Source organism: Bombus affinis, chromosome 5 (genome assembly GCF_024516045.1).
Source record: "Bombus affinis isolate iyBomAffi1 chromosome 5, iyBomAffi1.2, whole genome shotgun sequence".
NCBI classification, from domain to species: Eukaryota; Metazoa; Arthropoda; class Insecta; order Hymenoptera; family Apidae; genus Bombus; species Bombus affinis.
This window is the reverse complement of record NC_066348.1, coordinates 11,290,132-12,443,564: the sequence shown is the minus strand read 5'-3', so window position 1 is coordinate 12,443,564 and position 1,153,433 is coordinate 11,290,132. Positions and strand designations below refer to the sequence as shown.

Genomic DNA, 1,153,433 nt, shown 5'->3' with positions numbered 1-1,153,433 from the left:
GCGAAACGCAGTTCCGTGGAAAATATAGCGCCGAAATGGGGCCAGCGCGCAAAAAAGGCGGAGAAACGGCGAGGAGAATTCGATTATTCCGAAAGTTTTCCGCTCCTTCGCTGGCAATTGGTTTCGTAAGAAAGCGAGGAAAAGCAGGATGTACGGTGTTGAAACGAGAGAAACAAGGAGTAGCGAGAGTTTAGTCTCTTTGGGCTGGCGAGCGTGGAAAAACTCATATATACCCTGATTTCTGGACTGCCTCCAGTGACTGGCGGATGTTCGCTATAGTTAATGAATCCCCCCAGAGTTTCTCGGAAGATTAACGACGGACGTAACGCCGAGTGGGCGGCAAGGAAAGAAATACAATGAATCTTCTAATGGTATAGAAGACTCGACTAACACTCACCACGCGATTTCTTTCCCAATGAAAGGGAGAATTTATCGCAAATCCTGCTATGCACGAACATTCACCTCGTCTGACCGTGGTCAAGCTTCTAATTCGTAGTTGTCTACACGCTCCGGGACGTTGTAAACGATTGGTTCAAATATTTTGTATTAGTTTGTCCGAAAAGCGTCTTTCTTTCGTAAACATGTTTTTTAAAACAGTGCACCTTCGTGAAAGCAAGTCTGTGAAACGTCGCGATGTTTATCTCGACAGAACAAAATGGATCGTACGTAATTCGACAAAATAATATAAAACAAAAAACGTTGTGCGTCTATTGTTTCCTCATAAAGCGAAAGGAACTTTTCGGACAACCTAATAGTTGAGTTTTGCCTTCTTCTATGCTAACGATAAGTAGAATAACAGCGAATTTAATCGGACAAGCTTCGGTAGTTTGTGACGTGTCAGTGACGTCGTAAAGGAGTAATTAACAGATTCTGGATTCTTACGCATTTTTATATTTTCACGAACGTTACGAACTAGAGAAACGAAACCTAAATAGAAGCGTGTTTCGTCTGTTAAGTATCGTAATTAGTAATCTACTTTGGATAATATATCACCGTACGTTATACGCATTGCGCGTATTTTTGCATCTCCACGTTTTCCATAAATGCATAAAAATTCGCAGTCTAGTAATTACCAGCGAGGAAACTCATTTTCTTTTGAGTTTACAATGGACGATGTATGCTGCATTGTTTTACTTTCCGTCTTGTTGTATCCTTTTCGCGGAAATACATTCAACGAAACGGACATTACGTGGTTCATCGGGTCGAAAAATCCAAATTGAACTATTTTCACAATTTCGAGAACAATCGAAAGAAGACGGAAATGTATCTACAATTTGTTGAAGCGCGAGCAAAAATTTCAAAAACGAAACTCTCTGTTAATAAAGCGACACAAAGAACAACGTTTACAATGAACAACGTGCAAAGCAGTGGATGCAACAAAGGAAGAAAAGGGGAGGGGTGCTGTTCTATTCACTGGGAGAACGTGGTGAGGAGAAATTTAATTCGTACCAGATGTTTTTCCTCATTATTGTTACAATTTACGAAAAGAAATAGTAAAATTTCGATGACAAAACGAATACACGATTTGGGAAAACAGGTACAGAGTTCATTGGGAGAAAAATAAATGGCAATAGATACTTGTATTTTACAACGCAACGTATTAATAAATACGTGCAAACGGATTATTGTTAACGGATTCATTTTCCACTGCAATAATGACGCAGTTCGTTAAGTAAAAATTATCGAAACATATTTAGCGATAGAAAGCATATTCGGTTGACGTAATACGTCAGATTTATTCATTGTACGAACAGTGTATGAAAATAGAGGACAGTTTGACAATACATATTTGGCGATTAAAAGAATCCGTCAGAGAGGGATTTATCACGAAATGCAATACGAAAATTGTTTAAATTATTACTAAATCGTTAATTGACAACGTTCGTGCCATGACGTTGCTGCATTGCGAAAATTTCGACAGCGTGTAATGTGATTATTCGAGTTTTAACGTCGATGGGTTAATATTTTGCACAGAAATGCAGAGAAAAGAATGGAAATTAAAGAGAAAAAGAAGAATTCGTTCAGCATATACGGTTCGTTTTTTGAATCCTCGGAGTGGGCAACCCTTATTAGCAATGAAAACTCCAATGGTTTTTGTTCTTTATTGTGTTCAACTGTATTACTCTTAATTAGAGCAGAAACGTTCGTCTTAATTAACAGTTTGTTGAAAATACGTGTTACGATTCTTTTAGCTGTTACAAGAGAAACTCACGTCCATCTCGCGATCGTAACAATAGTGTTTTATAATTCTAAATAAGAATAATGCTAAAAGAAGTCAAAAATCTGGTAATTCCATTACGAAGCCAACCTTACACTACAGAAAAATATAACCGATCGATACAATCTCGTGAAAACAGTCACGGAAAACCGTGACGTGTAACAACGTTTTCTACTGGTTTATTCGAAAAGTCCGTGGTATTTTTGACAGTTGACGTACTGTGTACTGTGTATTTGACAAGATTGCGAAGCCACCGATAAATGGTAAAAATGCCACTGAAAGCAACGATGCGTATATTATTTGATAAAATGCTAATTCTATCGAAACACGTTATCCTTCGATCCTTTTACAATTCTTTTACCATCATTGCGAACAATCCAATCTGAAAATAAAATCGATAACATAGAAACGAATCTGTCCAAGTAAAGAATTAGTTTTCGAAGTGTATCCAAAAATCCCCGTCGGAGGAAACGGCGTATATCAACGAACTGTGAAGTGAAAACTGGTTCAAACGAGTTTGTTTGGTCTGTTTCTGCGGTTGGTCACCGTTTCCCGCGTCCTGTATAGAAGATATCAATCATATTATTAAACTGTGTAGGAGTTGGCGCCGTTTCTACAACGTACGATTCCTACAGCGACGGAATAACAGATCTCGCGATTGAATTTAATTTCAACGCGAACGACATCTCAGAAATTGTTTTACACGGCCTGCTCATTCATTTCCATTCTATTTCGTTATCGACTGCGATAATTGGGTCACGTTAATTTGGCAAATATGTAATTTCGCGCGATAATTTGGCAAATAGTCTTGCATTATTTTGCGATAATGTAAATATTAATAAGCCCGCAAGATATTTGCGAATTTTAGTCTCTCTTTTTGGTTGCCGGCAACGAGATTACGCCACGGAATCGGAATTTTCGCGCTTGCGTGTCGAGAAATCGTTTAATTAACGGCTCGAGCGGATTAAACTATTATCAAAAAACATTTACGCGGCTCGTAGCGAGGCGGTTAATTGCGTCGATAGTAGCGATTAATTCTGGCATTCGTAAAAGCGGTGGACATCCGCTGCGAGAAGTACACGCGTCGCTCACACGCCCGTAATTATTAAGTTTGTTTCTGTTGTCTGTCGATGAGCCGAAAATACGCCAAAGGCCGTAAAATTTATAGCTTGATTATCGGTCGAAAAATGGGAACAATTTGTGGGCCATTCCGGGCATCGTCTGCGATCCTTCGACCAATAGATATTGAAAGCTTCGTGTATTACTGAAATTATTTACCTTGATGACTGGAATTTGTTGACCAAAGATTGAACGGCTATTTCAAATGAAGATTTATGAAACGCAATTGATCAGGTGGCCAATATTTGTAGCTCTTACGTGCGATTTGTGTTTAACAATGTTTTAACTAACTGAATAATTTTATAGTTTATATACGGGATTTAAATAACATAGGATTATTAGTTGTATAAAATTGTCAATTGTTTGATATACAGAACAATCCATCGATCTTACGTACACGTTGAAAAACTTCTTCAATTTAGTCAAATTATATAAAAGCGGAAGTCGTTACTAAACCAAATACAATGTTTCGATTAATTGAAGAATTTTGTAATTTACATATATAAAATTGAAATAATATATGATTATCTCTTAGATGAAATTGACTATTTATTAATATCAAGAGGCATCCATCGATGTTACGTAACAGAGAACTTTCTCAACTTATCGAAATTCTATAAAGTCGGGAATGCTTGAGTTGTACTACTGACAAGTCAAATACAATACAAGTAACGGGTCTCGATATCTTATTATAAACAGTATAGAGTACACGAGCTTCTGGATATCGATCGTTCTGTGATACTACGCCGCAAAAACAGGATATTAAACCGCAACCTGTGCTTAATACCGAAAGATTAACACGGGACCAAAGGCAAATACGATGTCCATTTGGTCGATGAATCTTGCTACTTGTTAGCTAGTTGCATTGGTAGTGTTTCAACGCTATTCTCGTAAGTTTCCTCGAAATACCCTCGAAAACTGAATATTCAAATTTATGCCATGAATATGCGACTGCCACAGAAAATTCGAATTTGACTAACAACTATCGCGCTTTGTGTTTCGAAATAAAATGTTTTTCTTACGATCGTTAAATTCGACGCTGGAATTAATAAATAAAATTAGATCGGAGGAAAATTAATCTGTATGTATTCTACGTGAAAATTAGGTATTTTCGACGAACCAAAATTGCCTGTTGAAACAGTCTGATATTAATACGCATCGCATCGATAACGTTATGAATTTAAATTATGCCTTTCGTCCGGCTCTTTCGCTCAAGTTTTATCACGCGTAAAGACAAACATTAATTCTCGTAATTGGAATCGTAAATAAATACAAGTTCATCAAGCGCGATAACGCGCGATCGAAACGGAATTAAATGTGGCGTAGAAAACGGAAGGGCGGATAACTTTATAATCTAGAACAATCGTATTCTTTCGCGTTTATACGGAACTTTTAACAACGAAGAACCAAGGATAAGAAACTTGGTTCGAACGCAAACGAGAAGTTAGCAAGTTTGCTTCCCAAGGTATGAATAATTTTCATTCAAGCCTCTACATCGTGGAAATTCAAATTTGGAAGCGTTCCCAGCCCGAAATTTATTTCCTTCTCGTACCGTGCATATCTAAGAAATGGCAATTCTTTGTTTGGAAATATACTATAGATCTACTATATTATACTATTGTACTTATACTTATATTATTATACTATTCAAACTCTTACAGATAGATACTTTTTTACGAATAAATCGCGTGCGTTATAAGAAACATTTTGGAATTTCGTTAACATTGTAATGAGACACGAGCATTGTGATTACATCGATAAGATTTCGAACATATCAGAAAATATATATGAAAGTTATAAAATATTAAACGTAAATATATATTTCGCATTATATTCATAATCCTCGATATTCAATGAATAAAAATTCAAAAATCAATTTTTGGTCATTTATTATACGTTCAAGATGTTCATGCTGTATACTAAGTTGTTTTACTAAGTATAAATAGGCAATAAATACCTTGTAAATTTCTATATCCATTTTCAGATTCGTCTCAAACTTGATCGATATCAATCGTGATAGGCGTGTCTCGTTATAACGCTAATGAAAATTTGTAATTTCGTATGTGACACATGCAACGTGAGCATAAAGATTTTCCACGATAAGCGTTCAGATACTTTCGCCAGTCACCGCTACAAATCGATTTCCTTCAGGTGAAATTATAAAATATTATAGCATCTATCAACATATCATAGGATCTTTTTCAAGAAGCGATCTTTTCGCTTTCTACCCTTTTTATCCGAATTATCCGGAAATTTTTTTCTTATATTCTCTTAAATTATTCGGAATACAGGACGTAGTTTTCACGGTGACGATGTCGTTCTTTAGAGGAAGCTTCCATTTCTAAGTCACTGTCCAACTGGTGCGTTTGGCCGGTTGCTCATAAATTTACCTCCGGAATTCCATTACTCCGAGGTGGAATCGATATTTCACTATTGCGAAGAGAAATCTCGAGTACTCGAAACCACTTCGAGGCCGAAGGATCCGTTTCACGAACGGTTTCGAGTTTATTTGCAGACTCTGATCCTTTTGTAACCTCGAAATCACTGCCAGTTTCAGAAACTTCTATTCGTTACTCAAATTCGTCATTCGGAATGCACGGAACCGATGCTGCAATCTCCTTACACGAATTAACGATGCAAATTTCAAATATGTGAATTAGTTGGTAAACGTTCTCCTAGTTTAAGCTGACTGATGATAAGTGGACTGCAGATTTTTATGCAAATTCGCATTTTCATGAATATAATTAAAAAACCAGAGAGAGAAAATTGATCTCCCTGTTAGATATCACAAAGACTATTATTATATTCGAGATATGTTTTACAGTTTTACAAACTATATGCATTTTGCCCATTTTTGAATTCTCAAATTTCTCATAGGTGCATAAAGGTCGGCAATCTAATGACTGGAGAGAAATAAATAACAGAGCGAATGATCTTAGCGTCGCCTTTAAAGATCATAAAACTTAAAATTAATTACTTTCGTCGTTGCTTTGCATTAGTTAGGATGTGTTCCGACGTTATCAGAATAATATATGGTCTAGTTTTATGGGTACAAAGTAATTTCGCTAGAACAGATAGTCTTAAAAGAAGTTTCCGAGAAAGAAAAGCAATTCGGATACAGGCTCGTACATAAAGAACTTGCTTAAAGTCGTAAAAAAAAATTTACCGCGAGATAATATTGCATTTCCGTCTTAACAAGAGGAAGGAAATTTTTCGCATTTGTCAGCTACGAATTCCAGTATGTCGGATAATTTACCGGAATTTAATTACGATGCGAACATTGATAAGAAACTGATAGCGAAAATTGATATGTCTACCACAGGATAGAGAAAATTTCATTTCGCAGCGTTTATTTTCTTTACGCTCTGGTATCGAAGTTCGTCTTACACGGCGAAGTACCGAAAGGTGCTCGATACTGAAAATTTCTACGAAAAGAAACTTCTCAATTTTCTCGTATTAATTAAGAAACTAGAAAAGTGCTTAAGATTATTAAATGATAGTCCCCGTGGTCGTTCTGTATCGACTCGATATTTTCATTTGTTAATTTAAGAAAGCTATCCAACGCTCTGAACCATAACCACTGGAAACCTTCCCAGAAATTTCTAATTTCCACGTCAGAATGTCACTCGAATATTTTCGATCGTATCGACTGCTTTTTCGATACTTGCAAATGAATAATATATAATAATTATTAAACCTGCAACCATAGTTTGTACGTAGGTTGATAATTCGAAGCATAGGTAGTATACGATATTACCCTCGGTGTATTCGTCGGTTAAGTTGTCATTTGTTGAGTAGAATCCATTCTATTACATCCGACTAAGAGAATTCATATTAAATTGTGTACACACAGACTGCAATCAAAACTATGAGTAATGTTTCCGTTTCCAGAGAACATAGAATATGACGTTGCAGAAGCGTTAGGATAATTGAATGTTCGGATAATGGAACGTTCGGATGGTTGGCTATTCGGATAATAGAGGTTTGCTTCTAACGCGTTTACGTATTCCTTCGTTATCAGCCGACCAAGATTCGCCCGACCTGTTCGGAAACTGTCGCCAGCCTTTGTGATGCTAATTTAACGCTCCAGTCTGCCCTATGCCTCGCGAATCTCTCGTCCCTCCTATGGCAAGAGTTTTCTAAAGGGGATAAAAGACAGCGTATTTTTATTTCTATCACGAGATGTGATAAAAGATCGTCACGATCCAAAGTTCGAGAAACGGGCAATGACGAGGGAACTCCGCCGAAAAGAGGAAAACGAAAGGAACGTTCGGACTTACCGGTCGACAATTTCCTGCAGGATCGCATGAAAAGTTTGCCGAGGAAAATGAAAAAGTGGCTAGCATCGTCCGTCCTCTATTCCGGCAGATTTTACCGCCGCGAATAAATAAATCGTGGCAACGTCGAAACTCGGAAGGCATTTTACAATGTTCGAGCAACCCCGGAAGGGGTTGCCGAAGAAATGCGCGGAATCCCACTTATCCAGTGAAGTACCTGTAAAGTCTCGTTCACTTTCCCAACTATCGCGAGCAGAACACCGTGATAGAATGTTATCCATGCTTTTCGCGATCGTTTCGCCGTGAAACTACGCCCGTTTCGTAAATCGGCTGCGTTACGCTTTCAAATTCCTCTTCTCACCCGCTTCCAAAGCCCGCACGTTATTTTACCTGATAATTCTTTGGTATTCGCTCTCGATTAAGCGTTCGATTTCGCGCGATGAGACTGTCGATCATGTTTTGCGTATACTTGGAATTTTTGTTCTTCTCGTTTCATTGGATTTCGGGTTGAGGACCAAGGACGATGTATACATTTGGTCACAAAAGTTTACGGTTCATGTACGTTCCTTGAATATAAAATACCGTGACAAAAATGTTAGTCCCACGGATTTTCTCCGCGCGTTACGAAATACATATATCGTCAAAAGTTACCGCCTTTACTTAAAAAGAAGAGGGAAAAGAATATAAAATACGTCGACGTGAAATCAAAAAAATAATAAGCTTCGTACTGTATTAATATCCTGCTATGTTCGTAGCGTAGAAAACACTATAGGGTTTTGTAATTTCCGATGCAACGTTATCCCGAGATTCTTAATGAATTAAATGCTTTAACTTGGTTTAATCATCCGTAGAAATACATTAATAACAATGGTATCGATACGTAGGTATAAATAATTTTGTGACAAATCACGTTTTTAGTTCCTTCGGTACGTCGAGTACACAAAATTCGTATGTAGAGTTTCGTGATTGACTGTATAATGGGGAAAATATTTCCACAACGCGCAGATGGAAATTATCGTGACGCGCAATTGGTATTTCGAAGAATCGATGAAATACGACAATTGAGTTATATTGATTGCGACTCAGGGTCATGAATAGCAAGTATACGGCCGAATTGTAATAGAGTGATTCACATAACGTGATTTATGCGCCTAGACGTATGAATATTAATTAGGACGGTGGCCATAACTGCTGAAGTAAATAAACGGTATTCAATCATCGTTTCGCGTCAGGACAGCTTTGCAATCAGCCAGGCTGGCGCATAAAACATTGTCAATTCATAAATTTGAGAAAAAGAAACGTGCATATATATATAATGAAAGCTAAGTAAGTCTAACACGCGACATTCTATTAATAATCACATATTTTTATAAAATTTACTTTATTTATTATAAAATACTTCATTTATTGCAAACTTCCTCTATTATTTATTGTACTATATACGTGTACTTTACTTTGGAATATAATACTGTACAATTGTCTGGTAACGTTACAAAACGCGAATGCGTATGGAATTATGGCTGATGTTTGGACGAGAAATTTATACGTCACGTCACATACAAATAATGTGTAATACACAAGGTGGTTGCTGAAACTCCCGTTTCTACAACCTCGCTCGCGCCTTCCAGGAACCGAGAAACCGTTTGAAAAACGACTGAATCCTGTATTAATAGCAGCTACTTTAAAGTTATACACTGTACGTGCCCGAAACTAACTTGGAAACCAACCAACGGTGGTATACGTGCTGGTGAAACTGTCAATGTCGATGGATTTGTTACAAGGGAATTCGGTTTACGGTCATGAAAGCTTTGTCGAAACTCCATTGAAAGTCAGCTGCTTGATGAACCGCTTTAAATGACTCGTAGCGGAAAGATCGTTCGCAATAAACAAACAGAGTAAAAATCTGTCAAGATAATGAAGCGAAACACGACGTGCGCGCGAATCGAGCGAGACATTTTGTCTGTCAGCAAGTTTGATGAGATAACGTTAATCCCTTTTCGCATTGTCGAGTGTAGAGGTCATTAAATTAAGCCGTGAACGCGATGTTTAAACGGAAGCTCGTTGAAAAGTCATCCTGAAAATATATATTCTACGATTAATCGCCACGATAGCATTTTGAGCCACGCGTTTCAGGTCGATTAATTATTAATCGATAATGCTGATGGTCCGAGTCCCAATGGGCAGGTATTATTTTCAATTGAAATGGAATTTTATTGTCGTAACTAAATCCAGTTGGAACGGTCCAGCAGTTTGGTACAATGCATAGATTAATCAGCGGTAACCGGAAATCTGCGTGTTCGGTGCCAATGTGTCGTTCGATGGAAAAACGCGGCGTCGCGACAACGTCAGACTTTTTTCGTATCAGCATCCCGGAAACCAGCAGCCGGATAGAAACGCACATTCAACTTCCAGCCAAGTTTTTACGTGGTACGCAAGAAAAATCGAATCGAGGTAATAGAAACGCGTACGAAGAAAAATTGACAGTAGTAAAAACACACATAAAAAAAGAAACGAATAGAAAATGAATAACGAAGTTTAAAACGTTGAATGGCACAGTGATCATCGATAACTCACGTTACTGAATCTTTTAGAATGTTTAAGATAAGATCAACTTCATTTACTAGAACATGGTCAACGATGTGAATAACTTATCAAACATTGCCAGAGAAAAAGTGTGCAAATACGATACATAACATCTTGCAAAAGTTAAATGTTACGGTGTAGTATATTTGAATCTGTCGAGGCTCCCAGGAAACAAAATAAGTATACGAAATTCGCATGGTGGTCAACATGATCAATAACGAAATAACGAGGTTTAAATAAAATGAAATGGCCAAGTTTTGGAATTCATTTACGAATAGTTTTTATCATACTGCGAACGATATGGTAGGAAACGATATAGAATATACGCTTTCTACGATATTCGATAGATAATACAATGTTTTGCCGTCAAAAATGTGAATTTGCATAAAAATCCTCGGTCTACTTGTTACATCGTTTTGCACCATTCGATTAAATAGTTTGATAACAAACAATTCACTTTTAACGATATTCCACGGAAGTTGGCAAGATTCCTTTCAAGTGTTCCTTGTCGGTAAAGTAAAATTAGAGTGGGACAGTACGAAGGAAACGAAAGGATAGCAAACAGAAAGGAGAAAAGGGCTTACCAAATAAGCGCGAAGCTGCAAATCAATCGAACGTGTAACGAGTACGACCCAGTTTTGGACGAAGTCTTTGAAGATGGCTTTACGTCCTTTGTATTCCCCAGACGCGGTTATTCTTTTCAGTGTATCATATAGTTCCCCTTTCGTTCGAGCGCCTGGGATACACAAAACAAAAGAGAATTTTTATTGTTAGTTTGGAACCTTTGCTCGATAGTCGCCGGTAATAGCGTGATTGTACTCTTTATTTTTATTTATCAACAAGAATCCTCTTAGAACACAATTCTAGTGACCGAATTTCGCAAATTGATAGAAGTTTACGTAGATCGTATGCGAGCTTTTGGATAATTAGCAGAAACGCAGAATAGCGAGAAATACGCGAAGCAATTATAATAATCGCTGTGTGTCTATTCTTCGATGAGAACGAAACGACGAGAGAAAGAATACCATTCTAGTAAATATATCATACTGATCGATTTTATTCTCAGTTTCAATATTATCGATTGTAGATATTTCAGGACAGGCTAATAAATATTAATGGAAACATTACGTTTTCAGTGGTACGTAGCTTGGTTTCGTCTGTGTTGCGTTCCCGGAACGATTCAACGTTTAATCAAAATTTTAATTTCACGCATAAAACTTGTATTAAATTTACAATGCATGGACATGCATCGTCGCGTCCTATTATCGTGGAATTTTCGAATTTTCCTCGCACCACGGAAAACTGAAACATTTATGTCATTATGAGAATTCCCCCGGGTTCGAAGCGTTTGCCGTATCGTAATATTATCGACGAGTCGCGAAAAATTCTTACCTATCGTAATTAAACGTTCTCGAATTTTAATCAATTATATTCGTTTGTGTACTTCCTGTTACGATCTTCCAAATCCTTTGCGTACGAAATCACGTCCATGTTTCAACGCACAGAATTCATTAATCGCTAACATCCATTTGCATCGAAAAAAAAAAGAAAAAAAATGTAAGGGGACAAATCGTGATTTTTAATCCACGCCCGCCAAAAAAAAAAAAATGCCAAACGATCGGAAGCACCAGAATTATAAATATAGAAAAATCATCGGCATGTCGTAAATCTGATATTTCCCGAACAGGCAACATTTCATTCACACAAATTCGTTAACATCGTCCACAAATTTCAATCGATCATTCCATCTATACAATTGCCGAATAAAAAGTAACGAACGCAAATTGAATTGAAATTCATACGTTTATTGTTATAATTGAAGAGCAAAGGAGAAATAAAGTAAAAACATCTCTGTAAATATTTATAAACGTTATACTATGGATAATATTTCGTCATATCGAAATATCTATCATGCAATATGACAACTGATAGAATACATCGTTCGGGAAAGTTTGGTTGCGGAGGAAAACTTGAAAAATTTGGCTGTTAAAGGGTATAAAAAATATAGGTTATATGTGTAATTTACGTTTCAAGCGCTTTTAACGTTACCTATTATTTAAAGCGCAGTTTTATAATGAATACATCGGACGATAATGAGCGAATTTTTAAACATTCTGTACTTGCAATTTAGAGAACATTATTTACGAATAGAACGGAACAGCTGGATAAGTTATTAAAACTTTCATAGGAAACAGAATTCATTTTCTGCTTCGAAAAATTTTCCAATATTCCTATTTTATTTACCCAAAATACCTGACTAGAAAGAAAGAAGCAGTTATATACCTTAAATATACCTGATATTAATCCTCTCTATATGAATAACAATGTGAAGCTTTCTATTATTATTTTACTTAACTTTAACTTTCCATCGTTTATCCAATTTTATTTAATTCATTTACCAAAGAAAATACTATTTCTATGACTTCATGTACACACAATAGGCGTACATAATTTTTGCAACATTCTATTTCATATCTCTTTTTTACTTCCCCTTTATTAATAAAATTGAAAATGAACTAACTACGTTACATTTTAACAATACGCACGCCAAATAGAGCGAAGCTAACGTTTTTATTATAACGTTTCATGTTCACGGTGGGCATATAGACTTTTGTAGCTAAATGTACTTCTCTCAGGAATATTTACATATTTACATATTTACATATTTACATATTTACATATTTACATATTTTAGTATTTACATATATCATATATAATTATTATTTACATATTTCCTTCGTTCAGCACACATCGATGTCGCTAAATCAATGAAGAAGCACGACGAATATAGCGCGATCGTTCGGTAATTGCTTAAAATGAGCCCTTTTTCCCGAATCACTCGAGCCATTTTCAATTCGACAGTTTGTCGATGAGTCGGTCACGGAGATTTCGATGACCACACGTAGCCATTGGCAGGATTTCGCGAGTGAAAGCGGGTCGCGTCAGGATGACTATAAAACTGAACGAACATCGACGGACGAAAAGTAGGGAAAATTTAAGGAGGACCAGAGCGAAGCTTCTCGGCTCTCGGATCACGTCTCGAATCGCGGTGATCATTTCACGGGGACGTGCTCCCGACTGCCAGAGTTCGTGGCAAAGTCACGAACAATTCCGCACACGAAACGCTGCCGCTAGTCTCTTCGACTTCGGCGCGACATTGCGTTGAACTGGCAACAAGAAGCTTCGAGTATACGCGTTTCTCCGCTTTCAGGGTGCAACTTTTCCACCGCCACTATCGCGTCTATGCCTCGTTCCGATTGTACGAATCATTCCGGCTCGTTTACGTTGAAAAGTTAATTAAATCGACATTGAAGTTGCGATGGCAAAAGGTAGCTAGAACATTTACGAGTGAACCGAGTTCCAAGAAAAACAAACGTCGTAAATGTTCATGTACGATTTAATAATAGATTGAAATGTTATAAAATTTTGGAAAAGAAACGGCGTTAATTAACCGACGTTAATTATATGCAAAACGTGATAATGGGTTTAGGTTATTAGGGGAACGACTGATAGATCTGAATTATGTATTGGTGCTAAATAATGGTTAAGAATAAGCAGAAAATATTTGTAAATGTTATAAGAATATAGCGAATCGTAAGTTTCAGCAAAGAAGCTTTTGACGAATTTAGTAAGAAAGTCGGAAGAGAAATAATTCGAATCTGATCCATGGAGTTATTTATAAAATACGATTAAATGATCAACGAAAACAGTGGAACGTGATAGTAATACAATTGTCAAGAATAGTATAAGTAACAAAGAGGAAAAGTATAAATAAGTAAGTTCTACTATTGTGCGTGGTAACAGTGAAAGAGATTTGCGATATATCGCTCGTAAAGCAAATATCGGAATGCTTCTACTTTAATGCCGTTTCCTTTATACGACATGTATCGTCGAACGTGAACTAGTTGCGTGTATTTGCATACAAAATTTTACAAAGTTAAATATAAAACTGTATTAATATACTTGGAACTAGCTACGACGAACGTTATTTGCTCTACTTTCGAGGAAAGTTTTTGTCGCTGAAACACGCACACAACTTCAACAAAACGAAACGCAGACGATCCAACTAAAAAAGTAAATTTCATCGTTTGATATCGATATGTGTTATACTAAAAGATACTCGAGCATCGCTTTTGAAATTTGAATAAACATCCCGTGTCGAAATTTCATGTCTACCCACTTAAAACGCGTAAATATGTTAATCAATTTTCATTGCGCGATATTAACTGTACTTTATCACGGCAGATATTGCTCGAGTAAGATAAACGAAATTCTACAGGAATGTAATAAATTTCGATAAAGCAAATAACGTAGCTCCGGGCAGTGCGTTGAACAACAACGGTGTATAGGTAGCTGAAAGTTCATTTCCGAGGATGTAGGTAATTGAAATTCCGTTTCCCGTATGGTTCCAATTCGTCGAACAAAATAATTCGACGCGATGGAAATGTGTGTCACGGAAGGTACGCGGGCCGCGATAATTAACGAGAATGGCGAAAGTCCGCGCGAAAGATCGTAATCATAAAACGAGGATTTGCCGGGTGACAAGCGGGACGAAGAGTAGGGGTTAGGGGAAAGGGAGTATAGGGGATGAGGTGAAGGGTTGGGGGCGTCGTGGAGCGGGCAGCCAAGGTAAATTCAGAGAGTCAGCTGTATTCCAGGGCGCGGAGGCTACATCGATAATACGGCGAAACGAAATTGCACGGTGAACGAATTGTCGGCGACAAATTCGGTAGGAGTAATTCAGAAGTGGCCGCCAGCAACCGGGCATCAGACAGGAATTGCGCGAACGCCGTCGTTATCGCGGAAAATTAAATGTCAAATTAATGGAACGATAAATTCGCGTTCCGAATGGACGCGGTAACGGGGCGAAGCCAGCCAATTTACGACGTATGATGTGAAATTTAATTCGACGACATTCGAAGCGCGCGAAAAATACCGTTGATAAGACGAAACGACGCGGACTCGTAGCTGAGTCACCGGCAGATCGACTAGATTGTGAAATTGACTGCGTTTGCTTTACCTGGGACGGGTATCTCTCGTCGCCGAATAACGCCGCGTTCTCGCCGCGATAATTTACTGCCTCTCTACCCAACACGACGTATTTCAGAACGCTTAGAATGTTATTTTCGGAACATCGTCCGCGTCTGCGAAACACACCGCCAGTTCTTTAATCAACGCTACACCGTGCTTCATCAGCACGTGTATTCGACCGTGTCCCTGTCTCGTTCCAAATGTTGTTCCTTGCGTTCGTGCGCAAACGAACGAAGATTATACGCCGCGGGTGTACCACGACTGCGGTCTACCGTTATGAAAAGGGATGAGAAATTAACTGCTGTTCGCTGATCGTGCAAAAATCGTCATTTTCGTAATTTTATTCTAGGCTGACCGTTTTATTCCACCTGAGAATACACCAAGACTGGCCTTTGGCGAGTTGCGACAGGGCCCTTCTATGGTGTCGATGAGTAGCGTCGTATAGCAAAAGAAAGGTACGAATATTCCGAAAGTGTACCAAAATTTTTGGTTTATCGTTGTTTGATAAAAATGTGCTGTGAGAATTGCGGCAAGTAGCGACGATATGAGGTAATGGTAGAGTAATGAACAAGAAGCGATAGGTTTAACCTAACGGTGGTAAGAGAATAAAAAGAAAACGAGGGGCGGAATGGAAAAGAACGGGTACGTACGCGATAAATAAAACGGAAAAAGATGAAAAGTTCAAAGAAGAAAAAGAGACATGTAGAATAGAATGAAATGAAAACAAAAAAGGACGAAGGGGAATAACAGCACCCGGAACAATGAAAGGGAAAATGGGAATGGAGAAGGAGGAAAGGATAATTTAGAGGATGGAGATGTTAAGCGCTTGACATACTGATGTATTACCACGAAATCCTCGGCATTCTCCTCTTCTATGTTCCAAGAATGTTTAATGCAGGTGTGAAACTATATCGTCGATTTTCTTGTTTTATTAAACAGCTACGTGCGAAGCTCGCATAGAAATTATTAACTGGAAATAGTATAAAAATAAAATCACGTTAACGATATAGTTAAATATGCGGTATAGTATCAAGTATAACCGAGTACGATGAAAGGTCCATTATCTTGACAAAATGAATGACAACTCCGTTTGATAAATTAACGATAATACGTCGACTATCGATCATCACGATAAAAGTTTTACACCAAAGGAAACGAGTATTGCGTATCGAGAAGAATTGTTATTCTCGTTTTTATTACGAATCGTTTGAAATGCTAACAGATAATGCAAACGATCGTAAGAACTCTTTAATCGAACGTAGAGAAGACATAGTTCTCAATATTAAGAAAATCCACTATTTCTCTCCGTGATATAAAATCATTTGGTAGAATACAAAATTCCTCTATCGAGCCTAATAAGTTGATAGATTCGACGTCGAGTGTCAACCATCGCTCACAAAATGATTGATTCACAGAAAAGTAACTGTCATCGCTAATGAATGTCAAAGCACGACGACCGACGAACAACCTGGTAGCAATTTTCATCGAAATATCATCTATTAAATTTAGATCACATCTTTTCAATTTTAATTGCAGGTAGTCCGTGCATCTACATGGGTAATAAGCAACGCCATCGATCAGAAAACTTCCCGCGGACACGATGAATGGCTTTAAAGTGGAACTTCCGATTTCCAGCGACCCAGGATGAAATCAATTCTTCAACAAGCGGAGGAAGTTCGTTCCCGATGAAGAGAAGATTGAAATTAGGTGGAGGCGCGCTTGAAATTATTGAAAAATAGGAATGCGAGTAGCCGTAGGGAGTGAAAACGAGGGACAAGAAAGAAATAGAAGGAGAGAAAGAGAGAGGAAGAGAGAATGGAAAGTCGTTTGGAAAATCGAGACCGAAACGAGGCAACTTCTGCCTAGGCTACGACGATTGAGGCGAGTGCAGCCAGTTGAGTGTGGCCATTGTTGTCGAATGTGGGTCAGCCTCGGCGTACTTCCGGTGGAGTCAAGCCGATGTAAAAGGCGGTCGAAGCTGCGCGAAGAAAGAGTAACGGAGTAAAATAGAGGATGCGGAGAAATGGGAAAGAAAGGAACAGGTGGACGTCGATGTCGCAGAGTGAATGGAAGAAGACCGACTTCGGTACGTAACGTTGAATCAACATCGGAACGGTCCAAACTAATTGTTCGTCACCTTTAAGAGGTTGCTGCTATACGACTGACTGCAAGAACACAGTTACAGGAAACGTCTTAACCCTTGTAATTGCGCGACCGCATGTAATTTCAACTGCTATTTGCGAGACCGGTGTTCGTGGCCACATTTTGTCTTCTAGTAAACGAGCTACCATTATAAAGTATGAATCCAATTAAATTAGGGACATTCAACGGAAGGTGTACGAAGACGATTAAATCGTAGATTAATCGAAAAATTTGGTTCTTTGGACATTTATACGGTTTCATGCTTCACGTTTTTCAATTTTTAATCTCTTGATGGGTAGTAACGAGTGTGCCACTGGTTAAATTGCGTATTCAAAGAAAATGAAAATAACAGCAGAAATACATTGGCAAGGTGCTACTGTCGCATTCATTGGCCATTATTGTTCGCTAAGGGGAGCAGCTCTATGCGCCCGTGGGAGAAGTTTACGTCACTAATGCGTAGCAATTGGTAATTTATTGGTGCCCAACGTTTGGGAATACCAAGTTACGACATAGTTAACGACAATTGTTGATAAGCATCGACTCGCAACGGTAAGCTGCGCGCATCTCTAGAGTCGTATTTTACGGATATACGCGGCTCAAATTATTTCCTGCTGTCTGTCTAAGCGTCATCGCCGCCCGAAGCATTTTAGAATACCGTACCGATAGGTATAAAGCGACACAGAGAAAATTAAAAATAAATAAATAAATATCTCACGAATGAAGTACATTGTATCGCTTTTTAAATAACTATAAATCAAATCCATGGCCATAGGAATAAGAAGAATGAAACAGGTTACGTATTATTAATTACAAGCCATAACATATCAGATTAAATAGCAAAATAATAATAGCACTGCATCATTTTCCAAATCTGTATCTCTTTATTGACAACCAGACGAAATTATCATTTTCATAAATCCTTATTTTTATTGCGTTCTAACATCATGGATAAAATAACGTCATTTACCTCTGTTTTACACACCTTGAATCTACATAATCGCGTTATATGTTATTACCAAGCCAATTATTCCTACCTCTGAAAATGGTTTTCACTGGAAAACGAATAAAGCAGAAAGTACAGAGCTTATCGAAGGAGAAGGACGAATATTTCATCACCGTAATTCTATCTAATGTAATTTTCTTAATAACGTTGAAACTTTCCATTTCCAACGCGACGCTCTCTTTTAGAGGTCGTTATGTTGTATACAGTGTATACTCGTTCGTTAATCAATGTACCGAAGCATTAATGGAGAAGTTTATATTCGATAGGAACGGTGTCACTTTGAGAAAGCAAGAATTACGATCTATCGTTAGTAGTTTTAAGTAGGTTAATTTCTAGATGGTTTCATCTCTAGGCAGCCTCACTCTAACTTGCGCCGTGTTACGGGCTGCTTTCATCAAACTTCTTGTCACGAGTTCGTAATCATTTCGCGAATATAATGAAATAAAAACTCGAGATAAAAATTTTGTTTCTCCGATGAGCTTGTTTCTCGACCGGTGTACCGCAGAAAAGGTATAACGTGCTAGGAGAAAAAGTTACGAGCTTCGATATAGCGCGCGTAACTTTTCCTAACTTTAAAGACGATATAAAATTGATAGGATCGATAAACCTTGAAATATCAAGCGCGTAAATATATGAATTTTTAAATAGGGTAGGTAATTCGAGAGAGCGAACATTTTTATAATAATATCGGGGACAATTTTTTTCGCCAACTAGAATTTCGTGAAAATAACGCGGAATGGCGAGCGAGAGGAGATTCAAAAGCGGCAGAAACTGCTAACAATTCGCGAGATAACGCGGAAGCAGTTTTAATTTGGAGTAACAGTTCACGCATTTCATTACATGAAATTAAAGGAGTTCGTTCGTCATGTTAAAAAATTCTTCCGTGCAATGTTTAACAGCCGGCAGCCTCCCTGAAGAACGGAATGCGTACCAGTTCCGGCATGACTCGAAACCACTTTAATGTCCTCGTTAAAGTCCCAGCCAGTTGGAGGCAACCCTTTATGAATTAAAGCCTCGTTACTTCGCGAAATTAAAAGCCGTGGGAACTTACCATTCCGTGAGTCTATTAATACGGATCCTTTTCCAAGCAGACACGTAATCAATTCCCTGAAAAATATGGAGAAAAAAACTGATTAATTAGAGGAAATTAGTAACCATAATTAAGGATTTTACGGTATTAATTTTAATAAAAAGAAGTCTCAATACGTATAGAGATAAATATTTATTTATCCTTCGACCTAATATCTCCAATGACTTGTAACGTCACTACTAGACTTCCAACTTCCAACTATCAAAGTAAACAGGATGTTCACAGGCTTGGAAGGATTATCCAAGTATAGAGAGTCCACTTGGCCAACTAGTTTGCAACATTCGTCTCAAACAAGTACTTATGTAGCTTTACATTATGAACTAGGTACATTTGAAGTTCGTGCAACATAATTCAATAAACGAGTTGACACAACGAGCAACGAAGCATATGTAGATAGAGTGGTTGGCGAAAGTATTCGAACACTCTTAGAAACCTTTCGTTTACTGTACAGGACCTTAAAATTTCATTAGCTTTGTAACGAAATCTTGGAACTTTTCGTATAATGTACATATTCATCAAAAAATTCTCTCCTAACCGTATACTTTCGTGAGAAACTGTTAGGTCGTCCGAGAAGTTTCTTTCGTTTTATAAGGAAATAATGGATGCACAACATTTTTCGTTTTATATTATTTTATCGAATTACGTACGATCCATTTCGTTTTATCAAAATAAAGATCACAACTTTCGACAGATTAGGTTTCATGTTTGTATAAGGATGCGTTGTTTTAAAAGACGTGTCTGTAAAAGAAAAACACTTTTCGGACAACCTAATAGTTAAACCTCTAGTGGAATCCCTGACAATCAAATATCAGGCTTATCATCTGAAATTCAATATTTACCGCTTACTGCTCAGATTTAAAGTGTGATATTTATTGGTACGTTTAAGCTTAGGAATCTGAAATTCAGGGAAACCGGCATTTCACGTGCAACCATGGAAAATGAACGAGAAAGAATGTGGAATTAAGATCGAAGGGGAAAATTTACAAGGGTCGAACGAATCGCGTAGGATTCAAGGTGGGATGATCCGATTACAAGCGGCGAATAGTGGCACGAAATGTGGATTTGCTTCGCGTTTGCATACTTAATGCTTATCGGATACGACTTAATTACATGGAGAGCCATAAAGCTGCGCTGATTCATTGTCACAATCTTCTCGATTTACGTCGCCCTACATAACGGCCCGATGAATTACCGGCCATTTCTGTTGCATGATTCACGCGCCAATGTACTTTGCATTGCAGCAGCGAACATCGCAGAAAGGGCGAAATTCTGCTTGTACCAACGTCTCTGAGTTACTGGATACTTATTACATTTGTAGCTGCACTCGACAGCAAACTTTCCAACGGTTTCTGTCCCGTGGCTCGCTACACAAAGTCCTTATCCTTCGGACAAGATGATTGCCAGATGCCGACTCATTTTTACAGAATATTTTCAGCTAGTTTAAGGACAAGCCATAAATCTTAGGATCTATTTAGCTGTCCAGGGACAAATAGTCTTTGTGTTAACAGTCCCTATACATATCACCCACTATACTGGAAATCTGCTTTTCTCTGGTACGACGCTTCCCGCTGGCAACTTTCTCTCAAGGGTGGTTAGTATCTTTTTCCAAACACCAACTCAAAATTTAGCCAATGAACAGCGACGTCCATTTCCTTCACTTTTCGAACCAACGCTTTCCTCAACGAATCCGATGATTTCGCATCCTTAGACACACCTAATCATAGTTTTCCAAGGCAGCACCATCGTGACGGAAGATCAGTCGTTAGTCACCTGTCCGAAGTGTTCGTCCGTAGTTAGCAGTAATAATCGATCGGAGTTTCTCGACATCTTAGGCAATCATCCAGCTTAAATCGCGCATCGAAACGTATCGCGCCGAGTTCGAACCTGTAACCGCGAACCGATAAGTGTGCTCATAGAATATATGTTAATAAATATTCATCGTTAAATATATTCGAGTGATTCTTCTGGACCTATGACGCCCATCACCTCACACTTAGAGTAGGTATACATGGCTGTTAAAATTGTAAAATCAGACTGATAAATTCTGAAGAAAATAATCTACAAGATCTTAATTTAACTTACAAGTAAACTGAGAATTTGTATGCGTTAATGGCAAGTTGAAAAGTTTCAAAAGTGCAAAAAATGCATATATGTAATATGCAAAGAATATATAAAATAAACAAAGTAGAATAATCGTTATCAAAGAGCATGTAAGAGTATAACAGCAATTATTGCACTTTATCTATCAATGTCGAAATACCGCTTGGCCTAAAATAGAGTTTCATCGAAAACGGCAGGTTAATATTCGTCAACTACGTAGAAAAATACACAGTAGAGCTGAATTATAGTGTACGTCAATTATTGAGAAGCGAGATTGAAATGCTATAAATAAGATGACGGTGCAGGATAGGCAAAGTGTGGTTCGAGGGAAAAAACCAATACACGTTGTGCAGCAAGCTCTGCTGCTGACATGATTGATTGACTGATGCGAGTGTGTATAGGAATATAACGTACACGTATGTGGCGTGTAAGTTTCTCGTTGTAGCATTGCGCAGCTTCTTTCGATAATTCGTCAATTTTAATTAACACGTATCTTATTCAGTATTACTAATAACAAGTCGATAAATTCCTTTTCCACGTGATAGTTTTCAATATCGTCGATTGTAACTTGATCTGATTTGTTGCAACTATATTCAGCGAAACGATAGATTTGTGATTGTAACGCAACAATAAAAATTGTACAACGGTGGCTATTCTGCAAAGCGTTTTACGCAGTGATTTTTTAATAAAAGCATATCAAGTTTGTATTTTTGAAAGAGCAATTAAAAATTTTACGATTATCTGTGGTTTCGTCGTGTATTTCAGTTGGATTTTAAAAATGAATTTCAAATTCAGTACCTTTGTTACATTTTTATGTTACTTCGTACGATAGTGATTACGGAATAAAATATTTACAAAGTATCAAAACAAAAAAAAAAACAAAAAAAAAAGAAAGAGGAAGTAATTTCCAAAAGATACGCGTATAATAAACGCTTAATCGCGGAAACGTGGTAAATACTAAATAGAGTAGAACGAAAGTCTGCATAGATAATGAATTCCATTAGCGATTAAGTGTAATTTCATCTAACGGATACGGATATCAAAATACGAGAGTAGGATATATAATCGCGTAGCAATGGCAGTTGAATTACTATCGTTTCTTCCTAATCACTGACTACATCAACAACTATGTCGTCAATTATCGTAATTATCACTAATAGTTGTTAATTCGATCGTAACACGAGCTCTGTGGTCCACTATATTATTCTGACGAACGGTTCTGCATGGTCAATGATATTAATAGTGATCACGCACGCCGTAATACCGACTATGTAATCAAACATTCTACGTAAAGTACACTTAATAATAATTAGTTGTATCGTATTCACCAAGAAGCTTATCGCGCGTCCAATTATTCCAGTTAGTTGCGTTGTTACAATACTTTAAAACAGTTTTCAATCTTCTTTAATCGACATTTTTTAAATACTTTGTCGAGCGTTTCATTTTACGCGTTTCAACAGAAGATAATGGAAAGACGAAAGGAACGATGGACAGTGCGTTAGAAGGAACGTTATTATTTGAAATAAAGACATTTCTGATAAAAGGAAATACACGTAATCTGTAAAGCGAAGCAACGTACTTCAAGACAGTTGTATGCGTCGGTGGCGACAAATGTGTTAATGGCTAATTCAAACGGGGATATTCGAAAGGCGATAAAATTGAAATCTGTCTACGTGACCCCGTAAGATCGATCCGATTACCTGCAAATACATGGTGCTAAACGATTTGATGCGCTCGTAGGATTAAGGTGCACCACCACGTTCCAACCGTGCGTACAGTACGCACGTCGTAATCGGATTTCAGAAATTATTGCAATGCGTAGTACGTGATCCAAGAATCTCAGGCAGCGTTGAATTTTCGGACAGGAGAACGTAACGAAAGAGAAATACACGCGTGTCTGTTTCGAAATTAAATTCTTCCCTCTTGAATGAAATTGACTGAATTTTATATAAAACGTCGTAAGATATAATAGAATAGTAAAAGATGATTAATAACTAATCATTAAGCAATTAATACCGATAATTTCCTGTTTGTATAATACAACATTTATGAAATATCGCGACCATAAAGGGAGAAGGAATAATTTATTACAGGATAATGCGACATTCACTTCCACTTCCGATTTGGAAACGAAAATATCTCTGTGGCAAACAAAGACTCGAATGGTGGAAATATCACGAGGTTTTCTAGGAGACCGAAGCCAGGAATCCGAGGTCCTGAAATAACACGAACACGATTGCTTTGGACGGTCTTGAAATAACAATCGTAAGGACACACTCGACAAGCCGGGGCTGTCTTAAATCCTAAAGACCTGGAAATATCTGAAAAGCAGCCCGTTGAAAGAGCATAGGGAATGACAATGCGGAGAAATAGTTCAATTTTCTCCAAGAATTCTCGGAAAGTCCAGCAAGTTAGCAAATCTTAAGCGGATCCACGGACTTAAAACAATATCGTATCGAAGAAAGATTTGCATATTTTTGAGAAAAACGAGAGACCGTTTACATTTCTTTTTCCTTTTGCCGTAATTTCACAGATTTCCAAGTTTGAAACCCTCCGGTTCGGATTGGAGCTAACTTCAACCTACACAAAAATACTTTATTCGGTACTCTACGACATACGACACGTACGACGCGTATGAAATAACAAATTTTGAATAAAATAAATAGGAAATGGAAACCGTGAGATGCATTCGATTTATACGAAGTATCGATAGCTGTTCTAATACGTACAGTTGACAGCGTATTTCTCTATTTATTTCTTACGTGAATTCTAGTTACACGAACTGCTTGTCCAAATACAGTTCAGTCTGTTGAGTTACGATAATAATTCCTTGGAAGATATTGAAAACTAATCATACCGCCCCGTCGATAACTTTTCAAAATTACTATAAACGCGTAACGACCATAAAAATAAACGACTAAAGTCTTTCTGTTTACTCATTCTCATTTTACCTTCGCTCGGCTGCTCGAAGCTTCCTTTTGTTTCATGCGCAACTTAATCTAGCGTCGAGTGACGTTTAAAGCACTTAAGAAGGGCAAATTTATCGCGCGCAGTTTTCTCAACAGGACGACCTAGACATAAATTCGAGTTCCCTCCGGCGCAAACTGCGTGGATGAATTACAGGTGAGAAGAGAGAGAGAGAGAGAGAGAGAGGAAGAAAGAGAAAGAGAAGAAAGGACGGTCGATAGAGTCCTTTAGAGGCTCGAGTGGCGGAGACAGCTGCAAGTGGCTTTGATATTCCTGCGCCTCGGTATTTTGTTTTGAAGCGGTCGTTATCAACGGAAGCGTGTTTCGTTTCATCGCTCACTTTAGGCGAAACTGTTTTCGAGGCATTGGTTTTGTTGCGGTGTGACACCAAGCGCGGACACCGGCGGCCATAGTGCTCGTTTTTGTTGCGAACTCACTGACCCAGCATACCAGAGTGTCTAGCAAAAACTGTGTCAACTGTTACCATGCATTTTACCATGTTCTGCCGTACGCGCGCCACTGTTCCAAAGTTTTACGATATCGCGTGTAATCGACCGCGATGTAAGTTGTATTCGCGTTGTTGCGTGATTGCGCGATTCGGCGCTTTCAAGGATTTCGTAACATCGATGTGACCTGCGTGCTATCGATTTTCACCTTTTTCGCTCGAAGCAAAACTCTCGCGGCTCTTCGTTCTCGGTGATATAAACTCAGTATCATAAGAAAATTGTTAAATTTCATCGAGCATCCCTTTTTAAACCACCCTTTTCTAGAGCTTTGCGCGCGTCTAAGAGAACGGTACAGTTTGTTGCACCTACCATTATAGTTGAACTACATACTTGCCATTCAGCGAGACTCGAGTTTCACTGAAAACGCAGCCGACATTCCTCGTGGATTTGTAACAGGACTTTAAAGACAGAATAGTCACACAACGCGGACTGCAGAAAAGTTTAATTTACTTCGCTACGTATACACGCTTTAATCAGTAGAAGTTCAGCTACATCGTTTAAATCCTTGTAATTATTGCGGACTACCGTACTATTCATTTTCTCGTAGAATTGAAAAGGCAGGATAACCGTACGATAGCTGTATAATACTTGAACTATAAAAAGCTGTTTTAATAAGATTCACCGAATGAGAAATCATAAATGCCTCGTTACATTGAAATTTAACTACTTGAAATTTTTCGGCGTTAATGAGGAGGAGGCCGAGGAGGAATCTGGAGCAAAGATCCACCAGCGTGGCTGACGCGATATACATCATAGCATCCGATAAACTTTCACGATGATATCCGACGTTATTATTAGCTTCTTTGGACGTGCATCGCTTTAGACGTTCATCGTGTATTGGCCATATTGGCTTTTCAATTTTACCAAGATAGCGCATTTTCTTTGAGATAAAAGGCTATCTACATAGACTGCGTTAAATTAGATCGACAAACCTTGGATGACGTTTGACGTTACTTCGTTTCACCGATACGCGACCTTAGTCAAAGGCTTTAGAATTTCTACGAGCAGCCACGCTGTACGACTTGCTAAATTTTCAATTGGTTCCTTTATATAATTCATTCCTTGTGTTATTGCCGCGTCTCATTAATTATACCGGCGTTTCGCGAGCCAAGCGAAAATAGTTCAAGGATTCGACGATTAGGTTAAATGTAATGAGTACGTTTTAAGTTCGAATGCATTGAACGAAATTGGTAACGAGCAGGAGGAAGGCGAATTGAATTAAACGCGAATTACGTCCTTTGATATGAAATGTTCAATTCATTAAGAACGTTGAAGGTTGAGAAAATCGAAATCCAAACAGAAGACGATGTACGCGTACTCGGAGTTGCGTTTTCTTTTTCTTTCCTTTCTTTCTTCTTTTTATCAGATATTTCATCTCGAGTGCAACGGTATGTCAGACGGCTACGGCAGAACGCACCGAAAATTATATCACGCAAACACGACCACGATTCAAACGTCAGATTTCTTGTCAGAAAGCGATTTAATTTCCGATATATCCGGGATAATATAAACGACTAATGCGGCGAACGCGATCAATCAGTGTAATAAAAGGATACAAATCAAGCCTGTTATCAGAGAAATACACTCTGTTGGTGTTTATCAAAATTAACCATGATTCACTAGGCAAATCGCTCGCAGAGGCATAAACAAGAGTTTTAGAGTTATTATCTCCTCTGGTAGGTCGTAACTATGAGTTATGAGAGAACGTCGGTATCGGTGTGTACACAGATCGTCGTACAGGAAACACTGTCCAATAGAAGGACCAGAAAACCGCTTCAACGAGCACCAGGAAAATCGAATTACGTCGCGTTTCATCCGATTCGGTTATCACCTACGAATGCAGCTTCTAACTGCATGATCGAACGTGAATAGCACCGTCGAGTAACGCGTGTCTCTTGTCCGTCCTCGTGTGCTTCGCATGCCACATAAACCTCGTGGAAAGAACGATTGATCGGCCAGGAAATGACGAGATGACAAATTTTTACTAGAAGAACTCGAGACTGTTCTCTCTCTCTCCTCGTCTACATTTAGCTTACACAGACTGGTTTCCATATTAGCTATGTTTCTTTTTCTCATTTTCGACTCAACTATAGGTTTTTTACGTTAAACAGTATCTTGGCAGTTTGAACAAAATATAAAAAATAATCCTATTGATTATCGCATGATTCCTCGTTTTAATTTTCACATTTATTAAACATCTTCTTGAAACGTTAAAAATTCTTTCTATCTGCTAGAACCAAAGCAAGATAGAACTATAGAAATTCATAGATCGTAACAGAATTAATAAAATGTTCTCGATAATTTGCGAATCTAGAAGCATTCCGTTGGCCTTGCTCGTCTATTTCTTTATCAACCGAAAACTACGCATATATTTCGTATAAATGATGATGGCGAGTTTACACAGTTGAATGAACAGGGACGTTGAGATGTCAGTACAGGCTTGAACACGGATATTGGACAACCGTATGCGCGGATTGTCCGCAGACATCGTTCGTGGATGTACGAAGCTTAAGAATGTAGTAAAACTTGCCCTGAAAGCCATATTTATCATTGTCAGCGTAACGTGTTACAATTTTAAGGTTCTAGTGAACTTGTTTACCGAATGTATTATAGTTTGTAGACATCGGAGATCTGCATTGCGTTACAGTAGTATATTTAATCAGGTTGAAACTCACAATGAAAAATGTTTGAAAATTCGTGTTACCCATATTAGGAATTCAAGTACATCGGCTGTACGTATTTGACGAATTTGCAAGAATATCGAATAATCTGTCGTCTGTTATCAGATATAGCTAAATCAAACTGCAAAATACGATATAATCGTTGAATATCGTGAACTATTTCTCGATCGGTGTTGGACTCACGGTTGTGTCAACACGATGATTTTATGTGTAAAAAATTGGAGTTTTAGTATGTTTAGTTGCGCCAAGAGATTTTGAGACTGAAGATTCAAGGATATCGATTCCTTTTCGTTGATTATAGCGTTTAAATAAGTTAAATGATTAACTTAGATTATTTGTGCTTTAGAGGACAACCAGTAACCGTTATCGATTATTCGTTCCACCATATTTGTATCATTGCTTCCTGACAATGAAACAATAAACGATCTTCAGCGCGCTCTTTTTCAACGTATCGATACTCGAAGACTAAAAGGAGCTCAGTGCCTTTTATTGCGATGAACGGCAGAGGAGAATTCGAAGCCAAGGGTTCTGACATGAACGGCGATACGTTCATAATGCAGCTACGATACGAAAGAGCGGTATCGATGAAGCTTTCCAACTGTTCCTTTGATATCTTTCTGATCTACGTAACGATGCACACGCACTTTGCCCTATTTACGTAACCCGTTCCATTTCTTTGCCTGGTAACAAACGCGCGGAAGAAATATTTATAAAAGCGCGTCGCGCAATTTCTCTACGTTATTTGCAGTATTAAAACTGAAATTCCTACGCATGAAATATTTCGTACGTTAAAGGGAGCGGTAAAATTCAGAGGTGAAATATTATGCACGAAAATTCTAGAGAATTATTCGACGCAACGCGAATTATCGTCAATATTTATATTAAAAAGAATCATCTCCGCCTGTGATTATTATTATGATCGTTGATTATGCGATAACAATGATTATTATTTTATTCGTATTCAAAGTGCAAAAATATTCAATTATTTCTGGAATAAATTAATACGTAATTTGTTCTTCCAATATAATCATCTGGCGAATAACTTCTTTATTTTTTGTTTAATATGCGCCATAACGGTTTTAATAATTTAATGATACTCTGTTCATACAAACTGTCTGTTTTATCAAATATTTCCTATATTTTCAAATTCTCGTCAGTGCGTGTGTTTTCATTATTTATTGAAATATGGGTTCCCTTCTTATTTTCTCATTTAAATCGAATAATTTCGTCGTATAAAAATGGACAGGCGATGGATACGGTATATTTATTAATTAAGAACATCGTAATGATTCCTCTCGAAAGAACGAATAAACGTTCACTTTAGCTTCTCTCCCATCTCCAGCTGGCTAATAAGCGGCGATAGGAAAACAATGATAAACGACATAGCACGATGCGGACAACGGAACACGAACAACGGAACACGAACAATAAAACGCGGATAGAGAAAATGAGTTTTCGTTCGATTAAATAAAGCGTTCTCCGGTCGGGGAACCGACGGAAAAACATAAATTTCCCGGCAATTTATACAAATTACGGAGAACCATTAACAACATAGAGAACAGCGTTCCGTTCTACCGCGGCGTTTTATAAATCAGCGTATTCCTGAGCTTTCAATCTTGGTTGTATGCACATGCACCATTCTGAGCGGTGCGCATTTCCGCGTTTAATTCACTTTTTGTTTTGCTTTCCCGCCCACGATCCCCAAGTTTCATCGTTCCTGCGAAATTTTAACGCCAACATTTCGTATCCTATTTATAACAGTGATTACAGGAAAAATGCGCATTGCAAAGAATAGTTTGATTTTTATCAGCCGTCGAATGGTGACAGGAAAGCATTCACAGAGCAAGATCGGCGTTGGAACGTGAAATTTGTGCGCTTGGAATGGAGAGACCGTCGCTGGAAACTTGAAATTCCAATCGGAGTAAGCAGTGGCGAATGCAAAAAGCGCAAAAATCTTTGGTATTTTATATAGTGTCGGCTGCGAAAATTCGGCAACAATATTTTAATTCACGGCCCGATCGTCAGTGTGCTCCAAGTCAGCCAATGCTCAACCACGGCAACACAGCGTGTTAGGGTGAAAAAAATGAAGGATGCACTGGTGATACAGCCTGTAGTTTTTCAACGCGCCTTCGTATGACAGCCGACGCGGCAGCGCGTCGGAATTTATGTGCAGAACACGAGTTCGCCTGAATTCATCGCACAGGCAACTTACTCTCGCACGCTGGGTTATGCGGACGCGCGCGCGGACGCACGCACACAAAACAACCACTCAACCGTGTACGTATATAAGCTTGCAGTGACGGCGGGTGTGGGAGTATCGGTTTTGCATTTTTCAAGCCGATAATTTATCAATCTCATCCCCCTCCACGTCGGACCACGTCCCTCGATCTCTCGGCGTCGACGAGAACTGGCGATGGGAGAGAGAAAGAGAGATGAGGGTGGTCGAATTCGACTAGGAACGATCGTTCCTGGCAGGAAAATAATGAGACTCTTTAAAGGCCGGAAGTTTTCATTCGTGGTAGGGTGCGGAAAATCGATTTTCGCACTTTGTCGACCACACTGTCGACCCTCGTGTTAGTTGCAGACGAATTTATTCCCGTGCTAAGGGAGAGCTGAGTGGAAGGCTACAGTGGAATAAATATTGCAAGGATATAGAGGATGGATAATGCGTTTGAGAACGATACGTAGCCCAACTATCACTTCCTTCGTGAACATTTGTTGTAATGAAATTTTTTGTGGTCTGAACGTAACTGGAAACATCAAAGATCGTTAAAAGAAAATTCTATTAAGAATAAATAGTATGTTATCTATGACACGCGGATTGGATAAGGTAAAAGAATAGGAATACGAAGGACTCAAAGTTACTCTTAATTTACTCGCGTTACTAAAATCCACGTTACGTATTAAAATCGTATTGCAAAATTTCATCGCATATATATACATATACATGTATATTTCTTTTTTGTTTCAGTGCACAATTATTACGGTAAATTTAAAAGATTGGGCCACATCTGGTAGGGATTCCATTTTCCGGAATTATTCAGGATGTTACCCAGATTATGTCCGAAAGATTGATAGCGGCGTTGTTATGGTAACGCACCCCATAAGTAAAATTTAAGGAACGCTTCTTCCTGATTCTCTGCATTATATAACGTGCGTGGAAGGATTATTAAAACGATGCGCGCTGTCACATTGATTTACAGTTGCTAATATAGCATTGGCAATAAATTACAACTTAGAACATACATCTTTTACAACAGTTTCGATTATTAGCATACCTCAGCTATATCAAGACTTCATATTTCACATTTATATTACGGCTTTTCTCTCAGTGTTGTTGCCAATAAAGTTCCGTACTCTATCATTTAACGACACGGTCGTTCGATTCGTTTCAATCCTCTCGCAGCCATGTTCCTAGTACGACGCCTGATTTAAAAAACGGAGACCATCTGTTTTCGTTTACAATTGTAAAGAATGTTACGACATTAAACACCCGGGAACGGAGCTTAATCCGCGATTTATTATGCACGGATATGAAAGTAATCAATTTCTCGGCTCGACGAAGAAAAATGACATTGTCCTTGGCGAAAGTCGTCCTTCACCTCGATCAGCTTTTCCCTCGGTGTGTCGTGTAGCGAGGGTGGACGAATCCTATTGACTGGAAATAGGTGAACGGGTACGAAGGATAGGCGAAAACTCGTATCGGTGGAAAAGGCCGTACTCGGTATTTGTCGAGACAGAGTTTTAAAGGAAAAGACCGCCACGATTCGACCGGAGAATCCTTCCAAGGAAGAGACGGCACTCCACACTCGCACACGGTACAGCAATCCGAAATTATTGGTTCATCGTTCAGCGACAGACCCGTTATATTATTCGAAGATGTGGCTGAGCGAGCGTGTCCTGTTCCCGGAATCATTATTTAACTTCAGCTTATTCAGCAGCTAGAAGAACGAAGAGGGTGGAATGTCTGGTCGAGTGGAAAAAAGTTGAAGAGACCGTTTTATTATCGAGGGCGTCATGTTGCAACGAGAAAATCGATGCCTGACATGAAAAGATCGTGTCGTAGCCAGAGAGACGAATTTTTACCGAGTTTAATGAATCGATTAAAGCAGCCTTAGGAAACAAGACCGCGATTCGCGTGTTTTTGACAACGGAAAGATGCTACGATGAAACGTAGCCACGTTCTATACAATTAATATCCGGCTCTCACACGGAATTAAATAATTGTCACGATTTGAAAGAATATAACAACGTGCTAACGAGTAACCGATATCGAGGGAAGAAAAAAAATCTCTTCCGCAGTTGATACAAAAAATTATCCGCGCTTCTGCGTCTCTGTTACACGTCTCGTGAGTTTTGTCGAGAATTCTCAATTGCCTTTGCAAAACTTTCAACATGGTGTGCGAGTTTGTACCGTTTTTCGTAGTTAAGGAGTCATGGACTCCTGTGTTGCTCGGACTTTAAAGTACTAGAGAAGTGTATAGTGCGAGCCGCATACGAAACTCTGGCAGTTTGGCTGCATACCAACCATCTTCGCGTCTCAAAGTATTTTTCCGCACCGCTGGCCCTTACTGACCACTCGGTAAAATGTGATCCAAAGGCATTTCGTTGAAAGGATGCTTTTCCGATCAACTGCTGCATAAACTATTCCAAGAAGCCGATACCTTCGATAAAAGAATATTCGATAAACTTTTATCGACAGGTGTTATACTTGTCCACTTACTGCATAATATTATGGGAATGTCTTTTCAATATCTTTTTCTTTACTTTTCTAAATGACGATAAAACAAATCTTTCGTAAACAGCTTCATTATCGCCAAATATTCTTTTTTTTATTCATCCGCCATGGTTTTATATTTACGCCCCAAAAGTAAGCCGCTGCAAGATTTGGAACAACTATAACGCGATAAAACTGTAACACGTTAGACGTTGGAGGCGCAGAGACGCAAGAAAGGCCGTGAAAAAGTGTGTTAGGATCAAAATTGAAAGTTTCCAGGCGCGTGACTCGAGTATGTATATCGGTCACGAACCTGCGCTGAAATGTATCGCGCGATAAAAAGGTATCATCGAAAAATTCGGTGGATGGTCCTAAAGTATGCAGCAGTCGCTAAACCTGACCAGACACGATAAGATCGCTTATATGGGAATACACCATAATCGTGGAAGAAATTTTATTTTCCCAACTTTCTGCCTCTTACTTTTTCGACCAACTTGTTTCTAGCCTGGCTAATGACGGCCCTTATCTTCATCCTATTTGCACCTTCCATCAAGCCGGTCTTTTATGCGATGCAAATAGCTTTTTTGTTCAGTTAAGACGAAAGACCAAGAGGAAATGGCTCATGGCCTCTTGAAAGGACGTTTGCGCGACTTAGGAGGACAAAAGTGCACTGCGAGATTTAACTCTTTGTCGTGGCCTGATAATAATTGTTTCCTCGTAATTCATGGAACGCATTCAGGAGTGTGTTAAGATGTATCACGGCTCTTCAATGTTTTACGTCAGGGTGTAACGTCGAGATACCAACCGAGAGCAATTTATTGTGCTCACTTTTCCTTCTAATGGAAATTAAGAGGTCGATGTGACACGCTAAGGCGGCTCTGAGACTCGTTTCATGGAACGTGATAGTGACGAATCTAATTTTACTCTGTTATCAAGGGTAATTATAGAAATAGACGAAAAAGTAACAACGATATAGTTGTAATTGTTAGACGAATTTAGTAAAGGGACGTGAAATTTAATTTTTTGTAGATTATCTACATAACAATGGCGAATTTAACTTAACTCGGTAATTGGTAATTATCCTTCTGTCTGCAACTTTGGTTTTACTGACGTTGTACGCATACTAAGGCGTTTAAACCCTTGCGGCTTTTTAGGTTTTTGTGTTTTAAAAAATCTCCAGAAATTCTTGAATTACCTTCCGAGTTTCTAGAATATCATCCAATAGCTTTTATCGCTTTAATTCTTTTAAGCAAAGCAAAATTTCAACAAAAATATGGAAAGAATGAAAAATTGCTTCGGTACGCGGAAATAGGCGAAAAAGTTAGCATTGCTAAAAGAATTTAGTAAAAGGATTAAAGATGCCATTTTATAGGATGTAACGGTGGAAAATCTAACTATATTTTATTTTATAATAGATAATTATAGAAATGAATGAAGAAACAACAATGATATACATAATTGCAATTTCTAGAAGAATTTAATCCTATTATGTTCTCGATACGTTTTCGATCCAATTATATTCTTCGATGCACGTACACTCGATTCTCTTCTACGATTTGTACATGCAGCTATTTGTAGAAAACGTTGCTTTGTTGCAGATTGAAACGAGATAAAATGTTTCCCTAGAACTATGCTTTAATGTGGTTAATTCGGAAAATCGATATCTTTGTTACACGGAAATACCCTGAGGAAATTCAACGTTGGTTAGACAGTCATGATAAATAAAATAATATTTTCAAAATAGCGTGTGACGCGATGCTGGTAAAACATATTGAAAACGACATAATAGTTAGGCAGACAAAAACCAATTTTAATCAGAGAAGCTAAAAATGAAGCTTATAAATCAGGCAGTGTGATTTATGCTGTTTCAAGTTAACGATGAAAACAACCGTAAATACGACGGAAAATATTCGTCCTAACTATAAATGGTAAAACGAATAATTATAAAAACGTAAATAACCCGCGAAGCAACGTTTGAATCGTTTTGAAATTAATTCATTTTCGTACTGTACGAGTGCGATTATTAAATCGACAATTAAATTCCGTAAGAACGGTTTTAGGAAATAAACTAAAAAATGTTCTTTGTATCGCAGCAAAAGGAATATTAACCGTTACAGATTCGCCTGTCTAAATTATTCATGAATTCGTGGGTATTCTAAAAAAAAAAAATTCTTTGCCAAGTTAGGGAAAAGAAACGCCAGAAGAATGGGAAATAAAAATAACAAGGCCCAGAGAGGGAAATGTAGTTGTTCGTCAGGAAGAAAATTGAATTCCCCGTCGAAGCGCAGCACAGAGAAAATTTATAGCGCTGTTCCGCAGAGGACAGCCAGACACCAACGCGCGTCCGTGTTAATCGATCGCCGTGATTGCACAGATGAAAAAAGGGCCGTGCCACGACCATTATTCGGCTTCTCCTCATTGTCGAAACGAGCCGCGTCTAGTTTCCAGCCGGTCGAAAACGTCTCTGTCGCGAAATCGCTGGAGAAAAGCTTTCCCTTGAGCGCGTCTCCTTTCGAACGAATACAGGGGCTGCGTAACGTGCGGTTGAATCACCGGTAATTAGTACCGGTGAATGGGAACTATGAAAACGGAGATAGTGGATTTTCAGTATAATGATAATTAGATCGTTTTGCACGTTTCACGCGGTACACTTGTTCCATTGATCGTAGAAGTTAATTGCTGAACGCTGGGGGGAAAAAATTCGCCTCGAGCGTCATACGGTACGGTTCGAGACTAATAACGCTGCAATTATGGCTTAACGCGATCCTGCGACTCGAAAAAATTGAGCCGCACAACCAGGCCAATGAATCTGTGGAAAAATATTTCGAATTCCGATGGGAGACGATGTACATGATTTTCGTATCATCGTTGGTTACCGTTTCTACGATAAACGATAAGTATAGGAAAGAAACGAAAGAGGAAAGAGCTTTATGATATTTTCCGAACGACGTGACACAATGCGCGTCAATCTTTCACGTTTCCGATGTTTTTCGCAAACGCCAATAGAACGAATGCAACTTTTTGAATGGAACGTCATATATATTTTTCTATGTCGAAAGTGACTGTTCGAGTAGAATTCAACCACTCGTAACACGATGTCTTTCAAAGCAGCGTGAACTTGCAGAGCAAAGAAATTCATAAATAATACGAATATCTGCTGATTTTAATGGATTCCTTGAAGACAGCAATAAAATATAGGCGGAAAATATTATAGTTAAAGCAAGGTTCGGTGTAAAGCTAAAATAATCTTCGAATTGCCAGTTGTCCGAAACTAATGACAACAATTTAATCGGATTCGACGTTGGCGCTACGCTGACAGAAATTAGGGGTGGAATCGGTACAAGGGAAGGTAGCATCTGGGGCTGACGTCTCGTCAATGCAGGCTTGGAATCTGCGGTTCCTCGGTTTCTCCGTTGTACAGGCGAAAGTGAGAAGGAGCCAGATACTAAAGTAAGGGGAGGCGGGTAACGGAACGGAGATCCGTAAATCGGATAGAGGGGCGGGTACATACATGCAAGACAGCATGGCCAGCGATTTCATAGCTTCCCATTTCGGCTGAGGCTGTCGCGTGATTTATATGAGAACGATCTCGCGTCTGGTGGTGCAAGTAATCGCGCGATGATTGCCGTTTGTAATTGATTGCCAATCGCCCCCGTCACTTAATCCCTGCTGCTTTTCAGAAAATTCACACGATTAGATTAAACGGTGAATAATATCAAACGTAACAAAACGAGCTCTTTGATCGGCGAATAATTAGGATGAAATGTTTAAATCTCGCGCGAACGGACGGAAAACAAATGGTGCTACAAACGCGATTAATAACTGAGAAATAATTAAACGTTCTTCAGTTTATACTGGAATAACAGTTTCCTTATACGAGTATAACGATCGAATTAAATTTGCATGTATGATAAATCGATGTTATTAGGAAGCGATCGTAAATAGCTTCAGGTGTTCCTTTTTAACGTCGTAGATACGTATTTCCATAAAACTAAATTTTAAGCATAATGATCTTTTATTTTACGCGGTTTTCAATTAATATCCTCTATATACTTAGCGATAATTCTACGTTCTGAACTGAAATTCGCGAGGACGATTATCGTCCGAAGATTATTCTAGTCAGTTTCATTTGCATGAATAGACAATTTCATCGAGGAAACTCGACACAATAACCATAACAATTGCCTACTAACGCCATAGGATCCCTCTTATTGACACGATTAGCCACAGGACTGTTTCATTAAGCGAGACTAGTTAAAGTCAATCTGCATGCTAGCCGCTGTATTTGTAATGTAGAAATCTTCCGTAATAGAATTTTCCACCGGCTTCGACATCTTGAATTCGTAGATAAACGTTGAACGCGATCGCAGCAACGCGTTATCGCGATACGATGAACGCGATTTACGCTGCTATCGTCGCAAGATGCTGCGGCCTTTTCAGTACAGGGCTATAGATACGGCGAATGAAAAAATATACGAGCAGTTTCGGAATTCCACTGGCGCGGTACTAACTCCGACAATATAAACCGTACCCGACCATCGATCGTTCCACGATCGTTTTGAGAAGGTTCAAATCCAACAGAGATATTCGCGAATGTTAATTATTAATTTTAGTATGGAAAGAAAAGATTTTCATTACTTTTTTTACTACTTCAGTCGTACAGTTCGCTACTGTCCATTACTGGAATATATTTTATGGTCAACTTCTGCAAGGAATTTTCCCCTGGACTTTATCCTTCATCGCTTAACACGTTGACTATCACGGCGGTCGTCGATGACCCTCGTATTGCAAAATGTTTTCGAGCGATTAAAATAAGATAAAATGGACCAAACATTTTCTATAACGCGATTTAGATATCATTGTGAGAAAAGTACACAGTTGCGATATAGGGTGTCTCAGCTGAAAGAGACCGTTTGAACGTCTCTTTGGTTTCCATCGTCATGGAAAATGTCTGTAGCAAGATTTAAAGGATTTCCGGAGAGCAACACCATGGAAGAAAAACTCTTTCTTTTTTTTAGATTTTCGAGATCGTCGTCATTCTTTCCACAGAGAACGTGTATTTTTTTTATTGCATCTCGTAGCAAATTACAGACGAGAAAATAGATTCGAATATGCTTGAATGACGAGCCTCGGATGATTTTGAATACTAAAACGATGATACTGTAGGGCAATGTTTGGATGGTATGTGGACTATGATTTAGGTTATTAAATGTTGGAAATGATGTTCGTTGGTAAAGAGAGTGGAGAACAATGAATTATTGAATGTATTAATTTACGTTTATCAACAGATATAAACAAGGGCCATTCTCTAGCTACCTGATTACATAGCGATCGTTACTGTATCGGTAAACGTTCCGCGATAGATAATTATTCGAAACAAGAGAGATCCGATCTGATTTACATGTATGGCGAGGCAAACCGGCGCATAAAAAAGGCTACATAGCTGTAGAAAGAACGATTTTCCAACTACAAATCGCGTTCATCGTACATGAAAACAATTAAAAAGCTAAAGACAAATCGGTAAGATTAAAAACGAAAAATCATCACTTTGAACGTTTAATAACATGAACCGCGACATCACATACCTACTATCCATACACTGTCTTACAATATCATCGTCCTTTTGGTGTTCATGATCGCCTCAAAGTATTCCAATGTATTTTCTCGTTTGCTGCAAGATGCAATAAAAAGAATACACGTTTCCTATGACAAACATCATATTGAAAGCAAAGAAGACGTTCAGATTGCATTTTGCAGGCAGGACACTCTGTGAAGTAGTTTGCAAAAATTGAATATAGGAGTATAGGAAACGAAATATCGAAATCATAAAAATAATGGTGTAATGGTATCGTCACGATATCATAGTACAATAAAAATGTCTGTTACATGAACCCTATCGTACTTCACGCGATAGTGATTTTGTTGAAATACGTCGGATATCTGGTTTTCTATTATTCACGTTTATCGTTCTCGTAGATAGTGGCAGTATCAAGGAATACGATAAAATTGGAACCGGTTAGCTGGAAAAGGTGAAGCCTGGTTTCCGTAATTCAGGTGCACCAGCGAGAAAAGAGTCGGTAAAATAATGTTAGAAAATAAATTCAAGCTCCGGTTATTGTCCAAAGTGGTAAAAGTATGTGGCACGTGCCACATTCCAGTCGCGACTATCTCTCCAGAAGAGATCTCGGGGCATTATCCCTCTCATAATTTCGCAGGCAGCTTACACCAGCTTAACTCCCCGTCGGTGGGGCGCGTCTACGCGTTTTTCCCTCGACCTCGCGCACCTATTTCCAGTGCTTGCAGCCTGCCCTCTCATAAACTTAACATAAGGGTTAAGTCTTAGCGCAGCCTCCCCTCTATTTAGCCTTTTTATTCCTTTTGTGGCCTGGCTACCTCTTGTCTCGTACGCTGTTCCGCTCACATCAAAGGCTATACTTTCCGCTCGTTACACGAAATTATGCGGCAACTCGCGTGTAATTTCTCTTTCGGCCAACGTTTCGGAAACACGAGCAACATTGTCGAATTCGTTGGCGTTTAACTGTACACTTTCCTATGTATCGATATTTATCGTTTTTTAAATAGAAAGCGTGTTCAAAATCTTCAATTTTTCTTTATTTCGCCCCACTGTTTCTCTTCTTGAAATAATTATTTTTCATCCGGTTCTACGAATGTATAAATTTCCACGATAGAGGTTTCCATTTAAATGGAACAGCGACCGACTGATATCTCTTGGTGTACTTAAAAACGATGTTGTAATTCGACGTTTCACGTACAATTTGTAAAGAAAAATTGCTGGTTTCTATGCGATAATATTTATCGGTTAATATCCGAGATAAAACGAGGCGCGAGCATGTTTAAATGTATATTTTTCATCGGGACGGACTATACTTTTTTATTGTCGCAAAATTTACAAGTTTTATTCTTGTACCTTTGTTTTGATATATTAATGAAAATTTACACTATCGTCGTCTCGATGTACATCGGCGGAACAAAATGGTGTCAGAAAATTATTAAAGCGCAGTCACGACCTCTGGTCGGCGAGAGGAATTATGTGCATTTGATTATCATTAATATCGACTACATCCATAAATTTGTTCTAAACAAGAGGGCAATGGAAGTACTATGGAAAATTGTGTGTCCGTGACAAGCTTCTACACCGGAAGATGACACATTCTAGCCACTCGATAAAATTGCGAGATCCTTGAAACGTAAAAATGTCAGGGAAGGATAACATATCATGTTTTGTGAAAGTTGATGAATGAGTACAGACTGTCTGAAGGATGAAATAAGTGGCCGGGTGTAACGTGTTATTCGTCAAAAGATAAACGACGAAACGGATCTCGATTTTTGACGTGGCGCGAGCTCGGTGAACCGTTCCAACTTTCACAGCGCATAAAATACTTTGTAAAATTGTTTTAACAGAATAGCCTCTTGCGTAAAAGCGATTGGAAAAATAAATCTACGCTAAATTCTACCGAACATAGGTACACGTTCTATTAAAAACTGAACTCTATCGGATTTGAACAAAAATAACGAAGAAACATTTCTAACCGTGTATAAAAACGAGTACATTCGCAAATTCGAAAACGTAGCGAAATATAGTATTTTCCTCGACAACGAGCGTTGTTATTTGCAATTTTTCGAGTATACACCTAGCTGTTTCCTGAAGAGACGGATATACGAGCGGTCCTCGTCCGTTCCCTCCTCGTATTCGCGAACGTGTCGGATAAAATACCATCGCTCCATTTTGTCAGTGGCATTGCAATTTCGCGGAATTCACCTACGGACCTATCATCGTGTCGCATCTTTCCGCGATGGGCGTTGCATCAATCGAATGAATATGCATGTCGTATCGTGACGGATCGAATCGACGTTAATCGAATTCATTTCTACTCGGTACACGATACCAAAGACACGCTAACGATCGTTAACTTAATTCATTTGAAATAATTACACGACACCTGTTGAGAACGACAATTTGTATATATATAGAACCTTCTCGTATCGATTTCAACCTTCGCGATTTGATACGTTTCGAGCATCGAAAACTCGTCATTAATTTTCTACAACGATAATTGTTTGGCGGATAACTATTACGCTGGTTCGCGTCTTTTCTTGTAGTAGCGTCAAATTGCATCGTTTTCAGCGTGTAACTTCATCGCCTTAGAAAGCCCATCACCTTGGATTTCCAGAAACGTAATTGCTCGAAAAGGGATTCAACTTGTCCTTTCATGGAAGGGCGGTCTATCGCGAGGAACAAGCTTGAATGCAACCATGATTTATGACTCTGCGGCTGCTAAGGATATAGCTAGAAATGCAAGAACATCGGCTGCGATAGCGTTTCCGTGATCTATAATAAGCCGCTAAAAACCTGGGATTGCGTGTATAGCGTAATTGCTGAAAGAAACGGATCATTTGTTTCTCTGAAATATAATATCCGTTAGTTGTTGGCGAAAAGTTACTTCGTAAAGCTCGTTGTAAAATTTAGGTCTTGTTAGAACGGCCGGGGAAAAGAGAAGAACGAAATCGCTGGATTTACCTTTAAAACGGAGATCATTCACCGAGAGGAAGTATCGTCGAACGAAGAAAGATCTCTCGATGTTTACTCGTTATGCATGCGTTTATAGCGTTTCTATGATCTACAATGAGCCACTGGAGAACGTGAGTATAATTGCTGAAAGAAACGAGTATTTAATTTCTCTGAAACGTGATATCTGTTAGGTGTTGGATAAATTTAGTTGCTTTATAAAGCTGATTCTAGGATTTAGTCCCTGTTAAAACGGCCGAGGAGAAGAAAAGAACAAAATGACTGGGTTCCTCTTTAAAATGAAAATTATTCACTCAGAGGTATTATCGAATGAGAAAACCTCCCAATGTCTGCTCATTATACAGCTCGTGAAACACATTCTGTACACACGGGCTCGCGTTCCCCGTTCAGTGTAGGTTTCTGCCAGGCGTATTCACGTTCTTCCTTGGCCTCCTCGTTTCTACCTGCCGCCTCGTTATGTATTTTATTCCGCGGTAATAGAGCCCGCAAACGATTTCCTCGGTAAGTGGCAATTTACATAAACGAACACCCGAAACATATTCCTGTCTGCTTCCATACCGTGATTCGTCATCTCCACCGGTACTCGCCGACTTTCCGCTGCCGTAATATCATTACAATACCATTGCCGATGAAATACCAGCGAAATCTTACATGCTACGTAGCTATCTATTTTGTTCGAAATGATCAACCGTTGCCCGTCATCGATATGCTAATTAGAATCTGTTCCATTTTCCTGAACAAGCAAAATCGTTTTTGAACATGGACCAATAAACGTCAGTATAAGTATCATTCGCTGTGGATGAAGTACGAGATACCTTTCTTCACGAAGCATCCACGATATGTCGAATTCGATGGACTTTCCTTACTAATCATCGATTAATAACGTACACGGCCAATTAAATATTCGATTGCTCCAAATTCTCTGAAATTGTGTTCTATAAATGTTTTACATTGGTTGATAATGCATAGAGAGTACGCTCGAACGACGATTAAAACTCGTTTCTCAAGTGATGACTAATTTAACGTTTGCCGACAACGTAAACCAAAGTTGATAAATGACACGAGGCTGAGAAACGCTAACAACGATTACACGTTAATTAACGAAGATATAGAGCGAAACGAACACGATTGTCATCTTGCACGATTATTAGCAATCGATCGAATAGAAAAAACTGCAGAAACGAATTCAATCGAGAGACAATAACGTTCAAGTTTTTAGACAAAATATGACCGAGATCGACAACGATGGAAAACAAAGGCTCGATTTGTCAGTGGCTGTTTGCCGTAGAAACCGTGTTACTCATCCTTTGAATAGAGTTATTTTCCGAGCAGTGAATAAACAGCGATAATGAAGCAATTCTCGTGTTGTTCTGTATGCACCGTGCAGCTTGTTCGCTTGCCTCGTGTGTACACTTAAAACACCTCTAGCAATTTAACTGGTTGTGCAGTCGAAGTGTTGGCGATAGACTGCTACTGATGAAAACGATTTCCGAAATTGCAGGATAATTTATCAAGTAGGGGACCCATTCGTACTTGACAGAAACGAATAGCGCGGGAACAGAAGCTAATAAGCCGCAAACGATTCGTCCGAGAAACGAGCGAGCATTTTCGGCCGACCGAGTCACTGACGGATGCTGCGTATGTGACTTCTGTTCTATCGTTCCGCCTCACGAACGTTCCACGATTATCCTAACGAGCTGTGCTTTATTCCTGAAAACCAATTTAACAAAGAAAATAATATCGATTTACTGATCTCTTTACGGAATTTTCATGAAAACCTTTTATCTCGCGGCTACGACTGTTCTAAAATTGTTCTCTCTTAACTTCAGTGACCTTTCGATGTAGTCTCGACGAGCCATTTGTTTTTTACAACAATTGCTGTAATTATTATCGAGATCGATTCGTCGATCTTTCTATCGCAACACGAACTGATGAAACTTGGAATTTGGAATTAGAATTTAAAACATTGCAATGCCGTAGAATGTTAACGCTAACGATAGTTTCAAAAAATGATGAATTTCAGATCAAAAAATTATCATCGTTATTTGCGATCGCCAAACGGAATTACATTCGAACTTTTGGAATAACACCTGTAGTTATAAATAGACCAGCATGCTCTCTAGAAATCAGTATCAGTATCCTCATCGAGTATTATCAATCAGTATCATTACGAGAGTCTTTATAGCGATCAGCATAGCGAATTATCAGAGCGAGTTCTACGATAGAATCGAGTGAGAGACGGTTGCGATCGACGTACACTATCTCTGTATTTGTATTCAAAATGCTTTTAAAATGCATTGACGCGTCTTCTTAATACACTAACACGTTTAACACCGCCTCAATATCATGAAAAATTGAATTTCGATGCTAATAACTCACGGTTCGTACATTCTAATTTGTATAACCAAGCGATTATATCGTTTCGTTTCATTGGTTGGTCTCGCTCTTCAAAGCTTGCTTTTAATTTCATTTTTAAGTCAAACATTAATCAACCGTTTAACAATGCAAATTGCGAAAAAGCTACTGGTGCGATTAGATAAAATTATTAATGAAAGACATAAACGCGAGTAGCAATGGGTTCGTGTTAAAAACTACTATCTACGTACGCTTAATAACAACTATAGAATTTTATTTTCTTATTTACGCACGTGGTTCTACTACGTGTAATTAATTTGACACGCGATTCTATGAATTCGCATAACTATTGCAACGTTTGTAAATTCAATTTTCCATGTTCGATATTTGCAGCTGTTATTCGATCAACGTTCTTCCACGAATATTTCAAGTGTTTCCACGTGGAAGAATAAAAATTTGATCCTAGAAAAATGTCGTAGTCGCGTTTCTCGTTGCATTGTTCGCTCGCACGAATTCGCCATCATCTCTCGCTGACAACTATGCCTCCTTGCCGGTTTTCACGTTGTAATGTCCACAACTACCTGGCGTTCGACATAATAGACAATTTGGTTGGTAAGTCGAGGCGGAAAATTGTCGATAAAGCCAATAAAAACACCGCGACTCGCGGAGAACGAGGACCATTTTCCAGCGAGTTGCTCTCTTTCTCTCTTCCTCGCTGCATTTGCCTTTCCGCGTTCCTCGTCGAATACAATCAAACATTGCTGCGACCAGACAAAAGCCGACGTTCACGGAGAAGCAAAAACGTGGAACGCTTTGACGGAAAGCAAACGTCTTTTCGTATTCTTAAGACATTTCTCTTGCTATAGTTTTTTCTTCTTCCGTTTCTCCGATCCTCGTGCTTTTTTATTACCATCGGTAATCCGACATTTGATATATCACCTGTTTCCATTCCTGACGGCCAATCGATTTTTGCCGTTCCACTGGTTTAACTTGCTAGTGATACGAAGTATAAAAAGTCAGACCTGACTCGCTAAAATGCATTGACGCCGTAAACTAAATTACATACTTGCGGCTCTTTGATTGTCAATCGTGTTTTTATAGCGCGTTGTTTCAACGTTTCCTCAACATTCTTTAACTTCAGTTCAATTCTGTTTAAGTTTGCACGAGCATCGACGTTGTCGGGTTCAGATAAAAAAGCCGATCAGGCGCGCTCCTCCGAAGCTACAAGCGCTTACCCGTACGAAAACGAAGACACAATGCAACATGATATACAAGACAATACAAAGGGCGTAGGTCATGGTATAAAAAGAGAGAGAAAGAGAGAATTGTAAATATTGTATTAATGTATTAAATGTATTGTAATAATGTATATAATGTAAATATTGTATCCTTAAAATATCATGACGGAATTATTTAGCCCTTCGGTAAATATTTACATTCTTTAGGTCTAGCTAGGAATGTGCGCGAAACATTGAGACAAAGCGCAATTTATTATGATGGAAATGCGAGGAATCACGAATATGTCATTTACTCGTCGTAAACGAATGCTTCAAAATTAAATTACATTCTATCCCGAGAAAGTAACAAGCTTTTTACATAGCAAAATTACGAATATTTCCATCGGTTGTCTGGGACGTAGGTGATGGTAAGGAGTAGTTGACTTTTGTTTATACGACAATGGTTGGGAATTTTAGGTGGCTGGAGAAAGTTGGGTCCTAGATTATTCCACGCTTGAGAGCGAAAATTTGTTGCATGCGACTGCTCGACATTTAGGTATTATAAATTATAAACGCGTCTGCTGGTGGAATGTGCTGACCCTCCAGCCTTTATAACGGTCTTAATAACATAGAAGGAGCAATTTGGTACAAGCGAACGTTTAATTAAAAATTTTTACGTGAAAAATAGATTTAAAGAAGAAGTACAGTAAAACGTCGTTTATCCGAACAGACAGTTTACCTGGACGAGACAGTTCGAGGAACCGAATAGCTCTGATTGTTATCCCTTCCTCTCCGGTTCTTCTTATTAGTTCCAATAAATAATAGTAAATTACAGGTTTCTATGCATTATTTTATTTTTACAAACATAACTAAACGAGTGAAATTTAAATAGAAATTTGTTTCACCTGCCATCAAATATTATAACAAATACTCCATTTTGGATACTTTATATATCTTTATATATTATATGCATTTTTTCATCTTCAGACTCATATCTACGTATTGAGATTTCAGTGGCATGATTTCGATTGTTCCTTCTTTGACAGAGAATTTATATCGAATGAAACTAAACAACCGCATAGAATATACTCGTTAATATAGTGATATATATTCGTTACAAGAATAAGTGTTTGCGCGTATTACGAAATTATTGTCGATTGTAGTTTGAATAATAGAGACTCGGTAATAACCGCTTGTATAATCGATTGTTACTATTATTATTAGTGGGCCGCATGAACGAGATTCTACTGTTTATAACATAGTGGTGTAAGTATAATCAAGTAAGTACGATATACCGATTCGATGGAAGAATATTTTTTAATAAACGAAAAACAAATAAATCTGATGTTCGCCAGGAGAATGAGAATGAGATGGAAGCAGTATCAAATGGAAGGCGATAAATTCATTGGATTGGAATTCCGTTCTCGCGGAAGGTTCGCGTTCTCCGTGCAAGGTTCTCCAGTTGATGCCGCGTAATCTAGAAACTGAAGGAAGATAAGGATCGAATAACCGATAGAAAAAGGAGACGAAAAGGAGGCGCACGGTCGAATGTCTTGAGTCGAGCAGGCCACCGCCCTTTGCGCAAACACGACTGCGCGCTCAGTTAAGAATATTTTATCGAGGAATATTCTCGCGGATTGGGTGACTCCGGGGGTCCCGCAGGAATCCTCCTGACATTGCGGAATTCCTCGAGATCCCGGTGCGCCGTCCGAGCGAGCATTTTTCTTTCCTCTCGTCTGCTGCCTCGCGCGCCTCAGCTGCGATACATCGTCCTCCGTGCCAGCCCGAATAAACGAATAAAAATGCGAGACGTTCCTAAAAGATTGATTTTGCACGTCAGTCAACCGAACGACGCGGTCTACGAATCGTTCTAGACACAAAGGCAGACGAAACACCATAGAAAAATCTCTCGTTGGTCATTCGCGAGCGTACAAACGGTCATTCTATTCGAACGAACAATTGACTTTATAATATTACAGCAAGGGCAACGTTCGAGACGCTGTTATCTTGGTGTCTTTATTATTCGTGAAATTCAGAGAATTCTACAGGCAGACGATTTAAGAGACAATCGTGCGTTTGATATTGTTACAGCTTGCGCAGTTCTCCAGCGAAGATGTGCATGGAACGCAGACCAGATATCGTATAACGTATGGTATAATATTGTCAAGATTTCACGTCTACCTTTTTGGATGTGTTTGCATTTATTTGGCGATGGTATAAAAATATTTTTTTATATTAACGCATAATATGTAGTGGGTCGACTGCGACGAAAACTGCGATGGTTAGCGCTACTACTTGCAAATACTTGAAAACAGTGAATATAAAATTTAAGGCGGCAAAGCATAACTTCAATTTCAAAGAACCTATGTAAGAATGTTTATCGTCGCAATGTGTTTACGTAATATTTTAAGGTAATATTTTCTCTGTCAATTCCCTTTCGCTTTATCATCTTTCACTTCGCCGTACCAGCCATTTTCTTTCGAAAATATTACTTTACATATAGAAAAACTGTAGCTCTGTATTTTTTGAGAGAAACTTCACGGAAATGCGGTAAATTTTTGCACAGAGATAGAAACGTGTATATTTTTAATCTATTTTATTAAGAGAAATCACGTAGACTACCGTGAAAAATGAATTTTCCTTTAATGGAAAGCAAATAGCAATCCAGACAGTCGATCGAGTCCAAAAGAATTGAAAATCATTCCGGTTTGCAGCAGAGGCGAACCGTTCAAAGTGATAAGAAGACAATGAACCAAATTCCCATTTAACTAATGAATGCTGTGTAATTAACGTAGAACAGAGGAATCGTTACTTTCAAGAATCTCGTCTCGTCTTTTCAGAGCAAGAACGATTAATTATACAGCATGATCTATCGAAACTTGTTCTCCAATGGCTTCGTAATTAATCTGTACAATACTCTCGATGTCTAATTCGCTAGCACTTTCCTCGTCAAGTAGACTCATACTTTCTCACACCTTTTTATCGTATTCGTAACCGATCATCGCTTATCGAAAATTCTATATTCTCGTCTAATGGAAAAGTGACGGTGAAATATCGACGAAAGAAACTATCCTACTGATTAAATTTACAGAATTCTGGGTAATCCTGCTCAAATTCTCGCCTCAAGGATAATAGAATAAAACGTTGATTGCAAATCTTTGAATCGTTCAATATTCTTTAAATTATTTAAATCTGCAAAAATCGCTATAAATTATACAGCTTGTTGCAGTTTTTCTGCCAAATGGTACTAGCATATTCTATGAACAAACGCTTCGTTAAAAATTTACGATAAAAATGCGAAATAATAACGAACCGTCGAGTCAGAAGAAAACTTCGGGCACAATGTATATCGATAGATACCCATGGCTTTTATTTATTTCGTGGAAATGTTTGTGTCGCGAAGTATATTAAACTCGTGCCTGTAAATTGTTTCGAATAATTCAGCCGGACGAAATATAGGTCGACCTTATTTTATTTTATTTTATTTGCACGTGTAAAATAGAAACAAAGATGTGCGATGCTATCATGCGTGGCTAGCTACATTTACGAAAGAGAAGATAAATCGGTTAAACCGAAAAGCGTCGAGTATCATTAAAATTTTGAATGCAGACCGAACGAATCGATACTGAGAATTAAATGTTTACTCTTGTTGCTTGTGTGTTTGTTAAAATACGCGAATGAAGCGTGCGAGTGTATCGTTCTTCTGCAAATCATATCAACACGTTCTTAAGCTTGTATTAATAGAATCTTGAACTTTTTTATTCGAACCGTAAGCAAGTAGGAAGTTTGTAAGAGGAAGCTTTATCCGCGCCATGGGAAATGGATCAACTTTTTAATGCAAAACGTCATAACAAGATAGTTAATAAAGTTGTGGTTAAGTTGCTCGTGAAAATGCTGCAAGGGAATTACGCCGTATAACGGGTAGAGGGTGATGGATTTTTTACATTCACACCTTAAAAAAGCGCTGAATAAACGTCGTGCATTGATAAACATGCAAATCACGATAATCAAATGCATAATATAAGTAAAAGTTAACCGCCAAACAGATCTGTGAAAACACTTACAAAAGCGGATTGGCAAACCTTTGATCGCAATTTGTTCGACAGCATGAAACATTCGAAATTCTTTTGAGAACGAGAATCAGACCGAGTCAAACGAGAATCACGACTAGAAGAACTCGTTCGTTAACGGCTAATTATTTTTGTTCGGCCCGTCGGAAAAGTTTTCGAGTTCCTGATGATTTGGCGAAACGGCATCGAATCCTCTTGATATTTAGGTGACATGAGAGATAACAGTTTAAGTAGAACATGATCGATAGTTTTTACGGAAATGGAAAAAATTGCTCGCTCGCTAAATAAATTATTAATTAAAAATTTGATAAATACGTACTACGGATACGTGAAAGTGGAAGGTTATTTTCGACTTATATGTTTACAGAAGAAATCAATGTTTCGTCGTAAACGGGTGGATTTTGGAGAAGTGATATATGCGACCGAGATGGTATTCGATAACGATGGCACGTCGCGTTACGTTAGCTTGAAAATGTTAATCACTTTTATGGAAATACAGTCTAGCCGCAGTGAAATTTATAGTTGGTGCTTGAAAGCTAGAACACGGCGTGATAAATAATCCGAAATTCGCGAATTAATTGGTAGAAAACGTATCAGTTGCCAACAGATATTTTATCGCGGAACGTAGCCGACTAATTGTTCGTTCTTTTCAACGCAGTCATGAATCTCTGTCAGCGTTTTCACGGCATTTCTGCTTTCTGCTGTAGCTCTGTTCGATATCTCATTTACGGAGTGTGTTTCATTTTTCACTATCGAAGAAAATATCACCCGCTTGCTGGCTTGTCTGATTTATGTCGTAAATGTACATATTGGATTAACAAGAACCGTTCGTGCGATATCTTGTAACCGTTTCGTGCATCGAATAACCGTGCGCTCGTGACAGTTATCACTGTCACGTTCGTACAGAGAAAGAGAGAGAGAGAGAAAAAAAAAGAAGAAAGAAAACGCGCGAAAACACGAATCTTCTGAATTACCTTTCATCTGTTAGCGAACAGAACAATTTTGTGCCATGAAAGGATCGTGGCCTTTCATACTTTAACGAGGGGATCCACCTTTATCACGCGTTACAAGGCTATCGTGGCAGAGAGAATATTTCAGCAAAGTAGTTTTAAATTTCTGCTCGAAAGACTCGCATGCAACTCGGTTTCAATTCAGACGTCCCGTATAACATACCTTTATAGAAAAATTTTCCTTCAATTTGCTCTTCCTTATTTATGAAGAACTGCTTATATTCGAATAGTTTGCTTTCTAATAAGAAATTGCCAATTACTTAAAAAAATATTTGATATAATATCTGTAATAAGCCAATTTTTAACTAGCGAGATATTTCATTTTCTTAAGTAAATATAATTATAACGTTACAAGCAGTTTCACGTTGAAACATTTTCCCCCAACTTTCAATGTTAGATGTAATAAACCGAATAGGTAAATAGTTGTATATAATATTAACAATAATAGTAGATTCGAGTATTGACAAAAATCTTTTTTCTCCGGGCTTTAAATACTCGATGAAAAATTAAATAGTCGATGATAAATAATGTAATATCGGAAATATAATATTTTTTTTTTTTTGATGATGGTTTATTTAAATGGATTGTACAGATGTTGATTAAACAGAAGTACTATGGTTGTTTAACGTGTACTAATCACAATCACGTACTATAATCTAGACGACTCAATACTTAGTTTGCAACTCTCATCACAACGGATCCAACGCTCTTTCTCTTACGCGGACCATACTCTCACGACAACGCTAGTGTCACGACCGGCTCAGTTCGAAACCGGACATAAAGATATGGCGGCACTCGGCAACAATATATTTCGGCGAAGCGAAGTGCCTAATGAACCATCAATATCCCTACGGTCCTTCCGCCGTTTGAAAAGAAGGCGTGCTTGGCAACGATCACGGACGCCTAACAAACACGTGGATAGTGAGGATATTGAGGAGTGACAAAGAAAAAAGAAACAGATGCCACCGAGAGTCAAATTGTAAATAAATTCTACCAAATGTCCAAATTGGACAAATTGTGAATAAAAAGAAATAAATAAAAAAAAAAAAAAGAGAAATTGTAAGAGCTTCAGTCTTGAAAAGTCACGCCTAGAGCGCGGAAGTTCTTTTTTTATTTTCCACCTTAAATTTTCCTTTTTTTATTTTTTTGTTATTTTACGTGACACTAGCAACACTATCGACAACGCAACTCGCCCTCTCTGACTTCTCGATTCACGCTCTCTGGCTTCTCCACTGACACTCCCCATAACATCGAGGACCCATCATAAACTTTTAATTTTTTTTTTTTTTTTACTAGTATTTTACAATCAATTTTCGCATTGAGAACTTCGAGTAAGTTTCTCTTGTGTGCGCAGTGACATGGCTAATTATTTATAATACGTTAATAATACTTATTAACTTATTATGGATAAGTATAATTTATAAATAATTATTACAAGTAAGTAAATATTACTTATTAGAAATATCTAGTTGAATCTTGTGCTTAGGTCTAACGGATAATATAAATAAAAATCATAAACTTAAAAATTTTAGTTTATTACCCCTGTAAGTGTTACTGGTTTATGGATGGTACTTGGAACAGTCCTTAGATTATGCGTTCGTACAAATTACGGTGGAGAAGCAGGTATTTACCTAATGGGAAAGCTAGTTTCCCCGATATTTTTTAGGCCTTTTTGTCCACGATACTAGAATAATGCACGCGTATGAAATATTTATCATGTTGCACAACTTTTCCCTGGTTTCTAACTAAATCGTGAAATTATGGTTTTCACTGAAGCGATAATTAAAACTATTTTTACGTAATGTTCGAACGCCTGAGCGAAATTTTATTAACACTGCTATTCGTTTTATTTATTTCATCATACATTCTGCCGGAAGATATTCATAAAATTTTACCGCTTCGTTAATATATATCGTATGCTTTATTCGTGACAAAAAGTTCATCTCAATCGGATGAATAATTTTCAAATAATGTGTTCATAAGAGTAACTTCAGTTCCGCCGGTGTCAAGTTAATTTTAAGTTAATTTAAATTACAAATTCAAATTTACATATTAAAATACGAAACGTGGCAACGTCGATTATTTCGACAATGAAAGAAGGTGTGAAATAGGGGCAGACGAATTAACTCGTATCCAATTATTAAATGGAAGAATTTTTGATGACGACACAATTAAAAATTAACATGCTTGCTTAATTGAATTTTCACGAGGAAAAAAATTACAGCGAGACAAAGATATATCCTGGAAATGTATTTCGAGCAGCAACGATATTATAAAACGAAGTAATTAAAAAGAAGCAACTGTAAAAAGAACAAAGCAACGATATATAAAAAGAATCGAAAGAAAACACGATATCCAAGTCGTCTTTCGATAACAACGTTTCCATTTTCCAAAAAAAAGAAATACTCGCTCGGAGAAAAAGGAGTATTTCGCAATTGCTGATTTATTTGTGCGAAAGGAATCGCTCTCCCAGCGACGGTTCCGAAATTTCAGTAGCGTTCTGCGTGTAAAGCTACGTTCTGGCTGGAGAAGTCAGGCATAGCGATCACTTTCGCGCACGTATCGAACATTCGTCAAAGCGTTCAGCAGTTAAACGTTCGTGCAATACGTTTGGTAAGTTGAACCGGGTTACCTTTAACTTCGTGCACACCTAGCGAGAGCAGCAGCGGCTGTTCAAATGAGAATCGAATAAATCAACGGTTAAAATCTGGTGTTCGCGAAATGGTACGGCTGTGCGACCGATTCACGAACGAACGTAAATTTAGCCCGGGCTGGGGTGGCCCGGGGAAAAAGTGATCAGTGCCGCATAAAGCAGTCAGTGTTTATTTAATGGCAGCGAGTTTCGCGTGGTTTTCTGCCCGCGGCCGAAATGCAGCCAATCGATCTTCCCTTGGATAGATGAGTGAGATCGGAAAGTCGATTTGGTTGGTCGGCTGCTGCTGCCGATGTTTTATTCCTCGCGGCGACGTCGACGCGCCGGAAAAATGTAGAATTATTATGTCCCTCCGACAGAAAAGAAAGAAAGGCCAGGTCAGCTGCCTTTTCAAGACGAGCGCAATGAATCGGTGCGGAGCGAGGCAAAGCGACCTGGCAGACCAAAACCAGAGCTGAGTAGAGCAGAGCACACCGGATCATACCAGAGGAAAATAGAAAAGAGTAGAGCAGAGTAGAGTAGAGTAGAGTAGAGTAGGCTGGACTCTGCGAAAAATGGAGCAACGAAAACAACCGGTTGACAAATGTGATTCGCCGCGGGAAACGACGCACCCGTTTCCGGCAAAATTACGCCACTAACTACAACCCCTTGAGAGGCAGCCGCAGCATCGATCCTTTTTACGGGACGCGCTATGTAATGCATCGACGTACCGCGTCGACCATGTCCGCCAGCTTGACTTATGGAACCTGGTTTATATTTTCGATTTCTGCTTTCGTTCGCGTTACCGTTCACCGCATTTCAACTCTTCCGGAAAACTACCCCACTTCCGACTGACATCGGTATCTCATGTCACGTGGCAATTATTCCTGTTTTTGTCGAGACGTTCGTCTCTCCGTTGCGTTCGTTCTTGGCGAGCGAACCGAATATTCTGCGGAAGACCGATCATGCGCATCTCTTTATCTTTTTCAAATATTTCTGCGATCCGGCTCGGTAGCATTCATCGTTACCCGTATGTTTCCAAATTTTACGACCGAATGAATCGATCAATCGCAGCCGACGAATTTGGAATTGTACAAATGACTTAAATCAAGTAAAAAATTGAAATTCGATCGAACAAAATTTATCCGAGTGGCTTCCATCTCGTTAATTGGAACGAACCTGGAGAACAACAAAAAATGAGTAATGAGGAGAACGAATGATATATAACCAACGACAAAAGATTTATATCTGCGAACGAATTATTAAATGGAGAGTCGACCAAACGGATAGATGAACGATCAATGAGTATACCTCCTCAAGTGTACTTGCACTGATCATTAAAGACACTTTATTTCGTTACATATAGTAGAACGGCGTAAGAAATGCAGTAACTTCGTGGTGCACAATCGAACATAAATCACTAAGAAACATTCTCTGCTAAATCCACTATAAAATCCAGTGGGTATTAACAAATCACGAAAGTACTTCTTCGGTCTTCCCCTTTTTCACTTACCCGGCTTAAGAGAATTTAGAATGTGGTTGGCGTCATTCTGTGTTCGTACCGACCCTTAACTATACATTACTAACCTGCCGCAGTACGGCTTCCTGTAAGAACCTTAGCTGTATATTTCTTTATGGGCTTACCTGAACTTCGATTGCTTTCATCTTTGTGTATCGCTTATGTTCCTTTCAAATTTCAAATATTTCCTTTTATATGTCTTGAATTTGCGAAGTTTGTTTCTATATAAAAACTAACAAAGATTACTAAGGAAATTTTAACGAAACGGAAATAGAAATTTATAAAGAAACCTGATAAAGTTTAAGAAGGTTTTCTAATATTTTTTTTCTAAACCGTTTAGTAAATAGTTGACTGAAAATCGGAGAATCCGTAGAAAAATGTGAAGCATTAAAAGGGCCATTTATAACGTGAAAATGAACGTCACTCTTTAAAAACTTTAAGAGTCTTACAGTCTTCGTTTCTGCCTGTTATCGGAACACATTTTATGATCAACCTGTAAGAAGAATTTTCCCCTTCACCTCGTCCCCCATCGTTTAACAACGTTAACTATCACGGTGGTCATCGATAGTCCACGTTACTACAGTTTTTAGGACGATTAAAATAAATTTCTTGCAGTAACAAATTTTCAACAACGTGAATAACTTGAGTAATATCGACGGAGAAAAAGCACGCAAATAGAATATCTTGCAAAAATGAAATGTTACGGTATAGCGTATTTGAAACTATTGCGGCTGCCAGGGTAAAACGTATAGGAGTAGAACGCGTATTTTTATGCAAATTTGTATTTTTCAGAATATAATTAAAATGGTAGAACCACGGTGGAATACTGGAACGCTGTTGGTGTATCGTTTCGTCTACCAAGTAACATACAATTATATTACTAGATATTTTTACCTAGATATTTTTTATATTATGTGGATTCTGTGCGATTTTGCGCTTTCAAATTTGCTGCAAATTCGTCAAAATTCTCAGTCTGTATATTCGCGTGGCAATCAAAAGAAAAAAGAAAAATGACAAATTGGCAAAGCTAACAGTGGCGGACGAGACGAGGTAACACGGTTAGGTGACCACAACTTGACGAATGTACCGCTTCGAGGAGGATACGCTTCCAGTCGGCAGGATATAAACGCTATCCTAAAGTTAACTCTGTCCTTTGCCTACAATTTCCCGTTTCTTTATCCAGGTTCTTCTAGCTGGTTTCTTGTTCATTCCGCGGCAACGGTGAAGGGAAAATGGAGGAATGTGCCGAAACCTTAACTTCATTACACCAGAGCGCTTTAATTTTAGCGGTCTGCGTGGGAATGAAAGAGAAGGATGCAGGTCGAAGAAGGACGAAATACGAGCGCACAGCGGTAACGAGTGTTGTTGCGTACAAAGTACCTGCTGCCCAGCCAGAATGAGAAAGGAAATTCGAATTAGCAACCAACCATGGCCTGCGCTTTTCACGCTGCAACGCTGGATTTTTGACTACGAAATGCGTGTTCTTAAATAAGCTTACCGCCTGATGAACTAACATCTTGAAATTTTCATAGCCAGCTGCGTATCCGTGCCAGAAATACTAAAATTGTCAATGATTTTTCTTTGAAGGCACGTTGTTCGCTACGCATGAATCACCAGACGTAGTTATAAAATAAAATGTAATAAAATATTAAAGATTGTCACTTCAAGTTTTAAAGGACTGCTAATAAGTAGTAAAAATAATCATATAATCATAATTATAATCATAATAATCATGTAATCTCTCTAATTATATTGCAGGATACGAGCACCGTGATTGGAAAAGGCGTTTTTTTATTATGTTCATTTTTAATGCTTTAAGGATTAAGATAACGATCTCAACGATATTTTCTATTATTGTCGCAGCTACAATAGAAATACGGTCTCATGTTCAACCGTGTATTTATACAACCTGAAAACAGTTAAGGGGGCTATTTATGAAAAAATATTTCCCAATTAAATTACAGATATATTCGAAATTTTTTTAAAAATGTTAACGAAAGTTATTCCTTTCTACAAAAACAAAAAAAAGAAAAAAAATATGTCAACAGCTTCGAAACGATGTTGAAATAAAATATAATACACGAGGCAAAGAATAAAGCAATGACGTCAGAAACCTCTGAAAGAATTACTACAATGGAGAAATCTTTTTTTGCATGTATCAACCATAAAGTTTGATAGTTCGAAGATATTGAAATCCTGCTAAAAGACAGACCTATATAAATATATTTCTGATATGAAATACAGAGGGAAATTTCGTTATCTACCGAGATACCGTGAACCACGGCTAGTCTAGTCTAGTCTTTGTGGATAACAGAAAATTTCCATCTTCGGCTAGCATGTATCCGGTATGCGTAGACCGTATAATAAAACGGCACATAGTGGCATGGTGCATGCCAATGTAGGAGCGCACATTATATACATTTTTACATATGTAACCGTGGCAATGTACACTCAGCCACCAGAGAAATAAAGCTGCGATGCATTATGCAACCGTGTTTCTAATAGATTTCTGCCAAAAAGCGCGCATTTCGTTTCGTATATTCCATTAAGCGATGACGCTTGTTTCGCCGACTGTATATTCCGTGGCAATGAAATTGTTAATTAAAGAGAATGAACAGTGTCGAGTATAAATAAAAAAGATAATTAATTTTATTCGCTTGTCTCGTTACGTTTAGAACGACCCTGCTTCAAAGCGGTCTCCTCCCTTCCTCCTTTCCTTTATTTCTTCCTCTGCATTCCGTGTGCTTCGAAACCAGTATGTACAGACAAATACACACACACAAACGCATCCTAAAGAAATAACTAACGAAAAATATTTTTGCATCCGACCTTTAAAACTATGAAACGCGAACAGTTCTGACACGAAGCGCAAAAAGCAAAAATGCCGGGCTTGCAAGCCGCACACGGCCGTAAATTACATTCTGGAATGTCATTACACGTACGAACACTGCAATGGAAGAACGGCCTTTGAGTATACAACAAAAAGCGTTCGCCGTTAGACACGAGACTGCGTTTACGTGTCGTCGTTATTATGATGTTATTAAAAAACATATAAAAAGAAAGAAAAAAAATAAAAGTGGGGAGCGGAAGGAAGGCAGAAAATAGCGGAGGGTATTACATGTAATGATACACTGGAATCTTTTTTTCTTTTGCAGAAATATCACGTATCAACCGTGGAAAACTAAATGAAACGTAACATGCGGTCGATATTTTTAATTTACCAGTAGCAACAAAGTTCTTAATTAATTGTATTTCATTTGTCGAGATTTTATTCTATATCCGTGTTTCGGCGTTCAATTTCGTTATTTATTTATCTATATTATTTGATTAGTTAATTGTTCGAGTCGGTTATTTTCCAAATCATTCCAAATGGACTGCAAAAAATAAAATGCAACGAAAATCGATATAATTATGTAACATAAGCTTCAATAAAAAATGCTTGGTACAAAAATTGTAAAAATTTCAAAAAGTGGAATCAACCACATTGATTTCTGAACAATTCTTTTCATCTACACGTGCATATTGTAAAACTAATTTGTTGTACGCAGAAAAATCGAACATTTGCACAAATCAGTTTCTATAGAAAAATACTCGGATTTGGAGTGACTGTCGGTTACGTCCCGTAATCCTTTATATAAACCAATTGTCTAATTTAGATAATAACCTTTATTGCAGTCCCATTATAAAACTTGGTCATTTCATTTTGGTGATCCCTAAGACTGTACAAATAGTACACAAGAAAGCGGATTTACCCATGCGCTGATTCACTGCGTTATAAACGATACCTTAACTTGCCAGTGATTCTCTTGGTGTGCACTAAACAGAATATTAGTTTGTATCGTTAATATACGTCATTCTTGAACGTTAAAAGTGTTTATGGTTCAATACTTTCGCTTAATACAAACTACAAACAAAGAACATCGTTTCGAAATACCATTGAACATTGAAAAGATGGAAATAAAAAGTCGATTGCACTTAGTTTTCGTTTACTTAGCTTAGGACGATGGTTCGCTAGACGTAAAATGTTGTTAAAAGTTTGAAATTTTCGAGAAGTTTCGGGAAACGAAAACTATTAACAACGGGTGCGATTAAGTTGTCAATAAAGTTCCGTAGTTTACTGTGCCGCTACGTCTTCGAAGAAAACGTGACTCGGTTTTCTCTATGCAATTTCCTTGCCGCGCAATTTTTACTTCGCGAAGCGCAACGCATATTTTCGCGTTTAATGAATCACGATGAACTTCCTCCCTCGAATCTATGGACCAAGGTCTTGGACGCGAAAATACTCGCCTCACTTTCCACAATTACGTTCCGAATAATTCTCTCGAGAGATGCATCGTAAAATTACAACGTTAATTAAATCCTTAATTAAAAAATAAGTTCCGAGAAGCAGAAAGAGAAAGAGAGAAAGAGAGAGAGAGAGAGAGAGAGAGAGAGAGAGAGAGAGAGAGAGATGAGAAAGGTTTCGTGATTCAAGAAAACGCGCGAGCCAGTGTTTTTGCAATTACATACTTTTATCAGGCAGAAAGTATACTTCCATACATCTTGTTCTCATGTTAATAAGTACAACTTTTCTTGTTATACATATATATAGTAATAAATCTGAACGTCGCGTCCGTTACGTTAACGCAATTGTCAGCTAGAATAAAGGAATTTAGTATGAGAAGTTGAGTTTTGTTGTAGACAATATTGAATTTGCTAAGAAAGGGAATATCTACTTATGTTCACTGAAATTACGTAGTTTCAGTAAATAGAGGGATGAGCTTCTGGATAAGTTTCGAGACAAGATTCCGAAACAACGGAATTCGTTTAAATAAAGATGCGATTGTAGGAAGTCACGGTTATCTGCTTCGTATTTCGTTTAATTCTCTTCTTTCTCGTTTTGCTGAAAGCAAGCAATTTGTTTAACCAAAGAAGGTAAAAAATTAAATAAAAAAGATAATTGAAAATATAATTTGACCGAGTAAATTGGCAATCCTCGAGGTAAACGTTTCAAGATTAAAACTGGGCTTGAATATCTTGGAAAAAGTCTATTAAAGCGTTTTACGCAACTGAATTAGTTTCATGTAAGCATCAAATATTATAATGCGTACATAGTTACGCGCTATAGAAAATATCGTCGTTTTACGAAGAAATAAATGAATTAATACCTGATTCACGTTCGTACCAGGGAAAGTCGTACGATCAACGAGATAAATTATAGAATTACTTGAAATCAGAGCAATAGCTTTTGATCAGACACAATTACGACAATAATGCGATCACTATCCCATTCTATTCCATTGTGAGAGCTCCCTATGAACCATTCGATGCAGTATGCGATCGCTCCTCTGTGTACATAAACAAAAGACGAATTAAAGCTTAATCGCGTTGCTCATATAGCACTAATTAACGCATCGTAAATACACTCACGTCATACATTTTGTATTTTATAATCGGCCCGATTACACTCTCTCGATTAATATCGAAAAATGAAGAAAATCGCCTTTGAACTATGGCACGTAATGAGCGTTCGATTCGATAGCACAGCTCGATTTCGAACAGCCTATGTTTGCATTGTTATCATCGAAACAATGTTAAGAAGCAAATGGATTATTAGATGGCAAAGAGTTTTCGTCCTTCCACGCGTCTAATGCAGTTTTGCATTTAAACGTGGAGCAATTAGCGGCGGACTTTGCATTTAAATGCAGACAGAGGGAACGCGAAAATTCTCTTTTCTATTAAAACAGAATTTGCGAACTTGAGATCTTTTCATTGATGTTTATAACACGTTGCATAATCGCGTGAACATGCTTTATTAAAGCGAAAAATAAATTCTTATGCAACGATATTTAGCCGCGGCTGTACTTTCTGAGCAACTAAATCCACAGACAAACACGCGTTCCTACTTCAGAGATATGGCTTTTATGAAATGCAAGACAACTGTCTTTTGGGCGCAACGCGTTCCCAGCCAGTTAGAATTCCATTACTTAGCGTGAACCATATTGTTGCATCTGTGAGAACTCTGCAACGCTGTTAGAAACTCCACGAACTCTGTTCCAGCATTTATTAATTTGAAACACTGAATTACGTCGTTCAAAGCAACCTCGCGATTAATAGCGACGTCTTTAATGCCGGCAAGCTATTGATTGATTGTTCGCAATCTCCACTTATTCCTAGCATTCCTAGCGTATGCATTTCTTTTCATTTAATTGCGAAATTTACTTCCCATTTGACACGTTGAATGCCGCGTACGCTACACTTCCCCTCTATGCCGCTCTAATCATTCCGCGTAAAACAAAACTTGATCCGGAGATGCTCGAGAATACAATCGGTTGATTCATAATTATCACGTATAAAACGAACAATACGGTTGGCTATTCATGGCCTGCATAGCTCGAATCGAAAATCACGTGAAAATGATTTGCCGTTCAACGTGTTAAGCAATCGTGCGCAATTTTCATTTGATATATTGTTTCTTTATTAGCAATCGGAATATGACGTATTTTACAGACTAAACCGGTGTCTCAAAGAGTTGCTACGTTCGGATCTCGTAACGAGAACCCCAACGACACGCCCCCTCCCCACCCCTCTCAGTCCATCCCCTCCCACCCCCTCCCTAATAGGCTAGCGAACTGTCCTGTTTTTGCGTCCAGGCTTTCAAGGCATAAATTAAAATATCGTACATAAGCACAGCGCAACAGCGGCTTAAATTTAAGGCACAATAATAATCTTAAAAAAAAAAAAAATGTAATGATGCATGGCTACGTCGTACCGTCGCGTATCGGTACTTTTGCCTGTACCACCCTACAATTAGAATTCAGCGTTTATTCTGGAAAAAAAAATCATGTAAAAAAAATATGTAGAAAACCTGGAATTAATAAACAAAGATAAAAAAAAAAACACGTTTTCTTTAACCTCTTCTCAAGACTACTAGCCAATTTCTTCAAAGTTTTCCATCGTATTGATTCGATAGCGAGATCGGTAATGTATTTGTATGATTAACCACTTTTTCTTTATGTTGATACACAAGAATTTTTGACGAATACTGCCGAGAGACGATTGGTAAAACATGACCGTAGATATTTCGGTAAAACTATCGTAGGAGAGAAAATCGAATTAAGAGGCAGAGAAAAGCCGGCACAATAGTCTTCTTGCCGGAACAAAAGCTAGATGAGTCAGAATTACATCGACCGATACGAGCCACGCAATTGCAGTTGCGGAACCACCGGGCGTCCTGGAGTTCACACTAATGCTATTCACTTCGCCCGTCTGATACCCCACAGTCCTCTGCAACTAGCAGTCATAGTGGCGTGTTCGTACCACCATTGGTCATTTTCCGCATGCAATATCCTTTCGAGAGCGAGCACGAAAATTCTCCCAAGTATTTCCTGCTTTTGACATGTACGGATTTTATTCGACAGGGACGCTCCAAGTCTAAATAGAACGTAGAAGTAGCTACGGGTTTAACCAAAATACGGCGCATCTCGTAGCCTCTTCTTCTTTCGTACGTCTCCGGATATCGTTGAATTTATTTTTCTGTTCCCTCGGATAATTTCAATAATATCGCGACTGAATTTTACTTTGTCACTACTTTCGCGTTATTTGCGGATATACATACAGACGAAGAAACAAAAATCATCGAGGCTATTGCAATATCGAACGACATTCGTTAGCTTATGGAAAAATTAAAAGCGTGATAGTCTATCGATTTTCTTATCGCGCGTCATTTTTGCTGTCGAGGGAATAGATATTTTAATTCATTTCGGGAGAAAAAAGAGAAAAATGGAAATCTTACACTTGAGAATAGTCTGTCTCTGAAGAACTGATGAGAAATACCAGCATTATTCTCTCGAAGTGTCGGATGCAAGATATTCCCTCAAGTCCTTTTAACGTGCGAAGAAAAACAGAAACATTTACAGCGATGCTGATCGATTTAGTTTAGTCGCAAACTCAATTTCCGAGTAAAAGGAACACCTGGACGATGAAAGATATTTAGAGTGAAATTATACCAAGAATAAGACACGAAATATTTTTCTTTGCCATATTCGGAGTTTGCTCAGAACTGTTTCATCTTGCAACAAATAAAGAAATTATTTATTTTGATAAGATTTTAATTACAGGATATCAGTAGTGACTTTTCTGTTTCGTATCGCACTGTTACGATATCATACATACATACATATGCATATACATTATACATGCAGTGGCGGATAGAAGAAAGTTCAAAATTGATGCTTATGATTATATTATACATTCGTTTCTCTTTTCATTTACAATTCAATTTTGTAAAATTACAGCGTTTTGGCCCATTTTCATTCTTTAAGCTTTCCTTCGGTCGTTACTGCGCGCTGTACATATCTATAGGTACGATATTTAATTTTACTTCGGCGCTCAAATGTTCTCTACGAGTCTTTGAAATTTTATTGCAACTCGTTCTCTTGTAAAAAAAATTCAGTTGCTACTCTTTGAAATTTGAATGCTGATATCGCCATGTTGAACCGAAAGTGTAACTTCATCCTCTATCCCGTGAAAGTATACGCCTCAACTTTGAATTTCATAATTAGAGGCAGCTTTCCGTTAACACGGTTTAATAAAAGGACAATGTTGTTATAGTACTCGTCTTGAGTTTGTACGATGTAACGTTTTTTTTTTTTTTTTTCAATTAAAACACGCTCTATCTAAATTTATAACGTTCTTTCAACTGATAGGTAAAACAATTTGAAGGGGGACCATTGACTGATTATTTTAGGAATCGTTTAAAATATTTCATTTTTATTTTCATATTTTTACGAATTACTTTACGAACAACTTTGAAATTCCAATATCGATAACTGTTGCGAATTCTCAATTAGGTGTTAAATCAGTCAGGTTATCGATATAACAGTAACGTATGCACCAGGTTTATAACAATTTTGTGAATTCTCTATAAATCGCCTCTCTATAAATTCCATACTGTAGATACCATTACAAATTTATTGATTCGTACACGTTCGATTCTTTCGCTCTTCTTATCAAATCGTATGAAACTTAAAACTCCAACAAAGTCATTGCTGCTTGTTGCTTTTGAAAAAATGCAGCTCCTCAAATTTTATTTCACAAATATGAAACAATTAAATTCTTTGCCTGATATGCACCGCGGACATATAGCAAAGCAATAAATGCATCTAATTTAATTTTATCTTTCCTTTCTTTTTCTTACCTGACGAAATCCTCAGACATCCTGCGCCCCGACCCGGGACGCAGGGTAGCGTCGGACTTACCGCAAAACCCGCTCCCCCTCTCCCCGGGTCACCGTTCAAGGCCATCTAGCTCACCGACTAGGTGCTTAGGATAGGCCAGGCAAAGCAATCCGGATTGTTTCGTTGTATCTACCTTCCACTTAATCCTCAATATTCTTTTTTTTTTATTTAATTTTTTATATTCTCAATTTGTCCAATTTGGACATTTGGAAGAATTTTTTAACCGTTTGATTATCATATGGACAATATTCTAAATTTCTTCCGTATATTTTATCATATGATTCTTTATACGGTGATCAATGATAAGATAAAATACCGTCTTTGCTTGTCCTTTCATTATATGCCGTTTAGCATATGCTGTCGCACCTGACATATCGTTAAAAATATTATGAACTTTATTTTCTTTCTTTTTTTTGACTAATAAAGTGAGATATATTCTAATGGAAAGGACGATAGCAAGTAAGAATATCAATTCTACCAAATGTCCAAATTGAACAAATTGTGAATAAAAAGAAATAAATAAAAAAAAAAAGTTGGAAGGAGCAACGATTCTAAACTTCTCGATTTTTAGAATATTTATAGCAATTGACAGTAAAAGATGCTAAATTTTATTTATGGATTATTATGGGCCTGAGTTGATATGTTTTGATACCTGGATTACAGACGTAACACGTTGCTATTTGTTATTACTGATTTTGTTTGTCAGCTGACCTTGAGGTAGCCTTTTCTTTGCGTTGATTGCATTTATTTATTGCAAAATATTTTATCGAGCGGCCCGTGGTAGGCAGAATAGATTATAAATATTTCTTAGAAAAAAAAAAGAAAGCAAACTATAAATAAATATCGAAGAATATATCGTATGCATGTTTTACGAAAAGTGATAGGTTAGAAAGCGATATGATAACGTTTAAATATAGTTAAATTTATATAGAAATTTGGAAACGATTAATTTGATCGCCAGTGGTAGGTGTAGCCCATTATATTTGGAAAAATGCACAGACCCGTTTGACTAACTCTCCGGCCTTGGATTTCCTTTATTACAATAGCTTTGTGGGATGGAAACCTTTTCTTTCTAATCTTATTATATTCTGTACCCTTCTAATTGTGTACTCTTGTCGAGGTATATTCTGTTGTGTTACTGATGTGTACTCTAGTGCGTACCCAAATTAAGCTGCTGACGTGGTCCCCATTGTAAAGTTTACAACTTGCCAGATAAGAAATTAGAATTTTGCCAAAAGGTATTGTCCGACCGAAATAAAACCTACTATGACTACAAAATTAAATTCACCTCAACGCTACAATTTGCACTGTAATAAACTTTGTATTATTTATTGTCTGTAAAAATATATATATACTTTCATAAATAAATATATCTTAAATAGTCTAGAGCAAGGACAAGTAAGGATGTTTTATTTGTTGTTAAGTTTAGTTTTAGTTTAACAAGCAATACCCAATACAAAAAACTGATTACAATATCTTCGTGTTTTTTCTTTTTCTTTTTTTTATTTAATGCTTTACATTCTCAATTTGTCCAATTTGGACATTAGGTCGAATTTTTTAGCAGTTATATTAACACGTAGGTGGCTACCCCCAGCGGGGTGCCATCCTTGCGTTTGCTAGGTTATATCCTTAGTGAGGTCTGCTGGGTGCTTCCTTTTTAGCCTTCTGTCCATCTTTAAGATGTTGAACGTTACCGCAGCTAGCCTTGATGTCTTTAACTTCAGAATATGTGTTCTTGATTTTTATCACGAAGGTTCTGTTGCTTAAGTAAGATTTTACTAATTAGTGTATTTATTCCGGGAATTGTTTCCTAATTGCTTGTAGTAGGCTTCCGGGGTTTATTTTGTCAAATGCTTTCTCTATGTCCATAAAGAGAGCTGTGCAGTATTGCTTGTTTTCTAATGCTATATTAGCTGTAAATATTTTCGTACGTCTTAATTTAATACACGGCTTCCAATTTCTCTCTTCTCAGGTCAGAAAATGCTGACCTTCGACCCTTGCTTCCCCCACTTCTTTGTTCATTTAGTTTTGACGCCACCCAGGCAGACACTCTTCTCCCTCTTTTTCTCTTCCCCAGCACTCTTACGATTCTTAGTTTATACCTTAAATATATAATAGTTCAAGCGTACACCCCCCTCTTTTTTTGATGCTACATATATATATTTGAATTTCATTAAAATAATAAAAAAATATATAATCGAATTTAATGGAAACGATCGTGAACAACACTAAACTAAATAATTTAATATTCCCTCTACTAGAAAATTAATTACAGTGGTTAAAAAAGTATTTATACATGATAAAACTTTGATTTTGATCTTCGGTAAAATGTACAGATATGTTGAAATATGATTTATTTAAATTTAAATGATTTATTTATTTAAATAGTATAGTATCGGGGAAAATTCCGATGTACTGCAGATGCAAAGCAATGAAAGTGCTGAAAGCGTTGAGGTAACAAGAGTCGTCTTACATGTATAACAAGGCTTAAATGTATAACATATGGGAAGTATTTGTTCAATGCTAACTTTGTTTCATTTGCAAGTGTGCAATTTTCCCCAACTTTTGAGTATAATCAAAATTTCAATTAAGAAGAACGAAAGCAGTCGAATGATCGAAATAATTTCCCTTTATCGTTAATTACTTTTTGCCATTTTTCTGGCAGCCTGATCGACCAAATTTCTGAGAACCGTCGTAACATGATCCATTTCCGAGATCGAAATTATTTCTTTATTAGGTTTTTTTAGAATTATTGCAGGTTCGAATAAGAAGTATGTTTATATGGATAGTGATCATGTTGACTGAAGGATGGATTATCATTCATAGTAGGTCCCGGGACGTAACAACGTAGAACAATTATTTAGCAATGCGAAGAAACAATATGAAATAATTGATAATCGCAAAAAATAAGTGAATCGCGCGAAATCTCATTTGAGTGCCACGGGGGTCATCGGTGGCCTTAGTGACATAAATTCATTAAATGTTATCATTTCTTACATGTTCTGCTACTGACGTACACCACAAAGGATATAATCTAACAAACACGAAGATGGTATCCCGCTGAGGGTAGTCACCCACATGATAATTAAATAGTTAAAAAATTCTACCAAATATCCAAATTGGACAAATTGAGAATGAAAAGAATTAAATAAAAAAAAAAAAGAGAAAAAATTGACGTACACAATATAGCGTAGTATTGAGGAAATCTTTTTTTTTTTATTTAATTCTTTACATTCTCAATTTGTCCAATTTAGACATTTGGAAGAATTTCAGGGAAAATTGCTGAAAAATTCCGATGCACTTCAGGTAAGAAGGGATAAAGACACTGAAAGATGGGAGGTACCAATGGGATCTATATTTATCTTTCTTTCTATAGGGTAAGTAAAGGAGGGGTACCTAGCCTAGTCATACCTAGAGTCAACCAAATTTGTGTGCATGCTGGGGGGAACAGTATATAAGGTAACTCCTTTTACGGTGGCCAAGACAGTCTTCGAAAAAGTCTTGTAAGTCAAGGAGTAGTTGTCGGTGTTCTAGATAATCTTGCAAACAGTATTGAAAGTAGTGTGACGAACAGTATTGTGGAGGAAATATTGTGGACGAAATATTGTGGACGAAATATTGTGGACGAAATATTGTGGACGAAAATTGTGGACAAAGTATTGTGGGCATTGCAGTAACGAGAATTTCTGGCAGTAGCTGCACGAGTACCAGCCACACGAGTACCAGCCGCACGAGTACTAGCTGCACGAGTTATATCGTTGTAAGTAGTAATTTTTAAGTAGTAATTTTTTTACCAAGTTATTCATTGCAAATTGTGAGTTGAGTTGTAGACCATCCAGTTAAGTTGTTTTAGTTATATAACATTCCTGCATTTAATTTACGTTAAATGATCATTGCTTCCCGTTTAAATTATAATAGAAAAAATTATATAAAATTAAAATTAAAATTAAAAATTTTTAAACTTAAAACTCTTAGAGATCACGCACCGAAGAGAGAATATAAGATTTCTGAAGTAGTAAGCTGAGTTTCGTATTATTTCTTATTTACTAACGCTTTAGTAATTAATTTTCCTATTTTACAAACACGGTATACCTATCGTTAAGAGTTCGTTCGCGTGATAGTACCTACATAAAGTTGTTCGAATAAGAAAATACGCAAATTGGAATATAGCGAGTTAAGAATACAGTAGCGCCGACGCAGCGGTCCGAAATTTTCCTCGACGTTATGCCAAATCTCGTAAATTTTGGAAGCTATTAAGTTTATCGGGTCGGATAACGCGCTCGAAAGTTTTATAAATGGCGCACAACCGGTCGACCGACGCCGCCTCCGCGCTCGATGCAATCTACGAAAAATGCTCGTTCCTCATTTTGCTTAATTCTCCGACCGCGTGCCGAACGAAGAAGCAAAAGAAACGCGGACCAACCGGGACGTGCCCGATCGATATATCGTAATAGAAAACGATTCATCCGTTTCATCGGCGTTCTCTATTTCTATCTAGGATCGCTAGCCACTTTACTTAGTCTCCTAAAGCATCGAAATCTTTCCAACAATGAAATCTTTTAAATGGCTGGTCTTTCCTCAACTTCCATGTCCATTCTCTTATTCTCGATAAAATGTCCTCTAATTTCCAATTTTATTTCGCAATTACTGCGAAGTAATTTTATTACGATGCGTTGCCGCTATGTTTGCGTTGCATTTAACCACTTGCTTTCGCAACGAAGTTACAGGTGGCCAGAATGCTACACTGTAACTTGCCACGAAGCGTTACTTAGCACTTAGCCAACCGAACAGGGAGGTAAAGTCCCCTCTGTAAAGTACATCGCTGCGTGATCGAACGGGGGGTGATCTTTCTTTTTGAATTTGCAATGTTTTTTTTTTGTTATTATCAGTTATTGTTTTTCCACCTTTTCTGCTTTTATAAAGTACAGTACATAATAAAATACACCAATTTATTTATACCATATTGTAACGAAATATTAAAATGCATTATGAATTTCTAATTTCACGTTCAAGTCGTGTTAGTTATCTTTATTCGTCTATAATGTTTTGAATTTTTACATACTTTCAATTTTATATTTAAAATGTAATGTATAAATGTATACTTAACTTTTAATATATAACTTAATATATACTTTTAATTTTATGTTTCGTATAAATAATGTGTGAAATCGTTACATAGTCATTACCGCCAAATATAATTGACCAATGAAATAATTTTTAGACTCCTTTTGTTTTTTACGTAGTGAATATTAGTCCTCGATACTTGAAAAAATGCGCAGTGAACAGCGTATTCGGTTGGCTAAGTGTTAAAACGTGAAAAGTGAAAATTCAGTAGAGTCTTCAGATACGAATGTTAATTTTGTTTATTAATAATTTTGTACAGTATGGTATATTTCAAAGCATTCTGGATGTAACGCCACAAGACATTTCTTGCATTCTTTGTGAATTTTTTTTAACCTTTTGCGGGTAGCATATTCCTTGAAAAATACCCTCTTTGCATGGTTGTAAGACTGGTAAATAACTAGTAGTTACTAGCAGACATCTTTCCACGTTTTTGATAATTAGCAATACGTGCACTTTGTAAAATTTCTTCTACTATATTTATAACTCGTCGTTGGCAATTTTGGAACAAAAATATTTGGACGTGCGCGGCAAGTGGTTAACTTTGTATACTGCGAGAATGCGTGTCAGGCAACAAATGATACGCGTGGTAATGGCTTTGTTTGCGAATTCAAATTGCTGTATTTATACTAGTTGGAGAAGCATATTAATAGTTTACCAGTTGAGAGTTAAATGAGCTTTCGCGTATATGGTTAAAACGAGATTGTAATTTGTTCGTAGGCCAAGTTGCTAGACAATATCGATCGATAATACGATCGATCGATAATACGATCGATCGATAAAAAGACGACAATTAGAGATTACGTTTTCCATATAATAATTTATTTTTCCAATTACGCATTTAATACGTTTAAAACAACGTGCACTCTATTGCAGTTTCGTTTCAATACTTTTAATGAGATCTGTGGTATACAAGTTTTCATTATAATAGCAAGCATTCAACTTGCAATATAATTAAACCAACATTTTTTAATGAGTAGGTAAAGGACAATGTTGTAAAAATGTTACCGCGGTTGCAATTCCGAATAATTTTTAGACAGATAAAATTACTATTTTCAAATCTATTATCAGCATTCAACGATTTATTAAAACTTATTGTACTGCGGCTTTTCCGATACAGATACTATATGAAACAATTAATTAAAATACGAAAAAATTCATACGCTTACAGAGTTATTTATACGAACAAAATTCCATCCAATATATTTCAATTATTCAACAATTTTTACAGCTATTGATCCGTGAAAATGGTTACGATAGAACGATACAATTATTAACATCGCAGATTTCTCGTTGTGGTAATGAACGAACAACGCTGTCCTTTAATTTTCTAGTAAATATTTCGATCCATTGTTCATAATTCGTCAGCGTTGCAAACTGCGTTCGTTAAACTAGCCGTAGGAGAGATTAAAATTGGACGAGGTTTCCCAAGTCGTTTCGTTCTTCGCAATTTTGCAGCAGACTTGCTCGTCTTTCTCTGACTTGCCATTGGTGTGATTTTACCGGGAAATAGCACGTTCGATTTCGTGGAATATGCAGAGGGCAACGGTAATTTAGCAAATCTCAAGGCGATACGATTTGCACGGTCTAATTCGTCGCAAGTAGGAAGGAAATAGTGCCCTCGGTACCTTCTTAGTATGCCGTATTTTAAACCTCTCTTCAAGACTGATTTTACCTTTAATTAACCAAACGTAAATCAAGGGTGGGTATGAAATGTCGTTGAACGAGTTAAATGAAAATTTATATCGCAGGAACTCGAACTTTCTCGTTTAACTTGGAAGTATAATATAAAATATTATACGTATGAAACATTACAGGCGATCGTAACTCTTCGTAGTACAATGTTCGGTCAACGAGTATCGTATTATTTAAACAAATCCGATTCAAGCAAAAATAATAAAAAAGAAAACGCGTAATATAACGGTTCGATTCTTTTCGATAGCACGGTTAATACATTACAGCTTTTATATCGGTTAATATAATATATCATGTTTATTATATCTCTGATTACAAACTCACTTGTCGCTTAACCTTTCCATCGTCCACGTTAGAACCATAACTGATATAGCCAATAATTTTACTCGGCGTAGATCCCTTTGTCTCGCGAAGATCTTGGATAGCCGAGACGATCAATGCAACGATCTTCGTCGGCCAGAATTTTCGAATTTTTTTCTTTGGTAACGTTTTCGCAACTCTATTTATCTTTCGTGTCATTTCGATCACCATCGAGCCACAAACGAGCGGCTAGGAAAATGAACGTTAGCGCGTTCCAGGAAGAAGACGTAGACTTAAAATTTTGCAAGATCGTCGCTAGCAATTATCAAGAATCAGCGACAAACGTCACGAAAAATTTAACTATTTACAAATCCCGAAAATATCGTTTGCACGGGCGCTCGTTTGTTTCGATCAGTGAACTGAACTTAACTTTACTCGAACACGCGTGTACATCGATACGAAATAATCCCGAAAGCAGCGTGAAAATATTTGCTGAATCTTGGTCCTGTTTGCAAATTCTAGTTTGCCATGGGATAAAAATTGTCGCCTGGCTTCACACGAGTGAATTGTAATTACGGAAAAGTGCAAATTTACCGTGGTACTTATTGATCCAACTAAACAAGCATATTTCGCTACTAATGAAAGAGACGGTTTTAATCGTAATTATCAGCGACTGACAATGAACGATAATTAGCGACAACAGAAGTTGCGCGTGATTGAGAATGTAGGTGTAGGTGACCAATACGCGGGTACCACGTCCCGCAATTAATCGAAATTCAAAACAGTCTTTTGAACTACCGTATTTGAATTCGCGTCGTTATTTTCCCCCGATCGGCGTCATTTTCACCGCAACGACGACAAGATTGCGCGGCTACAGTTTGTTTGATAAAGAGATCGATCCGAATTCTTCGCGCGCGTTTAATTTTCCATTCGACGCGATTGTTACAACGATATATATATCGACGGTAGGATTGGAGTAGTGGGCGTTTAATGAATCTTCACTGGTATTAGCCATTGTTGTGGTACGATGTAGAGTTTATTGACATAACTATGGATACGATAGATTTGACAATTAACGTCGGCGGTTAGGCAATCGTAACGCTAATGACAGTGGTCTTAGGTTCCATAACGAATCCGCGGTTAACAGGATAGCGAACTTTACTCTTCGTCAACGTCCAAGTTGTACTCAATCTTAGAACGTCGGGTAATCACTACTGTAAAAACGATACTTCGATCGTTGTTGAGTCTTCGTTCGGAGGGTGAAGGAAATCGACGTTGCTGTTAATTTGTCAATCTCCATGGTGGTGGTTAGAGAAGGATGCTAGCCGTCCTTGAGGGAAAGTTGAGGAAAACGTTCATCCCTTGACCGCGGCTGCTACGTTCGACGACTGGTTGTCGCCTCGAGCCCAAGCTCACTCTCATAAATCTCAGACAACTACAATCGGACTGAATGACGACGATTGCTTAATTACGGCTATGGTAGAATCCAAATTACAGTATTAGGGGTTTTCCCCAGGTTGCAACGGGAAGGCTCCGGTGTCTTTCCATCTCCGACATGTATTTTATATATTTTTTTTATTCGTGATGCGTGATCAAGTATCACGTTGCATCGGTAGAACAAGGCGGACGATGCTTTTTCTTTGATGATTTTAACGAATTAAATTAAATCAAAATGCTTCTTCGTAGTATGATTATTATTATGACATTATAGAGTCCGTAGGAAACGTAAAACAAGTAAAATATGTAAAACGCTTGAGAATGTCGAGCGTCAAAAAAAAAAAGAGAAAAAAAATGTTACTACTAAGAAGCAGTTCTCTTTAATTTAATTCTTTCGTTAAAATCATCAACGAAAAAGCATCATCCGCCTTGCTCTATCGATGCAACATGATACTTTATCACGCATCAGGATAAAATAAATAATAAAATACAAAACCGTCGGAAGCCAGCAAAAGTAATGAATCTCTCAAAGAATAATATAAAACTGCTACGAAACTGGAAAGACAATAAATTCGTAATTCACTAAAAAGGTAAATTTGACTTTACAACTTTCTTCAAACGCTATACGCGCGTTGGTGCTTTATCGACGTACGGTATATAGGTACCCCGACCATCCCTGGCTACATAGATCGGCTCTTTTTCCTCGCCTCGATCAAACAACTTTATGGACATATTTCTTTCGGTCAAATTATGTAAAAAAAGGCATCGTCCTGAATAATACATCGGGCCTCGTGGATGCACTCCACATCGGCGATATCAGTTTCAAGAAAGCGTAATCGGCCTTTTACTGTTCCCCGTTGGTTCGATAAGAGGAGCACGCAGTTACGTGCAAATTAGTTTCCGTCAGAGATACGTGGTCTAGCCTTTGGTACGTGAGAACGTCATTACGATGATGGAGTGCTAAGGTGTTATCAAACGCGAGTAAAGAATGGAGCAAGTTTATCCAAGTCTCGCGTGTGTCGTTCTAATTTGTTCGGCTTAAAATTGATACGTAAGACCATGCCGCGTTTCTAAGAAGCCGCATGAAGTCGCTTAGAGGTGCATGGAGATTACTTGGAAATTAATCAACACGCTAGCGCAAAATTGGCTTTGCTTTTGCCTCTACGACGTTCGCAAACAGCATCGACACAGATCTTTATCCTCCAACGAAACTCTCAAACAGAGAAACTCTCGTGTTTTCGTAGTATAATTCTTGTCAATGAGTAATTGAAGAACAGCACGCACAGAATACAACAAAGTATCATAAACACGTATAATTCTCGAACGTGATAGAAAACGGAGAACTGTTGAATTTCAGGATATCGATATTGCAACTATTGCTATAGAATGTAGACAAACACCTGAAAATAATACGAGCCAAAACCCGTAGATATCGGACGATTTTATTCTCGAATAAATTCGTCTATCAGCTATCAACCAATAGAATTTTCGGACCATGAAATAATTCCTTCGAACGATCTATTGTACGCGATCAACGTGAAACCTAGTACGTAACATACGTAGACGATATATAATTTTCTTAAATAGACGTTCAAAGTTATTCCATTAAGTAGGAAATAAATTTCAAGGATTTATAAACCATCTGGTCGAGCAGAAACGCTTTCTATTGTAAAGAAGAAAGAGAACTTTTAAACGTCCGTGGAGAACGGAAACAAATGCCGTGGATATCGAAAAATACTAGCAGGATCGCCAACTTCGGCACCGCTAATTTAGGCTAATCGGGCCAAGCTGGAAGTTGGCTGATTCGCGGTAATCTTATCGGAGTTGGCGAAAAAAATAGAGAGTTTTGAATGGCACGGAGGTCGACGCGAGCGGCTGCATTTAACGTTAATATCGATCGATGGCAACTGTAACCAGCTTTTTGCGCGGTTCTTTTCCTCGGCTGAATCGGGCAACCAGCAGGCGGGCTGCAAATTGATCTGTCGCGGAGAAAAAACGCACGATACGCGAACCAGCGTTATTACGATGATAGAACGTTGGCTTCTTATCGGGTAGACGACGGTGAAAAAAGGAGAGCATGGAATAAGAAAAATAAGAAAAGGAGAAAAGAAAGGGGAACGCAAGTTGGAAATAAGCCCACCACTAACAATCGCCGTGCAACATTACCGCTGATAAGTTCCGGGGCTAATAAACACAGACACTTGTACGCCCCGTTGCGAATTAACACACAACGGTTTAAGCCTGATATCTGAAACGACACGCGACTGGCTTGTAATTTGCATAGAGTGCAGTTAGAAATGCAAACGGTCACGGGAAATCTCAATTTCACGTGGCAGCCGTGTGAGAGTCTGCAACAAGCATAATAGGGAACGAGTTAATAGAGGAAGCGACGCGATTTCTCGATACGTCGTTAATCTAATTTAGTTCAACTATTTAGTGCTAGCTCGCTGAAACGCCATCGGAAATAGCATGTCTATAGAACGATTCTATATCAAATGCGTATTGTTGATTTTAAAGCTCAGAGTTTCATCGAGATATTTTTATATATTCGCGTACGTGCAGACGATAAAAGTTGTGTATTTGCGAAACGACATAAAATTAATTTTCATTTGCAGATATCGACCTGTCAATTAATATCGCCAAGCACATACAGTATCTTTCGCTGCAGTATTTTAGATAATTTCCGGTTAGCTTTTATTTACAATGACTGCACAAACGATCAGCAGATAAAAGTGCGCACAGCATTTTTCGATTTTTGCTCCATTATTTATAACAATTTCTAAATATTTAACAACGAAAATGTACAATTATTCGACAGATGTTAAAGGAATATTTGCGTATTTAGAGAGCGTGGAAAATATTTCATTTAAACGTGGACTGATATATTTCGCATTATCCTACGTTTGATCGCCTTTTTTCTATCGAAAGAACGTCTTTTATCGGAAGAACTTTCGATTCTTTTCCCCTCTGCGCGAAGCCCTTTAAACGCCACGGTTTAATTCCTCGATCCAATCTACATCTGAAAAGAGAAAAGAAAAAGGAACCCCGAGTGTATTATTATAACACGGAATCCTTTTGAAATTAGAGAGCCTTATCATTCCAAAATCCCTTATGAGAGAAATTACATAATCGAGCAAATAGAAGAAAATTCAGATTATAACGCATCGATGTAAATGAAGAAAAGACGTATAAAAGTTGATTTAATTTTTCACGCAAAGGATGATCGTCCTTCGTTTGGCAAAGGCAAACTTTCGATGAAACGTTGACGCGTTAAATAATATAAAGAAAAATTCTGTCACGCTTCGTACATGATACGAGACAAGGTGTATATTTTATAATTTTTCCACTATTTAACAAGCTCTTTTATTCATCATGACGAAGTCTGAAACGACTCGTACAAACCTTCTGGTGAAATTCTTTTTTTAGCTTAGTTAAGTAGATGGGACTGTGAGATGCGGAACAGAGTTAAAAAACGAGAATCGAGAGGCGAGATAAGGCACGTAGCTAGGAAACTTCTGAAAATTTCTTTAAACATTAAATATTACGCGGAATAGGAACAGGAAAACTGCGTGAGATTGCAGCTCGCGGCGCGAGAGCAGCGATAAAGAGTTATTAACATGAAACCAGTAAACGTTGCGATAGCGAACATTACATGCTAGTTTAAAAGCATATTATAATACATGATTGATGAAAGAAAAACACTGTACTTAATTCTAAATCAAATTTCCTTTCAAGAGCAAGTTCGCTTATTTTCCAGTCGGTTTTTCTTGTTATATTATATTAAGGGAATCGTAATGAAACCGATACCTTTGCCTGATATCTTACGTGTAACGAATAATATGCAAAGTATTATTTGATTTGCAAACCATATGTATTTTCATAATTACAGTTGCTATTAATGTTAACGACGGCCGGGTTTTCGTGCTTTTTATAATTACGATTAAAAGCTTTAGAGAAGCATACAATGGAGAAACAAAATTACATGTTTCGAATAACATCAAACCATAACTACTGAATATTCATAAAACAAATATATCGAGTGTTCGTGTAAAATAAAAAAGATAAAAGCTATTTTGAGAACTAACGTTTTCGTTGTACAGTATCGCGTTTTCTGAAGAAAGGACGACAAAATATCTAGGAGAATTTTGTACGGACGTAAACTGAAATACAGCAAAAGTCAAAGCAACGTAAAAACAAAATAAAAAACGATGTAAACGAAGAATTTAACGGCCGTTATAAAGGCACAAACACCACCCCTTAAACCTTCTTAGCAGTTTACGAAGGTAGCAGATATAATCTACCCTCTGTCGTAATTAAGTCGTGAAAACGCAGAACTCTCATTGCGTGCACCCCTTTCCTGACATTTTATCACAGCTCCAAGTACCACATTCTCGCGTTAACATACCTAAAGAGAAAAACAACGAGAGACAGAACCATTGTTACGATGGCGCGAATAAATCATCCTTCTACAATATCACGAATAACATTCGTAAACTTCCTTTTCGACTTCTAAAACGCGACGATCACCCTGTGTAAGCTCTACCATAGTCACGTCGTTAAAAACGCAGACTCCACGTTACGTACAATGTTTCCGAGAAAATTTATTAGAGATCAAAGCGACAAGCGGCTCGCGTCGGTGAACACGAGGCGGTAGCTATCGGTGCGAAAGTGGACTTGTCAGTGCTTTATCGTTTAATATTCTAAGTGGTCGTAGAACGAGGTAGTAGCGTTATTGCCCTCGTTAAATCTAACCGGCCGAGCTAATTATGCAAGCAGCTGAATTATTTCGCGTCCTCCTGGCGCGTATTGCAGAAAGTGCTGACCGCGCGAGAAAATTTTAACTGCATTTTGTTCGCGGCCGAACAATTAACTGTTCGTCGTGCTGTTAATTCCTTTCGCTCCGACCGTTCGCTTTCTACCCGTCTCGCCTCGCGTTTAGGTACGATTCGCCCTAGTCGTTCGATTCTCCAGAACTTTACCAAACTACCTTCCCATGGATAAATTATAATTCTTATTGTCCACGTCTATAACACAGAAACGGTATATCGATTATTTTCAAGATCGCGCGTACAATGAAGCACGCTGCTAAGTTTTACAATCCGAAGCAACGACGAATACGCAATCGAATAACTAATCCGAGTCTGGTCGGCTACCTACTTGATAGTAATTGCAGCGTTATATCTTGTAGAATTAATTACCACGTTAAAAGTAATTATCTCGATATGTGGCCCTTGCACACGAGTAAACCTTACTGTTAACTGCGTTAGCTGTGGTCAAATCATACTATTACCACATCGACGATCGACATTCAGTTTCAATATACAATCGGGGACAGCAATAAATAGACAAGTAGTGGAAGCATCTATGAAACTCGATCGTACTAGTACTAGTGTTATATACGTAAATTTCCTTAGATATATATCCTTATTCTACATACATTATTTGGAAAATAATTGAAATTACATTTATACATATTTTTGCGAACTCCATTAAGTATCATATCTATACTTCCACTATCTGCCTATTGATTTTTGCTCTCGGTAAATGATTGTACAAAATATTCCCAAGAGAATTTAGCTTATAGCATTCCGTACTAGATATTTTGCAATAACTTGAAAATCACAGGAATTAGTGGACAAACGCGTGGTCCCAACGATACCACCGTTCAATCTACTAGTTTGCCGTTATATCGCCCTATTGATAGGCAAACACTAGACGTTTTGCTCGTATCAATGGACGCATACGCAGCGTAGCGAAAATTATTGGCGTATCGAACGCAGCACTATCCGACGGTCTTTTTGTTCTTCTTTGTTCCGCGTTATCTTCGTGGAACTGCAACGCGACTAGGATTTCCAATTCTCGCGTAGATCGGTGCCGTTCAACCTATGACGCTACGATGTAACGCCCGTCAACTTATCATTCCCAGCATCCACGATCTCCACGCTATAAATCAAACCTATGATGCATCGAACTTGAGAAATGGAACTTCTATTTCACTTTGCCCTCCACGATTTGCCGTAGATCGTCGCCAGCCGAGCGTAAGTAGTGGCCCATGGAGGAGGCAGTTCGGATAAAGGAAGATCAATTAATCTCTCGTTTCTAAGACCGACGTGCAGTAACGGCACACAGTAGGAGCATTTGCTCGATCTAGCCAATCGACAGTTTTGTCAAAGCCGTTGCAGGCAAAAGGAAGGTATTAACGCTACAAAATGGGGAAAATAATTTTCCATGTAATCGCGTGTATCGCCCTATAATCGTTATGATTATAAGAAATAGTCATAGGTGGTATTTTTTCACTAAGGACTAGGATATTACTTTATTATCAGAAAGTTTCGCTTTTTGGACCAACCGGACTTGAGAGCGACAGTGATTAGGGGAGAAATATTTGATATAACGTAGCAGAGAACGGGATAATAATATTAACGAAAGATTAGAATTTGTCGAGGATTACGTTTTAAACTGCGAAGAATACTTGGAGCAGACCGAAGGAAATTAAACATAAATTTTTTAATGCATTAAATTTAATAAATTTAAACATTTTATATATAAGTACACTTAATTATATCTAGTTATATGTAGTAACAATTGAACCGTAAGAAACTGATCATATTGATTTGCTGTCCTTATACCATCTAAATTTTATCATAAATAAATCGATAATCACCGACAAAAATAACAGAATTAATTTTCACCAATTAAATCGGGTAACATCCACCCTCATCGTGCGACGTTTAGCCATGGGACGAGGATCTCGAAAGTGTATACGGTTCGATGAATACGGTTTGCATTGACGAACAAACAAAAAAAGAAAAAGCAAAGAAAAAACACACTACAAAAAGAATAAGAGGGGAGAATATGATTCTCGATGATCTCTGTCGTTTGGCAAAGCGGTGTTCGGGAATAGTCCTCCAGGTTTTTGTTAGGGACATAAACGCAAGTCTGCCGGAAATCAGAAACATCGGAGGAGGATCTTCGACCATGTATTCGCATTCAATTACGCTACATCCGTTTCCCCCTGTCGCGTCGCTCGCGCTCGTCTACACGTGCCCAGTGAAAAGCCACTTATAGAGGATACAAACGCCATTGTATACAGCGAGTAAATAAGTTCAAAGAAACGGAAGCTCCTATAGGTCAACATTACAAGCAGCTATTGTGGCGAACGTCGACAAGCCATAAGTACAGCCTTATATCGCGTGATTCAATTATCGCGCACCACCGCCGCAACGTTGAAATCCTTGTGCCTCTGCCGTGCAACCCGCCTCTTCTAGCCGAATAATACATGAATCATCTACGAGAAACGAGAGAACAGAAGCCGGCGCATTACGTGGATTTTAATTAACGGAAAAGGATAATACGCTTCGAGTAATGGCTTATTCAACCCTCGTTGAAGGTAGTAACGTACCGTACTTGCAGTCTCATCCTTAAAGCTTTGTAATAATTCCATGTATATACATATATACATTTAACTACTTTTTAAATAATCGTAACACTATGAAAGCACGATCTCTTGAAAAATTTGTAAACTGGAATTTGCAAGGTAAACAACTCTGAACGATAAAGTTATAGAAAGATCTATCTCGCCGTACATACGCAGGAAGCTTTGCCATTCCAATGCGTATATCGTCTATATTATCATGTTGCCGCGCATCCACGGCGAACCTTTCTATTACAACGCGTATTTCGTCTCGATCTCTAATTGTAAAATGCGAGTTTCCTAACTACGAACAAGGTAACGCTGAAAAATTGCCGCTAGAACCCTTCGTTTATCGTCGCGTACCGGATTACCAACAAGAATGATAAATAAGCAGGGAAGCATCTGGTTACACGTAAATGGTTATACCGTGAAAGTTTTTCGTAACTGGCGCTGGATCTGTTTGAATCGTACGCGATTACTTGCTTCGATGATTCATATTCGCGCACCGGAATAAGCGCGTCTGTCTTGTCCGATGAGTTTCTGTTTAGTTATATACCGCGGATGGATCGCGGTAGATAGAAGCAGTCGGAAGTTTCCAGTGTTCAATATCGGTACGAGTGACATCGCGTTGTCGATCCTGCGTCGATGGCGCACTAAAACGGCACCGTTTCACTCGAGACTGGGATACGCGATATATCTCCAACGTCGCGTCGTACGTCGCGTCGATGTTTAGCGCTATAGACGATCTTTAATAGCAGCATCGTGGCCAGCGTGCTCGCAGGCATCATCCGCTAGCGAATACGTTTGCCAGAGCTCGAAAGTGATCGATTCGGAGAAACAGGAACGAACGAAAACCGGGCAAACTTGCGAATCGAACGCTCAGTCAGTATGCAGAGTGGAACGATGGAAGCGCATCCTGGGAATTACCGGCATTCCGTCGGATCATACTAGGATTGCGCAGTTTCCATGCGAGCTCGTAATCACCGATTGGACTTACTCGAATGCAATTGATCCGCGGCTAATGGTTGCACTCGCGATAATACCATAACAATCGTACATCACCAACGTCTCTGATTCAGCCGTAGATTACGTCGGTTGCATCGCTTGCCATTCAACGATTTCGAAAATTATTCCGCGGCCCCTTTAATGAGAACTTGTTTACGGAAGTGCATAATGCGGCGCATCACCACCGATCGATCTCGGCTGCTGTACACGGGACGATCGATCGGTTATTTGTAATTTTCATACGACGATTGAGGTTGAGGTTTACGGTATCAACGATAAGCCGGCCGAATTAGTTGGTTCGTTACAAGCCGGTTGATCGAACGTCCAACCGATACTACAAGTGGGGGCTCAGCCGGGATTGAAACAAGACAGAGAACGACGCGTTTATAGGAATTATTTGTGCTAGGGTAGAAAAAAATACCACGCGGTACGGTCCGAGGAACTTCGAATGCAGTTTTAACCCAGGACCGCCCTGCGTCCTCTCGATCGCCACCAGATCTCCCGTCTTATATATCGTCGCCTTCCTGCGCCTCTTCTTGAACGCCCTTCGCCGACAAGAGGTCGGATTGATAGCTCGTCTTCGCACTACCTCAGATTCTCTTGCAGCCGCCCCATTCTCGCTTTTGGTTCGCTTCGTAGAACTCGCGACAGAATTTGTTTGTGCAACTCTACAATTCGCGTGATGCTCGGTGCATCCCACAAAAACTTCGTCGCAACCGTCACATCGGACATCGTGCTACTCGATCGAGAAAAATATCGCTACCCTATCGCTAGTCATTGGAAATCACGTCATTGAATTCTAACAGAACCATATTTTTATCGTATTTACCGGCTTGATTATCGTTCTAAGGTACCAAATTAATTTTAATCGCTATGAAATCGGTGCATCGTTGTAAGATCGTCGATCAACCGAGGTAACTGTAATGGCTTCATAAAACGTTAGCGTGGCGATAATTCAAATTCAACCGGAGCACATATTCCGTGGAAGACGCGGCGTGGAGCAAGTTCGATTGGCCATTACCAATTCTGGATGCAGATAAGCCTAACTGCCGTCTAGAACAGCGGTGCATAAGATCTCGACAACTTACGACGCTATCGGGTCTCATGAAGAATTCAGGTCCAGCCGGAGGTTAAGTTCTAGAGGAGGCAAGTTGTGCCACGAAACTAGTTTCTGTCTGTCAGTGTCTTATCTAGGTGGAGAACCCACGGGAAAACGTCGTGGCTCGTTAATACTTTAATTTCGTGCACTCCGGTCCTTTGTGACACAGCCACACCGGCTGACAAACGGAACTCCATCGCGACTCGACTCGACTCGACTCGACTCGACTCGACGCGACGCGACGACGCGCCAACTTTCCGTTCCGCGGAGGAAGCTTAATTGTTTGCTTGCCGAATTGTTGTTAGTTAAAGTGGAAAGTTGCTGATAACTGCGAGAAAGGGAAAACGAACGTGGCGAAGAAGTAGGAAACGCGCGTGCAAGTTGCCGCGATTCGTGGAATAGTATAGGAAGGAAGGCGACAGAGCGAGCGAACGAGCATTAAGCGAATGGATTCTCTCACGGCTCTATAGAATCTGCCAACGGAAGTGCTAGATCATCCAACCTGATCGCCTGAGCCAGGAAAAATGCCGGTGAAATGTTTCGGATGTAAAACTTCTCGGATCGTTTCATCAGGGTTGTAACGGTTAAGCGTTCGGATCAAGTGAGAAAGTTTCTGATTGGACCGGACTGCTTCAGCGTGAATTTCAGTGTCTTTCAACCGGAACGCTGGCAATCCAATCTTACGTAAATTTAAAGCAAACGCGACGGAACGTTCTCTTCGGAGACGTTCACCTTTACCTCGCTGGAATCCGCTAACCTTTTTCCAGTTGTTATTCATCGACGAGAATCTTCGGCAAAGGGAAATCCTCGCGGAGCGACCCTCCCAAGCGTGTTTGTCTATCGAAAGGTAAAAAATGAAGGATATCTCGCGAAAATTCATAGATCGTAAACGAATGACGCGACGCGGTATGGCACGAGAGAAGAATAAACTTTGATTTTGAGAATCGCGTCACTCGTATTCGAACTCGTAAAAATAGCGGCGAAGGGATTGCTTCCATCTCGGTGTAATTTCGCGTTACGCGGGCCCAGTGCCAGACCGAAGGCACAAAATTTTCTACCGGTCGTAAATTTCATGCGACCGCTAATATCGACCCTGACCGAATCTCGATGAACCGCGTCGAGAAACCGTCGAGGTTTCGTTCTTCTTGAAAGCATGCCAGTATAATACGAAGGAACTTAATAGGATCGGATTAGAACATCGCCTGCCTATGTTGTGGTGGTTTAACGACTCCTTCAAAAGATACGTTGCACAGCCAAAACTTGATATTTACTACGATACAAAGGGGTGTTGTTAACACCGTTATTTATACCACTAAAGAGATTTCCTTCTCGCGTACGGTACGTAAATGCGATTGTTAAAAAATATCATGCCGCGACAACAACAGTGGTCTAACAAGTTACTGACGTTGGGAGGGTAGAACGAAAACAGGTAATGAGAACTGAGGGAAAGAGGCTCGTCAAGAAATCCAACGAGGAGTTGTAGAAGAAGAGCACTAACCCAAAATATATCTCCAGAAATGGTTCTCGTGCGTGATATACGTGATAAAAACGTGACTTCTCGTTATTTCTTAAAATAGAATCTAACCTGATATTTTGTATCGTTTCTTCGTTTTCATTATTAATTTTTCCTATTTATTAGGTCATCCCATAAGTTCATGCCGACTTTTCTGTATACATTTCATGTGTCGATTTATAAACATACGGCGATAAGGGACCAATGCACTTGAAAAATGGGAAGAAGTTGTACAACGAGAGGGGGATTACATTTTTTTATGAAACTGAAAGGTATGTAAACAATCTTAACATATATAACCGCTTGAAAAACGGAACGAACTTATGGGATGACCTAACGTTAAACATATCTTATTGATAAAGTTATAGCAAGGAAATAAATCGCAAGCTATTCTACGTACCTTCGCAGTTAAAATTTATCGATCGTGTAACGTATTTGCTCCATTGGACGAAAAATAACGATCCAAAAACGACGTAAAAGTATCGTCGGCACTACTCCACTCAAGTTTTCTCGTCGGTTGGCAATCTCGATGACAAGGGTCACCACGACGAGTCGGTAAATAGCGCGAGGAGAAAACTCCGGTTCGGTAAATCTCTCGTTCATATCTCTAATTCATAATCCGTCTGAAGGATAAGCCAGGATTTGCTCTTCTCGGTGGTTCGCGTTCGCGTTCGAATATAAGCAGGCGGACGGAGGTATCCGATACCCCTCGTCGCCTTCCTCTCACCCATATCTGGCGACGACGCGACGAAACGCGACAGCTGTGACAGTTCGGAGAACAATTTGAACGCACTGGTCGGCGCTAATGCCAGGGCCAGCTACGAATACATTTGCAAGTGTAAGCCGCGACCGAACGAGAAGCCCTGACCAAATACCAGACGAATGGCAGCGTGGCAACGTTCTACTCTCCAGCATCGACTAACTGGAACGACTGCAAGTACCGACTGGAATCTCTCGACGATCGAATCGCGAATATGTACCACCGCGATTCGAATTCCTAGCTGGCAGGTCTGGCTGCCTGTCGATCGGCCCGATTATCCACCGTGGTCCGTTTAGAGGAAATCCGGTCAGTCTGCGGAGATATTGTTGCTTCTGCTCTATCGATCAGTCTGACAATCAGATGATAACTGCGCGTCATGACTGACGGCTTCTGAAACGTTCGGCTGAAAAATCGGTCGATTTTTCGACGTTTCCAACGTTTAGATTCCAACGTTACATGGCGAATCAACTGTATCGTATCGTTGGACGTTGATGTCGGATTTGAATAAAAGCACGGGAAAATGTTAACGTTACGTACGTGCAAATACGCGCTACGCTCCTACGTTCCATATGCATCTCGAAATTGTAATCCCTTTTATTCTCTCAGTTTTAAACAAAGACGCGACTGCGACAATACGTTTACAACAAAGACAAGAAATCTCGTACTCGTACAGTTTATTGCTTCAAATATCTTCTTTCTGTTGATTATTCGACCATGTATTTATTGGTAATGTCAAAATTCTTAGAATTCTGGTTTATTCGATCTCTCTTGCGCCTATAAATTCTCGCAACGATGTGAAATATAGGTATCGTCGAGGTGTTAGGAAATTGATACAACTAAGAAAACAGTTCTCAAGAAAAATTAGTAACAAGTTAGGACCAGATGCGTTAGTACTCTTATCGACGTTAACGTCTCCGTTGAGGTCTTATCTCTGCCTTAACAAGATAAAGAAACTCGAAAGCCTCTAAATCAAACTTCATTCTTCCTTCGTATACCCGTGCCGTTACAACTCATTCGACGACTTCTCGCTATTACCACTCGCGTCTGTTTTCGTACTTCGTACTCCCGCATCTCGCTCTTATCCCACACTTGCTGCCTTGTTTGTTTACCTCGTTCATCCACGATCACGCCTTTACGCTCATACTTTTCAAGTAAAGTCAAATGCCACACAACTTCGTTTAGAACCTAACGTAGCAGCAAAAATAAACGAACCCTATCGATCGGTGCATTCCAGCGCAAACGTATTGCAACGAGCCAAAAAGTGTGTTGCGAGTGAAAATCCGTTTAAAAGAGAAGAAGCGTATGAAATTTATAGACACCTATACGACATCCGCGTATATGTGCGCAACGAATATTAGTTTTGTCCCAAGATCCAACAACAAATGACACGAAAAAATAGTGAAAAAAGTAAGACAGCCCTGGAAACAGATGCAGAGCGGAAGAGGCGATAAGCTTCCAGCCGAGAAGACCTATCTGTCCTCGGAAGCAAAAAGTTCGTTCATTTGTCGTCCGGCGCGCTGTTCCGTGTGTCCGATTCGGGGGGGGGGGGCGAAAGTTTCAAAAACGCTAGCTCGTAACACGTGTCCAGTGACTCCAACTTTTTCCACGCGTGGATGACGAAGATTCTTCCCCGATAGCCACTGATCCAAGAGTTACATTACGTTTCTGCCGCGTGAATCACGTTCTACGAAGGCTAGACAATTTGATCACGAAACCGAGTTATGGCCTGTATGGCCGAGCACCTGAGAAGCTTCGGGAACCGCGAGAAAAGTAAATAGAACGTGTTTACAAAGATCCACCGAAACATGGTCACGTACGTTCGCATATTCTTGACAGCCGCGTGGAGGACACGCCAACTCCCTCGAGTAATCGCACGTCGAGCAACTCGATTCTCTCAGAGTACGATCGATGACGAAATGATAAAATAAGCGGGAATGAATTTTTTCTACGAAACAGAATTACGGGCAACGTTACTCGTATAACATATTCGAAAAAGAGATTCCAGAGACTTTCCTTTCGGAGGAACAGTTATTACTTTCTACTATTCACTATTCATGCTCGCGTGAGGATTAAGTCAAGAATATTAAATCGTCGAGAAATTATTTTTCGAATATATATCGGAGATGGAAAGACACCGGAGCCTTCCCGTTGGAACCTGGGGAAAAACCCCTAATACTGTAATTTGGATTCTACCATAGCCGTAATTAAGCAATCGCCGTCATTCAGTCCGATTGTAATTGTCTGAGATTTATGAGAGTGAGCTTGGGCTCGAGGCGACAACCAGTCGCCGAACGTAGCAGCCGCGGTCAAGGGATGAACGTTTTGTCTAACAAAGTTATGGAGAAATTCTATGGCCCTCCATGAAAAGAAATAGTTGTAGCGGCACTCGACAGTAAACATTCTAACAATTTCTGTCCCGTGGCCCGTCATACGCAGACCCTATTCTTCGGGTAGGTTGATTGCTGGATGTCAAGGCATATTCGCAGTATATGTTCAGCTAGCCTGATGACCCGTTATAAACCTTAAGTTCTAATTAAGTTCTAATTAAAACAGACAAACAGTCTTTTCCGCGAACGACGCTTCCCGCTAGCAACTCAAGGGTGGCTAGCATCCTTCTTTAACCACCACCATGGAGATTGACAAGTTAACAGTAACGTAAATTTCCTTCACCCTCCGAACGAAGACCTTTCTCCACGAGTCTGAAGACCTGGTGCCCTTAGACAGACCCATCATAGTTTTCCTTAACAGCGTCACCGTGACGGAGAGAGAGTCTCTGGTACGATCTCATCAACGATTGAAGTATCGTTTCTACAGTAGTGATTACCCGACGTTCTAAGATTGATTATATCTTAGATGTTGACGAAGAGTAACAGACGAAGAGTAACGAAGGGAAAACATATATATCGTTGTACGCGTATTACATATTACAACCGATATTTGTCAATCGTAAATTGTAACAGCCTAATTTTATTTTTAACCTACGATTATACTATTACGTTGTTTACGGCAACAACCCATTATAATATACCTGTACAGTGTGAACCTCGAATCGTGATTAGTAGAAATTACTTTATTATTAGCAGTCCGATCAAAAATATTTTTGTCAGGTAGAGCATAGTTTCAAGAGATATTTAACTAATTCGAGACTTAGGCGATCGAGCCAGCGCGATTGACATCTTCCACGTTTGAACGATCACTCGAGACTCACCGAGTTGTGCGTAAACATCGGGCAAATTTGATGCTTTACAGATACGAGGCAGCGGTTGAACCCGTTATTCGAAATAAAGTAAAAACGCTATACGCATTATCTGCGAACGCGGAAGGAATACGCGTCCGTTCGAAATCATTACTCACAAATTAATTACTAAAAGCGTTCAATTTTTCTCCGCGATCTGACTAATTATTTTACTTAGAATCCCCTTTAACAGTATGTATCAGTTGCCTGGTCTCACTTTGTATACTATATTTTGATATACCACAAAAAATTTTTGTTTTTATTTACGTTTATTTCAAAAACAAAACATACAAATGAAAATAATGCTAATGTCTGAATATTTTCCTGTTACTATAATATAAATCAAAGAACGTACTTGCACTAGTATCTAAGTGGATCAAACAACGTACGAAAGGTTCATTTAGAGTTCGCAATTTCTAATTGAACGACGCATTTTCAGGAAAAGGAAACGTATATAAAGGACGTTTCCTGCATAGGAAATAGCAACCGCTTTCAAATCGAGCAATTCCTGTATAACCAAAGGAATCACTTCTTCGAGCAACGACCATGAATTCCGATGATGAAATGCAACCGGATTCTACTTCGCCTCAATTTGCCAGTTTCGACATGTCACCTACGACCTCTGGCAGGGTATTTACAAAATTAAGTTAGAAAATTACGAGTTTTCAAAGATAGAAACATATAATTACCAGAGAAATTCTTTTTTTAGGCAAATCCGGGAATGGACATGGACACGGCCGATGAGCAGTTAGCCCGTTTCGTGGACAAAGCCATGGTGCTACACGCATCAGTACCGCAAAAAATGGGCAGTTTCGCAAATTGTACAATACGATTCGATGGAACAAGAAGCGAAGACGAATTGCGGGCATTCATCAACACTGTCAAGCTGTACAAGGATCTCGAGAAAATCAGCGATGAAGTAGCTCTGCAGGAACTACATCTTACACTGTATGGGGAAGCCGCTACATGGTGGCAGGAAGTGAAAGGAGACATTCACGTGTGGTCCGAAGCTTTGAAAATGTTAAAACGAAAATTTATGCCAAAAAAACCGGCGTATGAAATATACGCTGCATTGTTTGCCGTGAAACAAGATAACTATATTCCCACAGAAATATTTATACAGCAAAAACGAGCTCTTCTGGCCGAATTACCACGGCCACATCCCGAAGATGTGCAGATCGACATGATTTATTCATTACTGAAGTCTAGAATTAGGAGGAAAGTACCTAGAGAATCAGTAGTTTCTTTCGATCAATTAATCGGGGCAGCTCAACAAGTCGAGCATTCAAAATATAAAAGACGTATAAAGCGATTTGAGAAATTCCAATTCAAAGCTTTGAGGCCCGTTTCGTCCGCACTACTAAAATGTTCGGACTGCGGAAAATCTACAAAATTCGACGTAAAGGGAAATTGTTGTACATGCGGAAATTGTTGTACATGCTTTTCACAGCGACATAAAACTTCAAGGTGTAGAAAAGAGATCCCAAAAGTTACCCCGCCGCAAAATCTTGACCAGATTCATTTAAGCGGTTTCAACCCTGACAGCAACCCATTTAGTACTTAATTTACTTCGATCAACATAGTTATACAGTTGCCAGCTATCAGTCATCAACCAGTTATCAGTCATCAACCAGTTATCAGTCATCAACCAGTTATCAGTCATCAACCAGTTATCAGTCATCAACCAGTTATCAGTCATCAACCGGCTATCAGTCGTCATCAACCGGCTATCAGTCGTCATCAACCGGCTATCAGTCGTCATCAACCGGCTATCAGTCGTCATCAACCGGCTATCAGTCGTCATCAACCGGCTATCAGTCGTCATCAACCGGCTATCAGTCGTCATCAACCGGCTATCAGTCGTCATCAACCGGCTATCAGTCGTCATCAACCGGCTATCAGTCGTCATCAACCGGCTATCAGTCATCAACCGGCTATCAGTCATCAACCGGCTATCAATCGTCATCAACCGGCTATCAGTCGTCATCAACCGGCTATCAGTCGTCATCAACCGGCGATCAGTCGTCATCAACCGGCGATCAGTCGTCATCAACCGGCGATCAGTCGTCATCAACCGGCGATTAGTCGTCATCAACCGGCGATCAGTCGTCATCAACCGGCGATCAGTCGTCATCAACCGGCGATCAGTCGTCATCAACCGGCGATCAGTCGTCAACCAGCAAAAAATCTCCGTCAGGCCACGCGTGTCATGGCAGTCAACGTGTTAAACATACTCGACGGTTCCGACAACGAATCATCTCGTCATTAAACCTCACCGATTAACTATGGAACGATACTAGTGATACAATATCGTCTTAACGATACCGAAGTCGAAGAACCATGGGAAAAATCGAAAGCGATCCGCAACAAAGGTGGCTGCCTTTGAAAGACAACGGCGCTGTGATCCGGAGAGCAATTAGACGAGGAAAGGAGCAGGACGACGTAACTGCCACTGCGAGCTCTCGGCAAAGACGAGAAAGATGGGTATAAGGACCGAAGGAAATTAAATCTACTCGTTCCAGTACCCCATCTACCCTCATTACTGCGGAAAAGCGTAAAGATCCCGGTGAGACGAGAAGACATTGTTACAAGGAACGAGCAACCAGGAAGTCCATGTTTCCTTTTTGAGAAGTTGCCTTTGGTCTGTACGTGTACCCGTGTCCTGAGTTACACGCAAAGGACACCATCATCGCCTGCGACGTGAATCGTTTCGCCAAGAAGAAAGTTATCCCTTCGCAATTTTATTCCTTCGCGTGCGACGCTTCGTAATTATTAATCGGAAATTGTACCCGATTGTTACCAGCGTGTTCCACTGTTAGCGAATTCAAAAGTTATTAGGAACGTAAGCAATGTTGACAACGAGGATGCTTCTAGCCTCGATGACAGACTTGATCGATCGTCCGGTTTAGTTACTGCGAATGTAAACCGAAATGGACTAGTTCGTATGAACGATCCATTGTATCGATTTGTTTAAATGTATCGACTAATACAATCATACTTTTAGAGTTAACGCATATAATTAATAACGCATATAATTAATAACGCATATAATTAATAACGCATATAATTAATAACGCATATAATTAATAATGCATATAGTTAATAACTCATATAGTTAATAACTCATATAGTTAATATAATTAATCTACTAATTAATTTATTGCGCGATCGAGACATTCACGAGACGAAGCTTGTAAATTTTAGTGCGAAAGTACTTGATCGATGCATACTTTAAAAATAATGTGATTTTCAGTTTTCTTTAGCATTTACTATTAGAGTTTGTAAATAAATTTGTATCATAAATAAATGACTCGTTTAATAGAGGCATAAATAGTACGTAATTTTTTTTAGTATTCCTCGATCCCTTAGCTCATAAGCTACTTCGATCTAAAAAAGAAAAACTATGATCAAGATTATGATATATCGACATAATTCTATTTGGTTTACTCAAAGACATATGGTCCAGATTTATCGGTAAAGCACTCGATGTAGATCTAATATTATAATACAGTCCGAATTGAACTCATAGCTGAAAAATTTGTTACGTTTATGCTTGGTAGACTAATATTACTGTAATACTCAGGGATTGTACTTCCAGAATCAGTGTAATCTGATGCATCCACGAAACAGAGCTATATTTCCTAGTAGATACATATTAAACGTATGTACATCTTTCCCACAAATGTGTAAGCGGATTAAAACAGGAAGAAGTACAGAATGTCAGATAAGACTCAAGCGCATGTGAAAGTCAAAGAGCATAAGATTAATCTTTTGCCGTGTCCGATTCTCGTCAGCTTCTCTGACTTATCTGGTAAAATGTAATCCAGCGTAATCGCGTCAATTGTAATTATTATTTTACACGCGTATGCAAGTACGTCCATATAAATCCCATTCGTTAAAAAAAAAGGCGAACGATACTTTGACGTAGCTTTCGAAATAATTCCAAGTGCATAGTTTACAATTTTATAGAGAGTAGTTCGCGATATAAACGAAGAGATCCTATGACGAATCGAAAGAGAGAGAATAATACTTTTCAGATAAATGACATTGAAATCTGATCGAGTACGCGTAATACTTTTCGTAGCCGCTGTACGTTGTTTACCACTTCGACTTCTCGACTCGAAATAAACCCAAAACACATACCTCAATCAGAAGGAAAAACGGAATTACAAATTAAGCGAGATCATGAACGTTATCAACAACAGGTATCGTCTTGACGATTGGAACACTAATTTAATTTCGGACTCGACGCTACTAGTGTTGAAGGTGGCTTGACAATTCAGAACATCCTAGTGGTGATTAGGTTTATTTGCGGGTGACCGAGAGCTATGTCCGACATCCTGAAAATCAATGGGTTCTACAGTGAGTGCAACATGATCCGGACAAGAGCAAGGTACAGGAGAGAAACGGTTAGATAGGCACAAGATTGGCCTTGCTGAAACAATAGCTTTGCCTTGACGGACGGTTGGTTACTGGAGATAATTATAGATGCCGCAATGATTTGTATTAATGGGCTACGTGTGATACTTAGCATACGAAGCAATTCATCACTCACGATGTAGAATACGTTGCTTCATTATGTACTACGATCTATTAGCTGAACTTAACTTTGTATTAAGAATATTTCCCAACGTCATTGAACAAGATATTTAAAAATTCAATGTTATCGTCGCGAATAAAGCTTATTAAATATTACGCATAACACGATTCAAAGCTTCTTCCTATGAATTCACGAATATTTAAATATATACAGAAGAAGATCCTTTAGCTCGCGACGATGTTTTAAAAATGAAACGAGTCTTTCAATATTCTAATAAATATTCATTGAATTTTGTATTCATGTATACCGAAATAATTGATCTTTTCGCGTAATTTTTCAATTAATTTTTACTTTTCAAGTAAAAATGTATGCTATCGCAAACCACGAAATACTTTAGGAGATTATGAACACGAATTACATACGCGCATGTGTCTCTTAAGTAATAACAGCAACGGAATTCATTGCCAAACATAGCGTTATTATTCCAAAGTACCTACATATAATTGTTGAACGTTAAACTGCAGTCTATGATATTACGAGTAATGTACGATTTACATAGGTTGATGAAAGCATCACGTTACGTTTGCGCGACCACAATCAGTTAAGCCATGATGATAATGACGATAGCGATGGTTACGACAATAAAGTTCAAATTTAGCTGTCGCATAAAGCTATCATAAGCGTGTTGCTGTTTCGAAAGGGATCGGAATGACGATTAAACGAAAACGTCGGCAATTTATCAAAATCATGAGGTCGAGAATCAAAAGAACTTTAAACTCAACGATCAAATCGAGATCAGAATATTTTAAGATCACGTTCTTGCTGCAAACGACAAACGACGAATAAATTCTATCGATCGTCTAATTTGCGTCTGATTTTTGTTTAAGCTAACTGGCGAACGTTCGACAGAATTTCGCTTTATTATGAAATGGAAATTAAAATGACAAATGGTTTTTCTCAGAGAATAACGCGAACAATATTTACACAGTGCGAGCATTACGTGATGCTCAAACTAATGGCGGACACCGCGCTATTTTTATTGTTAAATATAACGGTTATCCAAAGTCACTGCGAATACGGTCAACCTGTGTGTAAACATCGGGCAAATTTGATGCTTTACCGATACGAGGCAGCGGTTGAAATCGTTATTCGAAATAAAATGAAAACGCTATACGCATTATCTGCGAACGCGGAAGGAATATGCGTCCGTTCGAAATCATTACCCACGAATTTATTACTAAACGCGTTCAATTTTTCTCCGCGATCCCACTAATTATTCGACGAAGATGCTTATCAATTACGAGCACGTTTGCGATTTATTCGGTGCTCAGCATCGTCTATCCAAAACACCTACGGATTTTTTAATTATGGAAATAGTCCACAACTATCATAATAACAATAGTTTACAACAACAACAAAACGGAAAGTTTCGTCAGTGTTAGATGATTTCTTTTAAATACATTTCTAACGTTGAATATTAACAAATGTTAAATATAATAAAATAATTTCGTCGTCGCTTTGGAAAAGGAACCTGGTCGATATAGTATATTTGGTATACTGGTATACTAATTTGTATAACATATAGGAATAATTAATATACCCCTACTTTTCAACAAAGATTGGACATGGAAACCTTGGTATATAGCGCTTCTTAGGTTATTCTGAATAACGATCTATCGTAATCGGTTTATCAGAAACGTGAGTGGTTAATACTCCCTGTTAAACCCTTGTATATAGTTATAGTACATTGTAGTTATAATACTTCTTAAATAATAATAATAATCAATTTAAAAATTAATAATAAAATATAATAATAATAAATTTGTTCCACAAAATATCTCGATAATACTTCAAAATGTATAAAACCTGGAGAAAGTACAGCCGGGTAACGTTAGAAGGTAGAAAAGGATTTATCTGTATTATTTGAAAACTATAGGTTGCCATAATTAATACACGACTGTCTATAATTTAGTCCTGGTCTTGAACATCTACAGTTTTGCTGTAACTAATAGAGTAGTATACATATAGCACGTAACTTGAATTAAACTATAGGAAGTTTATTCCTGTTTCCTTATAACAAACATATTTTTATGTATATTTTTCGTATAATTTAACGTAATATGTAAGATATAAGATATTCATCGTGTGATTCATTTTCTCTATAATTGATCGCGGCTGTATTTCTCACAATTAATCGGTCGTCATCCCCATTACTCGGACGAGATCCTCCCAAAGGGCCCTACTGTTCCCTTTGACATATCGTGAAGCTCGACCTATTCCCTCTGCATAGTGTATCCTGACACAAATTCAATTGTTCATGAAAAAATACTAATTATTCGCGAAACAATGGTTTTTATTTCTTCTTTCTTTTAAACGAAGCTTTTACCACCTTATCTGTGAGATTTTTCTGATCATTACAAAATTTATAAAATATTTTTGGCGATATTTTTGTGATATGAAAAATCATTTGTTTTCAACTTTTCTTTTAATATTTAAACAAGGGTTTGTTTCAACTAAAACTTCTTTCTGCATATCTACATAGCGTGATACCGGACACGCGACACAACCGGCTAGGGGGTGACTTCACGCGAGACAATAAATCGGAAATGTACAATAAAATTTGTTCATATGACGTTTCGCTTCCGAGAAAATCGAGTTTGAACATTTAACAAGACTTTATAATTTTACATAGAATCACCCCTTAACAGGTGTATCAGTTGCCTGGTCTCACTTTGTATACTGTATTTTAATATACCACAAAATATTTTTGTTGTTTAATTTATATTTATTTAAAAAAAAACATACAAATGAAAATAATGCCAATGTCTGAATATGTTCCTGTTACTATTGTTAATGTATAAATCAAAGAACGTACTTGCACTTGTATCTATGCGGATCAAACAATCTACGGAAGGTTCAATTAGAGTTCTCACAAATTTTTAATTGACCGACGGAGTTTCAGGAACAAACGTATATGAAGTACGTTTCCTGCGTAAGAAATCGAGAGTACCGTAGCTGCCAGGGAAATATTGACCACTTACAAATCGAACATTTTCTGTATAACGAAGGGAATGAGAAACTTTCTTGAGCAACGGCCATGGATGTCGATAATCAAATACAGGCGGATTTTGATAGGCAGAAGCTATAAGAATGATGCAACGAACATTTGAGCTAAAAAAACCGACGTATGAAATATACGCTGAAGTATTCGCGGTAAAACAAGACGAATACATTCCAATAGATATAGTTATACGACGAAAACAAGCTCTTCTGGTCGAACTACCACGGCCGCATCCCGAGTATGTACAAATAGATATGATTTACTCGTTACTAAAGTCTCAAATTAAGAAGAAAGTTCCTAGAGAATCAGTAGCTTCCTTTGACCAATTAATCCCCGCAGCGCAGCGCGTCGAGCAGTCGAAAAATGATAAACGTGTAAAACGACTTAAAAATAACGATTTTAAAGCTATGAGGCTCCCTGCGAAGTTGAAATAAAAATGTTCCCAATGTAGAACCCGAAAATCTAAAAGAAATGGAGGAACAGAAATTCACGATGTGGATCGCTAAATATGCAATTCGCAGCGACATAAGTGCAGGAAAGATCACGAGCCCGAGACAATAAACCCCGTCCATACTCCGTTATCTGGTTTTCTGACAGGTACGCATTTTGTAAGTAATTTACTTCGATCGACATATAATTCTACAAGTTACGAAGGACTAGTTGTGTAAAATGATAAGTCAGGCAAAATATTATTCTACCTATAATAATAACCTATAATATAAACACCTACATTCTATCTATAATATAAACACATTGATCTTGCTGAATTATATTCATTTCTTTCTTCCTTTCATATCAGATTATAATTACTTTCTAATATTTTCACTTACTCATTTCACACAACTATTCACTTAGGAACGTATTATATCTACATTACGAAGTATTATATTAACATATATTATTTTCTAATTATGTGAATTGTAAAAAAATACATAAAAATAAATAACAGCGCGCGATAACAGATTTTATACTAATATTTAAATAATACAAATAATACGAAAATGTACATATGACTATCTTTCTGATTAATTTTTAATTTCTATAAATAGTACGATGAATACCTTAATACTGGTCATTACACTCCGTTCGGTCAAACGATTTGATCAATGTTTCCAAGTTTTCGAACCTTCAGCAATCTCTAATTAGTGTTGGCAATGTTTATTATATGTATTCACGGATCTCACTCAGCAAGTTTCGTTCCTGGAAAATTTAATTTAACTCTGTAAATGGTTTGATGAACCAGACCTCGCGAAAGTCTATAAACACTTTTAACCAGGAACGAATCGGTGGTCTAAATCTCGTCCGCTTTAAATCGCGACATTTACAAGCAAAGCAGAAATCTGCGCTGACAATATAGCGTTCCGTGAAGTACATATAAGATTTATGTTATCCTTGTAACAGTAGTAGAATCTCTACCCGATGTAATAGTTACAATATCGAAAGATATTTATATTCTCCGTCAAATAAAACGTAACGCCAACAATAAATATTAAACGATCCTACAGAGATACAAACTGTATCGATACGTTCTGTGAAAAGATACATGTCGTTTGTCAAAATATAGCTGAGATAGATAAACTATGTTAACCTTTAATAGAAGAAAGTAAATTTGCATATCGCGAACAATATTAACTCCTATACAAACCTATAAAGATACGTAATTCGCTATTTCATCTGGTTTGAGAAGCAACGACGCCGGCGAAGTAGTACCAAACCAACAAACAGCTCGTCAAACGTCCAAGTAGCCGTGCCAAAGAACGACGTCCGGGGTGGAACCATTCGCTGGTAACGAACGATAAACTTTCCCCGACATAGATAGAAGAGAAAATATTTTCCATTGGTTGGCAAGCCGCCTCGATGGATCCCCGGGGACTCGTTTCGATCCTATGGAGACAGCTGGTGGTCTTGAGGAGCAGGCCAACGCCATACTGCAAACGTCGACCCTCGAGCCACGAAGAATTTTAGTACCGTCTCGCCGTCGAAACCTTTGCCACTTCTTCCATTTCGTGTCTTCCTTATCCGTTCAAGACGGATTTACTGAAATTTTCAAATTTTTTAACGCGCCGATCTAACACAACGTCCAAGCAACGGGATTCATACGCTCGATTGCCGAGGTTGCTTCCCGTTTAGTCCAGCGGAATAGCCTTACCCGTGTCCATTTACCGTGTCCATCTTCGAGCTCGAAGAACGTCTTTCAGGGTAGATAGTCCACCCAATTCTCCGAGATCATCCGGCTCGGCAAGCATCCAAAACGTTGTAGGATTCATTTCCGACTCCGTTTCGCTAATGATACTGCTAAACCAGTTCGTCATATTTTACGACGCAGCTCGTATTATTCAAGTATGTAGCTCCATATAGTAACTCAATGATTCTCGATCCCGCTTGAGAAGCGGCGAACGGCCAAAGTTGGTAAGTTGGTAAGTTGGTAAGTTCTTAGGTTTTTCGATGTTTACGACGTATTTCATTTAATTTACATTTTTTTTCGGTGGAGAATCGGCGAAACTTGACGAAATTAGTGACTTTTATGCGACTTTCTGCATTGTTGTTGACGACATAGACCGTTAATTAAGTCAAAATGAAGATCGTAAGTATCACGTACTCCGGAGGATTTGTATTGGAGTCCATAATTGATGATTGGGTCAGAGCACTTCCACACTTGTTCGCGACCACAGTAATACGCACTCTGACAAACATCGCAGACAGTCGCTGGAATTTATACCATAGCGGCACATCGGCGTAGAAACAGTCGGCGGAAAATTCGAATCTGGGAGAGACCCGTATTATTGTGCCCTTGAATACTAACGATTGTTTCGGTTTACAACGTCTAGAGACAAACGAAATCGGGACAGCTTGTTATTGCCGTTATTTTTAACCTTCAGCCGGAATTACATAAAAACTTTAACTTTTAACTTTTTGTCCTAACGTTCGTCGATATAATACAACTGACTATTACGAATTCACCCTCTCGTTGCATTATTAAATATATCTACACGTTTAAAACACCTCAAATTGGTGACCATGACCTGATCAAAAGCGAAAAGAGGTGAACGTGTTGCGTTAAAATGACGAGTGCCAACAAGGACGTAAGTACGACGGACGCCATGGACAGTGAACGACAAAATCGCGACCAGAGCACGATGCATGTCAGGCTATGCCGATTAGAAGCGCAAATTAACGCGCTGAGCCTCAACAATCGGCGGCGTCCACGACCACGTTCGAGACGCCGCCGTTCACGTTGTCGGAGCAAGTCGAAAACGCCTTCCGCGAGTCGAAACGCACCCTCGCTGCATCCGGCACCAGGCGAGCTGGTCAACTTCGTGATAGACGCGTCCGATTACGTCATAGGAGCGGTTCTGCAGCGGCGTGTGAACAACGCGTGGCAGCCGCTGGGATTCGTTACAAATTCCCTGACCTTCTATATTACAAAATACAGCGCATACAATTGTGAACTACTTGCCGTGGAAGGGAGAAATTACGTGACTTTTATTGACCACAAACCCTTCGCGTACGCGTTTAACCAACATCTCGACAAGTGTTTTCCGCGCCAATTCCGACATGTAGATTATATCGGGCAACTCACAACCGATATCCGATATATGAAAGTTTAAATAACAATGTAACCGATGCTTTACCTCGCATCGGAACGATAGAGAAGTCCATAAACCGCCGAATTCTCGCGGTCACATAAAAAAAAAAAAGATACCGAGTTTCGCGAAATCGTGAATTCTGGCACATGAAAAAAGGTACGTTTGTCCGACCACGACATGAAAATATTTTGCGACGTAACGAGCAAAGTCGTTCGACCGTATGTACGCGACAACCTTTGTAAAAAGAAACAAAACAGAAAATTAGAAAAGAAGACAAAAACGTTATCACTGGTAATGGGCTGATGTAGCGGCACAAAAGCGTAGAAAAAGTCAACCGAAGTTTATATTTATCCTATATTATTGTGCCTTTGTACACTAACGACTGTTTTAGTTTACAATTAGAGGCAAACGAAATCGGGACAATTTGTTATTGCCGTTTCTTGTAATCCTCAGCCGGAATTACATCCGAAGGTTAACTGCTGTTTGTGGTAACGTTCGTCGATACAAATGTATAAACACGCTCTCTAGGATTATTGTTATATTATACGCTATCTTTCTTTCTTTTTATCCGTTATACTATACATTTATAGGATTATACGCTAGCTCTTGTACTTATGCTGATTTTGATACGACTGACTATTACGAATTCATCCGTTCGTTTCTTTGTAAAAACAAACCTACACGTTTAATCCAGCTGATTTCAAAGACATCTGTAGATATTGCTCTTTTCCAATGAAAATAAACGATACATATCAAAAAGCTTTTAATCCATCAATGTTAATGGAAAAGTATCGTCCATCTCGAGGGCAATTTTACGGCGGCGATAAGTCAAAAACGTGGAACGCGTAAGAAAATTTAATTAACACGATACAAGCTATAATTCAGGTATTGTTCGCATCGACAGAGGCCAACGTTTCATTAAATTGTCCAATTAAGTTGGAATGCGTGGAGTCGCGTAAAACAGCCAAGTAAATCGGCGTTCAGCGTTGGCCATACGCAACCAATTCGCTAGCCGACAGTTTGACGCGGTCGTTTCATTCGTAGCCGAAAGTATAATTGCCCGTTCGAGCGAAAGCCTCGTAAAGAGCTCCTACTGCGCGATTCGAAAAATCCAGTGCAGACAGATGCGCGGCTACTGTCATAAATGAAACGGACACGCTGACCGATCGGTGAAACCGGGAATAACCAATCCCTTCCATTACCACTGATCTGTAAATTTGCCAGAATTGTCCAATCCAGTGTTGTTGTTTCAAGGAATTCGAACGTCGCTGTCGTTAACGATATCGATATTTGTTGTATAGCGTGGCTTAACTTTGATAGGATCGCGAATTACAAAGAAACGCGATCGAAATTACGAATACAAGAAAACGCGGCATCTTTGCGGCGAATTTCTGACAGAAGATTTAATTATTCAAACGCGTATTCGTTGATAAATACCAAAAAACGATCTTCTCGTGTTCAAAGGAATTCTTCATCAACACGGCTATGGATTACGAAATTCTTTGAAGCATTCTTAACTCCGTTGAAGTATTAAAAACTTTTTAGTGGAATTGAGTCTTAGTTGGAAGTTGTACCGCTGAAAAACATGAAACGGTTCTTGGCTTCGTTCAAGGATTCGAAATTTTCCACTCGTGCACGAAACGACTTCCGTGCTCGGACGTTCCAAATTTCCAAAAAGCTTCAAGTGCTCTCGGTTACATGGCTGTTCCATTATGTTGCAAACAAAGTATCAAGGATTTCACTATATTAGAACTCACTTTAGCTACATTTTCACCAGACAACCAGCGCTGTTTACCTTTTCCACGTCACACGACTGCTCAGCCAGAGCACGAAAGAGACAATTTGAATTACAAATTCACGTTCGCTGCCAGCACTTTACTATTGTTACATGTTCGCTAAGTGACGTATATCCATAGTAATAACCCCCTAAGTGCGAGAATGCAATTGTAGTTGATGTTACAACGATTAAATGACGTGAATTAAATTCAATCAAATTTTCCTTCCGAGTCACGAAGCAAAGATAATCAAATTTGTCAGATCGCTGATACTTCCTAATTATATTTCTCCGTTTAACACGTTCACTGCGAGTCTTACTTTCCTCTCATACAACGTTGTATGCCAACAAAAAATTGTTACGATATGCTTCTTTATATCGCGAAACTTTACATACGCGCGTAACATGGATTACTATGAAATATTCTTTGATAACTTTGAGATTTTTAGTTCACGTGTCGCATTCGAATCGACAGCCATAACGAATAATCTAAAAGCACGCGCTAAGGTACAAAGCAAAGTAAAAACGAAGAAAATAGATGATAAAAATCGAATCTTTTTACTTCTACGACTCGTAGATGTTTTCTAACATCGAAATCGACTACAAAAAGGTAAACAATACGACTATCTTTTTCATGCGTCAACGCTGAAAAGCATATTGTAAAAACGAAGAAAATAGATGGCAGACACGGACGGTCTTCTCTCTGGCGAGACTTTCAAAAACACTTGGTGAAAGCTAATTCCCTGGGATCGAGGATGCGTTTGTAGCGCGTCCTCTTCAATTTCCAGCATTGGAAGCGAACGCGGAGAAAAGCGATAGAAGAAGAACACTGAACAGCCATCATTGCGCGACCCTCCCTCGTCGTAGACTCCACGATAAACAATAAAGTCGCTCTGCAAGCTGCATACTCGCGCGCAAGCTGCGACACACAGTGGCTTGGTTCACTTGTACACGTACATGTAGCGGGACAAAATTAGAGAGGCAACCGTGAGATAACTGTGCTTGTTTACGAGACCGTAAGAGCTTCGTAGGTAGTTTTAAAAATTGTGCGTATAAAGAGAGCGCACTTTTCGCTTCCTCTCGCGTGTACCGATAAATATGTACTCGTACAAACGAGAATTACGTTTACGCAACTCCCACGGCGGTCTACGTTATAACGCAAGGTTTGTTCTGGGTTCTTAAAATCTGCGTTCTTATATACGGCCTAGATAGATCAGCTGGATGGAAGTTTCATTTGGAACACTCTGATTTACCGCTTACAGAATTTGAATTTATCATTGCAAGTATTTCGAAAAGTGGTGCGAGCAGAAGAAAATGTTTTCGCGGATGTCTAAAGAAGATCGAGTAGGTTATGGTTAGATATACAGTGAGAATCGAAAATGAGTATGCCTTTTACTATTACTGCCTTATACTATTTTACTGTCAATTTATATTTCTACTTTATTTTCATACTTTATAGATTCTCAATAAATTTTCAATTTATCCAACATACGCGTAAGAATTTTTTAATAAAGTCCCTGCCTTCGAAGTGTATACTCATTTTTTACTCTCGCTATACCTACGGTATCTGTTATCATTTGACGCTATAATCGTTAGTATCATTTTCGTGATATTGGTTCTCGATGCTTAGCATCTCGTATTTTATTAGGTTGCCCGAAAAGTATCTTTCTTTCGCGAAATTGTGTTTTACAACAATGCATTTTCGTACAAACGTGAAACCAAGCCTGTGAAATGTCGCGGTATTTATCTCAATATAACAAAATGGACCGTACGTAATTCGATAAAATAATATAAAAGAAAAAACGTTGTGCGTCTGTTATTTCCTCATAAAAGGAAAGAAACTTTTCGGACAACCTGATAGATTCGTTAACATCTGAATAAAGATACTGAACGTTAAGTCAAGTTGCGTGAAACCTAAATACATCGTAAAGCGAATGATACTACAGTAGAAAATGAACGGATAATTGGATAATCGTAATAACGCCAGTTCGTTTAATTCGACGCTGATAATAAAGTGTTTTTCCGGATGTTCTGAATGAAAATTTGATGTCGATTGTTTAATTGTTTCGAACGTGCGATCGAAACGGAAGGATCGGAACGAAAGCACACCACAGGTGCAGAAATTGAAAGTTTAATTAAACCGAATAGATCGGTAACAAACGAAACGAAAAGAAACATTTTGTTTCCCTTCTCGTTTCGAGCTGTAGAATATAAGGTGCGGCGCGGAACGGCACGTCATTTATTTTTGCTCGCTTCCATCATATCTGTCATAAAAATATTTCTGCTGTAACGGATAGAACGTACCAAGAGAAAAACGCGTTCTCGTTCAACAATACCTGATATTTGCTCGACTGTTTCCAGTAAATTAAAACAGGTTGTACAAAGCAATAATACGAACATTATTTTATTGCAATGTGTGTAATTAAACGATATAAATTCCTCTTCATGCGTGTTCTATAATTCTATATTTATATAGCTTTTGAACTCTCTTTGTTCACCCGACTCTTGCCCCGATGCCATAGCGGTACGCAAGTACTGCACGAGCATAAACGTGAAATCAAATTCGTTGCTTGGTGTTTTCATATTTGTTTTTTCTACTCGTTAAACGCATAGAAAGCACGGCCGTTTGAAGTACAAAACTTGTAACTTATAAAACAATTCTCACAAAGAAAAAAAACCTCTGCGGCGTTGTATTGAATCTCCTTTGTTCGACCACTATACACACAAACGGGACATTGTACGAGCGAAACTGCTTTTAAATTTACGATGGCCATCGAACAACTTTCATATTTGTAAAAAAAAAAAAATGATATCAAATCGCGCGGAAAGCTCTATCCATAAGTTACGATCGTATATTCGCTCTGTTCACGAAATCACGCGTATAACAAACTTGATATAATTGCAGGAATATCGGTGAGGAGATAGATATACTAATTAAACGTGAACGACCATCGAGAATACGGCGTCTTGAAACGACAGAACGAAAGAAAGAAGGAGGTTGTTCCTCCGGGAGAAGAAGAAGTTATCGTAATAAAAATGGAGAAAAGGTACAACGAAGTAGCCTCTCTTTATGCAATTTAGCGAGACCATTCGTTCCACTCGATTCAAGTGGAAGTGTAAAGTGCTCGACCGACCGGTACACCGTCCGGTGAATAATAAATTAACGAAAGCCGGGATTATCGACGGTGCTGGATTACATCGAGTCCGCGGGATTATTGAACTTTTATCGGGAAGACACGGATAAAGAGAGGGGAGCGGCAGAGAAAAGAGAAACGAAACGGTCGGCAAGGACTAATCGTAAAACGGGCAAAGAATAGGAAATGGAAGAGACTCCTTTTCGCGAAGGAGTCGCTTGGCAATTCGCCGATCCAATAAACTCAATCAGCTTACTCATCTACCTACGTGTAGCTGCGCGTCTACTAATGATCCTTAAATCCAGTCAATCTCAATCGAGCTTCTCTTGTGTCCTGATTGCAACCTGTACAGGCTCGCCAAAGCGACGACGCGACGTCCCGACTATAATCGAAGTTAGAAATTCCCATTCCTTTCTCCCGCGATTCTTTCCATCGCGATCGGGCACACGTCTTTCAATTTGTGCAGATTCTCTCAACGTTGATTACAAACGAGATATAAGAAAAACGTACGAAGGAAGAAGTAGCGACATACTTGCACAATAATAGCGAGGATCGCTACCTTGTCGCAGGATATTCAATATGAGATTTGAAAGAAGAAAAAATAACTTAGCGGTATGCGACTTTCAAAGCGAATTGTATGACAGCGTACGAGTATAATTTAGCGATTGAATTTCGATGCGATCTGCTCCAGGGTTTGAACAACTATGTCTAAGTGTCTCTAGAGTTTCTGAACCTCCATCCTTTTGCACGAGGGTAGAATGCACCAAATTCCTTGCCAGAGAAGTGGCTGAGCGCTGACAGACGAAGAATTAGTTAACTTCTTAAACATTGGCGACGACCGGGAAAACACTACCCTGAGGATGTTAGCTCGGAGCACAGGTCATCCGAGTTAGAGAAAGCTCGAGGTAATGATGCACCGCTAAGTTCGACATTCCAACGGTTTGCGATACGTCAATTGCAATTGAGGTGCCAGACGAAACTTCGACTATTCCGTTAATTCTACAAATTAACCCTTTGCATTCCCCTTTGCTGTCCCGCCCGAGGGAACATCGTAAATCTAACAAACAACTCGGATATCTTCTCCAAAAGTACACAACGATTATATAATATAATAAATAATAATTTAAAAAATGATATAATAATCACAAATGTAAAATGTACAATAGATCTTTTCGAAGTTATTTCCATATTAAATGGAAGTTTCTTGTTACTTCTAGAATATTTTTAGCCGCGTCCACGTTATTTTGCATCTTGACATTTTGTTATATATTTTATACAGACAAGAGGGAAGAAACAAGTGTAAAAGTTTCATTGAAATTGTTTGAAATTTAGATGACAATTTTGACGGAGAAAAGCGTAAAGCGCACGTTGTTACCTTCCTTTAACGTAAACTTGATCAGGCGAGATTTTCACGATTCTCATGAATCAGACTACAACGTTCTATAAATATAAAATCGCGTCAGACGAATGCAACGGTCCAGTTAATTGGATAAGAGTACTGCTAAGCTTTCGTTTACGATACAACGTGATACGCTTCATGAAAATACGCCAACGTGCAATTGATCCAATGCTCGTCAGATCGCTCGAATAAGCAATTATTCAATCACGCGGGCAGAATGGACGCGATCCACGGCAGACAGAATTAACTGGAAAACGTTAAAGTTAAAGCGCGCGAACGATGAAAATCGATAGGGATCGTTCAATTTCCGGCGGGAAGTCGATTTCACGAAAATCCAGTTTCCCGTCGTTTATCGATAGAAAAATCCTTCGGTTGCTGGACACTCTGAACAACGAAGCAGAAAATGGAAGAAAAACGAGCCCTGAAACGCTAACAAGAAGCGGCAAAGGACCGTGTCAAATTATTCTGGATCAACACCAGCGTAGTTTTTTGTACAGTGAAAATGTCGCGGAGAAATTTTCCCTTCGTTACAACCACGGCCAGCGCCTCTAAAAAATTAACGAGAAATAATTCCACCCGGGAACAACCGTGTTTTTCGTGTACAAAAGTGCTCTAAATAATAGTTTCACCGGGTGATGTCGTGCACAAGCTGGTAAGCTACTTTAATTTTTACGCCATTCAGGCTACTATGCTGTTAATTAAAAGCACGCTCGAAATACAAATTTTGTAATTATATATTTAACAGGTCGTTTCTTTTATCATGAACGTATGCGTAAAGTGAACAAAAAATATCGCTTTATTAGTTCGTTAAATTATCTCCAATTAAATCGACCATTACTGACGTGGATCGTAATAAAATAATATATTTCTCTTACAACGAACGTACAGTAGAACTTCGTTTATCGAAACGAAGTTTTAATTAATACCCGTTTAACCGGACCTTCGCTAGCTGAATTTATTTGTCCGATCGCGAGCTCGTATTATGCGAACGAAAAATAACAAATAATAGAGAAACTTAACGAACTAAAATTATATAAACTGTTTGCCCTTCGGCAAGTTTCAGACAAATCGAGCTTTGAATTTTCTTTGAACGCCATTAACGATTTTCAAAATCATTGGTGATCGTTCAAAGACCTTCAAATACGAAACGAACGGCAAGCGTGAACAATTAAAACCTGTTCCAGCGAGAGCTTAGAAGCTTTCGTCAAGGCAGACCGTCACTGACGGCCACTGATATGAACAATTTATTGTCCGGCTATCAGCGCGTGGTTTGTCACAGACGTACATACACGCGGATACTGTCAGGATAGAGCAACGTATATAAGATGATGGGTTAGGAGCTTAGGTGGGATGACCATGCAGCTCTATAGGTATGCTACGTCACCGTTTGTAATACTGCGTCTAGCAGAACGTTACAAATCCCATAAACGTCACACGAGCTACGACGTAGTCAACGGAGAGGAGACGTTCTAATTTTCGGCAGGAATCGACCGACGCCCACACCGTTGTTTGTGTCGGGACGGTGCTTCGGCCACGGACAATCCGTCCTGGAATTGAATGTGCCTGAATTCGAATTACACGCTGAATCGTCCTGATTAACGTTCCTTAAGCGACGGTTCGCCGTACAAACCCGGTTCAATGACGAACACTAATATCCCGGACGACGATTGTGTTCAACACCCAGGCAGATTCCAATACGACTCGCACTTGGCGATATCCTACGCGGATATACTGCAAACTGTTTGATTCACGCGCGATATGTTTACGCGTTCTCCAGGAATATTGATGCGGTTGTTAGCGTTTCGTACGCGACGACGTTTACGTTTCAGTTGATCTCGAAGCGGATAAATTGAAGACCTTCGCTTCAGTGAATTGCCATGCAGCTCGGTACGATATCGGTTGAAAAATGTCACTTTTAAAAAGTTTGTTCATCACAAATTTAATATCGTTCAAATACTAAAGTTACTGTACTATACGCTACCTATATGGATATTCCTAGTCATATTTATAACCAATCCGAATCTCGATTACTTCAAATATTTTTCACTTGCTATTGCATCGTAATACACTAAAACCTCGACTAAAATCCTCTTATAGTTCCGATTTTGTGTTTGTATTTACCTCAAAAAAAAAAAAAAAAAAAAAAAAAAAAAAAAAAATTAAAAAGAGGAAAAACAAACGGATTACTTCATGTAGCAAAAATTCACTTGAAAAATTTGCTTCGCGTTTGCGCGTACCTATAGCAACGAAAAATTTATCGATCGGACACTATAAGCGTTATTTTGAAATCAAACAAAACAAGAGGGACCAGAAACCAGAAACGAGAAAAATCAATTTGAACGGGATCGTTTTATTCGATGATAGCTTAGAGAAGGAAATGATGGAAAGTGTGAAATTAAAAGACCTGGAGATACGTGATATACCTCTGACCCCCGTCCTTCAGGCTGCTTGAGCAAAAAATTTGCGCAACCGGTTCGCAATTTGTTAAATGCGCGCCTCGCTCGCAGACATTTGCATACAGCGCGACGAAACAATTACTCGAAAACGGATAGTGCGCGGGCTGAAGAGCGAGCGAGCGAGAGAGAGAGAGAGACAGCGAACGAGAGCATCGATGCTGATAGAGCCCCCCACGTGGTCCGGTAGTGCGTCGCATTGCGCGCTCGCGTTCGAGTTCGCGGAACGGGTCAACAGAAAAAGTACGATATCGTTCCATTAGCCAGAAATTGCAACAGAAGCGAGCCATTACTTAAGTGAAAAAGGAAGGAGACACCGAGGTTGGTTGCTTTCCATGGCGCTGCTCGAGAACAATCGCTTGCGACCGAAGGGAGACAGAAAGGGGTTGGCGAAACTTCGGACAGACGACGATTCTTCGACGTAGTCGGTCCTTCCTCCGCCCTGCTTTCCATCATGGTAACGTCATGAAAACAATGAGAGAAACGGGCCACGGTAATCCCGTGGCAAAGCCAACGCGTGGAACCTGGTCTAGGAAGTTACTTTTCAATGAAAATTTATGACCAAGCCGAGTAGAAAGTGAGCAGAGTTTTGAAAACCCGTTCCACTAGCCGACTCCCGATAACCCCTTTCGTTGATTTCACAGAGAACTGAATTGTTACCGAGTGAAATCGCACCACGTAGAGTTATAGTTTCAGCAGAAAGTAAATCGTCTCGTTGCTTTGTTCTTCCGGATGCTATTTTACCAGCTATAGAACGCCTAATCGCTGAATACGTTGGCTCGATAGTTTTAGGAAAAGCTGTGTAATTAACGGACTCGAAGATGTTGAAAAGCGATGAAAGAGATCCTTTGGACGAATCTCTATTTTCGTATTAAATTCTCTGTATTTGGTACGTAGAAGGCGGGAGTGGAAACGCAATGAATTTGACGAACTGATCGAATCAAAATGATCGATCTCTTATAATACGAATATGCATATTTCGAATTCGGCCGGGAAAATCGTTTTGCCCGTGTTTTCAATCGTCGAACGCGTATTTGATCGAGTAACCGATCTCAGAGGAAGAGGTATTCAAAGGACGAAAAAAGAACCGGAGAATAACAAATAGCGTTGACTGAATTGCCGCGAAAGCTTGCTGTTTGACGATTCAGCACGCGGCGAAACATTCACGAAATTGGAAACGACCTCAACGTGAGAAAAATTTATCCTTTTCTGCTCCGTTTCACTTTTCTTCGCCCTCTTCATCTTCCCACTTTGGCCCAATGGCAACTGCCGCGATGTGTACGTATTAACTGAAAATTGAGTCCAAATCGAAATACTTTTTCTTAATTGATGACTATAGATTTGATAAGTTGCTGATCGATCTAAAGCTGTTCATTATATCTTTACACGAATAGTATACGTTCGTTAATTGTATTTTTAACTAGATCGCAGACTTACAAACTCTCCGAATTTTTTACTACTTTACTTCGTGTAATTTCTCGTTGTTCAAAATACAATATATAATCGCGCTTCTATCTCTAATAAAATCCTATAGAAAAAAGGATTTAGAGGTGATAGCCATTACCTTTCTATCGAAGCTATTTTATATTAAACTAGTTGAACTGATATCTTACTAGAAACATAAATTAAATATCTCTGAGCGACTCGTATAAATTATTCTCGTAAAAGCGAGCACCGATCCATTTTACCCTGCTTTCACCCAGCAAATAACTTCTCACAGAATTCAAGATCAAAATTTTGGTCGTTTCTGATCTGCAATGAAATCGAGATCGCAATCAAAGCTTTGACAAATTTAATCAAATTTCACACGCGCAATCGTAGAAAAAGTTAGTTCGACTAGATTTCCTCCGATGTTTTATACGTAGAAAAAATGAATTCTATGCGATTCAAACTAACATTGGTCGTACGAAAACAGAAAATACATTTATACCGTACAGACACACGAAATACCATTACCATGCAGACAGATTTTACAAACGATTTCCTTTTGGGGGCACAGAGTTGTGAATTCCTCACATCCGCGGTAATGATTCGGAATTTGGCTACAGATGTTGCCAACTCAACGTCCGGGGGTTGGCAGCTTATGGCTTCGGCTGCAGGACTGTTCAAGTTCCATGCGTTATATCGGCGAGCAGATGTTATCAACGTCTAGCTAATATTTCTAAATATTCCGTTACCTAGTCTTAGAAACGACAATATATGTAAAATATACAACGTTTGGCATTTAAACGAAATAAAACACGTACGAACGTTCGGGAATTATTATTAAAAGTCTTTGAAAGACATTCCAGTCGAGAAAACGAATTTTAAAACATAATGTAGCCCGACTGAGGAATCGTTTCACGTAAATGGACATAATTTCGCGTTTCACGGTACCGAAAGCTCGCGGGATAGCAGGCTAACACGTAATAGAATCGTGTAGCAGCTAAGGGCGTGCAATTGCCCCGCAATTTCGCGTAGCACGCTCGAAACAGCGTCGACATCTCGGCGAGAAAATTTTCTTGGATGCCTGGCAGTCCGAACAGGGTGGCCAGGCAGTCTGAAGAATGGCCGCGAATGCAACCAAAGTACGTTTTCCTCCGGTTGTTGGATTTGGTCCTCGACGAGATGACATGCGAGCGTGTAAGTGCACGCGGGAACCTCGCCTGCTTCACTTCGCTTCGCCTCTTCACGCCTCTCCCCGTTTCACCTCGCCTCGTCTCGAACGTAGAAAAGCTCGGTGACAGATGCGACACATTTAGCAGCGGGCTGGCTGCCGCGCAACGGCCCGTCTGCCGCTTAATCAATCTAAGGTGTCGGGAGGCATTACAAGCGGTAGCGTGGCGAGCTTTTAGCGAATTCACGAGAACCAGCAGGGTCAGCTCGCGCGTTCACCGATAACCCTCGGTCGTCTGCGCGTCGATATTTTCCAACTTTCGTCGTCTAGCGGCGTGCGCAATGCCCGTATGAAAATTACAAGCGCGCATAAATCGACTTCCCTTAGAAAGGACTAGGCTCGATATGTCCATGAAAGCCGTACGAATGAAGATCGATCATTTCGCACCGTCTATCGTTTCGCGAGTAATTTGCTGATTATTGCGAGAGAGTACGAAGCTCGCTACGTATATGAGAATAAGAAGAGAAGAAAGTAAAGTTGAACGAGTATGAATGATAATTCTGAAATTCGTCGATATTACGGACGAACGCGAAACAGTGGAATTATTGGATTAGACGGATACGTAATAAAATATGCACGCTGTAATTATTCAAAGATCATAACGCAGGGTTAATGCCAGCAATCATCTCTTCGAATATCTCGCTGAAGATAATATTATCAATTTATGATCTTCTAGTAATAACCCTTGAACGATCCTTTATACGAAGGGCCTAGATGCCAAGTGCTATATTCGTTGCTAATTGATTTTGCGGTTGTAAGTGCACCGGGATCCATATGATGTTCATTAACTCTCTCACCTAAATTCATTTCCTCTGTAGCGTATTCGCTCGTGGATTTAAAGCACAACATTTGAAGGCAAGATCGATGATACCCCGCGACTGTGCTTCCAACTCGCTACGCTCCGATATAATTTCAAATTATTCTAGTTTATACGCATTTTAAACAGACAGATATAATCTTACTTTTAGTAGCAGCAACAGCAACAGAATATGCGTATATTCGCGACGGTACCTATTCATCTAAATACGAAGTAGAGGCCGTTCGTTTTGTTGCAATTAAAATAAACGACGCTACATTTTGCGACAGCCAAACGGCGACCTTTTTTTTCCTCCTGTCGACATAACTGTGAAAATTGTGTGGCATATTCTTTGAGATTGAAGTGCAACATTTTTCATATTGTCGAGTTTGAAAATTGTCAGAGATCGTTTGCAATAGTAATCTTGCTGCTCTTTGACGGAGTTAATTAAACCTCTCGGACATGAAACGTCAGATATGTAGTTTTCTGACTCAGAAGCAGAGAGATTAAAATTGTACGATGCACGTCGCGGTTGTTGAATTCGCTGTGTTCTTTATATTCTACATGTTGCACGTGTACATTACCTATTTTTAATAAATTGAGTACGAGGTAACGTTTCATATTTGTTTCTTTTTTTTCAATTATTAAATATTATAATAAATATACACGTATGTTATCCAAAGGCTTGAATTTCTTTTATAAATTCGTGGACATTCCCTGTAGAATGATTCTTCCTTTTCACGATGCTGTTTACATCAAAATGGGCAACAAATGATCTAAGAAGACATTTTTAGGAAATAAAACATGGTGAGAAATTTTTTACATCCGGAGAACTGGCATTCGTCACTGAATTCCAAATAACATTCTTCAAATAGCCATTCCAGTCTCACTTATCTTAATACAGACACTGCTGTTCTCTCCCATTTCACGTCCTTTTTTCATTTCTTTCAACTCCCTACATACGAGGAATTTCCTTGTCCTTTTCTGTTTCATTTCATTATCTTTGGACGTTCTAAATTGCCACCGTACCGAACTTCTAACGTTCCTTTTATTCCTTCATACATTCACACACGTACATTTCTACGTTAAAGCACACCGTAAAATAACGCTTTGACGGAATCGTTATATCAATGGAATAAGAAATATATTCCGAATTACAGCTGGTTTGCAAAAAGAAGTTGCAATTTCGACGTCCCTTTGCTAAATTACAAAAGGAATCGAAATAGTTTATCGAAATTATGTCGATCGCGTTCGAATCGATAGGATACTCCACGAAATGTAGTCGAATGGAAAATGTTAATATAGTAAGAAATATAAAGCAGAGTACCGCTGTATTAAATATTTCGACATTTATTTTCTTTCTTTCCTTTTTCTATTTTATAACTTCTGCATTTCCGTGTTCATGCGAATTTACAAAATATATAATAGTTATTTTCGTGTGAACAGAGGTCCTTGCAAGACACCATGCAACGCGATTAAAATTTAATTAAAATTTTTTCGAATGCTTCTAAAAAGAGAAAAAATGTTATTCATTCTACTTTGGTAAATGATTAAAGAAGTCAATTTATATTTACGTTCGTATTTAATGCATTTTATTCGAACGTGGAAATTAATTCTATTTACATCGATATGTGCGAGATTAAAAAACTTAATAACGAGAAATGTGGGAACGGAACGTAAAAATTTCGATGCTTTCGGTTAGACATTAATGGCAGCTGGGCTTTATTGATCAATGGTGGTGTGTTAAGTTCTAAAAGACATCGACGAGCACATCCATTACAGTTTACTCCGAGTGAATCGAGTACGAACATTAAAGGTGATTGCTTCGAAATCGATCACCTTCCAATTTCACGACCACTCTACTGGCCTCCCGTAAAAATTGGAAATGTTATTCGTTTATTTATCGTATCATTTTCGAATTCGACTTAAAGTATAAATTTCCCATCGATGTAAAAACTATAGAGCGCCGTATATTTTAAACGTTCTGTTTCATTCTCTCGCCGGTAAAACGATAAACCCACGCTCGAAGCGAAACAAGTACATTCTTGTCGCCGTTTTTCGAGCTTCAAGTGAAAACATTTCACGTAGTTAGCGTTCTATGCGGGATTTGGAACTTCGCGAAACTTCGTATTTCACTTTGGTAGGTTCGCACGGCCGTTATGATATATAACGAGACACGCGTTGCAAGTAAGTTGTGTTCTCCATTGCCAGAAAGGTATCGCGTATACGTATAATTGCAGAGAAAGCGAAGCTGCTGGAATTTTCAGAGCGTGGCAGCCACGCGCAACAGAAATAAAACGGATATTTCATTTGTTCCGTGCTTTGCTCGATTCAATTACCACGTTCACTCTGCGAGCCACAACGAGCCAAATATTTTTAATTTACGCACAAACAACGTCAGATTCGCGCAACCTCCGTGTTTTACGTAATCGAAATAAAAATGCGAAAAAAGACACGCGCATACAGCGATAGACGACTTCTAATGTGTTTACCATTTCGTATCGAAATATCAAGATATATCGGTCGAGCATCTTTCCTGGTGGAAAGAAACACGCGATACTTCACGTAAATGTATAGATCTTTGCTCCTTTTTAATTTCGATTCTCTGCACAATGGATGGAGCGGAAGATATCCGTAATGTATGTAATTTACACTGAAACAGTCGGTACTTGGTGAGGAGGGGAAAAAACTAAATGCAACCGGCGGATGAAATAGGCGTTCGTCGTTGAGCCGTGAGCCACTGCAAGGGATTCGTCGATTAAAGAAAACGAGCAATCGAAGGAACCGCGCGCGCAACGGAGAAAAGCTGAAAGAGGAGAGCGGTATGAAGGCAACGAAGGGTACACGGGAAGCTAGCAGAGCGCTCGTTACGTGCATTTTAACGCTATCAGAAATTCCTTGCTCCGCGTGCAACGGTCGCTCCTTTCATCGAGCCAGACACCCGAAGCAATGAATTTACACAGTATTTCGTTCCGAGTTTTAATCTCGTTTCACTCAATTTCGCCTTTACCCGGGCTTCGCTTCTCCTTAAGTCACGGTAATGAGTGAACATGCTTCGAGGAGCAGCCTCTCCGCGGTATGTATTTTACGCCCAACAGAGAAGCTGAGCTCGCCTATCCTAAATTACGCTGTGATGCGCTCCATAAATCAGACGCAGTTATTTACACGGGCCAAACGAAAAACCGCTTTCATATCTCTCGAATTGGAATTCTTTTTCATCCGTTAACTACTACCCTCTTGGAGGAATTGCCCATTTACCTCCGTCTTTTTGTTGCTTAACCGTCCCTATAAAACAGTTGCTATAGCTCGATCTCCTTTTATTTGCGACGTTCGATGACCTGAAATATGTATATGTATGTTTCGTTTATTCATTCCAGGACTGACATAGTTTAGAGGGGACTCGCTCTGTCACGATATTCTTATAAGATATTCGTTCCCGTTGACAATTGCTCGAAAGCTCGAGAAATAATTAATTTAATTGGGAAGACCGGTTAATTACAATTAGCGCGGTATACATGGGCGATAGAAAAAAGTTCGTTTATACTCGATCCGATGCAATCGTTTTAAGCTTTCTCCGGGAAACAACGCCCGTGCTCTTGCTAACTATTTACAGTTCCCCTTGAATGCTACCATCGACCGAAATTCCAGGGAATCTCGTTTCGATTCAAATATCTGCGCGATTCATCGTGAAACAACAGGATATCTTGTTAGGAAACTCGTATATCATCTGCACCGTCAATCAGAAATTCTCTTCCTCGTAATATTTGCTTCATTGTTATACGCCCGGTGCACTATGAATCCTTACCATCTCGGAATATATTAAATAAAACGTGTATTTTTAACGCATAATACGAGTTTCAAACAAAATGTCGAGATTTCCGTACGTAAACAAGAGACTGTGCGTTTCATTGTCAAAAGATTATATCGTGATTAATTACTTTCACGTGTAATTGATTACTATCACCGATCAAACTCAATTCGCGTTCGCATGCTTCAAACATACACACACGGTGAAACTCTATTACCTTGGTATATCACCGCGATGCACTGTTCGTTTCAGACACCGTACAAAAGCGGACGAAAATCCCTTGCAAATTATCCATTGAAAATTCTGTGAATAATACAGTAAAAGACCATCAACGCTGAATTTTCGATTAGCCAGATACTTGAGAAAAATATTCGACTAACGTTACACGTTACGTGAATATTATTGCAAAATAAACTAAGGGTTCGCGGAACGCTGAGAGAAAATAGATAGTGTGCTGAAATGTTAAAAAAAGAAAAATAAATTTAAAAATAAATGCAGAAAAACTCCGCGAAATAATAAGAGATATTTACACGAAAAAAAATCGCATTTATTATCCCTCCAATAACGAAACGTTAATTAAATCGTAGATATTAAGGTATTAAACGAAAGAAATCCGAAATACACATATCGATGAAACGAAGCAACGCGAGGACAGCGAATCCGAAATGCATTAATTATGTGCGGTCTATTTTCCATGTCGAACACGAAGCAACCTCTTCGCGATTGTTCCGATAGCAGCGATAACGTGAAATCCGTGACGAAAGGGCAAATCTGAATTTAAGTTGGACGTCACTGGTGTGGGCTCAAAGTCACGAGGAAAAAGAAGGGAGTCGGGTGGGAGACAATCGGAGGAGTTCGAGTTAGTTGGAAGCCGCGCGGAAATGAATTGAATAATTTGACAGAGCAGAACGAAGGAATGAAGCGAGTAAGCTCGAACGTGTGTTCTCGGAAATGTTTCCGAAAATTCCGAGAATGAGGTATCCCGCTACCGTTTCACTTTATTCCGCGTCTTTTCGTGCGAGCTTTTCCGCCACATTTACGTCACGCGAAGAAGAAACATCGTAGCGGACGACGTCGAAAAATAATTTCCGCTTTGACGTTTGACAGGAATTCCACTTTTTTTCTCTCGTTGTACGTACGACGCGAGGATTTCTCCCCTGTCCCCTCTTTAAAAATTCTTTCGACAATTCTATTTGACGCTGCGCCAGCCTGACATTGCGGTTTCCAGGGAACAACGAACGTCGTTGTAAGATGCACCGTATCCAGCACGAAATCTAGGCGACAACTTATTTCTGATGTGAAAGATATTAAATTGCAAAGGGAGACCAACATCTACGAGTAATATTATTTCTCGTTCCAACCAATTTCCATCGCTGCCTGAATAAATAAACGATCGATTAAATCTCTCGAAAGCAAACTTCGCTCCATCTACGATACTTCGAACGCAGCCCAACGGTCAATCGGAAATTCTATTTCCAGCAGAAATTAACAATTTCCAACAGAGCCGATTCGATCCGGCAATATTTTAATAAATCTGGTGGCTCGTTTATTCATCGACCAGCCGCTTCTTTGCCCTTCTTAAATAAACGATTAATTAATTCCGTATCAGAGCGGTTTCGTCGTTGGTGTTCACGACGGGACGCTTCGGCGCTCGTCGTCGCCTCTTCCATCTCCTATACGCATCTTGAACGGCTGTCAGTTAAACTTTGAACGTATTCGCCCCCGACCAACGCAACGTTGACAAAATCCACGATACAAAATCCTTCGTTCGTTGCAGCGTGTCGCGCCGGGCGTTTCGACAATAGCCTGGAGGCGTCTGAATGTTCCGCGCCACTAACGCTGGCTGAATTATGTATTTCGTTATCCTGGAAACGTCGCGATAACAATTTGTCAGCGTGAGGTCCTGCTCGTCCAGCGTACGTGTACGTGTACCTGTACGCGCGTTGTATCTGTGCACGTTACATACACCGGCGAATAGTTGAGCTTTCGGCTCTTGGTTCGCGCAAAAGTTCCAGCGAACCTCGTAATAGTTTCGTCATTTGTAATTATGCAGTCTTCCGGGACTAATGCGTTGCTCGTATTCATCGGGAGAAACAACGCGATAGGATTGGCGGATGGAAGAACGTGCTTGGACTTAGCGAGTATAGAATATTGGTAACGAGAAAAGTGAGAGAGATTCCAATGAATTGTGCATTAGCTGATTGTTACGTAATTGCGGGTGGATATCGCTTCTTTCTATTATTTTCCACGCTGATGATTACATAGTGAATCGAGTAATAAATTCGCTAGCTTTCTACTAATGTAGAGTTTCGAGAGATGTAAAAATTATTTCAAGAATCTAAAATATATATATATATATGTCGAATTGTCGTTTGGATTTCGAGCACGAGACAATTCTTCGTTAGCATTTGCCATCATGATGTTCAATAAAGGTTGTATTTACATAAAAAAATTATATTTCTTTACAAAGTTTGATAAATAATTAGTTTAACGGTTAACTAAGATAACAAACAATAAGTAACAAATGCTTTTAATAATATTCTTGGGTTCTGTAACGAATCCACGATCAACGGGAAACTTTCTGTACGTTTTAATATATTTTTTTGATAGCACACTGACACGTTCACTCAGGCACAGGGTTTTTCTAAGACTGACTCCAAGACGATGACAGTAAACTCTCCAAGGAGATTGCAAAATAAATGACAGATACAGTTACATATATCAAATACATATCGATCGGGAATATCAACAAATTCCCAAGCGCCGTAACTAGGCAGTTCCACATAAACCAGCATTGCTCCTGATCAAGACTTGATTGTTTATACAGCGTATCCCTTAACACTGGAACCTCCTTTGTAAAACATTTCGTTCATCCCGTGACCGTGGCTACGTTCGGCGACCAGTTATGTCACCCCGAGCCCAAGTATTGAGAAATCTTCCAAAAGAAAGGCTCGATGTCTCTACATCTCCGACATATATATATATATATTGCAACTGTTTATGGAAAATGTATATTTATTTTAGATTTTAAGGTTTTACGATGATTAATGGAACAGGGCAGAGTTTCGTGTCTGTCTCGAAGGACTGTAACGTTCACGAACCGCTGACGCAACTCGGAACATTATCTTCCTAAACACACAGGTGTATATGCATTTACAGTCAGATGGGATAAATCAGGTACTTCTCGACGCATTTTGTACGAAAGCAATAACACGTTCCCTGTGTTCTTGCAAGGAAACGCGAATAAACTTATTAATCGATCTAATGTTTATCGAAATGCGTTTCGTTATGGTTTTGGGACGTATTTGTCTAAAGTGTATAGACACGTTGGAGCGAAATTTGAATATTTTCCTAGCTCTAGTGTTTAATTCTGATTTATTTAGTGTTGTACCAGCCCAAAGAGCTGGTTAGTTTCGTAAGGAACTGTGCGCGTACTTCTGAGGAGTAGGTGACAGTATGTACTCGAGAATAAGGTCAGTTAAGAGCAAACTACGAGAAGGAGCTAGAGAAAATTAACCTGTGTCGTGAGGTTATATTTGCTACGAGGATTAGAAACGATCGACGTAGATTTAACAAAACGAAGAAAAGTCGTCTTCTAGAGAGGTAACGAACGTCCTCGTACAAGCTTCTAAGGTACAAAATGAACGAAGTACAATTTATTGCGACATTCGCCTTCCTCGCTAGATTTAGTTGTCTCTGACTTCCATTTATTTCCACGGTTAAAAAATTTCCCGCTGGAAAGAAATTCTTGCGAGACGAGGAAAGAGAGAGAAGAAACCGTTGGTGAATATCTTTTGAAAGTCTTCGCGAAGGAAAGTATGTATGACGTTATAATAGCTTTGATACGTTATATTGGAATACAAAAATTGTTTTCAAACTATACAGAGTGTCTTTCCATTCCATTCCAAGAATTTTTCGTTCGACCAACGTGAAACGCAATGCCTGATAAATACGGTATACAGAATGGCTGATTAAACGTTGACTTATATCACTGACGCAGCGTTCTACTTACGCGATACGCATCTAATCACACATTGCTAGGCATAGGTGAATAAATGAAATTGATCAGAAATTTTGAAATATAAATCTAGAAATTATTGGAAATTGTTTAATATTTGTTGCATCGGCTAAAGATTAAATATACGTTATTAAAATTTTGCATTAAGTGCATACTGTTCATTATTAAATTCTTGCTTTTCACGGTGAACGATAAAATCTGTTTATAAAGTTGATTATTAATTGCACAGCGAAATGATTAAGAAGTAATCAAGAACCGTGAAAATAAATCGTCGGAAACTAATAAGAAGACGAACAGGAGAAAAACGTGTATTCATCGTAAGACGTTGAAAATTAATTATAAGTGAAGGTTCATTTAATTAAAAAAGTTTCTCGTTAATTGCGGACGACAGATTAATCGATCGGAAGGCAGGCCATAACAGTTATTAGTTAAGTCTAGTACAGGGCTTACGACTTATATAGTAAATTATTACAAATGTTCATGCTTGCCGTTACAAAATCTTTCAGAAGACTGTTTTCTCCAATGGTCTATCCGGTTTTTCAAATCACAAATCTCTCGAATAATGTTTCAATATCTTTTTAGAGGCTAACAACTACTTTGCCGTATATCTATCTCCAACATGTAACTAATTACGTTAATTGCTCATTTGCATTGTGTCGAAAATAAGGGTTTTATTAGCCAGTATAGAAGAAACAGTGGTAAGATATCAACGCGTTTCACGGAAGGAAATTGTTGCAAGTCGCATGCTGATGCGAGTCTAGATATAAAGCGATTAGTAGCACGACAGCGCGAAATAAAGGATTTTAACGACATTCTTTTAGGGTCGGAATCAGATTACCTTTTGCAGCGATCCAATTTCTTGCATGCAAAGCGCCGTTACACGACCGTGCGGTTGATTGCAGCTCTAGGATGTATGTTGAGCACGAACGATTTCGTGCACAGACCTCTTTTTCAATTTACAACGTTATTGTAACTGCATTCTGATTCCTGTCTGTAGTTACGCGCACGATTGCCCGAAATTTATATCGTCGTTCTACGAACTAGAGTCAAAAACAATACAGCGAAGCTATTACAGACAAGGAGAAAAAAGCTCGTTTCATATAAAAGCTCTCAGAATAGTCCGAGAATTTTATTTTCCCTTCCGATATTTCGCATCGCTACCTGCCGGTAGTGCCGTTAAAATCAACAGAATTTATCGCCACACTTGCCAGCCCTTTGAAGCGAGTTTCTCGATCGACAAACCACTCGACGAGCATTATAATATTTGAACGTTGAGCCACAGTTGGTCAGTCGTGCCATTCCCTTTCGATCTGCTACGCCAACAGCGACGTTTCGTTCCTCTTTCTCGGCAAAGAGCAAGCGCAACGAAGCAATCACGGCTAGCGCACAGTCAAAGAACAGCAACGAGCAAAGAAGATAGAGCAAAGAGAGCGGAAGAAGGTTTGCACGCAGAGCGCGCCAGAGAAACGATCGCTCAAAAATTTCCAGCCAAGTCGAATGATAAAACTTCAAACCGGTGCGAATGCAACCGGAATTTCGCGTCATTAGATTCTACGGTAGCTTGAACAACAGATACGAAGCCGCGCAGACTCGACTCTCTTCATTTTCTTTCCCGACACGTAGTTGTACACTCTGGCACAGTCCTCCATGCCGTTTCTTTCTCTCGCTTTTATTTATCCGCGCCTCTGTTGCCAAATCTTTCTATCCTTTTCTTCATCTTCTTATATCCTCGGCTCTTTTACCTTCTCCTCTGGAATCGGTTTACTCTCAGCAACCACCAACCCTGACGATTTTCATCAGCGTTCCATTCAGTTTTAAGATGGAACACGGTACTTTGCGAACTTCCGCGTTTTTCTATTTTCCACCGTTTATTGGTTTCGTTGCTGGAGCCTCTATCAAGCAACTTCCGGTTTACTGCGATTCTCCGTTGAAATCCAATGATTTTTCGCACCACGGAAACGCTTGTCGATATGCAATTGTACTATGGTCGATTGTCGCTCGGGTAATGTCGGTTTTTAACGCGAAAAATGACTCGTACAAACTCAACGTCGACACACCGCGTTGCATTTCTTTATTGTATTTATACGTTATAACGAACAGAAAATGTGAGTGGAATGAAATTCTCCGTAAATAGTGTTTGCGCGATGAAAAGAAACTGGGTATAAAGTGAAACTGTGTGTGTAAAATCATTTGCGAAACTGCATTTAATCCAGCCGTTCTCCTCCAATCTGTATGACCCAAAATTGATGTCGCATCTTAACAAATATAGCTCGAGTATAGACGGTTTTTAAATATTTGATCCCAGCGTCCGATATAATTTCATCGTTTTTCGCGTGCATCATACCTTTTCCGAATAAAAATAACCAAAAGCAAAGATATCTGAGAAAACATAAGCGTGAAAAAATGCAAACGTGGGAAGATATAAACGCGAAGAAGCAACAAGAAGAACAGTGGGGTTAAAATTATTCCGGAGCGTGGGTGTGAGTTTGTTGACCGCGATTTTCGGAACGACGCAGCTCCTGCGTTTTCCCAGATTCAGCAAGCAAGATACAATAAAAATGCGAGTGTTATACGTGTACACGTGCACACCATCGATGAAATTCCAACACACCGTAACGTTTTAGAATTGAGAAAAGATATCTAAGTATAAAACGAAATCGCTTCTCAATATCTTTCACCGTCCGATCACGAACGACGATATTCACTGGTGAATCTTACGCTATGCGTCGGTGTGTCGTCATCACGACGCGTTCTTTCCCCGATTTCTTTCTTTTTTTTTCTCTCTTTCTCCTTATCTGGCAGCGTTCCTTCCACCATTTCATCACCTCTGGCTCTATCGACGCTTCCGACGATCGAGGTAGGTCACGTCTCTATTTTGTATTCCACCAAGCTCGCATCCATTCCCGCGCTAAACAATAGGGTGCAGTCTGCTTCCTTTCTTCGAAGAGTCTGCGCAGGTTGAGCTCGCGAAAACCTGTACGAGTTACAGCGCGGATAGTCGCGCCAGGGAAAAGTTGCGAAATTTCCGTACTTTGCTCTGTCTCCCAGCCAAGCCGTTCATCCCTCTTTGTCTTCGTGTTTTCTCGTTCTCTGGCCACACCGAGCGTTCCTGGCCCCTTCTTTCACACGATACAAGTAAACGAGTGTTTGAAGATAGCGGTGGAACGGGGCGTTCCTTTTATCCAAAGGTTCATCTCGATTTCAAATGCAAATGCGCCTGACGCGAGAAGACCAGGAAGGCGAGATAGAAGGAAGGTGTACGCGGCAACTTGCCGCAGTCTGTTTAGCGAGTTCGCACTCAATCTAAGGCCCGGTCTTTTGTCCTCGCGATTTGCCTCGCTTCGCTTTCTCGTTTTACGCGATTATCTGTCTCGCGTTTCACTCCATCGTTCCACTCGCTTTCCAATTTCTCCGACGTTCCAAGCTTCGCTTCCGATGCATAGAATTTTTATAATTTCGCCGATTGTCGCGTCTCAGCGTGCAAATTTGTTTAACGAATTAATTGTGGGATAATTCCTCAAGTTAAAAAGAAACATACAGTCTTGTCAAAAGAAAAAAAAAAAGAGAAAAAAACCACACACATGCAAAATCAAAGTGGAGGATATATCCAATGACGAGACTCTAGAATATAGAACTAAAATTCGCGAGGAAACGCAGGAAACCGATCGCAAAGCTCGTTAGCGTCTAACTTCGTCGTCTTCAATTTCGCCTCTCCGGGAGCGAACCACAGCGAACGAGGCAATTAAGCCAGTTATCTTAACGGTCGAACCGTCACAAGCAAGAAAGCCGAATCTTCGAATTCGTTAGGGATAAATCATTCCAGGCGTGAGCGCCGCGCGAGATTTTATTGCCATTTTCGGCTGTAACCGAACTATTCCGGCACTACCGTCGCCGCCCAACTTTTAACTGCCTCAGCAAACTTCGATGTTTCCGTGGTAACTCTGTCCTCGTGATAACATTGTGAAATCGTTAGTTGGAAATTCGTAGGTATTAGATTTATTTATTTACTATTTATATAAAGAATACGAAATATGTTCGTTGAAATAGTCTCTGGTTAAAATAGTGTTTGGACGATAAAAGAGAACCGAGTTCAACTGTGTATGAAATTAATTATGAAACTGTATACGTAATTAATTGTAAAACTGTAACTGACCGTCCTGAAGAAGTAAATGAATCGATTGACGGCAATTTTCGGACTGACGCGATTTCTTTTTTGTATTGTTCAGACGGATGTCTGTAATGGATTAGAGACTTTAAAGGCCCCTATAACTCAAGCTACGAAGAACTGTAAAGTAAATGATACGTTCAAAGACTACTATGTAGGGTAAGGGATGACTGGACAGAAAGTCACGCGAGAGGGAATTTCTAAAAATCTGATATAGAGAGAGAAATGTGATCGGTGAAGTGTACGGTCACTGGAAACGTGACAGCGAAATGGAGATGAAGATAGTAGAAGACTGGCACATACTAAGCCTGGAGGGTATTTTCAGATCGTAAGGGACCAGATTAACAGATTTCCAGACTGCCGCTGATTCCTGTATTCTTCCAGATTCATAGGACAGCATGCGGTGCGATAAAAGTACAGCTTCTGCGCTTACTCGTCAAAGGTGTTATCCGTGCGTGAGCATATTAATTATCAATGGAATCTCAACAGCAAATTAGCGCGGAGTTTTCCCACGAGGGAAACATCATTCGGCCTCTGAATTTTGCGAGACGTTTTATCGTGAAACGACGGTGCATCGCGAGGAGGAATAACGTTTTCACAATATCGGCAGTCGGAGAACCAAGTTTGCACAATGAAAGGGGAAAGGGTTTCCGTAAAACGGAAACAACGAAGAAAAAGAATGAAAATCGCAACGCCTGGCGAGAACCTGGCAATTTGCGAGCTCGATACAGCTTTGCCATTTATCGTAGCGATAAAACGTTTTGGTATTTTTATTGGCCACAGACAGTTCCGATGGTGTGCAGACTGAATGGATACCTGTAGTCTTGATTCCTAGAGGATTCTCCTCGATGGAGGTCAACGCGAGCCCCCGCGATTTGCTACAGATCGCTACATAGAGAGGCAAATGTATGGCGTATGTAAATGTTAGCCCGGCTAGGGTAATCGGAAATTTGCTGGCTGTGCTTCGGGGCCACGCCTGTTAAAGGAAGCCGAAATCTACGGCGAACAATCGACGATTGTTTCCTCCGTGCGCAGGATGCTTCATAAATGCATGCCTATATTTCACGAGATGAACGTACGTTAAAATAAGGAAAAAAGAAAAGAAACATCGTACAAACATACGTCCTATCGGCTTCGATTTTCGAGTTAGTTATGAATAATAGAAAAACGTGTTCAATGTGTCTGCCTCGTATTTCAATCCACGTTCCTGTACTTTTTAACACGACGATTGCATACACAGCTGAAGCATGTCACTATGAAACGTTGTATCCAAAAATATCAATCGATAAGAATTAGGTAGAATTCCAGGCAGCCGATATTTTACTCTCAGCAGCTCAACGAGGTCCTCCCGAACTGGGAGGTTTGGAGGGACCGTGGAAGGCTCCCATTATCCTTCTGGATGATGCAGGTGCTTTCCGGTGATGGAGTATTCGGCGAGTACCTACAGAAAATTGGAAGAGAGGTAACAAGCACCTGTCACCACTGCGGAGAGCCCGAGGACACGGCCCAGCACACGCTGAAGTATTGTCCGGTGTGGGAGGCTTCCCGACGTGTCCTGTGACTAACGATTGGCGAGAGTTCGGACCCCTCGTCAGTTGTGGAAAATGCTGAGAGGGCAACAGGAATTCCTCGCAGTCCGCTCCTATTGAAAAGAAGTAATGCTCGCAAGGAAGCGGGCAGAGAGAACTTTTCACCCTTGTAGGATCCCGCGCCGAAGGACGGCCTTGTCGCCCAAGTCCTCCGGCCCAGGAGATAGCGTTGAAAGGGGTGGCCCCTCTCAATGGCCAAACTAAACCTGAGGAATGGCTTCCTCAGAATGGGAGAAGACGCAGGAGTGCTCCGGCAGCAGTTCGAAAAAGGTCCCGGGGCAACCCTGCTAAGCGTCAGGTAGGCCACCGTGGGGTTTTAGTTAGTAAGTCCGGCACTACCCCGCCGCTTGTCAGAAGAGCGGCGAGGTGTCCATGAGGATTTCCCCACATAAAAAAAAAAAGAAAGACATCGTAGCCGAGGGGGCAATTAATTATCTGCAATATATAAAATCGGCTTTACTGCCGTGAAAAGAGTGCGACGAAGCATATCATCATTGGACGTATCGTTTAATCAGCACTGTTATCGATAATTTCAATTAACAATTAGTTTCATTAATTCAGTCTTTTTTTGTGTTACTCCAATTACAGCGAAAAGTGCCGATTTATTTTGCCGATTTATCCATCACATACTTGCCGAATTGTATTTTCTTTATTTTTTATTGTATATAATATTCTATATAATATGTTAAAAATTCCTTGTAGTTATTGGCGGTGGAATGTGGCACAATGGAGGAGCGATTTTTCATGCAAGAATAAATCGAAATACCAACATTGGAATAACATTTTTACAAGCAGACTTCGCTTTTAGAAAGATAAAGTTTGAAAACTGTTAAAGTAGTTTGTTAAATAGTAAAATATTGTAACTGTTAAAAGAGTCGCGCACTTTGTACTTAAAATTAATATGTTAAATTTTGTTTTATCCTGTATCTTGCTTGTTCGGATTTGTAAATTAAGGTTGGATGGAGAATTAGAGCGTTTAATTTTCATGAACACTTATTAGCTCAAAAATATTAGTTGAAAATGCCTTCCGTATTTTTCTTCGCAGAGAGCTTTTTGAAAATGAAATCCTCCGCGTATACCGGATTTTATGTTTTTAATTTTCAAATGTTACAGCGATGTTCTCTTTGAAACTTTCCGGCCATTGTATTATTATCTTTAACGTATGAACCGTATAATTTTTAAATATCGAAATATATCAACCGTAAAAAGTTAAAAGCTGTGCAAAGTACTCGCTTCATCTCGATTAATCTACGAATCCGTAACAGATATCGAACTCGTTGAAAACTTTAAGCCGCCAGTGTATTTCTACCCTGCAAGTTGTAAAGCCTGAGCTAATCTTCTTCGCCGCGAACATTGTTTATCAAATTAATTTTCAACACCTTGTTTCATCGAATGAACGATATAAAATAAACGATTTATCGACCATTTGTTTCATTTTATTCACAGTTCCAGTGTGACTTGCCTTGTACGTATTCGATTATCGTGATATTATAGACGAAATATGTTACATTTGGAAACTTGTTGTCAGACACGCGATAAACTTGAAAACGGACAGATTTGCACACCATTTATATTATACTGTTTTATATTACATATCGTTTATGTCTCTGCGAATTGTCTTGAAAGCTAACCTTGCGGTTATTCTGCATGATTCCTATTCACCAAAATTTGTATCGTTGTGGGCCCGCAACGACGGAGATCCTCTGCCTGCTGGTTTGGAACGGCAAATGTATGCCATATGTAAATGTTATCCGAGGCGTAGGGTAATCTGGAATTTGCTCGTAGTGGTTCAGAGACAAGCGTAGCAAGGTAAGCTCAGGTTTATGCTACGATTGATACTACGCCCTACGTATCCTACTCAAGGTTATACGTCGAAAACTACTCGTCGTGATATATCTAATGGAAAACAGCGGGCTTCGATCGTAAACTCCGAGAATTGAGAAAAACACAAACGATATAATACGTACAAATGATTTATCTGTTCTCGAGTTTATGGCGCGTCTGATGATAAGTTTTCAAATGAGACACATTTCGTGCGCAAGTATCATTAAAATTGACATATGAAGCGACGATGCTTCGGGTTTAAAAACATCTTCCTTCGGGTTAGCCCTGAAAAGTTCAAGTGAATTGTACGCGAAACGTCGGAACAAAGCGCAACGTATTGAATAACGCGATTGAAGCCTGAAAAATCACGAATATGTCGTGATTCGTGTTTAAAATCTAGTGTCCCCCGTAAAATTGAAAATCTAAAATTCGATAAAACCGTCCGTTTCTCAGATTATAACGCGAGAGCCGTTCAAGAGAAGAATTATAACGTTAACGCGATATTTAATTTGCAATTTTCTTCGGTCCAACGAAATTATCGAATTTTGTTCCTCGTTTCTTTAATTCGTAATGCTGCTCGGTTGAACAATTCAAAACAACCACTTATCCGATTACGTTCACGAGCAAAACACAACGTCCTCGTTCCGTCAGGAAGGAACGGTAACTTGGAAGTAATCTAATAATGAAAGACCTGGCTAATTTAGCGGTCGTATTCCTGCTGTTTTCTTTTCAAGACCGAGATGAGGGCAGTGGTCAAAGTACCGACCTGTATGCGGCCAGAAAGGTTAACAATACGTTGCCTCTCCAGCAACGGCACAAAACACAGAGGAATTTCGTACAGCTGGTTGAGGCTGTTCGAGCTGGCTATGTTATTAGCGGCGAGTTGAGAACCACTGAAACGTGGAATCGGAAAAATTGTGTCGAGCGCATTCAGAGAAAACGAGAGAAACAGAGGAAACTCTCATTGTAGAATTTAGCTTGTGACAAAGGAATGCATTGTGTATAACTGCTTGACATCTGACCTTGACTTGCTACTACCGATTGCTTATCGTTATTATCGCATTATCGACGTTAAGATAGATACTTGCTTCGCTTTTTTTTTTTTTTTTTTTTTTTTTTTTTATTGAGTTTTACAACTAAGATTAAGACAGTTATTGTCATAATAATATATATGACTGATTCTGAAAATCCATTTGCTATTTATCGTCGTCTCTCATTTTCATACGAGAATTCCATTTTCAACGCGAAATTAATTCGCTTAACCGAATACATCGTTGAACGGATAGCACATCGGCGATAAGATTAACTCGTTACAAACTATATACCTTTATTTCAACGCAACGACAAGCAGAGAAAGAACTTCTTGATTAAACGAAAACTACGTTCTTTAATTATAACTTTCCATAAAGAGTTCTCATTTCCTTCCCAATTGGAAACTAACATTTTAACGATAAGATTCTTTCAACTGTACCACCTTTTACCTAGCTATTTATCTGAGAACGTAGAACTAAGAAGCTGTTTGCTTAATACTTAAATGCTAATTTCAAATAAGGAAAGATCGCGATGATCCATGATTAAAGCGATAAGTGACAATATAGAAAATTACTCGTAACCTGTCATTGTTCTTCGTTCTCGATCCCCCTCCCCCGAATTCTCGGAATAATATTGCAGCTATGAATTTCTAACTTTATTCGTAGAGTGCGTTCCCACGTAGCTGGAAACCCGAATCGCATACAGCCACAATTTCAATGTGCACCGTTGCAATGCATTCAAAATATAGTTACGCACATGCAGTACCACGCTGCAAAGGATTCGGTGAAATTGCGGTCAGAAAGTAATCAAGTTGCAGGAATTTATAGAACCATGTTAGCATCTGCGTTTTTTAGCAAAAAGTATTCGAAAGAGATACTATATCGAAATTGCCGCTACTAGCGTAACTCAATTGCAAATTCCAGACGCATGTAGTATCATATTTTTGTTTAGAAGATACTACGCTGGACTGCAGCGATGAAGATTCTAATATACTCCGTATATTAAATCAGAGAATTTGAAGAGCGATTCTTGAAGCTGAAATAAGACGAAAATCAAGAATAGAAAGATTGCGTTTTCGGCTTAGTTTTTTAGTTATTGGCAATTAGAAATCGGCCAAAATACTCCTGCACGCGAGCAAACCTCCTTACACGAACGTAAGTAGGTCAGCCTAAGCAGCGGGGTGCGCAGGTATCCTGAAATCGAACGATACACGGACAGCAGCTTAACTCGTACAAGTCGTAGAGAAAAAGATTATGACAATTTGAAGACGTAAGTCATTCTACGCAACGTTTTGTAGAAAAAATTGTAAATTAAACATTATACCTGCGTATCGAAAATGGCCTCATGAAATTTTCGATTAGAGAGGGTTTTCCTCTAATTCTTTGCCTCCATAAATAATTAACAAATAATAGCACATATAAACAATGTTTACACTAATTTCAGACACGCACCGCGATCATTCCGTCCGTGGCTCTCCACAGAATAATCAAATAGGCGTTAAGCATTCTTGAGGTGCTACTAAATGTGATCGAATCTTGTCTTGCACGAATTACACACATTTCCCATGCAAATTACCGATTCACTGCGTGTTACGATATTCGCATACATACACGTAAAACGAAAAATGAAAAAACGTATGCAACTAAGAGGACACGGAACGAAATAGCGCGTCGAGGAATGTTTAATTCTTGAGAAAATCGAATTCTTTTAATTCTGATCAAGTCTCCGACATTGATATAAACGTCAATATCGAATCGCATTACTCATGGCCGATAAGCGTGACACGACAGTATGCACTTGAGTAACAAATTTAAAGCAAATGCCATACGTACGCGTGCAGGATGATGTAGGCATTTGTTACTGCGTCGGTTCACTTAATCCACCCATCAATCAGTGAATTTTATCTTGTATTAATTCTATGATATAATACCTCAATTTTGTACCTTTTTGATATAGTTACTGCAGCCCGTATTTCACTATACATATTCCGCTATAAATCTCTTAATATGCAAATTCCGTAAACTATAAAGTATAATGTTACAAAATATATCATCGAACACGAGACTATTAATATTTCACGAAAGACGATATAATCTCTAGCAATATTTCAAAAAACATGACTAGCAAGAAACGTTAAACCCGCATGTGGCCAAGGATGTGCTACATCCGATATCGTCTTAAAGAACAGAGAGTTCGTGAACAGGACAGGTCTCTGGATAACGATGTTTTAAAGACCAAGATGGAAACGGATGTTCCAACAACGGTACGAGAACTTGCCGTACAAGTTGCAGTAAATCGATCAAATCGTTACCTTGGTGCTACTAAAAAGATAGAAAGTTAAATAAATGAATTTCGTACAAGTTGACCACATACGTTTACAACTATCTAATAATGCGTTCGTCGATGCCATTATGAAAATTCAGCTGAGAAATAATAAATGATATATACATTGAATAGCCGAAACTCTCCTTCTCAAACGATCTCAAACTAACTCAAAATATTTTCCCTATTTTCTCTACTATTTACGTTATTTGTAGCTTATCGAGGTATAATCCAATTAATGATACTATGAAATCTGCTGTCTCTAATTTAAGCCGTCGTGTTCAACGGAACTTGTCAACGATCATCATTAATTCCGTAGTGCAAATGTTGTAAAGACACGCACGCTGCTACACAACCAGGAAGCAACGCGATGTAAATTTCAGGCTTGCGTAGCAATTCAATGTATCGTTAGCTACTTCCTGAATCGTGAAACAACATGGCCGTAAACCACAAGCCTTGAGAGGTAGCCCGTATGACCAACGTAATCTCTAAAATCGATCGTTAAATTAACGCAACGATAGAACGAATATATTATTAACCAGTTAGCTGTTGCGACCTGTTTCAAAAGTGTGTGCCTAAAACGTGTCGCGAAAAGTAAGCAACGACGACGAGTATACTATTCAAACGCCGTCTATCGAAGAGAAACCACGACGAGCCAGAATCATGGGAATGTCAATATTCCAGTATTGTTCACGTAGGCTTAAAATTGCACGCGAAACAATGACAAAGAGCTCAAGTATCGTAGAGACTCGGGAACGTGTTTTACGAATCACAGCTACTACGGTCGTAATCATGCGGTTAATTCACATAGTTGATCATGCAAATAGGATTCTTGCTTGAACCGTAAACAACGTGTTCCGATGCAAGCTATTAGCGGCGAAACTTCGCTTTAAATCTTTCACCGAAAACTTCGGAATAGTTAACTGTTACAACTTTTCCAGCGGTTGCTCGAGAATTTAATAACAACGCGGGTCTACGTATTTCGATCGTCAACTTGAATATTAAAGTTTCTAGATAACTGTGCTATCGATGTTCGCGCGATCACAAACGTAGGATTCTATACGAGGAAAAGCGGTCGATACTTCGAAAATTGTACACGTTCGTCGTCATTGATTCGTACAGTTTGGTAAAATTAATCGGAATTCCAAGTTTCACGAACAAGCACCCCCTTTTTTTTGCGCGTGGAGAAATCCTTATGGACACTCCGCTGCTGCTAATAATCGGCAACAGCAGAGTAGCGTCGGATCACTAACGAGCAACTAGCGAGGTCGTATGTGAGAAAGACGGAAAAATATTTTACTGCAAGTAATTGCGCGATTTAAGGGACGAAGCTTCAAAGAAATACGAGACAGAGGGCAACGAATGTGACACGCGCACAGCGAACAGGGTAACTGCACGCGCGTTTGCATAAAACTTTTTATTTACTTTCTCACGTTTCAGAACGGGTTATAACGTACACTTTCCGCGCCGTGGGGAACACATTTTTGGACGCGCGCGTACACTTGAAGCACTTCCTTGTCGTGTTTCAAAGGATCCACTTCCTCCTATGAAACTTAAAATGCGTTTCTTCTCAAGTATTCAAAAACCCATGCATAAAGGCAGCCTTTAATTGCTCAAGCACGTTTCCACGGTTATTTAAGCTTTAACTTCGAAACAAGATTCCAAGTGTGTACTTATTATAAAATGAAAAAAGAAAGAGAATTGAAAAAGAAAAAAAATGGGAGAGAGAGAGAGAGAGAGAGAACAAAGGAGATTCCATCGTTGCGCGATCGATATGCCTAAGCACTTAACGTAATGGCTAACGATAAAAGATAATACCTCGAGATCGTTCCCTTTGACTCGTGAAAATCGATGGTACGTACGGCCAATCACGGGTAAAAATATATCTTACAAGCAATTAGCTTGGTCCAGCGTGAAAAGCGGCGCAAACAATTACTTTTAACGAATCGTCGGCAATTCTCGGTGGGGGCAATTACTTTTATCCAGCGGGAACAATAGCCGCGTGATCAGCGATCAGCAGCGTTAGGTGCGGGTGATTGGCGCGACAACGCGCACGATATGACGCGGAATCGCGCGCGCCTTGCCAATATAAACCGTTGGTAGGCGTCACGTAGATTCGTGTGCGGTTGCACGTGCATTACGGGGGCTCGTTACCAGCCGGTGTATCTAACCCAGTTGTCAATTCGTATAGCTTGTTTCGCACTCATTCGACGTATTGCGTCGCGGTGAAACGCGGCCAGAATACATATAAAGTTTGGAGACCCCGCGAGCGAGCAACGGCAGCCATTCCAAGTCAAACAGGAGCCCCGGCAGCTTTAATAATATTCCTCGAGGACGAACCGTATCGCTGTGTGACGCGGATAAATAAATAAAAGTTTTCTGGGCGCCCGGGGACTTTGCACGAGAGAGAAAGAGAGAGGGAGAGAGGGAAAAGTAGGCGAAACCAAGCGAAGTCTGCAATTTCGCGAAAATTTCGCGGACGAATCTCGCGAACGTTTAAAGGAGCGCTCGTCGATCGGGCCACTGCTTTCAAACTTTCCGTTTCATCGACATTACGGACGAACGTTAAGGAAAATATTCCCGCTACGGGTGGATTGAATGCGGCCTATTTCAAACGTTTCCGCGCAAAATTCATCGACGAAAACGTCCTATCGCTCGCATCTCTACCACTCCATATAAAATCGTTATCGGTTCCCAACGATTTTTTCCCCTTTCTGTCGTGTTTTATTATCCTCGTCGATCACAGCGAATGGCACTTACACCATCGCGTCTCTATTCTATCGGACTTTATGCCATCGCGATTACGCAATGGGATTTATTACGTGTACGATGTTACGCTCGCATAATCGTCCGAACTAGACTGAAAAGTAGCTTCGAGCCTTTTTGTTCAGTTTAGTTAATTAAATAATCCTATTGACGACTAGTCTAACCTCGAAACGTGTCTAAATTAACACATCTTTGAACTCGAGCACCGTGCAGTAAGTTTACCAGGTTGAGGCCAAGTTGGTAGTCGTCGGACCACAAATTTAGTTAAGTGCTCGAACGACATCTTGCTGCAAAAAGTTCGAAAGTGAGACCAGCTAACGGACTTGATTGTTGAACTTTCTCCAGCGATGCGTCTTATTGTTTTACAACTAAACAGAAACGTTACACGTACCTCGAATGGCAATTACCCTTTGTTCGAGTAGCTGGAATTAAAGACAGAAAGACTCGGCGGTGACACGACGCGAATCGATCGACCGAACCGCATCAGAGCACCATCGTATATGTATGAATAATGTAAATGAAATGACTTGCGTATGAAAAAATGGAATTTAAAGTATCTCGTTTAAAAGAGGATAACGTAGAAATTATAGATACGTCGTATTTGCTAACGACATGGGCAAATAAATGGTGTCAATAACATAGTCCCCAAAGCTAGGTATCTATCGGTCGAACAAAATGTTTGTGAACGTTCGTTAATGGCAATTTACTCCGATAGAAAGAGGAAACACGCGATGGACAGCAAATAATCGCGAACGTTTACGAGCGTTGGAGTAATGCCGATACATTAAAGAAAATGGTCGCTTGCGTTTGTGTGCGTTCAGTAAAGACAAATGACTCTATATTGTCTTCCACATCGACGAATACCTGCAAAGGCTTACGCCCCTGTTTTCCACATATTTCAACGCAAAGTGTTTGCAAACGTTCGCGAGCATATTAATCGATTCCTCGCCCGGACGTACTATAGTCCTATTATTTTGAACACTTAAAATATTAATGTACACGGTAGAATGATTAAAAGCAATTTATTTGCCAGAACTGTGTGCTTGCTTACTCGCTACCACGACAAATTTTACCAGCGACATTCTCGGCGGAACCGCAAGGAAAAACTTGTCCTGGAGAACGTAAAAGCACGCAAGACTACGAAGGTAAGAATCGGATAGACGTTGGACTAGACGTTATACCTGTGAGATATTATTTGACCAGCGTGCAAACAAAGCGCTGGCTTCTCCTTCCAAACGTCAAGGAGCAATTATTTGCGAGAACTTTGGAAAAATTGCGTGTTTGCACTTTTTTAATTAAATTTCCCGTCGGATGGACGGTCCGCGACCGCGTCGCGACCACGCGGTGGACTTGAGAACTTTCAGGAATTTAATTGAAGTCCAGGCATCCTGGCCAACGGGCCGCCCCTTTGCCGACTAGAAAGAGTATTTCCTGGCAAATTTGCGGAAAATTTGCCGCAGCTCAGCCCCCGCTAGAGAACAACCTCTGACCTGGCAATACGTTCGCCCGAAAAGTCTCCAAGTATTCGGCCTGCACGCTGACACACGATCTCAAGCACCGTACGAGCAAAAATATGTAACGCAACCAGCTCCAAACATTTCGACGCGTACTTTGAAAAACCAACGGAACACCAGAGCTTATCGTGAAAACTTGAAATTGTTACGAGACAAAGAAACGATTCGCGACGATCGAACTCGATTCGGGGTGAAGCGCAATATTGCGAAATGACCGATACTTTAGCGATAATTTGCCTCGCCGTTTACGTCATAACCGAATACGATGTCTGTATAAAAAGGGGTTTAAAACGGTAGATGTGCGGGCACAGGGAAAGCTGACCTTAAACCGTGAAAGTGTACGAGATAAACATAATTAAAAATATACTTGACAAAACGAGAAACTGTGTTACGTTTAGGAAAATTTATGCACGCAGGACAATGCTAAACTGTTTCACCTGTTGAACATTAATACGTTACGTGTCTCACTTTTTGCGGTCTCTTATTTCAATGGTAACCGTATCATGTAATTTTACGATACTCCGTTCCTTTGAATTCGTCGATTTAGTTCACATTTCATTAACGAATGGATTTACATTTCATAAAAAAATAATTCTCTCGTAAACTAGGTTCCAGAATATAGAACTTTTATTTGTCATATTTATAGAAGAAATGAATAATCATGGAAACAGAAATACACGACGAGACACGCGATACACAGTTTGAAAAGATCAAAGAAAGCGAACGTCGCTTTTTCCGAGGCACGAAAGGATGAAGAATCATCGGTGCCTAGAGGTTCCTTTGCTGCTGACAAACTAGGGACGAAGCACGTGAGAACGCGAATCGTACATCGTTTGGTCGAGTGCCACTGGTAGGCATCTCCGTGAAAGGAAGCCGAAAACGCGGCAAAGAAAAAGAAAAGGAAACGACGACGCGAAGAAGCAAAACCATGCGCCTCTATAGAACGGCGACGAAAGTCAAGAGGTTAAGCGCCTTACGGGATCCAACGAATACGGGGGGCTTCGTGGGGAAAGTGCTTTTTATGTCGACGTGTCTGGCGTACGAGCCGCGCGAAAATGTGCCATTGATTTTTATCGGTGAAAAATAGGCTTTCGCGATCGGTTATGAAGAGAGAAAAGGAATGTGGTAACAGGTAAGCAGGTGCATGGTGTGGCACAGAAATTGAGGAAACGTCGGCGTGGAAAAGAAAGAAGTTTGCCTTTCTTCCTCTACATCCGCCTCCTCCGCTCCTCTTCCTGTGTCTCGCGTCGAAGCGCCAGTAACATACAGGAAAGCGTACGAACACCGGGCGAATTTTTAGCAGTTTCGATTTCCGATGAAAAATGAATTTTTAATAGGAAACTTCGTTCTTTTCAAGGGAAACATTCCGTGCACCTGCTGCTGCTCTTTCCTCCCGTGTCCACAACTCCAGGTCACTGCGCATTATTCAGAAGTATATTTCGTATGTCCACGGTGTCCGGATCTAACGAAAATCCATTTACGAGCCAGCTAAATGTTTCTATTGGCAACGATGTTGCGGATGAAGTACGCAAATCGACGACGATATCAATTACGAATTTCAATACAAACGATACAGATACGGTATCACTTACGAATCTCTATGTGTACAAGGTACAGCAGCGGTAAGCTATATATAGCGAGATCGTAAATTGAAACATTAAACGATGTTACCGATTGATCTAGTTACACTCAGGGCTGACGCATCCCGTGACTAAAGCTGCCGAACGACTCTTTACCGCCGACTTACGTACGAATTGAAAGACAAAAATACGTAGTTCTCGGTAGATATGAAACGGCTCTGAACGAAACCAAGCTGCGTGTCTTCCTTAAAATATCTCGACTTACGTGTTTCGGTCAATAAACCTGTAAACTTTAATGCCTGGCCGATTTTACGACCTCGTTATATCGCTTTCAACTGCTACACGAAAGAAGGGAATTATAAATATTATAGCAATAGCGCGGACTGTCATTGTCAGACACGTTCTTTTCCAAAAAATCGAAAAGAGTCGACTCGAACACGCGTCTTACGCAGTGAACGTATTAAAAAATTACGAAGCACCATTTATAGTGGTGTACGCGCGATTTAGGCAGCGAATGCGTAAAACACGAGGCGTGCGAGAATATTCGAAGAAACGCGAACCAATTAACAAATCACGCCATCGGTTCGCCGTATTCGAATTTCGTTCGTGTTTTCAACGTGACGCTTTTACTCGAAAAATCTTATTTCGGCTAACGGCGCTCGATTTGAGGGGAAAAACGACCGTGTTTCACTGGCTCGTCGCGCAACTGGCTACATGGCCGTGTGTTGAACGCACGGAGAAGCACGCACGCTATGGTAAAAGTTACATGGCCAAAAAGTTCGATTAAAAAACAGATATACCAGATTGCGGAATCGAATTAACCGGCGTTTCCACGCAACCCGTTTCTCTCCCGTGCATTTTTTCCCATTTGCCGATCTTTGTTTTTTACAGCGGCCTCCGCTCGGCCAACGTTCAATGCGAGAAGCATGCGCGGCACAACGTGATCGGAATGTTCATTGGTAATTCAGAGTGGCCGAGCTATCGAGCCCCGAAGGCGTCGAGCCGGGATGAAGATAGCAGAAGTCGAACGGAAACTCGTCGTAGAGATCGCTTCGAGATCGACTTGGGTGAAACGAAGCAAGGTGAAGAGCATGCCCCAACAAGGAATGGAAAATAAGTGGATCGATCGGACGAAGAAAGCCCAGATCCGTGGATGGATTGCGAGCAAGTATCGAGGATTAGGAAACGACGATTGCTATCGGGAAAGAGACGATGCACGAAGATAAAGAAAATGAACTGAAAATAAGAAACGAGGAGGACGCTACGAGCTATGTTTCCCAGTGAAATAAAGAATAATAATTCGCTAATCAACTGGAAAAAAAAGATTGATCCAACATTTCAAACATCGAAGCTTCGGCTACGAAACGTTACAGAAGCGCGGATACGTTTCTCAGTTTAAACTCTAGATCCGAGGATTTTTACGAGCGGCTCTTCTTGCTTAAAATGCTTGATGCAGAAGCTGTAAAGGTTAACCATAAAAGCTAGGTGTATTATCGTATTTATTGCGTGCTGTGTGTATACCATTTTATAGAAACAGTACACGTATACAAGTTCTTACTCGAAAGAGATGATCTCCCAGCTACTGTTTACAAACGTGTACCGAATTTGATAGACGTCGTTTCGAGCATTCGAATGGCGTAATAATTTTTCAACGACGTTACAGTAAGCGTTGTATTTTTCGAACGAAGTGCGGCAACATCGCTGGTAATCCGCTAATTATGTACGTCGTAAATCGAGTTGGTACGACGGTGATAAAAGGGATGCGAGAAATCGAAGACAGACAAGGAAAAGAAACTAGATCCGACGAACGCGGGAACGCTTTCGCCTGTCAAAACCTGGTCGAGGCTTTGGAACCGAGGACTCGGAACGCTTGGCACTTTATATTAAAATCCTTCCTCCCGTGTCAACCCGATATCCCAGGTCCTCGTATTTCCTCTCCGTTATTCTCCAACGTACCCACCAACATTTACCGCACGGATTCTACCTTTCTATACCTACCTATAGCTGCTATGTATTTGACCGAACAAAAGTGACGTCTAACGCGTACGATCGATCAGATAGACAGCAATGAAGCGATACGCCAATCATTCCGTGATCTTGCGTATTATTTTCCACTAAGATGACCCGCTTTTGTTCCCCTCGTTCGTTTATTTATCTACAATCTTAGAAAGTCTCGCGTTATTCGAATATTTCGCGTTTATATCGCCCTCCTCCATGCTTTCTTTTATTTCCTCAATTAACATTTAATCTTCCATGGATGCACATTTTTTAGAGTTCGATAAGCATCAAAGTTTCGTGGAAAAGAAGTTTTTACCAGATCATTTTGTTTTGTTATTTATTCTACCCTTTAAAAGGGTTTAAATGGATCTTTGATCTCGCACAAATATTGATCGTATTACACGTGTTCGCGTCGACGCGCAATTTCTCATTAAAAGCCTAACGAAGTAATGCCGTTATACGTGCATCGAACATGACAAAGTGTGTCCGCTGATCCTTATTAACGTTTCCTACGCGAAAATAATCTTATGAAATAAACGTGAAAAAAAGGACAAGATTTATCGTGCGAACGTGAAAAGTTCCGGGGGGGGGGGGCATAACGCGATATCAGAAATCGCGAGAGGATCAGAGATCGAAACAGATAAACAATTCGAGACTCGTTGTCAATGAACTTCGCTATATCCGAAAAGCTGAAATCCGAACAGCGGAGCGGTCGGTCGAGATGCTTACCGGCGCTATCCTTCGCAGAATGGAAACGGCAGGGAAATTCAAAAGAGCGTGTTTGTCGTCCACTCGGCGAACCCTCCTGAAAATTGGCCTGCTGTCACTCGAAAATTTCAGTCCTGGTCAGCGTGGGACATTCGCAAAACACTGAGTGAAATTAAATCAAGTCCTATTTGTCGCTGTTTGTTCCGTTAAAAGCCACAAAACGACTATCGCTATATATAGTTTCTACAGCACGAGGACATAAAGTAACAAGTACGTACAGCCCCGTCCATAAATCACAGGACAGTTGGCAACTTTTAATGCAAGTTTTAACAATAGGATAAGTAACAAAAGCTTCGGTCGTAGCGTAAAATAGTTTTCTTGTGATACATATGGTTACTAAGGATCAAGTTGATCTTGTAATTTTAACATCCATTTGCATTTATCCTAAGTGTGGCAAGTGTTCTGTGGTTTGTATTATACATAGAGAGTAGAGTACGTCTAATAATAATATGTCGATAATATTGATCTAATAATCGTACTTTTATGATTCTGTATGAAAACGGAATATCGTAATGTGATTATTGCAGCTGGCACCATATGTGAAATAAAGAAGGAAATGTTTTACTCTTGCGTTTTATCGTTAATCATGCCCAATAGTCAATTATCCTTCTGCGTTAAGTAATTTTACGTAATTTATAGCCTGGTAAAAGTTAAAAATCATAATCATGTTAAATATTTCATTTTAAAAAATTTGCGAGAATCGTCGATGACAGATGTAACTTTGATAACTATAGATATGTGAGCGTGATACAATTGGCATAATTTTATTAAAAATGCCCATATCTTCGACAACGATATTACATCAATAAGGCGGAGCTATCGAATTGGATTATTTTCACCGAGAAAGTGTGACGAGAAGCGCAATGTTCAGAAACTTTGAATGGCCCTTGAAAGCATCTTATGCAGCGAGTATCAGGAAATGGAACGTGAAAATGAATACTGGCTGCGTCTCCATAGTACAACTTCTTTGCCATATCTCATGCGAATGTTTTATCTCGCCAAAGAACTTCTCCGAAACTCAAGTATACGAAAATGAAATACTCCAAACTCTGTAACTCTTTTATTATGCGCAAAAATATATGCGAAAATACGTTGTACCTGTAGTTTATTGCATTTCAAAACGTAGTTGCATACAACTGACAAAGCTGGAACGCCAGTACTCTAAACTATGCGATATATTATACATAATAACCGTGTATTCTTTCGCGTAGGTATAGTACGACGATTAATACGCGAACAAGAATTTTCAACGATCTAAATCTCTATAAAACCCATTTTTTAGCCTGATGAAAATTTCTTTAATTTCCAGCATAAGGGAAATGTAAATAAAACAAGTCTAATTCGGATTGCTCGTAGAGCAATCGTATATCACGCGTATTCAGCTCTGTCTTTAACAATCGCCTAGTCTCCGGAAACAGAAGACTAGCTTGAAGTATATCCGTTGGACATATTCCAGTGCACGGTTGCAGTAGCTTTAGGGTCGAAATACCGCGACGGTTGCATGGTTGGTATTGGTATTACCGATATTAGCATTGCCAGTAACTCTTTCGAAATAGTCTTGGCACGTTCTATACTCCGGCTTCTGTATGCTTCATTTCCTACACCTTGCCCGAATCACGCTTCGAAGTTTCGCATATCTGTGCTTATATTCGCGCCACTTTTAACGTTCCTTATCATCTATCTCGCTTCATAGTTTCTGATTGTATTATTCGTATATTCCCCGGAACGAATTATAATCACGAAGAATTAACCTATAATTGCGTTGTTCGTGTGATTCTTTAAACTCGTAAATTTATCTTATTTATCGCAAAAATTTCATTTATCTAGCTACGTTATATTATTTATCGCTTATTATTTTTATCTATTTACGATAGTTTTATTTATTATACTCGATGAATGTTTATACCTGGAAACGCAGCCGAAAAATAATATTTTGCAGCGTGCGTCTGATAAAAAGTCCGCAATCGTAGGCAGCTTTCTCGACGACCGTATTCGAGTAAAAGCTTAAGCCTTTATAATTATCCGCACTGTGTGTTTACCTATTTCTCTTTTATTCAGTATCTACGCATTTACAGGTGCACTTATGAAATGCAACTAATTAAGATCACATTAACCCGGTTTTAAAGGACTCTTTCCATTAAAGGGGCACTGACAAACCGACGGACTAGCACCAGATAAGTAACGTATTTAATTTTCCCAAAAGTTTCTGAAAAAGGAAAAAGAAACGGAGAAAAATTCGGTTTCGCGACGCTCTACGTAAAATGGATTTTATTTCTCTCCAGGGACATGAATATTTCACACATTCGATCTCAATGAAAATCGTCTTGGAGGCACGTCAAAAATGCAGCTCGCGCCTGGCGCAAATGTATTTGGTCAAAACACGATAAATTTTTCTCTATCCTTTTCCCTCTTTTTTTTCTTCTCTTTTTTGAAAAACCTCGTTTCAACGTTTCAACGAAAAGCATGTCGTGCACCAGAAGGTTTTGCATTTTTATACATTTTACGTCGATCAAGCTGTCTTCTTTTTGAACCCGCTTCACTATGCTATATATCGATTGAAATACGCATAGATATCGTCGAAGCTTGATTTTACGCTTCATGCAGTTCCTGTTACATTAACTTTTAACGTTTTCCCCGTTCGCGTACACAAAAGATACGCAATTAGCAATGAAAATAAAAATCTCTCGTACGAGAGAAGATCGATGCATAAAGAAAAATTCTATTAGTCGTTGTGTTCATATTTCGTATGCTACTGCGTGTGTTTATACCTTGAAAAAGATCATTTTGTTGTCAACAAGATGTAAGAATTCGTCAGTGATATATTTTTCAGTATATGAAAATCAAGAAAATAGTCAATAAATTTCAATTCGTCGTTATTTCGAAATATATGACAATAAATAAAATAACGAACAAGATATCCAGTCGAACTAGTAAATCATGGTAAAACTTGCTAAAAAAGTTTTCCCTCCATATATATATATATATCTTGTTCGTTATTTTGTTTATTGTTATTTATTTAGAAATAACGATGAATTGAAATTTATTCACCATTTTTGTCATTTCTATATACTGAAAAATATATCACTGACGAATTCTTACATCTTGTTGGCAACAAAATCATCTTTTATATTTTACACAAAATGAATGACACTATATATATATATATATAGTGTAGAATTGAACATGACTGTAAGTTCATAGCAATAAATCTTCCTAAAATAATGCGTAGTAAATTTTATTATCTCATTAAAGAAGGTATAAAAGAACCGTAGGAAAATATGTATCAACCAAAGTCCTTTGATGTACAGAGATTGAAGCTGGAATATTCAGTTGAGTAATACGCTGTGAGTTCAAGCAACTTCGGTATAACCAAGAGTCTCTTAATATCATAAAACGGAATATCATAACTTTGTTATATCCCTTCGGTTTTCCAGTTATACTTAATCTTATACTAAAACTGCTTGGTAATTAGAGTGCGAAAAAGAAGATTCAGTATGAAAAAATATTAGAAGCGGTGGCTTTTATACACGTCTCTATCGGTATCAATCTCTATCATATTAAAAACAAGCATATAATCTATAAACTTACAAACTTTGGAGCGACGAGTATTCAATCCGTCGAAATCACCAATGGGTTGAATGGTTCACTAATTCGTAGATGAGTTTCTCCCGTGATAATCTAATTTCTTCAACGAAACACAAACATGTTTCGTTGTAATCCAGTTACCGGTGTACAAATTCATCGAAGGCAGTCGATGTTTCGCAAACTTGTTGTTTACACTTCGTTACACGACATTACACTGATACACCAACTGATTAGCGATGTTTATTTAAATTGTATTGTCCGTGTGTATTACTACAGCCACGCCGTGACGCTTTGTGGAACGTTTACACAAAAACGTGGTCAAGGACGTCACTAATTGAGAATAAATACAACCAATGCGTAAATGCCACTCGAAGCTTAAATTCAGAATACGAACATAATAAATAGAAAGATCGCTGTACGCGTTTCTCGATTTTGTTTCCCAATTACAGCCGATCATGCGCGAAATATGCTCTTATTCGAAAGGATGACAGAATAAATTCATGAAAAAATAAGAAGAATTATTGACGAAAAATGGAAACGAGGTCACTTAACGCGCGAATTTAAATGAATTTTTCTTTTATTCTTCTACGTCCCGGATATAAATGCCGCGACACTGCCCGCGTTTCTACAGGCTCGAGCTCATTTCTTGCGACATTTCAAAGTGTTCTAACGCTTGGAAGCAGACCAGTTACGTGGCTCCATTTTAATCGAGATCCCTGCAGCAGTTAAAGTCGAACGAATCCCGCTGAATATCTACGAAACGGTTTGCTAAATTGCCAATCTTCCTAGTGCAAATCGGAACGAACGCGTATTTAAACGATACCATTCGATACGATGTCAACTCTTTTAATTAATTTTCAAACGCGATATTTTCAGATTTAGAATCAAAGCGCACGGTACAAAGCGCACAAACGATCATTCTTCGATCTAATTACAAATTGTACCGCTCTATTTGACTTTACATGAGACAACGAACGAGATTCGTTGCTGTAATTGAAGGGTGCTTTATAAATTCATGCTAGAGCAGCAATGCTAATTAACTATCTTAATTATAAATTACTGGTCCATTTCGAAGAATCAGATCTCTTAATTTTTGAAATTTGTAAACGTTTCTATCTATCTATTAAGATTTAATCAAGCTAAGCTATCAGCTTTTGTTCGAATAAAATATATTTCTATCGCTAAAAATAAAAATTTCCGATCAATGACTAATGACTTTTCTGTTAATTGAAAATAACGAAATAGCGTGTGAAATCGAAAGCACAGTATTCTGTACCAGGCTTAATAATAAATCGAAATAATAAATTTATCCAATCGCCATGTTTAAATTCGTTTTCCTCCGTGTTTATCATTTTTTATCTCCTCGATTTTCCGACGGTACTTCCTTGTTGCAGTGTTCTATCGATCGCAAAACCCGATCTTTTGTAAATATCAGGAAGATCGGTTTACTCGAAAGCAAGACGGAGCGACGTTTTATGAAATACCTACGTGTTAGAGGTGGTCGGTTTCATTCGCGAAAAAGCAAAAGAACGATGGTCCGCGGAAGTCTAAAACATTTCATCTGTCGTCATGAATATTCATCTGTATTACATTATCATTGTTTATACGGAACACATCGCGAACAAAGAATTTCCTTGCTTGAGAATTTTAATTCCAAAGCATTTGAAATGAAACATTTATAGCCACATCTCGAAACGAGAAGAAACGAACGAAACGCGTAACACAAAACACGACGTATGAAACGAATGAATTTGGCAGGACAATGTTAAATTACTCGAGAAATACATGCAAATAATTATAATACGAGAGAAGTTACGAGAAAGGCTTCAAATGATCTCGCGTTTCAATTTGGTTATTCGGGTTACGTTTGAGTGGATTTTGAGGTTAATTGGAGAACGTGAGATACCGTTCCGCGAAAAAATAATTCAAAATATTAATAATGGAATTGCGATACGCGTACAGAAACTAACGAAGAAAGATTAATTAAAATGAACTTGCATATGCGGCGTTTGAAACACGGTGACTGGCTTTGTACGTCGTGCTATACGCCGAGTTGAACTACTGTGAAACCGCTCGGTCGACTTGTTACACGCAATGGTATTAACTTCAATTGGATTGTTTCCAGATTCAGGATTCTTCTTTTCGAGAACGTACTTGTCGCAAAACACAGAGGGACGCGCATTCAAATCTAACACGAACAATTCATATACATGTAACTTCACACTGAACACGTGATCTTCAAAGTACTCGCGTCGATCGCTCGCAACTAACCTGACCTTTCACAATGCCCGACGGAATCGCGGCATTTCCTGTATTTGAAAAAATCACATTGCGCGAGCACGTCGATATTCTCGTCCTTCGTACGCACTTATCTTACTGTTTCGTATCATCCATTCGATCGATAATACGTCGAAATTCATTCAAAATCACTATATGATATATAACTCAAAGATTCCGATCCTTGCACCTTCTTTATCGAAATTCGCTGCCTAACACTATAACCTCAAACCAGATATCGTTCCGAACACTTTTCACGTTCGAATTGTCCTCTCACCTCTGAACGATGCACTTTTCTTTGACACGATGATAATGGTTCTTACGTCGACGATCAAGAATCGATTTTACGAGTACTATTATTTTCAGAGACGATCGATCGAGCAGGTTAACACGCGACACACGTTAAAACCGAACCGCGAACACACGTATTCACGATAATCATGCGCACCGGGCGCAGAACGACGAATGAACGAAAGCGCCGCAACCGAAACTTCGCGAGCCCCACCGCCCTTTCAGCGCTTGCGAGTTACCCGCGAATCCGGACGATCGCTGCCGGACGTCGCCGAACGTGCACGAAGATCGATGGGCGGATAGACGGGGTTCACGGTGTCGCCACAACATAATTAATCGGTGGAAATATAATTCTCGATCGTGGCTTTACGCCACTACTTCTGTTTTATTAATTGTGCTTGCTGCGGACGTGCTTACAAAAGAATCCCACGATGCGACGTTGATCCCCTGATTACTTTCCTACCATTTCGCAATGGCGTTAATAAAACTTTTTTCTTAAGTCTTTTATACTATGCACTCTTTTCTCTTTTTCAATAACGAGCGGGATACGTCACGTTTGAACATTGTTTTACAGTATCGACAAAAACTGCTTCTACCTTCTACTATCGAAAGAAAGGCAAAATCTTACAATCGACGAATACTTTCACACGGCCTCGGTCGAATGCAATTTGTTGTCAAGTTTATCTACTACTATTACTAAATTAGTAATAAATAAAAATACAAATACCAAATGCAGCTAAACGAATCGTTCCATCTAACTACTTCTATTTCTAAATACTTGAACGTTACTGCAAATATTCCGCGCTCCTTTGCGAATTTTGATCCTATCGTGTAAACTGTGAGAAATTTATTCTACAAAGTCTCAGAAGGTGACAGAAATCCGCGAATCGATAAAACAGAACAATGAGTCCACAGTTTACCTGTCCACTAGAGTCTGTGGGTGTCGAAAGCTCGAATTCTCGACGCAGAGAAGTCCGGTAACCAATTTACGGGCGCGCTAGCCAATGGCTAGCGAACGGTATTTTTCGCTGGGCGAAAAAGAAAAAAAAAAAAGAGGAGGAACTTGAAAGAGACGAAAGGCAGAGGCAAAAAAGGTGGTTTCCTACCTCCGAATCAAGTACCGAATCTGGCCGTGCAGACAAACGATTTCACCGTGCGTAAAATTCATTGTCGCTCGCTGTGCCAATGACCGTCCAGCTTAACCATCATCGATGCCGATGCTGAAGTTCAATGAAACGGCAGCCGTATCTGTCCGAACTTTGTCGTAAATTTTAATCTAATAGTACGCTTGCGCGCGTAAATGAAAGCCGAAACGCTGATGCGATCCCCGCCAGTTGAAAATGTAAAAAGCGAACCTGATAACAGAGGGAATATGGAGGCCAATGCGAATTACTCGTTCTTCTTGCACTTTCAAAGTACTTTTCATAACGAGTATCATTCTATTTTTATCGAAATGGACGGGGGAAGAGTGCTATAGAAGCGCGATACGATGCAAGGTATCCCGAAAACGTATGACGTAAAATATATGAATTTCCGATAATCGAAAATAATTAATACGAAAATCGTAGTAGTGCACTTCAGCGTTGAAACTCGTGAAATACCTGTACGACAAAGTGGCAGAATATTGTGAGAAATGACAATGTTCCTTTAATAGGGAACATTCCAACATATTTGTATGCACTTAATAACGCAACAACGTATGTGTGCAATTAAGTATATACGAAAGTAGATGTTGACATTATAAGAATAGAATAAATTGATCCATATATTAATACGCGTACATATACGTTCGCATGTGTACATGAGTAACAATGTTTCCGCAAACAACGTACAATTATGTATGTTGACGATTTAAATATATATACACTATACGCGAATAATTGATATAACGCGACATACGCTTTGTGTAAATCTTTGAATAATATTATCGTAACGTCACGCAATAGCAATAAATCATAAATAATTTATAGATTATTCACTTTCATTCTTGTATCACCTTTCGTGGCTCAGTTTATTTCAACTAATCTCTTCAACAGATAAAAACGATCGAATGTGCGAGCAAACACGTGCATAGTGACGGAAAGGAGCAAAGATGAAGAAATGGAAGAAAGAGGCAACGTGAAAAACGTGTTGAACTTTGACAGAGGTTTCAATTGGCAGTAGATGTATTCTTCGGCGGTTGGATGATTAAATACTAGCTCACCGTACTGGCTTTGATCCCTCCAATCAACGCACTGTACCACGTTCGTGTAAGGTGCGCGACCTTTGTACACTTCAAAGTCCTTTGCTTGTGGACGGTCATAGAACGGACCGAAACGGACTCCGAATGTTTAATGTCTAGACACCTGTCCATTCGACCCAAACTGCATGGCCATTTTTCTATCTACCACCACGTCGTTGCTTTGAAGTCTGCCATTTATTCGATAACGAGCAACGCGGTTATTTACGATAATCAAACGCACCTTGCGATGGCCGCGGTTTACTCATACAAACCTACGTCATTCGCCCTATTTAGACATCATGTACTACCTCAATATACTCAAAGCTCGAATTCGATGCGATATCTCGATACGACCGAACCGATTCAATATACTCGTCGATAATATAACGTCTGTTTGGAATGAAACCAAGAACTTTTGTGATTTGATGATTCTTCGAGAATTGGACATTTCATCAAAAATATCGTATGCTGTATAATAAACGATATTTTAAAATTATTCGACGAAGTTAAATGAAATTAGCGCGACGATACGTATGTAGGAAATATAAGAAAAGATAATAGTCGATGAAATATATTTTATGCAACTTTATCTTCCCTTCTCCTGACCTGGTGTATCGTGAGGATCAGAAGATCCCTCTGTGCCAGCATCACCTACGGTAAATATTTGACGAGTAACTGTGCTATCATGGCAATACTGGTCCTGATGAGGGCTGCTCAACTCCGCCTTCGATGTTTCATCTTAACGCCGTGGAACGTTGCTGTGTCACTTTGCAAAATCAAAGTTCGTCGAGTATTATTTGCATCGAGAAAAACGATACTCTGGAAGTTTATACGATAATCGAAGGTAATTTAATGTTATACCATAATTTATTTGATACGCTACATGAGTTTATTTTGACGAGTGCAATGGAAGGATTAAAATCATACGAAAGAACCTTCGAACAAATTATTCACGTTAAAAATGATTTGGCTTTAACAAATATCGAAACGATGTTTGCGATTTCATGTATGTTGCGAACACTAACTACATATTGCTAAAACTGACCTAGTTAAAGTTTCATACCGTAATTAAAACGTACAACTAGGTATTGTTATAAAACCAGTATGAAAATATTGTGCATATATCGGGATTCCATATTATTTCCTTCAAGCAGTGTATATTGCATTTAAAGACTGCAGTAGTTAACAGAACAAATAATGACGTAAAATATAGCATACGGGGAAGAATTAATTAAAGTTAATTAAAAGTAACAAATTTTATCACGGTAGCGGAACAAATTTCATTTGCATAAATGCGGTAACATCTTTGCATGCAAGTGTCCACATGCATATAGATCTATAATACATAAATACGTTTGTATCTGACATATGTAAATTTTCTTTCGAAGTAAAGCTGAAACGAGAAGAAAAATGTGGAAAGAAATAACGCAAATTGATCGGCGTACGAAGCTACGTCGTTCGTGTACATAGAGTCAAAAATCGCATACCACAAAACTGGCTTCCGCATATGTGTTTGTACACGTATGTATTGCCTACGCGGTATCTATAAAACATAAGCATTATACTTTCTAATGTATTAAAGGACACCAGACCTTTCCGTAGATCCTTTAACTAAACGCAAATGACGCGGGGCACAGAGCCAAACGATCTACCATAACGATCGTCTCTTCGACATTTCCATCGATTATCTACGAGAAGCTGCTCTGAATTCTGTGCTTCGGAATCATAATGAACTTTCTCCTCGAAACACAAAAAATTAAATTATTTACGCATTCGAATGAGAAACCTTTACATTTGAATCATAATGTATAATCGTAAATGAAAGTTAAAATAAATGTAAAAGTATAAATTTTCAACGATTTTTTTCTTATTTCCTTGATTCTTTGGGTCTTCCTCTCACAACTTTGTTGCAAGCAAATAAGCAAACACGAACATGTACGATATTTAATGTTATGTAACTATAATTGCATAACATGGGTCCGTTAATATCTATGATTGGTTACTTAATTAACGCAATTCAGTGATTACACCGAACGTAAACAGAGGAATCAAAATAGATTGCAGATAAAACCTTAATTAAAGGAACATCTATCTACGACCATTGTAACCACTGAACAATAAGAAAAGCGTATTGTTATTATATATCGTCTGCGTATATATTTGCGCAGCCCTTTTCGAATCAATTATACCGAATTACGATACTGAAATTACGGATAATAATTAGCAACATAGAACGAATTGTTGTCCGATTCGATTGCTTACATTATAGAACAGCCAAATCGATGCTATATATGTTATTATGTGCTACAGGTGTTAGAATTGTTATCTTTAACTCTTCTAATAAAAGAATTTTCTCTGTAAACCTGAGTCGTAAAATAGTCGTTCATAATCTCGAAGATGATATATTAAATGTTGTAAGTAAATTATAAGGAAACGTATATTCTTCATGAATTTACTCTATTTATATGAGTATTATTATATATTATATATATATCAGTATTACGACTCAAAATTAGTAATTCGTTTCCGTGTCGATTATTCCTCTCATTAATTCACATGTTGTCCTCTCTATCGGTGGCAACCGACAGGTATAAGCGATATTCGTGCACGATCATGCGAGCTTTGCGGAGAAACGGACGCAAGGGCTCGGTTTAACTTGCGAATTCGCGGTGAATACCAAAGGATCCGAGATTCGAGGATCAGAGATCGTGCGTGGCAGTAAACTTGTAGAAGCGCAATCCAATAGCAAGGATAATAATTAATTGATATCGCCTCTTGGTCGAATACATGGAAATCTGGCATTGGTAAAATCTCATTACGGTCGTTCGTAGCGTAGACAGAATTACCGCCAACTTCAACGATAAATCAATATCGTTCGAGCTACGTTCAAATGAAAAAGTACGCCTGTCGCAATAATTTACCTGTACAAATAAAATTGTATCGGTAACTAAAAATGTAATTGTAATATACGAACTTGACGCAGATTTATTTGATTAATAATTTTCTATCTGAGATGTTCTATTATTTCAGGCCGATTTTCCGATACATCTTGATAATAAGACATTTTTTATACTCGCAAATCAACTACATCTATTCAGCAATTTTCTAAAATATTCAAACCTATCGTTTCAACGTTTTATTCCACTCGAATCTTTTCTCTCTCGCTCTTCCTGAGATTCCACGTGTCGTATCATCGCCGGTGGAAATGTTTGCCAATTACACGAACGCAAGGTAACAAAGAGAGGACCAATGTATTTAATGGAAAGCGTTCGAAGTACAGAGGAGACGCGCATATTCTAGTAACGAATATACGTGGAGCCTTTGGAAGACAGGATTGTAGCCGGAGAATGGTGAACGATGGCGGTAGTTGGGAGAGGAGGGGGTCGTTAAGAGGCCGCGGTAGCGAACAGGGTTGGACCGGACCGGGTTGCCCGGGGTGGTTCCCCGTGACAGAGAAGCAGACGACTCAGGCAGGGTTCGTGTGGCCCTAGGGGTTAATAGATGGCCGATGTCCCTGCACCGAGGTCAGACACTGTGTCACCTTCCACGTTCGTCATTACAAATGCAGATTGGACCTGCCGCCATTACACCGACGCCTATCTAATCGTCGCCGAGGCCCACCACGAAACTTCTCGTCTGTACGGAAAATTGCCCATTGTCTGACTACTGGTTCCTCTTTCCGTGGCTCTCCCACGTAAACTGTGCGTTACACCGTGCTAGTGCGCTGCGAAGAGAAAGAGAGAGAAAGTCGAAGTTCTGGCGCCTCGTAAATCGCCGATATACCGCGAAACCGTGCAGTGCGAATTCCCGCGAATTCCCTGGAAAACGGACAGAAACGCCGGTCTGAGTTGCACTACGGATATGGACGGTATTGGGCTGTCGTTGCGTGAATCAATAGTCGACCGATAAAGAAAAGCTCGCGCACAGTTCGTTAGTGCGTGCACAGAATCGTGTTAATTCATTTTCAGCCGAACTGAAGCAACAATTTTTACCGTACGTCGGAATTGCCGATATCACTGACGGAATATGAAGAGAGCAGTAGATTTTTATATAACTAAAATATCGTGAATGGATGGACACGTAAAACGTGCAATAACTTCCGAATGAACGTATCGAATTCTATTTAGAAGAGCATAAGCGATGCTGGTCTCTTTGTTAATCCCCTTATTTCTTAACTATTTCTTCGATAAAACCGCTTGCTTACTTACTTAAGACAGTAATGAAATATATAACAATGTTTCGTGTTTAGATCGTATAGCAAAGACTGTGAAAAAAGCCACAATGGATGTATCGCTATTGAACTGACATCAATGCCTAATAGCTACGTGTCATTCAACTGAATTCTTGATGGAGCTAATACTCCATTCAATTAACGATAGCCGCTACAATTGGGAACCTTCGATACTCCCGCATCGAGTTTCCAGGGAGATAATTTGAGGTAAACCAATAGAGCTTTATTAAGTGACAGTTTGATGCATTCACGACTCTCAGTTCCGTACAATTCGATAAACTTGGAAATCCAGTATGTAGTACCTCTTAAAAATGTATTTCCGTATATCGAATCTTCGACTGAACCAAAATATCTTTAATACGATACATCATAACTGATAATTAAAGAAATTTCACGATTTTAAAATGGCGATACAGGTAGATACACATCGTCAGTAGGATGATAAGAATCAACATACAGAGTTATTAATACTACCAGGATATGAATTAATTTACACATACAAAAGCGTGTAATGAATATTTTGTCCGACGCGTGTGACTCTTTTAAATGCAAATCAAACCAGAGTATAAAAGCGAGAAGTATTTAAAAAAAAAAGGATAAAATACAGTTCATTCCAGGTATACATCGAAGTTTCACAAAGTGCGATTATTTCTCGCTTCGATGATACATGTAAATCCCTGGAATCCATCGGAACGCGTGTGACCGTCCTCCCAGCAAATTACATATAATCCCGTATTGCGCGTAGATCTATGCGTACGCGCATACGCCTGCCGCCGACGAAAAAAATTGTGATCGCGTATCGCGTTTTTAGCTGAAGCCATAAGGCAAAAACGTTCCCTTTATCGTTGTGTGTACATTTTCTATGGGAAAACCTGACGCTATACTATCACAAGAATATATACATTTAAACAATACTTATTAACGTAGTAATTTTGTTACGCTATAGAGTTTCTTTGTAAGTTGCTCACCATAATTCGAATATTTGAATTCTCTCGGATTTCACGAAACTGATACGCTCGTTGCCGTTAACCACTAGCTAAATATAAATTTAATCGTAAATTTAAACAAAAGTAAGACAGCGTATTTCAGCACAAATTTTCAGTGAAATTCTCCATGAATAAAGGAGGAAGACATTTTGTAAATGAATGAAACGAGCGTCGTATATTTCTCGTGAAGGTTTCGTCTAGACGAGGTCTGACATTTTCCTTCCCTCGAAGGATATTCGTTGTCACGCAGACAGACATGGTCCTATTCTACTTTCGCAATAGCAAGGATGCTTTGACCCTTTGCGGCGAATGTCACCCTCGTTACTTTTTATTCTGTCGAAGTCCTTTCACAAACTGCCTTTTCAAACGGCGACGTTGCTGCATCCTAACCCGCCAAGCATCGATACTTCGCCATTTCTGTTAATTATAAATTTCCAATGTTATTAGACCAAAATGTTGCAATAGACCAAGTGGACAGAAAACGAATTACTCGACGCGTTGTTAATATACTACGTAAAATTTACCTGATCATAGAATATCATTTACGCGGTGCACTTTCTACGAATCAGTAGTACGAATCAATAATATTCAATCGTGCATTCTTGTAACTTTTAGCTTACGCACTATTTTACATGATTTGATTTTAACTATTCAAATAGGGCGAAAAGAGAATATAAATTAGAATATATTCTTTAAAAAAAGAAATTAATTCGAATCTTTTCTACGTAATATCACAAAAGTCCTTTTGCAATAAACGATAAAGCTGTATAATAATGGCAGTGATATTGCAAAGAATAAAGATGTAGATGTTTGTCTCTCCTAACGACTATTTTTTATTTAAAACGTTAAACGTTTAACGATTAAATTTCTTTTATCGAAGAGCAAACAATTATACTTGTAATTACTTAATAACCATTGTGTGTTTTATGGGAGGCAATTACATAGGATGTTCTTCATAGACAGATGAAGACATTCGACCGTTGAAAAGGAAGCTGAACTCGACGTAGAGAGTAGTTCGAAATCCAGAGTCATAAAAGACACGTGGTCTTGTAAAATTACCAAGACAATGGGAATACGATTCTCCAAGTATTGTCCTCTTGACATTTACGAAGGATAAGGGAGTTAATTAAGCAACTCAAGTGGGCACAAGCTGGACGTAATCATGTGAAAGTACCGGCTCTTCTCGAACACCGTTTTCGTTTTATTTCGTTTTCAGTAATGTCGGAAGAAACTGCGAGGGCATCTCGGTTAAAGGTTTGCTCCAACGAGCCAGTTCAACAGCGATAAGTCCGTTCCTTCGAAATTAGTTCAACCGTAACTAGCCCACGGGATCACGTCGAATTAAGTTGTACTTCACGACCTTTCGCTGATGATTCGAATTAAAACTCCGAAACTTGGACGTAGCGGGATAATCTTAAAACGTTACGATGTATTCGTAACGAACACGGGACAGTTTGCAATTTTGTGTAAAATACGAAACAAGCTGAGATTCGAAATCCAGATGTTGAAATTCTATCAAACAGAGTTACCAACTTGAAGGTGGAACTTTCAAACTGCGACATTTAATTAATAATAATTGGAATAATACGATTGATACGTATTTATCAGTTACGATGAAAGTTTTAATACGACGGAATTTAGATTTATTCGCCGAATATAGGACTTCGAATTGAATAACGATTCATGGAAATTGATGCGCTTGACGAAGAGTTGGAATCTATAGGAAACTGCATATCGTTATCGAAGTTCTGTCTACAACCGGATACAGGGCAAGTAGTTGCACCACCTTCCCTCCCCTTTCAAGGCAAGGTATGTTAACGACGCAGGAACGAAGATTAGGAGCAATTACATTCCCAAAGTGCAGCTTCGGAAACTATTAAACGCTGAAATATTTTCTATTAATTTATTCAACGAGTTAGAAGTAGACGCTTGTGGAAGACGAAACTCTGTTTAACTCGAATATATGAAATTATCTCGTTTGATCGTACGAACGATTATCTTAGTTTTAAATGTTCGTGTAAGAACAGAATCGTTCGACAAACTGAGTAAAATCACGTTTTATTCCTCATTTTCCTCGTATATTTTCAGGGATGGAAAAAATCGTGAAAATTTTCCATATGGTCAGCCATTCTTCATTCAGTAGCGGGGCGAACACGACGTACATCAAGCGTGTGACTAAGGTGACGTTATTAAGGTGCAACGCCATGAAAGAGCTGAAGTACGAGCGCGTGCTACTGGCATTGAAGACCGTTTGCACCCTAAATGCCATTTACATATTCATGCTTATAATCGTCCATTACACGGTGAGCGTGCAAACTTCTTCCCAAAGCTCGACGTGCCACGTGTAAACGTGCTCTCTGTACATCGCAGCCAGGTATCTATTTTCTCATTGCCGTTTTTGTTATGTGTTTATTTACAATGAAAACTGCACGCGAACAACGCTTGTAAATTTACATTAGTCTGGCCAGTTGTTTTAACGAATCCCACGATAACCTTCTTATCAGTGTATACTGGCATATCGAGTCGAGTTGCCTGCAAATGTACTCGGTAATTGCAGAATTGTAAACCTGCGAGATCTGGCAAAAGCAAACGGTAGAAACGTGTTTATAAATTAGTCGGTTCGTTTCTTCGCTGTTTCCAATGAAAAGTTTGACACGAGTTTCGCTAGTAGACTCGAGCAACGTTCGCTATTTAGTACTTACATACTGTTACGGAAGTCGCGTTACAAGTGCTCATCTCGAACGTCTGTTCAGAGCGTCTGGCGTAACACTTCGTTATGAATGCAGCACAGAAGCGAAGTACGTCTTCTGTGAAAACGCAGCCTGAACACACTGAATGCTCGGAATTTTTCTTCCGTCCTTTTTCTTCGCGTCGTGGAATGCGGTATCATTTATTTCACATAGTAATCTTGAAGCAGGTAGGTAACGAAAATTCCTCTCTGTACAATGTCGAGAATACGACCGAGGCAAACACGTTTTGAATTATCTCCGAACGATATTTTTGTTGATACAGTGAAATTACGAAACTGCTGCTATAAAACGGCAACAGTCATTTATAGAAGATGCGGTGAAGGGGCAATAACCGAAAGTTTACGCAATTTGAGAATTATCGACGTTTTAAAATCTGAATCTTCCAGGTCATCGTAGAATCAGGTGATCGTAAAATAAAAGATTGCCGAAGGTGCTTCAATTGGACAGAGCGTGCGATTAGCCAAAGATTCTGTATTAGTCAGATTTTCAAAAAAACTAGACGCTTGTGCGGAATGAGAAATCGTCCTAGAACCAATAAAATCTACAAAATTCTCTTTCATTTTCAAATCGATACAAGCATAAATCCTTTTTATATTAAACCGTGGTTGACCACAAAAAACGGATTTTCCATAACAATTCTAATCGCAACAGATCATGGCTAAATCCTGGCGAACGTTCTGTGTCACAGACAAGATGAAACATCTATGGTCACAAGGTACTCTTGTATATGTATTTAATGGAATATGCATGAGATTATGTACTATGAGCTTCTATACAAGGTCAGAATGTCAGTGTAAACCTCCGTAGTTGACAAACGATGTGGTTTTAACGAGAAATTGAATTTTGCGCAAAAAGAACTGGATCAAATAATCTTACAACACGATAATGCTAGTTTCCATGTTATAACAGCACTCGGTTAACGTTAATAGAGCCACAATGGGAAATCGTATTACAACCGACGTACTTCCCAGACTTGGCCTCTTCAGATTTCCTTTTACGTCGTTCCACGCAGTGCAGTTTTAAAGAAATCTTTGAGAATTCCGACAACTCGTTGATAATTATACGTCAAAACTTTTAATACCCGAATCATTATCCTACGATTCTTGTTGCTCGACGAATATGCAAATATCGTCTCAATTTAAAAGAAAATTATTCGTCAATTTCGTTGTGTATAATTTATCATAATTACGAGGTTCTATAAATTTATGTGAAATTCAGAGCGATAAAAATTACACAAAATAATAAAGACCCGTAACATACAGAAGTATACGAAAGATCCAAAGTAGAGTACATGTTAGAATTTTTAATAAATGAAACGAATCCCCGTGACGTCCATTCGTATTGATAATCACAAAACGACATTATCGGACATTTACGCAGGCGTATTTCTCATTTACCACGAATCTGCATGTGTTTGATAAATAAATTAAAAGTAGCGCGTATTATAAAACGGCTGGACGTTAAATACCGAATAAGAAGAAATAGCCAATGGCGAGAAGAAACAAAAGCTGTGAAAGGCGCATATCGATTCCAGCAAGTTTAACCGGTATTCAGTCCATTTTGCATACATTATCGTATTTGCATAATTTCGCCAGTTTTTTTCATTACACCGAAATACCCCTTTCGTTGGGTAGGGATCGTTCGACCCCCTTTCTTCCTGTACCCCTTACGAACAGCCTAGCCGCTCTTGCGCGCCGCCATAAATGGATTTTTCTATGCAATTTCTATTAGCATAGTTTTTACATAATTGCACGCGGTACTGCTGCCAGGCCGATGTTCACGGCCGGCTATTTTACAGGAGAATAAATTCTGCCACCATGTATACAGGAGGGTTTCGGGCAGGAAAAAAGATGGACAAAGAGAAAGTCAGAGAAAAAAGATGGATCTAGGGAACGAGCCAAAGAAAAGAGACGAAGACGAAGAACAATGGCAACGCGCAACGGAAAAACTGCCGACATGGCGGCCAATGCCAACGTGGATCCTTGCACGTGTATATGAACTTCGCGCCTTTTCAATACCTTTTCAACTATCCGCTCCGTGGTCGGCTGAAGGTGATCGTTTATGAGAAAAGTTGCGTCACAAGTCTGCCGATTATGTCGACAAAACGGATCTTCGCGCTTTGAACCTTTGAAACTTTGAACACCAAGAGTCACGCAAGTGTATTTTTACGAAGGGATTGTCGCAGTTGTGTTCAACTTGTATACGAGTGCCTGAAATTTCGAATAAGCTCGTTTATTTGATTTTTTCTATTTAAATTTTTCTATCTAAATTTTTCTCGATCTGGAACGATAAAATATCGACTACACTGGAAACGTAAAGACAAAGATGACAGCATGACGGAAGTGACACTGTCGATGAAAAGTAAATCAGATGTATCGGATAAGTTTGATTTGTCCGAGGCTTTGTTCCTCGGATTTTTCAAAGCGTTGTTCTCGATTAGATCTTCCAATTAATATATCGATACAATGAAATTATTACGATTCACGACATCTGCAAGTGACAGGCTGCTTTCAAGAAAAATGTTCCTTATTAGAAATATTGAACTTTGTTAACCTCGTTGTTCTTGAATTAAATGATAGGGGGATGCGTGCAAGCATATCGCCCGAGGCCCGGCAAGGATCTACCTTCCTCATCCCGACGCTCTCTAATCTCCTAATCAGCAGTTCCTAACTATGTTTATTAACATCTTTTCTTGACTCAAGATATAATATCGAGTAAACAAACTTTCGCAACATAAACACAGTATGTTGCGATGGGGCGTAAATTAATCGTAACTCACACGAGCTTTTCTACCAAGTATTAAACGTGAGAATTTATCAAGGTAATAAAAACGAATGGTAAACCAACAGAAACGCAGATTAAAGTTTCTTCACGAAGAATCGTTCAAGATGGACACCGAAGTAAGAAGAAATTCAGTTTCTTTCCTCGGAGATCTTAACCTTCCGAACATAAGGGGATTCTTCAAATGATCCATTCAAGTAACGTAAATTAGAAATTTAAAACCGGACTTTGTTTAACTTCTCGAACGGTGTTTCAACAAAGTTGCATTCACGGTGATTTTACCGGACTGGCTTCGCGAGAGTAATGGTAAATTTGCACGATCGAGTAATAAACAGATGAATAAGATAAGGTACGACGAGAGCAACGGAGCCGAGCGTATATTCCTCGCCTTTTTCCTTCGCAAAGTAATGAAGCCGCGTAATCGGAATTCCTTCGCGCCACGATTAAATTGCACAATTTATTGTTTCACGTTAGATATAGCTGATGCACGCATGCATCACGGGCCCTTCATAATACTTAATGTCAGCTAGCTGTTCGCATAGAGTCACTTTACTAGGGGATAAATTTCAGCGCCACGTGCACAGCGAGCTGAAGAACTGGCGAACGTGTGGCAAAACCGGAGAGATGAACCGTAAAGGAGAGGACAGGAACAACGAGTAATGGCAACAACCGTTCAGAAAACAACCAGTCAGGATGAACATTATGGGATGTGTAAAATAGAGAAATATTAGTACGCGGGACACGTGGAGGTGGAAGTTTTATGACGAATAAGAATAACGTAAGCGGGTTCCATCAGCGTAATGAAAAAACTGATATACTAATGGCAGATAGTTTTTTCATAACATATTAAAAATAGGTCACCTTATATTTATGCTCGTGTCGTTATATTACAGTGACTTGAATCATTTAACGGTAGAAACTAGAACCAACGTCCGATTGAACATTGTCTGACCTAATCGTATAGTCTTACTACTGTATGGTCTTACTATTTGAGAACAAGACATATTAATACGTATGTTTGAATTAAAGTTTTTTAAGGTAATAAGCTTGTTCGTCTTTTGAGTAATGCGTACGTTTCGTGTGTAAGTTTATAAAAATTGTTTAAACAATGTAAAAATACGGGTATTTGAATTTTTTGATTTTTTGAAGGATAAATACGCGTATGTATATTTTTTAAGAAGCGAGATAAATGAATAGATTTATAGATAGATTTTATGTAATAGTAATAAAACTTGCCACTCGATGTAATAAAAAGTACAAAAACGAATTTCGGGAAAGTTATGAGATATATGTATAACTACGGTTGTATATTTATTGAAACTCTTTTATTCGAAGACTTACCTTAAATTTACCGCTTCGTACATAAAATGCTTTTTATTCCATGATGTATATTTTCTGTGGTTTCGTCGTTGTTATCCGAAACAAAGCAAGTGCAACTTCGCATGTACCACAGGCATGTTTTTTTCTGACAAGCAGGTTGTAATAGATTACCGACGATAGGAAATTTACTCACCCTGTTGCAACGTTTAATGAAATAACAGTGATATGTTCGCTGTATATTTATTCGATAATGGAAAAATAACACGGCCATGGAGAAACGCGAAGAAAATTTGTGCCGTTACAAGGTTAACGCTAGATTGCACGACACGGACGTGCAAAAAGCCTCGCGATTATTGACTTCTTTTAATGATGCTGCTTAACCTTAAATGGTCTCATTTGGCGCAACCCGTACTGGCACGTCGATTTCATTCGCCTGAATTGATCATAATGAGTAGTTTACTGAGACTAATTATCGAGCTTATCTTGAAAATTTAAAAAGATATCTTCTACGAAGAAGGAGCGAAACTAATTTAAATACAAACTTTCATTGACCTCTGAAGCACATTTTTTTATCGGGGAAATATTCCCCCGAAATGAACCTTCTAATTTCATAAATCTATTTTATTGTTATCTGTAAACTATTCAAGTTGTACATATATTCGATAAATTAATCAATAAATTGAATTGACAATAGAGTTGAAGAAATATTGCAAACCTACATTTATGTAGTACGATACTCGAACCTGTTTTCTACTGATTACAGTGTCCCTAACGAGGAAAAGATTCTTTAATTTTTGAACATGTAGTTTTACTGAAGATCATGATGACGGCTATCGTGATCGGACGGAAGAAAGTCGTAAAGATAGGCGTAAATGGTGAACACGAAGTTTTCACGTGGTCGATAGCTGGCTAGCCTCGTAAAAGCGCAATGGAAGTAGCGAAGAAAGAGCTGTACGGCGAAAAAGCGTGGTTTACGCGACGTTATAAATTTTCTATATTATCGAAATGTTCGGTACTGGAGCCAGAGAAAATTATTAATTTAGCTTGGCGTTACGCTGCTACCGGCAATTTCCATCGAACGGTTTCACCCATACCGCTGTTTCAACGAGCCAATCACCACGGCCCTATTGCTCCCTTTATTTTATTCACCGGAGCTTCCTCCAAGCCGGTACCTTCGCAAATGTGCCGCCATTCGTGTCTCCTTTTATCGGTAATGAGACAGAAACTTCCGCGGATATTTTATCTTCCATCGCTTTCGGGATGCATCCCTTTGCAGACAGTACAAAAAAGGGGGATTTATTACACTCGGCGGATCGATAGGGAAATGTTAACTGTAATTCACTTTGGAAGACTTGGCGCGACGGTATTAAACCAGTGAATCGAATTGAATAAGAAATATTTATGCCCCGGGTGAAAAATTTATTCGAGCTTTCACTTTGCTAGAGAAAATGCCATAGAAATACGCACGATGAGAATTACCACTGGACATTTCCCAAAGAAGAACGTTTCTTGCGAAAATCTATTCTTTTACTCGAACATACCCAACATACTTCTTAAGCTAGTTCACTGTGATTCCTGGCACGTAAGAATTACGTTAATATGAAAATCATGTCAATGTTTCAAGAAAGATCTATTAGAGATACATATACAGAAACCATATATCAATGAGGTTTCGTTAAGTATGACTTGTTTGCACAAAAATACAAGTATTCCTTTCAATTATTATTACTAAAGTAAGGAAATAGAGTGAATAAAACTTAAGCATATAACACTGGTACTATAGTTCGATTAAATTTCATTAATACCTAATTGCAATTGCCTCTCTAGTTATTTTTCTCCTTGACTGAATCTTTTGATACACAAGACGTTTTCAGCGAGTGATATCCCATTTCCTACTATGTTCGGTATTACCAGAATACGCGGTGGCTCGCAACCGGTGTACAATCAAATTTGATTCGCGTGATGTTTCCATATGTACTATGATATGATAGTAAATTAGTCGATAGACGAACTTCACTCACTGTTGCACATATTAGCTGTTCATACGAAACTTTTGGATTGTGTCAGAGACGCGCGAAATGCGATATTAAAGCGCTTGTCTGAGGGGCTGGCTTGATTCTAAGTAAAGAATGCGTTATGTTAATTGGATTTGCCCAAAGAGAGAGAGAGAGAGAGAGAGAGATATTACATTTCTTAAACATCAAAGGCTGAATCTGCACTCGTTAAAGGAATTTTCATAGTATGTTGTATTGTCAGAACAAGTTCCTTAACAATAGACGAACCAACGATTTATAAATTGAATAAACCTGTAGATCTTTATCGACAGTACGTATGCAACTGGTATTCGTGTACGAGAAATATTCATTTATTTATCAAACAATTCTATCGTTCAAGAATTTATTTAGACACACACAATACACGGTAACTCGTCAATACTTTACCGGAGGGAAGCTCTGTCCGTCCAATTTATGATTTCACATAAACTCATAAACTCGTTCTCTCGGAAGTAATAAAACGAAATGGTTCCGTGGCTGTACAGGTTTTTATGGAAAACTCGGGAAATTAACCAGACGTTACATAAATAAGTCCAAAGGAGTAAGTCGCGTCGTTCGTTCTATTTATTAAAAGATAAACATTAGACCGCAAATTTTTATGTAAATTCATATTTTCGTGATCGAAATTATTAAAAAATGTAACGAGTCCTACATTACTTTGAGTATTTTATATACTTCGACGTATCGAATGTGTTATGTAAATCTTGGCGTCTCTAAATTTTCCATAAATTCCTAAAAATCCGCCATCTAATAATTATACATATGAAATCGAAAGAAGAAAGAAAGGCTTATAAAGAAAATAAAACTACGATTCCTAATAAAGAAAACGAAATAACGAATAAATTACACAGCATTTATATCGGCACTTGTGGAAACAATAAGTTCTCTAATTACGGTTAATACAATCCCATTGTAAATTTTAGCAATTGCAAAGCAAATTACCATCGTTCAGAAGGCATTAAATAGCGAGAAAGCTCTCGTGTCATCGAACTACGGAGAATAGAGCGTACCAGGAATCGGTTGGCAAAACTTGATCGAACATGGTGCCAGAGTATCGACACTGTTGATTATACTTCGACAACGAAACAAGCTACGAACGGCAGCATTGTCGAGAGAAAAGGGCTAACGCGATACTATATCTATAGGCGCATAGCTTATTCCCCCGGGAATAGAGAGACAGAGTTCACTGGCATGATAATGGGGATAATAAATGGACTCGAACCGCCCTTTGAAACTCACCCCTGGCCAACGTTCAACCTGTTCGAGGGACACGTATCCGGACAGCGCTACAATTTCCGTAAGCAGCGAACTCCGCTTTTATGAATACCGCTTACCCTCTTACATTTACGACTTAAAGATTTTGCGACAGAACCGTTTACGACATAATGCCTTGGAATCAAGGGCTTCGTATTTTTTGCCCTACAAGATAAATTTATGGGTTCATAGATTTTAGGGTATCCGCGTTGTGCCACGTACTCGCTTACACATCCGTAGTTTCATTTAATACGCGGTTTATACGCGAATTATGGCGAATTAATCACGACGAGATAGTCCACTAGGTTGTTACGTGACGCATTATCGAAGATTTAGTAATCTGTGATACGGTCGTATTTAATCGACGCATTTGACATTTCTAAATATCTTGAACGGTGATTATCATCGACGCTATAAAATACACTGCCGGCCATTACTTTCATTCTTTTACACTTTTTTCTTGCATAAATATTCGAGTATCCAACGTTCCACTTTTATAGAAATTATAAGAATAAAGCAACATAAGATGAAACCTGATGCCTATTCGCAATTGTCTTCTATTAAAGCTAAAATACTGGGAACCGAAATATTTCCTCTATCTAAGCCGTTTACACAGACGGACGATGTAGGAAATTTCTCTAATACAAAGGCGATGAGGTTCACGCAATCTGTCCGGACAACGATTCTAGATTTGGAAAGAAACGCTTCCCAACCGTGTTATTTCGCGTGAGCCCTTACAGTTTGATATCAGCCCCAGAGGTTTCGTGAAAATCTCTCTAAATGGAAATCTCCTGTTACGAGCTTTCCTTCCCTTTCTTGTACATCTTTACCTCGAAATGTTTGTCCTACACTAGACTGATGAACGCTGGCAACGATTTCACTGGCAAGTTCGTCGAAATACAGATTAGAGGTTTAGATAATTCCTCGCGAACTTGCCACGTCGTTCCTTTTAATTCGACGGCTTAATTCAGCTGTGGATGCTGTTTCCTCGCTTTTATTCTCGGTTGTATCAGCGCCGAGGTAAAATCTGCGGACAGTTCGCGCGGACCTTCGTCAAACTTGTAAATAGCGCGACGAAATTCTCGCGATCGTGTGGAAATTTGCTCGTAGAGTTTATTACGACGCCAAAGACTTCTCTAAGTCGCAACTTACGCGGCTAAGCCTCTGTTTCAAGTTTCAAATTGTTATATTTAATTAATTACAAATTTACATCTGTTATTCGTTCGATGTTACATTCGTATCATACTATCTGTAAAATATTCCTTTATGCAAAGCAGAAATTAAAATGACTGAAACAAAGTATTCCGATTATTCTCGCGCAATTAGAACGCTTCGTTCCGAAACTACATTCAGACTTCGTTATTCTCGTAATTCTACACGCTGAATAAGAAATTACTTTGAAACGCATTTACACAAGGAAATTGTGCAGCCTAATTTATAACATGATTAATTTAGCTGATATTGCCCCGGTGCTGTACTTCAAACGGACTGAAAGCGAAAATAAAACGGAAACGATGCGCGTTAACGCATCGTTGGTCGTCGTTTGTAACAATATCGTGATTTTCAACAAACTCCCGCGCTCCGAGTTGCCGTTTTCTACACGGCTAAATAGTCGTTTGCTAACGTTCTGTTTTCTCTTTGAACGTTATTAAATAATAAACCATCGATTATTGTATAATTTGCCTCTCGAACGCGAAGCTGTTTCGCGAGAGTTGCTCGCGAAACGAGATTACGGTATCAGAAATGTAATGTTCGCCAACGTCTCTACGCTCTATGAAGCTTCTCATTCTGAAACAAGGGTACGCAAACAATAGAGCGTTGCAAACTCGACAATGCTGCCTGCATCTTCAGCTGACAAATGCGCATTGAAGGGAACGACTAGTTTTTACGATGGTGATTCTGCACTCCAACCGATGTACAGCACGGCTCATCTCGCTGTGGAAAAGCGGAAGAAGAGGAACGATATCGTGATGCCGTAACGAGCACAGAATGAGAAAGGAATCTATTACGCCTGGCTAGTGTCAGTCGATGCGAAACTCGTCTACGCGTCTATGCGAAACGGCTTCGTCACGCCAACCCGAATATTCTACTTTTTCTATCTCGTCCTAGTCAATTTTATGCAACGATCCAGATTCTTTTAGCCAAACGTTCCACAAACTATGCCGTAAAAATCCGAGTTTCCAATGAATAATGGATCGTCTATTTCGGTGACAAGATTCGACAACGAAATCTTAAAAGAAGACGTATCTCGTTAACGCCCTCTTACTCCAATTTATATACTTTCTCGTTCAGCCATTACACCGTCAAGGAGGCGCACATTCAATTACGATTATCGAGTACGTATTATATATCGGAATTGCGTATAGAAACATCAAAATGGCTGCACCATTATTGGAGGAAGAACAGCTTTCTTGTGATTCATATTTTGTACTTTGAAAGTATATCGAAAGCTGAAATTTATCGAAGACTTGCTACACAATATAGGAGTAATACACTATCGCGAAACAGTGTCCATGAATGGATGTCTATCAATGTTCACTTAAAGCCGCTTTGAAAGGCAGACTTTTCACCCATAGAAGCACCGAAGGCAACGATGTGCATACTTCGTTTATCTCTCAAGCGAAAACATTTTATTCACGGGGCTTTGTACAACGACTAATTGGGCTAACAAGGGGAATACGAGACCTTCGAGTTTCCAAGTCAAATATTCAAGTACAGAGTATTGGGACACCTCCTGATATTTAATACAAACTGGATGCTCTTCGCTGATTTTACTCTCTGATTATTTTATCGCGAATGTGTTATTCCATTTGCATTACATGTATCTTGTGGCGTAAGATACTGATCGAAGTAAAATCTATGCCAGTTTTCCAGTAGGTGTTACGAATAAGCGTATTGCTTATTAAATTCGTTATTGACATCATTGATATTGATCGATCGATTAAACGATATATACATATTTACATTCCATATACTTTTTCCAGCATTTAATTAGAAACCAGCATTTTCTAAGACGCTATAAATCACTCTCGTAAAGAAAGAGACATGTAATTCGCATCTACTCGGCCACACACAGAATAATCACAAACCCAGCGGGTAACAATCACGGATGAGTCTGAGTAACAGGAGGAAAATACGAAGGAAATGGAAAAGGCAGGGAAAAGGAGAACATAATTCAGTTTTACGAGCAACATTGAACCTTCGTCTCCGGGTTATTTATATAAAAGCGGCGTGGAAACTCGCGGCATCGCGTACGAAATCCATCGTCCTATTTATTGTTGTTGCCCTTGTTGTTGCCACGCTCCCGTCGAATTTCTTATTTCCTTATTTCTCTCCCCTCCGCCGCTCTTTTTATTCTCGATACGCCCTCGCCATCGTATCGTTTCGCTAGCCAACCAGCTAGCCACCCCTCGCGTATTCCGCTCCGTCTCCGCTCGAGTAGCGGACACCTTACCAAAGAATTATTTATTGGCCAAGTTTCTCCGTTGGTAACTTATGTTGCCACAATCGAGCTACGTCCGCGAAACGGCCAACCCAGGATATATAAATTCTCGAACGGAGCTCCAAGTCGAATGCCTACAAAACGTGTCGAAATACTCATAATAACAAACGATCACCACAGCCAATGGTACTTTTATTATTTACGGCGTTACAAACTCCTCCATTTCGGTTATATCGTATCCACGGACGGCGACAGAAATAAGTAGATAGATAGTGCAAGTAGCTATCGACAAAGTCTAAACGAACTATAGTATTATACTTTGTGTACAGTGGCGGGAAAAGAAACATTTACGAAATTATACGAGAAGCATAAAAAGACCAGGCAATTTTACAAAATGAATTCGTATTTGATAAGAGCAATGAATAAATATAACGTAGGCTACAAAATAGATGATTGTTACCAATATGATGAAAATATCTTTAGTACAAAAGATAATAAGATTCGTAGCAATATCGATTAACAATTTTCCTTCGTCAATCGTTATATTTCACTTCTATATTTTTCTATAAACAAGCTATATATTTAAAGGAACTTCGGTGATATCTGTATTATCTCCATTACCTGATCATTTAATTTGTCAAGGTTTGATTTATATACATATTTCCTCGGACTAAGCATCTTTAGGAGCATCAAATTACGTACGAAGGGAAATATTTGCCACACGCTCGTAGCAACAGCTTGTTATCCCGTTGCTTAGTCTCGCTCGAATAAGTCGAAGCTATGCTTATTAATTTCTAAGTAGACGTCGAAACACGTATGAATAGCAATGGAGGAATGCCTCTCAATGTTGAACGCATTACGTAGTAATGTCGGCACGAGAACTTACGTATGTATCGCTAATTAGAAATGCAATTTCTGAGTCTCGTTCGACGCAAAAGATGAAATACCTGCGAATCAACTACATCTTTAATTGAAAAATAACCGAGTCTTAAATAACTGAGTCGCAGAAAATGAAAGGCTGAATAAGCGAGATTTAGTTTCGCGGAGATTCAAGAATTCGTTCAATACACGCAAAATATGGAACATTGATAGACCCTTAAGGGTAGTCTCGAACGTCCAAGAATCCTATCGGAAAATCTGAAAAGATTTTAGAAAAGTTCCAAGTAGTTTCAGCGCATCTAAGAGAGTTATGAAACCTGAGAAAATCTTTTAGGTATCTGTAAATACTTCTTTTTCACGAAAAGGAAATAATCAATAGCAAGAATTTCTGCAATCGGTATTTTCTAAAAGCGAACTCATAAAAATTTGCAACGTGTGGTGTCGCAGCAACTTTTCGAACAGTAATGAAGTTTATCGTACGCGTCGTTAAAAATCTAAGTGACCGATTTTCCAAGGTAAACGATGCTTTTTTCGTCGAGCTACAACTAACGAAGCTAAACGGTATGATAGCTCGGATTAATTTGCATGGTAACGAGGCAAAACTATGGGACAAGGCAAGGAATGCCGAACCCTATTGTGAAATTATTAACCTTTCGTGTAAGTTCTTCGTTAATCCCGTCCGGTATTCGAAACTTTCAGTCAAACTACACATCTACGACGATTCGTGCAACCTGTACCGGGAATTTTCGTAATCGACGAAAGTACTTCAACTACCTTTAGTAGCTCCAATCTACCTTTCGTTTCTCTTGACTCGAATGTGGCTCGAACTCGTATACATTTCTAAGAAAGATTTTATAAAAAGAAGCAAACTTTTCCAATTGAATTAAAGGCGATTGCTGCCTTATAAATAAATACTTTTCAGAAGGTTTTACGAAGCATTCGGAAGGTATACAGTAGCACGCGAAAGTATTCGAACAGTTATTACGGAAAATTTGTATAAACACGTTACGCGTGTTGTATGAAACTCTTTGAAAAATTTGTTAACACTGCAATAAGACACGACTATCGTAATTATAACAATAAGATTTGAAACTAATTCGGAAATGTATAGAAAATTAACGAGACGATTTATCGCAAACGTGTACTTAATGAAAAATTAGTATACAACATTAATAAATAATAGTTTGAAACATACGATCAACGTTGAAGATATCCTCGCTAAATATCGTGGCGCATTATATATCGAATAATTAACTGTTTAAATGTTTCGGTCATTTTTGCGAAATGTATGCTTTCAGAAAATTTCTTGAAACTTTTATACACATTGTCAGATTCGTTTCAAATTTTATCAATACAATTACGATATCCGTGTCTCGTCGCAAAGCTAATCAGATTTCCAAATGTTTCGTACGTACAATATATATGTAAAAAGTTTCCAGTGTGTTCGAATGCTCGTAATTTTTTCAAACAACTTAAACTTCTTATTTATCTAATTTTTCACTTTACAGAGACGGCAGTAGATGCCGTCAGAAAACCGTTCTATTATGTTCCATAAGCTGCTCCAATAACGTTGTCGAAAAATAAAAATATATCGGCGATATTTCCTCTAGACTGGACTTTTCCATTATTAGCAAAACTCGTTTGTAGAGCGTAACCGATGAAAGGGCCACACGATCCACGTATTAGGAAATTTCGCGAACAGTGCGGATCGCCGACAATGGTTATTCGAGGCACTGCGGGCCAGGATCAGAACACGATACACGACAATTTCGAGTATAGTCGAAGGCAAGCCACACATTATCTCCGGAAACGAGGTTATGGTCGTTCGGTACGAGAACTCAGATGGAACACTTTGGATTCCAATTGCTTCTGTCTGACGCGTTTATCACCACAGCCCCATCCTCCACGTGTACATACGTATAGAATTTCATTTTAGCCGCTTCACTCTTTCGTATCGCCTGCTTCATGGACTGCCTCTTACCGACGCAAACTTTATTGCTAAAAGTTTTATCGCAGATGAAACTGGGCTCGATCAATTGTCGTTCGAAGAGGGATTTGCGATCGTGGATTTAAAGCGACGCGCGATAAATCTATCGGGGCTCGATTTTCGCCGAAGAAATACTTTTACCGATCGAGTAATCGGCATTGAAATTATTTCAATGAAAATAATTAAATCGATTGATGGCATAGCTGCTGATGATTTTATATGTATTTTATATATTTCATATATTATATATATATTTCTTTTTATGAATTTTTGGAGAGAATATTTTCCCGTTTGCTGTCACAATGGAAACAGAGAAAATATATCAATCTACTTAAATAAGAACCCCTAATGAAATGACAAAATTAATAACTCGTGCTATGCTTTATTTAAAGTTATTAACGTCGTTTAGAATTTATACGATACTCTAGAACTTTAACAAGAAATTGGAGTTTTTGCTTTTATAATACAAGGTATCCTAGTGATACGCAAAGGGTATCGCGTAACAAGTGCATCCCTGAAAAGGGGTGATTCTGGGTGAAAAGAACAAATTGATAACGTTGAATACCATTTTTTTATTCGCACCACCGTTTTTTTGAAAAAAAGTTGACCTGGAAAGATCTTTTTATTTTATTATACGAGCAGATACGTGATATCCTGTAAGCAAAACAACTTTCTCTCGGAGATTTCGTTTCATCAGATGATAAAGTAATGTCACGTTCAATGAGATTTTCAACTTCGTTTCTCATTAATACTAATAACAATTATCGTGATGACATGACTGCAAAGGTGCGACGATTGGAAAGCGAAAATACCTCTTTCTCCAATTTATTATCACGTCATAAAGTATCGTAATATTCCTACAGATTGTGAAGTGGCCATCTTCTAATTTCTAAATTAAAATACGTAGGAACGAAATTTGAAAAAAAAGACGACAGAACACGCGGTATCATTCAAAGGAAATACGAAACGATTGGCATATTGTTGGTACCTTTTGAACGTGCAATATGACAACAGAATAGTCTATTCCGAAACACGAGCGTGAAATTGCAGGCGCGGCATAAAAAAATCAAAATGCAAATACCTCAGCTTTTTAGGCGGCTACGATTTTTCACTCGGAATTTTTTATCGGTTGAAATGAGTTGGAAACCGATTCCGCTGACTGAATCGCTATAACGAACGATCGACAGAAAAGGACAGCGAAGATTCTCTCGTCTTCCGCTGCTGAACAATGGAAAAGAAATATCGGTATCAAATGTTGGCACGACCGTGCAAAAACGTAATCTTGAGCCTATTTTGTTCAAAGTGCATACGAAAAAATTACAAAGCAGAGTTATACTAAGAATAATACTTTAGATCGTATTTTCGTTAATATGTTGCGTTTCATTCCCAGCGTTCCGTTAACGTTCCGGTCTACCTTCTCGAGACAGTTCCGAAAAACATCAAAACAAAACGCAACGTACCAGCAAAAACACGATCGAAGTTGGAAAAATCAGAAATACGCCATCCAACCACCGTGAAAGTTTCAAGTCCAGAATCGAACTAGTTTGATACAAATAAATTATAAAGCGAATATAGAGAGACTCTGAAATTTCATTTCAGTTGCAACAGCTGTATATCTGGAATGGAAAACTCAACGAACTTATGCCAAACTGCGCGGCACACTCTCCTCGGTGCGACATCGCGAGTACTTAAAGGACGAGTGGAGTAAGTGACAATGTTAGCACCGCTGCCTTGCATAAGGACATCATTAGCTAAGTCAATATTTTACTCTTATCGCTATAGAACACAAACACTGCAAACAAGAATAGCTCGTCTGAATCAGAACGAGAATATAATCTCCTAACCTGATAACTAGAAAGTATCGGCATATCGATCCATCGTTTGTAAAACGTCTTTCGTTTCCAACGATCTCTCGAATATTCTGGCAAAGTTTGTCGATTTAACCATCGAACACAGTGTACACACAACTATATCTGATCGTTATACAACTTGCACAACTTTAGTACAGATCACGTCCATTCACGGCTAAACCAAGCTCTTCTTACCTGCGCATCGCCTTAAGTTACAAGCGAATTTTGTCAAGTATCAGCAACGATATAACGAAACGATTAACTCATTGTTTTTGTAGAGTAAAATCGAAAAGCATGGCTGCTGTATCAAGAAACAAAAGTAAAAAGATATCTAACATTTACAAACAGATATTAAGTTGTAACGTGATAATCACTTGCCAACATTTATGCAAATTGATAGTTTCATGAACGCAACCAAAGAAGTGGAACTTAAACAGAAACTCGTTTTAATTCTTAAAAATTATAACAGCTGCTCTGTTTTACATATTTCGTGTATCGTTACGCGTTATTCGCTGGCTACAAAAAGTATTGTCACACCACTATACTTATCATAGCATTTACATACTAACGAATTGGATTCAGTTGTATCAAATTTCGTATCATTTAGTGTAGTATGTCTTATACGAATGCAAACATTTGATACCATGAAAACGAAACGTAGAGCCTCGCGAGAAAGCGTTTCGTTAAAAAATAAGAGTGTTGATACATTTTTGAACCACTATATGCATTCTTCGTATCTTGTTTTTGAATCTCTGAATTTCGCATAAACACGTAAGAAATCACCGAATACGTGCTTAAGTCGCCTTCCAATAATCAGTTACTCGTACTTTCGTAATGTACAAGACTATTAATCGACGAAAGAGCCAATTCACCGCTTGACGTAGAAATACCGACCGGCCGAAAAAAGCTTGATTTTCTCGATTAAAGGAACAATAGAGATAATATCACGGATAGCGTTCCCGCGGGAAAAGAAAACGGGAACGAGAAACGTGAGGGGTTTCTCTTCAGCTTGGGAGTTCTACCGCGGTCTTCTCTGATCGACCGCTTCCGGTTTCCAGATATAATGCAACTCGCGTACTCCCCGGAAAATGAGCGCGGCTGTCTCGTTCTCTGATTGGAAAACTACGAATTGCTTCCTGCCGACGATGGATCTCCGGAACAAAACTAGAACGAGGACAGAACCGTCGCTGTCGGAAGAAATCGAGGGAGCCTCTGTCGAATATAATCGGGCCCGGATGTGTCTTTGATTTACGCTCGATGTTCCTCCGTATTGGAATCACCAACAGCCACGCGATTGAAATCGACCCAAGGAAAAAGGAAAATGGAAACCTTATACGTTCATTTGCCTGTACCCACCAACTTTATTATTATTATTTATTTTATTTAAGGTCGTATCTTCGTGGTTATTAGCAACTGCGATATAAAAAGACAATGAAGTGTAAAATGGAACAAGACAAGTTACAAACATAAGTTATAGCATCTATACGGTACAATTGGAGTACGATACAGTACGACTAACCTGAAGTTAGATTAACGGGATATAGTGTAAGTTAGAACTAAGTCGGTATATTACAATATCATAACTGGTGATACAGATGAATATCTTTGAGAGAATGAAGAAGATGTTCACGTTGATTTTTATGATTTAAACGCGTCTGAATCTCATTTAGAACATCGAATTTAATTCTACATCGGCAAACGCTACTGCAATTAAGAGAATAATCTGCGGACAGAATACAGTTACAGTAATTGCATTTTGGCGGATTTTTAGTTATAAGACGAGTAATCGGCGGAGTAGCGAATATACAATATCGCTCAAAAGTGTCCCGACACTTGCTTATTTTTGGCAAAATACATTTCTAATTTGAAAACTACAGTAAAATAGAATTGCAATGGTTGGGTTTTTCGTGAGCATCATAATTACGTAAAACAACATATTATAACTCGTTTAAATCGATTTTCGAATATATACCATATATATGTGTAGTATCGTGGACAAAAGGCCTAAGATATCGGTCGAACCATAAACAACGTCGTGAGAGCCGAGGCGTCGTCGGGTCCATCAATGTGTCGTCGGTCCTTTCAAGTGAATAGTTTCGTAGTAAAGGCCTACGTGACCCTGGCCACGGGCCTTCGCGGAACACATGCGTGATGGGGATAAGAAAAGACAGGGATGCTAGCCCAGGGGGTATTAGTCAGTTAGAAGTCGTACAGTATTGGTTGAGAAGTCAGAGAGAGTGAGCGCAGAAGCCGGAGAGTGTGAGTGGAAGAGCCAGAGTATGATAATAAGACGTGCGATAATATTGTAATCAGTTCGTTGTTTTCGATATTACTTGTTAAACCAAAAAATCATTACTTGTCCTTACCCTAAAGACCTATTAAGTTACTACATATATGTCCTATTGTTGTATATATTTTACGTTGGATCGTGTCTCTCGAAGTAATAGTTTATAAAAGAAAAATTTGCACATTAACATGGTACAAGGAATTGAGATTATTAAGGCGTCGTTCTAATATGCAAAGTTTAAATCATCAAGAGATCCCAACTAATGAAGGAAGGATTATGGGAGATAGCTTATTCTACATCTCTCGTAAACTTGGTAAGCAAGGTGAAATAGCTTGTCTGCACTTTCTTGGTTAAACTTTCTTCCGATTATTTTCCACTACTCTACAGGATGATATTTACTGCGTTCGTTTAAAAGAAATTTTATCGTAATCATTAACAATACTTAATTGTACAATTATATGTCGATAAATGAAATTAGACTCGCGTTATCTCTGTTTTATTTTAATATTTTATCGAGGCTAAACATTACTTCGAAAACACGTTATTGAGATCTATGTGTGAGTTTACATCACGTTCAACGTTTGATACTTACGTCTTTCGTTAAGAATTATCGCAGCCTAGAGTCTGATTCTACTTGTCAGTATGTTCTGTAACACAAAACACAAGGAGATTAGATAGAAATCGCTACGTAAAGATCATTTTTGATTAGCTCGTGTAATCAAATGGGTTTTCAACTTTGGCGAACTTTCTGAACTGCGCAGTTTTAATCTTCGAAGCTGTTCGAACTTCTTAGAACTTAGAATTTTGGATCGCTTATAACTTTATGAACTTGAAAATTCACCAAACTTGTTTCCAATTTCAGCTAAATTTTTGTACATTTGCGAAATAACGTTGGATAACTCGCGACGGTCCATCAGTTTTGCCAGCATTTATCCACGAAATATGTTTCAATTAATCTGCCAAAGATAAACTACTATGTGATAAACTATCATTGAAAAAGTAGCATTCATTGCGAATAAAATTGTACTATGATGTATCGTCTATATAGCTCAAAAAAATAACACGCCATGTAGCATCAAAGTTTCCTCAGGACGAATATGAATTTACCGTTTGCGCGGCTAAATTCGTAAAAATAGGTAAAATGCAACGAGGTCCGTGCAGATAGGTTGACAAACGTCGAACGTTTGTCGTTTGTTATCGCCGCTACAACGAACGTCAAATTTGACGGACGTAGTTTGTACGACTGCTAGTATGCATTACAATGTTACGCATCGATGGACGCTGCAACGTTCACTATTTCAGCGTTCGGTGACCGCGGTGTAAACAGTTCATCCTCCATTAAACCGGTTCTTTCGCCGTATCGATTAAACAATAAATTATTATTTATGCGTATAACGACATATATTACGTATATAACGATAGCGAGAAAGCATCTGTTAGCAGGAAACATTCCGTTCGGACAAGGCTCTACCGTACATGGAATTCCAAAAGTTAGATGAACCGAGATTCAACAGAAGAAAGTATATCCTCGATTTCTGTCAAACACATCGATCAAACGAGAGTTCCATTAAAACTTCGGCAAACATTTTAGTTGGAGTTTAGCTTGAAACTCGTTATTAGAGTTCGATAATAAACAAGCTGCATAGTATCCTAACTGCAACGTGGTTCGCTCGACAGTCAGATTTTTATGCGGAAACTCCAATCAGCTTAACGTTCGACATCAGCCCTCATAAAGCGTTGCCGTACCCCGGGCGACGGAAGTGTACATTGGAAGCAGCATCCGGTTGTGAGGCAGCATCGAACGGTGGAAGGGCGCAATTAAAGTTAAACTACTATAACGAGACATCGATAGGCCGGGCGCTAGATCCTGGCGCAAGTCTCGAAAACCGATTAGAAAACGAGAAAGAGAAGCGTCGGAGAGAGGGAACACGGAGGGGTGAAAACGACGAGGAAGGGAGATAGCTAGAAACTGGCTCGAGTTCGTAAGTTTTAATTGGCAGAGAGCACCACGACCTCCTACCATTTTACCATCGTGCCCCACCTCTGGCCACAATTTCACCTCAGCCCTTTCTCGTCCGGCACTGCGATAATAATTATAGTTACTCTTTGTTTTATAAATTAACTCTGGCTCCCTGGGCCTGCTACCTTCGCGGATTCTGCGACGAACCGGCGGAGGCGAACTGGAGATACTTCACATTCACTTCAATTAACCGGTAATGGATTAACTGCTTATCTTTCCTTTAGTTTGCTTACCGTGGTTCCTACCTATAAAGTCGCCTTTTAAGCCATTCGAATTCGATCCTTCCCCTTTTATACGTTTTATAACCAGGATTAAAATAATCTCCCCCTTTTCTTCCTCTGCACTACGATTCACAGTGTAGATATTCGCACTGTTAAATGAAAACGATTTCGCCGAAAACCGTAAGACGGACGTTCGGATGTTATCGCTAACGCGGAGGGGGTTTCGGCTGGATTCATTAGCAACAACGGCGAGCAAAAAGTTACAAAAGGAAAAGGAACGATCCGGGGAAACAAGCGGTGGAAAGTTCTCCGATGAAGTTTTTTTAACGGGGCTTTCACACTCGTTAATTACCCCATGAGAAAGAATGGCGCTATCAGAGCGTTAATTTTCCAGTGAATATTGTTTTATTCTTTCGTAACAAAGTATTATTATTGACACTACGAAATGTAATACCGGTTTATTTTTAAATATCTTTTGACAAAATATGCGATAAAATATAAGTAATTTATAATAATTATTTATCAAGTGTCATGTAATTTCGATCGTATATTACGCGTGTATCATGTTACGAAATATTACATAGGGAACTTGATAAGTTGAAATCTAACGCGAAATCTCTATCGTAACACCGCGTGCTTCCATAAATTCCATCTAATACGTTAAAAAGATTCGTCTACTATACTCGTCTTCTCCATTAAATTAATCTTCGTTTTGTTATCCGGCCCTAGCATCACAAGTATCGATACTCGAGTTGATGATACTCGTTAAATGTTTTCCCCGGTTCGTCCATCTTCACCTATCATAAACTTAATGGTACTACCAACCGGAAAAAACAATAAGGAGATCTTACAGTACTCGGGTGTTTGGCATTCGCGAAACGTCGTCGAAACTGTGTCGTTAAATTAATCATAAGCACGTGACGTCATAAATAGGTGGAGCACATTCGGTAAACAGAGAGTGGAAAAGTACTCGGCCGCTTTAGAAACGAATGGATAATGAAGCTGAAACAGATACCGGAACATTATGGAGGGGCAACAAGCTCGTTCGCTGCCGATATTCCAGGAACGTACTCATCGTAAAAAGCAATTGTTTCGACTTTATATCCGTCTGTTCGAGTACACTTACGGTATCGCGACAAGAAACACGCTTACGACTGTTTCCAACGATCGAAAGACAAAGATGTTCTTCGAAAGAACGATAACGTCCAACTTCGGTTTCCACAAATTAAGAATTACAAACGTGACTGATAATAATAGTAAATAGCGAGTATAATTTATCAGGCTCGATCTCTCTTCGACATCGAATAAAGTGTCATACAAAATGATAGAAATTAGAAACTGAGCGGTGTAACGTTGAAATTTATCAACTCTACGAAGTACCAGGTTGAACGATAAATTTATTCGCAGTTTTCTTAAAAGAGCTCGTCTCTTTGCCTTACCTTACTTCTACATATGATCTAACTATCAAGGAGTAGTTTGTTTATTCCACCTCAGCGACTGCACAGCTACCGAGACACGTATACTTATTTTCCAACGAAGTGTTTTTTATCAAGTTCTATATTTCATTTTCACACTAGGGATCAAATTTTTGTAGTCATATGAGTGTACTTTCTAAATGATACGAAATCTATAATGTTGAAGTGGTCACCACTTCTAGGAAAACTCCACATCTGGTCTTTTTAGCTTTCTCGAGCGCTGAAGCCATCGACAGCATATAGACAAAAGAATAGCAGGAAGGCAGACCATAAACAGTAGACAGGCGACGTTGGCTTCGGATTTTTCAATTATAAGGGAACACTGCTAGCGTGCGGATCTGGACCAACTCAAATTGTATTCCTACTTATTATTACACTTCACTATTAAATCAAATATATATTTTGTACCTTACACTTTATCCACGCGTTTTTCTCTCTTTATACACCGAATAACCTCAACATATAATAATACTACAATATATATACTGCGAAATGTTACACTAAATACGATGATCTGTCAATACTTTTGTATCCATCGTTAGAAAATCCAAATACCTGTACTTTTGTATTCGTTAAACAATGTTTATAACATTCTTCGATACGTATACGTTGGCGGCAGGCGAACGAACTTATTACTCGACTCGATATATCCTTAACTTCGCTGTGACACGTTCGTAAAGAAAAATGTAATATTTCGAATACTGTACATGACTAAGGATATTTAATTTCAAGGCAACTGCACGTAGCAAAGGAGCTATCTGAAAGCCAATGTCGTGGAACTAATGTGCGATTCTTTCTCCTATAAAATTCGTTTTCTCTCATCCTCCTTTCCTTATCTACATCCTTTCTTCATATCGGCGCTCTTCGCAACCCATCGATGACCCTTTGCGTTCCTTCTCCTATATCGCCACTTTCTTACCATTCGATAAAGTACTTTGAGGTTCACCTTGGGACTCTTTGACGCGTCCAACTTGCACGACTAACAAAATAGACTCACCTTCCTGCCACTTATTACTCATTTTATCTGGATTCGAAGAATGCTATCTGTATGTTACGAAGCAAATGCTTCAAAGCCTCGGATGATCAAAGTCGAAGGCACACGAAACGAGAAAAGAAGATAAATTTATGCTTACTGTGAAAATCATAGTGAAACATTGCTGCTTCTTTGTCCGGATCTGTAAAGATCTATTTCCTAGCAGAATTTTACGTTAATGATTTATACGCGATACTATGAAAGGATTAATAAGGATTAATAATCGCGAAGGAAGAAACTCGATTGCTACCGAAGAACTTTAACTTGTTGTAACTAAACGCCTTGGCAATGTTCTGACGCGTATTAAGTTGTCGAATTTTTGGCCAAAAGAAAGTAACAGGAGTCTGATTCATTAGAAGTCCGCAGTTGAGACGGCACTACGGCTAAAGAAAAATTATGACTAAGTATTATCTCTCTTATTAATAGTTGAAGCACTCATTATTTAGTAACTGACTGCTGCTACGTCCATTATCGTATTTAAAATTGCATAATAAATTTCAGTAGAAAAGAGAGAGAGAGACAAGGAGAAAGAAAGTGAAAGAGAGAGAGAGAGAGAAGAATCAAAGATAACATCATCTTCGCATAAATTCCCCACTTCTTTTTCGATTCAGCCTGCTCTCCTTCATCTGGAAGCTAGGATAAATCCTTGACCCATAAATAAGTCGACGAAAGCTAGCATTATACAAAGCTAGCATTATACAAAGTTACATATTGTTTCATAAAAGTGGGAAAAAGGTGGAGCCTAAGGGAATGGCAAAGACGATGCTAAGCTTTCCGGTGTCGTGCTGAGACTACGGAGTATCGTCTTTCCAAGACTAACCAACAGTAAACGAGCAATAAAGGCCATTTTACGATAGGCCGGGGAGTAATTTCATCCCAACTTGGGTATTTAATATGAGAATGGTCGAAAAAAACCAGTCGTTGCGAAAACAGAAACGTGCCAAACTGAAACTCTTAGTTGTTCGATGCATGTATCTTTATGACTTGTTCCGAGAAATCTTGAGGCATAACGGTTATCGATGGGAAGCAATTTCTCGTAAAAATGATTTCAGGTGAAACATGGAATAACGTAAAAGCAATAAAAAATATTCCCCAAATGTGCTGGCTGAAACAACGAAAATACCGATGATCGAACCTATGAATAAAACGTTGTTTATGCTACTTTTTCTTTCTACCACTTCGTGAGATGGTTTTTAAGGATGGAAGCGTTTTAAATTTTCGGCTAACACGTCCATGGCGAATAACAGCCAGGAAATTTGAGGAGACGATATGAATCGACATCGAGACATCGAATCGAAACGAACGAATATCTTCGATCTTTTCGAATATAACGAATAGATGAATACAATCGATAAAAACGAATACTATTAAAGAACGCTGCTCGGAGTACTTGTACTTTCCCAGATAATCCATCAAACGAGTAACTAATTTTAAACAAATTCTCAAGGGGCTATCTTCAAAAGTTAAAATCTAAAAATCTTGAAACGTTTAAATTAATGTAAAATCGAAGATCTTACGCGTCCACGAAGATGAGAAGCCTGATCCACTTAAACTAATTGAAGATTATAGCTCACAGTGGAGATTACTATCCTAATGTGTCACCAGCAGAATAACGAACACTGGCGGAACGACAAAGCTACTTACTTAGTTTATTATCTATAACACATCTTGGAGAGGCTCTGTCAGAGAGTGAAAGCTGCTTATCTCACTGTTGTCATCCATCGTGTATTTTCTACAAAATTATTCATAATAAGCGAGATGATACGGGAAACTATCAATTTTTTGCTGCAAGAATGATAACTGATATGCCATCGATGATAACTCGTTACATTTTATGTATTTTAAACGATACGTTTCAAATAAATACCTCGCTTTATTAAAATGTCCGATATTCGACGATAAGTCGAAGCACGATCGAATTTTTGTAAATTTGAAGTATCGTAATTAGTATTATAATAGGAGAAAGAAGAGCAAGACGTGTAACAAATAGCATTTATGATGGAATAGATACAGACCAGTCGAATATTTCGCAGTAATACTCACATTTGATGTCGCACCTAATAAATCTTAATCGGATTTCACTAATGCAGCATTAATCACATCACTGCAATAATAAGATTACCGTATTAATAACGTTACGCGCAAGTATCACCGCATACGATGACATTAACGCTACCACATTAATATCGCCAAAGCGGTAGGAAGTAATTCAAATCGATGCATGTATCTAACTATATCGCAAACTTGGCAATCAAATTGCTGCATCGATGTTTAAATCCATTTTCAAATTACACAGCCTAAGTAAATCGGCAATATCATTGATACGTTTTACGGTTCAACGGCATTTACAGTGGCTCGTGAATGTATCTGAACGCTAATAGGAATCTTTTACGAACGCGTTATACGAAATATTTGAAAATTTCATTGCTGGTATAACGTTGTTACGTGTAATTGTAATAGTGTAACACGTTTATATTGGTCAAATTTGAAGCGAGTCTGAAAGCGTACATAGAAATTGTAAGATATTTATTGCAAGCGAAGATGACGAAGGCATTTGAAGTTATATCGATAACCTACTTTTTAGCATTCATGCGCTTACTATAAACCATACATATTGTGCATGTTACATAAAATTGTTAAATAGATAGTACATTTATATTATACGTGTGAGAGTGAGGGAGCGAACAGCGAGCAGACACATATATGCATCTCCTCCTTGAAGTGTATGTGAGCGTCGCAGGATGTCCAGGTCTCAGTTGAGATAAAAGAGCGATTAGAAGAAAACAAGCAAGAAAGTGTGTTATCGAGTCCTTCAGAGAGTAACCTACATGCAGAGCTAAATTTAGATAATTTGTAAATAAATTTTAACTTTTTGTTCTTTCCAGATCCTCTCTATACTTTAACAAAAACACATTGAAAAATCATTAGTACCATAACGAGGCACAATTGGTATCCATATTGACAACATTTGGTATCCAATCTGAAAATATTTATAGCTGTTGCGAAATATTTATCGCAAGCTTATATTTGATAAAAAAGATTAGTGGACGGTAAGAATTACAAATGTTAAAAGACGATCTCACAAAATATATGAGACTTACTAATATCGTGAACGGTTGCTTGCTTGAGCACTTTTATGATCTCTAGAAAACAAATACTATCTTGTAATTTGTGCATAGATTTTCAAAATTATTTAAAAGTTTACCAACATAATCACGATAATTGAATGCCATTTCACTGCCAATGAAATCTCGAAACGCGTAATATAAAACATACAATAGGTTCATAAAAGGTGTTGACAAATATACGACCACTTTCGTAAGCCAGTGTACATAGAGTCTTTAACTGATTTTGTAACCGCGTTATACAAAGACGCGGCTGTAATTTTCTGATCCTATCGGGGTACTACCGTAATCAGTTTCATTGAGAACGCGTAAGAGATCGCGGTGAATAGCCATCGTCGGTTGTACAAAGCACGAGAACAGTTCCCCTGCGTAATGCGCATCGTGTGTCAGGATCAGCCTGTCCATAACGCGCACAGGATATCCGGCCGTATCAGAGCTGTGTATCTGAATGAAGGATCGACCAGGATCAAGGGGATCGAAATGCCAAATCGGAGCTGCGTTCTCCCTCTGCTTACTGTTAGTATGTACACCCTGTCGTATTCAAGAAACGCTACACCATTTACATTAAATGCACTGACCAGAAGATGTTTTAGAGATGAAATAAATTGTACGGGGAAATTTTCATATTTCATTTCATTATTCAAACTCGTGTACGATATCTTAACGTATCAAACGTACGAAACGTAGATAGATGAAGGGAGAGAGAAAGAGGAAGGGAGAGGATAACAATCTCTCGCCAGCCATTCTGCGTTATCGCATTATCGTTTATTCTGTTTGCCAAATCACGTTCTGTTGATGCGATTTCGCGCAAAGCGAGTATTGTACTTTGCACAAACAATACTGCGTTAGCCCATAAATCAGTGAAGAATCTTATTTTACACCCCAACTGAATCAAACGTCGTAATTTAGCAGGTAAATTCTTGTAAATCGTATGACTTTAAGTATTCCATTAATAAATTAACGAGCATTTCGTTTCGACTTTCGCGCTGCGAGCCAATAATTTACATGGCGATATAACGTCGAAGAAGAAGAAGGAAACAAAGAAAATCATTTTTCCCTACAAAATCGCGTGAATTTCAAATAACGAGCTGCAAAGTAGCCAACTGATCTTTTTTAGTTTCGAAATTGTTGAGTGGTCGTTTGAATAGAACGAAATTGAAGCGCGCAATACGAGACTACGGGAGATTAAGTTCAATTGTATTATCAATTTTTTAATGTTATTTTAATTTAACACAGCGCAATTAATTCCCAATGATTTTGCGCCATGGCACTCGTATCCATTTATGGAAGATTAAATTGGATACGTTGAACAATGCTCCCATAAATGTACAATTTAGTATATAATCAGCGAACAAATTATTATGTCGGTTTATTAGGTAATAATGGATAGATAAATGTACGATCTATCGATTTAACATTGCCTGGGAAAATTTACCGACAAAAACATGTAACATGCCGATGGTAATATACATATTTAAATCGTATAACATCGTTTAATGTAACATCGTTTAATGTATTGGGTTGGCAACTAAGTGATTGCGGATTTTGTCATTAGGTGGTATTGACAAAATCCGCAATCACTTAGTTGCCAACCCAATAACATCTTTATTAGATATATAACGAAGAATTATCAATAGATTAGAATTTTTGTGGAATAATTACTTAAAACGCGTATAGATGTACACAAGTCTTAATTTAATCAAGTAGTATTCAAATTTAATTAAAACCGGTATCAAGAAATAAAACAGACGCATTACCACTTCGTTTGATGGTTTCTCAAATTTAATTTCGACCGCTATTTTATAATTAATATACGTTTCAAGACAAACCTCGCTCTCCAATTATAATTTATAAATTAGAGGAAATTTACTTAGCAAGAAACGTCTCTTGTATGATTTTCGGTGAATACGAGGATGAACGTGATAAAAGAGACAATTGTAATTGGAAAACGCAGCTAACTTTTACTAATTATACCGAACGAAATGTCCTCGTGAAATTTCTAATGATTATAAGATATTAAAAATGTATGTATATAATATTACAGAAAGGTATTTGTATTTTTATGTAAAGTACGAAATGCGAAATAATTCTTTCTTTGTTTTTCGATTTCACAACAAATACATTTAATATTAATTCCTCTGCATAATTACTCAGACGAGACAATCGTGTAATTTCATCTTTTGAATAATCGTTTAATAAATAACAGATGAAAGAATTCAAATTTGTTAAAAGCGTTAACATTAACAAACTAACATTAATTTTTATCTCGCTATACGCTAAATCAAATATAAAAACGTTCTTCTAAATACGAACTTTCGCAACTGAATGCTGATAACGAAAGCAGAATTGCCGGAGTAATTAAAATGGTATTCTGCCTCTAAGGCATGCGGGATGGAAATACGTGATGCAATTAGCGTGACAACCGCTTTTCAACCCTCAGATGCCACGTTAAAAAGGCACTATATTTCTCTTGCGGAATATCCTCGACTACGAGACGTAAAAGGCCCTGTGGTATTTGCAATCACTTTAAATAACAAAAGTCACTGAATTATCATTTCAAGTATCAATTTAATAAATTATCTCGCCTTATCTTGTCGAATTTTTATCGATCGTTTCCTTGTTTCAAGTATAATATAACAAAGTATATAGTTGTTCACGAAAGTATTCCTACACTTACCGGCACCTTTTCTGAACGTATTAATAAACATTTGTTATAACTATACTAAACATAATGTAACGTAAAGTAATTTTTTATTAAATAGAAGTATGCAGTAAATATCTAACACCAAATTCTATATATTTTTTCACAATGGCTTCAAATTTTGTCAACTTAATCGTGACAGTCGCGTCTTATATTATAGCGCCGATGAAATTTCATAATGTTTTCTACAACACGCGCCATGTAAACGCGTAACAGTTTTCTACGGTAGTTGCACGAATACCTTTACGAGCCAGTGTAGATAGAATGTACGAATAAGGTATTTAACGAAATGGCGTTGAATTATTTATCCATCCAAAAGGATTTGAAAAATGTAACGCTATTACGATGGAATGTAGCCTGGCTCGATAGCATTGAGGGAAACGAGCCGATAAGTATCTGAGTTGGCGTCGAATGGTCTAAGGTAGCATCTTCCCGGTCGGTCAGGATAGAGGCGAACAATGAGGCTGGATGTTCACTTATAAGAAGCACGCTTAGATAAATACAAAGCGGAATGGAACTTGCGTCCCGCTATTAATTCCGACGCCCCTAAGATAGACTTGCTCCCTTTCTACCTAGCTTTCGGGCTAGAATAATTGTTAGTAGTAACGATATATCTCTGCTTTAGGTATGTGAGAATAACAGCGTCTACGTGCACCTAGCTAGGGGATGCTTAATTAAACGTTCGTGTTAATTGCTGGGACTTCGCGTCAACCTCTCGACCCGCGCTATTCCAACGGACGCCGTACGAACAACTTCCGCTTTCCATCGGTTGCAAATGGAACGGTAGACATAAAATCATCCTTTGTCCTTCTCACCGATCTCTTCTTATTATGCACTTTCCAAGGTCGTACCAACTTTGACGCTCGAAATTTGCATCGTATAGAAATTAAACGCTGGAGAATTAATATCGAACGAAGCGCCGTTCATTGTACCATAGCGTTGATTGTGCGTGAATCGATCTTCATCGGGAAACGATTATTGGAACATGGTACACCGAACAATGCATTACCTGTAAGATGGACGTTTATTCTGAATATCCCGGCTTGTTATTAATGCGCTGGAACTATTCATGGTTTACATGAAATTTTTCGTTATTAAGAAGAAACGACGGATGGAAAGTTGATTGCTCTGTTGTTCGAAAGAGATAAAAGAAAGAATAGCAAACGAGAGTAAAGGAAACAGCATTGATAGAATATTTTTTAAAATTGATAAAATATCTAAAATTTCCAAGGGAAATGATGGTACCTCGGTTGAATGTTATGCAAAAAAAAAGCCAACGAAGCTTGATAGAAATGTATTACGGATGTGTGTGAAGCAAAATTTCATTCTAACTCATCCTGATACAGTTCGTTGAAAAAAGAACTGGGGAACTTCGATCAATTCATTCTTCGTCGTAAAAACGTTCAAAAAAATGTTCACAGATGATGGACATCGAACGATGATTATCGTAATTTTTCATACAAAGAATGTTTTTCTTCTTCTCTTCTGCCGAAGAAAACGCAAAATTTTCTTTCTTTAAGTAATATATCGCAAAAATTGGAAAAGTTTAATCGAAAAAATATTATGTCCCTCATTAGATATAGTTATTTTTCTGCTAGAAGGACACTGAAGCTTGCAGAAGAGAATATTGGAAAAATGCAGAGAACAAAATTTATCAAAGCGGAGGAAACAGCTCGAATACACCGTCCGAAGTAAATCCATAGGGAAGATACGAAGAACTATGGGTGGGAGTAGTTCGTCCTGGTATATCGAGAAACAGTCAATACAAACATCGGACACGAGTCTGAACTTGTTAGGTTCGAAACACTGGCGAAGAAAACGCTATGTTAAGCACGACGCGAGTCCATAGCTATATCTGTATAGGTATGTCGATATAACAGAGATGCTTCATTAGTATCAAACGTTGAGATAAAGTCGACGTTGCTAAACCACGATGACAGTAAGCCAGAGGAGACTTTTCAACCAACGTAAAACAAGAAAATATTACAGCAACTTATCAACCGAGCAACTTAGCTACGAAACTCTAACAGGGATATAACTGTATAAGGCGTAAGAATGGCGTAGATCCCGCTCCGAATTCAGTGAAATATGTAAGTGTGGAAGAACTTTTGGGCAAACTATGAAAAATTTTTCATCCCATTCCCAACGAGTTGATACTATGAAAGTTCCAGGTACGAATATGGGAGGCCGGTGGGAGTTTTCGAAAGCGTAGGCAAAATGTTAACGTCTTGATGTATGATGGAATGTAACTCTGTTTCTGAAAGAATTATTTAAATTTTCTACGTATACAGACGATCACAAAAGTCTACGTATAATCGAATTTTGCGCATCCGACTTACCAAAGAAACTAAAAATTCACTTGATCGCGAAATTAGATATTAGGTACAACTTAATCTTATCACTTCTTTGTAAGTGTGTGGAAAGTTCAAAGAACATGGTAAAAGCTTTGTTGGTGTATTCTACTGAATTAGACAACGATACGATTCTTTGAGTGCAGCGTTGAGTATTTGATTTAACCTTTCTAGATGACCGTTTCCTCTTAGTATGCTGCTTTCAATAGAAATACGTTAAATGCCTTTTCGATAGCAATAATACCTTGCGGTGTCTTTGAAGTTAAAATTGTTGTTTCAATTGGAAATAATTCGGTGGAGAACTCCCGAACTTCGTGGCTTGTCTTTTCACGTGCTATATAGCCTATACTATATACTATACTGGCTATTGTAAGTTACTGATGTATTGGTGTCGTTCTTGATCAATAGCGAAATGCTTGTTATCGTTAGTTCATGCTCTAGTATATTTATAATCATACTTTTGAAGAAGCAAACTTCTTCGGGTTATATGTTGCGAGCAAAAGCACCTCGCAATCAGTTACGATCTTGAAGGGGATACCTAGCGAGTAAAGACGAAACTTTTTCAAAGCTTTTACAATTGCAAGAACTTTTAACTCGTGTTTCTCAGTGGCGCCCGTTTTGCCCTTGGCAAAATACATAGAACGCATCACGCTCGGTATTCTTTTGTAAGAAGAATGTATTGGTGTTTCTGTACGTAAATAGGATATCAAACAGCTGATCCTTTCTTATATTTTATAGAAAAATAGATTTTGTACGAAAGCTATCTTTTTAACATGCACTGACTCATTGGAAGGTATTGATACACTTATAGCATTTGATTGTTATACTAAATATTTTGAAATTTCACTTGCATCATAATCACACCCAACTATATATTGTATTGGTTTTTAAACGATTCTAAAAAGGTCCATAAAAGTTACAAAATATTTAATGCAAGTATATATTTTGTGAGATCGAAAAGTATGCATTTAAACGAGCAATCATCCACAATATTAACGAGTTTCAGTGTTCAGTCCACCTTTAACATTTATTACACGTTTAACCTGACTATTCATACTGCGTAGGTAATTTCTTTGCTAAACATAAACACGACAATCGCATTTCCTTATAGTGCTCGTGAAATTTCAAAATGTTTTACATACGTAAAAATTTTCTACAGTAAGTATACGACTATCTTCGCGAATCATTGTGTATCACAGATAATGAAATCCCGATTTACCATGATCTCTGTTGAAAGAATGATCGTGTGCGAATTCTAACACGTAACCTGCCGGGTTAACAACACGTTTTACGCGATTATAAATCGTACGTATATCCATGCGAGCTTGTAAATGTACGCAGAAACACGTACAACCCACGACGAAGCCAAAGTCCATGACCAAACATTTCGAGCTTTAGGCAGAACGATAATAAATTAAGCTCAGCCAGAACTAGGAATTGAATCAAACGCGGTAATCTCTAACGCAATTGATTCCGGCATTCAAACACCGCTCGAACACGAGCTCGAAGGCTTCGAACGATTTCGGGGAGTGGTTCACGAGTATAAGAGAGCGAAGAAGTTAGAGATGGAGAAGGAACTTAAAGTATGTATCCATCGTCAATGATGGGTCGATAGCGATAGTAACGATTGTATTAATGGCACGTTTTGTCTTCCTTCGTCGCTCTTCCATTCTCGTTTTAAGTCAACTATCTGGGCACTCGATACTAGTATTAGCATTTTGTGGAAAAACTATGGAAAGTGTTTAAGATGATCTGATAGTTGATCGATAACCTCCATACCGTTCTAATTTGCATTCGTATCCCTCATGATAGATTGTTATGCCAATTTATAAACCCGCAATTAAAGTAGATACCAAATTGTGACAAAAAACAAATCTAGTTTTAATTATGACGGTTTCTTACTGAACGCAAATTTAAAAAAAAAAGGCTTGTTTTAATAATGAATCTCAATTCGTCACGACACGAATGTGATACATTTGTGAAATAAAAAAAAAAAAAGAAACAAGAGGAGCATACAGAACTTGATGAGAGGAATCTTGTTAAAAACAAATTACTCCGTTATTACCCCGAGGATCCTTTCATCGCTGTGAAAACATTTCCAACGCAAATTTTAACTCGATGAAAAATGAAAAGATTCGCGATTTAATTATATGGATAATTATTTCATAGAGTTTGACAAAATTAGAAACGTGTAAATAATAAATAGAGCAAAATTACGTGTATTCGCGAGCGAACAAAAAGTCGCTGGAAAATTGGAAAGCGTTAATTTCAACGAGAACCGACAAAAGTTGAATGCGATCCGTATTTAATTTGGCAATCTACGATCGCTGATTGAGAACCGGCTGAATTTAATATCTTCAACAGCAACTCGTTAAACATAGTCATTCTCTGAGACTTTTCAATGCATGCACACGAGCACAATGCAATGGTTACCAGATATTTGATTAACGATCTCCCTCATTAAACGAGTCGTTACTGTTTATACGTAGAATCTTGTTCATGCTGCCGGATCAGTCGTCCCGTTTAAATATCAGACCAGTATACACCAAATCTGAGAAACGAGCACAATTTGCTAGGATCTGCTAGATTTACTAAGCAATGGCCTGGATAATCTGTCGTGTTTACTGTTGTACCTAGCATCACCCACTGTGTTGCCTCTTTACCAACAGTTTCATTCCTCTTTCACATTATAAGTGATGCACGAAGCCTCGGTTATAATCATGCGCCATTTACATCGTTATTTGCGAGCTTTTGTCTATAATTACGGGAAATACGAGACACTGATAGCGCTCTATTTCCACGAACGTGGATCAAATTATCACGCTGTGACAAAAATTAATAATTGGCAATCGTGATTTTGTTATTTATTCTCCTATAAAATTAACTTACATTTTGCTTTTACTTTTGTACCGAAAGTCAGACCGGTATCCATATCAATCGATCCACGTTTCATATTTTGCTACCATATTTTTACGATCATTAAAGCGAATATAAATATGATGATAAATTGTTCTTCGCCTTAATTGGTAAACTGAAACACGATACTTGTATAAATAAAACAACGCCACGTATATTTATACCGGCGGTAACTTAACAAACGCAACTTTCGCCAAAGCGCGTTCATTGCACATTGCGCATCCATTATTTGCAAGTTAATTCTGTTCGATATAACGCAGTCGAAAATCGAACGAATAGATTATGTAGCTGTTTTCATTAGCTTCGTAGCATTTCACAAAAGAAAATGTTTTTTGCGTCAAAATCTACGATAATATGCGAATGACGGAAAATTTTGTTCCCGCTAATTAGTATCCTTTCCGCCGAGATATCGTATTTCTATAAAAGATAGGCTAACAGTCAATACTCTTCTCCTGTTCTATTCAAAAAGTTTTATTCTTCTCGCGTGACATTAATCATTATATCGTATAAAACAGAGCTGAGAGAGCGAGGGTATAAAATTCGAACGAGGTGATAAATCTCGCGCTCCAAATAAACAGACAACGTTCCTAGAAGTGCAAGAGAACTTGGAAACTGCACGAAGGATTCCTTTAGGAAGCACAACGGTTTAGGAGTTATAAATACATTCGGTTTTAATACCAACAGCGGAGGATTAATTCGTCGCTCTTCGTACCCCTGTTGCCTCCTACCCTTCCTCTAGATACTCTATATTCTACATATATGTTTTGAATTGAAACATGTTCCGAATACGTTGTTGTTTAGGAACCTACTACCTTGCTGCTATTAGTTCGCTGGCTATCGAACATGTGCTTTTTCGATATCACATTTCATCTTTTACGTGTCAACAGTAGAATTGGCATGGCATTGTCCTAACATTAAATAAACATTTTACACGGAGTAAGAACTAATTCTATATTCTATGTATATTCCTACAACGAAAATATCATCTCGATACTGCAACAAATAAATAAAACGTTGAAAAGGAATTAATAAGACCGACGCTAATAGACTGATCAGTAGACTGTGGATTTCTATGCATCTATGAGAAATTTAAACATACAAAAACGTACAGAATGCGTATTATATGATAAACGATATAAAATATCCAGAGTAGTCGTTACAATTTTCATGAATAATTAAAACGAATCTCTACGTAAGTTCTATTTCTTTACTTGTAGCTATGAAAATATCAATTTCCATAAAAATCCGTAGTCTAATTATTAATGTAAATCCACTAACGCGTCGCGATTCGTGATGTCTCCGCGAACAAGAAAAGAATCTCGAGCAGCGAACGTGTAGAAATCTTTATACGCGAACGATGTCAAATGCCGCATTACGACAGACCGATATACATGCATAGAGCTGCCAAGAGAATTTCTCGAGTGCCGGGGTCCTAAGCTCAGCCACGTGTTTTGTTACTTACCGAAGATTACCGGCTTACAAGAAACCCAACGGCGGTGGGAGCAATCTACCACCCTACAACCCTCCGAGCAACCAACCCTCTCCCATGCGCTACGCGCACCCGAATCTCCAGCTCCTCGAGGCCGTTATCACGACCACCTTCCGCCTTCCGCCGCCCAACACCCAACGCTCCACTCGGTGTGCTTGCGAAACAGCAGCCTGCAGAATGCACGGCACCCCCGCGTCGCTGGGTGCCACTGCTGCCAGCACCCAGCGGCTCGGTAGAGAGCGAGAGATAGAATAACGTCCCTAAGTGTACTTACTGCAAAGACCCGAAATTGGGGAACGATGTAAATCACTTACGAGATACACTCGCGCCTCGCCGCCCGAGGAAAAGCAAGGCGCGCCGCCATTTATCGTCGCTACAATAATTCCTGTGGATTCGCGCGCACGAGTTTCCCGTCCTACGGGTGCATTGGAGAGAATATCCACGCCGCGTGCAGGAATTCCATGTCTCTCTCCCTCTCCGTGTTGGCGAAACACAAATATGTTGAAGAAACGCAAATATAACGTCCATCGAAGAAGTTTGCTCGAAGGCCATCGATGGAAACGAGTGGACTCGTGGAAGCTCCGCTATGTGCGAGAGGAACGAACTTGTTTCTTGGGAAAATTGATCGAATTAATTCTCTAGAAAGTATGTATGCTTCTATTTGCACATAGGCGTTAGGATATTCATAGAAAGGGGAAGCTCAAAAATGTTTCGGACTGCGGCTTGGAATTTATGCAAAGATATCCTTAAGACAAACAAAGAACTCATACATTCAACGTCGCAATAAAAATCTCCTGTTTACGTAGGATAATATTAAACTCTAAGCATGTATCACGTTCGTTGCTTGAACAAATCCTAACGCTCGTATTATTCAATTTTCCGTAATCCCAAGTTTTAGCTCGAACGTGCGAGACAATTGCACATCGTACGCGGATCACTTATCCGTGAAAATTGAACTGTCCCTTTTTACAAACAGACGCATGGCCGGCCAACCAGCCGAATATTAAACGAGAATTCCTCTCGATGAACTTTACAATTAATTTACCACCGCATCCTTGCGCATGTTAAGCTTGTTAAAATTTTAATCTCGTTATTCCTTCTGAGCTTAATGAGCGATATTAGCGTTCTCATCCCTGGATTTGTTAATGGAGATACAATAACGCGAAGCCAACTCCTCAACCATAAACATCCGTTGTCGATATTAACAAGGATTTCATTCGTCCTATTGCTCGAATTTCTGTCGAACTAGCGGCGTAACAATTATACAAAATCGGTAGGAGTTTCTTCGAAATCTACAGCTACAGAAGCTACAGAAAGGAAGGTATGCGTTGTTTCTTTCGTTCGAAGTATTTACCATTAAATGCAAGAAGTTGAGCAACGATAAAATTTAATAGCGTATATTTAGGTAGCTCGTTCCGTAAACGTTTTAGAAGTGAATTTTCCCGGCGAGTTATCGCGCAACTAATAAAAATTTTTTGCGTACTGGCAATATCGCGGAGGGTCGAGCGCGTAGAAACCACGACTAAAGATCCATTTACGTTAGTTATAAAATAAACTCGTTGAGCACGTGTCACGTTCTGTCGTCACGTTTTATAGTTCTGAACAGTAATTTCCATGGCGTCGAACGATTTACCGTCGCCATGGGAAAACGTCGTAAAACTCCGAAAGAATACCCTAATGAAATACAACGGAATATTATAAATTTTCCCCCGAACATTCAGGTGCAATGTCGTCGGCTTCTTCGTACTCATTTTTCGTTTTGTCCATCCTTCCTTGTTGCCTTCTCGCACCCTCTTTCTTTCTCCTTTCTTTTTACTTAAGTCGCTTGGACGAAAAGGGCTTAAAATGACACTTGGTGGTTTTATTAGCGTAAGCAGTAGAAACCACGAAGAAATACGTCGCGAAACATTTAAAATTGCAAGAAAAGAAGAATGGCCCTCGCAAAGATCCTCGCGACAAATTATCGCCGGGTTTCTCGCTTCCAGCTACTTCGCGACCAGACGGAGTGGAAAGATGTTTTGTTCTACAGAGAAAACCGAAACTACAGACTCGTCGACTATAATAAAAAGAATTAAGCGAACACGAGAATAATAAAAAAAGGATAACTTATTACGGATATTCGTAAAGAACTGCGACAGAAGTAGGAAAAAGGGCACCATGCACGAGCAAGAAATAACAAAAATACGTATAACGTTGAATTTTCTCTACGTTTCTCTTTTAACTAATCTTTTTCATTTTTATTTGCCAAAAAATAGTATCGCTTATTATCTTCTCACGCTCCATAGATTTGCGACGAAGTGGGAAAGTGTGTTAAGTCAATAACTGGCCGGAATTGATTAAGATGACGGAAATGATTTATCAAATTCAGAGAAATTTATTATCAATCCCAGAAGAGGGAATTAGGTCGTCTAAAATTTCAAGGTAATAAATTATCGTAAAAATTTTTATGTCGTATAAAAAGGGGCATCGGAAATGAAGATTAAAGAGTCGAACGAAAAAAAGATCGTAAAGAGAGGAAAACTGAAATTGAATACCTATATTATCTTCATACCGTGGCTATTATTTCAACTAAAAATGTATGTCCAACTTCCGCGAATTAATACATTTTTGTCGTATCGCGCAACTATAGAAAGTACTTTAATAAGGTAGGAAAAATGCTGGAGAAATTCCGATCGGACAATATCGACCACTGGAACGCGGGGCATTTCATCGAAATTTAAATTATCATCCAAGAGAAACGTCGTTATCGCGAATACAACAGGTAGAAGGCAATTTTGCGTTTCTGATATTTGGGATCGAGTTGGTAATTCGCGGTGGACCTCCGAACTGTGTCCTCTAACTTGTTTAGTAGTCACCTGTACTTACAGCAGGACCCACAGTTCCGTGAATAATTTGGTATGGAATAATAACTCCGGTATAATAGTATCACATGCTGTAACTTAACCGCGACGCAATTCTCCATACCACTATTTGTCTGTTTAGGTTTTATATTTTCACAGCCAATAAAAATATTAATTTCGGTAGTATCTTTTAGAATTAAACAGCCAATTTTTATTGAACACAGTTTACACAAATTTTTGACATATGGTAAATAAGTCGTAGCTTAGTAGGACATTTTTATATGAACGAAATGTGAAAATTGTTCATTTTCTTCTTTGTTTTTACTCACGAATACTTCTCGTGCAAGCAATATTACCTATCCTTTTTGTCCGAGTATCGTGTTTTTAGCTTAAAGAAAATTCTGCGACGTTTATCAAACGAATGTATGGTGTTAAAGGAAACCATAATATATATTCGGGGAAAAAATTAGAAGAATATGTTGATTAATTATTCGAACTCTTTAAAAATATGTTATCTTTCTATTTTTCTTCTTTAAACTTAATTTCAAACCAATTTTTTCTCAAGTGCTATTCAACCTATCTCTCTTGTGTTTTACTTCAAAGCAAAACACGATATAATATCGAAAGTACTCTGAACCAAAAGTTCATTTCTTCAGACGCGGTATATTTCAAGGAGCCGAACAAAAAATAGTACAACATTACAATAACATTAAACGTGTTATATCCCTCAAAGTCCTCATAAGTCTCGCAAAAAACGCTTTTAATGCCAGCGTCAAGCACGTTTTAATGTTCCACAAAGATCAGAGGCTTGCGACGCCAATAACACGGAACTACTTTATAGGTCACCGCTCTTATAACTTTGATGCCGATATAGAACGCACATGACACGTGGTATGACTGGTGGTATTCTGCGTAACTGATTCGATGGTTTCCCAATCATAATTTCGAATAACCAGACTGCGAATTTTTATTTATTCGTAGGAAATTTCAAAGTATAAATTTCGACAGAATGCACATAATATGAAAAAAATGTATAAAATATTCAAATTATAGTGCTTTCTATGATACTTACTCGATTACCTTCTTAATTACATACATCCTCAAAAATATAAATTTGCATAAAAATCCGCAGTCTACTAATTACGTATAAGCTCTAATCAAACACAATATGGTGTTTTGTAAAACCAAAGGAGAAGAAGAAAAAAGGATTCCATTAGCACGGCGGAAGTTTCTTTAATAGGAGCCGAAGCAAAGTATTCATACACGCAGAATCTTCTGTAAAAGTACGAAGCAAGAGGGTGATATCCGAGTTGCCGAGCAATTTCCCCTGAATTTTCCTCCCTTTCCTTTCTATATCGGTTTATTTCCAGCAATTCGAAAGCATCGATGTTTATAATATTAATCTCTGTAATTTTCGTTCGTAAGTAGCGAATAAGAGAGGTAGCTAGTCGTAATGCGTTTAATATTCGAGTAATATAGCGAATATTTCCAGTGCGGTTATAGGTATCCATGCGAATAATTCTGCGACTCGCCATAGAATGAAATTGTATTGTTAAACATGACTTAAATAAAGACGCGTCTTCATAATCACATGTAAATGTAATTGCAATATCATGCGACGCAATCAATAACACGACGTAATAATACGCAAAGCACATTAATACGTAGAAGACAGGCAAATAGCGAAGCAAAATTATCGTACAACGAATTAAAATCAGTTTTAACCATGCATATCTGTACGAGGGAAATGTGTTCACTTGATTACGATCCTCTTTAAACGCAAATGACACTTTTCATCCGCTTCAGAGAGTCGTTTACAGGGAAATGCAGGGTAAAGGGCATTTCGATTAAAGCTTCGGAACCGTTTATAAGCTCCGGGGAGATAAGATCGTTAAAGATGGTTTTAAACAGACGAACGGTGTCGCGGAAGCAAGCAAGAGAAAACTGAATAGAGCCATGGGAAGAATAAAGAGTAGGCCGACGAGAAACGCTTATCGTCGTTTCGACCATACTCGTTTCACTCTGTTCGTGTCGAACGTCTGCTTGCCATTTCGAAATATTTAAATCCGCGAGATATTCGTATTCCCGGTCGGTGTTTCAGCGGCTTTCTTCTCACGAATCTCTGCTGGCTCCTCGGGCCAGGATTAACCAGCGATATTATTCTTCAATTTGGATTAAGCTCCTTCTTTGCGGCAGGACGAATTTCACGGTTCCTGATGGATCAGCCAGGACGAATCGAAGAATGGCGAACCGTGTTAGCCAGATTGATCCTCGCACATTCTCTGCCTGCTTTAAAGAAACTTCCGCCGTCGACAGCGAAATCTTTTTTCAAAAATTTACGAAACATCGATATCGAGTTAGATCACAGCTTGTACGTTATGAGAATCAAACACGTTCTTTGATCAATAAAAAGACGTATTATTCGAATAAAATAGTCCTTCGTATCGCGCTTCGCGAGACCAAACACGAAGTTTGCGTTTCGTTAAATTTAAGCGAAACTACTTACGCAGATAAGGTAGAAATATCCTGCGATCAACAAAAATAACTAAGCAACTTTAACGCTACGCGCGTATGACTAAGAATACACGAATTCCAGATGAACATGGAAAGAGGACGCTTGTATATATATGCAAATCGAAAACTGTACAAGCTAAGTAAGCGCCACCGCTGAATCTCTATTGCATATATTGTGTAACAACCGTTACATTAACACCCTACAAGTAGAGCCCACGGTAATCCAGGCATTAGCGTCATTGATTTACGAGGGAACGATGCCAAAAACTTTTTCGTCCTGTTAACGATCTGTCTAGATCGTGCCAAAATCTAAATTTCAAAAAATTCCAATGAGAATATTCTTCTCGTTGTTCCTTTCACCCTATGGTTCGTATTGCATTTTTCGTAGAATATCCAATTGTTTCATAACAATTATATTCTTATTCTGGAAAGTTCAAAGCTAACAAATAGTCTTATTAATCGACTATAATCATAAGATTTTAATTGTTACGCGATACACGGCGAGTTTGTGTAAAAAGTCGATGTTCCCTTGGTCGTAGTTTATGGTATGTTAACAACTCCAACTTATCGTCGACCGCAACTTTGCAAAACGGTCTGAACGTATAACAAATGCGTATGGAAAACCGCGTCAAAGAGAAATCGTTAAGCGGAGACGTAAAAAGCGATAACCTTTGACGAGAATTGAATTTTCATTTAAAGGAGTTACACCAAACTAGCCTTTGTCGCGCAGATTTTAGCTCTTCGAGTTGTTCGATTGTCGAGTTGTTGCGAAAAGCGGTTTCCCCCATGGTCGTGCGAACGTTCGCGTCTAACCATTAACAATTTCCTCCTGTCTCTTTTTCGTCTAAAACATTGCGACCCGCCACGATTATAAATCACAAAGTTTCGCCAGCTATCGCGAACGTCGAATTCAATTACGCGAAACCTGCGAATATAACACGTTGGACGAGTACGAGAACGTTATCAGTAGAATGTACTGCAGTATACTTTTTATCCTTTCCTATTTTCAATCTTTTAGCGCGTAGGCCGCATAATTGCTCGTTGATCGTGTAAGTAAAAAAGTGAATCTGTGAACGACTGCTATTGATAAAGGATGAATCAACAAGTGTCCAATTTCGCGCAACAACGATGAAATTCTCGTAACATGCGTTACGATGATGTTTAGGGCAATCCGTAAAATCTTGCGCTCCTATTAAGATAAAATAGTCTCTTATTTCTGAGACGACTGAGGAACATCGAAGAACACGCTCAAAACTCGTGTCCGAGAGCTGTGTCTCATCGTCCTGTTTCAATTCGTTCTCTGCAGCGAACGATTTTAACACGTCGACTGCCAGACGAATTTTATATATTTTTACAAGATATTATCTTGTGTGTGTGAACTTCTTTCTAACGATATTATCTAAATCATTCACATTGTTGAAAATGTGTTAGTCCATGAAATTTATCTTATTTCAATCATCCCAAAAATTTGCTAGAATTTTTTTATAAACTTAGTAACGTGAATGTTACGACCGTTCGCGGAGAGACGCGATCGCGAGGAAAACGCGTCAGCGAGAGGCGTAAATTCTTGCTACGATTCAGATAATCGACGCCACGAATCAGTCGTTCCCCTGTTTCGATTAGGATAACAGAAGTAGTTAATTTAGTTATTAAGGGTTAATTTATATTAACCCTTCAATTTCTAACAATATTTAAAATTATAATGAACACGTCACAAATGATTTATCGATGATACAATTAGTTTGTTATTTCAATTCGGCCTGACTTTATGATATTTCTCGACGTATTCGTTACACTAAGCGACCTGGATTTTATTCGTCTGAACTTCTCGATGCACTCCGTTTGAATCCTCAAATGATACTGACTGCCCTTCAATGTTTTCCTTTGTCTTCTCTGGGAGACGATCCCCACCACGCTCGGGGCTCGCAATCGTTCGCACCTATGATCACGTGTGTCACCTTCTTTGTGTAAAATAACGGACCAAAGACGAATCGACGTTTCTAGAACTCGCTGCTTGACGACAGCTATGCGCTTATCGCTACTTTGAGTATATTTCGCCGGTCATGTAAGACGATCTGTCTGCGACAGTGTGGTACCAAGGAAGGCGGTTAAGAACACGGCCTATAGTAAACCTCGGGGCGTAACGGTGAATCATCGATAACGATCGTGGTTGACAACGTGCTAAATGTGGAGAAAGATTTGTTGGAACGATTTTCATTAATCTTAAAATATTCGGGAAAAATTTGATGTTACTAGAAATTTGTGAAAAATTATTCGTTTCGTTTCTGACATTTGTCAAATACACATACACCGATGTTTTACAAGCAGAGAAGAGTTTCAGATTACGCAGCGGGAATGGATAAAACATCAACAAGCATTGAAAGCGCCTGACGCCAAAAATCTTTTCCTTTCTTTCTTGCAACCATAACGAACTCTGCGGTTTTCATTCTAATGGTCTGACTGAATTCTCGTCGTTGTGGCAGAAACGCGCTGAAGACCTTCATTCGGGTTCGATTTAACTTCGCCGCTGGCGGCGTACTGTCGGAAGTTAAATTAGTAATAGAACCGTCCAACAGAGTTGCATCATGTTGTAACGAGAAACATTCATTCTACGGAAGAAAGGGCAGTCGCATAAATATATTATTCTGACAAACATAAATATCATAATTTCATAAAATCCTAATTAACGCGAAAGTCTTCGTCTTCGGTTAAAATGTCTTAATCTTCGTGCCTTAGCGGCTGTTTAAGATGCTTTCTTCTTTTTAAATATTCGAGTTATATCGTATTTAGCTTTCGAAGAAATCAATTAATTCTGCCGGATGGTAAAATTAATATATGATGCGATTATTATTACGATTATAACGTGATGTAATTAAATATGCCATAATATAACTTAAGCACATTTCGTTACGAACAATTAATTTCAACGACACCCTTCTATATCTTCGATAATTTTATTTTGGAACGGTATTAAATTATTTCCGCAATAAGCAGCACTAAAGCGAAAACAAAATTATACAACTGCCCTTGTTTGTAATCCAACGAACTATACTTTTATTTATCAGAAAAATAACAATTAATCTTACATATTAGTGGATAGAAAATGGACAGAATACGTACGGAAGATTAAAAATACTTCTTAAACGTATTACAAAGTTGACAAAATTCTCATACTCCTGAAAACGAAAAACAAAGAAAAAAGGAAGAAATATTAGATCTTCCTTGAAGCATCACAAATAAATTTTCTATTGGATGGCAACATTTCAAACCGCAATGCGGTTTCTTCAACGTGATCGCGTTTATCGCGCTTATCCCTAAAAAGGTTTCACTAATATTAAAATCAGACTGCAATCACGGTGTGACGAACATTAGAAATTTTCAATGAACCGAAAAACCGTGGCTCGACAAGACTATTACAAAATTTCCATTCGACATCAACACTGAAGATTTCCCGGGCCGAGAGAAAAATTCGCTCGTTCCATCTTTGTCTCTGACTCCTTTCTCTCTCCATTTTTTTTTCTTCTCACATGTTCGTACCCGACGAGTCAGCTCATCGACATTATTACACGATGTCACTCGAGGTACGTAGTATCGATTTCGAATCACACTGGCGGACCAATGGAGAAATTTAATTGGGGGCCGCGTAATTCCCAGTTCAATTCGAGCCAGCCTGCAAACGCTCGACGTGCCGGAAAAAATTACCTACCCAGAATGCACTCGCAGAAAGTCGAAGCTATCCACATTGGTTGCGCCGCTAAAATCACTCGGGGGAAAAATTTATCCATTAAACCGATCGCTACCTGCAAAGATCAGTCATTGGTAACGTTACACAACCGATCTCCACTTTTATTTCCAGCGATGACATTTAATCGACTGTCAGAAGATCTACGATTCCGTGTCAAACAATACCATTGAATTCTAAGAAAAAGAAACGAGCCTTTCACAATTGACTCGACCAAGTGCAAAGTTTCTCGAATAACTTCTTTTCGTTAAATTAGTATTTAATTGGACAACAGGCTTTCGTTAAATTATTGCGATATTTCGATGAAATACCAGTCGTTTAGATGTGGTATAAACACCGAAAGATAATTGTAACGTATGTGTAATGGAATCAAATTTAATCATAAATTTGTCTGGGATTATATATATGCTTAATTAATTTGGTGGCTATTTGTTCAGTTTTAGATAAACATATGTGTACGACGACTATACGTGTGCGAGCTGACAGATGGGCGATAATAAAGCACATTGCGTTTATTTATGGAAAACGTAATTATACATAAAACGAGGAAGAGAAAATTCGCGATAACTTATGTATCAGCGTGAGAAGACTTACTTATTTAACAACGTACATGTTTTCGCATCGAGTAAATCGAACGAATTTAAAGCGTAAAATTTATACACTGAGATCATAAAAGATATTTATACATCGTTGTATTTATTATAGAATTTATATAGCAATTAATTGAATTCAAGTAGATTAGATTTCGTGCAATTTAGCAATACTTTCATGTGGCTACAGCAAAATGATATTGCGAAAACGAAATGTAAGACCCTGCTAAGAAAAGACGCTTTATTGGAAAATAAGGGCATGTACAAATACCTTTTATAGTCACTGTACATCCTGTACGCCTATCAGTTCGATTAGATATCTCCAATTTATTTATTTTTATACATCCCTTACATTCCATGAACCTCAACTACAATTCGGTTCGTTCTTTCTTCGCGTAATACCAAAAAAGAAATACTTACAAAGGTAAAATGGGAAACGACTGTGAAAAGGAAAAGAGATAGAAGCAGAAAATGGTGATTCAAGGAGACGGTAGATGTAAGACTGGACAGAGTGCAAAGCACGAGACCATCAAAGGGAATGCTAAGGAAGCTCTTATCCAATTTTTCCAAGGGGAATCTTTTCAAACTATTTAAATCGCACTGTTGGCTGTACCTATTACAAGCCGGCGTAATTCGCCAGAACTATGCAGAAAGTATTCCAGGCGGAAACAGGGAACAAACTATTCTGCGTTATATATATGCAACTTTGAGATTTCTGGCAACCAACGAAAAGCCACAGTAACTCGCCGCACTAGCACCGAATGAATTCAGACGAAATTACTATTGCAGGGATAACAGCTTTATTTAAAACCACATCTTAGCGCTCGATTCTGTCGCGAAAAGATTTCCAATTACAGTAACATTGCTAATTGCGAAATATCAGAGTTGGCAAATTACATATATTAGATTTCTAACATTTCCAAAAATTCCAATTCCCCGTTCAATCCAATTTACGATTTATTTAATTAGCATGACGTTGGATATAATTAATGAAATTATAATTGATGTAATGGTATCATAATTATTTGCTATTATGATCGGCTTCGCGGACTACATGGAAACCTTAACGTTATAATTGCTAGAACATAGCGAAGCAAAGTTACGAGGCGCTCTACCAGTTAGTATCACACATTCCTGTGGATAATTTTAACGTTTCAGAGAATTTGGCTGCGTTTCAGCGACGATTAAAATTATTTCTAAAGATGCACTTAAAGATATAGCGAGAGAATGCTCGTTCTTCCTTCGCTTTAATAAAACTAAGGTATAAACGAGCCATTCATTCCTTTGCCATTTAGCGTTTGTTCGCCGAATCGTTTGCTCGCGTTCATCGTAAAAGATTGAGCTGTATAAATGAGTTTACGAGCAGATTGCTGGATGGTCAAGTACACTACACGAGCACGAGCGAATGTTTTTACTCTCGTTTCATGTTCTTGCTCGTTTGATCTAAACGTGCCTTCGGATAATCACCCTACTAATAGAATACTATCACATAATATCCTGTAAAACGGTCGAATGTAAGACAAATTCTAGCAATAAGAAATATACGATACACTTACTTTCTTTAATTAACAAAATCTTCAAAATCGAAAGATTTTTGCTTAAAAAATATCGATGTGTATTGAATCACAACGTTACGCGTTATTCGTCACAGGTCGTACAGCTGCAGTTTCACGGGATTTCAACACGCAATTTAACAGCATGCCGCAGTCATGTCAATCGTTTTGTTTCTACGCTTAAGATCTTACAGTAAGTCTTGAAACTACGTTGTGTAGTGAATTCGTGAAAGGGAACATATGTGGTTGCCATTTAGGCGAGATTGCTTGCCCCTAGGGTTTAATAACAAGTTCCACTAATAGATTCTCAGCGTTGTACAAAGCGTATATTTGCCACGCTTGTCTTATATCGCTGTCTTAGCAAGCTCGATTAGACAGCAAAATTCGGATATCTATGACCAAATATGAAATGTCACGGTTTATTCCAGTTCCACCGCACTCCTACTCGTTACATTTATTGAAAAATTCTAATAAATACCCCAATACGTGTTTTAGAATACAAAGCACGTATGACGCGAACAAAACAATAGATTTATAATAAAATAATTAGAAAAATAAAAACGACGAAGAGCAGCCAATTTTTATAGAACATTATACTAAACATAGATATTAAAATTTACGAAAAGAGAAGTAGAGCGCATGAAGTAGGAAACTAATTTCACGTACAGATGAAAGTTGTCTGCATCGATAAAATGAAAAATATTTCATTTGCCGACGCTAAAGCTGGATCACCGAGGAGTATACTCGATATACAAATTAAATTTCTTCAATAATTAAATTCTCAGCTTTCCAAAGTTTCCAACCGTAATTCTAGAGCTGGATTGATGAGTTCTAAACGATCCCTGAACGGTTTCCGTAACTTCGAAGCTCTGTGGACCGAAAAACGAAAGCTCCTTGAAGAATCTTCCCACTGAAATGCTTCCAGGTGGCACGTAAAGGAAATTGAACGCATTCCTCAACTGCGTTCCGTGCAAATAACGACTGAAACATGTCTGACAGACATGACTGATCTTACGCTTTTTATATATTATGCACACGTCCGCGTACTACTGGAAACTCTCAAATTCACAAATTCGAACGATGCGTTTAAAACGATTCATAACGAAATATGAAATTCGATACAGTACATAGTATTTATGTGTATAAGTATTATATTATTTATAATATTTATGTATATCGGAAATAAGAAGTAGCTACGCAACAACGTAGCAACAGTAACGCAACTACAAAGTTAAAATAAAGTAAAATATCGGAAGTTGAATAAATCATTCTTTATAGAATTTCATGAAACAATTAAATCCTTTCAACTCTTTCAGCCGAGTCTGCGTTGAAACAAGTAATCGTTCAGTGGTAATTTAGACAATTTAACGTACATAGTAAACCAATTGGAACGAACTTTTCAACAGAAACTGTATGTACTTTTTCGCTAAACTAACTCGTGCAATTTTATTATAAACTTTCAATTTCGGAGGTATACAATTACATTTGGCAGTACTATGTAAATGCATTTTAATCGAAGGTACAGCGAGGAAAAGTTATGATTCAGTTATAAAAATTAACTTGATTTTGTAAATAGGATCGGTTTCATCATTTTCACGTTGTACTGCTATATTCTCATTTCGAAATATTGATATAATACCGGTTATAATTAAACGAATATTTCACACGCTAAAGGATTTTAGAGAATTAATTAAGCAATAATAACACGGAACAAAAATGAGATCATAATTATACGTTATTCGGCTGACTTTACGGTTCCTCTTTAATTAAATAATTGATTGCTTAATCATAGCAGTTATAATATTTCAGTCATAAATAGTCATAACGGAACAACGTGCAGCATATTAGCTTAATTAGCAAGTTATTCGCGTCAACGAATGTTTCTGTGAGTACGCCATAATTACGTATACAAACCTTATCGATATGGATAACCTTAATATACGTTTCCCCTAATTTCTGAATTCTACTTTCAATCAAAATTCTTCGTTCGATGTTCCATAATAACTTCATTCGATATCGAGACGCGATAAAACTTCCTACTCGATGACCACTAAGAAACGGCTATATCGTGGAAATTAGGAAATGGAAGAGATTGGATTTCTCTGGCGATTAATTATCCGAGGATTAAGATTAGGTTTTGAAAAAGCAATTAATTCGAGGAGACGACAGCAATGCCTTATATTTATCATGCGCTAATTTTGACAGATTGTAGGGTTGGCTGGTGGATTGAAACGAAAAGCGTGTTGCGCCGCAGTGGCCTCGTGGTGGGCCCTGCACACGATCAATCGTTGCCGCGAATTATTCAATGTTATCGTTATCATAAATTCGGCGGCAGCCTATTCTCGCGTACTGCGCGCGCCACTCTTGGAATGATCCTGATAAATTATCGAGCGTAGGGTTGCGCGGCTGCAGCGCCGTCGACTGCGCTTAAATTTTCATAGCAGCCACAGTCCCGTGCCCGTAAATCCGATTCTAAAAACGTTTCCTGATTGATCTATCGAACAACTATCGTTTTTCCATCGTCCCAATTCGGTCGGGCAACGTTCGTCAACCTGTTGTGATTTTTGTTATCTTCCGCGTTCCCGAGCACCGCCTCCTCTATCGTGGATAATACGAATACAAACACGATTCCCAACCGACGAAATATTTCACGTTCCGACATTCACCCTTTTTAACACGCATCCGCGAAAAATATTTATTTTGCATCCTTTTCGATGGGCGTCCATCTTTCATTCGTTAAACTTGCTTGTCTAAATGTTTTCTGCCGGGATTTTCTTCCATTGGAACCGACAATCCAACAAATTATCGATGGCACTATTCCAGATTATATTTATCGTTATTGCCGAATGATTAAAGTAATTGGTATTTTGAAAAATTTGATTTTGATGTGGATTATAAAATATTACCAGGCTAAACCTGCCTTTTCCAGCTATAAATTTCTGTGACGTTAACTTCTAAAAAGTATACCCCCTTTTGAAATATAGCCATCATAAGCTGTACATACATCGATATATAATACACATCACGGACATCTTTCTCTGTAACAAGTTGTTGTAAAAACATTTACTAAAATACGTTAACGTCTATATCGAGACTAATCTAATTTGTAATTTTGAAAGATAATCATAAATGTGAAATAATTAATGTACTTGATTATAATATTTCGACCGACAATACTTACACTAAAGCGTAAGGCCAAACGTACTCCACGTATCTACACGTACATATTTATCTGTCCGATTTGAATTTAGAATGACAGAAATGAACGTAAATCTACGCTGATTTGAATAATTTCGATTTCTCGATCGGATGGATATGAATTTACATCGACGCTGGATAGAAACGTGGAAAAGAGGGTGGAAAGCAATAACTTCACAATAATAAGTGGATATCTTTTAGTGTGGTGGTGTTTCGAAGAAAATGAAATATTATTTTTACCAAAACTAATCGTTGAAGAAAGTTAGTAAAATCTCGTAAGATTTAATAGTTATTAATAATAATTGTACCTATCTACGTTAAATTCTAGAGATATGAAAATTAATTCTCATCAAATTTATATAAATATTAATTTTTAAGTAAAAACATTCTTTCGATTTTATTTCATGGACGGTGAATTCTGAGCAGTTTTACAAAATACAATAGTAACACGATATCCCGCATCTCTTTCCGCATGAACACTTGGCAAGAATTCTGCATCAACAATAGGAGGAAAATGTTTCAATATACGATATAATTCAAGTATCCACAACACTTGCATAGCAACGTGAAATACAGATGTCTATTGTTAACGGAACAACTTTGAAAGAACAATCTGGTGTTTGTCATCGAATATATTTCTTATGCTACGGTGCAGAATCTTTACCTTCTCTGTGAACTATGTCTTCAAAAATATCCAATGCACAGAGAAAAATTCACGCTTAAAATTAAATTGACATTATAGTTTTGGAATTTCATAAAAAATTTTGCTCTTAACATTACGCGCAATTAGATCGAAAATAATTGATTAACTTTCGAGAATAAGTAATTGATTGATTTCGTAGAATATTAATACGCAGCTGAGATTTCACCGAAATATTCAACGAATATGAATATATCTATTTGAAATTAAAATAATATCTCAGCGTAGATGTTCTTTCTAAAGAATTTATTCTATCGTCTAGTGGTTGAAAAAAAGGAATCACTGCTCGGATTTACTTCACTTCGAAGGTAAAGAAAGTGAGAAATACCTGTAAAGTTTGATATAGAAATCGCTCGAAATTACTCGGATACAGTGCTGATCAGAGTGAATGACTTATGTCGAATGACTGCGAAGTAAGGAATTTCTGGAAAAGGTTTCCATCATGAACTACACCTCGCGGAGATTGGACTGCATCTTTTACGATAGAGCCGTGAATATCTTAAATTCCGCAGCTCTGCCTTACTACCCGAAGACGTAGTCTAAATTACGCTCTTATGAAGCGAGACAGTTCCAGGCTTTTCGGTGCATGCGAGAATAATCTTTAACATTTCACTTTACTATTCAAAAAATGATAAATAAAAAAGCTATATTTAGTGCAGAGATGTTGCCTTGTTGGATCCGAAGTTCGTTAATATATGTGTAGAGGAAGACAGTACAGGGAACAAAAATTTGACACGGACAAAGGAAAGGCAAACGAGAGAACTTTCCCAATTTAATTATTTCTTTAAAGTGAGGTATTGTTGAAAGTATTGCTCCCCTTGACGTATGCAAAATTTTACTTGTTGAATTATACATGACTGTATTCTTAGCAGTGTTTCCTGAGTTTTCAATTACTGTAGAGGCTGAATGATAAATTGTCTCATTTAATCAACGTTTTCAATATCTTAGGAATTTATTATTGATTTTACATTGAATAGTAGCGATGTTTATAAAGTACATAGTAGAATCGCGCGATTGAACAGTCTCGTTATTAGTAGACGCTCGCGTATTTCATGTATTTCAAATTACTTGAATAAAGATAATTTATTCTACAAAATATATGTATACATAATGTATTTGTAGTGTAAGTTATCCATCGTCCATATTCATCGTGCTTGTCATTTCAGCATCCTGTTGATCAAGCTGTTGATGCCATCCCATTAAGAAAAGATAAATTTTAATTATCGTAAGGCACACCGCTCCAATTAAATTGTCCAATCTTTCAGCCAAACAGTAATGATAGTACCTAAATCTATTGAAGTAGTACTTCAATGTATTTCTCGGCTTCTCTTGTACGTTTTTCTCATCTTCTTGATTAGCTGTTGAATTTTCTACGTCCATAGTCTGCAGGGCTTTGTTTCCTGTTAATGAAACCTGTTGCGGTAAAACTACGGCTCTAGATACTTTGTATAAAGGTCGATAGAACTTACGTCGTTTAACAGTTCTCTCCATATTTATTATTTTTCTATTCTAATGATTTTCTCACGAGATCACAACTGACTGCCTGCAACATGTGTATAAAACTAAGATAAAACCTGAACTGACATACAGACTGACGTACGCTTAATTAAAAATACATCTTGCGAATTCCTTAACTGTTTCGACTTAAAGAAAAGAACGACTCCTGAAAAGGTAATGTCTCTCGTTTCTTTTCATTTTTAAATAACGTAAAGTGGAATAAAGCGCTCGAATATCCTTTTCCTTCTAAATCACTTCAGTGCTCCCTTCTAACTTTCTTCAAAACGGTCAGTTACTTAAAAATTTTAAAGAAGCAAAGCCGAGAAGATAAATATCGAAAGTTTCGTACAAATATGTCTAAATTAAATTTCCAATGTTAAAATGATTAATATAGTCTAATATCATACGTGAGTTTAATCGTATCGAGAAGATGAAACCTCAGGAAGATGGAACTACATAGGTACATACATTGTCTCAGACAGCTTCCTCTCTTGAAAATCCCTTTTGACCTTTGAAAACTGAAAAAATATCACTTAAAACTTAAAAATTCAACGACGATTCGGATGAAATGAAAAATTCATAAAAGAGTTGGTGCACGAACGAAATACGTTCCTGTCGCGTGTGACAATCATAGGTTTCCTTAAATTACAATAGGACGAGAACCGTGTCCCGGAGATTTCGTTGCTGGAAAACGTGTAATCTCGTCACGCGTAAAATGGGAGAGAACAAAACCCGATTACAATTCCACGCGAACGTATTTCAGCGCTCCGAAACGTTTTATCTAGTGACGAAAATGGAGACTGCCAATATTTCGTAAACGAAATTCTATTTTGGTCGGTCGCGCGTTATGCCGAAACACGACCGTAGCGGTAGAAATATTTCCAAAGCGACACAATTAAAATATGCCAGAGAAAAGGATTGCTCGAACGCTAAAAAAAAAAAAGTATAAAGGAAAGAAGAATGAAACGCCATGTATTCCGCTTGCAACGTGCTAAAGCAAAATACGCTTTAGCGATGACCTATAACTGTTCCTATCCATTTGATACAATCTATGTATGTACATGTTAATATACGCTCCTTTTATTCTCCGCACTTTTTCTCTCTAGCGTGTTTACGTGCATTTATTTCGTTTATGGCATCATTTTTCTTTTTTAAGCTTCGTATGACAATACATCGAAGAACAAAAGACAAAACAAGATATGTGTGCTTGGTAAAGTCTCGATCTCATATTAATAGTATATTTCCCAACGAAAATTAAGATCATATAGTATAAATAAAAAAATGATGAAAGATAGACAGGAATAAAAATGTAAAAAGCTCGTGAGATCGATTTTATACCTTGAAGACAGCATAGCTAATCTCTGCACGTTGATACTTCGAATCTCAAACATACTTATCTTTAAGGCTATTCATAAAACTGTATCAGGCTTCGGTGTTTAGCGTTACAGCGAAATACTATTCGCGATGAAGAAGAATTTTGACAAATTATACACTGACTATAGAATTTTATTCTACAACTTTCGTTCCAACTGCTTCGTATAATTTCGTAGAAATAGCCATATCTACAGACAATAATATTGCTTCCAGCGGCTAACTCATATACTACTTTATTGGAAAACAAAGATACATAAACGCGATCGATAAACGAAAAAGAGAAACGCGAAAACTCCATTATTTTCCGAAATGGAGCGAAGGGAAACGGCAGAAATTGAAAAACAGCGATCGAACGACGTATCTATTCGGATGGTTAATAAGGTTGAAATTCTCCGCGTGTTCGTCAGGAAATTAAGGAAACGTATTTTCCTTAATTACACGGTGTCTGGGAAACGATCGATCGAACGCGTTCACGGTTGACAGAGCGTCAGGAAGCGTTTCGAAATGCTCGACAAAACAGCGGCTCCGAATGAAAATCGAGTCTCCGTTCGATTTGACCGTTCTGCTCGGCAGAGCGACATCGAAACACCGAGTGTGAACGAACAAATGATATTTCCGTATTATCGTCGTTATCGAGAAACAATAGGTGTCACGTTCCATGCAGCCAATACCGAAGGTCGGTCGCATGTTTTTCGCGAAATTTCGAGAACGACGTTGAACTCACGTATTTTCTAGCAATTTCACGTTCGATCATTCGATTCCCTGGGATAAAACCGCCAGACCTGCATTCATCACCGCGAATGCTGTTTTTTATAGACGAATGCGCTGCGTCGGCATGAAAAAAAAAGTTGAAGGTTGTTTAATGTCTCTCTCTCTTTCGCTCCTCCACTCTTTTTTTCCTCTTTTTCAGAGGCTGTCTCGATTTAGCTCCCAGGAGGTTAAGCGATACGCCTAGATATACGACGCGTCGATACGAGCAAGTGCATTGAAGTGGAGTTTTTGACGGATTGCCGGCAAAGAATTCGACTATTCCTCCGTTTACGACATTAATTTCAAATAGATATGAATATCGATCTTTCCTCGTTGCTAGACATATTTATTTTCCTTATCGCCTGCCAGAAATAGTGCTGAATTTTACGTTCGAAGAAATACATACGAATCTCGTAAAATTGTCGACGATCTACGTAAATGATAATTAATATCATTGATATGTGTATATAGAAATTATTTGGATGAAAAAGATATAACAATCGGGCTTCATTTTCCAAACGTTCGATTTGTACAGAAATGTAATACTCACGTAACACGATGTCGCAAACCAACAATTGTATCGTATCATTGCACTAGTGATTTCAAATATAGTAATCGCAGAACGATTTTAATCTTAGGCTTCCAGTGGTACAGCGTAAGTCTCTAGTGAAAACCACAAAAGCCCGACGATATTGATTAACGCCGGGAATTCCTTTCACCATCGCCATTACTTTTACTTTAAACGTGACAAAGAGTACCTCGGAAGAAGATAAAAAACGTTTTATCGCGCAAAGCATTCCCTGATAATTTAAATACCTTTAATCCGAGCCACTTCAATCCTTCCGCTCAACAGGCAATTATTCTTTGTATTTCGTTAATTGCGAGAAAAGGAAGAAATTAGAGAGAATTATACATCTGTTTACTCAAACAGAAAATTTCTGTAGCACCTTAGAAACTACCGACGACCGCTTCACCACTAATATCCTATTTCACTTTTGTCGACTATATGTAGTGTACGAATAAAAGTAATTGCTAAAAATTAATTATCAAATACCTGAATAGTTTTCTATCGTCGCAAGTAACTATGACTTAAATATCCAAGTTAACTGTACTGCTTCAAATACCGATTCATAATGTACTGGCGTATGTTCATTTGTCACTTGCAAGCCAAATGATGTCCAATTCGTGGGTCAATGTTAGAAGTAATAAAACCTCGAGTACAATACATTCGATAATATTATCGACTACGCTTATCACACTTAAACAATTTTTACTGGCTATTCAGCAAAGTTTTAGTAGCGCACTATTATTTTTAGAAAATATTGAAACAATGCCTCGTAATATTTAATACATGAGACGAAATAAACGTTAAAATAATCAAACGTAAATTCCACATAGCGAACAATGTGACATTGATACGATAAATAGATTCGAAGTTACGAGGAAGCGAACCAGAAGCAACCAGAGCTTTCATGAAAAATGGTAAAAATTTCGTTGGCCGTGCGTGACCAGAGTCCAATACAGCGGATCGTTTCCTCGAATTTTCTTTCGCCTTTCAACTCCGTCTTTCTGTCTTCCAAATACACGTCGATTTCTATAATCCCATTTCATAGCCTCGCCGCAATATATTACGATTAAAACGATACATTCCGGATTCGATCCCTTATCTCACCTCCCTTATCTCATTCGCGTATTACAATATTGATTCTGTTCGAGCCACGACGAAATGAACCGTGAATAAAATAAATTCGAGATTTGATTTTCCAACCAGTGAATATCGAAGGTGGTACGAAGTAATTTCCAAGCGTATCGCTGATTTCGTTAGCGACGGAATCCTTAGAACTGCAGAGGAAATCTTTCCTGTAGAACAAGAATTCCTTCGGTAACTTTATCCCACTGCGTTCCCTTTCATGAAAAATGGGATGGCAGAACTGCTGCCTGGGTAGGACAGAAAATTAAACTAGGATAATGTGCTGTTGCTCCATTCAAATCCATAAGACCATTCTTTTACCTTTCTCTCTAAAAACGCCATTTTCTCGTTCATTCGATTCGATGTACGACGAATGGTCACGTCGAACTTAAAATCCCTCTAAAGCGCTTGAAAATCAATTCCCGGCTTTATGCATTAAAAATCCAATTTGAACGCGTGCTTCGCATAGTTCTATAAATAATTTACGGAAAGTATCGTACATAACACGTGTCGATGAATTGACGCGTTTTAAAGCGATCGTCATCGCAAAGCTGTTAAAAAGTGATTTATATAACGTTGCTTCATCGAGCAATCTTGTTAGTGGCAGGCAAGTGTGATCGAGTTTGCGCGAAATCTGCAAGTAAATTGAAGAGTTCAATCAGACAGACCAATGAAAACCGATGGGAATGATAACGAGCATTTTTCTCAATTATTATATATACTACGCTGATATATCTATAGCATTTATGGTTAAAACCGAACCGGTCGTTATTGTTTTCCTTTTTAACGATACTTCTATGTTTCGTTGCTACTGAAATATAAATTAATAGGATGGGATAACGCGCAGGCTAGATATATATTAAATTAATAATCAAGCGGAGGATCGATTGATTTCGTTCAAAGTGCAGGACATTGAATCAAAGAACCAATAAGGAAACGTGAACTGCAGATGACATCCATGCTAGTAAGAACAATGAAAATTCTTTATTAAGGAACTTATCGTTTCTTAAATAATATCGGAAGCAATTCACGTTTACGCATCAATTATCGAAATTCTGGGAAATTATAACTTGATCGAGATTCCAGACAAAATTTAATTACGGTAAAAAGTTTCAAAGGCTGACAGACATGTAATTTGTAAGATAATAGAGCGGCCGCCGATAAAAGACGGCTGTGTTCTAATGGAATGAAGTCTCACCCATACCAAGGAAAAGATGCACAGTCTTGTAGAAATTCAGCTGACGTTTCATAATCACATCTTTTTCTAAAAATACTTTCTGTCTGTTGTGATGAACTACATTAATTCTTGGAAATACAACAGAATGTTTAAAGGGACTCGCTATTAAGGACAGCACCAGGTTATGTCTAAATGAATAATTTCCGCGCCCTTTGCGCTGGCAAACAACGAACGAGATTAGCAAGCTAATTAGTCAAATAACGTAGCTCGTCCAAACGCGCGATTAATTCTCGAAACGTTCAACTTGTTAGAAACGATCTGTCAACCACCGTGGATCGATATTCACATTAAAACAAACCGGCGTATATCGAGCCACTCGAAAGTAACATTGTTCTCCTTATTCGATAACTTTGTGCAGTTTCGAAAAAGGACACAACGACCCTTCACGCGTAATTCACAGATCATCTGATTAGTTTCGGTAAAGCATAACGTCAAGTTTAAAAATGTAGTTCCCATCCTTTGTATTTCCATAGCGAAACGAGTGGAAGGCGAAGGAGATTGCGTTAAGGGGATTAAACGTATTCGCGAATAAAAGCGATTCCCGTGCACGCGTTTCAAGGGCACAAAGAAAATTAGAGTGGAATGGAAAGGAAGGAAAAAATAAGAGGAAAGAAGGAAACGACGTCGGTAAAAGGGAGAACCGGCAGGATAAAATCGCTGAAGGTGAGCGAACAGTAAATCTCGCGATACTGCGTCACGACGACGAAACGATTTGCAGTCGGCGCTGCCACTAATTGCATGTCAGCCCCAATGTTTTGCGTTTTATCTGACCGGTACGTCGCTCTTGCTATCTACCATCCGTTAACTGCCGTGTGAAATTCCACGGTGCAGAACCGTGTGTCCCTCGCTGCTCGAAACGCGGATGCTCCATCGAGCCCACCATCAACGATTTCATTCGTTATTGCACGCTGTTTAAAGAACGAGATTTTTACGATCTTTTCGTATGTTCTATATTACGATACTTCGATAGTGTTGCAGTATTAAAGAACGCATCGTTGCGTTCACATTTTCGGGTAACCATAAACGTTTAATAGATCCGTTCTTCGCATCTGTTCTTCCTTTTTTCCATGCTTCCTTGTCTGTTCTTCCTTTTTTCAAACCATCCTCTTTTTTTTACCGGTCGAGAAGGATATTTGTCGAAGCTCGCTCGCCACGTACGCAAGGTTGTGACGTGTTGTAGGCCTGTACAATAAATCGTTCAATTCAGGCTATTGTAGCATGACGTATCATGTGACTCTAGGGCGATTGCCTAGGCAGAACCATCGTTAGTATCGGATATCGATTATGTATGGGGTACCTTTCACGTGAAATTTATCACTCAAAAAGATGAATTTAGCTGTGTTCTCGACTTATGATCGTTTCGAGATAAGCTACGAACAAATTCGATACGCGAGCAAAATGTTACGATCAAAGGTGTATATAACAGCGTAGACAAAGATCGCTGTGATATTAAATCGTTCCATGTAGACTACGAAATATGAGTGTCCAAGGCAGATATCAAGTACGTTACTCTGGCCGTTTTTCGAAGATTCGACGATAAGTCGATCATTGAGTTTTCCATGATAAAACGGTATAACGAGAAAGAATACGACTTATGTAGATCCTTGTTCTTTATGGGCTAACGAAAATAAAATCAATCACGTAGAAAGCCTTAACTTTTGAAATGTAAAACAGAGCCTCGCTGCTAAATTTTGTAGACGCGTTTTTATTTTTTATACAGGAATCCTATCAGCTGAGTCAACACGCCAATCTACCATACGTTCTAGTCATGACCCGGCCTCTTTCGTGGCGCGACTTTCAGACAGTGGTAGGAAATGGAAGGATTAGAAGCCTGCGAAGAACGTGGTGGAGGATTTGGTAGAAAACGCAGAACCCACTTAAGGGCGAAAATTTTCGTTGAAAGTCGGCAAATAAATAATTCTTGAACGAGGCATTTCCGCGGAACGAAGACCCACCTTTCCCTAGTACAAACTCAGTTCGGATTCTCTATCCTCCTTTCTAGTTCAGCCAGATCCAAGAGCGACCTTCCTTTTCTCGTGGGACAGCCACCCTTATCAACCATTGATTTACATCTCGAATTGTTCCTGCGGGAACCCGCCTACCTGTCGCACTCCTTCCGTTCCTGTTTTTCTTTGCCGACATTCGGGCGACTTCGTCATTCGACTTTTCGTTTTATCCTCACTTCTGGCTTCTGCACAATACCCTCACCCGTGACCACTGTGCTCTACTGCTTTCATTCCTCGATATACGATTCACGCTCGCTCCTAAATTATGCGATGATACATGTCGGCTTTCACTTCTAATTTCTATTTTTTATGATAGATCAACTTCCCGTAAACAAGTTTCTTTCGTAGCGGACAAGCTAAGTCGATATTCAGTTCATTTGCTTTTTCTTTTTTATTATTCCAGACTCTGAAAATACCCGGAAAAATTCTGATATTTTTATCGAAGTCTTTATTACGTTGTACGATCAGATTTTAAATCAAACACGTTTTGGAAAGATTCACGAAAGCGAAATTTTATTTGAAGCGTAAACAGATTACCTACGCGTGGTTGTAAGAGATGGACTTGTTAATAGGTATGTTAGGTAGTGAAAAATAGTACTTCACATTTGGAATAATTCCTGCTCTTTTTCGCGCAGTATATACACACAATGTCGTACAACGTATAGAGTCTCAACTTTCTCAATTACCTAACCATTGTTCTTGCAAAAAAGTAAGCATAGTTCGATAATCACGGAGTACTTTCGGGTAAATGCGTCGAAACAATGACGATAGGGAAAGTTATGATCGAATAATCACCTTGAATAATGAGAAAAAATTGAAACCATTAAAAAAGAATACACGAAAACTTACTAGACACTAGATGCTAATGAGAAAAATCGAGCAACGATAAACCAGACTATTTTGCTAATAGATTCTTCAACGAAATGAAAAGATCGCAGCCGATACCACGTTTAATGGAGTAGAAATAACGTTCATAACGAGAACTTTGGAAGATGAATCCTCACACACTTTGGTTTTTACACTGTTCATTCCCAACCCTGTACACTGTACACTGTACATTATCTTTCTTGCGCATTCTCGTTTGCTCGTTAGCACGTACAACCAAAATTACTAAATTCTCTCTCTACCAAAATAATATACAATTAAAACGTAACCAAATTAGCTGAACATATAAACACCGTAGAAATAAAATTACACGAAGAATATAGTTGGAACTATCGATCCAATTTAATGCATAAAGTGAACTAATATTTTATCGAGTTATTTTTCGCAAACATATTATTCATTTGACGAAACTTCTTAAAAGGCTACTCTGGCTTTATTGGCATGTTTCAAGCATTCCTGGCCGATCAAAAGTTATAAGGCTTTCAAAATGCCAGCTAAAGATTCAAGAGTTTTAGAAGTTTCGAAGTTTCCCAGAATTTCAAGAGTTTTTAAGATTCTCGATATTTACAATACTTTCTGTTCACGATCGTTCCGTGAAATTATTTTCCAAATTTAAGATTACGTGCTCGAAGTGCCCGAGATCGTATTGATTTGGAGGTTTTTAAATTGCTCCCTCGTTAAATACTCGATACGATTAAATCGGCACGCGGAGGTTTAAGAAATTATTTAACATTTTCGATAGAAATATCGTAATATCCGTTTTATATATTTTATAAAGAACAATTTAATTAAACTGCCATGTATCGTAATAATGATTAATGCGTTAAAGTGTCTTGGAACTTCTCTTGATTAACAGTTACCGCGGTTTAAACCTCATCGAGTTCATTTGTCATTCAAGCGGTTCAATATGTTAAAGTGTCAGCTTGTCAAACTAACAACGCAACGACTTATCTAATAACATCTGTACTCTATGTAGGCGCAACCATTATACATACGAAGTTTCATTAATCTGTCACATATTCTTTGAACGTTAGATCCAACTAAAACCGCCGGAGGTATACATATACTATAAGACATACATTGCCTGGCTTAAGATCAAAGTTAATTTTCAACTATCCGACACATACATCATATCCGATTTGCGAAAATATGAAAAATAAATCTGTTATATTCTCTACGAAACATTCGAACAGACAAAAACAATAATCATTTAATATCACACCTATCAATCATTTATACATACATCGAATGATAAATTTCCTGTATAACCGCACACATTACGGAGCATCGAATTCATTATACATGGTCCCTTCATGCAGAAGTTAGAAATATTAATTAATAAAATTATTAACAAATTAACTTTATCAATAAAGCAAATTAACCTCTGTACCACTAAATTAATATCTTTCAATAATAAATGTCATATGATTTGTAGCCATTACCGATTATGTATATATTAATATCTGCTATTATACTAATCGAATCATTTGACCCTGTTTGGTTATCATTTTACCTAATCATTAATCTATTTTCTATACAATTCGTAATACGTCGTTCGTTATTCTGTTATGTATTGTTTACTTCTAGGACTCGCAAAGTACGGCAAAATAGTTGCAATTGCTAGCCAAAGAGGCAACAAATAAAGCGATGATTTATCTTATTATTTACGATACTTCGTTATTCTTTCCGCTTACCGCGTTACTTTTGCAGGTAGCCCCGAAATTCGATTTTCTCTTTCCGCCAACATACCCCCTGACACTTTAACTGTTCGTTCTATCTAGTCGGTACTCTATCTCTGTTTTTCCACGATCGCTTCGCGGGTACACGATTAACCCAACAGCATCGAAAGAACGATAGAACAATCAGCAATAAATATAAAAAGAACGATATAACGTGTTTGGCGACAATTCGTTTTCCACTATTTCGCACGACACGATACCACGTTCGTTGTCGTCTAGTAATTTCTGCGGAACGTATACGCAGTATATACAGGATTCTGTGCACCAGAAATCGAAACAGCCGCTACAAATGTTAGTGGCGAAACATTAATGAGAGTCGCATCTAAGCAACTGAAACCTGATACACTGTTCTCATTAGCATTGTACATTGGAATATAGAATATACCAGTCCCAATAGCGGGCACAATTGGAAATTCATCGAATGAAAGTAATAAATGCCAGTATGCGTCTACTTATATAAATGCAGACATCGACAACATGCGTATGTCGATAGAGATCGAACGTGTCGGTTTTACCGAGGATTCATTTTTTGACTGAATATTATACATTGTAAAATTGTTTGTAATAACGCCCGAAATAGAACGTTCATTTAAAAACATGTAAATAGAAACGGAGAGACGAAATACCTGTAACTGAATATTAATATTTTTACGTACTTTCTCGTCGCTGTTGCAAGACAAGGTCATTTTAAATGTAATTAAATACGTGGAAAAAAGTAAACTAAAATTTATTTAATTAACGTAACATTGTCTAGGAAAAGTCACGGAAATATTATATTTGAAATTCCGAATAAAATATGTTTCGAGAGTTAAATTTTAATTCCATATCTATCAGAATTATAGAGTTTTCGCGGTTAAGTGGTATTTGAAAATTGTTCAGCGTAGAAATTGTATTTCATTATGGAACACCTTTGACGATCAAAGGTATTTTGTAACCTTTGATAATAATCCGAAACGTAATATATAAGGAAAAAAAAAAGGATCACGAGAGAAGTGTTAAGGAAAGGCAAGGAAAACTAATTTGCCTTTACTGGAAATGATTGCATCCGTAGCAGTTGAGTACCGGTGTTTGCTCTCAAGAGATTAAGAGTTACCTACACGGATACTCTGTACTCGCGCGTATATTGGTCTGTCTGCGTGTCCCCATCGGGACGCCCGAAAGAAAAGGAAACATCAGACCCACACAAAACAAAAAGGAAGAAGTTTCAGGCAGAATGCACCCGGCACGTGTTACATTACATGCAACCATGCGATTGCTTCTCCATTCTAGTTGAACTCGTACTCGAATCCATGGACAAACATCCTCCGACAATCTTGCTGAACGAAAAGGCGTTTCCATCGGGATCCCTTTTCTTATTTACAGTAAGAGACGATTTCTCTCTGAAGTCTTCTTGCTCCGACATGTTGCTTACCTCGTGTAGGATTTATATTTTACGTTAAGAAAGTTCATGGAACTTAATCCCAATTTAATTAAAGGAAAGTTAATCCTTATAAGTTGTAAGAGATAATCGAGAGAGAATCGAAAATTGAAAATCTGAGTGGAACGGGATGAAACCTTAACTGAAATATTTATCATCTTCGATCCAATCAACTTACATTCGCGAAAGTTTTAGAACTTCATTGAACATGCTCTTCTACAATGATATATCACAGAGTGGTGACTGAAAGAGATTCGATAAAGTAGAGCTACATCGGTTCTTTTGAAAGTTACCTTTTGTTCTCAGATAGGAAACTTTCAACTTACTTATACATACGGATGGTAAACCTTTCGAAGGCTCCAGCACGACAAAATCATAATTTTATTCGCGGTAGACAACGTGTCAAGCGAATGTTCGACAACATTTGACTAAACCCTGGAAAGAAGCAGAAAGCAGGAACAATAAGTTGTTTAATCTTTGTAACATTCGAGTGCGAAGCCGGTAAAAATAAACATAAAATCCAGTATCGTATAGAGAACAAACATCGATCGACAAAATGGCGTCGGCAGGATTAATCTACTATTTTACAATAAAAAGTGTTTTAAAAAGATTGAACGCCAGGAAGGTTATTCTTTAAATTCAAACCATGCCTCACCGAAATATCTCGACTAGATCAACCATCAGAAATCGCGAGTTCTTCTATCGCGAGATTGAAACGGTAACCTAACTCCTCTTCGCCCCCCCTCCCTCAACCGGATGACACACTAAGATGCTCTACCTAGACGTAAGAACGCAAGAGAACCTGATGAACTTCCAGCAGAACTTTCCCTCCTTATAGAATATAGAAGATAATGTGTCCTACCTTGTCTTCATCCTTCGCTATACTGTCGGCTCTCCAAAGATCCTCCTTGGACACTACATTCTGACATGAAATAACGTCCACCACGACACATATGACAACGGAATCACGTAAGTGCGAACATGGAATTCTCTGGAATATCTCACTCACGGGCGACACCTTGTACGACGGAAGTAAATACACTGAGCAATATTACGCGCAACAAGAATTCGTAGACGGGGAAACGACAAGGTTATTCCGTCCGTCCCGTCGCGAAATACATTTCTTATTCGACCGAAACAACACATGATACGAAACGACCTCCACAGTGCGCGATCGCGATACACACACGGAAGAACTTCGCCAGCTCGCGCCATGTCGCTTCATCGATCGTACTATCAATTATCGATATGTATCGTGGGCTCTGTCGAAAGGGAGACCTATGCGTGCGCATTTCAGTGCGCATCTCGACCGCGCAACCGGGCTATCGGCGGTTTTAATTGAATTTCTATGGGCGATCTTGATCATGTTTGCGCCTCGATACTTCTCCTTTTGTGTCGCAATATCACATCTTACATTTAAATGCGTCAAGAGTCTTGAATAAAACAGAATCATCGATAAGGTGTTGGTTACCTCAATCGAATAAATGAAATATCTGAATATAAAAACAAAATTGGTCGTTATTCCTCTCATTATGAGTTCTCTTGATTTCGTTCCTGTTCCAGTTTCTAGGTTCTTCATTCTCCATTTCTTCGTCGCTACGCAGTGGCGAAGTTGGACGGAACTCGTTATCGGATAGAACGGCCGATTACCGCCTCGTCTCGAGTTCGTCCTCGACTTTTAACGCGATTATACGTTGCTGAAACGCTAAATTGCACAGCGCAACGAGAGTTAACGCCTACGAAAACTGCAAATTCGTACAACGTACCTATGAACAGATAAACGAGCTTACGAAAGATAAAAATGTATTAGGTGCATGCTGGATGTCGTTTCCTGAAATAAAATTTTAACCACGCTAATCTTGGATTATAAAAAATGCTAACGAATAAATTCTGTGAACAGTCGCCAAATGATAGCCGTTATTTACAACTGGAATTCTATGTAATTGAATAGAAACTTTGAATAAAAGTCTATACACCATTTTGTTCAAAGTTTAATTAAAGTGTGGATTCTACAATCCTAGTCAATCGCCTTAATACAGATAGATAGCGAGTATTTCGTTAGAGGGCGATGTAACGATGAACACAAGAAGCACGTTAAAAGCTTGAAACTTATGGGGCAACCTAAAAACCATTTTTTTTATAAAATGTACTAAATGTACCTTAAACCTTTATTCGAGGTTTCCATTCAATTGTCTACTCAGAAAAATTGGAAAGGAACGAACTTTCGCAATAATTTAGTAATATCGCGACAACTTCCGCTCGAATAAAAAATTCTGTTAATATCGGAAAACAATCGTTAAACGTTACGCACGACATTTAATCGATAAAATCACTTAACGGAACAAAGATCTGTACCGCTAAAAAATTCTTGTGTGGAAGGTAACAGACGGTACGTGGTGGCATTTGTATCGAAACGTATATTGATGGAAACATGTTACTAGCTGTTCGAAAGCGAAATAGCAAGAGCTCAAGGAATCAATCGTGCCTGAATATTTGAAGCATTCAGAATCTGTAAATAGTCAAAATTGCACTAGCTGTTCAAATAAACTATCTTCTCCAAAACCATTCAAGCAACACCCGATTCCCTAAGCGTCTAACATCGTAAAAATGCGCATACCTTGGATAAATTTACTGCAACGCTGATGCTATAAACTTTGGATTACGCTCGCTTTTCGGGAAAATCTGCTCTTCCGAAAATTCACCGACACGCTCAAACCGAACGTAATAGCTGTGAGTTATGAGACCACTCCGAAGCAGTGGCTTAAAGTTAAAAATAAATTTAACTTCAACTAAAATGAAATTTTTGTCAACTAAAAAGAATAGAAAAGGAGAGAGATGGAGAGAGGATATAACTTGTAAATTATCCACTAACCGCTGGTTATCTTTAAAGATATTGTAGTCTAAAATTCACGGCCAGCCATAAAAATCTGTGCTTGCGGTACCGCGCGATTGTCCAATATTGTTAGTTGAAAATTATATGTAAGTAGTCAAATGCAACAATTACAATATGAACACCTCGGATGTTAACACTATTATAGAACTTTTCTCATCGTCCACCTTCGTGAAATCATTCAAATTGTCCAATCTGCAGAGATTCTATTTTAAATTCTATCCAAATCCTATGCGACAACCCCTTTAAACTTACCTCTACATCGACAGACGGATACAAGTAAAACTAATTGTTTCCGTATTGTCTTGAAATTACGTTCAGGATAATAAACGCTCCCAAATTTTCATCGAGTATCATTCAAGATTCTGGAACGCAGAATAATTTACATCAACCATAGACATTCTACCGGGATAAGAGTATACTACCTACAATATTGCAAACTGGAATGTCTGATGGCGTTGCGTTGTTTCGTAATTCGCGCATAAAAGTAACAGCAGCCGTTACAGTACAAACAACATCGTAGAACATTCTACGGTATATTGTCTTTTGCCTAAGCAGCATAACGCTAAACGCTCGATTATCATAACAATTGTTCCCGTACCGCGATACCGTAATTTATGGAAGCAAAAAGCGAATCACGATTATTAGCAGGCTAAAAGAGCCGCGCGACAATCCGGGGTTGTGCTATTTTAAATGAGCTTGCTCTTGATTTCTCGCATAACCGAGCAGAAAAGAGAGAGAGGAAAAAGGATCGAACTACACTTCGTTTCGCTAAAAATGTAATGAAGCTACTCGGAGGCTACGATAAAAATTTAAATACGAAGAGAAAAGTGTGTAAGAGTGAGCCAGATTAGTGATCACTCTGGCACTTTATCTCGTAAAAGGGGAGAAGGAAAATTGACGAAGGAAAAGAGAAGTTTACGAAGAACCGGAAAGGTTGAACCAATCGCTCACCTGTTCTAGCAATCGCACACCTGTAAACGTAGCCACTACTGCTAAACCAATCGTCTCGTACGAATCGTTGTTTGGCCAGTTTACGAGCCCTTGCACTCCACGGGTATCGATTACCGATCGCCTCGGCTACCGTTTTCTTCTAATTCTAAAAAATGGACCAGAGACTTTCCGCAAGCTCCAGTGAAAGGTCTGAACTCGTGTGAGAGAATCCTTGATACTGAGAAGAGAATCAACTTTTCGAAAGAATACTCCAGAACTTTCTCGCTCGAAATTCTCGAAAGGTAGGTCGATTTGGCTCAGTTACTCCATAATTACCCAATCTGCCGTATTCTTTTACGAACTAGCTAACGATGAACAGAAATTATCGGCTTTTAGAATGTTTGAACATTTCTGTACGCTCTTTTCTGTCTCGTCTTTTCAAAAATTTTTCAATCCATAAAAAGATAATATTTCTCGCCTTTGAATTCGATCGGACAACGATAAAATGGATCATAAAGAGATCTTCAACTTTTATAGCTAAAATGTATCCTATATCTACTAGTACTCGAAACCATATACCGATGATAAAGAACCTTTGAAAACCTCTGGTTGTAAAAATCGACATAGAATAATGTAACTTTTACAACCGTTTTACTTTTAGCTATCTTGGCCGACAGAGCCAGGATTCTGCGTGTCTAGATCCTACCGCAATCTTGAAGTAGTAGGAATAGTAGGAATAAAATCCTTTGGGTGATAGAAAAATATATTACTCGCGAGAGAAGCTATATAAGAATACTGTATAAGAAATACGGAATTTAATACTTTTGTAAAAAGATTAATTTTATATCGCAAGAAAAGCGATGATTATAAAAGCTACTTCTAATCATTTTAATGCTAATTTTCATCGTGCATTAGAATAATTAGAAGATGAAACAAATATTTTATCGAGTAATAACTTCTGTCAAATGATAATTATATTTGAATTATTTGAGAAGTTGTATCGTATATTATTTTGATGTTATTCAGCCAATTCATAGAAGATTGAAAGAAAATCTAAGGAGCACGGTCCTGAACAACGTAATGAAAACCAAAGGAAACCTTTATCCGACCATTTGAACGCCAATTTGCATATTCTATTGACCGTCCCGAGCTTCGCTAGTTCTGTTATTGGTGTAACTTTACCTTTCAAAGTGCTCCTAATATTACACCCCAGCTATTCGACCAACTTCTCCCTAGTCTCTTGAACGTTATACCAATAGATGGTACGAATGTCCCTCTGCGAGTTAACGTATGCTTACATACACACCTTTGAATCTAGTGTTCTTTACAATACTATTCGACCTCGATTATTGGAATACCATTTAACCGAATATTTAATTATTCCAACACTGTTTAATCAACAAACGTTATCGAAACTTTACCAATTAGTTATGCAATTAATTTTAATCGTTGGATTATAGTAACGAAAAATAATCCGTCGGCAATGTTTAAAAAACGATCAAAATGCCCCTGAAATTAGGCAAACTCTCTCTACACGAACGAATATACAGCAGCTCAAGCATTGGGGTACGCAGTGATTCTCAAACAGCTTATTCGTACAAGTCCCAGAGAAAAATGATCATTTAGACTGCACAGTTAATCAAACATTTTTCGTACTATCAAACAATCAAATATTTATAAAAGCACTCGCTTTTCTTCGTTTTTTACCTTGTATTTTGCACTATATTATATTAAAAACGTAAGATATAGCATTAGCATTACAAAAGTATACATCATTATATAGTCAAGAAGCAATTCTACTAAAGAGAAATTGTGTATCCTTGACCGGAAAAAATTTACAAACTGTAACATCGATTACAAGTATTTCGAACGAAGTATTATTAAGTCAGCAGGAATTTTTATAATTATTGGAGAACTGGTAATTTACTTATGGTTTTCCAATGAGTAACTTGATCGCGATTAAATTTTAACCGTTGCAGTGCAGAGAGTTTCTGCTTCCCTTTCTCTGTACATGGCACTTTAAGGTACTGTTACAATCAAGCCAGATTCAGCTGATCCTTGCTGTACGCAAGAAATTTCAGCTTAGATTGAATCGCGTATAAATGAATGCTGTGCAATTACACAAACACAATGTAATCAGCGGACAGTTCGGAAAGTTTAGATTGGTCATAGCTATCTCTCTGCTTATGATTATTACGAGCATCTCTTACTTGATAAGTTAGAGAAATATCAAACTATATCGTCTTGTGATTTTCAACACCTTGTAAGAAACGAATTTGTCAAATTTTAAATCAATATTTGTCAAATGTATGCCTATTTTGATGGAATTTTAGTCTCGTACACCGTATCTTTTATTTATCTTTTACGTTATACGTGATTCATATTCTATCTCAAACATTAAGAGAAAATCAATTACTGAATTGTATATTACAAATAGCTCATTTTTATGCAAATTTATATTTCTATCGACACCGATCAAAAAATTATAACGCAAATAGAAATTTACTTTACTTACTAAAAATTATATGAATTGCTTATAACAAGTACTTTACTTTGAATGCTTTACGTATTTTTGTATATTATATGCATTTTGTCCGCTTTTGCATCTTTAAATTTCACATAAATACATAAAAGTTCACAGCCTAGTTATCATATATGCCTAGTAAAAAGTACATTAACACGAAAGTCGTCCGTCAATGAATTCAAGAACAAAAAGCAATAAAATGTCCAGGAGAAAGTTACCGTCGACACGCTTCGTTGGTTACGAAAGAAAACTCAAAGACACTTCGTACATATTTCAAGAAATAGAATCTGCGCAGGCACGCTCCCTTCTAATATTTTTCATAGGAAATTTTAATAACGACACAGCTTCGCTATTAAGAAACTCGTTATATCGATTCGTTGATACCATAAATGAGTTGGGATAAGCGATAAAAGAAAATACCAAAAAAAAAAAATAAGATGAATAAGATAAAATAGAATTTATTATTTATGAACATTCAAATGTCTAAACACACACATTATTACACACTAAACGAGGATGACGTGATTTAAAGATGATATCGAGATCCCGATGCGGGACATATGAGTTTAGAAAATATTTTATGGTTTCTTGTCATCATCCTTGTACCAATCCTCACTGTAAAATGGTATAATTGTTTAATTAATCTTGCTTTCTGATCGTTCAAATATTTTACTGCTGTATTTACGCATATTTTTTAAAAAATTATTATTATTAAATCATACGTACCAGCCGGGAACATTTTCAGGTGCGTCGCATCTTTGCTGTTCCTCGTTATAAACAGTTCCGTCGCTACAACCTTGTTCACGTGGTGTTACTCCGTTCAGACAGACATAAAACTTCTGACAGTCATCTGGATGAGCAAATTTAGGATGATCGACAACCATTCCTCTAGTATCCACCTGACTTTCTTTCGGACATTCGAAACCGTCTTTCAACTTCTTGTCTACTACTCCACATCCCTGTAGAGATGAAATTTAACATTACATGTAGAATACGTCGTTGCGAAATATATTAATTTTCATTTACTACGTGTACTATCAAGTTGCGATATTCTTAACATCAAGACCAGAAGAAAAAATATATGTTATACATGTAAAATATAGAATAACGTTTACCTCTCGTCCAGCGCTGTCAGGCCATACACACGTGCCGCTATATTCGTCGAAATGCAATCCAGTGGTACAGGTAATTTCGATCGCTTCGCCATCGATGCAATTGTAGAAGATGTTACAAACAGATGGGTCTGGATGAGCAAAGAAACCATTCCTTCGTGGACACTTCTTGGTCGGTTGAGGTGGTTCTGTAAATATAAAAAAAATATAACGAGAATTAAAAGCACTTTCATTACTTGTCGTCATAGTATCCTGTATGTCAAGGACATCAACCGCAAAAGCCAATGACACGCGTAACATGTCGTACTTGGACAGTTCAATTTTATTCCAACGAGTGTGTTTCCAACACTTGATACAAGCATTTATTACAAAAATATGGAAAATAATCAAATTCTCAAGGACTAGATTTTATTTAATATCATTCAACGAATACAATTTATGATGATCTTACGTAGTTCCAGACGATCTCCACAATCAACGTTGAATACGTGATCGCATTTGTTCACTTTACGATTGAGAGGATCGAAAACCAATCCATCTGGACAAACCTTCTCCGTGGCGACGCCATCGATGCATTCGTAGTATTTGTCGCACTGCTTTGAATCCTCATACTGGCCGTCTTTGCTCGGGCAGTTGAATGCACCGTCTATAACAAGTTTCACATAAATGAAAGTTTACTCTCTTTATATATATGTATATATGAGGTAATGAAATTTTCTCCAGTTCTTTTCACGTGTAACGTTTATTTGAGAAACAACCATTTGTTAGTCATTTATGCATATATTCGCAAATTTTCAGCGCCGAGGTTGGAATATTTTTCAGTTTTTCTTGACAGTGGAATTTTTACTACAGTGAAAATAAAGTTTAATCCCACATTATTCGATCGAATAATAATCTAAATGGAATATTTTATCACGCGATACGACTGGGAATTCACGTAGGTGAAAATGTCGATGAAAATCCTCAAGTGAAAATAAAGTTTAGTTTTAGATTATTTTTGTTAGATAATCGATTAATATTCGCGGCTATTAAAAATCACATAGTGGAGCGATAAATCAAAGAATAATCTAAATGGAATATTTTATCAGACGACAGGGCTGGGAATTCACGTAGGTGAAAATGTCGATGGAGTAGCATTCTCGGGGGACTCGTTTTCACTTTGTAAAAATCTGGAATACAAAGAGAGAAAGAAACTGGAACAAATTTCTTAAATTTCTCCACGTTACTTGCGGCATTTACTTTGTAAGATATACCGGAAATCAATGCCACGCTTCAAGAGGCATATAAAGTAGCTTGGCGAGAAGTGCTGTAGCATACGCGAGTTAGTCGAACCAGCCTAACTTCTCTTTCTGTCCCATGAATCTTAAATTCGATCGGCATTATTTTATTTCTTTACGTAATTTATCGGTTTTACATATGTATAGAGACGATAACCACTGCAGATACTTATGCAACTCAGCGAGCAACAGATCTGACATTTACGCTTTAGAAAGTTTAGTTCGACTGTCTTTTACGCGCTCTCCAGGCGAAATGAATACCTTTGGAACGTACTAGAGACACGAATAATTTTTCTCCTCAGGATGGGCGACGAGTTTCAGACGTTTAAATACTTATGAAATTTTACCGGTTTTACGCGACGATTACGATACCGGAAATTCAGTAGTATTTTAGAAGCTGCGGCAAACCGTGCCGAGAAATTAAGAGAAAGTCTGAGATCTGTTTCAGTGAAACCATTCTTTTCCTTCTCGGTAATTAGCATGTACTCTTTTTGCTTCTGGTTGAAAACGTGCAAAGTAAATTCGAGAAATTCCATGTTTGCTTGAACTGCTTTTTGCGATGTTAATTTATAATTTAGAGATATACAATTAAAAAATATTAATTTCTTCCATTGGTATAAATAAACCATATAATGTCGTATTTGGTATAAAAACGACACACTCGAACGAAAGTATTTTTTATTATTACGATTAATAAAGGTACCTACCACTATTATTCAAAATACAGGATCTCAATACTTAATTTAAATATTTGCGTAATTAATCGTCAAATATAATATTCTTTAATATATACTTCAATAGCGAAGACAAAATATTTTCGTATAATTTCATTGTTTTAAGTATGTCCTTTCAAATTTCGCATAGAAAATTATTAAAATACGATACTTACGTGTTACGGCAATCACAGCCAATATCGTTACAAAAGATTCTCTAATCATATTTATCCTTTATTTTTTCGACTTTGATGGAAGCCAATCACGCGATCTAGCAAAGATTATTCCAAACACTGGTCACTAAAGTATGGTAATCTGTATTTTTTGGCCTTCCTTCGAAATGGTGTCTCCGTCGCGAAACACTGCAGCTCTTCGGCAACTCACCACGGTGTATACCCTGTTAGTCCCCACTACGTGCAATACTTCGTCCCCACTTTCGTTTCGTTTTCATAGATGGATAACCGTCTAGAATCAAGATTGATCGGAGGGACCACGCGCTTTTACCCTTCTTTCCCTCTTCCAGATACCGTCACCGCTGTTCATCTTCTTCCTCTCTTCTGTGCCGTACTCTCACTTCGACGTCCTTCGCCAACGTTTGCGGAAAAATTAAAATTACAGCGATCTTTACAAATGATCATCGCGTTCCTGGAATGTTTCGAAATCCATGTAACTATAATGCTATCGGTAGTTTGCTTTTCGTAAACTTTGATTCGCTCTTACTATAGCTGGTTCGAGTAATTTAAAATAAATCTATACATATATGTATTATGTTATAAATTTAGGTGGATGGTAAGCGAACATTGAATCTTGTTAGACAATGTTTGATCTTATTATATCATTCGATTTACGATGTTAATTTCCTCTTCGGGAGATCGGTTACGCTACATCTTTCACTCTCTCCTCTTATGTTTCTTGCCTCTTTCGCACCATTTCTTTCACCGATGTACTACGTGTTTTACCTAATTGATAATTCTGGTCGTCTTCTACGTCTTGTCGATCTTAGTATGTAAATTACCAAAACTAGTTTTGTAAAATATCGTAGTATAAAATAATTGTTGTTTATTAGTGTAATTTGAAAGTAACGATAATCTTATAGGTGGAATAAGGTAGTTTGACATGCTACTAACATTGTTCCAAAGTGTTACATAAAATTTCTTCGAATCAATTATTGCGAAAGCGACACTAAATTTAATTTATCACGAAAGCATCACACGTTGACACACTGATCGATCGAACAGATTTCGGAAACGTTTGCCGTGAAATGCGAAGAACTTTCAGACGATCACTTTCACTGCTCACGGAAATTTACACGCGATTTGAATTCACTAAAGAAAAAGTGACAATACTCACGCCGATAAATACGAATAACTTGAAAGACTAAATTGTTTGTAAAAAGTATCGTAAAATTTCTGATACGTACTCGATAATAAAGAATCTAATAAATGTACTCTGACATAATTATATACGATGATTTTATACAAAATCTCAAACAAAGCACCAGGAACCGTATTTCTATGATGCTATCGAGAAGTTTCAACGAATAGAAATAAAAGTAAAAACTTTCACTCTCGAGTTCGTGTGACAATTTCGTTATATACGTACGAGTATATGTTAACAGTAACAGAATTATGCAATTGTATGTATGGTAATTAGAAAATAATTTCGTTCGCATGTTATAAAAAAGAGAGACGTATTAAAAGTGTTTTATTTTCCATGAAATATTTAATAAGTCAGTGAACATTAAAATCTACAGATGAACTTAATCTTAAATCTACGTCGGTGGTTTGGCGCCTTTTCTCCTGCTATGTCCACCAGAAGGTTTTGGTTTCGGTGGTGGATTTTCCAAAGCGTCCAATTCCTCGTCGGTCAATTGACCTTTGTACCAGTCTTTGCTAAAATTTCGTAGAAACATCTACTTATTATCTTCGTCAGAAAGTAAAACACGAAACGAATACCGAATTTTTGCCAATTATTATTTATCCCCGGCAATAATCCACACTGAACGTGATTTATCTTGCTCGAACTTACCATTCGGGTATCTTCCTCGCCCAATCACATTTTCCAGTGCGTTCGTCGAAAGCTTGACCCAATTTACAACCGCTCCTCCTAGGTATCTCTCCATTCACGCACACGTAAAAATATTGACAATCCTCCGTGTCAGGATATCGAGGGTGCGTAGCGGCAACAGAGTCGTCTACTTTTGGGCATGTGAAATTAAATAATTCCCTGGAACCGCAGCCTTTTTTCTGCGCCTCGTCGGGCCAATTGCAAATACCCGTTTTCTCGGAGAAGACCAGACCCTCTGGACATGTGATCATATTATACTTTCCTTCCACACAGTAGTAGAACGTATTGCATATTCTAGGATCTTCGTGAGCGAAATAGCCGTGCATTCTTGGGCAATGTGGGGAGGGTTGTGGTTTCTCTGTAATTGAATTTATTTACGGTTAGCTGGGAAATAATTTAGAGCACGTTGTAATACAATTCGATACTCACGTAATTTTGGCCTCTTGCTGCAATCGATTCCGAATGGCAGGTCGCATTTTTCGTGTTGAGGGCTAAAGTCGTTGAACACAAGACCATCGGGACATAGTTTCTCGATGACTTTGCCATCCCGGCAGTCGTAATATTTGTCGCATTGTTCCGCATCAGGAAAATAACCGTTAGGTTCGGGACATTGATCCGAAAGTTCTTCTTCGTCCTCCTCGTACTCTTCCTCGTCTGCCGTAGGTTGCTGTTTCTTCTGCAACGCTGGCAAAGCCACTTTCCTACGATTCTGCTCGAGTGCCTCTTGCTTCCTCGTTAAAGCGGTGACAACACCTAAAAAATGTCCGATTGTTACGATATTTACGAATGTTTCTTTCTTAACGCGTTAGCACAATCCTTGGCTGCAATTTATTCAACGTTATTCTTTGATATCTCCTTTCAGGAATTTCCTTACATTTTTTTTTTCATACGTCTTTGCTCTGAAGAAAATGCATATTTGACCTTGGTTTAGAAATAAATTTCATTTCAACTCTTTCTATGCGAAAAGGTGAACCTATACAATGCGGATGCATTCACGTCGGTAGCCAGGAATAACGAATGAATTTGAATAAAAAATACAAAGAGTAGAAAATAAAAACGGTGAATGGCGAGAGAGGGTCGACTGGTCGGAGTGTTTTCAAGGCAAGACGCGACGTCTTGCGTCCCTGAATAAACGCCGGTTTGTACGTAAACGCCGGTCGACCTCGCGAACGGAAGAAAGCGAGAAAGTGGCTGGTCCCCGTGTGTGTCTGCTCGGCCACAACTTAAATGTCGTTTAATCGCTCAGACCTGTTAACTTTCCAACACTCTATATAGGCTTCGATACGTTTTGAAGACGATAATTTTAGCCGTGCGAGCTTAAATTTATCGCGGAACTATAGCAGACCATGTCGAGAAAATGTATCTGCCAATTAATCGCATTGATTGGATCGTATTTATGTAGAGTAGGTAATTCAAAGAGATGTTCAAATAATTTCGCCATGAATTAGTTTACTTTAAAGAGATCAACGATATTAGAGAAGTCACTTTATAGAGAAAAATTGAAAATTCTAGCTGATGGATATTTTTATTACTGAGAGGACAACTCTATTAAATATTGACTAACCACTAATTAAATTTCGATACCACGCGTCACCGTGATTATCAAAGTAATCCAAGTCGGGAATCTAAAAAGAACGAATCTGTTTCTTACTTTCCGTTGCGTCTATTTACATTACAATAATATGAAATCCTTTTTACAAAGTGGTAGAAGTCGAACCTTTGGATCGAGCTGGTTGTTGCGTCGTCAAACACAATTCAATTCATGCGTCAAACGCAACACTTTAAATATCTCGAAACGAAAAATATACGACACAGGCCACTTTCATAATCACCGGCGTACGTGTGACGCACTAGTTGCTTTCCACAGCTCCGGTGTTGCACATATGCGACGCATTCTAAAATCCGCCCGAATTATCTACTTATCATTTTCTATTATTATACGTGCATACGAATATATGTCATATTATGTAACATGTCGAAAATTTGAAACTTGGCCTGTGAACAACGACTTTTTCCTTAAACGACGGTAGCGAAAGGATTAAATAAGATTTTCGTTCGATTTGTTGGTTAAATTGCAAATCAGCACGTGGTCTAGAGAAATGGAACTTTCTATAAGAAGCTGAAGCGAACTGATTTCTCAACAACAAACGATATTGTAAGTTGTTTCATGGATAGATAAGAATCGTGTATCTACATATGTAGGACGTACAAATCAAATTATGAATGAATCAGATCATTCAACCAATATGCATGTAAATTAAGGCTACAATTTCCATATTGCGCGTCTATCTCTATACACGATCAGATGTAAATTATTAGGAATCTCAACAGAATAGAATTGATACTATAGCAAACTTATTCTAGCAACTAGTAGGAGCTATAGTAAGAGCCGAAGCAATAATTAAATCCACGTCGCTACTTTGTAAGAAGTAAAACAATACCTCGGATAAAGGTCACTAGTCAAACTGGCTGTCATTTTAACAATTATTCTCACGGTGTCTTTCTATCTTACAGTGAAATTCCATAAAATTCATGTATTTAGCAAGTTTGAAACAATTTGTCTATAAACTATTGACTACTGCCATCGAATACGAAATATTCACGTAGCTACGTTTGCAAAACTAGAAAGTTTAAACGAGTGAAAACGCAGTTACACACTGAATAAGGATCGAAACGTTGGTTTTATAAAATTACTCACCGAGACAAATTAGGAGACACAACACCTCCGTCTTCATCCTGACGGAGGACGTGAATATTCGAAAAAAATATAGTCTTTTCGTTACGTCAGAATCAAGTCACGGTTCTTCGAACGTGAAGGAATTGATGACTAGAGACTACTGGGTCGCATCGAGAGGGTCCCAGGGCCTTATATGCATCCCCCACTTTTCCATTCACGAGGTTACAACATTCGATGACCGCGTAGAACCAAAGGAGAACCATAGCTCTTCTGCATACTCGCGTCGATCCAACACTCCGTTAAAGCTACATCGAGTTAGCCGTACATTAAACAAGATAATCGATGTTTCAAGCATTTTTAGATATAAAGTGTTTAATATGATTGGAATTTCATCAACACAGAATCAAGAACTTTAATGGTCTTCTGTATCTGGCATATTCTCTTCTATTAATTGCCTTTTTTTATTTCATATCGTTTATGTTTATCATTAAATGCTTCTTTAAAGTGTTCCATCATACGATTAGAATTTATGGTAGATTGAATTATGTTATATCCATTTGCGTAGATTTAATAACAGGTTTCGCGATCCCACCATCCTGCAGGATTTCTTCTGACCCAAAGCTTTCTAAGTTCGTCGTAAACCAGAATAATCACAGCATAGGGTACACCTGGTAGCCACCACTCAAAGATCAATGGGTAAGTTCTGAGGATTTCTTTCATATAAGGGACATAACAAACGACGCAGGCTACCGTTATCTCGAAAACAATCCCAAAATTAAGTACCCAATTGTCCATGCCTTGATGAAAGAGAGAGACACGACGAGTTTTGCAGATCATCACGTCAGCAATTTGAACAATCACTATACTGACAAAGAAAGCGGTATGGCAAGTATATTCGAGTATCTTGCGCTGCTCGTACGTCCATTCTTGACCGTAACAATCTTGCAAGTCGTTTACGACGATACTGTCCCACGACGATCGTAAATCCAGTAATCTATAAGGTAGAAAACCATGTTCCGCCATAACTACGAAATATGTGACGAAACCAGCGCAAGCTTCGATTATGCCGATCTGTCCGTAAGACAGGAAAAGTAACCGATGACTGACGAGATGATCCTTTAGTGGAATTCTGGGTTTCCTACAATTTCGAATTAATTTAATTTATAGCTTGAAAAAAATTATAACTTAAGATTGTTGATATAACAATGATAGAGATTAATTTTTGAAGCAAAACGATCGGTACCTAAGGATAATGTTGGATTCAGATTTCTCGTAAGCCAATGAAACGGCTGGCCACATGTCCGTGCCAAGATCTATGCACAATATACAAATCACGCCTACAGGCAGAGGAATGCCAAGTACAATGAATGCCAAAAAGGGTGTTATCTCTGGAATGTTACTAGCTAGAGTATAAGCGATACTCGATTTCAAGTTGTCGAATACTCTTCGTCCTTCTTCGATCCCGGCAACTATAGAGGCAAAATCGTCGTTTAATAGAATCAAGTCTGCAACTTCTTTACTCACGTCCGACCCTGTCGATGAAACACGCGTTAAAACGTATGTCACTTAAGTAACATCATCGAAGATTAATAAGATCAGATAATTAAATATTCCTGTCTCGTTGATTTCTCTTAGATTTAACCCTGCTATGTTCCCTCGGCTATTTTCGAACCAATTATACATATTTTTCCAAAGTTAACAAATATTTGTATGAGATATGAGAAAAGTCTTATTCTTATCTTTGCTTTCAATTTTATGATAAACATTTAATTGGAACATTACGAATCCGTTTTATAAGAACGGAAATTAGAAATGTAAAAATTCGAGGGCCGTAGCAAGGTTAATAATTATTAAAAACGAAACAGTAAAGTACCAGCAATCCCCATAGCGATGCCAATATCGGCCTTTTTCAATGCCGGTGTGTCATTGACTCCATCACCGGTAACAGCGGTGATCAGATGAAGTCGTTGACAGCTCTCTACGATCTGAAGCTTTTGCACGGGAGATGTTCTAGCGAAAACAATCTCAGGGTATTGTCTTATGATACGGTCGAGTTCTTCCGAGTCTAAGTCTCGCAACTCCACTCCCGTCACCACGATCGAATGTTTCTTTTCATTGTGATCGTTGTGCAAAAAATCATCGGTGATGATGCCGACATACTTAGCGATTGCTCTCGCTGTATCAGGGTGATCGCCAGTTACCATGATCACCTTGATTCCGGCGCAACGACATTTGTACACTGCGTCTGGCACTGCTGGCCTCGGCGGATCCATCATTGATATTAACCCGATCTAATAATAATATAGAATATCGACTTACTCGCATGAATTCGTGTATATTTTATTTTAATAAAGACAAAAGTATAACACAAGAGTTATTTCAATAAATGAATTGCCATATAAAAAAAAGGGAAATAATAACAACGAAGCAATAGCTACAAAGACCTATCGAAGAAACGAATTGTCTTTTTAATGGATATTAATTAAATCTTTAAGAAACTACGTATGCATATTTATGTGCGTGATATAATAAGCTCTTATTTCGTATAAACAGAGGATTACTAGTCTCAAGTTTTGAAGAGGAAAATTTGGAGGATCCTCTCTGAAGACGTAATTCAATGGAAAAGAAGATACAGGCAGATCGAGATCAGCAAAACCAAGTACACGTTCACCATTATTTGCTAGAATATAACAAGATTCCGTATAAGCTTTCTTGATTTCATCATCCAGTTTCCTTGTTTCGTTATCGAACGCTACGGTCGAGCATCGCTCTAGAACTCTTTCTGGTGCACCTTTTAAAAAAACAACGTATTTCTTCCCACACATATAAACGTTGGCTTGAAATTTATCCGTCGAATTAAACGGTATTTCGGACACCTAAATTAACAAAGATAGGTTCGTTACATCGATGGATGATCGAGTCCGTAAACGATCATACTTTGACACCTTTACGCAAGTTCTTCTATATGCTTCTGCACCTCCTTTCACGAGAACTTCCATACATTTTAATAAGGCAGCGTCAGAAGCATCCCCCAAAATTTTCCTTTCTCTCAACGGCGGTGCGAGCATATTTTTAGGTAAAGGCTCCCATTCAGCCCGATTACAAAGACTAGCAACCCTGGCTAAGTTATGAAATCCTGTGTTTTTAATATATTTTCTCCACGTGTCAGAAGCCATTACCTCTTGCAATTCACCGTTGTACCACATGTGTCGGACCTGAACGGTAGATAACGAAGTTAATTTCGTAATCACTAGTTTCACGATATTACAACGTGAGAACGCTGTGAAACTAAAAAAAACTAAAAAAAAAAGAAAAGAAAGAAAGAAAGAAAGCTGGTGCTAATATTTAAATAGGAACAGTATTCTTTTTATAATTTAGTCATTATTTCCTTTCTTTCTACTTTCTTCAAATTATCGTCTATTACATATTATACAGTCCGCCGTAATAAATCATATTCCACAGTTTGTAGAAATAGAGAAATAGAATTCTTAAACGAAGAGAATTCTACGAATGACACAGCACGCTTACGGTCATTTTATTTTGAGTGAGCGTTCCCGTTTTGTCACTGCAAATAACAGCGGTGCATCCTAATGTCTCGATAGCTTCGAGATTCTTCACCAGGCAATTTTTGCTTGCCATTCTGTTCGCTGTTAAAGTGAGGCTAACGGTCATAGTAGCTGCCAATCCCTCCGGCACGTTCGCAACTATTATACCGATTAGAAACGCTATCGAATTGATCCAAGTATAGCCCATTGCTGTGGACAAGGTAAAGAACAGCATTCCGAGGAATATAGCCCAGCACGATATTATTTTCATAAATCGATGAAGTTCGCGTGAAAGGGGCGTGGGTCTTGATGCCAATTTCGAAGTTAGTTTAGCAACTCTACCCATCACGGTATTGTCACCGCGAGCAACCACGACTCCTTTTCCGCTGCCTGTTGTACATTAACGAAGCTTAACTTTACGAAACGATACAGGAAGCCTTGAGAAACCATAGGAAATTCTTGAGAAATTAATACGCGGCAACTCGTTTCGTCATACGTTACCTTCCACTATATCAGTTGAGAAGAAAACCATATTCTTTGCCTCCATCGGATTATTCGTTGGATGAACATTGGCTGTTCTTAAAAGTGGGATAGATTCTCCGGTAATCGAAGCATTGTCGATCTTAAGACCTTAGTGGAACGTATATATTTCTTCAAAATGCTCAGGCAGTTAATGAAACCGACTTGTAATGAATTAAATATCATGAAATAACTGCGAAACGATATATATCGAATTTAATATATTTGAAACTGACGGCGTTACCTTTGAGAATAAACGAAATGATCGGACGAATAAAACAGTACCAACGCTGTGAACAGTGGCTACAAAAAGCATTGGAATACTATTGTACCACAGAGCATTGATACATCAATTAATTAGATCCCAGTATATTAAATTTTATATCATTTAGCAGTACGTTCGTGCGAGTACAATAATTTGATATTGTGAAAATTACATATATAAAACGCGATAAAAAAGAAAAGAAGAAACGTAATTTGTCGAATTTAAATAATCTACTATGTAGACAAATATTTTACGCTTCTTTAAATTGTATTTATAACAAAATCGACAAGATATCTCGAGCGTCGACGAAGAGAAAGGCGAGGACTTTTTTGTTGGGAAATAAGAAAGTTACGGTTGCAACTGCAGCGATACGAATTTACCTTGACATTCCAGGATCCTAATGTCAGCGGGTACTCGGTCACCGGTTTCCAAAAGGACAATGTCCCCGACAACTAATTCGGCTACGGACAATACCTTTTTTTCGCCGTCCCTCAGGACCTTTGTCTTTTGCGGTAACATCTGCTGGAACGACTCTATAATTCGGGAACTCTTCGACTCTTGATAATGGCTGAACATCGCTGTAACTAAGATTAAGCCAACGAGCACGATGCCAAGTCCCAAATGTTCCTTAGAAGCTTCGCCGTAAGTGCCATACTCCAGAAGATAATTGCAAAAACATAATACAGCACCTATCTAAACAATTTATATCTTTCGTTATACGATGTACATAGTGGCTCGCGAAAGTATTTGAACAGAAGCTTCGTACGTAAAATTTGAAAAGGATCTGAAAATGTATTTAAAAGTTACAAGATATTTAGTTACACTTGGGAAAGATCGTCAAAGTAATTGGACAGTCAATTATTCGTTACATTAATAAGCCATAATATGTAGTAGATGTTTTTAAGATTTCTGTTTATGTTACATACAGTAATCTTTCACTAAGTTTATGTTTGCGATAAATGTCTATACCATTACAGTGCTAACGAAATTTCAAAGTGTTTCACATAACGCATATAATATGTATATATGCATATAATGTTCGAATACTTTCGCGAACCACTGTATATCGTACGACATTAAAGATAAAATTCATTCTTATACCCATATCAATAAAGAAAATCCTCCGAAACATAAACGTAAGAATTTTAATAGATTAGAAATCTTTCTTGGAGGCGTCAGTTCATTTGGACCAGTCTTGTCTAAAAGATCGCATGCAACGGTTGTGGATAGGCCATGCGTCGCATTTGTCCCTAGACTTTGCAATAAATCTTCCGTTGCTCGAAGGTGAACGTCTGTTTCGATATCACGACGTAGAGATTCGAGATTGGTAACAGTACGTTGTCGTCTTCGTCTTCCAGTATATGGTAGAATTTTCCATTTACGAAACCAATTCGTTGCAAACATTATTAGATGCAAGAATCAAAAGAAAAATATATTGTTTATAAAAACGTGGAATAACCAAAATATGTACATATTTAATATCAAAATTGTATCGAGATATCGTAACACAGATTTTTTTGCAGTAACGTATGGCGCATCGATTTTACCCTGAATAAATGTTTCGATATTTTCTTGTTCATAAATGATTCGAACAAAATACTATTCTGTTTATGAAAAATTTTAATGAAATTAAAATATGTTTTGAACAAAATGTTTAGAAAGCATTTCATTAAATATAGAAAGCAAAATAGAGAAATAATTAATAATGTATCGTAGAATCATCTATTTACAATTTATGATTTCCATTGTAACATCACAAGTATTTAAATAATTTACTTTCTCCCATTGAAAAAATATTTATCATTCTTAATCGAAATACCGACTGTGTAACGAGTAAATAAGGAAACATGTTCTACGTTACCTACAGAATATGTCAGTGTCGACGAAGAGAAGATGATGGTGGCGCTGACGTACAAAGGCCGAAATTGTACGAATCGGAAAACTCGGAAGACGCCACGCAGAGAAAGCGAGTTTTCGGATCGCCATAATAGCGCCATAGCGGTGTGTATATTATCCCGCTCGTTCGTCCTCCGTGACGGGACGCTTACCGACGCTCGGCGTCGTTTCGTGAGATTTCGATTAATGAGTGACATACTCCAATCGAAATAGGCATTTTTGTCGTAATTGTTCTCACGGTGCGTCACGTTACAATTATACAACATTCGTGAAGAACGGTTATTTGGAACGCGTGTGTGCTTTGTGAGGTGCGTGAACGGACGATAGTCAAACATGGAGAACAGGCCGGCGCCGCTCAGGTCCAGGCGGGTCTGTCGATTTTGTCTAACCGAAACTGAACCACTTTCCTTTATCTATGAAAGAGATCATAGTAAACCATTCCAAGTACCACTCACATTGCAGATCATGTCGTGCGTCGCCATCGAGGTAATTATTTTCTTATAAAACGGCATCGACTACCACTGATTCATTGTCTAACTACCTTTTGTATGATATTCTTGGAGGAGTCATACTTTTAAATATTATTGCTATATAACTTATTCATTTCTTTCTTTGTTATAAGTCTCGTTCTTTGTCCAATTATATTCGTTATTATCGATATCTTACATGGACCAAAATGCCAATAGACAGTGAATGGTATGATTTGGATAATGCAGATATGTTATTTGCCGATTGAGCAAAATGCATTCGATCATTTTTCGTTACAATTCGATCATAATAACTTAATTCACTAATACGATTGATATGTACGATCGATAATAGATCATCGATATTTGAAAATTTTAAGTTTGGTACAATATTTTTTATGTATGTAAATGTAATTTACGAAATAAAATCATATATCATTGATAACTTCCTGTAAATGCTGCGATGGTAAAATGTAAAATACATCGTATTTTCGTTCTGATATTTTGTATTATCGATATTTATGTACACACAGATATATGCAAAGAAATAAACATCATATAAAGTAATTTACTGTATCGTATCATGAAATAATTTTCTCTTGTTATAACAATTTAGGGTAATTAATTTTGGCGGGAAAGTAATTCACTATTTTATATCATTTTAATATTTTATATCGTGTAATTTGTAAAATATATGTAAACTTCAACTATTCTATTGATGATTAACTTATACAACAAATTTGGATAAACTTTCTTATAAGATATTTATGTATAATCTTGTTTTCTGCATCAGATTATATTTTTTCAATCAATTTTTTATCAATATAAAGCAATTTTTTATGTAATACTTATTAACATAATGTGTTTAAGGTGTATGCAGCTGATGGAATGCCACAAATGATATGCGGCATGTGTCGTTGGAATCTGGACAGATCTTATAAATTTAAGCTTCAGTGCAAAAAAGCAGATGAAGCGTTGAGAGCTTATCCATTGTCTGGTGTCTTACCAAGACCATTTCCACCAATTCCAAATGATCCTCCTGATATGAACAATAAACGACCTATGGAGCAAAGATCTCAAAACGAAGGAAATAAAAAGCCTCGAGTTGATAGTTGTGACAGGGAGAGACGAGAAACACGAGAAAGAGATAGAGAAAGGGAAAGGGATAGGGATCGAGAAAGAGAAAGGGAAAGGGAAAAAGAAAGAGAAAGAGATAGGGAACGTGAAAGAGATAGGGACCGTGACAGAGAAAGGGAAAGAGAAAGAGATAGGGAACGTGAAAGGGAGAGGCAAGTGGAAAAACAAAGAGACAAAGAAGAACAACATGATTTTTATGAGGAGGAACAAGATGCTGGCAGTGAAGGAGATCAAGATACAAATAGTACTAAAGAGGAGCGAAAATTAGAGCCAGGCGAGATAAGAGTACATGCATGTGATCAATGTGATCGTACTTTTCCACTACGACAGGCTCTTGCTTTGCACGTTCAACGAGCTCATCGTGATCGTAATTATAAATGTACAGAATGTGATCGTATGTTCTTTTCTAAATATGATCTTGGGAAACATATGACTACGCATTCAGAAGAGAAACCATTCTCTTGCCCGATATGTAACAAACAATTTTCAAGGGCAAATTTGTTACAACGTCATGAAAAAGTTCATAGAGATGAATTGCGTTATGGTTGTCAGCATTGTGATCGTGAATTCTTTACAACCGAAGAATTAGAAAAGCATGAGGATTCCGTACATAAAAAGGAGAAACCTTTCCAATGTAACATTTGCAACAAACGTTTCACGTACAAACAGGGTTTAGAACGTCATGAGGTACTACATAACGAAGATAAGACTTTTGTTTGCGAATATTGTAAGGAAGCGTTCCGTACAAGTACGAAGCTAGCTCGTCATTTAACGACGCATGCTGGACATCGACCATATTTATGTAAACTATGTCCTCGTTCATTCCTTCTATCTCATCATTTAACTAGACATATGCGAACACATTCTGTAGAAAAACGCCATGTTTGCGAAGATTGCGGTAAAGCATTCAAGCGTAAAGAGAGTTTGGAGGTACATCAGTTAACGCACACAAAACGCACAGGTATGGGATTGACATGTGATGTCTGCCAGGAATCATGTAGAAATAGAGCAGATTATGTCACGCATATAAAACAACATATTGAAGCAGGTGAAAAAATGGGACCAGATGGATTACAACCAGACAACAAAACTAAACTTGATTTGGATTCTGATGAAGATGAAGAAGAAGAACAATATTCAGATGGAGATGATGATTACGAGCCACCAGCATATATCGTGAAAAAGCTTCCAAAACCGCTTAAGCCATCAGAAAGTGAGGAGGAACAAGAAAGATCAGAAAAGGAAGAAAATCAAAAAGAACAAGTTGTATATGTAAGACATAAAGATGGAAATATGATTAAAAAGACAATTAAAACTTTGATGCCTATTCAGCGTAGGGAGGTACAGGACAGCAAGATAAAACAAAGTCCAACTATTAATCAATCTCAATCAGCTACAAAACCTCCGCAGTCTAAACAAAATGAAGAACCTTCAAAGTCTTCCCGCGTAGATGAAACGGAAGCACAAGTTCAAAAAATTGTTGCATCTGTGTTTAAGGAGCATAAGATACCTCTGAAACATCAAAATGTTCAAGAACAAAATAAAGAATCATCTACACCTACGAATCAATTAAGACCTCAACAAGGACAAAGTAGTTCACAAAATCAAATTTCTACGAAAGACGAAAAATCTGAAATTCCTGTAGCAGTCAGTAATACACCAAAAGCTGTAAACACTGTTAAAGTAATAAAGAGAATCGTTGTGAGAAAACCTGGTAATACTGAGACTAGTACATCTACAGCAAAAGATGAAGATGCAACAGGTAGCACTTCTCAAACATCTAGTACAGGTCACAAAGTAACGAAAAGAGTAATTGTTCGTAGAATTATTCGTCAGGGAGATACTACCCGGGAAGTAATTATGAATCCTGATGGTACGATAATCGATCCGGCAGAATTAGCAAAGCTACCAACTGGTAACGTTGTAAAGAGAGTTGTCGTAAAGAAGCCACTTGATAAACACCAAAGTTTGGTTCAAGCGGTGTTGCAGTCAACTACGGATATTCGGCAACCAACTACTACAATAAAAAATAACGATACAGTACTAAGCGAATCTCCGAAGTTTGAATTAAAAACATCTCAGTCTATAAATACATCGTCTTCACTAACGAAGACAACTGTATGTCCTACATCGAAACCTGCGTTAACAGTAGGAGATCAAGAAACTAAGGAAAAATTAGAACAGCTGGAAAAGAGAGTCGAACAACAGCGCTTAAAGATTGAAGAATTAGAGGCTCGTAAACAACAAGAGTATGAACCTATTGAAGAAATGTCTCCTGAACGTCACGACGAGTCCGATGATGAACAGCAATTACCGTTAAAAAGAGTGTTTGTAAAGAAAAAGCAAAGTATGTATGATGAAGAACAGGAATATAATGACAATGATGTAGCGATAACTTCCGTAACGACTTCTGTAACAACTTCTGTAACAACTCCAATAACAACAGTAAAAATAGATGATATTCAGCCTGAACCAGAAAAGGAGAAAGAAAAAAGTAATTCTGAGGTACAAGTAGAAAATATATCAAAGGATATTGCGGTAACGCCGAAACTAGCTACTACAACAGTTGTAGCAATACCAACAACGACAACAGCAGTAGCAATACCAGTAATGACAACAGCCATAGCAATACCAACAACTGTTAACACTAGAAGAGAAGGTAAACCATTGATAACGAGTTCTAAAGTCTATGGAAATAAAAAGATTATTGTTATAAAAACAGAAGAAACATCGGAAGTGGAAGAAATGAGTCGGGAATTGTGTAGTATATTAGATTCAGCTGATTCTGTAGTCAAGATGCAAGAAACAGTTTTAAGTAACCTCACTCAAATATCTTCTATTGGAGAATGTTCTCAGAAGAATTATAATGACAAACAAACAGCTGGATCATCTATCTCCGAGGATTATTCAGAGAAAGAAGAGGCTGTTGTTGAAACTACTTCTCAGGATCAAGAAGAAGATATTAAGTTAGAAAATGCTGTTCCCATGGATGTGTCTGATCCCCAAGAATCTGATATTAAAATGGAATCAGTATCTCAAGAACAAGTTATGGAACAACCTGAACAAAATTCAAATTTAACTTTAGACGAACAAGATCTTTCAGAATCAACAGATATCTTTGAACCATCGGATAATGTATTAGAGGTACAAAAGAGTCAATTGGACGATTCTGTAATGGAACTCGAACATGGAAGTCATGCAATCAGTTTAAATGACACCAATGACAGTCAAGATAGTCTCGAAGACAAACTGCAACAAATGGAGGGTTGAATTTTCTATTAGGAAATAACGACGAAACGCGCTTTGATTTAAAATTCATATATCCCTTATTTTTTCAACCGATATCAACATTTTAAATCATAATTTTATACATTCAAAATTCAACCCTTTAATAAATGCGGATAAACATTTTAATCATTAGATTCGTTAGATTTGTTTTTTTTTTCTATATGGCAATAGTAACATTATGTCTACAATTTTGAACGATACCAATAACGTATAAAAATAAGGTAATGCCTAGTAATTATAATTTTCACATAAGAACGTAAATTTAGCTAGTGAAAAAAGTGTACGTTTATTTCTACGTTCTGCACTTGTTATACAAATTTTTTTATCTTCACTAATGTGAAAATATATTATAGAAATATTAAAAAATGAAATGATCGTCGTTGTAAATTTAAGCATTCATTCTAGATATCTGTCTTATAAACTAGTATTTGTGCATGCAAATACTAAACATAAGGCATTTTTGTGTATATATGTCAACAGTAATACTGTATTCGGATTTTTTATTTGTTTCAATTATAGGTAAAATCGTCCCATTTTAATGATATATTACATTTTTTTACCATTGTTATACACTTGATTCCACCTTTGGGAATTTACAAGGTACTTTAAAGGATTAAACTTATTGTAATATTTAATCACATTATGCTAATTTTGTCAAGCTAGAATGGAAAAGGAACATAGATTATTCAATATTCTATAAACATTTCAAACTATGTATCAAATACAAAGTATGCTGTGTAAATGTAAAATTTAAAGTGTTGCTTATTTTTTGGGAATACCTTCATCGCACATATACATAGTACAAACAACACGTGTAATTGTACTTTCATACAAAATATTTACATTTTATTTCATACAATTGGTTATAGCACATACTTAGATATGCATGCATTTCATTATTAATATATCCAAACATGATTAAATATGTGATATATCATTCCAATTATACTTTAATATGCAATCTATAACAAAATTACATGTATCTTATGAGTTTAAAAAATACAATATATATAAAATATAGGAATACGAAGATTGATATTTAATTGATCATTTACCTATAAGGATGTATAAATATTGATTAAATATTGAAAACGCATTGTCACCATAATTTATAAATTAGATATTGCATGTTACATATTCTGATCATCTATTATACATATATAATATTAATTATATAGTTGTAACCTAGAGTATAATATATCAATGTCGATAAATAAAATACTACAAATTAACATAGATTAACTTATATTGGCATTCATCGAATATGATTTTCTATATCAATGATGTATGAAAGGCGTATATAGTTCGTATATAATTTTTGATAATTTATCGACAGTTTATAAGTGTTTTATAAACGATTTCCAATAAATAGGTTGCATCTAACTAGCAGAAGATGTCGACACTATAATATTTCAGTTCGGCAGAATCAATCTTTGGCGTTCAACAACTCCATTCGGTAAAATAAGTGTGATACAAAAGAGCGACTTAACGTTACAGGTAAAGTACATGTATGTATTTAAATACAAGCGAACAAATGCATATTTGTATATTCGATAAACTAAGATCATCACATATATGATTATTAAGATGAATTGCATAAATTGAAAACAAATTGCTCTTTCCATATGATCAGCATTCATGAGTATTATGTTCTCTAACTGTTTAAATATTTTCGGTTGATTACACGTTGATTAAATAACTGTAATAGCATAAAATTCACATATTTCAGCCACTTAAATCATTACATAGATAACGATTCGGCAATTGAGAATGCGATGGTTAGCGATAGTTAGAGCGTCAAGCGGGGTTATCTTTCCTCTTGCTGGTAAGATTCTGTAGCTGTAAAAATAACACTTCGAATATTTCCGGTTTCACAGATTATCATAATTATAACATACGATATAAAAATATGACATTTCCGTCTTCGAATCTTTCTTTATGTCGGCATCATTTTTAAAGTCCACCGTGTCCGCTGTCTATGTACTCGAACTTCTGTGAAGAAAACACGATATCGAAGATTTAAAGAAAGGAAAGACAAACGATTATCCATCATGCTTATCTTCAAGGAACACATAACAGTATCGAACGTAGAAAGATTCTACAACGAAAATCATCATATCGTTCAACCTAAAGGTAAATGCTTTATTTGTAATATTTCCATGAAACGATAACGTTTTGGTCAATTATTTCGGTAGATATCAGCGAAGGATAATTAGAAGGAAAAATCATTTTCGTAATCGATTTAAATGTGTCGAGAATTCCGCTAAATTCTTCGTTTTTACTGTACCTCCTTCTCGTCCGTCGCGGCGACCGTGTACACTCGGTTGGAATTTTTCGACTCTTTCGCAGGACCGATTACGAACGCGTAGATCAATCCAGCTGCCATACCACCAAGGATTGGACCAACCCAATACAGCCAGTGATCCTCATATATATCCATTACAATGGCACTACCGAGTGACCGAGCTGGATTCATACCTGCGCCAGTTCTTGGTATCTGTTAAAGCAATACAGTATAGTCAAAGGCATGTGATAAGTATTACAAGAACTTTGGAATATTCAAATTTAACTATCGCGAATTATGAACAAAAAAAAAAAAAGATTTTAATATATAGTAAGGAAAGAAAATTTCCATTTATTTAATTCTTTGCTAAATTCGCCAAGAAAAATGTAAACGCTTTGATTTATTCTGTCGATTTAATACGATACTCGAATTGCATTATGACAAATAAAGAATGCGTCTGATGAAAGTCGTTGCAAGAAATAATGATAAAAATAAAAATAATAGATTTTTTAGAACCGGAGAAGGCAATAAGCTCATAGTTCGCTAAAAATATATTGCGCAAATATATTTGCAATTCTCTTACTTACATTAACAAATAATATTTACTATATTAATAAAATAATTAGTCAGTATATCGTAAGCTTAGATACGAACAATTATTAAGGTGGTATCTAAAGTAGAAGAATGTATCTTACACCGACGATATGACAAAGAGAAACTGTAAATCCGATTATAAGAGGAGCAATCCCCTTGCTGTCTGGTTTTGCTGCATCGCATGCACCGCATACGACCAGAACCAATGCGAAGGCGAGGAAAAATTCTATACCGAAACCTTGGACAGGAGTAACGCCTGGCGAAAGAGATACTACGCCTAAAACATGTTCCATCCTCTCGGGAGATAACGCTTTTAGTATACCAGATCCTGCTACTGCGCCTATACATTGAAGTATTACGTACAGCAAGCCTCTGATAACTGGCACCTATAAAACAAAGTAAGTGTTTCAGTACATTTTATAACGCATAAATTAATTCATCTTCTAAAAGTTATTAGTTTATCAGTAAAAATAATACATAAATATTTTCTGTATAACACAACGTAGATTGCACTAGGTACGTATTATTATTCTTCGAGATCAAATAATTCCATGTCATCGTCGAATGATCGCTTATACGTCATTATGAATGAATTATCTTACAAGCAATTGTGTGACTAAACCGTATACAACAGAAGCTGAATAAATTATGGATAAATCAATCCGTTAGTAATCGATATCCAAGAAATGATCACGCGTTTCACGGTTTGTATAATAAGCCGCGAAGAATGAATCTAACCGTGTTGAATATTCTATTAATAGTTCTATGGTGATTATGATATGTATCATTTATATTTTGTACGACGTTCAGGATATTTTGTCCACAAAAATATTCCACGTAGGAAGAAAATAGATAAAATATCTTTTGAGTAACCTGTGGCCTAAAATTAGTCGACGACGAAGATTTCAAGATTCTAAGAAACGATCACGACCTTTGATCATTACCTTGCCAATCACCATTAATCCGAACGTGACAGCGGGATTAACATGACCACCAGAAATATGTCCTATTCCTTGAATTGCTGCGGCCACAGTCAAACCAAAAGCCAAGCTTATGGCCACGACGTTCCCCGTGACGACAGATCCACAGCCAAAGAAGTTCAACAGCAGCGTACCAAGAAATTCTGCGATCAGTGCTCGGTAAAGGCCAGCTTTTTTATTAGTCAGCTCGTCTGTTCCTAAAGCCTCCTTTAAATTTGCCATCTGTAAAAAGGTTCGTCCGATTGATTTGGATTTACCAGGCACCTACAGACATTAGAACGTTATGTTCATTTGTTGTGATAACCGAAACGGAACGCTGTATCGGTAACCCAAGTCAGTCACAGAACGTTTCAACCATAAAAAGCAATGTCTAGTTTTTCACATAGTTTTTCATGCCGTCTACGATTCTCATTCGTTCAATCAGCAGACCTTGAGTCACTCTTGGCAAAGGAAAAGATTCCGAAGGGCAACTCGATCCTTTTGCGCAACGTCGTTAAAGAACGGTTAACGGTCCCGTTAACTTGAAAAAAATGTAACGAAGCTGTTTAGAGGTGGGTCAATAACATCTAGAATTTTTCACGTCACAGTTTATAACGAACACATTTTCGTAACATATCGGATGTAAAATTTCGTACCGCGGAAGTAAAATTTCCTGTATAAAAAGCTTGCACAAAGTTAACGTCGAAACCGTATCCAGGAAGTATCCTAAATTTAGAAAAACAATTTTGTTTTAATGTCCTCGTTTCACGGCTATAACTACAAAAGAAACTTGGTAATTTATTTTTATAGTTCGGTTAACTTCTTTTTAAACAAGTTAACAGCTTCGATTCAAGTTCCGCCGTTGATCCTTAAAATCAATAACGAAGATCAAACGTATCGTTAGATATTTCAATCTTCGTCGTTCTCCAGACGACTATTGTGCGTTAACACAATGCGGAATCCATACCGCTTCTTTTGTTTTTATATCTTTTAACGATCTAACACCTGTTCTAACACCTGAACATTTTTTAAGCGAGATCAACTAGAAAGAAATGAGTGTTCTTAGCTGTTCGTTACGGAAGATGGGAAACCCTCCCGCATTGAACGTGTTATCCAGAGATTCCATTCCATTAATTCTCGAACGGATGAGATCATTTCTGATCCATCGTTCATTAACCACTTTGAAAATGAAGCCGGTCGATCGTTCAGCAGTTCCGTCGATTCGCGTCATAGATTTAGATCGAGGCCGCGGGCATGTGCATACATATGCATGTACATACGTTCGGCACGTCGCATGTGTAGTTCGTACCGTTATGAATTACGTTGGAGAAACGAATCGTTAGGTTAACGAGAAACGCATCCAGATTGCATTAGGCTCAGGTGCAGATGAGCGGTTTGCGTCGACGTCACCGCTTCGTTTACGCATTTTTCTTAAAGTTCACAAGAGCGCTTTTTGCGTTAATTCCATTTTCGTATTTGCTCGGTTACAATTTAGTCACGGATGCGGCAACCCGTCATCAAAATTACAAAAGAACAATCAATAAAAATAGTTCATAAAAGAATAGTAAGTAAAAAAATTCTTTAAATATAAAAAAATGCTTTCATCAGTGCCAGACTTTGCAAAAACAAATGAGAAGAGACGAAACAGAGAATGAGACAAATTTTGTAATTCTTTTCGTACGACCGTGAAATCTTTTGACGAATTAAGTGCAAAAATTTATGAAAATTGGATGTAGAGTCCGATCGCTCCGTAAACCACTTGTGTGAATTGAGTTACATAAAACAATGTAGCGCTTCACCACCGAAGGTCAATATTCCGATTCGTAGCCAAGCAGTAGAAGCTTTTGTCTTGATAGACTAAAACTTGCCGCCTAGTCGTCGCTCAAAGTTGCGTTTCGCGCGATTTATTTCGTATAAATCTATAGTGTTCTAAAACGCAGCGGCAAATTGACGCTAACGTAAACCGCTCGTCTGCGCCGGGCCTTACTCATGCAGATCGTCATATCCTCGCGACAAGTATGACAGGCGGTCCCAATCGCTACGAATTAGTTAATCATTCCCGTTAAAACACCGTCCGAGCTAATCGTCACCCACGCCACCGGCGCGTCATTGCGTTTTAAGCCTCGCGTACTTGACGCAAATATCTTAACGCGGATCTAGGTCGGTCATCTTCTACCCTTTCCTAATTTCCGTCCTGCCTTCCACGATGAACGAGTTCGTTACGGCCCATTTTCTAATAAAACTGTCGCTCTAGCCTCTCGTTTCAGCGAATATCCGCGGGTGGATTGCGCGACGAGGGAAGCGAATAAAATTGCAAATAGAATGAAAAGGAACGAGAAGACAATACGAGGAATCGTCAACGAGTTTACGTGCGAGACGAGTGAAAAAACTCGACGTTCGGCCGATTCAATGATGGATTTAATTCGGGTGAGATCATCCATAGGCAAAAGTAAACACCGCGACATGCCATTCTCATCTCGTGCAATTTCCACGCTGCAGCGTGTGTCACGTGCACGATAATCGTTTGCAGCTACGAAAGCTTGTGACTTCTATAACTAGAAAGATAGACCGGGATGCGAGTATAAAGGTAAAGGATCTCTGGAAACTTTTGCTTATAAAAATTACTCGTCGAGTATCGACGTGTATGGAACGTGAAACGTTCACTCACGTTTTATTTATTTGAATAGTACTGTACGTGTCGAACGTTACGGTAAACGGTAGTTTGATCTTCCTTCGTTACACAAACGATAAAGTAAATAAAATGCGAAAAAATGTTAAGCGAAGCTACGTTATTTGCTTTATCTGCGCTCGTAAGTCCGCGGTTTGACTCGCGTATATGGCCACTCCTTTACGCAAAAAGACAAAGGAAATACATCTATCGTTGATACCATAAATAGTTGGCAATGAAACATTTCATTCCGATTATTTTACGTAAAATGATATTTACGGAAACCGTTAATGACACCATCCGTTCGCTGATATTTCGATCTTTGTTTCATTTCATTCTCGTCATCCGTTTCCAACTCCATTCGTTTCGTACATATTTGATCCTCGTAACGAAATTCCAGGCAACGAACTAACTGTTTGTGCAAATAAATTATTGATCGTAAAATTCTTCGACCAGGCATCTGGTACGCGTGTCATTAAAAGTGTCGTTCAAACTCCGTTTACCTTTGTATCGGGGGTGTTCGATCCTTTCTGGTGATGTCACGCCTCGAGATTATTTCTTCCTTGCGCGCAACGCAACTTGATCCAACGATTTGTATTCTACAAATTCGAGGGGTTTCTGGTTTCTACGCGATACCCTCTTCCTTTGTTCAGTAAACAACGACAACCGATTCACGATTTTCCCCTTTAAAGAGAAAATAGCGACAACGATTCTCGCTTCCATATTATACGAAGCCGTCGAAGGTTGTAACAGACGTTGAATAACAATTTTTTATGACCCGTTCGTGTATAATTTTAATTCACTAGGCGCTTTTCTTCATCGGCTTTCAGATTTATAGCCGCTGTATAGTTTCCCCGCGACTGATTCTCGGAATTGACTATTGCAAACAGAATCATTTACCTTAGATTCCAAGTGACCTCATTAAATTACGTGGTATTTTTCTCTGGCTTTTATTACATGGTGCACAACATTGTACGAAGATATCGTTTTGCGTCCTTTCCCGCATATCGTTTAACCGGATCTATAGCGTCACGACGAGGGAAAAGATGAAGCAAGAATTCATCGATTTTCTCGCCCAAGAGTGATAATTACGCTGAACGTATCTGTACATTGAAATTTCCTTTCTTTTTATTTTTCGTTCCTTTTTTTCTTTTTTTTTTTTTTTTTTACTCTTTGATGGGATTCGCGAAAGTAGCGGAAGGCGGTCGATTTCACATAGATCGGTTGTTACGTCTTCAACGATTTATTGTCGTGCACTCCTCAACCGTGATGGTCGTTACCCTTATATGGTTTAGTACAGGTGCGCGATATCTCTCCTTATCTCTATTCATTTCTTTCTCTCTTATCCTGCTTTCTGTAATCGGCAATAAAGAAGACGTTAAAAGTTTCCTTGTTGTTTCACGTTAGCTTAATACGTGTATTTGAAATATAGCGTGTAAGGCGAGCTTTCTTCTTCGACAGTTTGCCATTATTACTATTCCTGGCGGATCTTGTACAGCGTAGACGTAATTGCTCGTCGATAGATCCAGGATTTTGATGTGTTTGTGTAATATGCAAAAACATGTAATGAAAAATATTCAATGTAAAAGAATATATTTGTTACGATATTTAATAGGTGCAATAAATCTTTATGTAAATTACATTTCCCGATACGGTTTGATTGATACAGTTGTATCAATGGAAATAGGAAATTGCAGAAAAGTCTACGATCTATTCGATATAAGTTTCTCTCCTGTGTCACTTTTTGGTGAAAATTAATTTTGAACAGTCGTGAAATACACGTGCACTCGACCACGGATCGATTTGGTGAAATTTGATGAAATGAAATTTCTTTTTATAAAAGCATGCGATCTCCTTTAAAGCCTCCGAGGTGGTAGGGAACGCCACTCCTGCCCCGGCTGACACTACTGATTCTGTTTTACAGACGAGCTAATGGACAGTAATTCTACTGTCACAGCAACGTTGTTATTAAAGCGTTTTTCGTCATTTTTAGAAGACGCACACAATGTAACCGTTGTTGTTTGGTTAACCCATTTATCTCTCAAGAAACTATTTCGAGAACATGTAATATCGATTTTGAAATTCTATTAATTACAAATTTTGCACGAATCATATACGTGCTAATATAAATTCTTTATTTAGAAAATTGAAATTATTTTTGTCTCTAGGCTGAGTACTTTTTGAATAGTTGCCACGAAACGTATACAATACACACGTATACGTAAGATGTGCATAGGCATCCACAATCCGCGGTTTAATCGTAGATATTTCTATTATGTATATATAATTAGCAATTATTAATTAATTAATTATTGATTATTAATTAATTATTAATTAATTAATAATTAATTAATTATTAAGTAATTAGTAATAATTAGTAATTCTCTCGCTCGCGTAATCATATTTGTTATTCATATGCAAGAAGTTGCTTGGCTACATTCGAAATGCAAGGCTATAACGAAATAAAACTCATTGTGTACAATATAATTTCGCAATGAAACAAATATACATAGTTTACTACGGCGAAAAGTAATTTAAATAAATTTTATCTAGAGTCCGGATTTATCAATGTTTATTTGATAAACATAAGAATGGTACTCGCTAATGATAAGTTTCCTTGCGATGCGTACGATGTTGAGTAAAAATAGAAATATCGCTTTAACGTTTATCATTATGATTTATACCATGTACTGTTATTGCACTTCATTAAGACATTCGTTAATCACACTCCATTGTCACAACAATTCTCATATTTTACATCACACTATGTGTAATATAAACTTTCGTTCGCTGTTCCTTCGTTTTAATCGCACTATGCTTCTGGCATCGTTCTGCCTCGTAAAAATTTGCACGACTCAAACAACAAGCTGATTTTTCGTAAACATCGTACTGTTTGTGTAACAAAATTTATATTTACATTTGGTAAACGAAATTTAATCTCGCGTTAATGTAAACGAAAATATCAAATAAATCGATATACAAACGTCAAAGCTGCGAAGTGGCAAAGTCACAAGAAGGATCTCGAATTAATTCGAATAAATTAACTAAAATATCGATCGAAATATAAAGAAAGAAGCTTACCTTGAAGATAGTCCGAGTCGATGCAGAAGCTGGGTAGTCGCTTTAAAAAGTTTTCTGTGATTTTTTCAGCAACGAATCCTGTCACAGGCTTCGCAGTAGTAGCTCTCGGAAAAGCGAATGCTCTGCAAGAGTTACCGAACGACAACTGTCGAGGCTGCCGAGCATAGAAACCAACTGGTCTCACGTAGGTATCTAACTGCGTCTGTTCTGGTACTCTGCTAGATGCTACCAGAGTAGGGATATCACGGTTAAAACGAACGACGATCTCCAGGTAACAGCGTTGTTTTAATTTTGCTGCCGCACGAAACATAACTCGGTGCGAAACAAATGCGTATTGTATCATTCGGTTAGCAAATATTAGAATTTTCTACCCTTCTAGGAATTATATCGATGTCTTTGATTTTGTCTTTTGTGTACGATTAACACGATATGGCAGTTACATTTTTCCTACCTATCAAAATTTCAATATTTCTCCATCCAAACTAGTATTTGTTAAATCCACCTATCGCCTGTTACTGTACTTCATTTCTATTATTATTGTTAGAGAATCGGAAGCAGGATCGTGACTAATTAGTATGGTAGAGAAGAGCAGAATGAAATTAAAAAATTGTTTAATTTAATTTAAACACATGTTGTGGGTATTACGTATTACAAGCATGAAGATGTTACACGCTAAAGGCGCGAAATATGGCGAAAATCGGAAAGACAAGAAATTTATCGAATCGCATGCGGTCCGACAGTAAATGTATTTAGATATTGCTTTATGGCAGAGGTGCGCCTATCTCCAGATGGTTCTACTTTATTTGTAACACGTTATTTGTACCATTGTGTTCTTACTATCACTGATGACGCGATAATTAAACGGAATGAGAGTAAAACCAATGTCCTTCATAGGCTAACGAAGGAAATTGAAAGGAAGTTTTTATAATACACGGAGATACGAAAGAACGAGCAAATAATAATGCTCGTGACACGTATCGGTGTATATCTGTATATCTGTACGCGTAATATATTTCGTTAAAATTATTCGGAAATTATAAAATAATAATCTTACTCGCTATATTTTCCACGCGATCGACGTTTCCCTTTTACTTGGTATCGTATCTGTCGTTGTCGATATTTGCAACAAGCGAATTCGTGTTTTCCAATTAGAAAACGGAAACGTAGTCGACAACGAGATTTCCGCGCAGAACAGCCGATGCAGAACGTTACGAGTTGCGTATTCGCGATTACATTCGAGGAAAAACCTCTAAACTCGACCGCAGATCTATTTCTTTTTCGCGAAATATCATTAGATAAAAAGCAAATCGTTTGAAGAAAGAAGGGAGAACAACAATTTACTATCAACCTTGATGCAAAGAAATACTTAGAAATTACTACATCCGTTGATTAATCTCGCCAAGTGCACAATTAGTATTTTTGATTGACGCAGTGACATTTTATTGAACTCATGACGCAACCTCGATTTCGATTTGATTCTTTGAAACGAAAATAGGTCGATAAATGCATTCAGAAAATTGCAGTATTTCAACTTCTGGTATTTTGACTCTGCCACGATCCGCGAATTTTTATATTTTATACTCGCGCCGATTTTAAGAAATAACAAGCATTTGTAACGTTCGAAGAAGATTCAACTTGAAATTGAAACTGGAAAAATAACGATAAGGACTCTCTCGTCTGTTATCGAAGCACGAGATACTTTCTACCGTTGGGAAAATAAAATTGGGTCGGAAATAACCGAAGAAACGCAGCGGGGTTAAATAATTTTTACTAACAACTTCAGAAACAATAGTAACACGCGTGTGACCACGCACCCCTGAAAGCTTTTACCTGCGATTTGTATGCAACGATCTCTCTCTCTACCGTCGTATTTCGATCGTACGTCAGATTGACAAGTTGCTGGGTTTACCCCCTTATTTGTTCAGCATTCTTTCTTAACGTTCGATCGAACGTTCACAACGATTGGCTACAAATTTAACGGTGCCCGTGCAGGCCATCCGTATCTGTTGCCATACAGACAGTGTCGAGCGTGAATATATTCTTGCATTACGTTCGTCAAAAGCGAAGGAACCGTTAAAGATTGTCAGATCGCGGCTATTGCTGCAAGGAAACGTCATTACATCGTTAGGAATAAATTTCTGTTTACGTAGCATAACCGCTTGAAAAGATTATGCAATTTACGAAAGGTATATGTTCGCGGTTAATTACAATCAGATATAAAAATAATCGTACAGGATGAACCGTTTAGTGTTACAAATTGATCGAATGGCCAATCTGCATTTCTAAACGCAACGTTGCACGCCTCCGCTGATTCTCTACTTGAGAATGATTTAATTCGTCCATATATCAGGTGCCTTAACGAGATTAACTTGCCGCGTTATGTTAATTAATCTTGAGTGGCTTCCTATAAAAAGACCATTATACGTTAATCAAACATCGTATATCGTTTCTTCGTTATGTTTGTTTAATAATAATGTCATAATTAGCTAATCTCTCGCTTGTCATTTGGCTCGCGTCTTATCGTTATTAAACAAATTCATTTCTTCGATACCAGACAAATCGCAGAAGCGATAACCATATATATTTATCGTAACGTCGTTTCGAATCGAACGAAATTAATGACGGCCTTTTCCAATAATAATTTTTCATAGGGCAAATTGTTCATTTGGAAAATCGTACTATAACGTTTCCTCTAGTTCTTTTTTAGATCGGCGGTAAAGTTCAAGGTCCTCCGCATGATGGTGCACACTCAAAACTTGATACGAAGTCGTTCATGGAAGCCTCTGTTACTTTACAGACCTGCTATACGTATATAGGGTGGATCAAAAGGACGGAATATTTTAAAGAGTTAAGTGTATGGTATGAGACTTAAGATTAAATTATTAAAACCTAAATAATAATAATAATATACGCGCCTAATATATACGCTACATACATATATACTAAAATTGTATATGTATACATTTTTATTTAAACTGTTTCTGTACCTTGGATATGTCAGTTTCAGATTCTCAGAATTTCGTGAACCACTAAAAATTACCTCGTTCAAGAGATATTTCGACGGAAAACGTTCTTTTTCTTTGTCCACCCTGTACGTACGCGCGCAATAAGCCTGCGTACGTTCCTGAGAATGTAATAGTACAACAGGATCATCATCATCATCGTCATTATCGTTATTAGTACTCCTTCTACGAGTTCACCACTGTCAACTGGTTCATCGTCTTGTTGTTTTTCCGCAGAACATATATCTGGCTGATAAGAATGTATTTCTTCGCGTACACGCGCTCTGTATGTTATACACACGAACAATCGTTCTCACAACGCGCACATAGGTCGCTACTGGCAATTATCTTCCCCCTTACGAACGCGTCGTTCTTTTTCTCCACAGAAATCTAACTGTTCTTCAATGTCGATGAACCATGTATGGCTTGGAAGAAGATGAACGTTTCAACGACGCGCGTTCCCTGCGCGAATTTCGAGTTTCGGCCACTGGATGCCCTGGAACGTCAAAAGTAATAATCGGTAAGATCGCATCGATTGTCGGAGAAGAGGTGTGCACGAAATTTGTAGCACCGACGCTGTTATGTGTCAGGCATTAAGAAGTCGGAATGTAATGAGAAACAGCCGCCTCGCCTTAAACACACCCTAATCTCCTTTTGGTTCTCAATTTAGAGCATGTATGCGCTTGTTCGAGGAACACCCTCTCTGTCGGCCTTGACAAAGCCCTGTTTCGATGGTACAAGTTCATTAATCTTCGGACAAAGTACCCTTCGTAAAAAGAAACGAAGTCGTAGAAATTGGATCGAGAGGCTCCGCGGACGAGAAGCACATGCCACGATACTATAAATTCATAGAAACGTCGAGCGAACCATTCTCGAACGTTATCGACAGGCTGAGGATTCTTATGCATTTATGAGATATTTAAAAGCGCGAAAATTTTCGGAACGTACGTGATATGCGAAAAAATATAAAAAAATCTGAAACAAAGTTATGCGAGTTAGAGGATGAGACGAATCCTTATACGCGTCCTGTTTCTTTAATTATCTCCGTAAGGACGTCTATTTGCATAAAAATCTTCAGTCCGATCGTTGATTAAGCGATTGCTAATCTTAGAATCCACTTTTGTATCGTTATCAGCCAATTGATAATACAGAGAACCAGTAACCGAAAATGTAGACGTAACACGTGCTGTTCCTCTATCGAGTTCCTCGATCTAATTAAAACAGTGTGTACCAATTGAACGACGCAAATGATTTACTGTTCGGTATAATTGTTCGAAGTAGTTGTCGTTAGATTAATGGTAGCAAGTCATATATCATGTTAGTACATCCGTAGATGTCGATGAAAGTGTATGATATTGCAGAAATAGCGGAACGCAGATATGAAACTTTAATAATTGTACAATTGTTCTGTTTGCGTGCATCAAGTATTACGATAAAGGATTTATGTCTGTAAAATATAAGTATCGTGCAGTGAACGATGATTCTTGTAACTTCTCTCTTTCTCGCTTTAAAGAAATTAAAAAAATTCAATTTTTATTTATCTCCGCGCAAATTGCATTAATACCTATAATTTTATAAAATATAGTTTTATACGATAAACGTACCGCTAAATTTAAAAAATGCCGCATTAAACTGCGATAGAAAACACGAACTGTAGTGTCGGAATCTTATCTTATTTCATTATACGTATACATGTATGGCGCATTCGTCGTACGACATACGCTCGTTATATTGTTCTATGTAAAATCTCTGTTACATTGTACATAGTTTGCCTTTGATGTTAAATAACATTTTCTGTATCACGATAACCGATAACAGACGTGATATTAACGATTGACCGTTGTTACCTTGAAATATCTCGTCTCGTTCAGCAACAAAATAATCGCCAAAGCAAACTTTTACGTAAAAGTGAGTTCTTATCGCGAAACAAATGCTGAAACGATCCCAGTATCGAGCGTAGATCGTCTAACGAGTGCAAGACACTGCAGGTGTGACGTTCCATCGCGCCTCCTTCTCATTGTATCCATCGACTGACCTTACGTATGCTAATTGTCGCGGTTTTATCTGCACGCGAACTCGCTATCGCTGTAATATCAGTTAACGGATCCGATATAGGCCACGGGAAAGGTGCAAGGATTGATTTATGTCGAACGTAAAATACTCTTTCACGGCCGCATTCAAAAAGCTTGGTCTCTATGTCGGCTACGTTCGAATAAATTCTTTTTTACGCGTTTCGCTTAGACGAGATTCCTTTTCGATGCAACGACGATCCACTTGCGAATCGTATCAGCGAGATCTCGGCCAGCCGTTAACCGGTAGACGTGAGACGTTGCAGGCGATGACCGGAAGTCGCGGTCGAAGACCGTCCAAACGACCTTCCAACGATACTCTTATCAACGTCCTTAATATCGTCGAGTCGAAGTTGGAATTAGTTTGCTAGAAGTTTCCATCGTAATAATTACTTGAGAATACACAAGAGACCAGTGCACACTACCATCGACGAGGGTTGGTACAGTGGATACTCGTTAGAAAACCATTTCGTAAAACGAGTAGATAAATTCGCGCGATAACCGACGATCGGTGGCCGAATAATGTTTTATTCCTATCTATCTTCTTTTTTTTTTTACTAGCATTTTATTTTCGCTTGAGTCGCAATAAAATATTATAGTACAGATAGTTCGTATCAAAGGATAACGAACGAACAAGCGATGGATCATAGATCGTTTATGATAAAACGAACCGTGTACTGAAATGCGATTAATAGCGTATGTTCGTCCAATTTCAGAGCTATGCAATTTGCTGAGCTAACGTATTCTCAGTTTAGATTGTACTTATTAAGGTAGCGCTTCTAGTGGCTCGTTAGAAGTTCCAAGAAAGGAAAAAAAAAACACAGACAGCGCGCGGAATAACTCGAGGACTGTGACGGACGTCGGTCTAGTCGAAAGCATCGCATTATCATAGGAGGAAGATTGATCACTGTACACGGTTTGTGTTTTCTGTTCAGTGACCATCTTCGCGTCACGCAATTGCGGCAGGGTTGCTGTCAAGGGCATCGTGTACATGAGATCTTGGCGCTCAGTTGGTCACGCTATATTCACAATTGGCGAACATCTCGTAGTCGGAATCATTGTTGGAACGTCCGACTTCCCCCGCATGTCCATTCACGCGCAGTTTGTCCTCATAGAATTTCGCCGGTTAACCCCGATCCTGTGGCGTAAACTCTGACACGTGGCCGCGGTTTAGGCGAAGTGCGCAGTGGCGAGGTTCATAGTTGGACGAAGAGACACGACCTAGGCGAAGAGAATCGCCTTCCTATAAGTCGACCGAGGGATGCAACGTTCAGTAGGCAATAGACCTTCCTATCTACATCTTTGGCACGAGTTTTTAACTATACAACCGACCGCTAAGCAGTTGGCGCGAAAGCCTGTGAGTGCAATTTACCGTTACCCTTTTAGAAAAGTGTTTGGCTATTAATTTCTATGATTTTGTGCCGTACGATCGTAACGTACATATTTTATTTCGATGGTAAATAGTTCTTTTTTATTTTCACGATTTTTTCAGAAGCGGCTCGGTGATTAAATTTTATTATATATTATTTTCGCGCAGATGCTTATCTTTCCTGCGACTAGAATATAAATTTAAAAAATGAAAATTTAGCTAGTTAGATTAAATCGGTAAGCATGCAACAACGAGAAATGTTAATTTCGTATTACAGAGTTAATTGTCCGAGAAGGGCGTAGAGGAATTTACTCGTCCGGTTTAGTTTCCTTTCGAAAGTGTAACGCGCATAGCATGATAACGATGCATTGATAACGATTGAGTTCAATTTTATCAAACAATATCTCGAGAATATAAAATGGGAGAACACGGTCGCGGTGTATTTATATCGTAGGAAAAGTGCGTATGATATTTGAGAAATTTCTAGTGTGCCTTGAAAAGTTTACAGACCTGATCGCAAAAATTCTTCTCTCATTTCGTACTTCGTATTTCCGTATTTTAAGAATAAACCTGAAATTTAGTGTTTTATCGTCTGTAAACTATAGCTGTGTAATGTATTGAACAGTATTTTCCATTAATACCGAATACCAGAACGAATATATGTTTACGGTAGGGGAAGAAAAGCATTTCGCTTATAATATATTCGTGGTATAAAAAAGGCGTAACGATCGACCACTTTTCGCGACTGACCGTTGGAAATTTTAATAGCTAAAATCGATTTTATTCGTTTTGTTTTTACCTTCGCTGGCACGTATTTTTACAGACGGTTGATTCCTGTGTTTGACAAACATCGTTCCGGTATCGAAAATTACCGCTAACATTTGCGATACGTTGTCAGCTAGGATGCTAATAGATGGAATTTAAACGTCGAATTAGCAATATCACTAATACGATCCGGAAACACGATCGGACAAACACGATCCAACAGTATCACGGAACGTTCCTCACCGAACGAAATTAAAATTTCTGTTAATTGCACGCGTGTTTACTTCGACAACAGTGATGAATGTAAATTGCGTTCGTTCGTTAAATATTTATTTTAGCCGATATATTACTTGTCTTAAACATTTACAGTGACAATGAGAAACTCATGTTACAGGAATAGAGGATGGATCAGAGCATGATCCATCAGTACGTGGTTTTCAAATTAAATTGCCTTTAGAATGATATTTGAATTTAAATTAAAACAGTGATTCAGAGTGATTTTCAGAAAATCAGATTGCAATTAATAATTCAAAGGTGAATAAATTTCAAAATCGAGCAAATAAGTATTCTGTGTTGTTCGCAGTTTTACAAGTCAACTGGTACTATGAATGTCTCTACCGTATTTCCGGAAGGACTTACTGAAACCGAGAGATCGCAACGTCATGCATCAGTGAGCGTAAAGGATGACGAAGACGTTCAAGATAGGTATAATCGTAAGTACCGCCATATTCTAATCTTCTTCTATTGTAACGACACACATGGTAATTTTACATTACGATTTTAGTCATTGCGTTACACTCCCTTCTATACTATCTTACGTCACTTTTAATTCATAATATTGTATCAAGTTATTTCACAATTTGCATACTCCGACACGAGAATTTGGTATAACGTAGATTTACATAGAACATCGTATAATGTGTAACGTAATGGGTAAAGGCTGACTTTATACGCGCAATTAGATCGAAAATGTTAGGGAGACTCGACGAAAACGAAAGGTTTCTTCTGCGAAACATTGACAACGGTATAAATAAATGTCAGTTTCATGTAATATAGATATTTTCCTAACGATAATGTAGACAAAGCTCATAATGAACTTAGCGTTAATGTGCGGAACATTCGCACAATTTTGAGATAGACTTGTCAGTTTCAAGATCAACAGTGGTAGTCTAGAAATCTACTTTGGAAGCATTAACAGTAATAAATTTGTCTCGCACGTGTGAATAAATTGTAAATTATTTCGATCTGTTCGTTGCAATAACCTTTTTACATATTATGTAGGTATAACTCCATATATTAAAACGAAACGTGGCTATTCCCACAAGTATAAGTATTTCCTTATATCTTTCGCTGTAATTAAATAACGTTCTAATTACTAAATTGCGTAATTTCAATAATTATACTAAGTAAACGACCAACTGCTCTACACGATTCTACATGGAAGAACTATTACCTGTAGTGTAGGATGGAATATAGTAGGAAGTAATATAAATTCGGTAGCACCTATTAGCATATTGGTGCGTGACATTTCCACATAACGCAAAGGTGTGGAAATGTACGAAACGAGAGACTTGATACACGATATTGCAAAACCAGTCAATACCGACAAATGTATTTCCGGTGAGAAAAAAAAAAAAAAGAAAAAAGGCACGTGATCGCTATCCATTAATTTGATATGCGATTATTTCATGGTGACGCATCTTGCAAGGAACAACGTTATCTACGTTTACATGGACTCGTATGTCCTTCGAGAGAGATAATTGCGCAATTACCATGAAATTTGTTGACACGTTGTGTCCTGCCGAACTCACACTGTTTTATGCGAGTTATACGGAGGAAACGGGCAGAAAAAATTTTCCACTTCGTTTATTGTGTGTCATGTTGAGCTATACCAAGAAGTAATTAAAACACCACGTACAACTTCCATCGCTCGTAATGGATATCTGTGTCTATTGTATGTTTTTTTTTAAACGCAACCACGTGTTATAGTTCTTGCGCGCATTAAATACCAAATACAGGTATCTGAATTTCTTATACGTTGTTCGAAAGACCGATAGTATATCAAATGTTTGTGTTTCTATAAATTAATTATCGTGCGGTAGAAAATGTTTTGGAAAATTAGTATGAAACATTCAGAGAATGCATAAGAAAGAGTTAAAAGATTTTTCATTTTTAACAATTTAAGGTATTTAAAAATCTCTGAAATAAGAAAATCGTTCTCAATTAGCAATTTATCGACGGAGAAGTCGCGATACATGGATTGCTAATTTTAATTTGACTGAAAGAATTCTCGACAGATCGCGACTCGCTGTTGCCTATATGATACAATGCTAATTCATGCAAATGACGATGGTTACGTGTATCAAAGACTTGTTGAGTAACAATTGTAACTAATTTGCTTAGTATTTACAGAAATTGGACTACCTATAACTGTAAGTTCGATTAACATAATATTATCTTTTAATTGTAAAATGTCGGCCATTAAATTAATGTTCGTTAATTAAAGTTGACCTATTACTCTCTCCGTTAAAATCTATGTATAGACATTTACGATCTTCCATCAATTTACGTATAATGTATTCGAGCGTATAACTTCAATAAAACGTAAATCCATTAATTGGACGTAAATTATAGCGATCGTTAAAAATAAATAAATTACACTCATAAATAGATATTCAGATTCTTCGCATCGTACAACCATCATTCGTTATTACGTATGAATTAGTATGATTTATTTAAATGCTATACGATTTATTTACATTCGCGCGCACCTCTAATTTACGTCGTTCTAATTAATAAACTTCCGAAATTAAAAAATCGTGTTACTGTTACTACAAATCTCGATACCTGCTCCAGTTCACCGAAAGCAACTGACACAAATGCTTCGGCCTGCTAAAGATTTGATGAAAGGAGAAACTTCGATCCCTAAATGGCAAACAGAACATCCTCTGCGATACAAACGGATTGACCAAAATTAAACAGAACATACTCCTTTTGTAGCGCACGACTCAACGCGTCTATTCTCTTTACGCAGTACAAATTCTCTCTCTATCGACTTCCGAAAGATTTTTGAAAAATGTATTGCTTCGTAGAAAACGACAACCTGTATCCATCCATTCGTTACGCGTAGCGAAACAATTTTATTCAACGCTACGCGCTCCATATTCAGCGTCTTGCCGAAGAACATAAATAGAAAAAGATTGATCTTTCTTGATCTATCATACCGTTCATAGAAAGTCAGGTTCTCGATGCCGCGACACGACACGATCTCTCCGATCTTGGTGTAACAGAGATCTGGTACACCGGCGTGATTCAACCATGACGTTTGGAAATTTCCAGATTTCACCTTGACTTTGATTGCACGTCGCACGCGAGTCGGATCGTGCGAATCTTTCGGGTACAACAAGTTACTACGTGTTATGTCTACTAAACAGAGCCGAGTCGCACGAGTTCGGAATTCTACTTACCGAGAAACATGCCGTATTATTCATTCATGGCTAATCGTCAAACTAGAAAATTACGCGCTAAGTGGTTTCTGTCTCGTCGTTCGTACTTATGGTCGAATAATCAGAATTAATCCTTTCGCTGCGGATTAAAACGGACAGCGTGCTGTTGCTAACTATGTTGCAGAACTTGGAAGAAAATGTTGTTTCATGTGAATTATATATTTAATACTAATTTATCTGTCGATCGATGTATGTACTTCTCTTACCGTGGATTACATAATAGGAAATACATAATGAATTCGTGGATCGTCGTAAGATTTATAAATCATAATAGTTTGTAATTTTCGATGTGCTCGTACGACGTACGAGGTCCACGGTGAAAGGCTTAACAACGTTGTGCAAAATAGTTTTACGATGAATTTTATTGGAAGTAATTTCCATGTTCCGTCTCGTCTTGCTGAACCCGAAACGACCTTCTTGGTAAAACACGCGTTACATACGCGTAATATTTTTTCCAACCGCGATGCGAGAATAATAGAATTAATATACCTAACCGACACGCAGCTGAACTTTGACCGACAACAAGGAACGACAATACAACGAAGAGCAAATAGTTACATTTGAAACGATTGCATGTCGCGTTTGTAAATAATTTATAGATATAAGGACAACTTCCATGAATTAACAGACGGTCGATAATTGACGAATGAATTTGTACGGTGAATTAGCGACCAATAAAACTTTGCATCGTAACGCTGTTAGACATACTTGTTTCTCTTTCATTTTAAGAATTTCTAAGATAAACTTTTCAAACACCGCAAAGTTTTTTAGACGACAGAGAACGATCTTAAAATAATAAGAACGTGCAACGCGTTTATAGAACTTACGACGATGAAAATAAGGAAGTCGATGCGCTCGATCTTCTCGCAAAGTGTTTAATTTTTAATGGGTTACTCGATCCCATATATCGCGTTCGAAAAGTAAGTTCTCTTTTCTTTCAAAAAAGCAGTGATGAGACACGAAGTAGGAATTACTTGTAATAGAATTTAGCTTCAAAGTATTCTGTACGGTATTATCGAAGGTTTGAGATATAAATAACAGGTTAATAAGAGAAAACGGTATTATAGTTGGAACTACAATCGATCTGTTTCGATTGAAAAAAAATTCCAATGGTAGCTACACTAGCCTATTACGACAATGAGCTTCTTCTGCGTGCTACCAACTCGGAATGCATGCTAAATGAAAATGGAATCGCATACCGATGCATAGCGAAGACAGGCTGAACAATAATAAAGACTAACAGAGAAATAGATGTGCAATAAGAAGAGAAAAATGTGTTTACTCTTGTATCAAGTTTTCCAAAGGCTTTGAAAACTGCATTTATTAAGCCATAACTTCCTTGTTGTACTCGTGGATCTTCGATCTATTGAAATTCCATTTATTTCGAATAAAATTCATTGAATTTCCTACTGGAATTATTACGAAAAAGAAAAGAAATTGTAGAAAGAGGAATATTTTACCAGGGTACATTTACGGGCTAGTGGATTATTCGTATTACTGAAAAACCGGTTTAACAAAGTAACATGTGTTGTCTTTTTACGCAGAACGTTGCACGTGTCGTCGAATAAATACAATTCAAATATCGTCGATCTAGAATTGGCAAAAAATATAAACACCGAGCAAAAATAAGGCGAAAGAGGTAACGATGCGTGAACCGATGACTGGCTACCATTTGCTTGCCGTTAACAGACCACCGTAATGACCAGTTTTCGCTCTAACTGGATTGATTAACTTCACACATGCTCCGAACCGGCTGTACCGGCAAAATACGTAATTACACGATACGGGTTCACGTCGATGTTTACAGCGTTCGTGGCGTCGCGCTATCCGAGAATACCTGTAATAAAATCATCGCTCTTTCGTCCACGATTTGTCTCTTTCGTTAAACAGAAAAACAAAATTGAGAGCAGTCACGTTGTACTTTTCGACGATGCAACGCTGCCTTCGTGTGCACACGTGCACGAATGTGTTTAAACGTGCAGAGAGCGTTGCGCCTTTTCTCGATAGTAGGGTATTTAAGACACTAATTATCTTAAGATACTACGACGCAGTGGAAATTATCGTTAATTTAAAAATATTACGTTCAAACGATAAGCGGGAAAGGATGTTTAAGGCGTTTGATCAGGACGATAGGTGGTGCATAGAAGCATGTAACATTCATACGAAGAATAAATGCTAAAATATGAGTTGGAAGAAACGATCGAGGATAATTTAAATTATTAAATTTCACATCAATATGAACTGTTCGTATATGTATTCATATATTCGTTTAACTTCCTCAGACTCTCGTTGTTGCGCTATAAGTAACACATTCAACAATGGCACATCAGTTTTCTATTATGTTAACTTTATTTCTATAATTATTAAACTGAATCTCTAAACTAGTCTTATTTGCGCTTATGGAAGGATATATGTAATTACTTGCATTAATACATTACGTTACACATAACGCGTATTTTTATTAATATATTCCTGCTGCTGTTTTAGTATAACACACCGAAATTGCCATACCGTTTCCTAGAAAAGAGAGAAAAATTAAACTGCAAGTCGGATATTCGTTTAATTATTCGATCCTATCTATAATAAATTTTTCGAATGGGACTCTTGAAAGAGACTTCTTGACTTGAGAGCTTCAAACAGTGTCGAACGCCGCGATATTAACGATAACAAAGTCAAGTTAAACGATATGAAGTGCGATAAAGCTTTCGTTTTCGTTCGTTAAAGATAACCCAAAACTGACCCAGTTCGATAGAGATTGATATAATTTAACATTGTGAACACCCGCGTATAATCTAACGTACCAGAGACGATTTAGCTATACGTATCGATCATTGCAAGTGAAAATGCGCATTTCGAAGAAGTACGTCGCATACATCGATCGAACATAGCAAATTCACGACCGTCGCTGATTACTAAGATTGCAGATGTTTGTGCATATAAATATTTAGGCGAATATAATTAAAAAAGTGGAATCTAAATAGAGGATTGTTTCACCTATCAAGTATCACAACGAGTACTATGCTTTGCACATGTTATATTCTTTTGCGTGTTATACGCATTTTATGCATTTTTGCATCTTCAAATTTCCCATAAACGCATAATGATACGTAGTCTGCTGATTATCTCGTCAACGACGACGTCTTCTTAGGAGAGACGCGCGTTCCTGTTTCAACGTCTACCTAGCGAAGATCGAGGGCAGATAATTGCAAATAGTCGGTTTATTATTAAATTATTTCTCTTTCCATTCTTTTATCCATATCCTCGTTACATGTTGAAAGATGCGAAGAAAAGAATTTCTCGGTAAACTGAGTCATCGATGATAAACATTACAGATACAGGAAAGTCATTTATTATGTGATTCGTTATTTATTATACAGGATGTGCCACTTAAGTCAATCCTTGCGAATATCTCGAAAACCACTCCTCATAGGGGAAAATATTTCGAATAAAAGTGAAATTGCTTCGAAGGGGATATAATTTGATAATTAATAATTTTTTTTATACAAGACACACGAAAGTCACGTTATTAAGCAATAGAAGAACTTTATTTCTTATCCAGTAAGGAATACGCAACGATTACGTGAATTTATTAACAATCTCGAAGAGTACAGAATTCAGGAGATACTTAACGATAAATTTGTCGGTGGCTGGACAAATTTCGACCGAAACAAAGTACATTCGGACGTTATTTATACTCATAATGATACATTTCGATTATGTCGCTAAATTTCTCTGACACCTAAATTATAAACGATATTTATCTTCGTTTGCAGCGAAATGAAATATTCGTTTTTCGCTCGGATTATGACATCAGCGTCGCCGTGTTATGCATCCCATTATACAGACCTTTCTATGCACTGACATTCATAATTTCCGCTCGAGAAAATTGCCCCGGGCCAACAGTACGCTCTTTGCAACCTTTTGCGACGTCGGGTATATTTAATTTCAGGTTTCGATTACGTACAACAGTTTAAAGAATATTTTGATGGCGACGTCCCACCACACTGTAGACCGCAACACGTGAATAAGCGTAACGGAGATTTTACGAGCTCGTGCTTTGATTATTTCTGCGGTTTTGCCGTCAATATCGTCACACCACGCCACACATTTTAATGATTTTTACCATCGATAAGATCACGCAATTGCAAAGGATACCCGGGTTATTCGAAATCTGTCCTGGCTTAATTAATATCACGGTTGATACGCGGGTTTCAGTAACGTTAGATATGCTTCAACTTGTTTCTGTCCGTTTTTTAAGTAAAAGAAAATAATGATTTTTTATATTGTTTATTAATATTTAATTTACGACGTAGTTTCTATTATTACAATTGTTTCCGCGGCATTTGTCTCTCGCCGATATCACTAAGATATACAGTACCCTGAATGAACTTTGTCAATAGACATTTTTTCTATATCATTTCTCGGTAAGAATCGATGATAAGTCAGCGCGTTTCGGTGCGCTTTATCTCTATCATGAGGAATAAAGGTTGAAACGAATGAGTTGTAATCAGCATTACAAAAATTGTCCACTTGCTGAATGCGAATGCGCACCAAACGGAACGCGCGAAAAAGAATGTCGCGGTAAACCGAAAGATTGAAATCCGTTTCGAAATACGCTTCTAGAAAATAAATGAATCTCCGCGGCAAGTCATTAGTAAAAAATTCTGACATCGATGGAGGAGCTGATTAAAACTATTATCACGTAACAGGTAAACGTGTTCGTTCAGCTAGTTCATCATGCGGGTTCGTACGTTACGTTAAGGTAATTTTCCTTCTTCCAGCACAATTCTCATACACAGCTTGTGCGCACCGTGAAAATTCGCGTAACACCTTATTTTCCATTCTATTTCCTAGAAACGTAGCGGCTGTTTCCTGCCCAGGAAACCGACTCATCGCTTGTCAATTTCGGCTACAACCGTAACCGAGGTAGCAATTATAGCGCGGATTCTAAATAATCGCTACGTCGCAATTCCTTCCATCAAAACAAATTGTGAATTTACGCAATACAATACGAATGATCGTGTACCAACGAGAAACAGAATCGAGTGGATAGACATCTAAATGCGATGATATTCCACAATGGTAATAGCATCTGTTAAACACCTGTATGTTCTTCTATGTAAATTATGTGGAAATGATTATTGTATATTATTGGTTATACCGTACTGTTGCTGTTATTCTCTTCGCTCGTTTTATTATCCTATGGGGTATTTGATTCAGTGAATATTATATCATTATCTTTTTATTCTATATCAATTTCAATATTCTGATATACTAACGTCGTTACGTTTATGTGAAAATCAGTCTCGTTTTTCATTATACCGCAAATACTCACATACCCGTACCATATATCAGACACAAAGGAAACACGTTCTCTCGTTACCAATAGAGAGTTAAAATATCATTAATATTAAACAATGACCACATTTTAAAGTATAACGTTCGAGTAATCATTCTTGTAAATCCTCCTTTATCGGAGCATTCTCTTAACTAACAAACGTGGAAACTCGTTTAAAAAACAAAAGGAACTTTCTCTATCGGTTCTCAGACCGAACAGCAAGATTTATAATATAAAAATAATCTTCGATCCACAAAAGCAGGAAGTTTCACTGGAAATTAGTGTTTTCACTGAAATAGCGAATCGTTAAACAAAGTTCATTAGCGTTGAAAACTTTTACCATACGTAAATATCAACGTCGGTAAATCTCGCGTACGATCTTAACGTTCGTGAACCAACGTGACGCGAAATCTCTATCTTTTCCTAAATAATTTCCAGCCGCGGATCGTTGAAAAAGGAAAGTTTTCGCGGGAGCACGTGTTTTTGTAGACGGCGTAGAGAAAAGAATGATCACGGTGCACGATATAATTGTGGCAATTTCGTGGCACATTCACTACACGGTGAAATAGGAACCATTCCTTTTCGGTCGGAAATTGACGCGCGAAACAGTTCATAAGCAGAGAAGCAAGAGGATTAGGCTGGTAATAAATCGTGCTTACGAACTTGGCTGTTGTCGTTGCGGCAGGGTTCACTGAAACTATCCCAATTCCTATTGAATGCTCGCGCAACTGAACGTGTTACGTCTTAAACGAAAAAAGAGGGAAAGTCAAAGGATAAAATGACGAAACTACGCGAGTACCAGCGGTACGATCGTCAGGTTGCCTAAAAATATTCCCACCGTTTCTGCGGTGTAATTTGAGAAAATTTCGTCGAAACTTTATGAAGCGACCAGAAACCATTGACTAAACAGAATAACTAAACTATCTCTTACGATTAGACCGTGGTCTTTTATCCACTGATAGGAAATTTAAAATCGCAAAAACGCACATAATACGCAAAAATCTAGAATATATCGAAAGTATACTACTAATCACAATATTCGGCAAATGAAATAAATCTCTGTTTAGATTTCATTTGTTTAAGTGGATTTATCAAAATACGAATTTCCATACTTACGATTGTAACATCGGCAACTTTTTAGTTTCTTTTTAGTATCGTACGTTCATCGACAATCGCCTTGGGCTACAAATCTAGAAAACTTCTAGAAAATATTAAAACAGCAGAACATATTGCTCCGTGGTGTTTGTCCCTTCTCTCGTACAATTATATTCCGGCTCGCGGAAACCAGTAATGCAAATAATAGACAATCTATATGATTTTTTGTTTGCGCGTACACCCCGCCAGCTCTTCAAACTTATAAGTACAGCCCTGAGGCCCTTGTTACTTTCTGGGGCACGGAGTTTGCGAAATACGCCGCGGGTTACGTTTGCACATTGTTCGCTCAAGGGTCGTGAAATTTGACATTTAACTTCCTACGAGAATAGATCCGGTCGGTATCCTTTTGCGAAAGGCTATTTTTGAAATCGTTGTTTCTGGTAAACTCTCGTAGTTGCGTACGAGACAGCGACGATTTGCCACTTTGTTAAGTTATCGACGCTCGTCGCATCGACAAGGACGTCCCCTTAATGGCTATGAACAACGTTCTTCGGCGATTGATAACATCGGATTGGAAACACGTCGTTCGTTTTAACATTTTATGACTCACTGCGTCTTGAATTGATAATGTCGTAGGTGCGGTTTAGGAATGGAAGATGAAAGTAATGCTATAGTGACATTTACCGTAATCGAGAAAAAATCTAATCTCCTATCGTCTCTCGTTAATAACATCTGCATAATACTTGAACGTTTACATTTCCCAGTGTAATTTCATTTCTCGCGCGTTAGTCGCGTTACGTCAACACAATTTCAAAAATGCGTGCAACGGTGTTTCTGAATCACCCTGTAGATGCCACAGATATCGCTCTTTTTCTTGCCCATTCATGTTCGCTTAGCTATAAACGACGCGAGTGAATAGTTACACAGGTGTGCTACCTGCCGATGGTTTGCAGAAACCATTCCTCCGGTACACGGGTCCAATTAAAGGTACTTAATTATCGTCCGAAGAACCTACATATCTTTGCACAGGGCATTTCGATACGTATCCCTGCACACTGTCTGCCAATTTAGAAAATTACATTCATGCGTATCCAATTTCAAATCGATATAATCGTAAAAGCTTATAAGGAATTGTAGCAGAGTTGGGATATTTCACTTTCCTTCGGATTTTCGTTTCGATTACCAGGGACGTTCAAACTTTCGAACATAAGAAACCGATTAGATAACAACGAGTATGATTTGCAAACAAATGTAAGTGTGAAAAGGAATAAATCCAAATTTTTATGTAACAACGGATAAGATCTACAGGGAAGCGAATCGGTGAAAAATTAACGAATGCAAAAAGAAGCGAACATTCGTTGAACCCCGTTCGTAGGACCGAACGATGCAAATGAAGCAGCAGGTGCGCGAAGGATCTATTTGCAGGAGATACCTTGCTACGCAGTGACCCAATTAATAGCACTTAATTACTATCGTGGGACATGTGTAACGGCAGTGCGATGCAGTTTTGCAATCTCCAAGAATTCGACTAGCCTAATTATCTGCCTGTAGAACAACGCCGCTCATAGATAACCACTGATAACTGGAAAATGAATATGCGTGCATATTACTCCGTACGATATTTACATGCCACTGTTGACTCGCGATGTTTGTAATTACCTTGTTGATATCACCTTGTTCTGCATTCGATGATATCACTGAAACAAACACATAAGATGAGGCCTTGTTAGTTACGATTAGCAATAGCACCAAACGTTTGTAAATATCCGAATCTTGTGTGTGTGATCATCTGCTAATTGTTATCGTTATTTTCAACCATTAACATCTGCAACCAGTTAGTAATATTTCAAAGTAAACGTAAAAGATATATGTTTTATGTGACGCGTAGCTATAGCAAAGTCGAACGAAGATCGTTTCGCGCGATTCTCGCGAAACTGCGTGCTACGATCTGCTCGATCACCTTCCTCTAGTTTAAAAACTAAAGCCAACAGGCATTATGTAAGAACACGATCGAATCAGTCGGATGAGAGGCAGAAAAAGTACGATGAAAGGAACGGACGAAGGAATGTCCGACGAACGCAGATTTACAAACGTACAGGGTGTATAACGAAAAATTGGATGCGATATCTGTATCTTGAAATTTATACATTTTATATATATAAAATTGAACGATAAAATTGCAATTTGAAAGGATATCCTGATCGAACGTGGTGTTGCAAATCCTTTGACAATAACGCGCATTCCAATGAATATTTTAATTAAAGCTAAAAGTTTAAAAACAAAGACGAATGTTCGTCGTTGTACGATTATTTATATACGTGCACGTCTGTATAGGTATGATTTATTAATATGAACATATATGACAGGTGAAAAACATATTTTTAAATGAATTCTATACGAGAAAACTTCCATCCTAGTTTATACTTATAGAATTTACATCGCAACGTAACTATAAAATATCTTAAATATTACTGATTTGCAATTCATAACGTAATGTGTTATTCGACATTGATCTTCTGACGGTTTAACATTCACACAGACGAGGTATCTTTTCAGTTGTTCATGACTGTGCGTTTTATGGTGAATTAAAAGAACGTTACCCGAATCAAGCTGCTTTATAATGTCCCAATGGCCAAATAAGCTACAATCGGTATAAGTTTAGAAAGAATTACGGTACATTCGCATGGATACAAAATATGGTAATATAAAATTGCGAGATTAATTCAATTTTACATACAGACGCACATATGAAATCTTGGAATTTTCTTGTTCAAATTATTTGTTTTTCATATAGAATGTTTCGGATCTCATCCAGTAGACTTTAATTTACGCTGGTACAACAGTGCGTCATTGGAATACGTAAAATATACCAGTAGTTAAGTTTATAATTGTGATAAGTTATCTGAGTAACGCAAGCGCGACATTGAAATTCTTTGAAATAAGAAAATGTACATTGCAATACGTCTATAATTACTTTTCCTAAAGTATATTCAAGTATGTCGATACGTTGTACTACTGACAGAAAGTAAATTCAATGTAAATTAAGAATATCAGTTGCAGTGAAAAAAGCCAAAGTATTGAAAACTGAGAACATAATCACGTCCCTACTATGATAATCGTATAATCGTATCATATAACGCACCTATCATGCATAAATACACCACTCTCGTGTATCTAGGTAGCTAATTGCATATCAAATTCTTAAATTCATATCGATAATCCCATTTAACGTTTCTCATCTACTCCGCTACAACGATGATAATTAGACGGCGGATATTTATGCAAATTCGTATTCACACGAATATCATTTAGAAATGCGGAATCAAAACAGATGAACATCTTGTTCGTTAAATATCATAATAAGTATTATATTTTAGATATTTTTGTCGCATATTATTTACATTTCATCGCCTTTATACCTTCGAATTTCATAAAAACCGCTAATGTCTGATAATAATATTCGCCAATTTCCTACTTAATCTAATTCACGAAAATTGCAAGGAATTCGTTATCCAATATAGTATCCCTTTTTTCTGGCTGCAGTTTGGTTTCCCTGGCACAAGCTACCGATATCTACGCCTCCGCGAAATTTAATTGCGCATCGGCCGTTCCCCGCAACGCGATCGCGAGATCGTAGATCCTTCTACGCCGCCTAAGATCCGAGTTACGTTACAAAAGACAACAGCCTCTGCGATGACCAGAAACATAATTACATCCGTGGTAAATGTAGTTACATCGGACCGCTTCGTGGTAATTACATCTTGTCCGTCGAATCCGTGTTGGTTCGGTTGGTTGGCTGGAAAGCTTGGTAGCGTTAAAATCGGCACGATCCGTTAGAGGAGCGCGCGCGTGGGATACATTAACCTGCGACATGTCAAGGATACGAAGTCCGAGACTACGCCTCGCGATTGCAGGTATCCTGGCCCGCAGGACCATACGATGCGAAACAGATACGGATTCCGTTTTGAATGAGTTTTCGAGTGGGGCTACGATGATGAACAGACTGGAGGTGGAGGAGGTGAGAAAGGAGGGATCTGCGTGTCGATTGGGGGGAGGACAGCAGTGGAGAACAGCGATATATGAAGGCGAAACCCGCGCTCCGCAGACTCAATAGCCCAGAGACTCCATGTGGTGTATCGTCGAACATCGCGAACCAGTGCGCCACCACCGTGAAACAGACATTTTTCTCTTTTTTTTTTTTGTTCTCGTCTTTCCTTCCGCTTCGCTTCATTAAGCCACGGAACCCTCGTCTTCGATCGTTCTGCCACGCTTTTTTACCGTGTTCGAGTTTCCCGTTACGCCGGATAAAACACCGCGATAGTCGTGGCCGGCGATCGAGGTGATAAGTTGTTACCATTGTCTTCTTATTTCGAAAGGATCCTTTGTCTTTAGACGAGGGGGAGAGAAAGGTTGGCAGAGGGGGAGAGAGAGGGAAAGATTGTTCCTTGTGACCGGTGATCGGTGATCGATATTCTCGGGAAATGGTAGCTAGCTTCCGATGAGAGAACAATCCGCTGCTGACGTTCGTTTGTTGTGAAGAACGAGAACCGGGGTGGTAGATCGAAGGGAGGACGCTGTTGCTTCTTTGTTCGACCGTCTTGCCTGCGATATCGAGAGGAAAATGGGCAAGGGTTGGAAAGGTATGTCGTTTATTAACATCTTAGAAAAGCGATGGCGAATCGAGTACTAGTCACGCGTCGAAATATTTAAAATTATGGGATACGATAGAATACGATATCGCGAACATGTGTAACGCGCGCGTGTTCGAACAGCTTCAAAATTTACGTAATCTATGTAATATCGACGGGGTATCGATATAGAATTTCGAATCGACAAAACGAAAAGCTAATTTGATGCGCGTCGACAAATTTTGTAGCTTGCTAAAATTGGCACCCGTGCTATCGATCTATCGTCATTGTTTTAAGATATAATCTAATCGCTATGTGAATTACAACGTAACGCGCTCGTGTATATCTCTTTCCATTCGCCATTTGTTTCTAAAGGAATAATAGTAATAGTTAATTGAATAGATTACATGAATCACAGAGTTCTATCGCTCAATCAGAAAGGATTAGATCGCAAAATTTACGCTCCAACTTCATCTATTTCGGTATATGATTCGCGATAAATTTAAATTCTCATTAGTAAGACGAGCAATGTACACGATGATCGTAGAAGAAAATATATTTTCTTACGATCGTCAATGATTCTTTGATAAATGTACGCTTCTGGATAGTGTTCCCAACTATGCCGATAGTTCGCACGCATATGGGCGATATCTCCGTCTGTTGGTTCAATAGTAAATTGATTTGTTTGGTTCGATAATAAATAATAAATTACACGGCAAACACTCGTGTCGTTTCAGGATACGCTGATCGTTACAAAGGAACTTTAATTGGTCCTTATTTTTAGACAATTTTGATATCGTCGATGTGTAAGAAAATTTTCTCGCCACTGCCATTTCTTACTTTTACTGCACGTACTTTCTTTTCGTTATTTTACTGGCGAAAAATATGCATTCGTGTGTTTTTATCTTAATTTACAACGTGATAATGGCAATGTTTATAACGTAAAATGGAACTTCAAAAGCGACAAATATCTTTGCAGTTTTTTAAATGCAAATTGCAGCACGTACAGTTACCTTAGAATATACTTAGATTTCTTTATATGAAATCGCGGTATCATTATGTCATGGCATCCATTATGTCAATTACGTAATGACAATTTAGCGTGTGTTGCGATCGTAATAGCTTTTAGCTCAACATAATATTCGTCCAACGATAATCAGAAAAACAGAATTTCGACAATATCGCCCCACTGAAAATTTTTCGCGCATTCTGTTTACACCTTTCCCTTTGTTTTATAGAACGCAGCGGCTTTGCGCCATCTGTTTCATTGACTTCTGTTGCATAATTACTCTCCCCTCTCCGTGAACAAAAAAAAAAAAAAAAAAAAAAGAAAAGGAAAAAGAAAGAAAGAACAGAAAGGTAACGAAAAGAAAGAAAGGAAAGCAAACAAGTACAAAAACGTCGGCACAATGAATTAAAATTCATACCTGTATTCGAATGATCGATACACCAGCAGACAAGAAGACGGGATTTCTTTTGTTAAAGATAACAATCATCGCAACGTATGCTTAAAAAGACGACACCGACAATAACGAATATTCGCTTGTGTCCGCGCTCATTTGTTCAATACACTACGAGATTTGACGTTTCAATAAAGACGGACAGTGAGAAACGTCTTCCATGTCTTTTCATGCGTTATTTAATTAGCAACAAAATGTTACAACGAGAATGGAAAAATGTTGCTCGACGATGTAATCCGAATGGTCACACGTTATTTTCTTGTTCTTCTTGTTGGTTCTGTCCAGGCATGAAAGATTTCGTCGGCCTCGAAGAGGTGATGAAGTTCGAGTTTCTGTTGAAGCTGTTCGCCGAAACCTTGGGAACGTTTCTTCTGGTGCTGATCGGCTGTGCATCCTGTATCACGTGGACCGCGGACAATCCTCCGACGGTGGTACACATCGCGTTCACCTTTGGTCTGGCTGTCGCCAGCTTAGCTCACGTAAGTCACGTGTTCGATACATAATTATTAATGACTCGACAAACGAAATTAACCGTTACCGCACTGAGAGCCGTGATATAACTTTCGTTTCATGATTTCGCGTTGAATTACACGCACTGGTATAAAAAATATCGAATATTTACGGAAGATCGAAAAGTAAGATTGGCAGAGGAACATTTTCAAGTAACGAAGGACAACAAATAGCCGGAGTAACTTAGTCCATTATGTTAAAACAGAATATTTAACGTTTTCCAACGCTGATAGTCTTGCTAATTATCAAATCGTCGTTGATAAGAAAATTTGCTCGATATGAACACGAGTTCAGCAAGGTAATTTGGCCTCTCAAATGTAGAACAATTCGATAAGATCTATGAACTTTTTCAGTGAAAATGTTTATCTTATGAATAATAGGTAATAATTCGATCTATCTGATAAAATAAGTAATTTTATCAAAGAAATTTAAAACTCTTTCGAAGCTCCCCGCGTCTTACCATGGTTTTAAGACATTTCTCCTTTACTTTGTTCTGTCGTTTACTTGTAAAATGCGAAACAATAAGAACTTTGAAACTTTCGCATAAATTGATTAATACGAAGAAAGATAAATAATGATTTGCCGAAATTTCGGCAGCCCACGCGCTCTCGAGTTTTCCTCGTGGTGAGTATTACTCACGTGATAAATCGTTTGCCACCTCGCATTTATCTGATTTCATTGAATGGACAAAAGTAATCGTGTTCTCCACTCGTCCCATAAGAATCATGTACTTGGAGCACACGATAGTGGGGAAGAGAAAGAAAGGGGGGACTCCATTCACCTTACTAAAACGTCACGCCAGGTGAGGTTTGACGAACGGATCGTTTCCATTGCTCTCACTATCGTTCGTTCATTCGTACGCGATGCCACTTTTTCTTTTTTTTCAGTCGATTAGCAAATTGAGAATTAATTTGTTTGGTCGATAAGTCCGCACGTGGAAATTATTCATCGTTGAAATCGAAAGCGATCAGGCAAGGTTTTAAAGTTTTACGATCGATTTTATATTTCGTTTTCTGTTAAGTCGAACGTACTGTTTTACAAATTATCAAGAATCAGTCGAAGTCTTGAGATTTCACGACCGTACTTATCGTTTGGCTCGAAAACAATTTTATGAGTTTGCCAATCGTTAGAAATTGTTACGGGCGAAAAGAAAAGATCTTTTAAAAGTTGTAATATTATTCCAGATAAAACGGTAGAGATTCTTCGTGAAAGTAAATGATCCCTGAGATCAATTCAATTGAACGCCGAGATCAAAGACCGGCGAAAAATTATATCGCAATATGTAATAAGCTTTCGTTAAAATCTCTTTATCGATTAACCCAGAAAGTAAGATAATATTTGAGGTAAAAGCTAAAATGGCTCAATAATTGGATATGTACAAGTATAATTAAGAGATTCGATCTGAAAAAAGATCGCGTTAAATATTTACTTTCTGTTCGTATTACATACATATTTCTTTTTTCTTCTTTAATAAAACTCGCTTATGAGAAGCCAAATAATAATCACCGCGCGGATTACTTTTTATTAAGAAATTTTAATCATGTATTTTCTCGTAAAAAATAGGTGTTTATGAAGTACATAAATCGTTATTATGCAATATTATCGAATCGCCTTTTATTTTTATTTCCATCTTGTAAATTATATTGCACCATAAATTTTTAGATTTAATCAATTCTTTTTATTTTTATAACACGCATCGCCATCAATCAATGATAACAACTACAATTCTTTTCACAACTTTTTGTAACTTCGTTCCTTGTACGATCTCTTCCCACAAGAATTATTTAAAAAGTTTCGTGTAAAAACGTTGAATGTTCGAAAACCAACGCGTTCAAATCTCTCGTATGTTTGTCCGATTTTCGTCACGAAAGAAAGCTAATAATTTAGTGAGAATGTTTCCTGAAAATTCTCTAGACATCTTTTGACTGGCAATTTATTGTTGATCGACTGGAGAAAGAAATAGGTCAGACGTTGGTTGCAAGTAGCAGACAGCAGAGTAGAGAAGTTGAAGCGTAAAGTACCGAAGCGAACAACCCGGCGAGCAACATTTTATCGTAACATGTGCCATTAAACGAAGTAAATCTTTTTTAAACGTGACTTATTTTCTCTTTCGGAACATTATTTTCCTCTCTGCTCAATGCCAACTTTCGCAACTCGTTTCAATCTCCATACCAGCAAAGACAATTCGACGATAAATTTCACGCATCTCTGACCCGTCCCTCGATATCCGAATATTTCTCATTTTTCAAATTGAATTTTGCAATGAGAATCTCTCGTGCTCAAAAAATCAAACGTTATCGCTAATTTCTGTAATTTAGTTTCCTTCCGAGTGATAATTGTAACGGTAAAAGCTAAGATAAATATGTTACAGAAAGATCGACGATGCAAAACTAGACTATACTCGTCGCAATCTGTTCCGAATTGAAATGAATTCGTTCAATCTGGTAGAGACGACGAGCAAATTTTTCATAAAACATAATGAAAATTCAAAAGTTGTAATACGTGGTACATGCATGGTAGATGAACAGGTTGATTGCCGTGCAAATTTCATATATATATATTTTTTTTTTTTAGGATCCGTGATAGATTGAAATATACCACATCGTAACATTTAATTTTTGCGAAATACGTTCCATTTGCCTACTTTCTTTTGACAATATTATCTAAATCATTCACATTGCTGGAAACTTAGTCCATGAAATTTATTGCCAGTTCATGAAATTTATCTTATCTTAATCATTCTAAAAAATTTGCTGACCTAGATCACCGATGGTCACTGTGGTAGTGAACGTGTTAAAAATATCAATAATACTAAGAAGCATCGACGAGGGATAAACCCAGCGTGTTAGCATAGTCGTCTAACTAGGCGTAGGTAGATCGGAGATGTGGGAAGCAGCTGGGTCCACGAAATCAGCAATTTGTGAATTCGATTCCTTTCTGAAACGTTTAGCAACCAGACTGCCTGTCTCTCTCTCCTTCTCCGGTTCGATCTTCACCGGAAGGCATGAACTACAAACGAACAGGCTCTGCTGCCCGCGAACACGCGCGTCCAACCACACGCGGGTCGAACCTTACTCCACATTCATTAACATTTCAAAAAAAGAAAGAAAGAAAGAAAGAAAAAGATCATTCAAGCAGGGAACGGATCAAGCGAGCATGCGTCTCAATGGCTGACATCGAGTTCTCTGCGAGATCCGTCATTACGAGGATTTAGAATAAAGCTAGTTCGCGTAACCGTGAGTCTATATTACATAATAATCGAGTCTATAATGGTTCGTTCAAAAAGAATGATAAATTTAGATCGATCAAATGTCGTTCGGCGTGTTCCTTTTAAGAATCTATTCAACGAAGGAGCTGTACATCGTCTACTGTACAGTGTCTATTGGACGTATATTTTGTCATTTAAAAATACACTTTCAGTCGTAATTTAGAAATACGATACGCCAAACGTATAATCTCAGACGGATGACTTGTAACAAACTCAAAATTTCATACTGTCTAGAGAAATAGAGACTGCGGATTTTTCTGCAAATTCATATTTATGAGGATGTAATTTAAAAGAGCAAAACCTCGCCAGAGAACTGTTTTACCTATGAAATATTTAAAAACAAGTACTGATACTTTGAATGTCTCGTATATCCTTTCGTATAACGCGCATTCTGTGTAGTTTCGTATTTTCAAATTTCCTACGGATGCATAAAAATTCGCAGTCTAGACACATACGTTTAAAAGCACTTCAAAAGATGTTTTTTCATTTTTTCAAATATTTCTTTCCGACTTGTTTTACTTGGAAACGTAACGCGGTGTAACTCGAGCTAAGCTAGCGAATCACTCGCCGATCGAATTATCAATTCAGTCTCTTCTTCTTTATCTTCTGGCTTTCCTGTGCTACAGTACGGAACGACGATCGGACTAGTGGATACTTTGAAGTATTTTGCGGTTAGACCATCCTTAGTTCAGGTAGTCGGGGTCTGTTATTTACCCGTCTGCGTTTACTCTTGCGACGTTAACGAGTAAATGGAAGCGAACGGGTAAACGGCAAGGTATAAACGACATTAATCGAACACTTTAAGGGTACTTTAATATATACAATCTCGTACATTCGTTTTTGCTTCATTTTTCCATTATGCGAGAGAAAAAGTGATATACACTTCAAATACTCATTTTTATAAATTTATAAACGTAAAGAGTGTGGCAACTTTTTAACGAAGTTAAATTATATTAAATTACAACGTGGAACATTTTATACCTCGCCCAATCAGTTTCCATTCTGCGATCATTTATCACAATTATATTCACGACTTGGCCGCGTATAAATATAATTTATATAAATTTGAAACATTAACACGCATTACCTATGTGTGTCCTTTATTGCCTATTCTCGATGCAATGTACACTCGTATAAATATCTAATGACAAATATAATCCATAAGTCCTATGCATCGACTATCGCTATTGCCAAATAACACGTGATTATGATACGAAAAGAATCTACGATGGCTACAAATTTATATTTGTACTTTTGCACTTATATAATTTTTCATTTATTAATTTTCTATTTGTGTAATTTTTGTAGCCACGCGAAAGTATTATACTAGAAATGGTACGAAATTTCACATACCTGAATCTAATTAATTAATATGTACACGCGCTATAACAAACACAATGGTGTACGAATATTTCTTGTAGCCACTGTATATCGACACGAAGAAATCACTACTTGTTATTAGATTAACAGGCACAAGTACGCGTCCAGTTTCCTTCTAACCAGATGTAAGTTTCTCCAGGTGGTATAAAAATGTCATACAACCGAGCTAACAGTTAGGCGGTACAAAAAGGCAAAAATATTTTTATACGCAGAGTGTGGCGCGTGTGCAACGCCTTTTACGCATACGCGTTACGTATGCACACGCGTGTATTCCGTTTTACACGTGACGTTGGTTGATCTCAGAAAGCCGCCGGCACGTTGGTAGAAGGGTAAATAAGGCCGCTGATTCGCCCAAGGGGATCTAACTCTCTGGATGGTGCAATTCTGCCCTGAAGGCTCCGACAACCTACTCGAGACCGCTGACTCGCCTCGAACCTCCGATCGGACTAATGTGGCTCTTGTTCTGTCTCTTTTAATACTTTATTTTCCGACAGCCTGCACGCTGCAGATACGCCTATTTATAATCCTCTGTGTCGTTCTTCCATGTATTTTACTTTGTCGCGCGTTATCTCGCAAGGAAAGAGCACAGTCGTTGGGTCATCGATTTTGATAACATTTTTCCCGATGAATCATATTTTGCCATTTTCGTCAATATTTATTCTTTGGACACGATAAATTTCTATTAATTCTGAGTTCATGGGACGGATAAACGACATTACCGTGGAAATTATTCCGCCACGTTGTATTCCTATTGTCAAATTCAGGAAAGTCAACGAAAGTTTCACAAACCAGCAGCGAATTATGAATCAGAGAAGATGCAACGAAGATACGTTTTTTTAAAGAAGATATTCTTGGTACGCGATAAAATTAATATTCGATAGGTCGATTCTTTTTAATGATGACCAAGTGTGTCGGATAATGCGATAATATTTTGTTGAAAATAATCGTGTTTTTCGTGTTTCTACGATGTGCATCATCCTGTACATTGTATTTATATAACGTAACGAAATGATAGTAAATTTAAAGAGAAGGAAAAAGATTAACAAAAAGGTGAAGGAAGATATTACAAGATAAAAGAACACGAATATATAAGCACATCCGCGGAAAACAAGTTACAAAAGGAAGAAAATATAAATAAAGAAAAAGAATTTATCGATCGTGAGAGATTTGAATTCGTGATAGAGTAATTCAAGAATCTATCGGTCTACCACATTTTTTGTTATAAAAGGATGTTTATTTACCACATAAATTACAAGATTGTAGCAGTGTTTCGACTACACATTCAGCTGTTCGCATGGTGCTAAAAAAGAAATCCACAAGCACGTAAGCCATTACAGTTCGCTCTACATTGCATCGGTATTACACGAAAGAAAAGTACGCAAATAAACATATCAATATGATGAACTCATGGGTCAGACTTACCACCTTCACTGTCACAGCTATTTTCATTCGTTCGTTATCGTTGTCCGGCGCGTTATACATATTTAGTCGGTACATTCCTTCGGTTTCGTAATTGTTATTTACATAATTTCATTTTCGGTCGGGTGTACTTTTGTGTTCGATCTTCCTCTGCTCGGGCGGTCGTGATATTTCTGTTTGTTTTTGGCTTTCTCCGATTTTTTGCCTGACTTTGGTTTGTCAATTAGTCCTTCGGCTTAGCGAACCGAAAGGAAACGCGATATTTCGACGTTGGCAATTATCACGATTCTCACATTGTAGGACGTGGAATGGGTACAGTGAGTCACGCTGACTGAAAGAGACGAAGCGAGGATTTTCGATACATAGGGCGTAGTGTAGCTATCGTTCTTTTCTTTCTTGCGCATTTACATACGTAAATTTAAATAAATTCCTTTCTTTTCTTTTTACGTGACGCGTTTGACAATAAGAAAGGTCCGAAAAAGAACAAGCGAGAAGGAAGAAAAAAATAAGGTACGAACGTCGAAGGTGTCGGCGATAATTTGAATGCAAATCATACGTTTCCCGCCCTGCATTATGCGCCATTTGTCGCAAACGAACGAGGAGTTGTCAAAGAAGAAGACGTTAACATTGCATAATCACGTTGCGAAGCGTGGAATGAAAAATGTCGAGGATGATTCCACGGGATACGATCTGGACGCAGCTTCGCACATTTGCTTCAAGTTTTACGAGTCGTGCAATTAGTGAGACAACTCGAGGCGTATGGTAAAAATCCGAGACGAAACGGTTGAATTCGATTGGTTCTGCTTGATAATGAATCGTCATTGACGACAAATGTTGAGAAAAACGCTACTTATTAATCTTCCAGCGCGACGATACGCGTGCGAGAAGCGTACCCTGTTATGGACAAAGTAAGCGGCTACTTGTGATTAATGCCTTATGCTGAAATCATTTTCGCGTTTTCTGCATGCGGATCTGCGTGCTTTTACGGAGCCGTTCGCGATTTTAACGCGATCTGCATTTTCTCAAAAATTACGCGACTACCTCCTGTAGAAAATACATTTTCGCTATTTCTCTGAAAGATTTTTTTAATTCGTCGGTCTCGCGAGATCCTGATCAAACTCTACACACTCGTAGTCTAAGCAAAAATATTCGTCGCGTATTTTTTCTTGCCGGCAATGGCTCACGTCTCGAGCGTGAGAACAGCGCCCAAATTTTAGGGTTGAAGACATATGTTTTCAAATATTTCGAGAGACATTAGAGATAGAAGAATTACGCGAACGAAAGAATTTTGCGTTTTTTGAAAAATTGATATTACTGTATAGAAAAACTATAGAAAAATTCGTTTATATAAATAATATATCAAAAACTATAATTTGTTCACCGTTGTTAAAGTGTATTCAAACAGAATGCTGCAGTTTCGTATAAACAAATAGAAGTTCATGAGTTAATTTGGAGTGCCATTTCAGATAGAAAATGCCTAATAAGTCTATGCCCATTCGCAGTCAGACAGCAAGGCAATATTGTACTTTACGTTGAATGTGCACACAGCAGTAAAAAAAAAATGAAATGGCATTATCCGGAGTATAAGAAATGTTTACACACTGTCACGTCAGATGAAACGAAAAGAGACACATAACGCGTAACACCTGCAACAACTAACCCAGGTAACGTCATCACGCGTGCATCAGATAAGCGATATTTCACTTGCGTAATTCGAGGCGTACGCTCCTTAGCGAACAGCAGACCATCATCACGAGCTATCGTTTGTCACGTTTTAGATACCTCGTATATCGTTCACCTACCTGCGCCATACGATGTCCGATGCACGTTGCGAGAACACGTTGATAATCCTTTGATGCCATTTCTTAACGATATCATAGAACTGCCATGCGATGCGACAGACCGCAAATTAATAAGCACGCTTCTGTCCAAGACAGTAGAATTGACTAAGGTTTGAGCAACGCCTCGAGTGAAACATAGAAATTTAACGAACGTTCATGGAGGACTATAATTTTACGTAGGATTCGTTGTGCCTCCTTGAATTTTGCAACTTTGTTGCGTGGGCATTTTGAAAGAAACGCAGCACAATGGTTGAAATTAATTGCTACCAATTTTCAGTTCTTTTCGTTCGCGTAAAAAACAACGCTTCCTTTGCTACGGTATAATTAGCTAACTGTAACAGTTTATGTGACACGTTTATCGTTATGTGTCTGGTAAAGCAAATGTCTTGCAGATGTCCAGATTCGTTAGGTAGAAACTTGCATGGTCTAATTTCTAGATCCGGGCTCGTGAATTTTTCTGACGATTCGATTAAGAATGCAATAAGAAGAAAACATAGAATGCTTCGTACGAGAGGATAATCGTGATACGTACGTGATTCCTTGTTTTATTTGAAATTCGCGATAAAATCGATCCTGTCGTAACAGCTGTACATATATCCTTCGGCAAATATTAGAGTCATCTTGCTGGAGGTCTTTTTGGAGGCCTATGAGAGAGACCGCTCCCTCGTCTCGAGCTGTTGTGCAACGTGATCCAAGAGTGAAAGATCATTGTCCCGCATGATCGTACATAAACCTTGCAGCTCGTGTGCAAGTCGTGCACCCTAATTATGCGGGCAAGACCACCGTCATACTTTGCGAATTTTACGAAGTACGAGTTAGTTTCTCGTGTGAATACCTGCAATCTCTTGCATAATAGTTCAGTAATTAATAACATCGACGGATTCACCAACGACAAATCGACAAGTTATAGATCGTCGTTTTAAAAACAATTCTTGCAATTTTACGATTGTTTCGTCGAACGTGACGATCGGCTGACTCGTAGCTGGCAAAATCTTCGCGTCGTACGTTACTCTGCTTGTAATTTGATTAATAATATCAGTTCAATCGTACGAAATAATTGTTATAATTAACGTTTACTATGACTGAATAACACGGTAATTAATGCGTTATGTGTGATGTGTTCGAAGCTGTATGTACGTTGATCGTATTCAACAAGCTGAACGCGATAAAAGTTGCGCGCTCTGACAAGAAGATCTGACGCAAATAGAACTTCTTACGAATAGCAAAAAAGAGGTACAAGATCAAAGGTTATAGCGTTCGGATTCGAAAGAAATCTGTCGAAACGTGCTTCGTTAATGATCTGATTAATATTCAAGACACGTACAAATTACGTGTTTACGCGTCTGAAACATATGATCGATCGAATACAGCTGGCAGTTACAGTTAAATGCGACACTCGTGACATTACGATGGATTTCTATGTATCGTAATTTATTTAAGAGAACGAGAGCGAAGGCAAATCCGCGAAAGCTCAACCAACGTATCCTCGGGCTGTGGGTCGTAGATCGCCACGTGGGTCACGAATCTCAATGAAGTAGAACATTTTATCTCATCTAAACAGTTGAACGGATTACATATACCGGTTAGAGACAATTTCCTCGTATTTTACTTGACGAATATCTTTCGATTTTCAATCCATCGAGGCACGAGCGAAACAAGAATACCGAATATATACCGAGACAGTTTATCCGAAAAACGAGATTTATTATCAAAGAATAACTTAACAAAGTCGAAGTTTCCTTGTATCTTCGTAACAATCCATCTGCGAACGAGAGAAGCCGGCGCGGTGCGTCAACCTCGGTTTCAGCATCTCACGAGCCTTCGAAGTTCACAATTTTTCGCGTGTGCTCGTTTCTCGAACGTTGTTTCGCCACCGGTAAATCCCATCGTAAGTCTACGATATCTAGACGTTGCGCAGAATTAATAATTCAAGATTAATGCGAGATAAGCGGGTCGCGCGGCCCGTGCACACCAAGGATCAGAAGACGTCGAGAAGATATAAGAAGAGAAAAAAAGGAGGAAAAGAGGACGTACATGTATGAAAAGTTTTATCGAGGCGGGAGCTGCCGAATAAAAGCCGGAGTTCGTTTATTGCTCTTCTTGGAACAACCGAGTGCAGCGTCGGACGAAGGACGCGCCGGTGCTCGATGAAAAGTTGAAGCAACACTTTCCCCTTTGTAGGTTCGCGCGTCTACGAACGTCACTTCGCGTTTGTTGGCGAGCCGTGATGAGCCGCGTATTAATTAAAATCGCACGAGATAGGACTCTTTTCATTCGGCGCAAGGCCTCTGTCCCTCGGGGACGCGAAATTAATTTTTACAAAAGCGTATTGGAACGCGACCTTTTAAAGTGACAAACCCTTCGTTCTCGGTAATTACATAGCGTTCCCGCGAGCTCGACCACTCGCGTTTCGATTAAATGAGAACCACGCGTCGCCTGCGCTCCATCCTGTAATTAATAAAATCAATTAGTCGATATCTCGCCATTTGATCTTTGCTCGAAGCACCGCGCATTCGGACAATTTATGCCGAATGAACAACGTGGCTGCTATCCCCGCGACAGCGTCGATAAAAGGCACAGCGAATAACCGGATCGAAACGAACAAGAAGAAGAAGAAGATGAAGAAGAAGAAAAAGATAAAGAAAAAGAAGAAGAAGAGGAACAAGAGCAAGAAAAGGAGAAGAGCGTAAGGTCGGAGAAGATGAGTTACGTAATCGCAGCAACTCGTCGGCGCATGTGTACCGATCGCCCGGGGCGAACGGAGACCTTGTCGACGTGCATGAGAACTGGGCCGTGCCGCTCCGCGCCGCGCCACTGTCCACCGTCATCCCGATTTTACTGGACTCAAATCGAACCACCCACCCCTTTCTTTAAGAAAGTTTCTATCGTGCCCTGTTTAAATTTCTTTACGCTCTGTACCAACTATCTGTCAATTTTTAAATAACATATTCGCGATTATTCGGGTTTCAATCGTGTCGCTAATGCATTACGTTTTGTTCCTGAGGAAGCGAACTGGCTGTGTTCGCAAAACGTTGGGACGCGAGACAATGCGAGTATTAAACGACACGATTGAAAGCCGAAGAATCACAAATATATCGTGTAATCACGGTGCAAGTGTAAGATATAAAAAGAAACGACCATTTTATGGTTTTACCGTTCTGGTCTACTATCTTTTCTTCGAGTTGCACTCTTTCTGTCGTTTTCTCTTTAATTATGTAAAAAGAACCGAAAAAAAGAGAATTTTATTACCTTTTATTACCTTGTTTCGTAGCACCTTTCGCCTTATAGACTTGTAGATTAGGGATCATTAAAAAAAGCTGAATTTTTATAAACCCCAGCATTCGAGGATATTTGCCAAGTTTATTTTCATGTTCTACCGAAGCACGCGATCAATCTTTGGAGAGGAGGATCGGCCGAGAATCTTTTCCTTCTTTGTAAATTGACTCTCCAACTAGCGTCTTTCATCTGTCTCAGTCTTTCCTCCTGTAACTTATTTTCTGACTACTCGATTTCGTTCGGAATCTCAGCTTCTTCCAACTGGATTCTGTCACGATACCACCGCAAACATTTCCGGCAGGCTGACTGTCGTCGCAGAGTCTACGACGTATTTGCTCTTACTCTCCCGGTTAATCTACGACGCACCATACTTTGATATTTGCTCACGAGAAATAAGGAAGCCATTTATATACAGGAAAATCCTTGCTAATTTGGTTAACACAAATACGCAACGTTCATAGTTTCTCAATAAATATTTTTCTATCGATACCAAAGACGTATCTTATCAATATCGATTATTCTAATTATATTTCTAATTATTATTCGAATTATATCGATTTGCTAATTATATTTGTTGAATTCTTAATATACTTATACATATCGTTGTATCGATAATAAACGAGCTTCATTTCGTCTCATCGGCACGTTTATGAATCAATTTCTCCGACTATTCGCGCCAAAGAGGATTGTATGCTTTACGCTGCAAAAAAGGACGTACAAATCAATCGCATTACGTCAATCTTTCTTAAACTCGTTCGTCATTTATACTACTTACAAAGGAACACGCATACGCGCGCATTTATTGCCTCGAGTTTGCAACGTGAATTAAGGGCGACTGTTGCCATGCAAGATATACAGAGTCACACACGCGGTTTCAAGGGCTCGAAGCGGCACGGTTGCGCCTCGAAAATGGCACGCTTTTTGAAACAGAATTCAGATTTACAATCGTAATTCGCATCACACGATCATTCTTCGAATTTCCGACGATTCCTCGATGACCTCAGCTTCCAAACCAACATTTTGTAAAAGTGGTCATGGATCCGACGATAGCACTTTGATTTCACCGCGAGTATGCATACAGTCAGTCGCGAAAGTCTACATATATCCCCAAAGTATAGAATTATAATAAAAACTTTATTATATAATTGTCTCGATATGCTAAACGTATATTATTCGAATGTAACAGGATTTATTCGGGTCTTTACTAAAAAAAAAAAAAAAAATAATAAAAAAGGATTAAAAAGATATAAAATATAGTGTTACGAAAATAACGTAGACTTAATATTATATCAATATCTTGCAGCCTCCACCTCCCTGCGTAATCATCAATAATGGCTCGGTATCTCCTTGGCATCGATGAAATCAAAGGTTTTGTAATTTCTCATGTAATTTTATCTCAAGACTTTTCTGAGTTAAATGTTTTAATTTTTGTAATTCCTCGCGGAAATACATTAATGCTGATCCCGTTCATATATATAAATATAAATAATTTTTCAGTTTCTTTGGTAAATCGGATACACGAAATTCGATAGGCGTACGTAGACTTTCGTGGCTGACTGTATGTGTCGACTGTATGTACGCCGGTCGGCCATGCTCCAGAAATTGTGAAATTTGAATTAGAATTAAGGAATTTCTTGCGAAGATAAACGCGGTTACTTTGACGGACAGATTTCAGAGCACGGTCGTATTATCTTTTCACGTAACATGTGCACGCGTGTTACCTGTTTCGAGAACTACTCGAGTGAATCATGCAAGTGTACACGGTTGCTTAGAAATCTGATAACAAGCTAGAACACTTTGCCCCTTTGCGAAATATCCCCCTAGACTTTTTGTAAATATTTGCCTAATCTGTTATAGTTCTATAGGAAGTTACCTGAGATTCTAACTCTAAAATATATTATTATGATTTACAATCGCTCGTTCAAACGCATATTCTTTTTGTTGCAGGTATTAGGTCCGATTTCAGGATGTCACGTGAATCCAGCTGTATCGATGGGACTTTTAGTAAGCGGGAATTGCAGCTTTCTAAAGACGATTTGTTACATAGTTTGCCAGTGTTGCGGAGCAATCGCGGGTTCAGGAATTTTAAAGGTAAAATTCACAAAAGTTCATAAAAGAACGACTTTGGATTTTTTATTCAACCGATGACCAATAATTATTACTAATTAGCACTTTTACCGTTGATTGAATTCTCATTACCAGTAATATTATAGCCTACCAAATAATTCCTTGATCTTTATTTTTTAAACCTGTTTTTAAGTTGCACGTGTGTATATCGTAAATGTAGATACAGCCTGAGAACTGTTTTTTTTCATCCTGGATAATTATCCAACAAAGCTTTTTAGTCGCCTGATTTTGATTAAAACGTCGTTTTAATTTAAAGGTCAAGGTTTTATCATTTGTTTGCCGACATTCATTACATCAGAAAATAACGACTCAGAGAAATTACAGGTATGCATTATGCCTGATCCATTCGTGACAGTTAATTCATATAGACATGCATAGTGGTCAATTTCGATGATTAGCCTTTGTTGCTATATATTTCACAATTCATAGATCTGTATCTCACGATTCGCAATACAGTATTCGATTACTTTTCAAAACGTAATACATTAAAATATTAAGTATGAGAAAAGAAACAAATTCATTGACAGATCTTTCAAAATAAATGTACAACAATTTTATCGATATTATACTTTCCCCTGTACTTTTTGCATACTTTTGTTCTTTAAATAATGGCCAACGTTCTTTCTTTAAACTAGAATAAAGCATAATTGTTACGACGTGCTTATATCTGCAATACTGTCGCATTAAATTACATAATGCAATGTGATAGCCATTAAGCCCACAATTACAGTTGCTGGACTATATGTAGTTGTCGAAAACCAGAACCCATTGAAAGAACCGCGGCTATAATTATCCAATAAAAACTGTACAATTGAGGAACGGACATAGTTACCTTTTTCGGCTTTGACATAATGTCCCATGCTAACAGTACTAATTGACGTGGTTGAAACAGCATCGAATCGTTCTTTTAACTGATCGCCGATCGTCATTTTAGTATATCCCATAACGAAACAAAACTCGCGAAAGATCGCGATAAGTCGACAAGCTGTTCGCGAAATATCTGGAATTTCTAAAAGCAAACTTGTAATATCTATATTTATGTAAATTAAATATAATAAATTTATATTCGTATTCGAAGTATATTTATAGAATTATCCAAGACGATTGAAATGGTTCAAATTATTATTGCTGATGATACCTTAAAAATGATCCATAGATTATAGATTATAAATAGATAGGTTTATAGATAAATAGGACCTTCACCTGCAGTAAGTAAAGAGTAAAATAAAGACACAACTTAATTTAATATTTTTTACGTCTAACATTCTTCCATACTGCTCGCATTACTAGTCTAGCGAATATATATGCAATTTCATATTTCTGTGGGGATAATTTAAAAAGTAGAAACCAAGTATGAGTATTTTACTCATAAATGCATCAAAATCAAAATCCACGATCTATAGTCTACGCATTACGCGTCATTAGCCTAGACACTCGTTGCTGTCGCCCACTCTCTTACAACATTTATCCGTATGCCATATACAGTACATATTATGATATATTCGTAGTATTATAGTATACAGTACATGTTGTAATACCTTCAACCATTATTTGCAGCTATTGATCCCTGTTGAAGCGGCAAATAACGGCTTAGGAGCGACAAATTTGGGCTTACTGGTCAACCAAATGCAAGGCATCTTCATGGAAGCGATCGTTACATTCCTGCTACTTCTGGTTATCCATGCAGTAACAGATCCCAAGAGAACCGACACAAAAGGATGGGCGCCTTTGGCGATCGGCTTGACCATCACCGTGGCTCACATGGCTGCTGTACCTGTAACAGGAAGTAGCATGAACCCGGCTAGGTCGTTAGGTCCTGCGATCGTCCTTGGTAAATGGGACGATCTGTGGATCTATTGGGTCGGACCGATCCTCGGAGCCTGTATCGCTGGTGCCTTGTACAAATTGGCGTTCAGACATAAAACGATGGACGATGAAGCCTCTTACGACTTCTAACAACAGAGTCGAACGTAAATATCGCTTACGATGTGGACCTGTTTCCTGTAAACAAAAGGAACAAGTCAAAAATCATGTTGATATCTGCTGAATGTAAATTTACTGCATTTGACGTATTAAAAAAAAAAAAGTTTAAATGGCGCTTTTCGCAAAAAAGAAGGAAAAAAGAAATAGGAGAAGGTATCGTTCGGTTTAATTGATATCCGAAATTGACGATAAGGTATTTTTGCAAAACAAAACACGACTGATCGAATAGTTTAAACTGAGAAAGAAATGGACGTTCTGTTTATAGTCTGAGTAATCTTTTAACAAGTATTTAGTACAATTAGATGTTTAGTAAACTAAATCCTTGCATTGTTTTAGATACTACTTATAATTGACGAGACAGGGTATATTTATACGTTTCAGTTTTTTGCATTTCGATCGTTGGAGGAAGGATCAAGGAACAAGTCAATTAAAATTCAACGAAATTAAACGATGTAAACGCAAATCATTATGCAATACATCTGACCGCGTTTGCCGTTAATTTTTTCTTATGTACTTCGCATGCAATGATCTATGAGAGATATACGAAGGAGAAACTTAAACAACATCTTGTTTAGAGTAGACTTTGTTATTGTTAATAGTATAATTAATGAAGTATATCTGTTTAATATTTATCATATTTTTAATGACGATAAGAGAAAAGAATTAATACGCTCTAAATGTTCTAGGTACATAATCTGTATTTATCCGAATAATTTATGAAATGTATTTAACTTTAATCGATAATTTTAATAGTAACTTATCAAATTTATTATGGATACATATATGTATCATATTATGGACGCTATACAATTTCGTTCGATAGATTTTCATCTTATCACAACAAAGATATCCATGTACATGTCGTATCGATATATTTTCTACCCCATTTAGGTTTTGTACATATTGTACTTGCATTTACTTGTAAGATTTCACATATAAATACATGGTTCATATTGCACACTATGCTTGTATAAAGTATTTATTTAAACAATTCTTTCATCGGCAGCCTGAACAATTTGTATCTAATAAAATTCCAAACATGCTCTATGCAAGTAGTACAACTCTTAATTAATGGCTCCGCTTTAAACACTAATCTCAACAAGTTCATATCAAAGGACTCGGTTTCTAAAACAATTTAATTACACGTTAATTGCACATTCTCCCATCGAGCTTCCTCGTTGTATCGCACACATCTACGACTCGAAGCAGCAGAAATAGCACGTACCGAAATAGACGAACGTGGTTTTTGGATGCCAGTAAGTTGGGTGGTTGGGTGATGCCAGTAAGTCCCAGCATCGTCGACCGGCAACGTGTCATTCGATCGCGAATTACCAACTGAAAAAGCAATCGAGATCATTCACTCGGATCAAACGGACCATCGAACGAAACGAAAGATTTCTTTAAATTTATAATTGGTAATTAGTTCGTCCTCCCAAAAAACGGTACGGTAAACCATGAAAAGAAGTTGCGGCAAGTGTTACAGTGAACGCACATGAATCGAACGCTATCTATATACGTACGTGAAACATATTAAAGTATTTTGTACAACAGAAGGTTAATTGGAAGCGTAGAAAAAAATGTTAGGGGAGGACGATAGTGGAGTCAGTGATTACTTCCGGTCAAATTTCCTGGCGCTCCAAAATGCGGTTACACCGCAGGATATGAAAAAATTCATAGCCCTGAATGAAAATTCGGAAAGGATCCGTTTCCTACTGCGTTATCCAGTGATTTATAATCTGCCTGTGCGAGTTACTGAAGAGGGGGAATTGCTGAAGAACAGCGAGAAAGCTCTGAAACTTAAGGATATCGGTAACAAGTATTTTGGACGTGGTGAATTTATTAAAGCGCTAGGATCTTACTCGAACGCGGTTCTGCTAGCACCTAGGAAAGGTAATTGATGATCGTTGATACTATCGCTGCTATTCATCTGATGCTGTTGAAACGTTAACATTCTACGCGTCGTTTCGGTAAAATTGATCGTTTCACAATCTCTACGTAAGCTACTCTGTCAACGCGCCCAGTTCATCGCACACCGATTTTATAACAATGTTAGAATTATGTCGATGCGTTTTAAATTTAACTTAACTTGATCTTCGCCTCAACTTTGATAATCGCGCGATACCAGGCAGCGAAAGTCTCGAATCTTTGGTATAATCGTAAATTCAATGTGAACTTACTTACTTTGCTTTAAAAACTACGATCGAATCAATTGCGAATTGTTCCTCAGACTTAGGCGTTATATTGGCGAATCGTTCGGCAACGCTTTACCACCTAGAAGAGTACAGTTACGGTCTAACAGACGCGGAAGAAGCTTTACGCGTCGGATATCCACATGAGTTACATTATAAAATTCAAGAAAGACGGGCTAGATGTTTGCTCGGATTAAAAAGACACGACGAGGCTGTGCTAGCATTCAGGAACGCTTTGCAAGCATTAGACACTGCGAAACTATCATTGGACAAGAAACAGAAGCTCGAGGCAGACATTAGACTTATGCTTGCTGTGATAGACAAGGGTAATCGGCTGGCACAGAAGACGTCGAAAATTTCTCAGAAAGAAGAGATTAGGGAGCCTAAAAAGACGACTCTAAAGATCGAGGACTGCAATCCTCTGTATCCTTCCTGCAGCAAAGCGGTTGAAATTAAGGATGAAGGTGGTAACATTGGTAGACACGCCGTTGCTACTAAAGACATCGAACCTGGCGAAACGCTAGTGATAGAAAGGCCACATTGTGCAGTCTTGTTGGCCGAATACAGGTGCGGTTAACTGAATAAAAACCTCGAAAAGAGTCCAAGCACGTTCAGCACGTTTCGAGAAACATTGAAAAAACTAGCACATTTTAAATTTCATAAGTTTCAAATACCTAACGTGCTTCTTGTATTCAACGTTGATTTGCCTTCTGACCATACGTCTGCAAGCTGTGTGTCTTAAAACGGTCGACAGGAATTGTAGAACAATGTTTAACTATTAATTCAACTTTGACCAAAATGTGCCTCAGATCCTTATTCGAGATTTCCATTCACTTGTCAAATGTTCAGAAACAGCGCGGGAAATTATACTTGATTAATATTAACACTCGTATAATTTCATTGCAGACTCACCAATTGTCATCATTGTTTCAAGAAAATATTCGTACCGATACCAACTAGCTGTGACACGTGCAATTTCGTGGCTTACTGTAGTATTCCCTGCAGAAACAAGGATGCCGAGATTCATAAAAACGAATGCACGATACTACCCAGTTTATGGTTCTCGGAAACTTCTGTAAATTGTTTCTTAGCTTTAAAGGCAATCGTTCAGAAACCCTTCGAAGAATTATTGGCGCTCAAAGATAAGCTTAAGGCTACGAAGGGGAGATTCGAGACTTCGACACAGCGACCTCGTCGACACGATGACTTCGAAGCTATCTATGGATTAAGTAATCAATTGATCAATTGTTACAGTCGTACAAAAATGGGAAAAGAACGCCTTTTGATGGAATAAATCTAATATCATGATGTTTTTAGTATACTAAATACGTTTACTAATAGATATTCGTTGAGAAAAATATATGCACAATATCCATTTATGTTTCTCATTGTACAGTAACTCACGAGGATGAAAGAACATCGGAAGATCTTTTCCACAGAACTTATATAGCTATTTGGCTATTGAGACTTTTAAAACGAAGCCCTTACTTTCCCGAATGGGTTAAAACCCCAGATTCAGCGGAAGCGACACCCTCCGATGGTGAATTATACATAGGCAGTTTAATTTTACATAATTTAATGTTAATACAATTTAACGCTCATGAAGTAAGTCGTGTTATTTCTTTTTCCTTTCTTGTTTTTCAATAAAACTAGTATCAAGTATAGAATCGAAAGTTTGATATATTTGTGCGTTGTTTGTACTTATACATTTACATTTCATTCTCAGATATCGGAATTAGCTGTACCAAAGGGTAGCAATATTTTAGCAAAAGCTAAAAGTAAATTTATTGGTGGGGGTGTTTACTCGACAGTTTCACTATTTAATCATTCGTGCAATCCTGGTATCATCAGGTAAATAGAAACCTATGATTATGAATTGTAATATAAATGAAATTCATAATAACAATCGTTCATAACTTAATTACTAGGATAGTAATTATGAAATAGTAAATCGTAAATAATCATCACTGGCTACATAGGTATTTTATCGGTACCACTATGGTTGTACGAGCAATTCGCACTATTCCAGCAGGAGAGGAAATCTCCGAAAACTACGGCCCAATTTTTACAACTACTCCCGAAGCTGAACGGAAACGGAAACTAAGAGTACAATACTGGTTCGATTGCAACTGTGAAGCATGTACAGCACATTGGCCTACTTTGGAAGAAATCGATCCAACGATTCTAAGGTATTCTTTATTTTGATACGATTATTTCAAATCTTGAATCTTTTGTGGCTCGAAATTAAAGGCATGAAATATTTCAATCTTCTTTCAGATTCAAATGCGAGACTGGTAAAGAATGTGGAAACGTTCTACCTATAAAAACAGACACAAACGAGTTCATGATCAGATGTTCCAAATGTGGCAAGAATACTAATATTTTCAAAGGTTTAAAAGCGTTACAAGACACAGATGCCATTTTTAGAACTGCTTCCAGAAATCTCGAGGAAGGGAAGCACCAAGAAGCATTAAAATCTTATTTAGAAATTTTAAAACTTCTAGATGAAACCCTTGCTTTACCCATAAGAGACTATCATCTTTGTCAACAAGGTGTTCGATTATGCATGCTTCCTTTAGGAAACGTTTCTTATATTTAAGAATTCACTGCGTCAATGAAATCAATAATTTAACAAAGATAATGTAACCAAGTATAATAATTTCAATATATATGTGATAATTTCTTTTTTAACTGAATATTTAATGGAATAAGAAATATGAAATATACGACTCCGATGTACTATTACTTTGATACTTTATTACTTTCTATTAATGAACATCAAACTGCTATTTGCAATAGGAAAGCCAAAATAATTATACCATACATTTTTATTTTAGTCTTAAATTCGTAAGAGTACAAAATAATTAATACAACATAAAACGGCCGTTCCTTCTATTTCTTCATGAACTTCTTCACATGAAAAACGTCCCACTGTTATGCTTATCATTATAATTGTCCTTAATTGCAACCGAATTCTTTCTGTCTCACCCGTACACTTTGAAGCAATGAGTACGTTCCGTAAGAGATTTACCGTACTCGATAGCTTACATCACAAATAATTTTGTTGCGTGTAAAATACCTTTGTTACGTAATGTATATGCGTTTGTGAAAATGTGTCGTGCATGTGAAACCGACTACGCACGCCTGGGTACATGTGCCTAATTAAGATTTACGCATAAAGCACGTTTACGTTTTATGCGTGTACAAAGTGTTAACAACTTAAATGTTAAACATTATGTACGTGGATTATTCCATATCACTTATGAATGTCTTTAAATCGTATTATCATTGCTTCGACAGAATATGTACGCGTGGTAACGATTATCTTTTTTATGTACATATAAAATCGGTTTTCTTTATCTTCCATCCGGCACATTTAGTCGATCCGTTCTCTCAAACACTTTTAGCACCTAACTGTAAGTAAATAGAAAAAACATTTAGAAAATATACACTTGATCCTCGATATAAATTCACTACATCGCTTTTTTGCACTGGAAACCGGGAATTTCATTGTAAAGAGAATAGAACAGGCGAATTCTTGCAACACGATTGTTTCAGTATGCTATCGCAGATTAACTCTGAAGACGAAAACTAAAACTTTGTTTAGTTAAGAAGTACTGGGAATGCTATAAATTCATGAGTTTCTTTATCTTTCTTCCACGTTGAACAGTAGAAAAACACATACGATGACAATTTTCTTTATATTGCAAGTGCAAGATTCGATCTCTGCTTCTTTTCTATACATATAGTTTTTCTGGTTTGTTTTTTTAATTTGTGGTAATATTAATACCGTCTGTCACGGGAATCCGAACGAGAACGGCGGTCTCGGCTACGGCTACGGCTCAGTGATCTCCTGCGAGGACTACGGGATCTTGACCTAAAATATTAAAAAAGCATTTTATACCACTTTTATTAAAGTTTGGAAAACAATTTATTAATACACGGCGTTCTATTTTGTCTCAAGTTTTGTGTTATTATCATTAAGATGGTATTAACTTTCTGAGATATATGTCACCTAAGATCGCATCTAAATCACGCTCTATATTCCTCCAAAATATTATAATATAAAATTAAACGTAGTTATATTAAATGATGTATGAGACGAAACAGAACGTCGTGCGTTGAACACATAGGTACGAAAATGATCGCAAGGCAACCGTAATAGAATTAGGACTGGCTAATTCCTATTTGCCTAAGGGGTGATAAAACTAGTTAGACACAATAATTAATACAAAATGACATCTCACCAATAATGAGAAACCAATAAACGAAAGTAGGATTAATTTAGTTAAAATAAATTTTTACAACTGTTACAGATATATATGTAAATATATATCTTGATAAATACATATTATGTAACAGGCGGCAGTTCCCTGGTCCAATGTCTACCAACATATCACTAAAATAATTAAAAAGAAATATTAACCAGTGTCTTCTATTCCGTTTGCTAAAAATCTGTTGAATAAACATAATTAATTAATAGAAACTGTCATTGGACTGCAGAGAACATGACACCATCAATTAGACAAAAAAAAGAAAAAAAAAAGATAAAAAATCTTTGAAAATCGGTGAAATACCAGACAACTGTGAACATGTAGTGGTGGTTGGTGGTGGTGGTACTTGGTTGGGTGGTGGTGGGATGGTGTGTAGGTGGTGATCATTTTGCTTTGCTCAGTCGAAGAGAAGTGGCGGTCGCGTTGTCGGCTAAGTTTAACGTGATGGTTGACGAGTAGTAGTAGTAGCAGTAGTAGTAGTAGTAGTAGTAGAAGTTGGGACGGACGGACGGACTGACGCGCCGAGATTTTGACAGAAGTATTCGTTCATATCGCGTCGGCTGTTCGATGGATTCACGATGCTCCTAGCCGCTAGAGGTTGAGGTAGCCCGAAGAAGTCTTTTTGAAGGGGAACAGACGGACTGACGGACAGCATCGGACTGTCAACTGACGGACGACTTGGCTCCTACCGGTGACTGGTGGTGACTGATGGTGACTGGTTGGGAAGTTAGTGGGCAGGCAGGCTTTTTTTTTGTTCAGTTTTGATTGCTAGACTTTTTTTCACGGTGGCTGTAGTAGTAGTAGTAGCAGTAGTAGTAGTAGTGGCGGGGAGACGAGCAGAGCTAGGAGCTGACGCTGGTAGAATCTGCAAACGTCAGTTTTAGCAATATAACCATCAAAGTTATCATACTCCTGGCCACTATTGGTATACACGACATTTTTCCTTAATCCAAATTCACAAAATTGCACATGTATCACTCGTCAGTGATATTTTCATTACGATTATCCTAGACTGCCCACTCTAATGCGTACAAAAGACTCTACTTGCAACTGATCTGATTAAATTTATATGATGGATGTATCAAATTATCCTTTATATAATTATCGCAACGCATGGTGCAGTATGCTAAGAAACCGTATTTTAAAAAAATAATAAAATTCGACTTTGTACAACTAATACACCAAAAGTAATAAGAATTAAAAACTGCGTCAATGCGTGTACGATAAATAAATGTGATCAAAATACGAAGTGCATGAGATATTTGCACATTAGTGAATTTTAATATCAAAATCTTTTACTATATAACGAACTATTTAATTAAATTGGATGTGTAACTTCTACTTAATTTGGTACCTGAATACATAACAAAATTTTTCAAATAAAATGATCAACTGCGATTGCTTATTACATAATTTCTATGCATTGTTAAAATCATAGTTTCAAATACCAAATAACTTAATTCCAAGCATTTGCAAAATAAAATTTATAAGATACTATAATAAGACCACAATAAGCACTAGAAAAAAATTGTTTTAAACTGGTAAAATTAACACCAGACACCGCTATGATTTACTTTTATCTGCCACCGGTGCTTCTCTTTATGCACCAAACTAGCATCGTAATTGCCAACTAATTCTGAATCTCAAATTTTCGATTATCTTAATTCAATTTTATAAGTTATTTCTTCGTCCTCAGCCTATCTATTCTTTTAGTCCTGTCCTCTCCAACTTATGCCAATCAATTAACAATATTTGACCGCCGATCGTGACAATTGCGCAATTCTCAGTGTTCAATACATTTCGATCAGAATTATTCTATGTTTTATATGATATATTGTGATTCTGCGTGCAAAATTGCGATGATCACAATACAAGCGGTACTTGTAAATACCTACTTGCAATTTGTAGATTGGCTGTTCTTGGTAAGGCCCTGAAAATTTGATAAAATTATGAAACATAAGGGAATTACCTAGAATATCGGCTTATCGGCGATCTGCGTGGGCTTCTTGACCAGGACCTAAAAAAAATTAAGAAAAACTGTTGTATGTTTCAGACTGCTCATATGTTGCCAATCGCCATGTTTCGCTTTGATTTCTTTCTTTTGTCTACTCGCACCTGAAAATTGCGGTTAACAGGGCTAGGAAAATCTTACCTTGGATAACGACCCAGTGATCTCCTTCGAGGACTGCAAGATCTGGACCTATAAGTTTGTCAAAAAGATATATGGTATGTGAATCCTGTTGTTTGCTAAGCATATTCACAAGGAGATTACAATGGGAAAAAATGAGCTATATATGAGATCGCTACCTCTGCCATAACTAAAAATTTACCCTAGCATCTCCCGTTTAGGTTTCCCATGCAATGTATTTGGTTGCTCTTCGGCTAACCTCGTAAATTTTCATATTTTATATAAAAATATTTTATGATACTCAAAGAAACTTTTTCTTCAATTATTATTTCAATGTATCAAATCTTTAATTTGCAATTTGCATAAGAGTACTAGCCAGAAGAGCGATAATATCAAATAAATATAGTATATAATATATTCTATCTGCATTCCTATATAAAATAAAAAAAAAAAAAACAATTTACATCCTTTGTGCATAAATAAATTCACCGAAACCCGTGCATCATTTCTTGACATTCTTATTTGATAACTGCACTGTAATACCTACTTGGTGAGACACTTAGCCATCTGCAGCAGCTCAAATGTTGCTGTAAAACATGGATATTCAATATTTTAAGATTTCTTACCTGGAATATCTTGGACCTGATCTCCTTCCACCTCCACGTCTACTTCTTCCTGAGGACATTTCTACTCTCACTCTGGTCCCACAACAGCGTCTACAAAATAATAAAAAATACAAAACGATTTTTATTATTAAAATTTATAAAACTGTTATTACATATTAATTAATTATATATACATAATATGTATATATATACAATATACAATAATATGTGTATGTGTATATAAATATAATAATTACTACATAACACTTACGTTCCATCTAACCCTCTAACTGCATCTTCTGCATCTCGTGGGTCTTCAAATTCCACAAATGCAAAACCAGGTGGTTTCCTTGCAACCCATACATTTCTAAGTGGGCCATATTTACTGAATGCGCTTTCTATTTCATGTTTACTAGCACTGTTCCCTAAATTACCAACGTAAACCTTACATGAAGGATCCCATTCACGATAACGTGACATTGTGTCTATAAAGAACAAATTTTCTTTTATTAATAACAAAATAAATTTCAAATTATCAACATAAGTTTTGATTAATGAATCAATAGTTTAAGTACGTATGTTTTGAAAATTGAAGTGTTTCATATAAATAGGTAGTATCCTTGATAGACCTATTATCGAATTCAATAGCCTATGGCCTACAGCCTATGAGAATAAATCGACACCCACTGTCAGTTTACCTATACTAAAAAAATATCGACCGGTGACGAAAATAATACTGCTGTATACAGTATTTACAGCTAAAAAGCGGTATCCATTTTGCATGTGCCGGCTTCATAATCAAGTTAATCTTATATAATAACCTCAATAATCTACAATCGAGTCAGTCACAAAACTTAGTCGATTATACTGAAAAGGGAAAGTCGGTATACCGCCATGTTGTGCTCTCAATTTACTGCAGTAACGAGGGCTAATTAATTCGGAATTTATTCAGGAATGTAGATCTTGTATGTTATTTGAAATATTATTGCTATATACAAATATTATTTTGTTTTTGATTTTATTTGCATAAATGTATAAATATTACAAAAGAATTTTAGGATTTGTCGGAACAAAAACTGACGCCATGGAATTTTTGAAGTAATTTCCTTATTTTCGCGTAATATTTTCAAAACGAAGTACAAATAAACAAATGTATATCTATTTTCGATAAAATATTATATTTTACTTACTTAAATGTATACGTTGGTTCGGTGGATTTCGTAGTCTTGTAACACACAACCTTTCGCTCGTACTGTACAAGTAGAAATGCCCACAAAATGGTGGCGTATGTAGCGTTAATCTTCTTCCGTGGCCTCCTTTCTAAGATGGCATTGGTGTATATTGCTTTCTACTTCCTAGTCAAATGAAAGTTTATTTCTACTTTAGTATCACGTATTAATATTTAATGATTATGTTTTTTAAATGTTTACTATCCTGTACTTGAAAAATATTAATTTGTTTGAGTAATATTTAGATTGTTAATACAAATCTAAAATATTTATCCTTATTTTAATTATAGATTACTTGTAAATATTATGCAATAAAATTAATACATTAAACAATAACATACATTTATAATCAAAGAAAGCTTTTAATTATTTATTAAAAAAAATGACAGTGTTATATAATTTTTCATGAAAATCGATAAATACTCTGTATTGATTCACTTCATATAAACAATAGAATATCTATGTACTCATATAATGTGCATGTTCTTCTCATATCATACGTATATATGTTACTCCATAATAATTAAATTTATGGTATAGGTCACACGTAAAATATAAGAATAATAATTTAATTATAGAAAATATAACAATTTTTATTTTTTGTATAGTTGTAATTATAAAAAATTTCCTTATATATACAGTTTTATAGAAAGACTTACACAAATATAATTTGAAATTTAATACTGGTTTATAATTTTTATATTAATGAACAAATCTTTTGTAGTCAATTTTTTCAAGTTGTACCAAGGGTTTCAATTGCTCTGCAAAAATTCTCATATCTTCAGCTATTGCATCTTGGCCACTAGGTGCTAAAACACTCAATTCCACTAGATAACTTTGAGATATTGCTTCCATACTTTCAGGTATTTTTCCTTGTTGTCCCATCTTAAATATTTTGGAGACTGTAACCTTCATTCTACCCTTACGAAACATATAACCACGTGCAATATATTCAAAATCTAGCCTACATCCAAGTTCTGTTAAAAAGTCAACAACAGTACTACTAGTTGCTATATCTAAGCTACTTCTAACGATTGTAGGTCTTGATTTGTCACCCAATTCAGGTTGACCGATATAACGTAATTGCCATGGCATATCTTGATAATCTAATGCTCTTCTTACACGTAAAAGTAATGGTTGTTCAGCTCCTCTAAAATATAAAGCATTAAGTAGTGACGTAGATTCATAAATAAAGTAATATTTGTAAAATTATTTTATATACCTGATGCTAAAACACATTTCATGATCATTAAATGTTTCTGGTCCAGTATCTACATTATCACATAAACCACGTAATCTATGAAGCAATACTTCTACAGCACTGTCTAACACAGATCCTTGCAATAAATATTCTTGATTTGGAATAATATTAGATCTAATTGCAGCTGTTAAATTATCCATTGCTGTACTTATTGGTGCACTCATTTTTAAGGTTAGAAACTTTTCTTGGAAATAAATCTCTCTTCTTTGCAGAATAGAAAAGTGTTTGACAGATGTTCACTTTTATATATTAATGTAAAACTTTAATGCTTATTACTCTTATTAGTAATAATTCTCAATATATAATCTAGAACATATAATGCAATTGCAAATATTATTGCATGTAACAGCTGATCATAAAATATTCAATTCATAAACAGCTAACTTCACATAGAATTATAGAGGTATAGAAATAGGAAAAACAGTTTTATTTTTTAGAAATACATGTATGCTGTTATATGTATGTTAATAATCTGTATTTAACTCATTCATGTCTTCCACTTCTATCATTATTTTACTAATAAAACTCATCGTTTTGAAATATTTGTAATAATCTGAATTTTTCCGTCATTAATTTAATATTACATATATGTGTATATATTTTTGTACACGAATATGTATCAAAAGGCTAAGAACAAGAAATGTAAATTATTCAAATTTTTATTAAGGACAAAATGCGTCCATAATTTATAAACAGGTGTATTGAAGTAAAATTATAAAATACATAAAAATTATTAAATATCATAAAATATAATATGAAATACTGATAACCATAGTGTTTTTACAATTAGAAGAAATTAGGTTACTAATGTATTTAAAAAACTAGTTATACCGTTTTCTTAAAACAAACAATATGTGTACATATTTAAATAGCCGGCTACTACAGTTAGCATGTTACGCAGAAGCACATGCCACGTTTGTTGATGGGTAGATAAAGTTTAGCACGCAAGCGCAAAACGGAATTTACAACATGGCGGAACGTAGGAAAAGCAAGAAGCGCAAGGATGTAAGCATCACATATGGCTACAATTATTACAATATTATTTAACAGTACATATAAATTGTGGTGTTTATTTGGTGACTGAAAGTATAGTATTTCGTTTGATGTTAAATTCATTTTATTTTATCAGTTCAAACCACGTGACAATATGGATAAGTGTTGTAACATAATCCAACGGATGACGTAGCAAACAAATCATTTTCATTCTATTTAAAATTCGTGAATTAACTTTAATTATATGATTCAATTACTCCTTAATAAACTACTTTATTTCGTTCTCCGTGGAAACTTATTATTTACGTTATGGGGTTTCTTTACATAGACGTTCGAAAATCGTTTTAACTGTATTCCGGTATATACGAGTTACCATCTGTACCGTCTAAACTTTGACTGTCCTGTTTTTTTGTACGGCATAAAGAATTACAATTGAATTTAATGTTTTGCACAAAAAAATAAGACATTTTTAATTTATAATAATGAAATCTATATCTAGTTCTATAATTTATATGTATTTAATGGAATATTTACAAAGTATCATGGAAATGTAAAAAATTAAGCTTTAATTTTTTGTAGCAAGAAACATCGAGCGTAGATAATGAAGTTGCCCCTGTAAAACCATCTAAGGAAGAATATGCAGTGGCCAAATGGATCCGTAACAATGTACCATCGAAAAAAACAAAATTTGATAGAAATCACAATGTTGAATATTTTACTGGCACTCGTGCAGTTGATGCTTTATTGGAAAATTCACCATGGAGTAAAACTAAATTTGAGACACGTGAACAGGTTACAGAATTTCTAGATTTGATGTTAAGACATAAATTCTTTCATCGAGCAAAAAAGGTAGTAATCTCTGAAGAAGAACTATATAAAATACGTGGAATAAAGAAAAAGGTAAAAGAAAACAAAAAAGAAAAAAGATCTACTGAAAAAGAAAAGGAAGAGGCTAAAGAAAATAAAGATGCAACAGGTGAAAAAGATAATGAAAATAAAACTGAAGAAAAGAAGAAAAAGCCAAAGGTAAATTTTAGACAAAAGTGATAGTTTATTTATTTAGTGATATACTCAATTTTTTTTATAGACAAGTTATTATTAATTACCCTTTCAGTACTATGAATTCATATATGAGTTTAAGAAATAGAATCAATCTATATATATGAATTTGTGTATATATCTTATTTCAATGTTATTATTTGCTTTATTTTATGTTATTTTATTTCACTGAGTATTTTATAGCATAGTATCAAAATAATTTCAAGTACATTCTTTAAAAGATAAATACTTGATTCAATCAAAATGCTATCAGATTAAATGTTTAATGAACAGTGCATATACATTATCAAGAATCCTAGTGCTGAAAGGAATAAATGTTAAAAGATACAGAAAAGTAATTTAAAAAATTATTAATTAATGTAGGTACGTTTGGAAATGCATATGGAACAATATTTTGTTGACTGCAATGATGCATATGTCTGGATATATGAAACAGTTCCTATATACTACTGGTTCTTTGGAGGCCTTGTAGTTTTAGGTGCAGTTGGTGTTTGTCTCTTCCCATTGTGGCCATTAACAATCCGTCATGGTGTATATTATATAAGTGTTGCAGCTGCTGGATTCCTTGTATTCATTTTGGCATTAGCAATTATTAGATTAATTGTATTTTGCCTTTTATGGGTTCCAACACTTGGCAAATGCCATCTTTGGCTTTTGCCTAATTTAACTGCAGATGTCGGATTCTTTGCTTCATTCTGGCCATTTTATCAAGTATCTATCAGCTTTTAATTTTATATTATCTAACAAATGCAATGAATGCATGTATAAATATATTTTCAGTATGAATATTATGACTCCACATCTGAAAGTGACAAAAAAGTTAGTAAAAAAAAGAAAAAGAAAGAAAAGGACTCTGATACTGAAGAGACACCATCAACACAATTGTAAGTAGAAATTTATTATAATATAAAAATATCAGACATACAAGACTTTTATTATTATGAATACGTTGTACTTATTTTACATTTCCTTTATAGAGAGAAAAAATCTAGTATTAAAGAATTATCTAAAGAACATACTCAAATTGAAGAAATTTTATCTAGCGAAGAAAACAAGTTTCCTCCATCTGAATTAGGAGAAGGAGAAGAGGGTAGTGAAGGTTCCGAAAGTGAAAAGTCTAACACAGGTCGAGATTTTGTGATGATCTAAGATAGGAATTGGCAATAAATAGCTTTTATTTATCTTTAATAATTATCACAATAATCAATAATTGAATCTTGTCAATTTTGACTAAATCGTATACAGGTTCATACATAAGGATTTATGTATAATTATTAATTTTTGAAGATATGTACGATTTATTTTGTAAAAAAAAATCTAATTTTGAATATCATTCAAAGCAAAAATGAAGATACAGTACATATATTAATAGAAATACGGTATACAAATTTAGCAAACTCAATCCATTTATTGCTTATATTAATACGTATCTTTGCATTGCATTTAGAATATTACAGCCAATTGAACAAGGAAATCCCATCTGTATTTTACATAAAGAAAATTTTTGTAAAAATATCGATCTTGAAATTTCAGTTAAATATGTATTTTTATTTTAATTATTATTAATAATCATTTATTGAAGTGTGTAAATTTCACTTACAAGAATTTTTACTAAAACGTACAATTACGTTGATGTGGGTGTCCAAAGCTTTCCTGAATCGATTAGAAATCGTTTTTGATATTTTATATCGCAAAGCAATAATAGTGAATTTTAAATTTCAGTAATACAACTTTCTCAGGTTTCAAAACTGTACAGTGCTTGATAAATAGAATCTCCAAGAACAAGACTATAAATTTATTTCAATCAATTGTTCACTCTGCCAGTGAGTTTGTTTTTGGCAGAGCCACGACCTGATCTTTCACAGATCTCGTACAACAAATTGTAATTTGTATTTTTATGTAAAAATTCCAATGATAATAATTATTACTATTATTACTATAACGATTATTATATTATTATTACAAAATAATCATCTTGATCATTGTAGATGCGCGAATCGTGACTCTAGCTATATTGAAATAAATGGTGAAAAGATCTGAAATTTATATATTGTTATCAAAAAAAAGACATGGAAGGTATATATAAACATGTTACATCTATAACTCATACTTCTTTGGTTTCATGATTATGTCATACATATTCAATATTGCTAGTTATCAACGTTTAGATAATTTGTATTAAGATCCTAATACTCTTATGCTTATATAAGGATTTGTTCTAAGTGCATTGATTTGCACTTAACATAGCAAAACTAAGTTTTGGTCATCTTTTACAGCCAGTTTTATTATTAAAATAAAATATATTTAAGTTACTTTTATATTCTCACATACATATTTTGTGATCACGGATGTGGTCTCACTACTTCTCCTCAACTCAGTAAATTGCAACTTTTGCACTCCATTAATTAAAACTATAAAAATTCGATACTTGCTTTTATAATTTATAAAGACTCGAAATATTTTTCGAAAACATTCGCCAAATTATTTTTTAACAAATTTAAATTAATTTTTACCTATATCTGCATGTATCAATAATTAATATTATGTTCTTTAAATATTATTTAGGAAATTTTCTTTTATTTATCGTTCCACGATTCTGTCCATTTATGAATTAATTACATTAAATCACTAGTAAGTTCGTATAGAATATCGTTGAACGGGCATTAACTTTATAAGAAAGCGTTATATGGATGTATGATTTTATCTGAGATTTCTTCTGTAATGTTTCTGTAATACAGTTAGACATGATAATTTATGAAAGATAAAATCATTTAATCAAAAGAAATCAAAACTAGATACGATGTTTCCAAAGTAATCTAATCGCATTAGGTTATATTCACTGATCTAGTTGTAGAGGAAGCAATTGTTAAAAAACCAAATTGAAAATCAGTGCCTGGCAAAGAAGCTGGATGAACATACCGTTTTCATATTATCATATTAATAAGCATTTAATATCACATTTTTTACTAAGCTCGTAAATTTACCGTTAAAGCTGTTTTAAGCGCCATGTGTGCCTCGCCTTTCCCACGAACGTTATATTAAAAAACCCATGTCGACGGTATTTCAATTGTCGCATACGCTTTTACATATCGTGAATTGCAAACATTTCTAGCATTCAAAATTTTTATGTTTCGGCCTTAGTTGGATCGTGTATGTATTATAGATCCGTTTACCGATCTACTTCATTCAAAGGAATTCAATTAATTCGTGCAAATGAACCGCTTGGTTAAAGACAAACTTTTCGCTTGGAAGGAATACACGAGGCATGCGCATGTGTATTTTTGTGCAGTCAGAGTGGCGGATTCGTAGGCTGGTTGGTCGCGAAGCGAAGGGCCGCGTCACGAAGGCAAAGTTAACGGCCCATAATTCATAGCCGACATATAATAAATATCGTTACTCCATCGTAAGCGCACGTAGACACGCGCATTGCGGTCTTATGTGCACGTACCCTTCGTGTAATATGTATGTAAAGATGTAAATGTTGGCGACTCCATATAGGCTTTCCCTGAGATTACGTGGTGAGCTTTCGTCCTTGGCAGAGGTAATAAAAGTCTCCTTTAACAATGCACTCACGCGCAGAATAAAATAATAGTCGCCCTTTTTAAAAGCCTTTTTACCCTTTTATCGTGTACCGTGAATATACAGGCGTTTTTTGAAATTCAGAGTCAAGAGAAATTCTTTATCGGACCGTAGCTTCTTTAAACGTATTGTTTTTATGCTCGTTAACTCATTTATCTTTGAAACGTTTTTGCTATCTTCCAGTATATGTCATTTGCATTTTATGTAACTGGTTTTGTAATAAATAATTGTGTAATTGTCGTTACTTTTAATAGAATATCTACATTTATTTCGAGTTTTAAAAAGTATTCGCATAATATATTTTTGTATCTTTTTTAGGTTATTTATTTTTCTTTATGAATTCGTTTCTTTCGCCATATTGATTTATTGCTTTAAAATTATGTTTATAAAAATTAATTTATATACAAATTATAAACTTATTTCCGAATCTATTACATTACAGTAAGACTACACCGACTATATATGTAAATGACTAACGGTAGGCAGAAACAAAAAAAATTTATACACTCGCATTTTTATTCTTCCATGCCATTGGGTCATTGAACTTACGAAACAACGTTGTATCCTTGAGTTACAAGTTTATGTTTTTCGTTTTTTTCGACATCGTGTATAGGAGAGAATATGTATAAATAAATGCGTACGTATATACCAACTTTGAGTTTCATTATGAGATTTACAAAATCGTCACTTTAATTGTTAATTAGATTTTCTAATGATAATAACTAAAATAAATATAATTTTTTGTACTTTGCAGATGCGTGTACGTTACGACAATTTCATATATTTCACATTAATTTCAACGATCCTCCGAAGGAATAAGTTCCAAAGATACTGCAAATATGCTTGTAAACTCCACTCGTGTGTATGCGCGTGTGTATCAAAACGAGATAAAAAATATTATACGCGCAGAGGAACCCAAAATAAGGTGAATAAAAAATATCTTGCATGGCCGACCACCGCGGTTTGCGGTTACAGCGTGCAACGAAAAAAGAATTCTTCATTTCGTCTCTTTCTTCTTCCTTTCTTCGTTCGACTTGTTCCTGTCCTCTCGGTTCGCCATCCTTCTCTTCGTTCTTCGTTCGTGAGACTTTCAACGTGTGTAGACAGCCGGATTTATATTCAAATGAATCGCCGTGGAAGGGTCGACTTATCAACGTATCAAACCCGACGAGGCGAAGAATAGACAAGGGGGTGAGTTGCGAAAGAATGTTTGCTTCTTGATCGATCACTGGTATCGCTTCAGGGAATTGTTATTAATTATCCTAAGAACTTGTTCCTTGATAATTAATTCTGGAATACGAAGAACGCCCATTTCGTATTGTAATCGAATCTGTCATTTATCATATTATTATCCAACTAAATATTTATGTATCATCGACGACTGACGTTCAGCGTTGAAAATTAAAACAAATTTTATATTTTATATCGTAATATAAAATGTTTTCAATATTTCAAAAGACCAATGTATATAGTTTCTAACTCTTTGTACTTGTACGAAATATTTTTTAGTATACTCGCGCGATACGTTGTAATTAATAGGCACAGATTTATATACGTAAAAGATAACCGTGAGATAATTACGTAGACAGATAGCCGATAAGGACGACTGCCCTTTCAAAATATTACGCGGCGAATAGTCATCATTTTGTGAACAAGCTCGAAAAGTTTTTCGAGGGCGCAATTATCGGCAGAACGATTTCCTTCGTTCGCGCCGCTACATGACTTTATTTAGCTTTAGTTTGTTGAAACCGGTTGCAAGCGACTTCTCTCTTCTCTTACTGCAATACCGAGAGTTCGGTGCTCCGCATCATTTAGGGTTCCTCGGGTGGAGGAAGGAATTTCGCGTTCACCACGCTCGACAGCTTCTTTCGCATAAAGGTAATCCCTCGTGCAGCAACTTTCGAACGATTTAGTAATACGTACTTTGATTTATCGAGTATTTATGAATTCGTAACACCAATCATTTTTCGTTGGGTTGCGTTTATAAGTTGCACGATTTCGAAAAAAATATTACTAGAAACGAAACGTTATAATTCATATGAATAATTGGGTTGCAACTGCGATATCAATCGGATTAATTAGCGAACAGAATGATCAAATTTACTGTACGATTATAAATACAATTAAATTGCGACGAAGTGATTTATTAAGTTAGTTACGATATAACAGATTACAGACGATAATCGTAACGCAAGAAATTTAGTTGCGATAGTCGATTTATCTTGCGATCGAGGAACTTTTAAAAGCTTCGATCCCTTCGGGGAATGACGTTCAAGTGCAAAGAAATTCGGTCAGGGCCGTCATACGACTCGATCTTCCGCTTTTTGCAGTTAAAGAGTCGCGTCTTAATTATCCTTTTTTCTTATCCGTCGGAGCTTGTAAATTACATTCCATGGTTGGCCGACGTACCAGGAGGAAAGCGGATCACCGTGCTTCGCATTAGATCGAGCGTGGGTAGCTTGCGTCATTAAGCATAGTAACTTACGGTACAAGAATGACTTTGGCTTTGGCGGAGAAAGTGACCGGGTGTGGCCATTGCGAGACATTGTACATCGTACGCATTTGTATACACTAGCCTCGAAGAAAGATTTTCGTTGTTCGTTGTCTTTGACAGCGTCTATTGTTCTATCAATTTTTCCCTTGTCTCAATGGTTAAGACGTTTCTCTTAGTAAAGCTGTTCTTAAACTGCAACCTATAAGGATGTAAATCTCATTTCTAACAGCCGGGTCTGGCAGTACGGCAGTTATTATCGAGAAAGGAATTTAGTTGAAGAAATCGGCGAATTCTTTTTGTTCTAATGAATTCTTACTTAGCGAGAAATTGAACGTAATTCGTGCGGAGATATTATCTATGTTCTATGATTTTTGTACATTATGAAACAGATATAATTTTTTTCATATATGATTATATTTTCAAGGAACATCGTTGCCGATGTACTTTGTATAGCTTAATATGTATAATTTCATCAGAATGGTACAGATTGTATCGTACCTAAGGATATATCGTAAATCCAACATGTCTTCGTCGACTGATGTTTGCTTGGAATAACGAGAAGGACGTAAAGCATGTTCAAACCTCGAATAAACGTAGAAAAACTGGCTTCCAAGTCTTGCCAGGTACGCTGCAAAGCTTTGTGTCAAATTTGGTAAGTTTAATATTTATGTTTCCGGTTGAAGCCGGTTTGTCGGTAGCATTATTGCGGAACATATAAAAAAAGAGCGGGCATATGTATCGAAAATCTTTAACCGTACCAAAAAAAGAATTAATTGAAATTTAAAACAATGTTGAAATCATTAAACTACGATAGATATGTCCTCCACATCTCGCATAAAATTATAGAACAGGGACGAGTACGAGTTATATTCTTTTATTTTTAGTTATAGTTTCCCACGGACTAATGGATGCTTTGGATAAGTGTATCCATAATTGCAGTACTAAAAGTTGACTTCTACTTTTAAACATATAGGCGATGACTTGGATCGCTAAAATAAACTGCATCGAATTAAACGCCATTAAAATGTGGTGTCCGTCGAGTATACGTTAGTAGCGGAAATGATGGAAATTCTAGGCACTGATGCATTCGAATTTCAAGATTTTTATCTGGCGAGCTCTGTGTTTGGAATCATTGTTTTCAGGAAACGTAAGAAACGTAAGACGTGTTCGAACTTACTATCAACCAAGTTGAGCCACCCGAACCAAACGTGCAAACGGTTTGGCCGGTTTTCGAGGTAGAGTTCATCGAACCTTGGTTGCAAGGGATTGATCGTGTATGGCTACTGAAGGTATGTGCACAAACAATCATTGATCTGTGACGCCCGGCCGCCTACATATTACTTACATATTATCTAGTTCGAGCTCAAACAGGACGCGCCGCTTAGATCCAGAAACAAAATCTCTGTTATCACTTTCATCAGCTACGAATAATTTTATAAGCAATTTCTAGGCCAAGGTAAATAATTTTCACTACTAGCGTCGAGTAAGAGTTTTATCCGATCGTATATAATTACTTGCTCTTCTTTTAACGAAGATCTTTCCTTTTAAATTGTCGTTATATATCATTTACCATTTTATTATATACTTATTATATTATATTATATTTATTATATATCAAGATGACTGACTTGAAAATAAAATTACTATAATTCTTTTTACAGCGAATTCCGTAATGAAAAAGAAGACCTTGGATCTGTCCGTGAGAGTATTTGCCATTTTTCGTAGTTTAAGAATGCGCAGAAACTCGTTAAACATTTCTTCGATCTTTCCTCATCCACCGAGCCGCGCACTCGCCTCTTTCCTCTTCTTTGCAACCGAGAAGAACCGTCCCGGGACCATTGTTAAATCTTTTTCGAGGTTATTACACGTACGATATGTAAATGTGTCGCTGGGTCCGGTCCTCGACGTCGGAGGACCAGCTTCTTTCTTTTTCTTTCTTTCATTCCGATCCTTCTCTCTATTTCTCTTTTATTCCACACGGCTTCTTCTCTCATCTTGTCAGGGGCGGATCAGATCGAATCCGTCTCGATAAAATAGACCTGTTCACGATAATAAAGCCAGCCAATTACAATTCATGAGAGGCAAGTCAATTCATTCGTCGAGATGATCTTCCGAATTTCTTATTTCTTACTGCAACTATTCTATATATATGAGATAATGTTACTTTATTAGACTTCTAAATATCGTATACCTATTTATACTGTATTCACTATAATTATACTATATTTCATTAAACGTGTAATTTATATGAAATAACACGCACATCATACGAAATAAAATTTTCTTTGATAAAAATGAATTGTTAAAAAGATTATCGAAGTTTCTATTTTGCACATTTATATATATATATATATATATATATGTATGTATAATTATATCGAATTATAAATTTTTATTCATCAGTCCAACAATTCGATGAACTTATATTTTTTATACCAAAAATAGCACCTACGTAATGAAAATTTATAAAATATCGAAGATGAACAAGTATCCAACTACGATTCTCACCTAAAATGTTTCATCAAGTAATTGTAAGTAAGAAGTATCGCTCGTTCGTAATTCAGTACTCAATTTTGGCGTAATAGCTTGTATTATTTTTAGCAAAATATTGATATTCCATTATTTAAACTATTCGATAGAAAAAGAAAACTCTATTGGAAAGGTTTGCGTGGATCCGCTCCTGCTGTATGCCACTACTACCTCAGCATCGTCATCACCATCTCCCTGGCTCCTCCGTAACGGATAGGCTTCACCTCCAGAACGGAACTCCAGTCTGCTTCCAGTTTCTCCCTCGAGAATGCTTGTTGACTTAGTCGGAGTTCGGCTCCCACAACGCGCGCTTCGTGGCCACTCCACTGACTTGTCCTATCGGAGAACTGGTCCATGCTCTGACAGAAAATATCATTTAGTATCGAAGATCTTGGAACAACTTGCATAGTGTTCGTTGACCTTCGTTGCATCGAATTATTCGATACGAAAAACATTCTCTAAGGATACAAAAAGACTTTCGAATCTACTTCGCAATTGTGTTTTGTTATAATTTTGATAGTGTTTATAATTAAAGTAAAAAAGAAAGAAAACATAACATTATCGTTAGAAGAAGTTGATACGAGGAAGAAATGTGTGGCAAGCAGTATCGTCGAGATATCGAAGACAGACAATGATCGACACTTGAAAGGTTCATTTATTATCATGATTAAATACAAAGTCATAGTTAATATTCGTATAATTCAATGTTAAATCGATTACAGTAATGTGCACCGTGATACCTGTTTTTACAGGTTTTACTCTGGTTTTACTCAGTCTATGCTTCACTCTACTTACCGCTGACCCTGTTCATAATAATTAATGGTGTTAGACTCCGTGAATGCCTGCGGACTGGTCATGCCTGGCTCTCATACAGAATAGGCTGCGGTTTTATTTGCTTCTATTAGCACCGGTTATTTTCAAAATTGTTTGTAAAGAATTTTTCTGCGGTAAACGTTTGCTTTAAAAATAGTTATAGCCTATTGTTATAGTAATTGGGAAAATAATGAATTCTTTCTCCACGTGTATTTAGTTATAGTACAAGTATCAGTTTTTGAATATTGTTATCGCGATTGTTATGTTATACTTGTAGCGAGATGATCGAAGAGCTCGTGGTGGTAAAAGCGAGATAAATTAGAAACATCTCATTTACGTCACAACGTAAATCTTTAATTTATACAACTTCCAAGAAGGAAATGTAAAAATCGTAGGACGAAGTACGACGGAAGAACGAGTATACAACGTACGGTCTATATTTTCTTCGAGAGAAAAGCAATTTTCCATTTGTTGGTTTGATTATTAGCGACGCGCGTTAGTGCGATTTCCAAGCAGTTCCTGATTAAAACCGGTGCTCACTTTTACCCGGGCACTAAATCTAATCAAATGAACCGACAAGGCTTAATTACCGAGGCGAATCGTAATTACAGGTGTGCCATTCTTCGGAGGAAAGGGAGGCGGGCGCATAAGGATGCGCTTACGCAGGAAACGGTGCATGTCCCGGTGACGCTACAGAAACTTGGAGCCATACAGAGCCATACAGAGATAACCACGGAAGTACGGATGACGCGATGAGACTGAGCCCGATTATCTTGTCGTGGGCCACAGCGAGCTGGCTTGGTCCAACCGGAACTACGGCGATACGAGCTCAAGCCTCGAAGGACTACGAGTTGTCGACTGAATTCTTCCTGGTACCTAGCGACGTAGCGATGGACAAGAACGGTCTGGCCAGTGTAGCGAGTGTCATCAGCGTTCCAGCACCGAACAGGACGGTTTCGGTGTTCAAAATGCCTCCTGGAAAGAAGAACCAGGAGATCGAGGTCGATACTCGGCCGTACTCGAGGTCCTTGCTCAGACAACGACCCTGGGCTCTTCCTCTGGCGGCCCTCAGCGCAGCCACGATGCTCCTCATGGCTGGCTTCGAGGTTTTCGTACTGCTCAAGGTCGGTTCGTTTACCTTTACAACCAACCTTTTTCAAACCGATCTCGGTCGATCGCAAATTCAACTGAACATCAGAAAAACGATAGTTGGCTGGTGAAAATAGAGGAATGTACAATTTATTTATCGAAAAACATCGTTTATAAAAATTCCGTTAAATCTATGCACGGTCGATCCTAATTTTTCTCTCGTCCATTGTAGATTACTTGTATATCACGTAATCGCTTTACGCTTCTCAATGGTTTTCATTTAAAAAATCCCCAAAGGTATTTGTAAAGATAATAAATAGAAATCGTGAAGGGTATTATTTTAAAATGCAAGCGTCGTGGTGACATACAATTTATAATTCGACGGTTTCACTACCGGAAATAGAGCGCAAAGACGTTTTGTTTTACAAGCGCTAAAAAAAGCGGGAAGAGCTTGTTACCAATTGAACCGATCGCGTGCGATAGCGTGAAACGTATTTTCGCGGTCGTATAAGCATCTATAATTGAAATTTGAGGAAGCACCGGATTAATAGAGCTTAGAAAGAAACCTTTATCTCTTTTCCTCTCGATAGTACGTGGAAATGTATACAAGAATTTATGGTAATTGTTTTCGTTCATACTTCGACAAGCTCCAATAACCAGCACGCTCGTAATTTCGCCGAGACCTAGGCCTAGTTTGCATGTCGACTGCCTATTTCTCCTAGTCGTGTCGTCTGCTCGTATCGATACACTCCATTGAACAGGAGCCACCAGGAAAGCCTTTGATAGCTTTGATGTCTATACTATCTTTAATAGCGTCATTATGCTGCCAAGGATTTTAACGTTGATCGTCATTCTCTCAAATTTAAATTGCAAGACAGGAGGGGTATTCCCGACCAAATATTTTCAGAACCAATTACTGCTCGTCCTTTCTCTTTTATTTAATATTCTCACAAATGAGAAATTAAATATTAGTGTAAATTAAAGCAACAATTAATTTAATTCATTTTATCAAACATATGCATGTAGTTGCATGCATCGTCAAGGGTTACATGTTTACTTTAACAGATACGTACGGCTGCTTTATTAGTTAGTCTAATTGGTGAAATTAACCCGCGTAATTATAATTTACCTATGTATGATTATATCGCGGCATGTAAAGATTCACTTTGCGAAAAGTCTGACATGCAACAATCCTTATCGTATCTTTCTAGCTTGTCGAACATTAATAGGGCAAACGCAGATAAACAGGGAGATTTTACCTTAGAAACATACATTGAGATACTTTCTGTTTGCCATATCGAGGTTTCCTTCGTTAAGGAAGAAAAATTAGAGCATGCTGATTTTCTCGCGTGAGACGCCGCCGTTTACTGCTTACTTACATTATTCTCCCAGAATTTCTGTCCTACAAAATCGTATATAATGTAAATTATGCTCTTAGAATACGTTTCGTCAATAGCACAAAAATAGTCGGTGTAAATATTATCTTCACCATAAAAATACATACAAACAACGTAACATTTGATGAAATTTTCCAGGCAAGGGTAACCGCGCCAAACAGACGACATTTATTTCTGGGACAAGCTCTACTTTTAGGCCTTTTCCTCCTGGCAGGACTCTCAGCAGCAGCCTCCCTCAGTCAAAACCCTCTGTCCTGCGCTGCATTTAGATTAGTCGGCTTACCTGCTGCTCTTGTATTTGCAGCCTTGCTGGTTAAATGCGTGTTCCTGCTCTCATTAAATAGCGGAGTTTATCTACCAGCACCTTATCAAGTAAGTTTGATAACGTTTCAGAATCCTAATGCATTACATTGCAAAATACATTGCAATGTAAGAACAACGTAAGTTTTCCATTGCGTAGGTAAGATGAATTCAAAATTCATCGATAGGAAAGTAAACTTAACATTTTTTCGACAAAAGACGTCTCCCTCTTTTCGCTTGCTGTTTAATAATTTTCTATTTTACAATTTACTTACGGTTGAGTAATACGTCATTTTTAAAGCGTAGGGAGAAATCTTATTTTTGTAAAATTAGCCAACAGTTCATCGTGCATACTATTAAAAAACGGAGCGTAGAATCTATTATTTCTACTGCGGTTCGTAATTTGTCTAAATTTATACGTCGTTTCCAACGAAAGGTAGACACGTTTTTTTAATTTTGCATAGTGTTACTTTCTATGCCATTCATCCAATGCCTGACCGTAAGGCGATTGAAACACAATCGAAAGTTCTTGTCCTAGCCAGTGTGAATACAGCTTTAGAAAACGGCTCGCAGAAACTCGTGGAACAACTCTCACGAAGGATGCACGGGATTTTTCTTATTTCGCTGTGTCGGAGATCCGGATGTCGATCTCGATCGACTATTTGTACGTGCGGGACGGGATCTGAATGAAAAGTAACGCAGTAGTAACGCCCGCTACTAATAGCAGTAAATGCAGCTGTTGTGGTCGTTAAGCATGCCTGGCCGTTCGTTGAATAATATTAATATCTCCGACATTTTCTGCCTCGCCTAACGGATTCAACGGATTTTCTTCTGTTGCTTTTTATCGATAGGTGTGATTATATGCATCGAAGGAAGCGACGTTAAAAACTAGAAAGCAATTTATAAAATAATCTGTTAGAAAAATCAACCGCGTCTCTTTTCCTCCTATAATAATTCTTCGTTTATAATCGCGATCGTTTAATAGAACCTTGAACATGGCGGGGAACTGCTCGTTCATCAATAAATTATAATGTGACTGACAAGCGTTAAGAATGTTAATTGAGAATACCATCGTAATAATTACAGCGATTCATCGTTAATCGGTCAAAGCCCGATGCCCATTCAATACATTTTTCAAGACTCTATTGAAATACAGCTTATATACATGTGCCACATACGCGAACGTTAATATATGGTGTATGTTCGTCCTCTGTGTTACAGGCACTAGTATTGGGATTCGCCGTGCTCGTGCAGGTAGCTATCATTGGACAATGGTTTTACGGCGAACCACCTACGGTGGTTCAGGTACAAAATACAGGACAAAACTCTCCAATGTCCTGTTGCAAAACTCCTCTTGGACAGATAGTGGCTTCCCTCGGGTAAACTTTTGAAATGTAAACCTCTTCCATCGACAATATTTCACGGTTATAAAAATGACACTTGCTATCAGGCTATGAATTCAAATTACACCGTTGCAATGGAAAGTTGTTAGGAAATATTTCCAGGCTTGTACGATTCTAATCTTCCTATAATACGAAGGAAACTTATCCGGCTCTAACACGCTATCGGTATAAAAACGAAAGAAAGATAATTTTTCCAAATCTACAGAAACGTAAATTCCGAATGAAATTTTGAAGGTGACGCATTGAAGATCGGACGATCGGTTTTCAGATATCCGGGCGCGCTGTTGGTTGCAGTAGCTTGTTTAGCAGTTCGAGCACGCGGCGTTCGAGACAACAACCGGGAAGCAGCATTTATTGGCTTGGCTGTTGGTTTATCGCTTCCGATTTGGATATCGAGTGCGATCGGTTCAGTGGCTGCCTCGACGGAGAGTGACAGAGAAGCCTGGCTAGCTTATGGTTTATTGACTACTTCCCTTCTCGTGTTCCTGACGATGTTCCTGCCGAAGGGTCGGCAGTTAGCTGCCCTCGGTCGAGAAGCTTCCGCAACGGTGATTCGTGATCGAGACGATGCTTTGAGCTCGCTTCCTGGCAGCCGTTACTCGCCTTCCTTCTTCCACTTCAAGCCAGCTGAAGCTTCTTTAAAGAGAAAGATGCATTATCACAGCGGCGGTACGTTCATAGTTGTGTACTCTTTGGCTTGTTACGTGTATGTAATTGAAGACATTTTCACCAATTAAAGCGTTACCGCTAAGCTATTTATTAACGCCTCCTCGGCGTACAGAATCTATTAATAACGTCGTTAATTAAGAAAAACAAAAATCACGAGTATTTAGCCAAAATCCATATCGTAAAGTCTTATTATAGCAAGAAATTTCGTATTACTTCGCCTTTCCTTTTTTTTTTTTTTTGTTTACTTTACGAATGATACTTTCCAAATGTTGAAATTGAGCGTCGTGCTGATTTCACTATGTTTCTTTTATCAAACGAGCAAATTTCACCTGCGTTTTCATGCACGCATCCACCGTTTCTTGTAGCTCGCTTAAACGTCGTTCCGTTTCGATCACTTCGCACAGTATCAGCGTGTTCGTCATGTTTTATCCATTTCAACGGATCGTAAAACTATATACGAAGAAAGAAAATGATTAATTAAAGTTTAATTAATACAGCGAAGCTATTGTACGTGCGTACGTGTTACGACGAGCTATTAAAAAGTAAAATTTAAGAATTAAAATTTTTCTTGCGTGTAAACAGTGTTAAATCTTATACGGTTTACGACAGGAATGTACGTTAAAATTATATCAACTCGAATTTAATGAAAATCAATTAGTACTAATTGTTAGTGTTTTTACCATTGGTATAATGTAATAGTGCATATATTATTGATGCCTTTGATTGCAGATCGCGTGGCATTAGTTTCATCCGCTATACCTGGATGCACTGCCTGCAGGCATGGTGGAAGCCCCATATACTCCGACGGTAAGTCCCACTAGAAATTAGCTAATTGCAAAGTATCAGCATTTATGTTTGTAACAACTTAAGCTATATATCATTTTAGTTGCAGAGCGTTAGTTGTATTAGAAAATACAGCTTAGGAAACACGTAATTAAAGTAATAGTTTGAAAATTTATACAATAAGATATATACATTGTTGGTAATACACAGAATATTCGCGCTATTACTCGCCAATGCTTCTCTTGTGATACATGAAATATATAATTTATTATAGATCTTCAAGGGAAAGAAAATGGGAATTTTGTCGAAATCTAAAAATTTTCCTACCGATAGAACGATTAAAAATTCTTCTGTACAGTGTTTTAGATATCGAAACCTAAAGATCTTTCGATATTATATTATCAATAATTTAATATGCCTAATGTTTAATCGAGCTAACGCTAAGCCAATGGATACATATTTTATTCAAATCGAGCATACCGAGCACAAATTGATAATTTTGCTAGCCGATCGTAATCGAGGAAGAAAAATACCACAGGTATTACAGTAGTCCCGGAAATACCTCGGTTGATTCTCTCGGTAAATTCCCCGTCCAAACTTTTCCTCCGTTACGGCGTCGCCTCTGGCGACCTTCACCTCGAGGAACGAACGAACGAAAGGGAGGAAAAACCTCTTACTGGAAAGGTGGAGAGGGAGAAAGTTTCGAGGCGGAGGTCAAGCGCTTCTCCGAGAATTAATGTGGAAGGGGAAACAAATCCCGTTAGATCAGACGACGCTAGTTAATCGGTGACCTGTTGTTGGTGGTGGCTGATTGAACTTTTTTCGACAAAGGAGAAAACAAATTCTCCACTTTCGTAGGTAACAGCTAGTCAAGATTTTCCTCTAAATATAACATTATCGGAGCATGTATCATCGAACGTACATTGTCATAGATACCGCTCTAAATTACAATTCGGTCTTCGGTATCCAAATTTTGCAAATTAGATCGTCTGGATGAGAAAATTTTCGAATAGAGGAATGCTCGTTTTTTCTTATAGCGATACCTGATACGAAAGATAAAGGGGGTAAATAAGAGTTTTATTTAGAAAACTGATTCCTAACGCTTTGATCCAATTTATCCCATGCGATTGATCCATCAGTAAGGAAACAAAGTTAGCTTTCATATAGATAATTAAATATTGTTTTTACGCAGATAATATAATATGAAGGTAACAATCTATTACCTTAGGATACGAGAAGAGAGAAACAATTCTATAGCCGCGGTTGCCATCGATAAAATATGCTGTACGTGGCTACTTTTTGGAAAAAGAAAATTTAAATTGTCGAATAATATCTCTTTTTAAGAAGGAAATGTTTCAGGTAAATGTGTTAGCTTCGTAATATATCTCTTTATCGTAATATCCATTATTACGAGTAGGGCGTGGATTATACTACATATTGCGAGGCAGAGGTCACTAGCCTGCCAGGCACAAACCATCCGCTCGTTTATGACACCGGTTCTAGTTATCATAATATTCAGCTACATCGTTTTTCAACCTTTCGATTAAGTTTATAAATCAATTGCCGTTGCGTAAAAAGTTTGATCGAGATTTCGCTAGAAGTATTCTTCAGTTTCTTACGAAACAACGATATCTGCTTGTCCTTTTGTATCTCTCTTTTAATTTGAAGGAGCAAGGAAAAGTATTATCCAATAGCTGATCAAAGGAGATAATTAAATTCCTATGTCAAAAGTCTTCTTTAAACGTATAAATCTTATTGCTACGTATTACGGCCACTTTCTAATCTCTTTACTGCCATAATAATAAGTCTTAATATCCACTTATTTGCCTAATAAAAGTTACAAGTATTTGTACTACTTGGGTTTAAAATTTCTAAGAACTTTTTCCACGATTCCAAAAATAGCCATCTTAATAAAAGTTACTGGCCGACTTTTTCTGTTTCCATTGGTCCTTCGTGACAACGCAATTTCAAAAATAATAAAAATTACTCTCCCGTAACAAGAAACTTTCGAATAATCACAAGTTTGTGAGCAACGCGACAGGTGTGACCCACTTCAAAATGCGGTTACGTGTACGAAACAATTGTGTCTCTGTTTAATGGAGATTTTGTGTCAGCATTTAGCACGTAATCTCCTGAAGCCTTCTCCTGTCATAAATATTTGCAGAACCTAAACAAGGTTAAAACCTTGAAGATAAAATAATACGAGTACGAATAAAATATAGAAATGTAACACCAAATATAAATACATTTATCGTGAAAATTACGCTCTACTGCTTAACACGACCGGAAGGATAAGCGAGCACGCGACGTTTTCATTGTGACCGGAAATTAGTAACGTGTTTTGGCAGGACGTAAAAACGGATAACAAATTGCCACCCAGCTATCAAATTTTTCTTAGTCATATTTTAAAAATACGTAAATTCTATTCCTATGAAAAAATAGAATTTGTTGGTAAATCTTAAAATTACTTTGATAATGTAATACAAGCCTTCACTGACTATTTCCACGATTATGAATGATCGTTACACGAATTCATTGAGAAATAAATATATTTTACAGATGTTCATGCACCGATGGAGACGTTCGTCTTACCACCAGGCATGTATTTGAGGCCGGAAGACGCAGGAAATTTGTACACGACTCTATCAGCAAATCCGAACGTATTCTTTCAACGAGCAGCTCATCCCGGGATGATGTATTGATAATTTTCCAGACACACATTCAAATAAATGTCCGATAAAAGGACCGCTTTTCTACATTCTTAGATTAGATAACCACGAGGCGCACTTCGTTTTCTGTTCGCTTGTTTTGTTATTGTAAATAATGAAACGTGTAAGCTTCGTTGGAGATTTTTTAATTAGCTCCTCTCATTGTGCAAGCTACGCACGATTATTTCGATAACAAATCAAAATATAGCAACTGGAGGCGAATTTCGCAAGAAATTATAATAAAGGTACGATCCATTTTTTATATGTCTTCTTTTTTCTTTTCAACTTTATACCTTGATTATCGAGATTTCAGTAATACCCACAAGGAAGATCATGAGAATAACGCATTGATGAAACTGCTGCCCTTTTCTATATTAAAATTCAATCGTACATTGCATTGAAAACAATTCTTTGTTTCTTTCTTATCAATGACTCATTTCCTCGCGATTATCACCCTTGCAGTTTTTTCTTATTGAGACGCAGTTAGTTTTAGGTTATACCGCACAGTGGAACATATCTAAAAGCTTGAAAAATTATTTTAAGAATTCCAGATATATAGTTATGTTTTATAACATAATATTTACATCTTCTACCTAAGTGGTAAAACGAAGAAATTATAAATGTCTAAACATTGAGAACAATATCTAGACGGATATATAGTCATTTTTATAATATTCGCGTATCTTTCAAGAAGGCTGTGGCGTTACTCAAATATACTACACTACTGTTTACACATGGTTATTATTGATTACATATTACGTACTACAGTAGAACTCTATTTATCAGAACTTGTCAAAGAATAGAACTCATAAGTGGAACGTTCATATAATAGTAGTTGACTGGTTTTTATAATTACCTATGATTTTTTTATCCAAATAGTTAGATTCTTGGTGGAAAAAACAAATTTAATCACACATTTGCTCATCGTTTCTCTGCTTGCAGAAATGCATCAGATCTTATTTTGTAAATGAATTTCCGAGACCTGTAATTTCGAAATGCTCGGATTTTTAGCTAGTCAATTCTTTATCTATTTGTATTATTTTATTTATTTATGTTCTTATTAACTACAAAGAAAATTAATGAAGTTCATTTAAAAGCATTGTATATGCGAGTTGTTTCAAAATTTTACTTAATGAAAGAATTCCGATAAGTGGAGTTGTAGTATACTACGTATTTTGCATTTACTACGCGTAATTGCGTTACAATGCACTTTACCACAGTGATGGTGACAGTAAACGACAGGTTGCTTTCTTGACGTCACATGGTTAGTCGTAGTAGAGGGGAGATTGCTTTCTTCACAGCACGCTCGTCCGTGCATCACAGCTGTCAATGGTATGGTTCTTTATAAAATTGTTTTCGTGTATTATAATCGAAAAGTAATGTGACATCTGTGAAATCTCCCTTTAAGTACTCGTTAACAATATTTGAATAAAAATCTAGAACAAAAATATTAATTAACCAACCGTTGACATTTCATATATTACTTTTTAACCTAAAAAGTATGTTGGAAAACAGTGCACAGTCACTGTAATATAACCTGATTCCAGATGCTAACAAAGCTAGAGTAAAATTTTGTATGATTGTTTTACAATATATGTACATCGTATTGTCCTAAAAATGGCTGATACAATAAAATATCTTAGGTGAGTAAAAATTGCATAATATGTATCTTTTTTTTTTGTATATGTTCTTTTTTAATCAATGTTCTTTCCTTCAAGTCTGTATTGGATTGTGACCTTAGCCTCTTACGCTTCAAATTTAAATTATGAATTAAAAACTTAATATCTAGTTAAAAATATGTTTTTGTTTTATATTTTGATCAATATGTTTATCTATGTTCTATAATAGTAAATAATTTTAGTAATGAAAAATTATTTCCTATGTATTTTAGAATTTATTTTGTCACATGGAATGTGGCAACTAAATACCCAGAGGAGGATTTGCATGAACTTCTTGATGTGAATCAAATTAACGAGTCGAAAACGTTACCAGATTTATACATTGTTGGGTATGTTTAGTTTATACAAATTTATTTATGTCATCCATAAAATAATTAAATTCATAAATTACGTTAGATTACAAGAAGTTAAAGCTCAGCCACAAAATATGGTGATGGACATATTCTTCGATGATCCATGGACTAAATCTTTTAGGTATATATATAAATGTGGGAAATATTACAGTAACAAATTTAATTGTATATATAAATTAACAGTTACATTTCTGAAAGCTAATGATCGTTATGTTAAAAATGATATTTAAGAATTTTATTGTATACAATTCTTGCAGAGATATATTAAAGAAATATGATTACGTAAAAATACGTACACAACGTTTACAAGGTCTTGTTTTAAATATCTTTTGCTTAAGAAAACATATTACACATTTAAGATTAATAGAGGCTCAATATACAAGGACAGGATGTGGAGGCATGTGGGTAAGAAAAAATTATAATTATATAAACTCATTCCTTAATTTTTTTTTAGTAAAGAAATACATTATTTAAAGGGAAATAAAGGTGCAGTGAGTATAAGATTAAATATGTATGGAATTAACATGTGTATAGTAAATACACACTTGACACCACATGATCATTTATTAACAGACAGAATTATGGATTATAATACAATACTCACAAGTCATAGCTTTAGTAGTCCAGATACTTCAAAAATATTATTTCATGAGTCAGTAATTTTCTTTAAATTAATTCAATTTAATCCATAAATATAAAATAAATTATCCATATTACTTTTCTGCACAGTTATGTGTTTTGGATTGGTGACTTAAATTTTCGATTACATGGAGAGGATTTAACTGCCACAGAAATAGACATACTAGTTAGGAAAAATGAATTAAAATCCTTATTAACCAGAGATCAATTAAAGATGGTAATGGAGAAGGGTGAAGCTTTTTCTGAATTGAATGAGAATCCTATTACATTTCCTCCTACTTATAAATATGAATTTGCATCTCAAGAATTTGATCTCAAGTAAGATAAGACTATGATACTCGCATTTTCTAATTGTATTTTCTTTTAACTAAGAATTTTCTATTTAGGCGTCGACCATCATGGACTGATAGAATTTTGTACAGAGTAAATGCAGATATTTATGACGATGTTAAATTGAATGCTATTCAGCGTAATTATAAAAGTCATTCCAATTATATACAATCAGACCATAAGCCTGTCACAGGAGAATTTGATATTGTCGTAAGATTTTTTGTACAATATAAAGATCGGTGAAAATAAATAATAAATAGCAGAAAATGTCATTTTATTATAAAATTTTGCATTATGTTTATAGATTAGACCAAATGTAGAGGACCATGGTGTAGAATTCCAACCTGTGTCATCATGGTTTATAGATGAAGAAAATTCAGTATCATATAGATTATTAGGAGACGCGAGACCAGCTAGCGGCGATTGGGTGGGTCTTTTTCACAATGAATTTTCCAGTCTAGACGAATATATCGTTTATGAATATGTAGGTCGAGGTGAGCGAGATACCATTTTATTATATTTCTTTAGATATATTAATTTTCATTTTGCATACATATATCATAGTTATTTCGGTAAATCAATAATAAAGACTTATGGTAGGTAAATCGTCTCCAGTTCCTCTCGAACCTCATTCGATCACCGAGCGAATTTACTTTAGCGATACTGCCCTTCGAGCACCAGGAATGTATCGTTTGGTGTATGTTGCTCAACGAGGGAATCTTGTTGGAATTTTAGGCATTAGTCCACCGTTTCCAGGACATCACAGACCTGCTTGATAAATTGGTTCGTGTAATATAGTCAGAATAGGCAGAGTGATAGTCGCTTAATGTTTAATGAATAAGATGCTGCACCTTATGTGTGTGCTTAGTTAACAAATTTATATACACAAATATTGGATAATTTTATTAAGTGGTTGAGAATTATTTTATTTGACTGTAACTCTTTGGGGTCCAGTATTTTTTTTATTTTCTTGTTAGAATGAATAACTATTTATAAAGACTAAAATACTATTTTGCATATACACTTATGCAACATATATATCATGAAAATGATAAACATATTGAATATTTTTTATGCTTTAAATTAGTACTTTATAGGATAATTCCACCAAATAAGGATGAGCTGTACTTATTTCATGATTGAAGATGAAAATAATTGTAGAGAAACAAAGTTGAATGGTTGAAAGGGTATTATCTTTCTGCAATGTGTTATTTGATTTTATGAGCATTGTAGATGTAATATGCACTTAGAAAACTGAATATTTCATAAGATATCTGATAGTTTACATTATATATAGATTTTATTATAGCGAACATTCAAAGAGCGTGACAAAAGGTTAATATATTTTGCCCATAAATTTTTGACATATAATGTTGCTGCAATTGATAGAAAATTATGTCACAGAGAGCTAATATCATTATACAATATAAATTTTTGTCTACAAAAATTTTATTTTATTTATATTTTAAAGATAATACTAGTTTAGCTTTTGAACTCAATATGAGTTTGAGTAACGAACAAATAATTGTTATACCCACAAGGACCACAAAGAGTTTAGACACATTAGAATTTTCACCTGTACGCATTGTCGTATTTATGAACTTAGACATGTATAAGAGATTTCTGGGAATTCAGGACAAAAAGACAAAATAAAAAGAGATTAATAAGTATTGTATTATTCAGTAAATAATACGTATTTTGTAAATTAGTTCTTTCTAAGCAATTTGAGGATAGATAATTTTATAAAAAAACTATATTTTTATAATGAATTCATAAAAATTAGTCTTTATTTTATGGAATAATGTTTTCGTACATAAATGTCCTATAAAATGTTGATATTTGCTGGATAATACAATAGCGATAAATGAGAATAGATATACATAGGTGGAAAATGATACTCTCAAAACAATACATAATGTAATTTATATAACACTCAATTTTCTGGTTAATGTTGAAAAGTTACTTTCGGTACCTGGTTTTGCTGTTGGGTTATTACCCAAAAGCATTAGTGCTTAATCGTCTTACGCTTCAGAGCATATAGCGAGTGTGTCAGGGTTATTTTTGCACACTTTATATTCGAACAAGCACTTCTAGATAATTACAAATTTTTATTAGTTTAGTAGAAAATCTTTTGGTTCGATTGGCGAAATGTGTGTAATGATGGTTTGGTTGTACAAACCTATATTATTTTATTTTTGTATAGCACGACAGAAACACAAAAACAAAGTAAATAAATGTATAATGTAGTATCGGGAAGGATACAAATAAAAAATATTTTTTACTCATGCCAAGCAGTTTTTGAAATACCATTTATTGTTTTTTGTTGAAACAAACTTATGTATATATTTAAAAATGGATACAATGTTTATTATGAGAATGAATTTAATTTCACATAAATAATTTAAAAGTTTTACAATAAATAATACATTCCACTTCTAATGTTAATACTACAAAATACAAAACGTATAACGTCGTCGCTTGTATTTTTTAATTTATTTGTTACTAGTATAAGTAAATAATTCTTATTAGTTCTAACATATAAAAATTATTATTAACACATACTTTGAAGAATACGGCAATGAATACTAATTGAATTGTTTCAGACATGAATTTATTTTTATTAAAGTAATTTAATTATACCGTATATTCATGAAATTTTATGTAAATAATAAATAGATAAATAATAAATGAAACTTAACGTTGTAGAATGCGCTTGCAAATATTATACATTTAGAAATTATTAGAAATGCTTTTAACGTTAACTATACAATATTCAGAAGAATATATATACGTATGTATATTAGATCTAAGATCATAATATAACCTATTCGGTTATTCTCTGTTGCGTAATCAATGTACAGATATACAGATATCACAATTTGCATATACCATTGTAAAACGAGTTAGAGGCATTTTTACATAATCAAGACAAGTTTCTACGAAGAATGCTATTATTATGCGACTTTACAAGAATCGAGTGATCTATTATTAAATTCGTAAAATTCATTTCACATTTAGAAAATTGAATTTTTTAAGTCTTTTTTTCTTAGAGTACAAAAATATTCACAGGGAACATAAATAATTAAAATGTGACAGGAAATCAGAAATAAATGGAAGAAGGAAAAATGAAATATAAAAAAATGAAATATAAATACATACATGTACATAAACCATAAACCTTTCATTAGTATAGAATTATCCTCGCAATCAACACGTGGTAATCAAACTATTTAAAACAAATCGTATTATACAAGAATCACACTCGATACATAATTGATGATATGCAAAATAAATATTGACCTCATATATCGCGTTGATGAGATGTATATGTATATGTTATATTGATATTACGCGTATAATAAATAATTCGATAAGTCTTACATAAAATAAATTTGTCAGAATTATCAAACTTTTTTTGTTTGATTAATTCGACGCTTTATAAATAATTCATAGAAAAATTGTACGTTTAATCAAGGAACTTTCAAGCATGTTTCGGCAATTGATTTATAGTTATCTCATAATCCACGACGAATTCGAGGAAAGGTCGAAAAGTAAGTTATGTGCACGGAATGATTTTTTATCTAGGCGCTGAATCACCGTTCATTGTTGGAAGCAGATACAGTTCCATGCTTCCAGCTTCCAGTTCTGGTACTTGATTAATACCACGAAGTTGTTGTATTCTGTGCCACACAAAGTCTCTCGGTGGCCTTCGTAGAACAAATAAAGCGAAGATAAGAACACCTTGGAGAGCGTTTACAAGATCGAAGGAGGACCAATCGAATGAATCTCCGTTGACGAACCAAAATATTAGTTCCATCGTCCAATTAAGACCCATCAAAACGAAGATAATCATGCAAACTAATGTGGTTCTCATGAGTCTCCGAAGATACTTTCGATCAAGTCGATCGGATTCCTGATTTCTCGCGAGGCGCCTTAAGTCGAGGTCCCTTTGATATTTAGTTAATTTGACGAAGGTTAGAACGAGAAGAATCACATTCCCAATAAGAAGCAATCCGATTGGTATGTAAAAGTATGGTATTGCTTCATCTTCCGCTGTAAATTCAAAAATAATAATAAGTTTTATCGAATTAATATCGATATGTTTGTTTTAATTTGCAATTTTATTATCTACTTGAAATTAATGATTTTACGGGGTAATGATATAGAAGTGAATCAAGATTGACATGAGTGATACTTCATGGAACCTTTTCTTTCTTGATATTTTTTTAGACAAGAGGTTGACTTCTCCGATCTTATATTTAAAAGAGTATTAACACAGTAAGAGGTTAATCGAAACACATGGATGTTGAATTGGAATTCAAATCAAAATGTTGCAAATTAAAATTGCTGATGATATTATTGTTGTTTCATAAAATTGTCAAGTGGTGTCTTAAACAATGGTCGTCTGTAGACCAATATTTATTATACTAATATTTCTTTCCAGTTGTTATCGTCGTTTTGAATGATTTAAATTGATACGTCTTGTGTTAAATAGGTCACCAATGATTTATGTTTCGTTCCTCGAAAGTATGTGAATAAAAATAACAGTGACAACTAGTCTTTTTTAGAGTGCCAAAATTAAGTGAAAACAGGGACCACGATATTATTAATGTTAAATATATGTGATATGTTTTTGATAGTTAAACTGTTCGCTCGTGTGCGCGGTATGCAGTGAAATTCGAGTCCAACTCCACTTACATTTGAAGGAACAACTTTTCTTGGAGTTTGGTTTTACGTAAGTCGCCGGTATCATCGGACTGAGATCCATAATCATTGACACGAGGATAAGTATCACCGAGGGACCCCAGCACCATAACGAGTACCAAAAGAATAACATTCTGGGTTTCATTCTTCTGTATGTTCCACGATCCACGTAGACACGCACCAATGACCACATTTCTATGCACATCGCATTTAGCCAGAAGAAGCACGCGACGAAGGAGAACTGGATGACGAATGCTGGAAAAGCCAATTGCTTTTTAATTGTTCATTTAAAATCTCAAACCAGCACTGGTTTTTCTTCCAAAAGAATTACATGTTACATCAGATCATTTTATGGTATCCCGTAAATCGCGCTATGTATGGTAACGTACATATAGAGTACAGTAGGACTCGATTTATCTTTAACTTATTAGGAAATGAACAGCTCTGACGATTTAGTAGTTCAAGTGAAAATAATAAGAGATCGTAAAATAATTATAATAAGAGGTAATTAGGTAAACGTATTCGGTCGAAAAAAGTTCGTTAAATCGAATAGTAAAAGTATCGGCACATACGCTTATTTTTCGATGAAATGTTTTTTTATCAGGTATTGCGTTATTTTACATTTTAGATTACATTTAAATGCTGTAATAAATTTTGGAGACATTGCACTTTGATCCAATAAACGGGGTTCTACTGTACTATGTTTGGACAAGAATAACATTGTTTCTAATGTTTTTTATCAGATTGAATATTTCATCTTACCTATACTGGTACAAGCTTGATCCGACAACTCCATAGTCCATAACTGTGTAATTGCTAACATCGTAAAAGCCAACGCTAAGGATCCGCAATAACGGCACAACGCTCTTCCAAAAATATCTCGCAAATTTGGTGTGATGGAATACGCTGCGATGGTAAGAATTAAGAATGGCACCGATATTAAAAGGCCGCAGGCGTAGATTGTAATTCGGGAGTCTGCAGTGATTATTACGCGACCTGAAACAATTTTTTTAGCGTTCGTTATATAAGTTGGTACGTCCAATGACTCTTCTAAAAGTATATTTCTGGCTCTTTTAAGTTATTTTTAATTTTAATTTTATTTATATAATTCTTTTTAATTTATAATTAATTTTAAAAGTATTTCTGCTTACTTTCAGAAAAACATACAAAAGTGTGAAGTCCTAAACCTGGCACGATTTCTGCACAGTAGTTGATTCCAGGTTGCAGCATTTTTGGATCGTGATTGGGCGCGTATATAGAACCGTTCGTTAATAAATAATTGTTATCTCTGTTATCGTCGTTTGGATTTAAAATATACCTAAAAAATATATATATATAATTTGGATAAATATAAAATCATCTCGCTTTCCTTTTAGATATTTTAATACTTTTATTCATATAATTGTACTCTTTTCTTTAATTGAAATTACCTATATATATATATGTACATGTAATTCTTTTTGTATAAATCGTAAATTATCAATCATGTGATGATCATGGTGAGATGATTAACATAATGATGCGCTTTGAATTAAAGAGAGAATGGATGAAAAGGTCACGTTAAATCAGCAGTAGACCTTTCAATGTTTTTTATAACTTGAAGATTCTTTGGAAGCATAAATTCGATTTCAAAGATGACATGTTTTCCTAACGAACTCGAAACTGTGTATAATCTATAAATTGTAGACAACTGCATGATTAGAAGTGTTATGTACAGCCTGTGTAAACGTACTTGAGATAATTTGAAAGTCAGTCCGATCGTTTGCATTCGAATCAAAAATGAAAAGAAGCGACATCTATCCTTGGATACAGAATGTAGAATACAATCTGTGATGCGTAAGAGATAAGATGAAATCGTTTCTTATTGTGTTTCTACGGAGGAAAAGATGTACATATATATGATCTTTTTTATTTTATTTTTCTGTTTCGTTAAATTCTTTTATCAAGGATTGAAATAAACACTTATCTTTCGTTTTTAAAAAAATCCTATTTGAACTTGCGTGTTTCGTTTAAGAAAACATGGAATTTTTATGGGAATAATTGTTATACATAGGAACTTCTTTAAAAAGTGTCCTCATGGAACAGATATTTTAGAGTTTATATAATATATTCATATAATATTTATATAATAAAAGTTCCATGAAAACGAATTATTTTCGAACAGGTATTAAAAGAGCTTTCTTAAGATAAATAAAAGTACCAAAATCTTATTTAACAATATAATATCGTACTTTTGTAGAATGACGTTTTTTATTTTCAAAACCTTTTCTTTCTTTGTTCTCATCGAAACTTACGATGCAAGAACTCCTTCAAAAAATGTTTCACGGTCTATGTTTTAAATAGAACCTATTTAAAAGTTTCATAACTCTTTCGATCTCTGCTTTTTATCAATGTTATATCAAAAGTGTCAATAAAATTAAATCGTTATTCCTACTACTTGGAAACTTAAGTATACTCACTTTTTGTATTTGCAAGGATCTCCGATGATCGCAACGAACGAACTTCGAACTTCACCAGGAACTTCGTAACCAAATGCATTAAAACCATAAAAGATGGGAGAGAAATTTTCAGTCATGGAGGAATCCAAATAACAAACCGAGCCTTGAGTACCGTTTTTTATGAGAACTTCACCCAGTGGACAACATTTTCCAACCACAGATAAGTTTTTGTACTCTTCAGGTATCATCGTCATATTTTCCTGTAATATGAGATCAAAGGATATTCTTATGTATATCTAAAAAATGTACTTATCCGAATGATCAAAAATTTTATCTTATCGAATCAAAAGTCATTATATTTATGTCTCTTACACATTCTTACTGAAACATTAAAATTATATAATTTCGTGTAACAGAGAAGGATGAATTAAAATTAATCAATAACTTTCGTATGATAAAACACTACTAAACTGACGATTGATAATCGAATAAGAACGAAGATCTGTGTAAATTTTAATCGTATTTAATTTGCGTAGGTCTTAAGGAAAACTCATGCGGCAAACTTGCCACTGACAACATATGCTAATTATTGTTCACGAATTTATATTTACGTTCATTCTCTTCAATCATACTGCGACTTTACGATAGGATTACAATTTTACGCTTCCAATATTTCAAAGATAGATGGACATAGATAGGGCGAAAAGTCTAAAAATAACTCAAATGAACACACAGCTATCTATATTTATCGTATACACATCTATTTGCTGTGCTCCACAAAAATGGTTTGGTAATGTATAATTAGACCTACTGAAATTTTATGTTTGTGCGAATTTCGTATAAATACTACGAGCACCGTTCCAATTCCTATCGAGATATTATTGGCCGTTATCGAGCCTATTTAGCATTTATAGAATACAAAAATTCGACTTTTTATAACTTCAAATTCTCTGATATTGAGGTTCGATTAAATTTGATTTGTTTAATCAAATTATTATTACTGTATATATTGATATTTATATTTTTTAAATTATACAATATTTGATTAAACGATTTGTCACTGGATTATCATATTTAAATAACATTTTTATTAATGTGCCTATACGTACCAAGGAAATTGGATATATGATCGGTTTGATCGATTGATGAATCGTTTGGTTGTCCATACTGGCAGTGCAAATCGCCAGTTCGGAAAAAAGAATTTGAAATGAAAAGAAGAACAGCGCTAGAGATTTCTTCAAAGTCGCAGGCATGTTGTTTCTTTGGATTCTGTTTATATGTCCTGCGAAAACTGCCATAAAAACTTTTTATAACGTTCTTTAAATATATTTGCCTGTGATACAGATTTCTTGGCTTCCTGCGTTCTTTTCTTTTTTCTTAATGTCACTTCGTTACAAAAATCTTTCACAAAATGTAATTTTCTGTCAATCCCGTTAATGAAAATGCCTTCGTAAAACAACGGGAACTTCACCAGCCGTAAAGAAATAACAAAATTTGGCCGTTCCACTCATCGATGACATTTTGTCCCCTTCAGATCAAGCTTGGTATATTCCTTCTAACTTGACTACGTCGTTGACTACGATTTACGCTTCTCGCACGAAGAATATTATACCGAACGTTCGGGTGTTTCTAAAACTTTTCCGAACGTGTTTGGTGTTCCATATAATTCATTTGGTCAGTATGCACCTTTCAGGCTGAATTTCGTTCTCAAGGTTTTCCTTGAAATATCCAAACCGGAAGAATGTTCGATGCTTGTTGGTAGAGATTTGACGTAATAAAGATATACCTTCAGACTTCCGCACTCTATCGGTTTACAGCTTCTCCTTCGCTGATTATTTTCTTGCTATCGATTAAAGACTGAGCAATGTGGAAGATAATAGCGCTCGCTTCGTTCGAGTATCAACTTCGATAACAGAATACGTTTTCTAGGTATATGTCTTCTACTATCTCTTCCAACAGTTAATACATCGAAGTTAAATCTTTCTCCGATCGGTACGTTTCGTTAAAAACTATTTGCCTTTTCTACATACGACGTTCCACGGATTTGGTCAACCAAATTCCAGTCTTTCGAACGACACCTAGAACATACAATAGGAATTACTTAATCTTTCGGTATCGCGTAACCGCTATGCGATCTTCAAAATGCATTTATCTTCACGCAATGACTCGATGAAACGATTTTTATTCTCAAGGCAACTTGTGGCTGGATTTTCCGCCGTTCTACGCGACTATTTGCCGAGAATAACTAAGAATACAATCGACTAAACGATTAACCAAATGATAAGAACTCGATGATCGGCGTTAAAGCTCGTAAAAAATGTTAAACATCATCCTAAGAGGATTTAATAAACTTATGGTCATTGACCTATAATTCTCGTTATTTCGACGACAAAAGTAGGTGAAAAAGTGAGCCGGACCTTTACGGCAATGAATCGAATATCGTTTCACGTGTTTTCATTCAAAAAACGTTTGATGTATTCATTGACACGGCAGCTAGAAAACACATTAATTTTAGAAGTCTAATAAGAAACACGAACCGGTATCGATATATCCGACTGGCACATACCTGTTCCTGTACGCTTAAAATTGATCACCGCGAGGAAAAAAATTTATGTAGATGTTATCTTGATATTATATGACTTAAGTCACTATTAAAATTATTATCGTACGTTCAAATAAAAATCATGTCGCAGTTGTCACAGTTGCCTAAGCAAACTTTAAGAATTTATTCGATGGCACAACTTCACAAACCAGAAAATATCACCGGCTCGATCACGAAAATTAACGTTTTCGACCGATTCGTGGCTCGACTATTATAATAATATAATCGTCCTTGTTCAAAGCTGCAGGAAACACTGGATCACGTAACGGAGAATCGAATCCTGTCGAAATTTACGTGGTTACCCATCGATGTCTGGGAGCATACTGGCCGTATTCCTCGAGGCACAAGGCCTTTATTTATCAGTGCACGATTACTCGTACGGTTGCATACATCATCAAAGATTCAATAGGCAGATGTAATTATTGCGTATTCGTTGAACTCTGTTTGATAATTTTATTAGAATAAAGAAATTAGGAAATCTTTGCGGAATATCTTTTCCTTTAATCGTTCGACCATTATTCTTTTTTCATGTGTTTCATCCTTTATGGTCATTTATATTTCATCGTGCAGGGACGTTCATCAAAAGGAGGAAATTTTTATTTTTCGAGAGTATGTAGATGATTTTTATATGTTCTAGTAGAAATAAAATTACTTTGCATTGAAAATGAACTTATATCCGATAGAATATAATTCCGATAGAATAGATAGTGTGTCATCATTTTTGGAACAGATGGTTGTTGATAGAACTCTTCTACTGTACGAGTGAGATAATACAATAGATAAAAAATTATTAAATTACATATTACACTATATGATATATTTTTGGATTAATGTTAATTTGATCTATTTGATATGAATTTTAGTTGATATTTTTATGCACGCCATCGTCATATCATAATATTATCAGCTATTATAATATCTTTTATTATGTTCTTTAATTACGTACAATATAACGTACCGGAAATTCCAGATGATAATCAGGAAAATCGACTGGAATCGATAAGTTGGGACAGTATCTTTATTACGAAGTTAAAAAGTCCATTTTCTAAAACAAACATACTGTCCGAATTTCAAAGAGGAAAGTAAACCCGAGTATAGATACGAATAAAATTTATATAAATATCGCGCTTTCCTCGGATCGTTAGATTCTCGAAAACCTGTACCCATAGTAATAAAATTCTACGATAAAAGTAGATTTATATAACGTAGTAAAATTTGATCTAGTATCTGTCCTCGAGCGGTAATACTCGAGTAAAAATCGGACGATAGATCGAAATGAAAACATCGACGCAACATCGAACATTTTCTTCCTTTGTTCATCGTTGGCCGACATTTCGTAGAAAGTAAGAAAGTATGCTGTCGCGCTTTGTAGACTATCCGCGAAATCCGGCGAATTCGCGATATTCGTCAACCTTCCTGTCTACGTTCATTAAAAATACCGTCGGACGATATCGGAAATGTGACGTAATATCAAGGAAATTTTTCTATTATCGCCGATGAGATGACGTAGGCGTGTGAGTTATAATCGCAAATATAGTAGCTCGTCACGAAGAAACTCCAATTTTGAACTTTGTTACAAATATCATTCTGCGAAATGCAAGTTTTACCAGTGGCTTCTGCGAATTCCTCGTACTTTCGATGAGCCAGTCAACAATGTACGTACTTACGTTATCCTTTCATACACACGATATTTGCAGCTTGCAGAACCGAGGGATGCAGCTCTGCAAATCCGATTGAAATTTGCAGTTTCGCTTAAGCGGCAACGGACCAAAATACATTTGTCTTCCAACGATTTTGAAGATTTCTTTTTATCCATTTTATTGATATCATTCGTAGGGATATTTATTTAAAGTGCAATGTTTTATCTTTATCACGCGGATGAGCTTGTGTCGAAAGGTGATCGATTCTTTTTCCTTATGTATTTCGTGAAAGTTCAACGTCTCATTTATTTTCTTTATATTTTAATCACTTGTAATATTAATTAAAATTTTAATATGGAAATCTTACGTTGGCCAGGTAATACGATCACGGTGTAATTTTCGAAGTTTGCAGTACGGTACAGACATTAATCACCAGCGATATATTTAGAGAGAAACCACGATCGGTTAGAGCTGACTAGAAGTTTAAAAATTCACAAGTTCTTCTTATTGACTTTAATGGAGTTTCTCATTGAACTTTCTATTAGCCAATTGAAATGAATATCAAAGGGACTAGCGTAAAAAAAGTCTTACAAGAAATATTCATGTTATCAAATTCAGTCGCACACATCATATAAATTTACTGCGTAATATAAATTTACTATAATTTATAAATATATGAATAACATTACAATGTATATGTGGTATAAGTATATACTATCTTACAGTAGGCAAAGTATATAAACAAGGGAAAAAATAAAATGATTTTAGACGATAAAAAATTGCACATTTTAACTTTATTTTAAGACGCTGTTAAAGAAAGTACGCGAAGCAAATTTAATTTTACAAATCGAACCTGTCCGTGTAAGTATATACGTAGAAACACGATGAAAATATAATTGAATAAATAAAAAAGAAGGAATGACATATAACGTTAAACACGTATGATCTAAGAACGTGAACATTGAATGATTCTTGACTTTTATAGTTATCGTTCGACCGTCGTAGACGATGAATTGTCGAGCATTGTAATTAAATTCCTAAGTACATGTAACTCGTTGACTTCACGTACATATTTCCCTGAAAATCATTTCTGACGTCAACGCGAGTGTTCAGGAGAAAGTTGAAGATATATCGTTGTAATGTTAAACCGGATTTTACGCGCAGAGTAGTCGCAAAAACGTATAATGTTTTTATAGAATTGTAAATGAGAAAGAAAAAGCATCGACGAAAATCATACTTACGAAATCTGTTGAAAAAAAATATAAGACGGCAACAAAATTGTAAATGAATGATACTTTCGATATAAATACGCGCATCAAAAAATACTTGCAAATCTGAAAGATACTAGTCACGAATTTATCTTTGCCTTTTTATTATCTGTGCGATAATATTGATTCACGGTATAAATAGTGAAAATGTTTTTTATAAAGTTCTGAGAAGTATTGGATATCTATATGTTTGTATGTTTAATCTTGTACAAGATAGAGCGGTTGAAAATCAAATCTCCGCGCGCCTACGTTCCCGCCAATTCCGTAGTGTTTCGATAATCGACTGGTAGTTGTACCGGTGCTTCAGGAGGTTAAACTTCTATGAAGGCAAATGAAATTCAAATTTAGCGATTGACGCAATAAACGTTTGTATCAGTGAGCAGTTTACCAGTTTATGTTGTTAGGATCAATGGGATCAGACGTAAGAATGGAGTGAGTCGGATCAGAAAAAATCCAATGACGTCTTGGAATGTGTAGGCGTGCTGAACCTGGGAGAGGGTTTTACCAGACCACCTGTAGCGATGACGAAGTATTCGTCGAATACAAGATATATGTAAGAACTTTTTATTGTTTTTATATCAATAGTTGTGTATTATAATTAAACTGAGAATTTTTATGCAAATTCATGTTTTTGAAGATATAATTAAAAAAATAGAATCTCTGTAGAAAATTATTTTACCTACCAAGTACATATTATAGAAGATATTACATTTTGGATATTTATATATTTTTTCAATTTACATGCATTCTACGCGGTTTTGCATTTTAGAATTTTCTATAAATAAATAAAAATTCGCAATATAATTATAATACAAATATGATAATTAAGATGATTTGATGATATAATCAGTTGTAAATATTTGTATAACAAATTAAGATTGTTGGATAATAATGACTTGGTTGGTTAAAGAGACAAAATAATTTATTTAAATTTTTCGAAAATTAAAGAAAGTAACATCATGATTATCATATTAACTGTAAAAGATAGATCATAACCTGTGAAAAAGATGTAGGAAAAGGTACACAAATTTTTTTAATAATTTTCAAGGTTATTTTAATGATGTCATTTACACAGTGGGTGGCATTCGTTGTACCAAGACTATTGTTCGTATCAAAAAAATAAATACGTTGTTGACATTCCAAATAATTATTGTTAAAATGTTCCATATATGCTTTGTGCCACAGATACAGAAACAACATTGATAAATTTGACTACGATGTATGTTGGTGTCGCATTATTTCGTATTTGCTTTTCAATAAGTTCATAAATATTTGAATGATATATAAGATAAATATTTTGCGACACTCAAAAACGAATGCTTAACCGCTCCATTATTCCTAGTTGAACGATCGAAAAGAATTATATTTTTAAACTTTGTTCAAAATAGTAATAGTCGATAACGAATCACTATGCTCTCTAGTAAGAAATATCGTAAATCTCGAACTTCATTCAGCCGATAACACAGATTTCTATCTATGAAACTAGCCTTATTGTAGCAAAAGCTACACGAAAGCATTAATTTTAAATCTTTCGTACTTCTTTCTTCATGTTTTGACCAGGTTATGTTATCTATCTTTAAACAAGCGATGCTTGTTACAAAGTATAAAGGAGTTTATATAATTTCAATATTTTGAAACTTTATAATATTTAAAAATTAATTGCGATATTAGTTACTAAAAAGTAAACATGTACATGTAACATTTGTTCATTCATAGAAAAGTTTGATTTATATGTATATAATTATATTTATCGTCAGACTAAGTTGTTTTCTACATTGAAACAAATTAAATCGTTCATGAAATTACGCATCCTAATTTTTTAACAGAATTCCGTTAAACTTTATACATAAAAAAATCAAGGAGAAGATTTAATCATTGTCATCCCAAGTTATTATATTCACTGATCAAAATCTATTTCCTTGACATTTCGTTAAACGAACACTCCCTCGGATTACCTGGCCGGAAGCCATTCATGTGATGCAGTTGTTACCAACAGTGATCATGCTCGAGGATAGACACATTGATTTTTTCTTTTTTCGAACAAAAATACGGTCTGTTCGCGAACGTTTACAAATATTTTCAGACAAACGATCTACCAAAAAAATGATATTCGTTATAAAGTATTTAAATGTCGATGGAGTATTTTAACGTATATAACAGATCTACATAATCTACTGATCAATCGATTTAGCCATCGTCGAGTAGAGAGAGTCGATTAGGAAATCAACCGAAGGCGCGTTTTTCGCGAACCAAAGTTCATCGAGACCGCATTCTTCCGCTTTATCTGCCGATGTACGGAGTTCCTGCTAAGTCGCGGACAAAATTGTCGCGAGTCTCGCGTGCGTTCACGGTCAGTGACGTCTCCCTTCTATGTATGCTCCCTCGTCTCGTCCTGGACGAAGTCCATCACGTGACCTTGCTGGTATACCTCGTGTTTGCCTTCAGTCACGAACGAATACAAGGAAGAGCATCTTTATTCGGTAGTAAAAACAGTGTGTAGTTAACAATATCTTCTATCGTTCTCTGGTTCGACGACTCTAGTACGTCGAACAAGTCGAAATCATTCAATGCCGAAATTGTAAATCGGCGGGTCATCATTCATAGTGATGCAACACTGCCGAGTCAATAGTGCTTTCATTTGAAAGAATTTCTTTTATGATTACGTCCTTAGACACGCAGACCCCTCTTCGTAACATTGTTTGTCGATGGTTCTTCAACACAATGATACCTGGCATTGTGAAATTTGTTGCGTATCCTCTTTCAAATATGGAAGTATAAAATACACGGAATATCGTGAACTAACCTTCCATAAAAAATTCAGGAAAAAATGTTATATCCTAACATTTAGTTCGTTGTTGTAGATAGGAAACGATATAATTACCGCTATCGTAGTCATTGTTATTTTAATTAAACTGTAGAATTTCCTACGAACGTCGTTAAAACCACGACGACATTTGAGATTACATTTTACTCCGACTTAAACATATAATCGATTTTATTTGTTCCTTTCTCATATAATTGACGTTCATCGAATCAGGTTGATATTATCAAAGCGTCCCCAACCGTGTTTTATTCGGAATTGCTGAACCGAACTGCTCTGAAATGAGAAAAATCAACAAAGCAAGCACCTCGCCCGCGATGTTGGATTATTTTCAGTAGAATTGTCAGGAATATCATATAAAATAAAAATCATCGAAAACAATTGGCGGCAGCGGTGCGAAGGGAGCGTATGAAAGGATCGAAGCTTGCGAATGGAAGGGCGGAAGTGCAAACGGGGCTTAATGCAGCATCAGCATCCGACACGGTGTACTGCGCCGCGAATCTGTCTTTATCCCTCCATTGAGTCGCCTCCCTCCTTTTAATAAAAATATTTCTCTCTCTCTGTCCCACCGCTTCTCACTTGGTGCACGGCCCTCTCTCTTCCACTTTGACCTCTCAGGGCCTCTCTATCCCGCGAACGCTTCGGGGATATAGGGTGAGTACGATTTCGGCCCCCTTCGTGGAGCCACTTAACGAGGAGGTGCTCGTTTATCGAAAACTAGTTCCTCGTCGGGGACACGGGTAAATCTCCCGTTCAGAAAATACCAACGCTCTCCTTTTTCGCCTTTTTTTTTCGTTCTCTTTTCTTTCCTTTCCGTGTAACCATGTTGTACACCAAAAATATCCGAATATTGGACAAGCTCGAATCGTGTGAAATTGACAATAAAATACGTATAAATCCGATACATAGAGAATCGGAAAAAGAGTTCGTTCAACGTTCGAATTAGTCACGACCTTGCGCTAATTTGTCACTCGCAATTGGAGATGTTAGGAAAATCGTTGGAACACTTCGTTATCGGATATTGCGGATTTAAAACGACAGAAGAAAGGGTTGTTGATAACGCGCAGCTTAATCGACAGGATTTTTCTCTGTTTTAATGCCGGTAAAATCGTTGATACCATTGTAATCGAAGTTACCTTCGGTACACTCTGTATACCCGTATATACACACAGGTTATCCCATTCTCTTCCTCTGCGTCTGTCCTCGTTCGGCGTACCTTCGGTCTCTTTCCATGGTCGGTGCTCCGGTCGCGAGCTGGCTATCTCGGGGTAAGGGGTAAGAACGTTATAGTGCCGGGCCTATACGTCTTGTCGCCCCGCACTAGATTCATATCAGCACCGCCTCGCGCACTAATTTACTTTCATTACGATATTAGATAATTTACGATATTAGCAAACTAACATTATCAAATGTCGAACTACATGAAATCTAGCTATACGATTTGATTTGTTGCGTTGCGGTAATCTAATAAATTGAAAGGGGGAATACATACAGCAATGGTTGAATATGGATAAGAAAAAAGTTATCGGAAATATACTGTGTTTTTCTATTAAATTACTATGTAAATATTCTGAAATGTTTTTATAGCATAAAATTATAAAGATATACGCCTGTGGCCTTCGATGACTCATACGAATAAACAGATTTAATAATTCCGAACAGTTACAAAGCGTTATGAAATAAATGAGAATTAGCATTTTTAAGTAGTCGATTAATCTGGTATAAAAGTTGTCACATTGCTTTTGGTATAAAAGAACCGAGAAGATCGAATCTCGCGTTGAAAATGTGGAAACACACTTTACTTTATAAATAACTTGCGACGCGTTTATTCACTTACACACTTGCAAAGCATAAAATTAAAATGTCTATTTTGGTGCAGAAATTATTTAAAAAATTTGCATGTTAAATTTAACTCGATCAAATGGTCCCTAATTACTAAAATGATTTAATAGACGAACGATATAGCGCATTAACGATACCAAAGAAAAAAAAACAAATTGGAGGAAACTTATTACTGGCTTACATTATTATAGCACTATTTTTAATTTAATCGTATGACATAAAAACATCTGGACGTATCGTACTGAATTTCGTATTTCTCACCAACGACTTTATCCAAATCTAAAATTTCAATTAGTTTTCGGTGCACCAAAGTAACTGACATAGACAAAAATAGCCAACATTAGAGTTATAAGATCTATCGCATCGTTCAGAAGTAGCCAAACAAATTATTTTCACCGAATCTTCCAACGATCCGTATTTTCAAAGTTCTCCTATAGAAATCACAAGTTTCGACGACTTAAAGCGTAAATCGTAAAAAAGTAGAAATAATTGTTTTTAAGGAAGCAAACGAAAGAGGAGAAACGAAGGAAGTAAGACAAGGGCATCGCGGATAGATCCGGTCCTGGCTCGCGATTCCGTGGAGCGGGGGCGGCGGCGACGAAGTGGAAGGCAACGAGGAGGTACCGACAGTAGCTCCCAGACAGTGACTCCGCGCGTAACGACATGTAACCGGTGGATAAATCTTCTGAGTGTTATGTCATCGATGACAATTGTTCGTCAGCCACGATTTCATCGTCGACGATTCGTGCACGGTCAAGGATAAAGGTGTCGTTGCAGGAATGCGTGCAGGAACCCCGTGAAAAAAGCTGAAAGGAAGAGAACGCGCTTGTTGGAAACGGACCTTGAAGTCGCGAAGTCGGGACAGTGGAAAGGATTAAAGAATTTCGAGGAGAGAGATTTAGGGTGCGACAAGGCCGGCGCAACCACCGTGTAAGCAGCGACAGAGAGAAAGAGAGAGAGAGGGGGAGGGAGGGAGAGAGAGATAGAGAGAATAACGCCGGTGGAAAGAGAGAAGCGAATAGTTGAAGAGAAGCTCGATGGGTCGAACATACTCAGTGCTGCCAGCCGTAAGCTCGACGGAGTCGACGCCGCAAGCTCGATGCAAATCGACGTTGTAGATACCTCGATGAAAATCGACGAGCTCGCTGATCCTCTGCTCTCGCTCGCCCTGCTCTATATCGCGGTTCGATAGCCGAGTGAACGTCGACGACCTCCGGCATCGGTGGATTCGACACCTTCGCGATACCGTCGTGTTTTTATCTTAGATAATAATAATCGGCGGTGTAGCCTTGAATCTTCAGTTCGACGTCCGGTGTGGATCAAAACTGGCGGAAAGTTTCCGTTGTCGCGAAACGTACAACAAAAAGAACGGAGGAGAAGCGAATAAAATTAAGCGGTCAAACACTGGCAACGGAAACGTCGAGGAAGACAAGAGCGTGGCCTATGTGTCCGGTGCATCTTGTTCGCGGAAGTGCTAGGTCAACAATGTCAATGCCCTTAAGATCGATCGTTGCTTGCTTGAAATTGTCTTGTTTGTTGATGGACGGTGAGAAATTGACTTCAGGGTGAGTCGAACCTGATCAGGGTGAATCCGTGCCACCCATGATACCGCTTAATCACTTAGTCGATGGAGCTGCATAGTATAAGGTTATCACAGTGTATGCTTAGCGAGCAATCGGGCGATGTAATCGGGAATAAAAGAACTATCCTTTGCGAGCCGACTGATGTAGAAATATCGATGTACAGTGAATATTTTAAGAGTTACTTTTAGATAGCACGTTCTGGTTGATCGGCGGGCCGAGAAGTTACTTAACGCGATTGGAAGAAGAGGAACGGTTGTCAGAAGAAGTCGTCTCGGTGGACGGGTGGCAGAGTAATAACCGCTCGTTGGATGGAGTGATGAGCGGGGCCCCTGCACGGGGCACAGCGCCCCGTCGACAAAGACGTCATCATCATCATCACCATCACCATCATCAAAAGCATCAGAAGCAGATTCGGCAAGAACGGTCCTCGGATGAACCGGAAGAGAAACGGCCGAAAGTGAATCCGATTTTTCTCTGGGCATCGCAGCGAGAGCAAAGAATCGTCGAGGTAAGATGCGAGGACTACGACAAAAGGAATCGTATCAAATTGACGAAGACGGCGCAAGGATGGCGTTCGATACCGAGAACGGCGTCCAATATGTACTCGACTGCCTTGGGAGTTACCTCCCAGAAAACGAGCAGCGCAAACTCTTCGAATTCGTCCGACACAAACGAAGAAAAAGACATCAACAATCAGACAGGACATACAACGCTCAATCTTCGACATATCTGCGCGAACGAGCTAGCCAACGGGCGAACCAACGGTTTGGTCGGCAAGGACGATGTTGGAAAAAAGAGAAGTTACGATGAGGTTAGTAGAAAGAGCAAACATCGACGTGATTACGGATTTCCTCTGGACGAAATGCGGAATAACGCAAAGATCAAAGAAAATTGGGACGAGGAACGACAAAGAGTACCATGTTCCGACGATGACGACGACGAGGCGGACATAGAAGAGGAGGACGAAGAAGAAGAGGAGGAGGAGGAGGAGGATGACGACGACGAGGAGGAGGAAGAGGAGGAGGAGGAGGAGGATGAAGACGAGGAGCAAGAGGACAACGATGAAGAAGACGCGAACGAAAACGAGATAAAAGAGGGAAATAAGTTCGAGAAAGATGCGTCGAGTTGCAACGGAAGGAACAATCTCGAAAGGCTGCAGAAAGATAAGTTGTTCCAACCGCGAGTAGTACTGGAACAACTACATTTTTCTCAATTGCCTCAAGGCGTTCATCAGAATGTCCTTCAAAGACGGGGAAAAGACGAGAAGGGGCAGGGCGAGGATGATGTTATCGCCGGCGAAGAGAAGCCAGCAGTGGATAATGAAAAAAGAAAACACGTGAACAAGGCAGGCATTCAGGACATATTGAACATGATCGATGTCACGGCCTCGCCGGTTCTAGCTACCGATACGCCTAGTGCTGATTTGCCCGTCGACTCGACGAAAACGTACGAGGTTCTCAACGAGAATCTTCATAATAAACCCAGTGAGAGTAAAATCAAAGACTTTAACGCAGCGGTTCTCACGGAATTATCGGGTAAGGTTAAAGAACAATCGAGGAACGAAGCGATTTCTAGCTATCAACAGCTGGAAGATATCGTTAAAACGAACGACAATCTCGCCGGCGATAAAATACAGATCCACGAAGAGAAGATATTCACCAACTACGAAAACGAAGAAGAGAAGAAGCCCGAAACGAAGAACGATGTCATCATCGTTTCTATAAAGAACAACAGTTCGGACTCGAAATCGTGCAAGATTGCCGAAGCGGACGGTGGCCTTGGAAATAGATCAAAGTATAGAACGAATTCTCATTCTAAATGGCAAAGTATGATGTCTGTCGACGGCGTGCAATTGGAAGCGGAAGACGAGCGACCCGACGAACCCGGTGAACCAGTGAAAATAGATTATAACGATAGCTCGAAGATTTTGAATGCGCTGAGAAATACACCCGGTCTTTCGGTTTCTATTACCAGAACTCACACTCCGGAAATAACGAAAAATATAGCCATGTCGTTGACGAGACCAGCGTCGAAAGCGTCGTCGTCGTCGTCGAGTCGATCGCCCGATTCTCAAGCGGAGTGCGTCGAAAGATTGTTGAAGAACACGGACTCTGCAACGGAAACGCAAGGAACCACGACTTCTCCGAAGAATCTTCCCGGTTTGTCCATTATCATACCCAGTTATCGATATCGAAATTCTCAAATAATCGCGAATCATTCGACTTCTCCGAGTATGAAAGCGCGCGTCGAGTCCCCGGAAAGTACCGTGAATTTCCCCAAGAACGAGGCTTACTCGGGTGAGTCGAAGACGGGCGGATTTCCTCACGAGGAAGACGACAACGAGAGAGACTTGGAGGAGGACGAAGACGATTGCGATTCGCAAGTATTGGAAGATCTTAGACGACAGAAAGCCGCCGACTCGCTAGCTTACGAGTCCGATAGGGATTACTTCCACAGGCAAAACATAGGAAACTCGGAAGATCGGAAGACTCCTCTGGAGAATACAAAAAATCAGACTCATTGGATCAGCTCGAGCAGAAACAGCGAGGCTCAAGCTAAATGCAAGTATCAGGATGTAGAACATTTCGACGAGCAAGTCCTCGAGGAACTTCGGACACGTGGCACCGTTGTCTCACCGCAGCCGAGTGGAATTCCATGTTCCCCGGCTTCCAGGAGACCCTCTTCCGCGTATCTCGAGAGATTGCTACCTAGTCCCCCTTGTTCGGTATCCTGTTCGGAAGACGCGAAGAACGATCTAACTTTGAAAGGTATTTTGTCGTCGCCGAATCAGCTGGAGGTCAGAGATTACGAGAAGCAGAAAGAGATTTCGAATCGCTGCGATCAAATACCCAGCGATCATCTTACTATTCGTGCCGATCCGAAGGACATGGAGAGAAGTAGCGTAAACAGGAAAGGTAACAGAAGCTTTCAGGAACGATTGAACGTTCACACTCAGGAGATGAGGAACTCTGGTAGACCAATGTCCAGCGGTGATATCCATAGTACGTACTTCGTGACGGATCGAGCCACACCCAAGAGACCAATGTCCGCCGAATGGTCGATCGGTAGGCAAAAGAACCAATCGAGTTCCTATCAAAAATCATCTGCAAAGCATCGAATGCATGCCATGGAGGAGGCTTGCGCCACGTCCAGTAGCACCGACAACCTTTTGGATCCTGCTAGTCAGCTTAGAGAATTGATCGAGACGTCCGGACATCTGATACCGGATCCGCTTCTGGTACCGAGAGACTATTTGCCGGGTCTGGCAGCGGCTCCGGCCACTGAAATTCCGAAACTGTTGGCCTCCAGGCCAGAACTAAGACTGCCAGAAGCGTTAACCAGGCCGGATCTTCTTAGGGATCCAGATTTATTGGTGATATCCTTGGCTCATCTTCAGCACGTCCTCGATCACGGCGAGGGTCCGGTCTGCAGGTCACGACAGTCGCATCCAAGAATCAACAACGGCACTAACAGAGGATCCGGTCACGCGAGCAACGGAACGAAAAACGCGTTGCAAACGAGACCCAAGCTCAGCTGCAAACCAATCGGCACGCTAATGCCGGCACCGATCGATCTCTCCAGTGGTCGAAGAACCACCACATACCTCCCGTTGCTCAGGGTACGGAGCGGATTACTTAAACAGGAACCGGAAGTCAGCTCCACGGCCAATTCGCCCGAAGAGTCGCAACTTTGGCATCCTCTGTTCGGCAGGTAATTCTTACTCGTTTAATATTTTATTGTATTCAATATGGAAAATACGAGGAGCATGATTTTAACGCGAATATGAACATTTCTATATTAAAGATTAGCCTTACGTTTAGTTATTCAGGGAATACGAGATATTTGCTCGTTCGAGCAGAAGAATTTGCTCGACGCGCAGTGATATATAATTAGCCACGGCATAGAATAAGAAATAATTCAATCAGGTGACGCAAGTGTCCATTTACATAACTTATGTATATGACATTAAAATAGAATAGATAAGGGACTTAATAAGAACGTGTTTCGTGGCAAGAAATTGAAGCGCATCCTATTATCACGAAGCGTCGTTTATTTTATCCAACTCGAACGGGAAAGAACATTCGTACGTCAGAAGCATTAACTCGTACCCCGGAACAGTGAAACGGCAGCTGTCACTTTTATTTTGCCAAACGCTTTGTCCTAAGGTTCTCTGTGATAGTACGCGTCTTTTGACCAATGACTGCATGAAATGTAACCGCATTGGAACATTTTAATCGTGGCAAACGTACGCTTGTAACAGCCGTACAGATGCGGGTAACCATTTCAGCGAGATAGAATATAGGTACGGTTGTTCATTGTCTTACGTGTTCTCCAATGAATCGCTTTTCAACTAGATCTCTTTTATCCGTCAGGTATTATTTCTTCGATAAAGATAATTATCCATGGTTATATTTTATTTATCTTTTGCACGAGGAGAGGGAAGTATCACATGAAACACGTTGGAATGAAACACCGTCTGGTCTCTATGACGTCGACTGTAATTAATGCGAAAGAGAGGCGGACGAAAGGGTAGAAAAGAAAAAAGAAACATCACGAAAAGCATATAAAATTGAGAATCCACGGATTAACCTCTCACTGCAACTTCAATCTGCATTTAGATGTAGAATCAAACTCGCAGACGCGATGTTGCCAGCGAAAAAAAAGAAATTGGAGCCGCCGTTGTTATCGATGCAAACGTATTGTTCGTTAAAGTGAATTTTTACGATTAAAGTACGAGTTAAAGAACGAATAAAAGAACTTTTTTTTTTTAAACAACAATTTGCCATAGAAATAGATCTTTCTAAAGATCGTCGATTATCGTCGAATATTATTCATGTTCTTTTCAATTCGTGCGTTAAAAGATCGTCATCTAGATTCAAATTTTATTTCGTCGAATATCTCGTCCGGTACGAACCTGTTTAGATATTGTATTTTATACTTCTTTATCCCGTCTTTACCTATATTTACTGACGTAGGTAACAAGGTTCGACCTAATCATTGCAAATTATTAAATTACACCTATTAAATGTACTTAACATGCATACCACGCGACATCGGAATTCACAATTACCCAACCAGTAGCTAGCTTCGAAAGCACTTTCATTAATAATCGATTTATTGAATATCTTGTATTATATAGAAGTTTTAACGCCAACACCGGTCGAGAGAGCGTGTCGTGGTAAATCAATAATTAACCATCAACATCTTGCAATCTCGGTATTATTCAATTAACGGTAGTAGGTTTTAATGAACTTAGAAGAATTCTTTTTTATATTACGTATTACATATCGTAATATGTTATCGCGACTGTCCTATAGCTGGAGAAAATCAATAATCGCATAACTGGTACCGATTAGTTTTTCGTCGTTTGGCGTTGGTAAGTGGACTATATTAATCAACGAAACGGGTCATAAAGGAGCAACTATCGAAGCGTTTAACGTAACAACATCTTGCCCTTGTCACTTTCACTGTTCCATCCTATAGTTCACTCGGGTCGTTTGATGGCTATTGCTCCGAGAACAATTAAATTTCGATCTATGTACTTAATGGTAATCGTGGTTGGACAATTAAATTTCTATACGTATCGATACGTGGAAAGGTGTACGGTGTGCGGCGTACGACGATACTTTATGCATACAGAACGGGAAAGGAGATGGAGTCAGGGTATTTTGCGAGTCCGCGACGGCGGAGGTAACACACTGATACTAAGAACGGATCGGTGATAGTGCGATCATTTGCATTTTAATACCGAGCGAACGATAGCGACTGTATCTTGCAGGCTCCACCTCCGGTCTGTCAGTCCGGTTATAACGAGCCGATCGACGTGCATACATGACCGCCGTTAAATATTTAAACGAGATCGAACGTGGTAAACTTCTGCGCTACCTCCTACGTAGAGAGACGCGAGCATGATCGATGCGCTTCCTCTTGCTACCAATTAACAACATTCGACAAGGTTCCGCGATTTGCTTCCACGCTTCTTGTAAATATCATAAAAATCTCGAGTTTAGATTATATCTTAACGCTGTCTAAGATACGATCATATCTCCCTCTCTCTCTCTCTCTTTCTCTATTTCTCTCTCTAGTAAATTATGCACGAAGGTATAATCTCTACTTCTGTTAAACTTTCTTTACGTTTCGAAATTGAGGCGGATCTGTCTGATGCTCCAATTTTACTTTAGTAATTGAATGAAGTAGATTTGAGAAAGCTTCTGGTTATTTACAAGGGAGTAAAGCAACGGAATATAAAAAGAATACAAAGTAGAGACGCGATAGAAGAATAAAAGTGTAGTGGCAATAATAAATTCTCCGGCGAATATTATACGAATTCGAAGTTGTGTTTGAAATGATTTTCACTAAACAATTCTGTAGATTCCTTATATTTCGATTTGTTACTGCGGAATATTTATATTTGTCGGGAAGAAAGCGTGGACCGCCTTCGAGTCGTGAAATTCTCACTTTCGAAGAGTTAAATCTATTTTATCGCCAGCAATGAAACATTTATAAACTGTAAAATTTCTTTGTAAGTTGCTTTTATCCGATAGTTGTCACATAACTTTTTCATCCTGACAGGAAGAAATAGCAAGAGACTAAAACTAAAACTAGTTTGATACGCGGTAATTTCATTTATTTATGACGCGTAAATAACATTCACGGCTGTATAAAACCGAGAATGGGATTAATGGGGAAAAATATTTGCCGCGTGGAAATCGGCGTCGCGAAAAATAATTTTTTCGTTTTTCTTATTCGATCCACGTTTTCACATGCGTGTGAGAGAATTTGCGCGATTTAGGTTAGAATTCCGGAATAATTGGTGAAGGGGAGTCATTCGATCACTTAGATTAGAACATTCGTTCCATGACGAAGAGTCCGAATTCCTGAACTTTCTAGCATTTAATCTTAGCGAGAATATCGAGACCAATGTGGATCGAACACTCGGCCTGTCATAATTTATTCGTTGTTGAACGTCTGCCATATGAGTTTTCACGGAGGACGATTTCGAATCTTTGCAACAGAATGATCAATGATAGAAGGTTATCGCGAAGAAAACGAACGAAAAAAAAAAAAAAAACGAAATCGTTGGATAGACGCATTGAGAAACGTTTTTCCAGCTGGACAGCGATTTTCTCACGAGGTGGTCGAATTCTGTTGGCCGATCTTGTAACACGTGGCTTCTAATTGGTGATCGAGACTTCTCTAATTAGGACTGTGTGTGCCACGATCGGCAATTGGCACGGCACGAAAGTGGGTCGTGGCTCCGAGTTTTGTCCTACGCTCCTTGTCTACGTTTTGCGACGAAACTGTTGCGCAAGCAGATATTTCAAATTCATAGTCTTCGGTCCTGCCTCGAAGGATTGATAAAGATATCTGTGACGTACCTATTGTGTTTTCCTCGAAGTAAAATAGTATCGGGTTAAACCTTGGAATCTCGAACTATTTCAGTATATTCCTTTCGCTCATAGATCGGTTTCACCGCGATTACTTGAAACTTATGTGTTTCGCTGATCTTACGAAAACGTGTACGTTGGAAAGTATTTATACGATACAGAAATGCGAATTATTAGTAGTCGTTGTGAAAAAAATAATCAACTTTAAACGAGAGATTAATATGGTTTCTTCTTAAATGCGCTTGAGAAATAATAGAACGCTGCGTGTTTGGTTCTTTATGAAAGCAATCGCGTAGCGGCCAGAACGTTAATGAAAGTTTAACGAAAATAATTTTCCAGTTTCCAAGTTCTTACTTTATTTCTATAGAAACGTCGTTATTCGTATAAGTCATTACCTCTCTCGATTCTTCCCATTGTTTCCGTTACTTCCTATTATAACGTACTCATTAAAATTACCTTCATTGTCGGGATAATAATAGGATTCACGGCTGGCAGAAACTTTTACTTGAGATTCAAATACTACGTAAGAAATAAATAACCAAGGATATTAGTGCGAAATAACATCTTTGTATTAGTTACTAATTAATTAATTTAAAACGGCAATCTCGTTTCATGCAAAAAGTCGAACGTAGTTATGGTATTAAAATCGAATAGCTCTCTTCAACGTAATCAGTTTATATCGAAGGGAAATTAACATATACGCATAATATATCAGATATATAATACAAATACTACGCAATTTTAACAAATCGCATGTACATCTTTCTTTAAATCGTTGCAATTCACCATCACATGTATAATTAGTTAATCGATTTAATAACCGTGAAGGTTATAATTATAACCGTAATTATCATCAAACCTGAATGCTGTTGGTGCACAAGGTTGGATAACGTATTAAAAATATAATTTTCAAATACAAAAACGTTATTTAATATTTGTCAGTAACGAATAGATCGTGTTTTGCATATCTTTGCATATTGGCATATACTGTCTATTTTTTTAGTAATGTATAAAAATAAATTTAAATATGTCTCCGTAACATCATACGATGTTACGCTATAAATATCTTTATCTTTTTCTGTGTCGATTCGTAAGCGAAGTTAGGTCTAAAAAAAAAAAAATCGCAACGCAGCTAATTCGAGTGAAAGCACTTGGCTGCTCGACTTTAATTTATACTTCAATTTTTCCATACTTTCATGAACAATTCGAATTTCCCGATGATTCGAACGATCGAACTTAACTCGAACTTTTCGATCCGTCCGTACTTCTCCTATCTATTATCGAACGATACGAACAAGCCGAATTTCTCGATGACTCGAACGATCAAACTTAATTCCACTTATCTTGTTCGAGCCATCGAATCGTCGGAGTACATCTGATTATGAGCTAACGAAACACGGGTTCGCGTGTACGAGACTAAAGAGACGTTAAGCCCGTCGAATCGAATATACGTTTTACAGTTAACGGCGGTTAGATACGGCTCAAAGCAAATGGATATTTTATTGTAACACGCTGGCACGGCGTCACAACGCGGAGGAACAGTTTCGAACGCCCTTTCGCTCCGGCGGAGCACTTGTGTAAATAGCATTAGGATGCTACTCTCCGCGTGCGTTGAGCGGACGGCTTTAATGAGAGGGAGAGGTATTAAAGGAGGGTTCTCATGTGACGACACGAACGTTCATCGATCGTACGAACGGGAATTCGAAAGCCGCGGGCCAACAACGAGGGAGAATGCAGGAAATTAAAATCAAAGCTCGTTTTAACGTTTTGCTGGTGTTTGGCATTCTCCAATGCCTAGACGCCAGGAACGCTTGTTTTTTCGACGACACTGATCGTGGATAGCTCGATTTGCGTTTTACCTCGCCTCGTTCTTGCATCGCTTAAAACGTATTACCGATAAAAACGTCCGTCACTTTTTTTTCCCGGTCGCAATCGAGTGGCAAATTATCAATGTCATCCGATTACATTTTCGCGGCATTTTCTCTATTACGGACGTATTCCTGCCAGATAATTGATCATTTTTCTCTTAATTCCTTTTTTTTTTTTTTTACATTACTCATCTTGTTTATCTCTTTGATTTATCTTCGATATTTGCTCGTCAATTAGTTTTGCTTTCTTTCCGTTTGTAATGAGAAATAACTTTTAATGGAATCGCGTTTATTTCTTCGTATTTTGTTAGGTCGATGAAATTATACAAATCGACGATTAAAAAAAAAGAAAAGAATACAATTAACATCATTCGAGTCTATTAAATAGAATTAAGCATCTCGAATATCGATATTCAGACGATGATTCTTTATTAATCGAAGGAATACGTTAAGCCAAAATTACACGCCCAAAGCACTGACTTGTACTACTTCGTTTCCCAGAAGCTACCTTAATTATACAATTCGCTGCATCTCCTAACGTCGACAGGGTCGTGTTCTTTTTTTTTTCGATTCGACTGACGCAACATTCGAAAATTGTCCAATAAAAAGTCGTATATGGATGTGTCTATCATTGTTGTTGGAGAATCACGAGGCTGGTCACGATTTACGATGCGTCCAGTTGGATCGGTCGATGTTCGCCGGCCCTGAAGGCTTACCTCGCCTACGTCCACGCCCACGTTTCTGCCACGGGGTTCAGGAGGCGGAGGAGAGGGATAAAACGACAAGGATAGTAGGAACTTGTCTCTATCTTTCTCTTCATCTCGATCTCTATATTCGTCTCTTGTTTTTCTCCGTCCTCTGGTTCTCTCCTTCTCCGTTTATCCGTGCCTCTTGAAATTCTTCTTTTTCAACCCTTCGTTTCCCCACCTCTTATTCAATCCCTTTCCACCGAGTTTTTCACTTTTTTTCTTATATTTCTAATTGGTTTCCTTTCCCTCCACCATTTCGTAGCGCGCTTCCTCTTTCTTTTCCTCTCTTTGTCTCCTCCATCTTTTCTCTTTTGGCTGTCCTTCGCCTCCCTCTATATTTACGGTAAAACCACCGACAGTCGCCGCAATTCGTACCATCCTGCTTGCTAATAACGCTCGTAAAATACGGGCTTTATAAACATTCGCGGTAATCCTGATCAGGGCATGTCTTACGTCCGGATTGCAGATTTTTCTGAATTTATTGGAAGTTTGGAAGCGGGAAGTTGCGAGGAACGCGCGTGATCTAGAAAAATATATAAAATACCCAAAGTATAGCGCTTTTTATATTATTAAGTAGGTAAAACAATTTTCTATCGAGCTTCTACTTTTTTTTATTATGTTCTCAAATATATGAATTTTCATAAAAATGCGCTGTCTACTTTATGTCGGTCTTAGAGGTAGAAGGAAACGACTTGTTCGGTGCTCCGTTTCTGCTCGTTCAAATCACCGATGTGAACGCCCCTTTAGAAACGGATCGATGAGTACGAACGACATAGCCGCTTCGGAGGAATCGGTTCGAAAACGTCTCGTGCCTCCTCGATCGATGAAATTCAACGTTCTTTGCTGTCCTTGTAATTGAATTATGTCTCTTCGAAAATTCATGGCTCGAATATATCGGGAACTGAATCAATTAAATATGGATACTTCCCGATTAAAATAATGTATAAGTTTGTCAGATGACCCTGGCATTGTACAAGGTAAAATGCAAATAAATAGTGAAAAAGCGAAAGCAGGACGATAAGTTAAAACGACGAATGTTTCGGATAGAAGAATTTACGTAATATCGAATTTTCACAAACCAGCTTGCAGTCGTTCTTAAATGCTAATTATGAAGTAGTTATTTGAATAGTATGTAAAATAGTTCTTTATCGTTTGAAAACATAGTCTTTCCATTGACTATCTCTGAATATTACATATAGTAAAGTACGATAATCTTGGCAAGGTAAATACATACATCATTCGCATTTCAATTTTAATTACACGTTGGAAAATATATGTTAATATATACCAAGCATATTACATAGTAGCAACCAAGAGTTTGCTACTATTCTACTAAGAGTTTTATATTTGTGAAATAGTCTGCTCGAGTGACTTTATCGGAAAAAGATAACTTGCAAAGCTTTTGCATAATATTCGCATAATAAGTGTAATTCCAAAAATGAGTTCAACTATTTTAAAACAATGAAAAAATTTACAAACACCCGCTTATAATTCGATCGAAATAAAACCTTTACGCTGCTAGAAGCGTTTTTTATTTTTATTTCTTCTATTATTACTTAATTTTATTTAAAAAAATCTCGTATTCTTGGCAATATACTTTTTATAACCGCGTTTCTCATCATTTTTATCTCGGGTCAAGTAAGTCACATTATTTCTCGTAACTCGGCTACTTCTACGAATCGGATTAGGAAAAAATTTCAAGGTGACCGTTGCATGAACGTAAGTAAAACTGGAGTACAGGCGTGAAGCGTTGCACGCAATGCTGGTAGCAATGCTGTCTGGACTACTTGAGCGGGCAGCGTGTACTACTGGGCAAAGCGTACCCTACAAAGAGAAGCGAGATGATACTCGAGTTACGCAAGATACGTGAGATACTTGTCGATACTCGAGATACCTGACTCGAGGACAGCAGAGGGCGGGGACACCTGAAGTTGGTTTAAAAGCATACGAGGATTACAAGAAGACACTCGAATTACAGAAGGTGCGGGCGACTGTGAACGCGAATCTCGGTCAGTGGTCGCAAGAAAGTGCACGATCTAGTTTTAATTACGCCATTGGCATTCAGGACGCTCGAATCTATTTCTGGAACCGCCACTTAGGCCGCTTTAAGAAATTATGAATTTATCCGTCCCGTTCGAGCTTCGATCTTGATTCTTTTACATTATCGTTAAACCGCTGCAACCGTTCGAGTGGTTTTATTATTATCGATGTTCTCAGGAATATACTTGCCGCGAAGAATGAGTAAAGCGGCTCTAGAAAATTCTAACGACTAGTTTATAGCAATTTCCGATATGATTAATTTTTGTTATTTTTTCTGTTCCTTTTTTTTATTTGGAAAAATCTAACTGACATCTTTAACTAATATTTCCTTAAACAATTGTAAATAGCAAATAAGCGACTCAAGATGGGAAAGTTGTAAAGTAACACCACAGCCTGTACACATATGTTACTTTTCGTTTTAAATCATCGTGAAATTATTCGAATTTAATTTTCTACTTTCGATATCCACGAGTTTATCAATTTTTCTTTACGCTACTTCTTAACACGATTGTCTCGAATTAATCCGATCGATTAATCCCTCGAATGGGATTAAATTTCGTGGTATTTGTAGCGACATAGGGCTGAGGAAAAACAGAACACAGTGTAACACGTGGCAGTCGTTTTAGGGCGTAGAGATTTGTACTTTGCTGGGAGCCATGAGACCGCTCTCACGGATCGATGTTCGTATGATATACTAGCTGTATAGACAATGTGTTCCTGCAGTTAGGTGGGTGGATTCTGTTCAGCACGTTCAGTTCATAGACCCTGGTCAATGCTCCAATCCACTTCTCAGGTTTTAAATACCTGTAATATACCGTTCAAGAACACTTATCGATCTAGAAATTACACGCGCGTGCGTGCATTGTTTTATTACAATCCCTTGGCATCGACCTAAGTCATTACTCAAGTAATTTCATATTCTATCGAAACAGCTTCGCGAATGCTCATTACGATTTATTTCTAAAAGTTGTATATCAGTGAAAAATGTTAAACTTGCATGAAATATATCACGTCAAAGACAAAGGTATTAAATTAAATATCGGAATTGTACACTTTGAAAAATGATAAAGCAACTTTATCTCTGGCAGAGTAAAATTTCATATTTCATATTATTTTATATCGGAGATATATACATTCTACGGGATAGGAAACGTATAGTAATCGTAAAGTTTCGCGTTTGAAATGAAATTTGATCGTATCGTTATAAGATACAGAGAAATTTCTCTCGTATTTCCATCCATTCATTTTCACCTCTCTATTCGTCACTTTATATTTTCATGCTGGTAGGAAATTTTCATCTCGCTAATGTTTATTCGGTATTTGCTAAAAGCAAAAATAATATTGAAGCTCAATGACAAAGTGTAAACATTGTACGGAAAAGGGATTGTTACAAATGGAAAACGTTGAAATAGATTTTTAATTTTCGCGATATTACAACGATAGGAGGTACGAGAGAAAATATCTTTAGGTTCATATGGCTTAAAATTGCGAAAGAAATGACGTTTTTAGAGAAATGTAAAGTATTTTCTCAGCCGTAAAAATAATGTTAGAAAGCTAACAAACGAAATGTGTACTCTCAAAAATACAAAGCAGCGTAACAAACGCGATAGAAGTATTCTGGAAGACCTAGTAAATAAGCGTTTAAGATGTTTGTTTAAGAAATATCGCCGTGAATTCATGAATAACACGAATCAAGTTAATTTTGGACCTGTTTCACTTCTGACACATTGGTATGAAGGTCGAGGAACGACCACGTTCGAACAAAGCACGTGTCACTAGTATCGCCACGTGGCTCCCTTTTCACGAATGTTTCCTCCCTTTCGTTCGTGACACGTATAAAACGAAACAACGGATATTCGCTCGGCATTGTCAATTCATTCGTACAAACGTGCGAAAAATTCGTAAATTTATGCGAAGTCACGGCTGCGCGAACCTATTTATTTTCGTACAAGAATATGTTACATAACAACGATCTTAAATTCTGGAAGAATAAATGGCTGTTTGCGCGACACAACTTGAATCGTGCTTTTAGCATTAGGATGTTTTACATTGAGAAAAAATAGGAAAAATACAGAATGATATGGAACTACGTGTTTTAAATGCCAAGTAAGGCAACGAAGGTTAAATTAATAAAAATTAAATCGTATTTCGTTCTTCTTTTTTTTTTTTTTTTTTTTTTTTTTTAATACCTGGATAACCATTTATTTAAACGGGGTCACTGGTATATCGAAACTAAATATTGCGATTTTATGATATGAAATACGAAGTATATACATTTTTATTAATCATGTTAGTTCCATTCTTCAGGCTCTAGATACAAAACTTAATTACTCTGACAGTCTATTGTGTTACATTTTATGAAGCAGAAACGACAGATGCCTTTACACCAATTACGTTAATAGTGTTGCGTTCACGCATCGTGTACTTCGCTTCCATTATAATTTATAAAGAATGGAATTCATTTGATGTTTTATTTGATAAAGCTTTTCGCGCTCGGTATCCCTCTCTTTTGACGAGAAACGAGTCCGTTAGTTACTTGTTATTTTCAGAAAAATTTGTAATTCATTATTTATGACATTGTTCCGTTCTTCTACCGTGTCAAATTTTTCAACAACTTTCTTCATAAATAAGAGATATGTCGATATTTAACGTTTCTACTGTGAAAACATAGAGTTTCTAAAATTGAAAACTCGCCAAATTGGAGAAATCAGCTTTAGTTCCTTGTTTTTTATTCTTTCAATTTATACGGTACATCGCTGTAGTATCATTTTTCCCTCGCCACTGCTATTACGTCGCGCATCAGCTACGTTAACAACCCCATAAAATGTCGATGCATTCGTACAAATATCGATTCGTTACTCGCTAAGCTTGCAAATAATTTTTCAAGCAAACCCTTCGTGCGAATGTTCGGACGAAAACATTTGTAGAATCCATGAAATTCTCTTATCGCGATGATATCTGGACGACAGGAGTACCTAGCGAGAAGGTTCAATGTCCACCAGAGACATATGTGCGTACGAAGGTCAAATGATTTGGAAAATACAAATGCCTGTACTGTGGTGCGGCCACCATCCAACGCCATCAACCCCGAGAGGGTTTTTAGTCTCTCGGTCTCTTTTTCTCTATCAAAATCAGACGTAAAAAGAAGCGTACACGCGTGTATTCCAGGAAGAGGGTCGACGAACGGATGACACGTGCGCAAAGACGTGTCGCGTGAGTTATTCGATTTCGCGTTCGCGGCATATTATGCATTTGCGAGCGTGGCACAGTGAAAACATTTAGTAGCTCGCTTTGTACATACGCACCTCAGCGTCAATGTGCGTCAACTATGTAGATGAGTACACTGCTGGCCATAAGTATTACGACATCTGATGTTATTTCGTAAAAATCGTATGCTCTTGGCTGCTTTTATTTTCTAGTTATTTTATGATGAATCATAATCATTCATTTATATCATTCGCGTCATACGTAGCATATAACATGAAATACTTGACTAAATAACTGAAATAAATAATGTAAGTGTATAACTAACGAATGATTAATGTAATTTAATTAACGTTAAGTACACAACGTAACTTAATAGTAATTACATTACTAAATTTTTTAGTAAATACGATATGTATCTTGCAAAAATTAAATATTACAATTTATACGGTAATATTCCCAAGGGCAAAATATACAAAATTTGTGTGCCTAATTCTGTGAACGCGACAAAGTCAAAGAATTTACTAAAGTTTTTGAATAAATGCAACGAGTAGGTATATTTAATAATGCTTATAGGCTACTATTTAATAATACTTGTGTGCACGTGTATGTACATTCGTAAGGTAAATACATGTAAATGCACGCGTGTGGTTGATCACAGAGCAAAAGTGGCCGGATAACGTCGATAAAATTTAAGTCACGCTTGATCCCATCGCTAGCTGGTTGTACATACTACGTACGCATATACGCGTAACCAGACCGGCTCGTGCATTAAATTTTCTACATGCACACGCAGTTGCGTGCTCGTTTGCACACGCGTACCACTACTTGGTACACATAGGTGCGTGGGTGGTGATATACGTGGAGGCGGGCAGAGGGTGGATTTACCTTGATACGATGTAGAACGCGGTGGAAGGAGAGCGACAGAGGACGAAAGAGACAGCGTGAAAGGGAATAGGTAATGACACGGAGGGATAGAGGAAAAACTAGAGGCAGAGGGTAAATGAAACTAGGAGAACGATAAAGAAGAGGAGATGAAAAAGTGCAAGATGGAAAACAAGGGGGAATGAGAATTGTGATAAAGATAGAGAAAAGGAAAGTAATAAGGGGAGAAAGGGAAAATCTAGAAGCGAAAAAGGGAGAGAGGAGCGATGTTCTGCGCACGTGCGGACCACCGGCACCTCGATCGATCCTCCACGTTTCGAAGAGTCGTTACGACCGGAGTACCGGTACTCTTCGAGCTACTACTAACAGCCGTACGTCTGACGGGCGTAGTAGCGCAGCACTCAAAAATTTTCACCCACGCGAAACTAAGGAAACACTCCTTTTTTACGATGGCACTTTTATTCCTAAGTGTCGCCGGCTATGGATTCACAGTGGTCTGTTCTTTAATTTTCCACCGTTGCCGCCGAGTTTTTCCATATTGCAATTCGCATCAGTCCGTAAAGAAGGTCATCGTTCTCGTTGAAACACAAAACAAGGATCATGTTATTTTTAATTAGCATGTGATAAAATTCTTTTCCCATTTCATGTACATAATTGGCGTTCGCGAATCGATTGCTGCGATCGTTACTGTCGTATTTAATAATTTAAGGGACGAGTATAGCGAATAACGAATAATGCTTCGATCATAAGGCTTGTCATTTGGCATCAGTTAATAATGCTTACCAGTTATTTCCTCATTTTAGCTGTCAGAAAAGTCATAGCTGCCGAGCAAAAGGTATTCGAATTCACAGCGGTCTGCTCTTTAATTTTCCGCCGTGACCACCGCTTCTTTCGACATTGCAATTTATTATTCCGCTTAATACAATCATCGTTCGATTTTCGATTCGATAGCCAACGACTTTGCTATTTTTAGTTAAGGCTTGATAAAACTCTTTCCTTATTTCACATAATTGACGTTCGTAAATCATATGAAAACGTTTTCAAAGCAGATTACGGTTAATGTTATCGCATTTACGAGAAGCGCATTTAATCGAATAACGACGAATGCTTCGATCGTAAAACTCGTCGTTCGATGACAGTTAATAAAGTATACTCGTTATTTTTCCATCTCACCTGACAAAAAAAAAAAAAAAAGGAGATGACCGACGAAAAGAAGAAACCGAAATGATAGACTTAAGTAATACAATTACTTACTTCGAGGTAATTGCGCGAACGTAATGTACTTCGGATACGTTGATAGATCAGAGGAAGATTAATACGAGGTGCTAAATGATGTTATAAGTGCCAAGTAACAGCAGCTTCGACAGCTTAAATATAATTACGTGTATTTTTCATTTAGTCGTGCTCGTTCAGTGATTGAGTTGCTGCGAGCGATCTTGTATTTCGCTTCCTTTATGAATATGCATGAGCTTCGGAAAAGCATGAGCGATGTAAACTGAGCGATTATGCTATAAACGCAGCATAATCTAATTTCTTCCTGTTATTCGCGATTATCACGCATACACGTAACACGTTTCTGTTTAAAATTTGCCATTTCAATCTTATTCAACTTCTCGAACATCTTTCCTTTTTAATTACCTAAATCGCTGAAAAGTATAGATGGAAACGACCTTTTCCAGCTACAGTGCCTTCGATTCGGAACATTCGAAATCACATATTTCTCTAACTTATCTTTTTAATACGATCCATCAAGTTTATAACTAATGATTACAAAATGACGCAAGTTTGAGTTTCTCCATTTATACATATACGTATATCGTATACTAATTAGCCGGTGCCGAACGATGCTTGACCCAAAATGCCCGAAGAGGTATGTACGTCTTCATCGGCATTCTAAGAAATTAACTGCATCTTGAACGTGGCGTATCGAAGTCGAGTAAAAAGTTAAATAGTGGAATAAATCATGCGCTACAGTTGCGGAATTAAATAACACGCGAGGCAAAGAATAAATCATACGAACGAAATACATTTACACAGAGTTGTCGGAACAACTTTTTTATTTCCGCCGTTTCCATGCTCGTTCGAAAAAAAGCAGACACTTCAAAGTCGACCGAATATGAGTATCGACTGATCGTTGATTCATCGAAACCCCAACGAGCCACCAAGAAATCCAGCAGAAATATCGACGAGCACATCTCTATGTTGGCGAATTCTCTTCGAGCGAATCTCTCGACAGGGAGTCTTCGAGATCGAGGACAAAAACGCCCTGAATTCTGACGATCCTTCGATCAAGAATTCATTATACGTACTTTGCAACTGACATACTCGATCGAAACGGAAAAAAGAGTGGGAATACGGGTTGTACTTGCGTTTCGAATCATAGCGTACTCGATTGCATAAATTATTATCGCTGTGCTCGATTTGAAGAAAGGTCGATACGTTCGTTGCGAAGCTTTTTTGCAGCTGTTACGGTTATAATTAGTCGGACAGGCTACCTATCTTGAGACATCATATTACGATATAAAACAGCATGCATCTATGTAATTCACAATAGACACGCTATTGTAATCGCCTATGATCTAACATCAGGCGGTAAAATGATACAGCTTTTCAAATGATTTTATAAACTTATTTCACGAAGTTACAAAGTTTTAGTCCAATGAACTACGGTTCGATAAAGAAGACGGGTAGAGTTTTAGAAGCTGTTTAGAAGCTGTTAACTAATCGCGAAGCAATTACGAGCACACAAGCAAATTCTAGTACACGACGAAGGAAAAACATTTTGATTTATTTAGATATCCGTTCTTAAAATAATGTAACCAGCAAATGCACCGAAAGACCGACGAAGACCGTTCCAAGCGATCGGAAATAATTAGAGCGTGCGGTACTTCTTGAGCATGTGGATATTCTTGTTTTTACGAGTATGATTGAAATAACGAAACCTAGACAGAAATTTGTTTTACCTATCAAACATCGTAACAAATGCGATACTTTGAATATTTCATGTATCTTTGGCTATTATGTGCATCTTAAGAAGTCTCACAAATGCATAAAACTTCTCAGTCTATACCATACTTTGAATATTTCATGTATCTTTGACTATTATGTGCATCTTAAAAAGTCTCACAAATACATGAAACTTCACCAGTCTAAAAATAATACAGTGTTGTTTAAAGAGCGATATAAAAGCAAGTACGAAGCGGAGGAGACAATAAGCTGATAATTCGTTGAAAAGAAAAAAAGACGATAATTCATTTGATCACCGACCGTGCACATATTTCACACGTGTGACACGTAATGGAACTCTGCGTGTTACTCCGTCTTCCATTTGCAGCACATTCGGAACGAGAAATCTAGTTGCTTTATAAACTCGTTACGAGTGGCGAGACAAGCGTGAGCGGCGCGTGGTTAAGCAACATCGAGGGTAATTCGTCGTTATGTTTCCCAAACCGGACGATCTTCGGTCGGTAGGCAGTGCACAAGCTCTTACTTTATGCCGTACCGTTTCTGGCTTTATATGCTTTTTACATGCAATTTGCATGCAACCTGTACTTTAAGTCAATTAGGATGCTTAAGGTAACAGCCCCGATACATAATCGAAAGGTTTCGTGATCCTTGAAACTTTACGGGAATTGTGTACATGAAATATGCCTCGAACGTAAAGAACTTTTCGAACTGTGTTATCTGGTTTTCGATGAGGAAAAACGCCGATATCTCAACGTTCGCCCACCATCAATAATTTAACCGTACTATGTCGTAGTATCGTATATCTATCGCGGCTTAGGTCTAGAGTTAGACGGTCTAAAGCTAATGAGATTTCTGAAACCAAGAATAACGTGACTTAACCTTAAGTCTGTAGTTGCGCGCATCTAAGGAAATTTAATTATCGCGTATAATCTTATTTGGTTTCGACGATAATTCTGATCTAATTAAAACTTTCCGATTGAAACTATAACGAATAATATCCCGTATTTTGCCGAATAAGGGAAGATTCTTTGTGCTACACGTGAAAAGATATTTTTCATTCAGAAGATTCGCTGCCAGAGATGCAAGTTCTTCTCGTTAATTAATACCGATCCATAGGATTCGTATTCGTATTTTCTATAGCGAGTAGAATCCTGTATTTGTCCGTATAAGACAAGGCTTTAACGTTACACGTGAAAGGATACTTTAAAAATGAATATGCTCGTTAATTAGTATCAATCCGTAGGATCCGTAACAGCCGAGTGTTACGAAAAGAACGATTTTAAAACTGAATGATACCTTTATTCGAATATGTAAGAATTACTTAAGGATTCTGGTATATAATTCATGAGTAATCGTTACACATAATTTTGTTTAATTAGTTACTAAATATTATCAGATTATACACACGTTACGTAAAAATATACGTCAAAAATTATTGCGTCATTCGGTGTTGACCTAAAAAATATCTTTAGGTTTAAAGTAGCGTATCGAATATTCGCGTTATCGTTCTTGCCACAAATGAAATAATATTGTGTTTGCGTTATCACAAACATAAAATGGTTTCGGATGCATTTAAACATATTCCTAGATGTTTTACATTACGTGATAGTATGTCGAATCCGCATTGTTCAAATTATCTAAGAAACCTTCGACTCTACCGACGAATTTTATTTTATTTTACAATTTTATTTTACAGTAGCTGTTTCCGTAACGCTATCGAAACTATTTCGATATCTGGAATATCTAAAGTTAATCAACTTACCAGATATTTATATTTATAACGCTATTAATATGTACCGTTCTTAAATCTCTGTTTGTATTAAACAGTAATTAATGCTCGTTAAGAATAATTCATAATATAATGAATATTAATGGACTGTAGAGATTGATTCGTTCACAGGCTAAAACGGTTAACTACACTTTTGGAAATTTCTCAAAATTTAACGTTGAACCACCTGATGCTTATGTTATACAATTTTTGTTAATTTTCTTTTCCTTTTGTCTTATGCGGTTAACCAGTTTTGCGAGCGAACGATTCAATTAATAAATCAGCAACAACGGCGAACGTCATTGCCTCTAATCAGTAGCAAATTAGTATCTCTAATCTAATATGTTGTCACATAAATAAATCGAACCTACGAGAAGTAGATACAGATAGTAGCTACCGTAAATATACTGATACTCTTCAAACTAACACAACTTTCTTAAAATTCTTAAGAAGATAAAAGGATTACTGTACTAGATGACGTGTAAAAAATGTTTCGAAAAAATAGCAATTAGTCAGAATCGTGAAGAAAATGACGAAGGTTACTTTTTATAACTTGTTTTATCTGAGCCTGTAGTGAAAATTTATTCCATTGACATGTTTTGAAGATTTATGCCGGTTATATACATGCTGAAAATTTCGTTGAAATCAGTTTTTTCGCGATTTTCGGCTGAAATTTCAAGATTCTTATATCTTTCGATCTGTATAAAATTTTCAGCATGTACATTCCTCGAATCTTTCAAATGTGTTGTTTAAATGTTCATTACAGGCACGTATATAAAAAGTTGTACTTCTTCCAAAATCTTTTTTACACGTCGTCCAGCAAACTATTTCTACCAACTTCTCAAAAAGAAAGAAAAAGAAAGAAAGAAAGAACTGGTCGTTTGGTTCAATTTGAAAACAATTATTCACCGTACGTTTGATAATCGGTTGTTGCAGCAAATTTCTCTTTAATTATTCGTTGATACGACAAATCTCAGCGCGTTATTCCACGCGAAACTCGAGAAATTGCGACGAAACCTTGTCCTTGTTTCAATTAAAACTCATGTCGAGCATGATCTCATGGGAAAAAAGCGCACGATTCTCGCTCGTTACGTTATTTTCTTCGCTGGACGCGACACCTCCGTCTCGCGATGTGCAAAATACGTAATTCGATTAGCAGGAACGAAATGTTGGACGGGATAACAAAATCAGTGGTTTAGTACCGGGAAAAGGGACGAGCAGGTTTAATTGCTATCCGAATGAATTTCTGTCTCGTTATGTACGATATACGGTGGAAACAAATAAAAGGGCCATGCGAATAAAAAAGAAGAAAGAAGAAAATAGCAGTCGAAACCTTCGAATCGTCGACCGATGTAATTATCGGCTATTGCAGTGCCGGCGGGTTAATTTGCATTTCGATGAAATTACGTCTCGCCGAAATAATCTCGCTTTCGTCGATATTATGGCCCTCGTGAAGCCTGACCGGGTATTATTGTTATAACGCGCGCGTTTCCGACTCATCGTCTCGTGTATCGAATGTTAAATCCAACGACGTGCATTCCGGGACCGTTTCAGTCTTTCATCGTCGTTTTATGACGTTGGTAAACGTAAGTGTAGACACCGGCTTCGTTTTCCTTTTCATTTTAATCGAATTATTCAGGATCGATGGTCTGCCAAAGGATTAATTCGGATGATTATTATTCGTTACTATTCGTAGAACGATGTTATGAGAAAATATGGAGACGCTTTCATAACCAGAGCTATAACATTGAAAATTAAAATCGTGTTTTTCTGAGATGTTAGTACATATATTTGATCAGTGAAACTTCTAACGTCTTAAATGTCACCGTGAAGCGGCAGATATTTATGCAAATGTATTTATTTAAGAGGAGAACAGACAGTCCATTACATATTTGACATATTCTTTACATAGGGCAATTCATTTTTGCATATGTCGCAATTTTTATTTACATATATTACCTATGTATTACAAGATAAGATAATAACGAACGCTTGGAATTATTTAAGTTTTGACTTTTATCTGCACAATTTGAAGTGATAAAAATATGATTTCATTCATATATGTATATGAATTAAGCATGAAAGTATAAGCACGGTTTGCCAGCTGTTTCGTCTCTAGGATATGCGTATTGAAAGTAACCGTATTAGTTGGTAATAAATATCTGAAATGGCCACTAATGCAGTCCGATTCAGATTTGTTGCGATGATGCTCGAAATCGATAACGCATAGTGCTCTGATATAAACTCTTCAAAGGTTACAAAAACGTACTAATACATTCACATCTGCCATCCTTGTTAACCGATGCAAAATAATACGATAAAAAACGTTCGTTCAATGAAATCTGTGCTTGTTATACGTATTGTTATGATACGTGTGTCTTATTTGTATCTATAAATGTGTATTATTGCGAATGACGAACGCGAATTCGAAAAAATTCTCACGTTCGGTTCGAGAAAGTAGGATATCACAACTTTCTCGTAAGATAATTATATCAAGTATGTATATCGTATGGAACGTTGTAAATATACATTTTTAGGAACAATACAAAACCGAAGAATGGGTAATCTGAAATTTTATCGCAACAATTTGTAATTTTATTAGGGCATAAATTCGTATTCGTACTTATTTAATCATCGGCTTGCCTATATAACGTGATATTTCACTTGGCGTGTAGTTCAACATAGTGAAACCGTGCAATCAAAAAAGCATGACCTTTTCTTAATAATACATCATTTTATAACCAACCTCACTCGAGATTACGTAATGTCAAACTTGTACTATACGATATTTCTGGGCGAACGTAAATTTAAGAAAATATAAAATTTTCCACTGTCAATCAGAAATCGCAAATGCGTGTATTGGCATAAACGCAATGACAATAACTCGTAGAAATTACATGTTTAATTTGAAAAATGCATTTAGAATGATGTATTTGCTTTTATAATAATAACCTGTCATTATTGTTTTTATCATAAAGCCGAAGGTTATACGCTTTTTATGACTTCGTAAATTACCCCACAACTAAAGTTCCGTTTGCTATAAAAAATGTGTGTCATTTGAAATTTTAACGCGATGAATATATGCAAAAGTTTCACAGTGCATTACCATATATAAATTTGAGGTCAATGTTTCGAATACTTCTTTTTTATAGTATCAACTTTCGAATGTAAAGAACAATCGTCGTGCTATTTAACGCGCTTAGACATTTTGCAGATTATTTTTTCAAATGTGAGAATACATAAAAGCAGAAGGGCAAAAATGCATAAACTATCGAAAATATAACAGCTCTCGTAATACTTAATAAGTAAAAGCAACTTTCTGGCCTGGATTTCATTTTATAATTACATCGATGAAACTATATGAATTTGCCTAAACGGTCGGACTCTAGCCATCGTTTATAAAGAAGCCTGTTAAATCTCTCTTACGCGTCAAAGAAATCTAAGAGATTTATAAGATAATACGCCGACTTTTTATTGCACAAGAATAGCTGTAGCTATTTTAGCCTATTTTTAGCAACCAGGAAACATTATTTTCTGCCAATAATTTTATTTAAATGTATGGATCGTTATACCCGTCCAAAATCTTTCAAGACATTTTTATTGGTTAAACCTTGAAACCTTCTTCTGTATCGTCGCATTGGATGTGCTCATGCATCGATAATTTTACAAGTTCGTGCTTCGCACGATCCATCGTACGCGGGCTCGAGCAATGGCCGTGATAATAGAAGCTGTTACAGTAGAATTCGTTCAGGGTCGATGAAAAAAAATGTGCTTACACGCTTACAGTCACGCTCCGTTGTATTCGACATTTTCTACACGCGACGTGACTATTTGTTGCGGAGATTCGCCTCGAGACTATACTTTACTAGAATTGTTTCGTCCGAGAGTTCTGTCTGTCACATAATACGTACAAGTTACCGGTGACTGCGTATTACGAAAGAACGTGTTGCACATTTAGAAGCACCAGGCGAATGCTTTGTTACAGCTGGAGAAATTTAATAAGTTGGGAAAAGAAATTTAATAGTAGCTTGATAAAAACGCGTATGAGAAAACGATAAATTATCGGAGATCATCATCGATATAAAAGATATTGCGACTCCGGCAATTGAACCTTCTTCGAAAAGCTATCTTTTCAAAGCGTAGTTGGGAAAAATCGAGGAGAACGATCTTGCACGATCGAGCGTTCTGTGGCTGGATTTTTTTGCAAGTGCATCGATGATAATGCGTTAACAACATTTGTTACTTAGTACCGAACGAGGCTAATACGATGGATGAATTTTTCTGACACGTAACCATATTATTAATCATCGATAACTCAAGCCGGTATCTTTATGGTATTTAGTGCTCCTTTCACTTTACTTCTTCAAACGAAGTATACCTATAGAAGTACAAAGTACATTTACGCACAATCCAAGTTTCTAATTCACGTAAGATTTGATAACACTTTGACGTTCTAGTAGGAACAAATTGCGAAATATCTTTTCCAAAAAAATTCATTGGAATTTGAAATTACTTTTGCAACGTCTGTCAATGTGTTCAATAAATGAATAATTTGCAGCAAAAAGATACGTCATGTAATGACATTTAGACTTAGATCGATGTTAAGCTTCGTCTATCGTATACCGATGTTTCGTTTTTTTAATCAGTTGCATAATGACTAATACATCGAACGTACAACAAGAAGATAATTTTGCATTTGCTTTATTCTATTTCTTTATTTTATTTACGAATCATATTATATTTACGAATAATTACCAATTTACTCTTCATTCGCCGACATAATGTCAATCCTCTATAATACTTAACGAGTTCTATATCCACCGACGATAGTCTTGTATCCTCTACATAATGAATGGAGCGCTCATAATGAATTATGTAAAAGAACCATGTTTTTCATAATTTATCAGAGTATCTTCGTACGTCAAGACCAGTCGGCTAACTTTTTGTCCGTTGCATTTTAATGACTAGATCATATGCGTCAACCGTTCATACAACGACTGCATTTTTATTATTTTTATACGTAGCTACGATGTGACCCATGATATGAAAATATTCTAGAATGATTTTTTAAACGATTTTACGAATTGATCGTCCATGAATTACTGCCGTCGTTCAAACATCGAACGATTTATATTAAAAACTGTTTACAGCCTACCAAGTTACCGTAAGTCGATTATTCTCTGTTCCGCTGAGAAAAAAGTTGTGTCTACTTTTTCATTATCGTCGAAAGACGTATTACACGAGGCAGAAAAGAAATCACGATCATAAAGTAACCGCCTACGACCAGTTTTCGTAACATTACGTAATTAAAACGGTATTTTCGCTCGGACTGGCGCATACATAGCTCATTGCCGGTAAATAGTCGCGAGTCAAATCACGGTCATCAAACGCCCACGTGTGGCGAATACCCATGCAAGAATTCACTCGACATTGTGAAAGTAATCGTACGTCCTGTTTTTGGTTCACAGCCAGAAGAGGCCGCAACAGCAACAACAATACCAGCAGCAACCACAGCATCAGTATCAGCACCAACAGCACAATCATCAGCAACAGAATCAGAATCAACAGCAACGTCAGAGTCAACATCAACACCACAATCACCAGCACCAGCAACAACATCAGCACCAGCACCAACATCAACACCCCTCCTGGCATAGGACTACTTTAGCGTCTTGACCACTGTGACCTTGACCCTGACCGCAAGTCGAATAGTCCTAGTAAAAGAAAAGAGAGGAATCTTCTCGCTAGCGAAGAAGCGCATCCATGAGATTCCTTTAGCGGTTCCCGAAAATCGAGCCAGAGAAGTAGAAGAAGATCCATCAAACCCACACGGAAATACAGGAAGAAGGTTCCACGTGGCCGATCGGCGTTCCTACAGACGTTGAACATCCTCGTCAACCTATTCACCGTGATACTCTTCTTCAAAGACCTTCGCTTTGATCATCATTGCTGCACAGATTTCCCTTGTATCGCGTCAGAGAGCCGCTGCACTCGTCGTGATTTCCTCTCCATAGAGAGCCTTTCTCTATCTCTCCCTCTCTGTCGTGAGTCCGTTTGTAGAGACCTTTTGCGTGTGTGATCGTTTTCGTGGAGTTTCCGATTCTTTCTACCGAAACACCCTCCTTCTTTCATTCGACGATAGAAATGCAATGCTTGTTTCAGATTCACTTCGACCGGTATATCCCTATGGTAGTTGTTAATTGCGTTGGTCGTGTCAAGTCGTGTCGATAGAATTTCGTTTCGTAGAGTATTTTTCCGATCGTAGGCGACGGGAAATATTTTTTTCTACAATCTGCACGCAATAATTAACGATTCTTCTGTTATTTATAGAACGTTCGTTCTTGTTGATATTTGAGAGTACAATTTCGTTGACCGACGCGCGACGGAGGGAGCAACAGCTTCTAAACGCACGAAACGCGATAGAAAACACAAGTTCTCTCGTCAATGATACTTCTTTTAAGTTCATCGTACTTTAGACGGACGAGTACGTAGTAACCAGAGCAACAGTGCAATACGCGAACGCCGTGACGAGACGAAAGTTTTCATATCGTAGATACCTTCAAATTTGTTTCGTTAATTCTTAAGAGAGAAATTTGCCTGTTACAAACTGTCACGCAACTGACATGCGAAAGATTGTTCTTTGCGATTCCCTTTTACGAAAGATGGATAACGCTTTTCGATTTGCAGTACCGGATTGGGCTCGAAGGCTCGATTTCTGTCCTCGTGAAATAGTAAAACGGTTATATGACTCGTTCGTTCCTTTAGAAGAAATAGATCGATCCATTGTAGCGAATAGCAAAAGATATTTAACCGCTAAGCGATAGGATATTAAAATTCTAATAGAAATACGAGCGTGAATATCGGGAACAGAATGTAAATAAAATTCGCGTGTTTATCGTGATGTGTAAGGAATAAGTGCAATGTATCATAAATAAATGTAATTTCGTAGAATTCTGATGGAACTGTACGATACGTATCTGTAGGCAAAGCTGTATAAAGATACGCGTTGTCTTTAAAACACAGTGAGATCGTTGTTTCGTTTCGAATAATTTCACGTTCATTCGCATAACCCCTTTAATCATGCGATTTAAATATTATGGCTACGTTCGAACATTGTTTAATTTAAATTCTCATTTGGCTTATTAATCGCCTAATTAGTCAACGAGTCAGTGACAATGACATTGGTTATCGTTTTAACATTTTAATCGGTTAATGTCTGCGTGAGAAACATCGTTACATAGAAACATCGATACCAACGTAACGATTACGTAATCTACGCGAAAATCGTCTTTCACCCTCTATAATTAATCGGAAATTTACGATCTATAATACGTATGTATATTGGCACAAAAATTATAGCGTCCCATCTTGAACTGAAAATTCGAAATTAATAATAAACAATGAATCAATTATTTGATGGCGGTGCGATGAGAACGACGATGTAACACGATGTCTCGACGAGTAAATAAAATAGGACACTAAATATATAGATACCTATGTATGTACATGTATATAGCTATGTAACTTGAATATCATACGACGTTATAGAGGGTTACTGAACTGTATCTGGTGAATCGTTTCGCCCGAAATTAAGTTCTGCCTTTCGTTTCGCTGTTTTTCACTGATTCGACGGTTGATTTTGATATTGTTAATCGACCATTGTTGTAATTATTTCGTACTATAAATGACTATTTTGTCGTGCAAAGTAGTAGGCGATAATACATAAGATATGCATAAGCGACGAAACGTGCAATAGTTTTTAATTCGATCATTTCGCATGGATCGTCACGGCGATCGTGAACTCTTCTCACGATCCTATCAACGGAGACACTAATACGATACGAACGAACGTTTTCATCCTGTATCTAAGTCGAATTTACATGCAACAAGTAAAACATGTTGATCTTGCCGCTAGCATTTATGCAAATTAATGAGAGGCATTAATATGCCGCATAGATAATCTTGGCTATGCAAACAGGAATATTACGAAAGAATTTGAGTGAAGAATCGATCGAGAAATATTAATTCGTGCAGCATGCATATTTATTTAAAACACGAAGATAACGGATGAAGAAGCGGATCATTTCGAAAGTATCGGTCTTAAAAATCAATAAAGCCAGTGCTTTCGTATCGCTGGCCACGAAGAACTTAATATAGCTACAACTAATTAGGTCAAATCAATTTTTTATAGCCTACATCCGTTAAGGTTTAAATTGTCCCGTGAACTAGTTCGTTGGAATATTCTTGATAACAATTTATTTACGCATAAATTAAATACCGTTAAAGTGGAAGATGAAAAGACGAAGGATAATGAATATCGATCGAGCGAACACAAACACGAGCCATTGTTAGTCATAGAGATCTGTGTGATCGATTAGCGACAGAATATGATTATTCTTTAAGGAACCGATAATTATAATCCTATTTACTATTTCTTGATCTTAACATATATTTTTTAAATCGATAATTGATTAACATTGAAATTTATGGGATTCGAATTGCGAATAAAAACGAGTTGAATTCGACCATGATAGAAGTGAAAAAAAAGAAAAAAGATTATTCATTACCTACGAACATTACAATAAGATACAGTCTTGCATCGTATTAACGAACTAAACGCGGAAACGTATCTTAGCTAATTGTTATTTAATAAATATGTATCCAACGCTTTCCTATTTTTCGCGTTAAAAGTTCCAAGTTAAGGAATTATAGTAAATCTTCTACGAATATCTCGTGTTCCTGCGAGCAAATCATCTTTTCGTACAGATTGCAAGTACCTGTAATTATCGACTACGTTGTTATCTCAAGGTATAATCAGGTATTTTGCTCGAAAGAATTAACCTTCGTACATGTATATGGTTTGTTTGTTTTACTTCTGTGTGTAAACTCGACTCCAACAGACAAGACATTAAGCCGTTTAACACGTTATATACAATCACGACTAGGTATCAAAAAATTATAAGGAAAGGGAAAAAAACGACTAAGTATGCGCGTCTGGAACGACGGAAACAGGTGCTATTCGATAGTTAAAAAGGAAAACGATAACGTATTTCGGTGAACAGAAAGCACGAAAAAAGCGTATATAGGTAGATGATTTAGGTAGAGAAAATATTTTACATAACGTACAGATAGGGCACGCAAATGTACCGTGTAATGAAATATCCGCGATTGAGTGTACCTATGCATGCACGAAAAACGACCCCTTAAATATTTCTCGGTATTTGTCGACGCTTTGCGATCTATAATCCAGTAGAATATACGATATATTTTCTGATTATACCTCGGAGAGTAGCCATAAAATGGTAATAATTTAGCTCGCTGGTAGTCGGATGAAATATTAACTAAGCAAACTTTGGCATAATAGTACCTGCGAATTTGTTACTTTATTTACGATATTTCAGATAAAATGCTAACAGGCCAAATTGTGGCACGTTGAACGACAATTCCGCGCGATATTATAAAGCATAATGCGTACACGACTATAATTCAACAAAATTATCTAATTACTGTATCGAATCAAATTGCTGTCTTATACGTGGAGGACGAATATCAAAATTAGGATTATAATTTGTAATTTAAGCTATCGTAATGTACGGTATAACCAGCGAGTATATATGTATAGTAAAAATCGATTGCCACTACGTCACTTCTACTTTGCCTTGAACCTGACAAGGTATATTCGCTATAATGAAATTATTCAAATCCGTTTAAACAGAAATTATACAACATTCGTGCGTTTAGCTTTCAAGCGTTCTACATTTTTAACGCTGTGTTAATATTTCGTCTGAACTCTGAAGAAATTATTTCCTATCCGTTTCGCGAATAATGATAACGTTAATTAAAAATGAAAAATGAAAAAACAAATCAAACGCGCGAATGATATATCATTGAACCGTTAGAGTCCGCGAGGAGAGTTCGCAAATATCAAAACGGCAAACACCGAGAATGTCGATCATTGTCAAAAAGACTTCGAATAACACTGCTGCGACTGGAATGACAAGAGGAAAACCCGACATTTCCAGGTTTCATAAACGGAATTGTATACTATTAATGAGCGTATCCAAAATAGATGATGCATTCGATGTCCGATTATTACATGTTCCCGATCTGCAGTTAACAGGTTGCCGTACATCATTCTGTTTTGCTAATCTTACTTTCCACGATTTATGGACGAGGAAAATGTGCTATATCGTGCAAAGTCAAACAAGCGTGTTAAATAATTCAATATGTTATATGTATGTTAGATTCTTAACGAGTTTGCAAAGAACATACTCGATAAAATGTGCAATACATAGTTATTTCTTCGCGAAAGCATCGAAACGATTCGATTACCCAATAATGTAACGTATATTTAATGAATATCTTTCAAAAGATTTACGAATACCTTTTTATTTATTGCGTGCAACTTAGTCTCGGCGACTGAAAATTAGTTTAATTTTTAAAGAACGGTTGATCGACTCTATCCGAGTTCAGATAAAATCTAACAGATATTTTATTGTAGGAAGAAAATAAAATGGAAATTAATTTAATTTCTAGTAGAACCTATCGACGTTTGTACTTTTTAGTTGAAAAATATTTTGTTCTTAGCTTTCGTAAAAGTATTTTTTCTAATGGAAATTAGAAACTTTTTAGTTGAAAAATATTTTGTTCTTAGCTTTCGTAAAAGTATTTTTTCTAATGGAAATTAGAAACTCTCGAAAATCGAAAACTTCTTAAACTATACGTGGAAGATCTTTATTCCTTATTATGTAAAGCTATCTTGAATATTTTTATTCAAACTATCATAATTAGAGTGCGGTGATTTATACAAATTCGTATTTTTATGTCTATAATTTCAAAGATCAAATTTGGACAGGGATTTCTTTTATTTACTGAATATCGCAACAAATACAATTTGATTATTTCTTGGTTTTTCGTATTATGTGCATTATGTGCATTTTTGAAACCTCAAAATTGAAAGTTCCGAAAAATATAGAAAAATCCACAGCCTAATTGTAATTAAAAAGCATTTAGATTGAGACTGAAACGAGACTGCTCGACATCGTGTTTACTGCGATCGTGGTTTACAATACTAATTATCATCACTACCCTCACTACCACGTGGCACGTGGAATGTATAGATTTATACTTGTTTGTTTATTTATTGTTAGGTAGCAAACACGATGGTAACCATGAACGTAAGGTTCGTGGTACGGAGAGAAGCCAACTTTTAGATCAACCTTGACTGTTTAGCCTTTAGATTTTATTAGCTTTATAAGAACGACTAAAATATTATTTTGTTGATATATATATTGTACGACATTATTGATTATAAATCATAAATAACCTGTAAATATACAAGACCAATACAATATCTTTTACGTTACTTGAAAATATATCCACATAATCCTTCTACCTATATATATATATATATGATAAAAATATGCATATTTGCTATATTTGTCAATAATATAATATCAAAAAGTAACAATATAATTTGTTACTAAAAATAAAATTTCTTTCATTTGCAACTAGACATTATTATATACATATTTCTAATTAAATTGACCAAGTTGACCAAGTAATAAGTTTTAACATATATTTTTAATGCAAAACGTACCATCTCTTTTTATCTATGAATATCAGAAATGCTCAAATAATAATATCCCTTTTACGCAACTTTTACGCAATATGTAAAATATGTAAAATGATTTTGCGAATTTTAGTCTTAATGTTTTAATAAATGCGTGAATATATTTATGAACCATATTTCGAAGAAACTATTAATATATTGAGATAAGTTAAATAGAGAAAACGATGAAAGGTATTGGCACATACATATCTAGGAAAAGATACATATATGTGGTAAAAGCAGATATTACAAAAATGTTAATAAATACAGTATCGATAGAAACTAGCGATATATTTGATAATGAATATTCATAATCCATTGAAATATGTCTTTGACGTATTTTTATAGTTTCACAATAACGGGGCGAATAAAATAATTTTAACAAACAAGATTAATCATAATTTAGAATACCTTTTCGACTTCGAAATAATATTTCTCTAATGAATAAGTAACTCCTAAAATTAAGGTTCCTAAAGCAAAGTACATACAAGCATTCTATCTTATCAGATTTAAAATTGGCGCCACTATCACATGTGTTATGGAGAGATTGATTATCTAGTCCATTAAATTGTTTTTAGTTTCAATATAGATTAAATGGTAAATTTTCAAAAATACTTCCCGGTATTCGCTATAACACATTTAAAAGTAACGACGATATTTAAATATAAAAGAAAAAAGTGTGAAGCAAAAAAATGCGAATGACAAGAATATACACTATATCGTAGAACGGCCATTTTGTTGGGAACACGCGCGCGCGGCTTGGTCACAAACGAAAAATAGTCCGAGTATAGTGTGCCGCGAGTACGTAGAATTTTTCTGCCGTGTGAATTGTTTGCGGTGTTTTTTGCACGAAAATTGTATCGTTAACTTGAGTCGAGTCCTGTGACAATTTAATATCGTGTTCACGTTCCACGGAAGGCGTCGCTGTCAAAGAAACGTGTAAACGCGTTTGATTGGTCGGAACAAAAAAATCCGCGAAGATGCAGTCGGCACGAAATGCTACATAATACGACGCAAATACACCAGTATGTACGATGGTTGGCTTGAACTATGTCGTTATGTTCTTTCGAACAGAAAATACAATCGTGTATAAGTATTTGAGTCGTGGACGTTCAACACGCGTATAATACTAGGTAAATCAGACTAAGCACGTCGGTTTACTATACGTACGCACAGAAATACATGCATGCACACATAAACGCATACTTCAAAGAGGTAGAGGTCACTAGCCTTACGTACCACGGGGTCGTGTTCTCATTTTACTTCGGTACCGTGAAAACTTCTTTTTAAGTAATATTAGTATATTATCTTCATTGAATTGTTTTCGTGACCGTCAGCCATAATGTAAAAATAAGAGTACCCTTTGAAACAGAGAGAGAAAGACGGAAAAAGGCATACATACAACAGGGTTGACTGACACGTCCCTGTGACTTTATACTCTTTTTAGTGTGCAGTATTTTATGTGCCTTCTCTATTTGCTCTTCCCTATTTTAATACTGATTACATGTATTCGAGATTTCCATTTATCGAGATCGCCATTCTTTCATTCCTGTGCATTTTCGGTTCACTATCCTAATCGTATTGTCAAGGAGGAAATAAGTGAGGTTATGAACGTGTCGCCCAATAATGTTATACCTCGATAGTGTCATTAAGTAACTTTTGAGTCAAACAAATGTCACGATTTATTCTAAAGTGCATTTCATATTGTGAATATCAAGTGGATTCATCAGCATAAAGTGAAAAACATATAACAGAAGGTAATTTATAATATCTGAGATACAACTCTTATAACTTTACGCAAAATGCTAAGTCTTCGTTGGCAAAACAAGATAAAGATGGCATATAAATAAACTACAGTTTTCTTTGTGTAAGCTATGATATTTTGATGTAATCTATAATATTTATGTTCATGAAATTAGCGGAAAATTTCGTTTCTGCAAGTAGAAATGGTGACATAGATATCGAGACATCATTTATGCAGAATAGGATTTGCTTAAACACCAGTGATTAATTACTACAAAGTTCAATGTTACCATAACTCAATATTCAAAACTTTTGCGTCATTGCAAACCACGAGCTAAAACTGGAGATAATTATAGAGTATCGATATTTTAAATACGCTGATATCGTGCAGTTTCTTTACACGTTTATGATACAATGTTTTCAACGATACTATACGTTTCTAACCTCAAATTTTAAAGTAAATTTTCATTCGAGGAATCGCTTTTACCGATCATCGGTCGATAGAAGAGGTTATGACAAAGTTATTCGTAACATATAAAATGTAAATTATTTGTTATTTATTTAATTAAAGTATTTGTTATAATTAATTAATGTATTATATTTTTTACAGAATAAAAATGAAACACACAAATGGATAATATATTACTCGAAAGAAAGACTTCATAATTCAATTTGTCGATATATGCTCGCTCATATGGTAACATGAAAACAGTGAATTTGATATACCTCAAAAATTCATCATTATTTAAATATTTATACATATTCGAATATTTCAAATGAATCTCTAAAAGCAACTAATATAAAAAATGGCGGAGAGCAAAATAGAAGACATGGATTTAATAAAAGTTGTAGATAAGGAGGAAGTATTAAATGATCCTACAACATCGATGAAAAAAGTGGAGGATAATGAAACACAGGAAGTTTCTAATAAAAATGAATCGGAGCTAAATGATTCTTATGAAAACGCCTTAAAAGTAGTTGCTGTCATTGATGTCAAAAAACAAGAATCAAGTTTAGATTCAGAAAACTCTAATAACATTGAAAATACTGTGTCTGAAAATGAAAAACATACAAAAGAAGATGTAACAATGAATGCAAGACTAAAGGAAATGGATAACGAGGAGAACTCTAAACAAATAGAAAATTCGTCTTTAAAAGTTAAAGATAGTAAAAATACTATTTCTGAAGAAGAAGAGACACTAAATGAAATATTAAAAGTAGTACATGAAAATTTAGGTTCGACAGAAGTCCGACAATTTGCTGCGGAACCTAAAAATTTGAAGCAAGAAAATAAAAGTGTTAATGAAGAAACTAAAGAACAGACAGACAGAGAGTCAAAGAAAGAAGATGTAATAGAAACTACGAACGATGATACAGATGTTCTTATAATAAACGAATCTGTATCATCTAGGAGAAATTCTGATACTAAGCAATCCATGGAAATTGAACATATGGAAGTTGGAATCGTAGGTCCTCCAACAACTGTTAGTGAACTTATCAATGAAGAAGAACTCAGAGCAGAATCTGCATTATCGACTGATCAAAAGGTTGAGGTTCATGTAGCAGAATGGGTTCAGAATTCTGCTAAAGCCGAAGAATTAATTGGAGACGAAGAAGAGACTCCTATTAACGATGCTCAACAAGAGAAGAAGAATGTAAAAGAGAAGAGAACAAGAAAGAAGAAAAGTAACGATGTTCTTAATTTACCTAGTAGAAAATCTCAGAGAATTGTTAGCAACATCATCAAAAAAAGTATCAAATGGTGAGTAAAATTATAAGTATTCTATTTTTTATAACATTAATTCATACTTTGAGAAATTATTTAGAATAGGAAATCTTAGATATTAATTCAAAATAAAGATTCTCACTACATTGTTATTACATTTTGCAAAAAAAAGTGATTTATTGTCGTTGACCTATGATAGGGTAAATTTGAATGAGATTGCTCAACAAAAATATTGTATAAAATTATTTAAACATTTCATGATTTTAACAGCTTTACGTGTATAAAATCAATTTTTGAAAGTTCCTGGTTTATTGATTGATACAGAAGAGACGCACAATTTTTTTTCTAATTTATTTTTTTGTAAAATATCAGGATAGTCAAATAACTCAAGTCTTTTCTTATTTAGTTCCGTCTATTTTACCTTTCTTTAAAAGAAGAAGAGATCTATCAAATGAAACGATAACGTCTTCTCTGAACGATCATTATCAGTAGTTAAAGATTGTTGTTTCCCTATTTCGAAACGTACGTTTTCATTACACGAACGTCATTACGGTTCGCGTTATCAAATTCCATCGGATGTCGTCGTCGCTCAATGTCGTCGGATGCTGATCAACGTTCCAATTACAAAATCGTTTGGTTCATGACGTTATTTCGCTGGTCCGCAATGGCACGAAGGAGCGTGCGCGCGCGTATGTATGCACGCGTGTATTTCGAAAGGAACACATCGCAATGAGGAATCGAGACACCGCACGTAGAATCGTCTTTGTAACGAGGTTGCGGTCGTTACCGTGCACGTTCTCTGGCATGGAGAACGGCCGCTCACTCGCCACCGACAAATTCGATCGGCGGAAAGCGCTTCCACAGCGTCGCTCTACTTCCTTTTTTCGCCGTAATCGCCGATGCTGTCCAAGATTGGCGTTATCGGCCGATAAAGTCGGGATAAGAGAAGCATTGACGAGCGCGCAAACGCGCGCTAACGATGTGGAATCGGAGAAGTGGGAAAGAGAAAGAGGAAAAAAACGGGGAAAGAAATATTGACCGTAGAACGATAAGCAACGCGGTAGTGTCGATAACAGGATGACTGTTCTACCGCTTTCTCCTTCTTTTCTCGCTTACCTCCTATGTAGAACAAACAATCTTTCCCCTTTATCTTTTTCTTTTCATTTGGAATTGCTTTATATGCTTAAATGAGTTTTTTAACGCATAACTACGTTGTTTATTCTTTCTTACTCGAAAATATTTACTAATACTTACTAATATTCACTATTTACTAATACGCGGTGCAATCTACGCGTGAGATAATACCGATAGGTCTTCGAATATTTCGTATCGTTGCAACAAGAAACACACGAAAAGAGTGACGATCGAGTTTGGTCGTTAACCCCTTGCGCTCGGAATTGTACTTCCTCGAATTGATTGGTTACTCGGAAATCTCGCGGTGAAGCATGAACCACCTCTTCGTATTTCGCTTATCAACCGGACATTTTTTTTAAATGGCGCATGTAATACTTGGCACATTATATGAAATGACTCAAATTAGCTTTCGAAAAAAGTTTCAAAGTTTCAAATTATCTATGGGACTTTGAAAACTATGTAGAAAGCTAAAGCTTTTATATACGTATTTTCTTAGAGATAGGAGAAACCAACATTCGCTACGTAGAACTATCAGTATAATCGATAAATAAATGTGACTGGAAATTTTTAATCATATCTAACGTATCTAAATATTCGATATCTGGTTTAAAAAACTTTTATATTTATCATACGAGCATACTACCTACATCAGTTTCGTTTTTTCGTTAAGAAATATCAACGAACATGGTAGTGACATGTAACTGCGTCACGAGAAACGTATAATAGTTATATTAACTCTTATCGCAAGGCAAAAGGAAGTTTATACGAGCAATCAGATTTTTAAGAAACATGGAATTTATTAAATTACGCGATCTGTCGTGGATGTATGAGTTAGTTGCGTTACATAAAGATTAAACGAGTCTAATACGAAGGTCATAACACCAGTGATGACAATCTTCTGCGCTACCATTTCTATTTACAACTCTTACGGTAGCGTTATCGATGTTGCTCGGTAAGGGTAGTAGATCAATTTATGATCTCCTCTAGGTATGCATATTAATACTATACGTAGGTAGGGAAAGAAATATAATAATTTTACGTAATAAGGATATAGTAGTGCAAACGTAAAGGAAATACAAAAGAAAATTCTCCATAATATTTTAGTTTCCTTTATCTTACTCTCCTGCAAACAATTGAAAATGAAACGCATATTTACACTATTATCCAATTCCGCTTGAATACTTTGCCGAATGATCGAGTTTCCTTTTGAAGTTTCGTTTTATCCAACGAATAACGCGCTAGTTAACGTAAGCATCGGATGTTTTCATAAAAGGAATGAAATCACAACTTTTCATAATTACCGAAAGAAGTTTGTTTCTAGTTACGACCAGGAACTTTTATAAAAGCTTTTCAAACAGTTGCAAAGCAACTTTCACCTTCGCAAAAGCTTTTATATCCTCTTGGTCGTTGTTCCGATGGCCGTTACGAGGACTTATTCTATACAAGAATAATCCTTGTTGCAAGAACGATATCGACATTGTTTCCTCTAATATATATTTACAGTTTATTACCGCAATAATTTACAAAATACCATTATCTAAAAGAAAGATTTTATTGCGTTCCTACATTTGTTTGCCACGTTATTGAAATATTCCCGTTATGGGCTAAAGACTCCAGCAGGAAAGCTAAACATTAGCCCCAACCTTAGAATCGACTCTAAAGTTCGTTCAAGGACATAAAAACTACCTGAGCTATTCTCCTTCTTTCTCTTTCTATTGCCTTTATACCCATATATCGAAATATCGAAATCGATTCGAATCGTAACTGGTTTACCCTGCGCGTACCAAAGCGTGACCTTGAACGACATATCGTCCCTCAAATACACGATAGACCGTGAATAAAAACGTGACGTGTCTGGCAGCGAATCGCGTTGCATTAATTACATACAGAGACCGTTTGCTTGTCTATCGGTTGGAAAGAACGCGTACCTTGGTGTCTGGTCCCAGGCCAAGGCTGGTCTCACCCCGCAGCCCGGATGGAAGTGGAACGGTCTACGAGCGGGAGGGGCGTTAATCCCTGCGAACGGTACCATAGAAACGGTACCGGTGGGGTCGTTACGTGTGCCTGCCTGCAGACCAGCGGCGTCGAGCCACCACTCCGGGCTACTCTGGTACCAGATAGACGGTGGTGTGCGTGCGAGCGAGAGACCACGATATAATCCAGCCCAAGGCCCCTAAGAAAAGGGGAAGGTCTTCTTTGTCCCTCGATCCCTCGGGCGAAGGACCGCACGGCCAGATGTCGGCTGACAGCGATCCTTGCGACTGCGTCGACATGCACGCACTCGTTCTTTCGCTGTGTCTCGCCTTACTCTGTCTTTCCAATCATCCACTGACGCACTTCCTTATCGATGTGTGCGCGTATGCGTGCGTTCCTCTCTTAACGTAGGCGTATACGCAAGCGTACATACGCCCGCGATCCCGTGCCACCGCACGCTCACGGATATTGCGTATCCTTCGTGGGTATTTTTGGTGACCGTGTGCCGCTACCTCGGCCGTACCAACTTGGAACACGCGGTTTTCTGGAGGCGAGAGCATGCGAACCCTCGCCCTCTTTCAACCACGCTCTTGCGCATTGTTCCTTTATGACGGTGCACCGGAGGGCGGACGTGTCTCGTTAGACTGAAAGGTGAACGTGAATTTTCACGGAGAAAAATGGTTGCTATTTCGAGTACCTCAGGTGGTAGAGAATAGCACTAGGAATTATTTAGGTGATCAAACAACGTTCGTATTCTACCAAATGACCAAATTGGACAAATTGTGAATGAAAAGAAATAAATAAAAAAAAAGAAAAACAACGTTCATCCTTAAAGCAAGGGAATTTCTTTACAAGGATATGATAATTTATTGAAAGTATTTTCGAAGCTTCATAGGCGTTCGATGTTAATGAAACCAGCGTGAAAATGTTTTCTGATCTTCTTTTCTCTTTTCTTTTTTTTTTTTTTTTATTTCATGATAAACAGCTATTAGAAGAGACAATTAAAATTTTAATTAAAATTGCTTCGTAATAATTTAGGATAATAGGATATTCTGTCAGATAAGAAACACGTTTCGTCGTTCTTGCTATTTTCTGATAAACACAGCGGTGGTTCGTGGTCTCAGCTGTTCGAGGTTCTCCGGGCGAGCGTATCAATGCCAGCTTAACAACGGAAAACAATTTACGCTTATCCGTGGTAGAGTCCGTACTTCGCTAGTACCAACGAATTTACTCAGCTATTGAAATCCCTTCTTATAACGGATCCTTCTTGGAATTTCCTAGGTACCGGAATATGACATACGCTGATTTATGGTTGTTGTGCGACCTGAGATATTTTGTACCTGTAACCGTGGAAATGCTTTGTCTTGAAGGGATAAGACTTTCCCCCGTCGTCCTATTAATACAAGAAAATTTTACAACCGAAATATATCCAAGGAACTGACGATATTCTGAATAAGCGGTATTTACAATATGGTTCGCAATTATTTTTACACGTCTAACTCACTAGAAACATTATCAATAAACGGATTTTGACCGATTTATGTGGTAGACTTTGGTGAATTTCGAAATATAATTTTGTGTTGTTATTTCAATCCTATATATCGACGTTAAGTTTGTAATAACGAATATCCTTATTGGTGTACGATTTCTTCTTTCAGTCTCATATTCATTTGTCCTAAAATCTTAAAAATTTTCTTACAAATTGTCTCGCTAGTTTTCTTCAAATATCTTTTTTACCCGCTAACAGAAGAGCAAGAAATAAGTAGATAAAATAAAAATCCTCGGGTCAAAGCAGGATTGACAAAAGCGTGGAACCTTGAACAGTACCAGAGGTTATTTACAATTGAAGTCTACGCAGTTTTGCCATATTTTTGTCGACCTTCGACGTTGAATGCCCACCCTGCTCAAATTTTGACCTAGCCAGGCGTAGAAAGGTCGGAGTCAAGCTGCTTAGACTGCAATTGTGAATAGCTAGAAATCCGGAATTTCTGTCCGTTTCATTGTCTAGGTCTTCGTACCAAAACCACTAACAGGGTTGTTGAAGTTTCTGGTGTGAAAATTTTAGACTGTAGAAAATTTTACGGAGAAAAGTTATTCGGTGGAGACGTTAAAATTTAATTATAGACTTACTATTATTTGTGTTCGAATGATAACAGCGATTTAGGACGAATAATGCGTTTAACGAACGTTCTGTTCTGACCAAGCGGAACCTTGCAATTAGAATTGTTCAATGACACTGGTCTTAGAAAGGAAAATAGGTATTGAATGATAAAGTAAACAGAATTTAGGACAGCTGTCATAAATAAAATGACCGAGTTTTAAGATTAAAGTTAGTTCCAATGAATTGAGATATATCATACCTGTTCTCATTTCCCCAGATCTTAGAAATACGTTGGTCATACAAATGCATTATACAAATTGGTCATTTATACAAATTTATTACTCGAACAAATAGTTTACAATATGTTATTTCTTTTTTCCTTTTTCGTATACTGTCGAAACGTAATTTGGTATCGACGACGTGACGAAAATAGAGAATGGAAACTGGCCATCGATCCAAGATACCGCCGTAGGTATCATCGAATCAGTCGTGATAATCACTCGTAAACCCGAAATAAATCACCGGTGAATTATGGCTGCCGGTTCCCGAAGGAGCATTTGCATTCCAGAAAAATGTCTTAGCTGTTCCAAGGTCGAAGGTTAAGAAGGCTTGATCCAATAAGGCGGAATAAACGCAGGATGAAATAATTATCATAGATTATTCTTTGGAGCGTGTCTCCTCGAATCCTTCGCCTCGGATATCTGACAACAGGTATAAATAAAATATCAGCGATCGTCGTGCCACGTAATCTCGGCTATATCCTCGACGTCGTATGACTGTCTGTCGTCGTCGTACAGTCGAGATAGAAATCGATAACGAAGACAGAAGCGTCATTATCATAAGCACAACAGTCAGCATCGAGAAATGATTCAACAGTGTAGCAAAGAGAAAGAAAGATAGAGGGTTAGAAAGACGGGGAAAGATATAGACTAGAAAAGATAATCTATTGTTAGGTTGACTTCGACCTCAGAGGTTGTTCGTGTGAGGAGAAGGTGACGTTTTCATTGGTCTTTGATCTTTGGTATCCTGGTAACGCAGCAATGACGTCATCCGGTGATCCAAGCCCGGTCGGTTACCATCCGTTACCATCGTGCAATACCACCCTCGGGCGTGCCTTCCAGCCCCAGTGCGTTTCACCACCACGGTCATCCCCCTCCTGGAAATCCCCCTCGCAATTCCGCCCTCCAAACGGGCTCTGACCCCTGTTACGCTATCGCGTTTATAGCAGTAACGAGAGGAAGAAAGAGCAGGTTCCTAACGCGCTACGAGACGCTATATGGATTCCATCCTGCGAACCGATGGATCTTCCTTTCAACCCTTTCGCTTCCAGACTGGAAAAAAAAGACGCGAATTTCTTCACCGAGGGATTTATGGTTTTCTTTACGCGTAGATACATCGCCATCACGATTCGAATAATTGGAAGGATTTCTATATATCTGTTGCTTGCCGTTTTCACCGTTTGGACTTTGACGACGAGGTACTCAGACGAGCGATTTCGATACGACGTTCAAACGATTTTGATTTCCTTCCTGGCTTTATCGACTGCAATTGCTTATTCTTGTTTTCGATATTGCAAATGGCGATCTATTATATTAGGTTGCCCGAAAAGTGTCTTTCTTTTACAGACACGTCTTTTACAACGACGTATCTTTATACAAACATGAAACCTAATCCGTCGAAGGTTGTAATCTTTATTTTGATAGAACAAAATGGATCATTCGATAAAATAATATAAAAGGGAAAATGTTGTGCGTCCATTATTTCCTTATAAAACGAAAGAAACTTTTCGGACGACCTAATATTTCTGTGTCTTTCTCATAGTAGAGTTATTTTGATTTTTTCTTTCTTACGTACATCATTCAAGTCGTCTACCTTCTGCTGCCATGATAATTTAACAGCGGATATCTATCCAATAGATATATCACAAAATATATCTCTTTGGGCGTACAGATTTTTGCGTAGAAAATTTATCGATGTCTATCTGGTATTCGATTAGTAGTATAAAAAGTATGAATCTGATATAAAGGAACGTAAAATACCTTTTAACGTATCGACAAACTAGCGTATAAAACCAGCCAGCAGTTTGGTTCGTATATGGTACAGAATATAGAACTCGAGGATTTTTAGTTAACTGGTTTAATGTGGAAGCAACAGGCACGCTTTTGTGTATTCTCTTTGACGAGTACTCGTCAAACTCGAATATGAAACTAGATTGATCCAGCGGTAGCCCTTTTAAATACACACAAAGATTAAAACGTGTAAGGGTTTCGAAACGCGATACCACAGGTTTTGCCATTTGTACTAGAAGAAAGGAAAGTTGCCTTTCGTTTCGCTGAAATATGTTCAGCACGCGACTTGCTCAAAATATTTCGTGAAACTTAATTATTTAATCATCGAGATTGTTAAGCGGCGATGTAGAGAAAACATCGCGGTCTCGCGAGGTGTATGATAATACGCGATACAACAATTTGGTGCACGGTTCTCCAATTCCGAAAACGATACTCCGGTGCATTGGAAACGTCGGCTTTGTACTTGGTGTAACGGGGACAAAGAAAGGATGAATTAAACATAACTTGGTACAACCGATCGGATGGTCATACTTTATACGTTACTAACCACGCGACCATATGACAATACATCTGCTTGGTTTTTATTTTAGCACAAGGTGTTTTCTTGACTCGAGGCACGGTCGCAAGAGAAGTATCGCGTCAATTTTGAAAAAATTATCGATAAGCGAAATTCTTTTAAACTACACGAGCTTGTCGAGGTCCAGCGTTGCCTTATGCCGACCGAGAGAGTCCGAATGTCCAATTGTGGTAACAGCTGGGGTGATTTAATCGAGGATTATGTTGATTTAACTGATTCAATAAAATCGAAAGGACGGAAAAGAAGATTAACAAGTGTATAGAAGTTATTTAAAGAGAAATTGATGGCTGTTTCTGTTTATCTCGTGATCTTTCAATGCGTTTAACGCATCTTGACGTATTTAATTCTCTAATTTCTTGCCAACTACGGCTGTTAAAGTTCGGAAAATCGCGCAATTAACAAGCTCTAGATGGACGTACGTCGTTCGAATAGTACAAACGATACCCGTTACTTAGTTTCTGAACTGGTAAATTCGGAAGATTTCAACGATCCGTCACGCGGTATCTAAACCAACTTTCTCGCGACGTTATTATCGTGGAAATTTTCCCACCTGCGTTTCTTACTTTGGTCTTACTGTACGAATCGCCTATACGTATCTAGTGTATACGCGATGATCGATCATGTATTGGTCGGATGCTGTCAAGGTGACACAGCGAATAATCGCGCTGTCCACGAAGCCTCGAGCGACCGTCCGGTGATTCGAAAGCATCTCGGTGATGACGGATTTGGGAAGCCACTCGAATTCTCCGGAGACTTGGACAGACAAAGTTGGCAGGTTTTGGCAGGCAAGCAGGCACAGGCAAGCAGCGCAGGCAAAGAGAGGGTGGCTTGGACTTTGGATCGGATGGCGGGTATTGATCCTAGCGAACCTAGCAGCGGGGTGGCCGGGACCCCGCCTCAAGGATGAAGGGTGTCTCCCCTTCTCTCTTTCCCTTTCGCTCGAGCCTCACAGTCACACCGGTGTTAAAGCGAGACGAAGATAGGAAGAACCACGCGAGTGGGATGGTTGCCCCTTAAGAGAGAGGGGTGAACCACCTAGAATGCGTCCGTGTACCAAAGATACCATGCCTTAGGTCGGCGTAATAAGCGGACGAAGTGGTTGGAAAACGAGCCGAGAGGCAACCTGCAGAAACGATGAAAAATCTTGAGAAGCCAGGTGAGCCCACCAAAGCTTGCTTTCCACCGTTTCCGGCTAAATATGTAATATACCACGTTACACCGCGCCACACCACCGCGTGCTTTCTTTTCTCGCTGCTTTCCCTCTGGCTCTTTCTACGCTCGTTGGTGAACCGCCGACGACGCTTCTGCCTCGCCACGCGGTCAACGTAAATTTCACTCTCCCGCCTGGTTTGCTTCGTGCTGCTGAAACCACGCGTACGTAAGGAATGCAAGTTAACGCGTGGCTACCAACCACGTTCGATTTAACTCTGTCACAGAACCAATAAGAATTTTTCTTCATTTGGACGCGCAGCCTTTTATCAACGATAAGCTGGTCACCGTGGATCATATCGTATCAACCGATCATGTCGTGATATTTTTCTATGGTAACGTACAGATATATTTTCTTGCGTGCAAATGCTTTGACCAATGAGTCACTATACCGGTATACCTCCTTGGTTGATTCGTCCGTGTTTGTTTTCCCGATTGCTTGACCGCTGGCAAACAATTTGTTCGTTTGAAAATATGTTGATTACTAATCATTGGAAACAATATTATCACACAGATATAAATAGAGTTTATTTACGTCTTATTAAACATGTACACGTTAAGAATATAGGTTCTCGGTGTACGTGTGTTTCGTATTATTGTGAAAATAGAAGCCTTATATTTACGAATTTTAAAGTAACGTTGTCAAACATAGGATAGAAAGATAGTAGGAAACTGATCGCTGGTACCCATCTCAGCCGCCCTCGGGCAGAAACTTTTCGATCCTCTGCGTACACGGTGAATGCGTCGGAATACGCATGCTCCGGTGTTCGTACTAACAGACTCATGTTCGAAGATGGGTTGGCACCAGTCACATCAAGTTCCGATTACGGTTTCTGGCGACATTGTATACATTCTCACAGTCGTGCAATTATTGCCGCCGTTATGACGGCGACGTCCATGTTCTAGCAATTTCAAGTTAAGTTCGATCAATGGGAATTTTAATAGAAACGTTCACCAAAATTCCTTGACATTTTGTTCTGTCGTTATTTGAAATCGAAATGTTAATCAATACATCGTACGCGACAATTTGCATTAACGTTTTCCAATTAAAAATCAAAAGCTTTGATAGAATTGAGATGTAGGAACTGGTCTCGATAGAAATAAAAAAATTTAGAAGTTTATTAGCAATTCGTTTGCGTATAAATGATTATCCTATCAATGTTTGTTTTAATGGTTTTGTATCGCATAACACGATGATAGAAATGGTTTTGACGCGTAAACGTGCCGATACGAGAACGCAATCGCGGCTAGACAAGCAGAGAACAACGACGAAGGTTACAAAGCGACGACGTTGTACAACGTGGCCTATCGCGGAATACTTCCGTTTCTAGGAGATAACGGTGGGACAGATTAAAAGAAAAGGCGGTTAAAATCGCGTAGCTCGATTGTGGGCAACCCACGGCCACACGGGTCCTCCTTCATCCCACGAAGAGGATTTTTCGACCTGTAGCAGCCAAGTTGCTGTGTAAAACGGCGAAAGGGAGTCGCAGCTGCGCATCCTTCTTGGTCGTTCTCCAGGCGGTCGTGTCTGGTGGCCCCAAGTTGGAGACGCCTCGGCTTATTTCCCTCCTGTGCCAGCTGTGCGGAGCGCCCGCACACAGCCTGCCCTGCTAAGACCATCCACGCAACAAAGATGAACAAGGACGAGGACAGACTTACTGGCTTCTAATATTGGACGAAGAAAGAAAGAACGATCGTTCTAGCCGACCAACGGAGGAAGAAGCGAAAACGTGCTCTAGTAGCCGCGTTGGAGAGTGAGACGAGCGGCTGCGCATCGTCATGGAAAGAAGCGAGACGCGCAACGTTCTCTCTCCCTCCCTCTCTCTCTCTCTCCCTCTTTCCCTCTCTTTCTCTCTCTCTTCCTCTTCACATTGGACCAAGAAAGAAGAGTCTTGGGTCAACAAGGAAGAAAGAGAAAGGTTACCCTCGATCGTTTGATGGTGGGGTCAGGTTGCTACGGAGGTACGGAGGGAAGAGCGAGACCACCGGAAATCGGTCTGTCCTTATTTGAGAGGCCGCGTGAACCACACCGAAGTCTGGGCTTTCGTGCCTGCTTCTCTTTTCGATGGCTTCTCTTTGGCTCCACGCGGTCAAAAGAGTGAACGCACTGGTCACGCATCCAGACAAAAACTCTCCAGAGAACCACGCCATGAAGATGTTTCTGTTAGAACACGGTTCTGGTACCAGGACGTAGTCGGTTTCCGCAGAAGCGTTCCGAGAAAATCGTTGAGCCGCTGCCGAGAAGGAGAAGGAACGATTGGAAACGTGGGGGAGATACCTCGACGCGTTCGTCGCACTGGTTATACGATATCGCATAAGGGGAAAGATCCTCGTCGAGAATCGATGGGAAGCTGTTGCGTTGCAGGAGAACGTTTGTCTTGGAACTAGAGCGTCTACATCGAGCCTCGTCGAAGACCTTCTGTTATTGATGACAATACGGCAGATTATTTTTACTGCGCGCTAAAGATAACAACGAATAACTCTGATTTCTCCATCATCGTCTGGTTCGAGTCGATAAGTTCAAAAATTCCAATTCGTTAATTCCGGGTGAAAGCAAGGGTTTACATGCAGCGAAAAGAAACGTTAACGTGACAGAAAAACCACGCATCGATGCGAACTCGCGATAATGACCATGAAATAGATCTGTACTTGTTCCTCATTCAACGAAGAAAATCTGTTTGACGTGTTCAGAACGAACTACATCTATAGCGATATAAGTGGATGCCATTAATCCCACTAATACACGGAAGAACATACGTTATCTGGTACGCGTCTTGATTATCGAACCAAAATGACCGATGTGGTGAACCTAGTATCGCTGAGATTGTTAATTTGTTTCTCTCGCCCTTGAGAATCCTCCTCAGACCAGTTCCTTATCAGCGATGATATACATATTGAAAATCTAGATTCTACGCGTATGTGCAACCTTGCAAGCTTCTTTCAATCGATCCATTTAGGTTAATCGATCGGTGATTATTAAATAACTTATAAGTAACTGAGACGCGCCTCTTTTTTCCATACAATAAATTTGTTTCGCATTCTTTCGGAATGTCGATTTAGTAGGAGGATTGTTTCGTTATTGTATAAATTATTTGACATCTTAAGTTCTTTTTTTATTAAAACCTAACATCATCTATGATTAAACTTAGCTTCGTTTGAAACCGGATCGGGATAGAGCTTTCTAAAAGTCATAAAAAAACATCCCTTATCATATAAAAATGCCTAAATATCCAGTAGAGCGAAAGCTTCTTTTTATATGTGTATTAATAATTTGCTGAAAAATCAATTTTTTCGATTTTACGCGTCAACGTAGGAACCGAGTCGTTCCATTTTATTCGTGGCTACAGCCACGTTCTAAGTAATATCTAGAAGCGTTGGAAGCATTTAAGGTGTTGCAGGGGCGAGGGATGTCGTGTGCCAACATCCCCGGTGATTCCTCGCTCAATGCCAGATCTCCTCCCCTTTTTGCTTGCTTTTTTCTCGAAGCAAGAGGCTGACCCTCCAGCATCACGATCTTCTTGAACAAATACAGAAATGTCCCAGAATCGTTGCTGCAACGCTTTCCTCCAACTTCGTTCTTCGACCGCGTTTCCTTTTTTGTCATCGGCCGCTCGAACAATTAAAATCGATTCGGATGATTTGATAGAGGACGTCGATCCTGGGTCGGTCGGTTCATGGAATTTTCTTGTATCCACACAATTAACCGGACTTATTGATCGTGCAGTTTCGGTTCGGTTGCGATCGAACGGGGTCAAGTTCTCCTTCCTTTGTGCCACATAAGATGCCATGAGAACCTGATTAGCAGCAATAGGAGAGGAATACTACTGTATTCTCAGATACGCGATAGAATCCCGTCGAAATATCGATACAATGTGCGTAAAATGAAACAATATAGGCAAGGTTCGCCAGCATTGATTAGAACATCAATCTGGAATTAAAAAGTATTCACAATCTGAATATACCGGCTTTGAAATTGCGTGTTAGCGATTCACGATTTTTCGTTGCAAACGAATTACAAATTAATAAAGAAACTTCTGTATTCTTAGTCTCTTTCTATATTTCAAGTTTCGGCTACATCTGGTTATGGGAAATTGAACGCTACGATACACAGCAGAGCTACGAAACTGTGCTTTCCACCTTGTTCGTCAAGGTGTTAAATCTATCGAATTCTTTTCTTTGCAGGAATTTGACCAATTTCTATTCGCTTTGGGCTTAAACTCGCGTCGTTTTTACTTGAACTGATTTTACCTGCTATGGTAAAATTAAAAATAGGTATACAGATGTATGTACTGTATTTTCTCTGCGCTATTTAAAGGCGTAATATATTTAGACGAAATGGTCTTACCAGAGGAATGTTCATTCATCGATAAGAAACTTTCTACGAATGCTATAGTCTCTAGATAGTTGAATCGAATAATTAAAGGCTCAACTTTATCAACCGTTCACGTTTCTGAAAAAGTGTACTATTCGAAGATAAATGAACGTACTCGGAATACGTTCGTACGTGCACTGACGTATTAGAAGAAGCGATTACACATTCGGAGAGTTCGATCGAAGATTCCATCGCGAGTGCTCTTTACCGTAATCGAACTCCTCGCTTCGATTATTTTTAGAAGGCCTCCTGTAGGACTCTGCGTCCCATCCGAGTCCTTTCGTAACGGAATGAAACGAAACGGAATTTTCCATGGTGATCCGAAGCAAGATTCTACAATAGGAAGCGTCCGCTATACGAAAGCGGAGGACATATTTCTTCCTTCCGATGATGACGGAGTTCTTCCGAGACTAAATTCGAGTCGACGAAGCACAAAGGCAAAATCTGATTCTCTTTAACGCTTAACGCGTGTTTGCCCAGTATTGGACAATAGTCGTCGTCGGGTTCAGCATGCTGTCGCAGACAAAGCGAACGCGAACCATTCGTGGAGATGAAGAGAAAAAGAGTACGCGTAACCTAACGCCCCTGTGAGGACCAGGTCGAGGAAGCGCATCGTGGCTGAAGGAGAAGGGTCGCAAAGCGCACGAGAAGGACGGCGAGGAGAGAGAGGAGATCGGTAGCGGTTGGTTATACCGGATAACAGAGACGAGGAGGACCGCGTGGTTCGAGGGGTAGCGAACCCCTGAAGGACCCTAGCCGGTAGCGGTGACCTCCTCCCTCTTTTTCCCTGTCTCCCTGGTCTCTCTTCCTTCCAACCCTGTCCCCCCTCCACGATACTCGTCATCCCTGCCGCGACGGCATCGGAGCACGATCATTGGTTCACCGGTTTCACGCAGACACGAGGAGGCACACGCAGCTGCCACTGGCTGTCTCTTGTTCTACGGCCGGACCCGATCGGCCAGTCTGAAGGAGAAGCAGCGCGCGTTCAGTAGTTAGCAAGGTGCCTGTCAGAAATACTCAGTGCTTCATTACGATCGTGTGTTACGATTAGATCGATAGTTGTATTTATTTTTCAAAGTGTCACTATCCTCGTGGAAGTTAGAACAGTCTGCCGTTAGAACAGTTTCCGTTCTTCCGTTCTTCAGTCAGTTACAGAGGAAGACGCGACGGTAGCAGCAACGATTGCCCCTTGGTGTTCTCTCGTGACTACCACGAGTCGTATATACTGACAAGTTCGGTGATTTTCGTGCTCTCTCGTCGACGATCGTCGTTCAGCCACCGTCATCCGTCGCCATCTTGACGATCCGCCCACCAATCAACGTCACGATCAAACAGCGCTGATCGTCACGAACGGAGAAAGGTACGCGAGGCGACACCTTCCGCCGACAACGCGGACCCGTCTCTCGCACGTGTTGCGGAAAAAGACGTATGCGGTACACACGCGTTTCCCCGATCGTCGTCGTCGTGTTGCTGTTGCTCTTTCTTCAATTTACAACTCCCACCCTCGTGCGGTGGACGGTCGATTTATAGGAGGCGCGCGACCGCGTGTGCGTGTGACGTTTTGAATTCGAGTCGTGAGGAAGTGGAGGCGTCTGCTCGAAGGCCTACGCACACATCGTTTTTTGGTACTCTACCGTTCGTATTCCCTTTCCCCCTCCAGCCTCCTCGTTGTCTACTCTTCTCTTTCGCTCTTTGATCTTCGGTCCCCTTCTACGTCGCTAGCCACAGTTCGCAGGGCGTCGCACGCAGGGCGGCACCGATGCCCTTTCGACCTCCCGCGGTCATCCAGAGTACGCAAGAGTGCTTCCGTCGCGTGACTGTCTCGCTCTTGTTTCTCACGTTCTACGATATCACGTCGGTAGTGATACGTTTACGTTTTAAGATTTTCCGCCTGCCACGATCGTCCTTTAGGAAAGAGACGATTCTTCCTTTATCGGGCCACACACGCGCAGTGTCTTAAAAAAAAAAGGAACATCCAAAGGATCCAACAGAAGACGATCGAACAATTTGAACGTCGAACATTTCCATGTTTGCAGCGTTTGTCAGTGTCGTGTGGATCCATGCACACCCACGTGCGTCTGTTTTGAGTATCGAAGTGTCACCGATTCCTGGCAAAGCAGCTCAGCCGGCAAAACGCATCTAGTCACGCGTTCGTTACCAAAGTAAACGAAGTTCACGCCGTTAACGACGCTTCGTCGATTAACTGTCGGAACAATTTCAAGAATCGTTCACCAGGAAGAAGAGGATTGAATCGCATCTGTTCGCAACGGAAGACTCTGGTTACCGACGCGTACATCGATCGCCAGAAACAAAGGATCGCTGCAAAACGCCCACTTACGCTCTAAAGTGAAAGAATAGTACTTGGTGTTGTTTCGTGAGTTATGAGAGCAACGTTAGTATTCTGGAAATCATGACATTGTGAAGATGGATGTTGGACGACGATAGAATTTCCAACCTTATCATCGAGGATGTCGTAGAGAGGTGTTATCGCGTGTTAATTGAGTGTGCGTGAAACATTGTGTGTGCGTTAACCATTTTATACGAAGGAGACAACGGATTAAGAGGTTACGATGCCGCAGTGCGCCGTGGCTACGTGCCGCAACAGTCATCGTCAAACCCGCGGTCGTTGTATCCGCTACCATCGATTCCCCCAGATACCGGAAGTACGCTCGCGATGGGTGCGCGCGTGCGGTCGCGTGCCCCTCTCGAACGGCGAGATACCGTTCAACATACAAACTGCGCGTATATGCTCCCTCCACTTCACCAATGAGTCCTATGAGAAGGATATGGAGCACCTTGTACTTGGTCTTCCTGCGCGCAGCAGGCTGCGTCGTGGTGCCGTACCGACGATCGGCGTGCCGGTGAGCGTGCAGCCGATCACCAAGATGCTGGTCGAGGACGCGAAGCGCTCCCTCCTCAAGGTCACCCATGCTAAAATGCTAACCGGCCACAAAGTGATCTGCAAGAACGATATGCCTGACAGTAAGCAGCCGCACCATCAGCCGGCCACGGAAAGGCGGCAGCAGCAGCAGCAGCACCACCACCAACACCAACAACGTGCCAAGAGTGGCAATCAAGTGAACCAAGAGCAAAAGATGGCGGGCATCGACGTACTGCTCGCCCTCGGACTCAAACCCGCACCACGGTGAGTCGTTTTCACTCGGTCCCAACGATTACGTTCTCGATAAGGAATTCGAGGACGAATCTAGTACCGGAAGTGATAAGGCATTCTAGTTTCTTATATTGTTTATATATCTTCATGTCTCTTCGATTATTCTTCCTTATTTATATGTAACGAATTGTTATCATTTCGTATCGTCTGTATATTCTTCGTTCCATTGTTGAAATCGTACATAAGATTTCGTGTTACCATGTTTCTGGCTTTTTATTTAACGAAAGCAGAAACGTCGTTGTTTAAATGAAATAGTTAATCAATCGAGGTTAATAAAGATTAGCTTGCTAGCTAAAAGAGGAAACATTGGTGATTACGACGTTTAGTAAGAGCGCGGCAACCAAGAAGACCTTCGGTGCGACCTCTGGTAGGAACGACGGCGCATTGATCCACAATCACGGATCACTCGTAAGTCTCGCTGTTTTCTCTCGGTCTATGAGGGCTACAGAAACTATAGTACATATCACGAAGAAACTCGATGGTTCAGGTTTCCACTTCGAGTTTCTTCTTCGGGTCTTTAATTTCAAGGTCACGCTTCAAGGTCATGCATTCGACTTTTTAACAGGATAGGAACAATCGTATTAAATTCGAAAACGATATTACGTTTCCTTTGACGTTACGATAATTTTTTTCCATGGCAGCACGCGTAGATATAAATTTTATTTCGATTCGCAACGATAAAATTCAAGTTAACGGTGCATGATACGCGCGAAGATAGTTACATAATTTTTTACGTGCACAAAATAGCTATTACATGATTACAGTTAGGAAGGTCTCGTTAATTTTTCTGCGGTAACGTGATTCAGTTGCAAGCCTGTTACTGCTGGAATGAGAATACGAATCATGGAAATTACTCGAGATCGAATTTGTGTCGAAGTAATCCATCTACCAAAAGACAATTGCAAAGCTAAGATCATTACGATATTTTTAATTTCACCAGTTTCATAATCGAACAACGAAGAATTTTTAATCTGTCTAAAATATATAAAACAAACAAGAATCGATGCCGTTAAGAAGAAGCTCGTAATTACGAGTAAGATTCGTTATCTGTTTGTGAGCATGAACGTAAGAGTACATTGTAAGTAATGACGTATACTGAGCTGAGTAGCAAAATATGCGTAGGTAAGCGAGACACGAGCTGGAGAACGCGTCAGAAAACGGATGTTGGACGTCTTTCTACATGGTCTCCACTAGTCCGTGTTGACCAATGAAACTCTACGTCTTTATCTTTTTCCCTGACGCATGTGCAGATAATGCAGATAATTCTTCAACATCTGTCTTCGTTTTAAGCTCTTCTTGAACGTCTTACCCCTTCCAGTTCGATCACATTTTTGCACCTTTGATCCTTTTTACCTCTCTGTTTTCGTTACATTGTATTCGACCGGTTGATAAAAATGCTTTTGTTTTTACAAACAGATAATGCGTATCTGCTTAAATTTCATTTTACGGGCATTCGTTATTTTCTTTTAATATCTTCGTCTTCACCGAGAAGATAAAAATCACACGAAATGCATTTTTTTTTGCTTGGTTTTAACGGATTCTCGTTGCCTCTTTTAAGCAGGTAGATGTAGTAGTTAATCTAAAAGTCGAAGAACGCGCAAGAGCGTTCCGATCTGAAAAACAAGGCAACGATCGGAGTGTTATCGATACTGAGAATCGTTATCGCTTCGGTCGTGATCCAAAATAACGATACGTGGAAATACTTTGTTGGTTTCTCGTAGACTCGTAGAACGTTTTCTACGGCACCTTACCTTCAACCTTGTCGCGTCCAGTGTATATTTATTCGCAAATCTGATATCACCAAGGACATTCATTTTCTCCTCCTTAATGTCAGCTTACTTCTTTCGTTCCAGCACAGTCTAATTAGGTAATTAATTTGCTAATTCCTCTGCAACTTCATAAACAATTATATAAAGCAGATATATCGGTTAAGAATAAATGTTTTACAGAATTCATTAAAATGCTAAAGCAAGAAGCGATTCGTACTGTACGTAACTGTGCGTTGTTTTTTACAAATTCTATCGAGTTTCGATATTGAGCAAGGAATCTGCCATAAAAATTTCATAATTTTATGATTGACATAAACTACGAGTGGCATCGATGCGGGCAGTCGATGTACACACAGGGTGGCGAAAAGTATCGGCGTCGTTCGCAGGACGACCCGCTGAAATTGCACATGTTACACTGTCGAAAATCGGTCGACTGGAAAGAACGAGAAAACGATCGGCGACGACCCAACCATCTTTGGTGCACAAACAGTCGACCAGGGTCGTCTCCGCGACGGCGGTTTGACCTACGAGCGACCTCGGGCCGAGAATCGACCGTCCTCCTTTCGTCATTCCACCTCGTGATATATCGTCGTTTCTCGTAGAACGCCGCGTGATCTTATGTGGAAAAGGCGCAGAACCGGGCAGAGTTTCACGGCTATCTTCGTCGGTTCGTCCACGAATCCTTGAGCGTGCAAGGTTCCCCCGAAGAACCATTTGCATCATGGTCGTCCAATGAAACACGTGACTGGTTTTGGGAATTCCAACGCGGGCGAAACGATTTTTATTACCGTTCATCCTCTTAAATTAAATACCGGGATCGAGTACTGCATTTTGCAATTTCAACCGACCAAAACGCTAATGGTCCGCCGATCGTTATCTCTTCTCGGATATTTTCGAAGACGTGCTCGCCTTATTATCGTTCGAAAGTGGTGACGTTTTAATTTCGTTATTGGATAACGCGCCATGTTTCCCGCACGCTCGCGCCGCGTTTCAATCATTTCTTTCAGCCTCTACAGTGAGGCCATGTTTTTCTCTTGACGATGGAATTTGAGGAATCGATCATTTTTTATTAAATTAACTTAATCTTTACACCTAATAGTGAAATGTCGCAATTTCATACAATGTCGCCGAGTATTTCGAAAACTCGACGATCAACAATCGTAATCTGTCTCTCGTTTTATCGCGCATTGCTAAAATCTACGAAAAACGATCCGAATTTGTTTTTTGCTTTATTTATTGGCGCAAGAACAAGGAAATGCAATGCTAAAAATTCAATGAAATCGTACGCCAGCTATTGGTCGAACGATGACAGAACTTTGGACTAGTCTAGACCTGACTTAATCTAATTCAACCTCTGACCGATGCAGCAACGTTCGAGAAAGGCCTTCGCGGTCAGGGACGGGACGACCGGCTCGTTTCTGGCAAATGCACCTAGCCTTGTCGAACATGTCCTAACATTCGAGCAGTCGTCTCGCTTTCGATACGACCGCCTCATGATAGCTGTTTCGATAAATCGCTCCACTTCTCGACTAGCTCGACATTAAGAATTTTACTTGGAAAACTCGTTCAAAACTATCTACGTATATTTAATCTTTTTCTTAGTTATTTCTATATGCATCGGTTTCTACTTAAAGCAGAACATTCGAAACAATTTCCTGGCATATTCGTCCTATCTATATTTTATCGCTTTCTACTAGTTGTTTGTCCAAAAATAGCGACTCATTAGTCACGAAAAGGAGACGGTAGACCATTGATCGTTTAAGGGCAACGATGATGAGATCCTTATAAAAGAAGGAGAGATTCAAGCTCAGCTTGATTCCGTGAAATATTTCGAGGAACCTGAACGCGTGTGGTTCACCAACGCGCCCGAGAACGTCCTTGGCGCTCAGGGACGCCTCGAGCAGGCGAGAACGCTCCTCCGATCGTCAGCGTTCGCGAATTAGGTCGAGAGGAACGCGAGCGGAGCGGGAGAGCACATTCTCTCGTAACCGTTCGATGTCAATAATAATAATAATAATAATAATAATAATAATAATAGCGCAAGTCTCACTAGCATAGAGGTTTCCTTCTTCTCTTCCTTACTCTTCTGTCATTTCGTAATTAATCGTATCACTCTGAAATTTCCGGAAATTCGACCGATTTTATAACCATATCTCGTAATTTATTGAGATCAGTTACACGTTACCATCACTAGTTACTGGGAAAAACACGTTAGTTATGATCATTGTTTCGCTGCATTTATCGTGAGATTCTCTTACTGATACAATTTATGGTGGATATATTTAGAATGGATTAAAAGTATCTGACTGTGAAATCTGTAATACTACATCTTAAAATATCTGTTTCTGATTAGTGTTTATGTAGCTTAGCAGTTTTGCTATAACGTTTTGTTTAAAATTTGGGATCCTGTGTTTATATATTCTTAAACGTGTTGCAGAGGTGTTTATAGTAAAGAACCTGTTTGAGTTTTACTACTTTCTAATACGTGAATCAAATTCCTAGAAAATTAGAGGAAAAACGAAATAGACTACACGCGAATTGTTTTGCTTTATCGTTCCACCTTGGTTATGGTTTCTTCTAACCGCAAGGCTCTAAAATATACCAAGCGGTGAACGATTTCGCGACAAAGCGAAGGTCAAATTCGTTCTTTTCCTTCTTTATTTTCCTTGCTCCCGTGAAAGTCTTTCCGACGTGTTTCAGAAGGAGAAAAAAAAGGAAGAGTCTCTCCCGTAATCATTTGATGTCAATAATAATAGCAACTTCTACGATGCAGAAGTTTCCTTCGTCGTATTCTTCCCCCACTTGCGCCGCGAAGTCGACCTTTCCGTCGTGTCTTTCCGTAGATCGTGTGTTGCTTACATCGACCTGTGCCAATATTGTTCTAATTTATTTTCCATTTTTAAATGACAATATTTGTTTCTTATGGTCTTTCATCGCTTTAAATTATAAAATTGATTAAATTTCTTCGCGCTTAAAGTTGCTAACTTTCCAATTTTAGACGGTTTATTTTTCCTTGTGTTATATATAACCTCCATTTCCTATGTGCATCACAAAGCCGGACAAACTAGTACTATCGTTATAATTATAATTACTAAGAAACACGACTACGAGTATAATTCATCCGGTAGTTTTTTTAAACCGTTCGCATCTTGCACAGTGTAAAGTCTAAAAATTTGCTCGTATTCGTATCATCGTACGATATAGGTTATTTTATCGTATCACGATGGAATATCAGTGTTTTTCAATTTAACTATTCTTCGACATAGCTTGCACAAAGTGTGCGCGTGAAAAATTTTATTTTGAGGAAAAATATCGCGGTTTTAATCGTACACGCAACGACGATGTTCGAATAGGACTATAACAACCTCGAATAAAACAGAGGAGGTAGTAGAGGGCAGTAGGAGGAGACGGAGGACGAAAGCGCGCGCTCGCTCGCGAAGAAGAAGTAGGACGCCGCTGCAAGGTTCCCTGGCAAGCGTTTAACCTAACCTAACCTAGCCCAATCTAGGCGCGGACGCACACGCGCGCGCTTCTATCTGCTCGCCCACCCCCTCCTGCCCCCTCGTGCCACCGCATTAACCACGGCAACCCCACCTAAGCCGGCCGACCTGCTGCACTCCGCTCTCTCCCTCACGTTATCTCTCTTCCTCTCTCGCTGTGTCTCTACGTTTCTACGATCATCCGTCTTTATCGTTTCGACTTCTGTACACGACGGCATTCGCGTTACTCGCGCGAGTTATAGTCGGTTAGACGTCCTTCGTCTAACCGTAAATGCGCGAAAACAGGCTCCGCGTTCGAACTGCGTGTATACGCTAGCGGTAGCCGGCACGGTCATAGAACTTTCGTCCGTGAAACGTGATAGTGCCTTTGGACAAGTAACTTCGCCTCGGAGAAAGCGATGAAAAGGATTACGAGACTTCAGTCACCGGCTTACCAACCGCGGCAATAACCATACTCAATCTTTGCTCGTTTCGCGACGCGCTTGTTCTGTCGTGTCCGAAGCTTGCCTTTTTTCTTTCTTTTTTTTTTTTTCTTGTTCGCGATAGACGAATGACCTTTCATGATCTTTAACGTTTTACCACCCGTTGTAAAGGAATCATCGGTGTGTGTCGAGAGTGAGTGGCAAGTGGCGAGTGGCGAGTGTTTCGCCACGGTGCAAAGACGCGAAGCGCGGCCGATTGGCTACGATCGGCTCCGATCGACTACGTCCGGCTAGCTCCGGGGTAGAGGGGTCGAAGAAAGAAAGGATTTGCCGAGACCGGCGAACGGCAGCGGTGAAAAGTGCAAGTGGAGTGTGAACGGTGCATACGAAGTGTGTTTATGCCACTTGGTTCCTGTGTCAACGGTTTCTCGTGGCGAGAGCTCTTTTTTTTGCCGGTACGCGCCGCTCCAATTCTCCGGAAACCACCTCTCGATGTTCGAGGGTTACTTCCGAGAAGATGTAACAATCTGCCGCTCAACTTTCCCGATATATACGTCTAACGTGCGTAGGTTAACTATTTGCGTACGGTGTAATTTATGCGTGTATGTTAGCAAACATAAATTCTATGTACCAATTTCGGGTGTTTCGTAAAATTCGAGCAAGTTAACAGTTTGACAGTTAAGTGAGAATCGTAGAGTCTTTGTAATTTCGTGTTTTGTCTCGTGCAAAACAATCTGCGGAACAATAACGACGCTAACTCTATCGATTGTTTTCTTCTTTTTAAGATCTTAATTGTGAAAGTTGCTATCTCGTGACCGATATAGGGACCAGTTATAGCTTGTGTTTCATCTTGATTCGTGACAGTCATTACCATACTGGTTCGAGGAAAATATTAGTCGCATGGAGATATTTAAAGAAAATTTTGATCTTGTTCTTGTGTCATGATTCTGCCCCTGTGAAACGTGGTGAAGTAATATTACATTCTTCTTTTAAATATTTCCTGAAAAATCGTGTGTTTTATCGAACTCGTAGTACAAGCAGTATGCTATTAGTTTCGATAGTGTATTTACTTGAAAAGCGTTTCCTTAACCTCGATACTTTTCGTAAATCCATAGCATCGATAATAACCTCTCCGTGACCTCGATTACGCGATCGATATTAATCCTGTCGTTATTCTCCTTTGAATCTACTGCGTGAAAGAGTTGTACAAGGACGGCGAGTTTGACTTTACAACGTGTACCGCTACTTTATAAGCTCCTCATGATCAACGTTGAAATTAATGCTAATGATTATATTTTTCATGTCTCCTGGGGATACAGTTTTTTCAGTTTTATTCGCTTATTCGTTCATCCAGAAGATTTCAATTACGGCTTGCCGGCCGGTTTCGCTTTCTCCTTCGCTTTCGCTATCGCCACAGCTAAACAGCTCTATGCTCTATTACTGTTTCGTGAAGCCAAGGAAAGCGTGAAAGGTATGACAGCCGAACGAAATACAAATCCTTTAGTTAGTGCAGTGTAACGTGATTTGGTGCCTGTTTCCCTCCTGCGTTATCATTTTCTAACCAAGAAGTATTTAAAACGGTGAATTTAATGTTGGTAATCATGACAATGGAATATTATTGTACTGATACAAAGTAAACAAAACGTCGGGTTTCAATATGGATCATACAGGTACTTGGAGCAGATTTTTTTCAAATATTCTCGTCAAGATATTTCAAGTAGAAAATGAATTAAATATCATTTCACAGTTTCCTCTGTTTACTATCTTTTAGGCTTATGCGGTATTAGTTATGAGTGAGTAGGAATATCCAGATTCTTCCAGTTGTGCCATATAACAATCAACTTAATAGATTTACGTTTGATAGTAGATCGGTAGTATTGTTATTCGTAAACAGCCTTTTTCTGTCTCTTTTAAGTGCATGAACATATTATGAAAGATATGGTATCGTTTTATATGGGTAATTGTTAAAGTGAACGGTATCTGATTATCGGCGAGTGCACAAATGCTGAAAACGAAAGTCAATACGACCAGTAACCACCTGTTACATTCTACCTGGAAAAAAGAATGAACAAGAGAATAATAGTAAAATAAGCATCATGACCTAAATTATATTTTAAAGTTCTTGATACATTGGCCTGCGATTATTTCAACACTTAACTGGCACGTATAATACCTGAGGAATGTATTTGAAAATTATTTCCAGAGTTGAAAACTTTAAAGTTTAACTACTCTGGAAATTTAATAATAATTTAAATTAATTTATATTATATAAACCTGTTTAAATACTCATTTAAAAAAAGAGTCGTTGCAAGAATTTATTCTATTCATCGTGTGTAGAAAACAATAAAAAATTATTCGTCCCTCCTGTAACGAAATTCCAACTAAATTAGCGTGAGGTGAGTTGATTAGACGCATTAGAATTAACGGGTAATCCTTTTATTTCGATCAAAAGCCCCGAAGACTCGAGGAAGACTTCGCTTTTCAGAATTGGTACCGCGAAACCTATATCCGCGTCTATAAAGTGCAGTGAACGCGAGTGGGTGCAACGAACTTCGTTTTCCCCCTCTTTTGTCCTCTCTTTCTACCGTCTTGTCTCCCTCTCTCACGTGCAATCTCCCCCTCTGAACCTCCTCCCCTCTTACGAACGATCACACAAGCACCGCGTCTCTCGTACCAAACCAGACACAGGCGTAGCCTCGAATTTTGGGCGATTCTACAATTATGTATTTCCTCTTCTCTCACAATGTTTACTTTTCATTAATCTAACCTTTTCTAACGTATTATGAACTGATATAAATTCGTCTTTTCACATGTTAGTTGGTACGGTGATCATCGGTGACTCACGGTACTTAATATTTTTAAATAATTAAAATAAGATAAATTTCACGGACTAAGAAATTATCAACGATATAAGTAGTTTAGATAAGACTATCAAGGAAAAGTGCGCAAATAGAAAATATGTTGGAAAAATTACGTATTGCGTTGTGGCATATTTGAATCTATTGCGGTTTCCAAGACAAAATATATAAAATTTGCATGACATTCGACGTATTAACGTAGAATTAATATCCTTAATTGTTTTATCATTTTGACAGCTTTCATTTGATCAAATTATTTTGTCGCCAATACCGATATTGCAAGAAAACGGTATTTTCTGCTTCGTGACCGGGAGGAATAGTTTGCTCGAAGTTTCCTTTGTTTATAACAATGATATTAATAAAATGTAATATTTGATAAGCTGATGGACAAGACAAATATGATAGACGTTTTCTCAAGCATCCGTTAGAACAGGAAACAAGAATAGTTCTGAAAAATATAAACAGTAATTCATTTCATCGAATTTAAATTGATAACTAAGCCTAATTGATAATTGATAACATTTCCATATAAATATTAACAGTGATATTTTGAAAAACTAACATTATGTTAGATAGCAACAATATGTTAATGAGGCTTACCCATTAGTATTTAAGAGGACATAAATATTTTATTGCTCGTGTTTTCCAATCATTAAATTCATAATTTAATACACAATCGTCTACTTTAGGAACGAAGCCTTCCAGGCTTGCGCGAGCTTTTATATTTTTGATACCTGTTTGTTTCGTTTGCTTTGGAGCTACGGTCGTAACCTAAATTTTCAGCGTGTTACTAGCTTCATCAACAATCACAACATATGTTTACAGCTAATAAGATTTTGATATAATATATTCCCGTCGAACCCATATCCGGGATACTAATATATTAAAAATAGTCGTATAAAAACGTAATACTAAAATACTTCGAAGTTCATAGTTCACTACATTCTGTCGCTTATCATCGATAAAGAATATCGTTAATTCTAGATATTGCTATGGTATTTAAAAATCTCCACGAATAGTTACAATAAATAGCAGTGAAAATTACGAAACAGCACGTATATAACTTTCCCAAATAATTATAGTTTATTCAGAGATATACCAAAAAAAAGATTAAACACAAATACATTAAAAATTTGTATAGCTTCTTTTTAACATATCGTATCTCATTCAGAGTTCGAACAAAATGTGAAAAAGGTCTTATCGTCGTGCATGATCTTTCATTTCAATTTCGTGTTAAACTTTTTCTTAAAATATTTAAATCCTTTTTGTTTGCTGGATCTCGAAATATAGATTTCGAAGATCGTAGCAGCTTTGCGTCATTTTCGACCAAATGGATTCTTCTAATCTTAAAAGATATCTTGACCAAAATATGGAGACGAGTGTTATTGGCACGCATGATCCCTTATTACTATTTTATGATAAACAAATGTCCTTATTTCCTCAAATGAGAAGAAAATGAAAATACAAAATTTGAGAGATCGTAGCATGGTTAAAAATACTTTTAACGTTTGAGTGCTTGATACCATGGATCTTTGCAAATGGACTTATCGATTTGTAAATGATAGAGAGTAGATACGTTCCTGTAGAGGAGCGGTCTCTCTTGGAAGCAGGCAGTGGAGCGCATAGGAAGCGCGAAAGCGTTAACCCCACTGTGTGGTCAACCTTCTATTCTAGTGCGCGTGTAAGCGTGCCTCTTGCTGAGGGTAAACGCAGAACGGCCATGCACGCGTTACGAAGACCACCGTGGGTCATCTTCGTCGTGGGAGCAACCCCACTTTCCACTCGTTCATCCGCGTCCGAATATCGATCGAGGGCGCACAGTTACAACAAATACTTCATAGATTTATGTTACAGATTTTCTAAGGACCACTAATTCCCTGCTGGAGAAATTTAATTTTTATTTTCAGTGATTTTAAGAAATAAATCGAATAAATGATACAGGAATGAGAAGTTTCCGTATAGTAATGATAATCTAGTAGGTACTTGTTCGTGATATAGTACCTGGGTTATTTATGTTATGAAAGAAATAATGTTTTAATTAAAGAGCACTAAAGCTTGGTGTTTCGTGTATTTTGTATTACATACATATATATATATATATACACATGTAAAATAGTATTGTATGGTAATATATAATATTGTAACACAATATGTTTGTCTTTGATGTCCGAAGATAAGTTGAAATTTCTATTAACTAGCATACATAACTACGCTTATATAAATTAATGACTATAATTATAATTGTGCGCTAGTTATTCTACAACTAGTGCAACTCGTTGTTAGCGTTTTGTAGAGTTAGAATGAATATTGTGCTGTTTTGCCAAGTGACAAAGTTATCGCGCAGTTTAGCTTTTGAGATTGTATTTAAAACTCTTGTTAAACAAAAATATTACTTCAATATATAATATATTGTTTATCTATCGGATATACCTGGATAAAACTTAAATAAAACCTTGATGTTCTCATAGTACAATGAAGACAGTGTATTTGTTGCACTTACTTAAGAGTCCTTTATGCAACTCGGCTAATTACACCGTTGCTTCGGACGCGTGGCCGATTTGTATGCACGATGCAAGATATCATGAAAATGATAATATAGATGTATACCAGATGTTTTCTATTGGACGTCCTTGGATTCAATGACAATTATTTTCTATGCAAGGTCAAAGTAAACTTTAACCGACTTATCAAGTTTATCAATGTCATTATTACATCACGGATACTTTTAATCTGACTTATCTATTAATCAACAAATAAACGACATCTTAGTACTGTAATCAATTTCAAGTGCCAAAAAAATAATAAGAACTTCATCTTAACTAGTATCTAAATGTCGTTTAGTAAACTATTTATCGTATCAAAGGTGTTACACTGCAAGTCACATTGTCACGGTTATAGCAATCTCTTATACTCTCTTATTAGTTATAATGTTAACAAAAAAAAAAAAAAAAAAAAAAAAAAAGACAAATTGAAGAATCGCATATAAGTAATACATACATAGTTAGACAACAGAGTTTAGCGAGTAGTACAAGGCCAACGACATAAAATATTCGAAGGACGCTGAGGAAATGCTTATTCATGGGAGAAAACATTTATTTACAGCTTGAACAAGATGCACGCAATGGAAGGTGCGGCTGGTAATGGGAAGAAGGTGGATTCTGCTGAGAAGACGAGGGACGACGAATCGTCCAGGTCTTCGCCAAAAGTTCCTCAAAGTCAGCAGAATGGAGCGGCTCTTCCAGAGGAAACTGCTGCCGCTCCAACCACCATCGAATGCCTTCGATCCGCGTCGATAAAAAAAGAGCCTCTCTGTGATTCGGAACCGGAAGTAGCAAGCAAAAGTCTGTCCTCGGCGGAGACGATGCAACAGAAATCCGTAGTTTCCCGTTGCTCGAAATCGGAAACGGAAGGCAGCAGGAAGAGAAAGTCAACAGATGGACAGTTGTCGTCAAATGGGAATTCTACTCCGAAGAAGTTCTGTACTGAACAGAGGGAACAGTATATCTCGTCTCTTGTTGGCTGTGAGAAAGTTACCGCAGAAGAACTTGCTGCGAGGGCTGATCAACTTCGAGCCGAAGTTCAGGTAAATATTGTTTTTCGTTGCTTTCCGTTAGATTTAATATGTTCAAATAATTCCAAAATTATACATTTGAATCGACTGATAGAAGAGAAGAACAAAGATAATTTTCGTTGCTTTCGATTTTATTTAATATACACAAACGATTCCAGAATTACATGTTTATAACTGTTAGAAAAGAACGGAAATAGTTTCACATTTTAGTCGTAAGTTATTAGTTAAAATCGAATTTAATTATATTTAGATCATTGTTGTAGAGGATATTAAGTTGATATTTATCATATATGTACATAGAGAATAGTAAGTACTTTCTAATAGGAGAAACTATATACAGATACCCAACGTATGTCAGACGTTTTACATTTATTAGATTCAAGAGATGTCAGGTGTTATCTAATATTAGCATAACGCGATATCTAAGAGGTATTTTGGGTACTTAATTATTTCCGTTCTTATTCTTTGCAAAATAGGCCCTAGACGAGTTAGCACGTGCCAAAGAAATGGAGTGGAACGAGATTTTGAGCATGAGAAAGTTAAAGGAGGAAGCGTACCTGAGAATTGAGAGAAGAAGACAAGTTATGGGATTTATGGAGGGCAATGGACAATTAGCGGATACATTGCCACCAGCTAGTTTAACGCTGGGTCCTGAATGGGAAAGTAGCGGTAATACTACTCCTGTATCCAAAGAAAAATTGAGTTTCGGTTCTAAGGAAGATCTACCTGAAGAAAGTTCTCAAGATTCGCCAGCTTTCAAAAGAGACAAGAGCTCAAAACAAGCGTCGCAACGCCAATCGACACCACCCAAACAAAGTGGAGAAAACGGCCGGAAACAGGCAGAAGCGCTTAGCCCGGAGAATAGACAAATCGGCGAAGGTCGACAAGGTGCCATCGTCGACGTTAGATCTATCATTGCTGATTACAGACTCAGGCATCCTGAAACGGTACCGCGCAGGTAAGCATAGAATATCAGAATATGCAAATCAGAAAGTATACTACATCAAGTCCTATCAAATCTTTTAACTGATTAATTTCTACTATTTTATATTTAAAAAAAATTTGCGCAAGGATTTAAGTTTCTGGGAATAGAAATTTCTCGTGTTTGTGAGATTTATAAAAATCAAATATCTTGAACTGTTACAGAGGTCGAAGAATGAGAAATTCGGTGAATGTTGGCCTTGGAGCTGGTGGAGCTATGGTCGAAACAGGTCACAACGTTGATTCAAGGCCTTCTAGTACAGACTCTTGTAAAAGCAACTCAAACACAGTTGATCCAAATAGTTCTATGAGCTTTAAGGATGTGCTTGTGCAGTTTGCCAAATTAAGTCAACAACAAGGTATGTAATTCCGTACAAAGCCGCACAAAAAAGGACCTTATTCTAAAGGAAAATTTTGAGGTTCCAAGTTTAGAAATTGATTTAACTCTTTCATAAATGTTAAGTATCTAGCAAATTATTAATTATTTTCATGAAAATTGTTACAGGTGAACCTGTAAAAACTCCTCAAAATTATCCGGATGTGACACTTCACCCCGTCGCTCCATCTCCAGCGCCACAAAATACTCCACCTCAACAGAGCGGTTCATTACTTCATGGAATTCTCACGAAATCACAATCTCCAAGACCTACTACTTTTTCACCTACTTTAGCTAGATTACTCACCGCACCTGAAAGAGAAAGGAATGCACCAACAGCCGCGTCCATGCCACAGCAAAGTGCGGCAACCCAGCACCTTTTGCAGACATATCAAGGCTCTAATCCTGTTTCTATCAGTGACCTCTTATCTTCTTCCAAGGTATTTTTTTTTTTAATATAAATTAAATTTTACTCATATTGCATATACAAATTAGCCTAGTATGTTAACGGTACTAATATCATTTACTTTTATATCTTTAGGCTCGAACTGAAATAACGATAACACCAGTGATCAACACTCCGGTTCAGTCTCATGTGGTAAGTGTATACTATAATATGGGATATATATTTATGCATTTAATATGGAATATATAGATACATTTTAAAAATATTTTTCTTTACAGGACGATGTTGAAGAAGAGTCAGCAGTAATCGAAGATAGAGAGACTCGTATTTCTTCGGGTGGCAGGGATGCTAGAGAGGATAGAGATAGTCCGCCACGATGCCAAGGATGTCATGAACGTGTAGCACAGTTCGTATGTGCTGGCTGCGGTCATCAGTGGTATTGCAGTCGTGAATGCCAAGTAAGATTTAAAGCTTATCTCATATGCAATGTTTAATAAATATTGTGCGTGAAATATAATGATCAAATTATATTACATTGATTATTGATAAAATTAATAATTTCAGGTTGCTGCGTGGGACGAACATTCGGAAGTGTGCTCTGGTTAAGGAACGAGCACATATATTAATCTAAACCTTCCGTTTATTCGTGGTATCAGATTACATACCCTTTTAACTAAGAATGAATCTAGTCAAAACAAGAATAGGCGAGAGCGTAACACGTTTTCAGTACGATAAGAGGAATGGAGAAACAATGAGAAAGCAGTATATATTTTTAAGAACCTTAAAACATGTTTAATCTGTAAAAAATAAGTTTTATTTCTTTAAAGAGAAAAAAGGAATCGCCATGATAACGGCGCTTTTCATGAAAGATGAGTATTTACAAGAGTGAAAGCATGAGACTTTGGGCACTTCGACAAGGAAAAATTAGGAATCAAGTTGAAACGATCGTTGCTTCACTGTAATCACCGCGTTGCTTTTATTCGTTGTCAGTTCCAAACGATCGTGAATCTTCACGGAAACAAATAGAGAGTATTAACCCTGCTAAATTAAGCATTTAACGTGTATCTTTCAAAGGACAAAAACTGTTCGTGGAATTCCTAACGTAATAGGAGTTCATGTTGGGTATAAACATTCGTAACAACTTCGTATATCGGATACTTTTTTTAGACTTTAATCAATGCATGACGTACAATGTACGCTAGTCGAAAATTTTCAACTTTTTCCAAACAAAAAAAAAAAAGAGATGGTACCAGAACTAGCTGGTATGTGTTCTTGTAACGAGAAAGAAAGCACAAAACTGTATCTCGTGATGCTGTACATAATTTTATACGTGTTAGCAGGGTTGTTTAACGTAAAATTTTAAAAGGTTGGTTAACCGTGTGCCATGCGTAAGATTCGTTTCATGGTCAGCTTTATATGTTAAACAAATTTAAGTTGTAGACTATTCGAGTGTTTTTATAATTTCATCATTTTTGCTTCGTTTCTCTATTTTCCTTTCCTTTCTCGTGTCCTTTTTTAACTACGTCCTATTCTTTTACATTAAAATAATATCGCATTTGATGATAAAAATGCTAAATATACACGGACGTTTTAGCTTTCATGTATCTTTCGACGTTCATTTGAGAAACAGCACGTACAATGCGTACTGAATATTATATTTTATATCACGTTTGTTACCAACGTATAAATTTAGATTTAATGAAGTGTTAGTCTTAGTGTAGATTTAAGATACTTCTTTTTCTTTTTGCAACTTGTTCGTTGGTAACATATTTGACATGTCTTGAGTTCATTTCTTTCTCCTTGTTTCTTTTTTTTTTTTAAATCAGCATGTTACCTAAACGACAATTGCCCTAGACATAATCTGTAGTCCAAAGTTCCTACAGGTACACGTAACTTTATATATATTTTTCCCAATTATGAAGCAACCAAAATAAAGTTTTTAATCATATTTTCATGAATTTTTACTATCTCTAAACCAGATGCATGCTGCAAATGTATTAACTTTCCCATTTTTCTTAAATAAAAATAGCAAGGTTGATCTCAATCTTTCTAACATATTTTTAGTTCTTGCAATACTCAGTTTATAAATGTTTTTCATTGTTTTTCTATCTTTATTCTTTAAAGTTTCATAGTGATTACTTTTATTTTTATAAAATATTTTATGTAATTTTAAATAATGGTTGTATAAATATATATAAATTTCATATATTAAATAACATGTATGTAATGCAGATAATAAATTATATAATTAAATGCAATAAAATGTATGAATTATTCATATAAAATATTTATATTTATTTTGGATCACTGTTACCATAATTTACTAAAAAACTATTGGCGGCACTGCTACAGCGTTGTGTAGAAGGAGAGATTTACGCGGCAAACTGTTTCCGTATCATAAGATTTTTTTTATTAATAGAATGACGTTTCCACAAGCTCATCAAGTTGAATTGATAGCACTGGCCGAACTAGCAGGGATTTCAGCAGTTCCAGGAGTTTATCGGTGATAATTTATGAACTATACAAATATAACCTATACGATTGTATGTGAAAGCTTTAGTAAGATATAACTATAGAGATAAGCTTTTATATGCTATAAATGTCAACATTTCATAATAAATGTAATATTTATCTAAACGCAACAAGTGCAAAATTTGTTAATGCCGTAAAAAAATAAACAAATATAAAAAATAAAATCTTATTTTAATTAGCTGATAATAGTCAAAGCTATTGTGATTTCAAGAAATTATTCTTTCAGAATCATATTGGAATTATTGGCTCTTCAAATATCTCCAGAGGATATATACGTCCTTTTAAAGCAAATATGTCCTCGACCAACAGACAACCGAGCTGTTGATAATATTGAAGGGGTACTTGATGTAACTACAAACTAAGACACATAATATAATTTAATACAATTTAATACAACCAATACATATTTTTATATAATCGATTATTACTTATAAAATATGTTACAAATATGTTGCAAATATCTTAATTTTTACATTAATCTAACAACAAATTTTACATTATTTTCATTAAAATCATTCATTCAAAAAAATTTATTAAGATCAAATATTTTCTATATAATCTAAAGTATCTTAAAATACATACAAAGTTATAGAATACAGGGTGTAATTTAATTGTAAACATACTGTAAATATTTAAATTATTTATTAAAATATAGATATTTAATGACTATTTTGTGAATATTACATATGAATGTTAGATATATTTTGAACTTCCTGTCCGAGCTAACTTATCAGCCATTTCATTACCATAAATTCCAACATGACCATTGACATGATTCTGAAACATTAAAGTACCAATATTCATGAGCTATAAAATATAAGATTAAGGCATTAAGTACTAATAAAATAATCATATATTACTTACCCAAACCACGTTTAGAGGTTTTAAAGCTTCTTCCATTTCTATTAGTTCATTCTTATTTATAACAGGTTTGTTATTTGAAGTAACCCATCCCTTTTCTTTCCAGCTAGGCATCCAATACTTTATGCAGTTGATAAGAAATTGGGAATCTGTATTAATCTTCAAATTTTTAATACCTGCCTTTCTTGCTTGTCTAGCAGCTACAGTTACAGCCTTAATTTCTGCATTGTTGTTAGTTGCTCGACCAACAACAGCTTCTGATACATTTCTACAATTAACATTTTTAAACAGGATATTTACATTGAATTGAATATTAAATATAACTGAAAGATATATTGTAACACACAGAGGATGATTGTCGCCAAACCAAACACCTATACCAGCCTTTGCGTTTTCTTTCCCATTTGCACTACATGCACCATCTGTATATACATTGACAAAACCATTGCTATCCACAATAAAATTTTGAGTTAAATCCTAAAAAATTAATAATATAGTGAGATAAATATAAAAATTCATCCATAAAAATTATATGTGAAACTCCATATAAAACATTTTATCTTACATTTACTTTATCTATCCATATATTTTCATGTTTTGTTGAACCTGTCGTTTTTAGCTTTTTTGAACCTGAGTGTTCGGTATGAGAGTCTGTACCTTTGTCATTTTGTATTTGTCGTCTAAAATTATCTTCCAATTAATATATTCATCTATGTACACTAATATCTTAAAATTGTGTTATACCTTTTACCAATTATAGATAATGCATCTTTCATGTCATTTTCTTTATTTGTTTTCTCATATTCTTCAATGAATTTGCGTGCTTCTGTTTCTGTTTTAAATTTTTTAAATACAGGTCCAGAAAAACGAAACACTTGTTTATGACATTCAAACCTTGTTTCATAAGAACAGTGAAATACAATCTTTTTGAAGTAGATTTAAAACAATGTATTAATGCATACTGAATGTAAAAATTTCTTACCAAGTATGATAAATTCCAGGTGTACGACCTTTAGCTACTGCATAATAACTTGTAAAAGCCATATTTCTTAATATAGTCACGAAAGGCTCAAATCTGTTTATCGACATTTAATTGTACAATTAATTTATGATAAACATTGTTCACATATACAAGGGTAAATTATTCCTATAACAATACCATAAAGTATGTATTGTATACCTTACAATCATATAAAGCATATAACATGATTTAATCAAGTACAAAAAATAACTAAAATTTAAAATAGTGCAATCATATAGCACAGGTCTGATGATTCATACATTGCAGGCAAAGAGGATAATGTGCACTGAATGAGTGTTAACTTGAGAAAGCATTTCACGCGAAAAATTTACAGTACATATAGCATCTATCTATTTGTATATAATTATGCATGGCCATATAAACTTTATAAATTTAATTATTAAGTTTTGTTAAATATTATATTATTTTGGCTTCACCTAGAGACCTAGAGATATATTTTTCTCTAGCGAGTGCCCAGACCTGTCTCTTTTTAGTGGATAGATAAAAGACATTATAAGTCAAATTTTGACTTATAATAATATATAATATATAATATATAATTATAATAATATATATAAATATAATAATATATAATTTTGATAAAAACAGAATATGTTAATGTATTCTACATTGCTACCTCTTGCTTATGCTTCTAATAATAATACAAGTCAATTTCATTTCCTTCTCGCTTGTTTACTTGAGATTTTAATAGTATATTCAAAATCTAACATTTAATCTTATTACTATTTATTTTAAATACTATACATTTTTCTGCGAAACAAATAATTCAGACTTATACTTTTTTGCCTTTAGAGTTTATAATGTTATAGCTAGGCTGCGGATGTTTATACATTTATATTAAAATATAGTACCTAGTGGGCAAAATAAATTTTTGTGTAGATTCCATATTTTTTATTTATCTTTGTACAAATGTAAATCTGTGCAAACACAATCACGCCTTATAACATATAAACATCATATAAAATAAACCGAATGGAATAGTCAACAAATCCATATTAATTCCGAAATTATCATACTTATAATTGATAATGATAATTTGGCACTAGTTTAACTACTTATAAATAGATTATATCTTTAACCACTTAAATTTAAATCATTAAAATCACAAACAATAATTTGATACTTCATTTTTGATGTTAATATATAAAGACAATATATATACACATACATATGTGTCAAATAGAAATATTCTTTTCTTTGTCTCAAATTTAAATTATTATTTTATTATATTAACATTTATGTAATTATTACCGTAAGTTTTTGTATTTCTTACTCTTCTACTTTTTTTCCCATTCTCTGGGATTGACTACGTATCAACACAGTTTATATAACCTTTTTCCGTAATTGTAAACGAAGATGAAACTGGATATCGCCAATGAACATGCATGAATGTAGCCAAAAGTACGAATCATGCATTACCGCCTCCAATATCAAAACTATTGAATTATATACACATTTCTTTCTTCGGCAGTTTTGCTGGGAGAAACGTGCGTATACATTAACTAATTACAAGTAGGTATACCCATCGGTAACTAAAAATAGTCGCTTGGCTCTTAGTGGCGATTCGAAAATGAGCTTTCCAATTTCAATAATTTTAAGAAATAAGTTATAGAATATGACAAAAGGGTTGGAGAAAATTGTTAAGTATTGGTAGGTATTAAAAAAAATAAAATAGTATAAGAGGTATTCGGAAAGTTACAAAACTACTAAAAACGACATCATTTTTTGAGAAAATCCACGAGCACAATACTTGTTGGTAAAAATAATAATTTTATATCAGAACATGATAGCACAGAAGGTGTTACAATTTCTCCGATTCTTGAGACTAACATCATATTTCAAAAATTTGTCGAAGTTGAGAATTTCGAGATTTTGACCAAAACTTTGAAACGATTTTACGACTTTACATTATGAGAACATGACAGCATAGGAGATGGTATAATTGAAATGAAAGTATATCAAAAATTAGAATGTAGGAAAATAAGAATTTATGGAATTATAATTTTCGATGAAGAATATCTATATTCTATCAGGAGAATATAATCTTGTAAGAGAAGGCACTATTACGATTATTGTCGGAATTTGACATGATTTCTCGGAATATCCGAATGCTATTTCATGTTCTTTTTTAATACGGTTCTTCTTGCAACGTTTTTAATTATTTTCCGATGTATCATACATATCTGTATGTGTAGTATAAATACTGTATAATCATTTTCAGAAAGATTGTTACTGTTGATTTTTGTTATTTGCTATTCGCGTTGATGGCTGCTTGTGGTATCGCCTGATTATTATTTTTATTCGCAAAGTGGCCTTGCTGCAATTGTTAAAGAAAAAACAACGTACTGTTAATATTTAATTAAACTGTAAGCAATTTTTATATTTTGTTCATCCTTGCCGATCGTTGGTAACCTTTCATTGTGCCGCGCCATCGATACCAATGTGTTTTCCTTCTCGTTTTTCTCACCAATAGCGCTCGAAACGAAATGTGCATGTAATTGGGTCGTTGGCCGCTAGAGACTCTCATTTCTAGCACATATTTTTTGGCTGAATTTTTTAACATTGCTGATCTGTCTGTGAACCACGCTATGGACCCGTATTTTGAAACTGTGAACTATATGTACCTATGTTTACAGTCAATTAAGCCTTTAATATTATTATTATGTTATTGAATATTTTCTTGAACTTTTGTGGAAATATTGAAATGTACAATATTTAATCGATACCATACATACTGAAAGTGACAATCTTTATTGTAAAAAGTGTTTTGGGTTTAACCGGTTGGATAATTTCTGAAAATATTTCGAAATATTCTAACACGAATATATTAATTTATTCAAATACAATATTATCGATTTTTTTGAGGTATTAGTATAGAAATATATTTTTAAAAATTTATGTTGTAATTTCTGAATGTACATCTAGTGTAACAATTTGAATTTTGAAATAAATATCGGCTGTGAAAAAAGAACATAAAATGATCTTTATGTCGTTTGTTTTACAAACAAATAATTATTAATCAAATGTTACGATATAATTAAAAGTTGGTGGGATTAATCAATCGAGCGTAAAGGCGTAAAAGAAAAAGTATAAATGTATTTAGTATATTGAAATAATAATTGTACACGTGCCAAGTTATTTACACATTCTTTGTTGCACATTGTTCTCACATTCTCTCTAAACACAATCTGAGATCACGCTCTTTTCCCTAATTCACTCTCCCCTTCTTGGTTGACATATGGCTTATGTATGATACAAATCTATTATATCATATTGAAAACTTGTTTTTATGCAAAGAGATATTTGAAATAATATAATTCAACATATAAGATAATGTTACAAAATTTTGTATAATTAATCAAGTTATGATTATTTTTAGGCAACTATGAAAAATTGATATAACTGGAAAATATTTCTACACTTACAATTACAACAAAAGATTTTATATATTTTTATAATAATAATTTGCATTGTAATAACATATTTTGTCGCTATAAAGAATTTATATACCCATTACAGTATGGCAAGTACAAAGGTATATTTTCACGGAATGGATCCTTTAATTCTTAATGTGTAAATGTAAATACCTTCTTCACTGATGTTAAATATGTTTCTGTTTATCATTAGAAAAACAGTAGTTGGTTGATGTCGTCATTTGAATGTGAACCTATCAAAAGAACACCAGGGATTAAACGTAACATTTCACAAGTACTAGAAACTAGTGCTTTAGAAGTATCAAGCACTTATGATATAATACCGAAAAAAAAGAATGCTAGTAGCCTATTTGCATTGCTGGAAGCTTGTGACGCAAAAAGTCCTTCTGAATTAGTAGTTAGTAGACAAAAACAGCAAGAGATTTTAAATTGGTTACAATATAAAGTAAGGAAAGGCACACCTGCCATATTAATTTTATCTGGTCCATCTGGTTGTGGGAAAACAACAGCTCTAAGGGTTCTTGCAAAAGAAAATGGTTTCAATATTACAGAATGGATTACTCCTATTGATCAAATTATGGATGAAAATAGTAATTTCTTCCTTTCTCAAACCAATAAATTATTAGTAATATCTAATAAAATGATGAAATAATTCTAAATTTTTATTCAGACAGAATAATGAGACAAGGAGACAGATTTGAAGAATTTTTAATCAGAGCTACCAGATATAGTTCAGTTTTAAGTAATTATTCTAGTCGTTTACTTCTTGTAAAAGATTTTCCAAATGTCTTTTATGAGGAGAAGGAGAGTTTCTTTTCTCTTTTGCAGTAATTAGAATTTTTTCTTTTTTCTTTTGCCATTTTTATTGAAATATAGTTATTATAAACTTTAATTTTTAGAAGGTACTTTGAAATTGGCAAAGAACCTATAGTGTTTGTATGTACAGAGGTAGGAAATTCAAAATTACTTCAAACATTATTTTCTCCTAATATAAGAGAAAAATTTGGCATAGATTTAATTAAGTAAGTTTCTAAATATAATTATGTATTCATAATCTGTTCTTCTATTATATATATATATATATTTGATATAGAACCTTTATATTTTAGTATAAACTCTGTTACACAAACTGCAATGAAAAATGCATTAAAAAGAATAACTAAGATTTTGAATTCAATTGCTGGGCATATGTTACATGTTTCACAAAATAAAGTTGATGAAATATTATCAAATAGCATAGGAGACATTAGAAATGCTTTGTTAAATCTAATTTTCATTTCATTAAAAGGTAAATATGATAAATTATAATAATACGCTTGATTTCTAAATGACATCTTAATATCATTAGTACCAGAAGAACGAGAAAATAAATGTAATATTCGAGAAGAGAATTTAGGGCTTCTTCATGGTGTCGGGCGAGTAATTAATCCAAAAAGTGAGTAAATATTTTGTGTACATTAAGATTTACAGACTTGCTGAATAAATAAATTTACAGGAATTCAAACTGAAAATAACTGGAAATTTGTACATGATCCTGATGAAATAGCAGCTTTCTTCCAGTCACAAGCAACAGTATTTTTGAACTTTCTGCAAGAAAATTATTTGAATACTATGGGAAACATAGAGGAAGTAGATATTTCTACAAATATTTTAAGTATAGCAGATGTTTTAAATTCTGAGTGGCGAGTACGTTTATTATTTATCGTTCAATTAAAAAAATTTTACATTTTGTTTCATACACAATGAAAACATCAGTATTAATATATATATATATATATACATTAGATAAACAAATTTATAATAAGAACTTAATTAAAAAAATTAATATTAAAATTTTCAGGATCCTACCTTAAATAAAGTTACTTTATCTTATTGCGTCCGAGGTTTAATGGTAACGAATCAAAAACCCGTTTCTGGGTGGAATCCTGTAAGAAAGCCACCAAGCGATAAAGTCGATACGTTAGTATAATTAGCATAGAAACAATATTTAATGCACTTGTAATTGTAATATATGTATGTAGCATTATATATGATAAATTATATGTATATAGATGAATACATAAATGTAACATTATCTATGTAGGTACAAATGTCTAGCAGCTGCTGAAATTCGATGGTACGATTCCATAATCAGTTCGAAATCGAAAAGTATATTGGAACAACCCGTTACCAACATCGAGGAGATTATTATTGAATAAAGTTTATGGAAATTAAGGTTGTAATAAAAAAAGATGTGTCGTATATATTTATTTATGCTTTATTTTCTACTAGAATCATGTAAATGTAAAATATAATATCGATAGAAATCGAATGACATAAATTTGCTTGAGATTTCATAGTTCTCGAAATGTTTGTATATATTGTTGAATAATATTATTTCATATTATTATTTATTTTGCTTAACATCGTCTAATATATAACAATCAGTATTTACGCAGAAAAACAAATGTTAGCGGGAATTACACTGATAAATACAATAAAAATACGTTTTGTGTAATTTATACGTCTTAAACGAAATGCTTTATTATAAATGTTCTTTCTACTAAAATTGGCAGTTAGACAACAAAATAATTTAATATAAGATTGTTACTCAGAATTGTTCGTCGTAGCGAGTATTTTATTCAAAAAATAGACCTTACAATCTAACTTTTCTTCATAAATAATTATTCTAAACGATTATACTTAGTTAACACTATATTTGTACATCAATGTAAATTTTGTACGCTCACTAAATATGCTGTAAAGCGATGTTTATCAAATTTCCTTTCGGTTAAAAGTAGTTCATAGAAAAAATGCAACAACAAGCAGTCTTCCGCCTCAAATACCTTGTATTAGCGTTTTGCTCTAAAGTATTTAAATACATAATTTGTATTTTATAGGCAGTCTCATCTTTTTTAATTCTTTACAAAGACCAATGATAATTATACGCAGAAGTATAGGTATTAAAGTTTTTAATATACCAATCGTATCAGAAAATATCTGCAAAATACGCGATGGAATTTTTCCAAAGAGAAAATTGGACATTTTTTATTTAGTTTATTGAAGCAAATAAAGAAAATAACGATAGCCGTTATTAGGATGAGACCAGCATAGGATAATATCTATGTAAGTTGATTTCACGAATGAAACAGTTATTATACGCGAGAATTACGCGTTTGGAAGATTCACTTCTTCTATCGTAGAAATAAGATTATCGAGACCAAATAAAAAGCCTTCTTCGTGGTTGCCTTGTTCCCATGGTTTCCTGTGTGTTACTCTATGTCCATTTGGCAATCCTCGTGTTTTAGCAAAATCGATCAACCAAACGCCAACTTTATCATCGTCGTAGATCATAAAAATACTACTACCAATTATCTGGAAAAGAAATAATGTACGTTGTATTTCTTATTTGTTCTCCTAAAATTCTGTTAAAAAATTTTTTAAAAACGAAAAGAAAGCAGTTCTTTTTTAACTGTTTTGATGTTCCAAGTATTTAATCACGTATGTACAATTGACACATACTTCGTGAGTTTTGAAGTATTCAGACATCTCGATCTTTGAACGAAGATTTTTCAACCGTGCGAGCAGTTTTTCGCGAGTGTTTTCGCTTGTTCCAAGAAATAGATTCATAGTTTCGAGCACTTCCTCGTGTGACTTTACTTTCTTTAGGTCGGTGATCGGCGGACCACCGGGTAATTTCATAGCCTCAATTCTAAATCCGTGACTACAGGTCGAGCTCTGTTGCTCACGGAACTGCATGTACCGCAATTTAGTCACGGCACGTTGCTCGTGTTCTTGCTTGGTCGGAGCATTTGGATCAACGGCGATCATCTTTTGATATAGATCCGGTCTAGCGGTCGTCTTCGACACTTCCGATTCGAGGAACGTTCTCGTGCCCATCTTGATATCCATTACGTGTGGATCGTTGAAACCAAATAGTAAATCCTGTAGCTCTATGAACGTGTCACCTTTGTATTCCACTTCACGATAGTATCTAAAACATGAAAATGAAACGCTTTAAAATTAGACAGATAAAATGTTTTTCGAGGATTATATCATTACATCGTTATATACTATTATAAGTAATTTACATTAAGAGATAACTAATCGGATGAAACTTTATTGGAATTTATAGCCTGTCGAAAACATTGTTCAGCGTTAAAACGTTAAAATTGTTTAATTTCATTACAGCTTATCAATTACATATATCAATCGGTCTAAGCTTCGTTGATAGAAGATTACACGATAATTTACGTACTGTTTGATAACATTCAAGTAGCTTTAATCCCTTTTAATTGTTAGTATATACATTTCTAAAAATAGTTAGAAAACTTTCTTCTTATTTGGAATTCCCTTTCACAAAAACTATATGCTATATTTATCATATATTTGAGACAATGAAACTTCTTACTCAAGTAATGATTAATTTATGTATTTTATTTACCTTGGGATGCAATCCCGTAATTCTTTGTCTTTGCTAAGAGCTTCGTAAACAATTCTCTCTGTATTTTCTGCCCCTCCAGTTTTTCTCTTCCAAACTGTTCCAGGCCCAGCGGGTGCGAAACCATCCGGATGCCCGGATAATTGAAACCAAGATTTTAATCTGTTTTTCAACAGAACGTCACTGGCTGGGGCTGTTAAATCCAAGGCGTTCTACAAGAAAAAAATAAACAGTATAAATTTTCATACGAATATAATTAATAACTTAGATTCCAGATATAATTAGTTCTTAGCAATGATAAAATTTACGATAAAACTATATTCATAATTTGTTTATTCGCAGCTATTTAACAATAGATAATGGATCTTAAACGTATCGCTATGATAATAGTAGTAATGGTAATAACAACAGTCAAATAGTAGTAGTAATAAGGCAATTTTGTAAAATTACGTTGCAACATTTTAGAATTTCTGCAATTTTACGAATATCAATTATATTTCAGTAGATAGGATAATTCATTGTTGCTTGTTGTTATTTATATCATTATCATATGTATTTCGAACGTGCTAATTATTTCTTAGATTAAGACTTTACCAAGGATGAATTTCTGCACGTCGATGTTCCCCGTTACATAGCTTTCGGACATTTCGCTTTCAACAGTATCTCTACAGTGAAATATAATTGAATAAAATAACGTTTAGGATAAATACTAAAAACAAACAATGCCAGATGAAGGAATAACATTTTACTTTCGTATAGTTCGTTTCTTTTATATGAACAATAAATATAAACAAAGGGAAATCATTATATCCGAGAAATAACGTTTAAAATGGAGAGCATTCTATTGTATTATCCCTTCGTTAAATTCTTAATATTTATTAACAACGATGTTATAAATAATTTTGATCGATCGTTGGAAATAACCAAATTTTTCTATATTTTATTCCAGATTCAAATTTATTGAAAATATCGATAGAGATTCGATTTCACTGACTACTCTCAATTGTTAAAGGTTCGATGTTTTTCAGCGTTCATTAGCGAAAAAGTATAAAACGAGAGGATGAATACCAGCGCTAAAAACTTCAACGAAAGATCCTCTTCTGGCATAGTGGCATCGGAAAGGACCAGTGGAAACTGTTCCATTTTTTGTATAGTCGCTGCATCATTAGGCAATTTGGCAAGGGCTCCGGTCGAGCTAGATCCAACACTGTTGGACCGATTCGAGCCCATAGAAGTGCCCCTTCGCCATTGACGGAAGGCGCTGTATGTGCTGCTCGACGAAGCATCCTTCTGCCTTCGATGCTCCTTGTGGTTCGAATTATGATTCAGCCGCGTTTGCTCTTTGCTCGAAGGCTGTAACCAAAAAAGTCTACTAAGAATTTAATCTAGCCGATACGATTCTAGTTGAAATGGTTGCTCGATTATTTCGAAATTAATCTCTTTAATAATTTCCGTATTCATTCAGAGTTCAAAGATATTTTATTTATCTCCCTGAAGTATTATTAAACTTTCACTACCGTATAGACCGTTCGATACGAGAGAATTATTAATTTATACGGATATTATCGCTAGCCGCTAAGACTACGGATTTTTATGGATTTATAGAAAATTTCGAAGCTGCGAAAATGCATAGCACGTAATTTACAAAATATAGCACTTGCTATAATGTTTGGCAATTAAACAAATATTTTCTACCTAGGTTAAAGTGAAAATTCGCATAAATATCTACTATTTATTATACCATGGTTTCACGTTATATACGTATACGTATATCACCTTCGCTTTCATTAAATATAAAACATTTCGTTTGCAAAGCGCAGGTAACTGTTACATCATTTTTTACTGCGCTCAGAAACGAACGAATTTATAAGAAGAAAAACATGATTAAACTGTGTCGTTGTTGTGACTGTAGGAAAAAGATATTCGGCATTTATTTGCAAAATTCAACGGAGGCGAGTAACAGAATATCGAGCCTCGGCAGCATAACGTCAGAATGACAAGATATTCGATTGGATATACCAAAAACCAGCGTACTAAACGTGTGGCCAAAAGTCCAATGGATTTCGAAAATAAATTTACACACCTGCTTTCTATAAGATAAAAATAGTGTGCGATTGTAACGCGACTCGTGCATTTTGTAATCAACCACCGGTTCATATACGAAGAAGGGGAAAAACGAGGAATGCCCATTTCTCGTGATTTTCCAATTTACGATACATTTCCTTCGCGAGAACTGAAGTTGATGAACTATCAAATCGCAATGATTATAACGTTCAAAATATCTCCATCAAATATCATTATTGACTAATAGAAAAAAAAAAAAAAAACAAAAGAACAAGGAACGTCTACTGTAAAATAAATATTATGTTAATCATTCTTTTTTTACGACCTCTAAGTAATGTTGAAATTTCATTTTACGAACGGTATAGTCAAACTCGTAAGAATGTTGTCCCTTTTCTATTCCAGTGGATTAAAATATTAAGATGTGATTTTCTCGATAAAAGCTATTCTATGGCATTGCTCGTTCCTTCCCTTGCTATTCGTATGAGATCGAACGTATCCTTCGTTCGTCAATCGAAAGCTACTGAAGCAAGGAGCAAGGAGAGCGTCCAGCAGGCGCAATGCACATGCCCGCACGTGGTCCAACGCACGCAACAAATCGAAATCCATCGGTAAGCGTCGTTAATCGAGTTTAACGAGTGGCGAGCGTCTCGTGCTAATTGCCGCAACGCCATTCATAAATAATCTAATTAAGACGTGTCACGTGTATTTTTCGCTGCGAGTGTCAAGCGAGTCGCGATTGTAACAATTGAACGGTCGACGCGCGTAATGTTCGGATAATTGCGTGTAAATTGGTAGCCGGAACTAGACATATGTATATACATATGTATATATACGCGTAGAGAGCTGATAGAGTGTAAATGGAATGTAAAATGGAAGGAAACGCGTGGTTACGAGAATAAGTTGTTCGTATCGACAGAGTTTCTGTAGGGGCCTTTAAGTAAGTAATTTGTGATAAATCTGGCATTATCTAACGTCGAACAATTTATCGGGATTCTATATTTTCCTAAGGGTAATATAAATTGATAAGTTTCGTTTTTAGGATAAGAGGGACGAACTTTTGATCTTTGGTTTCGTCACGGAAACTGATACAAAACTGAGCATGTAAATATAATAATGATTAATCAATCGGCAAGAAAAATCGATCAGTAGGGCGTTGATAACGATTTTTCTTTCCTTCGATCAAATGTTTAATGGTTTTACGCATAGATTACGCATAAACGCGTTAAAATATGATATGGACGAAGGTTTTCCTCCTTACAGCTATAGATAGATACCCATAGATCGATTTATAAAGAATATATCCAGTTGTTCTATTTTTAGTTTACCATTCCGATGCATAGTTACGGTATTATCTGTTCGAAATAGTTTTGCCGAATATTTTCAACGTAGAATAAATAACGTGGCTGTTTAAAACAGCTGGTTAATAGCGGGACGAGAAACGTGTTTCGATCGGACAGGTGGTTCGTCGTGGAATTCGATTTCGCGATACGCCATTCATTTTAATTTAGTCGACAAGGTTCGAACGTGAGGACATGGCAAAATTATACCTTGCAATTCCCCAACGTGATTCCATATTACAATGGCGATTGAGATTACTGGCGAATCGAATGATTGATCGACATTGTTTCTGAATTGATCCGAGTTAACGATTGTTTGTTTGAACGACTGTAACGTTCAAACGATAATGTATACATTTAACGTTCTTTGGTCAAGAAATATAAAGTAAGAACTACACGGTGATATCGCTACACGTTTATAAAGTTCTACGACAAATTGTATATTTGCGTACACAGTCAATCGCAGAAATCTACATACATGCTTTAGATAGAAAATATTATAGCAGAAATATTATTAAAGAAATAATATACATTCTTAAGTTAAAATGTAACGCAATTTATTTACTTTCACCTTTATTATGAAAAGAGAAGAAAAATATAAAATACAACGTGATAAAAATCACGTGCACCCGTCCTATCTACAGGAAATCATACAAATGATGAGTTTAATGTAATATTAAACCTTGTAGGTCTTCCTCCTGACATTGAAAAAAGGAAAGGTTTCGTAACTCTTGACGTAACTTTATCTCAAGATGTTTTTCAAATAAATGTCTTAATTCTTTATATTTCTCTTAGAAATTCATTAACGCATTAATGGCAATTGTACTGCCACGTAGGCACAAAGAATTTTATTCCAAAGTATATTTTTATTTCCTCTGGTAAATCACATACACGAAATTCTATAGATAAATTTTTGTAACTCGTTGATATACATATATATATATATATCAGTTAAAAAAGAAAGAAGAAAGGAATTTAACCATTTCATTTGCAACAATTTAATGCATCCGATTGACGTTGGCTCGTCACCGTGATTCGCGTTGCTCGCATTTCAAATGAATATATACGAGGGTCGTTACACTGTGCGTAACCGGCCAGTATATTTGATCGTAGTAAACAACCACGTGGCAATCAAGGAGATTCGAATTGCGCTGGCGCAACAGTTATTGTCACAATGAGAATTACGTCAAATGCTAGTTAGATGACCGACTATAAATAACCATACAAAAGCAGAATATTTCGCGAATAAAGCAGAAAAGTACACCATTCTTTGATACTAGATGTCTGCTTGAACGATCGGTAACGCGCGTGTATAGCGCGATGCGAGGTAAAATGTAACTTACAATTTCGAGTAATTTTATTATTGGCGTTGAAATATAGGTGGACTAGGCGTTTTTAAAATGAAAATTTTATCCACAGCGTAACGTATCTTGTTTCTCGTTGCAAACGTATCGTTGCTTGGGCAGATTTTGTTTGTGTCACGTAATTATACGTTTGAAGAGTCATGAGTCAGTACGACTGATTATGGCAAACACGATGATAGTTTCAGACAATAAAACTGTCGTTATTCGATCCTATTATTGGTGCGGTATTTCGCAATGGTATATTTTCTCGTTCTTGACGCGACGTAGAAAGAAAAATTCACCACAGTTCTTTTATATTTTTACGTATCGCGTCTACGTGGTTTATAAATTAAATTTCTCTGTTCGATCAAAAAGATATAAATACGGTATTACGACGTAACGATAATTTGCAAATTAAATTTTTTTGCTTGATTAGATCCGAATGTCGAATCGAAATAAGTCGGAATAAACGGATTATAAATCACGGTAGAAGGGACACAATTGCTTGGATCGTCCGATCGTGAGTACTCGCAGAGTCGATAGAGGAGTTCAGGATATTTACATTCGATATACGATCATGATCGATCGGATGCCGGTAATCACGGCACGCTTGGAATAAAATATGTAAGGAATGTACGTGTATAACGAGCTGTCTTCGGTGCAAATGTCAACATATAACCAGCAAAACAGCTTTCGAGGAATGGTTTATGAAACGGTAGATTGAAAGCTACGCGTGGACAGCAATGACGTTGGAAACTCGGTTTTACGATCTATTTTTTTTTTCTTCCTTTTTTATCTTCAATCGCATTTGCGATACATTTATGCGTTGTTCGGTATCGATAACGAAATCTATAGTCGAAATTCTAAAACTGATCCGTCAACGTAAGAGGACACAAATCGTATTCAAAATTTTAATGAGCGAATAAACATATGTTAATTCGGCATGATACTTTCAGTGATGAATTTCAATCATCAACTGTTCTATAGAGAATGGAACGGATAATTACTATGGATTTTTGATGTTGTACTATGTGTTTTTAATCGCTGTAGATTTTAAGATAAAAGTTATCTTTCTTACATAAAGTACCGGCGAGTATAATCGATCGATGGCTCTATATCAATATCGGTGATTAAATCGACATGGATCTTTGAGGATTTTGAAACTTTCTTACTACTCGAAAGCATTGGAAATAATTATACGAAGTTATAAGAAACAAGGCTGATGATTTTCATTTTCTTACGACAGAATATATACGGTAGAATATGAAGATCCGATAAAATTGATATCATTTTTTTTTTTTTTTTACTTGAAAACAAAAAGGAAGAGGAGGAGGAGCATATTCTTTTGTTTGACAAACGTGTCGAATAATAAATCACGCACCTACGCCTTAGCCTTCGGCTATATCGTCACAAGAACGAGGAAAAAGAAGCTTGTAACTCGTTTCGTAAGTAGAGTCGTGTTTTACGGAGCATTGACGTCACTGGTGTATTCAGATTGCATTGTTGCAGATAAGTTTCAATCGAGCACCGTTCCAGTTTTAACGTTTAACAACGGGAGCCACCAGATAAGCCAGATTCACTGCATATCCAACCCGATAAGAGAATCCGAGGGGAAAAACAGGATTCATTTGTAATTCACATCTCTAAACATTTTATGTTATATTGGCCTTATATACTGGTTACAGAAAGTATTGGAACATACACTTATCTTTTAATAAATAAAATTTCATTTTCGTAAGAAGAAATTTTTTTGAATCGTATGAAAGTGCTACTAGCTAAACTACTGATACGAAATTTAATATGTTTTGAATCTAATTAATTAGCGTGTAGATGCTATAATAAATACAATAGTGTACCGATGCTTTCTATAGTCACTGCATAGCAACTTGTATTGTCATATCGAAACGCACGGTTATCCTCTTTTTATTATTATTATTTTTTTATTTTTATTTTTACTAATATTATATATTCTGTATTATTATATTATTTCGCAAAACGTCACAAATAACGCGGCAGAATAGTGGAAAAGAAGTGCGCGCGCCAGCGCAAACATCACGATCGCGGAAGCGCGATGTTTTTCTTTAGAAGCTTGCGTCGTCCTCGATAAAACGGATGGCGAAATTTTCATCCGAACCATACAACAGAAAAGCGACAACGACCTCGGCTCAAGTGCGTCAATGCACGAGCAAGACGATTTGATAAAAGTGCAACCGTAGCTTGTCTTCTTTGCGAAAGCGAGGCGAATTGTTGTCTGGAAATAATGGGATAAGATCGAGTACACGCGCCTTATATTATTTGCTGATTTTTATTCTTCGTGACTGAATCGCGAGCGCCGACCTCTTTTTGCGCACGAAATATCGCGCCGCTGATCTTAGTAAATTGCACGTCGTTTATAGAAAAGTTGCTAGGAAACAAGTACAGGAAAGTTCAGGTTTAGATTAAACAAAATTTGGATACTTATCTTTAATTCTATCGTGTTCTTATTCTTATAGTATACTATCTACTGTGACGTAAAATTCTACATTTTTCTACTTTTAATATAATAACGATCCACTGATATCTTTGTTCTTTGAATTATTTTATTTATAAGAAGCGCGAAACACGCAAAAGTTATAAAATTTACGTCGAATGGTAAAACCAAATATTTAAGAATTCTATATATTTTTTAATATCTATTGAAATATGACGTCCGTTTCACGTCCATTTCGCATAGACTAGAAGAGCACAGCAGGGTTGAAAAAAGACCAGAAAGAATAATTTTCAAAAAACTACGGAGTCGAGTTTCCGAATTCCTATTAACCTTTGATCTACGACGAACAATCTGCACAATTTACGTCTTTATAAAGACACTGGAAGAAAACTCGTTTTGCTATTAACAATTTTAATTATTTTGTTTAGGACCGCATAAATTTAACGATTTTAACTTTCAACTTAGACTGCAGAGTTAAGCGATAGTACACGTCGAGTTACAACGTAGGTCCTGGAAGATTCATCGAGTTCAAGTTCGTATATTTAGATATTATATTGCGTCGCCTTCGTATCGATTTTTATGTAAGCGAGAAAGTCATAAAAATCAGCCAGTCGTTGATTATCATCCGTTTGAATGAAATTTGAACATCACCTGTAAGAGATTGGTACAACCCCCATGGAAAATATTCATTACGATCATTTCTTCTTCTTTCTTACGTCATATCCTCCGAATGTTAAAATAAAAAATGTATTAAATCGCTAATGACTATATTGTTTAGGTGCACATAGGTCAACATCGACATACAGGGTATTCGGACTGTTCCCAGCGTTTTTCTTGTAAACGATTAGTATACGGAAAAAATGAAATGGGAAACAGATGAATGGCTCGAACTGAGCTACATGTTCACATGGTACAATTTCGTTCGCAGCAACAAAAATGTATATGCATCTTGCAGTAGCGCTATTTCTTTGAAACGGAAACTTTCCCTGTTCTTTTGCACACATCGAAGCCTCTCGTCGTTCTACGAAAAAGACGTGTTCGATGACTCGTTAGTCTAAAAGATATTGTAACTTTAATTTTGTAAAATTTATCGTAAGGCAAAGAAAACATAAATACGAGAATACTTCGTTACATATATCTTCGTTTTTCATATGATAGATTCCTATGAAATTAGTTAAAATCTCTGTTGAATCAATCAGTTTTCGACCGTGTTACTTTAATACTTGAGTTTTTCGATTGATGAGACGATCCGACGAGTGCAAAAAAGATATTATCGTGAATATGTATTTGTCTAAACTGACCATCTGTTTTTTCCACTTTTTTCTTCATACTTGTCGTTTACCATAAAAACGCTGGCAACTAATAACATAAACACCTTCTATGATAAAGATGGGAAAAGTAAAAAAAAAAAAAGAGTCTACGAGGTAAGGCAAATGCTAAACGATGTTAATACGTTTAGTATCATGGATATTTTTTACCAAAGACAGGAATTGTTGTAAGTCGGTTTGCAGAGTGCTTATTCAGTCTTAACGGTCAATTAGTAAGACGATACGCTTTTTACGTAATCGGACGAATTGAATTTGATCCTACTTAAAATACTATAGAACGTGCAGTTTCGTGCGTTTTATGCATATAGTTACATATGTGTGTACATGTAAAAAATGGATTAACTTTTTTTTAAAGCTAATAAGTTACGAACGTGAGTATATTACACATATATATGTATCTTTATTAAATTTGAATACGCAAAATAAAATTATCATTGAATTATCTATATATTATAATTTGCTGTTAATCGTAAATTTTACTCTTTTTTTTTTTTACTTCCATCTTATTTAATGTCAAACCATAAAATATCAATAACAGACACGATGATCTAAAAAAACATTTTGAAACTTCTCGATTTTATTTTAGTAGGTTGATGTTAATGTGTTGTTTAGGAGTTCAAGATAATCGCATATCACGCTTTTAATAGCCAATTTTTTCTGAGATAACTGTGATGATAAAATATGACGTAAAATTAATAAATCGATGTTGTTATGGTACTGCATTGGTGCTACGTAAATCTTTCATCATAGTTATGCCTAAATTTCTTTTTTATCGGATCTACTAGCTATTACGTGCGTTATAATATGCAAATAAATATGCATTGCACAAATACGAAAGGTTGCTACGGTCCTCGGGAACTTCTCCCTGCGTCAGAAGAAAATAATCTTCTTTTTTCATAGATGACATTGATTAACAGTAATTACAATCAATCGTTATGCAATTTTTTTCAAGCGCATGCAAATTTCCTGCTGTAGTAATAAAATTCTAGAATAGTGTAACTAATTTATACGATACATTCAAATTCCTCCGTGATGTATTAACGTTTTTATTGTATATTGTGCCTTCCGTTCCTCTCTTTCGACAATTTCCATATTTATAACTTTTGTCCTTTTTTATACTGCATAGAAGTCAAAAATTTATTACAATTATATATCACATTTTAACGTTAACAAAATCTTCAAGCAATAGCATATTTCTGCGTATTTCTCTTTTTGTTTAATACTTCTTTAAATACTAGTAACAATTTTCACTGTGAAAGACTATTACCCGGCCGAATTAAGGAAACAAGCAACTATGTCCGTAATGTGTTCTAAGAAGAATAAGAATCTTGAAATTCAGAATAGACGAAGCGGCAAACAAGGCAAGAACAAGATGAAAACGAGGCAGAAACATGATAAAAGAGGTAAAAACGAGGTATAAACGTGATAAACGAAGCGAGGTAGAAACGAGGTCAAAAAATGTCGTAACACGAGTATAAGAAATATAAAGAACAACAAAAAGCCAGTTTCTCAATTAAAATGACGCGGAAATTAAATACTAGATCGACGTCAATGACATGATGCATATGTATATGTATATTACTTGTTGTCGCTTTAAGCAAATGAGGGCTCTAAAATGTCGATCAATGATCCCCTACAAACGTGACCCCACAGGAAAAAAACAATTTATAAATCAAGCCTGACTTTATATGTATTATCATCAATCGAAAGCCATTCGATCATGTGGTTATATTTTTTAACGATAACACCAACACGCTATTTGTTATTAAATAGACATTTTCCAATTCGTCAACTAAATATAGTATCTTGTATTTGCCTATATGTATATTCTATGTTTTATGTATGTAAAGCGAGGAAATTAAATTTTCCTTTATACTTTGAATCTTTAAAATCTGAATATATAAATTTCATATTAATACGATATTAGTACAAAGTTTGGTAATAAATATTATTTGGTAAAACATCTTCTGAGAAAGGAAAAACAGAATAAGAAAGAATGGCGAATGATTTATACGTAATAGATAAGTTTTGAGAGATATTTGTCTCGATTTCTCACGCTCTGCAATTATGATTAGGATTAATATTACTGTATTACATAATCAAATTGTAAAAAGAACAATAATTTATCAATGAAAAGGTACTAATTCGTTGTCTATTTAATTACTTGAGGAATAATTCATCTTCTCGTTTGTTTTATATTGGAAATTATTGTTGAACAGCAGGTAATTTATTTTTATTGAACAATTTTCCTGACAGTCTGCATGTATAAGTGGTTTCATGCTAAAGAATATAAAAGGAAAGCGAAGTATAATTTAATTTACTGGGTAATACTGATTATTATCATTATAGAGAGATTATATGTTTACTCTGATATTATATTCTCCAGTGACGCATTATTACAATAAATGTAGGTATATCGAAATATCAAATAAATTTGACATCTTTGTAGAAACTTACATGCTACGATATCGAATTCCAAGACATATTGACTTTTTCCTCTGAATTGTGTAATCAGTATTAAGATTTAAGTGCTCAAGTACTTTCATTGAACCAAGTTATGGTTACAACGTGCTTGGCATTTTCAGATAAAAGGAATAACACATGCTCTGTACGACGAGAATAAACGATTAATTTAAGAAGCTACATAATCGTAACTCTGGTCAATGCCGATATGAACTGGTAGATAAAAAAGCTGATGTATATATTATATATATATATACAGGTTCGATAAATAAAATCCATGTTAATATACTGTTTCTTAATCATTCTGAAGAACCTTTGCCAACGATATCCGAGATTATTACGATACGATGTATCATTAGAAGCGCGACAATTTCAAAGCAGCACGTTCACAGAGATTTATCCTTTATCAATCGCGTATACAGTTTCGTAATCGATAAACATTCCACCTTAGCACATAAAAATCTCTAAACGCAACATCACTCGAACGCCATCATCCACGGTGTTTATAAACAGTTAAATCTACAAATGGTATAAGGTCGTACTAAAAATACTCTGCAATCTACGTGTCACTATACGTATCTAATTAATGGTTCGATTAACATAAATAGTTTAGCGACAAAGGTCGTGGCGAGAGCTATCGATCCTGTTTACGTGGAACTCCTTTTATCCAATGATTCTTAACTTCTGTATCATCTTTATTATTGTTCCTTTCTCTACCTGAGATCGATATCTATTTTCGGAACCAAATCGAAATAAGAAAAAAATATTTCTCGATGCTTCTTTAACAAGATCATTGATATTTCTACAAGGATACCTTCACCTCATTGCTATTCTTTCTTCCTGCTAGACGAGTGACCCGTGGCCCATATGAAACTAGTTTTTTAATAGTCTGCTGGTGTTCCAGATAGATCATTGGTCTTTAGACTCGACATTTTCGCTTTACATACAACGTAAAAGTCGAATTCTGATATATGTAACGATACTTATGTAATTGATATAGCAGGTTGTTAACGCGTTTATGATATACAAATACACGTGCGATTGCAACCAAACTGATACCATTTGGCGAACGTGTAACATCTTTTTAACAGTGTTAATGATAATCGAGCAATTCACAGGACAAAGTGATTAAATTCCACTTTTGGAAATTTTAGTGCCGAAGTACTTGCTCGTCTTATATAAATTGATCGGTTTCCTCTGCTTTTTGTTTTGCCAAGTCGACCGATTTGGCAACAGTGACTCAATTACGTATTGCATTATAATTTGCTACGTATTTGTTCTCACTGTCGTCGTTGAGAGTATAGGAAGCAAAGAAATGTCCTTAATGAAAGTTGGTAATTTTTAGTCGATCGTAACGTGATTAATTCTGCTATCGTCTGCTTGCACTTCTTCGTTTGACTCTTATTTCTATTTTAGTGGGAAAAAGAATTGCAACGGAGGATCATGTATACCAATAACGGTTCTTCCATATTTTCCTCGCGTTTGGAGATACCTTTCAACATTAGACAAAATACGATTGGATGGATAATAAGCAGAAGAATGCGACAGGAAAAAAAATGATAAAAACTAAACTTGAAATTTGGAAAGCTGAAACTGGTTACACCGTGTATACGTAATTGATCGAATAACATGTAGAAAATTTAAATGAACGTGGTACATATCTCGTGTTCTGTGTGGTTATTAGAATTATTACATTCTCCTTGATTGACGTCGTCTATTACGTAGCAAAAATATGCACCTTGATTTCTTCGTGGTGCGTTCATATCGTATCACGTGAAAGTTATCGATCTATACGAAAAAAAGCAAAACGGAAAAGAAAAAAGAAACAAAAACAAATTAAGAATAGCAGGGGAATAAACAAAATTGAATTGATTCCTCCTAATATTAAATTTTCATTGAATTTTGATAATAAAGACGTGGATAATTTATTCGTAATATAACGATCAATCTCGACAGTTTTCGGTAATCATGTATGTGTTATAATGATAGTTTTCGACCGGTGCTGCGTTACTTTTTTAAGCTATTACGTGTCTTTTTCACTATAATTTTGTTATCGTCAAACGCGTCTCATCGATCAATCGTAATCGATGGAAATGTCGTCGATTAAAGGTAAATTTACAATAATTGCGCTGTATTTGTAAACATCGTGGAAAAAACCAAACTGGCAATGCTTCTACAGTATAAATAGATAGTTAGATAGATAATGGATGGAATATGGAATGGAAATATGGAATGGAAATATGGAATAGAAATATGGAATGGAAATATGGAATGGAAATTTCATTAAAATGAAAGAAGGTTTCAATACACAGAATGAGCGTCGTTTTCGAGTTTTCCTCTGCGATAAGGAATAATTTACTATGTATGATCGAATGGATTTCACGAAGAACAAGAAGCTTTTCTCATCCAATTACAGGACGTAAATAGACCATCCATTTGTTGTTTCGCAGGATAATGTATCTATTTACGAGGAATGATGTTATATATCGAAGCATAAGTAATTGAAAATTATGAATCATTGATATCATGTAAAATGATTGTAAATTTATCGTTAAATATATTTTAGTATCTCTTAAGTTGTCGAGTGCAACTGTACTTTTCATACACGCTGATAAAAACTGAATAAAATTAACGTATCTATACGCGATTATATATGATAATTTTGTTAGTCTGCATACTACAATTACGATATAGTTTCTGCCTTTGTTTTATTACTACTAAATGATTCTGCAGATACGTGAGGATTATGAGGATTGTTCTACTTTCTGTGTGTACCAGGTTATACGACGTGTATCCTTCGCGTTATAGGAATTATCTGATAGCATATTTATGTATACGGGCACAAATACGTTTAATTAACGTGTAACCAGAAAAGCAAGTTTATAATTTTACAAATATTCTAGCATTAGTTAGTTAATTAAATTACATTATGTAGAATAATAATTGGAATTTCTTACGTAGGAGGGTCAATGAATTCTTTGTATAATCGAGCGATACTTCGAAAATTTGGGCAGAAAAAAATTGGTCAAACTACGCCGTCAAATATTTCATGTTCATTTATTATTATTATAGATAAAATATAGTTATAAATAAAATATATTAATACAAGTATTCGTATAATACCGATTATGCAATATCTCTTGTGTTCCTAATGTTTGCTTCGCGTTCAGAAACCTTGATTCCAGTTGTCGTATAAAGCATTTGGAAAGAATCACCTTATCAAATTGTATTTATGCCTCTCATAAGCTTGATATTCAAAGTATTTTATATCCGCGAGTGTGATTGTTCCTTTCGTTGCATTTTTTCTTATTTCATAAGCAACAGTATAGTAGTATATGAGATATAATTATCAGCACGAGGAATTTCATAATTGTAACGGATCACATATTCGTTAACTCATATTTTCTTAGAATTACACCATAAACAAGTATGGATTCTATGAATTTATTATCCTTCCTTATGTCCCAATAATATTAAAACTTATGATTTTGAAGTAATTTCCTGAAAAATTTGTTTTCAATTGTGTCTCTCGCCTAGTACCAACGATATGAATTCTTTCTTCTTGTTCCTTCTTTTTTGACATAGCAACATATTCAATTTAACTTGAAATATTGCTATGAGTCACACACGTACTCCGTATAAATCGTAAGGGCACTGGGAATTTAATGCATACATCGAAGGTTTACGAATATTTTAAAACAACAGATTACTACGAAACGAGCAAGCAACGTTTCATCGAATTACGGTGTTCACACATTCAAAGTACTGATTTATGAGTATTTTTATCGTTTCTTTTTCAATTGCAACCATCAAATAAGTTGCACGTAGTTAATGGTTTAACACGTTCTCTGTTCCAGATATAAAGTAATCCTTGAATTTGTCATCGAGCACCGCCTTGAATTTATTCATCTGCCTTCATCGAAGGTCGACTGTTCAAATTTCGAAAGTCTGCTCGATTTGGTTTCCTTTGAAATCTTTTTGCCAATTCGTCTCGTATCGCGTTAGCCGCTATTAATCGATAAATAGACACGATATAGATGGTAACAAAATTTTGACTTGTGGTTACAACGAACAAAAGTGACGTACTAAAAATACAAGACCGGTTTGCATAGCTTAATTTTACTCTTAGCAGAAGCGTAACTTAGTCGCTCGGATATACGATTGAACAGGTGCACGAGACTGTGTATACGATTGCAAGAGTCATAATTAGAAATTTGTACACATCCGTTATTATTAACAATATATATCACAAAAATTCAAACATTTTCATCTTCGATTCAGAGGCTAATAATAAAACATATTTCATTTTCAATTTCTTAATCTTCAAGTGGGGTCGTTGAATCATAGGTCGGGTCATCAAACCACACGAGTTTGGCTTAGATTCGAATTAATGTACACGATGTTTCGGAATATTTAATCTTAATTTATATTCTACATATCCGGGCATAACTTACTAAATAATCTTATACAATTGTTTTGGAAATAAAGTTAACAGGTCATCGTGAAGTTAATTAAAATATCATATTATGTAGTTAGACTATTTACGCGTTTGGGTCAAAATAAAATAAACGAAATCAGTATTAAAACACTGTCAACTTGAACACACGGTCTTCGTGGTAATTTAATCCAGATAAATACCAGCAACTTAATGATAAAATATATATGAATCATAACACGGTCCAAATTCAGCGTAAAAAAGAGAATGTGTATTTTTATCTGACAAATTGCCGATCATTTCTTTAGGAAATGAAGAAAAAATCCAAGTTTTCTCGTCATCTCTAGCGACTGTTTTATTTCTAATCGAAAGTCAGAATTAATATTAAATGAAACACACCGACGCTGTACGAATAAATACCGTGAAAGGGAATATAACGGCGAATTGGAAAACAGAACAATGTTACCGTTAACGAAGTCACATGTGAATACGGATCAATGTTTTACCAAGAAATATGGCTTCACAATGATTACTTGTTCAAGTCGCATCATATTATGAGTCAATCCCTAGATGTATAGGTATGTAATATCTTGTTTATCCGTGTACAATTAAATTCATGTATTTTACATGAATGATAAAAAAACAAGGAAAACACGCAATCAGATCGCCAATCTCATTTTTACACATCAATTATTCGACCGTGGGTGGTTATGCATTTTTGGTAAATTTAGGATCCAAATATCTGCAGAATGTATATAATATACAGAAGAATAAAACGATATTTCAAGTACAGCGTTTATTATAAAATTTAGTAGGTGAAACAAATTTCTATTTAGATTGGGGTTAGGTTAGTCATAAGACCATAAAATTGCATAAATATTCACGGTCTACCAATTATTTTTCTAATGTTCTAGATGCTTGTAAAAGCACTATCTCACAAAGTGAGCATATTACGAAGTATAATGAAACCCTATAGTTACACTACAGTCTATGCATCGTCGAAGTTTCTCGTACTTCGAATGACTATCGAAGGTATTCGTGGCGTGCTAGCATCGTGGATTGATGAATCGAAGTGAGTTGTATCTTTCGACAGACGTACCTTGTTGAAGTGAGCTTGCAGAAGCCGCTCATATTGGTCAGCAGCACGGAGACAGAGCCTCGTGGTGAATGCTTCCATTCGTGCTGGTAGGGGCGCGTGGCAAACACTGCTTGACATTATTCCTTTCTTCGAGCTGGCACTCCTCCGGAACACGCACGCACAGTGTGTACAAATAAAATCGTCAGTCGCTACGCACGGACGACGGACGCACTTAAATCGCGATGATCATTTAGAAGCAAGCTAACCTCAATCGACGCTCACGAGTGTATCGGTTACTTTAGGCGTGGCTTCCGACACTTATTCCATTCAAATTTTCAATGCGATTTTCGAATTAATTATATAATAATTTTTCACACTTGTACGAATTTATTCTTATTATCTCGTCCTTTTAGTACTCCCGCGAATATTCGTAGATGCCTCTTTCGAGTGTACTTCTTTCACATGATATAAGCAAACCACTTTCACGTGGTACCTTCGAGTAGAAGTTAACTCTGAAAGTATGGATGTCAGTTCTTCACCTTTGACGTTGTCTGCACGTCTTATAAGTTGGAATATCGAAACACCGGATGTTACGATGATACTGCTTCCGATAATTGATTTGCGTTTGCAGAAAGTGAATAATTTCGTTACTTTGAAATGCTATTGAAGAAGCGTGCAAGCAAAACTGTCGATATTGCGCGTGCGCTGTACAGATTAAACTACCCTGCAAAGGAAGTTAAAACGACAATCGTGATTGGTGGAATCGAATTCTTGTCAACGACTTAGTAAACCGTTCTGTTGCTTCCGTATAAATATAAATACGAGAAATAACGTAACAATTCGTTCACTACTTTTCGCTTTCTCAATGCATACTGAGCAGCGGAGAGAGTTACATGTAGTTTTATCGTCTCGACGCTCTCCCCTCCATTTTGTGTCGGCGTCCGATTCTCGCTGGCGCAGATGTCATGTAGGTAAGTATAAACGTAAAGTCAGAACAGTGAATAGGGCCATTATTCGGGTCACAGCCCCTTTTCATAGATTGGATCCATTCCAAAATCGTTATAATATTATATAACACATTTTTTAATCGCAACAATAAATTTATAATAGACAGGTATAGTGTAACACCATTTATTGAATCGAATAGTCGACCGAATTGATTTATATTTGAACGTAAATTTTTATTATATAAATGACAAATAACAGATAATGAAGAAGAGCCGCTCATCAATCAAATATTATACTTTAATTCAGAATTCAAAAGAATAAAACATAAATTTATTGTTGTACACGATACACTGTACGTATATTTTTGAATTAATAAATTAAAAGAACGAATTATTAAAGTTTTAGTATTATTAAAGTAATTATAAGAATTATTAAATTCGTTACTAAAGTAAAATTGGTTTAATGGCGACTGAAAAATGTGGATAAAATTAAATCTTTTTTAGATAACATGGTTAAAGTTTTTACATCGTATAAAAGTTCAATGATGCTACTTACAGTGACAAGGTTGCAAATAAATCGAAAGATAACAACATTGATCATCGCGTTGTAAATAATCGTCTCTTTATCTATGTTAATTTCTTAAGAGTGTTCATTCAATAGAAACTTTAACTAGAAATTTCAATAATTTGCATTACATTAATTTTATCTTTTCGCTACAATTGTTAAATCCCCAATTTCACACAGTACTAGTAAATTTTTTGCAATATTTTCACTAAACTTTTCTTTTTATGTTTCCTAATATTTTTCTAATTTATGCAATTTACCAGCGACGACGCTAATACGATTAAATACAATTAATATAGTTACAAGGAGAAAGAAAGGTAATGCGATTAAACGATGACTATTACTATGTATATTCGTACTATCGTAAAATTAATGATTACCTTCATTGCTTGTAGTGATATGATTAAAAATAACTATCTACAGAAAGTAAGAAATGCGATATTCTACAATGATTCCCACTGAAATTCTTCGGTATCGCATAATATCGTAGCTATGCATTTTTCTTTCGTTCATTCAAGGTCTAGGATTGGCTAGCAGAATTTATGAATCATTCAACGGCGTGTGACGAGTATCTTTCGATGACTTGAATTATCATTATTAAAATCTTAGCAGACCCGTTCCCACTCAAACTTTTTTTTTTTTTAGATTGTCCTTAACGATTTATCAGATTTTGTTAATTTTAAACTACAAGAATCTTTGATATTATCGCAAACCAATTTACCCAGACACAATACCGTCTATTACAACTATCTTCTCGCAATTATCAACTTATCTTTCTTAAATAAATACGCATATTAATTGGTTTAGTTATAGATAAACTATTGATTTTTATGCCTTCATGGTAAATGTAAAGGTGCAAAAAATCCAAGCGCACACATAATATCCAAAAATATACAAAACATTCAGAATTCGTAATATTATTGTGAAATGTTCTCTGTGTGAATGCTATTCGATAAAGTTCGTTGCAAATCGAGCGTTAAGATTACTCGTCGCGGATAAAGCTTTATTCACGTGACATTTTATTTGGTCAAAGTTTTATACGATTCGTAATCTGTTATTTGAGGCGCTTCACAATAACTTAATTTTCCGCCGTTCTCTAAATTTTAAGCGTTACCCGAAGAGTCGATCTGCTGACGTAAAAATCTTATCGAGGTGAAAGTCGATGGCGCCCGACAGGTATTCTGATTCACTGTGAAACTTCGAAAACTAGGAACAACGCACGACGGGTGAAATCACGGCATGTTTTATCGTTAATCGTATAACACATTGACCCATATAATCTTGTCTTTAAGCGATACTAGAAACGTAATTGACCTAGATTACATATTAATGTGCGTGCGACAGAATGCAGCTGTAACTCTAGGTATTCGATATAGTTTCCAAAGGTAACGTTTCAATATTTATTAATACGGAACAAGATATTCCACATTTGTACAGCTGTGCTATTCGCGTTAGTGGTTTGTTGCTGCTTGCAACGTGCCAACCCTATGAACCAAGGTCTGCGTCGATAGGATCTTTTCAAAATTGCGAATACTATAATTAGTAAATTATTCGACGATCGTATCATCTATTTTTATCGTTGCCTTATATTCAAAGACACAAACGATAATTTCTTTGTTATAAAATAACATTTGAACACGATGCCGATAAAGGCCATCTCTGAGCCATTCCACAATCGTGTGAAAATCACGTGAAAGCGGTACAATGTGTTATTCGACGTGTCAATTCAGCGGTTAAAGATAGTTGCAATAACAGTGTGCGATAAAAAAAAAAAAAGAATTTGACGTCACATCCAGTAGATGCGCGTCACTTACGATACCCTCCCAAATTTGAATTGGTTATCGGACTGAAATGATACCGATATGAGAGAAAAAACAAGACTTAGTCGAAAGAAAACGCTTACTCTGAAGCGAATGAAGTCAGTAACACGTAGACTCGTTCACTTGCTTTATAATTTCTATTCCATACATAAATTGCGTTTACCTAATATCCTTAAAAAAAAAAGAGAGAAAAGAACTGACCACTTGACCGAATCACTGTCGTAATTTACTGTACAAGGAAAATTATTCATTTTTTCATGTCGACATAGTAAAACCAACGATTGCGTGACGTTATTAGAAACGAAACGTGGATATAAAATTCCTGGATTTAATATAGATGGAAAATTATTATTTAAAAGTAATAGAAAGAGAGCTGGGAAAGTGTTTCAACTTTGATACATATTGCAATTGTACTATGAATAAAATTAATATTTCAGGATGTATAGACGTACATTTGGCCATTATTACGCATCTGTATTGTTTGCTAATATTTCAATTAATATACAAGTCAGCTCTCGACTAGAAAAAATCGCGTGAGGAAGGTTCTACACGTACAAAAGAACTCGTCAATTGATACTTGCGCGTCGAGCAACTAGGTTGCACAGATGGTTTTTGTTTTTATCTGTTGGCTTTTTCATAGAAACGATGCTTCTCTATCGCTATTACTCATGCGAATGGCACATAAACCGATTTTCTAGAATGTATATTTCAGATTTCAGAGCGTATTTCCGGATGTTGGCATATGACGTGGATATTCCACTTACGAAACTGAATCAAAAGAAATAATCTTTCAAGAATATGCATATACACAGTGGCGGATGAGAAAAGGCTTAAAATCGAGGCACTATGAATTTTAGTAATTTCTGTGCTACAAATTCTGTACCATATCGATAATAGTCGTCTATTCTGTGCCATATATTACGTTTATTCATTAAATATGCTCCATCCAAATATAAATTCATCTTGTAAAATTATAGCGTCTTTTTATACTTCTTATTTTATAAACTTTCTTTTGCCCGTCACTGCATATGAAATTTCACATTTCTCTTCAACTGACGTATATTCTCCGCTCATGAATATTTTTTGAATATATGTTTTGAACAGTTAAATGTATCATCAATTAACATTTTTAATGAGATAGATTAGCATCTCCGAGTTGGTGTGAATTTTATCGATCCAGTTTTATCGATCGATATTTATTTTCTACCGACGTCGAGAGTTTCTACTTGCAACAGGATATCGCAGATGTTTAGAAACAATGGCACGATCGCGATGGTTAAGCAGGAAAAGGACTTTCGCAACGTGCACTGATGAGTAGACACGATGGATGCGATCAGTCACGCCATATTTGTCGCTGCATTGTAGTTCACGTACAATTCGCGGAAAAAGACAATGCCACCCGCGCTCTTCCATCATCTTTTGAGACACTTATTTTACGAATCACGTTAACTTCGTTGAACGCTTGCATTCGATTAATAAGATTATTCATTTACAGTAAGTCATCGTTAGTAGCGTTTCAGTTAAATTGCGCATCGATACTTGCAACGAAATCATGTTCTTTTTGATGTTTAATGTTACATCCACCGCATCCAAATCGTTTTTGTTACATCAACAAATCATTTTGATCATTGCAGATCTTCGATATTGAGTTTCGTTTCAATAAATGGTGAGCATGGTTCTTTACTGGTCGTTGTGAAAACGAATTCTTGAGAGATGTTTTCGACGGTTATCTACACTCTCCACGTGCCTTTTCGTTAATGTCTGCGGTTAATGGAAAATTACCTGTGGATAATCAATAATCGTTTGCGCTTCGATGAGTATTATCGCGTAGGTTGTTCAAACAACGTATGGAGAATGGCTGGGAATCGAAGCATACCATGATGCGCGCATAATCGACTTTGGAATTTTTCATTATTCCGATCTAACAAATCGATCTAGCAAATTCGAATTATTTCATACACCGTTAAACATTTTACGTAATAATGAAAGTACGTTGCACGTTATATAAGATATCATAGGAAAAATTTTATCGAATATTTCCATTTTATTTGGTGCTTTTTACTATCTAGTTTCCATCCGACAAAAGTTTCACTGATAATTTTACTGTCTGTAAATGCTTACGTTTCACGACTCATGGCGACGACCGGGTCATCGGTTTATATTTCCGCTCTAATTCCGTCTGACGTACTTCGATTACAATTGTCAAAGGTAGATACTTACAAATGCTATTAATTTTCAAATATTCGTGGCGTGAGAATGACTCACATTTTGATGTAAAAATCGACGAGACGTTACCTCCGTTTCTCGATGACGCGGTCTCTCCAATCCTCATCTTTAACGAAATGCCTGGCGAATATTTAATCATTCAAGTTCCACAAGTGCTGACGAAAGTTTTTTGAGAATAGTCAAAAGGCGTTCGAATTTCGAATTATAATCTTTAACATTTATCTTAAATTATAATCTTTAACATTTTTTTTCATATTCCAAATTCCAAATCCTTTCTCATCGACAATCGAAGTTTCAATTCTGTTCGTTCACTGTCCTGGTTTTGCGACCAGGTTTTCAGAACAGAGATGGAAAGAAAAAGAAAACAATATCGTACATAAGCACCTCTCTACAGCGACTTAAATTTAAGTTACAAGTGTAAACTTAAAAAAAAAAAAAAAAAAAATGTAATATTGCACGGCTATGTCGCGTATCGATACTTTTGTCTGAACAACCTCACAACCGAATTCATCGTTTATAATGGAAAATACACATATGTAATGCACAAATACTGGTAAAAATAAACACTATAAAAAAAAAAATTCTGTTCGTTCATGTATATACGTATTTGTTCATTTAACTTCACGCGCAATCCTCTTAACATTAGCTCGTCACTCGTGTTTAATTAATAAACATCACACGTTGCATTCTAAAATTCTAAACGATACATAAAATCATTCTTTATGCAACATTGACGTATTAAACAAACATCAAATTTACATCTATTTATTACGTTATATTATGTTATATCTATTCGTAAGCTCGCTGTATTCGCTGCGTCAGATCGAGCTTAAGATGCTTGTTTTAATCTCAATAGTAACTCGACTTTATGATGCATAATATCATTGTAATCTATAATTATACGAATTTTATAACAAACTGAACCGAATAAAAATTACGTAGCGTCGATAGAAGGAATCGCTATCACTATACCATAAATTATCTTTCCTGCCATTCCTTCCTTCTGTTTTATCTGAAAATGTGCGTACTGTTCGCGACAAATGTCGCGTGATACACGATGTATGTATGTTTTTACGATTGAATTTTTCTTAATTCGACGTGTCGTCTATTGCTAATATCGCATGATCGTTTCTGATTGACTCACGTGGAAAGTATCTTTACTATTTTCCAAACAGTTTTTTTCTCTGTTTTCATTAATAGAGATATCAGCGGACCTATTAGGCATCAATGCTGTTATGATTTCTCTAGTACAACTATAGAGAACCTTTTTTTCATAACTTTACAATTTATATTTTATTAGCATTCCAGCATCCGTACTTATAGTGTAATATGTACGTTGTTGAATGTAATGTGCATATATCACGATTAATTACAAACGATTACATAGTACAATAATTTATTTATATTGCTAATCACATATGATCTATCATTCACAGTTAGCAAATAGACGGAGAAGCAAACGATTCAGCGAGTGTGACACGTAGGTAGCGGTTACGTTTGTTTGAATTCCTTTGACAAGTAATTTTTATTCTCCAAACACAGCCGATGAGAACGTGGCTTTGAATGGCTTTCATTACGCGTTTATCAACAAGGTAAGGAATGCAGTATTGAACACACTAAACTGTAATAGGATAGACAACTTAATTATATGCAGGTGCGCCAAGCAAACTACATAGGACAGGTAATAGCGTCAAAAACAAAAAAGTAAAACATATTTCAGCCACGAAATGGAACAATTCTCGTGCTCGGTTAGCGCGAATGGCTTTAAAAAATTATTCGTTTCGTCAATTTCTCGCGCAGTAGTGGATTTAAATGTTACATGGAAATTAAAATATTTAAAAATGTCATACGGCCGGCTAGCAACACGTAAAAAAGAAACAAATTATCCTGTCCGATTAATCTTCCAGTTATCGTATTAATTTTTAATCGTAGTAATTAATTTTTTTCTCCTAATCATTATCATTTTTACTATATCGCAAGTGTTTCGTGATGAATCTTCAATTCCTCCTTCGTTCATGTAAAGTTCATGTATGAAGAGTATGAAAACAAGCATTGCTATCGTATCACGCTATGCTCCTATCTCATCGCGTTACGAAGGCAATTTATCCACTGAATATCTTTTTTTCTTCTGCCATTCGTAAATTAAACTCAATGCCATACATTCATTCATAATAGATATGATCTTTCGTATCGCGGTCCGATTATAGCCTGTCAATCCTGTCGATTATATGGTATTCCTTTTTCTTTCTCTCACCCGGTATTCATTTTTGTATTCTGTATCCTTCGTATTTTATATTTATACAACAACCATGTTAATTACGAAAGCTTCGTGTCAGTTGCGACGTTTCAATCAAACGTTACAACGTCTTTTCGTATGATATTTTCTTCTTACGTTTGCAGTTCACAGCACGAGATATCAACGATATCCTTTGCCACGAGTACAAGATTTTGTAGGAGTATCAGATAGTTCAGTGGTATACGCGTATATTTTCTACCATATATTTTCTATAAATACGTTTTAGTAAATGAGTAATCGAAATAATTCATTTTCGCTTCAATTAAAACGTGGAACGTTCAACGAGTTCCCTTCTATTTCATTTTCCCAAGTTTCCGTGAAACGCGTCAAAAGAAAACTCGTTGACATCGTGCTGGCCTTCAATGAAAGATGCTTTCTTATTCGTGCGTTCTATTAATAACACAAACACGAGAGGAAGAGCTATTTGAAATTCAATTTGATCGATCAATCGAGCTTAATAAGAACAAATCAGACACAGGCAGAGGCGCAACCAGTTTGGCGTGCATTTCACGTGGTACCTCGTACAGGATACAAATACCGTGGATACAGTACCGTGCAAAAGTCTTATAGCAGTCATCTGATCGAATGGAAATTGCTGTTTGAAACGAATAAAACAACGCTTAATCTTAATATCGTCGTTACTTCCTTTCCTCGACAGACTTGTTTAAGAAAATGTCACAACTCCTGCATCAGGACTCTATCTATTGCGACATTGTTGAAAAATGTATGAATTAGGAAATACTATAAACGAGTAGCATTAAGATAACTTCGTTTCTAACAGCAGTATGCGAGAACGTTTCCTAAATGCGTGTTTTGGTTGCCGTTATAAGCGACGTGTATACGTGAAGATTTTTGCACGACTCTGTAAGTTCAATTGCGATCCATTATGTAGAGTCATGTTCGCGTAATTCGCGTACAGATTTCATAGATCGTGGAACCTTGAGATACTTTTAGGCTTATTTAACCCTGTGCGTAGTTCGGTGCTGCGACAAATCTGCTTATCGAGCAATCTCTCGAGTTTATACGCCATACGGTCGTTGCTATGTTTCAGCGAGCTTGCGACTCGATTATTTCGATGGCTCGTTGATCCGTTGGAGTTTTAAAACCGGGCTGGTAAGTTTCGTTGCCACGCGGTACAGAACTCCTTAGGTTTCCTCTTTCGACGTAATATATTTAGATTTAATCGTCTTAGGGGAGACACGGCTTGACGTAACGGAAAATTATTATTCCGTGACAATACAACCGGTACAAATATATAACTTTAAACATCGCAAGACCGACTGTAATTATTTATCGTAGTAAATACGTAGGTATCTTCAATCAGACTGAAATCTTATTGGTACTTGAAATCAGATTGAAGCCTCATTAAAAATGTCGACGCAAGTGTTATTAAACTGTTATCGCCTATTTCTCATTGTTTTTGCTTCTGTTACGATATTATCCGTAACGTTGACCGTAATCGTATTAGAATAAAAACGTAATGTACCAACTGTTTATTGAACTATAACGAATTGGTCTTTTTACCAATGAGAAAGAAATGCCCGATGATGAAGCGTTAAATCGAAGATCGTTTCTCCTTATACTCGTACGAAGCTCGAGTCGACTCGGAGCTCGATTTCGAGCAATGGTTTTCTCGAGGCCAGTACGAAAGAACCGGACTCCGTTCCGCCAGCTGACACGCGCGAGCGTTTTCACGTCAGAACGGGAGAGCACTCATCTCCGCTCGAAACAGAGGAAAGTCCTCGACCGAAGTTATTTGCTTTTTCAGAGCATAGAAGCTGTTTGTTCCGATAATTCACGCTTTCTGAGTTCTTATTGATCAAAATTGTTAACCAAACAGAGGAAAAATACTGTAAATCGTTGGCAGCGTATAGAACGGAAGTCGTTTCGAGCGGATCAACGACACGTTCTCCGGTTTTCTCGTCGTAGGCGTCGATATGACGTAAAATAGAACACGATGATCATGTCGGTGATCCGTGTTGAAGATATTGAGCAACGATTCCGTGACCTTGAATTTCACAAAGGAAGAAGATGGTAGAAATGGAAAGAACGTGATAGATCCCATAAAATCGCTGCAGATACGAATATTCGCGATCTTGTCGCTTGCTGGCAAACGAATTTCGTGCGTCATTGCTGCGCACGTGTGTACACTACCATACGATATATCGTTTCCGCGCGTGGCCGAAATAAGAGGAAAGCAAAAAGAAAAAAAAAAGAAAGGAAAGAAACGCTAGTAAGATCATAGAATAAACAGGATTTTAGCTGTTCGTGTCTACTGTTTCGATCAGTCAACTTTCGTGAAGAATTAAACGTCTTTCGCTTAGTCCTTCTCAATTGATTTCCCTGGCTGCTTGTCTACTTTTTCCAATTAACGTTATCTTGTTTCATCCTGCTCTGTTTCCCTTCAATCTTCCTTGCTTTTTCTAATCTTCCACCTCTCTATTTCTTCTACTTTATCGCAGAACATCTTACTACCCTCTCTTTTCGTTTCATTTATTATTTTTGTTTCGCACGTTCAATTACCATCATGTCCCTCCGCTCCTTTCAATCCCTAACTTTCTAAGTCCTTCTAACAATTTGTATTTCCGCTATTAAGTTTTTCCTTCCTCCTTTTCCTCTTGCTTTTCCCACTTCTAGCGATCCTTTTATTCCTCCCGCCATACTACTAAATTTCTCTATATTCCAACGATCCTCCTATTTTCCGCGTCACCGTCTCCCCGTAATATCCAATCCCGTTTAATCTTCCCTCACAACGAAATCTCCTATTTCCCGGCTTTCAGCGTATACCCGGTTTAAAATCCTCTTTTCTCGCCGTTGCCTGCTAGCCATCGCTTCTATCCAGTTTTAGCGTCCCGTGAGACGCTTTCTTACCTCATCTCTGGCGATCGTGCACGCTGGTCCCACGGGTCTCTTGGTGAGGCCCATGGGGTATGCGGAACAGCGGGGCGCGGAGCGGCAGATACGCGAACGCGGAGGTCACCATTGACGCAAATCCATTTGACGGTCACGTGACCAGCCGTGCTGGAACACAATGCTGAACGCGCACGGACGCCACAGCACCACCTTTCATTAAATCCGTTCCTCCGTGCGTGCAACGAACGCGGAGAGGGCAGCTCCACGTCCTAGAAAGTGGCCAATCCATGCAACCAAATAATGGCCAATTAACGATCTATCGATCGATGATCCGTAGCTCGAATGGCAATCGAAGCTTCGGAGGAACGTCCTATCTTTTTTTTCTATCACCGACCGACCGTTTTATCAATGTGCAGGATACTGGAACTCGTTTGTTCGTCGGACAATCCGCACGATTTTTACTTACGATCTCTTATTTAAACGATAGGAGTTTCATTAATATGAAAGTTAATATGACGCGCGTTTAGCTGACGAACTGGACGTTTAAAAATCTTAAGTAGGGTGAGATAGTAATAAAAGTAATACGAGAGCGTGGAGTGGGAAGTTGTATGGTTCGAAACAAATTGCAGTAATCGGTTACAAGTCTTCGTTGTACCAAGTATCATGTTTCTGAAATATATATTTTTAATAATATTTGTTATGTAATAATATTTATAATTAAAGCTCCGTACGATAAGAACTTATTTTACGATTTTTTGATTTATTTTAAACCGCGGAGTCTTCTCATATCGTCACGCTTCTGCAGTGAATCGCGGTCCATCCTGTACTTGAAGCGTTGTATATCAAAGTCACGACAGTCTGATGTAAACGCGTTGAACGTTTACAATATGATGTAATGTTCTAACGATTTTGCGAGAATCTTAGCTTGTTATTTTGATGCCTTAGACGAGAAGCGTTTTGTATGTAAATAAATATGCTTTTTAAAATGTCTTACGTGGGATTAATTATTTCTTAGAATACTAAAGATATCGGAAATTTGCCTCCGTAAAAATTTGTTCTGGAAAGAGAAAGTCAGTAGCGGAATTGAACCTTTTCGATTATTAACGATTGATTATCCAATCCTCGTCTTACATTTCGAGGTAACATAGTAACATCCGCGAGGAGGTTATATCGATTAGTAAGTTCTTCCGATGAATTTTCGAGATATTTCTTCGAACGGATTAATCAGTCAACTTCTCGATGTAAAATATTAGTTTTCAGATGTTATTCCACGTCGCATTACTCTCTGATATAACAGGTGAGGATCGTTATTCTATGATGCCGTTAAGCTGTTACAACATTCATGAAGCGCTTTTGCAACAGATGTCTTATAAATTCTTTAAATTTATCTCTTTTAAAATACTTCTGCGTTCAACCTAACTTTTTTCAAGCATTGCATAAACGATTTCTTGTATCTTTATTTTTAACGGTCTACATAAGAAAGAACTAAGACATGCGCGTACTATTTTGGAACAGATGTTTCATTAATTGCTTAAGCTTATTTTACTTCAAATATTTTTATCTTTGAAGATAAATTTTTTTTAAGCATTACGTAAGCGATTTCCTGTATTTATATTTCGAACAATCTGCGTGAAACGGAAGTAAGACATTATGTGCATGTAACAGTTCCGCATTGAAATCTAAATCATACAGGAGATGTTTATGAAAAGATCTACATGATTTTTTATTCCTGTTGTCTTATCCTCTCTTTTCTTCTCCTTGCCATGACGCACAAACGTGCAAAAACAATAATTTATGCGTGAGTATTGGATCATTACACCTATCTGTTCGAGATATTACTTAATAATCTAAGTTTCGTAATTGATGGAATATATTTGAGTTAGACATTCTCAATAGGATTCCAGTAAACAATATATATTTATCGTTATAAATCTTTCTTTTTTCGAACAAAATTTCATGTTGTTACTTCGCTTCGGAAATACTGGCGATGATCATCAGTTGATAATTTAAATGTTTACAAATGAAATTCATTTTAACGTAGGCAATTCTCCAGTATTCCGTAAATATTGACAATTTATTTCTTATTTAACTTCTGAATGTCACATTTTATTTAATTAACGCATAATACGAAATGCTATCATCATAGCAATTAAGCCGCATTATCTTCAATCATTGGAAGCGCGCAAATGAAACTCGAGAAATAGATATTGTCGGTAGCATGAAATAACCTGATTTACACAAAGTCATATCAATTAATTTATACACTCGTCCCTCAATGTACGCAGAGCATCTGTTCCATGTAGATTCGTTTTACGCGAATGAAAATCGCGTAAATAAAGTCTGTCCGTACAAAAGGAAAAATATGTACACATATATGATGACTAGCACGACGTAATGTACTTTTATCTTTATCACATGCAGTATTGACGTGTTTCAATATCGCCGAATAAGTTACTCTATACACTTGTTACTTTTAAAATTTCTAGGAAAATGCATTTTCTGGCCGCGTAAATTATGTTATAGTTTACCCCGTAAAAAGAAGACTCACGTAAATTGAGGCACCATTGTAATTTAACATCTATATTGCATACTGCTGTACGCGATCTTAGTAATTGAACTCGTGAACAATATCATTTTTTATTTATTAAATAATTTTTATTATTCAATATGTTACAAAATATCGCATTGTTAGTCATAAAAATACATCGATGAAAATATATCTATAATAGTAATATGTATACAAATTTTATAAATTCATATTACATATATCCTCTAGCTATTTCTATAAAAAATATTACAAATTTTGTTAATAAAATATTATTCACACAATGTAAAGTGATATTTCAATTCCTATGTACAATTACTTGTATTTAATTATTTTCTCTAATCACTAATCTTAATCAGCTTTAGTATCTACTGGACTAAGAATTTTTAATATATATTGTAGCATTTTAAGTAAATCCTCTTCTTCTTTCTTATCATCTACATGTAATAGTGTAATCCTACCTAATGCTTCCTGTATACTCTGTGAAAAGCCAGCACTTCGTACAATTAATTTTCCTTTCTGATTATTGGATATTAGAGACCATAACATAGACCCTGCTATTCTAATTTCGACCAGGGAACCATTTTTAAATATATCATGTAGAACATTAATGAAATCCACTAAAATTTTTGTATTATGTTAAAATCGTTTAAATATGTAACGTGATATGAAAGCATGTGTATCTTAATTTACCTGAACTAAGTAATCGTGGTCGGTTGGTCATGTTAAACGCGAGATTGCGCAATATGGAAATTGCAAGAATTCTATTAGATGATGAAGAGTATTTTGACAATTGTAACAAAACATCCAAGCCGTCGACAGCCTGAAGAAATGATTAGTATACACACATGAAAAAGTATAAAAATATTTTTCAAATATTGAAGAATAAAAAATTAAAAAAATAAGTTAAGAAGTTCATTTTACCTTTGGCACACATAACTGGCCCTCTTCGTAATAAGTAAAGTCAATTAAGAACTCTAAGCAATATAATTCAACAAGTGGCCATGGTTTTGTCCGTTTCGTGGTAATTGGATGTATTTTTGTAAAAAATTGTAGGAGATTACTCTACGAAATTTTTATTAATTTTTATTAATAAATAAACGTTGCTTTGGAGATCCATATCGTCAAAAATATCAAATTACCTTTGAAATTGATACTCTACATTCATGAACATGTATTGCATTTCGCAAAACATGAAATGCAAAGTGTAATTTATGATTATCAAAGAGTTGACCAGCTTTGTCTATTTCTTTGCAAACTAATTGTATAATAACATGTATAAGGGCGAGAGTATTAGGAGTTTTTCTAAGTCCTGTCCCTGGCAAAATAGTCGTTAACGTCAAAGATTGCGCTGCTGAAAAATTAAATTATTAAAGTAGCACAAGATATTTAACAAATAATTTTTACTCGTTTAATATTTAGCATTTAGCAGTAAGTGTATATTTCAATTTTAACGATACCTGTAGTACATTTTGTAGTATAGGTTGCTAGTAATTTCAAAGCGGTGGTTGAAACTGTTTTATTTAATGCAATCCAAGCCCATAGTTTGTGTAATACATCTGCTAGTCCTGCTTTCGTTAGAGCTACTTTAACTTCTGTACTGCCGTACATGAAATTCATTAATAATACTAAAATAGCATTCATGTCGCGTAGTAACGGATGAATCTGTAGAAAAACACGAGGAAAACTTTTTGTTACAATCTCTAAGACCGATGTTGGGAATTCCGTCACGTGTATGAATAATATTTTTTTTTTTTTTTTCGAGATTGAGAAATCTCTCGGTTGATCACTGTAGCAATAATATAAATTAAAAAATACTTTTTTCAAGATCTACTTTATCTAATTACCTTCTTTTCACGGTCAATCTGATTTTTGAAAAGTTCGAAAGGTTGTAAATTTAATCTCACATACGATTCTTTCAATATCATTAAAGTTGTGTCAGGTAAATTTTCTTCCAATGCGACCTGTTTAGCTGCGTTTGATACACATAACAAATTAGTAAGTGCGCTTATGATCAAATCCTTGTCCTCGTTCAATTTCTTATTCTTCTTCGATCGATTGTAATTATGAGCTATAAATAAGTGCAATAAAATATTACAAAGTTCTTTGCTCATAGCAATTTCGTTTCCTTCAACTTCATAATCTGCTGGTTTTTCGGAAATTAAAGGAGGTTCTTTATTTCCATTTGATTTTGTTGAATGCATATTGGTACTTTGTAGAGAAAATGTATTAACATTAGATGCAATTTCTTTTAAATTGTTTTTATTGTCATTTGACAATCGAGTTAAAGGAGTATCCATTATTGATTGTAATGAGATGCTACTTTTTCCTGAAGAATCTTTTTCAATTTCTTGAGAGAGTAGAAACGCGAGACAGCCTATAGCACTGATGCGAAGTTCTGGATTAGAATCCTTCATTGCAACACAGATAGATGAAAGTACAGCTTCTGGCCCACGCAATTCTAGAGCGGTCTGTATTGTTTCAAAATGTTGATTTTCTGTTAATGAAAGTATGGCTATAAAATTGAAAATTTCGGTCCAGAGCTTATTTCGCACAGATATCAATCGCGATGTGTTATTACCTGCGTAAACATTATTTAATTTATATAAAACTTATTGCATACATACACAAATGAATCTGTTCTTTTTTAACTTACAATATAAATCATCATTTAAAAAACAAAATAACATGTAAAGTGAGTCAACTGAAAAGCTAGCTAGAAGGGAATATTCATTACTGTTTGTAATACAGTTTGTTAAAACTGTACAAATGCTGATATACATTTCCAATATGTCACAATAATGTGTTAAATTCCTTTTACTTTCGACATCTTTAGGTATTTCATTGATGCATCTACAAAATTTGAAGTATATATTAGAAAAATCTTAAAATCTTTTCAGACACAAATATACATATATATATATAACTAGTTTAATTACCCAATTAAATATTTGTCAATAGAATGTTCGTAAATTTGATGAACAACTTCTTGTTTACCTATAAGTATTAAATTATTTAGTAGTCTACAAACAGCTGATATCAATGATGGTGTTGCTACCAATTGTAAATAATTGTCCGTCTCTGTAGTTGTTGATTCTTTGACAGAAACTAAAAAATATTAATTAATATTTACAGTCATACAATTTAATTTATAAATTATTTTCAACTGTTTAAACAGTAGTTAAAAAAGTGTTAAAAAAGTACACATACGAGGTTGTAATTCATCGTGGCAATTATACAGATGTGAGATTGCACGTGGTACTAATGATGTACAACCTGACTGCATGCTATGAATAGATGGGACTTTCCCAGTTTCTTGCTCTTGATTATTCATATGATCACAGTCCAAAGAAGTAGACATATAAATATTAGAACATAGTACACTTATTTCATAATAAGTGTTGTTTTGTTCTATATATATTAAAATAGCATTTGCTTTCAAAGAATCCATCTACATAAGTGAGTATAATAGTAAACAAAGAATCATATTTAGAATTTATTTTTACCGTAATAGAAAGATATAATATTTACTTACATATTGAAAAATGATAGAATTGCAATTTTTTATTAAACTGCTAAGTGCACAACATGCTTGTTCCCTAACAATGCATGACTCTTCTCTACTGATAATGCATTGAAGTAATGTCTGACATAATTCGCTTGGTGCCAGTGCTATAGAATTCAATAATTGAGAAGCTGTATGTAAACTACTCATTAGACCTGCTAATAATTGTAAAGCAGAAGCACGAACCAAAGGATCTCGATTTTGCCACAACATAGGTAACCAATTCAACATACGATCTTCTTCATACCAAAATTGTACAAAAATCTAGTAATATTTATATCATATACTGTTAATAGTATCATTATAAATATAAATATTTAATTATGTTAAACTTTTATTTATACTTACATTTTTATTGAAGTTTATTTGCATTTGATATAACAAATGATTGAGACATATAATAGAATTTCTGGTTATAGATAAGCCCATAAAGCTTATTGTTCCAGCTCCATGAAAGGATATAATGAGTTCGATTAATGTATTTCCTAATGATATTAATAAATTTTTGCAATTCGTCCAATGACACTTTCCAATTAAATATGTTAAACATGTTAACAGCCAATCAAGGTATGCTGTAAAGAATTGACTTATTTTAATTTAAATGATAAAAATATAATATCGTGGAAAAAAGAAATTTACCTAAATTATAAAAATGTTGTTGGTCTCCTAAACATAAAGTGGAGACAATTAATTCAATAAAGTGTAGCCAAACATCTTGGTCTTCTAAAGTAGATTTTTCTGATTGTCCTATGGCTGAACATGTGCCAGCTAACTTCAATATAGATTGATGTACGTTTTGATTATCTAATTCCGAGCTTTTTAATAATTCGGTTAGAGATTTAGTTATATTTGTCATTATTTTATTAGTCCACTTATACTTTCCTAATGTAACACAATACAAATATTGTCACTGTGTTTCAAATGATACATAAATTCTATTAATTATTTAAATTTTACCATCTTTTGTAATATTGATATAAAACTGTAGAAAATTTAAAACTTCAACAAATAAATCACAATCCTCTTTACTTGCAGGTTGTGAAAGTAAAAATCGTTCGAACGTTTGTTCCCATGGTAATAGGCTTATATCTTTTATTTCCTCACATTTTTCCATTTTATAAAGTTTTATATGCCTAAAAAAGAAAATTACTAGTGAATTAATAACAATTTTACAAAAAAATCAAATCATAAATGGTTATTATAAAAGTATCGCAAACAGTGATTACATTGTAAGGTAGTCAAGTGCACATGAAACTGAATCATGGGTAGTTGAATTTTGTATATTGTACAGTTGTTGTTGACAGCAATAATGAGGAAAGCTAAAACGTAAGACTAAAAATTCATTTTCTAGAATTTTTAGTTTTTTTGATATATTAGAATCATGAAGATCATTAAAATGTTTCCAAAGTACATTTATACCACCATTCCATTCCCATATCCAATATTGTCTTATAAATGTTAATACCAGTGAGTCATTGCCATGAAGAACTAGAAAATAAGAACTACAGATTAATAATATTGATCTTTAAGATATAAACAATCAATATATTTAAAATGTTTAATTAAGTCTATAATTTACCAGACATATCTGATCGTCTATGTCTACTTATTTTCCAATGCGATTTACAAAGAAATGGTAATTTCATTTTAGATACAATAATATAAGGCAAAGAAATATTTAGTTGATTATAATTTTCTGTATATTTTTCACTCAATCTCATAATGTAATCATTATAAAGTAATAAGCATAATAGTTGTGAACCATCAGTTTTAATACATTCATTATTTGGAAATAGAAAAAGACCTAAAAAATATTTTTTAGTAATATAGCAATAAAGATTATTTTGAATTTTTTATTGCACTTACTTCTGGTTATATTTGACAAGACATTAATACGAATGGACAGATCTTGACGTATAGAACATTCAGAGGATGCTAGTAGTTTTAGTATAGTAATTATAGGAATGACAGAATCTGGATAATTAACATATTCTTTTTCAACCTAAAAAATGATGTCATTCAGGTAGAATGAGAAAGATTATTCAAGGAATTATATAGCATAGATATTATAGAATCTTACTAGAGCACTGTTAAATATGTTCAAGATCAACGATAATCCATTTTCAGTAATAAATAACTTGTGTAAAGAAGAATCTGTAAGCATAACGCTAATTTGTACTAATGCTGATTTACGTATTTTAGGATCGACATTCGGCTCATTTAGCATTTCAAGTACAGATAATAAATTACTCCTCTGTAAAAACATTGACTGTATTATTCCTGTATTGACCATATATAAAATTTACAATGCGTGGAATAATTTTTAAATGTATGAAATGTAATAAAATGTGTAACCTGATAACTGCCTTCAGATCTTTTAAAAACCCTTTGACGATCAAATATACAAAGTGAGCTAAGAGGTAAATCGTGTAGGGATGATAATCGTGGTAATTTTTTAACTGAATCCTTTTCTTTTCCAAGAAGCCAAATCAATCTACAAACGGCTTCGTATCTAATATCCTCATCCGACGAAAATAAGAACCTTAAATTACCTTTCAAAACCTTTTAAATAAACATGTATTTTTTCAAACTATTTTAAGACTTATGAATATAAGAAATGTACTTTTCCAATAATAAATTATGACATATTACCTCGATATATGGCAATTGTATATTAGTAGAAACATCAGGATCAAAGATTTTTGTTACACATTGACCTAAGGTTGAAGAAGGATGAGCATGACATTGTAAAAAAGGTAATACTTGTACTATGGCTTCTAGAGATTTTAACCATCCATTTTCTCCCATCTGTAATCTTCCTTTTAATATGTAAACTAATATCTCTTCGGACATTTCCTTGATCTAACAAAAACATAAATAATTGTTTGCAGATTGCATATCATTTAAGTCAAATTTATTCATAAGATTTCATCTTACCCTTTTGTCATCATGTGTTACACCATAGGATATGATTTCAATTAACACAGATAATTCAAATAAAAATGCCAGATTTTCCCATGATAACTTTTCTTTGTTATATTCTACTCCTAAAATACTTTTAACTAAAGTATGACATTCAAAATATGTGGCATATTGTATATCAGTATCTGCATTTGCTAATAAACTTAATATTAATTTTGTAGCTAATGTTTGGTCTTCATTACTTGGAGAATACCTTAAACATTAAATAAATTATAACGCAATAATTAAGTTGTTTTAACAACGATAAAATTTTCAAATTCATATAATTCACAAAAAGAATATACCTATTCATATTTTGTAAAAATTCGATAGTTTTCTTAATAATACCAAAATTTTTGTGATAAGGTAAACTTAATTTTGAAGCATACAACATTTTTAAAACTTCCGAATGAGATGAATTAGGTGTATTTTTTATTATGCATATAGTTGCTTGTATCGACTTTGTTATCAGTCTTGTTTCGTCGAATGTTTTAATATATATAATTTCATCGCTACCTTGAAATTGCTGTTAAGTGTACAACAATAAATTATTAGACTAATAAGATTTTCTTTAATTAGTTAAAAAAAAGTTAGAAATTACATACACGGCCATATTCTTGTAATATAGAGTGTAGTTTTGGGTATAAAAAATAAATAGCAGCATCCATTATAGCTACACATATTGATGTTTTAAGTGATTTAGGGAAGATAACATCCGCTATTTCTAGAGGAACTATGTGGCTTAAAAGTTTCATTGTAATACTTATAAGGTGCAAATATGTTATTCTAAAATCATCTATTGTGCTATAATTTCCAAAATATTCTATGACGTCTCCTAGCATGCCAAATAATACTTTCATGTCTTCAATTACTTTTAAAGCAATATCATCATTGCAAAGCCAAACATTTGGCATGACGCTTATGATGAGTACTTGTACCAGTTCATATATTACGTCTGTTACATACTTAGTACTTCTTAATATAAGTGTTGAATTAGTAGAAATACTCAATTGAGATATAACATGTTTTAAAGTTTCAATGCAAAAGATTGGTATAAGCATTTGTTGTAATTGTAAAATAGAATCATCAATGTTATCTGATACACTTTGACTTCTTTCGCTTGTTCCCTAAATAATATACAAAACATTAGTAGGTAAATATGTTTATACAGTATTTAAATACTTACAGTAGATTGATATGCTTGATAATTAACTTCTGGAAATCCTCCATCAGGACTATCTCTCGTTTCAGAAGGAGAATAAACATTATTGCTTAATTTTTCTGCCAATAACTGAAAAATATATTCTTTATCAATATATTATGCTATACTCGAGTATTATAATTAAGTATTAAATTTAAACTGTATTTATTTACTTTTTGTTTTTTATTTGCAATACACGGTTCACAGTAATAATAGATTCGTAGTCTTAAAGATCGTGTTAATTTGTGAAGTGTTTTCAATACCATTGGTATTATATTTCTAAAATTGGCATTTGTGTTATTTACACTAGATTCCAAAAGATTATGTAATATCTGAAATTTAATATTGTATTATTAAATACTAATTATTAAATATCAATACAATATCATAACACTTTAATGAAAAGCTTAAATATTCACAAAAACAATTGCTGGTCTTTGAAGAAAAACTTCTGCTGGAAAATCCTGCATCATCACGTTTGTTATAAATTGGCATGTATGTAATATAAGATTTGCATCTAAGCTATTATTTAGGGCTTCTTCAACTGCTGCTAAGACACCTCTATCTGAAGTGACTAAAGGTTGCCATGGCATGATTAACCATTTAATACCACCTTCGGTAGCTTTAGATATCGGGGTTCCATCTCCACATTCTAATGTTAAGTCAAATGGTACTGTACTATAAATTATATGTATTAGACAAAAAATATAAGAAATTTTATATAAAACAAAATAAAAAGATTACACATATATAATTATCATACTGTGAAAAACATATTTAGGGTATTTACCTGTTCAAAGCAGAGGTAGTAGTAAGCCCACTTTGAGATAAATTATGATCTTCTTTTCTATGTATTTTGTTATTTCCATTATATTCATAATCTTTTATACGTGTTCTATGTCTGTCATAATCGATAAATCCTAATGTTGGACAGCTAGCATCCTTAAAAAGAAATTTGAATGACAAATTTGTTTCAATATACTTACAAATACAGTTAAAATTAAAAGTAGATATAAGAACCTTTATACTTTTTGAGTTTGATGATATTGTTTGTAACTTATCTGAACAAAGAACAGCTTCTTCAATTTCATTTAATTTTTCATACCATTCTGAACCTAATTTCCTTCTTAATTCCTGGAGTTCATTTTGAAGTCTTAATTTACCAAATGTATTTAAGTAAATTCTATCATCTGTCTTACAAAATATATAATAATATGCAATTATAAGTTTTTAAATATAATTTTTGTTGTGAGATATTATAATTTCTAAATTATTAGAAGTACAATTATCGCTTGTTAGTATTTGAATCATTGATTAATGAATGAATGAATGAAACTAAATTTTTAAGTACCTTTAATAAACGAAGTAATAAATCTAAAACCTTCTGTATCTCTGAGAAGACTTCAAATGAAAACCAGTTAAATAACTTTGTTATTAATTCTTTTCTTACAGCATCGCAATCGCAACCAAAACCAAGATTGTATTTTGAAATAATATTATCTAGTGCTCTCAATCGAATTTCCTCGATATTATGACCTGGAAAAATTGATAAATTTTATGCCCATCTTTTGCTTTGCTATACCATATAATAAAAAATTGGTAAAGTATTTATATTTACTTAATTTTCTAACGTGTGCCGCTGATATTCCGCTCATGTTTGACATCTGCTTAACACATATTGAACTGTCACGTTTTAGGTTAACTGTTCCAACTATTTTGAATATTTCACCGCCAAATATCATGAGCATTATGGGTAACTATGGCCACATTTTTATGAAAGGTTACATTCTATTTAAATCTATGTATAAATTTATATTTTTTATGTAATATATAAACGCAATAAAAATTATATTTTTATTACGTGTGAAATTGTCGAAATATTCGATTAAAAGCTTTCGTGTTTATCTTGTATTATAGCTTTGAATGTATCAATGGAAATGGGACTTTAGCTCATTTATGATTATATGCCATCTACCGGTGAAAGTATGAAGATAAACTGAAGTGTAACTTAAACGTATGCTCATCTATATACCTTATTATTTAAATTTCCCGCGCACGCGCAAATCAACGAAATATTTGTTCAATCGAATTTGATGCAGTATCAACACGATATAATACGACTTCACCAGGGAAGAAGCAAGCCCACGTTCCATGATTTTCTTAAGGGCGTTTCTATTTAGAATCTTCACTGAGATTTTTTGAGTTTAGCGTCCTGAAAAGGGGCCCCTCCAAACTATATCCTATAAATGATATATATATATACAGTTACTGCAATCACATGTGATATTTTGGCATAAAAGTTTCATGCAAATATAGATGAAAGACAGTAATGTATGTAACAATACATTTATGCGACATAATTTGTGCGTATAGCTTTTTATTAAACTCTAAATATAGGAACATCTTGTTTACCTCGCAGAGCACAGATTTTTCATCTCATGTTGTTAATTTCTTTCTCTGCATCTGTTCACGGTTGCAGCAGCTCGTTCACGGTATTGTCGCCACTGTTGTATCTTTTTACTACAGAATGAATCGTTGATTCATTTCTGTTTAGAGATTTACCGATTTCTTTATTTGTCTTCCTTTATTCAACATGTAACGATACATTCCCTGTCAGGTTCAATCATTTCCTGTTTACTGCCATTCGTGACTTTCAATTATGAACTATGGATACGTAATATATAGATGGCACTAAAGAAAGCAAAATTGAAAGCAATTCATTTTGTTCTTCAGAGGGGAAACTGGCGAAAGAGGTAAAAGAAAGATATCGGATATTTTTGATAGCAATAAAAATAAAATTAACTGGAGGAATTCGGTATTAATAGAAAGTTAATAAAAAGATAGTCCTAATGTCATCGATTCGAAAGTAAACGCAGTTTCTTTATCCCAAACAAGAGTTCTTACTTTGTCATTTTCTTTTAAATACGAAATTACTTAGTAAGAATAATGGAAATTGGTTTGTCTCAAGTCGACGACATCAAGGCAACAACGACGTTTCGAAAGGACCTTTTAATCACCTCACGAAATTTCAAGGATAATAATTCGAAGCACATGCCTTCCACTAATGGGGTCGGTGTGTAGGTATTACAATCGCATTAATCTCACAACACTGATTTAGATAATTATGTACACGTCATTTAACTGCATATAAACGTACAAAAAGGATTAAAACTAACCATCGAATCGTTGGTAATCGTCTCGGGAGCGTCTCACTCTCTCTTTCCGGTCTCGAAACTTCCTTTTCTTCCGTTTCTCTTTACGCTCCTGTTCAATCCGGCGCTCGTACGAGTCGCTCGTTTTAGCGCGAACTTATATAAATTGTTTTCTCGCGTGAAACAAACGCTGTACATTTTTGATAAGAAGTTTATGCAGGTGTCTGATACGGAGAAGACGTTAAAGCAAAATCGTGGATTATCTTCTCCCTACAAACACGTGTACCACGTTCCCAGGTTTTATGCGAAATTAATTTCTACGGTTAAAAATGCATCTAGTTCTTTGGAATTCACGCGACAGATATATATATATATATATATGTAACTTACAACTTACAAAATAAAAATGAACTTTTATTTACTTTTATTCCTTTTCCTTTTACAGAAACGATGCATTCTTTACAAGACTCTGGCAAATAATATACAGAATGTAAGTAAAAGAGAGAGAGAGTGTCACATAATATATATATATATTAGTTTACAATATTTAAATTTTAATCATATATCTTTTATGATACGAGTACTATAAACCTTTCACAAGATCATATTAGCGGCATAAAAGTAAGAAGGAAAAAAAAATGTATTCGTTCGAAATTGTCGATTCGGTTAACGTTGCTTACATCGTTACAATTGATTTTAATAAACAACGACCGATTTCTTTGGTTCTTACGCTGCAATACATACAATAGTTACAAAAATGTACGCATATATTAGTACGGTTAAGAACACCTGTATGTGTGAGATCGATGATCTACCGGGTCGTTCGCTATTTCATAAATCAATAGGACGTTACAAGTTCAAGCGATCGATAAAACGAATAGAAATTTTATTGCTTTCAGAGTTCGTTCCGTTGTTCTAAGTAATAGGTCGGTATATCAGCCGTGCAATAAGCAGAGAAAGGAAAGAAAAAGAGAAAAGAATCGCGCAATCACCAAAATCAATGACACGACAATTTTACGTAATCGAAATCTAACTCGATCTTACGAGCTGTACTACCGTGTTATTATTTGCGGGATACTGACTGTTAATGGTCTATGAAATCGTAAGTAACCACGTTAAATCGCTGTTAAATTAAGAAACTTAAACGAAGAAAGAAAGATGAAATATACGTATATATATCCAGACCGCGAAATATAGTTTATCGGTTTAGAAACATTTCTATCGACGTGTTGATGTTGTTGCGTGGCACGAAAGAAGTTAAACTCCGAAAATTCGATTTTATATAGAGAACTTCTCGATGCCAATAGAAGTGTACGAAACTTAAGAGCGGCTGAACTTATAACAAAGGATACGACGACACGGTAAAGCTCGTAAACGTCGGAACAAGTGATTGATCGAATGGAAACGAGCTGAGGCGTGAGATTGTATTTTTTAGCGCACGTCTGCATCAAATCGTAGCGAATCGATTACATCGTTTCACGATGATGCGCCAGCGAAGTATACACGTGTATCGATGTCTAATTTCTCGTTATTACGATTGCGTATTAAGGTTTTCCTCGAAATTCCTGCGGCGGTACGCGTCGAACGAAACGTGCATCTTCTCTCCACCGCGTCTCCATTGCTCTTGCTCAAAGAAACGCGACCGTGATTCAACTTTGGTCACTTTCTTCTTCTATTTTTTATTTTTTTATTTTTTATTCTTTTGTTGTATAAATTCGATCTTCGTAAAAAAACGACTTTTGGTCTAATTCGTTGATACCGTTTACATGTACATAGTACACATACCTAATCGGCAGGCGCAAGCAGTTTCGTGCACTTGAAAGAGCGTGCAAAGATCGGCGAGCTTTTTACGCTCTCGTTTTCACAGTACGAGAGAAAAGACGTCGAATTATTTCGAACCGCCTGTTCAGCCTATTCGGCCGACCGAGATTCAAAGCTTGCGATACATCCTCTTTGGATCTGGGATTGACGTTTCGACACAAGGCAATCCGCGTTTCGCTCGATTGGTTTCGATTGATGGTAAAGCAAGCGTGATCGACGATAAATTGAACGTATTCCTCGGATAATTGTAATTAATTAACTGTTAGCCAACGAGGTGAAACGCTGGCTGGACAATCGGCAGAGCGAAGCTAATTTCAGTCGATGAAAATGTAAGACGCCTGTCGAATATTTATTCAACTCAATTTCACGCTAAATTTATCCGTTCGTGGAATCGCGTAGGAATTGTTAGAAATTACCAGCGAGCAATAAATCGAACTTGTTGCGTATATCTAAATAAACGTAGCTGATTGGGCTGATTCTGTCGAACGAATAATACGCGTATCATTGAACGTGGATGTGCGATGAATTTCACGGAATCGTAGACTAACGTTTCTGATCAATTTTCTTGTACCTCGCGTGATGAATTTCACTCGTAAGAAAGAAAAATAAAAGACCGTTCGACTGGCAACGAATTTCCTCCATCGAAACCACGGAATTAATCAAAACACAGCGATAAAAGAAGCTCGCGTTTCTGTCTTTCGTCTCAAACAGTTCAAGTAGAACGAGAGACAAGCGTTTCCGAATTGTTTAATGATAAGAATCACACTTTTTGGCAACGTTTACAAGGATTTCAATACCGTGCTCCTATATGTGCGCAAGAAACGATGATCGATACCGAGATAAAGTAACACAGCGTATATTTATCTATCTTATTTCTTTAATTATCTTCTCCTTAAATTATCTTTAATTCATCGCGAAATATCATTAAATCGCGTTTAGTAAATCGGACAATGGAGATGCGGTAGGTGCGCTACGCGTTTCTTCGTTATTTTAAACTATATACGTACTATCAGTCAACGACTAGGTGTTCAGGCTCGTTCTACGCAAGACAACTTATTGCTTTCTGTTGCACGACATCGCTTCTTTTTACGTAACTAATACACACGCCACTTGTAACAAACGCATCGAATAATCACGCGCATTACAATCGAAACGAAGGGATCAAATTTCTTCGAAATGAACGTCCAGTTGTTAGACATCTTCATCGTATTTACTAATACGATCGTTAATACGTTTCGATACGTTGATACGCGTTAAAATTTACCTCCGTAGAATTTCTAAAATTCACGCTTGCAACGCGGTCACTCTGCTCGTAGAAATTATACGAGTTTTCCGCCAACAATGACTTTATTGTTACTATACGTACACAGAAGTTTAATACATCGATGATACATGTACATCGTGGTTCCGACGATGCACACGATCGTGTACCGAATAATGAGACACGTTAATTATTTCGAGCCTGTTTTTATTTCGACGGATCGCACCTCTCCATGGTAACATATTCTCCTTTCGCACGGAACGTGTCCGTCGATTGCGTTAACCAAATATAATAAATCGATCGAGCGAAGCATCGTAATAATATCACATCGATTGATTCGAAAGAATCAAATATACGTTTAACAGCGTCGAAACTTTAACGGAAGATAAAATTTAACGATCGTCGAATCACCGATTTGATCGGAATAAAAATACTACGAACGTAATAGAGCCGACCTTGAGAGCAAATAATTTCAAGGAATAACTGAAAAATGAACACGAGATCGTTTGTCGCGTAATTAACGACCATCCGTCACAGATGCGCTATAATTCGCAATGAAGCGCGCTACACAGGATGAGCGTAGACGATTTGAACAACGACACGGTTCTATCCGAATATTCATAAACGACGGATATCGTGGATGTGAGTCGTGTCATCGTATTAACGTTTCGACTGCTTACGATTTCCAAATTCGATTTCCTCGAACGTTGTTCGGAATTTTGATTCGCTTCGAAGGATCTGGCGTTCCGACAGAAACGCGAACGCGTCCCTCTCGACGTTTTCGTTTGTCGACGCTGCGATCCATGGATAAGGGTTCGATGATCTTCTTAACCCTTCGCGAGCTGGCTAGTTTAAACGATTGAATCGGAAGAACACACTTAAAAACGATCGCTTAAAACTACGTTAGTGAACATCGAAACTTTTTCTACCTTGTTTAAAACGACGACGAAATTACGCGCTCCGGACGACGACTTTTAACGTCTCTAAAGAATGCTTAATTTTTTTGCTCCTTTTCATTTTTCGTATTCTAAAGATCATAAGGTTGACTGTTTCGTATTTTCTTCTTTTTCTCTCTTTTCCGTTTTTTTGTCGTTTTTGAAGCTTTATCCCTCTGTCGGACGCGAAAGCTTGTCTCTTTAGGCGATTAAGAAGGGTTAAGAAGCATCCTTGCAGCGAAAGGGTTACGTAGACAACGACCAGGGTCGACGATCATATATGCAGTTAAACAATCGGGCCCGCGGTTCGTTATCGCGGCCTAATGATTTTCAAGTAACAACACAATAATTAGGGAATTAATAAGACTCCTGGAGGGAGGGCTAGGAGAAGGAGCAACGTTTCAACGAAGCGTTTTGGAAAATTACAGAGTGGAGGAACGAGATTCGACGCCATGGGGAGCATCGAATCTCTTTTTCCTCCTCATTCCTCTTCTCCGTGTTTCTCGCTCCGTTCGTCGTTGTTCCTTTTTCTCCTATCCGCGTTATTAAACATCTATCGAGGTAAGGAGAAACGTGGGTAATCACGACAGAAAACACATACACGGTATACGCTATTATAAAAAATAATAAATATCATTGAAACGTGAATTACACGATCGGAAACGCGACACGTCGGCACCCGAGCGATCTCGAGGTGTCGATGATCGCGTTCCCGGTTTAACAATCTTAGGACATCGACAACGATATAATATTCCTTATGTGTACGCGTGTACGCCTGTATCTTGCGTCAGTATTCGTGTGTATTTGCGCGCGAGCACGCGTCTCCATTTTGCCTCCGGATAATATCGTTTCCTTCGCCGACAGAAATCGATCAGCGTCGGTGGTAAACCTACCACCTTCTTCTCGTCGATTTTCGCAACACGATTTTTCCTGTGCTCGCTGTGTGCGTGTGAGAGTGATGTAAGTATGTGTAGGAATAGATATATTAATACGTAGAGAACTAAGCTATCTATGACATTTTAAAATACTGTCTGGATCTTTGTCGATAGAATATCGTCCTTTTTCTTTCGGTTCAACGTCGCTGTACAGTTGACGACGATCGCGTGGATCACGATCTACGCGTTCACTTTCGTCCGATTTCTCCTATTATTTTGCGATCCATACGATCGCCGATACGATTATCGTCTTAGCAAAACCTTATCACCTATTCACCGATTTGTATGCACGTGTATATATTATATAATATATATATATACATATTATATATATATAATACATATATCTGGTATATACAATATATATATACATATATATCAATTTGTATGTATATTATGTATATAAGATGCGGTAAATGTGTAATAAATTAGTTGTTAATGTTATCGTTTCTCTTTTGTTCTCGTTCTCTTTTGTTACAGCTATACTTACGTCGCGCCTCGTTAAGAACTAATGATATGTATTCGTTTTGAACTATAGCGTTTAGTTTGATACGGCCCTAAGGTAGTCGGTTCGATCGCACGCGATCCACCAGAATTTCGGCAATCGGTTCGATTCATTCGAGATTCGATACCTGAGCTACGTACGGGCAGTCTTGCTTAATGGAATCGTCGATCGCGAAATAGGCCCACTCGAGTTTCACTGAATTTCCTTGTCGCATAGTCCGCGTCTAAATAGATCGAATAAACGTCAAACACAGGGAAAATATATATCGCGCGTGATCCTATGAAAAAGTATTCGTGTTGGGGAAATTTGCAAGCGCTACGTACAATTTCTCGATCGTCTACGACGGAGAATAACGAAGTCGGCTGATCGGGAGAAAATATTTTCTTTAATCTACCGAGCCCTACCAACTTTTCTACTAAAGAAGCGCGTTTTCCGCTTCCTTCAGGGCTAGCCGCTTTGATTACACGCTCTCCTACTGAACAAATCATGAGAGTGGCAAATATTATATCAAGCCTCTTTCTCGGTACCAAGCAACTTCTACTACTATGGTTATTTAACCAGGATCCGCTCTTTTGGCTGAGCTACCAATATCAACAGCGCGCCATGTCTTTAAGCAATCGCCTAGCTGAGCGTCAAGCGCTACTCAAAATTGCGCAACTTCGACGATCAAACGTTAAACGTTGACTTATCGTAACTCGTGCAACGACTGCAAATAATCGCGGTAACGCTTTTATTTGCCGAAGGACGTACTGTAACCGATAGGCGATTTTGCGTTTCGCAATAAATGCAAATCGCACGAGTTCGCTTCGACGTGCATCTAAAAGTCTATTTCGTCTCTGAGAATGGAAACTTTTGAAACGATCGTCCTACGAAGTTTCAGCTTTTTTAATCGTGTCAGCATCGATGGCGAGAGCAGATACTACACTCTGGTTCGTAAGCATTGGGACACCTGTCAGTTTCACGCGAAACATGATAATTATAGCTATTCATTATATATAATTATACTGAAATATCAAGCAAACGATTATGATCGAACAGAATTTTCTATTCGTGCAAGCACGCGATCTAACAGATGTATGTAAAAAGCAAAAATCTATGAACTCTGTCTGAAAGAACTACGCGTTGAAAACAATCGTAATTTAGCAATCGTATTAGCGATTTGACGAATTACCTCAGGCTGTAGATCATTCTGCTTTAACTTTGGGTCAAATAAAGCGATTACCTGATTTGTAGTGTATAAAATCTACTTCTAAAATCTTGTTTGCTTTATATTATACGACTAAACTTATTATCGTTACGTAAGTTATTATTAATTTATAACTCGCGGAAGGTAAATTTCAACTTTAAAAATAGCTCAATCGCGCAAGACACTATCCGCGTAATAATTCCTAAATAATTGTCCAATTTTTTAAACAAATCAAAATCAATAAAAAATCATAGAAAAGCTCGCTTCGAAACGGATTCAAAGATTGGCGAGAATGCGCCTAAGCTTCCACATATCGAAAAGAAGAAGAAAACTTCAAACGAGCTTTGTTTCGTGGTACGCGAAACAAGCGTCGACACGAAAGTCGGCAAGTCGACGGAGAACTAAACAAATAAGCAAATGAATAAAAATAATCGGCACATCGTTTGTAGCCGCGATCGTCCCTGCGGTCTGTCGCGGTGGTGAAATTAATCGAGCCGATAGGAAAGGTCGTGGAAAAACGGAGGGGAAAGTGCGGAAAAGCGAAGCCGAGACTGTCGACTGTCGACGGGGAATTTTATCGAGGTCCGGATTTACTGCACCGCGGGCTGCGTGTACCGAGATGCAAATTTCGCCGGCTTGCCCTTTAGCGTTTTATCGAATCAACCTTCGGCCGATTAGGCGGACAACGATTTTTAACGGGTCATCGCACAATAGCCTTTTGTGTTCTGTCAAAGGCCAGTCTCTCGAGGGCCTAGCGAAAATGCGAGCCGGACAAAAGTGGCATTGCCTCACGGCGCTCTTTTTCTCCGGCTTTTTCGATAAAATGGCCCATTGTTGTGTTTCCATCTTTCTTCCTCCCCGTTCCACTTTCTCTTTATCCCTCTCGCTTTTAACTCGCTCTCCTCGCGACGTCGATGCAATCATTTCCCGCGAGCTTAGCTTCATTTAGCGCATATCCGCTTCAGAAATAAAATTCCACGTTTGGCTTTTCCGCTCTTTACCGTTCTTTCGTTCGTCTCGTGCATTTCTAACGTAATCGTTTATACACTTTTTACATTTGTCGATCGGTTGCCATATATCGTTGATCCAGTCAACGAACCTGCTTATTATGCTCGTAAATCACGCGACACATTGGGGTGGTTCACGTGAAAATATCGGCTTAATACTGCTTCTTATTTCGCGGATTGTCTTCAGTCTACTGGAATAACAAAATATCTTCGTCTAATTCTAATTATCTAACGTGTCCGCTTTCGTGTAACTTGGTTTTTCCACGGTTACACTTTCCCTTTTGATAATTCACTCTTCTAACTTTCCACTCGCTTTCAAGCTATACAACTGTGGTAAAAAGAAAGTTAAGAAATGATACCTTACGTACGAAGATCTATTAACTTTGAACTAGATACTTTTCACCATTGTTACCAACGATTAACTAGTTTGATATGTATAGTATGTTTATTCGTTTCACTCTTGCAAAATAGAATTCCGTTCTCTAAAACTGTAATACGATTATCGATAAAATAAGCTTTCAAATTTGTTTTTCCGCTCGTCACACTATGTACTTTATGATACTTCTCGACTGGATATTTCTTTTATATACACAGACTACTTTTAGCGAATTTGCAAGTCGAAATAAATCGATTAAAGCAGGTTTGATTTGTTGTTTCTATATATCGCATATAAGTTGAACATTTTCGTGGAAAATTCACTTTTGCGTTACTCTCGTCCGATTTTACGAGTAATATTTTTCGTTACTAGTGAAAAATTCACTTTGTATCTGTTTGCCATTTCGCAGAAATTATTCGGAAATTTTCAGCTTTCGCGATACTCTGTTTGCCAGAAGTAAACCCTTAAATAACGGACCGCGATAAAAACGTAATTTGCGATCGCAAATATCTGAATTTATATATTTCGTTTACCGATGTTTCGGTCGAAGCTATAGTACGCATTAGATCACGCAAGAAAATATTTCTAATACGATTTCCCAATGAAAATTCATTAGACAGCGAACGACGTGGGCTAATATTCCGACGTAAAATTCAGTGAAATCGAGTGGCGAAAGAACCGAGAAATTCCGTTTCCCTGCGTTTCGTGTTATTATTTTCCTACGTAAATGAAAAAGGTATCGAGCCTCGAAATTGTGCTTCGATCTTATTCTTCGTTCGGTGTGTAATGTCGTGGATCGACACTGAGAACACCGGACAGGCAATTCTTGATATGTATCGTTTCCAGCGTGGCTTATTGCTTAACGTACCACTAGGATTTAAGATCTAGTTTTCTTAATTCTATTTACACGTTTAACTCGCCCCTTGCGGATCAATATCAAATACTTTACCAGGCGAGTATCGATGGTCCTTAGGATCTTGAAGAAACGAAACGTTGATAAGTGAAAAAACCGCGGATATATTTACGCAAATTCATATTTTCCTGAAGATAATTAAAAAAAAAGGGGGAATTTCGATAGAGAATCGTTTTATCTAGTAAATATTAAAAACGGAGCTTCACTTTGGTTATTTTATCTATCTTCGCAATGTTATGCGAATTCCGCGCATCTCTGCATCCGCAAATCTTCTATAAACGCATAAAACTCCGCGGTCTACCGATAACGATCGATATCCGGAAAAATAATGTCTCGGTTGTTGGAAAATCGGCGATTTCCTTTATGGAAATGTCGCGCAATGTGAACATTTGTCAGTTGCGTTTAATCATAACACGGCGGCGAACACTTCGATTTTGAGAAGAGATCGTCGATAAAATTATCGATGAAAGTCCCGATGAAAGTTCAGAATATTCAACGAAACTCTAAATATTAGGATGGATCGGTGTTCCATTGAAAATCACTCGAATAAATGAAAAAGAACGTGCTCGTGAGAATTTCACAATGCGCATCGAACTTTCGAATTATCGCGATTAAATGGCCACGTTTCGTTTACGATCGTCGAAACCAAACGCGGAAACTTATATATCGCGTTTTCATATCGTTTCGCGGTTTAATTATTTCGCTGGATAACCAGCGCTCGTTACGATAAACGAATGATCTTTCCCATCCTTTTGCCGTTCCTTTTACGGTTCCGTTAAATCGCGATAAACGAGGCTTATTATTGATTCTCTTCGGCCTATTATCTTGGGATTGTCGGTAAATTGTCTGCGATATCCTTTTGCTTCGAACAGACTATTAATAAATAAATCGATTGCTCGGTGGAACTTGATGTTTCATCACGATTTAACGAAAGATTGCCATTGTAATAACGTTTTGTCATTGTGCAAAACAAAGGAAGTTGAAGTGATCTAAAGGCGACGTATAAACGGAAACGTTTTGACTTTTCTTCGAGGAAAGTTGTTTGGCTTGGAAAATTCATAAAGCTGATACCGTAGCCTCGTAGCTTCCTTTCGATCGATTCGCCTTAAAAATGAATAGTCCAGTGTTTGCGCGTTGGTAGCAGTTTACTTGCGTTTTAGTAAAATATTTGATATCTCGTCATTACTCTGTCAACGACACTCGGTCTCGTCACACCGTTTGTAGACAAAACGGAGGAGTTGTGTGTACACGATAAACAAGGTGTATGTACATACGTCATTCATATCTTTTGATCACAGAAACATTATTCGAGAGTCGATTACACCGCTGTCCAGATACACTTCCACGCGAATACGTTTACGTGCTGTTGCTTTAAAAAAAAAAAAAAAGAAAATAATATCCAATCGACTTTTCGTCAAAGTTTTATGTTTTTCCCATTCCTAGTAATTAGATAAATTTGTCGAGCCAATTTTCTCGATGATACTTTTTATTTAGGTAATTCTGCGATTCCGATAGCAAGAAGGAGATTAATTCATTGGCAGAAAAACTTATTCAACTTCCTTGCGATCTATTTAGAGGCGATATAAATTAAACGGAACGATCAACCTGTAACGAATTAAACGTATTCTCTTGCTTCTTCCGTTTTCTGCGTTTTGTTTCTCTTGTCGTTCCGTTTTCTCCGTCTTGCGAAATTTATTACATTTTAAGATGGATCTACTTTTATTTCGAATAATGAACGCATGTCTTTTTACAACCTTCGACATCTCCAGAACCACTCGCGTGCGTCCGACTTTTACCGTTAAAATTCTCATAAAGTTGAACTTACTTCGAAATATCGTCCTACCGTTTCGTCAAATTCTATCGGTATGTCTATCGACATTCAAACAGGTACAAGAAAATGTTCATGCGCGTCGAAGCTTAATTATCAGCGAATTATGAGTAGGAGAGAAATTTTAATATACAATAATAAACAAAGATATTTGGATTTATTCTCATATATGATCCTTTATTAAAATAACGTAAGCAGCAAGTGGACTAAAAAATTGACAGAAGCCGGTGCATGCTATCAAGAATAATAGAGTGTTTTTCAAAGAGCAATATAAAAGTGGTACGAGACGGGAGAGACAATAAGCTCATAATTAGAAAAAAAAAAGAGAGAAAAAATCTCACAGAGATTTATCCTTACAGAGGAATACTCGATTATCCGAAGGCAGTCTTTTTACCTCATTTTTCATTTTATTTCTAGGTAACTGGAAGTAGTCGCGCGAAGATAATTTGCTTCGTAAAGAATAGGTGGACAGCTCGACAACCGCAACCACTAACTATTATGCAACTTCCAATAACGTCCGTTTAAATTCATCACCATATTTCTGGCCGAGGAAAGCTTTCACCCTCTTCCTCTCTCCATCTTCGCGAGAATCTCGCCGGTAGCACCGTCTTTTAAATAAATCAGCAGAGCTTTCGCTGAACACTGACAAAGAGAAGAGAAGAGAAGAGAAGAGAAGAAAAGAGAAGAGAGAAAAGAAGAGAAGAGAAGAGAAGAGAAGAGAAGAGAAGAGAGGAAAATAGAACGACGATGACAAGGACGAAGACGAGGAAGAAGGGAAAGATAGCTGCCGGCTCGAAAGAGCTCCCGAAGCGAAGGTTGGAGACACACTTTCATCGGGTCTCGAAGAACTTCTGGCTGGCGGCATTACCGCGATTCAAGCGCATCGTGCAACTTGATAAAAAGCATCCAGATCCGTCTTGAAACACCTCCCGTTGGAAGCTACCTCGAGGAAGGATTTACGCCTTGATCGAGGGGGATTGATTTAATTCTGTAAGTGCCTCTAACCGCGTTACTGCGAGAAAGAAACCTCTGCTTGAATTTGTAACGAAAGAAGGGACTGTATCCGTCTCTAATTCGCTTGGTAACTACGTCGATGCACGAATACTTTCATAGAAAACGAGAGAGCGGAGAAGTTCTTGTTGACGTAGGATAACCTTGGAAAACGAGTTACCCGAATAAGATTATTACTATCGATAGGACCAACTTCAATATGTACATTCCCGTACATATATGTTTGCTTAAAGAAACATAAGTAAACGCGAAAAATTATTTGAAAAATTATTAAAACCTCTAAGAATAACTATTTCTTTAGGAACGTTAAATTACAAAGGACCTGTACATTTAATATCATAATGGTCGATCAATTCCGAATAATCTTGTCAATTTCACACGACGAAATTAATTCTCTTCTTGTCTATGTATATCTGTCGCGTTTTTTGGTTATCATTTTGATCAATTTTCTTTCCTAAACGATCGTAGGGTTTGCTCGAAGGTTTAAACTGCTGTCTTTTTTTTAATATAATTATTACAGGTCAGTATATAATTTACCGAGGATCAACGTTAGAATACACTTGCGATATAGTTACCTTAGCTCGTCATTCAATCAGAAGAAACGTTCTCTTGGATATATTTTCGGTTAGAAACTTTGCATCTGAAACACGACGTCGCCTTGGCGTTTAATTCGGGAACCTTTGAAGCAAACTTCCGGACTGGAATGACTTGAAGGATTATACGTGTCAAGGAAGAAGGATCGAGAAGCGTTAGAAGAATATTGTCTCGAGATGATCAATGGTATTTGAAGCACAGAGGTTGATGCACGGAAGGATGTTGCAGAAGTTATGCTCGTGCTTTCACCGCTGCTTCCAAGGATGAAAGGATTCTTGGAAGCAGTATGTAACTTCCCAAGGGAACTACTTTCGCACAATCTGCGTTTGATGAAAATTTTGCATGAAAATGGCTCTGGAAAATCGGTATTAGCACAATCGCCAGACGCTATATGCGTATTTTCTCTCGTTAAAATAATAACCGAAATTCTGCGTTTCTAACGTTTCATCTCGCGCTTTGTCCAATCACAAGCCGTGAATAGACGAACCTGCGTTTTTAATACACCGCGTACCGAATCTAAACTCCAGCGCAAACAAAGTCGGACGCACGCACAACGAACATACGTGTGATTGATTGTACGATCGATACTTCGGGAGACGAATCTACGCATTAAAATAAAGAAAACGCACATTTTGATATATAACTATTTGATATATGTAATAATAGATAGAATTTCGATATACCGATTGCCTAAAATTCCAGTCAATTCGTGTCGAGCGGTATTGTTCGTTTATGCTTTAGACAATGTCTAGACACGCTTCTGTACATGTAATCAAGAGACTGCGAATTTTTATGTATCTCTAGGAAATTTAAAAACGCAGAGAATGCACATTCTATAAAATATCCAAAGTACGATACGCTTCCTACGATACTTGTTAGGTAAAACGATTTTCTATTTTTAAATTAATATTTTTAAATTCAATTTTTAAATTATATTCTCAAAGATACGAGTTTTCATAAAAATCCGCAATCTAGTGATCAACGTTAAAGCGCGCAGTAATACGTACGTTGAAACACGCGACATTTTGATCGTTCCCTTTAATCATCCGCAACTCGAAAACGCAAAGTATACAGTTTATAATAGTATAGTTGTATAACGTTATTTTATCTATTTCAACGCGTAGATTCTTGCCGCGAATTATGAACGCGCGTTTACGAATCACCTGCTATTGTATCGTCGTACCATTTTTTCCGCCAAGAGAAAATCAGATAGAGAAAGGAAAATGAATTGGAAGCAACGGCTTGGATACGAGTAGGTCCAATTGCTTTTAATCTGTTGGAAATCCTTTTGGAGAGCCGACGGGATCGTACGGTATGTTTTATGCAAATGTCACGGTCGATACACGTAACCCCGTAAATCCCTTTCTTCGACTCAAGCCTGTTTTCACCGAGCAACGTTGTGCAGCACGTGGCAAACTTAAACCTCGCGGAAACGTTTCTTACGATCGTTTCACGCCAGGGAATTTCCCACCGAGAGACATCGCTCGCATTTATACGGACGATTCTCCACTGTTCTCGTTCGTTCGCTCTCTCTCTCTCTCTCTCTCTCTCTCTCTTCCTCGTTCCTTCTCTTTCTTCGTTTCGAGAGGCAAGCTTCGTTACGCTTCGAAGCGTTTCAACCACGTTGTCGATCGTCGTTGCCGATTAAACGTGCGTGGCGAAAAAAAGAAAAGAAATCTCACGGAAGAAAGCCACTCGCCGATTTGTACGATTAATTTTAAACGATGTTCACGGGCGAAAGGATCGCGTTTCAACGAGAATGCACTAGTTTTATTTCGTTTACTTCACCGGATAAAAAAAGCTCGCGCGCTTCAGCTTATTCTCGTTTACGAATCTCGCCGAATTTTCTGGGTAGTTTTCTCTATCGAATATCGATTTCTCGTCTCGTTGAAATTATTTAAAGACGAGCAGGGCAGTAGTACACGTAGTACTCGAATGAAATATCTTACTCGTCGTAACTCTCCATTCATCCAAGTTAGTAGTTACAGTGACCAGAAAATTTGCCACGCAGTCTTATTATCCGATGAAACGTTATCTTACCAGGTTCTACGCGTGTGATGTGCTTGCATTTAATTAATCGGTATGTACGTAAATTCTATAATTATGCCAATATCCTTTGTAGTCATTGTATGTCGTTGACTCGGGAATAACATATCGCTCGTTCAATACACCATAAAAAATCTGTTTATCTTTACGAATTTTATCTTTATTCGACTTACCATAGCTTCTCACTGAGAGTTTCAACGTTTTGCAAAGCTAATTTGACGCTCTGCCAAGCGTTGCGCCTATTCGCATTTTCTCGCGGAACACACCATTCGCGCGATGTACGATAATATCAATGCATACTCGATATCAGTATGCAACGTAAATTTCACTGCTGATAAAACACCGAGATAAGTTGTTTGAGAAGAGCAAGATTTGCAAAATTTGCCATTGTATTCTGTAAAGTAAAGTTTAGAAAACAAAAGAAAACAAGATCTCTTCGTGTGAGAAGTGTATCTGGAAAAGTACGAAGCACCAGAGTATGAATCGTTGATAAATCATTGGTAACGTGGTTTATCGATCGACGAGTATAACGGTGCGTGACGTTAGAGTAAAGTGGTAAGTATCACGGCTGAATCGCGATCGAGAATCGTTGAACCGTTCATCGAGTTCACCTACACGCGAGTATGATATGTTAATTCCGTTTTAACGACTAACGGGAGCCCACGAGAGAGTAAAAAACGAGACGAGGTTCGCGGACCACCCGGCGACTCTTCACTGCTACTGGATTCCGGTTTCGCTGTTTCGCTCGTTAACGTCTTTGGTTTCGTTCGCTCCGTCTGACTTGATTTGCGGTACGTGCCCCCGAAGTCGAGTCCGCGTCGATTTCCTTCTTACCGGGCCCTTCTTGACCCGCTCTCTTCGATTCGATTCTGCGAGTTTGTCGAGGAAAAGGAACGAATGGATTTGATTATCCCAGCAGTATCGGGCTACCACGTTGTTATCAAAACTTTTCGAAATGCCTTACGAGGTCCCCTTTAAAGCGTTAGCTTCTTCAATCTCGACTTCGATTCGGCCTCGTTCCGAACGACATAGTTTTTCGATCGAGCCACGAGCATATAATCGAACCGGCTAATTATTTCCACGAGAGCTTTCCTTTCCAATTAAAATTTCTCATTTCGCCATTATTTTACTCTCCAGTTAAATGTGTCGTATTTGTAGAGCCATCTCTCCTACAAGAAGATCAACTTCTCCGATGTTAATACGAATTTCGAGATATCAACGAGCGATAGAATTTGAACTCGTAGTGGAAAATACGTTTCCTCGGTCGCTTAGCTTTTATTCGTTTGGAAATGAACTTTAAGTACGTTTGTTCCTCGAACAAAATGTTAATAAAAAACCTACATGCAAGTACCTCGCGCATCGTGTTAATCGTACGTAGATTATTTTATTCAATCGAGTTTGTTGCAGTTTATGTGTCGTTAGTTTTCAAATACGATAATTCGTTGTCGCGAATCGATAATCTTTCTCCTACTTAATTAGAAACAGGCAATCAGCTCGCAACGAACGTTTTCACGGCGCATCGATTAGTATTCGGAGATCTCGTCTTCTCGTCCTATTTTTCCTCCAACAATTGTGTTCCAATTCTTCGTTCGAGCGAGATGTTCGTTAGGACGCTTCGAAATTTTCTTATCCAATTCGCGTAAGTCAACGACCAGATTCGATTAGAATGTAACAAGGATCTTGAAGGCAAAGTGAAACGTGCCGGTCGAAAGTTTCGCGGAAGAAAAGTTTGAACAGCCTTTCCCGTTCACCGATTAGTACCGAAAGAGAATCGATCGAATCGACGAGAATAAGTCGAAGATACCGTGGAACGCGGCGACGACGACGACGACGACGACGTCGTCACGCTGCTTATTAAAAGTTTCAGAGGGACATCTTAGTCTGGAACTGTACTAATGCACATCGATATCCATTTGGTTCGATTGCGCAACACCGATCTCTACGGTGACTCCTGGCAAATGTCAACGTTGTACTCGATTTTAGTTCTTCCATGCCACGGTTAACGAAGATATACAGTCGGTCACAAAAGTCTACGTACACTGCTTACACATCAAATACGTGTTGCAGTAAAAATGTTAGCTTTACGAATTTTCTTGATGCATTAGGATTGCATATTTTTCAAAAAGGGCATGATACATACGCTTTCATTTTTGTTACAAAGTTAAATACACCTGTTATGTTTGTATGAAATCATGAAAATAGTAGGTGTCGTATTGTACGAAATATGTCGTGGTCCTCGAATTTTTATCACTTTGATATCGCTTTCATTTTACGATGTATTAGGTCGTCCCAAAAGTTTCTTTCGTTTTATAAGGAAATAGTAGATGCGCACAATCGTTTGTTTTATATTATTTTATCGATTTACGTCTGATACATTTTATACTATTGAGATAAGAACCGTAACGTTTGAGAGACTAGGTTTCATGTTTGTGTAAAGATGCATTGTTGTGAAAGACACGTTTGGGACAACTTAATAATGAGATTTGTAATATTTGAAAAAAGAAAGTTTATGTATAAAATAAAAACGAGAAATCAGCTGTATCAACAAGAATTTTTTCATATTTTCCTCGAATTAAAATTATTTATCGAGAATAGAAAAATATAATTTCGTTGAAAGAAGTAGTTCCTAGTCTACGTATTAATAACAATTGTATGGATACATAAGCATAAATAATTTTGCAAAATTCGATAGACGCACGTAGACTTTTGTGATTGGCTATGTATTTTTCTCCGAAAGGGACAATTTTGTGATTTTAAAACGCAGCATTATATTCACAGTTCTTCTATTTACCAATTTTGATTATTTAATCTTCTTTGTTAACATCGTGTTTATGAATTTTCATTCCCACGCTCTTCGTAAAATTTTTAACGTGGTGTAACTGGCCCAACGAATCGCATGTACGTATATTTGATAGCGTTTTTAACATCGTTTAGCCCATAAACCGCTTTACTTTCTCAGTTTATGTTCGTTTTAGTGAAGTCAATGAACGTTGAAATTATCGAATTTCAAGCGCCTCTGTAGCAAAAGTAGGAAATGTTAGGAACATTAGGTGGAAATATTAAAAGCTTAAATCCGACTTTGACTTAATCATTTAGAAGAAAACTTCCTGCCCTTTCGACGTGGAAAATTAACTGCGCGTCTAAAGTGACCCACTTGTAAAGGATCTACATAGTATTTTCTTGGATAAACGTTGATGTGAATTCTCATTAAAGCATTTAATGGAGCAAGAAAGTTGTTTCGAAAAACGAAATTCAAACAACGTTTCACGATTAAAACAGCGGTGATTCTGTCACCGTTTTACGTTCGCTTGTCATGAAGCAATTACTACTCGTTTCGTGATTTCTTCGCATTCATTTTCTTCTTATTTCTTCGATCTGTGTCATGGAGCGGCTTTTTAACGAATTTCATGCAGCACTGACATTATCCTCTTTTTTTTTATTTTTTTCTTTTTTTTTTTTTACACAAACGAATAGAAACAATTCCCCAAAAATAATACTATCACTTTGATTACACTTGTCCCGCAGGAATATTATTTTGCCGATAAACAAACATACCGATTCGGTAAAAAGTTTAATAGGCAACAGGGCGTATAATTACAGGCGATTAAATAAATATCTTACGTTCGAATGAAAAATTACCAGCCCGAAAATCGATCCGAATAAGCGATATGGTACATTTAAATGCGTCATTTGCTGATTGGTCGGAAATGTTACCGGAACCGCCGTTTTGTACTAAAATTTATCGATGTCATTAACGAGTTTATAGCGTTCCTTTGACAATTTCACCATCAATTGACCATTAAATTTCCGTAAATCTATATCACGGATATACAACGCAGAAATGACTTCGCAGAAATTTGGTTATCGAGCTCGCTAAAAAATGTTCACAAATGTCAGTCACACAAATCCACCGGTTAACCGCAGGAAACGAAACGAGCTTGTCGGTTTTCCGCTTGTTTGCAGGATAATTTTCTTTGAATCGCTGTCTAGCGAAAACCTGAGCTTACAAAGTCCACGTAAATACGATAAACTAGCGGCAACAAAGATCAATGGTAATAAAGAATGGACGTGGACGAGGCGCAGGGCAAAGCCAACCATAGTACTCTTCTACGTATACAGCGGTGCGTAAAAGAAAGTTTAAGATCGATACATTACGAATCTTAATAATTTTCGTACTGAACAATTTTCCACATGTTACACGTATTTACTGCTCTTATTAAATAAAACGCTATTACAGAAAAAATTATATTGTCCTTTTAACCTTCTTGTTTTATAAACTTTCTTTCGTACAACATTGTAATTTTCGAAATTACGATTTTCCAGAATCGATAAATTCTTTTGGGGGTAAACAAATTTGGGGATGAATGTGAGAAAGTAAATTATCGGTCGCGATTAAAATCTCCTGACATTATTCATTATTAAATTATCGTGCAGCAAACGATCAATTTATGGAACAGATTCTATCCGACATCTTCGTAATAAATATTTGAAGGGAAACTCATCGCGTTTCGAGGAAACAAGCTCCAAGTGCAATATTTAGAGCTTAATATCCGCCACTGAAGGAAGTGCAGCTTCCGCCCGCAGCGATAGTTGACGACGGATGCATTTCGCACCGCGAATGCATCGGAGACCAAACAATCCTCTTCTTCTTCCTGTTTTTTTTTCTCATCCACTCTCATTTAAATCTTCGCAAAGAGCAACAGTGCTTCGAGACTGTGCTCCCGCCACGGATGCTCCAGCGCGTAAAGTGCTGTCCTTGATTCGTCTCAAAAAGGACCTCTCTGCGGTTTAGCGAAAAAATAACCGTCACATCGCCGCGCCTTTTTCCGCTTTCACAAGGCCTCCAGAGAACGAGTGTTCTCCAAACAAAATGACAATTCGACCGACGTAAATTCTCCGGGAGAGAAAAGATTCGCAATAGCACGATAGCAGAGAGAAAGAGAGAGAGAGAGAGAGAGAGAGAGAGAGAGGAACCGATTCCGCCAGTGAATCGCGGAAATTCGCGTTAAAGAAACAACGTTATTGATCGATCTGCATCGCGAACCAAATATTTACGTCACTTGCACGTACAAAACGTCTATCAATTACTATCCTGACCACCTGATCAGCTGTTCTAGCTACAGTATGAAAAGGGCATCGCACGACTTACCGAGTTCACTAAACATACTATACAGAAAGGAAACCTTCGCAGGAAGGTCTAGTCTTCTCGAAGGATATTGAGTTTTACTACCTGCTATAGATAAGTGTTTGTTCCATTGATTACTTTCACCTTTCACATTAGTGGTTGCTAACAATGTTATAACTTTGGAAAGTGCGTGCCATGTCAAACTCGTGAATAAGAAAAAGGGAAAAAGATGAAAAAGAAAAGAAGAAAGAAGATTGCTCGTTTGATCTGATCTATAGATTTCCACGCATTTGTAGGGGATTAGACAGAGCAAAGTTCACGTACAGTATGTACGTGGTACGAAAAAGTATATATGAAATATTCAAAGTACAACGCTTCTCATAATACGTAATAAGTAGAACGATTCCTGCATTTCCAAAGATATGAATTTACATAAAAGCCCGTAGTGATAGTACGTTTAGTGAGATTCGCTGTAGTAAGATTCAGAAATGAATGCTCGTCGAATCGAAGATCGAACGTCTGGATCCTTCGAGAATATTCTAAGAACGCTGGAACCATGTTTGTTCGATTCGCTCAACTGAGCGAATGCTTTCATGGAATATTGTTGCAAATGTTACATTCAGTTTAAAGTTTAAACGAGGAATAAACGTACCGCAAGGACAATTAAGGGACAAATCATGCGAAACTAGTTGCTACCTGGGAAACGTGCCGCGGGGTGGAAATCGAAGCAGGAGTTATGTCTGTTTTAAGCATAGTTCTGACGGGCTTCCGTTGTCGAATGGAAATTCGACGAGTTGCCTGAAGAGAATTTCTAGCTAAGTTAAAGCCGCTATCCGCACCGAAATCAAGACCTACGTGCATACGTAAGCGCGAGCGAGAAAGAAAGAAATGAAAATGATTTTCCATACATCCCTTTTAACACGTGCGCCTCGTAATTTCTTTTATGGGTATATTACGGATCTATTGCACGGATTGCACTGATCGTACGTACTATAGGGCTATGTTGCAAGTAATTATTTACCAATATTACATCCGAGGCGAAACATCGAAATATATCGATAAACAACAGTCTACTGCACAGTTTTGGATTAAAGTCGGCTTATACATATAACAGCGGTTAGAAATTCTGGTAAAATTACTTGAAACACGATTACAAAAGGTCTCTTTTGTTGATGAAATATATACGTTTTCGCGTTCCACGCAAACGTTAGATTAAACATTTTCCCATGCGAATAAACAGATTTTCTACTTCGTAACTTAAAATTAATTAACGTTCCGTTCTAATTAAGTACACGTTGCAGTAACAAGAATATCTCATTTATAATAGAAATTTATGCGGTTAAACTATTAGTACGACCGTCTTGTGTAACTAATATAAATGAAAAAGTTCATAAAACCGTGATATTCAACCGTGTAAATCTTATGATCGCCCGTCACGAGTTTTAAAAACAAATGAATTCATTTATTTGCTACCTTTGCAATTTCTTTCTACTAGTTCTACTACATTCATTTTTCATATTTTTCATTTTTCAGATTTTCACATCTCAAACCAACCTGTTTTGCGAGATTTTTCAAGCAATTAACGTCCATTCGAACCAATTCTGTACATCGTTGTTTATCGTTGTTCGATTCTATCGGATGAAACGATCAAAAATATATCCTCAATTCGTGTATCGTTTCATGGAACATGTTTTAGGTTCCTAGTCGAACCGAGAAAAATTCGTTCGCTGTTTGCAAATAAAGGGTGGATAATATATACGTAACTGACTAATTAGCTCCGCTAATCTGGCACGATTCATCATCTCTTGTTTCGCTTTTGCAATTGTTTTATGAATGCACGGCAAGATAATCATGGGACGTTATACGTTTCAACAGCGAGTAAATATTGTTGAAAAGTTTTATCAAAGTAATTCGAAAATGACGGCGATCTTACGCAAATTACGTCCAGAGCATGCCAAATATTAGTAGAATTCGTGCAATAATTAAATTCGAGCGATACAGGTACGCGAAAGATGCGACAAGATCTGGTCGTGATCGAGCTGTCCGCATATCCGAAAATATCGTGAAAAGATTCGCGAGAGCATAGCCCAAAATTCTGTGATCTGTACGAAACGTCGTTCTGTCAAGTGAATATTCGTTGAGCAACTTCGTGCACTATGTCTTCTATATAATTTCCAAGCAATAAAATAAAGTATCAAGTAATTATGAACGACTTGTGTTGAATAAAGACTGTTGTTATTTATTTTATTTAAAAGTTACTGGCAATCAGAATCAGTCAGTTATACATTGTCCACCTTGTATGAGTCAGCAGATGCATCCTTTATCCTTTAATTTCCTGAGATCGTTTAATTAGTAAGATCGCTGCTTTCAAGCAGTTTACGACTAATTTCGAACAGGAAATGAAAAAAGAAACTCGCGTACGACGACCGGTGTAATTAACGTTTGAGGGAAAGAAATTGGTTTCGCGAAAACGTCACCCGAATCAAAGGAGCCGGCTGTGAAAACAAAATTGCGATTCCCGTTGCACGATTTCGAGTGGCGGGAATGCTAAATTTCTCGAGGAAGTCTCCGCGAGAAGAGCCTTTTCATGACTCTCATATCACATTTCCGTTTAGTTCTTCGTTTTCTCTTTGAGTGTCCTTCCTCTTCCTCTTTCTCATCTTTCTTTCTTCTCTTTTTCTTTTTACGTCGTTGCTATTATTTTTGTTTTTCTTTTAATCCCTTTCGTCATAGTTCCGCGTGTTGCATTTTAAACGTCCACTTGGAGTTCCGCGTGTGCGGGATGTGGATGTTTTTGAAATTGAAATCAGTTGATTCATGACACGTTTCAATTATTCATGTACAAAGTTGGATGCAGCTTCGCGTGTAGTAAATGTAAATTCTGTCACCACGGCGCGTTATACGACGCCTTCTATACATAATACTGTTTTTCATAACTTATTCACGTATTCTGTTTATCGTCCAGGTACACGATGACTCGGGACGAGTTGTTTCGACCACCAGAGGCCGGGTGGTCTTTCTACCCGAAGGAAATTAAAATTGTACAGTGGTTCCTTTTTTTTACAAATTTTGCAAATATTTCAATGCAGCAGAAATCGACTCGCAACGAAATTACTTCCATTGCGTTGCGTGATGCACGGCAAATTGAACAAGAGGGAAACGTAGATGAGAAAAGCCATTTAGGTAAGTGTTCTTCACTTTATTCTGTTTTGAATCGTTGGAAATTGTGTCCGATGTGCTCGTGACCACTGAACTTTCTTTCTTCTTACTGCGTTAACCCTTTGACTGCGAAAAGTGTATACACACTGCAAGCCATATATACTACCACACTTACTTGTTAAGTCTAGCGAATAATTCTAACAAATTTTACTTCATTTACTATTTTACACTAGAAGACTCCATGTAGTACGAACGAAATGACAGATTCATAATAAAATATCTGGGAAAGAGAAGTCAGTGGGAAGCGTACAATTTTTGCCAAGTGTCAGCTGATATCCTAATATTTATGGCCAGCAGTGTATATGTCGAGTAAATTTCGCCAAGAAAGATACATTTACCGTTTTATTCATCGATACACGAGGCAAATGTTTTTTATCGATTTCTATCGTAATAACGATAATAACGAAGTAGGGAAAGAACGGATAAATAAATTGGAAAGATTAATAAGACAGAGGGAAAGGAAAATGAAAATAAATGGGATCTGTTTCGCTCGGTTATCATTTCCAATGACAACGAGCCGTATTATGCCAAGCAATTTGTCTCGCATAACTATTTAACACGTTAGCCACGGAGTGATTTGCGAAGAGCGAGTTGGCCGGCGAACGAGCACTGGAAAATTGCCAAAAACGTGAGAACAGTTATCGCTGACAATGAGAGGCGGGTAGTAAATGTCAACACTTTCGCCAACATAGATAGCATTTAGGCGAAGTTGGATGTTTCAATTTTCTACTTTTCTGGCACACGATCTCTATCAAGTATTTCATTGTTCGTCTCGATTACTCCTCGTCGCTCTCCGTGTTTCCACCTATTGACAGCGAAACTTCTTTCACGTAAATGCTAATCATTCGGCAGCGGATATTTATGTAAATACATATTTTTATAAAGGCAATTCGGTTTCGGTTTCCATTAGTACTTTGGTAATAATTTGGTACGGTTATTATCTGAATTATTATCTCGGTTTTGTACAATTATCAACTGTAGAACTAGCGGATCGATCACAGTGATCGATTAGCCATCTTCCAGAGAAATTTCTGAGGATTCGAACGATACCTTGCAAAATATATCTTTATTTTTCTTCGTGGTTGTAGAGCGTGATACGAATTTTCTAAATTTCCTCCTTTAACGTGGCTTTCTATATTTTTATACTTTCATTGCATCTTCGGTAGTTGTACGTTAAGTACTACGACGAGTATCATCCTGCTTTCAATATTTTATACATTTTCCTACGTTATACATTTTCCACGCTATACGTCAAGTACTTTATGCGATTTTGTAAATATTATCAGAAGATATAAAGAAGAAGACCGCGCGGAATCTAAGAAAGAGGGCAATCTCTTGTTTGTTAAAATATCGGAGTCGCCCGGAAAGTTCGTTCCGATTTACATTTCCATTCGATATATATTTATCGAATTATATAGATGCCATTTTGTTCCACAAGCTTTCTCCATCTTTCGCTTAACATGAATATTCCATCCTTCCACAACCTCTCAGGTTCTTCAGCGGAAAACTTTTCAACATGATCCTTCGTGTCGACCAAATTCCTTAAAAATCGCAACGAACTTTCCGGGCAATGCAAAACAATCGGACGTTATTCGCTAGGAAAAAAACTGCTCGCGTAATTTCAAGTTACGATAAATGGTTCATACGTATCCTCGTAGAATAAGCAACGCGCTATTTGAATAATCTCTTATGCAAGCAAATACAGAGGTAGTGCTGCGTCTGAATATTAATCCGATATCGTTTATCAATGTTGAGTGTTATTGGAATGAAAGCATTGGTTATCCCAATTGCTATTTATTTGGCGAAGCAGGTATCGCCATTGATTGCGTGAAATAGAAAATAATCCATTGTTTCGCGAGCAACCAAGGATTCGCTGTACGGATAGATTGGTTCGCACAACGAATTTAACAGGACGAGGTCTGGAAAAGGTTCGAAAGTCAGGCAAGAGAATAGAGGAAGGAAGCAATTGAAGAATTAGACAATGTCGACGAGGCGTTTCGTAATCAGGCTAATAAGACAAATTCGTTGAATTACACGGTCCATTATTCGATAAACGAAGTTCTCGGTCAGTGGTTACACGTTATCGAGGAACGTCCTCGCGGGACGATTGCTGTCTTATTATTATCTCAGGAGACCAAAGTCATTTCTCGTACACGAACAAACTAGCTATTGCATACTAATAGCCGATTAATGGAAAATCGATCCGGAATTTTATTGTACCCGCAGCGACCCGATTAAATATAGATGCCGACGGTAATGGCCGCGAAAGTTTATTTTCCCGTACGCCCTGATACTCCGGCCTTTTCCTGTACCCTGCACATCGTCACAGTTAGGCGTTTTTTCATCGCTTTCTACGCTGCGTCCACCACTCGTGTTCCTGAATTAAATTAACGCGCCTCCGATCTCTACAGTTCGTTTCAATTCCTCCGTATGGCCATATATATACCGGAAAATTAACAATGTTACTTCATTTTGTAACTTATAAATACACTGCGAATATTTACGCAAATTCGTACGTTCACGAATACGATTAAAGAAACGTGCGAGCGAAACAGAAATTTGCCTCACCCGATAAATATCATCGATATTCTATTTTGGATATTTTATATATTTATGTACAATATACGTGTCGTGCTTGTTTCTTCTGTACTTTCCGAATTCCCTGTAAACGCGCAACAAAAATCCGCGATTTATTCGCAAGTTGTAAATTAATTAACGACACCGCTTATTCTTTATAAATTACGAACCGATAGAAACGAAAGATATTCAACAGAGAAAAGAAATACCATCTATCAGAAAAGAAATACCACTATCGATGGTTAAAGCTATTCACGCATACCGACAGAAATATACGACAAAGCGGCGAATAAAATACACGAAAGACCGTTAATCCGAGTATCGATCGGCAAGTAAATCTATTATCTCATCGCGAGTTAATTTCTCGCGCGAAAAAGTCACACACGTCGAAGGATATTGCTGAATGCGTGCACGTAGCAGCAGCCTTAATCGAGGAACAACTTCTGGATGATCGCGATCTCGACGAAAGACCTAATATATCTTTCGTTGGCGTGTACGTACCTTGAGAAGCCGGGATTTCGTAACACAAATTTGTTGGAAAGTCTTTGCTGGTCGTCGTGGCGCTTTCCCGGAGGCTGTCCTAACCGCCAACTTCCCAATGAAAGCAGATATTCGCGTCGAAGACAGGGAAAAGGCGTTAACTGGCTCCTGACAAGGATCCCGGGTAAAGGGCAGAATCAGGACGTAGTGATCGTGGTCGCGCGGAGAAAACGGGAACGCCGTTGAAACATCGAGCGAAGAAAAGAGGAGAAGAGGATAAAATAAAAAAAAAAGGAGAGAGAGAGAACGCGCGGAGGAAAACGCTGAAAGACGAAAGTGGAACGACCGAGAAATGGGAAGGAAGAAAGGTAAAGGTAAGGGGAACACGCAGAAACGAAAGGGGTAACTAGCATGAGAAAGGGCCAACCGAGATCAAAAGTGGGCTTTTATCGTGGACTAGATTGAAGGAGAAAAGTGGCCGATTGCGCGTTGGATTGAAAGACAAAAAGAAAAGCCGACGAATGAAAGATAAAATAGCCGGCAGAGGAAAGCAGCGGCGACGACGGGGTGAAAGGTGAAAAGGGACGAAAGGGAAATCGAATGCACCCAAAGCGTCAAAGACCAGCGAGTCTACGGGATTCGAACAAACAGACCGGCTGAATGAGAGAATGGCATCGAAGGAAGTAAGAAACGCCAAGAGCAAATTAAGAATACGTTGAGATCGAGGGAAATAATTTCAAGAATTTCGTTCAACGAGAGAGCGACGGATAGAAAGAAAATACAGTGGTTACGAGAAATATCGGTACACACGCGCGTTTCTTCTCCGATAAAGCGTTCTTCTCGTCATTTTCATTTTCATATTATCAAACTGTAATTATACAAGAGTTGTTGAATCTAATTAATTAGCATTTAAATTCTATAATAAGTACAATGGCAAATGCAAATAACTTTTATAGTCATTGCACGTCGTTAAGAGAACCATCGGTTAATTTTGATACGTACACGCGAGAATATGTTGGAAACTTACTTGTTTTCTTTTTTCCCCAAAGTACTTATTTATGTACTTGGTGAAGTATTATTATTTTATGATAATGGAGAAGTTGTAGGCAAAGAATTAACGCATTAGAATATATCGATTGAATATGTGCACGCAAGTCTGTTCGTAAATAACCATAAATTACGTAAGTTTCGTTAAAAAATGGCTAAACGCGTAAGAATTAATCAATATGATAATGTTGGCTAAAACTACGTAGTCACCTGGTTGACGCCGGACAAGGATACAAAGGACTTGATTAATTCATCGACTCGCTGGTTGTTACTAGCGTCTGGTTACGAATCCAGTTAAGGATCCTTTGTCTCGCAGGAGGCTTTACGAGCGCCTCAGACAGCGAGATTAAGTGATAAATTAACATGAACCGCATCAAAAACGTGATCGTCTAGCTTAAGTTCAGCCGTTAGTTTGCATCACAAAGGCATCCGTGTCTTTGAACGTCTGCGAACCGAAGAGGGCTTTACCAATTTCAGCTTTCAATTAACTAAGGAAACATTTTTCCAAATGTTTCCCGACTATTTCCAGCAGATTCTACGAAAAGGAAGTGTAAATTCTTTCTATACCGTTGCCACGTACGAATTCACGTTCATGTGAATTGTTGTAACCAGCAACGAGCACGAGTATTTTATACATAGGATCGAAGCTTTGATCGACTGGGTTCGTACCATCTACCAGTATCTCTCTTTTGGAAGAAGCGGTAGTTGCAAGTAGTTGGAGCTCTCGGTGACAGCTGCAGAGAACGAAATCGCCACTCTCTTCGTTAATTTACAAGTAGAATCGAAGAACAGCAGGCTTGAAACTTTATGGTCACGTCGACGAAAGTTCTCCACTCGTTCGAATCATTCTCCCTCGTTTGTCTTTCGAACTAATTATCACGATTTTAATACGTAATCAAATTACTCTGTGCGACAAAAATAGAAAATTAATTATCGCTTGGCAATAAAGTTACGAAGTAATAAAGAAGATCGTATCCATTACAAAAACGTTTTTCGATAACTAATTAATCCGACGTTCTCGATTAACAGATTGAAAACCTGTGGAATTTTCAATGGGAAGAATCGATTTTCCCAACGAAGACTTTAAGAGACTTTACATATTTATGCGACGAATTTTTTCGTTTTTAGATCGTCGATCTAGCCAGTCGTAAAGTTTCCCAATTTCGTAACGTTTCGATGCTCATAATGGAACAAACGGTTCTAACGATCCTCCACCTTGGGGATCAACCGGTTCTGGCCAGTACAAACTCGAATACTAGGAATTTGATCCGCGTATCGAGAACTTTTGGCTTGGTCACACGCTAGTTTTAAGTCGATTAGTTGGAGGATAGTAGACAATTAAACGTGATTGGACGTGGCGCCTCTCGTACCATTTTCTATAGGACAATGTACGAGCAACGACAGATAAATTCATACGTAGCGATAGTGCTAGCATTTAGTGGAAACATCGTACGCGTTTCAGGTTGATATTTAAAATACGTTCTTTTAGCCTTTTGGTTTAGTAGCTTAAAAAAAAAAAAAAAAAAAAAATGAAAAAATTTAAAAAATTGCGGAAGAATACGAAAGTAAGAGGCTATTGTAATAAAAATGATTTATGACAAGGAATAGCAGAAATTAATTTCCCTAAAGTATCTTCATTTTCTTTCTCGCACAATGAACGATGTATCTAATATTTCTTTCCTTTCTGCGTTTCATCTGATATTTCTTTTCTTTGCGTTAACGAATACCACCAGATCATAAAAGCACCTATTAAATACCGCGATAATTTATCAGAATAATATTCCTTGATATTCCAGCTTCGACTAACTCCGTTTGAAATAAATGATTCACGCTGTTACTCAAATATCTCGTTTGATAAATTGTAGTTATAGTTTGAATATCACGCGCAACGCACAATTTTATCGATCGACTTGCCAAATATTTGCAATTCCAAAACCCACTGTCAATTATAAATCTTAGTACGATACATATTATAACGTGTTAAAATAGTTCGTATTATGCGCGATGATTCAATACTAACTAATAACAATTAAACGATTTGTTACTAATCTACCATTTGATTCAATAGCGATGGAGATTCGTGGCAATATATTTGGAGTTTATGTAAGCGAACGGTAAACGAATAAACAACAAGTGCTCAATGTCTTGTTTAAATATTCGATTGTTCCTTCACTTTCAAAAAACGCTTGGAAGAAAATGCAACGATATTTTATTACGCTTCTATTACGTATTTTATACGCACGATATTTATTACGATATTTTATTACGTATTATTATAATAAAGCAAATCACGTTTGTACATTTTTCGGTGCTTTTTTACTTGTATCTAAGCTACTTGTATTATAAAATCCCTTCAAAGATGAAAATCGAATTTAAAATTGCCTTTGCAGATTGGATTAGATGAAAAAGAAAAAAGAAGGAAAATAGAACGTAGCCAAGACGGTAATCCGAAAAAGGATATTTTCCATTAGATGCAGTCAAAATAGCGAAATCCGAAGCTTCGTCTTACGAAAAGCCAGCTTTTGATCGTTCGGCGAGCTCGACTTGTCGATTCTTCACGGTACGTAACCCAATCACGTTAATACTCGACACCACGGAAAAAGACGAGCGCACAAAATGGAAAGCTCACCGGCAGAATTTCTCGAAAGTTCTTTTAATCTGCGCTCTATGTACCGGCCGTTACATCATCTCCGTTATGTCGTGATTGAACATGACCGGTGTATGTAAAAGAGGGCTGCTTGTTCAGCCCTGCGAGAATCCTGATCGAATGTCGACGTTTGATCTTTAGTTTGACAGACAAGAACCCAGGATGAACGAAGTGCAGCCTGTTCAACGTAATTAGAAGATCTTCTGTTTGAAACGCCACTAAAGGGTCCAGACGTTTGAGAGTAAATCAAATATTAGAAATGGCCGTCACTAACATTCTCCGATTCTTTGTCGAATATTCAGATTGAACCGAGTGGATTAAAATTGAATTATTAATTCTTCGTTACTTCGTTTTAGTCGATAATCGTTTGGTCGTTTAGCAACGTGTGTTTTCTATTTAATCCTAATCGGCGTAAAATTGCAGTAACGAAAATTGAAACACAAGAAGATATCATAATTTGACGAATGAGAATTTCACAAGAGCCAATGAAGAAATACGAATGTACAGGGTGTTTCAATTATACCGCGACAAACGATACCGGTATATTCTATAATTAAAAATAGAAAAACAATGTTATATGTATAACCATAGGCTGGTAAATGCTGTATTATGATTTCCCGTTTCCTTTTGTACGTAAGAACGATGTCAACTTTGTTCATAATTTCTGTATTTTTGTTAGAACTTCGTAACAAAACATTTACGATCCACTGACCGACTGTAAGTAGCACGGCGAAAAATATTTAATGGAAAAGTTACTATGTGCACGCGAATAAATTACTTAGCAACTTTGAACTTTCTTTCTTCCCTGCTACTGTACATAAAACGCAGGTTAAATTTCCTAAACGCGAAACGAAAGTTTGCTAGAACAGCCAGCCAATATCTATCGAGGACGAAATGTGTAGATTACGAAAGAAATATCTCTAAGGAGTTAGCTGCGGAACATAACAACGTTCTACTATCGTGTCCCGAACAAATGCTAAAGATGTAAATTGTCAAGATAGCAACTGGTGTGTCGTGAGCGATCGTAATCGCAATTAATCGACCGTCATTATACGCTGTATTAACCAGCGATAACAGTGAATCTAAGTTGATGGTAGCAGCGGACGGGTTTGTAGAACGTATGCCATCGGCCGCAAGTTATTAGCACTGTCAGACGAAATTACTTTATTTCCGTATTTAAATGAACCTCGCGAACGGCGGTCGCGTGTCAAGCTGAATGTCCGAATGTCCTTTTCGCTTGGCTGACTATGATTCTACCGACTCTACTGAAATCGTATACGTCCTTTTTTTTTTTTTCTTATCACATCAACGCAGTGGAAAATTTATACGTAGCCTCGAACTAGAAACTATCTTCTCGCTCGTAAATCATCGAAATAATAATTTTATCAAATATATCCCGCATTTATCGTTAAATAACCTTTTTATATTTTTATCAAAGCACGCACGCGAGTATCGATACAGTACGTTTTTAAATTTACGAATATATAGATCCTTAGGAATTAAAAAATATTTACGAAATAAGGTCTTTTATTTTTGCCAAAATTGGCGCGTGCATCGTTACAGGCAGCTTCGACGTTTGGATCGTGTCCTTTCTAATTTGCAAATACGTTCTTTCGGGATTATAAATATCCGGCTCGTTCAATTAATTCTGTTCATATAACTAGGAAATTCGGTAGCCCTGCAACTACTTTCCATCCGAGTCCATTTAAACTTTCGCTACGAACGCAGTCGACCAATTTTAACTAATTTTTGTTCGAATACAGCATTCAGGCTTGTCATATCTGGAACGAAAAATTGCGGAATACGTGAGAAAATTTACATGGAATTTCTGGAGGAAAGCGAAAATTTTTCGAGCTGAGTCGAGCAGTCGGTGAAATACATCGATCGGCTAATTTGAGGGTAGCGAGTGAAAGTTTCGGATCACGGCCCGATGGTTACTGGCGGCGTAAAGCGAGGAAATGAATTATGAGAGCAGGAACTGAATATCAACGTAACAGAACGCGTGAATTATTTAACCATCCTATTTACGAAGCTGAGCAGCGCGTTGAATTAAATTTATGCCCTAGTCATATGCAAAAATGATTCGCGAGGAAGATTAATGGAACGACCATGATAATTTAGAGGGTTCTTCGATCGAATCTTAATCCGGCTGTTCTTGCCGACCCTTTTCTGCTCTTTTTATTTCCAAATCGGAATTTACGTGGAAAATGCTTTCTTTCTTCCATGCTGTGTTGAATAAGATTTACATTTTAATAAATGGCACATACAAAAGTATAGTTATATTCGTATAAGAGCTGCCATTTCATTATAAACACTATTTTCTCCGCTACCAAACTGTAAAATACCTTTGGAATAAATTCCCGTTTTGCAAGTATATACGTCCATATAAAGCAATACTACGATGAAGAACGTAGAAGAACGATACCTTTAATATATTCGTTTCACCTTTCCTTTGTTTATAATAATTAGGTAGTTTATAATCGAAAAGCTACGACTCGGATGCTTTAAACCAAATCAAATCTCCTTCATTTCCTTTTTACACCAATCTCCAAAAATCTCACTGTACGTGCAAATATATAAAAAAGGCAGCTTCACATTATTAGCCGACAGTAAGCAAGACACGCGATAAATTCCACTGGAAAATAAACACGAAAGATCACGCTGTATAAAACTTTTTCTCAGAGAACTCGACAGAACCTTTTAAACTACATAGCCAAATCTAACGCGATAATGCCGCGGCCGCCTTTGAACGCGCATCAACGTGAAACACAGCGATGAAAAAGGTTGGACGACGTTTGCGTCGTTGCAAAAGGGACACGGGGTCTTTAGTGCACCGAATTAATTCAGCAGGTTGTACGGTGCTCGTCTACAAAGTAACGTTCGTTTCTTTTTTTCCTCGGGGCCAGCTCGCCTCACGGTTTCTAATGTTTCCGCGGGATGGGTCTCCTTGCGTCGTCGTCGGCCACTTCGCCGCCAGAGATACAATTTATTCGCGCGAGCGACGTCTACAGGAGTTGGCCCTTCCGGTTCGTAACAAGATATAATTCACTTGCGTCGCTAGCTAACTCGACGTAGCACGCGGGTACATCGTGTCAGGGCCAACTTTGTCCTTGCCTGACGGCCGCGACGCATTTTTGCAGCGGACATTTCACGTTTGAAACAAACTGGCTGGAAAGAACTATGACGTTTCTTTTGCCAGGCTACTTTCCTGAAGACTCTCTCGTTTTTATCTCCGATGTATTTGATCTCTGTTTTTGTAGAATGTTTGGCGAATGTTTTCGAGAAAACTCTTGGTCCTCTTGTTTTCTACTTCGCTCGTCTTCTATCTCGTCGCTCGAGATAAGACAAACAACAACGGGGACAGCTATTCGATGCAAAGTTTCCAGTGTTTCGCCTATCTCGGTCGATTATGACAAATCAGATATCGAAATGGTACAAGATTAATTTGCACGATAAGCAGGTGCTTCCTATTATAGAGGGAAGTTGAAAAAGATAGCAACCGTAGTAATCGAATGTTTTACTAATTCAGAGTTGTCGCGAACCCAAGCGCTGCTTTCGAACTTTCCCAAAATTTAATTAAAACTTTGGAATTCTGAAAAATCGTAATAAAACTTACGCGAAAATAAATATTAACAATCTATTATACTTGGAAATTATTTATCGATCGTGTCGGAAAATATATTGCCCGAGTATCAGCGACAAATTTCCAACGATCCATCTTTCTCTTCGTAGAAATCATTCGCAAGAAACATCATCTGATTAAGTTGTAATGCTCACGGCTTCTATAATTACTTGCCTGTGATCGTACCGCGTATATGCAGATACATATACGAGACTTCGTCAAAATTATTGCTTAGGCAAACTCAGTTGATTCTTGCTCAAAGCTGCTTACCGACTGCCTGCGAAGACTAGTTTGCAAAGATCAAGGTTTGTATTTCGCTTTGATTAGTATTGATTAGACGTATCAGTTAAGACGAACTAACGTTTCCTACAAGCTTATGTTTGTGCATATTCGGCGGCGATCTCTTCCCTCGTCTAACGACTATACACGAGAAGAACTAATTAATGTAGGCAAACAACCAGATAATTACGTTCTGAATTTTTCTCAACAAGGAAAATTATCTACGTTATATCGTTTGATTTACATGTATTTCGTATTAAAAGAATTTAAATAAACGTCAAAAAATATTCGCTATCTCATACAATGCGATTCGTTGAACGAATTGTCGACCATTTTACACAGAGTCAATTATGTTTATATTTTCTTGATTCTTTCGGTCTGATGCCTTTTCGAATCATTCAGAGAATGATAAATACTTTTTACATATTAAATTACGTTGCGTTTCGATCATTAATTTTTTTATATCGCTGAAACTATTGAATGTTATTGATCGATACCTCAAGTTTTTAATGATCGTTCGCATGAAAATTATACTGTAGTAAAAAATACGTGTATATATATACATATAATATATATATATTATACCGTAGAAAAATTTGCTTATATCACACTTTGATATGTACGCGTTATGACGAATTTCAAGCTCGCGATATGTTCAATGCTTATACTTGTCAACCTAAGAACCAGTATTTGTCTTAAATTTAATACCAACTTATCGCTAAAATTTATATTCCATCGAATTTTGATTCCAGCTTATATTGCTCGCAGTTGAGCCCTTCCCAAAAGTATGTAACTATTATATATTTAGGAAACAACATTTTTCGAAAAAAGAAAATACCTTTCACGATAAAGCCCGTATAAAGTGTATCAAGTTTTAAATGTCCCGTACAAATAGAACATCGCGGATTAAACGTTCCCCAGATTCCGTACATCTGCGTACGCGATTTGAGCTCTTTCACAGGCCAAAGCGGTTAACTCCATTAACTTTCTCGAACTTTTTAAAGCGCCACAGCACTCGTTCGATCCTTATCTTACATAATTTCACCAACTTTTCCTACTCTCTGCTTCGCGGAGTTAGCCGATTTGGCGGATGAGCGGCTCGTTCATCATCGAAAAAAATCATTCTTTTCGATACACCGTTGGACCCATGGTGAATCTCACGAAGGAAACCTGTGAACGATTTCGTATAGAACGCAGGATTTCCCGTAACGTGAAGCGCGAAATTCAACGGTAGGAGATCGAAGGGGATTGTTTCCTCGACTTATCGCAGTGGCGAAGGAGTTCGACGCGGTTGTCGCTTCGAATCGTAAGACCACGGAACGGATTTCGAGCGGGTTCGTAGCGAATACAGCTCGGGTGGTGCAGAGTTTATCCGACTCCGACATCGAGCACTCTGTGATCGAAATTTAACTTCTGCCCGAACACGGAGAGGTATTTATTGCACGGAATAACAGGGCGCACCGATGCAAGCTGCACTTTTCACGCTAACCTCTGCGGATGCACGACTCACCGCCGTTGTAAAGCGGATTATTTATGGCGCGTCTCTTTGCCTACGCCAGGGAAACGCTTGTTTTGTACCTTTTTGTCCCCTCTTTCTTTCCTCGAAATTAATACGCGCCGGGAATTACGCCGATACTGTCGCACGCTTCTCGATAATCCTATGGAAACCTCGAATAAGGGCTCTCCACAACGTATTTTGGTGGATGTTTATTAACACTGGAATCATACGTGTTATAACAAAATAATAATTACTTCTTCTCCTTTTACGATTACCGAGAACGTATAGATGTTTTTGCGAAAATTAATGCTGGCTTCTATTTAGCGAATACGCAATTATTTAGATGCATTTCATTGAATTAATTTCCTTACAATTTTATACTGATTTACATAGGCAACATTTAGGTACGTATTATGGTTCTATTATAGTTCTGACGTTAACAATGTAGTACAGTTCTACAGTGATCGTTCTAACACACACTGGTATAGCAGATATTTCGACAGAAGGCGATGTAACGTTAAACGCAAGAACCGCGTTAAGCGTTTCAGCTTATGGAACAGCGTAACTTGAAAACCGCTTTTCCTCGAAATATTCCAAATTTAGAGCCTCGTTCGAGATTTCGCAAACTTTGAATCGACTCGATCCTCGATTGAAAACTATCCTGTCGATTTTTAACCAATTTTCCATTGCTTCACGTATCCACTAAACTCGTGTAAAATACGCAATCGTTCTGACTTGTTTTATAAATTTCAAAACGATAAAGCAGCCGATCGTGGATCTTAGGATCGTAGGATTTAGATGACCGATCGTTATCTTTGTTACTTTTGTAATTTCCGAACGAGAAGACTACGCTTTTACAGAGCTCGCCAACGTATTCGTCGCGACCGCCCTGCTTTGGTTTGCGAGTTTCTCGGTAAACGTGAGAAGACTTGTATACTTGTGTAAGTAGATATACAGTAAGTGAGAGCAATTTTTTTCATACAATAGATCAGAGTGCGAATGAATAATCGCACATGCTACGATATTTTTTAACGCCTCCTTACGTAGCAGTAATTTCTTACAATAATTTTGTTAATACAAATTCGATAGCACATTGGACTTTATCTTCCCTCTCCGCCTTCAACAAAGTACCATACAAGTTCGCCAATTTTTCAAAGTCGCTGGAAAATTATGTTCATTTCATCCTGGGAATTTATGTATGTTGCAGTATCGTGGACAAAAGGTCTAAGAGATATCGGCTGAACCATAAACAATGTCGCGAGAAAGCCGAGGTGTCAACAGGCTCAACAATGTGCAGTCGATCCTTCAATCGAATAGTTTCGTGGAACAGGTCTGCATGACCCTGGCCACGAGCTGTTGCGGAACACGTGCGTGGTGCAGCTAAGATAAAAAGACAAAGGGATGCTAAGAGAGAAAGACGAATCAACGATCAGTGTCAGTGGAGAAGCCGGAGAATGTCAGTTGAGAAGTCAGAGAGTGCGAATTGCGTTGTCGAGATAGTGTGGTTCGCGTGAAAGAGAGAGAGAGAGAGTGCGTTGGATCCGTGGTGACGAGAGTTGCGAATTAACTATTTAGTTGTCTATATCATAGTACGTTATTGTGATTAGTTCACGTTAAACAATCATCGTTTCCTGTTTAATCAACATCTGTACGATTCATTCATTGTAAATAAATTGATCGTAGTATAAGATCCTACAATGTATATCACGTTTATGAAATTTATGAAATACTCTCTTACGCCGCAGAATCTGGATCGAAACGTTTCACCATTGACCAACAATATTTATAACGATGTTATCGCGAGTAAATAGCGGTGTTCCGATGCTTTTGCATCAGATTAAACAGTCGTTCCACTGAAAAACAAACAACCGCGATGAAAAATATTCGTTTCACGGTGAGCTTTCTAACTGTATTTGCTCTGTTGCTCTTTTTTTTTGCATAGCTTTCAAAACGATATCGAGAAAGAAACTGTATTGATTTTATTCAAATTGATATTTTTTCATGATTTCGTACGTAATTTGTCATACGATATTTTACTACGTAAAATTGGCAGAACCGGTTAGAATCACGTGAAATACATTGAAAATGAGATTTCATCATTATCATATCGGTATCGATGAATTATTTTATCGAATAACATTTCACTTCGAACGAAACGTGACGAAGTAGGCTATTTCATCTCGACAAGTACGTAAATTTCCAAAGATAGATCATTATTTCGTCGTATCTGTTAATTTGTTTGCCTTAGTTCCGTGCTTTTGCATTTGTTAATGACCGCGTCGAACTTAAAGAATCGTACGATCTCAATTAGTACTTCATCCTGAAACGAGTTCGCAAAATATGACAAATATTGTGATGGGCAGGAAAAATTGATTATTCGGTAGAAAACGATAAGATCCATTATCAGAAACTTCGCTGTTTTCCAATAAATTATGGAATAACAGCGTATTTTTAACGAAACGTTAAACCTTCAGGGAAGAATCTTTGTACGTTTTAAAAAATTGTATATCGAACGCGAGTACGACGAGTAGAATTTTGCAGGAAATTTGAAATTGCATTTTCGATAAAATGTTGCGTCGTGTTGTAAATTAATATTAATTTTTCAAGTGGAAATTTATGTACCCACAGCATATCAGTGTATACGAATGCCAAGTTAACGTGTACCTTTAGGAACTGAAATTGAACTGTATTATTTCACTTATTTTATTTCGCTGGTAGCTTCCACTTTCGACGTTATAGACTTTTTAATAAATGCAACTTTATTTACACGTTTTAATAAACACGATATCCAGCTTCTATTTAACGTGAAACAATTTTAACGAAATGTAATATATTAAAATATCAAATTTGATATACGCCGCGACGACAAAAGAATTCAGGATATGCCATCGATAAGCGACGAACTATCTAACTTTAAATAAATCACTGTCGATAGAAACTATTGCATGGGTAAGATTAATTGGCAAATTGGGTTCTAATTGAGTATAAAATACAGGGGAACCTATTACGTCGACTGTGCGAAATTGAGGAAACAGGAAATAGGGAAACACATACTCGATGGCTGCACAGTATACACAGAAGTCAGACCAATCAATTTGAGAAATAAGAAATGAACAGAAACGATAACAACGAAAAGCGAAAAATTAATATGCCAACTAGCAAACTTCATAGAGGGAAGCATGAAGTTGAGAGTATTATGGAGCTTGGACGAATAGAGAAACCACAGAATAACAGCCAGAACTGGAACGAAATACCAAAGACTGACACAAACATAGAGTATCATTAATAAGGAAACGTAGAAACGCGTTGGCAGGCAAATCTTACTGTTGGAACAACAAAACAAGACGAACTGGAAGATATATAATAATCTGTATAATAAATTAAAATATACGTTTAGTAAGATACAGATAGTAAATTAAAATTTAGGACGAAGGTAGTGGTCCTGTTGCAATACAATACTGGTCCATCATCGCTTGCCTTATCTTCCTCTATATACATTCTAATTAATACTTAATTAGGCTAGTATATAACATGGATGTTATTATACATTTTCCTCGTCGGACAAGCAATGGCAAGTTACACGTAGTGCGTCGCTAGGAAAATCATCGTACGAAAGAATAAGTAGCTTGCTCTGGCAGAAAACAAAGAAGAAATAGGAGAATTTGTATATTACGGCGGCAGACGCATGCAAAAGTCAGTATTTATACATCGACGATTGTTTGGAAAAATATGCTACGAGGGAGAATTACAAAACGTAAGAATTGATCGTGCAAGCGTGACCCGTGAAGCGATCGAGAATAATCAGGATTAATGGCAGCCTCACGCACGCAACTTTTACGACTATTACGAACCATTACGACCGGCGAGAGTATAGGAATAAATTAAGGTAGAGGCTAAATGTATGAAACGCGCGCATGAGTCAAGAAAGATCGTAACAGGCATAAATCACAATACGATAAAGAAGTATACGATACGATAAACCACGTTCGAATTCACCGTCTACGCCGAACTTGCGCACAGACTTTATTTCTTCTCGTTTCTTTCTTTTCTTCTTTTTTTTTTTCTTTACTTCCATTTTTCTCTTCAAGTTGCACCACTTCCGTTTTGTACCTGCCACGGTGTCGCGCGCGTACCTTTATAAGAAATTGCTATCTGAGAGATTCACCAAGAATCCTGTGTTATTTTTGTATCCAAACCAAAGTGTTGTCTAGAATAAAGCTGCGTCTAACAAATACAGTACACCAGCAGGGTAGAGCAGAAACTGAAAAATGCAATAGGAAGGAAGATGCAGTAAGATATACACGAACGTTGCAGTAGGATAGACAGGTCAAGTTATCGCGATACTTACAAGTCCAGGGGAAAGGAGCTAGGTAGCTGGCAGTCTATTGGATCAAGAAGAATATCGAAGGTAAGGACAAGGAATAGTGGGCACGACTAAGATGTGGGAATGCAAGGAATACGGGAGGAATAGGAGTAAAATAATGCAGACTATGTGTGAGAGAAAGAAAGAGCGAAAGAGAGAGTGGAAGAGAAAGAGAGAGTATGATGCATGTATGGAGCTACATAGCGTTTGAGAGGAAAGCTATCGGAAGACCTCAGGGGCTGGGTAAATAAGCTGGGCGCCAGTCTGAAGTTGAAAAAGAAAATCGAAAATTTGCTAAGAGACAGTGTGAGATTAGCAGAAGATATGAAAAGTTCGATGGCGAAATTAGAGGCAGTGGTTAGTACAGAGGCAGAAAAGAAAAGTCTGAATAAAGTTAAGTTTAATTTATATAGATAAGATATATTTAATTTGTACTGGTTGAAATGGTTTTATTTTGTAAGTTAGGAATATTTGTATGTTTCATAGATGTATTCGTCAAAGTGCGACGAGACTGTAGATACAAACACACGTAGTGTATGGACAGTGTACTGAGTAAATAAAAATAAATAAAGAGATAACAAATACGATACGATATTAAATTTAATATATTTAATAGAAAACATTGTATTTTATAAAAAATCGTGGAGGCTCAGGACGAAATATTTTTTTAGACGAATTGTTTGTTAGAAAAAATAAAGCTGTTATCCATAGTACAGAGATATAAACTAGAACGAAATGCGACGAGGAATGCAACGGATCGATTATGATAAAGGCTAGTAAAAAAAAAAAAAAAAAAAAAAAAAAAAAGAGCAATAACAATATCCGATACCACCTTTTTTCGCTTCTTTTCCACCCTGTTCCTTTTATTAAAATTTCAGGTTTAAAGGAGGTCAGAGGGTCAAGAACGGAGAATTTTTCGTCGATTATAGTGATATTTCTGGAGGCTTCAAAGATACTGGTAGAATAAAACCTTGATCAAACACCTAAGCTTTCCGTGACAAGTTTATTCGCGATTGACCGAATTCCTTGACACTTCTCCTGTTCCTGTTCCCGAAGGAAAAGTACGCTTTCCGATATCGAGTGTCACACTTGAAGCGTGCAAAGCATTCGCGATTTCTGATACCCTTGTCTACATAACTATCGTATCGTTCGATCACTATCGTTCTTCGTATCACTCAAAACTGCACTACGGTTACGGTAATTGAAATATCAAAGAATATCCCTGTCATTTACATATGTTACGGAAACGATACGTTGTACGAATATCATCGATATTTTTACGCGGAAACTTGCTTCTTACAATGAAAGAAAAGCCTTATGAAAACAATGATATCTATACGCGAACAGATCAATTTATTTTTTAACAAGCTATCTTTTGAAACGATCCCGTATATTTCTGTTAGAGAAAATTTTTTTACTAGCAGCTTCTTATAACGGGACTTTTACGGCATTCGTTGGAAACGGAGACGAACGGTGGATTTTCCAAGGTTTCTCAGTTAACTTTCCTTGCCCGCTCACTCAATGGAAACGAGTTTTCGTTCCTCCGTGTAATTTCGCGATACCGCGGTGCACCGAGCCGAAAAAGATACGCGATTTAATGAACGACACCGTGAAAAGTGTTTTCGATTTAAATTGCAAATTTCCTGCAAATTTTTCGGCATATAACATACTTTGCAAAGGCAAAAAAAAAAAAAAGAATAAAATTTATTCGAAATACGTTTGTACGATACGTTTCTGATCGAACAAAACGATTACTTCCACTATAAATATTACTGTTTTTTTTTTTTTTAAATAAAACTACATATACACAGGATGTTCCAAAAAGGCTAGTCGTATATAATTACTTTTTGTCAAGGGTTATAAATCTCAAATTTATAAAATTGCACAGCGTTCAGAAAAATCTTGTTCCTCACTGTCGAAAAATCCAATTCGAAGTATAACGGGATCTCTATTTTTGTCGCGAATTCGGTACAAATGGCCAGTGGACGACACAGTACGGAAGAGAACGTATTGAAAGATTTCCGAGCAATTTTCTCCGACTATTATACGCATTCCAAGTTCGTTCATCGAGGCGTCACGGGTCCCCAGGAGCGATCGATGGAATCTTCGCGCCGGGTTCTCTCTTCTTTTTTCTTCAGAAACAAATGGTCAATTTTATCGCGAACTTTTATCTTCACGTGATATATAGGAGCCCCTTCCTATTTCTCTGCTCCCCTTTCTCTTTTTCTCCGCTGTTGATATCCTTGCTTCAATCTGGAACCTCGGATATTGGAATAGGTTTACATAGGGTGTGCGATACAAGCTTTATTACGACGAATACGAACATCAACAGGCTATCTGTAGGATTTCGTTTAGCTTTAGGTCAATTTTAGGTCAACCGTGACACGCACTCCTCAGATTCCTTCAGGATTTTTCTTCCATGACCTCACGTACCAACGATACGACGAGCGAATTCAGATCGATCGTTGGATCGATCGTATTTAGATTTTAAAATAAGGATTCGCGAGAGGTAAACTCCCAGGATGAATTCTCTTTTAATTGTTAAGCCCTGAAAAATTTGTCACAATTACATGGCTTAAGATGAAAAAGTCACTTCTTTTTATATTTTTTGTATATTTTAAACAAAATTTAGGATCGTCCCCTTTAGATCTTTTCATTTTGGTTCAATATTCTACGCATAAGGAAGCGTAAAAAAGATCAGATAAACAAAATGGAGAGATTTTTCGTACCATTGTATAATGAGGGGAATAAAACAGCCAGTCTAAGTGTAAAGCGTATATATCGCGTTATTAAATTCGAGTATCAATATTTGAATCATTGTTCATCGGGTAATATATTTCGGTATCCATAAATCAAGATGATTTAACGTTTACTATTTAATTCAGCGAACGTTACAAATATACTAAAAAGTATCAATATTTGAATCATTGTTTATAGAATAATATCTTTTCGTATCTACAAATCAAAGTGATTTAACGACTATTATTTAATTCGGTGAACGTTAAAAATATAGTAAATTTGTCGTGTCTCCTCGAAAAATACAGGATATGAAAATTTGTCACGCTATTCTTTCTTCAATTAACGATAATTTTTTCCATCTTTTAACTCCACGATTATTTTAATAAATCGCCTAAACATATACCTTATAAAAATTTATATATACGTCTCCTTATCACAATTTTCTGATATGTATCCGTTTCGCGCTTACGTCCTAGTTTTTATACGAATCAAATATATTATACGTGTGCGTGTATTAAAGTAAAGAGTAGGTACTCGAAAAAGTAGAAGCAACGAAAATGTCGATCAATTTACAAATTTGAATTTTCTCTCTGATTTCATATCGAGCTTCGAGCTTTTAGTCAAATTAACTGCCCTTCAACTTATGCAATTAATAAATTGATAAAAAGCGATACGAATGAACGTCGAAGCTTGCTTCGCAAGTTCGCGTCAATTTTGAATCGTTCGAAACTTTATTTCGTCCCAGCTTACGACGACAATGATCAAGAATCGCTGGTATCGAATTAAACGCAATAATATAATAATTCCTCGCAGATAACTTTGATCTACGATTTTAAGAATATTCTATTTACTCTTTCTTATCGAAACTTCTTAAATAACCGGATTAAACATCGCGATCAATATCCAATTCGAACATCGACGATTAGTAATTACCAATTATTTCTTAATTCTAACGATATGTGCAGTTTAACTTTTGTTTATTTCGACGTAATGTATCTTACTACGTTAAATAGTAATAAAAATGATGTGATTGCATCGCGGTACGAATAAAACTCGCCAACATTTCACGGTATAATAGTAACACGTATAAAAAATTACAGCTTTAACCAACTCCTGCTGCTGCTGAAGCCTTTCTGGCTGCCGAAGCAGAACGGCTCGACGCTGCTCGCCAAACGATCCTCCTTTCATCCCCCTAATTCATTCGGCGAGTCGTGCACCACGTGCGGCGAAAGAAAACTACGATATCCTCCGTCGCGATACACGAAACGAACGCGATCGATTAACGGATTAGACGGAGCGACGAAACCCAAGATCACAGAGAGCTCTCTTTCTTCTCTAAAATCCCATTGTTCCTATGCAGACGGGTGGCTCTCCTCCTGTACACAATAAGCTTAACGACTCGATATAACAACTTCCAATGTGGATTATAAAAATATTAAATCTTCTGTAATATCAACTAGTTAACCCTATATGATATGTAAACTCACGGACCAATGTGATCCATGGCGACGGGGCCCGCGAAACGAGTCGCTGAAGCTTCAGGAAGCTTATCCTCCTGAAACCGATCGTTCCATCGGACTCTCGCCTCTATTTTATTTTGGCCGGCGTTACTTCCTGTGAACAGTGTCTGTCCGTCCCGTCCGTCTGTCCGTCTCCGTTGTCTCTAGTTACCTATACACGTAAACACGTACCTACGTACGTATGTGTGTGTGTGTGTGTGTACGCGCGTGCGAGTTCCCTTTTCCTGTACGTGTACGTGTACGATACATATGTGTACGGGTGTATGCAGGTGAATGTACGATGGAACAAGACGTGCGGTCTTGCGCGCAGCCACGCGGAGGAACGGGTAACAGCATCGATGGATCATTCTGCTCTCTTACCGGAGATCGATCGACCCAAATAGACGGGCGCGCCAAGCCGAGCCGAGTCGAGCAGAGCCGCGCCACCAGGTACAATGTGCTCGAATTCGTTCGTTCGCCACCGAGAATCGACGGACAGATATCCAGCCCCTCTGAGTAACGACCCATCCGGAATCTACTCTTCCACGTTTCGGTTGCGATAGGCCGCTCCTCTGGGATACACGTGGCCGTGACTGATATCGAGGATCGCTGCCCGATGTTCCACGCTATTCAACCCCTGATATTTCTGCCGACGATTTGCCCAGCTTTCACACGGTCAGACGTTGCCCGATCGATTTCGCACGCGCTGCCTGGCTAATTTTCTTCGTCCGCCTCGATCATCTCGTTACCCTTTCCACGACGAACGTTTAATCAATTCCACGCCTGCCGATCATCTTCGGCCGTCGAGTTAATCGGATGCCTATCGGATCACGCGTTGTTAAACTGACTTGGCGCGAGTCATTTTTCTACAAACTTCTTTTAAATGTCTCTAACGTTCCATATTTCCAAGTTACACGCTCCTATAACTACGTTTTGTATCTCGTTTATATTTCTTTTATAATAAATTGTTTCGTAATAAATATAATTTGTCGATAGACGCGTTAAGCAAATTCGCACGGTATAGCGCGAAGAGTTCGGGCATTTTATATCACGGAAATAAATATAAAGTTTCAGACTGCGTTGCATGTTCGTTTATCGTTGATGAATTAAATTGTGTGTGCGTTAAGTATCGTTGAACGATCGTAGGTATTTCTCGCTGAACGAATCCTTTTATCTTGTTCGATAGAAATTACGGATATTTCTGTCTTCGGTGAGTGGTGGCTATTGTCGGGAACATACGACGCAGTTCGAATAATTAGCTGATTCCCTGAGATAGACTCGATTTTTTATATCTATTTCGTGATCCGAAAGGTGTTCGTAATTTGCTGGTATTTTCGTATTTTCCTAAACGATATTTCTATTGTATCAACGACGCGTTAACCGCGACACTGTACGAGAATGAAACTTGTTTTACGACGGAGCATCGATCGAGATGCAGAAATCGGTCTCGTCGGCGCTACGAAGCGACAACTCGAAGCAATTAGCACGCAAGGACGAACGGCTGAAACGCGAACACGAGAGGGGCTCAGGATCTCCGATAATAATGAAGAGTCCTGGCCGGAGCATATATCCATTAAATTGCATGCACTCGATTTAATGGCTTGACTCATTGCCACGGGCTCTTCCATGTTCACTCGAGTTCGCGTGCTCGGGCCTCCTCTTCGAAGAGACGGCAACAGAACTGTTGCACTTTTTTCAGAAAACGAATCGCACTCTCTCCTTTCTTCCCTACCAAAGGAACTCGTTTTGTTATATCTCGCGCTGTTAACAAGACGATAATCGAGTATTAAATCATTGACGAACGAGAAACGTGTTTCGTATGTACTTTTTTCTTTTAATAATATTCCGGAGTAATTAGAATTTTTGCATCATCGTCCGTGCGAAATGAAAGATTTCTATCTGGTTTTTCTACGATTACTGATCCTTGGAATTCGAGCACATCGACAGTTCCTAAATCGCTGAATTACATTTAACCATCGACGCGTTACCCGTTTTCGATGTTACGGCTAATCATAAAATATAAAAGGTACTTATCCTGATCAGCCTCGATTCTTCCCGCGACGAGAAGCGCCAGGCGAAACTGCTGCTTCCGAAGAATTTTCAAATATCCAACGAAGTAATATCAGACGACAACGATGCACTTGCAGGTAACTTTGTTGCGTTATTTCTCGAACCAAAGGCGATCCTAATTAGTCTTCAAAAGCTCGAATATTTCCATTAATGAATTCGAATCACGAAGATGCCTTCGTCCTTTGTGGAACGAAATGTTCGCTTGATTCGCCGTTCAATTCCGCGTTGTTGTCTTCTTTCACAGGGTTGGCGTTGCTTAATTTGCCCTCGGTTCCCTGGACGATGTTTCCGCTAATTTCGACCAACTTCCTCGCGTAATCCCCGTGGATCAAGATTTTCGAGGTACTCCGTAGCAATTACAAGATTCCTTTAACCGCGTCAAGCGCAGAAACCTCGCTCGCGTTCGCTTTGTTAAGAAGTTCTCTCGGACCAGCCGAGTTCCCGCGGAACGAACCTATTCTCTGTAGCTGATCCGCTCCTCCGTTCCGCGTCCAGATCTCGTCCATGTCGAGGGATCTTCGTGATTTCCATTCTTAAAATTCGATCGACGAAAACTAGAAGAAAAAAAAAAGAATTGTACCGCGTCAGTACCAGCTGCGCCATACTCCGACGTTTAGAAAAAATAAAGCAGCTTCTTCGCGAACTTTGGACTTCCTCGCGTGGCTACCCGCGTCTATGACACAGCGATCGAACCGCTTCTCTACGACGGCTATTCCTCAGGCCAGCCGAGATCTTCCCCTACGAGCTCGTAGAATCGTTGATTGTGTTCGTTGAAGAACCTCCTTAGCTTGGTGACCACCACGGGACTAACGCGTGGATGTCGTCTGCCTTTGCTCTCCTTCAGACATTTCTCCGACGTCTCATTGCGCAGACAGTAGAAGCCTTTCGTGTGGTTGAAGTAGAAATTGTGCCTGCCGATCCGTGGCTCCAATCCGAGGAAATTCTCGATCCTGCGCAACTGAGGCACCGGGTCCTCGATCAATTGGTCACCGTTCACTATGAGGATCTGCTCCCTGGAGAACACCTCCAGCCACCTATGCATGTACGTGTGGTACAGGGAAATCGCTACTGGCCTGTACGACTCGTTGATGCTGCCGTCCGGTCGTATCACCAATTCCTCGAAGCTACGCGCCGTCTGCTGTTGCTGGATACTTCGTGGTGTTCCATTCGTCAGGGTCGAAGCGGTCGCGGCGTGCGTCCGCAGCTGAGTGTAGTCGGATATCGCTCTGGTCACTGGTTCCCGCACTATCAGCAGCAGTTTCACGCTCGCGTTCATCGCGCGGATTCTTTCAGGTACCTGCGACGAGAAATCGGCGACGTGAGGAATTATCGTTAAGAGCGAGAAAATGAGAAAATCATGCGACAACAATTTCGTTGCGAAATTTTAGAGAAAATTGTCGTACGCGTGTTTCGTGTATTATCGTTTACCTACGTTTAATATATTGAATTCTATAGCAGACGTAGTATCGCAGGTTTTAGAACAGTGATCGTCATCGTAACGATTATGTGTAATTGACTTGATACGTAGCTGTGTATAATAATTTGCATTTGTAGGTCGTATGATACACGAATTTAACACGTGAAAGGGACTGCTTTAAAATTGTCGATTTACGATTATCAAACGTACCGGTCAGAAGCCACATCGATCAGCTTTGTAACTCGAGAAATAAAGAGAAGTTTTTTAAATTTACCTTCGAATTTTTTAGAATCTTCTTGCGGTGAACGAACTTACGAAAGCAAAAATCATTTGTTCCTTTAGAATATTAATCGCGCACTTATTTAACGAAATTGAGAAATTATTAAAATGCGCAGTTGATCAGTATGGCTTTTGAAAGCCATCATCAGATGAAAATCGTTTTTGCGATTCTACAATTTCCACCTCGTTTCCTTGAATTCGTTGAATTGAATTATATATAAAATGCATTTTATCGAAAGGATAATCACGTATGATAATATTACGGTTGATTACGACCAACAACGCATCCACGCATAGTGTCAAGCGTATTTCGTGTAATGATATTCATCGTGATATCCAGAATTTCGTGGCGCCACGCTGTTTACGTTTGGAAGCTATACACGAATGCGAGTTGCATGTTATTTAGCAGTAACGCTAAAAGCAAAAATGTGTTCGTAGACCGTGGCATTAACTGCGATTATATCCAGTGTAACGTTTTTATTAGGCATTTTAGAAAATGGTTGTTCCAACAGAAATTACTTCATAAAAACTGGCTTTAGTTTAATTTTTGAAAATTCGATACGCGTTATCGCACCAGCCAATTGTTCTAATAGAATTCCTTTTACTTTATCCGATATCTCTATCTCGTGTAAAATTTCGAATTATCTGATATCCTAATTACTTCGGAGATATTTATCTTCATTTATTAAAAACATCGTTTCGTACAAAGGAAGATGGAAAAGTTTCAACACGTTTCCTTATTTCTTCTTTTTCTTCGGTAGCAACATCCCGTGCGTTTTGCTTCTCGCTTTGGAACGTTCAATTTGAACGTATAGTTTGCGAAGGGAATATGGTGAACTCTTAAATTACGGTATCAAGCAACAGCACCGTGTAACGTTGGCGAATCGAATCGCGTGGATTTATTTCCTCTTCGAGGTTGTAAGGAACGAGTTAACCTTCACACCATATGATTCTATCGCGAACGTTGCTCGCCAAATTAATTTCGGGTGACTGAATCGGCCGAATGAACCGTGAAGCGACCCAATACGTAACTTTCGATTTACAAACCGATTTACTACCGACTACTCTATTATTGCGTGTCTTTCGAACTGGCGAAAAAGCCATCGTACGACGATTAAACGTTATCATTAGGACGAAACTGTTTACCTATCTTTAAGCTACGACGAATGATTGGTATTCTCGTAAAACAGGCAGCGCGATATTTAAATCGTCCTCTCTTACGCAAAGCAACAAGCGCAGAGATAGCGCCGTGTCCAAATTAACAGCCTTTTGCGGTCGAATGTTGCCACAGTGGCGGCGTTTAAAGTTTCTCTTCAAAGTGGAACGTCGTTGCGACAATTTAAAATTCCTCTTCAAGTTATAAATATTTATTGCTTCTTCCAATTGCTAATCGACCGCAAATAGTTGACGCGAGACGAACCGTACGATTCGGGATCATGCGTCGCACGATCGGACTGCGGATTTATCGGGATGGCAACTAAGTGATTGCGGATTCTGTCATTACCACTTAATAACAAAATCCGCGATCACTTAGTTACCAACCCAATACAATACGAGAAATTCGACAAGTTCCGCAGAAAGCACGTACGAGGCGTACGATACGCAGAAATATACAAAATATTCGGAATATTCATCACGATATTTAGCAGATAAGATAAATTCCTATTTGGGTTCCGCTTCTTTCAGCCACGTACACGAAAAAGCACAAAAATGTATAAAAATTCGCGGTCTTTGGACGAATTCGCACTCACCTCTGGCGTGACGAAATAGCTGGGACTTTTCTCGATGGTGATTTGGCCCCTGAAGGAATAAGGCATCTTGCGTCGATACCACTCGAGGCCTTTGCCGTAATTATCGTCGCGGTCGAAGAAATGTACCTCGCCGGCGGCTTTCTGGATTTGCGGGTGAAGGAAGAGCATCTCGAGGAGCGCCCTGGTGCCGCATTTCCGTACGCCGATGATGATCGCCTGAGGTAGATGACGGCTGGTGCGTGGGAAGTGCACCTTGCTGGAGAAGAGCAAAGGCGGTGTGGCGCGGACTTGGGAGACGAGTTCGACGGTACGACCCTCGACGGCGGAGGCTGCGTGAAGACTGTATACCGCGCTATCGTACAGAATGTGGAAGGTCAGAAAGAGGGAAAGTAGGACAACGGTGAGGAAGGCAGCGGCCATTTTCGGTCTGGATATGCCAACCACCAGGATGCAGTCCGATGTGTCGCCCTCGGCCGGCCTCATGGCAGAGCGGGACATCCACCTGATGACACACGTTATCATCGTTATCGATCGAATCATTGTTGCAGGAAATTATCCAAACGTAGTCTGGGTTCTAAACGTGGGCTGGTCGAACTTTTAAACACGATCGTTTTTACTTTTACTTTGTATATACGATTCGAAACGAATATTAGTTTCCTTAGGTTTATTTCAATTGCACGTAATAAAGCAAACGTCATGTTTTAGATATATTAGGTCGTCCGAAAAGTTTCTTTCGTCTTATAAGGAAATAATGGATGCACAACATTTTCCGTTTTGTATTATTTTATCGAATTACGTATGATCCATTTTGTTCCATCGAAATAAAGATCACAACGTTCGACAAATTAGGTTTCATGTTTGTATAAAAATGCGTCATTGTGAAAGACGTGTCTCTGAAAGAAAGACACTTTTCGGACGACCTAATACAAATATGTACATCGAAGTGTTACATCTTAAAAATCTTCCGCAGGGTTGGCGATAGGTTCCGAAGTAAAAACGCTATTTAAATCACCACTTCTGTCGAGACGTATACAGTGGCTATAAAAGATATTTCTTTCGCACACCATTATGTTTATCGTAATAGTTAAACACCAACTAATTATCACCATGGTAGTCGGTGGTCATCGGTGATAACCAAACTTTTTCAAATGATTAAGATAAGATAAATCCAGATCATGGACCAACAAACTTTCAACGATGCCGATGACTTTATAGAAAAAAGCGTAAAAATGTAACGTAATATTTGGATTAAACGTTACGGTGTAGTATTAGGTCATCCCATAAGTTCGTGCCGACCTTTGTGTATACATTTGATATTTTAAAGAAAACCAAGAGAACTTTTATCAAGACGGTATAATGAAAAATGGGAAGAAGTTGTACAACGGGAGGGGGATTACATTTTTTCATGAAACTGAAAGGTATGTAAACAATCTTAACATATATAACCTCTCGAAAAACGGCACGAACTTATGGGATGACCTAATATATTTCAATCTATTGTTCAGAAGATAAAATATGTCCAATTCGCCTGACTATTATATTATTATGAATATAATTCGCTCTCTAACGATCAACATTTCATACCACGAGAATAAAAAGTACGATACACTTTACTGATGAAAATACGCTTCGTTGGTGGAATAAGGTTACGTGCAAATACTCTTTGTAGCCGTTGTAAAATTTCTTCGTTCGCGCAGAATATTTTTCCACGCAGAATCAACTTTCCTATCTCTTTGCCCCTCCATTCTACCTCATTAGAACGACTACGAGCATTACCGGATTAAAGCATGTCTCTTTCAATTTGGTGGCACGCAACCCGCGTCGTTAAAAACACGCACGCGTAGCTCGTAATTTATTCTTTCCACGCGGCAGGAATTATTAACGCCGGTGTACTTACCGATCATTACGCGCATACTGATAAGCGGTCGTCTCGCACGCGTTGCACTTAATCGCACGACGTCGCGTCGGGATTTCCATCTGCGTTCAAAGTGGAAAACACGGCGCGGGTCTCGCCCTGGCCCGTTCCAGTGTATTTACCAGCGGCAGCGTAATTGAAACACGATAGAATAAGCGCAACCGAGGCGAACGCCAGAGCGTTCCACTGTTCTCGAGTTGCGTAACTTTGAATTCATTACGTTGTCGACCACGGCTGAATAAAGGCCGGTACAACCGTGCGCTCTGTGTGCCCCGAAGTAACCGCTGATGGAGTTGGTATCGGAACGTCGAATTGGCGGGGCACTCGCTTTTTCGCAGCATTTCGGAATCGTAACGCGCTGTATACGGCCAGAGCTACGCGAGGAGATCCAGTGAAATGAAAAACGGGTCGTCGAACGGAGAGCAGACCGGAGACCTTTTACAGACAAAATGAACTATTCGCGTTTACGAACGTTCCGTCGTGGTATCTTTCTTTAGGCGTTTTATTAATTCATCGTACATTGTACGCGTGGTTTTCAGTTAAACCGAAGGTATTTCTTTTCTTAATTTTTCGAGTCTTTCTAATCTCTTGCGAGTTAACATATTTTTATAGCTACCAGGTAGCTGAAGCAACGAAAATCCATCATCAGTTTGAGAACACAAATTTCTAATGTCGCTACCGTGGCCGCACGGCTATAAACGGGATTTTCATAGCAAATCGCGCTCCACGTTTCGTGAACATTCCGGTTCAATTATTCGGGGCAGACCAGAAACTCGCGAAACGTGGAAACAAAGCGCAACGCATTATCGGGAACGCGATCGAAATCCGAAGAGCCACAAATACATACGTGCATTTTTTTTTTTTTGTATTTTCATAAATTTTTATAAAAATTGTCGATTTACTTCGCCGTCGAAATGGCAGAGTGAATTCTAACTTACAGTGCGAACAATTTTAACGGATCTCTTCCTCCTTTTATCCGATTGCTACTACCGTTCGTTCGTCCCAGCATCGCCTCCAGTTCGTGAAACGGGTTCGACAAAAGTCCTGCAGGCTGACGGATGAAGGATAGAAGATAATTAACGTAATGATCTGTTTCACGGCAACAAAGGGCAAGGAGATCTTCCCCTGGCGATCGATGAGGCGATGGAATTAATCGTGGTGCGTTTGCGAATTATATCTGGAACGCGGGCAAGTTTTATCGGTAACTGCTTGAAGCTATAAATCAAGCAGGGAAGCCCGCATGCAGTCTCGCGGAACGAACGGATCCTTCGCGGAAAACAAAGTGTACACCAGATAAGAATAATCTGGTCGGAAACGCTGACATCAGCTGCCGTGATACAAACGCCTGTTAAGTGAGATTAATTAAAATCATCTTCGTATCTAAATTCGCGCACGTATCTTGCGTCACTGTCTTTTTTAAATAGCGCTCAAACTAGCGCGCTGCTTCCGAATGCACGAACGCCGATAAATTTTCAGCCTCTTAACACCGACAGAATTCAAGGTACGGCCGATTTAGGGAACTTTGTAACTTGGAACGAAACTTGAGATAAATTTTAATATTCTATAATTTACATTTCACTTTTAATCTTAAGTTTCGTTCGAAAAAGAAGATCGACATTTTTAAAAAAAAAACGTTAACTTCGAATAACTCGTTGGAAAGAATAAGAGAGGTAACAAAGATAAGACGATGAAACTTTCGAGCAGCTAGAAAGAAACGCGCGTGGACATCTTGACGTGGAAAGCCGAAAGGGAAAAGGCCGGAACCTCATGACACGCTGAACTTTCGTATACGTGATCGTGAAACTTAACGAAACGCATTTACAAGAGAACGTTCCGCTATGTTGGAACTCGGGAAATGTTAGTACCGTTGCTTTCGCTGCAATCGATAAATCAACTCGTACGTTGCTTTTGCCCGAGGCTGCCAAGAACGAGCCACGATACACCAGGTTGGGTCCACCGTATCCGATAAGGATAATCGTGTGAAAAACAATTCGTTCCTTCAGCTTCCTATCGTAACATCGAACGAATCTTTCGACCGTGATACTTCATAATTAAATACGCCACGGATCAAACGTTTCAAGCTATCTGCGGTTCAACGTGTTTCATCTTTCGCGTTTCTTCCTTTGCGAACCGAGCGACGACAAACGAAATGCCCTTAGACGATAAAGTTAACTTTACATCGAAGAAATACGAGCCACATCGGTCTTGGAAAAAGGTAGCAGAATAAACTTCCTCGCGACCAGCACACTCTGTTCTGTAGTACCTTAGCCGAATGAAAGATTAAACAAGCGATGGTGCAATTTCTCTTTTGCTTGTTACACTTTCGTAGTTACCAGTTGCTGAATAGCGCGCTGTCTTTGAAGCGTAGACGAAGAAGCTGCGGTGTTGGAGGCTCGACGACTCTAACCTTACCAAACCACCGCGGATATAACGAAATTTCCGATGTGCTTTTAGCATAGACGCTGCTTCTGTTCTTGCGATAAAAGTATTTTGAAATTTACACGCGCTGGTGGAAAAGAGGAAATTTAAAATTCATACGCTATGAATATTAAGCGAACTAAAAATTAATTAACTAAAAAGCTTTTTGCCGTATTGGCAAAAATCATCTGCACTCTGTTGGTATATATATTATAATTATTCATCGTCCTTATGGAATAAAAATTCAGTTCGTAAAATTCCATACAAATAAAATGTCCTTTCGTATCTCTTATTTTATGAACATTTTCTTTTATCCGTCGTTGTATTTATGGTTCCTCGGCTTCCAATCGTGTTTCTAATATCGCGTTGATGTTCCCTCAGAGATTTCGCGAATATTCCAGTCCGCTTCTTCGCGACAGATTTGAAACTGTCCTGTCAGTCGACGCGATCGAAATTCCAAGAACCACGAACGCGTCGTTCGATCGTGGCGGAAACTAAAAATCTAAATTATTTAGTTACTATAGCAACGTAAGTTCGTTCGGTCACGGCTCGTTCTTTCTACTCTCTAATCATTCTCTTTCAGCTGTTCGATGCTTGTCTCCTCGACGCGAACACGCCGACTCGAATTCGCTAGATCGCTACACCCACGCGAGCCAAATTTAATTACTTTTAGCGAGTAACGATTAAATACGAAAACAAACTAATTACCAACGGCACAACGAGATACAAAAATCAATACCCGCTCCTCCTGTCTCTACGTTATCGTATGGTCGTAAAACGGCAACAGCCATTTCATTTACTCGAGTAAAAGCTAACGATATCACGGCGGACGAAGAGGAAATTAACGCATTCCTAGCGCGTTTTAATGTCAATGGAAGAGGAACGAAGGAGAAGCAAGACGAAGGGAGAAGAATCTGCAACGCAGCTCAAGGGGCACTCAGTTTCTAAATAAAGACGTTTAATGAAGTTTCGGGAGAGGAGGAGACGCCGAGAGGAACGAGCGAACTTTCGATCTCGCGCTACAACTCGAATAAATCGGAATTTAAAGGCGGCGAAACTTTCAGCCGCCGGTCCTTAAGCTTAGAATAACTAACGAACGTTTGAAATCGAATGGCTTTCGGGCGAACGAGAAAAGCGCTCGACTTCTCGACCGTCGTCGTACGTCATCGATTTCCTATGAAACGCGCGAAAACAAGAATCCACTTTTGGGACCGCGGAAGATATGTCCTGCGCCGACATTGCATCTGTTTCTTTGCGATACGTCCTACCCTCCGCCTTTCAACCAGATTCCTTTTCCTCTTTGTCTTCTATTTTATATAGACAGCTTTGTACGCCGCCTCTCTAAGATATCCTAAAATAAGGATTTCCTTTCCAAGCGATCTTTCATTTTTTAAGACGGAACAAAAGTTACATCGCGAGATATCTGTGCTTCCTCGTTCCAACTGAGATAAATCGATGTTACGTTATTTTTATGTACGGATGTCCCTCCTACGACACGGTACTCCTACGATATGCATTCGCTTTAACGAGGCTGGAGAATTGAAATTCATCTACAACTATAGCGTTCAACGAGGAACAAGCGTATCTACAAGATACAAAAGGAAAACCCAAACAAGTGTAACCGACGTGACGCGGATATCGCGATCAATGAGATCTCCTTTGGGAGCGCGCCGCTTTAAATCTAGCAAGAAACGAATGCAAGATACCGGCAGATCTAAAAGAAGCTCTCGGTGGCCAAAAGGATTCAATCGCGGTAATCTCGTTCACCAACGATATACATCTCGGAAACCTTATTTAAACGATAAAGTCAACTATGTTTCAAGGTATCTAATTAGCATAAGTAGTCGTTAATAATCTGACACGTTGATGTCACTCTAAATCAGCGAATCAAAGGAATAGAAAAGATACAAAAGAATTTATGTGTTATGCGTACCGCTATCACGGGAAGACGTTTACGTTTACAGTCAGAATTAGCTTCCTGTGATTCAGTTTGGTTGAATTAAATTAAAATTAAATCGCGAAGAACCCACGACTCTTCGTACGATTCTCAGTGGCTACGACTTCGTTGGTACGGTCGATCAGCGCCTACGAGATCCTACGCGATCGACTTTGTTTAACCCCTTGGCCTACACGCTATCTGCCGATCGCACGAGCCATAGTAAGCAAGAAGTTCGGTCGCGCGTCGTGCCATTTATCTGTTCAGCCGTGTGCCCGAACTGGCGACTTCTTATGACTTCTTATGACATGTATATTTAGAGGCTACAAAAGGAATTGCGAAATAATAAACAACGTTTGAGGACAAATAGTGTTTTTAAGACGTGTTTTAATAATGTTTTTAGACTCGTGGTTTTCGCTTATGACACAAATTCCTTACCACGAGCCAGACTCGTGGGTCCCGTTTATGGCATAAATTCTTTACCACGAGTTTGACTCGTGATTATAGGCCAAGGGGTTAAACGTCTCGAAGAATTGAACGAAGACCAACAGCGTTGGATTTCTGGCCATGAAACTGTCCAGTGTCTCTGCAGACACTTTCTCGCCGTAGCTCGTATCGCTGTCACCGTATACGCTCTAACGCTTTTGATCTTCGCTCAATCCTTTGCGTCTTCCAGTCAGTGAAATCGAATTCGTAAAGTCAGATTTCTGGCCAAGAAACCGTCCCATATTTCTCCAGACTCATTTTCTTCATAGCTCGTATCGTTGTCACTGTATACAGACTCTGAGTTTACAAATTCGATTTCATTGTTGACGCGCTTCAACGAAATTAGCATTTGCTGTAGTGGGTGCGCGCCAACTTTGCAAACGCGACGCTTTACATCACGAGAAATCTAAACTCGCCGATCGTTTCCAAGGGACGGAAGGGACGTTATCGGCCAGTTGGAAGGCAATTGGAGGGAAACAAGCGGCATCGAAAAACCACAGGCCCGTTCTACCCTCTGGTTTCGATCGGTTGATTCTGGGCGACCAAAGTCGTGGGAGCGCGAAAGAGCGAAATGGAGGAACCGAGAGCCGGCAAAGAGACAGAGACAGAGGCAGACGATTTTCGGCGCAACGCCAAATATTTATCTCGCATCGGCGGGACCTCTCTTTGGGAGCACATCGACCGTATTATCGCGACAAATCGCAATTTCGACGGTTAACTTCCACGCGGACGACCGGCAGCAAAACGACGGCCACCACTGACTTTTGCCGCGTTATTACGCGCGTGTTCCGTGTTATCAAATCAACTTGAATTGTAACGCGCGTGAAATTCTCGCTCGTCAGCGACCAGAAATTTCTATATACCAGAGATAAATCATAAAACCATAGAGGAAGCAGTATGGGAGAAAAAATTCGAGTAATCAACGAGTCGAACGTTGTTCGGAATTTTGAGTGGCCGTCTGTTTATGGCACGGACAGGTCCGTTCCCTTCTTTAGGAAATTCCGAATTACATGTCCTCCCTGAGCTGCAAACCTAATGACTCCGAGGTCAGGTAAAAAACCCCGGAAAAGAACCAGCCGGAAGGACACGATGGACAGATGAAATTCAACGGCTGGCAGGGAGAAACAACAACGTAGGAGGACAGTTCATCAACAGACATCGTACCGTGCGGGTGAAATACTTCACTCGCAACAAGGTCTTACCACCGCCGTACGTCACATCACACGTTACGTTCATACAACAGGTTCAACACAGTGCTGGATTACTCTAACGCTCGATATATTAAACCTCCTGCACCTTGAGCGTTAATTCATTCGAGGTACGCGATATCGAGCGATCGGTTTGACCTGACCGGTTGCTCTTCTGTCGATAATTCGCAACAGCAAACTTGTTACGTTTACGCGTTGTAAAGTGTGAATTATTTGCACAGACGAAACGTTACGTGAAATAATTATTTAACACAGTCACCGCCAAGTGCATCTTCGTGGATTCTCCGCTCGCGTCTCTTACATCCGCGTTTCTTCCGTAAGCGTTACAAAATACGAAGCGAAAATAGCAACGCGCGATGAACTACACGACTATGCAAATAATGCTACCAAGATAATGCGAATTTGCAAAGTATCGTACAAGAAAAGTAACCATATTTCGTGCAGGTTGTATTAGTAACCTTCGCTTACCATTTATATTTCTTGTTGTGTTTTAATACGATTCATCAATTGGTAATACGCCCGTGTAATTATTTCCAAATTTTTGTATAAATAAATATTTAACATTGTCAATTATAACATTGTCTGTCGATGTATCTTTGTTATTATTCATAATCGGTACCTACCATTCAGAAATTATTTTTTAACGCTATTATTAAATAATCTTGAGAGTTTGTAAATAATTAGATATTATAGTTAATAGTAACTTTAAAACATTGTTCACGTGATAGTCACCGGTGATCGTCACGGCGATGAATCTGTTAACGAATAATAATTATTTAGCAATTATTTAATTTTCTTCGCTTTTCGCATTACTTTTATTATATTGCGCCCTATAGCGATAACTTTTACGCTACTTTGATATTTTCTGCATCTACTATTTTTTTCATACAACGTGAGCATACCTGTCACTACGATCGACGATCAACCCCTTGAAAGAATCTCGAGGAACTCGTTTGAAAGCCGACTATGCAATTTTTCAGTTAGCCCGTCAATTTTCGTTGTTATTCACGGGAAAATAGCCGCAGTTATGACGAGTATAATTTTAAGACAACGTACCTCGTGCTACAACGTCTCCACCTTTTTAATTACATCCGGCACTGTCGTGACTCCTCGCCATGACCGTTGCCTTCAAATTGAAGACCTTATCTTACGAATTGGACCAATTAGACTCCGCGGAAGGCAACGATCTTCCTGTCACGGATACCGTCGCGGAAGCGTTTCTTACTCGCGCGCAAACTACCAAAACATCTTACGAACTACCTTTCTTACTTTGCAACATTCTCCCGTATACAAAAACGCGGCGTAGTTCTTCTCATAGGATCGATATCTCGTATCGAGGCATCTTTGTCTTTTGTTGCCTTCCGTGTAAAATGTAAAAACAGGCATTGCAACGCACCGTGAAATCGCAATTTGTTAGTACGTTTTAGATCGTGAAGATAACAGACGAAAGTAGCTTCTGTTGTTTTACGTATGCGCATAGTGTTCCAGTTTATGAAAAAGAGAGAGGAAGAAAGATATGTGCAAGTTCGATTGGATAAGAATAAACCGTGTCTCGAAAGTCTCCCAGATTTAAATATAAAATATAATACACGAGCCTTGCACTGCTGTTTCAAATCCTACGTCAAAATTTTCCCATTTGGCTAACTATCGTCTTTTTCCAAACCCCTTCCGTACGATTTTTTTTTTTTTTTTTTAAATAAACCACGTTGAAATTGATATTTTATGTATATTCAGTTAGCCGAATACATATTTAAACTTTATTTTTACGTATACGTTCTAACACGGCAACACGGGGAAAAATTTGTGCATTTTTGATATTGCGCGAAACGTGGAACTAAAATTCAGTGACGGATAATGCGGCAATCGAAGCGCCTAGATTCGTGATGATGCGTGGGTTTATAAAATTTGATTATTCGGAGCAGCCGTGAAATCGATTTAATTTTCGAAACGTTTAATGTTCCAGTTTCGAGCGATTTCGGCAGAGTCGAATTAAAATATCAGAAAACTGTGAATAACACCGTGAGAACTTTAACAAACAGTATTAACAAAGAGGAAATATTCACAGCCGTTCCATTATCGCTGTTTTTATTTATCATCGACGTGTTTTTATTGTTCGTCGAAATCTGATAAACATTCTCCGACAGTTTCATTCAAAACATATTGGAATTACGCGTCGGATAGAACATCTCGACGCAACTTGTTATCTTTCCATCCAATATTCAACTTATTATTTTTTATTACGAGATACTCACAATACATCTATAGGGGACTGGGGAGACCACTCTCGACGAGGCCGTGCCTTGTTGGGCATTTGCGTTCGTTTATTTGTTCACATTCTTGAGGATTCTGCAAAAATACAACACAACGAAAATTACGTATAAATATCTCCATACACGTAGTATCGTGGAAAAGGGCCCGAGAAAAATGTCTAGTTAACCATAAACAATGTCGCGAGAGCCGAGGCGTCGTCCATCAATGTGTCGTCGGTCCTTTCAAGTGAATAGTTTCGTAGAAAAGGCCTACGTGACCCTGGCCACGGGTGTTCGCGGAACACATGCGTGGCGGGGCTAAGAAAAGACAAAGGGATGCTAGCCCAGGGGGTATCAGTTGGGAAATCCTACAGTGTGAGTTGAGAAGTCAGAGAGAGTGAGTGCAGAAGCCGGAGAGTGTGAGTGGAGGAGCCGAAGAGTATGAATCGGGAAGTTGAGAGCCGAGTATGATAATAAGACGTACGACGATATTGTAATCAGTTCGTTGTATCGAATATTACTTGTTAAACCAAAACATCATTACTTGTCCCTTCTTTAAAGACCCATTCAGTTACTACATACATTTGTATGTACAAAAAGTATGTACACATCACTGCGTTTATTATCGCATTTACAACGAGAGTTAGATACACGTACATTTTAAAACGAGGTTAGTACAATATTGACTTACCTATGCTTTTTTTTACTATTTATTCGCATTTCTACATACTTTATATTTTTTTATCAATTTTCAACTTATGCAACAATATATGTCGGGGCTTTCGAATAACTTTTGTACCTTCAAGAAGTGCGTTTATTTTTAACTCTCACTGTATGTACCAGTTAATTAGATGCAATTGTAATAAATTTCGTATTATTAGGTATTTTCGTACGACTGTAAAAATTCCATACTATCGAAATGAAACGTAGGCTGTGATAAAAAAATGTTTCATCGAAAGATGCATTGTAGTCATTGTATATTACTTACGACATATTTACTATCTGCATCGAGTTGATCAACGACGAATCATCGTTACGAGTAACAATATTTAGCTTATTTTATATTTATTTCTTATTTATTTTACATTTAGCGTAGTTATACGAAACTTATTGTACAATAAAACTCCATTTACTAGAAATTTTAGTTAACTGAACTTGTGCTACTTGAATTCGCTTATCTGACTGTGAGCTCTTGTTTTGTGAACGAAAAATATTAGGCAGCGAAGAAAATCGATGAACTTTAATTATACAAATTGCATGTTCAAGAAAATGGAGTTCTACCACACGCACGATTTCCCGTCTCAATTTTTTTTCCTAAACGACTCGAAACGTTGCAAATTCTTTTCGTTTGCTAAGACACTACGATTGGAGTATAAAGAAATAAGAATTCCACTTGCTGGCAACGTGAGAAGAGTAAGATCGGAATATAAAAATTCGAGAATCGTAGCAGAGGTTCGTCGACGCTCTGATAGGAGATTCGCTGTACTTTGATTTCCATCGCGTAAAAGAGTTACCATCGTCGCTGAAATTAATTCGAACGCGAGGTTCCCGAAACCTTTGCGTTCGAACGAGCATCGGTACACTGTAGATACATCAACGAAAATCAAAGGTTCCTCGAGAACGCAATTTCGCGTGGTAACGAAAGAGACGGGGACGAGGATGTGAACAATCAAACGATTTCGAGGACAATTCGGAGCAAATCAGTTGCGTTATTGCGGACGAAAATGAAAATTCACGATGACAGTGGTATAACTTTTCTCATTTTGCCGCGTGACTGTTCGCGAGCTTGGCTTCCTCGAGATACAAGAGCGAGAGTGCGTCGGTTGACACTGTCGCGATACTTGCCATTCCGATGTATTCTTGGCAACATTGAAATTTACGTTTCAAGATTACGCTATCGCGAATTACTTTAACCACGAATCTCCCTCGTAATTCTTTTCTTCTTTTCGTGTCACCGCCAAGCTTTTCTTCAAGTTTTCCTGCTCTAGACGCACCCGCTACACATCCTGAATTCCCGAAGCCAGATACACATGTATATAAGACACAATAGAATCGTCGCGTCGCTTCGAAATACAAATTATGAGAAATTTTCACAGAACAGGCAACTCCAGGCACGAACGTGCATTTCGAGCCGCCCGAAAATATTCCGAACATAGCAGGGCATGCAAATTGCTATCCTCCATCGCTCGAAACAAAGCGAAAGAAAGAAAGAAAAAAAAAAAAAAGAAAATATTCCCGAGAAAAGAAGGCGAATAAAAAGAGAAAAGAGAAAAAAGAGACAGAGCGAGTAATGAAATTTGCTAGTTCGATACGTGCATCTTTACCGACTGAGCGAAAAACGGCACCCATTCTATTCCTCGGAATTCGATGAATCGTTCCGTTGACGCAAGAATGTCCACGTGCATCGCTCGTTCGTTATCTATTCATCGCGGTAATCGTATTGCGTATCGTGAAATTGGAGGGAAAAAATGGAATTGGAGGAAAATCGAAAATTTAGTTTAAAATAGCACGAAGATTTCGAAACAATGGCGAACGAGAGTGAGTGGATTGTATAGGATAGCAATGACAGTGATTTACGTGGCTCCACTTAACCGGAACGTTCTCACGTGCAGCTGTAGAGACCGTCGTGAATCGACGGTAGCGAAGAACATCGCGATTCCAAGTGGAACGACGCGTTGTTGGAATTTTCACGCACAACAGTTTAATGATAACGACTAATCGTCTGTTGCGATAGTATGCGACGTCCTGATCATTTTGAATTTGTTTCTTTTCTTCTTTTTTACCTTTAGTGAAACGTCTCAAAAGATACGCGGTAGAACAATTTTCAATTTCTCCTTTCCTCGTTTCCCTTCGACTTTCCAATGGAAGGAACATCGAAAGTATCACGAGAGAACGACAAGAGATAAGAAATTATCGGTGGAATTTTTTAACTAATGCGGCGCGCGTGCTGGCACGTAGATGTTGGCGAAGATCGGATTAAGCTCGCGTAGAAATTGTTTCTAGCCGATTCATCCATCTTACGAAACCGTTCGCTTCGTCAGCCATTGTGGTTCGTTAAAAAGCATATTCTGGCATCGATTAATCTCGTTGCCATTGCTCGTACCAAGAATAACGGAGACCCGTAACACGCATCTTCTCGGAAGTTCTTCGTCGAGAGAAAATGCTTTCGTAATTATAAGGAGAGACGACAATGCGAGGAAGATGATCCAGTTTAGAATACCTCTGATTAGGAGAATGATGAATGCGTTATCAGTGAAGGTTTGCATAATTGAAGAGCCTCCGCTTTGGCCTTCAGCTCGTTAGCGTTTAACACAACACTTGAAAATGGAAACGTTTTAATTGGAACGCTGGATTACTGCTCGCTTATTACGACCTTATTTATACGCGCGAAATTAATTCTCGAAAACGCGAACGAGTGGCGCGTCGCGGTTTCTTGCATTTATTATATCTACGTTGTTTGTATTTCTTTTTTATACCATCGTTCGAACCATTCTTTTCCGGCTCTTTTTCAATCTTGTTCTTTTTTCTTTTTACTTTTTTTTTTTTTTTTTTTTTTTTAAACATCGCTTTATGCTCGTGCCCGAGCGAATAAAACGCGAGATACCGTGTAATTAGCGATTTAAACATCAGGGAACGATTCCGTATGAAAATATAAATTTGTTCGTTTCGATCGAAAATTTACATTTATGTAAATGTACAGATTGGTTGAAATATTTTTAAAAAGTACGACAGCTTTTACGCGAAACTGCAAAAGTAAAACCACGAAAGTAATTAGAAATTTCTGTATTTTCAATGGAAATCCTTTGCTTTTACATTGACGCGATCGAAAGAAAAAAGAAATTCCTTTCTCCACGACTGCAATATTCGCATGTCTTTTATTTTCTTTGGTAAACACTACGTGTCCGTAGATTTTCCCACGTTCTATCAATGGCTCTTATAATGGAATAAAACCATTTTCGATGGTAAAAGGATCGTAACCATTCTTTTGTCCCGCTGTGTGAGCCACACTCGGTTATTCCATCGTTCCAGAGGAAAAATTATATCTTCGAAAATTCGGACGCGTAACGAGCTCCGGGTAATAGAAAAATTAACTTCCCGGTTGGAAGAAACTCCGGTGAACGTTACGAGTGAAGAGAGTAATTTTGAGAATAACTTTGCAAAATGAGCTTTTGAAAAGTTGTCAAACTACAGCCAGTTCTTTGAGAATCGTATCGGTCCTGTGGAGGATTCGTTTTGGAAATGGCAGATTCGCGAGTGGGAATGGTCAGTCGGAAGGAAAAATTCCAAGCTGAAAGCGGCGTTAAGCGATCGTCGTGTCGGCGCCAGTTTGCAAACAACCACGATGATGATCGATACCTGGTGCGAGTTATGCCTGTCCAACTTTCTTTATCGATGTTCGTATCATGCGAAGGAACGTGCGACGATTCTTTCGAAACTATCCTCCGATTCCCAGCTTCTCGTTGTCTTTTGTTCGATCCAGGTTAACGAAGGTTGACGTCGACGATACGCAAACTCTTGTTCGGGTTTTTCGAATTTCTTCGAGTACGCGTGTCGTATTTCTTTATCGTATTTATGCATACCAAGACTACGAAACGTTTATAGAACGAAAGTCTGCGTAGCAAGCGTCTGGACGATAGAAGAAAAGCTACAGGGGAAGGTCTCTCGTAAATTCAACAAATTATGAAACTTTGAAGATACGTAGACGATATACTTATCTCTCTTCTTTTTTCTTTTCACTGTCCAAACTCGCTGTAAGAGGGTGAAACCTCTCTTTGACCCTTGAAAATACCGGCTATTTCACGATCTTGCGGTGTATTCGCGAAATTATTTATGAAACTGTATTTAACCGATTTGCATCATGGCTCTATAGTTAAGAGGACTGGTCCCTATAACCGCGCGTGGTCGATCGTAGGTGCAGTGACATCCGAATTCTTCATGGAGTTTATAGAAAATTTACCATTCAAAACGATTGGTAGACAATGTTACTTCGCAAACATAACATTTTTTATAACAGAGGAAAAAAGTAAAAATTATTTATTTAAAAAAGAATTATTTAGATTAAAATGGAAATAAAAAAAGCAGTCGTAGCGCGCGTAATAATCCGCGCTTGGATGCAAATGGGTTAAGATCGCGAGATCGATGAATCGGTCGACGTTTCCGCGCTCGACGAGGTTCTCGAAACAGCAATAAACCGTAGCGATTTAGCGAAAGAGGCGCCTCTGTCTTTTACATACGAAAAACACGCTTTCCATTCTCGATCTACCGATCTTTCGCACCACGTTCCAACACGAAACGAGAAAGGAATTTTCTTGGAATTTTTCCTCGTGTAGAATCGTTCCACCCTCTGTCACGAAAGGTCTTCGGAAACGAGAAGAACGCGAGAACAGAATCGATACATCGAACAGAGGAGAGGTTAATGATGCACAGTGGAATGAAAGCAAGGATGTAGGGCGTGGGTGTGCGATCGTTTCGGCGATGTAACACACGACATTCTTCCGCTTGCATAACGTCCACGGTCGTTTCCAGACGGTATTGTAAAGGCCGTACGGTTCCTCGGGCACGATCAGGTCGGTTTTCACCGCCTCCCGCTGCCATCATCCCCGACATGCAACACAGAACACGCAACATTCGCCCTCGTGTTTTTTCCTCCGGGATCAATCGACTTCCGCGGGAAGATGATTACGGGTTTCCTCTTTCTTTCGATCTTCGTGCAATTTACGAGAATTCTTTCAACCCTCCACGATACGCAGTCTCGTGGAATTTAAGCCTCCCATGCCGATCATTTCTGGATCGGACATTTTACAAGTTTTCACGGTTTCGTCCAGCAGAAGGTACACGTTCTTCGATTTTCTCCAACTACTTGGTAATAAATGACATTTTTTCATTTTGTCAAGGTTGTAACGTCTGGCGAAATAAACGCGTAGTACCTTGGAGAAAAGCATATGGTCGAGTAAATGCAGCCTGGTATTAGTTTTTAATCGTTGTAAGTGCTACCTTGAACATAATCCTCTATTGCAGCGGATTATTCTTTCACGGTAAACTCAGCCTTCCATATTTTATTCGCGTATTTGTACTCGCGTTTCTTTTTCCCTCTATGAACGGTGTACGTACAATTTGTAACACGAGTTGCTCCGTTCCATGAAATATTTAATACATATATAATGTAGCTGGAAACATGTCGTTTGTTTTCTAGAAAAACTCGCGGTACGATACTGAAAACGTTACGATACTTAAAGTTCGTAGTTTGCCACGTTGTTTTAAAATATTTATCGCGAAAGAGTGTATATCCTAACAACAACATAATTCTAAGAACTTCTCGTATGATTCAAGTAGGAGTTTTTGAAAAATACGAATACGAGAGAAAAGGATATACACCGGCTAATCTTACGTATTTTACTTATTTTATTTTCCATCAATAACGTGCTGCTTGTTGTCTCCATTCTCGATAACGCTTAACGTTATACTGCTGTATTTTCTCAATAGATTACAATTTTTCCCCTACTTTATCGAACACACGTATTCCGTGTGTACGCAATATTTACACATAACATTACAACTTAACGAATCAATTTATCATAAATAAACGGCAACGAATAACGCAAGTTATTTTATTCCGTTTTATACGTCGAACAATAATACACTTCATTTAGCACCTTCAGTGTACCCTCGTTCGAAACTCACGATCCAACGCAACTATTCATAAAAGCAATTATTTTCTTCGATTCACGAGTGTCTAATCACAAAGGAACAACAGGTAGAGCTTGTGATCAACAAACAATTATTATTATAAATTATATCTAACGACTATTGTTAGTATCGTGGAACGTGAGCGAACGACAGCAGCAAGTGCCTGTCGAAATTCTGCAGAGATGGTAACCTTTTTATTTCATATCGTGTTAACATTTGCAAAAACCAACCTAACCGAAATTGTTCCACTTTTAATAATTTTGAATTCGCTAATTACACTTCGAGTCTCCGATTAAGAGACAATCTGATTAAACAGGTTAAAATTCATGTCCCGTCGGATATTAACATCGGGAGCGGTTCTAATTAATGAAAAATTAGGACGCGAGGAAATTGAAAAGGGAAGTTCTCGGCTCGAAGGAATTGGCCTATCGTGCTGGCTCGAGGGAAAAGCTCTCGAGCTATTCTTATTTCGCTTGATTTAAGAACGTTTCCAGGAACATTATTCAAACCCTAAACTGGAAACGCTATCTAACGATCGCTAATGTATGCGGCTTGTTTCATCGTGCGCGCCGCTTCTCAACGTGTTAAACGCTCGGCCACGGAACGTTACTCGCGCGATGCGCCTCGAGCACGCGAAACTCCACGGCGCAACTTTTTCTTCTTTCGTACGTTCGAATCGTTGTCTAAACTTTCGTCCTTCATCGGCGATCCACCGATCCGCCTTTCGTCGCAGCTTTCCAAAAAATCGAGAAACCCCGTTCGTTTAAATCTCATCAATCGATCGACATTTGCATAGTTCTATCTGAAACTTTTTAAAGAGCGAGTCTATCTTTGCAACTTTCTAGACCCACGCGATTCTTCAGCCAATCTGGATAATTCTATCGAGCGTATAGGAAAGTAACGGCAGTTCCTGCGGGTTGGAAATATTCAACGCAGCAACCGACACGATATCAATTAACCGTAAACGGATAATTACGAACTTCAATCAAGTAATAGCAGATTTTGTAGGTTGAAAATGTTTGGCGAAGCAACTGACAGGATATCGGCTAGCTATAAATAAATAAATCGAAACTTCAATTATAATAAAGGCAGCGCAGGTATTGTATTATTTAATCGAGAAATATCGTTCGTCTAAATTTTATCAACAACGTATATCGATTAATATTTGCATCGTACTAATTGCTAGCAGTTAATAACGTAGTAATTGAAAATAACAAGTCCATTATCAAAGTAGACAGGTTCCATTCGAATGAAATATACGTAATCAGTAGAATATGAATTAATTAAGAAGCAATTGCCGGTGATTGTTAATATCACAAGGGCGTCTCTTACTTCGTCTAGGGAATTTCTATTATTTATTCCAATTTACCAAGTATAACCAACTTAATTTCCATCTAAAGTCTATTAAAATCGTGCACGCTAAATATAATTACCATAAATACATAATGCGGCATATTTGTGGTTTTTCCGGCTTTCGTTGCCGAAACGTTCTATGTCAGTCGTATCAATAATACATCAAGCTCGAAATAGGATTTCTCCATTCCTCGCAATCTCTGATCTCACATTTTCTAAATGAACAAGCATTCCTGTAAAAATGTCGGAATCGTTTCTCGGTAAAAGTACCATCTGTCCGGTAAGTTGTGCCCCGTAGAAACGCACTGAAACGTTCGCGAAACGTGCTGTTAGAAAACCTATCGAAACCCGAAGCGCCACAAAGAAAGCTAAAAATCCGGAATACGCGCCAGCTTGTACAGTACTTTTGAATTTTACTCGAATAGGATGTCGACCAGAGAATTGTAGAGAGAAATATTCCGTAAGCATCGATTACAAGATTAGACCAGCCATCGTAGCAGATCGAAATTGATCTTCTTTCAAAGGTAACGTTCCACTTTAAGGCAGCTAGGTTGTTTCAGAACTAAACCACCAGGAAGTTTCAGAACGACCTAATATTCAAGTTCTTCTTTGGTTACAGAGGAGATTTCGAACGAATGAAACTCGATACCGCAGTTAATGTGTATCGTGTTAAAACGTTTCGCTCCTTTCCTTATTTGGAATGGTGAAAACTGGCGCTGCTCGTTGGAAGAAGCACCGCCACGGCCTTGCGTGAAACCGCACTGGTTCCACAACGAAAGTTACTTTTTAGCGCGCCGTACAAGCGAAAGCAAAAAGAGTTCGGCTCGAAGAGAACGGTTCGATCGTTTTCCAGGGGTTGAATAGCTACTTTAAAGCCGTAATGTTCGATGTGCCCGGAACACGCGAAATTTGTGGAAAGTTTTGCTATCCACGGCCGATCTACGCCGAACCGGATCGATAATTTCGAAGAAACTTCCAGCCACGTTATACATATCTATGGAAACATGGCTATTCAAACTTTTCAAAATATATGGCTGAACCTCATTTTTCTATGTGCGCTTTCCGTCCTCTATCTTGTATGTCATATATATACATAACTAATCTTTTCTTCGATTTTTCGGATATTTTCACGAAAATGGCCGTGAACGATATTTTCTAGATATTCTAATTATCGCCAACCGTATTTTTGCTGGTCGAATTTGCACGGACGAATTTTATATATCTGCCGGAGCCGCGATACATTCAAATATACCACGCCATAATATTATCTTTAACTTTTGTAAAATATCATATTGTATTTGCGCACATTTTTCTAACAAAGTTATTTCAAATATCGACATCGACGAAGTTTTTTCAGTGCAAAGAATTTATCTTCCTTTAATCGTTCTAAAAAATTGAATACAAATGAGAGTCGTCACCGATAACCATCGTGGTAGTCAACGTGTCAAATGTAAACGTAACGCGAATGATTTCAAAAAAGAAAGAAGCAGAACATCAGTTTTATTATCCTTTGCTCGAACAAAATGTCAACCAGAGAATGGTGTATGTCGCTAAATCGTTTACAATTTGCTCACGATTATAAAGCTGGGATCTTGATAGCAGGTTGAAATTTATCTTCTTTTATCGAAGGGTCAACTTATATGTTGGACCAATGGAGAACGGGTATTACCAAGATAAGCAAGCATTTGTCTGGAAAGTAACGTTCCCGCGGATAAATGTTATCGTAACTTGAGAAAACTTCAGGTCTGCGGATAAAATTTTCAATGACCGTCCTTTTATGAAATATCATTTTCCCACTAACGTTGAAAATGAAATAAATTCCTATTTTCTATACGAAATTCCTATAAAAACTATAAGAAATATTAATTCAAAGAATGAAATGTTTTTTAAAAAAAGTAACCTACGTGCCAAGTAGGGAAAATCTTCCAAGATAAGTAACGCTTCTCGCGAAAGATCTATCAAGGATACGATCTTTTATAGTCATGGTAATCAAAGATACAAGGTTGCGAAGTCGCTGCTGTTTCCTCAAGATTATCGAGAACTTTTTACTCGAGACTTTGTTCTATACTTATCGCGAAACCTGTAAAAACAGCAGAACGTACCGAACAATGAAGACAAACGAATTACTATTTGTTGGAATATTCGAGAAAATAGCTCGTAAAATATATAGCTCACCGTATACCTTATTTACTTAAAGTTAGCAGCTCGTAATCGGCCTGTAACAACTCGGCGAAACAATCGTAACGCGAGCAGCAACCTCTTAAAAATAATCTTTCGATCTGTGGAGAAGGAAAAAAGAATTGACGAAAATATGTCACCACGTCGGGAATACGTAGCGAGTTCAGCAGAATAATAGTTGGCGTGTTATCGATTCCGACGACTCAAGATCGAAGGTTATTCTTACGTTTTAAAATTGTTTCTTCGTACCCTTCGAAGTGGCACGCGCCTTCGTTGCTTCAGTGTCGCGATCGAGTATTCTTGACACAATTTTCAGGTCACCGTTGTCATTATCGAGTGCACCCTCGATTCATCGTTCGTTGTGCGAGAACCTAGGTCAAGCGAGGCTATAAAAATGATAACTATGAGACAATACGTTCTCCAAGATGACATTGAACTTCTCGAAATATCTTCCTTTGTCTGCCAGCTATCCGTGAACGTTCTATCTGGAATTCTTTTACGAGCAACACCTGGCTGGAATCGAGTATCGGAGAAATATACAGGGTGCGTATGTTCAACTATACTTGATATATTTTCAAAGTCGATTTTCTCGTAAACTAGGCCTTAAATGAAAAAATTTTATTCTATATTTTGTTCTTATTTTTGTATAAGGATTCGCCTCGTGCTCGTTTGTACATATTATTCGGTCGCACCCTGTATATGAATTTCTGAATAAAACGGATTGGCAGCTGTTGGGTTTCGGTTAAACGCGTACGGCGAAACTCATCGTTAACGTGTGATTTCTATAGGAAAATAATTTGAACAGACGTTTCGTAGTGTCGCGTAAAACGTAGGTCGAGCGAAACGAACATTTCTCAATGGTTTTTATCTCGACATACTCGCGGTTCTTCGGGTTTCAGTAGTAGGTTGCGCATTCTTCCGACGTTTCGTGAACGTTCCAGTTCACTTCTCTTCAGGTGCAACTGTTCTTTTTTTAGGTCTGCCCTGAAACTGTTTCTTTTTTAGGTCTACCCTGCGAAGAAACGAATTGCCGCCGTTCACGAAACGTCGAAACAAAGCGTACCGTACTACTGAAACCTGTTTCACCTGAAACCGTTTCTCCTTTAGGTCTGCCCTGAAAAAGCGTATTGGAATGTTCACGACGTCGGAATAAAGCGCAACGTACTACTGAAAACACGATCGAAAATCCGAGATCCACAAATGTGTACGCTTCTCGGTCATTACGAAAGTTTCAAATCCGACCGAGATCGAAAAAATTTAAATCTAACGACGCTCGCGTATATTTCGATAATATCTTCCGAATTCTATCTTTATAATCTTTTCTGAGAAAAAAAGAGAAAAAAAAAAAAGAAAATTAAGAAAAATAGAAGGTTTAGTTCGAATGCGACGATTTTTCTGCCCGAGGTCACTCTGTGTAACAACGTAAATGCAGAACAGTAAAACGAATCTGATATTGAACGAGACTGGAAAGGTAACGATGAAATAACGTGACGACACAAAATACGATTCTCGCAACACTTTTACAGACTAGCAACGTACGAGTTCTTTTTGCGGTTAATGCGCAAAAGATCGCAGCAATTTCAGAGAAAATACACGGTGCTGTAGACACGCATACTCTGCAGAGCAGAATTTGAATCGCGTAATTTTGCGCCTCCCACCGGTCTCTCTCTTCCTCCGTTTCTCTCAAACCCAGACGTGTTCGCTAACAAACAGAGCTAATTTGCTTCTTCTCGCGCATTTCACCCGCACTAATGAACTCGATATTGCTTTGCACCCACGTTTTTCTAAACACTATTATTCCATTGTTCTATACATTATTGTTTTACACGTTCGTTGCGCATAAACGCGAAATAAGGCAAAACGTTCCATCTGGACATTCTCTATGAAATAAAATGCACGCCATAGAAACGTAAGCAAGGCAAGACAAGGCAAGCAATCAACGGTAAATAATTTCAGAAATTTCAAAACGCAAAGCATTTGGAATACAGACACGCGTTTAGATCAACGGAGCGAGTAATCGGAGTGTTCGTTAAAATCGTACGAATCGTCATACAGTCTGCTATAGAAACAAGTGGATAGACGGTAGAAGTGGGTATCGACGAAACTGAATGAAAACAACGATACTAGTGTTTTATTTATTATACGCCTTTATAGTACGTAAATTATTCAGCGAATAATTAAAACTAAACACGTTCGCGTAAACAAGCCGTATTTAACGAAACTTGCTGCTTGATATTCGTGTCCGCTACGCGTCTACCAATTTTTCTCTACGATTCTGTGTCGCAATTCCTTGTGCAGTAATTTACAACTAAATCGGATAAACGCGCGTTACGCAGAATGGCGCGCCAAGCACTTCCTATGCTCTTTTTATTGTTCGCGACAAGGGTGACTTTAAAGTTTCCGCGAGTTTTCGTTTTGTTCGGAGAAAGACTCAGAACGAAGGTGACACGTGCGAGGAATTTTTCACGCGTCCCGCTTATACCAGATACATTCGCATTGAACGCGTTAAACTTTTCTCATTCCTTCGTAACTCATCGCGAAAACAAACCTGGGTCAAGCACGTTGCCCTAATTTTCCTCCACGACTTCAACGGGCGATCGTTAAAATTTCGTTCGCCGCCTCTCTATGTATCATCGACGCATCGTTTACCTTTCACGGTAATTTCATCGCCGAGCATCCGGCGAATCCTTCGAAAGATAATCGTAGATAGAGTACGGTAGATCTTCGTTTACATCAACGTGGAGGAACGAACGGTTTGTATAACCGTGGAATTTATGTAACAAGTGCCCAGTGTTCCTTCTCGTTACCGATGATCTTTCCTTCAAACACGATCCAACCGAGACGATTCACACACGGTTAAACGAATAAGCGACGTAGTTTGGAAAAACAAGTTGCGCCTGTTAACTTTCCGAAAGTTAGTTACGAGTTAATCGTACATTGGATAAAGGCTGGTTCAGACCGTGTAGTTTAGTCAAGTAGCTGGTAAAGCCGAATTTACGCTGTTCGCTTTGGAGGATGAAACGAGGATGAAGGCAGCGTTATCATCTACGATGAAACTGTGTAAATCCAGCTACTTGACTAAACCAGCCTTAGAGGGCTAAGGTCACCGCCTCGTTGTCTAAACCACGCGCTATACCACCCTAACTCATTTACGTGTATAACTTTGAATTTGCAGGTAATTAGTAATAGAAATAGACTATTAAGAGCGACTATTGCGTGTTAAATGTCAGTTCTCGGCGTTATCCTCGTATCACGCGGAAGTAAGGTTCTACACGTTTACTAATCGTGCGCGTTTCCGCCTGTTCCGTGGCTTCTAACAACGCATTATCCTCGGAACGTGATTACTCGACAATATTTTCTCACTTTCCACCGCTAAGAAGAATTTGAAAGGACTACGTTCTGAGGCGAGAGGTGGTGCCACGTAAGGGCTTTAAAGTCGGTTCTCGAGAACACGGCTAAATCAGGCTTCTAGCACGTATTCGAAAAGCGATAGGAAAAGCACGTCAGGCACGTTTAATTAAACGTGGAGCATGTCGAAGGTGAAAACGCAATGGAAGGTGAACGTAGCTGTGAATAAGAAATTTTTAATAAATTTAATCTCCATCTTTGGAACTCGATATAGATATATTACGAATACAATTATACGATAAAAATTCAACTCGTACATTCGTTATCGGAATAACGACGAACGTATAACGTGTTCATTCGCTTTCGTTATAGACCGACCTTACTTTTTCAGATCAGTTTCAAATTTTACCAATATAGCCACGATAGTAGTCGTGTCTCGTTACAGTACTAATGAGACTTCAAGATGTTTCGTATAGCATGTACGTAAAAAGTTTCTACGAGTGTTGGAATAATTTCGCGAGCCACTGCAGGTAGTACAGAGAGCTGGAAAGATGATTAAGCAAAGGAATGCTTATTTCCAATAGACCCTCTAAGATTATAAAGATAAGCACGCGTATTGGCCAAAAACGTGTGATACACGAATTCATGGTCGAGTGTCACCACGCTCAAAACACGCTCAATTCTCGAGACACGTTAAAATTTGTCGTTTTATCTGATCTAATATCTGTGTTAACCTTTATCCTTATGCAAATTAACGTGGCGATCTCGTTGGGTTGATACGATAGAAAAATTGAAATAATTAAAATGAGAAAAGGAGCGCGTGACGTTGAGCGATAGAGAGCAGTGCTTACCTTGCTCGTGTGCATTTCCTCTAGTCATATTTCCAACTCTTGCACGTTACACGCAACAAAGGGGGATGCATCTCGAACTTAAGTCGAAAAAGTTTGAGATTGGCCGATTCTCCCAAGGACAGACACCTCCTCCGCTAACTCGATCCCCCTACAACCTTTTTCCTCCAACGCTTTTTACGAAGAGGAAGGTTGGAGGGGGGCGAGGTGCGCAGCCACTTTTCTCTCTAGCTGCCATGGCTGGGAGGATCGTCGAGCAACGCAAAGGCCAAGTGTCGCGGCCACGCTCTACCCTTGTGCATCGATTACATCATTCTTCACCTCCGCCCTTCCCGTGCCAACCTTCCTTCATCCATGTGTCCCACGCGAGGTCGAATGCAATCACGACCAAAGCCAGCCGCGGTTCAACAGCGCCAAAAGAATCGACCGGAACGATTCGTTGAATAACGAATGCGTATTTGTCAATTCCGTGAGTCTCGTTTTTGCCACGTTAAGTCAAAGATCGAAGATCGGAGTTTAAACGAAACGCAGAAACTCGTTTTCGATGATTGTTTCTGGACCACAGTGAACCGAACTGTCGTCGTCCTAGAGGCTTCCATTTGTTACGTTACATTTAACAAACTGCAAAATGTAAACGTCCAACAGAAGCTTCGAAGACAGTTGGAGGAAATACCGAGGGCTGGAAGTATAAGATGATCAATGGATGAGATAGGGTCAGGGTTCACGGACGAGGAATAACTTAATAAGCATGGGAGAAGCTTATTATTTATCGAAATAGCAATTTCGTACATCTGCTGTTAACGACTGATCTAGAATATTCAAGGGAAGAGACCATGTAAAACTAAACTATCGAAGTTGTTACACAAGAACGTTAACTAACCGTACAAACTACTCCGCCAGCTCGACGATAATTGGATTAAACGATCTTAATTTATCACGGTCTATTACCGTCTTACCAAAAAGAAATCGGCCATTTACTCTAATAAGCTCCAGTAGCAATCCTAACACTTGGAATATGTACGTACGTACGTAGAATCCTCGGGAGACTGTCGTGTGTCGTGATGGGACATTAGCGAAACAATGCAGTCAGGTATATCGTCGCTATTTGGCAGCGGTGATTCCCCATTCAAACGACAGGATAAAGGTTAAATGGCAGGGGTTTCGACTGCGCGCATTCGTATAGCCGTGTTACGTAACACGTCGGGGAGAAACGGAGGCGCATCGCGTATGTACGGCCAGATCGAACTACGTTGGCTAAAAGATTCAGCCTGCTCGATAGCTTTCATTATTCGGTTCACGTGACGGCATAGAAACGCGAAAAAATAGGTTATGCATACTGACGGGTGAAACGCTGAAAGCGTCTGTGAAAACGCGGACGTCCATCGACGAGTAAGCGCAGGGTTATGGCCCCGTATCGGGCGTTTGTTATTGTTAACGTTGACAGCCTTCGCCAGAACTGATCGCGCCAGCTACCCGCCGTTCCCCACCGATGAAGATTTATTAATCGACCTTGAACGCGCCTGCTAACCGAGCCGAGAATCAGAAAATAGGAGGATACAGGGGAATCGAGAAAAACGCCAGTCAGCGAGGAATATCCGTCGGTGATTTTTCTTCCTCGTTTTTATTCTCCTTTTTTCAGCGATATTTTAAATCGGAAAAATCAGCCTCCTCGAAACGTAATACGCAGATATATCCGTAAAATATAATAACACGTCTAGGAAACTGCACTTGAGAGAAAATTTCTTTCTTTGCTGATCAACTTGACTAGGAGATATTGGCCCGCCGAGGTAAGGAAATTTGTCGTGTTCCTGAAATCTCTTACGAAGAGCCGCGAGGTAAAAGTAAAGCAAGATACATCGTTATATTTGTATCGCGCTCGTCGTATTTCTTTTGCGAAACAAGGGCGACGTTCTAATATCTACGAGATATCGTACGATAGAGAAACAAGGTCTATACGATGTACGTATTTATCGTAGCATCGTGGCTAGTATTCCACGCGTAGGTACGTTTCTAGAACGATATGTTTTTCGAAATATTGGAGGGAAGGACGCGAAGAGCGAGGGAAGATCGATGGTTCGACGTTCACGACGAAAAGATATTTGACGAATCACGACATTTTTCGCCTACAGGTACAAAAATGTTTGACGGGCAGCGAAACATATTTTACGTGCGAGAAGTTCCACCGTGGACAAAAATTTCAGAGCCCAAGAGGTTTGAAACGTAGAATTGCCGGCGAATGTATATCTATACCTGAATCCTCTTCTGAAACTTTCTACGAATTGTAACTATGGAGCAGCATTTCCGGCACACTTTAGCAGAAACTCGACTCTCTGAAGAAACTCGGAAGCTACAGGCAAAATGGAAGAGATTCGAAGAAACTTCCGTCGAATATTGCAAAATAGCGAGCATACTCTTCGGCGATGTCGGTCGATTAATTGCAGGCAAGAGCCGATGTTTAAAATACAGAGACACGCGAATAAGGTTAATGTCCGTACGAAATAACTTTCGTTTCTGCTCAGATCTTTCAGTCTTTTACGTCTCACGCTCGCTTTTGTTTCAACAGAGAGAAAAAAAAGAATCTTCGAGGTTCCCTCATGCTGTAGGAAAATCTTTGGCACAAAGTTGGAACGAGAAGTCATACGTAACAAGAAAAATTCTTTCTCAGTTTCCTCGAATTTGAAAAATTTTCTGACGATGAAAGCATACCATTTGGTCGAAAATGCTCCAAAGAACGCAAGAAGATTACGTATTAACGAGAGATTGCGGATTACCGATAAAAATTAACTACGTCTTTGTATGGTTATTTTAAAAAATAATAACGATCGTGTAAATACGTTTTCCTATGTCTGTAATACTAAAAAGCAGATTTACAAATCTCACAAGATTATTTGTACAGGAGAAATAATTCCTAAAAAGCGAGAATCGTTCGAAATATACATCTTCGTATCTTCAAACAAATCGCATACATAGTCGATGGTAGTCCATTCGGTTTCGACGAAACGCATCGTTTATACGTACTGAACAGCTATAGCTATATGGAGTCGATATCCAAGTCGAATATATAAGCCCACTAAACATAAACGGCGGGCTGGATTTTTCGATAAAAGTATGGATACTGTTCTACATATGGAAATCGAACACAGCTGACACCTTTGTGACGACAAACGGCCGAAAGGAACGAGATAGAGATAATATTCAAGAAGCGACAGGCAGCTGAAACGAGTCTTCAAACGTAAATAAAGACCAATTGTTCGTTCTTTTGCAGCGATTTGTCGCAACTGAAAAAAGAAAAAAGACCGGAGCAAGTAGTAAGGCAACGCTTTAAACGAACCATTTTCATCGAGGTAGTGTAATTTCAATTACAAAGAAAATGGATTAAAAGCTTTAATTACAGAACGATATCTTTTCTTTGATATTACATATTACAATGGTTATTATAAATTGTAAATTATAAATTTGTAAGAATTAAGAAGATCGTTTTGACGGCAAAAACCAAGAGCCAGCATTTCGTATCCACGAAAAGAATGATACTCGAGAGAATTCTAGTTTCATTAATTCACATGTAGGATGTTTGCTTCTCATGCAAATAAGGCACCCAAAGAGAGGTAAGCTGAATGTATTCCGAAAGATCATTATTCAACGGGGTAATGCCTTCAACAAGATGCATTTGATTAATCCGTATACACTATGCTTCGTTCAACCTCAAACCTACCGACATAGTTCTGCAACTCTGTAAGTAAGAATATACTCTATATGCTACATGCGTACAGTGGTTCGATCAGGCGAATCAAAAGTTACCCGATATAGAAATTTCATGAAACTCTGAAACCGAATTACGTCACCTTCACCTCCGTCGATAATTAGCGTCGATTGAAATTTACGCTCGCGGCTATTAACAGAGACAGTTGGAATAATTTGATACGAATAAGCAACTTGTAAAATACAAAAAACGTTTATATAAAAATATGGTACAGGACAAACGTACAATCGTAGAAGCCATACTTTCCTTCTAGCAATCTCGAGAAAGAAAATAACGCACAGCTACAATCTGATCTTTCCAATACGCAGGGAAAGGAATTCTCAAATGGTATAACGGTCGTAGTAATCGTAAAATACGGGGTATTTCGAGATTTGGTCAAAATCCATTTTAAAACACCATGCTCTCGTCTTCCGACCAAGCCGCCCCAGTTACCGCGCCACGCAACCCGCACGTTCTTCTGTAAAAACAATTCCCACCACGTACCTGGCCCTGTAAATATTTTATTCATTCCTGCTATTTGTCTCCGCTCTATCGACGGATATTTGAATCCCAAGTAAGCGGAACACCCGTCCGAAATATTAATCAAACTGCCTGCCTGTATCCTTTCATCCTCTGACATCTGTCTTCCAACGCTTTCGTCGATTCGACAAGGTACGATCAAAGTCTCGTAGCGGAACGATCGTGCAATTTGTACGTCGTATAATCCTCTACTTGGCGATTCTTTAATACGTAATTCCTTCCCTTAGTAGAATATTTTACTGGCCTCTTACATCGAATCAAGATGCAAAACGCGGGCAATTATTCAAAAGTGCAAAGAAACTAAGTTTTACGTTTCTTCGCAGTTACTGCCTCTCACCGTATTTGAGCAGTTTACTGGCTTTATTACGAAAACTCGTTACGTTTAGAGGATTTATCACCACTTTCAGTATGCAATTTGTTTCTTGTAAAATTCCGATAATACAGGACCCGGCCGAATAACGCGTACAAGAGAACATCAGGCGATTCCATATGAGAAGATCGGGAGAAAGTATAGAATAAAATTGCCTCGTACGACGAGTTTGGAAATTTACCAAGTATCGTATATTTAAATACCACTATTTAATCGAAAATAGAAAAGAAAGTATATTCGCGAAGAATCGTTTCGTTTCCGAGAAAATAAATTCGAAAATTTATCACACGCGTGTACCAGAACAATTCCTAACTAAACTAGTATCTCTTCGAAAACGAACCCTCTGACAGAAAGTCTTCGTTTTGCATTTTCGTACTATTTTTTCGTACAACAACCGCCAACCGGCTGCTTACTCGTACTCGGCCAACTTCAAAAGTGTTTAATAAATTTTCAAATTCGACTTACTCGAAAACTAACTGCCTCGTACGAGTAAATCTTATTCTGCGATTTCTTGTTTCCTAACAACGGACTATTCCACGAGCATCCGCTTGTATTTGTACTATCTTTCATTTACATTGTTATATAATACATTATTATATGATAGAAGTTGGATTCTGCGAGACGAAAGAGGGCAGAGATGCGCGCTCGCGCGCGACCACTGCTCAGTGCCTTGCACCCTGGCGTATGACGTGTTCATTAACTGGTTGCGTAGGAGAATCGAGCCGTACACGTGGGAAGGGGTGGTGGATGCAGCGGGGTGAGAATGTCGCGCGAAGAGGGGAGGAAGCGGAACAGGAAGGGCCGAAAGTGGGGTGGAACGTGGAGTAGTAGTAACGATAGTAGCGTATTACGGGGGCGGAAGGGGGTGGCTCGGCCCGGTTGGCGCCAGCGAAGGGGTAGGAAGCGGGTAACCCGGCCGTAGTACCACACATGCGCTCTGCTCGCTTACGGCCACTGAGTCAAGGTCTTCGGGGCTGACAATCGACCTAACCTCGCGCTTTTCTCTCTTCTTAAACCGGCGCAACCATCGACACACGTGAATGTGCGCGTCGCCATCGATAGGAAACGCGGACATGCACGCGCCGATCGACCTAATCGTCCATCGCGAACATCCTCCGTTACTGTCTCGCCAGGTGCTTTGTTTTTACCGTCTTATCGCCTTGGTATTCGGGCGAATGTTAGACAAAGAGATGAGAAAGGGCGAAAAGGGAGAGAGAGAGAGAGGAAAAGCGGAGAGAGATAGTTAGAGAGGGGGAAACAAGGTTCTTGAAGGATTAATAGGTTGGGGGTTGTTTTAAAGCTGATTAGAATTGGGGACTACGGAAGTTGGTTTGTGGGATGTCAATGTTGCGTGGTAAAGCGATAGGCGGTTATACGAGATTAACCCGAGCTTATTGTTGTCTTTGTGGTAAATTAATAGCGAAATTCGGAAGGGAGTGGTCTCCAGTCTCCTCACGTTACATAGCAAACATTCCAATGGCATACGTTGTTTGCATTATGCCGAGAAGAAAGTCGTCGTGTTGATATCGTGTATGTGTATCTGTTCGACACGGAAGTAGTAACAGCGCGTATATGTCAGACGCATTCGGCGCTCGGTCGTTAAATGCTAGATACGAACTACTGTAGGTAGAATTTCGCTCTTTTTACCGCTTGACTAACGCTCCAAAGGTATATTACGCTGTAATCGCTGTACAAATCTTGAAATTTACACAGTCAACGATTAAAAATGGCAATTTGCAAGGAAATTCGAGGCGTCGAAAAGGTAAATCGATAGCGTTACGTGTAAAAGTGGGAGACGAAATTGGAAATAAAGTAGGAAACGAATACATTGAGAAAGCTGGCGTCCCTTATCGATAGGAACTCACCCGATAATCACCTGAGATTCCACTTGCTCGACCTAGTCGATATTCGATTAAGTACTCTAACGGGCACCACTTGCCCGCGGGAATTCCTGTATTGTTCGGTTTCTGTATCCACTAGGAACGGTCTTTCGATTGACCAGCAAACCCTACAGTTCGTATTCACGTTACAGGAATGACTAGCATTCGACTGTTTACGAAGCCAAGTGTTACGTTCTTTCGGTCGAGATAATCGATGACTAGCGGAGTGTGATAGCGAATCATGCATTTTACAGGAAACGAGATATTCTCAAGTCGTTTAACCTTTTAACTGCGCAAAAGATATTTTTTACCAGCTTTTAGTCTCAACTGATTGATTCTTTTGTTCAATCTTTGAAAGAAATACGTTTCAAATTATCCATCGAGTAATAAATATCTTGTATTACTTACATCGTTCGAAAGACAAGTTGCAGGACGTTAACCTCACAAGAAACGAAATTAAATTGCACACGCGTGGTTTCGTCTCGGGATTTTTCAAGGGCCAGAGAGAAACTTTTTCGAGAGAAACTTTTTTAAGAGAAACTGACGGATATCGAAAGCGCGACGAATTGCTCAAAAAAGATATCTATGCACGGGTTTCTCTAGGAATACCGAAGCGACCACCGTTCTTGGGAAAATTGTTATAATTCGGCTCGCTAGTAGTCGATGCGAGCAATTAAAGCGTTTACGAGCTAAATAGTTAAATCGTCCTATGATTTTTCGAAACTAAAAGCACTCGCTACGCCGGACATTAAATACGATCTCTGGATCAAGCGAATCCATCGAATTACTGGCTGGATTACGCGAAGCAAATCCGAATTATTAAACAGAATCGTTAATCAGAGGTTGGTCGGGGAAACGTGATTTTCGTGCGGTTAATGAATATTTAAGTGGAAACGTACGCGGTCGCACCACTGCTTACATCGTCCATTTGCATCTTTACCGCGTTTTAATTACTTTTGCGAAGTCGCCGAAACAAAAAACGAAAGCCATAAAACAGGTGCTTTATGAAGGAAACGAAGAGACAGAAGCGAAGAAGCAGCGAAGAAGAGAGACAGAGAGGCGGGGGGAGAGAATTTCTGACGGGAACAGGTAAATATTCATTGTTGGTAAAGAGAACAAAATCCTGGACATCGTTGAGGTCCATTTCCAGTAAATTCATTGGCTCCGACCAGGCTAGCCTGAAAGACCACATTTATGAATTTATGAATATTGTTAAAGCCCAGTATCCCGCGAAACTGTCCTTTTACGTCGGGTCAGGTCAAGAGTTCACGTGTCCTTCTTCTCTTTATGGCGAACCAGAGCATTGTCGTAATTACGGCGAAATTATACCTACTCGAAAACTTAGCCAAGGTAACACGGTTGACGGTTGCATTCTCGTAAAGCTCTACTTTAAACCAGGAAAGCTAGTCATTTCTATATGTCGCGACGCGACAACCGAGCTATTCAGACGTTTCGCAATATGATTTTTAACGATCTCATTCTGACGAGACGAGAATATCGTCGTGTCGCATCTAATATTTGCGTACGGTAGCACGTTAAGACGTCATCCGCAAGACGGTAGAAATTGTTACTATATACATACTACAATATTTATTGAGTTTCGCTTCGTTTACCATTTCATTTGTTCGATGCGAGGACATTTTCTCACGACAAAATTAAAAATTAAAAATTTATTTATTTTTTTCTTTATATTTTTCTATTTATTTATATTTTTTTAGCACAATGTGGTTTATCGTGGGGAACTAAATAACAAATTGTAGTATGTCTCGTAATCGAGATAAAAGGAACAGCATCGCCGAAAGATAAGAACTATTCTATTTATAGGTTTATCGTATACACGCATGAAAAATAGAACGGTACGAGTGGTATCTGCAAGTGCAGTTTCAGGACACCTACGAGGCAGGCAAGTCTACGAGGAGCTGTATTTGCATGATGGAGATCCGAACACTTTTACTTGCAGATACGTTACACCTCGATACATGCTTCTCGGTATCAAGATTTATGGATAGCAATCCTTAGAAGAGCTTACGTTAGCTGTTTACAACCGTGTTGCCCTCTTTCGTGAACAGACTGGTCAACGACCTCCTCTCTATCGCTATCAAATGAAATACAAGTGGAATAAATCTAACGATTCCGAACCTTCGCTCGAACAAGATATCATATATATATGTCGAGTTTTCATTGGGATTGGAGGCGTGTAACGAATCTTCATTTGGATTAGCCATTGTTGTTATACAATTTAGATGATATTTACTGGTACCGATATAATTATTACAAAATTTGACAAGTAATCGTGGCGATTATATACTCGAGATGCTAATGAAAATGATGTTAGGTTCAATAACGAATCCACGGTCAACGGGATAGCAAATGCGTTTTCTTCCAAAGTCTAAGTCGAACTGAACTTACTTGTCCACGGTACAAATAGGACTCAACTAACTCCCCCAGTCCAAGTGGAACTTATGCACTTATGCACTTATATACTCTTCTCTGTACCTCTCTGTACAACCATATTTTTAAGGAGGACTATACAACTACTCCATACCTCTGTTAGGTGAAAACGTCCGTCCTGTGAACGTAGCTACGTTCAGCCACCAATTGTGTCACTCGAGCCCAAGCTCGCTGTCACAAATCTCGGGCAAACATAATCGGATTAAATCATAAACAACTACTTCTAAGTTTTATTATTTAAGTATAGCTGTAATAAAAAGTCTGGACTAAAGTATTGGGGATCTTCCCAAAAATTCCAAAAGAAATCCCCGACATATATATATATATATTCGAAATTTCGTTCAAAATTTGACGATATCGCGAATTCAAAGGGAATCGAAGAGACACAGAGGCGCGATTAGAATGAAACGCAACGTGCACAACGAGCGAAGTCTCGCGACAGCAATTAAAGATCAAGGATCATCGTAGGAAGTTCCAAGTTGGCTTGTTCAAAGTGGTAAGTCGACTATCGAACGTTACAACTTCGGCAGGTCTGTCATTTCTGGATGGAACCTACGACCGGCGGCCTCTACTTTGCGCGGAGTTTGCCGCTTGCCAAACTTTACGATGCTTTCACGAGTTTATGAATAATATAACAACGAGCACGAGCTACGTACCGGCGCGTAATTACGCCGATATTACGCCGATATTACGCGATAAGCAAACGCGCTTGTAATATTCATTCATTCGCCAAAGGACTACGACGTGCGCATTTAAATCAATAGGGAGACACGTGCTCGCTTCGTGTATAATTTCGAAAATTATTATAGCTCCAGCGTTATTAGATAACGGGAAACCGCGGCGAAATTAACGTTCTGTTATTCGAGCATCGAATTGATTTCGTTCAATTGATATCGTTAAGCATTTACACCGAGTTTAGAATATTCGATTAACGATATTTCCGCCAGCGTGCGCTTCCTTTTTTTTTTTTTTTTTTTTTTTAACAAATACGCTCGATAATGGAAATCGAGAAATTGAAAAAGACACGAATTTGATGGAAAGCGTACGATTCGCTTTCGTCGCTGTACAGAATGTTCGATTTTAATCTATAAGTGCAAATTGCTGACGAGCTCTGTTTGATATATGAGAGAACGTCGATCTAAATATTATAGAGATCAGGATAATAACGATCTTTATTCGTTATACACATTTTTTCATCGTGATTGAAAACAGAAAAATATAGCTACTTAATTAGAACTTAACGTAGTAATGTGATACAACTAAAAGACGACTAAATTGATGGTTCTGGACTCAATTTACAACTTACAACTCACAGCTCGACAACTCGTAAGTAACGATTGACCCACAACTACCCGCAGCATCCTCGCAACTGCAACTAGACTTTCTCGAAACCAACCAATCTCCGTTTAAACATCTTTTTATACAGCAGATAATTTAGAAGTGATACGTATTTATAGATTCAAATTGTACACGCGGTAGAGAGCGCAGGATTTTTCTACAGTACAGAACTCGTTAAAAGGCCTCTTCCAAAAATTACCTTACCCGCATGAGTCCAACGACGATATCCTCGAAAAATCAGGACGATGAACGCGCAAAAAGCAAGGTGGAAAATCGAGTATCGCGAAAATTAGCTCGCAACGGGAATTTGCCAATTTCGCGGCGCGGTACGAGACGACCAGCTCGAAATCAAACGACCGTTGCCGGGTCACGGAGGCTTTGCGCACCGCGAAAGACAAATACCGGTCAAACGAACAGAACGCGATAGCTTCCGTTCAAAAAGCATACGGAGATTGGCGAAATAGGCAGGCGGATGCGAAGCGTTTCCGTCGAGTTTCTAGCGTTGAAACGACGAACGTTGTTCTCCACTATACACGAGCGGTTAACCACGCGTCGAACTTTACAGGGCTTTTACATTTGGCTGAATAATAGAACGAGCAATTTACACCGTGAACGAACACGCGCGCGAAGAGCATCAGCTGCGCCCTAACGCCACTCCGCCGTGCTTTTTCATCGCGTCGCGTCGCCCGCGCGGATGATACGCTGCATTTCCATCTCGCGGAACGTCCCTCCTTTGTATCCTAATTTCATTTCTCCTTTTCTCTTTGTTTCATCGCCATGCGTTTTTTGAGTGGTTGCCAACGTTTTTACGTGCAGCAGAGGGATCGTTATTACGTATTCGTAGCGATTTCAAAGCGGAGAGGAATTTTAAAAGGCGACACTGGATAGCTTAGGTACGCTTTTAGCGATATTCATCTTATCGAACGTCTGGCGTATAAATTCTTCGCTGGATAAAGGAGCATACAATTTGTTCGCTAATGTTCAGCGTGTAAATGTAAGGTGAAAATTTCGCGTTGTTAAATATCGAATAATTGCGAAATATGTGTCGCTGTACGGTTCTCGCGACCTTGCATGTCCACGCGAATATATATAATCGCTATAATTATTACGCCAGGCACGAAGAACATGAAAGAAGTTAACACCAATTAACCAGTTTCTTTATTTATCGGCGTGTGTATCAGTCGCGATGATCTGTGCGCGTTGAGATACTCAGAAAAGTTACAACCACGTCTAAAATCCAAAGTTTCGAATCGCTTAATATATGCAGATAAGGAGTTAGTCGAATGTGTAGCGCTAGCTTGAATTATTACACGTATAAAAACGATATACATTCTAATAACTTTAATTTTGCTAAGAACTCCGGTGTAATAATTTCAAAGGTTATGCTAAACGAGCGAAAGCAAGCGCCCTTGTACAGTAGAATGTTCCAAGAGAGACCCGATATTCCCGTTTTTGTAGTCGTCAAAAAGATGAAATCCTTTTAACGAAGAGCTCGACAAATTATGCGCCGACGCGCCACTTATACAGAATGTAACGAAAGGAGCATTTTCATTTAAATAATGAAACGACTCATTTACAGCGGCTACATCGCCGCAGCCTATCTCAGGAGCCACAACAACACCTCCTCTCACCGTTTTCCATCGTGCCATCTGCCGAATTAGACAAACCCTACGACAGATTTGGCTAAATGTAACTAAGAATTAACGCTTGTTTACAACTTAGCACTAGAACTACTTCACGTTATATTTTATTCCACAATGATGCAATGACTTTGCAACGATAATTACAAGAATAATATGATGAATTTTATTTTCTTTTTTATGTATTCAAACCCCAAATAATTTTGCATCAATGCTACTTATACCGATAGCAGTCAAAGTGACTGGTACTTGTCAAAGTGTAAAAGGATCCTGCAATCTGTTTATCGAACCCCAATTAACAGATTTCCTCGTTTTGTACAACTTGCCACACGTTTTTAAAATTTCTACTGCGTATCATTTAATATGACGATATCGGATATCAGGAAAATTCCGAATCGATCGCTAGATGCTAACACTAGAAATATCACACTAGTCAAAATGACTGGTTCTACAATTTTATAAATGTGTCAACCCTCGTTTAGGGATCATAGTCTCAGATGGATTAATAATACCAAAAATGTACTGCATAACATGGAATTCCTTCTGTAAAACAGTAATAAATCAATAAATATAAAAATATTTTATCATTACGTATTTTTTAAAGACCAGTCATTTTCACTGGTTTTGGCAGAAATAGCTTCGCGTTAACTATCGGTAGTTCTAGTGTTAATATACTCTCCACGTATCTTACGCATATGCAGGGAAAAGATGTTTTACTTTGAAAAGAAGAAAGAAGAAAGAAACTGAAAATTATAAACTATTACGACCACTATTTGCCGTATAACTTTTTCACTAATATCTCCATTATTATAATTTCTCTCTCTGATAACCTTTAGATCCTGCTTTTGGCTGTGCATTTGGCAAATGTCCTAGCTCATTTGACCGAGAAACCGCCGTAAGCCTGAGAGCAATTAACATTAGCCTGGTGCATTAGCCGTGTGTGCGATTGTTTAGTAAACGTTCATTCGGTATTTCTTAAATTAATTAATTAAATCGCTCTCTATTATTTCCAATGACACAGAGGATGGCTTTCGTCGGATACGTTGTTCAATTATCCGTATAGGTACGCTTCGAGTATCATTTTTAATCGATGGAATAAAAGCGATTCTTTCGATGATTTTAACAAAGAATCAAATAAGTCAAAATTGTTTCTTCTTTCTATATATTAAATTGTTGTTCGTGCTCGTAATTCGCGACAGTAAAGTTTGGTCGGTCTAAAGCTTTTCTCTTTAATTCTCATTAATTCGATATTCTATTAGCAAGTAGCTGCCATACGGTGGATATTGGGACGAGGAAATCGTGCATTTCTTCGTAGTACATTCTGCTAGTGGATCTAAGAAAAAAGTATTACATAAACATAAGTCTGGAGACGTTCTATTAACCCTGTGACAGCGAGCTCCGTAACTCGGCCCGTACTAACGTTTTTCACATGTTGCCGACGTCAGTATGAAATACAGACTTATGTAACTATTTTCTTATTCTGTCCTTGTACTCGCATAACAACGTGACGCGATGACATGGATTGTGCATTTCATTAACCGCAGCATGAATTCATACACGGTTCATACGTACATTTTAAACATTTTGAATATTTAGTTTTTTATTTCTCTTTCATCGCGGCGGAAATTCTTCTCCGAAAAATGTTTTATACGCATCATATGGAAATAAAAATTTCTTATGGCAAGTGTTCGAATATTTAGACGAGCGAATGTTTTGTTATAGAAAAGTAAATACAAAAGCGTAAGTTGGTTTTTAATTTTAATCGTTCGGCGATAATTTATTTTCGTACTACTATTCGCATTGCGCGTAATTACACGTAAATATTTTGAAACGTTCCCTTTACGAAAGGGAACTCTTCTCGTTACTTTTAAAAACTTTTATCGTAAAGTTTCATCGTTTTCCGCTTTGCTAACGATAAACCGAATAAATTAAATTTATCGCAAATCGAATCGTGTTCTTCGGAACGGACTAGAAGAGTATCGTGATGCAAAATGGTGTGGATATCCGGATCACACACAAGACATGCGCATACAAACGAGGTCGTTTCTGAGGTTTGCACTTTCTGCTCAACTGTTCAACTAGATCGTTTCTATTCGAGTAAATTACGCGCGTATCTCAGTGTTCCAAGTTAAATTTGCTGTGGCGAGAGAGAAATGTTTCTTTTTTTTTTTCTTATACGTTTGCTTCACCGTCATTTTCCACTATTTGAATATCGTTAGAATATTTCGAATATCAGAGAGACGGAATAAAATTTGACGGTAATTAATCGACGTTCCGTGGATGGATAATAAAATGATTACTATCGCTTCAAAGACATAAAATACTTGAGCGTTTACGGTGAAACTTTTCCGTATAAAATTCTCGAAATTTTGCCCTCTGATTTTCTAGAATTTCAAACGATCCAAAAGAGTTGAAAATTTTGCGATTCGTTGGAGAAGTATTTAGGTTAATGCTCGAACTTTTGCTTAGTCGAAAATTAATTAACCAAAGGTGTATATATATTCTCCTATACGATGTAAAATTGACGAGAAAATGTAAAATAATCGTTTCCCGTCGCGTCGAGAGAAAAGGAATGTCGTCCAGCTACGCCCTTTTAATACAAGTTAACTTATGGCGTCAGGATAATTAAAATTCCGCCTTTAATCGCGCGTAAATATATTCACTTTGCTCGTTGCTTGATGAAACACGATCGCTGTTGCTGGTATAAGTAAATTTGTTATAATCGTAAATCAGTAACGATGCTTAGATATATTTTTCCAGCGATTTTCGCCCAGCTCCTCCACCCAACATCAGGAAATTACGCGTTCGCGACGATCAACGATTGCAGGGCGTACTTTCGATGCTTGATGCACTTCTCTATGAAAATTCGATAAAATCTATGGAGATTAACGTTGGCGATGGTCGACGTTCGTCCGACGAGCGTGTAATCAAAGGGAAATTGTGTTTTCCATTTGTACACAGATACGACGCCGTTTCATGTTTATTTCTATGCCTTTAATCTCTGTCGAATACGGTCGATGTTAAATCAGGACGGTGTATAACGCACAACTGCGTTTCTTTTAAAGGAAAATGAAGGATAAGGCGGAACGATGGGGCGTGTAAACGACGGAAAAGGACCGTGGTCTGCCCTTAGCAAAGGAAACCGCTTTAGCTGCTACTCCGAACCAAATAATCGTTCTACCTCTCAGAAGGATACACCGATAATCTCACGTGGAAGAATTTTACGAAGAGAGTTCCTGTCTCAAGCAGTTTTCCTCTTTTTTTTTACGACTTGTGCTATTTTTTTTTTTTTTACATCTCGAATATAATGTATTTTTCTAAAATTTAAAACAGACGAGCTCTTCCACTTATATATATTCTTACAGATTTTTTATTTTTTTATTTGAATGAATTTTACAATCAATTCTCATTGAGAATTATAAGGTAAGAAATATACTTACAGATGAATTCGATAATTGTATTTTCAATGATAACACGGACAAGAGCGATCGGCAAAAGATCGAATTATTCTCGAATTATTTTGTAGAATTTTTTAACCGGCAGGCTGAGCTTTATAAACAGAAATCCCGCAATCGACTGACGTGGGCACGAAACCGAGGGAAAGATGATTGAATTTATGATAGAATTCGAGAGCAAGAAAGTTTGAACAGACTGGAAGAGAATAATAAAAAAGTCAGAGACTGAATAACATTCTGCGTAGACAATTTCTTCCCCTTTTCTTCTCTTGAGATTTGCCCTTGGCCTCGGCAGCCTCGCTCGTTTTACCAAAAATATACCGTTCTATAATCTCGGAATACACACGCTCCTCGATATTTTCACGCATCTCTTTAGCTTCGTATCGAACGTGTCAAAAGGTACAGCTCCTAAAGCGTACGGTGTCTGACGAAAGTTTTGGAACATTTGCTACTGAAAATATACGCGTTATACGAAACTTTTGGACAGTTCTAATAAGACACGACCTGTCCTGATTATAACAGTAATAACTTGAAACTAATTCGAGAATGTCTATGGAAGTTACAAGACATTTATCGCAAACGTACATTTAAAAAAGCGAACAATTAGCATACAGCATACGTATCATATTTGAATGTACAATTTGAAACTAATTCGAGAATATATATAGGAGTTACAAGACATTTATCGCAAACGTATATTTAAAAAAGCGAACAATTAGCATACAGCATACGTATTATATTTGAATATACGATTAGTACGAAAGCTGGTCTCGTTAAATTCTCTGGCCCATTAACGTAGCGAATGATTGGTTGTTCGAATACTTTGACTTATATAATGTAAGAAGAATAAATATCTTGCGATCTCTATATACATTTTTAGATCCATTTTTAATTTTATCGATATAATCACGACAGTGCTTGTTCACGTTACAATGTCGAATGGATTTCAAAATGTTTCGTGTAATATATTACACGTGTGTAGAAAATTTCCAGGAATATTGGATTATCTTCCTTCATTAGCCACTTTGGTTATCGTTCTATTTGTTTTTGTTTGCGATTATATCGTAAAATTCGTTGGAAATAAAATGCCGTACAAGATGCAATTTTAGAAATTACATTTCGAGACATACAACTACGGCTGTAGGCCAAAATTTACTCGCGTTATTAAATCTTTCGCTTTGAAGCGCGACAAAACGAAGACATTAAACATTCCCTTTCGGACGAAACGCTAAATGTTTAAGCAGTTTGTCGACGTTAGCGAAAAAGCTTTCAGCCCTGTTTTATTGTAAATTCCATAAACGGTTAATTCTCTAAAACTCGAGACCTTCGTTACGCTCGACTTTTTACCTCGACCATACTCATTTTCATACACGAACAAATATAACGGCAGAACTCTATTTGCAAAGCTAATAGACGCACAACTTGTACGATTACTGATCCATTTTAATTCTCCGGCATATCTCCATATAATTGCCAAGTAATTTCGCACGAGTATATAATTCCCTGAGAAACATAAAATTCATAAATACGTTTAATTGCGTTAGCGATATCGTCGAATAGATTAAATTCCGAAAGCGCCCATTAAAATTCTCCTATTATCGCAAATTACACGACGTGCTTTTATTAACTTGAACAGCCTGCGCTAACGTTATTAACGACGAAGCTGCCAGCCTCTTCCCTGAAAAATAGAAACCAATAGCCGCAAAAAAACTAACGGTAACACCACTTCAAAGTACGTAAGTAGCAAACTAAAGCTACTTCGCGATCATTGTAACGATCCCAAACTAGTAGCGAGAAGCTTCGATTCGCCAAACTTCGCTCGCACTGGATGTAACTTACATTTTTTCACGATTCTCGGGAAAACAAATTTTAATCAGAATGGTGTTCATTTTCTACATCGTAGGCGGCACCGGAGTTTTACGATTTTTATTTAAAAATTATTCCACTTATGGATAACGAGGTACGCGAATGCAGTAAATTCGCGATAAGATTAGAACGCTGGGCGTAATCTGCCACAAGGGTGGTGGAATATCGAAATTAACAAGGGACGATCGTCGCATTCGCAAGGAAATTCGTTGGGAAATGGCAACACTAGCTGCCTTTCCGCTCTCCCCTTTCGGTCAACTCTCAAAGGAAAATTGCGTCGCAACGGGATGCAAACACAGTGTATTTCGTTTATTCGCGGAACACGACGTTTCCGGCATCGTCGTGCTACACCCATTTCCGGATTAAACGTAAACGATACCGAGTCACGTTAATGCAATTAACGGACGTATAGCGACGTCCGAGCGAGTTGCTGGCATTTCCACTACCAACATATGCTTTACCTTAATTCGTTATCGTTCGAGACCATTTGCAGCCGCGACAGCATCATTCGAGAGTAGATACGCGCGCTCTCCAGGTTCTAATTTGCATGGCTTTTGAATATCTTGGCTCGACAGCGAAAAAAAGGGTCGATGGACTTGACGTTATTCGCGAGAAAATTAGGACAACCGTTTGGTCGTATCCAGGCAGACGGGTTTTTAGGTATTCGCAGGAAATTAAAAATTGCAAATAAATAAAAATATACAGAAAATGTGGAATGTACAGCATCGGTTATGACATTCGGTAAGTGAAACGAATGCCCAGTCAAGATCCTATTATCGTCGTTGTCCTCGTAAAGATATGAATTTGCATAGAAATCCGCAGTCCGGCGTAAATATCAAACGCAAAGTAAATATCAACATTTTTTTCAGAATATTATTCGAAAGAAGAAGCTTTTTGGAAAATTCGAAAGCGTTTGCGGTGTGCGTAATTTCCTGATGTCTGTGTAAATAAAAATCGACGTGGCCGCCGGTGCACTCAAAAAGCGTCGCAAGAATGCCGAGTACAGAGAGAAATAGACAGAAAAAGAAAGAAGGACGTGTGTCGACTGGCTCGCGCAAAAATTAGTTCGCCTCTCTGAAAATAGGAAGGAAAACGCGCTGCGCGCCGGCGAATTTCCCGCAAAGTAGAAACTCGGCTACACCGTGGTCCGGTAAACATAGAATCGTCTGATGACGATTTCGAATTAACGTCGTGGCATTCTCGCGCGAAATATCTTTGATCTCGACTGAAAGGAGAAGCAGCGAGCGCGATTCTCTGTGCTTTCGAGATCATCCGCCAGACCAACGATGACTTTCAGCCCGTCATTCGACGAAACTCTAGACAACTTGCAAGTTCTTTGAGCTTCTTCGTCCCTTTCTTCGACGTTCCGAATTCTGCTCGAAGAACATCCGAATAACGTCTGAGAAATTCGTGCTTACTTTCCGAAGATTAGAGCTGGCACCGGTGGCTTTCATATTTCCGATCCTTCCGATCTAACGAGATAGAGATATACGCGGTTTGATGAATTTAATTAGTTCTCGATCCTCGAGTGGCTGTGCCAGAACAACTCTGAACGAAATAAGGGAATTAGGGAGCTGCGCGGTATACACCGACGGGGAAATAAAATTTCAAATGAAGTTAAGTTCGTTCGTTAAATTTCTGCCAATTCCACCTTCTATCTTCGTAAATTCGAAGAAACGATCGCATCAAAGATAATGGCGAAAGCTATGTTTTCCATTTCCCACTAATTCCTCTTCGTTAACGATTCCTTTGATCCCATCAAAATGTAGATTTTCTTCGAATCGATAACGAAGTCCGACGTTCAAATCCCCCGCTAACTCGGTCCAAAGTTTCCTTTCCAACGTCGATTATCGAAATTGATAAAAAGAATCGGTCTACGAACGTCTTCGGAAATGTAACAAAAATCAGATGAAATTCATCGTAAGCAACGTTGTCTTTCTTATACAACGATACCACGTTTCGTGATAATTTTATTTTGCTTCGTAACAATTTCTTCTTACCGTGGTACAATTATATCGTCGTATAATTATAACATGTAAATTAATCATAATCAGCAGAGCATTGATCTCGAATAAGCATCACGCTATCCTAATGCCCTTTGTGTCGAACCATTATTAACTTCACTGCGTAATTATACGTTAATTAAATTTTAGAATACGCGTGTGTGATATACGTTGAGTTCTAACAAACTTCGAAAACGCATAAATCGTTCAAACTTTTTTATTTCCTTCTTTTCTTGTTTTTAATAGACTGCGTCAATTTCGTATACGAGGGAACATAAAATTTTTCAAAATTTCGTTACGTGATCGAAATCGGAGATTCCGAAAATTATTTGTAAAGCCTGGAGTGGAATTAACGGAATCGGATATTAAGAGATTTCATCAAAAAGAGAAATAAGAATATAAAAGGTCAAGACGAGAGGAGGAACATCCGCAAAGGAGAAGACGCGGATAATCACCCGATATATCCCGAAGAACATGGCCGTCTATAATAATTAGACTGTCAAGTGCATTCCTTCGATTTAGATAGTCTTTGTTCCACTTATTTCACTCAAGACGATCTATTTTCCATTCGATCGACAATTACGATTCCTTCGACTAACGATGGATACGCGGCTCAACTTTGGATCTTGTTATACTTGTTATTTGTTATTGACATTTCGATAAAAGCATCGGTAAAAACAAAGCTTTTCATCCTGCTCTTCGTTAAATGATAAATGTCGCTCGTTTCTCGAGTACTCGAATAAAACGATCGTCTTTCCGAAGAAATAATTAATTAGTTCAATCTATCGTCAGAATGTCCAATACGATTATTACATCGAAATTTACAAATTTCATTTACCAATAGACTTTATTTAATTACGTAGGATCTGAGGAGTAGCAGAACGAACGTGGAAACAAACTTTAAGAAGAACGAAACGCATCCAAGTGGACTTAGACGTTGTATCTATGGCAACTAAGTGATTGCGGATTTTGTCATTAGATGGTATTGACAAAATCCGCAATCGCTTAGTTGCCAAGCCAATATCTATTTTATTTGCGTCTGACTTATGATCGATCTTCTTTCCTGTCGACCATCTCTTCAAGTAAATCCAGCGTAGGATGAAATTATAATTTTACTAGAATGACGAAGAACGGTACAACGATTTAACAAGTATTAACATTTATAACGACAATAAGTATCAACAGCGACAAGCTCAAAGTTCAGCTAATCGAATCATACTAAACAGATCAAGTGGTTATGATATTACTACAACACGGACAAGGTATATGTACCATCTGAAAGCACGGTCAATTAACCTCTTGTTAGTCAACATGCAGTTTACGTGAGTCAACTTGCATTAATTGTATTCGTGAGTCTAATACGGATATATCTCGATTAACAAGATCAGGTCAGGCAAAATTCGACGATACAAAACGGTTAACAATGTACTTTAACGTGGCTCCTCCACAGACGTGATCAAAATTTCTTGAAAATTAAACGCGAGATTCTTTCTGTTTTTTAAATATAACGAAAATTTAATTAAACGGAAAAATCTGCTGTCCAATTCAGAAAGCTTTATGAATTTCCAGAGTTCCTCTTACGGAGTCATCTACCGTCTATTCCAGGTATAACACGAGTCCGTGTGCCGGTCAACGATAATTACAAGTTTCATTTAGATTGAAAGTAATTAAAAATTCCGTTAGTCTGGACGTCCACGATCGTATGTCACTCGCGTTTCGTTTTTACGATTAGTTGGAAAGGCAAGCATACGATACGTTGATAATTTTCTTTGTTGAGAAGATGAAATATTCAAAATGTTATTTAAGATTCTATGGTTGCTGGTCTAAAATCTTTTCTGGTTGCAACAAAGAAAACAGATACGACTGGTTTTAATGCCACGGGTCACGGTCGTGTATAATTACATACATAAATTCTCATATCAAAGAAAGTTATAACAGCGGCGAAAAAACCGGGCGAACTTTCATCGTTTGAAAATCTACGGCGCGATTAAACGTCGAATTAATTCTAAGAAAGGATCTTCCGTTTCGTCATCGAGGAATTTCCAATGAACGATTCGACGTTGAGCGTTTTCGCGTTCGCTGCTTGGCTAAGCGCGTTCCTCTGTTTCTAAATGGCAGAGACGTTCACCGGTTCATCGTTTCGTTTAAAAGTTTATTCAGCAATTCGGTTATAACAATTGCATCGCGCATTACCAGGATCCAAATTGAATTTGCGCCGAGGCTGCAAGCTGCACAGCCACCGCCGGCATCGGACAATTAAATGGATCGCGAACGAGCTCGAGCTCCAACTTGGCACTCGGACAACGTCGCCGTGTAAAACCGATGCTTTTCGTAACTCCTTTCGCAACGGTCAAGAAGAACGACGTTGAGAAAGAAAAGGAAGGAAAAGGGAGGAGAAGCAACTGGAGCCACGGCGCTGCACGAAGGATAAAATTCCAACGCGGAAACGAGCCGGCAGTCGCATTAAAAATTTCAACAATACTTTCTCTCCACCGACTACCACCGCCACCGGGCAACTTTATAGACGAGTACGATGTTTCTTTTCCAGCTACTGTCTAACTTTCATAAAGTACAGGCTGATCTTAAACTACAAGAGTGGTAAAATTTCAAAAGACGTATTAAGGTATTCCCCGCATAACGCGCCACTCCTTCGCTTTCACACAGCTCGAGAATCGAGAAAATCGCAGTCCCATATTTTGCAGTCGCTGATCTGCCTTTTAGAATTGTCGAATATTCGAATTTTTAATAAACTCTAATTCCTGGAGTATCAACCTCTCTTCGCACTCGAAGGTTTCTTTTGATACAGACAACATATACATCTGGTAAAATGTGGGTGATCTTTTTTGCAAGTGATATACATAAAAATCATACATAAATTAACGGAGCTCGGGAAACGAGGATCACCTAACGTCAATACGCGATACTTCTGCTTAATTATTTATTGTTTTAATAAACGTATTTCTCTTGGTTATGAAAAATATAGTGTGTTTTTGTCAAGTTTTGTTTGACTTTTTTTTTATACTATTTTCTCGTATAACACATGGGATACTTGCGTGTTTAAAGCGAGAGAAAAAGAGATGAAACGAACCTTCTTTAAAAAATCGTAGACACGTTCATACCGAACTGTACTGTAACTGTACTGTAACCCCATAAATCGTTCGATGGGATGAAAAAATCTAAAGTCGAATACACTGGCGTATTTCTACACCAAACACCGTGTTAGAATCGACTTATAAACCTTACCGTGTGCTTACATATTCTTACCTTTATGTACGCATAAAAATACACTGAACTGATATAAAATTTCAACGATACTTTTCTCTTGCTTCTTCATAATGACATTGTATCCTGGTGCTCGGTAATATCGTTTTCCCGTCGGAAACATAACGCGCGATTTTTTTCTCGAGGAAAACGAGCAGCACGTGCCCGTGCATTTTTCCTTACATCCTTAAACGCACCACTATTTTCATGCTAACACAGAAAGCGGATGCTACGTATGACGTATAAAGCGTCTCGTTTGCGAATAAAAAATTTTAACGATCGCTCGCCGTTCGTGCATCGTGAAAACCGTCATTTTTCGCGTTTTACTTCATATCCCGTGACGTTAGTGTCTTTATCTTCCATTTTACTAGAATGTTTCAAACATTTTATCGCGCATTTTCCTACGATGTTCTTGCGTTTGATCAAAAAACCAACAACTACCTGTATATATACATCTTTTAATTAACATTCGAACGAAATAAAATCGAATAACACCAATGCGAAATATAAACTTCCAAAAAGCTCGTCGTTTACTTCCAAATTTTTCCATATATCGACCAGCGAAATTCTCATCGAACGACGCAGCTCCGCGTCTTAACGTCTTGAAGCTCGTGTCCGTGCAAGACCCGGCACTCACCTTTTGTACTAATAAACGCACACAATCACGCTTCCATATTTATGGGACGCTTTCATTCGCTTGACACCCGGCGTTTTGCATCTTATTGCGTCGAAAGACGAGTAAGAGATAGATTTATATATATATAAAAAAAAAAGAAATAGATGTTACTACGCAGTCAAGACACAATTCCACGGAGAAGAATCGTACAATTTTTGGCCAGTTAGGCAGAAGGAAATTGCACGTTGAGAGATCGACGTTGCTAGCTAGGTCAACGTCCTACATCGTATCGTTATAGAGCGTAAATACTCTATAACAGATAGAGACGAGCAAGTTATTTTTTATTCACTATACTATCAGATGTCGGTGAACTAGTTGGAAGCCCGACGGACCAGAAGAGCCCAAGTTTGCCACGAATACGGTCACGGTGTAACCACTGCCCGAGTCACGATCTCGGTGGTACTTCCTTTTTGAACGAACGACACGTCGGAAGCAGGTCAGAATTTTTTACAATCTCACCCTCTTTGGCACGCGCGCGCACCGCCAAGTAATATCGTCTCGCGGTAACATTCGCCGTGCCACGGCAAAAATACACTCAACGGGTAAAAGCAGCGCGCGCGGTCTACGCGAAACCCCGAAGAGATCTTAGCTTCGTTTAACCAGCCGTTCCAATCCGCATAAAGCAAGAACCGTTGGAAAGCGAAGAGAGAAGGACAACGTTGTGTAACAAAGGAAATAGATCGATTCGCGGTTCGTTTTCGCATTTGAGTTTCGCGAATGTGGAACAACTTTAGATGAGAGGAAGCAAGGTTGAAAGTTTCTCTCGACTTTCATCTTTCACTACGCCCGAGAAAGAAACTTAAGAAATTCATGGGAAATAGCATCCGGTTTAAATTAGATTTCCAACATCACGTTTAACAAAACAACGGAACTCCGTTTCAATCGACAATATTAAGCAAATGTTTGCTATTTATAAATGCGCCCCTTTGTCTCGATGAATTATTCAACTGATTAATTAAACGTTAATTATTTAACCGATTATCGGTTCTCCTTTCTGTTTAATTTAGGGTTTACATATCCGTTAGACTTGCAGCCACGGGCGGAAATCGCGTTCTGCATATTCTGTTAATTTTGGCGCGGCTCACTGTTTACAGGCTACGAATTAATAAACCAGAATACCTCCTTTTTCACCGTTGATTTCCATTCTCATTTTTCTTTCGTACGCGCGTATTAATTATACTTCCTAATGATACACCTATACGAAGATACGACCTTCGTTCGCGATTTTCTACTGAAAAATATGAAAATAGACGGCTGCAGGGTCAAACATAACGTTGGAACGTAACGCGATCAACGACCTCGCGGAGCGGCGGAATAGCAAATTTAATTTGGAAGTCCACGTTCAGGTATTCTTTCGTACGACGCAAAACATGATAAATTACCATGATATTCAAACCGGTTCTTTCCAACGAATATTCCAGGTTTCCGCATAGGTGGCCTGTGCAAATGAGCCAGCCGGATGATAACAAGAGCAAACGCACAAAGAAGCGCGCGACAGCGAAGGACGAGCAGGGCCAAACGGAAGAAGTACGAGGAGGCTGTGGAAACGTGGATTCCAAGGTCCCTGGTTCCCGTAGGTTTCACCCTCGGCCCAGTTCCCAGGTATCCGCACAGACATCCGACCGCAAAACCGAAGTTCCGTGGCTTTATGCAAATTCACGCGCAACTTTTAACATTTACACTGGCTGACTTTCTTGTTAGATATTTCGTGTCGGCGGGAAACCGCGACAAGGATGGAAAAGCAGCAAATACTCGTCTCACGTCCTACCAACGGCCTTAGCCGCTCGTTTCGTACGTTCCTCTCAGCCTTGAACGTTTGTTTTCCAAACCGAATTCGGCGCACGTGACGGGTCGACCAAGCGTTACCTATATATTTGCAACAACTGGAGCTTTCTACGAGAAACAATAGGAACTCGCTAAGATCGATAACGATCCTGGCGTCGATTCGATTTCAATGTTCAACCAATTATCGGCTTATCGTCATCCTGGTTTCGTAACGCTTTTATATTGTTACTCTTCGAAAAATTCTTCGCCTGCTATTTCTGACAGTTTGGAATAGCTTTCGTCGCGACGACTATATTTGCAACAATCCAACTGGAGATTCCAACTGGACATTCTTTAGTCATCGTTAGGCGGCGGATTAATTTTTATTAACTTTTGCGTCTATGAGAAACCGAAGAATGGAAAAATGCATAAATTGCGTGAGGCACGAAAATATGTAAAATATCCATACTCGTTATAATATTCGCTAAATGAGAGAGATTCAGGCCTTGGTCCTACCCCTTCTTAAGGGTCCTACTCTTTCGTAAAAATACGAATTTCTATTAACATCGGCAATCTAGTTATCGTGACACGCTTCAAGTATTACCTCGAATCGATATAATAAATAGAGCGTTCTTTTCGTAGATTTTAATACAGTGCTCGACAAATTCAAATGTTCTTTCTTCGTTAGGTATTGAGATTACCTTTTCTTATGCTCGTAATTCGCGATAGCGAGGTTTTAATATTCTGAAACTTCTCTCGTACTTGTTTTCTTCGTTCGTAGGCAAATCGGCGAGTATCAATGACGATTCTTGCCAAGTTAACGACGAATATTCCAACGTGTACTTTTTGTTTGTTTTAAAATTACGAGAAATCTTGGAGGCGTTTCGTTTCGAAACGCCAGAGATATTTAGGGACCAGATACGTGCTTCGTGTGCTTTACGCGTTAAGTATTTCTGAATTCGTAGTTGTTTCTAAACTGGTTGAAACTACGTTATGTTCGATATAGCGTATACGTGAAAACTTCGTTGCACTATGATACATATAGCAATTGGCTACAACGACTTATTATGTAACAATAAGAGTATTCCAACGTATTTTGCTACAGCATGCGACGTACAAAAATGTATTTTCTAATAATAAGCCGAGTTAACGACAAGGAACTTTCAAGTCATTAAGGCAAAGCTATTAAAGTACATGCGCACGTATGAGACTTTAGCAAGATGAGAATAACCTTATTCCTCGGATACAAACTTTCATCTAGCTTACGTAACTTTTAATTTTTAAACATGCTACGATATACTGGATATAAAACGATGCTTCGAGAAACAATTACGATCGCAGAATTATTAACCATTATATCGTGTATAATTAAAAAATGCTCGTACAAACTCTTTCCTAGTCATTTGCGTCATTTACAGTGGTCATAAAATGTAACTTGTACCGTTCTTTTTATTACAGCATTCGCAAATTTCGTATCATTTAATATATTAGTCATAAAAATTTTAGATTTTATGAAACTGAAATGTGGAGCCTGATAAAGAAACGCTTCGTTGAAAGATAAGAGTTTATGCGAATATCTTTCGTAGAAATTATGTAATTGTTACTATATTGTTGTTATTAGTACGTGAATCAATCACGTGTTCCCTATTGTAATATCTACCATACGGGGAGTATACATATTAATCAATAAGTAAATAATTATATGCAAAATCTACACGAAACGACGTTCTTCAATTTTGCAACATGGCTGTTACAACGCACCATCGTCTTAACGTACATTGAAAGGCTTAATAATTTTATAGCTGCTATTTAAACGGAACAGTTAGTTCTTCATGACGCGACTGTAACGAAATGTTAGCTCCGAGTTAAGGATTTATATTTAATAGTATAGTAGATTTACAATAGTATAGTAGACTTATAGCAGTTGAAGTTGATCGAAAGTTAGCGTGTCAGCCGATTATTTGCAACAATATTCGACGTCGAACGCAAGAAAGTTAATTGCAACGGGATGAACGGCAAGCTGGCGCAGAATTTCATTTCATCGTCTGGCAATTGCAAAAAGTACGAGGACTGAAACAGCTTAAAAAGTGAATTAATACCTTAATAATTGTGGGAAGTTTCAACGCGCAAGGATTTCGAACTTAAATTTTCCTGACCACTCCGACGCGCGGTACTTTAATCCAGTTAGGCGCTTGGGAACTTATTTAACCATTTTATAACTTTCCTGTCAATATTATTACGATCGTGACAAAAGAAGATTATTTAACGCGTAACGAGAGCGGTTCGTGCGAGAAGGTTCTTTTCAAGAGAAAAATTGTTGAAAGAAGCAATTACGACGACGATAGAGAGACACGAACAATAATAATTTAGCTGCTAGATTGGCATGCGCGACAATCACGAGTAGCTACGTCACGATGAATATTCTAGTTTCGTTTTCCGCTCGTTTCAACTCGATTCCCAAAATTTCGTTATTCTTATTGCATCAGAAACGTAAGGTGTAGGGCGTCATAGAATTACAAAAAAAATTATTCTGTAGCCAATTCTGCTAAAAAAAAGATCGTAGCTTCAGGGGTTAATAACCGCATTCGCGTTATTCGTTTCAATGTTACATGCCGTTCGCTGCGAGCCAGCTTACGCACGATGGAATTTCAAACGTAACACGGAACGTAACGATATTTCAGCGACGCTGCCGGATTCATTTCTTGAATGAAAATAAAGAACAAAGCCACCGTTTCGCTTTATCATTCAGGTGACGCTGTGCTTCTCTCTTTCACTCATCCTCTCTCACTTATGCCTCTTCCCTTCTTTTTTTCTTTTTTTTTCTCATAGGTTCATCCTTTATTCCAATCACAGGCAGCCGCACACGCGTCCCAGTTCTTTTCTCCGCTATTCAACGTTCCTTCGATTCGGGCGAAATGTTTCAGAAGCAATTTTCCTCTGATGCACGAAATCACGGTTCGTTTGAAGCACCGCGCAACGTGTAATCAAGCATAGCCCGATCGCGCTTAATTAATACTTGTTTCGAATGTTTCCAACCCTACTATGACGTAGCTTCCGGATAAAGGTTGAAATTTTGCCAGGCCCTTCGCCTTACTTTTCCCATTTTTCCAACCGATCTTTACGCTTACTTCGTCCTAGTTCGGAATTTTTCGTTTAACTCAAACGCGCTTAAAACGATCCCTTTGACCGACTTGCGCGGTTGTTCCTCGCATTGGGTTGGCAACTAAGCGATTGCGGATTTCACCATTAGGTGGTATTGACAAAATCCGCAATTACTTAGTTACCAACCTAATAATTAAAGTGCGGATTTTTACGCATTTATGGGAAAGGTACGGAAAAGGTACACAGAATGTACACTATGGAAAATGATGTATGAACTATGCAAATTACGTACTTTCCACGATATTTGATAAATAAAATAAATATCTACCCAGGTTACATTTTTTGATTGTGTTTTATGAAACTATGAATTCGCATAAATAGACTAGGTACCTCGCTTTCGACCTTAAACGTATGCCAGGGAAAAAACCGTTTTATTAATCTTAAACTTTAATTTTCTTCGATATCCCTTTGGTAACAAAGAGGAGTATTGCATCGGACGATATTAGCGTGGAAAAAGTTGAAGGATATACGGAACCCATACATCGTCGTTTATGAATGGCAAATCAGAATTTAATAAAAAATACTGGCGATTGCACACAGCGCAACGATGATTCTACTCTAAAAATCGTGAAATATTTATACAAAAGGATCGAGAACGAAACAAATATTTCTGCATCTCTAACAACTTGTAATTGTTTTAATTTATCGCTCGTTGTATTTGTTACGCTAAAAGATAAATTAATCTATTTTCCCCTGTGTTTCCATGCAGTGAATATATCAAAATCACAGGGGAAAATCGCACGATAAATCACGTTTTACATTTTTCTACAGGCAAGCAATTTTAAAATTTGATAAGCAATCGGCCGATCTTACGATCTTACCGAGATCGTGTTTTTCTTCTATTTGTGTCTTTACAATTCGCGAAAACACGCTTCAGACATCTCGAGCGTGCGGTAATTCTCTAGCGTGCGGGACTAAAATAATTCATCCGCGATCCGCACCTTGCACGTAACTTGCCGCAATTAAAAAGGAAGGTGAGAAAGAAGCGCGGGAAGCTGCAAACGTTCGAAGGATCGCGGTGATACGAAAAAAGCCGTGAGAATGGGAACCGATATCGCTAGGCGAGGCAACGACGAACAGCAAATAACGAACCGCTTCTTGCACACGAGTCAAAGTTGCGGAGAAAAAACGTGTGACAAGAAAAAGATTCGCGAAAGTTGCGGGGAAAAACGCGTGACAAGAAAGAGATTGGTGAAAGTTGCTGGCGTATTTCGGTTGCCCAGAATGGCGAGAAGAAGCGCTCGTAACGTGCATGGGCCGACGCGTGCGAGTAGAAAAATCTGAGAAATAAAGTTCCGAGGGAACGACCAGTTCGCTGGACGTGCAGCTACGCTTTTTGCACGGTACAGCGCACGAGAGGGATGAAACCGAGAAAAACTTGCCTATCCCCGCGAAATAATACCGGCGAGAATATCTCTGTCTGGATGAACGAATTATGCTTAAGCAAAAAAATTCATCGACCCCGTCTTGCCTCGTTTTAACAAGTAGATAGCTGCGTTTCAAAAAGCTGCTGCTTCTTCCCTCTCGGAATATATGGAATATTTTGGTGAAAATTCGGTTCCACCTTTTGATATCCGCTTATTAGATTCTGTGCATCTCTATGAATTTATGGGCGATTTTAAGGCGCAAAAATTCACATCTATCCTAACGTTTAGTAGAGAAAATAAATGGCTGCTTGCGCTCTATCGCTCTATGCGGCTTTATAAATCTGCAATCGTTAAATCTTTATATATCTGCAGTCATTCAGCGAACATTAACGGAGGCGCGATATTTCTGGATTCTAAATCGTAAAAATTACCAAAATTTCTTTATAGGCGGGTCTAAAGACATAGGATTAAAGTACGCAAATAAAAGATAATTCAAACGAAAGAGGCTTCTCCGTTGGCGCCTCTTGAACATTTAAGAAGGAAGAATTGCCCTAAACTAAAGAATCAACAGCTTTGCATCGACGAGTCTCGGTGGAACTTTGATAGAATTTTCATAGAATTTTCATGGAATTTGCAAATTGATTATCACCTGCCATCGTGTCTATCGTTACAAAATCAAACGTCAAAGTGGAGAAAGATAGAGATCGAATGAAACGAGAGTCAGTAGGACGGGAATGGGACGTAAACGACTGTGTAGAAAGTATCGGGAGAAGGAAGCGTAGACGGAGGTCGAGTGATCGGAATAAAAAGATACGATCGTCGAAAAGCATCGATGCATACGAGTGCAGGGTCACGTCGATTGGTTGGCGTACCAGTGGCAAATGTCCTGCGGAATAATGTCGCTGAAGGCGTTCGCTTTATTCTCGATAGATAGTCGGATATGGAATCCGATCGCGATGCAAAAAGCTCAAAGTTCAAACAATGCGACGAATTACAAACGCCGTTGTGTCGAGAAGAAAGATCCAATAAGATCGTCAAACGAACGAATGATTCGAAAAAATATGATACCACTGGGAAAAACAACGCTGTTAGTCGAACGGTAAATACAGCAATCACAGAGAAAAATACACGGTTGATCGATAGAAAAGACGCCCCTTTTTAACGAGACAATGCTGCAAACTCGCGTATCGCTGAAATACCAGCAAAAAGTCTCGAATCGCGGTTGAAATCGCACTCACTCAACGAATACGACATAATTCCGCTATACGAGTACCATTGGACAGAGTTTGTTAACGATAAACGTCGTTTAATCCTCTGTCGTGGCAACACAGAATACTATTTTAGAACTTGCATGCAGTCAATCACGAAAAGTTGACATACGCCTATCGAATTTTGTGTGCCTGACTTACCAAAGAAACTAAAAACACGCTTGGGTGCAGTATTATCTATTTTTACGTATGACTAGGATTAAATATCGATGTATTTCTAAAAGGAATTTAGAACAACATTTAACACAGAGAAATGTCTGGATTCACATCGGAAATTACGACACTTTTCATCTTTTTTAACGTCAAGGAGATGTTACAGTCGAACCTCTATAACTCGAGAACCTTTGTAAGACTACAATTCTGTACATTCCCTTCCGCTCCGCTAGGAGAATCTCCAGAAGTCGAAATAAAACTTACTCCGACTGGAATTATTTGTCACGTGTCCAGAGGCATTATTTTACCTCTGTAACTCGAATTTAGAATAGCCAGACCTCTACGAGACGGACTTTTATCGCCATTGCCTCTGCAACTCGAATCGAAGTTATATCAGCTTTGTCGCAAGATGTGAAAAATCGAACACTCCATATTTTTTCCTTTCTTCCGACTCTTAGAATTGTCCCTGATAACGTAAGACGATACAAGACGTGTATCCACTTTCTTGTCCTTCGACAACGTGCATATTCAAAGCTAATCGTTTCTCATAAAGCGAACGCATAATTGTCGTTATCCCGGGGTCTTTAACTTTCACGTTTATGCTCCTGTGTACGTTATTTACGCACTTATGTACTTGAAACGAGTTCTAAAAGCAACCTGGAAATACTAACAGTTTCTGGAAAGTGAATATAATCGCGCACAAAGTCTCCGTACGTCGAATTTTCGTTCGTTAAACCTCTTTTCCTGGGAAATTTCGATAAGTCGAGAGCTCCGTAACTCGAAGATTTTCGCTTCACCCTCGAGGTTCGACGGTATTTTTATGATTTCACGTAGACATAACAGGCGTATATAATATTTTATATCTTTCTAGTCGTTTCCTCCTAACAAAGGTGAAAGCGAATAAACTGTGCTACGTTTCAACGACATAGCGTCCTAATGTGTCAACGAAATTCGTACAACCAACGTTCTAATTACGACGTTTTATATTTGAAGGCTACGCGTACATCTTTGTGACCGATCTGTGTAACAAGTACGACGTTGCGCAAATCGAATCTGCGATAGAAAGGACGGTACTTCTCGTTCTCTTCTCTCGTCCTCCTCAATTTAGGCAAGTACAACGCGTCACGTATAAAGCTGCAAAAATGTTCCAAGGAGCTAAAAAATACAACGACGACGCGTTAAAAAAAAGAGGAAGAAAGAAGAAACAAGGAACAAACAAGAAATCAAAGACGAACGAAGTTAACTTTTTATTTCCCGACGCTTCCAAACTTTTCCCTCTTTGCTTTGCTTTCACGCGTTGCTTTCGTTGGGAAAGTTCTTTTTTTTTTTTGCTCTTAAAAAATTGAACGTCGCGCCGTGTCATCGTAGAACCGTCGTTTGCCTGTCGTATTTCTCCGCGAATATAATAGAAAGGCGGGCGTCATTAACGCGTTCCCCTTCGTCTTTTGCGTCGTGCAAATGTACAGAGTGGAATATATTCGAGATTTTTCAGGAAACTGCAGAGAGAAAGCTCCGAACCCGAGGTTTGGCGTAAACGGCAACAAATAAAGTTTGACATGGAAAGGACGGGAGTTGAAGTTAAAGTCAGGCAAGCCGCTTACAGCTGAACGGTTTAAAAGACTGCGGCAAAAGGCTCTGCACTTTTATCGTAGGCGAAGGGGCAGATATAGCTGAACGCTTGGTAGGCGTTATAAATCGAGCTTGGGCGTGAAATTACCAGTCCCGTGAATGAGAAACAGTTTTCGCGATCAAGTTGCTGCTAATAGGTCAGACGGAATTTTAATTAAACCGTTGTCGCGTCACGCCGTTCTTACGACGGTGAATATTTTGTACAACCAGTTTACACCGCACTTTTTCTTTCTTTCCGTTCGAACAAACGTCGTTGGAAAAGGAACCGACGGGACGAAACTAAATATTTTAACAGTTTTAAGGCAGCCACGACACGAAAGAAATGCGTAGCGACGCGCCAATCGATCCTCTGTATTGTATTATATCGCCATTTATTTCTACAACTTCTTCCCCTTAAACGCAAACATCAGCTTCCTTTTACCAGAAATACAGAAAACAAGTTGGAAGATTCTTCGAATTGAATTTTTGCGAAGAAAATTTCACGGTAGTTTAATTTGAGAAACGAACGCAACTTGGAACGTTTCGCGCGGGAACGAAACGAAATGCATTTCCTATCGAATGGGTCGGAAATTGTCGACAAATATCTAAAAGATAGCCAAGATGTAAGGCAGAGTCTCGGTGGACACTCCCTCTGTCCATAAAATCGTGTCGTAAAAGTCGATAACGATCGTTCTCAGCGACTTCACTGCAACCTGGCATTGCATGATTATAAAACTCGATAATTACGCTTTGTAATTACTGTTACGATCATTCCGCGAGTTGCTTCGTTTCGATGTCAGTTAATTTTCATTGAACAACGAAGAATCCCGCGGTATATCTGTATACAGAGTGTCCTGTTTTTACGCATGAACGCGTACGGATCGAAAGGGACACGATGCTAGAGAAACGATGGAAAAAGCTAACGAAATAACAAGGATGAAAGTATCGAGGTTGATGAGGACGCGTCATTTAATTTATCCTTCTCTTTACGTTTTTCAATGATGAATGAAAATTCTATTTCGTCAACGACGAACGATACGCTATTCCAGAATACACGTTACAACAGCGACATAGACAATGCAAAGTTTCTACGACAGAGAACGACAAACACGCAACGTGGAACAAACGCGTTATCTTGCCTCATCGAAGCTTTTAATATGCAAACTGTGAACTGTAACATCATACTGCTTGATGCGCATGCATTACCGACTCATTCGCTATTGCTTTCCAATGAATAAATACCAGTTCATCTATCCCCGTTTCTCTGTACGTACATACGAACCGACTACGCAATTCCAACGCGTTCTCCTGTCTATTTTTGAAAGTTTATTATGCAATGTTTGCTTTCGATACGATCCACGGTACGATCTTCGACGAAAATTACGTCAGACGTAACGATTCGCGGATGCGGTTCGCTTTGCAACAACGGGAACGTGTTTTTTCGCAAAACACGCCGCAACTTCATTTGGCGATACTCTGTAATCTGTGAAATTTTTTATAGAAATATTTACTTTACTTTACTGTGAGTCTTTGTTAACTCGAGCCGATTATAAACGTGGACGTTGTAATATATGGACGAGGGAACAGAAGGTTGAAAATGCGGGAATTTTACGTATTAAAATTACACTGAATCGTTGAAATATTCCTACCATCTTTTTCTCGATCGTCAACTTCGAACGATTCCTATCGTTCCAGAATACGAATTTCAAAATTTTCAACGATAAAAATTCCTTCGATGATGAGATAAGTTTGCTTATTTCAAACATACAGGCGCGCACAAAAGAGAGTTCAAAGTTGCCAGCGATTTACTCGTATGTATGCACATATGTATTAGTAACATTTGTACTAGATATTTTTCACCGCGTTGTCGACGGTCTATTCCGGCGTATATAGTATTCGTTGCTTATTCATCGCTCTTGTCAAATACAATCCCGTTTCGTAAATCCACGGTATTTTGCTATTACTATAGTATTGCTATACCACTTGCGTTGAACACTTTGAATGCCACGCCGAAATCACATGTTTCGCTGAGGATGCCACAGTGTTTTGGCACAGTGTACCGTTAGATGCAAGATTTGTTCTCATTTCTTTTTATTCGTGTTCTGATAAAAATGTTTAACTGTTCGGTGGGGCACTTTTTATTTCAACGTATCTTCTATTTATCGGTTATATTCAAAATACCCTAATTGTCAATTTTCATTCAATTTTTACAATTGTAAGAAGTTGAAGCGCTCCGGTCACCAATGACCATCATGGCGTTACGTTTCGTTTCGTTCGCTGCTGCATTTGTATTGACTTGGCAACTAAGTGATTGCGGATTTTGACAATACCACCTAATGACAAAATCCGCAATCACTTAGTTGCCGGCCCAATGCATCGTCGCTAGTAAGAATTTGCAAATGAAGATCGTAACCGAAAATATCGATCTTTCGAATATCGAGGACGTAAAAGAGTTGCGTATTTCCAGGGCTCGCTGTACATGTCGAAGTAAAGTCGAAGACGACGCGACCAATCGGAAATTCGTCATCGTGAAAATGCTAGCCAAGAGCGGATCTTCGAAAATCAATCTTATCTGGTTCTTTCGTTAAACCCGTGCCACTGAGGCTGAGTCGATAGACGACGACTCGTAGGTAGGAAGTTGGGAAAAAACGAAAGCAAGAAGATGTACGACGACGGTCATTATCAGCAGCCGAATCGTTCCAATTCGAGGCTGCTCCTTGCCAACGAATGTTTCGTGGAGAAATTCGGCCTGGCTGACTGTCTAGCTACTCTCGTTTCTCCTGTCTTTCGGGGATTCATCGCGAATCGCAGGAAAGGAAAAAGCGAGAGGGCAAAGAGAGAGTAACTGCGGAGGACAAGAAAGAAAGGGTGTTCTTGAAACCAAGTTAATTCTTCTGCGAAGCGTGATTGGCCTGGATACGAGCCACCATCTAAATGTCACGTTTCTACCGGCTACAATTCCACGACAAGAATTGCCAAACATCGGCCACTGGCCATCGTCGGCAATAATGACCCAATTTCGAATATTTCGATCGTTTACGACGAATAGGCCGAGCGAACCAGCTACACAAACGCGAAAACAATCCACTTTTACGGACCATAATATCTTTAGGATACAAGATTATCCCAAGTTTACGATACGGACAGCGTATCGGCTATTTTCGAGAAGTTGGAATTTTTCCACATTGCACGTTACAAAGTTTACAACTCGGACCACGTCGACAACTTAATTAGTTTTTTGAGCGCTCGACGGGCCCGCTCGATAAATTTCGACACCAGATGAGAACTCAACGATGGAGCACCGGACGATGTCGTTAACGGGACGTTACGCTACGATCAGATACGCACGTGACGCGCCACTTGCGAGATGCTCACGACGTTTCGACAGTCGCACAATTCGACGGATACAGATTCCCACCTGGTAGAAAACATTAAAGAAAACACACCCCTTAGACTGACACCTAGAACGTAAGCACCAGATACTCAGAGAACGAGACGCGCTTCGAAATAAGCATTGAACAAAATCACGATCGTGTTAGAACTCTTTAATCGACCTTGAGCGTTGATATCGTTCAATGTTCGCAAACTCACCGAACAGTTACAAATTGATCATCAACTGAAGGAGAGATCGTGACATAATACGAATGTCTGTAGGATGGGACGGTTAAAGATGCAGAACACGCCGCGATAAACACGGAGCTATTCTACTTTGAGCCTAACTCCTCCATCGATTTGCCTTCGTCGTCGTATCCTTGCATCTAAGTTGGGATCGTCGGAAACCAATCCAACTACTCTCGATGATATATTTATAGTAACCGATTTGCAGTCTACTCGTAGAATACTTTCCACTGTCGGGTGGATCTGTTTTTTTTTTTTTTTTTATCGTTGTATATTAGGTCGCCGGAAAAGTTTCTTTAAATTTTATAAAGAAATAATGGATGCATAACATTTCCTGTTTTATATTATTTTATCGAATTACGTATGATCCATTTCGTTCTATCAAACTAAAGACCACAACGTTCGACAGATTAGGTTTTATGTTTGTATAAAGATGCATTTTGGTGTAAAAGACGTCTGTAAAAGAAAGGCACTTTCCGGACAACCTAATACTTACAGTCGGACTCGATAAGCGCAAACCAATTCAACTAGTCGGCAAAAGTATCGTTTAAACGTAGGTAGGCGGACTACAATTTAAAATTGTACCGTGATCAACGAACATGTGATAAGTAAAACGGTCTGTGAAGTAACAGTTTAATTTCTAATGACAAAGGGAATGTTTAATAGAACCTTTCGTTTCTGGAAATTTCACGATCGCGTTGACATTTTTAAATTGCTTTCGTTATTCCGGAGCACCGAAGGCGTAATGGAGTTGTACCGCTGAAAAGAAAAAGGTGACAAATACGTATTTCAAAAATGATTCAAACTGTAATTATCCACTTCAACTTCTCTGTTTAACGTAGAAAGGGTATTACGAACGTCAAAATAGTATAATTACTCGAGCAACTCGACGATTGAAGTTAAATAATATTTTTACTGAAAGAAGCAAGCGAAACTTTCGAGAGCAGATAAAAAGCACGATATTAATAATAGAAATGTAATACGCGTCGTTATGATGGCGATATGAACCAGGGAGAAACACGAAATTGTATGAGAATTCATTACGTTTAAGTACATACTTTGCCCTTTATTACTTTCACTTCTTCGTGTCGCTGTGTTTTGAAACGTAATCAGCTTACGCCAGTGAAATGTAATTACCATTGCGGTTCAGCGTTGTAATTACAATTTTGATTATAATTTTAACATTTCCATTGAATGTATGTTATTGTGCCTATTTTATTTTCACGTAAACAGTTTTATCGATGTAACCGTTTTTAAGAGTATCCCAATTCCTTCATTTTTCTGCTTTAAGAACGTTAACTGATCATTTTATCCGACCCATCTTGATTTACATAAACAAACTGGTATCACGTCGTATAATAATCTATTTGAGGAAACGTTTTAACAAATAGGGAATTAGATCTGCAAAATTATTAAACTGGAGCGTCCGATATTTTTACATTTGAAAGGAAATTGAAAGAGGATAAAGCGTTCTTAAGGGCACGTTTCTTTTTTTGTCATTTCTGTTCACCGAGCCGCTCATTACTTTGAAAATGATGGAACGATTCTTATAGTTCAAGGATGTAGATCCAATCAAGTAACTTTAATTAATTTAGAAGAAATATTTTTCAAGTTTGGCATTATCCAGATAGCTCGTGACAGTTTTATACCAATCGATCAAGGCCGTCTCTTTAACCTACTAAATTATAGACAAGATCTAAATCGTCGCGATTTCACTTATCTGTTTAAAATATACGCAAATGTTTAACGAATCATTCTCGATACTAATCTGCGATTTATAATCGCTATTAAACGTTTCGTTCCTAATATTGTCTGTCAATATTAAAATACTAAAATTACAATGAAATACATGGAATCAGGGACACTTCGACACTTTACTTTTATTTCTTACATACTCCTGCAGTACATAAATCATTTGATAAAGAATCGAAATTAACATTCACATCTTTGTAACCGAGTCGTATTCAGCGGAATTTCATCGACACGTGTTTCCACTGCCAAACTTTCCACTGTCCAATTATTTTTGTCCTCGATGGTATATGTAATCGATAAAATAATTCTCTGCTAAATGTCCTTCGGACGTTTATCGATCTATAAGGAATACGCACGAGGATACCGTGCGATTTGTCAGTAAAAATATCCAGAAGTTGTTAAACAGGGTGGAAAAGATCACTGAATACCATCGCCAGATTCCAGAACTGATGTAATATTCAGTAGGTTGCGCGTTGAATGTACGATTCCCGTAATTTCTCCCGCGATTTCATACAATTACCGTCCGCAACTGAAGCGTTAGTCCACGAAAGTATCACGAAGAAGATTGCTACGTCACTAGGGGATTTGAATCGATTGTTTCGGCTTAGTACGTACTTCTACTGGACGAGCTCGCTAGAAAACCAACAGTTTCATGGACGTGATTTCCCTCTACCACATAATCTAAGAAAAGAACGGCAACGTCTTTTCTTTTTCTCCGGCTGTAAGGATATTTCTCCATTTTAATATCACAGTGTAAGAAGGGGTACGGACCGCTGGGAAAATAAGTACGTGCTATCGGTACAAATACGAAACCGCCGAACCTTTCCAAGGCAAGTTGCAATTTTTCAAAAGGAGAATTCTTTTTACGAGAAGGAAATATTAAGAAATTACGTCGATTTTTGTCTACCTTTCGTACTATGATGTCGATATTTATCTCCAATATATATACACTCGTTGTATTTACTAAAATTAACGAACCGATCCATCTCTTTAACTCTATACGGATAACTAACCACTAAACTCTCTACAATTTATCACACGAATCAAACAAGGATGTACGAGAACTATGTTCAGAAAGTTTTAGTAGCTTGTTAACCATTCACTTTCACAGGCTACTTATGACTTAATGAACGGTATTTAACTACTGCAACGTGGTATTAGTACAGTAGATATGAGGAGAAGTAAATACGATTTCCTCAACTTCTCACGGGGCAAACTTTAATTACGCTGTTTTATAATTTCGGTCGTTTACGGCTTCAATTGATTTAATAGGAAATTCAATTTTGTTTAATAGAATTGTCTAACGCGGCCGTTCTATTATTCGAACAGCGTGTTTCCTACTAAAATTCTACACACGACACGCAGAGATTGTGGACTTTTATGCAATTTCATATTTTTATGGGCAGAACTAAAAGATGGATCTATATATTCTTGCATCTTTCAATTTATTGCAAATGCAGAAAAATCCGCAATCTATCGATAAATATAGAGCGTTCATTTTTTTCTATTGAACGACACGTATTCAGAATGCTTCGGTGAAATTACAGGGAATGCCAGATAATATTGCGATAAAGCTACCATAATACGATTCAAACTCGATAAAAGTTGTAACGATCAAGTACATTCATCGAACAAAATTATTCTGCAAAACATTTTAAATATGTGTTGATGGGGTTGGTGATTAAGTTCCTACGATCCATCGAACGATTTCCGACGAACTATTAATCGAACTTCGGTTTATACGTTATATCTTTTGTTTTATTTCTTTTTTTTTTTACTTTTAATCGCTCGCCCAGTTCAATTTCTGCCTCGTATTATATTTGTAATCGGTGAAGAAAGAAATTGAACGATCGATAAATAATAAACTCACCCTCTCTCGGTGCACTGAATGCCTGCAGTCCTCGCATTAAGGCCGGCTAGTCAAGGTCCATGCAAGCTGATTTTTATACCCAGAAATCTGTAATCACGCACAGAAACAAACTGATTAGCCTTGCGCCGCAGTGAACTTTTCGTGATGAATATTTCACTTCTTCGTTAACATTCAAGTCACGACAAATGATAGCACTAACTATCCTTTGTCCATAAATTACATTATACAGCGCGCCCTGCGAGAGCTCTATCACCTATACAAATATTTCTTTAATTTCTACCGATATGACAAATATTGGATACATTCATTGCGCATTTATCATGGCTAACGAAGCTATTTGAACTCTTTATGAATGTTTTGAAATTTTATTGGCACTATAGTGACTGTCGGTAAATTATATTGGTAAAATTTTTAACGATTTTGATGTATTTTGTAGAGATCACAAAAATAAAAACAAGCAATCATCCATAATATCGTTGAATGTCGTTATTCAATTGGAGTATCGTTCAATATCTTTAACAGTTATTATATAAAGCAATTATTCATACTATATATTAATTCTTTACTTAAATACAAGTTCGCAATAAATATCTTGTAACTTCTACATATACATATTGTCAGATTGTGGTCAAATTTTGCCATAATAGCAGCCACATAAGTGTTTTATGTAATACACAAGATATACACGTAAAGATTTACTATGGTAGGCGTACAAATACCTTCGTAAATAACTGGATATGCGTCCCGAATTGTTTTGACGATTATTTACCTAAAGATATTCGTATTCGTATTCCTCGATACTATCGTCAAACACGATTATCTCGATACGTAAACCATTGTTTACGAAAATAATGATAGTTGAACGCGTAATAATAACGATGTTATAACAATACAGAAATAACCTTACTCACTTGAAAATTAACGATTCCTGTGAAAAAACAGCTTTGACAAACGTTATGTGACGTTTACAGAAACGTTTATAGAACCAGCCACTTTTCATTGCACGATAATTCAAGACACTGTACGGTTTCTTAAGGAATTCCACCATGTTCCGATGCTCACTGCTATTATTAATATACTGGTAGAAAATGAAGGGAAAACACGATATATTTTGATGATTATTAATGATATTTCGACAGACACAACACTTAGGTTATTCAATGTGAAAACGCGCCACGCGTTGTTATAAGGAAGAATGCAATATTTTACCGCACGAGGCGCTGCGAACCGACGCGCCCATAAAGGGCGCGAAAATCAAAATGTTATCTCCACTACGTGCATTGTTATCTAACGTGGTCCAAATTTGAAACGTTTACTAATAAAGAAAAATGATTAGATGACATATTTGTAGTTTGTTGGAATTAATTTTCAGGTCTACCCTGATAAAGCGAAACGAAACGCCAGAACAAAGCGAAACGTATTGCGTAATAAAAATTCAATTGACTCAAAAATATAATCTCATTCAAAAGTCTCAAGACTCCATTTCTACGCCTTTGTTTGCTAAATCTTCTACTTTTAGTGAAACTTTACCATCTGATGTAAACTGTAAACTTTAAATTGCACGCATGTTTTAAAAATTCGCTAATATATTAGTAGGTTATACTTTCTTCCTCATATAAATATCTTTTCTTGATATTCCTAGTCTGTTTTTATTCGCTATTAAATGTTTTACGATCGCTCGATCGAAGATCCGAACAGCATATCGATACACGCGTGTCGATGGGACCCACAAATAGACCTCCGATGCTATTCTCCCGAAACCAGGCATTCTCAACCAAATTCGCCTCTTTGTATTCAAAAACATAAAATAACTTCAACATTCTTCTTTTTATTACAAATTCTCTTTGTATATTGGTATTCAACATATCACAAAGGTTTGCACTGTGTACCTTTTAGATTTTGAATCAACTTGCATAAAGATGGGACAACATGCTCTGCTCACTGAGCGACAAGACACACAACGACATACATACAACCGACGAGAGTTTATGACGAACGCGTTACAGTGAAAGCGGAAAAGAAACGCGATGAGAAAGAGAGCAACTCTAAAAGAAGAATCGTGCGAGAATTTTCTCCATCTGCATCGGGTATCGTCATAAACGTTCTTAATATTATAACAGAAGAGAAAAGTCCAACGAGAAAAAGTGGTTCTGACGATGTTACGGGAACGTTTAACGTGGAAGAGATTAACCTCGTAAATCTCCGCAAACGGCGTTCCCTTTTATTAAACCGACAGACTTTTCGGCTACATGAATTGTCAAACGAGCGTCTCATTGTATTTGTCTGTGAAACGTGAACTCGTTGGTCCACGAAAATCGACTTGGCTTTTACCGTCGTGTTATTAAATTATATTTTACCGACGAAAATCGTAAAAGTTCTTAGATTGTGAGCTTTCGCTTATAAGTAAAGTATTATTGGATAACGTATTTGTGATTCTTCGGGTTTCAATCGTGTTAACATGTAACCGGAAGAAGAAACATTTTCCTATAAGGAAATGAACAGTTTCATGGTAAAAATATTCACGAAGCGCAACGTACCATTAAAAACACGATCGAGACGTAAAGAATCATAAATATGTCTTTGTAAACTATCCAGCTTGGCTTTATAATGTGTTTTAGGGTACAGCAAGTAATATCATAGTCTAAACAGTATGTACATATGTTTGATGTTACGCGTCGTGTTGCGAAAGTGCATATGTCAAATACCTGATATACACTGTATAATACCCGTATAACTCGACGCCAAGCCATCAGTAATTCGAAATATGCGACTCGGTGGTACACTCGAGGAATGCATACACGGTGGAATCGGTGATTACGCGCGCAGCGAAGCCAAGTACCTCGAGATATCACAAAGTAAGTAGCTCAAAGTACTCAAACTACAAATCCTGCATAGACGAATCCTACATATCCTTCTTAGACGAACTCTATAAAGTTCAAGTAATACGTTCGAAGACTGCGGAACGGGAGTGATTCTTTAAAAAATTGTAACTTAACGGAACACAGAGAGAGATTGAAAAACAGATTAGAAAAAATAAACGAAGATCAAAATATAATACATTACAGCAACATAGTCATAGTTTGACTTATTCGATTGTCCGGTCATCTCGTAATTAATTATAATATTTCGCATGATCGAGCTGCGGTGATTCTAAGGTAGCAAATAGTTCGAACGAAGCGCGCAACAATTTTGAAACCGGTTGATAGCCGAATTTTGTCGCAGATCGATCGAAATTCCAGACGATTAACGAGAGGCCACGTTACGAGTAAATTGAACAATGTCGATGCTATTTATCCGCCATCAGGGATTCCCGGTTTCATTAGGTCTGTATTGGCCCTGGCTAAAGTTATACGTTTAACCGCTCTATCTTTCCTGGCGAACGAATGAAACGACCTTAACGAGAAACTTGGATCACGCCATGTCTCGTTTTCTACTCGCGGCTTTCTATTAATTCCACAGGTTTATCTACTTTCTGTTATCCGATTAATTCGCGAGGCAATTACGTGTTTCTCCCCGCGCTATTTAAAAACCATCGATATATTGGATAAAATCTAATAAACTAAATTAATTGTATATCACGTTTGATACAGAGAATGTTCGTGTAACGATCGCTTACGATTTCTTAGACACTTCCGATATTGTACTAAAACTAACAGGAAAAAATTGTTGTTTAAAATTGTATATTTTATTTTTGTGTACGAAATGGAACGTAAATTTCAAGCGAGTATCAGAGAATCAAAGAATGCGATATACTGTAAATCTGGAACTTCGCCTAAACCTGCGAGAAAGGGACTGTGTAAAAATAAATAAATAAATAAAATACCAAATCGATAACAGAGTTATCTGAGAAAGAAGTAAGATGGAGTAAGAAGAAAAATCTTTCTTTTTTATTAAAATTTTACCCATTAGACCACGTAATATCCGTTTCAAACATGTTTACGGGATATTCGATATTTTCACATCTGAAACAGTGTAAAAAACACTCATTCATCGGTGGAACTATCAAAAACCAAACAATTTTCGATAGGAAGTTTCTCGATAGCCGGTCGATGGTAGTAACGCGTAGAACACTTAAAGGGTTTTAATAAAAATGTAGAATGTTACTGCAGCAACAGCAACAGAATTTTTGTACATTTGACAATATCCTGCTAGCGAGTTATATTTTACTTCTACAATGTCTATGAAAGCGTCATCGAACCGGTAACCTACATCGCGCAATTTACAATTTCAACGCAAATAAACCGTAACCGAAAGCGATTACGTATTCGTATTTTACGTGTTAGTAAAACATCTATGTACTTATACCGCAGCAATCATTAGCAACACGAGAATACGATGCAGATTTTTAATTTCGGACGAGTTCTGGGACACGTAGCTTCGCTATGTGATTATTTAAAATTGCACGCTTCAGAAAAAGCACGAGGCTAACACGGATCATGCTTTATGAAAAATACGCATGTAATGCTACATTTTATGCGAGCTATATTTTACAAGATTTTCAGCTGTTATTCAGCAACGGCTATGGCGGTACATCGTGCAGTAAGCTAATCCGTAAAATACGTTGCTCGTTACTTCGTAATGCATAAATTACAATTTCCACAGAAGCATTGATTACTGTTATTATCCAAAGTTTCAGATTGTATAATTTAAGTTGTAACTCAATTAGTAGACATGATTTTAATATCGTTCGACTTCAAAATGAGATAACAGCTAATCGTGTTAAATATCGAAGTACGATTATATTAGGTTGTTGCATAATAAACGTCGATTTTCGACGAGACCTTGCTTCCAGCTAATTTCCCCGCAGAATAGAAAGCGATGTTTGCAACGATCTCCGAAACTGTAGAAAGCTCGGAGCCTTTTTTCGAAAGCAAAGTATCGTACGTCGCGCGTGTGTAAATAAAAATCGACGTCGTACGTCGACCTAAAAGGTTTCTGGAAAATGTACATTTATACGTTCTCTCTCCTCCATCGCAAAAAGTAAAAGGAAGAAAAAAAAACCTTGTGTAAAAAAAAAATAACCCGCGCTCAAAAATAGAAGGAAAAATGTTTCATGCGCAAACGAAATTTTCATGAAACAGAAATTCGTATGTAGCCATCGTACGTATTTCCAAAGCGTGCGTGCCTTTTGACGATCATCCCGAATCAACGTCCAAAGATAGTCAAAGGAGAACTGTCTTTCTTAAAATTTCACTTCGTACGCTGGTCGTCGTTAATTTTCTTTCGAAGCACTGCAAAGCGGCTAAGTATACGCGTACGTTACATTGCCTTGTAAAATTATGCGTAAACTCGGTTAGAAATATCTCGTAAGTTGTCATTACGTATGCGTTGTACGATAGAAGTCCATTTGTCCAAACTCGGCTTATTCAAACAAATTTTGCTACAGTACCTGCTTTACCGAACATGTTGCCGAGCTCTCACCATCCAGGCCCACACTGCACCATGCACCAGTTATGCGAACTTGTTTCGTTGTACTCGATGCACAAGAACGTTCACTCTATACATGCTAACTTCTATGAATATTTGCTCAGCTGCCGAAGACGTGTTTACCACGGCGATATATTAATACGAAACGAATATTTTACTTGAAAACTTGAAGCATTGGTCGTTATACGTGCAAGGAAACGACGATTTCCATTCGATAAAATTGCGGGTAAGCACGAATTTTAATATTTTTGAAGAAAGATCGATGCATTCGTTTCGATCTTCGTTACAAATTACGGATCGACACGTTTAAGAAAGTAATCAGTCGCATGGCGAAATTCAACGTCCGATCGATTTTATGGCATTCTGTATCGTGAGAAGCAACACGCACGAACAGATTAATTGAAATCCAGTAATACGAACATCAGCTCTTGTTATCCGAAGGGACAGAGGTGGAAGAGAGAATCAGCGAACTCCTGTTATCCAAGACATCTTGTTATTCGAATAGGTTTGCCCTTCCACGATTTCGGATAAACAGAGTCTTATTTTACGATAACTTAGCATAAGCGACATAATATGTACTTGATATGTGGCAGGCATCGCTGAAGTCTAATCGTAGGGGATCTGTCTTTACGACAAACGGCCATATAGGCCAAAATTCTGATTTCCAGGCACGTCCGATAGTATCCATTGATTCCCTGAATCTACACCCGAACGATATACAACATCGTACGATAACGACAGCCTTGACACAACTTCCATTTCATGTTCGACCTCTTCGAACAGAATTCTCCCCTCTCTATAGGGTGTCTATCATATCCGGACGAAGCTACGTTCTTATCACGAGCTACGTCCCTATCTGCTCTTAAAGTTATATTCCAACTTTGTGACTCTAGCGCAGTTTTCAACAAACTTTTTATGAATTTTTATGAATACGATTGAGGAAACGGAAACTAAAACAGAGATTTCTCGCTGATCTACTTTCTATCTACTTTACAAATATTATCGATGCGTAGTTTACTACATTATATATTTTTTAGCGTATTACGACCTCTCTGTGTCTTCTGTCTTTCAATTTCCCATAAATGCATAAAAATCAGTCCAGTTATATGTCACGCTCTGCGCACAAGGAACTGTCCTGGTTGATACTGATAAATTCATCGAGCACCCCTTCGCAAGATTGGCATTATTTATACGACGACCAGATACGTATTACAGGCGATCTTGATAGACGTAAACTACACGTCCGGTCCGTGAATAACTCTCTCGATCCCCTAGTCAAGCAAAGTTCCGATCATTCGGTTTCGCGGTCATTTCACGGGGATACAGCCTAACGTCGTTACCAGGGAAGGTGTCAGAAGCTGTCAGAGGCATTTCGATCGGATCGAAGGTTGAACGTATAACTAGCGCCAAGCTGGCTCTGAAGTAACGCTCAAGGGATGCCGGCAGCTCCTCTAAAGATCCATTGTGGCTGTAGATGCGGAAGATTGGAAAAGGTTGTATGCACAATTTCGTTGAGGAAAGGGGTCAAGGGTGATTAAGGGACCCTCGCGTGTGCTATGAAATCGAGGTCAATGGAATTCACCTCGTCCACCTGTGTCGACGTGAAACCTCCAAGTACACCACTCCTTAGACGCTTAAAAAATCTAACGTCTTCGTCTTTATCTTCTAATATCTCGATCGCCAATAGCCTCGATTCGCACGGCAACGTCTTTCGTTATTCTTTCAACGTACATACGGGTTGGCTATTGCTCGATCGGTATCAAGCTCGCGATTGCGTCGAGACGATGGCGTTACGTGACGCAACTTGACGTTTTCGTACGTTTAGTTGTTCCGGGAGATTTCCAGGGTGAAATTAAATGTTGCAAGACGATTCTTGTCAGTGAAACACGACAGTTTTCTTTTGTTCCATGTTTTCCACTGTTGTGATTTATTTTTGATCGAGGCACACGCCTGTTGCGGAACAGAAATTTTAGGGACTCCTATGCCGCAAACTAGAAAGAACTCCGAACTATATATGGTAGGGAATTACTTATAAATTAACTCAATTAACGCTATTTCGTTATTTAACTCGAATTACTTGCACCTTGGAGCACAACGATTCGTGCGATCTCTTCTAGTATATCGGTTTTCCTATACTAATTTGACTGCCTCGGAAGCTCGAATAAAGAGAGCAAAAGAGAGAGAGAGAGAGAGAGAGAGACAGACAGAGAGAGAGAAGGGGTGATAATAGGTAGACCTTTGATTCTCACCCCAGTGTACGCTTGGTGGATCGAGCGGCCGTCGGTGGTGGTTTGATTTTATTGCCTCGAGCATGTTGTATTGTATACACATACTCGTGTTAATATTCCCAGTTTCGAATGGTAATCTGACAGGTAACGCGTTTGCGTTTTATCGAGTGAATTTAATATCGACGCCTGCCCACCTGATCGAATTTGAAACGGTGCTAAGAAAATAGAAACGTAACGGATAAGAGATTTTCGGAATAAGAGCGAGTGAAAAAAATTGACAATATCAAATCAAACCGATAAACTGACGGACGCTTGCATTAAAGCAATAAATTAGATTTTATTACCGAGATTATTCTACCTCGAAAAGCTATCTTTCAAAATCGTCGTCTAATTCGCGTAATTAAACGTTGGAAAAGCAAGTATCGAATCTCAATTGGCAAAAACGTATAGACTTTTTCCATATTGTCCATCGAGGTAGGAGATAAAAGCGGCGACACGGACACAGCGAACATTTTACATCACGCTAAAAGCCGGTATCTACCGTTTGAAAATTTCGAAACCGTGTTCGATATTGTTTGATCGCGAAAGTGCGCGTTTCCATTTAACAGCCGTTAATATACGATGCAACCTGATATAAAGATAGACATGGAAAATATTTCGGTTTTACGCTTCGTTTGCAGAATTTAGAATTTAAAAGTTTCAGCCTAGCTACATCGATCAACCATTTTTTATTCATTCGGTATTAAAATTTTCTCGCGACCTATGAGTGTTTTTTCAAAAATTTTCTGCCCTCGGTCTCACGTAAACAATACATTTTTTGCCCCCGTAAAAGCTAGAATTTACAAACAAACCGGCAGGCTATATCAAACATCGCTGTACCTCCTCGTTGTTTTCGCAAAAATGGAAACAAATAATCGGAAATACGTTTCAATGGGAAAAAAGCGCGTGCCTTGGGTGCACGACAGACTACGGTAAACTTTCAACGAGCTTTCAGCCGTAAATACTCGACGTGTTCGGCGATCAAAAATCGACGTTCAACCTGTATATATTATGACATAATTCAACGTTGTTATAGTTCTCGCGATCGAACACGATCGGTCAAGCGAAAATAACTTACTACGTCCTTGTGTACGTTGCTTCGATCGCATCGGAATTAGTAGGTAGCGTCTTGGCAATAATAATTCATTAGCTGTCCTCTTATGAGCCAGCAAAATCGGTCTCGAATCAAGTTCATTTTATTCAGACGTATCTATAAAATTATAGCACTCGACGATTTACGTTCGCTGTCGTACAATGCCTAGCCCGTCTATTCGAATGGCCCATTTCCTTTCCTACAGCCATACAGATCATGGCATTTGCACGTCTCTGTACGTTTATACGCGGTTCGATGTATAGAAATCAGGAAAATTCAGCAACTTCCAACTAGTTGCCTTCGCAATTCCTGTAACCTCGGTATTTCATTTTTCCATCATGCTGAAAAGCACAAATTCGTAAACTTGGTAAATCGATATCGTCGAGATTCAAACTACTCGTATTACGAATTATTTTTTTCCTCGTTTCCTAATTTTTCTTTTTGTAAAATTTTATCCATTGGTTACACTTTTTCGTATAAATAGCACTAGCTCTCTGAGTTGACACGTAACTCGATAAATCTGTAGTAGGCATTAATCTAGAACGAAAAATATACGCAAATTTATACGGTTGAATATTTTAACAAAAATACTGTGTTGTCACATTTTGATTACGGTGGAAGAGCGAACAAAAAAATATTCGTGCAGAAGCGGTGCCATCCCTTTACCGAAATATCCCTGCATAAGACAAATAGAATTATTGACAGGACGCAGCGACAAGTCGGTAACAAAAGTTGTTATCGATTTTAACTATTCGAGATACATCAAGTACCGTGAAATTGAAAATTCGACGTAGAAAAATTGAAGATACCGTGGATCGTCGCGAGTATTCGATGATAAAGTAATTATTTAGCGCGATAAAGCAGTTGACAGCAAGTTAAGTTGCTCGTTGAAATGTTAAGCCGTCGATCATCTCGTAAAATGCAAACGAAGAAGAACTGCCGCCTTAATTAAAAATCCAGTATTTATGAAACGACTGGTTTCAAGATGTAACGTAATCTACGGATCTTTCCAATTTCATTTAACGATATATTAGACGCGCGTAAACAATTATCGATCCTATTCTTATCAACTAAGAACGCCTATTCCGATGATCTGCATTCTTATTTATTAATTTAATCGTCGAAAAATACATATTACTGATGGACGAAGGATCAGGAACCTTATAATTATACGACACAGCCGTAAACTTCGAAGTCGATCTAATAAAAAAGAATCTAAAAGCTTCGGCCAGCGATTCTTCGAACTAGTTCGCGTTTCCGTGAAATCATTAGTTTCACAAAGGCTTTAAGCAACGTAGCGTTAATAATCTGCTCAACGAGAAGGTATGGCTAACTTACATAATTTCCAAACGCAGAGCGTCGACCGCGCCATGCTCTCCTCAAACGAAATATTTCACTTGCAGCCTTTGTCATTCATTAAACGCCAAGCAAATTAAATCATTTTCACCTACACAAAGTTGCTTTGTGCGGACCGTTAGTTCGCCAAGGCCTCAGCCACCTCTCATCAAATTGCTCGACAGTTTCCGCGCTACTCTGGCACTCAATCTCCGTAGAGAAACTTTTATAAAAATATATTTATGTATATATCTAAGTATAGCTCCATAAACATTTCGCAAACATTACAAACCGCCATTCGATCAGAAAGTTACAAGCAACCGTACAACCGCACACCAATCACCATCGGCACACCCGGCGCAACCCCATTCCTCTCAATCGGCTCTCGATACATTCAATGGGGTTAGGAAATGACGCTGTCGATGGCGGCTTCTCATCGAGTCACCAGCTGCGAACCTGTGGCGCTATTAATCGCTTATTATGCCGCCAACGCCGATGAAAAGCGCTCGTTCGAGGTGCAACAATAATGAGCGGGCACAATGTTCGCGAGAATATGAATCGAGCGAGACCGACACGGCATTAACGTTTAAAGAACACGGCTGCCTATTATCAACAGTTGACCGCGTAACCCGATATAAATTACGGCGAGAACGTTGTTATCCCGCGCCGACTCTTCTTTCGGTCCCGCAAACAGGACGTTTTACAGCCGGTAAACTGGACTAATTACAGGTATTAATATAAATTTTCGCCAGTAGTTTCGACGAAGACGAGAAAGAGCAGGGAACGAGGAAAAGGCGTGTGAACACTCTAGCAAACTTTTTACGCGTACGTTATAGGAAATACCTGGAGATCTCGTTAGTTTTGCAACGAAATCCAACGGCTATCGTGTTACATCGGTAAAACTTAGATACCAATAATCAATTGTGTTCATTGTATCGGAAAGCCATGATGATGTTTAATGAGAGAATTTATTAGCTTCACGGCTGATTGTATACATTTAAAGATATTTATACCGTATGGTAATTTTTCGCTAAGAGAATGTTTGCAATAAATTTCTTGCAGCTTGTATAGTACGTTTTCAAATTAACGATATTTCGTGCGGTATAGTATATACGTATAATATATTCGCGAAAAAATGCCGTGGCAGGTGTTCGAGTACCTTCGCGAGCTACCGTACGTACGTAACGCGTAATTAGAATATTCGTAGTTCGGGTTTAAATAAACGTCTTGTTATTTAAAGAGGAGCATCGATTGCGCGGAAATCGAGTAGTGTTTAACGCTGGGAAGAAGTGATGGTATTGTCGGAAAAATAGAACATTATTAACTGTTTGATAAAATTACGACGCATCGAACGTAACCAGAGATCAAACTGGATCCGATATGACGCGCTTTATTTTTGTCGTCGGCCCAACGATCGTATCTAATATGTATCGGTTTCGTGGCTATCGTCTAAGCATCGTTTTACCGCAGTAATATTACATTTTTCACTGGGAACGAATTTATTAGATTTATAAAAATCTTAGCGGTTAACGCGAGGCTACGCGAGCCAACGCTTACTCGGTCAACGTTTCATATTCTTTATAACTCTGCAAGGTAACACCAGCGTTCCATTTAAAAGATTAAAGGCTACTTCCATATTTCAGCGGAAAAGCGAAGTTGCGAAAGGCTCGTTATTGTATTACGCGCGCCTCTTACCTCGCGTACCTCGATGCCTCGCGATATACCGCACGAGTTTATACGTCGAATTAAGCGAATCATCTAGTTCGTTTGCAAACCTCGCTCGACTACGCTAATTTCTACCATACAAATTCTACTTACGCACGACAATACGCGCTTGTCGTTCGTCCTACGGCTTATTTATTGGAACATCGTAATAGAACGATACGCTCTCGTCTCGTTTCGTGTATCCCATTCGGGAGGCTCGATGAATTTTCGCATACGCAGCTGACCGTTTTCCTCCCGGAGAAAATTTCCTTTCATCCCGGGAACGCGTTCGCGCGAGTACCTACCTTTCTAAATTTCACGAGCGTATAACACGAAACGTTCCAAATTTAATCTCGACTCCACAATCGGCCTCTCCCTCGGTTCTTGCTCGGATGAAAATACAGAGGAGGACCGGCACGAGCGAGACTCGCGGCCAATCGACTGTATACTTTTCCGTACAGTCGCACAGCCACGTTCATCCCCTACCATTGTCTCTATCTTTCTTCCTTATCCGCGCCTTCTACGGCTACGTTCTAGTCTGTATGTCACCCTTGGGATATCCGCGAGAATCAAGCCTCCCTCGTCATTTCCACGATGTTTCTCTACCGTACCAACGTATCGACAATCCCTCCAGCTTGAATTTGCTTAAAGATTTATCAACCGACCTTTCGCGTCTGCTCCTCAAACCGGTTTTGATAAGGGTGACCGGGCCTGTACGTTATCCCACACCAACCTAACCCCCTTCAATTTCGTTCCACGATGGAACGTTCTCAACTTCGCTACCGCTATCGGGAATAATTTTGCGGCTCGAAGGAAACGTCGGTCCTTCCTTTTCACCCTGGCAGCATAGGGTAACGAAAGTGTCCCATCACCGACGGTCGAATTCCGTGCGTCTCTTTGTTGATAGGCGTCGGATGTTTCCGGCGAGACGTCTACGATTATATTTTCCGGCTATAGGCGCGCAAGAAACCTCTCGCAAAAACGAGAATCGCCCGCGAATCCAGAAGGGTGACGTCTCTCCGACTTTATAAGCAATTGGCAGAGATTTAAAGCGAGATACGAGTAACTTAACGATAAGTTCATCGGACATTACGAAATTACTCGTAGACGGGTTCTACATTTTGTTTGTACTCTGCTGTACACGTGACACGATAAGTGTCCTATCCCTGTTAAATTAGAGGGTATTGACGCGCTATCGCGTTTACATACAGCGTTTACATATTAATTAATTAGGTGCAGGTATATCGTACTTGCCATCATTTACCAGTACTTCCACGTGACTAGGAAAGTTTGAGGATCAAATGTACAACATGATAAAAGAAGAAACGCTTCGTTGGAAGACAAGAGGGTGTGCCAATACTCGTTGTAGCCACTGTATGTCGCCAAGTTGCAGCGCCATGCATTCGAGGATCGAGAAGCTGGCTACGGAAATCTGCATTTTCTATGGATACGTAACTTGGAATGAAAAAAAGGAAAGAAGAATTCAGCGTAGAGACACATGTTGGAGGAGCAACGTCGATCCCGCTACTCTATTCCCATCGATCAACATCCAGAGGTAAAAAGATAACCCTGTAGCTGTCAAACGTAGCAACCGATGCAAAAAAAATCGCGAAATTTGACAAACGATAACGCGATAAGGCGAAAGCAAATTCGTTCGCAGCACGAATGATTGATCGCTGCATTAAGCTCGATGACCTACATACAATTCTTACGAGCGTGATGAATCGAATCTTGAAACTCTCTTGTGTGGAAGAATTTAGCACGAACGCACACGTGTACTCGGTTTTTCAAAACCCGATAACCTATCTCTCGTCGCGATCTTTCACAATTTCTACGCGGTCGCACGTTCGCGTGATTTTAGACGCCGATTTAACGACTTTCGCTACGAAGGGCGTACACATACATCCTCCAACGTTCAATACGTATTTGCTGCAAGCGTACGTATACGTTCGCCGTTACATGGAATCGTTTCTATTTCCATTTACATATTATACGTGTCGTGTCATAAATAATTATACCAAGTACTTCGATATTCACGAACGTATCTTTTTCCTATGAACGAAAATTGCTTCGTACATAAACCTCGTGCACCAAAAATGGGTTAAGGGTTAAAAGGATTAAAAACTTGGGACGGTTTGTCAGGACGTGTCAGATTTGTTAAGTTCCCGAGTCTTTTGTCTCCAACTTAAAAAGCTTCCAAGTTTCCAAGTTATTCGTGTACAGATTTGGAAAGCTTGCGAACTCGCCGAAGTTGGCTAGTTATATAGTCGTTTGCGATATATTGCATCGATGGACAAGTAACCGGTGAGAATCAGAAGATAATTCCTCGATAGCTGGCAAGATTTTGCGAGATATTTAAACGTAAAGTAATTAACTTCGGCGTAACGATCTTGTTAATTGATAACAGTTTCATTTAGTAAGGCGATTTTCAGAACGAGCCTCTATCGTTTCTAAACCGATCGTTTATAACTTGTTCCTCGCTCGATATGTTTTTCCACTTGTCTTACGGAACGTACGATATATTCTTTCTTCTGTATTGCTTGCCTGTAAGAGTACGTTCATTTTGTTCGATAACATCGTAAAAATAAGTCACGAACATAAAGTACGGAATTAAAGAGCTCGACGAATCCGATTCTGTTCGATAAGAAGAAAGGAAGAGACGAAGCAGCGAGAGAGAGAGAGATGTTTCTAACGTAGCATCCAACTATACGAGTTAAATATGTAAATACTAATACGAGTTAAATATGTAAATACTAGAACCAGTTAAATATGTAAAATATTTCAGATTTACACAAAATACCGCATTCATAAGATTATGCAGAAAGCTCTACTTCCTAAGCTTGTTTTCATCCTCGTATTGTTCCTTCGAGTTTTAACTGCTTTTGTTTGCGTATTACAGGAAATAAAGATAAGGTGTTAGAAACGGTGGCCAAGCGAATGAACGGACATACGAGGTGTTCGCACGATATAAATTATAACGAACGTGAGAAAACGTGAAAATACTTTCGAAAATGTTCGTCGAATGTTCAAACAACTTTGCCAAATATCAACACGCTATAGGATGACTCGTTGATTTCGTTGATACTAATCCCTTTAATTAAGAAGCTGCAAAACATGTTTTTTAAAATTTCCACGGCATCTAAAAAGACGCGGTCCGTCGGAGGAAGTATCTTAATTGAAGCTATTCATCTGATTTAGCGACATAGAGCGCGAACGCTGCCAAGCGCGCCAAGAGTCTTCTTTTTTCTCTTCTTTCGATTTTTATCTCTTTTTTCGTCCGTCTGCCTCTCGTCTTTCTACGTGCTATGAGCTTTTCCACTTCGGTGCATCTCTTTGAATTACGCTATTACCGTACAAGCATCATCCCCGTGAAATAAAGAGAATCTATTCTACTAGAAACGGTACTGTTCAATTACGGGACGTGACAATCAACATGGCAAAAACGTGGCTACTTGAAAAGCAAAAAAAAAAAAAAAGAAAGAAAACGCTTTGCTCGACGCTTTACGAGATCATTTTTCTTCTCAACAAAAAATTCGAAAACGAACGTTATTTCCTCCGTGATCTTGGCTTTACGGCACGAACAAAGCGTAATTAAGGCACGTTTTTCTACTTTACATGAACGAGATCGGTTCTAAGACTCAGGTCGACTATCATCAAGCCGCATAACTTGGTTTGTACCCGTTCCAACGATACGCACGAAATTTCTTTAACAAAACGACCGTCGTCTCTTAGTTCTTGGCTCTCGTCACTTGAAAATTATACAGCGATAAAGATGCCAGAGAAAAGCGTACAACGAGACCTTTAGTGGTTGCAGTAAGTACGTAAGTAGCCGCAATTGCCACGATGCTCGAGACCGCGTGGCAATTCCGCTTTCGAACGGCATGCATAAACGCGATTTATTTTCTTCTTTTCTCTTCTTTTTTTTTTGCGATTAAAGTAGAAGCTTGTCGATTGTTTGACGAGCAAAATTAATTACGGACAAGCGTGCTAAACCCGGACACAAAGCCGGTCCTCCTACCGACCACGCTATAGCATGCTGGCAAACATGCGAAAACAATCACCGAGTTGTCGATCTGGGAATTAAATAATTTGCCGGTAGAACCATCGTTGTTGCAAAGAAACGCCAGTTTAAACAGAATTCCACGAGATCGTTTACTAAGATCCGCGTGATCTCTTTTCTTTTTCTTATACTTTTTAATTTCGTTCTTCACGCTACTCCAATTCGCCGATGTTCTAGCTCTGCCGTGGCAACTCCTACATCGAACAACGATAATCGTAAGAGTGTTGTTCGACGAATCCGAGATTTCGAAACTTTTTCCTACAGGCAAACTTTTTAAACGACGAGTACCATAATTTACACTGAATCTGCGAATGTACGACACTTAACGAGTACAAAAACGAGCACGATTTGTATGTAAAACATCGGAGAATGTTGGCAAAATTAATTACTCGTTCGGCTAACACGATACGTAACGTAGCTGACGATGTAAACTGATGGCATAATTAATGAAGATTGATCGAGCGCAAAACGCGAGGTGCAATGCTCGAATGCCGTATATTTGCTACATTGATAAATTGCCCCGTTCTAATTAGTCTTCAGTTTTCGTTAATGAAAATATTAATACGAGTGATTATAAATCGTTATAGAGAAACGGGCTCCGCTCATAACCATTACGCAAACGCCACATCAAGATACTCCTAACGCTTTCGATCGTTTGCCTTCGAACTTCGTATTACAATATGAGTAACCTCTACATAGTCGAGTAGTAAACGCGTGCACGTCCTGTCTCTGGAAACAAAATAATTTTATTATACGCAATCCGGCGGCTCCTATCGTTTTAAACGAGACATGTCGCGAACAGGTTTGATAGGAGTGGAAGCTAGAACACAGTGAAATTGACTTTGCAGATGTTTGGTCGAGTTAGTTTCGTTCCATTTCGTGGATGAAATTATTGGCGAATTATGAGCTTTATTGTCTCGCCAGTTTCGTAGTTCTTCTGTAACGTACGAATGTATTGGGTTGGAAACTAAGTGATTGCGGATTTTGTCATTAGTTGGTATTGACAAAATCCGCAATCACTTAGTTGCCAACCCAATACATTCTTTTCCTCTTTTTCTACTATTTCTGTTGGTTTTCATTGGATACGTTTTCGTCAAGTTGAGCTGCGGATTTGCACGTATTTACAGGAAACTGGAAAGTGGAAAATTGAACGTACGTAATGTGGAAAAATATATGAAATATGCAAAGTACAACGTTATCTATAGTGCTCGATAGATAAGACAATTATCCAGCAAGATTCTACTTTTTTAATCATCTTCTCAAAAGTATGAATTTGCGTAGTGATCCATGTTCCAGTCTTCACATGATACACTCCGAGTATAACGTTAAATCAATAGAACGAATCGGAACGTCTCTTCCGCTGATTTTAATACACAATTAAGGAAACTAGAACCTGTTTTTCTTACTTCGTATTAAAGTTTCATTTTCGGCTGATAATTGGCAACAGTCGAGCTTCGACACTCCAAAGTTCTTCTCATACTTGTTTCCTTCGAGTTCTTCTGTATTTTGCCAGATCTTAGCAACGCGTATATCCGATCCCATTTACGTTGTAGTTTACAGTAAACCAACGAGTTTCTACTTACACGCCAAACTAACGATACTCGACCCCTTAAATTCCACGTTTCTGACGCGCACGCGATAAAATTAACTCTCGCCATGGTTAAACAAATTCATGGTTTTTGTCTCGTCGACGAACGACGCTGTCGACCCGTGGTACTCCAACTTCCCTGGAAAGAACGCACGAATGTGCTGCCCTGTGTAATTTTCACCCGAAAACGTTAATTTTCTTACGACTTTGGATCGATGGAATTTATTAGAATTTCGTTACCGTAATCGGTTGATTCATGCCGACTGGATAAACATGTTCGCGTTATTCCGCCAAGGAGAAACCAAACGGAATACCCTTTCAAGGACTCGAAGGAAAAACAAGAAGAACATTACGGAAAGGAAGGTAATACCGAGATTCGAACTCCGGAGACATTTGCGAAGCTTGTTCGTAAAAAGAACAGATAGAGAATCGTGTTTGATTCTGAGATCGTAGCCCGTAGAATGGAAATACCAAGTTCCATTGATCACTGATAAGAAGTGTAAATGAAAGAAAGAAATCAGTGTTATTTGAGTTGGGCGTTTGGCATGATATAGGAAGGCGAAAAAATTCAGAAACGAAAGGAAAATTCGTGTGGCGAAGTTCGTTCCGGAATATTATTCTCGATATTTACAATATGAAGTTCCATGCGATTTCTTCCATAGTCGAGTCTAGTTGCAGGTTCGATTCAAAGTTTACCGTGTGTGTTCGTGCTTTACCTTGTCATTCGGCTGAAACAAACGAGCGAAGCGTGCTTGTAAAAAAAAGATGGTAATTACATTTCGGAAGTTCGTAGAGCCCCATTAGCATTTGTTTACGTTTAAAATTTCAAATACTCGTATCACTCGCTAAGCAAGTAGTTTTAATTGCGTTCGCTACGGCATTTCCTTTTCTAAACTCGCGTAACGTCGTAAACAGGATTCATTTACGTTACAACTTCCTTTGATAAAGCGTATCCTCCAACACGCGTTAAAAGTTGAAAAATCTACAACGCTATTTTACACGCTAAAATATAAAATTACTTTTATGTAGATGGCTGCATAAATTTTTCCTTTAAACAGTTTGCAGTTTCTTTAAATTATCGACTACGCGATTTATCGATCGACTAGCAATTTGACACAGGCGTTATTATAAATACTCAAAATCAAATAGCTTTCATTAAATACGTTCAACCGATTTGTAACTAAATCGCACATACGGATTACCCATTCTACGACGCCACTTTGCGAGAAGTTTACATTGAAACGGCATACGCGAAGCAGTTGCCACGATACCACAAGTTGAAGTTGAAGTTAATTGCATTTCAGCCGTGTAACCGATAGCACGCACGGTGCACACCACTCTTGCGCTAATTTATTACGGAATTTATACTGTTCGTTATTTTTCCCGATTAGTTATATCCTCGAAATAAAAGATTTAAACTGTTATTATAATTATTTCTCGAACGTTTCGATGAAAAATCGCGTCAAAGATGAAATAACTAGGAAAAGTATTTGTACGTACACGCACCTTACATTTTTCATTACGTCTCGCGTTTCGTATTCGTGGCATTAAATTTTCTTGTCGTATGAAAGCATGAAAGCACGGAACTCGATATACTTGGACTCGATTAATCGATATATCAACGCTATAATAAATACAACGGCGTACGAATCTTTTTGTAACGACTGTATTGTACGTACACGTATAAAATACGAGAAAGCCTTTAGAAAGCAACTCGATGTGAAAACGTCGGCGCGAAACGATGAACGAACGCCTATTCCGAAAATCCGGGGATCCTCGAATCCGCGTTATAAATCTTATCTATCCGATGCATCTTAACAGCCTACTAAAAATGCGATTTCATAGCACACGTACAAGACATAGACCCCGTTCGTCAACTCGATAACGGCGAGCGCCGTTGAGTCGACGCGTGTATCGAGTATATTCATTCGTCGATTCTATCGCGTCCTGATAGAACGAAACACGAGCCAACGATTTATTCCTCTCGGGTTGCAGCGGCTGCAGTAGCAGCGACGTCGTATCCGCGTGAAACGAAAAGCGAACGAACAAAGAGGCAACGTAGTCACGTTGGCTCCTCTGTAATTTTTCCCGAGGGAGGACAACGCGAAATCGCGATAAATAGGAGAGAAAGAATTTTAAGGGAAAGTCCGTGAACGACGAAAAGAGAGTCTCGCGAACGAAGCCGCGACTCTCCTCTGCTATCATGACGAGAGCTTCTTGAAAAGTGCCGCCTACGGCAGTCCTTCGCACGATGAGAGATATCGTGTCGTATTTTACCCACCGATCCTACCAGTCCCTGACGTTTCACTGTTGCAATTTCTCTTTTTTACGGACCGATGGTGCCTGCCCTCGAGCCGTGTACGAGCTGTATCTCCGCAGACGCACGATCTTCGTATCTTCCGTCCATGGCATTCTCAACGGGACTCGATCGTCGATTCTCAATCGTCGAATTTTGACACGTGTTTTCTATCGATTAAAATATTATTTACACCCGTCTCCCTTAATTTTTCCACTCGGAGCCTCTTATAATATTAAAATACAGAAGCCGGATGAACGTTTAACGTCGACAGTGATTTCTTTTATTCGACGTAACCGACAGGGACGAGCGGACTAAACACACGGGTCTTGAAATAAATTGGCAAGCGACCTTGCTCGAAACTTCGACGGTAATGTAAGTTCTTCGGTTAATTCAATCGACCCTGCATTCGGTTCGTGCAATATCACGTAATAGCGTTTGCCAACATGGTCGGAATAGGAAGATGACATCGGATCAAGGCCAGCGGAACTAACCCCGACGAAGAGGATACAACGATAAACTAATTTTTCACGTGGTCAATTGCACCGATGGAATTAGGTCGATCGTTCGCAGGTGTTTCGCTACGGAACGAAATTTTGTATTTCTTTTTTTTTTTTTCGATCGGCCGCGATTGTAGTTTACGAAATTAACGCTAGAATCCCTGTTTGCGATTATTACGACCGTTTTTACTCCGTTCCACGCTCCCTCGTTATTTCGATATTTTCTGTTTTAGGATTCGATTTTATCCATCGCAAACACCAACGAGATCCACTAATTAAAAATTCTATCGATCCATGTCGTACAGAGGAGATACTGTCCTTCTATTATACACGAAAGTATTCAAACACTTGCAGACACACTTTATGAATATATTACGTGTGATATGCTAAACATTTTGAAATTTCATCAGCATCGTAACGAGACTCGAGACTGTATCGTCGATTTGTAAAGCATGAAACGAATCTGAAAATACATGTGAAAATTGCAAGATACGCGAGGATGACAGAAGCGTTTAAACGGTCGATCATTCGTTAATAAATCTCGATATTCAGTGGCGTCGTACTTAACGTGCTTCCAGCTATTCATACTGTACATATTACTAGATATAAATATATTTCCAATAAATATCTTGTAATTTCTATTATGCAATTTTCGGACAACAGTGACGCCTTGTTACGGCGCTAATGAAATTTCACTATTTCTTATATAACACATGGTACGATACGAACATAAAAATTGTCTACAGTATGCGTCGAAACACGTTCACCAGTCAGTCCACTATCCCCGTTATTCGCTTCTTCGTCGATTCCCGTGTTTCTTTTCATCGTCTTTTCGCTCCGCGTTACAATCGGACGTGTAGAAAATTGGTAAAAAGTAACATTCGATACGACGCGTATGGTCGAAAAGGGAACGAGTTCACGATCGAGTCGTGATAGACACGACCGATGCGATATATTATATTTCTCGCGTTGCAACCGTAATTTCGGTGTTGCCTATCGCAGCCCTAGGAAGAACGTTACACGGGCTTAGATAGAAACGTCACTCCGTGCCATGGCGTTTCGCGATGAAACGGGGCAAGTGTCGATTCGAATCTCCGATATCCGCGTTCCACTTGCACGTACACGCACGTATACGCGTGCTCTTAACGATTACACCGTTTCTAACCCGGACAGCTACGAGAGGATTTTCCGGGTATACGTACAGCGAGCCGCAATAATGTTGTTCGCAAATTCTATTCCAGACGTTCACGTACCAGCCGTGTTAAACCGAATACTCTTCGCAGATCCCCTTGTAAGGCACACTGTATGGCCACAATGGAAAATTGTAATGCTCCGTGATACCCGTGTACTTGCATTTCATCGATAAATTGCAAAGAAATTTAATCGGCTGATACTCGGTTCATAAAGAAACGACAGGTCCATCGAGGTTCTGCTTGTTCCTCGAAATGTTCTCAACGAAGAATTCTTTTATATTTTTCGGCGTATTTCGAGTATCCACTGTATGGAGTATACACTGTCGGTTGTAAGTATTAGGGCTAGTCAAAGTTATTACAATTATATCTCATTGAATTTATGATATAATACAGATAATATACACTTTTGGGACAACCTAGTAATTTACGCTACTCGTTAGGATTATTGCAAAACTTGAATAAATTTGACTTCGTTTACTTAAACTTATATTAAAGGGACCCGCGAATAAACAGATTTGAAATAAAATAATTGAAAAATGAGAGCCGCTTGAAAGCATTCGATTTAAACTAACGTTACAGAGTGTCCAAATACTTACAACGCGTAGTATATATTTACGTGCAAATAATAGTAATAACATATATACATACATACAACGCGATACGATCCAATACGATACAATACCACCGTACCACTCGACTGCTCATTCTCGACTGCCTTACTGTCGGCTGTTACGCGCCAATTATCGAGTTCCGCGAAATTCGATCGTAATAAAAACAGATTTTCCGCAAGGAAAAGGTCGATTCCCCTTCGAAGGACCTAGCAGGTATATCGGCAACGACGATAAACAAATCGAACAAGCCAGAGAGTCAAACGAGGACGTGAGCGACTTAAAAGGTGTTTAAAGCGACAAATCTGGGATAAGATGGGACAAACGAGGTGGAGTCGATTTTTCGATATTTTGCAAATTGGCGGGGAACGCGAGAAGAGGAGAAACTTGCGCTGTGCTCGTTCGACAGACACGTTTCTCGCCGTATATTTTGCAATATTTAAACAGGGACCCTTTCGACGCGTCGCAGCATCGAAAGCTCGCGCGAATATACAGACTTGGCGAGCGCAGCCAATTGACCCAGATCCGAAACTTGGTCCGATTCGGCCGATCGGCAATTAACACGTTACACGGTATCGATTTCGATGATCGTCTAGCGAACCGTTTACTTCAGCCGCGTTACCTCGAAAGGAACGTTGTTATCGGTGACACAACGTATGTATCGGCAGTAATGGGATCAAATTCGACAAATCCGAACCAAATCCGATATCCAAGCTTTGCTTCACAAAATTCCAATATTACTCGTAATATATGACGGTTTATTAACAGCTACGCTTGCGAAGTATTCCATCATCGCAAACTGTTTTCGAACGTCGGGACGAGTATTCGCGAGTTTCGATGTAAGAATCACGGAAATGAGAAACATGGTTTTACGAAGTTGCAGAATTTCTGGTAAGATTCGCATAAACTTTCAAACCTATATTCGACCAATGTTCGATTCTGCTTGGCAGTGTACTTTTCATTTTTCAGGTATTAGGTTGTCCGGAAAGTGTCTTTCTTTCGCAAACGTGTCTTTTGCAACAGTGTACCTTCGCACAAACGTGAAACCAAGTCTGCGAAATGTCGCGGTGTTTATTTCGACAGAACGAAATGGATGGTACGTAATTCGAGAAAATAATATAAAACAAAAAACGTTGTGCGTCTATTATTTCCTCATAAAACGAAAGAAACTTTTCGGACAACCTAATAAATCCTGTTCATAAAGGATTCGAATATTTATTTATTTACTTTCACAGGATAAACCCCCATAGATGCAAAAGATGAACTTTGGGGACAGAAAGTAGAATAATAAATAGATAATAGATAGAAAAAGGAAAAAAGAACGTACAAGTATACGAGGAATAACGAGAACAACGTATAAGAGAACAGAAAGCAAGATATAATATAATATTGATAATGTCAAGAAAGATGGAAAATGTTGATATTCAAGTGGCATATGTCGCGTTTAATCTGCACTCCACTTCAAAGTAGCGCTCCTCTTTTTTAAATACATAAGAAAGATTCGAATCTATTTAATCGATATTCATCGCTATGTATCAGGCCTCGTCGAGGAAAGAATCGGAAAATGTTCATCGTCGATGAGGTTTAAGCGTATCTTTTATGACACGAAATCTTCAAATACTTTGCTATAATCTTATTCGCGAATTACTTTCGTCTATCCAATATCTGGCATAGTTTAGATTTATTCGAGGCTAGAGTCGCGCGTTGGTAGAACCGTGCTCGTAGTCGCTCTTAATCCAATTTCTTTTACTCGAATAGGAAATAAAACGGCGAGAACAACGACCAAGGAACAGATCCTTCGCATACACACGGACCGTTCGCGTTCGTCATATAGCGTGTGCGCCAAGATAAATGGACCTTTCGAGCTTTCGTGCTATATCGACGCGAATATATAGCGCAGCTGTTTCAAATAGGAAGCGTGGCACGGCGGAGACGCGAGATTCGTGAAATATCCGTTGCCGCAACTGCTACTAGTCAAATATGCGGGCGTAAAAGATGCGAATCTCCTCCAGTCCTTGCAACGATAAAGTTGACGAAATTTCTCCGAGTTGACCGAATAACCGAGTTAGTCGAAACGCTTGTGTTCCACGACTAACTAAAATTTCGTTGTGGCAAATGGAATCGGCGAATGAATCGAGTTCTATCGAAACGCGCGTCTCCTTTCAGATTTTGTTTGTCCATAAATTCTCTTCCCACTGAAACGTCACGAGTATTCCTTACGGGTCTTCTTATCATTGGAAATTCCAGGCCCGCGACGCTTTCCTACGACGATGATAGACAACGAAATTTCCAAACGTAGAGTTTAGGGGAAAAACGCCAGTATCCCTGGCAATGTCGTGAGCCGTGTTAACAGCGTGCGTTAACAGCGTGTGCGAAGAGCAGATAACGAAAACTCGATCGGTATCGAACGTGTTAATTACGACAGACTACGGATACGTGGTATATCGGACATTGATTGATAAACGATCGTATGGAATGCAAAGAATCTCGTTAAAAGACGCGTCCAACAGACCCATCGTAATCTTTCTGCGAATCGTCTGCTTGTTCATCTCGATCGTATCTCATAAACGTGTTTATATCGACGAACGAATGATTTATATTAAATACGCTCGAACCTAATGTACGCGCGATGATCGCGGAAAATGGTACTTTGCGCGTACCATTAACTTTTCGACGAATCGTTTTCTCTCGGCAGGTTCTATATTCCACTTTCGATGTATCGAATTTTTACAGTCGTATAAGGGTACTGCTACATTTGAAACTAATTAATCAGTATATAAATGCTGTAACAAACACAATGCTTTTCGTAACGACCGTATAATGTCTACCTTGTAACAAGTGCCAAATTTATCGTCGACCTTGACGATAACGATAACGATAGCGATCGTGACATTGAAACGCGATACCTCGACCCCGTAATGACAGTAATAATATTCTTCCAACTCTTCGTACTCGCATTTTAGAGCCATTTATCAATTCGTATCTATGATCAATGACCGTAATACGATGAAAGTGCGTGCACGTATTACGATCATAATTACCATCAAGGTTGTCGCGTGATCGTCTGCTTCTCGTTGGACAACGATTAAAATCGCGTTTCCCACGCAATTAGTGTCCTTAAAAGAGACGAAGCAAAGACGCATTCATCCCAAAACACTCGCAAATACGAACATTTCTACTTCGTTCCAACGTTCGTATCTTATTCGTGAAAACGCCCGTTGGGTCTTTTCAAACGCGTATTTTTCATTGACACACGGGTAGCTTCTTTATTTCGCATCTTCCATAAGACAACCTTTTTGTGCATAGTCAATCTACAAAGGATCACGAAGAAATCGTGCGGTGATTTTCGGCTCGTGACGCAGCACGGTAGCACGTGGTTGGCCTTGCGCGTTTTATACGATCACAGAGTCGGAAATTGATTCCGTTGGAAAGATATTGCACGAGTCATCCTGCGTAGCCGTTACAGCGAAGCTAATCGCGAAATTTCACTCGTGTAATACCTCATCTTCGTAAACATGCAACCGTACATCGTTTATCCCGTATCACGGGAAATTGGAACTGGCGTCTATCAAGCTTCGTCTCATTTCGAAAACTCAATGATCGACAAACGCATGGGTACGCGTGATTTCGCGTAATTGGCTTCTCCTCCTAACTAATTGAACATTCTGATTCGACTGGATCAAAGCGCGTCACTCGAAAGATGGTAAAACCTATGCCTAATTCGTGTGTCGATCCATCGTCGACGTATTTGTCGTAATCTACCGATCGACTTTGTACCGAAGGATATGTAAATCTTCCGTACCTGTGTAATGAATTTATTACTCGTGCAACGTTATCAAGTTACCGCGCCAAGTTACATTTATGTACCGTCTATTCACCGTAAGCTGTCAACAATAAGATAAATATGAAAACAACCGATTCACCGCGTACTGTACTCTAAAATTCCAAACTCACTGCACGTTCGTCCTGCTTGCAGTGCTCTCTAAAAGTTCACTCTGAATTCTCGCTTGCCATACCCTGTCCGTCCTCGAGGACGTCTATCTACGTATGTACCCAGGGACGTGTATATTCTCCAACAACCATCTCTCACCCACGCGACCACACACGCCTCCGTTATCGTTCCTCTTTAAACATCGTGTTAACAACGCGAAAAACTTGCCTCATTCGCAAACTACCGACGATTAACTTTGTATTTCTACTACTATTACGACGCCGTTTTATCCGTGTACGTTAAAGCTGTTCCAGTTGCGAGAAGAAATTAGAGAATAAAAATATTCAATCGTTTGAATTGAACGACTCGTGCCTTAAAGTCGATCGCGCGTCGGAACTTTTAAAGCAGTCGAGTTTTCCATGTTTACGCTAATCGAACTTTCGTGTTTTGAACTATGTCAATTTTCCCAATAAAACCAATCAAACCGCCAAACCACCCTGGCCTCGAGTTCTCCGAACTTCCCAACTCCGCCAACTTGTTTATTTCACTTTCGCAAGAAATTCGAGTACCTGGAAAATCACTCTCGAAACAAACGACATTAAGGTGCACCGCTGCCACTTATACCGTTCTGCAACGAGACCATTTCGCTATCGTTATGTCGCCTCGCGCTTGCCATCGCAGGTTTCCGTGCCATCGGAAGCGAAATATTTCTATCGGTCTCCTTCCGACTGTGGTTAACGATCGAGAGACTGTAAATCGATCTATGTGTTTGCAGACTGAATTAAACGAAACTTCTAAACTTAGACTATGGCAGGACTGTCCATGTCGATCTATAAAAATTGTCGCGTAGATGGATTAAATAAATAAGAGCGAGAAGCTTAGACGATATACAGACAGCCGTAAAAGTTTATATACGCCTTTTAAGTATTAGACATTATAATACAAACAATTATTCCATTAATTCCGTTGATACATTAAGATACGTATCGTTGAAATTTAACGCAATTTATTCGCGATTTCATCTTTGATAAGAAAATGAATAAGGAAAAAGGAGAAGATATAGAATGCAACGCGAAAATAATAAATTATTGAATACGACTGTCGTATCTACTTGAAACCATAAAAATAGTATTTGCTTGGTGTTTGGGAAAATTAAAGGCGTCGTAATTTTGTCTCTAGATATTTGTCGGATAAACTTTTTAATTTCTTTAATTAATTACTTTTAGAAATACCATTAATAACAATTGTACCGACACGCGAGTATAAATAATCTCGTAACGAAGTTCTTAATTTCTTCGGTGCATCAGATACGCAAAATTCGACGAGTATATGTAGACTTTCGTAATTGGCTGTAAGTACGATTGCCACTTAACTTTCTTCGGATGTCTTCCTGGAACGATTAAGCGTAATCAGACACGGAAACGAAAAGGGAAAGCGAAGGGACAAAGAGCATGGTTAATAAAGTACGATAATACGCGGAGCTGGCGTTTAATCGAATAAGAGACACGTTCGTGCATGCGCACGTGCATGCAAAAGGAAATTGAACGATAAATCAAAAAGTCCAGCGGAGTGGACGTGTCGTCGCGAAACTTCGTCAGAATACGTTTCACCGAAGCCTGACGAATGTTGGCGATTTCGTCACGGCTGAATCGAGATGTCGACGATCGATACTTTGAAATTGCTATCTCTTTCTCTCTCTCTCTCTTTTTCTCTCTCTCTGCCAGAAAAAAAAACTTCGACGACGGAAGTTGGCCCTTTTTCAAACCTGAATTTATGGCGTCCGAGCGGACGTTAACAGGCGAACAACTAGCGAACGATAATCGTTCGATCGTGTTCACTCGCATGAACGCCTGTATCGTTAAGTTAATTCGACGTTAATGTTGCATTCGTTTAGCTCTTTAGCACGTTTCCTGCCATGGAATACATATATATATTGAGATATGTATGATTTTGTGTGCTAGACTAGATTAGCCGCGTAGTAGTGGCACACGCATGTGAATATGAGTATGTGTTTGCACGGCGTCTCGAAAAACAGATGAATGTAACTGTTCCGTGGTATGGAAGATGCTGAGACAAAGAGAGCGCTGAGACGCGTGCAAATTTATATCGACGAAGATCCTGGAAATCGTTTATCAAATAAATCTAAAACTATTTTAATATGAATTCTAAGTGTAACTTTAATGTTCCTTTACTTTTATTTCGGCGATTAAGATCCACGATTGTCAACAATATATATAAGTGCAGAATGTTCACATAGAAAAAGCACGTATCTAACGAACGAGTCGCGTACTTTACGAAATTTGTTGCACCGAATTTCTGAAGCTACAGATCCTAATACGAAAAAGATGTCAACAAGCGCAATGCAAGTTCGTGGTACTACAAATGCGAGTCGCATGATCCGAGTTAATCAGAGAAGCCAAACGGCGATATGGGAGAAAAATCCGTGTGAATTTAAACGATGTCGTGGCAGCGAGTGGAGATTTGACAACACAAGAATAACAAAAGGAATAACAAATCCGGAACAATTCTCCTCGGCTCGAGAGATCGCAGATTCAGCAAGAGCATAACTGGGCTGTAACCATAGTCTGCAACGAACGTACTTCGAAGCAACTTGCATGCAGCGAATCTAAGAAAACTATGCTGTACCCTGCTCTCAATGAGCTATTTATGTTTGCACTGGAATATTGTAACTTTTACGAGTACGCTCGTTACAATTTAACGCATCGCTACGATCCTTGACATTTCATACTTCAAACTTGAGATACCTGCTAACGTTGGAAAAATACGATTGGATCGATAACGACCGAAAGAACGCCGCAGAGTTAAGATGCTTTTACACCAAACGAGCAAGAAGAACATAGCGCGAGAGCAGTAGAGTTCGTTGATCGAGCAATCTTTTAGGAAACTCATTCGAGTACACGAAAAAAGATTCGTCGAACGATTTGGCGAAAAATCGTCAAACAATGAGAAAATGCACGTTTACGCGTGAATTTTGTCTAAAAAGAAAAGAACTCGTCTCCACAGTCGCTGCAAAAGTACTTTCGACGAAGAAATTGAAAATCCGGTAACTTCACACGTGATTCTGTATTACCGATATCCGGTCGATAATTATTGAGATTCTGACGATGAGTCTGTTCGATTATCGTATTATCGGTTTACGGAGGAGGCACGTGGCCGATAGTCTCCGTAATCCTCCGTGCATGACTCCTGAGAGTCCGAATTAGAAGTTCTTCGATGAGAATGGAACGCGCGTTAAATTGCTTTCTAGCCGGAAATTACTTGAAAAGTGGAATTAAGAATTTATAAAAAGAGACACAGCTGTGTGTAGAAGACAGACTCGCAGCAGAGTATAAAATACTGAACCTTACGGAGAGCAGAAATCAAACGAAGCAAATATGGGTCTGACTATAAGTGACTCGAGCTACTGTGTCAGACGCGAGTCACTTCTTTATCGCGATGTGTAATATGCTGGACGAAGAGACGTAATCCTTCAAAATATATTTGCCACGCTGATAATTACGCTAAATATCGCGTAAGACCTAGAAAAAAATGTAGAAGAAAAAGTAGCGTTTTTAATTGACCCGTATCCCACCTTCGGAAGAGTTTGCACAAGTAGAAACTCTCGATGGAGAAAGTAGAAGAAAAGAAAGCGAAAGAAAAGCGTGTGCGATTTAACGGGACCTGGTGAGCTAGTTTGCTTGGAAGCAGTAACAGAAATTTAAGGACTGATCTTTTCTGATACGGCGCATACCCGCTACAGAAACAAAGATATAAGAAAAGTTTAAACGTTAGCCAGCGAATCATAGCGTTGTGTTATGGCAACATTGGTGCAAATTCAACGTAAGTAAAGTCAGGGCGCATAACCATTCTGGAAACAGCATTTGCGATGCGGATGACCAGTCATTGATATCCTATATATCGAAGACGTTAAGAAATCGTTGTTTCGATTCATAGGGAAGTGGTCGATGGAATCTCGCTAGAGTCAATTACCCTGCTTCGTCGTTCGCGAAATCAAAGGTCTTTCGTCAAAGACGATAACGCGGAACTCCAAATCCCTGGATCAGAATCTGAATCTATACATCGAATACGAGAACGTTCGATATAAAGATTCTCATTCATAAAATAGTAGATTCGATATAGACTACCTTGTCGAGACGACTTTTATCGGAAATATTGAAACGGTTTCAAGGGAAACACTCGGTGTCAATCGTACACGTGGTACACTGTAAACTATATAAACTGACTAAATAGATGGAGAGATATACGCGTAAAGTTGGAGATACAACTTGCTCATCCTCCACGATATCTAACCCCATACTTTCAAAATAGAAAAAGTATCCCGGTAGGAATTTCGAAATCGTTGCTCGATGAAAGCGTTATCTGCCCTATAAAGTTTGCCCTGAAGGAACGTACTGCAACGTTTAACGAAGCGCAACGTGCGTATAAACAGACGCGATCGACAACCAAACTTCTACAAATATATATGTCGAAAATAGTATCGCTAGCAGATCATTATGTAGGATTTTATTTATTTATTTATTTAAAATAAATTAAACAGGAAACGATGGTTGTTTAACGAGAACTAAATACAGTAATGTGCTATAACTAAGACAATTAAATAGCTAATTTACAACTCTCGTCACCACGGTTCCAACGCTCTCTCTCACGCGGACCACACTCTCTCGACAACGCTAGCAACACTCTCTCCCTGAATTCTCGATTCACACTCTCTGGCTTCTCCACTGACACTGACTGTTAATTCGTCTATGTCCCTTAGTATCCCTTTGTCTTTTGTCTTAGCTCCACCACCACGCAACCGCTCGTGGCCATGGTCACATAGGCCTCTTTTCCGAGTAATTATTCGAACGAAGGACCGACGACACATTGATGAGCCTGTCAGCACTTAGGCTTTCTCGCGACATCGTTTATGGTTCACCCGATATTTCTTAGGCCATTTGTCCACGATACTACAATTAACAAAATTGAATCTCATACGTTCAACGTAGACAAGGATAGCATGGGAAAATTCTACAATTTTCATTTTGATTTTCAATATAGAAATTATTAACAGATAACGGCTATTTGTTAATTAACGTTTCATACGTCATACATATTTGTTTAATTCATAATCGACGTAATTGATATCAGCGCAAATACGCATGATAGATGAACTGTAATATAATATAATTTCGTTTGGCTGATCGTATCAAAAATAAATGAATCATAACGCGTAATACAAATGTACCTATAATCACTGTGTAGAAAATATCAATTCCAGCGACTTCAAACAAACAAACCTATTATAAGATATAATCGTAACTCGATGATAAAAATGCGTATGTTAAATAACTATGAAAATGAAAAACGCTATGAATCAGAAACGGCGGCGGTTCCTTTTATTCGAACTCTTGAGCTGTAGTTAAGTTTGCAAGCATTATTTATACGTTTTTCGTACAACAAAATCCGCGATATAATTCGAAATTTTCCTATCGGATCAAGTGATCCAGGAAAAATTTGTCAGCGATATGAATCATCGAAGTTAACTCGAGCATCGAGGAGCAGATAAATACACTCGATTCGATTCGCGAACCCAACAGATGGTTTTATAGAAACCACGAGTGCACTCGTACGATACGATCGCGATGAAATTTACCTGGCAGAAACAAAGTAACGTCAAGGGAAATAAGATCGAAATGTCCGAACCAAACGCAAAGTTTGAAATTTATTAGACGTGTAATATCGCGTATTCCGATAACTCTTTCTTTATTAATCCTTCCGCATCTGGCGACGCGATATCGGTTAAGCAACGGATACGATCGACTTCTGAACTTGATGTATCCTTTGCTATACCAATCACACGACGTGTGTCTTTTCGATTCCGTGCTTATTTGCGTATTAAAAATACGCCTCTTTCAACGACAAAAAAGTCAAAAGAGATCATCTATCGGCATATTTGTTAATTTTGATTCGAATTCGAATCTCAAAACTGCCGAAGGTCTTGGAAATCTTCACAGCAATTAAATCGTCCAAGACTCTCGCCAGTATTATGGCATCGAATTCTAATCGAAGTGATTCGAATTTCGAAAGCCTTGAAAAACGTCAGATCGAAAATGAGATTCGAATGCTCGTCATTACCAATAACCACGTACGCCATAAAAAAAAGAGCCATAAAGAAAAGGCTCGAGTCATTGTCTGAACGTGGAAAGAAAATTACCAGCGATTACACGTGCACCGACGTGTCTCGACCATAATAAATTAGAACGAATCGATAAAAGTGATCGGACTGACGATAGTCGCTGAACGAAAGAAATTTTAATGCGAACCATCTGAATTTATTATCATGGAAACGTTTCCAACACTAACGAACGTAACCAGAAGGAACTTCTCTCCTATCAAGTTCCTGAACATTCGACTGGGCAAACGCGTTCCTGACAATTCTTTTCTTATCAAAGGGCGATGGCCACCTGGGAAATTTTACTCCCGACTAAAAGGCTGCCTGTTATCATCGTCCGCGCCTTCAATTAGACCAGAAGCCGAGTAATTAAGCAATCGTCGGATTAAAAACCAATACCGGATCGCCAAATGGTAGTACACGCGATAACGACGGTTAATCGAGTCTGCAATACGTGTACGATTCCTTTCCATTAAATTAAATTACTTTTAAGTCGTATAATTTCAATTTGGAATTTCAAATTATTCGCTGAAAAGTTGACAAGTTTTTACACTGCGGAATAGAACGCTATTCTTTTCGTGGATGTTTCCACGTTAGGAGAATATCGAATGCCACGGTACCCATCGATTACGCGGAAGAAACGTCGTTAGATAATTTATCGGGACAGTTTCTGAAAAATAAGAACGCGACAGACTGAGCTAACAGTCAATCTCGCGTCGGATTATGGTATCGGACGTTAACGAAAAAAACAGTAACATACGTTTAACAAACGATCAGAAGGCAGACAAACAGGCGACTATAAAATTGCTTGACGTTCAGGCGAACACGACGTCGCGTTGCAATTAATTTACGTGACAACGGCTGAGGCCATTAATTTTCAATCGGTTGCCTGGACCGTGCACCCGATTACACATTAATCGAAGGTTTATTAATTGGTTACAGGCTCCAAGGATAACGGCATAGCGAAGGATAAAGGCAGTTTCATATTCGCCGATAAATTATGCGAGCTACGTCCGAACGGTCTACATTTTCCATGTAACACGAGCAAACCTCTTCGACAGACTGAGCGACGAATAGCGGCCACACCAAATTGATTTTACATAAAACACGAGTAGACGCAGGTTTCGACATCGAATCGTAAAAATTTCGTAACACGTGAGCGACGTTTATAAATATCGAGAGCAAATATCCGTATCTTGTTTACGTCCTCTGTACCCTGCGTACTCTTCGATTTTCATATCGATGTTTGCACGTCCAATATGAATTTAATATCGCGTAGGTAGAAACGTTGAATGCTTCTTTATAACCTTGTGATACGATTTATCAGTCTTACAGTGGTTCGCGAAAGTATTCGAACATTTATCGGAAGAAAATTTTTATCGCCTGTACCGTACGAAGCTTTCTGAAACCTCGTTGACATCGTAACGAGACACGACGATCGTGATTACGATAGTTAAATTTGAAATCAATCTAAAAATGTATATAGAAGTTGCGAGACGTTTATTGCAAACACAGCGAACGTAGTTAACGCTTGCCAAATTAGCGAAATTAACGTGCAGCATGAACAGTAGCTTTAAACGTGAGATTAATGTCCAAGATGATATCGTTAATACAGCGAATAATTAATTGTTCAAGTATTCCGATGATCTTTAGGAAGCGTATGCTTTCAGTAAATATCTTATATTATATATACGTAATGAGATTCGTTTTAAGCTTTAAAAATGTAATAGCGATAGTCTTGTTGCACTAATGAAATTTCACAGTGTGTTGTATAATACAAACGTAAAAAGTTTCTAAGGGTGTGCGAATTCTTTTATGACCCACTGTATATACCAATCACGTAGCACGAACAAAAGAAGACGAATACATTTCTTTTTCATTTTTCCCAGTTACGACCTGCACTGTATCATAGCGGGCGTTAGCAATTTCGGCTTCTGGCTGTTGTTCTACGTAACAATTATGCAAATTAATATACTAAGCTGCTCGCAGATCCGTGCGTTGAACGCTTCGAATAATTCTTACAGTGGGAACTCTTCGTTTTTAATTGCGAGAAACAATATGATACTTTAACGTATTTACAATCGTAAGGTGTTGCGCCACGTTCTGTCCGAGTTATTTCTTCCTTCGGGAAAACTTTCCGACCGCATTATTGAAAAATGCCTTGATTTATAACTCCTGGGAAATTAATTAAGATAAATATCTCGCAGGCTTCCGGGCTGCAAGATGGAACGAAAGATAGAAAAGTGCATTTTCGATAACGAAAGAAAGCCACTTCGGCGAGCTAATTTGAAAGCCGTCTTTGAGAGAAAAAAAAAAATCGTGTCGAAAATATCCGCAGTGGAACTGGTATTGTTAGCCTAACTGACAATCGTATTACTCGAACCGACGTCCTAACGTCTGCTCGATCTTCTCCAGATACTACAACTCTATATCTTCTACATACTAAATTCGTATTGGGAACTTTTACAACGCCTTGTCCAAATTTAAACTCGTTCGAATATTCCGACCGATCGTAACTACAGCGTGGACTTTTACGCGATTACGAGAAATTTAAAGCTAGAAAAATGCACATGATACGCATACAGATACAAAGTATGCAAAGTATAATAGTAGTCTTTGTGATATTCAGCAGGTAAATCAAATTCCTATCTAGCTTCTACTCTCTTAATCGTACCACGAAAATATGAATTCTCGTAAAAATCCGCGGTCTAATCGTAACCAGTGACAACGACGTGCGAGTATTTCCACTATAAATCTCGCTTTTTAATGCGCGCGTATCGAAGCGAATTTCTTTCTTAATACGACACTGCCTGGCCGATTCGTAGCTCCGTAGAAACTATATTTTGGATCCGGCAAGCTGATATTACACGCGCTTCTCTCGGCCGTTTCTTCGAGCAACATCGCTGCTGCAACCTCGAGGAGCGCGTTCGTGGCCAAACAGAAGGAACCTTAAAGGATTCATCCGTGTAGGGATTGCAGCACAACGATCGAGCCGCAAGAGGAACGCGAAGTTCCTACTCGCTGGTACTTGAAATAGTCGAAACAAAAGGGAATGTTAACGATGGGAAGGATAAAAAATGCAGGGAGGAGGAGAGCGTAGTTAGCCGAGGAAGGGATAGAAACCAGGTTTTAAAGCCTTCGGGAAGCCGGGCAAGCTCGGCGATTAACGAAGATCAAAGTCTCCGGAAGGCAACGAGATCGCGGGCATATGCGGCCCTTTTCACAGCGCAACAGGGTTGCACACCAGGGCCGAGTACAAAGTGTTGCTTAAATACACGCTCACACACGCGTCAGATGTATAAAACGTAGAGTGGAATGTAAAAGTAGCATACCGGGCTCGGGTGTCAAAGAGAAGAAGATCTCGTAGGTATTGCCGGGTAGCCGACTACCACGGAACCCGGGTGCTGTGTCTTTTCACCGCACGCTATTCCCTCGTCCCACCAATCTCCAGCCATCTCCGTTCCAATTTCCCCGGAAAATGTTTTTCCTCGTGCGACGACTCGAAGCCGTGGACGAGGATGACATGAAAATTGCAAGGAACTCCCACGGTATAGAAACACCGGGGAAAAATCGAGCCGGCAGCTATCATATCACGCCGACGGATGGATTACGAATCGATATTATGCAAACCCCTTTACGCGTCGTTCTTCGCCGGTTATACGTATCCTGACTGTATAGAAAGCTGGCCAACCGTGTCGATACCGTGTTTATAATACGATCTGTATTTAAATGATAATATAGTGCGCGTGTCTAATATGAAGTAGAAATACACGTGGGATCGTATACGAGGACGATTAGCTTCAGAAGACTCGATGATTCGTGCGTCTGATTCGTTGACCAGAGACCCGTTTCGAGTTGGAGGGATCAGCTGTCTGCAGGGATTACTTTTGGAAATTAGTTATTTATTGGGTCGAAGCGGGAGTTAGGATACAGCCGTGAACACGGGCTGTTCCCATGAAACTTTCAGTTTATTATTGGAACTTACGCGAGACTCGATCCAAAAGCAAGGCGTCTGATTTTATTTGATCTCGTTTGCCGAATAAGGAACAGAAGGTGATAGTCGATCGACGTGGTTTCGGTTGTAGACGAATGATGCTAGGAAGTGCGGCGATTCTTGCAGGAAACCGACGCTCGATGTGACCCTCGGAGTCACTTGCTTCCTAAATCGATGCATGCAGCTCGATGGTCTAAAGTCTAAACGAATCTAAGTTGAAGCTTACTTCGTACTCGGTACGTTGTTTCGTCTTCGAATTCGAAGCGAGTCTCAATCTGAAGCTCGTTGCTTCGCAAACTAATCCGACGAGTCCAAACAACTCCACCAACCAAGTCTTGACCCATTCATTCGATTCCAATAAATATCCGTGATCGCTTTATTTTGTGCTAGTGCTATATTCGCTTGCCATCGCGCAATTTTAATACATCGTAACAAAGAAACATTATAGATATAGTCGTCGTACGTATAGCGATCGTCCACGTTAAAGGACCAGTTCTACATAAAATAATCAACAGGCGCAGAAAGTGAAATTGTATATAATTTAACTTTAAGCTAAAGAAGCTTTACACAGCTTGTAATCCGATCAAGCTGGTCAATACAAAAAGCAGCAAGATGATATAATAACCTGATAACAGAGTAGAAGAACAAGAGAGTAAGATAATGCTCTGCTAAGAGCGCAGTAATGTACCTACTTGTTGTCTATTAATCTCGTAAAGGTTTCGCTACGAATTGATTGTTCAACGTATACTACGCTTTCTTCCCTCTGACTATAGCGCGTAAATACGGTTCAAGCGCATATTGCAAGCAAGTGGAGAATGTGAATTATAAATCCTAAATCGCAAGGCACGAATTATGAATAAATAAAAAATAAGAAATGAAGCTAATAGCCTTTCTTTTTTCCGCGATGTAGCAATTTTTCAATGCGTGTCCGTGACGCGTGTTACATCGTTTACGAGAATTCGCTCTGCTAGCAACAAGAAGAACAAAATGTACGATCAAATCGTGCAATACGTTTCGATTTTGCTAAAATGCATTGTTAGTCGTAAGTGTTCGCTGCGAGTCGAGAGGACCGTGGAGCGAGTCAAACGAACAAAGGCGTTCTGGCTGAGTGGAGGGAGAAAGAACTACTCGACGAGACTTCGTTTACATTTAAAAATGTGAGAAAAGATCGGAACGGATGTCGCGTAGGAAGGCACGCGCCTCGTCGCGAGTCGGCGAGATATAGTAGGTTGAAAACGTGCCATTTCCAGACCAGACGACCGTTCCATCGACGAACGCTAAGGAAATCGATTTCCTTTCCACTCGAGACACGCTTCAGACAATCTGCCGCGGAAGAGGCAATTAACGTACCTAACAAACAAAAAAAAAAGAAAAGAAAGAGGAGAAAATCGCGGTGATTTGGGAAGAAAGCAAAAGAGAGGGAATACGTGGACCGATATTCGAAGACGAATTTGGAAACGACGAGATTCTTTTTATCCTCTGTCGGCACGCGTTCGAAACGTCAAACTGGACGGATTAAATATTAAATGGGAAATAAAGGGTGGAGGAATGGGAGAGAGAGGAGAAAAAGAAAGGTCAAAGATCCGTCCATAAAGTTATCCAGCGTCGCGTCCGTTTGAATTCGCGTTTTTAAGTCAACTGACCTGAATCGTTTTAATGAAATTTTACCTTCTATTCGCGTAATTCACGCGAACGCATTCAATGGTGCTGCCGACACGGAAAGACATACGCGGACGCCGGTCCAACTCGAAAACCGTGTATGTAATCCGAAAAAATATGTTCGGTAGAACGACGACGCAGGCCGACTCTATCGAGCTGAAATAGTTCCAACTCGAATCGAAGGAACTTGTCTCGTCCAGGAACTCGGTATGGATTTACGCGTCGCGTCGTTCGAGGACCTTACTACTTCTCTCTCTCTCTTCCTCTTCCTCTTCCTCTTTCTACTTTCAGTTTCTCTATCTGCTTGTAACTTCGATGCTACTGCAGAGAACGTTTCAACGAAATCGATTTAACACGAAAGAGGTCCGTCTCCCAGACGGACCGAGGCATTCGTCTTCGAGCTACAATTTCACGACACAGAGAGCCAAGAAGCAAGAAGTTCCCTCGCGCTTCCATCCGATTCCAATTAAGCCGCCTCAAAACGACGTCCCGATGTCGTGAAAACTCGCCGCACACCCCGGCTTCTTAACGGATCCTCGGGTGCTGTCCTCCGCCGCTGGCAGCACCACACCAAAACTATCCACCAGCTGCGCATTACGGACAATTCGATTCCCTTCCCTTCCAATCTCTGGCACGCGATCGATTTACGTTCCAAGTCCAGCCACCGCAACCAAAAAACGACTATCCGTTTTTCTACGTTCGCGACTTTTAACGCGTTCGTCCACGCGTACGTAATTCTACGCCATCTCAAAATCTGTAGCTTACAACGATCAGAGCTTTATTATTTTATTCTCATCACTGTTATCTACCGTTATTACGTATTTTTCCAAATTATTAACCACGCGGCTACTACGATCACGAGCCATAAGATTTATGAAGGTTCGCGAAAAACGTCGGCCGACCTGATGAAACACCTGCCGAACAAAAATCTTCGAAATATTGTTTCATGTCGCACCGTGATACAGGAGAATCTTTGATATCCACCAATTTTAGTAATAGAACCCTGCGGCGTTCAGCTATGGACTGCTGGAAATTGCAGACAGCGTCCAGCTGGGTCTCTCGCAACGAATTTTCCTACATATATAGCTGTTGGCTCGTGCTTTGTATGATTTAACTATGTCGTTTAAAGCGTCTCCTCGATGCTGAGTGTAAGATTTCTTAACTTTGCACGAAGAACCGTTTCTTATTTAAAACGCGTTGCAGCTGATATTTGTTTGATCTGTAAAAGCTCGGACTTGAGTCTCGATTAATAACCGTGGAAGTACCACATAAGCGTGAGGTAAAGAAAATGAGTAATTTGCTTTTTGACAAGCCGGTTTCTTTCTCGTACCGCGACATACGCGAGCAGATAAGAGTTAATGCATTGGATAATGCATTTTTAAAGCGAAAATGTATTCTCTATCTTCAACCGCGGTATAAGCTCGTTCTCTTCTTCGCAACGTTTTATATTACTCTGGCGTACCGAAAAAGAAAAAGAAGCAAAGATAGAGATAGAGAAAGGAGAACAATTTTGAACAGCGCCAGTGATCTTTAAATTTTCTGTTTCAACTTCGGTTTCAATATTCGCCGGGTAAAACGATGAAAATTCACGAAACAAGAATTCTTTTGAAATCCTATACAACGACTTTCTGCAACGTGAAAAACAATGGTTACGTTGTGCCTCTGTTCGTGCGAAAAATGTTGCATTCGAAAAAAATGGGAAAATTCGAAGCGAACGTCGCTTCCTCTTTGATAAAATTCTTTAAATTCGGAACGATCGGAACAAAGAAAGAATCCGCGACGCTTTTTAATTTACTGTTCCGTCCGCTAGACGAGAAAACGCGCGAGTAGAAAGACTCTACCGCCAAATTCGTAAATTAAAATGACCGACGAGATTATAAATTCCATACACGGAAACCGACGTTTCTGCGATACAAGCGCGATAATTAAACGTCACCGATAAATCCACGATAGCGAATGTTTATAATAGAAACGTTGGTTGTCGCGTGGCGTTAGAATCAAGACAACGACACCGTTTTAATTTGATTTGCATTCGTGATTTCGTTGCGTGTAACGTAACATCGCAAGCAATTAATTCGTTGGCGTGCTATTGACAACTCGATTATTTACAGGCAAGTTTCCGCGTATTCCCGAACTGTCAGATTATCTTGTGTTTAACGTGGTCGAGAAACACGGCCACGAACAGCGCGTCGGTAACCGCGGTTAACGTGGCCGCACTCTTGGATATTGTATTACATATTATGTAGCAAAGTGATGGCAAGTAATTAACTCGAAATGATAAAGTAGATTAAACCGAGAAACGGAGAGAGAGAGAGAGAGAGAGAGAAAGGAGGTTTATTTAATATATTACGGTCTATTTAATAAGCTGAATCTTCCGATACGCTCTTGACAAGAAAATCCTTTAATTAAACAACGAGACATTCTCGGATAATGTCTGCGATTGCATGGAAAGTTCTATTCGAGAGATACGATCAATTGGAAAATAGGCGGAGAAACGGAGAATGTCCAATTCGCGGGATCTAAATAAACGTCGATGTAAAAAATACAACGCGAGTCGTCCGATCTAACGATAAACGAAATTTGAATTACGCGTCCCCGGTAAAACTACCGATATCGTTAAACGATACGATGGATTAAAATGTATTATATATACAAGTTATATCGCGTTATATATACGATACATTATAGATAAATTACGTAATCGTGCTGCTTCGATTAATTTAGAGACGAACGACGATTTTCGCAGATGAACGAACACAGACAGGATTTACTTTCCGTTCATTGCGTAACTCACGTTTGAGCGCGGCTCTATCACATCGATTTATGACATCCACATACGTGGCTGCTATATCATAGCTGTACCGTCAGCCAAAATCTCGTTGTACAAACTTCGACGTCGGCCAACGGAACTTCCATTATCCGAATTAACAGGGAGACGGCTGTTTGGATAAGAACATTTTCAGATTACGGAACTTTCGATTCTCCCGTTATTCGTGTAACGCCGAATAAAACAATTCAGCAGGGGACTGGAATAAAAGAAACAACGAGAAAATAATTCGGTTAAAAGTTTACTCGCCCAAAGGTTCAGAATTCTTTGATAAAACAATAATAAATAAAGTTGGAACACGGTTAACAGATAAGTAACATTAACGGTTACTCTACGTCTGTCCTAAGACTAAAGATCGCAAATAGAAAGCGAAATAGAGAAGGAAAGACAAGAAAATGACTAGAAATAAGAGGATAAGGTAGACAATTAAACGAATAAAGATAATCATGGTACTATACGAAACGCAATGAAATCATGACGCTTAGAAGTTAATTTAGACCCAGCCTAGAACATGGCAAAAAATTAGATCTGCTGGAAAGATCGATGCAAGACCGAACGGTGTTGGCCAATAAGCGGATTCCATAGAACGGATTCCAGTTGGTGTTGTTGAGAATTGTGGATCTTAATCGCCGAAATAAATGTATAGAAACACTTGGATTACACTTAGAATTGATATCAAAATAGTTTCACATTTATTTAATACGTGATTTACAAGATCTTCGTCGATATACATTTGCACGTGTCTCAGCACTCTCTTTGTTTCATCACCTTCTTATACCACACTACTAATGGAATAGTTGCATTCATCTGTTTCACGAAACGCTGTGCACGCAAGTACATATTCATGCGCGTGTCATTACTACGCTGTTAATCCGATGTACTTCACGAAATTACATATATCTCAATGGGTGTATTTAAAAAGATAGAAGTCTGGGGAACAGTCCAGTTGCAAGTTCCACGATCGTTTGCAAAAACCTCGATTCACGAGAACCTCGAAACATCGATGCTAAAGTTGATTATCTGGGTCGATTATCGCGCTCTGTACGAAGGTAGCAAGTGCTCTAATACATACTTGCGAACAGGGTTGTATATATACCCGGGGGTAAAAATCATAAAGCAAAGAGTTAATCAAACGACGTCCGCGGTGAAGCGGTTAAATAACACGTTTCTGTTCCCTTACGAGAATACTTAATATCCTGCGGTACAAGTCCGAATGTAGAGAACGTACCATTATTTGCTCTATTTCATAAACCACGACTTAAAAGGGAATAGAGAAACACAACGATGCGAAATACGATGCAATTAGCGGGAGTGCGGGTATAGCGAGCTTTCACGTGCAAAGGACAGGTAAATTCGGATCGATGGGAGGTCCGCGAAGGAAATTGAAACAGGCCGTGGCCTTGAACGGCCAAGCTTATAATTTTGATGGTAATTTGCTCGGTTGCGTGTCCTTTTCATATTAACTCCGCGTGTGCACACATTAGATGTTTCCGTGTACGCGCACGCTTGGTACCGACGATGTTTCGTCGAGTTATCCGCCCCACCTCCAAGAAAAATCTTTCTACCCACTGGCGAAGACGAGCTCAACGATCGTCCGCAAGTGATACCTGTCCCATGCCTCTTAAATTTTCCAGCGTCACCAATTATTTCGATTCTGCTCGATTTTTCCCAACATCGGTCGTCGATACGTACGTGATCGTTGGCTCGACGCGACGAAAGTCGAATTTTATAAATACGAATCGAACGATAAGTATCCCGTACGCTCGTTTATCGTCTGTAAGACACGAATTTATTACGAAATTGTTGATAACGGACAGACGATGATATTCTTCTCTGTTATTATGTATATTGGAGTAATGGATTTAAATTGGAATAATAGATTTAAATTGAAGTAATACGAGTAATAAATTCGTCTGACTTCCATTTGTATATGCACTTTGGAAGAATGTTGGAAAAATTGTTTAACGCTTTTAAACACTTTAAAACGCGTTTGAAATTGTTCGACCGCGAATCTTATATATTTCACGCTGGGAGCCGCAACAGATTGAAATATATAATACTACGCCATAACGTTTAATTCTTGCAAAATATCGCATTGCATCCGCGCACAGTTTCTGGCAATGTTACCGAAATTATTCGCATTGTCGACAATTTGTCGGTTCGTGAAATTTATTTTATTTCAATTAATTATTTTAATCATTCCGAAAGATCTAATAACGTGGATGATCGACGACCAACGTTTCAACGTGTTAAAAACTACAAAAGATATAAATTGATAACGAAATGAGATAAACGAGTTACTCGCTGATGAGATAGATTTTACACAGAGCTTAATACTAAACCAATGCTTAACGTGTTCTTTCAAGAGATCGCCAATGGACTTAATTATCCGATCTAGTAAATTGATCGTCGTCGATAATTTTCGGACAGTTATCGAATGTGAATGACATCTGTTGTTTTTCGAATTAAGAATTTCCGTGTCTCTGAATCTCGACATCTTCAAACCCTTCTCATTTGCGTCCAGGAAAGCTTGTAATTCCGAGAAGGATTTAAAGAGTTTCATCCTTTGGCTTTCATCGTCCGTCCGCTAATATATTCGAGCAAAAGAACAAAATAACCAATAAAATGTAAATTTACCGCTTTGGGTATTTCAAGTAGAACTAGGCAAACGCGAGTAGGAGATGAAAATAACGATAAGCGAAAGGTAATTTCAAAGAGATCGCACAAATACACACATATGTACTACACAGTGTACATACGTTATATCCGGTCCGTGGATGTTTATGCAGCTTCGTATTTTTCTACATTTAATTCAAAAAATGGAATTTAAACGGAAATGTTCTTCGTCCATTAAAGGTTACAACGAGTACTATACTTTAAATATTTTATATTGTTGAGAACTTTGGATCTTAATTGCCGAAATAATGGTATAGGAACATTACATTTACATTTAGAATTTATATTAGAATAGTTATATATTTATTTGATAAACGATTTCAAAGATATTCATCGATACACACTTGCACGCGCCTTTTTCCACGCCAGTTTACATTCCTTTGTTTTCGAGGCGCCGCGCACACGCATACTTCCATACACTCATATTCACATACATGCATCACTACTACGCGGTTAATCTAGCGTAACACATGAAATTATATTTTCGTATATTACGTGTATTCTTACAGCGTCACATCTTCCATAAATGCATAAACATCCGCAATGTAATTCTGTCAAATGAAAATATAAATAATGGAAAATTCTAGTGCAAAAATTGCATGTACTAGAAAACTCCTGGATATCGTATCGAATCGTCTCCGCTTTGTAGTTGAATCGATCGAACGAACTGAAATAATTTCGATCGAGACTCGCGACGAGCCAAAGACCAGACGACTCTCGACGAGCGAGAAAATCGCGATACTCTGCAAATAATTTCAGGAGCACTTTACGTCCGTATTGCCAGGAACAAAGCAGAAGTCAGGCTAGAAGAGCATCTTAACTTTCAAGAACGCATTAATGCAGCCCTCTCAGGAATGCTCAGAAATTCCTCTGCAAGCGTATAATGTCGTCGCGAATTAGGACGCGCAAGTGACATCGTTCTCACGGACGAAATGTTTCGCCAGTTTGTAAAGCGATATAAAACTTTGAATCGGCGCGTTTTGTGTCTACGATCGTTCGGAAATCACCTCGCTACCTCTGTTCTTTCTTCCGTTGATCAACGTTTTACGACCGTCCGTGAATGTTAAAAGCCTCGTCATAACGATTTTGGAAACGATAATCGTGCAATATCATAATATACTTTAATTTTATTACTTTTGATATTTACTAAATTATGTCCAAGAGGTAGATTATATTTTGCCGTTTCGGAATTGCAAACCCTGATTTTTATTCCTACCTTTGATTCTTCTAATTAGCATTGTGCATTCGCGGCGTTATAACATTATAAAATCGACTATGTTTATTTGATTCGTATTAAATTGCATGCGTACGTGCTGTTATGCCAGGTAATATAGTATTATAATTAGACCAGAACGGAACATCCAATGGATGATGGAATATAACGTTGCAGAAGGTAAAGCGTATGGATAACGGAATGTTCAATGAACGAAATATTCCTGCAGTATGGTACGTACTTGAATAATAAAAGATTCTAATATGAACACAACTTCTTTCGTAATTGTAATAATGTCGATCTCTACGCTCGATAATACGAGATGTTACTTTTTAATACTAATAATATCCTGCGTAAATATTCTTATTACGTAAAGATACATGGCCGTGTAGGCTAAATTGAAGACATAAAAGATCCATGCAGCTCGCGTCATTCTGTCACGCACCTTTGAGTGCTACTTCGATAAAAAAAGAAAAAAGAAAAAGATAAGAACTTGAGTACTTCGGTAATGCTCGAAGTTTATTTATAACGCACAAACTTTTCTTCCGCGGCAGCTGCAACGAAACGATTCGCGTAAAAGTTTAGGACCGTAAAATAAAAACGTAATCGGCTTACTCCCGGCAGAGATGCCTTCGTTAGAAAGTATTAAGAATCGTTTCTCTCAAAATGTATCCTAGGCGAGTTTATCAGCGGTGTTCATACTCGTGGAGAAGAGTCGAGTGGCCAAGGGACTAAGAAATTTTACTTCACACTGCCTGCTAGCGAAACGAAACAAGCAATATCCCGGCGAACAGCTTGCTTTATTTTCTTTACCTTTCCTTCCTTATGAATGTTTATTTCGTTTCTTGCATCTCTTATTCCTATTATCCTGCGTTTAACTTTGCGATCGTGCTTTCGAAAATCTATATCATCAAGCTGAATCTCCAAGCGGAATAACTTTTCCTAACTTCGTCGACGTTATTCGGAAAATATTAATTGCCGAAGGCAGATCTTTAGGGAAATTTATAATCGATCGATCGTCGCGTGAATTTTACTTTCCAACGTTTGACGAAATTTCTACTCGCTATGTGTGAACAGGGTCGTATCGTGTACGAAGCGGCTAAACCACAATTTACCAGGTTGCAGTACGCCAAGTGTTACAAGCTGTGTACCGTTCGAATCACAGGTATTCGAAGGACGTTGATCGACCATCATTTTCTTCCTCCTGTAATTTCGGTTACCTTTGTTATTATGCTAAACAGTATAGGGTAACCTGTGATTTCCAACAGCTCTATTTTATATTTACGCGCAGGAAAATATATAGCGAAATGTCGATATACGTACACCGATCTTCGGTTAAAAATTATTGCAAGCGATACTGTTAGAAGCGACAGGATATTAGCAATCCCGAAATCCTTCGGTCGATAAGAACGTCAAAGAGAAAGAAAAAGGAAAATTTGCCGAAAAATATGTCAGCCATCGCGAGTGAGAGTATCGCGCGTCGCCGCGCCGTGGCAAAAACTAAAACAGCCCTCGACTTGATAATTAAGCACTAATTGAGCGAACAGACGTTACCGTAGTCGTCGACGAGTGCTTACGGGCCACGTTCAGCAGATTATTAAACGTAAAGTCGCGCGGAGGCCGAGAGGGTTGGGAGAACAGGTTGCGCACAATAGAAGACAAATTGCGCGGCAAAGCGGCGTTGAATTATTTGACATACAACACTCGACGAACAGGAAACTCCCAGAAAATTATACATTACTTCCGGTATTTCTAGACCAGTTGAAAGGGTTAGGGACTAATAAGATGCTTGTTTGCGCTTCGAGTGGATGCACTCGAATCATAATTCAGCGGCAGTTTATCCAGAATATAGTCAGTCATTAGGTTGCAACAATGTGTTCGCGTGCCACGAAATCTGAAAATGTCAGAAGAACATGACGTCGACGAAGAGATCGAGCCGGCTGGAATAGCGAACGAGGCGTAAAGGAATGGATAACGTGACCCAGAACACGAAATCCAACTACGTACGCTCGGCAAACTAAACTATTATTACGCGATAGATCTATACACGTGTATATTTTAATTCGACACTCGACCGGCTGCAGGAAAATTTTGTTCGTTCCCGGTTAGCCGCAATTCCACCCGATAACCATCTTGATAGCGTGCCGTATTTGCCAAAAAAGAAAAAAACGAGAGACTTCTTTTCTGTAAATATCTAATCCGCTGATCGACCCTCTGAATAAAATACGAAACGGCGAACCGTCCTAGCTATCAGCTAGCTGGCGAAGGCGTTGTCGCTTAATTCCAGAGCTCATCGCGGGTGGAAATAAACGCTGACCTTGCGCGCTTGTTTTCCGAACTATACACGCGAAATCGAACGATTTGGCCAATCCCATGGAAACGAATTATCGGAAACATCGAACTGTTAATCTATCCTCGTAAACATTTCAAGAGATCATTAGAAAGACGTCTCAATTATTATCGAATTAGCCTCTGAAATGATCAACACGAAGATGGTTATTACATCGTTGTGCTCAGCACGCGACCGAACACATCGCAAGAATTTGTCAAGGCAAAATTACAAAGATGATACTAAATGTAAATTATCGGCGTTCGAATTTTACGGGACGGTTGAGCGAAAATTTGCGGAACGAATGACGTTCTTTTTAACGGTATATAAAATAGAATAAATCGACGATTGGTGGAAAAGCCAAGCTGAGACTGAGAGTCGTTGTGCCTTTACGGGACGCGATCTGACGCGATTAGATCGCGTGCCAACGCAGCGTACGTACCGCGAGCTTGAATCTAATATAGTTAATTACACGTGGCAACAAACGCCGGTTAGGCTCGCTCGATAAAATTCCATTCTTCCGCCGTAAATTCCTTCTCAAGCCACGTTTCGATTTCCCTGTTACGATCGATGTTTCCTCTCGATTTCCAATTGACGATAAATTTCAACCGTTTGCATCAATTGGCTCGTTCTGCTTGTACTCGCTAAATATTCTACGTTCTTTAAACGATCCTCTTGCGATTGAAAATTCAGTACATATTTGCTTGCACGCTAAACGACGACTCATCGTTGTTCGATACAAGACGAATCGACGCGACCTACCACCGACAGCCTAACGACGATAGTCATCGATAGATCGCGATTTACGGGAAATTTGACGTATCTAACGAACGCGGTATCTAACAATACCCACGTAAAGATATACGAAATATCCGAAGCACAATAGCTGATATTTTATAAACGAAACAAATATCTCTGCCTAGGTCCTGCGCTTCTTCAGTCGTGTTCGTAAACAATGGATTTCTCTAAGCATCCACGATCTGTCGAGTAGTTAAAAATCCTACTTACGTTATTTATCCGAGACCCAGTCACGGGAATCAGCTGCCTCTCTGGTTTACCAAGACACCTAAAACGAAGGCAAACGATTAAAATGGAGCATAAACGCGAAACAAAAGAGAGGAGGTTAAAAATGAACAGAATGAATCCAGTTAATCCGTAACAAATCCTGCTTTAATCAGAATACCAAGCACGACAGGATGAACGCGACCAGTCGGTGCGTTCAATCTGCAACGCGTCGGCAACGCCGGAAACAAACGTCACCCTCGGGTCACGTTCCGAGCGAAATGACGACGACGTATAAACGATTACAAGTCGGCTTCCGTGTGCAACTTTTCTCTCTGTTCCGTTCCAGCGAACGAAGTACTTATCGCGTAAAGCTGGCGAGCACAAAGAAATTACGACGCGGAAGGCGGCGGATATGGGTGCATAACCGGAGGGTAGGTTCCTCGGTGTAAGCGCACCGGCATCGGTTCATCCCCCTTCTCGTGCTCGAGGACGCGCGATATAACGAGACAACGGAAGAAAGGCGGACACGTTTGCCACTAGAAGAAACCAAGCTGAACAAAAACTGGTCTCTGCCGTGTTTACCTCATATTCGCCTTCTTCGTTTTCTATCTACGGTGGCTCGTCAAAGTATTCGAATACTCCTAGGAAGCTTCTACGCCTGTATATCGTATAAGAAATTTTGATTTGAAATTCGAAACACGGCTACCCCGATTAGATTTAAAACCTATGCGAAAACGTATTTAGAAGTTGCAAGATATTTATTGGAAGCATACGCCTTACAAGGTGATAGGAACAGTGAGTCGATTATTCGTTGTATCAATAAGTCACGGTATGTAGTGAGATCATTAGTTGTACGTTTAAGAGTATCATGTATATTAATATTTCACCGAGTGTTTGTAATAAATGCTTTGTAACTTTCATATACATTTTCGAATAGATTTCAAACTTTGCTATTATAGTCACGATAGTCCTGTCTCGTTTTAGCGCTGACGAAATTTCAAAGTTTCTTACAGAGCACGTAATATACTGGTAAAAAGATTCTGTAGTTACCGTTCTAAACGTTCGAATAGTTCCGTGAGCCGATGTAATGGGAGAATAGAAGAAAAACGAACCCGCTCGAGACCCATAAAAACCGCGCACCGCCGTATTTAACTTATACTCTTGCGTTCTTATCTCCATATGTAATGGGTTGACAACAAAGTGACTGCGGATTTTGTCATTAGATGGTATTGACAAAATCCGCAATCACTTAGTTGCCAATCCAATACTTACGTACGCTTATTTCCACTCGTACGAACGGATGCTGCATCGACCGACATCCGCGAGTAGATGCTCCGCGCGTACACTGACTTACTTCATCGCACGTTAATCCGATTTTTCAGTCCGAATGCGATTTAAACTTGAACGCACGTGACGTCAAGTTTCGCGACTAGCACACGATATACGGATCATACTGCGAAAATTACGGCCAGCATCTTTCATGGGATATTCCGTATGTTTGGAAAAGGAATTACGCTGTGTGTAATCGAAACACAAAGGTGGAATTTAAAGCAAAGCTACTTCTAGAATTGGTTTGCTTTTAATTAAAAAGTTCTTTGATCTATCTAGCGTGTTGGATTTGCCGGATTTCCGGAATATAAATATCGTTCTTACGACGCTTACGCGTTGTTTGCCCGCTTTGATCGCGTTTAGAGTTCTATTTCGAGCACCGTGAGGATCCACTGATTCGGTTCCCTTTATCGAGTATTACGTCAAATATTTTAACATATTTACGTAAACCGGGCGGGTGAATACACTGTCGTCGTTCTCATGCGTTCGTTATTCATCAACGTGTACTTTTCGCTTTTCTTATTGTTCAGACGTCAAGTTTTAAATACGCGTAGGGGATAAAAATTTGTTTCGACGTTGATAATAAATCACAGGTGAAAGTGCGCGAACCATCGAAAAACGATACACGTCAAATATACGTGTCTTGTCGAGCAATCAGAATAACTTTCACGCAACGTGTATACGGTACAAACATGTCTCCGGAATAACACGTCGTTGACTTAGTGGTGAATTTTTGAAAATTTGAAAATTTGAATTTTTGAAAATTTAAAAATTTGAATTTTTGAAAATTTGAAAATTTGAATTTTTGAAAATTTGAAAATTTGAAAATTTGAATTTTTGAAAATTTGAAAATTTGAATTTTTGAAAATTTGAAAATTTGAAAATTTAAAAATTTGAATTTTTGAAAATTTGAAAATTTGAAAATTTGAATTTATGAAAGTTTGAATTTTTGAATTTTTGAAAATTTGAAAATTCGAATTTTTGAAAATTTGAAAATTTGAAAATTTGAATTTTTGAAAATTTAAATTTTTGAAAATTTGAATTTTTGAAAATTTGAATTTTTGAAAATTTGAAAATTTGAATTTTTGAAAATTTGAAAATTTAAAAATTTGAATTTTTGAAAATTTGAAAATTTGAAAATTTGAATTTTTGAAAATTTGAATTTTTGAATTTTTGAAAATTTGAAAATTTGAATTTTTGAAAATTTGAAAATTTGAATTTTTGAAAATTTAAAAATTTGAATTTTTGAATTTTTGAAAATTTGAAAATTTGAATTTTTGAAAATTTGAAAATTTAAATTTTTGAAAATTTGAAAATTTGAATTTTTGAAAATTTGAAAATTTGAAAATTTGAAAATTTGAATTTTTGAAAATTTGAAAATTTGAAAATTTGAATTTTTGAAAATTTGAAAATTTAAAAATTTGAACTTTTGAAAATTTGAATTTTTAAAAATTTGATAATTTGAAAATTTGTATTTTTGAAACATCGTGTTCCCATTTACGTTACAAAATTGCCTCGTTTTGGATAATCGAAAAACAAATGGCAGCTTAACCGTGGAATTATATTCGCGGCACGGGATTTTCGATCTCCTGCGACTATCACGGGAATTTCATTTCGCTCTGTGAACTTAATCGGCCAATTCCGTCAGATTAAAATCGTTACTTTCGCAAGGAGAGAAACCGTAAGAGTAAAAATCCTCGAACCTCTCGTGAAGCTGGCTCCAACGATTACGAAATAAAATTTTCACCGAATCTCCGGTTCGGCGAGAAGTATATTTCGCAGTGATTTGTTCAAGACGCGAGGGAAATTTTAAACGCTTTGACACACGAGATCGATGGAAAAATTCTTCCTCTGAAAAATACGTTTGATGAAAAAAAAAGGAAGAAAGGAAAAAAATATGAGAACGCGATTCGTAGGTTTTTAACGCTTTGCTTAAACAAAGCTTGTTCACACTTTTCAAGGTAGCGAGCTTTTATAATCGTGCTGCCGATTAAAGGATACCTGAAAAAAGCTGGGAAACAAAAGAAACCGTATGAAAGCAAGCCGTAAGTACATCGAGCAAAGAGATGCGAATACACAGCTTTTTAAAGCTGTTTACCAGGTAACTTTTAGAAAGTATTGTGCACACTTTCCCACGTTTCGTTAAACATAAATTTACGACTAATATAAACGCACAACGGTGTGCTTCGACTCGGGAAACAAGTAAAACTTCAACCCCTACCATACCTGTAATCAGATAACCTCCGTTCTGAATTTCTCTGTTCTCCATTCGTTACCGTGCAAGCACTGGCAACACGCATGAATGCGTAGTCATTTTTTCTTTTTTTCCCCTATTTTGCTTTTTTCGTTGTACATACGTTACGCACATACGCGAACGTAACGTACGAGTGTTCGGGAATAAATTATTTTTACCAACGTACACTTGCATTTTTCAAATATTTCCATATAGATTTTTGCTACGTACGATATGACATATTCCTATCGTTAGAAAAGTTACGGAATACTAGGTTTTATATATCGACGCACAAATAATTATTTCGTGAAATTATAAATCGTGCGAAAAGTTGAAAGCATCTCCGATGAAATCCCTTGCGTAAAGTCCTCGAATTTGGACAACTATCGTTTGACACGTAACCCACTCCGTATAATTCTGTTCACCAGTTAAAGGAGCGATAGTACAGTTCGAGGGAACTGCAATGGCGTTTATTTTTGATCGAAAGAGCAGACACCGAGCAAACAATTTTCATCTGTCATGGTGGAATGGGGTTGAATTAAAGCGGTCGCCACAGAAGAAAGTATGAACAACAAGTTAAATATTATCACGGAGACAACGGTGTCGCGAGTCTGCGCTGTGAACGAGCCAGACGTATAAGCACCGGACTCTATTTAAACATTCAAGCAACGTAAACGCTTGGTAGATTTTCCCTTCAAACCCACGCCACGCAGCAATAGACGTGCTACGAAACGCGCGAAAATGATCCGGCCGTTGGACTTTACCGTGGCAGGAGTAAAATTCGCCAAACGTTCAGGACGGCCCGTTTTCCAAAGAGTCTTCTCTCTTTGTCCTCCGGTGACTTTTCCAAAAGTAATATCGCACCGAGCACGACATCATTTCTTTCGAGACTAATGATACAATAAATTCTAGGATAATCCTTAGAAATACTGCCGCTAGTTTGTTATAATTTTTCTAACGTCGCCGAGATCGATTGGAACGTAAGATTCCGTGTTAGATAAAGCTGTATGTACGTTCTGTTTTAAAAATTACACCGATCGTACTTTTTCTCGAATTTTGAGCGAAACGTAGCTCATATTCCTGCGTTACTGTGGTAAAAGAAAAATCCGTTTCGAGAGGGTTAACTCGCTGCTAAGATGGTAGACCACCGTTTCAACCTAGTCAACGTTGATCCCTGCCTCCCGCAAACCGCCGTATTTTATTCCTCGAATTTAGTCGTCGCCACTCGTCGCAGCTCTTGCCACACCATGCTTCTACCAGCATAATCGGTTGAGCTTGTTTGCACACCGCTGTGCAAGTACAGCGCGTGTCATAAGTTCCACAGAATTCTCCCTCTAGTCTGTAACCCCTCTCTCTCTCTCTCTCTCTCTCTCTCTCTCTCTCTCTCTCTCTCTCTCTCCCTGACGTGTGTACACGCGGTCAAGTCACCATTATCGTGCTGGGTAAACCGAACTGGTTTTAAGCAACAACCAACTCCGATTAACCCTTTCGTTCCTAAAGCTAGCTTTAGCCTTCGTTCGCGATACGATCTACGGATACTAAGATCGAATTTAGCCATCGTTCGATACCAAATTCCAGTTACCAGCGTTGTTTGTGATCGTCGACTTTCAACACGCCGCATCGAGGTGGTTCAAATTGGAAATAACGTACAAACGAAGGTAAGACGAATATTTCGATGTTTAAACGAGTCTACGAGTAATAGCGTATGTACGGATTTGTCGAAAAATACTAGGACGATTGATGTACTTGTACAGGATAGGAAATAATTAATCAGTCAGTCGGAAGTTTGTATTCGCACGAAACGGCGATGCAAAGTACATAACGAGGAATTCTGAAAACTATTGGCAAGAATTTCAGGAGGAAATAGCGAAATAGTAAGTAGAATATTGTTCCAATGGAGCAAAGTGGATCTCGCGTGATTCGATAAAATAATAAACAAAACGAAAAATGTTACCCATCTGTTATTTCCTTATATATTGAGATATGTATAATTTTGATGGATTAGATTGGCCGCGTAGTAGTAACACACGTATGTGAATATGAGTGTGTGGAAGTACGTGTGTGCACAGCGTCTCGAAAAGCAGATGAATGTAACTGTTCCGTTGGCAGTGTGGCATGGAAGATGGTGAGACGAAGAAAGTGCTGAGACGCGTGCGAATTTATATCGACGAAGATCCTGGAAATCGTTTATCAAATAAATCCTAAACTATTTTAATATGAATCCTAAGCGTAACCTTAGTGTTCCTTTACCTTTATTTCGGCGATTAAGATCCACGATTCTCAACATTATACGACGAAACAAACTTTTAGGACAAGCTATTGTATATGTTCGAACGTATGCGATTTTCTGATCTGATAAATCTCATTGAGAGAATATAAAATGAATTAAACTGTGCAAAGTTTAAACCTGGCTTCTGGAATTTTGTTAACAGCATGCGACTAAATAACGACATGTGTAGAACATTGACTGGGACAGTGGACAAAAGATACGATGAATATAAACGAAGAAAACATCGAGGATTGTTACATAATTATTGGTAAGTTCTTATATGATTTAATCTAAGTAACGTTCAATAATTTTTTAATGTTTTATCAGGTTTAAGTGTCCTGTTTTTCTACAATCGTCCTAATACTTATGGCGAGCATGTACACTTAAAAAAGTTGAATCTTGTTCCGGATTCCGAACACAATGATATATCAGATTCAATGAAACACGGCAATCGCGTTGTTAAAAGAAGTTAAGCTTCAAAGATTAAAGATACAAGGTGTTTGTTCACGGAACAATGGCGGATTCCTATTTACATTACAAAGCTTTAATCTTCGAACTCGAAACCATCCAGTGAAATGCTTAGCTGCGCAACGGACGTTTTAGAGGGCGATGAAAAAAAATAAATAATAAAACGCACGAGATGCGGCAACAAAGCTCATCAAGCTGCGAGTTAAAAATTTTTAATAACCCGAATATCTCGTAAAAATGCACGGTCCAGTAAACACCGATAAAATCGCGACAGAATTAAAAAAGTTACGTGGCATTCTTCACGAAAGCTACGTTTTCACAATATTAAATGTCAAGCAGCCCGCAACAACGCGCTCCAAACTTCCTCCTTTCGTCGAGACAAAAAAAAAAAAAGATGACAATCGTTCTCGATCCATCGTTACATCGTGTAAACGATTATTTTCTATCTATTAGTCGAAGATGATCCGATAACGATAAAAGGAGGAAGCTTCAGAGTATAAGCTTTAGACCCGCTGTGAAAAATTCGGACGTCGTGGAAGCTCATGGTCAACGCTTAAGTTCATCCGCTATAATCAAAAATGTTTTTCGTGGAGAAGAAAACAACTCGCCCGTACATCGACGTGGTAATTGAGTTAGAAAGGTCAGTCTTTCGTCAGTTCCATGCTTCGTTCTTTTATCAGAGATCGACATTACGTTGTACACTGCCCATAATCGACACTTTCCGTCGCGTTATCGATCCAGGTTTGCATCTCTTTCACACAGAGAGATCTTGTGGTCGCTCGAACACGATCATGCAATCAAAATTCAGGAAGTAATCGTGACAACGGTCAAACGCGTAGCTACAAATAGAATTGTATTCGAAACACCAATATTGGAACGTAATAATTGAACACTGTTCGATCTACGCACTCTCGAAACCGATTGCCGATATTTCAGTGAAATATACGGAGAAAGTATAACGGCTAGCTGGCGAAACAATATTTTTCCACTTTGTTCTTCAATTATTCCTTATCGAAATCTATTCTTTGTTTTCGATAAATTGCTTTGCTCGAATCTTGTCAAGGACTATTACGCATCAAAGTGTTTGCCGGTGTTACATAACGAGCACACTCGATAAGGTATTTATCGTAGAAAGCTTTGAACGCCAAGTGCCGTGGCACCTGCTTCTCTGTTTCAGCACCAAACTGCTCCTACCACGTTTGCGAACGATCAAACATTGTACTAGTCGACTGAGAGATTACCATATAAAGAACGGTGTAATTTTTACCAAGATTATGAAAAATCTTATCTACCTTTAGCTAGGAAACTGAGACGAGCACTTTTATCAAATAATAAATCAGTGCGAATTAAATATTTCTAGATAACAACTCGGTAAACATATTTCCGATTCTTTGAATTTCAGTCGTATTATTATGATGTCGCGCTTTGGGTCTATTCTAAAAAAAAGTAAACTGGAACGAAGCACAACGTATTAATAACACGTTTGAAACCCGAAGAATTACAAATTCACATTGTCTGTTCACCGAGAAAAAAGTTTAAGATCCAAAACTTAACAAACTCTCTCTCTCTTTCCTTGATTACTTTTCGCAGATTCAAAGAAACTCAGCCACAAAATCAGGAATTAGTTAACAAAACTACTAACGATACAGAAATCATCATCCTCTGCTACCTACTTTTCCTCTTGTCACAAACCATCGACGTGAAAACAGATTCGATAGATGAACCGTGTCTTTCGTCTACCGTCGAGACGACCGAATGATCAGAATCCTAGAAAAATACACATCAAGCGGAACTACTGTTGAGACAACGGAAGGAATGAAACGCCGCTGTATTTCACTCGCATTGTTTCGCCGTCCTAGAAATCTACACGGAACAGCTAGTTTTTCGCTGATAAAAACCGTTCCGTTAAAGTTGAAGTAGAAGGAAGAAATATATTGGGCTACGAGGAGGGACAGGACGTGATACGAATCCTCGGTCCCTTGCATAACGAAATTGCAAGAAAAATTTCCGCGACGCGTCAGGAACATCGGTCCGGAGAAAATTCGCGTTAACCGCGAAACTGCGCCAAAGTCTGCCGCATCATGGTGTTCTCAGAGGGCTTTTCACTGAAAGTCGAAGGTTTTACGGTGCAACCGGTTGACCTGAACGTCATTCGCTCCGAAGAATGATCCTTTGGCCTTGAAGAAAATCTCATCGACAATCGACATTGTTTCGAATACTACCTTAAGAATCATTCTTTTTCTTCTTCATTAATTATTGTGCAAATTGATAGGATAAATACAGTGATCTCTGTAATATTTTTTTGTACCCACTGTAATTTCTTATATTCGTATTAATTTCTAACACGTATCTACGTACACATGCGCCTTTCACGTTGCCTAGATACAATTGCAAAAGTATAAACAATACCGGTATTATCGAGTATCAATAAGAATAATTATACCAATTTACGAAGATAAGGGTAGTGCAGAGTACCGATAACGTGGCGTGAATGGCAGCGTAATAATTACACAATAATCTATGTGTTGTATTAACTTTCTTTCGTGTGAATATTAAATACACGATATAATGTCATATCTCAAGTAGGTTTATTACGAGCTGTTTAATTAACGCGACTACACAACCCGTTCAACGGTGTTTTGGTATCAGGATAAATTTACCACGAAATATCCACGTGTATATTTTTCAAAATTCTCGATGAATTCAGATTATCGAGAGGTCTGGATGAATAACAAATATCCTATTAAATTTGTTCTCTGGGAAAATCGAGTAACTTTCGTACGAAAAATTCTCTTACATTCTGGATAGTTAAAAAGATGCTTAAATCGAACACCACCGTACGTACGTACACTGTGAAATAAGGAATACCGCAGAGAAATCATAAAAGCACGTTATAGAAGCCATTCCGAGCTTATAAGCTCCCTATTGTGTACTTTCCTGAGCTCGAATTTCCAGGATTTCCAGATATCTCGGATTGTTTATCAAGGACCGATTGCTAATCTGGAAAATCTCTCTGACTACTTCGTAGGAGTTTGCGAAGGGAAGATCTGCGATAGGACGTACGCCAAGAATTTTCGTACGTGATTAACCATTCAGACGACATTGGCAAATTTTGAACAGGATGTCTCGCGTAATTAGGATAAGCTACAGCTCTGAAACGATAGAAAATAAAGAACAATTTCATTAGGCACGATTAAACGGTTTCGAACGACGTAAGATCTATTGGGTTGGCGTCTAAGTGATCGTGGATTTTGTCAATACCATCTAATGAAATTGTTGAAATTGTTAAAATTGTTGAAAAAATGGAGATAATTTTGAAATATCCGAAACGCTGCCAGTTTCGTAACATGCACCTATACTGGGTTGGCAACTAAGTGATCGCGGATTTTGTCATTAGATGGTATTGATAAAATCCGCAATCAATTAGTTGCCAACCCAGTATAAATGTGAAACTGGCAGCGTTTCGAATATTTCAAAATTATCTCCATTTTTTCAAATTGGATTGCAAATCTTTTTATACGTCGTACATCGTTCGTCGGGCCGTTTAATTCCGTTCCATGAGATTCTTCTCTATCTTCTACCGTCTCAGGGCTAATTTATTAATATATTTAACCAAGTGAACGTGAAACAATCTGTATACATATAATTGATGCAACGTGCTATAAACGAAGTTCGAAGTTTCGTACAATTTCGTCGATCAAACGAAATCGACTTATTCTTGCGATATGAATATTAATAGAGAATAAAGTCTACATTTATCGGGGCGTTATTTTACAAAAGCGTTATCGAATAAATTGGAAATTGATATTTCAAACTCATCGCTGCTTTTGTTTGAAAAATAACTATTAAATTAATACGTCAAACACGAAACGTTCGCTATGGTAAAAACAGCCCTTCGCGATACTTAATCCATTTTAATTCTCGGTTATTAATTATCTTCGGTAATGGTGCACTCGCGATAAAATAAAGTTATTCAGCTAGTAAGGAGAAAGTAGCATGGATATAGAAGGGAAAAATTGCAGAGGATTTGCGTGAAAGAGAACGCTATAAAAATCTATAAGAATGTAGCATTTTAAAGAGCTGGGTGAATGCGAACGTCAGGCTTTGCTCATCGCGGCGAGGCAGAATTAAATTTGCGAAAATTAACTGTATATAACGTAATGCGTCCAATGCGGCTAATAACGAGAGCTTGAACGCTGAAAGAAATAAGAGACGCGCAAGTCGTGACAAAATGTAACGAGTTCGTAATGCAACAAGTTCATAACGACTATGCATTCTTCGTACGAAACGAAAACCTCTCGTCCTGATTCAAAAAAAAAAACTAAGTTTCAGCTTCGGTACGTAACTTGTATCCTAACATGTTCTCTGAAGAAGCAGAGTAAGTAGTTGGACGATGAATGAGCGTATTTGAAGGTAGGTAATTGAATTACTTAAAATTAATTTCTACCGACGAAATGCTTCCAATGCATAAATATATCTAAGTAAATAAGGGACAGATACAGCCATTGCTCTATGACGATCCGACGTAGTATGTTGGGGTGCTCTTCTTTAATTTGCCTCTCGCTAATTGGCCGCAATCGTAAAAGGTTCATTTTACAATTACTCTATACCTTTTATGGACTCTACAATTCCGACATAGAAAGTTAGAACGCTCTCCTTTAAATTGCCTCGTTAATCAACTGGGTCGGATCATATTCGAAATCATACCACATTGCAGAAAACATCGATCGGTTTTATTCTATGTCAACTTACAAAGCCGGTGAAATCAACGGATCTCTATTCGAACGATTTTCCTGTCGATTTTGACGAATGGCACGATTGAAAAAGAACATTGAAACCTCGTGCTATTTTCGATGGTCCAATTACTTAACCCGTTAACACTCGCGCCCGTATGACACACGAGCACAGCTAACCGATCATTTTTAACACATTTCTTGTACTAATAAACAGTCACGTCATATTCGCGTTTATTCCACTCGCTTTCTCTGGTTTTAGCTTACGCTATACAACTCGTTGTATCCATGAAAAACGTGAAATACAGCGTTAAAATCACAAAGGATAGCCGGGAAACGATTCTGCCGAAGAAAAAATCGCGCATCTTTAATCGGTTGGGTGGAAGAGCACGTTCAGAGATTAAACAAGTCGACAAAGAAAGCCGATTGGCCCGATAAACCAACCGATAATGGAAATCGCGATCGAAGCTGAAAAAACGGACGATACGTTTGAGAAACACGACGACACGAAACGATATCGAACGGTACGCGAAATAAATCGAAGGCTTTTCATCTGACGAGATAGGTGGTACTCGAGTAGACTTTAGCCGTGAAGTAGAGCCCAAGAGGCATCCAAGAGACAGTTTTAATGACCCTTCGAAAGTACGCGGCCCGAGTTCGCCATCTCCACGGCTATTTCGTTCCAAGCAGCGTGCTAGCCAAAGGTACTGGCACTGCAACTAGTAGCCGCGGGTATTCCCGCTGGCAACGTCAGCACACTTTGTCACCTGGTTAGGGGATCGTTTTTCTACGCTGTCAACCTGGCCGTACTGGCTGGAATACAGAAATTCATGGAGCAGCTTCTTGCCTCGCGATCATCTACACGTATGTACCTACGTTCTAAATTCTACGAGTTGGCAAAGTACATTTCAAAGGACACGCTTCAAGTACCTTCGTTAGTTTTCAGCGGACGAAAACGTAGTACCAAGGGAAAATATTCCATTCGTTTGCGGTAATACGCTATCACATAATCATATTATACCGAAAGATTGCTAACTTATTGAGATTCCGTGTAACGCGCTGATTATCAAACTGCGAATTCATCTGCGAATTTAGATTTTTAAGAATACAATCGAAAAAATAAAATCATTATATTCGATATATTTTTCTGTGCAATTTCGCGCTCTCAAATTTCCTGTAAAAACACACAAATCCGTGGTCCACTGATTACGACACGCATTTAATACAGAAAGTCGTCTAATGGGACGCGCGATTTTTCAACTGTTCGGGATTGCGTGACAAAAAGAAGTTTCGAAACAGAATTTATCGGTATCGAGTGTACGACAAATGGCCATAATCAAATTCTGATAAATTTTTGCTCGCGACGCTTTCTGTTACACGGCATTTCAAGCAAATGCTCAAATTGCTAATTTATTGAAATTCCGCATAACGCGCTGATTATCAAACTGCGAATTCATCTGCGAATTTAGATTTTTAAGAATACAATCGAAAAAATAAAATCATTATATTCGATATATTTTTCTGTGCAATTTCGCGCTCTGAAATTTCCTGTAAAAACACACAAATCCGTGGTCTATTGATTACGACACGTATTTAATACAGAAAGTCGTCTAATGGGACGCACGATTTTTCAACTGCTCGGGATTACGTGACAAAAGGAAGTTTCGAAACAGAATTTATCGGTATCGAGTGTACGACAAATGGCCATAATCAAATTCTGATAAATTTTTTGCTCGCGGCGCTTTCTGTTACACGGTATTTCAAGCAAATGCTTAAAAAATCGTTCGTCGCGTTAAAACACCCTGTTATACTGCGGTATACACCTCTGTATATAGCTCTCGATCACAGAGTTGAAACGTTAAACGAAAAAGTAAATCTGGCAACGATAAACACTACGATTCTTTCAATTGATCGCGAACGATTTTAATTTGCTACGGAAAATCGATATACAAAGGATGAAAGGTTAAAACGATCGTTTCATTCAGATTTTCTATACAACACGAGTAATTTTACTACTCTTGAAAAAAATACTATAGCTTCGAGTATCGATCGATTAAAAGCCGCTGGTATCCAATTTAAAATTCTTCAGGCACGGCCTCTTTAACCGAGAAATATATCCCCCATCACTGGGCACGTTCAAAGACAAAAAGACATAGATAATCGTATAACGTGGATCACGAGGACGAGTTTCGATCCTCGATTGCAACAAAGTTACTTCTAAAGTGTCGCGACACGTATCGAGCAACTTCGCGAGCCAGCCTTCAAAGAAACATCTTACGAAGTTTGAATATTCCCAGATACTTGTTGAAGTTACAATTTGTTTTTAAAATTACATTTCGCTCGCTATATTTATCAGACGGGATACTCTTCGCGTATAGATTTTCCGTTGACGAATAATAAACACGAGTAATAAATCTTACGATAATTTATAAAAACGAATTCCACGAAGAATTATTACATAGTTATTTTATCGAGACAACGCGAGAACGAAACGACGACGTATACGTACAATTTTAATACTAATTGAGCTCGACAGTTTTGTTAATTTAATCGTACCTTTGACAAGTTGACAATTTTACCACGTTTGTACGATAATTTCCCTGTATTTCGGATAGATGGATATAACAGGCTTTCGTTTTCGTTGTTTCGCGGTTTAGCAGTTTGCACCCATTGCATCCATCTACTGGTTATTCATATTTGCCGATTTTAGCACATTAAACCAGAGAGAAAACGTATATCTTAAAACATCCAAAGCGTCGCCACGTGGTTTTCTTGTGAAAGCTTCGAGTTTTAAATAATACACGTTGTCGTGATATATTAAAATTCAATTAACACGAAGAAATAATCAGAAGTTTGTACATTATCTGGCTTTATAAATCTCGAATAAATATCTGTTAAACTTACATTCTCAGTTTTAGTAAGAGAATCAAGTTAAATTATTCTGTATTGTTCTCTTGCAATATCATACCTCACAGTTTATGACAATATTTCGTTTATCGTCGAATTTTACATAATCCGTGGAAGCATAGATTTAGTAGAAACAATGAATTATACTTAATATGTATACGCCATTAAACCACTTAAACATTACACGTACAAACGAATGTAATATTGTATATAATTAAATATGCAAATTAGACGTACAATGAAATATGAAATTCAAGCATGATACAACAACGTCGCGCGGTACAAAAGCATAGCGTTAGATTTAACAGAATGTTATTCGTCTAATTGTAAGAATGGAAAGTACAAATTAAAATCAGCGATCGTAAGCGATCGTTTCGGAATAACGAACGGGAAACTGGTACATAGAAAATCGATATTTCGCTAAAATATAACATAATATAATATAATATAATATAAATATATAATTGTAATTGCAGGTTTAACTGGAAACTCATATAGCGATAGAAAGCTACATATACGAAGATATAAACGAATGTAGAGATTTCGTTTGAAAGAGACGAGACATAAAGTAATACGGTCAACTCAGTTTAGTTCCAGGTAAACCACGTGTTGAAGCTTGGCACGTTTGCGTGAGAATCGAACTGCGAGGCGTAACAGTATAGCCGAGTTATCAAACTTGGCAATAGCAACTACTAAAAAGTTTCGAGTGGAAAAGTACGCATGGAATTATCGCTACGTTTGCCCTGAAAAGAGTATCGATGTTTGCTGTATTAATTAAAAATACTTTTCCTCTTTGATAGCGGCTCGACCAAACCAGTTATCTTTCAACTTCGATCTTCAACATCGTTGCCGGTTGTTCGTTTCAATCTCCGAATCGAGGAGCACTTTTCAAGCTCTCGCAGTTTCCATCGTTGGATGCGATACGATATATAGCGTACAAGTTTGATATTCAATCGTATTATTAGCATTATTCAAATACATCTTGTTTCTCCTGCAAACTTGTAAAGTTATTGTTGAGAATTTTGGATCTTAATAGCCGAAATAATGCTATAGAAATACTAAATTTACACTTAGAATCTATATTAGAATAGTTATATATTTATTTGATAAACGATTTCAAAGATATTCATCGATACACGCTTGCACGCGTCTCAGCACTTTCTTTGTCTCGCCTTCTTTCATATCACGCTGTTAACCGACTGAACGAACAGTTTACATTCCTTTGTTTTCGACACGCTGCGCATACACATACTTCCAGACACTGATATTTCGCATACATGTATCACTACTACGCAGCTAATCTAGTCTAGCACATAAAATTATACATATCTCGATAGTTATGAACATCGATAATGTGCTTTTACGGTATTAAATTGGAGCTTGAAATAGAAAACCAAATCTATGTGTAACTGGACTATACACGTTATAATTAACATACAGGATAATGTTCGCAAAAGACAGTAAAGTTCATAGTTTTATTTATAAAAGATACACGATACCGTGATTCTAGAATGGTTTTCAATTTATTAGTTCGTCGATGATTGGCTAGTTTTTCATTATTCTCCGCGCAAAACATTTATCGGTCATAAAGCAGCCATTATCAGTAATTAGTCTAATTTATATGGGATGATTTAAAGGAGAGTAGGCTAAACAGTTCGCGAAATTGCTTATCGCAATGACACGCTTCACAGGGAGGATATCCTGATGTTTTAATCCGTTCAACCATAACTCAAAGATAATTGAGTCATTTAATAACAATGATAAACATAATTCACGAATGCTATGAATATTCAACCATTAACATTGAAATACCAACGAATATAGCGTGAACAAACGATCCGCGAAACACTTGTGAAACGTTCCGCGGTCAAACGAAAACATGCGTGACCATAATCAACTTTTAAATTAATTTCAAAGAAACAAACTGCGCGAAGGAAGAAAAAGAAAAGCGTAAAATCACCGTGAACTGTAACAGTCTTTAAAATGATCCTTTTAAAACCACCGTGTTTAGATTTGAATCTCTGGCACGATAACCGGGCGAGTTCGGTTAAAAACTTTGGCTCGACAGAATTCCGCCAGTTGTATGTATACGCCGCGTAAGAAACTTGCATATATAAATAATGCATGCATATGTATTACGAAATACGTCACGAAACATCAAAAGGCTAATACCTGAGACCGATAACGTTCAAAATATATTTTCGTTAAATATCAACGACTGTCTCAAAGTCCACCTTCCCTTGGGATAAGCGAACAAGATTTTAGTGCTACGAATCGCGCAATAATACTGGAAGGCAGTATGAATTTGAATATGATAATCGTCTTGAAACGTTGGCGATCTCACCAATCTTGTGTTTGCAATGGGAACGATGATAAATATTATTTGTCTGTGAGCTGTACACTTAATACCTTGCTTTTCTTATTGTTTACAACTGTACTGGAGGATCTTACACTACAATTAATTTATTAATAACAAATGGTTGTACAGATGTTGATTAAACAGGCAACGATGGTTGCTTAACGTGAACTAAATACAACAACGTGCTATAATTAAGATAACTAGATAGTTAATTTGCAACTCTCGTCCTCACGAATCCAACGCTCTCTCCCTCTCTCCCTCTCTCTCTCTCACGCGGACCACACTCTCTCGACAACGCTAGCAACACTCTCTCCTTGAATTCTCGATTCACACTCTCTGGCTTCTCCTCTGACACTGACTGTTAATTCGTCTATGTCCCTTAGCATCCCTTTGACTTTCGTCTTAGCTGCACCACGCACGTGCTCCGCAACCGCTCGTGGCCAGGGTCATGCAGGGCCTTTCCACGAAATTATTCGATCGAAGGACCAACGACACGTTAATGAGCCTGTCAGCACCTCTGCTTTCTCGCGACACTGTTCATGGTTCACCCGATATCTCCTAGGCCTTTTGTCCACGATACTACAGTACCATCTGATTAAATGGATAATTGAAATTTCGAAAATTTTTGACTAATCCAATATTTTTAATTGAAGAGAGGAGGGATGGAAATAGGAAGAAAATAGAAAAGAGGTGGAAAGCCACTTCGATCGTAGATTCGTTTCCTAATCTTTCTATTCGATGCTCGTGTTCCGTGTATATGAGCAAGACACAAGGAACGAGGGAAAGACAATATTGACCGAGGAAGACAGGTAAACAAAACATTTATGTAGGCAACTGGCCGAACAACCTGCACCTTGCTCAGCCTCGCTGGTCGAAGGAACGCGTTCATATTTTTTCTATTCGTTGGACGTTACTGTTTGTCGACCTCTTGTCGCTCTAAATTACCACCTGTGGTTACTCGATAAACTTGCCCGGTTGGAGAAAGATTGTGCCGCGCGTGAAGACCTCGCGATCTCATTAACGAAAAGTAAAAAAAAAAAAGAAAAAATAAAAATAACACAGGTATGGGTCAAAGGTATAATCTGGCGAAGTTTCTGGCGTCAATTGCCTGCACAATTACGAGTTTCACATCGCACGAGCACACAACATGCAACACGAACTTTAAGAAAAAGAAAAGAAACGACCCCGAGGATTATAATTTCGATCAATTTCGGATAAGTTTTGCCAGTACTTCATCTGGACGTGGAAAATTTGTCACGCGTTAACAGTGCCATGGAAATATTGGGAAATGAGCGTAATAAATTTGTTTCTACGATATTTGTGACGAAAGCAACGCGTGTCGGACCATAGACAGACCTCTTTCACTTACGCTCTCTTGCGAACAAGCTAACGGTACGTATTTCTATCGCAAACCTATGTTTCTCTTTCGTTGTCCATGCGAATAAGTTAGGATTTATCGCGTTATTTTTATTATCTGCCGAAAGCAATACGAAAAGCAGAAGTACAAGTAAATGTACAAAGGAATCATTGGAAAAGAACGACAGAGATTAATATATAGAATCGATGTACACGCCTATTTGAGAGAAGGTTAAAATTTCGCGGATCCGACGAGGAAAGAACTAATGAAAACCGGTAGAAAATTAATTACGCGAAACCCTTGCTATCAATGCTATCATGCTCTAATTATGGTGGCGAGGGTACATGCGAAGTTTACACGAAACGCGGTGTAGCATCGCGATAAGTAAAATTTACCGCTTAATGTACGAACATGTATATAAAATGTGAACGTAATGCTAATTACAGTTCTCGGTCTGGTAATCGGATCGATAATCCGATTACGTGCAATTGTAATGTGAAAAAAGCGTGAAAAAACCGTGAAAAAAACCGCGATCCGCGAACGCGCGATAGTCACAGGTTTGAAATTACCTTTCTTACAACGCTACCTCCGATTTTCGTCGATTTAACGACGTACGCTAATTAAATTCTACCTTGTTGATGCCCGTGTGAAACACAGGAACACGATCCGTGCGATATTAGTCGCAACAACAAACAGTCGTGTTTTCGCGCTTGAGAAACAGACGCATCCTTCGCGAATCCTTTTCGCGTAAAATGCATTTTTCTTGGAACTCGGATTGACCGAAAGTAATATAGCGATACGTAAAGAAAAAGGAACTTTCCGATAGACTGTATTGATATCGTTATTTACATATTTAGATAAAGCTGTGGTCGTTTAATTCAATTCTAGATAATTACGTCGAACGGTTGGATTCAACAAGTTTTGGAAGAAACGAAACGTATAAAATTTTTGGCGTAGCTCCAAAGAACGATGGTCTTCGTCGTTAACCAACATCGGTTAACCTTTCTTGCGAATTTCTATAGCGTAACGGAACAACAACGAGCCCTAAGAATACCAGGGACCGGAAACTTTTAAGAAATCGTGCACGACGAGGAATTTTCTTGCGCTTTCTCGAGCTCATCAGCTTTTCGAGTTCAACGACTTTGCTCAGGTTTCTTACGTACGGGTTGAAAACAAAGGAACTAGAAGAAAAGTCGACGGCTTGCGTTCTAATTACAACCGACGTGGTAACAAAGTGAATTTCAACGTTTGTTTTTCTACCCACGCCTTTTTCCATTGAGCCGACAATCTCGAATAAAATAACATTTTATTCAACATGGTGAATGGAAATCATGTAGTTACCAGAGAACCGCGATAGTTTGTGCCTAAACTCTCTATAAAATAATCTAAAATAATCGCAAGATTAAAATCGAATTGCGCGAAATGTAAATATAAGATACAGAATGCAGGAGAATTTTCTATAGAAAAACTTCTCTAGAAATAAATTTCTCTACGCGTTTCTATTAATTGAAACTTAAATTAATTAATTAAAACTCGATACAATTGCGGGAAGCTCCTTCGGCTAAGACAAATTTTATATTGTCTCGTCGATCGTTCTATATAATTTATCACGGAATAATTTTTCTAAAATTAACTTGATACCTCGCTTCGATACGTATAATAAAACAAACCACAGAGCTTGGTATATTGCGCGTCCAATTTATCCTGATACTTCGACAAAATATTTATTCTATATTTGAGAACTCACACACGAGACATAAGTTTGAAGATATCCTTTCCTACTAGAACTCTGGATTGACATAAGTTTGTAGCATGTACCGGATATTGCATTCTTTGAGAACATCTTTTACGAAGGGCAGAATCGCAGTAGTATAGATTGCTTTTTAAACCGACTCACTTCGGTCTCGCTGTGATACATTCGAACCTATCCTGGAGTCTAAATTAAACTTGCCACTGTATATAAAAGAAAATAAACATTTCCATATTTTACTATTATTGACTGGTTTATTTTATAAAAATTTTTATTCCTCTCAACGATGACGAAGAGTGAGCGAAGTAAAAGTTTCCTTTTAAAAGGATATAGTTATATCGCAGTAACAAACGACGTAAGTACCAAAATTAGCAAATACAATGTATATTTTGTTAAAAATCTTCACTTCCCTCGCTTACGTTATTCGTTCTATTTTAACTTCTCAGTTACCATAGATGTACCATAAACACATAACAATAGAAAATATTTATTTGTAAAAAATTCTTATTTCCAAGCAAAGGACCAATAGCAACAGGCACGAACTGACATATCTCAAATACATTAGCACACTATGCGTGAGAAACGTTAATCGACCGTGATTCGTCCATGACGAAAACATATCTTTGATCTAGGATACCGGTTTAGGGTTCGTTACGCACATTTCCTTCGGTGAGATGAGATTTTCGATTTCGTCAATTAAATCGTACGTCTCTAACGATAAATCACTCTGAACATCCTCGTCGTTCTAAAAAATACATTCCAACTATCGTTCCAAATATCAAGAAAATTAACTTGGTTAATTATAGGAGTTACAAAATAGGATTTTGTATATAATATGTTAAGAAATAGTAGAATATCCTGTTAAAAGAACTTTAATTGACCTATTAACTGACAAGGACGATTCGATTTATTTTCTTAGGAATCATATTTTTAATTACGTTCTTGCACTTGTATATATTATCCTTGCTTAACTGATTTGCTAACCTTAAAATCCACCTAACTAACATTAACCTACAAAATTTTCTATTCTCTACCCGAAGGAGATTTTAACTAAGAAATGACTCAGATTAAAAAACTGCGAACTTATATTTTACCAACGAATCAAAAAGCAACACCAACAGCGATCAATCACGTTTACCGTCAAGAAACGGCGAGGAACAAAAAAAGGCGACGTAAACAAGACAGACACGTAGAACCATCGAAGGCATCTACGAACGATACGCAATCATCGTTTTTGCGACCTCGTAGGAATTAGCTGCAAAATGTCGGCAAGAAAAACGATTTAGGCTTGGCGTGTCCCTACGTAACACGATACATGCCCCGAAAGCTGTCACATCGAAGGACAACGGTATACCCGATTGCGAGACATGTACACAAGAGAAACATCGAGGGAAACGATGCAAACCGGCAAACACTCAGCCCAGAATCCTCTTATCCAAACAAAGCAACCGGAGTTGTACACGACGTGTGTACGACGCGACGTGTATACGACGTTAAGCGGTCGAGTGTGTGTGTTGCGGTAATAGTGCGAACTATATCCCGAATTGTGTCTCTCTTTTCTATCTCTATTCGCGTCTCTCGAGGTTGCACACGCCAACGCATCAGGGAAACGGAGAGAAGCAGCGATGCACAGCTGGCTCCGAACAACGCTCGTCGTTTTCTTCGCGAATCTACACTTACATGACTATACGTATATACATATGAGCATTTAACATACACACCTGGTCGGGCCGACTCAAGGTCAGGTCACTAGGCCGCGGACGCACACACAGTGGTTGCTTATCTCCCCAAAACTGTAACGGCAGTGGCGATAATCCACTCGATGACAGTCGTCATAACCTCTGCTCTCGTTCTTCTTTCATCGATGAATGTATCTTCTACCTGTTCGCATTTGGCCTCGGAGAAACAGCCCAGCCACAACAACAACGACCAAAGATCACGAGAGAACGACTCGCCCTTGCACACGACGGATCAGCACGAACATGCGACGACGCAACGAGAACAACGTTGACACGTCTCGACCGCGTTTCACCGAGAGCACCGACACTAACCAAGTCGAAGGACAAGAACCGTGCTGTGCACCTGTGTGTACGTGTGTCAAAACGAGTCGCGTTTTCCTCGAGCGGAGTAGTGACAAGAATCGACCTGACCTCTTCGAGCCTCACCGAAGAACTGGCGGGCTCGTGCGCTCGCACGCACCCGTCATCCCCTCCACGGTTACGCGACACCTATCTGCTCCACCGTAAACCCTCGCTACTTCTTCCCCTACTTTACCTCCCCTCCATCGCACCAGACGCCATCCAGCTACCCCTATACTCTTCCCGCGATTCGTGTACACGAATCGCGGGAGCGCGGAAAATTTAAAGACCAGACTTAATTATAACTCGAACTTGGACAGAAGTCCAGTCTCTCGAGTCGGTTCGTCCGCGTTCCGTGTTCATCGCTTTCCATTTTCTTCTGTCGCGATCAACGCTTCTATGCAACCTAATCGACGGGCATTCGACATCGGCTAACATCGGTAAACTGTTTGCCATTTTATAAATATACCATCGTATCTAGACGTTTTAGTCGATTTTTGATAACTAAATGAGAATCTTAAAATGTAGAAGTATCCTGAGAATTCATATAATATACGAAACCATAGAAATTTCTAAGTATTCGTTATAATATTTAATGGATGAAATAAATCATTATTTACGTATATCCCTATTTCTTTGCTTATATTCACAAAAACATGAAATTGCATAAAGACAAATTGCAATTGCAAGATACGCGAATATTGATGAAATATATAAAGTAATGACCGAAATACAATTATAGATTAAATTATTTATTTAAAAACTTACTAAAGTTAAAATTAGATGTAATTCGTTTTGTTTTATACTGATGTTAAAATAGCAAAAACTAAGCAAATATTGAGATACTTGATACGAGTTCCCATTTCGAGTCGTTCATGTGATACGTTTATTACGTTTGAGAGCGTAAGAGCACAGAAAATTGAAAGATGAGGCTTAATTGTATCGTTTGATTCTCGCTAGTTTATTCGTTCTGTTCATCGTTTTTCTTATTTACTGACTCCTTGAAACCAGAATAGATTCTTTCGTGACGGTACAATGCATTTGATCGCGTTACACGTAGATTGGAATGTGGAACTTTAAATTAACCCGTGAATGCACAATTTATACGGTCAATTTCACGATATATATATATATATATTCATATATATATATTCCTGATTCTCCAGCGACTACTCTGAGTCATTGATGATATGATTAACTCATCGCGCACAATCGTAGAATAATTGCTTACCACACAACACCTGCGATCTTTACATATTCAAATTTGAATCTATGCGTCGACGGTTTGATAAATAAATCATGAGAGGATGAGTGATGGGGAATCTTGAAATATAAGTACAAATTGTACATTTATTACTGATATAAATCCATTTCGTTCGATAAAAGGAAATACGAATTAAAAATTTCGGAACGTTGAGAAAGAACATTCAAAAAGCGCTTTATTTTTACGGTATAAGATATATTTTCCGGAATGATCAACTGATCTTTTTCGATTGTGCAGTGCAATCATGTGTTTCCACATTTGTTATGTAGATACGGTAGTGCTTGGTTTGGTATGCATTCCTACAATGTTCGTACATGTATACGTGCGGACCCAGATTCCTCGCAGCATACGTGATTATTATCAAATAGGACGTGAAATGCATGTGGCTTCGAGGAAAAAGGAGATTTGATCTGTGCATTCAATTAGTAATTGATTTACGGTTCGTTTCGATAGATCAGCCAAGAAAAATCTTGGAAACTAGAAAATTTTCATCTACGTATATAACTGTATATTTTAACAACATTTCTGAACATTATGATTGTGTGTTATAAAAATACAGAATTTTTTACCAGTAAAAATAATATTTTTCTGGTGTTGCTGTTCAGGAGAATAAGTCGTGTAAATGATAGTATTCTAATAAAGTATAACCATTTTATTTTTTTTTTTTTATATCTTGTGTTTTTAATCGCGCTCTTGAATCGAATCGCTTGGGTGAGGATGTATTACATACATACATAAAATTCAGATGAATTTAAAGCGGGATACAATGAAATGAATTCTTTTCTGTATCGAATCCTCCAAGTAAGAACGTACGTTTTATGCAAAACTACGCATAATATTTCGATTAAATTAAAATACGTCATATCCCGGTAAGTTCCATTCAGTTTTGCAACTATTCATTGAATGTATCACGTTTGCACTCTGAGGTAATTGACTTCCTGTGCACGCGATCTTTTTCATTAATAGACAATGTTTGTAATTACGTATTATTCATTCTCTTTCATCCTTTGTGCAACACGTACGAAAAGAATTGTAACTATCGCTTTCAAACATCATTTTTCTCATAATTTTGTTTTCTTGTAAGCAAAATATAATTCATCGTTCATATTAATAATAATATCATTCATAAACATTAAAGTTAATGTCTAAAGCAAAGTATATACATTTTTTATTCGTTATAGATAAAGATGTACCAAAAATTCATAATTTGGACAAGAAGATGTAATCTATGAATTTATAAAAATCTTCAATCCCCTAAAATCTTAAGAATCTTTAACATCTACAAAAGATAGAAAATGTAGAGATCTTCGCATTGAACGGGTATATCAGAACGTGTTCTTACAAATTTCATGAATTTTAAACATTCCCCTGTTGTTTTCAACGACCAAGGGAAGTTAGAAATCAGAACTCAATGATGGTTTGAGGGCCGTGACAGACATCAGAGATACTAGAACGATTTCGAGTAACGCGAGATTACGTGGCGCTGCTACTTTCGCTGCTGGCGCCTTATTTGCCTAGGTGCGTTTAGGTGAAACAGATATACATATAGAGTACAATATACAGCACAACATAGAAGCTAGCCGCGACTTCATTCCTCACGGCCCGGCGCGCCGCGAATCGATAAACGGCGACCATCACGCAACACATAAACCCATCCTCGCTAACCACCCCGACCTCTACGACCGGCTGCACCATTCCCCGGATCGTACGGCATCTGTACGCTACACATCGTGTTATCATTAAAGTAGACAGAGCTTTCGGTACATCGACACTTTCAATAATGACGTAACGTCTTCTCTCCATCCTTTTCATTCATTTACTGATCTCGTTTCTCTTTCATATCTTTTCGCATCTTCCTTCTTTCCGTACTCTAATTTTCAATTCTAAACCGATGGAATCGATGAATTTTAGGATAATAGAGATCTTTAATTGCGATAAACATCGATTTTGCTACATCTAACTTGAACCATGATATAGCACTTCCACTCTTCTTCTTACCCTACATTCACTCACTAATCTCGTTTCTTCGCACTCGTATGCATTCGATTGGATGCTTCACCCATCTTTTTAGGCGTTCTTTTTCTTTTTACGTGTATCGATAACCATAGAATCAGCCTGAAAACAAGAAGATTATGTATCTTTGTGCGATTTCGATGACTTTTTTTAATAGAGATTTGAGAACAACTTGTGAAGTACTTACATTATAAAACAATCATTCCAAAATTCTTTAAGCTAAAAGGAATTATTTGTGTCATACATTGCTCTCTAGCGGAAAAGAATGAACTTAAAAATTTGGAAGAACAGGTATACAAAACGGGGAGAACGTGACAGATTTACTAAAGAGGAAAGCAAGTATCTGAGTATCCGGAAACGAGGTTATTCTAGATCGTATGCAATAGCGGCGAATGTGAATCATTATCATTTGCATTCATAATATGTAGTTGCAAGGTACTTAAACATAATCGCTACTTTCAGTAATATACAATGCATACGCGTGTATCTTATTAGGAATATAATAGATAAAACATGGATAAAAACGATTATCCACTATATGTAGATCTTAAATTGATAGAATGTGCAAAACATACTCTTTAACCTTAATTTTGTTACAATATACAAGCTCAAAAGTGTACATTGAAAGTATACAATTATATAAAATCTGTAAAACAAATAATTCCGCGTACTTCTCTGTTCTATTAGATTTATCTGTTTATTTACTTTATAATGTGGGAGTGTATAATGTACATACCTATACTTACACACATTACACACATGTGAAACATAACGCTAAACACATACCTGCATACGTGGTTCAAATCCGATCGTGTAACGTCTTCACGATGTACCTTCATCATTATTTAATGAACAAATTATATTTGTAATCCATATATATTTAATCTTTTTGAATTATTTTCAAATGAAATAAATGATAAATTAAATACAAGCGCAATCCATTATATTAAAAAACTGGGAAAAATACTTTATCATGTTGAAACAGATACACTTTTACGAAAGAAGATCGAATAGCATTCTGTAACGAGCAAAAATCGTCGAAAGTTTGGCGCGAAAATGAAGTGCGCATGTAAGAAAAGTGGCGGACTAGGTGGAGCTAGCAGCGCAGTGAAAACAGAAACCCAAACCGGTCATGGAGGCTAGTTAACGACTGTGCGCCGCGCTTGTGAATAGTAATTTCACCAGAATATTGTGATATTTACACGGACGACAGAAAATCGACAGAAATATCGCCGGTTTAGACGAAAATGGGTGCATACCTGTCAGAACCGATTACGAAAAAAGTATCGAGCGACGAAGCAGGCAAGAATGTCGCATTCGGCGCGAGTTCCATGCAAGGCTGGCGAATTAGTCAAGAGGTAAGCTAAAACCCTCGAGCGGCCAGTGCACCGTTACCCAGTTTCGTTTCGGTCAGAGAACGGTTTGCCGGTTCACCGTTTCACCAGAGTATTACGACATTCATCCTGATCTATCGCAAACGTAATCCATCTATGTGTCGAAGCGCGAAATTCATTCTATTCGATTCGAGAACGACAAATACTGCGTTGATAGTAACAAGAGTGCTTCGGCGTTTCGCTTGTGAACAAAACAGTACTGTTGCAAAATTAAGAATATTCATTGTCATGGTTCGAAGCCACTTCCGAAATGAAAGTTTTCACAGCCTATGAACGCTTCACGTGTTTCAGATTAATCTAATTAACCTGTTATTGTTTTTAATATAAATATCAATAACAGTACAATGCTATCATCTGTTTTAGAATTTAGAAATAGATAAATAATATCATTGTTAAACTCACTGTGCCCAGAATAATATTTGTTATCCATGTTAGAATAACTTTCTAGTAGTAACCTTATTTATTAATTAAAATATTAATTTTATATGTACATATGATAACTCACATGAATCTTTTTAAAAAATTTCCAATCGATATATATATAAAATATACATTTGAATAAAAAATATAATTATTTCTTTATAGGATGCACATAACTGTTGCATAGATTTTGATGAAAATGTTTCATTATTTGCTGTATATGATGGTCATGGTGGTCATGAAGTAGCAACATACTGTGCAAGTAATTTACCAGATTTTATTAAACAAACTGATGCGTACAAGAAAGGAGACATTAGGCAAGCTTTACTTGATGCCTTTCTGGGCTTTGATGCCACACTTGAAAAACCTGAAGTAGTTAGTATCCTTAAAGAACTTGCAGGGACATCTACATCAGATAAGAAAAAAGATGAGTTGAATGAATCTGGTGCGTTTCTTTTTGTATTCAAACTATATTTTCATATAAATTACATTTTCATAAGTTAAGCCAATAATTATTATATTTCATAATTATTAGTTTGTTCCATCTATTTCTTTGTACAAAAATATGTTTAATAAAGTTGTCTTCATACATTACATTGCACATAGATGAAGAAGAAAATGTTAATAATCTATGTATGGAGGCAACAATGCCATTGGAAGAAGTAATGGCAAAATATCAATCAGAATTGAATCCTAATGTAAAAAATCTAAAAAACGAAAAATGCAGTAAAAGAGTATGTTCTGCAAGCCCTTATTTACGTGGCCGAAGAGGTAAAGAAAAAGCAAGCTCTTCATCATCCGGCGCCGGATGTTCATCATCTTCGTCATCTTGGAATACAAATGAAACCGACGTGAGTAGTTCCAGCCAACCATGTGGGTCGACTTTATCTAATATAACGAAGAGAAATGAATCTGAATGTCCTGGAAACAATGAAGCTGAACAAGTTCTTGATTCAACTACAAGTAATGGAAATGCACATGTCTCTGCACCAGTAGGATCAACAGCAGATGTGGAGGCAACAAAAAGTGCAGATATGCCTGATAGCTCTGAAGATGTAAACAAAAAAGTTACAAGTCCTGATAAAATTACATGTACAGAAGAATTAAATGCAAATGAAGTAGAATTAAATGGTGCAGAATCAAAACGAATTGAAGATGCTGATAGCAGTAAGGGTGGGGGTGATAATGTATCAAGCAGTTCATGTACTCCAGTAGAGAATGGAGATGCAGGACAGCAAGAACGTATAACTAGTACTGGTAGAAGAAGAATTCAACCTATCACTTTATATCATACTCTTTTAAAAAAAGACAACGAAGATTCTGAGGATGATGATGACGATGAAAATGATGAAACATTTGATGGTGTCCCAGAAAGGTAAACAACTTAAATGGGTAAACATAATATAATATAAAATTATCCATATATTTTTTCCATTACACTCCTATTATATAGTTTTAGCGATGAAGATGATATAGAAGATATTGACGAAGATGAAAGCGAGGAAGATGAAGATGAAGACGAAGACGAAGATGAGGATGGAGATGCTAATATCGACGAGGACGATGACGATGATAGTGAAAGTCTTATGATGGATACAGAAGAGGTATGATGACTTTTTTATAAAATATATCCCACTATTTGCGCTATGATATACATATAATTATGTTAAAATAAACATGAATTATTAATTTATACAGCCAGGTTATGATAGTGGATGCACAGCAGTAGTTGCAGTTTTAAAAGGGAATGAATTATATGTAGCAAATGCTGGAGATTCCCGTTGTGTATTATGCAGAGATGGTCAGGCTATAGAGCTTAGTCTAGATCACAAACCTGAAGATGAACCGGAAATGGAACGTATAGTAAAAGCTGGTGGCAAAGTGACAGCTGATGGTAGAGTAAATGGTGGCCTTAATTTATCAAGGGCACTTGGGGACCATGCTTATAAACAAAATGTAAACTTACCACCACAAGAGCAAATGATCTCTGCACTTCCTGATGTGAGGCATATCACAATTGAACCAGAAAAAGATGAGTTTATGGTGCTTGCGTGTGATGGTATCTGGAATTTTATGTCGAGTCAAGATGTTGTACAATTTATTCGTACTCGTTTGACACAAAATTACGAAAAATTATCAAAAATATGTGAAGAGGTACAAAATATACTTGATCACTTCTTTTCTTATCATCGTTCAAAATGTATATTATTATTAATAAAAATGTTTCATTGTAGTTATTTGACCACTGTCTAGCACCTGATACTTGTGGTGATGGTACAGGATGCGACAATATGACTGCTGTAATAGTGCGATTTAAGTCGTCGACTGATGCTGCAACGAATAGCACTGTTGCTGAAGTATGTACTGCTAAAAGATCGCTATCGCCACCTATACCTACAGAAGAAAATAATGATTGTATTGTGCAAGAAGATACGATGAATTCTTGTAAACGTCTTAAGACCGAAGCAACTATGTGAGAAATGTGTTAAATGCTATGAACTGTTACAATCTCTGGAAACAGATGAGTGAATGTGAATTTATGTAAAATTATGTAATTCTATAAAACTGTGAATTTTGAGCAGATACTCAATGGTGATCGATACCAGTTACTTCAAATATCATGTAAAGTATATTAGTACTGGCTATTGGTGGCAGACTGATCAATTGGAGCATATGAGGATGATACTTTACTGCTAATATTTCGACGCTTTAGTGCTTAATCTGATACGAATAGACAGTGTTCTTTTTCATTTAAATTAAAAACAATTGGTTTTCAAAACTGTTTCACTACATCTGTTATTACTGGACAGTGTACTATACGGTCTAAAATTTGATAATGTCATGTACAAAATATATGAGGCAGTTATATAAACATAATTCTGTACAATTAACAAAATAATAAATATTTCACTTTATAAGTACTTTCTATGGTAATGATAAGGTAGATGATAAGTATAAATAAAATCACTCTAAAATCATTTACTAAGTCAAAGCCTTGTAAGATTTTACAAATAATATAAGGTATCATAATGATTAGATTAACAATAAATTTCTCAAGTTAAAAATTTTTTTAATGACTCAATATTTTGTGTATCTTAACTATTTTATATCCTTATTGATCAGAATTCAATTATACATCATCTCATTTGCTCCATTAACATGAAATACGGAATATACTCTTTGAGTTTTTAGATAACATCCATAGTAGATATGTAATTGTACATATTTATAAATTTAGACTATAGGATTTATATTTGTAATTTAACGTGATACCATTTCTTATTTTTACGAAATAAAGTTTATTTTTGAATCCCTGGGTATAGTGGTTGAATGGATGGGTGTGCGAGTAGTCTTAAAATGTGTAAACTGTATTGCATAATAACGCTAAGTGCGTAATACGCATTGCTAATTTGTGATCTTGTACTAAAAATATTGTTAAAAGGATAATAGTTATGTTATGGAATACTATCTACTTAAACTGTTTAACATATTTTTTAAATATCTGACAGTGTCATACATTCTGTAAGTTTATGACAACATGAAAATAATGTTTCTAAAAAAACAATAAAATTATAGATTAAATTTAAACATACAAACATTTTGAAAATTAATAAGATATGTATCGGAAACAAACTAATTTATCATAAGAAACATGTAAAAAGTGAGGATGAAAAAAATATTTAAATTATTTATATCTTTTTAAGAAATACATACTTTATTTTAATGCCAATTATTGTATCTACATTATGTGCTTACAAGCGTTTTTCGTCTTATATGACTAATTAAATTCTTTTTCTGTGTAGTTACAATACATAAGTAAGAAACATTTTTAACAACTAAACTTTAAAATAGAAACCCAACTTCATAAATCTTTTTTTATCTTACAACCATGGTTTCATTATATCACTATTTCACCATAACGTGAACATACAATGCGGACAACGATTGTCTATTCACAAAACATACAAAGTTTATATTCGATAAAATAATATAGATGTTAGATAAATAATTAATATAAATTGATCACCTGCGATGTCTTTAAGATTGCTTCAAGTTTTGTATTGTTATTCATCTTTTGCAACTGCTCACATATAATTGCGGCTATTAATAGGCAGTAATTATATAACAGCATTGTTTACAATTATAACGAAAAAGCAATCATAATTTTTACGGAAAACAAATAATACCATTATCAAAATGATTAGTAGTATATGAATATTAGAGACAGTATGTAGAATGATTCAGAACTGATGTGCCTTTCTGATTCAGGGGTTGGGAACCTTCAGAATATGTGTGTATATCTGATGCCGTCTTATTAAGAAGGGTTTAAACCTCGATACCGTCTTAACTGCAAACTTCGTCATGAACTTATGTATAAATATCTTGTTTCATAATATATGTCACTCTAATTATGTTTAATAGTTTTTATTTATTCTCCTTATTTTGATCAACTTTTGACGTAAAAAAGTACAGACATACGTTCATAATGTACATAATTGAATTAAGTGTATCAATTCTAATTACAAATTCAACTCTTTAATTCACCGTTAATTGTTCAATAGTTTCTAACTGTTCCATTTCGATCTTTTTTAGGGAATCGTATTGTATACGAAGTCTCTCAAGTTCCATAGATTTTTCAATAATCTGTGCCTGTAATTTAATATATAAATGTTGTTTCTAAATTGCTTAATAAATTAAAACTTATTAAATATACATTTACATTCGCCAACTTCATAAATTTTATATAGTCATATATAAAGTTAACGTTTATTTTATTTTAAAACTTGATTATTTTCAATAAATAATTGTTATACAATAAACTATTTTAATTTTTAAATGACCTGAATTTGTTGTTTTTGAGCATCCCTTTCTTTTGCAACAGAACGGAGTAAATTCCGAGTTCCAATAGTTTTCATCTTCTCTTTTTCCACCTCATTTGCCAACTGATCTATTATTTGTATAAATTCATCGGAATTCATTTGAAATTCGGTAATTTCTGAGGAATAAAGAACAGTATCGAGTCAAAAAAGAGAACACATGTATAAAATAAATATTTAAAAAATCATATTAGAAATTGTTTCGTGGTACAATTATAGGTGCAAAAGATGTATTTTATATAAAAATTTAGAACATATTATTCTAAATATATGTATCATACATACAATTTAATTATTTTTAGTATTATATATTATTAAATTTAAACATAAGTTACTATAATTATATTCAGTAAGATAAGCTTTGAAAACGAATTGTTTATGTAGTGATAGATACGTATTTATATGATAAATGATAATAATAAAAAAATAAACAACTTCTATGTGTATATATAATTTTTTAATTTATTAGCTAGTGATATACATCAAATTTCAAATTATTATAGTAGCGGTGCTTTTAAAATACTGATCAGAAGCAACCGAAGGCGGCAATACAGATGGCAGTAATTACTATAGGGAAACATGTAGTACAAGCATTTGTTTTGCACAGAGAGTATACTTAACAATTGCTGGATGTACAAAAAATAAGAAATAACGCGGTAAGTTAACTGAAAAACCTTGTAAAAAATCTTGTTTGTTTAAATCGTATATGTCAAAAGTGTACGCGTATACACATTACTTTGCATGAATTGTGATAATTCCGATAAAACTTACTCGAAACAAAATTTTGACATTCTTCTTTAAGCTTATTCGTCTGATTTGCAACTTCTGGTTCTAATACACGAATTTTACTTAAATCATCAATATAAATTCCATACTTTGCTAAAGGGTCAGCCATTTTCTTAAATAAACAAACGATCGACTCTTAGGTAGCTGCGCCTGCGCGTATCCAGAACTAGTCTTCGTTTCTTCGTACTAGTCACTCGCCAAAATGGGAATACGATAGGGTATATTTTTTGCCGAGTCGTAAGACACGAAAGAGTAGTGAATCGTGTTTTATTTAATAAGATTTTAATATATAAGATGAGACTAATAAATGCCACATAAAACATCTTTGTGCTGGTTACCGTTTATCAATGCGTTGACACTCAAGAGACGCAACGCTTTGTTCTTTCTCTGTTATATATTTTACATCTAATATTTAAAAATCGATATATTTCTTCATCAATTTATTTATTAACGTTGATACTTGGCGGTTTGATATATTATCATTATCATCCGTTATGTCCGGAAATCACAAAGCAGGAATTAAATATCCTTCGGAATATGTTAAGCTCAATATCGGCGGTTCTCTACATTACACTACTTTAGGGACACTCCAAAAACATGACACTATGTTACGTGCTATGTTCAGTGGCCGCATGGAAATTCTTACAGATCCCGAAGGTGACATTTTACAATTTTGTTAAAATTTAATATGATAATGAATTATACTTTGCACGTTTTATTCTTTTGCAGTATCAATTGAAATTTCACGACTTAATAAAAAGTCATATTTGAAATCTTCTAATATGGAATCATATTTTCATTTATAAAAATCTCATTTAATACCTTTTTTTTAAGGAATGCAATCATTGTCTTTCATTTACTTAAAACCTATAAATATAATTTACAGGCTGGATATTAATAGACAGGTGCGGGAAACATTTTGGAACAATCTTGAATTTTTTAAGGGACGGTTCAGTTCCATTACCAGAAAGCACTAAAGAAATGGCAGAATTACTTGCAGAAGCAAAATATTATTGCATTAGCGAATTAGCTAAATCTTGTGAACAAGCGCTTCTTCGAAAGGAGAGAGAAGCAGAACCTATTTGTAGAATTCCACTTATTACTTCTCAAAAGGAAGAACAATTATTAATTAGCAGTACTACTAAACCAGTAGTAAAGTTGCTTGTTAATAGGCACAATAACAAATATTCATATACAAGGTGATAATACGTGCTTCCTAGAAATTGCAGTATGCAATGAAACAAAGAATGAATAAATATAAAAAGCCTTGTCTTTACAGTACATCAGACGACAATCTCTTAAAAAACATAGAATTATTCGACAAAATGTCCCTTAGATTTGGTCGTAGAGTACTATTTATTAAAGATGTAATTGGCTCCAGTGAAATTTGCTGTTGGACATTTTATGGTCATGGTCGCAAAGTTGCAGAAGTTTGTTGCCACTCAATTGTCTATACAACTGACAAAAAACACACAAAGGTAATCTCAAATGTATATGTAACAGATTTAATTGTATATATCCTATGTGATTATGAATATAATATGTAATATGATATGTAATGTAAAGTAACATGCCAGACTTCAATGTAGAAAAAACAATAAATATTTAATTTATAATACATAGGTTGAGTTTCCAGAGGCCAGAATTTATGAAGAAACATTAAATATTTTGTTATATGAACATCGAAATGGTCCTGACCAAGAATTAATGCAAGCAACGTCATCGCGCGGTGCAGTTAGTGGTGCACCACCTTGTACGTCAGATGAAGAAGAGGGTGAGCGTTCAGGCTTGGCTCGCCTTCGCTCCAACAAACAAAACACCAACTGACCCAACCTTACCTCTTTTACCCCTCCTAATCCAGCGACCCTTAACGTCGTTCGAGTCCTCGCTCTTAAAACGCGAGCCAATTCGAAGTAAGATGTGTGAAAACGGAAACTAAGCAAAATTTTATATATACATGCATACATATATAGACATCTACGCATGTACACTTATATATATATGTATGTATTCTCTCGTACAAAATTGAACGATCAATATGGTTAGACTTGATTATTAGTTGTACCACTAAGTTTACAGTCTTACACTTTCTTATAATCGATATTTATACATCCTAATTATTTCACATATCTGGGATCATTTATAGAACAGAATGACAAATTCGTCTTAGATTTATTTATACATTTATTATATCTTAAGATGTAGAAATATGTGAAAATGTGATATGAATACGTTTTCGTATTTCTTATTTTCAGATCATAAATTTTTAAAAGAACATAAATACGAGTACTGTTTATGTGCCAAATATTCATGTTAGAAGTGAAACAAGAATAAGTCGAAGTTGCCATTCTGTGATCAATGGAATTATTTACTCTTATACTCTATAACAACTTTTAAGCAGTTATTTAGAGTACTAAATTATATAATAAAGTTGCACAACATAGGATTGCATTGTTACCTGTTATAAGTATTATTATTACTATATAATTATATTATTACTATTATGGTTATTACAATTATATTATGATGATGATGATGATTATTATTATTATCATAGCTATAAACTCGACATGTTTATATTTTTTTTACAGAACAAAATTCTATGTGTCAATAAATTAATAAAATAAAAGATGTGCTTATATGTACTTGCATTTTCCAACTTAAGTTCTACTAAACTGCTTAAAGGATGGTGCGGAGTGAACACTGCCAGTAAAATAATTTTGATGGAGTATATAAATTAGCCTGGTGCAATTTAAAAATGAATTCAAATTATAATTGGTTCTTCGACCTTAAAGTTACAAATGTTGGTCCTTTATTATGAACAAGACAAAGACTTTTATAAGCACGTAAGCTTTGTGTTAATTTTTATATATCATTCCAAAATGTGGTACGTTTTTCTCATATTAATGCTTTTACTTTGCTTACACGCTTCCACTTATAAAAACAAATGTATTATGATTCAATGAATACTGCAAATTAATATCACATATTCTTTTTAACATGGTGCAAACTCCTATATTTAATGAAGGGACCATATGTATTCCTATCTTGTACCTACAGTTATTTTGCTGTAGGAAAGTATATGAAAATCATTCATTAGTTCTTGAATTATTAAATTCTTGAATCGAAATCTCATTTTATTCTCCCGAATACAAGACGATATATCTAATATATTACAATAATATAAATATAACAAAATTTTACAACAAAAAACAGTTTAAGTTCCTATAATTTTATGTAAGAAAAATACCGGTATTATAGCTAGCGAATGTGGTTCATATTTCGTATTTATTATAAATCTCTATAGTTAATAAAATTATGTAACATGTAAATTAAGGTAAATGCAATATATATTATATTAATCAAAACATTATTGCTGCTTGAATTTTTCAACCTCACAGTAGAGCACATTTAATGGCCTTCTTTGGCAGGTAAAAGAGACACGAGCTATAACATTTCTTCAAATTACATATTCTCATATATAAAATGAATAGAATTAGTTATTCTTAAAAATAAATTAAAAACTGTACTGATTATTTATCTTTTCTTTCAGGAAACTAGTACGTCCCATCAAAATACATAGGGTAGCCATGGTCCGCTTATTAAATCAGCGAAATTCTTAATTTAGCCACATTGTACAAACCAGCACCGTTTATTATTTAAAATATATAAAAAGTTTTGTGTGTGTCTTGTATCCGGGTGAATTGATTACCTATTAAAATTTTCAACATACATAAGCATATACATAGTTCTGTAATTCAATTTACTTAGAATTTAAAAATTCATCTAAATACCGCTCAAACAAGAAAATTCTTTCTTATTTGCACTCTTTGTCTAGGGTTCACATTTACTTATACTTTTAAATTTACATATTGAGAATGTATACACAATTTCACAGATGACTTTGCAAACTTGCCAAAATGTATTAACGGTAAAATATTAAATAGTAACATCATAAAAGGAACAATATTAAATTCTATCTACTAGATGTATAAATACCCCTAGTATAAGTACATGCACATGTAAATACTATTATTGTTACAAAAGACTAGAAATGATATTATATTTGATAATACTTTATGAAAAATAGATTAAACTATAACTTTTTTATAGGTTTAAGTTTATATGACATTAAGTATAATAATATTCATGTTTCAATAAATTATTCGTGCATCCTCCTATATATATATATATATATACATTCTAGATACATTAACTATGGAAGTCTTCGCACATACCATTGAATGCCACAAAATTTCATTACAAAATTAGTGCCAAAACGAAGTATGTTATTATATGACGATATATGTATTCTATTTAAATGAAAATTACACTTTTATTAGATGTACTTGAAAAGATTTTTGTAGACCAACTGTATGTGAATAAATAAAAATATGTTAGTCATAGAAAAGATAATAATATTTAACATTATGTTAATGGAATGCTATACATGTGAAAATCAGGATTTTTAATAAAATTAATATTATTGTATAAATGTAATAAATATATACATTAAAATCATCTTTTGGTCAATGATATTTAATTATTATAAATTGTATTTATTTTACTATTGTTATCATACCATGAATATTATTTTAGTATATAGACTGGCTCAACTAAACAGGATTAACTAAATATCCGCCTTATTTACCGTTATAACTTCTTAGGACAAAGTTAGGACAAAGTGATGGTGGAAATAATTTCTTTTTGTAATCATTTCTTTTATGTGATTTCAAGATTATCAGTTTTGGTTAAATTGAATGTCATATATATTTTTCGATCTACTTGTAGATCTAAAAAAAAGAACTTCAATAACCATACCGTCCCCATCATTTAATTTTAAGATATTTGGGAGTAAAGTGTGTGACAAATTAAAAAATCGAATTTTTCCGCTAGGCAAAATTTGTTAACTTTTGAGGGCTTAAATGAAAGTTTAGAACGTAAGGAATTAATTAAAATTAGTTTTATCTAATTGTTCTTCCTCGTTTCTTAATTATGTTATAACAAAAAACAAATTTTCTCTCTGTTATGTTACAAGCAAGTTTAAAAAATCATCCGATTAACTAAGAAACACTATAACCACCTAGCAGTGAAATGATGGAACTAATCTCTTTATTATAAAATTAAAAAATGAAATTTCTCGGTTTATGAGGCGAATTCTTGAACTATTCAGGAATTAAATCAACGCTTTAACCTTCCAGAAATCCTTTCTGTGTAATATTATTCTGATTTCTTATATAATTAATTATATGCAATTAGTGCAAAGTATCCTATTTTAGATATGGTGGCACCACCTGACTCGGCGAAGCAGTAGTACTAATAAGAAGCATAATTTTTACTAAATAGATGGCACCACTACATCTAAAATACGGCGCCACAGTTTTGTTTCATATTGTTTGTTGACACGTTGAGGAGTACAGGTTTATAACAAAATGGGTAAAACGAAAGATGTAAGTTCGGATGAAGAAAGGACTTTAGGTACGACTTTCGATGTGTTAAAAAATTAACATTTAGTTTACGTTGAGATGGAAATATTTATTATATTTTTCGTTTTATAACTTTCATTATTCATTTTTAGGCTAAGTATATTAAAGATTTAATATCATCATTAAAGGATTTCAATGACGCTTTACAAAAATCTGCTTCGTGAAAAATTTAATACTTTTTATATGCATTTATGTTTACTTGTAATGATCTTTCAATATTTATCTTATATATCGTTTTTCTTTTAGAAACTAGTGAAGTATCTCCACAAAAGAGACATAAAAAGCATAAACATAAAAAGCACAAAAAAAGGAAAGTTACTCACAATGATAATGATGGCTTTAATGATGTTGCTACAGAAACAGAAAAAAAGAAGACATTTCGAGTTAAAATAAAAAAAGATGATGAAAAAGGGTAAGTAAAATAAAAAGGAGCAATAGATTAGATATTATGTCATTTTATAAATAATGGAGATATATTTATTTTAATATTTTTTGTAGTTTAGAAAAACCTCGTGAGAAAATACAAAAAACATCTAATCTTAGCATCGCAGGTGCAAGCACTGTGCTATCACCAAAGACTGCAACAAAGAAAAAGGTTCCAAAAAGTAGTAAAGGTAAAGATAGTGGCACTAGTAGTGAAGAAGAACGATGGCTTGATGCAATTGAATCTGGAAAACTTGAAGAAGTAAGTAATTGTAATTAGTGTTTATAATATTGATTTCTTTATAAATAGGTTTTATTTATTATAGATTAAATATGTGTTTTATTCTAGGTGGATGATGAGCTAAAAAAGATTAAACCAAAGGATCCAAAATTAATGACAGCACGTCAAAGAGCTATGTTTGAAAGAAAGACTGATACAGAACCAAATCCAGCTGTTGAACAACTTATGTCTTTACCAACTGGATACAAAGAAAAGGTTATGACAGCTGAAGCTATACAGAAAGCTGCTCTTAAATCCTTGAAAAGGAAACAACTTGCTGATGAGAAAAGAGAAAAAGATAAAGTATGAAATAACAATAAAAAATAAATATAATTACTATTAAATAGTATAATGGATTCTATATAAATAGTATTTAATATTATACTTTTATTCCCATAGAAAAAGACAATGGAAAGATTACTGAAAAAGCAAGAATCTAAGGCTTCTAAAATTATTGGTAAAGGGAAACCTTGTAGAAGGCAAGTTCCCTTGGTTACATACCGTTTAACACTTGAAGGAAGTTCAATATCTTTACCTCCTGGAGAAGATTTTCCATTACAGCCTACAGAGGAGTAAGTCAAAATGATAGATAGTTTAAGAAATTTAATTGAAATGTTTGTAAAATCAAATTATTATATTATTTTGTTGTATTTTTCTTTTTCAGAAAGGAACCACCCATACGAGCTCTTTGTGGTGTAAATCAGTGTAAAAAGCCCAAAAAATATTCATGCTCAAAAACGGGTGTACCATTATGCAGTTTAGAATGTTACAAAATTAATTTAGCTCTATCTGTATAATTAGTTAATATTTGAACTTGTCTGTGTTAATGTATATACATCACACTACATTTTTTAATATACATCATTATTGAACAGTTTTACAAAGAAGATAAATATAGATAGTGTAAAATACGAAATATATATTATATTTAAAAGAAATTAGATTTTTACAAGATGAGATTACAAGATCATTTACAAGATTAGATTTTACTTTTTTTAGATTTTAGACTACAATTGTTAATATTACGACTAATTTGTAAATATTTTGTACATATCATTATGTAACTTTCATTGTAGTATTTCGAATATGAGTATTTAGAAAATGAGTTTATGTACATAATTGGAATATATAAAGCAGAGAAAAAAATATATGTAATAAATATTTATTACCTGCTTTTGAAAACAGGTAACGATATATTCATTAAGTTACCATCAAAATTTGTTAGTAATATACCTCCCGTTAGTATTATATTTTCTTCCGGAAAATATTCGAATCTACATCGAATGCATCTTGCATAACCAGAAGTAGCCTAGGCCTTGCTTTCACCAACCAAGATAGGCTCAACTAAGTCGCCGTATGATCGTGAAACGCGTAACATCGTCAGTGTTTATTTCCCGAGTCATCGTCGACTCGTGATTCGCGATGATTGTATGCCGGTTTTCGTAAATTACTAAATTTTGGGGAAACCCAGTTCGTCTGGGTCAAAATGTGGTGGTTCAAGAACTTTATAGCTTTCACCATCTTTTTTAGTTTACTACGAATATCTAGATCTCAAATAAGGGGTGAGAAAATAACTTATCTAACTTCAAATATTTATGTATTATCTATATTTGAAACGTCTATGTTTAATAAAATAAAATTATGAAAGTATAATAAAAAGAATTAGTTTCCAAGTATATTACATTAAAATTACTTAAAAATCAATATATTTGCAAAAATGCGATTGCAAAATATTAAAACGAAGCCTTTCATTCTGTTGAAGAATCTATATTGAATGCAAATATTTAACAACATGATTAACAAATACTTAATTAAGTATTTAATTAATACTTTATAGAATTAATTAATATTTTACGAAATTCAAATCTTTTGTTATTAACTCGGTTATATATCTGAATTATTATTTAATTTTCATTAATTATTCGTTAATAAATTTTTGTAGATTACGTTGACTAGATTGTTTTTCTTTTTCAAAAATTAGATGGTGATTCTCACGAATGTCTACGATCTTGTGCTGACAATGCACTTTCAAAAAAAGTATGCCGTTACGAATTCTTCGTTGAAGAATCACCTGCCCCGATCAGGTAAGATAGATAAAAGTCAGATAAGGCCTACGAATTTATTACGTATTTAATACATCAAAATCAATATGTATACTTTCGAAACTTTTATTTCAATCCAAGTTGAAACTACCAACAACCTTTCGAAATTATTCTTCCACATGAGCAATTTTATATACTATATAATATAACGTTACCGTTTCTCAATCAATTAATACAAGTAGAATGAATCAAATTTTCTATAATATTATATAAAAGATAAAAGAAAACTATACATTTTGTACATGAAATCATTCTAATCTAGAAGGATGTATAACTTGTCCTCGGATAATGATGGAAACAAACTATAGCGCCGCTCAGGCACGATATAGACCTAAATCAGCGAATATCCTCTTTGAAGGAGAAACCTGTCGGAATCTCGGTCAATTCGAATCACTGTGGAACGAATACACAATTTCTAATGTAATTTAAGAACTAACGGTTCATACGGGTACTAAGTGCATCTTTTATTTTTTCAATTCCCAACTGGTTCTTACACTACCACTTACTGTCATGAACATGATACTTGTACTATAGAGAATAACGCTAGCTAGATACATAATAACATCATAGGTATACTTTGTAATCGTTGTTCAAATTGTGTGAAAATTGTAATCGTTATTAAATTTTTTTATTATTTTTTATATTATTATTCTAATATTTCGTTCTACTTACGATACGTATTATCCGATGTTAAGTACATATGTATTAAAATTCTATTTATCTGAACTTTTTAAGGTATGAATGGGCAGAATTAATTGATATTATATACATATACTATTAATTAATTTTTCTTATATTTTTATTATTATTTACAGTATTCACGATTGTACTAAAAGCAAAAACGAATCGATAATCCACGACAACGTAATATTATTGAATAGCTTTCTAAGAATCAATGGGAAAAGCCCGGGCCCACAAATAGAGGTAAAAATTTTTTAACTTATTGTTATCTTTCAGTTTATGTATTAGGTATATTTTATACTTCCTTAAAAGTAGTTCGAAGCTATAATATATCAAATTTGTCCATTGTTAAGATATACTTTTTGGTTAATTAACAATACAATTTCAACGCATTTAATATTTTGAATTACGAGTTCATCTTTCAATTTTCAGGTATGTCTTGGAGATACTATAGAAGTGATTTTATACAACAGATTAGGGTCCGAGGAATTATCTTTTCATTGGCATGGTATACGGCAAAGGAATTCGGCTCATATGGATGGTGTTCCGATGGTCACACAATGTCCTATTTTGCCATTTGGGGGTTTTCGATATAAACTAAAACCGGAAAATGTTGGTACATACATTTATTATGCACACATAGGTAAGCACATCATATTCAAAACGATGAAATATGCAAACTGATTATATATAAATGCTAATAAAAATATTAAATAATCAAGTAACGATTGATTAATCGAAAAAATATTATGTTCTATAGATGACTGCAAATTTAATACTTTTCTTTTTAAAAACTAGTTCTTATTAAAATAAGCAACATTTGCCATAAAAATAACTAAAATCCACTATGATTGATTAATTTATCAAACGGTATTTTATCATCGTTATCTTTCAACAGTCAAATGCATAATCTCATAAATCAGGTATAATAAAGTGATTGTAAGGATTAAGAAAATTAATTTTATTTAAATTGTTCAGTTAATTGTTATGTAATATTTTTAACTGTATCGCTTTAATAACGTTTAAATCAATTTCAATTTTCCCGCGCTGTAGAACGGCTTCTACTCCTGCGAGGACAAGCAAAATTAAAGTAGATCAATAATCTTGAAACCGTGTACTGTAGAAGTAAGGTTACAGGTTACATGTTACGCTTGCTGTTTTAAGAAAAGTAGTGCATATTAAATGCTTAAATATCAATTTTCTTGACATCTATCTTTTCAAATTTGGTATGTGTTAAATAATTAAGTGAATTATAGTAATTTTGTGGTGATAAAATATAATGTAGAATTGAATGTAGCAAGAGATAATTTTTCACGCAGGAGGCTCAGGTACATTGAGTTATTTACTTAATATTCTCAATGTTTTAAAAGACAATCGTAATGACATTGATTGCTTAATGCCCCCTTCGCTTTAACACTGATGGACAAAAATAAGTTCATTTGTGTCTTCTTTTATAGCGTCTTTCGATCTGCAGTGTACATTATTATGTCAAAAGCATTAAATAAAAGTAATTTGGTATGAACTAAACCGAACTAAAATAAGAAAAAGTGCAGTCGCTTTAATCTTATTTCGTATACAAAGAAGATTAAATTTAATATAGACAAGAAATGAACTCGTCCAAATTTCGTTCTTATTAGCGCCCTGGATTATCACGTTATAGGTATACCATTCCAATAAGAAATTTTGTCTAAAATATCAGAAATACCAATGCACGTGAAAAATATGAAATTCGTAAGAATATGATACTTTTAATCGTTATTGAAAAAATAGTAGTTTTGAGGAAACATCAGCTAAAGTGAGATCAGCAATCGTTTCGATTTACCTACGTTGTAATCGAACAAAACAAAATCGAGGAAGAAGATCGATAGTAAATATTGAAAGAATAGGCGTGTCGACTTTTAAGGTTGCTTAAACAAAGAACCTCAAATTAGCTATTATCAATCTTGTCATCTGAAATTGAATTTTTCATTATTGCGAATATCAAAAAAATTGCTCTATAGTTCTAAACCAATCTTGTATTTACGTCCTATATAGTACTATGATACGAAATTAACGAATATCTCCTTAATATTAATACATTTTATTTGTCTATTTCTATAATTATTAAATTTACAAATAAAAATTATCGCAAAATTTATTCACAAATATAAAATAAAATTACTGTAATGTATTTATAGAACGTGAACCCTTTCATTAATCATGGGTATAACAAAAGCATTAATGACATTGAATTATTAGTTTCACAGCAGGCCGACGGCGTATACGGGTCGTTGACAGTTCGAGGACCACAAGATGACCCTAGCTTGGAAAGGATACTTCTCTTGTCATCAAGGCCGCCAACTCCTCTGTCGCGACACTTGCACCTACACCCACCTACGCCTAGTGAACTTCTCTTAAATGGCCAGGTATTGTTTTATCTAATTAGACAAGACGCTACGATATAGTCAGAGAAAGATATATGTAATTCAGCATGAAATGTAGCCAAGATATCCACATGCCCAGGGAACAAAACCGTTTTCGAAGATCAAAATTCTCGATACGAAATAATATGACAATAAGAACAATTTTTATATAAATATTATTTACTAGTGTTATTGCTTTTTACATTAAGATATTTTTATATTCATTTATCAAATGAAAAATCATGTTTTATTAAAACATGTTGAACAAACGAAAGCTATCTTTCTCTCAACATTGTAAATTTTTTTAATGATATTTGTAGTTTTCTATGAATGAATGAATATTCCAGCAACGCCAATTATTGCTCATATACCTAACATTTTAATTAAAAGATATTTCGAGTTTTAGTTTTATTCGTTAATTCATATTAGTAAAACTTGTTGTATAATATAGATTACGTCACCAGAATGAGGACTTTCTCTCGTTGTACATTATGTTTCACAAAACTGACGTCATCATTGGCTATGTCTTCTTTTGCAGAATAACGGATCTATCTTGCAAGTCCATTATGGAAGGAAATATTTATTGCGACTTATTAACGCCAACGCGTACAATTGCCCTATACTATTATCCATCTCTGGCCACGATTTTCGCGTCTTGGCTGCCGATGGGAACCCGGTTGAACCGACGGTGGGCAGACACATCTTTTGCTTTCCAGGTATGCAGGCAATTCTCCTTGCTTATACCGCGTGTTTTGTACATTCGGCACACGTAACATATGATCGTTGTACGTACATGTCGGATATACAAAACTCTTGATCCGAGATTTTATATTTAAACCTTACCTCTCGGATTTTCGTGTACACAATTGCGCTCAGAATTTAAGTGAAAGCGAGTGAAGGAGGCGAGAATGAATTGCAATCGATGAAGATAGGACGAAACATGATAAAATGAAATTGAATCGCAGCTCGTAGGATTAAATTATGTGAACAAATATAAATAGGTATAAGATAGACATGTATATATAGCGTAACTTGAGTATAATTGCCGAAGACGAATCGAGATGAAATATTATAACTTAAGAATGTATATGTATATTGTAAATATTTTTGAAAAACATGTAGCGTAATTCAGGTCGTTCACGACATGTGACTTAAAGCGATAAACGATGGTGAATAGTGGAAGAGTAAACGTTTGATATAGCCCTAATTGTTCTGCGTAAACTAAAGAATTTACATGCGTGATCGCACATAAGCGAAGCATGATTCTGCCTGATGATATTCATCCCGCAAAAAGCTATAACTAGCGTTTTAAAAATGGTAAATTAAAGAAAGCAAAGGAAATTTTCGCTATGCGAAAGAGGAGACGACAACGGAAAAGAAAGTGGCACGATATAAAGGCGAAGAACGAACGAAAATGGAGTAGTCGAAGAAAGGGAAATGATGAAGAGAATGAAAAGAAATGATGAAGATTTATGTTCGACAAGGAAGTAAAATGACGAACGAGAAAGAAGATAGAGGAGAAGATCAAAACAAAGGAAAAGGAAGAAACACGGCAGAAGACAATGGAGATAAAAAAACTTGGCTACCGTAATTAATGGAAAAGATAGGGAAAACAAGAGAGAGAGAGGGAGAGAGAGAGAGAGAGAGAGAGAGAGAGAGAGAGAAGGAGTGAAGGAAATAAAGCGGTGGAAGCGACGCGGTTGAATTGAAGAAGAACGAAAAACGATGAAACGAGGCGCAAGGTCGTTTAGTAAACAAAGAGGAAGGGAACGCTCGAGGATACACGCAACGAGGCCGTAAGAAAGAAATGCGAAAGGGAAAGGGGAAAAGAAAAAGAGAGAAGGAGCAAGAAAAGGAAAGAACGAAACCGCTTGGTAGTCGCACATGCGGCGTGCAGCGGTGGCTGACTCGTTCGCGCAGACTCGGCCGTCTTCGTGTTCTCGCCGGGTTTCCGCAAAGGGAAATAAAGAAAGGAAGGCGACCAAACGCGCGCGGGTCTCGCGCAAAAATCATTAAAACGCGTGCTCGATTCGCGGCTGCGGCGTCGTTGTCGACTCATAGTCGACGATTTATTAGCGGGTACCCGCCCGCTTGCTTGTCAGCCGACCGCATCGTTTAACTTTAATCGACATCCGTCCGTACTTTGTAAATACTTGGACGTACGAGTCACATAGGATTCTTTGGAGAAAACGGTGGCCCCTGGCCTAACAAGTGCCCGCGCGTCGCCGTAATATCGCCGTGGCCACTCTATTTTCCATGTCTAGCGACGACGCGTGGAACGAGCCAGAAACGAACGACACGCGGCTCGGCATGGAGTGGACTCGCGACAAAACTCTCGAGCTACTGCGCGAGTATCAGCAGAGACGCGTTCTCTGGGATTGGAATGCTCGGGGGTATCGCGACCGAACGAAACGAAAACGCGCGATTCAAGAGCTCGCCGAGATCCTTTGCTGCAACACCCTCGAAATCGAGAAAAAGATCACGAATCTCAAGTGTCAGTACTCGAGAGAAGTTCACAAGATACAGAACAGCCGTGACGCAGCTACCGGCCCCGACGATGTTTACGTATCCAAGTGGTTCGCCTTTAAAGCGATGCAGTTTCTGCAATTTGGCACACGTAGATACAGTAAAAGGAAGAAGGTAGGTAGTTACATAGCTATAGATCGTTCTTTATCATTGCGCGTGTATATTACAAGTACGCCGTCGCGCGAGAAATCCAGTTGTGACAGATATTTCGTTCCCACGTGTCGCATTTATCTTAACGGAATACATATACAGACAAGACTCTCTTTCTCTCTTCCTATCAATTCCTTCAAGAAAGAAATACTTAGTATACTTTTGCCCTTCTTTTCTCTCTTTTTATCACACAAAATCTGCGGTAAGCAGAATCATAAAGGCTCCCTTTCTCCAATCGTAAGGAGGCCAGTTTACGCTATATAATTGGCCAAACAATTTCGAAGAAAGACCATTGTGTTTGAATGCATTTCGTGGAAACGATCACCTCGCCTGAACGAAGCGTCGCTGCTCGGGATACACGTTTCGTCGACTCGTAGCAACTCGACGTGTCATTCTTTTTATAGCAATTTTTCGTCCCGTGACTTTCGCATTTCGAATCGATCTTACTTGAAACGTGTCCGATTCTCCTGCACATTCTTGCGCTACCCGATTGCTGATCAATGATAATTCTATCCTTCTCCAATTTGCTCATTTCCATGCTCGTTTTCTCACATTCTATACTGTATCTGTTCCTATCCGATTCTCTCCGTCTCATTTGCTTTACTCCGCCTGTCGCCGCCCGCCTTTGTGTTCCTCCTCCACTTTCTCTCACAAAGTTCTTCCAGTCTTCGTCTTCGAGAAACCGATCCAATTATGTCGATACATTGCTGCGATTAGTTTGCGAATTTTTATGCAAATTTATATTTTTTATGGACGCAACTAAAGAAATAGAACTTAAGTAGAGAAATTCTTACGGGTACCATACTCTCTGATATTTTATACAATCTTCTATATTGTGTGCAATCTTTGGATTATTGTACGTTTAAATTTCACATAAATGCATAAGAATTCGCAGTCCAGCCATGATACTCGATAGAATTTTTACTATTTTTATCGTTATTTTATTTATCGTTATCACTATATTTCTATCGTTTCGTAAGAAAATATAGAGGTTACTGGACGCGCCAGAACAATAGCCACGAAGAATCTTCGATATGGTTAGGCGTATAGGTACATTAAATTTCACGAGAATTTATTTTTAATTTGAAAGTTACATAGTTCGATATAATTTATTCAGAATACTTTATCGAAAAAACCGGTTTGAATGTTACGATATTCCAGTGATTACTACATTTGATTATTTCTGCTAGTTTCAAGTATAAATATTAATCAAAGTTCAAGGAACTGGTTGCAACTTTATCAGCGAGTCTAGTCAAGATAAATAAGAAATCGATCATGAAATGTCAGTATACGTAATAATATATATTATATCTAGGGATATATGCATGTACATATAGAGTGACAAAAAATGAGCTAGGACTTTAAGAGTTTTATTATGTCAAACGGGAAAAGTAAAGTATATTTCACCCTTTCACAACGTCGTTCTTGCTGCACTATAAACGAGCTATTTTGCATATCTTTTTCTATAAAGTTTTACAGGTCATTTTCGGTCTAACTGTGATTAAAAAATTGCTTAAATTTGAAGGAAGTAGTTGTTATTAATATATGATTTCCTGCTTCGGTCATACAATATAAATACATTCGATTCATAAATCAAAAGAAGAGGTATAATTTAAATCGAAAAGCATTTTACGTTTCTTTCTAGTATATACCAGCGAACTGATGCGTGTGCTTTTTCTTAATTAAGATACGTTCGGGCATTGTTTCTCGAGCTATTTAAATATATTCCCGTGAAAGTTTTTAATACGGAGTTTCCTTGAAAGATCGAAATGTTAGATTAACGTTGAATCGTGTGAACCGAGTATAGCGAATTGAATCGCGATTCGATTTGATTGTGTTTACGCGTGCCGTGTAATTATAATAACCAGGAATGCGAAGTTTTCCCCGGACTGCGGCAAAATTTTTGTAGCTAAATTAAATTAACACGAGAAGCGAGCGTGCAATGAAAATTGGCTTGTGTAAATCCCTAAAATATTGTATCGTAATTAATGATAATAATTACTAATTAAACAAAAAAAAAAAAAAGTAAAACATTGTTGATAAAACAGAGAAAAACTGAATAGGGACACGAATTCTGTAATAATACGATAACTCGTAAATCATACTCTTTTTCTTTTCTGTATTACTTGTATATTTATTAACACGTAAAAATATTAGAAATGTATACAAAGCGGTAAAAGATACATTTTGCTTAGTTAATGAAAATTATTTTTTATTTTATAAATAATATTCTCTGCTCGTAGTTATTATGATATACGACCTTAGTTAGCAATAAATTATGAGAAACATTATCGTAAAAGACCATGTCACATTAGAATTATGCGCATAAGTAAGTAATAAGGAATATTGGTAATGTGAGGAGACCTAAGCGACTGGACCGGACTATAATTTTGTTTTCCGGGCAAGAACTTTGGACGATAACTCTTCTCTATCGAATCTATGTATCGATCTGAAATTTTGCCATTTAAACGAAAGACCATACATATGTATGTAAAATAATAGGTAGAATCACTCTTATTATACAAACTCGAGCTATATGAGCTGTTGTTTATCCCTCGACGAGTTCAGACAAGACAAATCCTATACATTTCTCTTCTACGTGTTTCCTGTCACCCCTATACTGAATGCAACTGGGTTTCCCTCGCACGCGTGAACGCACGCACACGCGTGACGATAAACCGATCGCTATCGACGACGACCATAGATATGGAAATATATTCTTCTCCCTGCAGAAAATCGAGGAGGAGGCGTCCAAGCTGCAAGAGGAGTACATAGTTAGTGACATCGATCCCGAGAGCATAACGTTTATAGACTGTAACGAGGAGACGAACGGATCGGGAACTGGTTCGTTCAACGCCTCGCTAAGCGAAGACGCGGAAGAATCGTCATCCTCGAGCTTGAAGGCGATGGAATTGTATAACGGCTCGTCGCAGGATCATAATAGTCCGATTTGCGATCTGGACGAGTTCGCACAGACGAAATTGGAGACTACTTCCGACGAACGAAAGAGAACGAAAGAGGAGTTCGCGAAATTCGCGGAGAGTATCGCGGTACAGCTGGCGGAGATTCCCGACTCGTATTCGAGGTCCGTAGCGAAGCTGAGGATCAATCAGATCCTGTTCGAAGCGGAGATAGGCGTCTACGCACAGACACGTCGCTAACAAATGCAACTTCGTTCCGAGTTTGAAGAAACAAGTAAAAGATGATCGTACGATGATGGTGAAACGTCTCCATAGAAAGAAATTTGTACGCTATATACGTGTTATTTTGTCATAATTAGTCGGCAAACGAGGCGATGTGTTCATATTCCGTATGGACGTTGTATGAATTCGCAACGATGGACGATAATTAACGTCGGTGTCGGAGTACGAGATGGATTAGAGAGATTGAAACAAGAAATGCTTTTGTGACTGAATGAGAGCGAACGAGTAACTCTATTTAGCGCGTAATTGCACCAAGTAGATGCAGATACGTGTCGTAATATTATGGGAACCATCGTGAAATAGTAGCGTGGATCGTGCTCCAAACGTACGATCGTTTTAACGACACGCTCCCGATTTTCACGTAGGATCGTGTTAATATATTATATTTAATTCGAAGCTCGTCAGAGAAACGACAATACGAAGACTTTTAGCGTTTCTTGCTTATCAGGATCATTATTCGATTCCCATTTCTATCTTAAATTACAGATTAATTACGTTCATCGATACAAGCTTCGAATCGTTGATTAAGTATAGTAACGTAAGTTAAATAGTCGGGATTTTTAACGAAACGCATTGAACAATTTATTGGAATTAACTTTTCGTCCTTTAGATAGACAATTTTACACAATGGAGTGTAAAACTTGCGCGAACAGATTGTATAATAAGACACGAAAGTTGTACGAATTAAGGCGTAATTTACAATTGAATTCGTAAATTTGAATGCATGTAGTTGGCAAAAAGTCGTTTGTGATATCGCTCATTATACGAAGCGAAGTTTAAGGGATTTGAACGAGACGTTTAAAAAATTGTTTATATTTGACATTATATTTTTTTGTAAAAGATCTTCTCCTGGGAATTAATCGTTCAAGGCCCCAGGTATAAATTCGAATATCTCTTTGGAAGGAAGATCTGCGTATTATTAAGATTGTTGTGCTCTGAAAGTAAGAGGATTCTGTGGAATCGAAGGAATAATTGATATTATCAAGGGGTAGTAAATTTTACAAAATATTAGAAAAAAGATATTTTGTAATTAAAAGCCAGAACCACGCTGTATTATAAAAGGTAAACGAAAGGAGGAATTTATTTTCCAATGTTTAAATACCTTTTGCGTATGAAAAATACCTTAACAGGTACGTTATCGTTTTAGGATTCGATTTACGAAGAAGACTGTATTTCTAAAATGTATTGCTATTTTTCGCGATTGTTATTTGTTTGTTTGTTACGATGTAACGATAATGCGAATCAAGTATCTTTTTAAAGTATCTTTGATCGATCAAACGTTATATATAATCGCGAAACGAAATGTTACTCATATTCGATGGAAATAACGGATATGTGATTTTAAATGTGAATATAAATCAAAAGTCCATGACATTTGAGCCAAGTTGAACAGAATAATGATGAAATACTGGTGAACTCGCTGGAATATTTACAAGGGAAGTTTATAAACTTACGAAGAAAAATTTATTCATATTAAGCAATGAGCACTTGTTCAATTTCAAGGAAAAAGTATGTAATAAAGATTTTTCTTTATACGAACAACTTTCTTATATTTTTGATACATGTTCCTAAATTCTTGAATTTTATGTAACTTACAAATTGATCTGAAAAATTTGCCCGTTGAAAAGGAAAGTTGATTGCCAATTACAAATACCGATTTGATTGTTTGCAAAATATCTTAACGAGGAAGTATTAATTAATGCGCATATTGTGATACAAATCATATTTTATAAAATGAGTTCCAACGAAATTATTGATCCACCAAACAGCGATATTCGTCATTTATACAATCTGTCTTATGAATGATCTAGATTATAAGAATGTATTCCATTGATAGGTATCGTTTCAGGGCTTTAAATAGTAGACGTAGCAAAGTATAGACTACGAACTATTTTTTATCGAAAGCAATCCCTCCGTAAAATTGAAAATAAGTCGTTTTAAATTACTTTATTAATTTTCGTTTAAGAGACAAACTGTATTGTATTTCATATCATATCAATTAAATCCTTTGTCGGTAGGTAGGTATAAAGAAAACATTAGATAGTAATGATTGTACACAAGATTCAACAGTCTCCGGTGTATGTCTTTATATAACTCGTTCATCCTTGTTCCTGATTCTACGATAGTTTTATATTTTTATATTATTGTGTTCGTTTTTAGAAGCTTTACTGACAACCGTTAAATTTTAAAATATATAGTGGAAACTAATATTCAAACGATCAAACATCCTTCTCTTTATAACTTTGCATTCTCATTTCTATTAAACAAAATTTGGTTCTAAGATCATTATCAGAGGAATATTATTTCTTCCGATCGAACCTCTCTCTCATATCCTGATAATTTCTTCGTGGTAAATAATCTCCAATCAATTTTTTTCATATTACCACATCGATAATTTTAATAATAATCGATCACCAATCTTCTAAATAGATCCGTTCCGATATAATTTATGTGAACATTTCATGGATAAAGATATATTACGATCCTGAAAATGAAAATTGACAAAATCACAGTGTAATTGTTGTAAAATTGATGATCAGTAGAGACAGAAATATAATATAAAAATAAAAATGATAAAACTATAATTTGCTATTATTTTTAGTGTCTAATCGTAGATAAATTGAATAGGCATTAGTAATTAATAAAAGTAACATTTTCTTAGTCGTTACTTTAATGTATATAAATATTTTTCGGTAGTCGTGAAATAAATTTTTTCGCGTTTCGAGTTTCTATCAGATATTAATCTTAATGATGCTCAATCATGAATTCCGAAGAAATACAGTGTCTTTCTGTGCAAAAGAAGAAAGTACATAGGCGAGAACGTAGAATAAGTTACAGAGGGATCTAAGAGTTAAACTACACGATCGTTGCCTTCATATCCCATAACTTTTCTTCCGATAAATAGCGATTACAACGTATTAATATTAGTGCATCAATAGCACAATGTAAAAAATTCCTTGTAAAAAGACATAACACTAAAGTTATCTACCTATCTGTCTAGAAAAATCTTGGGAAGAATCAAAGTGATCATTGAAAAGTTAATGTTGTTCTACACGCGTGATTTTATTCTCGTGATTCATACTTGTTTCACATATTATTTTATTGCAAATGAAAACAATTGATCGTTAAAAGCAAATATTTTATGAATTTATTCCAAAATATTGTTGGATATCAATGTAGTATCAAACGCTATTAAAAACGGATTTGAGAAATGAAATTTTCAAACAATTTCCTCGATAAAAATAGAGACTCGGAGGATAGTAAATACATATTTAATATACATATATGTAGTAATTGCAGTTTTGTGCTCATTACGAAGAATTAATTCGAACTGAGATTAAAAAAGTTTGCTGGGAACTATAGGCATATCTACATGCATATACTCGGCTGCAATGAAACTTAAATTCTTCCTGTATTACGATATACATATCCCCATAGTATTTCTTATAGTTTATATAGCTATACTTTTTTGTATTATAGCAAAACGCCTACACTTTACTTTGTATACTTTTATTCAATAAAATAACTAGGATACCTGTTTCAGATATGCAATTACTCTTTCCATAAATTCAATACCATAAAGTTAGAATATCAGCTTTTAATAGAAAAGTAGAGATTTCTAGATGTCACCAACGATATTTGTATAATATTAAAAAATAGGATAATCCTATCATTTTCTTTTTTATTTTTATTTTTATAGATTCTCTACTATACGAATTTAATTTTAGGTGAGAGATTTGACGTAATTCTCGAAGCAAATCAACCTCCTGGGAAATACCTCATTGATATAAAGGGCCTTCGGGACTGTCAAAACCTTCATCAGGAAGCTTTCATCCTTTATGATGATATAAAACCGGAGTCCGCTATAATCAAAGACGAAAAACTATTGAAAATCAATGACTATGCAATTACGAACAAGGGCTACGATTGTCATGAAATATCAAGGAATTTCATTTGTGGTTTGGATTTAAAAGGATCGAGAGGGATCGAGATTAATTCAGACGAAATTATTTATGTTCCATTCGACGTGAATGCTTTTTCCTATTTCACGGATGAAATGTCCGACTACAAATATAATTTTTACGGATGCCCTTTCTATCCATCAGATCTAAGTAAGGATATGAAGAGTTTGTTAATATTAAAATCAGTCTATAATGCCTGCCTAAATGTATTATACTATGCGTAAATGATCATAATTAATTTTACCAAAAGCACCTGCATACTTGGGCTTATTTAATAGTTGTAGGCGCCAGAAATATTATTTCTAATTGCTATTTTGTTTGTCCAATATTATTCAATATAATTTTCATTTACTTATAAATATAAAATACATACGCGAAAGATATGCCACATTACATTTATTCGCGATAATTTCTTAATGGATCGTAATTTTTATTTTCTTAAATCTTTCTTCTTTTTTATACCTCTCGACATTCTACATCCATAAATGGAAATTTCAGGTGTGAGCAAAGAAGGAGCAAAGGTTGCACAAATTAATCGTATATCGTTTAAATATCCTATGTCTCCGTTATTGTCTCAACCGGAAAATATACCAGAGGAATCGATTTGCTCTTTTGAAACGCGTTCAGAAGAGTGTGCTGACACGCCATTGTTTTGTGAATGTATTCACGTGATCGAAGTTCCACCTAGAAAAAATATCGATATTATTTTAATAGATGAAGGTAATTTTAATCTACTTTACATTATGATTTGTTATTTTATATTTAAAATAATTCTTTATTCAGGTTCTGGCGGAAATGTCTCCCATACGTTTCACGTACATGGCTATAACGTGAGTGTCCTAGGAAAAAGTAGTTTTGAACGAGCAATTACCAAAGAAGAAATTATCCTGTTGGATCGTAACAAACAGTTAGATCGTAATTTTTTAAATCCACCCCAGAAGGACAGTTTCGTTGTACCAAATAAAGGATACGTTATTCTTCGTCTTTTTACTGATAATTTAGGTAGAAATCATTATATTTGCAATCTTTAGCGAAATCTCTTAAGGGAAGAATAATTTCATTTGTGAGAATCTTTTAATAAAATTATGACATGAATTCATTTACCATTTGCAGGATATTGGATGTGGGAAGCAAGAAGCACGGCAATATCATCAGGAATATCTGGACCTGTTATGCAATTTTTGTTAAAGGTAGGAAATCGTGAAAGCTTCTTACCCGTTCCTTTGAACTTCCCTACCTGTGGAAGTAATAAACATCCGGACATGGTATTCGAAACCAACTAATTTAGTGTATAAACTGTAATTTATTATATTACCATATATTTATTTTATATTCTGCTACTTATTTCAAGTCAACTAATTATATTAATTTAACGTTGTACCATAAATAACTTTTATTTACATAAAGAAAAAGTATCTTTTAAAAGATAAATATTTTTCTAAAAAAGCAATTTGTGACTTATATTGTGAAGAATAAAAACGAATAAAATAGTAGATTCTAAAATGCAATTGAAGAACCAATTAAGTTTGGGGAAACTTATAAGTTATAAAAATCTTTTAAAGTGTCCACCGCTGGTCTCCAGTTGTTGCATACCGGGAAACCGCGTGGCACCGGTGGAAGATCACTTTTATCCCCTACGTGAATGACCAGTTCCATTCCGGTTATGTGATGCCAAGTAAAGTGGCAATGAAGTAACCACCATCCTATAAAATAGTACTTTTATCTTCATCCGAAGTATTTTAATAAATTTATAATGTTGTAGATGTAATTCAAATGAATTTAATTAGCATCAATGAAATATTTACGATAAATGATTTTAGTCATTTAGAAGAAGAAGCAGAAGAAAGTCTAATTTTCTCGAAAAAGAAGAACAGCTATATGGAGAAAATGCTATTTTGGAAGTAATTAAATATTTTACCAGGATTATTCGCCTTGAAACGTATAATCGCATATCCTCCATTTATCAGTTTAATAGTGTCTTTACCAGGTGGATTTGAATATTCCCCATTTTTAAGACGTTGCGTGTGTTGGTCTATTACTCCTTCTATATCTGATCTCGAAATATTTCTACCACCAAAATCCCCCATACTAAATACTCTAAATTCATAACCGTGCAAATGGAACGGATGATATAGGCCAGGCAGGGGCACTGTAATATAATTTGTTATTTAACGTTATCAAATTTGCAATATTCTTTTCGTAACGAAACAAAATCAGCCTATTAAATAGGTCAACATTCTTTTATCTTGTACTAAAGACAAATACTAGATACCTTCGTCGTATATTACTAGCTCCACGATATTATTCAATTTTGAATTGATGACGTCAGAACATGTGCAAGGTTCGGTGCAATCGTTCTGTACGTTTTCCTTGCATATTGTTTGGCGAGAACTACGTTGCGAGAGTAGAGGCGCCGATGGTTCCACGTACGAGATATTATTAAACGTAGCAGCAACCTCGAAACCTGCAGCTGGACCTAAAACGAAACAAATGTTTTACGAAAACAAGATAGATAACAATAAATAAATAACGCATAAATGAAATATAACAGTAAAACGAAAAAAATTATATTTCTTTAATTGAATGCAAATAAGCAGATTTTGTATATTTATGACGCACAAGAAACAATTTGCTGTAATTAGAAAATGAGTAAGATGACTTATACATATATAGGCACTTATTTATTATGAGAGAATCATTAAAAGAAACTTACTAAAGTAGCGAGGGTACTTGTTTGACCTAAATAATTTCTTGTCCCCATTCTGATTGTAAACGAAGAACCAAAAAGGTAATATGTGCCTCTCATCCGGTTCAACTTTTAAGAGATCAGGATCGATGTCGAAGGCTTCCACTTGGTTCACACAAACGGAACTTTGTGTGTTATTTGTATTGCACTCCGTTCCATTAAGCGAATTATACGTCTAAAAATGTGAAAGAATCACATATCACAGTTGTTAGATACATCTAAATACAATTTACATATAACGCCAAAATTTTAATTTGAGAAATTTGTAAACACATTTGTACAAATCTAAATTTAAGATGAAGAAAAGAAAATATTGTTTGATACTTACAACACTATTTACTGTATCATTATAAGTAAGAAGTGGAGTCGTTGGTATAGTAGGACCACCATCGTATCTCAAGATAGCTAATTGCTGTATCTGCGACGAGGCACATGCACCGACACCACGTACTTGTATCCAGTAAGAATCAACACTTTGATTTGCAGTTAGGATAAAATCGACGCGTTCACCTGTATATTTCGAATGCTTATTTTAAATACATGAAACGTAAACTGGTATAATAAAGCAACTTTCAACAAAAAGTTCTATCGTATGGAAAATATTCTTAGTCGTAATAACGTAATAATCTAATTGAACAGCCGATTTCGAAAGGGAAAGTTGAAATTTGTCAAACCTGCAGCTGAGATTATTTTATCCACTGTTTTAGGTTTCACGTTCGCACCATCCTGGGCAATTATAACTAATTCATGCCCTTCGATTCTAAGTTCTGCCACGCATACTGTGGTGAAAGAATTAATCAGCCGTATTCTGTGCCGTTCTCCTTTCTTGACGGTATATTCTGTTAACGATCCATTAGTAGTTTGACCAGTAACTGGATCCTAAAAACAATAATAACTTTTTAATTAATTATTGATCATTTGCTTCCAATAAATGGTGCGACCATAACTGGAAAAAGAATCTTTATCCAGAATTAACCATTTGATCCCATAATATAAAATATTTTATAATCTTTACATAATACAGTACAAAGATGTATACTAAATTTTCTGATAAAGATATACGTATACTTTACCGTATAATTCCCTAAACCGTTTATAAGTATATTCTTCGGAAGCTGTCCAGGACTATGTCTAATCCAGCCAGGATAACGTTCTAACGATAACTCATGCATCCAATCACTTAAGAATATGATAATTTCATCTTTATCATATAAATCACGATGAGGATTTTTAGATGGTGGATCTTGTATAATAAGGGGACCATATTGACCATCTAACAAATGTGTCCATATGTGGGAATGGTACCAATGCGTACCTGAATTTTTCACTACGTAGTCATATCTAGGAAAGGATATTAAATAAAAAAATATGTATTTCATTTGGTTTCATGTTACGGTATTTTATACAAAGCTCATGTTACGTAAAAATTTTTCTTATATAATAGATACTGGAACAAAGAATTAGACTATAATAACACTTCGTGTAATCAAATCTTTTATACAATAGTATACACAAAAATGAAGGATGATATACTCTGCATACAAAACAGATGATATCATATTATTTATGATAACATTAGAAAATAGTAAAATATAAAATAATATTTACCTAAATGTCGAAGACGATGCAATGGGACATTGTGTGACATAAGGAACACCATCGTAATATTGGAAACCGTTTTGGAAAATTCCATGCCAATGTATCGTAACTTCCATTCCTGTAGCAGCATTCTCCACGTCGACTATAATGCGATCGTTCAAACACGTCTGTAAAGTATGATAGTTGTACAATTTTGCTATATCACTAGGATTACCGATCAAAAGAAACCATGTGTTTCTAAAAAAAATTGTAATCTATTACTGTAATATAAATTAACGAAAAGACAATTACAAGATAGTTTTCGAATGTAACAGTACTTTTGCGTTACACATGTGCGAAGAAGCTAAACAATTTGTACAAAATTCTACCCAGAATACCAAGATCACCTAACATTAATATATCAGAAGTCTGTCGTTATTTAATATTTGAATATTTAAAAAAGTACAAAGAAGAAATGACAGTTTGTTATCGTATTACAATTTTTACCTTGATCAATGGTCCTGGTAACTGTCGATTGATTGGTATCAAGGTCTTTTCAACTCCATCCCCTTGGATACATTGGTCCTTTCCAGTTTCCACATCACAAGCACTGATAATATCGATATTTAGTTTATTTAATCATCGATTTAGGTATGTAAGCATCTTTATTTCTAACTCATTTTACTGCAGCTATTTTCATAATTCGACGCTTTAATTGAATATGTATCGAGAACTCTAAAAATTAGTAGTTTATATAAAATAATTACTTTCGCATTAATTTTAGATTTACCAATTGTCATCAATGACATTTATCAAACACTGCTTCAATATTTTAGCTATTAGAAAAACCAAGTGATATTTGATCCAAGCATTAATATACTTTAGCCATCGAATTAGTCTCATATTAGTTACAGATTAGATACTGTACTAAGTGTAACAAATATGCATTATTCGTGACATAATTGTTTAATAAAGCATATTAACACGTTGACTGCCGCACGAATTTTATTTATTTATTTTTCTTGGAATTCGAGACGAATTGAAATATACTATACTGTAACATTTATTTTTTGAAAAATATTATATCGTATTTCGCTCGCGTCTTTCTGACAATGTTATCTAAAGCATTTACATCGTTGACTATTTTTTAATCCATGAAATTTTCGTTATTTCAGACATTCTAAGAAGATTAATAAAACGTGGGTGTCTGATGACTATCGTGGTTATTATATGTATGATCTAAATGTAAAATATTTCTCAGTATATATATATATACATGTATATTAATACGTACGGTCCTTGTGTCGTATAGAATTCAATGTGGAAGGTATAATAACAATTTTTAGGTTCCTCATTATCTTGGCATTCCCGTGCGCATTCTTCGGGCGTAGACAGCTTTATCGATGAAGAATTTGCGCTATGGTCATTCGCTGGATCCCAATACGCTGCTTGTAAGTAAAACATTGTATTAAAAACATATATTCGAATGAAATTATAAAATGCGGCAAACGACTTTAATCAAAAAGAAACGTAATGATATAATTTAGGTAACGATACTACGAAGATTAATACGGAAACTTAGTTTTACATTAAAAAGAGATCGAGCAATTTATACAATGCATACATTAAATATATGTATAAATGTAATAAATGTAATAAAAATAACATAGAGCAAATGATTATTAATCGATCTACAAGCATTAATTCCACCATTAAAGACGAACAAAAATCTTCTCAGTCTCCTCAGTATGTAGTTGGAATAAGAGGGTGTCTTTAAAATAGTTCGAGATATATTAAATATGGTAAACTAAAATGAAATGATCTAAATTAAGGAATATTCTGTAATTATGAATTTCTGTAATACTTATACATACGATTACTGTAAGACAGTTGTGCGTGAAACAGTAGAATAATGCAAAATGGGTAAAATTTTTCCGTAATCTGAAAAATTCTTAAAAAATCAAGGAGCGCCATTTTTCAGCGCCAAAACGAAGCAAGATCGACCGACTTACTTGCTTCCTTTCAGTTGGCTATTACTGGCATTTTTTCCGTTAATACCGTCAATTTATACAAAAAAGCAGCTATTTAATTATTTTAAAAATTTTCGGTTTATATCTTCGGGTACCGATTTTCTTCTAATTACTTGTAAGTTTATCGTTTAAAAGCTTTTTTGTGCTGGGTTTCTCCCAATTATACGATGTCGAGGGCATCACTTAAGTAGATGAATACAGTATCTAATCCACATATTTGAATTGCATGTAATAAACATTCTGATAAGAAACAAACTAAATGCTGTATAAACAATTGCCATAAAATGTTTTATTAGAATTCTACGCAATAAATAGAATTTTAATTGCCATCTTGTTGCGTATACAGATCTGATTATGTTGATTCCTTTTCAAGAATTCTGTGCTTCTCATAATAATACATGTTTATGATCATCAACGATTCATCTTAATATTATGATATCAACGGGAAGAGAAACAATTAGAAAGGATCTTTCAACGTTCAATAAGATGTTATCTTAAATTCAGTTAGTTGTCTCATTTGATCAGTTTGAAATTTTGTCACATACGAAATAATATTTAATTCTTGCTGTACAGATCATGATTTCATACTGGAACTCGATTAATAATATACACTTAATCTTTAATATTTCCTGACATATAATATCGATTATAATTTCATTCCTATTCGTTGTATATATACTACATATTTATTACTATTTTATTTTTCATTTCATAGTTTCAAATCTTCTAGGCGACATTGATGTTTCATTTCGAAGATTATGTTAAATTAGAAAATTATGTTCAGACTATGTTTAATGTGTGCTAATATATAACATGAAGATAACTAAAATAACAGTAAGTAGCAAATAATGTATTATCATCGATTTTCGTTAATAACTAAAAAATACCTCTTTCTATTTTCTATTTTCTATTTTCCCAAACATATTATTTCCAAAAATAAAAATATCCTACGCACGGCGTATGCAATACATATATAAGGCGCTCCAACTTATTGTTCATTTCCTGGGAGTTCTGTGACAGCCGATTGCGTGAAAGTAGAGAAGGCATATAAATATGTATATCTAGATATATGTGCATACAAACAGTATACAACATAAGTAAGTAGATATTTATCACGGTATAATATAAGTATTTACCACGTATTTATCCCTTTGCTTGATGCCAATATCTTGTTAAGGACAGAAAAGGATTTAACTTATAATTATTATTAATAATTGATAGACAGTAAACAAGGCAAACAGCGTAATGCTATTGTCTATAATTTATTTACACATTTCTCAACGATAATATAAAATATATGAAACGATAAGACAACATCTCTTAAGTGTTCGCAAATTTAGCTAATCTTTCCCTACTTTGTTTAGTATCGACAAGAGGAGATCCAACCCCAACGATCTTTACATACAGTTACTCATATAATTGTTCAAGCACCCTCACAAACGAAGTAAGCTTTTTAAAATTGGATCGAACGAGTCGAGTTTTGTTGACTAGTTAGAAGGACTAGTTTACCAGGTGAAGCGTCAAAAATATTTTGAAAAAGTTGCAATCGAAAAAAAATTCAACAGCACATTTTGGAGATGTACGTCAACTGAAAATTTCATCGAAATCGGTCGATATGGAAACAAAAGACAAGCATCGAAAGCTGCAACGATCTTTAGGTCCGAAAATCATGAAAAATTGCGATTTTCACCATTGTCGAGCGTTTGTAGATTACAGAAACGTTAATCGATTTTTCAATTTCTCAAAAATGCTCAAGTCGTTTGGCCCAATTTAAATTAATTAATTTAAGAAAAGGTTATGCTATCTGAAAGGAAGTTCGATCAATTATCCGAGTAACTGTATGTTGTCAAGAACATTCTCCCAAGTAACCTCCAGAAGGTTTTAGAAACACTGTATGCGTTGCTCGTTCAGTCCATTCGTTCGTAAAAATCTAATCCAACCCAGTACCAAATCCACACGTGAAGGAGTAATTTAAAAAAAGGAATTTGTAATGTATTGCGCTTTTTACTAGCGAGTAACGCGCATGTTTTTTTCTTTTTTTAAATTGGAAGATAAACCCGACTACCTCCATGTGCACAATCGCATACATATATTTTAGGTATAGTAATTAGGTATAAAGAGAACGTATTTTTTAAATTAGCTCTCTAAGGAATAACAAAAAGGAGCCAAATTGTAGGTTGTAAGGAGAATATCCTTGACAACATACAATTAATTGGAGTTGGGTCCCCGTTTACTGACATTTACTCAAATTAAGGTTATGATTACTATAAAATGCCACTGTTTAAGGAACTTCAATTCCGTAATTTTAGTTTTAATTACACGAAATAGTACATTCTCAGATACGTCTTTTAGAACACACTCGTTTCTCATGTTTTCTCCTCGAAAATGTTTTTCACAAGCGAAAGGATCAAGTACTCGTTAGGGGACGCAAAATTATTGACTTCTTCCTTTACACGTTCTTCTTTTCTTTGAAACACGTCGTAGTTTTCGACGTGTTTCAACGTAAAAAGTAAGTTTTAATGCGCAGGACTCACTGGTTCGAAAATTACGCGTATATAAAACTGGGCATTTTTAACAGCTTGATAAATTACTTTGACGCCGTATTGACTAAAATTAATTTCAGCTGTCGCACGCTCCAATAGAGTCACTAAATTGTCCGAGATATATTACTTCTATATATATTATAAATATATTAGGTCGTTATATTTCCAATTATGAAAACGTTTGATAAAATTATGGCGTGAATGCATTTATTATCTGTAGGATATTGGATGTGGGAAACGCGGCAATATCGGCAGGAAACTGCACTTGTTACGCAGTTCTTCTTCAAGGTAGAAAATCGTGAAAGTTTTTTATCCGCTCCTTTGTACTTCCCCAGGCGCGCAAGTAATAAACACCCGGACATGATATTCCATACAAATTAATTTAATGTTTAAATTTCAAGCTAAAAAGTCACATTAATTTTACGTTATACTATAAATAATTTTCGTTTATATCAAGAAGGAGAATCCTTTAAAAGGATAAAGAATAGGTAAATATTTGTTTAAAAAGGTAATTTGTGAATTATATCGTGAAGAATAAAAAAGAGTAAGTAAGAGTAATAGATTCTGAAAATATATTTTTGTTTCATCACTTTTTACGTGTTACAATACGATCAAAGAATTAATTAAACTTGGGGATACCGAAAACCATAAAAATCGTTCAAAGTGTGCAACGCAGGTCTCCAATTGTTGCATACCGGGAAATTTAGTGGTACCGGTGGAAGATCTTCTCTGTCCCCTACGTGTATGACCAGTTCCATTCCAGTAATGTGATGCCAAGTAAAGTGACAATGAAGTAACCACCACCCTATAAAGCAATACAATATTATATCTTCATCCGAAGTATTTTAATTACTTACTGTATTGTAAATATGATATAAATGAATTTAATTAAGATTAATCAAATATTCGAGACAAACGTTCTTAGATGAAGAAGAAGACGAAAATTGTTTCGGAAATACGTATGTATATAATTGAATATCTTACCTGGATTATCCGCCTTGAAACGTACAATTGCATATCCTCCCATTGGAATTTTAACAGTATCTTTACCAGGTGGGTTCGTATATTCTCCATTTTGAAGGCGTTCCGTGTGTTGCTCTATCACTTCGTCTATGTCTGCTGTCGAAACATTTCTATTATCACCAAAATCCCCCATACTAAACACTCTAAATTCGTAACCGTGTAGATGGAACGGATGATATAAGCCGTCCAGTGGTACTATAATAAAATTTTGTTATTTAATATTATCGAATTTGCAATACTTTTTTGCGCAATGAAACAAGATTAGTCTGTTAAATAGATCAACATTCTTTTATCTTGTTTCGTACTAAAGACAAATACTACATACTTTCGTCGTATATTACTAGCTCCACGACATTATTTAATCTTGTATGAATAATTTGCGAACATGTGCAAGGTTCCGTGCAATCGTTCTGTACATTTTTCTTGCATACCGTTTGGTAAGAACTACGTTGCGTGAGCAGAGGCGCCGCTGGAGTCTCGTACGATATATTACCGAACGTAGAAAGAAGCTGAGAATAATCGTTTGCAGCTGAAACGAAACAAACGTTTTACTAGTAAGACGGGATAGATATCGACAAATAAATAATACAAAAATGAAAAACAAGGATAAAACGGAAGAAGAAAATTTTATTCTTTTAGCCGAATGCAAATAAGCTGATTTTCGTATGAATATTTCTTGCGCGTTAGAAATAATTTGCTATGATAAGAAAATGAACAAGGGGACTTATACATATGCATATACTTAGTTACTTTCAAAGAAGTATTAAATACAACTTACTGAAATAGGTACGGTACATGTCTGCTACAAATAGTGTTCTGTCCCCATACTGAGTGTAATTGTAAAAGAAGAAAGGTAATATGTGTCTCTCATCCGGATCAACTTTCAAGAGATCATCATCGGTCTCGAAGGCTTCCAGTTGGTTCACGCAAATTCCATTTTCTGTGTTGTCTGTATTGCAATCCTGTCCACTAAGCGGATTATAGATCTAAAAAATCGAAATCATCGATTAATAGAAATCAAGGAAGAATCAGGTATTACAGTTGTTAGATACACTCAAATAGTATTTGAAAAATAATTGGAAGATTTTAGTTTGAGAAATTTGTAAAAGCTAAAGTAGTTCAAATTAATAATTAAAGTAATAATTATAAATAGAACTAAAGCTACATTTCTTTCTCAGGGAAAGTAAATTTTTATTTAAGATGAATAAAGCAGAGTATATTTTGATACTTACAACACCATCTATTGTATCGTTATAAGTAGGACTTGGTCTTGTAGGCCAATTAGGACCACCTTCGTATTTTAAGATAGCTAACTGCTGTACCCCAGTTTCGTTACATTCACCAAGTCCACGCACTTGTATCCAGTAAGAATCAACACTTTGATTTGCAGTTAGGATAAAATCGACGCGTTCACCTGTATATTTCGAATGCTTATTTTAAATACATGAAACGTAAACTGGTATAATAAAGCAACTTTCTCTCGATTCTGTATTAATGCAACAAAAAGTTCTATCGTATGGAAAATATTCTTAGTCGTAATAACGTAATAATCTAATTGAACGGCCGATTTCGAAAGGGAAATTTGAAATTTATCAAACCTGAAGACGAGATTATTTTATCCACTGTTCTGGGTTGCACGTTTGCACCATCCTGAGCAATTATAACTAATTGATGTCCTTCGATTCTAAGTTCCGCCAGGCATACTGTACTGAAAGAATTAATCATCCGTATTCTGTGCCGTTCTCCGCTCCTTACGGTATATTCTGTTATCGGTGAATTGGTAGTTCGGCCGGTAACTGGATCCTAAAAGCAATTATAATTTATTAATAATTAATAATCTGCTTCTAACGAATAGTATTAGCAAACAGAAACGAAGAAATCGTTTCTATCCAACCATTTAATCGCCTAATGCTATGAGCTTTGCGATCCTTAGACAATATAATACAAAAGAATATTTTTCCAGTAAAGATATGCATATAGTTTACCGTCCAATTTCCTAAACCGTTTATAAGTATGTTCTGTGCAGCCTGTCCTGGGTCACGTCTATACGAACCAGGATAACGTTCTAACGATAACACATGCATCCAATCACTTAAGAATATGATAATTTCATCTATATCGTATGATTGATAATGAGGATCTCTAGATGGTGGATCTCTAACAATAAGACCACCATATTGCCCATCTAGCATGTGTGTCCATATGTGAGAATGGTAGAAATGCGTGCCCGAATTTTGCACTATAAAGTCATATCTAGAACAGGATATCACAAAATTTGTATTTCATTTAGTTTCATACCGTGGTATTTTATAAGAAGCTTATTTTACGTGTAATATTTTCTTTTATAATGGGCACTAAACTAAAAGGATTAAACCGTAATAACAGTTCGCGTAATCAAATCCTTTATATAATAATAGACAAAAGAAATGAAGGGTGATATATCGTTAAATAGCACACCGAATAAACGACATCATGATATTTATGGTAACATGAAAAGAGTAAAATACAGACTTTAAAATAGTATTTACCTAAACCACGAAGAAGACGGAATCGGACATTGTGTGACATAAGGAACACCGTCGTAATATTGAAAACCGTTTTGGAAAATTCCGTGCCAATGTATCGTGACTTCATTTCCTGAGGCAGCATTCCGCACGTCTACTATAACGCGATCGTTCAAACACACCTGAAAAGTACGGCAATTGTAAAATTTTATTATGTCATTACAATTACCGATCAAAAGAAACACGAGTCATGTGTTTTCTCAAAAAAATTACGATCTATCACAGAAGTGCATTTTATATTTTCATCTCCTTTGTATTTTCTTTATGCCCACGTATTTGTCGAAATTAACGAAAAGACAATGTCGAATAGTTATCGGATCTAACAGTACTTTTATGTCAGATATATGCGAAGAAGCTGAAAAATTTATGTAAAATCCTGCTCAAAATACCAGGATCATATGAAGAGTATAAAGGAGAAATCGCAGTTCGTTATCATATTACGATTTTTACCTTGATCAATGGTCCTGGTAACTGTCGATTGATAGGTATCAAAGTCTTTTCGTATCCATCTCCTAAAATACATTGGAACCTTTGAGATTCCACGTTACAAGCACTGAAAATATTGATATTTAGTTTATTTAATCACCGACTTAGATATGCGAGCATCTTTATTTCTAGCTTATTTTACTGCAGCTATTTTCATAGTTCCACGCTTTAATCAAATATATATCGAGAACTTTAAAAATTGGTAGCTTACATAAAATAATTACTTTCACGTTAATCTTAGTTTTACTAATTCTCGTTCAATGATATTTACCAAACGCCCTTTCAATGCTTTAATTATAACAAAAGTTTTAAAGCAACTAATAACCCAGATAGCTCACGACGCCCTAAACACGTTCCATCGTAGATCTAAATGTCTTACAACCTAAACTGGACGCGTGTCTTAAAGACGTTTTACATCGTAGATTTTACATAGGTACATCTACATTCGTAATTGTCCAAATTGTTGAGCATACTTTTCTCTCGATTATGGATAATATGGATTGTCCAGTTCTATACGAGTAGTGTAAATCAATAAGATCGCGTCCACTGTCTAAATACTTGACCGAAACGTTTACAATTTCGTTGTATTATATTCGATTATTCAATTATTTAATTTAACTTTATGATATATTTTTCCTTCGTTTAGTGTCTACTTTTTACCTCGGTTCTTTATTGTTTTTATTATAATAATCCAACGAATAACATTTTTACTTCAATATCAGTCTCAAAACAATGTCTCGAGGCACTAAATTTTCACTAATTTTTGCACTTAATTCGTCAAAAGATTTCAAGAAGTAAATTCTTCTTTGAGAAGTCTGGCACTAATAAAGAGATATGTACCCAATATCTCTTTTCTGTGGTAAAATGATAATTAAATAACACACGTAACGAAAGTATATTTGTTCATAATTTCGGTATCAGGTTACTGCGTCCATGATTAAATTGTAACTGGCAAACGCGAAATGCGGCGGCAAGTTAACGTAAAACGCTCGTGTGAATTGTCAGGAAAATTATCAGAAAAATAAAAACAAAGAAAAGACACGCAAACGTGGTGTAAGGTCGTTAGTCTGCGCTGGGCTTAGACTCTGTGTAGACTTATGCCCGCGCGATATCTCTGCGATCATATATCTTTCTTCGTGCTCCCAATTAAAAATAACGAAAACAGACATACGATTGCAGCGACATCGCGCGATCATCGACATCGAACAAAAGTCATTCGTCTGCATCTGTTCTAAAGACGTACGAGATGGACGTGACAAGAACATCCGACATCGTTGTTTATAAGACATCCAGGGAACATCTTCAAGACGTTTCGACAAACATCGATAAATGTCTCGCATGAACGTCTAGTTTCGATAAAAACTGATACTCTGTAGGGATATCTGCGCGTGTTGGCGTAATTTTTGTTTGCAAAAAGGATTAGAAGATAGTTCGAAGTTTAGAAACAAAGGGCAACAAAAGTAATCCTTTGTTAAAAAATATTCCGAATTATAATTGTCGATAAATTCCGGGAGGAATATTTTACTACTAGAAAATATTTTAAAGAAAGTTGAGATCAGAAAGTTGTAGTCAAATCAGAATTTTAGAGACAGCGTAAATAGGATATCAATGCAATAAACAAGTGCTTAAAGAAATCGAAATAAAATTACATTTAATTTGCTTTCGCGTGATTGATTTTTCGTTTTCCTTTAGGTAGCAGGATATGATGGAAATAATTTTTTAATTGTTCATTCAGCAATTATCAAAGATTGATGAATAATATTGATTTATGAAGCGAGTATAACGAACAGCAACTTGACATTAAAGTACAGATGATTGGGGAGAGAAAGGAAGAAAGAATTTTATAATTTAAGAATAGCACTAGTTTTGTAATATGTGAATATCATCCTTATTTTACTGTTATTAATGTTTATTTCTATAGAATTCAGTATAAAGAAATTCTCACTTAGGATGCTACAGAAAAGGTAAATATTACGGAAGGCAGAAGAAAGACCGAAATATCGATAGAGCGATGGTTCAAAAGCGTTTCAGATACAAAAGGAACAGCGGAAGAGTTTCGATTGTATGTATATTATTATAGTATATTAAATATATATAAATATATACGTGTATACGTATATATTATCGTCCATAAGAAGTGTTTGTCCTATCTAGCAATACACTTTATGAACACACTTTTTTGTGAATGATAATTATATTGAATTTTTATATTGAATTGAATATTATAGTGAACGATAATTATACGTGTAATATATAGAATAGTTACTGTATTAAGCGTAACAAAATATATATATTCGCGGTTTAAAAGAATATATTAACACGTTGACTGCCATGCAGATTTTATTTATTTTATTCTGGAAATCGCAATAGATTGAAATATACTATATCATAACATTTATTTTTTGGAAAATGTTATATTATATCTGTTCAGGTCTTTCTGACAATTGTTATCAAAACCATTCGCGTCGTTGACAATTTTTTAGTTCATGAAATGTACGTTATTTTAATCATTCTACGAAGTTTAATAAAACGTAGCTCACTGATGACTATCGTGGCAACAAACGTGTTAACGTGTATCTCCTGTCAGATATTATATATATGATTCAAACTTAAAATATTATTCAGTATATATATATGTGTGTATATATCAATACGTACGGTCCTACTGTTGTATAGAATTCAATATTGAAGGAATAATAACAATTTCTAGGTTCTTCAATATCTGTGCAATTTCGTGCACATTCTTCGGGCGAAGAAAGTACTATCGATGAAGAATTAGGACCATAGTCGTCGGCCCAACCCCAGTACGCTGCGCACAAGTAAAACAATATATTAGAAACGATATTGGAAAATCATCGAGTAAAATTATAAAATCCGTCAAGCAATCCTAATCAAAGTGAAGTATAATGGTATAATTTAAATAGCAATAATACGAAGAATAATACGGAAATTTTTAATATTTATTATTATCAGAAAATTTAAGAAATGAGATTATAAATGTTTCGCGTAAGAATATGCATACATTAAATACATGTATCAACAAAAAGAGATATAGTAAATGATTATTAATTCATCCACAAGCATTAATTACATCATTAAATGCGAACAGGGATTGGTATGCTGACAATGAGTCTCCTACGCATATAGTTGAAATAAGCGGTGTCTTTAAAATAGTCCGAGACGTACAAAACATAATAAACTAAATTAAGAAATATTATGAGCTATTCGTTTCAAATGAATCCATATTCATATATGCATAAATTACATACATTAATAATATACTTTGTATAAAGAAATTTGCAGTAATTTGACAAATTTTTAATAGACAAATTACATTTGTGTACACTTACGGTTACTGTATGACAGTTGCACGTGAAACAGCAGAACAATGCAAAATGCATAAAATTTTGTCACATTCTGAAGAATATTAAAGAAATTAACAAGCGTCATTTTCCACTGAAATTCCGGCGTTTTATGGGCCTTCTTTTAATTGACTACTACTAACATTTTTTTTCGCTAATAGCTTCAATTTATAGAAAAAAAAACCGGCAATTTAATCATTTTAAAAACTTATCGGCTTATCTACATTTCCGGGTATCGATTTACTTTTAATTACTCTGTAATTTGTTTATCGTTTGAAAGCTTTTTAGTGCTGGCTTCCTTCAAATTATGCAATGTCGAGGACATCACTAAAATGGATAAATGCAAAATCTATTCCACATATTTGAATTATATGTAACAAACATTCTGATAAGAAACAAACTCAATGCTGTGTAAACAATTACCACAGAATGCTTTATTATAATTAAACGTAAAAAATAAATTTTTAGTTTCAAATATCTAATGTAAACGTGCCAGACATCTGGCAGAAATCCAACTTAAATTACATTCTGCTGTATAAAACAATACAACAAGGGTATAATATAACATATATAACAAGAATTTATCACATTGTTATAATGTCAATTATGGAAGAAAACATTAAAAAGGATTCTTCCATGTTCAATAAAATTTTACATTAAATTCGGTCAGTCGTATATTCTTCGTCTGAAATTTTGTTGTATATACAATACATGAAGTAATACTTAATTCTTACCATTTGTCATTTACACAACTTATTTATCTTTTTCTTTTTTTTTTTTCAAAGTTTCGTTTATCTTTTTACACGTAATTGATGTTCCACTATGCAAATAAAGGCATCTAATTATTGTTTCTTATTATACCCAAAATTGGAATAATAACAAATACATATTGATAGTATGAATAATACATGTCACTACGTAGTATAAAGATAACTAAAGTAATAGGTAAGTATATAATAAGTGATTTATTACGTCGAGTTTGCTTAGATAAGTCCGAAACATTTTACCTCTTTCTATTTTGTCGTATACGCATAAACATGTTAAAAATATCATCTTCAAGGTGACTTAATGTCCTAATCAAAGTATTAAGTGTTATATTTTCGTAAGATAGTATTTTTTAATTCTAATTTATAAATCAGAAATATTTTACTTCTCTGCTTAATTCTGATAATTCAAAAAATAATGCAAAGCATTTAGATTAAAAGGAAATATTGTTTTAAAATGCACCTTTATATTATCTTTGGATGAAAGTCATAATTTTTCTTTCATATTGTATAATTTAAAAACATTAAATTCATGAGGTTTGTCAAATAATTAACACATTATCTTTTTTTATATTTCAGATGTATTATAATTCATGTTGTATAGCAGATGTACATGTACATATACGAGATGCTCAATCTCCCTTAATTTCTTTTACATAATTGGACATAAATTATTTATACATAAAATGCATTATATTGTTTACTTAACGAGTTGAAAATGCAAACTGACTTATATTTATGGATATAAATAAGTCTGTGGCGTCGTATTCAATATAAAAATACAGTTGTATATTTGTTTAAATCAAATTTGTAATATATCGAGATGTTTATAGGAAAATCTCCATTATTTATTTAAATAAATATCGCATAGACAATAGTGATGTGCCGAAACGAATAATATTTCAATTCAATGCAAAATATGCGGCATTAATATTTAATATATTGTAAGAAATCCATTCCCGGCTTTTAAAGATATAAAGATTTACAAAAACTTCTGAACAGTCTCTTATACTAGCTGCTATTCAACTTGTGGATGAGATCATATCTCATTCTTCGAGGAAGAAATATTGCCCAGCTTTCTTCTGTTCCAAATCCTATTAACAATAAAATAAACATGTACGAGAAAATTGATAACATAAAAAATAGGTAATATCTAAAATAAAGTAACATACTTTCACGGACTGACTCTTATTAATCCTCGGTCTGAAATTGTTTGGATCTCTTCTGAACGTAATACCTAAAAGTTCTAAAAATCTGTTCATTCCATTTAATAGAGATTGCGGACTATGAGCTGTAGTCGCTAATGATGGAGTACCGGAAAATACAATTACACGGTCAGCCAAGTACGTAGCCATGATAAAGTCATGCTCTACTACGAATCCCGTTTTCTTTGCATGTAAAATAAACCTAAAATAATCGCGTATTTTGATTATTTTTTTTAATAATACAGATTAATACAAATAGCCAGAATTTTCAATTACCGTTTTATTACTTTAGCTGCAACTAAACGTTGCTCAGAGTCCAGATAAGCAGAAGGTTCATCGATTAAATAAACATCGGCAGGCTTTCCAAGACATAAAGCTAAAGCCACTCGTTGTAATTCTCCTCCGGAGAGATTCTGTACTTCTTGATCCATAATATCATCTATTTTTAACGGTTTCATAACGTCCGTTACAAATTGAGGATGAACATAAGCGTCCCTAATTTTTTCATGTAATAATTGCCGTACAATGCCTTGAGATTTGGGACTAATTTTTTGTGGTTTGTAACTAATATGTAACTGGGGAATACTTCCTACAAAGAATAAAATTAAATCATTTAATATCAATAATTGAATCATTTACTTTTTTATTTAATACATAACGAATATATGAAAAATTTCTTGACTGAAGTAAGTCTGACTTTACTTACCCGATCCGTCATCAGGTGGCAAATTACCAGCCAACATTCTGATGAATGTTGTTTTTCCCGTTCCATTTTCACCAAGTAGCACAAGAATTTCTGAATCTGTAAATTGACCCTTCTCAACATTTAATTTAAAAGAACCCATTGTCTTCGTCATCGCAGGATATTCGTAATGATTCATGCGTTTTACTTCTTCCTCGGTTGCACTTTCTGCCACTTTAAATACAAGAGATTCCTCACGGAATCTCAAATTTTCGGTTGGCACAAAACCATCGAGGAAAATATTTATACCTTCTCTAACAGAGAAAGGCATAGTAACAACACCATACGCTCCCGGAACACCATAAAGGCAACAAATAAAATCAGACAAATAGTCTAAAACTGATAAGTCATGTTCCACTACTATTATGAACCTGATAAATAGAAATAATATTTTAAATTATATGTACATTTTTATTATATTATTTAAATTATTTATACTATTTACTTATCGGGATGAATAAGAGATCGAATCGTCACAGCCGCATTGAGGCGTTGTTTTACATCTAAATATGAAGATGGTTCGTCAAACATAAAAATGTCTCCATTTTGAATGCATACCATAGCACATGCAAAACGTTGAAGTTCTCCACCAGAAAGTGCATCAATACCTCTATCACGTATGTGCATTAAATCTAAAAGAAATTCAATAATTCCATTGTTAAAAATTGGCTTATTCACTTAATTTTTATTATTTTATCGCTGTTCTTAAAATATCTTAAAAATATAAATTATTAACAGTAATTTTAACTTACCCAACATTTTACAAATTTCTATCTGATTTTTACACTCATCCTTTTTGTCTAAAAGCTGTTGTACAGTGCCTTTTACAGCTTTAGGAATTTGATCTACATACTGAGGTTTGATAAGAGCTTTTAAATCATCTTCCAATATTTTGGTAAAATAATTCTGCAATTCACTACCTCTAAAATGGCTTAAAATTTCTGTCCAATCTGGTGGATCCTATATTAATTAAACAAGAAAATTCCATAAACTTATAAAAAAAAAATGTATATTATGCAAAGAAAATATATTATTATACATACTGAAAATCGTCCTAAATTAGGCTTTTGTTTGCCTGCCAAAATTTTAAGAGCAGTTGATTTCCCAATTCCATTAGTTCCAACCAAACCTAATACTTCTCCAGGTCTTGGAATAGGCAGTCTGTGCAGTTTAAACGAATTTTTTGAATAACGATGTGTCGTTTCTTTCTCTAAATTACTAGGGAGATTAATAATAGATATTGCCTCGAATGGACATTTCTAAAAATACATATATATATATATATATATTATTATAATTTTAAAATATTAAATTGCTTGTTATTAATTTAATATAATAATATTGTACTCTATTATTCACTAATATTTCTCTATAACATTTCTTATTATACCTTGACACAAATACCACATCCAATACACAGTTCTTCAGATATTGATGCTATCTTACTATTAGGAGTAACTTCTATACAAAGTTTTCCCATTCGTACTACTGGACAAGATCTTTTGCATTCTTGTCTGCATCGTTTTGGTTTACATTTATCAGAATTAACAATAGCTATACGAGTCAACCGATCAGTTTCCTCCATTGACTTTTTTGGTGGCATGATGGTAAAATATTTACCTGCCTGAAAATGTTATTATAGAATTTAAATTTAACAAAGGAATATTTAAAATTTATCATAATTTTAAATTCTATTGCTTTTTAAATACTAAATTATGCGCATAATACAAAATTTTAAATAATATAATCACTATAATATTACAAGTAATTGCGGTTATTAAATAAGAAATATTAAATTTGCATAACAAATTGACAATGAAATTACAACTTAAATGTGAATATTCTAAAAAGAATGTATCCAAACAATCAAAATATATACACTAGATTGAGAATAATGTAGAACTTTATTAAACATATCATATTTTGAAATAATTGAATTTATTTAATCAAAATTTTTCTCAAAGAGGAATATTATTAAATAATTGAACTACATAGAAAATATTTCAACATATGTTCTGCTCATATTCCGTCATAAACGAGTAACCATTTTTTCAATTAGGGCTGTATGAAATGAAAGAATGTAATGAAAAAAACATGTTATATTATAATTTTCATATATTTGCATTTAGTTAAAATGTGTAAATACATGAAAATACAATGCTCAGTTCTACCACGAGTTTCTAACCTCAGGCAATTAATAATAAAACATGTTAATGTAATAGTATTTTATAAATATACCACATAATTAATCAAAATAATTTTTTTTGTATGTGTTAGGCCATTACTTCATAGTACTTAATATAGACTTGTACGAACGTATACCTGTCAAAACCAAAAACGTGGAGGAAACTCCTTTACAACCTTTTCGAAGGAGCTTCCGCACTCGTACACCACCACATGCCCTTATTTCGATCATAGAATATAGAAATGATATAGAGTACGTACTCGATAAGAGATGTATCTTCTTAAATAACTTTTAATTCTTATAATAATCGTAACATTCTTCTAACTGCAATAAAACATTTATATATTGTTAATCTAGACGAATCACATAATTTTATAAAAATTTGCATAAAGTAGTAAATAATTTATTCTCAGCCTCCCGGCCATAAAAGGAACTTGTTTCATAATTATTTTCCTCATTAACTTGCATTTACTGATGTATAGCATTCACAGTGTTATATATTAGTGAGTGTATTTCCGTTTATCCGTTTACCTACTTACACATGCATCTACTCATATAAAATTTTTACATACATAATTTAGCTTTTAATTTCTAAAAAAAAAGAAGAATGTATAAACTGCGAAACATATAATTGTCATTATTCACAATTTATATTATACTTTGACTTTAAGATTTGTATTAATGTACATAGAAATAGAATCATTTATTATAATAGAAAAAAAATAATACACAATATAAATTGAACGAAATTATTATAAATTATTATTATAAATTTAACTTTCCGGGTGTTTCCAAAGATTGCGATATACGTTAGTGTACGCCACCTAGGTCGGTATGTATATTATATCATTTATATCTTCCATGAAGCATTTATAAAGATTTGTTCTGAAGATTTAAGCATAGAATAGTAGGAATTACTTATATCTTCTGATTTTATAGTGAGTACTACCTCAAAATAATGTCATTTTATTCTTTAGAAACTTTAGTTCCTGACTGTTTCAACAATACATTACTCTGATGTATATGAACAAATATTAGCCTAACCGTATTTGGTTTTAAAGCAGGTGTCATATGACAGTTCTTGATGCGTCTTTTGTTTATACAATTCACTTAATTGATGCAGTGTCAAAGATTAGTGTACTATAATGTACTATAATACTATTTATTATTACATGTAAGATCTTTGTATTTATACATAACAATTTTTGAGACTTGTATATTATAAAAAATGGCGGTTACATGTAAACATTTTCTTTTGTAAATTTTTTAACTTCCTGTCTAATATTGATCACCATTTTTGTTCGTAAATCTTTTTATAAAATTATTACGAATATTCAGTAATTATATCTATGTTTTATAGATTAATTTTCAGTAATGTTTTGATCAGTCTTTATTAATTAGATTTGTTGAGATCTATTTTTTATGATATATTATATTAATATCTTTCTTAAGATATATTCTAAGTTTTCCAATTGTTTACTTTCCAAAAGGTTTTAATTTTACATTTTATCCTAAAACATATTAATATATTTTTTATTTATATCATAATATAGCTGTTACATTAAGTGGAATGGAGCGAAGTATTCATGAAATGTTGAAAGATGCTCCATCTTTAAATGATAGCGATAGTGCAGTTCATAGTGGAACTCCTCCACCTCATGTACCAAATAATTGTAATAATGAAAATCAACCCAGACCAGCTACAATAAACTTAACATTGGGTAGTCCTATATCTCAAATGTGTAAGTGAGATTTGTGTTAATAAAGTATAATCTAATAAATCTATTGCAAAGGATTAATTTGAACATTACTCAAATATTTTTATATATCTAATAGCTGTAACAGTATCTCCAAATACACCTATTCAGAATGGTGATACACAGACAATGCGTACTGCTCAGAGTAAAATTGAAAGCATTAAAAATTGGAGTATTTCTACTTATAAGTGTACAAGACAATTAATGTATGAAAAACTTGGGAAAACATCCCGTACAGTAGATTCAGGTAAGTTCTATATAATATAGCTTAATATTATTTATGTTTCTTATGTAACTGTTATATCTTTCCTTTTATAGAACTTGAAACACAAATTGAATTATTAAGAGATACTCAAAGGAAGTACTGCAATGTGTTACGATTATCTAGAGCATTAGCTTCTCATTTTCATCATGTTGTTCAAACGCAACATGCTTTAGGGGAAGCATTTTCTGAGTTAGCACAAAAATCTCCAGAGTTACAAGAAGAGTTTCTATATAATTCAGAAACTCAAAGGAATTTGACTAAAAATGGTGAAACATTATTAGGGGCCTTAAATTTTTTTGTTTCTTCAGTAAATACACTTTGTAATAAAACTATTGAAGACACATTATTTACAGTACGACAATATGAAACAGCAAGGTAATTGTAACACTGTTTTAACAAGAGAAATAGTTAAATATATTTCGCAAATACTTATAAACAAAAGAGGTTTGTTTACAGAATAGAATACGATGCCTATAGAACAGATCTTGAAGCATTAGCACAAGTAACAAAAAACGATAGCAGCAATGCAGCAAGATTGGAAGCAGCACAGGCAAATTATGAAGAGCATAAGCAAAATTTTGAAAAACTAAGATCAGATGTTTCGATTAAACTTAAATTTTTAGATGAAAATAGAGTATGTTATTAGATTTAATTTTTTATATTATATTCTTTTAAAATGTTACATATTGTGATAATTTTTTTTCTTATTACAGATCAAGGTAATGCATAAACAATTATTATTATTCCATAATGCAGTATCTGCTTATTTTTCTGGAAATCAAACTGCTCTGGAAGCCACACTGAAGCAATTTAACATAAAAGTTAAATCACCAAATTCATCTTTACCATCGTGGCTTGAACAGTAGTTACATTAGAAGAAATGAATTCAAGTTATGGGAAACATGAATAAAAAAATACATTCGTCCATACGAATTTCTTCTTGAAAGACAAAGGAAATGACAAGGTAGAACAACTTTCAAACACTCTTGAAAACGTACTAAAGGACACTGCTGTCAAATAGTTTGTCAGTTTCAATAAGTTTTTGAAGAAGAATAGATTGTCATCTAAAAACAGACTGAATAATTTCTGAATTATGCTTTAAATATTGGCCAATATTCGTGATACATGTCATATGTATCAGTTAATCTCAATTATATAATTAATAATTATATGCAACAGTTAATAATAATGAATAACTTCTGATGAAAGATTTAATGAAGATTCTTTTTATTTGATAGCAATGCTTACAAAACTTTAAAGGCAATAGATATTTAATTTTTATATCTGACTTAAAGAAGTTCTAATGTAAATACATAAACTATGATGATATATTTAGCTTTGAATTTTACGGTATGTACAAAACAGCATTGATTCTTTATTTATATTAGCATCAATTTAAATTCGATAAATTAAACAAATTGAGAACTATATTATTTTAATATTTCTCATTTCATTTTAAATAATAAAAATATTGACCGAATTTTAACTTTGATTCTCTTATAACTATTAGGTCAAGATGTATTCCTTATTTACGCACGTTGCTAAATTTAATCTATTTTAAAAGAAAGAGAATTTGAGTACTTCCAACTACACAGGATCAAAAAAAGATTACATCATATTTTTAAAATATGCGGTGCTAATTAAAATGAGCAAAAAAAATGTTAATATTAGACGGTTTAATTTAATAAGTGCTGTATGTTAGTTTGATACAATCATTTTTGGACACTCCATACATTAAATGTTCAATATTTCTACACATTTATTATTATATGTAGACTGCGGGTTTTTATGCATTTTATAGCAAATTTAAAAGTGCAAAATTGAACAGAACGTATATGATATGAAGAAGTATATAAAATATCGTATAGTGCTCTCTGTGTACTTGTACCTAAAATAAGATACTTGTATTGTTTAAAACAATTTTCTGCTAAGGTTATACTCTTTTAATTATATACTGAAAAATATGAATTTGTATAAATATCCGCAGTCTAGTTGTATGTATATATTGGCTTCATTTATAACTTTTTTTATGTAACAGTCAATTGTTTTGATAAAAATAGGAATAAGTCACATGCTTATGATTAGCCTAATCATATTTTTAAATTAATGGTACTTCCTTTGTGCTATTAATATTTATACAAAGATGCTTGTAACTAAGTTTACTTAATTTTACTTTTTTTTCAAATTATGTTATATACATTTTTACAAAATAAATAATTTTTATTTTGTTATTAAACATATTATCATAACACAGAAGATAATATGTAATTATAATATCTAACTTTTAGAAAACTTTTGAGTATTTTAATATAGAAAATATAAGTTTATTTACATTTTTTTATATATACCACAGTATTGGTTTACTAAAAAAGAGAATCAATTTTGATTAATGTGTGAAAAGGAAAATATTTAACTGTTGCAAAACAGGTTCAAACTAGTCATATTTTATAAGTGAATATTTAAAAATTAAATGGCTTGTGTAAAATTATAATTTTATATACTTTCATACACATTGACATTATGTATACAAATATTTCTTTTAAAGCAGCACTATTGTGTATACTGAAACGTTATGAATTATTACGCTTCATAAATAGAAAAATTTTTAGTATAGATATAATAAATGTATGTACATTGTCATTATTGTTTGTTGCTTATACTTAAAGTTTACAGTAACATTAATAGTAACTTAAACCATAAAAGTGAAGCTAGTTATATTATGACATCATCAATGCGTCTTATCATGTTTTAAACTAACTCTTCCAATGTGATCATAATATAAATTTTCAAGTACACATATAATAATGTGTATGAGTGAATTGTATATCAAATAAATGTACAATTTACTTTCCAAATTTTTGCGAATTATCATCATTATACATCTACATTTATGTATAAAGCAAAAATTATGATTCATACTGTAATAATAACATTTTATTTTTTTACATAATGCAAATTGACTTAATATATAATTTCTGAAAATTATTATATCTTTTTATCATGAATCTATAGAAAATACATTCCATTATTTAACAGGTTTTTTAGGAATGTTTAGACCAACAAAAGCAAATACTGTAATTAAACAAAAATAAAATCTTATATTTATTAAGTAGAAATAAGAACGAGAAGTTACACAGAATAACTTGAAATATCCAGTTGAAGCACTTTTTAAGTTATGAAATGTATTGTAGCTACTATATTATGTTCCTAATCATGATGTTATTGTGTGTATATTATGTGTATACAAACTCCAAACAATAAATGAATGCTTATATATCTTGCTTTGTATAGAATTCTTGTTAATTGCTAGCACTGTTTTTTTATCAAAATATCAAGTTTTATTTAAAAACTAGAAATGTATTATCAAAAAGTGATTATAGTATTTTGTATATTTATTATTTTCATAGAATATATAGAAGTGTTTTACAAGAACTGATTGGTAAATAATTGTAAATAACAATAAATACATACAGCAAAAAAAATAACTTGAAATACAGTTAGGTTTAAAAAATATATTTAATAGAGGAGCTAATTAATTTACAAAATTGACTATCTATTACTTTCAGAATTCTGTTCTTTTTGTGCTGCATCTAAAGCTGCCTGAGTCTTTTGAAATTCCTCCATGCTTTTACGAACAATAGCAGGTTGCACTTCCATAAATATTTCCATTATTTTGTGATTTGCGTGGATATGTTTCCCTGAACAGTTCTCTATGCATTGAATCTATGGCAAATTTAAAAACATAATAAAAAAACAAATTTTATATTTTTTAGCACATAAGTACTTGTAGATTCAATATTTGTGATGGGATATATGCATTTTATAAATAAAACCAATAATACATTTTAATTTTAATTATAACATACCTCTTCTGTAGATATATCCCTTGACATAAATGTACTCACGCATGTCTTGAAACATGTTTCAGACATTTGATTAAATAAATTATGGAAATCCTTCATCTATAAAAAATATAACATTAATATATAAAAATGTAATTTTATCGGTATTTCTATGTACAATAGATGAAATAGGTTAGGAGTAAATAATCAATTACTAAACATGGATTATTCATAATTAAATACATTTCTGATAATCGAAGCATCCATATTTGAATTATTTATTTTAATTCCCAACTTAAATAATAAGTTTACAATGTCACGGTATTCGCCGGTTTTACTTTCATCCAGGTTATGTCACGTAAATATACTTTAAATTAATATCGATAACTTTAATATCGATCATTGATATGTTTTAATCGATTTTGGTAAATAAAAGCTCGAATAACATAATTTTAATTAAAAATTGTTAATTAATGAAATAACAATATTGCAATAACTTTGCAAAGTCACAATCTTTTTCAGGATTCATTAATGACTAATATCATGTTGCGTTTATATGTTACACTATTGAAACATGATTAAATTACTTACATATACGTATGTACATATATACATACAACTATTAAATGAAATAATTGTTTTCTTTCTACCTTTAAACACTTATTGTAAATATTAAATAGTTTAAAAACTGTAATACTTTCAGCGACTTATGATAGTTTAAATTTCTTTCCAAATAAAGACTAAGTCAACGTATATTCAGAATATTTGAAATACACAAGAATGTAGTACAATTTGAAACTTGTAACATAATATGTGTTGTACATTTCTTTCAATATTATTTATCTGTAACATATTTTATTTTCTCGATTAAAACTTTACAATATAATATCAAATAATATATACAATGAATGAAACATCAATGGAAATTTATGCGAAATAAAAAACAGTATTATAACAGCAGGTACACATATGAGAAAATGATGAAACAATGGGAAAATTAAAAAAAATAGGTTTCTACAGGTTATATAAGGATACATTAATCGAAAATGAAAAAGGAATAATTTGAATACATCCAATATTGAGAAAAAGCGCGCGTTTATCGGCGCGATTCGGCGGCGCTCGGGTTTAACCGGATCGAAACGTCTGTGATTGGTCACGGGTCCCGAGTCAGCGAAACGTGAATCAGTCGGCGTTGACGGAGCAAGGAGTACCGAGTTCGATTTGAAAGCAGTGTAGAAACGGAAAGATTGTCAGTGCGTGTCGACGGTGAATGAAGCGGGCTAATTGTTACGTGCGATGGCCGCGTGCTATAGCGAGCAGGCATCATCCAGCTCGGGAAACGTAACGAAAAAGTCACCTGCGGCCGCCGCGAAACCAGTCTGTTGGCAACATAGATTGTTCGGTAAACAACTGTCGCGGTGCAGTCAGGTTAATCAACAAGACACAAAACCGTGCGATGCAAGTGGTATGCTTGTCGATGAAGACGGCCAGCCGACTTGTGAAGTGATCGGTGTGTATTTTAGTTTCATTAATCCCGGTGCTACGTGCGATGACTTTACGCGTCAGCTGCTCGACCTGTACACCAATGTCAACTCGTTATCCCCGTCACACACGGAAAACGATCGGGACACAGAGAATTCCACCAGAGGTAGAGAAAGGAGGAAAAAGTTCGAGGTCGTGCACGTGGTTCTTTGGAGTAACGTAGCCGATGTCCTCGACTTTGAAGAAAGTTTCCGTGCACACGTTGCAGAGTTACCCTGGTTGGCTGTACCGAACTTGGACTACGAGAGAAAGGTAACACGCATCTCTGTAATTCTTTCATATTTCAATTTCCACTCCTCCTATATTTTATTCGATTTTTACTTATTGGGATTGGGATATCGCTAAACAAATTATGGGTAGTAATACTTCTGGCATTCAACAGTACTAAAATAATCGTAAACACGTTAATGTCATGTATATCTATTTTTACTATTAAGTTCTACGAAATTAACAATCATATTTTCTTTCTCGAAAATTTTCAGAAACACCAAAACATTTTCATACTATGTTTATTTCGTAGCTTCTATGTATCTTTTGTTCGATATATTTTCTTGTTTTCAATTTTATTCACCTCCATCGAGATTATAACGGGCGAAAGAACATTCCTAATAATTGCACTCGAATTACTCCATCTCTCTCTCTTTTTCTGCTTGAAGCCGATATCACCAAATCTTTATCACTGAGATCGCACAGCCACGCTATTTCAATCAAATTCAATCAAATAATTAGATTGGCTTTTTAAGCCGAATAATGGTTGCGTTTGCCGGAACGGCCATTCAGATAACTACTAACTCCTTGAAAATGAAAAAGCGCGTTTCTATTAATTCGAAACACCGTACGAGATAATAATTTTAATGGTTTTCCCATATTTCCCAACGGTGGCAGCTTTTCTTCACGACTTTTTCACCGGCTATGCGAATTTTACGGTCAGACGGGCTGTGATCAATTGAGGCGAGCGTATCATTTGAAATTTGTATACATATGTCTGTCATAAAGTTACACATGTATACATAGAGAAGGCACACATGCTGTTATGCAGAAGGACTGTGCGCGCAGCGCCTTTTTTATTTCCAACGGGTGTTTTAACCCCTCGCCAGACGTGCTATTTAGGGTCCGATTTTATTTGCACCGACACACGAGGCAGAGTCGACTTTCTCTAACTAAAAATCGTTCGTAATATTTCCACAAAACATCTGCTTCTCTACAAACTAACTACCAACGTACTTTTTCAGTCACGATCAAATATGTTTTCTTTTTCCTTTTTTAATCAACATTTGTACGACTCCTTTCTAGTAAAGCGTGTTTTAATCTATTCCTTTTCTTTTTATGGTACAGATTTATAGACGAATGATATATTATACGAAGACTTTGTCCAAGTCAAAAAGAATCTAACGAATTAAAAAATAATTTCAGAAATCCAAGTAAAAGAAATGCCGGTTAAGATAACAATTTCACCCTGCAGATGGTGCTGGAGGAAATTGTAAATCTAATAATTTTACCAAGGGGTTACGAAAATCTGTGAAAAAATTCCTAACACCGTTTTAATTGGAAACAAACGAACGAATGAATTGAAATTGAGACGAGAATTTTGTTCGTGGCGATTAAAAGCAGACGGTAGGACGGCATCGTACATTGATCTTTTCATCACCCACGCACCTCGATGACGCACATATCTCTTGTCTCGAAAGTTTGAGTGACTCTGCGTTACGTTGCAACACTTCGCACACGCATAGTGGATATTCGGTTTCCCCTATACTTTTTATGCACGTTAACGAGGTTCTACTATCGCATCGGGGTAACGAATTAAAAAGAAATGATACAAGAGAAATGAAAAAGGAAAGTAACGGTTTTCTATATGACGGTTTGAAACAGCGGTTTACGTTGGATAGTTTGCATTTGTGTAATAGAGATGCTTTAAAATTGTTATGTGAGGCGGCTGCTGTTAGTACTTATTGGATGCATACGCATTAGCAGCATGTGAATGTAAGGAACGATCGGAGGTTGTTATTCTCTGTCTTTTTTTCACGATCATTAGTCAAGGCACTCGAGCTGTTAGTGTGATATATATATACGCACACATATAGAGTAATAGACAAAGAAAGAATGTATATGTATGTATGTATGTATGTATGTATATACATATATACTTGACAGTCTGATTCGCGAGTAAATGTAACGATAAGAGTCCTGCGCAATTAGCGTCAAGTAGCCTCGTGATTCTTCCTTGCTCGTTATTCCGCCTATCTACCTGATCCACGTTGGGAATCACCCCCTTGAAATCGTAGGTTCTTTGTATACAGTTCCATTCATTTAACAATGAGAAGAGCAACTTTGGGTTATGGAAGGTTGCAAGAAAGAAACGACGATCAAATTTTCTCTCTTTCACCATCTTTCTCTTTCTCGTTCAACATTTTTTTAGCCTTTCGCATTGAAAGCAAACAAAGAAGCCAGAAACAATTGCAAAGTAAATTCTTAATTCCATTATTGTCTATTGAAAACAAAAATATTAAAAAGAAAATGTTTCACGAGATCATAACGTAAATTTGTCAATAAGAACAAAAAAAGAAGCAAGTAATTGGCAGAGATTACGGTTAATAACGCGAGCTATCGTTGCGTTACCATGCATCGTTAATGAAGTCCGTATTGATCTGCGGTGGCAGCTGAAGCTATCTTTTTACGTCGCTCCTTGAGAAGGGAGCAAGGGGACTGTGTCCAGTTTGTTCGACAAAACTGTACGGTTAGTGGTATCAAGGAAGCAACTGAGTGTCCGGCTGCTTGAACAGCTAGGTAATAGAGGCGCGCTGCTCATCGTTTGTACGGCGTAAACCGTTTCATAAAGGTATACGGCGGGAGGCTTTGCCTTAGACGCAGAAGCACCTGAGAAAGAGTCAAGGCAGCCTTTGCATTCGGGGTGGCCGACCCATATCTTCCGCAAATAGCTTTCTCATTCGGCCGGCGAGATCAAGAAAGCGACGGAAAATAGCAAACCGAAAAGAGAGGAAAGATGTTTACGTTTGAGCGTACATAGAAAGAAAAGAGAGAGAGAGAAAGAGAGAGAGCGTGTGCGCGAATCGGTGGCGGTGCAAGTCTCCTCCGCTCCCCGAAAACGACTGAAACAGCAAGAAAAAAAAGGAATGAGAGAGACGTTGGAATCTAGATAGACTTTGAGGCAGTTCGTACACAGAGTGGCCCGTACGCGGCACTATGTAATCCTTCCTCCACCTTTTTCCACCCCCTTTCCATCTACCCACACCCATTTCTTCTCCTCCTCCTCCCTCTTCTGCTCCTGTCTGCTTTTTATCTGGCATATCGTGTAGATTACACACGACCTACTCGGCAGTGGTCAAAGAAAAAGTGTAGTACATACGAATCGTCCGAATAAGTGTATTCCAGTGCCTATGATTCAAAAACACGCGTGAAATCCTGCAAATGCTTTGACGCCGCGCGTATCATACCCATAAAAGTGGTAGAAAGTTGGGCGAATTAAAAAAAATTTAATGTTTCGCGTCATTTGCCTACCGATGCTCTCCAAATGTCTCTTGGCCATTTAATTCGTCTTTTTAGATTGTACACTATCTTAATTCCTACGTTCTTATTCTTATTTTAATTTAAGCGACGCTAAATTTTGTCTCTTCTCTTTCTATCCTCCTTAATCCTTAATAGGATGCGAACAGTTCTTCCATGTTCCGTAACATTTTCAAGCCATACACAAACGTGTAGTCGTTTGCGTGTAATTGAAAGCATGGTAGTCTTAAGACGTTGCTGGGGTTGACCAATGGAAACACAGTGGTCTCGTCAGTCTCGGTCGGACGAGAGACGTCGGGAGGCCGATATCTGTATATACCAGGGGTGCGCAACTCCAAATTATATTCACCCCTACGTCAAATCGATTAACAACGTTCACAGATCGCGTTATACGAAATCGTACTTAATCTAGATATAATGGTATATACATATATGTCAAGTTCGCTCAATTTTATACGAATTCAATAAAAATGATAGAATCTTGAAAATTCTAGAAGTAAAATTAGCTTTGAAAAATTTGCAAAAATTAGATATCGAATGGAAAATATATAAAATTTTAAAATTTGTACTTGTTTCTTTTCTTAACACATTGTTGGCCGTCTATGTTATATAAAGACTAACTCGTGTCGTCAATTATTTTACGCAGAAACTAACAACTTAACTTTCTGCCTGAAGATATAGTTCACTCGTGATTGGACAACAACGTTTATGTACGAATGTATGAATCTTATTTTTCAAAGTACTTTAAAACGTATTTTAAGAAGCTCTTTATACTTTTGCGAACAACACGCATTGCAATCATACAATGCAAAACGCGCGACGGCGAGATAAACCATTTAACGACAAGAAAGCTTTGCGGAAAATTTAGCGCGACAAAGCGCGCGTTGTGCACCTCTGTCGTTCACGAAGAAGGCGATTGAACGCGCGCGAACGAGTCAACAGTGATCTCATCCCTTCCCCTCCATCGCTCGTCTTCTACCCGATGTCATGGCATGGCAAAGGGTTCCCCTTGCCAGAGAGAGACTAAATGGCAGAGTGTCTGCTAAAAAATGAAGAGTAGAAAACGTCACTTTTCAAATTATCCTTCATCTTCCAAAATCCTCTTCCGTATCCGCGATACTCGAAATAGTTGAAACAATCAAAAACAAAGTACGGTTGTTCGTACGAAAGAAAGTAATCTCGTTGAAAAAGCCTGTACTTTAAAAAAGCGATTTCGACTCGCGTAATCTTGATACTCGTCGGATATCCGATATTCGACACTTACTCGTAGCAAGCATGGGCAAAACGTTTAATCGAACGTGGCTAGTCAGTGTGTAGATAGAATAATGGTATCACACGAGGATTTTTCGTAACGACACAAGCGTTCCGTTGCCGGGAGGGAGAAAGAGAATCGACGAGGGTAAGCGGGCGATGGAGCAAGGACGACACGGGGGAACGAGCAAGCAGGAGCGATGGAAGTGGCGTGGTAGGGGACATACAGACCACCGGGGGAAATAACGATAGCACCGTCGAGCGAGCGGCAGCAACGCCAAGGGAGGACGTACGCGTTATCGACCGCTCCAGACGGAGACGGCGAACCAATGTATATATACATCGAGCGTAGGAACGAACGAGAAAGCGCCCTAGGAAATATACGAAGGGACGAGGTAATGCCTCCCCGTGAAGGGTCGCGATAACGTACGACGTCGCACGTTCGGCTACCTAGAGAAAACCCTTCTTGCCTTATTCCAACGCTCACCCTCTTTCTGTTCGGCTGCAACGTATCGTCCTCCGAATTTTACTCGTCTCCCGATCGAGGGAGATCGGGAAAATATTGCCAAGGGTATATAGTCCTTCCCAAGGAAAAGGTCCGCCAGAAAATAACCTGTCGAGCAACGAAAGTTTCGAGGGAGGATCGATTGCGCGATAGGTGTCGGTTACCGAAGATTTATTGAAATCTCTCTGGTCTTTTTGAACCAGATCCGTCGATCGAGACGTCCTTTTGTCTCCGCGGAAGCTTGTATCGCGCGACAGCTATTCGATTTTGTTGCTTGGTTCGTTGTCGTCTTCGCCTGTAATAGGAAAATTGAACGTTGGGGTATGAACATTTGTTTTAACTGTTAGTCGTTTAAATTGGCGGGTAAACGATCGTAGCGATGTAAATATATCGCTATTTTTTTAATAAAATGGTATCGATGATCTTTATATAAATAATATTTAGAAATGAAAGGCGTACATAGGACAGTTATAGTAATAAACGCAACAATGTACGAAATGGCGTCGTACGAATGAATTATTCGTCATCGAAAAATCTGAAACGATTGGAAACTTTATTTCACCTCTTAGACCGTTCTTCATTATCTACCCTGGTATAAAAGGCTTCTGCAATATGTCCATTGTGCTTCGATCTTCTCTGCTCCTTTTGTTCTCTTGTAATCAGACAGCTTAACGGGAATCAGTATTCAATGCTAACGAATACTATAGTTGATCATCTTCCCGAGAGAAGTACGTAAGTGTAAGTACGTCCTAGTGCGATCGACAAAAATCGTTAATGCATCGTTTAACGGTATCAAAGCATTTGAGACCGACTATTCGCTTGTTTTAAATATATGTATATAATGGATTCCACTGTTTTCCTATTGGTAGAAAAAGTATTTTTTTTTTAAGACTAAATAATTAAACATTAAGATAATTAATTAGAACTTTATTAGAGTGAATAAAAATAGGATACACAACGGATAAAGGATAGTAAAAATACATAACGCGTAGAACGTAGAAACCCTTGCTCCAAGGATAATCTTGGAATTAAATAAAATAATCAAAGTGTCTATCTGTATAAACAGTAAACAGTATGGCAAGCTCCATCAGTAACTTTATTACAAAAGTTCGTTCGAAAGTACGAGAAATTCAAAACAATACAACTAAAGAAAGTATGTAGGTAGCTGCGGCTACCGCTTGTTTCATAATCCACAAAAGAATTTCCAGCAAGTCTGCACCCTTCGAAACTGCCATCCTTTCTTATTTGCGCCGCTGCAGGAACTTTTAGCTTTCTTATCATCTCTGTTTTCACGGTTCATACTATGTATTATAATCGTGCAGCCTGCTAGAAGAGACGGCGATTCTCATTATCAACCGGGCTCTGCTATCTTCGTACCACTAAAACGGGAAGATACTTCATTTTTAAAAAAGGATACGAAAAGAAAGGAAAGGAATTGCTAATACTTCTCTCTCAACTCGAGCATAGTATCGAGAGGGTTGACTGCTTATCTAGGAAAAAAACAGAAATCTAACCCCGTCTGGGGTTATTTGCTTATATGTATATCTTTCCCGTGCGCGTTCATCCTTTCTTATCTCTTCCGGCTTGAAAAACTTTCAACCAGTTTCTACTATCATGTTCGTGCCCCTTCCTTTTGCCTTCCATTCTCGTCCCTTTTTTGCCTCTTGTAGCACTGTAATCATGCAGCTGGGGGGCAGAAGGGATAGCACTCATTGTCAGCAGACATTACTCCCCTGTAGACACTCGTTGCGCCCTTTTTCGCCGTGCTTGAATTTCGTTGCGTGCTAGAAGGATAACGGAAGAAACAGAGGCGGCAGGCTACGTGTTTCGAATTTCTTGAACGTGCGTGTGCACGCAGCACACACGACGCCTCGTTCGTTTATATCGTCACGTTATTCCTCTCACGGTTCCTGAAATTGATGGGTTTCGATCTTTCCATCTTTATCCTTCCTTTTGCTTCAACTCTTCTTTTTTCTTCTTTGTAGCCAATACTCGAGTGCTCTGCGAGCAGAATTCAAAACCACAGTTTACGTGGCGAGAAACGTATTTTCGTAAAATCGTACAACGTAAAACACCGATGAGGATTGCGCTATTGCTTTTATCGGTATGACGCTGGATAATAATCGAATGCAAGAGTAACTTTTATATCGATTTCTCTTATTTTATCGTGTTTTGAAAACAATTTGCAGAAATATCTGAATCGAGGCGTAAAGAGGAAAACAGTAATTTTACTATTTCTGATTAGTGTAAATATAGCAATCGTTAATTTAATTTATCACATATTATGCTTTAATGTTTCCCGTAGATAATAAAATTATTGAAGCGAATAATTCTGATCAGGCTGTATGCTTTCGTTCGACTTTATTTCCACCCAAAATACATCTCATTTTGCATATTAAAATATAGTAAAATACAATACACGTGTTTCATCGATATGCAACTTCAACTACTCCTGCCTAGTTACGCCTTTCGCATTTCATTAAAACAGGTTCCCGTTTCGTCAATATACACGGTTCTTTTTCTTATAGAAATATATGTTAGAACGTTTATATAATCAGTGAAATTTTTCTCTCGATTTCATACTTTGATCAGGAATCAAGTCGCACAGATTATTGCAATCTTGTCGAATGGAAATCTTCTCTTGCGATTTAAAACAAAGAATGGTGGCTCTCGCGAATATTTATGGAGGAGTTTGAAGAATCTCACGATCAACATTGAAATACTCTTATAGCCGACCAAGTATCTCTTTTACAGACCAGACTGACTCGAAGGTATCGGATAAAGGCCGATGTACCAACTTTGATTTTATTGGACGGTTCTAACGGCTCGGTGGTAACCAGAGGAGGCGTGGAGCGAACCATCGGCGACTCCAGCGGGGCTGAATTTCCTTGGAAGGCTCCTCATCCGAAGGCTGCTCTCGAAGATGGACCCTTATTGCCATGTGGGGCACGCGATAGTAACGAACCCATGCTACACGAAGAGTTACGTCATTGTTTTAAGGGTGTTTACTTCAGCGCACATTGGGTATATACTTACACAGTATTCTCATAAGTTTCAACTACATAAAGCTAAAAAGTATATTTCTCGTCTTCGTTTCGATATTTATAAGTCGCACAGATGTATAGAAAAATATTCGTGTACGAATTATTCACAGCGCTGAAATAGTATTCTATTCTTCAAACTATCGATTTCTTGGAAATTTATAATTAACGAGATATTGGAAAATATGATTAAATCTACGTATTTTTCACCGTGGTTAAAATTAACCGTTTGTGCTCTAATTCTCCTGCACTGAATAATCGATCAACAAGTCCAAACTGTTTCATGTTTATATCGTGCAAGTTAAAAAGAGAATCTTAGGTAACAATAACAGTGTGAAGCTAACGATCATAAAATAACGTTGTTATTTAATAATATAACGTAACGTTAGATATTATAGAAAACAAGGAACAAAAAATATATCGTCTTATTTGACTCGTATTTCTTTTGAATTAATCATTTTGACGAGAAAATATAACTTTTTTCCTTCGTAAATATCATATGGAAAATGATATACATTTTCTGTGTTTATACAGTGTCCACCTTGTAAAGCATTTACTCCACAACTTGTGGACACCTATCAACGAATTCGAGAAAGGGGTCACGATTTCGAGGTGATCTTTGTAAGCTCAGATAGGTAAGTTGAAAAAATTATGTCACTTATTCATTTCGGATAAAACGTAAACTATATACTTACATAGTAAGTAATTACGGTATAGTCATTAATTGAAATACAATTGATATGATGTTAGGAGCGAAGAGTCTTACAACGTTTACATTGAAACGATGCCTTGGTTGAGGATACCTTTTAGTCAAGAAGAGAGACGACGAAAATTAGCAAGTGCCCTCGACGTACAAGCAATACCCACTTTAGTAATACTTGACCCCCGAGATAACATTATAACTTTGGATGGTCGGGCGGAATTAATCGAGGATCCTGAAGGATTGGTAAATAAAAATTTATTGGATCGACTTGTATTACTTCATCGTTTTTCTGCTGTTTTTGATATAAAGTCTTCAATTTTTCAGAATTTTCCATGGACCAGTCGTCTGGTGAATATTTTAACTGAAAAATACGCCGCTTCATTACATGATGCACCGGCAATTATTCTTTTTGTCGGTAAGTTCACTTTAAATTATTTGTATACAAAATGAACCGATACAAAGATAAAACAAAACTTTAGAAACATATTTGTCGTTAAATAAATAAAAATCTTTCTATGTACGTATAGTACCAGTAGTTTATTTATGTCATTATTATGCTCCGACAGAAGGTGAAGACTGTGAGATTCAATTCGCAGAGAGTGTATTATTGCCAGCTGCACAGGCATACAGACAAGGTAGACCTGACTATGATCCAAATTACGATGATCCAGATGATATTTTGCAATTTTATGTAGCGTTAGATGTAAGTACCAATCGTATTTATCCATAACTAATTATTAATAATTACTCTCAATTTAATGAATATACTATTGTTTTCCTTATAGTGTGAAACATCAGATATTCTTCGTGAATTTGTCGGTTTAGATGATGCTGTACCCCTCTTAACAGCAATTGATATACCTCGAGGAATTTATGTGGTGATGGAAGATGGTGCCGAAATAACTGTAGATTCTGTACAACAATTTGTCGATAGTTTTCGCAATGACAAATTGCCTATAAACAAAATAGCTGCAGTACATAAAACTGCTAAGAATGATTACGTTTCTACTTGAATTTTTGAAAATCAATTGACAATTTTATACGAAATATTGAAAGCCATGTGGAGGAAGGAGCAGTCAAGATTTTAAGTGGTCATTATACAACCACAAAAAAAAGAAACCCCATCCTCTCTTCTCAATCCTGTCTCTGTGATACCATTGCTCCTTTCGTAGGAAGGATCTCGCGCAAAATGGCGCTTGTATTCGCACACCCCTTTGTGGAAGTAACCAAAAGACATGTATTATAATATCATAGTTGATAAAAACTGAGCGAATTGTATTTTTAAGTGTACACATGCACACGTTAATATATTATATTATGTACTACTTAATAAACGCCAAATGAACACGTCGAACGTATCTTGAGTTACTAGCAAGTGCTTGTTATTAACTCTGTTCTCCATATAAGTAATAATCGTTAATCTCATGCCTTGATTACAATTATTTTATAAATTAAAAAATAAATAAATGTGAAAAATTGAATAAATTTATTCATACATTTTTTAAGTTAATTTTGTTCTTATATAAAAATTATAATTATTACATATCATTTACATTATACAATATTTGCTTTATCATCCAATAAATTTTGTTATCAGTTATTTCGTACGTAAATGAAAATATTACTAACTTACATTTGTCAGTTACAATATGTCATAAAAAATAAAATGTACTTAATCGATCCTGTCGTATTTTTAAAAAAGTTTCACGCGTTATTGTTACTTCGTATTATTTAAAAAAAAGGAAATAAATATGTGTGAAGAGAAAATTTCTATTTTATATGTTAAATAAATTACTAAAATTTTAAGCTAGAAGAGATGCTAAAGCATCCAAAAATCTTGGTCTTTCTTCGATTTTCAGTCTTATTACTGAAATATAGAATATTAGTATGTATGTAGAAAAATAAATGCTAAAAATGTCATAAGTTATCCTTACTTGTAGAGTCAAAGTAATCCGCTTCTATGTAAGAATTTGTATTTTTCGCTGCTTGCTCAAAGGCTCTTCCAAATAAACTACGATAAATATTAATATTATACATCGAATAATATTAAATCTACTTAAAATATTTCCATAATGGATTTCAATAAATTACTTATAATTACCTTCTTGGTTGATCTTCACACACTGGTGGTATGCCAATCATTATACACATTTTCTCTTCTGCGTCATACACTGAAGAAGCTATAAGTGGCAATTCCGGTGCCCGCCTGTTTTTTGAAGATTCTACATAAGCCTTTAGAGTAAACTGAGCTAACATTATTAATGGATATGGATGCGCAAATATAAGATTGTCAGCACTTCCCTCTGGAATAATTATGTAAAGAAATGAACCAATGTTTTTTATTTCCTTCAATTGTAAAATACTCTGCGCAGTCTTAAAAATAGTTTTAAGCATAAGTTTTGCTTTTTCTATACCACTTTCTAAAATATCTTTTTTCGTACGGGATAAACAGTCCAATGCATCTAAAAAACATCCTTGTGGTAATTTTGTCTTTGACTGAAACATTTAAAAAATCGATGTATTAAAATATACACAAAATTAAACAAACAGAAACATAAGTGTTAGATACTTACAGAAGATTCCATTACAGCAAGCATAGCATAAACTATATCTGAAGCACAATATTTAAACTTGTAACCATACTGCAGTGTAAAACTTGTCCCAATTATAGTATCTACTTTATATTTTCCTGCTAATTTTTCTACCATTTGTTTAAGTTCTTGCCTAAGTGCAAGATCCATTGCTGAAAATCGTTGCTTTGATTGCGCTAGAGGCAAACCCATGTCTGCCAATAATCCCTTCAATCGTTGTTCTCCTCGAAGAGACCAAAGTCGTAACGAAACTGCTGTTGGTACGGAGTGTCTTAAACTAGCTTCTACAGTCCAATGGCGATATAACACAAGTAAGAGGCTACATTTCTATGTAAGAAAATAAAGTTTGTATTTTATCATACATAAGCTTCATAAAATTGAGTTAAAAGGATACTCTTTATCATAAGTAATTTTAACTGTACTTTGTCGCTGTTCATGCTTATCAACTTCAGCTCCTTTATGAGTTAATCTAGATACATGGGCTTGAAGAGAACCTTCTTCAAGAACACTTAACCTTGATTCTACTTTACCAAGAATAGCTTGTTCTGTGGAACCAATTATAGCCCACCAAACCATATCCAAATTATCTTTTGTCATATTCCATGCCATTTCAAATATAAGCATTGCACTCTACAGAAACACAAAATATATTTAAATTCTTATATTCCATATTATAATAATGATATTTATATATTTTTTTGATAACTCATACTGATTTGCTATAGTAACTGTACTGTGTATAATTGAACAAAATAGTTGCTCTTTTCTCAGTCCATTCTCTTCGTTTGGTTCTTCTAATAATATCTTCTTCATTTAACCTTCGCCTTTTTGTCTGAGATCCATTATTTTCTGATTCTTCGTCTGTTTCATTTTCATCAGACTAAATTTACAAAGGAAAATTTCTCCAATTTTTTTATTGTTAAATTAGCTGGTCATATAAAATTGAAACAAATTGCTTACAGAATCATCTCTAAAGACATCATTATATTCTGGAATTTCATCATCTTCATCTGGTTTACCAAGTATACGTACTTGATCTTCTGAATATACATTACATAAATCATAAGGCCTATGGCTATCAACGATATAAAATATCACAGATTCTATAGGTTGTAACAGTTCTACTAAGTCTAATGTACCCCCACAATTTATAAAAATAACATTCTTTACCTAAATAAAAAATAAATATTAATAAGATTTGGCACAGAAATATATGTACATATGTTTTTTAAATTTTTATTACCTCTTCACAATTCTCTTCAAAGGCACGAACCATGTCCTGAATACCTTGAATAGGTACAAGGGTATATATCATGTTATCATATTTAAAAAGTTGTTGTAAAATTCTACAGGCACAAATGGCATCAACATCAAAGTTAACCAACAGTAAACACCTCTACAATAAAGAACTAATGTTAGTATCTTATTTCATAACAAATAATCTGATGTATATATAATTATGATAATAATATATAATGTATATTTATTTATAATATATATATAATCACTTTGTCATTCAACAAGTGAATAAAAATTAAAGAAAAAACATAATAATAATTTCAAAATTAACTTAAATAAATTGTACAGTAATTTAAAAATATACTTATAATTTTAAGAAAAGTTGTAACCTATGTAAACATGACAAATTTTATAATCGAAAGATTCGAAAAATAACTCACATCATGTTTTATTAAGCGGTAAAATCCTCTTTCTAAGTTTTCCACAAACATGATGCAGTGATCATCGGCATGGGAATATTTTTTATATTCACTGCTCTTTTTATTCTGTTTCACCCATCTCTAGCTTACCGCGAAAACTAAACATAACAGTAGCCAACAGTGTCGTGTTACGATATAGAATACAAAACAATCATAGGATATAGAATACAGAAGACAAGTCGTCGACAGTTTCATTATCTAATTTGATTTAAGTATTCGAATTGAATTACAAAATCATAAGATACAATCTGTTAATATATTTTGCGATATTCATATTTCAAATTATAAAATTGGAAAGATATTTTTGCTAATATCGGAGAATAGTCGAATTTAAACATAATTGGTGTACAGAGAATGCCAAAGATGAGTGTCAATCAAGCATCTTTTCGAATTAAAAATTCTATTGTATATCATCCCCTATTATTATATATTATATTTTTATAGAATTTGTTTATATAATTTATTTTCACTGATATGCAACACTTAATATTACAGTGGGCTTAAAAATGTCTTCATGTTATTCAAACAGCACATAACGTAGCATATCTAAGGTATACATAACCCATGAAATAATATAACTGGACTCATTGCTCCTGTATGTTTGGGGTCGCTTTAGTTCGTTGAAATACACGTGCTGTTTTCAGTTAGATATATCAAAATGGCAGAAAGCGGTAATTATTTTTAATTTTATTCGTATATTATCTTATTTAGTGTTATATTTATTATATTCTACCTCTTAATTTGAGTCAATATCTTTATCATATATATAAAAATAAGTAAATATATTTACCTTCTGTTATAAATATCAATTGGAAATTTAGCGGCAAACACGTGTTTTAGTATTTAATAATTGTTTGATTGAAGGTATTATTCTAAATGCGTATTCCATACATTTATTTTATGTCAAAATTAATTTTCTATTGATGTATAGTTATATCACAACATAATGTCCATTAGTGCAATAATGGTAATTTCGTAGGTTATAACTCTTATTTTTGTTATTTAGATAAAAACAAGAAGAAAAGCAAGAAGAAGTCTCTTGGAGAGATTCAAGCAACAATGAAATGTCAACTTGAACCTTCAAGTGAGATTGTAAAACTGGAATATAAAGATTGGCCTCTTCTCTTTAAAGTATGTAACAAAATTTAATTCATTTTATGATTTTAAAGTAATTTTTAACACAGTCGATTCAACATAAATGTTACTATTTCAGAATTTTAATAAAATGCTTACTCGTACGAAACATTTTACACCCTTAACTAGTGGCTCAACACCATTACATCGTACTTTATCCGAATATATAAAATCTGGATGCATTAATCTTGACAAACCATGTAATCCATCATCACATGAAGTTGTTGCATGGATAAAAAGAATTTTAAAAGTAGAAAAAACTGGCCACTCTGGTACTCTAGATCCAAAAGTATCTGGCTGCTTAATAGTATGTATTGATAGAGCAACTAGATTAGCTAAATCACAGCAGTCTGCTGGAAAGGAATATATTGCAGTTTTTAAATTACATTCTGCTCCAGAGAGTCTTCAGAAGGTAAATATATGTTAAATTTAAAATATTTTAAATACAAGATATTGTTATTAATAAAAGAATTATATAGGTAAGTCAAGCATTAGAAAAATTACGTGGTGCACTATTTCAACGACCTCCACTTATATCTGCAGTGAAGCGTCAGCTTCGTGTCAGAACAGTTTATGATAGCTGGTTTGTTGACTATGATGAAGAACGTAATATGGGAGTGTTCAGAGTTAGTTGTGAGGCTGGTTCATATATTAGAACTATTTGTGTTCACCTTGGCCTCTTCTTAGGCACTGGTTGTCAAATGCAAGAATTACGTAGAAATCGTTCAGGTGTTCAATCTGAAAATGATGGAATGGTTACTATGCATGATATACTTGATGCTCAATGGTTATATGAAAATCATGGAGATGAGTCTTACTTGAGAAGAGTAATTAAGCCACTAGAAGCTCTTCTAGTAAATCATAAAAGAATTATTGTAAAAGATAGCGCAGTATGTATTTATTATCTATATGTAAAGACTACCTTTATATGTGATATCTTTTTTTATAATATTACATAATTATATTAATAGGTAAATGCTATTTGTTATGGAGCTAAAATTATGTTACCCGGTATTTTAATGTATGATGATGGTATAGAATTAAATCAAGAAATTGTAATAGTGACTACAAAAGGTGAAGCTGTAGCACTTGGTAAGTAATATATCAAACTAACATAGACAGTACGCTATTTATTACAGCAATTTATGTGTTGATATGTGATCTTAATATATCAGACTATTTGGTTATCATCTTATCTTTACTTATAAATAAACGTTTTAAAATTATCATTTTTTTCATTTTTTTAATTACAGCTATAGCTTTAATGACATCTCCTACAATGACAGCTTGTGATCATGGTGTAGCTGCTAAAATTAAAAGAGTCATCATGGAAAGAGATGCATATCCAAGAAAATGGGGTTTGGGACCAAAAGCTTCTATAAAAAAACGTATGATAATCGAGGGAAAATTAGATAAATATGGAAAACCGAATGAAAACACACCTGCAGACTGGTTAGCAAATTATGCAGATTACTCTACACCTACAATTAAAGTAATTATCATTTTCTTTTTGCATTTCTTTATGTAAATATATCTGGTATAAAAGTTGTACATTTAATAACTCATGGATTTAGACTGAGGAAAATGGAGATACCGATCCTATGTCTAAGAAACGAAAATGGGAAGAAACTGTTTCAGAACCAACAGACGAAGTAACAATAAAAGAAGAAAAGGTTGAAGATTCAGAATTGACATCACCAAAAGAAAAAAAGAAAGATAAAAAGGAAAAGAAAAAGAAAAGAAAAAAGGAAAAAGTAGAATCAGAAGCTGATGAACCTATGGTTACAGAAGGTACAATTGAGGTAAAATAACTTACATTTAATTTCCATATTTAAAATTTAAAAAAGATTCAAATACTTAATATTATTATTAACAGGAATCGCCAGCAAAAGAGGAAAAAAAGAAGAAGAAGAAGAAAAAAGATAAAGATCAAGATCAAGAAGTAACAGTTTCAAGTTGAAATAATTTTTGAAATAATTTTTTAAATATATCCTTATTAAAATATAAGTACCATAATTTTTTATAAGTACAAGGAGAACGTTATAATACGTTATGAAAAAGAATATAAGTTTCTTATACAAAGATAATTTTCAAAAAATGTACACATATTTTACAACGTCCAGATTGTAAAAAGAATATCCATTTTCTGCAATATATATAATATATATATATATACATATACAGATGCATAGATGTAATTCAATTTATTATTAAATTGAAAAAAATATTTTATATGTTCTCTAAACTTGTACAGACCATGATTCAAGTCAGTTACATTTAGTAATCTTTTAGATTATATTAAAGAATTCAGTAATAGTACATTACTAATAAGAATAAATAAATTTCATTGTTAGTCAAGTATTATAAATTTTACAAATAATAAAAATGTATATTGATACGATATTTGGTATCAATAAATGTACATAGAATAAGTGAATTACATTTGTAAAGTATCGAGATATTTTGCAAGTATAAAAAGATTCATTATGATTTATCTACTGTAATAGCATTTTTTATGTTATACATTTAATATCGTGCACTAATGCGCAATATTTACATTTTTTATTATGAAGTGCATTCCCGTTTATTATTTCAGTCCTATTTAGATGTTTATATATAACATATTTTATCATACTTTATCAAAAAGTAATAGATTATGTGTAATATCCGAGTGACTGTCATACATTTTGAATAATAGTGTAAAAATCTACTTGTCTATTGTTAGCATTTTTTAATACAAAAATAAGCAGTATAAAAATTTATATGTATTATATATATCCCTTGATTGTAAATTATAAACACGTATATTTTAAAAAGATGTATATTTTTTTATAATATTGCAAATGGTATTATAAGAAATAGTTATTTGAATACAACTGAATCAAGCATAGCTCCCAGACATTGAACAATGTTCGTAGACATAAGTGTATCCACTTTCTCCTCTAAATGTCGTTTTGGATCTTGTTTACCCACATTTTTTATAGCTAATTGTTCAGGTGTCATTTTTTCTTCATCTTCTAATGCCTACAAGAATAAATTCTCAAGTTAGTATATATGATGTGAGATTTTAATTTCGGACTTAGAAAATGTGCAATATTATATATTAATACAATACCTTGTTATAATTTTTAGCAAGTTCAAGCATTTCAGATACAATATTTTCATTAAGTTTGCTGTGTTCTGAATATTCAGCAAGTGTAAGACCATCCATCCATGTTTTCTTATGTAAATTTAATAGCATTTTCTGTTCTAATTCATTTTTACGATAGTTAATGCTAATGCTATAATAATGGCGATTTAAGCCATGAATCAATGCTTGAACTGATGGCTTTTGTAAATGACCTAAATTAGATGTAGTTTGACGAGGTTCTTGTCCTAAAACCTGCAATTTTGCATATAATATCAGCGAATATACGTGAATTTATTTAAAATGAAAATTTCCATTTTTAATTTGTTAATTACCATAGTGTTAGGAGTAATTAATCTAAATGCATCGATAACAACTTTTCCTTTTACTGATTGTATAGGATCAATAACAACAGCCACTGCTCTTTCACTAAGAGCTTCAAATGATTGTTGTGTGTTAATATCTACACCAGAGAGCCAGCATCCAAATCCTGGATGTGAATGATACCATCCTACTACCATCTCTGGCCGACCAGTTTGTTTCAGCATGTCCAACATTTTCGCTTGAAATACTGGGTCAACTGCTTCCACACTGACTCCCTAATATAAATATTATTATAATAATATTAAATTAAATGTTAAAAAGATATAATTTCAACATGTATTTTAACAAAATATTATACAAAATTTGGATTCTTACTGTTCCTGTTTGAGGCATAGCAAATACATCGATAACACGTACAGTGTAATCATCAACAAATTCACCAAGCATTAAACCCATTACTTCCATAGGTACACCAGCCCGTCCATGCTTAAGCATTTTTAAAAGGGCTAATGACGATATGTACACCTAACAATAATAACATAACAAAAGTGATACATTAACAAATACAAAATATGCTATTAACCTGGCATTACACACATGAACTTCTGAAACAAATGTATCTATATGATGTATTTTTATGATCTATAATTTCTTGTTGAGATAACTTAAAAAGCAAGAAGTCATAATTATAAAATATCTTATTGTGATTGAAATAAAAATTGTCGATAAAATTAGCAATCAAAGTAAAAAATTGAATAATTTTAAAGATTGAGTAAATTCTACCTGCTCTGCAGTATCAACAACTGGAGCATCTGACGGTGGAGGTCCTTGGCTAAGACCTGGCATAGCACCTCCTAGTCTCAATAATCGATCCATGACTATCTATTTTGTATTTTTGGAACAACTCTAAAAACATTGTATAATAATTAATTTGGAATTTGAAATATATAAGATTCTAATCATTAAATTGGCTATAAAATCTAACACAAACCGATTATTAACGAGGTTAACTTCTGTTAATAATATATCCAAGAAGAATTACATTTATTTAGGTTATACAATATTATGTTTATTTACTTACCTATTATATTATATTTTTGATTAAAAATAGTACGATTTATAAATCATTCGTAGCATTAAGCAAGCATTCCTTTTATATACCAATGCATTGACAACTCTCAAATCTGCACACTCATGAGCGCAGTCTGTTGGAGGAACTAACATTTATACTTATGTAGTGTTGTTCATAGATGTTAATAGTAATATTTTGAGTTTAACAATAATGACTGATGTTCAAACTGCATCTCGTGTTAAATACGGAGGAGGGCCGCTTAATTTAGGTAAATTTTAAATTGCTACAATTAGTAGTGATTAGTATAAAAATAAATATGTATAACTTCTAATTCCATGTATAAACAGATAAGGTTATATATTTAGTTTTTTATACTTCTATTAAAATAAAAATTTGATAGAAATGAATATATTTTCTGAATTACTATATTTATTTCAGGTGCATATCAATGCATTTAATATAAACATGTTTTTCAGGAGACCCTGATGATAAATATTTAAGAAAGGTAGAAAAAGACATTCTTATACCACAAAGAATGCGAGATAAAGCAAAAACCGAAAAATGTGTTGCGGAAGTTGAACGTAATAGTTAATTTTTTTTATTAATTATTATATGTATTTTTTGACATGTACTATTGTTCCTATATTTGAATTGTAGGGTTTTCAGAATGCTGTAAAAATACTAGTATTCTTATGACTTTCCAATGTCAAAAGGAAAATTCTGCATTAAAAGATTGTTTATCACAATGGTATAATGATCCAGATTTTAAAGCACAATGTACACAAGAATATTTAGATGAAAGAAGTGAATACCGGAGAACTGGTATTGCTAAAAGATCAAAAAGCAGCAGATACCAATCATCATCATAAGTAAACATAACATAATATGAGCTCCAAGCAATGTACATATATATATATATATATATATATGTATATATTAGCATTATTATCTTTATTTGATCAGTGTGTAATGATAAGTATGAATTGTTTTACTTAAAAAGAAATAATAATTAAGCGTAAATATATAGAAAAATAATGGTTCTAAATTTATACATGTATACATTTACAACAATAATAAACATGTTAAATATCAAATCAACATGAATCATCATCTTCCTCTTCTATATCTTTATGTTTAGGATTCCATCTTCGCCATAATAATTCTCTCACAGAAAATTCAGGAAGCATATCCACATTTAATGAATCAGATGTTTGCAAAGCTGAAGATGGCCACAAAACTTGTGCAAATAATATTTCCTATATTAAAAATAGAATATAGAATATAAAATGTGTTAAATTTACAAATGATATTGAAATAAACATATATAAAATATTGTTACTGAATTACCTTTGCAGCAGTTTCTGATAATCTTTCCAGTCCTAATAAACTATTCCATGTTAATTTATGCATACATTTATCTTGATCTGTGATTAAGGTATCACTATCCAAAGTGTCTATTATTACAATGTAAGATGCATGATAAAATGGTGGTCCTTGTTTATATAATACTAAAATATTAAAAAATGCTCATGTCATAAGATCTATTTGAGGAATTATTCAAAATTTATAACTAATAATAAAAAGAGTACGGTACTTACAAAAATCTCCACCATATTTAAGTCCAGGTTTTACTACCCATCCTTTGCTTCGAAAGTAATGATATACAACATATTTTGATATAAAATTTTTATCAGTTTTGCAGAAAATATGCCAAGCACTATCAATATCTAATAAATTACCATCAAAGTCTATTAAATTTAAACAACCTAAACCATACAAAAGAAAAAATGTTTCTTCAAATGTAAGATGAAGAGTTTCTTGAATAGGAAAACTTTCACATTCAATTTTAGGTTTAATTTTTTGTAAATAATTTTCAGTTTCCGAGTCACTATCTGGTAAGACAAGTAATTTTTTTTGAACATCTAAATTATTTTCAGTAAAACATATATCATTTTCTTTTAAACTAAAACCTGAAGGAGACTTCTCTTCATTTTCAATGGATCCTTTTTGATTATTATCAATATTGTTACACTGTTTGTTAGATTTGTTTTCTATAATAATTAATGCATCATCCTCTTTTGTGGAATTTGAAATTGTACCATCTACTTCTAACTCTTCATCAGTTTGTTGATCTTTTTTGTGTTTTTTATCTAAATGAGTAGAGTTTGTATCTATTTCAATTATATCTGGAGTATTTTGTTTTGTTGGACTGATTTTCACTGATAATAATTCTACATCATCATCATTGGGACTTGTAGAATAACTGTTCATAATAATAATATCACACTTGTTTTCTTCTGAATTTGTTTCTGTGCTATTAGGTTCCATGCTAAGTTCATTAAATTGTTTTAACCATTCCTGTCTACGAAGCCATTGTCTGTTTCTTATAACTGGAGGAGTTCCATATTGTGTTTTGCCAAATGAAGGAAAGCCACGTGACAAAGAACCTTTTCCAAAAAAGCCCTATATAGATAATAATATTAAATATAATAATAATATTAAATATAGGAAATATAATACATGTATAGATATTTATTTGTAGATGATGATTACCATAGAATGTACTGCAACAATTTCATTTGGATCAATTATACAAGATCCTAAATCGGTGAGATGTGCAGTATATGTAGTCCATTCATCCTGATTACCTATCGCAATAGGAAGTGGTAATTGTTTTGTTAATTTTACACGTCGTTTTTTTTTTGGTTCTCGTAAATTCATTTTGTGATACATAACAATAATCAAATATTTTATATTGCGAGTTTTCTTAAATTTATTATTTTTATAGTATAGGTTAATCTATTCCCCATTTAGAACTCTATGCATAGATATGTATTACGGCAACACAGATTTTGCTTTTTATTAATAATTTTTTATTAATATTGTAACTTATTACTTAATACGAAGTTTTTAAACTTGTCATCAACGTAACAAAGTGTCTTCCAGTACAGAATTTTCGAATTTGAAGTAATAGTTTTTATTCCTCCTTTGCAAAAAACGACACGACACAGGATAATTAATGTGGTTTTTGTGTTGAATATAGCATAAAATAAATATATATTTTTTTAAATTACTGTTTATAAAATTTTAAATAAAAAACAGGAAGAGCATTGTGATGCCATCTACCACTTTTATCAGTTAAAATTTTTGCTTGCTATTAGCGCTATTGACTAAGATTTCTCAGAGTTAAAGCTTAGATCCTGAATAGCTCAGAATTCGCGTTGTAAACCGTGATTACATTTTTTAATTTCATCATAAAGAGATTAGTTCCATCACTTCACCGCTAGAGTTTCAATAAATCAGAATACTTTAAAGTCATTTAAAAATCTTGTTAGTTATTCTTTTTACTATCCAATCCCACACTGTCTGTTTTTGGGTACTTCTATACACTCTATGCTCCGGTACCAACACTATGAACGAATGTATATTTTGTTTTTTCTTTCAAAACAATGGAAGAAGAAATGTGCGTATAGTTCGGCATTTTAACCGCCAAAAGCAGTAATTTGTGAAACGTACAAAATTTGACTGAATTTCTCCAATGCTTATCAGCGATCTCCGTACCCATTTCTGTTAATACTTTCTGTTATTAACTTTCTGTTAATAACTTTCGTTTGAGCTCTCAAAAGTTAAAAAATTTTGCCTAGGAACAAAAAAATTTATATTGTTTAATTTTACCACCTGTTGATCGAGCATAATTAAACATTATATATGTATATTTCAGACGCAAATATTTCAAGATTAAATGAGGGGAACGGTATACTTATTAATATATCGCAAATAAATATTTATTTAAAAAAATTATGGAGACTGAAATTTCATAAAAAAAATGATCATGAAAAATACTAATTTCTATTGTTGCATGTAGCTCTGGAAATATTGTAACTTTATCCTCAGGGGATTTTTCATTTAATAATAAACAAATCAAATATTTAGGTGATTAAATTTAGCTGGTTCAGCTTGTATGTAACCAAAATAATTTTGATTTATATTAAATAATGTATGTGGTTTACATTTACACTATTTTTTGTTTACATTTACACTATGTAACTAAATAAAATATTTAAAACATCAAAAATTTATTTATTTGAAACATGTTTGTAAAAATATATTTATAGTATAAATAATTAAGTTATTATAATGAATTGCTTACAATTAAAATAATACTATATAATTATATTTATAGGTACAAAATCTTTAATCTAAAGCTTTTTTATTAAAGTAAAATAATTGAAATTCAAAAAATAGAATAAAATTAATAAGTAAGCATATTGAAAATTATTAAAAAAGAAAAGAAGTTTTTTCTTTTGTAAATAATTATCATACATATGTTACATTTATTATCTTAAGGCGATCTCCAACATTTCATTTATATCAACTATCTTTTCCCTTGGCTTCCCTAATGTTTTTCCCCTTTCACATTCTACTTTATCAATCTTTTTCCAATCATTATATAAAACTATGGGTATTCCTTTTTGCTCCAGTATTTTAGATAAACCTATAAAACCTGGTTTATTTTCTGTAATTGATAATTCTTTATTCATTAATATACCAATTTGAAATGCATTTGTCATTGTTGATAATATAACTCCTACAGGACCTGTTCCAGCCCAACCTGCAGTATAAAGTTTATCTTGAACTTTACCTGCTATATTTTTAATACGACCAATTTCTGTGTCAAATGGTATTGATGTATCTATTTGAACAGACTTATAACCAATGCTACGAAATGCTATACCACATTCAATTTCTTCGAATAATCCAGTAGGTACAGCAAATTGTGCATGTATGTCATTACCTTCAAGTTTATTTATTGATAGTTTAATACTATGTATACTATCCAAACCTAAAAATTCTATGGGACTTCTTAAAAATATTGGATATAATTCTTTTGTCATTGTTCCTGTATTTAAGGATGTTTTTTCTAAATATTCTATCATGAGTTCAGTTAATCTTTTCCGTGGTCTTGCTAAAGTGTTAATTACTTGTTTTACATTTATAAAATCATCTGCACGCCAATAACTTCTACAGCCGTCTAATTTTAATATTTCCCTGAGTTCTGCAATTGTAAACGCCGCTTGTAATGGACCTCTTCTTCCTATTAATGATACTTTACGTATTTTACTTTGTGATAATTTTTCCAATGCAAATGATGTTATATCAGTATTCTAAAAAGGCAGACTTATAAATAAATTAAAAATATATTATAAAATACATTTTATGGAAAACTTAAAACATACCTTTAATTTATCTACTGGTGTTAGTAAAATTCTTGCAATATCTATAGCAACATTACCTTGTCCCAACACAACAGCTTCTTCTACATTTAAATTAATATTTAGGTTACTATCTGCTGGTACTCCATTATACCAACCAACAAATCGTCGTCCTGATACTATATTATTTAAATTTTCTCCAGGTATATTCAATAATTTATCCTCTTCTGCACCATATGTCTAAAATATTAGCAAGTAATTGTTAATATTAACTATTAAGTTAAATAAGAATAATTGTATTTTTATTATACATACTAATAAAACTGCATGATAAATTTCTTGCAATTCCTTTATAGTAACATCTTTTCCTACATTGACATTTCCTATAAATTGAAAACGTGGGTTAGATGCAGTTTTCTCAAAAGTATGAATAACATTCTTCACTTCTGGATGATCTGGTGCTACACCAAAACGTACTAGACCATATGGTACTGGTAACTTCTCTAATATATCCACTTTTACATTAGCGTTTGTCTGTATCAACATTATATTATTACAATATTATTCTAATATATTGAATGTTATACATACCTTTAATAACTGTTGTGCAGCATAAAATCCTGCTGGCCCAGCACCAACAATACACACTTTTGGTACAATATGTTGAGTTGAAAATAAACGAACATAATTGTAGATTTCACCAAATATCATAGTAAACACTTATACTGATCTAAAAGGTCGTATCATAAAAAATAAAATTATGTTTAATAAATATATTACCATATAACATTTTTTTAGAAGAGGCAACCAAGGATTTTCATTTCGAATCTGATTGTTGTTTTAAATAATATGTTTAGAAATTAAAATTGAAATTTATACATAATTATAAATTTGTTATATTCACACTGCATATTTATATAGGTTCATCACTATATAATATCAAATTAATTTTAAAATTTTATATTATGGCTATGGAAAGGAAGCATTCACTATAAGCAGATATATGTTCATATTTTATTACATAAAAAATTTGATACAACTTTGGTATTTTATGGAATATGTTGACTTTATGAAATGCTGTTTCAATTTTTATCTTTTTTCAACGTATGTAATATGTAATTAAAATATGTTTTTAGTATCCAATGATTAAGGTGTTCTGCTGAGAAGCACAAATTACATCCTAGAAATGCAAATAATATGAAATATAATATTGTAAGACTATAGTTGGGATACATTAATATAGTTTGTTTTACCTTTATAGAATGCTGATGAAGAAATTATTTCCAAAATAGCTTTCTCTTGTTTTTGAGCTTCAAAAGAAGCAGCATTAATTTCATCTAAGAATTGTAATACTTTAAGATTATAATTATAATGATATAGTGTGATTTTCAATCCTATATCATCACAAACTGTAACTTTCAATGATTTAAAAGCATAACTTATAAGATAAAGCAGTTCAATACTAAGATGAGTAAGCAATGAATAGCCAATTAAAACTAATGTTGTTCCAATTTCAAGTTTTTGTAATGCATTGTGCATTTCTATGATTATTTTGTGGCTATCATAAATATCTGTATATTGAAAAATTAAAACTTCATGTCTTGGTTCACAAAGCATTTCAGTTTTCACTTTTTCTATACTTTCTAGAGAAGGAAATTGTATTTTGAAATTCATTTTAATAAGAATATCATCAACACCATTTTTTATTTTTAAAGCAATTTTGTTACAAAATTTAGAACTACCTATTTTATGAAATACTTTTCCAGAATGAATTTGTAACTCCTCTGGGAACTCAGTGAAGTTGTACTATAAGAAATAAGAGTTTAATTTACATTGTGAAAAGAATTTATATTCAGAAAGTATAATGTACTAAGAAATGATAAAAGGTAGCTTACATTTATGATTTCATCAGATGATACATGGATCTCAATTTTATTAAAATCGTTACAAAAACTTGCTATTTGACCTAAAGGTGCCAAATGTTGTCTTTCACAACGTTCATTATATGACCCTTGTAATGATTTTTTGTGTTGATTGGTATTGATATAATTGGACGATATAATAGCATTTCCTATGATTTGCCCCATTTTTAATTTTTTTATGTTATAAATTTTTATATATCTATCAGCAACCATACATTGAATTTGTTTTATGTTTTGTAACATTTCAGAATTATTAGAGTTAAATGAAATAATATTATTTGCTATGACTAGGCATTGTTGAAATTTAAAAAATTCACTGCATTGTATAATTCTTTCCATAAATGTACATGGAATATCACATTTATTAAAAATTGCTTGTTTAGGACCATATTCATAATGTTCTCTAAATTTTTCTAAATAAGGTGAGATGAATGTTGGTCCCTTAAAGTTTGTACATACAACATACATTTCTGAATTTCCTTCTTTGCTTGTTGCTGGCTTTATTATACTGACATTAGTAAAGCAACAAGATAATAGGTAAATCAGGCAAACTGTATTACACTCGAAAATAGTAAAAATTTTTAATAAAAAACTGCCTCCAATAGATAATAATTGTAAGGCAGCTACAGTTTCACAATAATGCAAATGTAGTAGAACATTTTCTTGTTCTGCTGGAACATCTGTACAGTCCACACTACCATCAGCAGTAATTAAGAATATATTACAATGTGATTCTGATAATTTTACAAGTTCGTTTAAGTTCTTTAAATTCAAAAGATTTCCAGTATTATCTTCTCCAAAAAACCAATGGTCTAATGTATGTCTTATGAATCTATCATCATCAATCATTGTAGATGCTGAATTACCCTCATAATATGGATTTAAGGTCATAGCAAGCCAGTCCCATTTAATATCAGGAACATTTGTTTTTAACCAATGATTTAAAGATGTAATGAAAGCTCCAGGTGCTTCGCATAAATGGACAGATCTAAAGCATGTATCATTTTTACGAATGTAATCCACTGGTATTAAAGGAAACGACGATACTATTTCATAGAATTTACACCATGCTTGAGTTAAAAGTTCTGGTTGAATATGGGTTCTCAATTGCGTGATAACTTTTTGTGCACTGTTCCTTTCTCTTGTATGTAATTGCCATTGATCAAGATCATAATTATTTAAACAATTCTTTATAGCATTCAATTCACTTTTTATCCCTTGTAATTCATCGATTGTCCATGGACAATCTTTAAACATTGTTGTTGGTTCAGGCAGTGTATAGCATTCATTGTGTATAATAGAAAATTGTTTATTAAATAAATTATTTACATGTTCGCTATTTGTAAATAATACCTGCTGTTTTTCTAAATCATATGCCTTTGCTTCCATTATTAAATCAAGTCATTTATTTAAGCTTATTCATATAATTTTATATAATCGCTTTTAGATAAATTTCAAATATAAAGTAGGAATGTGTGCGTGTGCGTATAACAAAATTAGAATTATAAATTTGTAATACTTAATCTTTTAAAAAGAATTGACTATTTTTCGAAGGTTTGAGGTTAAGATTTTTGTATGTAATTGTTTTGGCTGATCTCTTATTTTTGACAGATGCAATTAATCCTCACCTTTTTACAGCATGAAAATGAGTGCAATATTTTATCTAGTCAACAAAATTGACAAAAGGAATTATATTATTTCGTTTCATAAAAGCTATAAAAATACTACACCATAATATTTATACATCGTTAACACTATTTTTACTTCACAATTTGATATACTTAATTAATATTTCAAAACAACCACGTATAGATATAATTTATTATATGTTCTATAATATATAACTAAATAATTTAAAAAACACTTAAGATCAACATAGACTAATAACGTGTAAATATATACCCACGTATAAATACTTTATTTCATCGGAAATTGAAACGTATGTTATAGCTTATAAGATGACATATAAGTTAACATATAAAATGAAGATAAGATCAAACATACAATTCAATAATCTAATGTAAATATTTTATTAGTATTTTATGAATACTTTGTAAATTTTATTTCATAAATAATATTTTACAATTTTCTCGCATTTTCTCGCACGAGGTGTTACAATATTATTTCAATCGAACTTAAATTTTTAAGTTCACGATCACTTCAAGATCATAGTGTACTATACTTACAGGACGATGAATTCATCTCGACATCAGTTATAATCCAACCAGATTAAAACTGCACGGTATAATTTGAAAACATACGGCTGACCTTTTAGTATATATTTATATGTTTATGTGTTTAGTAAATTTTTTAATATATCTTTGTCGTAAACAATTTTTTGATACCATGACAGACACCTAACGATAGGAAATATTTAAGTGTCCTGCTTCTCGCACTTTATATAAAATTACATATATGATAATGTAACATACAAAATATTTTTTAATAATAGTAATTTATTTACATAGCAACGTATATTACAGTTATGTATTGTAACATCAACGGATATACATAAATGATGATGCGAATGATTTTAAGCGAAATACATGTCATGCGATTCTTCATTATTTTAATTGATCAGAAGATACAGGAAATTAATCGATTTCTACGAATTCCAAAATCTTCTGATTAGTTCTAAGTGTTGATTAAAATTATTTGGATTTTGCGCGTTTGTCGTCCTGTCACTTTTTCTTGTATCCCAATTTCCGTAGTGCCTTCAGATCCACATCGCCATAGTAGTCTTCGCTATGAAATTTATTATTTATAAGTATACTTAAATGCATACTCGAAATTATAAAAGTACCCTTTATATGGTTTAATAGGGAAACAAAATAATAAAAAAGAGAGAAATTAATACGTTAAGTGACTTACAATATAACTTGTTGCAGAATATTGAATTTCACATCTTCGATTATACATCATTGAATTATATCTTTCCATAGATGCGTCATAAATATATTTAGTGCATTAAGTAATTACGATAAAGTGTTTGTAGTGTTTAATACATTCACAAAATTCACCATATGAAATTTGTTATAGTTTTAACGAGCATGCAAGAGTTAGAATTACAACAATAAATTTCCAAAAAAACAAGCAAACACGAAGAACGTTTACGTGATAGGATGAGAGATTAGGGTTTTCAGAAGCACATAAACCACTTTTTTTTTACGAATTTTTGTTCCTTTTATTTTACGAATTTTTCACATTACTTAAAAATATACGGACGAGTCTAGCTTACGCAAGCATACTTGACCGAGGCCAAGAGTGTGTGGAGGTAAGCTCGAATTGAGAAAATTTCGAAAAAAGAACTCCTCATCCACTGAACTTTTTCATCGAATTTTCGTTTCTCGGAACCAGATTCAGTGAACATGTTGCGATTTAGACGATGCACAGATCGTGATTAACGAGCTTGCCGCCGTTTCCGTTTCAAATCGTATGTCTTACGATAGCGAAGGGGGTGTGAACAGCAAATACGAAGGAGAAACAAAGTGGCTAAATGATGATAAGAGGCAAGAAAGAATGATAGAAGTTATCGATGAGACGATACGATTGCCACTCGAATTATTATCAATTCGAATTTCAATATATAGAATACGCGTCTCAATTTTGATCATCGAAGTGCCTGATGGAAACGAAGATGGGCAAACATCGAGGATAGATAGACGATATTCGTAGATTTTAATTACTTTTCCACGCGTTGACGGAGGTAAGATCAGTTCTTTAGTCATTTCTACCATATTACCCGATGCAATTCCTCGTTTAAATAATTACACAACCAAGAACAAGAACTGTAAAGGAGCATTCAGACGATCAGCATATCGTCAATATTATTGTCAATATTTAAGGTTCTTGACATTATCGTACGTAGGAGATCCTCTAGACCATCAATATATACTGTGAATACAATGTTGAGAACCTTAAATATCGACAATGATATTGGCAATAATATTGTTCGGTTGAACGTTTCTTAAAAGCAACGCGTGGAGAATTACTAGCTAATCGCGCGTTGCCATCGCGTCGGCATCGAGGCACACGGATGAACGTCAACACGGGTGCAGGAATTTGACATTTACTCTCCTCGCTACTCCTCAGTCACGAGACATTCGCGAGACAATTCGAAGAAACATCTCACGGATTTCTAATCGTGCAATTCCTCCGGGATCCGAGTCAAATCATCGAATACGAAGCTATAACCGGATATACAGAGGTCGGTCGTACGTATGTAGAAAAATTTGGCTCGAATGGGAACGCAAGAAACGAACGTAACCGATATATATTTCGAAATATCGAACATCAGGATCGTTCGTTCGAGATTGTTCTGTTCGGCTAGGTGTGTTTATGTCTGTATACGCGTGTGTCATTGTTTCTGCATATGTGTGGTGTAATAGAAAAGTAGGCGAAGGAGAGTTCTGGTAAGGGTATTTGGAGAATGGTGAAACGTGAGAGAGGTGAGGAAAGGAGGAGAGGAGAGGAGAGGAGAGGAGAGGAGAGGAAAAAAGATGAGAGGAACCAGATGGGGGAATCAAGAGAGGGGAGATAGATTAGAAATTATTCTTGAAGGGGTGCGTTGGGCCTCGCAGGTGCCGATGGGGGCCTTGGTTTGCCTTGAGGAGGCTTCCTGGTTTCGCCTGAATTTTGAATTCCGGCAAGCAGCTCGCTCTTCCTGATGCTCTTTAGATCCAGGTCACCGTAGTAATCCTCACTGTGAAGCAGAACACCGGGAAAAATCCGGGAGTTAGGACATGCATGACGTGCTACCTCGCGTGCAGCCTCGTGTCTTTTTTTTTACAGTTAATCACGTGTACGTGAGAAGGAGTGATTACGCGACCGGATCTGTTTAGTACGCGAGTGCGTGCGTGCTTAGAAGACGCGTTGTATAGCCCGTTCCCGAAAATGTGTGTTACGAATACGATATCGAACGAATATTTTTAAGCGTCATTTATATGTATATTATCCGTTCAGACATGGAAAGGTACCGTAATGGATATTTATAGCATTACATTTTGCGACAAAGTACATCAAGTAATTTTAATAGAACGATACTATTACAAATTGTAGATATTATATTAATTAATTACATATGTTAGAAACAGCTGTTAATTCACGATATTTATTGTTACCCTGATAGTATTCGTCTATCACCGAAACGTACGTTTCATTCAAAATGTTTCGTAGCATTCATCGGGGTAATTAAAAGAGAAGGTAATACAAACAAAATAATATATAAAAGTATTTACTGGGTATCTTATGTTCTGTATGTTTATGAATGATACAAGATCGTCACCTTTACTATCTTCACTAATGTTTATTTGTTTTTCAACGAGCAAATTAACATCTACTTATACCTTTAACACGTTTCGATTATATGGCTTTCACACACGTTATTCCTGTCCCCAAGAACGATTATATAAATATTATGTTAGCAACATTTGGGTAGCTGTTACGCAAAACCTATCTACACGTTATGAGAGCAAGGTGTACCGTGAATATCCGTTTAATTACGTCACTCGAAAAAGGTGAAATATCTTACGAACTTTTAACCATGCGGCTAAGTTTTAAAGACTATAATCACCGTGGGTCTATCTGGTTTATCCAGAATTTGTCTTTACGTAACACCTAGTCGCAAAGCTTCCTGATCTGTTTAAATTTACGTGATAGTCTCCCTTCTTAACTCTTTTTAACGCTATTACTCAAAGCTTGGGGCGACAAAAAGTATACAAGGAAGTTTACGGTCTACTTGTAAAAACGAGGACATTTTTTTCGTTGTTGTAAGCGAAGGAAACTTTGTTAATGACAATCTATTCGTGCAGACATTTGAATATATTATGTTCAGGAATGCATTTTCTCTTATTCCAATAACGTGTTTCATAGCACCACAAATTCCTTCCTGTAACTTTGTCACAAGGTCCCTAACGTGTTTGGAAAATACTCAAGCAATTTATCATAGAATTGAAAACGGAAATTCCTTACTCTTGTTTTTAGCTTTCGTTTAATATCAACTAAATCAAATTACAGAGTTGAAAAATCGAAAAACAAAGATTGTTCTTTCGATTTCATTTCCAAACAAATTAGTCGATTAAAACGATTTAGAAAGATGAAAGATTAATAAATGAAATTATTAACGTTAAACGGTGAACTACACTATAATTAGACTGCGGACATTTATGCAAATTCATATTTTTAAGAAATGAAATCTTAGTAGGAATTTATTTCACCTATTAAATATTATATCGAGTAATTTACTCGAGATATTTTATATATCTTTGCATATTAATTACATTCACGTAAATTTGTGAACCTCTTTTAAATCCCTCAGAAATGTGTAAACAGTCGCAGTCTAACTATAATCTCTAAAGAATAAATTATAAAAGTCTAAAAGAAATAATTATAATAAAAGGGGAAAATTGACTTACCATCCAGGGACGTCTTCGGGGTCTTCGCAGGCACCGCTGCCATCGGCGTCGCCGATCTTGAAGACAGTTCCGATCGGGCAGCCGTATTCCCTAGCGATACCTTCCAGACATATGTAATACTTTCTGCAGTCCTCAGGATGGGCGTGTCTGCTGAAGCTGCCGGATGCTCCGCTCACTTCGCCCGCGGCCGGACACGTGAAACCTCCTGCGACCTCTGTGTAACGCGATAAACGTATAGAGTATGATGTGATAGAAGAGAGAAAGGTGTCGCGTCGCCATAGCTACTTGGTTCGCAATCGTACAGGCCATGAAACACCACCAAGGGCCAAGTGGAAGAAGCCGGTGAATGGCGAAATAAGGCTACGACTTTGAATCGTGCCACGCGAATTAAGAGGATACCGCGCAAGGAAATACAGGATGCGCGTGGGAATAAATCGTCAGGTATCACTGCACGTATCGAACGATGAGCAACGCAACCAATGGATAATATAATATCGTTTCAAGGAGAAACGAGAATCGTCGATAGTTAATTGATTTTCAGTGAAGACAAACTAATAAGATAAGATCAATCTTTTTGGTACTCCCGTTTATTGGTAACGATTTATATCGATGAAAAGAGAGTATAGATTCTAATAATTTTCAAAGCTTCTTTATAGAAGACGTTAAAATCGAAAGGTAGGAAAATTATACGACGATTAAAAACATATCAATTCATGAAAAAGGATTTCTTTGCTGTTTTTCTGGAATTTAGTTAACTCAAAATTGCTAAAAGACTGAATAGGAACAAACCAAACTGACAATGAGATTATACGAGAAAGATATTCTTATGAAGACAATTTATATGACAAAAATGGAGCGTTCGATGTACGATCACGTAAAGAAGTATCGGAACATACCTTCGTTCTTGCATTCAGGTACTTGATCGGCCCACATACAGACTCTGGCTTCACGGTCGTAAGCGAGTCCAGGACTGCACTGGTACCTTGAAGCCTCTCCGTTCCAGCAATTCCAGAATACGTCGCATTTCTTTTCGTCGGGGAAGATACCGTAGAGGCGAGGACAATGCGGCGTGCTAATCGCTGGCTCGAGCTGTGTCCTGTCTCCGCAATCTACGTTGTGGAGGTAGTCGCAATTTTCAGTGAGGAACTTGCTGTCGCTTGCGTCGAAGGCGAGTCCGTTGCCGCAAGTTTTCAATTCCGCGACGTTGTTATCGCATTTCCAATATTTGTCGCAGGATATATGATGAGGATAGAAACCAAAATCGTCTGGGCATTTGAACGATTCTTGGGCGGTTGTGCCTGCAGTTGAACAAATGCATTATTATTATTAACGTGAAATCGGAGAAAAGTAGAGAGGATAATCTAATCAATGTGAAAACTTCGCTCGTTTTTTATATAGAGAGCAGTTGGAAGGAATGTCGCTGTAATAGCGAAACAAACAAGGAAATTCTTGTCGTTCCTTGTATTACTCGACCTTGTATTAGGAATGGTTTAGGAAAGTTGTGTTTTACTATACCTATATAGCGGCGAATGTTGAAATATCGATTAATTTTTGAAGCAATCGTAAAGAAGGCTATTCAAGTAGTAAAACTAACAACGAGCAAATGTCAGTCAAGTTAAAGGCAGTCGCTGTAATTCGAAATACCAAGCCAATTACCGGAGTCAACTTTCAATTGCGTCGATGGTTATGGTACAACTATAAGCCAACTATTTATTCCTTTAAATAATCCTAAATTGGATATTTCTGCGTTGAAATCGTCTAATCATGGCTAGAGTTTTCAAGACGGGAAGGATCCGTTGAGAAAAATGTGTTTTGCGGTTACACCCGATATAACGCTTTAATCACGCCAGGGATCGCGGTAATAGCGTTCAATTTTACCGTTTGCTGGATATTGCTTTCGAGAGAAGATTAAACAATAAAATTGATCGTCGACCGCAAGACGCTAATCCCCATCGTTGCGAGCATCTTCTTCCACTTCCTTCATCTAGCTCTATACCTTCCCTGCGCCCCTCCCTTCACATTTCTAATCGCGTTTCAAGAGGGAAAAGCATGGCAGGGAGACGAACTGTGTATGGATCGTCGACACCGTTTCAGGTATTTATTATCGATGGTAATGCTGCCTTTTTGTCGCGTATTGTCTTCAGGCTAGAAATTACCCCTAATAATCTGTTGTTCTTTTCTCGTGGCATATGATGTCTGAATAACCTAAACGTCTTATGTAAGGACACAAAGTGACTTTCGCCAGGCGCTTTCACTTTGGGGTCTAGAGCCAGACCCAGCAGCAGCCGCAACACCAACACGACTCGTGACTGGGCCCTCCCAGCATCCCGTTCACTCGATTCTCCTCTACACGTTTCCTTTTCGTATATGTGTGTTCTCTCTCTCTCTCTCTCTCTCTCTCTCTCTGTCTCTCTCTCTCTCACGTACACGCATACACTTTTCGTCCCCTGTAATTTCGCCTATACTTACAAGCTCGCGACCCTCTCAATCTCGTGTGCGTTGCATGTTCACTTTCATTTTTCTCGGGACCGATCCGGCTATCAAAAGTCGCGTCTCGAATCCGACAAAGTAGCCCCGTAATCGGAACCGCTCACGATATCGTTGGCCGTAGAACGTATTCACGTTGATCGTTTTATAAACTTTTTAGCTCTTTGGCCCCCAAGAGTGAATTTTTGTGCTCGATCGCGATGGTAGTGGATGATAAAAAGAAGGGTCAAGATCTGGGCCAAGGTTATCCTGTTGCAGCCAGAGTAGCCCAGGGAAGGGGAGGAAAAAAGAATGGAAACGCGTGTCGAGAAGGTTTCTCTTTGCACGGAAATTGAATACGCCTTTCGATCTCGTTTCAACGGTATGTTTCGTTTGGAACACCGAGAAAGTCGATAATAATCGTCTTCGATAACCATTTTCAAATTGTTGGCACGTCATTTGTACAGTGGGTATTCTCCGATCTACGATCGTACGCGAACAGCGATAGAGTAAAGGGAAATGCAGAGAAGTTTCTAGATAATTTACTAGTACGCGGTGTTAACGGGAATATTTTGATACGCGATATTGGTTGTACTGGTAGCTTGTACTGGTTAGACGTAGAAATTAGACTTACTAGGGGTATTTAAAGATTTGCAAGTGGGTTTTTTCCTGATTATCAATCGCATATTAAATCGACCTACTTTATATTCTTTATGGTAGATATTCTGTTAAAAAATATGGTAAGAGATAGATACAGTACTCCAATTTGCAAATGAAATTACAGATAAAACACTTTTCAAGCATCGATAAAATTCCAATATTAAATACACGAGGAATAAATTTTCTGTTCGAGGGAAATTCATCGAAAACGAATAAATAAATCTATGTTAACATACCGATCGTGTGCAAATTTCAAGATTTACGTTAATAAGATACCGAAATCAAAGAAATATGTTAACGATGCTCGTAAAACATTGAATTAACGATTTCGTACACAAGCTTTTCCGACCATTTCGTTTATTCGTTTCGTGAAACGACAAGTATCGTGTTCATCGTGACAATCGCGACGAAAGAAGAGCGCACTCTCTTCCCGATCCACAGGCATATGTCACACACTTAGGTCCTCCACTTCCGATAAAATGATCGTGATCGTCCACGAGTAACACTTTCCTCCCCCGTTTCTTTCTCCTCGATAACATTTCCATTTTCTCTATTCTCCACCCTCTTATATCCTCCTGCTCGTATCTCGCGTTTATTTCGGGTACGTACCGGCGATCAGAATGGCAGCTATCACGTAGTATGTCCTCATGGTTACGAATGCGTGTGTCCCGCGTGGTACAGAGATCGGATTACTCTTCTCTCCCGAGTAGCGGTAACAAAATTCGATTATTTATTTAAGAAGGAAAAAAAAACTATTATCACAATTTGCGTGCACAGGCTCCACCGCGCAGAGAAAACTCCGTGTTTGCGCCCTGTCGTTCTCCACCTTTATATAAGTCATTGGTCACGTGTTGTTCCTCTTCCACCTCCTTGTAGAACCTCCTTCTCTTCTCCTCGTCACTTCAAGAAGAGGTAACGTCTATACCTCGCCACGTTTCTTCTCTCCCTCTCACGCCCTCTCTTTCTCTTTTTCGCCAACCCGATCTCCCTTTCCTTTTTCCTTTATTCTCCTCCACTGAAAATGCCATCCAAAGACTTAACAGAGGCCCGGTAATAACGTCTGCCACGTTCTTTCTTCCCCGTCCCCTTCTCCCCAGTGCTCGTCCGTTTTGCCCCATCCTATTGCCTTAAATGCTAAAATAATTTTTTATCCCCAATATCATCCGTATCTCTACGAATCCCTTCTTTTTCTACTGCTTTACCTTATTTTTCGACTTTTGTTCTTGGCCGTTGTTTGAATACTCGCGGGACCAGTTTCGATCCAGGTTGGTTTTCACGCGAACCACCTCAAAATTCATTTGACGATAAAAATCGCGAAGGTTCGCTTTGTTCCACCCGTCGACGAGCATTCAAAAATTTTCTGCCAACTGATTACTTTAATTCGATCGTAAGAGATTTTACTTCGTAATAGAGAATATAGGAAAATATCTCCAAAGAATTTTGGGCTAAGACGTTCTATTCTTAAAATATCAACTCTCAAAATAATTCTACGATTATTATATCACACAAATGACAGGATTCGCTAACGGAATAGGATATCCCATTAAAATATTACATCTAATTCTGTATAACATGCGATCGTCGATAAATATTATTCGCTGATTGATTCTAAACAGTTGCTATTCCGTCTATTGTTATTACACCGATTTGTTCGCACATATAAGGCGCGTATCTAGCCATCGAAATTCGTCGAACTCCTGCAGGTGCGACTGTTTTCGTACACAGTCAGCGTACTGGTGCGGTCGTACAATATGCAGAATACTGACCGATCGCAACGTGATTATAATAATAATAATCGTAAGGCCGAGGCGACTATTCGATATAAAATAACGGAGAAGGCTGGAAGGGGGCGAAGGTCGAACACGAGCAACGTGACTCACCGTGACACCCAGCTCCCATACGCCACCCTGATCGACATTCCGACAGAGGTTATCCCATAGCAGCCAGTTTAATTGGTCGTTAGCTTAAAGGTTTAGAGCTTCTGGAAACAGGCTAATTAAGGTTTTCTAACGCTACAAATTATCTTCAGTTTGGATTAAATATGAGAAAAGATCGTATCGATATGCACGATCAGTTACATGTTAAATATCTTCCTAAAACATTGCTAATTCCAATGGCAGTTCCAATTTAGACATTACAACATTCTTTTTGTTTACTAAAATGAGCGCAGGATTGAAGTATAAATCGAATATGGAAATATAGGTAGAAAGGTAGATAAGTGAAATATTTAAGCAAAATATTAGTACTTTTTAAGGGTTTCGCGTATTGACTGACTGTACGAATACATATTATCGATATAGGTTTATCGATAATTGTCATTATTTAATTTGTGAAAATTCTACGAGTTCGGTTGGAGTTAGGTTTCATATACAGCTGAATCGAGCAACGATTGACATTTATTTCCTTACATCATCCATTCGCATTTCTGGCACTGTTGCGTTTCTTCTATAAGAAAGTCCCAAGAATTTTGCAATTATTTCATCACTTTTCTCTTACACCTTGCGGTGAAGCTTGGTTGTGATCGGGTGAGAGCGTAGGTATTTTGAAAGAAATCGATCACTAAACGATCGCTAAATAATCTCTAAATTTCTCTCAAAGAGATATATCGATATTAGTTTAATATTAGTTTCCAAGTATTATAATAAATTATTATTTTGAGTTAATTTACGAAAGCTTCTACTATAATATCTTCAAAAGCCATTCGTATCACATGCTTTTGATGACAAATATTTTCTTCAAAATTTTTATGTTTTCTATATTATGCTAGATTTGAAAATTTCTAAGAATAAGTAAAAGACTAAATCCGATTGCCCTATCGTACACACACAAATTTCTTAGGCCGATAAAAGCTCGCGTCTTCGTCGCATGGAATTTTCGAAATTTCACATTGCTCTAGAAAAAATCAGTAATCGAATAAATGCAGAGCTATTCTAATTCAATGTATTTCCGAGGACACGGTTTCAATCAAGGCAGACAGGCGCATGTTAATGCCGGACGCTTTCGACAACAACGGAACTTTCTCGCTCGGTTTAATCCAGTTTCTCGAATAAATCGCATTGCCCAGCTTGGTATTTACGTTCATGTCCATGATCGAACAGTTCAAAGAGGAATAAATAAGTTTGTCGTGATATCGTAAATTAATTGACCTTGGCATAATTGGAAATAAAACGAAGACGAAAGCCTTACGAATATCGTACTCATTTCCAAATATAATTTCAGGTAGAAACTGTTTTTATTAATGAAATGTATTAATTAAATATTGCCTGACCACACACATTGTTAGGATTTGTTAAGCAACATAGTCGATATAGCGATTGAAATTGTATTTAAAACATTCTTTATGATAAAATTGTTCAGGTTTCGTTATGGAAGGTCATAACCAAGGCCGTGGCCATGTGGATCAGTTACGACCATGAAAGTGGATGGAAATCAAAACTGTAAGGTTACAGTCTTATTAATTAATTCGCAATCACGCCGATGCGGCGAACGGAGTTTCACGTTTACGCGTGTAGCTGTTACGACGAGAAATAACATTTTTGCGGCTCGTCGCCATAAGGAAATTGCCCGTTAAGCACATGTCCTGTTACACTTTTCTTATTGGTCATGTTTCTGACGAAAGCTTACAAAGATTGAGATAAAAGTTTATTATACGTTGACTTGGATGTAAAAATTCTCGACTAAATAATAATTTATACACCTAACAAGGAATATACATTTTTATAAATAGTTAGACTATTATTAGTAAGGTAGAGATACCACAATCTGTGATGTTACTTAACATATTATTTTATGTCGTATTTCTGATTTGATAGTAATTTGTATGCGAGTTAATATTGGAAACCGTATGGTATCATTATCTTATATGGCTCGATATTCAAATGAACGTAAAATGTAGCTTCTTTTCAGAGAATCCATTAATTTCTTATAAATGTTTTTATAATATGATGCAAAAGCTATGATTTAAGCAATCATTTATTGATTTTCAAGCATACGTATCTTTCAAAAGGAGATGCGTCGCAACTTACATTTCTTTAATTAATTTACATATTTCCAGATCTTTTTCTTCATTTGCATTTTATATACCGTCAACTATTATATTATCGTTTCTGTGTTCTTTGAAAAACACTCTATTGTTTGAATTAAATAAATAAAATTCGTATTCACGATTTTTTCATTAACATTGAAAGTAGCACTAAGAATAATATTCAAATCGATGGGATCTATACTGATTTAAATTTACAATATCAGAAATGTTATACATCCTTTAATTAACGTCACGCACTTCACGCACTAATTGTTTTTCCGTTTGGTGATTTTAATAAAAGATTAAATAGATCAAAATGTTTTTTCTTTATTACATATTAATATTCCTTTTTATGCTCATGATTTGATAAGTAAGCTTCAACATTCTGCTAAAACTCTACTCATATTTACCATTCTTTTGTCGCGTATATGACAACTTAGCAACGGTGGCATTTACGTTTACCGTTGATGGTAACGTTCGAAATGATTTGTAGACGTTTCGTCACGAGAGAGGACTTTTATGAACTTTGATGAACTGCCGTTTTAACGTGACAAGCCTAAATGCGGCAGGGCCATCCGAATACGAAGTTGGAGGAGGAAGCAAGGAGTATCGTACCGGATGGCTAATGCACAAACACCTTCCGGATAACGGTAAGACTGCATGGTGTGCAGTGGTTTATTGCGGTAGTAGACGGTATTACGTGCCTTAACGTGCCAAGGATGCAGGTGCCGCGCCTCTTGTTGATTAATATTCGGCTCGTTGATCTCCTTAAGTCAAGCGATTCGAACAGGACAACCGGTCGTCCTCCTCCTTCTGGAAGTTCTCTCATTACCTTGCCCTGAATCTCCTCGTCGACGTTACTCCGCGCGTATATGCATATTTACAAGCTATGCTTTCAGCCGATATTACTTCGTTTACAACGATATATGTAATTCGTCTTTGTTCCTTGTTAATTTAATCAGCCTTTCCCCTGGTAAAAAATTCGACGTCGAAGGCTTACTTCGGTATACTTGGAAACACGTTGTTCGAGGTATGCGAGAGTCTCCAGCCAAGGATAGCTGGAGACACGAATGCCGGATCAGGCGATGAACGGGGTGAAAATAGCAGCGTTACAGTTCGTATGATTAATCCGATCGCTTGCAATCACGCCGAGTTTCTCATGATTTCTAATACGGAATAGCGTAAGCGGAAAATCTTGAATGATTTCTCATGATTTTTAACACGAATCCCGAGAAGTTTGGTGACGAAACGTGGTGTAATTCGTGATGGGACGAAAATCCGGTCGTATAATATAGAACAAGGCATTTATAAATTTTAAGCTTTCACAGTAGTTGACAGTGATTGACAGTAGTTCGCAGTGTTCTTGCACGTTTGCATCAACGTAGTTTGTTTCTTCAGGGCAGAGCTGAAGTTGGAACAATTTAAACACGATCAATCCCAATTCGATAGAATTATTCTAAATGTTACGCCATGTGCGTAACTTAACATAGATTGTTGTATAAATTGATTAAAATTATCATTACGTTGGGTAAAACTATCATTGGGAATGATCTAGAATGTTTTTCGCGAACAAAGAATAGCCAGGCACGACGTTTTTTAAAGTTACCGTTACGTTCGGGTGTTTTGTATGCCAGTGATATCAGTTGGTGTCACCGGAACCGTCGAAGGTGTAACAGACTCGATTCGAGGAATTATGCGCCCCGTGCTGTATAATTATATTCGTAATTGACGTAACCGAGCGGGTCGTTGTGGTTTTTGATTTATGGTCAATGACACGACAGTTCAGCCCCACTAAATCATCTACAGAAATGGTTTAGAAAAGCTTACGAAAGATTGCGTACGATGTAGAATCTTTATATCGTCTTTTATCTGGCTAGCAGATCTCGTTACGGATATGTGTTTAGCGAGTTCGATGCACGTAAAGCGTTAGCCTCGCCGTCCTTAATATATATTTCATTTGTTGCATTCATTAATAAAATTCTATATTCCATATTCATTACGGTGCACGTCCATGGATCAATTACGAGCGTCCTTCAAATAATTTCTGTTCGCATAAATCTGACTTTCAAATTTGTAAAATCACATTTTCGTATCCCAAATTATTGTAATTTAGGTTTATTCAGAAATACACGACCTTTTATAAATATCCAGGTACAAAATTACATTCAAGGACCAGGACATTTAACTTTATGTTACATCAGGAACCAAGCAGAAACTTAAAATGGGAGAAAAATATTGTATGTATAAATTACACATGTATAAAGTATAGTTGGATTGCTAAAAGATTATCGAAAACAGTGTTTTATTTGATACGATATCGAAATCTTGGAGTATATATATGCTGCGCTTTGTCTTAGTTCGACAAGGATGCACACCGCTCTCGTCGAACAAGACGGTCTGGCATACAGTGCACCATTCCACTTTGTGCATCGACGAGATAATCTCGCTTTTTATTCGCTTGCCGTTTATTTACGAATATCAGGGTCGTCTATTTCTCCTGCTCACATGACTATTTTGCGATCAAATTCTGTAAAGCAGTTTAAATGGTAAATTAAATTAACGATTAAATGGTTAATTTTGCAATCAACAACATCTAGATTCCAGCTATTGCGCTCTTATGCGCTCTTGCCACGTTCTTTTCCGGGGGATATCTGAACAAATGTGAAATGATCAGAGTATTGAATGCTCGAGAGCATAACATTACGTGTAGCACGTGCAAGAGCACGCGTTTTCCTACGATCAGCACGCGACGTTGCGATTCCATAGCTCGCGTCACAGTATTATACCCGGTAGCTTCTTCTCGCGAACATACGTAAGGTAAGTCGAGGTAATGTCTCTTTCGAATTGCATAATGTGAGAGAAGCGCCACGGAGACGAGCGTTGCAACGAGGATGGAACGGGTTGGCCGCAGCGTTGGCTTTTGCCGACGACCCGACATGCTTTTATCTGGCACGGCGCATCATTCGCCGAACGCAATGGTGAAAGTCGACTACTAGCTGCGACAAACGCTTCAACATCCGAAATATTCGATTCGGTTTTTGTTCTTCACTTTGGTTTCAAACCCTAGTTTCTGTGCTTGCTTCAAAGGATTTCTCATCTCGTCGATTACCATCGATGATTTGGAGGTAAACTTTCGAAGTGCATCGGTTCATGATCAATATACCGCGGACATTTATGCAAATTCATATCTTTAGGAATACAATTTAAGAAACGGAACATATCGTCTTATACGTATTCGACGAGTGTAACTTGAAACCACGTTGTAAATTAATAGCGAGAAAATAAAAATTTTGCTACGTGATATAGAGTGATGTTAATTAAGTTCATATAATTAAATTATTCAAAAATTGGATAATGCTAAGAAAGCGTAACTGTCCGTTGTATATGAGATTATATGTTACACGAAAGAGAAACGCGTAATTTAAACATTCACGGACTTAAGACGACCAACATACATATGCATACTCAAAACCGTAACTATTATAATCCTAAGCTATTACGTAATACGTGTACCCTAATTCCTGCACTCGTTAAAAATTTGTATCAAACATTTCGCGCAAAATTCCAATGTTTCGTATACCTCACTTAAATAGAGGAGTACCAACGACTTGTAATTAACACGATGCTCATCTAACGAGTTACACCAGCTGTGTTTAAAAAAAATATTTCTAAAAAGAGCCGCGAGGAATCTCGGATTACGACAACGAATAACACGAAATTAGTAAAGTTATCTAACGTTTCTCGTGACGATCACGAACAAACGTTTCCTGGTCTTGTATCTATCGCACCCCTTGATAAACATCATTGTCACTTTGACTTAAAATACTTTGTTAAGTAGTTTCAACAGTACATGTCGTACACGTTAATCGTTGTCAGGTCCGGTGTTAAAGAAACCAACGAAACGTTTAATTCTAGTCAGATCCCTGAAAGGCTCATTGACAATTAAGTCTCGACCTAACGCGACTTCGCGTTCGTGCAACCGCAAACCCAAACGCAAACACCAATATAAATACTACCATTAATCGCTAGTTTGTTACACAATACCTTTACGTCAGACATTTTTGCGCGATGCGACGATGCAATGTATTAAGGTGCGTTTAGACCAAACAAAGTTCATGTAAGCGATTATCGAGCAATCTGTCCGTAACCTAATTTACTTCGAAAGAGCTTCTTCCACGACGAGTGCGAGCGAACGATTCGGCGAACAAACACTAAATGACGAGATTTTATATAATTATTTTACATAACAATATTGTTAAGTTTATTTACTTATCCTGTTAATTTCGGCAGGCCACGCTATTATCGTATTATTATCGTGAAAATCGCCTGCTGTTGGAAGATGAATTTGATTAAAATAAAATCGTCCGCTTGGTCTAAACGCACCTTTACGATCACTCGCTAATAGCGAAACGAATATGATGTTGCGATCGATCGCCATTGTTGCACTGGTGAAAAGGAGGAAGAAGCTGACACATCATCGACGGGGGCGGACAGAACATAAAAGTCAGCGTTGCGGCGACGTTTGGCACAAGTGAAAGAGGATGATGAGGTTGTTGACACCACGTCGAGAGGTGTTCTTTGTGCGCGCGCGTTCCTCGACGCGTTTCGACGCCTTCGTCATCGACGTCGCGTCGTTGGCGAGTGCGTCGACGCCACTTCGAGAATGCCGATCAGGGAACCTCCTCCTTGGACGCGGTTTGCATTTCTATTTTGCGTTTCCTCCGCGATCATATAGCCCGATATGAATCTCTGTCATGTAAAAGTCGTAGGCTATTTCATCGCGGAGAAGATAGATATTCCAAGTTTTCAATCTAATTTTAAGATTTATATTGTTACGATTTTTTGACAGAAATATAATTTAACGTTAACAGCGTTTGTCGATAAATCAAGCGTTTCTAAGTTTCCTCTATTCGAAGTTACATTAAAATAGCCAACGTTTAACAGCTTTTGCCTACTTCTTCGTCGTTACTCATCCACTACAACTACGTTGTCTTACTGAAAACTAGAGTATTATTTATTAGATGATACAATACGTTTCCTTTATATACTTAGTATTATTACTACGTAATTTATGTAAGTAGAAACTCAGTAACCGGTATTATTACCTCAATTGAGGAAAACATTTCAGCGTGATAAAATACAAATTACTCGACATGTCTAAGTATAGCATTACGACGATATTTTCTAATTAGCAAATCTATCCTCTTCTAACCTTCATAGATGCAGGTTTTCTAGTTACTACTACAATAGAAGCAGTACTTCGTTAAAAAATTGTATCAAGAACGTTATTGCTTATTACTCGATAGATATCTCGTACCGGCATAAGTAGTTATCCTAAATGCAAATTTTAAATCTTTGTATGTAAGTTCCAGTCGTTGGAAGCGGTTTATCGCGGAGGTGATTCGTTGGAAGAAAGTTCTAGTAACGATTTCGAAATCAGCCCAGATATTCACGTTCCGTCGGTCGGTTCGTCTGTCAGTTCGTCTGCCTGGCACGTCTTTTCCCTTTCGCGAGAATCCGGCTATTTTATTCCGCGAGGCGTTCAAACGGTTTTCTCCTGTTCGCCTTTGCGCGCCGCGACTTTTAAGTGTCCCCCAGTTTTCGATTGACGCGTCATCGTCGACTTTTCTCCATTGCTGCATAAAGGAGGTCCCAGTTGTATCCAACGATTGGCAAATTTACCTGTTCCAATCGTTTAGCTCGATGAGATCGTGTCGATCAGCGAGAAAATTGTGGGAGAAGACATTGCAGGATAATCTGGATGATCGCGTCTCGCTCTATTGGTTAAGATGTTCGATTGACGGTGAAAGTAATCGCTAATTGTTATACATTTGGTTCTGGTATTTTGATCGATGCATTTGATACTAAAGTGCTTGTTTATTAAGATATTTTTACAATAAATATAATAAATCAGTTACAGAGCAACTGGCCCGTGTTATATTAACATCCTCTTTCTCTCTCTCTTTTTATTTTTTACTTAAATTTTAAGTAAAATTTGCTTCGTCATCTAGAAGTTCGTTGATCGATGTTTCAACCTACTTGAGAGGTGCCTAAATGAGGTGCGCCTATCGCTGTTATTACACATTTTACGCTGTTCGCGTCGGCTTTCCTTTAAACAAAGGAAGCAAGTCATTATCCAGAAGAAAATGATTTACTTCGGCGAACTGAAAAGGTTAACGAACGTCCAAATTTATATTCCACGCTTACTGTTCCGCGATTCTTTGTTGCTTTGCGCCTATGCCTGTCGTGTCCGGTGCGCACGGTGCACACAAACGAACGGCCGAACACGTATCCAGGTATTATAATGAGAAACCGTTAGATCTCGTGGCCGATTAGCCAAATGGAAAGAGGGAATCCTTGTGAGCGAAACCGATGCAACCAGTGCTGCTGCAGTGGTTGCACTCCGTTGCAGCGACGCGCTATCTTATGGTGAAGTCGATGGTTAGATACATCTAGAACGGAACAGAGATTGTTCGAGATTTTTTTTCCACTATGCCTCATCTGAACGCAATTTCATATCCTTTCCTTTTGTAGATTTCTTTGTTCCAGATTGACGAGCGTTTCGAAAGAATAATTAAAAGCGCATAACGCGTTCTATTCAATGTTTTTTCATTTCTTACAAAATAGGATTATGCGTTATTTGAATAAAACACTCGCGACACTTTTTTGTCTATTAGATTTAGAATAAAAATCTTGTTACGCGCAAATTACATCAAATTATTTATCTTGAGATGATTCTAATAACACGAAACGCGTTAATTGACGATCATAAAAGGTAACGTAATATTTTTCAATGTGCTAGAGGTATGCTCGTTATGTCACGTGTAATGTAATACACGTATACGTGAACATAATACTCTAAACATAACATGATGAAAGAATACATGGTAAGCATAATGTTTGATAATTTGATTACATCTGTGTCCCTATTTGGCTATTATTTAATTTAGATATCTGACGTAGATCTTTCTGTTCCTTTTCTCTAAACCGTTATTGCAAGACATATGAACGTTGCATCGCTCCTCGGAAAATGAATTGAATGGTGAATAAATTCTTGGATAAGCTTCTTTTGCTCATTGTGCACGATGGAATTAATTAGCAGAAAACAAATAACGTAATAAAGAAGTATGAGGAAATTACCATCATTTCTCACCGTTCAAACTACGATTCTTAATGCTTATGTTCTTTTCTTACTTAAATCGTTATTTATTTTTTGTACTTAAATAAGAATTATCAGCTCGATTAGTTTGTGACGTGGGTTATGATCCAAGGATACGATAGATCTACGATAAGCGAGAATATGGGTGAATGCGTAACTTTAGGGTATATTATATTTAAATATCGGCGTAGATCTATCGCCTGGGGGTTTGTCCGTTTCTTAACTCGCCGTTAACGATTGCCCAGCGAACGACTTTCAGATCATTTTATCCTTTTTCAGGACGATAATCGGTATTTATTTGCTTTCTAAAATATGAGTCGAATAAATGCGTTTTGTAGAAAGGAAATCGATATGACGTGTTCACGATATAATTTATACAAATATATAATTTATAATATTACGACATTATCGATTTTAACGAAAAAATATTCAAATAGTTTGATTAAAAATTTCAGAAGTGGGATAAAAATAATGTAAACGCGATACGCGACGTACCATACGGCAAATGCCTCCTTCCTATAACTCCTCGAACTCTATCAATTTTTCACTAAAAATCGTTTCATCGCTTTTGCAACAGAATAAGACGGTCATTTGAAATTGGAGAGCATCGTTGAATTTCAAGGACGCGCAGATCGCTCGCATCCAAGCGTGGCGGTAGAAATTTTTCTGGATGAGCAACGACGTCAATGGCGAGCCTAATCGACAGACCGTCTAATCCGGTCGCGAGACTGCAATCGGCATAAGTTAGAAACGGTATGGCATAATGGGCTGCGTTGCGACACTACGCGTGGGCGCCACTGCAAGGCGCAATGCACTTATGCACTTACATATAAAAGGATGCGGCAAATCTGTAACGGAGCGGCGTTTCCAAGCGAAACGAACGGAGAGAAGCGACACATACGGGCAGAAACGAGACCACGAAGAATCGAGATCACGGAGAAAGTAAAACACAAAGAAAGAGAGGAAAAGAGGCAGAGAAACTACTGGTTCGACACGGTCATAAGCGATAGAACGAGAATATAAATCCCTGTTACGAGGACTCGCGATAGACGAAAATCTAAACTGGCACCTTTATCCTTGAAATGAAAAAAATATCGATATTTTTAAAGCTATTCCTTTGCTAGTCTATGAGAGTAGACTACCTAAGCTGAATGTAGATGAACGAGAAAGTTGGACAGACAATGAGGCGAAAATCGTTGCAAAGTGAGTTCGACTTGGGTAAAACGATGAAAGATGAACGTGGCGGATAATTGACGGTTAAATATCGGATATATAATTCATTGAGTGAAATCCGTGTAAGCTTACATAGAGTATGTTACTTATAACTCATGTCAGAATACGGATCAGTGTGAAAAGCAATCGGTTTTAATATTTAGGGAAATGATAAATTAAATTTAAAATGATTTATGAGTTTCTGGATGTCCTGTTTCACAATGAGAGTCTAATGGATGCCGTTATTTGCTCGTTTTACTTATCTAACGATTTGTGAGTGAATTCGTATCTCTTGTAGACGCGAGTCTTCTTTCGAATAATTTGTCGAACTTCCTACGATATCATTAGTGAATTTTGATAAGCGGCGTATAGTTCACCGAATGGTACTGGATATTTATCGATCGACATTCATCCGAAGTATCCAAATAAAGTTCGTGAAACGAAAGTGGAAAAGGAAAGGAAAAGCAGTGAAATGATAGGAGAAACAGGAGGGAAAAGGAACTGGCAGCAGATGCATAGGTCGGAATGCGGCATCGGTTGCCCAAGGAGAACCACTTCGCGCTGCGCCCTAGATATTCCACAGCAATCCGTCGTTCGACGTCGACTCTACGTGCGCCATGGCGTCGACTCCTGCATGCATAAGGCTATTTAATCAGTTAGCTATTTTTGACGAGTATACTCGTCATGAAGAAATGGCAATATTTTGTATTGTGACAAGCCCTGTCAGTAATAAAATTAAAAAATAGGACGGTCATTTCGTTGTAGCTTAATTCTATATTATAACAGCCACATATACTCTGTGCTTGACGAGTATACTCGTCATCGTTTACTTTTTGCGACACATTTCAGATACACATTTTTCAAAGTTTCCAAAGAGTTCGAAACAGCTAACTTGTTAAACAAATAATTATCGAACACGCATGCGTTCCCATCTTTGCGTTCTGGTGATCTTTCAACTCTTTGCAGAGCGCAGCTGATCCGATACATACGTGAAAAATGTTTCTGCAAATAATTTTAAACAAACGTCGTAGATTTTGCAGAGTAATAAGGATTAATAAATAGATGTATAATACGATAAATTTCCATGAACTATAAGCAGCTACCAGATTGTAAATTTGTTGAGTAATTTCGAATTTTTGTGAGTAGATACGATCAAAGAAATGCAACTCCAAATATAACTTAGTTTCACCTTCTAAATATTTTATTACCTAAATTTGATAAGCGACGCATAGTTAATAGAATGATACATCATTGCATATTATACATAGACAGGGTGGACAAGGGATGAAAAAACAATTAAAAAAAAAAAAAAAAACGATGAATCGACGATAGAAATTTCTATAAAGCCTCACACGCTGTTTAGATAAATAAAATTAAAATTGACAACAATTCCTTCACTGCATTCGGCATATGACAAAATCACATTTTGTAACTTTTTTTAAATAAATAGATGCTTCGCTTCGTTGCCCGTTCTTGATAATTCACTAATGGAATTATATTACCTGGCATAAACTTTTCTTCCAATCATTTCCCAAATATTTTCCACGTGATTCAAATTTCGGAACAAGCTGATCACGTTAGAACCTTGATATTTTTTTGATGTGGCCATTATTTCGTATGTCTCGATCGTTGTGATCGTTGTGATAAATAAAATTATCACTTTCGATTCCTCCCTGTGAATGGTACTAAAATCGTGTTTACATCATACATACCCTCGTACATATATTATATACGTTTCTTTCCTAGTTTCCCTAAAATGGTATCACACACAAATTTGTCGTTAGTATGGAACAATTATATAAGATTTTAGGCATCGTACCGTGTCTATCACATAGACTCAATGAAGAATTTTTACAGTCACGATTTCCACAAACTTAAGTTGTGTTCATTAATATTCGTAATCGCCTAATACAGTGACCGACCAGCGAGACATACCGCTATCGAATACGTATACGTATACATACTTAGACTCGAGACGAGTCGCGGTTTCTTCCGCAATCGGCTTGGTAATAAAGTCGACTGCCTCGCCAGCGGTAAATCGGCCGCCGTGTCGATACGCTTCGCGTGAGATAAGAAATGCACGCGTGTATATTGGTATGCACGCGAAGGAGTATACGGGAAACGTAGGGTGAAAATGTAAACCGAGGGGAAATGTTGATTCGCTTTGCATAGATTGGAAAACGTAAGAGTGATTCGTTTGCTCTTGTTGTGGCGCGCGCGAGCGCATTATTCTCGCTTTCTCCTGATCGTGATTCGGTGTCTATGTATTGAGAGTAGCCGGCGGATGGTGTGCTTAACGAGTTAACGATGATCGCACGCAATTATGCTTATGGTTGGAGCGGATCGACGCGTTACGAGGATGTTGTCCGATTTTCTGGCACGGTGTCGTGCACGCGAGCGTTCGCTTCTCCGGTTGGATATATCATCCAGCGGAGAACGTAATCCTTACGCTTAGTTTCAGTGTCGAAATTACTGCTTTTAAGTCGAAAGTATCGATGTTCCAACGGATCCGACGAAATTTCAGTGAAAGCGCGTAGTTTTGTAATTATGATTTACTGTACTCGGACGTCTGTATTTCTACTAATTTTCTAGTTCTCCTTTGTGTTTGTAATAATCATTTGGTTGGTATAATTCTTCCTGCCTCGAGTGGCAAGACTGGAATCATTTACACGATGCATTTCAATAACCATTCTAAGTTTATATTAGGTCGAGTATTAAGACGATTGGCGATTTCTTAAAACAGCACGTTGTTATTAATTTTCTACAAAATCTATTTTATCTTTCTTATCAACGAGTAAGTCGATTATCTCATTTCGTTATTTCATGTGTGTTTTATAAAAAAAAGGTCCAGACACGTGTGGTTTCACAGTATTTGAACGATTTTTAGAATATTCTATTCGAGATGCGGACACCAGTGGAAGACGAAGAAACTTATCAGTCAACCCAATATTATCTTATATACCGCTTGTTATTGCCAAATCAACAAACGAATAAAAAATTAAGGTCACGGCTATGCATCATCCTCGCCTAAATCCAATTAAGTTACAAATTATTGGAGCCATCTCGGTTTTCGTGTTCGATTAATTTAATTGGAGATCAGTCCCTGATCCTTGCCACCTTGGCGTCACCGTTTCTCTGTGTCGAGACGAACAGACGAAAAGACGAAGAAAGCAGCCTTCCACGTTGGCCCGATGGTGAAAGTCGTCCAAAATGTCACTGGAGTTTAACCTTACTGCGAATATGTGCTTACGCACGGCTGAGGTGTTGCGGGACAAGGCAGCAGCCGATGCGAAACTAAATACGTATAATATTATGGCTTATTGCATAATTCTTTTTCTGACATCGCGAATACATCGGGATGAAGCGATAGAGGTATAGACGTGGTTTTACCTTAAGGTCATGCATGTACAAGTTCCGAGCCTGTTTCGAGAAATCATAGTCTTCTACTATAATTAGGAGACCGAATAGTTATAAGGAACAATGGAAAAATACACATACGCGTTGAAATTTTCTAGAACTTTCTCTAGAACGATATGATGTTCGGAAATTTCTTCACTGGCGATGGAGTTATTCTTTTAACGTTTGATTAAAATGCACGCTTACGTCGACGAATTATGAATTACATAAATATCGAAAGGTCTTTCGTTGGAAAGTAGACACGGAAAGCAAGATCGCATCAAAAAAGCGTGTATTATAAATATTTCTCGAATGTTTTAACAGGTTTAAAGCGATCGTTTAGAATCTTAGTCGATACATTTTGTAATAGGTGTATCATTTATAATAAATTACGTTACAAAAGACTGTAAAAGATGCTTTCGAATATTTCAAGCTCCTCAATTATTTTTACATAGCACGGTTTCGTGTTACAATCTTACGTTATTGGAACGTAAATTGAAAAACACCTGAACGTATTGTTGAAAAGCGAAGAGAAAGGGAAAGTGGCCTTCCATTTCTCAAACGTCTACCGGCTGTCGTTGACGCCATCGACCTTGCCAGATGCCGATCGTTATTTTCTACAGGAAAAACGGATCATCGATGTTGGCGAACGTTGTGACTTCATCGTTGATAATGTACAGCGTTTTCTCTTTTTCTTTTATGTCCACGAATAACGAGTAACAATTGTTCGAAATCTTAGTATGAGTAATATGTCTGTTCGTACCTTTTAGTGTTTCTATTTTTATACAAAATGTATGTATTAACCTTTTCTATTATCTTGTACAGGGATTATGTACGCTAAAAAGCTAAGCTAAGCTGTGCAGCCCTGAAAATATTTGCTTTCATATACAGCGTGAAGCAAAAATCAAGATTTATTCAAAAAATCTTACACGTATGTTGCATAAATAAAAAATTGATTGAAAAGATATGACGTACGTAGAGAAATACAAATTAACAATATTTAATACAATACAATAATAATACAAATTAATAATTAATAGTAAAAAACATAAGTATGTCTGTACGAACCTGATTTTTGTAAGTGTTCGTAAGGTGTTTGGTAGAAATGGTTCCGTACATGTATATATCGAAGCAAATATTTTTCAACTTAGCACTGCATAGCACAGCTTAGTTTTCTGGTGGATCTTCCGTTTAAATGCGTATGCAGATGGTTAACGTGTTTCAGGAATTCGAGGAAAGTTTGTCCTCGCAAAGTTGAAAGACAATCCCTCGGGGCTTCCCCAGCCTCTCGTTATTTTCTCAGAACCGGATTTTGAAACCACAATACATATAAGTATCACACTGGTTCGCCCCTATCCATCCGTGCATATACATATAACTTTCTTACAATTAGATAGCAACCTACCGGTGTTGCACAACCTCCGGCAAGGTGACCTAGTTGTACCTTCGATCGATGTAGGTTGGAGAACCTTCAGATTCGGTCAAGCTCCCTCCGTGCTCTTTGTTCCCAGGTGAACGTCACGATAAATATCGTTCCTTCGCTTTAGTTTGACTATAACGTTTCTCGAACTTACAGCCAATAGTTAGAATAGTAAACATAGTTATACTTTTATTATCGGTTGTTTATTAAGATATCAGATGGAACGAGAATCTAGCAAACGGATAAAAAACGAACAAACCGAAACACGTGAAAAGAATTAGATAAATATATCAATAGTTCGGTTCTCTCAGTTTTGTATCAGTCATCACGAACGATATAGGTGAGTTCGATTTACAGATATTTTTATCGTGTTAATTAATAAAATTGAATAATTTTCTCCTTTCATGTAAGTATTATAGATCGTAGAACGCATTTCTAAATAGAACTCTGGTTGTACGAGTAACACAAATAGCGAGAGCGGTAAGAAGGTAGGAAGAAAGGAATGGCTGGAGAAAGAGAGAATCCGTGGAATTCGAGTCACACCTAGAAACAATGACTTCCAAGAGATATTTACCTCTCGAAGGGAAAAAATCACGGAGCGCAACGACGAGACGTGGGCGAGGAAACCCACAGCGTCTTCCTCCGTTTCTTTTTCATTTCTTTGATCGAAGCTACCCTGAACTGCATACAGAAGAAGGCTGGTAAGCACGAGAGTAAGTAAGTACCAGACTCTCTATGCACTAAACATTCGTGTGTTTCGCGTGTGTCACGCACGAGAAATGCAGTTAGCCCGCCCACGCGGTTTCGCGGAAACCCGGCCCTGAAACAATGCGTGCCTCGAAGGGTATATGACCTAAACTTGCCTCAGGAATACTTAGCGACCATGTGAAAACGTTTACCGAAAGAACCTTCATCTTTCTTCTTAAATTCGCTGGAAGAAGATCAACGCGTTATAGATAGTTGTTACCATGAATTTATTAATCGCGTTACAGGTAGTTTTGATTAAGCGTAATTGGTAAAATTTAATAATTACAGCGATGACAAGAACCATTGTCATATTCTCTTATTTTTCAATGATGCATTTTTTCATTAGATTTTACACGTCACGTTCATAGCGTTAAATTTTTCTAGTCGTACGAAAGCGCTGCTAAATGGTAAGAAATTTAATATATTTGAAGGTAATTAGTTGGTATGTAAATGCAATAAGAAATACAATATTGTGCCAATACTTTCCTGACAACTTGTCTATGAATACTGAAAGAAGATGCATTTAATTAAAATTGTTTGCATTTGTGTTTTTAGAATTATATTCAAGATGTGCGAAGATGAAGACCTGTAGACTCTTGTAGACACTGTAACTGTGACTTAAAAGTCATCGTTATCCTCAATATTACATAGTAATAGCATTAATACGATATAGCGAATAGTAGTATAATATACTAATAATATACTCCGATCATATATAAATAGTAGAGAGATAAGCTACTTTTACTATCAACTTTCATAGATTTCAAATCGCTTTCATCTTTCACCCAGGTTTATGTAATATTTAACGTTACAACTTCTTAATGTTATTAGTCGTAGATGTAGAAAGAGAGAAAGAGCGTAATTTATAACATTTTAGAGCAGTACAACTCATTAACTGATAAACAACGAAATTAGTTGATATTGATATTGTCAATATTGAATGTGATAGTGATAATAGATAGATATTGATAGTTGATATTGATAGTGGTATTGTCAATATTAGTAATAATGGTAAAAACATGCTGGATTTATAAAAAAAGAAGTTACAAATGCAATGGAAACAGTAAACAGTAAGATTTTTGTGTAGCAGGTGCTACCGAAATGAATGGACAGTATGACAAAGTCATGCGATATTCGTTCCACATATACATCAACGTAAAAGGAATGTTCTGTAAGCAATATATCTAGAAATGAAAAAATAACATTTACTTATAATATATTGTAATATTTTGTTCTTTTTTATTAACATAATTTAGCAGAAAAGCCACAACAGCAAAACTTACTCTAAGTAGATTTAGCTCTATCTTTATTATTTCTTTCTTTTTTACTACGTTCAGAAATATATTACAAATCTAACTATGGCAAACTTTGCTGTTGTTGCTACTAACGTAAATGAATTATATTATTTATCTCTTCAATAAGTTGCCTCCGTGGTTAGTTGCATTTTTTACTAATTTGTCAGGACTGTTCTATATCTTAACTCAATCACTTTCGTGATTTTGCATTAGTTCAGCAGGTTATTATTATCGTATCGTGTAACAATAGTATGTACGTAGTATTTATCGTGGAAAATACGATACAGACTATGGTGTGCCAGGCAATCGAATCCACCCGGACTCTTGGCGTTCGCAGCCGACTATGTTATTCACTACGTCGACGTCGCGGCTATTTGTATTCCACGATCTTGGTATTTGAGTATGGAAGGATTTCCCATCCTACATTTGTATTCAATATTAATATTGAAGATAATCCATGTTTCGTTTGATGTACTTTTAGATTACAATACGAATGAAATGTTTATTGCGTTGAGATGCGCAGACAGAGTATGTAAAATAAGGAATAAACGTGTAATAAATCAAGACCGACGAGTTTCATAAGTAAATCGATTAACTGAACCAGTACAAGAATTGGAACTTGCTTTAATAGATCATGAAATTCAGGTTTCTTGTCCACTTGTGCACCAAGAAGTTGCGGCAAAAAATCAGTGGTTGCAAAAGAAAGTGAGGAATTTAAAGGAAAAGTTAAATAGTCAATTTATTGAAGCTGTAGCCATGCATGAGGGGTCAGAACTAGCTGAACGAACTAGAGGAAGTATTTTAATCGACAGGATGAAGATATTAGAAGAATGTAAAGAACTTTTAAATGATTTTGATGAGAATCCTGCTAGATAAAACGAGCATGTAAGATTACAAGTCCTGTACTTAAAAATTCTTGATAAGTAACAAGAGAAAAAGTTATCGATATAATATTTTTGAAAATATCCTCATTCATGATGACAACAGATATTCAAAACGATCAGACGAGGAACACCCGAGGAATTTATCAAACTATTAATCTGTTAATGCAAATACATTTACGATAAGTCATGAGAAATGACCTTCAGAACAGACGTCGTTGGATGAAATATGTTTGCCATCTTTAGGCGATTTTCATGAAGAAACATAAAGAACATTCTTTGTTTCAAGTTATGAGAACCGACCAAGTAGAAAATATCAATAAATAGTTTGCTATCAAGGAATATCTTTTGTATTTTTGTATTTTTAGACAACACTAACTATTAAAGAAAAAAATAGTGTATACGTTAAAATAAAACATTGTGTAAGAACAAATTATGGCAAGCTGGAAATAGTCTTGTTCTGTCGCTGGTATGCGAATAGAACACGTGTCTGTTACACGTCTGAATTCACGAACGCGTAGCAAAGAACGATCGTTTCTTCAAGTTGTACTCGACTCTGAGTTAGAAATATTAGCAGGAAATTTACGGTGTATGCGAATCGGTACGATGATGCAATCAAACGATCAATTTCCTCGTTTAATTTCGACTTTGAATGACTCGATCGTAGTGGCTGCAATGGGAACGCATAGTACATGAGTATTATACATATCGGCGATATTATTACAAAATCTTCATTCAAATATTATTATGAGTATGAAGAAAACAACTCACTATCTTCGTTCCTTCGATTTTGTAAAATTCGTCAAATTTGTTACTTTCTTACAAGAGAGAAATTACAGGTTCCCAATTTCTGTCACTCTGCTCGTAATCGCTATATAAAAAATATAGTAATATTAAAACAAGTAGTGATCACAAAATCACAAAAAGATTTTAATATATAATAAGGAAAAAATGTTTTAATTTATTTGATTCTTTACCCAAACCGTCAAAGAAAAACGCTGTGACTCGTTCAATTGATTCAAAACGGTACTTGAAGTGTATCGCGATAACTAAAGGACGTACTTGACGATAGCCATGCCAAACCGTCAGAAGTTGGTTTTCAAAGTTTTCGAAATAGTTCCTCAAAGAGCCATCTAGAAGCTATACGAGACGGTGGAGATAATAAGCTCTATAATTGGCTAAAAGGTCAGTCGATAATTTACAAGTCTCGTATTACATGTATTATTAGTCTAATTTCTCCATTGTTCCAATTAATTATCATTTAAATTGTTTTTACGTTGATACCTCCGATTTCTCCTCTTAATGAGAGGCATAAAATTTAACTAAACACGATTCTACTCGTCGTTCGTGATTTCGTGTGAAATTTTAGAACTGGCCGTATTTTTCTGCCTTCGTCAATTAGTATGCGCCGCGAAGAACACGCGTTTCGTTCAAGTTTGCATAAAAGTACGGTACGATCGGGCGTGGCACCAAGAAAGCCGGGAAAGTGATATCTCTCTACTGTCGGTGTGTTCTGTTCCATTCAGGAACGGATAAAGATATTTGTCGCCCCTGTTACTCGAACGCGCGTTAATTCGCTGTTAAATCGCCTTTCAGGAACGAAATCGACATTTTCGTTCGTTTTTAAGTTAAAAGATTTTACGAAAATATCTTCAAGTTCGTCCGGTATAGCTTCGACAAGTTTCCATATTTATAATAATATTTCGTTGAAAATATTCAGTTATACATCATAAGAGAAGTTGTAGAAAGGTACTTTACTTCGATGTGGAGGTTTGATCTAAGATTTCATCTAAAAAACAAAAATAATAAGTAGTATGAGCAAAAGTTTATAAATAGCTGAAGTTGAATGAAATTTTTTATTTTATTTCTATGTGAAACGTGTTTACGTGTAGTTTGTATATTTTATCAGAAACAAATCACAAGGTAATTCCGGTTATGGCGTCATAACGTTAGAGAAGTATTTATTACGTAATTTTGAAATTTTACGGTAGAACCGAGTGAAACGACTTTCGTTGCTTTCGTTTTTAACCACTTTCAAAATTCTTACCGACACCACACTTTTCTGTTTCTACGCGCCTTCTTCGAATTGTTGGTTAATCAGCCGTGACATTTCAGTTAGAAAGAACGTTCGCAAAAGGAATATACATACACTTTGTTCCTTATGTTCCCGAAACTTGACGCTCATAACATTTCTTACGATCATATGAATAGTTAAGAATGTCACTATGTTTTATAATTGATTTAGAATTTCCATATACATTCGTCATTTTATGATAGGAAAAGATTTCAAAGTAAGATCTATTTAAAAGTTTAGAAGAGAAGAAGAAATTTCTTCTGCTGTCTATTTCTTATGCTGTAATATAATATATAATGTAATATGCATATATGATATAATATGTGTATGTAATATAAAAAAAATAAAAAATATAATATGTATACGTACTGCATAACTCAGTACACACATATTATGTTAGAATTGCAGATGAGATGAATACAAAACATACCTGACATCTTGCGGCATGTTGCTGACATATTGTGATCGCGTGTTCCGTAATACCGATCGTTGAAAAGACGGAGGTTTGGCTGTGCCCTCTACAATTGAAGGCGCCGAATTTAGAAATTACATATTCATACATATTTACCTACATGTCTAGTTTGAATTGAAATATGACGCAATTATAAAATAATTGAATTTCGTGATATGTATTTACACATTCTACCGTCTCACTGATGCTTTAGTTTTTCTGAACACTGAATAAAACTCTTGCTGATATTTCATGTGACGCAAAAACTACGCTAAAATTACATACGTACATATGTATATCAATTTAGCGCGAAAGACCATAATAATTACGCCAATAGAGCAAAATAGAATATGTAAATAAATCTGAAACGCGTTTGATATTTCGCACGCAATATATCAACAGTATTTCATATATTTTGAGATTCTCCTAATCTTGCTTACCGACGGATACAATGACAAAGGTACCACATGAGGAACAATTAACAATTCAAGTTTTAAGAAAAATCAGTGCTTTATTTAATTAAGTAGTCTATGTATTTAATACAAAGCGTAGGTTTGATTAGCTGAAACAGAAACAAAGAACAATAACATTTAGTAACAGTATTTCGTTCAATTTGTTTAAAAAATTGATTAATATTTCGTTAAAACCGTGCAAAGATTGATTAAAGCTCCACTTGTTTCAATTCGTTGAAAAAAACAAACGCCTACTAGAAATATACTTACCATTTGGCGATAGAAATTGGTTTACAAGAATCTGATGGCCTATCGTACGAGTATCCCAACAAACATTGTTGCAAATGGGGTCGTCCGTTTCTGCAGAGCACCACGCTCGTGCATGCAGCGTTCAATCTGTGCACATCCCCGTCTTTGCACGGAACCATACTGAGACTGTGAGGAATATCATGCACCATGTTCCATGGGTTTTGCAATTGCTCCGATGCCTGTTGTTGCGTACTAGACAGTTCTTGTTGTTGTTGTTGCTCTTTATCGACATCCGATTGCGTAGCTACAGATCGTTCGTTCCAGGAATCAGGTCGAATTCTGCCTAGCCAAGGATTTCCAGGATAAGATTGCGGCGGTCCATAGGAAGGTAATTGACCTGGTTGAGAAGGTTGAGCTGGTTGAGGTGGTTGAGGCGGTTGAGATGGTTGCGATGGTGCGTAAGACGGTGGTTGCGCTGGTTGTGGCGATGGAATATAGGATGGTGGCGATGGCCATGTTGGTGGTTGTTGCGGTAAAGTGGGTAGTTGCGATGGTGAAGATGGCGGCTGGGTTTGTGGCGAGGTCGGTTTAGGTGGCAGTGGTGGCGTTGCTGCGCCTTTGCAGTCGACGTTGTACGGGTAGTCACAGACGCCCAATATCTACGAAGTGATAAATTATAAATAAAACAGAAGGATGCAAATAACGTAGAGAATTTAGATTATACGTTGTCGAAGGACACGGTTTAGAGAAAAGCAAATAAATAGGGAAACGTATGATATCTCTTCGTAAGTATTCGGATGCATATAAAAATAAAACAACCCTCAACAATAAATAAAAATCTTCCAAAGTTCGATGTATTCTTTGTTTGTATCCACTGTAGTTTTGGGTCGTTGTTTCAGTTCATTTTGATATTCGTACTATTAGGTTTTTAATTATATTTTTAATTAAATATTCTGAAGTGAATCTATGAGTCAGATTTAGACTCTGGGCTATTTAATTCGTCTCAAATTCTTTCAACGATCTTGAAACCAGAGAATTACATAGACGCCAGCAAATAATTGTTAATTCGTTATTTTCCTTGAAAATTCTGGCAAATATCTCCGATAATCATTTCTCAAGCAATCTGGGCCGATTATCGCGCTCTCTATGAGACTAACAGGTGTATTAATATCTATGAATAAAGGCGTATGTTCAAATATTCGTAACTGCCATCTCTTGAGGCGCTTCTGTAAACGTTACAAATCGCATATTGGTAAAATGTTTAACATCCAAGCGTGATTATCGTCTGATCCGATTATTATCTTGGTTCTGCGTGAAATGTCAATCCTAAATTATTCGAAGCTTATCGAGCCAAAAAGAATTTATAGCAGAAGCGAGAAAACAGAATGACGAAGTAGTATGTAAGGTTAATGCCGAATTTAATTTCAAGCAACGACACGAAGGCCTCAAGAGCGGCCTTTGACCGTGTACGGAGACCAAGTGGGAGTTGAGGAGACTCTCACGCTTACGTGGGCCACGATGTTACTCTAAGATTTAAAATTCTGCAAATACCCTAGGAATAGCTCAAGAATAAGATTCTTACGTCATTATAGACCAAATCGTGAGGGCAACCGAATTTAATGGGTTTCTTGTAAACACACACGTAGAATTCCGAACAGTTCGTCGCACTTCTATAACGACCATTTGGTTCTGGACAGAGTTTCGTTCCACTGGTCAGAGATGGCCCTGAAGAAAAGACAAAAGTTTGTACAATGCCAGATCGCTACGTCAACATCGATGGAATATCAAAGATGAAAAATCTTTTCGCATTTTTATATTATGTAGTTTATTTACTTCGGTAACATTGACTCTAGTAGCATAATTTCTAAGAAATATAGACATTGCTACGATATGATATTAATAAGAAACTACATTCTGATAAACAAATTCTTATCGTTGATAAACGATCTTTGTCGATTTTTTCTACGCAACTAAAATTCACGAAATTGATATCAGGTCGAATTATTTTTTTCATTTGTTCGAACAATGTAACTACCAATCCACGCGTCACGTTCAAATAAATAACATAATATCGAAATAAATCTGAGATCTAATTTTAAAATTAATTTTGAAAATTAAGAAAATAAATGTGAAACCGTTTACTTACTTGGCGTGGGCATGGGGCGATTGCCGCAATTCACGTTATAATCGTAGTCACAAACTAGAGTAATATCGTTGAAGAGTAATCCATCGGGACAGGATTGTTCGGTAACCGTGTCGTCCCAACAATTTAAATAATTGGAGCAACTCTTCGGACTTGGAAACTGTCCCCGAGGAGCGTAACATCCAGGCGGTGGAGTTATTACCGGTATCGGGTTACTAGTTATGGGTCCTGGTAGCTCGTTCGTATCTCCAGGATTAGGAAGACTCGGATAAAGTTGCCTCGTATTCACAGTTTCTGATCCTTGCGATTCTGTGATATTCGTAGAAGGATTCTTGTTCCAAACGTTTGCACCGTTGTCCATCTTTTGTAAATCCACGAGATCCCATGCGTTTTCTAAATCTACCCGTAAACGTATGATTTTTCCAAGTATAACGAAATAGTTTGAAATTTCTAGTCTACGTGCTATACAATCCTAGAGAAATAAAATTGAAGAAATTCGTCCTATTTTTGGAAAGGGAACCGTCAAACTCAGTATATCGATAGCAAGTTTTTAAATAAATAATTTAAATCCTATACAAAATTCTATAAAAAAAAAGTAAGAATCTATCCGTTGCATAAGAACGTCGACGTCGCCCCCAACTACAATTAATACTAATTTATTACCGATGTTTACGTTTCCACGATATTCGTGTATCGTTTCTATAAATTAACCAAAATATTCATATGTGCATATTTATGAACAGTAGAGCCTAGTCCATTTTCTTTCAACAATTCAAACTTCGAAATAATTAAAAATTAGCATGCAACCACTGACCTTGTCGTTGCTGTCGAGAGTGTTCGATGTGTCTTTCGTGTAACGTGGTCTCGGAGGATGCCGCAGCGGTTGTTCTCCTGGCGGCGTCGCAGAGACCCAGCACAAGGGACAACGATATCAAGACGAACTTCATAGTAACGTTCGATCACGAATTGATGGAGGCTCGCGAAGACAAAATACGACGATGGGTTATGGGACACCCTCCAGTTTTACGGTTGAAACTCGACTACGATTAAACTCGCGATGATCGTCGAGGGATCGTTGGCGAACGTCGGTGTTCGAGTCCTTGCGTTCGATGTTCTGATGCTGGATGGCCTGGACCTGGTCGGTTCCAGGGCTTACATAGGGCATCCCCCACCACGGGTCCTCCTTCGTAGGGAGTAGCTTCACAGGAGCCCAATTACGCGGGCGCAGGACCCTGCGGTGGACTCTTGCTCAGGAAGTGCACGACTCTTCTCTTTACACCACTCTTGTTCCCGCTGAAATTCCCCTCCACTTTGCAGGCCACCGGGGTCGAACACGTCGCAAGGACGCGATTCGGTGCGCGTCGCTTGGATTCTTATTGGACGAGATTTAGAATGACCGGTCAGGACCGTGTATTCCCCCCGGTGATCATTCGTTTCTCGCGTCCGCGTATCGCGTGGTCGCCGAGACAATGATCTCGCGGATGACCAGAGCGGTGGACGATCGCGTAGGATGTCAAGGTCCCTTACGAGATATACGTACTTGGAAACGATGTTCCGTAACGGTATCGTCAACAATCGTTTCTCTGTGCATTCAACTCTTTTCGTTTATTTGCTTATGGATGTAAGGTGCGATCCGATCGTAAGGGTAATCCTTGTTCGGTCGGTCGTATCGATGCGTTGGTAGAGTCTGTGGGACGATTTTGTGGCGGATACTCCTGGCCAAAGATCGATAGATTGGAAGATAATGCTTGCGAGATAAACTAGTTCGCGCTCGTAAAATAAAACTCCTTTCTTTCCCACAGATTTGTATTTTCATCCAACTCGCTCGATGCAACGATCTAGCGATAAAGTGTCGCGTAAGTTTATTCGTTCTATCGAACATCTTAGATCGTCCGCGTGAAGTACAGATTGGTCTATTTAAAAACCCTCGAAAAGTTAATCAATAACGTTGCATCTTGTAAATTGTCAAACCGTTTCTGGAAGAAATGTTCTGCGTACGGGAAGATTGGTTTGCCAAGCGAACAACCGATTAGTCATAAACGTGAGCGAGACTGAAACCCGGATCAAAGTATTACGCATAACCACCGGTATTTTGTTTGAAAGAGCAATACGTGTTCCGCTCCGTACGAGAGTATTTGTAAGATCAGCAAAAAAATATGTCGCGTAGTTACTTAGGAACTTCCGGTGTCCTTGTCTCTTCCAAGTTTCGAAGAATCTCGAAGAAAGTTCCCGACCGTTGAACCTGCGAATCTCGAAGCTGGAATGCAGAGGTGGAGATACACCATCGAGATTACCCTTCGAAAGGTTTCTCATTACCGGAATGCATTTCGATATTCGGGCAAAAGACGCGGCTTTCCTGAATGATTCGACGCCTCTACCCTGGTCCTTTCTGCTGGGATATTGCGTGAATTTTATGAGACAGGTTGCGTTGCAGCCTGGGACCAATGCAGAGCCCATCGTCCTGTTTATTATCCGGCAATGAGGAAGATTCCACGGCCGGTCGACCGAACGAACGAAAAAAGAAAAGAAAGCGAACGATTCCACGTAATCCTGAAATTCAGATATTCGCGCCCAATGGCCCGTCCTCGCCAACTTTTGGCAAGAATACCGCGGGTACGTTCGTGAGTCACGCGTGACCTCGCCACTTGGCTTTCCATGCGTACGACGATTCACATTTTACTGAAAACAGTTAAACGGCGTCGTGAGTTTTGGCGATTTTCGTAGTCCGCGTCATTCAGAAGTTCGTTACACCTACGTTTCAAATCGTCTTACGTTCTCGAACAACTATCGTTAGGAAAGATTTACGATGGTTACGCTGCGGAGGAGGTGGATCGTTTGCCCGTGCCATTAGGGTTCGTAATACGCCATCGAAGAAATAACATAGATGTGCGTGAGTATTGTTCAAGAAAACATTTTGAGTAAGAAACTGTTTAAGAAAACGTTCGAGCGTTACAGTATCTATCCAAACTGATCGTCGTATCGAAATGCATTGTCATCGTCGCGCGTTGCAGCAAACACGAGAGGGAAAATTATGAGGTGACACATTCTTCGCAATGGTAAAGTAGGTAAGATGATGAAAGGCTTTGGGAACTAATTACAGTATTATATTATGATACCCGTCTAGGAGAAGCGTACGACGATTTGGTAAAATGGTATGGAAGATCTGCGAGCAGTGACGTGCAGAGATAAAATGTGAGACACTGTGCGTATTCGTGACAAGAATTCGTTGCATGTTAAACTCGCCGAAGCTTCGTAACCTTTTGAAGTTGTGTAGGTTGCAAGAGTCCAGTTTTGTGTACTAAACAGGTCTTCAAAAATATATTTCTACCAAAGATATTACCGTAATATGCATATATATATATAGATAAATATATTACAATATTACAACGATGACAAAGGAATACAGTTACAGTGAATCTTTCGAGCGAACAATTTGAAAGAATAAAACTTTTAACCATTTAATTCCGTTCTAATTAACGAATTTATTAGATAAGTTACACATATATTTTTTAATTGATTTGAACTAATCCCATACGTTCCGTATCAATTTCTCGAATCGAAGCCTGGTGCGGGTATAATTACAAGCCGACCGTATATAATCTCTGAAAAAAAATCATTGGACACCGTAGGCGTTCGTGAGTCGAATACCCGATACCATCTTCCCCCTGTGAAATCTTCCCTGATTCTGTGGTATGCTCGCAAAGATTCTTCCTTCTTCTAAGAAACATCTCGTTTGTTCCAGCAAAAACATATTTCTTATAATTTTTAAATTAGTTGGGTTATTGTAAAGAATAATCTAGCTGTAATAATTTCGCATGTCGACGAACTATACCTTTTCAAAATTTCACACGGTATCGACTACCAGCATCGGGATCGAGGAGGATATCTGTATCGAGATATTAAAACTGGCAGTTAAACGTAATCTGACGTATATTCTAGAAGTTTACATGCAAATCCTATCGTTATCGTTCATCCTACAACACGATTAATCGATTCGATCTTATTCATTTTGTCGTTTCAAGTATTCATCGTCGCGTTGTTTATCCTTTCTCTCCTTTTGCTTCTGTTTCGCTTAGCTTTTCGTTCGAACCGGGCACACTGTATAGGATAGCCACGGATGAGGCGGGATTATCGAGAAGAACCTGTTAGCTGCTACCCAAAACGAAAGAAATAGAAGGACAAACTATGAAGAGCATGAGAAAAATATGGGCGAGTATCCCGGCAGGTAAAGAACAAGATGCACGACGCGAAAAGACTAAAAGAAGGATACAGAAGGAGGAAGGTAGAAACGAATCGAAACATCCGAAAGATTCGCAAGGATGATTAATTAATCTTATTTATTTAACACAACTACTACCCTCGGATTTTGATATCCAAATCTTTCTGCTCTCAACTTGGCAAACAAAAAAAAAAAAAAAGAATTCATAATGTCCTAAGGTGTTTAACGTAAAATTAACGTGTACCAATCGCAATTCTTTCAATTTTTGTTCAAACTTGAAATATCTTTTAGCGTTAGAGAAATACAGTACAGAAAAAAGAAACGATCAACGTCGATATAAAAATGAAACATTTAGAGGAATAGAATTTTTGTTACAAACGTTTCTATCGTATTTAAAGATACTAAATTTCTCCGCTATCCTTAAGTACGATTGCGTGTAGAAAGAGAATCTTTGAATTAACGAGATATCGGTTTCCGTAGAAACACGTATCAGCGAGAGGGAGGAAAAATTCGTGGAATCGATGCGAAGGATCTACGAGAGAAGATACGAATTCTCTTTTAATAGAATTAATTTCGGCAGTTGATAATACGACTCGCGAACCCAGATAAGCGATTGACGATGCATGGTGTCGAATCGTAGAATAAATTTGATCCAGCTAACACGGTCCTCCACTTAAGTGCAAATACGGCGCCGAGGATGCAATATGTTGCGAGAGGATGCGCCTTAACACGCATACCTGAATTGCAAGCTAGCAAGGCAGTTTATTCGCGCGTCTCGTCCAGCGGAACTCATCGTGCAACGTTTCAATTTCCGTGACAGACTGTGATGGATACAGGGAGGCAGCCTTTCGAATAACCTCTTACAATCTCTGAGGTCCTATTATCGTGTCTAGGTCTTTCTTCGTCGTGCATTTCCTTTGTACGTCTTCGTGCTTTGCCAAATCAAATAGACGCGCGCGCAACTGTAAATTGAAATTGCACGTCCCTCGAAGAAAGGGACTCTTTTTCGTTTCCTTCGAAGATCATTTGTCTCGCTGTTAAGAATTTCCCTATCTTAAAAACGTCACTTTTGATCGTTGACAGATAATTTTCTATAGGAAACATCTATTAAATCGACTCGTACATCTTCGCTTACTTTGTCATGTCACATCATCTTGCGCAATTACCATCATACGTCGCTTGTGCTAACTCATGTTCATGCTTCTACTCTTATATGTTTACGTATACAAACGTTATGCATACGTATGCATACAAAAAGCTTCGACTTAAATTTACCCGCGATATTTCTAGTAATTTATTTGTGTTGTCCATCAGGAAATGTAAACAATTATATATTTCAGATACATGGAATATAGGAGAAAAAGAGAGAGAGACGATTCGTATTCCGTTGATGCATACCGATGTTTCCAGCGTTGGAAAATGCTGTTGGTGAAGGAGTTTGCAGATATGCTGACAGGCACGGTCGAACTACTTTCTATTAGTTGATGAATTACAACGTGAACTACACGTGCTATATGTATGTTGTAACCGATAAGCAGTGGAAGTGATTTTTTTCTCTGTATAATCGGTTAGTGCAACTGTATCGAAGTTTGAGGGAAAGTAAAATTACACTTCGATAAATACCGCTTTTCTGACGAAGATAAGGAACAGGAAGGCGAATACTTCAACTATCTCGCTCGATTTGATTTGACATGCAGATTTCACGTATTACTGGTTTTACATGTATGAAAATATCATTACGAAATAATCGAGATAGAACAATTTGAATATTAAGTTTGCATATCCTATAGTTCGCATTCTTAACACTATTCATTATTTCATTATTGATTATACGTTACTTAGTTATTTCAATCGACAATTTATCGAACGCGGTGTGTAGTAAGTGGACCGCGGATTTTCACGCGTCTATGGAAAATTCGAAGGTACAAATATGAACATAATACGCGTAATACTTAAAGATATATAAAACATTCACGATGTAATAGTTGATAGAATATTTACCAGGTGAAACAATTTTCTATTCAGGTTCTGCCTTTTTTAATTGCTATTCAGAAAAATTAGAATTTGCATAAATATTCGCGATCTAGTAACAACCTATCCGACCGTTGCAATTACATATGTCGTACACCTATTAAATAGTAAACGAGACATTAATCGAAACCATGGGCCATAAATAATTAAAAAACTTGTATAAGTAATACTTGTAATAAAACGGAAGATAAACCGAAATTTATACATACGTATTTCCTTTGTTTGCCATTCGAAGCACGGTCGTCTTAACGATTCTCGGAGTGGCTCTGGAAACGCAATCTGCAATCGAGGCATGCCTCTTCTTCCGTTCGATGTTTGTCCAGCGGTAATTACTGAAATTTCAGGCAGCCATTCGGCACGATTGCGCGCAAATGCTCGGTATCTTTTTTCCACTATTTGTTTCGCCCTCGCCGACGCTGTACCCGGTCGAACGACTATTCTCCGGACGAAATAACATCTCGTAGAGGGTGGTCCGCCTACTCGAACGTCGTTGTTCGAGTCCCGGCGAGGGACACTCCGATGAATTTGAACAAGCATTACGGTATCCGATCGCGAGTTGTGCATTTTCATTGCTCGTGCCTTCTTCCTCGAGTACTTTGAAAGATTTCAGGCATTCGTGAAACCTCTGCTTTCGAAGGGAGCAATAAAAACGAAGAGAATGCGTAGAGTTAGGTTCGTGTTAGACTCGACGAAGGGCGTCGATATTAATTTCTTTATGGTCGTGCCTTCGAGTGAATAACGGCTGGTCACGATACCGACAGTTTCAATGGGCGCAGTTAAGAGATCTACAGAAAAAATACGAGCAAGCTTCGAAGAAGGACTCGTCGATAAACATAAATAAGAGTTGGTCAAGTTGGCGGAATAAATTTACAGGGACCTGAGTTATTTTTATCGGAGCAAGAAACATTGCCTTTTTCTGCTATTTTTCCGTTAGGATCGAGCGGAGAAATTCGCACCTCTCTGACGAGCGACTCGTTGCCTCTTTTAAATACCCGCGCACCGAGCTACCTTGTAATCGACTAACACGATGTACAGAGAAAACGAGATGCTTGCCTTCTTTGAAGCATCGTAAACGTTCTCTGTATTCTTTCTGCGCTCTTGTTCCACGGGAAATTACTGTAAACCAGCATTGCTGATGTTGACGCTATCTACCTTCGCGTTCCTCCTTCCCACTCAGCCGAGGAGCTTAACCAATTTGGCGATGCGCTCGTGTTTTTTAACTCCTGCGTGTGGATAATGGTGTTGTTGTTCAATCGTCGATCTTACCTTTTATTTGTTTATCGATCCAATCTCATTATTCTTCGATTGATTTAATTTGTACGACGAATAAAAATGGGTGCGGCTAATAGCGAGAATTCCTTGCATCGGAACAAAGAAACGAAGTAGAATACTTTCTTAATGGAAAGATATATCGACGAGGAAGGTACAATTTCCTCTGTTTCGCAATTTAGCGTTACAAGACAGTTAGAAAGATGCCAAGTTGTATACGCACGAAATTACCGAGAAATTCATCACTTCTGAGAAAATAAACTCCCTCTATGCGGGGTTACATTCCTGCGTTGCGCCGCGTAGGTATGTACCCGCTTGCGGTTTCACCCGGGATCTTCTTACAATAGCACGCACAAGGTGAAAGATCCTTCCTGCAGATGACTTTATATGCCAAGTTATTCCCTGTATACCTCGCTTTGACCGTATCCTCGTCTACCTTCGCGCTTTTCAAACTATCGTCACGCGCTTCTGTACCGTTACTGTATCCGTATTGCGCAACGCTGCGTATCTAATGTGTAATATGTACTACTAAAGTGGAATTCATATCGTATGAAATACCGAACGAAGGATAAAAAATGTGCAAAATCATAATTGCAGGTTGAACTGCAAAATGAACGAGGCTTGCTGAAAGCTGACCTTAATTTAAAAGCTATAGGGGGAAAAACGTATCTTAATTAAATTAAAGACAATTTTATAAATTGCAAATGGAAGGATCGCGCCTTGAGTTTAAAGAAGCTTTCGTAAATATGCATGATCGTCGATGCATGCGTGTTTGAGAGTCGGCGGGACGGGATTTCCCGCGAGTTCGGTTAGGCGATCTAACGATACGAGTACATTTTTGGGAAGAAAGAGACGGAGCAACGATAAAACAATTAAAAGGAGTTAAAGGACTAGCAGGATGAGACTTGCCGCAGGAGGGTCCGGCAACGGAGAAAAATAAAAGATGAGAGCAGAAAATAAGAAAAGAGAAGAAGTGGTGGACTCGAACTCGTCAAGGACCAGAGGTCCTTGCTCTCCGGGTCATAGCGAGCCACAGACTCACAACACTTTCTGCACTTCGGGCTAACCCAGAGGCTCTCAAATTTATTCTATTTTCAAACATTTTTTATCTCACAACGAATTTACACGTGACAAGCGTAACAAACAATCGAACCGTTTATAGAGCTAAACAGAGATTCAGTATTTTCTGTATCCTTCGTCTAATTTTAATTCTTTTACTATTTGAGAGTATGATGTTTGCAGCCTTTAATCCATAATTTTATATCAGTGGAAAATTATTATTTTATAAATTATATTTTCTGATCCCTTATTTAAAAGGTTTAAAGTTCAAAGTTTACACGCAGAAGTTTACACGTGAGAAATATCTGTCATTGCATACCTCTTCGTTTTATTCATCGTAAGCGTCGGCGATACATTTTTCATCCCTTTCAAGATTTGTAACGATCTCAATTTCGCTAGCCTGTCATAAATGAGAGATGCGAACCAAATCCGACCTATACTCGATTAATTAAAACGTCTTCTTAATATGACGATCTTAAACCCTCTACTTCTTAACCGACCGGTTCAGATAACAAGGCGCCTCTCCATTAATCTGTCAACGCGTGCAGAAGCTTATAATGAAGTCGAAGATAAGAAGTCATCACCGTCTGTTTTATCATAATTTTCTCGACAGGATCTTTTCCACTCACTTACGTATGTACATTATCGAAGGTTTTGAAAAAAATAAGCAATAAGATTTTAGAATCTTCGGGTATTTTCTTGCGATAATTTCTTTTATTTGTTTTATGTATTCCGATTTTGAATATGAAAGGTTTGATGATTAAACACGATACTTTGAGTTTAGAAAAAAAGCCACCAAATACCCGTAAAATTAAATTGCATTTCTTAAAATTAAGTAACCTAATTCGAATTGTTATGGTCTTCTATGATTTGAAGCTATATGGATAATTGCAGATATTGGAACATAACGTGTCACTTGATATATTAATTGTACGTATGGTTATAAAAAGAGATTTGTTGCTGTGAAAATTACAAGGGAATGTGGCGCAGACGTTCGCCTGGGAATCTGTGACCGGTTCGACGCACATGTTCGAGAGTTGCCTACCTCTAAGGCGCGCGAGAAGCTAGCGTAAAATCTCGTAGCAATGTTAACTAATTTGACAAATACGAAGTAAATAGCGAATTAACGAAGCAACAAAGTTCCAGGATTCGTATCTCCACTTACTAAAATAAATTTCTTGACCGATAGAAGGCAACAAGGCATCTGAATTTCTATCTATGTGCACCAGAATAAACCTTTCGAAACGAATGATCGAAAAGACAGTCCCATTTTATTTTATTACACATATTTAACAAAAATCATCTTCTATTATTCGATAACATCATTCCTCTGTGCTTCGATACGACGCACAGTATAGCTCATTTGAATATTAAATATGCTCGTGGGTTGTGAATCAATTGATAACACGATTAATTAACGAGCGTAGCGAATAATCGTTACACTCGAGATGGAGGGTAGAAAGGGGTTATAAAGGTTCACTGCGAGAGACTTTCGAAACTCGGCAAGCATTGTTTTATTCTTCAGTGTCTCGTTTCCTCTTGTGACCATTCTCACCAAACATCGCGATAATATTCGTCTGGTAACAAGCCGTCCTCGGTTCCTCCTGTTTTGTTACATAAGGGAACAAGGTGAGAATCCTTTTTAAACTCTATGCTGAGCTTTAAGTGTTCCTTCTTCCGGGAAGTATATTCGGCTCCTTACGAAATCTCCTCCTTCTTTTTTCTTTTCTTTTTCCTTTCCGTGCAGATTCGCCGATCGAAACGTTCGATTCTGTGAGAGAGTGCAAGATATCCTTGAGGATAATCGTCACTTTCGCGCGTGACATCAACATTCGTTGTCATTGACACTTTTAATACTCTTCAATTACACCATATTATATTCCCAGCAGTTTTTAATCTTTGATTTACTTTACTCTCAACTACGTTTAACTACTGTACGTTGTAACGACCGATTCTATTACGGTAATATGTTTTTAGTCAGAAATATATACAACGATTACGTTTCAATGGATTTAACGATGGTTATAAATCTTTCGTTTGCACGATGATAGCGAAAGCGTTGAAAAGGAGCGATCGCTCGAGCCACATATTTATCTACTTACTTTCTAAATACTCTTAATAATAATGTATCTTATATTCGAAAGATATGAGAGAAAAACGCGATAAGTCGATGCTCGTTGATCTTTCTTATTTTTATGTCATTTGATGGCTAGAACGGAGTACACTTTAATTCTTTCGTTTTCATAAATCCATTGGAATGTTGCTTTCGTTTATTTCTAAATCTAGTGGAACGTGGAGTGAAGATTTTAAAAATAATAGACTACAGATAAGTTTTATTCTAATTTGTAAACACGAATCTCTTATTTGCCTATTATTTGCTTATTATCAAATAATATGGGAGCGAAAGGAATTAGAATTTTGCTTTCGAAAAACGTTAAGTCGAACACTTTCGTTGTTCTAAAATTCTATGTCTCGCCGAAGAAACGTAAAATAGTGTACCGGAGAAATCTCTTTGAGCTTGTGCAAATATTTAAAATCGAATATTTAGCGCAACGTGTTGTTCGCGAGGTTTGCAAAATTGCCACGGAATGAGTTGGAAAGGAGTGAAAGGAATGAGAGAGCAGAGACAAAATTCCGAGAATACTTTGTTATTCATTCGCGTGGAATTAATAATATGTAATTCTAAACACTGTGTATGTCTAACACGATCTACTTACAATTATTTGCACAGCAGACCTCTTACAAATGTAGAATAACTATAAAAGACTGTTTTGAAATTGTGTAAAAGCGACCGCTTTAACTAAGAAATCAAACAGATTATAGAAAGTTTTTCTTTCTTCGTTTTGTTACTCTTAATAAATGAATGGGAACGATGTAAAGTAGAACGAATTTCCCGATTCATGTTAAAATATGCTATAATTATAGTATTACGACGTACTTGGCCAGTATTCTCTCTTTTCAAACGGAATAACATCAAATTAGAAATTTATTTATTAACATTATAATCATGATTGCATTCGTTCCACTTCACAAGATTATAATGTAATTACCATGTATTTATATTACCTATGTAATTTATTTAAGTTACATATAATTCGTTTAATTCGATAATCTTGGTAGATTTCATCATAAATTTTATTTTCATAGTATCGAATTTTGTGATCATACGAAGATTCTATATCGAATGATATGAAATTAAATATACTTAAATATTACGATAAATACAACGCGTCGATACTTACTGTAGCCACTGTATATGCTCGTCGTAAGACAAAAGATAATTTAATCGCGCAAATTAATCGTCAAAGTATGCGATAAACTGTTACCGCGAATCGTACATAGTCGTTCTGATCAAACTGCTTTTAATTTCCTTCATATTGCGAGACCGTTTATCCACTTCCGTCTGAACACAAGGAGCGCGGCAACAAGGAGTTACACGTGAGAAGAAATAAACGATGAACGCCAGTGAATTTCATCCTGTGACCAAGTGTGTTTCACTACTATTTTCACCGAGTTATCGCGTGAAACGGCTCCGACCGGTGAAAGAAACCGTGAAGGTCTTCTTTTGAGACTGTTGAAATGCAAATTAAACAACGCTACTTGTATCAACACCGTCTGTCACAGAATTGGCCAAGAGGTTCGGCGAAGCGCGATCCCTGCTTATTTAGATCAGTTTCTTTTTTTTTTTTTACTATAATTCACTACCGCAGGCAAGGAGGAAAAATCATTAGTCAGGATTTCGCGAATAGCGCCGTGACACCGAATAATCTACATTTTATATCGACTAATACCCATTCTTCGCTTTCGCAAGAGCGAAGAACGACCTGTTTCGTTAGCTCCCGCTATAAACCGCTTTTAATCTTGCATAACGACCAATCTGGAAGATATTAGATCGAAGATCATCTCGATATCCGCTCGGTGAATGCCTTCTTCGTTCTTATTCCGTACATCCTTCGCGATCTCTCCGTCCTTACTATTACAGAGATATTTGACTCGGTATTGTTCGATTTTCTAGTAACAGAATCGTTAAATCTCGGTCAGATTTCGAGGTAAAGGAAATGGGAATTCTTTAATGATGTATTGTACGATGATACACTTGCGACGTTTATATTTTGTCATCATCGTCGGACAGGATTCAAGGAATTGAAAATGCTGCAAGTTCTCCGAAGGATCAAGGATACAGCGTGTTTCGTAAGGTCGATCCATGTACGCGCGTTTGATCGATCGTTTTGTCGAATCAATTTTTCCGTTAGGTGGACGGATGGTGTCGGAGCGACACGATGGGAAAATTGTTGCGGCGGATGGCATAGAAAGCAGGAAGAATTTCTGCGTGTTTAGTGGCGAAAAGGAAAAGAAAACGGGAGTGAAACACGATCGTGTATGATAGAGCGAACTGCAATTTACTCAACGTCGTAGCGAAGTATCCGAGCGTGAAGAATCGCTCGATAAATTCAATTACTTCGTTGCTAAATCACGGACAATGGAATCGAAATCAGAGATCCGCGTCCGATTTCAGCCGCGTACGAACCGATCGTACTAATCGCGGGAAATCAAAACGTAAAACGGAATTGATATTCAGGGTCGTTCGTTCGAATGCGCATTTCGTTTCATTCATCGATTAGTTGATTTAATACTGTCTAATACGTTTTATAATTCAGGTATGAATCATCGGTTTCTTTCGAAATCAGCGCAAGGTTATGTATTTGTTTTCATCTTTTGTAACGGTATGTGACTTGCAAGTTGCGTACATGTGCATGGCATCTATATAATTCTATCGACGAATAAATATCTTATTTCCTTCCATATCATAAATCTAAATTCGCACAAATAGATTTTGTTTGTATCTACTTCGAGCGGATGTCAGCATTAATCAAAGATAGAAACACGGAAAGAAAAAAAATACGTGACTCGTTTCGTTTAACCTTTATCGCGTCCGAGTCCTCCCTAATGAAACACAAACTTATCGAAGATATAATATTAATATATTCAATAATTTCGTAAAAAGCATAGGAAAATATCTTTCGTTCGATAACGTGAGGCTTTTTCTCGAATCGAATAGAGAAACTGGTCTCGCAATTCCCTCGATTAATTCCATAAATAACTCTGTATTTATTGTAATTACCGCAATAATTTTACCCGATGCTATCCAACTTCATCGTGCCGATGAAATGCCGCGCAAGCAAAAAGCGGCACGAAGGACAACGTTCTCACCGCGAGAGTGATCAACGACACGACGTTTTGATTTCCGATAATCCGAACGATCTATCCCGAAGTATCATCGATCGAGAGGATGCCGAGTGCGCGACGGAGTTCTCGATAGAAGAAACCAGGTGTGTTCTCCAGGGAGGCCTTCCTATGCCGCAGAGATCGGACCTACCGGAAGAGTGGGGAGCTCATATAAGACACGAAGCCAAACGCCTCTCCCAGTGACCAGTCTCGACACGAAAACTCATCAGCCGAGCTTCTTCGGTTCCCATAAGAATCACTTCACGCTTCCAGCCCCACCTTTGGATGGTTCTAGTCGCCGGATTGAAATTCCAGTAGATTCGAGTTGATCGAATTGGTCTTTCCCAAGGCCGAACACACAACGAGTCACACAATGGTATCGTCGTCGCAGATTCTCTCGTTATTTTTGCTGTTCCTGGCTGCGCACGGTGAGTCCCTGTATTTACTTTTCGTTTTACTTTTTTTACTCTTCTCCTTCTTCTTCTGCTTCATTCTCCTCCTTCATCCACGTTCCTCCACGAGTGTACCTCCTGCATCTTTCGTCTCGTACCGTTGCACCTTCTGGTCTCTTTCTTGTTGTCTTCCTCCCACGTTGTCTTCCCCGAGGATGTAACCGTATACGTTAACCACGATTTTGTTTTATCGCGTCGTTAAAGGGAGAGAAAGGAAGAGCGGTCGCGATCGTCCGTATAAATTAAGTGATTTTACTGTCCGTACGGCGAACGCGACTCACCGCGTCGTGAACAATATCCACGCGATAAACGCTTTGAGTGCTGTTTACATTCGTCTTGCCGGTCGGTCGATGTTCCATTATCACGTGCTAATACGGGTAAAAAGAGCTGCCGGGTTGTAGAGGTCCGTCGATTTTTTATTAATCGATTAAACGGTAGTGGTAGCTCGAGCGCGAATACAGGCCGCGAGTGCAAGTGAAAACGGACTTTCTGTGATCAGACGAGCGCGTTTCTCGCGGCCGCTGGATCTAAAAAGTGTGCGCATCGGCCTACTTTCGCGGCAACGATTCTTCCGATTGCTCTGGCGCTTAATGGCGATGTCTAACGCCGCGTCACCTCGTCCATCTTCTCCGTCGAAATCAACGGCCATTCGATTAAATATCCCTTTGGTAGTCGCTGTGCATCGAGCACGTCCCGCTTTCGCGTTAAGTTCGCGTACGAACGAATGGCAATTAATCGAGCTGCAATTAATTAATAACGCGTGGTTATTAACTTGCTCGTTACCGTACATCGAATCGCCGATTGTCTTCTTCGTGAGAAAATTTGTTCCACGTCGAAACTGACAAGTTCTCGTTAAGCTCGTTGACGGAATTTGATAAAAGATGAGCAAATTTTATACGAAAGAGGAAAAACGAAAATTGCGTTGCAAGAAATACAGAATCGTATTTGTCATTTTCTATTGTCATTTGTCAAACCTCGAAGAGGATTGTGAAATAACGTTGGTTAACTCTCGACCGTTTGCGACTAATTGCTGTTTCTCTGGATTATCGGTTCTTCTATACTTTAACCCTCTTTCGTTGCACAATATCCGTTATCGTTTAATATGGTATTCATAATTCTGAGAAGTATCCCTCTTTTAATAATTATTACACGGGTTTTCATAAGACAATGACGAGCGTTCATCGGGTTTCACACATCTTGAGAACTTTCTCCCGTGTCTCGGGAGTGAAAATATGAAAGTAGCTCAGCCGACAGATTACACACACACACATACACAAACACACTCTTTCTCTCTCTCTCTCTCTTTTTTTTCTCCTTCGAATATTTTGCATCTGTAGATCGCAAAGCGATCGATTAATCTCTCGTTTAAAAGTTGTACCACGATCAAACGGTATTAACGTATCGACCATCAGAGCGATAAATATTCTTTCATTGTTTTAACGATCGTAAAAGATAATCGTTGTAATGATAATGAAGCGACGACGTCGATAAGTTTAGGAATGAAAGGCTTCGCGTATGAAGTGACAAAATGTCACTCGCGTATCTAGTCTCTTTAGTTGCGAAACACAGGTAAAAGTACTTCCTGTTTCATAATTCTTCCTAAATAAACACTTGATCACTATTTGAACGCGTAATTGTCAAACACCTTTCGATGCTTTCACCTGATGCCAAAAATACCACTCTTCGATTACGATTTCCCTACGTAACTCGATTCTTCTAATGGAATAAACACGCGCGAGTACAACTTTAGCATACGACGAGGCGATGCATCATTTTCTCGAATATTATTTATCAAATAAGTTTCTATTAGCATCGGATTACTTTCTATGAAACGTACATACCGTGAATAGAAACTTTCATTTCATTTTCACACCATTCATCATCTTCGTCGTTGTTTTCAATTTCGAACGACGCCTTTCTAAAATCTAAAATCTCTTTCCTTCTTATCGATGCAATTTTAACCTGCGCCTGGGGTTTAGGAGATTAATCCGCGAACCTACGACGTTTCGTTTAAATTTTGTCGCCTACAGCGTTGAGGTGTATTTCCAGGATATAGAACATTCGTAACTTCGTATCAAAGATTAATTCAAAACCTGTGATTTTACGGACAAGGATCGTTTGACCAATAATTATATCGATTTTAACAATCATCGGTAGCACAAACTTTCCGACGACTAATTTCGGTCTACGACAAAATATTAATAAATAAAGGATTATTTATGGAAAAATGATAACCGTGCTGATGGCTACGGTTCGATTATTATAAAATCAAAATAGGCTCGCTCAATTGTGCGTAGCAAAGCCAAAATAGTTTTAATCTGAGATCTAACGAGGCCACGCATCTCCCGGGGGTTAATCTCGTATCGATCTCTCTTCGATTCACAACGACTCTTTACGTAAGAGACTCAACTTTCTATCGTGGCGTACAATTTTATTATAGAAATTATTTTCAAGCCGAACAACGGTCTAATTATTTATTCATTCCGGATGATTTCCGCTGTCGTTTCCTTTGCGGCCGACCGGAATGCCAGGACAAGAATTCTCGAATAATAGAATCATCCACCTGCGTATTTTCTCGGGAACTAAGCGCGAATACGTCGTTCTATACGGTTCTATGCGATATGGTTGCCTGGACCCGGAAGCTTTAACACAATCTGAAGAAAAAACTGCTATTATTCGGTCGATTAGTGGGAAAACTGTGAAACGAGAAGGAGAAACGTTGTTCGAGCAACGTAACCTCGAGACGAGGAAAAAGAAGCAAATTATACAGGTGGAAAAGAAGTAAAAGGAGGCTGCTTGGAAGCAAGCCAGAAAAAGGCTGGAAAAATCGTTGTAGCGAAACGGCTAATACGCGTGACATTAATCACACACATTCCATACATTTTTACATATCTTTACGTACAAACAACGCCGACAAATTCGTCGAGGAATATCGGTAAACACGAACTCTACCGATAGACTACAGATTTTTATGCAATTACGAGGAATTTAAAGCTACAAAAATAGATATAGTAGGTGCGACACGAACGAAAATATTCAAAGTATGACAATCGTAATATTCAACGAGTAAGAGAAATCTCTGCTTACGTTCTATCTCTTTACCTGTACTCGTAGAATTCATAATTTACATAAACGTCGGCAGTCTATTGGTCGGCTGGTATACCTTTAAAGAGTTGTACGATGGAAAAAAGGTGAAAGCAAGGAAAGTGCGGGAAGAAAAAAGTCATTTAACGTTTCGAAAATTCGGCCACACGCGTTAATTTCCTTCGACGATGATCGCATTAAACACCGATCTGATAAGAACTGTACCCGAAGGAGGCAAACGTATCTATCGAGCGAATAATACGAAATACTCGACACGAAGGGAAAAGGGGCGAGGAAAAAGACAAAGAAAAAGGCGTGCCACGGACGAAGAAGAAGAAAGGGGAAGTGGCTCGTATCTCGTAAACGGTGTACGGATCGTGGAACGCTTATTACGCGAGTTGACTTTTCACGTGGAACGTTGCACTTTACGGAAGGAACGTGAAAAGGTGGGGCCCCGTGACTATCGCGTACGACCATTTGCTCGCGTGTAACTCTTTACCGGTCACGGGAAGGCCGTCGATGTTCGTTTATTTCCACAATCAGGAAGAAACGCGGTGAAACGTCCAGTAGTGACATTTACTCTTTCTGTAGACTTCGCCGTCTGTCCAGTCGTACTGGTTCGGTATGCGCCAGAATTTTCCGCGTAACCAAACCTGTTCGATTTTTCATCTACCGGTTAGCCTGTCCTTGCTTGAAGATATGCGCGAGCATGGGAGGGAAAAAATTGAAGCGTAGACGGAATCTCGTCGATTCGCCTTTGAACACGCTGGAATGGATTTAAAGCACGGTTTTCTGGGTAAAGAAATATGGTTTTCTAATCGGTGGAAAGTCGATTTCGGTAGGAGTAATGAGGTTCTTACTGGGAAAGTACATAAGCGCGTACATCAAGCTTACGGTCCGTGCATCGATTTAGAGAATTCGCATGAAAAAGAGTACAGACAGACCTTTCTCTTTGAATATCTCGCGCGATGCATAGACCGATGTTGCCTTTGCGTTTACTGTTAGTCACGGACGTGCATATGTTAAAACAGTTACGCATGACTAATACTGCGCCGTTTCTCGACGAAACGGTGCGGGACGACACCTTGCGACTCGACGTGTTCGGTTTATCTCGACAACCGTTTGAACACTTCGAGGACCCTTCGAGGACCGTACGCTCCGACGACATTGCCTGAATTGCCGCGTAATTTTGAAGCCATTTACATTTCGATTCGATCGTTCCACCATCCCAGAACCTCGCAGATTTTTCCGCGAAAAACTGCTCGATATGATTTTCACGTCGACCAGAGGGTTTAATATCGAAACGAACTTCCCGAGCAGCATTTGTTTACGACGAGCATATTTAAAGATACTTCTTGAGATCTAAAGATATGCTTGAAAACAATTTCTCTGATGGGGAGATACTAAGCAAAATTTATTATTTTATTAAGTTCTTTAAAAATCTATTTAATATATCGATAACGGTTTCGTATTGTTCAAGAATGTAACACAAAGACACTTCATATCATTCCGTTTATAGCATCCATTGCTTTTCTTACTGTTTTATTTAACGGTAGTTAACATTTTTATAGAATACCGTATGAAGTATGTAATACAGAAATTCGCGTTTCTCGTCGTCAACAGGTGGGAAATGAAAGACGCGAAATCGCAGCTTCAATCGGCAAAGCGTTAATCCATCCACGTCTACATAGTAGATCGGGAATGAAGAGTAAAGAAAGCTCGACCATAAACGTTCTTGAGATATCTGTCGATGATTATGAAAGTGATCTGAGCGAAGAATCTAAAAAAAAGAAAAATGGGTTTATCGTTTATTTTGCGTTGAGCCTATTAACATTACAAAAATCTGAAATCATGTTTGCGAAGTAGTAGAAACCGTTAGATCGCGAGAGTCGGTTGTTGCGTCGTTAAACGCGGTTCAGCTCGTGCGTTAAACGCGAAACTTGAAAAATATCTCGCAAAAATATGTATATGACTTAGACCACTTTCATAACCATCGGCACATATAATACGTATTAAGAGCGACGAACGAGTATAAAATTTATGGACGCATTTTCGACTGTAGAAAGCGGCTATGAAACGGCTACGAAAGTGGAACGTTAAAAAAGAAGATAGCTAAACGGCAGAAGAAGTTCGTAGTCCATAAGAACAGGCCATAGAAGATCGCATTTGTTATCTATGGAATGTAAACAATTAGGAGTTTCACAGTTATGTGCTGGCTTCGATTCTTATAGTTAAACGCAAACTAGCGGCCTACTGCGACCACTTACTTCTTTACAAGGAGTCGTAAAGGAAGGGAAAGTATCTCGGTTCCACGACACTAATAAGAGTCTCTGTTACATAACCAGGCTGCCTAACCAGGGATGTGTCCACCTACAAAGTCAACAGGCGACTGTATCTTAGCGTTTCTCCGCAGAACGTTTTCGCTAATAATTTTTACCTATCTGCTACTTACGTTAACTTATCGCTAACGATAACATGTCAAATTCGTCAAATTATAAATTATATAGTCTTGACAAATTATTCCAAATTCTCGCTATTTTAGAAAATCGTATGCAACGTACGAGATAAATTATAATCCCGCCACATTTTATAATCTCGATCGAATATTTATTTTTAAGTATCTTTTCGTTCCTTCTATCGTTCTTCGTTTCGTTTCTCGACCAAATCCTGAAGATTCTCGACGATGCTAAAAGCCACGCGTAGATGCTGGAACGCTAATGATTTCTGGCATGAAAGCTCATTTCTCGTCGGTGGCGACTCGATTCTTCTACCACGGTGCATTGTTTGCGCTCTATTGTACTCGCAGGCAACAACATTCGACGTAATCGTTCGGAGCAGCGGTTCTTAATCTACGGTCCACCTTATTATTCGAATAAAAGACGTTCGATAAAAGCATGTGTATTTATTTATTTATATTAGATCTCTTTTCTCGACGTTCAACGATCGTTGACGAGTAATCGACGATTGTTTTAAATACACATATTTGAGGCACATCACGGATTTGAATTTTCAATTAAGTATCAGGGATCCGCGGCGGCAGACGATTATTTAAAGGAGATCCATGGTAAACGAAAGATCGATTCTTTAGACGCTCGTATAATTTCATAAATCGTTCCTTCTGGACGTGAAGAAACAAAGCTATACAAAGCTAAATGCGATATAACTTTCCATACATGACGTCGCTCATTGACGAGGTTTGGCTGTGTTTCACCACATTCTCGTTTCGTCGTCGCTATTGACGACAGCCGTGTTTAAAGCGTTAAGAACCACTGTTCCAGAGCATTCTAGACTCGATAGAGTATTCCAGAGCTCCGAATGGCGGCGAAGCGTTCCACTTGGAAAGGCGCGCAGGATACTCGAAGGTGCGCTGCGCGCTCGCTTTTCCTCGGCCGTGCAATCTCCGTTATACGAGTTACTCTTCCAGTTACTACGAAATTAATAGACATCTCGAAATTCGCTGAGCCACGGGACGAATATTTGTCACTAGAAATCTCTTATCCTGAAAGATATATCATCTCGTCCTTTTTGCGATTTAATTCCGATGTACAAAGAGTGAGATTAGGATAGAACAGCAAGGAGCTATAAATATCGCTTCAAGCGGCTTGATATTTTAAAACACCTCGAAATTCCCTACCTGCGTCGTAATTCATGGTCCGTAACAAGATGCTAGAATCATTCTCTTCCGTAACTTGCAGTCGCGCGTGTATCCTTGACATTCAACTGACCGTTCTAGAACAGTCTCCAAATTCGATCGTTCCACTTCTGCATCCCGAAATTGGTTTAAGCGTATCCCCTAATCCGTTATCATAATCGGGCCGATTATCGAAATTTTATTCCAACTGCCGCGTCGTTTCGTTCTTCCTCCGTTCCTTCCACATCGCGAAAAAAAGAAACAGATGCGAAAAGGATTGCTTTTTAATTGACCGTCTAAATCAAGCGGATCGAAACGAAGATGAAACGAAGGTAAAAGACGAGAATTGGTTTAATTACAACGCTACATGGAGACCTTTTTACACCGTTGTTTCGTTTTTTCGTTATTTTGGTGCTTTTAGGTCGGGGATTTTGCTGTCTGACGAGTTTTATATTTTCGTTGAAACGTCATCCGTACAAAATGTTGTACGCTGATTATGAAAAGTATTTGCACGTTTACAACGCAATTCATTCGGTCCACGTATTAGCTTGTCCGGGAAGTGTCTTTCTTTCGCAAACGTGTTTTTTACAACAATGCACCTTCGTACAAACGTGAAAGCAAGTCTGTGAAATGTCGCGATGTTTATCTCGACAGAACAAAATGGATCGTACGTAATTCGACAAAATGATATAAAACAAAAAACATTGTGCGTCTATTATTTCCTCATAAAGCGAAAGAAACTTTTCGGACAACCTAATATATTGGATTTCGTATCATTTAGTAGCAATTTCTTTTCGAGTACCAAGATCTGCCATGAAACTGAATACGAAGCTGAAACGTAGAACCTGACAAAAAGAATGTTTCGTTGTAAAATAAAGGTATCTGCAAATGCTTTTTCCAATCATTGTAACTGTATCTATACCTACTCCTCAGTCCCTTAAACTCTCCAAATCTTCATATAGCAGCACTTCCAACATCGTAAAATATTTTAAAGACCAATGATTTCGTTTCGAGAAGAGAAAATATCGTATCGGATTTGCACGATTGTTTTTTAAGGAAGTTTTACGTAGAATGAAATTTCGGTGCTCGCTTCTGGACTCGAGAAAGTCACCGAGCAACTTCTGCTTTTCCAGTTTCTTTCACCTGTTTAATTCTTTTTAATTCTTTTAATTCTTTTCTCGGTTTATTAATCGCGATGTTCGATGAAGGATGAGAACGACATTAGAGTAGAAGTCGATGAATCGAATGTTCGATTTTATGGAGGACAGGGTAGAGGAAAGGAGCGGGATGAAGGTTGCAAGTCAAGGCTAGACACTTTCACTCGTGCCCGGACCATGCTCTCTTGGGAGCGAGCTACGAGCTGCCTTCCCACCTTACTTTGCTATGTATGTATTCGCTTTTCTACCTGGTCTCGGACACCGAAATGCGCCCATTAACCGAGATATTACGACCGCTACGTGTAACCTCCTGTGGTTAAGCGATTGCGCCGGTCCGACCGTTCCATCGTGGCACCAGCAACTTCGCTTGCGATGTAAATTAATTTCACGACTCTGGTTCATTGGAACCTCGCGCTTCGTTTGGGCGGTTTCAATCGTCTTGTCGCAACGTTAGCTTACCGAGAGACACGTACAATATATACAATCAGTCGTAAAAGTCTGCGTACAAAAGTCAAACTTAGCAAATGTATCTGACTTGGCAAAGAAATTAAAAACGCATTTTGTCGCAATATTACTTTGTACTCACGCCGTGGTATAATTATTGTAAGTGTGTTTCCAAGAGGAAATTAAGAAATTGAAACATTTGATTCATAGAAATCTTTGGGATAAGATTGCATCGGAAATTACAAGATCTTTAACTTTTTGAACGTCACAGAGAGAAAGAGAGAATGACATTTTACTATTTTTATGATTTCACGTAGATGTAACAGGTGTATGTAAGTTTTGTAACATCGTGCCTTATATTGTTTTACTCGGCTTTCGAGACTGGAAGTGAATATATCGCGTCACATTTGAACGATATGCGTGTCAATGCGGTGAAAAATTCGCCGAGCTAACGTTTTTGCTATGATATCTTGCATTTGAGTAATGATATTCACGTATTCGTATTCACACGATTTATTTGAGAGGATGTTGGCAACGTGTGCATCAATCCGCCAAGTATGACACGAATTTTCCTATCGCTTCTTACGCGGTTCGCACGCGCCGTTAAGATGAGTTTTACTTGAAGTTTCGTTAGAAAAGCCTCAGAATGTGGCAACGATACATACACTTACGTGACTATTGTATACCTGGAAAGTTTCTTTATAATACGTTACGTATTTACGTATTGTAACCGTTGGCAAAACGAGTCAAAGAAGGAGAAACTCGATTATTTTTGCAGTCAGGAGCTATTGCTCTGCGAACACGTTTCGCTTAATAATGATCGATCCTAGTGACCGGTTAGCGAAGAAAAGTCCGACGAAACGTAAGAAAAATTGATAAGTATTGCGAATAAATTATACGCGTATTTCTTTTATGCGAAGATAAATAGAAATTGAAAGGAATAATTTTAACACCTTGTATATAACGGCGTCAAAAAGGAAACGGGTAAGTAGGTATACCTCGGACTCAGACTGTTTGTATCGCAATTTTCACACGATTGCCCATAGCGCTTGCAACAAACGTTAACACCTTTCCAAGCACAGTGGGCATCTAAGAAAATATCACACAGAGGATTGTGTTCTGCAACGCTTGCCTTGCATAGATTTATCTGCTGATGAAAAAATTCGTATGGCGCGATAAAATAACAATATAATAATCGCATTGTGATGCCAGCGATTGAAAAACGACTGCCGCCGCATAATGGCAGAATAATCAGCGGGTACCAGCTATGTTACGATGTCGTATCTTTATTGAAACAAGTATGAGAAGGGCTTCGGAACGTCGAAGCTTAACTATCGTGAATTACCAGCGTCAAACAATTTTAATTGCATAATAAGAAAAAGAGATTTCGATTTATTTAATTGCTCGTCGAATAAAAAGCATTCTGATCTATTCTATCGATTAAAAATTACACTTGAAGCGTATCGTGATAGCTAAAGAACGTATCTGATGAAAGCTATTCCGAACCATTGCAGATAATAAATAGAAGAGAAAGTTTCTCAAAGGGTAACAGGAAAATTGTACGAAAGACAAGTATGAGAGGATAAGATTATAATTCGTTAAAAGTAGCTTCTGTTTCAAAATTGTATAACACCTTTCGATCAAAATCTTCTTTCCCTCTTGACTCTAATTACGAATTCCAGTACAGTTCGAACGTCAAATTTCTCACGGTTTACACGGTCGTACTCTTTTCTTTTTGGAAATGTTTATTTCAAGACAAAAACTAGGATCGTGACTCGTTCTGCGGGATCGATGTGCCAACGAACGATGAGTCAGAAACGTTCGATCGGATCGGCCAAGAAATCGTGTTACTATGCCTCATGGTCGACGGGAACGTGTTCCTCGATCGAAAGAAGAGATCACGAAAAGATGTTGTCGTGCAGCTGGATATTAAGTTGCGAGACGTACGGCCTTCCCAATGAAAATTACGCATAATTTCCCACTCGTTTGAAAAACCATGCAGCAACTGTCTTCGACAATGTTAACCGTCGATAATGGATCGAGGCTGAGCGATCCGCCGCCAAACGTTTCGTAATTGGTATTCATTAGCAGCTAACAGTTGTCATCCTCTTCGAATTACAGATTTCTTCCTCCAAGTCGCGCACCTACGAACGACTCGTGAATGGGAATGATACGTTCCGAAAGAACGAAAGAGTACTTTGTTCGGAGATTTATCTCGACGGACGAAAATTTGACTAACAAATTTGATATTTACATCGTCGTAGTTCCCATTTTTATCGAATGCTAATTCTCGTGATATCCTAAACTATCTTCTCCATCCTTCGTCCTTCTTTCTCGCCTACGATTAATTTGACGAACAGCTTTATTTCTGAAACACGTTTTATTCATATTTTTTTGCGTTACAGTATCGCGTGCTCAGAAGCAACAGCAAGAAGACCCTTGTCAAACAAAATCCAGAGTCGTGGGCGACATAGAATACTGTGATCGCTACTGGGAGTGCGTCAACGGTCGCCCAGAATTATTCGACTGTCCAAACGGCCTCGTATTCGCTGGAAAGCACCGTGGCGTGACCGAGGGTTGCGATTACCCCTGGAGAGCGAACTACTGCGACGGAAAACGTCAGGCGAATCCACCGATCCCGGCCGATCACTGTGACTGGCTCTACGGTATTTTCGGCCACGAGACATCTTGCACTCGCTACTGGACTTGCTGGAATGGCACGGCCACGGAACAGCTGTGCATCGGTGGACTTTTGTACAACGAGAGGGCCAGATCCTGCGATTGGCCGGAGAACGTCGAAGGATGTCAGAAACATCGTGAGTAGATGAGAGGTTTTCACTGCTGGTCGAAAAACCTCCTGCAAGTTACTCGTTCGCGAAACACCACGTCTTCCCCTCTATCTTTGCTTCTTTGACGTCCGTTCCCTCTTTCGCAAAACGCGTAACATTTTGCCAGAGGCGACGTTCGCGATCATTCTCACTTTCGAAAGCGACCATGTAAGAGTCTACGCGCGTGTGGGTATGCGGCGCCCGTGCTTATTTTTCTCTCCTCGCCTCGTGTAGTCTACGTTCGATGTCAGTGGCCTCCGCCGGGAAAAAAAGGTAAGTCGTTAATTAGCATTCGAAGCGAGCTCCCGTCGCACCTTCGTCTGCCCCACGCGTCGTACCGTCTCGTCTCGACGGTAACCGACGAGCCTGACAAGTTGACGAACAAGAGGTCTCATTCATCGCGGCGAACACGTAAAAGTACCGATCGCGGCCAAAACTGCTTGCAATACGAATTTGCGGATTTACTTCGTCCTTCGTCCTTATCGATCCTACGTTGCAGACGATAGCTATTAAGAGATCCACTCGTTCGTTCAAAGAAATTTTGCTTCTATAGGTATTTTACGTTGCGAAACACGCGCGATACGAACGAATCAACAGATTTACGATAAAATATCGCAATTAGAGAATGTTTACTACGTGTCGTCAGATGTCCTGATACCTCTAGTCGACGCTGTACAACCACGCTCCTGTGTATAGAAACTACAAAATATTAATATCACAGAATATTAATCGAAAATGTTCGAACGACGTACGTACATGTTACATAAAATTACGTAACGAAACGAATTGAAGATCGTCGCGCGCTAAAATTCCGAAATCCTCGGTTTCTAAGTACATAGCTTTTCTATGGGATTCCAAGTTTAAATTACTCTGCTAGATGCTAGAATGTCGAAATACTAACGCTTATCCGTGTTTCCTAACGACCTCGACTATTACACTGGCATATTCTATAACGCGTAATCGAATCTCCAACAGCTCTGTGCAACGACGACGCGAACGGAAACGTTCCACTGGGCAAATCCTGCAACCGTTATTGGCAATGTCAAGGAGGATATCCACGGCTACAGAGATGTCCGGCGATGCTGGTGTTCGATCGAAGGTCGCTCAGGTGCGTGGTCCCACCCACCGAAGACTGCGACGTACCCACGACACCACCCAATCTCGAGGGCGACCTTCCTGAAGGAAGAAACGAACAAGAGCCGGAGGAGGAGAACCTTCCACCGGGTGTTCCGCCATTGCCAGCCGGCGCACTGCCGATTCCACTTCGAGCTCGTCCCAGAAATTAAATTGTTCAACGCTTTTCGATAAATCGTAAGGTCTTGGACTGCGTCTATGCGTGTGGAACGTGTAACGTAGGACGGTTTCAGGCTTTGTCTAAAACGAGCCGATTTTTGCAAAATACCGTACAAAGGAAAAATCATGGAGAATCGTCGAGCGATCGGTATCGTTTGGTTCGATATTATTTTACGTATTATTTCGTCAACGTCGTGTAACTTAGGCGATCTTTTAGACGATAGAGTAAGAGGATCGGTTGCTCAAAGTTTGAAATGGACAAGACTGTTTAATCGCTTTATCGTTCGAGTTGTCTTCTATCTGCCTCGTATTTACAACGTGTTCTATTATTTATTTATTCACTGAGAAACCGCATCGCTTTTAATATCACGCCTGACGGAATCGATTACTTCAGGCTAGATCGCTGGATCGTAATTTCTTTCGTAAACAGGTCGATAACACCAAGACAAAAAGAAGAATCCTAAATGTTCAAGGACGATAGAATTATAAAAAGAGATCGTTTGTGAGCAAATATTCGTTCCCGACTTAAAATGTAGCTCGTAAAATGTAGAATAATGTATCTTCGTGAAAAGAAAGACGCATATAGAATCACGATGTTCATTCTTGTCAAAGTACTAAATCCTACTGTAAAGCAATTTCAAAACTAGCGATTAATATCCCTCGTCTTCTCGTTGATTTCGTTTGATATACCTTGATCGTTTAGATCAATTTTAGATCATGAAATTCAGCCCACTAATCGCTCATTCCATCGTTCCTACGTCATACAAATATTCATTCGCGCCAAACACGTTGCAGTTACGCGCAATCGTGTTCCAACCGAGTTCCAGGCGACTCAGGAATCTTTACAAAATGTTCGTACGTTACACGTTACGCGCGTGAGAATGCAGTCCAAGAGCGTGGATCGGACGACGATCGTCCGCGAGAAACGCGATCGAGAATTCATTCCAAAGTTTCGAAACGAACAGAAATCTGGATTGCAAGCCAGGAAACGTGAATTTACCGATATTGTAATCGGTATCGCGGCACTCGAATCTAGAAGAGATGGCGCGAGGTCGCAAGCGGCGTTGTTGAACTCAGTTCTTTATGTATATTCACCGCTTCGTTAGAAAGTATGTAACTACTTCTGATTAGAAGTGCTAGATATTCCTCTTTATATCTCATTCTTCTTCTTTCGTTTCTCTAATTATGGTCGTTTCGTCGACGACTATTTTGCGCACATACGTCTAAGTTAAAAAGGATATAGGTAAATCGTATGGAACACATCTTGATTGTACACCCCCTGGTTATTGTTATTAAGCAACTATCACCACGCTGTTCTCTGTCATTTTTACAGTCAAAGTGTAAATATTCTCTTTTAGCCATTCTCACCCTCCCTCTCCCTTCTCGCCTTAATCGTAAGCATCTATTAAAACGTTCACAATTGTACGGATATAGACTCGTTGAAATAAAGTGTACGTTGTATATTTTTTGTACGCATGTCCACATTTTATTCCAATGTTCAGTGTACACGTCGTTGTCCCTATCGTTTTCCGGTTGTTTTCCCTTTAAAACACATTTTTCTAACTAAAAGTAATTAGAAATATCGATAGATCTATTTTTGCTTTATATAATTATTATACATCTGTGAAATTGTACAGATCTATCGGTATCGTCTACTTTGTACCGATAAAGCAATACTTTGCGTTGTAGTTTCGCTAATTTTACTCATTCGTAACGTTTTCGGTAGGCGGTTAGATTATTTTTTATCAAGTAGAATATTTTGCTTCGAGTAAACGGCGAAGGCTGCGGATTTCGTGGTTCTAAAACGGTTGATAGACTCTTGCGAACTCGAATAGCGATGCTGATATCCGTGTGTAACTTAAACGGTATTGGCACTGAAACAAACCGACGAATTATTTATAATTCTTCGTAAATTATATTTTACGTAATTTTCATTCTCACTTTCATCGAAAATATGAAAATAAAAGTTAACGAAACGATGAAATTTGTAACGTACCAATGAGGCAGTTCGTCAGGATCCAAACAGCTCAGACTCACGGAATCGAAGAGTTTTCCATCGCCGCACGTAAGTAAACGTGGATTGCCATCGACGCAGGTGATCAATCTGCCACAGTCCCCAGGTACAGGGAATCTGAGGAACAAATATTCTCTATAAGTAGGATTACGAATATTTAACCGCATTTCTTCCTTGGTTTTTATCGCTGTTGTACCATTAAAAGAAAGAGAAATGACGAAAATTGGGTTTCTTAAGACGACGGTAACGCCGAATAACCGTAAAACACGTGTCACCTCTCGACAGGCGTTCCTTCGAGTTATCCTCTCGAAAGCATAGGGAGACCGGTTTTTAATTTCTCCGTCGGACAAAACAGCGGCCGCTGGTTATTTAAGGACATCGGCTTCTTTCGCTTTCAAACGAACGATTCAGCCTGCAGTAGGTAATTTATTTGATCGATAAATTCTTCTTCGACGGTGTCGTTTAAAGAAACCTCCGAAAACTTTTCGTTATTCGTATTAATATCTTAATAACATTTATTTACTTTTAAATACCTGTCGGTATTTTAATCTCCTGTTAGTCACGACCCGTTATTGAAATAAATAACGAATTACAAAAACTAAAAGTGGAAAAGTAGCTAAATGGGATACGAATGGAACCTTCGCTACGCTCGAAAGCGTCTATGCGACAGACAATAGACCCCAACAAAAAAGTCTACATTTTGCGTACGAACTTCGATGATCAGACTGGCATAAATGCACATCGTGCATTTATAATCCAGCCATTGTTCGTACTCATCGAACGCCCATGTATATCAATCGTATACCCATCGAATAAATTTCCGAAGCGTTTATAAATAATATATCGTTGAAAACAATGGCAACTGCGAAAACAATGGTTTCGTAGAAACAACTTACCTCGGGTAAGGCCAGAACTTGGCAGCAGCGCTGTGCGAAGGTACTTTGTGCGGACACTTGAAGCCGACTATTTCCTCCGGATTGCAGTAGGGCAACAGTTGGTCGGGCCAGACGCAAGTGTGACTCTTCTCGTCGTATACTAACCCTGCGTCGCAGTGCGTTTCCTCGGGATGTCCGTGGACGCATTTGATGTAAGTGGTGCTGCACAGGTCGCTGGCAGGATAGAGACCGAATTGATATTCGCAGCCGGGACTACTGAGCGGAGTAACTGAAAACGACCCATAGATTTTTACATTTTACCTATAGATTTCGAGCTTTCACGATGTTTATTAAACGACGTATCTGTGATTCTTCGGGCTCCGGTTGCGTTTCTTGGTAACGCGTTGCGTCTTGTTCTAACGTTTCAAGTCTACCTTGAAGCAGACTGGAATGTTCAGCAAACGAGGGAACAACAATGAAAACTGTCAAGAACACGGTCGAAATCCGAAGAATCGCAAAGATGTTATCTAGTCCGGGGATTTTCGTCTGATCTCTTATTCTTCGCTTTTTAATAAGCAGAGAGACATTTGTGCGAATTCGTATTTTCAGGAATACGATTTAAAAGATAAAACTTGAACTGAAATTTCTTTCATCTACGAGATATCGCAGCGGATGTTACACCTTACATACTTCGTTGTATTTTTGTGTATTTTCGTTGTTTGTCCACGTTTGAGCCTTCAAATTTCCCATAAATCCGCGAAAGTCCGCAGTCGTAAGCATCGTTCGTATTCTTCGACGTAACGTGACAATTTCGACGCACCGTATCTTTCTAACACTTGAAACGTTTCGAGCTTGATCGAAATACGAAAGAATCGTCGTTGATACGTCGTGATTCTTTGCTTCAATTTTATCTTACTTTTTAATTAGTGCTGCTTTAATACGCTGAGAGGGTAGACATATCAGAACAAGGCTGTGATATGAAAATTCAAGGATCGCAACAGGATTAGCGTTACAACTTAACGACGTGCTATAAACAAGGTGTTAATAAATCCAGATAGAAAGACAGAACCTTCGCGCGTAGCTCGCATATGCGTGTCGTTACGACATCGTGGCAATTGTTGAGAACGTAACGAGATACTTACGGTCAGCCTTGCGATCTCCGCAGTGGACGGCCCAGTGATAGTTGCAATGGTCGTGTACAGCGCCATGGCCGTCGAAAAGTAATCCGTTCTCGCAGTACTCGAGGGTCAGGGTACCGTTCGTACAGAGGAAGAATGAGTTGCAGTCCTCGGGGTGAGCGTACGCGTGGACGCCATGAGGATTGGGACAGGGTGGCGCACCCAACAGGGTAGCTGCTTCAACTATACATCGAAGTTAAAAGAATGTTATTTAACGATGGAAAAAATTATTATCATAAAAGAAAAAGTCAAGAGATAAAAGAAAAAAGACAGAGGTTTTTTCCGAAAAGTAACGCCAACGTGTTCTATTGTGGGTGTATAACGAATGGCGACATTTAGAAAAACTAGAGAGATACAAATTTATGAGATAAGAAACAATTTAAAAAAGCAGATTTTAATAGCTAACACGATCAATGGGAGCAATAAAAAAGGAAGAAAAGGACGAGATAGGTCGTAAAACACCTGGAAACGATCGTATTGTTTTACGTTCTCTTGATTCGGTGGTTGTTTAACCGTTGTCATTTGCAATTTTAATCGGAATCTTATGAATTGAAGCAACTAAATTCTTATGCGATTTTAGACAAAATTGTTGTCTTCTTTGTAGCTTCTTTACAAGTTCCGCTTCGTTTCACCTTGCGTACAAAAATCTAACAAACTCAGATATTAAAATAGGAAGAGGACAGAGAAAAGAAATGCACGCGTTACCTTGAAAGAATATATAAGGAACATTTACTACTACTAAGAAGCTCGTTCTGAACGAGCAAAACGATAGAGAAAGCGAGTCAAGGTTACAGACGGTGAATCTTGAATAGACAATCAAGCGAAAAGAAGAGGTATGACAAAACGCAATAGCAAAAAAAAAGAGGCTAGTTGCTGGTCGAATAACAAAGCGTGTCGCGAAAGAAAAATATTCGTGCATCGGCGAATGGAAAGTCGGCGCTTCTTTGTACGAAGAAACAATCAGGAAGAACACTGCGAGAAAACCGCAAACTACAGGTAGTCGAGGCTAATTGCTGGCAAAAAGATTTCTAGTAACCGGCGACGTTCACGATAGAAAGGAGACGGGCTAAGAATGAAAAGGCTGAAGGCAAAGAACAAACCAGCTCGAGGTAGAAAGAGAAACCCGCATATTTTAGCGATATTAATCACGCGAGTACGAGTTATTCGTTATCGAGAGAAATAGAAAGTAGCATCGATCATCGATAAGATGCCGAAAAAAAGGCACGACGAACGATGCTAATCCGACGAGGCCTTAACGAACATCCAAGTCTTAAATAGCAGCGATATTCGATCCGAAACGATCTGTAAGAAGAGTACCATCTACGATCGTAAATTACCAAAGCGTGGTTCTTCGATTGAATCGAGGAACTCTTTAAAATTCCCTCGCGCGGTAAAACAAACATGCCGGCTACGTAACACGTTCGTTGTGTCTGTGATATGGAAGAAAGACAAAGAGGAAAGCACGTCGACAGAAAAGACACGGAGGAATACGGAAGAACGCGATGTAGAAAGAGGCAACGTGCCATCCGAATGGCGCGTGCATGAATAATGCAGCTCGGGTTAGATCGTGGTCGACGATATGGCGAATACGTTTCGGAATAATAGAGAGGAAGGCGTGCAAACCCGCTAGACAGACTCCGCCATTATATCATAGGTCACGTCGACGTAACCATATGGCGAGAGGAGGCGGTCGCCGAGACAACGGTGAAAGCTATTGAAATTGTATGACACGAGTGTCGTAACTCGGGGAACGACCGAGACCAGACGTGAATACGCCTGCTGGGATGCAACCCGGAGAACGGTCGATGCGCTTCTCCGGACTCATCGTTGGCCGCCGATAATCCGCAGATCGAGAAGGAGAAGAAGGAGAAGAAGGAGGAGGAGACTTCGCCGTGAGGAATCTTAGCAGAGGTGTTCGATTTGACCGACGACGGTGAAAAAGAAAAACTTACCGGAGGCAAGAAAAATCACCACGGCCAAAAAGGTCACGCTCCTCCGGTGTTCGATCGTCATAGTGGTCGCTCGGTCTGATCCTCCACTCGGGTCGACTCTGACTACTGACACTTAGTTATCGACCTCGGAACAGAGAGCTTCTCCCTTCACTTGCTTGGTACACTTGCTCTCTCGTTACCCCACCCTACCGATCGTTCTCCGCGTCGATTTCTTCGAGCGATCGTGCGACTTCGGTGAACCGGGCCGAGCGTAGCCGAGCGGACAAGCGGCCGATCGAACGTCTCATCCGAAAATCCAAAGGGAATTTGCAAGAAGTGAAGCGAGAAACGTGAGAAAATGCGGCCCCAAAGAGGTTGGATTTTCGCGAGATTTTCTATAACGCATTTACTGCAACGTGACTGCCAATTTTCTATACTTTGTCCTGACAGCCGCGATAGATTGAAATGTACCATAAGATTTAATTTTTGCAAAGTATTATGTCCTATTTCCACGCATTTTCTCTGATATTGTTAAGCAAATCATTCACGTTGGCGAACATCTTTCAGTCCATAAAATTGATCTTATTTTAACCATCCTAGACAATTTGACGACGTGAATCAACGGCGATCGTCGTGGCAGTTAGCGTGTTAATATCTATTCTTCATAGTGCGCAGAACTTTTCCAAATTTTTCGTCAACACTGAGCGTAATATCGTAAGTGTAGCGGAGAAAATAATTTGTAGAAACGATTGCGCAACGTAGAAGAAGAGCCAGGTTTCGCGTTACTGGACTGACATTTTGGAAAAGAAAAAACCTCGGTCTAGCATCTTGATTACATGGAAAACGGCTACTTAGCTGATGTTTTATAACGTAGTTAAGCGTTTCCTCTTCGTTAACATTTCCATCAACTTTCGTGTTTACGACGATGCAAATTGATCTACATAAGTACATATAAGTGTACACGTGCTATACACGTGAGCTGTAATTATATTAGACAATTACTACGTTCGTAATTATTTAGATAATCATTGTTACGGTTATGAATGAAACAGTTACACAAAATGATACGCGTACAATGGTCGAAGATAATCATTTTCGACTAGTCGAAAAGTTAATAAAACAACGATTTTTATACACTGCGCATGTGTTACGTATATTTTATGTACGTAACGTATTAACTCGTTTTCACGCTGTGATTGAAAAATATGTATAAATTTCACGCGAGTCCGAACTTGTTAAAGAAGTAATGTCAAACCCTACCCCTTGCAGCTATCTCGATTCTTGTAACGTGTCACAGCAGTTGCAAGGGAACAGTACTATTAATTAAATGAATTAACGATAATTAAAAATAGTCTTGAAAAGAAGAAGAAGTTTTGTCGTTTTCTTCCATGGCAGAAAATAATAACACAGAAATATAGAAAAACATGAAAGTTATTTGCCAATATCACTGACGTCTGTCTTTAGGAAACTACGTAGAAACGTAATAAACTCCGTAGCTAATTTTACAGATAATTTATACGTATTTTCAAAACGAGTTCTTAAAGAGAAACAACAACAGCCAAGTAGCCAACGCGTTAAATTAAACTCTTCTACTACGCGTTAAATTAAAATCACGTGTAAAGTAGAATCGTAGAGTTCCTTTCCATCTAACTACTTTTTAACTACTTGACTACCTGGCTGCAACGCATATTCCCTGATGAGATTCGCTCGATCTTCCAACGTATATACATACCACGCTCGTCAACCATTCGTTTGTACAACGTTGAATCGCATTAGCGTCAGCGAGGTTAAAAACGAGAGGAGTATGCGATATACACATATGACCGTACAAATACATTTCCTGGATGTATGTATGAAGTACGGTTAGCCCCTGGAGGCTTTAACTGGCCTTACGCAACAGTCATCGCTACTTGGAGCAATGGCTCCTGAAGGGAGAACCAGATCTCCCGGCATGGACAGTGAAAGCCGACGAATGCCGATCGCGATCTGGCTACTCATGATCTGCATTGTCGGTGAACCAGTCGGATCAACGAAACGAATACGTCATGGTCATGCCTCTGATCGATGGCTAATTGAGTTCTTTCGATCCTCTATCTGGCAAATAGCTGACTATAAAAAATCGAATATCTAAGAGAAAGAAAAGCAAATGTAAAATAGAAACTATGAATGACGAAACGTTTAATAAAACTTTTGTAGAAAATAATTTTCTACGATATTATGCAATTTATTTTTCGACGAAGCAATTTTTTAACGAGTTCTGCATTCCATTTTCTGGTATCAGATTTTTGTAGTCATATGTACTGATTAATTAGTACGTAAATGCTATAACAAACGCAACAACGTGTCACGATACTTCTCGTGGTCGCTGTAGATCGCTAACGTAGAAGATATTTCGAAAGGATTTTCCAAAATGTCGGATATGAAGCAGGAACTTTCACAAATTTTCAGTAGCGAGATAGACTCGGCAGAAATGTAAATCGGTCGACGGGGTCGCGAGAAGTGCGTTTCATCGAGCACATCGTAAATTACGTAAAGAGAAAGGTTGCAATCAGGTGAATTAAGTGAAATTGTCTGCCAGCCTTTACCATTACGCGTCGCTCATTGTATTCAAACAAGATCAATTTTCAGCGATTCGAAGCAACAGCTGTAATTGTTTCTTATTCGATGCTATTTTCTATATAATCAACACCTAGAGAAACTCGGTAGAAGACTTTTAATATCTGGTAATTCCATAGTTTCTTGCTCTTTACGACACGAGAGTAGGCAAATTTCTAAACAAAACTATTACCCGAATGAAATTATTTACAACAACTAAACAAAAATATCGCGACCGATTCGTTCCCTTCTGCCAATCAACGAAATGCAAAATAACGCGCGTGCTACGTTTTCTTCCTTCGCTTATATCGCGAATTCCGTCTTACAGTTATTAACTCGCGGTTATTGATCTTTCTATTAGAACAAGCCGTAACAAAGTTGTCGGCACTACAAATTTCCGGAGCGTAATATCCGTTTACATAAGGAGAAAGGTATAATTATCGTGGGAGGTGTATGCAAAGGCTACTCATTTACGTAAGTGTATCACGGGTTTATTGTTCCTAAGTGTAAAAAATTAAGCGTTACAGACGTGATCGCTGAGTAACTGGCACCTTGTCTTTATTCAGTTCTTGTTTTTGTAGTAGTCTTCGCTGTAACAAGAAGAGACAACAGAGATAAGAATTTCGTTGCGCTCAAAATGCATAAAATTATGTCACCTGTCCAATAAACATACTACCTACGCTACTGTATTAATTTTCAAATTTTTTTTCACTGTCCTGTTGCTCGTTGCTGTCGCGATATCGTTTCTTACTTTCGCGATCTTTCGTTATGCGACGCGCTTTCGAAGATCGATAACAAAGTAACATCCGGTCAAAGTTTCTCGTTAAGATCTTTACGAAACCTTACCATCCAGGTACGCTCTCCGGATCCATACACTTGAAGCTGTCCTCGCTGTAAACGGTACCAGGCTCGCATTGTCCTTTCTGTGGCACCACGCCATTTTTGCAAATGTAGAACTTGGCACAATCCTCCGGATGAGGATAGGTAGGATGGGGTAGAATCCTGCCGAGTGGTCCAGGCACATCGCCATCGGGACAGACGAATCCATCGTCGAGAACGTCTCTCTTCACGTTCTCGCACAATCTGCTGGCATCTGCCGGCCAGACACAGCTAGACATTTTGTCTTCGTAGATCAGACCAGGCGGACAGGGCATTATTTGCGCCACGCCATCGATGCAATTCACGAAACGATCGCAAGCGGTTGGATCCTCGTGTTTGAAGTATCCATTAGCTCGTGGACATCCTTTGCTCGGCTGTGGCTCCTCTGAATAATTAAGCATCGAAAGTTGATTAAAATAGAATTACTAGGCTAAAGTAAGAGGCTACATTAACGTTTTAATATTATCGATTATATACAACGTATAAATGATATCAATTAACATAAGGTTATACGCGAAGCGAGAAAGAAATGTCCTTTCACTAGGATTCCACTCGATCCACGGCAATCGGAAAGATTAGCATACGAGTTAAGATTTCGATTCGAACGGTAAAAGAACGCTTGCGGGAGGGAAAAAAACGAACGACAAAGGCCAAGGAGGATTAAAAGCACGTCTGAAGACAAATATAGCCAAGGATTTACGGAGAAACCGGTTCGTCCTAATTTATCGCGTCTTTCGCAACTTCGCCGCGCATTCTAATCGTCGCGTCGTTCTTTTAGCGCGCGTTCGAATTCGCGCATTCGAAATCGAGCTGCGTTCATCGGGAAAAAAACCTGATTTGCATTTTTAGATCGGGCGGTTGGATGTTCGATATGGGACATCGATACAAATTTCTGCTGCATCGACGATTCGTATCACGCTCCTGTTCGGAATTTCATGAAAATAGAAGATAGTGTGACCGGAATATTCTGGTGCGCGCAATCAGACATGTAACTTTCACCTTTGGTTTCTCATAAATTCGCTTCTCGAAGTTCTCGGTATCGTGCGATCTTTACGCGATTCCACCTCGCCGATCGATTCGTTCGCTCGTAGATTAGATTTAGCTTACAATCGTGATACTACTTTTAAATTGATTCTTACTTCGTCGCGATGTCTATCGTAAATCGTTCAAAGGATGTTTCAATAGCTTTTACGTGGAAATTCCTTGAAAGAGAGAAGATCGTTTATACGTAAAACTCCTAAAAACTACATAGTTCGTTGTCTGAAAATACATGCGCTATAGAATCCGTTTGGGATTAAAAATAAGAGAGTTTCATTATGATATCTCAATGCTGAAACGTTTAAATTTATATTTCTCTAATCGAAACAGAAGTCAGATCGTTGATGTCGATTAACGAACATAAATTTCGATCTTACGATTTGAATATTTTGAGATAGACGCCCACCTAAGATCGTATATCTTCCTACATGAAACAAAACTAACATCTCCTTTCGTTTACGTTTATCTTCGATCTAAGCCACATCTGTCACCGATAGCTTGTATCGTCATACGTTTTACACGCTCGTATCGTTTCTCGTATACGTAAACGTAGAACCGAACCTAATGGCTGGTGCCATCGAGCAATAATAGTGTCTCGTTCGTTGATACAAACGATTAAGGAAAGTGTAACTTACGAAGGAGAGTCCTGTCTCCGCAAGGCACGTTAGCTGGAATATCACAGAGTTCCTTCTTAGGGTTGTCGTCTCTGAAGACGAGACCGTCTTTGCACAGCTTCTCCTCCGCCTTGCCGTCTATGCAAACGTAATAAAGATCGCACTGTTCCAGATCCGAGAAGAAACCCTTCGGCTCGGGACACCGAAACTGTGCCCTGCTCAAGGTCACCACACTGACCAACAAAAGGAAAAACACTCGAAGAAACATGGTCCTTTTTTAATTTTTTATTTTCTTTCTTCTTCCTCCGCCTCTAAACCCTCGATTAAAGCACAATGGCCCAAAACACGCTACTCCTCCGTTTCTCCACCTCTTCTTCTTCTTCTTCTTCTTCTTCCTTCTATTCCGATCCGTCGACAGCACGTAGCAACGTGGATATGACGTGAGCGCAGACCTGAAACTGGTCCTGATTCGCCTGCCACACCACCTCTGCATCCTTGCTTGCATTTCGCAACCCCCACCCCCCTTTCGCCGAAACTTCTTTCTCGCTTGCTCGCTCTGCTATCGCCGCTTTTCTTCCACGGGACTGCCGATACTGTCTCACCGCCTAAACCTTCGCTGCGCCCGTTTCGCTTTCTGTTTCCCGCGTTTCTTCTTATTTCTCCATCGGCTACGGACGCGTATCACCGACACCAATATCCCTGCCACTTCCGGATAACGCGCAATCTCACCCTACTCCTCTCTGTGCGAGTACGCGAATAGGCGATCTGGTCGCAGCTTATCATCGATCAACGCAGCGATTCAATCGCGTTGCTTCTGGCTCGAGATAATTTACTGGCAGAACAAAGGGGCAGATTGATCGGCGGAGGCTGTCTTATCGCTACGGCAACTGCAGGAAGGAAATGTCCGTGGCGAGGAAGTAATTCGTTTACTTGGCGAGAAGTAGAATTCGTTTTGTCGCGCGTAGATCGTGGATTTTTTACGCGTTTGTGGAAGGTTCGACGAGGCGAAGATTTGCAGAGTGCGCGTGCTATGAAAATATACGTAACGCGTGCAGAGTAGAGCACGCGTTATAGCAATTAAGTAGCAACCGGTACGTGTGTTCGTGTAGGTTTCGTTTTTTCGAATTACGCTCGTAATTACGCCTTTCGTACGTTGTTATCGATTGATCGTCGAACTCCATAGAAAGTTAATAACATCCGAGATTGGTATTAATCTGTGCCATAACATTCCGTGCTCCGACAATTTTTCCTCCGTAAGTTTTCTCGATGGTTGAGTTGAAAGCCACTGAAACAGAGAATTGGAAATATCCGATGTTGGGCGTTGACAGTGCTAAATTTAGATCTAACAGATCGCTGAGAGTTGCTGCGAGCGCGGACATCGATAGATGTTAATCTAAAGTTGACAATGCAAATTTGCCTAACGTTAACGGGGAAACGAGAGGTATACTTGAGATAGACTCGAAGAATAGAGAAGGTCAACGACTCGAGGATGACCAATGTCACAAGCAGAGTAAATATCTATATAACGTTCGTTTCGTTTCGTTTCGTTTCGACTTTCAACGCTATTCGCTCGTTGCCATCTTTTTCAACGCGTTCGCGAGTGAAGCAATAAACGAAGAACGACCGTGTTATTTTATCGATCGGGAACAGTTCGTACGATTTCACGCGCGTTTGTGAAATTATAATTGCGCAACGCTTTGAAAGGGTCCGTGAATGTTAATATCGTTACTTCTGCGCACACGTTCTCTTCCGGATGCTTTGAATACGCGTGGCGCCCGATATTCTCGCTCTGTCGATACTCTTTGTCAATATGATCCACGTTTCTTTAATTTCCTCGTGATTTCTCTTACACGACTCTTTTACAAATCTTTGATTTGTTTTTACCGACACCCGGTAACAGCACTTCTTACGACATTTTTACAGATCATCTTTGTACGTTTCGCTGATAAGATAAGAGGATCGATGGTTCTTTGCGCAAACGACTCGATACGCGGGCTTTTACGATGAAAAAATCACGCGTCGAAACGTTAGGACTCGTACGTGCGAGTGAAACGTACTCGCGATTGTGAAACGCGAAAAGAAGACCGCGAACCTTCGGTGATTTGAATAAAAATACAATTTCGCTTTCTTCTTTCGTCAAACGATCGTTTTCTTAAACGATATCATGTGGCCAATGACCGCGAAAGCAGAACAATTTAGATTCGCGCTGTAAAGTCAAACGTATCGCGTCGCCTCGTGATTCGTTGTTCGTTCGTGATTTATTACAAATGCGAAAGCGCGAAAATCGTAAGAACAAATATTACGAACAAAAACACGGACTATTTTATAATACCTTTATAGCAAGATATTATGTTAGTTGCGATTGTTAAGAGGGAAAAGTTTTGATAGAGCGTGATATTGAGATACTTGGAAAAACTTTAAAAATTTTATTTGGACAATGAGACTAGTAATCAAAATATCACGTAACATAGAAAAATGAATAGAAGTATGATTAATACTAGCAAGTAACGTAAAGATTAACGCTGAAATATATGTTCTTTCTTCGAAACGTTTGAATTGATTGCGCGTGATGCAATCATTGACTAAAACGTCGGTGATGCAACGCCATTTGCATTCACACGCCATCTTGTGGCTGGTATTTCAACTTCGTCGATATTACAGTTCCTCGACTGGTTATATTGTTTACATCATGTCCCAAAGTATGGGACGCCTGCAAGTATTCTTTATGATTTATTAAAAAAGAAGAAATAAATATATAATGGAAGTTCTTGAATTAAAAGACATAAAAGCTGTACCTGATATTATTCATCTTTATCCAAATAGAGTAAAATGCGAAGCAACTCCGCTTGTTATTGATAATGGTAAGTTAAATACATTATTTGATTATATCATATAAATATATAATTACAAGTATAGATAAGTATAGAGTTAATGAAATAAAAAATTGTGAATAATTTCTTATAGGATCGTATAATTGTAGAGTTGGTTGGGCTACAGAAAAAGAATGCCAACTAATATTTAAAAATCTTATTGCAAAACCACGCAAAGAACGTGGAAAAAAGGACGGTGAACCTCAGGTTGGAAATGACATAGCTAATATCGAAGCTGTTCGATTTCAATTAAAAACACAATTTGATCGAAACGTGGTTACGCATTTTGAAGCACAGGAACAAATATTTGATTACACTTTTACTCATATGGGAATAGATACAGAGGGTGCGGTAAATCATCCTATTATTTTAACAGAAGCGTTTTTGAATCCTAATTATTCCAGAAACTGTAAGTACATAAGCGTACAAACAAATTTGAGGTTACTTTCAGATTTATGTCAGAGGTAACGGCTGTATTCGTTTTAGTAATGGCTGAACTTTTATTTGAATGTTATAACGTACCTGCGATAGCATATGGTGTGGATTGCTTATTTTCTTATCAGCATAACAATTGTCCACCGGATGGTTTAATAATCAGTATTGGATATCACACTACCCACATAATACCTATATTAGATGGTAAAGCAGATCCTGTAAACTCAAGAAGAATCAACGTTGGTGGATATCACATTACGTCCTACATGCACAGGTTGCTTCAACTTAAATATCCAGTACATGTAAATGCAATTACACCTAGTCGAGCAGAGGTATACGGATGATTTATCACTTACACCTGCTATGACGATTCAAAGAATATTTAATTCCATTTTCTCTATATAGGAATTAATACATGAACATTCGATGATAGCTTTAAGTTATCAAGATGAAATTTCTAAATGGGCAGATCCAGATTATTACGATACAAATGTATTAAGGGTTCAATTACCTTATGTTGCTCCTGCAAATACTCCTGGTCTAACAGTCGAGCAGCAGAAAGAGAGGAAACGCGAATTAGCTAGAAGATTAATGGAAATCAATGCCAGGAAAAGAGAAGAGAGAGTTAGTAATTTTCTATAAATCTATTTCCATAAATTTATTTAGATACGAACGATTGAAACATAATCGTTATTTGTAGTTAGCAGAAGATGAAGAACAACTAAATCAATTATTAGCCGTTCAAGATTTATTAGAGGAAGGTGAAACGGATGAATTTGATCAAGCGTTAAAAACTTATTCTCTCGCAAACGAGGCAGATTTGATAAAAATGATTAATAATCTGCAAGCAAAAGTAGAAAGAACCAGACAAAAGATAGTAGCGGCTAACTCGCAAGAGGAGAATATCGCGATGGAAGAACAAAAACCAAAAATAAAATCGAGTTTGCAACCTAAAGATCAACAAGATTTTGACGAATGGATTGCTGGTGTTCGAAAGAAAAGGTAACCAATGATTTCTTCGTTGTTTTTATAACAATATTACAATATATTTTTCTTTATACTATAGGCAAGAAATATTAGAAAGACGACTGGCAAAAAGACAACGTAGACAAGATATGGCGAAACGTAGAACAGCTGCTGCACAGGAAAGAATGCGCATAATAAGCCAATTGGCGAGAAAAGAAAAACGCGATGATGATTTTGGTATGAGAGACGAAGATTGGGATGTTTATAAAGTTATAAATAGGGTTTGTATAAGTTTTAATTTATTGTCTTTTCGCACTGAAATTTATAACGTTAAAATTGTACTGTGTTTTTAATTTGTCTTTCACAGGAAGGTGGAGATTCAGACTCGGAGGTAGAACAAGAAAAGCTTATGGAATTGGAAGATGTACTACGACATCATGATCCAGAATTCGATGGTGCTGGATCTAACGTTCCTATGATTCCTGGAGAAACTCATCAATTACACGTAGGGGTAGAACGCTTGAGAGCTCCGGAAATATTATTTCAACCATCGATGATTGGTTCAATGGAAGCTGGCATTGCAGAGACAATCGATTTCGTTTTGAAGCTTTATCCGCTCGAACAGCAGTCGCGACTCGTGGGAAATATATTTCTCACGGGTGGGCCGACAAAATTTCCTGGTTTACTTGAAAGATTGAATCGTGAACTTCGTGAAATACGACCATTTGGATCGAGTTTTCGAATAAATATTGCAAAAAATACCAGCCTAGATGCATGGTACGGTGCCAGGGATTTTGGCTTAAATGGAAACCTTCCTGAATTCTTAGTGAGTAAGAAGGAATACGAGGAAAGAGGTGGTGAATATTTTAAAGAACACTTGAGCAGTAATACTTACACCCGTTCTCCTGATCCTTTACCTACGATACAGACTCCTGTGACATCGGAACAGGTTATCGTAGAGGATGCTGTCGTTGACGTTGAAATGGAGTAAAAGTATAATAAAACTAAAGTGAATAGAAAATACAGATGATATTTTTTTATGGATATCTACTTTATTACACAAGTGTTTCCGTTTGTTCATTCAATCACGAACAAACTACATTGTAGTCTGTTTGCTGATCACAATGTACAGTTCCCAATCATCGCCATTTTACCATTCAAAGATAATTATGCGAGTACATTCTGGTTTTGTTTTTTTATTCATCGAGAATAATCGACATCCGCTTGTTTATCGGCGCTTGTCGAATAAGCTAAAAAACTGAGAAAGTGATTCCTCACCCCAGCAAGAGGATTTACTACAGCGACCTCGAAAAATCTCTCCTACGTTTCTGTCCATGGCTTAAGTTAACATCACAATACAGTTAATATAATGTATACATATACATATACATATATATATATATATATATATATTGAAAAAATATTACGAAGCCCTACAGGCGATTATATTACAGCTAATTATAAGTGATTCTTGCGTGTTTCACCTAATAAAGGAACATACCGTATGGAAACTCGTTCGTTTCGAACCATTTCACACGTCACCAACATACATAAGAAAAGAAGAAACAATTGGATTAGTTTTCTCTTTATCTTAAACAAAAAAAGAAAAAAGAAACGAAAAGAAAAAATAATTATAATCACAAGCGCACAGCGTTTGTATTTGTTTAAAGCACTCAATGACACTTGTTGCATTTTTACTTTTACGTGCTCTGTAACTACACTTTTCTCTCTTATCACATGCAGTTATAGGTAAAATTAGATAAAATTACGAACATTACGACGTATTACATAACAAGTACGGATCAAGAAAAAGTCGATTCTTGAGTAATCCTTCGTTCGAACTTTCATCGAAGAAACGCAACAGATTCGTGAATTACGTTATCTTTCATAGCAAATTACTGTGAAAATTTCGTGTTAGAACGCATAACAATACATATTGCACTACGTAGCGTGAAGCTCATTACAAAATTAAGATTTACAAAAGTCTGACTAATACAGACGATAATACTTAAATTCTACGCAACATTGTATCGAGTCATCTCTTTCTTATTTCTTTTCCATTCTCTCGAGTTACAAATAATTTACAATATTGTATCGTAATGAGCTTGGTTCTAGGCACAAGGGCCTGCCCAAACAAAAGTTAAATCACGACACGTACAGACATAGTTCGATCCTTCGAAACTATGCGTAGCCGATTGATGCTCTAGGTTTCGTGTAATACAGCGGATACTTAATTTAAATAATATCCTTTTTAACTATCACAGGCTGAGGTCGCTGCAGTTTCAACAAATAATTAACAACAACATCAACAGTAAGTAGTTGCACTTTGATCCGATTTGAAATTGTTTTATCGAAATAATCGAAATAATCGAAAAATAGAAAAAAGGAAAGGTACGTAGAGGACGTCTATTTCTTATATTTTGTTTCATTGTTCTTCGTTTCCTAAGCTTTTCACACGTTTAGCGGCTGTTCAATAATAGTTCAATAATAATAAAGCAATAAAAGTGAGGTAGAATCCAATCCGCGAAGAAAGTAAGAATATAAAGTTTTCTATCTGTCTTAGCTAAGAGTGAGGATCTACTTTCGCCAATAATAATATCGTACGCTAATTAAAATTACACGCGGTTTTAACATATTCTTATCGTGGTAGTCATATAAAGTAGCGATGATAATAATAATATTAATAATAATTACAATGGTTTACGATAAAATAATAATAATAATAAGGACAATAGTATTTCAAAATAATTATTAGTATAACAATGAGATTAATGTTTTGCAATATAATGGCTTCATATATCTATATTATATATATATATATATACATATATAAATGCATGTATATATATATTTATATATACATGTATTTATATACTTTCTTATGGTTGTATGGTGGGGCAAAAGGATAAGTGACAGCTATGTACAGTACATACTTGCCTTAGTTGTACCATCGTTACGTTTATTATACGTACCTATATTCTCGATAATCATAATTGTAATTGTACGACAATAATCAAGAATCGCAATAAACAATATTGATCTGTAATAATCACTAATAATAATAATAATATTATCGTCAGTTTTACTCATAAAATACTCTATATTTTCGTGTAGTAATCTTATGGTGATATCATAATTAAGAACTAATATGCAGTATGTACGTAAGGGGGATGGTGTTCAACCAGGATATGTCGGTGAAAACTATGGTGTATCAAGCGTCAATTCTTTTTTCTTCATTATATTTATATATATATATATATATATCTAGCATACGTGATATATATATATGTATCATTCACTATCATTTATCGTTTTTTTTTTTTTTCGTTTTTGTTTCGCAAAACTACTATTACAAAAGTGCGTACTCTCGTCTTATGTTTTATAGGTACATACATGTATCGGCGTAACCTATCTATATACTTGTTCATTGTCCTTTATATTAGATCTGTAGCTTTAAATTATTCTCTTCGATTAAACAGGATGCGCCAAAAGTAGTGCTGTCGCTAGAAGCTGGATCACTGTTTCTATGTAAAAATAAGCGACAGGGCTGGAGTCTATTTCTCTTTTCTCGCGTAACAAATCTCCAACGTGCTCAAGGAAATTCTCTATCGTCAAAACATGTACATTAGATTCGATAAGTTGCGAGTCGCTTTACTTCGACAAACTATATTTTGATATTCGATCGTTACTTGATTAATTATTATTCCAACTCTCAAATCTTCTCTTTAAACGCGATAATCGGCTGGCATAACTTCTCGCTTCTTGTTCGATTCAAAATCGTATAACGATTTTTCGACGTACGCTCGAAACATTGAATTATCGTTACAGCCGATCAAAATATCGCGCGATGTGCAGGAATATTAGCTCATAGAATATCATCTATATCTCATACGATCCCATGGAATAACGATTAACAGTATCGTTTACAATTTCGAAGAAAATAGTATTATTTTTGATTTCCATCTGTAGTTTCATTTTCCTAGAACGTTAGGCGATCACCCGTGTATTTTACGATATCGAAAGTTAATTTCCCTGAAAACCAGACTTCGTACCGAACAAAACTTGTTCCACCACGGTCGACCTACTTTTTCACAGAAAAATAATCCTACAACCGGTTGCAGCACAATTTTCGCCACAGCCTGCGTGCTTTCCTTAAACGGAGCACTATGATAATCCTCTTGTTTAACGTTTCACGCATACACGCATACGCACGCACATTTTTCAAATATGCAAATTCACTCATACACGTACATACATACACACGCGCGTATTTTTGTTATATATAATATGTATATGTATATATATATATATATATGTATATGTATATATATATATGACACGGTACTTTCTACGCATCGACGGTATGTATATAGGTATATCTTATCTTTATCGTCGTGTCGTATCAGAATCTTTTGTTCCTCCGATGAATCGATCATCCATCTTTATTTCTCCCCGTTATTAATTTCCCGCTTTCTCCCTCCCTTTCTTTTAATTCGTTCTTACCCACTTCGAATCGTGCGATCTTGCTTTCCCTTATATTCTTTGCCGAGGATAACGCGAAACAACATACCGCAAGAATCCGATAAACAATCCCTGTTTTTTCCCTTTTTCTCTGTGTTCTTAAAAAATGTTCGTCGACACGCAATTCAGAACTTGCTTTTTATTTCTCGTTCGCCGTTTTCAATCGAAGCTTTTTAGGCACCGTTCAAGACTCGACCCGAGCAGAGATATCAAGAATAAAAAATCTTACGCTCCTATGCTTATGGCCTAACGAGCCAATCGATCTCTCCCTTCCCACCCACCCTTTTTTTATTTCCTCTCTAGCTTCCTTTGTTCTTCTCTTTCCTATCTTTCTATTTTTTTTTATTTTTTTTTTTATTTTTATTCATTCATCTTTTCGCTTCTCTTTGCTCCTGGTTTAGCATCCTCGGGTTTATCGTAGACCATACCGGTGTTAGTTAAATCGTGTGTACGTGTATGTACGCGCGTACGTATGTCCTGTATACTTTTTACGCGTTTGCGAAAAGTCGAACGACTTCGATTCTGTTTTTACCTATTAAAAGTGGCAATTCGAACAGAAATCAGTGGAATACTTTCGACGACTGGGGAAGACGTTAGAAACGGAGGTCTCTGAAACAGGACGCAACACGCGACAAGTTGTACCAAGACTTCGTTTAGAAAAATATCGGTGCACTTCGAACGGAAAATCGTCCGCAACACTGCACAACGGAGAGGCTCGCTTGTTTTCAACGTATCTCGCGCGATATCGCGTGTCCATGACACTGGTTGACTCTATAGCTTCGTTTTAATTATTCATATGACATAATGGCATCAAGGTGTGTACATTATACTAGCTTTAATGGCTGTTTGATTAAAAGATTACGTTATTTGTTCGTGATAAGTCTCTCGAGGCAAGTTCGTATAATTATGTACGTAGAAACATGGGAAGGCCTTTTTCGAATTATCCGATCGTTAAAATATTACCAACTACCTTATTCGAAATTTTATTTTTCAAACGTACAATCGTATCTCACGTAGAGCAGATTAGTCAAAGATTTATATTCGAGTGATATTTAAAATAGAACGAAACGTATCTCGATAATCTTTCGAACGTTCATCGACGTACGATCTTACTATGTTTTCTTTGCAGGGAACACCCGCGTTGAAAATCGCGATACGAAACGCATCAAGAGACTTGCCCGAACGTTCATCCGAGGCTAATTCCACGAGAAGCATCAATTAGCGGAAGAAATATCGCGTGTTACCTTCGCCTACGTTGCATCGCCTCCACGATAATCCATCGTCAACGTTCGAAAATGACGGTTCAAGATCCCCGAAAGTATCGTCGAGGCGGCCACGGTCGCGTTTTCATTCGTGCAGAGAATTTTATTATTCGTCTCCTTTTATTGCTATGTTTTCCCCTTTCTCTAAAAATTGCAACGAACCGAGGAAATTCGATTTCTAAATTGCAGATATCACGAGGGTCGCGTGACTTCGAAATACGGGCTGCTTGTTACTGAGAATCACGGATCGTGCCTGAACAAGCATCGCTCCGTTCGATACACGGAACTCGTCGAAGAACGTGCGTAAGAAACGTGTGGTCGAAAATAAAAGCCAGTACTAGAAGTGCGTGTCTCTCTTATTCGCCGTCACATCGGAAATCCCGGGTGACCTTATATGTATCTTATATCGTGGAATCCGCGGCTCCTAGTGAAAAATCCTACACTATTTTTATTTCGCAGGCCTCTATAAGACTTACTGGTAGCACGATAAACCTCTATAAAAATAATAGCTATCCTACGTAAACGTATTATAAAAATAAATGGCATTGTACTCTGCTAAAGAAGCAAAATGGTACAGGCGCAATGTCGAGCGACGCGAGCATCGTTTTTAATCATTTTTAATCTTTCTCTTACTCCCTCTCTCTCGGCTCATCATCACCCCTTCCCTCCCACTCTCGATTCTTTTCGTCTTTCACCTGACCGCTTTTTTGTATTCATCCATCACCTCACACCCCTTACCACCTTTTATCGTTTCCCTCTTTTAAAAGATAGACCGACCATAGTCCTCGATAATAAATCGAGATTGATTTCGCTCTTATTAAATTCGTATACCACCCGTCCCCCTCCCACCCGATTCACGTGGCCCTTATCAACCGAACTACTACTCCTCCTTCCTCTTTTCCCTTCCTCCGGTCTTCGCTGATTAATCCACCTCTAATCCCCCGCACCTACCTTCCACCCACCGCGAAAGTCGATTTAATTACATCACGCGCTGCTCGTACCAGGAGACGAGCGAGAGTATTCAACGTCCGAGCCAGGGCTGCGCGGAACCGAGTGTGTATATAGGGCCGATCAGCCTGCACGATAAAGCACCGAAAAGAGTGTTCGAACCCGGATCAGGAACTGTTTCGAGCCTCGAGCCGTACGTCCACATCCAGTCAACAAACATAAAAGCGGACGATGGCTTTTATTACTTTATTATTAGCCTAATAACACCACGATAATGCGATCCTTCGTGTTTCTTTATTTCTGTTTAATCATATATTCTTTTCATTTAATAAAGAAATTTTCGTTTCTTTGATCTTTCATTAATATACGTTCTTCGTACCTTTACACCTTCGATAAATGCATCGGAATCTGATTTGCACGGATCGCAGAATCGTCGCGTATCTTTTCACTTTGCGTTCCGCGTCTATAAATTTGATCTAGAGCTGTATCGATCGTTTGGAAAAATTCTGATTCGAATCGTAACTTTCGGTTGCGCCGTCTATCTCGTCACTGTCTATCTCGTTAAGAGCGTTTCCTTAAATTTTCATAACGATAGTGCGTACTTGGTCGTGGTAAGTAGGATAGGAATATGATTGGTTTATTGCTCGTTACTTTTATATACGATTCATAGTGTCCTACCGAATTTCGAATAGCACATAAATATAGTAAATACGAAAGGTGAAAATAGTAGGAAAACGAAATCGAAGCGAGTAAAATCGGACGATCAAGAGATTTGCAAGATTTGCAGCTTTGTGGGGAAATTTCGTGGCCGACTCGAACCAGCCGATGTTCGAAAATAAATCTTCGCTTCGCACCTGAATCGATCGCGGAGTATCCTCGCATAGATCGAAAAGTGCTCCTATCGAATGTAACGTCGTATCGCGCGATATCTAATTTGTCCACCATTCTCCAGCTATTACAACCAGTTACGTTGATCGGGACTCGACGAAATCTACCGATCACCGGTAGAACACGGTGCGGTCTAACAAATCTCCACACGACTCGTATTTCCTGCGGAGAATTCTCAATCCACTCGATTTCTCGACTGACCGATCTTTCTTGACGACGAACGCAACAAACAAACGGATAAGAGAGAAAGGAAAAAAAAAGAAGAAAGCAAATCGAAACACGTACTTTGAGATCTTTCGCAAAACCTTCACGTCGATCGTGAAGGAATTGATAGAATAGAGATATGTAGTGATAGTAGAATAAATTGTTAAATACCAATGGACGAATTGTACGATCATGATCATGCGAAAAATCGAACAACCGAACCGAAGACGCGAAAGTCGATCGTATGGCAGGCTGTTTTCTTGTGCATATCGTCCTGACTCGAAAATCTATCTGTACAATACGTTCGTCCACCTGTAGGATCCTGCAGTTCGAGACACGGTTTAACGACAAAATCTAACTGCTAACGCCTTCGTTCGATCGTTTCCTCGTTATTATCTCGATGGTCGATCGGAGTTTCAGGTAGAAAATGAAAGATTTCCTTTCCAGACACTGCCCGTCTCGCGACTCTGTCTTTATCATTTTCGGATTTCGATCGTTTGCATAAAACGTTTGCTATGACGCGTGCTATCTATCAGAAACCGAGCGACGATTTTAAACTTCGTTAATGGTCTTCTAATTCTTTCGTACGCTTCTGTTCGTTGAAAATAGTTTGTCGGTATAAATCGCGGTATTAAAACGATCTAAATGAACGTCGGTGATCGAAATTTGTACGGCGATGGTGATTTTCTCTTACAGGACATTTTGGACCGATATCCCTGACGCGTTATTTTTGATAAGCTTTGTTAGGTCGTATAGAGTATTCGTTCGTGTATATCTACGAATAAAACGTTTATAAATATTTTTCGTACACGTGTATGGAAAATTCATCAAAATCAACGAGAGATATCATTAGATAATGTGCAGCTTTCCGATTACAATTAATTTTATACCGATAATTCGGTACATATCGGCCATGCTATTTCTGCCTGCTTTTTACACACATTTGATTCCTCCTTTTTTGATAATATGCAAAACTAAATTGTACTTTTGAACGATTCAACGCTAGAACTACGTTAACTGCAATGTATACTTGTGTATATTATATACATATATATATATGCAAATAAGAGATTATGTAAATAAATAAGTAAATACATACAACTACAAGCTTGCCAAAAAAGCATCTGCTTGTTGTTAGCAAAAAGAAAAAATCTAAACCCCGTCACATCGTCGAATATGATAGTTCTAGTGTCAGCGTTTAATTTTCCAATCGAAATACTACGATTTGGAACAATTTGCTCTCATTTAAATATTTGTGTAAAAAGTTTCTTTGAATTGATATTTCCTTTAAATTGGTCAATTTCTTCATATCGAATCAACTTTCTTCAAATTAATTCGATTATTTAAATCAACGTATTTTTCTTTCGAATCTTATTCGAATCGCATGCAAAAGCTCGTCTAATAACGAATAGAACAGAGTATATTTTGGTAACTCTACAATTATGATTCGAGCGACGCGTAGAAACAACCCTTTTTAAATACTGTTACTTTTTCTTTCCTTTATTCTTTTCTATTTATCATAAAGACAGTCTATCGATGTCCGTGTTTACTCAATATTTCGTGAATAGAAATGTTAATTATCATTGATGATTTGTGTCGTTTGACGAATAAACGTTGCGTCTTGCGACAAATTTTGCTTGAATTTTATGCCATCGAATTTTGCCATTCTACGATGAAAACATCGAACGGTGAAATTCTCGGTACAAAAGGACAAGCACCGGACGTTATTTATGAAAACGTATGGCTATTTGAAAGTACGTATCGAGCATCGCGGACGTGCGTTAAAAATAAAAATTCTAAATATCTCATCTTAGATCATGGGTATTTTTGAGTGCTCAAAATTACACTCGACTCGTCAAAAATTATAATTCTAATCTCTTCTCGGACGATTAATTTTTGCTGTTAAGAACGCGATATAAATATATTTTTCAACGAAGCAGAAATTTCGAATTTCCCTTTTCATAAGAGTACGTGTATCTCTGTATCGCAACATGACGAATATCATAAGTTTAATCTTAAATCAAACTAAAACTTTGAATATTTCTTATCCCGTAAGTACGTTTTGATCTTCTAGTTATAAAATATTATAACGTAACAAAGAATATTATAAAATTGAAAATACTTATCGAGTGACAGGAGATTTTGAGAACTTGGTTCGAGATTTATTTCGTAATAATTGAAAAATCGTTTGACAAATAATTTATAGCGTTACAGAAGGCGTGTTAAACACGATACTGTAATACTTTAGACTACATTAGCCCAGTCGTATGAACGTGTTATGTAAAGGTATCATTAAGGTAGTAATAACCCTCAATTGGTACTATAAGGTCAAAATAAACCACATTGCCTTTTCAAAGCATCGTGCTCGATATACAGGAACTTTAAACACCGTGATATATTAATTCGAAATAAATATAGTCGTTTGACGTAACTACAATTAGATAATAGATACAGGAAAAGTATATTTTAAGTACCAATTGAGATTAACTTTAATAACTTTGATAACTTAAAAAATTGTATAAGATACAAATTTTAGGATATGGATTAGATCCTCGTACGGAATGTACCCGATTGGATCGGATAATATTCCTTAATAGATAAATAAACTAACACATAATAAATATGTAAATAGTTTTAATGTCAAAAAGAAAAAAAAAACATATATAAAATTATTTACTAGCTGACCCTTTAAATTTTGATCGGCTCCGTAAAATACTTAAGTCGAATTTACAAAAATCCTTGAATCTTTCAAATACCCATACATCTTTGTTTTGAAATCTTATTAGCGCGTCGACATTCATCCGTCGAATATGCAAATATATTGCACGTTTGAAATAACCTCTCTTTGAGGAAGTAGCCGTCAAGAAAAGTAGCCGTTAGAAAACGCACGATTTACTTCGCAAGAAGGCAGATCGTGAATCGAACGGTGCAAACGTTGTTAATATTTAACAGATGGCGAAAAAGCGTCCCTTTGGACACGGTTTCAAAGACACGAGTGAGACGAATCAATCCGCATGCGTCGAGATTTCGAATGAGAAACATAATACTGACACAGGCGAGCACGAAATAATAATAATAATAATTATTATAATAACAATGATAATGATAATAATATAATATAATATAATAATAATAATTATCGTGATAACGTATGTACATTTAAATCGATAAATGAGAACGCAATTTTAATCGCATACAAATGAAAATATTTTCAATAAATACATATATACATATGTATATATATATATATATATATATATATATATGCATATATAAATTATAGTCACCTTTTTCTTTTTAGAACGGTCATGTAAAAAATATCGTGGTTCGATAACACAATAATCACATTGCACAGAATATCGCTATTCCTGAAGACACCCATATTCCACGACTGCCGATAATAACATTTTACTCTCTTTCTTTTTCCGATTCTCTTTTGGAGCAACAATTAATAACTTGTTTCGAACAATTCTCGTATACAAATGGCGGTGATCGTATTTCGTCGATGCGTTCTCCAACGCGTATCACCGCAAAGAGAAGTTGACGCGAGGAATCGCAGCACAAAATTGTTCCGCGTTTTCGTATAAAAGAAGAAGAATAAATCGATACATCTACGTCGCTACTTTCTCTAACTTTTCAATCGACGAATCTTTTTCTCTCTACACATATAAAAAAGAGAGGGGAAGATGCAGGAACACAAAAAAGAAAAAAATTAAAGGAAAACAACAAAAGGAAAAACGCGAGCGACAACGATCCAAGGTTCGTTCGACGAAATTTTTAACAGCTCGGACACTCTGCCTCTCGCGTTCACTCGCGGTAGAACGATATAAGAAGAAGAAGAAGAAGAAGAAGAACGACGAGAAATTTAAGACTATATACACAGGTCGTGGATACGAGAGTAATACTTTAAACGTTAAAAATTCGTTTCAACGAACGAGAAAGACAGAAATAACGAAAAAGGGAGGAGAGAGAGATCGATGCTAAGAGAGAAGACTCTCGTTAAACGAAAGAAGACAGGTTCGCGTATTATACGAGAGGGGTTTTTGAAGAATGCTGGTTCCGCGTATAACGAAAAAAATTCTAAACCGACGACCACCTCGAGAGATTCGACTGAAAAATAGCTACGTGTAATCGCTTAACTACGCGACTTCTCTAGAAGGTGGGTGGCGCTTCTACCATACGATATCTGTCTATTTGTCTCTCCTGTTTAATCCCCCCTCCCCTCCCCATTTTGATTCCTTTACAGTCCAACTACATATACATATATATGTATATACAAAAGCTCGACCAGGAAAATTTTTGCAAGGAACACATCCGCGAGACCGGTTACCTTCGACCTTTCCCTTCCTTTCTACTCTCAGCTATACGCGAAATTAACATTCCAATCGCGTGATTCTCGCGTCCTAACGAATAAGACAAAGAAAACTAGCAAGAAAGGAGAACTAACAAAATAGAAGAAAGAAGGTAACAAAAAAGAAGAAAGAAGTAAAAGAAAAAAGATACAGCGTGTTTCTATGTGATGTACGACGATACCAGGCGCGAGATGTTTTCTAATTAATTCATTAATTGATAAACATTAATAAATACGCGTTCCTTTGTCTCTCTGCCATTCATCCACTGTCCTTTCCTTTACCCTTTTTTCTCTTCTTTGTTACGCTCTTTTCCATCGATCTTTCTCTTGTTATTTTTCTTTTTTTTTCCCCACTCTTTTGGTTTAATTTTTTAAATTTTCTTACATATTGGTCCGACGCGTGCTCTTTCAAAGAAAGGACCTATCTTCCTCCCTTCTTCTTATGAAAAATACACGGATCTTTGATATACACGTCACGAACGAAAATAAGAATTCTCGTGTTACGTACTAACTTACGTCCGCGGAATGGCGGTCGAAATTACTGAGATCGTTAAACTGATCCGGAAGATACGAGGTTTGCGCGTTTCGATGCTGGACAACATTCCTGACGTACCTACCAACCGTGTTACTAGAGTGCGTTATGTGAAACAGTTCTCGTCGTTTTTCATCGATACAAATAAAAAAGAAAAAGAAAAAAACAAGTTCGTCAGGTTCGCAAGATACGGTACTGTACAGTACTATCGTTGAAAAATAAATCGACATTGTCAACCGAGGGACTGTTCGTACGTCGTTTTCTAAAATCAAAAACGTCAATTTTCTGCATCGCCTTTAACCATTTACGAAAATAATCGCTCATTGTTAAGATTTAACGTTTGACGAAAATGTAGAAATACATGATGCCAAAATGAAGCAGAAGATTCTCTGATTTAAAATTTCAATCTGGCATCGCTTCCTTTAAACGAACTCTTATGCTATAAGAATACGAACAAAATAAATAAAAATAATAAATTTAATAATAAATTTAAAGGTGCGTCGATGATGAAAACAAAAAAAGGAAGTCAACTCTACAAATTTTCCATCAGCACGTCCATTTATACAAAAGATTTGAACGCAACGTGTCAGAATAAAAATTGCTCGACATCGTTCCTGTAGTACGGTTCGTCAATGGACGAATATTTTCGTGAAATCTTGCGAGATTACTGATATTTTTTTATGTTATATCATTTTTTATTATTATCATTACACGTAATACTGCTACTAAACGTTAATCTCCGATTCATCACCCTAAACAAATTTCACGCAAATAAACTCGATCCCTTAAACCTAAACAACAAACGAAACTTCATAAGAATAATTACATCTTTCTATAAAAACCAAAATGCTACATGAAAACAACTATAAACGACACACGTAAAATCTATTCTCACAAGATCCTTCACACGGTACGCTTCATGAAAATGAACGATGCAGCGATACGATACGGACAAGGCGGATAAAAATCTGAGATAAAATCCGAGAAAAAAGAACGGATAGGGGGGCAAAAAAAAGGACAAACTCTCGACGCTATCTCAAATAACAAAAGAACTCGCAGGGTACTTGAAACGAGCGACGCTCGTTATATTCTATCATTTCCTTCGAACCTTTCCTTTTATTTTCACGTGATGATACGTCAGCTTGTCCAGCACCGGAAAGGCACGTTTAATAGAAAAAGAGATAAGAAGGAGAACACTGGGAGAAGATAGTGTAAATAGGAATAAGGGACGAAGGGGAAGGAAAGTGGAAGGAAGGAAGAAAGAAAGAATAGAAGAGATCGAGAAACAAATGAGAAGTATAGAAGGGATAGAAGTGGAAATAAGAAAAGATGAAGAGAAAGAAAAATAGAGATCGAAATGAAAAATCGACCGATCAATTCGGAACTGCAACTTCTTTTTTTTTTACTAGGTATACCTACGAACTTATCTACTGTGTACCTTACAATCGTAACAAGCTACAAAATACGTTATCACTATACTAATTAGGAGCTGCGCGAACATATGCACGGAGGCTTTATTAATCACAGCTTTAGTAGTACGATTAGTATCTCATAGAGCTGTACAATGACTAGCCAACATGAAGATCATCGCTTTTTCTCTCTCTCTCTCGTTCTCATTGCACCTAAGAATGTCGAACAGAACTTTGTCCTATCGCCTTTCTCGCATGAATACAAATATATACGTATACAAATATTACATGCGACATTCGCGTGTACCTAAAAACCAACGGAAAGAAAAAAACGCAAGGCGAAAAAAAAGACCGTTCCTTTTCCTCTCTTTTCCCCTTTTCTTTACTTTCGTTTCTTTTCTTTTTTTTCTTTTTTTTTTATGTGTGTGTTCTTTCTTATGTTCGCAAACGTTTGCGAGTTAAAAATCAGTCTTGCCCGGTGACTTCGAGTCTCGTTTTAAATCAAAAGCCTCAGGCATACGCGCGCAGAAAATTGTTCTTCCTCTTGTTTCAAGCGTGAAGACAGAAAGGATCGCCGAGACAGACCCTACGATATACAAAGGAGTTCGAGGCACGCTAACGCGAATATACTTTTCTCGCTCTCTCTCTTTCTCTCTTTGTTTCTTTTTTGTCACTCTTTAAATTATATCTACGTTTTGTCCCGTTCCTGCTTTACCGTTCCGTTCGTTTCTTCTTTACTTCGCGATTTTCCTTCCCTTTCTTTCCCGCTCTACCAATTTTTACTCTTTGATTCGCTTTGATCGACTTGGAAAACTCGCGTGTATACTATTTCTTTTTTTTTTTTTTTTTTTTTTTTTTTTTTTGGCGCTGTCGATTCGAAATCGCTTGGCGCGAGCACGCGTGCGCGCACACGCCGTTATCTATTTTCGTATATCGTTAAAACAAACATACACACCGTACTGGATCGTACGCGAAATTTTTCAAATGGAACGAAAATTCCTTCTCACGTTTTTTGTTCGTTTTCTTTCCTTTCTTTTCTTTTGACTCACGGCTGTCATGGTTCCCCCGTTTGCTGTATCTAAGCTTTGTGGCGTTAACGTCGAAAAGATCGATAATAATTGTAATAATCAGAACGTTAATAATATTCAATGATAATAGCGGTAGTAGTAATAATAGTAATAATAATCGTAATCTCTAAAAACTAATACCTAACAGTAGTCAAAAAAAAAAATCAACAGCCCTGCTATTACATTCCTAGTACTTAGTACGATCTGCACATCCGCTCATCGTTTTATAATACATCTATATGTATATGTATACGTATGTACAATATGTACCTTGTGTGTACAATACACTTCGATATGTGAAAAGTAAGTACACCTATGGAACTGATTCATAAGCTGTACAATAGTCCTACGTGATAAAAAGAGTACCGACACCTTCGGACACGTTTCTAATTCGTTTAGACACGCACAAAGATTGGGCACGTGGAAAAATTAGTTCGAAGGGATACGATTAAAACGAAATGTCACAGAGAAGGATAGAAAAGAAGAAGATGACGAGGAGGGGGAAGGGGAGAAGGAGGAGGGGGAGGAGGAGGAGGAGGAAGAAGTAGACGAAGAAGAAGAAGAAGCAGAGTAGAAGGACAAGAAGAAAGACAAGAAAGAAGAATAAAATAATAAAATAACCACGGTTTAAGGCTAAAGAGAAACCATGACGACTGGGATTATAGGTCCTATCGACACACGCGGTATGCATGTTGCTAAAATGAACTAACGTTTGCGTGTTTCTAATAATAATAATAATAATAGTGGTGGTGGTAGTGGCGGTGGTGGTGGTGGTAGCGTTAATGGTAGCAGTAGTAGTAATAATAGCGAGACTAATATATAGCTGAGGAAATGTCAGTGGTAAAATGGTAGTGGAGGGAGGATGATAGTATTAGTAGGAGTAGTAGTACTAATAGTGTAGTAGTGGTAGTAATAGTAGTGATGGTGGTAGTAGCAGTAGTAGTAGTCGTGGTAGTAGTAATAGTAGTAGTAGTAGCAGTAGTAATAATAGTAGTAGTAGTAGTAGTAGTAGTAAGTAGTAGTAGTAATAGTAATAGTAGTAGTAGTAGTAGTAGTAGTAGTAGTAGTAGTAGTAGTAGTAGTAATAGTATTAGTAACGGTAATATTCCTGTTTTTTATATTTGTTTGTTTGTAAAAGTAATAGTAGGGTGTCTACCAAACACCTTCGGTAGAGACCAATGTCCTTTAAATTCTGATAGCTACATCGCTCCGTGACATTGCTTTCTTTTTTTTTATATTTCCTCATTTTGATATCATCAAAATAGTAAACCAATAGTTTAAACATTGTAGTTAATAATTACTATCTATATCACAGATCCAAGTGACTAAACTCCTTTAAAAATATAATATAAATATGTGTATGTGTAATGGTTCGCGCATAATATATATACACACATAGATATATATATATGTATATGTACTCGCAGATGTGATTGGAAAACAGGTAAATCAAGAAGTGCGGAAACTTGGAAAAACTCGCGTAGAAACGTACGCGCGCGCGCGTTAGTTTATGCTAACATCGATATACCACGACAGATTGGTAAAAACAAGGAAAATCGTACGATCGTGGAAACGAATCGATTCGTCGATCGTGTGGTGCACGTCTCTTTGAACGGTGCTATTTCATTCTCGTTAAAATACGCTTATCAGCGTCCGTATTTAGATAATCCATTAAATGGACCGAGAAGTATGTGAGTGAGATAGACACGTGCAAAACGGTAATCAATTCACAATTGATCCACTCCATTGTTAAAAGATCGAAATAAAAATTAGTCGGTGCGTAAAAATTGTTTAATATCAACGATTAATCGACGATTGTGATTAAGCATCCGTCATGATCCAGAAAGTGGATGCTCTTTAGGCACTTTGTTCAACCAGCACCATTAAACGAGACGCGATCAAAGAGTCCGCGTTTCGGGCGAATCGTCACTCCGTTCGTGGTAAAAATCGTGATTGCTGGCATAAACTGACTTACTCATTGTTGCGTTGAATATATTCGGGGTACGGGGTGGGAGAGCTGCTTGTAGTGTTCGAGTACTGAGCGTAGAGATACAGAGCAGGGTGAAGCCCTGGCGGAGGAATGCCGCGATGCAGTTGCTGCGATTGATGATGCGACTCCGATGAATCTATGGGGGATGACGATATTTGCGGATAAAGTTGGGAGTTGAGGCTATCCAGCGAACTGGAGGAGCCTGTCGTTTGGTAGACACTCTGCGGTGTGGTGTGCTCGTGAGACACTGGTGAATTAAGTGTGAACGGCGAGGACGCCGAGGTGGGACATACTACTTGCTGCGGTGACTGTTGATGTTGCGGTAGGGACTCGGACACGTTGTCGTCTAAACACTAGTTGGTAGTCTGCGGATGTAGCAACGGTAGAGGAAGTTGAAGATTGTTTTGCTTGGCTAAACTCGCGATCTCAGCAGCGATCCCTCCTTTCGAACCTGCTAAGCCGTCCAACGAGGAAGGTCCTTCGCTGTAGCGTAAATCGCAAACCGGGCTCTCGAAACCTGTACCTGGAGTGCCACCACCGGTACTCTGAGGCGTAGATGGATTGTGATTCGTACTGCTTTGATTCATGTCACGATGTACTCGATTTTGGTGTCGTATGAGATAACTATCGCGTACAAAGGTACGTCCGCATATGTTACACTCGTACGTGGTACTTGCAGTATGGGTACGGATGTGTATTGCAAATTGACTCTTGGACGTGAATGTGAGAGAACATCTGTCGCACACCAACGGCTTTTCGGCAACGTGACTCCAACGGTGTGCCGTCACGTAGCTTTTCACTGCAAAACGTTTCTGACAAATGTCGCAGGCATACGGCCTTTCTCCTGTATGCACCCGTTTATGAGTATTAAGACTGCTCTTTTGAGTAAACCTTTTCAAGCACAGCTCACATTGGAAAGGTCTTTCTCCTGTGTGCGTCCTCATGTGCACTTCCAAGTATGGTTTCCGACAAAAACTTGCTTCGCATACCGTACAATGATATGGTTTGTTGCCTGAATGAAGCTTCATATGTACATAGTAGGACGAAGCAGAGGATAGCACCTTGCCACATACCTTACAGGGCTGTGGCTTTGACCGTGAACCCTCTTTGACAGTTTGTTGTCCAGTAGATTGACGGTTTGGAACTTCTTGTTGCACAGTCTGACTCTGCTGTTGTTGACCCTGTTGTTGCGTTTGCTGTTGACTCTGTTGTTGAGTTTGTTGTTGACCCTGTTGCTGATTTATTTGTAACGTAGTCTGCTGCTGGGCTTGTAGGTGACCTTCTTGCTGAGAAAGGTCTTCACGATCATCCGACAAATTCACCATAGAATTTGAACCATCTGACCGGCTTGAAGCAACAGAATAAAACCCCATGGGTTCGCTTTTAATTTGTTGTTCAAACATGGATGTCATTATATCAGTCTGTTGCTGCTGAGCCAGCTGTTGTGATTGTGGCTCCTGCTGCTGCACTGCTTCTTGATGGGGGAGCAGAGTCAGGTTGCGCTTGACAAGCTGCTCATATCCTGCGTACCAATCCACCTGCATGACAGGGAATGTCTATAAATCGCCATTTATGACACTCGTTATGGCGGAAAAATTTTCAACAATGTAGATACACTCTTAATTCCGGTATCATGCATGTCCGACTCTTATATACGCGTGTCAGGTTAGACCAATTGCTTTGACATTTATCTTTGACAAGTGACAGAAGGTAACTGGATGATCAGCTGATTGCATAACTTTTACGCGAACCACTCGAAGACGACACGATGCCGTCGTCAACAGAACGTAACCCAGCAGTGAGCAACACGGACAACTCTATTTTTAAAAAAGCGACGGAAGAAACGTCGGAATATTTTGACTGCGAAACCGGATTCTTCGTAAGCGCTTCGCAAGTGGGGGTCGCTTTTGCCATAGCCGAGGAAGAAAGCAGCATTTTACGAACCTTTGCTATTGTAGTGGTCCGGGCTAGGGTCGAAAAACGTCACGCCTCATCGAGCGCACGCCTCCCGTTCTCGAGCGGCTTCACGGACAATCGCGAAACATTTCTACGGCCAAATTGTTTTTCTCCGACACAAAATATAAGATGGCTGCTACTATATTTCACGACCGTCACCTATATACACTCGTACAAACACACGCACCTAAGTACCGACCGACGATATTCGTCAACTTTTCTAATTGGCTGCCCTTCTTAAACCGCCAATATTACGCTCTACCACGACCAACATCGCACTTCCAAAACCGCTGATTGGATCGATCTTTCGCAAAGCTTTATTCACCTGTTTGATTTTATGCATATTTCATGGACAAACTTTCTCTATATAAAGAACTTTAATCGCTTTCAACGGTTCACCCATTGCGCGTTAACTCAGTGGGTATTTAGCCAAAAAAATATCATAAGAACGTAAAATGTTTACGCAGATATTCCAATCTTTTATCTCGTTTCTATTAAATCGAAAATTTATATCCATCTCACTGAGAAATAAAATACTTCGTTCAAGAATTTCAAATCTAGCCAACAACAGACTGAACAAATATATAGATAATACGATATAGGTATGACGTATTTAAAAGTAAAAGTTGTATACTTTGTAATAACAATCATATATATATATATATATATATATATACATATATATAACCAAAATTTAATAAGAAAGAAACAATTGTTTATCAAGTATTAGAATGTTATAAAGTAGTAATTTGAAATACTATTTCTTATCGTTGCATTAATTCGATTTAATAAAGCAACGTCGTAAATACGTGTATCTCGTTTCAAATATTTACGTGTTATATTGAATTAATTGTGCGCAGTATTTTAGTTCACAATACAATTACTAAACGCGCCTTAAGTGACGACATTCTAGGAACTCTTGGGGCCTATCAAATGTAATATTGAACCACTAGTAGAGGAACTGCTACTACCCGAATATAATGTTCCTAAAAAAAGCAGGCAACCAACTCGAGAATTTGTATCAAAAGTGTTAAAGAAATAACCCATTTATAAACTTTATAAACATTGCTGCCCTCTAAGTATTTTTCGAAATTCATTAAGAAAATATAAAGTTTAATACACAAACTAAACATTGGTGTATCTGATTCCGATATACAAAACTCAACAGATAGGTATGCTTTATATAATATATAATTCAATAATTTATATATATGTATATGTTACAATATTAGTTCTTTTGATAATATTCGATAATGTTAATAATAATAACTTCTATTTGAAATTAATATATCTCGTACACACCTACTGTAACTTTAAAAAGAAGTATAACCGTTTCAATTTCAGCACAATATAACAGGTGACCATAACTTTTAATTCCTATATTATCGTAAAATAAAATTTGAACTTGATAACAGTTTAATTTTAATTTATTGATAAATTTGCTGATTTCTATATGAAATTTTTAGTTCCAAAAATGGCTGTATCGTCAGAAAGTGTGATAAGTCCTGGCCTGAATGATCCTGTAACCAAAGCAGTAGTAGATAATATAATGGGAAATTTACCTACAAAGAAACCCCCTGTTCGATGTGATGATTGTGACCTTTCATTTACCAGTCAAACAGTATTAGATACACATTTACAAGGAGCACGTCATGCTAAACAGGTTTGTGCAAGTAAAGCAACAAATCATACTATACTACTATAAGACACTTAAATACAGACATGAAAAGTTGAAGTATGAGGTAACACACATGCAATAAAAAGAATCATTCATGAATTTTAAAACATATATAAAACAAAACAACATCGGATCAGATAGAGGCATACGCTTGTTTTACAGATTAGATCAAAAAATATAATGGCATCTCTTGAAGAAACCAAAGTAGCATTTACAAAAGACGAAGAAACAAATGGATTGAAATGCAATGTGTGTAATGTGTGTCTAAACTCAATACAACAACTTCAAACACATTTAAATGGTATATTACAAAGTAAGATTTATTTCATACCTTTGTATGTTTTTAATGTATTAAATAAATTTTATTTTCTATAGGGAGCCGGCACAAAAAGAAAGCTATGAGAGGTAATACACGTTATATGGTACGAAAGCCGCTACCATATGGGCTTAAATGTAGTCGCACTTTGTGTATGGATAAAGTAATAGAAAAGAATGTTGCTGTACTAATTTATTCTTTATTGTTATTTACATTTGCATGCTTAACACTGCTGCTTACTTTTGCTTTCCACTTGTTTTTATGAGCTAATAGAGACTTAATTCTGCCTAAAAGCTTTCATTTACCAATCAATATGGAAACGCTTGGTGATATTATCATGATCGTTATAATTTATACATCATAATTTGGTATTTATTTATTAGTTATTTATTTATTATGTATCGTTCGTTATTTATTTCTACCAAATTGAAATTGTATATTTATTGTTTATTACTGATTTGTCTTTGAGTATATTGCCATAAAATAATAACGTGATAACGAGTTAATTAGTTCCATATTATAATTAATAAAATTAACATTGTTTACAAAATAATTTGGCTCCTTTTCAGTTTCACTGTATCCCTTTCAGTAATGTATAACATAGAAATGCATCTTGCTATTTCTTACATTTCTCTTTTATTCCTATCCTTAACTTTCTTCTATAAAACAATAACTTCAAATAATTCAGTGTTTAAGTCATAATGGAATTAAAATCAATTATTAGTTCCTTATACAAAATCATTTATTAACTACATTTCGTTTATGTTCAATAGCAGGTATAAATTGTAATACCTTTCTCAATTATGTAACACAAATGAAAAATCAAAAATTTTTATGAGGAAGTTTACATAAAATAATATATTATAAATACATTTTTTTATTTTGAAGAGGTAAAATTTGCTATACACATACATATACACATCATTAAAATCTTATGGTGGTCTTTTGTTAATAATGTTTGTATTAATGGTTGCTTTTTCTATGGCATGAATGTAGTGTTCAAGCTGATTTATTATCACATATAACCGCTTCAGCGGTTGTGATACATAGATAGTGTTGATCGCACATTGATGCTTAGGTGGGTGGACTGACAAAGATGTTGGCAGTTCAGTGACATCTGCAACTATGAATATCCAAGTAAACACTGTGTCTAAAGGCGTATCGCTCTCATGCAGCATGTGTAATAAAATCTTCAATTCTCAGATGCAATACAATGTGGTATGTTATCGGTAATAAGGTAAATAAATATTGCTAACCTTTTAGTGATATAATTTATGTTTAATTGTAGCATATAACATCAAAAAAGCATACTGGTAAATTAAAACAAGCTAGGATTCAAAAGAAAAAAAGATTTTTGCCATATTGGAAAAAACCTAAACCTGGTGTAAATCCTAAGAATTTTGTTCAATCGCTATCAAACAATTTTGTACCAGGGGGTTTCACGACATAGGAAAATAACGTAATAAGATGAATATCTCTATTTTAATACACATATGAAATATTTAAGTACATGTTTTATTCTTTCCAAGAAGAATAATTCATTCCAAGTAGAATCATGATTCTTTAAACCATGAAATTAATTTGATACTTAAATTTTGAACATTAAGTGACATTCACATATACGAATAAGTAAATACACAATGTTATATATAATTTTGTAATTCATGAACATTGGAAGCTCTGCCGCGTTAAGATATAAACCTTTCTCTTTGCACTATTTCTTCAGGATATAATATAAACATACGTATAATTGAAACACAATTAGTTCAATTGGAAATCACATGTAAATTTTTGTCAGATGTATTTAATAGCTAAGGAAAGTTTTAAAAACATATTGTACAAAGTGCCGATGTTGTATTAAAAACTAAGATATGTTTGAAAGATTGACATTGTCTTTGATATTAGATGAAATAGTGCAAGAAGGTACCGATGTAATGTATGAATGTATATATGTTCATTTAAAAATTAATGGAAAAATATATAATGTTGTAAGTAATAATAATTAATAATTTTTTATTAATCCTACAACATAAAAATTTTGCTGTCGAAATTCCGTTTTCTTTTCAATGCGTTATTGTAGTTTCAGGCTGAAATTTAGATATACGTAATGTAAGCCTAAGTTAACAAGGAAATATTTTATTTATATTATTTTAGCATTACCTGTGTGGTATACTTGCTTAATAAACGACGCATTTCTGCATTCTGTTTTCGTAACGATTGCGTCTCAGCATTTAATTGATGCCTTTCCTTTAGCACTTCATAATACTTTTTAAGACCAATCAATAGATTATCCCATAGTCTTTCTTTATCTTTCGGAAAAATATTCCTATATCGTTCCCAAAAATCAGTTATATCGTCGTCCGTTATATTACGTGATATCGTGACTTTCTCTTTAATTACTTTTTTATCAGGTGGTACCTCTCTCTTAACGAACTCGTATCTTTCCACAAATTCTTTTAACGCACTTGAGACAAATTCAGTTTCAATTGTCAACAAATGGCCTTTATCACAGGTTAATGATCGTTTTGGTTCGCCATCTGCTACAAGAATAAAAACTAATATAAACAATAGTAGTAACATAATAACTGATAATTTACTTTCATTGAATAAATATCGCTGAATTTTGTTGCGATTTTTCCAACAAATAAAAATAACACCAATTTGATGCAAAATTAATAAATAACAGAGACAAATAAATTGAGTAGTTATTTTGATAAATTGGTAATATTGAGAAAAAATTTGAATAGATCTATTTCAGTTACGTACTATCAGTAACTTCGATAATGCCTTCGGATACACAAGTCGATACAACTTCTGTATTAACAGGCGGTGTTTCGGTCGAAGGAACGCTTCTACTCATAACAATGTCACTTTCATGACCATCATCGTGTAGTTTTTCACAACAAAGTACTTCTTCCATAGCTGCCACTAACTTAGCTTCTTTCGTATTAAGCGTATCACTGCCACAAACATCAGAAATGGTGGTTCTGAAATGTTTATTATCGATATATTTTATTACAGTTAACGTCAATTTATGACTTTCCTTTTAAGATCAACGATATATCACGTACAGAGACGAAGAACTTTCCGTAATTTCTGCAGACTGTCCACAAACACTCGATGTGCTTTTAGCTTTAACCGTACACGTGGGACAATATGCATACGGTAAGAAAAAATTCAATAAAAATTGAAGTTCTTCTTCGGCTGTAATTTTTAGCGCCTAAAAATCCAATTATGTTTATACCTAACTTATAACAACACGATAATGATATTATTTATATGGAAACATCACCTCAAATGCTTTATCCAATCGAATCAATAGCTTATCCTCTTCTGTGTAATCGGAAAGTAAATTCTTCAATGTGTCTTCGATAAGGTAATCACAGTGTTCGGAAATTAGTTTAAGAATATGATTTAATAAGCGTCGTTCTAAATTAATTTCTTCTAAAGTAGTCATTGGTTTATATGATTTAGATATTGTCTTTCGTTTTTTGGCTTCCTCTTGTTCTTGAACGAAGATCAAAGAAGTTTACAGCCAGTCTGATTTTTTAAATAAATCATGCTTTAAGTAAATTTTACCTGCTTTCAAGGCACACATCGCTCCGCAATACGACGGTAATTCTTCCTTTTTCAATAACTTTACCTCCGGTGGTTGCCAGTCCATTATTAACAATTGTTCATGTATAATTCTATCTGCCGTTAAAATCTGAAATATACAATCACCGAACGAGACTATTCTCGTTAATTACACATTGTTATCGTACCTTATCGACTAATTCGTTCGCAGTTTCGATATTCATGTCCCAAATTTGCATGTACTTTTTATCGTTGATGACTGTGAGATGGTTGGACTTTTCTTCCAAGTCTAGTATAGCTGTATGCGACTTTAGTATTTGATTCGTGATCTTTTGAATTTCCGCCCTCGTCGACTCTTCCAGTGCCGTGTAAGTCTTCCTTAAATTATTAATAACATCCTGAAGCCTGAAACGTAAATAGATCCGTTCGACTCACTCGACTGAAATTATCAGGACGAGTAATTTAACGTTGGCACGCACTTGTTAATTTTTCTTTTCTGTTGATTCTTCACGATGGTATTCTCTTCGTCTCGCCGTTTCAGCACCGCGTAATTATAATCCAATTTCTCGGTATTCATCATACAGAAGGCTTTCATATTCTGTATCTCCTGTTGAAGATTCTGTATTTCTAACTCAAACATAATCTTCTGTTTCCTAAACTCTTCTTGATGCTGTATCGTCGCTTTCTGCATTTCCTCTTCATATTCGCGCATTACTTCCTTCCTTTTTTTCCTCGCGTTGAATGTATCGTCCTTGAGCTGCTTAAATAATACATTCCACTTTTCCAAAGAAGATTCCAAAAGTATTTTCCGCTCCATTTCGATGACACTTTCGATCAATTCTACCTCTCGGCGATAAGCTTTGCTCATTATTCGTATCTAAAGAAAACATTTCGCATGTATCGGTTGGAAATGTATAAAACAAAAGGCTTCGAGACGCCTATTACTCACTTGGTTTTCCATCCTTTCGATAAGCAAATCAATCTCCTCGTTCTGTTTATTTACATCCTCGGCGTACTGTAGATCAGCGTTATCAAGTTCTTGTTTCAATTCCGCGATCAACGCGTCCTTCTTCTCTAAGATTTCCAGACACTTGGCATTTTGACTCTGCAACTCTTCGTCAATATCCAGCGGATGTTTCGATGCAAGTATAGCAGGCCATTTTTCCGTAATCTCGCGATATTTCTCCGTGCATTTTTTATCTTCCTCTTCGAGTACCTCCAATAATCTTTCTCTCTTCTCTCGCATCTCTTTTCGTCTTTGCAGTTCCTTCGCGTCATTCGCCACTCTGATGCCTGTAACCTACATCACGTGATAAAGCATCGTTCGTTAACTCGCGATTCTTACGTCGAAGCAATTGTAAGTTATCATCCTAATTAGTTACTTGTTGACTCCAGAGAGTTTCAAGTGTATTTTCTTGAAAAATAATTATTCGCGATTCGAATCGCACATACATACCACTTCATCGCCTTCTGCGGCTAATTTGTCCAAGGCTTCTATGCTATCGAGTATTTGCTTCTCGATAGGAGTTATTTCCTCGATTTCTTCATCTTGATCTTTTATCTGTCTAACATCGAAATAGCGTTAATTCTTTTAACTCTCTGAAACGATATCTACGAGATAGATATACTTTTTCTATCTCTGTTATCGGAATTACGAATGAAAAATGCGTGTTCCTCGATATTTCGAAAATTAAAGGTAGATCGTTTATACGCATAGGCTGCGTATCTTTTAACGAACGATTTAACTATATAAGTGATTTTTCAGTGTATCAGTCTGTTCGAAACATATACGAAACAGATCAAACGCATATCGATTATGTTTCACGTCTGTTTCTACAAATTGTTAATCCTTATGTATGTAAATTCTTTAATACATTTTAATATATTAATATATTTGTCAAAGTAAAACCAAAAAATGTAGATACGTACATCCAGGAATTTTTAATTTATATTCTAATTGTTGTATTTTTAATTTAGACCCTTCAATAACGTTCAAAATTATAAAATTATGTAACATTTCAGCTAATTATGTATATTATGTCCTGTGTTTTTAATTAGTCTTTGTTTGTCAAATCACCGTAGATGTACAAACATGTGTATGTATGTATGTAAATACACTGCATCATCTGTTCTCATTGTAAGCAGCATGAAAAGATTTTGTGTAATTATGCAAAGATTATTCGCAACTATTGTCAGAAGTTCCTTAAATTTTCTGCGTTTTCATGGCCTTTATTACATGGCATTGTAGACATAAGAAAATTCAATCAAAATATACTAACCAACAATTATTCCGCTTTACCAGTAAATCTAACCGATGTACGACCAGTTTTAGATTGCTGATCGCAATTGATACTGCTGCCTAACAGTTTTCTATATTATCTGACGTCTAATTAGTTACTTAATAATTAGCCAAATAAGAGGTAACAATTGATTTACTATTCTGCCCACATCTACATACATACGCTCAGAATGTATGAAAATACGATCCAGTTCGTTGTTATTTATTATCTTTCTTCTACTATCGTTGAAAGAAAATGTATGGTATTAATATATTTACTATATAAGATACTTTTATTGAAATGTTATACGATCCTTACTTATCTCGTGCTTGTATACGTCGTTGTATACGAAGTCTGCGTGCCAACTTCCGCTCGTTTGCATCGTATGATAAAATAGATGGTTCTTCTGTATGTACTGTAATTTCTGAACGTTTATCTTGCAATGACATGTTTCTTTTACTTAGATGCGCGACGATATACGTGAAAAAATATATGACTAAAGATTGAAATTAAGAAATTAATACTTATATGTCTTAAATTACTTCGTATGAATATTAAAAATTGATATACTGCGGGAAAGGTTAGATATTATGGATGTATAAGAACTGATAACCAAAGATTGCAATTATGTGCTTACATAGAATAAACAGTTTTGTTTGTTCGATATGGAATTATTTTACTCGTGCTTATTGTTGGTAGGTAATAAGTTTGTAATATTTATCTTTCCTACAGGTGGCACTGAGTGTACGACTGTAAGATTATTAGATTGCTTCATTGGAGGTTGTCGCCACCGTCACTTATGCCATCTTATGCAATTAAAAAAACAATATGTCTCGATAAATAAAAGATAAATAAAAGATATATATATATATATATATATATATATATATATATATAACGCAAACAAAGATATAATTCTAAAATAATCCAATCGAGGTCCGGTAAATTATACGTCGCAAAATCAAATTGCAAGTATACCAAAATACAAATCCATTGTTATCGACAGTTTTCACATTATTCATTCTAAAACTTTAACTTTTGCACTATTGTTTTAGTAATTAAACTAATATCTTGTAAAAAATTTTAATTTCAGGAATTCTTTAATCTACGTTGTTTATTATTATTCATTTGTGGTAAAGAAATATAAGATAGTGAAATGTTTGATATTTTTACATGAATCTCTTATTGTTTCATTGTATTTTATTCGTTAGTCATTATAAAATATATATTTATATTGAGACATTAAAAATAAGTGAAAGATTTAAGACGTAAATTATATAGAAAATAATTATAGTAAATACATGATATTATAACGTAAACTCATAAAGTTTTATTTAGCAATATAATTTGTGAAAAGCCCTCATAATATTTTATTGTACTACAATACCGTTTACAATTTAATACAGAGAACATCTTTATGTATAGGTATATGGGTACTGTACGTTAGAAGGTGCCTATAAATCACCGGTACAGAACACGCAATAGGCGTTTCTCGTTCAAAGCGTTCTCAACTACAAAACAGTCGTGAAACTGCCTTCGTTTTCGGACGAAGCAATTCGAGTGCGACGGAAATCGCTTTCTCTAGCCTCGATGACGTACTTTAACCGACAAACGGATGTTTGATATTGTCGCCAATAGAGTTAATGTCATACGAACGAACCGTTGCGAACCATTAAAAGAAGGTACGACACGTAAAAGACAAACGAACGATACGTCTCGTGAATTCGCAGCACTAGATCGACGCCATGAATCTACGACTTCGACGCGATTTTAGCGGAAACAAGATGGAGCATGGCCAGGTCCGGCTCATTGCACTCCGGTGCCTTATACCGCTTCAAAATGCATTATTCCCCTATCTCGATTGAATACGATACTAGCAAAAATAAGTGATAATTCGGTGAAATTAAATATATACGATTAGAAATACAACGCACAAAGAACGTACATAAATTTTCGGTATCGTTTTGGTATATCGTACATTGTATCTGTTTACGATATTTCTCGGTATTCTATGTTTATATGTTTTACACGGTAATTAACGTTATTTATAAAAATTGCATCGCAGCGTGACCTCTATAATTTGTTAAATTAGCGTATTCGAAAGAAATAAAATTCCTCGTTACATCATGTCCTGTTCCATGATTCATGTCTAAACTTTGCCTGTATCGTAGATAAAATAGCATCAAACAAAATAGAAGTATGCATACATAAATTTCTTATATCGTAACTCGTATGTATTCTGTATCCAAGGTATTCGTATACGAAGACCGTTCATGTTTGAACTAGAAAATATTTTAATAGGTTGTACACAGCATCGAATCGACGCGTTTGTTTGATCGTTACTTCCTTGATTAGAGAGCACGTCACAAGAGTTAAGTACTTTTATTTTCGTAATAATCCGATTTTCCGTCTTTATTCTTGGTAGAAAGTACCGATGCCCCGGGTAATTGGCTGCCGCTAAACCGGCCCTGGTGAGAGCGGAATGGAAAGAGAGAAAGAGATAGATAGCGTGGAACAAAGATGGCGGATGAGTGGCGTCGGCGGAGGAGGCACAAGGTAGGAGGAAGAAGACGAAGAGATTACGGAGTAGGAAGAGAAGAGAAGAGAGGAGAAAAGAGGATAGAGGAGTGCGCGGGGTGCGGGACAATTCACCAGAGGAGAATGGGGGAAAAGAGGCGAAGTGAAGAGACGAGAGGAGAGGAAGAGATGGTGAGGGACGACGCGCGGCTCGGGGGTTCGGGTTAGCTCGTTCGACCCGTTATCCCTTCTCTCCTGGAGACCCGAGTTCTCTCTCCCTACCTGTCCTTGCTTCGATTCGAACGAGTCCCTCCAACTCTCTCCCCTACGGGGATGTACGAAAAGTTTCCCCCACCATGGGTACACTTCACCGGCTGGCGTGCGACGATCACGATTGCAAGTCGCTGCTTTTCGAGGTAGACTCGTTTCGTTCCCCTACGCGGTGTCTCCCACCACGCATCCAACAGCGATACTAGCCAGCGAGCCATACTACGCTCCCGCCACGGTGACGTCACTCTGAGTAGTGTAGTGCAGTGAGAAGGAGCGAAGCCAGCTCCATCCGCGTTACATGGCCCGAGTGAACGAAGCGAGTGCGTTTAAGACGTACATATACAAGCGTGCATCGTAGCGATCGAGTTGCACTAAGAATACCATTAATTTTCTCGATCAATGCACGTTATGTGACACGACGAGTTGTGTACGATCGCGAGAAAAAAGATAGAGGAAACCGCGCCTCGCTTTTACTAACGAAATATATCTGACGTGTTATACCATTAACGAGATACCAAGCGGTGATGATACAGTGATGTGAAAGAAGCGACTACGCGCGTTAGTGAAGTCATAGAAAAGAAATCAAAGTAAGAGGAAAGAGGAAAAGGAATATAGTGTGTCGTGTGCGCGGTGAAAAGAAAATAGTTGCACGTTCTAATATTCGCCAGGAAGAAAACATCAACGGTTCTATCCGTTGGTGGATCGATTGTTTTCTTTTTTTTTTTTTTCAAGTGGGGTTTTACGCGAGAGTTTGAGAGCGTATTTGGAAAGGCTCTGTTTGTTGATCGGTGTACGATATCAAGAAGACGACGGTTGAAAATCATCAAGGCAGATCGACGCGAGTGTAATAATGCTTGGCAAATATGCGCTGGGATGTATCGCCCGCGCATTGTGCCCGGTGTGCTTAGTGTGACGTGTGATTAACCGCCTTCCTTCATACGCGATTCAGTGGTATACGATGTGGTGTTCGGCGACGGTTCTGATCCTTCTAGCCGTTGCCATCAGTGGTGTCCACTATCGAGGTCCTTCCTCCACTTCTTCGTGGTCGTCGTGGTTGTTGTCGTCGCCGTCGTCGTGGTTGTTATCGTCACCGTCATCGTCGTCGTCGTTGTCATCGTCATCATCGTTGTCGTGGTTGTCGGCGTCGTTGTCGTGGTTGTCAGCGTACGTAGCGACGCAAAAATTTGATCGCGAAATCTCCGTAGCCACCCTGTTTTGTTGGCCGATCGTTCTACGGCGCTGCCCTGACGACAGCACTCATCGTGCTTGGGGTCACCACCTTCCGGCTAGTGACTAGTGATAATCTGTTTGTTGCCAGTGATTAAATTGGGAGTGTCGAAGTGGGAGGAAGCTCCTTCCTTCGTCGTGGAATACGCGTAACGTAACGGTTTCTTTGCTTCTTGTCGCGTGTGTATCGCGAGCTACACGCGAGAAAGTTTTTTCTTCTCAATCCAAATAAGAAAAATTGTGCCGTCAAATCCGAATCGATCATTTACTTATTGATTTCGTGGCGAAACGAGTAAACAACGATTCAAAAAGAAAGTCGGCAAAGAGAAAAAGAGAGGTTTCCTTTGGCCGACCTGGTGGCGGTATTGAATATCGGTGGTGTGTGGTGAGAGTGTGCTGTGATTAGCGTCGGGCGAAGTTGTGTGTCGTTGTACAGTGCCGCCAAACGATACCACAACATCCGATCCCAAATGAAGAGTTCGGAGCAAAATGGTTAGAGAGACACGTCACCTGTGGGTTGGAAATCTGCCGGAAAACATCCGAGAGGATCGCATACGAGAGCATTTCAAACGGTAAGCGTATCTTTATTTCCTTTGTATCTTTCTTCTAACAAACCCTATCTTACATAACTACATATATAATATATGTCTCCATGTACATACGCACTAACAATTCGATTCGACGAAGTCCAAGCCACACCGTCTTGTTCTCTCTACCTATATAGTTTATAGTTTATATGATAGCGTGCATGGAACTTGGAGCTTACTTTTTCGTTTACCTTCTCGACATACCTGTGTGTATCTCTCGATACGAGAGGACAAGAGTCTCGCGACGCTAATGCGAGATTCACGAACCTTCCGGCTCATCGAAATATTTGTTATTTGCCCATGAATCCTCCAGTCCAGTGTAACGAACTGACCGAAAAAAGAAATACACAGAGGTATGTATACTGTGCACACATTTAAGGGGGGGGGGGGGAAGTAGACTGTCTTTGTTGTTACTGCAGTTTGGGCACGGTCAACGATAATTTCGTCGAAAATTTTACGACTGCAGGTCGTGCCTTCGTAATGTTTGCCAGGCTTTAGAACGGTCGGTTCTAGCCAAGCCGGAATCTCTAACAACGTTGTACATATGTATATGTATGTACGATATTTCATGGCCGATAAACCAGAGAAATGTCGCGCGAATCTGTTTGTTACTTATTATTTTGTTTACACGTTCGTGTAACAAAGGAGCGGTATTATCTGTTTGATAAAATCGGAATTCAGGAACACGCGTAAGGTGTATTGGCTCGATGTTTTTAACTCTGTACGTAGATCGAGGATCCTGCACGCGTATGTACACACCCACACCTTACGTACACATGCGTACACGGTGTGCGTTATACGAAGAAGAGCCTTGGCTCTGTCTCTTCTCTCGTAGCGTGAGCGCGCCGTCATTTGTTTTTTCCCCGAAGTAATAATAGCTGAGGACAGCCATTTTGAGAGCTCGCAGCGGCACGAAGTTATTGTTCGACAGTGACACTCAAACCGTGGATCCACTGGGCACGCCTTTCGCGCGTCTAGAAAAGAAAGCGCCCGAATAACTCGACAATCTATTACAAGCCATTTCGTTTACCTCCTAAATTCAAAATTATTATCACTATTATTACATATCGTTCAATTTTTCCTTTTTATTAGGTTTTACTTAAAAACCATAAAAACTTAAAGTATTTTGTTGAATGGTCGAGGTAAATTTCCGATTTAATATTTTGATAAATATATTTAATAGGTTCTATATGTATCGCGATTGAAATAAAAAGATTATAAGATATAATATCCTATTAGGGAGGACTTATCTTTATTCTTTCAGTTTACCACGATAAATTATCGCAGAGACTTGAAAAATTTTCTTTTACCGGTATGATCGTAATTTTGTCAACTTGAAAAATGCTTACCATTTGCGTATCTTAGACCGAGTATCGTTTATAATTTTATAGATATTCGTTAAATGTACTAAAAAATATTACGCGTAATACATACTACGTTTATGAATTGTTTCGGTTGTATCCAGTTTCGTACGGATGTATTTGCTTTATGTTATTCCGTTAAAAATATCCACAACCTTATACGCGCATTTACTACACATATAGAACAATATCGTATAATACACAAAATAAGAATGCACCTGAAATGCAGGCAGAATAGTTAAAGAGCAGAGATCGGAGTAGGAAAACAGAAGTGAAAACTAACGGTGACGTGGCGCAGTGGCGCTCAATTTTCGGATACCCAAAAGCTTGAGATAAGTACAATGGACGATGTTTTACTGTAAATAATTTCACAAAATTGACCAAGCTATTCTTATTATTATCAATTTTGCCATGTACGATCGAACGATGTTTTAATTTAGAAAAATAGGTCTTATAAATCGCATTTGATACATTTATTATATTATGTTCTACGTACAATACTAGTTGGAACACAATGTAATACTACGAGTTTTAATTATTTTTGCTTAATTATTTATATTCTTAATTATATTCTTATTCGTTAAGAATTTTGTTGACCAGTTACGTAAACGACGAAAATTGTCTCTATTCATAGTTACATCACGAGTCCTTTCACATTTGGAGGTTGTAACTATTCTAAGATACACAAGATACCCATAAACATTGAAAAAGAAATGTCAAGGATGTTTCTGTAAGTTCATAGTTTCTTTGGACGCGAACGCATTTTCGAGCGCAGAATATTTAACTTTGTATCGATTAGATGGCGTGGTGTAATATTATCTGACTTCCAGTAATAGAAGAATAGAAGATATTCCTCTATTTCTAGGGGAAAATGAATTTCTCATGATTTCGTTATGGATTCTAGTCCTGTTGTGCTATTAATTTTTCTTTTCTAAATGCACACGTTGTTTAATATTTATATTACTAGCGATGCTGCATTTTACATCCTAGCTGGTGATACATACATACTTGGTTTGTTCACTAGCTCTGTTCTTACGATCGTCTAACATGCGTTATAGCCTTTAAGGTTCGTCCTTAAAATGGCGGGTGGCGTCATTACGTCGTTGACCGCCCGTTTCTCTAAACGTCCGATAGACAATGGAATAATATATATTAGAATATATTTCCGAATGTCTTTTCTTTTTTGTACTTCAATGTTAAAATGTGTATGCGACCATAGTTTTATTATCGCATTATTTATAATTTTCCATTTTATTTGTAATGTTAGTTTCTTTTTCCACGATGCTCTTATAAGAGACATATTTATAAGTGTATGTAGAAAAGTATAGCTTTTTTGTTCTATAATATGATTTTTTCAATAGTAAAAATTGATTTTATGTTTATATTTCATGGTTAAGAATATGCAGACAATAAAAACTTTATATGTGAGAAATAATTAAAAATTTTAATATTCAGTGTTCATAAGGATTTATTTTCTTCTGAATTTTATACCTCATGTGACTGTAACTCCAGTCGAGCTTGATATCTCACAGAAAAACACGAAGTAGATTCATATTTTCGCTATGATATGTCATTACTCGAGGTACTTTCCGTTATTAAATGACTACAAATACTTGTATTAAATATTTTCATGTACATGTACAATTACCTGCATGTATGTAATAATCACTTTAAATTTTATCTCATCCATTTTTCGCAACGTAAGTTTTATAAGCTCTTCTTTAACTATGCGTTACAACTCCAATTTAGGACAACACTAACGAAAATTAGGGATCTAGCAGATCTTAAGCATGCTTGTTACCCTACGTGGACCGTGCATGAAGTCAGAGATCTCGATTCTGAAAATGTGTTTTGAAACGCACATCCGGTACATTCTTATGCGCACGGCATGTGCATCGTATTCGTGTAATGCGTTCTACCTACTTACCGAAACGTAAATTTCCCTCTTATATACGCGCATGGCACATGATATACCTTTGAATTTCTGTGCGTTCGCTATAAGCGAGATATAACTGTATCCATCGAGTGTGCATACGTATATATGGTTGTGCACAAGTAATATGCACACGTATCGCGTTTGCAATTTATGGTCACACGGAGATAAGAGTATGCGCAGCATTCATATACATGTATATGTATATACGCACCCAACCTGCGAGATCGTGTGCACGTTAGATTATATTTACAATTTGTATGTGCGCGCTCGCGCGTATGTATACATGCATGATGGGTCGATGTATTGACAAAGTGTTTGAGAATGTGTGCGCGCGCGCACGCGTACATGTATGTATGTATGTGGGGGTTGCCGGCGTATTTTGTTATATTGATCGCGCGTGGTCGACCACCTCCCCTTCTCCAGCGCAACTCTGCCCCATCTCTCCCCACCCCATACCGTACCGCGCCCCTGCACCCCATGCTCACCCCACCTTTCCTCTGCGCCTCGTCCTCGTGTTCCACTCGACGTCACCCATCCGAAAACCTTCGACTCTCCGACAACCTCCAGTCACACGTATTTTCCTGTGTTAGTGCACCTATGATGATATACGACGATCTGTCACAAATATGTATCCGAGTTATATATCCTCTATGTACACGGGGATTCGGTTTTCTGTATGAGTGTTTGTTCCTTATAGCAGCAATCGAATTCCTTGTTTCTTCGGCGAACCGTGCCTTAAGACTTAAGTGAATCATGTATTTTACATGATATCCCGAAAACGACTTGTTTGTCGTGAAATGCACGAGAAGTGATTCGTTGATAATGCAGGTTTAATAGAATCGATATAAGTTCAGAATATACTTGGGAGCAGGGTATATTTTAGATAATTTTATATTTAGCTAAACAGAAGTTTCTTTTAAAAAAAAAGTAATGTGAAAGATTTAACGTTCCACTCGATATCAACTCCTACGTACTTACATAAATGTATACACGAGGTCGAAGATCGAACAATTAATCGGAACGTTCTCCTGACGCATTGCGCCGTAGAGACGTGGTTAATTGCATTCTGAATTCCACAATATAATCATGTTGACGCTAAGGAAATCTCATTTTTTTTACTTTATCATGTTCTCGTTGTATATATTTAATTTCTGTTATATTTTCTCACATTACTACAACTTTATACACGTACAAGTGTTTTCTACTTTATTTTAATCTCCATTAGGAAGATAATTATTTCGATCATTTTCGTTTCTTTATATGAATCGCGTGGCCTTTCTTTTGCAATAATTGCTTTAATATTCGCCTGTAAGCTGTCGATAGGCATTCGTGCTAAAGACAGAGCTACAAAACTGTAACATAATTTTTTCTAGATTCGTGATATTCTGCCGTAAACGAATTTTAAGATTTCAAACATTGAGGTCTTCTTGATGAACACCTGCATGAAGAAGTCGATGCCGCCAAATTTCTTCATCCGTCGACCCTGTTACGGTATCTGGCAAGCGGCCGGCATTGCGTTTCAAACCGAAACGACTACGTTGCCTTCTCCTTCGTGTCTCGGAGCGTGTCTCTCGTTTCGCGCCGTTGCCACGTCTGTACCGGTCGTTTACGTGTTGTTGGCCTGGCAACGTCGCATCCTTTACCCTCTTGCACACTAAAGCGACTGAGTTGGCAGCTTGGTAAACGGAGCACTCCGTATACTTGCCTCGATCATCGTTCTGCGAACTCGTACACTGGTTGGTCGCTCCTCCGCTGTTCACCCGATTCTGGTACAGAGGGTTTTTGCTTTAAAGTGTCGGCAAAATTTGTTTGTTTCTCAAAGCTACTATACTAATTTGTGGCAGTTGTTCGTAAGACTACGATAGTGTTTCGTACTCTATCACTTTGTCATGAGATATGTAGCTTCGTGAGTGAATGGTAAATCCTGGTGCTAGCTAAACTACACGCATATTGTGTATATTTGTTATTTACGATTTAAGAATGTGAACAGAAGTCAAAATAAGATTGTAATGTCCTGATATACATTTAGTAACAATATACATTGCTTTTTATGTGCTCGTTTCCGTCTCACCTTTTTATCATAAAATTTTTGAACGATGATTTCCTTTTATATGTTATGTCGTGTTCGTAGATACGTTATAATTGCTAAGTCTACGATTAACACTATACTCAACATCAGCGAGTAGTCATTCTTTGGTATGATAAGGAACTGAATCATCTGGTCGTTGTTATTAACTGAAACAATTTATGAAGATGTCAAGCGTCTTTGTTACGTATATATGTATATAACAATCCGTTATAACAAGGTATACGTACCATACATGTGTAATATTTATTGTAGATGCATGCACGTACGTATGCATATATACATATAAGTGGATGTATCTACATGTACACGACTCGTATGTTTTCCAAGGGCTCTTGGCCACATAGAACACACGACTGACTTTCACCAGCAAAGACGCCGAGTTCGGGAAGGAGGTAGACGGCTATGACCCGTTCCAAAAATATCGGCTGAAACTTGCAGCGATTCCCAACGCTTTCTTATTCCTTACTACATGGATTCTATGCGAACGTTTGTTGTTTTTCATATACTACCGTATTTGAGATAGCGAGGAATCTATAAACAAGCATTCTTGGTAAAATATTTAAGAAATAACTATGTCGTTAAGAGCATCGTCGATATTTGATTAATTTCAGAAATGTTTTTTATAAGAATTATTTGACAAAAAACGTCGAATTAAAAATTGCAGCGTTTAAATAAATTTTATAAGCATAGTTCCCATAATGTGAGCGACCAAGTCTACAAGTATATCACAATTCAAGTTATTTAATTTTGTACACTATATAATTGAAAACTACTTTTTAGTGGATAATTGAATTTCAAGAATCTCCTGCAAATCGTTCTTTCTGCATGCATCGTTCAGTAGCGTAAAATCGAATGGAACGAGTATACCGTTCAGTGACCCTGTTTAATAGTTGTTAAACGTGAGTGCCCTCATTTTTCTTTAAAGTATGCAGCATTCACAAATAACGGTACAATATATTTTTAGCATTGCTTTATCATTCCATAAAAGTATTGATAAACGATAGCGCAATGGCAATTACACGATCTTTATGGGAGAAAACTAAAAAATATTTTTCAAGGAAGATCTTACGTAAGAAATATTTTCAATTACATTTCTATAATTTTTTCTAGAATTTTATGAATTGAATTTCTCTTCTTGGGTGCTGAGTATTTGTCTTTTACGATTCTGTACCCTTATGACTCGTACAAAAGTAGTCGCGTAACCGAAACACCTGCCTGCAGAACTTTCTTTTCCTCTTCCCTTCGCGGAATGTCGAACTTTTTGTTCCGTTGTTTGATATTAATAGAATGTTTTATGAACTTCGAGGCAACGTTGGCATGTTCAATACGAAATAACAGGTATTCCCATGAGATAAATATCCGAACAGAGTAATTCCTCTATTTTTATGGCAACTTTTGGTAATGGACGCAATGGTTTTTGCAGTCACGTACCGTGCCACGGAAACGTGCTCGAGTGACCCAGAGGGCTCACGAGGAATTGTAGATCTGGAATCGATAGAGTTTGCAGCGACGTTGCCAGCAGTGCGCATCACGATCAAATTGGCAACGTCGCTTCATCTTGGGGCCAGTCAGAACGTGCGTTTTTTGTAGATTTCAAGGCCCTACCTTTCGGATTCAAAAATAATCCCTCCCCGCAGATCTTATGCCATCATAATTGTATCGCACACATTACATGTTCAAGATATTTGTGTTATCATACTTTTGTCGTAAACATAGGCTTCGTTTTCGTTTTTCTGCCTGGAACTGGTGCATTTTACGAGTTTCTTTATCGTAATTATTGGGCGATCGTGTATTCTGTACCGTTACATATGTTATGCAATATACTTATGAATAATTTTCTGTTAGAGATCGAAGGATATAAAACCAACGTATTAATATAATAGGACGAAAAAGTCTTTGTCGATGATAGAATAAAAACACGTTTTCTTTTGTTTATTTAATCTTAAGAGGACGTGTTCTGAAGGGTGTACCATAGAACGAACTTTCTTGTTCCCGACAAATAGATACTTTCTATAGAAAACGAAGAATTGCACAATTTTTTTCATATTTCTACGCCACTTGCATTATATAGTATGCATTGTTACAAATATATTTTGTATTTTTTCGATGAAGATAGCGATGAGATGAAAAATGATGGACAGTTGTGGTTTTTGTACGACATATCTAATGCAAAATTAATGCATAACGGAGCCACGAGGTTAGTACGTGTATGAAGAAAGAACAAAGGACTCTTTCTCAGTACGTTCAGTTGATATTTTTTAAGCATGGAATAAGTAGAGCGAGGCTCCGTTTGAAACGCCTCGAGGGGCCCGGTAATCTGAGATCCGGAACCAGCCCAAGACATCCGGACTAGGGTAGGGCCCAAGTTCTCAGGGACAAAGGGAATTGCCATAATAGACAGAAGTAAAAGCACGCGTCCCGACATCGACTTCTCCCAAGCACGTATAAAATAACTGATAGATAGATGCAACTAAACGTATCTCCCAATAATAAGAATCCAAACTTTCCGTCAAACTACGACAAAACATGTTTATCTGTGACAGCTGTAACAACGTATAGCGTTTCGCAAGAAAAACTCACGTAACATCGATTTCCATTACGATGCGACTAGACTTCAAGTTCAATTCTTCTACCGTTGAGGTACGACTAAATTCTACGACTAAATTACAGTCGTTCTTTCCATAGAAAATTTCTCATTTCTTATTTCTTTCCATATGCGATTGTTATAACTACTAAATTTCAACGATATTAAAGACTATCATAAATAGTAAGTTATTCCGCGTTACTTTGTTCTTCCCAATTTTACGAAGCCGCATTTAATTACAAGCTTCGATAGCTATGTCCAAAGATCCTGGATACGGGTTTAGTGTGAGCTTAGTCAGATTCTGGTAGGTAGGTAGATAGGTAGGTAGGTAGGCAGACAGGCAGGCAGGCAGGCAGGCAGGCAAGGAAACAAGCAAGATAGGCAGGCAGGCAAGCTGTACCGACATGGTACACCAGTTCAAGTTGGCAACGTTGCACGTTGTTGGTAAAACTGGCAACGGCGCACGGCTATTATGTAACACCCGGCAACGTCGCTGGGATACACCGAGGGGCGCCGGGAGTGAATATCGGTGGGGAGAATAGGGGCGATGGGGAGAGCCAGAAGGTGGGCGGTTAGGGAAGTGGCGAAGGGAAGGGCGAGAAAGGAGGGAGCATTATATACGGTAGGGAGAAGGCGTACATACACGCCAAGGTCCCCACCCTTCGGTTTGCTGCTGCGTCACACGAGGCATTGCAACCCCTTGTCCATATAGCGTATATACACGTATATATATACGTCTAACGTTCGAGAAAACCACCTTATAGCGAGGAGAACCCTCGAAAATGGGGCTTCGAGAAACGGCCGTTCCAGAAAATATAACATCTCACGCATCGAATCTTTGCCACGTTAACGAAATTTTCTTTTTCGTTTCGACGAACTTGGACCTCCAAATAATCAGATCATATTACAAGCCAGTTTATATCGTTAGAAAGGAAACGATCGACTTTAGCGTATAAAATAATTAAAAGCGGCGATTAACATAGTGTCAGAGTATCTACATACTCGGTAAAAATGAAACTCGGTTGCCGGAGAAAATGTATACAGACACGGATGATAACAAAATAGAATAGAAATAATGTAATGGGCCATTTGCGATGCATGCATGTTAGTGGTTACGTCACTAGTCTAATTAGGATCGTTTCTAGAACAGAGAAAATCGCATGCGTTTCGTTTCGAGAGAGTGTATACGATCCTGTGATTACTATATAATATCTAACGAAATTCTAGCTGGATCATCGTTCACGCTGGCTTTGTTTGGTCCTAATAAATCGATTGGTCGACTAGCAGCGATTTCTCGATTCTTTCTTTCCAATCAACGTATATGCATTTCGTTAGTTGGAAAGTTCTTTGCATAATACGTATATGCAAATGGAAAGATGCTGCGTCAAAGTGAAACAAACTGCCGCTTAAGAGAAAGCGCGTAAAAACGGGCAAAACGTTGCTAACAAACCTTATAGTTGCGTTAAAGATTCGTCGGTAACTAGAAACTGCTAGAAGAGAAACGAAGTTATAAGCTGTAGAAATTTTCTAAAAGGATTACAGGTACGATCTTCTTAACAAAAGGTAAAATTCCTATTGTAAGGTTCTAATATGTGATACTTTCGTCGTTATTAAGAAGCAATAGGGCGTTTTCGTTTCTACCTGAAACACAAAATATTCGAAAATTGATATACCGGTTAAGGATTAACATCGTCCGTAACGGAAACAAGAACGTTAGCGAGGTGTATTCGAAATTGCAGACAAAATTATCGCGGTTAAACATAGATTTCGAAGCATCGATTTTCTATCGAGGACGCGAAGCTACGTCACGTTTCTTCGCATATTAATGGGACAACGGTCTAGAGACGGCGTTCTCCTCGACCGGATACCAGTAACCAACGTTCTCATTTATGCGCTTTTATTGTCTATTTAAACGCGAATACAATGTTAGCCGTTAGCCTTGTGACACGATCGAAGCTAGTACAATCGTATGAACTACGATATGCGATTATTATTTAGCGGTGTAATGTAACTCGGAAAGACAATATTTCGGTTTAAAAGCACAGGAATATCGTGTTTCGGTATCGTGTCTCCACGGTTTCTTACCTATTCGAGGATCGATTTGCTTTCCCGGTTTCGCGCTCCGAGTTACACAATTTCGTCAAGGAATCTAGATTCATTCAGAGAAGTTTCGCAATTACACGCGTGCGTATGCATGTTTAGAGAAAGCGAAGTAAGACAGCCCACGCTTCTCGGGTGGTATAGGTTCACCGAGCGTTAACAGAAACTTCACCGTTTCTCTGTTGTCATTCATAAATCACGGTGCTTAAACTAAAAGCAAATTAAAACGTTACGTCTCGATGGAACGAATTCTTCCGTCCCAACTTTACAGCCGTTATTGCCAACCTTTTTGTGAATTTACGTCTGTCTCGTTAGCATAGACCGAATAATACATATTACGAAGTCGAAATTGCGTATAGTTGAATGAGGATACGATGCACGAAAACTGATCTATATTGAAAATGTTTCGACAATTGTACAGCGAACCAGGAGTAAAGGTACTCGGGTCGCGTATTAACTAATTCAACAATGTGGACATTTTAATCCTTGTCTTTATTCCTAATGTTAATTTGCTCGAGTTACGTAAAGCCTGTATCTTGTGACTAAGTAGGCCTCGAGCGTCGTTAATTATTTAAGGAGCTATATACAAGAGAGTTATTTACTATTCTAGTTAATAATTTCATCGTTCGTCCTCGACATGAGCAAACATCGTTTACCCATTGTCTTTTTCATGACGTATTTTTTAAGTACTTACACGATGTTGTAGTAATTAAAAATCACTTTGAGAAACGTCTTCGACATTTTTGTCATTTGCTTATGAAATGACCCGATGATAAAGCGTCGAGGGTTCATTCTTATTGCCCTATCGTTGGACAGCCAGAGAAAAAAAGTAGAGGAAGAAGGACATTGGAGGTTGAAAAACGCAAGCAGCAATTAGCAGGCACGGAGCGAGACAAATCGAGAGGCCGCCTCTTCCTGCAGCGTTTTTAGGCCGGTCGTCTACGTCTGTTGTTTTGTAGTTCAACGACTCCTTTGCGAGTGCCTCTGCCACCTCCGCACTCGCTGCTGCCTCCGCTGCCTTTCGTTCACCTTCTCATTGTCGAGGCCTCTTTGTATACGGAGAAACCAACGAACAGAACGAAGCTGCGGGCACTTATGTATGATCGAATGGTTGCTGCGGAATAACCGCGTGGATACGGAAGAAAGTGTACAACCGGGTCCTCGAACAATAAATATTCATAAGGAGCTCCGGTGTAGGACTACCGTGTCGCCCAAGCCTGTGCACCTCTAACGAGAGAAACTCTCAGCGTGGATCCTTGTTCGAGTTGGAAAAGGCCGATGTTTGTAGGAAGCCGATCGCTAAACGATAAAGTTAAATTAATCGTCGACTACTATTTCGCATACGAATGTCTTAAGAATTCTTCTCATTCGAGCTACACGATATTCGTGTACGAACAAGCACATATAGATATTCTGTTACAAAATATGTATCTAAAAGTTTGGGTAAAAAGTTGTGCCTGTGTGAATGGAAACAAAAGGAATACTATAGATATTATCCGTAAGATTCGATACACGTATCGACTCGTTTTGTAACAGATCGTTAAACTCGTTGAAAAATGCTATTATATTATTATATAACTCGTATTATCATTTTTAACGATCGTATAATCTTTAGCAGGTGGCACGCGGTGCTTCTTATAGAGTGTTTCTATTATCGTTTTTAATACGTAGCTTTATAGATAGTATGCTAATGTAATAGTACATATTTAAGCATATTACACATATTATACGCAAAACGGCGTGTTTATACGGATTATTACCTTATGCCCATACGTGTACGTAAACTTACAGCGTTAACGAGTACAGTATGCTAATACTAATTTAAGTTACATACGTATATCGCGATAGAATGTTCTTCCTCTTTTTGCACTTTACGACGAGAACCAAGAATTTATGACGCTTTACAACGTACGAATCTCATTGACACCGCGTTTAATTCACGATTAGTTTACTACGTTTCTGAGCACGTATCGCCTACATAAATAACTTAGATTTCTCTTTGTTCGCCCATTTCCGCAGCTGGTGCGCGCATACAGTTTTTCCATCGCGATCCGAAGAGCAGAACGCAGAGATTTCTAATTCGCTAAATTAGAAATGCTTTACGCCGGTGGGATGACTTAGGGGTCAACTCTCGACGACGACCGATCCTTTCGTGCTGCTTGCTAGCCTCCCATACAGAGTCCTCTTTCCTTCCTTCTTCTCCGTCGTACTCTGCCTCGTAAAGGTTAAATGAGTCTGGCACATCGAGAGAGCGAGTCGAGAAACGGGCAACGAAGATAGAAGGAGGCTTGGCGCGGAAGGCAAAAGGAGACAGAAAGAGAGAGAGAGAGATAGAGGAAGAGAGAAAGACGATGATCGTAATAACCCTCCTCCACCTGCAACGGCTTTTGCTATGTATTACTTCTATATAGAATAGTCGTCGCTCCTCTGTATGTATCCTTCGCGTTCATACACGTACACAGTGCGATATACAGCCAGAGGTTGGTGTACACGTACAAAGGCAGCATTTTGCTGTACACTCACCTTTCGGTCGTGTATATCGGTACAGAAGCTTTCCTGGCTCGACTGAACGAGCGTCGTTCCTACTACCGGCTGGCCGTGACACACTTATTCCATCGGCAAGAGAGCAAAGTGGCAGCCATCACGAAAATCTCGCCGTTTTTCAATCGACCATGTTCACCATCCGCTCCTCGGGCCCCATGAAAACCCTGATTTATTCTGCAACGCGCTTACCATACACTTTTGGGGTAATGACGGAAAACGAGGAACGCTTTCGATGGAAGGAATAATGCCCGCGCGGAAATAGGAAAATATAAGTTCGATCGAATATTCGACGCTATATGTACGCGTTCCCTTTTCCTCTTTTTCTTTGTACCAACTAGAAGAGTCGATAGCCATCGAGGCAAGAAGCGTCGCTTTTATATCGTATTTTTTCGACACTTTAATGTATAGGAATTTGGTTTAGATTTAGATTTAGAAGATGTAATCGATTTCGTTGGAATTTGATCCCGAACGATATATCTCTAAACGTTCTGCTAACGACACGCGAAAGAACATTTTCGTTCGTTATTTTTCCGTCACATAATGCGTTTAATTGTTTGCAAATGAAGGAGCATTTAACTAAATAGAGTACTTGTTTCTCCTTGCAGGTAATTGAAGAAAGCTATTTTTAGAATTAAACAACGAAAAAGCTTTCCATTTTTACGACGAATTCCGCTATATTTAATTTTAACCTCTATTCGTATATGGCGATCGTTAAAGTTAAGTAACATAACCTCAAATTCACGTGAGTCATCTATTAGTCTAGGTTAAAAAAAAAAAAAAAAGAACCTAGTACTATAAAAGGCGACTGTTCTATACGGATCTCACGAAGCGTATCGTATCCGATAAACGTGCATATATCCGGCTCTCAAGGCGTCGATTTATCGAGGTGCCGTGACATTTCTGTTTCGCTCGAGTTTTGCTTTTACTCTGTTGAGTATATACGTATAAGCAAGGCGTGTACCGATACAGATTTTCAAAGCCGGATCATTTTCGGTTACCAATAGGGGAAACGTAGCGCACTACGCTCTTTAATAGACCTTAAGGTTGAGAGAACGTTTCGAGAGCGATTCCCAGAGAGCAAAATATGCGCGAAACGCATAATGTCACATCAACCGTAAATTATATATTCGGTGTAATATCGCGACAAAAGTTTTCGTCGGCCGAGAGTTTTCCCGTAACCCAGTCTGACACGAAGTTGAGCGTTATACCTCCACGTTGACTTGTTTTTCCAACGATTATGTTTTAAAGGTGCTTTATATCGTTGTTTTCAAGAGTATCTCCCCTTTACTTTAAAGGCCTATCGTCACAGACAAGCTTCGACACAGCGTTCTATACGCGAATCGATTAAACGACCGAGCTATCGCGAAAGATAGGAAAACTGCGCATTACGTTTCTAATAATATCACGTATTTTATGCAAATAAACGTTGAACAGCTAACGGTGAAAGTATTGTTCGCAGATTTAAAAAATCGTTCTACGCGCGTTTTGCATTTTGTATCTATTCTACGTAGCACGAAATTCTTTATCTCGATTCGCGATATCTTAATCAACAACGTAATTACAGATCTATCTTACCTTGTTACCAACTCTACGTGTACATCGTTATAAACAGCATCATGTAATACCTCGATGCAGTAATTATTACCGATTGCAATTAAGATATTTTATTGTCAATCGCCAACAACGTCTGTTTTCTTTAGTCAGCCGATATACAATGGCATATTCACAATGGCGAGTAAAGTTCTCTTCATTATGAAATTAATCCGGCGATCTAGCCTGGCTTTAGAACCAGTTTTAGCGATTAATATTTACTTGATACGATACATGCACGTTCCCAGATACATATACGCGTTTCGACTAATAACGATCGATATTTATAATTACCGATGGCAATGGATACGAACGATCGAAATCATCGGTTGGATCATTTTATGTAAAGCGCAAGATCAGCAACGTGCCTCAACACCGATGTATCTTCTTTCTCGTGATTTTTCCTCTAGCAGCCCCTATTTCCTTTATCATATCTTTCTGAAACGTCGCATTTTCAATAGCATCTTTTCCAATATCGTTTAACTAGCAAAATATTTACCAATTTTCTTCGAAAAGAAACGCAAGTACATCGAGTACGCCATCGCTCGCGAAGCGCTCGACGACGACATTGGCCAGTGTTACGTTCTATTTAGTTGCCGACGAGAAGGTAGCGTTAACTGACGTTTAATGCAACTGGCAATAAGATCCACCTTTGGTTAACCTGCTATGTGTGGGACCGCTGGCACGGGAGAGGATTAAAGTTGTTCAAAAGTAAATTAACAATATGTAATGATTTATTCAAATCTTACTTCATTTCGATATTGACAATTGACCAACAGACTGACGGATATAAAATTCTTCGGTTGACAAGATGATGATTCTTTGGTTGACAAAATGATAACTAACTCTTCGATAGACAATGGTATTTATTCGGTTGACGAACGGTAATTAATTAATATGCTCGATAATTCTTCTTCGATTAACGCACGGAAATATTCTCATACTGACTTCTCCGAGTCGCTACATTTATATCCGTCGGAGATGAGAAAACGTCGGGCTCTTCCTTTTGAAAATGCTTGGGAAGATCCCCAACGTTTGTTCAACTGCCGACTTTCACAACTTAAGTTCACAACTTAAATTGTCTTAATATCGTTATAGAAACATAATTGGGTAAATATAAAAACATGGTTAGATAAGTTTTCGCAAGATATAGCTTTTAGCCGCTTTACAACCGCTTTTAGCCGAAACATGCTTTCAAATAAACGTTTTAAATTACCTTGATTTGAAGAAATTATCAATTTTACTTTCGCGTTACGGATCGCGCGGGTCACGGGACGTAACAGCCAGAATGCGAGAATTAATCGTATTTACACAGATACATAATTTCGCACGTGAAATAGTTCATCGATCGAACGAATTTACGACTTTAATCGATCGATGCCGACCGTTAGCTACAGTTGGTTCTATTATTGAGAGACGTTAACGTTCGAATCCATTGTTCCTTTTACATTCAGACATTGTCTGACGCGCTTTAACTGTTTATATCTTCGGCGAAGAATTTTGGCGCTCACGCAAACGCGACGGGCACTGGGAGATCGGTGAACATGGATTCGACAGCGCTTTTAACGCAAGGTCAACAGCATCTATGCTGCTGCGCATTATTACGCACACATTCACGTATATACGTGCATACCTTTATACACGCACTACTTCATCATCGACCGCGAGGCGTGGGGCGAAAGAGCGAACAACCGACGACGCCTCTTTCCTCGTCTCTCTTTCTCATGCGTTTGTGTCACGCAGGCTATCCATTATGCCGGTTTCACACCTGCGTTAATCAACATTTGTCCATTTTCAGAAGCATTTCCAGCTGGATATTGATCGACGATTATCCGTTTAACTGAATATTTTATCGGCATGTCGATTCGAAAATTATAGGGAAAAACACACAGGGTAGTTATTTTCGTTCTTTATAGAGATTTCGATGTTTTGCGATTTGGAAGTTTCTGCGTTAATGTTCTTTAATGGCAACACTATCGACGATCAAAACAGCAAACTCGCGCGAGAAAGGTCAATATGGAAGATGTGGAAAAATTCAAGGCAATGTACAAACTGTTATTTGTGTATTCTATTATTGTGACTATTATGATATTGTGAATCATTGTGACCATTGTGACCACTGATAAATCTATAGAATTATCTAACGTTCAATTATTTACTCTACATGTAATATTTTACATTGGAACCAAACGTTCTCTTCGTGACAGTCATCGTTTCTTAGTTCTTAGATCGACAGTTCCGAGTCGCAACGTTTCGTGAAAACTTCGATCCGTTTCTTGCAGACAGATCCGACCAAAGCGCTGACAAAAACGCGAGCGAAGCTCGAGGAGCCACAAATATGTAATTTATCTATATTACGAATATGACGTCATCGATCTAAAATCGTAGCTGGCGAAAAGATTCGTTCGCAGATCACAGAGAAGCAGTTTCTTAAATTCCGATAACGAACGAGACTTTAAGCAGAGAATCGACCGTTTCCAAGCGAATGTCGCGCGCACAGAACCGACTTTACGTAGCCATCGTGAATAATCGAATACAGCGCGATGTCACGATCGCGAAGCATAAAGCGATTGCGTCAACCATTTTTGTTTTCGCTTCAAAGTTCATCTTCGTTGCGCGGTTACGACGCGTTCGAAATTAGCGCATTGGCGCCGTGCGGCGCGGACGCGAGTAGGCGTTCCAACGCGACGCGATTCAACGCAACGCGTTGAAGCATCGCGACTCGAACGCGCGATTTAACGCCGCGAAATTGCTGATTCTAGGAATGACGTGGGTTTCTGTAATGATTTTTAGTTAGCAACGCCGCGTTTACGCTTATATAACACTCGCGGTTTGCTTTAGCTCGTCGTCGAACAGCTCGCTGTTCTCGCCTCGCGTCTTCCACGATCCGCTTGTCCGACTTCTGCGTAACGTTTCTACTCGGTTTCGTGGCATTTGTCGATATTTCTTAGATATTAATAGGAAATCGAGTTCGCTGAATATCTGTTCTTACAGTTGCTGCAAAATCTATTTGCCTATGTCGTTGTATTTGTTATACCGCGTTTACACGATGATTAGCTAGCTTCGGGTGTATTAAATTTCGTATTATTTAGCTTTCTCATATGACCGCAGAACATCGATACTAAAATGACAGTTGATTGAAAATAAGGATACGTGTAAATATTTTTTGTAGTCGATGTAAGCGCTGCTAAATATTTAAGTCTACCTGGGATTCCCTCTGAACCTATGATTTTTATAAATGCAGTGAAAATGAGATTGCCAGTATCTTTGACGAAAGAATTTAGGAAGAGAATAGAATTTATCGTGAAATTGATGTGCATCGTACGGACTAGTTAATTGGGCATGAAAATTTACCATTATTTGCGTTGTTTGCCATTAGCGCGATTTATTTTTAGTATTTGATTTAAGGAAATAACGGTCCCTGAAGGTTAAGTAAATAGCTGTAAATAAGGAAGGTCGTTTATTCTTATAAGTGGATACCATAAACCTTTGTATATCAGGAATTATCATTATATTAAGAATTGTTATTTTATATCATGTCTATAGAGGAATATTATATATCGTAAAATAAAACTTTGGGTAAATGTTTGGGTCAGCTAATACCTTCCAAGTCATTTTGGAATAAAATTTATGAGGTATTTCGGGTAATGACACTGTAAAATTTGAAAATATATATAGTTCTATATATTTAACAGTTAACTGTGTCCGACGTGTATACACGTCAGTTTGAAATTTCGTTTCGATGCGGTTGACGTGTACAGTCGTGTCGTGTAAAATAAAAAATTATCATTTATTATAGAAACTCAAAATTTTATTAAAACTCAATATAAATGACATTCAGCGGTATGTTTCCTTTATACTCCCAGTAAACCAATTATATATTTTATAAAAAGAGGAAAAAATGAAAAAAATAAACGGTTGATTATTTGCTCATTCTGTTTGTTATATCGTTTATGCTATTATTTTACCCAATGCTTCGTGTACTTTATCATTTTTTCGCAATTTTAATAACAATACATCGTTAATTTTTTATCAAGTAAAAATAATATTCCTCTTCGTTTTGCTTTGCTTTTTTCGTAAAATTTATAATGGGAGCATTTATCGCGCGGACGACGTGTACAGTAGCCGTTGCTTGATTTTACCTGTGCACGTCGTAGTGCATTTTCGAAACTTAAACTCCGTGATTAACAGGTGAAAAATCTTTCTTGCGATTAGATCGAAAGATGACGCAACGGAGTATGACGGGTCAATTCGAACGGTTTTACAATGCGTTAAGCTATTTGCGTTAAAATAGTTGTTTTTGTATTAATAGTTTTGATCGCGTTAATATGCGTTTATCAAGCTTATCAGAGTTGACTGAAACGCTTCAATTGGTTCAAGGAGGATGTCAGGGAATCTTTCATCGACACGAAGTTATACGATCATGACCACTGCGTTGTATTTTTCACGCATATTCTTCGCGTATATTTATTTTCCACGCATATTATTCGTGCGTATTATCGCGCATATTGTTCATGTATATTCATGTACATCTTCGCTGGTTTCCCTTGTAAATTCATTAGTCGTTCTACGTTTTCTGCTTTGTAATAAAACCTATTGTCTAATGCACACAAAAAAGCCATTGTTTTTTTCGCTACAAAATTCTGTTTTATTATAGCAAAGATACTTCTTTATCAAAAAACTACCGTGCAAGGATGGAATTACAGCAAATTGGCGTGTTTCTTCGACGAAACGTTGCAATTTTCTACCGAGCTGCAAGCACGTTTGCCTACAGTAGCCGATGGTTTCGAATCTTCGATGTTAAGGTGTTTTCACAGTAGCCTAGATCGTCCTTTTCATCTCTGTACAAAACTGGAATTTACACGAGAACGACGACTCGATGAATTTCAAGCAACGTACGAAAGAAATGATCTTACATCGTGTCATCGATGATAGTCGTACACATCTATCGACTTTTTAAACGATCGAATATTTTGCGTCAAACGAGGATTAATTTCCACAGAACAGGTATCTTTTCCAGTCTTTTCTCCATTTCTCGAACAGGCTGGAAAAAATAATCGACAACACGATCGCAACTCGTACGATCACAAATATGTCATTTAACTATCGACAAAGCCTAACACCAAAAAGACGTTCCTCCGCGTTAGTACTAGAAAACGAGAATTAAAAAAAAAAAAGAAAAAAAAAGAACACGGGATTCGCGCGAAATTCTTTCATAGCCAATTGAACGACATTATCTCACGTGCTTACGATTCTGTCGCTTCAAAGTTCATTGGATTCTTTTGTTGACCCAAGATACGGATTTTTTGCCCCTATATGACCAGGCATATGCGACAAGGCCGGACCGTCGTTATCGTGTTCGTATTCGTGTAACGAGTCCTCGGACTTAATCGTCCGGCGTAAGCACATACAAGGCCATTCTCGTTATCGTTTACACATCCGTGTATCGACTTCGTTGCTGCGATATGTAAGCGTATCCTCTGTAGCCGAGTTCGTTCTGGGAAATCTATACACCCGTGGGTTTTGCGGTAAACGAGTCGTTTCGTCGTATCCGCGGGTATCTAGGTGACGCCTTCGTAAAAGCAATCTTCGTTAACTCGATCGAATCGTCGAATCGCTTTGATTTTTCTACGTTGAAAACGCCGTGTGTGCCGAGATTGTGAGTCGACACGAAGCAGCTTTGATACGGCGCCAGTGGATTCTTCCTCGGAAGTCGAATACAACCATCAAGCGAATATAGGAATCTCAAGGATCTACGTAAATTAACCGACGATTAAATTGAAATTTAGCGATTATATTCCGCGATACGAAGGCATAGGATCGCGTTCATAACCATGAATCGGTACGTAGACATCGTACGGACGAGAAATCGATGGTCGAATTTAATAAATTGAAAATTAAAGAGAATTGCGTGGAACGTTGCCATCTTTGCACGAATTTCGTCGAAGCTTACGCTTATTCGTGTGATTCTCCCTGCACGAGTAATATTAATTTTAATTATAAATATTCATTTATTGAAACAAGCGATCATACTTGCAAAACACTCCATGCCTTTAGCGTTATAACAGCAACGGTAATCATAGAGTACTGTTTGAATAATTTCCAGCTTTTCGCATAGTGCGCGTTATATGCATGCGTTTTTTTTTTCAATCCACGACGAGAGTCCACGAATGACACGCCCAAAGAAGAAGCAAAGGGCCTAAGAAATCGATGCTTCCGGTCGACAAGATTCGACAGTTTTTTTTTCAAACACAGGCAATGTCTATACGAAATCCACTTGGACCCTAAACATTACCAAATTAAACGTTTCGCGTACGTAACGAAGTTGAGGTTAGGTTGGGGTTAGGTTGGGTTGTTTCGTCGAAATTGCAAAGAGGCGTTGTGTTCGAGGGAGGAAAACCGTCACTAGTAAGAATTACAGCTGAGAATCCGTCGAAAGAGTTAGTAGTTAGCGATGAGAGATAAAGAAAGGTGTAAAACATCTTCTCGGAATGGCCGAAGAAGTTTGGCGATTCCCTTCGAACGAGAAGTTGTGGAAAGGTTAACCCAGTTTAGGGAGACGATATCGGCAGGAACGAAATAAGAAGGCTGCGTTATCTGAGCGACTTAAATCGCAGTCTCGTGGTCTCGAGCGAAGGAAACGATCGGGAGAACCTCCTCGGCTTCGCTCGATACTCGAAGGGATATTTCAAGCGAAATAAGGTAACAGGTTCACATTGATAAAGTGGTTTGAAATTATTTCAATTGCGAGCGACTCGAAGCCAAGTGACTCGACTAACGAGGACGAGCGTAGTTGCTTGAAAGGATACTCGAAGCGAAGTAAAATAACGGCTTCATATTAGTAAAGTACTTTCAAATGGTTTCAATTCAAACGATTTAAACTCAACTAACCTGACTAATCTTTCCTCTTTATTAACAGGCAGGTTCGTGTCGCAGATAGATAAATATTTATATTTGGGTTTTTCGAAAGTTGCTTGTACAGTTAGGTATCCTTGCAGCAATAACCTTAGAAATGTATTGTTTCCATTAGTCGACCATTCCACTAAAGCACTTATACTCCAATGGGTCAAATATGCTCAATAAAGATTACAGGATTAGTCGCACGGGGTCTACGTAGTAAATGTTTTCCTTTGTACCTGACAAATTATTTATTTACAGAAATATGTTTGCTTTTGGATTAGAAACGGTGATTACCAGAGGTCTGGCACCTGTAAAGGGTAATTCGGTAGGTTTGTAGCCTTGTCCTAACCGATTCTCTACATCTCGAAGCAGAAAGTACCCTTTTCCCGTGACTGAATTCTTAGTAGAGAGATTCTTAGTTTCTCACGTAGAGAGGGCTGGTGGAAAACAGCTTTAGGATTTATGGATGCGAAAAGATATTACTCGGATTTGTTTCAAAAATTGCTTATAAAAAGTATATAATATGTAACAGCATTTGTAAATAAATAATTCCTCGTTGTAAAATTTAAGTGTAGAATTTGAACGTGTATTCAGGCCCCGCAAAATTGTCGAACCTGGCCCCGCAAAAGATCACGCCGGTCCTGCTTCCACTCGAAAAGATAATTAAAAGACGATTACGTAGTGGGGCGTCGCGTGTTTCGAGAATTCTCGTGTCGTTCGAAGATCGCGGATCTGGTTAGTGGGGAAAACTAGCCGCTGGTTTCTAATACTCGAGGTAGTACGACGTTGGAAGGTGTTGGCGCGTAGTCATGCGTGAATTTCATCATGAAGCTATCAGCAAGTACCGTTGCGGCTGTTAATTACGATTATCATCGCACTTTTATCATCGCTCCGGATAATCGCGTACACGAGCGTTGCTCATTAACGTTCCTCAAAGTTGCCGGTTTAACGGCCGTAAATTAACACTTTACCGGTTAATGTTGCTCTTAAACGCGGAGAATATACAAGCGACGCGGGAGTCGTGACGATAGGCCAGCAGATTATTCCGTCGATTTTTCCAACGCGAAATATATTACGACCGTGCGGCTAGATTAACGACGAAATGCCGGTCTTGCGATGTCAAGATACGTATTTTCGTAAACCAGACGCAACCTCGTGTCTCGTACTACATCAAATAGGCAGACTCGTTTATCAGCGATCAAGAACTGTCGGTTCCTAGCCAATGTTTTCGTGTTTACGAAGACGAGAGATAACGAATTCTATGCTTCAAGGCCTGTTTCACGATATGGAAGTGACATGGCGAGAAAATCTAAGCAACGCTCGGGGAACGTTACCTGTCGTACGATACTTAAACTTTACCGACCGATTGCCGATTAATCAGTTTTTGTCGCCGACGCTTACCGACCGATAGCCTATTAATCGGCTTTTTGTCGTCGACGAACCTTTTCATTATTTGAACAGTAATTCGCGTTGCGTTGCTTCGTAAGCTGCCACAGTTTTAAAAAGAATGGTATTGCAGAGTCTAAACCGAAACAGAACCGACGCCAGGAAGAATCTGCGTCTGAGCTGCCAGTCGAACGTGCGTATGTTGTTGAACCGCTAGCGGTCGGTAAAGTGTTAAGTTACAACGTCAATGGCTCTATCTTAATTCGTCGAAACGAACTAAGCGAGAATTTTATAAAAATCATCGGTTATATTTAAAAAACATATTCTTGAGTTTAATATATAATATAATAAGCTAACGTATTGTCGTAGTTTTTACGTTGCGCTAAATCAGATTTTATTGTATTTTATGCTATTTTCCTAAATTTATTCCATTTTATGCTATTTTCTTAATTCTATTCCATTTTATGCAGCCCTGCAGCTTTTTATCTTTTACGTTTAGTTCTCTGTCATAAATGCGTAAACATGCTCGGTGTAACGAGCCACGTGTAATATCACATAACGATATTACAACCTTAAGGCGGTGCATTCTGATTTCTCAGTGCGTATAAAAGCTGCCGTGCGATTCTTTTTTTTTATTCGATCGCTTTGTCCTAATATAGCGTACGAGAGAGAAAAAAAAAAAGTTTACTTCCTGTAGGTGGCACGGGCCGCGGGTGAAACGTGTTAGAGCGGCTCACGCGATTGTAATTTTCCCAGAACTGACCTAACAAAAAAGTAGGTGATAAGCGTTATTTTAGAAGCAGGTTGGTATGGTGTACACTCTATTAAACCGCCGATAATATGGAATTTACGTAATCTCGGCGGAGGATTAAATTTATTAAACTTTGAACGTACGAGAGAACGATGGTTATCGTACTTCTTCTTACGAACAAACTATCGTTTCTTTCGCTCTATTATCGGCTGGAATGGAAATGTAAATAGTTACCGTGGCCGGAATAAGACTAATACGCGTAAAGAAAATTCGTTGCGAGTTTGATTACTCTTCTAAACATCGTAGTTTTTCGTTTTATCTGAAAACGAGTTCTCCAGGCTTATCGTAAGATATTATCGATACAACAATAGAGTCTAGATAGCAGAAGCGTTCATTCTACTCGTAAACAAATTTTACTCTACGTTTTTAATCTCCTATCGATTATTTACCGTTGTCCGATTCAAAAGCAGCCGCGTTCTCAAATATACCTGATAAATTTTCAAACTCGATTATCTCAACAACGAAGCGTTTTACGAACAAACGTTGTTCTACGCGAGATCTGCTTACCTTTTCATAGGCAATCGCCTCGTGGCCGCTCACAAATATCAGAATTTGTTAAAAATTCTCACCTCGACTTTCCCACTGACATTTCTCTATGCAGCTAATAAAACTGACAACCAGGACGAAAAATAGTTCGTCCTACGATTTGGCTGTCGTACGAAAGAAACGTGACTGGATGGATCCCTGGGTCAAGCCGTATCGTATCCGCTTGTAACGTGCTCGCACGGACTGGATCGCTCGATATTCGCTTATCTGGATAGCTCTCGTCTTGCACAACTGTGTCCTTAATCTTGAGCCCGGAGCGAAACGAGAGACAAGCGAGGCTCGATTTACATGTACACGCGGGCTACGACGGTGGCGCCCGCAAAACCTACGTTGCTGTTGCGGTGGTATTGGTGTTGGGTGGCGTGGAAGAAAGAAGAGAAGGTGGAGAAGCAGCGTTACGCAATCGGCCAACGAACATTGCGCCAAGTGAATGAAACTGGCTCGAATCCACGGAAACGAGCCCTTAGTTACGCGATGTTGCCGCTCGATACCGAACTTGCACGATTTACGAACGCGAACGTTGATTTAACCGCGCGCGTCTTCGCGTTCCTTCCCCCTTCCCTTTTCCTCTGTCCACGCGCTTCTTTCTCTTTTCTTCCCTTGCTTTCGTCTCCGTGTAATTTACACGACGTCGAGATCGGTGGAAAATATAACGCGCGATCACGGACGCCGCTGTACACGTTGAAACGCGCGTTGCGACGCGTTCGTCGCACTCGGGTCTCGCGATACGATTCGATGTTTCGTAGTCGGGCGTCGGTGATTCGGCAACGGAAGCAACTCTCGCGTCGATGCACAGGGATCAGGATCTCGTTTTAGCGACGAGCAATTCCGATCGGGTGGCAGGTTTCAACGCGTAGTGGGCGTCATCGATACCGAATATAGTTCAGACGAGTCGACTGTCGTCATTGTATTTTGTTTTTCAATCCTTGGGGTAGCTTTATCCGACAGATAAACGACGAAAAACAGAGTCGTCCGTACGCGAATAGTTTCAATAATCACTCTGCTCGTTCGTTTTTAGCACTTTCGATCGTCGTGCAATTGGAAGGATCGTTCCTCTCCATCGACGATCATCCTTTTGCCCGTTTCTTCTTAGTCTTCAATTTTTTTATTCTTTTTTTTTATGAACGATTTTTTATTTTTCGATAACAATACCGGGACAGCAAAGTAATTGGATACTTTGCAGATTTGATAAAACGTGGGTGTCGGTGCACGCTTCGTCACATGTTTCAACGTGTCACAGGGGTCATAGGAGAAAAGCCGCGAATGGCTTCGCGAGGTCGGTGAAACGACAGGTTTTTGTATTTAATTGGTCGAGCCGGTTAAAAACAGGGATTAGCCGAGAGGATGTTTTGGGATGGATCGTTACACGTTAAAGTAGATTTCGTGACCTAGTCGAAATTAGATACAGATACAGATGCATTTTATCTATGTACTATGTTTAAATTGGTGGAATTTTGACGCAGAAAATAACATTTTCTCTAGGCATTGGATGGGAATGGAATAGATACGCCAGAAAGAGATAAACGATCCGTAACAAAATATAATTAGGCACGTGATTTTTTCTGTGCTACAGTTTTTGTACCATTTTTATTTCGCAACGTGTCGATACGATCATAGAAGATGGTGCAATTTTAAGAAACAGCTTGTCGAGAAATTTCAAGACATTTTAAAGAGATAGATATAACATAAGAGTTAACAACCACCAAAACCCATTAGTTACCCAATTGCTACACACGACACATCAGATTCGCAGGCTAAAACGACATTACCCTTTACATTTAAGCATTAGATTCGATTAGAATCAAACAAACGATAAACACTTATTAAACATGACATAGAACCACGCCAGAGTAATTTACTTATAATTCTCAATGAGAATTCATTGTAAAATTCTTCCAAATAAAAAAAAGATTTTTGAAGATGTAGATCTGGTTTTCGTCTCATTAGTCTCGGGACACTTCATGGCGTTCGGGCGAAACGAATTTCCCATTATTTCTCATCTTTGGAGGCAAAAGAGATAGTCAGTCGGCTTGTTTTTCATCTGGACCACCTACGACGTGTATAACGCAACGAAACCAGATTTTACGCTTTTGCCAGACCCACCGACAATTTACATCTTCCGTGAAAATGCAAAAGATCTTCGGTCCTCGAGTTTTCAACGCGTACGGAAGGCTCTGGTCTCGTCGCGACTCGCAAACAGAAAGTAGTCGTAAAAATTGGAAAGCTAGGAAATTTCGAATTCGAAACGCGTTCCTAAGCGTATTTATAAGCAAACAATTCGACAAACTAACGAAACAAAGAAGGTGTTTGAAGTTTGTATGGAAAAGAGAAAGTTGAGTTTTCCTTTGTGGCTGTACGTTCGATACGCGAACGATTTCGTCGCTGCAACTTGGATCCATCGATGGCGGAAGCATCGTGCTATTTGACGAGTTTCGACTCGATGAGAACAATCGACGCGACTGTCGTGATTTTCATAAATACAGGAAACTACGGCAAACAATAGGAAACAATAACATCCGTATTTGCCGGTGATTTTCCTCGAATCAGAATTTTCAAATCAAAGGAGAAATCTGCGATTTAACGAGGTCGACGCTTGCATACCGCAATAATATTATAGCAGTAATAATATTACGTAATATCGATATTATAAGGTAATTAAATAAGAGAACATCGGACACGTTGATTGTCACGCGAATTTTATATATTTTGCTCCGAGAGCCACGACATAATTCGTTTCCTCGATTATATTTATTTAATTCTTGCCTTTCGGCCTTGAATGGCTTCCGGTTGCCAACCTTACGAAAATAACGAGTCTTCGCGACACTATTTCGTTTCCTTAATTATATCATAACAATAACAAATTAATTAACCAATTACGACCATAACGATCAATTTCATTTAATTTCTGCAAAATATTACGTCGTGTTTACTTTATTTCTCCCCAATGTCATCTCAATAAATCGTCCGCGTCGTTGAAAATTCCTCGGCCCATGAAATTAATCTCATCTTAATCATCGTAAAATGTCGATGGATCGACCATACCGTGTGCCTTCGATGTGTGCCAACTATACGAACGCAGAACGTTAACGAAGGCGTTAGACGACGACGTCGCGACCGTTCGAAGCGAGAAGCGTGTCGCGCTGTTTCGACGATACGGCATCCCGACGCGCATTAAAAATACGCTCTACCTATTCATAGACATTTCCTTGGACACCGTTACATCGGTATAAACATTCTGCTGGTGCAGCAGCGCACAGTGAACGCAACAGTGCATTGCACTTCTAACCTCGAAAGAGCATTTGGTGTCTCGGCAAGACGTGCCAATTACTACGTTGCTCGCATGTTAAGCGCGCTCTCTTTTCCTCGGCGCACGCTTCTTCTTCGCCGAGCCTGCTCGAGCCTTTGCGTTTTTCCATCGATTTCGTTCCCCGAGTTTCCTTACGCCCAACAAAATTCCTTCTCGAGCTGCTTCGGCGATCGACGACCATCCTGTTGTTGCTCCTCTTTACGCTCTTAACTCTTTGGAATATACCACGCGGGCAACAAGTTCGTGGAAGCAATTTTTCTCTCTCGCATCGGCAACGCTGTAGCTATTTCTCCGATCGAGACGCGTAAGCGATAGCCTTATCTATCATTGGTTCAAGTTTCACGATCGTACGACTCGTGGTTCGTATGCAGCGACAGTTTTAGTACGTCCTTGTTGTTAGCCGATGTCACAAGTGGATTCTCCGACACAACGAGGCACTACGCACCTACGTTTTGCTCGCTGTTCGTCTCTTTCTTGCACATTTTAGTATCGTAGTCGTTGATGTCGCCCAATCTCGAAAATATTGCGTGACCGCGTCGTTTTCGGGATATAAAGACGATGCAGGAAGAAGCGACGAGGACGCTAAAGAGCAGCTTTCGAAACGAGGAATTGCAGCATTGTTTTTCTATGGTGGAAACATCGACCGATCGAGTTTATTCACGTGTCTAAAGAGGGCGACTACTTCGAAGCTGTTGACGTTGATTTTAACGAAGTTCCAAATAAATAATTTTTATTAATTATTTCCACGAACTCTTTGCTCGTTGTTACGTTACGTTACAGATATTAAATAGAATTTATCTTGTGAGGTTATGTACATTTAGAAGAGTTTATCTATTTATCAAGTTTGATAGTTTGATCTCGAACATCGAGTAAGTAAATATTAGGCCGAATATTAGGTCGAATTGGACCCGTTAAGGGGGTATTCTAGTCTAGAGGCATGAATTTCGGGCGGTTTTTGAAGCTCTGTACAAACGAAGCAAAAAATATTTTTACTATTCATTTTTTTGTCGTTTGTTTATTGGCATTTTAAGATTACATAAAAAATTAACCGAAGAATTCACAAAGTTATGAGCTGGCAATGTGGGGGTCCAAGAAAAAGGTGTCCTGGCGTGCATGATTTCAACCCTTCTGGTCATGTGAAGCAAAAAACCGTACGGATTCTTAATTAGTATAGATGCGGCTATAGCATGAACCTTGGAAAAGTCAAAAAAATATTTTTTCACAAAATGGCGGCCGTTTGAAAAAAAGTTTCCTTTTTGGCATGTTTTTTTGGCAATTCCGAATTTTTTAAACACAGTAAAATTAAAAATTTCGATCTGAGCGTAGTTGAGGCGATAGAGGGATGTATAAAGAACATTCGCACCAAATTTCAAATAAATCGGTTCATTAGAACTTGAGATTCGTGCACGCCAACTCGAAGAAAGTAGTTTCGAAAAAGACGCGTTTAAAGTTTCCGGCAATTTTACTCATAGAATGGTACAGCATATTTACATATTTTTAATCGGCGGTTCCTGCTCTATACGAGAAACCTTCCTCTACTTCAAAATGCTCATTCTCCGAAGTTCTTTCACGGAGACGAGCAGTCCTGGCTTCCTTCGATGCCTCTGAAACTCGGAGTTCAGAGCGCTCGATGCGAACTTCGTCTCGCCTGACTGCGAACGCACGAGCTTCTGGGCTAATCGTGATTCCCATGACACTTAAGATTTTTAATATGGGTATAAAACCTTCATTAATAATACATACCGCGAGGAAAGTGGAAATTTGAATTGTCCGCGTTCCTGCGTGAATGTGCTTCGGCAAAAGTCCATATTAACCAATTTAACGATTCGTTATTATTTTGGGTTTCAGAAGTCACGCATCGTTCCAATTGAATTATCGAATTAAAAATATATTAAAAAGGGATAAAATACAATAAAGATTTTATGAGGGTATTCATACGTAGGTACTCGGGCAGCGTCTACCGTCTGCTGTTCGTTTGTTCTTGTCGGACCGGAGCAGATGCCGCGTCACAGAAATGGCTGTAACTCCTAAAATAATTGAAACGTTGAAAAATCCTTTTAAGGGCATATTCTTGAACGTCTAAACTTTGGAAATATGGAAAAAAATGTTCTATTTTTTCAAATTTGTAGACTAGAATAACCCGTTAAAAAATTCACCGAGAAAAAAGGATCTTGAGCTTGGACGACCTACAGCGACGTTGTAATTTCATTACGAAACATCGGGGAACTTTGTATCTTCGCTTACGTACGAGGTGCTCGTTTATCTTCTTGCTTTTAATCGTTTGCATAAATCCATGCTCGTCGGTATTGTCACACGACGAAACAGCCTTGAGCCATCGATTACGTACGTTTCCGTTATTTAAATTTCAGCTTATTTTTATTTTCCCCGCTCGAGACAAACACCGCTATTAATAGAATACAAAAGATGTTTTATAATCTCGAACCTCGACACGTTACTGTGAAGTCCAAGTCACGTGATCGTGTAGCGTGACTGAAATTTTGTTCTCCTAAAAAGAATTCCATCCCAAGCAAATTGCCACGTAGAAACAAAATAAAACCTTCCACTTGTTGGGTATCTGCCCTGAAACGTAATAACAACGAATCGTTGTTACCGTCGAGAGTCTTCTCCTCTTTTTCTTTCCGAGAATACACAGAATTAAAAATACGATAATATAACACGAAGTGTTACAAAACAGCACGCTGTTCCGTACATTTTACGTATTCTTTCGCCTTATTACGTACGTCCTCTGCCATTTTACATTTTCAAGTTTCCTATAGACGCGCTCGAATCAGTCTGCTTGCGTGACCTGCGATTCCTAAAGTCCTCGTAATGGCAAGAAGCAACTACGTTTGGTCCATTGGGACCGATGGCGAAACGCGGTTTCCGCCGCGCCTTGCTTTCGTTAAAAGACGTAAACAGCGGTGTAAATCCGTTTCGAACGACTTTCTGGGAAACGAGAAACAGCGGCCGTCTCGGTGAAACGACAACGACCAGTAAAAAAAAAAAAAAAGAAAGAAAGAAAGAAAAGAAAAAAAAGAAACACGCTCGTTTCAAAATCGTTTCCTTAAACTCGAGCATTTTCGCGAATGTAAAAGCGCTTCTCGGCAGACAGCGACGAATCGAACAGGTAGATGATCACAGAACTGGTCGGTTATCACCGGTTATTACAGACCCGACTACCGGTCGGTTGTCCGGCAGAACCTCGCGAAACGCTCGACGATTTCGTTTCTTTTTCACCGTTTCCTCTTCCATTGCCTTTTCGCCCGTGTGCCGCGTTTTTCCTCCTCGCTCTTTCCGCTTCTTTTCCCTTCTTTCCACGAGCAAAACATCGTCCGATCGATTCCCACCTACCACATCGTCCGTCTTCGTCGTGTTCTTTGTCGCTTAGTCGCGCTTCACGATCATCCTGCTCGGTCTCGCGCTTCCGTTCTCCGCCTTTCCTCGTCATCCTCCGCTCTTCGTTCGATTTTTATTCTTATTCCTTAGCGACGCGTAACGAGAGATCGTGTTTTCTTTCCGGTCGACGTGCCACGGCACCCCGTTCGCCGACCATAACTCACTCGGCCGCGGAATGTAAAGCAGCCTTGGTTTTCACAGGTCGTGGATCACCTCGGTAGGAGGAACTAGTCACGGAAACGGTTTCTAACGCGATACGACTTCAGGCTGGTTTCCATGACTCTTCGTCCAAGAGAATTCTATTTTCTCGGCGAGAGAGTTTTATCTTCGAAGGCCATCCATTTGGAAAGGAAAAGACGGAGAAGACGCGCCACTCCTCGCGACTCTCTCGTTATTAGCGGTCGAACCACGGCATTTCCTCCTCGCGTGCACATTCCACGACTCTGACATTTTCGTCGACACCGCGGGTTCCAAATGTTCTTCTCGGGTTGTACAGTTGGAAATCGCGGGGAAATTTGAAGATTTATAACTCTTTAGCGATCCGTGCTCTTTGCTGCTTTCCTCGTTCCACGCCAAACCGTTCCGTTTCACGGAACCCGGGAACAGGAAAATGCGCGTGAATTCTCGCTGCGACAGATAATTTGATCTTTGAAAATTGTCTGCGAAGAGAACGATGTACGCGGAAAGTAGCCCAAAGCGTAAAAGTATACGATCCGAAAACGTAGGAGAAATAAGAAAATTTGTAACTGTCCTGAGCGAAGTTAAACTTCGATGGAGAAATTTGTATGCTTGTCAATTTCAAAACGTATTTGCCATAAGAAGTGGTAACGGAATGCAGCAAGTAAGCGTGGACGATAAGCTTTTTCGGTAGGTGTATTTTCGAGCTGTTGCGAGAAAACGCGTCAACGGCGCCACGAATAGATCGATCCCCTTATTTCGGTTAGGATAATAGGGGTGGTTGTTGTAGCGTAACACTGCGATTAACAGGGTTGTAAAATTTATATTTCCAACACTTAATACACCAATGAGTTACACCGTTACGTACGATATAAAGGGCGTAGACGAGATTTTCAGATACGACACTCCGATAGATGAAGGCCCTCGTGGCGTAATAGAAGCAGCGTTCGAACAGACTCAACAGGCTCTTTGCTCTCGTGCAATTACGGAGGAAAGCTCGCTGTGGGTGTGGTTTTTGAGCGAAGAAAACGAATTCGTTGCTCGCACTTTTCGAGCACAATGATCTGCGATGTCCATTGGTTAGTCGATAATTAATGACGGAATCTCCTACCAATGTTGCTAGTTGATATCTTTGTTTAAGGGAGGACCCCGTAATTCTTACGAGCGCGTAATAAACCTAAGGACCTTTCTAAAATCCAGCCGAGAACACTTTTAGGATTGGAAAGTCTTTCCGGGCAAACAGATTGACTTAAATCATATGTGAAAACAACGCAGTTAGGATCTCAACCTTATGGTGGGTCCTTGGGCCTATTGAGGGTTCGGAAGGACCGTTGGCTGTCAAGCAGCGCGAGATGGAGTGCGGATGTCTCGCGCGACATAACAGTAGTTTTTTGCTATTTTCCGCTGTTACCGAAATAAATTATCTTGTAAATTTTTAATAGAGCTCGTTATTGTACGCGCAACAACTTTCGTTTAAATGCGCTTGCCGACCCGGCACATTCTGTATGATTTCATGCGAAAGCAACGAGGGAAACGTATAAATATATCGTTCAAACAGCAAACAAATTTCACGGTAGATGCTCGCATGATCGAGGTTTTTCCTTGCTAGACATTGCGAGATACCCTGCATAGCGTACGATGTTTCGCGAAAATATTTGGCCGCTTGTATAATAGAAATTGTGTATGAATGTATTATGTATGCGTGTCGTACGAAACACTTTTAAATTTCCTCGTTCTTGCTACGAAACTTCACTATCGCGGTCATATTGCTAAAGGTGGATACGAATTTGAAAATGCGCGTAAAAACCGCGAGATATTTAATACGAATATACAGGGTGGTTGGTAACTGGTGGTACAAGCGGAAAGTTGGTGATTCTACGCGAAAAAAGAAGTCGAATATATAGAATAAAAATTTTTCGCTTGAGACTTTGTTTTCGAGAAAATCGACTTAGAAAAGTGTTCATAGAAATCTAATTAGAAGAGCAGAAGTATGTGTTCGGCAGAATGGGCAACATTTTCAGCAATTTTTGTAATAATAAACTTGATGATTACTTCATATTATTTCATTATGTATTCCTAATTTTCCGTTACGGCAAAAACAAACTTAAACCGCGATAATATCCATCGAGACAACGATCTACAGTGAGATCCGTTATAACGAGACGTGATAAAGTGCACGCGTACCGAACTAAATTCAAAGTCGATTTTCTCGGAAACAAAGCCTCGAACGAAAAATTTTTATTCTATATTTTCGACTTCTTTTTTCGCGTAGAATCGTCGCCTTTCCGCTTGTATCATCGGTTACCAACCACCCTGTATATTCGCTAGAAATCACCGAGGTATTTATACGATCAACTATCGGATCATCGATAACCCTCGATATTCAACCGGACCATCTTCGATACTTGTCACATTCCGAAGAACTCGTGCTGTACGTTGTCCTTTTACTAAATTTCCTTTTTACGTTTACGATAAACGTCTCGTAACTTCTACGTACAGAATCATATCTTTGACTAATGCAATCGCGACAGCCGCGTTTCTAAACTACGGACTTGTACGCTTGAAAACCGCAAGAGTATGCAAAGACGCGTACAGAAAATCCAAACTACGTTGCAGCATCTATTCAGCGAATAAATAGAAATTTATATCTCCTACTTAGAATTCCGTTTGCTCGGTCGCGTTTGTAAAAGTAAGAAATCTATTAGCTCGTCCGAAAAGTTTCCTTCGTTTCACGAGGAAATAATAGACGCACGTTTTTGTTTCATATTATTTTGTCGAATTACGTACAATCCATTTTGTTCTGTCGAGATAAACACCGCGATATTTCACAGCCATGGTTTCACGTTTGTACGAAAGTGCACTGTTATAAAAAGCTCGTTTGCGAAAGAAGGACACTTTTCGGACAAACTAATACCTGGCACAGCGTCGATGAAAATTCGAAATATTAGAAACAACGTACTCGATATAGAAAGTGTTCTAGCGGCAAAGCGTCGGAATACTTTCGTCAGCCACTGTAGTCGCAAGAATTCTTAGAAGAGGTACGCAGCCACGATATCTCGTTTACATTTTGAAAGAGGTCTGAATAGGTGTTGGGTACGGGTGGCGCGCACCACCCCGCGCTCCTTCCAAATTAAATCAATTGCCACTTATGAAATAACGCACGGCCAAAGTTACATAAACGAGCGACCGTGTCGCGAACAAGAGGAACACGCTCGCTTAGTCCGTCGAGTCGACTTAGCCATTCGCGTACCATTTTCTTTCGCATTCGACGATTGTCCCCGATCGTGCGATCGCACGGATCCCTCAGCCTGTGCCCGGTCACGAGGAACGCGTGAAACGGCATTTTCAATGGATTACGTAATGGGAGCTTGACATTTATTTACCTTTCCCTGGCGCGGATACGTTTACGCGGATACCTGCAATTGCGACTACTTACTCGTTACACAACCCCCTTAAACAACCGGCCGGGAATAACGATCCCGCGTTGATAACGTTCTACGACCCATTTGTTGCCTCATCGAATCATCTCGATGTCCAAAGGTTCGAGAAATCGTCTCGCTTGGGAAATTCCTGCCCAGAAGGACTAAGGTCCAAACAGTAGCGCGTATTACGGTGCAACTCCATTTGTCTTTGAACTTGTCAGAGGGACGAACAGTTTATACAGCTGTAGAGGTTTATGCGTAGAGGATGGTTGGTCGGTGAGGTTTAATGGACGAGATTGCTCGTTGTTGAAACCGCTGAATATATTTAAAATGATAAATTAGTATACAGATAATGTTGGCAAAGACGCTCGTACTAACCGATTCGCTAAGACAGTGTACAAGTCGTAAAATAGGATCGCTAATGACTCGTTAATTAAATCGCTGATAATTCGTTGATAACTGGTTGATAACTGATCGACGACTGACCGTAACTCGTTTCCTTGCGATCTCGTCCGCTTATTTATACCGGTCGGGGGAGAGTGGGAAAATTCAAATTCGTCTCTGTTCGACTGTTGCACATAGTGGCGACATTGTTTTGCTCGAAGCTTACTTATTCTTACATTACGTGTATCCTAACGATCTTGATACTCCGAGGCAAAACAACAACATGATTTGAATCGTCCTTTAACTCGTGTGCCGCTACACAGCATGGTTTATAAGAAATATGCAACTGATCCTTCTGGAAGGTCCGCTGTAATTCTGGAACGCGTCGTCTTTCGTTCCACTTTGGCCATTCTTTTACGGAATAGCAATCGCGAAGAGTTAAAAACTGTTTAAAGAACATTGTTTTATTACGTCGAGATTTTTTAATAACGAAATTGCAGCGAATAAAAGATACACCAAGATTTGGTAGCGCTCGAATCGAATTCGAATGTACCGAGAAGGTTCGCGAGAGGGTAGCGCGAAATTCGTGCGAAAATGTGATTGAAAACTGCGATTCAGAGGACTCTGCTTTGTACAGTTTCTGATATTATATTCCATTCGTAATTTCCAAGTATCGATGAACGCGACTTGTATTAAAAATTTATTTCGTTTCAAAATTATTGACGGATCGGACAATCGTGTATCGTTCGCTCTGTATGTTCGAAGTTCGCGTATAATCAGAGCTCGCTGATTTCGTCCTACTACTAGCTATCGTTTCTTCGTGTTTACATAATAAGAACTCACGTACAGATAAGTGGATTCAATCGGTGAGTTCGATAAAAGTTCGGTTAATCTGGGGCATTAACTAGAATTTCGTTTCGATAAACAGAGTTCGGATAACATTGCCGCGATAATAACAAACGTTTGTTAGTACCTTCGAATAGAATAGTGGCAAAGTCGTCCGTGTTTAGACGAGTATACTTTTTCCCAAAAACATACTTTTTCGTCGCACGTAGAGCACCGTATGATCGGTAATATATGAAGTGGTATGTCGTGATAGGTGTAGAAGGAATGCTCAGATGTTTCAACAAAAAACGTTTATTAACTTAGTAACAAAACAACTAGCAACAAACACAATTAACAACAATTAACAATTAGCACGCTTGGTAACGATCAGCGCTTAACGCAGGTTATAGGAAGTAGAGCGCTCGTTTCACGTAATCCTTCGCACTTCGCAGCTCGGGGCAGACTGAATCTCTTTGATTCAAAAGCCACGCTGATTCATTTCTTTGTTAGCCATCGATATCGCGCGCGTTTGTTTGAAGTCCGCGACGACTGCCACGTGTGCGGTCTCCCGAAAATTCGGCGAAGGAGCCGTAGGGATATCGACGACACCTAAGGCTCGTCGGCATAGCGCTTTTAAGATAAAGCGCCTTGTGCCGCGAAACCGTTGGAAATTTCCGAGGTCGAGTGTCGCCACATATATAATAATAAAATAGTAATTTAATATAATAATAAATTAAATAATAATAAATTAGTTCGTACTTGCGTCAATTTTGCCAAGTTCTACGGCAAACGACCTGTCAACGCTTTATCTCGCAACGTTCGGGTGATGGCTATGGATAATCGGTTTGACCGATGCTAAAGCATGTTTATTTTTTTTTTTTATTTGTTAGAATATTTACAATCAATTCTCGTTGAGATATTTCAATAACTTCATTTGGCGTGATACAATGACATGGTTTATAATAGTTTATATCGTTGGTTCTAGTAGGATCTAAGGATTTCATCTAAAGGGTATTTTCTTTCTAGTCTGCGGATCTGGTCCGTCGTGTCAAGTAGTTGGGTGATTAATGGGTTGTGGTGGTTGTTGACTCTTGCGTTATATCTGCCTCTGGACTTGTATATTTCATCTTTGACTTCGTGGGTATCTTGAGGTCGCGGTGGATTGTTTCGTTGGTAACATATCAGGGTGCGTTTATTAGGGATCTTAGCGTTTTCGATTGGAAGCGTCGGAGTATTTCAATGTTGGAATTACTCGCTGTTCCCTATAGTTGAATTCCGTAGGTCCAGACAGGTTTTATTACGGTCTTATAGAGCGTAATTTTGTTCTGCGCGGAGGCATGCTTTGAAACGTTATATTTCCTTCGATTGCAATATGTATATTTTCTTTTAATATATGTACATATGTAGAACACGTCGATCTAATATCCTTAAAAAAAAAAAAAAGATAAAAAAGAGGAAATGAAATTGCTCTTATCGATTTAACGGACTTCCATAATTTCTCGATCTTTACACGTTTTCTTTTCCACGATAATTTTTTAGCCTTTGCATTTACGAGCAAACGTATCGCAAAAGTATCTCTACACGTAACGTGTTCTTATGAGTTTGGCGAATCGTCGATGATTCATAGCGTGCGACGCCTTGTTAGAAACTGTCTTTTTTGCCGTGCAAAGATATCTTTACAACATCGAGATGTGGTTAATTATCATTCGTAATGCAGGTACTTAGCCGTGAGTCATCAAACGACCAGAAGGTGTTTCGCGTTGCATCAGCTATGCAAACAAATTTTGAATCGGGCTGACGATTCGCGTCTCGTGCTGTAAGTTATTACCCGTTCGATATGTCGTGTCAGTGGTAACGATCGGTCATACGCGTGCACGGCAAAAGACAGGAAACACATGTGTGTCGAATAGTGAGGGGAAAAATGAAATGAAAATCCTATCGATCGTATTACACGTACGTTATTTTCGCGAAAGATCAATTTCGAAGATATTTCATAAATTTCCGCCATTACGCATAATATAGCGAAGTGAAAAACGAGTGCAATATCCAGGAAAAATAAGTTACTTTTATTATCAATTTACGTCTCTACGTGTTTTTATATCTAAAAGCCGATTGTTTAAGTAAATTCGTGATTAGGGGAATAAAATCTGAAGTTTGTTTCATCCATCGATGAAATCCATTTAAAATTTTAAATTTTCTCTAAACGTATAGAAATCTATTCGTATCTTTCAAAATCCATTCTCGATGCGCGTAACACACAGTGGCGGACAAAGATATAAATTTTACCGACTTTCGTTCCGAAAGTTTTTCATCTTATTCGTAACATTCGTCTATTCAATGGTATACATTATATTTGCTCGTTGTTCCTGCTAAATGAAAGTTTACTTTATAAAATTATAGCGTCTTCGCGTACTTCCTATTTCATAAACTTTCTGTTGCCCGCCACTGTCTGCAGTGCGTAGCAGCTTTTGAATAGATTTCGTGGCTACAACGTGTACACTCGCTTTTGACTTTCACTGTATATCGATCGACGAACAACAACGGCGGAAACTCACTGTACGTAATGCGACTGGAATTATAATTTCACCGCGAAGAAAATCCGGCCATTTGTCACAAGAATAACAAAAGACAGTCGGTCCTGCGAGCATATGAAATTCAACCTCGCAACGATATCTAGCAATTTATTGGCCAGGCCGTCGGTGATTTTCCAAGCAGCAACGTATCCGCATAAATAGCTACGAATTCAACCGGACGAGGCTCGTCCGTTTCGCTAGACTATATAAGTTTTATCGTTCGAATCGTCGAGCAGAGTTTTCATCGAAGACAGCCAGCGCGCGTTCCTTGGACGAGTGGCTGGCGGTACGTCCGCATTACGGCTAATTTTTGCTCGCTCGACGCCACGACGGAGCACGGGAATGGCGCGCTAGGAAAATTGCTGCGATGCCTCCACGATAAAAGTAACGAACGTGCCGTGGTTCGCGGTACCTGGTACCCGGTCGATCGGTCGCGTTGCTGTGACTCATTTCTCTCGTGGTCATACGCCGGTCGCGACTCTCCCACACGACCCGCATTCAAAATCTCGTTCACGATTTTAAAGTATGTCCTTTCGCAGCTCCTAAGCCGAGCTTAGGCCGTTTTCACACTGGCGGAAGTACGCTCGTATCGCGAGTCGCGTAGCGGCGAAAATGTCGCCATATATTTTTATCGTTTTAATGTTTCAACGTCGCCTTCGTACGAAAACTTATCGTTTCCAAGATGAGCTAAATGGCTATCGCGAGAATCGTCACGGGTGCGTTTCTGTCGGTGTGCACGTATGTTCGAAATCCCCGACGCGCGTGTACGCCCGCGTGGATGGGGTTTTAGGGCTCGCCGCTGCTTCGGGAGGCTGGAAGGCTATGCAAGTGCACTTTTTCGGATTAAGCACGAAAGAGAGAAAATATTTTACGATCGATCGTCAGTTTTCTACGTCGACATTTCGCGAGAAGCGAAAGCTGATAGAGCAATATAGTAAGAAAATGCGATATCTCGAGGCGATAGGCGAGTGAAACAGCGTTTGGAAAATACAAGCACGCAGGAGCTTTAGCTGAAAATTACGTTTTTCGAGCAAAATATAATATCCTTTGATCGCAAACTTTTATTTTGCCAATCGTATATTGGCATTGTAGAATCGGTGAAAATTTCAATAAATCGATCCGTGTAAATGCTGTGATTTATTTAGAAAAGAAGAGATAAAAAGGTTTTTGCGATAAATTACACCACGCGTTAAGCCGTTTCCGATAAATTAATTCATCGTATCACGATCCTGAAACAACCGTTCGTATAAAACGCGTTACGTTCTTCGATACATTCCGTCGGATTAGCCTGAGATTTTCTGACAACGACGTTACGATACCATCGACCGATCCCACCAACTTAATCAAACGAACAAATATTTCTGCGATCGAAGAATCTCTCGAGAATACGACACAGGTCTTAAGGTTAACTCTTGCCAATTCTTGTTTGTTTCCGAATTAACGAAAAGTGTTCCCTGAACGTATTTACAGAAATATCCTTTCCAAGATACCCGTAAACGATAAATATACTTGCTATTTCAGTCTGTATATTTACGCTCTATGCTACGTACCGTATTACGCGCAGTTAATGAAAAATTAATCAGTAATCGGCGAATAACGACGCTGCCTTGAAAATTGATCACATCGGCGGGGATATCTGACTTAACGTGTTTCTTCGTTTCCGACGTAAAAACTTGGCAATTAAGCTGAATATTTGTAATATTTATATTATTCCTCTGTTAAAGTCGAAAGGTAATTAATATCGATAATTACATAATCGTACAATTACGTAACGCGGAAAGTAAAACGAACGATGGAAAAACAAGCGGTATTCATTGACGAATAACAAACTGCGATATGAATGGAATAAAAGGGATCGATTCGCGTTAAATTTTTTCACCATGATTACGTAATTTCTCTGATACGTATCAACGCAAATGAGCCGTGCCTCGGCCGCGTATCTCTGTCGGATAACAATAACGATTCGTTTTTATTTTTTTTGCTGGCTCCGTGGATAAGCAGTTTGCCTGTTGGCCGAGCCACGTTTCCTGACTAGATACCGTGTAGTCGCTGTTAGACGAGTTACATAAAGAGCAGGAAAGTCGCCTTCGAAACAGAAACAAATATCAATTTTCTTGGTTGGCGTGCGATCGGCGATTAACGTATTCATAAAAATACATCGCAGATGACGATAACACCGCAGCGATAAACTGTTTCTTGTCGTTACGATTTCTTTGGTAATATTTTATCGGTGTTGCCGTTTGCACAAACGAGCAATTACGACGAATCACGTTCTTAAAAACGCCACGAATTTACATACAATGGTTAACGAAAGTGTTCGGACGATTACCACGACAAGTTTCTACGAATATATTAGAGGAGACGCGCGTTGTGACAAATTTTTCGAAATTTCGCTAGCGCTGTAACGAATTTGAAATTAATCCGAAAATGCACATAGTAGAGTACATTTAGTAAAAAGTTAGTATATAACGCGAATAGTAGGGACAGCGCCTTTAAACTGTAGCGGCACTCGACAGCAAAACTACGACCGGACGACGGCAGAGCAGTGGTTAGCGCCTTTGGTTACGAACGTTCCAGACCGATTTTTTCTCCGCGATTCTTAACTGAGAAGAAAGCAGCAGTACCTCACAGCGACCTATACACCAGCAGCAGCACTATCACGATCTAACTATACCACTTCAAAACGCATAATTAGAAAATGTAAATAAAGTAAAATTAAAAATGACCTCGATACATGCGCTCGGCTTATCGATATAGTAATTACTTGACCGTTCAAATATTTCGACGACCTTTGCCAGGCGTGTGCCTCCAATAAACACGTTGTAACTTCTGTATGCATTTCCAGACCCGTTTCAAATTTCACCGATATAATCGCGATAAGTTTCGTCTCGTTGGAGCGCCGACGAGACTCAGATATATGTTTTCTATAATACGTTACAGCCACTCTACACGCTATCAACGTAACCCAAGAACCTCGTAAATAGCCGTAGAAAGAAGCAAGTGAAATTTTTTGCCTCGGTCGTCTCTCTCTTCCATACGAAACAATAACATTACGTCTCTGTCTCTATCGTAAGGCTGGACGACTCGCGAAATTCTAAACCTTAACTCTCAAATATTCTCTTTACCGTGCATATCGAATTCGCCTTGTTCTTGTAACTCGTCGAATTCTCCGTTCTGTATTCTCGGGAGTCATCGTGTTCTTTCTGTCGAACGTCGATTTACAATTAGATCAAGGCAATGCGAACTTTTGGACGAGAAGTAAAAAAAGTTAGAAAAGAACAGGATCGCGGCAGAACGACGTTCTTCATCGAACGATGTCGAATCTACTTTCGATTTTTCCTCCCATTCTCTCTGCGTGTTTACTCGACCCGAAACGTTTCTCATTCACGGATGCAACATTGGCAAATATCAAATTTATCGACGCCTTCTCTGTCTATGAACGAGATATCCGACTCGTCTACCATTTCGTATTGCCGTGTCGCGGTCCAGATACGTTTCGTCGTAAATATCGAAAAATAAACGCGCGATATTTTCGTTCCGCAAAGGTACGTTCTCGCCGATGGACGCGAACGGTTTGTTTCTCGCTTGTTTGTGTACTGTTTGCAAACGCTCATTAAAATACGATGGTATCGCGTATCGAATATTTTTGTCGTGTCGAAAGTGGACGTTTATTTATTATATATATATACATTTAATTATTCTCGCATTTGCTTAAAGCGCAGCACAAAATATAGTAGAATTCCGTTGAATGGAACAAAACGTTAATTGCATCCGTTTAATCGAACCTTTGCTGCTTGAATTCGCTCGTCCAAACGGCAAGCTCTTGTCTACGCGAACGAAAAGTATTAAATTCTTGGACATTCGCGATAAAAATTCGCGATTCCTGTCTTGAGATTCTTTCTAGCGTTAGTTGCGCCGTTGAACGAGAAACGTTGGAAAACGAACAAAATACGATACTCTAATCGTGTAAACGTTCCCCGACAAATTCGGCTAAGCGAAATTCTACCGTGGTCGAAAACATCCTTCGCGTATACTTTTGTAATATCCACGAGCCATAGATTTCATACAGGATACTTGCAAACATCCGAAACGAGCGTCGTCATTCGCCAACGCGATCAGCCAACCCTTCACCGATGAGCATTACGCGCGTTCCAGGCATCGTTGTCGTATTCGCGAGTCCCCGATTCTCGACCAGCGAGGAAAATACTTTGCCGCGGTAAAGAAAGGCGCGAGCTGCGCGATTATACCGTCGTTGCCAGATCTTTGTCTGCTTAACCTACTCGCGTACTACTTCGCGGCATTTCCAGAAAATGCTTCCCCTCGTAATTTCGCCGGTACGCTAATTCCTCGAACTCGTGCTTGTTAGGAGCTCGAGAAAGGAAGAGTGCCGTGCCGCTGTCTTCGTCGTCGTCGTCGTCGTCGCCGTCGTCGTCGTCGTTGCTGGTGCTGGGTGCTGCTGTTGGCACACGGGGAGTGGTAATAAAGGGGTGAAGAGAGATCGGGGTGAGAGACGGCGGAGAGATTACAAAGAAAGGGGAAAAGGGGGCAGACGAAGTGGGGGTGAAAGACAGAGAGAGAGAGGGTGGGGGAGAGGTTGGAGACGGATCAAAGCGAAGTAGGGGAGTAGGAGCAGCTTTGCCGGTGGAAGAGCAGGAAAGCGAGATAACGGGCGAGTGGGGAGTACGAGGAAGGAGTTAGGGGGATGTTGATAGGGACGAGGGATGAAGGAAGCAGGAGAGAAAAGGGACTGGAGGGTAAAGGGAATGCCGCGTGCGCCAAGCACCCAGCCTGGCTGGCTCGTCACTCTTCTTCGAATTCTCGGGTTGGGTTGGGTCCGACCCTCGTCGAGGGTTGGTGTCGGAGTTGGACGATAGCGGGTAGTAGCGCGGCGGTGGTGGTGGGTGGTCGGGGTCGCGAATCTCTTTTCCAGACCGTTCTCCTCTCCACCCTCTACATCCGTCGAAATAGAACGCGGATATCGCGTTCAATTTCCAGTTTAAGAATTAACGGGACAAAACTACATAGTCCCGGCTCGTTTTCTGGGACGCTAAATTCGGAATGAAGGCGGCCGGATGCGCGACGCCGACGACGCACGTCTGCTTCTCTCCGTTCCATCCGGGGAAAACCTAACCAGAACCGAAAACGGCCCGATATTTTATGCATGTGACACGGGAATTTCCAGACGATACGCGTCGACGGTGGGCTTTTCTGCGCGCGTTTCGAAACCCCGTTCGATAGACCGGCGACTCGTTGTTATTCCTCTAGTGCAACGCGCACGCGATATCATCTGCAGCTCGCTGTTACCGTCGCGAGCACGTTGAAAAATGCGGCAATCGTCGCTCGCGATTTACTCGCGGCGCTCCACGAATTCTCGTTTCCGGTCGCTGCGCATGCCCGGTAAGATCGTGCAGTTTGGCAAAAATCTTTTATCGAAAGCCACCACGACGATCGTGTTACGTAAGAAACAAAGGTGGACGGAAGCGCGAGACTGTTTTTTCACTGGCGAGAATCGTCCGCCTCGATCGGTCGATAAGTCGAGCTGCGCAACCCCGGAACGTAGAAACGTCTTTGGGCTTTGAAACGGTAACGAAAGAGTTAAATTTCGTGGATATCGAGCCCGTGCCCCAGTCTTGTTCCCTACAGCGACAGTTGGATCGATATATGGCGACGTTGCCGAGCGTGAACCCTGGAGCGCTCGCACGCGCTTCGTTCCTTCCCCGGTAAACTTTTGTCCAGGACACCGCCGGCTGGTTCGCTGCCCCGCCTGCTAATATCCGGTCAATACTTATTCGACGCCAATTATGCACAGCAGTTTCCAAGCCCTTTATATCCCAGAAACGTTTGCCGGTTGACCTTGTATTTATTTACGTATCGAAATATATCGCGGGCAGCCTCCTCTTCTACTATACTCCCCTTCTCTCTCTTTCTCTCTCTCTCTCTCTCCCTCTCTCTCTGTCTCTCTCTCTCTCTTACTCGTTACTCCGGCAGACCGGGATTCCGGTTTTGTATGCACGCTGTTGGAGGAGCGCTCGAAGTCAAGTACCGGTACTCGAGATTGCGTGAATTTTCCACCGCCAGGTTGATGAAACAAAAATAGACGGTGCGCGCTTGATTTTTCCAGCGGCAGCTTGCTCCACGCTATACGGTAATCCAGCGGAGCTGAGAGCTCTCTTCCATCTCCGCGTTATTACGATTATACCGTGTTCTCCCGTATGTTCGTCTCGGAAGATCCTCCTTCCGCCGTACGTATTCTTCAATCGGAACAATTTCTATGGTCGACTCGTAGTCGCTTGGAAACGCGGGCTTATAACGTTGATCGCGCGAGTTTTGTTCGCGAACGTACACGTACAGCGATTATGGAAACTATTGCCACACGCCGTTGTATTTATCACAGCATTTATTTAACAATAATTAGAACCAAGTATACCACATCTCGTATCTTTTAATAGCATTTTCCTACCTTTACGAAAATTTGATTTCCTGTGAACGAGACGAAAGCGATAAATGGACGGCGTTTTTACGCGTTTTTCGAGAAATTCGAGATTGCCGTCGTAAAATATCCAAAATATATAGTACGCTATATCTAAGTTCTGTTTCTTTCGTCATCCTCGTGAAGATACGAATTTGCATACATATATGCGCAGACGAAAAAAAAGAGAGGAAAAAAGAAGAAAAAAGAAAAAGTAAAAAAAAGAACGCCTCGTTGAAAAGCTCGTGATAACGTACAACTACTTCTTGCGACAACTGTATGCGTACGGATATACGATAGGAGGTATAGTACTCGCTCGCGAGCATTCGCGCGAGGGGAGCAATTTGCCTAAAGTTAGGCGGCGGTAATAAGGACAATTTATAAGTACGATGAACAGCGTCGACCAAGAAAATGACCACCGGCAGCATGCATCTTTTATTTATCCACGTTGTCGCACAGGTGCCACCACCGGCATTTGCCCGTGAAGTTCGCAAGGGCAGATATGGCCGCGATAAATAAATAGCCAGGAATATCGTGAATGCAGCCGGTTAGACGCGTGTACGCGAGACCATATACGTCTATATGTACGACCCAGTTTCACCGAGGAAACTATGTGGAAAACATTTTCCATCGGCGAGTCCGCGTTTTGCCGCAGGACTGTACTCTGCGTAGGCGCATTATGGCCGTACGTATTACCAGTCGGAGCTGCCTTTGGAGGTGGCGGAGGTGGGAAGATGTGTATGCGCAGAAACTATAGACGTGGCGTCGTTCGATTCCATTATAGTTCTGTCCTGCTGACTGTCGTAACGCGGCGCGACACACACTCGTCTCTGCGACGATCGGTGCCGCTCTGTAGACGTTCGTATTTCGATGCCTCCGTCTTTTTCCAAGGAAACGTGGAAGGACGACGCGCGGAAACAACCCAAATACGAGCTTCTCGAATATCGAAGCTCGACCGAGGCCTTTTACGCGGAACCTCATCAGCGTACAACGATCCGAAATCGAGACGATGTAGATGAAACGTTTCGAGTTTCGAACAAATTCAGCTTGCTACAAATTGGGTATACCGTGTTTCTGCTTCTTGTTCTACGATGTTCGATCGTGGCTGATTAAATAGCGTGTAGCGTAATTGATATCGTTTAAAATATCGCTCGGTTTTTGCGGGTCGATATTATTCGGGAAATTCGCTTTCGCTAATGATTCGCATCGAAGTCAAGGCGTTCTATATTTTCAACGATCTCATCGTCGTTGTTTAAATTATCGTCGGAATGCAAAGAATCTATTGGGAGTTTTACCTTCGTCGTGGGTTGGCCGTTCGACCGCGATATTTATCCGCAGAAGTATCCGTAACGTTAGAACGTCTGCCACGAGTAGGTTCCTTTAGATTTATTATTTCAAGATCGGGGAATTCATCTTGCGCAACCAAGTGGTTTGGAAGTTGCCTGTGAAATAACCACGAGATTAAAAAGTCGGTATGGCTCGATAGTTTTATTAATTTTACAACGCGAGAGTCGTTCCACGAGATCCTTTTGCACGGTAAAGGTAACGACATTGCGGGACTCGCGTCGTGTTTGGCCAATTTTTTTTTTTTTTTAAGTAACGATTATCCGAAATTACGAGCACCTAAGAAGAAAAGAACGTTTTGATATGTAGTAAAGCAGACCGGATTTTTATTCGTATTTTTATAGACACGATTAAAGCAACAGAACCCTGTTTTGCATATTTTATATATTTTTGTAGATTATACGGCATTTCTTACGATATCGCGCGATTTTTCATTTTTCCGAAGTGCATAATAATTCGCAGATCTGATAGCAAGAAGAACGCGCTTTAATTTGTTCTATCGATGCCAAACGATACTTAAAGTGCGCCGTGACAATTAGAGAGAGCGAACGTAGAACGAGATAAGGACGATGAGCGCGTAATTCGCTAATAAACGCCACTCGTCCCTGTACATCGATCCCATGCATTGTTCCTTCCTTTTAATCTCTCTCGCAGTTTCTTGTACACTTAGATTCGAATTGGCCGTATCGTTTCAACGTATGTACATACTTCATCGTGGTAGAAACGCCGCTGGTAATACTATCGTCGACCGATCGTTAATCTAAAAAGTTTTGCACCTTGCTATTAATTTTGTAAGAAAAGTGACGTATTCCGCACGAGCAGCAACGATATTATCGTTAATTTATCACACGCCTGGGACAAAAGTCACGTGAAAAATGTTCCCGACGAACAACGACTCGCAGGGACAGATAGCCACGTATTTGGATTCCGCTTCGTTTTAAACGTAGAAATTTTTAAACACGAAAATTCCACCCTTTGTTCGAAGGGGAATTTTATTTGTTTAATGAAAAGAGAGCGAGAAATTAGGTCGAATGAAACGTTCGCGTAAACGCAAAATTATCGTCCCGTATAATTATCGTAAATTGGTAAATTTAATATTCGACGAAAGCTACGTATCAACTTTCGACTATACGATGCAAGCTTACTATCGCGATATTACTACGTACGTAAACGTTTTGATCGTATTTAAAAGATGAAATTTCTTATCAGCCAATTGTTTTCATTTCGTTCCTGGAATATCGAACGATATTGTACGATATAAAATCGTTTCGCGCGTGAAACTGAACAAACGCGACCGCGAGTTTCATCGGAACGTTGGTTTCCGAGCTTGGATCGATTATTCGTGGAAAGATATATCGACGCAAGAAGTATCAGTGGTTCGTTGCTTCACCTCGATACATCGAGGAAACTTTTCTTCGCCTTTGCCGGTTCGCTAGAGGTACTCTCGTATTTTTTTCTTTCCACTTTTCTTCTCCTTCTCCATTCTCCATTGGAATCCCATCGATGGCCACCATTCCGTTTACAGACTCCACTTTTCCACTAACGTTGCGTTAAACTCTCGTTTCTACGTACTTTCTTTCCACCGGCGGAATACACGACGAATTTCAACGCGATCAATATGCCATAAACTAGAAGTAATTTCGATGTACGTTCTTACGTGGAAAATTATTTCTTCGCGTCGATTTAAGAGCCTGGTATAATAAACTGCGAGTAACTTAAATATACGTCCTTATTTATTTAATTATACATAGTAGGTATAGACGTTATAAAAGGGTTTGTCGTAGAATTAAAATAGAAATTGTTTGAAATTCTGCTGATTCTTCAAATTAATACATTAAATTAATATTTCGAAACTGATCGAAATTCTCGTCATCGAGAGAGAGAGGTCAGCCTGCACATCTAAAACGTTCATTCATCCGGATTAATTTCGACCTTACTATGCTGGTAACAACGGAGTTTCGAGAAAGCGATTCAACGTTGGCCAGCGTTTCGAAATTTAAAGCATCGAGGATGAGTCATCGGAACAGAAAAAATGCGATTTCTTGGCGGTTTAACATTCACCTGTTGCTAATACGTATTTTCTGCTGCACTTATCGAAATACGAGGATGCCATTGTTTTCTTTCTTTCTTTTTTGTTTTTCTTTTTCCGTTTTTGCGTCGTAAGCATGACACTGCTCGAATCGAACTTTTCCCTCTCTTTCTAACTTTACTTCGCTTCTCGCGTTCAATTTAATTATTAGCACCGAGGAGAAAAAGAAATACTTTTTTGCTTTCGGCGCGTATCTTCGTCGATATAAAAAAGAAAATTTCCATCTCGTTTATCTTTTTTTTTTTTTTTTCCTTTCGGCTGACACATTATAATTGATGTAGAGTATCGAAAAGAACGTTTAATTACGAACGAATATGCCATGCCGCGCGTTTCTCCGTCGATACTATTCTACTATCGTCAGGATCGTTTTTTAGCGGTTATCGAAATGGAAGAGAACGAAATCACGAGATTTATTTAGTACCTGTCTAATCGCAGCTGCTAAAGTTACCGCATATCTATTTATTATAAATACGAGTAGTCCCTGTCGATTTGTATTTTCTATAAGCGTCAGATGAATAGCGTGAAATATGAAATACAAATTGTAACGGGGAATTCTAAAATTAAGCGATCGCACTCCAAGTATTACGATAGGTCATTTATTACGATCCAATAACGCTGGCCAAAGATTAATCGTTTCGTTCGTTCTTTTTTTTTTTTTTTTCATTCTTTTTATACACGTAATCCATGGGAAATGGAATTTTATGATTTTTCTCTCTTGAATTCATTTTTGGATATAACGTGGCAGCACCGACGTAGCTTTCTTTCGCCCAGGATAGGACGATTTGTACGTCGTTTCACGGTGTCGGACAGCATTCTTGTCGTGCAAACGAACAATCCTTCGACGACAGGAGACGCATCGCGACGCACCGATTGGTGTACCTCTGGTTTTGGGAGAATATTTATTAAATTTATTCGGAATACTCGACTATTCGTGATCTATCCGATCGTTACACGTTTTGAGAGAATATTTATTAAATTTATTCGGAATACTTGACTATTCGTGATTTATTCGATCGTTACACGTGTCAGTTGCTCCTTGTTCGTCCCACGCAGTTCATAGGATTTCCTAAACGTACTCTACCTACGTATTCTATTTTTAAAAAGACGTTCGATCAGATTATTGTTTCCACAAGTACGAACAATATCGTTTTATTAAACCGCAACTTCGATGCTCGAGATTCGTCTTGCAAAATTATTGCCATCTTAACTCGAGCTTCCGTTAATTTCGCGCTTACGTTCACGTCCCAGTTGCCTATAACGTGCTCGAGATCTTACACAAACATATTTCAACGAAACATCGAATATACATGCGTATGGTAATTTCTATTGCTGTGTAGTTGTATCGAGTTGCGGTGGCGGCATTCGACAGCGATCATTGTCGGACGACGGCAGCGCAGTGGTTAGCACCTTAGGTTACCGGGACCCGGGTTTCGAATCCCGGCGACCGGAGTCCGATTTTTCTTTCCACGACATCTAAATTAGAAGAAAAACAGCAGTACCCCAGCAGCGACATCTACACCAACGGCAGAACCTATCTCGGCCTCTACACCGGCAGTAGCACTATCACCAGCGACTATCGTCTCCACAGTGGAATCGGTGTATTCCGATGGAACAATGACGATGGTTTATTCGCGTAAACGCAAACTTTGTAACACGAAGTACGAGCGCGCTGACAAACGAGCAGTTGGTTTCGATGTTACGCGTAACATCCTGGTCCCCACGGCCGCGTATCAGCGGCGCGCTATTCCAAAATAGTAAGTGGTAATTGCAGTTGATTACGTATGAAAAAGGGAAGTCGTTAGGGTACGTATAGAGTCACGGGGAACAATACGTTTAAATTAAAACGGACGAAACGCCGAGATAAAACGATTCTGTTATTTTCGAATCGCGTGGTTAAGGCAAACCAGTTTCGTTTAATCGAATTTCCCAGGAATTACAAAGCGGTCGATCGATTTTGCTATTTTCCATCGAACATTGCCGATACGCGTTATAGTCGGAACAAACCAAGTGTACGGCGCTTATTTAATGGCCAACGCGTACGTAAGTTGGTTCGTTTCGAAAGGATCGAAAGGATATCGATCGTACGCGTTCGGCTGCTCTCCGAGGCTGACGTTAAAAGATTAGGATTAATAGGGTACAGGTAAACTCGCGCCTCTGTTCGTTGCAAACTCCGGCCCAGCTAAACGCTTTTCCATGGTCTTTCTTCTTAAATAACTTTCGTAGATACGTTACGAGAAGAATTTGATAGATTTACAGATCCGGCTATTATTCTATATAGCGAATAAATTGGCCATTCAAGGCCGGTTCTTTCGGTGTTATGACATCATCGCTCGAAACCTCTCTTTTCGATTTTCATTGCCGCTAAGATTTTTAGCGGATACAACGACCGTTCGCGTGCTTATGGATACGAGAGGATAAAAAAGGAAGCTTATTTTTGGTCAACCAAGATTCGAGGTTCGAACGGAGAGGCCGTGCTGGTCGATATATAATTTTTAATTGGTCGCTCTTTTTTTCTTTGCAGGCAGTCTTCGTTGTATTAGAAATTGACAGATCCGAACGAATTTAACGACGCGATTAATTCTTTGGAAATTTCTGCGATGGTATTTTATCGCTATAAATAAATCGGTCTCCGATAAATTGTACTTTATTTCGTATTTTACGTGGTAAAGCGCGCGCGATACGAACGAATTGACAAATTTGCGATAAAACAACGGAGAAGCGGAAACGCGTAACTTAACGCGCTACGTAAGTTTCATCGTTGAAATAATATAATTTCCGTATTCGTAATTTTTCCCTTGCGCAACGCGAAAAAAGGAACGTTGTATCACACGCTCCTATACTTTTGAGCGGCGGTGTACCGGTGTTGTTGCACCGGCAACGAGAACAAGTAGAAGAAGAATCGTTAAGTCGATGGCTGCGTGTCGTTTCGTATGCGCGCGCGCGCGCTGGATTTCTACCTTTTGAGAGGCGCGACTCGTAGGTGGTGACCGAGGACACGGAGGAGGAGACAGTGTTCACGATTACATAACGTAAAAGATAGCAAGCAAGCGGTAGAAAAAAAAGGGGCAACGATTTCTTCTTCTTCCTCTTCTTCTTTTCCTGCTGCTGCTGCTACTCCTCCTCCTCCTCCTCCTCCTCTTCTGTTTCTTCGGCTCGAATGCTCGTTGACATCAGAGGCGTTAGAACGATCTTTGAAGGAAAAGGTAAAGGCCCATCCTAAACGATCTCTTTTACACGCGACACAGCCAAGTTGCAGACTGACGCCAGCAAACCTATCCAGGAATCGATATTTGCGAGAATTTTTTCCATTCTGTCTTCCGTTCGTCCTACCGTCGCATTCCACTTTTAGTTCGTCCAGCCGCGTTAATAAAATTTCTTCCATTCTATAAATATCGAACGTTTCGAATTTTATCAGTTATCGAAGCGCCTCGCGTTGCAAGAATCGTAATTCGTTACACATTGGAAAATCATCAGCGATAAGCAAGAGAGATAAGATGCGTTAACACGCTGACGCGAACGAAACGAAGAATTTCTACATCGAGACGTCTTGTTACGTAAAACTAACGACTCCGTCCGTGTTTGACACTTTAATTATGCTTATCGTCTATCCCTGCATTAACGACCGATCCAAGGATATCATCGTCGGTTCTAGCAATCCTTGGACAGTCGGATCGTTAAAGATCCGTAAAATTAAGTAATAGACGCGAGAACGTGGATAATTTTGTTCTGTAGCACGAAAGAACGTTGGTTTACTCTTTTAAATCGATTTCACGATTTTCTAATTAAAATTAATGAAATTATCAGGTTGAAAATTGTAGCGAACGGTACGCGTTCGTTTAATAAAAGCGACGGTGATCGTCGAACGTAATAGAGAATCGTTCGTGGGAATGGGTTTGATATCGAGAGGAACGATACGAGTTGCACAACGAGGCAGAATCATTTTTTGATAAGAGATCATCTCTTTGTTGCGGCGTAGCAATTTTGCCCCCTTTTGTGGCTTCTATCGCGGCGGTGTGCGCGTGTTCAGATTATCTTTGATAAGTCACCATACATCGTCCGTCGTTAGTCTCCATAAAGATCCGGCCTATTATACGTTGCGAAGTGGTATTGAATCTATTTTAAGGACTAATTTAACGAGAATAATGCGAGATACGCGATCTCTCTCTCTCTCTCTCTCTCGTAACGCTTCGATTCTGATCGATCGCGAACGATCTCCGCGACCGCCGATACTTTCGTTCGATAATAGCGACGGAATAATTTCACGATTTTCAAAAGCGACTTTTTAGAGAAACCGTAATTGATTAACAACTCTCAATAACGTTACACCATCGATCCTATATTTTCTAAAATTTACACAGACGTAAGTGTAACTCGAAAGTCGTAAGTTACGTATTCGATGCTTCGTTTCGTTCGCTGGTACTCGGACGTAACGTCGTGTTTCGTCGATTTACGGTTAAAGTTGGAACCAAACGATCTTTCAACGGCGACAATCGATTCCCAGAATTTCGATCGAACGATTTCCCAAGTAAAAACGCTACGCTACACGCAACTGATCGTAACTCTCCGCTCGTAAACGGACTGCTTCTAGAAGATCGATATTTACCTTAACACTAGGAAGCAATTTGTAATACCGACATCATCGTGTCGTCGCGTTTTGAAATAAATCACGTTCCTTCGTTATTTATCGATAGCCAACCGATAAGGAAGGTAATAGTTAAGCGTGTAATTATCGCTGTATAAAAGAATCGCTCGACGACTCGCGTATTACTGGAAACGTATTAATCGAACGCACGTTGAACGTATCGCGGTTAATTCTCGTTTGAGAGCACGCCTGAGAGTTTGCCTGCGATCACGATAAACGCGTGCAACTTGTAACTAGACGCAGAAATCCAAGATGTAATACTAGCCTCGGCGTCTTATGCTTTATCCAGCTACAGTTTCGTTACCTTCTAGCGACTACTACCTACTACCAATTACAAGTAAAAACAGGACGAAGCAGCGACTGACCGGATGCCGGATATAAGACGGAGTATTTGTTATCTAAAAGCGACGCGTTTCCAGTAACATACGTTCGATCGATATCGTGATTGGTCGAGCGAAACATTTCATGTAACACCTTGTCGTTTTTAGGAAATCGGATCGGAATCATCGATTACATGGTTGATCGTTCTTCGATAAAGTAGCGCCCTACGTTGCTCAACTTCTGGTTATCCGACGCTTTTCGATAAACGTTACGGTATCTTGCAGAAAAAATATCGAGAAGTTTTCGTCTCGAATAGAGCAATCGAAGGTAAGTGAACTAATTTACTCGTTTACGGTCGGACGTTAAAAAAATTCCTCCCCGAACCGTAAATATTTCATGCTTCGTGAAATCGACGATGCGAGCAGAAAAATACGCCAACCGTAAAGCGTCGAAGCAAACGACGAATCTGCGGACGAAAGTTCCCGAAAAAATTCCATCTGTACGAAGCGTTCGCGACCCTTGGCTCGCGCACATTCGATCGTCTTCTCGTAAGAGTATCGAGACTGGCGAACCGAGGACGAGAAATCCGAACTTGCCGATGTATTTCTCGAGAAACAGCGCCCTCCCTCTCGTTCGTGGAGCAGAACAAACCGTTCGTCGTTCGGTTTCCCGTGGTTCGGATTTTACGAGCTCTCGTAAACGCGTTCGATTTAATTCTCGCGCGTCACGTGTGCACTTTGTCGGTGCTCTGTCGAGAGCAGAGAGGAAGAATACAGGAAGCACAAAGAGAAACGAAGGGAGAAAAGGAAAAGGGGAGAATAGAAAAAGGGGGCGGAGAGGAAAAAATAGAACGTAAAAAGACAAAAGGAAGGGAGGAAGAAAGAGAGAGAGAGAGAGAGTGGCTGGGTCGAAACCAGTTCGTAAACCTAGAAGACGGTTAGTTTTGGTTGGGAGTCGCCGTGGGTGGCGGTCGACCAACAGGAACGAGAAAACCTGCACTGGCTTCTGTTTTAACGATGATCTATTTCGGTCGATGGCATTCGAACTCTCGCCTCGTGCTTCGTCAGTCAACAGGAAGCAATAGAATTTAATTTTCCACGGAGCACGTTTTCTCTTTCCAAAGGCATAGCGGCGATTCGATTAAAAATAAGTCACTCGTGAGCGGAGAATCGAACAGCGCCGTTCGTCGCTGCGCCCTCCGGTTCCTCCTTCTCCTTCTTTCCAAGGATGTTCTATTCCGATTCGATTCTTCGCCAAGATCCATCCTTTCCGTCAGGTTCCAAGATGCCGTGTTTCGAGACCATCCTCTTCCGCTATCCCGCGTTTCTGCCAAACGATTCTTTATCCTAAAAATCGAGAATCCACCATCTTCTTTTCATTTATTTGTTTGTTCGTTCGTTCGTGTCTTCGTTGGTAAGGAAGTTTTCTATCTAGGGACTATATCGTCGTTCTTCCTACGATAATCTGTAAACGTTTAGTTTGCCATTAGCAATCGGTACGAGTATCTTTTCGTCTTGCTAATTCTACGTTAAGACAGCAGAGCGGTTATATCCATTCGTAACGATGCAATCACGGCGATAACCGTAAGCTTATTTGCAGTTTATAGAATTTATAAGATTTAAAGATCGACATTTATAAAATTGCCAAATAATATATATTAAAAGCTAGAAATCTTTCTAAAATCGATCTAAAAATTGTACAAAATTATGTATAAGCATATATTTACGATTTCTACGATCCGAAGAAATCTTGAAACGGAGATTTTCAAAAGACTCTGTTCTCGCGATTCCATTCTTCAAAGCGAATCGAACCTCTCCGGTCGCGTTTCTTCTGCTTTACATCGACGGAGATGCGAAACTCTTTCTTTCCTCGTCGACCTGTTCAACGTCACGATGACTCACGAATAGTTTCGCTGAACACCAACTTTTTCACGAACGAAGGTCGCATTTCGATGAACGCGCTTCTTTCTTCGCGTCGCGATAAGATGCGTACGAGGAACGAAAGGACCATCGGCTGGAAAAATTTCCACGGCGAGCTCGTTTCTTCTATCGGCTTGGCAACTGAGTGATCGCCGATTTTCTCATTATGCGATTATTGATAATTACGTAAACAATACGATTCCGTGTTTTAGATCAACAACGCGTAAAAACTCTCCTGTTTTTGCGTCCAGGCTTTCAGGACATAAACTAAAACATCGCACATAAGCACAGCGCAACAGCGGCTTAAATTTAACTTACAACAATAAGCGTTAAAAAAAAAAAAAAAATGTAATAACGCATGGCTACGTCGTACCGTCGCGTATCGGTACTTTTGCCTGTACCACCCTACAATTAGAATTCAGCGTTTATTCTGGGAAAAAAAACCATGTAAAAACAAATATGTAAAAATCCTGGAATTAATAAACAAAGTTAAAAAAAAAAAAAAAACAACGCGTAAATGTATAGGTAGAAAATTCGGAAACAGACGTCGATTAATTAAACCTGGAAGATGCGAGAAAGTCTCCGCCGTGGAACTATCGCACTTTCATCGTACAAAAACGAAAGGCTCCTCTCCTCCACCGCGGAAACGTATTAGGTTGGCCGAAAAGTTTCTTTCGTTTCACAAGGAAACGATAGACGCACGACATTTTTCGTTTTATGTTCTTTCGATCCATTATTCTTTTTATCCTACAGTTTATATCGTATGGTCCATTTTGCATTACGCGCAGTACATTGATACGTGTAATAAAATATAATATAAAAATGTTTCTCATCTATTGTTTCCTTCTAGAACGAAAGAAACTTTCCAGACAACCTCTAATACAAAGAATTTCGTTTTCATTTCCGTTTATTTATCGCCGTTACAGTTTAGCCGAATATCCTGTCGTTTTACACGCCAGTATACGTTACGGAGGAAACTGTCGACCGTTCAGTGTTCGTCGATTAACCCCGACTGCTCGAAACGAATTCGATTTCGCTTAGTTTCGAACGGACGAAAAGTGAAATTTTACCGATTCGGCCGTGGATACGATTGCAAGGTATCGAGCCACGTCGCGCCGATCCCAACGTGTTATTAAAGCGAATTATGCGAATCGGTTTTATCCGAGAACATCCTTTCGTTCGGATACCCGCCAATGTAACGTTAAAATCGATTAAAAGAAACTTACGGTACAGAAACGAAGGAAGATTTTAAAGCGAGCGAACGATACAAAAGCAATTTCACCAAGCATCCCTCGTAACTAGAATGAGGTGGTGTTAGATGTAAGGTGCCCAAGAAATACTCCGGATGTTCAACGATATAACTTATTTAACGATCAACGGTCAACGATCGACGATCCTCTCTTTTCGACTAAGTTTGCTTCGCCGTTACGCTTGACTCTTCGCGCTTCGCTGTTCAGAAGCGAACGAATCTTCGAACAACGTTAGATTCACCTAACGCCAAACATACGATGATCATATTATCATTCACGTCATAGTACCACGCCAGAATAATTTACTTGTAATTCTCAATGAGAATTGATCGTAAACTACTTCCAAATATAAAAGAAAAAAATCTTTGGACAGATTCTTTGTCCCCCGATAATCCCCACTATGCACTCATACTGCTCATTTACTGTCGCATACAACGCACATCGACCTTATTTCAACGCTTGCCTTATATCAACGCTGGTCCCTGTCAAATCCAATGTGATTACAGTTTTGCATATTTAGCCGAATATATTCGGTCGAACGTATCTCCGCTGCTATTCGACATATGTCGACAATTCGATGCGCGTTATAACGCGTTCGTTAGTCGTCCGCGACCGTTGCCGCGTGCGCATTCTTCCGAATATTCGGCGGAAGGATCACAGGGACATCGATGGCGCATTAAGCACGTCGGCCTTACGCTTTGATGACATTGTGCTTGTGTCGCGAAACCGTCGGAAATTTCCGTCGTCGAGCGCCGCCGCAAGAATATTCCCAAGCACGCGTTTTACGAAGCTGCCCGTGTCTTCGAAGAATGTATCTCGGGCGAACGATCTCCTAATGAAACGTAGCAACGTGTCTCGCGTAGCTGCAAATGAAATCTACCGGCTAAAGTTTAGTACCAGCCAACGGTTCATAGACGTTTCATAATTAAGCGTATGAAATTTCAGTTACCCGACGCGGCACAACTCGCTTAAACTCGTTAATCGTCGTTAAACGTTGTACATGATTAATCAATTTCCCTCTTAACAGGAACAGATACACAGTCGAACGATACTTACTACTCGCTCTCGATTCGCTTTCCCTTATTAAACCAACGTATCGATTTAATTTTCGGGTCAAGATTTAAGTACAAGCCTGTGCACACGATCTATCTAGCCTTTTCGTTCCGGTTAGCTTTCACGATATTATACATTTTAATTTACCATTATTATACAACTCGGCAACGTTCTAATTAGCTGGCATTCTCATTTCGAATTCTGCGAGTCAAATTTCGTTCGAAAGTATCGCTCTCGTGATTCCTAGTATTTTACTTAAGAGACGCGTATTATAACGACACGGGATACACGTATCGATGTCGGAAATATCGGCAAAATATTAATAAACCGAGTTTCTAAACTCGCGTTTACGTCCGAAACTTTTCTTACGATTATAGTTTTCGAATATCTGGCTGTTTTTATTTCTTTTCGATTAAGTTTAATTTAGCGGAGGCGAGGTGTGCATCGAACCTACGATTCTACCACCACTATCTCCATTTATTTATTTTCTTTACTTTGCTTTACTTTATTTTTCAAAATCGCGTCCTTCTCCGGTTAGTAATATTTAAAGCAAATACGAATATCGAATTCTTGTACCGTGCGTACAACCGCTCGCTTATTCTTCCAAATAGAAAACCTACGATAATTGTGCCATTAACGTTAAAACTAGCGGCAATTAAAACGTAGCAATTTCTACTAAAAAATCAGTCAAAATAACTGGTCTTTAGAAGATACGTAATTGTAGAATATTTTTATATTTATGGATTTATTACTTTCTCGCGAAAGGAATTCCATGTTACGTGATACGTTTTTAATAGATATACAAATAAGAAAATAAGTAAACAAATAAATAACAAAGACAGATAAGTAAATGAGTAAAGAATAAAAATAAAAAGTTACACTCCCGAGGCCATAATTCTAGAAGAATTACAAGCAGCGTATCTATGTAATTTAATATCTGTTCACTTTCCTTTATGAATCTAAAAAATCTTACGATTAATAAAAGAAACAACTGGCAATAAAAGAAAGATAATTATAACCGTCCGGAATACGAATATCCTGCCTTGTAGCGAACGGATTTTTTTGGCGCGTCAAGTAAAATTTTAGTAACGAATTTACGCGTATCGCGAGATATAAAGAGATAAAAATCGCTGGTTTACACTGAACGCGAACACGAGCAAACGCTTTCGCTCTCGCTATACGTTGTTGCTCGTTTGGTCTAAACGCGATTTTAAATTTTACTAAAGCGACGGAAGAACGAGCATTCCGCTCGTTCATTTTGGTGGAAACGCGCCTTAAAGCGTCGTTGGTCTTTCAGCCACGGGCGATCTAATTCTTTTTTAAATCGCGTTCATTGCCAAAACGAAAGTATTAGAACGCGATATCAGCTTTACGTACGCGCAACATATGCAGCCATAACGTTTCGCCATTGTATCGAATGAATGTCCATTCGAATAATTATTTAATTATTTCGCTCGTTATTCGAACGTTCAACTGAAAGACGAAAGAAATGGTCTCTTATTTGGACGAGTCCCAGAGATATAATTTTATCTGCTGTTTACTATTTATCGATCGTGCGATAAATTAATTTTTACGAAAATATAACGTTTCAATCGCTGTAAATGACAATTTGTAATTTTCAATTATGTTCGTCGGCTACGAGGAACGCGCCAAAATCAAATATTCTTTGGCTCGACTCGTTCGAAAAGCAAGTGGGAACTGCGATCTGCCTGTCGAGAAATAATCGTATGAATTTCACGATTCTGAAAAATCCTTCCTTCTGCAAAATGAAACGTATAAGACGGAACTAAGAACTAGTTGTTTCTACACTGTGGTTCATCTGCCAATTAAATGCGAATAAAAAATAAAAACGAGAAGTAATAATACGCTGTAAGAACTCGGGAAAAACAGGCGTACAACTAACGCGGTAATACTACGCGTTATGTTCAGGGTCGTGTAACGAGATATTTTTAACTCTACTTAAAACGACAATCGGAATGATTCGGCAATATTTGGCTATATATCGCTGGATAACTATGACTGTATCTAAAATATGACAATTTAAATAGCCTTGGACGGTGTACTGCGATACTTAATTACGAATAACAATAATTTTTAACACAGTTTCCTCCATTACGCAATTATTGCTGTTAGATTAAAAAAGAGACGAACGTAGTTGTTGATTTTGTTGGGCATGTGCGAACAATAACCGACGTCCCATTATGGATTCAACGGTCGACCTTGCAAAGCCATGGCAGAGGCCCCCCACGTGTCGGAAACGGCGAGGAACAACGATCGTGTAGCTTCTCCTGGCGGACGTTGTTCCATTTCACGAGAGCGACAGCTGCCGCATGGAAACGATCGATCGTCCAGTTTTGTCGTTTCCCAAATGTCTTTTCTTTCGGACAAGCTGCAAACGAGTAGCCTCTCGAGAGCCAGGATCAACAACGCTCTTCTTCCAGCTTCTTCTTTCTTTTTGTTATTTTATCGTCCGTTGTCTGGTACGTGATTTACGCATAATTGTAATTTAAAAAAAAAAAGAAACGACCGACTTACCTCTATTTCGTTCATCGAGGTTCGATGATCGAACAAGGTGGCATAAATTGGAAGGTAAATTTGCAAATATAATAGTCGCGATAACGACGTTATCGCTGTTCTATTTTTCTATTTTCTATTTTCGAGTTGATCAACGTGGCTCAAGTTTCGACGCTTTACCAATTTTTCATTTCGTTTCTCATCCTCGTCGCACCCCGTCTGGACGAAGATCATTTTCACGCTACTTTCCCTTTCTACTTTTCCTCCTCGATCGACGCATTTTTACTATCGGCCGAATTTCGTGTCGTTTACGAATCGTACGATGAATCATAACCACATGATGTGTGTTTTATTAGAGAATAAATTATCACGACGTACGTACGCGCGTCCAAACGCGTGTCTTTGGTCAAACATTGTCCAATTCGATTTGCCTTCTAAAAAGAAATCGAGAAATCACCCGCCTCGTCTCGTCTTAAGCCTCTCGCAGAACGTAGCTTCCCAAACATTTCTCTATCTTTTGTTTCGTTTGGCAGATCGTCGTTTGGAAACGAGTATCGGTTACAAATATGGATCGCACTGGCGCGTTTACAATGCAAGTTGTTGTCCGTTGCTACGCGAAATGCGTTGCGCGTCTTCCACTAAATACGACTATGGCTTATCAGTTTCGTCTAATCTCGAGATGTAAACGCACGTTGGCGCGTTCCTTCCCGATGCTATCGTTCTACGCGTGGTCGACGAGACTTTCAAAATGCCAGTCGAATTAAGCGAAACGAACGAATTACGGATTTGTGTCGATTCGCGAGGAACACGACGCAAAATGCAGCGTAATGCGAAAGAATATGAGAAATATTCAAAGTAGTAGCAACGTTAAAGCGATTTTCTATCGAGGTGCCATTCTGTAAATCGTATTCTCGGAAGTACGAATTTGAATAAAAATACGCGGTCTGGAACTCTCTTTCATGGTTCAATACGTTGTCACGTTGGGAGCCACGATGGACCGAAATCTTTTTTATTTTCTTCGCTTCGTTCGTGGTTTAGTCCCAGAGCCTGTTACAGGGAAGACTTTTTCCAGCTTCTACTTCCGCTAGATTCTTATATTATACGATTTAAATTATTCTTAGCACGTACGTAGTTGGTACGTATCTAACGCAGCAGTAGACCAAAGTGTATCGAATGTCCGATCGTAACGTTTCATTTTTACGGGACGTTATATCGTAGCGAGGTGTAGGACGTGTAGGGTGGCAAAGAAATACTCGGCGGTGTTTAGCGGTATATTTATTAACAATTCTCGTTTTCGACTGTTTACGTACCACTCCCGATTCCAACTGACGATTCTCACTTCTCGGTTACAACTCAACCGTTTTTGTTGACGCGATTCGTTTCTTTTTATCGCTCCTCAATATGCCCACTACACATGCGTTCGTTAGCGACCGTTGCCACGCAAGCCTTCTTCCAAATATTCGGCGAAAGGACCGTAGGGATATCGATGGGTCATTAGGTCTGTCGGCACTTACGCTTCGGTGATATATTTGTACCGACGAAACTGTTGGAAAGTTTTGTTGTCGAGTGCCGATACAGTAGATGCGCATTTTTTACCATAATGTCATGCGAATCGCGTCATCGTCAATTTTTTAGCCGCAATTTAGCAGATCAAAACCGGATAATAAAGTTGCCAGTGAGTTAACAGTGACCGTCGTAGCAGGTCCGGTCGATCGACCGGTTTCGAAATTTAATTAAAATTTCTACATTCGTCTCTTGCGTCCGTCTGACTTTGCGTAAATTCTTATATCATCGGATTAATCGGTTTCTTAAATTTTATTTATATAAGAATTTACACAAAACTAGACGATAGAAGGAAATAACAGTGAATGCAGAATTTTTAATCGAATTTTAAAACCGGTTATTCGCCAGGCCTGGTAAGCTTTGCGCTAACGATGTATCGAGAGAACAAGCAACGTCGCGTTTTCGCGATTTTAGGCGAGTTACACGCGACAGCGTCGACCTCCGCGCAGCGATTTTTACTTCGTAGAATTCGACCGCGTTGACGCGAAAGTTCATCGTGGGCCTGGCACGATCGTAGGTCGTCGACCTCGATCAAAAGAAACCGGCCGTGCATCAGGCTTGGCCACTCGATTTTATATGCGTTTGCCGAACGCTAGAACTCGGCGAACTGATCGAGAAATGACTGGCGTATATCGGGATCTTTTTTTCCCACGATTATAAGAGAGAGAAATATGCGAGTGCCTTTTTTCATCGAAACAAAAACACGATCAGTTATACATGTTTATTCATTTGTACCGATCGTAAGAAGTACATGGAATTGCGAATAACGAACAGCAAATTAAAAAATGCTTGTTCATTTCTCGAGACGGGAAACTCAATTGCATTGTTCGTCGTATCGATCGAGTCTAATTAAGAACGTGTAATATATTCATGTTTAAAAAATCGGTAGTCGTAGCGCTAATGGACATACGCATAGGCAAACTAAGCGATATCGTAGACAAGTTCGATTTCATGAATTTTTCAGACATTTCTTCGATTTCTATCTGCACGTCGATCTTCATATACGTACGCGTTGTTTTTCTCTTTGATCGTCACTCCATGTTACGTTACAATCGCGCACCAATATCTTTGTGCAGTGAACTTTATTGTTCGCGATTTCACACGAGCGAAGACAAAAGTCGAATGGTGCAACGTTCGACGATCTTGGACACCAAGGAGTGTATCCTCGATCTGTCGGTTTTTTCAAACGACCGTTCGTGTTTCGTCGTGATGGCATCGCCTGCGTAACAGAAAATCGTTAATTTCCGTACGGCGTTGCATTCTCTTGTACGTCCTGAAAGATGCTACGTCGGGCATCCGATGCGACCAACGAATTGTGCAAGCGTAAAAATACACGATGACGAAGGAAATAAAAAAAGTGGGCAAGAAAAAAACGTTGGTTGTGAGCGCGCGTACGGTTGCAACTACGATACCGTTGGACGCGAAACCTAACTTTACTTGGTAGGAAGTTCGGTAATGTACGTAAGTTTCGCGTAAAATAACACGAAGGCGTCGTTCGAATGCGGAAGTATTTCGCGTTACGAAAGTTCTTACTCGCGCTAACTGTGGTAGAAAATAAACATAAGTGAAAATTACTCTATGAAGATAGTGCAGAGGCGTGTGTTTAAATAAATTAAACTAAAAATTTCGTCATTCGTTTCCTCGCGTATCGTTTAAGAACTGGCGTGGAACGTAAGTAACGCGGCAAAATACAATTTCTTCCTTTCCACGAGGAATCGCGTCGTGCTGCCCGTTTCTTTTACGCGTTCGATGTACACGTTGTTCGATCGGGACTCTAAGCAAGCCGAGTAAGATTTAAGAGATCGCAAAATCAAACAGAAATATTTTACAATCGCGCGTTAAAGATAACGATCTTATTTTTATAACTGGTTTCTATATTTTCCCTGCTTTTGGTGTTTTAACCTCCCGTGTTCGTTCCCCGAAATCGAAAATACCTCACGTGGTTACGTTCGAACCAGGAGCGAGAACTGTTTTATTCTCGTAAAAAGTCGCGTAGCTTTCTTTCTTATTCCTTCGCCAACACGTTGTATATTTTCATTTGACAACGTTAGACACGTACGTGTCCGCAGTTTCGTATAATTTCGCAATTTTCTAGCCAACAGAACGATCGAGCGCGACTTTCGTCGAAGCGATTCGAAACTCGATTATCGGTAAACGCCTATTGTCCGAAATGTTTTTCTAAAACTCGTAAAATATTGGAACGAGCGCGGTTTCGCGTTTACAATGGTAAGGTTGGCGTAGCACGAGCAACAAGGGTTAAACTAGATCGATTCGCAAACCGGTAGAAAAATGTAAATCGCGTGTTTCCTGTTTTTCTTCGGCCGCATTTCCGTCAGCTTTATTCCTTTGCTCGAAATTAATGGAAATCGTATGGAACGAAAACGGATCGCGCTACAGACAAGAAAATCGTGCAAAATATTCTACGGATTCGCTGCTTGTTCTACGAAGGATTAAAAATCCCCTGGACTTTCATCGATGCTTATTTCCACCCACGCTTTCCTCGCGTCCATCTTTTCACGCATTACGTATACCGTACACGATTCTACTTTTATCCCGGCGAGTATTTTAAACGCCGAAAAGAAACATTCTGCCGATCTACCCCGCGTTAGCGACTCGAAATTGCGCCGCCAACGTTTACGAAAATTACACAAACTTTCTCTTTGCCTCCACCCACCACGATCTGCTTCGCTTCGTGTGCCTGCGTATTTCTTCCTCGTCTACCGCGCCTATTTATATATCGTTGTTTTTATTCCGTCAACTGCCTCGAGAAGGAAAATATATGCATGGTATTGAACAATGCATTGGAAAAGTGCACGATATTAGACTCGGCTCTTACATTTTTCTATTTTCTATAATTCCTTTTTTAAACTCGACATTCGCGGTTCTTCTTTCGCTCGTTAAAATGTTAGCTTGTCCGAAAGCTTGTTTCTTTCGTTTTATAAGGAAACAACAGATGCACGATGCTTTCTGTTTTATATTAGTTTATTCGATTATGCACGAATATAATAATAGAAATATGACGGAATGGATCATAGCCAATTCAATAAAATAATATAAAACAGAGATTGTTGTTTATCTATTATCGCCTTATGAAACGAAAGAAACTTTTCGGACAACCTAATACCTCAGCCATCTTTTCTTCTTCTTTCTTTTTTAAATGTGTCATTACAATTTATGGTTGCGTATAAAGGTATTCAATTAGGCGCTTGTAATTACTCGAAATCGTCGATTAAATTGCGGCCATTTTCGTATACTTTTTGAAAATTTTCCTACGCGAAGATGTTTAAGCACCTTTGTACTGTCGCGTTGCCCCGAGAACCTGAAATATACGAAAGTATAAAAAAAATATATATATATATTCGATTTCGTTTTTTGGAAATTTCTCGAAATATTAAACGGTTGAGTAAATCTCGCTTCCGCTATCTTCGTTTGCGATTCTCTCGTTTACTATACATATTCCTCTATCTTACGCATAAAATCCACGTACAAAGTTTACTTTCATTACGCTGAGAAAATGGTAGAAACGTTGGATTTTGCTCTTTGGAACCTACTCGGTCACAAAGATCTCGCGTAACCGTTTACAATCTCAATTAATTTCGTATAAGTAGATTTAGTCGAATCGATGCAGAATTACGACACTGTACGTACGTACGTCGTTCTGTCGACAATATGTACATTAACTGTAAGCCTGAGAAAGACCGAGGGATTTTCCTAGAATTTTCGTTTTTCTTGCTACGAACCGATGACTTTCGATTGATGCGGAACGGCAATTTCTAAGAAACGCCCAGGGTTTATACCTGTAGGTTTTTACCTGACCTTTAGTCACAAACACCGACTTTTCATCTCGTAAATCATCGAACAAAAGCAACAGTAGTTTCCGGTGTGAATGTGCTGCTTAGAACCAAACGTATACACGGTGACGAATAAAAGAAGCGATGAATGAAGCGATGAATGAAGCGATGATGAGAAAAGCGATGAATATTATAGAAATATTTACTATGAATTTTGCTTTTATTTATTTATTTACTATTGAATTTTGTCATTAGGTGGTATTGACAAAATCCGCAATCGCTTAACTGCCACCTCAATAGACAGTCTTTACGACGGTCGTCTATTCCATGTCCAGTGTATGCTATATTTATTCGCTGCTTTCGCCAACTAGAAGTTCATTTCGTAAAACTATCCCATCTTTGCACACTTTTTACTTTCTAAATTCTTTTTCCATCGCTGTACGTTCCCGTGGCGTAGAATTTTAGTAATTAATTTGTGCGTGACACGAGATGCGTGCGACCTGCGCGCGATCGACTGGAAGACCGGAAGAGAAGCGGCGAGCGACAGTGGCGACCTCGCCAGAGCGCGTTTGCTCAAAATTTCGCCACTTTCGTCGGCGATGTTGGTCGATCAACCAGAAATCTTAGTTTATCGCGAGTTTCATTTTACCAGTAGATAGTAAACATATATAGCGGCTAACAGTTCGATAGACGATAATGCGGTACATGTGCGATAGTAAAATAAAAGTAGAATAAGTGGACTCTCAGGGGATTTCCGTCTTTACACACATGCATGCACGAGATCAACATATGCCTCTGATAGTTGTATCAGTCGTCAACGTAAGCACGCCAACTCCGCTCCTGCACCAGCTACACTTTTTATCTAAATTGTTGCGTTTAAAAAGCGCATGAAAAACGTTTCGCGTTCGTCTTCAGTTCCGCGCCGTGTACGAGTAACGTGATATTCGTATCGTATGTCGATGTACGTTAGTTTACGTCGATTACATCGGAACGAAATACAGCCTGCAAATAAATAAACGAATAAATGAAATAAGCGTACGAGCGAATGGACGTGCGCGTAGACGATCGAGCGAGAATGGCGAGAGGCGATAGAGAAAATAATTATAAGCCGCGTTGCTTTTACGATCGGTAATTGGCAGAAAATAAACTACACTGTTACTAAAAAATTTGATTTTATTGTTACGCCTGTGTATTACCACCGTACTATGAACCAAATGCTGGAAAGATCGTTGACTGTACACGCAGGTGTACCGAATGATGTAACGCGCGTTTACGACCAATTTTCCATCGCAAGAAATAGCAGACTTTTCGCGCGGTCGTCGATGATACCGCTGTTTGGTTGCGCCAGCCTGCGAATGGCAATTCTTCTTGGAATCTCGTCGACTAATCGCGTGATGTATGTTTTTCGCAACTGAGATTTCTGTTTGTAGAGATGTGTTGCAACAGGAGAGGCTTTAACCGTTTCCTTATAACTACCGCGGATTTTACTACAAATTTTTACTTTTCGGAATGCCCGATTAAAGAAGACGATACCTCGCTAGGTGGAAGATTCTTTTTCACTTGGCAGATAGCGTCGGAAGCGGTATATTCTGAACGTTTTATACGTTTGCGAGATTTTACGCTTTCAAGTTTCCTATAAATCCGTGAAAACCTACAGTCTATTGTTTTTACGGTTGTTCGTTCCAATTGCGTCGCAGTGGGTCTCGCTTCTGAGAAAACTCTACATCTTCTCCAGTGTTCAGTTTTTGGCACAACGATTCTCGCACAGCGGCTTCTTTGGTCTCTATTATAGTACCGTGAAAAGATCGCCGACACACAGACAATGTGGACGATAAAGCTGAAATGCCGACAAGCCGAAAGGGTCGGAAAACTTCAATAGGCCTAACGGCTATCGATATATTCGGCTATTATTGGATGGTATTGACAAAATCCGCAATCACTTAGTCGTTAAGCCAATATTTCGGCACCGCAGCGATTGATGTTCAGTTAGCTACCGGAGAGTCGTTAATCGAAAGTTGTCTTATAACTTTACCGACCTTTAGCGATTCAACGGCATACGCACGTCCGACCGGCGTCTCAGGCGCAGATTCTTCCTGGCGTCGGCTCTGTTTCGGTTTAGACTCTGCGATACCATTCTTTTTTACTCATCGCGAACGGTACGTTTTTCAAATTGGTATAAAACTGTGGCAGCTTACGAAGCAACGCAATGGAAATTACTGCTCAAATAATGGGAAAAATTGTCGACGACAAAAGGCCGATTAATAGGCTATAGGTTGGTAAAGTGTTAAGTTCGCGTTAAATAATCATCGTTTTCTGTTTAATGCACTGCAATAAATCCATCTATCTATACATTATCACACGAGATAGAAAACACTGGAAATTCTAATTTCTAACATTTCCGAATAAAGAATTTCTATAGTACATTAATCCGAGATTATATTTATACTATTGCGAGATATATAAAATTGAAAAATTATTAATTTTCAGTCTCAAGTCGATTACTGCAATCATCAACGAGTACGTATATTCGCGGCATAGTTATAGTCGAATCTAACAGTCTTGTCATGCGATACGAGATCGCGTTGATATAATATGCGTGTATCGGCTGATATGGTAAATTATCTGATTAAACTCGTAAAGTCGATTACAACATGTAACGCAACTATTCGTAACACCTGGAATCTGTATCGTCGTATACGTGGCGGACGAATTCGAGAATCACTTTGATTCCGAAGCTGGAATATATCGAAGCTCGAAACTCTTTCTCCTAATCACGCGACAAACCTAACTTTTCACGCCTCCTTTCGTATTTTACCTCGATGATGCTGCTCGGACGAAAACGATCGTCAAAAATATCGCGTACTCGTCGAACTTTAAAATCCCACGCAAACTCTCAAACAGTAGGTAACCTATCGAGAGTTTCCAAGATTTCCAACGCGACTCGGATGTTTCGCAAGCTCTACATTTTAAATCGCCCTTCGTTCCCTACTCGGATATATCAACGAGAGGAGGAGACCGAGCGTTTTATTTCGGTAGAAGAAAGAGAATAATTCCGACGGATACGTAGAGAAGAAAACTTTCTAAACTTCGTTTCACAGGAACAAGGCAAGGGGACAAAAGTTTATTAATAGTCACGGGACGTCTTCTGCCTCCGAGGATCCTTAAGCGACGAAGCAGGACTTTTTCCGGTCCTGCCGTACGCAGCACAGGATGCTCGCTATTTGGGTTTTGTATACACGAGTTTTTAAGCATCGAGCACAACCACACGTGGAAAGTCTGTCGAATGGAAAACGTATAACGACGATAGATACTCCCTTTCTTTTTATAACAAACCAAACGTTGTTTTGAGATTTCTAGATGGAATTTCTTTTCCATCGCATCCGAAAGGACGCGACGGCGAGTTTAACAGAAAATGTTGTTACTTGTCCGCGATGATGAGAAAGATACGCGTGTTAAGATAATTTCTAGAAAAAAAAATTCACGCAACGTGAGATAAAACGTTTATTGGTATTCTTCTTATGGAGTTTAAGTTCTCGTAGCGAAAAATAAATAATGTTCGCTGAGCTTGATTTACGCAACCACGTGACTGGAAAAAATAAATACAAATTATCTTCTTTCTTTAGAAGCGCAAGCTATTAAATCATTTCCTACTTTCTTCTACTTTTATGCTTTCTAGTGTCCGTTCGAAACGCCGGTTTCATGCATTTACCTGTAAGATAACGAAGAAGTAATGTTTTTCTACCTGCATCTCGAGTATCCAATACCTGCCAGTCTTTTTGAACTTTGCTCTTATACAGGGTGTCACGAAACAAGCGTTACCGGTTTATTTGCAGGTAACTTTGAAATTTGTATTAGATTGTCCGGAAAGTGTCTTTCTTTTACAGACACGTGCTCTACAACAACGCATAGAAACACGAAACCTAATCCGTCGAACGTTGTGATCTTTATTTTGATAGAACGAAATAGATCATACGTAATTCGATGAAATAATATAAAACGGAAAATTGATCGTTTACCGAGTCTCTCCGCTTGTGCGTGGAGTACGTCATCGATCAAACGATCTTCTTTAGCTGCTTCGCAAGTGCGTGACCTTTCGACAACCTTTTTCCGACTTCTTCGTGACATTTTCGCGCGTTTCTCCCATTGTTCCTCGTCAGCGCGTTATTCCTCGCGGATTCGATATTTTCGTTTCACCGTGCGACGACCGACCGACTCTCTTCGGTCCGCCAGTCACGGTAAAAAGGACTTAAAAATGTATAATTGCGCGAAAAACCAGTTTGCCTGTACATCCGAAAATGTCTCGTAAGCCTTGTTGCGTTTTGCGCAACCAACGACCGACGTTGATAATAAACCTTTACCGTAGCGACACGTTGTCGAGGCGTGGAACGATCCATACTAAAATCGTACGATCTACGCTAACGATCACACGACAAACAGAACTCGACCAACGATCGATACAACCTCGAACAAAAAACGAATTACGATAGAATAAAATGATAACAACGGCTGTTCCGTGACACTCTCTATAATTTGCTTCGCTCAACGACCATAATAAAAAGAAATCGACCACGCGTATTTCATCTCTGCATATATATAGATATTTATTCGGCGAATGAAATTTCCCCAGCCGTCGTGAGCAAACTACAAGGTAGAAAGGACGGAAGAACTGGCGAAGAAATAAAAGTACGAGTTCGTAGAACGACCGGACTTGCTTGGATAAAATCGTCAGCAGCGAGAGAGATTTCAGGTTACGAGCCGCGAGCACCAAAACGAAACGCTTCCGCGTTGACGTCATCGGAGAAGCGATGAATCTTAGCGGTGCGGTTGGCTGAATGACTCGAAATCACGTTTCGCCGTTGCTGTTGCTCTATCCGCGCTGCAACGTGCGTCGAGCCTTAAACTTTGATTACATTCACCGCACACGCAGATTCGCCGTTCTCTTCCTACCTACGCTCGACAGTCAGTCGCAAAAGTCCGAGTATCCACGCAACTACGTACAATCTATATCTCTCGCCGGTAAAAAATATCCTTGAAAACGAACGAAAGCTGATCCAAAGGCAAACATTGCTCTCCTCGCGGAACAAACTGATCGAATCGGCTTTCCACATGCGACGTATAACGTTTCACGTCGTAAAACCTATTGAAGCAATAAACGAACGTAACTGGAACGTATTATGGGAAAATTGCGATTTATAAACTCGCTGCATAAATGAATCCCTGGCTTCTACGATCCGAAGATAAATCGAGATTTCGACCGTAAAGGACAAACCGCAATAACCAGCACGAAATCGGCACGTGCATACTGGAAAATAGAGCTTCTGTTAAACGTGACGTTTGCAATGCGAATTTATCGGTCAGCCACCTAATTTATACGGAACTCTGTACACAACGAAGAAAGGGAAAAACACGACGATCTCTAAGGATATTCTCGCGTCCAATCTCGTTCTATCGGATCTCGTGTCTACGAAAGATTATCAACTTGCGTAAAGGAATTTAGACACTGGACAGGATTTAATAACGATCTTGAATAAAATCAACGATGATAATAATACATACGTTCGTTGAATTTTGTGTATCCGATTTAGCAAGGAGATCCATTCTGTCGTAGTATCATTTGTACTTGCGTGTCGATAACTAACACATTGACGCGTTTGACATTGTTTTATGTTATTTTATCGTATGACCCATTTTGTACTTTTGGGATTTTTGGGACAAACTAATATTTCGAGAGTTTCATCGATGGATAGAAATATGCTATGGCATAGCAGTTTATTTTTGCAAAATAGTATACCATATTTGCTCACTTCTTTCTGGCAACGTCATCCAAGCGATTCGTATTATGGAAAATTTTGTGGTCCGCGAAATTTGTCGTACTTTAATCACTCTAATAAGTACAGTTAAAGCGTAGGTCACCGATGATGACCATCATGGAAGTTAATTAAGTTTCTTAAAGGAGTTAACAAATTTCTCAAAGGATAAAATTGTGCGAGAAATTACGAAAGCTTGAATTTTTTCTTCGTCAATGAGATAATAGGACATTGTTAATCCAATATTAACCTTGTTATTTGTATAATGTCACGTAGATTCTTTTCTTTTTTTTTTTAAAGAGCAAAGTCTGTGTTAACGCGTCTACTGTCACCGATAAATCGTGTATAACGTTCTTATAATAATATTTAATATTTAGTAGTATGTAGAATTTCTGACTGACTGTATCCATCTATATATCTATCTTTTTCTATTCCCTTTCTTGTCTCTTGACTGTCCATGCTCGTTCCGCGTACTTCAGGAAACGGCCACGAATAGTTTCGTCGAGTTTCGAATTAAAGTTTACGTCGTCTCGTGCAATACCTCGGAAAATTTCCCTCTACGGTATAATTAAATCGTCAGTTTAAAATATCGTTGTTGTACCAGGCATTACAATTACAGTACCGGTATTATATATTGACCATCGCGTTAGTTCTTTCTTTTGCTTCCCCTTCGCCTTCCTATTTTAAGTATCTTTTTCGCATTAAGAGAATTCTGAGAAATGGTAATTTCGACGAAAAATAGTAGAGACGAAGTGAACGTTACCGTATCTTGTTACCAGCTGTACTTTAATCTTCACCTTTCCGTTCCTTTTTTTTTTCTTCTTCTTCTTTTTAGTACTCATTCGAATATAAGAAAAGTGAAAAGATTAGGATCGTTAAAAGAGCACATTTTTAATGAAATTTAATCGTGCAACGATTTATTGCAAAGTTTATGATAACTTTCTCCCTGTCTCGTTGCTCGTTTTATATCTCGTCGTTCATTTCCAATTTGCCTATTTTCTTCTACAACCGTCAAAGTTTTCCATATATTTCATTTATAACATTCCGTTCGTATTAGATTATCCGTAGGTATCCACGTATATGAGGATATGGGACGTATAACTTTCCTCCATCATCATCTATATGCTTCATTTATAACGTATCACCTTATATAGTATTTAATATCTATAATATCATTTTAATTAAATTACACATAACTTAATTGCGGATAATTTGATTACAGATATACTCGTGTCTATAAAGATATAGAGGGCGCATAACGTTTCCGCCTAATCGAACGAAGTAGTATTTCATATCGATCTTCGATCCTACATTATTCTCGCGGTAATATTTCTTTGGCGTTAATTGTCCTTGCTGGATATAATGCAAACGACCGAACCATCATTGCTTTCCGTTGACATTTATCCTATTTCGAGTTGCTTTCTTTCAACGTCACTGGCACGCGCGACTCTCCTCTACGATCGTCGATCGCGTGTTTCGACGAAAAGAGGACCTCTATGTGAGAAATAAGTTTCAAGGAAAGCGTTATTATATACTTACAAGTAGCGATGATTCTCTGAAACGTTCTACGGTAGTTAGAGGTTAATTACGTATTTAGAAAGCCGACGCGTTCTCGACTTCGATGATTCTTAAAAATATTCCGCAGGAGTCAACGTTTCCAACAACATTTTCCCAATACGTGTTACCGCTGCATTTCTTTAATTTTTGAGATATTCGCAAAAATTTGTGACGCAGATACAGCAACGATAGGTTAGGTTCGCCATTTCGCTCGATCTTCGTTCGTATAAACTACGAACCGTGTTTCGAGCGTTTTCTTCCTTCTGAAAGACGTATTGTTTAGCAAAATCCAACTAGTAAATCTCTCTGCCTTTCTGTTTCTCTCTCTTTCTCCCTCTCTCGCTAATAAGCACGTAGCTCTGGCTGACGCGACGTTGAAACGCATATGAAAAAAAAGAAGATAAGAGTTAGGTTTCAGTTGGTCGTTATTTTATAGAACTGGCCGCGTCGAAAGACGATCGACAACCAACCAATATCGACACATACGCTGTCACGGATGATGTATAATTATGGACGGAATTCACTGTAGTGGTGCCGACAGTTTTTTGCCGATACATATCTCGAAAATTAAGAGAGTTCGCCGGTTCTGCGTGTAGGAACAAGTTGCTCAAAATGATGATTTCAGATTAAAAAATTATCGAAATGGAGAACGCTGCGTCGGCTTTCTAAACACGTAATTACCAAATTGTGTACAGTGGCGGATAGAAGAAAGTTTAAGATTTATACGCTATAAATCTCGGTAACTTCTATCATGTTGATCATCTATTCTGTGGTATATATTATATTTATTCATCGTTCTTATTGAAAATAACAATGCATTTCGTAAAATTACGATATCTCTTGACGTTACTTTCTTTATAGGAATTCCTTTTTGTCTGCTACTATATTTTCTTCATAGTATCACCTGTCGTAGTAGATATGTGTATCGTGTAATAACCAAAGGGAAAAAGATAATTTTAATTGTAGGTTAGCCGAAATCGTTTTGCATAAAATAAATATATATATAGTTGTAATGATGTCGTTTATCGACATTATTGACAACGTTATTTTATAAAATATAACTGACGAGGTTCTACATAGTAGTAGTTAAGTTCGGTTAATACCAGTTATTAAACGTTGATTTACATAATTTGTCGTAATTCCGTTAGCTTGAAAGATGCAACGATAAAACGTCGAACGTATATAGTCGTTTTCAGAGAAAAGTAAGAGCCTAGTTTCGGGAAGTGAATTGTTACACGATACGCGACTGTTCTTTGCTCATCGCGATCCTCGCGTCGCCTCGCATTACCAAACCGTGCGTATCGTTTCATTTTCCATGGTGTCGTTGGTCGTTTCCATTGCGTCATATTTTTATCATATTGTTAATTATCCCTCGGTTCTCTCGCATTCTCATTGTTGTTTCTGCGCGAATCTGTAGACGCAAAGTGGTGCAACAAAGGCGGCAAGAAAGCAGCCGGGAAACGCGTACGAATCGAACAATGGTTCTGGCGCAAAGAGTTAACGCATTTCGTACAACGTACAGAGAAGAAAAAAATAGGTGTTTCTTCACGCGTCTTTTGAAATAACTGCGCCTGCAATCGTTCCACGTGGAAATTACGCCATTGCTCTCCCTCTCCGTTTCTTCTCTTCTTACCCTTTCCCTCGTCGTTTTCCTCGCGAACCTACACAACGTCTCTTCGACTTTTCTTTTCTCGCGTGTTCCCTTGACTTCGTCTTTTCTTCGCACCAAGAAACGATTTAATCGGAATGTCGAATCGGTCGTTTAAATCGGTCCTGCTATACGTTACGAACTTTATCGCAGTACCTTGCAGCTATACGATTTTGATTTAATCAAATTATGTATAGGACAAATTTCATATAAAGATATCTCTTACTCTTAACTCGAGAACGATTTGAAATTTGTTAGGCGATATTAGATCGCACTTACGATATATCATCCCGTTAAATAATCGTAATTTTCTACCATCTATCGTGATGTAGCGTTATTATTCCATTCGTGTAGAGAATCTCTATTGTTTGCGAAGAAAAACGCGAGCTCGGAAAGGTTTAAGACTTATCCAACAACGCCATATATCGGCCCCCTTCGTCGCTGTGTCTCCTGCTAACTCTTGGTTCGTCTAGGCTGAAGAAGAAACCCTTGTTCAACGGCAGCCGAGAACTCTCCAACCTAGAACCTCGCGTCACGCTCACATTTTCTCTCAGATACACGAAAGTTCCCTCCCTTTTTTCTCGTTCGGTCTGGGTACGTTCTCTGAGCGACTTCCCTTTCGTTCTCCCCTATTCGTCTGCGGTTCTTCCCTGGCGGAATTGAACGCGAGAACGACGACGGTTTTTCTTATGGTGCCTCGTTGGCTTCGTCTTGTCGTCGCGATTATTTCTTAACGGTTTTTCCGTATCGATCGATGCTAGTAATAGCATGCAATTTAATAATATACGACCGATGGATTTGTATTGTTACAGCGTGCTATCGTTTGGACTAGTAGTGACTAGACTGCGGATATTTATGCAAGTTTATATTTTTGTAGAGATAATTAAATAATAAGAAGAAACCAGACGAGCGATTGTTTTACGTGGCAAATACGATATATCATCGAGTATTTGGATGTTTCGTATATTTTTACATATTACGTGCATATTGTCCATTCTCGCAGCTCTAAATTTCTCATAAATACATAGAAACCCGTAGTCCAGCAATGTCAGTGTTTAAACGGTAAATTTTTCTTAGTTGATTCAGTTCGAATCGCTGGCTGTGGAAGAAAGAAAGTTTGTGGATTCGTGCGTTATAACAGCATTCGTACGTAGATTACAGTACAATGGATTCTTTCTTTCAGCGGTTATTAACTTTTAATCGATAAAAAGAAATGAATTGTTCTCTGAAAAAGACGCGAGACTTTACTTCTTGTTGTCGACACTGAAAGATAATAAATACTCGGAGCAAATTTTTAGCATTAGAAGTATGAAATTTTATTCGGTAGAAATAAGCAGCAATTTCTAGCATCGCAAATAATAAATTTTATCCAAACGTGACTCGTTATAGACGGTACATGGACCATGGTGTGTATGGTGAATCGTAACTTGAAACTATCCTTTTTTTAAATCAGATCTCGTGCAAAATATTTCATTCATTTACATTTTAAAATAAGATAAATTTTATGGACTAACAAATTTTTAATAATACGAACAATCTGGATAACATTGTCAAAAATAAAGAATAATACGTTGCAGAGATTAAATGTTTAATATATTTCAATGTACCGCAGCTCCCAAGGCATAACCTATAAAATTCGCTAGACGTTCAACGTGTCGAACAATGATCGTAGATCGTGCGAAATTAACGAACACGCAGGAAATGTTTAGCGATTTTATTCAGCCAGCGAAATAAATGCGTACGTCTTTTCTTCGCCATTTTTGTCGCGTGATCGACACGCACGAAGCACGCACGACTTGACTTTCTTCGCGATGCGATGCAAAGAAGCGTAAACCGACTAGTCGTGTCGCATCACAGCAAAAAATAGGCGCGGTGAAGTTCTACCGATCTACCCGACTACCGTTACTTCTCGTTCTTCTGTCTTCCTCTCGTCTCCTCTCTTCTTCCTCTTCGAACCCAACGATGATATCCTTTATGACCTGTTTGAGATGACGCCTTCGAGAGCATTTCTGCGACCCTCGATCCTTCTTTCGTTTCTCCATCTCCGTCTTTTAGGCTTCACGTTACCTCGAGAACAGCGGCATATTCTGAAAATTCCTCTTGTTCGTTGACCGTCGTTACGAAGGTTCGACCACATGTCGAGTCCTAACAAGTTTAGACAAGTTCGACGGTTTCGTACACCTGTTAAGTATTTGTCTTACTATTATAAATATACGACTTACTATTATAAATAAGTAAATATACTTACTATTATAAATATAGTATTTGTCTTACTATTATAAATTACTATTATAAATATATCTTCCTTTACTTATTTCCATACCAGTTTTTATTATTAGACTGCGGATTTTAGTCTTTTATGCATTTATGGGAAATTTCGAAGCAGCTATGCGCAGAATACGTAAAAATATAGAATATCCAGAGTAGAGTACATGCTCGTTGTAGTATTTAGAGAGTAAACGAAATCTCTGCCTAGATTGCATTTCCTTAACTGCGATTATGAAAATATAAATTTGCATAAAAATCTGCAGTCTGCTTATCATGTTGTATACAAGAGTGCTTATGTTAGTTACAGAGATTGACACAAGTATTTTAACATCGATTGCAACAAAGAAACTTAAAAGCAACGATACAAGCGAAATATAAAGTATTTCGAGGACTGAATATTTCGTTGTTAGAAAATACAGTTTTTATAGTATAGCATCGTGAGAAGAAAAAGATGTTTAACTAAATTAAAGGAAAGAAACGTTTTTATGGTGTATTTGATAGACTAACAGTTTCAGAACTAGCCCACAGGCTCGCTTAAAGGTGATCGTGTCAAGTCAAATGTGCAAATATCATAAAATACACTTGATACGTGTTTTGCAAATAACGTGAACGTATAACGACACAATCCGAAAATATCGTTTAACATTCTTAAAATCATATAATCATGTACATAATAAATATGCATATGCATGACAAAGCATGCCATCAACTTGCATTACAGGATCCTTTAATATACAGCTTGTTTAAATGAATTATAAATAAGATGCGCACTGTGATATATGACGCTGCTGGATCATTTATGATACACTGGACTTGTCTGATTTGCATGTGATATACGATGTATAAATGCAATTCACAATACCTTTAGAAGACAGATAGTTGTTCATTAAAAAACCAATCGAAAGAAATTCGAAACAAAGCCATTTGTAGTTTCAATATCAATCTTTTGTCTGAATTTAATAAGGTCTCTGTACCATTTATGTTACGCTACACGTTCTACCATTTATCGATAACAAACTCGTCTTTCCAATATCTATAGAAACCTGGTGACGTTACGTAAGAACGATGGGGTGTTAATGCATCGATCGATATCGCAATAAAATGATAGGCACGTATTTAATCGGCTGATTTGAATATTTCGTTTTGAAAGTATTCAAAGGAAATTGTATTACATAATCGGAAATTGGTTCGTTATATGGAAATGTATTTCTGTAAATTTCATTCGACTTGATGTATTAACGTAACTAAAAATACACTGGTCAATAGGTCGCTATTTTTTGACCGAAAATCTTTCTCTTCGAGCGTTTCTATTGTACTGGAAATTATACATTCTATAAAGGCATAGCCTTCGTTCGTTTAACTAACTGAATAAAGGACTGTTTACATTATCGACTGATCATCGAGCGAATGATAATCGTCGTTATAAAGACTCAACATGAAAAATAAACGAACGAATGATCTCACACGCCACCGATAATAAACCGAGATTTCGTGTAATGTACGAACATAACTGGAAGCATTACGGAAAGTAAATGAACGCACGCATCCGCTGAATGCAAATGCTAAGACAACGAAGAGAGGAATCGACGGTTGTGGCGTACGCGTACGGTGCAGAGGTTGGCACCGCGACAACGACTAGATACATCGCAGTCGTGCACTGTACGTGCAAATGTCTCCTTCAGCCTTTCATTCTCGTCCGGACTGCGTATCTGCATTAAAATAACGGCACCTCGGCTACGACACAGCCGGCAGTCGCCTAACGTGACTCTACGGCTTCGACCTCGAACCCACGCGGCCTCGTAGTCGACGGCCGCTTGCTTCTCTCTCGTTTCTTATATTAGAATAGGAGAGCAGATAACGCGTGAATTATTACCGCGATTGCATTCGTACTGATCCTCGTGCGTCTCGTTGCCCTCTGTCTCGCTACTCGTATTACAAAAGACTGCGTGTATCCGAGAGAGCCGATCGAAAAGGAAAAAGAAGTTTCGCATACGCGGTGCATGCTCTCGATGATCGCTCACCAAGGAACGCTTTCGTTTCACGACATTCTAGAATATACGTGATCATCGACAATAGTAGAATACCACGTTCTGTCGTAATAGTTCATCCTTATGATCTTCGCTTATGTAGATACGTAAATAGCTGCTATTTAAATAGTAATAGCTTATTATATTATTTAAATAATAGTTATAGTATTGTATATTTAAATAGTAATTAGTATGCAACGCATTTAACGTAATACAACGGTCGTTTTCGACACCCAGGCTATGTACATACGTATCTAATGGGAATATCGAGTAACCCGGTTCAACGTTTCTGTATCATGTACAATAAAAAATAATCGCTCGATCAAAATGTTTAATGCAAACTCAAACTCGGATTCTGTTCGCGCGATTGGTATTACCGATTCGACCATTCACATTGTTCGCTGACTGGCATGTACGTATTGTGTATGTAATGTAATTTTGTATCTAATGTACGTATTCAAAAATAGCAGCCTAGGATAACGTAATAAAATTGGTCACACTATATTAAAAGCTAATCAGGAAATGATATTTTCATTATGTTAATCTTGTGAGCGGATATTCAGATTGTTCGCGACGAAAAAGTTTACAACACAGCGTCTCGAGAATTCATTGTCGTCGAGGGATTATTTATCACGCTCTGTATATAGGCATCTGCCTGTTACAGGTTTAAGGCCGACGATAATTTTACTTATAAACTGCAAGTTACGCCATTCCTTATCGTATATGGAATAGACGCATTCGTTGGGTAATAGTGGCGAGTAACCCTGTTACAGAATTCCGATGAAATTCTTTCACTCTCATCGTCCACGCAGAGATATTACCGAATAACGTATAAAATTTCAAAGATCGATTAACGTATTACGTTGCTTATTGTCACCACGTAAAAAATTGTCAAATAAAACATTTTTACTAAACGAGACAAATGTTGTGCAACGTTTGTAGTAATTGCGTTGTTCGTGTTTAACGATAAAAAAAATAAACAGTAATTTATTACAATGTGCCACGGGTATGAATCGTTTCAAGTAACGAAAAGTAAAAAAAAGATAGCGTTATTGAAAGGCGAAATGCTTGACCCGCAGAAATTATTCAATCGTTTTAAAAAATAACTTGTCGAATGCTAAGCACGTCGCATCGATATCAAAGCGCGTATAAAAACAATCGATAGATGAAAAAAAGAAGAAAAAGATGGGTTGACACGATGCGGTGTGAGGAGTGAGGATCGCGCGTAGATTCACCGCACCGTAACTACAGAATTTCGTTGGCGAGTCGTGTCGCGTACTCGCTGCCCTTTCGTTCTTTCCATGGCTCCCCTCCTGCGTTTCGTCGCCCCTGGCCTCTCGTGCTCTCTATCCTGCTTTTCCCCTGCACCTGGATCACGTTGCATTGTTCGGCCTGGCAGCGGATATACAGAAGCGAAATGGCAGCAGGAGAACCCCGAAAGAAAGAAGATCCAGAAGAAAAGGAGCAAGAAGGAACGAGCCATTGAACGAAGAAAAACGAACAGGCTGGGAGACAGCGGAGAGATGGACGTGGAAGGTTGGGAGGGGCGAAAGGTGGTAGGGTGTGCACGGAGAAAAGACAAAGATAGACAGACAGACAGAGAACGAGAGAAAAAGCAGGAAGAGCGCGGGGGCTAGAGAGGTGTTTTTCTTCCAAAGGGGACTTTGCACGCTCGTCTCGCTAGCGGCGGCGGTGGCGGCGGCGACGGCGACGGCACGACGCCGTGTAGGAATCGGCCCGCGCACGCTTCTGGAGAGGGGACAAACGAGTTGTCAGTGTACCTCGAGAGAGTTGGGGTTGTGGTGGCAGTGAGGATGCCGGAGAAGGGAGAAGGGAGAAGGACGGGAAGGAGCGGTAGTAAGCCGATAGGGGAGTGGAATGGAGCGGTCGGTTTAAGGGGCAGGGGAAACTTGGGACATGATAGGAGGAAGGGATAGAATCGAGTGGAAACGTGGTAGGGTGCTCTCAGCAGGAGGAGAAGGGCGTCAGCTGCGTAGAGGCAGCTGTAGCGGGGCCAGGGGGCAAGGGAAGCGGTTGGAACGAGGAGAGCTGAGTCATAGCACTGTTGCCACGTCCTCGCCGCCGGCCTCGTTGATGCGTCCCAACGCTGCTGCTTGCGACGTTTGCGGCTTATGTCAGTGTCGTCTGCCTAGAATGGTACTGTTGGAAGACTTTCCGTGCCTTCCACACGTACGTTCAATAGACGTGGCAGACTTGACGCTTAAGTATAGTCGTCAACGAACAGAACCAGAAAAAAGCGGAGATAAAGAAAGATTCCATAGGTTATGCACAATGTTCAACCACGTTGTTTCATTTATTCTGGCGTTGTAACTATTTGTATATTTAATACATTCGATATGAAACTAGCGCTATTAGAATTGCGATAGAATAAATTCGAAATGGCTAAGGAATAATTTGAATAATTTGCGTTTATTTTGTAACGATTAGGAGACTTCAATGTCTTAGAAAAATTTCTGACTGTACTAACTTGCTCGTAGTAGTAGGCAACATATTTTATTCGATTCGGTGTTAGACCCAAGGCAGAATCACGGCGCGGTAAGAGGGGAACGGGAAAAAGTTGAGGAACAAAAGCCTTCTTTTCTTTGTTGTTATCCTGTAGTGGCCGTTCTGCATTGTATTCCTTTTTATTCTTGCCATTCTTCACAGAATCGTAGAACCTCCGTGTATTGTTAGATCGACACACTCACGGCGCTTGGAATTCCGAGATCTGGCGAAATATAAAGAATTCCAACCCGTAGACCTGCTTTTCTTCTACAACGCATGTTCTTTGTTAACTTGCTGGATATGCATGAAAACACTTATTGTTTATCAATGAAATAGGTATTATACTTGAAATAAGTATATTATATGTTAACAATCGGAACATGGAACGTTCACACCTTGTTTTTAGTGATGAATATTTGATCCATAAATTGTACTATAGGATTTTCAAGATTAATCGATTCGTAGAATCGGAATTTTACCTTCTTCTTTTCTCTCTTTCTCTTGCCCATGCGTGCACACACACACACACACACACATACACACACACAACCTAGGATCTCTTAACCGTGGGCCGCGATGTATTGATTTCCTGTACATCTCTCATTTCAAACATATAGAGGGACAAACGATCATCCGAGTAGATGCCATGAGCGAGTCTTGAGATTCGGTTTCTCAGAAGAGAACTTTTTTTCCGATCGTACATAGGGTGCAACGTAACACAAACAACGATATTTTCCTCGGCCGAGGAAATCGTCGATGCCGAGAAATTCACTGTTGTTTCAGGCCCCCCCAAAAATTGTGCATCATCGTTCTTATTGGATAACCAATAGCGATATAATGAAATCCTAGAAGCGGATCACTGAAAGATTGGGAACTTTGTAAACCGATGAACGTCACACACTCCAGGCATTCTACGGAAATATCACTATTTTTCTCCCTGGGCACGGTGAACGTTTATATTCCATTCGTAGACTTGTTCGAATATTATTAAACGAGTCAGATACGAGCGGATTTATCGGTGTTTTACAGAGTCGTGTACCACACATCGATATGGATAGAAAATATGACTCTGACCTAGAGACTTGAAATTTATGGAAAGTCATGCTAATGTTTTCACATAGAACTCTCGCTGTACTTTGGCGGCTACGGAAAGAAGAAACGAAGGAATCGAGTCTGGGAGCGAGTCTGCCGAAGTAAAATTCCTCGACAAGCACAACGCGAGCGGGGATTCTAGAGGAGAATATGGATACGGTTTGCGGCTCGCTAGCCAGCCAGCCAGCCACCGTGGCACTTGCTTCTCCACCCTTCCCCCCTTTCTCCTCCTCTTCCTCCTTCTCCTCTGGCCTTCTATCTTATTTCTTCTTCTCTCGTCACTCCCCTCTCACCCGCTTTCACTCATGTGTGTCAAAGAAAAGGACGTTTGTCATGGTATGTGTGCGCAGCAGAGAGACTTTACAGTGCTACTTCAGCGCGATTGTATTCGTGTACATGCGCGCGCATCCGTTTCTCGCATGAGAATGTGTTGGAGAGGAAAAGAAGAGGGGAGATCGAACAAGAACTGGGTGGGATGGAAGTCTCAGAGGCACGATGCACAGACCACGATTGCTTCTCTTTTGTAAAATGTCATGCAGAATAACGCCCGATAATGATATTGCGAATTGATCTGTCTGTTGCTTTTCACTCGATTCGTTTTGTTTCTTTTTATCCACTTCATCCGTCGATAGAATTACACCCATAATGGTTACGTTTGATACCGTAGAAAAGGGACGAAATTTCGAAATAACACTCCACATATATCACACATTAAACGATCCGTGAATATTCGAATTAGAAAAACGTGTACTCTCGGTCGGTATTACATTTTCGAAGAATAAACACGCAAAGTATGGAATAGAAATGACTCGTTCCGAGAGTCACTTGCAAACAGTACAACATCGCCACCGCGGCTGCAATTTTGTAAAATCTTCCAAACGATGCGATACTACAACTTGTAAGAGATGAATCCAAAAATTAGTTTCTGATGAATCGTTTTTAAAATGAATCCCGAAACGAAGTAATATCGTATTACACACGACTTAACCTTGCCCCCCGATACGATCAAAAAGTTTTCGAAACAATTGAGAAAACGAGGAGTATCGAAACCCGTTATACGAAAGATACGCGTGATCTTTTCTCGCTGTCGAATCACACGCATATGGAAGAGTGACCGACCACGCCCCATTCGGAACGACCCGACATATCACGATGTAAAAATCGCTTGAATAGAATAAAAAAGGAGTCCTTTCAGTATTCCCGTTTGAAAAAACATGTTCACCGTTCCTTGATTTCGTAACGGTCTAGTAAATATTCTGCGCAGTTAATCCAAACGTACTTTAGTGTCGATGATGTGTCGTTCGATTCTCGCGCATTTTCTCTCTCGCGTTAGTACTGGCGCCTGTGAGCGTGAAGAACAAACAACGGATTATTATGATATGCATTTTCCGTTGATATAAGTATTAGAAGCTGCGTTTATGGTCCAAGAAAAAAAACAAAAGCTTCCTTCGAAAGAACGCACAAGGAAATACGTGCGACTCACGCGAGATTAGACGAACAACTCCCCGAGATACTCCGAAACCGTTGAAGTCTTTGCGCTTGCGCGTAATATTCTTCTGCCAATCGGCCTATCAAGACGCTCGACTCCCCACTCCAATTCAGTAGCCCTACCTCACCTAGTAAGTCCGTTTCTGCTACTCTCGAGCTTTTCTGTACACAGGGTGTGCCAGAAACAACTTTAGCTGTTTGTTTTCTTTAATTTCGCCGAAATTCAATATCTCCGTTCTTTATAAGGTGAAAACAAAACGCAGTGTCTTTAAGTCTACCGACTCGAAATTGCAATCGAGCAAAATAAAAGAGTTATACCGTAGCCATTCTTCGAGATGAATATACTTATCCGCTGAATCCGTTGAAAAAAGTAATTTGCCCACGAAACTGCTGCGCAGTTGCCGGTACTATGAAATAGATTATGTCAAATTCTGAAGCGTGAATATCGGAAATTTCAGTTATCGTAGAAAATTTACGTTAGTTCGAAATTGAACTTGATTTTGGTCATATTTTCATTTTTTCTTTGTTTCACCTATATGTATCTCGCCTTGTAGATTCGTTTGCTGAACTCGAAATATTCGATGCGAAGTATCCGAAAAAAGTTTTTATCTATAGCGACCTAAGTGCAGCGAGACAAGAATTGAATCAAAATTTTATTTCATTTTACAATTTTTGTCATAAATATCGGTCAATACCAGCGCATATCTATCTTTTTTCCTCGATTTCATTTTTGCTCGCGTCAGTTCGAGGGGAAAAGAAAAAAGTTTCCAGGGATGAAGTATTATCTCTTATCTCTTCCTCTTTGAAATCCTAAACGATCCTGAGTTCATTTTGCGTTGTTGACGGAATTACCGTACTATATTTTGTATTATCATATTATAAAAACTGTAACGTTAATAAAACATATCCTTGACGAATTGTAGATTAAATATTAAATCTCGGACTAGTTTTATTTCGTTCTATATTCATAGTTCACTTTATCAACTTTTCTTCGATACTTGTTATTCTTATACAGTACACAAACATTACCTATACTTGTAACACTCTTATATTAAATAAAAATGTTATTTTATGAAATTATTATTTTTTTATTATTTTTTTTTATCGCCTACTGTGCACACCTGAACAAAGATTACATCAGTGCACTTTAGACTTGGAAGGCTTATTATCCCATCCTCCTTGGTTTATTTATTTTATGAGTTTTCACGTAGTACGTAATACTCATCGGGTTTCAAGTGTATGTTCTTCTCGATAGTATTAACAGATCAAAGTACTTTAATAAAAAAGCCTAGTTAAAGAAATGTATATTTTATAATATAAAACATATTAGCATAGGCCCCTCAGGTTCAACGTGTGTTCTTTAGAGTTGATTCCGCATTAATTGTTGATGTAGCTTGCCCGAATTGTTGGTGCGTGGTACATACATGCTTTTCTTGATATTTCACAATTAAAATAGTTGTCAATAAATATCCAAATAAATAACGCGTTATCTGGAATGTTTACAGGTATGGACGCGTGCAGAGCGTCAAGCTGCTGCCGCGGGGCGAAGAGTGCCCTGTGGATGGAGGTTCCGGTGGTTCCCTCGGAGAAGGTAACGAGGGTGGTTCCGGTTCCAATTCTGGGAGCGGTGGTAGTGGCGCGGGCAACGGTACCTCAGGCAACACCGGGGGTGCCTCCGCGACGGTGGCGTTCATGGATATCAAGTCCGCAGCGAAGGCCCACGCGACTGAACATACCTTGGACGAACGAGCCCTTACCACACAATACTACGAACCACAGCATCTTCAGCACAGGTTTCCCTCGCACGGGTAATTATCATATTTCTCTATATCCAATATATTCCCAAGTTCCTCAAGTTCGTAGCTTTGAAATCATAGTGAGAAAGTGTAATTAAATATAATATTTCTTCTCAAAAGTAAACAAAATTTCAATTACGAAAGACTAACGATCGATAGTTGTGATATAAATAATAGGAGTTGCATTATGCGAGAGTAGGTAACACGTTGTAGCCTGAACTTAATTGATATTTGACGATAGATAGTCTTTATTTTCATATTTTCTTCATGGGATAAATCTCAAACTTCGAAATGCATCAAAATTTGGATACACCCAAATAAGTATAAGTATCAGTTTGTATGCTACGATGTTACGTTAGTCTCTTGAGTTATAAGATACAAACATTTTCATGAGAATTGTAAAAAGTTTGCAAGCTGAAGCAGTCGAATAATTTGGTTGCTAAAATGACACGTATAAATGTTGGTTTTTGCGATGAGTCACGTCGCGAGAATTAATTAAATCGCACGTCACAGGAAGCAGGTAAAACGACATTGAAATGTCGTTACGGACGAACGGCTGTTCCATTATCTCTTATTTCTAACAAAATTCACGTACAGTCTGCGTGTATTCATTACGATTCTCTGTCCGTTCTAATCTCGCGCCGCATCCCTTCATTTTACAGCTTGGTACTATTGTTGGATTTATGCGTTGTGTCGTCTCCATTTATCAATATCTACAATCACTTTACATGTTATGTACTCTTTCATATGATATATTGCACAATGCGTTAAAACATAATATGCAGAATAATAAACTATGAGATTTTCATCTTAGGTGTATTCACTCCATTCAGGCTTCTTTTCCGCTAGTTATAGATTTATTTGAAAAGTGTACGCGATAATAAAAAGACACGTCATTCCACGCCAACATTGTCGCGTGTATCTTAACCTCTTGCAATGTTGCGGTCAAGGTTGACGTCACGTTCTGTTTCATAATGTTTACTTTTTGTTTCGACTTAAATACTACTACTAAGTTGGAAAGTTAATGAAAGAAAAGTAGACTTGGTCGGACTTTCGTCTAACCTGCCGTTTTTGAAATATTTTCCGTATACGATAATAGTTAGATTTTAGTTAAATCGAATAATTTACCGAAAAAAGGTTTTTAATAAGATCTAGACGAGCAATTTTTTATGAGAATTATCTTGATAATAAATACAAGTTTCAGAAAATTACGAGCGAAACTTGCGAAGACGACAAGTCTATAATCGATAAGAAACTTAATTTCCTGAATTGTTCGTGCATTCATTTTCTGACATAAAACGACTTTAACAACATTCCCCACGAAGTGGGACAAATCGAACGTCTTTAATAATTCAATAAAATATTCCGTCGTTTCCAATAGTAGTTTCGAAGATATATTCGCACGCGTTCTGAATGGATTCGAACGAAATCGAAATAACCGAACACGCGTTAAACGCGCAAAAGACAATGGAATAGCGCGATGAAATTGATCTCCGCGTTCGAATTGTTCGTTTAATAATGAGTTTCATAAATTAGTGGAATTCTTAAAACGAACTCATGTTCTGTATGTATCATACATGCATATATTCCCGTTTCAAAGATAAAACGGTACAATAAACTCGTTCGAATAATTTTCGTTATCAACAAGGAGAGCAATTTATCCACGTTCACGATCCATAATCTAATTAATATTTCGATATAATACCGATAAAGCCATTTGTTTTTTTTAAATAGCTGATCGTATTCATGTTTCTCCACGCTACGATATAATAAATAATATCGAATACCTACCACTGAATTTATTTGTGAATATATTATGCGCATTATACGAAACTTTATGAAACTTTGTTAGCTCTATAATGATATACGACGACTATTATGATTATAATAGCGAAATTTGAAACTAATCTGAAAATGCACATAAGATTTGCAAGATATTTATTGGAAGCACGCAGTTAGTGAAGAATTAGTACAACGTGAATAGTAGCCTTAAACATGCAATTAATACTAAAGATGGGTACATATTTTGGCTTAGTAATATAACGAATAGTTGATGGCGCAAATATTTTGATGATCTTTGCAAAGTGTAATTTCTATATACTTCTTCAGATCCATTTCCAATTTTACCAATATAATCATGATAACGTGTCGCGCTACAGTACTAATGGAATTTCAAAATGTTTCCTATAATATGCACATGAAAAGTTTCTAGGAGTGTTTAAATACTTTGAGTCACTGTATATATCGATATCGGTCGTCACGAGTTACAGCTACGCGTGTCACGAAATATCGTGTTCGTGGAAATAAACCAACCGATAATCGATTGGCGGAGGCCGGTTATCGTATTATTGTTCGCTGGCACATTGACGCATTTCGATCGTAATCCATATTCACGACGGGGCCACTCGTCGAAACGTTTCTGCCACGCACTTGTTTTACCAGGCCACGTGATATATACGGCGTATCTCGACTATTCCGGTCACCGTACGTGTTCCAACTCTCCAAGAATCACCTTACAGCGCGGCGTACACCATTACGCCAGCGAGACTTCGTACTTTTTCCGCGCTGCTCGTCAACCAAAAGATAGACCTTATAGGTTACCTCGTTTGCTTCTTCCATCGATCCTTCGTATTCTCGGATTGATCGTTTTATCGGGACTCGAGAACAAAATATAGGCAATGTACTCTACCAGCATTCGTCGCATACCTTATCCGCGCGCACGACAGCGTCGCGTTTCCACGAAAAGTCAGGTGACCGTGACGACGTGGTCGTTTGCGATGTTGCCACGTCCGAGGATCTGCGCGCGCGCATTAGCGCGCGACCGCCTCTCAACCGAGACGGAGGGGTGGTTGCTTTAGTTGGCAGTACCGTAGTACCAACACTTCAGGCCTTATGCTCCCAAACACTGCTACATAATTCTTTTCGAACTAAGATTTTGTATTTCATTAAAGGTTATCATTTTGGATACTATTACGTTAGATAAAGTTGAATCTACATTGTTTCGGAGGAACACGACGGATGAACATTGATTTCATCCTCGTTTCATCCGTGTATGAAACGTATGAAGTAAATTCGGCACGTTTGACAGCTACTACTATGTTCATCGGTGATTCACGTTACAACATTTTTTTAGCATCGTTAAAATAATATAAATATCATGGACTAAAAATTTGTCAACAGTGCGAAAATTTTAGATATAATAGTATCGAAACAAGATGCCCAAATATAATATAATATAATATTTTGCTAAAATTGAATGTTATGGCGTAGTTTCGTATGTTTATTTACATATTGGAGCTCACAGGGTGAAATTTGTCTGGCAGTCAACGAATTATGCGAACGAGACATTTGTACAGCGAAATAAAGCTTAAATCTTTCGTGATAATTCAAATATCTGCAATTAAAGGAGAGACTGACTGACTTACGCGATGACACGTTATTAACAAAAACTGATATTCTTTACTATTGCTTTATCGATCATAAAATCTATCAGTATTTATTAAAATATTTGGAAATTTAAGAATATTTTTGAGGAATGATATGTAAGTGAATTATAACTTTCGTAGAAATTTAATTGCATCAGAGTTTTTGTTTCGTTCGAATCAAGTTTAGGAATACTACATTATATTTTTTTACCGAACTTTTAGATTTGAATACGACGACATAATTATGTGTTTGCATCATTCGAAAATAAGGAATATTGTACTAAGCTTGAACGCGTTAGATACGAGCGGATAAAGTGGTTACGGATCAAGCGTGAATCACACATCGAAATATGTTTTATGGTGTTTATTAAGAAGGTGTTTAATTAGTCCACGTATTATGATAATTAACGAATAAATAATAGAGGTGGTCGCGGTATTGTCCCGAGGATGACATCAGTGTTTAAGGTATATGAATTGATAACAAGGTTTACGATTTGTATATGAGTCATCCATACGTATAGGGCTAAAGTGCCTGCTATGATTTCTTTTTAATCCGGCTCGTTTTCAACGGGGCGATCTTTGCGTAGGAAAGATTTTGATCTTGTTGAGTCTTCGACTACGGTATTCTTGCATTCATATTATCAATTTCGCTAAACGTTATATATCGCTTGCAAAGTGTAAATTTAGCAGTAGGTGGCGTGAAACGACTACTTATACGTACGAAAATTACTAATTTTATCTACTGTGTTCAACTGTTATCAGTGGACATAAACGTACAGAAACACGTTAATACGACCCTGAAAATATCTTATCGGCCGCCATACCGTACATGCCAACTACTATTTTATGACAAACATAAATGCGCGTGATTCTAGGAAATCAAATACGTCGTCCGTCATAACAAAACGACATTGCGCTTTCCGTGAGTAAACATTGATATGCAGAAAAAGCTCGCGTGTACTGTTGGCAGGAAGAACGATTTTCTATGCACGATTCTCGTTTCGCGTCTTCGTATCAGTCTTGTATTACATACTCAGGTCCTTAATGGTGTTACGGACAGGAATTACCGTGTACAAATTTTTCTTAGTTCCCTTATCTATGATAAGCTCCTCTGGAATCGATACACGCGGCGTTATCACGTTTGTCATAGACGTTAATCTTAATAAGTTAACGATGACGCAAGGCTTCCCTTCTTTTTTCCCTTCTGTTTTATCTGAAACTGTTGGAGCGCGAACTTCTAAATAAAAAGGTCGAATCGATAAACCGATGTGATTCGGAACAACGGTCAGATCGTCCGTGAGAGTGGACTTTTTCGAAGCCGCGTGTTTTCCCTGCTCAATCCTCGTCGACGATATCGAATTGCGATCGGTCGCGTGACCGATACCGTATATCGTTTTGTCCTTCATACGCGAACCGATGACTTTATACTCGAGTGCACATGTTTTTCTACACTGATCGCCAATCGCCGCGCACTTTTTCCTCCCGTTTCTTTTTTCTCGTGCTCGTGAACCGTTCCAACTCATCATATTTCTCAGCGGCGAACTCGAACGAAACAACACGAAGTTTATCTTCGATCTACGGTATCGTGAAAACGGCCTTAACAGGTCCGCCGTGTGCGTCTCAAACTCGATTTAACGTGCAGCTTTATCGAGTGTGACAGACGCGAAGAAAGAAAAAAAACGTGGCATGCGTAATAATCGGCATACGACTACGTTAAATTCACGTAAAGCGCGTACGTACAGTTTTACGATTTAAATAAAATTTCGTATGATAATGATTTTGCGAACATTATGCCGTATTAAGCTTGTTTACGTGGCACGCAAGGCATTGTTATTCCGCCGATCGAGATTACGCGACCAATAAATGATTGTCATCGATCGAAGTACTGTTTTATCAGCTGGGTGCTCTTAAACGATAATCTGTCAAACAATAATATCAGTGAATCGACGAGTTACATGTTATAGATTACACATTTTTGTATGAATCTATTTATAACGCAATTTATAACGCGCCAAAGAAACTTGTCCTTACGAACATCTATTAAAAAGATTGTTACTTGACGGAAAGAGATGGTACTTACGTGGCGTTCTTTTCGTGTTTACTTTGCTCTTCTGCGAGGGGAACTTTTACGCAATTCGCGGCGAAACTGAATATGTAGTCTGTTTGCATCAATTATTACCATTGATTTCGAGTCCGCAGTTAAATCGACGCTATTCATCGGATATGGAAGATCTGCATTTCTTTATATTTTCTTTTGATTTTAGAGGTCTTATTTTAATTTCGCATACCTAGTATTATTGCGTAAATCTAGTAAGAATAAGATGCGTTGAATCGTAACTCGATAAAGATTCAGCGTCGCAATGATTTTTAGAAAAAGATTTATAAATAATTCAGGAAAAATTAATTTTAGAAACATTCGTCTATTGGAAATTTGAGTTAGATTAACGAGCAACCGAATTAATTAATGTTTTTAAACAATAGTGGTACATCGTATTTATTGCTGTTCCTATGGAATTTTCATTATCTTTCATTAATTTACATTTCATTGACCTCATTTAATATCACGACTTTAGCATCACAAATTTCACCATTGCATTGCATTGTATTGTCACGTTGATTCTGTAAGGAATACATATTATGAAACGCATTTACGTTAGATTACTTAAAGTGAACCGATTGGCTCGTTTGTTTATATAAAGTGATTTTTTGTTTGTGGATGTAGCAACTATGTTGTAAACGTTATTCAAATAAAACTTAGCCGCGTATACGTGGAATTTCGAGTACCAAGAATGAAATTCGAATATTTTTACAAACATTATAAGCCAGGACGCAAAAAGTTAATTTGCAAAATTTAGTTGAAAATCCTGTTAGGGACAGAAATGTATGAACAGGTAGCGGAAGTAGGTATCCATAAAATTATAATCACGCTAGTATATTTATGTTTTATATTAACCTTATAGCACAAGATTACTTATTTACCATGCAATTAAAATTAATATTTACATTTTTGTATAACCAAAACCAGTATTAAACAAAGCTTCGTTGACATCTATTCCCATTACCTGATCACTTACTGTTGTCCTCGAACGTATATACAAATTTTCTACGTAAAAAGCTACAGATAGCTATTTATTTAAGATGCACGTTCTAACTAGCGTATTTCAAAATATTTCACCCAAGCTCTGACGAATCTTATTTACGTTCTACACGCGGAGCATTCGATAGCCAAAATGAAAGGTTCCTTGGATCTTACGAGAATGGTCTCACGGAAAAGGAAAAAAATGAGAAGAAAGACAAACGGGGATAAGAAATAAAAGGAGGAAAAGAAAAAGGGTGTCGCCTGGGTAACGGAAAAATTTCACAGCCGCAGCGGATTGCTGGAGGTTCGCATGGCAACGTCCTGGCTCCTCTCGCAGGCAAACAAGATCGTTCGAGAAACGAGAAACGGCTACGCGTAATGCAGCCTTTAAAGAGATTCAGGTCGAAGTTTCTCGCGAAGGTGGGAGATAAGCGCGCCGGTGACCGTATGGTAACGGAATGAACGTGAGGAGGCGTCGGGAGAAAGGCTGCTGATTCTTCGCCGTGATTATGCCTCGTGCATGCTGTTAACGTGTCTCGAACGCCATACAACGACCCATCTGCGTGTACGTGAACGTGCATACACGATCGAATACGAGCGATATAGTCGGTAGAAGATACGTACACACACAGCCAACTTGGACGCAGCGTCGTGATAACAAGCCACGTTTTTGAACTTTGATACCCTGATGAGTATGACCGGGACCGATAAAGACGTAGGAAGAACGGTCGTGGCGCTTAAAGCGGCAGGAAGCGTTGCTAGTTTTTGAAACGCCTAAGTCTCAGCTTCAGGTTGTTTTTAATTTCTCCGATACAAAGGTTCGGAAATTTACCAATTTCGTTAGATTCTTATTTTTACGGTGCTGTACTGTACGTTTCGTGTCTCGTTAATAGTTTCGTAGGTATGTTATTTGGATAACATAGAGTAATCTAGTTTAGTCGAAGTAAGGAGGAGCAGATAGTTCGGATAACTGGATGTTCCGATGATAGTAAAGGTTCGGTAAATAGCTATTCTCACCGGTTTGTCTCGTTACGTACTTTCAAATCGTAGAACGTAAGTGTTTTGAACATTAGAACTTAAGTGTTAAGGTGTCCTCAGACAGTCGATAATATTGTGATTATTTCAAGGTTTTCAATGGAAATGCGGTTTATCGGTAAATATTGACAATAGACGTTAATTGATAGTTCGAGGGCACCTTTAAGGCTTCAACTGTCTCTCTTCCTTAACACGTAGAGTTTATTTTGCATAAAAGCTAATGATTATAAACATTAATACACCCATTATAGGAGTAGTATAATCGAAGTGTGTAATTGAAATTACGCTCGATCCTATCTCGGATAGTACAGACTCGGTGTCGGTATTAATTTACTCGTGCAAATGAGGTGCGTATAAACGAAGTTCTGCTATAATCGATAATCAAACGTATAATATAGCGTGATAATATAGAAATACACGATAGAGGAATAGATTTCTTTTAAATTCAACAGCGAAAGGTCGACGGCATCAATAGCGTATACTTTTAAGTTTCGAGCAAGTTAACATTAGGAAACGAAGCAGCCAATGCTTGGCGAGAACTTGATGGAACGATATGCATATAACGCGGGGGACGTCACCGGTATGATCGATGTCGTCGACATCAAGGGATCTAGAGGAAATTTCATTTTAAAATTTGCTATACGGTTTTCGTTTTACTGCGTTAGAATAAGTTTGTCACGTATCTTCAAACAGTTTGTATCTCTCTCGTCGAACAAGAAGTTATGCTTGCGAGTTAGATTCGATACGCGCATTATAACGATAGAAGAAACACTTAAAGTGTATTTGTTGGTTGCTCCTTCATGCTGATTAAGATCAGTGGACGATATCGGTATTTTAACGTACACCATCGGGAACATAGTCCGATCGTTGATCGTAATTCGCTTCTCAAGCCGTATCGATAAAACAATTTTGGACATGTGGTTAAAACTGTTCCGTCAGTCATCGAACCGTTTGACGATACTTGACGGCTCGTCTATTTCGAGCGTACTCTACGATCAAAAAATAAACCGTTCGCTGTACTACGATTAACGAAGGAATTCCTACAAAGGTATACAACCTACAACTTTTCGATTCGTTGCATCGTTAATTAGTAGCGAGGAAGGGGTCCGATCATTAACGAAAATTTCTCGTAACGCGGTTCTTGAAAAGAGTTCGCGATGATTCTAAATTACTATATACAAAGCTTGAATTCTGCGTGGTAGAAACAGATCCGTGTGGTATTTGCGACTAGTATCGTTGCATCGTTTAATTTAACGCGATCGTCGCGTGTTGCAGAAGTTCGGAGGATCACGGATCCGGCGGGGGTAGTGGCGGAGGAGTCAGCGGAGTGGTCGGCAGTGGCGTCGCCGGTTCCGGCATCGTCAGCGGCAGCGTCGGCAGCGGAGTCAGCGGCGGCGGCGGCGGTGGCGGTAGCGGCAGCTGCGGCGGCGGAGGATCCGCTAATGGAGGCGGCGGCGTCGGAAGCGGAATCGGCAGCAGCAGCGGCGGCAACGGCAGCGGCGGCAGCGGCGGCAGCGGTGGCGGTGGCAGCAGTGGCGGTGGCAGTGGCGGCGTTAACGACAGAGAAAGGGACCGAGAGAGGGAGAGGGAGAGGGAGAGGGAAAGGGAGAGGGAGAGGGACCGAGAACGAGACAGAGATCGAGACAGGGACCGGGATAGAGACCGGGAGAGAGAGAGGGACAGGGAGAGGGAGAGGGAACGAGAGAGGGAGCGTGAGAGGGACCGAGAGCGAGAGAGAGGCGGCGAGGGGTTCGAGTCACGTGGCTCCCACGGCAGTTTCTACAGCAGCGAACGAAGCAGTCGAGGGGTCGGTTCCGGGGGTGGTGTCGGCAGCGTCGGCGGCGGCGGCGGCGGTGGCATCGTCGTCGGCGGCCATCCGGCGGATCCTACTCCCGGTGATCCTGGCGGCTACATACCCCGCGGCCGTCCACCTCCTGCCAGCTCTTATCACGTGACATCGACCAGGGCGAGGGATCGGCTCTACTCGAGAACCGGCCCGTACGCCTCCGGGCCGCCGCCCCCGCCCCACTTAGATCGTCATCGTGGTGGCCTGCCACCGTCCTCTTGGTCGGCCTACGAGTCGACGACCTCGAGGTACGGGAACGCACCGCCGCCACCCTCGCCTGCCAACAACGACGCCTACCAGGACGAGCAAGGTAATTGCCCTTATACGTACCGATGCACCACATCACCCACACCTCTCACATTCTCTTCTACCATCGCGTGTACAACACGTTCGTTTCCACCTTTGCGTCTGCGTCCGCGTCTACGTTCGCGTCTGCGTCCACGGAGTCCGCCTCCGTGGATCTTTTCCTCTGTAAGTGGACGCCTCTTACTTTGACTATGCGTCTCTTCTTTGCTTTTCTTCGTTCCATTTCTTTCGTTGATGCGCGCCTCGGGTCTTTTGCGTGCGCGTTTCCACGCGATCGCTGGGTCACGCGGTTCTACCTGCGTTACCCCTACCTGCGTGGAATACACGTGATTCCCGCGGTTCTCGGGATTTTCAAATTCCCTCTTACAATACTTTCTTCGAGTCATTCTTCCTCTTAAATTCGTGACAAACGCGTATCAACTTACAGATCGTGTAAATGTTTCTTCCACGTATGCGAATAATCCGAAACTTGCGCGATCCGTGTTTCGCGGTTCGCATCTTAACGCCCCCCGGACGCGACCATCCCCCCTTCCTCCGGTTTCCCAATGCACGCTTGGTAGCGTTTTTCGCGCGGGAATCACGACGATCCAGCCGAAATCGAGGGCACGCTTACGCGCTCGCGTTTCAGACTATTTTAGCCGCGAGTGGAGCGCGATGACCGTACGCGTGCGCTCGTTAATGGTACCACGATGCGACTCGAGGCGTGACGATTGTTTTGATAGTTTTAATTACAGAGGCGAGGAAAAACGGAGAAAGAACGGTGGTTTACGGGCGGCTTCGCTCTATATGAAAGATGAAAAAGAGTATTGTCGAGGTATGGGTGATGTTGGTTGGCAGAGACGCGGCTATTCTAATTAACCGCGTAATATTAGCGTTAAGAATTATTCGATAAGGAGCGTCACTGAAACAGATAATAACGATAACAAAATATACGTGTGTAGATTACATTCGTCGTCTTGTTCCACTAGGCGGCGGTGGAGGCGGCGGCAGTAGTAGCAGCGGTGCGCTACGACAGCACAAAAAACAGCGTAGAAAATCGCGAAGCGGAAGCAGCTCGCCGAGTGGTAGTAGCCGCTCCGGTAGTAGCAGCAGCAGCCGCAGCGGTAGTTCCGCCGGCAGCACTTCCGGGGGCAGTACGTCGCCCGGTAGTTCGCCGCATCGTACCGGAAATGCCGCCGTCACCGAGGACCGCCGGCCGCTCGCTATCCGCGTGCGTAATTTGCCGGCACGCAGCAGCGACACATCTCTCAAGGACGGTCTCTTCCACGAGTACAAAAAACACGGCAAAGTGACGTGGGTGAAGGTCGTGGGGGCGGCCGGCGAGCGATACGCCCTGGTCTGCTTCAAGAAGCCCGAGGACGTGGAGAAGGCGCTCGAGGTGTCTCACGACAAGCTATTTTTCGGGTGCAAGATCGAGGTCGCACCTTACCAGGGTTACGATGTCGAGGACAACGAGTTCAGGCCGTACGAGGCCGAGGTCGACGAGTATCATCCGAAGGCGACGCGGACGCTCTTCATCGGCAACCTTGAGAAGGACGTCACCGCGTCCGAGCTTAGAAAGCATTTCGAACCTTTCGGCGAGATAATAGTAAGTTGGTCCGTTACGACCAGTTCGATTACACCTGGAACCTAAAAGAGAATTAGGTTTAATGGAAAAATCTCTTTAGATCGAAAGTACCGATGCGTTACAGTCTCAAATAGGCAACTCGAATCAAATTTCTATACAAAGTTTCTTTCTCCAACGAAATCTATTCGATTTTATAATCAACTTTTTCGTCATCCTAACTTTTATATTGTCGCGGCGCGAATTCAAGTACGAATTAAGCGTTTCTTCTAGGTATCGAGATGTTAGATAGAGATGTTTAATAGCATAGCGATTAAAGCAGAATCATTTCTTAAACTTTGTAACAAGCGTCAGAGTAATTAAATATGCAATAGCAGCTACGTGTGATGTCAAGTGACGCGTTATAAAATTGCGCAACAAATAACAAATAACACACGGTCTTTCTCTCTTTCTCTGCGTATGTAGACTTCTCTAACACTCGCTCCATTCGACAGTAACAACGTCCGAACGGAAGCTTATTGGAAAGTTCTGAGAATCGGATGCGATCGAAATTTATGACGCGCGAATTGGTTGTTCGAATATTAACATTTGAACCGGACATGAAACAGTCGAAACAGAACTTTGAAATTTTAATCGTTCCGTGAATGTTTCCGCGAATAAGACAGTGTTTTAATAAGAAACGATACTTTGAATACGTCGCTTGGCACGAATCAATAGATTCTCTCGTACGAATAACTGAAAATTCAGCGTTACGAAATCAAATTTCAGATATCTCTTACATTCGATTGCATTTCGATCTCTTAGTGTATCATCGTTCGAATATCTCTTCTACTTTGCGCTATCGTGTTTTTGGCTTAACGATGTTTTGCTACCTCTTCGGTAATGTTCGATTCTTCATTTTTGTTCAAACGCAAAATTCTTCGCTTCGTAGGAACTCGAACGTTGGTCGAAGTGTCGACCAACAGGCAAAAAAAAAAAAAAAAAAAGGAAGAAACAGAACGTCGGCAATGGCGTCAACAAAAAGTTAAATACCATATTTAAATGTTACAGGAGATAGATATTAAGAAACAAGGCGCGGTGTCGAGCTATGCCTTCTGCCAATATTCCGACATCGGTAGCGTCGTTAAAGCTATGCGATCGATGGATGGCGAACACCTGGGTGCGAATCGAATAAAACTCGGATTTGGAAAGTCGATGCCTACGTCCTGCGTATGGGTCGACGGTATCGGAGGTAATTATCGTAAAGAGTTAATAGATTTCTCTAAAAAAACCACCTATAAAATTGTATAGTTTATGGTTAGAAGCCACCGAATAATTTTTCTCGTCGAACAAAATTGCTAATGATCGAAATCGCTGGAGGCTCGCGAGGATAGGATGTTCTCTAGACTGGTTAGACTGGTCTTTGAAGTGATTCCAAATTGACGAGTATGACCGTATTCTAAAAACAAACGCGTACTTAAAGCGCCACAGCGCCATCAAACTCGCGTCTTTTCCAACGAATATCTGAATTATACGTGCGTTTCAAGCTGCGCATCGCTCGATCGCGTCTCATTACGATGATTTGGCGTTACTTATAGACTACGTTTAGGGCTCTTTCGATCTATCCGTAGTATATTTTCATACCGTTCATAAATAAACATACGATTGGAAACGCGTAACGATTTCAATTGGTAGCGATTTTTTGACAAATATGTAGGAAGAGAACGTTCTCTTCAAAGTATGTGCCAATGATGCGTTAACCATACGTTATACGTTGTTTCAGATTGTATGTCAGAAAAATACTTGAACATGCAATTCCATCAATTCGGACTGATAAACCAGGTGGTCGTGGATCGCGAACGCGGACACGCTTTGGTCTTCTTCGAGCAGATCAGCTGCGCACAAGCCGCCGTGAAGGAAATGCGAGGAGCCGCTCTTCGTGGACGCCGTCTTCAAGTTGACTTCGCCTCCAGAGAGTGCCAGGAAACGTTTTACGAGCATCTGGAGCGACAGGGCATCGCTGGGGAGAAACCTTGGGACACGAGGCCATCTCCGGCGGCGACCTTCGATGTCTCGTATGTATAGTTCTCAGCAAAAATAAGATATTTTCTCAGAACGATTAATTGTCGAAACGTATCTCGGTATTCTTAGGTTGCTTAAGTATAGTTGCTTTAAATCGTTCTTTACCATTGCGGCGAGTGTTTTACTTTTCTTGGTTATCTGGACTGTTTCCTTCGACTATGTTAAAATTGGCTGAGATCGTTTTTATTCTATCGCAGTATCGGCTGATCTCGCTAAAGCGTTACCATTTTTAGAAAACTCTCGTAACGAGCTGCAGCTCTGGAGAAGGGCACGCGATGATTCGATACTTTAAGATAACCATGGATTGAGAGATTTCGTTAACCATGAAAAAGTCGTTGATTATGATCGTACTTGGGCAATGAGATGGTAGGTACTAAAATGGCTGAGATAAATGAAACGCTCTCCGTAGACAAACAAACATGTTTTGACGAAGTATTTTGAATTACTATAAGTGCTACATAGAACGTCTTGCGATGTATGCGACGAACTTTTCCGTAATGTTTAGCAGATATTTTCGTACGAAGGACGCTGTTCGCGGTTATGGATTAAGTTGCACGTGTTATCAAGTTGAGCGAGAAGTAAGATACTGCACGTATTTGCAGTTAAACGACAATGCAGCTTCGTTTTACCATTTTCGCGTTTTCCGCGTTCGAGAAGATTAGCTAACCTACCTAAAAATTTCTCATTTGGCCATCGTTGACGCGTAAAAACAAAGTTGTACGCTGCAACGTGTTGAATTTCAACAATTAATCTTTCGCAGTCGGTGTATTTTTCTGATGACACTACCAACTTAGTCGGGGCATTTTTAAGTTGATAAATATTTATCCTCGTCGTCCGATTTCGAAAACGAATAAAAAATTTTTAATTTCGTTTACTATCGTAATCAACCAAATAATAACTCGAGGGATAGGCAGCTGACTCGTTTACATCGACGTTTCTGCGTCAGCCTGCTCGATACAAAAATCATTCACTCCATTCTAGAATGCGTGCAACCTATCGAACGCAAAGGTCGCTGCTAAACATTTCAGAAAAGGCAAAGAATACTTGGCAGACGAGCTCGCAGTTATACAGCAGAGAACATGAAATATAGTACACCCGTTATTTGAAGGATTCCTTGCAGGCGGGAGCGCAGCAGTTTTGACTCCGGGGTGACGGTTTCAAACTCGAGTAGCCGATTTACCCGGTACGAAACGCCCCCGAGGTCGAGGACGGCTAGTTACTCCCGCACGTCCGGAGGCGGAAGCACACCGGGTGCCAGCCCGGCTCACCCGACCGCGATGTCCCGCAGCAGTAGGCGCTCCTATCAAGACACCTACTACGACGGCGAATATACCGAGCCAACACCCCGTCGATTCCGCAGCTACGACGAGTTCAGCCAGGGAAGCGGGGCTAGCCACGACGACTATCAGAGCAGCGTGCTCGGGGATGGGAAGTTGAACGACGACGATTGTCCACCTCCTTCGCGTCGACACGCGGTTCAGAGCGTAGTAACCAGCGTGGATCCACCGGCGCCGCCTCCGCCGCTGCTACCACCTCCGGATATTAGGCATCTTCAAAAGGAACGGGTACATCTGCTGGAACAACTGGAGGAATGTCACAGCAGCGGCGACGAGGTCGGCTTCGCGCCAAAGAAACGAGTGAAGATCGATGGGACGTCTACCGCCATACTCTGCGAGGACGACGAACCCGAGATCGCCTCGTTGCTCGTTACTTCGCACTCCAGCAGGAAGGGTATGGATATCCGACGAGTCAGCGACAGCAAAGTGGTTGTACATCATGGTACGAGGAGAGGAAGCTGCGATGGACGAGGTCCAGGACCTTGCAAGCGTCGTCGCGACGTTACCAGCAGGTAACATGGTTTCTGCGTTGTTTTATTGATATTTTAAATAGACATCTTGATTAGAAGCATAGCGTATGGCAATGGGTGTGGAACAGTTAAGTAGTAACGCGTCAATCCGATTTCTGTCGAAGGCATCACGAACACCACGACGGATCGCGTCCAGGAACTCCGCTAGTGGACGAAAGGCCGGAGAATTTGGTGCCTAGCGAGCCAAGACGGTTTCGCGAGAGAAGTCACGACGGTCCTCTCTCGCTACCGTTGCCGAGGTTCGCGGCTCAAATGCTGAACAACAATAACAACAACAACAACAACAACAACAACAACAACAACAACAATAACAACAACAACAATAACAGCAACAATAATAACAACAACAGTGGTAATAGTAATAACACCGGTAGCAGCAATAATAGTAGTAGTGGTAGTAGTCGGTCGAACAACTCGAGTCTCGCGAAGATGACCAGTCCACCGTGTATCAATCTGTCAACGGCGCCGAGTCCTCGAACGGCACCGCAGCCACCGGCTTCACCGCCGCCTCGTCACCTGAGTCCAAGTCCAACGAGTTCCGACAGCGAGACAGCACCTCAATCACCTAGTCTCGAAGAAAGGATACGTTCTCTCGACGAGAAGTACGAGAAGTGGTCAGGATCGAGGGCGTTAAGCGCTGCCGGAGGCGACGCATTGGCGAAGCTGGACGCCACGGCGTCCGAGAGATTCAGGTTTCGACATAAGTTGCTTGATTTGGATCTGCACGAAGTACAACCAAGCGATATCGTCAAGTCGGTTCTTGCCAAGAGAAGCGTGTTCGACGAGGACTCGAAACGGTTGGAGAACTTCAGCGAGAAGTACGAACCGAGAGAGTTTACCGGTGTGATCGGTGTCGGTGCGATGATCGGTAGTAGCGTGAGCGGCCTCGCGTCTAGCGGCAGTTGCACCAGTAAAGTTTGCTTGCAGTACCCATTTCCTAGTCATCCACCGGTACAACTGTCCAGCAGCACCTCTATGACCGGTCAAATCGGTATTGGCACCACGTCCCTATCGTCGAGTTTAACGTTTACGACGACCATGTCGTCGACTTTGAAACCTCCGGATCCACGGACGGTAGTCCAACACAACTGTGTGCACCCGACGCCGACCACTCCAATCACACCCGGCACGTCGATCAAGACTGTTAGCCCCGAATTACCACCGGTTTCTCTACCGATCGGTCTTGGTAGCGGAACGGCAGCCACCAGCGGCAATAGTAGCGGTTTAGCGTTAGCGAGTAGTATTCATAGCAGCAACGGTAGCGTAAGTAGTATTCACGCTCTCGGAGCCTCTACCGCTCGAGGATCGATCGGTACCAGTGGCTCTTCCGCGTCGGCATCCGCGTCGGTCACCATCGCGTCATCGCTCGCTTTCTCGACGACGATGCCGACGATGGCGGTTCCCACGGCAGCCACCACGTCTGTCTTGACGACAGCCACGATCGCGACCACGTTGAACGCCACGTCGGCGGCTTCCTCGTTGTCGTCAACGTGCTCCCTGTCGAGTAGTCAGTATCAAACTTCCATGTCCACCGTCACCTCGATAATACCGTCTTCCACGACATCCTTGTCGAATACTTCGTCCTCTTCCTTCTCCGTCACCACCGTTTCTTCTTCGTCTTCATCGTTATCGTCGTCGTCGTCGTTATCATTGTCGTTGTCATCGTCGTCGTCACTGTCGTCGACCACCGACGCTTCCCGGTCTCGTTTGAGGAAGGAAGTTGGCGGTTGTAATCGAGAAAGTCGAGAGTTCCGGGACAGCAAAGACGGCAGGGACTCCAAGTACAGCGGCAAGAGCAAAGATTGTCAGAGAAAATCGCGGAAAGAGGATGCGGACGTTGAGAGAAATCGCAAGGATCGGGAGGAGAAGGATGGAAGTGGAAGCTCGTCTATGACGAACGACGTTGCCGATAACGACGGTCACGCGAGGGAGAGAGAGTTGAAGGAGAACAAAGAGATGCGATACGAGAGGAAGGAAAGGGAAGAGAGAGAACGAAGGGAGAAAGAGGATCGCGAGAGGCAGGAGAGAAGAGAGAAGGATGATCGCGATAGGCAGGAGCGGAAGGAACGGGAAGAGAGGCGAGAGAAGGACGAGGAGAGACGAGAAAGGGAGAGATTGGACAAGGAACGACAGGAGAAGGATAGGCGGGAGAGAGAGGAGAGAGAACGGGAAAGAAAGGAAAGGGAGGAGAACGAGGTAAAGGAGAAAGAGAGGAGGGAGAAGGAAAGATTAGACCGCGAAAAGAGAGAGCGGGAGGAAAGGGAGCGCCAGGAACGCCGAGAGAGGGAAGAACGAGAAAGAAGGGAGCGAGAAGATCGTGAGAGGAAAGAGCGGGAACTTCGCCTGGAGAGAGAAAAGCAAGAGAAAGAACGGTTAAGGAAGGAAAGGGAAGATCAAGAGAGGCGGGAGAAGGAAGAGCGAGACAGATTGGAACGAGAAAGGAGGCGGGAAGAAAAGGAACGTCTTGAGAGGGAGAGGAAGCGCGAAAGAGAGGAGAAGGAGCGGCTGGAGAGGGAACGACGGAAAGAGAAAGAGGAACGAGAACGGGCGGAGAAGGAGAAACGCGACAAGGAAGAGAGAGAAAGGCTCGAACGGGATAAGCACGATCGAGAAAAGAGGAGAGAACGCGAGGATCAGGAAAGGCGGGAAAAGGAAAAGTCCGAGCGCGAGAAAAGAAGAGACAGAGAAGAGAAAGACAAGGAAAAGAGGGATCGCGAGGAAAGCAGGCGACAACCCACCGAGAATCATCTTCATCAGTCCATTTCCCAGTCTCAAAATCAAATTTCCCCCGGGCCGGTGTCTATCAAGCGACGATGCTCGTCGCAGGATGGCCCGACCGAGGATGACACCAAACGCATGAAGATCTCCGAGCACAGGAGGGACAGCAAAGACCGGCCTAAACAGAATAGAAAGTCCGAGGATCGGAAACATAGGAACGATTCTCACAGATCCAGTCGCGAAAGTAGGGAGAGCCGAGATGGAAAGGAAGGTAGCAGTGGTAATGTATTCACACAGGCTCAAGATACCAGGGAGCAATCTCACTCGACCGAGATGAGTAGAGAGTCGACCAGGGAGAACCGAGAGAACAACCGCGAAGGTGGCGGGAAAGAGAAGCAGCGAAGCAAAAGGAATCGATCCGAGAAGGAGTCCAGGGAGCGGAGTCCAAGAGTGTCCCACGAGTCGGACAAAGAGTTTCTATCGAGACTGGATCTTTCAAAGCGCCACGACTCAAATTCGCCGAGTGAACAGACCGCAATTGGTTCGAATCATTCGCGAGAGATGCAACAACAGCATCAGCATCACCAGCACCAGCACCATCATCACCAACAGTCTTCCTTGAATTTACACAGTGACGTGGACGACGGTCCTCTATCGACGACCGATATTCAGGTAGCCAGGCATCCATCCGCCACGGACACGGACAGCGACGAACCTAAGAAACACTCCATCTTCGATATCGTTGACGACGAGCCCGCATATATCAGTATGTATGATAAAGTGAAAGCACGCTCGACCAAGAACATGCAGAAGCTCGAAGAGGAGAAACGGCAAGTACGACTTAAGGACAAATTTTCACAACTGAAGCAGAGTCGAGCGAGGCGGGAGGAGAAAAAGCAGAGTACCTCGTGGGACGGAGACTCGGTGTCCAGCAAGGCTTTGACAGAAGACGAGGCTACCTCGGAATCTGACTCGGCCAGAGCCAAGTCTTTGTCCAGAAAGAGTTCTCGATCTCGAATTCACTCCGACACCAGCGAGGAAGAAGAGGCAGCGTCGTTCAACAACAAGATTCGCAAGACCGTCAAGACAGAGAGGTTCCTGGAAAGCGACGTCGATCTCGGATTCGCTGACACTGAAGAGAAACACAACTCCGTGGAGACGACGAACGTGGTAGTCGTGAACAGTGTCGTTCACTCGAACGTGAAAGAAGAACCGCGCACCTCGGACGATGACGAACGGATCCCGGTGTCATTCAGCCGTGGTAACCAACCAGCGATCGTGGTTAACAATCATGAGCGGGATTCGTCGCGGAAAAAGTCACACAAGAAGAAGCAGAAGCGGCAAAAGAATTCGATGTCGACCGAAGACAGCCTAAGCAAGACCGAGTCCTCGGACACTGTCGAGCACAAGACCAAATCGAACACCGTAACGAGTAACGCGGCGGCGACGGCGGATTGTCGAGCCAATCATGCGACCGAGTCCGTCAACACATCCACGACCGTCGTCACATCTGGTACCACGACGGTTTTGGAAACGACGGAGGAGAGGATACGATCGGACAAGAAGCAACGGAACAAGAAAGATAAGAGGAGAGACAGGAACGCGGATGAAAAAGCGAAGGCACGAAGAAAGAGGCTCAACAGACAGGAAGCTAGAGATTCGCAACGTATGGAAGATATATTTGGACCGTTGTCAGATGACGTCGACGATGCTCCGTCGAACAATGCGCTCTTCGACCGGTTGGCCAACAACACCTACGCTTCGGACAGCGACGGTGGCCACAGTCCGGTGTTGGACGTGGAACGAGTCAGGCGAAAGGCGGAGAAGAAGCGTCGTCATCAAACAGAGGACGAGAACAGCGTGGACTTGGCCGAGGCGGGACGAGAAATCGAGGCGAAGCTCTTGGGTCTACCGAACTCGCCGAAATCGGCCGTTGCGTGCACGGAGAGTAACGACCATGACGTGTTCCGATTTACCGACGACAACGACAGCATCGAACCATCCACACCGTTGACCATTCCGGAAAAGATCAAGGAGAAGAAGAAAAAGAGAAAAAAGTCAAAGGAAGAGCGGAGTCGGAAGGATTACCATCATCATCACCACCACCATCATCACCATCACGAAAAGACCGGCGAGTTGCCCTACCTGGGGGCGGATCCTAGTCCTCCGAGAGCAAGTAGTCCGTTGATTCCCAAGACGATGTCACCTACTCTGCCTACACCTAGAGATGCTTTGTTGAGTCCCATTCCCAAGGTTTCGTCCAACACCTGCGTGTCATCGACAACAGTACCATCGTCGATGACTCCTCCATCCAGCGGCGGCATTCAATCAGCCGGGAAGCCAGAGAAGAAGAAGGACAAGTTCATCCCAGGTTTCGGTATCGAGATCGACGAGACTATTCACGAAAACGCGGTGAAAAGTATTTCAGAACCGGAAGAACGTGAAAGCAGGGAGGAGTCGGAAGTGAATACACCGACCACACCGCCCAATCAAACCGAGGACAAGCCACGAGTCGCGATCTCTCAGGAGGAAACTGAAGACGCAGTAGCTGCTCTGTTGGAGGAAACTTTCGGAGTGTCGACGGAAGACTTTTCGTATGAAGGCGAAGAGGAAGATGCGGAAACAGAAGACGCGGTCGGAGCCCCGGCCGAGGCGCCTCAAGAGGACGTCGAAGAGATGCAGCAGGCTGTCGAAAGTCTGAACGCCTCTACGGCGGAGGGAGAGACGGATATGAAGCCAGACACTCCTCAGAGCGAGCACGACTTGCAAATAGATACAGATACGGAGGAAGACCCGAACTATGAGACGTTCGATTTGAGCCAACCACCGAAAACGCCAGACATTCCATCGTATTACAAATCACCTACTAAGACCCCCGCCGCCGTCACCACCGTCGTCGCGCCTTCCGTACCTGCGACGGAAAAGACCATCGAGGCGCGCAGATCGTCCATACCAGCGAAACCACCGAGTCCACCGACATCCGTGATCGCTCACTCCTGGAATTTGAACGAGAAGCCGCGGGAGGTGGTTAAGACTGTACAAGCGGCCGAGATCGTCGAGGAAACCAACGTTATAGCAACCAGTCCCGAGAGAATAAACAACTCTCAGGCGCGTCGCGCTTCGATCTCGCCACCCCCGCAGTACAAGCAACCTGTGTTAGGTCCTTGCAGCGTGCCGATCACCAGCGAAACGCCTAGAATAGCCGCGACCAGTCCTAGACCGTCGGTACCACAGCCACCGTCAACGCCGCCATCCATCGGTGTGCAGTCCCTTTACCAAAAGCTCCCCGTGTCACCACAATCACAGATGGTCCCACCCATGCGACAAACTTCTCCCAGAATGCAAAACATCCCCGCGGTTTCCTCGGCCTCCTCGAACCAAACTCCACCGTTGCCACCACCGTTGGTTCCATCCAGAATGCCACCTTTGGTTCCCTCGCAACTGTCGCCGAGAATTTTGCAGCCACTTTCACCTAACGGTCAATGGTCTCGAAACTCCGCCCTCAGTCCTCACGTACCGAGCGTTGGTAAACCGTCACCACCACCAGCCAGGATCGCGGTGAGCAGCGTACCCGTCTCCGCTCACAGGCCGGACACACCGACGCAACAGATATATTCCACAGCGGCCACTCAGCAACCGGTTATTCAACATGCTCCAGGCATGAGAGCTCTAGCACCCAGTCATCCTAGAGGTGGATTACCGCCGTTGACGCTGAATATTCCACACCGTCCTTACATGCCCGTACCACCTTTGGCTCCGGGTGGCGTGCAAGTCAAGAGCTCTAGGGATTCGGCTCTCGGCAGCAAATCTGTGATCGAAACGTTGCTTCCGGTAAATCCCAACGAACCTCCGCAACGTCTGGAGGAACCGAAATTGTCACCAGCCGTTATCCCAGAACCGACGAACAAAGCTTCCACTTCTCCGAAGGTTCCTTCACCGAACCAACCGCCCACGTATATCCCTGAAACGGCCAAGATCGAAATCAACGCTAGCACGTCCAGCCTGGTATTCGGCAAACCGACCAGCATCCCGGAAACCTGCTCTTTGTCGTCCAGAGGTCAGAAACAAATTCCAGGCTCCATTACCACGGACAACAATTTATTGTCCCCTAGGCAGAAGCAAGAGATATCGAGTCTTCAGCTTTTGACCACACACGTGCCACGTTCCTCGACACCCAGTCCCGTGATAGTCGCTCACGGGCAGCCTCACCTAGTCCACAAGTCCGTGGTGCACACCATCGGAGCGTCCACTGTTTCGTCAGCGAATCAACCGCTGATCAAGACGGTGGTACCCATACCAGTTTGCCAGCAGCAGCAGCAGCAACAGCAGCAGCAGCAACAGCAGCAGCAGCAACAGCAGCAGCAGCAACAACAGCAGCAGCAGCAGCAGCAGCAGCAGCAGCAGCAGCAGCAACATCAACAGCAGCAGCAGCAACATCAACAACAACAGCAACCGCAACCGCAACCGCAACCGCAACCGCAACAGCAACAACAACAGCAGCAACAACAGCAGCAACAACAACAGCAACAACAACAGCAACAGATCCCATCCAGTGTAACAGTTTCCATGCCTGAGGAAAAATGTGTCGTCACACAAACGTCGCTTTCGTCTCTAAACAGCAGCCAAAGGCATTCTCCGGTTCTGCAATCCAGTCATCTCTCCAAGCCTCACCTCCCATTGGTATCTACAGTCTCGCAAGCCATCGTCTCCAGAACGACGACGACGGTACCTTCCACGGTTCTGTCTTCCGTTCCCATTGAACAGAACACCACCGAGAGCGTGCTAGAGCCGCGGCTACCACCAGAACAGGAGCTCCAGGTCGATCCCGATGCACAGATGGCACAAACAGCTCAGCCCATGCAACTTACTCCGCCCATACAATCCACTCAACCGATTGATGTTATAAAAGAGGAACCATCCGATATCCTGAAGCACGAGGATACTACCGCGATCAAAGAGGAATTCTCGAACACCGAGTCCGAGCAACCATTGAATCAGCCATTGAATGCACCATGCGCCAACTCGGTTGACGCAAAATCTCCAAAGGTCGAGCAACAAGTGGACCAGATCAAATCGGAGAAGCTGTCGTGTGCGTCAAAATCCGAATCCAACGATGACGATCGTCTCGTTCCTAAAATGATGGAAGTCGAAATCAAGACGGAACTCGCGAATCCCGAGGTTAAAGAGGAAGAGGAAGAGGAGGAAGAGGAAGAGGAGGAGGAAGACGAAATTCCAAAGGAGAACGAAGAAGTTGATATGGAGGAAGAAGCAGCGGAGGATCCACTGAAAGAGCCGTGCACGGATCCGCTCGCGATCGATGCGTCCAAGGAGGATCCGGCTGACAGTAAAGAAGACAGCGACTATTGGTCTGCGAAGGAGGTTAACATCGAGAGCGTGATAAAGAAGGTAGACGCGTTGTGCGATGGCGAGGGTAACGAAGATGGTGACAAGGAAACGGCACAGCACGAACAAAGCGTTACCAATGAGACACAGGAACAGCAGCCAAAGAGCAACGAGTCCGAATGGTTTAACCGCGCCGAGGCAACCGAGTCCGAAACCAAGAAGAACTTCGTCGTGACCAACGAGGAACAGGACGAGGGAGTGGAGACGTGCGAAAGCGAGTCGACAAAGAGTCGACGCGGTCGAACCAAGAGCAGACGAGGATTCGGTAGCCGCGGCGGTGTAAGCACCAGACGAAGCAGCAGAAACACGACCACCACCGTTGTGCATAAACGAGGAGCGAGGACTTCCAGGGGAAGCAAACATCACGTAGAGAAGAACAAGCTGCCGGCGGACGTTTACGAATTCCACGACGATAGCGAGGAAGATAATGCTGGACGGCCGCGATTGATTCTCACGATCAAGTCACCAGTGCCGAGTATGACTGGTCCGAACGCGCAGCCAGCGACGCCTATAGCCGCTGTGAAAGAAGTACCGCCGGAGGAATTCGTTCCTCCAGCAGCGAACACCAGAAAGTCCAGAAGACTGGCCGAGAGGGATGGAAGTAGAAACACGATCGACGACGTGATCGAAGACGTCGTGCGTGGCTCCGCGATGAACAAGGGGGTGATAGGAGGATCCATTGGAGGGAACGTTCACGCCACCAGACGAAGCACTAGACACAACAACTCTTCTCGTAACGTTCAAAGCATGGCGCAACAACTTACTGAACCTAGAAAATCACCGCGAGGTGTTCGCGGCAAATCGGTGCGAAGAACTTCCGAAAACGACGACGATGACGAATATCGAGAACTGATAAAGATAAAGGAGACACCTCCGGCGCCGCAGCAGGAACCCCAGAACAAAGAAGAGAGCGTCGTTTCGCTTCGGGACGAGACCACGCCGAAGCCCGAAGAAACGAGTCAACAGCAGCCTGCAGCTGCGCCGTCACCTACGCACAAACCGGTATCTCATGAACCGATGACGCTGATAGATCCAGTCACTGGAATGTTGATACCTATGAGAGAGTCGGAGGAAGGTCAATACATTCCTGTTTCCACCACTTCTGGACAAGCGCAAGCGGTGAGCAGAGCCACGTGCGATTCGAGAAACACTCCGGCTGGTTTGGTGAACGCTGCGGTCGTTGCGCCCAACACGACCGAGACGTTGCGATCGAAGCAGCCGCAGCCGGAGAATTTAACCGTCTCTGAAGAACTTAAGAAGGAACCAGCCCCGGAACCGCTTCAACAAAATCAACAGATCCAACCACAGACCAGCGTTATCACGAAACCACAATCTCCGGTTGTTCACCAAGTCACCTCCGCAGTCAGCATGGTTCAGCCATCGGCAACGATTTCTACCACTGTTACCTCTATAGCTACGACGGTGGTAACTATTCCACAGACGACATCCACTTGCTCCACCCCGTCGAAACCTACGAGCCTCAAGGCTCACGTCTTGAACGCCAGCAAGCTGGCTACACCGGCGCAACCGCAGCAGCAAGTGGTCATTACCAAACCGACGGCCTCCAGCGTGGTTAGTCAACCGCCATCGGTGGTGCAGCAGCCACCAAATCTTGTAAAATCAACGCAGTCCGTGCAAGCTTTGCATCTCCAAGTTTCTAGCAATAGAGTATCGTCACCGAGCTTAAGTCCACGTGCTAAACAGCCGGTAGCGCAGATCGGTGCTGCGAATGGAAAAGGTCAAGGACAACCCATGTCACCAGTATTGAATAATACTGGTGCTCCACCGAATCCTAAGCAGCATCTCCTACAGGCGGCAAAACAGCAGACACCCACGATAGTGAATCTTCCTCAGAAATTAGCTATGAACGTCCAACCAGCTAGTGTAACGACGACTCCGACACCGAGAATTCATCAACCTATCTCTCAATCAACGGCATTGAAAGGCATCAACGGGCAGCCGCATCCTTTGAATCCGAAGGCTCATTTGCTGCAGGCTGTGGTACCACCTATGGTCCCAGGTGTGGTGGCTAGCCCACCCACTCAATCTCACCTGATAAACCCGCAGCCCGCTAGCGTCAGCTGCTCGAGACCTCCAGCACCTAAACCACCACCGGTAATGGTTATTTTCTTTCAAAGATAAACATAGAGATAAAGTGCTCCTACGTAAAAGGGAAAAAATTTAATTTATATTTTGACTATGATCGTAGGTAACGGGAACGATGGAGCCACCGAAAGTAGAAGTGTCGATGTCCGGCTGTATTATGGTCCCAACACCGAGTCCTCAGGCACGGGGCGTATCAATATCAACGTACGAAGGAGGACCACTGGTAAGCATGATGCTCGTAACATATATATATATTTGTCGTTTTAAACCATATAGCAAGATCGTAATGGTCACGTAATGTTCGTTCGTGATCCATCCTTGCTTTATATTTAAATTGAATTAATCTGACTTCGTTACCGATTGAGTAGCGAAATTAATACAAATTGTGTGTAACCATTACAAATATACGTTATAATAAACAGTAGCGGACAAAAGTTTAAGACGATGATTTGTAAATCGGAATACAAACATCCTATACTCATATTGTTCTTCTATTCGGTTTGTCTCTTTGGGATAACATAGCTGTACGTTTGACCTTTGTAACCTCAGACAGTCAATTGTTAAATACAAACAATGTAGGAGTTACAACAGTTAGTTATCGCTTAGCACTTGTAAACAGTGGACATTAGTTTAAGACGAGCTGTGTAAAACGCGAGTATGAGTACAGTTTCGAACATTCCGATTCTGGAATGTCAAAATCATCGTTCAGTGTAGCTTTTATTGCTTTAAAATTCATTTAGGTAGGAACGGACTATGGGTAAATCAAAGAATTTACTTGAAACCGAAAGGAAACAAATCGTAAGGCTGCGAAAGCGAAGTAAAACCTTCAGCGAAATAGCAAATATAATGAACAGGTCAGAAACGGCTTGTAAGCAAGCTTGGTATAAATTTTTAAAGGCAGGCACGTATTGCGATCAACCGAAAAACGGAAGACCACGGAAAACAACGGCGGCAATGGATCGCCGGATTCATCGATTGAGCGAAAAGGATCGTTATCGTACTGCAAATAATATTGCTGCGGAGATAAACTGTAAAAACGATACGCGAATTAGTGCTAGAACTGTTAGGAGAAGATTAGAAGACTTTAACTTAAGAGGACGAAAACCGCAAAAGAAACCATCGTTGAGTTCTAGGAATCGAAAAAGACGACTTGCTTTTGCTAAAGCTCATAAGCATTGGACAAGTGAAGACTGGCAAAAGGTATCGTTTTTAGACGAATCGAAATTCAATCGCGTCTCTTCCTATGGGATACGGTATGATGTTAGACGTCGAATTGGCGAAAGTTTGAAAACAGTGCGTTTTAAAAATTCTTAAACATGGTGGTGGAAACGTTATGGTGGGCGTGTTTTTCTCGAGGCTGCCCTGGTTCGATATGTCGTATTAATGGAATTATGGACCGTTTTCAATGCATGGACATACTCAAGAGCACAATGTTGCCTCTTGCACGCAACGATATGAGTAATGATTTTATTTTTCAAAATGATAACATTGTGAAACAGTTTTTTGAAGAAAAAAATATTACCGTGCTGCCGTGGTCGTCGCAATCACCAGACATTAATCCAATCGAGAATTTGTGGAGCATCATAAAAAAGACAGTACAAGGTTATAATCCGAAAAATTGAAATGAACTTTACAATTGAAACAGCTTGGAGTAATATTACGGTAGATCAATGTAAAAAATTAATAGATTCTATGCCAAGAAGATGTACCGAAGTGATAAGAAATAACGGATATTGGACAAAATATTGAATTTAAACAAAGATTGTATATATTTTCTTATCAAAAATTAATAACTTTTTGTGTAGTCAAACTTTTGACCGACGAAATATTATACAGATTTCGTTCCTTTTTTATAACTTAGCTACTGAGCAAAATATCAAAATGAAATTTTTTTTGTAAGTGTATAAACAAATGTCTAATTGGTTAATATCAAAAGTAGAACATTGTATTTGTATTTTGTTATGGAAAGTAAATCAATTATTTATTTTTTCCATTTCGTCTTAATCTTCTGTCCGCTACTGTATGTATGTTTTCTAAAAATATGTCGATATACGAATTAACTTGGCTTGGTTTTGGCTAGCATGGGAGTGTGGGTGCTACTCCATCACCAGGGGGTCAATATGGACTTGTCCCCCCACATCGATCCCAGAGTCCTCCATTGCCCCCACCTGCCCATCATCATGCTAATGCTTCTCAGGTACTTACTATGCTAACTACTCTGTTTTAGTTTTACTAAAATGCATCGATGTTACGCACGCGGCAAAAATGTTTCTACTAATTCTAATGAAACTTCGAAATCATACGGTATTTTGTCCATGAAATAATTTTACTTATAATGCGTTTACATCTAGGGTGACGTTGTCAATCACTATGGCGGACTGACCAGAGGCGGAGAGCTCCCACCTCACTACATGCACCCACAAATGCTGCAGTACCAATACTTGCGTGCACAACAGGAGGCTGCTTTAACAGCCCCGCGCATAGCTTACCACATTCAAGAGACTCGATCTCCGCATCTACCTTTAGATCCGAAACTCGAAACAGGCATAGAAGACAGCCACAGCCCACCGTTGGAATTGAGACGTAGTACACGAACGCCGCACGATCGTACTACCGATAGTCCTCAAGTAGCTCAAGTGTACATGATGCACGGAACAGTGAGATTACCTCCACCACCGCCACCGCAATATAATACGGGCAGTAATCCATCGTTGACTGGGGCGCCAGCAGCAGCTGCCAGAGGTGGTTTTTACGAACCTCCACCGGCTCATCTGCGATCTCAGTATCCTATTGCTGCCAGCGAGGCGCCAAGCGACAGAGCCATCACCCCCGATAGGCCTAGAAAACACCAAGTGGTTACCCCACCTCATGCTTCTCAAGTGCCACCGCAAGCAGATTCATTCCAGATGTTGTTGCAACGTTACCCGGTTATGTGGCAGGGACTATTGGCTCTCAAAAACGACCAAGCAGCGGTGCAGATGCATTTTGTTTTCGGTAATCCAAATGTGGCCAGAGACAGTTTACCATGTAACAGCGATGGATCTACTCCACCACTGAGAATCGCTCAAAGAATGAGACTGGAACAAACTCAGGTCGAAGGAGTAGCAAGGAAGATGCAGGTATGTGTGCTTTCAGAAATATATATATATATATATAAATAATATAAATCCTTTTTCTATGTACTACAGCCAGCTATTTCATTCGCGATTTCTTCCAGATGGATAACGAACACTGCATGCTCCTTGCGCTTCCTTGTGGCCGAGACGAAGTAGACGTATTGCAACAAAGTAAGAATCTTCAAACCGGATTTATAATGTATTTACAACAAAAACAGGCCGCTGGAATTGTCAATATCGCTGCACCAGGATCGCAACAAGTACGTATCGCAAATATTTATAATATACATAACCATATATAATGCTATCACTAGCAACGACAGTTACGATACAATTGAAAGATGTAAACTGATGGAAATAAACATGGATTTCATTTTCTTTGCAGCCTGCATACGTAGTTCACATTTTCCCGTCGTGTGATTTCGCAAACGAGAGCCTAGCGCGAATTGCACCGGATTTATTGCATCGTGTCGCAAAAATCGCCCATTTGCTCATCGTGATCGCCACGGTTTGAGGCCAACCAGTGGTCTATTGGATTACAATATACCTATACTTCTCGCCTTCACGCACTTGTAGGACGCTTCGTACGTGGCATGAAGCCTGGAGTGTCCTCCTAATGAGGTGCAGTATCGTACTACGAACGACGGACGAAGAGTATTTCCGAGGGAGCGAGGAAGGTTTCTCCTGCGGAGTTATATCAGTGACAATCAAAAGGATTCTCCGGCGAATCGTACCGATTTTCTAGATCGTAGGCCTAAAACGTAGGTACGGGGTTGTGTAGCGTAGAGAGGCTAGCACGGTCAATGTGCGAACATCACCGAGCGTGCCTTTCTTCCCCGGTTTATTTCGCAATGGCGAGTTTCATTCCTCCTCGATGAAGTGGCTCGCGGTACCACTCGTCTAACTGACGACGTTTGTGAGATCGACCGACGTCACTCTTGGTCTTTCTGACAAGCGGGTCAGGCACAACCCCAGCCCTTAGTGAAGACCTTCGATTGATAAAAACCACGCGATGTCCTCACTGTTAAAGAAAGAAAGGGAAGAAAAGAAGAAAAAAAGAAAAGATTTACAAGAACGAAAGATTGAGAGAAAACGAAGGAACAAAAACTCACACGCGTCCCTCCTCTAGGAAAACAGTAAAATAATATATCTACCGTTGCTCTAGATGGACAGTCGATTTCGTAAGTAAGAGAATAGAGGAAGAAGATTAAAAAAAACTAACGTACCCCCTACCACTATAATACACGAGCTATTTTAAGTAAGGCTTAGATATTAATGATACTGTATAAATTATAAGCGAGCCAGCGAGGGCATAACTACTGTGATTTTAATTATTTAACGATATATATCTGCGTAAAGACGAAGAAAACAAAAAAGTAAAAACATTATAAAATGGTGACCGATTCTGGTCCACGCGGTATGTGATGTGTTTTTTGTATAATACTGCTCTATATAAATACCTATGTATTATATTAATTGTAACAATAGTTGCTGCTGCCGCTGTTGCTGCTGCCGCTCGTGTCGAATTAGAAAGTAAAGTTACGATTTAGACCTCTAGCGAAGAAACGTGGGAAAAAGCTACCTAAAATAGTGTTTATTCCTAGTGTAATATAATTTCCAATAGCAGGATGTATCATATTATTATCATTATTATCATCTTAGCACTATGTATATTATAAAAAATTTTTAATATTCTTATTTCGATTCTTTATTATTATAATTATTATTATTATTATTATTATAATTATTATAACTATAATATAAAATAATATTAATAATATTAATATATATATAATATTATTAATTTTATTATTATTATCATCTTTATCATTATTGCTGTCATCATCATCAATTAGTATGGCTATCATTATTATTATATTATCATTATTATTATTGTCATTATTATGTTATTATTACTTATTATTAATTACTACTACTACCACTACTACTGCTACTACTATTACTACTATACTATTATCACCACTATTACTACTATTATTATTACCACTACTCTACTATTACTATTATCGCTGCTATCAATTATTATTAACGTTATTACATCAGGCTAGTTAGAACGTACCAACCAGCACATAAAATGAAAAAAAGGTAAGGGGCTTAAAAGTATGTCATATTGGATGAACACGATACAGTATGACCGATCTCATTGACCATTGACGTCGCCCCATTCTGTGTACACTTCCATCCCCATTTCTCTTATACTTTGTCGCCTTTTGTGCGATGTGTCATAGACTCTTTAGCAATCGTATCGAGGATAATAATGCGCTTACGTGTATAGACCAGAAATTATATTATATCACACGAAGCCGTGGATGAAAAAAAACATTATTAAATAATATAAAGAAACTTACCTATTTACGATATTATTGCTGCTGCGCGTAGGGCGCATGCCTCTAGAAAATAACCTTATGGAAAAGTATTAGGGATGGTCAAAACATACGTTATATTCCTGTTACCCGTGTTCAATCGACTCGAAATATCGATCGTTTTACAAATCGATTTCTCGTTTTATCTTGTAACCTCTATTTTCTGTACTATTTCGAATGATCGTTGATCTGACGACTCAGTGTATTTTGTTCTTTTTCTTTTCGTTTTTTGATCTATCGGACATCGAATACATCGATATTATATATGTTATATTATATTATAACATCGATTATTATACGATTGATTTTAACGCGATTAATACGAACGAAACAAAAGTGTATACGCATTATACAAACTATAAACGACGGTGTGTTGACGATCCCTAAAGGAAGCGCGATTAATTTAAGGCAACGCGGATACTCGTGGAGCGTGTGCATGTACAGTGTAAAAGATGCGTTGTGCATATGTACAGTGTAGAGGTGTAAGTGAGCGTGCGAGACGCCGAGTTTAAAGAAAGCATATATTACAGCTACGGTTAAGTCTACATAATAGGACGCGAACAAGACGCTCACGTCGCGGTATATTTCATTCGTTTTTATGATAAAAATCGCGCCTTCTGTTTTCTCTGTTTCTCCGTCCTTCTTCTCCTCTCTTTCTTTTTCCGTTCATTCCTCGTTTTTCCTCTTTTCGATACTTTTCCACTCTTCGTCGAAATCGTTTTATATGTATAGGAAATTCAAGTTCCCGCGACGCGTGTGTCTACGTCGTGTCTTATCTATCTTGTAAAATATCTGTGAATATTATGATTTAGTTTCTTCCTATTATAGGCTACTGGTATACAAAAAAGTTTATGTTACTATTTACTTAAGAGAAAGAAATGTACAGATATCCACCATTTTTTGTTTTGTGTTTTACTGTAGTTATTGATAATTATATGGATATTAACGATAATAATAACTATGATTAAAAAACTTGAGCACGGCTCGACGCGTCATTTTTGAAACCCGTTAAAAAAATTGCGCGACGTTTAATTTATACGCGAGATTTCTATTGCTTACGACTAGTGTTCGTCGATTACAATGAAAATAAGAAAACGGAAAACGTTACATTATAAATCTGTCATTTAGAAGTTTAGAAGCTGGACTTCGTCATCGTTCGAGAGGTAAAGAATAATATAACACATGAAAATAATACGATCTATAATTTATTTGCATCTTGTATCGTATGTTATTACTATCTTTTCTGTATTGCTTTCTCTACATAAGTTTTCACTCTGACTAACGACACTTTTGTATTTGTTACAAGACTCAAGTATGATCTTTCTTTTTAATAAACATATATGATCATATTAATGCATATCTATGAGGGCCAGTGAAAACGTAAAAATATTTGTTTCTTAGTATGTAAAAGAAGATAGAGAAAGTTTTCCTATTATAAATATGTATCGTGTATCATACATAAAAATAAGATATTTCAGAGTACTTCACGCCCTCTTTGCAACGTTCGCAGTATTACGATGCATTTTTGTCTTATACCGATGCTTTGTAATTGGTTATGAAAGTTTCTTACATTTTTCGTAAATAAAATATAAATTTTACATCAACGAAATACTTGACTTTGAAACGTATATCGAAAATATCCCGCAAATTTCTTTTCTGATACATTTTTATGACTTTTTAAATGGTATTATAACTTTATCGACAGTAGGTAATACGTGTATCTTGTAAGTAACAGCACAGATAGCGCACACACAAAAGAACAGTTATCGACGTAGTTGTAGACGTAGGTTGTCGTAGACGACCGCGATAATCTCAAAGATAAACAATTTTTATAGAATACCTTGTAGCTATAGTATAATATGCCAACTTTTAACAATCATCTTTTTCTAATAATTATCAAACTAGTTTTTTTAGAGATAAATTTTACGATTATATTTCGATTCGCGAGATTATATCAGAAATCGAGCATTTCCTTTAACAAATAAAAGACATACAAATGATGTCAATTTATTTCAGTGATTAATGGAGATTTTCCTAATTGGAATTTTTTAGTGTTACCATATTCCCCCACATTTTTAGTTTTAAAAAAGTTTGTCTAACTAGATAATTAACAAAGTTTAATTAAAAAATAGGAATAAGCAGTTTTTTGTATATATTAAAAAAAAGCCATTTTGCGGACAGATACAACAAGCAGGATGCCACAAACAGTCAACTGCTGCCAATATTATCCATCAACTAACCGGCAACAACGATCTCCTTGGAAATGGTAGTATAATATAATTAACATAAAAAATTAGATAATTTATTGCAAAATAATTGTAAAAAATGTATTTAGAGAAAGTTTGAACAAATCAGTATAGTTCGATAGCATTGCTCGATCTTGTTATTTATCCCGGAAAAAGTCACACAAAATCAACAAATGAAATTGAGAAGTGGTTAAGACCACGTATAATTAAACGAAATATCGTATGAAAAAAGACAGCAAACCAGCTTACGAAAATTCCTTGAAAATAGCATCATTTCCAAGAATCGACGAACTTGTAGCCCCTGCTACGTCTTGTTCTCCTGATATATAAACGAAACAATCAATGAAAAAATTTGTCGAATCGCGGTTGTGATAAATTCGTGGAAGAAACTTTGTTTCCAAGAATCGGCGAACTTGAAGCCCCTGCTACGACGCTTTCTTCCCCTGATACAAAAATGAAACAATCAAAAAGTTTGCCAAGTCGTTTTCTTCGATATACTCGTGAGACGGGTTTTATTTCCGAAAATCGGAAAATTTGTGCCACCTTCTATTTCGTTATTTATGACGTCATTAAATGCCGTAATTTCCAGGAATTTCAAAGGGTTTCGGATACCTCTTATGTTCTGAATAATCAGATGCTTCGTTCATTTGAAAAATGGCGTTGTTCTATTCAAGTCAATTTGCAGGTTTGTAATAAATGTACAATTTTACAATAACTCGATTCCGTTACCTGACTAGTGTAGATAAAACAAGTCTTCTTATACGAAAGTGAGGATGAAGATTATAAGCGCTCGAAGTACGGTGCAACGTATTGCCGCTTGTTTTCGAAGCGTCACTAAGAAATACGAGCCTGTTTTCGGCCAACTCTGTACAGCCGGTCGTCAGGGTCACGTTTATACCACCGAGAGTATCGTGGTGTAGTAATATGCGTATAGTTCAGACGTTTGACCGCTAGAAGCGCTAGTTAGTGGAGCGCACTTTCGGCCGAATTTCTGCCAAGCTCATCGGCGATCTCCATCTCATCATTTCTGTCTGCGGTAGTGGTCGAAGTTAAGATTAAATTCTGCTGGTAGATTTTACACGAAGTAGAGAATTCTACGTTTCCTCCATACATTTTTTAGCATCTTAACTCGCCTGTGACTAAGTTGAAGATAGTTTCTTTTTATTTATTAACTTATTTATTACCATCTTACCGCGTAAAGGAAGAAGGAACAACGGAATGTAGAAATTGAAGAAGAAATGGGCATTCCTCTGTGAAGGAATACAGACTTGAGATGCATAATGGAATCGTCGAAATTGCGTCAAATACGAACAATGTCCCAGTTTCTAATAAAATATGCAACGAACGAACACGATCCTAGCTTGTTCCATATTTTCCATTCTTTCCTATTTTCACATTGAATTTTACGTCTCCTTCTTCGTCTGTCCTTTTCACATCGAATCTCACTCGTGTTGTACCGCGTGAAATTTATTCGCTTAGTCGTTTCTACAACATCCGTGCAACGGCGTATCTTTGTTCTTATGGGAATTATTATTCGATAAATCACGAACTAACGAATGGGCGATATCGCAAAAAGAAGGAAATTTGTAACGTTATACAACGTATATCTCGTTGAATCGCATCGAGATAATAACAATGCTATACCGTAATACCGTGTTTCATGCTATTATAGGAAAAGCACAATAAGCCGAAACAGCTGCTTACTAAGTCCTCGACGTTCCCGACGTTCCACTTGCTCATTAGGATTAACGGATGCTGCGTGATATTAAACGAAAAAGAAAAGTAACGCGAATTTGAGCGCCACAGCGCAGTGGGCGGACGAACTACGCTTTCGTATAATTCAATTTCAATCTGAAACACGATATAGCAAACGATACGATATACGCTGTTTCAGACCATTAATTCTTGACAAACGAAGCGGACAATAATTACGATGGATGTTATTGGTAATGGAGTCCCGGGATGGTTCAAGGTTGCAAATAAATTGGCCCTCCTGCATCGTTGACCTAGGAAACTATCTATTAATTTCGTTTATCATCGCATCAAATAAACGACATCGAATATACGGAAGGAACGAAAAAACCGATCGTTATTGGTTTATTAGTTCCGACTGGCTACCTTACGCTCAAAGCGAACATTTTCACACGTCTCGTTCGAATTGTCGGTGATTTTGAAAAAGCTTGACGAGAGATTCGTTCTTGGTCCCACGACTCTTTTCTCCTCTTTTTCTCTATCATCTCCTATTTTCTTCAACCTTCTCTTACTTTTCGTACAGCTAGTAAAAGTATTCGCACGCTTTTTCTACGAAACTTTTTAATATTTCGTTAGTACCGATATAGACCGATATACGACTATCGCGATTATACAGTAGCGAAACTTCAAATCGATTCATTCAATGTTCAAATATCTCGATGATCTTTCCAAGTGAGCGTTTCCGCCAAATATCTCGTAACTTCTATAGACATTTTCAGATTCGTTTCCAATTTTACCGACAGAGTCGCGAAACTTGAGACCAACGTGGAAATGTATATAGAAACTATAACAAGACACTCATCGTTGAAAATACACTTTAGCGAGAAATTAACATACAGTGCGAACAGTAGCTTGGAAACATACGATTAGTGGCAAAAATGGTCTAACTATGGGTTATGGATTATTAATATATCGAACGATTCATTGTTCAAATATCTCGATGATCTTTTCAAGTGTGCGTTTCCGCCAAATATCTCGTAACTTTTATAGAAATTTTCAGATTCGTTTCCAATTTTACCGACAGAGTCGCGAACTTGAGACCAACGTGGAAATGTATATAGAAACTATAACAAGACACTCATCGCGAAAATACACTTTAGCGAGAAATTAACATACAGTGCGAATAGTAGCCTGGAAACATACGATTAGTGGCAAAAATGGTCTAACTACGGGTTATGGATTATTAATATGGCGAACGATTCATTGTTCAAATATCTCGATGATCTTTCTCAAATGTGCGTTTCCGCCAAATATCTCGTAACTTCTATAGAAATTTTCAGATTCGTCTCCAATTTTACCGACAGAGTCGTGATAGCAAGATTACAATGCCAATGAAATTTCAAAACGTATTGTACGAGATATAAAAAAAAGTTTTAATTCTTCCGTGCCATCGTGTTGCACACTGACTGTTCGTTGATCTGACGCGAATTCTCTCTCGTATGCGAAATAAATAAAATAAATTAACTGGAAAAACAGCGCCGGATGAGTAAGACGAGGGATGAGATGAATCCTTCCTGTATGACTCAGCTTTCTTTCCCGATCGACTTTCTCGCTCCGGGACGACTCTCGTTTCCGCCCGTGAAAACAATACTAGATAACGTCTTGCTACGTAGAACTGTAAAAGAATCTCAAAGAGGTGGTGTAACGGAGTTAAATATAGCACGATGCAAAAGCTCCTATCACAGGTGCTAAGAAACGAGAGGAAACTGAGCGTTCGTTAAACAAAAATATCTAGATACAGCGTACGTTGCACTTTGCAAGTAGCTTGAAAGTGGAGAAAAATTAGTAACAAGAATAATGAAAAGATAGAAGTAAGAGTGATTCTGCGAGAATCTTAAGAACAGCGGGATTGATACGACAGGCTCGAACAAGAATTTGAGATCGGTAAAACGTGGTAGGAGCGAGACCAAGTCCATTTGTACTCCATTGCCGACTGCTGCGATTAATAAATACCGTATACCACTACCAAATAATAGTCTTCCTACCGTCGTAAAATCGATGACGATATTCGACAACTACACCAAACTATACTAAACTGTAGCCGTGCTAACGTATTATGAAAATAGCGTAAGCGAGTACGAGGCTCGAAGAAGTGGAATTTCGAATTTATTCTACGTGTAACGTCACAGCCTACGTTTCGAAATTATGCAACGATTTTTCCACGAAATATTCGACTCGAGTGACTGTACTTTCGTAGCTTAATCGGGCGCGATCACAAAACTATGGCGAAACTATTGGATTGGCAACTAAGTGAATGCGGATTTTGTCGATATCGTCTAATGACAAAATCCGCAATCACTTAATTGGCAATGCGATATACGCAGACGGATTGGGAGGAATAAAACGAAAGAAAGACGAGAGATGGAGAAGGCAAAACGGAGAGATAAGGTGGCAGAAACGAAAGATCAAAAGCAAAGGATCGTAAATGATTTTAACGAGGAAACGATGATGGTTCAAGGACACTCTCGGCGTATTATTTTCTAGAAGGGTTCGCGTGCACGTCACTGTATACGATAATGTTGGTCAACGAACCCTGCTGACGATAGCGACGGATCAATTGAAATGCACCCCTCTCGTCCTGTGTCTCGCGTTCTCTGTTATCGTTTCAAAGGGGAGATCCTACTCTCCCCGCCGAAACGTTGCTTTCGAACCATCGAAAGAGATTAAGCAAAACCAGAGCGACGGTACAAGAAAATTTCGCCCGCAGATCGCCAGTCAAACTTACGATCCGCCGTAGACGTAAAACATGTTCGTGCGTATCGCTTTCATCACGGAGCGTGTCACGTCAGCCTGACTTTGGCTGCGATTATCAAAGCGTAAAATTATTATTATTATACGTATAATATCGTAATTACGTTTATAAACATTAGCCAATCGCAATATTTTGGGAAAGAGAGAACGTCGAGTAGAAATCGGCAACAGAAGCCGAAGCTATACCTTGTGCATAGTAAACGAGAATAACGTTCGTTTCGTTTGATATCGATTTGATACGAAAAGGCGTCTTATCTTTTAGGATTAGAAGGGCTTGAAGTTTGGTTGGGCGACGTTAGGTGCACCAACGATGCGTGTTTTACGGACGTTGAGGCAAAACAGAGACGTGCCGAAACGTTGGACGCGATCGGTATATTTCTCTGCTGGACAGTACGAACTAGTAGAGGCGATAAATATTTAAATGAGGCGACACTCGACTTTGGAGACAAAAAGAACCTAAAAAATGTAAATTTAACGCGTTAAACGCTTTATCGCCGCCTGGGAACCGACGCTAAACTTTTCGTTTAGGAGGTGTACGTCGATCCCTCGAGACTGAAACGAAACTTTTTGTTTATACACACACACACATATTTTCCGTACTCTAACGAAAAGTAAAACCCGTTCAGCTCGGTGTTTAACAGCGTTGCGATGAAAGCGCAACGTAACCCCGTGAAAAGAAGAAGAAACTTTTACGCTAAAGTCGCGTGCCAATCGCCAATAACAAAACGTAGCAAGTACATACTTAGGTATTATTAAGTATAGCCCAAAATGTTCGGTCATAAAAGTAGCGTATATCGTTGATTCCTCCGCGTCACGGAGACTAGCGTCGTTTCCCCGACGACAGGAAAAAAGAGGAAACCGAGCAAATGGTAAACGGCGCGGAATTCGGAATCGATGGAAATCTCGAAAGGCAAACGAGAGGACAAACGGAAGACGATGCAAATAGAATAGTAAGAAACGGTGGAATTGCGCGAAAGGCAAAGGTGCGTCAGGGTGCCGCGGAAAGGAATAATTAGAGCGGGTAAATATGGGAAAAGACTCGCAGGGAAGGAAGGGTCGCACCTATTCCCCGAGCGGCTGTGCCTCGTTCGGTTTGTCCCGATTCCTCTCGGGGGTGCGCACACGTGCGTATTCGTACGCGTACGCGCACGCGCACCTCGCCTCCAATCGTACCTGATAACGGCGGGTGTCCGACAACGCTCTCAGTTATGCCTGATGCGGCTCGGCGTCGCGACGCGGTCTCCGACTTTTTTTCCATCCACGTACCCCCGATACATCGACTTTGTTTTCTCGTTTGCCTGTAAACGAGCGAAGAAAAGGCGCGCGTGCCGAACGTCCGGTCGGTCGACAGGATGAGATCACGTTCTTTCGATTCGAGACGATGACATCGACCACGCGTGTACCGTGTTTCGCGACATCGACCGGTCAGTGGCTGGTAAACGAAACGTCCACTCGTGCGGCCGATCGCTAATGTACAGCTGTTAGGTAGCGCGTTTTACGACTTATTCGACTCGCACGTCAGTCGATAGCCAGCCGCGTCTTCCTCGAAAACGGACGATCAACGCGAAACCGCGAAACAACGTTTCCAAGCGTTGTTCGACGCGAGTTCTAGGTCGCTCGAGGTTGTCCAGCTAACATGCGCGTAGTTCATCGAGCAAACGAACGAGTCCATCTTCTTCGCCTTTTGCGTACATTCGCGTAGTTTGTCGGTCTTCTTTACACGCGTCCAACGAAAACCAGTAGTCGAAAACTAGTTAGGAAATATATTAGGAAATCGTTAAAGGCGATCGAATGGTGCAAAGTGGAGTGGAGTTTCTGATTAGAGCGATCTACTGAGGATGTAGGTAGAGCGACAACGTCGCCGTTTCTTTCGATCGTTTGGGAAATATCGCGCGAATAGCTCGCTTGATCGTGACAACGATGTCGCTGCTTGCTTTGTTGTTGATGCCGATGGGGATTCTAGCCTCTGGTAAGTAAACGGTGTAAACTTTATTATTTGGTCGGGAACGTTGTCCTTCTTTCTCTTAGATAGTCAAATAAAAACAGGTAAATACGAATAAATAACCGGTCGAGCCAAATACGGTGTATCTCTCGATACGCGTCAGAATTTTAATAATCTTATTTATGCTTGTCTTTAGACGTTTAAACGTCTAAAACGGCTACCTAAAATATACAAGCCGTGGCGCAATATCTTCGTCATCTACGCTGGTTTTTCAAAAACATGGTTCCTTGAAAAGGAAAGAGAAAGGCGAGAAATACGAGCAAGATGAAGAAAGGGATAAAAATGCGTGCGCTACCGGCATAGCACGTCGCGCCGCCGTGTCGTGCTCGATCGCGCAAAGTCACGCTACTAGATCTACGACGAATCAACGCGAACCGGCATTGTATGCTAAAATTTGCGTACATTGCACAATCCGAATTAGCATCAGCGACTGGCCAAGTTCGGGTTCGGCATTTCGTCCGATCGACCTAAGTGGAGCAAACGACTTTAGCGATCGAAGCGATTCGCCGGACGAAAAACCGAACGAACCGAGTATATTTTCAAAGGAACGCCGCCACGCGAAGGTTTGTGGACCGATGACATTCGCACTTGACCGTAATCGGGGGACACGATATCGCGATATCGCGATGTCGCGTGCAACCTCGGTCTCACGTGATTCCGATGCAGTCGAAAAATCGATACCGCTTCGCTAGAGTTCATACGTTTACGCTTACCTTTCTCCCTTCGAACCAACGTCCTCTTAGCGTTTCCCTTTCGATCGCTCGTCCATTCTGCGGTTTCTGTCGAATCGCCGATCACCCACGAACGAGAATCGTCGAACGGATCCAAGCGAATCTACGAACAAGATACAAAAAATATTACGCCACATTCTGAGAAGGTTGCAGTACCAGGCCAAAATAATTTAGAATTGTAGATTGTAGAATTGTAGATTGTCTATAGATTGTAGAAAGTCTATAAATAAAAAAAAAAAAAAAACATTCTGAGAAGGTTGCAGTACCAGGCCAAAATAATTTAGAATTGTAGATTGTAGAATTGTAGATTGTCTATAGATTGTAGAAAGTCTATAAATAAAAAAAAAAAAAAACATTCTGAGAAGGTTGCAGTACCAGGCCAAAATAATTTAGAATTGTAGATTGTAGAATTGTAGATTGTCTATAGATTGTAGAAAGTCTATAAATAAAAAAAAAAAAAAAACATTCTGAGATGTTATCGTTAGATGGGTTTGTTTAATTATTTATAGATAGCAGGTTTAATTGTTCGAGCCGTGGTATCGCGCAGATACGTCGAAATGTAAATTGCGAAGGAAAATTTGTAATCTCGCGAAAGAAGCTTTGGAAACAAAAATGTGATGCAGCTTTTACACATTTCGCAGCCCCCGAGAGAAGCTACTGGATCGAGTTGAAATCGAACGCGTGGAGTAGAATAGCGAGCGCATAATAATTACTAGACATCGGATTTCCATGAATTTATGCGTTCGTGGAAAATTCGCAGCTGCAAAGATAATTTGCGTAATGCGCGAAATTATATAAAATATGCAAAACAGAACGCCTGTTACAAATATTGTTTAATAAACGAAACAAATCTCTCTCTCTCTCCCTTTTGATCTTAAAATTCGATTTCGTTTATTTAAATTATAAAAATACGAAAAATCGCATAGAAATCCGCAGTTTAATATCGCGAAACGTTTAACGGCGCCGTTTGTCTCGGAAAATTCATTAACGCGCCATTACAGCGGTCACTAAGAGTTTTCGATTAATTACAAGACACCGAGCGCGTGTGCCAGTTGCGTATCGCGCGCTAACACGGGGACATGCAAAGCGATCATTTAACGGTGGAAAAACACGCGAGAATCGGACGAAATCGAGCCAACAACCGGTCGATGGCGCATCGACCGATTTCGCACGGTTCTAAGAACGATCGAACGACTGATTTCAAAATCGAGAGTCGAATGGAAGCGCGATGCGCGTTTTCTCGTACAATTCAAAACCCGCGAGACGCAATCGGAGCGCAACGCGTTTATCTCAGGTTCGCGAGAATGGCTTTCCGTTTGCGTATGATTTCTCGGTGCGTGAACGCGCGACTCGACGCGAGTACAGATGAGCTGGTGGTACGCTCGATGAAATCTGGCGCGCGCCACAATGCACAGGATTTCTAAAGTCGAATTTCCACTGTTTCCACTTTGCGCTGGATGAACGCCGCTTACGTCTTCGTTTCATACGCGGATGAACTTAAACTTAAGCGAAAATGCGTGGTCATTCGGTGTGACTGAGCTTCTTCGAAGTTGCCAACTCTGTCGTCTTTCTCGCTTCTTCATCGCGTTCGTATCTCCTCGGATATCTTCCTCCTTTCAACCACTTTACTCCGAAAGAAGCGCGGAATACGCGAAAGCTACAGAGATTACGTGCAATGGTAAAAATGAAACGTTTAAAAACAATTTATTCGAAAACATTTTTATATAAAATCAATATGTTTTGATAATATCTATCTAAATGTAACATCTACTGCGAGTTATATAGAGGCGAGAAGGACAGAGGATTAACACGGTGCGTGTTGATGGCGCGAACGTAACATCACCCTCACCAGGTGACGCCATAATACCAACGTGGAGTTATCTGCATTCAATTCCGCGTTAATTCCGAGACCGGTGCACGCGGCCGATTAACGTTCGAGACTCGCGACCCGCATGCACGCGCCAATCTATGGCTGCTTATGCTTGCGCCAGCAATCGACCGTGTCTCTTCGAACGAACACCATTAACCGTTCGTTTGTCGTTCGCCGTGGTTTACCAGCCAAAAATACTACGTGCATGTAACGCGAGCGATCGTTGCAAACGACGAGAGCAAGAAAGAAGAGAGTTTCCGACTTTTTCAGCAGCACGGGCGTCGGGCAAAGTGGCAACGATGGTAAAGTTGTTGGTGAACGATGAAATCGACGAACCGCTAACATCGCGTGCAGCTACGAAATCGTTAATCAACGCCGACCTTAAAAGCAACCCTCGCACCCTGACTACCAATTCGTAATCGGAACAAGAGGGGGAAAGGTAGAAGACCGGCCAGAAAGAAAGAAAGGGAGGACAGAGTTGGGGGCGTCGGATCTCCAAGAAAGATCGTGACGTTTACAACGAACGTAGCGCGAACGCAAAATCAAAAATCCCGAGTGAAGTAAACGATCGGAACTTGCGTGAATTTCCTAATTTCCGTAATTTCTGTGCCGCCGTAATTTGCTTGTCCGGAAAGTTTCTTTCGTTTTGTAAGGAAATAATAGACGCACAATGTTTTTTGTTTTATATTACTTTATTATATTAGTTTATTATATGCACGAACGTAATAATGGAAATATAGCGAAATGGATCATACTTAATTAGATAAAATAATATAAAACAGAAATTGTTCTTCTTCTATTATCGCCTTATGAAACGAAAGAAACTTTTCGGACAACCTGATATACCTGTCAGTCGACTCGTTAGCGAAATACGTTTTCACCGAAATGGGAGCAACGGTTGCGCATCAGCGCGATGACAAAGGGATTACTAACGTTCCTCCAAACGTTAGCTACTCGGCCGAGCTTCGATCCACCAAAAGGCAAAAGGTTTCTCCGAGTTGCTCGAGCAAACACCGATCGCCGAGTACCTTTGTACTTGGTATTTACCAGGTGCATTGCGTTTCGGTACGCGTTGTACACTTTACGGTTCGTCGCTGGCCGATTCGATCCTATTCGATGCGCGTAATTCGTTATCGACGGAAGCAAGTTCCGTCGCTACGCTCTTTATGCTTTGGCCTTTGTTCTCCGTAATCCTGGCGGTACATGGTCTATCAAGGTCCTTTGTTTGCACGCGATACAACGTAGACGATGATCGTACGATGAGGTATCGTACATCGGAATTTCGATCGCGATCGGTTTAAAACGTTCGCCGCGTGTGCCACGCGAATCCAACTCGCCGCATACCTTCGGATTGCGTATGCCATCGACTCGAACCAACCAGGCGAAATAAAATTCCTGAAATTATGAAAGAGTATTTCATAATGTTCATATCGGTTATATACGCAAAGTTTCGCGATACAAAGACGGCTATTGTGCGAGACGCGGTGAACGCGTTAAGGTGCGTTTAGATCGAGCGTGCGAGTGCCCGTTCGTCGCTCGTTTTAGTAAAATGAAATTCCGCACAAAGAATTCGCCCAAGTGCTCTAAAGTTGCGTTCGCAATATCGATATTCGTTGCCGATATTTCCAAGTCTGCGACGTTATCGTACGTAAAAACCATCGATATATATGTATATCGTCAGTGCGATATTGCCGATATTAGGAGAATGTTGAGAACCTCGAAGTATTGCCAATAAATATTGATAGTTTGAACGCACCTTTACAGCATTCTAAAGAATAGCCGAAGAATGTTTATTCGTTTCTTTTAACCGCGAAAGCAGCGACGAATTCATGGAACAGGCTCGCAGATGTTTCGTTCGATTTAAACGACGAAAAGAAACTAGCGATGTGCGACTACCAATCTACTTTTTAAAACGAAGACTATCTTCACGCACGCGTGACGATAATTTAATTGATTCTATTTCCACTGGCCACACAGAGCGTAACGGAACACGCGGGCCCCACTTCGGCAGCTAATCGTACACCTAAAAGCAACGAAAGAAGTTCGTGCAAACGTGTACTTTATTTGTCTTTGTCGTTTATCAGGCAAGCTCCTTTTCAATCAACGCTTTCCAAATAAATGTATCGCACGTGCAGCTTCTACGGCCATGGCCTGCCCTTTCCTCGAACTTAAGCTCTATTGGACTTTTACTTGTAGAGACACTTGAAATCTATCGCGTAGCAACGCTTGTTGAAAATGTCGAGATACTTAGATTCAGAATCGACTAAGCTTTTCAACAAGTTTCAAGAAAACTAGGAATCATTCGGAACGTAAGAGGATCCATTATCAGTTCTAAGACGTCTATGGACTCTACCTTCTTCAAATGCAAGATGGGGTCATTTTGAGCATCTTCCGCGGAGTTTTGATTAGACGAACAAAATCAAATAGAAAATTCGTTGCTTCTTATAAACGAAGATCTCGTAAAGTTGTGTCTCACGAAGAAAGAGTACATATTTAAATGAACGTTCTTCGTTGTATTTAGATGTATGCTCAGGTCGATGCTGCGAGCCTGACACGTTCTACCGCACCCTGTTACACGCTCCGTTCTGTATATGAATTTCAGAAACTAGTGAAAATTTGATCGCCGAGAATAATTCTGAGAATCGAGGATCGCCGAATATCGCAAGAAATTCCAAAGAACACACCGAACGTGTCTCTCTCGTCTAACTGAGTTCCGATCTAAACGAGGTAAAACAGCGAGTTTGGCTCGACGTTTCTTGCTCGTTTAGTCCAAACCTGCGACGAAAAGGTTAATGGGAGAAGCACGGACGCGCGATGGAAACAATGGGAACACGGCGAAGGTGGATCGACCTAGTCGCCGCGCGTGTTTCACGCGTAATTCGTTAACGTTGTAATTTAATTTAAGGTTTACTAGGAAAAACATTAAGCGTATGTAGGTGAACCGTGAGTGAGAATCCCACGGGTATGCCACACCCCATAACCCAAATACTATAACGGCAAGAAGAGGAAGCAATCGTTTCGCCAGTAGCTTCCTCCAAGTCCGCCAACTTTTTCGAAAATGGCAATTTACGACGACGGTTACGGCGTAGGTGCGATCGCCGATGGAATTAAAAGTCGCACTCGTGAGATCAACTTTTAAGTGTCTCGTAAACGCGAACCAAGACGCATCGTGATACGTGTTACGAGTCGTTAACGAGTACAAGAACGGTAGGAGCAAGCACGCCATTGAAATTACAACGAACGTACCTTCTCGTTGTTGTACCGACTCTACCTACCTATCTACCCAGCTACCCTTTTTCTCCTTTTTCGCCGCCCGTTCGTTGACGCGTTTTTCCATAGTCGGTTATTTCCATGGCAAGCGACGAGACGATTAACGGGACGAATACCTCTAATTTGAAAGTCTAAACGAGAAGAGCGAGCGTCCTTTTCGTACGGTCACGGTATCCTACGTATATGCTAATACTCGTTTCCATCTTCGTAAGCATCAGGGATCGAGCATGTATCCGACGCATCGCGTAGCGTCCTTCTTCTCTGCGTTTCGCTTTAGTCTTCGCTCATAGCGGAGATCAGCTCGTCAAAGAGACGATGTCCGTGTATCGTTGATACGGCGTGGTGCGATGAAAACCTTCTTGCTTCTCTTCCGTCGGTCGAATGATCGAGGAGCGCTACTGACAACACGCCACAACCATAGTCTTTGCGTTCGCGCCAACCGAGCGACGGATGCCTCGTTCTTCCGGCTTAACAACGTTTTGTAAAACGAACGAGCGAGTTGCGTTTAATAAGATGGAAGCGTAAAGAAAACGTTCGTTTGCCGCTTGGCGATCGTTCGGTCGATTGTATTAGGTTGTGCGAAAAGTGTCTTTCTTTCGCAAACATACAAACGCGAAACCAAATGTGTGAAATGTCGCGGTGTTTGTCTCGACAGAACAAAATGGATCGTACGTAATTCAACGAAATAATATAAAACAAATAAACGTTGTGCGTCTATTATTTCCTTATAAAACGAAAGAAACTTTCCGGACAACCTAATAAATGGAATATTCGGATGATCTGAGAACGCTCTATGCCTTCGCGACGAATGCCGGTGGACGTTCGCGGAGATTAAAACGAGCATTCAGAATGATCGATAGCTGTTTCCATTTAATCTTCGCTCGGACCCGTGACAACGATGAACGATGAAGAAATTACAATTGCGATCGCGAGTTTCCTCGTTTTCTACGATTTATTTATTTCGTTGTAAACGGGTTGGCTCGCCTGTTATAGACAAACGAAATTTCGCGGGGTAAAAAATTAATGCGATTATTACAATGATCGTGTGAACGTCGAACCCGCTTCGGAGAATTTTCTCTGCGTTTTAGTTTAAGAGAAAATATATAGAGTGGCGAAGGAAGTTCACGCCCCCAGTGAATTGCTTTGCTGAATTTGACAATCCGACGATAACATCGGTATGTTCGTGGGTAACTGTTAAAAGGACGAAAAAACAAATTAGGATGGAAAATTTGCTTTTTGACTTCAAGAACACACCGATGACCTCGCAAGGTAGATTCGTGATTTTGTCTCGTTATTTCATACATGCGATTTAATCTTGGCGGAGTTACAACGAAATAAAAATCGTAATTAACGCTAGAACTACCACACCGGCCAAATTGATTGGTTTTACAATTTTATTTTTAAATTCCTGCTTCGTGTTATATATTTTTTCCGCAATGGTGTAATGATTTTCGCAATGATAACTAAAAGAATAACATAACGAATTTTATTTTGTTTTTTATGTATTCAACTGAAAATAATATTGTATCAAGGCTAGTTGTACCGATAGCAATCGAAATGACTGGTACTTGTCAAAGTGTAAAAGGGTGCTGCAATCTGTTTATCGACCCACAATTAATTAGTTTCCTCGTTTTGTACAACTTGTTGACGATATCAGTTATGAGGAAAGTTCCGGATCGATCGCTAGATCGCTAGATGCTAACACTAGAGATACCACAGCAGTCAAAGTGACGGGTTCTACAATTTTATAAATATGTCAACCCTCGTTTAGGACCCAGCTGGATTAACAATACCAAAAATGTACTACGTAACATGGAGTTTCTTCTGTAATCAATAAATATAAAAATATTCCATTATTTCGTATTTTTTAAAGACCAATTAATTTGGCTGGTTTTGGTAGAAATAGCTTCGTGTTAACTATCGGTAGTTCTAGCGTTAAATACTCGAGATCGTTAAATATATCTCTTAGGAGATCTACTCTACACGATCCCATCCGAATCCGAATGGTTTCCAAATCGTTGCTTTTATTTGAAACGCTGAAGTGTTTCTTGATTCGGAGAATCCATCGAACGTTTCAATATTATTTCTAATTTAATATGTTCAACGTCCATTTGTAAAAGCAAACATTTGGAGGAATGGTTGGTGAAACCATTGGCTCGCCCTTTCCACGGTACGAACAATCGCGCGAGCGTCTCGGGGCGATTCTTGGAGCACAAAGGATGTTCGGTTTCCGATTCGCCGAGCGATCGGCGAAAAGAACTCTCCTCCACTTTCGTATTATTAAATTTCATTGAATTATTAAGCTACATTCCGCTCGATCGTTGGAAGTCTAAACGCGCGATTACTCGCGGGTATCGTAATTATGGTTCATCGATCACTCGTATCTACGCTGTTATTCGAATCGAAACCGGTCGTACAACGTCGATAACGACTGGAATCGATAGTAGGTCGCGATCGAACGCGCGATTTGAAAACACGCGTCATATCGTCTAGAAATCTACACGGTATGAAAAAAAAAAGCCAGTCGTAAAATAAGAAAAGCAGCCGGATCGATGAATGAAATATGAGGTAAAAATGAACAAGAAATTAGTCACCGTGGCTCGTTACACGTTGTATCGTTTCCACGTTGCATCCGTAGCATTATACAGAGCAAACAGAAACGCCATACGGCCGTTTAGTTAGCCGTTGTCAACGTCGCTTTCCAGTACGCGTTTGTAGCGTATTATCGCCAGAACTATGTGCTATCGAATCGTGTACACCATCCGAGTTAATAAGAATATAACGCTACTGACACACGGTCAATTTCAACGTGCAACGCGACTACTCGTCCACGCGTTTGACGAGCTCGCAACGTACCTGCCCTCCGTTTAACGAATCGAGACGATCCGTTTTGTTAGAAGTTGCGTGCAAATTGTTACGTTGGCACTGACAGTTTCGTTCGATATATTTTCGTTCGATTTAATGGAAGGAAAATATTTAAAATTATGCAAACGATAGGTATTTCAAGGTATTACGAAGCGATTACATATAGTTGGTAGCATTTATATTATGTGACGAACGCGCGCCGTTATCTTTGTATTGGTTGCTTTGTACGGGAAAGGACGATTTAAGTATCGTGCTGTTTATTCTACGGAAATACGAACCATTTATTATAGCTTGAAAATGCTTAAACAATTCCTTCCTAACGATAACGTTTTTAATTGTATAGGTATATTGAATAGATCTTTAACAGAGAGGACATTGTCCTTTTCCTTTTCTTTCTTAAATTCCACGCGATCTTCTTCATTATAGCTTCGAATAATATCTGCTACGATTGCTATTAACAATTGTACAATTTCGCGAGAACCTCTATGCTTTCCTCCGTGATAAATTACAAGCTGTCTGTTATCGAGATTGGTATTTTTTCTTGAATACTGGTAACACGTGAAAATGAGACAATTTTCTCTTCAAAATCTATGGGAAAGTGAAACGTTATTTTTAGGGGGAAATTATCTACGAATTTTTAAGCTACGATAAATGGCTTCGTATCTTCGTCGAATAATCCGCACGATATTTAAACAAAGCCACAACTGCACAGATAGTTACGCGTCCGAATATTAATGCGACTAACGGTACGGAACTGTACGCGAAGTCAGAAAAAGGTAAAACGAGTTTTTCATTGTTCAGAATTAAATCGTGTAAACGATACCTACGACCGATGTACGAGAGAAAAAGAACCATTAATCCTATAGCTGGGAACCGGAAAAATTTGTTAACCGTGAAAGTGAAACAAATGAAACGAATCTATTTTCGTTTTGACGCGAAATACGAACGAAATGACGTCGATAGAAGATGAATGTATGGTAGACTGTACAGAGAATATTTCAAAGAAGCAATCTACGATCGGGAAACTAGACGAGGGTGAAAGTTAACGAAAAAGAGCCAAAAGAGACGGGACGAGAACACGAACGAAAGACGAAGGATAACAGAAGAAAAGGAAAAATCGCTTTTGTTCGCAGCGGATCTAAGAAATGAAATCGAAGCGCTGGTTACGAGGTAATCGCCCCTTAAAAAGTAGGCCGTGTTTACCGTAACTTTGATTAACCGTTCGACGCCTTATTGCCGGTAAAATTGGCACGACGCGCTTGCGTTACGTTGCGTCGCGTTATGTTTCGAGTTCCAGGCGAAACTCGTTCACGAGCGCCGTCAACGAACCACAAAGGGGTGAATTAAAGAAACGGTCGATACGTGGCTACGTGTATACATACTCGAAGGACGACCTGCGTCCTTTCACAACGTCGCTCTCGAAGCAAATGGAAGGAAGGCTTTATTCTCGCGTGATTTTCATTCAAGATTTCGTTCGAGATTTCGATCGACAGATATAGCCGCGCCGGTTGCGCAACGACGTTACCGGGTTGGAAAAGTCGGAAGAAGCTTAAAGCCGAATTTAGGAGCCGAAGGAACCAGGTGGACGAACGCTGCTTAAATTTTTGTTTTATACGCGAATGGAACGAGGATAAAAGTATCTTTCTTCCAGAGTGAAACGACGTAAATTCGGTACAGTTTTTACTTCGGATGACCATCGTGGGTGCCTGGTCCGCAGCGAAGCCGAATTTGCATATTTCCAATTTGGATCATCGTCGTGGCTGATTCGTCGAAAAACGTTGTTTTCATTCGCGCTTCGTCCAAAGTGACCGCCGAATAATGTAAACAAGGTAGAGGTATCCACCTTGGGTGAATTCAACTGATAGGAATATTCCGCCGGTTTTCATCTTTCATTTTCATAGCCGCTGTGAATGTCCAATGTGGATCACCCGATGCTCATGGAAATCCAAAATGAAAAGGTGTAAATTTGACTCGAACGTGAAAGACGAGGAGCTATCTCGTCCAAGGTGACCACTTAGGATGATCACTTTGAAGGAAAGCGATATTTTTCGATAGATTAAGCGAAGATATGTAAATTACATTATAATTGAATGTAAAAAACGAGAGCTGGTGTATTCATATATTCGTTTGAGATATCCAAAGCAAAGTTGGCCCTACTTTGTTCGCTGCTTCGTTCGTTTTTCGGGCGAAACGCGGACGAAAATGTTTCTCGACGAATCATCCACGATGTTCGTCCAGAACGAAAAGGTGTAAATTCGACTTTAACGAATTTCTCTTTCGAGATCGAGCGAAGGATAAGCGCGAAGAGACAGGCGACGACGGCTACGTTTTAAAAGTGAACGCTTTCGTCTCGACGCGCTTTCCCCGTTCGTTTGCCCCGATCTTCTCGTCTCTTCTTCGGAAAAGCCGATAAATATCGAAGAGAGATATTAAGAAGGTCGTAAGTTCGTTGTTACGGCGTTTAAAAGTTGCCGGGTAAGAGCAACACACCTTTCCCCGAGTTGGGGTGTCGAAATCACCTAAATATAGTTAAGCTATTTCCGAATTCGGCATAGCGCGTGGAAACGGGCGTCGTGAAAACGAATGGGCCTGGCTGTCGGTGATCGAAAAAGGGAAAAAGAAGGAAAACCGAGGTGTCGAATGGCTCGAGGGTGGCGCAGAGGAGGGAGAAACTGGTCGGCGGTAGCCGAGTGATACGTTCGCGCGAGTGTCGCGCGACAATGAGAAACTTGTTAATTTTCCGAGCGGAGATGTTTGTACAGGTGTGCGCGATCGAGCTGTTTTCGATGTCTACGTTCAGTCGTGGCGATGCACCATCGTGAGCGTTCGAGAGCGATAGGCGATGGAAGATATTTTTTCAAGATCGGTGAGCACGAGAAAACGAAGAAACGAGAAAGAAACCGGTGAGAGGAGCTGAAGAGTATCTGAAAATCAGGACACGCTCGAGAAGACGCGAAATCGAACGAGATACTCGTGAAAGACGATGGAAGATGCGCGTATTACGAAACTGGCAATCGCGAGAAAACGGAAAATCGAAGAAAGAAACTCGCAGAAAGCGCTGACAAACATTTGAAAGTGGGCAAAGTAGGAAATCGAAAAAAGATAGTGAAGGGAAGAGACTGAAGCATGGAAGGAAACTGAAGAAGAAGCGAGAGATTAACGTTTGTCATGTATCGCGAATGTTAATAACGTGATAAAAATAACGTAGCAAAATTGTTAGAGTTTCATATTATATGTTTTCGTTTAGACCTATACATTGTTGAAATTGAAAGACTGCGAGATTATACGTCGGTGTTAAAGAAGTATAGACAATAAAAAATATAAATGATGCGCCCTAAGGTGAAATTTGAGTAGCAGTTTTCGAGTCTAAACGTCAGGCACGAAAAACGTTAAGCTTGGTTGTTAGAAAAGTAAACCATAAGTATATATCAAAGAGAAAAGTAATGGGGAAATTCCTAACCCGTAGGGGAACAGCTATGAATAAGTAAATAAATAAAATATATTTTAGCGCAAGCCAAGCAATAAAGATATAGTGCTGCCTACTAAGAAAATAATAGGAAACGAAAGAAAGTGGCAGTCTCGGGTGAATTAGGCGTCTGGTCAGGTATACGCGATGGCGAATCAATTTACAGGAATAGAGGGCGCGTATATCGAGATGGTGATACTATGGTGGCCCTACGATGGGCGCAAGACGTAACTAAGGTGTCGAAGTGGCCCGACTCGAACGCGGCAGGTTCTTGCAGATCGGCGACCGAGAGGGTGCCGAGTTGTATGGCTGCGCGTATCGTATTCACGGTGTCTCTGTTTTCGGGAATCGTAACTCGATGTGCGAATAGGGTTTCCAGGTACAACGATCTCGTGCCTCTAGAGATCTACTAGAACGACCGATCTCTCGTCTTTCGACCGATTTCGTTTTCGATCGTAACGATCCGATATCGTCGTTCACCTTCGATCGCACGCTGAAAGAAACTTTTAAAGACGCGTTCAGGGAACTATTTTCAAATCAGGCAGGAACATTTCATCGACACAATTTCACCGAAATCGGCATACGAAATCACCGACCAATCGTTTCATCGACGTCGTCTTCTGGCGAAAATTATTACGCTTATCGCCATACGTTACCGTCCGTTATGCACAGTCGCTCCCCTTACTCAAATCTATGCTATTGATATTTCTTACGACTGCCATACAACTCGCTTCTTACGACTTTTCGACGGGAAAGGTAACTCGCAAATAGCAGCGGCGAACATACTCACACGTGTATCAGAGAATTATGTACCTATGTGCAATACGATGTTGAAAAGCGTGGGGGATGGTCGGAGTGAAACCTACCCTAACCTTGAAAAGATTCAAGATAATCCAAATCTAATTTTCTTTTAAGCAGAAATGAACGTGGTAAAGTTAGATTTTTTACGGGCCACGCATACGTACATCAGGGTGGTAATTTTGGCAATGTATCAAGAAATTGTGGAAATTCCTTCCAAGTGGCTCACTATTTGTAAATATTTACCTACATGATTTACGTTAATTAATAAAGTACCAATACAGTACATAGTAATATCGTAGTAATTTTTATCATTTCCTTTTATCTTTTCGTGCATGGAAATGAACGTTTAGATACAAATGCACCATTAGCGATGACATATGACAATTAATATAGCAATTATCGGCAAAGAGAGAACGTCGATGATTTCATTCCTATAAATAAACATCGTCGGCGAACTCTGTGTCAGTGAAATCGTGTCGACGAGGTGATCGTCGATAGTTCAAAGGTAACCCGCATTTAGACCAAACGACCAACAACACGTAGAGCGAGGATAATAGAAATCGTTCGTGCTCGTTTAACGTACCAATGATTTACAACCTTTTCCATCTCGTGACACAAATTAATTACTAAAATTTTGCGGTACCGTCGAAAGATATATCGTGCTCGCTTCAAGACAGAGCATTCATACCAGACAGCTATTGTTGCTTTTATACTATAAAGAAAAAGACATCGGTGTTTTTGACTAAATGCAGTAGCTACAAGAAGTATTTGTAATATCCCCATTTTCCAATGAACCGTTTTTACCAGCTTGCATACTTCATTTTCATAATACAATGGAGTCTCGGCTATTCGAGTTCCGTATTATTCAAGGTGCTTCCAACTTCATGCTGCGACTTCATTTTTCTCGAAATTTTAGCACGAAAACTGTTAATCAAACTTTCGATCGATTAAATACACCTACAACATACGATACGCCTATGCAAACCCAAATACGCGTACAACCTTAAGCCATCAAAATGTCTTCTATGATTTTATTATACGACTTACGAATACTAATGAATTATTCCGTATTACTCAAGGTAGGCCCGATTCATATCACCTCGGATGATCAAAGATCTACTGTACTCTTTATAATCGTATAAAATTGCCGCCAAAAGATGAAACTTAATATACTTGGACTTAGCGAATCAGTAGGTAAATACCGTAATAAATACAATGAAGTGCGAGTCCTCGTTGCACATTGTATATTCAGCTATTTTATATTTTGAAGATTGTTGCCCCACACCGTTTAAAAATCGTGTTAAACCATCATCGAGCAAACCGTTCGTAAGCTCGTTTATGACATCAAAAGATTTATCATCCTTCGCGACGAACGCGTTCAAATAATTCAGCGAACGAATTCAACTAAACGGCGACGGAACGCCTGTTCCCGCTTAAGTTTCGCTAACAAGAGGATCGTTCGCGCGCTTCGTTTAAACGCACCTTAACGCGAAAGACTTTGTGCGCGCATTCGCCAAGCAGCTAGATCCTAACGCGTAACACAGACGCCACGATACAGAGACGTGTGCGTATGCGAGCGCGTGTGCCTGCGCGCAAGTCTGCGTTCCAGATACTTTGCGCGTTTAACTCGACTCTCGCGTGACCGTCGCACCGTTCGTCTTTCCACCATACCCTCGATATCGTACCCTCGCCCTCGACATCGCCATCACCGGAGGCCTTCCCTACCGAAATATCTTCTTACCCTTTCACGAAATACACACGCGTCCTCCTCCCACGACTCGAAATTACCGGGCCGATCCTCGCCTAGAAATTCCTACACGCGCGAAACTCCAAAACTCCATCTCGAAAATTTCCATAGAGTTCGGTCGTAGAGATGGCGCACGATAGGAGAGCGAAATGTCGCGCGAACGATCGAAACGTGTGGTATCGATCGAGGCGAACACGGTGGACGCGGCACGTGCAATCGCAGATGTTGCAGGAACGGATCTCGCCCGCGTATGGAATCGCGCAACCGCGACTGCAGTTCCGCGAAAACACCGCCGAGGATCTTGATCGCGATCCTTATCCTGCAAGAGCGTGCGGCCGAGCGCGTTCGCCGAGCAGGACTTTAACTACTTGCTGTGTATCGATTAAACGCGCTCACCTTGACACGAGTCGTTTCCACGAAGTTGACCGTACGCGAACCCTCACCGTTGAACTTTACAATGCCAAAGACGAAGCGTTTATTTTCGTCTTGCGATCGAAAACATTTTGCATCGCAGGAGCTGCGATGGCTCGGTCGTATTGCTGACTCTTGCATTCGTGTGCGAGAGGTATGGCTTATGGTGTTCGAGTGTCGGTCGTCCCTTTTTGGCTGGCATCGCTGCGAGTTGATTTATCGTCTTTAGTTCAATTTCTGGTGGTTAGGAACTCACTTGGAACTTTCTACGTCCCTCGTGATCGACTGTTCAGAAATTCATTCTTATCCAATCTGTTAGTACGGAGACAGGCTACCAGCGTCTCGCCGCCGATAACAGGCTTGTTAGGTTGTCCGAAAAGTGTCTTTCTTTTACAACGATGCATCTTTATAGAAACACGATCTAATCTGTCGAACGTTGTGATCTTTATTTTGATAGAACAAATGGATCATACGTGATTCGATAAAATAATATAAAACAGAAAATGTTGTGCATCTATTATTTCCTTATAAAACGAAAGAAACTTTTCGGACGACCTAATACTTGCTTACTTACTTACGGACTGCTAGTACTCACGGTATTGGAGCCTTGTGCGCGAGTACCAGACTGATTGTCGTAGAAAACTTACCCTAGCAAAAACGAGAATACTCGTACGCATTGTTTCAATGCGATGGAAGTCGCCGATGATCTTAGCAACTGATGCGACTCGAATCCTAATCTAAATGCTATCGTCGGATCACAGGTGACTTCGAGAGATTACATTCGCTAGTCAGGTTGCACAATTTTGATTCATTATTTTATACGATAACGAACAACCGTAACGACCATTATCATATAAATTGCAGGATACACATTGGAACGAAGCATGCTAGAATTATGTTCCGAATACGATACCAATTAAGCGTAGAATAATAAAACGACAAGTTCTCGCCGTTTCTCGTAATAAACAGCGACTCGAAATTTAGTGTACAGATAACGACTCGGTAAATGGTGCCGCTTCTCTGTTCCAGAGCTCTACTTTCCTCAGTCGAACTTGGCCGTAAGGATACCGTACTTGGCGCGGGACGATGCACACATTTCATGGAAGATGAAGCTGCTCGAGCTGAGGACTCTTCGAAACGATTCGACGGAACCGAGTCGCGTGAACTATCGCGTCACCGTGCCCCGCGAACCGACAGTTTCCATAGATTCCGAGACGAACAGCCTGCTACTGCACGGTTTTCCAAAGAAAGGTAAGCGTAGCAAATGTTCTTCGATCTAAGCGTTTCGCTGCGAACGCAGACGTTACCGCGTCTTTCGTTTCCTCGCTTGCCAAGGCGCGACCGGATTCGATACGATCGTCGTTGTGGCGAAAGAAGACGACAGCAACGAGGCCGTCCTGGAAATCGCGGTGGAACCATCTCGTGTTAACGGGACGGAAATCAAATGCGCGGACTACGTTCAGGTAATTAGATCGTCGCTCCACGGTCTATTTCGCGAGACTCTGTCGCTCTACCGTTCAACGTCGTTTCGTTTTCAGGACATGTGCTTCTGGAACGCGTCCAGGTACAGGATATACGAAAATCAACCGGTCGCGATGATCGGTACCTTCGGACCTGGCATTTACACCGACCTTTGCTCCAATTTTCACGTAACCGACTACAAGCTACTGAACGGCAAGTCACCCTTTCTTTTCATCCTTGTTCTCACGTCTCGGCGATAACTCGGCGATAGAGAATCACGTTTTCTAGACAGGAAGAAGGAATATCCCTGTGCGCTCGAACAGAAACGACATACGCTCCCACGCGTAACTATTAGCACGTTTCTTGATTTTACGTAGGATGCTATGGTTCGTTCAAATCATCGATCAAGCGATCGATCGATCAGGGTTTTGCATTCGAGGTGGAGAGGGATGAATTTGTAAAAATTACTCGCAAGAGTGGCGAGAGAAACGCGATGAATACGAATCATGAATCCTTTAACCTCGGCGAAGAAGTTCACGCGCGTTTATTACACGCGAGGCTCAGAGATGTTTGTTCGAGAGCTTAATGAAACGTCGAATTATCATAGAAACTTGAATAGCACGAATGTATTACCAAGGTTGATTAAAGCGACGATCACGAAGTGGACACGACACGGTGGATACAAACGAGCAGAAGTTCAACGTCGTTATACGCAGAAATAAGATTTCTACCTTTCTACGAATATACGATTTTTCATTTATCTCGAGATTCCATGGTCTTTATAATAAATTCCAGATATACACAAGTCGAGCCACAGGGGATAATAAATATTGTTAAAGGCTTCGACCAGAGCTTAAACGTTTTTGAAGTTAATCTCGTTTCCTGTAAGCGTCCTAATATCTTACGAATGGGAGTGTATCTGTCTGACTCTCCCGCTCGAGGAAATAAATCCATCGAACGCGTGCGCGCGTGCACGAGCCGCTAATTCCTGGAATTCCCGGAAGGCGAGTTAAGCGTTCGTGGAAAAGTAGCGGGGAACGTACGAACGTCCGATAATTTCTAGGCACGGAATACTTCTACACGTCCAACGACACGCTGTTCGCGAACGCGTTCCTGGACAGAGACGCGTTGGGTCCGCCGCCCAGAGGCCCCGGACCGCAAGTCGCCGTTCAAGTTCAGTGCATCGTGTGGGACGAGATCACCGGAATGCAGTACGCACCGATCGACACGCTGCACATCGACGTCTTGGATCAGGACGACAATCCACCGATGGCGCAGGGCAACCACTCGATCGACGTGATTCTTCCGGAATTTACCGCGGTGAGTGACGCGATCCTGTCGAGCTGTTTATTAGGCGTAGGAATGGATTGTCCTCCATTTTTGAGTACCATCAGAGTTTCATTCGTGGGCGACGAAGAGAGGTCCTCGAAGTAATCTCCATCGTCGTCGATGATATTTCGCCAGTTTTCCACGAATACCATCGCGATATAAACTTGGCGTTTTGCTCCTGTAGTCGGCGCAAATGTTCGTTTTGAAATTTCTGAGGACCTCCGGAGCGTGGTCGATCCTCGAGATCGAAATCGCTCTGTTTAGATCGCTGGTGGCAATTTCTGCGCGTTCACCGGTAAGACTCGCTTCGTTACACATCACGCGAACCATTTGGATGGCTCCAGTCAACATTTCTCTCGGATCAAACGCAAACAGCTTACAGTGTCGAATATGCTGTTCACTGTGAGTCGTCGCGTGCGCTAATCGACGTGCTGCAAGGTTTCCCGTCAATGCTACAAAATTAGGAAACAGCTGCGGAATATTTCCATTCGATTACGCGAGGATTCGCACAATCCGACTGGATAGTCGGGAAAAATGCATTCCTACGCTCGCGTTACTCGCTCCTCGGAACGTTTCGAGCTCCTACATCTGCACTACGCGTCTGCTTGTTGCACTGAGCACACATATGTCTACATACATTGTGCACGCACTACGACGATAGAAGGCAAATCTCGTTAGCGAACGGACGACGGATCGTTTAAAAAGTCGTCGACTTAATCAGTGGCGCATTGTTGCAGCGATCACGAGGCATTGTTTCCAGCGTGAAAAGACACGGAAGCGACGAACGCGACAACGGAACCGTCTCGAAGAATCGTCGGGAAGGAAAACCCCTTCGGGGTCTGATCTTGATTAAGCCCGAATCTCTTTTCTACTTTCGCCGCCTATCCTCCCGCGTTTCCCGCTTCTCCTAACGTCCCTTCGCGTCGTCCCCGCGCCCGAACAGGCGAAATTTTTCTCGCTATTCGCGTATAACTCTTGTCATCCGTGTCGTGTCGATAGGGCGACAAACTGGTGGACGACAACAAGCTGATACTGAAGGACGCGGACGCGGAAAGTAGTAATCGCTACAGCGTCCGTATGCTCGGAGACGCTCACGACGCCTTTAACGTCTCCCATAACACTTTGCCGATCGAAGTTCCCAGAGGGATCCCGTACACCGCCATATTCACCAGTGAGTCGATATTTACGAACGAGTCCTACGTATTTCCCTACAGTTCGATCATCCTCGCTTCTTTCTCCATAAGGATCTGTCTGCATCGGATAAATTTCTGTTTCCTGCGTTACAGGAATATCCGCAAAAACCACTCTTCTGCCAAAGTCTCCGTATCGCGTGATCCTGCAAGTGAAGGACGAGTCTCTGATCCCAGGATACGGAGAAAACACGGTGAGTCTCAGTCTATCGCAAATAGCTAGCGCGAACGAGAGAAACGCGCGTCTTCTTTAAGAGCCGCGAGTGAAGTTGCGACGCGGGACGAAGAAGAAAATTCGGGAAAACTGGAATAGCAGCGAGCGAGGATTCGGGAAATTGTTTCTCGAATGAAACATAGACTGCGGATTTTTGTGCGTTCGTGCGAAATTTTTGCGCTCATTCTCGGACGAACGGTTTCAAAATTTCAGTTAAGATTGTACTTATATTACCCGATTAATCAATTTTGACAAATTTTGTTAATATAAGAATTTACATAAAGTTAGATGAGTAAAAGAGTTACAGAAGAACAAAAGTTAGATTAATGTACAGTTTTAAATTAAATTTGAAGCTGGTCTGAATTGAAATTTTACCGGACCTGGTAAACTAAGCGTTAAAGTTGTGCGAAACGATATATGCAAACCTATAGAAAGTATCGAAATCAAAGTACTTTTTCATAATACTTATCGCAAGAAATAAATTTTTACGATTGCATTCGTTTCCTCGTTTATATTAGTAGAAGTATGAAATTGGAATTAAATGTTCGCGGTTTAGAGACGATCATCCGCGTCGATGAAGGTGCTCTTAACGAGAAACTCGATAGAAATACGCGCGGTCTTGTTTCCAACCTAGTTCGAACTTTTCTTTCGCAATTTCGATGATGCAAATTCACGTCCGATGTTCAGCCGTGAATTCGTATCTGGAAACGAGTTCCCGATAACAAATAGGAGGGCAGCGATCAAACAACATCTTCCTGGTTCCAGCTGGCACGGATCCATTGGCGTAATCGCGACTCGTTAAACAATTAGATAGCAAAGGCTGCGAAAGTGTTGGCTGGGTGCGGTTTCGAGGAGCCGATTAAAGGAAAATTAATGGGATCGTTCCGCGTCGAGAAATTGCACGGCGGTGGACGCGTGGGCGGAAGCTGCCTATTATCTCCGAGCAGAACTTCCGATTTCGACGTTTAACCGAGCCGCGCGTAAACGCCCACTAAAAACTAGTCGAAAAATTCGGCGAATCGGCCGAGATTTCGTTTTCACCGCTTTCTTTTTCCGCGGATTGACAATTTTTCATTCGGCGTCGCGTTACCCTGTCAGAGTCAGCTCATGGCCGCGTCTGTTTCGCGCTCGATTGGCTAAACGAATTTGTAATCGAGAACAGTCGACGATGAATATTTTTCTCTACTTTCGCGAGCATTCCTGGATAGCAGTCATTTTTATATCTTTTCACGCGAGAAGAGGAAAATTCATCAGACTATGGTTACAGTAAGATCGTATCAGGGACGAATTCACGATCTGACAAACTCAATAAATCGATGCAATCAAGTGTAATATGATAATATACATGGTGATTGGTAACTGGTGGTACAAGCGGAAAGGGGGTGATTCTACGCGAAAAAAGAAGTCGAAAATATAGAATAAAAATTTTTCGTTCGAGGCTTTGTCTTCGAGAAAATCGACTTTGAATTTTCGCTCGGTACGCGTGCACTTTATCACGTCTCGTTATAACGGATCTCACTGTAGAGCGCCGTTTCAGATTTGCGCATGGAGCTTTTGAATATCGAAATTTTGAATCCATTTTTAGTTCGTGGAATATTAATCCTTTGCTCTCGGCAATTGCAATTTTTTCGCTATAGGGTAGTAGCAACTCCAAGCTTTCCAAAGAAAAAGTCGATATTTTCTATAACTAACGTAAATAATATCAATACGTAATGCTTTAAATTAATTTATTTTTAATTGATTTTGGGACCTAATCGCCAATTTTGCGTTAATTCTTCGTTTCGTGTAACACGATTTCGCACGACATGGCGCTTTTTCGCAACCTAACTACCGCGTCATACCGAGAGATATCTAAAATTTCGATGTCTCATATCTAGTACTTTGGTACCGAATTGATTGAGTGTTATTAATACGTAATATCGGCATCGATCCAATCACTAGCTATGCGACACTGTCTAAGATGTTGGGCGGACTACCCACTAAAAACTCCTTCTCATTTCATATTCCATGGTGAAAGGTCACTCTCAGTCTCGAAGTACTGCATAGGCAAATACTTCTAGGATGCTGGATTCCAATTTACATAGTCACCCACGCGCAGCTTTGCGAATTTGATAGAAGAGGTAACGAATTTCCAAATGAAGCGACCAAGAGAGCAAGGCTTGCTTCTGATAGCTGAACATTTTTTACTTTTATTATCTCGCTTCGTTTAATTTCGACTTCCTTGCCCGGGAATGCACGCGGTTGTACAATATTTTCCGAAACATTTTTAGGAAAATGATGAAAATTCGGGGCAAAAATAACTAAATATTCAATTTCTTATTTCCCTTCGAATTACCATGAATTTTCCGCTCGAGGTTATTCCAAGCTCGACATATCTACACGTTTGAAATATATCGCACAAAGATGTGTCGTTATCATTGGAAAATCGTCGATGACCTTGGGAACTTAAAAGAATAAAAAATAAAGGAAGAAAAAAATAACTAGCAAGGGAAAAAGACACGAACCGCGATATGCCTCGTTCTAAACCAAACAACTTTTACCTCCATACACCTTTTTATATCTGCAAAGGTAACAAAGATACTAAATTGGACAAGATAAACGAAACACCCTGTACATAACTACACATACCTATGTATATCATAACTTAAACTTCTCCTAACGCATATATCTCTGTAAAAAGAAACTACAATACGATATCGCACGTTTTACGTTTGTTACCGATAGCTGAACATTACACTGACTTTCTACGGACCGGAACATCGAACGACCACGACGACCGTGTCGCCGATATCATCCGGGAAACAGCAATCCTTCACGTATCCCTCGATCGTGAAAGTCGCACGGCTCGCACCTCGTTACACCCGAGTCGCGAGACCAACCAGCGAACCGCACACCTCGATAACTTTCAACGTTCACGGGTCGAGCGCGTTCGCCATCACTCACAAGGGCGGTATAATCTACGTCGCTGACGAGGATCTGCTGAAAACGGAGCCAGCTAATTTGGTGTAAGTGGTCACGGCACGTGACAACCTTGTTGACCCGTGATCGATCTGCACGACGACTCGATCGACGATTCGATGGATCTATGGATCGATGTTTCAGGCTTAAAGTGAAATGGAACGCGAAAGATCGTCCGATCTCTTCGAAAACCGTAAAGATCAATTTATCGGCCGTGTCGATGTCGAAGTTAGACACGTGTAACCATAGCAAGATCGGCCGGTTGCATTCGTGCGCCAACGCGGAAACGCCAGAGGACTGCGAATCCAGTTGCGGAGTTGCCAGCGGATTTTACAGGTGACGATCGCTTTCCTTTCGTGTACATCGTGTAGGAATTTAATGTACCGTAATATTCCGTAATATTTCGCCGCTTGGCAACGACGGTGGGACGACTTAAAAAATGTCCGGATTTGCTTCTGCGTTATGTTTCAATCTCCATCATGCGAAACGTTACACGTTAGAAATTCGCCAGTTTTGCGTCATAGGGCAAAATTACTGTTTATGATAGCTATCAATTTGGCTTTAGTTTCGCGATAACGCTGGCTCGTCTTATTTCCTAGCGCTATTTTCGGATTATACTATTTTCGCGCATGGTGCATTGATTATCTCGTTTAATAAGAATCGATTATTTCGTGATTATCTCGCGATAAGTCAGCCGCCTTATAACGTCACCGAAACGACTCGCGAGGCTTTCTTCGTAAATTTCAGAAATTTACATCTTTTTAGTTTTGCCACTGTCGACTCCAAGCGGAATTTAATATTTCCATAATAAATATATATGAACTTTCTTCTAAAACTATGTAACGCTACCTCTCATAGATTCTACTCTTAACTCCTAACGTCACTCGCCTTCTCACATTCTTTCACACTCATGCTCTCTTCATACCTGTCATTACCAATCGCGCAATCTGTCGTTGAATTTCTCTCTTCGTAAATTCATTACCATAACTGCAGACCGGTTACACGTCCAAGATATTCAACGAACAATAATTCTAACAGTCCCTGGCCTGCCCCTCTCCTCTTCCCCCTTTCTCTCTGGCTGCTTCCCCTAAACTCGTCGTACGATGTTGCAATCGGTCGGATTTTCAGCAAGGGCAACTTTTCCGCTCAATGCGTATGGAGATGGAACAAACGTCCGAACCAGGGTTCCATAATGTCCGAGTACTATCCAACTTGTTCCCCGGATTTGTCTCACTGTCCCGATAACCAGTGCGACGAGCTCGAACGGTTGGATCCTCGCATTTGTCCCCAGGATTGCACCGTCGAATGTGAGCTTCGTTCTTTTACCTTTTGCATTCCTCCTCTTGCATCTCGCTAACGCTCCCATCGGCGATAATCAATTTTAACGTTGCAGCGGACGTCCACTTCGCTCACATGAACAAGAACGGACGCGGCATCAAGAGCGGCTTGGGAACTTGCGCGTGCAACGATGTGCTGCAATGCACGTGCAACGTGGATCATTTCCGCACGCAAAACGACAATCCTGGCAGAGGCAACAAGGAGGGAAAGGACGGAGAGGAGGGTAAAGATGGAAAAGGCGGGAAATCGCGAGACATAGAGGAGGAGATTGTGGTGACCGGCGCCCGAAAAGGTTCCACGATCATTCACTGAACCCTCGTTGCTTCGCGCATTAACCCCGCTGCGTTCTTTACAGATCGTTCTACACCCGATCCTCTTGTTTTATCCAAAATTTCTCGAGTTCCAGGAAAAAACAAAAGAATATCGACAACGCGTCGACGTGCGTGATTCCGGCGTTTTTAAGTATCGTAGAACTTCGTTTATCCGGATCAATCCGGGTTGAAAGTATTTCCGATAATAGAGGCTCGCTTGCTACACCTATCGGCTGCTGTTATTCAGTTTCTAGCCCGAGATAGTAGATGCTGACGTTCGGATAACCGAGCCTGAACAACAATTTCCTCACAGATCGTGTCCAATTATGTATCAGCTCGGATAAAGCACACGGACGCGTACGACTTCGGAAGTCACGTTCGTATAAGAGAAAGTACGCTCGAGCGTAGGTCGAATAACGAAGGCTCGGTCACAGAGTTCGCATAATCGACGGTAAAAAAACAACTGGTTCGTATAAACGGAGTTCGGATAAACAAACTTTTACCGCGTATATTATACTATTTTTTTCGAATAGTAGAAATATTTTTGCTTGTTAACCGAAGAGTAAGATTAAGAGATTAAACTCGTAGAACAGGATTAAACTCTTTCTTTTTTTTTCTTTTTTTTTATATAGCATCTCAAGGACCTTGTGGACCTATCTGCATGATAGGCCTGATAGGAGGCAGTTTCTTCGTGCTGATAGCGATCATCGGTTCTTTCGTCACTTCGAGATACAGGTAGGTCACTGGTAAATTAATTATATGGTTTTGCCTGGTCAGCATAATAACACTGGCGATGAAAGAAGTCGAAAGGCGTGAAACATGACCAAAGGCTAAGCGTTCGTATTAACGCGATGTTTGCGTAAACGAGAACGGAACACGAGTTCTCACGACAGCTGGGGAATTACAGCTGGCCAAATTCTAGATAACTCTCGAACGAGCGCTTTGTGCTCGAGTCACGTCGATCGTTCGATCCACCGCCGAACAACGGGTTTTCGAAAGAAAGGGGATTCCTCTCCAAATCCGATTCTCCAGTATTTCGATAACGACGTTTAATCGGTAGAACGGCGACCGCGTTCAGAATCAAATGTTTCTTTTGTCACGCGCATCGGCGCTCGATTGCCCGAGGTATCGATACGATCCTACGATAAAAACTTGTTATCACAAACGGTGGCGGACAGAAGGAAATTTGAAATGCGTATTTGCATACAACCAGGCTGCGGATATTTATGCAAATTCATATTTTTATGAATACGACTAAAAGAGTATCACCCAGGCACAGATTTATTCTACTTAGCGAATACTTAGCGTGACAGGTATTACGCTTTGAAGTATTTTATATATTTTCATATTACGTGCAGCTGCTCATCCTCGGATTTCACATTTCTGAATGATTTTTAAGCAGTAACAATCGCCTATTATCATTACGTTTATTCGTAATTAATTGTTCTTGTCAATTGCAGCTTTTTCTCCAAAGTGGCGACGTCTTTTATACGGTCTTTTTGCTTTAAACTTCCCTTTGTCCTCCACTTTATTTCAAGACGAGATATACAGCCAATATATCACGCGAAAGCGAGCTTAAAAGTTTGTCTGCACACGAAATTGAAGAAACTTCCTCGTCGTATCCGCGCGGATGTTGGCGCGCGTCTATCTCGTAAAAGTTTGACAGTGGATATTCCGACTGACGTTCGTCGATGAGTACGACTAGCCGACGTAGATATTTCTCGCGAAATGATCGTCGACTTGCCGCGTCTATCCCGATTTTAAAAGTCGTCACGGCACGACAATATGATCGATGAGAGGATCTTACCTTTCAGACTGGCTGCGAAGCAAGCTCGACGAAACGGAAAACGAAGAGTCGACGATGACTCGAACGTAGTCGGCATATTATCTTCGGACTACATTGACAGAGGCGACGGTTTGCTTATCGGCTTGGACACCTTCACCGCAGCCAATCGTCACCTTCTCCTTCCGAAAACGTGTCCGGTAAGCAGTGACTCTTTGCCTCGAATCATCCATTTTCGTTACTCCTACGCTAAGCTCAGGATTCATCCGACCGACGAATATAATTCTTTGCCTCTCACCGCGTTACGACTTTGTACGTGATCGTTTGTATCCATCCTTCGGTACAATTTCGGGTATTTCGCGTACGCTAACTCTAGAACTACCACAGAACGACAGTCAAAACGACGTAATTTTTCATTTTTCATAGATCTACAACGATGCATTATTACAGATTTCGATGACGAATTAAAGCTCGTAAATCTTACCGCGTTATAAACTCTGTCCTATTATTCGCGCTTCAATTTCCTCGATAGAAAATTTCATACTTTAGTAGTGGTCGATAGTTCTACTACTAAATTAAATAAAACGTTTCATTCGATCGTACTTCGTTCTCTTTTGAACCACATATACCGTTGCCGTACGTGTATCGTACGTTTCACGGTACGTTGCAACAAAGATACAAGAACGGAAATGGTTAACTGACACTTTGATGGACTTTGTTGCTTCCTGTTTCGCGCATTGTTCATTGCCAGCGGTAAAATCATCGTAAAGCATGAAACGAGAAAAACGGTGCAACGGAAACGTCGGAGAAGACGTTGAATCGTTTTCGTTCAACTATTTCTCCAGCCGGATCCTAAATGGGAATTCCCACGGGCGCGATTGACCATCGAACAAGTGCTCGGCGAAGGAGAATTCGGCCGCGTGTTGCGCGCCAAAGCGGTCGACATCGGTGGAATTCCAGGAGCCACCACTGTTGCGGTGAAAACGTTAAAGGAGAACGCGTGCGCATCCGAATTGGCCGACTTGCTGTCCGAGTATCAACTGTTGAAAGAAGCTCAACATCCGAACGTGATCAGGTTGCTGGGTGCGTGCACCACTCCCGGAGCGCCGGTCTACCTCATCATCGAATTCGCGGAGTTTGGCTCGTTGCGGTGAGTACGTAATCTTGCTTGCTGTTGCACGTCCACGGTGCGGAATGGAATTCCGCATAACGAGATTCGCCCAGAATCGCCGGACGATAACCGCTTCACGAGAAAACCTTGGTCGCGTCGCGTTAATTGAATTCTTCTTGCATCTCGCATTTTCATGGAACGCGGAACGAGGGACGGGCTCGTTTAAACGCGAAGAGACAAACGGCGACGAACAGGCGGCGACGCGGCGTTACGGCCGTGTCGACGCGCGACTCGCTTCTTCCAGTCTCCATATTATTACATTATATATTTCTCTTTATGCGCTTTCTTTTGAATTTCTATCCTTGTACGCGTCTAATTTTTTATCTTATATAGCAGCTCTTTGTCCTTATCGACGAGATTAACCAGCGTAAAATCGCTCGAAGTAACGTTGAAGGTCTTCATAGTCACGTCTCGTCATTAATATTAAATAGAAAGGAAACATTCAGGATAAGCATAATTATGCATTATTATTTTTTAATTGTAATACTAGGAATTCGGCTTTTATACCTTTTGCATTTAATAATAAGATGCAAACAAATTTTTTACATTGTGTCCAGAAGAGCGACGTTTCAATGTCTCTTCGGCAAAAGTTCCATCGTTCTTTTTTCGTAGCTTCCAGACGCGTCAGTTTGTTTTTGAATCTGTTTAAGAATTTCTCTTGAACGTAACGTTGTCGAAAGACGTTTTCTCTCTGTTGCGTATATGGCGTTACTTGTGCATTTCCCAATTTTTCCAGAGATAGCGATCGTCTCTAAAGTATATTTCTATTCCAGTTACGCTCAATTACAGCGAACAAAACGTATACATTATATGCTATACGAGATAACCATCGGCCATCTCTTCGATTCCCTTTTGGTTGAATAGCACGCAACCGTCATCCAATCAAGGACATCAATTGCGTTTTTAGTAGTGTTATAATCTTCAACTACAAGTGGCTTTCTAACTTCTTCGTTATTGATAGATTTAGCTCTGCGCAGTGTACTTTGTAAAATAATTAATCTGCTTTTCTTCGGCACGTACATATTCTAAATTCTATTTAATCGTCACTTTTGATTACGAAGACCTTCAACGTAACAACTTTCCTTTCGCGCGGAGACGACATTCATTTTGGGGAAAATGTTTTATAACGTTTCTACGGAAAGGAATGTAAGCGTATGTCCTAAAATTTCAAATAAAAAGTCTATCGAAAACTAGTTGTACAACAAAAACAAAATTCACGTTGGTTCAAAGAGCATCACGGTTCTTACGACGATGTCTACTCTCCTGCAAATACGATAAAAAACGGAGCAGATTCGGTTTTATTGCCGAATCGCTTCGTACATATGTACAGAACGAAATCGAATGTTGAACGTGATCGAATCGGTGACTTCAAGGAGCGTTCAGATCAATATAGTTGTCAATATTTAAGCTACTCGATATTATCGTACGCGAGAGAGCCTCTAGACTCTAGACGATCGATATATATTGTCAATACAGTATTAAAAACCTTAAATATTGGCAATAACACCGATCGTCTGAACGCTCCTTTCCCGTGTACACACATATGAAAACGTACATACGTGCTACTATACAAGACAAAGAATTGATTCGGTAAACGAACGATTCGTCCTAGCATGAATAAACCGTTACTCGATAATAGCTATTACACGCTATAATGAATCCATTGATCGTATATTTGGGAGCTGAATGGCGAAAATGTAGAAACGCGCGAACGCTACTTTCGGGATTTGTTACGGAACCATTATCGATTCGGTAAAAGTAGCGCACAGTTTGAACAAGCTGTAACGCAGGATGCGGGAACTTTGCAGGAATTATTTGAGGCGTAGCCGACACTTGGAGTCGGAAATTAGAGCCGGTGGATGTTCGTCCTTATCCAACGTAGTTTCGTGCGAAGCGGATGGAAGGTCCATGTACACGGTCACGCCACGCGACATCCTCTCCTTCGCTTGGCAGATCAGCAAAGGAATGGCCTATCTCGCCGACATTAAGGTAATCCCTTAATCCGCGGCGATAGCCCGTTTTCTCACCTCCTTGAAATCCACACTAAATGTATCGCTTCGCCGTATTGTTCAGTTGGTTCACAGAGATCTTGCAGCCAGGAACGTGCTGCTTGCGGCCGAGAAGGTCTGCAAGATCTCGGATTTTGGCCTGACGAGGGACGTTTACGAAGACGATGCGTACTTGAAGCGCAGCAAAGGACGAGGTATGCGCAGAACTGGAAAAACGATTAGCGGGCGAAATGATTGGTTTAGGAGCAAGGGAGGCATAGGGCAGGCTCTTTATCGCTCACTGTCATGAGTCGCTGCATGGTCTTCTTTGTAGTTTAAAGTTGCTAAGTAATTTATTTGTGTGTATATGCGCATATTGCTAACCATTGTATTAGATATATCTGAACGTGTTGCTGACAGTTACGCACTCTGGAATGTATATTACAAACATTTACTCGCTGCTCAAATATGCCAAATACGATAATTCTGTTTTGTGAAATTACGATATTTTACGATAATAACGTATCACTTATATATAAACTATCTTGTCTTCTCTTGTATGATCGTGTTGGGTCTATCAGAAATAATCAGATTCGCGTTCCTTTGTTTGATCATCTTTTCAATTCTCTATTATACGTCACTCTCTTCGTCAAAACGCGCGTTACTTCTTTTTCAAAAGCTTTCGAATCGACTAGAACCAACTAGACTCCTCTTGCCGCGGTTCGTTCTTCGTCTGCATAAACTCTAGCGCTCGTAAATCTTCTCGAGGTTTAGGAAGAAGACAGTTTTAACGTGCATCATCCGCGATCAGCTAAATCTCCGTTTAATCCAACGTATATGCTTTAATACGTGCTTTCCTAGTGCCGGTAAAATGGATGGCACCAGAATCCCTCGCGGATCACGTCTACACCAGCAAGTCTGACGTCTGGAGTTTCGGTGTCCTTCTTTGGGAGCTGGTCACATTGGGCGCATCTCCTTATCCAGGAGTGGACGTGCATAATCTCTACAATTTACTCAAAGCCGGTTACCGTATGGAGAGACCAGCGAATTGCTCGCAACAGTTGTGAGTAGTCCGACTTTTCAAGAGTAGCCATCGCGAGTTATAACTCGAAAATTATCGCGAGTACGCGTACATCATTCGCAGGTACAAGCTGATGATGTCGTGCTGGCATCAAGAACCTGCAATGAGGCCTCCCTTCAAAGAACTTACCAATCATTGGGAAAAGATGTTAGAGGACAGCGTCGAATACTTGGATCTGAATCCGAGAACCGTTCACAATCAGGCCTATTTTGCTTCGCTTCACGCGTTGGACAGTCCATGCAGTACGTATCTCTCGTTTCGTTTCATCTCGTCTGGTTTCAGTATGACGAACGATTTTGTTTGCCATAGGTTCTGGTAACGATGACATGGACGATGGTGACGAAATCGATACTCTGAGGACGAACGTTGTCAACTATCTAGAGAAACCGTGTTCCGACACGGTGACAAAGTGCGACAAAATCGACAAACTGCACGCCCTGTGGCAAGAATCCGTAGCAACATTCCCCGAGGAATCCGTCAAGTTGTACGTGAACGATCAATCACCGCCGAGCTTCTGCGTGAATCACTACGAGAGTCCTATCAAATTGAGAAACACCAGCGTCACCAGCAACAGCGAGAACGATTTAGCCACGCCGACGAACGAACGTTCGCAATCCTACATCGACATGGAAGGCAAGAAATCCTCGGAAGTAGAAACGGAGACAGAGACAGAAGTAGAAGAACTACTTGTCTTCGCCAATAGAAACGAAAATAACGATGAAGCTCGCTCTAATTGAAGAAGTGAGACGCGTGAAAACCAGAGAGTGAAATATCGATGATCTAGAAGTTTGAGAAGACAAATCGCGTCTTTTCTTCGTTCGAGAGGAGTGTCGTCTAGCGTACGACGAGTATGCCATTACGAAACGAACGGGAACGCGATCGTTGAAACGATCGAGTGCAACAAACACCTTCGATACTGTGCCTTCTTTTTCTTTCTGTCGGGCATACGTGTCGCATATAAGAATACGAAACGATGAACTTTGCAACGCTAGAAAATCAGAAAAAGATGCGGATAGCATACGTCCAAATAGATAGATCGGCGCTTCAGGAGATAAGAGCTGAACAACGGTATACTAACGGTGATAGTATATAGTATGGAAATCGATATACAACATTACATTTTCGTGTAAACGGCCAGGTCTTTGTGTAATTTATATTAGAAATTATTAACGAGTCCTTCTACTCAAGACGCCTGTTACAGCTTTATATACTCTTGGATTTTTACGATACAGAGCGTTCGACGAAAGATGTTCGAAGCTATTCAGATTGCCGAAGCAAACCGCAGTTTAATCAAAATCTTGATGGAAATTTTCCTATTCGTTTCGTCATTTATGTCCTAACAAGCGATTGAATTTGAACGAACGAAAAAGAACAAAGTAAATAAATGGCTTCTCATTGACGAAAGCTACACGTCCCTAAAGGGTGACTAACGTTTAATTAACTCTGTAAACGCCTTCCGATAATTTCACGATCAATCGCGTAACAAATGATCGAACGAGAAACGAAAGATCGTAATGATTAATATTAATTACTAAAATTGTCGATCTTTTAAACTTCCAGTTAAATCCTTCTTCGCAGCGGCTTCCAGCTTTTAACATTCACTTTATGGTGAACCGTCTGTTAAATAATTGCACGAAACGGTGATTCGACGATACACTCAAAGAGGCGGTAAACTTGAGTATCCTAGTTGTTGATCGATGTAATCGTATTCGAACAAGACTGCTTTTTTATACCTCGGTGAATGTATTCACCCCTTTTTGGTTTACTTGTACAAAGCAGCGCATTCCATTTCGTTATATTAATTAGCCACTTGCCGTTTATGACGCAAGCGTTCAAGTACAAATTTAGTTATATAACACTGTATATTTGCTTACTTCCAATGGATCGACTAGCTCTTAGCACGATCAGGCACGTGCCATGTGAATTCCAACTATTATCATTATACCATCGTTAATATCGCGTTAAAACGTATACACGCGTGTGCAATGTATGCATGCGTAAAAAGATATATATTTAATATACCTGTGACTTAACGAATGGAGAATTGTAAGATGTAACTCACAATAAATGGACACGAGGAGCTGTATGGTAACAAAAAAGAAACTGGCGTTTATTAAGTTAAATCGGTATATATATATATATATATATAAAAAAAAGTCTTACATCTTAAAAAATTACCTAACTTACTCGAGTAAAATTTGTTCACAACGTTATGAATAAAGGATGTACTTGAAACGAAGTCACAAGTTCAATTCGTCGATACGAAACGAGCACGTATCGTCCTTTGAAGATTCACGAGTACATACTTCCTCACCTTCTCCACCTTCTCCAAGCAAGTTTAATTCATCGATATTTGTTGCAAACGATTGAGACACTGCGTTATTATCCAGCACAGTTGATGTCCGATTATTTGCTGTTTCCGTCCTTTCCGACGTTAAAAGGTTTTCTAAAACACCAACATGTGAGCTACGCTACGAAACGTTCGAACTAACTAAATCAACGATCGATTACGAATCTATAAAGAACCGACCAGTTTCTCGTTCGTCTTTCGCAATGTTCGCATCTTCCTTCAGAATCTCGAGTTTCGCTAATTTCACGCTGTCCAGAAATTCCTGATCGGATACCGAGGAACATTTTACGCGTTCCACCTTGTGAATAATTTTCACTAGTTTAGGCAACTCTTTTGGTAAAGACAGTCTCCTCAAATGCCTAGTTTCCTCGGGTACATCATCCGATTTACAATACGGCAATTGCACGATATAATAGCGCTTTTCTTTCTCCGACTGATTCTCTTTGACCAGTCTCAAAAGATAATTACCGGTGTTTCGATAAATAGCCGATGCCGCAGGCTTCTTAGGCGGCGGAGAAGTTGCGATAAGAACGACGTCTGCGTTTCGAAACGCAGCATCGCACCAACATTCTGGATCCTACGTTACAGACATAACAAACCAAAGGATTAACATTTCCGTGGGAAAACGTGGAGCCGTTTGAAATAAATAGTCTCGTTACTGGCACTGACTTTGTCCGTGGTATCGGTAACGTCGAGCATGTCTATCATGGCGTTAACGTCGCAAATTCTTAAATACTTTGCCAGCTCGATCATTACATTGATATGCGACAGTCGAGTCGGTGAGTAGACTAACAAACATTTCGGTATCCCTCTCCTTTTCAATACTCCTATAAAAGAGTACGAAACAAACATATAAATTTCAATGGCCACTCTGTATTTACAAAAATATTTTGCAAACGTTGCAATTTTACCCCTTTTATACAATTTGTAAAGATGATAAAGGACGTACAATATCACTGGCGGTATCCACACAGTGCTAATAATCATGATCAATAAACGATGAGATGTTTCCTCTGGAAAATACAATTGACATAATGCTTAACAACCACGTCAACAAGAAAATATTTTCAGATAATACAGACGCGCATAGGAAATTTCTTTTTGCTTACGTATAATGATAAAAGGCGTGGTGCTGTTCACGCATCCATAGTCGCCACACTCTGAATGCATGGGAGCAACTTTAAAATAAAACACGCCGGTATGCGCGGTAAAATTGTAATGAAAATCTTGTTCACTGGTCATATTGAATGTTTTCACGAAATCCGTATTGTTGTTTATTAACCAAATTTTATATCCTGTTACATTATACACTTCTGGCAATGGTTGCACGTGCAATGAAAGAAGAGGAGCATAAGAGACATCTATATATACAAATGGTCTGTATTCCTTTATACTGACACCTTCTCCTGAGATAGGACAGATTTAAGAGGAACCATCAATATCGAACAAACACACGACTGCTCATTTTCTTTCAATGAAAAATATTTGACCTAAACACTCACCGATAAATCTGTGCACAGGTACATTGAAAATATATCTTTTTCTATACTTATACTTTTCTCCTATTACGAGATAATCTAACCGGTATGGAACAGATTCGTAAGATACATCAGAAAATGGACACGAAATATACAATTCCTGTGGTACTGGGTTGGTTTCATTCCCATAAAGTTCTATGTACCTACATGCTGATTCGTTCTCATCTAGTAAACTTTGATAACGTGTAACCAATCCTATTTAATAATAGAAAAGAATTTCAAGTAACAGAATAGAATCACTTTATTCTATGATTCTTACCATGAAAGTCCACATTGGTAACGCTTAAGTTGAAAGCTGTCAGTTTATATCCAGACTCCTCATACGTGTATGAACGTAAATTAAATTTGGCTGCTGTGCCATCCGCTGGATAATGACTATAATCTTCGAACGTGAGTTTGGTGCAATCTATCGACAAGAAAAGCAAGTAATTCGCATACCTATCTAGTGATTCCTGACCCCTATCTTGTACATTAAAAATACATGCTGCGCCATGTAAGTCATCATACTTTTAATCACTATAGCCGATGCTGAATGCATTTAATGAATATATCGTACCTCCTTTCCTTTGAACTTTTGTCAATAGACATTGGAAACCAGGAGTAGCAACTAATTTTGTCTGTAAAATAAACAGACAATTTAACCTAATAATAAATACTCAGCCTAGATACAGTAACTACAATAGAACCTGATAACAAGGTACTTCATTGGAAAAAAGGTATGTGTCAATACTTTTTGTAACATCTATAGACATTTAGAAATTCGAGAAACTAGTTGTAAAGGACTTAAAAAAATGAAAACTTACCACGTTCTGACAGTAGTCTGGATAACAATACATAGCTGCGACGCTTCTGCTCAAGTAACAAAGAAGCATCGCAAGATTAACAAGTCTCCGCATTGTAAGGTTAGAGTTACGAATTAACCACATCTATTAAAAAATTTGATCGAAGTAAACATATTTACGTTACACCCGATATCAACGATTGTCCCAACTTTCCATATTTTCACGGTAACACATTACATTCAATCACAACGACTTACATTTTCTCAAAAACTACGATTTTTGCACAATGTAAACTAACGAGCACGCTTCCTACGTGTTTGTCTTTAAACACGCACTCTACCGAAAAATAGCTCAACCTCGCGTGTTTAATGTGCTTTTCAACACAGATGATAAATGTGTCAAGTTATTCGTGATAAACTCGTTACAAACGAACCACTTATCCTTAATTACAAGAAAAAATACTTGAGAAAGAAAGAACGAAGATTCGTCTGTGAATCATCGTCTTTTGTCGTATAATTCTATATAAAGTGAATCAGAAAAAGATGATTAATACATTGGCTGGCGCGATGGATATTGATAATCCTTGTTACTAAATTAATTAGTTTAGAATGATCAAAGTAAGATATATTATTTTATAGATTAAGAAATTTTCAACAATGTAAATGATTTAAATAACGATAATATTAAATAGATAGATAACATAATCTTTAATTTAAAAAAGAAAACTTTATAGAATATTTGCGCATTTTTTCTAATAATGTTATCTAAATCATTCGCATTGTTGAAAATTTGTCAGTCTATGAAATAAGAAAAATATTTGGAAAAATTACATATCGTAGCGTGGTATATTTCAATCTTTTGCGGCTCTCAGGACAAAATATATAAAATCCACGTGACAGTCACCGTGTTAAGGTACGTAGTAACAGAAATAATAATTATTACGAACAAAACAGAGGTCAAATCATGTACTCCTATAATTATTTATAATCGTGTACCCTTATCACTTCTATCTTTTCTACAAAATATAAAAATGCAAAATGTAAAAATGTATTTTAAGAAGCATTCGAAACGAAATGTTTTTTAAGAGATTGCCAGCATTTGTAATAATCGTTGTCCAGTTTGTTGGAAAGATTTGCAGCCCATTCGGTTATCGCCAAACTATACGACGTTTCAAACATGAAAGCTTGTGTTCCATCGGCGACGCGTTCAGGTTTCAACTTGCTGTTTGAAGCAGTTTCGAAACAAGACGAATCCGGTCCATGTGGCGTCATAATAGAATGCAACGACGCTCCGCCTGGAAGGAAACTTTCCTCCTTAGCTTCGTATCGTCCCTTTATCAGGCCCATGAATTCGCTCATACAATTTCCTGCAGATCGAAGAGACACCGTGTAAACCATATACGTCGCTCTAGTTCTTAAGTATCTATTTTCACTAATTTATAAACTGAGAAAGTTGAGCTTAAAGTTTATGAAATTGAATATTATCGTGTGGAGTTACAACTTGAAAGAACCGAATACTTTATTGCTTCCTAAGTAGAATCTTCATCGTATTACCGCCAATTTGTATTTCTTGCGCCAATACATGAATTGGTTTATTACGTTATTTTGAAAAATAGAGTTGGAAGTAGGGCGGCGATATGATACTTAAGAATGGAACAAGAACGGGAGGAAGAGAGAAAATGGAATCGGAGAAAGGAAAAATTGTAGGTTCCGCTCGAAAAGAAACAGCAGAATGGTAGTCGCGAAAGAAAAAGGAAGTCGATGGATATCACCGGAGAAAATTCCGAGTTTTCACCGATATCTCGGTTACACGATTTTTAGAAGCGGTCTAGCATAACGAAGTATCGGGATCGAGCCATGCAGCTGACACCGAATCAGCATAGAAAAGCAAAAGGACGAAACGATGACTGTAATTACTCAGCGTTGTTTATTTCTCGAAAGTGAAAAGACGGAAAGGAAGGAAATGAGGAGAGGGGAGCAGAAGGTGTCGATTATAGATCTCGACAGCATTGTCGGAATCCGTGCTGCTTCTTATCACGAACGCAGATGGCTACAGCCATGGCTACGGCTCCCGATTCTCGAAATTTCTCCGTCGCGTCCTACCATCGACGGTATTCGTTAGTTTTTTTTTCTTTTTTCTCACGTAGTCGTCTACAAAATATCGAATAGCCGACTTTCTATGCACTTACGATGATAATAAGGAGGCCGAAAAGTGTGCTCCTGCACGGACCATCGAGGTGGGAATATTACAAAATCGGCTGCCGCTGTACCGATCTTCCCGGAGGGACACGTCAGGACCGTGAAGATCGAAGGATCCTGTAGAAGAAATAAACGCGGATAAAGGAAACGCGTATCGATTCGTTCGTGGATTAGAGAACGAAGGAGGTAACGTTTCTTTCGCAATACACTTACACAATGATCGAAGGAAACCGTATTAACGACCATGAATTTGTCGAGGTCGTATTTGAACGGAACGTAATTTCCATGCCAAGCTACCACGTCGAACGGACTGTGGTCTTGCTCGGCTACGAACAGCTTACCGTGATACTTGCACACGATCTCGTAATCGATTTCACGATCCTCGTACCACGCTACAGGCGTTTGAAAATCCCGTGGGTTCGCCAGGCCATTCGCTCCTGTTGCAAGATCAGAATTCGGTTAGCTACCGCGATCGGCAGAAAAACGAAAAACTGTAATCTCTTTACTCGTGAAGCGATTATTCGCGTTACCTATCGGGCCCAATTCGGGCAATTGAAAGTGATCGTCGTACACCTCTAAGATGTATCCTCTAGATGGACCAAACACAGCAACGTTGAACCGCATACCTTGCTGGATCACGCATATCTCGTTCGGCTCACAACGGATCTTGCCAAACTCCGTGGTTATCAGCAACGCGCCTAGCTGCGGCACTGCGGGTGAAACGTTTTCGTCGATAAAACTAAAACTTTCGACGATCGTCATCGCCGACATTTTCCATGCACGTAGTTCAGCTCCATGGAGAGAGAAAGAGGAAGCCGACGAACTGGTCGGTCCATGGTTGGAACAACGTACGTACCAATGAGAAGATCTCCGTCGGAATTGTAGAAGGCCTTGTTCTTCATGGAGGCATTGCAGAGATACACGTGGATCGCGATACCTTGGCGAACGCGAGCGTCTCCCGCGCCGCAAAGCGTGTGCAAACCTTCCACGAAATCTACCTCCGCGGCTTGTCTGGTCGGCACGTCAAAGGGTTTCCATCGTAGCTGAAACAGGAAAATAGAAACGTTCGAGTTTCCAGTGAAAGAGAAAACGATGACGAACGACCGAAGATCGATACCTGATTCGGCGTTGGATTTACAGAGTCCCATCCGTAGTCGAGACGAGGAGCGCTGTCAACCGGTGTGAAGGGTTTATGGACGACCGACGGCTTGATTCGATACAACCACGTGCGTCTATTTCGAGAGCGAGGAGCTGTGGAACGATACATAGATATGAAACACTTAGGAATAAGCCGGTGTCCTAATTGGATGTCCCATAACGACAGAATCGTTGAACAGATATACGAAGACGAGACGAATTACTGCAACTTTTCCACGTTCCTTGTCCGAAGATATATACTTTCTACAATTTCCGACCCATTTATCTCATAAAATGGGGGTTTTTCCTATGCTTCGGAAGTCCATAACTCCGTGAAACTATGCATTCTCATTACAGGTGTCATGGATGCGACTAATACAAACTAGTTTCTGGATTTCAAACAATGCAGATGATCGTCGCATCGTTGTCAATTTGGACGCAGTCGTAGAATATGCTTTGTACGTTTATCGTCGTGTTGGTCGGTCGTTGGGACGACGATTTTATCATCGTGCGATATCCAATTAGGACACAGCCGTAGGCTAAAGCTCGGTGCATACAGACGATTGTCAGCAGACACGCGTCCACGGTCAATCCTCAACGTTGTACGTGGAAAATCCGCAGAGAAATGTACGTAGATCGTCTACAGACGATCTCCTGTCAGCCTGGACTAAGCGCTTGAAACTCGTCCTGGCGATAAAACGCGGTTAGGAGAGATTACTTACCGGTAAACGACGTGCCGGACAGCTGTTCCGCGTACAGACCGTACGGACATCGCTGAGGATTGTTCTGGCCGAGCGGTAGGGCACCGGGGCAACGTTCGTCCTCGCTGAAGAATTCGTTGCCGAATCCTGTCAGATACTGAAACGAAAGAAATTGCGTGTATAAAGAGAAACAAAATTACGGGGAAAATGGAATCGACGAAGCGTAGCAACGCGATAATCCTCAGCCTATCTACCTTGAACTCGTCTTTCATCGCGCCACGTTCCTCGATCACTGAATACAACTTTTTTCCGATTGCTTCATCCTTTTATACGAGAACAACATGGTCGCCTGTCTGATCGTACGTAATAACAACGAAATCGTCATTATGCAAAAGAACGCGTTTAGGTGTTTTATCACGGCGTCGGCCAATCGCAGCGCGGAATACGAGAAGGCGCGTCCCGTCGATACGTTCGATCGGCATCGTTTCAAAAGTCAGAAATTCCACGCGCCTTATGAAAATTTATCGCTCCACGGTGTTCTCGAGGCGAGCCCTCTCGGCGCTGTTCTTTTATACGTAGATTACGTGTACGCGCGTGTATATTTTATTCCGCAGGCGGTTCTCGTTCTTCCCACTCGCGGTTAATTCAGATAGAACCTGTCTGTCGTAGCTCGTTAAAAATTCCCGATAAAGACGGATAAATCGATATTTTTCTTTTCCTCTTTCGTGTATTTTTCCTCTTTTAATTTATCTCGGATGTAGCGAGGCAACAAGAAAGTGGAAAAGACCGAGGCAGGGAAGAAATAAACAAGCGGCGACGTTACACGTGCTCGTCGTGTGAAATCAACGCAAAGGCAATCCGGTTTACGGTGGAAGGTTAATCGGAATATAGGACGTCTATTGCGTGATTCGTTGTTAAAATGCGCGTAATTGATTAACCATTCGAAAGATTCAAGAATGATATTACGAGTGGCGAGTCTATCGGAACGAAAGAGGGGAAACCTAGGAAAACAAGGCTCGTGTTAGACTTATATTTCAAACGCGATAAAGGCGAACGATAAGGCTTTCGGCGGCAAGGTATTACGTCGTAGTCGCATATAGCTGCTTTATTATTATTGTTATGGTTATCATTAAAATGAACAAGCGAGCGTAAGTTTATCCAGAATACAAAAATAACAAAAAGGAAACGAACAGAAGAATGCCGGGATAAAATAAAATAACGTCATAAAAACAGAGCAACATAAAATAAAAGTCACTTGTAAAGATACGTGAAACGAAACAAAGCTATTAGGCGCAACAACGTCAAAAAAGCAGAAACGCTATCCGAACGAGCAATGAGAATAAATTGTTACACAGTAAAGGTTGTAGTGGACTGCTTGAACGTGTTAATGAAACCGGAAAAAAGCAGCCTTATCCGCGATATCGGTGGCGTAGTTACATACTCTTGAAATGGGATCGGAAAGCTTCATCGTGGTCAGATCCGTTCGCAAGAAGTCAACGCGTAAGATAGGATAATTGCGAGCGAGGAGATTGTGAGCACGCGTTAAGATTAACCAGTTGTAGCAGCGCAGGATCGTCGATAACGCTATTCTCAATTGTTAACAGGATAACAAGCTCGCAATTCTTCCTTCTATCCTCAGCGTTGACGTCTTCGACCTACAAAGAATACGATCATAGTTATGCCCATGACTTTGACACAGTGACTTTGATACATACAGTTATATATCAGAGAAACTCGCTCTATCAACGTGATATATCTAGCCTGAACAGAAGATGCAAATGACATTCGCACAGTCAACTACACGAGGTAACATCAAAGATTCGCAGAGAGCTTCAAGAGTCAAAAGATTCCTGAAACTCTTACAAAAGCGGAAGATGAAACCTAGCGTTCGGTTTGCGTTATTAACGCTCGCGATAATGCGATTAGTAAGAGACAGTCGTAGAAAATCCCCAAGTCACGCACGTTGTCGATGGACGACAGAGGACAATTCGGTAACTAGTACGGATACGAAAGAAAATTTGTATTTCTAGAGATTCGCATCACGTGGCACCTGGTCGCGTTAGCAATCTGACGGCCGCATATTTCCGCGTAGATCTCGTTGCCAACCGTCGTCGTATAATTATGAGTCGCTTTTTGAGAAAATTTTCTGAGGAAACCTAATCCATTATTTTATCCGTTATTGAATCCATCATCGAATCTCTATCGTATTATCTCAATTCATTTTGTACGCTTATGCGCCATATGGATTCATTGATTTGTTTCCTGATCGTTCCATACGGTTACGGAACTCGCGATTATAATCACTTTCTGACCACTCGCTTTCATCTAGATCGTTAGATTCACAAATTGCCAGTGCATTTGTAAATCGTTTCGCTTCGATGGAACGCTATCTACTATAAATACAGGAATTGTTTGTCTCGCGCGTAAGTGGCAATTAAGTTTTAAAAAAATAAAGTCGCATAAACGGCCGTTAAAGCGTTAAGGAACAATTCGTTGACAAAACGATATCGCGCGACTTTATGAAAATATCCTTGTAAAGCAAGAGCGTCGCGGCAATTAAGAGGTTGCTCAGTTATAAGAATAACTCTGAAATGCTTAAGATCGCCAGCAGAGGAGCGATTCGGATTCAAACGCACTACACAGACGGTTAATGACAAATAATAAAAAGTAGAGAGCCCGGATGGCACGCCCGGAGATGCAATTATTTTTCGCAATAAGCAGCCACGAACTCTGATTCGTCGGATACATTTAATCGCTAATAACAGTCAATTAACGTTGATTTTAAGTAATCGCGAAGCTACGATTAGAAATTACTCTCGAAGCCAAACTGATACGATTTATAGCGATAGACTCTGAACCGAGCCAAACGCATTCTTGAAATCCAGGTCCATCTAACACTTGTTGTCAAGAGCATGTGTGACATAGTTACAGAAAGTTGTCGAATCCGTGACCGTCGTTCTTGCAGGAAAAAATTCGCGTTGATGGTAAGACGAACGTGCCGGTGATTATGGCCTAATTCAAAAATTTGAAAAAAGAAAAGACTATCTATCTGCGTTACAACAATCCGGAAACGTCTTTGTAAATTAGTAAATATCGAACCTTTGCATGGAGCTGGCTGATGCGTCGTCGAAAAGAATTCAGTTCAGGTGTCGAACGCAAAACTTTAGACATCTCGAAACGATAAATACACGACTTGGGCTACTTTCATAATCAGCGAGAGAAATAGTTTCTCAGGCGAGTCGTAAATTTGATCGCTATAATTATTCCAAACATGTCTGCAAATGTATTTAAACTAGAAATTCTCGACTCGTTCCTTGTCGCCAAGTTTGTATATCGAGATAAATGAACTGGTATTGGGTAGGGAAAAGAACCCGAGGGTAACGATCTACTGAAAATGACCCACGCGTGGTCTCGACAAGATATTTTTAATAAAAATACAGGATTCCATCGTAAGCAGAACTTTTATTCGCGTCTAAGCGATCAATAGCTAGGAAAACATCGATTATGTCGACATTTAAGTCGGCTAAATGAAACGTCGTGCTCGAACAAGAAATACGAGAAAGAGTTGCGGACAAAGAGACATATGGCGATTCGAAGCAGACCGCGAAGGAGCCATCGATCGACTGATACGTCTGTCCAGCTCTGTCCTCGAAAAGCATAAGGGCTCGAATTATACTTAACGTACGTCTATTGAATTACTAGAAAACGTAGAAGGAGTGAAAAAGTAGATGAAGATGGAACGAGCGAACGACGACAATTTCGGTGTGCTTATTAGGGCAAAGTAACTCGTGCCTTTCGCTCGACCAGGAGAACTGGTCCTCGTGATTAGAGCGCGACCACCGGGATTCGAAAATATCGTTCGCTAAAACTGCCACGTTGGGTTTAATCGAGCGAACTGATCGTTGAAATGTAAACGATCCATGGCAGCGAACATCGTCGAGTGTCACGTGGCGAACGCTCGAAAAGAGGAAGAGGAACGGAGCGAAGAAGGTTGACGAGCGAAACGAGCTAATTGCGCGTAATTTGCCCCGTTTCGATCCGGCGGGACGCGAACTAGCCAAGAGAATGAAATTACAAAGAGGTGGGGGCCGTTTACAGTTAAGCGAGAGAAGAAGAAGAAAGAGAGAAAAGGAGAGAGAGAGAGAGAGAAATCTCGCTAGCAAAGAGAAGATTCCTTCTCCGGCAACGGGGCAACCTTTCTTCTGCATCCTGCTCGGCCGTCAGCCGAATAACGGAGATCCCGCGGATGCAGGCCGAGCGCTCGGCTAGGCTGGGCTCGACTCGGCTGCGCTCGGCTCGGCTCGGCGACGTCATCGCGCCGGTTCTCGCGAGATCTCGTACTTTTAGATTGAAATCGGTTCGCGCGGTTTCCGGTTTGAAGCTCGCGAATTCTCGCCATTTCTTTCTATCGTCTGATTTGCCAGAGAACTCGATGCGAAACGCATCGTCCGATAAGTCGTAAACCTTTTTTCCATAGAAAGAACGAAATTTTCCACGGATGGAATAACGCCAGAGGATTATCGAACAGATCGGCGCGTATTCGCTTTTATCGGTTCGTTGCAAAGTACTGGGAATAAAGTTTACGATTCGTACTAGGAAATGCTCAAAGACTTATTCGACGATCGAATAGACAGAGATAGAAACAGACAGGTACGACACGTACGAGAAAGAGGAGCAGAGTCGCGAGACACGGCATGGAAGCGAGCGGCAGAGAATACGACTCGATTCGAAAATCGGTAGTAACTAGGTAGCCAAGGAGGCACGTACCCCTACTCCGAGAGGAAGGTTGCGACCAGTTGGCCGGCTCTCGCTCGGAACAGGTGGGCTCGAGTCGAGAGAGTCTCGGCCTGCCGCTTACCGCGCACGGATCGAGTTTGTCGTTCGACCGGTCTCTCGAGTTCTCGTTTTCGGCCACGAAAAAGTTCAACTAAACTAGCCGAAATATGCGTATATAAACGAGTCGGTAACAGGGTCGTTAAATCAGCCGGTGGTTTACCAGTTTCGTTCTAGTTCGCGCTCATCGCCAACTCGAACAAGAGCGCGTAGTGCGCGTTCGAAATCGCCGCGTTCCATTATCGTTCGTCGACACGAGTACGCGCGAGAACATCGACCGCGCCGAGTCAGGAATTCTCTCGACGAATTCTCTCGTCCTCTCGGCGCGACCTCTCGGCTCGACGCGTACGGCTTCGCGCCGCCAAACATTCGCGGTGCCGCGAATGATACGAATCGACGATCGAATCAGCGGATAAATCGGCTCGCTTCCGATCCTGCGGAACCGCGACGAGATCTCTTGCCGCGGAACGAGCAACGATCGCCGACCCGATTTTGCATGGGTGTACACGTAAGTGAATCAGAACAAGTTCGAGACCGACCGAGCCCGATGACAGAGCTCGTGAACGATCCTTGCGATTATCACCCTTCACCGATCGATATCAATGACGACAACGACGACGACAACGACGACTACGACGACAACGACGATGACGACGTGCTTCGATCCTGGCTAGTACTAGTCACGCAAATCTTCGACGTGAAAGGGAAACGCGCTAAAAAGGTTACTTAAAACCATACAACTATAATAGATTCTACAATTACAATTACAATTCGCCTCGGTGAGGCTCGATTCCACGCAGTCGTCCAAGAACATAGTACCGTATCCGCGTTTCGTTTACTCGGTCGCAAAACGAGAAACGACGCGATTCGCGATCGTCTCCGCTTTCCATATGGGTCGATCGTTTGGAAGAACGATAACGGTGAAACGGTTGTTCCATCGTGGACCATCATCGTCCATTTCGAACGAGTCGAGAACGAGACGATAACGAACGAGAATGAAACGTTCGTCTCGCGAATCGTTGCACGATTCCTCTAGCCATGTGTCACGCGAGTTCCTCGCTCATCCGCCTCGTCTGCCATCGTCCATCGTCCATTGTCCATCGTCCATTGTCCATCGTCCATCGTTCGTCGTCCTTCACCCGGTTATGCAGCTAGCATGTCGCGGTTCCGTAGCAAGCGCTACGAAACGAACGCTATCGGAAAACTCGGACGAAAGAAAGGAAAGACGATCGCTACGGTATCGTGTTCGTCCGAGCGATTCTGTACCCTCGATGCAACGTCTGTAACAGCGCGAAAGGCACGGACGCTGCTTGGAAAAGGGTAACTCGGGCGTATCGGTTCGAGGATCGAAACGCGTTTTCTCCGCGTACGCGATCACCGAACGAAAGAGAACGGCCACGATCAAGCGCTTGTTTTCCCTCGTGTCTTTCTTTCGAATCACGTTACTCGGTCGCTATCGAATGCGATTTTACGCTTCATACGCGAACCATGGAATATTCCGTGTGTACTTTTGCGATGTTTAGCTGCGGGCAGTGGAAACGTTCCGATAACTTTTAACATTTTATGGGACTTTTAGCGGCGTCTAGCGTATTTGACGAAATTAGTAAAAAAGCCCGCATGTACGTTGATTGTCGCGCGAAATTTATGTTTCGCCTTGGCAAATATATAGGGGTCGGACAAAATAATGGAAACTCCTTTTGTACGACATATATATATACACATACGTACGTGTAATGCGTGTTATAACATACGTTTACGTTTCCATTATTCTGTCCAACTTCTGCTCTACACGCTAAAGTTTAATTTTCGCAAAATATAACATCGTATTTAGGCAAGATTTGTTCTGACGATTCATCTAAATGGTTCGAGTCGTCGAGAACATTTTCTAGCTCTTATCTAACATTTATCTTATTCTAATCGTTTAAAAAGTTTGATAACCCGGTTCATCGATGGCAACCGCAGTTGTCAACCCAACGTCGCTCAACGTGTATTAAGTATATGGTTACGGTGGATGCATACTCGAACGAATTAACGTCCAGACCAACACGGTACATCGAAATAATAAAATACATATACGGATTCTTATGAGCGTACGCATCTCGATCTTTTGATGTTTCGTTCGCCAGAACTCCAGTTCAATACGCGTCCGCCGTAACCATAACGTAAAATACTCGGCGTACAAAGAGCCAAAAGAATTGGCGCAATTTGCAAAAAGTTTGATGATTCTGCGCCGAAGCTTCGGGACGGTGTATGGGCGAATCGCGGCGCGGCGAGTGCGCTTACGAAATGGTATGTAACACGCGCGAACGTCCGCAACTCGTGCATGCTCGTAACCCTCGCGCAATCGCGATTACATTCGCCGTTTTATCGACTCGTTTATCTGAACGACCAGTGGCGGCAATCGCGTCGTTTAAATCCTTTCTTCCGCGTAGAAAGTTACCGCGTAGGGAACCTGTTAGCCCGATCGTTCGATCCGCGAAACTGCGTTGGCTCCTCGCGTCCTATCTGCCTGTCGATCGACTATCGTCGTGCCGAGAATAAACGAAAGCAATTTAAAGAAGAAACGGGACCTTCCGTAGGAGAGAAGCGAGGCCCACCGTACCGATGTCACCGGCAGAATGGCCAGGGATCGTTCCGGTTCAGAGTATTCGGAGAACATGAGCGACGCCACGACTTGCAGCTGCACGACGAGTTCCGCTGACAAGGCTAGTAGCGCATGTTAGAGTAAAATCTCGTTTGTAAGGGATAGCGGTAAGTCGCGATAAATCGGATCGGTCGCGCGCGATTGGCGCGTGATCGATCGGATTCGGAAGAACGATACGGGCTACAGCCGTGGCTCGATTCGGCTCGGCTCGGCACGGCTCGGCTCGGCTTGAAACAGCGCGAACCACTCTTCCGGAAGAGAGTACGAGAGGTATGCGAGACGGCAGCGTCCGATAATGGGAACGACGGTGGTGGTGTTTTCAGTGTTCGTTGCGCGGCTGCGGTATGTTTCAAGAGCCGTTTTTCCTACATCCACCTGGCTCGCGACCACGCGATGGAATCTACATAAATCCGATGAGCGCGTACATCGGCGAGCCTGTCAAGCCGAAGGATACAGAGTCCTTTTATCTGCATAGCCCGCATGATCTCGTCTACACGAGGATTACGCGATTGTTCACGGACACGGACAAGCATCGACACTTTGAGAAGAAGGACGAGACTTTGACTGGTAAGTGGCGCGAGTCCCAGATATCTCGCGCTGCTACCGAGACTTCGACTCGGTACGCGCGTCGTTCGCTTCCGGTAGCGACGAGTCGTAAAGCGAAACATCGAAGCTCTGTCCTCGCTGAAGCAACGACGAGCAACTTTACATCGTCTCTCGTTGCCGCACGTTTTGTCGCGAAGCATTTCCAACGACCAGCGACACGTAGAAAGATTTCGTCCATGCTGGACTTTGTTCCGTCGAATTTTGTTTCTTCTTATCTTTAGCGATCTATCTTTAGCGATTTACCTTTTGCCGCTGTACATAATTCTAGAGCTAAGTTCGAAGTCCATGAAGTTCAATATCGCCGTGTGAAGTCAGGACGTAGGAAATATTTGTTGATTTCTACGTACAATAGAATCTTCGTCGTATTATCAGCAAATTGTATTCTCTGTACCAATCGGACGTACAATCGGAGTTGGTTGATTACATTTTTCTGGAAAATGCCGTTAGGACAGTTGGAAACTAGAGCGACGACTTGTTGCTGGTAATAGAAACACGAAAAACCCTGGAGAAACGACTTTTTTTCATACGTGCAACATCGACAAAAAATTCCTCGCTGTTGCTTTAGCGTGGACTTTGGAAGATTTTAGAGATACTCGTTACGCCCCGGCGCCGTCACGACCCATCGACCAAACGGTCTTCCATTCGTCTTCTGAATTTTCAGTGAAAGTGGACGTACACTTCAATAATGGCGTTCTCGACCGATCGTCCGGCGAAAACGGCTACACGACCAAAGCCGAAATGACTCGCGAGCCGTCCGAACACGCGTACGAGCAAATCTGTTTGCGCCAGGATGCTGAGACCGCTGGCATAGTCGCCAGCCCGCAGAGGAAGGTGCAGATCGACAACGTATCCGATCGCAGGTACGCGGCACCAATCGCGCGCTCGTCAGCTCGCTCGTAGTCGTCCCGGTCGATCGACGATACGTAGTAATACATACCGCTAAAACCAGCATGGATTTCACAATGTCGCGCGGATCTTGTTCGCTTTCGAAACGCGTTCGTTTCCGCTAATGCTCGGTCAGCCGTTTCTCGCGGAAGGACGACCTCGATATTTCCGCTGGAACGTAGCCGGTTTAACAGGACCGGTGTGTATAATCAACGCGAGGACGAGTGTCGTCGATCGACGAGCTTGAAATGGTACGAGAGTGGCGCACGAACGGACTGGTTGGCGATATGAACGTGACGAATCGATTTCAGCCGATCTCGAAAAACCGATCGCAGATACAGTAGATCGAGTAGCGCGAGCGAGTCGTCGAACGTCAGCAGCGAGATTCCTTGCTTCTCGTCGAGCGCGTCGACGCCGTCGCTGTCGCGGAACAGCAGCAACGAACGAGCCGGAAAGAAGTTTACCGTGGAGTCGTCGTCGCACGGTACGTTGAATCGACGAGTGCGTTTCCAAATGACAACCGCTGATCGATCGTCCATACGATTTTCAGAGAAAAAGAACACGACCAGTACGTCGTCGCAAGTAGAAAGCGAAAAGGAGATCAAACCGGCGAACGGCGGAGTCAGGTAAGTAGGCCGAGCGATAAGGCCGTGCGCCGCGAGACAGAAAATCGAAGAGAAGCGAACTGATTGCATTCGATTCTAAGCGATTTTATCGCGACGAAACGCGTCGGACGACTCGTTGGTTCGACGACTCGCGCGATATATCGTAGGCAAAAACTAGCTCACGATGTACTTCTTTTTCGTTTTTTTCTTCTTCTTCTTCTTCTTTTCCTTCTTCTTCTTCTTCTTTTTTCCCTCCATCGCGCGTCTTTCTCAGCTTCGCCAAGCCACCGCCTCCACCACCACCGCCCCCACTACCGGAGAAGGAAGACGTCGTGGTGCTCGTGGTGAACGCCAAGCAAAACGCAGAACCTATAACCAGGGACGAGAAAAGAGACGTCTCCGGTGAAACGAACCGGAATGGAAGAACCGAGAACGGAGCAAACCTTGCATCTACAGGTAAGCTAGAAGATATAGCTCTCTCGACCTGTCGATAACTTCGTTTCTTCGATCCTCGATTCGTCTCGCTCGGTCCTCCGTTATTTGTAAAAAAAGGAAAGAAAAAGGGTAGCCAAGCTAAGGGAAGCGCGAGAGTGAAAAGTGTAAATCGAAAAATAGGCAAAGAGAAAAACGGATAAGTCGAAGAGAGAGAAAGATCGTGACAGCAGGGGAGGGGGAAATGAGACGGAGTAGAAATAGAAGAAGAGGGTGGGCGAGATTAATCGAGCCGAACGATCGACCGATTTAAACCAGGTATTTTTACGTCGCTGAACGCGGTTTAACGATAATGATGATAATAATTAAAGCCTCGGTGAATCGCAAAGACGGCCACTTACTAGACCATAGCGCTCATCGGGCATATAATACACTTACCTAGATTTCACTTGTCCGACGCGTACTACGATTCGTTTCCCCCACCTCGTTTCTGTTTCGGAACAGCGATCAACAAGTCCGACGTATCCTGCGGCGAGCATCAGCAGCCGGAAGTGCCTCCTGCCAGTCCACCGGCGGACACCGAGGAAATTAAGACGAACCAAACGTCCCATCTGGTCAATAAACATATGGTGCTACCGTTCATACCGCCCAAGTTCGCCAACGCGGACTCCAACACTCTGCTCAAGCCGTCCGAGTATCTCAAGAGCATCTGCAAGATTTCGTCAAAGAGCAGCCTGTTGAAAGCAAGGTCGGTAGGATAGGTCGACGAACGATACCGATACCGATATCGCTTTTATACGATGCTCGTCGGGATCGCTCGTCTCATCGCGTTCGCCTATCGAGGTACAGAGAAATGAAAAGTTGGCTAGAGAGATGTCATGTGTTGCTATATCGTCTTATTTCTATATACGTGACACTTTAGGCCAATACGCGTGTTTATTTTTACGACCGCGCCGGATCTATCAGAAATAACCAACCGGACTCGCGTTTCTTAGCCTAGCCATCTTCTCGTTTCAGCAGCGATATCTCAACTTCGCAGCCCAAAGTGTATCGAGTCAACGAACTTTAAAGCGAAGCGAATCGATGTTGCAATAATCTTGTAACGAGATATGGACTAAATATCATTTTTAACTTTATATCATATCGTAGCTGTTACGTTCGAAAATTGCAACGACTTGGAACGAACAAATTTTTACCATCGGGAAGAGTGAAGAATTTGATAGAAACATTTTTACAACGTTAATTTTCTTCCTTTTTTTTTTTTTTTTTTTCAAACGTAGACTTGATACACTCTGATTTTGGGGATCGTATATATATAGAAATATACGGAAGTATATACGTTACGGTCCAAGTGACTAATAGGACATTATTCGTAATGCTTAGTCATTACTGTTTTAAGGTTTCAAATTTATTACAGTATCCGATTTGGTTGCGGTTATTCGTAATGACCGTATATCATAAATAATGTATTACGTAGTCAGTTAACGCATAACATATCTGAGGAAACGCGTTCGCAGATCGGTCGACAATTTGGACATACAAAGTAGAAGCGGTGACCGAAGAGAAGGCTTCGTCAGACCGGAAGGGACCGAGGAACAGGAGCAAGACGAACTAAGGGAGGCTTTAGCGGAGAGGGGTGCCACGCGCAAAGCAACTCGGGAGCTGGAGGAGGAGGAAGAGGAAGAGGATAGGGTGGTGGTGGTGGTCGAAGAGGGAAAGGAATCGACTGCTGGACCTCCGCCGCCACCGTTGTCTCCGCTTCAAAAATCTCGACGTATCAACGAGGAGTCCAGCACGGTCGCGATGACCGATCTCGAATCACAGAAAACCCTGCAGCCACTCGCCACCATCAGCATTCAAGATCTGACCAGTATCCAACTGCGAAGAACTTCCGCGAAAATGAACGCCACGAAAACGTTCTCCGCGCCTCCGCCGCGCAGCGTATCTATGACGAACGGTAGGTTACCATAGTTGGACTGCGTATATTTATGCAAATTCATATTTTTACGCGTACGATTAAAAAATTGGAACCCAGCTAGCCGATTGTTTCGGTGATTAATCGTGTCAACCAGGGCTATATCGTTTTATGTATTTTTACGTATCGTATCAACGCATTCTGTGCACTTTTGCATTTTCAAATTTCCCATAGATTCGTAAAAATCACGTTATCGATCGCATTATCTCTGGTCTCGAAGCTTCCATCTATCTTCTTCCTTAGTTTCAGAGCCGTTCTTCGTACAAAAGACCGATTTGATCGCGGAACTGAAGAGAACCAAGGACATCCCTGGAATTAAAAAGATGAAGGTGGAGATGGCGCAGGTGGAAAAGACACAGGAGCAGAATCTCATGTCGGAGATCAACAAGGCGTTCAACGTTTCGAATTTCGTGGATCAGGTGAGCTATCTGAGTCGATCATCGTTTCTCCTTCGTTTAGTCACGATCCTATTCTATTTATCGTGTTTAATTTTCTGTTTCGCCGAAGATCCCAGAGAAAGACAGTTCGGGGAACGTGATACCGATATGGAAACGACAGATGCTGGCGCGAAAGGCTGCCGAGCGAGCGAAAAAAGAATTGGAGGAGCAGCTCGCCAGGGAAAACGAAGAGAGACGACAGAAAGCGATTCCTGCTTGGAAGAGGCAGCTCCTCGCCAAAAAGGACAACGAAGAAAAAAGGTTCGCCGTTTCTTTCTCCGCGATTATCGTAATTCTGGATTTTTATGCTTTTACAGGAAATTTAAAAGTGCAAAAATGCACAAAATGAGTGTGATATAAAGCAGAAGCATATAAACGTACCTACATTACCATACGTATTTAATAAGCAAGACAAATTTCTGCTTTGGTTCTATTCCTTCGTGTGCCTTTACGTGTCTTTATAAAAATATGAATTTCCACGAATAAATATCCACGGTCTACCGATAACGATAGTAATAGTATTAGCACTGCGATACACGTTGATAACGCGCGTTTCTTCTTGTTAACAGACTGAACCAAGTGTGCGCGACGCCAACAGCCAAAGTAGATGCGGTGGCGACGCCGACGCCAACGCCGACGCCGACATCGAGGAGGGATATTTCGCCTTCGTCTATCTCATCGCGCACTACCCACCGACACGAAGAGAGACCGGACGTCGAGGAGAAGAAGCCTGCCGACGCGAACTCCTCGCATCAAGGATCGCACGGGACGCAGGCAAACGAAACAGACGACGACGCTCAAATTATTCCGTGGCGAGCACAGCTTAGGAAGACCTCCAGCAAACTCAATATTTTGGATTAATCGTCCAAATTTCTTTCACTGGTCGATTCGACGCGCCTGGTGGTCGCGTGTGATAAAAACGGGTAGTGTTGATCGCGCGGCCATCGAACGCGTTTCACGGAACACGCTGTTTGTTTGTATGTACATAGAATCGAGTAAAGTTTATATCGAGAAATTCCTTAAAAAACACGTTCGAACAACTGATTTTGCGTTTGTCCCTTCGAAAAACTTCCCTCGATCTTCCCAAAAGAGATTCGTAAAAAGAAAATGAGAACGGAGAAAAAGAGATCGGTTCGAGTTCGTTTCATAATTCGAGATATTGAATCCTATAGGTACACGTGACTGAGAATAGAGGTGAGAGGTATGGATATTGCATTGTCACAGATACGTGTGTTTGTGCGTACTCGCGATGATAACGACCACCACCGTCCAGTCAGCGCCAGAGGCAAATCGTGCAGCAGTAGAGGTACTACTACTTGCACAGTCACGAATAGAAATAGAAATAGGAATACTAATACGAGTAGTGATGGACGTTTACAGACATATCGCTATATACCCAGTCCGTTGAAGCAATTTGTACGCTGTCGTAACGTCATCATTGGCACGCTGTAGGACCACCGCGCTATTCCATCAACGCGATTCCGTTGCCAGCAACACGTCGATGTTCGTCTATACTTCGTTCTCGGGCCGAACATTTCTCCCGCGTCGCTAGTTTCGGGTCTTCCTTTCTCGTAGCTTCGTCTCCCTCCGCGACTATTTCACGCGCGTCTCGCCCTTTTCTCTTGGCCGTTTCCAAATTCTATCAACGTTTCGAAAAAACCGCGTGATTCCTTTTCTTGCGTTGCAAGAATTACCGGACGTTTTTGCCTAATCCTTTCCACTCGTTCTTCCTTTCTTAACCCTGTTTTACGCCTTTCCTAATCGGAATCGACGATCGAGGAGCGCAACTAGCGATAAATTCTCCTCCGCTAGCTACGATCGACTTCTAACGCATCCAGGATGGCTTTGAACCACAAGATCCTAGGTAAGCGATCCTTGCATTTACCGTCCGCGTATACATCGCTGATCGTAAGTATTAGGACATCTATTCGTTACATTCATTGAGAGTTTCTAAAGTTACAAACAACGAGAACGAAACCACGAATTTATATCGTTGTAAAATCTCGTAGAAAATTCTCCTCGATAAGAACAACGAAAAGTATTTGGTTCGAACTATAGATCGGCTGATGTTCTAATACTTATGGGTCGACAGTGTATCGCGAAAACCAACCTTCGGATTAACGCTCGTTCAAAGAATACAGTTCGCTAAACTCGCGACTTATCCGCTACACACGATGACACGCGCGTTCATCCGAATCGAACTTGGAACTTTCGAATCGAATTGAAACGAATCAAAGGTCGAGCGAGTATTATACGCTGAACGCCGACATGCGCTGCTTACCGCAACGAAGATCGCGACACAAACCGCCCGCGCACTGTGCCAGCCAACGCGAATATAAATAGCAGCCGGAAGCAACTGTGAAGTTCTGGGTGAAGGTCGCCGTCAATCCTCAAACGCGCCAAAAAACTTCCGAATTCGAGTACCGAAACGATACCGCGTGTCGTTTAGATTTTAAACGCGTTGTTAACACGTTGATTGCCATGCAAATACGGTGGCTACGAAAAATATTGGCAGGTCATTGTATTCATTCATTCAGCCATTGTATTATAACATTTACATACTGATTAATTACTATTCGAGTATATTCGATCTCGTATCATTTAGTAGCATACTTCGTATGACTACAAAACTTTGATATCGCGCAAATGAAATGTAGAATCTTCTACAAAAAAAAATCGCTTCATTGAAAGATAAAGATATGTGCCAATACTTTTTAGCCACTGTATGTATATTTTGTCATGAAAACCGCGATAGATCGAGATACATTATATCATAACTAGACTACAGGTTTTCTTGCATTTACGATAAATTTAAATTTGCAAGTATTCAGAGAATGTGTATAACATTCGAATATAAAACATCCAAAGTGGATTACTCGCCATAACTTTCAGTGAACGAAACAAATTACCGAATAGGTTTTATTTAATTCTTGCAAAATAGTACATTGCGTTTGCACCCTTTTTCCGACGATGTTATCTACATCATTCGTATCGTTGAATATTTCTCTTTAATAATGAATAAAAGGGGGCCTCAAATGCAATGGCCCTGTCCTTGAGATATATTGTAGAGGGGAAGGGCCTGAGTAACATACACTTGGTTCGTTAGGTTAGATCTTTTGAGGGATCTAACGTAGCTAGCCACCCATGGAATGTAACCCAACCTAAGCTTATCTAACAATACCTTACCACAATTAAGTTCGCAATCAAACGCATATGCAATTTCATTTTTGACCACTTATATCTAAGTAAATACATTCTAGCAAGTATCATTGCCTTCATGTCATAACATTTGAATCACGATCGTCCCACGGCTCGAATAAAGTTCCGAAATTCAACAAAATTATGGTTGAAGCCTCCTTGCGTGTGTAATTGGTCATTTTTTCTAGTCCATGAAATTCGTCTCATTTTAATGATTTTACAAAATGTCTAGTAAAACGTAGCTCACCAGCAGCCATCGTGTCAGTCAACGTGTTAATAAGAACGATTAATTCCTGAATCAATGGAATCTGAACGTACTTATCGAGAATTCACGGGTACCGCGCAGTTTTCGTTTAACCTCGATCTGTCCGATCGAGTTATTTAGCGGCGCAACGAATTGAAATCGGCCTGCTCTATGTAGTACAGGGTCGAATCGCTACCGACGGTGCCAATTGATTTCAAAAAATTGATGCAAGTGGATACGCGCGTGTCAAACGCGTGCGGCTAGATCAATCGTTGGTCCTATTTCGTTTAACGACCTCGTTGTCCACCTATTGTACGTTCCTGCTCGCAGCTCGACGAATGCACTCCCGATGAGACCCTTGCCGCTCGTGCTTTCAGATTCGCTGACGTGTAGACAAGTGTTAAACATCATGGTGATCCTTGGTTTCATGCTAAACTATATGCTACGCGTCAACATGACGATCGCCATAGTATCGATGGTGATTCCGAGCAACGATACTTGGCGGTTGAACGATTCGAGTAAATCTGCCACGACCGAGTACTTCGATCGTGGAATCGCGGTAAACGTTACCTCGCTCGATAATGGAACAGCGACGATCGCCCCTAATCCCGCTACAGCTTCGTTCCCCTATGCGCCTGCACACGTACGTTACAGTTTATCCTTCGAAGGCTTTATCGTTCTTCTTTCATCCGTTCGATACGATCAAGATTTCCGCTCTGCTTCCCAGGAGGAAACGAATCGAACCAGATATCCGTGGAACGAGTACCAAGTGAATCTCGTGTTGGGTAGCTTTTTCTGGGGCTACATATGCACAGAGTTGCCAGGTGGCCGTCTCGCTGAAGTAGTAGGACCTAAAAGAGTGTTTGGATACAGTATGATGGTATCTAGCGCTATTACGTTATTAACACCTCTGTCGGCGACTTATGGCTACATCGCTGTCGTCGCCTTAAGAGCGGTGCTTGGATTCATGTTGGTGAGCTTTTCAATTTTAACTGCTTGGTCTTACCGATCTAGAGATCGGGAAATAGATTTCCCTATTCCATCTTGTAATGGCGTTTTTCTTTGTTGGCCTACGCCGTGTAATCGATTTCCCACATACATATGCAGGGAGCTACTTGGCCTGCCATGCAGCCGATGACCGCAAGGTGGATACCACCGGCGGAACGCAGCAAATTCGTCTCGAATATGATGGGTAAGTAAATGACTTGTGAGTACAGGGGCGTAGCAAAAAAGTTTAAATATAAAGAGTGGTACGGAAAATAATTCTGCAACACAAATTGTATCTGACAAGAAGAATGAATAAATATAATACAGTGGCTGCAAAAAATATTTGTACGTTTCCTTATTTTCTACTGAAGCGTCTTTTTGTTGAGTAGGTACATTTCATTTTCACATGATCAAATAGTGCCTGCTTGTAGGCATATGTAAGTATTAATAAATGACACAAAATCTTCACTGGAACTAATTAAACACTGCGAAATCACTTGGAATTAATTACTTGGCACATGAATGCTGTAATAAATACAACGGTGTGCAAATATGTGCACATAGTGCAGCCACTGTATATAGTCCGGAATAGGTGGCTGTTAGCAACATGATGAAAAATATCCAGTAGAGAAGTTACTAATATGTGCGTATACACATATACAAATTGGCAAACTTTAAACTTCCTTTTTGCTCGCTACCGTAGGTAGCCCACCGCGCCGGGTACAGAGATAAAGAAAGGAAGAAAGAAAGAAAGAAAGAAAATTTCTTTGAACGTCGCGTGTCTATCGTGTTTTAGCTTCGTCGCTCGGAGCGGCGATAACTATGCCGATTTGTGGATTTCTAATCGCTTACCTCGGTTGGGAATCCGTGTTCTACGTAACCGGAGCGATAGGCCTCGTATGGAGCGTAGCTTGGTTTTTCTTAATATTCGATTCTCCTAGACAACATCCGAGAATCACGATCGAGGAACGCCAATATATCGAAGACTCGATCGGTTCTACTTCCACGACAAAGGTACGATCGAAGAGTACATATGCGTCTAATTCGATACGTTATCTCTCTGTTTTTGGTTTGCAGCGGTTGCCCGTTCCGTGGAAATCCATCTTTCTCTCGACTCCCGTTTGGGCTATCGTGCTGACTCACTCGTGTAACGTGTTCGGTTACTTTACCGTTGTCAATCAACTACCAACTTACATGAAGTACATCTTAAATTTCAACATCAAAGAGGTACGTACTAACGCTTACCTTAGAAACGATCATTTTCTTCTATTTACTCCACCGCGTTCCTCTCTCCATAGAACGGATTATTATCCTCCCTGCCGTACCTTGGCAAATACATCTTTGCCGTTACAACATCGTCTGTGGCTGACTATTTGTTCAAGACAAAGAAATTGTCGGTAACGGCTATTCGAAAGATCTTCACTAGCTTCGGTAAGCGTAGAATTTTGGTCTAACGTTTTGGATTAACGTTGCTGCGTTCCGCAAATTTTGATGATTAAAAATATTCAGATTTTTCAGCATAGAATTTAAACGAGGAATCATATGTACCGATAAGAAATTTTTCATATTCTGTTCAGGCATGAGTTATTTTTTAACATTAGAGAAACAGAAATGAATGGAAATTGGCGGAAAAAACGCGGCAAGGTTAATCTGCCGTAAGATTACATCGACGTAACGATATTCGTTTTATTAGCGAATTATGAGCTCACTGTCTCTCCCATTTCCTATCACCTTCACAATTTTCTTTGAACAATTCTGATGACTTTTATCAGGTAGATACATTCTTCAATTATTATCATAATCTACCTCAAGTATCATTACTATATCTGATATATCAATCGATAGTAGTCAATAGTAAGTATAATGGTGATAATATCAATAGTAATCGATATCTTTTCCGAGTTTAATTAAGGATTAAATAAATCAAAATATTTTTTTTATTACGTATTAAAATTTTGTTCGTACTCATAATTCGCGACGCTTAAATTTCGATATTCTGCAGCTCTTCTCATATTAGTTTCGCTTGTTCGCAGCCGTGTTAAGTCCAGGATTATTGATGATCGTGCAAGCAAATTACGGATACGATCGCATTACGTCCGTATCGATTTTCACTATTGCTCTGACGATCAACGGTGCAGTGACAGCTGGATATCTGGGGAACAGTTTAGACATTGCACCCAACTTTTCAGGCACCATTTTCGGCATGATGAACACGCTCGGTTCCCTAGGCGGATTTCTAAGCAGTTACATGGTCGGCTCGTTAACCTACAAAAATCAAACCTATTCAGGATGGAGTATCGTTTTTTGGATATTAGGGTGGATTTATTGTCTTGGCGCACTCACGTTTACCATTTTTGGTAGCGGTCAGTTACAACCGTGGAACAATCCCGAGAAGAAGCAAGTACGAAAACAAAGCAACGTAATCACCATCGATCATCCGCAGGAATTCGTTTCGCTAGACGAAAAGACTGTTCCTTGACGAAATAATTGAAAAATAAAACTACAATTTCAACTCAAATGTATGATAACGTAAGATTTACTATGCTTTCATAAACAAAACGTATTACCATTGTGATTGTTATTAAATCCTGTATCGATCTCCGATATTCCGAAAAAACGTTTGGACAGAGACGAGCTGCGGCGGTTAGTGACAGAATCTGAAACACTTCGAATCGCTTCGAATCTGTATCATACATGTGGCGACAAATTTGAATAACTTCGAACACGCTTCGAAACTTAAAAAGACATCTGTCAAGACCTTTGAGAATTTTAAGGTTGCGATTCGAATTTTCCCCGTACGTACAGATTCATCCCATCGATAAATACAGAATTTTGTGCTTTCAATTTGATATTCCGAAACCCTACAACCGAAAAAATAGGCAAAACCTGACGCCGACGCTGCAACGTAATTCTGATTATCTTTCATCGGTTCATTCGTATGGCACTTATTAACGATCGGTAAAAGAGACCTCTGCATCCTTCTGTGAATCTGTCCTAAGTTCGAATAATCTATCCTCCGAAGAGAATTTCATTTCCTCCTGCCAATAGTTCGCATCGAAGAACAGTTCGATGGATTATTATCTTAGCGCGTTTCGATCCACCGTTTGATCGTAAACGAAATCGCCGTAGCGATTCAACGTAACGTAGCGATCGGATAAGTCATACGATTCGATAAAATGTGACATATCGTATAAGATGAAGAAAGAACGATGCTATGGTATGGTGCGCCACTGCGTGTCAGCAATTTGAAAATAGGTAGGCGGGTCGAGGAACGAAGGAAGCACGAATGTATCGGCGAGCCGCGCCGCGGCGACCAGGCGGCGGCGAGGCGGCGCATCCGCGTCGCGATGACCGGCGTATAGGCGCCGCGCGTTGCGGTGGTGCTCGCCGTGACGCGTGGCGCTGCGGCGCTCTGCCGATGTACCAGGAACACAGTCGATCCAAGAGTTCATTCGCGCCTTCTCTTTCGCCCCAACTTTCCTCTTAATTTTAATTTATTCGTCGCAGTTTATCTCGCGCTGAATAGCGCCCGAAACTCGCGATTTCTTTCCTGGTTAAGCCTTTTATCGCTTTTACGCTTTCAAGTAATTTTACGCGTTTTAAACGCCACAGAAACCAAAATGAACGAGCGACGAAACATCGGAAACGTTCAACTTTTCCGTTACGTACCGATTATCAACGATACGTTATGGAACATCCGGTCCCTGGCGAGAAGGTCAAAGGGTAACGACAAAATAACGATTCGTCGATCGACGAACGGGCAAATACGTAACGATTAATCGAATATGCGCGTGCAAAGTAGCTGTATAACGTTAAAGCAGACGCCACGTAAGTACAGTGACTCGCGCATGTATTCGAACGCTCACGACAGAAAATATTTCTGAATACATTACGTGCATTTTACGAAGCTTTGTGAAACCCTAGCTCCGTAATGAGATACGTCTATGGTCGTTGCAATGGTAAAGTTTAAAAGCAGTGCAAAAATACACATAGAAGCTGCGAGATATATTTGCAAATATACGCTTAGTGAAAAACTAGTATACGACGTAAATATTACTTTCAAACATACGATTAGTGCAAAAGATGATCTCGCAAGATATTCTAGTTCGTTATTAATATATGCGGCGAATAATTGTCTGTCCAAAAATACTTTTGTAAGCTTCTAGAAAATATCTTGTAATTTCTATGTGCATCTAAAATTTTATCAATCCGTATAATCACGATAGCTATGTCTCGTTACGAGACTAACGAACGAGATTTCAAAAAGTTTTTGTATAACATACGCGTAAAAAGTTTCTACGTGTTTCGGCGAGTGTTTCGCGAGCCGCTGTAAATCATCGTACCAGTCAAGGAAAAAGTACAACGTACGTAAAGAACAACGTAGTGGCCGGACATATGTACTTAAGACGAAGGCGGTAGAATGCCAAGCATTCGCGGACTGCGCTACCGAATTCAATTGCTATGTCAGAAAGAAGAGGAGATCAGAAGAGAAACGGAGGTAAAGCCGTGGTGAAGTTTGCCGCGCGGGACCGCCCGCCCGACAAATCGTTTACCAGGCGAGCAGACGAGTCGACTGGTCGTCGTCCGAAGGGGCACCTTCCTTCGCCGGATACTTGCCTACTCCGTTGTGATTAACTAAGGTTTAATCAGCTTTATAAGCTAAACTTTTGTCAACATGCACGCGCACGTATGATAATCCGGGCGGTTATCTTCGCAGTGCTCGACTATCAAAAACATTCTGATTCGCGTCCGCAACGATGAATCGTCGCCACGAATACGCACAGCGGCGTTTCCGATCGCTCGCGCCTTTACCATCGAGCGTCGCGTCCTGTGACGTCGAACGACGTCGCGTGGCGTCGCGTCAATTCGACGCGAGTTTACGCTTACTTATAGAGCCGTCGATCGAGCGGGCGACTCGAGTTTCATATGCGTTCCTGATCACGGTATTCGCGGCGCGTCGGACACGCTTTCCGCGCGACTTCAAATTTCACGAGGATCAACGGTGACCACGATTGCAGAAACTTTCGTTTGAACCGAAGAAACATCGGCGTATACTCGCGATCTCGTCACGTTCGATTTTCATTGCTCGACCGAACGACCGATCGGGCTGTATATCGAATATGAAGGCACCGTGTGTGTAAATTTTTCGAGGTATAATCGACTTGGAATGATTTCGCATTGAACATAGAAACGTAAGGAGAAAACGGTCCTAGCCGATTATTAAGGCTTCTTCTGGTAATAACGCGTTGGAAAGGAACGGTTGCACGCACCGATCTTGCCCAGGAACGCCGATGCCCTCGAGTAGCAGCGAAACGATTCTCAGCGCGGCAAACTGCCTTCCTGCCGCCCCCGACTCATGGGAACGTCCTCGGGGCGATGCGGGAACCAACGTTCAACGCCTCCTCTCTTCCAACGTGATTTTACTTTCGGCCTGCCTTTTATCTCCTTCCGTCTTTCTGGCCTCCGTCTCTGTCTGCTTCTCGATCGTGCAATCGATGACACAGCGCTACGCGACGCGGCGCCGCGGCGCTCCGTTCGAGTCTATCGCAGGAAGCGGAAAACGCCACAAAAACTTGGTACTTGTGGTCGATCAGACGCGAAAGGAGTAGTCGATCAGACGCGAAAGAAGAAGTAACTGGCGGAGACCTGACTCGGAAGCAAGGAACATGTGGACACGCGAATCACGAGAAACCGATCGATCGTGCAACGAGAAGACGAGATGGCGATTGAGAGAGAACCGGTAGCCCAGACGGGGAGAGAAAGAGAGAGAGAGTGTGTATGTGGTGCGGGATGGGGCCGTTGATGGGAAGAGGAAAAAGAAAAGGGGCGAAGATGAGCGGCACGTATGCCAAGCATGCGGGTGAGAAACACCCGAGGCGGCTGACCGGCCGATCCGCCCACGTTTAAGGTGCGCATCGACGTTGCGAACCGTACCGAACCGAGCCGAACCCAATCAGACCGGACCACACCGTTCTGCACGGCATCTCACACTCTGCCATCCGGATTCGCCCCGCGGCACACCAACGACCGTGGTAAAACGGTTGGCTGCATCCTCCTTCGAATCCGCGCCGAGCCAAGCGCCGAGTTGACGTCCTCCGTTGCGAACCACCACAGAGAACAGATTGTCTCTCCCCCTCTTCCTCTTTCTTTTTCTCTCTCTTCGCTCAGCACGCGATTCGAGGAACTTAGAAATCGAACGCCCCCGCGGGCACACGCCACCGTCACGCGAGCACCGTTCGTTCCTCTGCTTGGAAAATAACTCCATTCGAATCGCGGTCATTTTCCATTTACCCGAAACGAAACGTTTGCGTTATCGAAAATGATAATGTAAATGGTGGATAGCAAAGATTATACGGGAGTGCTATCCCATACTTAATATACACCAAGGAATAAGGTAAAAATGTCTTCGTACGGTCGAATACTTTGGTTTGCGAGTAACGATCAAGTATGATTAAGGAAAACGTTCTGTTAAATTTTTAGTTCGGCGATCGTTCACGAGCTATCGTGTAGATACTCAACGCGAGTGAACATCGTAAGCGTATGATCGAGTATCGAGAAACAATGGGTTTGAAACTATTCGAAGAATTCCTGGTATTTTCGAGCGAGCGCAGAACTCGATGTTAAACCGTGCAGTGATGTGTACCACAACGCGAATATTTTCTTTAATCGTTGATAACTCGAATACCGAGGAACCTACGTACAACGTATGTCCATAAGACAATTTTTACTTATCTCAGAAGGTGTAGATTCATCCCCTGAACCACGAACATGCGTTTATGACTCACGTTGTGCGTTTTTAAGCGCCAACATCGACAGAGTAAAGTACTTACGAAGCAGCGAGCTACTTCGATAAAGTGTCGTCGCGGCCAACAAGGACAAAATAGCTCGGCCAAGTAATTATCGCGGAACGAAGTACACGAAGCTCGCGTGCTCGAACACCTTCCGGTTTCGGGGCACCCTTACACATTCACCAGCCAGGCAGGTTCGACCTGCAGCTCGCGCCCACCTGTCGTAACGCTTGTCTCTGAAATTTCCTCGTTCGAAGCGACCGCGACGCGTCCGTTGTTCGAGGCTTGGTCAGAAATTTGCACCTGACGAAGCGACACGGACACCCAACTTTCTCCGAGTTTCAGATCGATCGACGATAGCGACGCGACACACTTAGAACAGGCGCGAATCGAAATCAAACCATCGCTCTCGATTTCGTCGATCGCACCGCGCGTAGCAGAGCTTTCTCGATACCTTCCAGAAATCTATGTTTCCGCTTCATCTTCCCCGTTTCCGGATCGATAGGAGAAGATCGGGTGTTGCTCGAGGCTCGTGTTTGGAACCTCTTCCTTTTACATTATTTATCAACGATACCTCGAGTATGTTTTTTTATTCTAAATTTCTACTACACGTGTCGATTTTTCTCATCTCGAGACTTTTCCTAGCGTTATTGCTACTCTTCTACCTGTGCGATTGATTCAGAACGACCTTGACAGACTTTATGTTTGATGTAATTTTAATGAGACGTCTTTTGATTCGTGTAAATGAAAAGGTAGGAGAGAAAAGATGATAAAATGAATGTACGATAGATCTTAAGTGGAAACAATTATGCGAAACGATGTAGTATATACTAGGATAAAGATTGGAATATAAGATAGCATAAGCGATGGATCTAATACAATGTCATTGTTAACTGGAAGTCATCCTAAGCGCAAGGACTATAGCAACGAGGAAAAATAAAAATAAACAGATTTTTATCTAAATGCGATTCAATGAGTTTTAATCACAGGAGAAATAATCACCTATATTTAATTATGCGAAGAAGCACTTAATACCTTGAGCAATGTTAAGAATCTTCTTCGTCCGACCTTATTTTTACAACACGCCATAAAAGCTTCAGAATCTCGCATCGAGATATTGAGGATGTCCAACAGAAATTCTTAAAATTTGCTGCCACGCATCGTGCTTCCCCTATACCATTTAATTCCCACAATTACGATGATATTGTTAGGAGTTCGAATCTTCAAATTCTACGTCGACAGGCGAATTATACGCGATGTCAAGATATAAAATTAGTCTCCATAAATTTACTCTTCGAAAGAATGCGGAATTGCTCGCTGTTAAACTCTGAGCTTATTATATAATAAATATCGGTATAATATAATCGATACGCGTGTCTAGTCGATCTATGAAATCTCTAAGATTCCTCTAATATAGATTTCATAACTTTTCTATCTGAATTTATAATTTTAATCAAAACTTCCTGATCGTTACTCATCACTCTTGTCTTTCTTATTATCATACGTTTCACTATCTTTCCTGTACTTTTCCTACCTCTTCCCTATCCCTTCTTTTCTACTGATGGAATTTTTCTATCCTACGAAACTGTCCATAAACAAATAAATAAATAATACACTCTGCCACGAAAATGAGATAAATTTCGCGGCATGGTAACACCTGACAAGCAAGTCTGAGTTGCAGCAATTCGTTCCACGAGAAGGCGAGTCGCGCGATCGTTGCCTGCGACACGGCCACCCTTTCACGATCACCTGCTCTTTCGGTGTACGCAATTTTATAGCGCCTCCCGTTCACCGCTCGCGCCAAGAAAAAACTACAAAAGCTATCGAACGCGCACTCGCTCGAACAACATGCTCCGTTCGACTCTGAAACCAATTAAGACTTCCGATAATGTCGGTCGCGCATCTGCGTGCGGTATTCACCTTCCCCATGCCGTTCCCCTTTCGAGAATTCACGCGTACTCGCCATTCTACGCGCGAAACGGTGCCGCACGAACCTTTTAAAGAAGAACAAACTAGTTAAGGCGCGTTTAGACGTGCAAGAACATACGGCGAGAGCAACAGCATTCGTTTAACATAAACAGTGATCGAGCATTCCGTACGCAAACATATTTACGACAATGGCATTTTTCGCACATTCTTGGAGAATTCTTGGAACATTCGGATGTGACATTTTCCAGCTTATCTTCGAATAGTAAATTTAGCTTAGTTCGCGGATCTTAAACAAATCTTGAAGTGCGAAAATTAACTTTTTTATCGAATTATCTCTAAAAACGATCCTTGTTATACGTAGAATATAGTTGGGAAATGGCACGTCACCGGTTTCTTCTCGTCGTTTAAATTAAACATTGGCAAGAACGCTCCTCCATGAAACCATATCCGATTCTTTCCACGGCTGAAAGAATCGAATCGACGCTTTTGAAGCATTCTTGAAGCTTTTTTTACGTATTCGCATGTTCGATTTCCGATTCGGCGAGCGCTGCCAAATGGCGAAAGAATGCTCGTTTACGCTTCCGTTTGTAGACTTTCAAAGTGGAGGAAGCAGGAGTATTCGTTCGCTTGATCTAAACGCACCTTTACAAGAACGTCAAATAGAACGAGATATGCGCGGCGATACGTCGCGACGCGACGCGGCGTACCGCGACGTGTCCGAAGATAAAATGTAAGAAAGTAAAACGCAGCTATGCTAGCATCGCAAACTGCGTTTTGCACTTGACACGTAACGCGCCGAGTCGCTTTGAAACTGAGTAAACGAACCCACGCAATAATCGATGACTCGCTCGAGAAACTTGTCGAAGATCCTTCGACTCTGAAACTGGTATCGTTAAACGCAAATAAAAGAAGAAGAAACGCGATATTAAATCGTGCCGTATTGCGAGAACGTTACGCGCAAAGGGCGAAACGCAATCGAACTTATTGTTGGATCCTCGAATTTCTATATTTCAAACTTGCCCTCGTTTTAACAGGAATTTGTTTCGTTTTAAAAGCGTGTAACATCATTTTCGTATTTTGTCAGAATTTAAGGTATTTTTGAACGTTAGAAAGATACAATGAAATGGAAAATAACCGAGAGAACGTACGGGTCGTAACCCTAGAACGTTCACAGTTTTAGAAGGTTTAGTAGCATTCCCAAATCTGTGGATATCTTTTAACCCTCCATTGAGTACCCTAGCTTTAATCTAACGGGTGAGAATATTCTTTGGTACAATAACATCGAACGAAGTTGGAGCACAATTATTGCCAGATAGCCGAGTAAGTAGCGTTAGCGGTTCATCCGGGCTAAAAATCACGCGTAGAGACAAAAATAGGAAAACTAAAACAGGCTAAAGAATGAGAACAACGAAATAACAAAATAAAACAGATAAATAAGAATGAATAAGAATAAATAAAGCGCAGTACGACACGTAAGAGACGCGTAGAAATTATGTAGCTTAGAGATATTCCTGAGGGAATCTTGAAGAGAAGGATGCGAACGGTATCGGAGCGACTGGAACGGTGGGAAGAAAGAATGTAGACGGTTTCGGAGAACGGGTGTGAGTCTGGCCGCGACACGATCCGAGTAGCTGGAATCGCGCAGTCACGCTGGCGCCAGTCGTACCGGTAACTCTATATCGATTCAAAGGCACGGTTGTCGACTCTCGCAGCCCCGTCGGGGATACACGACCGCCCAGTTAGCCGAGCACCGATGTATTTATACGACGCTGCCGAGGTACATCTGTTTCCATCCGGGCACGTGTCTACCACGAAATTAGAACGGTCGGGGAAAAGGAAAGACGGGAAAAGGAGGCGAAACCAGAGAAATCGAGCATCGTGAAAACTTGCCAATCTCACCATCGAAAAAGAACCGAACCGATTCCTCGACGGGCTCGACTTCCATCTCTCTTTCCTCGTGGTCCCGCTCGTGAATCCGTCGATTCGCCTCGATGGTTTCTCGATCTAAGCGGGAAACGTTCAAGTACGTACGTATACAAGCAGGTTCGCGAAAGCCAACCGAACACTTGTACACATCTCCTACGAATACACGACGCGCGTTATACGAAACATTTTGCAATATCATTAGCTCTCTTGTGAGAATTCACTGACGATAGGTATATCGGTAAAGTTTGAAACGAATCCGGGAATACACGTGGAAAATAGGCGAGATATTTAGCACAAGCGTATTTCGCAAGATTATTTAAATAGTTATCGATGATCGCGAAAGAATATTTGTAATATCCTATCGTTGTTCTCTGGCCGTTCATTATTTGTTATTAAATTAAACCATTGTTATATGTTTGAGATCGCTATTCGTAATGTGTAGCAATTATTGAGTATATATATGTTTGCAATTAAATATCTTCCAATTTCTACGTACATTTGTGGGTTCTTTTCAAATTTGACGAATATGATCGCGATAGCGCTGTATCATAGTACCAGTAGCAGTAGAATTTCAAAATGTTTCACATAAAATATACGACATAAAACTTAATCGATCATGCATTTAACTCGAGTATAATCGATCCAATAGTCAGGTGCTTTCAATTTCTTTCTACGCGAGATCGTATACTTTCGTGTTCTCTTATGCTCGTTTTCCAGTGTATATCTGACCTCTCGAGGCTAAACGACCATCGCGGGTGTATTTACGCGATTCGCCGTGCGAGCGAAAGCTTCGACTTTCTCGCATATCCAAAATAACGTTAGCGAATCGTCGTGGTTCCGATCTGCACGGATTCTTCCGCCAGACTCGCCGCAAACGCGGTAACGGGCTTCCACGTAACGTGCGATACGAGTCGTAAGTCAAATTCCGTCGATGCCTCGAAGACGCCTAATCACGTGTGTAATCGCAAATGTTTCCACAGCGCAAAGAAAAGTTACTGTTAATATGTACATAGCAAATATCGCGAGCAGCTCAGAACCATCGCGCTGGCCGATTACGTGAATGCGACAGCTTTTAAACGACCATGTGGCGCCAGATGTCGCGCCTCGTGATCTTTATAGCGTAGCACCGCTCTTCGTTCGACCATGAGAGCACACTATTACACACACGATGCATGAGTTGCACGACGCACGACATACGGACGCAACGCTCCGTCTCTCTTTCTCTCTCTCTCTTCTTTCCCTTTCTCTCTTTTGTCCTCTCGCTCGCGCACACTGCAAACTCTGGCAAGCGCCTACGAGGCGAAAGACTGTCTTAACTTCGCATTGATAAATTGTACTTACATATCTCGTTTCATAGTTACGACGATAAAGACGATTGTTTGCGCGCGTTCCCCTGCAGTTTCGATCGCTGTGTCTTTCCACGTTGTCGTTTGCCAAAAACGTACGAGGCGAATCGAGGAACGAATAGCGTGAGACGAAGAATGCCGAGCATCACGTGGGCGCGTCAGGATACAAAGACGAAGATGCGGGCAAAGGCCAGGTAATTACCCGGACAGAAGTAAGTACAGGTAAAGAAGATCGACCCGTTCTCGGAAGCTGAGGGTATCGGTTACAGCGTGAACAATGACTCTGTTGGTCGTCTGCCGTATTTGGAGTATCGGTGTCATCCTATACAATTCCTCTACCACCTGGGTTGTTCGGTTATACCGGCATTATTACCTCGAGCGGTCCAACGACACCTGTATAGTTGGTGACGGGTTAAGGCTCTCCGAAATACTCAATCGAGAATACGATTTTCCCCGTTCGATGATTCTCGATGCTTCACGATGCTTCACGATGCTGCTTGATGCTTCTTGATGCTTCACGATGCTTCTTGGTGCTTTCCGTCAAGGACACGACAGTCGCTATACCGTAGCTACGCCACACGGGCAACAAAAAAGGAATCGGCCAGTCGAGATCGAACGTACATCGTTTGGAAAACATAGAGCGAAGGGAAGAAAAACGTCAGGTCATCGTTAGGTTGGAACACCGTCGGTCGGCGAATAGCTCTCGGCAGGTGAGGGGTCGCTTTCTTTCCTTACGACCTGGCATAAATCAAACCTGCGCCAAGGAACTCGTTACGCTCGCTCACGCCCTGGCACCACCCGCGCTCTTAGCATTCGTAAATTTTCCTCGACGAAGAATACAGTCTTGATGCGACTCGGGCTCGCAAACAGTCGACTCTTGCTGAGCTTTGTAACCGATACCTTAAACCCATCCGCATTTTCTCTTGCACCTGTTCCACTCATCCTTCCTTCCTGCCGTCTATTCTAACGAATACCGATTTTCAAACCGTTCAAGCGTTAGAAACCTAGCGCAATGTTCCTTGCCATTAGAACGAACCTGTTGCTTCGTAGCGATCGAAGAATATTCGAACAGACCAGGAAACCGCGTGTCGAGAGTTTTTCGCGAGCGCCGTGACGCGACATCTCGAGCACGAGGAACGCGACGAAGATAGGACGGGGGAGATGGGGCTAACGTTACAAACACGAAAACGAAGAGGATTCGGGACACAGGGTGGAGGATGAGTTAGGTTGGCCGGGTGTGGATGCCGCGGTCCGTGCGGAGAATGCAAAACGATGAACGCGGTGTACGTATGTAGTCGACGACGATCGGTGCAACGGAGAGGCGTACGGCCAGGGTGAAGAGCGGCAGGGTGGACGGTGGCGACGAAGCGTGTGCCGGAGGAGAGTAGAGAAATAAAGGCAATGAATGATGCCGTGCGGCAGGTGCACGGTAGAACGTTTAACGAGTGGTTCGCTCCCAGACTCCGTGCACCTGTAACGCTTGGACCGGACGGATCGGCTCGCAACGAGACTCGTCTCCCTGTCTCCTCGTCGAATTCACGCACCTCGTTCCTCGTGTTCCTTTATTCGCGTTATTTAAAAGCTTTTCAACGACGAATCTCGACGGATAGTGATCTATTCCTCGACCATTTTACGGAATATTGGTTAACGCGGAAAATTAAAGAAACTGGTTTATAACTTCGATCGCCTGTAATATCCATCGCTGGGAGGGCGAGCACCGCGATATTTCAACGATCGTAAGTCAGGAAGCTGCAGCCCTCCAGCTTCGGAACGTGAGAAATAAACGACGCCGCATACGCGCGAGATGAAATACGATCACGGCACGGCTATGCTCGGAGAAAAGCCGCTTAAGAATGCTCTCGGGCTCCATTGCCCTCCTATCCTCAGCCCCTTCTCACGCACACGTGTACGTAACCGACCAACGTCGCATCGTCTTTCTCTCTTTTCTTTTCTACCTTCTATATTCTATACTATACCGCAGCTCACTCATCCCATTCTCGATCGACCCACCTGTTGAGTTCCGGCAATGCTCTTTCCCTGCATTGCGTTCCGTCGCCGCCGCGACATAACTTTTTCGCTTTCCACCTCGATACCAACAACCCCCTGTTCGAATCGTCGAAACTCCGCGTCTTCCCATCTCCTTGTCTTGTTCTTGTCCTTAGTTTTTCTTGCGAATCTTCACTCTGCTACCGTTTACGTTCGCAGCGTTCGTCAAGCAATTTCAGAAATCCTCCGCCTCTTCGTTTCGCTCCGAACCAATCGAGCGAGACCGTGTCTCGAACCTCGAGAAAGCGTTTAAAGGACGATTATCCGATCCGAGTTTTCGTCGATGTCCCTTCGGATTCGAACGGCTACGAGTTACGACGCGGAGCCTTCGAAACCACGTGCATACACCGCAACTCGTGAATACGTGGGCACCTTCGATCGATTTCTAATAACAGTGCTTACGATTAAGATACACGTACGAGACAATGGCAAGTTAAGACTAACACTCACGAACTTTTTCCGGAACTCCGTAGGAGCAACTGCACCTATCAAGGCCTTTCGAAAGCCATCGGGCTGCCAATGCCATTAATTTTGGTTTGCCGACGAGCTCTGTCACAGATGTGTGCAATGTGTGCAAAGTTTTGGTTGACAAATTCTAAGAGACGCGAACGTTACAGTTTCGAAGTTCCCAGGAACGCACGTGTAGCCGATGACCCGACGTCACAGTGCTCTACAGCGCGTGTAAGATGATAAGAATGCCCTGGAAGGATCTGGCCAAGGAGTGGGGGAGGTGACGAACCTTCTGGCAAGAGGAATGAGTCGAACAGCTCAGCGCTTACCTCAGAACCTTGAAGGCATAAATAAAGCCATTTAAAGAAATTTATTCATAACGTATATATCGTATGAAGCACAAATGGTTTGATTAAATGGTAAAAAAAAAACAGAAAATTCGTCAGAGTGCTCATCAATTTTAAATATTATTGCTAGAATCACGGTAGCCTTTTTACCAATTTACGAGAATCTTCCTTCCTATCGTACGTATAATTTGACACTCAAACGCGCTGAGAATAACGAACCTCTTAAAGAGTAAATCTGCCGCATAATGTTCGACGCTCGCAGATTCCAATTTCTTCGTTGCATACTAATTTACAAGAGTAAATTTTATCACGCCGCTCTTTATCGTTCAATTCTATCGATCAAAAGAATTCATCTGACTCTTAATTCAATGTTATCGTTCGATCGATGATTTTATCAATTTCATTTTATCATAAACGATCTTAGATCTTCTTATCTGCAATTTTGAAACAATATTAGCGGCACGCGTTTTGGATCGTCCCATGTCCTTCGATGAACACGATTGTTCTCAGCTATTAATACCAAACCTACCAGCGCCGGTCAAATTGACCGCTCTCGAACTTCTATACAAATTTAACCATATTCAAACGTTGTCATATAGCTTCATAATTTCGGACTTTTCCTAAAACATGCATACAATATATTTTTCGATAATTATTGTTAGCTTGCTCTTTCATTTTCTAAGAAAAATTTGTATTTTGCCTTGCGTACCGCGAGCGGTCAATTTGACCGGCCGACAAAATATTTTAGTTATTCTTAAAATAAATACAATCAGTACAAAGAAAAGGCTATCTCAAGATCTCAGATGACAAACAAAATCAGTAATAACAAATAACAACAGCTATTATATCCGTAATTTTATTATAAAACATAATCCATCCCTCGATCAAGATGGACACCAGCTGTCAAGACTCAGGCCCATAATAATCCTAAGAAACCTCCATAATATTTACCATTTTTTACGCTCCACCGTTACAAACATTTTAAAAATCGAGAAATTTCTTAGGACTATTGCTCATGGCTATAAAACACGGGAAAACGGGTTTTTCCCAACACCATGCTCGAGTAACCGTTGATGGAGAACGGTTAACGCTCATCGATATTTTCGTATAAATATCACTGTCACAGACCATATTCTTACTTGCTATCGTCCTTTCGACCAGAATATACCTCAGTTTGTTGGTCAATCAGTCGTAGTGTTAAACCCTTTAAATTTATGGATACCTGATCGTCGACGTCTGCTATCGACGACCTATCCTTGGACATAAAACACCAAACGGCTTAATAAACTGCCCCGAAATTTTAACGCAATTCGGTCTTCGGATTTCTCCGCTCACTATTATACACTGTCCCCTTCTCTGGCAAGAATTTCACCCAACCCGCTGCGGGCAACATAATTGTATAACGTAATACATATAATAGCCTCATTACAGACGTAAATTCGTATTGCGACAAGATCAGCTTCTTCTCCTTTTCCAACACCTTCAGGCGTATTCTACTTTCTCTACTTTCACGCTAATCGTTATATAGCACAGAATGTACAGGCGGTAAACAACAAACAAATAAATAAATATTACATTCCGTCAGAAGTAAGCAGCAAGCGTTCACATAGCGTTTGAGCAATAACGTAGGTGCACGCGTCATTCATACGGATTCCAAAGACGAACGAAGACCTTTGAATGTCTGTTCCGAAACGCGACAGAAACGGATACGGCGGATACGGCCTGATAGCCGACAAAAAGTAAACGTGAACGTTATCGCCTCTTCGTCTTCGGCGATGATGCTACAGCGAAATTAGCTGTCCAGCTGCGACAGAGGTGTCAATTAACTCCGAGCTAAGATATCGAGTCAAAGTTTCATGCGTTGGGGAGGATCGCGAAAAGAGAAGAAACGAAAGTCAAGCGAAATTGATCGAGAACGATGAAATCGACGTGCGAATGTCGAATGGGATCGATCGACCGATCGAGTCGAGTCGAGTCGAGTCGAGTCATCGACGGGACGAACACTCTCGTCTTCTCACGGTTGACAGCGGCAGGTGCGAAGAACCACGCGATCCTCGCGAAATAATTCGGCCTACCGATGACACGCGCGGCCCGACAGTGGCGTTCCTCGCTGCGTCCACGGCCACGGCTCGCAGAGCCGGAATGATCGCCACCTGCCTGCGCTCCACCCATCGACAACGATCCAGCGTAAATATTCCGAACCTTGACTCGCAGAGAAACTCGTTCGAATCGTGAGAAAGAGCCACTCATCGGAAATAACTCGGAGATAATCGAGCGAAACGATCGACGTTTCCAATCGAATGTTATTCACGTTTTTCGTTTACTGTCTCCAGGTAGCCTTATACGTATACCGCGCACACGTGTATTCTATCTCTAACGTGGAACGTTCTCTCGCGTAAGCAGTTTAATAATAAGTGTATGAACAGCGTAATGACGAATATAAGATTCGAATAACGCGTACAAGTGGCCATTGGATGATTCGTCGTTGAAGTTCGTTCGTCTCGGAGTTAGTTTTCGGAAAAAATCATGTTTGAAAATGGATCGACCGTTCTTGAACGTAACTAATTCCGCGCTGAACAGCACGAAGTAATCAACGATCCTAAATCTAAATTCGGGACTGATCGGGCCTGATCCCCCGATCGTTCGCTTCGAGAGGCAAAAGGCGATCTATCGGTGGGGAACTCGTGTTATCGATTCGCGTATTCTAAATTCAGGCTAATTGGCAATGAAACGATAAAATCGCATGCCATCGGCTAAGGAATACCTCTGCGACGAAAGTTCTGTAGGAAATTAACCGTTCGACCGATCATAGAACAAGGAGCGTTCGATATTGCCCATTAGTACGATTTTTACCTATTTCCTCTCGTTGTTATCCGACAGAGTTTGAATTGGATTTTCAAGAACGTATACCGATCCAGGGACGAAAGACTTATCATATACATATACATATACATATAAGTACGTACGTATATACGTATGGGGAAATCCATATGCGTTGGTCGTTCGCGCAATTACGCGCTTTTGTGATTCGAGTCAACGATACGGATTCGCAACAGGCGTAAAACGTGACTATCGACTGAGGGAATCAAGGGAGGAGGAAGACAAAACGAAACAGGACTGCGAGCGCATGCTTCGCGAACACGCGCATACATACAGCCACGAATAGACGGAGGGGGGATAAGAGAAAGAGAGAAAGAGGGATGAGCAAGGGGTAGGGAAGAGCAAGGACATATGGCAAAGCTTTAATAATTGAAGCTGACACTGGCGCAGATGGGAACGCAGCCGCACGGTCCGCCCATCAAATATTTAGAGATTATAAAGTACGCACACACGTACACGCACATAAACGCCACACATGTTACTATGACGTCGTTTATATGTTTCCTCGTAAACGCGTGTCCGCGTACGTACATCGCGAAACGAATAATCGCGAAAGTCGTCCAAACGAGTATCTAAGCCGGTAAAACTATTAAAATACGGACTTTCGATTTGCGATCGTTGCTTCATCGCAACGATTAAGAAGTAAGATTTGTATCGTATATTAGCGGTTAAGATGGAAAGAATAAGCAAAGAAAAAGATAACGGAACAAGTTGTGGAAGAAGTAACAAAGATTGGAAGATGCGATTAGAGGGCTGACGGAAATGATAGTTTTAGAAAATAACTTCTAGCGTAGACTCTTAGTGCGTTGTATAGTAACTGGGTTAATGATAGCGTACGAATAAAGCGTCAGAAGGATAAGTGAGAAGATCGGACGTGGAAGCGTATGGTTGGGAAAATTGCAAGCAGATCGTATTCCTCGGCCGCGAGGGCAAAATCAAATGAATTAGTATTGTTATTATTACTATGTATCAGCGTGCGACTGATAGTCGAGAAGCAAGAGCAACGGCAGGTGCATGCGCCGCTACTTACGACAGTGGGGATACTGACAAATCGCAACTCGCCCTCGGAAAAGAGAAGACCGTTGCCAAACTTGCCCGACAGGTTACTACCGCATACACGCGCGGAACGCCACCGTCGATCGCGTCAGCTCCACGGTGTTCGTCTCCCAATTCTTTCGAGCGATGTACCCTCGTTCCGATTCGCACATCTCGCGATCGCATTCTTCCGACGAATACGTCGGACGACATGGACAGGACGAAGAGTAGAAACAGGAGGAGAAGAAGAATTCCAACTATTGGAAAATAAGGGAAAGAGAGAAAGGATGAAACGTCGTTGCCGATGGTTCCTGACAGATTCGGTAAGGCAGATCGAACGATAGAACTCGGTCGAATACGCTCGTCTCGCGAGGACGGCGGTCGGTGCCCTTGGGAATTTCCTTGGCCTTTTTCGTCACATCTGGTAGACACACGTATCCCGACAAATCGGATGGTCCGCCAGTTTCGTCGTCCTCTCTCTCTTTAATACCCTTAAGGCACCCCTATCCGCGCATATGTTTCGCAGATATCATACGAACACGTTCGCACCAGGGGTTCCCTCGGTCCTTTTTCTCAAGACTCAACCTTTTCATGAAATCTTACCTACGTGGAAACCTTCGAAACTTGTATGCCAACGCCTGCTTACGAATGTGCCGAATCCGAGTTCACGTAGGAAGCAATCGTTGAATCGAACGGCCAATTTTATAACGATGCAACCGTAATCAAAGATGACTCGCACTTTGGATTTTCACGCCACGCGGCGAATCGTTTGTATATCTTCTTAACGCTAGCGCATTTTTCCGAACAATTTTGACGTAATTGCATTTTTCTAACGTTACAAGTGCCTCTTATCGTTGTGCGTGATTTTTCTCTTCGATCTCGCGTTAAACGTTTCTTTAGAACATTATGACTCTTTTCGTTCGCGCGAGATAAAAAATCGAAGCATAAAAATTCGAGAATCGCAACGGGATCAAGGATCATTTGCGCAGGGTAGCAAATCTCGAAAGCGACGGAAGTTGTCGCACGATTCACGATCGCTCGTCGCGAAAACGGTATCGTGGAACAACGAGTGATTCGCGATAGAATGCGATTACTGGTTTACTCAGATCCGTTCGAGAACAGTTGCAACGCGTGATAGCGGCTACGGTATCTCTCGATTGGTACGCGTTATCAGGTGTATCGATCGCGCAACGATCGATTCGATTTCACGCGTTTCGTTACAGCGTCGTCGAACAGCGAAGAACCCGACCAAAAGTTGCGATTAGCTATGGTACCTACATATACACGTACGGTTGGATTAGAACGCACGTGCGACACAATCGTCCGATCACCGCGTCGACGAATACCACCCGTGTCGAGTCGAAACAGGGATTAAGACCTCGCGGTTCAAACAGATGGCGAACATACGCCCGTATGACACATCCCGGTCATACCGAGCGTACCCTGCACGATAAAGGAGAAACTGGGATTTTTCGAGTCGTAAATGTCCGAACAACGGTAGAAACCCGAGACGACCTTCTGCCATTTTTGCCGATTACCCTCGTAAAAACCATTTGTTCGAACAGAAATAACAAGACGGCAACTGGTACCAAGAAGAAGTTGGAAAACAAAGATACGTCGAAACGATCTGAAAAGAGCAACCAAGAGAATCGTTTCGCCGCGCCCAAGATTCACGATTCGTGGTTAATGTAACCACGGTTAGGCTCTATCAGATAGATTTCAAAAATGGAGCAAAGATAGGAAACGAAGAAGGAAAGGTAATATGTTTGAAAGACTGTAAGAATGGTAGATAGGTAGGTAGGTGGGTGGGTGGGTAGGTAGGTAGGTAGGTAGGTAGGTAGGTAGATTGGTAGGCAGAAATAGGTAGGTAGGTAGATAGGTAGGTAGGTAGGTAGGTAGGTAGAGGTAGGTAGGTAGGTACGTAGGTTTCCGCTAAACACTGAAGAGAGATTCTCGGTCGTAAACGGTGGCCGACAAACCGGAGTCTCGTAGGCTCGCGTTTCTTTCGCATGCGTAGCACCGCGACACCGGCGCGGCATTACGATCCGCCGCGGGTGGTTGACTCGAAATCGAGTCGACGATGTTTGAAACATTTGCGCGGCAACGAAAGATCGAGTGCGAGAGAGGAGGAAGGAATCGAAGGAGCGCAAAAGGAAAGGCACGAGACGGCCACGAGAAGGGAAGAAAGAGCGAGACCGGTGTGATGAGGTGAGGCATGGGGCAGAAAGGAGAGGAGAGGAGAGGAGAGGAGAGGCCGGGAAGAAAGATGGACGGCGCGGCATGGCGCGACACGACGCACGGAGAAACCGAGTCAAACTCTCGGCCGGCTGGCGCCGTTCTGTCGGCCCCCGCTGCCTCTTGCCGCCAACAATGCGAGCCGTACACCTCTTCCCCGTTTGTTTCGCCTGCCATCGTCACCAACGTCAGCGCCAACACCAGTACCTGTAGTACCGACACCAGCACCGTGACATCGCTGTTCCTACTACCACCATCGCTCATCGTCGTCGACGATAACGCTACTAGTGTGGGATACTCCTTATAGCGAGATGCTTGACCCCGTTGAATCGCAAACTGAATACCGTGCTCGAAACTCATCCGTGTCGTGTGATCCGATCGAGTTTCCAAGCGCGGCGAGACGATGCTTACTCGACTTTCGGGCGCCTCCGCGCGCCAGTATTGGTGCTAAAGTCGATACACGCGATACATTCTCGGAGGGAGCAAAGTGGTGCGGAGGCTGAAAAAGGAACAACGTCCGGTGCGTTGGTAGTGGTGATGGTATCCGTAGAATCGATGGTATCGATACCAGTGGTGGTGTGCAATGGAAATGGTAGTGGTAGTAGTAGTAATGTAGTAATGTAGTAGTAGTAGTGGTAGTAGTGGTAGTGGTGGTAACGTTAGAGGCAGCAAAGTCACTGCAGGCAGACCAGTTGGGACTCCATCGTACGCGCGTGAGATGAAAGAGGCTCGAACGCACGAGGAGAGTTAGTACGTCGTCGACCGCGCTCGAGTAAGGACGCGTTCCGCTATAGCAATTGTCTTTTTCGGTTTTTGGACTCGAACCAACTTCGTACCAACGTACGCGAATAAAATCGTGATCGTGATTTTCTTTTTTCCTCCGTGATTCCGATATCTTTCGATGGTTGTTCGTAAGAACGCGACGAAATTTGAGCGCACAGACTCGTAGAAAGTGTTGGAAGAAGAGAAAGAAAGCGAAAGCGATAGCGGGAAAACTTGAGAAGGAAGAGAGAAGAAATTGTTGAAGCAACAAGGCGAGGAAAGAAAGACGCGAAGCGTGCAACGCGATTACGCGGTAACCCGTGTACCTATTCGCGGCACGTGCTCGTAGGATCCACTACAAAAAAAAAAAAGTAGTGCATGAACGGGTGAAGTAATGCGCGTGTGGTGATCAAGAACAAAGAAGACGGTGCTCAACGTGCGCTCTAACGCGCCTTCGTGTCTCCAATTACCCACCAAAATGACCAATCACGTTGTGGAATCGGCCTCCGAATTGTCGGCTTTGATGAAAGGTGACTATCTCTTTCAAAATACAGCTTAATCCCGATGCAGCGTTCCCGCTGATTAACGCCGATCATCGACACGGTCCCTTTAACCCGTTGCGGGTTAGCGCTCGGTTTTATTCGCGCGATCACTATCTCTCGATCAATTTCACGATTTTTTACAATCGACTAATTTCAATTTCATTTACCATCGTCCACGATCACGTAGAAATATCGATGCGAATATTTAAACTCCTCCAACTTGGTTTTCGTCGACGCTCCGATATTTATCATATCGTTCCGGATACTTAGCACGAGGAGGATCGTAAACGTTAACGCAATACGAATGTCGTTGTTATTGTGGTGGTCGTCGTTCGGTCGATTGATAGTCTGTCCGTGGTGGGAGTCGCGAAGAACGATAATTATCATTATGAACGGCGCCAGTCGTCTCCGAGCGAGAGATCGAGTGCTTGAGCACCAGCAGCACCGAGTCATGCGGCTGTGAAACCGACTTCGCGGAGGAGAAAGATTGTATAGCCTCGCTACAAGGGGAGCTGAGACAGAACGCGATCCGTGGAAAACGGTAAGACAGCGGAAGGGAGAAGTGACAGTCGATAGAAAAGGAGAATGCGAAAGAGAGATAGGGCGCGGCGGCGCCAGCGTGGGTTGGCTCACACGACTAGCAGGCGAATCGACTTGCACGAAACAAACGACCTCTTGACCAAACTTGAAACTTCTTACCGTCTAATCTCCCTGTACACTTCTGTTCCACGCTTCTCCGAACTTTACTTCTTCCCCCTGTACTTTTTTTATTTACTTCTTTCATCCTCCTTCCCTCTCTATTTTCCATTCTACTCCTTTTTCTTCCCTTTTCCTTTCTCATTCTCTGGTATCGTCGCCGAAGCGTTCATTAACGTCTTGCCCTTTAAAAAGTCTTTTCTCCGCTCAGGTTAACGAACAATAATTGCTCGTGGTGAATATTGCCGCCTATATGCGTGACCATAATGGGCGCTCACTCAGTAACACAAAAGAAGGTGTTTTATAACCGATCGAGTAACGTTTGCCCCGGGCTAACACCGACTATACGGAAAAAGAAAAGAAAAGAATAACCGAGCGATCGGTTCTCGGGGCGATCGTCTCCACTCGACTTAACGAACGGTGGCGCGAACAAACGTTCCATCGAGCCTAAATAGAAACCAAGTAGCTCGCGTTTAAACGCGTTTACGAAGTTAGCGACCGAAACGAAGACCTTTTATAGATATGTCTTTGTAAACTATCGTTCGTTGTTTCTCTTCTCTTCGAGAAAAAAAAATTCGTCCCTTCAATATCGTAGAAGATCGGTCAACGACAGGATTTCTTGAATTAAGACCGTCCCAAAAACGTGATTACCGGGCTAAACCAAACTCCACAGTCGTAAATCGTCGAGTGTAATCGATATCCTATTGTCCGTGGTTACAGGTAAGCACAAGTAGAAAAGAAGAGAACCAATGCTACGGTAAACGTCTAACTTTCCACCCACCTGTGCGCAAAGTCGCACCTGCTACCTGAACCGGACCTCTTCCGTCCTCGGACCCGTTCCCCGCTCTCTACCCTCGTTCCCGCGACCACCGATCTTTCCAGCCACCTTGTTGCTTACCGCTTACTATTTGCCACTCTACCAATTCTCTGAAAAGTCTCTCTCCGTTCCGTTTCTCCCACTTTTCTTCCATTTAATCTTTCTTCCCGATCCTCGGGATATCGTATGTATATGGAAACTCGCGCGGTCGAAAAACATTACGAAACGACAGGGTGCAGAAGGATTCTGATCGACGACGATAGTAGTTTACAGGCTACCTCTTAGAGAAAAAAAGAATCAGAGACTCGATAGCACAGGATGCTTCTCGGAGCTCGATAACGCATCACGACTTCGAAGGATGTCGTCTGTCGTCGATCGTATCGTCGTGTACGTTGCTGTCCATAAGTTATCGGACACTCGTTTATTTTAGGCTAAACGGTCGGTGGAATTTAGAATGTAAATATTTTTGACATTACACAATCTCGTCATTTCATGCAAACGTTAGATACATGGAACTTACTTCATGGCATAGTATCGTGCATATTCTTGTGGAGGATGGTCGGTCGTGTAGTAGTTGAAATGATAAGATTACTCGATGTTGAACCGTCAAATATATTTGAAATAATTATAAATACAGAGTCAACCGTAGATTGCTCGATACTGGTCGTTAAAAGAAAGATCGCTAATAAAATCACTCGAGACTGAGATCGAAAATTGGTCCTCTTACGATCGCGTTCGTGTGTTTATACTGGTCGGGGGAGTACCGGAAAATTTAAATTCGCCTTTGTTTGACGCGCGTAGCAGCGACATTGTTTTGCCGGAATTCGTTTATTATTACATTATGTATATCCTAATGATTTTGATATTCCGAGGCAAACCAACAATATGATTGGAGTTGTTCTGTAGCTCACGTGCTGCTACATTTTAATTCGACCGAGTAGCTTAAATAGTAGGATAAATAATGAAATTAATCAGAAAAGTCGCGTCTACGTTCTACCTATCATTTTGCTCAAGATAAGAGCAAGTGTTCGGCGACCAAAATATGGCAGTGCGCATACATACAGTAGCTGGAAAAAGTATTTGCACACCACTGTATTTACTTTGTATATTGACGTTTGTATATTAATTTTTACATAAATCGGTAGCGTTACCACGTAACTATACGAATTTGATAGTATGAAGATGAAACGTGAAATCCGTTAAGAATAACGTTTCGTTGGAAAGTTAGCATACGCGCGAATGCTTTTTCCGGTCCCTGTAGGTACGGTATATTCCCCGATAGAGATTCGGACGACTATTTGATATCGCAAATATGTACTATCGATACCTTGGAATGTTTGTTGTCACGATTACCTTCGAGGATAGAAACTGGGTGTGAAGTAAACATTTGGATAATGCAGCTAGAAGGTAATCCCATGCTTATTTTGCAAAAACACGACGCAAGTAAAGTGCGAACCCTATTGAGAACGGAACTGAATCAAACGATCGACTGAAAGAAGAAAGGAGAAAGAGGAGGAGGAGGAGGAGGAGGAGGAGGAGCCGTGGAAGAAAAGTGGTGAAGTCAAGTCGCAACGTTGACGCGGCGCCAACGCAATCGATTTAAACGTTGCTCTCGCAAAACCATCTGGCGACCGCAGTCTTCGCCTCTTTCTCTCCTTCTTCCTCCTCCTCCTCCTCTCTCTCTCTCTCTCTCTCTCTCTCTCTCTCTCTCTGTGCATGTGTCAGAAGCAGCATCTTCTTACGAACAATATCCCATTTAAGTAGAGTACAGATTTTTATGCAAATTCATACTTCTATAAAACCTACTTAAACAAATTAAATCTAAATAGATGTTTACTGCAGCCTCCGAGTATCATAGCAACTGTTGTTACGCTTCGCATATTTTCTATATTTTTCCACATTATGTGCAATTGGCGTATTTCTGTAATTTCAAATTTTCTACAAACGCATACATATTTACGGTCTATTAGGTATATATTGTGCGAATCATTCAACGTAGCATTTATTGTCGGAATATCTTGTGTCTTCCGATTTGATTTGCATTTCAAATTACTCGTCGTCGAAATAATTGACACTCTAGATATACATGTGGCTGATACGCGTTTGAATGTTCGTTAGTGCTTCTTCTCTCGATGCGACCACGCCGCTTATTTATAATCTCTGCAAAAGTTGGCGACGGTTTCTTCTCCGCCTTATTTCCAAAGAGCCGCGTCCACGAACGTTACGCTTCACTATTTCTAGGACGTTGGGTCGCATCGCGAAGAAAGAAAACGACCAGCGCATCCACGAGATGAAACGACAGAGCTCTACGTACTACTCACTTACGTTCAACCATAAATTTCGAACAGCGACGCAATGAAATTTAGAATCATCGTCGCGTTCTCAACCCGATTTCTACCTTTAATCCTAACTTCGATTTTCCATTAGGATTACACGCGTTTTACATGTTTGTAACGGCGCGTCTTCCAGGTTCGATCGTTTCTTCCTTGTCGTCGATGTTCGCCGACGCATATTGATTTTCGTACGAATCGGCCGACGAAATTCAGATGGAGAATGCAAAGCAAAGATGCGCGAACGTTATAAAAGGAGAAGAAAGAGAAAGGGCGAAGGAGGATCGAAGGACGCGCGAATACGCGAAAAGGAGAAAAAGAGCGTCTGGCAAGGGAGTGTCGGTAGAGGGAAGAAACCGCGAAAGTATCACGCCATCACGTGGCTATCCGTTCATACGTCCCTGACGAAAATATGATCGGAGATATCCAGTCTGCGGTTAACCGTACGCCTTCGCGCGAGTTTACACAGATGTCCAGATGTTATTTCGGTCTGTTTGAACAATTGCCGAACAAGACGACAAAGATGCATGGCGTAGTACGCGATATTCGCGAACGTAATTTAGGGGCAATCGTATGTCGTGCGTCGAACACTTCTTCCAGCATCGTCCCAAGTTCTGACAGTAACTTATCATTTTTCTTCTCGTGTTTTCGACGTTTCGCTCCTAGAAGCAAAATCTGTACAACGTCGACCCTATGCTTCTTTCCTGCCGCATCTATCCATGCTACGTGATTTTAACGAAATTATGAGAAATTTCATTGTTTTCTGAGATGTTCGATTCCTATAGAAGAGTCCTGGTCCTGATTTTTCGTATCAACTGCTTCATACGACATTGACGCGTCATCAGCAGCAATTTTGAACCATTTTCGTGGCACGAATAAGCTAATTACTAAATATGCGACACACCAGAACATGTATCGCATAGCTTTGGTTTAAGAAAGGACATTCTCACGGCTATCGTCATTTTTATTTGACAATCTAGGGGAAAGGATGTGAGCACGGCTGACAAAATAATAGGTATCGCGTGTTTTAAAAGTTCTTACGGCACATTTGGTTGAAAATCGTCGGCATAGAGCATGCAAAACCAATGGAGAGATGAAAAATCGCGACACGAACTTCCTACGACTATGTAGCGTTGGTTCATTGAAACCAGACAGATGCTTGATGTGAACGACAGAAAGATCGAGAGAGAGAGAGAGAGAGAGGAAAGAGCGGTAATCTTATCGTAACGATAAGTCCTTTAAAGACACGGTCGAACCGCCACCAGGTGTGCGCAAGCTGTTATCATCCAACACGCAGAGTGTTATCCTTGATGGAATCATCCAGGATAATCGTTCGTGTTTCCAACGCTCGTTAAAATATTCGGTAATTTGGTAATACGTTCCGCGCGATAATTTATGCTATCCGATATTAAGCGTTTCGAAAGTTGGACCCAATCGCTTTACCATTCTATCTGTGGATATTAGGTTGTGTTAGGTATACTTGAATAACACGGATGAAGACGGCGCTTGCTGTCGCAATCCGTCGAGTATATTTGAAATAAATAAATGGACGTACACTGCGTCGTAAATACAACAAATAGTTTGAAATAAATACTCGGTATAATTTGTCGCGGAGATACTCGTTAAGCACTGTCGATCTCTAATGATACTGACTTGATACTATCTCGCCCGCGCTCGCGTCTGTTTATTTATACTGGTCGGAGGAGAGTCGGAAAATTCGAATTCGTCTTTACTCGACGGTTGCATGTAGGCGACATTGTTTTGCCCGGAGTTTATTTGTTCTTGCATTACTTGTATTTTGACGGTCTTGATACTCCGAAGCAAAACAACAACATGATTTGAATTGTCCACTAACACTAATTGTGCCGCTACATATCTTTCGTTATAGCTTGGTTGTGAAGTATTATTTAACTATTAAGACACGATGTGAACATATATCGATGGAAAGTGGAAAATCATGCGCGAATAGGAAACCACGAATATCCGGTGAACGGAGGAAATCTTTTGTAGCATTTTCTCTTCCGCGTCATTTTATTCTTACGATGCGTAAATTAACAAAGACAATGCCGAACCAGAAGAGTAACGCGTATAACTGGTATAACATACAACGTAGCTATCGATACATAGGTCGACGATTAAACAGTTTTTTATCGAAGAGGCGAAACATATAATGCAAATAAAAAATGCTTCTTTCGTTTTGTAAGGAAATAATAAATAAACATTATTACTACAAGATTCTTTTTGTTCTATTATTACAAAATGGATCATATGTAATTCGATAAAACAATATAAAACGAAAGAAACTTTTCGGACAACCTAATACTTAAGTAAATGCGCATGAAGCGGACACAGAGAACGAAACGAAACGAAAAGAGAAAAAAAGGAGCTCGCGCGTACTACGTATAACGTTAAAAGAGCTGCCAATGTATACCGACTTGTACATAACTTGTGTGACTGACTGAATGACATACCGAACTTGGAAATGCGTACAATCGTCTCATTTCAGAGATTGACAAAACTAGACTAGGCGAAATACGAGACGAGAAGAAACAAAATATCTCTTCCACGAGATATCACTAAATAGGAAAATCATTTTCTCTTCCAAGCAGTTTAAGATGGTAAATTAGAAGGCGTAGTCGATCGGCGTAATTCAACCGCAAACTCTTGTGTAACTCTTACAAAATGTTGCTATCTGTTTTTCATTTCAGTCGGTGCGATGTCCAGCTCCGACAGGGATGCCGGCTTCTGTAGCGGCGGAGACGAGGACGACATATCCGACCTACGCTCGCCAAGCGCCTCGGAGGATAGCCTAGAAGTGCAAGTAACGCCGATATCGTTGAAAAATAAAAGAAAGTTGGCGGAACCACGGAAAATTCACGAACCAAATCCAGCCCCGTTGAAAAAACGAAGGTTCCAACGAATCGAGGAAGAGATCGTACCGGACGAGGAGTCGACCAGAACGCTTCGATCACCGAGCCCGTTTCGACCATGGAGCTATACCAGCAGCAAGAGCATCGATGCGAAACTTTCTTTACCGATTACAACCGCAGAGAGATCTACGGCTAACCAACCAACAACCTGTGTTTTTTCCTTGCTAACGAACGTGCCATCGCCAACGATTCACGTTTCAAATCGAATCAACCATCATCATCATCATCATCACCATCACCATCATCATCGTCACCGATACCACCAACGTTATTGTCAAACCAACGACCGTGATCGCGGCAACGGTAACGACAACGTTCGACAAGGTAGCCACGATTCCGACGACGGTGATACGTGCGAAGACACCAAAGAATCGCAAAGTCGGGACAGTTCACCCAGCGGAGTACGACAATCGACGCAAACGCGTACACCACGAGCTGAGAAGCGAGAACAATCTCGTCAAAAATTTGACAACGCTACCATCTCGTGTGCAATTTCTACGTCCGATACAGCCATAACATCATCGTCTATGACACTTTCTTCGATCGCGCATCCGAGATTACAAGAGGAACCTCTGTCACTCGTGCTGAGAGGCGATGTAACCGCCAGAGTACCTTCGCATCCAGCGGTAAACGGTAACTACGAGAAAACCTGCTCGTATCCCGTAGAACGTACGAACGTTTTGACTGCCTCGTCATTGTCTTCGTCTCTGTTATCGTCGTCGTCGTCGTCATCGTCGTCTTCGTCGTTGTCCTCAACGTCGTCTTCGTCTTCTACCTCCTCTTCTTCGTCGTTATCATCGGCATCGTCCTCGTCGTCGTCGTCGGCTTCGTCGTCTTCATCTCAGTCGTCTCACCATCAACAAATTCATCGATCCTGCTCGAACAACGGTAATTCTTGCTCGACGACAGGGACAACGGCCGCGATGATAACAGCGGTGGTAAGCACACCGACGACTACGATGACGAGCGTGCAGAGTAGTCAGACGAGGCAACATCCAACAGCGGGACAACAGAGAAACTATAAAAACATGACACGCGAAAGGAGAATAGAAGCAAACGCCAGAGAACGGACAAGGGTGCATACTATAAGCGCTGCATTCGATACGCTTAGGCGTGCTATTCCCGCGTATTCCCACAATCAAAAGCTGTCGAAGCTATCCGTGCTAAGGATCGCGTGTAGTTACATCATGACGCTGGGGAAAATCGTCGATACTGCGGAAGGCGAGACGACCAACGGCGCCTCGTTGGGAGCTTGCGTGGATCTTGTATCTAAAACTATTCAGACAGAAGGCAAGCTTAGAAAGAGAAAAGAAGACTGAGCTCCACGTACGCTTTGAAATTCGAAAACATACGCAAGACAATATGTATGTATATTATTGTATATGTATACGTATAACGAACATTGACCATCAGCGAACCCACCGATCGTTAAAAATTCAAATGACAATAGTAGATGACTAAATAGCCTTCGGCGAAGAAATTCCTTTCTCGTCCGTCGAATCAGCGATTCGATGAAATCGTTTTGATTTCGGATGTAAACTTTTTCGTTTGTTCGTTCGAATCGTGAATCATCGATGGTCAGCCGATAAACGATGACAATGATGGTAGTAACGGATAAGTAGTGAATAATATGTATAGTAGAACCGATTGCGGAAAGCAAGAATACGCGATCCCGAATCGAGAGTCGGACGTGAAACGTTGAAACGAGACGTATAATAAAACGTTGCGCAGCATAAAAATAGCTTTTCACGTTATTTCGACAAAACGTGCATTTGCGATGCGAACAATGCGTGTGCGTTTCGATCGAGCGCGTGAAATCGTACAATTTTACGTTGTAAGACTACCACGAGCCTGTGCACACGTTCGTATTTACTTCTATCGAGATTCGAATAAATAAAACGAGAAACAAACGTAAACAAATTTTTGCCAATTTATTGATAAAAAAGACAGACACTCCTCGTCCTTCGTATCCCTAATGGTGGGAGATGGCTAGACTGTATGTATTAATGCAAATTCATATTTTTACGAATATAATTAAAAAACCAGAATTCGGATAAAAAGCCGTTTTGTCCATAAAACATTATAAAGGCATTATGCTTCGAATATTTCATATATTTTTGCATATTATATACAATTTTGCATCTCCAAATTTTCCATAGAAAATGTTATATAGAAATCCACAGTTTAGATATTGCGGTAAAAACGCGTCGTGATTTGGTCTACTGTGATCTTCTCTGAATGATACACGTTTCCGCAAACAAATCCATCGATCGATCTGCTTCTAAGAAATCGTGTACGTTATCGATGCCACGCATTGACAAAAGTGCACGCTTATAGATCACGGAATCCCGCACATAGTTGTAGTCTAATCGACGGACGACGATATTGGATACCGAAGCAGAAACCCAAACGAAACGCGAGAAACGTTAGCACTTATCGCGCGCGTTTATAAGTCCAAGGCTAAAAAAACGGACCATGATGTAAGTACATGCACACTGTGCCAACGTCCGACATCGTTCATCGTGTATGCAACATATACTTCCGATACACGAAGGAATCGTACACGCGCACCTGCTAAGAAACAGAGGCAGCTGCATTTTATCATTTCACGAATTTAATTCGCTTAATTTTTGGAGGTTACACGGGGCGAATAATAATCACTCGCGTTGTTCTTGTTACACGTGCGATGTGTAAAAAGAAAAAAGAAGAATACGCGAACGATGAAATCGGTGACAGGACGGAATTGCTTCTTTCGATTGCTCTTATATTCTTATTATCTATCTTTCCTGTCGAATAACGGCGAGTCATACGTTGATATCAAAACGTCGATTTTACCGATTCGTTTAATATCTCGATTTGAATAATTGCGATGTAAACGCGTATTTAGTTGTTAGTCGTGAATCATGAATCATGAATCCGTGAATGGTTCGGTCAATCGTGGTAGCGAGACACGTCATAGCTCATGGGCATAAGATCGAAAAACGAAAGGAGTCGCGGAATTTAGGTAGAGAAAGAGGAAGAAAAGGGAAGAAAGAGAGCGGCGAGCATATACGTAAAGCAAGATTAACGAGGCGAAATACTGTCTGGTGGGAGGTTGCCAGAGCGTTGGCGCCAGCTGACCACCGTCGCGTCGTCGGACGACCTACGCGAATGTGTACGCGTGTACACTACTACCACGGACCACCGTTCCGCTTCTCTCAACGACTCAGCCGACTTCTTCGGAGATGACGCGCGCGCATATTCGCTAATCACCTTATTCTTACTTCCTATTTTTCTTCGCATTTCTTAATTACGTTCCCAGATTTTTTCTTAAGATGATTGTCAGTGAGAATTCTGATAGCTTCAATCATCGAGAATTATCCGAAACATCTGTTCCAACTACACATACACACATACATATATTACTAGTTTTGCAATTCGCAACATCGCGACAGCACTCTTCGTAATCTTGTCAAAGTTTCTGCGTTCATAGAAATCACCTGTATTTACTAACGTAGGTTACGTTAGGTTACGTATAGGTATAGGTTACGTTTGTATATACACGCATACATTGGAACGAACGTAAGCATAAACGCGCAACAAACAAATGGCGTAAATAGCGCGTGACAGGATATCGATATCTGCTCTGTTTAATTAACGCAACATCAACTACGTCAGCAGTCCCAGAAATTGCACGAGATCGCTAAAATGTATGACTACCACCCCGTTAGATGCGAATGTTCATCACGATTCCAAGTAATTCGTCTTTCCGCTTGACGATATATCGTCGTGTTGCGCATTTAAACCTTCCAATCGGTGGCAATCATCTAATCTTGTTCCTCCCACATTCTCCTTTACTAAACTAGTACCCCGAATGTATTACTCGGAAAAATAGTGTAACAGAAGGAACAGGCAAAAAATCAAACGGGAGGAGTAGGAAAAACCATAGACGAAGAAGACAAGTGTAAAGTTCAAACTGTCGATCGAAAAGTAATAATCGATTACAGAAACAGGTTAGAAGTTAGAACCGATTAGAAGCGAGAGCGGGTCACAACTTGTTTGCTATCTGGCTCTGTCTATTGGCCGCGAGCATCCAGTGCATGCGTGTCTGTTCACGTATATGTATATGTATATGCTTCTCGTATAGTCGGTGCGAGAGTGATTTTGTATATAGGATGCGACAATGTGGCGCCAAGCTCTCGCAGCCAAGCCAGTTTCTACTATATACGCATACACATACATAAATACATACATACCACTCTTTCGCTCTGATCTGTGCGCAGACGATGCGACTATGCAGGGTGTTTAAGACGCGACCAGTCAACCAGTTGTTTCGCGTCTTCGGCAAAAACATGATGAACACAACCACCGAACACTCTTTTTCCCACACGAACACCACTTGACACACGACGGCATATCTTTTATTCCCATCGATCTTTCCATGCTTTCCATCTATACATTTACTTACCAAATCACCATAAACATCGATTCCCATAATCGTTATCGATATCGTTATTCTTCAGCGAAGCTGTTCATTCATATTCGATCGAAGATCAAACGATTCAATCGATTGAGTCACGTGTGTTCTTCAACCAACACAATGTTTATCAAACAAATGCAAACGAATAATCGAGCGAATTTTTTAAATTCAAAATGGAAAGTACCGCTACTATGTTGTAATTGCAATTAGTGATGTAAAGTGTGCATTCGTACACGAACGTAACGCACAACATTGAGTGCGTGAAAACGACGCTATATTTTACCAAAATACAATTTTATATTATATACTAGCGATATCTGGTGGTGACGGAAGAAACTTGCAACTGATTTATCGATATACGTATGCCGATTATATGAAATTTGTCGAAACTAGCTCCCTCTTCGACGTCTTCGTGTCAACGATTGGCATTGTAAATTGTAAACGATGTTGATATTACTACATATCTGTGATACATCTTTCAAGTGCATCCCTCAAATGCCAAACCGAACTGTGTCAAGAAATATTGCAAATTTTCTCTACGACGGAATACCTCTATGAGATATTTTGTTCATCGTATTCTATAAAATGAGTAAGCGATACACATTATTATTGTTAGCGATTGTGTACACGTTCAAATGATAACATGATCTGTTAGGTTCACAAAATAGCAGAAGGGTTAGGTCACAAAAAATTTTATCGCAACCGCCTCTCAAAAAACAATGTACGGACGATACTACTAGCATTTTCCTCTCTCAGCCTACTGCAAGTACAAGTGCAAACATACCTCTATCAAATACCTCTCCTAATCGCGTGATTTCCGAAGATGACGATCAACTTGTTAATAGCGTAATACAATATCTTCTTATATTGGACGGAGGAAAACAAATTGTCAATAAAACTCGTATAATAAAAAATGTTTTTGGAAATCGAGGAAGACGTTTTCTTTCAGTAATGAACAAAGCAAAAAATCTGTTATCAAAGGTACAAGTAAAACTATGACTTCCTGTTGTAATCAAAGTTTTAAGTATATCCATGTGTTTATAGGTGTTTGGTTATGAACTGGTAGAACTCGAAGGTAACAAATATATGCTAGTAAATAAAATAAAGAATGAATTACCACATATTTGTCCTCTTGGAACCGAAGGTAGCCAACAAGTATTGTTATTCATAGTGCTGACTCACATCTTCATGCTTCAAAACTCCTGTAGCGAAGGTAGTAATGCCATGTGAAATATATAATGTTGTTTGAGAATAATCTTAATTTCTATTTATGTTCTTCAAATTATTTCAGAGTCTTTGTCGAATTTTCTTGCAAATTTAGATATTCCTTATACAGATAACAATCAACATGTTTACTTTGGTAATGTCAAGTACTTGATAAACGAGGTAAAATATATAGTCTGAAAAATAGAGGCAAATTAGAAAAATTACAAATCTAGTGTGAAATAGGAGTTGAGATGAAATTAATTTCTTGACAGGTTTTTGTTGCTCAAAAATACCTTGATAAAATAACTATGGAGACAATAAATTTAACTAAGATAGAGTTTAAATGGGGTCCTCGTGCAGAGCATGAATTTTCTCAACGTGCTGCTTTGGAATTCATGTCTGAGGTGAAAACATGTTTTAAATTCAATTTACATACATAGTCTTACAATTCATACATAGTCTTTTCAATGATAAAAGTTATGTGTCTATCACAGGTATACAATGGACGTCCAATAAAAAGCTGGCAATTGCAATTTCAAGCTTTAACTGCTCAAGAAAGATTAGATAGATAAATTTTACGGACGTATCATTGCAAATGTGATAAAGAGGAACAGATTGCCATATTTTAAACAATAATCTATTTATAAAATGTACTTTTTTTCAAATATAGAGATTACCTACAAATGAATTTTGTTTGTAACAAAAGATTTTTCATAGCATAGATCCCAAAATAATTTTAAGCTTAAGACAAGCATTACGATCCAATTCGTCGAACAACTAAAGGAATAATCGACGCTTAAAATGTTTACAAACGTCCCTGAGTGCAGCCGTAAAACTGCGATGCGAGATTAAAACGCGCGCATGTGTGTATGTGCAGTCTTCGAGTTTAGTAGGATAATCGGAAGAAATCTAAAATACTCAGAGTTGCCCTAGTTTTAACTAAATCTAATCGGATTCATATTTCCGTTTTTAATTCCGTTACTACGTTGTACAACGAAGAACACTTACAAGCGGAAAAACTATAAAAAGAATAAATAATAAACGAAATGAATTTTTCTTATACATTTTTAGCGTGTCTTTTACAGAGAAAAAATGTCTGCATCTCGCAAGCTAAACTGAAAATACACCATAATCTACATCACAAAGCGTTTCAGTGATACGAAAAATGCAAAAAGGAAAAGCATAACGGTAGAGTATTCGAGTTCTCGTTTATTTCATTCAACGACTATAATTTAATGTCTGAACAAAATCTTTGACTGTACTTTGTTTCGACATATCTCGAGAGATATATTTCAAGGATGTAAATATAGCGCTGCCACCGGCTGAAATCTTCCAAATATTATAAAACGATATAAAGTTTCATAATGAACAGTAAAGATGAAAAATATCCCATGGTAGACAATAAATATTAAAAACAAGGATCGTCGTTAAAACGGCATGCTTTCGAACACAGCATTTCCACCAGGGAACAGGGATGGAAACGCGCAGTTACCAGTAATCGAGGTAAAAATCAGCTGGGCCAGCGAATCTGTGTCAGACTGGGGGATCTAAACTAGCACGAGGCTTTACCGAATATTCAGTATTCGGCCGTCCTCCTCGCTAGGTGGTAGTGCGGTGCTCTACAGTTTGCAGCACCGCAATACCGCGCGTATTACCGTCTATCTAGTCTACTTCCTATTTTCATCCGGCAACGCGTCACATTGTACAACATTATTCTTAATTTTTTATTCAAATCAATTACGCTGCGGGATCATTGGACACTTCGAATATATATGTATATATGTACGTACGTGCATGCGCTCGCGCGCACTTGTGTATATAAGTCGACATACATACAACGCGATATTGCAAATTAGTACACGATTAAAATTCATTCTTCAACGTGATAGAGAAGCAACGAACTAAATTACAATAACGAAATGGTAAATAACTAAGTGAATAAATCGTGACTGAATACAAGCGAATGAAAATGAAATCAATGAAATTGCAAAACGACCATATGATAATCGCGACGTCGTTTGACAAAATACTTTTCGCGTAAGTGATTAATAAGATGTGGAAAAAATGCAACAATGACCGTTCGATAGTTTTAAATAGCCGAAAACAACTGAGTATCATACCAGAACAGTACTCCTTTTGGTCATGACGTTTGAATTTTTTCCCGCGCGATAACCGATCAAACAGTAAACCGAAAAATTTATTCGTTTCGATCTTACGCCCAACCATTATATGTATTAGAATCCAAAAGCGAACCAAAAAATAAAGACAACTTCGCAAGCTGTATGACCTCAAGGCGATATATAATATCTATCGTGGATGATCGGTATTATACTTCGTACACCACGTTGTGTTCGCGGTAGAAATATTTATAATAACTTTTAATAAATGGAAAAAGTGTGGACATCAAAATGGTGTATGTCTAACATCCATTATCGATAACCGTGAGGAGAAAGAAACTGTAAAAAAATTGTTATTTAGCGTTAGAATAGTGAACGTAAAAGTACGCGTGTAGTTGAACACTTGGAGAACGTCGTATAAGACGAAAAACTGGGCAAAATGTTCAATCTATATCAAAATTTGAACAAAAAGGACGAAGATCACAAAGAGTCGGAGGTGACCGGACACGATAGATTCTGGCAGGAACGTCCGAGAACGCGTCGAAAGCGTCGTGCCGTTAATCGAAGGACTCAGAGCGCCATCGAATTTGATTCCGAGACTATAGTTTCCGCTCGAGGCACTCTACGTCGTGGAAGAAGCGCGAGCATCGAAGATGAAGATAGCGACGAAGAAAAGAGTTACCAATTGACCAACAAAATCGACAATCTAGCTAAAATACTATTTAGTCGCGTATCCGCTGCTCGAGGTTGCAAGGATTCCGATGTCAGGTACGTTCTACTTCTTTCCTTCTTTTTCTTCTGTTTTCTTTCTATTCGTTCTTTTTTCTTGCTTCCTTCCCTTCTTCTCCTGTTTCTATTTCTTCGTCCCTTGTTCTTATTCTCAAGTTTGTTTCATGATCTCGTTCATGACCATTTCTAATATTATTATTAATATTAACGTGCCACGTCCGTACAGTTATCAGCAGCATTGCCATTTAATGTATATATATGTATATACTAGCATGACAGAGAGGAATGTTTCGCACGATCGATACTAGCCGAGTTATTCTAATTCCAGCTAACGACAGTAAAACACTACGTGAGGCATATCACTACTTGAACATTCATCGTCATTAAAATCGAAATTTGTTAGTATTGATACGATAAACGTCTGACGTAAATACATATGTAGAACTTTTCCTGTTTCGACTGTAATTATTGTTCGAGCTTCATTGTATCGTTCGATTAGTCTACATGTCATTCGCGAAACGTTAATACTCCTGAAATATTGTTTGTCAAGCAGTTACCTATCGATCGTCCTCGAGTATACTTGACCCTCGATTTCACGATACACACCATTAAAGCGACCAGTAGCACAAATAAAATTGTGTTGCTATTTATTTACAAAGCGAATCGATCACCAATCTTTCTTCTAGGTTATAAGTAACTGAATTTCTGGATCATTTCCGATCGAAATGATACGTACATAGTACGTATAAACGCTAAATATATATAACCATATTGAAATATGGTTTTGCTTGAAAGTAATTATATTAAAATTATGACTTTTTATTAAATTTTCCTCCGATGACAACAGAAACGAGTGATTGCGATATAATTGATCGTCATCACGACTGCACACAAAATGTGCGATCTCGAAGTAAACGAATACCAGTCGCACAACAACGCAGGTAATGCGCGAGTCTTTCTCTTTCTCATCCATCTTAACTTTTGCAAAATTCGTAAGATGAATCGGAGATATAGAGAATGAAAGAAACGAGTTTGTTCGTGAAACATCGATATTACTACAATAGTCATCTTATTAGATGAAACCCTTGTATTCGTAGAGAGAGATGGCTGCTCGCTAATAACGCGACCGATCCAGTTTGTAGTGGTTGGTGTGTACATCTAATCTGTTATTGGTATCGCACAAGGAATCGTTCATTGGAACAAGAAGTTATTCATAAGCGAAATTATAATTTTTCGGCTAAATTGGAAGATGATATCACTGATTGGTAATGCATTCTGTTTCTTTTTTAGTTTTCCTTTTTTTTTAAATCGAAGCATACACAGCTGATTCTGATTCCTTTGATTTTGATAACTTGAAATAATTATACAGCGTTAAAATTTTAACGAGAACAATCGTCCTAAAGTATTTGGACAGTCAATTATTCAAATTAGGTTCAAATTTTGCCAATACAAAGATAGCAATCGTGTCTCATTATAGTTCGAATAAAATTTCAAAGTGTTTTATATAACACAAACACATAAAAGTTTTCTATGATAAATATACGAATATTTTTACGAATACCACTGTAGATATGTGCTGATGGGATTTGAATAGAAATTCTTTATCATTTATTCGATTTGGGGCGATTTTCTCTTCGTCTCCGTTAAAATCGCAAGCACCGGATGGAAATTAATTTAATTTGTTGTATGCTTGAAAATAGGAATGGAAGGCATAACTACACGGCGTTGGATCATGGACCATCCGTTTGCGAAAATGTTGGCGAGTACATGGAAATGGAAAAAAGATCGAGGGACCGTGCCTTATCAATTTGTCAGGCCTATATCCGTAGAACACCGCGTTACAGTCTCGTGAAGCAGCTGAATAATCTCGGTAAATTCTTGGCGATTCTCCTTAGTCTCTGTGCCTTAGTTAGCCTGTCATACAGCTGGTTTTTATTTATATCTAATAAGTATGTAAGTGCTAAACAACGTTAGCGTGTAGACTTACACGCAGACCATGCTATTATCATTTTTAATCTTCTTTTCATTTGTACCAGGCTCTAGAATGGACAAACATTGGTTCATAGTAAGAGATACTTCTTTAAAAACCGATCGACTGATTACGTTAGCTTCGTTAAATAGAAACTGCTCACTGAGCATAACTCCACTGACAAAGAACGTTTTGAACGACTTGTTCTTAGCCTTGCAACATCCGTATATATGCCCTATATTCGATATCGATTTCCTTGAATTGGAAAGTCAAAACTACGTGATCGTAGTTCAACCGATCAGTCAAGGCAGCCTGAAAGATTTGATATACGGGGTAAGTATCATGATCGTATATAGATAGTCATACTAATTTGCTGATAATGAATAAGATAAACGATAGAGAGTTTAATTTTCGAAGCTTGAATTAAATGAAACGTTCAGATGTTATTTTATTCTTTTCATTAGATCGAAAGAACGGGTTGGAACGAAGACTGGAATCAGAAGTACGGTTCTCGCGGTAAAGGACTTCCTTTACCTCAGGTTCAACAAATGGGACGTCAAGTGCTAGAGGCGTTGACTTTTTTGAAAGAAAGAGGATTTCCAACGGTAATCCATTTACATTCGGGAAATGTGCTCGTTCAAAATGGTGTCGCACGTCTCGCCGGCCTAGAAAACACGCTCCTCGGTTTCACCAGCCGAATACATCCATTAATCGCTTCTCGTGTTTCGCAAAATATTTCGATTGACATGATATGTTTCGGTAAGATTAATTTCAGCTATTCTTTGAATCGAAATTCTACTTTTATCATTCTACTTTCCAACGATCAATCACATTTATCATCTTTCAGGTCATATGTTGTTTGAGATGTGCGCTGGGTACGAATTACCATCGTTTAAACCAAATTCCACGCATCTGTCGGACGTTGAAATATATCCACAAGTACAAATTCTTTCTTTCTGTTCGTTATTTGCTTCCGCTCTTTTTTTATTTCATTTGCCAGCACGCTTTGTTACTAATTATATCGCACATTATTGCTCCATTTATTTTCATCGGCTCGTTAAAAATACTAACAGCTATGTTAATAACGTTAATAATGATAAATACGGTCGATATTTTATCTCATTGTCAATGACCTATGTGTACGTACACAAGCGATCTAACAATTTCTATGCATTATGATTTATCAAGCATTTTAAATTATCTAACCCTTGTTCCTCCACGTTTCCGAGAAATTTCATAAAAATAAAAGGTCATTAGTCGATCGAAATGTTTGTGTACAGGTCGTCGAGTTACTCCAGTTCATATTTGGTGAATCATCTAATCGTCAGAAGATTATTGAGGAGCTTCTTGTACATGATTTATTCAGAAATATTGATCTTCGTGAAATGCGAAGTGCTCCTGTTACGGTACAAATATATTTTTAGTGGCATATGTATACTCTATCAAATTACATACATTATCACTTATCCTTACAGATATTTCGTCCAACATTAACACCGCCCGTAGTAAATTTACTCGACGGTATTAAACGACAAAACGCCAATAAAAGGTAATGTGATCGTATAAAATATAACGCTAGAATAATTTGTTCGTACCTATTTCTATATTTTGCTAAAGATTCGTTTTGCATGCATGAACAGGCAAAGGTCGCGCTCTATAAGCGACGTGTATTTGACACGCAAATTTTGGTAATGACACGAAGGATCCGATTAATCCATCTAATTCTTTAAAAATCTTCATAATAGAATGTAACTTTTATCTTTTTCATATTGCAGAACCACACAGTTGGATATCGTCGATGAAGATACGTCTCTGCATAGATCACATAGCGTTTGCAAGAATTCTTTACTCGATGAGATTTATAACGAGCTTTCAAACACGGCTGTATAATTGTGGGAACAAAATTTGTTTCATCGCGATTTTACCTTTAATATATTCGTACGTTTCTCTACCGAGTGCCAAAAATTATTCCAATCTCTATTTCTAGTATAGTTATTCAATTACAAATTTAATATGAAAAAGAAAAGAAACAAGAAAAGAATTAGAGATAAAAAAAAAGGAAAAATAATATGGAAAGGGCAATAAAAAGTGGAAAAAAAGAAAGAAAAAGAAAAAAAATATAAATCTTACAAGAGTAATGTATTTTATTATTTAAAATATCAAAAAACACACAAGATATCTACACGTTTATGGAAGAAGTATGAAAATGATAAAATGTCATCTCATATGAATTGTAAATTCAATCCTTTCTATCACAAATTATCCCTACCTATTTTTACTATTCAGTTTTCATTGAATTTTACCCCATCAGTTTTGTCGACGAAATAACGTTCAAGATGAAAATGAACTATATCAGAAGGTATCATCAAATACATCAAATGCACGCACCTTGCAATTATACTCAATTTTCAATCAATTCAAAACCAATGGAATCAAAATGTTCAGGATAATACTTGAGATGTTAAACATTTAATAAGATTCGAATAACATAAACGTGTTCCTATCATCTCGCAATGATACCCTGCGATCTTCATTTGCCAAAACTAAAACATATGATGCTTTGAATTAAAAAAAGAGAAACTATACTTCATCGAAAACCATTTTAAATTCATTCTATTGTATAGTGCACATTTAATTTTACATATAAACGTAAAAACTTTCGACACATCACGAAATTTGTAGAGAAAAAATTATTTTTCTAGAAGTTTGTACATAATATGTATCGTGATATTATAACCAATAAAATACTATTATATCAATTATTTCTAAGAAACACAAAAAGTTCACATGCGACGCTTGTTTAGTTAATTATAGAAATGTGTGTGTAATTAATATATGTGTTTGCAAGCGGACGTAAGATTGGTAATAAAAATAGGTATTATTGCTTCTCGATGACCGTTTTCATTTAAATGTATAAATTCACTTTAATGTCTTCTTAAATCTAATTGGGTCATTGGTTTCGCATGAGCACACACACATGTGTATGTACGCAAATGCGCATATGTCGATAGAAAATTCCAGTATCAAATAATTTAATTGCTTACTTTTCTTATACATTTTATGAAGCACCAGCTTCTAATTCACTCGCTGGTGTGTCTGGTTCTTCATCATTGTAAATATTTTCCGCCATTTGCCATACTTGCATTATATTGTCTTCCGATACAGAACATATGACCCAAGGCTCATTTGGATTCCACGAAAAATCACTAATTTTTGCGGTATGACCACCATGAATAAACTATAGAAAATGTAAACACATCTGTAATATCTTAGGAATTTCGAGGTCCTACATAGTTAAAAAAAAAAAGAAAAAAGGGAAAAAACATATTATATACCAGTAACTCGGGTGGTCCATCTTCAGCATCTTCACTGGATTGTTCCTCGCCAATTTTACTAAGATCCCACACATGAAGACGCCTGTCTGTACCGCTACTAGCTAATATCGTCTCGTTATGCGGTGACCATTGAACTTGAAAGATCTCGTCTTTGTGAGATTCGAAAGAATGTAATTTTAATTTCAGATTCCTCAAGTCCCAAAGCGCTACTGTTTTATCGGCACTGCCAGTTGCAAGAATAAATTCCGAATATGGATTAAAACTCAAGCAATTCACTTCGGCAGTGTGAGCATCAACTGTATGACTTGGTTTACTGGTATTATTGCATCTAATAATTGTAAAAATAAGACGAGCAATTAAAAAAGTTGATTGCAACAATATTTATGTTGTTTTGATTGTCAATGACTTTGTGTGATGACATATAATTACCTTGTGTCCCAGATCATCAATTTCTGATCATCCGCGACAGATCCAAATAAAGATTCATGTAACAAATGCCAAGCCACATCCTCAACGACAGCAGTATGTCCAGTAAAGATTGTTTTTGCATCTATCACGCGATTTTCTTTAGGGGGTGCATTAATATCCCATAAACAAATTGTATGATCATCAGATGCACTGAGCAAATATCCATTCAAGTTTGGATTCCATGATAGACCATATCCTTCTTTTTGGTGTCCCCTTAATCTGACATCAAAGATATTAAAACCACCATTATATGAGTTTTGTTACCTCCAATAAATATACAAAGATGTATTCACCTTAAATCAGGCTGGCATTCACCATTAGGATCTGGTTTACTTGGATGTTTTGTATAATCGAAAACAAGGACATCGCTAGATGGTGTTTTGGTTGCAATTACACACGGGTTTTGTGGCATATATCGTGCTCTATTTACCTCTCCTTCGTGATTTATTTTTATTTCAATTTCTATCTTTCCACTAACAGAACCAAATCCTCCAAATTCTCCTTTCTCATTATCATAGTGAGATGCATCAAATTGAGCATCCTCATTCGGTAATTGTACACTAGCTATAAGCAAATGATTTTGTTCGTCCGAAGTATGAGTACCCAAAATAAGACGATGTACAGAATAATCCTTTCCTTCTGGTCTAGTTACATCTGGTAACCATTGAGCAGTTAAAGATGGCCATTCTAAAGCATGTGTCATCACAAGATCATATAAAAACGGAGTATTTTTTTTCCATATTTTATATTCTTCATTGATAACTCTTTCTTCCACAGCATCGTCAAAAGTTTCTACAATTAAATAATTGTGAAATAAAATGAACAGAATATTTAAGAAAAAATTAAAATATATACAAATATTAACATATATACATGATTAAGTGATTTTTTACATTATACAATCATATAATGAAGCATTCAAAATATGAAAATGGTACGAAAATGTACATCAATTCGTCGCTCGATTAATACAGTTAGAAAAAAACGTACAGTGCCAGAATTAAAAAATCAATATTTTAACTAATGAAAGTCGTATCTTTTTGTAACATTATAACCTATAGAAATACAACTCCATCACACATGCTGTACTTACGATGTAAGAATACCTTACGTCTTAATATAAAACAAAATGAAATAATAACGATAAATCAAACCAATTTTAAACAATAAGCTTTATTTTTCAAAGAAATTTGTGAAAAAGAGATGTTGAAAAAGATATCCTTGTTTATCATAATACTGAAAGCATTCTTTGAAATAGCAAACGATTGATAGACCTAACTATAAAAATAAGTAGAAGAGCTAAAAGAAATGTAAAGTAATTGACATTAATCTTACCACCGTCTTTATCACCCATTATTATATTTCTCTAAAACTTCGATACTAACAAGGTACGTTTAACCCGCCAAAAGCCGTGATGCCTAGCCAGATTTTACTAAAATACAAGCGTACTTACTTGCAAACACGCTTTAAATATATGTTGCCTTTTCATTGTGCATGCGGTAACTGTTCAGAATCTTATGCGATACGTAGCTTAAATTACATTTGAATCACATATTTTACACAATATATGTATGTTTAAATACCAACTGAAATTATGTAAGAGAAAGAAATCTCAATTGTTTGGTAAAAATTTGTTTTATGTTTAACCTGTTAACATAAACAAATAATGAAGTGAAATTCAACAACTGAATTATAAATTTATATCTGTTAGCGGTATTGCTATTTACGCTCTAATTTTGTCGATTCGATGAGATTGACATTTATAATTTTAAAAATTAATCGTTACACGTTGTAGGCAGATTTACAATGATTTCCAATTCCTAAAATCAGTGTCTGCTAAAAACCATAATATTTAAGCCTTTTTTAATAAATGTAACTAATTAATAATCCGAAATTTTGTTCTGTAAATGGAAGTCAATAATATTCTTTGTTTATCGTTAACGTTTGATTATCGATTATTGATACTGCAAATGAATTTTGCAAATTTTATGTGATAGATCAATGTATTATACGTCGTATGTTGTATTTATAGGTTTCAAACATTACTTCTATAAATTATGCCAATATCATGCATGTATATTAAGTCAGAAAGGAAGATACATTTTAGCTGCTGATATTTAATTAATTAATATACAGCAGAAGATATGGAAGATATTAATGCTAAGAGAAATGCCAGAAGAAGGAGAATTTTGGAAAATTCAGAGAAACGGTTATTGAAAATTACTGGTAGAGACAACGATAATGAATCAAAAGGTAAATATAATTTACTTATTTTCATTTACCTATGAAAGATAATTATTAAAAGTATATTTTTACATTCATTCTTATATCATTCTAGTCCAGAGTATACATTTAGGTTCGTTCAGTCAAACATTCATTGCTCCAGATATACAAAATGAAACTTTATATCCAAATATAAATAATGATATATCAGGTAATATGTAGTATAATATTGAAATTATATTTTTACAAAAATATTATAGATAATCTTGATAATTTAAGTACTAATCTTGAAGGTATTGACAGTACTTCATATGAGACAAAAAGTTTGTCACCTCCATTATTAACAAATCGCATAAATTATGTATTATTGGCTGTTATTGTCAATATACTACTCATATTACAACTGGATCATTTATTTGGGAAGGTAATTATAGAAACTTATCAAAAACTGAAATTCTTGGAATTTTGTTGTACTAATAAATACTGGATTAAATATTACAGACAATCACAATACCATACTTTCTAGTAATGCTGGGACGTTTGTACAACTATAAAAATGCACGAGAAATGCAAGAGAATAATCTACTGTATGCTGCTTTGATCTTATGCAATGTTAAGCCTGAGTTAACTTATCAATTAAAAAAGTTAGTAACAGTAAGTCATATGATAGTTGGAGATTTAGCTTTATACATTTTCAGTTTCACATTAATATATTATGGATTCTTTTACTGTTTATATAATACGGACATTCCTATTATCTTAACCATGTAAATTAGATATGAAATATAATTAAACATATGATTCGTCAACTTTGCCCAAATTTTTATACAAAAAAAAATATAAATATGTAGCATGTCAATCAGATCTTTACAATACACAATTATAATAATATAAAATCAGTAGAATTCGTTTATTCCTCATTTTTCACTAATATGTAAATGAAAAATTATTAAAAATAAAAGAGTGATATACAATTAAAACTTAGAAAAACCGAACTTTTTCGGTTACGTACCGAATGTATCTGAAGAACGCGCGATGTCACAAGTCTGCAACGGCGTTACATACTTTCTTAACTTATTATGTAGCTCCTACTACCGGTGCGCGTACATACCATGGTCGTATACGTATACGACCATACTTTAATTAGTTAATTCGATCAATAAGTAAATATATGTAACGAAAATGTAATCTAATTGTTTCTAGTAAACTAAATTTTTGTTTATTGACATAAATGTTTAATCCTTTAATTGAATCTCTTAATACATGAATTTAATTACAATAAACTATTTATGCAATACGTATAAACACATAGCACGATTCCATTCAAATTGAAACAAAGAAAATAAACTTAACAGTTTTTTTTTTTTTTTTTATTTATTAGAATATTTACAATCAATTCTCGTTGAGAATTTTCAGTAACTTAATTTGGCGTGATACAATGACATGGATTATAATAGCTTTATATTGTTGATTCTAAACTTAACAGTTGACTCAAGGAGTTATGTAAAAAGGTCACATAATATAAATTAAAAGTGAATATATTTAGCGAAAAGATAAAATTTTGCTCTTCAAATGTCAAACGTTATTCACAAAAGAATATGGAGATATATACTAGAAAAAATACAAATATTATTTAAAAATACAAATATTATTTAACATTCGCATCTAGTCTTTCATCATATTTTAATTTTTTAGTAGATAGATTGTGTGCTTTAAATTTATTTTAACGACTTAAAGGAGCTTATGCAGTATAGTAAATTTATTTCTAAGTTTACAAATCTTTTGTTAAATGCAATTTCTAAATGATTCGTCATGCTTTTCTATCATCACCACATTAACTTAAAAAATGTGTAACAACATTATTGAATATAATTTAAATAAATTGCTGTTAACTTATTGTATAAAAATGATTAGTTAAAATAGAATAGAGCATTTTAATTTTTACTCCTCATTTTTGTCTTCAATATTTTTGTATTTCTTTAAAATTTTAGATCTCACAACATCAGGATGACCAGAATGTATCATTTCCACCTCCCACTTTTCTAAATCCTTCTGGTATTGTTTGCTAAGTTGAGTAGCTTTATTGATATATGATTCCTTCTCTGCACCTGATAATTCTTTCCAACTTGTGGACAATAATTTTACCCACTCCTAATTATTGATTTTATTAATCACTGATAGATAAAATAACTTAGTTAATTAGAAATTAGTTTGCCATACCTTAAAAGATATATTTGGATTTTTATCATTTTTCTTTGATGTTACATAACACAAAAATGGATTTAGTGATTTCTTTGGTCTTCCAAGCACTTCATATTTCTGCAATTAATCTTAAACTTTATGCTAATCAATAAAAAAATGAATTTATCGTTATATGATTTAATGGAACACAATTTACCTGTTTATTACTTAAACTACTATTATTTTGTAGATATTCTTTTTTCTTGTTTTCCCATAATTCTCTTTGTTCATTGGTAATAGAGTTATTATACTCTTTTAATTCATTCATATATATTTCACGATTTTTATAATATTGGTTCATAAAATATTCCTTTTCAGCAAGATCTAATTCTGCCCATTGCTTGGATGCTCTCTTTAATAACTGTACATGTGATATAGCAGGTGTTTCTTCGAGAAATTTCAATTTAATATGTTTCACATATAGAAAAAACGGACTTTCTGGCCTCTTTGGTTTTGGTGGCAAGATTGTATCTTTTAACTGTCTTAATGCACTTCTTGAGGAATTTTGGTACAAATTTAATAAACAATTTCTAAAATAATGAAATATTGTTTTATGAAACATATGATTAAAAAAATATTTTTTACAAATCATGTATAACAAGAAAAGTTGTTACATTATTAAAGTTAAAAAATAAGTTGTGCTGTGTGTATTAAATAATATGTGATTTGAAACTAAATATATGGTAATCGAATAATAACAAGAGATTAATTCACAGGTGGAACAAGCAGTTAACCTTTATTCACATTACTTCGAAATTATTTGTAAAAATTTATTTTATTATAATGTTTATTTGAACTTGACCTTGTGCACAATAAATTTTCCGAACGCATAAGAAATATAAATCTTCTAAAGTATACCATTTTGCAGACAATATTTCTTATCGCTTCAACTTTTATAAGTAATGCTTGTTTTAATAATGGACACAAAATAATCAAGAAGAATAACCAATGGGACTATCGATGACGAAAATTTTCGGGGTGAGAGGAACACGGTCACGTGATACTTTGATGCAGCATTGGTGATTGGTTCTAGCCTAAATGTGCGAAATTTTAAGATGAGACCTCTAATTTGTTTACAATTATAAATGTACAATAGAATATTTTCCATAAAATAGCGATGCAGAGTGATTTATTTCTATATAATCGAGACGTAAGAATGAAATGGTTAAAAGTTAGAATCTATAGATATAAATAATCATTATTTTTTTTCTTGGTATCTATTTTTACAACTATCATATCCATGGACAACTACGGAACAAATTCAATAAATTGTGCGATATTATTTGATGACATTTTTAAATAAATAAAACATTATTATTTGAAAATAGGAATAATTATTATAAAAGATTATATTTTACTTAAAAGATTATATTTCCGCATTCAAGAATGTGATTTAACAAATTTTGCAATAATATATTATAACTTATCACCGTGGAAGTAAGTATTACTCGCAGATTTAAAATGAAATATTAAAACTTTTTTATAAAATGTTAATCGAATTACATAAACATTAATAATTCAATAAATTGTACAACTATGTAAATTAAATTTTCAATATCCGCTGCATAAACAGATTAGGAGGTATTATCAATAATTTTCATAACAACATCTTTTTTAGCAGTTTTATTATCTAGTGCATTTATATTGACCTTTAAATAAAATTAGCTTATTTATATATGTCGCATATTCCTTGATGACTCCATCAAGGATTTCGCAAGAGGATGTAATCTTATTTTAATATATTACTATTTTATTATTATTTATTATTATTTAATATATTTATTACATATCGACCGGGTTAAATGAACAATACGATTGTCAAGTGCGCTTTACTGAGACATGATTTTTTAAATATACTTTAAATAATTTATGCCCAATAAGATTGCTTAGAATTTCAATAGTGAAAGGACGTAACAATAATAAAGATACCTTTAACGAACAATTTGACTAGATTCGATCACTTGAGTCAGAAAAAATCCACTAACAAGAATGCAACTGGAAATAATAAAAAAATTAGATGAGGGTTAAATTAGGTCTCTTTGGAGGTGGGAGTTATCCTTCGGATTGGACCTCATAAACTCCTACCGATTTTCACATTTTGCTAAATCAGAAATTGTAACAAAGGAGCAGAGAGAATTCTCAGAATAACTCTTCAATATCAACCAAATATAGAGACAATTATCAAACCTATTTAACTCAACTCTTACTTATTTCGATAAAAACTCTGACCCCTATCTCGCGCATTCGAGAGTTTAATACTCTGGTATTTTAAAGCGTTTGTCTCTTGCCATGAACTTCCGAGTGTAAATTGAGACAACTCACACCATTTAAGGAATGACTAGAATTAGATACAAATTGTTGTTTTGAAACATTTGCATTCGTTACATTAAAAGCTAATAGTGTGGAATTTAGTCAGCATCTCCGATTTTTCTCAAACTTTAATACGTTAAAAAGGGCTATTTAAGTGAGCAAAGCATGATAAAAAAAAAAATATTTTTAATTTCACTTTAGAATTCAACTTAAATCTAATATCGATCTTGCAAAATTCTCAGAAAATTTCATCATTTTTGTTTTGCGATTCGCCTACTACATCGAAATCAGTAAAGTTGTCGATGAAAGGCGTCCTCTCCTATATCGATTATATTGAGATATATCATAAAATTCAACACTTTAAATAATTTTTATCTATACATATTATCGGCGCTCGACCTTAGTTTTCGAGTTCTACGCACAAATATCCCGCTGCTCGACCTTAGCTTTCAAACTGGATTAAAATGAAAGAGGAAATTTTCTAGAGTTTTTCTTAGATTGAGGTTAGTTTTAAAATAAAATTAAAAGTATTATTGTTTGCGGTACTTTTTTTGTTACATTTTGCTTATTTAAATAGCACTTCTTAACATATTAAAGTTTAAAAAAAAAGATATTGATAAGAGAAGAAATTTCTTTTCTGGTAGTACTTTAATTTAACGTATCGGCTGTTATGGTAATCAGCAATGATGAATAGAATTATCACTAAAGAATTCGGATTAAGTGATCTTAAATAAAATTTATTATTTCGACTTTCGATTTTATATTTCATAAGAAAATTTAACTTAAAATAGCTTTAAACATACAAGATTATTGTAATATTTTGTAGCTGATATAATTCTAGTACTTTAGCGACATAAAGTTTAACACGGTGGTAGCTTCCTTGGGAATACCGGAATATCCACAAAACAACCGCAAGATATATAAAAAATTGAACCACGAAAACAATTGCTAAGTTTATGATAAGTTTGCTGCTAAGTTAAATATTAAATATTTTGTTAGTTTGAAGTTACTTTTAATTTAATATAATGGATAAAAATAAGGTAGATTTTTTTACATCGATATATAAAGATTTACTTGACATATAAAATATTGAAATGTTCTTTTCTATTTATGTAATCTGATTATGATCTTATTTAAAGTTGTTAAATTCTGAAATAATGAGATTTGGACGTTGATATCATATATATTATTGATTATTGTTATAACTGTTTTATGGATTATGATACGTCTATAGGGCTGGAATAAGATATTGTATGAAATACTTCAATGTTCTATATGTTTGGAAATACCCGGGGGAAAGATTTTACAGTGTACGAATGGACACCACATCTGTCACTTCTGCTTTAAGAAAGTGCCGAAGTGTCCAATATGCAATGAAGATTTTATTACAACCAGAAACTTAGTCGTGGAACAGCTAATTGATAATCTTGAGCACATAAAGGTCTAATGATCTAAATACTTTTTTCTTGTACGAAAATTATATATGAAAATGTATGCATATCTAAATATGCAAATATCTGTAGAGCTTAACACAATGTGTTTTTTCTATAATGAAAATAAACATTATCTTTCATTAACAGGAATCTTGCTGCAAGACATTATTATTAACTTATGCAATATCTTTTATTTATACATACATATATATTTATTATTTTCTGCATTAAAATAATGTCATTGTTAAGCTAATAGATAAAGTTATTTTTAAAAAATTGTAGGAATAAATAAATTCTTAAAGATTATTCTCAACTATGTTATGCATGTTTAATAGGAATCAGTAGAAAATCAATTAAAACAGGTGGAAAAGAAATGTTTACAACGCATTGTTGAATATGAAAAGAAGATGTTTCAAAAAGAATTTGAAAGTATTTCTACACAAACAGATGGGGTAACTAAATTTAATACACAAAAAAATGGAAAAACACATCACAATTGTAGACAAAACAATAAAAGCAGAAATACAATACATGCCACTGCTTCATCATATCCTTGCTGTATCAGGTCATGCATGCATAAATTACCTTGCGCAGTACTTATAAAACATTTAAGAAAATGTCATAAAAATATATTTTATGAGGTATTAAAATCACTATATATCTTTTTTATTATTATTGTTATTCTTTTTAAATATTATTGCACTTTTATTTAGGTGTAAAATGCTTGGTTTTAGGTTTATCAAGATAATAAAAGATTTTCAAAATCATGTATAATAGAGATAGATACATTGCCAAAAGAGCATAATTTTGCTTTTAATATAAGTAATATGGCGTTGTTCTTTTTTAAAATAATGATTCATAATGATGAGGAACTACAAGCAAATATACAGCTTGTGGATGACCATGTCTCACCAGAACAGTTTCAATGTGAGCTCATGCTTAAAAATCAAAATTTACATTTGCAGCGTTATATGACGGTAACATCATTAAACTGTTAAACCTGCTATAAATGTTAAGTTAGAATAAATTTGCTAATATTTATTAATTATTTTGTACTTGAAACAGGTAGTATTATGCCACTATGAAAAACCATATCCTCTTTGCCTGACAGGAAGTGAGGTGTCTTGTCTGATGAAGTGCAAATCATTCGAATGTACATTAATAATAGAGCGAAGGAATTTGTGGTAGTAAATTATAACTGCCAAATCATTTTCATTAAAGTTTAATATATGTATTTTAAAATAATCGAAAGTAACTTTTCTCTTTTAGTCATTTCAACAAAATTACTTTTTATATTCGTTACATTGAATTTCTTTCTCATTTTTACAATGTTATACACGCTATTTTATACTACTCGTTCTATTCAATTTCAACCTAAAAATTTACCAATCTATTGTTTCCCTTGCTGATAAAAAGACAAATATATTACACGCTCCTCGTACATTGTGTATGCGTGTTTCCTTTTTCCCATTTCTTTTCCTCCATTTTGTGAAGTCGGTACTTTTAAAGATAAATTGTACATAATTTTGAGTTACAAAATAAATTGAAAGATTTAATCATTTTCGTAAAATGCGCATCTTTAAACTTATATAGATTATACGCTGTTAGCGTTAAATTATGCGGTTTATGTATGGAACTCTTATTACTAATTATTTATTGACGACGAGTCGTTTTGTCATTGAGTATCATTCTTTTAAAGCGACATAAATAGAACGTACGTCTGAATACATTGAAAAAAAAACCACTTTTTTTCTTTTTCCCCCTTTTTTCTTTGTTTCCCCATTTTTTGTTTTTTAAACTCCATCGCACAATATCTACTACCAGAATAACTTCGTTTACTATTATGCGCGCAACAATTAATGTAAGTAATTAACATCTATGCATTTTTATATAGCGTGTTTCATAACGCCTTGGACGTATGTGTTGTTCGCTTTACATAACGAACACCTAAACGCCTACGAAACTTTTCACTAGCTGTTGCTTTGTAACAAATTTAATAGTTCCGTCAAACGATCGATGGAATTTATTATGATACGTTTTGCTAAATCCCCTTGGTTAATTGAATCCAAAATTTGGATATATCTTTTTTCAATATACTTCGATATTATCTTATATTGCTTTCCTTCAGGTACCTCCTTCACGTAATGATTTTTGCTGTTCCAAAAGCCGTTCCAAGGGAGATGGTCCAGGTCCAAACCATAAAGATTGTTGATTAAGCCGAGTTTTTGTTTGATCTTGATTTGACACATTACAACTTTGTACATTAGATCCCCATGCATTGTTACTGCTAAATAGAGAATACGTGTTTCCTGTGCTGATTGATTGATTTGATTTGCTGTCTACCTGTAAGCAAGAATATATAATGTAACAATTTAAACAATTGTTGTAAACAATTTCTATAATTTTGTGTGTGTGTGTAATTTTTTTTTAAATATAATATATATGTACCTCTAAAGATCTAGAACTTTCAAAATTACTTCCAGTACCAAAATGCTTGGTTTGTTGAGAATCTGATGGATAACTATTCGAAGTTCTCAATGGAATTTGTGACATTATGTTTCCAGGATTAGAGGAGTCTTCCCAATTATGATAATTTTCAATGACAGACGTATCTTCACTATGTAATTGCATACTTCTGCTAGTTGAACCCCAGCAAGGTATAGAATGTTGTGACTGTTGAGTGTCTTTCCACAGATTGAAATTTGTGGTTTCATAGTTTTGGAAAAGCGGATAATTAGTTGTGGACTGAGATTGATTTTTTGACATACCTAAATGATTTGGTAACGAAAATTCCAAAACATCCGAATTCTTATTGTACACGGATGACAATTGCTTTTGTGGTACTTGACCAAAGGCATTCTGATTAAAATCATTCTGATTAAAATTATACTGAAAATTGGGCGTAGTTGTCGAATTTAGTGAATTGCTTGGTACATTTGATGTATTCGGTATAATAGGAGCAGCGTGATGAAGTTTCTTTTGATATGTATTTAATGTTGACAAAGTAGAAACATTTGCAATAGTTGAATTAGGTAATGTACCTTGATTATGTAAAGATATTGTGCTTGGTCTAAGACTAGTTTTCATAACATTCTGTTGTTGCACATTCAAGTTGTGGTTCTGTTGAGTATTCAAACTACGATTTTGCTGCACACCAATATTTCTACTTTGTTGGGAATTAATATTTTGTGAAGCATTTGGTATAACATTACTCGGTTGAGCTGAAGACAGTATTCCAAGATTTTGATGCAACAATGTATTCTGAGGTATGTTATGAGTCTGTGTTCTCTGATGCATAGACCTATTTTGATTGGATGTATATTGTAAACCTATACTCTGTGATTGTATCGATTGTTGTACTGAACTAGTAAAATGTCCTTGAATCGGATAACTCGATAGATTTCCAACATGATTCGTGACATAATTTTTCGTAAATTGTGGATTCTGAACATTAAATGTTGGATTTTGATAACAAATAGTCCCTACACATTGAGATATTCCAGATATTGGAGTCGGAATCCCGGACGCTTGTTGTTCTTTTACAGAAAGATGGTTAATTTGAGAAGATTGTGATGCTGAAACAGCGTGCTGTAATTTTGTAGTCTTTACTTGATTTTGCGTGGTAATGATTTGGCTTTGCACAGTAGATGTAGCAGAAGGCATCAACGGTAATCGACTTTGAACGGTGATTGGTGTATTCGCAATCACGTTTGAAACATTGTTCACCTTTGATATTTCTCCAACAACCGATATATTTTTATTCCCACCTGGAGGGACACCTTTTACTGGACTCACTGATGCTCCACTCAATTTAAATTTTTTTTCACTCTCCTCTTCTACATTTAATGGAGACAAATTTTTAAACGTAACCTGTTTTTGTTCAGTTTCAGCACGTCGCATTATCGTTTGCATCGCTATGTTTTGCCTTGGTTTTCTTGTAGTAGGTTGGACATTAGTTTCAAAAGTACTAGATTCCGTAGAGGTGATCAAAACCGTGTCTTTACTTCGCTCTAACGAACCTTGAGGCTTCAAGATACCTATTTTCTTATCTAAGGCATGTTCCAACATATCGACGTCGGTAGAACCTTTACTGCTGGCAGACTCTGAGAGAACTGGACTAGTTGATACAGCAGACTGTCTTCCTTTATTTAAACTGAGTTCTTCTAATTCTTTCATCAATTCATTACTCAAACCGTTTCCTTCACTCATAGAACTGAACCTGTTATCACCCTTTTCTTCTCCTAATGTAATAGCAATTAACGCAGTACCATTGATCCTATACTGTGCTAAACAATGACCTAAACGAAGAATACGAACTGCACGCAGTTTATTGGAAGCCTCGACATTATCTTCTAAATCGGTACTCGTAAATTTTAAACATTCGAAACTTTTCTCCAATGGTAAGAATCCTTGTAGGTCACGATCCTCTGGCAGTGGTACCTTAATATATTGATCATATGCGAAATCGGCCACACAGTTTTGCAAAGCGTTCAACAATACGCATAAGCTGGGCCAAATTTGAAGTCTCGATGTAAAAGCTAGTTCCTCTAAAACTGTGGGTTTTGTATGAATCCAATCAAGGCACAGTTTTATAGAAGGCAAAGCAAAATACTCAATAATAGAATTTTTGATTGTATAAACAGGTAACAATAAAGCAGACAGGCTTCCAGCTATGAGATCCAAAATACAATCACGAGCAATCTTTTCGTCGGATGTTAATTGTTCGTGTCTTAGCGGTTCATTATTACCCATGACAACACTCGTTGTATGTTCCAAGGCATACAAGTTAATCACAAACATTTGAACAAGCATCCAAGAGCTAAAACTTTCTGTGGCAACTAAGGCTGTCAATGTCTCAGTTAATAATTTCGCATATGTTGAAGCAACTTTTAAGTCGCCAAGATTGTGGATAACGCCATGAAGTTTCAAAAAAACTGCTACATATTCTTGAGAAGATAATTTCGTTTTTCCATCTATATTCAGCGACGTATCGTTCAAAGCGGACGATAATGTTTTTGCCAAGTTCGTTGTGGCAACGGGAAAAGGATGTTTTACAGCTACAGACCGTGTGTAATGAAAAACAGTTGCCAATTTATTACCGCGCGATGCTTCAAGAAGGGCTAATTGATTGTATGGTTGTCCACTGGATGGTGACAATGATACAGCATGCCTATAGAATAACTCCGCTTGTTTACTTTCATTTCTATAACGAGCAATATCCCCTAAATGCACAAGGCAATATTGGCACGCATAAAAACATGAAGATTTATGAGGCACTGATAACTTTTCAATAGCTTTCCATGGTGATGTACATCCATAAATGTAACCCTTCCTAAAAAATATCACACCTATAAACTTTGTTCTACAAAATACTTTGCACATATCTTATATGATATAAATTGAATTTATAACAAAATAAAAAATATAAGCATCCTATAATTGATTCTATCTAATTACCTTCTAAATGGTAAATCTAGATCAAATGCAGTACAAATTTCTTGTAATAATGTCAAATAAAAACCACTAGCAGCTTCCAAGCACCAGCTAAGTAAAGCTTGAGATTCTCCACGTTTAGGATTTTTTCTATCCTTTGCCTGGGATTGTAAAGTTGCTATATAATTTTTAAATCCTAAATTCCAAAGTTCCTGCTCAACTTTGCGGTCCAAAGCATATTCCAAATCCAATATCAGAACTTGTTGATATATCTTCTGTAGCTGTTGCTGGCATACCCACGCGTCACTATCATTTAGAAGATCTCTGCACTGTTGTACTTTGTCCTTTAAAGGCTCTGCTTTCCTAATAAAAATTATAATCAAATGAACTTTTAACAAATACTGTATAGGTATTTGCATTATAATATTAATAGTTATAGGTACTTGATTATAATTTCTTTATCTTCAACTTACTTTAAAGCTTGTACAGCTGCGTTTAGGCCCATATTCTATGTACCTCGAATTTCTATATAAAATGTTTTATCTATGGAAACAAAGTAGATATGTAATTATGCTTTACTTCATATATACGAAATACTAAACTTTGTAATATGTAAAGAACAAACATATAAAGTTTTCTATCCACATTAAGTATATATATATATATATATATATGCATCACATTTATTTATTATATTTATTTTCAAAGATATATTATACATCAATATATAATTTATTGAATATTATTATGGAAGATAGTGAACAAAGAGATGTTGAGCAACAATTCATATATCAGTTGTATTTATAATAGTGTCAATGCATACAAACGATTATACATGAACTTTCATGTCGTAATTTTTGTTTCGAATTATGTAGATGAAATCAGCAAATAGATATACATAGTTGCATCATAACATGTGGAGCTTTGAGGCTGCGATAAAATAAAATATTGACGAACGTTGCACATAATATAATTTAATTAATATACGAAAGTCAATATATCCATGTTACGACTAACGAGTTAGGTTAACTGCAAGCCAACGATAATGCGAATAGCAAAAATATTATAAATAATAATATTAACTTTCAATCTTAGAACTAAAAATTGTAGAGGCAAGAGATCAATTAAAAAACCATTGAAAAATACAAAGAAAACTTACTTTCACATATTTATGTCAAACTTAAATTGCACCGGATTGCTGATATGTAGTTCGCTTTAATGAAAAACTGCACCGCCCTCGCGTTAAACATTTATGTTACTTACAGGCAGAAACAGTAAAATTTTCCATCGCTGTAAATAAAAATTATAAAAATGTACTATCAGACTGTATATCAGCGAATCATTAATATAAAACTCATATACAGGAAAAAGTCTTTTAATATTCGTATGCCATATTCTCTTGATCTATGAAATAAAAGATTCCGCGATCACACGATTCGAAATGTCAGGTTAGAAGAAACGTACTGTTAGTTCCGTCAAGTAAATGTATTGAAAATGTTAGCATTCACCTCTATGAACATTTTCATACGTCTTCAGCGAAGTTATAATGGTACAAATAAGTACCGATCGATTTCATTAGTATGTACATTTCTTACATTATTTACAATATTTTTTATGCCCTTTAATAACTCGCTACTATTCAATTATGTCTGATACGTGTGAAAATTACTAATATTTTATGTTAAGGACGATATAGCTTTGTATACGTATCAATGTATATAGTAAAACATTTAGCTAAATATTTTTTTCTTGTATTTTATTAAAAATTTTTATAATTAATAATTATTTTGTTTTAGAGTCATTTCGTCTTTCTCGACGAATCAAGAAAAACAGAAATAGAAAGAAGACAAAAAGAGCTAATGACACGTGGTCTTCCAAAATCAAAACCGTTGAAAGGTGTCAAGCAAATTATCGTCATAGCATCTGGAAAAGGTGGAGTTGGTAAATCTACCACCGCCGTAAATTTATGTATCGCTTTAAAAACTGTCAAACCACAAAAGTCTGTCGGTTTACTTGATGCCGATGTATTTGGCCCATCTATTCCGTTAATGATGAATATACAACAATCTCCTACAGTTAATAATACAAATCTTATAGAACCCCTTATAAATTATGGTATCAAATGGTGAGGAAACAATGTTGCACATTTTACTTGTATTTCTGTCAGTATTCTTTAAACCGTAAAACTTTCCCTTATACATAGCATGTCTATGGGCTTTTTAATTGATGATAAGTCTCCTGTAATTTGGAGAGGATTAATGGTAATGAGTGCCATCGATAAATTGTTACATCAAGTGGCATGGAATCCATTGGATTATCTTGTCATAGATACTCCACCTGGAACAGGGGACACACATCTATCAATCATACAAAATCTTCCAGTTGCTGGTGCATTATTAGTAACTACGCCTCAAAAAGCAGCCTTAGAAGTAACTAGAAGAGGAGCTAATATGTTTAAGCGTCTAAATATTCCAATTATTGGAATTGTAGAAAACATGAGCAATATTATATGTCCAGAGTGCAAAAATGAAATAATTCTTTATAATGGTGGAACTCAAACGGTTGCTAAGGAACTTGGTATTACATTTATGGACATATATATATTAATTTTATTTAACCTTTTAACTTTTCTTCTCTTCTAGGTGTGCAAATTTTACAATCTATTCCCTTGTCAAAGGATATTGCAAATAGCTGTGATAGTGGTAAACCAATTGTGTTATCTGCACCGGAAAGTATTCAAGCTGCTGCATACAAACACTTAGCAGAACATATAATTTTGTTTTTAGCTAAGCAACCACTAAATCTGGAATAATATTTTAAATATTTCCTTTCAATTATAATTCTTTATATAAACATAACAAAGATATATAATCATACAGACAAAGAGAAATTTTTGAATTAGGACACTCTGATTCTTTTATTGTCATTAATATATATCATCATTATCATCATCCCCACTTTTATCTTATCCCCTCTCTAAACACTTCACATTCAGAGTCGTCTTATACGTAACTTATCACAGACATTACACATCGTTCGTAAGTATATGTAGTTTTAGTATATTATTTTAAACATAGTTTGGCTTTTAAAAATAAAAACGCATATTTAAATAATGTCCAGTAAACGATATGTCAAACTAATCATATACATATGTTACAGATTTTTATAATCATATATTAATGCCACTTAAAACGAAACAATTTGTAACATTTTCCACATTTCGAAAGTACTTGCGTAAGAAAATATTAATCATATAATTAGTACTTTTTACTTCGATTTGACTATATTATTTGCAATTGAATATTTAGCTTCTTATTTTATCTTATAAATTTAGAATCAAAAATGAACAATGAAAAATCCATTAGCATTCATTCTGATACACACACAGAGGTTTATGATATTCCAATGAACGTACTTATCCGACCAATTCCTCCAATTGTTGATGAAGAAAAGGTACAAAGCTTAATGAATACATTGAACGATCCTGAAACAGTATCATTGGTACCGCCAATCGATGTTTTATGGATTAAAGGAAGCGAAGGTAATAACAGTAATTTTATCTCTTTTTTTCTCTTTTATTCACGACATAAGTGATAACAAAAACAACTTTTGTTAATCCTGTGCAATAACTGTATTCTTTTTTTTTATTTTAGGCGGCGATTATTATTACTCTTTTGGCGGATGTCATCGATATACAGCCCATCAAAGACTTGGAAGACCATTCATAAGAGCGAAACTAATACAATCTACAATAACGGACTTAAAATCTTATTTAGGCGGATCTACCCCTAATTTAAGATAGCCATATTTGTATGTGTTATCTATAAATTATATACGGGTATGTGTATGGAAAATAAATTGATTTATTTATTAATGCGCTGTACTTTATTAACTATTTTGTTAATGTAATTTTAATGTTAATATTTATTTCAGATCTTTATACTTTGTTCAGATTATAAGTATACTGTATGTAAAATTTTCATATTTTGTACTACATTTGTGTAAAATGAATCAAACTTTGATCTGATAAAATAGTAGATAAAATAAACTATATATGATAAAAAGTTGCTCAATGTCTATAAAATTTGGAAACCGGAAATATATACACAATCATCTTGTATAAAAGTATGGTCATGCTTAATATATCATAATATATTAATTTGGATATTTATAGTCATAAATCTATAGTTTTTTGTGTATATATATACATATATGTAATATTATATATATTTTTATATTATATTACAAAATATTTAATATATAATATATATTACGTATTAAATAATAATATATAATATTATGATATATTTAAATACACATTTTATATATAGCTTTTATTTATTTATTTATTCTTTTTTAAACACATATACAAAATTGCGATTTTAAATTCATATTCACAAATATCTCTCATAATCGAACTCTTAAAGTTTTCAACTTTATTTTCGACTTGTGCTTAATTATGTATTATATTCCTCTGTTGTAATATATAGTATATAATTTTTAAAATAAACATCAAAAATCTTTTTAATTTTTAAGAATATAAGACATTTACTTACTTATTCATTTAATATGCATGTGGTACCTAGCATTATTTTTTAATATAGTGTCACAGAAACAAACTTTTCTTAAATATCATAACCACTTATCACGTTTGTTTTTTTTGCGATGTCGTAAACTTCGCAGAAGAATCAGTTTTTCTCAAATCTTTTAACAATTCAGTTTTCACCTCTTCTAAATCAAATTCTGAAATAAATTTCTGTTTTAATATATACGCGGTTGTCTTGTTATAATCTTTACTGTTTTTATCAACATATATGTCCTTAAAATCTTTCTTTTGGAACATTTTGTGATTACTTTTTTTGATAAAATATGGTTTGTAGTTCTTAGTTATATCTGCTGTTACTGCATCAGATACTCCATCTGACTGATGAGTATGACTTTCAGATCTGTTGGTAGTTTTCAAATTAGGTATAATTGATTGTTGTAAATGCAATAATTGGGTATTGGTAACTTCACAATCAATTTGCATCATAGTTATATGATTTGCTGGTGTTGAAAACGTTTCTAAAACAAATATTAGATCCATCTAATAAAATAATATTCTTCATTTTATGCTATATACACATATGTAGTTTAAATAGAAAACATTTATACCATTCATAGGAAGCGCAGGGAGAACTAACGACATCCTTGGTCTGCCTGTGCTATTTTTGCTTGAAGCCGGTAAAAGCAAATGTTCTCCACTAAACCAAACTACATAAAACGTATCGTCTCTCCTTCCTAAAGCTTCAAACAAAGAAGCATGTTCTTTTATTATTGGAGAAAAAACTTCCACTGCGTTCGATATCGATGAGTCAGTTGTCTTTCGAAGTATCTCAGATTTACTTTTTTCTCCTAAGTTACGTTTACGTTTAGTTTTAGTTTGCATTGCATGCGGAGGCGAAGATAGAAACTCTCCTATAAGCTTCGCATTCAATTTTGCTTTTTTCAACGTAGTCCAATTATCTTGATCAGACTTTCCACCGATCCAGCGTCTCAATTCATAATCTAAACGGATTGATTCACTGTGATTAATATGCATTGGACACATAGGTTGTGGTATCGATATATTTTTACGAAACCCATCTTCATCTTCTTCTTGAGTTTGATCTCTAGATGTCCAGAGTAGCGTTCTTCCATGTCTTGCATATTGTGCGCTAATTGGAACGTCATTAGATAATATATCCAACTGATTATTTCGCGAAAATATATCCCTACAAGAAATTTTCACTTTACAAGTCATTTTTTCTAATCTATGAATCTGGACTAATTACAGATGATCTGTGATACAGAACAAATAAATAGAGAAGAATAAAAGAATAATAAATTTATTATAAGCTTACTTGAAACCATTAATGTTTAATGATACCATAACAACCATTCCTAAAAGAATAGCAACATTCCTTTTACTCGCATTTAGACTTATACTTTTAAATTTATTACTAGCACTTGCATGTTCCAAGGATGAAAGCTTCTGCTTTAAGTTTATATTTTCCTGATGTAAACATAATTTTAGTACAATCAGTAACTAACACATTACTCCAACATATATTTCTATTTCATGTAATTTTTACCATTTTTAATTGCTTATTTTCTTGCTGCAACTCATAAATCTGTTTTTCTAATGAAGATACATATTCCTTCTTTTTTTTCCGTGATAGACAAGCTGACTCTCTATTTTTTATCATCCTTTGCTGCCTTTTCAATGCTTTTATTTCACATTCTTGCCGCCCAGCAAAGTTGATATCTCGTATTTCATTCTTTATAACAATTGGAGTATAATTTGAATTCTCTGTTTTAATTACTATTGGCCTACATGTATCCAAATCATTTTTTACAATTATAGGAGTACATCCAGCTGTGTCATTCTTAAGAATCAAAGGTGTATCAATCATATTTATTGTTTGATCTTTTCCTGACGTATATATGCTAGGGATATTATTCATTACTTTCACATGATTATCTTGTGGTAGTTGAATTGAATTTGCTTCTGTTTTTATTTGCACCGATGGGAGCTGTACTGACGTTTGAGTTTTCTTAATTGCATTAGTTGATGTAAAATGAGTACTGAAAGGATATGATATATAATTTTGCTTAATTTGTTGACTAAGTGCAACAAAATTTTGCGTATTCAAAAATATAGCATTCTGAGGTTGGTCTGTAAAGTATTAAGTATATAAAAATATAAAATTCGTAATTTAAAAGTAGATATTATAAAAGTAAAATTTATCAAAGCACAGGTTATCACTTTACCATCAGTAACAAGTTGGATGTTATCTTTTGGTTGAACCCGAACACGTTTAGTAGAATTTGCTTTAGAAAAGGTAAATTTCGATTCTTTTGTATCTTGAAGTTTAAATGGCATAAATTTTACTTGTTTTGCAATAGCTGTATTTGAAATTGGTTGTGGAGATATAGGTGGTGAAACATTTTGTGGAGGAGAGATGGGTGGTGTTTCCAGACTTGTCTATAACAAATCAACAGGTAAAATATGTAAATATTGAGTCTAACATAATTAACTTTTGCAATAAAGCATTGTAACTATACTTTAAAATCACAAAGGGAAGAAATAGAATTTGTTTCAACTAGTGAATCTAGTCTATTAGACTCGCATTGGCTTGGTGCAGGAGACAAAGGCAATTGAATATAAGGACTTGCAGGTTCCAATTTAATTTCCATTTTCACATCATTACCTACATCTGTAACTGCAGTTGATATTTGTTAATTGTTGAATGTTGTTAATAAATAAATATTAGCTTATTAGAAAAGAAAAAAATATACAAGATACCTGAAGATTGTTGTAGAACATTTAAATCAGAATTTTTTAAATTAGTAGATGGCTCCCCCATGTATATATCTTCTATAATTTGATTATCAATACCATCATCTTGGGTATTAATTGATGAATCATCAATAGCACTATCTATCTTTAGGGGTATTTCAGTTTCAAAAAACAAAGGAATGCCTAATTCAGAACTTAAAGACTGAAATAAATCGTCTGAAAGAAGGGAACAATCAGAGTCTGTAAAAATATAATCTTTAATTATTAAATATATTTCATTTTTTACCAACAAGAGAAACAAATATAATATTTCTTGTTCGTGAATTTTAATCAATAAACTCGTTATTTATTAAAAGCTTTAATAAAAAAGATAAAATGTAATAAATATTTACTATACTATATACTATATATAATTGTAACAAAAAAAGTGAATGAAGCATCATTTTTAAAAAATAACACGCACCCATGACTTCAAAATCCGGAAACGTTTGTTGAATCTCAGATTCTATACTATCATTCCACTGTAAATCTTTATTTATCAACATAGTTCATTAAATATAGAACTTTCTTTTGCTTGAATGAATATATTATTAACGTATAAAATCGCTATTAATTAAATAGAGATCAATGCACTTTAATATTAAATAATATGAAATTGTCTTATTTTGCCGGCATTGAACTACAAAAACAACATACACTAAATAGTTGTTAAGTATAATTTCAATTCATAACAACACATTTCAGTTTCAATTTAATTTTATTTTAATTATCATAGCCTTTAATGCTATGATAACAATAATGATGTACTCAATGTCAATATAGTGTAAACGTAATTATACCAACGTATTTATATACGAACGATATCGCCATTGATATTGTTAACGTGTTTAACTTTCAATGCAAGATGGCACTAATATCGTTAAAATAACAGTTCTTTATGATTGTGACTGTTAGATTAGATGAATAAATCTATTGCGTGTTTCGACCACGATCATGTCATAATCTATAGATTTATACAGATTATTACTTATTAAGTTATTACAGATAGACTACGCGTTCCCGCCTCATAAGAGTCAATGAAGGGAACACATGAGTGAAAGAGCAATATTTGGGATACCCTCTTCTCTCTCTAATGGGTGTTTTAGTGGAAGAAAAGAGGAAAAGGAGGGGAAAAGCTTGTTGCCGTGGATAATATATAACAGATCGCCCCTTTATTCGTGTTCTTCCCACTTTTTGGACAATATGAGAGAGAACGCGATATTTCAAGTATAAATCTCTATCCTTGAATGTGATATTTACCTCGTCTAGAACGCGCAGTCTATTTGTATAAGTCTATAAATTATGAATCATAACTACAGATATTTTTTACAGCCTTACATATGCACGTTGTGCACACGGCCTTTAAGCTCATCCGACTCTTGTTTATAAACAGAAGTAGTCGGCGACCGGCAACCAATATTGACGCATACATTGCTATCAACTATAGGCAGAATTCAATGTGTTGGTACCGACAGTTCTTCGCAAATATTTCGAAAACTGAGCTCGACCTTTATATATGTTATTAGAAATGTCATTTTCTACAACATATCCAAAAATCATACGAATTTCTAATAGATGCGTCAAATATATGTACTATTTATATATATATATAAATGCATATAATCATATACATATATATATGTACTAAGTGAACTTAGTTGCCAGCCTAATATAAAAATATTAAATATATGCGTATATACCTAATTTGGAAGTTGTATTTTTATTACCCTTTTGTTGGAAATAATAATACATAGTTAATATTAGTCCATAATTAATATTTATTTAAACAATATTTGGTGATAATTGAACAATTATTCCGATCATTCGATGATTTTTAAATATGTTTGTCGGGAGCATAGTTTTGAATAACTTTTTCTTATACATGTAACCGTTGGTCGGTCATAGTTTCCGAGTATTTGCAAAAGCTATTGATATCCCACAAAGTTGTGTCCGTGAGAGCATACGAGTTAGTATACGTTGCTGGGAGCGTTCCAGCGGCGGGTATAATAACCCACCCGAAACATGGCTCTTATCTTTTATTTATAGCATATATAAGCGAGAACTGTGCGAGCTTGAGTAAAGCTCCGTACACAACTGCATATGCGAGATTGTAAAAAATGTTTGGTATACTACAATTAAAAATGAATATCATCAATATATTGGACTTGGATAATTTGGATTATAGACTATAAATAAAAGACTACATATTTATTTATATATATACAGTATACATATACGAATGCGTAGACATGATTATTTCATTCTTTTTTGTTTCAACAAATGATTTCTCAACGCAATCTGTTTTTCCTTAAAAGAACGTTTCACTTTTCCTTTTATTTTATGCTTTAACATTTGAAAAGCTTTAGTTTTCTTTTTTTCGCGATTTGTTTTACTACAAAGTGGATTTTGCCGCCCATCTTTATAACCAAATTTTTCTCTTGCTTCTTGTCCTTTCTATAAAAAAGCAAAACAAAAATATATTAAACTAAAGTAAATAATAAATACATAAATTAATTTAGAAATATATTTCTTTTTATCCTTTTTTTTCATTTTCCTCATATTTATTTTTATTTTAAGTATTTATTTTTTTAAAGTGATATTAAATATACTTAACAAAAATTTATTAATACAAAACAAAATATTAATATTTTATTTAATAATTATTAATGTGATTAACATGATTAATAATTGTTAATTGTTAATATGACAATAACAAAATTTGTTAATATAAAAGAATCAATGTAATTGAATTCCTTTAGTTTGCAGTGAAATTGAAACATACCTTCACAGACTCAATGCGTGCTTGCTTATCATGTTTCCGCTTTTTATAAATATTTTCTATATCTGTTAATTTGACAAATTCTCCAGTTTCTTTATCATTAGGGTGAGCTCTTTTTAAACCGCGCTTGGCGTACGTTATTTGTTGTTTTGCTAGTGCCGCATCTATTTTCATGAAGTCTTCATCGGTCAATAACCGTTCGTTGGATACCAAAGTTGCCTTTTCTCTTTTCTCTGCAGTGATTATCTCGTTCTTTTTCATCCTTGAATCTTCTTGTGTTTTTAGTTTTAATCGTTTCTTTTCAAGTTTTGATAATCGACGACATTCTTTTCCTTGACCTTGATTTGTAACATTATCAATTTCTGTGTTATTTACATTAGATTTAATATCATTATTTTCACATACTTTCATTTCTGTTTCTTCATTTTCGCTCTTTTCAACAACATCTTTGTTATTATTTTTTACGCTTTGTTTTTCTTTCTTCTTTCCCAAATTCTCTTCTTTTCCTTCTTTTTCATCGTTGTCATTATGATCATTATCATTATCATCGTCGTCGTCGTCGTCGTCGTCGTCATCGTCATCATCATCGTCATCATCGTCATCGTCATTGTCGTCGTCATTGTCGTCGTCATCGTCATCGTCATCATTGCAATCTCCATTATTTATAGAATCTATATCAATCCATTCATCATCACTATCCTGTAATCGTAATTTTATTAATAAAGCTTCTCTTATTAAGGCTAATATTAGATAAAGATAAATAGTAAATTTACTTTCAGTATTTTCACTTACATTATTTTCAATACTAATTTTTGAAATCTCTGCGATATTATCAGCCTTATTGTCGAGCAAAACTTCAGCACCTGGTACAAAATCATTAGCTGATATTTGACCATATTTTTGAATACTTAAGGTAATGTTCGTTTCCGTAGGGCGTCCTCTATCCTTCTTATGCAACAATTCAGGTATCGAATTTCTGAATAGAGTAATCAAAGATCGTGCAGCCATCATCACACTTCGTTCTTTGTAATATTTGTATCGTGCTAAATCCTGTAGTAAATCTCCATTCATAACTAATGGACATCGCGTACATATCTCTCTAATAGCATTCAACCTGCATTTAAAATAAGTTTACATTAGATAAAATGATAAAACGTTTTGAAAACATAAATATATACATATATACATATGAGTCATAAATATATACAGCATGTCTCATTTTAATCTCCCCAGGCAAATATTTCAAAAGATATGAGAAATATAAAAAAAAATGTTTAAAACGAAAGTTGTAGCATATTGAGGGAGACATATTGTGCTGTAACGTATTTGACCTTGTTTGACATTGAAAAATCTTTTAGAGATCAACTTCGAGTTTTTAAATTGGAACCTATATTTTTAAGTACATTATCTTATAGCTGACATCAAGATGTTTCTCAAATACTACTTAAATATATATTTTACACAAACCATTACAGAAATATGATTCCTCAAATTCGATATTCCATCGATATTACCGTAACGCGATATGCATCTCCAAGAGGTTGCACGAATTGGAGGCTGGATATTGTACATCATGTTGGCTCTAAAAAGAGATTCAATTTAAAAACTTGAAGTTGATCTCTGAAAGATTTTTCAGTGTCATTACAAGGTCAAATACGTGATAGCACAATATATCCCCCTCAATATGCTACAACTTCAGTTTGAAACATTTTTTTATATTTCTCATCTTTTGAGATATTTGCCTGGGGAGATTAAAATGGGACACTCTATATATACCCTATGGCCATAACATCAGCTGAATTTCGTTCTGTGACAAAATTGTTGGCTAGTGTCTTCAGAATTGGTTCTAATACATCAGGTGGTACAAGTTCATGAGAGGCTTGAGCGATAAACTGTAAAAGTTTTGTTACTTCTAAAATGGTTAAAAATAATACATCATTATAGTTTATTTTTTTGTAACAATAATTTTCTAATAATAAAATGACTACCTCTTTGATGTGGTTGCAAAAATCTTTGTAGATAAGGATAAAAATTTAATAAAAATAGATTGTGCAAACCAATAAGCCTTGAAATTACATCTAAAGCTAATAATTTAATCTCAAATCTGTCATTATTTTTTTCCAACTGTTTGAATAATTTTTCTGCAAAACCTTGTGGGTCATGAATTAAATGTAATGCTGAGAAATTAAATCTCGGTGCTTTTGTTGCTTTCTTCTTAGACTTCTAGAACATTTAAAATTTACATATATATTAATATTATTTGTAGACTGTATTCTGGTATCTATTAACTATTAGTGACTTACTGCTAACAGTTGCTTCGCTTTTGCTAACTGTTTCTCGCGTTTCTTTGTTTTTTTATTTACTCTATTAGCCATTATAATTTCTTTAATATTCGGTTCACTATCGCTGTCGCTCTCCTCATTTTCCTGTTCTTCTATACCTGTGCCCAGGAAGAATTTCAAGCAAGCAACCATAACTTTGGTTGCCTTAACAAAACATCCTGTTGCCAGAACATTTACAGTTTTTGCATCATTCCAAATACTTTTATTATATAATTCTATCATGATGTCTGTTGACATTTTTGCACTCCTGACATTAGAGTCTTTTAACATTGAAAACATAAAGTTTTGTAAAGTTGTATTAATTTTTGTATTCTTTTGTTTAGAATTCACATTCTTAATATCAGCAATAATGTGTGTTTGAAGAAATTGCCTTAAATTTTTATCTTGACATCTTAGAAGTTCAAAAAATAAACTCAGAAGTACAGTAGGTTCCAGTAGAGATTTGTTACGTAGTTGAATCAGAGCTTTACAAAATGTCTATAAAAAAGGTATACACTTTATAAGAAAGAGAAACTCAATTTAAACTTTATTTAATATTGTTTTTAGTGCTTTACACTTACTAATCGCATATCATTATCAAGTACTGTATTATATGTTTGCAGTACATCAATGATTTCTTGAGGAAATGATTCTAATATATTTGGGTAACAATGGGCCACCTACATTTAAACAAAAGAATTACATAATGAAATTCTAATTTAAGTAAAATAGTAACAACATATGTTAAATTTATACATACATATTTTGTGACATGAGATAATAAGTATAAGTATAAGATAATAATTTGTGCTACAATTAATCTATTTGTGAGAAGAAAATAATATGTTTATAAATTTTAATGTTTTATTTCTCATGAAGAACTAATCAAGAAATACAAATTAAAATAAATAAATTAGTGTAATAATTAAATGGTTTTAGTTAATGCATTCTTGGTCTAACATAAATTATACAAATAATTTTGTATATTAAATCCAACAGTTTTAGCTATGACAAGAATAAAATCATATGATACGCAACACTTGAGTTTTGGTTCATTCAAATTATAATTTCCTACGACTGATAGTAAACCAAGTTGACACATAGATGGAATTTGTGAAAGTAGGTTAGCATTTATATCAACTTTTTCATTAAGAATTGCACAAAAAATAGCAATCATTCTAGATACTGGAAAATTGTAAGGTCCACAAAAAGCATTTAACATTATCTTTTTTTTATCAGTAATTCTCTTCTTCCTCTTGAATTTTTGTTTCATAAATATATATTTATCTTCTTTTGCAGGATTATATGAGGCCAAATATGATGCAATTAATATATACTTTGCATAATATGGTAATTCAAAACTTAATGCCAATCTCATTGTTGATTCAATATCTTTAGATAATTGATTATTTGTTGTAAAATTTTCAGAGGAAACTCGTAGATAAATGACTTCTAAATTTGCTTTAAAAGTAGCAGAAATATTTCTCCATAACAAAGCAGTATCATTTTTTTTAGACTGATCAAGTTTAATAGGTTCTATATATTTAGAAAAATTTATTTTTGCCATGTAACAAAGTTCATTAAGATCTCGACAGAATCGAAAAAATACAGAAAGAAATAAATTTAAATAATTTTTGTAAAATCCATCTTCATAATCACATGGCATACTTAAAAGTAAAATTTCAATTAATTCATTTTTTGTATATTGTGGAAAGTGAATTTTAAATGGTTCGTGTATACCAATCTTGACATGAAACTTTTCCCACACTACATCAGTTATGAATATTACACAAACATTGACATTTGATAATTCTCTGAGCTTTAAAAACGTAGGTAATAAACCAATATCAATATCTCGTAATTTATCACACTTATCAAGTACTATTATAATCGGTCGAGTATCATTCATAGAAATTTCTTTAAGACTTATTATAAAGTCAACAAAATTATCACATTTGTGTTGCACTTGATTATTAGTTGGAAAATTATTAAAACATAGTGACAAATCACCCAGGATGTACTCAAATATGTGTCTATTGGCTATATGTTCTATACAATTAATAGTAGCTACATTGTATTTTAAGTATGAGAGCATATTTTGCACTACTAAGGATTTTCCAGTAGCTACATGACCATAGACAAATATGCTATGTGGCATTGGTTCATCAGAATAACCAATTAAAGAATACAGTTGCATTATAACTTTTTTGCGACATATGATCTTTCCATCCAAATATTCCAAATATTTCTCCATAGCTACAATCTTTAAAGCTTTCTTACTAATAAGCAATTTGTAATAATATTACAATAAACAAATTATTTCCTTCATATACTTTGTTAATTATACCTGCAAAAAAAAGCATTTTTCTAATATTTGGGACTATTATAGCATAAAAATCATGAAACAAATGTATACTTATTAGAATTATGAAGTATAGTCTTCCAAAATATTATTAAAATTACCTGTGCCAAAAAGATGACTACTTCATCAAGGCTTTTATTAAACTTATTTGGTGCTAAACGAAAGACTTCTAAAATTGATTTGTAATGCTGATGTTGCTGAAGGAACTGTAAAAAGATTAGAAACCATATTAAATATATTAAATAAAAATATTGCATTGAAGACTTACTTCTTCCTTGTAAGATTCTGGATCACGTTTAATAAGATTTTGCAATTGCGGAAGATTTTCTGGTAACTGATTATTGTGTCTCACCATTTTTTTACCTAAATTCATACATAAAAATAAATTTATACACATATAGATTACAAATTATAATTATTATATATAAATTAAAAAATTACTTATAACAATGCATATAATAATCATATAAATATTATATAAATATTATGTAAATAATAATAATTTTGCAAATTTATTTAATTTTCAATAACAAGAAGATATAATCGAATATATTATAATTCTTTTCTTCGATTGAACTTTACTACAATCGTAGAATTTAATAATATTACCTAATATATATTATGTACACGTGTTTCCTACATAAAAGATGGTTAACTAATTTGAATATTGTCAAACAAATTTATTTCCAGATAGAATTGTATTTTTTATGACAGATAAAATACAAGTCTTGCACAAAATAGAAAGAAGGATTATCTTAAGAAGCAATAATAAAAAATTCAAGATAGTATATATTTACCATTTGAATTTTCTAATAAAACCGTCAATCTAAGCCAAAGAGTAACCTTACTTTTCGCCTATATATACTATATATTTTATTATGGTAGGTACCTTGACGCGATCTTTGAGAAAATGGAAAAGATTTTATCGCAATTTTTTGCAATTGGTTAATGATACCTACAAAACCGACAATTATTTATTCGAATACCCCAACCTAACCCCAACCTAACCCTTAGAGTGCTGAATACTCGCGGCCTATGCAGTCCGTACGGATGGCGCGCGGCCAGCGCTGATGGTCGCTGTGGACAGAGTACTTTTTCCCTAGACTGAACTCTGTTGATTGACTATTCAAAGCGCAAATCGTAATAAGCGTTATTGGCATTTGTTTACCGCCGTTACTAAGGAATGCATTTATATTTATTTCACACAAACGTAATAGTATTACTTCTGCGTAGGTGTTCGGAAAAGCGTAGGTGTTCGGAAAAATTGTCAAACGCATTTGTGCGTCCTTAGTCCATACCGGGCACTTACAGAAAACGGATATATGTGTCCTTAGTCCACACCGACAGCTTTTGCCAGACGCATGTATGCGTCCATAGCACTCTAAGAGTTAATAACTATTTATAACTATATATGTATAGGTAGATGTTTCAATATTTATATATAATTTACGTGCGAGTATATTGTGTATATTAAATGCCATACACACATTAATAATCAATTTTATTGATAAATTTTAACTACCGATAAACTCAAATCAATCCATAACTCCACTTCATTTCTTTTATAAATATTTGTGATTAATAATATGTATATATTTTTTTAAATTTGTGCAAAAAACGACAAATAAGCGTCAGTAAGAATCATGAGTAATATGCATATAATCACTACGGAAATGGATGAAGAAATATCCGAAGATGAGGAAGAAATTCTCGTATATGTAGAATTTGAAGGGCTTGTTGATAGTAATGTGTTTAGTGAAAAAGAATTACGATTGGATATGATCGGTATAGATACGGAACATCCTATAATGCAAATTAATGGAAAGGTAATTATAAAAAAAATATATATAAATAAATAAAAAAGATCAACATTTTACAGATTTTGTATTATATTTCTGTTTTTAACAATTTCAGTTTTATGAGGGTTCCTATGAAGATGTTGTCGGCACTTATATGTTTTTTACAAAAAATGATAGTCCCATGGTAGATGACCCTGTCTTTGATACTGCTTCAAATTTTAAATATTTTGCTAAAACTAGAAAATTACTAAAAATGCAAAGAATCTTTACAAAGTCTAGAACAGAAGTACTAGGTGATTCTGAAAATAATGAGTGTATTCCAAATCCAAATACACTTAAAGAAGCAGGAATACCTTCTCAATATCAAAAAGAAGGTACCAAAAACAGCAGCAATATCAATTTATTTGATATTGCATATCTTTATTATAATTTTTTCTGTTTTTATAGCTCTTTTATTTTGGAAGACTCTGCGAGATAATAGGTTAAATGCATTACATTCATATTTAGAAAAACAACGAATCAGACAAGAAAAAAAATCTCAAGGTATAATATTAGAGTCTGAGTCTGATGAGGATAATCCATTTGCTATATATAACCATAAGGATGAAGTTTCTAATTTTAATAAGTCTATTCATGTTGATGCAAAGAAGGAATTAAGTTACTGTGATAATCAAATTGATTCAAAATGTATGTATCCTAAAGAAATTAATGATCAAACTTCAAACACTACTGAATACAATTGTTATGAAAATCAAAAGAAACATAAAATTTCATTAGAATCTGAATCTTCAGTCTCAAAAAATGATAATCATTGTTCAATGAGATCTGTAAAAGGTTATAAGACTAAGCTGGTTCGAAACAAACAACTAAGTGTGAGTCGAAATAGACAAAGCAAAGAATTCAAAACAAAACATATCTTATTAGAAAAACATATGGATGATGATGAAGAGTCAAGTTTGAAAGACACATCTGATAAGTCTAATATTGCTAAAAGTTTTAATTTATTAGAAATTAAAGAAAATGAAAATACAGAAGGAAATAATAGATGTGAGATCATATTAAATGATCAAATAAATCCATAAAATGTTAAAATTATAAAAAAACTTAAATGAGAAGGAAAGATGAAAGAAATTTCACAATAATTAAAATAGTTGCAAAAGGATATTTCCAATCGCATGCAACAATAAATTAACAGGAATGTACATAAAGTTATTGCGAATATGTCTATAAATTAAGTAATATACAATAACGAAGTTAATATCACTGATATTCATTCAAATGAATAACATTTATTTATTTCTTAATCTCTATTGCTTAATTTTACTTTTCTAACTTAATCTAAAATTAATATAGTGGTACTTCTATACTAAACTTATTTATCAAAACATAACAAAGTAAGAAGTAAGATATTTCTGAACAATATGTTTCAATAAAATATTATCAGTTTCTATTATTATATACCAAATAGAGTGTACCTTATTTAAATTAATTTTCAAATACTGAATTACTTTTTAACATTACATTGTATTATATTAATCAATCAATTAATATATATAAAGAAATCAAATTTTTTAATGCTGGAGACACGTATTTCTGATTTAGACATGTATAATTCACTATTCATAAATACATAAATACAATTTATTTTTTTACCATTCCAAATCACTAGGAAGTTCATCAGGATAGTCTCCTGTCAAACAGGCAGTACAATGACCAATATAACTACTTTCACGGTTATCCATACCAAATCTTACGGCTTTTACAAGTCCGTCCACTGAAAGGTATGTTAAACTATCAGCTCCAACATGTTTCGCTAATTTCACATTATCCAATTTATTAGCAATTAATTCTTCTCTTGTTGGTATGTTAATTCCCATATAACAAGGATATTTTAATGGAGGGGAAGCAATTCTAATATGAACCTGTAAAGGAAAGAAAGATTTATATATTATTTGTTTTTTCATAAATTTCAAACTAATTACAATACTGGTGATACAACGTGGATATCAAATTTAAACAAAATAGCGAAAAAAAGGATTTACTTCTTTCGCTCCTGCATCGCGAAGTAACTTAATAATAGGTCCAATAGTATTTCCTCTGACAATCGAATCATCTATAAGAATTAATTTTTTTCCTTTTACATTTTCTGATAAAGCTCCAAATTTTTTTGCCACGCCAAGTTGTCTAAGTCGTGTACTGGGCTGAATAAACGTTCGGCCAACATATCTATTCTTGCACAACACTTCCGCAAAAGATATTTGAGACTGTGAATTAATAATACATATATGCAGTTATATGTTTTATATTATTGTTCATTGTAATTATAAAATCCTTATAAATTAATAACTCTACCTCTCTGGCATAACCATGTGCTGCTGCAGTTCCAGATTCAGGTACTGAACTAACTATATCTGCTTCTACCGGAGATTCTAAAGCAAGTTCTCGTCCACATTGCATGCGAACAGAATAAACCATTTGTCCTATTATGAGAAATAAAACAACTTACTATAATTATATATTCTAAAATTTTTGTTATGTTATGTTATTTTCATTTTATTATATTGTGATAGATTACCTTCAAAAATACTGTCGCTACGTGCGAAATAAACGTATTCAAAGATGCAAAATGCCTGAGGCTTTTTGTCTGGTCTATCAACAATGTCTATAGTTTTAATACCTTCGCGCGTTAATTCTACAATTTCTCCAGGAAATACTTCACGTACATATCGTGCTCCAATACTTAAGAAGCCACATGATTCGGACGAAATAACCCAACCTTCAGCTTCATCATCATCATCTGATTCATTACCTATCATATCAAAAGATTTTGTTAATTTCGATTAATCATTGACAAGATAATTTATTTCATTCATAGTAATAGAAAGAGATTTATCTAATGTGATATATTATAAAATTCTGACATTCTATTATAAAGTTTTTATTGTAATTGATGATATACCTAAATTACCAATTGGTACAATTTTTCCAAGACATAATGGACGATTTCCATATGGATCTCTAACACCATATATCTTATCTCTTTGCATAATTACTAATGAATATGATAATGGTGCTAATTGCATGAGATGTTTTATACGTGCTGGCCAATCTGGGCCATTAACTTCACCTTCAGGAGGATTCAAACAAAGTGCTTGTGTTATTAATTCAGAATCCGAGAGAGTTGATAAACCAACTCCGCGTCCTAGTACCTAACAGCAAATCAAAAATTATCAGAAACAAATATTAAATTAATATGAAAATATTTCTTGTATATTTTCTACAGATAGAAATACCATTTTTCTTAATGATTCTGTATTCACTAGCTCTCCATTGTGTGCAACTGCTAATGCTCCATGTGCAGTATGAACTACAAATGGTTGACAATTAACTTCTTCACTAGCTGCGCTTGTACTATATCTAGTATGACCAATTCCAAGATTTCCACTGAGTTTTTTCATGTTTTCATCATTGAAAATGTTATTAATCATACCCATACCCTTGTGGACATGAAAAGATTTTGAACATACACCTTCACTTGTAACAATGCCTGCACTTTCTTGACCTCTATGTTGTAATGCCACTAAACCTAGATAAATATTAATAATATTTATTATATAATATTTTCTAAAGAAATATATCATAGTAAATGCATTTATAAATTTACCTAAACAAATCACTTGAGCAACGTCAATTTGTGATGGCCAGTCACCTGCAGCAATGCATCCAAAAACTCCACATTCATGTGTGAGGCCAGTCATTGTTTGACCTCTCATTTGTTTTTTAGTGCACAGTACTTTATCTCTTTTACTTTCTTGAGGTACTATTTCAGTGCGAGAATCTGCTTGCATGTTACAAGATATTTTAATCATAATCTGGAAGACATTAATTTATCAGATAAAATATGAAATGAAAAATACTCTTAAGATATATTACTTTATCATATATACCATAAATTGAAACTTACATTTTTAAATATAATAAAAAATCAATTTAAGATTGAAACTTAAAAGAAGTTAAGGTAACTATATAATATTACGCAATAATGAAAAGAAAACAGTTTCTTTATATTGTAAAGCAGAGCAGACCCTTGAGATTTCTTAGGAATTATCAATAATGACCCTATATAAACTATTGACCCCTAATAAACAGATAGAATTCTTCTTCCAATGTTATTACTACATTTTTTAATATATTTGCTTAATCTGTATTTCGCAACTGATTTCATCATTACATCCCTGATTTTATACATACTGATATTGATTACGTAGAAAATATTTACAAGTTAATCTTGCCATTTGATGCAATATTGTAAAATATATTAGTAAATAATTATTTTAATGTAATTGTAATCAGAATTATAGCAATCATGAAATATGTAAAAAAGAGGGAGAAAGAAGGTAAGTTTTTTCTTCAATTTATAATATACAGATTTTACTATCTAAAACTTAATATATTCTTTTTTTATAATACACATACGCGTACGTGCATGGTTGTGTGTATGTATGTAAATCATTGGAACAATAACGTATTCAATATGAAAAAATTATAAATGATGAGTATCTCATTTTGAAGATGATTATAATAATAATTTTACCAATTTGTTCAATATTCAATCAATTGAAGAAATTAAGTTTGTAATTCTATTACAATTGCAATCTTTTTATCAGAGACTGTACCTACTTGTTGAATATGATCCTTGACGCTGTAATAACAAATGTAAAAAATAAATTACATCTAAATTTTTTTCATATTATTTCTCTTATGACTAAATTTATTTTATTGTGTTACTTTAATGGATTATCATTGAATTTGATCACTCTATCAAAACATTTTCATTCAAGTATACAAATTTGAAACTATGTATTCATACATACCACGTGCGTCAGAAGTTTGAGCCTTCGGGTCTGTCAGCTTAAATAAGATTCACAAGAGATGTTTCTCGACTGGCTTTAGAAATACGAATGAATATGCTGGTCAATGGAAATTTGTTTTTAACTGGAGGGGTTAGCTTCTTTAGTTATTATCTTACTTTTAAATTCTTTGACTGCTTGCTTTCATTTATTAAAATATCGGATGTAACTTGCTAAAGTTTTATAAAAGATCGATTATAGTCTACCGTTTAATCAATATATCTACGCGTACATTAAATTTAGCTAAGTGATTATTATTTTTTAATTTGTCATTATAAATGATTTTATAGTTATTTCAATTTCTTTTTGATATAAATTAAACTTTCAGTAATCAAATCATAGAAATCCAAGCTTATATAATGATAACAATATATTATAGCATCATGTTGTTTATAAGAACTTTCTTTTTCATGATCGAGCTGTTTATGATTGATGATTAATCTTATTATGACTTTTTAGTATATCAATTTATATTTATGACACATGACATGTCATTTCTAAAGAACTTTTAAAGCTAATTTATATGTTTAAAATAAGCATGTTATTAGTGTTATATACCTCTATAGCATTCGATAATTTTGTCAGTTTTTAAAATAGCAAAATTTATTCAAACTCCTTAGATTTAATTAAGATTTCTTGAATTAGAGCATTTGGTTTTTTTGTGATCTCTTCAAGAATTTTTCTTCATATGATACACGCGATATTCATAGATCTAACATGTAACTTATATAAAGATCATTTATAAATTTACACCAATCAAGCGAAGCAAAGTTTTGAAAGAGGGGATCATTAAAGATCGTTAATCGTATGGGAATTGAGAAGTTACGAATACGAAGTATTTGCTAAGTGGATCGAAGACAGAAAACATGAAAGGTAAGTATCTACTACAAAGTGAATTATATTTAAAAGAAAAATGAGAAAAATATGATTTTAAAAAGATGAAATGACTTTTTTTGGTTTAATCTATGTATTAGAAATATAAGTTAGAAAGTATTTTATTTTATTTTCGACATTGGAGATTTATATTCATCTTCCAGACAAGTATCTTTTATATGTTTGTCTGTTCGAATAGATAAAGAATACAAAATACATAATAAATAAAATATGCAGACATATAATTTATATTTTAAAAATGTAATCACACGTGATTATAATATTTCATTAAAGATTATTGCTTCTATTAGATATATAAATTGTCTATTTCGTTGTTTTCATCTAATTGAAAAAAATTACAATTAATATGTTTTTTTAATAGTATCACTTAATCGTTTAATATTCATAATATTTTAACCACAATACAAAACGATATATACGGTACGATATATATGGTGCGATATATACGGTACGGATGTATGAAATATTATGGAATGCTTTCATAATCTATATATCCTATATATATTCTTAAATGGACAAATTTTATAGTTTGTGTTCAATAATATACAAATTATTTTATCTTTATATGGCTCATTTACTTAAATATTCATATTTCTAAATCCTACAATTTAATATCATACCATATTAATTATATTGATTTTATTTAATTTACATTAAAACTGAAATGATATTATTTAATGTTAAATTTTTATTAGATATAATAATTTGTTTTCTGTAAGAGGTTTTCTCTCCTTCAATAGCTTATATAATATAAATAATTTTTATATCATTAGAATATAAGTGTGGGAAACTCATAATTGAAGGAAAAACCAAAAAGGTTTATGAAGTTCTAAATGATTCTACTTTATGTCTCTTACAAAGTAAGGATCGTATTACTGCTGGAGATGGTGAAAAATCTCATTATTTAAAAGGGAAAGCTGCAATTAGTACAGCTACTACAGCTAAAGTTTTTCAATTGTTAAATGAAGCTGGAATAAAAACTGCATTTATTGAAGTGGTAAATGACACTGCTTTCATTGCACAAAAATGTGAAATGGTCCCAATAGAATGGATCACTAGAAGATTGGCTACAGGCAGTTTTTTAAAAAGGCATCAAGGTATAATAATAATTACTGTAATTACAAAGTTATATATAGATGTTTATTATTTGTGTTACTTTGTTTTAATCTTTATTGCTTAGAAGTTCCTGAAGGATATAGATTTAATCCACCATTACAAGAAACATTCTTTAAAGATGATGCCAATCATGATCCACAATGGTCAGAGGAACAAATTATTTCTATTGGTTTTAAGTTGAATGAACTTATAATAGGGAAAGATGAATTTGATATTATGCAACGTACTGCACTTGTTGTATTTGAGGTTTTAGAAAGGGCATGGGCAACTAGAGATTGTGCTCTTATTGATATGAAAATAGAATTTGGAGTGAATATAAATGGTGAAATTATGGTAGCAGATATAATTGACAGTGACTCTTGGAGACTTTGGCCATCTGGTGATAAAAGATTGATGAAAGATAAACAGGTATTTGATGTAGTTATCCTGCAAGTAAAGGTATGATATTTTTTTAACTTAATTTCATTACCTTTGCTTTGTAGGTATATAGAAATTTGAATACTGTAACTCAAGAAGATTTGGATACAGTAAAACGTAATTTTAAATGGGTAGCAGATCAACTTGACTTTCTCATTCCACCAGCTAGGAGTCTTGTTGTTATTTTAATGGGGTCACCTTCTGATGTAGATCATTGTAAAAAAATAGCAGAACATGCAAAGTCTTTAGGTTTAAAGGTTCAACTTCGTGTATGCAGTGCCCATAAAGGCACTCAAGAAACATTGCGTATTCTTGCAGAATACGAAGGTACTTATGAAAAGGTACATATACTATCAGTTTAAAAAATGAATGGATTATAATTTTTATATTATATTTTAGAGATTTTATAATTTATATTTTGATAAACTCGTAGTTATATAAAATAAAATATCGTATATTTTGATATTTATACGTATATAAAAATATGTTAGAGGTATTTACACTCATTTAAATAACGAATAATAATTACAAGAATAACAGCAATAATAGTCTATTTACTGCATTAAATACAGTAAATAAATATTGTATTTAAATACACTATGTGTACTACATACTGTATTTAATACAGTAAATAAAGTATCAACAATATTTGAATTCATAATACATTGAATATCACTTGGACGTATATTGCGAAGTCGTTTAATCACGAAAACATAATGATAAAACTACTGATATTGACAAATATGTGCTGTTTATTTTTGAATTATCACAAGTTTTTCTTCTCTCTTCTAGGTGGTGTTAATAGCTGTAGCAGGGAGAAGTAATGGATTGGGTCCAGTACTCTCTGGAAACACAGCTCTGCCTGTTATTAATTGCCCACCTTTCAATAATATTAATATTTCACAAGATTTATGGTCGTCTATTAATGTTCCATCAGGTGAATTCTCGACTGTAATTTAATCATGCTATCAGTTTTTGTTATAAGAACATTATTAAATAGAATTTACTAAATTTCCAGGGATTGGATGCACCACAGTTGCTTATCCTGAAAGTGCAGCATTATCGGCCGCTCAAATTCATGCATTACATGACCATATGGTTTGGGCACGTCTACGAGTAAAGCAGTTGATAAATTACATTACTTTAAAGCAAGCTGATGTTAAACTAAAAAATCTTGTTATATAATATATTGTGTCAAAATTTAATATTACGACTTTACAACTTAATTGTACACGTTACATTGTAAACAACTAATTAAGCAATTGTTTATACAAGTTTATACAAATCAATGTAAGATAAATACCTTAAAGCTCTTAATTTCATTTGATGTAAATTTCCTATGATATTTATGTTACTATATATATATTTGTGGTATTTGGGCTATCATTTATATTTGAGTAATCAGTTCGTGAATGAATTTAATTTTACATAAATGTTTGTACTAGCCCTTTTTGTGTATACCGTGTTATTGTTTTTCTTAGTTATCCTTTATTGGTTACAAGTATATAATATTCATTTATTCACATTTAAACAAATTTACGAATAAAATAAAAATATGCATAATTTTGTATGCAATCATCTTTTATGTATTATATACTTAATCTGAAACAAAAAAACTTGAATGATTATTTTGTATCGAACATGTCAATAAAATTATATTAAATCAGTCAGTATACATATTACACACACTTTATCATTACAAATGTTGACTCGCTAAAGCTTCAATTTTGATAATTTCTTTTGGACAGTTTTCCGTTAAATTTATTGGATCATTTTCTGTTATTAAAATATCATCTTCAATACGAACAGCTAAGCCATAAAATTCTGATGGTGCAAATCGATTTTTATGATTAATATATATTCCTATAAATGATAAAAAGTAAAGTTATTTTAAGTGTTATAAATAAATTAATGTTTCCCAAGATATATTACCAGGTTCCACTGTGACTATCATTCCTGGTTGAAGCTTCAGACTCCTAGGAATCTTCCCAGTGTCGTGTACATCCATCCCCAAATAATGGCTTACATGATGTGGGCAATAAGTGTAAACCGCAGAAAATAATTCGTTTTTATTCAAATGTTTTGGTATTAGACCACTTTCTTGTAATCTTTTGCCTAATAAAAAGCACATATCATGATATAATTGATCTAACGATGGTAATTCTTTTAGTTTATGAATTAAAATATTTTGAACATCCAGTACTATGTCATATAAGACTTTTTGTTCTTGAGTAAATGTTCCATTAATTGGCCATGTTCTGGTTACATCAGATGAATAACCATGATATTCACAACCTAATAAAAATTTTAAAGAATAAAGGTACAATGAAGAATAAAATATTTGTCATCTATAAATATGCTAACAAACCTGCATCCATCAAAACCATATCTCCATCTTTAATTATTTGATTGTTAGTAATATAATGGATAATATTAGCATTGTTACCCGCAGCAACAACTGGTGGATATGCTAAAAATTCTGCACCATTCATTCTACATTCATAATCCACAGTTGCAAACAGATGATGCTCACTCATTTTAGGTTTTGATATTTCTATAGTTTTAGATATTGCTGCTGATATAATTTCACAACTCTTTCTCATTAAATCTATTTCAGATTGTGATTTAATTAATCTGATTTTATGTATTATATTTGTTGGAGAAACAACCATTTGACCACTTGTTACTTTCATTAATTCACATAATTTATTGTGTAAATTAGGTTGTGCTACATCAACATTGTCATACCAAATAGTACTTTTTTTATTTTCATTCATAAAAGAAACAAAAAATTGTTCGAACTCTGTTACTGGAAATGCTTCATCAACACCAAACATTTTAGGTGCTATCTCAATTCCAGTTTTAGGGCCATCCCATAGTTCAGAATGTTCATCTTGTTGTGTTAAAAATAGGGTAGTTACAAAGTTTTCATTTTTTGCTGTAATTATCAAAATACTATTGGCTTCTTGACAACCAGTAAAATACAAAAAGTCCGTATTTTGACGAAAAACATACGGAATTTTGTCAGACATGTATACTTTGGAAGCAGAAGGAATAATGATAATATGTGATTTGCCTAGATTTGTGACACAAGCATATGAAATAATATTCTTTATCAGTTTGTTTCGTCTCTTTTTGAATTCACAAAGCTGAATACCAGGTACAACTTCTCCATTCCTCATTAAATGAGGATGTGTTACTGCTGTTGGTTGGCCGCATGATTGATAAGAAATATTCAATGATTCTTTAGATTGTCGCCGATTTGAATTATTTGTAATGGTATCTAATGAATTTCCTATGTACGTTCGTTGCCCTAAAATTACAATAAATATTAATGTAAGAAGCTTTATGTTTATAACCTTGCACATACACATTTGGAAAAATATAATCTATTATTTATCGGTACTTTTATTTTTTTATTTCTTACCATATTTTTTAATTTGATATATAATAGAGTTCCTCAAAGTATTAAACATGTTAATGTAGTTTTAACAAAAATATTTAGATATACTAAAGATCTTTATGAAAATATTTAAAAAAATCTTAATAATCGAAACATATAGAATCACGCCATGTTATTCGGTAGTCAATATAGAGTTGATTTGTATAGTACTTTTGTAAATTGTATACAACATATCCATTCTGAGCTGCTACCGTGACAGGCAACAGACAACCACAATGTAACTATTCGTCTGAAGAAATTGACGATGGATTTAATGTAGTATCTACGTTGTTCTACGTTGTTTATCGTGACTTTGTATCTATCGTTAGGGTCGTTCTTTTACGATCAATACATAGTCAAAGATCATGTGATGTTTTGGGAAAAATTAAAGTTGACGATGTTGTGATCAAATATAATCATACTGAACAAATTTAAGATACTAAAAAGTGACAGCTTTAATCATATGTAAATTGTAATTTGTAAGCCAAAAGTAGCTTTTCATCATAATATTAAAGGAAGAGACAATCATTAATTCTTATAAACATTGATTTTTTTATTGTAGGTTTAAGAAACAATCTTTCAAATGTCCCTATTCGAAAAAATCGAAGATGTTATTTCATTACTTTAACTAACCTACGAAAAACAGTTTTGTGAAACACTGATAATTATTCAAAATTCAGATTTCATTTTACTTAGTTGGAGTGGGAAACTTTCGGAGTCCGAAAAGTTTTTATTTAAAAGAGAAAAAGGAATACAATGTGTTTATAGAATGATTAAAAAATAAAGGAATTATTTTACACAGTATTACACATTTAGTTATGAATTATAATGTAAAAAATCCAGTTCAATTTCAAGATTATATTTTTTATTGTATTGAAATTGAATAATTTCTGGAAATTTGGTATATATACACATATATATTATATATATATAAATATAGAAAATTAATATGAGCATTCAATTCGATATTATAATGAGGCCAGAAATCCGCTTGGATGCAAAATGGCTCAAAACAGATTTGAAACGTATTCTGTATCGAGATGGTTTAGCTGAACTTTGGAATGAAATGGTACGAGATGGAGAAATTGTGGGTTCCTTTAGCGATGGCATAGTCAATGCTGCAGGCATAATAGCTAGAAAAGGTATGAAAAAGAATAATAAAAAAGATTTATTAAATTAAGATTAATCATTTATATTAACTGGTTACATACTGTTTCAATATATTTAGGTGAAAGTGGTCATTATTATTGTAACATGGGTGTATTAGCATGTCCTTGTTGCAATGGAATTTGTGGTCCACAGCATGGTTGCAATTGTGGACCTTGCCAAAAATTAGATGAAGAAGAAGCAGCAAGAACAAGTGCATTTGTAGAAAAAAGTATATTAGCTGAACACATAATGGATTCTTGGCTTTGGGGATCTCAGCCTTGTAAAGAATTTTAATATAATCTAATATAATCTGTAAGATTTGTATAATTTTCCTAACATTTTAACCATTTTTCAGCTATTTGCGATTTAACAACATGTATTAATTTACTAATCAAGGAGCAAAGAAAATTATGTTATGAAGTTGCAAACAGTACCTTGTCTGCTACTCGATTAAGACAACGTTTGGTAGTAGCAAGACGATATTTTACGGCTCTTTCTCGTCATAAACCGCAAGAAACTACAGATATTTCAACAACATTAAAACCTACTGCCAAGTTACAAAAAATGTACAATAATCAATTTTAAGACTAGAATCGTTTAAATGTCTTATATATCTTGAATATTACAAATATCCTTAGATTACAAGAATTATATGTGTTTAAACGTGCGCGATTTGATTATAAATTGGTGGTTATTAATTATATAATTATAGTTTTAATAGTTCTTTATATATTCTTTAGAATATATATATAATGTTGATGTATCGAAAATATAAATATTGATGTGATTTTAGCGTAAGGCCGAATGAGAAGCCAACATTGGGTTTAGCGCGCGTGGGATCTCGTGCAGCGTTAAATTTCTCATTCGCATATTTAAGACGGGCTTGGCGATCTGGAGAAGATGTAGAATTTTGCAGCGAGCTTTTATCCGAGTCGTTGGAAGCCTTGCAATCATTACCTGAAGCTACGCTTTTTGACGAAACTAATGTTTCTCAAGTATGGTTAGAAGTAGTGGAACGATCAGCGAAATTTTTAAGACAAGTTGTTACAGGGTATTTATATTTTTTTATCATATTACTTATTATATTATTACTATTAATTTATTTTTTATGTTTTTAGTACACATAATTATATTTTTAGGGACATTGTTAGTGGAAGATCATGGTGTCCTATTCCAATAGCTGATCAGCACACGGCTCTTTGTTTGTTATTAGAATTGGTGACACAAAGAGCTACATTATCAAGTTTATTAGATTCTGTTTGTTTGTTACTTCATCTAAGTGGTAAACACAAACATCAAGATAATCGGGTAATGCCACCTGGAAGCACGGCACCGTTGATACCATTATTGAGACGATTAAATATGATACCAGCTTCTAAGTCAAGACGAACAGACACAAATATTGCACCAGGTCCTTGCGAAGTTTTACTGAAGTATTTGAGACTTCCTGAAGATGATTCCACGTCTGTAGATTTACGAAAAGCTGCTGTTATAATAATGTGCAATCTGAGTAGATTAGCTGCTCCTCTCCTGCCTCCAATTATCACTGATAGATTCCAGAAGAATCAGAATCAAACGTTTCAAGAAGTTCTAAGTTGGGGAAGCGGAAAATTAAGCAGTGGATCCTCTCCATTTTATTGTGATGCGATTGCAGAGCTTGGGATCAAACAACTTTGTTGTACCGAAAGAGCTCTGATGATTCTTTCAATTAGTGGAAACGTTTACATGATGTATTACGGGTCAGAAACTCAATATCCCCAAAGAGTATACGGATTTTCAGAGAAGCCGGTTACAATGATCGCCTCTCATTCCGACGGTACACACTATTTAGCCTTAACACAAGATAGTTCTGTTTATTCGTGGGGGAATGGTGATGGTGGACGATTAGGTCACGGAGATAGAGTATGGTATGATGAACCAAAACTGGTCGAAGCACTAGTTGACAAAAATATTACATTCATAGCATGCGGAAGTACGTATTCGGCAGTTCTTAGTTCGAACGGTGAATTGTACACATGGGGAAGAGGAAATTATGGAAGGCTGGGTCATGGAAATTCAGATAACGTCTTGATTCCTACGTTAGTGACCGCTCTAAACGGACACATGGTTGTACATGTGGCATGCGGTAGTGGAGATTCGCAGACTTTATGCGTCACAGCGTCTGGTATAGTATTCTCGTGGGGTGACGGGAACTATGGAAAGCTTGGTAGAGGAGGCTGCGATGGATCTAAGACGCCAAAGATAGTTGATAAGTTATTGGATATAAACGTGGCAAAAGTGTATTGCGGTGGACAATTTTCGGCAGCTTTAACTGCGTATGGTGAAGTTTATACCTGGGGAAAAGGAGAAGGTTATCGGCTGGGACATGGTAATGAGGAACATATTAGATATCCGAAAGTGATCGAGGTATTGAAACCAAAAAAAGTGAAAGAATTATGTGTAGGAAATTTTCACGTATTGGCATTAACAGAGGATCAAATGGTATATGGATGGGGTAGAAACGATTATGGTCAAATAGATCCGGCATTGGGCACTGTTGTGCCCGAACCGACTCTTTGTCCAACGTTATCCGGCAAGAATATAATTGGTTTAGCTTGTGGACTGACACAAAGTTTTGCGTGGTGCACATCAGCTTGGTCAGTGGCGAACAGAGTAGCTTTCGTTGTGGATATTTGTGAGGAAACTTTCCGATTGTTGGATACGTTATTGAACAAGGTATGCGAAGGATTGCCAGGCACACGGCCACCTACCCAGGATCGTGAATGTTTAGCGGTCGCAACGTTGAATTTGATCCGATTACAATTACACACAATGATAACTCATAACATCGATAGCAAATCAGTCGGATTATCAAATACTCCATTATTAAGCTCGTTGAAACAACGATGTGTTACGCTCGCAAGCAGCTCCGGCATTCTAGCTACTATCCAAGAAGCAGCTCAAGCCGTTTTACAGACTGGTTGGAGCATCTTACTGCCGACAGCGAACGAACGTGCAAAAACATTATCGAATTTCTTGTCGAAAGCGAACTGCAGCAATTTTGAGCAAGTAAATGCTGGCAACGGTCAGCAGTTCATGGCAGACTTGTTAGTTTCTAGCCTAATGGCGGACGGTGGCCTGGAATTAGCGTTGAAGACCGCGGTGAAGGCGGAGACGAGCGAGCTTGCCGACGAGAAGGAATTTCTCGCAAGTAGTAACGTGAGCAAACCAACCGATACGAAACAAGCAAAAGAATTGAATTCAGAAAAAAACAACACGAGTATATCGTTGTTACAATTGGTGAAACAATTGATCAAAAACGGCACATGTATCACGCAGTCTAGGTTACTGCTCAGTCAACAATATCGTAGTCACGAGGAATCGCAAAGAAACGATAACTCTCCAAGTTTAAATCTTCTTTTAAAATTTCAACGATTACTAATTGCTCAAGTATACGAGTGTATTGATGACGTTGGAACGAAGAAGTTGCGCGATCAAGAAATGCTTGGTGCGGAGTCTCTTTTAAAGAAATATCTCTCGCAAATTTGCATTCACATAATCGAAATAATGTCGTTCGCAGCTGAATTAGCCAACACCAGCATCAAACAGTTCGTATTCGTTAGTACCGTTCTAAGAGGCGACATTGTAAACGTTTTGTTACCCGAACTGATTACTTGCCTTATTTTGTTGCAACTTGACTATCCATTATTACTTTTAAATATGAATTGGATGGATGTAATGGCACCGATGTTGGACGCGCTCGATCGATTCAACAAATTGGTGCCAACGATAGAGAAAAGCGAAACGGACGATCTTTCTTGGCCAGGCATCATAGCCCCGCAACATGGCAATAAAATATCTATTTCGGATGAACCTTCGACCATTCGTTGGGCTGACTTGGAGAACCACAATCGCGATGGCGGCCTTTGGGTGGTAGTAAACAACAACGTATATGATATTCAAGATGTTCGATTTGACGGAAGATCAAATTCGTTGGAAGGTCTTCAAAGAACCGTGACTAACTGGGATGTTAGCTCCGGTACCGAGACAAACATGTCATCTTCTCGTGGCCAACTACCGCGAACCATGATGGATTCTTATTTCGTTGGGCATTATTGCCATTCTGAGCCGGAAAACACTGAGATTACGATCGACGTGACAGACGTATGCTCTTGTTTACTTGACACGGAAAGAGCTTTAGGTTTTCTTTTAGGATTACACTCTCATAGGATGCGGCAGAGTTTACCGTTACAAACTGCCGAAGAGGAAGCCGGTCGCTGGTTAAATGCGAACTTTTTTCGAGGTGGATTGCAAATCTTACAACCACCGAATCCTTACGAGGAGGAGAAAGGAGAAGCTAGAAGTAATACCTCGACAGCCGCGAATTCACCGACGGAACCTCCCCTTCCTATCCGTACCAAGAATGAACTGCAAAAGGAACGACGAGAGGATGATCGAGTTACGACATTCATTTACGCCCTAGCCGAGACTCATAAAACCGATGCTCAAGTGCATTCCTTCCTAACGATAGTCGACAAATATTCGAAAGCGAATAATCTTTTAGCGCATACTGAATTTTGCGGCGATCACCCGGTGGAGGAAGTTAGCCGACTTTTAATGGCGGTTATATTAAAGCATCTTGCGCTGGGTTATCAGGCGATAAACCTAATCGATCATCAAGAAACAGGAAATGAAAGCTGTCCGAAACTTACCAAACAACTGGCCGAAGTGATTAGAGCGATTCATCAAACCAAATGGAATTTAATCAGGATCAGACAACAACAGAATAGAAGTTACAAGGAAGTGTGTGCTCCAGCCCAAGAGAAGTGTAGGTTTCTTTTGCACGAGGTGAGGTCCGCGACTAGTTATGAGATTAAAGGGCTACAGGATTTAAAGTTATTGTACACTGTTGCGAAATTTCGGAAAACGGTCAAAACGATGATTAGGGACATTCGAAAGAACAAAGATTCCACGCCGAGCAAGCCGGAAGACATTCTAAACGCTTCGATTCAGAATGCGAAATCGAAAAACAAATCCGACGAAGATACATCAATCGTATCGGCAACAACGATGATGACGCCGGTAACGATGACGATGGCAACAACAACCTCAACAACGACTATAACGTCATCGACGATAATAACAACAACGACAGCGGCCATGATAACGACGACGTCGACGACGATGACGACGACGACGACGACGACGATGGCAACAACGATGATGACGTTAATGACAACAATGACGACGACAACAACAACGTCTACACAAACGCCAACGGCAACGCCAACGACTACGATGACTACGTTAACACAAATGTCAACACCGACATTGACACTAAGCTCGATCTCGATTCCGAGTTCGACTCAGAAAGAAACGAGCGGCAAACAGTCGCTTGCATCGCCGAGATTAGAAAATTTATCAGGTAACAAGAAAACTAAGATTACAGAAAGAATGAGACAGAAAACTTTGAATATCGATTCAAACGAATTGATGGTAAATATCATAAATTTTGTGATCACCGAGGACGGTGGAGACGTAGAAACTCTACGTCGAGCCATGTATTGTCAGATGCAGCGGGCAAAATTACGCGAGCAAGGAATCCTAATGATGCAACAATTGCTGAAGAAGGATTATTTGATAACATCGGTAAAGTATTCGTTGTTAAACGGTTGGCTCGGCCTATCCCACGAGAATAAGTCTTTAGTTGATGGAATAACGCATTGCCTCGAAAACATTCAGTCAGTAACACCCTATCAGAAATCGAAAATTATTCTGGCCGAGGCAGAAGTAACTTCTTGGGCGGTGCAAGCTTTGCGAGCGTACGTTGTTCAGGCAGAATTGCCGAGCAATCAAAAACCAGCGAAAATCAGCGATAAGAGCAGTTTGAATCAAGGAATGTACACTTGGCTGCGAAAGTTGCCTAGGGCAAGATTTTTGTTGACTATATTAGGCATACTAACCAATTATCAACATGCAAACGAAGTCGGATTATTAATAAATTCTGGTTGTGTTTCGAGTATTTTAACATTACTCAGGCAGATCGGACCATCGACATCCACGGAGACGGACGCAGACGCCGAAGCGGACGCGGATGCGAAACCAAAAGACGCGCCGGTGACGGTTATATACGAGGACAGTTTGGAGAGGAGCAAACCGCAAAGCATTCAACTGACCGGTAGCGAATTGGCGGCTATGATGAAAATTGGTACAAGAGTGGTACGCGGTGTAGATTGGAAGTGGGGAGATCAAGATGGTCCTCCACCGGGTGAAGGTCAAGTGATCGGAGAACTCGGCGAAGACGGCTGGATTCGCGTACAATGGGACAATGGCACCACCAATTCGTATCGTATGGGGAAGGAAGGAAAATACGATTTAAAGCTGGCCGAACCGCCAACACCGCCAGAAACCGACAGTGAGAGTGATACGCCGCACAATCTGGCTAAAAACAATAAAAGAAACGATTTGTTGGACATGCACCCGACCACTTGTCTAAAATCCGCCTCCGTTACCGTACTCCGCGTTCTTTTATTCTGTTGCGGCATCGAGGCTGATCGGGTCACCCCTTCCGCTATAAAGATACTCGCCTCTGTGTTACTCGGTATCGTATCTGCTGCGTACAAGTCCGAGTTTAACGCGCACTCTCAGCTCGCGCGAGAACATCACGAAACTTGGGCGACTCTTGGCTCGTTGAGAGCGATCGCCAAGTCTACGGAACTCTGTAAATCTCTGAGCACCAGGGCCTGGATCAATTTCCTTTTGAACATAATTGCCGAACAAAGGAATCCTGATTTGGAAAAACAGATAATGGCGGTGCGTCTACTCACCGTGGTTTTACCATCTTGGTCGGCCGACAATCCTATCCAGATGCCCTTCCTTGAAAAAGTCTTCCGTATATTGGGACATATTGCTCTTAGCTGCAATCTGGGTGTTTCCTCAGAGCTTTATTCAAATAAATGTCGCGTCTCCTTGACCGCTTCTCATAGTTCCACCGTGGTCGAGGAGCTTGTTTCGCTAACCAGATTTTTGCATTCCCTCTCAAAGTGGAACGCGACCGTGAACGCTTTTCTCGCTTCGAAGCTATCACTCGCCTCGGACTTATTAAGCGACGGCCCACTCTTTCATATACAATTGAACGAGAACGGAGGCGAGAATAGCGTAAACATACAGGATACGGTGATGGCGGCTCTTATCGTCGTCGGAGGTCTCGACGATAGACCGAGGATCGGTGGTTTGGTTGAAATTGACAGACAGGTCGGTACCATATGCAAATTTACCAAACATTCGAAGATTCTCGTACAGATACATGATGAAACGAATGGTGACGCACGCAAGAAGATTCTGTTTTTCAGCATGAAGCGACTCTGCGAAAAATTCCGTTTGGATCGAATGCCCATGCCTGATTCTTTCGTGTCTACTTGGGCTAATTTGTTGTTAGGTCATCGGGGAATGGACAAGAGACCGAACGGTATGCCGGTAATAGCTGGTTCTGTGAACGCATCTATTCTACGTAATCAACAGCAACAACTTGCTGCGTTGAACGCCGGGAAGGCTTTGTTGGATTATCAGACGAAATTAAGAAAGATACTGAAATACGTGATTGACAGTAATAACAGTAGCAGCAATAGCAATTGCAGTAATGGTAACAACAACAATAACAGTCATAACAACAACAACAACAACAATCACCAGCACAACCATCACCATTATCATCACCATCATCATCGTTATCATCATCATCATCACTATCATCTCCATCATCATCATCATAATAACGGACACATCGACGAGGAGAGTGGTTGCGACGTGAATGGCCGGCAATGGGACAAGGACGCAATTAAATGTGCTATGGTCACTGTTAGTTGTATCGATCAAGTCGATGCCGATCACGATGGAAACAACGACAACAACGACGACGGCAACGACGTGGAAGAGAATGATAACGAGGAGAACGATGACGATGGTAACGACGACGAGGAGGAGGAGGAGGGTGAGGACGATAATATCATAGCGAATATAGGCGACAGTAGCAGAAACAATGGTAATAGTAGCAACAGCGATAAAAACAAGAACATCAACAACAATGACAAGTTTGAGAATGTTGGAAGCAGTAATCGAAACCATGAGCACGTCGAAGGTAATCTCGTCAACGGAGACATGGATGGCGAAGATAATTATATAGATGGCACGAATAGCAATGTCGATGGTAGAGGAGACGGTCGCACTAGACGGACGACTCTGTTCCAAGAGATGTTAATACGAGCTACGAGACCGCAACCATTGAAGCCGATATTTAAACTTAAGGAATTGGAAGAGGCCGCTCTAGCGGTTTCTCAATATTTAGCTTCCGAATTGAGACATTCACCGATTCAAGGAACGACGACTACAATGACAACGACAGCGGCGACAGCTGGGCCGGGAATAGGAGTGGGAACAGCATCAACATGCGGTTTGGCGTCTGCGTCTGCATCAGCATCAGGAACGGCTATGCCAACGACAGCAGGTCCATTTTCGGAACCAGATTCTCCCGCATCCGATTGTTCCTTGGTATCGTTGACGTCTAGTCAAAGGAAACATTGCAGAAGTAGTGGAAGGAAAAGTCCTCCGCCGATGAGTCCTCTTGTTGCGCAACTGACGGAAATGGGTTTTCCAAAGAGGAGCGTGGAATTTGCGATCAAAAGTTTGAGCACGGCAGTTGGGCTCATCACGGCAGAAAGCGTGGTGGCCTGGCTCCTTGAAAATCCTGACGCAGCATTGAGTGATAGCGAAACGTTATCCAGTGTATATGGGTTATCTGATCCGGAGGATTCAACGAGCGAAAATATCGATGAATCTCCGTCGACGCACGACGCTGTTTCTTCTTCGATGATACCGCCGAATTATATGAAACGTTCCGATTTCTTGTCAGTTGACGAATACGCGATCTATGTGAGGGATAATCTAATACCGGGTATGTTAGTACGGTGCTGTAAAAGCTACGAGGAAGTGGAATACGGCGACGTTGGTCAGGTGATAAAAATCGATCCGGAAGGTTTACACGATTTGAATGTTCAAGTTGCGTGGCAGCGCAAAGGCGGTACTTATTGGGTAAGGTTCATCCACATAGAACTTCTTGGTCATCCACCAGCGATACCAGGCCCAGCCACGCTGAAGATTGGTGATAAAGTGAGAGTGAAGGCTTCGGTGACCGTACCTAAGTATAAATGGGGTACGGTGAACCATCAAAGCGTCGGAGTGGTTACAAGCATAATAAACAACGGGAAAGATGTGTCGGTCGATTTTCCGCAACAAAGCGGTTGGACCGGCTGCGCGATAGAAATGGAGCGGGTCCCCTCCTGTCACCATTCAGTCTCGTGCAATTCTTGTCACCTGTTACCGATATCCGGCCCGCGATTTAAATGTAAGTATTGCGAGAGTTATAATCTCTGCGAAAACTGTTTTTATACGAAACGATGCCACCGACACGGATTCAATCGAATCGTGGAGCCAGGTTCGGCGGCGGTATATGCCGGCAAGCCGGGAAGGTATCACAGGCAAGACTACACGGAATCGTCCCTGATCGACGACTGGTCCAAATGTATACGAACATTGAGCGTTTCCTCGCGAGAAAGTTGGGCGACTCGGCTAGTCGATGGATCTGGTCTTTACTGGCAGAGTTGCGGTTCTCAGGGAAAGCATTGGATTCATATGGAAATGTTGCCGGGCATACTGGTGCATTCACTGAAAATAATGGTGAATCCGCAAGACAGCAGTTATATGCCATCGCTGATCGCGGTAAACGTTGGCGAGTCGTTCAATAGTTTGGTAGAATTGGCGACGATCAGCGTACGGCGTACTGACACGAGCGTTCTCTTACTCCAGGATACCAAAGAATATTACCCTTGCATCGAAATAGCGATCAAGCAATGCCGAAACGGTGGGATAGATTGCAAGATACGCGGCCTTCAAATAATCGGCAAGAGAAAAATGTTTGAGAATCACTTGGCAACGTCCGTTTCATTTCTGGCCTCGGATTGGGAGATCGTTCAAGAGCAGATGAACTTGCAGCATGGATCCGAGCCACCGCCCCAACATTCGGCCGTCTACGTCTGGGGATTGAATGACAAAGATCAACTTGGCGGACTGAAAGGATCGAAGATTAAGTTACCGGTTTACAGCGAAGTTCTCTCGAAATTAAAACCTATTCACATCGCCGGTGGCAGTAAAACTTTGTTCGTGGTTAGCCAGGAAGGGAAACTGTACGCCTGTGGAGAAGGAACTAACGGTCGACTCGGCCTCGGGGATGACAGCAACGTGTGCGAACCGAAGCTCATTCCGTTCTTGAGCCAGTATATGATCAAAAAGATGGCTGTACACTCGGGTGGAAAGCACGCGTTGGCCCTCACCCAGGACGGTAAAATCTTCTCATGGGGTGAGGGGGAGGACGGCAAGCTCGGTCACGGGAATTCTGTTTCCCTGGATAAGCCAAGGTTAATCGAATCTTTAAAGTCAAAAAGGATACGTGATATCGCGTGTGGGTCCGGACACTCGGCTGCGATAACAAGCAGCGGAGAGTTATACACCTGGGGACTAGGGGAGTACGGAAGATTGGGCCACGGCGACACAGCCACGCAAATGAAGCCGAAACTGGTACAATCTCTAGTCGGTCAGCGCGTGATACAGGTCGCGTGCGGTAGCAGGGATGCGCAAACAATGGCATTAACAGCCGACGGATCGGTATACTCATGGGGTGACGGAGATTTCGGTAAACTGGGTCGGGGAGGCAGCGACGGTTGTTACACGCCCTTGTTGATCGATCGGCTGAATGGTTTGGGAGTAGTGCAGATCGAATGCGGAGCTCAATTTTCCCTGGCATTGACGAAATACGGAGAGGTATGGACGTGGGGCAAAGGCGATTACTTTCGACTTGGTCACGGAAACGATCATCACGTTCGGAAACCAACGCTGGTCGAAGGACTTCGTGGAAAGAAGGTAGTACATGTGGCTGTTGGTGCTCTTCATTGCTTAGCGGTTACGGACACTGGACAAGTATACGCTTGGGGTGACAATGACCATGGTCAACAGGGAAATGGTTCGACGATCGTTAATAAGAAGCCATCACTGGTGCATGAATTGGACGATGCGAGAGTTAATCGGGTATCTTGCGGCTCCAGTCACAGTATTGCCTGGGTCTTGACCGATCAACCGGCGACCAACAATCAAGAACCTGTCATGTTTCCAACTGAGAAAGATCCACTTGGTCAAATATCGCTAACATTTAAAAGCATTGTCAACCACGGTACGGATACAACGGATTCGAACGGCTGCCCAGTACCCTCTTGCTCCACAATATCGTCTACCATTCCCTCCGCGAACAGCGACGAAATTACCAGTACCGGTGACACGATCGTTCACAATTCCGGCCAATCCTGCGGCAACAGACCTTCTCTCTCGAGCATCATTCTCTCGCTAGAAAGTAACGTAGCGAAACAACAAGCATTGCAACACGTGATAAACGCTCTTCGTATAATACAAGCTCGAATCATCGTAGTGACAGCATTGCAAAGTCATTCGACGTTAAAATCCAACACTGGCAATACCGGTGGCAATGTGTACGGTATTAATATTGGAAACGGTGGTACAGTAGGTTGCTTGGTGAGCGAAGTGCCGGCGCCGGACGGAACTGTTACCGTTGGGTCGACCAACATCACCTCAGGAAGTAGTCATAGTCACGTCTATCAGAATGTGGGAGACAGCGCGCAAGGTGGCGGAGAAGCACCAGCGAACGCGGCAGAATTGGTTAATCTGGTAAACAATAGTCCGCGAACGAGTCCCGAGTCCGAAGATTATCCGTTGGCGGCGGTGTTTCCCTCGATGTCCAGTTCGGCCAGTTTATCTTCGCGTGCTTCAAAAATGTCAAGCAGTGCGATGAGCGTGATCGCGGCTACTCTCACCTCTAATGCTCAAATAGTTGGTGAAGGATCCGCCGCAGATTCTAACTTGGATGATTTTACATGCACGTTGACAGAGGAGGACGCCAGAATGCTGGTCGATCTTCTAAAATTGGCGGTTGCCAATAGAATATGCAGAGGAGCGAAAGAGACGATATCTTCGGTATTAATCGCACTAGCAAAAACAAACCATTCGATTCGTAGTATGGTGCTGGAGCTTTGTATCACTGAATTGGAAGATACGGTAGTAAATTCGAGTAATAGAAGCAACGTACCTCAACCGGTCGTACAAGAAAGTCCACATCCGTACATAGATGGTACCACGTTGACCGGGCATGTGAAGGTACCCGGCGCTGAAGCTCTTAGAGTTGAATTCGATCGACGTTGCTCTACCGAGAGACGTCATGATCCATTGACCATCATGGATTCCAGCAATCGAATACTAGCTGTGAAATCCGGCAGAGAATGGAGCGAGTGGGCCGCCGAGATTCGAATCTCGGGCGATGAGCTCAGATGGAGATTCTCCTCGGACGGATCGGTGAACGGTTGGGGATGGCGATTCACTGTCTATCCTATACTCGCGAGTCTTGCACCGCATGAGCTAGTCTCGGACAGGGCTGTTCTATCACAGCCAGCTATCGCGCTTGCTGAATCTCTTTTGGACAACACCCTGATCACCTTGGATAGGAATATCGCCACTCGATTAGCTGCTACCCTGGCTCAGTGTAGTCAACTGAGCGTATTATCCGCTCAACAACGAATGTGGGCGTTAAAAAAATTGCAAGTCGTTTATACTAGTGGACCGGGTATACGTCCAGAAGTCGCGCTTTCTTCGCTCCTTGGCTCTTTACCTCAAGCATTACTCAAACAATACACCTATGAAGATCCTTTGGTCCGCGGTGGAAAGCAATTGATGCACAGCGACTTTTTTAAGGTTCTTGTCGCGCTTGCCTGTGACCTCGAATTAGACACGATGCAATGCTGCTCGGAAATTCACAAATGGTCTTGGTTCCGAAGGTATTGTCTATCGGCACGGGTCGCTAAGTCTCTCGTAAATCGGACACGCCTTCCAAAAGCGTTTTGTCTCGAAGTTACCAAAAGAATTAACGAGATGATCACGGACGGAGAGGGAAATACCAAGGATCATGAGAGTCACGAGTTATTCAAGCAGGAACACGACGAGCAACTGTTACAGTGGCTGAACCGCAGGCCGGAAGATTGGACATTATCGTGGGATGGTTCCGGAGCAATTTATGGTTGGGGACATAATCATCGTGGTCAATTGGGTGGACTTGAGGGAGCAAAAGTGAAACTACCTGTCCTCTGTGAGAGCTTGTCCGCGCTTCGACCCGTTCAGCTCACCGGTGGAGAACAAACTTTACTAGCGGTCACTGCTGACGGGAAGGTCTATGCAACCGGTAAAGCTTCTTTATTTTTCTTTCTCCTCCTCTGATCTAACTTCCGCTCTACTGAATCTTATTATTTGTCTTTACGGATAGGTTACGGCGCCGCCGGGCGTCTAGGTATCGGAGGGACGGACTCTGTTATGGTACCGACTCTTTTAGAATCCATCCAACATGTTTTCGTTAAGAAGGTGGCCGTCAATTCAGGAGGTAAACACTGCCTTGCTCTAAGTTCTGAGGGACACGTTTATTCTTGGGGAGAAGGAGACGACGGAAAATTAGGTCATGGAAACAGGTTGATGTACGACCGACCGAAATTAATCGAAGAGTTATTGGGGACCGAGATCGTTGATATAGCTTGCGGTGGCCATCATAGCGCAGCAATCACGAGTGCCGGTTGGCTTTATACTTGGGGAAAAGGTACAGCAGGGAGTCAGGAAAAAAAGGATACTAGAACAAGAACAAATGAAAAGATAAATAGAAGCAAATCAAAACGTATGTATAATCCAAGCAAATATAAGATTTATCGATTACAGGTCGATACGGACGATTAGGTCATGGAGATAGCGAAGATCAATTAACACCCAAACTGGTCGAAGCTCTGCAAGATTACAAGGTGATCGACGTAGCATGCGGAAGCGGTGACGCGCAGACTCTTTGTGTTACCGATGATGATAACGTTTGGAGTTGGGGCGATGGAGACTATGGAAAATTAGGTAGAGGAGGTAGCGATGGCTGTAAAATTCCAATGAAGATCGAATCTCTCGCAGGACTTGGTGTTATTAAAGTTGAATGCGGCAGTCAATTCTCGGTAGCTTTGACAAGATCGGGAGCAATATATACATGGTAAGGATCCGAATCATCGATCTTTCGACGACGATTTTGATTGGTTCGTCAATACATTTCAACTATCTCTCTTTTCTCGTCTTCCCCTTCCCCTCCCCTTTCATATCCTTCGCATTGTTCTTAAGCAGTTAAACAGTGGGTGATTAAATTTTATACATAAATAGGGGTAAAGGAGACTATCATCGTTTGGGTCATGGAACAGATGATCATGTTCGAAGACCACGTAAAGTAGCAGCCCTTCAAGGGAAAAAGATCATCTCGATAGCAACAGGTTCATTACATTGCGTAGCATGTACCGATAAGGGAGAAGTTTTCACATGGGGAGATAATGATGAAGGCCAGTTAGGCGATGGAACAACAAGCGCACTTCAGAGACCAAGACTGGTCCATGCGTTACAGGGTAAAAAGATAACTCGGGTTGCTTGTGGCAGTGCTCATACTTTAGCATGGAGTACAATGAAAGCTACTCAAAGCAGAATGCCTGCTACTACACCAATGGAATATGATTTGGTAAAGGATTTACCTTTCCCTGTGTTACACAATCGATTAGTACTTCTCCATCATTTTGCCGAATTACTTTGCCCATGTTTGCCAATGTTCCCAATCACCGGTCCCGTCAGCTTGAGTAAATTGGCTCCTATGTTAGTATACAGCATTAAAGAAGCAACTTTTCGTAAAGTGGTTCAAGCAACAATGGTTAGAGATCGACAACACGGGCCAGTAATAGAATTAAATCGAATACAAGTAAAACGAGCCAGAAGTAAAGCTGGATTGGCGGGACCAGATGGCATTAAATCCGTTTTTGGACAAATGGTCTCTAAGATGTCTTTGTTAACGCAAGATGTGCTCTTCTTTCCTCATAGGGTCTGGAAAGTAAAGTTTATCGGTGGGTTAAATATAATTTTACTATTCGATACGAACAATGAAAAAGAAAAATATAGAACAGAAAAAAGAAGTTTGAGAACTAACAAAAAGTACAGATTAATATATACCTTAATAAGATCGTCTCACATTCTCAACAGGAGAAAGCGTAGACGATTGCGGTGGTGGTTATAGCGAGAGTATAGCGGAAATATGTGACGAATTACAAAATGGTTCTTTACCTTTGCTTATACCAACGCCGAATGGTCGAGACGATAACGGCACTAACAGAGATTGTTTTCTTCTGAATCCAATGGTCGATTCGCCATTACATATGAACATGTTTCGATTTCTTGGAATTTTAATGGGCATAGCAATAAGAACTGGTAGCCCATTAAGTTTGAACTTGGCAGAACCTGTATGGAAACAGCTCGCAGGTATATCCTTAACACCTGCGGATTTGACCGAAGTTGATAGGGACTATGTTCCCGGATTATTATGCATCCGAGATATGGAGCCTGATGAAAAGGTATTTCAAACTCTTGAGATGCCATTTTCCACACCGTCTGCTGTAGGACATGACATACCTTTGTCCAGCAGGTATTTACTTTATCGTAAATATTTTTTTTTATTCCTACTTGATGATTCATTTACTTTAGCATTTATCTATATAGCTTTCATTTTTTAATAAATATATCATCGACATCGATTCTTCTTTTCAGATATCGAAAAATTACTCCAGAAAATAAACACGAGTATGTCCAGTTGGCATTAAATTATAGATTACACGAGTTTGATGCTCAGGTGGCTGCTGTTCGCGAAGGAATGTCAAAAGTTATACCTGTACCCTTCCTCGCGTTGTTTAGCGGACCTGAACTAGAAACAATGGTTTGTGGCAGTCCAGATATACCACTTACTTTATTGAAATCTGTTGCAACTTATAAAGGTATAAATATCAACGATACATTTACCGATACGGTTAAATTTTCTAAGTTTCAATCTCTACTTCTGCTGTTTTAGGCATTGAAGCCACTGCTCCTTTAATACAATGGTTCTGGGAAGTAATGGAAGAGTTCTCCAATCAAGAAAGATCTTTGTTTCTACGATTCGTTTGGGGTAGAACTCGTTTGCCACGAACAATTGCCGATTTTCGTGGAAGAGATTTTGTTTTACAAGTAATGTCAAGTAATTTTTAATACCTTTTTACAATTGTTTATTTGTTATTCTTACTTTTTCTAATCCATTTTAGGTAATGGATAAATACAATCCACCGGATCATTTTCTTCCTGAAAGTTACACATGTTTTTTCCTCTTGAAAATGCCAAGGTATTCGTGTAAACCAGTATTGCGACAGAAATTAAAATATGCAATACATTTTTGCAAAAGCATCGACACCGATGAATATGCTAGAGTACAAGCTGCGACCAATTCAGACACCGAAGAAACGGACAGCCTTGCTAGCGAAGAGTACATATCGCTTTAATAAAATTGATTCTGCAATTTTTTTTCCTTACAATTAACTCTCTAATCTCTTCGATTAATGAACAAAGTTGGTTACCAATTGGTAAAATAATAATTTCTGTAAGCCAAAGGAAAACAACATACATCACTTTCCTCGTTTTTATTTCGATTAAGTGTAAGAAATATTTTTGCTTGTAAATTTGTGTAATTTAGATTTATTAAGCGTAACAACTGTACCACACTCTCTCTCTTTCTCTCTCTCTCTCTCTCCTTGTCTTTCTCTCTCTCTCATAAATACACATGCGTGAATTATTAAAAATGTATTATAAAAGCTGTATTACTTGGCATCGAAGATACTCTAGAATATTACTAAATTTGACATATTTATTATTACAAACTATAATATTTAATATATAATTTTTCATATATACATATATTATTTGTATGCCTGCGTACACGCAATCTTTTCACTTATTTATTTATTTTGTATTTATATTTAATATCTGTATGATTGAAAGACTGTGTGTATTTATGTATGTACTTTATATATATCTATGTACGCATGAGCATACTGACATTTGAATTACATTGTTGTATATCTTCATTTGCCTTTTATAATTGTTGTTATGAAAAGACAAGAATAAGAGTTACGAACTAATTGTTATTACGGAACACGTATGGTTGGTTTACGTTGAACGATATTTTTGAATAATATTTAATTTTACTTATTAAAGAAGTAAGAGATATTGTGGAAAGAATGCTACTTAATAATATCATATTATTAGATACATATGAAATTTCATTAAATTTGATTCTATTAAAGATCATTTTTGCATTTTGTAAGACTAAAATATAATCATAAATAATTCTCATTGCCTTTGTTAAAGAGTATTTATAGTAGAAATAAAATAAAAACGATTTATTTGCGTAATTATTAATAATAAAGAATATAACAAAAGTTTCATTCTTTCCATATAATGATAATTCTTATATCATAGACAAACAAGCTAATTAATCGAGGTATTTTATATTTTCATATCAATTTAAAAAAGATGTATTACTTTTTAAATTCTTTCTATATAATTGCACATCAATACAAGAGAATCGTCACTGAATATTGTAGAAGATTAATGAGTATATTTGTTAATGTGAATTGATAAATGTGGTCATTAAAAAGATAAAATACAAATAGAACGGTTTGACTGTATGGAGTGTATCATTGGGATAATGTAAATTCATACTGTTTCTCTTCATATGAAAAACATGTTCCATTTAATAAAGCACAAGGTATTTGTAGCTGTTTGTTTTAGTTCATATAGAAATTACTAAGATTCTAATAAATTATTTTCAGTTTCATAGAGTGTGTATTAATTACACAAAATCAGTAACAAGAACACTGAATTTATCATCCATAATACAGTTACCAGATTATGCAGATGTTGTAATAGTAGGTAAGTAACAAAATTCTCTAAGTATTTTACGTCCTAATGTTCAAAATAACTTACACGTTAATGTATCACTTTCAGGTGGGGGTAGTGCGGGTTGTAATGCGCTTTATCATTTAGGGAAATGTGGCATTAATGCTGTGCTATTAGACAAATCAAAATTAATGTCTGGTACTACGTGGCACACTGCAGGTCTTACATGGAGTATACGAGGTCCAAGTGATGTTGAAATGGAATTATTAAATACAACAAAATGTATTTTTAACTCCCTAGAAAAAGAAACTGGAATAAATCCAGGATGGATAAACAATGGTGGACTTTACATTGCACGTTCCAATGTAAATATTCATTATACTGGTTTCCTTCTCCTCTTCTTATTCTAGATAATTATCCATTTAATGTTACTATTACTGTTATTGTTATAATTGTCATTATCATTAATATATTTTTGTTGTTATTAGCATTTAATACTTAACATTATTTACATATTACAGGAACGTTTAAATGAATATAGAAGGCTAGTTACTGGCTCAAAAGCTTTTGGTATTCAAGCACATTTAATTTCGCCCCAAGAAGCAAAAGAATTATTTCCCTTGTTAAATGAGGACACTATTCAGGGAGCATTTTACTCTTCAGAAGATGGAGTTATTGACCCGACCATGTTAATTAATGCTTTGACAAAGTCAGCAAAAAGTAATGGTTGTCAGGTAGTAATTATTTAATAAGTCTCCTTTTTTTTTCTTTTACAAATAAGAGCAATAATCAGAAAAAGAAAAGTATACTAATGAAGTTATTAAAATTGTTTAGATTATCGAAGATTGTCCTGTTATGAAGATACTCACAAAGGAAACTATTAAGAATAATAAAAAAGTTTACGCTGTAGAGACGCCATATGGAGTCATAAAAACAGATGTTGTTCTCAATGCTGCTGGAGCTTGGTCAAAGAGTGTAGCAAACATGATTAATATGAATATTCCTCTAACACCAATTAAGCATGCTTACATTGTTACAGAACCCATAAAAGGATTGCAGAATCTTCCAAATATTAAAGATCCTGATGCGAGTCTGTATTATCGAATTCAGGGTAGCTCAATAGCTATAGGTGGTTATGAACAGAATCCTATTATATTATCATCTGTGAGTCTACATTAATTCATTGTCACTTTTAACACATAATCAACAAGTATCTTAAATGTATCCAAAAAAAGAATCAATTTTACCAATATTAATCATATTCTTTGTTTACATAAAAGGCTCCAGATCATTTTTCATTCTGCCTCTATGAATTAGATTGGAATATCTTCAATGCACATCTAGAATCAATGACTCAATTGATTCCTAAATTATCAACAGTTGGAATAAGAACTACAATATGCGGACCAGAAAGTTTTACTCCCGATCATAGACCAATTATGGGTATGAAAAAATACCTTTATATATATATATATATATTACACCTTTTATTTCTTATTCTAATTTTCAATTCTCCAATTCTAATTTTCATTGAATTCAAAAGGTGAAGATCCAAATTGTTCTGGATTCTTCTACTCTTGTGGTTATAATAGTGCTGGAATGATGTTGGGAGGTGGATGCGGAGAACAAATTGCACATTGGATAATTAATGGTCGACCAGATAAATACATGTTTAACTATGATATCAGAAGGTGGAATTTATCATTTATTTTTTTTTTTGTTTTTTTTTTTTTGTTTCAATCTTATCTGATCATATTAATTTTATATCTTTATTTGATTCATAGATTTTTACCAGAACAAAGAAACAACATGGTCTGGATACATGAGAGATCTCATGAAGCCTATGCAAAAAATTACAGCATTATATTTCCACATGATGAACCATTAAGTGGAAGAAATCTTAAAGTGGATCCTTTTCACAGTGTAAGATAAAAATAGTTATGCATAGTGTTTTTTATTTAATGACATCAATAAATAAATGTTCTACTGAATGCATCAGAAAAAAACAAAGCATTCTTATTTATTTAATGCACTGCAGTTACTTGTCGAAGAAGGTGCTGTTATGGAGGAATGTCAAGGTTGGGAACGTCCTGCATGGTTCTCTTCAACTAACAAAGTAGAAATTCTGTCATATGATTATGGTGGACATTATGGCACAGCAAAGAATCAGAATGATTATTATCGTACAATATTAGAAAAAGAATATAGCTTTAATTTCTCGCCATGTAACGAGATAGTAAGCTATTGAAATTAAAATATATTTAGAAAAAGAAAAATAAAGGTAAGGAGAAAAGAAAGTTATCAATAACAAATAATTTTTTGTTAGATTCGGAAAGAAGTTCTTGCTTGTCGTCAAAATGTTGTTTTGTTTGACACATCTCACCTTGGAAAATTTTATATTTGTGGACCTGATGCTCAAAATACGGCAGATTATTTATTCACGGCAAACACGAATTGCAACTTTAATAAAACAATTTACACTTGTATGCTGAATCATGCTGGAGGAGTCGAAACAGATTGTACAGTTACAGTTTTGGAACCTGGCTCAAGTGGAATTGTAAATCCGATATTTAAAGAAAAAGCCTTTTATATTGGTAAATTAATTTTTAAGTAAAATAGTATTAAAATAAATTAATGTTACTATCGCGAATTACGAAATAGCAATGTCTTACTTTCGTTGTTAGTCTCAAATGGTATTTCAATTTATCATACATGGGCTCATATGAAGAAAGCAATAATGGAAAAGGGCTTTGATGTATCTTTACATGATGTTTCTGAGCAAATTGGTATTTTATCCGTGCAAGGACCTAATAGGTACGGTAATATATACATTTTTATTATTCAAACTCCAGTCTATAAATTAATGCATCTACTTATAGTCGAAAAGTAATTGAGACATTAATTGAAGACGAGATCTCAGATGAATCTTTCAAATATTCAACTACAAAACTGGTAAAGATTAAAAACGAAACGATACGTTTAATTAGACTTAGTTTCGTTGGTGAACTTGGTTTCGAATTACATATTCCAAAATCATCTTGTCAAATAGTTTATAAAACATTAATAAATTGTGGTAAATCATATAATATAAAACATGCCGGTTATCGAGCACTGCATAGTCTCAGTTGTGAAAAAGGTATGTGACTAATTTTAACTAATTTACTAATGTATATGTTATTAATATGATTAAATTTTCAGGCTACCTTCTTTGGGGCTTAGATCTTAGAGCAGATGATAATCCCATTGAAGCTGGACTTGAATCTATTTGTCGCAATACTGGAGAATACTTGGGAAAAACAGCTGTCGATCGATTGCGAAAAATTGGTATCAAAAAGAAATTGGTGCATATTTATTTAAACAGGCATGTACTATAACATTATTATAAAAGATTATTATAAAATACAATTTTCATGTTCAATTTTGATAAAATAATACTAATAACATATATTATGACAGCACCGTTCCATTATGGGGAATGGAACTTATTTACAGAAATAATTGCCTTGTTGGTTATTTACGTAGAGTAGAACAGGGATACAGCAATGGAAATGTAATTGGGCATGGGTAAGTAAGATAACATTGAATGTAATAATAAAAAGTTATAGAACTAATATTGATTAATATTAGGTACATTAAACATCCAAACGGGGAAAATGTAACAAAGGAATTTCTAGAAAGTGCTAATTATGAAATTGAAGCTATGGGGAAACGATACACAGTAGATCTTTGCTAAGGAAATATATTTTATCTTATTAATAAATTATTATTTTAATATATGAAAATACAATTTTCAAGTTTAAGAGATTTTTAAAAATTGAAATATTTGTGTTTTTCTAATATATCTATAATTATCCTGCTAAAGGATTAGCATGTATAGTTACACTGTTAATTCGAGTTTCTGTAAGCGGTCTGTAATTTTTAGGATTTACTGGTAATTTTTCCAGCTGTTCAAGAGTTTCTAAACCATCTATTACCCTAAAAGTAATAACAAATTCATTCATTAAATACATCAAATACTAATTTATTATTTATGATTTAAACACTAAAATAAATTAGAAAACAAATTTACTTTCCAAATAAAGTATATTTCAAGTCCAAGTGTGGTTGAGGTCCATATGTTATAAAAAATTGACTTCCATTCGTATTTGGACCATTGTTAGCCATAGAAATCAATCCTCTTGCATTATGTTTCAATTCTTCTTTAAATTCATCTTCAAATTTACGATTCCATATCGATGTTCCACCTTTACCAGTATGCGTAGGATCTCCAGTTTGTACTATAAAACCTTTTATATTTCGATGAAATAAACAATTGTCATAGTAATCGCTAGCACACAAAGCGAGAAAGTTCTGTAAAATAAATATGTAACCTTAACACAGTTATGTATAATATAAATAATTATTATGAATCTAGGAAGTGTAAAAAGTTCTACCTCGCACGTTTTTGGGCATAATTCGCAAAATAATTCTATTTTTATATCTCCAACGTCAGTATGTAAAGTTACGCTCTGTAAATGAAAATTGCTGATAAATTATTACCATTTATGTATATTAAAGAATATGCAATTTGTAACATTAATAACAAAAATAAAAATAACACTCGCACCATCTTCAATAAAGTGATCTATTAATTTGCAAAAGAGAAAACATATCATTTGTTATGGTATGCATTCACTATACTATGCGTCAATAAAAAAAAGTGAACGTACATCGATACGTATACATATCGACAGCCATGTTGAATTTTATAGAATTACCAACGAAATCAAGTGTATGAATTTATTTCGAAACGAAATCGAATCTTTATTAATATATCAATTTAAAATAAAATGTAGGAGGATATAAAAAAATAAAAAATACATATCTATGAAATAAAAGCGATATATTTGAATTATTTGTCAATTATATGGAATATATTTGATGAAAAATAGACAAATATTTGTAATCAATTTGACTTTGGTTTAAAGCGGCAAGGGATCATCGTAGCAGCGCCACTTATTTCTGCTGAATGTTCCGCTCATTTCTTGTTACAAGTAACGGTTAGGTAAAAAAAGATATTGGATACCGTGGCATAAGTTTAACTTGTAAAAAGAGTATTTAACGTAATTTAAATTGAAAATAAAATTATATTTTGTATAATAAAATAGAAAAGAGGTTGATTGTGAAAATTATTATAAAAGAGTGGCAAGAAAATCCAGACGAGTGGCGCGTCTGTGCAAACGGCTCCTCTTTGGTTGCATGACGTAATTGTATTGATCGCGGAAGAAGAGCCGAAAGTCGCGCATTCGCCATCTTGGAGGAATTGTGGAAAAGAAGTTTCTGTGTCTCGCAGGCGCGGTACGCTTATAATAATTCTAATCCGTGACAATCCGGACATTAATTAATTTAACTGGGAATTAACCCTTTTGTGAATTAGAAACCCATTTGGAGCGGACCAAGGTAAGTCATTATTTCTTTGATTTACTTCTCCATCCAAATTTTTTTTCTACGTGGAAACCTATCTAACTTTGTCGTCTGATCATTCACTTCCAGAAGCATTCTTTTTATTTAATATAATTACCATGATATCTTGATCTTTTGTAAGCTGCTAATTTTACCAACTCTCTCTATTGTTGTTTAATTTCATGCATATTTTGACGTGGATCTTCTTGTTTTGGATTTTCTTCATTTTGACATCGCAATTCTGGGGTTGGGTCCGATCTTTATATTCTGTCTATATTCCATATTTTTTAATTATCATTTTTCGTTTATTTCATTTAATAATCCATTATCCTGTTTGTCATCCTTTATTTTTCTTCATTCTATGTTCATCGCATCCATTTCCTTCTCGTAACAAAGCTTTGCGAAACTCTTTTGTCCGCTTTCTACTTTTCGCATCGAGCAACATTATTCTTTCATACCATTCTTTATATAGTATTATTCATCAATTTCGTCCAATTGTATTTGTTAATATTTTCATTTGCAAATTATGATTGATGCGGAACAAACCTGATTCGTACCAGTTAGTTTTTTGCATAATTTAATAACCATCATTCACGATAGCTTTCTTTTCTCTCTCTCTCTCTCTCTCTCTCTCTCTCTCTCTCTCTCTTTCTCTTCCCCCTCTCTTTTCTTCCGTTTTGGTTTATTTAATTGTATTAATAATTATTAACTTTTTACGCTTTTTCTTCATTATACACATGTATTTTTAATATATTATAAACATTGTGGTCAAAGATTAGGAAAGTTTTACTACATCTAACAATTTCATTTTAATATATGTAAGATTGGAAAAAGTAAATCCTGGTTTCTAAGTTTTGTATAAAGTGTCCTTCATATTTATGTTAAGATATATATGTAGTGTACATTTTAATATTTCATGGAACTTCTTGATAATGTACAATGATTTAATTTAGAAAAATTATTAATCATAACTTATTTGCTGACAGCTTATAATGATAATAAACATGTCAAAAATATTTGTTTTCAATAATGAATTCGAAGTCACCTCGAATTTTTCAAATCGAACCATGTAATTCTTTTTCCATTATATTGTAGAGGATATTAAAATGTATTCAACATGTATGAAACATAATATAGTTATTCATAATATCAAGTTTATAGCAGTAGAAGTAGTAATATTTATCTTTGGTTCAGTCTTTTGAACAAAATAAATTCAAGCTCAAAATACAGCTTGGAAACAATTACTTTATTAAATTTTGGTTTAATAAGGTCCAATTAATGTAATTTTCTGCAATTGTATTCTTCTGTAAAGATTTGAATGTTATTCTTAAATTGATTGAACAATGTTCGATGCTTATATTTATATTATTCACAAGTGACTGAATCAAAAAGACAAATATTACTACTTCATTGTTGTAATTTGATATTATATAAATAAATGTGTCAAGTTATGGTTTTTGAATATATCTTAATATTTTATACAATAATATTATAGAAAAATAATTATTTAGTTTTATTTAAAATACTTAAAATGACCTTGAGTTCGCTATAAAAAAAGTATTTCCAAAATATTTATTATTGTTATATATTGTGTATTAGACATAGATAAATTTTATTTAACATCTTTATGAACATATCAAAATATTGGGAAATGCTCAGAAACACATTTGTAACTACTATATTATTGTATTATTACAGTAACAGATACTCATATTATTATACAATGTAATGATTATTTGTATGTGTTAGTGAAAAAAGAATAATCATGTGATCACAGTTTTCTTTTTTTTACTTTACTAAAAGCCTGAGAAAATGCTATAACTGTAACTACAGTTGTTTTGTGCAAAAAAGTGTTAATCTTGTTTTTTGTAACATTGTTGCAAATAGTTGAAAAGTTGTTAGAATGAACATTAAGCAGGTAATATCAAGGAAAAGATAACTATAAAACTACTTAAAATATTTTTTATACAATGTTAATGAATTATGTAAAAAATATTTATTTTTATTTTTATATCATAGAATTATGTTTAATTTTGTTACAGTAAAAACTATAGATGTATATAAACATCATTTATGTTTTCAGACAAAGGGTTCGTTCTTTGGGTCTGATTGATACTAAATGGTTGCCTGCAGACAGCATGTCTACTCTGTCAGGGCTTGTGTCGAAGGGGGAGAAAGGAAAATCCAAATTTCAATCATTAGACATCAATAGCTTGTACCGGGTGAGTAGGGTGAGTTGGCTAAACAGTTTTGTTCTTTCCCTCCATCCTTATTTGTTATTTCCTTATTTTTGCTCCTATCCTCCCTCCAGTTCTCCCATTCTTTATAACTTTTTTAAGTATATTTGCTGTTCCTATTCATTTATTTTGTATTTTTATAATAATTATTGTATATATTACCATTAAAAATTAAAAGTATTAACAAACAATAGATTGCTTAAAGGAAAGTGGGATTGGTATCCGATTTATACTTGCAGGGAGAATCTTTAGAACAACATCAGCAAAAAAACACACTACCACGCAAACATGGAATGCAAAGTCTTGGGAAAGTGCCTTCGGCACGGCGACCTCCTGCTAATTTGCCTAGTTTAAAAAGTGAACATAGCAGTAACGATCCAGCTGTCAGTCTTGTGCCAAGCGGAGGAAGTGGTTGGGCTACTACCAAAGAGTCAACAACTACCACTACTGCTACAACCACCACGACTGTAACTGCATCAGATACATCCACTGTAATTTTCGTAAAAATATTCGTTTGTTACGTAAATTTTAGACTTCATATTTGTTCAAAAATATCTGTTAAATTATAAAGCAGTATATATTTTCTATATATAAAAATTTATTATATTTATTGTTATTATTCTATAGATTCTATATATATGCTATTTTATGCTTTTACTTTCCATATAATTATTAAGGATTACAGAAGTAATTGATGAAATAAATTACTTTATTTTTAGGCAAATTCTTCAACAGCACAATGTGTGACAGGAACCATTACAACATCATTACATTCATTACTCCCAGGGCAACAAAATACTTCGCAGTCATCATATTCTTCCGATGTAAACAGCAAATCATCATGGAGTGCAATAATGAGCAGATCTGGAGATGGTATGTAAAGTTATATCATAAAAAAGAGCATGTAACATATTTGTTGTTTGATGTAAGACTGTTATATGAATATGTGTACAGTTGTATGTACAAAATATGTGTACAATTTTCCCTTTAAATTTTGTTGTATTTGTGATTATTGACATGATTTATGTATATATAAAAAATCCCTGCAATAGATTAATGATATTTATGCAGTATAATATAAGTTAATCATATATTTGGTGTTTAAGCAGGATGTATTTTTTCTTATCTTCTCATTTGCTTCATTTTAAATATTATTTATGAATTATTAACTTACACGAACTAGTAACTACTATACTTGTTTCATAACTTATGAAGCATAATATATTTTGTAGAATTTTGTTTCATGTAAACCTATTGTAATTAAAAATTAGTGAAATATCGAATTAACGATCACGTAATCATAATGGGATTTTTTATTGCTATTGGAATATAGGTACTGTATCAGGAGGCCAACAACAGTCACAACAACAGCAGCAGCAGCAGCAGCAGCAACAGCAAACGGCAAGTCGGGAATTAAGTGCGCAATACGGACCTGGACCAAGTTTACGGCCTCAAAGTATTAAAAATTCTATTATAATATATTAAAAATGTTAAATAAATGATTCTTTTTATTAAATGAAATAAATAATTTATTTTAGCGGAAGGAAGTTGGATACAAGGTGGAAGTCGTACAGCCAGTGGTGCAGGAATAGCAACTACAGGTTCTGGAAGTGGGAGTTCAGGGGTCCAGGCCCCCCCTTTGAATATCACTGGATCAGGAGGACATACCGACATATCTGCTGGCGGGCGACAGAACTTGGTCCAGTCTCCCAACATGGGAATGGGCCAGGGAGGCCCTCATAATTCTTCAAACAGTCAGAATGTTGTGAGTTCTAGTTCTCATCAAATTGGTCCAAATCTACATCACTACAGAGGACTTATTCCTCCATTTGTAAGCTTTATTATTTATGTTTTATCGTTGACAATATTATTTAATTTAGTTCATCGAATTAACTTTTTTGAATATATCCAGATGTACAGAGGAAATTTTTCTGGTGGATTTCCTTCTCAATTTCCGGCAAATACAAGTTCTGGTGCACCTAGACCTCGATTTAATTATCCCTCAGAACGATTTCCTCCTCCGTCTGTTCGTCAACAAGAACGCGAACGTGTTCCTGAAGAAGAAATTATTACACGACCAATTATTAAAGAAGAAGATCTTACTCGAATGGACGATATTTCTCGCGATGCTGGCTGGGCAGCACATGACGATATTGATTATAATCAAAAGCTTGCCTTCAGCGACGACGAACCTGATCCTGAACCTTCGAAAAAAGATGAAAGAAAAGACAATAAGGAAGAAAAAATAGAGGAAAATTCAACAGATGACAAAGAGAAAACAAGAGATAACCGAGAAACTCACGATAATCGAGATTTGAAGGAATCAAGAGAGCAAGTAACTCATCGTTCGTGGACTCAGAATACTTTATCCCGTGATTATCGTGGTTCGAACGGGTCTGGTAGTTATAGCGGTCAGTCACAACTGCATTCGGTGCATTCTTTAAGAGGTCAGAACATTTATGTGATTTAGGTGCAAATCTATAGAGTTGAATTCATTTTCATTTGTACTAGTTAAACTAAACTAACCACTTATGTACATCGTGTTATATCTCGTAAATTTGTTTGTTTATCACTTTCGTCTTTACTTTGAAAACAGGTGTAGAAGATGACGAAGCGTGGAACGAGAGACGCAGACTGAAAGTTGTTGAAGTAGCGTCGGCTGTTGAACGCGCTCGACAACGAAAAGAAGAGGAAGAAAAACGATATCAGGAATCAACTAGACAAGCGGCAGCTAAAAAATTGCAAGATTTAGAGCAAAAGTTGAAGGAAAAACAAGCTAATGAATCTAAAGGTTTAATAAGCGTTCCACCAGTGCCTATTCCAGTTCCCGAGTGGGAACGAGAAAGGGAAAACAGGGAACGTGAGCGATCCGAAGGAAAAGATGAAAAGTCACTGAACCGTGAATTACGTGAAACTAGAGACGGTCCAAAAGATAACAGAGATTCACGTGATCAGTTAATATCAGATTTTCGACAAGGGGATCGACAGAGTTTCACGAGACAAGATAGTATTCGTAGTGAACGTGATAGAGAACGAGACCGCGATCGTGATCAAAGGGATACGAGAGATCGTGAGCTACATGCTTCATCTTCGCGATATTATAAAACTAATTTACCACCCCGATTTCAAAAGCAACAGGCGGAAAAAATCAATGCTGGTCTTAATCGAGTTTTTCCTAATACCGAAAGATCAACTACGCAATCCGTTCCATTTTCTCAGCAATACGATCCTGGTAGATGGGTTCATAGTCACAGCTCTTTAAGTAAGTACAATTATTTTTTGGCCTCTTCGATGATAAGCTTGAACGGATGCGTATAGCAGATGGAAGAAATATAGGAAGGTCATAAGTCAGTCAAAGACGTTAATGTTTTCAATGTTTCAAAATTCTAAATAGCAATTTAAAGTTGTGAAAGAAATTTTAAATATCTATTCACAAGCTACTCTAATGCCCTTACGGCTGTATCAATCGGTGTCTCGTTGTTTTATATATTTTAATTTATGATCGGACTATATCGCTTCCACTAATTATAGATGCACGCATATATATATCTATATATATTTTTCCCACACGCGCGTACTTTTGCATGTATTTATATTACACATACAAACATACAAGTACGTTTACGTTGGACAAATATATGTCTACTCATGAATATCTGTGATAAAAAATGAGTGTTTAGTATTTTTACTTTGGAAAATCTGAAATAATGATTTTCGTTGCTCTCCATTTCTGTTATTTTTATCTACATGTGAAAAATTATTACTGTTATATTCAACGAAGCTTGTATTAGTAGACAACAACTTAAAAGCATCATCATCACATGGAGCGTCACAACGCCGAAGTAGAACAGATTCAGATATTTCCACTTCGATGGATGATGATCGACCTCCATCCCGAGACTATCGTGGTTCTCTACTTCGAGACGATCGATATCGTCATTCTTCTCATCGACCGTACGATACACGCAAATCAGGTGGTTACTACGATGAGTATACTCGCAGCTGTAGAGATCATGACTATGATGACAGACATTCTCGTGATTCCTGGGAACGTGAAAGATACTTCGATGATACTAAAGATCGAGATTCAAAGGATAGCATAGAGTCCAGAGATAACAGAGAAACTCGTGATATTCGTGATAATCGTACAACCAGGGATACCCGAGATGCCAGAGAAATTCGTGAGAGAGATAACAAGGATAAAAAGGATTATGATAATTATATAAAGGTGTTAAACTTTATTATTACTAATAGTAATAGTATTTTTATCTTGCCAATCTTATCAATAGTATATTGTTTTAAATCTTTGGAATTTCTAATATTTCTTTATAAATCCTATATTATTAATACAAGAAATATATGTTTACATGTTCTAACTCCTTTTTTCAAACTTATGTTCATCTGTAGGATCCCTTTGATGATCGTAATCGTGAACGTGATCGCGAACGTGATCGCGAACGTGATCGCGAACGTGATCGTGAACGTGATCGCGACCGTGAGCGCGAACGTGAACGAGAACGAGATCGCGATCAAAGAGAAAGATCGGAAAGTACTGAATGGCGCGAAGAACGTATCATTCAAGATAGAATGATTGATAATCGTCGTGATATACAAAGAGAAGAACGTATAGAACGCAACGAACGTCCGCAAAGACCAGATTCTCGTGATAGTCGTGCTTCTCGAGAATCAAAGACATCTTTGCGAGATGATGATTCGCACAAATTGCGAGACTGCAGTTCCTGGGTAAATGAGGTTGTCGATTATGAAGAAAATAAACGAGATGTCTACCATGAAGATATCCGAGAAAGAGAACGAGAAAGGGAACGACGACAACCGCCAGGACCTGTGACTAAAGAAAGAATAGAAGCAGATGAATTGAAAAACGAAAAGCGTAATCTAACTCAATTAAAACGAGCAAGTTCCGATCAAGATAAGAAAGATCAGACGAAAGAATTATCGTCGACTATGGAAGCGAAGAAAGAAATGGATGTTTGGAATAGAAAGGTCGATCGAGTTAATGAAAACAATCGAGTAATGGAAAGAGGTGATAACTCGCCAAAAGCCTGGGCGGATGATGTTTCTCCGACGTTCGAAAAAGAAGAAGAAAAAACTTCAGAACCTATTAAGAACGACAAGGATTCGGAGGATTTGAAGCAAAATTTCGAGAAGTTAAGTTTAGAAAAAAGGGAAGACACGTTGAACGAAGATGAAGCGGTGGAACAACAGGTGAAGGAAGATAAACGAGAGAAAAATATTCGGAATAGAACTAGCAGTGGCGGATCAAATTCCAGAGTGCGTGATTCTCGAGGTGGACGTCAATGGGGCAGCACCTATAGCGTGTATGCACGAGGTTGGCGTGGTCCAGAAACAAGAGGACGAAGAGGTGGACCTAGAGCCGCCACTAGACCAGCTTCTGCTAGAAGTGGTTCATATGGACATACGGATTCGGAAAATAGCGCTGATGAAGTGTCTGGCTCAACAGAGTCTGGCAAAGAAGAGAAGAAATCGGCTAGATCACCAAAACCTAATCAAAAAGTAGAAAAAGAAGAACGCAGTCGTGAAGCAATAGTGTCTGGTCGAGATGAAAAACGGGCCGACTATTCTCAATCACAACGCAGCGAAAAACGAACTTACGATAGTAAAGTAAGTCGTGAAGGTTTTGCACCTTCGGGTGAACCATCTCGCCGTGGTCGAGGAAGTAGTTTCCGAATTCGAAGTACGACTGCTACCGGCAGCCGAATGGAGGGATATGGACCTCCATCTAGTAAGAGTCCGTTTTCGTCCGAGCGCAATATTGATGAAAAACAAAATTCTATGCGACAGAATCCTTCAACGCCTACTCCGGAAAAGGAGGTAAATTCTCTGTTACCGTCACAGAACGAATCTGCAGACGATAAAATTATAGCAAAGCAACAGGCACTTACTGCTGGAATAACTGGAAAGCGTGCCAAATCTCCAAACCAGCAGTCTCAACAAACTCAACAATCTTGTAATAAGCAAGATACAAGTCACACGAGCAGCAATGCTCCTTCTCAAAAGGTACAAGTTACAAGAAAAGAGGAATCTCGCTCAAAAAGAACTCGCAGTGGAAGTAGAAGGGTAAGTTTTAGGTAATTTGTAAACGGTTTTTACATTCTTTATATTCTTCCTTTCTTTCTTCCCTCGTTTCTTCTTTTATTCTTAAACATTTAAGTCGTTTCTATATAATATTATTTCAACAGAATAAGCAATAATTTACATTTGAATCCATTCCATGATTATAGGGTAGAGATAATCGTGAATTGCGTTACCGTGGCAGTGGTAGTAACGTATCGAAGCAAACATCTTCGGATGTAGGAAACGAAGATTGGGAAACCACGTCCGAGAATAGCGAGGATCACGCAGAGGATCACAAAGAGTCACGTAACAGTCGTAATAAACAATTTTCTGCGCGTGCAAGCACGGGTAGTAATCAAAATGTCGTAGCATCAAACGTGCATTCACGTAGAAATGAACAGACAGGAAACAATCGGGAACAACGAGAAAAAAATGTTAAGTCTTCCAATACAGCGTCTCGGGCGCCTGGCGCGGAGAAACGAAATCTACAGAATTCCAGTTTCGCCAATCAGAAAAATCATTCCAGCAGCATTCCGCCGTTGATACAAACGGTTCAAGTACAAAACGGAAGATCGAGAAATCAAACTTCTGGTAGCAATTCGACAACGTCGAGTAAATCAATGATAAAGGATAGTACGGTGAATCGTATAGATGAAATAAAGTTAAGCGATCCTAATTTAGTTAGTCAAACTCTCAATGATATCAATAAGAGATCCCAAGGAAAGGAGAAAAAGGCTATAATCGATTGCGAAATGGAAACGAATAATTGTACGGAGGATAGTCCTAACATCGTTGAAGATAAAGTTGATTCAGATGGTTTCCAAGAGGTTCGTTCAAAGAAGAATGTAAAAGAATCTAGACACGGCCAAAAAGAAGAGACTAAACCTTTGAAACGTGAAAAGGAGAAAGATAGAGAACGCGATCGTTCTAAGTCGAAAGCAAATGGGGGTTCACAGCAAACGACTTCATTGCAACAAATACAAAGCATACCACCTTTGCTTGGTCAAACCATTCCACAACCAGCAAATATGGTACAAAAACAATATGATAGAACTTTACGAAGCCAAAAGCTTGCGCCCAGATTCCAAAAACAGCGCTTAGCTAAACAGCAGCAACAGCAACAGCAACAAATGTGCGCATCTGAGCCAAACGACGCAACTAAAATCAATAATTCATCAAATAATTTCGGTAAAGAATCATCAAGCGGCGGCCCTGCGCCTCCACCATCTGTAAACGCTTGGGATAAACCGTTTACAACGAGTCAATTACAATCGAATTCTCCATCGGCTGTTCCTACTGACATCCAGTTGATAACTGGTTTATCTACGCAGAGCGAACATGGTCATATTCACAGCCACGAAGTTAATGAGCAGACAAATTCTGGTAATAGTAGCCAACGAAATTCACCAAATGGCGAAAAAAATGCTGGAAAAAGTTTGAAAGATCAATTGATTGAAAAAAGTTCAGTCTCTGATGTTTCTTCACCACCTGTGCAAACGTTAATTTTTGAGAATACGAATTATTCAAAAACTACCAAGGCTGGTCCTTCTGATTTAGCAGTAAAAACCAAATTTCCGAATCACATAAAAGCTCAACAACAACGTGTTGAAAAACGCACAGATTTGGAAGAAGAAGGTAATACCGCTGCCACCATCCAGCAACAACAACAGCAACAGCAGCAACAAAGTCTACCTGTGGCATTTTCAAATAAACCAAGTGATTTGATAAAAGATAAAAATCAAGAGCCGATACAAATGCCTCTTTCGTTTAATAAAAACGAAGATAACGCAGATATGAAATTAGATTTCACCTTTGATTCAGATCTCTCTCAATTAACCGAAGACAAAAGTAAAAGCTTAGGAATGACCCGATCTATGCACATGGCTACTGGCCAAAATACTATTTCACCTTCTACGGCAGAGCTTAACTTAAAAATTGCATCGGTAAAAAAAGTATGGGAAAATGCACCTATGCCAACCGTAGTCGAGCACGAGGATGGTAATGTTGTCAATACAGCTAATACTTTCCCTCAAGCGTTTGAAAGTACGGATGTTGATGACAGTTACAGCCCTCATCAACAATACAATCAAAATAACATGAAAAATGAAATAACTACTTCAACGAATGTGTGCAAGGTGAGAAATCATTTCGCGAACATTATATCATGTTATCATGCATGCATATCTAAACTATTACATCACTAGAAATTGACTCGACATTCAGTATAAATTTGAGTAAAATGCATTTTTTCCAGTTTGTTCATTCTGTTCTTTACTCCGATTTTAATGTTCTTTACTCGTACTTGAAAATTTCCTTAAATAGTTATCATGGTGAAAATCAGAAAGGTAAGTGGCTAACGCGCATTGTTTCAATTTTATTTCTATTAGAGAGTCGTTTGTTCCTTTTTTTTTTCATTCTTTTTGTTTTGTTTCTTTCTATCCTCATTCTTTTCTCTCTCCTATTTTGGCATATCTCTTCTAAATATTAGCATCGGTAAATACTCATTTTACATATCAATTACCTTCGTTACCATTGTATTATTAAGATATTATCGTACTCATCATCATTATCATTTTTGTTATAATATCTTTTTCTCAAATTATTCATTGTCCGTATTATCATTGCTTTTATTATTTGTTGCATTAATATCATAATCATCTCAACGGTTATACCCCCTTAACTGGACATAATCTCTTTATTATTGATTTTCCTCACTTATTTAAACTTACGCGGTTAGCGATGAACCTAACTATTTTCACCAGAATTCAGAAGAAGATTTATAAAAAGAAGAGAAAATCGTTTCCCAAAATTCACATTATTCCGTCAGCATCGATTAGAACGGCAGTTGATAGTGATGTAAATAGAAAACTAAAAATAACGAAACACCATGTCCCCTGTGGGAAGATGCTGACTCTTTGCCTGATGCGCAGCTGGTTCCCCCGCAGGTGAAGCCGCAGCAACAATCCTCGGGCAGCAGCAGTGGTCAGTCTGGTTCAACGGTTCCAGGGCCAAGTCCTATTGGAGCAGGTCAAAGTCCTATAGGGCATCCTCCTGTCAGTCTCCAAGGACCATTGAGCCCACCTCCATTCAATTCCACGGGACAACCTTCTCATATTAATTACCAGGTGATAAATTATTTTGGAAATGCTTGCCTATACTTTTCATGTTTCATATTGCACATTATTGCAGAATCTGTCATAGACTATAGAATATAAATTTTGCAACTTAATATTGTGCTTAATGTGCATTTCTATTTTGTTCTATTACTATCATTATTTTATTTTAAATATTTTTATTTTTCAGGAGTTTCCCCAATATCCAGGATCTCAAGCTGCGCAATATGGTAGCATGTCTGCTATACCTTCTCCGCCAGCCGTGTTATTTAACACTGGCTCCGGTCAACTTCCAGCTCAAGCAGGTGGTCTTTATGGAGCGTTTCAGTTAGACCAGAGCCGATCTCCTTTCACACAGTATCCACCATATGCGCCATCTCTTCAAAATTCGTTCAGTCAACAGAACGTTTATTTGCAACAACCCCCACCTCCGCCTCCGCATGCACCGAATGCGCCAACTCCGGATATGTATCAAAGCAATCTTTCACAGTACCGGATCGTAAGTAATTGTCCTGTGTAACGTACCCCGTTTCGCATTCGAGAAAATTCTGTTTCAACAACTACAAATCACATATCAAATATCGTTCTCTATCTCAATGCGTTGCTACGTGAATAAATAATAAAGAAAGAAAGGGAACGATTATTCGGTGCTGAAATTAATTTGATACAAGAATATATATACAGGATGTTCTGTGAGGTATTATTTGATCAACTTGATTCATATGTTGAACATACTCTGAATAAAAAAAATAACATATGCAATAAAGATTTGTTTCGTTTCGTTTCGTTTCGTTTGATTTTGTTAATCAATTAGATACTCTATTATTACTCTCGTTGAAGCTATATGAGCTATATGCATATGAGCATATTTTCTGTTTAAAAAAATTTAGCATATTTGTAAACTAACTAAGTCGAATTTAAAAGCTTGAACCGAATATCATGCACAAGCTTTGTGTTAATTATTGAGAACGAAACAAACCTATTATGCATGGTAGTTATTGGGAATACACGTGGTTAAAATTTGTTGAATATCTCATTGAACATATATATATAATATAATAAAACATATGTGTATATATATATATAATAAAATACAAGAACGTTCACTTTTCGCAGACCGCAGCTGCTGCTCCGCCATTTGGACAAAATCAGCAGCTTAGTAATAATCCAAATACAGTTCTTATTAGCTCTTCTTCAAATTCTTTGATGTCAGCCAGTGTGAAGCCATCCTCTCAACCAATTGGAGCTATCGGAACTAAAGCTCCTCATTTTCAAGCACCGTCTGCTCCTCAACCAAACCCAGTACGTCTTAGTTTAGTTTAACGACATATGGTTAATACTTATTTAATTTCCTGCACGAAGTTATTTATCAGATTATTTGCAAGATGCGTATATCTTTTTTTTTCTTTTTTTTTTCTTTTTTTTCTTTTTTTTTTTTTTAGTTAACGTACATACCATATGATCCAAATCAAGTACTCGGCGTGAGTGGCAGTTACATGGGCAATTCCCAATTGGTACAGAGACCCGGTCCGAACGTACAAGCCTCGGCTAATAGTTATTATAGCGCAACTTCGGCTGGTAAGTAATAAAATGTATACGTATTGATAATTTCTAAAATAAACTATCATTATTATATTTTCATTTATGATTCTTTGATATTTCTATTTATTTTAGATGTATTTCCCGGATCGCAAACAGGTTTTTATCAGCCAGGGGGTGCTACACAGCAAACCGGTACTCATTATGGACTTCAGGGATTTGGTCAGCACAGCCAAAGTTTGGCAACTGGCAGTGCTGCTCCTGTTGGACTCCAAAACTTCAGCTCAGGCTTTTTATCTAGTTCGGGGTTACAGATTGCTGCAGCAGCTCAGCAGTTTCGTAATCCGACAGGAGGACTACCTGGACCAGCAAACACAGGCCCTACTTTTCTTAGCAAACATCAACCACAAGAACAGCCTAGACAATTAAAGAGTCCATCGGGGAATCAGCAAGATGTGCTTGCATCAGTTTTCAGTTCTAGTAAATAGAATTACTTTTTATTTAGTATTATGGCGTGCTGTGGAATTTATATAATGTCAAGAAAACTTTGCAGCACCACAAATTCCATCTCCGAAATCAAGAAACTGTAAGCAGCAATCTTCATCTCAACAACCACAACCTAGTCCAACGCAACATCACAAATATCAACAGTATCAAGGTGTTAGTCAGTCAACTTTGGTAAGTCATTACGCTTAGATCATCAATAACAAACTGTATTTGCTATGTTCTTACATTTATACTTAAGTCTTTCAGTCTGCTGAAGCAAATTGTAAGTTAGAAGAACAATAAATAATAATTATAGAGATGAGATAACAATAGTAGGAAATAGGTAATTAATTTTTTGATAAAATTAACAATAACAAGTAACTAATATTTACAACCGACAATTGATAAAATTGTAATATATAGAATATTAAATTAAAAAGGAAAAGATTGATAATGATGAAATTATTATAGATTTTACAACAAAATATTCGTGGCATGGGCATGCCACCACGTGCTGGAATTCAACCATCGCAACAAAGATATCCACCGCCCATTCAGAGACCAGTTGTTCCATTTACACCGGGTCCAAATCCGAATAATCCTACGCAACAACAGCAACAACAACCTAATTGCATGCCGTCGCAACAGCAGCAACAACAAGTTCAAATAAACCGCCACAGACCGAATTTGCATCAACAGCAACAACAGCAACGAAATATGAAGATGCAACAACAATATTATTCTACTCAAGGTTCGCATTTATTATATTATAATAATGCTAATATTATAAACAACTGTTGTAGTATCATCGAATTAAAAAATTCAAACTAATTCTTATATTGTTTTATTTTTTCCTTTTAGGAAACGTTAAAATGGACACAAATGAAAAGACAGATTCGCACAATGATAAAATCAACGATGGTAGCTCTGGTGCTCAGCAAGGAGGCGCTAAACCAAACGTAAATTCACAAGACAATGACAATAAGGAAGAAGTGAATCAACAAAACGAGTGAATTGTGACAAAGAACATTCGATCTACCTTTTGAAAATGCAATTTGCGATCATATATAATGGTGCGACATCGATTGAAAGGTAAATGATAATGATTAACTTGTCATACGTGTGGAGCGATTTGAACTCCAACTGATATTATATTTGTCGATTTAAAGCGGCTTGCGAGCTTAGAATTCGTAATTAATAATTTGGCCATGTCTAGTTAGAATAATTTAATCATGGTGTATCAAAGAAGGAAAACGATAGGTGATATTGTTGTTATACATACCAATGCTTCTCCGAATTAACAATCATAAATGTTTTACCTTTCATGAATTCTTAACAAACAAATCGCTTTTATCGAACATTCCTTTCTGTTCGAAAAAATATTACAAATAGTAAGACGGCAGTAATGTCGGGAATGTAAGACAAATACCTGAAGTAAAATGAAACCTGATCGATATCATCGAGGATAATTATCATCTGAAAAAGTCCCTGTAAATTACGTCTTTCAACATCAGGGACATTAACACGTTGTTCAGTTAAAAGATAAATAAATAAATAAATAAAAGAAGTTAAATGATTAGACTGACGCGCACAACGTATTTTCACTCGATGTCAATCGATCATCCGAATCAATTAATTACATTATCAACTGTGAAGATAAAAAAGATGTGCACAAGACTTATGTTTCTGTATATGGACACGACGGCGGTCTGTGGTATACGATAATATTAAAATCAGATTTTTGTGAAACGTAGTTCTACAAAGATATTACACGATCGTCGCTATTATTTGTAGAATATCACTAAAATGAAAAAAGAACAAATCGATGAAGAAGACTGTTGTTGTGTATATCGAAATTAAAATAAGAAAGTATATACATGCGATGATCGTACGAATTTGCATGACGTTCCCCAATATGACAATTAAAGAAGTCGTGTACATTAATCGTTTATTGATATACTGTGAGGTCATGGTGAAGCTTGTGAAAAATAAATAGTGCAACAATCGTTTATAGTACTAAATATATTATCATGACCTAACCACTCTCAAAAAGAGTATCGATTATTAGAAAAATAAATGATACAGGGAGTATTGCTTACAGAAATTCGAAATGCGCTCGATTTTTCGTGTATAGTAATATTCCACTAGGTTGCAGCATTGTCTGTCGCAACGTACATGTGTAGAAGAAGAATTGTATACTCCTTGCTTTCGTTGCGGTTCTAGCACTACGATAATACGATAATAATTATTATTTTATTTTAATTTTATTTTATTTGTAATACTATTGTCATCATTATCATCATCATTATTTCTATTGTATTACTATATTGCAACATATATAATATATGATCATCACCATCGCCGTCGTTGTTACTATTACCGCTGCTATTATTATTATTATTATTATTATTATTATTATTATTATTATTATTATTATCATCATTATTATTATTATTATTATTATTATTATTATTATTATTATTATTATTATTATTATTATTATTATTATTATTATTATTATTATTATTATTATTATTATTATTATTATTATTATTATTATTACTTATTACTTATTATTACATCGTCACTAATCCACACTATTATAGTAAAAAGAAACATTACAGAGATTACTACTGCTATTCTTGCTGCTTCTACTACTACTGCTACCAACACCACTACTACTGCTGCCGCTGTTGCTACTATTACTATTCCTATCATTATCATTATTATTATTATTATTATTATTATTATTATTATTATTATTATTATTATTATCATCATCATCATCATCATCATCATCATCATCATCATCATTATCATCATCATCGTCAGCAGCAGCATTACTATCATAATAATTACTATTATTGGCTGTAATATATGGCTGACATCGTTTCTGCTGCTGCCTTCGTTATCATTATTTCATTATCAATGCCATCGTTGCCCGTCATCGTCGTTGAAATCATCATCGTTACTACCATTCTACATCCCCGTTATGATGATAATGTTATATTATTAATATTATTATGCAAAATTTTTTAAAATAAATAATAGTATATAAAAGAGATAAATTTTATTAATTATTTTGGAGTGACGATTACTTGTTTAATTAAATATGTTTTATGGAATTATTGAAATATGCACTGCCAATCTTATCGTCATTTTATGTAAAAAGTTACATAAATTCTTACTAAAGTTTTTTCCATAATTCTATAAGAAATATGAGAGTACAAATTAATAACAATTTTAATTTTTTTGAAATACGTTTAATAAAAAAATATTGTTATCGCTTAATTACTTTACACTTCTTTATATGAGTATTTCCGTAAAAAGTTTAATAATCATAACTGTAAATGTATGAACAACAGCGTGAAAGCACGTGCTTGAAAAATAGTTGAGACACCGGTGCCTTTGACTTACTGCCATAAATAAATTTGTATTTTCTCGGATAGTTTTGAATAATGTCGCAAGTGATTATTATGGCTTCAAAAATAATTAGTCAAATAAATCAGTTTTCTATTATTTCATTCATTGTTATTACGCATTGTAACTAATAGCTTTTAATATCAGTAATAGTACTAATAGTAGTAGTGCCAGTAGTAACAGTAGTAGAAGTAATGTAACAACAGCTCTTTGTTTATGTGATTATTATAACAGTATAGCATTATGGATTGTAATATTAACATACAATTAGTTATTGTTCTTGATACTGTTACTGATGTTACTACAGCGTTTAATATTACAATAATATTCTTTCTGTAGTATTGCTTCATATTTCTTAATACATATATCACATTTTATATTCATTATAATATATACCATTTTTCGATATTTAGCTATAATTTTCATGATATTTCATTACATTTCATTATCTTTTATTAATGATACCAATATTACTTAAAAATACTACCACTAACCGTCGTCGTTGTCATCATTATCATTCTAATCATTGTTATAAATTTGATATACCAATTTTACGATACTCTCAATTAGTATAATAGAGCGTACCTTTATAATCATAATCGATTGTCATTATCATTGTCATTGATATTATTACCCTTATTGTCAACATCATCACTAACGATATAGACATCATTACTTTCACACATATATTATTAAATAATATTATCCTTACAAGTGAATATTTAGCGGCTGACAACACATGGATGAAGAAATCGAAGGACATGTAAGTAATACGGCGCAGAAGTACAGAAACCGGTTGTGTGAAAGTATCTTGAAATATTTCAAAGACTTAATGTATAATTGATTTATCCATTTGCCTATTGTCGCTTATGTGCGATGTGATCTTCTGGATTGTATATGAAAAATATAACAAACAAGATGCAGGCGCAAGGGTCTGTCGATTACAATGTAATCAAATAATAATAATGAACAATTTATCATAGTCGTGTAATATATCGATACCTTTAATAGTAGCGAAAAGTATGTGCTGTTTTGACTACAAATATTTTTAATTATTTACTACTGAAGTAGAATCTGGAAATGCTACGTATGCATTGGAAAAGATGAGTAAGCACTCCGTGTATGTATGGAACGTATGCAAGTAGATAGCGGCAAAATGTTAAAACGTATGTATGAACGTGATATTGATTATAATTATTTTTTTGGTTTATGTGTACATGTATTTCTGTATGTTTCATTTTAAAACTAAATGTTGTTTTCAAATGCTGCAAAATTACGCTATTGATTGTATGCTGCGAAAATAATGAAATTAAATAGTGCGATAAATTGCTCTTTGTAAATCTTAAAAATGTAACATAATAATATGACGGACCCTCGTAGCCAGCTTTAAGTTATAAAACATCTATGATTTTATCTATTTACAATTAAAATTTAACTTATATAAATATCTGAATAATTCAAACTTATATAAATAATTAAAACATGAAAATAAAATGAATGCTGATAAAGCGTTATTATTTGCACTGTCTTACGACTAATATGAACTTATAGAAATAAAAGTAAAACGTTTCAGACATTATTTTTCTCTTATTCTTAATAATTTAATTATACACACACAAGTAAAAATATTTAATATATTTCGTACTTTTAAATATTAGATAAATACAGACTTTGATGCAAAAAATAATTAATAAAAATTAAATTAGTAATAAAAATATATATCGGTCTAATACAACAGAAAAAAACACTTTTTCGTTGTGTATCATATCTATATCGTATATCATATCTCGTATCAGAGAAAGACCGAAGAAGTAGTTGAACATACGATGTATATAATTCGTCATAGTGATGTGGTTTAAAGTAGAATGAAATTGAGACGTAAGGTAATTTTTTACGAGGATTCTTCATAACAAAAAATATATTGTTGCTTTTGATCATTGTTGTATTTATACATAAATTTCTGCTTTTTTTTAAAACCAGTAAAATTAATGGGGAATGAAAAAAGTGCCCTTAATGGGCTGAAAATTGACGAAAAACCTGTGGAAATAACTGATTTTTGGACGCATTATATGGCCTGTGTGAATAGTTACAATGCAGAAAGGATTTCAGTGTTTGTCAGTGAGCCATCTTTACATTATAATGCAAATTTTGGAAATCCATCGCCTTTAGAGAAAGCTGCAAAGGTTAACATTGATTCATTAATTATCTTACATATTGTAGAGTGACACATGTGCATGTATCAATCGTCCTTAATTTTCTTTTTAGATATATTATTTTAGCTAATTAAAAAATGGATATGTGTAACAATAATATACTTATGTTTCAGAACTTAATGTTATATAGACATCCATGTATATTGAAGTACGTTTCTTCATGGTCAAAAGGTAGTAAATTTTTCCTAGCTACTGAACAAGTTAAACCTTTAATTCAATCAATAGAAACCCAGAATACACTGCAAATATGCATGGGCTTATATAGTATTTTACGTGCATTGGTTTTTCTTCATGAAAAAGCATTTGTATCTCATAATAATCTTTGCGAAAGTTCTATTTATGTTACACCTGAGGGATGTTGGAAACTTGGAGGACTGGAATGTCTATGTAAATTTAATGATTTGACTTCTTCTTACTTACAAAAAATAAAAAGCTATAGATACGAGAAAGCGATTTCTACTAACGAAGATGCAACTATCACTTTAAAAAATTTTACAACAATTGATGTGTATGCATTTGGAGTTTTAGCTGAAGATATATTGAGACAAAAGGATCCAGGTAAACGGTATATAATTAATTAAAATTATACTCTATTTTAAATAATTATAAACAAAAATCTTAATGGATAGATGTTCTATTTTTAGATGATGTACCTAGTCTTTTAGAGTTTAAACAGTTCTGTAAAGAAAATCTGCAAAATCCAGATCCTTCTCTAAGGTGCGAACTGTCCCATGTACTACAACATCCATTCTTTACCCATGATTTTATGAGAATATATGCATTTTTAAATGAGTTAGTGTTAAAAAGTAATAAGGAAAAAGAAATATTTTTTGGGTAAATATTTAAAAAAAAGTTATTAATCTCTTGTGTGCTTGGTAATAGTAAAATTTTTTAACCATATTACAGAACCTTAATAACACAATTAAGAATGTTTCCTGAAAATATTGTAGCTGAACAATTAGGTCGTTTACTTCTTTCAAGAATGGTTTTATTAGATACAACAGCACAAGAACAGCTTTTACCATTTATTTTAAAACCAAAAGGTAAAATAAAAAAAATACAATTTTGTATTTAATATAAATTGAGGATCCATGATTTTATTTACAGATGGAAATGACAATACAGATATTAACTTATTTTCAATTTCTACATTTAAAGTCTATTTGGTACCCAAACTATTGCAGATGTTTTGTATAAGAGATGTATCAATACGTTTAGTACTTTTGTCATATTTTAATTCTTTTGTGCATATATTTCAAGTAGATGAATTGAAATCTCAAGTACTTCCTGAATTACTTGTTGGAATTAAAGACACAAATGATCATCTTGTATCTGCAACATTAAAAGCATTAGCTGACATAGTTCCAATCTTAGGCGCTGCCACAGTAATCGGTGGTAATAGAGGGAAGTTATTTACAGATGGACGACCAAATAAACTGAAAGATAAGAAAACTAAGAACAGTATAAATGTTGAATTCGTAATTCCTACGGATAATATTCAAAAAGTAATTGATTTACCTGAAAGGCCATCTCCAGATGGAGGTGAAGATAAAAAAGAGATTACTTCTTCCATTATCGAAGAAGAATACACGTGGTCTGATTGGGACATACAAGAAACTGCAGACGTGCATGCTCGAATTTCACAGTCTTCCGACGCAATTTTTCAATCTCAATCCAATTTCAATGATATTTCGATTTCGGATTCAACATTAAGGATTACTACAGATGCAGTATTAAATATAGATAAAAATAAAACAAGCGAATTGAAATTAACAAAGAAGTCAGCTGGTATTATATCTGATATTTCAGAGCTTGATATTAAAAATTCAAAATTAATAGATACTTGTAAAGAAGAATATGATTATTTCACAGACATGGAGCCTGTGATAAAGAAGACACAGATTTTACACATACAACAACCACAAATATTATCAAAAAGTGTATTTGACATAAAAGCGCTAAATGGATTAGAAACATCTGAAGAAAATAATGGCTGGGAGGAGGACTTAAGCGATTGGGGAACAGAAGATGTTCATGAAATAAAAACTTGAATAAATATATATTACTCCTTATATTTTTTGTATATAATATTTTTATTTTGAAAAAATAAGTTAATTGAAATTATTTGCTTAACCCATTTGTTATCACACATCACACATATGTAACACATTCTAAGAGCCGCTTAGATTGTCTACTAATCATTTTGTACTATTCATATATAAAAGTATATGTCGTATTATGTAACATATTGAAAATTTGAAACTTGGGCTGTGAAAAGTGATTTTTTCCTTAAACAGTGCTAACGAAAGGGATACTTTCCCTACATAAGATACTGTAATTTTTCAAAAAAATTGATAGGCGTTCGTAGTTTAGATAATGTGAATTTCATACAAATAAACGCAATATTTGATTAAATTAATAATTAATAATTAATGAAGTAAGTAAGAAACCAGAATTTGCCTATAGATGGCCCTAGCTGATAATGTAGTTATCACTAAACTGTGTCATTGATGCCAAAAGTCTTTGTTGACATCTCACAAACATTTTCGACTCAGAACAATACAAGTTTCATACGACAGCATAGTTTGTAATAGCGTTGAACATGTCGAATTTTGTGCCTGGAAACTACGATCTGCGGACAGCATTGATTTTCTGTTACCATTTGAAGAAAACTGCTGCAGAATCGCATCGAATGCTTGTCGAAGCTTACGGTGAGCATGCTCTTGGTAAATCACAGTGCTTTGAGTGGTTTAAAAAATTCAAAAGTGACAATTTTGACGTGAGGAACGAAGAACGTGGAAGACCACCGAAAAAGTTTCAAGACAGCGAATTGCAAGCATTGTTGGATGAGAATGACGCTCAAACGCAACAACAACTCGCTGATCAATTAAGCGTGACACGAGAAGCCGTCTCCATACGTTTGAAAGCCATGGGAAAGGTGGGAAAATGGGTTCCACATGAACTGAATGAAAGACAGCAGGAAAACCGAAAAACCACTTGCGAAATGCTGCTCGCCAGATACAAAAGAAAGTCATTTCTCCACCGAATTGTGACTGGCGATGAAAAGTGGATATATTTTGAAAGTCCTAAGCGTAAAAGATCATGGGTAGCTCCAGGCGAACCACCGACATCGACTACAGGACCAAATCGCTATGAACGGAAGACGATGCTCTGTGTTTGGTGGGATCAGAAGGGTGTGATCTATTATGAGCTATTAAAACCTGGCGAAGCCGTTAATACTGAGCGCTACCGACAACAAATGATCAATTTGAATCAAGCTTTGCGTAAAAAACGACCAGAATATCAAAAAAGGCAACACAAAGTAATTTTGCTTCATGATAATGCACCATCACATACAGCAAAACCGGTCAAGGAAATGATTGAAGCGTTCAGTTGGGAAATACTTTCGTACGCGGTTTACTCATCAGACTTGGCTCCGTCCGATTACTATTTATTTGCATTGATGGAACACGCACTTTCTGACCAGCACTTCACTTCTTACGAAAATGTACGAAAATGGCTCGATGACTGGTTTGCCTCAAAAGAGCGACAGTTTTTTTGGTGTGGCATCCAGCAATTGCCAGACAGGTGGGAAAAATGTATAGTTAGCGATGGGC

General features: G+C 37.9%; 79 protein-coding genes and 16 long non-coding RNA genes across 209 annotated transcripts in view; 44 read left to right on the top strand and 51 right to left on the bottom strand.

Annotated features, from left to right (window-relative positions):
• Window positions 1-217,752, bottom strand: part of LOC126916914 (TWiK family of potassium channels protein 18-like) — a 363,234-nt gene extending 145,482 nt beyond the window's left edge. For 3 of the 9 annotated variants that reach the window (XM_050723211.1, XM_050723206.1, XM_050723214.1), the window contains exons 1-3: window positions 143,057-143,706; window positions 140,955-141,325; window positions 19,425-19,480 (exon numbers count right to left, since the gene is read on the bottom strand). The gene's annotated coding sequence lies outside the window, so the exon portion shown is untranslated. Of the gene's footprint in view, window positions 1-19,424; window positions 19,481-140,954; window positions 141,326-143,056; window positions 143,707-217,486 lie in introns of those variants that run through there. The other 6 variants (XM_050723208.1, XM_050723209.1, XM_050723210.1 and 3 more) reach the window with 6 other exon arrangements.
• Window positions 68,714-72,383, bottom strand: LOC126916927 (uncharacterized). The gene is made up of 2 exons (XM_050723244.1): window positions 70,144-72,383; window positions 68,714-69,799 (listed from the first exon to the last, which is right to left on the bottom strand). Exons 1-2 carry the CDS (start codon window positions 70,348-70,350, stop codon window positions 69,479-69,481), a joined length of 528 nt encoding a protein of 175 aa, XP_050579201.1. The 5' UTR covers window positions 70,351-72,383; the 3' UTR covers window positions 68,714-69,478.
• LOC126917004 (uncharacterized) lies at window positions 87,071-88,851 on the top strand. Its single transcript, XM_050723389.1, has 2 exons — window positions 87,071-88,015; window positions 88,166-88,851. Exons 1-2 carry the CDS (start codon window positions 87,304-87,306, stop codon window positions 88,849-88,851), a joined length of 1,398 nt encoding a protein of 465 aa, XP_050579346.1. The 5' UTR covers window positions 87,071-87,303.
• Window positions 217,753-223,413: 5,661 nt separating the features above from the next.
• On the bottom strand, window positions 223,414-226,451 carry LOC126915935 (protein obstructor-E-like). The gene is made up of 5 exons (XM_050721078.1): window positions 226,250-226,451; window positions 224,535-224,729; window positions 224,087-224,271; window positions 223,698-223,930; window positions 223,414-223,586 (listed from the first exon to the last, which is right to left on the bottom strand). The coding sequence occupies exons 1-5, from the start codon at window positions 226,296-226,298 to the stop codon at window positions 223,550-223,552; spliced, it is 699 nt and encodes a 232-aa protein (XP_050577035.1). The 5' UTR covers window positions 226,299-226,451; the 3' UTR covers window positions 223,414-223,549.
• A 1,295-nt stretch (window positions 226,452-227,746) lies between these two features.
• LOC126917012 (protein obstructor-E) lies at window positions 227,747-230,992 on the bottom strand. Its single transcript, XM_050723397.1, has 4 exons — window positions 230,839-230,992; window positions 228,570-228,893; window positions 228,102-228,498; window positions 227,747-227,965 (listed from the first exon to the last, which is right to left on the bottom strand). The coding sequence occupies exons 1-4, from the start codon at window positions 230,873-230,875 to the stop codon at window positions 227,845-227,847; spliced, it is 879 nt and encodes a 292-aa protein (XP_050579354.1). The 5' UTR covers window positions 230,876-230,992; the 3' UTR covers window positions 227,747-227,844.
• A 138-nt stretch (window positions 230,993-231,130) lies between these two features.
• Window positions 231,131-236,550, bottom strand: LOC126917003 (sodium/potassium-transporting ATPase subunit alpha-like). Its single transcript, XM_050723388.1, has 9 exons — window positions 236,248-236,550; window positions 235,527-235,839; window positions 234,864-234,992; window positions 234,346-234,752; window positions 233,763-234,032; window positions 233,379-233,693; window positions 232,691-233,108; window positions 232,061-232,349; window positions 231,131-231,955 (listed from the first exon to the last, which is right to left on the bottom strand). Exons 1-9 carry the CDS (start codon window positions 236,548-236,550, stop codon window positions 231,385-231,387), a joined length of 3,015 nt encoding a protein of 1,004 aa, XP_050579345.1. The 3' UTR covers window positions 231,131-231,384.
• A 543-nt stretch (window positions 236,551-237,093) lies between these two features.
• On the top strand, window positions 237,094-242,683 carry LOC126916705 (uncharacterized). Its single transcript, XM_050722761.1, has 2 exons — window positions 237,094-237,528; window positions 238,380-242,683. Exons 1-2 carry the CDS (start codon window positions 237,376-237,378, stop codon window positions 241,914-241,916), a joined length of 3,690 nt encoding a protein of 1,229 aa, XP_050578718.1. The 5' UTR covers window positions 237,094-237,375; the 3' UTR covers window positions 241,917-242,683.
• Window positions 242,418-251,688, bottom strand: LOC126916729 (aquaporin AQPAn.G-like). Of its 3 annotated transcripts, XR_007710715.1 has the most exons (6): window positions 251,521-251,688; window positions 245,757-246,014; window positions 244,914-245,198; window positions 244,222-244,431; window positions 243,833-243,926; window positions 242,418-243,773 (listed from the first exon to the last, which is right to left on the bottom strand). XR_007710715.1 is itself a non-coding variant. In XM_050722815.1 (5 exons), exons 2-5 carry the CDS (start codon window positions 246,012-246,014, stop codon window positions 243,888-243,890), a joined length of 792 nt encoding a protein of 263 aa, XP_050578772.1. In that variant the 5' UTR covers window positions 251,521-251,688; the 3' UTR covers window positions 242,418-243,887. The 3 variants fall into 3 exon arrangements, 2 of the variants coding, with proteins under 2 accessions (XP_050578772.1, XP_050578771.1); XM_050722815.1 differs by having other exon boundaries at window positions 242,418-243,926; XM_050722814.1 differs by lacking the exon at window positions 243,833-243,926.
• A 2,510-nt stretch (window positions 251,689-254,198) lies between these two features.
• Window positions 254,199-256,517, bottom strand: LOC126916735 (uncharacterized). The gene is made up of 3 exons (XR_007710720.1): window positions 256,370-256,517; window positions 254,508-255,018; window positions 254,199-254,322 (listed from the first exon to the last, which is right to left on the bottom strand). It is a non-coding gene; the product is annotated as an uncharacterized LOC126916735 (long non-coding RNA).
• Window positions 256,518-257,686: 1,169 nt separating this feature from the next.
• LOC126916723 (aquaporin AQPAn.G-like) lies at window positions 257,687-291,519 on the top strand. Of its 3 annotated transcripts, none has more exons than XM_050722801.1 (5): window positions 257,687-257,948; window positions 259,309-259,438; window positions 275,038-275,231; window positions 288,394-288,537; window positions 290,131-291,519. In XM_050722801.1, exons 1-5 carry the CDS (start codon window positions 257,853-257,855, stop codon window positions 290,527-290,529), a joined length of 963 nt encoding a protein of 320 aa, XP_050578758.1. In that variant the 5' UTR covers window positions 257,687-257,852; the 3' UTR covers window positions 290,530-291,519. The 3 variants fall into 3 exon arrangements, with proteins under 3 accessions (XP_050578758.1, XP_050578759.1, XP_050578760.1); XM_050722802.1 differs by lacking the exon at window positions 257,687-257,948 and adding an exon at window positions 258,606-258,629; XM_050722803.1 differs by lacking the exons at window positions 257,687-257,948; window positions 259,309-259,438 and adding an exon at window positions 272,752-273,304.
• LOC126916738 (uncharacterized) lies at window positions 270,101-280,665 on the bottom strand. Its single transcript, XR_007710723.1, has 3 exons — window positions 279,884-280,665; window positions 270,324-270,361; window positions 270,101-270,246 (listed from the first exon to the last, which is right to left on the bottom strand). It is a non-coding gene; the product is annotated as an uncharacterized LOC126916738 (long non-coding RNA).
• Window positions 291,520-291,662: 143 nt separating the features above from the next.
• LOC126916708 (SET and MYND domain-containing protein 4-like) lies at window positions 291,663-295,490 on the top strand. Its single transcript, XM_050722770.1, has 7 exons — window positions 291,663-292,446; window positions 292,784-293,312; window positions 293,652-293,974; window positions 294,142-294,350; window positions 294,472-294,596; window positions 294,725-294,934; window positions 295,023-295,490. The coding sequence occupies exons 1-7, from the start codon at window positions 292,134-292,136 to the stop codon at window positions 295,342-295,344; spliced, it is 2,031 nt and encodes a 676-aa protein (XP_050578727.1). The 5' UTR covers window positions 291,663-292,133; the 3' UTR covers window positions 295,345-295,490.
• A 65-nt stretch (window positions 295,491-295,555) lies between these two features.
• On the bottom strand, window positions 295,556-301,101 carry LOC126916731 (RNA-binding protein 1-like). Of its 7 annotated transcripts, XR_007710716.1 has the most exons (8): window positions 300,943-301,101; window positions 300,024-300,237; window positions 299,774-299,863; window positions 299,172-299,219; window positions 298,989-299,036; window positions 297,709-297,884; window positions 296,536-296,622; window positions 295,556-296,159 (listed from the first exon to the last, which is right to left on the bottom strand). XR_007710716.1 is itself a non-coding variant. In XM_050722818.1 (7 exons), exons 2-7 carry the CDS (start codon window positions 300,230-300,232, stop codon window positions 296,156-296,158), a joined length of 486 nt encoding a protein of 161 aa, XP_050578775.1. In that variant the 5' UTR covers window positions 300,233-300,237; window positions 300,943-301,101; the 3' UTR covers window positions 295,556-296,155. The 7 variants fall into 7 exon arrangements, 4 of the variants coding, with proteins under 4 accessions (XP_050578775.1, XP_050578777.1, XP_050578776.1 ...); XR_007710717.1 differs by lacking the exon at window positions 299,172-299,219; XM_050722818.1 differs by lacking the exon at window positions 297,709-297,884.
• Window positions 300,620-301,019, top strand: LOC126916739 (uncharacterized). The gene is made up of 2 exons (XR_007710724.1): window positions 300,620-300,717; window positions 300,811-301,019. It is a non-coding gene; the product is annotated as an uncharacterized LOC126916739 (long non-coding RNA).
• Window positions 301,102-301,548: 447 nt separating the features above from the next.
• Window positions 301,549-302,626, bottom strand: LOC126916730 (mediator of RNA polymerase II transcription subunit 18). Its single transcript, XM_050722817.1, has 2 exons — window positions 302,204-302,626; window positions 301,549-302,131 (listed from the first exon to the last, which is right to left on the bottom strand). Exons 1-2 carry the CDS (start codon window positions 302,404-302,406, stop codon window positions 301,684-301,686), a joined length of 651 nt encoding a protein of 216 aa, XP_050578774.1. The 5' UTR covers window positions 302,407-302,626; the 3' UTR covers window positions 301,549-301,683.
• A 474-nt stretch (window positions 302,627-303,100) lies between these two features.
• LOC126916721 (translocation protein SEC62) lies at window positions 303,101-306,236 on the top strand. The gene is made up of 5 exons (XM_050722798.1): window positions 303,101-303,247; window positions 303,815-304,261; window positions 304,658-305,005; window positions 305,075-305,178; window positions 305,272-306,236. The coding sequence occupies exons 1-5, from the start codon at window positions 303,212-303,214 to the stop codon at window positions 305,441-305,443; spliced, it is 1,107 nt and encodes a 368-aa protein (XP_050578755.1). The 5' UTR covers window positions 303,101-303,211; the 3' UTR covers window positions 305,444-306,236.
• Window positions 306,237-306,752: 516 nt separating this feature from the next.
• LOC126916716 (uncharacterized) lies at window positions 306,753-322,320 on the top strand. The gene is made up of 11 exons (XM_050722780.1): window positions 306,753-308,510; window positions 308,628-311,019; window positions 311,252-311,656; window positions 311,724-311,823; window positions 312,029-312,224; window positions 314,321-314,833; window positions 316,334-316,567; window positions 317,717-317,874; window positions 318,167-318,567; window positions 319,297-319,374; window positions 321,910-322,320. The coding sequence occupies exons 6-11, from the start codon at window positions 314,462-314,464 to the stop codon at window positions 322,050-322,052; spliced, it is 1,386 nt and encodes a 461-aa protein (XP_050578737.1). The 5' UTR covers window positions 306,753-308,510; window positions 308,628-311,019; window positions 311,252-311,656; window positions 311,724-311,823; window positions 312,029-312,224; window positions 314,321-314,461; the 3' UTR covers window positions 322,053-322,320.
• Window positions 312,260-314,325, bottom strand: LOC126916736 (uncharacterized). Its single transcript, XR_007710721.1, has 3 exons — window positions 313,692-314,325; window positions 313,068-313,255; window positions 312,260-312,406 (listed from the first exon to the last, which is right to left on the bottom strand). It is a non-coding gene; the product is annotated as an uncharacterized LOC126916736 (long non-coding RNA).
• On the bottom strand, window positions 314,927-316,441 carry LOC126916734 (uncharacterized). The gene is made up of 2 exons (XR_007710719.1): window positions 316,303-316,441; window positions 314,927-316,200 (listed from the first exon to the last, which is right to left on the bottom strand). It is a non-coding gene; the product is annotated as an uncharacterized LOC126916734 (long non-coding RNA).
• On the bottom strand, window positions 318,632-319,606 carry LOC126916737 (uncharacterized). The gene is made up of 2 exons (XR_007710722.1): window positions 319,248-319,606; window positions 318,632-319,017 (listed from the first exon to the last, which is right to left on the bottom strand). It is a non-coding gene; the product is annotated as an uncharacterized LOC126916737 (long non-coding RNA).
• Window positions 322,321-322,910: 590 nt separating the features above from the next.
• On the top strand, window positions 322,911-327,344 carry LOC126916718 (inositol polyphosphate 5-phosphatase K-like). The gene is made up of 9 exons (XM_050722787.1): window positions 322,911-323,701; window positions 323,950-324,066; window positions 324,134-324,211; window positions 324,348-324,495; window positions 324,567-324,742; window positions 324,820-325,047; window positions 325,116-325,269; window positions 325,364-325,553; window positions 325,660-327,344. The coding sequence occupies exons 1-9, from the start codon at window positions 323,676-323,678 to the stop codon at window positions 325,833-325,835; spliced, it is 1,293 nt and encodes a 430-aa protein (XP_050578744.1). The 5' UTR covers window positions 322,911-323,675; the 3' UTR covers window positions 325,836-327,344.
• An 877-nt stretch (window positions 327,345-328,221) lies between these two features.
• LOC126916714 (G-protein coupled receptor Mth2-like) lies at window positions 328,222-335,121 on the bottom strand. 2 transcript variants are annotated; one of them, XM_050722778.1, is made up of 7 exons: window positions 334,768-335,121; window positions 333,311-334,279; window positions 332,223-332,461; window positions 330,915-331,081; window positions 330,526-330,759; window positions 329,758-330,018; window positions 328,222-329,112 (listed from the first exon to the last, which is right to left on the bottom strand). In XM_050722778.1, the coding sequence occupies exons 2-7, from the start codon at window positions 333,497-333,499 to the stop codon at window positions 328,637-328,639; spliced, it is 1,566 nt and encodes a 521-aa protein (XP_050578735.1). In that variant the 5' UTR covers window positions 333,500-334,279; window positions 334,768-335,121; the 3' UTR covers window positions 328,222-328,636. The 2 variants fall into 2 exon arrangements, with proteins under 2 accessions (XP_050578735.1, XP_050578736.1); XM_050722779.1 differs by having other exon boundaries at window positions 334,871-335,121.
• A 2,894-nt stretch (window positions 335,122-338,015) lies between these two features.
• LOC126916706 (myb-like protein X) lies at window positions 338,016-376,177 on the top strand. The gene is made up of 4 exons (XM_050722762.1): window positions 338,016-338,264; window positions 342,875-347,668; window positions 370,295-375,380; window positions 375,448-376,177. Exons 2-3 carry the CDS (start codon window positions 344,274-344,276, stop codon window positions 370,500-370,502), a joined length of 3,603 nt encoding a protein of 1,200 aa, XP_050578719.1. The 5' UTR covers window positions 338,016-338,264; window positions 342,875-344,273; the 3' UTR covers window positions 370,503-375,380; window positions 375,448-376,177.
• A 1,000-nt stretch (window positions 376,178-377,177) lies between these two features.
• On the top strand, window positions 377,178-412,345 carry LOC126916707 (uncharacterized). 7 transcript variants are annotated; one of them, XM_050722764.1, is made up of 10 exons: window positions 377,178-377,570; window positions 378,027-378,194; window positions 378,791-379,942; window positions 408,166-408,646; window positions 409,111-409,592; window positions 409,781-409,974; window positions 410,121-410,431; window positions 410,533-410,589; window positions 410,676-410,855; window positions 410,962-412,345. In XM_050722764.1, the coding sequence occupies exons 3-10, from the start codon at window positions 378,987-378,989 to the stop codon at window positions 411,001-411,003; spliced, it is 2,703 nt and encodes a 900-aa protein (XP_050578721.1). In that variant the 5' UTR covers window positions 377,178-377,570; window positions 378,027-378,194; window positions 378,791-378,986; the 3' UTR covers window positions 411,004-412,345. The 7 variants fall into 7 exon arrangements, with proteins under 7 accessions (XP_050578721.1, XP_050578725.1, XP_050578722.1 ...); XM_050722768.1 differs by lacking the exon at window positions 378,027-378,194 and having other exon boundaries at window positions 377,178-377,462; XM_050722765.1 differs by lacking the exon at window positions 378,027-378,194.
• Window positions 412,346-413,300: 955 nt separating this feature from the next.
• LOC126916727 (ribonuclease H1) lies at window positions 413,301-416,739 on the bottom strand. 4 transcript variants are annotated; one of them, XM_050722811.1, is made up of 7 exons: window positions 416,532-416,739; window positions 414,773-414,937; window positions 414,535-414,684; window positions 414,356-414,470; window positions 414,137-414,267; window positions 413,794-414,058; window positions 413,301-413,706 (listed from the first exon to the last, which is right to left on the bottom strand). In XM_050722811.1, the coding sequence occupies exons 2-7, from the start codon at window positions 414,877-414,879 to the stop codon at window positions 413,623-413,625; spliced, it is 852 nt and encodes a 283-aa protein (XP_050578768.1). In that variant the 5' UTR covers window positions 414,880-414,937; window positions 416,532-416,739; the 3' UTR covers window positions 413,301-413,622. The 4 variants fall into 4 exon arrangements, with proteins under 4 accessions (XP_050578768.1, XP_050578767.1, XP_050578766.1 ...); XM_050722810.1 differs by lacking the exon at window positions 416,532-416,739 and adding an exon at window positions 416,252-416,391; XM_050722809.1 differs by lacking the exon at window positions 416,532-416,739 and adding an exon at window positions 416,084-416,238.
• LOC126916717 (cell cycle checkpoint protein RAD17) lies at window positions 416,178-420,515 on the top strand. 5 transcript variants are annotated; one of them, XM_050722786.1, is made up of 11 exons: window positions 416,217-416,319; window positions 417,054-417,198; window positions 418,212-418,367; window positions 418,460-418,856; window positions 418,937-419,093; window positions 419,166-419,288; window positions 419,376-419,554; window positions 419,615-419,701; window positions 419,762-419,952; window positions 420,107-420,225; window positions 420,350-420,515. In XM_050722786.1, the coding sequence occupies exons 3-11, from the start codon at window positions 418,353-418,355 to the stop codon at window positions 420,462-420,464; spliced, it is 1,383 nt and encodes a 460-aa protein (XP_050578743.1). In that variant the 5' UTR covers window positions 416,217-416,319; window positions 417,054-417,198; window positions 418,212-418,352; the 3' UTR covers window positions 420,465-420,515. The 5 variants fall into 5 exon arrangements, with proteins under 5 accessions (XP_050578740.1, XP_050578743.1, XP_050578738.1 ...); XM_050722783.1 differs by lacking the exon at window positions 417,054-417,198 and having other exon boundaries at window positions 416,178-416,319; XM_050722781.1 differs by lacking the exons at window positions 416,217-416,319; window positions 417,054-417,198 and adding an exon at window positions 417,251-417,697.
• On the bottom strand, window positions 420,508-440,064 carry LOC126916719 (inositol-trisphosphate 3-kinase homolog). 2 transcript variants are annotated; one of them, XM_050722789.1, is made up of 5 exons: window positions 439,226-440,064; window positions 423,755-424,055; window positions 422,690-422,898; window positions 421,768-422,239; window positions 420,508-421,620 (listed from the first exon to the last, which is right to left on the bottom strand). In XM_050722789.1, exons 1-5 carry the CDS (start codon window positions 439,255-439,257, stop codon window positions 421,414-421,416), a joined length of 1,221 nt encoding a protein of 406 aa, XP_050578746.1. In that variant the 5' UTR covers window positions 439,258-440,064; the 3' UTR covers window positions 420,508-421,413. The 2 variants fall into 2 exon arrangements, with proteins under 2 accessions (XP_050578746.1, XP_050578745.1); XM_050722788.1 differs by having other exon boundaries at window positions 423,755-424,039; window positions 439,226-440,061.
• Window positions 440,065-452,775: 12,711 nt separating this feature from the next.
• LOC126916704 (rotatin) lies at window positions 452,776-690,361 on the bottom strand. 7 transcript variants are annotated; one of them, XM_050722756.1, is made up of 31 exons: window positions 690,349-690,361; window positions 462,596-471,729; window positions 461,802-462,423; window positions 461,535-461,719; window positions 461,204-461,377; window positions 460,974-461,125; window positions 460,603-460,861; window positions 460,357-460,515; window positions 460,169-460,273; window positions 459,588-460,109; window positions 459,288-459,508; window positions 458,959-459,196; window positions 458,674-458,883; window positions 458,377-458,583; window positions 458,102-458,275; window positions 457,888-458,023; window positions 457,601-457,825; window positions 457,248-457,509; window positions 456,979-457,154; window positions 456,661-456,903; window positions 456,370-456,593; window positions 455,992-456,285; window positions 455,667-455,907; window positions 455,396-455,564; window positions 455,113-455,309; window positions 454,304-455,037; window positions 453,917-454,121; window positions 453,599-453,810; window positions 453,381-453,521; window positions 453,150-453,279; window positions 452,776-453,076 (listed from the first exon to the last, which is right to left on the bottom strand). In XM_050722756.1, the coding sequence occupies exons 3-31, from the start codon at window positions 461,929-461,931 to the stop codon at window positions 452,808-452,810; spliced, it is 6,594 nt and encodes a 2,197-aa protein (XP_050578713.1). In that variant the 5' UTR covers window positions 461,932-462,423; window positions 462,596-471,729; window positions 690,349-690,361; the 3' UTR covers window positions 452,776-452,807. The 7 variants fall into 7 exon arrangements, with proteins under 7 accessions (XP_050578713.1, XP_050578711.1, XP_050578710.1 ...); XM_050722754.1 differs by lacking the exon at window positions 690,349-690,361 and having other exon boundaries at window positions 461,802-462,154; window positions 462,216-462,423; window positions 462,596-488,880; XM_050722753.1 differs by lacking the exon at window positions 690,349-690,361 and having other exon boundaries at window positions 461,802-461,981; window positions 462,216-462,423; window positions 462,596-488,880.
• LOC126916720 (heparan sulfate glucosamine 3-O-sulfotransferase 5) lies at window positions 498,442-646,269 on the bottom strand. 8 transcript variants are annotated; one of them, XM_050722794.1, is made up of 7 exons: window positions 645,776-646,267; window positions 624,653-624,710; window positions 594,878-594,974; window positions 576,773-576,859; window positions 522,581-522,674; window positions 512,366-512,867; window positions 498,442-510,215 (listed from the first exon to the last, which is right to left on the bottom strand). In XM_050722794.1, the coding sequence occupies exons 5-7, from the start codon at window positions 522,637-522,639 to the stop codon at window positions 509,628-509,630; spliced, it is 1,149 nt and encodes a 382-aa protein (XP_050578751.1). In that variant the 5' UTR covers window positions 522,640-522,674; window positions 576,773-576,859; window positions 594,878-594,974; window positions 624,653-624,710; window positions 645,776-646,267; the 3' UTR covers window positions 498,442-509,627. The 8 variants fall into 8 exon arrangements, 7 of the variants coding, with proteins under 7 accessions (XP_050578751.1, XP_050578749.1, XP_050578754.1 ...); XM_050722792.1 differs by lacking the exon at window positions 594,878-594,974 and having other exon boundaries at window positions 645,776-646,266; XM_050722797.1 differs by lacking the exons at window positions 522,581-522,674; window positions 594,878-594,974 and having other exon boundaries at window positions 645,776-646,269.
• On the top strand, window positions 650,503-655,642 carry LOC126916709 (probable protein phosphatase CG10417). Its single transcript, XM_050722771.1, has 6 exons — window positions 650,503-650,767; window positions 651,389-651,668; window positions 651,830-652,598; window positions 652,677-652,827; window positions 652,922-653,377; window positions 653,458-655,642. Exons 1-6 carry the CDS (start codon window positions 650,657-650,659, stop codon window positions 653,698-653,700), a joined length of 2,010 nt encoding a protein of 669 aa, XP_050578728.1. The 5' UTR covers window positions 650,503-650,656; the 3' UTR covers window positions 653,701-655,642.
• LOC126916732 (intraflagellar transport protein 20 homolog) lies at window positions 655,633-657,012 on the bottom strand. Its single transcript, XM_050722822.1, has 3 exons — window positions 656,872-657,012; window positions 656,065-656,219; window positions 655,633-655,873 (listed from the first exon to the last, which is right to left on the bottom strand). The coding sequence occupies exons 1-3, from the start codon at window positions 656,993-656,995 to the stop codon at window positions 655,760-655,762; spliced, it is 393 nt and encodes a 130-aa protein (XP_050578779.1). The 5' UTR covers window positions 656,996-657,012; the 3' UTR covers window positions 655,633-655,759.
• Window positions 657,381-661,407, top strand: LOC126916726 (BTB/POZ domain-containing adapter for CUL3-mediated RhoA degradation protein 3). Of its 2 annotated transcripts, XM_050722808.1 has the most exons (5): window positions 657,381-657,543; window positions 657,773-658,085; window positions 658,166-658,364; window positions 658,510-658,660; window positions 660,440-661,407. In XM_050722808.1, exons 1-5 carry the CDS (start codon window positions 657,381-657,383, stop codon window positions 660,445-660,447), a joined length of 834 nt encoding a protein of 277 aa, XP_050578765.1. In that variant the 3' UTR covers window positions 660,448-661,407. The 2 variants fall into 2 exon arrangements, with proteins under 2 accessions (XP_050578765.1, XP_050578763.1); XM_050722806.1 differs by having other exon boundaries at window positions 658,510-661,407.
• LOC126916725 (INO80 complex subunit B) lies at window positions 662,222-664,223 on the top strand. 2 transcript variants are annotated; one of them, XM_050722805.1, is made up of 6 exons: window positions 662,222-662,364; window positions 662,619-662,784; window positions 662,916-663,057; window positions 663,145-663,378; window positions 663,475-663,647; window positions 663,740-664,223. In XM_050722805.1, the coding sequence occupies exons 1-6, from the start codon at window positions 662,319-662,321 to the stop codon at window positions 663,870-663,872; spliced, it is 894 nt and encodes a 297-aa protein (XP_050578762.1). In that variant the 5' UTR covers window positions 662,222-662,318; the 3' UTR covers window positions 663,873-664,223. The 2 variants fall into 2 exon arrangements, with proteins under 2 accessions (XP_050578762.1, XP_050578761.1); XM_050722804.1 differs by having other exon boundaries at window positions 662,871-663,057.
• On the top strand, window positions 664,385-687,725 carry LOC126916712 (uncharacterized). Of its 2 annotated transcripts, none has more exons than XM_050722776.1 (10): window positions 664,385-664,637; window positions 665,057-665,159; window positions 665,993-666,101; window positions 666,291-666,501; window positions 668,097-668,263; window positions 668,799-668,976; window positions 677,868-678,251; window positions 678,600-678,821; window positions 678,885-679,103; window positions 687,219-687,725. In XM_050722776.1, exons 1-10 carry the CDS (start codon window positions 664,562-664,564, stop codon window positions 687,377-687,379), a joined length of 1,830 nt encoding a protein of 609 aa, XP_050578733.1. In that variant the 5' UTR covers window positions 664,385-664,561; the 3' UTR covers window positions 687,380-687,725. The 2 variants fall into 2 exon arrangements, with proteins under 2 accessions (XP_050578733.1, XP_050578732.1); XM_050722775.1 differs by lacking the exon at window positions 687,219-687,725 and adding an exon at window positions 679,215-679,609.
• On the top strand, window positions 668,983-677,682 carry LOC126916728 (uncharacterized). Its single transcript, XM_050722813.1, has 2 exons — window positions 668,983-670,900; window positions 673,669-677,682. The coding sequence occupies exons 1-2, from the start codon at window positions 670,517-670,519 to the stop codon at window positions 674,095-674,097; spliced, it is 813 nt and encodes a 270-aa protein (XP_050578770.1). The 5' UTR covers window positions 668,983-670,516; the 3' UTR covers window positions 674,098-677,682.
• LOC126916711 (uncharacterized) lies at window positions 679,385-684,472 on the bottom strand. The gene is made up of 11 exons (XM_050722774.1): window positions 684,300-684,472; window positions 683,720-683,870; window positions 682,933-683,035; window positions 682,456-682,613; window positions 681,921-682,188; window positions 681,522-681,726; window positions 681,176-681,357; window positions 680,815-681,022; window positions 680,374-680,577; window positions 680,020-680,250; window positions 679,385-679,804 (listed from the first exon to the last, which is right to left on the bottom strand). The coding sequence occupies exons 1-11, from the start codon at window positions 684,397-684,399 to the stop codon at window positions 679,638-679,640; spliced, it is 1,977 nt and encodes a 658-aa protein (XP_050578731.1). The 5' UTR covers window positions 684,400-684,472; the 3' UTR covers window positions 679,385-679,637.
• LOC126916710 (uncharacterized) lies at window positions 687,548-694,590 on the bottom strand. Its single transcript, XM_050722773.1, has 11 exons — window positions 694,422-694,590; window positions 693,730-693,880; window positions 691,036-691,138; window positions 690,550-690,707; window positions 690,007-690,274; window positions 689,620-689,824; window positions 689,254-689,435; window positions 688,800-689,007; window positions 688,347-688,550; window positions 687,983-688,216; window positions 687,548-687,803 (listed from the first exon to the last, which is right to left on the bottom strand). The coding sequence occupies exons 1-11, from the start codon at window positions 694,519-694,521 to the stop codon at window positions 687,622-687,624; spliced, it is 1,995 nt and encodes a 664-aa protein (XP_050578730.1). The 5' UTR covers window positions 694,522-694,590; the 3' UTR covers window positions 687,548-687,621.
• A 1,165-nt stretch (window positions 694,591-695,755) lies between these two features.
• LOC126916713 (protein Pixie) lies at window positions 695,756-699,599 on the bottom strand. The gene is made up of 9 exons (XM_050722777.1): window positions 699,467-699,599; window positions 698,535-698,768; window positions 698,188-698,403; window positions 697,897-698,104; window positions 697,590-697,776; window positions 697,109-697,515; window positions 696,679-696,991; window positions 696,370-696,604; window positions 695,756-696,291 (listed from the first exon to the last, which is right to left on the bottom strand). Exons 2-9 carry the CDS (start codon window positions 698,745-698,747, stop codon window positions 696,244-696,246), a joined length of 1,827 nt encoding a protein of 608 aa, XP_050578734.1. The 5' UTR covers window positions 698,748-698,768; window positions 699,467-699,599; the 3' UTR covers window positions 695,756-696,243.
• Window positions 699,600-700,131: 532 nt separating this feature from the next.
• Window positions 700,132-704,627, top strand: LOC126916722 (arfaptin-2). Of its 2 annotated transcripts, none has more exons than XM_050722799.1 (6): window positions 700,132-700,267; window positions 700,883-701,071; window positions 701,166-701,333; window positions 701,405-701,726; window positions 701,808-701,985; window positions 702,065-704,627. In XM_050722799.1, the coding sequence occupies exons 2-6, from the start codon at window positions 700,900-700,902 to the stop codon at window positions 702,215-702,217; spliced, it is 993 nt and encodes a 330-aa protein (XP_050578756.1). In that variant the 5' UTR covers window positions 700,132-700,267; window positions 700,883-700,899; the 3' UTR covers window positions 702,218-704,627. The 2 variants fall into 2 exon arrangements, with proteins under 2 accessions (XP_050578756.1, XP_050578757.1); XM_050722800.1 differs by lacking the exon at window positions 700,132-700,267 and adding an exon at window positions 700,284-700,503.
• A 221-nt stretch (window positions 704,628-704,848) lies between these two features.
• On the bottom strand, window positions 704,849-705,904 carry LOC126916733 (mitochondrial import inner membrane translocase subunit Tim10 B-like). 3 transcript variants are annotated; one of them, XM_050722826.1, is made up of 3 exons: window positions 705,785-705,904; window positions 705,218-705,313; window positions 704,849-705,074 (listed from the first exon to the last, which is right to left on the bottom strand). In XM_050722826.1, the coding sequence occupies exons 1-3, from the start codon at window positions 705,806-705,808 to the stop codon at window positions 704,901-704,903; spliced, it is 294 nt and encodes a 97-aa protein (XP_050578783.1). In that variant the 5' UTR covers window positions 705,809-705,904; the 3' UTR covers window positions 704,849-704,900. The 3 variants fall into 3 exon arrangements, with proteins under 3 accessions (XP_050578783.1, XP_050578781.1, XP_050578782.1); XM_050722824.1 differs by lacking the exon at window positions 705,785-705,904 and adding an exon at window positions 705,409-705,756; XM_050722825.1 differs by lacking the exon at window positions 705,785-705,904 and adding an exon at window positions 705,437-705,752.
• A 461-nt stretch (window positions 705,905-706,365) lies between these two features.
• Window positions 706,366-717,118, top strand: LOC126916835 (nucleoredoxin-like). Its single transcript, XM_050723050.1, has 7 exons — window positions 706,366-706,987; window positions 714,771-715,040; window positions 715,592-715,692; window positions 715,808-716,003; window positions 716,085-716,175; window positions 716,327-716,463; window positions 716,546-717,118. The coding sequence occupies exons 1-7, from the start codon at window positions 706,490-706,492 to the stop codon at window positions 716,771-716,773; spliced, it is 1,521 nt and encodes a 506-aa protein (XP_050579007.1). The 5' UTR covers window positions 706,366-706,489; the 3' UTR covers window positions 716,774-717,118.
• Window positions 717,119-717,227: 109 nt separating this feature from the next.
• On the bottom strand, window positions 717,228-720,208 carry LOC126916830 (cell division control protein 45 homolog). Its single transcript, XM_050723043.1, has 9 exons — window positions 720,031-720,208; window positions 719,595-719,747; window positions 719,312-719,521; window positions 719,064-719,231; window positions 718,746-718,981; window positions 718,334-718,670; window positions 717,862-718,256; window positions 717,695-717,771; window positions 717,228-717,627 (listed from the first exon to the last, which is right to left on the bottom strand). The coding sequence occupies exons 1-9, from the start codon at window positions 720,079-720,081 to the stop codon at window positions 717,563-717,565; spliced, it is 1,692 nt and encodes a 563-aa protein (XP_050579000.1). The 5' UTR covers window positions 720,082-720,208; the 3' UTR covers window positions 717,228-717,562.
• Window positions 720,209-720,620: 412 nt separating this feature from the next.
• On the top strand, window positions 720,621-723,913 carry LOC126916833 (H/ACA ribonucleoprotein complex subunit 4). Its single transcript, XM_050723049.1, has 8 exons — window positions 720,621-720,740; window positions 721,076-721,200; window positions 721,283-721,615; window positions 721,683-722,093; window positions 722,175-722,295; window positions 722,457-722,695; window positions 722,778-723,005; window positions 723,080-723,913. Exons 1-8 carry the CDS (start codon window positions 720,728-720,730, stop codon window positions 723,161-723,163), a joined length of 1,554 nt encoding a protein of 517 aa, XP_050579006.1. The 5' UTR covers window positions 720,621-720,727; the 3' UTR covers window positions 723,164-723,913.
• Window positions 723,914-724,008: 95 nt separating this feature from the next.
• Window positions 724,009-725,876, bottom strand: LOC126916844 (26S proteasome non-ATPase regulatory subunit 14). Its single transcript, XM_050723070.1, has 6 exons — window positions 725,736-725,876; window positions 725,438-725,560; window positions 725,030-725,179; window positions 724,666-724,929; window positions 724,319-724,585; window positions 724,009-724,227 (listed from the first exon to the last, which is right to left on the bottom strand). Exons 2-6 carry the CDS (start codon window positions 725,528-725,530, stop codon window positions 724,066-724,068), a joined length of 936 nt encoding a protein of 311 aa, XP_050579027.1. The 5' UTR covers window positions 725,531-725,560; window positions 725,736-725,876; the 3' UTR covers window positions 724,009-724,065.
• On the top strand, window positions 725,860-727,069 carry LOC126916852 (COX assembly mitochondrial protein homolog). Of its 2 annotated transcripts, XM_050723085.1 has the most exons (4): window positions 725,860-725,994; window positions 726,203-726,307; window positions 726,384-726,627; window positions 726,865-727,069. In XM_050723085.1, exons 1-3 carry the CDS (start codon window positions 725,937-725,939, stop codon window positions 726,593-726,595), a joined length of 375 nt encoding a protein of 124 aa, XP_050579042.1. In that variant the 5' UTR covers window positions 725,860-725,936; the 3' UTR covers window positions 726,596-726,627; window positions 726,865-727,069. The 2 variants fall into 2 exon arrangements, with proteins under 2 accessions (XP_050579042.1, XP_050579040.1); XM_050723083.1 differs by having other exon boundaries at window positions 726,384-727,069.
• LOC126916838 (tRNA-splicing endonuclease subunit Sen2) lies at window positions 726,749-728,459 on the bottom strand. Its single transcript, XM_050723060.1, has 4 exons — window positions 728,280-728,459; window positions 727,325-728,189; window positions 727,074-727,234; window positions 726,749-726,982 (listed from the first exon to the last, which is right to left on the bottom strand). Exons 1-4 carry the CDS (start codon window positions 728,457-728,459, stop codon window positions 726,821-726,823), a joined length of 1,368 nt encoding a protein of 455 aa, XP_050579017.1. The 3' UTR covers window positions 726,749-726,820.
• On the bottom strand, window positions 728,350-734,657 carry LOC126916837 (NADPH:adrenodoxin oxidoreductase, mitochondrial). The gene is made up of 6 exons (XM_050723059.1): window positions 734,490-734,657; window positions 731,531-731,669; window positions 731,255-731,473; window positions 730,964-731,179; window positions 730,059-730,891; window positions 728,350-729,366 (listed from the first exon to the last, which is right to left on the bottom strand). Exons 2-5 carry the CDS (start codon window positions 731,648-731,650, stop codon window positions 730,064-730,066), a joined length of 1,383 nt encoding a protein of 460 aa, XP_050579016.1. The 5' UTR covers window positions 731,651-731,669; window positions 734,490-734,657; the 3' UTR covers window positions 728,350-729,366; window positions 730,059-730,063.
• Window positions 729,042-729,806, top strand: LOC126916855 (uncharacterized). The gene is made up of 2 exons (XR_007710745.1): window positions 729,042-729,189; window positions 729,448-729,806. It is a non-coding gene; the product is annotated as an uncharacterized LOC126916855 (long non-coding RNA).
• Window positions 731,940-734,490, bottom strand: LOC126916827 (cap-specific mRNA (nucleoside-2'-O-)-methyltransferase 2). Its single transcript, XM_050723036.1, has 3 exons — window positions 732,835-734,490; window positions 732,193-732,745; window positions 731,940-732,119 (listed from the first exon to the last, which is right to left on the bottom strand). The coding sequence occupies exons 1-3, from the start codon at window positions 734,248-734,250 to the stop codon at window positions 732,022-732,024; spliced, it is 2,067 nt and encodes a 688-aa protein (XP_050578993.1). The 5' UTR covers window positions 734,251-734,490; the 3' UTR covers window positions 731,940-732,021.
• Window positions 734,658-735,297: 640 nt separating the features above from the next.
• LOC126916845 (protein obstructor-E) lies at window positions 735,298-743,237 on the bottom strand. Of its 2 annotated transcripts, none has more exons than XM_050723072.1 (4): window positions 743,010-743,237; window positions 740,171-740,572; window positions 739,275-739,488; window positions 735,298-735,606 (listed from the first exon to the last, which is right to left on the bottom strand). In XM_050723072.1, the coding sequence occupies exons 1-4, from the start codon at window positions 743,047-743,049 to the stop codon at window positions 735,543-735,545; spliced, it is 720 nt and encodes a 239-aa protein (XP_050579029.1). In that variant the 5' UTR covers window positions 743,050-743,237; the 3' UTR covers window positions 735,298-735,542. The 2 variants fall into 2 exon arrangements, with proteins under 2 accessions (XP_050579029.1, XP_050579028.1); XM_050723071.1 differs by lacking the exon at window positions 735,298-735,606 and adding an exon at window positions 736,020-737,563.
• A 15,109-nt stretch (window positions 743,238-758,346) lies between these two features.
• Window positions 758,347-761,367, top strand: LOC126916861 (uncharacterized). The gene is made up of 2 exons (XR_007710751.1): window positions 758,347-759,951; window positions 760,023-761,367. It is a non-coding gene; the product is annotated as an uncharacterized LOC126916861 (long non-coding RNA).
• Window positions 761,368-762,876: 1,509 nt separating this feature from the next.
• On the bottom strand, window positions 762,877-764,880 carry LOC126916856 (uncharacterized). The gene is made up of 4 exons (XR_007710746.1): window positions 764,582-764,880; window positions 763,512-764,323; window positions 763,306-763,405; window positions 762,877-763,204 (listed from the first exon to the last, which is right to left on the bottom strand). It is a non-coding gene; the product is annotated as an uncharacterized LOC126916856 (long non-coding RNA).
• On the top strand, window positions 763,609-774,345 carry LOC126916859 (uncharacterized). The gene is made up of 2 exons (XR_007710749.1): window positions 763,609-763,719; window positions 771,980-774,345. It is a non-coding gene; the product is annotated as an uncharacterized LOC126916859 (long non-coding RNA).
• On the bottom strand, window positions 765,532-769,202 carry LOC126916841 (uncharacterized). Its single transcript, XM_050723065.1, has 5 exons — window positions 768,718-769,202; window positions 767,907-768,302; window positions 767,343-767,485; window positions 765,782-766,419; window positions 765,532-765,621 (listed from the first exon to the last, which is right to left on the bottom strand). The coding sequence occupies exons 1-5, from the start codon at window positions 768,848-768,850 to the stop codon at window positions 765,618-765,620; spliced, it is 1,314 nt and encodes a 437-aa protein (XP_050579022.1). The 5' UTR covers window positions 768,851-769,202; the 3' UTR covers window positions 765,532-765,617.
• Window positions 774,346-781,747: 7,402 nt separating the features above from the next.
• On the top strand, window positions 781,748-796,068 carry LOC126916847 (protein obstructor-E-like). The gene is made up of 3 exons (XM_050723074.1): window positions 781,748-782,135; window positions 792,881-793,291; window positions 794,279-796,068. Exons 1-3 carry the CDS (start codon window positions 782,081-782,083, stop codon window positions 794,587-794,589), a joined length of 777 nt encoding a protein of 258 aa, XP_050579031.1. The 5' UTR covers window positions 781,748-782,080; the 3' UTR covers window positions 794,590-796,068.
• LOC126916848 (protein obstructor-E-like) lies at window positions 796,053-800,826 on the bottom strand. The gene is made up of 5 exons (XM_050723076.1): window positions 800,616-800,826; window positions 798,628-798,846; window positions 797,507-797,774; window positions 796,593-796,727; window positions 796,053-796,470 (listed from the first exon to the last, which is right to left on the bottom strand). Exons 1-5 carry the CDS (start codon window positions 800,674-800,676, stop codon window positions 796,455-796,457), a joined length of 699 nt encoding a protein of 232 aa, XP_050579033.1. The 5' UTR covers window positions 800,677-800,826; the 3' UTR covers window positions 796,053-796,454.
• Window positions 800,827-803,658: 2,832 nt separating this feature from the next.
• Window positions 803,659-809,228, bottom strand: LOC126916849 (protein obstructor-E-like). Its single transcript, XM_050723077.1, has 4 exons — window positions 809,113-809,228; window positions 805,742-807,005; window positions 804,036-804,453; window positions 803,659-803,779 (listed from the first exon to the last, which is right to left on the bottom strand). The coding sequence occupies exons 2-4, from the start codon at window positions 805,986-805,988 to the stop codon at window positions 803,752-803,754; spliced, it is 693 nt and encodes a 230-aa protein (XP_050579034.1). The 5' UTR covers window positions 805,989-807,005; window positions 809,113-809,228; the 3' UTR covers window positions 803,659-803,751.
• LOC126916828 (actin-related protein 5) lies at window positions 808,373-811,393 on the top strand. Its single transcript, XM_050723037.1, has 7 exons — window positions 808,373-808,581; window positions 808,685-808,999; window positions 809,077-809,357; window positions 809,431-809,649; window positions 809,726-810,027; window positions 810,092-810,272; window positions 810,359-811,393. The coding sequence occupies exons 1-7, from the start codon at window positions 808,479-808,481 to the stop codon at window positions 810,980-810,982; spliced, it is 2,025 nt and encodes a 674-aa protein (XP_050578994.1). The 5' UTR covers window positions 808,373-808,478; the 3' UTR covers window positions 810,983-811,393.
• A 13,108-nt stretch (window positions 811,394-824,501) lies between these two features.
• LOC126916843 (zinc finger protein 717-like) lies at window positions 824,502-829,687 on the bottom strand. Of its 2 annotated transcripts, XM_050723069.1 has the most exons (2): window positions 829,108-829,687; window positions 824,502-828,701 (listed from the first exon to the last, which is right to left on the bottom strand). In XM_050723069.1, the coding sequence occupies exon 2, from the start codon at window positions 828,573-828,575 to the stop codon at window positions 827,517-827,519; it is 1,059 nt and encodes a 352-aa protein (XP_050579026.1). In that variant the 5' UTR covers window positions 828,576-828,701; window positions 829,108-829,687; the 3' UTR covers window positions 824,502-827,516. The 2 variants fall into 2 exon arrangements, with proteins under 2 accessions (XP_050579026.1, XP_050579025.1); XM_050723068.1 differs by lacking the exon at window positions 829,108-829,687 and having other exon boundaries at window positions 824,502-828,707.
• Window positions 829,688-830,016: 329 nt separating this feature from the next.
• On the top strand, window positions 830,017-833,115 carry LOC126916850 (zinc finger protein 385B-like). 3 transcript variants are annotated; one of them, XM_050723078.1, is made up of 6 exons: window positions 830,027-830,291; window positions 830,586-830,782; window positions 830,960-831,098; window positions 831,173-831,202; window positions 832,192-832,331; window positions 832,402-833,115. In XM_050723078.1, the coding sequence occupies exons 2-6, from the start codon at window positions 830,594-830,596 to the stop codon at window positions 832,561-832,563; spliced, it is 660 nt and encodes a 219-aa protein (XP_050579035.1). In that variant the 5' UTR covers window positions 830,027-830,291; window positions 830,586-830,593; the 3' UTR covers window positions 832,564-833,115. The 3 variants fall into 3 exon arrangements, 2 of the variants coding, with proteins under 2 accessions (XP_050579035.1, XP_050579036.1); XM_050723079.1 differs by lacking the exon at window positions 830,027-830,291 and adding an exon at window positions 830,326-830,476; XR_007710742.1 differs by lacking the exon at window positions 832,402-833,115 and having other exon boundaries at window positions 830,017-830,291; window positions 831,173-832,003; window positions 832,110-832,331.
• Window positions 831,973-838,032, bottom strand: LOC126916826 (dynein regulatory complex protein 1). 5 transcript variants are annotated; one of them, XM_050723032.1, is made up of 11 exons: window positions 837,287-838,032; window positions 836,146-836,254; window positions 835,639-835,989; window positions 835,169-835,566; window positions 834,878-835,094; window positions 834,693-834,819; window positions 834,406-834,620; window positions 834,185-834,333; window positions 833,880-834,100; window positions 833,274-833,650; window positions 831,973-832,236 (listed from the first exon to the last, which is right to left on the bottom strand). In XM_050723032.1, exons 1-11 carry the CDS (start codon window positions 837,415-837,417, stop codon window positions 832,144-832,146), a joined length of 2,388 nt encoding a protein of 795 aa, XP_050578989.1. In that variant the 5' UTR covers window positions 837,418-838,032; the 3' UTR covers window positions 831,973-832,143. The 5 variants fall into 5 exon arrangements, with proteins under 5 accessions (XP_050578989.1, XP_050578988.1, XP_050578992.1 ...); XM_050723031.1 differs by having other exon boundaries at window positions 833,274-833,653; window positions 837,287-838,027; XM_050723035.1 differs by having other exon boundaries at window positions 833,274-833,653; window positions 836,146-836,250; window positions 837,287-837,411.
• Window positions 838,033-839,418: 1,386 nt separating this feature from the next.
• On the top strand, window positions 839,419-958,530 carry LOC126916822 (protein split ends). Of its 5 annotated transcripts, none has more exons than XM_050723019.1 (13): window positions 839,420-841,554; window positions 926,353-926,655; window positions 935,461-936,338; window positions 937,276-937,922; window positions 938,949-939,129; window positions 939,661-939,952; window positions 941,068-941,808; window positions 941,931-952,062; window positions 952,157-952,276; window positions 954,134-954,250; window positions 954,405-955,172; window positions 955,271-955,429; window positions 955,555-958,530. In XM_050723019.1, the coding sequence occupies exons 1-13, from the start codon at window positions 841,472-841,474 to the stop codon at window positions 955,681-955,683; spliced, it is 14,550 nt and encodes a 4,849-aa protein (XP_050578976.1). In that variant the 5' UTR covers window positions 839,420-841,471; the 3' UTR covers window positions 955,684-958,530. The 5 variants fall into 5 exon arrangements, with proteins under 5 accessions (XP_050578979.1, XP_050578976.1, XP_050578978.1 ...); XM_050723021.1 differs by having other exon boundaries at window positions 935,458-936,338; window positions 937,303-937,922; XM_050723020.1 differs by having other exon boundaries at window positions 935,458-936,338; window positions 941,080-941,808.
• Window positions 873,100-876,212, bottom strand: LOC126916858 (uncharacterized). The gene is made up of 2 exons (XR_007710748.1): window positions 876,097-876,212; window positions 873,100-876,033 (listed from the first exon to the last, which is right to left on the bottom strand). It is a non-coding gene; the product is annotated as an uncharacterized LOC126916858 (long non-coding RNA).
• On the bottom strand, window positions 922,046-926,353 carry LOC126916853 (uncharacterized). The gene is made up of 2 exons (XR_007710743.1): window positions 924,639-926,353; window positions 922,046-922,534 (listed from the first exon to the last, which is right to left on the bottom strand). It is a non-coding gene; the product is annotated as an uncharacterized LOC126916853 (long non-coding RNA).
• A 210-nt stretch (window positions 958,531-958,740) lies between the features above and the next one.
• LOC126916857 (uncharacterized) lies at window positions 958,741-967,202 on the bottom strand. The gene is made up of 2 exons (XR_007710747.1): window positions 967,018-967,202; window positions 958,741-964,758 (listed from the first exon to the last, which is right to left on the bottom strand). It is a non-coding gene; the product is annotated as an uncharacterized LOC126916857 (long non-coding RNA).
• Window positions 965,529-998,528, top strand: LOC126916823 (proto-oncogene tyrosine-protein kinase receptor Ret). 2 transcript variants are annotated; one of them, XM_050723024.1, is made up of 19 exons: window positions 965,529-966,271; window positions 982,495-982,716; window positions 982,801-982,928; window positions 983,004-983,139; window positions 983,990-984,246; window positions 985,255-985,426; window positions 985,542-985,639; window positions 988,384-988,664; window positions 988,762-988,953; window positions 989,746-989,924; window positions 990,011-990,178; window positions 990,899-991,001; window positions 992,081-992,249; window positions 992,895-993,199; window positions 995,029-995,209; window positions 995,294-995,423; window positions 996,070-996,271; window positions 996,353-996,531; window positions 996,599-998,528. In XM_050723024.1, exons 1-19 carry the CDS (start codon window positions 966,223-966,225, stop codon window positions 997,024-997,026), a joined length of 3,579 nt encoding a protein of 1,192 aa, XP_050578981.1. In that variant the 5' UTR covers window positions 965,529-966,222; the 3' UTR covers window positions 997,027-998,528. The 2 variants fall into 2 exon arrangements, with proteins under 2 accessions (XP_050578981.1, XP_050578980.1); XM_050723023.1 differs by having other exon boundaries at window positions 990,011-990,247.
• Window positions 998,372-1,001,460, bottom strand: LOC126916829 (uncharacterized). Of its 2 annotated transcripts, none has more exons than XM_050723042.1 (9): window positions 1,000,981-1,001,460; window positions 1,000,685-1,000,794; window positions 1,000,437-1,000,583; window positions 1,000,142-1,000,372; window positions 999,749-1,000,045; window positions 999,551-999,652; window positions 999,309-999,466; window positions 998,820-999,216; window positions 998,372-998,735 (listed from the first exon to the last, which is right to left on the bottom strand). In XM_050723042.1, exons 2-9 carry the CDS (start codon window positions 1,000,713-1,000,715, stop codon window positions 998,530-998,532), a joined length of 1,569 nt encoding a protein of 522 aa, XP_050578999.1. In that variant the 5' UTR covers window positions 1,000,716-1,000,794; window positions 1,000,981-1,001,460; the 3' UTR covers window positions 998,372-998,529. The 2 variants fall into 2 exon arrangements, with proteins under 2 accessions (XP_050578999.1, XP_050578995.1); XM_050723038.1 differs by having other exon boundaries at window positions 1,000,734-1,000,794; window positions 1,000,981-1,001,458.
• A 325-nt stretch (window positions 1,001,461-1,001,785) lies between these two features.
• Window positions 1,001,786-1,015,567, bottom strand: LOC126916839 (homogentisate 1,2-dioxygenase). Of its 4 annotated transcripts, none has more exons than XM_050723063.1 (9): window positions 1,015,439-1,015,567; window positions 1,006,437-1,006,650; window positions 1,005,017-1,005,152; window positions 1,004,275-1,004,408; window positions 1,004,014-1,004,200; window positions 1,003,688-1,003,867; window positions 1,003,371-1,003,594; window positions 1,003,148-1,003,274; window positions 1,001,786-1,002,325 (listed from the first exon to the last, which is right to left on the bottom strand). In XM_050723063.1, the coding sequence occupies exons 2-9, from the start codon at window positions 1,006,461-1,006,463 to the stop codon at window positions 1,002,012-1,002,014; spliced, it is 1,329 nt and encodes a 442-aa protein (XP_050579020.1). In that variant the 5' UTR covers window positions 1,006,464-1,006,650; window positions 1,015,439-1,015,567; the 3' UTR covers window positions 1,001,786-1,002,011. The 4 variants fall into 4 exon arrangements, with proteins under 4 accessions (XP_050579020.1, XP_050579018.1, XP_050579019.1 ...); XM_050723061.1 differs by lacking the exon at window positions 1,015,439-1,015,567 and adding an exon at window positions 1,014,752-1,014,883; XM_050723062.1 differs by lacking the exon at window positions 1,015,439-1,015,567 and adding an exon at window positions 1,014,744-1,014,872.
• LOC126916825 (daf-12-interacting protein 1-like) lies at window positions 1,009,797-1,018,439 on the top strand. 5 transcript variants are annotated; one of them, XM_050723028.1, is made up of 12 exons: window positions 1,009,797-1,009,815; window positions 1,012,408-1,012,533; window positions 1,012,796-1,013,039; window positions 1,013,740-1,013,938; window positions 1,014,275-1,014,447; window positions 1,014,514-1,014,589; window positions 1,014,843-1,015,024; window positions 1,015,505-1,015,748; window positions 1,016,518-1,016,957; window positions 1,017,219-1,017,394; window positions 1,017,483-1,017,673; window positions 1,017,982-1,018,439. In XM_050723028.1, the coding sequence occupies exons 2-12, from the start codon at window positions 1,012,447-1,012,449 to the stop codon at window positions 1,018,271-1,018,273; spliced, it is 2,304 nt and encodes a 767-aa protein (XP_050578985.1). In that variant the 5' UTR covers window positions 1,009,797-1,009,815; window positions 1,012,408-1,012,446; the 3' UTR covers window positions 1,018,274-1,018,439. The 5 variants fall into 5 exon arrangements, with proteins under 5 accessions (XP_050578985.1, XP_050578983.1, XP_050578982.1 ...); XM_050723026.1 differs by lacking the exon at window positions 1,009,797-1,009,815 and adding an exon at window positions 1,009,836-1,010,336; XM_050723025.1 differs by lacking the exon at window positions 1,009,797-1,009,815 and adding an exon at window positions 1,009,836-1,010,549.
• A 687-nt stretch (window positions 1,018,440-1,019,126) lies between these two features.
• LOC126916831 (putative inorganic phosphate cotransporter) lies at window positions 1,019,127-1,024,410 on the top strand. Of its 2 annotated transcripts, XM_050723045.1 has the most exons (8): window positions 1,019,127-1,019,276; window positions 1,021,232-1,021,497; window positions 1,021,582-1,021,827; window positions 1,021,962-1,022,046; window positions 1,022,638-1,022,855; window positions 1,022,919-1,023,068; window positions 1,023,140-1,023,272; window positions 1,023,875-1,024,410. In XM_050723045.1, exons 1-8 carry the CDS (start codon window positions 1,019,252-1,019,254, stop codon window positions 1,024,318-1,024,320), a joined length of 1,569 nt encoding a protein of 522 aa, XP_050579002.1. In that variant the 5' UTR covers window positions 1,019,127-1,019,251; the 3' UTR covers window positions 1,024,321-1,024,410. The 2 variants fall into 2 exon arrangements, with proteins under 2 accessions (XP_050579002.1, XP_050579001.1); XM_050723044.1 differs by having other exon boundaries at window positions 1,022,638-1,023,068.
• Window positions 1,024,193-1,055,601, bottom strand: LOC126916854 (uncharacterized). Its single transcript, XR_007710744.1, has 5 exons — window positions 1,055,136-1,055,601; window positions 1,035,841-1,036,663; window positions 1,033,826-1,034,834; window positions 1,024,409-1,024,506; window positions 1,024,193-1,024,315 (listed from the first exon to the last, which is right to left on the bottom strand). It is a non-coding gene; the product is annotated as an uncharacterized LOC126916854 (long non-coding RNA).
• Window positions 1,033,895-1,052,820, top strand: LOC126916832 (uncharacterized). 3 transcript variants are annotated; one of them, XM_050723048.1, is made up of 2 exons: window positions 1,033,895-1,034,024; window positions 1,050,679-1,052,820. In XM_050723048.1, the coding sequence occupies exon 2, from the start codon at window positions 1,050,687-1,050,689 to the stop codon at window positions 1,052,217-1,052,219; it is 1,533 nt and encodes a 510-aa protein (XP_050579005.1). In that variant the 5' UTR covers window positions 1,033,895-1,034,024; window positions 1,050,679-1,050,686; the 3' UTR covers window positions 1,052,220-1,052,820. The 3 variants fall into 3 exon arrangements, with proteins under 3 accessions (XP_050579005.1, XP_050579003.1, XP_050579004.1); XM_050723046.1 differs by lacking the exon at window positions 1,033,895-1,034,024 and adding an exon at window positions 1,042,509-1,044,115; XM_050723047.1 differs by lacking the exon at window positions 1,033,895-1,034,024 and adding an exon at window positions 1,044,142-1,044,668.
• Window positions 1,055,602-1,055,783: 182 nt separating the features above from the next.
• On the top strand, window positions 1,055,784-1,057,253 carry LOC126916846 (non-structural maintenance of chromosomes element 3 homolog). Its single transcript, XM_050723073.1, has 6 exons — window positions 1,055,784-1,055,948; window positions 1,056,015-1,056,340; window positions 1,056,404-1,056,572; window positions 1,056,651-1,056,745; window positions 1,056,838-1,056,969; window positions 1,057,060-1,057,253. Exons 1-6 carry the CDS (start codon window positions 1,055,945-1,055,947, stop codon window positions 1,057,135-1,057,137), a joined length of 804 nt encoding a protein of 267 aa, XP_050579030.1. The 5' UTR covers window positions 1,055,784-1,055,944; the 3' UTR covers window positions 1,057,138-1,057,253.
• Window positions 1,057,254-1,057,825: 572 nt separating this feature from the next.
• Window positions 1,057,826-1,063,331, top strand: LOC126916836 (slowpoke-binding protein). 7 transcript variants are annotated; one of them, XM_050723055.1, is made up of 9 exons: window positions 1,057,836-1,059,450; window positions 1,061,112-1,061,281; window positions 1,061,448-1,061,713; window positions 1,061,845-1,062,139; window positions 1,062,228-1,062,319; window positions 1,062,661-1,062,786; window positions 1,062,856-1,062,929; window positions 1,063,021-1,063,068; window positions 1,063,156-1,063,331. In XM_050723055.1, coding segments are annotated over exons 1-9 (1,401 nt in total). In that variant the 5' UTR covers window positions 1,057,836-1,059,121; the 3' UTR covers window positions 1,063,157-1,063,331. The 7 variants fall into 7 exon arrangements, with proteins under 7 accessions (XP_050579014.1, XP_050579015.1, XP_050579013.1 ...); XM_050723052.1 differs by lacking the exons at window positions 1,057,836-1,059,450; window positions 1,063,021-1,063,068 and adding exons at window positions 1,060,111-1,060,352; window positions 1,060,509-1,060,676; XM_050723058.1 differs by lacking the exon at window positions 1,062,661-1,062,786 and having other exon boundaries at window positions 1,057,827-1,059,450.
• On the bottom strand, window positions 1,059,533-1,059,922 carry LOC126916860 (uncharacterized). Its single transcript, XR_007710750.1, has 2 exons — window positions 1,059,824-1,059,922; window positions 1,059,533-1,059,597 (listed from the first exon to the last, which is right to left on the bottom strand). It is a non-coding gene; the product is annotated as an uncharacterized LOC126916860 (long non-coding RNA).
• A 169-nt stretch (window positions 1,063,332-1,063,500) lies between the features above and the next one.
• LOC126916842 (chromatin assembly factor 1 p55 subunit) lies at window positions 1,063,501-1,066,663 on the bottom strand. The gene is made up of 5 exons (XM_050723066.1): window positions 1,066,519-1,066,663; window positions 1,065,477-1,065,975; window positions 1,065,145-1,065,402; window positions 1,064,716-1,065,043; window positions 1,063,501-1,064,618 (listed from the first exon to the last, which is right to left on the bottom strand). The coding sequence occupies exons 1-5, from the start codon at window positions 1,066,535-1,066,537 to the stop codon at window positions 1,064,439-1,064,441; spliced, it is 1,284 nt and encodes a 427-aa protein (XP_050579023.1). The 5' UTR covers window positions 1,066,538-1,066,663; the 3' UTR covers window positions 1,063,501-1,064,438.
• A 16-nt stretch (window positions 1,066,664-1,066,679) lies between these two features.
• Window positions 1,066,680-1,068,302, top strand: LOC126916851 (uncharacterized). 3 transcript variants are annotated; one of them, XM_050723080.1, is made up of 5 exons: window positions 1,066,680-1,066,806; window positions 1,067,216-1,067,436; window positions 1,067,522-1,067,617; window positions 1,067,700-1,067,830; window positions 1,067,908-1,068,302. In XM_050723080.1, the coding sequence occupies exons 2-5, from the start codon at window positions 1,067,328-1,067,330 to the stop codon at window positions 1,068,175-1,068,177; spliced, it is 606 nt and encodes a 201-aa protein (XP_050579037.1). In that variant the 5' UTR covers window positions 1,066,680-1,066,806; window positions 1,067,216-1,067,327; the 3' UTR covers window positions 1,068,178-1,068,302. The 3 variants fall into 3 exon arrangements, with proteins under 3 accessions (XP_050579037.1, XP_050579038.1, XP_050579039.1); XM_050723081.1 differs by having other exon boundaries at window positions 1,066,770-1,066,896; XM_050723082.1 differs by lacking the exon at window positions 1,066,680-1,066,806 and adding an exon at window positions 1,066,920-1,067,055.
• An 845-nt stretch (window positions 1,068,303-1,069,147) lies between these two features.
• On the bottom strand, window positions 1,069,148-1,070,618 carry LOC126916821 (transcription factor A, mitochondrial-like). Its single transcript, XM_050723017.1, has 4 exons — window positions 1,070,450-1,070,618; window positions 1,069,805-1,070,177; window positions 1,069,627-1,069,725; window positions 1,069,148-1,069,557 (listed from the first exon to the last, which is right to left on the bottom strand). The coding sequence occupies exons 1-4, from the start codon at window positions 1,070,506-1,070,508 to the stop codon at window positions 1,069,348-1,069,350; spliced, it is 741 nt and encodes a 246-aa protein (XP_050578974.1). The 5' UTR covers window positions 1,070,509-1,070,618; the 3' UTR covers window positions 1,069,148-1,069,347.
• A 1,649-nt stretch (window positions 1,070,619-1,072,267) lies between these two features.
• Window positions 1,072,268-1,074,838, top strand: LOC126916409 (uncharacterized). Of its 2 annotated transcripts, XM_050722212.1 has the most exons (6): window positions 1,072,268-1,072,460; window positions 1,072,799-1,072,997; window positions 1,073,192-1,073,398; window positions 1,073,726-1,074,031; window positions 1,074,125-1,074,367; window positions 1,074,456-1,074,838. In XM_050722212.1, the coding sequence occupies exons 2-6, from the start codon at window positions 1,072,983-1,072,985 to the stop codon at window positions 1,074,576-1,074,578; spliced, it is 894 nt and encodes a 297-aa protein (XP_050578169.1). In that variant the 5' UTR covers window positions 1,072,268-1,072,460; window positions 1,072,799-1,072,982; the 3' UTR covers window positions 1,074,579-1,074,838. The 2 variants fall into 2 exon arrangements, with proteins under 2 accessions (XP_050578169.1, XP_050578170.1); XM_050722213.1 differs by lacking the exons at window positions 1,072,268-1,072,460; window positions 1,073,192-1,073,398 and having other exon boundaries at window positions 1,072,512-1,072,997.
• LOC126916390 (nonsense-mediated mRNA decay factor SMG7-like) lies at window positions 1,074,597-1,080,218 on the bottom strand. Of its 3 annotated transcripts, none has more exons than XM_050722167.1 (5): window positions 1,080,087-1,080,218; window positions 1,079,297-1,079,366; window positions 1,078,848-1,079,186; window positions 1,075,839-1,078,722; window positions 1,074,597-1,075,733 (listed from the first exon to the last, which is right to left on the bottom strand). In XM_050722167.1, exons 2-5 carry the CDS (start codon window positions 1,079,326-1,079,328, stop codon window positions 1,075,515-1,075,517), a joined length of 3,474 nt encoding a protein of 1,157 aa, XP_050578124.1. In that variant the 5' UTR covers window positions 1,079,329-1,079,366; window positions 1,080,087-1,080,218; the 3' UTR covers window positions 1,074,597-1,075,514. The 3 variants fall into 3 exon arrangements, with proteins under 3 accessions (XP_050578124.1, XP_050578122.1, XP_050578123.1); XM_050722165.1 differs by having other exon boundaries at window positions 1,079,983-1,080,113; XM_050722166.1 differs by lacking the exon at window positions 1,080,087-1,080,218 and adding an exon at window positions 1,079,647-1,079,852.
• On the top strand, window positions 1,080,144-1,081,729 carry LOC126916407 (iron-sulfur protein NUBPL). Of its 3 annotated transcripts, none has more exons than XM_050722209.1 (4): window positions 1,080,144-1,080,271; window positions 1,080,620-1,080,948; window positions 1,081,027-1,081,400; window positions 1,081,466-1,081,729. In XM_050722209.1, exons 2-4 carry the CDS (start codon window positions 1,080,683-1,080,685, stop codon window positions 1,081,633-1,081,635), a joined length of 810 nt encoding a protein of 269 aa, XP_050578166.1. In that variant the 5' UTR covers window positions 1,080,144-1,080,271; window positions 1,080,620-1,080,682; the 3' UTR covers window positions 1,081,636-1,081,729. The 3 variants fall into 3 exon arrangements, with proteins under 3 accessions (XP_050578166.1, XP_050578165.1, XP_050578167.1); XM_050722208.1 differs by having other exon boundaries at window positions 1,080,254-1,080,401; XM_050722210.1 differs by lacking the exon at window positions 1,080,144-1,080,271 and adding an exon at window positions 1,080,514-1,080,537.
• Window positions 1,081,704-1,082,890, top strand: LOC126916421 (sulfiredoxin-1). Of its 4 annotated transcripts, none has more exons than XM_050722230.1 (5): window positions 1,081,704-1,081,861; window positions 1,081,983-1,082,057; window positions 1,082,212-1,082,364; window positions 1,082,477-1,082,661; window positions 1,082,757-1,082,890. In XM_050722230.1, the coding sequence occupies exons 2-4, from the start codon at window positions 1,082,003-1,082,005 to the stop codon at window positions 1,082,623-1,082,625; spliced, it is 357 nt and encodes a 118-aa protein (XP_050578187.1). In that variant the 5' UTR covers window positions 1,081,704-1,081,861; window positions 1,081,983-1,082,002; the 3' UTR covers window positions 1,082,626-1,082,661; window positions 1,082,757-1,082,890. The 4 variants fall into 4 exon arrangements, with proteins under 4 accessions (XP_050578187.1, XP_050578185.1, XP_050578188.1 ...); XM_050722228.1 differs by having other exon boundaries at window positions 1,081,710-1,081,861; window positions 1,082,158-1,082,364; XM_050722231.1 differs by lacking the exon at window positions 1,081,704-1,081,861 and having other exon boundaries at window positions 1,081,872-1,082,057.
• A 252-nt stretch (window positions 1,082,891-1,083,142) lies between these two features.
• Window positions 1,083,143-1,087,271, bottom strand: LOC126916394 (cyclic AMP-dependent transcription factor ATF-6 alpha). 3 transcript variants are annotated; one of them, XM_050722176.1, is made up of 9 exons: window positions 1,086,608-1,087,265; window positions 1,086,151-1,086,384; window positions 1,085,910-1,086,067; window positions 1,085,616-1,085,829; window positions 1,084,937-1,085,520; window positions 1,084,706-1,084,857; window positions 1,083,978-1,084,576; window positions 1,083,678-1,083,887; window positions 1,083,143-1,083,566 (listed from the first exon to the last, which is right to left on the bottom strand). In XM_050722176.1, exons 1-9 carry the CDS (start codon window positions 1,086,687-1,086,689, stop codon window positions 1,083,469-1,083,471), a joined length of 2,331 nt encoding a protein of 776 aa, XP_050578133.1. In that variant the 5' UTR covers window positions 1,086,690-1,087,265; the 3' UTR covers window positions 1,083,143-1,083,468. The 3 variants fall into 3 exon arrangements, with proteins under 3 accessions (XP_050578133.1, XP_050578132.1, XP_050578131.1); XM_050722175.1 differs by having other exon boundaries at window positions 1,083,143-1,083,887; window positions 1,086,151-1,086,360; window positions 1,086,608-1,087,271; XM_050722174.1 differs by having other exon boundaries at window positions 1,083,143-1,083,887; window positions 1,086,608-1,087,269.
• On the top strand, window positions 1,087,263-1,087,888 carry LOC126916422 (uncharacterized). Its single transcript, XR_007710550.1, has 2 exons — window positions 1,087,263-1,087,410; window positions 1,087,516-1,087,888. It is a non-coding gene; the product is annotated as an uncharacterized LOC126916422 (long non-coding RNA).
• Window positions 1,087,889-1,088,376: 488 nt separating this feature from the next.
• On the bottom strand, window positions 1,088,377-1,095,058 carry LOC126916395 (protein SDA1 homolog). Of its 4 annotated transcripts, none has more exons than XM_050722180.1 (10): window positions 1,094,955-1,095,058; window positions 1,093,914-1,094,008; window positions 1,093,747-1,093,851; window positions 1,091,865-1,091,963; window positions 1,091,266-1,091,781; window positions 1,090,951-1,091,185; window positions 1,090,739-1,090,874; window positions 1,089,755-1,090,076; window positions 1,088,966-1,089,661; window positions 1,088,377-1,088,637 (listed from the first exon to the last, which is right to left on the bottom strand). In XM_050722180.1, the coding sequence occupies exons 2-10, from the start codon at window positions 1,093,998-1,094,000 to the stop codon at window positions 1,088,437-1,088,439; spliced, it is 2,397 nt and encodes a 798-aa protein (XP_050578137.1). In that variant the 5' UTR covers window positions 1,094,001-1,094,008; window positions 1,094,955-1,095,058; the 3' UTR covers window positions 1,088,377-1,088,436. The 4 variants fall into 4 exon arrangements, with proteins under 4 accessions (XP_050578137.1, XP_050578138.1, XP_050578134.1 ...); XM_050722181.1 differs by lacking the exon at window positions 1,094,955-1,095,058 and adding an exon at window positions 1,094,654-1,094,769; XM_050722177.1 differs by lacking the exon at window positions 1,094,955-1,095,058 and adding an exon at window positions 1,094,443-1,094,681.
• LOC126916403 (origin recognition complex subunit 5) lies at window positions 1,092,130-1,093,851 on the bottom strand. The gene is made up of 2 exons (XM_050722203.1): window positions 1,093,747-1,093,851; window positions 1,092,130-1,093,630 (listed from the first exon to the last, which is right to left on the bottom strand). Exon 2 carries the CDS (start codon window positions 1,093,535-1,093,537, stop codon window positions 1,092,239-1,092,241), a length of 1,299 nt encoding a protein of 432 aa, XP_050578160.1. The 5' UTR covers window positions 1,093,538-1,093,630; window positions 1,093,747-1,093,851; the 3' UTR covers window positions 1,092,130-1,092,238.
• On the top strand, window positions 1,094,928-1,098,071 carry LOC126916405 (uncharacterized). Its single transcript, XM_050722205.1, has 4 exons — window positions 1,094,928-1,095,064; window positions 1,095,262-1,095,471; window positions 1,095,560-1,095,818; window positions 1,095,892-1,098,071. The coding sequence occupies exons 2-4, from the start codon at window positions 1,095,289-1,095,291 to the stop codon at window positions 1,096,524-1,096,526; spliced, it is 1,077 nt and encodes a 358-aa protein (XP_050578162.1). The 5' UTR covers window positions 1,094,928-1,095,064; window positions 1,095,262-1,095,288; the 3' UTR covers window positions 1,096,527-1,098,071.
• On the bottom strand, window positions 1,096,699-1,100,566 carry LOC126916401 (amidophosphoribosyltransferase-like). 5 transcript variants are annotated; one of them, XM_050722197.1, is made up of 9 exons: window positions 1,100,319-1,100,566; window positions 1,100,125-1,100,146; window positions 1,099,109-1,099,316; window positions 1,098,738-1,099,030; window positions 1,098,404-1,098,653; window positions 1,098,020-1,098,253; window positions 1,097,797-1,097,924; window positions 1,097,487-1,097,708; window positions 1,096,699-1,097,366 (listed from the first exon to the last, which is right to left on the bottom strand). In XM_050722197.1, exons 3-9 carry the CDS (start codon window positions 1,099,311-1,099,313, stop codon window positions 1,097,094-1,097,096), a joined length of 1,605 nt encoding a protein of 534 aa, XP_050578154.1. In that variant the 5' UTR covers window positions 1,099,314-1,099,316; window positions 1,100,125-1,100,146; window positions 1,100,319-1,100,566; the 3' UTR covers window positions 1,096,699-1,097,093. The 5 variants fall into 5 exon arrangements, with proteins under 5 accessions (XP_050578154.1, XP_050578153.1, XP_050578157.1 ...); XM_050722196.1 differs by lacking the exon at window positions 1,100,125-1,100,146; XM_050722200.1 differs by lacking the exons at window positions 1,100,125-1,100,146; window positions 1,100,319-1,100,566 and adding an exon at window positions 1,100,039-1,100,053.
• A 334-nt stretch (window positions 1,100,567-1,100,900) lies between these two features.
• Window positions 1,100,901-1,104,098, top strand: LOC126916404 (bifunctional phosphoribosylaminoimidazole carboxylase/phosphoribosylaminoimidazole succinocarboxamide synthetase). The gene is made up of 6 exons (XM_050722204.1): window positions 1,100,901-1,101,227; window positions 1,102,022-1,102,345; window positions 1,102,429-1,102,772; window positions 1,102,847-1,103,122; window positions 1,103,574-1,103,718; window positions 1,103,800-1,104,098. The coding sequence occupies exons 1-6, from the start codon at window positions 1,101,221-1,101,223 to the stop codon at window positions 1,103,964-1,103,966; spliced, it is 1,263 nt and encodes a 420-aa protein (XP_050578161.1). The 5' UTR covers window positions 1,100,901-1,101,220; the 3' UTR covers window positions 1,103,967-1,104,098.
• On the bottom strand, window positions 1,103,465-1,106,356 carry LOC126916402 (xaa-Pro aminopeptidase 3-like). The gene is made up of 6 exons (XM_050722202.1): window positions 1,106,209-1,106,356; window positions 1,105,150-1,106,094; window positions 1,104,714-1,105,076; window positions 1,104,471-1,104,644; window positions 1,104,085-1,104,383; window positions 1,103,465-1,103,891 (listed from the first exon to the last, which is right to left on the bottom strand). Exons 1-4 carry the CDS (start codon window positions 1,106,255-1,106,257, stop codon window positions 1,104,478-1,104,480), a joined length of 1,524 nt encoding a protein of 507 aa, XP_050578159.1. The 5' UTR covers window positions 1,106,258-1,106,356; the 3' UTR covers window positions 1,103,465-1,103,891; window positions 1,104,085-1,104,383; window positions 1,104,471-1,104,477.
• A 199-nt stretch (window positions 1,106,357-1,106,555) lies between these two features.
• Window positions 1,106,556-1,124,456, top strand: LOC126916382 (E3 ubiquitin-protein ligase HERC2). Of its 3 annotated transcripts, none has more exons than XM_050722129.1 (13): window positions 1,106,556-1,106,688; window positions 1,106,786-1,107,365; window positions 1,107,452-1,107,652; window positions 1,107,728-1,107,938; window positions 1,108,166-1,108,423; window positions 1,108,512-1,120,699; window positions 1,120,781-1,121,104; window positions 1,121,221-1,121,530; window positions 1,121,695-1,122,416; window positions 1,122,553-1,122,991; window positions 1,123,114-1,123,337; window positions 1,123,412-1,123,566; window positions 1,123,641-1,124,456. In XM_050722129.1, exons 2-13 carry the CDS (start codon window positions 1,107,173-1,107,175, stop codon window positions 1,123,872-1,123,874), a joined length of 15,459 nt encoding a protein of 5,152 aa, XP_050578086.1. In that variant the 5' UTR covers window positions 1,106,556-1,106,688; window positions 1,106,786-1,107,172; the 3' UTR covers window positions 1,123,875-1,124,456. The 3 variants fall into 3 exon arrangements, with proteins under 3 accessions (XP_050578086.1, XP_050578084.1, XP_050578085.1); XM_050722127.1 differs by having other exon boundaries at window positions 1,106,557-1,106,702; XM_050722128.1 differs by having other exon boundaries at window positions 1,106,567-1,106,695.
• A 486-nt stretch (window positions 1,124,457-1,124,942) lies between these two features.
• On the top strand, window positions 1,124,943-1,129,683 carry LOC126916392 (sarcosine dehydrogenase, mitochondrial). Its single transcript, XM_050722169.1, has 15 exons — window positions 1,124,943-1,125,139; window positions 1,125,204-1,125,303; window positions 1,125,379-1,125,635; window positions 1,125,792-1,126,004; window positions 1,126,105-1,126,434; window positions 1,126,551-1,126,713; window positions 1,126,814-1,126,961; window positions 1,127,055-1,127,193; window positions 1,127,309-1,127,506; window positions 1,127,597-1,127,864; window positions 1,127,955-1,128,084; window positions 1,128,150-1,128,406; window positions 1,128,469-1,128,631; window positions 1,128,727-1,128,834; window positions 1,128,898-1,129,683. The coding sequence occupies exons 1-15, from the start codon at window positions 1,125,107-1,125,109 to the stop codon at window positions 1,129,001-1,129,003; spliced, it is 2,613 nt and encodes an 870-aa protein (XP_050578126.1). The 5' UTR covers window positions 1,124,943-1,125,106; the 3' UTR covers window positions 1,129,004-1,129,683.
• Window positions 1,128,994-1,130,036, bottom strand: LOC126916417 (peptidyl-prolyl cis-trans isomerase-like 3). Its single transcript, XM_050722223.1, has 4 exons — window positions 1,129,877-1,130,036; window positions 1,129,704-1,129,778; window positions 1,129,340-1,129,620; window positions 1,128,994-1,129,245 (listed from the first exon to the last, which is right to left on the bottom strand). The coding sequence occupies exons 1-4, from the start codon at window positions 1,129,877-1,129,879 to the stop codon at window positions 1,129,119-1,129,121; spliced, it is 486 nt and encodes a 161-aa protein (XP_050578180.1). The 5' UTR covers window positions 1,129,880-1,130,036; the 3' UTR covers window positions 1,128,994-1,129,118.
• Window positions 1,130,037-1,130,259: 223 nt separating this feature from the next.
• On the top strand, window positions 1,130,260-1,146,192 carry LOC126916385 (protein PRRC2C). Of its 7 annotated transcripts, none has more exons than XM_050722151.1 (19): window positions 1,130,260-1,130,709; window positions 1,132,796-1,132,934; window positions 1,133,189-1,133,440; window positions 1,133,669-1,133,822; window positions 1,134,283-1,134,405; window positions 1,134,488-1,134,780; window positions 1,134,862-1,135,396; window positions 1,135,546-1,136,211; window positions 1,136,741-1,137,177; window positions 1,137,357-1,139,048; window positions 1,139,213-1,141,180; window positions 1,141,976-1,142,170; window positions 1,142,349-1,142,657; window positions 1,143,275-1,143,460; window positions 1,143,601-1,143,736; window positions 1,143,833-1,144,177; window positions 1,144,251-1,144,375; window positions 1,144,655-1,144,934; window positions 1,145,045-1,146,192. In XM_050722151.1, exons 2-19 carry the CDS (start codon window positions 1,132,851-1,132,853, stop codon window positions 1,145,194-1,145,196), a joined length of 7,932 nt encoding a protein of 2,643 aa, XP_050578108.1. In that variant the 5' UTR covers window positions 1,130,260-1,130,709; window positions 1,132,796-1,132,850; the 3' UTR covers window positions 1,145,197-1,146,192. The 7 variants fall into 7 exon arrangements, with proteins under 7 accessions (XP_050578108.1, XP_050578111.1, XP_050578110.1 ...); XM_050722154.1 differs by having other exon boundaries at window positions 1,132,796-1,132,943; window positions 1,134,488-1,134,714; XM_050722153.1 differs by having other exon boundaries at window positions 1,132,796-1,132,943; window positions 1,134,862-1,135,360.
• Window positions 1,146,193-1,146,686: 494 nt separating this feature from the next.
• LOC126916399 (protein-associating with the carboxyl-terminal domain of ezrin) lies at window positions 1,146,687-1,151,888 on the top strand. Of its 5 annotated transcripts, XM_050722193.1 has the most exons (7): window positions 1,146,687-1,148,769; window positions 1,149,584-1,149,786; window positions 1,149,930-1,150,374; window positions 1,150,461-1,150,650; window positions 1,150,723-1,150,859; window positions 1,150,924-1,151,604; window positions 1,151,689-1,151,888. In XM_050722193.1, the coding sequence occupies exons 1-7, from the start codon at window positions 1,148,730-1,148,732 to the stop codon at window positions 1,151,865-1,151,867; spliced, it is 1,875 nt and encodes a 624-aa protein (XP_050578150.1). In that variant the 5' UTR covers window positions 1,146,687-1,148,729; the 3' UTR covers window positions 1,151,868-1,151,888. The 5 variants fall into 5 exon arrangements, with proteins under 5 accessions (XP_050578150.1, XP_050578149.1, XP_050578151.1 ...); XM_050722192.1 differs by having other exon boundaries at window positions 1,146,687-1,148,366; window positions 1,150,924-1,151,888; XM_050722194.1 differs by having other exon boundaries at window positions 1,150,461-1,150,533; window positions 1,150,924-1,151,888.
• The last annotated feature ends 1,545 nt before the right edge of the window (window positions 1,151,889-1,153,433 follow it).

Bases quoted from the DNA above. Each gene is read 5' to 3' on its own strand.
- LOC126916407 (XM_050722208.1), top strand. From the start codon at position 1,080,318: ATGTTAGCATTCACCTCTATGAACATTTTCATACGTCTTCAGCGAAGT. The intron at 1,080,949-1,081,026 runs GTGAGGAAACAA...CCTTATACATAG, and splicing joins ATAAATTATGGTATCAAATG to CATGTCTATGGGCTTTTTAA. The intron at 1,081,401-1,081,465 runs GTATTACATTTA...CTTCTCTTCTAG, and splicing joins AACGGTTGCTAAGGAACTTG to GTGTGCAAATTTTACAATCT.
- LOC126916711 (XM_050722774.1), bottom strand. From the start codon at position 684,399: ATGGCGCTCCTTGATTTTTTAAGAATTTTTCAGATTACGGAAAAATTT. The intron at 680,251-680,373 runs GTATCTAGTATT...ATTATATTACAG, and splicing joins GCTAGTAATATACGACGAAG to TGCCCCTGCCTGGCCTATAT. The intron at 679,805-680,019 runs GTAAAATATTTA...ACTATTTTATAG, and splicing joins TTTCAAGGCGAATAATCCTG to GATGGTGGTTACTTCATTGC.
- LOC126916823 (XM_050723023.1), top strand. From the start codon at position 966,223: ATGTCGCTGCTTGCTTTGTTGTTGATGCCGATGGGGATTCTAGCCTCT. The intron at 996,272-996,352 runs GTGAGTAGTCCG...CATCATTCGCAG, and splicing joins GCGAATTGCTCGCAACAGTT to GTACAAGCTGATGATGTCGT. The intron at 996,532-996,598 runs GTACGTATCTCT...TGTTTGCCATAG, and splicing joins CGCGTTGGACAGTCCATGCA to GTTCTGGTAACGATGACATG.
- LOC126917003 (XM_050723388.1), bottom strand. From the start codon at position 236,550: ATGTTTGCAACGAATTGGTTTCGTAAATGGAAAATTCTACCATATACT. The intron at 234,033-234,345 runs GTAAGCGTGCTG...TCTACCGTTCAG, and splicing joins TCACTCAAAATAAAATGACC to GTCCGACACATGTGGTACAA. The intron at 233,109-233,378 runs GTAATCCTCTGT...TATTATTATTAG, and splicing joins CTCTTCAAAACTTGAGACTA to ATCGGGTTAATATCAATGAT.
- LOC126916727 (XM_050722811.1), bottom strand. From the start codon at position 414,879: ATGTCGATAAACAGATTTGAGCCTTTCGTGACTATATTAAGAAATATG. The intron at 414,471-414,534 runs GTATAACACAAT...AGATAATTTTAG, and splicing joins TTATCTATAATTGGTAAAAG to ACGACAAATACAAAATGACA. The intron at 413,707-413,793 runs GTAAGTAATATA...TTAATGTTTCAG, and splicing joins AACCTCTAAACGTGGTTTGG to AATCATGTCAATGGTCATGT.
- LOC126916390 (XM_050722167.1), bottom strand. From the start codon at position 1,079,328: ATGGGCCTAAACGCAGCTGTACAAGCTTTAAA. The intron at 1,078,723-1,078,847 runs GTAATTAGATAG...GATATTTTTTAG, and splicing joins CTAGATTTACCATTTAGAAG to GAAGGGTTACATTTATGGAT. The intron at 1,075,734-1,075,838 runs GTACATATATAT...TCTTGCTTACAG, and splicing joins AAAGTTCTAGATCTTTAGAG to GTAGACAGCAAATCAAATCA.
- LOC126916719 (XM_050722788.1), bottom strand. From the start codon at position 439,342: ATGTCAAGCAGTGTTTGCCACGCGCCCCTACCAGCACGAATGGAAGCA. The intron at 422,240-422,689 runs GTAAATAAAATA...TTCATGTTTTAG, and splicing joins TTACGGGATTGCATCCCAAG to ATACTATCGTGAAGTGGAAT. The intron at 421,621-421,767 runs GTATGTGTCAAT...TTTCTTTTCCAG, and splicing joins AATACTTCAAAACTCACGAA to ATAATTGGTAGTAGTATTTT.
- LOC126916417 (XM_050722223.1), bottom strand. The intron at 1,129,621-1,129,703 runs GTAGAACTTTTT...TTTATTTTACAG, and splicing joins TATGCCCAAAAACGTGCGAG to AACTTTCTCGCTTTGTGTGC. The intron at 1,129,246-1,129,339 runs GTAAATTTGTTT...TATTACTTTTAG, and splicing joins AAATATACTTTATTTGGAAA to GGTAATAGATGGTTTAGAAA.
- LOC126916712 (XM_050722775.1), top strand. From the start codon at position 664,562: ATGTGGTGGTTCAAGAACTTTATAGCTTTCACCATCTTTTTTAGTTTA. The intron at 678,252-678,599 runs GTAAGGATATGA...TGGAAATTTCAG, and splicing joins TTTCTATCCATCAGATCTAA to GTGTGAGCAAAGAAGGAGCA. The intron at 679,104-679,214 runs GTAGAAATCATT...TACCATTTGCAG, and splicing joins TCTTTTTACTGATAATTTAG to GATATTGGATGTGGGAAGCA.
- LOC126916402 (XM_050722202.1), bottom strand. From the start codon at position 1,106,257: ATGTTTAATACTTTGAGGAACTCTATTATATATCAAATTAAAAAATAT. The intron at 1,106,095-1,106,208 runs GTAAGAAATAAA...TTGTAATTTTAG, and splicing joins ATATCAAATTAAAAAATATG to GGCAACGAACGTACATAGGA. The intron at 1,104,645-1,104,713 runs GTAATATATCTT...TATCATTTATAG, and splicing joins GATAGTCACAGTGGAACCTG to GAATATATATTAATCATAAA.
- LOC126916708 (XM_050722770.1), top strand. From the start codon at position 292,134: ATGTTAGGGGAGGACGATAGTGGAGTCAGTGATTACTTCCGGTCAAAT. The intron at 293,313-293,651 runs GTGCGGTTAACT...ATTTCATTGCAG, and splicing joins GTCTTGTTGGCCGAATACAG to ACTCACCAATTGTCATCATT. The intron at 294,597-294,724 runs GTAAATAGAAAC...CTGGCTACATAG, and splicing joins TGCAATCCTGGTATCATCAG to GTATTTTATCGGTACCACTA.
- LOC126916830 (XM_050723043.1), bottom strand. From the start codon at position 720,081: ATGTTTGTGGAAAACTTAGAAAGAGGATTTTACCGCTTAATAAAACAT. The intron at 719,748-720,030 runs GTGAGTTATTTT...TCTTTATTGTAG, and splicing joins ACCGCTTAATAAAACATGAT to AGGTGTTTACTGTTGGTTAA. The intron at 717,772-717,861 runs GTAATTATAAGT...TATTTATCGTAG, and splicing joins TGTGAAGATCAACCAAGAAG to TTTATTTGGAAGAGCCTTTG.
- LOC126916844 (XM_050723070.1), bottom strand. From the start codon at position 725,530: ATGGATCGATTATTGAGACTAGGAGGTGCTATGCCAGGTCTTAGCCAA. The intron at 724,930-725,029 runs GTAAGAATCCAA...TATTTATATTAG, and splicing joins CTATGCCTCAAACAGGAACA to GGAGTCAGTGTGGAAGCAGT. The intron at 724,228-724,318 runs GTATTGTATTAA...TTATTCTTGTAG, and splicing joins TTGCTAAAAATTATAACAAG to GCATTAGAAGATGAAGAAAA.
- LOC126916401 (XM_050722197.1), bottom strand. From the start codon at position 1,099,313: ATGATTAAAATATCTTGTAACATGCAAGCAGATTCTCGCACTGAAATA. The intron at 1,099,031-1,099,108 runs GTAAATTTATAA...ATATTTATCTAG, and splicing joins TGCTCAAGTGATTTGTTTAG to GTTTAGTGGCATTACAACAT. The intron at 1,098,254-1,098,403 runs GTATATCATCAA...TTGATATGATAG, and splicing joins TGTACCAATTGGTAATTTAG to GTAATGAATCAGATGATGAT.
- LOC126916827 (XM_050723036.1), bottom strand. From the start codon at position 734,250: ATGGAAGCAAAGGCATATGATTTAGAAAAACAGCAGGTATTATTTACA. The intron at 732,746-732,834 runs GTAAGCTACCTT...TATTTCTTATAG, and splicing joins CATCTGATGAAATCATAAAT to TACAACTTCACTGAGTTCCC. The intron at 732,120-732,192 runs GTAAAACAAACT...TTGCATTTCTAG, and splicing joins TTCATCAGCATTCTATAAAG to GATGTAATTTGTGCTTCTCA.
- LOC126916829 (XM_050723038.1), bottom strand. From the start codon at position 1,001,103: ATGTGGTTAATTCGTAACTCTAACCTTACAATGCGGAGACTTGTTAAT. The intron at 999,467-999,550 runs GTAAAATTGCAA...ACTCTTTTATAG, and splicing joins TTACAAATTGTATAAAAGGG to GAGTATTGAAAAGGAGAGGG. The intron at 999,217-999,308 runs GTCAGTGCCAGT...TCTGTAACGTAG, and splicing joins TTACCGATACCACGGACAAA to GATCCAGAATGTTGGTGCGA.
- LOC126916831 (XM_050723044.1), top strand. From the start codon at position 1,019,252: ATGGCTTTGAACCACAAGATCCTAG. The intron at 1,021,828-1,021,961 runs GTGAGCTTTTCA...ATACATATGCAG, and splicing joins CGGTGCTTGGATTCATGTTG to GGAGCTACTTGGCCTGCCAT. The intron at 1,022,047-1,022,637 runs GTAAGTAAATGA...ATCGTGTTTTAG, and splicing joins ATTCGTCTCGAATATGATGG to CTTCGTCGCTCGGAGCGGCG.
- LOC126916404 (XM_050722204.1), top strand. The intron at 1,102,346-1,102,428 runs GTATAATAATAA...TTTATTGCTTAG, and splicing joins TTTTTTAAAAAGGCATCAAG to AAGTTCCTGAAGGATATAGA. The intron at 1,103,123-1,103,573 runs GTACATATACTA...TCTCTCTTCTAG, and splicing joins ACGAAGGTACTTATGAAAAG to GTGGTGTTAATAGCTGTAGC.
- LOC126916848 (XM_050723076.1), bottom strand. From the start codon at position 800,676: ATGACGATCGAACACCGGAGGAGCGTGACCTTTTTGGCCGTGGTGATT. The intron at 797,775-798,627 runs GTAAGTATCTCG...GGTCGTTTTCAG, and splicing joins CGGAGATCGCAAGGCTGACC to TTACTCCGCTCAGTAGTCCC. The intron at 796,728-797,506 runs GTAAGTTGTTTC...TTTGTTCCTCAG, and splicing joins AAGTTCTGGCCTTACCCGAG to ATTCCCTGTACCTGGGGACT.
- LOC126916394 (XM_050722174.1), bottom strand. From the start codon at position 1,086,689: ATGTTGATAAATAAAGATTTACAGTGGAATGATAGTATAGAATCTGAG. The intron at 1,085,830-1,085,909 runs GTATAGTTACAA...GATTTGTTATAG, and splicing joins CTTCCCTTTGTGATTTTAAA to ACAAGTCTGGAAACACCACC. The intron at 1,083,888-1,083,977 runs GTATAAATGTTT...TATTTGTTTTAG, and splicing joins CCCTGCGCTTCCTATGAATG to AAACGTTTTCAACACCAGCA.
- LOC126916838 (XM_050723060.1), bottom strand. From the start codon at position 728,459: ATGTATCACAAAATGAATTTACGAGAACCAAAAAAAAAACGACGTGTA. The intron at 727,235-727,324 runs GTAAGTACCGTA...TTAATATTTTAG, and splicing joins TAAATATGGTGGAGATTTTT to TATTATATAAACAAGGACCA. The intron at 726,983-727,073 runs GTAATTCAGTAA...TTTTTAATATAG, and splicing joins TATCAGAAACTGCTGCAAAG to GAAATATTATTTGCACAAGT.
- LOC126916835 (XM_050723050.1), top strand. From the start codon at position 706,490: ATGGCCGCGTGCTATAGCGAGCAGGCATCATCCAGCTCGGGAAACGTA. The intron at 715,041-715,591 runs GTATATACTTAC...GTGTTTATACAG, and splicing joins TTTACTTCAGCGCACATTGG to TGTCCACCTTGTAAAGCATT. The intron at 716,176-716,326 runs GTAAGTTCACTT...ATGCTCCGACAG, and splicing joins GGCAATTATTCTTTTTGTCG to AAGGTGAAGACTGTGAGATT.
- LOC126916729 (XM_050722814.1), bottom strand. From the start codon at position 246,014: ATGGCAAATTTAAAGGAGGCTTTAGGAACAGACGAGCTGACTAATAAA. The intron at 244,432-244,913 runs GTAAGATACATT...TTGCTTTAACAG, and splicing joins CTCTTTGTCATATCGTCGGT to ATACCAAGAACTGGCGCAGG. The intron at 243,774-244,221 runs GTACAGTAAAAA...TTATTTTTACAG, and splicing joins CCGCGACGGACGAGAAGGAG to CTACAGAATCTTACCAGCAA.
- LOC126916828 (XM_050723037.1), top strand. From the start codon at position 808,479: ATGGAAGTTCTTGAATTAAAAGACATAAAAGCTGTACCTGATATTATT. The intron at 808,582-808,684 runs GTAAGTTAAATA...AATTTCTTATAG, and splicing joins TCCGCTTGTTATTGATAATG to GATCGTATAATTGTAGAGTT. The intron at 810,028-810,091 runs GTAACCAATGAT...TTTATACTATAG, and splicing joins GCTGGTGTTCGAAAGAAAAG to GCAAGAAATATTAGAAAGAC.
- LOC126917012 (XM_050723397.1), bottom strand. From the start codon at position 230,875: ATGAAGACGGAGGTGTTGTGTCTCCTAATTTGTCTCG. The intron at 228,499-228,569 runs GTGAGTATCGAA...ATTCAATTACAG, and splicing joins CAGCAAGAGGCCAAAATTAC to AGAAACCACAACCCTCCCCA. The intron at 227,966-228,101 runs GTAAGTTCGAGC...ACGAAATTTTAG, and splicing joins GCGAGGAAGATACCCGAATG to CAAAGACTGGTACAAAGGTC.
- LOC126916382 (XM_050722129.1), top strand. From the start codon at position 1,107,173: ATGAGCATTCAATTCGATATTATAATGAGGCCAGAAATCCGCTTGGAT. The intron at 1,120,700-1,120,780 runs GTAAAGCTTCTT...CTTTACGGATAG, and splicing joins CGGGAAGGTCTATGCAACCG to GTTACGGCGCCGCCGGGCGT. The intron at 1,122,417-1,122,552 runs GTGGGTTAAATA...CATTCTCAACAG, and splicing joins CTGGAAAGTAAAGTTTATCG to GAGAAAGCGTAGACGATTGC.
- LOC126916405 (XM_050722205.1), top strand. From the start codon at position 1,095,289: ATGAGTAATATGCATATAATCACTACGGAAATGGATGAAGAAATATCC. The intron at 1,095,472-1,095,559 runs GTAATTATAAAA...TAACAATTTCAG, and splicing joins TAATGCAAATTAATGGAAAG to TTTTATGAGGGTTCCTATGA. The intron at 1,095,819-1,095,891 runs GTACCAAAAACA...CTGTTTTTATAG, and splicing joins TTCTCAATATCAAAAAGAAG to CTCTTTTATTTTGGAAGACT.
- LOC126916707 (XM_050722768.1), top strand. From the start codon at position 378,987: ATGGCGGAGAGCAAAATAGAAGACATGGATTTAATAAAAGTTGTAGAT. The intron at 410,590-410,675 runs GTAAGTGTATAC...TTTTCTTTACAG, and splicing joins CTCCGGTTCAGTCTCATGTG to GACGATGTTGAAGAAGAGTC. The intron at 410,856-410,961 runs GTAAGATTTAAA...TAATAATTTCAG, and splicing joins ATTGCAGTCGTGAATGCCAA to GTTGCTGCGTGGGACGAACA.
- LOC126916725 (XM_050722804.1), top strand. From the start codon at position 662,319: ATGGGTAAAACGAAAGATGTAAGTTCGGATGAAGAAAGGACTTTAG. The intron at 662,785-662,870 runs GTAAGTAAAATA...TATTTTTTGTAG, and splicing joins AAAAAAGATGATGAAAAAGG to TTTAGAAAAACCTCGTGAGA. The intron at 663,058-663,144 runs GTAAGTAATTGT...GTTTTATTCTAG, and splicing joins AATCTGGAAAACTTGAAGAA to GTGGATGATGAGCTAAAAAA.
- LOC126916385 (XM_050722149.1), top strand. From the start codon at position 1,132,851: ATGTCTACTCTGTCAGGGCTTGTGTCGAAGGGGGAGAAAGGAAAATCC. The intron at 1,134,781-1,134,861 runs GTAAGCTTTATT...GAATATATCCAG, and splicing joins GAGGACTTATTCCTCCATTT to ATGTACAGAGGAAATTTTTC. The intron at 1,144,935-1,145,044 runs GTTCGCATTTAT...TTTTCCTTTTAG, and splicing joins ACAATATTATTCTACTCAAG to GAAACGTTAAAATGGACACA.
- LOC126916839 (XM_050723063.1), bottom strand. From the start codon at position 1,006,463: ATGAAGCTTTCCGATCCCATTTCAAGA. The intron at 1,004,201-1,004,274 runs GTATCGATCTTC...TTCCTGTTTCAG, and splicing joins TAAATCCAACGCCGAATCAG to CTACGATGGAAACCCTTTGA. The intron at 1,003,275-1,003,370 runs GTAAGTGTATTG...TTTCTTCTACAG, and splicing joins CGGTTTCCTTCGATCATTGT to GATCCTTCGATCTTCACGGT.
- LOC126916728 (XM_050722813.1), top strand. From the start codon at position 670,517: ATGTCTAGCGACGACGCGTGGAACGAGCCAGAAACGAACGACACGCGG. The intron at 670,901-673,668 runs GTAGGTAGTTAC...TTCTCCCTGCAG, and splicing joins GATACAGTAAAAGGAAGAAG to AAAATCGAGGAGGAGGCGTC.
- LOC126916825 (XM_050723025.1), top strand. From the start codon at position 1,010,325: ATGGGTGTACACGTAAGTGAATCAGAACAAGTTCGAGACCGACCGAGC. The intron at 1,012,534-1,012,795 runs GCTAGTAGCGCA...TGGTGTTTTCAG, and splicing joins CGACGAGTTCCGCTGACAAG to TGTTCGTTGCGCGGCTGCGG. The intron at 1,013,939-1,014,274 runs GTACGCGGCACC...AATCGATTTCAG, and splicing joins GACAACGTATCCGATCGCAG to CCGATCTCGAAAAACCGATC.
- LOC126916409 (XM_050722212.1), top strand. The intron at 1,073,399-1,073,725 runs GTCTAATGATCT...CATGTTTAATAG, and splicing joins ATAATCTTGAGCACATAAAG to GAATCAGTAGAAAATCAATT. The intron at 1,074,368-1,074,455 runs GTAACATCATTA...TACTTGAAACAG, and splicing joins ATTTGCAGCGTTATATGACG to GTAGTATTATGCCACTATGA.
- LOC126916845 (XM_050723071.1), bottom strand. From the start codon at position 743,049: ATGAGGACATACTACGTGATAGCTGCCATTCTGATCGCCG. The intron at 740,573-743,009 runs GTACGTACCCGA...GTTCAACTGCAG, and splicing joins AGCTGCCATTCTGATCGCCG to GCACAACCGCCCAAGAATCG. The intron at 737,564-739,274 runs GTAAGTCAATTT...TCTGCTTCACAG, and splicing joins CCCGAAGACGTCCCTGGATG to TGAGGATTACTACGGTGACC.
- LOC126916718 (XM_050722787.1), top strand. From the start codon at position 323,676: ATGGCTGATACAATAAAATATCTTAG. The intron at 325,048-325,115 runs GTAAGATAAGAC...TTTTCTATTTAG, and splicing joins TCTCAAGAATTTGATCTCAA to GCGTCGACCATCATGGACTG. The intron at 325,554-325,659 runs GTGAGCGAGATA...GACTTATGGTAG, and splicing joins TTATGAATATGTAGGTCGAG to GTAAATCGTCTCCAGTTCCT.
- LOC126916716 (XM_050722780.1), top strand. From the start codon at position 314,462: ATGAGACTGAGCCCGATTATCTTGTCGTGGGCCACAGCGAGCTGGCTT. The intron at 316,568-317,716 runs GTAAGTTTGATA...TCTGTGTTACAG, and splicing joins ATCTACCAGCACCTTATCAA to GCACTAGTATTGGGATTCGC. The intron at 319,375-321,909 runs GTAAGTCCCACT...TATATTTTACAG, and splicing joins AAGCCCCATATACTCCGACG to ATGTTCATGCACCGATGGAG.
- LOC126916836 (XM_050723051.1), top strand. From the start codon at position 1,059,122: ATGTTCAATCTATATCAAAATTTGAACAAAAAGGACGAAGATCACAAA. The intron at 1,059,451-1,061,111 runs GTACGTTCTACT...GCTTGAAAATAG, and splicing joins TGCAAGGATTCCGATGTCAG to GAATGGAAGGCATAACTACA. The intron at 1,062,787-1,062,855 runs GTACAAATATAT...TTATCCTTACAG, and splicing joins TGCGAAGTGCTCCTGTTACG to ATATTTCGTCCAACATTAAC.
- LOC126916850 (XM_050723078.1), top strand. From the start codon at position 830,594: ATGGCTGTATCGTCAGAAAGTGTGATAAGTCCTGGCCTGAATGATCCT. The intron at 830,783-830,959 runs GTTTGTGCAAGT...CTTGTTTTACAG, and splicing joins GAGCACGTCATGCTAAACAG to ATTAGATCAAAAAATATAAT. The intron at 831,203-832,191 runs GTAATACACGTT...ATTGATGCTTAG, and splicing joins CAAAAAGAAAGCTATGAGAG to GTGGGTGGACTGACAAAGAT.
- LOC126916395 (XM_050722180.1), bottom strand. From the start codon at position 1,094,000: ATGGTGAGACACAATAATCAGTTACCAGAAAATCTTCCGCAATTGCAA. The intron at 1,090,875-1,090,950 runs GTAGTCATTTTA...TAACCATTTTAG, and splicing joins TTTGCAACCACATCAAAGAG to AAGTAACAAAACTTTTACAG. The intron at 1,089,662-1,089,754 runs GTAAGTGAAAAT...TTACGATTACAG, and splicing joins AAATTAGTATTGAAAATAAT to GATAGTGATGATGAATGGAT.
- LOC126916837 (XM_050723059.1), bottom strand. From the start codon at position 731,650: ATGATATTTGGTGAAATCTACAATTATGTTCGTTTATTTTCAACTCAA. The intron at 731,180-731,254 runs GTATGTATAATA...CTAATATTTTAG, and splicing joins TTTATCATGCAGTTTTATTA to ACATATGGTGCAGAAGAGGA. The intron at 730,892-730,963 runs GTATGTTTTAAG...CTGCCTTTTTAG, and splicing joins CACCAGTAGATAAATTAAAG to AATACTGATATAACATCATT.
- LOC126916843 (XM_050723068.1), bottom strand. From the start codon at position 828,707: ATGCAGGTGGATTGGTACGCAGGATATGAGCAGCTTGTCAAGCGCAAC.
- LOC126916392 (XM_050722169.1), top strand. From the start codon at position 1,125,107: ATGAAAAACATGTTCCATTTAATAAAGCACAAG. The intron at 1,128,632-1,128,726 runs GCATGTACTATA...ATATTATGACAG, and splicing joins GTGCATATTTATTTAAACAG to CACCGTTCCATTATGGGGAA. The intron at 1,128,835-1,128,897 runs GTAAGTAAGATA...GATTAATATTAG, and splicing joins GGAAATGTAATTGGGCATGG to GTACATTAAACATCCAAACG.
- LOC126916927 (XM_050723244.1), bottom strand. From the start codon at position 70,350: ATGGTGATCGAAATGACACGAAAGATAAATAGAGTTGCGAAAACGTTA. The intron at 69,800-70,143 runs GTGAGTTTGTAA...GGTTAATTAAAG, and splicing joins ATGGAAAGGTTAAGCGACAA to GTAAAATCAGTCTTGAAGAG.
- LOC126916399 (XM_050722190.1), top strand. From the start codon at position 1,148,730: ATGGAACGTATGCAAGTAGATAGCGGCAAAATGTTAAAAC. The intron at 1,150,375-1,150,460 runs GTAAACGGTATA...TTCTATTTTTAG, and splicing joins ATTGAGACAAAAGGATCCAG to ATGATGTACCTAGTCTTTTA. The intron at 1,150,860-1,150,923 runs GTAAAATAAAAA...TTTTATTTACAG, and splicing joins ATTTATTTTAAAACCAAAAG to ATGGAAATGACAATACAGAT.
- LOC126915935 (XM_050721078.1), bottom strand. From the start codon at position 226,298: ATGATTAGAGAATCTTTTGTAACGATATTGGCTGTGATTGCCGTAACA. The intron at 224,730-226,249 runs GTAAGTATCGTA...AACTTGTTATAG, and splicing joins GGCTGTGATTGCCGTAACAC to ACGGTGCATTCAACTGCCCG. The intron at 224,272-224,534 runs GTAAGATCATCA...TTATATTTACAG, and splicing joins TGGAGATCGTCTGGAACTAC to AACCACCTCAACCGACCAAG.
- LOC126916709 (XM_050722771.1), top strand. From the start codon at position 650,657: ATGGGTGCATACCTGTCAGAACCGATTACGAAAAAAGTATCGAGCGAC. The intron at 652,599-652,676 runs GTAAACAACTTA...CCTATTATATAG, and splicing joins TTTGATGGTGTCCCAGAAAG to TTTTAGCGATGAAGATGATA. The intron at 652,828-652,921 runs GTATGATGACTT...TAATTTATACAG, and splicing joins TTATGATGGATACAGAAGAG to CCAGGTTATGATAGTGGATG.
- LOC126916847 (XM_050723074.1), top strand. From the start codon at position 782,081: ATGGTATCGTCGTCGCAGATTCTCTCGTTATTTTTGCTGTTCCTGGCT. The intron at 782,136-792,880 runs GTGAGTCCCTGT...TTTGCGTTACAG, and splicing joins GCTGTTCCTGGCTGCGCACG to TATCGCGTGCTCAGAAGCAA. The intron at 793,292-794,278 runs GTGAGTAGATGA...AATCTCCAACAG, and splicing joins CGAAGGATGTCAGAAACATC to CTCTGTGCAACGACGACGCG.
- LOC126916732 (XM_050722822.1), bottom strand. From the start codon at position 656,995: ATGGCTGACCCTTTAGCAAAGTATGGAATTTATATTGATGATTTAAGT. The intron at 656,220-656,871 runs GTAAGTTTTATC...TTTATTCCTCAG, and splicing joins ATGTCAAAATTTTGTTTCGA to AAATTACCGAATTTCAAATG. The intron at 655,874-656,064 runs GTCATTTAAAAA...ATTAAATTACAG, and splicing joins CTCAAAAACAACAAATTCAG to GCACAGATTATTGAAAAATC.
- LOC126917004 (XM_050723389.1), top strand. From the start codon at position 87,304: ATGGACATGGACACGGCCGATGAGCAGTTAGCCCGTTTCGTGGACAAA. The intron at 88,016-88,165 runs GTACATGCTTTT...CGATCAACATAG, and splicing joins TTGTACATGCGGAAATTGTT to TTATACAGTTGCCAGCTATC.
- LOC126916849 (XM_050723077.1), bottom strand. From the start codon at position 805,988: ATGTTTCTTCGAGTGTTTTTCCTTTTGTTGGTCAGTGTGGTGACCTTG. The intron at 804,454-805,741 runs GTAAGTTACACT...TTAATTATTCAG, and splicing joins CGGAGACAGGACTCTCCTTC to AGGAGCCACAGCCGAGCAAA. The intron at 803,780-804,035 runs GTAAGGTTTCGT...TTCTTGTTACAG, and splicing joins CCGGAGAGCGTACCTGGATG to CGAAGACTACTACAAAAACA.
- LOC126916710 (XM_050722773.1), bottom strand. From the start codon at position 694,521: ATGACGCTTGTTAATTTCTTTAATATTCTTCAGAATGTGACAAAATTT. The intron at 691,139-693,729 runs GTACGTATTGAT...CAATATTTTCAG, and splicing joins TTCTATACAACAGTAGGACC to TGCTTGTAACGTGGAATCTC. The intron at 688,551-688,799 runs GTAAGTTGTATT...GTTTCGTTTCAG, and splicing joins CATGTACCGTACCTATTTCA to CTGCAAACGATTATTCTCAG.
- LOC126916723 (XM_050722801.1), top strand. From the start codon at position 257,853: ATGCAACGTTCAGTAGGCAATAGACCTTCCTATCTACATCTTTGGCAC. The intron at 257,949-259,308 runs GTGAGTGCAATT...TGTTGTTCGCAG, and splicing joins AGCAGTTGGCGCGAAAGCCT to TTTTACAAGTCAACTGGTAC. The intron at 288,538-290,130 runs GTAAAATTCACA...CATTATTTGCAG, and splicing joins CGGGTTCAGGAATTTTAAAG to CTATTGATCCCTGTTGAAGC.
- LOC126916731 (XM_050722818.1), bottom strand. From the start codon at position 300,232: ATGTCACGTTATCGTGAATGGGATCCTTCATGTAAGGTTTACGTTGGT. The intron at 299,037-299,171 runs GTAAGATTTTCC...AATTTTTTTTAG, and splicing joins TCACTGGGTCGTTATCCAAG to GTCCTGGTCAAGAAGCCCAC. The intron at 296,623-298,988 runs GTAATTCCCTTA...TTAATATTTTAG, and splicing joins CCGATAAGCCGATATTCTAG to GTCAAGATCCCGTAGTCCTC.
- LOC126916421 (XM_050722228.1), top strand. From the start codon at position 1,082,003: ATGCCACTTAAAACGAAACAATTTGTAACATTTTCCACATTTCGAAAG. The intron at 1,082,058-1,082,157 runs GTAAGAAAATAT...TTATAAATTTAG, and splicing joins CACATTTCGAAAGTACTTGC to AATCAAAAATGAACAATGAA. The intron at 1,082,365-1,082,476 runs GTAATAACAGTA...TTTTTATTTTAG, and splicing joins ATGGATTAAAGGAAGCGAAG to GCGGCGATTATTATTACTCT.
- LOC126916726 (XM_050722806.1), top strand. From the start codon at position 657,381: ATGTCCGGAAATCACAAAGCAGGAATTAAATATCCTTCGGAATATGTT. The intron at 657,544-657,772 runs GTGACATTTTAC...TATAATTTACAG, and splicing joins AATTCTTACAGATCCCGAAG to GCTGGATATTAATAGACAGG. The intron at 658,086-658,165 runs GTGATAATACGT...TTGTCTTTACAG, and splicing joins AACAAATATTCATATACAAG to TACATCAGACGACAATCTCT.
- LOC126916730 (XM_050722817.1), bottom strand. From the start codon at position 302,406: ATGAGTGCACCAATAAGTACAGCAATGGATAATTTAACAGCTGCAATT. The intron at 302,132-302,203 runs GTATATAAAATA...TTTATATTTTAG, and splicing joins GAAATGTGTTTTAGCATCAG to AGGAGCTGAACAACCATTAC.
- LOC126916714 (XM_050722778.1), bottom strand. From the start codon at position 333,499: ATGGCAGTTTTCGCAGGACATATAAACAGAATCCAAAGAAACAACATG. The intron at 330,760-330,914 runs GTAAGCAGAAAT...AAATTGTTTCAG, and splicing joins TTTTGTATGTTTTTCTGAAA to GTCGCGTAATAATCACTGCA. The intron at 329,113-329,757 runs GTAAGTGGAGTT...TTGAATTTACAG, and splicing joins GAAAAGTTGTTCCTTCAAAT to CGGAAGATGAAGCAATACCA.
- LOC126916841 (XM_050723065.1), bottom strand. From the start codon at position 768,850: ATGAAGTTCGTCTTGATATCGTTGTCCCTTGTGCTGGGTCTCTGCGAC. The intron at 767,486-767,906 runs GTAAGTAAACGG...TCTTTTCTTCAG, and splicing joins TCGCCCCATGCCCACGCCAA to GGCCATCTCTGACCAGTGGA. The intron at 766,420-767,342 runs GTAAGAATCTTA...ATCACTTCGTAG, and splicing joins ACGATTTGGTCTATAATGAC to ATATTGGGCGTCTGTGACTA.
- LOC126916720 (XM_050722790.1), bottom strand. From the start codon at position 514,342: ATGGAAATCCCGACGCGACGTCGTGCGATTAAGTGCAACGCGTGCGAG. The intron at 512,868-514,262 runs GTAAGTACACCG...GTGTGTCATCAG, and splicing joins CAGTATGCGCGTAATGATCG to GTGGATGTCCCGCTCTGCCA. The intron at 510,216-512,365 runs GTGAGTGCGAAT...TTCTCGTCGCAG, and splicing joins GCTATTTCGTCACGCCAGAG to GTACCTGAAAGAATCCGCGC.
- LOC126916733 (XM_050722824.1), bottom strand. From the start codon at position 705,456: ATGCTTCGATTATCAGAAATGTATTTAATTATGAATAATCCATGTTTA. The intron at 705,314-705,408 runs GTAATTGATTAT...TATTTTTTATAG, and splicing joins TTATGAATAATCCATGTTTA to ATGAAGGATTTCCATAATTT. The intron at 705,075-705,217 runs GTATGTTATAAT...AATTTGCCATAG, and splicing joins GGGATATATCTACAGAAGAG to ATTCAATGCATAGAGAACTG.
- LOC126916717 (XM_050722783.1), top strand. The intron at 419,289-419,375 runs GTAAGTTTCTAA...TTTATATTTTAG, and splicing joins TTTGGCATAGATTTAATTAA to TATAAACTCTGTTACACAAA. The intron at 419,555-419,614 runs GTAAATATGATA...TAATATCATTAG, and splicing joins AATTTTCATTTCATTAAAAG to TACCAGAAGAACGAGAAAAT.
- LOC126916403 (XM_050722203.1), bottom strand. From the start codon at position 1,093,537: ATGGAGAAATATTTGGAATATTTGGATGGAAAGATCATATGTCGCAAA.
- LOC126916704 (XM_050722756.1), bottom strand. From the start codon at position 461,931: ATGCTCATGATATTTGGCGGTGAAATATTCAAAATAGTTGGAACAGTT. The intron at 458,276-458,376 runs GTTACACATTTT...ATGTTTTTACAG, and splicing joins GATCTGAAGGCAGTTATCAG to AGGAGTAATTTATTATCTGT. The intron at 455,310-455,395 runs GTAATTAAACTA...CAAATTTTGTAG, and splicing joins ATTGACAAATATTTAATTGG to ATGCATCAATGAAATACCTA.
- LOC126916826 (XM_050723031.1), bottom strand. From the start codon at position 837,417: ATGTCATTGCAAGATAAACGTTCAGAAATTACAGTACATACAGAAGAA. The intron at 836,255-837,286 runs GTAAGGATCGTA...TTTCGATGTTAG, and splicing joins CGTATACAAGCACGAGATAA to ACAGATAAAAGATCAAGATG. The intron at 835,990-836,145 runs GTATGTATGTGC...CACGTGATGTAG, and splicing joins CCGCAGAAGGCGATGAAGTG to GTTACAGGCATCAGAGTGGC.
- LOC126916851 (XM_050723080.1), top strand. From the start codon at position 1,067,328: ATGGAAGATATTAATGCTAAGAGAAATGCCAGAAGAAGGAGAATTTTG. The intron at 1,067,618-1,067,699 runs GTAATATGTAGT...CTAATCTTGAAG, and splicing joins TATAAATAATGATATATCAG to GTATTGACAGTACTTCATAT. The intron at 1,067,831-1,067,907 runs GTAATTATAGAA...TAAATATTACAG, and splicing joins TGGATCATTTATTTGGGAAG to ACAATCACAATACCATACTT.
- LOC126916842 (XM_050723066.1), bottom strand. The intron at 1,065,044-1,065,144 runs GTAATTATATGT...TACAATTATTAG, and splicing joins TTGATGATCTGGGACACAAG to ATGCAATAATACCAGTAAAC. The intron at 1,064,619-1,064,715 runs GTATATAATATG...CATTTTCTATAG, and splicing joins ATGGACCACCCGAGTTACTG to TTTATTCATGGTGGTCATAC.
- LOC126916846 (XM_050723073.1), top strand. The intron at 1,056,341-1,056,403 runs GTACAAGTAAAA...ATGTGTTTATAG, and splicing joins CAAAAAATCTGTTATCAAAG to GTGTTTGGTTATGAACTGGT. The intron at 1,056,970-1,057,059 runs GTGAAAACATGT...TGTCTATCACAG, and splicing joins CTTTGGAATTCATGTCTGAG to GTATACAATGGACGTCCAAT.
- LOC126916706 (XM_050722762.1), top strand. From the start codon at position 344,274: ATGAGCGGGGCCCCTGCACGGGGCACAGCGCCCCGTCGACAAAGACGT. The intron at 347,669-370,294 runs GTAATTCTTACT...TTTGGTTCACAG, and splicing joins TGGCATCCTCTGTTCGGCAG to CCAGAAGAGGCCGCAACAGC.
- LOC126916833 (XM_050723049.1), top strand. The intron at 721,201-721,282 runs GTATGTAACAAA...TTACTATTTCAG, and splicing joins ATTGGCCTCTTCTCTTTAAA to AATTTTAATAAAATGCTTAC. The intron at 722,094-722,174 runs GTATGTATTTAT...TTATATTAATAG, and splicing joins TTATTGTAAAAGATAGCGCA to GTAAATGCTATTTGTTATGG.
- LOC126916705 (XM_050722761.1), top strand. From the start codon at position 237,376: ATGGAGAACAGGCCGGCGCCGCTCAGGTCCAGGCGGGTCTGTCGATTT. The intron at 237,529-238,379 runs GTAATTATTTTC...AATGTGTTTAAG, and splicing joins TGTCGTGCGTCGCCATCGAG to GTGTATGCAGCTGATGGAAT.
- LOC126916822 (XM_050723018.1), top strand. From the start codon at position 841,472: ATGGTTAGAGAGACACGTCACCTGTGGGTTGGAAATCTGCCGGAAAAC. The intron at 841,555-926,352 runs GTAAGCGTATCT...GAATGTTTACAG, and splicing joins ATACGAGAGCATTTCAAACG to GTATGGACGCGTGCAGAGCG. The intron at 955,430-955,554 runs GTACGTATCGCA...TTTTCTTTGCAG, and splicing joins CTGCACCAGGATCGCAACAA to CCTGCATACGTAGTTCACAT.
- LOC126916722 (XM_050722799.1), top strand. From the start codon at position 700,900: ATGGAGCGAAGTATTCATGAAATGTTGAAAGATGCTCCATCTTTAAAT. The intron at 701,727-701,807 runs GTAATTGTAACA...GTTTGTTTACAG, and splicing joins CGACAATATGAAACAGCAAG to AATAGAATACGATGCCTATA. The intron at 701,986-702,064 runs GTATGTTATTAG...TTCTTATTACAG, and splicing joins AATTTTTAGATGAAAATAGA to ATCAAGGTAATGCATAAACA.
- LOC126916713 (XM_050722777.1), bottom strand. From the start codon at position 698,747: ATGCCACCAAAAAAGTCAATGGAGGAAACTGATCGGTTGACTCGTATA. The intron at 698,404-698,534 runs GTATAATAAGAA...ATGTATTTTTAG, and splicing joins GATGTGGTATTTGTGTCAAG to AAATGTCCATTCGAGGCAAT. The intron at 698,105-698,187 runs GTATGTATAATA...TAATTAATATAG, and splicing joins CTAATTTAGGACGATTTTCA to GATCCACCAGATTGGACAGA.
- LOC126916832 (XM_050723046.1), top strand. From the start codon at position 1,044,064: ATGACCAATCACGTTGTGGAATCGGCCTCCGAATTGTCGGCTTTGATG. The intron at 1,044,116-1,050,678 runs GTGACTATCTCT...TTTTCATTTCAG, and splicing joins ATTGTCGGCTTTGATGAAAG to TCGGTGCGATGTCCAGCTCC.
- LOC126916721 (XM_050722798.1), top strand. From the start codon at position 303,212: ATGGCGGAACGTAGGAAAAGCAAGAAGCGCAAGGAT. The intron at 304,262-304,657 runs GTAAATTTTAGA...TAATTAATGTAG, and splicing joins AAAAGAAGAAAAAGCCAAAG to GTACGTTTGGAAATGCATAT. The intron at 305,006-305,074 runs GTATCTATCAGC...ATATATTTTCAG, and splicing joins CATTCTGGCCATTTTATCAA to TATGAATATTATGACTCCAC.
- LOC126916821 (XM_050723017.1), bottom strand. From the start codon at position 1,070,508: ATGGTATACTTTAGAAGATTTATATTTCTTATGCGTTCGGAAAATTTA. The intron at 1,070,178-1,070,449 runs GTCAAGTTCAAA...TCATTATTTTAG, and splicing joins GAAAATTTATTGTGCACAAG to AAATTGTTTATTAAATTTGT. The intron at 1,069,726-1,069,804 runs GTAAATTGTGTT...GATTAATTGCAG, and splicing joins GTAGTTTAAGTAATAAACAG to AAATATGAAGTGCTTGGAAG.
- LOC126916852 (XM_050723085.1), top strand. From the start codon at position 725,937: ATGACTGATGTTCAAACTGCATCTCGTGTTAAATACGGAGGAGGGCCG. The intron at 725,995-726,202 runs GTAAATTTTAAA...CATGTTTTTCAG, and splicing joins AGGAGGGCCGCTTAATTTAG to GAGACCCTGATGATAAATAT. The intron at 726,308-726,383 runs GTAATAGTTAAT...TTTGAATTGTAG, and splicing joins ATGTGTTGCGGAAGTTGAAC to GGTTTTCAGAATGCTGTAAA.